Source organism: Ranitomeya imitator, chromosome 3 (assembly GCF_032444005.1).
Source record: "Ranitomeya imitator isolate aRanImi1 chromosome 3, aRanImi1.pri, whole genome shotgun sequence".
Taxonomy (NCBI): Eukaryota; Metazoa; Chordata; class Amphibia; order Anura; family Dendrobatidae; genus Ranitomeya; species Ranitomeya imitator.
In genome coordinates, this window is record NC_091284.1 from 455,142,608 (window position 1) to 456,296,040 (window position 1,153,433).

At 44.5% G+C, this 1,153,433-nt stretch overlaps 1 protein-coding gene and 1 long non-coding RNA gene across 2 annotated transcripts; one reads left to right on the forward strand and one right to left on the reverse strand.

Moving 5' to 3' along the window:
* The first annotated feature begins 65,023 nt into the window (after positions 1–65,023).
* CALN1 (calneuron 1) lies at positions 65,024–923,060 on the forward strand. The gene is made up of 6 exons (XM_069757422.1): positions 65,024–65,616; positions 318,071–318,198; positions 514,243–514,386; positions 562,238–562,350; positions 885,740–885,896; positions 919,258–923,060. Exons 2-6 carry the CDS (start codon positions 318,078–318,080, stop codon positions 919,383–919,385), a joined length of 663 nt encoding a protein of 220 aa, XP_069613523.1. The 5' UTR covers positions 65,024–65,616; positions 318,071–318,077; the 3' UTR covers positions 919,386–923,060.
* Positions 923,061–1,102,374: 179,314 nt separating this feature from the next.
* LOC138672147 (uncharacterized) lies at positions 1,102,375–1,103,374 on the reverse strand. Its single transcript, XR_011319609.1, has 5 exons — positions 1,103,249–1,103,374; positions 1,103,090–1,103,154; positions 1,102,926–1,102,993; positions 1,102,580–1,102,686; positions 1,102,375–1,102,464 (listed from the first exon to the last, which is right to left on the reverse strand). It is a non-coding gene; the product is annotated as an uncharacterized lncRNA (long non-coding RNA).
* Positions 1,103,375–1,153,433: the final 50,059 nt, after the last annotated feature.

Sequence of the window (1,153,433 nt, forward strand, 5' to 3'; positions counted from 1 at the left end):
CCCCCTACCAGGAGCCCATCCATTCTAGCCTGGGCCCCCTACCAAGAGCCCATCCATTCTAGCCTGGGCCCCCTACCAGGAGCCCATCCATTCTAGCCTGGGCCCCCTACCAGGAGCCCATCCATTCTAGCCTGGGTCCCCTACCAGGAGCCCATCAATTATAGCCTGGGTCCCCTACCAGGAGCCCATCCATTCTAGCCTGGGTCCCCTACCAGGAGCCCATCCATTCTAGCCTGGGTCCCCTACCAGGAGCCCATCCATTCTAGCCTTGGTCTCCTACCAGGAGCCCATCCATTCTAGCCTGGGTCCCCTACCAGGAGCCCATCCATTCTAGCCTGGGTCCCCTACCAGGAGCCCATTCAATCTAGCCTGGGTCCCTTACCAGAAGCCCATCCATCCTAGCCTGGGTCCCCTACCAGGAGCCCATCCATTCTAGCCTGGGTCCCCTACCAGGAGCCCATCCATTCTAGCCTGGGCCCCTTACCAGTAGCCTATCCATTCTAGCCTGGGTCCCCTACCAGAAGCCCATCCATTTTAGCCTGGGTCCCCTACCAGGAGCCCATCCATTCTAGCCTGGGCCCCCTTGCAGGAGCCCATCCATTCTAGCCTGGGCCCCCTACCAGTAGCCTATCCATTCTAGCCTGGGTCCCTACCAGGAGCCCATCCATTCTAGGCTGGGCCCCCTACCAAGAGCCCATTCAATCTAGCCTGGGCCCCCAACCAGGAGCCCATCCATTCTAGCCTGGGTCCCCTACCAGGAGCCCATTCATTCTAGCCTGGGTCCCTTACCAGAAGCCCATCCATCCTAGCCTGGGTCCCCTACCAGGAGCCCATCCATTCTAGCCTGGGTCCCCTACCAGGAGCCCATTCATTCTAGCCTGGGTCCCTTACCAGAAGCCCATCCATCCTAGCCTGGGTCCCCTACCAGGAGCCCATCCATTCTAGCCTGGTTCCCCTACCAGGAGCCCATCCATTCTAGCCTGGGCCCCCTACCAGTAGCCTATCCATTCTAGCCTGGGTCCCCTACCAGAAGCCCATCCATTTTAGCCTGGGTCCCCTACCAGGAGCCCATCCATTCTAGCCTGGGCCCCCTTGCAGGAGCCCATCCATTCTAGCCTGGGCCCCCTACCAGTAGCCTATCCATTCTAGCCTGGGTCCCTACCAGGAGCCCATCCATTCTAGGCTGGGCCCCCTACCAAGAGCCCATTCAATCTAGCCTGGGCCCCCAACCAGGAGCCCATCCATTCTAGCCTGGGCCCCCTACCAGGAGCCCATCCATTCTAGCCTATGCCCCCTACCAGGAGCCCATCCATTCTAGCCTGGGCCCCCTACCAGGAGCCCATCCATTCTAGCCTGGGCCCCCTACCAGGAGCCCATCCATTCTAGCCTTGGCCCCCTACCAGGAGCCCATCCATTCTAGCCTGGGCCCCCTACCAGGAGCCCATCCATTCTAGCCTGGGACCCCTACCAGGATCCCATCCATTCTAGCCTGGGCCCCCTACCAGGAGCCCATCCATTCTAGCCTTGGCCCCCTACCAGGAGCCCATCCATTCTAGCCTGGGCCCCCTACCAAGAGCCCATCCATTCTAGCCTGGGCCCCCTACCAGGAGCCCATCCATTCTAGCCTGGGCTCCCTACCAGGAGCCCATCCATTCTAGCCTGGGTCCCCTACCAGGAGCCCATCAATTATAGCCTGGGTCCCCTACCAGGAGCCCATCCATTCTAGCCTGGGTCCCCTACCAGGAGCCCATCCATTCTAGCCTGGGTCCCCTACCAGGAGCCCATCCATTCTAGCCTTGGTCTCCTACCAGGAGCCCATCCATTCTAGCCTGGGTCCCCTACCAGGAGCCCATCCATTCTAGCCTGGGTCCCCTACCAAGAGCCCATCCATTCTAGCCTGGGTCCCCTACCAGGAGCCCATCCATTCTAGCCTGGGCCCCCTACCAGTAGCCTATCCATTATAGCCTGGGTCCCCTACCAGAAGCCCATCCATTTTAGCCTGGGTCCCCTACCAGGAGCCCATCCATTCTAGCCTGGGCCCCCTTGCAGGAGCCCATCCATTCTAGCCTGGGCCCCCTACCAGTAGCCTATCCATTCTAGCCTGGGTCCCTACCAGGAGCCCATCCGTTCTAGGCTGGGCCCCCTACCAAGAGCCCATTCAATCTAGCCTGGGCCCCCAACCAGGAGCCCATCCATTCTAGCCTGGGCCCCCTACCAGGAGCCCATCCATTCTAGCCTAGGCCCCCTACCAGGAGCCCATCCATTCTAGCCTGGGCCCCCTACCAGGAGCCCATCCATTCTAGCCTGGGCCCCCTACCAGGAGCCCATCCATTCTAGCCTTGGCCCCCTACCAGGAGCCCATCCATTCTAGCCTGGGTCCCCTACCAGGAGCCCAACCATTCTAGCCTGGGTCCCCTACCAGGAGCCTATCCATTCTAGCCTGGGTCCCCTACCAGGAGCCCATCGATTCTAGCCTGGGTCCCCTACCAGGAGCCCATCCATTCTAGCCTTGGCCCCCTACCAGGAGCCCATCCATTCTAGCCTGGGTCCCCTACCAGGAGCCCATCCATTCTAGCCTGGGTCCCCTACAGGAGCCTATCCATTCTAGCCTGGGTCCCCTACCAGGAGCCCATCCATTCTAGCCTGGGCCCCCTACCAGGAGCCCATCCATTCTAGCCTAGGCCCCCTACCAGGAGCCCATCCATTCTAGCCTGGGCCCCCTACCAGGAGCCCATCCATTCTAGCCTGGGCCCCCTACCAGGAGCCCATCCATTCTAGCCTTGGCCCCCTACCAGGAGCCCATCCATTCTAGCCTGGGTCCCCAACCAGGAGCCCATCCATTCTAGCCTGGGTCCCCTACCAGGAGCCTATCCATTCTAGCCTGGGTCACTTACCAGGAGCCCATCCATTCTAGCCTGGGCCCCCTACCAGGAGCCCATCCATTCTAGCCTGGGTCCCTACCAGGAGCCCATCCATTCTAGGCGGGGCCCCCTACCAAGAGCCCATACAATCTAGCCTGGGCCGCCAACCAGGAGCTCATACAATCTAGCCTGGGCCCCCTACCAGGAGCACATCCATTCTAGCCTAGGCCCCCTACCAGGAGCCCATCCATTCTAGCCTGGGCCCCCTACCAGGAGCACATCCATTCTAGCATGGGCCCCTTACCAGGAGCCCATCCATTCTAGCCTTGGCCCCCTACCAGGAGCCCATCCATTCTAGCCTGGGTCCCCTACCAGTAGCCCATCCATTCTAGCCTGGGTCCCCTACCAGGAGCCCATCCATTCTAGCCTGGGTCCCCTACCAGGAGCCCATCCATTCTAGCCTGGGTCCCCTACCAGGAGCCCATCCATTCTAGCCTGGGTCCCCTACCAGGAGCCCATTCATTCTAGCCTGGGTACCCTACCAGGAGCCCATCCATTCTAGCCTGGGTCCCCTACCAGGAGCCCATCCGTTCTAGCCTGGGTCACCTACCAGGAGCCCATCCATTCTAGCCTGGGTCCCCTACCAGGAGCCCATCCATTCTAGCCTGGGTCCCCTACCAGAAGCCCATCTATTTTAGCCTGGGTCCCCTACCAGGAGCCCATCCATTCTAGCCTGTGCCCCCTTGCAGGAGCCCATCCATTCTAGCCTGGGCCCCCTACCAGTAGCCTATCCATTCTAGCCTGGGTCCCTACCAGGAGCCCATCCATTCTAGGCTGGGCCCCCTACCAAGAGCCCATTCAATCTAGCCTGGGCCCCCAACCAGGAGCCCATCCATTCTAGCCTGGGTCCCCTACCAGGAGCCCATTCATTCTAGCCTGGGTCCCTTACCAGAAGCCCATCCATCCTAGCCTGGGTCCCCTACCAGGAGCCCATCCATTCTAGCCTGGGTCCCCTACCAGGTGCCCATTCATTCTAGCCTGGGTTCCTTACCAGAAGCCCATCCATCCTAGCCTGGGTCCCCTACCAGGAGCCCATCCATTCTAGCCTGGGTCCCCTACCAGGAGCCCATCCATTCTAGCCTGGGCCCCCTATCAGTAGCCTATCCATTCTAGCCTGGGTCCCCTACCAGAAGCCCATCCATTTTAGCCTGGGTCCCCTACCAGGAGCCCATCCATTCTAGCCTGGGCCCCCTTGCAGGAGCCCATCCATTCTAGCCTGGGCCCCCTACCAGTAGCCTATCCATTCTAACCTGGGTCCCTACCAGGAGCCCATCCATTCTAGGCTGGGCCCCCTACCAAGAGCCCATTCAATCTAGCCTGGGCCCCCAACCAGGAGCCCATCCATTCTAGCCTGGGCCCCCTACCAGGAGCCCATCCATTCTAGCCTATGCCCCCTACAAGGAGCCCATCCATTCTAGCCTGGGCCCCCTACCAGGAGCCCATCCATTCTAGCCTGGGCCCCCTACCAGGAGCCCATCCATTCTAGCCTTGGCCCCCTACCAGGAGCCCATCCATTCTAGCCTGGGCCCCCTACCAGGAGCCCATCCATTCTAGCCTGGGACCCCTACCAGGATCCCATCCATTCTAGCCTGGGCCCCCTACCAGGAGCCCATCCATTCTAGCCTTGGCCCCCTACCAGGAGCCCATCCATTCTAGCCTGGGCCCCCTACCAAGAGCCCATCCATTCTAGCCTGGGCCCCCTACCAGGAGCCCATCCATTCTAGCCTGGGCTCCCTGCCAGGAGCCCATCCATTCTAGCCTGGGTCCCCTACCAGGAGCCCATCAATTATAGCCTGGGTCCCCTACCAGGAGCCCATCCATTCTAGCCTGGGTCCCCTACCAGGAGCCCATCCATTCTAGCCTGGGTCCCCTACCAGGAGCCCATCCATTCTAGCCTTGATCTCCTACCAGGAGCCCATCCATTCTAGCCTGGGTCCCCTACCAGGAGCCCATCCATTCTAGCCTGGGTCCCCTACCAAGAGCCCATCCATTCTAGCCTGGGTCCCCTACCAGGAGCCCATCCATTCTAGCCTGGGCCCCCTACCAGTAGCCTATCCATTATAGCCTGGGTCCCCTACCAGAAGCCCATCCATTTTAGCCTGGGTCCCCTACCAGGAGCCCATCCATTCTAGCCTGGGCCCCCTTGCAGGAGCCCATCCATTCTAGCCTGGGCCCCCTACCAGTAGCCTATCCATTCTAGCCTGGGTCCCTACCAGGAGCCCATCCGTTCTAGGCTGGGCCCCCTACCAAGAGCCCATTCAATCTAGCCTGGGCCCCCAACCAGGAGCCCATCCATTCTAGCCTGGGCCCCCTACCAGGAGCCCATCCATTCTAGCCTAGGCCCCCTACCAGGAGCCCATCCATTCTAGCCTGGGCCCCCTACCAGGAGCCCATCCATTCTAGCCTGGGCCCCCTACCAGGAGCCCATCCATTCTAGCCTTGGCCCCCTACCAGGAGCCCATCCATTCTAGCCTGGGTCCCCTACCAGGAGCCCAACCATTCTAGCCTGGGTCCCCTACCAGGAGCCTATCCATTCTAGCCTGGGTCCCCTACCAGGAGCCCATCGATTATAGCCTGGGTCCCCTACCAGGAGCCCATCCATTCTAGCCTTGGCCCCCTACCAGGAGCCCATCCATTCTAGCCTGGGTCCCCTACCAGGAGCCCATCCATTCTAGCCTGGGTCCCCTACAGGAGCCTATCCATTCTAGCCTGGGTCCCCTACCAGGAGCCCATCCATTCTAGCCTGGGCCCCCTACCAGGAGCCCATCCATTCTAGCCTAGGCCCCCTACCAGGAGCCCATCCATTCTAGCCTGGGCCCCCTACCAGGAGCCCATCCATTCTAGCCTGGGCCCCCTACCAGGAGCCCATCCATTCTAGCCTTGGCCCCCTACCAGGAGCCCATCCATTCTAGCCTGGGTCCCCAACCAGGAGCCCATCCATTCTAGCCTGGGTCCCCTACCAGGAGCCTATCCATTCTAGCCTGGGTCACCTACCAGGAGCCCATCCATTCTAGCCTGGGCCCCCTACCAGGAGCCCATCCATTCTAGCCTGGGTCCCTACCAGGAGCCCATCCATTCTAGGCTGGGCCCCCTACCAAGAGCCCATACAATCTAGCCTGGGCCGCCAACCAGGAGCTCATACAATCTAGCCTGGGCCCCCTACCAGGAGCACATCCATTCTAGCCTAGGCCCCCTACCAGGAGCCCATCCATTCTAGCTTGGGCCCCCTACCAGGAGCACATCCATTCTAGCATGGGCCCCTTACCAGGAGCCCATCCATTCTAGCCTTGGCCCCCTACCAGGAGCCCATCCATTCTAGCCTGGGTCCCCTACCAGTAGCCCATCCATTCTAGCCTGGGTCCCCTACCAGGAGCCCATCCATTCTAGCCTGGGTCCCCTACCAGGAGCCCATCCATTCTAGCCTGGGTCCCCTACCAGGAGCCCATCCATTCTAGCCTGGGTCCCCTACCAGGAGCTCATCCATTCTAGCCTGGGTACCCTACCAGCAGCCCATCCGTTCTAGCCTGGGTCACCTACCAGGAGCCCATCCATTCTAGCCTGGGTCCCCTACCAGGAGCCCATCCATTCTAGCCTGGGTCCCCTGCCAGAAGCCCATCTATTTTAGCCTGGGTCCCCTACCAGGAGCCCATCCATTCTAGCCTGTGCCCCCTTGCAGGAGCTCATCCATTCTAGCCTGGGACCCCTACCAGGAGCCCATCCATTCTAGCCTGGGTCCCTATGAGGAGCCCATCCATTTTAGGCTGGGCCCCCTACCAAGAGCCCATACAACCTAGCCTGGGCCCCCAACCAGGAGCCCATCCATTTTAGCCTGGGTCCCCTACCAGGAGCCCATTCATTCTAGCCTGGGCCCCCTTGCAGGAGCCCATCCATTCTAGCCTGGGCCCCCTACCAGGAGCCCATCCATTCTAGCCTGGGTCCCTATGAGGAGCCCATCCATTTTAGGCTGGGCCCCCTACCAAGAGCCCATACAATCTAGCCTGGGCCCCCAACCAGGAGCCCATCCATTCTAGCCTGGGCCCCCTACCAGGAGCCCATCCATTCTAGCCTAGGCCCCCTACCAGGAGCCCATTCATTCTATCCTGCACCCCCTACCAGGAGCCCATCCATTCTAGCCTGGGCCCCCTACCAGGAGCCCATCCATTCTAGCCTTGGCTCCCTACCAGGAGCCCATCCATTCTAGCCTGGTCCCCCTACCAGGAGCCCATCCATTCTAGCCTGGGCCCCCTACCAGGAGCCCATCCATTCTAGCCTGGGCCCCCTACCAGGAGCCCATCCATTCTAGCCTGGGTCCCCTACCAGGAGCCCGTCCATTCTAGCCTGGGTTCCCTACCAGGAGCCCATCCATTCTAGCCTGGGTCTCCTACCAGGTGCCCATCCATTCTAGCCTGGGTCACCTACCAGGAGCCCATCCATTCAAGCCTGGGTCCCCTACCAGGAGCCCATCCATTCTAGCCTGGGTCCCCTACCAGAAGCCCATCCATTTTTGCCTGGGTCCCATACCAGGAGCCCATCCATTCTAGCCTTGGTCCCCAACCAGGAGCCCATCCATTCTAACCTGTGCCCCCTACCAGGAGCCCATCCATTCTAGCCTGGGCCCCCTACCAGGAGCCCATCCATTCTAGCCTTGGTCCCCAACCAGGAGCCCATCCATTCTAGCCTGGGTCTCCTACCAGGAGCCCATCCATTCTAGCCTGGGTCCCCTACCAGGAGCCCATCCATTCTAGCCTGGGCCCCCTACCAGGAGCCTATCCATTCTAGCCTGGGTCCCCTACCAGGAGCCCATGCATTCTAGCCTGGGCCCCCTTGCAGGAGCCCATCCATTCTAGCCTAGGTCCCCCTACCAGGAGCCCATCCATTCTAGCCTGGGTCCCTACCAGGAGCCCATCCATTCTAGCCTGGGCCCCCTACCAGGATCCCATCCATTCTAGCCTGGGCCCCCTACCAGGAGCCCATCCATTCTAGCCTGGGCCCCCTACCAGGAGCCCATCCAGTCTAGCCTGGGCCCCCTACCAGGAGCCCATCCATTCTATCCTGGGCCCCCTACCAGGAGGCCATCCATTCTAGGCTTGGCCCCCTACCAGGAGGCCATCCATTCTAGGCTGGGCCCCTACCAAGAGCCCATACAATCTAGCCTGGGCCCCAACCAGGAGCCCATCCATTCTAGCCTAGGCCCCCTACCAGGAGCCCATCCATTCTAGCCTGGGCCCCCTACCAGGAGCCCATCCATTCTAGCCTGGGCCCCCTACCAGGATCCCATCCATTCTAGCCTGGGCCCCCTACCAGGAGCCCATCCATTCTAGCCTGGGCCCCCTACCAGGAGCCCATCCATTCTAGCCTGGGCCCCCTACCAGGAGCCCATCCATTCTATCCTGGGCCCCCTACCAGGAAGCCATCCATTCTAGGCTTGGCCCCCTACCAGGAGCACATCCATTCTAGCCTGGGCCCCCTACCAGGAGCCCATCCATTCTAGCCTGGGCCCCCTACCAGGAGCCCATCCATTCTAGCCTGGGCCCCCTACCAGGAGCCCAGCCATTCTAGCCTGGGTCCCCTACCAGGAGCCCATCCATTCTAGCCTGGGTCCCCTACCTGGAGCCCATCCATTCTAGCCTGGGTCCTCTACCAGGAGCCCATCCATTCTAGCCTGGGTCCCCTACCAGGAGCTCATCCATTCTAGCCTTGGTCCCCTACCAGGAGCCCATCCATTCTAGTCTGGGTCCCCTACCAGGAGCCCATCCATTCTAGCCTGGGTCCCCTACCAGGAGCCCATTCATTCTAGCCTGGGTCACCTACCAGGAGCCCATCCATTCTAGCCTGGGTCCCCTACCAGGAGCCCATCCATTCTAGCCTAGGTCCCTTACCAGAAGCCCTTCCATCCTAGCCTGGGTCCCCTACCAGGAGCCCATCCATTCTAGCCTGGGTCCCCTACCAGGAGCCCAACCATTCTAGCCTGGGTCCCCTACCAGAAGCCCATCCATTCTAGCCTGGGCCCCCTTGCAGGAGCCCATCCATTCTAGCCTGGGCCCCCTACCAGGAGCCTATCCATTCTAGCCTGGGTCCCTACCAGGAGCCCCTCCATTCTAGGCTGGGCCCCCTACCAAGAGCCCATTCAATCTAGCCTGGGCCCCCAACCAGGAGCCCATCCATTCTAGCCTGGGCCCCCTACCAGGAGCCCATCCATTCTAGCCTAAGTCTCCTACCAGGAGCCCATCCATTCTAGCCTGGGCCCCCTACCAGGAGCCCATCCATTCTAGCCTAGGCCCCCTACCAGGAGCCCATCCATTCTAGCCTGGGCCCCCTACCAGGAGCCCATCCATTCTAGCCTGGGCCCCCTTCCAGGAGCCCATCCATTCTAGCCTTGGCCCCCTACCAGGACCCCATCCATTCTAGCCTGGGTCCCCTACCAGGAGCCCATCCATTCTAGCCTGGGTTCCCTAACAGGAGCCTATCCATTCTAGCCTGGGTCACCTATCAGGAGCCCATCCATTCTAGCCTGGGCCCCCTACCAGGAGCCCATCCATTCTAGCCTGGGTCCCTACCAGGAGCCCATCCATTCTAGGCTGGGCCCCCTACCAAGAGCACATACAATCTAGCCTGGGCCGCCAACCAGGAGCTCATACAATCTAGCCTGGGCCCCCTACCAGGAGCCCATCTATTCTAGCCTAGGCCCCCTACCAGGAGCCCATTAATTCTAGCCTGGGCCCCCTACCAGGAGCACATCCATTCTAGCATGGGCCCCTTACCAGGAGCCCATCCATTCTAGCCTTGGCCCCCTACCAGGAGCCCATCCATTCTAGCCTGGGTCCCCTACCAGGAGCCCATCCATTCTAGCCTGGGTCCCCTACCAGGAGCCCATCCATTCTAGCCTGGGTCCCCTACCAGGAGCCCATCCATTCTAGCCTGGGTCCCCTACCAGGAGCCCATCCATTCTAGCCTGGGTCCCCTACCAGCAGCTCATCCATTCTAGCCTGGGTACCCTACCAGAAGCCCATCCATTCTAGCCTGGGTCCCCTACCAGGAGCCCATCCATTCTAGCCTGGGTCACCTACCAGGAGCCCATCCATTCTAGCCTGGGTCCCCTACCAGGAGCCCATCCATTCTAGCCTGGGTCCCCTACCAGAAGCCCATCCATTTTAGCCTGGGTCCCCTACCAGGAGCCCATCCATTCTAGCCTGGGCCCCCTTGCAGGAGCCCATCCATTCTAGCCTGGGCCCCGTACCAGGAGCCCATCCATTCTAGCCTGGGTCCCTATGAGGAGCCCATCCATTTTAGGCTGGGCCCCCTACCAAGAGCCCATACAATCTAGCCTGGGCCCCCAACCAGGAGCCCATCCATTCTAGCCTGGGCCCCCTACCAGGAGCCCATCCATTCTAGCCTAGGCCCCCTACCAGGAGCCCATTCATTCTATCCTGCACCCCCTACCAGGAGCCCATCCATTCTAGCCTGGGCCCCCTACCAGGAGCCCATCCATTCTAGCCTTGGCTCCCTACCAGGAGCCCATCCATTCTAGCCTGGTCCCCCTACCAGGAGCCCATCCATTCTAGCCTGGGCCCCCTACCAGGAGCCCATCCATTCTAGCCTGGGCCCCCTACCAGGAGCCCATCCATTCTAGCCTGGGTCCCCTACCAGGAGCCCGTCCATTCTAGCCTGGGTTCCCTACCAGGAGCCCATCCATTCTAGCCTGGGTCTCCTACCAGGTGCCCATCCATTCTAGCCTGGGTCACCTACCAGGAGCCCATCCATTCAAGCCTGGGTCCCCTACCAGGAGCCCATCCATTCTAGCCTGGGTCCCCTACCAGAAGCCCATCCATTTTTGCCTGGGTCCCATACCAGGAGCCCATCCATTCTAGCCTTGGTCCCCAACCAGGAGCCCATCCATTCTAACCTGTGCCCCCTACCAGGAGCCCATCCATTCTAGCCTGGGCCCCCTACCAGGAGCCCATCCATTCTAGCCTTGGTCCCCAACCAGGAGCCCATCCATTCTAGCCTGGGTCTCCTACCAGGAGCCCATCCATTCTAGCCTGGGTCCCCTACCAGGAGCCCATCCATTCTAGCCTGGGCCCCCTACCAGGAGCCTATCCATTCTAGCCTGGGTCCCCTACCAGGAGCCCATGCATTCTAGCCTGGGCCCCCTTGCAGGAGCCCATCCATTCTAGCCTAGGTCCCCCTACCAGGAGCCCATCCATTCTAGCCTGGGTCCCTACCAGGAGCCCATCCATTCTAGCCTGGGCCCCCTACCAGGATCCCATCCATTCTAGCCTGGGCCCCCTACCAGGAGCCCATCCATTCTAGCCTGGGCCCCCTACCAGGAGCCCATCCAGTCTAGCCTGGGCCCCCTACCAGGAGCCCATCCATTCTATCCTGGGCCCCCTACCAGGAGGCCATCCATTCTAGGCTTGGCCCCCTACCAGGAGGCCATCCATTCTAGGCTGGGCCCCTACCAAGAGCCCATACAATCTAGCCTGGGCCCCAACCAGGAGCCCATCCATTCTAGCCTAGGCCCCCTACCAGGAGCCCATCCATTCTAGCCTGGGCCCCCTACCAGGAGCCCATCCATTCTAGCCTGGGCCCCCTACCAGGATCCCATCCATTCTAGCCTGGGCCCCCTACCAGGAGCCCATCCATTCTAGCCTGGGCCCCCTACCAGGAGCCCATCCATTCTAGCCTGGGCCCCCTACCAGGAGCCCATCCATTCTATCCTGGGCCCCCTACCAGGAAGCCATCCATTCTAGGCTTGGCCCCCTACCAGGAGCACATCCATTCTAGCCTGGGCCCCCTACCAGGAGCCCATCCATTCTAGCCTGGGCCCCCTACCAGGAGCCCATCCATTCTAGCCTGGGCCCCCTACCAGGAGCCCAGCCATTCTAGCCTGGGTCCCCTACCAGGAGCCCATCCATTCTAGCCTGGGTCCCCTACCTGGAGCCCATCCATTCTAGCCTGGGTCCTCTACCAGGAGCCCATCCATTCTAGCCTGGGTCCCCTACCAGGAGCTCATCCATTCTAGCCTTGGTCCCCTACCAGGAGCCCATCCATTCTAGTCTGGGTCCCCTACCAGGAGCCCATCCATTCTAGCCTGGGTCCCCTACCAGGAGCCCATTCATTCTAGCCTGGGTCACCTACCAGGAGCCCATCCATTCTAGCCTGGGTCCCCTACCAGGAGCCCATCCATTCTAGCCTAGGTCCCTTACCAGAAGCCCTTCCATCCTAGCCTGGGTCCCCTACCAGGAGCCCATCCATTCTAGCCTGGGTCCCCTACCAGGAGCCCAACCATTCTAGCCTGGGTCCCCTACCAGAAGCCCATCCATTCTAGCCTGGGCCCCCTTGCAGGAGCCCATCCATTCTAGCCTGGGCCCCCTACCAGGAGCCTATCCATTCTAGCCTGGGTCCCTACCAGGAGCCCCTCCATTCTAGGCTGGGCCCCCTACCAAGAGCCCATTCAATCTAGCCTGGGCCCCCAACCAGGAGCCCATCCATTCTAGCCTGGGCCCCCTACCAGGAGCCCATCCATTCTAGCCTAAGTCTCCTACCAGGAGCCCATCCATTCTAGCCTGGGCCCCCTACCAGGAGCCCATCCATTCTAGCCTAGGCCCCCTACCAGGAGCCCATCCATTCTAGCCTGGGCCCCCTACCAGGAGCCCATCCATTCTAGCCTGGGCCCCCTTCCAGGAGCCCATCCATTCTAGCCTTGGCCCCCTACCAGGACCCCATCCATTCTAGCCTGGGTCCCCTACCAGGAGCCCATCCATTCTAGCCTGGGTTCCCTAACAGGAGCCTATCCATTCTAGCCTGGGTCACCTATCAGGAGCCCATCCATTCTAGCCTGGGCCCCCTACCAGGAGCCCATCCATTCTAGCCTGGGTCCCTACCAGGAGCCCATCCATTCTAGGCTGGGCCCCCTACCAAGAGCACATACAATCTAGCCTGGGCCGCCAACCAGGAGCTCATACAATCTAGCCTGGGCCCCCTACCAGGAGCCCATCTATTCTAGCCTAGGCCCCCTACCAGGAGCCCATTAATTCTAGCCTGGGCCCCCTACCAGGAGCACATCCATTCTAGCATGGGCCCCTTACCAGGAGCCCATCCATTCTAGCCTTGGCCCCCTACCAGGAGCCCATCCATTCTAGCCTGGGTCCCCTACCAGGAGCCCATCCATTCTAGCCTGGGTCCCCTACCAGGAGCCCATCCATTCTAGCCTGGGTCCCCTACCAGGAGCCCATCCATTCTAGCCTGGGTCCCCTACCAGGAGCCCATCCATTCTAGCCTGGGTCCCCTACCAGCAGCTCATCCATTCTAGCCTGGGTACCCTACCAGAAGCCCATCCATTCTAGCCTGGGTCCCCTACCAGGAGCCCATCCATTCTAGCCTGGGTCACCTACCAGGAGCCCATCCATTCTAGCCTGGGTCCCCTACCAGGAGCCCATCCATTCTAGCCTGGGTCCCCTACCAGAAGCCCATCCATTTTAGCCTGGGTCCCCTACCAGGAGCCCATCCATTCTAGCCTGGGCCCCCTTGCAGGAGCCCATCCATTCTAGCCTGGGCCCCGTACCAGGAGCCCATCCATTCTAGCCTGGGTCCCTATGAGGAGCCCATCCATTTTAGGCTGGGCCCCCTACCAAGAACCCATACAATCTAGCCTGGGCCCCCAACCAGGAGCCCATCCATTTTAGCCTGGGTCCCCTACCAGGAGCCCATTCATTCAAGCCTGGGCCCCCTTGCAGGAGCCCATCCATTCTAGCCTGGGCCCCCTACCAGGAGCCCATCCATTCTAGCCTGGGTCCCTATGAGAAGCCCATCCATTTCAGGCTGGGCCCCCTACCAAGAGCCCATACAATCTAGCCTGGGCCCCCAACCAGGAGCCCATCCATTCTAGCCTGGGCCCCCTACCAGGAGCCCATCCATTCTAGCCTAGGCCCCCTACCAGGAGCCCATCCATTCTAGCCTGGGCCCCCTACCAGGAGCCCATCCATTCTAGCCTGGGCCCCCTACCAGGAGCCCATCCATTCTAGCCTTGGCTCCCTACCAGGAGCCCATCCATTCTAGCCTGGGCCCCCTACCAGGAGCCCATCCATTCTAGCCTGGGCCCCCTACCAGGAGCCCATCCATTCTAGCCTGGGCCCCCTACCAGGAGCCCATCCATTCTAGCCTGGGTCCCCTACCAGGAGCCCGTCCATTCTAGCCTGGGTTCCCTACCAGGAGCCCATCCATTCTAGCCTGGGTCTCCTACCAGGTGCCCATCCATTCTAGCCTGGGTCACCTACCAGGAGCCCATCCATTCTAGCCTGGGTCCCCTACCAGGAGCCCATCCATTCTAGCCTGGGTCCCCTACCAGAAGCCCATCCATTTTTGCCTGGGTCCCATACCAGGAGCCCATCCATTCTAGCCTTGGTCCCCAACCAGGAGCCCATCCATTCTAGCCTGTGCCCCCTATCAGGAGCCCATCCATTCTAGCCTGGGCCCCCTACCAGGATCCCATCCATTCTAGCCTTGGTCCCCAACCAGGAGCCCATCCATTCTAGCCTGGGTCTCCTACCAGGAGCCCATCCATTCTAGCCTGGGTCCCCTACCAGGAGCCCATCCATTCTAGCCTGTGTCCCCTACCAGGAGCCCATCCATTCTAGCCTGGGTCCCCTACCAGGAGCCCATGCATTCTAACCCTGGCCCCTTGCAGTTGCCCATCCATTCTAGCCTAGGTCCCCCTACCAGGAGCCCATCCATTCTAGCCTGGGTCCCTACCAGGAGCCCATCCATTCTAGGCTGGGCCCCTACCAAGAGCCCATACAATCTAGCCTGGGCCCCCAACCAGGAGCCCATCCATTCTAGCCTAGGCCCCCTACCAGGAGCCCATCCATTCTAGCCTGGGCCCCCTACCAGGAGCCCATCCATTCTAGCCTGGGTCCCCTACCAGGATCCCATCCATTCTAGCCTGGGCCCCCTACCAGGAGCCCATCCATTCTAGCCTGGGCCCCCTACCAGGAGCCCATCCATTCTAGCCTGGGCCCCCTACCAGGAGCCCATCCATTCTAGCCTGGGCCCCCTACCAGGAGCCCATCCATTCTAGGCTTGGCCCCCTACCAGGAGCCCATCCAGTTTAGCCTGGGCCCCCTACCAGGAGCCCATCCATTCTAGCCTGGGCCCCCTACCAGGAGCCTATCCATTCTAGCCTGGGCCCCCTACCAGGAGCCCATCCATTCTAGCCTGGGCCCCCTACCAGGAGCCCAGCCATTCTAGCCTGGGTCCCCTACCAGGAGCCCATCCATTCTAGCCTGGGTCCCCTACCAGGAGCCCATCCATTCTAGCCTGGCTCCCCTACCAGGGGCCCATCCATTCTAGCCTGGGTCCCCTACCAGGAGCCCATCCATTCTAGCCTTGGTCACCTACCAGGAGCCCATCCATTCTAGCCTGGGTCCCCTACCAGGAGCCCATCCATTCTAGCCTGGGTCCCCTACCAGGAGCCCAGTCATTCTAGCCTGGGTCACCTACCAGGAGCCCATCCATTCTAGCCTGGGTCCCCTACCAGGAGCCCATCCATTCTAGCCTGGGTCCCTTACCAGAAGCCCTTCCATCCTAGCCTGGGTCCCCTACCAGGAGCCTATCCATTCTAGCCTGGGTCCCCTACCAGGAGCCCATCCATTCTAGCCTGGGTCCCCTACCAGAAGCCCATCCATTTTAGCCTGGGTCCCCTACCAGGAGCCCATCCATTCTAGCCTGGGCCCCCTTGCAGGAGCCCATCCATTCTAGCCTGGGCCCCCTACCAGGAGCCTATCCATTCCAGCCTGGGTCCCTACCAGGAGCCCATCCATTCTAGGCTGGGCCCCCTACCAAGAGCCCATTCAATCTAGCCTGGGCCCCCAACCAGGAGCCCATCCATTCTAGCCTGGGCCCCCTACCAGGAGCCCATCCATTCTAGCCTAAGTCTCCTACCAGGAGCCCATGCATTCTAGCCTGGGCCCCCTACCAGGAGCCCATCCATTCTAGCCTGGGCCCCCTACCAGGAGCCCATCCATTCTAGCCTTGGCCCCCTACCAGGAGCCCATCAATTCTAGCCTGGGTCCCCTACCAGGAGCCCATCCATTCTAGCCTGGGTCCCCTACCAGGAGCCTATCCATTCTAGCCTGGGTCCCCTACCAGGAGCCCATCCATTCTAGCCTGGGTCCCTACCAGGAGCCCATCCATTCTAGCCTGGGCCCCCTACCATGAGCCCATCCATTCTAGACTGAGCCACCTACCAGGAGCCCATCCATTCTAGCCTGGGTCCCTACCAGGAGCCCATCCATTCTAGGATGGGCCCCCTACCAAGAGCCCATACAATCTAGCCTGGGCCGCCAACCAGGAGCTCATACAATCTAGCCTGGGCCCCCTACCAGGAGCCCATCCATTCTAGCCTAGGCCCCCTACCAGGAGCCCATCCATTCTAGCCTGGGCCCCATACCAGGAGCCCATCCATTCTCGCATGGGCCCCTTACCAGGAGCCCATCCATTCTAGCCTTGGCCCCCTACCAGGAGCCCATCCATTCTAGCCTGGGTCCCCTACCAGGAGCCCATCCATTCTAGCCTTGGTCCCCTACCAGGAGCCCATCCATTCTAGCCTGGGCCCCATACCAGGAGCCCATCCATTCTAGCCTGGGTCCCCTACCAGAAGCCCATCCATTTTAGCCTGGGTCCCATACCAGAAGCCCATCCATTCTAGCCTGGGCCCCCTTGCAGGAGCCCATCCATTCTAGCCTGGGCCCCCTACCAGGAGCCCATCCATTCTAGCCTGGGTCCCTACCAGGAGCCCATCCATTCTAGCCTGGGTCCCTACGAGGAGCCCATCCATTCTAGGCTGGTCCCCCTACCAAGAGCCCATACAATCTAGCCTGGGCCCCCAACCAGGAGCCCATCCATTCTAGCCTGGGCCCCCTACCAGGAGCCCATCCATTCTAGCCTAGGCCCCCTACCAGGAGCCCATCAATTCTAACCTGGGCCCCCTACCAGGAGCCCATCCATTCTAGCCTGGGCCCCTACCAGGAGCCCATCCATTCTAGCCTTGGCCCCCTACCAGAAGCCCATTCATTCTAGCCTGGGTCCCCTACCAGGAGCCCATCCATTCTAGCCTGGGTCCCCTACCAGGAGCCCATCCATTCTAGCCTGGGTCCCCTACCAGGAGCCCATCCATTCTAGCCTGGGTCCCCTACCAGGAGCCCATCCATTCTCGGCTTGGTCCCCTACCAGGAGCCCATCAATTCTAGTCTGGGTCCCCTACCAGGAGCACATCCATTCTAGCCTGGGTCCCCTAATAGGAGCCCATTCATTCTAGCCTGGGTCACCTACCAGGAGCCCATCCATTCTAGCCTGGGGCCCCTACCAGGAGCCCATCCATTCTAGCCTGGGTCCCCTACCAGAAGCCCATCCATCCTAGCCTGGGTCCCCTACCAGGAGCCCATCCATTCTAGCCTGGGTCCCCTACCAGGAGCCCATCCATTCTAGCCTTGGTCACCTACCAGGAGCCCATCCATTCTAGCCTGGGTCCCCTACCAGGAGCCCATCCATTCTAGCCTGGGTCCCCTACCAGGAGCCCAGTCATTCTAGCCTGGGTCACCTACCAGGAGCCCATCCATTCTAGCCTGGGTCCCCTACCAGGAGCCCATCCATTCTAGCCTGGGTCCATTACCAGAAGCCCTTCCATCCTAGCCTGGGTCCCCTACCAGGAGCCTATCCATTCTAGCCTGGGTCCCCTACCAGGAGCCCATCCATTCTAGCCTGGGTCCCCTACCAGAAGCCCATCCATTTTAGCCTGGGTCCCCTACCAGGAGCCCATCCATTCTAGCCTGGGCCCCCTTGCAGGAGCCCATCCATTCTAGCCTGGGCCCCCTACCAGGAGCCTATCCATTCCAGCCTGGGTCCCTACCAGGAGCCCATCCATTCTAGGCTGGGCCCCCTACCAAGAGCCCATTCAATCTAGCCTGGGCCCCCAACCAGGAGCCCATCCATTCTAGCCTGGGCCCCCTACCAGGAGCCCATCCATTCTAGCCTAAGTCTCCTACCAGGAGCCCATCCATTCTAGCCTGGGTCCCCTACCAGGAGCCTATCCATTCTAGCCTGGGTCCCCTACCAGGAGCCCATCCATTCTAGCCTGGGTCCCTACCAGGAGCCCATCCATTCTAGCCTGGGCCCCCTACCATGAGGCCATCCATTCTAGACTGAGCCACCTACCAGGAGCCCATCCATTCTAGCCTAGGTCCCCTACCAGGAGCCCATCCATTCTAGCCTGGGTCACCTACCGGGAGCCCATCCATTCTAGCCTGGGCCCCCTACCAGGAGCCCATCCATTCTAGCCTGGGTCCCTACCAGGAGCCCATCCATTCTAGGATGGGCCCCCTACCAAGAGCCCATACAATCTAGCCTGGGCCGCCAACCAGGAGCTCATACAATCTAGCCTGGGCCCCCTTCCAGGAGCCCATCCATTCTAGCCTAGGCCCCCTACCAGGAGCCCATCCATTCTAGCCTGGGCCCCATACCAGGAGCCCATCCATTCTCGCATGGGCCCCTTACCAGGAGCCCATCCATTCTAGCCTTGGCCCCCTACCAGGAGCCCATCCATTCTAGCCTGGGTCCCCTACCAGGAGCCCATCCATTCTAGCCTTGGTCCCCTACCAGGAGCCCATCCATGCTAGCCTGGGCCCCATACCAGGAGCCCATCCATTCTAGCATGGGCCCCTTACCAGGAGCCCATCCATTCTAGCCTGGGCCCCCTACCAGGAGCCCATCCATTCTAGCCTGGGTCCCCTACCAGGAGCCCATCCATTCTAGCCTTGGTCCCCTACTAGGAGCCCATCCATTCTAGCCTGGGTCCCCTACCAGGAGCCCATCCATTCTAGCCTGGGTCCCCTACCAGGAGCTCATCCATTCTAGCCTGGGTACCCAACCAGGAGCCCATCCATTCTAGCCTGGGTCCCCTACCAGGAGCCCATCCATTCTAGCCTGGGTCACCTACCAGGAGCCCATCCATTCTAGCCTGGGTCCCCTACCAGGAGCCCATCCATTCTAGCCTGGGTCCCCTACCAGAAGCCCATCCATTTTAGCCTGGGTCCCCTACCAGGAGCCCATCCATTCTAGCCTGGGCCCCCTTGCAGGAGCCCATCCATTCTAGCCTGGGCCCCCTACCAGGAGCCAATCCATTCTAGCCTGGGTCCCTATGAGGAGCCCATCCATTTTAGGCTGGGCCCCCTACCAAGAGCCCTTACAATCTAGCCTGGGCCCCTAACCAGGAGCCCATCCATTTTAGCCTGGGTCCCCTACCAAGAGCCCATCCAATCTAGCCTGGGCCCCCTTGCAGGAGCCCATCCATTCTAGCCTGGGCCCCCTACCAGGAGCCCATCCATTCTAGCCTGGGTCCCTATGAGGAGCCCATCCATTTTAGGCTGGGCCCCCTACCAAGAGCCCATACAATCTAGCCTGGGCCCCCAACCAGGAGCCCATCCATTCTAGCCTGGGCCCCCTACCAGAAGCCCATCCATTCTAGCCTAGGCCCCCTACCAGGAGCCCATCCATTCTAGCCTGGGCCCCCTACCAGGAGCCCATCCATTCTAGCCTGGGGCCCCTACCAGGAGCCCATCCATTCTAGCCTTGGCTCCCTTCCAGGAGCCCATCCATTCTAGCCTGGGCCCCCTACCAGGAGCCCATCCATTCTAGCCTGGGCCCCCTACCAGTAGCCCATCCATTCTAGCCTGGGCCCCCTACCAGGAGCCCATCCATTCTAGCCTGGGTCCCCTACCAGGAGCCCATCCATTCTAGCCTGGGTCCCCTACCAGAAGCCCATCCATTTTAGCCTGGGTCCCATACCAGAAGCCCATCCATTCTAGCCTGGGCCCCCTTGCAGGAGCCCATCCATTCTAGCCTGGGCCCCCTACCAGGAGCCCATCCATTCTAGCCTGGGTCCCTACCAGGAGCCCATCCATTCTAGCCTGGGTCCCTACGAGGAGCCCATCCATTCTAGGCTGGTCCCCCTACCAAGAGCCCATACAATCTAGCCTGGGCCCCCAACCAGGAGCCCATCCATTCTAGCCTGGGCCCCCTACCAGGAGCCCATCCATTCTAGCCTAGGCCCCCTACCAGGAGCCCATCAATTCTAACCTGGGCCCCCTACCAGGAGCCCATCCATTCTAGCCTGGGCCCCTACCAGGAGCCCACCCATTCTAGCCTTGGCCCCCTACCAGAAGCCCATTCATTCTAGCCTGGGTCCACTACCAGGAGCCCATCCATTCTAGCCTGGGTCCCCTACCAGGAGCCCATCCATTCTAGCCTGGGTCCCCTACCAGGAGCCCATCCATTCTAGCCTGGGTCCCCTACCAGGAGCCCATCCATTCTAGGCTTGGTCCCCTACCAGGAGCCCATCAATTCTAGTCTGGGTCCCCTACCAGGAGCCCATCCATTCTAGCCTGGGTCCCGTAATAGGAGCCCATTCATTCTAGCCTGGGTCACCTACCAGGAGCCCATCCATTCTAGCCTGGGGCCCCTACCAGGAGCCCATCCATTCTAGCCTGGGTCCCCTACCAGAAGCCCATCCATCCTAGCCTGGGTCCCCTACCAGGAGCCCATCCATTCTAGCCTGGGTCCCCTACCAGGAGCCCATCCATTCTAGCCTTGGTCCCCTACCAGAAGCCCATCCATTTTAGCCTGGGTCCCCTACCAGGAGCCCATCCATTCTAGCCTGGGCCCCCTTGCAGGAGCCCATCCATTCTAGCCTGGGCCCCCTACCAGGAGCCCATCCATTCTAGCCTGGGTCCCTACCAGGAGCCCATCCATTCTAGGCTGGGCCCCCTACCAAGAGCCCATTCAATCTAGCATGGGCCCCCAACCAGGAGCCCATCCATTCTAGCCCGGGCCCCCTACCAGGAGCCCATCCATTCTAGCCTAGGCCCCCTACCAGGAGCCCATCCATTTTAGCCTGGGCCCCCTACCAGGAGCCCATCCATTCTAGCCTGGGCCCCCTACCAGGAACCCATCCATTCTAGCCTTGGCCCCATACCAGGAGCCCATCCATTCTAGCCTGGGTCCCCTACCAGGAGCCCATCCATTCTAGCCTGGGTCCCCTACCAGGAGCCCATCCATTCTAGCCTGGGTCCCCTACCAGGAGCCCATCCATTCTAGCCTGGGTCCCCTACCAGGAGCCCATCCATTCTAGCCTGGGTCCCCTACCAGGAGCCCATCCATTCTAGCCTGGGTCCCCTACCAGGAGCCCATCCATTCTAGCCTGGGTCCCCTACCAGGAGCCCATCCATTCTAGCCTGGGTCACCAACCAGGAGCCCATCCATTTTAGCCTGGGTCCCTAACCATGAGCCCATCCATTCTAGCCTGGGCCCCCTTGCAGGAGCCCATCCATTCTAGCCTGGGCCCCCTACCAGGAGCCCATCCATTCTAGCCTGGGTCCCTATGAGGAGCCCATCCATTTTAGGCTGGGCCCCCTACCAAGAGCCCATACAATCTAGCCTGGGCCCCCAACCAGGAGCCCATCCATTCTAGCCTGGGCCCCCTACCAGGAGCCCATCCATTCTAGCCTAGGCCCCCTACCAGGAGCCCATCCATTCTAGCCTGGGCCCCCTACCAGGAGCCCATCCATTCTAGCCTGGGCCCCCTACCAGGAGCCCATCCATTCTAGCCTTGGCTCCCTACCAGGAGCCCATCCATTCTAGCCTGGGCCCCCTACCTGGAGCCCATCCATTCTAGCCTGGGCCCCCTACCAGGAGTCCATCCATTCTAGCCTGGGCCCCCTACCAGAAGCCCATCCATTCTAGCCTGGGTCCCCTACCAGGAGCCCATCCATTCTAGCCTGGGTTCCCTACCAGGAGCCCATCCATTCTAGCCTGGGTCTCCTACCAGGTGCCCATCCATTCTAGCCTGGGTCACCTACCAGGAGCCCATCCATTCTAGCCTGGGTCCCCTACCAGGAGCCCATCCATTCTAGCCTGGGTCCCCTACCAGAAGCCCATCCATTTTAGCCTGGGTCCCATACCAGGAGCCCATCCATTCTAGCCTGGGCCCCCTTGCAGGAGCCCATCCATTCTAGCCTGGGCCCCCTACCAGGAGCCCATCCATTCTAGCCTGGGTCCCTACCAGGAGCCCATCCATTCTAGCCTGGGTCCCTACGAGGAGCCCATCCATTCTAGGCTGGTCCCCCTACCAAAGCCCATACAATCTAGCCTGGGCCCCCAACCAGGAGCCCATCCATTCTAGCCTGGGCCCCCTACCAGGAGCCCATCCATTCTAGCCTAGGCCCCCTACCAGGAGCCCATCAATTCTAACCTGGGCGCCCTACCAGGAGCCCATCCATTCTAGCCTGGGCCCCTACCAGGAGCCCATCCATTCTAGCCTTGGCCCCCTACCAGGAGCCCATTCATTCTAGCCTGGGTCCCCTACCAGGAGCCCATCCATTCTAGCCTGGGTCCCCTACCAGGAGCCCATCCATTCTAGCCTGGTCCCCTACCAGGAGCCCATCCATTCTAGCCTGGGTCCCCTACCAGGAGCCCATCCATTCTAGGCTTGGTCCCCTACCAGGAGCCCATCAATTCTAGTCTGGGTCCCCTACCAGGAGCCCATCCATTCTAGCCTGGGTCCCCTAATAGGAGCCCATTCATTCTAGCCTGGGTCACCTACCAGGAGCCCATCCATTCTAGCCTGGGTCCCCTACCAGGAGCCCATCCATTCTAGCCTGGGTCCCCTACCAGGAGCCCATCCATTCTAGCCTGGGCCCCCTACCAGGAGCCCATCCATTCTAGCCTGGGTCCCCTACCAGGAGCCCATCCATTCTAGCCTGGGTCCCCTACCAGGAGCCCATCCATTCTAGCCTGGGTCTCCTTCCAGGAGCCCATCCATTCTAGCCTGGGTCCCCTACCAGGAGCCCATCCATTCTAGCCTAAGTCTCCTACCAGGAGCCCATGCATTCTAGCCTGGGCCCCCTACCAGGAGCCCATCCATTCTAGCCTGGGCCCCCTACCAGGAGCCCATCCATTCTAGCCTTGGCCCCCTACCAGGAGCCCATCCATTCTAGCCTGGGTCCCCTACCAGGAGCCCATCCATTCTAGCCTGGGTCCCCTACCAGGAGCCTATCCATTCTAGCCTGGGTCCCCTACCAGGAGCCCATCCATTCTAGCCTGGGTCCCTACCAGGAGCACATCCATTCTAGCCTGGGCCCCCTACCATGAGCCCATCCATTCTAGACTGAGCCACCTACCAGGAGCCCATCCATTCTAGCCTAGGTCCCCTACCAGGAGCCCATCCATTCTAGCCTGGGTCACCTACCGGGAGCCCATCCATTCTAGCCTGGGCCCTCTACCAGGAGCCCATCCATTCTAGCCTGGGTCCCTACCAGGAGCCCATCCATTCTAGGATGGGCCCCCTACCAAGAGCCCATACAATCTAGCCTGGGCCGCCAACCAGGAGCTCATACAATCTAGCCTGGGCCCCCTACCAGGAGCCCATCCATTCTAGCCTAGGCCCCCTACCAGGAGCCCATCCATTCTAGCCTGGGCCCCATACCAGGAGCCCATCCAATCTCGCATGGGCCCCTTACCAGGAGCCCATCCATTCTAGCCTTGGCCCCCTACCAGGAGCCCATCCATTCTAGCCTGGGTCCCCTACCAGGAGCCCATCCATTCTAGCCTTGGTCCCCTACCAGGAGCCCATCCATTCTAGCCTGGGCCCCATACCAGGAGCCCATCCATTCTAGCATGGGCCCCTTACCAGGAGCCCATCCATTCTAGCCTTGGCCCCCTACCAGGAGCCCATCCATTCTAGCCTGGGTCCCCTACCAGGAGCCCATCCATTCTAGCCTTGGTCCCCTACTAGGAGCCCATCCATTCTAGCCTGGGTCCCCTACCAGGAGCCCATCCATTCTAGCCTGGGTCCCCTACCAGGAGCTCATCCATTCTAGCCTGGGTACCCAACCAGGAGCCCATCCATTCTAGCCTGGGTCCCCTACCAGGAGCCCATCCATTCTAGCCTGGGTCACCTACCAGGAGCCCATCCATTCTAGCCTGGGTCCCCTACCAGGAGCCCATCCATTCTAGCCTGGGTCCCCTACCAGAAGCCCATCCATTTTAGCCTGGGTCCCCTACCAGGAGCCCATCCATTCTAGCCTGGGCCCCCTTGCAGGAGCCCATCCATTCTAGCCTGGGCCCCCTACCAGGAGCCAATCCATTCTAGCCTGGGTCCCTATGAGGAGCCCATCCATTTTAGGCTGGGCCCCCTACCAAGAGCCCATACAATCTAGCCTGGGCCCCTAACCAGGAGCCCATCCATTTTAGCCTGGGTCCCCTACCAAGAGCCCATCCAATCTAGCCTGGGCCCCCTTGCAGGAGCCCATCCATTCTAGCCTGGGCCCCCTACCAGGAGCCCATCCATTCTAGCCTGGGTCCCTATGAGGAGCCCATCCATTTTAGGCTGGGCCCCCTACCAAGAGCCCATACAATCTAGCCTGGGCCCCCAACCAGGAGCCCATCCATTCTAGCCTGGGTCCCCTTCCAGGAGCCCATCCATTCTAGCCTTGGTCCCCTACTAGGAGCCCATCCATTCTAGCCTGGGTCCCCTACCAGGAGCCCATCCATTCTAGCCTTGGTCCCCTACTAGGAGCCCATCCATTCTCGCATGGGCCCCTTACCAGGAGCCCATCCATTCTAGCCTTGGCCCCCTACCAGGAGCCCATCCATTCTAGCCTGGGTCCCCTACCAGGAGCCCATCCATTCTAGCCTTGGTCCCCTACCAGGAGCCCATCCATTCTAGCCTGGGCCCCATACCAGGAGCCCATCCATTCTAGCATGGGCCCCTTACCAGGAGCCCATCCATTCTAGCCTTGGCCCCCTACCAGGAGCCCATCCATTCTAGCCTGGGTCCCCTACCAGGAGCCCATCCATTCTAGCCTTGGTCCCCTACTAGGAGCCCATCCATTCTAGCCTGGGTCCCCTACCAGGAGCCCATCCATTCTAGCCTGGGTCCCCTACCAGGAGCTCATCCATTCTAGCCTGGGTACCCAACCAGGAGCCCATCCATTCTAGCCTGGGTCACCTACTAGGAGCCCATCCATTCTAGCCTGGGTCTCCTTCCAGGAGCCCATCCATTCTAGCCTGGGTCCCCTACCAGGAGCCCATCCATTCTAGCCTAAGTCTCCTACCAGGAGCACATGCATTCTAGCCTGGGCCCCCTACCAGGAGCCCATCCATTCTAGCCTGGGCCCCCTACCAGGAGCCCATCCATTCTAGCCTTGGCCCCCTACCAGGAGCCCATCCATTCTAGCCTGGGTCCCCTACCAGGAGCCCATCCATTCTAGCCTGGGTCCCCTACCAGGAGCCTATCCATTCTAGCCTGGGTCCCCTACCAGGAGCCCATCCATTCTAGCCTGGGTCCCTACCAGGAGCCCATCCATTCTAGCCTGGGCCCCCTACCATGAGCCCATCCATTCTAGACTGAGCCACCTACCAGGAGCCCATCCATTCTAGCCTAGGTCCCCTACCAGGAGCCCATCCATTCTAGCCTGGGTCACCTACCGGGAGCCCATCCATTCTAGCCTGGGCCCCCTACCAGGAGCCCATCCATTCTAGCCTGGGTCCCTACCAGGAGCCCATCCATTCTAGGATGGGCCCCCTACCAAGAGCCCATACAATCTAGCCTGGGCCGCCAACCAGGAGCTCATACAATCTAGCCTGGGCCCCCTACCAGGAGCCCATCCATTCTAGCCTAGGCCCCCTACCAGGAGCCCATCCATTCTAGCCTGGGCCCCATACCAGGAGCCCATCCATTCTCGCATGGGCCCCTTACCAGGAGCCCATCCATTCTAGCCTTGGCCCCCTACCAGGAGCCCATCCATTCTAGCCTGGGTCCCCTACCAGGAGCCCATCCATTCTAGCCTTGGTCCCCTACCAGGAGCCCATCCATTCTAGCCTGGGCCCCATACCAGGAGCCCATCCATTCTAGCATGGGCCCCTTACCAGGAGCCCATCCATTCTAGCCTTGGCCCCCTACCAGGAGCCCATCCATTCTAGCCTGGGTCCCCTACCAGGAGCCCATCCATTCTAGCCTTGGTCCCCTACTAGGAGCCCATCCATTCTAGCCTGGGTCCCCTACCAGGAGCCCATCCATTCTAGCCTGGGTCCCCTATCAGGAGCTCATCCATTCTAGCCTGGGTACCCAACCAGGAGCCCATCCATTCTAGCCTGGGTCCCCTACCAGGAGCCCATCCATTCTAGCCTGGGTCACCTACCAGGAGCCCATCCATTCTAGCCTGGGTCCCCTACCAGGAGCCCATCCATTCTAGCCTGGGTCCCCTACCAGAAGCCCATCCATTTTAGCCTGGGTCCCCTACCAGGAGCCCATCCATTCTAGCCTGGGCCCCCTTGCAGGAGCCCATCCATTCTATCCTGGGCCCCCTACCAGGAGCCAATCCATTCTAGCCTGGGTCCCTATGAGGAGCCCATCCATTTTAGGCTGGGCCCCCTACCAAGAGCCCATACAATCTAGCCTGGGCCCCTAACCAGGAGCCCATCCATTTTAGCCTGGGTCCCCTACCAAGAGCCCATCCAATCTAGCCTGGGCCCCCTTGCAGGAGCCCATCCATTCTAGCCTGGGCCCCCTACCAGGAGCCCATCCATTCTAGCCTGGGTCCCTATGAGGAGCCCATCCATTTTAGGCTGGGCCCCCTACCAAGAGCCCATACAATCTAGCCTGGGCCCCCAACCAGGAGCCCATCCATTCTAGCCTGGGTCCCCTTCCAGAAGCCCATCCATTCTAGCCTAGGCCCCCTACCAGGAGCCCATCCATTCTAGCCTGGGCCCCCTACCAGGAGCCCATCCATTCTAGCCTGGGCCCCCTACCAGGAGCCCATCCATTCTAGCCTTGGCTCCCTTCCAGGAGCCCATCCATTCTAGCCTGGGCCCCCTACCAGGAGCCCATCCATTCTAGCCTGGGCCCCCTACCAGTAGCCCATCCATTCTAGCCTGGGCCCCCTACCAGGAGCCCATCCATTCTAGCCTGGGTCCCCTACCAGGAGCCCATCCATTCTAGCCTGGGTCCCCTACCAGAAGCCCATCCATTTTAGCCTGGGTCCCATACCAGAAGCCCATCCATTCTAGCCTGGGCCCCCTTGCAGGAGCCCATCCATTCTAGCCTGGGCCCCCTACCAGGAGCCCATCCATTCTAGCCTGGGTCCCTACCAGGAGCCCATCCATTCTAGCCTGGGTCCCTACGAGGAGCCCATCCATTCTAGGCTGGTCCCCCTACCAAGAGCCCATACAATCTAGCCTGGGCCCCCAACCAGGAGCCCATCCATTCTAGCCTGGGCCCCCTACCAGGAGCCCATCCATTCTAGCCTAGGCCCCCTACCAGGAGCCCATCAATTCTAACCTGGGCCCCCTACCAGGAGCCCATCCATTCTAGCCTGGGCCCCTACCAGGAGCCCATCCATTCTAGCCTTGGCCCCCTACCAGAAGCCCATTCATTCTAGCCTGGGTCCCCTACCAGGAGCCCATCCATTCTAGCCTGGGTCCCCTACCAGGAGCCCATCCATTCTAGCCTGGGTCCCCTACCAGGAGCCCATCCATTCTAGCCTGGGTCCCCTACCAGGAGACCATCCATTCTAGGCTTGGTCCCCTACCAGGAGCCCATCAATTCTAGTCTGGGTCCCCTACCAGGAGCCCATCCATTCTAGCCTGGGTCCCCTAATAGGAGCCCATTCATTCTAGCCTGGGTCACCTACCAGGAGCCCATCCATTCTAGCCTGGGGCCCCTACCAGGAGCCCATTCATTCTAGCCTTGGTCCCCTACCAGAAGCCCATCCATTTTAGCCTGGGTCCCCTACCAGGAGCCCATCCATTCTAGCCTGGGCCCCCTTGCAGGAGCCCATCCATTCTAGCCTGGGCCCCCTACCAGGAGCCCATCCATTCTAGCCTGGGTCCCTACCAGGAGCCCATCCATTCTAGGCTGGGCCCCCTACCAAGAGCCCATTCAATCTAGCATGGGCCCCCAACCAGGAGCCCATCCATTCTAGCCCGGGCCCCCTACCAGGAGCCCATCCATTCTAGCCTAGGCCCCCTACCAGGAGCCCATCCATTTTAGCCTGGGCCCCCTACCAGGAGCCCATCCATTCTCGCCTGTGCCCCCTACCAGGAACCCATCCATTCTAGCCTTGGCCCCATACCAGGAGCCCATCCATTCTAGCCTGGGTCCCCTACCAGGAGCCCATCCATTCTAGCCTGGGTCCCCTACCAGGAGCCCATCCATTCTAGCCTGGGTCCCCTACCAGGAGCCCATCCATTCTAGCCTGGGTCCCCTACCAGGAGCCCATCCATTCTAGCCTGGGTCCCCTACCAGGAGCCCATCCATTCTAGCCTGGGTCCCCTACCAGGAGCCCATCCATTCTAGCCTGGGTCCCCTACCAGGAGCCCATCCATTCTAGCCTGGGTCACCAACCAGGAGCCCATCCATTTTAGCCTGGGTCCCCTACCATGAGCCCATCCATTCTAGCCTGGGCCCCCTTGCAGGAGCCCATCCATTCTAGCCTGGGCCCCCTACCAGGAGCCCATCCATTCTAGCCTGGGTCCCTATGAGGAGCCCATCCATTTTAGGCTGGGCCCCCTACCAAGAGCCCATACAATCTAGCCTGGGCCCCCAACCAGGAGCCCATCCATTCTAGCCTGGGCCCCCTACCAGGAGCCCATCCATTCTAGCCTAGGCCCCCTACCAGGAGCCCATCCATTCTAGCCTGGGCCCCCTACCAGGAGCCCATCCATTCTAGCCTGGGCCCCCTACCAGGAGCCCATCCATTCTAGCCTTGGCTCCCTACCAGGAGCCCATCCATTCTAGCCTGGGCCCCCTACCAGGAGCCCATCCATTCTAGCCTGGGCCCCCTACCAGGAGCCCATCCATTCTAGCCTGGGCCCCCTACCAGAAGCCCATCCATTCTAGCCTGGGTCCCCTACCAGGAGCCCATCCATTCTAGCCTGGGTTCCCTACCAGGAGCCCATCCATTCTAGCCTGGGTCTCCTACCAGGTGCCCATCCATTCTAGCCTGGGTCACCTACCAGGAGCCCATCCATTCTAGCCTAGGCCCCCTACCAGGAGCCCATCCATTATAGCCTGGGCCCCATACCAGGAGCCCATCCAATCTCGCATGGGCCCCTTACCAGGAGCCCATCCATTCTAGCCTTGGCCCCCTACCAGGAGCCCATCCATTCTAGCCTGGGTCCCCTACCAGGAGCCCATCCATTCTAGCCTTGGTCCCCTACCAGGAGCCCATCCATTCTAGCCTGGGCCCCATACCAGGAGCCCATCCATTCTAGCATGGGCCCCTTACCAGGAGCCCATCCATTCTAGCCTTGGCCCCCTACCAGGAGCCCATCCATTCTAGCCTGGGTCCCCTACCAGGAGCCCATCCATTCTAGCCTTGGTCCCCTACTAGGAGCCCATCCATTCTAGCCTGGGTCCCCTACCAGGAGCCCATCCATTCTAGCCTGGGTCCCCTACCAGGAGCTCATCCATTCTAGCCTGGGTACCCAACCAGGAGCCCATCCATTCTAGCCTGGGTCCCCTACCAGGAGCCCATCCATTCTAGCCTGCGTCACCTACCAGGAGCCCATCCATTCTAGCCTGGGTCCCCTACCAGGAGCCCATCCATTCTAGCCTGGGTCCCCTACCAGAAGCCCATCCATTTTAGCCTGGGTCCCCTACCAGGAGCCCATCCATTCTAGCCTGGGCCCCCTTGCAGGAGCCCATCCATTCTAGCCTGGGCCCCCTACCAGGAGCCAATCCATTCTAGCCTGGGTCCCTATGAGGAGCCCATCCATTTTAGGCTGGGCCCCCTACCAAGAGCCCATACAATCTAGCCTGGGCCCCTAACCAGGAGCCCATCCATTTTAGCCTGGGTTCCCTACCAAGAGCCCATCCAATCTAGCCTGGGCCCCCTTGCAGGAGCCCATCCATTCTAGCCTGGGCCCCCTACCAGGAGCCCATCCATTCTAGCCTGGGTCCCTATGAGGAGCCCATCCATTTTAGGCTGGGCCCCCTACCAAGAGCCCATACAATCTAGCCTGGGCCCCCAACCAGGAGCCCATCCATTCTAGCCTGGGTCCCCTACCAGGAGCCCATCCATTCTAGCCTTGGTCCCCTACTAGGAGCCCATCCATTCTAGCCTGGGTCCCCTACCAGGAGCCCATCCATTCTAGCCTTGGTCCCCTACTAGGAGCCCATCCATTCTCGCATGGGCCCCTTACCAGGAGCCCATCCATTCTAGCCTTGGCCCCCTACCAGGAGCCCATCCATTCTAGCCTGGGTCCCCTACCAGGAGCCCATCCATTCTAGCCTTGGTCCCCTACCAGGAGCCCATCCATTCTAGCCTGGGCCCCATACCAGGAGCCCATCCATTCTAGCATGGGCCCCTTACCAGGAGCCCATCCATTCTAGCCTTGGCCCCCTACCAGGAGCCCATCCATTCTAGCCTGGGTCCCCTACCAGGAGCCCATCCATTCTAGCCTTGGTCCCCTACTAGGAGCCCATCCATTCTAGCCTGGGTCCCCTACCAGGAGCCCATCCATTCTAGCCTGGGTCCCCTACCAGGAGCTCATCCATTCTAGCCTGGGTACCCAACCAGGAGCCCATCCATTCTAGCCTGGGTCCCCTACCAGGAGCCCATCCATTCTAGCCTTGGTCTCCTTCAAGGAGCCCATCCATTCTAGCCTGGGTCCCCTACCAGGAGCCCATCCATTCTAGCCTAAGTCTCCTACCAGGAGCACATGCATTCTAGCCTGGGCCCCCTACCAGGAGCCCATCCATTCTAGCCTGGGCCCCCTACCAGGAGCCCATCCATTCTAGCCTTGGCCCCCTACCAGGAGCCCATCCATTCTAGCCTGGGTCCCCTACCAGGAGCCCATCCATTCTAGCCTGGGTCCCCTACCAGGAGCCTATCCATTCTAGCCTGGGTCCCCTACCAGGAGCCCATCCATTCTAGCCTGGGTCCCTACCAGGAGCCCATCCATTCTAGCCTGGGCCCCCTACCATGAGCCCATCCATTCTAGACTGAGCCACCTACCAGGAGCCCATCCATTCTAGCCTAGGTCCCCTACCAGGAGCCCATCCATTCTAGCCTGGGTCACCTACCGGGAGCCCATCCATTCTAGCCTGGGCCCCCTACCAGGAGCCCATCCATTCTAGCCTGGGTCCCTACCAGGAGCCCATCCATTCTAGGATGGGCCCCCTACCAAGAGCCCATACAATCTAGCCTGGGCCGCCAACCAGGAGCTCATACAATCTAGCCTGGGCCCCCTACCAGGAGCCCATCCATTCTAGCCTAGGCCCCCTACCAGGAGCCCATCCATTCTAGCCTGGGCCCCATACCAGGAGCCCATCCATTCTCGCATGGGCCCCTTACCAGGAGCCCATCCATTCTAGCCTTGGCCCCCTACCAGGAGCCCATCCATTCTAGCCTGGGTCCCCTACCAGGAGCCCATCCATTCTAGCCTTGGTCCCCTACCAGGAGCCCATCCATTCTAGCCTGGGCCCCATACCAGGAGCCCATCCATTCTAGCATGGGCCCCTTACCAGGAGCCCATCCATTCTAGCCTTGGTCCCCTACCAGGAGCCCATCCATTCTAGCCTGGGCCCCATACCAGGAGCCCATCCATTCTAGCATGGGCCCCTTACCAGGAGCCCATCCATTCTAGCCTTGGCCCCCTACCAGGAGCCCATCCATTCTAGCCTGGGTCCCCTACCAGGAGCCCATCCATTCTAGCCTTGGTCACCTACTAGGAGCCCATCCATTCTAGCCTGGGTCCCCTACCAGGAGCCCATCCATTCTAGCCTGGGTCCCCTACCAGGAGCTCATCCATTCTAGCCTGGGTACCCAACCAGGAGCCCATCCATTCTAGCCTGGGTCCCCTACCAGGAGCCCATCCATTCTAGCCTGCGTCACCTACCAGGAGCCCATCCATTCTAGCCTGGGTCCCCTACCAGGAGCCCATCCATTCTAGCCTGGGTCCCCTACCAGAAGCCCATCCATTTTAGCCTGGGTCCCCTACCAGGAGCCCATCCATTCTAGCCTGGGCCCCCTTGCAGGAGCCCATCCATTCTAGCCTGGGCCCCCTACCAGGAGCCAATCCATTCTAGCCTGGGTCCCTATGAGGAGCCCATCCATTTTAGGCTGGGCCCCCTACCAAGAGCCCATACAATCTAGCCTGGGCCCCTAACCAGGAGCCCATCCATTTTAGCCTGGGTCCCCTACCAAGAGCCCATCCAATCTAGCCTGGGCCCCCTTGCAGGAGCCCATCCATTCTAGCCTGGGCCCCCTACCAGGAGCCCATCCATTCTAGCCTGGGTCCCTATGAGGAGCCCATCCATTTTAGGCTGGGCCCCCTACCAAGAGCCCATACAATCTAGCCTGGGCCCCCAACCAGGAGCCCATCCATTCTAGCCTGGGTCCCCTACCAGGAGCCCATCCATTCTAGCCTTGGTCCCCTACTAGGAGCCCATCCATTCTAGCCTGGGTCCCCTACCAGGAGCCCATCCATTCTAGCCTTGGTCCCCTACTAGGAGCCCATCCATTCTCGCATGGGCCCCTTACCAGGAGCCCATCCATTCTAGCCTTGGCCCCCTACCAGGAGCCCATCCATTCTAGCCTGGGTCCCCTACCAGGAGCCCATCCATTCTAGCCTTGGTCCCCTACCAGGAGCCCATCCATTCTAGCCTGGGTCCCATACCAGGAGCCCATCCATTCTAGCATGGGCCCCTTACCAGGAGCCCATCCATTCTAGCCTTGGCCCCCTACCAGGAGCCCATCCATTCTAGCCTGGGTCCCCTACCAGGAGCCCATCCATTCTAGCCTTGGTCCCCTACTAGGAGCCCATCCATTCTAGCCTGGGTCCCCTACCAGGAGCCCATCCATTCTAGCCTGGGTCCCCTACCAGGAGCTCATCCATTCTAGCCTGGGTACCCAACCAGGAGCCCATCCATTCTAGCCTGGGTCCCCTACCAGGAGCCCATCCATTCTAGCCTTGGTCTCCTTCAAGGAGCCCATCCATTCTAGCCTGGGTCCCCTACCAGGAGCCCATCCATTCTAGCCTAAGTCTCCTACCAGGAGCACATGCATTCTAGCCTGGGCCCCCTACCAGGAGCCCATCCATTCTAGCCTGGGCCCCCTACCAGGAGCCCATCCATTCTAGCCTTGGCCCCCTACCAGGAGCCCATCCATTCTAGCCTGGGTCCCCTACCAGGAGCCCATCCATTCTAGCCTGGGTCCCCTACCAGGAGCCTATCCATTCTAGCCTGGGTCCCCTACCAGGAGCCCATCCATTCTAGCCTGGGTCCCTACCAGGAGCCCATCCATTCTAGCCTGGGCCCCCTACCATGAGCCCATCCATTCTAGACTGAGCCACCTACCAGGAGCCCATCCATTCTAGCCTAGGTCCCCTACCAGGAGCCCATCCATTCTAGCCTGGGTCACCTACCGGGAGCCCATCCATTCTAGCCTGGGCCCCCTACCAGGAGCCCATCCATTCTAGCCTGGGTCCCTACCAGGAGCCCATCCATTCTAGGATGGGCCCCCTACCAAGAGCCCATACAATCTAGCCTGGGCCGCCAACCAGGAGCTCATACAATCTAGCCTGGGCCCCCTACCAGGAGCCCATCCATTCTAGCCTAGGCCCCCTACCAGGAGCCCATCCATTCTAGCCTGGGCCCCATACCAGGAGCCCATCCATTCTCGCATGGGCCCCTTACCAGGAGCCCATCCATTCTAGCCTTGGCCCCCTACCAGGAGCCCATCCATTCTAGCCTGGGTCCCCTACCAGGAGCCCATCCATTCTAGCCTTGGTCCCCTACCAGGAGCCCATCCATTCTAGCCTGGGCCCCATACCAGGAGCCCATCCATTCTAGCATGGGCCCCTTACCAGGAGCCCATCCATTCTAGCCTTGGCCCCCTACCAGGAGCCCATCCATTCTAGCCTGGGTCCCCTACCAGGAGCCCATCCATTCTAGCCTTGGTCCCCTACTAGGAGCCCATCCATTCTAGCCTGGGTCCCCTACCAGGAGCCCATCCATTCTAGCCTGGGTCCCCTACCAGGAGCTCATCCATTCTAGCCTGGGTACCCAACCAGGAGCCCATCCATTCTAGCCTGGGTCCCCTACCAGGAGCCCATCCATTCTAGCCTGGGTCACCTACCAGGAGCCCATCCATTCTAGCCTGGGTCCCCTACCAGGAGCCCATCCATTCTAGCCTGGGTCCCCTACCAGAAGCCCATCCATTTTAGCCTGGGTCCCCTACCAGGAGCCCATCCATTCTAGCCTGGGCCCCCTTGCAGGAGCCCATCCATTCTATCCTGGGCCCCCTACCAGGAGCCAATCCATTCTAGCCTGGGTCCCTATGAGGAGCCCATCCATTTTAGGCTGGGCCCCCTACCAAGAGCCCATACAATCTAGCCTGGGCCCCTAACCAGGAGCCCATCCATTTTAGCCTGGGTCCCCTACCAAGAGCCCATCCAATCTAGCCTGGGCCCCCTTGCAGGAGCCCATCCATTCTAGCCTGGGCCCCCTACCAGGAGCCCATCCATTCTAGCCTGGGTCCCTATGAGGAGCCCATCCATTTTAGGCTGGGCCCCCTACCAAGAGCCCATACAATCTAGCCTGGGCCCCCAACCAGGAGCCCATCCATTCTAGCCTGGGCCCCCTACCAGAAGCCCATCCATTCTAGCCTAGGCCCCCTACCAGGAGCCCATCCATTCTAGCCTGGGCCCCCTACCAGGAGCCCATCCATTCTAGCCTGGGCCCCCTACCAGGAGCCCATCCATTCTAGCCTTGGCTCCCTTCCAGGAGCCCATCCATTCTAGCCTGGGCCCCCTACCAGGAGCCCATCCATTCTAGCCTGGGCCCCCTACCAGTAGCCCATCCATTCTAGCCTGGGCCCCCTACCAGGAGCCCATCCATTCTAGCCTGGGTCCCCTACCAGGAGCCCATCCATTCTAGCCTGGGTCCCCTACCAGAAGCCCATCCATTTTAGCCTGGGTCCCATACCAGAAGCCCATCCATTCTAGCCTGGGCCCCCTTGCAGGAGCCCATCCATTCTAGCCTGGGCCCCCTACCAGGAGCCCATCCATTCTAGCCTGGGTCCCTACCAGGAGCCCATCCATTCTAGCCTGGGTCCCTACGAGGAGCCCATCCATTCTAGGCTGGTCCCCCTACCAAGAGCCCATACAATCTAGCCTGGGCCCCCAACCAGGAGCCCATCCATTCTAGCCTGGGCCCCCTACCAGGAGCCCATCCATTCTAGCCTAGGCCCCCTACCAGGAGCCCATCAATTCTAACCTGGGCCCCCTACCAGGAGCCCATCCATTCTAGCCTGGGCCCCTACCAGGAGCCCATCCATTCTAGCCTTGGCCCCCTACCAGAAGCCCATTCATTCTAGCCTGGGTCCCCTACCAGGAGCCCATCCATTCTAGCCTGGGTCCCCTACCAGGAGCCCATCCATTCTAGCCTGGGTCCCCTACCAGGAGCCCATCCATTCTAGCCTGGGTCCCCTACCAGGAGACCATCCATTCTAGGCTTGGTCCCCTACCAGGAGCCCATCAATTCTAGTCTGGGTCCCCTACCAGGAGCCCATCCATTCTAGCCTGGGTCCCCTAATAGGAGCCCATTCATTCTAGCCTGGGTCACCTACCAGGAGCCCATCCATTCTAGCCTGGGGCCCCTACCAGGAGCCCATCCATTCTAGCCTTGGTCCCCTACCAGAAGCCCATCCATTTTAGCCTGGGTCCCCTACCAGGAGCCCATCCATTCTAGCCTGGGCCCCCTTGCAGGAGCCCATCCATTCTAGCCTGGGCCCCCTACCAGGAGCCCATCCATTCTAGCCTGGGTCCCTACCAGGAGCCCATCCATTCTAGGCTGGGCCCCCTACCAAGAGCCCATTCAATCTAGCATGGGCCCCCAACCAGGAGCCCATCCATTCTAGCCCGGGCCCCCTACCAGGAGCCCATCCATTCTAGCCTAGGCCCCCTACCAGGAGCCCATCCATTTTAGCCTGGGCCCCCTACCAGGAGCCCATCCATTCTAGCCTGTGCCCCCTACCAGGAACCCATCCATTCTAGCCTTGGCCCCATACCAGGAGCCCATCCATTCTAGCCTGGGTCCCCTACCAGGAGCCCATCCATTCTAGCCTGGGTCCCCTACCAGGAGCCCATCCATTCTAGCCTGGGTCCCCTACCAGGAGCCCATCCATTCTAGCCTGGGTCCCCTACCAGGAGCCCATCCATTCTAGCCTGGGTCCCCTACCAGGAGCCCATCCATTCTAGCCTGGGTCCCCTACCAGGAGCCCATCCATTCTAGCCTGGGTCCCCTACCAGGAGCCCATCCATTCTAGCCTGGGTCACCAACCAGGAGCCCATCCATTTTAGCCTGGGTCCCCTACCATGAGCCCATCCATTCTAGCCTGGGCCCCCTTGCAGGAGCCCATCCATTCTAGCCTGGGCCCCCTACCAGGAGCCCATCCATTCTAGCCTGGGTCCCTATGAGGAGCCCATCCATTTTAGGCTGGGCCCCCTACCAAGAGCCCATACAATCTAGCCTGGGCCCCCAACCAGGAGCCCATCCATTCTAGCCTGGGCCCCCTACCAGGAGCCCATCCATTCTAGCCTAGGCCCCCTACCAGGAGCCCATCCATTCTAGCCTGGGCCCCCTACCAGGAGCCCATCCATTCTAGCCTGGGCCCCCTACCAGGAGCCCATCCATTCTAGCCTTGGCTCCCTACCAGGAGCCCATCCATTCTAGCCTGGGCCCCCTACCAGGAGCCCATCCATTCTAGCCTGGGCCCCCTACCAGGAGCCCATCCATTCTAGCCTGGGCCCCCTACCAGAAGCCCATCCATTCTAGCCTGGGTCCCCTACCAGGAGCCCATCCATTCTAGCCTGGGTTCCCTACCAGGAGCCCATCCATTCTAGCCTGGGTCTCCTACCAGGTGCCCATCCATTCTAGCCTGGGTCACCTACCAGGAGCCCATCCATTCTAGCCTGGGTCCCCTACCAGGAGCCCATCCATTCTAGCCTGGGTCCCCTACCAGAAGCCCATCCATTTTAGCCTGGGTCCCCTACCAGGAGCCCATCCATTCTAGCCTGGGTCCCCTACCAGGAGACCATCCATTCTAGGCTTGGTCCCCTACCAGGAGCCCATCAATTCTAGTCTGGGTCCCCTACCAGGAGCCCATCCATTCTAGCCTGGGTCCCCTAATAGGAGCCCATTCATTCTAGCCTGGGTCACCTACCAGGAGCCCATCCATTCTAGCCTGGGGCCCCTACCAGGAGCCCATCCATTCTAGCCTTGGTCCCCTACCAGAAGCTTATCCATTTTAGCCTGGGTCCCCTACCAGGAGCCCATCCATTCTAGCCTGGGCCCCCTTGCAGGAGCCCATCCATTCTAGCCTGGGCCCCCTACCAGGAGCCCATCCATTCTAGCCTGGGTCCCTACCAGGAGCCCATCCATTCTAGGCTGGGCCCCCTACCAAGAGCCCATTCAATCTAGCATGGGCCCCCAACCAGGAGCCCATCCATTCTAGCCCGGGCCCCCTACCAGGAGCCCATCCATTCTAGCCTAGGCCCCCTACCAGGAGCCCATCCATTTTAGCCTGGGCCCCCTACCAGGAGCCCATCCATTCTAGCCTGTGCCCCCTACCAGGAGCCCATCCATTCTAGCCTTGGCCCCATACCAGGAGCCCATCCACTCTAGCCTGGGTCCCCTACCAGGAGCCCATCCATTCTAGCCTGGGTCCCCTACCAGGAGCCCATCCATTCTAGCCTGGGTCCCCTACCAGGAGCCCATCCATTCTAGCCTGGGTCCCCTACCAGGAGCCCATCCATTCTAGCCTGGGTCCCCTACCAGGAGCCCATCCATTCTAGCCTGGGTCCCCTACCAGGAGCCCATCCATTCTAGCCTGGGTCCCCTACCAGGAGCCCATCCATTCTAGCCTGGGTCACCAACCAGGAGCCCATCCATTTTAGCCTGGGTCCCCTACCATGAGCCCATCCATTCTAGCCTGGGCCCCCTTGCAGGAGCCCATCCATTCTAGCCTGGGCCCCCTACCAGGAGCCCATCCATTCTAGCCTGGGTCCCTATGAGGAGCCCATCCATTTTAGGCTGGGCCCCCTACCAAGAGCCCATACAATCTAGCCTGGGCCCCCAACCAGGAGCCCATCCATTCTAGCCTGGGCCCCCTACCAGGAGCCCATCCATTCTAGCCTAGGCCCCCTACCAGGAGCCCATCCATTCTAGCCTGGGCCCCCTACCAGGAGCCCATCCATTCTAGCCTGGGCCCCCTACCAGGAGCCCATCCATTCTAGCCTTGGCTCCCTACCAGGAGCCCATCCATTCTAGCCTGGGCCCCCTACCAGGAGCCCATCCATTCTAGCCTGGGCCCCCTACCAGGAGCCCATCCATTCTAGCCTGGGCCCCCTACCAGAAGCCCATCCATTCTAGCCTGGGTCCCCTACCAGGAGCCCATCCATTCTAGCCTGGGTTCCCTACCAGGAGCCCATCCATTCTAGCCTGGGTCTCCTACCAGGTGCCCATCCATTCTAGCCTGGGTCACCTACCAGGAGCCCATCCATTCTAGCCTGGGTCCCCTACCAGGAGCCCATCCATTCTAGCCTGGGTCCCCTACCAGAAGCCCATCCATTTTAGCCTGGGTCCCATACCAGGAGCCCATCCATTCTAGCCTGGGCCCCCTTGCAGGAGCCCATCCATTCTAGCCTGGGCCCCCTACCAGGATCCCATCCATTCTAGCCTGGGTCCCTACCAGGAGCCCATCCATTCTAGCCTGGGTCCCTACGAGGAGCCCATCCATTCTAGGCTGGTCCCCCTACCAAGAGCCCATACAATCTAGCCTGGGCCCCCAACCAGGAGCCCATCCATTCTAGCCTGGGCCCCCTACCAGGAGCCCATCCATTCTAGCCTAGGCCCCCTACCAGGAGCCCATCAATTCTAACCTGGGCGTCCTACCAGGAGCCCATCCATTCTAGCCTGGGCCCCTACCAGGAGCCCATCCATTCTAGCCTTGGCCCCCTACCAGGAGCCCATTCATTCTAGCCTGGGTCCCCTACCAGGAGCCCATCCATTCTAGCCTGGGTCCCCTACCAGGAGCCCATCCATTCTAGCCTGGTCCCCTACCAGGAGCCCATCCATTCTAGCCTGGGTCCCCTACCAGGAGCCCATCCATTCTAGGCTTGGTCCCCTACCAGGAGCCCATCAATTCTAGTCTGTGTCCCCTACCAGGAGCCCATCCATTCTAGCCTGGGCCCCCTACCAGGAGCCCATCCATTTTAGCCTGGGTCCCCTACCAGGAGCCCATCCATTCTAGCCTGGGTTCCCTACCAGGAGCCCATCCATTCTAGCCTGGGTCCCCTACCAGGAGCCCATCCATTCTAGCCTGGGTCACCTACAAGGAGCAAATCCATTCTAGCCTGGGCCCCCTACCAGGAGCCCTTCCATTGTAGCCTGGGTCGCTACCAGGAGCCCATCCATTCTAGGCTGGGCCCCCTACCAGGATACCATCCATTCTAGCCTGGGTCCCCTACCAGGAGCTCATCCATTCTAGCCTGGGTCCCCTACCAGCAGCCCATCCATTCTAGCCTGGGCCGCCTACCAGGAGCCCATCCATTCAAGCCTGAGCCCCCTACCAGGAGCCCATCCATTCTAGCCTGGGTCCCCTACCAGGAGCCCATCCATTCTAGCCTGGGCCCCCTACCAGGAGCCCATCCATTCTAGCCTGGGCCCTCTACTAGGAGCCCATCCATTCTAGCCTGGGCCTCGTACCAGGAGCCCATCCATTCTAGCCTGGGCCTCCTACCAGGAGCCCATCCATTCTAGGCTGGGACCCCTACCAGGAGCCCATCCATTCTAGCCTGGGCCCACTACCAGGAGCCCATCCATTCTAGCCTGGGTCCCCTACCAGGAGCCCATCCATTCTAGCCTGGGTCCCCTACCAGGAGCCCATCCATTCTAGCCTGGGTCCCCCACCAGGAGCCCATCCATTCTAGCTTGGGTCCCCTACCAGGATCCCATCCATTCTAGACTGAGCCCCCTACCAGGAGCCCATCCATTCTAGCCTGGGCCCCCTACCAGGCTGACCCCATAGTTTGACAATAAATGGCTTCACCGAACCACTAAACATGAGTGGAGAAAAAGTTTTGGAAATAGGTCAAAAAGCAAAAATTCTGCTGGGGTATGTCAACTTTTGAGCACAACTGTGTATATGTGTGTTTTCATTAATGTTTATTATTTTTTGTCCTTTATTTTTAATTGTTTTGGGGGTTTTGTAAGAATTTTTTAATCAAACATCTTATTTTTATTTTTTATTTTTTTTACTTAGTCCCTCTATGAGACATTATTTTTTACTATTCTGATCACTGGTCTCAATCCTTGCAATTCACCAGCACTGCAATACATGAGACCTCTGTGATTACATAGGCAGATTGCCTATTATAATAAAACAACCGAAAAAAATGGAGTATTAGTCCACAAAAAAGTCACAATTTATTAATACAAAAATACATAAGTCACAATATAATGACTAAAAAATCCAATACATAATTATAGACTAGGTGACAAAAGAGGGCATAGTAAGAACAAAAACACCAGCTAATCAATTGGGAAGGACACACTAGGAAGTATGTTCATATTATGATAAATGGGTTACCTATAATAAAGTGCAAATACATCTAGCAGTCTCAAAAATTGACGCATAATGTTATTAGGGGGTATACAGAATAATTAAATCAATATCAGTTTAGTAACCACAAGTATCCCAAAGTGTAAAGTGGATATCGCACTACCTTTATTCACATACATGTGCTGTCAAGAAGTTTAAAATTCCTAATCTAGGTTCTTACCCATATTAGTGCCAGTGAGATGAGCCGATGTAGCCCCTACTAAACTGATATTCATTTCAGTTCAGTCCCTGTATGCATGTTTCCCCTGTTCAGTCCCTGTATGCATGCCTCCGTGTTTAGTCCCTGTATGCATGCCATCCCTGTTTAGTCCCTGTATGCATGCCACCCCTGTTTAGTCCCTGTATGCATGCCACCCCTGTTTAGTCCCTGTATGCATGCCACCCCTGTTTAATCCCTGTATGCATGCCACCCCTGTTTAATCCTTGTCTGCATGCCTCCCCTGTCCCTCTATGCATGCCATCCCTGCCTGTCCTAGTATGAATGCCTCCCCCATTCGGTCCCTGTATGCATGCCTCCCAGTTCTGTCCCTGCATGCATGCCTCCCTCATTCGGTCCCTGTATGCATGCCACCCCTGTTTAGTCCCTGTATGCATGCCACCCCTGTTTAATCCCTGTATGCATGCCACCCCTGTTTAATCCTTGTCTGCATGCCTCCCCTGTCTCTGTATGCATGCCATCCCTGCCTGTCCTGGTATGAATGCCTCCCCCATTCGGTCCCTGTATGCATGCCTCCCAGTTCCGTCCCTGTATGCATGCCTCCCCCGTTCCGTCCCTGTATGCATGCCTTCTTATCCCCTATCCCTGTGTGCATGTTTCCTATTGAAAAGAGAACAAAACAAAACATCATAGGCACCTACCTGCATGCCCTGGATGCTGGCACTGGATCTTGTTCCGGCGCTTGCCTGCAGCTTTTCCTGTGCTCAGCGGTCACGTAGTGCCGCTCATTAAGGTGATTAATATGCGCTCAACACCTACGGGGGTGGAGGCGCGTCCATATTCATCACCTTATTAAGTGGTACCACGTGACCGCTGAGCACAGGAAGAGCTGCAGGCAGGCACCAGCAGCCGGAACGAGATGCAATGCCAGCACCGAGGGCGCGTAGGTAGGTGAGTATGATGTGTGCGCCGGCTCCTGGCACCCGCTGCTCTGCCGCCCCCCCTCACCTGCTGGCTTTCTGTACCATGACTCATGTATAAGCCAAGGGGGTCGTTTTCAGCACTAAAAAATGTGCTGAAAAACTTGGCTTATACACGCGTATATATGGTAAGTGTGAAAACAATTCAGTGCATTTGCTTAGGTTATGGAATTAGCTGCTTGCTTTATTTGTATGTAAACAAAATGTAGTAAAATTTCTATTGTTTACTACTTTTTGCTGTTTTCCTTTGTTTTACAGTATTGTTTTTATTGCCTGTTAGAAGAAGCATCTCTTCAATTGTTTACAGGAAGAATATAGTAGAATTATTTTATGGTTGTGCTTTCTTCTAGTTCTAAAGATGTTTTATTGAAACATCATTTAAGATTTGTTAGACAGTACAGTTTTGTATGACCTCTTTCTTTCAGACAATGATAAAATGTATGTTCTCTACATTGGTATAGGTATATGTTGTACTTAGATTTATGACTGGTCAGTAACACATACAGCCAATAACTTGAAGGTGCTTGTTTAATCTTTCATGAGTACATGACTGAATTCTGCAACTAACTGGACTGCTTTTAATCACACAGATTTTGCCCTCCAGCCAGAATAACCAGAATAATATCATTCTGCATTGAATGAAAATATTCATTATTAATACAAGGTGAGCATGAAACAAAATGGCCAGTAAACGCAAATAAAATAGCGATAGTATACTGTACTGGCACTAAAAGTATGAACTGCTGAGCATTGTTTATGTTCATCTTAGGGTACCGTCACACAGTGCAATTTTCATCGCTACAACGGTACGATCCGTGACGCTCCAGCATCGTAACAATATCGCTCCAGCGTCGTAGACTGCTGTCACACTTTGCAATCTACGACGCTGGAGCGATAATTTCATGACGTATGTGCGATGTAGAAGCCGTTGGTTACTATGCGCCCATCGTATACGATATATGTTACACCATGCGATCATGCCGCCACAGCGGGACACTAGACGACGAAAGAAAGTTTCAAACGATCTGCTACGACGTACGATTCTCAGCGGGGTCCCTGATCGCAGGAGCGTGTCAGACACTTCGATATCGTAACTATATCGCTTGAACGTCACGAATCGTGCCGTCGTAGCGATCAAAATTGCACTGTGTGACGGTACCCTTACAGGGAATTTGTCAACATAATTTTGATAACCCATCTGAGATTTGCATGATGTAGGGGCAGAGACTCTGATTGCAGTGATGTATCACTTACTAGGCAGTTTGCTGAATTCTGCTAAAGATCTGCTAACTCTCTGAATGCTGAGCTGAGTGACTTTCTGTACACTCTGCATAGGCAGAAAGACCACAATCAGCAGAAGCAGATTTATACTGAGCTAATGAATATAGAGAACTACCTGGTAGCGGGTTTACTAGTCCTCTAGTGGTAATCGCTTGCTGACAAAACAATGATTTTATAAAAACTACTGCAAGCAGACAAGTAAATGACACATCATTGGAATGATGTCTTTGTTCCTACAGTGGGTAAAAAAAAGTATTTAGTCAGTGACGAATTGTGCAAGTTCTCCCACTTAAAAAGACTAGAGAGGCCTGTAATTGACTTCATAGGTAGTCCACAACTATGAGAGTCAAAATGAGAAAACAAATCCAGAAAATTGCCTTGTCTGATTTGGCAAGATTTATTTTGCAAAATATGGTGGAAAATAAGTATTTGGTCAATAGTGTTGAGCGATACCTTCCGATATCGGAAAGTATCGGTATCGGATTGGGTCGGCCGATTTAAAAAAAATATCGGATATCGCCGATACCGATACCCGATACCAATGCAAGTCAATGGGATAAAAATATTGGAATTAAAATAAACCCTTTCTTTCCTTGTAGGTTAATTCTACATGAAGGAAAACAACTAAGAATAATGCAGGATGTATTTGGGGAGGTGGCGGAGACATTAAAGGCATAGAGGTTTAGCCCAATCAAATGGAATAGCAGGAATTAATTTTTTTTTAAGACGTTCGGGGTTACAAAGATATTGACTATGTTAAGATTTTTTATATTTTGTCAGATATTTGTTTGACTACTTCTATGCTCTTCACCTTTTTTTACTTCTCCCACACATTCTTCTTCATCATCCTCAGCAACAGCATCTTTTTCATCAACTTCTCCTTCACCTTATTCATCTTCTTCTTCACCTTCTTCCTATTATTCATCTTTTTACATTCTTCATAGCTTTATATTTAGAATGTTATCATTAAGTTCTGAGATGAATGAGTTACACTCTCCCATGGTCCCTGTCCAAATCAGAATGGCATTGTCAATAAAGCTGGGCCATGTCAATACTTTGGTGGCATACTCTTTGTGTCTGTACTCAACAATTTCCTTCCACCATCCCCCAAAAATGTGGCATATGAAGGTGCACAGTGTGCACCCATCGCGGTCCCGGTGATTTGTCTATAAAATTGTCTGTCAAAAGTAAAGTAATTTTTGTCAAGGACAAAGTGTAGAAGTTTCAAGATGAAGGAGTCATGTCTCCTGTCCCCTGTGGAGTTGGAATCAAGAAAGGAGAAAGCCTCAATGCCCAAGTCATGGTTAATACTTGTATACATGGACTCTACATCTACTGTTATTAAGATTGTATGTTTTTGGATGAAAAGTCCATCAAGATGTTGAATAAGATGCGTCCCTAATGTATGAGCATAGAGAAGATGCCAAAGGTTGAAAAAGAAGTCCAAGTAAATGCAAGGACATTCAAAGAGCCCCCCAATCCCAGACACAATGGCCCTACATGGGGGTCTTGTAGAGACTTATGGGTAGAAGCAGAAGGTACACTACAGTTCAAAAGTTTTAGGTCACCCAGACAATTTTGTGTTTTCCATGAAAACTCATACTTTTATTAATCAAATGAGTTGCCAAATGAATTTAAAATCTAGTCCAGACATTGACAAGGTTAAAAAAAAAGATTTTTATTTGAAATAATAATTTTCTCCTTCAAACTTTGCTTTCGTCAAAGATTGCTCGCTTTCCAGCAATTACAGCATTGCAGACCTTTGGCATTCTAGCAGTTAATTTGCTGAGGCAATCTGGAGAAATTTCACCCCATGCTTCCATAAAGCCCCTCCCACAAGTTGGTTTGGCTTGATGGGCACTTTTTGCATACCATACGTCAAGCTGCTCCCACAACAGCTCAATGGGGTTGAGATCTGGTGACTGCACTGGCCATTCCATTGCAGATAGAATACCAGCTGCCGGCTTCTTCCCTAAATAGTTCTTGCATAATTTGGAGGTGTGCTTTGGGTGATTGTCCTGTTGTAGGATGAAATTGGCTCCAACGAAGCACTGTCCACAGGGTATGGCATGGCGTCGTAAAATGGAGTAATAGCCTTCCTTATTGAATATCCCTTTTACCTTGTACAAGTTCCCCACATTACCTTCACCATGCGTCTCACAAATGTTCTTCTATGTGATCCAAACACCTCGAACTGGGATTCGTCTGTCAATAACACTTTTTCCAATCTTCCTCTGTCCAATGTCTGTGTTTTTTTGCCCATATTAATCTTTTCCTAGCCAGTCTCAGATATGGCTTTCTCTTTGCCGCTCTGCCTTGAAGACCTGCATCCTGCAGTCACCTCTTCACTGTAATTTCAAAGATAAAGCCGTGTGCACTACTACTAGTGGTGCCCAGGTAGGTTCCCACACCATGTGATACTAAAAGAAAGAACCTGGCACTCAACTTAATGCTCGTGAGATTTTAATCGTAGTAGCCAAAACGTTTCGGTCCTATATCTGGACCTTCATCAGTTACGTACTATGATGAAAAAAGTGAATGACTGTAGTGTCATATAAGGCACAGCATGGTCTGCGTCTGGTATTTGCGCAGATAGGTTTAGGCACACAGACTGGACTTATTCATGCTGATAGGTGCTGTGCTTGTGTCCAGACACGGAATCCCCGCTGTGTGCCTAAACCTATCTGCGCAAATACCAGACGCAGATCATGCTGTGCTTTATATGACACTACAGTCATTCACTTTTTTCATCATAGTACGTAACTGATGAAGGTCCAGATATAGGACCGAAACGTTTTGGCTACTACGATTAAAATCTCACGAGCATTAAGTTGAGTGCCAGGTTCTTTCTTTTAGTAACTCTTCACTGTAGACGTTGACACTGGTGTTTTGCGTGTACTATTTAATGAAGCTGCCAGTTGAGGACCTATGAAGCATCGATTTCTCAAACTATAGACTCTAATGTACTTGTTCTTTTGCTCAGTTGTGCAGCGGGGCCTCCCACTTCTCTTTCTACTCTGCTTAGAGCCTTTTTGTGCTCTCCTCTGAAGGGAGTAGTACACACCATTGCAGGAAATCTTCAGTTTCTTGGCAATTTCTCGCATGGAACAGCCTTCATTTCTAAGAACAAGAATAGTCTGTCGAGTTTTACATGAAAGTTCTTTTTTTTCTGGCCATTTTGAGAGTTTAATGGAACCAACAAATGTAATGCTCCAGATTCTCAACTAACTCAAAGGAAAGTCAGGTTTATAGGTTCTCTAATCAGCCAAACTGTTTTTAGCTGTGCTAACATACTTGCACAAGGGTTTTCAAGAGTTTTCTAGCCATCCATTAGCTTTCTTACACAGTTAGCAAACACAAAGTACCATAAGAACACTGGAGTGATGGTTGTTGGAAATGGGCCTCTATACACCTATGAAGATATTGCATTACAAACAAGATGTTTGCAGCTAGAATAGTCATTTACCACGTTAACAGTGTATAGAGTGTTTTTCTGAATCATTTAATGCTAACATCATTGGGAAAAACTGTGCTTTCTTTCAAAAATAAGGAAATTTCTAAGTGACCCTAAACTTTTGAACGGTAGTGTAGGTATAACCGAATGGTGAGTAGTGAGGAAATCCACCTCATGGTTGTTCAAAATGTTGTTCCGTGCAGCTTGTTGGATCAAGGTGTCCAAACGATCCTTGAAAAAAGAAGTTGAGTCACAGGGTAGGATATGATAGCAAGAAGTGGCCTGCAGCTGGCCCCTAGCTTTCCTAATATATATGGAGTTAGGCCAAAGCAAGACAACTCTTGATCTGTGTGACTGCGATCTCCATGGCATATTAATTTAAGCACTGCCTGATTGCGGTGAGCCCTGGCTGCACATTACGGAGTTGGGGAGATTCACTCTGCACTGTTGGAATGCGTGTATCATTAAGGGAGAGGTTGATGGTGCAGGTGGAGGCCCTAGAGGAGCTGGAGGAGGCAGAAATAGCGGAGGAAGCTTTAGATACAGAGGTTTGTCCCCCAAGGGGAATTCCAAGACTTGTGAAGCAGCCCCTTGCCCGCCTGCTAACACAGTCACCAGAGTCACTCTGTGCCCAGTGAGTGAGATGTAATTCCCCTGGCCATGTTTTATCATGCAGGTCAGTGGTGAAATGCACCCTGGCAGGCATTGATTTTTTTCAAGGAATGGGTGATGTTGTCTGCAAAATGCTGGTGTAGCACAAGCAGTTTTTTAGACACGTAATGGCGACTGGGCAAATGGTACTGGGATTACTGTGACAGCCATCAGCTTTTGGATGAAAAAGAAACATGGAGGGCACTACCACATGTTATAAAGCAGGGATCAGCCCAAAGCATGTAAAGTTAAGCCAGAATAAAATACAAAAAAAGACATGCTAGAATGGGAATACACTTGGGAAAGGTGTATCCTCATTTTAGCATTTCTTTTCTTTTTGTCTTTTATTCTGGCCATCAGCTTTCGGAAACCATCTGTATCCACCAGGTGAAAAGGCAACATTTCCGTGGCCAACAGATTGGAGATGTTGGAGATCAAGCTCTTAGCTTTGGCATGAGTAGGAGGAAATATTATTTTACATGACTACAACTGTGTGACCGAGGGCTGGCTGCTGCGCTGAAAGAGGGTAGAGTAGGGTGAACATCACAAACTGCTAGACTGTAAATGAGGTGCAGGAGGAAATGTTATGGTTTTAGAAAGATGTGGTGTGCTCGGTGAAACAAAAACAGCAGGCATCTCCACTTCCATAACAGCTGACGGGTTCTCAGTCACCCAACTGTAGGGGGTAAACAAGTGGAGGTTCTGCAGCCGGAGACCTGTGTGGGAGCACTTATCATGGTGATGGAGGTGGAAGAAGCAGCAGATGCTGTTGATGGGACAGCCGGTGGTTGGTGAGGCCTGCTAGTCCGCATTTTAGTGTAGTTAGATTCCCAGACTAATGTATGTTCTCGGTTCATGCATATCGTCAACTTATTGCAATTTTTGCCCCTAGTGAGTACTTTTTTGAAAAGTTGGCAACGTGAGTTGGGTCATCCTTTGCGGTCTTAGAAAGGCTCAGGTAAGGTAATCCTTGCCTCCTCTTCGATTTGCAGACCCATGACTGCTGCTGCCCACAGCCATAGTTGTGGCTGAGGATACAGTGTTTGTCGTGGTTGCATCACTCCATTTCTGTGCAGCAAGCCACAATGTAATCTCCTCATCTTCCTACTCCTCTACCTCCAATGCTGAGCTACTCAGCTGCTTTCCTCTGCGTTTACACCAAGTGGAATCTACTACCTCATCATCATCTTTGCTCTCCCACTCCTCGCCCTGAGAGTCACCCTCCTCCTGTTCCTGCCCTGACAGCACAGTAGAGTCCGCGTGCCCCTCAAGTATCTGTCTTGTCAGAATCACCTCCACCCCCCAAAGTTAAGGCCTGTTGACAATGGTTTGGGTTCTGCTTGGACCCTACTTTATCCAGCCCTGGTGGATCAAACTAAAAAAAATTTGGGCATTGGTGCAGATGATTTCCTCCTCTTGACTCTGTGAATCTTTGGAGTACACTTCCGTTAAAAATGGCATAGACTGTGTGAACAGATCTGCAGACTTAGGCATCTGTGTTTCCCTACAGTCAGTTGGGCGGATGGAGAATCGTGATGTTGAGGAGAGCCATAAGATCAAATACTTAATTAACCCCAAGACATAAGAGATTGAGAGAAGCGACCCATAACATGTATTGTTTGATCTTACATAAGTTTTTTTAGATGAAAGTAAGACACTAAAGATGGCTGCCATTTCCTGTATCAGAGAGCCATGTGGCTGCCTGGCTGGTATCCAAGATGACGCCCACCCTGGTGACCTCATGGATCCACCCACAGTGACGCCCACCTTGATGACCTCATGGACCAACCCACCCTGATGACCTCATGGATCCACCCATGGACTTGCTCATTGCCCAACCCACTAACCAATGGAATGCATCCGATCACTCCCATTTTAGAGCTAACCGAGCCCCCTTACAGGGGATATATAAATCTGTGTCTTGCCTGAATAAAGTCTCTTTTTCCCTTGCAGCTGGGCCATAGATTGATCATGGAGAGTTTACATATGACTGTGTGTTGTTATATGTTTATTTCTTTGGTGCGCACCTGATCAATATCCATTAGGCCAGGAGTAGGCAACTTAAGTGAAGTGAACATTTTATTAAATTGTTCAACCTAACAATTTGGCTGCCCAACGTGGGGCCAGCAGAGGAAGAGCCCTAAACCCTGAGGACCGGCGACTGGAACGGCAGAATGCGCTGAATACCCCGAACGTGGAGGCTGATCACCTCCTTATCAGAACACGGTAAGTCTGCTGATTTTTATAATCTGTAGTCTTTACCTGTGTCCTTCGGGGTATCCTGTGCAGATTGCCTGACCGTGTCCGGTCTTCGTGGTATCTGTAAGACGGCAGAAGGGTCTCTCCGCTGCTGGTCATTTAATTGCAAGAACCGTCACATGTTTTAGTTGCCTACTGCCTGTTATGTGTTGTGAGGAGGGGAGATGACTGGTAGTTAGAACAGGAAAAGCAAGTTTTTAGAAAAGAAAAGCAAGCAAGTGTAAGAAAAAAAAAATTATTATTTTTGTCTGTGGTACAGTACATGGTTGTCGCCTGTGATAAGATTTTCAGTTCTGTATAAGAGAGACTAGGACCTTGAGTGATTGACTCGGCCTAGGGGGGCCCGGTAAAACTTGGAGTGAGATGACTCAGTTCGGCGCCTAATAAATTGTGTAGCGGCTCATTAAAACTTGGAGTGAGATGACTCAGTTCGAGCCAAATAAATAAATTTATAGTTTTTTTGCCCCGTGGCATCGAGTGAGTTGACTCTGCACGGGGACTGGTAAGTTAGGGAGCAATTTTGACTAAGTAGGGAATAATTGGTTTGTAAAGTACGGAACACGGAAGTCAGACAGGGACCATGTGACAAGAAGGAATAGGAACGGAGTACTGCAGACTCAGTTCCCTTTAGAATCTCAGGGTTGAGTCATCTCCCCCGTCTTATTGTTTGTTTGGTGTTTGTTATCTTGATAGAGATATAGATATCTATAGAAAGATGGAGAAATTAATGCAGTTCTGCCGTATTGGCACTCAGCCAAATTCAGATGGCAAGATAGACTCGTGCACATTAGTAGCGACTCGTGAAGGGAAGAGTCATGTTAAACAATGTAAAAAGCTTATGAAGTTGTGTGGAATGCCAGAAGGGGAAGGTTACAGCCCCTGGAGTGGAAGATTGTCTTGAATGAAAGAAAGGGTATCCTAGAAGATAATGGATTTTTGTCTACTGCTAGGGCATGGGAGAGAGTCTCTGAAAGTCTGTATAGAGAAAATTGGGTAGAAGAGGAAAGGAATAAAAAGGGCAGAGTTTTGAATTATGTGTATTACAAAAATATATCCTGTGAGCGGCCACCACCTTATAATGGTGGCCCAGAGCCATGTGCTAACCCTGGCAGCGGCCATTTTGTGAATGGTAAATTTGTTAATGCTGGTAGTAGCCATTTTGTGGATGGTAAATTTGTTAATGCTGGTAGTAGCCATTTTGTGAATGGTAAATTTGTTAATGCTGGTAGTAGCCATTTTGTGAATGGTAAATTTGTTAATGCTGGTAGTAGCCATTTTGTGAATGGTAAATTTGTTAATGCTGGCAGTAGCCATTTTGTGGATGGCAAAAGTGTTAATTCTAATGGCGGCCATTTTGTGGATGGCAAAAAGTGTTAATTCTAATGGTGGCCATTTTGTGAATGGCAAATGTAATTCTGACGGCGGCCATTTTGTGGATGGCAAATGTAATTCTGATGGTGGCCATTTTGTGGATGGCAAATGTAATTCTGACGGCGGCCATTTTGTGGATGGCAAATGTAATTCTGACGGTGGCCATTTTGTGGATGGCAAAAGTGTTAATTCTAATGGTGGCCATTTTGTGGATGGCAAATGTAATTCTGACGGTTGCCATTTTGTGGATGGCAAATGTAATTCTGATGGCGGCCATTTTGTGGATGGCAAATGTAATTCTGACGGCGGCCATTTTGTGGATGGCAAAAGTGTTAATTCTAATGGTGGCCATTTTGTGGATGGCAAAAGTGTTAATTCTAATGGTGGCCATTTTGTGGATAACAAATGTAATTCTGACGGCGGCCATTTTGTGGATGGCAAATGTAATTCTGATGGTGGCCATTTTGTGGATGGCAAATGTAATTCTGAGGGCGGCCATTTTGTGGATGGCAAATGTAATTCTGAAGGCGGCCATTTTGTGGATGGCAAAAGTGTTAATTCTAATGGTGGCCATTTTGTGGATGGCAAAAGTGTTAATTCTAATGGTGGCCATTTTGTGGATAACAAATGTAATTCTGACGGTAGCCATTTTCTGGATGGCAAATGTGCTGCTCCTGGTGGTGAACATCTTAGACTAAGGCTACACACCACATCACCAAATCCTTGTTACCCAGTAATGACCACTAACGGCCAATACTATTTTCCTTTGGGAAGTGAACAAGCTTTACCCATGTATCCTGTCTCAGTGGTTTCCAATGGGGCACCGAACCTTTCCCCTATCTAGCAATCCTCCCGTCTGGATCGTCCTCGGCACCGACCCTTTCTACTGTCACTTCCACTGCCAATTTAGCCGCACACCCACACAAGATGCTCCAAGCAATGGCCTCTCCTCCCAACGCTTCCACTACAATAGCACTCTCACACAGTCTACCTAACCCTATACCCGGTACCTCACAGGCTCTCTTGCAGCCAAGTGCACACCTGTATGGGACGGTGGCAACTGTATCAAGGGGGGGCTCAATCTGGGAGGGGGATGTTAATAGCACAGGAAGCACAAAGGGGAGGGAATGTTGGCAACCTGTTTTCGAAAAAGAACTTCCTGAGGGACCCTTGTTAGTGGTGGGAAAGGGTGACATAACGACAATGGAAACAGACGCTATTGTTAAAGCTGCCAATTCTCGGTTAGAGCATAATGGAGGTGTAGCTAGAGCTATAGTGTAAGCAGGAGGGGTGACTATTCAAGCTGACAGTCAAATCATTGTTGAGTCACGTGGTCAGATAGCTGTTGGGGACATAGTGGTGACTAAAGCTGGCTGACCTATCACTTATTGTCGCCAAAGGATTCCAGATGCCTCAAAGCTGATGCAGCCATTGTACGAAGACCTCAAGACATCAGCGTTTCCACTATGTACCAAATCCGTGGAAGCTTTCTACGCTCTTAAACATGGCATACAGTCTGCACCAGCTTTTGGAATCCCAAATTCTGATATCATCTGAGGACATCCAGTTCTCTTAATGGATCCACACGACATAATTGCTATTCCTGCAACCCTAAACATCTGTTGGTGCAGCGTCATATGAGACTACAATATTCACTGTTGGTTCTGGATAATGTCACTCTTGTCCGCTGCAGCATCTTCAAACTGTCCATGCTGCTTCCTCTTTCCAGGGGGGATGTGGATGATGATGCTGATGCTCTCGGAGAAGATGCCTCTACACACTCAAAGGAGGATCATGACTGTCTTGAACAAATGCAGAAAGAAGTAGCCTCCAAGAAAAACGTGTCTGAAGACCCATTCCCACATGCTGACCTGACATTCCTCACTGATGGTTCCAAATTTGCAGATGAAACGGGAAGGTTCCATACGGGATATGCCGTGGTTACACATGACCAGGTCATCTCAGCTGGATCACTACCACCGCACATGTCTGCACAAGAAGCGGAACTTAAAGCTTTGACGTTGGCTTGTCAGGAAGCAACGGAGAAGGTGGTCAACCTCTACACGGATTTAAGATATGCTTTCGGAGTGGCTCATGACTTCGTCAGTATCTGGGCAGCCAGAGGATACCTAACGTCCAGTGGAACTCCTGTAAAACATGCTGCTACCATACAAGAACTTGTGGCCGCTCTTGATCTACGTTCGGAGGTTGCAGTGATCAAGATCAAAGCTCACGGAAGATTGGATTCTCCAGAAGCAAGGAGGAACTTCTTTGCTGACAAAACAGTAAAAACCTATGCTGCTGATCCATTTGGGAAAGAGAAAGCAGCGGTGTACGTGTCACAAAACACTGAAGAAGGGACTAAAGTCTCTCTTATGAGGATTATCCATCTACATCAAGACATCGGATGATGAAAAGAAGCCATGGCAAGAAGGAGGAGCTAAAAAAGGATGAAGATGGAGTCTGGAGGGTGAACAAAAAGTTCTGTCTACCCTGTAATCTGTATTCCTCGGAGACAGAATGGGCACACGGTATCGCCCAGAGGCAGGAATCAGATGATTGACCTGATTTGGAAGACTTACATGGCACTTGGGATCTCTACTGTCACCCCAAAAATACTGCAATTCCTGCCTTGTGTGTGCAACATGCAATCCAGCACCGCCCCAGAAAGTTACTCAGAAACATTGGCTAAACCACTCTATCCCTTTCAGAGAATTCAGATAGATCACATTCAAATGCCAAAAATGGGGAAATACAGGTATGTACTGGTAGTGACTGACATGTTCTCAGGATGGCCTGAAGCCTATCCAGTAATAAACATGACTGCCAGAGTGACTGTTAAGAGACTGATGACTGAAGTAGTATGCAGATATGGGGTCCCAGAGGTAATTGAGAGTGACCAAGGACCTGCGTTCACTGCAGCACTGACTAAGGAACTATGGACATTGGTGGGAGCTGATTTGGGTTTACATACTCCATATCACCCACAGAGCAGTGGGAAAGTAGAAACACTGAATGGCACCTTGAAAAATAAAATACTGAAAGCCAGTTAGGAGGTCAGACTTGGACAGACATTTTGCCCATTGCCTTATACTCAGTCAGAAACACTCCAAGGGGTCCCACCAAACTCACACCACACGGGATTCTTTTTGGGGGAGCCTCCAAGGTTGGATCAATATTTTCCACAACAACTAGCTTTAGGAAGTGATACTCTTGTAAATTATGTAATTGTCCTTACTAAAAGAACTGTCAGTAACACATGTACAAGTTTTATCATCCATTCCAGATCCAGATTCCAGTGAAGGTACCCATGATTTCCAACCTGGTGACTACATGCTGGTAAAGAAGTTCATCAGAAAGACATCCATGGAGTCGAGATTTGAGGGTTCCTACCAAGTGCTCCTGACTACTCCTACTTCAGTCAGGATTGCTGAGCGTCTCCTGGATCCATATTATTATTATTATTATTTATTGTTATAGCGCCATTTAATCCATCTCTCACATTATAAACTTGTTAGACAGTTAGGGACAGAGTAGGATCTGACCTGCTTGTCAAAGTCCAGCTACAAAGGGAGGTTTTCCACCAGGAAAAACTTGTCTCAAACTGGTGAAAACACCAATTCCCCCCTCCCGGGCGAGACGGTCAGATATAGGATGTGTTACATCAGGGTGAGTGACATATGTATTTTATGTAACCATGGAGATGGGAGATTGGAGAGTAATAGATCCAGCAGGTAGGAAAGTCCCGAGGACACGGGTAGCGCGCTCCGAGATACCTCCTGATATATCCATGATTGGTCACACATTCTCTGGTGTCTATAGCATCTGTATTCTCATGAAGCCTCTGATGTCATAGTGACACTTAACACTGGTGGGTTAGGGAACCACGGTGGGATCAAGATAAAAAAAGGGTTAATAAAGTATTTAGGGGGGACTGTTAAGGAGAGCCATAAGATCAAATACTTAATTAACCCCAAGACATAAGAGATTGAGAGAAGCGACCCATAACATGTATTGTTTGATCTTACATAAGTTTTTTTAGATGAAAGTAAGACACTAAATATGGCTGCCATTTCCTGTATCAGAGAGCCATGTGGCTGCCTGGCTGGTATCCAAGATGACGCCCACCCTGGTGACCTCATGGATCCACCCACAGTGACGCCCACCTTGATGACCTCATGGACCAACCCACCCTGATGACCTCATGGATCCACCCATGGACTTGCTCATTGCCCAACCCACTAACCAATGGAATGCATCCGATCACTCCCATTTTAGAGCTAACCGAGCCCCCTTACAGGGGATATATAAATCTGTGTCTTGCCTGAATAAAGTCTCTTTTTCCCTTGCAGCTGGGCCATAAATTGATCATGGAGAGTTTACATATGACTGTGTGTTGTTATATGTTTATTTCTTTGGTGCGCACCTGATCAATATCCATTAGGCCAGGAGTAGGCAACTTAAGTGAAGTGAACATTTTATTAAATTGTTCAACCTAACAGTGACGTGGGAGGAAACAAGGGTAATTAGGATGTTACCTCTACAGATTGTACTGTGATGTTAAGGTGAAGAAAGAGGAGGAAAGGCCACTTGATGCAGTGCTTGCCATTCACTGGAGCACATGCTCTCTCTGGCCCTCATCTGCAAGGTCTACTGCTGTGCGGCTGCCAAAGAAAGGGAGTGGAGTAGCCTGTCCAGCAACAGATGTTTTCATTTGTCTTTGGATAGGATGAGAAGGTGTTTGTTCAGTAGAGCTTTCAGTATCATTACCATTTAACCCATGGACACCTTGAACACAAAGCCTATTCCCCTTTCCACCACGACCTCGATTTGTCCCACTAACGTTGGATGTACCCTTCCCTTCTTTTAACCAGCTGTTTCACAGCTCTAGGCCCAGACCTATCAGTCACTTGTCACTAAATTAAAAATCAGTATTTATATGCTGAGATAGTGTGTCTGGACCACACTATTAGCAGAAAGGATTTAGATTCTGAAATGTGGCCTGGCATATGGCCCACAATATTAACAGAAAGTATTTAGATTCTGAAATGTGGACTCCTGTCTGGACTACACTATTATCACAAACAATTTAGATTCTGAAATTTGGCCTAGTGTATGGCCCACACTATTAGCAGAAAGGATTTAGATTGGGAAATGTGGGCTCCTAGCTGGACCGAACTATTAGCACAAACAAAGCAGCAGGAGCAGCCTCTCTGCGCTGACAACATCGTGCAAAAATAACATGTCCACTTTTTATATGAAGAAAGATATCTGACTTCAGCAGCCAATAACAGAAGCCCTTGTGTCATAGAGATGATTTCTGCGCCCTGATTGGCTGTTGGAATCTCCACACATTAAGATAATAAAAAAATTAAGATACAGTCTGCAGCTACTCTGACCTCTCCTCATACCCTCCCTCATCAAACATGTCCCCTAATCTCATCATACAGCACCACTATCCGAGCCAAAGTCCTAACAAAAGCATTAATGGAAACGTGATCATTTACCGAACTTTGTCCTAATTTTGCCAATTTTGAGGAAAATGCTGGAGAATCCGAACATGAATTCGAATGTGCAACGTTTTCTGAACAAGTTAGTTAATCTCCACAGGTGACCTCATTTTTTGTTCCAAAAATTAACATTTTTGTCATCCATACAGTTTAACCTGCTTTTTGTGAAATTACAGTGGCTTGAAATTTAAAAACCTTCTTGGTCTGCTACAGGTGAACTGAACACATTTTTTTGTTCCAAAAATGGACTATTGTTACCCATACAGATTATCGTGCTTTGTGTGATATTATGGTGGTTTGAAATTTTTCAAAAAAAGCTTGGCCTGCCTCAGGTGACCCTTTTTTTGTTCCAGAAATTGACTATTGTCATTCATACAGTGTAACATGCTTTGTGTGAAATTATGTTGGTTTGAAATGTTTAAAAACTGCTTGGTCTGCTATAGGTGACCAAATAATTTTGCTTCAAATATTGACTAATTTAGTCCATACAGTGTAACGTGCTTTGTGTGAAATTACGGTGGTTTGAAATTTATAAAAAAAAAAATTGGACTGCTGCAGCTGACCACATTTTTTTGTTCCAAAAATTAACTATTGTCATCCATATAGTTTAAACTGCTTTGTGTGAAATTACGGTGGTTTGAAACTTAAAAAACGCTTGACCTGCTACATGTGTCCAAACTTTTTTTATTTTAAAAAAATAGTTTCAATTAATAAAGGAAACTTGGTTTCCAGAGAACAAGCATTTAGGAAATGCATAAGGCGTGTGGTAAGGGATGGAGAAGTGAAAGTGCTGATGGCGGTGCATGCAGACGGAGAGGTTGTGGGGCCGATGTGACTGCACCTGTTGCTGTAGCACAAGCAACATGCCCATCCACAACACATTGCTTCCTGTCTCACTTTGTAGGGAGGCACAAGACACAACTTCTGAACAACACCAGTGTGAACAGGTGGTCAGTTGGATAGCACATAATGCTTCCAGCATGCTTGCCAGCACCACTCAGTCTTATGCACAGTCCAGTCTCACCAGCCAAGAGTCTGGATCACTTAATCCTCAGTCTGATCTATCTTCCTTCCACCACCCAGGAGACCAGTAGTCCCACACTAGGAAACACCAAGTAGCTATACGTAATCATTTCTTGATTGTGGCCTCTCACCCTGCATGTACCAAGAGGGACAGGAGGACTTGTTGTTTAGTGTCAGGAATCCCCTGACCGCTGCCACCAATTTATCACGATTCACACCGTGACCGTCACCCCTACGTCACGGGTCGGGGTGACTTTAGGCCAACAGACGGCTATCACATGTGCAGGGGGCTTATCTTAGTTATCCCTCCACTGCTAACAATGTGATGAAAAAACACCCACAAGGCTATTGACCTCTTAGTTTCCAGCAGGGGCTTATTTTAGGTATCCCACTGCTTTTCAATATACCACAAACTGCAGGGATTTATGTATATCCCGCTTACAGTTCCACTTAACACTTGCAGCTCTCTGGCGCCCCCCTTACTCTCAGGTCAGATTAGGTACTGCACCCTGGGTAATTGGTCGCCCGACAGGCTGCCTGCTATGTACTGGCTATTGGGCATGCTGCAGCGACGTGATAAACTACTCCCACTCAGGCAGGAACAATAATTATCAACGCCGCAGTCGCTACAACATAATCCAAAAGTCAGCACACTATCGCTGCCACCAGCTTCGACTAAACGGGTCCGAAGCTAACCCAACACAACAGTAGCATATTTCCCTTCAGAAGACTTAGGGTACAGTTTTTAGAGCATGGAGAATGAACTAACATATAATATTATATCCCATAAAAATTAGGCAGGGCTTTATCAAAAATATTTTATAAAGATGTTACAAGTGAGACAATTGCAAATATGTACAAGGGTAATTATGAAATAAACAGGGATTAAATGAGAAAAGGTAACACTCACATGTTCAAAGCATGGCAGGCAACCATACGTCCCAGCTCATTGGACGTGCACAGGGCTTTTCAGAAGAAGAAGCAAGCAAGCAAGCAGGAAGAAGAAGAAGAAGGAGCTGAGAGCCTACCACAAACTTAAGACCTGCAGCTAGTGACATCACAGAAAGGCTGGTTTATCCAGACCCTCCTCTCTCTACATTCTAATGAGATCAAATATGTCCTATCTGGGATACATATTTACAGAGAAATCCCTACTTCTTTACCAGATGGAGTTAGAAGCCCGTGGTTCGAGCGATGGGTAGGTCCACCGAGTGCGACCAAGGATATATATTTTCGTGTTCGTAACGTAAACATTGTGCATAATATCTTACAAAAACAAAACAACGAACTTTCATGAATCCTAGAAGTTTCTAGTTCACTTATAGCTGGACAAGAGCTTACACGGCAGGAAATGCCGGTCGTAAATACCTTTCAGCCATAAAACTCCCCCCAGTACATTGGCAAAGCAGCTCTTGGCTGAGTGAAAGGGAAGGGGGGCTTGTTAGCCCACAGCCTTGAGCAAGAGAGCTACTTATATGATATTTCATACCATATCGTGACATTTAGTGATGCACAAAAATTAGAGCAGAGACGATCACAAGAAGATGACTGTGGGGAACAGCAAATTTTATTTATGGAGATAGACGATGCTGAGACATTTGCCGATAAGTTAAGTTGTTAAGTCACCAACTCAGGAGGACTAGGGTGCATCAGTGGAAGACGAGGTGGTAAATGACGAAGTCACTGACCCAACCTGAGATGTTAGCTTGCAGAGTGAGGTCATCAGCACTGAGGTGGAGGTATTGGCAACACCAAAACAGGCAGGGAGAGGCAGTTGGGTGACCAGAGAGAGAAAGTGGGCAATTGTTCCGCAGAGCACTGACACTCGGGAATTTCTCTGCCAAAGAGATAGGTGTTCCCCGTTTTGTGACTTTTTTTAAAAGTTCTGAGACAAAAAAATCATCATTTGCAACCCGTGCCATGCCAAAATAAGCATAAGTCTGACCACTAAGAGCCTAACCACCACAAGCATGATCAGGCACATATTATCTAAGCACTAGTTTTGAGCATTCCGATACCGCAAGTATCGGGTATCGGCCGATACTTGCGGTATCGGAATTCCGATACCGAGTTCCGATACTTTTGTGGTATCGGGTATCGGTATCGGATCCATAGTAATGTGTAAAATAAAGAATTAAAATAAAAAATATTGATATACTTACCTCTCCGGAGGCCCCTGGACATCACCGCTGGTAACCGGCAGCCTTCTTTGTTTAAAATGAGCGCGTTTAGGGACTCCCATGACGTCACGGCTTCTGATTGGTCGCGTGCCGCTCATGTGACCGCCACGCGACTAATCAGAAGCCGCGACGTCATTCTCAGGCCCTAAACTCCTCATTCTAGGAATTTAGGACCTGACGAATGACGTCTCGGCTTCTGATTGGTCACGTGGCGGTCACATGAGCGGCACGCGACCAATCAGAAGCCGTGATGTCATTCCTCAGGTCCTAAACTCCTCATTCTAGGAATTTAGGACCTGAGGAATGACGTCTCGGCTTCTGATTGGTCACATGGCGGTCACTTGAGCGGTACGCGACCAATCAGAAGCCGCGACGTCATTCTCAGGTCCTAAACGCGCTCATTTTAAACAAAGAAGGCTGCCAGTTACCAGCGGTGATGTCCAGGGGCCTCCGGAGAGGTAATTATAACAATATTTTTTATTTTAATTCTTTATTTTACACATTAATATGGATCCCAGGGCCTGAAGGAGAGTTTCCTCTCCTTCAGACCCTGGGAACCATCAGGATACCTTCCGATACTTGGTGTCCCATTGACTTGTATTGGTATCGGGTATCGGTATCGGCAATATCCGATACTTTTCGGGTATCGGCCGATACTATCCGATACCGATACTTTCAAGTATCGGACGGTATCGCTCAACACTACTAAGCACCCAACTTGGTGGCCCAAACATCTGGGTCCACAATTGGTGCAGATATCACTGCCTTTTCCCCTGTGCTAAGTTCTTCCCAATCCCATGTTCATAACACTGGCTAAGATGTCCCCCGCCTTGCACATTCTGAGGCATCATCATCAGGCACTTCCAAATCCTTGTCCCAGCACAGTGTTCAGCTGTCCCAGCACCAGACCTTGGAGCGAAAAAGAAAGTTCCCAGCCACACAATCACAGGCACAAATGCTAAAAGGGCACATTTTTAAGCTGATTGCCATGTAAGTGTCATTTAGGATTGTAGACATGGAGAATTTACGCCAACTCATGATAGTAGTCATCCTTTATACTCTGTCCTGAGCCACCACTACTTCTCCTGGTGTGGCATCCCTGTCTTGTACCAGCATGTGTTCAGGAACATCACTCGTGCATTTATCAACACACTTACTGTGATTGGCCACTTAACGATTGACATATGGGCAATCGCTTATAGCCAGGGTTACATTTTGTTGACTGCACACTGGGTGAACATTGTAGAGGCCGGGGCCAAGTACCACCCTGACACGTTACATGTGCTTCCGATGCTGACGATTGTTGGCCCTACTTCTATTAGGGTTTCCTTCACCTCCTACACCAGTTCCTGCTGCTTCCTGCTTGTCCTCATCCTCCATGTCCAATTTATTATATCAAAGCACGTCATCCACATCAGCTGGAAGCTCTGCAGCACTGCCTTAGCAAAGCAGCAACACCAGGCAGATCTATGGCTCTAGCAGCTAAACCTATAACCAGGCATGGTCATGTGTGATAATGGCCATTACCTGGAGGTGGCTGTGAAGCACTGTGAAAGTGCTGATGGTGGTGCACGCAGATGGCGAGGTTGTGGGGCAGATGTGACTGAGCCTGTTGCTGTAGCAAAAGCAACATGTCTATCCATGACACATTTCTTTCTGTCCCACTTTGCAGGGAGGTACAGGACAAACTGACACATTACATGTGCTACCAAAGCTAATGATTGCTGGCCCTACTTCTATCAGGGTTTCCTTCACCTCCTACACCAGTTCCTGCTGCCTCCTGCTTGTCCTCATCCTCCGTCTCCAATTTGGTATCTCAGAGCGCGTCGTCCACATCAGCTGGAAGCTCTGCAGCACTGCCTTAGTGAAGCGGCAACAGGCTCTGCTGAAGCTAATTTGTCTAGGAGACAAACAGGACATGTTGGCAGAGTAATTGAAAGTAATAACAGACCAGGCAGATCTACAGCTCTCACTGCTTGACAAGTCACACGTGTACCATGCTTGGCTCAGTTGCTCAACTTGGTATTTCTGAAAACCTACCCAGATTTGCTAAAGTTTCTAGTCAAGGTGCGCTGCATCAGCTTTCATTTCAGCAAGTCAGCTACAGCTGCCGCCACTCTAGCAGGCTGCAGAAGCGCATACAAGTGCCAGCTCACCGAGTGGTGTGCAACATGACCACATGTTGAAACTCCACACTGCACATGCTGGCAAGGCTTTGTGAGCAGCTCCAATATGCCATTCGGTATTCTAGTCAGTCTCCACCCACAACAATTTAAAAGTGGTCAAGGATGTCTGATATTTGTGCGATTTGCCAAGACTTGTACGACTCCACAAAGCGGTGATGCCATAATCAGTGCAACGAACCGTGTCTGCTGAAACAGTCACTGCTCACATTTAAAAACATGAAGCTTTGCATGCTTACCAGGTTTAGATGGAGAAAGACATGAGACAGGGATATACTACCCAGTCTCATCTCATCTGTTCAGCACGCACTGGGCAACAATGAAGAGATGAAGGCTGAGGAGGAAGAGAAGAAAAAGGAGCTGGTTGCTAGTTCAACAGAGGCTTATATCTACACAAGCTTCATCCAGTCTCTCCTAGCTGAGGAGGGGAATGAGGAGGAAGAGAGGGCGGAGGATATAAAACTGTGGAGACATTGTGGAGACAGGGAAGAGCTGACTGTAGGGAGCTTGGCACATACGGCTGATCTTATGTACAGATGCCTTTCCCTTGACCCTCACGTTATATTCATTTAAAAAAAAGAGTACTGGTTGTTCACCCTGCTAGACCCTACTAAAATAGTGCTATACCAAAAGGCCATTGGGAAATAAGTTGAGAAAATTCCCAACAGGCAACATAAGCTGCAGAGGGCAAGTTTTCTTGCCCAACTAAGGAGGAGAGGTGAGAGAGACACACACAAGGTACAGCAAAGGCAGGGGTACACTGTCAAAGGCCTGGGACAATTTCATGATACCATACCAGAATCCAGACCCTGAGGACCGAGTATTTTTGCCAAGGAGAAAAAAGATTTTAAAGCTGGTCAAGCAATACCTGGCTGACTAAACCAGTGTACTCCCTAATTGCTCTGCGACCTTCAACTATTAGGTATTAAAGCTGGACACCTGGTTTGAGCTGTCTGCTTTGGAGGTGTTGTGCTGCTTCTTGTCTGTGCGGGCTTTTACTGCCTCTGGAGGGGTCATAACAGGCAGGCGCTTTCGTATGTCAGCATAAAATGCTGACAGGCTCATTCTGATAAAAATGAACAAAGCCTGGATTTTCCCCGAATATTCCACATCTCCAGAAGACAGCAGCACATAGAGTGTTTTTAAAATGTAATATTTGAAAGAAGCCACCCAGTTGTTGAATTCAAGAGTCTATGGTTGACCCTCCTTATGATTTTTTCTGGCTTTGCACTGTGTGCAGTGTATTTATGAGTTTAGAAGTACCACAACTACAATTTCCTAATATTTGAATGAGGCCCTACAGTTGTAGCATTCAAGGGTCTATTGATGACTTTCCTTTATAATTTTTTCTGACTTTACACTGTGTGCATAGCCTTTGTGAGTGTAGAAATACCACAACTACATGTTCTTAATATTTGAAAGAGGCACTACAGTGGGTGACCCTGATTGTAATTCTTGGCAGGTTTTGTACTGTGTGCAGAGCTTTTATGAGTATAGGGTACCATAACTACACTTTGTTCACACTATTTGAATGAGGTACGTCAGTTGATGCCTTGAAGGGTGTATGGATGATCCTGCTTGTAAGTTTTGCCTGGCTTTTCACTGTGTGCAGAGTCTTTATGAGTATATGTGTACCACAACTATACTTTGTCTACAATATTTGAATGAAGCACTACAGTTGGTGTCTTCAAGGGTGTATGTATGACCCTGTTGGGAATTTTTGTCAGGCCTTGCACTTATTACATAGCCTTTTTGAGTTTTGAAATACCACTATAGGACAATTTGAACAGAATTAGTGATGAGCGAGTGTGCTCGTTACTCAGGTTTTCCGAGCATGCTCGGGTGATCTCCGACTATTTTGGGTGTGCTTGTAGATTATGTTTGTGTTGACATAGCTGCATGATTTGCGGCTGCTAGACAGCCTGAATACATGTGGGGATTACCTAACAAGCAGCTGCTACGACACAAACATATGAGAACGCCCAAAATACTTGGAAATCACCCGAGCTTGCTCAGAAAACCCAGGTAACGAGTACACTCGCTCATTACTAAAGAGCACTTCTTCCATTCAGCACTTTTTCCATCCATTTCAGCATTTTCACTGTCCCTACGCCTCCTTGTAGGGTCTGCAAGCAAAATGCTTGGATTTCCCATTGACTCCCATTATACTTGTTACTCAAAATCAAGTATCCGAGCATTAGGAATTGATTGGTTCGAGTAACGAGCATCTAAGCATTTTAGTCCTCACTTATCACAAATTTTGCTCTATTGTGCACTTCTGCCCCGGCCAGACCTCAGCATTCTCATACTTTTCATTTCCCTCTGATCCATATACTATGAAGACTTTTCACATCCGCACCTCATCTGTGCAGATTTTCATATTTTTCAGTCTTCTGCAGCAAGTCCAAACATGTCCCTTAATATTTAGGATCATGGAGGTCTAAAGGATCGGATTTATATCTATTTGAACATTGGTCCCCCATCCTTGCCTGATCAACATTTAGATTCCATTGTTTCAAGATGTCTTGATCAGCAAAGAAGAACATTTTGGTCAGATTTATCAAAACAGGTTTGAGACTTTTGCATTTTCACCTTGTCTCCAGTCATCTCCACTAACATATTGATAAGTAGGCAAAGTTTACTCAGGAGACTTGGTCAATTGATCAAAGTTTATGTGAGAAAAAGGGTGTAAATTAAAACACAAATATACTCCAATTGTTGACTTGAGTACATTTGTTTCTTGCGTGGGCGCAGGACAACTGAAAGACTCTCGAAATTCATTCAGTTGCGTGCACATCTTAATGAATTTGGTACATCTTCATCCAGCATACTCTTCATCAAGACTAGGGTACTATTATGTTCACCTTTTCTGCTTACTAAATAAAGGAAAACATGAAAAATAAATCTATCAAGTCTGTCAGTGTTATGTATCTTATTAAAACTGACGCATAAGTGTGAACTTATCATTATATACATGCTCTTAATGTAGAACCTTAACGTTTTACAAAAAAAGCAAAACTGATGGTGATAAAATAAACACAGAGCTACAAAGATGTAAAAAATAAGAGCATGAATTAATTAGAAAATATGAGAAACTAGGTGAGTGTGATTGTTTGTTTTGATGTATTTAAAGATCAGATACAAAGCAGAACTGCAAAATGAATCAGACTGGTAGGTGAGGGGATGAGAGGCTCACAAGCCCATCTTTGCTCTGCACATGAGATGTCCTGGGTGCAGAATTAGGGGGCTGCAGCCAGTTGCACACATTTGCATTTTCCCTACAAATCCCTGTGAAGTTCAGCTCCTGCTCCTCCTCCAGTCCCAGCAATGAGGCAGGCACAGTGCAGGCAGCTATGTGAGACACATACGTCCATGCTGTATAGTACAGTCAGTGAGTATTGTTTCCAGTGTATTGACAGCTGTAGGATTTCCTGGGCATCACTGACTTGTGACATCCCTCATCCCTGCTGCTCCCTTTGCCAGCCTCTGATCATCACACAGCTCTTTGAATTGCCCGCTGCCAGTGTATGCCAACCAAGACAATAGCTGATCCTCCTGATTTCTTTGGGAACCGTCTCAGGATTCTTGAGGGGTATGCCATTGTGGAATGGAGTTTCTGGCAAGTTCCCCATCACAGCTCCTGGATGTATGGAGTATTGATGCTCCCTGGTACACAGCTCATGACTGATCAGGACACTTGTTTGCTAGTTTGCTACACATATTGCAAATTAAGGTAATGGGCAGGAGAGATTCCTGGGGAAGGTGCATTGCCTGAACTGAATGCACCTCCATCCTGGTCTAAGCTTCCACAAAGCCAAGGGCAAAGGACACTGACCTGGCTCACCAGTCAAAGATACAGGATCCAAAGAGAACAGCTGTGAGGATCAGTCAAGTAGCAGAACACAGACAGGTAAGGAAGGACCCCCCTCCTTCATTCCATTTGTAATGATTGTATCTGAGGTTCCAGCAAGGAAGAGGTTAACGCGCCGGTCATTGTCAAGCCATTCTATTCTGTTCTGTAGTTTGGGAAATATTCCTGAAACCTGTTGTCATAGCGCTGGGGGATCCTGCTCCACTCCTGCATTACAGCCTATGTGCAGGTCCTTGCATTTTTTTTTAATTAGGAGATGTATTTTTTGGCTTGCCCTAACTAGGTTCTTGCAAGAGTCTAGAAATTTAGGTTTGATCATTTACCTCTTCACTGGCTGCAGTGAATTGAAGCATGGAGCTGTTCATCACTCTGGTAATGGAGCAGCCTTCAGATTCTGTGGTACAAGCAGCAGCCTCTCAGCATGGACTGGACCAACTGTAAGAATTTTTACATTTACTTGCTCATGTCTGTGCCCCCCAGAAAACCCTATTTAGGCAATCTGGCATCCTTGCGGCAATTTACAGCTATTTGCCATATGATATAACAGGGAGGGTATGAGACACAGTCCATTTATGAGTCATTTGTCAGGATCCCTTTTATTGTTGCATTGCATTATAAATTGTCACATCATGAAGGCTTGCTCTCAGTGCCAAGAAGGGGGCAATAAAATGGAAGGCTGACTTAAAGGGTAGTGTGCACTGCTATGCCCTGGTGTCCCACAGCTAAACGCATATACATGAATAATACCTGCGTGTAGAAGGTGGACAGTGTTGATGACCACATACCTGGGTTATAATATGGCATTTTATAAAGTACACACCCTAAATGTAAGCCCAGTCCTCTAATCGCAGCATATGACCACAGTGACTGCTTGGATAATCATTTTTGCCTGCAACTGTGGGATAGTCAGGATTATCTGGACTGAAAGACAATCATTAGCACATAAGAACTAAGTTGTACAGCTGTACAGTAATTCAGATGAATCATGTCACGCATGACCATGGGTCGCCGGCTGCAGTGGTCTCAGGGACCACATAAATTGCAGTATGTTATGTATTATAAATTCTGGCTTGAGTGTAAAAAGCTTATTTGTGGAAGCATCAGAGGTTTTGCTTTGATTCATTGAATGCACCTGAGTGGTACGTACAATTCATATACATTAGTATTAACCCTATGACCTGCCATCGCTGTATAAAGCACAATAAATGGCACTGGAACCCCAAATGTTAGCAGAAAATATATATACTTCCTTGTGCCTGTGCTGTATTCCCATACACCAACATGTATCCAAAATGTCGTAAAAACCTTTTTTTTTTATACTATGAATTACTACGTGATTTAAGAATCTAATTCTAATTTCTATAAATTCTGCAGAATAATCATAGCATGAATAAGTTAAAACTCCTTCTCTGCTTGCGCCGTGTGGCTCTGGAAATTGCTTGGCTTTTTAGCAGACGTGTTTTGATTTTTTGAGCAAGGTGGAAGAATGAGTTGGGTTCAGACGTAGTCAATGTTCTTACAGAACAGACACTGCCCCCCCATTGTCTTCCTCAATTTTCATTGTGAGGGGTCCCTAGCAGCTTGTATCTAAGCAAAGAACTGTTCTCAGATGATAATGACTTCCAGTAGCTGCTGACCCAGGCCAAGCTCCAACTTGCTTCCTGTAGGTATAAAAACTACACATCTCAGTGCCAATCTATTGAGGCATCGGTGCCGTTACTCATGTTCTGTGTTGCTTCTGCTATGAGCCAGAGATGAGTCATAACATTTGGGCACGGTGGCATACTGATTAAGATGCAGCTTTATCATGATGAAAACTTTGATCAGCAAGCAGTAATGTATCTCTTCACGGTGATGCGTAGGTTTCTTAGGGTAGTAGACAAAAGGCTTGAAGGAAGAAACGTTCAAAATACCAAGATGCAGAATATGTGTTTCATTCTTCATTTTACTAAAATACATTGAGCTTTTTCCTGGACGCTGAGCGCCAGACATTATACCAATTTCCTTGGGTCTTTACAGTTGAAGCTCGGCTACCTATTGTCATATACACCGCCAGATCTCTTCCAGTAGGGATAGCATTGCTACAATAATGCAAAATCTTTTGCTAAGATTCATCCAAATTACAACAATTTACATTAGTGTGGGAGAATATGGAAAGGCAGTTTTTGTAAACTGTACTTAACCAGCATGGAGCCGTGACGCTGATGGAACGCTAGACCAATAAATTACACTTTATCCACAGTCGGTTCCTACATATTTGACGTGATAATGTAGGAATATTGGGAGATTAATTATTGTTTAAGAACATATAGTTACCCATAATAGGTTTACTAGAGTATAGTTATTATGTTTCAGCATATTAATAATAATCTCTGAAAAAATGTTACTTTTTACACACTAATAAGAGGAGGAATACTCAGCCATAAGAGGTTTTCAGTGAATGAACTTGAAACTACCTAAAAAAAAAAGTGCATAAAACATAAGAAATTAACCACTGTGTGTTCTTGTAATGACCATATAGGACTATACTGTGCAGGATCTCACTTCATCAATCACCCTTAGCCTAAACACACCGCCCGTTATACAATCAGTTATATCTTTTTTTAAACTAGGCGTCATGCGGTGACAATTTTTGGTGAAGTTTTTGTATGTTCACAATAAGAATACTACGAGCAGCGTAAAAAACGCCCTTCAAAGTACTTGTAGTAGAAAGTAGAGCCAATGCAGAAGTAGTCCTTGAAAATACATGTGACATAGATATGCATAAATACGAGACAATTCAAGGAATGATTTTCTATCTACACAGGAGAATAGAAATGGGGTTTTATTAGTGTATTGGATGTTTCAATTTTGATATGCTACATTGGTTTTCCTTCAGGTTTGAAGCTGTAATTCATTCTGCGAGTGACATTTTTCCTATAAATATTTATGAAAGTATTGGATGTAATTTGTACATAGGTCTATAGTGCTCCATGGGTGATAAATGATTTTACAGTATGTATATGAACGCTCGAAGTCACCTACTTTTCATTACTGTTTGAATACATTTGATTTTACATGGTAAATAAAAAACCATATAATCATAAATAATATTTAATCTACTACAGCAATCGGATTGATATTATGTTTCTTTGGGGCCTGGCATCCTCTTTGTGATGAATTGCAAAGCATTTTTTTTAGTGCTTTGCTTTCAAGTTAAGATCACTCGCCGTAGTTTGTCTTGACACCTTTTTATTTTTGTTCTTTCCAAAGGATGACATTTGAAGGTCATGAAAGTGTTTTCTGCCCAGCCAGTTTGAGCTGCTTATTGTATTTTGTCTCTTTGGTTCTTGTCTGAATTTTTATCATACAATGCGATTCTTTTATTTTTAGAGTTTAGAGCAGAGAGCCAGAGTGAGATGGACCGAAGTCGATGACATCAAATGTGTTTGAGGATTTCTTAGTTTAAGAAAAAAATAACTAAAATATCAGATAAATCTTACTTAAAATATATTTCTTTGTAACATAATAAATCAAATATGCTAAAAAATCTCAAACTATAGGATTATATATTGCATGTGTATGTTATATAGAGCAAATTTAATAGCCTTATAGTAAAAGATTCTTTTGGCTATACTGTTATAACATTGAAGTTTCAGAGATACTCAGTCTTAAGTAGGTTGTAGACAGCCATTACAGAAAGATATATGACGCTAATTCTCTCTCCTGTCTTTCCCTACCTAGAAATAAATAAAACCAGACCACATGCAATAGATCACAGTGATAGTGTCACTTGTATGTTATAGACCTTACCTTGGTTTTGCTGCAGTTTTTGCTCAAATTGAGATCTACGGGTAGACGACGGTAACATTAGATGCTATATTGGCAAAATAAGCACCAATGCCAAATTTGCTAATCTTAATGATTTTTGTGAATATTTAGGCTATTTGTGCACTAGAAAAAAAAGCAATCTAAATCAACTTTGATCCAACATAGATTTCACTTACATTTCTGGAATACATTAAATACGTCTCAGAATAGGCCACAATTCCTTTACTAGAGCCTACTCACTTTATACAAGAACATCGGGGCCAGCACAAAATGGCAAAAAGTAGAAACATTTTTTGTGTAAATGTCCTTTGTGCCACATTTGGTGATCCATGCTGGTTCCATGCTTAGGAGTCCAGTGGGTAGTCCTATCAAGCGATTGACAGCTACCTCTTTTTATATAGGCATATAAGGAATAATAAATATTAAATAAATAATAAAGCTTCTTTGAATCTTGAATCTTGAATCTTGAACATTGTCACTGAATAGGATCTCCCACTAGACCCATATTCTTAGAAAGTACAGGGATTTAAATGAATAAAGTGTCAGTTATACTAATCTTTTACCACAAAACTATACAGCAATCTGCTGGGCTCTTTCTGATCGATAACGTGAGATGGATTTCTATACAACGCGTTAACTATACCCTGATGTGGAAAAAAGCAGAAAATTATTAATGAATATTTAACAGTGCACAAGCCATTGAATATATCAAGTCAGATGTGGAGTTAAGGTTTTCTACATCAATACATTGCTGCACTGTAGTATTTCTTTATTTTACACACTTATGTAACACCATAAATTCCACATCACTTTACAGACATCATCATCACTGTTCCCTAAATTCCCTATCAGTATGTCTTTGGAGTGGGGGAGGAAACTGGAGTACCCAGAAGAAAACTTGCAAATGTAATAGTGATGGGCTGTACTGTCTCATTTCTAACCTTGAAGATACCAATTGTGCCATGTGAATGGTGTTCTGCGTCATATAAATATATTGTGTCATGTGAAATGTAAAATGTTCCAGTGTAATCTATAGTGTTGAAAAGTGTATTGAAAGTGTAATATTCATAGTGTATAGTAATGTAGGATGTGATAGAGTAAGGTATAGTATACAGTAAGTATTGTTAATGCATAGTGTGTACTGTAAGTGACTTCTGCACAGCAACAGACAATGGGGTCAGAAGTATTTAAGTGTTGGGACTAGCCCACAGAGGAAGGACTTAGTGATAGGGAAAGGACGGTATTTTCTGGTTAAAGTCAGATAGTAGTTAGAATCTGAAGAAGTAACAAGTGTGCAATGCTGCCAAGGGGTGATCCACAGCATAAAGAGACAGGGATAGTGAGATCCTGAAGAGAATTACTGGCAATAAAGAGTGGCCTTCCACCTTTAGGGGTCCTTGGATAGGATGATGTGCCATGAGAAACCCGAAAGCTGAAGGTACCAGACCTAAAGAGGACTGAGAGTAAAGGACTATTGGGGGTCCTGAGCGGTAGATCTAGGGTATACTTACAGTAGTAATAAGACATGGAACCACTGAGCGAGTAGAAAGAGATTTGTTGATCATGACTGTGGCCTAAAAGCTGGGTTATGGTGAAGTAAGAGTGAAACGGTGTGCTTCACGGGTCCTGAAGTAGACTACAGTCGAAGGAAACGATGTGTCTGAAAATGCTTTTCATTGTGAAGGAGACGTGCTTAAGACTGTGTACCTGCTATCCCTTGTACACAACCCTTACCAAATTCAGTAAAGTCACCATGTTTGAACAGAAGTCTCCTTTATTAATGTGTGGTCTTGGACAGCCAATACCATCTGCTAAAGGCGGCCTGCACGGGGGCAAGGCCCTCGCATCACCAACATCCTGCCTGGACCCGTATTTCCTGTAATGTGTGAGGGCGTTACGAAGCAGCAGCTGGGCCATGGCTACTGCCTGAGATCACTTTACACAAGCACAGAGAGAACATACAGACTCCTTACAGACGTTGTCCTTGGTGGGAACTGAACCCTGGACCTCAGCGCTGCAAAGCAACAGCGTCCACTGAGTCACCATGCTGCCTTGTAGTGTCACATCAGCAAATGCTACTGTATGTTTGTACCTGCCCATTAGATTTTATGCTAAACATAATAGGTTTCCTTTAAATTATCGTTTAAAGGGAATCTGTCAACGGGTTTTTGCTATGTAATCTCAGGATAGCAGGAGGTAGGCATTAAAACACTGAATTCAACAATGTGTCACATGTTAGGCTGTGTGCTGTTGTTGATTAACACTGAAGATTTTATCACTAGGAAATTATCATCGGCTGCACTACAGAAGCTAAAGGATGCTAGTCGAAGACCTCCCCTCCTGTGATAAGCAGCTCACTGTTTATTGACAATGTATATAGAGAGCCTAGTGTAGGCATAGTCAGCTTTCTTAGCTAGCCTGCATTGCTAAATTTAAGAAATGTGTGTCACAACTGCTGCACCCAGAAAAACTAAGTGATACATCCTTGGTTTCAGGGCCTCTTTTCCCACATTATGTTGCTCTCAGATGAGGCAACAAAAACCTGGTGACATATTCCCTTTAACCTAAGGTATTTTAGTTGCAAACACTCAGATATGCCAGGAAGTTCTAGTAATTGGAAATATGTAGGGTAACGCAGAGATCACAGGGCAAACATATTTCTGGACTTCAGGCAATTAATTCCATTGATGAAACTTGCAATCATCCTCCCATAGGCTGACATCACTTTTTACTTTCATAAGCCTGTTTAGTATTGGAATACCATAAACACATTACACATTGCTTTTCTGCATTACAATCTTTTAATGTCACTTATAGTAAATGCCCTTATCTGTGTTTCACCGTAGTAAATTTACGGTAGATCATTTATAGAAAGCTAAATTAAGCTGAATTTAAAAAATGCAGCACTCTCATGCATACAATGGTTTAATTGGATGCAAGAAATTTCCAGAAGATGTCAAATGTGAGATAAATAATACCAAAAAATTACAAAGAAAATGTTTTTTTTATCACCACGCAGAAAGAATGATTCATATGCATAATCAGCTGTGAATGTTTTATATTAACTGTTGTATATCAGCTGTGTCCATTTCATGAAGTTTTGGCTCATCTCGAGCCTTGTTCACATATAGTCACTAAAATAGAAATACATTGAAATTAATTTTAATTAAGGATTAATGTTATAAATCATCCGATCAATATACACTGCATATATTAAGTATACATTACCATAGGTAATAAGTTAAAGGGGGAATGCCCATCTCCAAGATCCTATCCCAAGATATAGCAAGTATAATAATAAAAATAATAATAATATTAGCAATTACCTCCAATTAGTAATATAGTGTAGTTTTTCTGATTCACTATGTCTCTTGCCTTATGTGCAGGACCTTAGGTATCCATGGTAACGTCCACTGATAAAGTGACAGCTAGTTGCTAATGGTTGTAACCATGGATACCTAAGGTCCTGCACATGAGGAAAGAGACAGTGAATTAGAAAAACTATACTACATTACTAATTGAAGGCATTTGCAACTATTATTATTATTACACCTACTACTATTTGGCATAGGATCTTGGAGATGGGAATACCCCTATAAGTTTAGATTTATATCAATCAGTAAAAGCAGTTAATGGGAACAGGACCCAAATAAGTATCATAAAGAAAGGCACGTATAACCTAGGACCTGGTCAAATATTGAAAAAAGTACTCACCAATAACTGGAAATGAGGGCTCTTTTCAGCACTTGTTCACTAACTATTGGCAGGTGTAAAAGGTCCTTATGCCACTGATATAAACTTATGGCGGTAAATTACAGTATCTCATCTGGGTATAAAAGGCAAACACATGTTAAAATTCAAAAGCATCCCCCATTAGGAAGAGTATATACACATTAGGTGGTCAATAGATTTAGCAAATAATAATCTTAAATGTATGGCCTGCTTAATTGTTCATATAAAAAGTTATTACATATAGATATGACCACTGTGTCCGCCTGGCTCAATATATCCTGACATGTGACTACCCAATTAAAAAAATATGATTACTTGGTCACAATCTGTACAGTGAATGCTTCTATGTTTGGCCACCTAGTGGTTGTGATGTGTATTGCAGCTTGTCTGGTTTTATGCTAATCTGTCTCAATATTGTGTTGAGATTGTTAATGAGAAATTGGAGTCTTTAAAGAGTCAATTCAGGAAATGGCAATGGTGGACACATCTTTAGCCAATTATTAAGATGCCTGCAGACTATCAGTAAATAGAAACTTTGTATTTTTCATACAGACCTGATACTTCTTAAGAATAACTACAGTGTATCGTGACTTATTTTCACTGACAGCAAGCAGATATTTTCATAATGGAATTGCTAAAGGGACTCTGTCAGCAGGTTTTTGCTATGTAATCTGAGGATAACTCGAGGTAGGGGTTAAAATACTGAATTCATTGATGTACCACATCTATCAAGCTGTGTGCTCTTGTTTACTTATACTGAAGGTTTTATCACAAGGACATTATCTTTGCTGTGACTTATTGGAGCACAGGCAATCATCTGACTCCACCCCTTCTGTAATAAGCAGCTCACTGTCAATACACAATGTACATGGGGAGACTGGTGTTGGCGGAGCTAGCTTTCAGAGATCTCTGATTGTCTCAGAACGGCTGTGCCCAGTAAACTAAGTGATACATCACTGGATTCAGTGTCTCTTTGCCTACTTCAGGTTGCTCTCAGAAGATGTAACAGAAACCTGCTGATAGATTCCTTTTAAGCTTTGACTGCATTAGGCTGGACAATGTTTTGGAATGAATCTAGAGTCTTGATGTGTTTCATATCAAAATACACTCATTTTCCAAGTACCCCAATGCTAAAAACAGCATATACAATATTTAATATATGTTTTTCACTTTATATGCTTTATTAAAAACATATATTCTTAAGATATATTTGTAAAGATGTTCATCGCGTGCACTGTTAGTACGCTGTGTTCCTTTGCATAACAAAATGTGTGTTATATTATTACAGCAGTGCCCTCTACTGGAACGAATGCAAAGCCTAAATGAAGAGTTTGCCTAGCTAGCTCTCTCTCAGGGTGCTTGTGGTCAGATACTTAGGGAGGGGGTGCTTTCCCATTGTGTGCTAAACCCAATATGCAGAGAAAGCACGAAGGAATGACGGAGTAAGGCTGAGATCACTGTGTGTCTGTGTACTCAGTCTAAAGTATACGTCAGGTAGCGATATGTATATACAAGACCCTTTTTACCAAATGGACGCCAAGAGTCAGTTATGTTGGCCTTTTCACTGTTACACATCTGCATATCATTATATGCTCTTATTCAGAAATAAGCTCCAATACAGAGTACATATACCATGCTGTATCAATTTTTTTTTACTATTGGTCTCTATGGTGTACTATTGTCAGGGCACCCATCTTTTTAGTCACTTTTTAGCCAGTGCCATCCACAATATAGCCATTGTCGGGCATATACAGTACAAACCAAAAGTTTGGACACACCTTCTCATTTAAAGATTTTTCTGTATTCTCATGACTATGAAAATTGTAAATTCACACTGAAGGCATCAAAACTATGAATTAACACATGTGGAGTTATATACTTAACAAAAAAGTGTGAAACAACTGAAAATATGTTTTATATTCTAGGTTCTTCAAAGTAGCCACCTTTTGCTTTGATGACTGCTTTGCACACTCTTGGCATTCTCTTGATGAGCTTCAAGAGGTAGTCACCGGGAATGGTCTTCCAACAATCTTGAAGGAGTTCCCAGAGATGCTTAGCACTTGTTGGCCCTTTTGCCTTCACTCTGCGGTCCAGCTCACCCCAAACCATCTCGATTGGGTTCAGGTCTGGTGACTGTGGAGGCCAGGTCATCTGGCGTAGCACCCCATCACTCTCCTTCTTGGTCAAATAGCCCTTACACAACCTAGAGGTGTGTTTGACGTCATTGTCCTGTTGAAAAATAAATGATGGTCCAACTAAATGCAAACCGGATGGAATAGCATGCCGCTGCAAGATGCTGTGGTAGCCATGCTGGTTCAGTATGCCTTCAATTTTTAATATATCCCCAGCAGTGTCACCAGCAAGCATCCCCACACCATCACACCACCTCCTCCATGCTTCACGGTAGGAGCCAGGCATGTAGAGTCCATCCATTCACCTTTTCTGCGTCACACAAAGACACAGTGGTTGGAACCAAAGATCTCAAATTTAGACTCATCAGACCAAAGTACAAATTTCCACTGGTCTAATGTCCATTGCTTGTGTTCTTTAGCCCAATCAAATCTCTTCTGCTTTTTGCCTGTCCTTAGCAGTAGTTTCCTAGCAGCTATTTTACCATGAAGGCCTGCTGCACAAAGTCTCCTCTTAACAGTTGTTGTAGAGATGTGTCTGCTGCTAGAACTCTGTGTGGCATTGATCTGGTCTCTAATCTGAGCTGCTGTTAACCTGCAATTTCTGAGGCTGGTGACTCAGATAAACTTATCCTCAGAAGCAGAGGTGACTCTTTGTCTTCCTTTCCTGGGGAAGTCCTCATGTGAGCCAGTTTCTTTGTAGCGCTTGATGGTTTTGCCACTGCACTTGGGGCCACTTTCATTTCAAAGTTTTCCCAATTTTTCAGACTGACTGATCTTCATTTCTTAAAGTAATGATGGCCACTCATTTTTCTTTACTTAGCTGCTTTTTCTTGCCATAATACAAATTCTAACAGTCTATTCAGTAGGACTATCAGCTGTGTATCCACCAGACTTCTGCACAACACAACTGATGGTCTCAACCCCATTTATAAGGCAAGAAATCCCACTGATTAAACCTGATAGGGCACACCTGTGAAGTGAAAACCATTCCCGGTGGCTACCTCTTGAAGCTCATCAAGAGAATGCCAAGAGTGTGCAAAGCAGTCATCAAAGCAAAAGTTGGCTACTTTGAAGAACCTAGAATATAAGACATAATTTCACTTGTTTCACACTTTTTTGTTAAGTATATAACTCCACATGTGTCAATTCATAGTTTTGATGCCTTCTGTGTGAATTTACAATTTTCATAGTCATGAACATAAAGAAAAAATTTTAAATGAGAAGGTGTGTCCAAACTTTTGGTCTGTACTGTACATATCTCCTGAGCGAATGCGCCCTACAGTGGCTTTGAATGTATTGTGTCCTTAGACTTATTTTTCACACATAGAAAATGTATCTAACGTGAGGAAGAGAAGGGAGGAAAAAAGCATGCCTGTGTGAATCTCTGTCCTGTGTCTGTGTGATAAAACACATCCAAATGTAACAGTTCTCAATTATTTGTCCTAAGTTACAGTAGGAAGAAGAAGTCTGGAAAATAAACTGCTGTTGTGACTAGAAAATCTTTCAGTGTATATACTTCAGTAAGATAATGCCTGCCTATGTACAAGAGATTTACCAGTTATTATTTGGATCTTCTTTTCCAAGCACCTACATCACACATCAGCACTGTCTGTAACATTATATGCCAATAGCCTCTTCAAAGAGCAAGAGGGCGGAAACTGTAGTGCCACCTAGTGGGGGATTGCTACTTCAATTAGTTGGCACTAGAGTTCCTGTTCTCTTCCTCTCTGAAGAGGCTATTTGTGCATTTAAAGAGAACCTGTCAGCAGTTTTGGCTGATATACTGTAAGTTACAGCCACCACCTTTATTATTATTATTATTTATTTATATAGCACCATTAATTCCATGGTGTTGTACATGAGAAAGGGGTTACATACAGAGTTATAGATATCGTTTACAGTAAACAAGTTTATAGTGACAGACTGGTACAGAGGGGAGAGGACCATGTCCTTGCGGACTTACATTCTATGGGCTTTCAGGGCTTATCTACAGCATTCCATAATGCTGGTCACAAACCACCAACACAACCACATATTATGGGGGATTCTAAACTTATTCTTATATAACATCAATCATAGGCCCCCATGTGGATACTTTGTCATACTGGACACATCAATTTAACAACAACCCAATTCCACTAGGGACTAAACGATGTACTAGTCCAATACAATTTTATATAATCTTTATTAGAAACAATAAAACAAAATTGACAGGTGTATATCAGATACAACTATGAAAAATACTTATACCATAAGGCATCACCCCCCCTGTGTATCCCCACCAATATCAAATTACCATACCAAAATAGTCTATTATAACAACAACAGGGTTGAGAGTCTGATGTGTTGGGGTAGAGAGTTCCAGAGTATAGGGGAAGCACAGGAGAAGTCTTGGATGCGGTTGTGGGAAGAAGAGATAAGGGGAGTAGAGAAGGAGATCTCGTGAGGATCGAAGATTGCATGTAGGTAAGCACTGGGAAACCATGTCACAGATGTATGGAGGAGACAGATTGTAGATGGCTTTGTATATCATAGTAAGGGTTTTGAACTGGAGTCTCTGGACGATAGGAAGCCAGTGAAGGGCTCGGCATAGAGGAGAAGCTGTGGAATAGCGGGGAGACAGACTAGTCGGGCAGCAGAGAATAGGATGGATTGGAGTGGTGCCAGAGTGCTACAGGGGAGGCCAGAGAGTAGGAGGTTGCAGTAGTCAAGACAGGAGATGATAAGGGTGTGCACTAGTGTTTTTGTGCTTTCATGATCAAGGAATGCGCGAATCCGGGAAATATTTTTTGCATTTGAGACTGCAGGAGGAGGCAAGGGCTTGGATACATGGCTTTATAGAATGCTGTCGATAAGCCCTGAGAGGCGGTGGCCTCTCACTTGCATTTCGCTGGTCTACGTATGGCTGCATACTTCCTCCTTTAAGCACCGACTATGCTCCGCCTACCGCATGCGGAAGTAGGCGGAGCGTAGGCAGAGCTTAAGGGAGGAACTACGCAGCCATATGCAGACCAGCCATATGCAAATGTGAAACCGGCCTAAGTCCATTATAACTCAAGGGACCACTATATTTTATGCACTAATAGATTTCTTAGAGTGTTTTTTTGGATTATTGTCTATGAGATTGTACAGAAGGGCAACAGGCATACATAGGTTGCTATCCTCATCTTTAGGCTATGTGCACACGTTCAGGAATTCATGCAGAAAATTCCTGTGGAAATCCGGACATTTCTGCCAGATTTCCGCATGAAATCCGCATGCGTTTTTTTGCGCATTTTTTGCGCGGTTTTGACGCGATTTTTGCACGTTTTTTCCCAGACATTTCCCAATGCATTAGACAGTGGGAAAACCGCGAAAAAACTGCAAAATTAATGAGCAGGTTCATTATTTTTCCGCAATGCGTTTTGCATGCGGAAAAACGCACATCATGTGCACAGAAATTGCGGATTTCATTAAAAATGATAGGATGCTTAATGTATGCAGATTATTTGCGGTTTTATAGCGCAAAAATTCTAAAAAACCGCAAATAATCTGCAACGTGTGCACATAGCCTTACATTTCCCACCAACTGTTGCAAGAAGATTTCATCTAGAAAACAACATTTGATGCTTGGACTGCTTTCCAAAACGCTGGCTTGGGAGTTTGTGGCTATGTTCTGTAGTTTCTTAATGTAAGTTCAAATTACATACAACTTGATAGATTCAGTATTTTTAATGTGGCCTAAACTTGTATTATTAGCCAACATTTCATTCATTTAATGTTTAAGCCTCCCTGGATCTGTTCCCCACACAGCCCCATCTTCCTCTGCTGACTGACAGCTCACTAGTTCTATAGTTAAGCCAGTGAGCTGTCAGTCAAATGGAGGATTTTTTTCAATACCGGAATAACAGATTGAAATATAAAGACATCCTTACTAGGGATGAGTGAGCACTAAAATGCTCTGATGCTAGTTACTCGAACTGAGCAATTTCTAATACTTGAATGATTCTTTCAAATAAGAAGTATAATGGGAGTCAATTGGAAATCCAAGCATTTTTGCAGATCCTACAAGGAGGTCAGTGACAATGTTGAGATGGACGGAAATAGTGCTGAATGAAAGGAGAACAGCATGGGGAAGACCCCTGGAAGTATCTCTGACTTCAAGATTGCTGCTGAGAACAATAATTTCACAGAAAAAAAGTTAAACATTCTTTCCCGTATAATGACTTTTTTATGAGGCAACATTTAAAAAGGATGTAAAAATGATAATAATAATTTAAGTAAACCAAAATTGTTTCTTTATTAAAAAAAAAAGGAAGTTTCAGCATAATTTATGAAGGAAGCAAGAATTGCCAAAAATGTGATGGAAGAGGGACTCACATACACCCTATATTAGACATAAAGGAGGTTATAATGCACATTATGTTCAAATTGTCATGTAGTAGTATTCATATGTTCATAAAGGATATGCACTAAATGCAATGGCTGCCAAAAATTACAAGCAGTGTCATCCATACACCATTCAAGGCACCAACTGTAGTATCTCATTCAAATATTGTGAACAAAGTGTTGTTGTGGTACTCTCACACTCATAAAAGGTATGCACTATGTTCAAAGCCTGCCAAAAATTACAAGCAGGGTCATGAATACACCCTTCAGGGCACCAACTGTAGTGCCACATTCAAATATTGTTAATAAATTGTAGTGGTGGTACTCCTACACTCATAACAGCTTTGAACACAGCACAAAGCCTGACAAAAATTACAACCAGGGTCATCCAGTCATCCATTGACCCTTTAAAGCAACAATTGGTGGGCCTCATTGAAAAATTGAAGATTAAAAAGACTTTATGTGCTGCTATCATCTGGTGGTGTGTAAAAGTCGGGGCTAATCCAGGTATTGTTAATTTTTTATCAGAGTGAGCTTGTCAGCATTTTTTGTTGATAGCCAAAAGTGCCTGTCTGTTATGACCCCTCAGGCACTAAAAACCTGCTTAGCAAGAGGCTAGAAGCAGTGCAGTACAACACCTCCAAGGCATAGAGGGACAGCAAATGCCAGTTGTCCAGCTTTGAGACCCAATAGTTGAAGTTTGCAGAGGAATTAGGGAGTTTGCTGGTTTTGCCGGCCAGGTATTGCTTGACCATCTTTAAAAACTTTTCCTTCCTTGTCAAAAATGCCTGTTCATCAGATCATGGACATTGGGATGGTGTCATGAAATTGGCTCCGGTCTTTGACAGTGTATTCCTGCCTCTGCTGTTGCTGGTGTGCGTGTCCCTTACATCTCCACCTTGGTTGGGCAATTAATCTTGCCCCTACTGCTAACGTTATCTGATGGAAATTTTTTCAACATATTTTCCACAATGACCTTCTGGTATAGCACCATTTTAGTAGACCTCTCCACCTCAGAAAGGAGAGATGAAAGGTTGTGATGTAGCATGGGTCTAGCAGGGTGAACAATCAGTACTCTTTTTTGGCCAAGATGAATGTAAAGTGAGGGTCACGGGAAAGTCATCAGTATAACAAGTCAGCCGAATGTGCCAAGCCAACAGCTCTCTGTCTGCACCATGATGACTACTCTCTTCTTCTTTATTCTCCTCTTCAGTCCATTCACATGGGAGAGACGGGATGAATCTTGTGTGGCTACTAGCCTCTGTTGCGCTAGCAAACAGCTCCTGTTCTTCCTCAGCCTCCACCTCCTCATTGTTACCCAATCTACGCTGAGCAGATAAGAGGATGTGCTGGGTAGTATCTCCCTAGCTCAAGACTTCCTCCATCTCCACCTAGTACTCATGCAAAGCTTCAGCTTTAATTGTAAGCAGTGACTGTCTAAATAGGCACAGAAGCGGGATCGTTGCGCTGATCATGGCATCATCACCGCTTAAATTCTTTGTGGAGTCCCCAAATTCTTGGATAACTGCACAACTGTCAGAGCACGTGGGCCATGCATGATATGTGTGTGAGCTTGCCAAGCTTTATAGCTGCCACCACGTTACGGCCATTATCACACATGACCATGTCTGGTTGGAGGTTCAGCAGTGAGAGACAGATCTGTCTGGTCTGTTATTTCTTTCATTAACTATGCCACGGTTTGCAGTTTGTCTCCTAGACAAATTAGCTTCAGCAGAGCCTGTTGCTGCTATGCTGTGGCAGTAATGCAGAGCTTCCAGCTTCAGACTGATGTGGATGACATGCGCTGAGATACTGAGTCAGAGATGGAAGATGAAAAGGGGCAGGAAGGGTTGCAGGATCGCCGGCGATTCACTCCACCAATAAGGAAATAGTGAATGTTTGTCATCTACATCAAGTCCATGCATTCCATGTCATGAGCCCTAGCCCTCACATGCGCACAACCTTAGTATATGAATGAAATTAGCTACAGCAAATCCAAGTGCCTTGGAATGCAAATGAAGTGAAAGAATGTGTGGGATTTGTAAATACTCAGTGACATTTTATGGTCATTGTAATCTGCTCACACAGCTGAATTTTAATATCATACCTTAGTTGCATTTTTATTGAACATCCTTTGTTCAAGACATGAGGTTTTAATCATGGTTAGCAATTATCATTATCTGAGTCCTATGTCCCTCCATCTTTTCCTCTTTTACCTTTGTTAATTTTATTTTGTTTTTGTTGTTAATAATAAAATTTTTAAAAAATGTATCTGCACTCTAATTGAATAACTCCATTCACCTTTTGTTAAACTTGCACCTAGGTTAATATAAATTGCTTCATGAATTTTCGGGAGTATTCCTATTATTATAGGAGTGTTGCACTAACAAGGACATAAAGTTTATATAATGTACCTGATGCTGCTGGTGGTTAGGATCTTAGTGGTTAGGCCCCTGCTGATTTTTTCATGGCACAGGTTGCAAATGACCATTTTTTGGTCTCAGAACTTTCGTTAAAAATTTGCAGACTGTGGAACACCTAATATTGACAGAGAAATTCAAGAGTAATCTGCAAAACCGTTGCCCGACTTCTCCCTCTGAGCACCACACTGCCCCTTCCTGCCTGTTTCGGTGCTGCAGATCTCTCCCCCTCAGCGTTGCTGGTCTTGCTCTACATACTAGCTTCCCAGGTTGGGTTGGTATCTTAGTCATCCACCACTTCATCTTCCACTACTGCACACTGGTCCTCCTGACTTGGTGACTTAACAACAACTTGACATATCGGCCAATGTGTCTCATCATCATCTACCTCATACACAAAATTTGCCTTAGTTAGTGCTCATATGACCAGGGTATTAATCTTTGCCTTGTGCTGGGATGTGAAGGTTTTGCATTTATTTTGTACACTAACAATAAAAACAGAAGCTATGTTTGAGCTGAACTTTATTGTCGGTTGCTCTTGTTGCATTGATCACGTGCTTGGTTAATCTTCCACTATATATATATAAACTGTACGTTACATTGGCACACATTTTTCTATTTAATAACCTCATAACAAGCATATGCCATGTCCTGAATTAGATTTTTTCATACAAAGGTTCTATGTTTGTCAGGAAAACGATATTACCAGTGTACGTTTTTTAGACTTATATTTGTTTAATATTTATTACAAACTATACCTTCCCAGTGCCAGTTGATCTATAATTGTCATTTTTATTAGGTCATGTGTGTGTGAGTGGAAAAATTGTCTTTCGACATGCAATAAATCCATATTACTGTATGCTACATAGGACTATTTAAGAAGCACATTGAAAAGACAATAGTTTAAAATTAGTTTTGTCTTACACACATATGGATTGCAGTAAAATTAATGAGGCGACTTCGACAGGAGTGCTGAAAAATAACAAACTTTTTTTTTACAAAGATTAAATGACTTCTGAGTAAGCTAACATATAATTTAATACCGTATTTTTCCGATTATAAGATGAACTTTTTGCCCCCAAATTTGGGAAGAAAATTGGGGTGCATCTTATAATTCGAATGTAGCTTACCGTGGGTGGGGAGGCTGCGGTAAAGCTGGATCACAGGAGGCAAGGTTGCTGCTGCAGGAGGCAGGTGGCCGCAGGAGTGGGGCGATGCTGCAGGTCCCAGGCTGTGAGGACAGAATCTCCCAGCTTCAATACTGTGGGCTCTGGGCTGTTAGAAGATTTTGTTGTTGAGGGCAATCCCTGCACTCTCCCATTGATTTCCCAATGGTGGGCTTCCGGAAACATGACCTCCAAAGGTATGTGCAGATGCCCTCTTCTCCAAGCCACGACACCCGCAACATCTCCCCACTCCTGCGGCCACCGTCGTTCTGCAGCAGCGACCCTTCCTCCTGTGACCTTGCTCCCCTGCAGCCACTCCCGCCGGTAAGCTACTGTAAAATCGAACTATAAGACACACCACCATTTTATTAAAAACTTTTTTTTATATTTTCCTCTCCAAAATTTGAGGTGTGTCTTTTGGTCCAGAACATCTTATAGTGCGCAAAATATGGTAATAGCTAACACACTGCATTGGTTCCTATCAGATATCTTGTCTGATACATTACATGGTTATTAGGAACATAAATATTCTCTGTAATGCTGGCATCCATGCATGGTTCCTCCCCCTCCTCCCTGCAGGGAAACCAGCATGCTCACCACCTCAACTGCTCAGCTATGCCCTGTACTCCAACTCACGTAACTCAGGACCTTTACAAGCCACACAGGTCTCCTGTCACCACCCTTAGGATGCGGGCATGCTCCCTGCCTCTTAAAGGGGTAGCGTGTAAACTCCTGATGTGTCCCCAACCAATAACTGGAGGCACTAAAGTATTTAAGACACTTTAGCTTATAGGGCTGTCATCTGTGATTAGTTAGTTCACAACCTGCTAAGCTGTTGTCAGGTCACTATCCCAAAATCCTGAATTTGAACCAACCTTTCGGTACCTGAACCTGAATCCTGAAACTGAACAGCTCAATCGGTATCTGAACCTGAATGCTGAACCTGAAACCACTCTGTTGGTCCCTGAACCTGAAACCGCTTTGTCGGTCCCCGAACCTGAAAACATTCTGTCGGTACCTGAACCTGTTACATGTCTGTGTCTGAACCTGTTACCTGTCTGTACTTGAACCTGTAACCGAACTTCTTTACCTGAATCTGTTACCTGTCTGTGTCTGAATCTGTAACCATTACCTGTCTGTACCTGAACCTGAATCCGTTCTATTTGTTATCGAACCTGAACTCCTAAACCCGAACCATCTAGTCTGAGCCAGCTCATACACCAGTGTTCATCCTGTTAAGTTTTCCTGGATCCCCCAGAAGCACAGTGGATCCATAATCCACCCTCGTGACAGTCTACAATACACCACAAATATATAATGGAGGTCAGCTGCGCAAGTCCCTGAAACACAGACCACACATGACTAATTAATACATAACATAAAACATATAAAAAATATATAAAGTTGTTTTTAGACTGTACAGTGGTTAGATGGATTTTTAGTGTATAATGACTAAAAATTATATTATTGTGGTTATACAACTTTCTATCATGCCTGACTAGTTTTTACAATTCCTGCCTGCTGTCAGTTAAAGAAAACTTTTTTTTACACACTGAAACTGAAAATTTATAAGACTTTGTACACATATAAAGTATTTGCTGCATTTTTATCAGTGGTTTTCAATGCCATTTTGTCACAAAAATTGAAGAATTTCCATGCTCCAGCAAAGTGAATGAGGTTCATGTTTCTTACTTTTCCCTTGTAGATTTGATTATTTCTATTATTTCTATGAGGTAAAACATGTTTAAAAACAAGTTGCAAATGCCTTACCTCACAGAAAATAGCAGTTGCAGTCCCATGTTGTCCTATATCTATAAACACTCTTTTGGTATGGGGTATGTTCAGATCATGTTCCTGCATAATCAGACAAAGCCATTATACTGTATAGCACATAGCAGGGACACAGAAGAGTGCCTTTAAAAAGAAATCCTAATGCGTAACCTTTTGCACATTTTTTCATGTTACACCCGCAAACTTAAAAGTACATTTTTGGGGAAATTTCTGTGATATAACATAACAAAGTAGCATGCATTTGTGACGTGTAAAGGAAATGATACATGCTTTTATAAGTATTTAAAAAATAGAAATCAGAAAATTGTGATGTGGCAGTGTTATATTAGCACTGCATAATAATTTAATTTGGATTTTGTATAAAGTTATAATTTAGGCAGAACTGACAGTCTTGACAGTCTGTCAGTATTATATAGGCATTGTATTATTTGTCATTTTATAGCCTTTTTAATACTATCCAGAGCCAAATTTTCTATAAAATCAGCATCTATACTAATTTAACCCAAAGTGGAAAACTTAAGAGAAAAATACATTGACATACATAAAAGCTTAAAATCAAAATTGCACATCCATACCAATAGTGAGCTGCTTATAGTTTAACATTTCCCTCAGTTATCAATACACACTTGCCAGGTTCCAATACACATCCAATGAATTCTGGATGTATGAAGTACGGTATATACCATATTAATTTAGAAGAAAGCCTCAAATTTACAGCTCCTCTCATTTTTTGTACAGTGATGTTACTTTGTTGTTAGACATAACATCAGTTCATATTACTGTGTTCACTAATCTGAAAAACTTTTTCAATTACATTTTGGACCCCTGAGGCAATTAATAACTATCCATGAGGAGGCCATCCTTGTGTCTGTACACTGCCTCTCTGACATTTCCCAGAACCTGCGCACTGCAGTACTTTGCTCTGCCCTCAACAGGGCAGACAAAGTACGCCTGCGCCAGAGCCGCAGCGTGAAGACAAGAAGAGGACGCCATCATAAGAAGATAGGAGGCCCCGGACCGGACCGTGACACACATCGTACTGGGACTGCCCCTGGGTGAGTATAATCTAACCTCTTTTTCTCATCTTTCAGGATACATCGGGGGCTTATCTACAGCATTCTAGAATGCTGTAATTAAGCCCCTGATGCTGGTGGGCTTAGCTCATGTTCGATTTTGGGGGTGACAGGTTCCCTTTAACTACTTGGTTAATTGATAAATCCTCTCATTTCCCTTCACTTACTTAACATCCACATATTTATTATTTATTATTTATTTTGTTTTTGCTTATATAGCGCCAGGGCCGGACTGGCCATCTGACAATTCTGGCAAATGCCAGAAGGGCCTGTCTGGTCGTGGGCCGCCTTGTCTACTACCTAGTTATCAGAATCTGCATCCTCAAGACACCCATACTGTTAACAGTTGTGATGGAGCACAAAGTTGCTGGCTGCATCACTTGCCCAAACAGGCCTCTGATGTCCTCTGTGGCTGCTACCTGCCACTAACAGGTGACGTTGGCAGTGTAATAATGTCACTGCATTGTGCCGCCAGCATCCACTGCGAGAATGGATAGAAGAGGAGTCAGGCGCTGTCGAGGATGAGATGTCTGAAATAGGTGATTATAGGGAATTTTTTAATCTTTGGGTGGTTGTGGGGGACCATCACACTATAAAGGGCACTGTGAGTTGGATCATCATAGCATATAAGGGGCTGTGGGGTGGACCACCATAGTAAATGGGGGACTGTGAGGAGGACCATCATATTATGTAGGGCGCTATGAGGTGAACCATCATACTACATAGGAGCTGTGAAGTGTACCATCATAATATATAAGGAGCTGTGAGTTGTACCATCATACTATATAGGAGGTGTTGCTAAGGGGACCATCATAATATATAAGGAGCTGTGGGTTGTACCATCATACTATATAGGAGGTGTTGCTAAGGGGACCATCATACTATATAGGGGGCTGTTGGAGGGACCATGATACTATATGGGGGGCTTTGAGGTGGACCAACATACTATATAGGGGGCTGTGATGTGGGCCATCATACCATATAGGAGGCTATGAGGTGAAACATAATTTAAGGGGGATTGTTGGTGGCACCATCATACTATATAGGAACTGTGAGGTGTGCCATCATAATATATAATGATCTGTGAGGTGTACCATCATACTGTATGGGGTTTTTGGGAGACCATTATACTAAATAGGTGGCTATTGGAGGGCCCACCATGCTATATGGGGACTGTGAGGTGGACCATCATACTATACAGGGTACTGTGATGGGACCATCATACTGCATAGGGGACTATGAGGGGACCGTCATATAGTATTTTGGCTATGGGGGACATAGTGTATGACAGATATACTGTGTGGGATGGCTGTGGGGAGGAACAGCTTACTGTGTAGGGGTGGTTGTGGTGGACATCATACTGTGTGGGGTGGCTCTGGTGGACATTATACCTTCTGGAGTCCTATGGGTTACATTATACTATGTTGGGGGCTGTGGTGACCTTCATACTGTATGGTATGGTTATGGGGGACATCATATTGTATACAAGCTGTGGAGTCCTCATACTGTCTGGGGGGGCTTTAGTGGACATCAGACTTTATATAGGGGCCTGTGGTGGACATCATACTGTGTGGGAGTCTGTGGTGCCTCTCATACTGTATATTGGGGCTGTGGTGGATATCATACTGTATATTGGGGGCTGTTGTGGATATCATACTGTATGGGAGCCTGTGGTGACAATCTTACTGTGTGGTGTGCTGGGGGGCATCATACTTTGTGTAAAGTTTGTGGGAAAATCACTCTGTGTGGGGTCATCACACTTTGTGGGGCATTAAAAAACTACTGGGGTCATGAATGGGGTATCATAGTGAGTGAGACCACTCAGGGGCTTCAGTAGGGGCAAAATGTCTGTGCTGCTATACACTTCCTTCAACGTTTCTTAAAGGGACACTGTCACCTGAATTTGGAGGGAACAATCTTCAGCCATGGAGGCGGGGTTTTTGGGTGTTTGATTCACCCTTTCCTTACCCGCTGGCTGCATGCTGGCTGCAATATTGGATTGAAGTTCATTCTCTGTCCTCCGTAGTACATGCCTGCACAAGGCAATCTTGCCTTGCCCAGGCGTGTACTATGGAGGAAAGAGAATGAACTTCAATCCAATATTGCAGCCAGCATGCAGCCAGCGGGTAAGGAAAGGGTGAATCAAACACCCAAAAACCCCGCCTCCATGGCTGAAGATTGTTCCCTCCAAATTCAGGTGACAGTGTCCCTTTAAAATGTTGGGAGATATGCTCTTCTTTTACTGTGATAGGACTTTTTATAAGGGTTGCCTGTTATTACAATACTGAGGCACTGAGGGTGATTATTACAAGGAGGCACAATGGGGGAATCATTATCATTACGGGGAAGCAAGGAGTCATTGTTATTAATATAAGAAAGCGCATTGGATATTTTTATTATTATAGGAAGGTACAGGGTCATTATTATAAGAGGTCAAGGGGCATTAATAAAGGAGATACAGGGGAATTGTTATAAGAGGTCAAGGGGGGCATTATTAAAGGAGGTACAGGGGAATTGTGTAAGGTATCACAGGTTATGGTTTGTGTAGAGGTGGTAGAAGATAGAGGGTCCTGGAAAATCAGTAAAGTCAAGATGTTTGTGCTTTACATTTGTAAGGACGAGTTATAGATGAAATAAGAGGACATGGTGATCTGGACCGAATGCAAAGGAAAAGGGAAAATGATTGACAACAAAGAGCGAGAACCTGCACAATATACACATATATGCTCTGCAGGGTACTGGTATAAAACGGATATTACCATTATATCGTCACTGTATGATGGTAATATCAGTCTTAGTACAGTGTTTTTGGTTAGAGTTGTTGCCCAAGCTTGAAGTTAAAGTCTGCAGTGACTCTATGTGACTGCAGACTTCTGAATCCTCACTGAACTCGCTGTGAGAATTTTCCGGTGCTAGCACTGGGAGTTGGTAATCGTGTGCAGTGTTATAACTTGAACAGCATAGGCTCCAAAGCAAAAGCTCTAATGGGGCTCCCAATTACTGCAAGCCTTTAATAGCATTGGTCTTTTTATATAGGCCAAATGGACTTTGGGGGTCCTCTAGGCTCCAGGGCTTGGGTGCAATTTCAACCCTTGCATCTACTGTAATGATGCGATTTGCATACATGTGGTCATGTGCTGACTAGATGTGCTCGGCCTCGCTCAATACAAGTGAAACACACAAAGCCAAATACAATTAGTTGGAATGTGGCCAGAGGTGTGAAAATCGCATACTTGTGGTCACATGATGGCTGCTCCCAGTGCCGCCACTGGAGAGTCTTCACAGTGTGCGCTAGGAGGATTCAGAAATCTGACGTTACATAGATTTTAACCTCAACCTACGGTGGTGTTATCAATATTGTATATGCTGGTAATATTTGGTTATGGTTTGTTGGTATTTGCCTGTAATATTGCATTATTATTATTTGATATTATAATTATTTAATCTTATATGGCAATATTATTGGTATGATTAGAAATATTAGTCTTGTAGTAAATCTTGATTTCTCCAGGCAGAGTAATATTAGTAATACTAGATGAAGGCTCGATGCTATCACATCGGGAGGGTGGTGACGTCCTGATGGGGGCAGGCTTTGCAGCACTGAGATATTGTCATCCCCAAGCCCCATATAATGCTGCATAAAGGTTTATTATGGCTGATTATGGCCCCATAAGATACTCCATAGAAAATGTGCCTCATATAATGATGCATAAAGGTTTATTATGGCCCCATAAGATGCTGGATAGAAAATGTGCGCCATATAATGCTGCATAATGGTTGATTATGGCCCCATAAGATGCTCCATAGAAACATTTGCCCCATATGCTGCTGCGATAAAAAAAAAATGACATACTCACCTCTTGTCCTGAGCAGGCCCCTGGCACTTGCGATATTCACCTGTCCCCATTCCACCCCTGGCACACTAAACATGTCATTGTGCTCTCTGACCTGAACGTCACAGCCAGAGGACACGGAAGATGGAGCGGTGCGCTGTGATGGAACAGAGACAGGTGAATATCGGAATGCTCACCCTCACCCGTTATACTTACCTGCTCCCGATGCGGTCCCTGGCAGCTTCTCACTGACAGATGGTCTCCGGGAGCCGGCAGCTTCTTCCTATTTTAAGTGGTCACATCGTACTGCTGAACACAGGAAGAAGCTGCGGGCACCGGAGAAGCAGGGACATGCAGAGACACGCCGGGAGCAGGTGAGTATGATGGACAGCTGCTGCTCCCCCTCCCCCGCCGACCCAGAAGGTCTGGCGATGACCTGCTGGTGGTATTGCGCAAGGGCCTGGTACCAACAGCGGGTGCCATATTGGAAAACCCATCACTTGGGTATTGCAATATGGCGGTCGGCGTACTTTCGGTGTGATGCAGTGGATTGTGGGATTTGAGGACGTCCAGACGGAAGTGGATGACAGACAATTTAAGGTATTATAGAAATAGATATCCCCATCTGGTGCTCAGGGATGGGAACACCATGGGCCTGTGTGATTCCAAATGCCAGGGCTGAATTTCAGCCCCAGTCTGTCCCTGCTGGCAAGTGTGGGGTTCATCACATTCACCTGTAGACCTCATGCCTCTGCTTTCTATAGGTCTCTCTCCTCAGGAGACGCCACACATAACTCAGGGAACACGCAAAGTTCATTGTAACAAGCAAACATTTATTGGCCAGTTTAAGTTCATCAGACTGTAACCTGCATTTTCTGTCATTTCTTATTCCTTGTTTCTTTAGTACAGTACGTGTCCAGCATTGCTCTCCATTCCTCCTGGACTATCCTCACCTTAACTGGTTTTCCACGGATTTCCTGTCCAGTCCCGCAGTGCAACCTTCTCTTATTGCAGTTTCACTTCCACTTCCTCTGTACACTAGAGGATAAGGCAGACTTTCTAGCATCTGTACTGAGCCCTAGGCTCCGGATGTTGCAGGAAGGTCCGCAGGAGATTCCAGTAAAGCCTCCCACTGCCTTGAACGATGGCTGCCTGCTATACTGTACTTCCCTATCTGACTATCAGGAAGTAGCTCTGTTTTACAAGGGTTTTCCCCTCCACTATGGGCCAGTCCCAAGCTTTAATTAATGTCTGTCTCTACAGTATGCCGCTGGACAGATCACTGCTACAAACACAAAGTATTACATTTACATACATTACACATATTATACTCAGGCTTTGATTGGCCCACAGGAGAACAGGAAAATCCTCTGGTGGGTCACTGCGCAAGAGTGAGCCACTACCCTCTTACATGACCAGTACTTGTCAATATACTGTATACTTAAAACACTATGTACAGATAAAGGTGGAATCTTATTCATGCAAAAATCTACCCAGTTTATTGTTATATAAATTTTTGATTAAGGATAATGTCACAATATCAGCTGAAAAGTGGGGCCCGGGGGTGGGTTACTAGTGGGCCCTGGGCACCCCAATCTTACACTACTTGTGTCTCTTGCATTCTGCAGCGCTGTGTCCTTGTCTTCAGACTTCTATCAGGTAGTTTGTTGTGTATGACATATACTACTTTAGGGCACTGTCTCCATAACACTTTTAATATTACTTGGGATAGGAGTTGACATTATGATACTACAATGGGTGGAGATATATGTGGTCTGCCTTGTGTAAATGGCGCTCCCCTAAAATCCCTGGTTTAACTTGTAGAGTATTGAGGGTAGTCATGATCACTCCCATCATTGTAACTGTGTGAAAAGAAAGGGAATACAAAAATAAACTCCCATGACACTTATTTTTTCTTTTAATTTTTTTTATTGGAATAGCAATAAGCAACACTGTAATAAAAATATTACTGGCCCTTTAAGAAATTAAACCATGATCCCAGTGACTCTCAGGTCAGGCCCTATACAGACCACAGAACTAGCTGTGGGCATTAAGGACCGGCTGAGAGCCACTGGACCGAAAGATCCAGAGGAAGGCGAAAGAACCCCCCAGAGAGTTCTGCCTCAGGGGGGGAAAAATTCCTTCCTGACCCCAGTTGTGGCGATCGGATATTTCCCTGGATCACATATGTCCTGCTGCATATTGCTGTGTATCTACATGTATTATAAACTCAGGAGAGTCAATTTGGAAAGGAAAAGATAAATACACCTTACTCCTAGGAGCTTACAAGCTAATATACAATATACGCCCTGCTCCTAGGAGCTTACAATCTAATATACAATATACACCTTGCTCCTAGGAGCTTACAATCTAATATATAATATACACCTTGCTCCTAGTAGCTTACAATCTAATATACAATATACACCTTGCTCCTAGGAGCTTACAATCTAATATACAATATACACCTTGCACATAGGAGCTTACAATCTAATATACAATATACACTCTTCTCCTAGGAGCTTATAATTTAATATACAATATACACCCTGCTCCTAGGAGCTTACAATCTAATATACAATATACACCTTGCACATAGGAGCTTACAATCTAATATATAATATACACCTTGCTCCTAGTAGCTTACAATCTAATATACAATATACACCTTGCTCCTAGGAGCTTACAATCTAATATACAATATACACCTTGCACATAGGAGCTTACAATCTAATATACAATATACACTCTTCTCCTAGGAGCTTATAATTTAATATACAATATACACCCTGCTCCTAGGAGCTTACAATCTAATATACAATATACACCTTGCTCCTAGGAGCTTACAATCTAATATATAATATACACCTTGCTCCTAGTAGCTTACAATCTAATATACAATATACACCTTGCTCCTAGGAGCTTACAATCTAATATACAATATACACCTTGCACATAGGAGCTTACAATCTAATATACAATATACACTCTTCTCCTAGGAGCTTATAATTTAATATACAATATACACCCTGCTTCTAGGAGCTTACAATCTAATACAGGGCCGTATTTGCCACTAGGCACTTGAGGACATGTGCCTAGGGCAGGAACAAGTGGGGGGCGGCACATGAGCAAGGTTTTTTTTTTACTAGTCCTGGCTTTGGCTGTGCGTAGCTTTCTGAAGACAGGGGGCGGCAGAGTGGCAGCCAGAACACGTGGTGCTGGTGCCAACTCTCCCTACTCCCCCTGCTGAGACACAGTGATGCCCCTGCTAACAGCCTCACTGGTGTCCGGCCGGAATGTGACTTTGACTGACTGCTGAGGTGGAGCGGCGGCACCCTGTGTCCTGACCCTGGGTCGTGGCCAGGAGGACTCGCAGACAGTAGAGCAGTACATACACAGTAAGTAGTGTACACTGACTCTGTCTGTAATGATCTCCCTCCTTGCTCCTGCCCGCGCGCTGCCTGCTGCACGGCTCTGTCTGTGACTCACCTCACGGTCCTCACCCCTTCCCTCACATTCCTCAGCCTCATTTCTGCTTGTAGTGCATGAGGCTGGAGGAGCCATGAAAACAGTCAGCAGCCCTTAATATTTGATGTTTGATCTTGGTTCCTGGCAGAGGGACCCAGAGAGTGAGTGGTGGGGTGGGGTATAATACACCCCCACTCACTCTATCTGGGTCCTGGGAGCAAACATTGCCGGTGTGTCTGGCTGTATCGTATGTGTGTGGCTGTATTGTATATGTGTGTGCGCAGAGCTGTATGTATATGTGTGTCAGTGCGGTGCTATGCGTGTGTGGAGCTGTATGTGTGTGGGGCTGTGTGCGTGTGTGCAGGCAGCGGAGCTGTATGTGTGTGCGTGCGTGCAGAGCTGCATGTGTGTGAGGAGCTGTATGTGTGCAGAGCTGCATGTGTGTGTGCGCAGAGCTCTGCGTGTGTGCGTGGAGTTGTATGTATGTGTGTGTAGCTGTATGTGGTGGCGCAGCCGCTGTGTGTGTGTGTGTATGTGCACAGCTGTATGTGTGTGTGCGTGGAGCTGTATGTATGTGTGTGTCTGTGAGGAGCTGTGTGTCTGGGGCTGAATGTGTGTGTGTGCGTGCACACAGAGCTGTATGTGTGTGTGTGTGCATACAGAGCTCTATGTGTGTGCGGAGCTGTGTGTGCAGAGCTGTATGTGTGTGTGTGTGCATGCAGAGCTCTATGTGTGTGCAGAGCTGTGTGTGTGCAGAGCTGTATGTGTGTGTTAGTGCGGGCAGCGGAGCTGTGTGTGTGTGTGTGGGGGGGCTGTGTGTGCAGAGCTGTGTGTGTTTGTGTGCGGAGCTGTGTGTGCGTGGAGCTGTATATATGTGTGTGTCTGTGCGGTGCTGTATGTGTGTGCGGAGCAGTGTGCGTGCGGCACTGTATGTGTGTGTATGTGCAGAGCTGTATGTGTGTGTGGAGCTGTATGTATGTGTGTCTGTGGGGTGCTGTGTGTGTGTGTGCGGAGCTGTATGTGTGTGGAGCTGTATGTGTGTGTGCAGGCATCGGAGCTGTATGTGTGTGCGTGCGCGCAGAGCTGTGTGTGTGCGGAACTGTGTGTGCAGAGCTGTGTGTGTGCGGAACTGTGTGTGCAGAGCTGTATGTGTGTGTGTGTGTGTGCGGACAGCGGAGCTGTATGTGTGTGTGGGGCTGTGTGTGTTGTGGAGCTGTGTGTGTTTGTGTGCGGAGCTGTGTGTGTGTGCGTGGAGCTGTATGTATGTGTCTGTGCAGTGCTGTATGTGTGTGTAGAGCTGTAAGTGTGCGGAGCTGTGTGTGTGCAGCACTGTATGTGTGTGTCTGTGCGCAGCTGTGTGTGTGGAGCTGTATGTATGTGTGTGTCTGTAGTGTGCTGTGTGTGTGGAGCTGTATATGTGTGGGGCTGTATGTGTATGTGTGTGTGCGGGCAGCGGAGCTGTGTGTGCATGTGCGCAGAGCTATGTGTGTGTGGGGCTGTATGTCTGTGTGTGCGGGCAGCGGAGCTGTATGTGTGGGTGCGCACAGAGCTGTATGTGTGTGAGGAGCTGTGTGTGCAGAGCTGTATGCGTGTGTGCGCGCAGAGCTGTGTGTGTGTGCATGGAGCTGTATGTATGTGTGTGGAGCTGTATGTGTCGCGGCACAGCCGCTGTATGTTTGTGTATGTGCAGAGCTGTATGTGTGTAAGCAGAGCTGTATGTGTGTATGCGTGGAGCTGTATGTATATGTGTGTCTGTGAGGAGCTGTGTGTGGAGCTGTATGTGTGTGTTTGTGCGGGCAGCGGAGCTCTATGTGTGTGCGTGCGCGCAGAGCTGTATGTGTGTGCGGAGCTGTGTGTGTGCAGAGCTGTATGTGTGTGTGTGTGCGGGCAGCGGAGCTGTGTGTGCGTGGGGCTGTGTGTATGTGCGGAGCTGTGTGTGTTTGTGTGCAGAGCTGTGTGTGTGCGGGGAGCTGTATGTATGTGTGTGTCTGTCCGGTGCTGTATGTGTTTGCAGAGCTGTGTGTGTGCGGCGCTATATGTGTGTGTATGTATGGAGCTGTATGTGTGTGTAGCTGTATGTGTGTGTGTGGGCATTGAGCTGTATGTGTGTGGGGCTGTATGTGTGTGTCTGGGCATTGAGCTGTATGTGTGTGTGTGGGGGCTGTATGTGTATGCGGAGCTGTGTGTGTGCAGAGCTGTATGTGTGTGTGGGTGCGGGCAGCGGAGCTGTATGTGTGTGTGGGGCTGTGTGTGGTGTGGAGCTGTGTGTGTTTGTGTGCGGAGCTGTGTGTGCGTGGAGCTGTATGTATGTGTGTGTCTTTGCAGTGCTGTATGTGTGTGTAGAGCTGTAAGTGTGCGGAGCTGTGTGTGGCGCTGTATGTGTGTATGTATGTGCGGAGTTGTGTGTGTGTGTGGAGCTGTATGTTTTTGTGTCTCTCTGTGGGGTGCTGTGTGTGTGTGCGGAGCTGTATGTGTGTGGGGCTGTATGTGTGTGTGTGTGCAGGCAGCAGAGCTGTATGTGTGCGTGCACGCAAAGCTGTATGTGTTGTGAATTCTGTTTTCGGGCTCCCTCCTGTGGTCATGAATGGTACTTCGGCTGGTTCTGTCCATGGACTTTCTCTCGTGCCTGTGGGTGTTTCTGAGTTTCCTTCCACAGGTGAAGAGGCTAATTCGTTAGTGGGCTGCTCTATTTAACTCCACTTGGATCTTTGCCCCATGCCAGCTGTCAATGTTGTAGCATTGGTCTAGTTCGCTCCTGGATCTTTCTGGTTACCTGTTTCCTCCAGCAGAAGCTAAGTTTCGCTTTGCTTTTTTCTTGTTTGCTATTTTTTCTGTCCAGCATGCTTATGTGAATTTTGCCTTGCTTGCTGGAAGCTCTGGGACGCAGAGGGGCGCCTCCGCTCCGTTAGTCGGTGCGGAAGGTATTTTTTCCTGCACTCTCTGTGTGGCTTTTGTAGGGTTTTGTGCTGACTGCAAAGTGACCTTTCCTATCTTCTGTCTGTTTAGTAAGTCGGGCCTCTCTTTGCTAAATCTATTTCATCTCTGTGTTTGTGATTTCATCTTACTCACAGTCAATATATGTGGGGGGCTGCCTTTTCCTTTGGGGAATTTTCTCTGAGGCAAGATAGGCTTATTTTTCCTATCTCTAGGGCTAGCTAGTTCTGAGGCTGTGACGAGGCGCCTAGGTCATGATAGGAGCGCTCCACGGCTATTTCTAGTGTGCGTGATAGGATTAGGGATTGCGGTCAGCAGAGGTTCCACTTCCTAGAGCTTGTCCTGTGTTAATGTACTATCAGGTCTTTTCTGGTGCTCTAACTACCAGGTCCACTATTTGTCCTAACCACAAGATCATAACAGTACAGCTGGTCAAAAGTATTGATGCATCTCAATAGAGGGATAAGTGAAGCTCTGAGACCATTTTTTTTTCTTTGCAGCGTGTTCTGTCTCACTTTTCCCCTTTACCTCTGGGTGGTTCAGAACACAGGTGTAGACATGGACATTCAAGGTCTGTCCTCTTGGATGGATAATCTCACTACAAGGGTACAAAACATTCAAGATTTTGTGGTTCAGAATCCGATGTCAGAGCCTAGGATTCCAATTCCTGATTTATTTTTTGGTGATAGATCTAAGTTCTTGAATTTCAAAAATAATTGTAAATTGTTTCTAGCTTTGAAACCTCGCTCCTCAGGTGATCCTGTTCAACAAGTAAGGATCATTATTTCTTTGTTACGTGGTGACCTGTCATGATCCCAATGGCAGGGGATCACAAAAGGACAAGCACAAAAGCAAAACAAGCTCTAGGGTGATGGAACCTGAGCTGACCGCGATCCTGAACCTAAACACACAACTAGCAGTAGCCGGGGAACGTGCCTACGATGATTCCTAGACGTCTCGCGCCAGCCGAAGGATTAACTTCCCCTATAAGAAGAAACACAGACCTCACTTGCCTCCAGAGAAACACCCCACAGAAATAGCAGCCCCCCACATGTAATAACGGTGAAATGAGAGGAAAGCACATACGTAGTTATGAAAATAGAATCAGCAAAAATGAGGCCCGCTAAAGCTAGATAGCAGAGGATACAAAAGTGAACTGCGCGGTCAGCGAAAAACCCTTCAAAAAACCATCCTGAAATTACTTGAACTCATGTGCCAACTCATGGAACATGAGGAGTAATTTCAGCCCACTAGAGCAACCAGCAGCAAGGAATCACATCTCTGCAAGCTGGACTAAGACAAAAATTAAGCAAAACGTGGAACAGGAAAATCAAAACTTAGCTTGTCCTGAAGATAACAGACGCAGGGAGCAGAGGTAAAAGACACGCTGATTACATTGATAGCCGGCGAGGAAATGACAAAAAAGCCAGGTTAAATAGGAAACTCCCATAACCTGATGGAACAGGTGGACACCAGAGACCGCAGAGAACACAAGTCACCCAGTACCATCAGTAACCACCAGAGGGAGCCCAAAAACAGAACTCACAACAGTGACCCTCAAGACTGGGCATTTTCCCTTGCGCCAGGAGATCAGGCATTGCGTGATGTGGATGCGTTTTTCCTGGCGCTCGGATTGCTTTATGACGAACCTAATTCAGTGGATCAGGCAGAGAAAATCTTGCTGGCTCTGTGTCAGGGTCAGGATGAAGCAGAGATATATTGTCAGAAGTTTAGAAAGTGGTCTGTGCTCACTCAGTGGAATGAATGTGCCCTGGCAGAAATCTTCAGAAAGGTTCTCTCTGAAGCCCTTAAAGATGTCATGGTGGGATTTCCCATGCCTTCTGGTCTGAATGAGTCTATGTCTTTGGCTATTCAGATCGATCGGCGCTTGCGTGAGCGTAAAACTGTGCACCATTTGGCGGTACTATCTGAGCATGGGCCTGAGCCTATGCAGTGTGATAGGACTTTGACCAGAGCTGAACGGCAGGAACACAGACGTCGGAATGGGCTGTGTTTTTACTGTGGTGATTCCACTCATGCTTTCTCCGATTGTCCTAAGCGCACTAGGCGGTTCGCTAGGTCTGCCACCATTGGTACGGTACAGTCAAAATTTCTATTGTCCGTTACTCTGATTTGTTCTTTGTCTTCCTACTCTGTTATGGCATTTGTGGATTCAGGCGCCGCCCTGAATTTGATGGACTTGGAGTATGCTAGGCGCTGTGGTTTTTTCTTGGAGCCCTTGCAGCATCCTATTCCATTGAGAGTAATTGGTGCAACGCCTTTGGCCAAGAATAAGCCTCAGTACTGGACCCAATTGACCATATGCATGGCTCCTGCACATCAGGAGGATATCCGTTTTTTGGTGTTACATAATCTGCATGATGTGGTTGTTTTAGGGTTACCATGGCTACAGGTCCATAGTCCAGTATTGGACTGGAAATCTATGTCTGTGTCCAGCTGGGGTTGCCAGGGGGTACATGGTGATGTTCCATTTTTGTCAATTTCGTCTTCTACTCCTTCTGAAGTTCCGGAGTTTTTGTTGGATTATCAGGATGTATTTGATGAGCCCAAAGCCAGTGCCCTACCTCCTCATAGGGATTGCGATTGTGCAATTAATTTGATTCCTGGTAGTAAGTTTCCTAAGGGCCGATTGTTCAATTTATCTGTGCCAGAACATGCCGCTATGCGGAGTTATATAAAGGAATCCTTGGAGAAAGGCCATATTTGCCCATCGTCATCACCGTTGGGAGCAGGGTTCTTTTTTGTGGCCAAGAAGGATGGTTCTTTGAGACCTTGTATTGATTACCGCCTTCTTAATAAAATTACTGTCAAATTTCAGTATCCTTTGCTGTTGCTGTCCGACTTGTTTGCTCGTATTAAAGGGGCTAGTTGGTTTACCAAGATAGACCTTCGAGGGGCGTATAATCTTGTGCGTATTAAACAGGGCGATGAATGGAAAACAGCATTTAATACGCCCGAGGGCCATTTTGAGTACCTGGTGATGCCATTCGGGCTTTCCAATGCTCCATCAGTATTTCAGTCCTTTATGCATGACATCTTCCGAGAGTACCTGGATAAATTCCTGATTGTGTATTTGGATGATATTTTGGTCTTTTCGGATGATTGGGAGTCTCATGTGAAGCAGGTCAGAATGGTGTTCCAGGTCCTTCGTGCTAATTCCTTGTTTGTGAAGGGGTCAAAGTGTCTCGTTGGAGTTCAGAAGGTTTCATTTTTGGGGTTCATTTTTTCCCCTTCTACTGTCGAGATGGACCCTGTTAAAGTCCAGGCCATTCATGATTGGACTCAGCCGACATCTGTGAAGAGCCTGCAAAAGTTCCTGGGCTTTGCTAATTTTTATCGTCGCTTCATCGCTAATTTTTGCTAGTGTTGCTAAACCGTTGACGGATTTGACCAAGAAGGGCGCTGATGTGGTCAATTGGTCTTCTGCGGCCGTGGATGCTTTTCAGGAATTGAAGCGTCGTTTTTCTTCTGCCCCTGTGTTGTGCCAGCCAGATGTTTCGCTCCCGTTTCAGGTTGAGGTTGATGCCTCTGAGATTGGAGCAGGGGCTGTTTTGTCGCAAAGAAGTTCTGATGGCTTGGGAATGAAGCCATGTGCTTTCTTTTCTAGAAAGTTTTCGCCTGCTGAGCGCAATTATGATGTTGGTAATCGAGAATTGTTGGCCATGAAGTGGGCATTCGAGGAGTGGCATCATTGGCTTGAAGGAGCCAAGCATCGCATGGTGGTCTTGACAGATCACAAAAATTTGACTTATCTTGAGTCTGCCAAACGGTTGAATCCGAGACAGGCTTGATGGGCGTTATTTTTCTCCCGTTTTGATTTTGTGGTTTCGTAACTTCCGGGCTCTAAGAATGTGAAGGCTGATGCCCTGTCAAGGAGTTTTGTGCCTGACTCTCCGGGTGTTTCTGAGCCGGCAGTTATCCTCAAAGAGGGGATAATTTTGTCTGCCATCTCCCCTGATTTGCGGTGGGTGCTGCAAAAATTTCAGGCTGATAGACCTGACCGTTGCCCAGCAGAGAAACTGTTTGTCCCTGATAAATGGACTAGCAGAGTTATCTCTGAGCTTCATTGTTCGGTGTTGGCTGGGCATCCTGGAATCTTTGGTACCAGAGATTTGGTGGCTAGATCCTTTTGGTGGCCTTCTTTGTCACGGGATGTGCGTTCTTTTGTGCAGTCCTGTGGGACTTGTGCTCGGGCTAAGCCCTGCTGTTCTCGTGCTATTGGGTTGCTTTTGCCCTTGCCGGTCCCGAAGAGGCCCTGGACGCATATTTCTATGGATTTTATTTCAGATCTCCCCGTCTCTCAAAAGATGTCAGTCATTTGGGTGGTTTGTGATCGCTTTTCTAAGATGGTCCATTTGGTACCCTTGTCTAAATTGCCTTCCTCCTCTGATTTGGTGCCATTGTTTTTCCAGCATGTGGTTCGTTTACATGGCATCCCGGAGAACATCGTTTCGGACAGAGGTTCTCAGTTTGTTTCGAGGTTTTGGCGATCCTTTTGTGCTAGGATGGGCATTGATTTGTCTTTTTCCTCGACTTTCCATCCTCAGACAAATGGCCAAACCGAACGTACTAATCAGACGTTGGAAACATATCTGAGATGCTTTGTTTCTGCTGATCAGGATGATTGGGTGTCCTTTTTGCCGTTGGCTGAGTTTGCCCTTAATAATCGGGCCAGCTCGGCTACTTTGGTTTCGCCGTTTTTCTGCAATTCTGGTTTCCATCCTCGTTTCTCTTCAGGGCAGGTTGAATCTTCGGACTGTCCTGGTGTAGATACTGTGGTGAATAGGTTGCAGCAGATTTGGACTCATGTGGTGGACAATTTTACATTGTCCCAGGAGAAGGCTCAACGTTTCGCTAACCGCCGGCGCTGTGTGGGTCCCCGACTTCGTGTTGGGGATTTAGTTTGGTTGTCGTCTCGTTATGTTCCTATGAAGGTTTCCTCTCCTAAGTTTAAGCCTCGTTTCATTGGTCCGTATAAAATTTCTGAGGTTATCAATCCTGTGTCATTTCGTTTGGCCCTTCCAGATTCTTTTACCATCCATAATGTGTTCCATAGGTCGTTATTGCGGAGATATGTGGCGCCTGTGGTTCCATCCGTTGACCCTCCTGCTCCGGTGTTGGTTGAGGGGGAGTTGGAGTATGTGGTGGAGAAGATTTTGGATTCTCGTATTTCGAGACGGAAACTCCAGTACTTGGTCAAGTGGAAGGGTTATGGTCAGGAGGATAATTCCTGGGTTTTTGCCTCTGATGTTCATGCGGCCGATCTGGTTCGTGCCTTTCATTTGGCTCATCCTGGTCGGCCTGGGGGCTCTGGTGAGGGTTCGGTGACCCCTCCTCAAGGGGGGGTACTGTTGTGAATTCTGTTTTTGGGCTCCCTCCTGTGGTCATGAATGGTACTTCGGCTGGTTCTGTCCATGGACTTTCTCTGGTGCCTGTGGGTGTTTCTGAGTTTCCTTCCACAGGTGACGAGGCTAATTCGTTAGTGGGCTGCTCTATTTAACTCCACTTGGATCTTTGCCCCATGCCAGCTGTCAATGTTGTAGCATTGGTCTAGTTCGCTCCTGGATCTTTCTGGTTACCTGTTTCCTCCAGCAGAAGCTAAGTTTCGCTTTGCTTTTTTCTTGTTTGCTAATTTTTCTGTCCAGCATGCTTATGTGAATTTTGCCTTGCTTGCTGGAAGCTCTGGGACGCAGAGGGGCGCCTCCGCTCCGTTAGTCGGTGCGGAAGATATTTTTCCCTGCACTCTCTGTGTGGCTTTTGTAGGGTTTTGTGCTGAATGCAAAGTGACCTTTCCTATCTTCTGTCTGTTTAGTAAGTCGGGCCTTTCTTTGCTAAATCTATTTCATCTCTGTGTTTGTGATTTCATCTTACTCACAGTCAATATATGTGGGGGGCTGCCTTTTCCTTTGGGGAATTTTCTCTGAGGCAAGATAGGCTTATTTTTCCTATCTCTAGGGCTAGCTAGCTCTGAGGCTGTGACGAGGCGCCTAGCTCATGATAGGAGCGCTCCACGGCTATTTCTAGTGTGCGTGATAGGATTAGGGATTGCGGTCAGCAGAGGTTCCACTTCCCAGAGCTTGTCCTGTGTTAATGTACTATCAGGTCTTTTCTGGTGCTCTAACTACCAGGTCCACTATTTGTCCTAACCACCAGATCATAACATGTATGTGTGTGAGGAGCTGTGTGTGTGCAGAGCTGTATGTGTGTGTGTGTGCGGGCAGCGGAGCTGTATGTGTGTGTGTGCAGAGCTGTGTGTGTGCGTGGAGCTGTATGTATGTGTGTGGAGCTGTATGTGTGGCGGCGCAGCCGCTGTATGTGTGTGTGTATGTGCAGAGCTGTATGTGTGTGAGCGGAGCTGTATATGTGTGTGCATGGAGCTTTATGTATGTGTGTGTCTGTGAGGAGCTATGTGTGTGGGGCTGTATGTGTGTGTGCGGGCAGCAGACCTGTATGTGTGTGCGGAGCTGTGTGTGTGTGTGTGCGGAGCTGTGTGTGTGTGCAGGCAGCGGAGCTGTGTGTCTGTGGGGCTGTGTGTGTGCAGAGCTGTGTGTGTTTGGGTGCGGAGCTGTGTGTGTGCGTGGAGCTGTATGTATGTGTGTGTCTGTGGGGTGCTGTGTGTTGCAGAGCTGTATGTGTGTGGGCCTGTATGTGTGTGTGCGGGCAGCGGAGCTGTATGTGTGTGCATGCACGCAGAGCTGTGTGTGTGTGGGGCTGTATGTATGTGCGGAGTTGTGTGTGTGCAGAGCTGTATGTGTGTAGTGCTGTATGTGTGTGCGGCGCTGTATGCATGTATGTGCGGAGCTTTATGTGTGTGTGTGTGTGGAGCTGTATGTAGGTGTGTGTCTGTGGGGTGCTGTGTGTTGCGGAGCTGTATGTGTGTGGGCCTGTATGTGTGTGTGCGGGCAGCGGAGCTGTATGTGCGTGCATGCACGCAGAGCTGTGTGTGTGTGGCTGTATGTATGTGCAGAGTTGTGTGTGTGCAGAGCTGTATGTGTGTGTGTGCGGGCAGTGGAGCTGTATGTGTGTGTGGAGGTATGTGTGTTGCGGAGCTGTGTGTGTGTGGAGCTGTATGTATGTGTATGTCTGTGAGGAGCTGTGTATGTGGGGCTGTATGTGTGTGTGTGTGTGCGGGCAGCGGAACTGTATGTGTGTGTGTGCGCGCAGAGGTGTATGTGTGTGAGGAGCTGTGTGTGCGGGCAGCGGAGCTGTGTGTGTGGGGCTGTGTGTGTGTAGAGCTGTGTGTGTGATGTTTAGTAAGAATGCTCATCTGTATGGCAACTGGCAGGCGAAGGGAGATAAGTGCTTTCAGCCCTTGGCTTTGGTAGAGATATATAACATATGGACTACCTGTGGCTGTATTGGGGCACTATAGTTGATTTTCCTATCATGGACATAATGGCCCCATAAGCATTCTTACTAAACATCTCTCCCTGTTATCGCCAATAATGCCAACATCTATTGCCTACTGTGTTCTTTATTCTGTTTTTATATTTGTGGGGATTTAGGGTTCCTTGAGCACAGGAGCACCTCTGTCTAGCTACAGCGGTTTCCCTAGTCTGCGGGTAGTGGGTTTCCTGGGGGATTTAGGGTACTGCAGGGCCCCCAGGGATAGCCGCCGTGGAGTGGGGGCGCCATATCGTTTCCCCTATAGGGTGCCAACCCACACAGGTAGGAAGGTGCGAGAATAGCATACATTAGGGATACCTAGTTTACCCATTTTTATTAAGTGTTTATGTGTGAGCACAGTGTATGTCTTTCGTTTATTTTGTGGTCAATTTTTGTGGTGTGAACCAATATGTGGGTTCGTAATAAAGATTTATTATTTTTTTGTTAGGGATTGTATACGATCATACTGGCTTAATAAAGAACCAAAATGTTCATATTTTCCTTGGAATCTAGTCAGTACCATTTTTTAAATCATAGAATCGTTATAACAATCACATGACACATGATACTGCTGGTTTTGCTAAGATTTTCAGGTGCAGGATGTAGTTCTGAATCCCACTACTAACCCCCCCATCTATACAATTTGTGAGTGAGGTCGTACGTGAAGAGTTCCCTACCTGGACTTGTTTCCTTCACACTGTCAGGCTCTAATGAAACAAGATGACTCAGGTGTTGCACTTTGCACATTCTATGCCAATTGTGATGTCATCTGATGTCTATGATGGTTATGTGCTTTGTGATGTCATCCAAACTGCCTGTTTAACCCCTTCCCATCCAATGACTTACTTTGATTTTGTGAACAGGTTATTTGGAAGCAACGGCGCAGACAATGAAGGGATAATTGTAATCATCCAAAACTATGTATCTTTCTTACACAGAAAGGAAATTTAACTATAGTGATTCACACACACATATATATATATATGTATATATATATATATATATATATATATAGTAGATTGTGGCCCGATTCTAACGCATCGGGTATTCTAGAATATGCATGTCCCCGTAGTATATGGACAATGATGATTCCAGAATTCGCGGGAGACTGTGCCCGTCGCTGATTGGTCGAGGCATCCTTTATGACATCATCGTTGCCATGGAAACCATTATGACATCATCGTCGCTGTGCCCGTTGCTGATTGGTCGAGGCCTGGCGGACCAACAGACAGACAGACAGACGGAAAAACCCTTAGGCAATTATATATATAGATATACAGTATATATATATATATATATATATATATATATATATATATATATATATATATATATATTGATAGAGGCAGGTAAACTATGTTAGGAGTAATAACAATAAGAGCAGTACAGTACTTTACAACACTTACTAAACTAAATGCAATATCTTATTCAACGTTCTCTTTATATACATTATCCTTATGGTTCAAAAGTCAAAGGAATATTTATGCCTTTCTGTCTTAGCTCTGTGGGCTCCGAGAAACAAGGCAGATTGCCCTCATTATTACTGCCCTGCATTCAGGGGCGTACATAGAAATCACAGGGCTCCATAGCATAAGCTCTATTTGGGCCCCCACAACTCTAAACAATATATATACTTAGATTTTTTTCACTGAGATGGATATATATATATATATATATATACATATATATATATATATATATATATATATATATATATATATAGTGTGTGTAATAAATATATATATACAGTACAGACCAAAAGTTTGGACACACCTTCCCATTTAAAGATTTTTCTGTATTTTCATAGCCATGAAAATTGTACATTCACACTGGAGGCATCAAAACTGTGAAGTAACACGTGTGGAATTATATACTTAACAAAAAAGTGTGAAACAACTGAAATTATGTCTTATATTCTAGGTTCTTCAACGTAGCCACCTTTTGCTTTGATGAGTGCTTTGTACACTCTTGGCATTCTCTTGATGAGCTTCAAGAGGTAGTCACTGGAAATGGTCTTTCAACAATTTTGAAGGAGTTCCCAGAGATGCTTAGCACTTGTTGGCCCTTTTGCCTTCACTCTGTGGTCCAGCTCACCCCAAACCATCTCGATTGGGTTCAGGTCTGGTGACTGTGGAGGCCAGGTCATCTGGCGTAGCACCCCATCACTCTCCTTCTTGGTCAAATAGCCCTTACACAGCCTGGAGGTGTGTTTGGGGTCATTGTCCTGTTGAAAAATAAATGATGGTCCAACTAAACGCAAACCGGATGGAATAGCATGCCGCTGCAAGATGCTTAGGTAGCCATGCTGGTTCAGTATGCTTTCAATTTTGAATAAATCCCCAACAGTGTCACCAGCAAAGCACCTCTACGCCATCACACCTCCTCCTCCTCCATGCTTCATGGTGGGAACCAGGCATGTAGAGTCCATCTGTTCACCTTTTCTGTGTCGCACAAAGACACGGTGGTTGGAACCAAAAATCTCAGTTTTGGACTCATCAGACCAAAGCACAGATTTCCACTGGTCTAATGTCCATTCCTTGTGTTTTTTAGCCCAAACAAGTCTCTTCTGCTTGTTGCCTGTCCTTAGCAGTGGTTTCCTTGTAGCTATTTTACCATGAAGGCCTGCTGAACAAAGTCTCCTCTTAACAGTTGTTGTAGAGATGTGTCTGCTGCTAGAACTCTGTGTGGCATTGACCTGGTCTCTAATCTGAGCTGCTGTTAATCATCAGACCAAAGCACAGATTTCCACTGGTCTAATGTCCATTCCTTGTGTTTTTTAGCCCAAACAAGTCTCTTCTGCTTGTTGCCTGTCCTTAGCAGTGGTTTCCTTATAGCTATTTTACCATGAAGGCCTGCTGCACAAAGTCTCCTCTTAACAGTAGTTGTAGAGATGTGTCTGCTGCTAGAACTCTGTGTGGCATTGACCTGGTCTCTAATCTGAGCTGCTGTTAACCTGTGATTTCTGAGGCTGGTGACTCGGATAAACCTATCCTCAGAAGCAGAGGTGACTCTTGGTCTTCCTTTCCTGGGGCGGTCCTCATGTGAGCCAGTTTCTTTGTAGCGCTTGATGGTTTTTGCAACAGCACTTGGGGACACTTACAAAGTTTGCCCAATATTTTGGACTGACTGACCTTCATTTCTTAAAGTAATGATGGCCACTCGTTTTTCTTTACTTAGCTGCTTTTTTCTTGCCATAATACAAATTCTAACAGTCTATTCAGTAGGACTGTCAGCTGTGTATCCACCAGACTTCTGCTCAACACAACTGATGGTCCCAACCCCATCTATAAGGCAAGAAATCCCACTTATTAAACCTGATAGGGCACACCTGTGAGTGAAAGCCATTCCCGGTGACTACCTCTTGAAGCTCATCAAGAGAATGCCAAGAGTGTGCAAAGCAGTCATCAAAGCAAAAGGTGGCTACTTTGAAGAACCTAGAATATAAGACATATTTTCAACTGTTTCACACTTTTTTAAGTATATAATTCCACATGTGTTAATTCATAGTTTTGATGCCTTCAGTGTGACTTTACAATTTTCATAGTCATTAGCATACAGAAAAATCTTTAAATGAGAAGGTGTGTCCAAACTTTTGGTCTGTACTGTACATATGGCAACTAGTGTTCGATGTCGGTGAATAGAACACTGCAGACGTGGCTGACTCTCTAGTTGGCACAAGACAGCAAGTGTGCCAAGCATATACTCGTGGTTATGTGATTACTGCTGGAACCGGCAGAGCCTGACCATGTATATTTTATATTACATTATACGTCTGATATGTGTGTCATCTGGTATCCACTCTATACATACACATATCGTACATACACACACATATACCGTACATACATACACCGTACATACACACAGATACACATACATATACCGTACATGCATACCCACATATACTGTGCATACATAAAGATACACATACCGTACATACATACACACATACCGTACATACACACACACACAGATACTCATACATATATCATACATACACACATATACCGTATATACATACACACATATACCATACATACATATACCATACATACCTATACCGTACATACACACATACAGTTATATACACATACCCGTACACACATAAAGTGGGGAAACAAGTATTTAGTCAGCCACCAATTGTGTAAGTTCTCCCACTTAAAAAGATGAGAGAGGCCTGTAATTTACATCATGGGTAACCCCACAACTATGACAGTCAAAATGAGAAAACAAATCCAGAAAATTACCTTGTCTGATTTGGCAAGATTTATTTTGCAAATTATGGTGGAAAATAAGTATTTGGTCATTAACAAAAGTACATCTCAATACTTTGTTATATATCCTTTGTTGGCAATGACAGAGGTTAAATGTTTTCTGTAAGTCTTCACAAGGTTGGCACACATTGGTGGTATGTTGGCCAATTCTTCCATGCAGATCTCCTCTAGAGCAGTGATGTTTTGGGCCGGTCGCTGGGCAACACGGACTTTCAAATTCCTCCAAAGGTTTTCTATGGGGTTGAGATCTGGAGACTGGCTAGGCCACTCCAGGATCTTTACGAAGCCACTCCTTCATTGCCCTGGCGGTGTGCTTGGCATTATTATCATGCTGAAAGACCCATCCATGCTTTCATGTACACGGATCAATTGTCATAGTACCTTTGCAGACAAACAATCCCAAATCATGATATAGCTACTCCCATGCTTCACATGCCCTATGCAGCTGCCAAGTCTGCCTGCCCCTAACACTGGCCCTGCCTATATCACATATTGTTCAGCATTGTACAGTGATTGTCATCACTTTGTCCCTGTCCTCCATTGGGTTCAAGATGTATTTCTCTGTCTCAGACACAAAAACTCTAAGGTCAGTTTTGTAGCAAATTAATTTTCCGAAGCATGTTTTTTGGGGCAGGGAAGAAGGAGTCAGAGTCAAAGGAAAATTACCAAAACAAGAACTCATTACTGAAAGGTAGAAATGCAAACTACCGAGTCACCCTGCTTATAAGTTATCGGTTTTGTTTTTTCCACATTTACAGCTATATGTTTAGTTTTAAAGCATAGCAGTATTATTAAAATACAGTTTATGATATGGTCATGATATATCAAAAGCTTCATGCATATTAAGAATTTCCGCAATATTAGCACACAAGTACAAAAAATAACGGAGGCACTTCTAGCAAAACAACTTGCTTATATTTCCCCAGAGCAACATTTTGTACACCTTAAGATTATATTTGCTTATTTGTTCAAACATTTTCTTCCTGTAAAATTGGCTTCCCCTCTGGATTCTATAAAAAAAAACACTTGTGGTCCTGTAGATTAATGCAGAGTCAGGGAGTTTTGAGTTATGTGGGTCAGAGCGTAGAAGTTGTAAAGAAAAGTAGTTGAGAGAAAAAATTAATTGCTTATCTAAGAGAATTGCATCTATTTGTGTGTCTATCTACATACAAGAAAATACAGCACACTGTGTGCACCAAGATATTTGCAAACAATAAATATGAGTATTGCAATGCATTTTATGCAGAAAATACTTGTGGAATTAATGTACATATCATACCAACTGGGTAATTTGTTTATACTCACCAGGATCAACAACTAATGACTTTTTCGGATGGGAACAGACTCTCAGACTCAGACTATTTCTTACCTCTTCTGAGTCATTTATCTGTTTCCAAAGAATACAGCAGTGCAATGTGTGCACAAAGATATATGCAGACATTGACATCTTACAAGTGGAGTGCACCTTGCTACAACTCTTACTCCAGTCACGGACCGGAGTAATATTTCTGGCACGAGGAATACTTCAGCTTGTCATGAATTAGATAAACTGTGATGTCATGCCCTCGCTGTGCTCCCGTTCCGCTCCAGCTTTGCCAATTTTGGTGGAACTTGAAGAACTGTCACGAAATTATCAAAAGTTGGAAAGTATCTGTGAAACTACGAGTTGCGTTAAAAATTTTGAGACTGTTCTAATCAATTTATGCCAAAACACTGTCATAAATCTAGGCCAAACATATACAATTGAGGTAGATAGTCGACAAATAAAAGATACAAATAAATCTAAAAGTATTTAGAGAGAAGAAATTTTAACCCCTTAGTGACAGAGCCAATTTTGTACTTAATGACTAAGCCAACTTTTACATTTCTGACCACTGTCAATTTCTGAGCTTATAGCTCTGGAACGCTTCAACGGATCCTGGTGATTCTGTTTTTTCATTACATATTGTACTTCATGTTAGTGGTAAAATTCCTTCGGTATGACTTGCGTTAATTTATGAAAGCATAAGGGTATGTTTCCATGGTCAGTATTGGCAGCGCTTTTGTTCATCGAACCATGCGGAATCACTGCATCCTATACATTGGACTGTGATATTTATCTTGCGGAAACTGAGCATCTCACCAAGATAAATTGACATGTTGTGGTCTAGAAAGACACTGTTTGGGTGCATGGCAGGGCTCAGAATGGAGGGAGCACCCTTTGACTTTTTGAACGCAAAATTGGCTGGTATCAATGGCGGGTGCAATGTCGCGTTTGGAGACCCCCTGATGTACTTAAACAGTGGAAACCACCCAATTCTAACTCCAACCCTAACACAGCCCTAATCCTAACCTCAACACACCCCTAACCCTAATCCCAACCCTAACCATACCCTAACCGCAACCTTAACCCCAACAACACCCTAACAACAACACCACAACCCTAACCCCAGCACAACCTTAACCCCAACCCTAGCCCAACCCTAACCCTAGCTTTAACCCTAGCCCCAAATGTAACCCTAGCCCAAACCAAACGTTAGCTCTAACCTGAACCCTAACCATTTTTCCAACCCTAACCCTTGCCTTATCCTTAGCCCGAACCCTGACCCTAGCCCCAACTTTAACTCTAGCCCCAACCCTAACCCTAGCTTTAACCCCAATCATAACCCTAACCCTAGCCCCAACCCTAATGGAAAAATGGAAAAAAAATACATTTTTAAAATTTTATTATTTTTATCTAACTAAGGGAGTGTTAAAGGGTGGTTTGTTACTTTAACTATTTTTTTTTATTTTGATAACTGTGATATGGTCTAACACAGTGATCAAAATGAAGCAATAGGAAAAATCTCCTATTGTTGGCAGGAACACTGTGCATGCACCTGCCATTTTCTTCCCAGAAGATGCCGAGGGCCAGGGAACAGAGCCGGAGGGACCGGAGGGTGCCAGAGGTACTGGATGGGCTTGGGAGTCCCAATTTCTCTCTCATCTTGTATACTAGATCATATCAGAGGAGAGCAAAATAAATGAGAAATCTGACTTTTTTGTGGTCGCCGTAATTCAGTGATTAATGGCAATCGCAACACTGGGGACGGTAAAAACCAACACAAATCATGTTTTCTGGGGTCTCAGCTACCCCTGGTAGCAGAGACCCCAGAGCTTTTCTAATGCTGGGGGGCATTATAACCTTATTTCTAAGTACCATTAAAAAGTGGTGCTGAGGAATATGTACCCTTAACTGCCACGATTAAAAGGCTTATCTGGGTTCAGATTTTACCTTCAGTTTACCTGTACAATTGGATATGAAACAAGTCATTAAAATGGAAATGTAGTGTAGGGTTTCATGGTTATCTTCAGGATTTCACAAAAATATTGCTCTGAGCTCAACATCATCAAGTCTGTCTGAGATTGCATGAAGAGACAAAAGGATTTGATCAATACTGTATCCACAGAAGATTTGTGGTCAGTTCTACAAGATGTTTGGACAGTGCTGCCACTAGGAATTTCGGGGCCCCATACTGGCAAAATTTTCAGAGCCCCCTTGAGACTCCACCCATGCTCCACCCCAGCTCTGCCACCACCCCTCAAACTGTCCACAGTCCCACCGTTCTCTTGGAAAAACTCCTCTTCTCACCAATCACACATTAACAGTTCCCATCACCAGATCACACATATAGCCAGCAGCTTTTGCTTTGGCCAAAATATTTTTTTTTAATCTGCCACCACGACAAGGTAGACTCTTTTGGCCAGGCCCTACTCTACTCTAACCTATTAAACATTTGTTAAAATATGCAATACAATATTGGTATATTTTTATTTTTCAATTTTTAAAATGACCAATAATATGACATACAAGGGACAAATACCACCGCACCATGACCAGACACCATATTACCACCACAAAGTGACCTAAAATACCACATGCAAGGAACAAATACCACCACACCATGTCCAGACCACATATTACCACCACATTGACCGAATAATATCACATACAAGGGACAAATATAAATGCACCATGTTCAGACCACATATTACCACCACATGGTGAACAATAATACCACATACAAGGAACAAATACCACCACACCATGACCACACCACATATTAACACCACATAGTGACCAAATAATAGCATATGCAAGGAACAACTACCGCCACACCATGGAAGCACAACATATTACCACCACTGTTGTGAATTCTGTTTTCGAACTCCCTCCTGTGGTCATGAATGGTACTTCGGCAAGTTCTGTCCATGGACTCCCTCTGGTGGCTGTGAGTGGAGCTGCTGCTTCTGAGGTTCCTTCCACAGGTAACGTAGTTTATTCTTTGGCTGGCTGTTCTATTTAACTCCACTCAGATCGTTACTCCATGCCAGCTGTCAATGTTCTTGTACTGGTTCAGTTCGCTCTTGGATCTTTCTGGTGACCTGTCTACTCCAGCAGAAGCTAAGTCCCTGCTAGTTATTATTTGTTCATTGTTTCCTTGTCCAGTTGGCTATCATGATTTTGTCTTGCTAGCTGGAAGCTCTGGGATGCAGAGTGGCACCTCCGCACCGTGAGTCGGTGCGGAGGTCTTTTTGCACACTATGCGTGGTCTTTTGTAGTTTTTTGTGCTGACCGCAAAGATACCTTTCCTATCTTCAGTCTGTTTAGTAAGTCGGGCCTCCCTTTGCTGAAACCTGTTTCATTTCTGTGTTTGTGACTTTCATCTTAACTCACAGTCAATATATGTGGGGGGCTGCCTTTTCCTTTGGGGAATTTCTCTGAGGCAAGGTAGGCTTTATTTCCCATCTTTAGGGCTAGTTAGCTCTTAGGCTGTGAAGAGGCGTCTAGGTCGTGTTAGGTACGTATTTCTAGTTGTGTGATAGGATTAGGGGTTGCGGTCAGCAGAGCTCCCACTTCCCAGAGCTTGTCCTGTGTGAGTTTAACCATCAGGTCGTTCCGGGTGCTCCTAACCACCAGGTCCATAACACACCACATAGTGGCTGAATGCTACAATACTGATCATTAATATAAAAAATACTAATATCACCATAAGTGTCATTATACACAGGAGATCTGTACTTAGTATGTAGTGTCTGTGAACAGGTAATACAATGATCAACAGTGACATTATACACAGGAGCTCTGTATATAGTGTCAGTATAACAGTAATAGTGATCACAGGTGACATTATACACAGAAGCTCTGTATATAGTGTCAGTGTACAGGTAATATAGTGATCACAGGTGACATTAGACACAGAAGCTCTGTATATACTGTCAGTGTACAGGTAAAACAGTGATCAGCAGTGACATTATAGACTGGAGCTTTGTATATACTGTCAGTGTACAGGTAATACAGTGATCACCAGTGACATTAAACACATTAACTCTTTTTATAGTGTCAGTGTACAGGTAATACAGGGATCACCAGTTACATTATACACAGGAACTCTGTATATAGTGTCAGTGTAAAGATAATACAATGATTACTGGTGACATTGTACACAGGACTTCTGTATATAGTATACAGTGTATAGTGTCAGTATACAGGTAACACACTGACTCACCAATGACATCTCTAGGTGAAGTCTTTCATCTTTGCTTTTCATCTTCATCTAGCACAGACTGCCATCACTTCTTGCAGCCAGGACTCGTCTCTGCAGGAAATAACACAGTTATCTGGAGCTCCACTTGCATAACACATTACTTAATTTTTTCCCAACATCTACACTACACCAGATGAAGAAAAAAAGGTGACATAGTGTCGCTCTGCACAGTAACAGGAATGCCTCCCCTTATTTAAAATAGTATCCTCAAAAAATAAAATAAATACATCACTGCAGTAATAATATCCCTTAATTAGCCCCTATGGTAATAATATCCCCGATCCTGACCCCTGTGTATCTCATTCCTGGCTCCAGCCATATGTTCTCCCATCCTGGCCCCATATGCTCTCCCATCCTGCCCTCATGAGTATCCATTCAGCCCTCATGTTATGTCCCATCCTACCCCATATGATCTCCCCATTCTGCCCTATCTGTCCCATGATCCTGCCCCATCTATCCCATGATCCTGCCCCATTTGTCTCCATCGTATCCATCCTGCCCCATGATCCTACACCCTGTGTCTCCATCCTGCAACATGATCCTGTCCCATCTGCCTCCATTCTTCCCCATGATTCTGCCCCATCCTGCCACATATTCCTGCCCCATCTGTCTCCATCCTGCCCCATGTCACCACTCTGCCCCCGTGTCTCCATTCTTCCCAATGTTTCCATCCTGTCCCATGTCTCCCATCATGCAACATGTGTTTACATCCTGCCCCACGTGTCTCCCATCCTGCCCCCGTGTCTTCAATCCTGCACCATGTGTTTACATCCTACCCCCGTGTCTCCCTTCCTTCCCCCATGTCTCCCATGCTGCCCCCATGTCTCCCATCCTGCCCCGTGTCTCCATTCTGCCCCATGTCTCCATTCTACCCCCATGTCTCCATTCTGCCCAGTGTCTCCATTCTGCCCCATATCTCCATTCTGCCCTGTGTTTCCCCAATCCTTTTCTGTGTCTCCCATCCTGCCCCCATATCTCCATTCTGCCTCATGTCTCCATTCTACCCCATGTCTCCATTCTGAATCAAGCAGGATGGAGACACATAGTCCATGTGTCTCCATCCTGCCATCGATACATATTGTGGCTTGCCGCTTTCAATAAAAATAAAAACAAAAACTTTCTCCTTAGCTGGCCACGTTCCTGTAGCGATGTTCCCTCCAGGCATTTCCAGATGGGACTCGCCGGCGAATGACAATGACATTATACGCCAGCGACGCACACGCTGATGTCAGCTGCCAGCCTCCAATTGGCTGGCAGCTGATGTCAGCGTGCAGTTGACAAGTTGCGTTTTGTGTGGACGGAGGGTGCGTAAAAAATGCACATCCGCATACATCCACATGTCCTGCGAACCCAATGTTAAAGATAGGTACGCAGGATACATGCAGAAGTATGCAGAAGTAGGCAGGACTTAAAAGAGGATGTATGCAGCCCTCCGCAAAGCCCCCGAACGCAAATGTGAAGCCAGCCTTACTCTGATGTATTTTTTCCAGACCTGCCTTAAACCTTTGTATACTACTGTATTTTTAAGCAATCATGCTCAGCAATTTTTAAATCCTCGACACAAAATGAAGAGAGCTGGTCATGAGCAGCCACCCCTATCCAGACCTCAATGCATGTTGTGGATCTTTCACGTTCGGAACTCTAGTATACGTACGCTTCTTTGGAAAAGTATTCATACCCTGTGAACTTTTTAACCCACTGAATTTCGCTGTGTTCCGGGACATAGGGCAGCGGCGCATGCGCACTAATGCTTTCAGGCTTTGCCCGCAGTTGGGCAAAGCATACTGCGCGTGCGCAAGGCAAGATTGCATTGCGCACGCATGAACTACGGAGGAAACCTACTGAGATTCAAGAAAATATTGCGGCCAGCGGGAAAGGAAGGGGTGAATGAAAGAGGAAACACCGCCCATCGGACCGGACACAGGGTATTTACATAGCCCGCCAAATTCAGGTGACAGAGTCCCTTTAAACATATGAATCTGCTTTGATTTAATCCATTCAATTGTAGCTCTGGCAGCATCATCCAGTATTGCGATGTATTTTGCTGCATCCATCTTCCCATTACCTCTTACCATATTTCCTCTCCCTCCTGAAGAAAAGCATCCCCACAGCATGATGATGCTTCAACCATGGTTGACGTAGGGCATGGTGTTTTCAGGGTGATGTGCACAATTAATTTTCCATCACACATAGTGTTTGCATTTACCTAAAAAAAATGTTTTCTTATTTGACCAGAACACATTCTTCCACCTGCTAACTTTATCCCCACATGACTTTTTTTGCATTATGTAGACTTACATACAGTACAGACCAAAAGTTTGGACACACCTCATTTAACCCCTTTCTGACCTCAGATGGGATAGTACGTTCGAGGACAGAAGCCCCGCTTTGATGCGGGCTCTGGCAGTGAGCCCACATCAAAGCCGGGACATGTCAGCTGTTTTGAACAGCTGACATGTGCCCGTAATAGGCGCGGGCAAAATCGCCATCTGCCCGCGCCTATTAAATAGTTAAATGCCGCTGTGAAACGCAGACAGCGGCATTTAACTACCGCTTCCGGCCGGGCGGCCGGAAATGATCGCATCACCGACCCCCGTCACACGATCGGAGGTCGGCGATACTTCTGAATAGTAAACATAGAGGTCCTTGAGACCTCTATGGTTACTGATCGCCGGTAGCTGTGAGCGCCACTCTGTGGTCGGCGCTCACAGCACACCTGCATTTCTGATACATAGCAGCGAACATCAAATCGCTGCTATCTAGCAGAGGCGATCACGTTGTGCCAGCTTCTAGCCTCCCATGGATGCTATTAAAGCATGGCAAAAGTTAAAAAAAAGTAAAAAAAAGTGAAAAAAATATAAAAGTTTAAATCACCCCCCTTTCGCCCCATTAAAAATAAATCAATAAAAAAAAAAATCGAACCTACACATATTTGGTATCGCCGTGTTCAGAATCACCCGATCTATCAATACAAAAAGCATTAAACTGATTGCTAAATGGCGTAGCGAGAAAAAAATTTGAAATGCCAGAATTAAGTTTTTTTGGTCGCCGCGACATTGAATTAAAATGCAATAACGGGCGATCAAAAGAACATATCTGCACCAAAATGCTATCATTAAAAACGCCAGCTCGGCACACAAAAAATAAGCCCCCACCCGACCCCAGATCACGAAAAATGGAGACGCTACGAGTATCGGAAAATGGCGCAATTTTTTTTTTAGCAAAGTTTGGATTTTTTTTTCACCACCTAGATAAAAAATAACCTAGTCATGTTAGGTGTCTATGAACTCATAATGACCTGGAGAATCATAATGGCAGGTCAGTTATAGCATTTAGTGAACCTAGCAAAAAAGCCAAGCAAAAAACAAGTGTGGGATTGCACTTTTTTGCAATTTCACCGCACTTGGAATTTTTTTCCCTTTTCTAGTACACGACATGGTAAAACCAATGACATCGTTCAAAAACACAACTCGTCCCGCAAAAAATAAGCCCTCACATGGCCAAATTGATGGAAAAATAAAAAAGTTATGGCTCTGGGAAGGAGGGGAGCAAAAAACGAACACGGAAAAACGGAAAATCCCAAGGTCATGAAGGGGTTAAAGATTTTTCTGTATTTTTATGACTATAAAAATTGTACATTCACACTGGAGGCATCAAAACTGTGAAGTAAAACGTGTGGAATTATATACTTAACAAAAAAGTGTGAAACAACTGAAATTATGTCTTATATTCTAGGTTCTTCAAAGTAGCCACCTTTTGCTTTGATGACTGCTTTGCACACTCTTGGCATTCTCTTGATGAGCTTCAAGAGGTAGTCACCGGGAATGGTCTTCCAAAAATCTTGAAGGAGTTCCCAGAGATGATTAGCACTTGTTGGCCCTTTTGCCTTTACTCTGCGGTCCTGCTCACCCCAAACCATCTCGATTGGGTTCAGGTCTGGTGACTATGGAGGCCAGGTCATCTGGTGTAGCACCCCATCACTCCCCTTCTTGGTCAAATAGCCCTTACACAGCCTGGAGGTGTGTTTGGGGTCATTGTCCTATTGCAAAATAAATGATGGTCCAACTGAATGCAAACCGGATGGAATAGCATGCCGCTGCAAGATGCTGTGGTAGACATGCTGGCTTAGTATGCCTTCAATTTTGAATAAATCCCCAACAGTATCACCAGCAAAGCACCCCACACCATCACACCTCCTCCTCCATGCTTCTCGGTGGGAACAAGGCATGTAGAGTCCATCCGTTCACTTTTTCTGCGTCGCACAAAGACACGGTGGTTGGAACCAAAAATCTCAAATTTGGACTCATCAGACCAAAGCACAGATTTCCACTGGTCTAATATCCATTCCTTTGTGTTCTTTAGCCCAAACAAGTCTCTTCTGCTTGTTGCTTGTCCTTAGCAGTGGTTTGCCAAGCAGTCATCGAAGCAAAAGGTGGCAACTTTGAAGAACCTAGAATATAAGACATAATTTCAGTTGTTTCACACTTTTTGGTTAGGTATATAATTCCACAAGTGTTAATTCATAGTTTTGATGCCTTCAGTGTGGATGTACAATTTTCACAGTCTTGAAAATACAGAAAAATCTTTAAATGAGAAGGTGTGTCCAAACTTTTGGTCTGTACTGTATGTCTGAATATTGTTACAACTCTTCCTGTCTTCAATCAAAGTATGATAAGAAAGAACAATCTTCTGCTTTATCAATTTCATTCCTGTGCATGAACATGAATAGACAAATAGACATCGTATATACTCGAGTATAAGCCAAGATTTTCAGCCCAAATTTTTGGGCTGAAAGTGCCCCTCTCGGCTTATACTCGAGTCAAGGTGGGTGGCAGTGTCGGCACCTTTCTGCTGGCTTGCAGCGCTAGTGCACAGTTCTCTGCACTGTTCACGGCTGTCTGTGAGGTCTGTGTGTGTGAGTGCAGCTCACGCTGTAGTGTGTTCTGCAGTCACCTCTGGTTGTAGTCCGCTCAGCGTGCGTCACTGCCTCATACATTGTTAGGGACTGGCGGAACGCACCATGTATAGATGGTACGAAACTAGGTGCGTTCGCAGTCCGAGGTCCACCGTGCAGGTAAAAGACCCTGCAGCTAGCAAGACGGACAATATGGCGGTACACTAAAGGATACACGCGTGGGTTAAACCTCACCCAGCGTGAAGAAAGCGATCCTGTTAATCCACAGGACCGCAGTACCGCACTAGTGCGCGAGCAAGTGGTCAGCGGACTTAACCCCAGAAGGGATTGGAGCCCGATTAGACCCTTGCTGGCGTAACACCGCAACTGGGTGTGTAGAGAACTTTAAGAAGTATAAGTGCACAAGAGTGCGAGCGATGCCGCACTAACGGACGCCACTAACCACCCAGACTCGGGTATGGAAAGCGCAAGGCAGGCGCACGGCGCCGTACTGGCAGGCACAGCTACAGGACGCTGAGATGTGTGTCTAGTGCTGTAGGCTAAGTCGGGCGCTAGGTAGCAGCCATACACCTTCCGCGAACAGACATTCAATAGGGAAGGGATTTCAAAGGACGACTTGCACTCACAACATACACACATCAACAATTGTTAGACAATACTAGCGCATGGCCGTGCGGTCATGCGCAGTTTATATAGGAGCAGCACAGGAAGTGGCCACAGCACTTTTGCCCTTCTAGGACCTGCCAAGAGGACCAATGGAATGTGCTGCAGAGCCTGAGCACATGACCCTCGATCTCCAACGGGAGACCTTACGCTGGGCATGCTCAGTACATGCAGACAAGGACTTAGTCCCAGAGAAGTCCGCTCGCTGCTGACCAGTACTGACTTTAATGGCAGAGACTGGAGAAGCAGCACTAACTCTCTGAACAGAGTGAGAATGAGCAAGACGCTGGGACCGACGTCCTTGCTGAGCAGGCTCCACTGCGGCTGGACAAGAATGGGAGACCGCAGCGGAAGTGGCTCGAGATTCCCCCAGTGCAGAAGCGGGAACTCGACCCCTAACATTACCCCCCCTCCTAGGGCCCCCCCCTCCTTGGGCCTCGCTACGTTCAAAGGCAGCAATGAGCTGCGGAGCCCGAATGTGCTCCACAGGCTCCCAGGTTCTATCCTCTGGACCATGACCCTTCCAATCCACCAAATAAAATTTTTTGCCACGTACCACCTTGCTTCCAACAATAGCATTCACCTCAAATTCATCCGTGGATGAACCCGATGTCCCAGCAGAAGACTCAGAAAACCGAGACAAGCGAACGGGCTTTAAGAGGGAAACGTGAAAGGTATCGGTGATACCAAGGCGTGGAGGAATGGCCAAACGGTAAACCACAGGGTTGACCTGTTCCAGAACTTTAAACGGGCCAATGTAGCGAGGAGCAAACTTAGTGGACTCAACTCGCAGCCTGATGTTACGGGCGGAGAGCCACACTAAGTCGCCGGGAGCAAAGACCGGAGCGGGGCGCCGGTGTGTATCAGCCGAAACCCTCATTCTCTCCTTGGAGGCCCGGATAGCATCCTGTGTGCGGTCCCAGATGTCACGTGCCTCCACCGCCCAGTCTGCCACCCTAGAATCGGTGGAGGACACGGGCATGGGCACAGGGACACGCGGATGCTGGCCGTAATTAAGGAGAAAAGGAGTTTGACCAGTGGAATCGGCTACGGCGTTGTTCAGGGCAAATTCCGCCCAAGGTAGCAAAGATGCCCAGTCATCCTGCCTAGCAGAGACGAAATGTCGCAAATATGTCACCAGAGTCTGGTTGGTTCTCTCCACCAACCCATTCGTCTCGGGATGGTAAGCAGAGGAGAGGTTTAACTCTATGCTGAGTAAACGGCAGAGCTCTCTCCAAAACCGAGATGCGAACTGGGGACCCCGATCGCTGACAATCTTATCAGGCATACCATGCAAACGGAAAACGTGTTTAACGAACAACACCGCCAAGGCCCGTGCTGAGGGTAACCGAGGAAGCGGCACCAAATGCACCATCTTAGAGAAATGGTCAGTGACAACCCAAATAATGGAGCAGCCACGCGACTTGGGTAGACCCACCACAAAGTCCATTCCGACCATCTCCCAGGGCCTGTCTGCCACCGGTAGAGGGTAAAGCAACCCAGCAGGCCGTTGCCGAGGAGACCGATTCTGGGCGCAAGAAACGCACGCCTGAATGTAGTCCCTGACATCTCGGGCCATATGCGGCCACCAGTATGTTCTCGCCAAAAGCTCTGATGTCCTCTTTGTCCCAAAATGCCCCCCCACTCTGGAGGAGTGAGCCCAAGAGAGAACCTCCGGTCGCAAGTTAGCTGGCACGAAAGTCTTGCCCGGGGGCACAGACTCTAGCGAAACCGGAGCTACAGTTCTCAGGCTCTCAGAAGGGACAATAAGCCGAGGCTCCTCCTCCTCCTCCTCAGATGACACTACGGAGCGGGAGAGAGCGTCGGCACGAACGTTCTTCTCCCCGGAGAGAAAATGGAGAGTAAAATGGAACCGGGAGAAGAACAGGGACCATCTAGCCTGGCGAGAATTCAGCCGCTGGGCCGTCTGTATATACACCAAGTTCTTGTGGTCAGTGAAGACTTGGAAGGGAAAGCGAGCTCCCTCCAAGAGGTGTCTCCACTCTGAAAAAGCCAACTTCATAGCTAGCAACTCCCTGTCCCCGATGGAATAATTCCTCTCCGCTGGTGTGAAGGTCTTGGAGAAGAAGAAGCAAGGATGCTTCCGACCTTGAGCATCCTTTTGGAAAAGGACTGCTCCAGCACCAACGGATGAGGCATCCACCTCCAAGATGAATGGTTTATCTACATCGGGGCGATGTAGGATGGGAGCGCTAGCGAAGTGTGACTTAATCGAGAGAAAGGCCTTGGAGACCTCCTCTGACCACAACTTGGGATTTGCTCCCTTCTTGGTGAGGGCGACCAAGGGAGCTACCAAAGTTGAGAAGTGTGGAATGAACTGGCGATAATAATTAATGAACCCCATAAAGCGCTGCACCGCTTTAAGAGAATGGGGTTCCTGCCAGTCCATTACAGCCTGTAGCTTGGCAGGATCCATAGCCAAACCCTGGGCAGAAATGATATATCCAAGGAAAGGCAAGGACTCCTGCTCAAACACACACTTCTCCAACTTAGCGTAGAGGGAGTTTGCCCGTAAGAGGTCGAAGACTTTGCGAACATCTCTCCGATGGGAGTCTATATCTGGAGAGTAGATGAGAATGTCATCCAGATAGACTACGACCGAGGTGGTGAGCATATCCCGAAAGATGTCGTTCACAAAGTCTTGGAAAACGGCTGGGGCATTACAGAGCCCAAAGGGCATCACTAGATATTCATAGTGCCCATCCCTGGTGTTAAAAGCCGTCTTCCATTCATCCCCCTCACGGATGCGAATCAGGTTGTAAGCACCCCGCAGATCTAACTTTGTAAATACCTTTGCTCCCCGTAGCCTATCAAAGAGCTCAGATATCAGGGGTAATGGGTACTTGTTCTTAACGGTAATTGCGTTAAGACCCCTGTAGTCTATGCATGGACGTAAGTCTCCAGTCTTCTTCTGTACGAAGAAGAACCCAGCCCCTGCCGGTGACACTGACTTCCTAATGAATCCTCTTGCCAGATTCTCCTGAATATACTGGGACATTGCCTCCGTCTCCGGGAGAGATAACGGGTAGACTCGACCCCGGGGAGGCTCAGCACCAGGCAAGAGGTCAATAGGACAGTCATAGGGGCGGTGAGGCGGAAGGGTCTCCGCAGCTCTTTTGGAGAACACGTCTGCATGGGACCAATAGTGCTTGGGGAGAGAGGAAAGATCTGCGGGTACCTGTGTAGAAGCAACCTGAACGCACTCCCTCTGACATCTACCCTCACAGGATTTACTCCATCCCAAAATTCTCCCAGAGGACCACTCAATATGAGGAGAATGGTAGCGAAGCCATGGCATCCCCAACAGGACCTCATCAATTCCCTCAGGAATGACTAATAGGGAGATTATCTCCTGATGTGATGGAGACACAGATAGGGTGAAAGGAATGGTTTGGTGAGTAATCTGTGAAGGTAGTGTTGACCCATTTACCACTCGAACGGTCACTGGCTGGGCGAGCATCACCAAGGGTATTGCGTGACGCTGGGCAAAGGCGGAGGACATAAAGTTACCCTCTGCCCCAGAGTCCAAGCATAGCTCGACCGTGAGAGTGGATGGGCCTATGGTAATTGTCCCCTTGAAGGACAACTTTGAGGCAAACGTCGCCGTGTCTAGTGTACCTCCTCCAACTGCCACTAGACGCTGACGTTTCCCCGACCGCTGAGGACTCTTGGAGGCAAGACGTCCTGACTGCTGGCGAACATGACGAACCTTATGTGCACGAGCGGACTGAGACTTGGATCCCGCTCGTGTCACCTCCAAGGTCTCATGTGACTCAGATGTCTGGACTGGAGATTTCAAAGGTTTGGCGAAGGTAGGAGCCAGCCGAAACCTCTGCCTACACTGGGCTCGTTCCAACCTCCGCTCGTTAAAACGGAGGTCTATACGAGTAGAAATAGATATTAACTCCTCCAGTGTGGCAGGAATCTCCCTAGTGGCCAGAGCGTCCTTAACATGGTCAGCCAGGCCCCTCCAGAATATGGGGATAAGGGCTTTATCCGACCACTCCAGCTCGGAAGCTAACGTACGGAATCGGACGGAAAAATGGCTGACCAAGGACTCACCCTGAGTTAATGCCAGTAGTTGGAGCGCTGTATCATGGGTGAGTTGAGGTCCTAGAAAGACCTTTTTCAGCGTGCCCAGAAACAACGGAGCACTCTGCACCACATGATCATCACGCTCCCACAGCGGCGTAGCCCACTCCAACGCCCTGTCCGACAACAGCGAGACAATAAATCCCACCTTAGCCCGCTCTGTAGGAAAACGTGCAGCCAGGAGCTCGAGGTGGATAGAGCACTGACTCACGAATCCCCTACAAGTTTTGCAATCTCCAGAAAATTTTTCTGGCAACGGGAGGCGGGATAATGTCGGAACAGGGGTGGCAGTGGACAAGGTTGCTGCCGCCACGCCAGCAGCCTTTACAGCAACTGCGGTAACATCCACAGCTGAGGTTGAGTTCTCGAGAACCTTCAACCTACCCTCCAACTGCTGGATATACCGCAAAGATTGCTGAATGTCCGCCATACTAGCCAGACCTTGGCGCTAGTATTATGTTAGGGACTGGCGGAACGCACCATGTATAGATGGTACGAAACTAGGTGCGTTCGCAGTCCGAGGTCCACCGTGCAGGTAAAAGACCCTGCAGCTAGCAAGACGGACAATATGGCGGTACACTAAAGGATACACGCGTGGGTTAAACCTCACCCAGCGTGAAGAAAGCGATCCTGTTAATCCACAGGACCGCAGTACCGCACTAGTGCGCGAGCAAGTGGTCAGCGGACTTAACCCCAGAAGGGATTGGAGCCCGATTAGACCCTTGCTGGCGTAACACCGCAACTGGGTGTGTAGAGAACTTTAAGAAGTATAAGTGCACAAGAGTGCGAGCGATGCCGCACTAACGGACGCCACTAACCACCCAGACTCGGGTATGGAAAGCGCAAGGCAGGCGCACGGCGCCGTACTGGCAGGCACAGCTACAGGACGCTGAGATGTGTGTCTAGTGCTGTAGGCTAAGTCGGGCGCTAGGTAGCAGCCATACACCTTCCGCGAACAGACATTCAATAGGGAAGGGATTTCAAAGGACGACTTGCACTCACAACATACACACATCAACAATTGTTAGACAATACTAGCGCATGGCCGTGCGGTCATGCGCAGTTTATATAGGAGCAGCACAGGAAGTGGCCACAGCACTTTTGCCCTTCTAGGACCTGCCAAGAGGACCAATGGAATGTGCTGCAGAGCCTGAGCACATGACCCTCGATCTCCAACGGGAGACCTTACGCTGGGCATGCTCAGTACATGCAGACAAGGACTTAGTCCCAGAGAAGTCCGCTCGCTGCTGACCAGTACTGACTTTAATGGCAGAGACTGGAGAAGCAGCACTAACTCTCTGAACAGAGTGAGAATGAGCAAGACGCTGGGACCGACGTCCTTGCTGAGCAGGCTCCACTGCGGCTGGACAAGAATGGAAGACCGCAGCGGAAGTGGCTCGAGATTCCCCCAGTGCAGAAGCGGGAACTCGACCCCTAACATACATTGTCCTTTTTTGCATTAGTGCTGCTCATTTTTCCTGATTTCTCATATTAGTGTGGTTCCATCTATGTCCAGCTAGATTGCTTGCAAACACTATATAGGAGTAGCTAGAGGAGCCTTTCTGCTGGCTTGTGCCCTGCAGCCCCAGCCAGATTAGTATTAGCCTATTTTTTGGAGCCTCATCTATTGCATTGTAGGTTACCTTCCTGAATTGTAATAGCTACAAAAAGTTTGTGATACTATCGGTTTTACATCTTTGGGCACATCCAGTGTCTTTTTGTGAAAAAAAAGGAAATAAAGTTCACCAAACACTCCACTTTACAGTTGTGTAGAACATTAGCTCATATTAAAGTCTAGTCCATACTTTATAAAATTAGTGTTTCTTATACCTGTTAGCAGCTGTTCAGGAATAAGCACACTAAGCCCTTAGTACTTTTCTGCCTATCTTTATCAGTCTACCAAGATGAAGAAGGCAGGGAGTAAGGCACGTTGTCGTGGGCGTGGAGTTTCTGCAGGGAGAGGATGTGGGGATTCTGTGCCTGCTGCGGGCACCAGTGACTCAGCATCCCCCAGTTTTACCAGGTAACAGTCCTTTATGCGCAGCTTTGTAGGAGCTCGCCGTAGCCCACTGCTGCGGGAGGACCAAATTGAACCCGTTGTCAGATGGATGGCAGCTAACGCATCAACTTCAATTAGTTCCAGATCCTCTCAAGTCCTGAGCACTGAAGAGCACCCATCTGTCTTTTCTCCACCTGCCAAACTGCCCAGGCAGTCAGAGAGCCCTGGACAGGAGCCATCTATTTCTGTTCTGTAAATCTCTTGGCTTGGAAAGAGGGGGCCAGCCAAGCAGCATTCCAGAATTTGAAGAAGAGGTAGTATGCAGTGATGCGCAACAGCTTTGTCTCTCTGAATCTGAAGAGGCGGGTGGGCCAGTGCCTATGGTCAGCACACCTAAGTACGCATCTGATGATGAGACTCAGGTGCCACTTTCTGGTGTGTACTGTGCTGTCAAGACTATCCAGGAGAAGCAGTTGTTTGAAGAGGGTAGTGTAGATGATGAGGTCCTTGATCCATCATGGCGTGAGGTACAGGAAGGTGGTGGGAGCAGCTCTGAGGAAAAGATTCCCCGAAAGGCCAAAAAAGGAGGGAGAGGGAGGGGGCAGACTTGATTGCCTGTAGCCTCCACTTCGGCACCCATTAGGAGCATGCATCTTCCAAAACCCAAAACGGGCACTCCCAAGAATTGCAGTGCCTGGTCCTTTTTTGACACAGTTGCAGATGACATTTGCTTTGTCAAATGCAAGCTGTGTAATCAGAAAGTGAAAAGAGGGAAAAGAGTCAGCAACCTCAATACCACTAATATGTGGAAACATGTGCGGACCAAGCATGTGGTGGAGTTACAAAGACACACTGAAAACCTAGGCCAACCTACAGCGCTACCTTCAACCTCTTCAGCTCTTGTTGTAGCCTCTTCCTCCAGCTCACACACAGCTGGTTCGGCTTCCCCACAGGATCACCATGGAAGAACCTCTAACACTGTTGTATAGACACACAGTGTCATTCCACCCACAGCATCATGTTCCCTGTCATCCTCACACTCCCAGGCCAGTCTACAGCCATCGGTAGCACAGGCATGGGAGAAAAGGCAGCCATACTTGGCAAAGCACCCCCGAGCACAGGCTCTGAATGCTGGCATTGCAAAACTACTGCCCCTTGAAATGCTATCATTCAGGCTGGTAGAGACTGACACCTTCCTTAAAGGGAACCTGTCACCCAGTTTTTTCAGTATGAGATAAAAATACTGTTAAATAGGGCCTGAGCTGTGCGTTACAATAGTGTATTTTGTGTACCCTGATTCCCCACCTATGCTGCCGAAATACCTTACCAAAGTCGCCGTTTTCGCCTGTCAATCAGGCTGGTCTGGTCAGATGGGCGTGGTGACATCGCTGTTTCTTCCCCCCAGATCTTGCATATCTTTCCGTTGGTGGCGTAGTGGTTTGCGCATGCCCAACTGCTGAATCCAATGCGCAGGTGAAGAAAAAACGCACGATCGGCGCTATTTCCCTGGTGATCGGTGGGGGCGGCCATCCTACTGAGGCCGCGCGTGCGCAGATGGAGTCCTCTGCTGCCCGGGGCTTTAGGAAAATGGCCGCGGGATGCTGCGCGTGCGCAGATGGAGATCGCGGCGGCCATTTTCCTGAAGCCGAGTGATGCAGAGCAGGCAGACATCACGCCTCAAGCAGGGGACAGCATTTCTTGGCCAGTTGGCAGTCTGCAGCACATGGTTGATTTCATGCTGCAGTGCCTGAGAAACGACCGCCGCATCGCCCACATTCTCAACACGGCTGATTATTGGGTGTCCACACTCCTAGATCCTCGCTACTGGGATGACTTACAAAGCCTAATAACACCGTTGAACAGGGAGCGTAAAATGCGGGAGTACTAAGACGCACTGGTGCATTCCATCATGTTCTCTATTCCACCCAAGAGCAGTGCTGCTAGTGCTTTACAAAGCAGCTCAGTGCGTCGAGGCAGTAGGAAGCTCTGCACAAAGAGGGAGCAGAAGCAGTGCCTCAGCACAAGGTAAGACCAGTATGGCCCAAATGTGGCAAAGTTTTGTGTCCCCACCACAAATGTCTACACCATCACACACGGCTCGAATCAGCAGGAGGCAACGTCTCCGTCAGATGGTGACAGACTACATGTCTTGCCCTCTCAGTGTACTCCCAGATGGCTTTTCAAGTGTTGGGTCTCTAAGCTGGATACATGGCCAGAGCTTAGCCAGTATGCACTGGAGGTGCTGGCTTGCCCTGCTGCTAGTGTATTATCGGAACGTGTCTTTAGTGCCCCAGGCGGTGCACTAACAGACCGTCGCATGCGACTATCCTCTGATAACGTTGACCAGCTTACTTTTTTGAAAATGAACATGGCCTGGATCTCAGAGGAATTGGCCAGTCCTTTTCCACATTAAATAATTGGTTGGCAACAGTATCCAGGTCTCCTGTTGTGTTCATGTTTCTACCACCTGAACTGTAATAGCTGGGCTCCAACACCGCCAGTTGCTGCTCAGAAGTGACGTCTGCACAGTCAACACTTTCTCCTGTGTTATTGGGGTTCAGTAACATCAGCTGATCCCCTGCTGTGTGTCCGGCAATTTCTCCTGCTCTGTCCACATTCGCACTACTACTGATTTTAAACTTGCTCCAAATAGGCCTCTGCCTCCACTCTGTTTCTAGTTTTTACCCTGGGCTCCAACACCACCAGTTGGTGCTCAGAAGTGCCATCTGCACAGTCAACACATGCTCCAGTGTTATTGGGGTTCAGTAACGTGAGCTGATCCCCTGCTGTGTGCCCGGCAATTTCTTTTGCTCTGTCCACATTCACACTATTACTGATTTTAAACCTGCTCCAATTAGGCCTCTGCCTCCACTCTGTTTCTGGTATTTACCCTGGGTTCCAGCACCACCAGCTGTTTCCCGGCAGTGTCTTTGGCACGGGTACTCCCTCCTACCCAGCCTGGTTCCAGCACGCCAGCTGTTTCCGGGTAGTGTCAACGTCACTTTGCCTCCAATACATTGCCCTGTCGTGTTGCGGTCGGGTTAGCTGACTCTATGGTGCCTGCAGTTTAGGTACTTCCTATGTGGGCTGCGGGATCTGGCAATGAAGGCTGGTTCCGTAGTGCCAATAGGACAAGCACCCCCTGTAGGACTGTGGTTTTGGGTAACTCCGGACGGCTCGCGGCCTTGCAACTTTTTTTTTCATGTGTACCTTCTGCTGCCTATCTGAGTTCCAGTACTATTAGCTGGTTCTTTGGACGTCAATCTTGAATATATCCCCCTGGGTTCCAGTAACATCAGCTGGTTCCAGGCAGTGCCTTTGGATTAGGTTCCTCCTTCTCAGTATCCAAGTTCCACCAATGTCTGCTGGAAGTTGGTAGTGCTTTCTGGCACAGGTACCTTCTGCTTAGTAACCAGGTTCCAGTACCATCAGCTGGTCCTCGGTAGTTCCATTGGCTCTTGTACCTTCTTCTACCCATCCGGGTTCCAGTACCCTCAGCTGGTTCTCGGCAGTTCCTCAGCCTTCTTGTACCTTTTGCTACATTTCCAAGTTCAAGGTTTTTGAAATGGTTTTTGGTAATCACTCTGGATCTCCCTTACGACGACCCTACAGACGACGACCCTGAAGACCACCCCAAAGAAGACGATGACCCCAAAGATGACGACCCTGAAGACGACGACCCTGAAGATTACCCCAAAGAAGACAACAACCCCGAAGACGACAACCCTGAAGACCACCCCGAAAAAGATGACGACCCTGAAGACGACGACCCTGAAGACCACCCTGAAAAAGATGACGACCCCGAAGACGACGATCCTGAAGACGATGACTCTGAAGACCACCCCAAAGAAGACCAAGAAGATGACCCTGAAGAAGATGACCAAGAGGACAAAGAACAAGAAGACAACCACCAAGATACAGAAGAACAAGAGACAGAAGACCAAGAAGCAGAAGAACAAGAAGCGGCAGAACAAAAAGCAGAAGAACATTAATCATAAGACTAAAAAACAGAGCAAAAGATATTATCTAAATTATAAGCAGAAGAAGACTAAGCAGTGTATGGGGTGAGTCCGTTCTCCTCGTGGTGCCCCTGGAAAATACCTGCTGCTGCAGGCCAAACTGAATGCGGACAAATCCTGTTGGAAATTTTTGTGACAGGCAGAACGGAAGGTCTAATCTTCCAACTTTTATAGATAACAACTATAGGAATGCCTGTCACAAATAAGAATATGATGAAGAAAAGAATATGAAGAAGATGAAGAAGTAGAATATGAAGAAGAATAATAGTTGAATAAGAAGAATATGAAGAATGTAAAAAAAAATAATAGGAAGAAGGTGAAGAAGAAGATGATGAATAAGGTGAAGAAGAAGTTGTTGAAAAAGATGCTGCTGCTGAGGATGATGAAGGAGAAAGTGTGGAAGAAGTAAAAAAGAAGGTGAAGAGCATGGAAGTAGTGAAACATAAATATCTGACAAAATACAAAAAAGCTTAACATAGTCAATATCTTTGTAACTCCGAACGTCTTAAAAAAAAATTATTCCTGATATTCCATTTGATTGGGCTAAACCTCTATCCCTTTAATGTCTCCTCCACCTCCCCCAATACATTCTACATTATTCTTAGTTGTTTTCCTTCATGTAGAATTAACCTACAAAGAAAGAAAGGGTTTATTTTCATTCCGATATTTGTGTCCCATTGACTTGCCTTGGTTTCCGGTATCGGAATCGGCAATATCCGATATTTTTTGGGTATCGGTCCGATCCAATCTGATCCGATATTTTATGATATCGGAAGGTATCGCTCAACACTAATCAATATGTGTTAGTGGGTATTGTGGGTATTATGTTGATTGTTGTTAACTTTTTTTTTATCCTAGTCTTCCTTTACTCTGTTACTATTTGTAATACACTGTTTAGAAACATAGAAATGTGCACCTACTTGGTTTTGCTATTTGCTGGAGTTAGAAGTGCTTGTGGCACCTCATCTGCACAGGTTACCAGCACTTTTTCAGACTACTGGGGTATAGCTGACCATACATATTTCTAAAAAGTCAGGTAAACCTGTTATTTCCTGCAGAATTACTGTATTTTTCTGATTATCAGATGCACTTTTTTCCCAATTTTTTTGGAGAAAATAGGGGTGCGTCTTATAATGCGGATATACCTTACCGTTCGCGGTGGAGCAGGTTCCCAGGGTGGCTGCTGGAGGAAGCAAGAGTGGAAGGTTGCTGCAGGCCGCAGGCTGGGATGAGGGGGTGTTTGGATATGAAGTGCTGAGATCTCATCTCCCGAGATCTTGGTACTGAGATCTCCATCTGCGCATGCGCTGCCCCCGGCACCCATTTTCCCGGAGTCCACCGCATAGTAAACCATGTAAGTGTGGGGGCTCTGGGCTTTCACAAAATTTCGGCCTGTAGCAACGCTCCACTCTTGCCTCCTCCAGCAGCGACCCTGGGATCCCGCTTCACCGCAGCCACCACCCCCGGTAAGCAATAAGACACATGGATTATAAAAAGCACCATTTTATTTTTAAAAAAGTTTTTTTCCTATTTTTCTCCTCAAAATTTGTGCACGTCTTATAATCCGGTGCATCTTATAATCCGCAAATACGGTAGCTGACAAGCTCATATATGCAAGTGATTAGCCAATAATGGGACAGTAGCAGTCCCATCATCCTGCTAATGTGTTGAATGTAAAAAAAAAACACATACGGTACATATATGATTCAAATTCACCATCTACACCTAATCCCCGAAGCCCTCGCTCACCTGAAATAACATTTTCTATATTAAACCAACAATATACTCCCTGTGTCCACCATAATCCAATTAATATGATTGTCCCACGACGATCTCCTGTGGAGAGCTGTAACATCAGCTGATGCGACTGCTCTACAGGGGCTCCGGGATACAATGATGGAAGGTATCGTTCCGCACCATATCCCTCTGCCGCTGTGAGTACTGTACAATATAGTTCATACTGTCACTTGCGGCACAAATTCCCATGCAGCATTGCCATAAAGCGAGACAATGAACTAAAGCAACCTCTTCAGTGATGTACTACAGGAGCCATTGTCTCCTGTCAGTGTGTCACTGAAGATCTATAGAGCTGTCACATCTCCTGATGCGACAGCTCTATAGGGTTAGATCATCGTGGGACACTCATAATTAATTGAAATGCATCGGACAGGGAGTATACGGTTCGTTTATTATTTTTAAATTTTTCAGACGATCGAGGACATCGCAGGAATTAGGCATGGTTGTAAGTATGGGGAAATTAAGAATATTAAAATACTTTTTTCTGGCTGTCTTTTTCTTTAACTTTTTCACTACTGTAGGATTACTATAGGATTGCAGCAGTCACTGGTCTCCCATGTGAGTCACCTCTAGGAGCGGAGGGCGACAGGTTCATAGCAATCTGATGTCCGTGATCAGTGGACACGGTCACAGGGATGTGCAAGGTGGGCCTGCGCACACGAGATGCTCCGTTAGCAAGACCTTCACCTCACCCTGCTGCACGCTCTGTCTTCCCGCCAGGACTCCTGTCTTTTTCCCACATGCAGCCCTTTTTATGTCTGACCCGCCCCCTGCTGACAAGGGCATAGGTCGGGCCACAAAGGTCTCCCCCGTGCAACAATGGTGACAGTCCCGACAGTTCTGGAACTGGCGCAAGAGAGGTACCCCCGGTCAGTTTCATCTTCTTACACATACAGTGGAGAGCAAGGAGTGGAGGCTAGTGGTGAGATAAGTATTAATTTTTTATGAGCAGTTAGATAGATGGGTGGGACTGACTCCTCACATATCCCCACCCTGGGGCATGGTATAGCAGAGAAAATGAAGTCCAACTGTATCATTATTGCACAGTGTGTGATGGTAAGAAGGCCTCATGTGTGATGCCTCCAGACTGAGTTTGTGTACTGGATATTATCCAGCATGCGAGTACCAAACCAACACTAAAGTGCCATTATTTGGACTGCTTACTTAATTTTTGTTTATCTTCACTAAAAGATCGTTTAATTGCTTTGTTTGAGGCGTGGTTTATAGAGTCTTAATAAGCCAGCCCAGACATTTTGCCTAAGCCGCTTTCCGCTCCTACCTCAAGCGCAACAGAGTGAGTATAAACTTTACAGTTGGTGGAGAATGCGGCCATAAATCCTGAGGTCTATGTGTGACTGCCACTGGGAAACTGCATGATTTGGGTAAAAGCGGCTGCAGTAGGAAAAGTAGAAAACATGGAGGATTTGATAAAGCAACCGGTACACTGACAGCTTGGAGCCCCTGTGCAAGAAATGTGACTGGGTACCCCTCCTTTTATGGCAGCAAAGCTATATATATATATATATAAATAATAAAAATCGGATCAGAAAAGGACACTTTATGACCCTCACGGATCTCATTCTCAGATCCATGATTTTCCAGATGTGTGAATGGACCTATAAAACGCCTCGAGTCTTTGTGCGGTCTGAGAAAACAATCTGGCAGCACATGGACATTTCACACAAATGTGAGAATGTGGCCTAAGGGATTTTACAGGAAACATTATTACTTCTGGTCCTACAGTGCAGATACAGAGTAAGGCCGGAGTCACATTACCATAGAATACGGACGAGTGCTATGCGAGAAAATATTGCATAGCACTCGAACTGATGTTGATCTATGGGGCAGCTCACATCACTGTATTTTTTTCTCAGTTGTATTCGACGTGCGTGTAAAATTGCAGCGTGCTGCGATTGTACCCATATGTCGTCTGAGACTCGCCAATGCAAGCCTATGGGTGCGAAAAAAACTCGGACACCACACAGACCATCCGTCTATTTTGAGACAAATATGCATAGATTTTACTCATTTTAGCCCATTGAGCCATCAAATTCAATGGGGAAAATCAGTGAGAAATGTAAAGCCATACGGATGCCATATGGATACATAGGTGTGAGAAAATCTCATCTTTGCATTGCAAACGCATTACACACGGATGACCATACGGAGAACACTTGTGTGACTCTAGGCAGGGAGACTCAGACCGATTTTCCATATGTTTAGTGTGACTCCGGCCTAATATTTACATCCAGGTACTTACCATTGACATTTTGTCTGATTAGAGCTGCCTTTTCCTCTTTCTGCTCCATCTGGCCAGACCTTCATGCCGACATCTCCCAGCCACGACTCGTCTTGTCATAATGATCATCGCAGCCCTGAAAATAACAAGGTTACATACATTGTATAAATACATGTGCCTCTCTCACAATGTATTTATGTCTCTCCCCCTGAATACAGTATGTACCCAACCATTAATATATTAGCCATGCACCAGTCAAAATATAAAGTGATAAGCAGCACTGTGCCCCCCATTAACTGTAATCTTTGTTACACAAAAATATAAATTATTAAGTCTCTATGACTTTCCCCAATTAACTTTAAGGGTATGTGGACATGGAAAATATGCAAGGTTTTACAGTACATGCAAAGTGAATGAGATCCCTTAAGTCTCTTGCACACATTGCTTATTTTTTCCTTGCAGATTTGCAGCAGATTAAAATCTGCAAAATGTCAATTCTTCAGCATATTTAACTCTTACTAATATGTGATGGAAATTCTGCATCAAAAGCATGTAAAAATGTGGCACAAAATGTATTTTAAGCAGCATTTGTCCTGCCAACACATTAGGATATACAGCAGAATATTCTCCTGCAAATCCTGAATGTGTGCATATAGCCTTAGTCCCTGCCTTGTGTTCCCTCATTCATTATAAGTGTTTGATAGCAGCATAGTGAATTTGGGGATGGGAAAAGACATTATCAGGTACTGAGCATCCTCCGCCTCCTCCCAATTCATTACAAGTACCTGATAGCATTTTTTCCTACCTTTCAGTTCATAATAAAGTGTCTTATGCACCTTACCCCCTCCTCTCCCCAATAAATTTTAAGTCTGTGATAGCATTATAATGAAATGTGAGATGGAGGAGGATGTTGTAAGGGACTTAGCACCCTCCTCCAAATTCATTTTAAATTCATATCTAAAGTCTTCCTCCCACTTTCCTTGTTCATAAGTCCATTCTAAGACCCACTTACTCCCCTCATTGTCCTCTCCCCTCTCATCCCTCATTGTCATCTCCCCGCATCCCATCATTGCTCTCTCCCCCACCTCCATCATTGTCCTTCCCTTACATCCATCATTGTGCTCTCCCCAAATCCATTATTGCCTTTTTCCCAACCTCCATCATTGTCCTCTCACCACCTCCATCATTGTCCTCTCCCCAACCTCCAACATTGTCTTCTCCTCCACCTCCAACATTGTCATCTTCCCCAGTCCCATCATTGTCATCTCACCCACCCCTCTCATTGTCCTCTCCCCATCCACATCATTGTCTTCTTCACCAACCCATCATTGTTCGCCCCACCACCATCATTAACTTCTCCACCTCCATAATTGTCCTCTCCCCCACCACCATCATTGTTCTCTCCCCACCTCCATCATTGTCCTCTCCCAACCTCCATCATTGCTCTCTCCCACCTCCATCATTGTCCTCTCCCCCACTGCCATCATTGTACTCTCCCCCACCTCCATCAGTCCTCTCCATCATCCCCATAATTTTTCTCCCCCAACTACATCATTGTCTTCCCCACCTCCATTATTGTCATCTCCATCATCCCCATCATTGTTTTCTATCACCTCTATAATTGTCCTCACCCCACATCCATCATGGTCCTCTCCACCACCCCATCATTATCCTCCCCCCCCGCTGTCATTGTCCTCCTCCCACATCCATCAATGTCCTCTCCCACTTACATCAACATAGTAACATAGATATTAAGGTTGAAGGAAGACTGTATGTCCATCTAGTTCAACCCAAAGCCTAACCTAACGTGCCCTAACATATTGATCCAGAGGAAGGCAGGCTCCCTGGATCAACGCCCTATCAAAGAATCTAGTATATATAACCTGTAACATTATACTTTTCAAGAAAGGTATCCCATCCCCTCTTAAATTTTAGTAATGAATCACACATTACAACATCATACGGCAGAGAGTTCCATAGTCTCACTGCTCTTACAGTAAAGAATCTGCATCTGTTATTATGCTTAAACCTTCTTTCCTCCAGACGTAAAGGATGCCCCCTTGTCCCTGTCTCAGATCTATGATTAACAAGATAATCAGAAAGGTTTTTGTACTGTCAACTCACATATTTATACATTAAAATAAGATCACCCCTTAGCCTTCGTTTTTCCAAACTAAATAGCCCAAAGTATAATAACTTGTCTTGGTATTGCAGATCCCCCAGTCCTCTAATAACCTTGGTAGCTCTTCTCTGTACCCGCTATAGTTCAGCTATGTCTTTCTTATACACCAGAGAGCAGAACTGTACACAGTATTCTAAGTGTGGTTGAACTAGTGACTTGCATAGAGGTAAAATTATGTTCTCCTGATGAGCATCTATGCCTCTTTTAATGCATCCCATTATTTTATTTGCCTTTTTAGCAGCTGCCTGACACTGGCCACTAAATGTGAGTTTGTCATCCACTCATACACCCAGGTCTTTTTCATTGACAGTTTTGCCCAGTGTTTTACAATTAAACACATAGTTATTCATCTTATTGCTTCTACCCAAGTGCATGACCTTACATTTATCCCCATTAAAGCCCATTTGCCATTTATCAGCCCAAGCTTCTAGTTTACATAAATCATCCTGTAATATAAAATTGTCCTCCACTGTATTGATTACCCTGCAGAGTTTAGTGTCATCTGCAAAAATTGAAATTCTGCTCTGTATGCCCCTTACAAGGTCATTAATAAATATGTTAAAAAGAGGGCCCAATACTGACCCCTGTGGTACCCCACTGCTAGCCCCGCGACCCAGTGCGAGCGTGCTCCATTAATAACCACCCTTTGTTTCCTATCCCTGAGCCAGGTCTTAACCCACTTTCACATATTTTCCCCTTTCCCCATTATCCTCATTTTATGTAACAACCTTTTGTGTGGCACCATATCAAAAGCTTTTGAAAAATCCATATACACTACGTCCACTGCATTCCCTTGGTCCAGTCTGGAACTTACCTCTTCATAGAAATTGATCAAATTAGTCTGACAGGAACGGTCCTTAGTAAACCCATGCTGATTTTGGGTCATGAGGTTATTCCTCTTCAGATACTCCAGCATAGCATCTCTTAGAATACCCTCCAGGATTTTACCCACAGTAGAGGTTAAGCTCACTGGCCTATAATTTCCGAGTTCAGTTTTTGTCCCCTTTTTGAATATTGGCACCACATTTGCTATACGCCAGTCCTGTGGTAAAGACCCTGTTATTATGGAGTCTTTAAAGATTAAAAATAATGGTCTATCAATGACTGTACTTAATTCCTGCAGTACTCGGGGGTGTATCCCATCTGGGCCCAGAGATTTGTCAATTTTAGTGATTTTTAGACGCCGCCATACTTCCTGCTGTTAAGCAGGTGACATTTAATGGGGAATTTTTGTTATCACTGATCATATTGTCTGCCATGGGGTTTTCTTGTGTAAATACTGATGAAAAAAAGTTATTTAGCATATTGGCTTTTTACTCATCCTCATCCACCATTTCACCCAGACTATTTTTAAGGGGGCCAACACAATCATTTTTTAGTTTCTCACTGTTTATGTGGTTATTGTTCTCCCCCTCTACCATCATTGTCCTCCACCAACATCCATCATTGTCCTCTCTCCCACCTTCATCATTGTCCTCGTCTCCACCTCCATCATTGTTCTCACCCACCACCCATCATTGTCCTGCACCTCACCCCAGTGTAATGGTAGTGAAAAACAAAACACAACACTCACCTCTCAGTCCGCAGCATCATCATGGTTGCCAACTTTTTCTCTGAGTTTTGACACAGGCGCACGCGCTGCATGCTGACACCATCAAGCCCCACATGCCTGTGTCAGACAGGAAGCAGAGGACTGATTCCTGCAGCTCCACTGACATTTTCTCCTGTAGGCAGCGGAGCTGCAGGGATCGCTCCCTGCCCACTGCACATGATGAGGGCAATCTGGCCATGGGCCCCACGGAGTCTCAGGCTCTGGGAAACAGGCCAGCTTGCCCTCATTATTAGCTGCTCTACAAGGGCCCCCTTTACCTCCAGGACACAGTGCAGGCTAATCTCCAGCAGAAACACTGGCAATAGCAGCATCAGCAAAGGCAGCAGATGGAACTCCTAACAGAGATGATCTGTGGCAGGGCAACCGCTCTATCTTCAAGTCAAGGTGATGATTCACACATGAGAAAGAGGGTAAGGAGAGCCTTGCAAAAGATGACCACGAGTGACGATGGTTGAGGCGTTCTTGACACTCTTTAAATTAGTGATGGACTAGGAGAAACTTCCTCCAGTAAGTTCTGGCCCCCATATCTAACCGGGAACCTAGATATGAGCTGGCCTTGCAGGACAAAAAAGAGTCTGCCAAGTTGAAAATGGAGATCTTGGAGCATCTAGGAGTAACTCTGACTTTAAGAGAGTGAGTGGCCGTATCACTGTGACAAACCTCTATGGTCCCAAATGCTTTACCTATCACACCTGGTTCAAAAGTGGTTGCAACCAGAGTCCTCCTTTTCGGCGCAGATAGTGGAGAGGGTCACCATAGACACAGGTCTATACACTCACTTTCGATGTTGGTTCAGTCCTGGGATGCCCATGGATATTACCGGAATGCCAATGATCTGGTGGGCCTGGTGGAAAGGTATCAGGCTGTTGAGAGTTCCTTGGGGAAGTAAGGGGTATTAACATCTCAATACTGGGATTCCCAAAGAGAGGGCTGTGGAGACACAGGAGGTCAGTGGGTGCTCTTGTCCACTGGCCCAGGACCGCATGGGCCAGGGCTCATCCCAGTCAACTCCCACTCTCCTTTTTACTATTGGCTTAATACTACTCAGTAGTGTTGAGCGATACCTTCCAATATCAAGAAGTATCGGTATCGGATTGGATCGGCCGATATCCAAAAATTATCGGATATCGCCGATACCGATACCCGATACCAATGCAACTCAATGGGACACAAATATCGGAATGTAAATAAGCCCTTTCTGTCCTTCTACATCCTGTTCCGGAGGGGGGTAGAGTGTGGGCGGTACGTGGGCGGACACTGTGCGTGTCTGTGTGCGGGCGGGGTCTGTGTGGGCCTGTCGGGGATCTGTATGGGCGTTTAGGGGGTCTGTGCGGTCTGCCAGGGGTCTGTGCATGCCTGCCGGGGCTCTGTGTGGCCTGCCGGGGCTCTGTACGGCATGCTGGGGGTCTGTGCGTGCCTGCCGGGCCTCTGTGTGGGCTTGCTGGGGCTCTATGCGGGCTACCGGGGCTCTGTATGGCTTGCCGGGGCTCTGTGCAGCTTGCCGGGGCTCTGTGCAGCTTGCTGGGGCTCTGGGCGGGCTTGCCGGGGCTCTGTGCAGCTTGCCAGGGCTCTGTGCGGCTTGCCGGGGCTCTGTGCATACATACATACTACATACATACAACATACATACTGCATACTACATACATTACATTGAATACATATATACAGACATACAGTACATTAAACATAGAGTACATACTCACCATCACTTGTCACTTTGTTTCCCGAAGCCAGTGTCATCTGTAAAAAATGTTAAAATAACAAACAACCAATATAATCCCTGTCCGCAGAAATCCATGAGTGTCCCAAGACGATCTCCCGTGGAGAACGGCAGCATCAGCTGATGCGACCGCTCTCTAGGGGCTCCAGAAACACAATGACGGGAGGAAGGTACGCACTGTATTCTTCCACCGCTGTAAAAAAAAGTCCCTAGTCTCACTTTTGGCATTGCTGTATGAGAAATTTTCCCACGCAGCAATTGCCATAAAGTGAGACTTTGTCCTCAGGTAACCTCTCAGTGATGCACTGCAGGAGCCATTGTCTCCTGTCAGTGTGTCACTGAGGGTCCTATAGAGCAGTGACATCGTCGTGGGTCACTCGTTATTAATTGGACTACGGTGGACAGGTAGTATATGGTTTATTATTTTACGTTTTTTTGCAGGTGCTGGCGTATGGTAAGTATGGTTAAATGAAGAATATTAAAATACTTTTTTCCTAATGTGTGTGTGTTTTAGTAACAATTTACTAGTATTGGATTCCATTATTAACCCGGCTTAATGTCACCTTACAATAGCAAGGTGACATTAACCCCTTATTACCCCATATCCCACCGCTACACGGGAGTGGGAAGAGAGGGGCTAAGTGCCGGAATTAGTGCATCTTTTTCTTTTTTGGCGCCATTTCTGGGGTGGCTGCGGACTGGTATTTGTAGCTGGGGGGGCAATATTCATGGCCACTCTCTAGGCTATGAATACCAGCCCGCAGCTGTCTGCGTAGCCTTTCTGGCTATAAAATATAGGGGGACCCCACGTCACTTTTTTGGGGGGTCCCCCTATTTTAATAGCCAGTAAAGGCTATTTGATGCAGTTTTTGGTGCAGTTTTTGATGCAGGTTTTTGGTGTGGTTTTTGATGCGGTTTTTGGATGGATCTGGTGGAAAAAAACGGATCTGGTGGAAAAAAAACTAATAAGGTGGAAAAAACATCCTGCGGAAAAAAGCGGATCCTGCAGAAAAAAACGGATCCTGTGGAAAAAGCGGATTCTGCTGAAAAAAATGGATCTGGTGGAAAAAAATGGATCTGGTGGAAAAAAAACGGATCCGGTGGAAAAAAAACGGATCCTGTGGAAAAAACGGATCCGGTGCAAAAAACTGATCTGGTGGAAAAAAACGGATCCTGCGGAAAAAAATGGATCCAGCGGAAAAAATGGATCCAGTGGAAAAAAACGGATCCGGTGGAAAAAACATCCTGGGGAAAAAAACAGATCTGTTTTTTTCAAAACTCACCGGATTGTGCCTGAGGACAAAAACCTGATGCGTGAAAGCAGCCAGATGTATGGATAGATACATCTATGTATCTATAGATATATCTATCTTTAAATATATCTATAGATAGATATATCCATAGATATATAATAGAAAGGCCGATGTTTCTAAGGCTACTTTCACATTGCGTTTTTAGCAATCCGTCGCAATCCGTCGTTTTGGGAAAAAAACATCCTGCAAATGTGCTCGCAGGATGCGTTTTTTACCCATAGACTTGTATTAGCGACGGATCGTGACAGATGGCCACAGGTCGCGCCCGTCGTGCAACAGATCCGTCGTGTTTTGGCGGACCATCGGTTCAAGTGAACGTTTTTTTGTCTGTCATGTCCGCCATTTTCTACCTCGCATGCACGGCCGAAACTCCGCCCCCTCCTCCCCGGAAAAACTGCATCCGCTGCCCACGTCGTGCACAAATTTCACAACGTGCGTCGGTACGTCGGCTTGACGCATAGCGACGGACCCGTACTGACCCAAGTGTGAAAGAGGCCTTAATGAGCATTGAATTAAAAAAAAAGCGGAAAAAACCGGCGTGGGCTCCTGTGCAATTTTCTGCACCAGAGGGGGAAAGCCGACGGCCCGGGGCCAATATTTGTAGCCTGCTATGAATATCAGCCCGCAGCTGTCTACGTAGCCTTTACTGGCTATTAAAATAGGGGGACCCCCCAAAAAATGACGTGGGGTCCCCCTATATTTTATAGCCAGAAAGGCTACGCAGACAGCTGCGGGCTGATATTCATAGCCTAGAGAGGGGCCATGGATATTGGTTCCCCCCTGGCTACAAATACCAGTCCGCAGCCACCCCAGAAATGGCGCATCTGTAAGATGCGCCAATTCCGCCACTTAGCCCCTCTCTTCCCACTCCCGTGTAGCAGTGAGATATGGGGTAATAAGGGGTTAATGTCACCTTGCTATTGTAATGTGACATTAAGCCGTGTTAATAACGGAGAGGCGTCAATAAGACGCCTATCCATTATTAATCCAATACTAGTAAAAAAGGGTTGATAAAACACACACATTAGGAAAAATGTATTTTAATATTCTTCATTTAAACATACTTACCATACTTCAGCGCCTGCAAAAAACGTAAAATAATAAACCGTATACTACCTGTCCGCCGTAGTCCAATTAATAACAAGTGTCCCACGACGATCTCCCCTATAGAACAGTGACATCGGGTGATGTCACTGCTCTATAGGACCCTCAGTAACACACTGACAGGAGACAATGGCTCCTGCAGTGCATCACTGAGAGGTTACCTGAGGACAAAGTCTCACTTTATGGCACTTGCTGCGTGGGAAAATTTCTCATACAGCAATGCCAAAAGTAGGACTATGGACTATTTTTTTTTACAGCGGTGGAGGAATACAGTGCGGAAGGATACCTTCCTCCTGTCATTGTGCTCCTGGAGCCCCTAGAGAGCGTTTGCATCAGCTGATGCTGCCGTTCTCCATGGAAGATCGTCGTGGGATACTCGTGGATTTCTGCAGACAGGGAGTATATTGGTTGTTTGTTATTTTAATATTTTTTCCAGGTGACACTGGCTTTGGGGATCAAAATGACAAGTAATGGTGAGTACATACTCTATGTTTAATGTACTGTATGTCTATATGTATGTATTGTATGTAATGTATGAATGTACTGTATGTAGTATGTATGTAGTACAGTTGTGGCAAAAGTATTGACACCCCTGCAATTCTGTCAGATAATACTCAGTTTCTTCCTGAAAATGATTGCAAACACAAATTCTTTGGTGTTATTATCTTCATTTAATTTGTCTTAAATGAAAAAACACAAAAGACATTGAAGCAAAAAGCAAAACATTGATCATTTCACAGAAAACTCCAAAAATGGGCCAGATAAAAGTATTGGCACCCTCAGTCTTATAATTGGTTGCACAACCTTTAGCCAAAATAACTGCGACCAACCGCTTCTGGTAACCATCAATGAGTTTCTTACAATGCTCTGCTGGAATTTTAGACCATTCTTCTTTGGCAAACTGCTCCAGGTCCCTGATATTTGAAGGTTGTCTTCTCCAAACTGCCATTTTTAGATCTCTCCACAGGTGTTCTATGGGATTCAGGTCTAGAATCATTGCTGGCCACCTTAGAAGTCTTCAGTGCTTTCTCTCAAACCATTTTCTAGTGCTTTTTGAAGTTTGTTTTGGGTCATTGTCCTGCTGGAAGACCCATGACCTCTGAGGGAGACCCAGCTTTCTCACACTGGGCCCTACATTATGCTGCAAAATTTGTTGATAGTCTTCAGACTTCATAAAGCCATGCACACGGTCAAGCAGTCCAGTGCCAGAGGCAGCAAAGCAACCCCAAAACATCAGGAAACCTCCGCCATGTTTGACTGTAGGGACCGTGTTCTTTTCTTTGAATGCCTCTTTTTTCCTCCTGTAAACTCTATGTTGATGCCTTTGCCCAAAAAGCTCTACTTTTGTCTCATCTGACCAGAGAACATTCTTCCAAAACATTTTAGGCTTTTTCAGGTAAGTTTTGGCAAACTCCAGCCTGGCTTTTCTATGTCTTGGGGTAAGAAGTGGGGTCTTCCTGAGTCTCCTACCATACAGTCCCTTTTCAATCAGACGCCGACGGATAGTACGGGTTGACACTAGGGTTGAGCGACGTTTACTTTTATAGGATCGGGTCGAGTTTCACGAAACCCGACTTTTTCAAAAGTCGGGTCGAGTGAAATCGTCCGATCTTATAAAAAAGTCGGGGTCGGCCGAAACCCGAAACCCAATGCATTGCAATGGGTTACTATGGTTCCCAGGGTCTGAAGGAGAGGAAACTCTCCTTCAGGCCCTGGGATCCATATTTAAGTGTAAAATAAAGAATTAAAATAAAAAATATTGCTATACTCACCCTCTGACGCGCCCTGGTACTAACCGGCAGCCTTCCTTCCTTAGAATCAGCGCGTGAAGGACCTTAGATGACGTCGCGGCTTGTGATTGGTCGCGTGACCGCCCATGTGACCGCTCACGCGACCAATCACAAGCCGCAACGTCTCCGAAGGTCCTTCAAGCGCTGATTCTTAGGAAGGAAGGCTGCCGGTTAGTACCAGGGCGCGTCAGAGGGTGAGTATAGCAATAATTTTTATTTTAATTCTTTATTTTACACTTAAATATGGATTCCGTTACCGATTTCCGATATTGCAAACATATCGGAACTCGGTATCGGAATTCCGATACCAGATTCAGAAGATCGCCGACCTCATGGCCGACCCCACACATGGGTCGGGTCGGGTTTCATGAAACCCGACTTTGCCAAAAGTTGGCGACTTCTGAAAAAGGCCGACCCGTTTCGCTCAACCCTAGTTGACACTGTTGTACCCTCGGACTGCAGGGCAGCTTGAAATTGTTTGGATGTTAGTCGAGGTTCTTTATCCAACATCCGCACAATCTTGCGTTGAAATCTCTTGTCAATTTTTCTTTTCTGTCCACATCTAGGGAGGTTAGCCACAGTGCCATGGGCTTTAAACCTTTAAACTTCTTGATGACACTGCGCACAGTAGACACAGGAACATTCAGGTCTTTGGAGATGGACTTGTAGCCTTGAGATTGCTCATGCTTCCTCACAATTTGGTTTCTCAAGTCCTCAGACAGTTCTTTGGTCTTCTTTCTTTTCTCCATGCTCAATGTGGTACACACAAGGACACAGGACAGAAGTTGAGTCAACTTTAATCCATGTCAACTGGCTGCAAGTGTGATTTAGTTATTGCCAACACCTGTTAGGTGCCACATGTAAGTTATAGGTGCTGTTAATTACAAAAATTAGAGAAGCATCACATGATTTTTCGAACAGTGCCAATACTTTTGTCCACCCTCTTTTTTATGTTTGGTGTGCAATTATATCCAATTTGACTTTAGGACAATTCTTTTTGTGTTTTTTTCATTTAAGACAAATTAAATGAAGATAATACTACCAAAGAATTTGTGTTTGCAATCATTTTCAGGAAGAAACTGAGTATTATCTGACAGAATTGCAGGGGTGTCAATACTTTTGGCCACAACTGTATGTGTGCAGTATGTAGTATGTATGTAGTATGTAATATGTAGTATGTATGTAGTATGTATGTATGTATGTAGTATGTATGTAGTATGTATGTAGTGTGTAGTATGTATGTAGTATTTTTTTTTCTTTACATTCAGCACGGTGGCGCAGTGGTAGCACTGCAGCCTTGCAGCGCTGGGGTCCTGGGTTCTAATCCCACCCAGGACAACATCTGCAAAGAGTTTGTATGTTCTCCCCGTGTTTGCGTGGGTTTCCTCCGGGCACTCCGGTTTCCTCCCACATTCCAAAGACATACTGATAGGGATTCTAGATTGTGAGCCCCATCGGGGACAGTGATGATAATGTGTGCAAAACTGTAAAGCGCTGCGGAATATGTTAGCGCTATATAAAGATTATTATTATTATTCAACACATTAGCCGGATGATGGGACTACTACTGTCCCATCATTGGCTAATGTATCAATCACTGTCACTGTTGCAGGCATCGTCCAAAGGGACTTTTAGTCCCATCGGACGATGCCTGCACAGAGCCCCGGCAAGCCCGCACAGAGCCCCGGCAGCCTGCACAGAGCCCCGGCAGGCATGCACAGATCCCACACACACACACGCCGTCTCCACCCACGCACCACCATTATAGTGTTTTACCTCGGCTCCTGTTCCTGGCGCTCCTCCTGCTGCCGCCGAGTCCAGGTCAGCTGATGTCCTTGCTGCATCCTCCTCACTCCGGGGCTCGGTGCTTGCATCCCGGCGCGCGTCCTCCCTGCACTCAGCTGCGTGCTCCTGTGGGTTGCGCAGGCGCAGTAGGCTCTGACCGCGCGCGCTCCTTCTGCTCTTCTATCCCTCCATGACCTGACCCGGAAGTACTTCCTGCCAATCAAAGTCTGGCCTCAGGTATTTCTGGCCCTCCTCCCTTTGTGGAGGCGCATGATTATTGTGTTTTCCTGCTTTAGTTAGGCCGCATAGTTTTCTGTGTTTTTCCAGTCCTGTGCATTCCCAGTCTTGTGCCTTTCCAGCCCTGTGTTGTTTAACCTCTTGTTCTCCTGTTTTCTCTTTCAGTTCCTGCTCCTGTGTTCCGCTGTTCCTGTGTTTTCCCTTTCCTCAGTCCGTTCCTCAGCTCCTTTACTTCTCACCCAGGTTTTCCTCCGTCACCTTCTTCCCTTTCTGTTTTTCCCCGTTTTTCTCCCTGTTTCCTTTTCCTGGAGCCGATCCCTGGTCCTGGCCTCCGTGGTAATAGTTTTCCCTGTGCTTGCCTTCTAACAGTCCCTGTATAGGGGTTGGTTCCACTCTGGAGTGCTCGCTCAGGGGAGGTTCGGTGCCACGGTCCAGTGGGTCCACTCTTTGTTCTCGTCGCCTTCGGCGTAACAGACTGCACTCGGACGACATCTGAGTGCAGCCTGATTCTAACAGTCCACTCTTTGTTCCCGTCGCCTTCGGCGTTACAGACTGCACTCAGAAGACATCTGAGTGCAGCCTGATTCTAACAGTATAATCAGGCCATGGACCCCGCTGGGGCCTCTGCCCAGAAGGAGTTGGTTTTCTTGCGTGAAAACCAGACTCGCATCATGTCTTTTATGAAGACAATGGATTCCCGCTTGTCTGCTTTACAAGCCGCGGATCCTGGGAATGCTACTCAGTTGGCCAGCCTCCAGCAAGAGCTGGTACAGCAGCGTGATACCCAGGTGCACATCCTGTCTTATATGGCGTCCGTGGATGATCGCTTACATTCCTTGCAATCGGCTTCTTCGCAAAGTTCTTCCCGACCTCCTGATACTGCCACAGCGCCTACTCCTCGTTTGGGTAAACCACCTCGCTACAGCGGCGATCCCAAACTGTGTCGGGGTTTCCTCAACCAGTGCCGTTTACACTTCGAGTTGTTGCCCCAACAGTACCCTACCGACCGGGCTAAGGTCGCCTTTATCGTGTCTCATTTGGAGGGTGAGGCCCTTTCCTGGGTGAATCCCCTCTGGAAACGAGACGACCCTATTGTGACCAGTATAGTCACCTTTTTGGACACTTTCAGAAGGGTTTTTGATGAGCCCGGAAGGCTTGCTTCCACGACTGAGGCTCTTTTTAATCTTTATCAGGGTACCCTCTCTGTGGAGCAGTATGCCATACGCTTTCGTACCCTATCTTCTGAACTAGGGTGGAACAACGAGGCGTTGGTAGGTACCTTTTGGCGTGGTTTGTCGGGAAAGATTAAAGATGAGCTCGCAGGACGGGATACTCATACTTCCTTGGAGGAGCTCATTTCACTTGCTACACGCATTGATTTGCGCTTCCAAGAGCGCTCTAGAGAGGCTGCTAGGGAGAGGAGGCCTATGCGCCCTTCCTCTTTATCTGTTCAGTGTCCTCTCACTCTTCGGCCTTCGGTTTCTTCCGGTAGTGCTGCTCCTGAACCCATGCAGGTTGATCGGGTCAAGATGGCGGACCAACGCAGAAGAGAGAGGCTGGCACAAGGTCTTTGCTTGTACTGTGGTGGAGCATCTCATTTCCTGCGTTCATGTCCTGAGAGGCCGGGAAACGCCTCCACTTAGGACAGGTAAGAGAGGCCTCCCTAAGTGTGTTTGAACCCTCTCCACCTCTTACTCTTTCTGTTCTTATAATTCAGGGTCAGAGACGTGGCTCGGAACTAGCATATTTGGATTCGGGTGCGGCAGGTAACTTTATCCGGCTTAAGGAGGTGAAGAAATACCAGATTCCGGTGGTCGCCCTGAGATGTCCACGAATGATTGCTTCCGTTGATGGCAAGCCTCTGCAGGAGACCATCTCTATGGTTACCGAGGAGGTAACTCTGCAAGTGGGAGCTCTGCACCAAGAGAAGATTGCTCTCTATGTTTTGCCCAATTTGTCTCATCCCCTTTTGCTCGGTCTTCCTTGGCTTCGGACTCACGAACCCGTCCTGGATTGGCGTTCTGGTGAGATTCTTCGGTGGGGACATCCGTGTCAAGAGAGGTGCTTGGCTTCTGTCCGAACAGTTACGGTCTCTCAATCCTCGTCTGGCCCCGTGGGCTTGCCTCCTGCCTATTGGTCCTTTTCTGACATTTTCGACAAGAAAGAAGCCGATATTGCAGCTGTCCCACCTGCCAGCTAATCTCCCCGATCACTCATTTCTTTAGTCCCTTATTGCCATTACCCATCATTGAGGTCCTGTTTTGATCACGTAGTGATGGATTTAGTGGGACCCCTGGTCGAGTCCTCCAGAGAGTATCTGTATATCCTGGTACTCCTTGACTATTCTACATGGTACCTGGATGTGGTGCCATTAAGAAACTCCTCCGCTTACTATGTAACCCTAGAGCTAGTCCATATCTTTTCTCAGACGAGACTGCTGAAAGAGGTTATAAGGGACTCCATTCATGTTGAAAGTCATGAGATAGTTGTGCAAAGCCCTGCAGATCACACAACTCAGGACATTGGTCATTGAAGAGCCTAAGAGTGGCTGGTCCAGTCCCATAGTTTTGGTGCTGAAACCAGATGGAGAATTGCGGTTATGCAATAACTACCTTAAACTAAATGAAGTCTCTAAATTTGACACATATCCAATGCCCTTTGTCGATGAGCTCATTAAAAGGCTAGGAATAGCCTGGTACATTACCACTGTGGACCTCACAAATTGTATTGGCAGATTTCCCAATCATGAATTGGCCAAAACCACTTTCAAAGAAGCAGGTCAGAGTGTTTCTAGGCATTGTGTGCTACTACTGCCAGGTCATCGCTATGATAGCATCACCTCTGATAGACCACCTTAATGGTAAAAAGTCATCAATGGTCAAGTGGTCTCCAGAAGATGAAATAGCATTCCAGGAACTGGAGCTGGCCCTGTGTAAACAGCCAGTGTTAGTGGCTCCAGACCTCTCCAAGGAATTTGTGGTCCAGACATACACATCATATGTCGGATTAGTCTCAGGAAGTGAACGGCGAAGAACACCGGATAATGGACCTATGTCGGAACCTTTCTTCCTGTGAGAAAAGCAACTTCATCATGGAGAAGGAGTGTTTTGCCATCAAGTGGACATTGGACATTTTAATATATTACCTATTAGGCAGGAAGTTCAGGTTAGTGTCAGACCAGGCCCTGTTGAGGTGGATGTGGGAGAAGAAGGGGAACAATGCCCGAGTGACTCAAAAAACTACATACTAATGCTAAGTGACGCTATGTTAAAAGTCCACTGTATGATAACGGAATGTGCCTAGCCCCCTTGGCTCTGAGCAGAGATGGGTACTGTAAGGAGCTGCATCATTATTGCACAGTGTGTGGATGTAAGAAGGTCTCCTGTGTGATGTCTCCAGACTGAATTTGCGTATTGGATGCTATCCAGCACAGGTGTACCAGACCAACACCAAAGTGCCATTATTTGGACTGTTTGTTTATCTGCACTGAAAGGCCATTTATTTCCTTTGTTTAAGGCATGGTTCATGGAGTCTTAATAAACCAGCCTGGACGTTTTACCTAAACTGTTTCCTATGCCTACCTCAAATGCAACCAAGTGAATAGAAATTTAACAATATATATATAGTGGGGGTTTCGGCTCTTTGGTAGCCATGTGGGTATGCACAGGCACAGGGTTTTTATATCAAAACAGAGAAAAGTTTTTTATCCTTCATAAACTTTACAGTTCCAAAACTGAAACAGCTTTCTTCAGCACATATGAATAAACAAAACAGTCCTTTTCTCTGGGTAAGACAAAATCAATCAAAACAGACTCACTAAATTACTAAATTGGTGTCACAGGAACCTCTCAGGCTATAACACAGAGTATTCAGCAGCTCCTTCTTTCTCTAACCACAGCACTCTAAACTTTGCTAAGCTAAGCTAACCCACTGCCTGATATTACGCCTGTATACCTTTCCCATCCAAGCTCTTTCGGTTGCTCTTAATCCTGGACATGGCATCCAGGACCCTACCCCCTGCTTTCTTACTATATATATATATATATATATATATATATATATATATATATATATATATATACACACACACAGTGGTGAGAATAAGTATTGGATACACTGCCCACCTACAAAAAATGGAGAGGTCTGTAATTTTTATCGTACAGTAGGTGCACTTCAACAGTAAGAGACAGAATCTAGAAAAAAAACAGAAAATCAAACTGTATGATTTTTAAATAATGAAATTGCATTCTATTGCATGAAATAAGTATGTGATCACCTACCAACCAGCAACAATTCTCACAAACCTGTTAGTCTTTCTTTACGAAGCCCTCCTACTCTTCACTCATTATCTTTATTATTTGCACTTGTTTAGACATGTTACCTGTATAAAAGACACCAGTCTACACAATCACACTCCAACCTCTACTCCATAGCCAAGGCCAAAGATCTGTTCAAGGACACCAGTGCCAAAATTGTAGATCTGCACAAGGCTATGATGGGCTACAGGATAATATGCAAGCAGCTTGGTGGGAAGGCAACAACTGTTGGCACAATTATTAGAAAACAGATGAAACACAAGATGACTCTCAATCTTCCCCAGTCTAGGGCTCCATGCAAGATCTCGCCAGCTCAGAACTACATGGGAGGACCTGGTCAATGAACTGAAGAAAGCTGGGAACACAGTCTCAAACATTGCAGCTAGTGACGCACTACACTTCATGAATTAAAATCCTGCAGGGCACGCAAGGTCCCCCTGCTCATGCCATCACATGTCCATGCCCATTTGAAGCTCACCAATGACCATCCACTTCATGGATTAAAATCCTGCATGGAATGCAAGGTCCCCCTACTCATGCCAGCACATGTCCATGTGTTGTGAATTCTGTGGCTGAGGTCACTCCTGTGGTCACAAGTGGTACTGCAGCTTCTGAGCTTCCTCCCTCAGGTGTTCTGGTGAGCTCGTTGGCTGCTTTGTTATTTAACTCCACCTGATTCTGTCTTCCTTGCTCCTTGTCAATGTTCCAGTGTTGGACCTGAGCTTCTGGATCTTTCCTGTGGCCTGCTGCTCTACTTAGATAAGTGTTTCTTTGCTTTTGTTGCTACTTTTTCTGTCCAGCTTGTCTTTTCGTTTTTGCTGGTAGCTCTGAGACGCAAAGGGTGCACCGCCGTGCCGTTAGTTCGGCACGGTGGGTCTTTTTGCCCCCTTTGCGTGGTTTTTTGCTTTAGGGTTTTTTGTAGACTGCAAAGTTCTCTTTGCTATCCTCGCTCTGTCTAGAATATCGGGCCTCACTTTGCTGAATCTATTTCATCCCTACGTTTGTCTTTTCATCTTGCTAACAGTCATTATATGTGGGGGGCTGCCTTTTCCTTTGGGGTATTTCTCTGAGGCAAGTCAGGCTTGTTTTTCTATCTTCAGGCTAGTCAGCTCCTCAGGCTGTGCCGAGTTGCATAGGTAGTGACAGGCGCAATCCACAGCTGCCTTTAGTTGTGTTTAGGATAGGTTCAGGTATTGCGGTCTACAGAGATTCCACGTCTCAGAGCTCGTTCTATTGTTTTTGGGTTATTATCAAATCACTGTATGTGCTCTGATTGCTGGCACACTGTGTCACTGGATTGCCTACATAACAGTACAAGGAGCCAACCTAATGATTCTCAATAGAGGGAAAAAAGAAGTTCTGACATCATTTTTTTTTCTCAGCTCTGTGTTCAGTCTTTTTTTCCCCTAGACATTTGGGTGTTTCAGGACACAGGTGTGGACATGGATATTCAGGGTCTGTGCTCTTCAATGGATAATCTCGTTACAAATGTACAAAGGATTCAAGATACTATTGATCAGAAATCTATGTTAGAACCAAGAATTCCTATTCCTGATTTGTTTTTTGGTGATAGAACTAAGTTTCTTAATTTCAAAAATAATTGTAAGCTATTTCTGGCCTTGAAACCTCATTCTTCTGGTAATCCTATTCAACAGGTTTTGATTATTATTTCTTTTTTGCGCGGCGACCCTCAGGACTGGGCATTTTCTCTTGCGCCAGGAGACCCTGCATTGAGTAATGTAAATGCGTTTTTCCTGGCGCTCGGATTGCTTTACGATGAGCCTAATTCAGTGGATCAGGCTGAGAAAAATTTGCTGGCTTTGTGCCAGGGTCAGGATGATATAGAAGTATATTGTCAGAAATTTAGGAAGTGGTCTGTACTCACTCTGTGGAATGAATCTGCGCTGGCAGCTTTGTTCAGAAAGGGTCTCTCTGAGGCTCTTAAGGATGTCATGGTGGGTTTTCCTATGCCTGCTGGTTTGAATGAGTCTATGTCTTTGGCCATTCAGATCGGTCGACGCTTGCGCGAGCGTGGATCTGTGCACCATTTGGCGGTATTGTCTAAGATTAAACCTGAGCCTATGCAGTGCGATAGGACTATGACCAGAGTTGAACGGCAAGAACACAGACGTCTGAATGGTCTGTGTTTCTACTGTGGTGATTCCACTCATGCTATTTCTGATTGTCCTAAGCGCACTAAGCGGTTCGATAGGTCTGCCGTCATTGGTACTGTACAATCCAAATTCCTTCTGTCCATTACCTTGATATGCTCTTTGTCATCGTATTCTGTCATGGCGTTTGTGGATTCAGGCGCTGCCCTGAATCTGATGGATTTGGATTATGCTAAACGTTGTGGGTTTTTCTTGGAGCCTTTGCGGTGTCCTATTCCGTTGAGAGGAATTGATGCTACACCTTTGGCCAAGAATAAACCTCAGTACTGGACCCAGCTGACCATGTGCATGGCTCCTGCACATAAGGAAGTTATTCGCTTTCTGGTGCTACATAATCTGCATGATGTGGTCGTGTTGGGGTTGCCATGGCTGCAAACCCATAATCCAGTATTGGATTGGAACTCTATGTCGGTATCCAGCTGGGGTTGTCAGGGGGTACATGGTGATGTTCCATTTTTGTCTATTTCGTCATCCACTCCTTCTGAGGTCCCAGAGTTCTTGTCTGATTATCAGGATGTATTTGAAGAGCCCAAGTCCGATGCCCTACCTCCGCATAGGGATTGTGATTGTGCTATCAATTTGATTCCTGGTAGTAAATTCCCTAAAGGTCGATTATTTAATTTATCTGTGCCTGAACACTCCGCTATGCGCAGTTATGTGAAGGAATCCCTGGAGAAGGGACATATTCGCCCATCGTCATCACCACTGGGAGCAGGGTTCTTTTTTGTAGCCAAGAAGGATGGTTCGCTGAGACCATGTATTGATTACCGCCTTCTTAATAAGATCACTGTTAAATTTCAGTATCCCTTGCCATTGTTATCTGACTTGTTTGCTCGGATTAAGGGGGCTAGTTGGTTCACTAAGATAGATCTTCGTGGTGCGTATAATCTGGTGAGAATCAGGCAAGGAGATGAATGGAAAACTGCATTTAATACGCCCGAGGGTCATTTTGAGTATCTAGTGATGCCGTTCGGACTTGCCAATGCTCCATCTGTGTTTCAGTCTTTTATGCATGACATCTTCCGTGAGTATCTGGATAAATTCCTGATTGTTTACTTGGATGACATTTTGATCTTCTCAGATGATTGGGACTCTCATGTGAAGCAGGTCAGAATGGTTTTCCAGGTCCTGCGTGCTAATTAGTGTTGAGCGATACCGTCCGATACTTGAAAGTATCGGTATCGGATAGTATCGGCCGATACCCGAAAAATATCGGATATCGCCGATACCGATATCCGATACCAATACAAGTCAATGGGACATCAAGTATCGGAAGGTATTCTCATGGTTCCCAGGGTCTGAAGGAGAGGAAACTCTCCTTCAGGCCCTGGGATCCATAGGGATGTGTAAAATAAAGAATTAAAATAAAAAATATTGATATATTTACCTCTCCGGCGGCCCCTGAACTCAGCGCGGGTAACCGGCAGGCTTCGTTGTTCAAAATCAGTGCTTTTAGGACCTGAGAATCACGTCCCGGCTTCTGATTGGTCGCGGGCCGCCCATGTGACCGCCACGCGACCAATCACAAGCCGCTACGTCTTTGAAAGCCATTAACGCGCTCATTTTTAAAAATGAGCGCGTTAATAGCTTGCGGTGACGTCGCGGCTTGTGATTGGTCGCGTGGCCGCGACCAATCACAAGCCGCTACGTCTTTGAAAGCCATTAACGCGCTCATTTTTAAAAATGAGCGCGTTAATAGCTTGCGGTGACGTCGCGGCTTGTGATTGGTCGCGTGGCCGCGACCAATCACAAGCCGCTACGTCTTTGAAAGCCATTAACGCGCTCATTTTTAAAAATGAGCGCGTTAATAGCTTGCGGTGACGTCGCGGCTTGTGATTGGTCGCGTGGCGGTCACATGGGCGGCCCGCGACCAATCAGAAGCCGGGACGTGATTCTCAGGTCCTAAAAGCGCTGATTTTGAACAACGAAGCCTGCCGGTTACCCGCGCTGAGTCCAGGGGCCGCCGGAGAGGTAAATATATCAATATTTTTTATTTTAATTCTTTATTTTACACATCTCTATGTATCCGATACCGATACCCGATACCACAAAAGTATCGGATCTCGGTATCGGAATTCCGATACCGCAAGTATCGGCCGATACCCGATACTTGCGGTATCGGAATGCTCAACACTAGTGCTAATTCTTTGTTTGTGAAGGGATCAAAGTGTCTCTTCGGTGTGCAGAAAGTTTCATTTTTGGGGTTCATCTTTTCCCCTTCTACTATCGAGATGGATCCGGTTAAGGTCCAAGCCATCCAGGATTGGACTCAGCCGACATCTCTAAAAAGTCTGCAAAAATTCCTGGGCTTTGCTAATTTTTAGCGTCGCTTCATCTGTAATTTTTCTAGCATTGCCAAACCATTGACCGATTTGACCAAGAAGGGTGCTGATTTGGTTAATTGGTCTTCTGCTGCTGTGGAAGCTTTTCAGGAGTTGAAGCATCGTTTTTGTTCTGCCCCTGTGTTGTGTCAACCAGATGTTTCTCTTCCGTTCCAGGTCGAGGTTGATGCTTCTGAGATTGGAGCAGGGGCGGTTTTGTCACAGAGAGGTTCTGGTTGCTCAGTGTTGAAACCATGTGCTTTCTTTTCCAGGAAGTTTTCGGCTGCTGAGCGTAATTATGATGTGGGCAACCGAGAGTTGCTGGCCATGAAGTGGGCATTCGAGGAATGGCGTCATTGGCTTGAAGGAGCTAAGCATCGCGTGGTGGTATTGACTGATCATAAGAACTTTACTTATCTCGAGTCTGCCAAGCGCTTGAATCCTAGACAGGCCCGTTGGTCGTTATTTTTTGCCCGCTTCGATTTTGTGATTTCGTACCTTCCGGGCTCTAAAAATGTGAAGGCGGATGCTCTGTCTAGGAGTTTTGTGCCCGACTCTCCGGGTTCATCTGAGCCGGCGAGTATCCTCAAGGAAGGAGTCATTGTGTCTGCCATCTCCCCTGATTTGCGGCGAGTGTTGCAAAAATTTCAGGCGAATAAACCTGATCGTTGTCCGGTGGAGAAACTGTTCGTCCCTGATAGGTGGACTACTAAAGTTATCTCTGAACTCCATTGTTCGGTGTTGGCTGGTCATCCTGGAATATTTGGTACCAGAGAGTTAGTGGCTAGATCCTTCTGGTGGCCATCTCTGTCACGGGATGTACGTACTTTTGTGCAGTCCTGTGGGATTTGTGCTAGGGCTAAGCCCTGCTGTTCACGTGCCAGTGGGTTGCTTTTGCCCTTGCCAGTCCCAAAGAGGCCTTGGACACATATTTCGATGGATTTCATTTCTGACCTTCCCGTTTCTCAAAAGATGTCAGTCATTTGGGTGGTCTGTGATCGCTTTTCTAAAATGGTCCATCTGGTGCTCTTGGTTAAGTTGCCTTCCTCCTCTGATTTGGTGCCTTTGTTCTTCCAGCATGTGGTTCGTTTGCATGGCATTCCTGAGAATATTGTTTCTGACAGAGGTTCCCAGTTTGTTTCGAGGTTTTGGCGAGCCTTTTGTGGCAGGATGGGCATTGACCTGTCTTTTTCCTCGGCTTTCCATCCTCAGACTAATGGCCAGACCGAACGAACCAATCAGACCTTGGAGACATATCTGAGATGTTTTGTTTCTGCAGACCAGGATGATTGGGTGTCCTTTTTGCCGTTGGCTGAGTTCGCCCTTAATAATCGGGCCAGCTCGGCTACCTTGGTCTCTCCATTTTTCTGCAATTCTGGGTTCCATCCTCGTTTCTCTTCAGGACAGGTTGAGTCTTCGGACTGTCCTGGTGTGGATTCTGTGGTGGACAGGTTGCAGCAGATCTGGACTCAGGTAGTGGACAATTTGGCCTTGTCCCAGGAGAAGGCTCAACTTTTCGCTAATCGCAGACGCCGTGTGGGTCCCCGACTTCGTGTTGGGGATCTGGTTTGGTTATCTTCTCGTCATATTCCTATGAAGGTTTCCTCTCCTAAATTTAAACCTCGTTTTATTGGTCCGTATAGGATTTCTGAGATTCTCAATCCTGTGTCTTTTCGTCTGACCCTCCCAGACTCCTTTTCCATACATAATGTATTCCATAGGTCGTTGTTGCGGAGATACGTGGCACCTATGGTTCCATCTGTTGAACCTCCTGCCCCGGTTTTGGTGGAGGGGGAATTGGAGTATATTGTGGAGAAAATTTTGGATTCTCGTGTTTCTAGACGGAAACTCCAGTATCTGGTTAAATGGAAGGGTTATGCTCAGGAAGATAATTCCTGGGTTTTTGCCTCTGATGTCCATGCTCCAGATCTTGTTCGTGCCTTTCATGTGGCTCATCCTGGTCGGCCTGGGGGCTCTGGTGAGGGTTCGGTGACCCCTCCTCAAGGGGGGGGTACTGTTGTGAATTCTGTGGCTGAGGTCACTCCTGTGGTCACAAGTGGTACTGCAGCTTCTGAGCTTCCTCCCTCAGGTGTTCTGGTGAGCTCGTTGGCTGCTTTGTTATTTAACTCCACCTGATTCTGTCTTCCTTGCTCCTTGTCAATGTTCCAGTGTTGGACCTGAGCTTCTGGATCTTTCCTGTGGCCTGCTGCTCTGCTTAGATAAGTGTTTCTTTGCTTTTGTTGCTACTTTTTCTGTCCAGCTTGTCTTTTCGTTTTTGCTGGTAGCTCTGAGACGCAAAGGGTGCACCGCCGTGCCGTTAGTTCGGCACGGTGGGTCTTTTTGCCCCCTTTGCGTGGTTTTTTTGCTTTAGGGTTTTTTGTAGACTGCAAAGTTCTCTTTGCTATCCTCGCTCTGTCTAGAATATCGGGCCTCACTTTGCTGAATCTATTTCATCCCTACGTTTGTCTTTTCATCTTGCTAACAGTTATTATATGTGGGGGGCTGCCTTTTCCTTTGGGGTATTTCTCTGAGGCAAGTCAGGCTTGTTTTTCTATCTTCAAGCTAGTCAGCTCCTCAGGCTGTGCCGAGTTGCATAGGTAGTGACAGGCGCAATCCACAGCTGCCTTTAGTTGTGTTTAGGATAGGTTCAGGTATTGCGGTCTACAGAGATTCCACGTCTCAGAGCTCGTTCTATTGTTTTTGGGTTATTATCAAATCACTGTATGTGCTCTGATTGCTGGCACACTGTGTCACTGGATTGCCTACATAACATCCATGCCCGTATGAAGCTCACCAATGACCATCTGGATGATCCAGAGGAGGTATGGGAGAAGGTCATGCAGTCAGATGAGACCAAAATAGTGCTTTTTGGTGTAAACTCCACTCGCCATATTTGGAGGAAGAAGAAGGATGAGTACAATCCCAAGAACACCGTCCTAACTGTGAAGCATGGTGCGGGAAACACCATACTTTGGGGGAGCTTTTCTGCAAAGGGAACAGGACGACTTCACTGTATTGAAGGTAGGATGGATGAGGTCATGATTCCCGAGATTTTGGCCAATAACCTCCTTCCCTCAGTAACAGCATTGAAGATGGCTGGGTCTTCCAGCATGACAATGACCCGAAAGACACAGCCAGGACAACTAAGGAGTGGCTACGTAAAAAGCATTTCAAGGTCCTGGAGTAGGCTAGTCAGTCTCCAGACCTGAACCCAATAGAAAATCTTCGGAGAGAGCTGAACCTCAATATTGCCCCATGACAGTCCCGAAACCTGAAAGATCTGAAGTAGAACTGTATGGAGGAGTGGGCCAAAATCCTTACCCCAAAGTGTGCAAAGTTGGTCAAGAAGTACAGGAAACATCTGGCTTCTGTAATTGCAAACAAAGGTTTCTGTACCAAATATTAAGTTCTCTTTTTCCATTGTGTCAAATACCTATTTCATGCAATAAAATGCTAGTTAATTATGTAAAACTCATACAATGTGATTTTCTGGATATTTTTTAAGATTCTGTCTCTCACACTCAAAAAATGTAAAGGTCGGTAATTATTTATTTTAGATACACTTTGAGGGTGGGAAAACTTGCAAAATCAGCAGGGTATCAAATTCTTATTTTCCCCACTGTACCACTGTATGTGTATTTATATACAGTACAGACCAAAAGTTTGGACACACCTTCTCATTTAAAGATTTTTCTGTATTTTCATGACTATAAAAATTGTACATTCACACTGAAGGCATCAAAACTATGAATTAACACATGTGGCATTACAGTGGGGCAAAAAAGTATTTAGTCAGTCAGCAATAGTGCAAGTTCCACCACTTTAAAAAGATGAGAGGCGTCTGTAATTTACATCATAGGTAGACCTCAACTATGGGAGACAAACTGAGAAAAAAAAATCCAGAAAATCACATTGTCTGTTTTTTTAACATTTTATTTGCACATTATGGTGGAAAATAAGTATTTGGTCAGAAACAAACAATCAAGATTTTTGGCTCTCACAGACCTGTAACTTCTTCTTTAAGAGTCTCCTCTTTCCTCCACTCATTACCTGTAGTAATGGCACCTGTTTAAACTTGTTATCAGTATAAAAAGACACCTGTGCACACCCTCAAACAGTCTGACTCCAAACTCCACTATGGTGAAGACCAAAGAGCTGTCAAAGGACACCAGAAACAAAATTGTAGCCCTGCACCAGGCTGGGAAGACTGAATCTGCAATAGCCAACCAGCTTGGAGTGAAGAAATCAACAGTGGGAGCAATAATTAGAAAATGGAAGACATACAAGACCATTGATAATCTCCCTCGATCTGGGGCTCCACGCAAAATCCCACCCCGTGGGGTCAGAATGATCACAAGAACGGTGAGCAAAAATCCCAGAACCACGCGGGGGGACCTAGTGAATGAACTGCAGAGAGCTGGGACCAATGTAACAAGGCCTACTATAAGTAACACACTACGCCACCATGGACTCAGATCCTGCAGTGCCAGACGTGTCCCACTGCTTAAGCCAGTACATGTCCGGGCCCGTCTGAAGTTTGCTAGAGAGCATTTGGATGATCCAGAGGAGTTTTGGGAGAATGTCCTATGGTCTGATGAAACCAAACTGGAACTGTTTGGTAGAAACACAACTTGTCGTGTTTGGAGGAAAAAGAATACTGAGTTGCATCCATCAAACACCATACCTACTGTAAAGCATGGTGGTGGAAACATCATGCTTTGGGGCTGTTTCTCTGCAAAGGGGCCAGGACGACTGATCCGGGTACATGAAAGAATGAATGGGGCCATGTATCGTGAGATTTTGAGTGCAAACCTCCTTCCATCAGCAAGGGCATTGAAGATGAAACGTGGCTGGGTCTTTCAACATGACAATGATCCAAAGCACACCGCCAGGGCAACGAAGGAGTGGCTTCGTAAGAAGCATTTCAAGGTCCTGGAGTGGCCTAGCCAGTCTCCAGATCTCAACCCTATAGAAAACCTTTGGTGGGAGTTGAAAGTCCGTGTTGCCAAGCGAAAAGCCAAAAACATCACTGCTCTAGAGGAGATCTGCATGGAGGAATGGGCCAACATACCAACAGTGTGTGGCAACCTTGTGAAGACTCACAGAAAACATTTGACCTCTGTCATTGCCAACAAAGGATATATTACAAAGTATTGAGATGAAATTTTGTTTCTGACCAAATACTTATTTTCCACCATAATATGCAAATAAAATGTTAAAAAAACAGACAATGTGATTTTCTGGATTTTTTTTTCTCAGTTTGTCTCCCATAGTTGAGGTCTACCTATGATGTAAATTACAGACGCCTCTCATCTTTTTAAGTGGTGGAACTTTCACTATTGCTGACTGACTAAATACTTTTTTGCCCCACTGTATATACTTGACAAAAATGTGTGGAACAACTGAAATTATGTCTTATATTCTAGGTTCTTCAGAGTAGCCACCTTTTGCTTTGATGACTGCTTTGCACACTCTTGGCATTCTCTTGATGAGCTTCAAGAGGTAGTCACCGGGAATGGTTTTCACGTCACAGCCACAGCCCTGCCAGGTTTAATAAGTGGGATTTCTTGCCTTATAAATGGGGTTGGGACCATCAGTTGTGTTGTGCAGAAGTCTGGTGGATACACAGCTGATAGTCCTACTGAATAGACTGTTATGGCAAGAAAAAAGCAGCTAAGTAAAGAAAAACGAGTGGCCATCAGTACTTTAAGGCTATGTGCACACTTTGCAGATTCCACTGCGGATTTTTCCGCAGCGGAATTGCAAAATCCGCAGTGAAAACCCATCGCGGTTTTTACTGCGGATTTATCGCGGTTTTTACTGCGTTTTCTTCTGCGGATTTTCAACTGCAGTTTTCTATTGGAGCAGCTGAAAATCCGCAGAAAAGAAGTGACATGCTGCGGAATGTAATCCGCAGCATTTCCGCGCGGATTTTTCTGCAGCATGTGCACAGCGTTTTTTGTTTCCCATAGGTTTACATTGAAATATAAACTCATGGGAAACTGCTGCGGATCCGCAGCGGTCAAATCCGCTGCGGATCCGCAGCAAAATCCGCAAAGTGTGAATATAGCCTAAGAAATGAAGGTCAGTCAGTCCAAAAAATTGGGAAAACTTTGAAAGTGTCCCCAAGTGCAGTTGCAAAAACCATTAAGCGCTACAAAGAAACTGGCTCTCATGGGGACCGCCCAGGAAGAGAAGACCAAGAGTCACCAAGGAGAAGGTGTGTCCAAACTTTTGGTCTGTACTGTACTGTATATATATAAATATATATATATATATATATATATATATATATATATATATATATATATACACACACACATACACATGTATATATACACTTTGAAAACATTATATACATGAATTTCATTATTTCTATAGTCCTTGGATGGCAGAAATTCAGTATAAGAATAACCAGTTGCATTTTCATGAGGTAAATTTGTTTTAGAAGAATCTATACATGGATAGCTGATATATTTTTCTCTTCCCATTGAAATTACCATGCAGACTTGGTGGAGTTGGAAGATAAATCCTACACTAAGTGCAATGTTCCCATTCTCCCTCATAAAAACGCACAGTAATGCTGCCTTGTTCTTGTACCTGATTTGTAATGCAAGGCATGGCATCAATCGTGGTGCTACTTGAGCTTAGTACAATTGATTAGATAATAAAATACTCTGACCAGGGATATCTCTTACGCTCTAAGTGATAATTTGCAATAATGTGTTCAAAGCAAATTTTAATTCACATCACAAATTGCTGCTTTTGATATTTTTTACATTCAGATCACATCAATGCTTTTATAAAACTGTGCATTGTTTGTAAGTGAATGTTGCAGAGTAATGGTGTTACATAAGAGAGACAGACGCTATACTTTAGAGAATCACAGGAAAAAATAAAAATCACGTACATACAGTAGAATAGTATCATTGGTATCCAGATCTTCTGGATGAAAGTCAATCTGTGTGAAAGTCACTAGGAATTAATAAAAACATTGTTTATGAAAAAAGACCAAAGCGGATTTGTACATACCGTTTTCTGAAGTGAATGTGCCTAGAAAGAATTATGTCCAGAAATGATAATCACAACAACAATCCTCCCACGTCATTTGTTTTCTGATCTACGGACATTGTGAAACGATATTCTATATTTCTGTGGAGATTGTTAGCATTATCTGAACATTATTCATATTCTGGCATTTCATCACCATCCATTTAGGTTTTACATTGTTGTTAACAAAATGATGTCTTCCAAATGATACAGGAAAGATATATATCTTGGTACCGTGTTAGCCAGTAGATAGAAAAATATTTGTCTTCCAAATGAACACTCAGGCTCTGATTCAATAAGACTGCTCTTTTGTACGCCAGTCTTAATGAATTAGGCCGGGATCACACATGCGAGAAACACGTCCGTGTCTCGCATGTGAAATCCATGCTGTGGCGCCGGCACTGTGGAGCGGAGCGTGCGGCCGCATAGCAACACATGGAGCCGCACGCTCCGCTCCGAAGTGCCACGCCACAGCTTGGATTTCACATGCGAGACACGGACGTGTTTCTCGCATGTGTGATCCCGGCCTTAGCAGCATTCTATCAGTGGCATGAGCCTTGCCAGAAATATCATTCCAGTCAGTGACAGGACTAACATTTCTGGTATAAGAAACTCCGACACTTTTAAAGGGACACTGTCACCTGAATTTGGAGGGAACAATCTTCAGCCATGGAGGCGGGGTTTTGGGGTTTTTGATTCACCCTTTCCTTACCCGCTAGCTGCATACTGGCTGCAATATTGGATTGAAGTTCATTCTCTGTCCTCCGTAGTACATGCCTGCGCAAGGTAATCTTGCCTTGCGCAGGCGTGTACTATGGAGGACAGAGAATGAACTTCAATCCAATATTGCAGCCAGCATGCAGCCAGCGGGTAAGGAAAGGGTGAATCAAAAACCCAAAAACCCCGCCTCCATGGCTGAAGATTGTTCCCTACAAATTCAGGTGACAGTGTCCCTTTAATGAATTTGTTGGGCTTGTTTGCCACACCTCAATCCGCCCCAGTCTGTGCTTAGTCTGCCCATTGTAGTGGAGCTGCCCATAACTGACAAAAGTTGCTTAATTATTGTGCAACTTTCTTGTGCAAAATAAAACATTTGAAGGTCTTTTATAATACTAAAAAAAAGAGGAGCTGAGGGCTCACTGAGTATAATCATAAAATAATATTTATTAGAATTAATTTAAAATACAGAAATAATTATAATACAGAACTGCTAAGCAATGTGCAGGAGCATTACGACTGGCAAGCTAAAGTGCATTGTGCAAAAAAAATTAAAAAAATACAAAAGTCACGATACATTCATACACAACCAGAAGGTAATGCCTGGTAATGTCTGGTGTATGTGTCCCAGTTGATAGGAGCGAAAGCATTAGCTCACCACATTAAAAAAAAAAACAAAGCGTTACACAGCTCCAATATGGAAAAAATAAAAAAAGTTATGCGTCTCAAAAAACTCAAGCCAATTTTTTCACCACTTAAATTAAAATCTTGTTGCCAGGTCATTTTTACCACACATTGAATGGCGTAAAAAACAAGACCCTAAAAACAATGGGGTAATTGCATTTTCTTTCATAATTTCACCTCAATTGGACAACAATTCGTTCTATAGAAAACATTCCCCTGTATGGTTATGTTGACTAAAAAATAAAAAAGTTATGACTTTCGGAAGAAAGGGAGGAAAAAAATTAAAGCACAAAAGCGAAAATTTTCCAAGCGAGATGGGATTAAAGAAATATTGAACTATAATAGGGTAATGATATTAATACAACATCCAGGTAATTTAAAGAAATGTCTATAATCTCAGAGGTTGCTTTGTAGTCCCAACTTGAGTCGTGCAAGTATAAGAAATATGAGGATGTTAAGATTCACAAATAAAAGAATTACTCTTCATATCATTAACCTCTTCATGACCTTGGGATTTTTCATTTTTCCGTGTTCGTTTTTCACTCCCCTCCTTCCCAGAGCCATAACTTTTTTATTTTTCCGTCAATATGGCAATGTGAGGGCTTATTTTTTGTGGGACGAGTTGTACTTTTGAACGACATCATTGGTTTTAGCATGTCGGGTACTAGAAAACAGGAAAAAAATTCCAAGTGCGGTGAAATTGCAAAAAAAGTGCAATCCCACACTTGTTTTTTGTTTGGCTTTTTTGCTAGGTTCACTAAATGCTAAAACTGACCTGCCATTATGATTCTCCAGGTCAGTACAAGTTCATAGACACCTAACATGACTAGGTTATTTTTTATCTAAGTGGTGAAAAAAATTTCCAAACTTTGCTAAAAAAAAAAAAAAAATTGCGCCATTTTCCGATACTCGTAGCGTCTCCATTTTTCGGGATCTGGGGTCGGTTGAGGGCTTATTTTTTGCGTGCCGAGATGTCGTTTTTAATTATAGCATTTTGGTGCAGATACGTTCTTTTGATCGCCCGTTATTGCATTTTAATGCAATGTCGCGGCCACCTAAAAAACATAATTCTGGCATTTCGAATTTTTTTCTCGCTACGCCGTTTAGCGATCAGGTTAATGCTTTTTTTAATTGATAGATCGGGCGATTCTGAGTGCGGCGATACCAAATATGTGTAGATTTGATTTTTTTTTTATTGATTTATTTTGATTGGGGAGAAAGGGGGGTGATTTAAACTTTTATATATTTTTTATTTTTTTCACATTTTTTTAACTTTTTTTTTTACTTTTGCCATGCTTCAATAGCCTCCATGGGAGGCTAGAAGCAGGCACAACTCAATCGCCTCTGCTACATAGCAGCGATCTGCTGATCGCTGCTATGTAGCAGAAATGGAGGTGTGCTGTGAGCGCCGACCACAGGGTGGCGCTCACAGCCACTGGTGATCAGTAACCATAGAGGTCTACCGGAAGCGGTAGTTAAATGCCGCTGTCTGCGTTTGACAGCGGCATTTAACTAGTTAATAGGTACGGGCAGATCGTGATTCTGCCCGCGCCTATTGCGGGCACATGTCAGCTGTTCAAAACAGCTGACATGTCCCGACTTTGATGCGGGCTCACCGCGGAGCCCTGCATCAAAGCAGGGGATCTGACCTCGGACGTACTATCCCGTCCGAGGTCAGAAAGGGGTTAAACAAATTATAATGTTACTTACATGGGAATTTCTGGAGGAAGTAGATTAAATTAAATCAGATCAGACTGAAGAAATTGCTTGTTTTTTCAGAATACTGTGAGTAAATAGTAAAACAAATCAGGTTATCCAAATATCCTGGCAATATGGACACTTTTGGGAATAAAATAGTATATGGAAGGAAAACAGCTAAAATGTGCCTGTTATCGTCAGAATTTGGACAGAGCAGCATAAAAATTTAGAATATATTAGCAGCCTGATTATCCTTGAATCCAAAATGTATTCCTTCCTACTGCCAAGTTTCTCACAGCATGGCGTGCATTTATCAGGTAGCATTAAAACTGAATAGCGTGGAGCATTCAGCACCGACTTGTTTATTCCTCTGTACACCTTGCTCCGTTGTAACATGCGTAAAGCAAAAAAAAGATTGGTCATAAGTAAATCGCACTTCCTATCATAATACAGACCCCCAAAAAATGGAAGTAGAGAGCGAACTAACACATATGATAAAACAACATATTATATTGAAAGAATAATTAATTATCAACAGAGTTAAAAAATGAGGAAAAGAGTTATGGAGTGTCACATAGCCAGGAATGCATAGGGTCTCCAGGCATAGCACGTATATCGCAATGTACAGGGAGGGGAGGACTGATGGCACTAAGGACAAATTGGGGGATAAAAATGTACTCAAACCATATAGAATAGTACAAAAAACAATATTGAACTAATATAAAGAAAATGACTGATGGAGAAAATGAAATGCTACACAAGGAATGCTCAATAACAAGGGAAGGAAGGCAAATTGAAGGCACTGTAGCTAAATCACCCATCAGATTTCAGTTGTGCAATACACTGTTAATAAAACCCATGGCTAAATTAAGGTAAAGTACATCAAGTGTCATACAAACAGTCCATCAGACTGCAATAGTAACGTGCACAGTTATAAGACCCATAGACATATGAAGGTAGAGTGCCTAATGCATTACCTGGAAATCAGGTGCGGCACCTCATTTTCAGAATTTATAAGGCAAAAATATCTGACTAGATGCATGTCATATGTTATACCTACTACAACACTTCATCATAGATGAACTGCAGATAAGAGAAGTATTATTGTAGAACATACTGTAGAAGGGATTAGAATTGCCCTGAAAAGATTTTTTGTTTTACGTGGCAGCAACAAACTCTAGAGGAGCGGAAGTAATACTGGCAGCTTTGATGAATTTCTGAGTACAAATCACCGTAAAGAACATTAATCGGTAAATGAGTCCATGGAAAAGAGCAGCAGCAAGTCTTAGAATTTATAAGGTAATAATCCATGACTAGATGCCTGTCATACGCTATTCCTACTGCAACAACTCACCGAAGACAAAGTGCAGATAAAAGTGGTATTATTATAACAAGATATAATCTATTTGATATAGCCCTGAATAAAGAAATTAGTTCAATGTAGCAGCATCAAGGATAGTAATTTCATCAACCCTGCTGGGGAATACAGTGTAGCATGTTGCATTTACTTAGCCGCATATGGAGGAGACCAGGGTCTTCTGAACTTACTGTACAAAATCTTCTGTTCCGGCTGTGAAATCCTGTATGCAGTATGAGAAATCCCTATGTGACGGCCACCTGACAGCCCACAACAAGGCACTGGATCATATACTAATAAAACCCACTGGCTCTTTTGGTTTCCAAAAATGTTCCCTCAACTAGAAGGTGGAGCCTCAGAAAAGCATTTTTTACATTTTTTAATGAGTGGGTCTCCTACGCTAGTAAAGTGCAAGGAATGCAGATAAATAGAAGGATACCCCTTTGAAAAGATGTAGTGGAGGGCTTCAGAAATTTTTTTCCCCATTATTAAGGAATGGGTATCCTAGACTGGTAATGCCTATGCCCTATTTGCACGAGCTGAAAAACATTTAACCATGGGGAGTATACATATATCAAAGAATGTTTGAGGTAGGCCTCCAAAAATTGTTAATGAAGGACGACACAAAAAAGATAAAATCTTGAAGTGTATACCCATGTTTGGGTGGGAAGGGGTGCATGGGAATGGATCAGAAATAAAACCAAAAAGTCATTGGATGTGAGTTTATGTTCCACTGCTGTCATCCTGTGGTGTTCAAAAGTCTGGCCCAATCCAGCCCTTGTTCATTTTGATAAGAATCAGCTTGTCAGCATTTTCAGTTGGCAGGCGGATAATACCCCCAGTGGCACCAAACACTCACTCTGACAAAACACTAACAGCAGGGTAGTCAAGAACCTCCAAGGCATAGAGGAACAGTTCATGCCACGTGCCTAGCTTGGATACCCAATAGTTGTAAGGCACAGAGGAATACTGTTAGGGTTGGCAAGGTACTCCTTCAGCATCGTCCACAACTTTTCCCTCCCTGTCAGAGAACTCCATGCATCAGGGCCTGGGAAGGTCTTAGAAAACTGTCCCAGATCTTTTAGAGTGATTCTCTGCCTCTGATGCATCTGGTGTGTGTCTCCCTTGTCTCCACTCCTTGGTTGTCAAAGGAATAAGGGCCTTCTAGTACTGAAAAATTGTATTAGACCTCTCCGCCATGGGAAAAAGAGATGTAAAGTTCTCCTTGTGGTGTGAGTCTAGAAGGGTGACCATCTAGTAATTAGTGTTGGCCAAAATGCATAAAATGCGAGGGTCATGGGAAAGGCAGCAGAACATAAACCCAGCCATGTGTGCCAGACTGCAAACATCCAAGACTTCCCCGTCCACACGAAGAGGACGACTGTCCATGTTGTCCTCCTTGTCATCTTCTTCATCTTCAGGCCTTCCACACTGAACAAATGGGATGAAGGTGGTGTGGGTACTACTGACAATATTGAAGGCAACCAGCTCCTGTTCCTCCTCTTCATTATCACCCAATCTGAAAAGATAAGATAAGGCTGGGCTGTGTAGCATCAACGAGTATAGTTTCTTGCTCCAGCTCAATTTGCTCCACCTGCAAAGCCTCCTCTTTAATTGTGATTAGTAAGCATTTCAGTAGACAGCGAAGTGGGATGGTGACACTGATTATGGCGTCATTGCCGCTCACCATTTTCATTGAGTCTTCAAAGTTTTGGAGAACCACACAGATGTCAGACATCCATGCCCTCTCATTGGCTCTTAGTGCAGAGGCTGACCGGAATACTATACCAATGGGCATGGTGTAGCTGTTATTCAACTACTGCCCTCTGCTGCTCCCAAAGACTTGCCAACATACAGTGGGGGAAATAAGTTGTTGATCCTTTGCTGATTTTGTAAGTTTGCCCACTGACAAAGGCTACTTTCACACTAGCGTTAACTGCAATCCGTCACAATGCGTCGTTTTGCAGAAAAAACGCATCCTGCAAAAGTGTTTGCAGGATGTGTTTTTTCTCCATTGACTAACATTACGCGATGCATTGCGACGGATTGCCACACGTCACAACCGTCGCGCGACGATTGCGCCGTGTTGTGGCGGACCGTCGGCCGCAAAAAATGTTCCATGTAACGTTTTTTGCAGCCGACGGACCGTCTTTTCCGACCGCGCATGCGCGGCCGTAACTCCGCCCCCACCTCCCCGCACCTCACAATGGGGCAGCGGATGCGCTGAAAAGCAGCATCCGCTGCACCCGTTGTGCGGCGGAGACAACGCTAGCGTCGGTAACCTCGGCCCGACGCACTGCGACGGGCCGAGCCCGACGCTAGTGTGAAAGAAGCCAAAGACATGAACTGTCTATAATTTAAAGGGTAGGTTAATTTTAACATTAAGAGACAGAATATCAAAAATAAAATCCAGAAAATCACATTGTATAAATTATTTAAATGTATTTGCATTTTGCAGTGAGAAATAAGTATTTGATCCCTCTGGCAAACAAAACTTAATACTTGGTGGCAAAACCCTTGTTGGCAAGTACAGCAGTCAGAAGTTTTTTGTAGTTGATGATGAGGTTTGCGCAAATGTCAATTTTTGTCCGCTTCTCATAGCAGATCATCTCTAAATCATTAAGATTTTGAGGTTGATGCTTGGCAACTCATAGCTTCAAATCTCTCCATAGGTTTTCTATGGAATTAAGGTCTGGAGACTGGTTAGGCCGCTTTCACGATGTGACACGACCCAACAGGGGGTCGGTCAGCAGATGGCGCAACACACACAATGGGTGGCTCTACTAATAGGGAAATGGGGGATGGGCACCACCTGAGCTCAAACCTGAGACTGTCCCTGCACTCCCCTAGTGCCCTAAGTGGGTCCTTCCCCCACCGCCATCAGGAACCTCATCCATCGCTGTCACCTTGCACTGTCCTGGCTAGTGCACTGGCCGGCAAGGGGCCCTAGCCTCACCACTGCAGATATTATCACACAGGGGACAGTGACTAACACAAAAGGGACAAGGAGAAAACACCACATTTAGCTTCCAGACTCCGCTGCCCAGCGCCACAACTCAGAGGACATAGAAGCCGGACTCTAAACTCCTGAAACAGCAGACACCAGCAAGCTTCCACTGCAAGGTTGGTCTCCATAGGGAAATTCTATTACCAACAGTCAGCTGATGCATCAGGTGACCCTTTAAAGGATGGTGGGAGTGGTCACCACCCAAATTAGCTGACCCAACAACTCTGCAACTGCAGTAGATTGCCAGTGAGGGAAAACCTGACATTAACCCCCTCTGGACTACCCATTTTTAATGTCCTGGCAGAGGGAAGGAGGTTGTCACTCAGGATTTTACGGTACTTGGCTCCATCAATTCTCCCATTGATGCAGTGAAGTAGTCCTGTACCCTTAGTATTGAAACACCCCCAAAACATAATGCTTCCACCTCCATGCTTGAGAGTGGGGACGGTGTTCTTTGGGTCATAGGCAGCATTTCTCTTCCTCCAAACACGGTGAGTTGAATTAATGCCAAAGAGCTCAATTTTTGTCTCATCTGACCACAGCACCTTCTCCAAAACACTCACAATTTTATCCAGTTGTTCATTGGCAAATTTCAGACAGGCCTGCACATGTGCCTTCTTGAGCAGGGGTACCTTGCGGGCACTGCAGGATTTTAAACCTTTATGGCGTAATGTGTTACCAAGGGTTTTCTTGGTGACTTTGGTCCCAACTGCATTGAGATCATTAACAAGTTCCACCCATGTAGTTTTAGGCTGATCGCTCACCTTCCTCATGATCAAGGATACACCACAATATCAGATTTTGCATGGTGCCCCAGATCAATATCGATGTCGATTGACAGTCATTTTGCATTTCTTCCATTTTCTTACTATTGCCCCAACAGTTGTCTCCTTCTCACCTAGCATCTTACTTATGGTTTTGTAGCCCATTCCAGCTTTGTGCAGGTCCACGATCTTATCCTTGACATCCTTATAAAGATCTTTAGTCGTGCTCATGTTGTAGAGGTTAAAGTCTGACTGATTAATTGAGTCTGTGGACAGGAGTCTTTTATAAAGGTGAAGAGTTGATTAGGAGCATCTAACTGGTCTGTAGGAGCCAGAACTCTTAATGGTTGGTAGGGGATCAAATTCTCATTTCTCACTGCAAAATGCAAATACATTTATATAATTTATACAATGTGATTTTCAGTTTTTTCTTTTAGATTCTATCTCTCAATGTTAAAATGAATCTACCCTTAAAATTATAGATGGTTCATGTCTTTGTCAGTGGGCAAACTTACAAAATCAGCAAGGGATCAAATACTTATTTTCCCCACTGTATGCAATATTGAGTTCCAATGCGTGGTCATACCGCACACCAGTCCGTAAGCTGGAAGTTACAAACACCGATGCAGTACTTCCAGGACGGCGGCAGCTGTAGCTGACTTGCAGAGATGGACACACAAGTAGCTCAGGCAAATCTGGGGAGGTTTTGAGAAAACGCTGAACCACTAATTTGAGAGTGTGGGCCAGGCATGGTACGTGTGGGAAGTTGCCAAGCTTCAGAGCTGATACCAGGTAACGTCCATTGTCACACATGACTATACATGGTTGTCAGGTTGTATACATGACTATACATGGGTCAGCTGCATACACTTTGTACACACAGGGCTCCATTTTGCACACACAGGGCTCCGCTCCCCTCTGCACACCTCGTACACACGCGCGGCTCCGCTCCATACACCTCGTACACACGCGCGGCTCCGCTCCATACACCTCGTACACACGCGCGGCTCCACTCCGTACACCTCCTACACATGCGCGGCACCGCTCCATACACCTTGTACACACGCGTGGCTCTGCTCCACACACCCACCTCGTTCACATGCGCGGCTCTGCTCCGCACACCTCATACACACACGGCTCCGCTCCGTACACCTCTTACATGCGGCTGCACTCCGTACACCTCGTACACGCGGCTGCGCTCCGCACACCTCATACACAAGCGGCTCAGCTCCGCACACCTCGTACACACGCGGCTCAGCTCTGTACACCTCATACACACGCGGCTCAGCTCCGTACACCTCGTACACCTCGTACACACTTGGCTCAGCTCCGTACACCTCGTACACATGTGGCTCAGTTCCGCACACCTCGTACACATGCGGCTCAGCTCCGCACACCTCGTACACACACGGCTCAGCTCCGCACACCTCGTACACACACGGCTCCACTCCACCACATCCACACTGTAAACCCCTCCTGACACCACGCATAAGCTTTCCCTCTTCCAGCACCATGACAACAAGCACAGAAGAGTCCTGAATACACTGAGGCCACTGATCATGTGACCTCTGACTCCTACCATCCGGTGACGTCGTCACAGGTCCTGTGCACACAGAACAGCCTTCTATGAGCAGCCCCAGCAGATGCAGGAAAGGAGTGACTTCAGGTTGTGGACCTGTGATGATGTCACGATCACGTGACTGGTCACATGAGCCGGGGAGGGCTGGATGAGGGGATTCGGCCATTCAGGACAGTTGGAAGCCTTGAATACAGTAATAACTGTATTCCCTGTCCTGGATTGCCTCATACCTATCCAACCGCACATTTAGCGTTTCCCACTCCCACCCTACCTCCTCATCCTGCCCTCTCTGTTGGAGTCCCTCAAGGCTCTGTCCTAGGGCCCCTATTTTTTTTCCATCTATACCCTTGGCCTAGGACAACTCATAAAGTCCCATGGCTTCCAGTACCACCTGTATACAGACGACACTCAGATCTACCTCTCTGGCCCAGCTGTCATCTCCCTGCTGTCCAGAATCCCAAAGTGTCTGTCAGCCATATCCTCCTTCTTAACCTCTCACTTCCTTAAACCTCACGTATCCCCCCTACCTGATCTATCTATTATGGTAAACGGCATCACACTCTCTCCCGCACCTGAAATCCGCTGCCTCGGGGAAACTCTCGACTCTGCCCTGTCCTTCAAACCTCATGTCCAAGCTCTTGCCACCTCCTGTCACCTCCAACTCAAAAATATTGCCAGAATCTGTTCCTTCCTCAGCCCACAATCTACCAAAACTTTTGTGCATGCTCTCATCATCTCCCACCTCGATTACTGCAACATCCTCCTCTGTGGCCTCCCAGCTAACTCTCTTGCACCACTCCAGTCTGTCCTCAACTCTGCTGCCCGGCTAATCCACCTCTCTCCTCGCTACTTCCCTGCTTATCCCCTCTGCAAATCCCTCCACTGGCTCCCAATTCCCCAACAAATCCAGTTCAAACTACTAACACTGATCTACAAAGCCATTCACAACCTGTCCCCTATCTATATCTCTGAACTAATCTCCCAATATCTTCCCTCACGTAATCTTCGATCCTCCCAAGACCTCCTACTCCCCTCCACACTTATTTGTTCCTCACACAACCGCCTCCAAGATTTCTCCCGAATATCCCCCGTCCTCTGGAATTCCATGCCTCAACACATCCGATTATCCACCACCCTCGGATCCTTCAGACGGAACCTGAAAACCCATCTCTTCAGGAAAGCCTACAGCTTACAATAACCAAGCCACCGCCTCACCACCGTCAGAGCCGCCGTCAGAGCCACCGCCGCCTGAGCCGCCGCCTCACCGCCACCAGAGCCGCCGCCTCACCGCTGCCAGAGCCGCCGCCTCACCACCGCCAGAGCCGCCACCTCACCCCTACCTTCTGTCTCTTACCCACTATCCCATAGAATGTAAGTCCGCAAGGACAGGGTCCTCTCCCCTCTGTACCAGTCTGTCACTGTAAACCTGTTTACTGTAAACGATATCTATAACCCTGTATGTAACCCCTTTCTCATGTACAGCACCATGGAATTAATGGTGCTATATAAATAAATAATAATAATAATAATAATAATAATAGTAACTGAACCTGCGTCCACGACGCAAATTCAGTTACTACAGCAGCAGAATCTGATGCCCCCTCTCTTCATTGAAGGCAGTGCCGCTGAGGCAAAAGTACTCAACTTGCCACATGGTAGCGGCGCCCCTGCTTGTTGCCGCTTGGCCAAGACAGTACTGTTATGATTCTATCTTTTGACTGATGTTGACGTTTCTGAGATGGAGGGTGAGGCAGTGCTGTAGAAGGTGGGAGCAACACTGATTCAACCAGGGCCTGCAATCCTAGGTGTCAGTAGCATGTGTTCCGTCCCAGGGTCTGACTGGGTCCCAGCTTCCACAATGTTCATTCAGTATGCTGTCAGGCAAATGTAGTGTCCCTGGCTATGAGCACTTGTCCAGGTGTCTGTGGTTAAGTGGACCTTCCCAGTAACGGCGTTGGTCAGGGCATGTTATGGGACACATGCTTGTGTAAGATGAGAATAGCGGTGGCTGGGGACCAGGTACCGAGGGACGTCTGCCACCATGAGGTCTCTCCAAGCCTAAACGACAACATTTTCAGAGCAAGCAGTCTGTAAATGTGGTTGTTTAGTATTGTGGACTGTGGGTGGCTGCATATTTATGCTTGTGCTCCAAAAACTCCAGTAGGAAAAACTGAACGCTATGCTTGGACAAGGACATGGACGTGGTTGCTGATGGTGGTTGCAAGTGTGCATCGACAGGTGCAGGGTAGGGAAGCATTTTCGCCTACATCATGGACAGGGGATTGGCACGCATAGAACAGGGGAGGAGTCAGTGCTGTCACCCACAGACAGTGTTACTGGACCCTGGTGTTTGGCCCAAGTAGTTGGGTGCTTTGCTTGCATGTGCCTGAGCATGCTGGTGGTGGTCAGGCTAATAGTTGTGCTGCCCATGCTGATGCTGACATGGCAGATGTTGAAATTGGCCTTTTTTGAGTTAACTGGTTTGTCTTTAAAAAAGCGCCACACTCGGGAACACCTAACTCTTGGTTTGGCAACTTCACCTATGTTGTTGCTCTGTGAAACAGTTGCCTGCCTTGTGTCACTGGCCATCGCACTAACACTTCCTGCCTGTTGTGGTGCTGCTGATCCCTCCCCCTGTGCGCTGCTGTCATCGCTCTGCATTGTACCTTCCCTGGTTGGGTCAGTGACTTCATCCCCTACCGACAACCTCCTCTTCCACTTCTGCACCCTGGTCCTCCTCCTGACTGATGTAACAACACCACTTGCTGACAATTGTGTTTAATCATCATCCACCTCTTGCGACAGTAATTGCATTTTCGCACCATTGACCTTTCGTGAGCGTGGCTGCTCAAATATTTGGGTATCGCTGCTTGTGATCTCCTCATGTCCTGCTTGAAATAAGCAGGGCAAGAGGCCAGAATCTGTAAATGTGAACAGCTCTTGGGAGTGTCCAAGTGTGGAATCACCTGTATCTGGACACTCAACATGGTGGGAGGACGAAAGATCAGGGTGAGGATTATGTGCTTCAGAATCATGGCTACTGAGACTGGACCATGTGGAAGATAAGGTGGTGATGGCAATGTGACTGGAAGCATTATCAGCTATCCATCCAGCAACCTTCTCACACTATTCTGGCTTCAAGACTGGTGTTCCGAGCCCCCCTACAAAGTTGGACAGGAAGCGAGATCGACATAATGTGTGTGTTTGCTGGGCTCCTGTGGAAAGCAGAGTTTCACCTTGCTCATGGCCTCAGCCTCTGCGCTCACCATCAGCATCACGTCCACTTCCCCATCCCTTACCTATTTTAAATTACGTATGATATATCCCTGTTGAGTAAATGTTTTAGTATTACAATAGCAGGAAAATTTGCCCACTTAAGATGGGCTTCTTAGACTGCAGTATCAATATAGCAAGGCTATTTCTATATAAACATTTTTTTTGTGTTTTGAGGCACAACTGAAGTGCTATAACTGCCGTATAAAATTTCACCACTGAAAAAAAATTGCAATATTGCTATTGCAGGAAAATTTGCACACCTCAGATGGCCTGGTTACACTGCAGGATCAATATAGTGATTCTATTGAGATCCAGTAGTACTATTGATTATAATAAGCCCTAAGAAGGGCTGTTGTTGTACTTGAAAGAAATGTAAATGTGGTTGAATCCTTGTGAATATTCAGCTATAATTCTATCCCATTTTCACCAGCATCTCTGCCTGCTTTGCTTATTTCCAGGGTACAGTGTGACGAGCATGGTGTCCCAGGTCTTATTTAGACTTGATGATGCTATGCGGCCAGCCAATCACAGTAATGTCACAACCAAGATGGCTATGGCATTATAGTGACTGGGAGGCAATCCCCACATGTTTATTGGCTGTCTAAAAGGCGCCAAACATTGTGGGGTGGGGACTAAAGCTTCCGCTCGAGCATTAAAAAAAACTTGCAGAATAACTAGCATCTTGAGCACATTGATGCTCGAGCGAGTAACGAGTAGTGATGAGCATGCTCGTTCATCACTAGTCGGCACATTTTTAAATATGGAAGTACTATAGTAGTATGGCTATATAGTTGATTGACTACCCCAATATAAATTGTACATTTTGTTTCAGATTGCTTTCAGCGTAGTCACGTAGCATATGGCATAGAAGCAATATGCAAATCAGGCTGGAAGTGAATGGATGGTTAGCTCAGCACAGATGCGAATAGTAGTTTTTTTCATTGAAGATTGAAAATGAACTTATTTTAGATTTAATTGTGATGTAAGCTTTGGATGGAAGCATAACATCTATAATTTGTACAATTTATGAGAGAAAGTATGTAATTTCTTGCTGGGTGAAGCGGAACAGGTGCTCTGGTGGATTATGATATCAATGGTTTGGTGCCTAAAGTTCCAGCAATGCAGCTCTAGTCCTTTACAGGGTATATTCATTTTCCTGTCTGCTGTTCACACATTAATCTTGCCATAAGCATTGTCAAGACAAACGTTACATACCTGACTTTACTGGTGGCTTACCAATTTCTTATTTCATTTCATGAAAACCTGAGAGAAAAGCAAAATCAAATTTGCAGACTGAATGCGTGCAGAAAATCAAACAATTTCATTGAAGAATTGGAATTTGACAACTGGGAGGAGCTATTTGAAATGTATTTCTTTGAAAAAAGAAATCCTTGTAAATCACAAATACAGATGACACATGTTATAATTGTGTCAGTGTTGTAGCTCTAGTGAGTACAGATGTAGCAGTAACATCACTGACCCAGGGAGCTAACAGCAGTATCTGGCAGAGTCAACTACACAATGAATGGGCCAGTGTTGTTCAACTTCTGTTAAATGTTTTCATCTATCCCCATAAGAGATAATAAGAGCTGATCGTTGGGGGTGATTGGCTTTGCACTCCAAACTGTTTTATATGTATGACCTTTCCTAAAGATAGATCATCATTGTTACAGTATATGCACAAAAGTTAAAAATTAAAAGGGTTGTCAGGCCTTAGGCTACAATTCTGTAGTCACTCTATATGACTTCAGACTTGTGAACCCTCGCATCATGCATACAGCGTGCTTTGAGGATTCTGTGGTGCCGGGAGCAATATGCAAACTCCTGGCCACATTCTGATTAAACTGTGTTTGTCCTTGCTCAATACACTTGCATTTAGCTGTAAGGTGCACAGGGAGGTAGTCATTGGCGAGGGGCTGTTGTCCTCCCATACCCTGGCACAACACAAATAAATGGTGTCCCAGTTCCTATGTGCTGTAAGTGCAGTGCCGTTCACTCACATTTAGGCCCAGGCCTCTGCTGTCTCACTTATTTCAGATCCAGGAACAACCATACATTCAATAAGAGACGCTCACTTTGATTTACCAAGTTCGTGTTTACTGAATTTTCAACTACAGCCATCTTTAACATCGGGCACAGCACCCTCCGTCACTTGCTTCCTCCACACAGAACATCTCACTCCTGTTCTCACATTCGGTATGGATTATCTCAATGCTTGATCCTCCTGTCAGCCCCAGGGTTTCCCAATCTGGCTACTCAGTATGCCCGAGATCTGTAACTTTTCCCACACACGGTCCCACGCCACTATACTGAAGGGTTGTCCAAGTTGTCCATAGCCCAGAACTTGAGTCGTAGTCTCTGAACATTGCAAGCATGTCCGTAGAGAGTTTTGTGTGACCTCATACTGCCAGAACATCTTTTGCCCATGCCTTGTTTCAGCCCACTGCACCTTAAACTAGCCCTAGTAACTGTCACCAATGAACTCTGCTCATTAATTGACTAAGCCAGGAAGTAGTTGCCTTTTACTGGACCTAACCGCTCCCACTTTGGGCTGGACAAATCAACTGTCTCCTTTCTGTCTGCCCCAGCAGTTGGTTGCTGGCACACTTCACCTTTCACCTATTTAACTTCAGTCACTACCTTCTAACCTTATGCACTTCACGTCCTATATCTAATGTTCCTCCAACTAAATCTTCCCCCTTTCTAGCCTAATCCCTAAATCCTATGAAACTCTTTGCAGATTGACATATTAATACATTCACAAAAATACTTTTAATGTTACATTTGATACCAACACTGTTTAGAGAGGGAGAGGCATGTGACAGCCCCTGTCACACAATTTCAGAACGAAGCCACGTTCATCTAGTCAGCACGTGACCACGTCTATGCAAATCACATACTGGCGGTAACGTGCCGGCTGCTCCTGGCGCTGGCACAGGAGAATCCTCACATTTACTTACTATTTGATATGTCTACATTTCATAATAAAATGCAACATCATTCCTTTGGACGATATTGAGAAGTGAATGGAAAATATCATCTTGATGAGCAGTGACTTAAAATAAGTCTGGTAACAGAAAAAGACCACCCCACCCATGTAAAGGCAGCAACATTTCTTGTTTCTAGGCATTTTTAAATGTCCATCAATACCATATATTCCTATACTAGTCCAGTATAAATAAGTCTTTCCTGGATACAAACATAATTTTATGGGTAATTGATAATATACAAATAAGTAAAAAACAGCCGCACTCGTGTTTTTGTTTTTTTCATATGCAGAGGAGTAATTTATTATGTTCACCACAGTGATATTGCGAAGCTGGGGTCACCACAATAGTATAAAGGTAATTGATAATATAGGCTCGATAACTGTCCATGTAATTTTTGATTAATGTGTACTGCATTCTACTTCATAAAATTAAAATAATAAAGAACTGTACTTTCCACAAACTGTGTATATATCAATAGTATATAACTAATGATCAGCAAATTTGCTCAGACATCGATCGTCAAACATAAATTCGGATTCGTGATAGGAAACTATTTGCATTGCCACAAAAGTATTTTCAGCACTTTTGCAACTATAATGGTGGTGTATCATGAGTGTTTGACACTTGTTTGATGAGGGGAGGGGGTTTGCAGAGCTCAGAGGTGCGGTGTTTTTGTAAACAGTATTTTTTCCTTAACTTTATGTGTGCACATCGCGGTTAGCCAATAAGGGCAAAGGAAACATCCACAATGTCCTGATACAACGGATTGTGTCATTGGCTGCTGAAATCACATGTCCCTCTCAATATAAAGAGTGGACATGTTGTTTTAGCGTCATTTTGAGACTGCATCAGCACAGAGAGGCTGCTCCTGATGCTGACACTGTTAGCAGCAAGATTTAACTAGTTAGCTAGGCAGTTGATTATCAGTCACATAGTTTAGCTAGCTACTGTCCAGTGTGGCTGTGAAATTGACCTTTCAATTGTTTTGGTTTTTTTGCTATTAAAGAGGTCCACAGACAAAGCCAGCAGTGCACATGTCATACAAGTGTGTTGAACACTGCTTCTATTGTGCTCCGTGCACGATTATACTGTTCTAAATCCTTTTTGTTCACTAGCTAAATGTGAAACAGCCTGCTGTATCCCACCTTGTCATTTAGTGCTGTGGTGGTATGAAACTGTTTGCTGACCTAACGCACATTAAGAAAAATATAATTTTTCTGTTGCAAAACGTTATACAGCCCGCCGTATCTCACTTTGTCATTTTGTTGGGTTGAAATAAATCTGCCTGCCGATCTCACACACATAACCAAAAAAATTTTTCTGTTGCTAAACGTCATACAGTATGGGACATCTCACTTTCAAATTGTTTGTAGCATCTAGTGTGCTATAGAGGCCTGATCCAGAAGCTGCCAAAAAATTCTTCTGTTACTAATGTCATAGAGTAGGGGACATCTCACTTTCAAATTGTTTGTAGCATCTAGTGTGTTATAGAGGCCTGATCCAAAGGCCACCGAAAAAAAATCTTCTGTTACTAATGTCATACAGTAGGGGACATCTCACTTTCAAATTGTTTGTCGCATATCATCTTTGTCATGCAGGCCTCATCCACACTCAAACAATTCTTGTGTGACTAACGTGATTCAGAACACCATATTTTACCTTGTAATTTACCGCCACTGAAATTCAACTATTTGCAGAACTGTAGCAAAATTAAAAACTAAATTTTTTGTTACTAATACTTTGCTCCTACCATATTATTTGAGCAACATGACTGGGAAAAAGCGAGGCCATGGTGGAAGGGGAATTAGGCTTGGTGTTCAAAGTGTATGTGGGATAGGTGGTAATGTTTGTGAAAGCACAAGTGAACCAACAATGTTCCGTCCTATGCAAAGACAACTGACAACTTCTGTTACTGAACGGGCTACTTCACTACCTTTCTCTAGCAGACGCACAACAGTATGCCTTGTTGATGAGGCCCAGAAAGAGCATGTGCTCGAGTGGATGGCAAGCCCAGCTTCAAGTGGCCTCTTCCCCTCTTCCTCCACCGCAACATCACACCCAGTACAGTCCACAGAGATGGCACTCAAATTACCCATGCTTCCCCCGTGTCCCAACTCTCCAACCGTCAAACTGACTGTACGGAACCACAGATGGGTGAGTGTGAAGAGCTGTTCACACATTCTATGCCATGGTCATCAGAAGTGTATTCAAAAGCTTTACAGAGTCAAGAGGAGGAAATCTGAACTGATGCACAATTTGGACCAGGTGGACACTATGACGTATGATACTCGGCACATATCTAGTTTGGTATATCTGACTGCAGCTCACTGACCACCCACGCTCTGGGCTACATCCTTTAGGTCATCTTTGGCTACTGTTTGTGTTGTACACACACTAGCATCTAAAAATTAACCCTAGTACACTGATGAAGGTCTATCATGACCGAAAAGTTTGTAACTAGTGGCTACTGTATGTATTCAATTTTGATTTTTGCACCAAAAGTCCCTGAGTGTGCCCGGTATTTGATACTTTACATGCTCCAGTCATGCTGACTGAGAGTCCGCCATCAGTTGTAAAGGAATCGGACATGCCTGCTGTTTTTGACTGATCTCAGAGAGCAACTTTTTCAATCCACCATAACATTTCCGCCTGCACCTCTCTCACGGTCCATCAGTTTGTCCAGTCCACCATACTCTGCCCTCTCTCAGCACTGCAGCCAGTCCACGTACCACAGTTTTAGTAATGTTAAAGATTGTTTCCTCCTACACATGATAAAGCTAAGAGGTTAAACTCCACTATGTCCAATCTGTCAGCCACGGAAATGCTGCCTTTCTGCCTGGCAGATAAAAACGGTTTCCAAAAGCTGATCGCAGTCCTCAGTATCAATTGCCTAGTCACCATTACTTTTCTAAGAAAGCTGTGCCTGCGCTACACCGGCATGTCGCAGACAGCATCACCCATTCCTTGACTATATCTATGTCTGCCAGGGTGCATTTCACCACAGACACTTGGACGCGTAAGCATGGCCAAGGGCGTTACATCTTGCTGACTGGGCACTGGGTGACTCTAGTGGCTGTGGGGGAAGGCGCTGCTCCACAAGTCTTAGAATCCCCTAAGCTTGCAGGACAAACCTCTACATTTAATACTTCCTCCACTGCTTCTGCCTCCTCCTCTATCTGCAATAGGGCCTCCACCTGTGCCCTCAACCTCTGCCTTAATGAGACATGCATTCTAACAGTGCAGATCGAATCTCCACCACCCCCGTACTGCAGAGCCATGGCTCACCGCATTTCACGTTTATGGAGTGGGCACAGATTAAGGACCTCTGCATCTTTCTGCAAAGTTTTGAAATGTTTATTAAGGTGGATACCGTTGACAATGCTGTCACCAGAATCACTAATCCAGTCATCTATGTGCTGGAGCAGACTTTGAATAGCCTGCCTGAGGGAGGTGATGGTGGTCCCAGAAGAAGAGGAAGAAGCAGAGGAGGATGCGGAAGGGATAACATTGTCCCTAAGCTCCCGACTGTCATCACACAGATGGGTGCCAAGGGAGGGTGGATTAGTGCGATTGAGGGGGGCTGGTGATAACAGACAAACTGTTAGAGAAAGTGCAAGATCCAAGAAACAAATGAGGGAGGAAGAGGTGATGGGCGAGCAACTGTCAGGAGATGAAGAGGATAAGCCTCCCCTCTCTGTTGTTTATGGTTGGCGGGAGGGGACGGAGGAAACAAGCAACAGTGTTACTCAGCCACCAACACAGCAGGAGCTTGAACCTCATGGTAGAGCCCGCCATATGAGTGCCTTCTTGCTGCACTATCTGCAACATGATCCCCGTATAGTTATGATTAGGAATAGTGCTGACTACTGGGTTGCCACTCTGCTAGATCAATGTTATAATAAAAAATTTTGCCAGATGCCTCCCACCCAGGAAAGGGACCCGCGAATGCTGGCGTATCAAAACACGCTTTTACTAAACCTTAAGAGAGCTTTTCCCCAAGACAGCAGTGAAGCACATGGAGAGGATGGTGCAGGAATATATAGAATTGAATATCAATACCATCAGAGAGCGTTTGGACCCTTTCACATTTTGGTCTTCCAGAATGAATGAGTGGCCTAAGCTCGCCTCACACAACTTAGAGGTTTTATCATGCCCGGCAGCCAGTGTTCTCTCAGAACGTGTTTTCAGCGCTGCTGGTGGTATCCTGGTGGATAAATGCAGTAGGCTGTCCCCTGAAAGTGTAGACTGCCTAACTTTCATCAAGATGAACAAGTCATGGATCTCCAAGAACTTTTGCACCCCAATCGCAGACTGTACAGACTAGGCAATATTGCATTTTTAGTATGCTGCATTAATGTTGCGTAACTGTACTCAATAACATTTTTTGTGTGACTTCTGTGCCTGCTGTTGCGGCTGCTGCTGCTGCTGCAGATGTTAACACAAATTTGTGGAAATGTGAACAGTCATGGTAGGTCTACATCTGCTGGGTTGGCTGTAATAGAAGACATGTCGGTCCCACTTATACTATTTCTGCTCTCATGAAATTTATGCCACTTCGATGGTCTCAGACCCTAAATTATTTAAAAGTGAACACTCCTGGTTCAGTGTCCATCTGCTGGATTGGGCGTAGTGGAAGACCTGTGGGTCCCTATTATACTATTTCTATTGTGGAGAAATTGATGCTACTTTGGTGGTGTCTGCCAATATTTTTTGAAAATATGTACACTCCTGGTTGGGTGCCCATCTGCTGGATTGGGCATAGTGGAAGACATGTCGATCCATATTATACTATCTATACTGTGGTGAAATTGATGCCACTTTGGTGGTGTCTGCTAATAATTTTTGGAAATGTGAACACTCCTGGTCAGGTGTCCATCTGCTGGATTGGGTGTAGTGGAAGATATGACGATCCATATTATACTATCTATACTGTGATGAAATTGATAAAACACAAAAGTTGAGCTTGGTTTGAGTTGGTACACATGCAACACATAAACCAATGTTCACATTGGCCTTAAACATACAAAACCTACAGGAAACAAAGTGAGCAAAAACCCTTAGGTAACTACATAAGTAAAAAGCAAAAGTGCACTCAAATAACACAGAGTTCTTAGTAATACTGTTTTCGTCAAAAATAGCATAAAAGCCATCCCACCATCTCTCAAATTGATGCCACTTTGGTGGTGTCTGCCAATAATTTTTGGAAATGTGAACACTCCTGGTTGAATGTCCATTAGTGATGAGCGAATTTACTCGTTACTGGAGATTTCTCGAGCATGCTCGGGAGTCCTCTTGAGTATTTTTTAGTGCTCGGAGTTAAAGTTTTTCTTGCCACAGCTGAATGATTTACATCTGATAGCCAGCATAAGTACATGTGGGGGTTCCCTGGTTGCTAGGGAATTCCCACATGTACTTATGCTGGCTATCAGATGTAAATCATTCAGTTGTGGCAAGAAAAACTAAAACTCTAAGCACTAAAAATTACTCGGAGCATGCTCGAGAAATCTCCAGTAACGAGTATATTAGCTCATCACTAGTGTTTATCTGCTGGGTTGGGTGTAGTGGAAGTTCTGTCGGTCCATATTATAGTATCTATACTGTAGTGAAATTGATGCCTCTTTGTTGATGTCCGCCACTAATTTTTGTAAATGTGTAGACTCCTGGTTGAGTCTCCTTCATGCGTGTTGCCTGTAGCATTAGGCCTCCGAGACCGTCAGGCCTCCACTTACTTGGAGTCAACTACCCATGTACAGCGATATCTGAGAAAAAAGATAACGAATTAGATGGGAGAAGACCAGGCGTTCAAGAAGAGATGAAGTGGAAATTAGAGACATGTACGTAGTTAGCAGCACAATTCTGGTTGAGGAAATGGTTTTTAAAGTAATGGCTGTATGTTGGAGTGTTTGAAGACAGAGGGAAAGATACCAGGTGGGAGAGGTTAAATATTTTTGTTAGGCGGGTAGTGACAGCCAGAGAGATGAATTTGAGGAGGTGAGAGTGAATAGGATAAGTGGTGCATGTAGTAGGGCGAGAAAATGGAAGGAGCCTAGTAGCGTCTTTTTCGGCAACTGATTCAAAAACAGAAAGTGAGCTAGGTAAAGTGTAAGAGGGAATACAGTGCATGATATTAGGGGATTGAGAGAAAATTTCCTGTCGGATATGGTCAATGTTTTCTTTGAAATAATTGGCCAGATTGTCAGTGCTAAAGTTGGTGATTGGGGATAGCACTTTTGGACTGAGGAGTAAATTAAAAGTATCAAAGGTCAGTTTGGATTATTGGGTAGTGAGGTGATGAGGGCAGGGAAGTAGGCTTGTTTGGAGGGGTGAAAGGCGGATTCTTGACAAAGAATAAAGAAGATTATGGTCAGAGAAGAGGAGAAGGGAGTTAGTAAAATCATGCCCAGAGTAGAGCCGGGAGAAGATCAGGCCCAATGTACTCCTATCTTTATGCGTAGGAGAGTTAGTAAGCTGTGAAAGGCCGAGAGATAAGGTTAAAGGTAAAAGATAAGTGACAGATGAGGAGAGCGGATTATGAATAGGGATGTTAGAGTCCCCATAGAGAGAGGGAACTTTAGAGGTAGAAAATGTGGAAGTCAGGAGGCAAAGTAATTCAGGAACTCACAGGAGGGGTCCGGAGGGCAATACACAACTGCTACTCTCAGGGAGAGGGACCAAAAAAGTCTGATAGTGTGAACATCAAAAGAATGGAAGATACATGAGGGTACAGAGGGGATAACCTAAGGAGCATATTTTGTTGAAAAAAGCAGTTCAACCTCTCCACCTAGTCTGTTCTCTGGTCTGGAGGTATGTGAAAAATGTAGGCAACGGTATGAGAGATCGGCAGCGGTGATGGTGTCCGATTGCTGGATCCATGTTTCACTAAGGCTTCTTTCACACTTCCGTTTTTACAATCTGCACAGGATCCGTCAAAATGTTGAAATGACGGATCCTGTGCAGATTGTAAAAAATGGGTGCACTGGGCCCGTTTTTCTGACGGACCCGTCGAGACTACGTGCACCTTTTGTGTATACATCTTCGAAGAGGTTTTCCGCTGCGAAAACACATACACAACACAACACAGGTTAAAAATAATTTAAAAAAAGACATCGCAATATTCTTACCTTCCGGCGTCCCGCGCAGCGTTACCGATGCTCATGATGATCCCGGCAGCTAGCGTTCCCAGTAATGCTTTGCGTGCAATGACCCCTGATGACGTCGCTGTCTCACGAGACTGCGACATCATAGGGTCATTTCGCAATGCATGGGAATGCTAACTGGTGGGATCATCGCGACCATCGGTAACGCTGCGCGGGACGCCGGACAGTCAGCTGATGCATCAGGTGACCTTTTAAAGGATGGTGGGAGTGGTCACCACCCACATCAGCTGATCTAGCAGCAATGCAATTACACCAGCAGGCCACCGGGGAAACTGCATTAACCCCTCATGACCTGAAAGGAAAAAGGTTTTAATCTGAGGAAAACCAGATCTGCCACAAATCCAAAAATAGATTGTGACAATAATTTACCAATGTAAGTTTTCATTTTTATCACTGTATAATAATATGTAAGCACTTAGTAATACATTTTCCATTTCAATAACGTGCTTTTCATGATCCCGGCTGTCAGAAAATCACAATATTGTAGTTTATTGAAAAGGCTGAAAACCTGTACAGATCTAAAACAGTTGGCTACAACTGTATACAACTCAGGCAAGTCCCTGTGAGCCAAATATTTTACAATATTTTCCTTCGCTGATATGTGGAAGACAAGACAGAAGAGAGTTTAAGGCTATGTGCACAAGCTGCGGATTTTGCTGCGGAGCCGCACCGAATTGGCAGCTGCGGATTCGCAGCAGTTTTCCATGAGTTTACAGTACCATGCAATGCTATGGAAAACAAAATCCGCAGTGCCCATGCTGTGGAAAAAAATGCGCGGAAACGCTGCATTGTTTATTCCATAGCATATCAATTCTTTGCGCGGATTCCGCAGCTGTTTACACCTGCTCCTCAATAGGAATCCACAGGTGTAAAACCGCAGGTGGAATCCGCACAAAAACCATGGAAAAACCGCTGTAAATCCGCGGTAATTCCACAGTAAATTTGCAGTGCGGTTTTCCTGCGGATTTTCCAAGATCAGGGTGTAAAAATCCACACAACATTCCGCAATGTGTGCACATAGCCTTACTGTTTTGTGCAACTCATGGAGAGTTTTGCAGTCTAGATGGAAATGTAGCAAAATACTCCATATCAGCTGTATCTGGGTTTTAGCCACAGATGGTCAAGCAAATATTATTAAATTCTGTGGATTTAAAACTAAAAGGATCCAACTCATCAGGCAGTTTTAGCCAGAATTCTGGCTTAAAACTGCTTGAAATGTCACATGATTGTGCAAAAGTTGTGCAAAAATGATTGACGGAATCGACATTGTCAAGAGCGCATAAAAAATTATTCAGAAATGATGCCACAAAAGTGGCATAAATTACAACACAAGTGTACTTCAACCAAACTTCAGCAATTGGTCCACGCATGTTAATGAATTTGGTACATCTTGCCCTTCAGTAAAACTGATATGCAAAATGCCAGTCTCAATGAATGGGGGGACAAAGTATTTTTAAATATACAGAACTTTCTTTCATACAATATTTCAAAGTAAAGGACTTTTATCTTTTTAACTACCCTGATCCCCATAGATAGACCCTTGTAAATTTGTAAATGTGTCTGAGGAATTATGCTGTGATTTTTTTAATGTACGTTACTGATTTTGCTAGGTGGAAGGCCATGATTATTAGAATTTCTGCTGTACATATATAAAATGTGTTTTTCCCCCTGAGCAACTCTAACAAGTGGTAGAGAGTGAGCGATAACACGGGCAGAAAGCCTGTTCTTAGTGTTCACTTAGAATGCTGATGCCTCATTTACAAGCATAAAAATTCAAGTATTTCTACCAGATGTTCTCTCACATGTACAGAATAGTTATTTCTGCTATCCTCCAAAATTCAATCACATACTGCCGAATTTTCAAGCCTCTTGCATGGCACTAAATATCTTTCAATTTGTTCAACTATACTATGAGAAAGATCGGCAAAATTCTGTGTGATGGAGATTAAAATAATATTTTATTGCCAGGAGTATCTCAGAAGAGCCGTGCATTCTAAGTTTTATTTTTCCACCTTCCTGCTATTCCAACATGTTATCATATTTCCCTGTTCTTTGATTTTTTCCATAGGCTAAATGCTACCTGGAACAATACCTAATGGTGGTAGCTATGCAAAGCCTTTTGGTGTGCCTTAACGGCATTGAAACTATTCTGCATACATACACCGTTAATTATGCATCTCTTCTATTATTTTTACTGCATGAATATTATATTGAAAAGTGAATTTTCCTATTGTCACTGTATTATTTTTATCTTTTGCTTCTATATTTTCTTCTGCCTCACTCTAAATATACTAGTATCACAGCTGTAAGTCTATTGTGTGTATGGATATATCTATACTGTGTTTTTCGGACCATGAGATGCACCACAAATTTTGGGGCAGAAAATAGGGGAAAAAACGATTTTTTTTTATAAAATGGGGGCCTGTCGTATAGTCCAAATTTAAGGTATCTTACCTTGGGGGGGGCGGTGGAGCAGGATCACATGAGGCATTGTGTCTTTCTCAGGAAGATGGCGGTTGCAAAATTCGGGCAATGGGGCCCTGGGTGGGAGAAGTGGGTGTCCCAGCACTGCGATGCTGTAAGCCTAAGGTCGACGGCAAGGCAAAGCAAATTGCATCGTTTTCCCAGATTGGGATTTCCGTCCAGCTGAGATCTCAATCTGTGCAAGTGCCACTTCCAGTGGAAGCTTTAGGGAAATGAGCTTCGGGGAATAGGTCACTGGAGGCAACGCTTGCACAGAATGAGATCTCAGCAAGGCCGAGATCCCAGTCTGCACATACATCGTCTCCATCGGCCCACAGCTTTAGAAAAATGTACACCAGGAAAGCAATGCACTCCTCTGTGCCTCACTGCCGTCACCGGGCCTGCAGCATTGCAGCGCTTCTGCCACCGCCGGCTTTCTGAGAAAAGGACCCTTTCTCCCGTGATTCCCCTCCACCATCGCCGCTGCAACCCCCCAGTTATCTACATTTGGACCCTCATTTTGCACAAAAAAAATTTTGGGAAAAAATGTGTCCTTTAGTCAGAAAAATATGATATATAGATCTAGAACAAATGCTGCAAAATGAGAATATTGTTAAAAAAGAAGTATTAATAATTTATTTTTATCAATTAAATTGAAAAGTGAATAAAAAAAGAGATATCTGAATTAAATCAATATTTGGTGAGATTACTCTGCCTTCCAAACAGTATCAAAACATCAATTATTTTAAGTACACTTGTGCACAGTTTTTGAAGGGACTTGGCAGGGAGCTTGTTACAAATAATTTGGAGAACTACGGTAACTCTTATTTTCTGTGGGGGTTAGGTTTGTGAAAATCCTTCTGCTTCTTTGTGTAATTCCAGACATACTAGATGGTATTGTGTGATTGATAAGTACCTGCCAGTATTTCTCAGCTTTGAGGACACCATTACTCCTCATCAAATCCCCAGCATGTTGTGCTGATTATCAGTGCTGATAACAGACGTGGCTACATTCTGACTAGCAACCTTTTTGCTTCTCTCAATAGAACATTGTCAGAAGCAAGGAAAGTATACAAGAGACATATGAGCAGTCACGTGATATCTGCTCGTGTAGGCAACAGAAGGGAATCCTGATAGTGTGCATATTTCCCACTGTTAGGATTCAGCAATCTAAAGTCACAGATAGTGACTGCAGAGATTTAAGTTTAGCAAGGAAAACTGCTTTAAACTAGCATGGCTTTGCATGAAATATATGAAATTTGAATTACCTTACTGCTCTAGAAAAATTGAGAATACTTAGCGCATACATTAGCCAATTTATGTTTACCCGATAGCCACAACAAGGCTATTCTCATTGCTGGGAACCTGCCTATTGTGAATCCTCTCTTAGGCGGAAGCCTACATTTATATAGGAAGGAGGGATCCTTAATTAAAAACACATGAGGCTGAGGAGTGGAGTGCTCAGCCAGAGCCCATGTATACAAATATCAAAAGACTGACCATTACTTCCAAACAGAAATCAGGTGTGAACAGGTGCATACTAAGAGTAGCCATCTCCATCTATAACGAACAAATAAAGTTGCACACTCTTAAAGTCAATTTTTACCTTTGAAGACATTTATATTTAAGTTAAACATTTGTCCTTATTACATTTGTATTATATATTTACATCATTTAAAGCAGTTTTTGTGATATGAATCCCCAGTCTAAGTTTACAAAGTCTAAGTATTGGACACGATTGGCACATCTGACCCTATATTTAGGTCAGCCTTTTGCTAAAAGTGTAGTTAGATTTGTAGACTTCTAATGTGGAGTCGCTGCTTTCCAAAGCTACATAGTGAGTAGGATGAGGGGGTACTTTCGACAACTGATCTAAATTGAGCCTGTGAGATGGATTCCAGGTCCTCTGAAGGAACTGCTAGGTTGAGTCAATTTGAACAGAATCTGGATAGATCTGTGACCATTACCTTCATGTGTAGAAAGGAATTGTGAACTGTTAAATATAACAAGAGAACTATGACTCCCCTGAGTTATGACTGGTAACTTGGCAACATTTAGGTGACTTTTCCTCTCATCACAGATTGGTAGATTGGTATGTCTATGGGTTCACCACATTTGTATTAATTAGGCTGTATTTATTTGTTTAAAAAAAATCTTGATTTTATTGTGGACTGTGTCATGAATGTATTCCTATGAACCTGTTTCTCCCTTCTACAAACCTAAACAGGGCCGCCATCAGGGCATTACAGCCGTGACTGGCGTATGGGGCCCGGTGAGCAGAGGGGGCCGCAGGCTGAATCGGGCCCTTAGCGGCGGCCGGCGCTACAGCTGTTTAACGCTATTGACGTGCGGGCCCGCGCCCGCACGTCAATAGTTAACAGCCGCCAGCCGCAGCGTGCAGGTCGCCGGTGTCTGACGTCATTGTCAGTCGCCGGCGAGTGCAAGCTGCAGCTGCGTGGAGAGAGCAGGAGCGCGGTAGGTAAGCAGAACTTTTTTTTTTTTTATTGAGAGCGACGATCCGGGGGGGGGGGGGGGGGGGCAGTAAAGCTGGACACGGGGGGGGGGCAGTAAAGCTGGACACGGGGGGGGGGCAGTAAAGCTGGACGTGGGGGGGGGCAGTAAAGCTGGACACGGGGGGGCAGTAAAGCTGGACGCGGGGGGGCAGTAAAGCTGGACGCAGGGGGGCAGTAAAGCTGGACGCAGGGGGGCAGTAAAGCTGGACGCAGGGGGGCAGTAAAGCTGGACACGGGGGGGCAGTAAAGCTGGACACAGAGGGGGAAGTAAAGCTGGACACGGAGGGGGCAGAGTGCTGGAGAGAGATGGGGCAGAGTGCTGGACAGAGATGGGGCAGAGTGCTGGACAGAGATGGGGCAGAGTGCTGGACAGAGATGGGGCAGAGTGCTGGACAGAGATGGGGCAGAGTGCTGGACAGAGATGGGGCAGAGTACTGGACAGAGATGGGGCAGAGTGCTGGACAGAGATGGGGCAGAGTGCTGGACAGAGATGGGGCAGAGTGCTGGACAGAGATGGGGCAGAGTGCTAGACAGAGATGGTGCAGAGTGCTGGACACTGATGGGGCAGAGTGCTGAACACAGATGGGGCAGGATTGGACACAGATGGGGCAGAGTGCTGGACACAGATGGGGCAGAGTGCTGGACACAGATGGGGCAGGATTGGACACAGATGGGGCAGGATTGGACACAGATGGGGCAGAGTGCTGGACACAGATGGGGCAGGATTGGACACAGGTGGGGCAGAGTGCTGGACACAGATGGGGCAGAGTGCTGGACAGAGATGGGGCAGAGTGCTGAACACAGATGGGGCAGAGTGCTGGACACAGATGGGGCAGAGTGCTGGACACAGATGGGGCAGAGTGCTGGACACAGATGGGGCAGGATTGGAAACAGATGGGGCAGAATGGAGACAGATGGGGCAAGATTGGAGACAGATGGGGCAGGATGGGGAGATCATATGGGGCAGAATGGATACTCATGAGGGCAGGATGGGAGAACATATGGATGGAGCCTGGAATGGGACACACGGGGGCTAGGATGGCGGATATTACCATAGGGGCTAATTAAGGGATATTATTATTGCAGTGATGTATTTATTTTATTTTTTGAGTGTACTGTTTTAAATGGGGGGGGGGCGGTCCTGTTACTGTGTAGAGTGATACTATGTTGCCTTCTTCATGTGGTGTAATGTAGAAGTTGGGAAAATTAAGTAATGTGTTCTACAAGCGGAACTCGAGATAACTGTTTTATTTCCTGCAGAGACGAGTCCTGGCTGGATGAAGTGATGGCGGTCTGTGCTGGATGAAAGATGAAGGACTTCACCTAGAGACGTCACTGGTGAGTCAGTGTTACCTATACACTGACACTATACACTGTATACTATATACAGAGGTCCTGTGTACAATGTCACCAGTGATCACTGTATTACCTATACATTATATACAGAGCTCCTGTGTGTAATGTCACCGGTGATCACTGTATTACCTGTACACAGACACTGCTTACTAATTACAGATCTCCTGTGCATAATGGCACTGATGGTGATAGTATTGTGGGTTTTTTTTTTATTACTGATCAGTATTGTAGTATTCAGTCCTTTGTGGTAATATGCGGTCTGGTCATGGTGTAGCGGTATTTGTTCCTTGTATTTTATATTATTCGATCACTGTGGTGGTAATATGTCATCTGGTCATAGTGCTGTGGTATTTGTTCCTTGTATGTAGTATTATAGGTCATTTTAAAAATTGAAAAATAAATAAAAATATACCTAAATTGTATTGCATATTTTAACAAATATTTAATAGGTTACAGTAGAGTAGGGCCCGGCCAAAAGTGTCTACCGTGTTATGGTGGTGGCTTAAAAAATCTTTTGGCCAAAACAAAAGCTGCCGGCTATATGTATGATCTGGTGATGGGAACTGTCAATGTGTGATAGGTGAGAAGTGGAGATTTTCCAAGAGAGAGCGGTGGGACTGTGGACAGTTCGTGGGGTGGAGCCTGGAGGCGGGGCTGGGGTGGAGCCTGGGTGGAGTTTCAAGGGGGCCCCGAAAATTTGGCCAGTAAGGGACCCCAAAATTTCTAGTGGCAGCCCTGAACCTAAAGTCCTAGAGTAATCCTAAAGGCCCCTTCACATTAAGCGACGCTGCAGCGATACCGACAACGATCCGGATCGCTGCAGCGTCGCTGTTTGGTCGCTGGAGAGCTGTCACACAGACAGCTCTCCAGCGACCAACGATCCCGAGATCCCCGGGTAACCAGGGTAAACATCGGGTTACTAAGCGCAGGGCCGCGCTTAGTAACCCGATGTTTACCCTGGTTACCAGCGTAAAAATAAAAAAAACAAACACTACATACTTACCTACCGCTGTCTGTCCCCGGCGCTCTGCTTCTCTGCACTCCTCCTGTACTGGCTGTGAGCACAGCGGCCGGAAAGCAGAGCGGTGACGTCACCGCTCTGCTTTCCGGCTGACCGACGCTCACAGCCAGTACAGGAGGAGTGCAGAGCACAGCGCCGAGGACAGACAGCGGTAGGTAAGTATGTAGTGTTTTTTTTTTTTTTACTTTTACGCTGGTAACCAGGGTAAACATCGGGTTACTAAGTGCGGCCCTGCGCTTAGTTACCCGATGTTTACCCTGGTTACCAGTGAAGACATCGCTGGATCGGTGTCACACACGCCGATCCAGCGATGTCCACGGGAGATCCAGCGACGAAATAAAGTTCTGGACTTTGTTCAGCGACCAACGATCTCCCAGCAGGGGCCTGATCGTTGGTCGCTGTCACACATAACGATTTCCTTAACGATATCGTTGCTAGGTCACAAAAAGCAACGATATCGACAACGATATCGTTATGTGTGAAGGTACCTTAAGAGATTTTTTGCCTTGGTTTGATTAGATTAAAATCAATTCATTTAGCCTCATTGTGTCTGCTAAAGAAGTTTCCTTTTTACTTCTACCTAATTCCTGGTAACCTTACTGTTTCCATCCTATTAATTGAATACTACTTTTTTCACACGTATCATTTTTTAATTTTATTTTCTTTCATTTAAATAGTATTGTAGTTTCCTATGGAAAAATTTTATTAAATATGACGTAACTTAGAAACGTTTAGTGCTGCCTTCAGTGGGAGTCATTTTATTAAATAGATATGTAAAATCTAAAAATAAAATGACTTAATATAAAATATGGAAAAAAATATTTTAGGAACAAAAGGTCTAGTACCAAAAAACTTCATTAGACTTATTTACATAATTTAATGTCAAGATGTATTGGTCACAGAGATTCACATTTTCCTTTAATGAGTTTGCAAGCAAGGACTACATTTCCCTTACTAATTAATTGAAAGGAAAGAAAATGAAAACTAAAATATCAAGTCATTTAAGACTTTTTGACATTACAGAAAGCAGTGGCTTAAGGTCTAATGTCCATTAGCGATCATTTGTTATTAAGTACATTATAATGTTATTTATTTTTAGAAATACGGTATTATTAGACTGGTTGGAAACTTTCACTCCTTGAAACTGATTAAGTTTGTCTTCACTTTCCTTGCTGGTTAATGAAAATAATGGAGTTGTAAATGTCATGCTGAATGTGGAACATTGTCACCTGGCAATGCCCTCTTCTCAATAAAAACATAATCCAACTGAAATGTCTGATTGCGTGTGAGTAACTTCTGCAACCTCTTGACATGATCTTTTATTGCAATTGGAAAATCTTGAGAAGAAGTTCATTGGTAGAAAATTGAGACTGTGAAGGTCATAACTTTAGGGACAGAAATGTATACTGGAAGGTTTAAGACATACTGTATATTCTAGTACCAGACTGCAACATGGTGGCCTTAATCACTTTCTAGTAAATAGCTATTAAACGATACATTGAAAATATTAAGACAAATTAGTACTTTATTTACATTTTATTCATTTTAAATCATTATATTTAGGAATCCCTTTGTCACAGATAGTATTAATTTTTAGAAAAAAAAGCAAGAAACCAAGGAACTAGCTGGTGCACAGCTGACATACAGTATATAGAGGACATACTAACTTGGAAACTAGACAATTACATGAGGAAGATATTTTGGGGGTCAGTTGAGTTTATAAGCCTTTGGTGTTCTCTTTAGCATTAAGAGATAATGAAATAAAGTGTCCTGTGATAAGAGCACTTTAGGGATTGTTCCCTTTTAGTAAAATGTCATCCCTAAGCACAGTTTGGTATAAACAAAACCACTCTGTACTCACGTTCCCTGGGTCTACAGATGAGTCTTTGCTACTGCTCCTTGCTTGCTGAGTCTTTGCTGCATCGCTCATGTCACATCCACACCAGGCAATCATCGAGCTCCGCAGCCATGCCAGTATAGACGGAATGCCTCACTCAGAGCCGCTAAGCCCACTAATTGGCTGCTGCTTTGCAGCCAATGCCAGACACCAGGAACAGCAACAGTGACTTACCGGCGACTTACCGGTGAACCCGGAGAAGAAAACAACACTTTTTTTTATACTAAACTTCCTCCAGGAACAAACAATAACTGAGAAAGGACAACGTCTTTAAGAAAGAGAGCACTACTCAGATATTTAATAGTATTGGAAGTTCCTACTTTAGAAATGGGCCTGACTTTATGGGTAGATTCACAAGATTCTATAAAAAAAATTGTGAGTTTCGTTCAGAAAAGTGGGACAATTTTTTTCTCACTTGTTATCTGTAGGAAATCTTTTTTTTTTTTACTGTAGCAGCTAATAATCATTTACAAGACCATTTACATGCCACAGAATTGCAATCTATCTGTAAAAACCAGATGCTATACTGTGTCTTTGATTTTTTGCGCACCCTTAGATTTGGTTGGGTGAATCTCATCTGATTTACAGAGGAAGCTTGTGCATGCTGCAATATTTTTCCACACACCAATTCAGCCAGTAAAAAAATAATTTATTTGCACTGCTCCATTGAGTCCCAGTGCAATACTTTTTTAATGGATAGCAGTCAGACTGAATCTCCAGTCATGTGCACTTAGTCAGAGCTTTCTTACTGGCCACCGGGCTTTCAAAAACATCTTAAAGTACCAGTACAAACAGGAAAAGCTGTCAGTTTAAAGGTTCACTCACACTTACTGGGAAGAGAATCAGATCACAGTAAAATGACACTCGGCACACAATCGCAGCAGAGTTTGAGTCGAGGGTCATTTACATATAGCATCCTCCTATTTTCTTGCATACGCGAATCATCGGATGCTACTCACCTGTATGAGCAAATCCTAACAGTGATGATGGTATAGTTGAAAAATATGCTTGAAGAGCATCTAGAATTTTTTATAAATATTTTTTCCTAGCAGTGAAAAATAAACAAAAATGTAAATGTTCTTAACCCCTTTACAACAAATGACGAATATAGCACATCATCAGCCAATGTTAGATCCCGCATCATGAGGTGTTATATCTGTCATGACTTTAAGCTGCGAGAAAAATACACAGTGACAGCACTGTGCCCACAGCTGTCACTGACAGACGTCCAGCAAGGGATTTCAAGGGGCCCCGCTCTCTGATCGCTGTAATCGATCAGGCAATCTGACTAACCAATCACAGCTTGATCTTATGGGAGGTGCTGAGATATCATCACTTCCCTGCATAGTCAGCTTGAGCTCAGCTTAGCTGGCAGACAAGATCCTGCAATATTAGCCAGGGCAAGTGCCCACACCACTCCTGGTTGATTAAGCCACAACATGCTGCAATCGATAGCGATCAAAACATTTAGAAGGTTGTCAAAAGAAAAACGGCTGCCTCTCTCACCTCATCGGCACCCCTGTGACAAAATCACGGTGAGCTGATGGTTGTCATGACACTCAGAGGTTAAACAATGACCTCTTGGTGTGCCAGGTACAGTGACTTGTTAGACTCAGCCATAGGCAGGGTCTAGCAGGCAATATGCATTTGTAATAACACAGGTCTCATGTATTGCAGTGCTGGTGCATTTGCAATCCATGAGACTAGTGATCAGAATAATAAAAGTTACTGTCACATAGAGGGACTATGTAAAAAAGTAAGAAAGAACTAAGAAGATGATTGGAAAAATATTAAAGAACAAAAAAAAACACAAAATAAAGAACAAAAAATATTACACCAATAAATACACATATTTATGTAGAAACAAAAATAGACAAAAAAGTACACATATTTGGTATCTTCTCGAACAGAATAACATAACTTATAAAACTGACACACTAGTTAACTTTTACAGTAAACACCGTAAAAATAAAAAAAAAATGTGGTTAAAGTTTTTCATCATACTGCCGGACTAAACGCAATCAAAAAGATGACTGTAAATAAAAACGAGCCACCATACAGCTCCATCATTTAAAAAAATTAAAATGTTATAGCTTTCAGAATAAAGAGTTGAAAAAACAACATTTTTTCTACATAATTGTTTATTGTGTAGAAGCGACAAATCATTTAAAAAATGATATAAATGTAGTATCGCTGTAAACATACTGACCCGAAGAATATAGGTGCCTTATCCCTTTTACCACACGGTGAATGGCATAAAAAGGCACCCCAAATAACAATCCCAGAGTTGCCGTTTTTGAGTCTACCTCCCAAAAATTTAAATAGTAAGCTATCAAAAAAATGCTATGTTATGATACCAGTAAAACGTCAACTCGACCCACAAAAGACAAGCCCTAACATGACTCTGTTGGCAGATATATGAAAAAATTACAACTCTCAACTATTACAACTCTTAAACTATGTGATGTGCTCTCTTTATTACTGCTAGCAGAGACAGCTTTGCCTTTCCAGCATCAGAAGAGCACAAGAACACTGAAGCTGACCATGCTCGGTAATCTGATGAGGTTTAAAGGGAATCTGTCAGCAGGATCAACCCTACTAAGCCATCTACATTTACTTGCAGATCATAGAAAGATTTTTAAGAAGCTTCAAAATTATTTCACCAGACAAATGTGTGTTCACCTGGTGATTGTAAAGACAGGATGATAATTGGGAAATTAAAACTACTCAGGAAATTAATGTTTCTCTGCCAGTGTAAGTAAATGTGCTCAAATTTCTACTACAGTAGTACTTGTAGATTGTGAGCCCTCGCGGGCAGGGTCCTCTCTCCTCCTGTACCAGTTGTGACTTGTATTGTTCAAGATTATTGTACTTGTTTTAATATGTATACCCCTCCTCACATGTAAAGCGCCATGGAATAAATGGCACTATAATAATAAATAATAATAATAATAATAATAATAATAATAATTTCATATTGGATTCTATGGTATATTCTAATCTATGGTCAAAAATGCCCAAGCATCTCAAACAGCCCGATTACAATCATACATTTTTCTTCTTGGCAACATGATTTTTATGAAGGTAAAAATAACATAAATATGAATATTCATCATTATAATCACAATTGGACTTTTGGTCTTTTTTTAACATATGAGATAAATCTACAAAACACTGTAATATGAGTATAAATATGCATTACTCATTTTGTGATACACTGTTACAAAAGAGGCATTTATGTAAGTGTGTTTTCCAAATAATGTAATATTTAATTGTATAATGTTTTTCAGGCTGCTCCAGGCACTATATGTGAATACAAGCTAAATTGGTACATGCCTCTCCCCAGGTGCTCTTATCATTGTCAGTTCTGTACTGAACACATTATTTTAATGAGAGACTATCACTTTATACGGATTTTTCTAAAGACGTGGAAAATGTAAAAGAAATTGTAAAGCTAATTAAATGCAATGGACTGTTATGGACTAAATGATTTCTGTGCTGTACAACGGCTGTTTGGATGGTATATGGTAGGGATGAGCAAACATGCTTGTCGATTCTCGGTCATCACACTGCTCGGATGTGCTCGTTACTTGGAGAGCAATGGGCAGTGCTCAATGTAAAACTCAAATCCCTGCCCGTATCTTTGGCACCTGTTATGCAGCTGATAAGCATGCAGGGAATGCCTGTGAATCACTGTAATGCCGTAGCCATTTTGGTTGTGGCATTACTGTGATTGTTTGGCCGCCTGATATCATCAGGAATTGTAAAAGGACAAGCGCCGCCTGGCTCGGCACACTGACACCATTACACAGCTCTGTGACACTTTGTATTGGAAGGAGAGAGTGATTGTCAAGGCCTGTGTACACAGTATAACGAATTGTTGGATGCGGCCAGGACTGTAGTCGTGGCCACGGACACTAGGATAATGGTGTCCTGGCCTTGCCCCACATAAAAGTTATGTCCATTATTTGCCATACCTGTATCTCCAGGCTCGGGTCTCTTTTGGCACTTCCCAGGCGACGGAGACTCCTCTCCAAGGTGATTCCCCTTAACAGAGACACAGTCCTTAGTAACTTGAATGGTTTCTTTACTTAAAATTTCACACAGCATTTCCACAGATGACACATCTTTGGTCACATGTCCTTCTATACAGGGTTCCTCGTCTTTCCCTACTTCACTGTTGCTTCCACCTGGCATGTACTCGGACCAGATCATGTCAGACTGCTTCCCAGCTCCCTCCTGTCTCAGCCTTTCCTCGATGACAATTCCCTCTGCCTGCTTTGCCTCAGACCAGACTCGAGATCATCAGTCACCTAGTACAGTTGACACTGGCCAAGCATCCGACAGGCATGTCGTGCTCTCTGTGAAGCTACAGCATTCTTCCCTTCCTCATATGCTGGTTCTGGATGCTCCTCAGCCTGTCTAGCTCCAGATCTGAGAGAGTCCACCCAGGCTATGAGCTGCCACATCTTTCTGTACTCTGATGTGTCCCAACACTATGTATAGCTGAGGACTATCCCTTGTGGAACATTGCGTGGTTGCCGATCCATCCTGGGCTCATTGCCCATGTGGACACTTTGGGCGCCCAGGCCCCATCTGAGCTGACTTCCTAGAAACATCTGTCTTATTCCCCGGAAGCCCCTCCTACCCTTAACCCTCTATAACCATCCTATCAGCTACACCTACAATCCCCACTAGCATGCCCCCATCTAGTGGCCCACAACAGAACTACACTTACCCTAAACTGTACATGAATACAATACTCAATATTACATAACAGGACATACAAGGAATGGTAACACATACACGAATGTGGCAGTACCGTAAATGTGAGCAGTAATACATATTACTACATATGCAGCAGTACCACCAGATATCGATAAAAGACATAATAACTAGCAACACATTTATGAACAATGGGCGAGAAGGGAGCAAGGCGGTAATTCAATCTCACCCCCTTACAGAATCACAGGCAGTGGTGCTGAAGCTAAGCCATCATACTAACAGCTCTGCCGTTTGTATCACATGCAATTTGCATTTTACCTAGGGAGAGACAGAGAGTTGCAGGATCAGGGAAAATGACATAATCCAGTCTAAAACAGGGATTAGACCTGTGCAATCCATTGGCAAATATGTAGCTGCAGCACTTTTGTGGGGGCTGAAAAAACTGAATATATTTTGATTCATCAAGTGTTATGTGCTTTGAGGTCTTTTTTTGCGTTATATAACATACCCACAAATTGTTGAATCATTTTTCCGGGCTACATTTCTCAGCTATACACTATTCTGTATTGTTGAGTATATTTATGTGATCTCTAAAATTGAGAAAAAGCTTTTAAAAAATGTTGTAAGCTTACATTTCTCAACCATACAGTGTTATATGGTCTGTGAATATTTATGTGATCTCTAAAACAGATAATAAGGTTTTAAAAATTTTGTATGCTTCCTTTTCTCAGCCCTACAGTATTATGTGATCTGTGAACATTTCTGTGATCTCTAAAACTGATAAAAAGCTTTTAAAAATTTCGTAGACCTCCATTTCTCATTCCTACAGTGTTATGTGGTCTGTGAACATTTCTGTGATCTCTACAACTGAACACACTCAGCAATAGAGTATAAGCGAAATCACTATAATAATTAAAGCAGGTCACAAATGGCCAACTTCATCACTTTTAATAAAAGTACAGCGTGTTTAGAAAGGTCACTTAACTTTATTCATTTCGAAATTTCTACAAGTCTTTTTCCAATAAGCAAACTGAAGCATAACCTTCATATGGAATATTTTGACTTCTTTGGAGTAGTCGCTGCAGATTTTTCTATTGTTCATTATGAAGATTACCCCATAGAACTGACCCAAAGCAGACTTTAGGAGAGAAAGCTGAAGTGGACTGGAAATGATCCTGAGACAACATCCCGCTTTGTTATTGATGTGTGACTTTGCACAAGTGACTTATACATTAGCCCAGCTCTAGTTAGAGATAATTTATTTCAAACAAACTATACTTCAAGTGGTTTAAAGTATCTCCAGCTATTTCTTTTAGACAACTACCATCAAGTACATGAAAACTTATTTATTGTTGAAAACCCACTTTTCGTATTTATAGCTTCTCCCAGGATAAATCAATGTATATTCATTTAACAGAAAGGAATTTACATTAATAGCTCATAATGTTCATGTGGGCTGTCGTGTGGTTGTGTCTACTTTGGTGTATTCGTATCTTTTTCCAAATAAGAACTGGGATATGACTATATTAATAACATAAACAAGACCAACAGACATTTGAGTTATGCAAAGAAAATCCCAATATTTTGAATAAAATATTGAATTTTATTAAAAATAGATTCAAATGTAACTACAATATAAAATTAGAATGACAAGCTAGCTCTAAAAATTGGACATATAGTAAGCCTCAAAAATTATAGCAGTAGTGACAATAATAAGAAATAAATACTATATTATATAATGACAAAACAACTAACAGTTAATTCCAAAGTGCAGTAGAAACGATAATGAAAGATGTGCAAAAAATAAATATCATAAAAGTAAGCAGCTAGCAGAATTGTACATTTAGTTGATGAGGAGATGAGGACACTGCATGCACAGCTACAGTACATCCTGAACGCCATAATCATCCCTTAGATAGGTATTCTATCTTGCCTCTATTGGATTTGTCTAACTATAAATAACTGTTTCTCCCCCACACACGTTCTTGAAGAAGCAGGGCGAAACCTAACTGTTGTATTGGCGTTAAATAATATAATGTAGATTTATTTATTATTACTGTGACTGCTGCTATACTTTTTCTTTTTTTGGCCTACTGTGCATCTCATTTTCTAGAGCTACCTTAACATTCTAATTTTATATTGTATTTACATTTTAATCTATTTATAAAAAAAAACCAATATTTCATACAAAATATTATTTGCATCACTCACTTAATGTGGTTTGATACTCTGGTATCTGGTATCTGATTTAACTCCTTTACGACCTATGACGTACAGGTACTTCATAGGTCACCTTCCCCTGTTTGATGCAGGCTCCTGTGATGAGCCTGCAACTTTTCTGGCACATGTCAGCTGGTTTCTTCTGCAGCCACATTTTCCTGTGTGTAGTGTAGTGGTCACATTTGTGTGTGTTTGGCCATTATCACATGTTCAGTATTTGTTCAGTATTTTACATCAGTACTTGTAAGCCAAACCAGGAGTGGGTGATAAATACAGAAGCTGTGACGTGTTTCTATTTTACTTTTCCTCTGATTGTTCCATTCCTGGTTTTGGCTTATACATACTGACGAAATACTGAAGCTGCTCATCCACAGCAATTGTGCACTGAGCACTCTAATTGGTATGTAGGAATAAACAGTGTTTTTTGCACAATGACAGATTTGCACAATAAGTCTGGAGTCACCCCAGCGTATGGCATCTAGTGTGAGAACATCAGATATGATATACTAATGACCCTCGATTCCTGCTCTGCTGCGAGCGTGATCCGAGTTTCATGCTACTGTGCTCCGATACTCTCATGTGACAGGATTGGAGCGCTGTTGCGGAGTAGACCGAGAAAGTAATCTATCCATATCCTCCGCTGCCGGTGTCTGCATATATCACACTGCACTCGGGTGATATCTAAATGCAGTGCAATGTTTCGCTTGCACCCATAGACTTGAATGAGTGTGAGTGAGACGAGTGTCGCTGCCAATCGCAGGATATGAATTGGCATGAGAAAATAATTGCAGATCTGAGCTGCTCCATAGTATAACACTGAGCTGAGTGCTATGTGATGCTTTATCGAATAGCACTCGGCCATGTTATATGGTAGTTTTACTCTCACCTAAAGGTATGATTTGTGAGGGTTATGACCCCTTATATTATTATTATTATTTATTATCATAGCACCATTTATTCCATGGTGCTTTACATGCGAGGAGGGGTATATGTAATAAAAACAAGTCCAGTAATCTTAAACGATACAAGTCACGACAAGTACAGTAGGAGAGAGAGGACCCTGCCCACGAGGGCTCACAATCTACAAGGGATGGGTGAGGATACAGTAGGTGAGGGTAGAGCTGGGCATGCAGCGGTTTGGTCGATCCGTGGTGACGGCAGGTTGTAGGCTTGTCGGAAGAGGTAGGTCTTCGGGTTCTTTTTGAAGGATTCCATGGTAGGCGAGAGTCTGATATGTTGGGGTAGAGAGTTCCAGAGTAGGGGTGATGTGCGGGAGAAATCTTGTATGCGATTGTGGGAAGAGGAGTAGAGAAGGAGATCTTGTGAGGATCTGAGGTTGCATGCAAGTAAGTACCGGGAGACAAGGTCACGGATGTATTGAGGACACAGGTTGTGGATGGCTTTGTATTATTTATATTATTATTACTGTTATTATTTATTTATATAGCACCATTGATTCCATGGTGCTGTACATGAGAAGGGGTAACATACAAATTATAGATATCACTTACAGTAAGCAAACTAACAATTACATGGTATGCATCGTATGTCATGGTTAGGGTTTTGAACTGGAGTCTTTGGGTAATGGGGAGCCAGTGCAGGGACGGACAGAGGGGAGAGGCCGGGGAATAGCGGGGGGACAGGTGGATTAGTTGGGCAGAAGAGTTTAGAATAGATTGGAGGGGTGCGAGAATGTTAGAGGGGAGACCACAGAGCAGGAGGTTACAGTACTCAAGGCAGGAGATGATGTGGGCATGGACTAGGGTTTTTGCAGATTCTTGGTTTAGGAATGTTCGGATCCGGGATATTTAAGAGTTGAAGTTGTTAGGAAGTGGAAAGGGCTTGGATATGTGGTTTGAAGGAGAGATCAGTCTCAAGGACTACCCCGAGGCAGCAAGCTTGTGGGACTGGGGAGAGTGAGTAGCCATTTACTTTAATGGATAGGTCTGTTAGGGGAGTTGAGTGAGAGGGGGAAAGTTGATGAATTCTGTTTTGTCCATGATAAGTTTTAGAAATCTAGTGGAGAAGAAGGATGAAATAGCAGACAGACATTGTGGGATTGTGGTTAGTAGGGAGGTGACATCTGGTCCAGAGATGTAGATCTGTGTCATCAGCATAAAGGTGATACTGAAAGCCATGAGATTCTATGAGCTGTCTGAGACCGAATGTGTAGATGGAAAAGAGCAGAGGTCCTAGGACTGAACCTTGCGGGACTCCGACAGATAGGGGGCGAGGTGAGGAGCTGGTGTGGAAGTGGAAGATGCTGAATGTCCGATCTGATAGGTATGACGAGATAAAAGATAGGGCCAAGTCAGTAATGCCAAGAGATGAGAGGGTCTGTAATAATATTGAATGGATCACTGTGTCAAAGGCAGAGGACAGGTCTAGTAGGAGGAGGATAGAGTAGTGTAGCTTGGCTTTAGCGGTTAATAGTTCATTGGTTACTTTAGTTAGGGCAATTTCAGTGGAGTGATGCGGCCAGAAGCCAGATTGTAAGCAGTCAAAGAGGTAGCAAGAAGACTGTGCTTAATTTAATTTTGCTTTGAGGATGACAGACTTTCTTTACTTAGTGTACAGCACCATTTTTCATCATTTTATCATTGTAATTCTTCTTATTTCGTCTGTGTAGCAGGAGGGAGCAAAAGGTTGCCCAGGGATAATAAACCTCTATTTTAGTTTTCTAGTATTTACCAAAAATAGTTTAAAAGTTAATCATTAGATGGGTTATCCAGGTATAAAAAATTAAATAAACGTTGGTCAAACTCTTTGGTCTTGTGAGCCCTGTGACCTCTTTATTGCTTACAATGGATGTTACACTGGATTATACTTACATACGCTGTACTTTTTTCAGAGGCTATGCTTGGTATTGCCAATTGGTCCAATTGAAGTGAGTAAACAACATGGTCTCTTCACACAGTTGATCAGAGTGGGTGTCTAGAGTTGGAACTCCACTAATTTAATATTATAGTTAAAGGCAGAGGCAGATCTACGTTTTCCAGCACCCCAGAAAAAAATTCAGTTTGCCACCCATTTTTTCCATACTGGGCCCACCTCTTTGCACTGTTCCCTCACACTCTGTCTGCCTATGCTGTTCAGTCTCTATACTGAAACCCTTCCTCACACTCCTCCACTCTGCATACTATTCATTTCATACTCATTCATACATGAGTTCTCACACTATCCCCTTATGCTTTCCTCACTCAATACTAACCCCCAGACTCTTCAGTCTCTATATTATGCCCCTCACAATTTTGTACCCCATACTATCCCTCTTCACATTTCTTCCATATACTGTCCCCTCATGCTCTCCATTACTGACTCCTCACACATTTCTCCCCCCTCCTCTTACCTCACACATTCCCCTCCACCCTTCTAGTACTATCTCCTCACACATTTCTCCACACCCTCCTCATATTGTCTCCACACATATCTCCCACCATTTTTCTCCTCCCTCCCCATTCTGTCTCCTCACACATTCCTGCCCACTCACCATACAGTCTCCTAACACATCCCCCTGCTCCTAATATTGTGTTCCCATACTGCCTCCTCAAAGCTCTCAACCCCAATACTGTCCCCTCTCAAGATTCTAAACCTTCTATTTCTTCAACTCCATTAGAATGCTTACCATACAGCCTTTCACTGCCTATTCTGTGTAGAAGAGTAACTGTCTATTCACACATTCACCCCCTCCTCCCATTCTATGGACTCTTCACACATTTACCTATAACCCCATACTGTTGTCTTCTTACACATTTGCACCTTCCCTACCATATTATTATCTCCCCACATATTTATCATCTCCCTTGTCGTATCCTCACACATTTACCCCCCAACATATTGTCCTCTGCTCATACATTTATCCCCCATACTGTCACCGCCTTACACATTTACCCCTCCTTTACACTGTCCCCTCCTCACACGTTTACTCACCCACCATACTGTTGGCTCCTCGCTCATTTACTCACTACCCCACATTGCTGTCTCCTAATATTTTCCCTAATAGAACTCTTGTGTCTTCAGTCTCACCAGTGTTGTATAATGAACCAGATTCAATTAAGAGCAAGATTTTAACTATAATACCCTGTCATGCCCCATGTGTTGCTCCTGCCCTGATTTTCATTTGAAATCTTGACGGGACCAGTCAGACCCACTATGGCGTAACTTGCCACTGCAAGAATCCTGTTTACCTATTTCTTTCCGTACCCCTGAAATTTACAAACCCCTGATAAATCCTCTGAATAGAGGAATAAATGCATAGGGAAGGACACTATTCATTTTGAGGTGCATGTAGACAGTACCATATTTGGGTTCTGCACTTGTCAGGGCAGGAGCAACACATGGGGCATGACAGGGTATAATAGTTAAAATCCCTGGAACGACTGGCTCTGATCACTTCTGCGCTTAATTGAATCTGGTTCATGATACAATGGTGGTGAGACCGAACCATTTTTATCTATGAGCACTGAGTACAGTAAAGCACTTACACTTTATATGTTTGTTTTTGGGTCTTTCTGTATACAATTGATTGGGATATTTTATACTTATGATTAAAAGTTAAGTTTTCTATATATGTTTCTCCCTGCTGGTTAAACTGATTATATTTGGAGCATTGGTATAGCTTTGCCCACCCTCCTAGACCCCTGCTGTACAACCACCTACTATAGACATAAGCTATATTTAGTGAAAGAATAAATAAAAAGGAGGGGCTCATATACTATACATGGTGGAGCTGACAAGGTGAGGAGTAGGGGTAATGGCCCTAATAATAGCCTAATGGTTGCCTTACCTTATCGCGGAGGTTGGCACCTTAAGTGTCGAAGTGGCGCCTTTGCTCAACAATGGCTTACCCTCACTGCCCCTAGTAAACCCTGTAAAGAAAGCAAGAAAACACTACCGTGAAACAAAAAATATATGTATAAGTGACCCAAATACACCAGAACATCAGTGACATAATAGTAGTCTAAATATAAGACCCGATCATAATCATCATTTAAAACGTCTATTCCGATATAGATGGGGAGATATAGAGGATATTGTATGTAAGAAGCAATCCAAAATTGATGACCAATATGTTCAAAAAATTTGAAAAAATAGAAAAAAAAATAAAAAATTGCAAAAAAATTAAACCCCAAGTACAGGTGCTTCTCACAAAATTAAAATATCATAGAATATCATCAAAAATTTAAACTCATATAGAGTCATTACAAACAGAGTGATGTATTTAAAGGGAACCTGTCACCCCGAAAATCGCGGGTGAGGTAAGCCCACCGGCATCAGGGGCTTATCTACAGCATTCTGTAATGCTGTAGATAAGCCCCCGATGTTACCTGAAAAAGGAGAAAAAGACGTTATATTATACTCACCCAGGGGCGGTCCCGCTGCTGGTCAGGTCGGATGGGCGTCTCTGGTCCGCTGCGGCGCCTCCCATCTTCATTACAAGACGTCCTCTTCTGATCTTCAGTCACGGCTCCGGCGCAGGCGTACTTTGCTCTGCCCTCTTGAGGGCAGAGGATAGTACTGCAGTGCGCAGGCGCTGGAAAGGTCAGAGGCCCGGCGCCTGCGCACTGCAGTACTTTGTCTGCCCTCAACAGGGCAGAGCAAAGTACGCCTGCGCCGGAGCCGTGGCTGAAGATCAGAAGAGGACGTCTTGTAATGAAGATGGGAGGCGCCGCAGCGGACTAGAGACGCCCTTCCGACCTGACCAGCAGCGGGACCGCCCCTGGGTGAATATAATATAACGTCTTTTTCTCCTTTTTCAGGTAACATCGGGGGCTTATCTACAGCATTACAGAATGCTGCAGATAAGCCCCTGATGCCGGTGGGCTCACCTCACCCGCGATTTTCAGGGTGACAGGTTCCCTTTAAAGTATTTATTTCTGTTAATGTTGATGATTATGGCTTACAGCCAATGTAAACCACAAAGTCATTATCACAGTAAATTAGAATACTTTATAACACCAGCTTGAAAAATTATTTTAATATCTGAAATGTTGGCCTACTGAAATGTACAGTATGTACCGATGTCACCCTTACCCTGAAGTGCCAATAGTCAGGGCTTAAATTGTTCTCATGTCTGACACATGTGAGAACTATTGGAAGCTGAGAGCCAGCATGTTACATTTTCTCCAAGCCGCTTGTCAGCAAAATACATCCGCCTGGGAGATACCTCAGACTGCTTTATCAGGTGGCTCAAGGGTGCCACCCTGCGAGATGAGCCATGAGTAAATCCCCACCTGCCCCCTTCTAGATATGCCCCTGGTTTGCTGCATAGAAACAGCCAAGAGGAATTGAGTAATGTTTAGTCCCGGATTTTATTGATTGGTTTATAGCTAGAGAGCTAATATAATAATTACATTATGTAATAACCTCTAGATTTTAAAAATAGTTTTACTATCATGTTCAGGATTCCAAAGGGAGTAGTATAAAAAAGAACTGTTCGCTGGTTATGACCAGTATGCCAAATGAATACCTTTATCTCATCTGACATCTCAGCTGTATATTCATGAATGGAAAGTTGGCAAGGTTATTTGGCAGACATTTTTGCTCTTTATTTCCATTTGGAAAGTAAATAAATTGTTCAGGAAACAGCAGTGATTTGAGTGTGGACATAATTAAGTGACAGCATGCAGATGGTGACAGGTCTTTATCAATTCAGGCTCATTCTTTCTATTTTTTCGACTCGTTATTTTTTATGGATATATGTAATGTCAAACAAAATAGCAAAATTATTACCATTCTGATCTGAAAGTCTCTCTCTCTCTCTATATATATATATATATATACTAGATGGTGGCCCGATTCTAACGCATCGGGTATTCTAGAATATGAATGTCCACGTAGTATATTGCCCAGCCACGTAGTATATTGCCCAGCCATGTAGTATATTGCCCAACCACATAGTATATTGCCCAGTCACGTAGTATATTGCCCAGCCACGTAGTATATTGCCCAGCCACGTAGTATATTGCCCAGTGACGTAGCATATTGCCCAGTGGCGTAGTATATTTCCCAGCCACGTAGTATATTGCCCAGCCACGTAGTATATTGCCCAGTGACGTAGTATATTGGCCACCCACGTAGTATATTGCCCAGTGGCGTATATTGCACAGCGACGTAGTATACAGCACAGAGCCACGTAGTATATTGCCCAGCCACATAGTATATTGCCCAGTGACATAGTATATTGCCCAGTCACGTAGTATATTGCCCATTACGTAGTATATTGCCCAGTCACGTAGTATATTGCCCAGCCACGTAGTATATTGCCCAGCCATGTAGTATATTGCCCAGCCACGTAGTATATTGCCCAGTGACGTAGTATATTGCCCAGCCACGTAGTATATTGCCCAGTGACGTAGTATATTGCCCAGCCACGTAGTATATTGCCCAGTGACATAGTATATTTGCCAGCCACGTAGTATATTGCCCAGTGACGTAGTATATTGCCCAGCCACGTAGTATATTGCCCAGTGGCGTAGTATATTGCCCAGCCGCATAATATATTGCCCAGCCACGTAGTATATTGCCCAGTGACATAGTATATTGCCCAGCCACATAGTATATTGCCCAGTGACATAGTATATTGCCCAGTCACGTAGTATATTGCCCAGTGACGTAGTATATTGCCCTGTCACGTAGTATATTACCCAGTGACGTAGTATATTGCCCAGTCACATAGTATATTGCCCAGCCACGTAGTATATTGCCCAGCTACTTAGTATATTGCCCAGTGACGTAGTATATTGCACAGCAACGTAGTATACAGCACAGAGCGATGTAGTATATTGCCCAGCCACATAGAATATTGCCCAGTGACGTAGTATATTGCACAGCAACGTAGTATATTGCCCAGTGACGTAGTATATTGCACAGCCACGTAGTACATTGCCCAGTGACGTAGTATATTGCCCAGTGACGTAGTATAAAGCACAGAGCCACGTAGTATATTGCCCAGCCACGTATTATATTGCCCAGTGACGTAGTATATTGCCCAGCGACGTAGTATATTGCACAGTGATGTAGTATATTGCACAGCGACGTAGTATACAGCACAGAGTGATGTAGTATATTGCCCAGCCACGTAGTATATTGCCCAGTGATGTAGTATATTGCACAGCCACGTAGTATATTGCCCAGTGACGTAGTATATTGCAGTCACGTAGTATATTGCCCAGTGACGTAGTATATTGCCCAGTGATGTAGTATACAGCACAGAGCCACATAGTATATTGCCCAGTCACGTAGTATATTGCCCAGCCACGTAGTATATTGCCCAGCCACGTAGTATATTGCCCAGTGACGTAGTATATTGCCCAGTGACGTAGTATATTGCCCAGCTACGTAGTATATTTCCCAGCCACGTATGTCACAGGTTAAAAAATAAAAAATAAACATACTCACCTTTGGATCCGATGGCCCCTTGTAGTTCTAACATACTCACCTTCAGATCCGAGGGCCCCTTGTAGCGCGCGGCTTCTGCCATCTTCCGTTCCCAGGATGCATTGCAAAATTACCCAGATGACTTAGCGGTCTCGCGAGGCCGCTAAGTTTTCTGGGTAATTTCGCAATGCATCGCCGGGAACGGAAGATGGCGGCCAGCTCTACGGACAACGGAGGGTGAGTATAGCAGGTTTTTTATTTTTTTAAATTATTTTTAACATTAGACTTTTTACTATTGATGCCGCATAGGCAGCATCAATAGTAAAAAGTTGGGGACACACAGGGTTAATAGCGGCGGTAACGGAGTGCGTTACCCGTGGCATAACGCGGTCCGTTACCGCCAGCACTAACCCTGTGTTAGCGGTGGCTGGAGGGGAGTATGCGGGCGCAGGGCAGTGACTGTAGGGAGTAAGGAGCGGCCATTTTCTTCCAGACTGTGCCCGTCGCTGATTGGTTGTGGCTGTTTTGACGCGACCAATCAGCGACTTGGATTTCCTTGACAGACAGAGACCGCGACCAATGAATATCCGTGACAGAAAGACAGAAGGACAGAAAGACGGAAGTGACCCTTAGACAATTATATAGTAGATATATATACTAGCTGAAGAGCCCAGCGTTGCCCGAGCATAGTGACTAACTGTGGTTAGTTATAACAAATTATCATGATTATATTGCACATAAAAACATTTCACATCATATAGTGTATTCAACACTACAGATTTGTAACACAAATTAATTGATTACCCAAGTATTGATAGTATTTTATTAAAGTTTTTAAACACAGTATTAACCCCTTAACGACTGGCGAATGGCGATATGACTTTTAACAGCGGCAGTTAAGGGGCCTTATTTCTCTTGCGTCTCATGCTCCTTCGTTTTAAACAGCCTTCTCCTGCACCTCATGCTCCTCCTTTCCTTTATACACAGCATTTTTCTGCAGCACAGCTTTTTTCCTTTATTGTCGCCTCCTCCTGCACCTCACACTCCTTTTCCATATACAATTGGAAACACTTGATCCTGAGAGAAATTGCACTAACTACAATAAGGCCGGCCTCACACTAGCGAGTTTTACGGACGTATGAGAGGTGCAGAAAATACAGATTGCATACGGTACAATGATTCTCTATGGCCCAGCTCCTATCTGCCGTATTTTACGCATCCGTATTATACGGTATTCTACGGCCGTAGAAAATCGCAGCATGCTGCATTTGTCAGCGTATTGCACCAAAAAAAATCGCCAATGAAAGTCTATGGGGGCGAGAAAAATACGGATTACACACGGACCAACAGTGTGACTTGCGAGAAATACGCAGCGGTGTTCTATAGAAAAGCCGGCAATTCAGTGCGGTGTACTGTCCAGTAAAATCACACTGACAGGTTAGAATAGAATAGCTAAATATATATATATATCAGTGAGACATATATATATATTAATATTCCATACAGCGCTAGATAGCTGAATAGCCGGCAATTCAATTGCCGGCTTTTCCTATCTCCTTCTCAAACCCGACATGATATGAGACATGGTTTACATACAGTAAACTATCTCATATCCCTTCTTTTATTACATATTCCTCTTTAGTAATGTAAGAAGTGTCTTGGTATACATTTTGGGGGCTGTAGCTATTAAATTAAAGGATTAAATCGCGGAAAAATTGGTGTGGGCTCCCACGCAATTTTCTCCGCCAGAGTGGGAAAGCCAGTGACTGAGGGCAGATATTAATAGCCTGGAGAGGGTCCATGGTTATTGCCCCCCCCCCCCCGGCTAAAAACATCTGCCCCCGGCCACCCCAGAAAAGGCACATGAGAGGAGCGCCTGGGAGCCATCAGGATCACTAACATGCCACGACTGGGAGCAGCAGACTAAAGAGAGGTGAGAAAACTATTTACCGTATATACTCGAGTATAAGCCGAGATTTTCAGCCCAAATTTTTGGGCTGAAAGTGCCCCTCTCGGCTTATACTCGAGTCACGGTAGCGGTGGGGTCGGCGGGTGAGGGGGTGAGGGCGCTGAGGTATACTTACCTAGTCCCAGCGATCCTCGCGCTGTCCCTGCCGTCCCACGGGCTTCTGTGCTGCAGCTTCTTCCCCTCTTCAGCGGTCACGTGGGACCGCTCATTAGAAAAATGAATAGGCGGCTCCACCTCCCATAGGGGTGGAGCCGCCTATTCATTTCTCTAATCAGCGGTGCCGGTGACCGCTGATAGAGAAAGAATCTGCGGCACCGAAGACAGCTGTGACAGGCAGAGGGAGCCGGACGTCGGGACCAGGTAAGTATGTAATATTCACCTGTCCGCGTTCCAGCCGCCAGGCGCCGCTCCATCTTCACTGCGTCGCTGCGCTCTGAATGTTCAGGTCAGAGGGCGCGATGACGCATATAGTGTGCGCGGCGCCCTCTGCCTGATCAGTCAGAGCGGGGAGACGCCGGGACCGGACGCTGGGAGCTGCAATCAGCGAGGTGAGTATGGCTTTTTTTTTATTGCAGCAGCAGCGGCCATGGCACAGATTTATGTGGAGCATCTATGGGGAATATGAACGCTTCAGAGCATCTATGGGGGCACAGCCAAGGGGGAATATGAACGCTGCAGAGCATCTATATGGGGCACAGCCAAGGGGGAATATGAACGCTGCAGAGCACTATATGGGGCACAGCCAAGGGGGAATATGAACGCTGCAGAGCATCTATATGGGGCACAGCCAAGGGGGAATATGAACGCTGCAGAGCACTATATGGGGCACAGCCAAGGGGGAATATGGACAGTGCAGAGCACTATATGGGGCACAGCCAAGGGGGAATATGAACGCTGCAGAGCACTATATGGGGCACAGCCAAGGGGGAATATGGACAGTGCAGAGCACTATATGGGGCACAGCCAAGGGGGAATATGAACGGTGCAGAGCACTGTATGGGGCACAGCCAAGGGGGAATATGGACAGTGCAGAGCACTATATGGGGCACAGCCAAGGGGGAATATGAACAGTGCAGAGCACTGTATGAGGCACAGCCAAGGGGGAATATGAACAGTGCAGAGCACTGTATGGGGCACAGCTATGGGGCAATATGAACAGTGCAGAGCACTGTATGGGGCACAGCCAAGGGGGAATATGAACGGTGCAGAGCACTGTATGGGGCACAGCCAAGGGGGAATATGAACGGTGCAGAGCACTGTATGGGGCACAGCCAAGGGGGAATATGAACGGTGCAGAGCACTGTATGGGGCACAGCTATGGGAAAATAATGATCTATTTTTGTTTTTGAAATTCACTGGTAAATGCTGCATTTCCACCCTAGGCTTATACTCGAGTCAATAGGTTTTCCTAGTTTTTTGTGGCAAAATTAGGGGGGTCGGCTTATACTCGGGTCGGCTTATACTCGAGTATATACGGTAAGTGTTACTATAGCCACTTCTTTCATAGTCAGTGGTAGTAATGGCCGCACAGGCAGGGAGACTGCTCATCAGTGGTGATAGGCTGATGTAGTTCATGACGTCTGTTACTGCTGGAGAGCAGCCCGGTGCCTGTGCAGCCATTACTAGCCTCACTAGCAGTCGGAAAAGTACAGACCTGCTGTAAGGAAGCCTTGTTTGTTTCTGTCCCCTCCTGTGTCTGGCAGCCCCTCACTACACTGCAGTGCCCTGAGGAGGAGAGCAGCTATGTTCAGACTGAGAGGGAGGGAGCCATAAATCCTTCACCCCTCTCTCAGATAAGCAGAACATGTGGCCAGGAAGCCTTGTCCAGTCGCTTCCAGAACAGCAAAATTGCCATGGATTCAATGGAAAGTTTTCTAAAGGGTGATTGTGTTCACTATCTAACTTCTATGCGAGAAATTGTATAATTTATTGGTGTTGGATAGTCAAAACTTGATTGATAACCTATTCAGGGGTCCAATTATAATAATGCGATTATTGGCGTCCAACATCCAGCCCCCACACCACTGATCTGCTGTTATTTGGGTCAGCTATAGTGATGAATGTAGCTGCAATAGTCGTCCCATTGAATGTGTAGCACACACTGCTGGGTACAGCAGACCAGCTCTTATAGCTGCAGCCATTTTGCAGTACCCGGCAGCGCCTGCTACACAGCATCTCCCGCACTTTGCAGCTCTATGGAAAGTGTTTACATATTGCCGCCAACAGTTGGTCGGCATGGGAATCTGACCACAAACATCGTAATATTGATGAATAGCTCATCACTATGTTTTGAGCAGACAGCTCTTTTAGTTGTATCGGCATCAGCTGCAGGGGGTGTAAGTGATGAACTGCAGCATCAGTGTTTAGACCTCATTCAGACATCCATGTTGCACGTACATGTTCTGTCTGTGGTTTTCTCAGATAGAACAGGTCCCTTTTTTTTAAAATCCATTATAGCCTATGGGGCTGTTCACTTGTCTCTGATTTTCACAGACCATGTGTATATGCAAAATTCAGACACATTTCTATTTTTCTTAGATGACAAGTTCCAAATTTGAGGATTGAAAAAGGCTTTGGAGGGAAGCATTATTAACAAATTGGGGAGAACCCCAAATAAACGCTCACTATCAAGCCCTGAAATTTAACTTTTATTATATTAATGTTAAAAATTGCTTTAGGGTCTAAAAATTGAGGTCCCTAATCTGCCTAAATTTGTTGTCAGTAAAGTGCTCGATGCTGGATTTCTTATACTTAATGGGTAACACTGTAGAGTGCTAACACTTATTTGGCAGAATTTGACATACAAATTTATCGCACTAGTTCCCCCAACATGTTTCATTGCATTTGCGATAACATCAGGGGACAAGCCACAGTCCCATCCCCAGCGTGGTGGCCATAATTCTGTAAGACTCCATTATATTCTATGAGGTGGGCTGTATTATATTTTATGAGGAGCCACATTATATTATATAGGGGAGGGCTGTGTTATACTACATGAGGTGAGCTGTATTATATTCTATGGGGGAGGGCTGTGTTATACTTTATGAGGGGGCTACATTATATTCTATGGGGGCTACATTATACCCTATGAGGTGGGCTGCATTATACCCTATGAGGGGGCTGCATTACACTATATGAGGGCTGCATTATATTCTATGGGGGGAATTATACTCTATGAGGGGGCTACATTATATTCTATGAGGTGGGCTGCATTATATTCTATGAGGGGGTCTACCCCCACCCTATGAGGGGGGCTACCCCAACCCCTGCTATATCATTAAAACTTGTACTACCTTATATTATACCCTGATATTAACGTGTTTTACGGCACAATCAGTGGTCTTGTATTTATTTCTATGTAGCTACATAGTGGGCCCAAAGAATGATTTTCTCTGGTGGGCCCAAGGAGCTCCAGTCCGACGCTGCACACCTGTCATTTTGACCTCACACCTGTCATTTTCCACTCACACCTCTTCATTTTCACTTCACACCTCTCATTTTCCCCTCACTCTACTATTTTCCCCTCACTCCTCTCATGTTCACCTCACTCCTCTTATAGTGTGATTTCTGGATTATAAGGCAGGATGGCAACTGGTGCTGGTACAGATAGTATGGCTTCTGGACTAAAAGACAGGATAGACAATATGGACAGGACGGGATTGGATTACTAGACAAATTCTGGTACTGACAAGCAGGGCAGGTTGCAAAAACTAAGACCTGGCAAAGGACTTAGCAGCTTGAGTACAAACTAAACTCTAAAGTTGCTCAGGCACCTCCCTACTCGTGAAGGTGCCTTTAATACTTAGCTCTTTCCAGCTATTGGCCTGGGGCACAACTGCAGTGCATGAGCTGCCCTTTTAAGAAGTGGTGAGTGAGGGTGCATGCCCTGAGCATGCTGTCAGCAGTCCTGCATAGAGTGCGCAGGTCATGGGACACAGGAGGTGCTCTGGGAACTGGATCAGCTGGGTGGCCACAGCAGGGAGTATGTCGTCGTCCCTGCCGATGGGGGGGCATGGACGCCGTCATAACAGTGTGTAACGGAATAACACAAAAACAACAGAAAAAAAGACAAGTTGAACATAATTTCACACAAAACCTCCCAAAATAGACTGGACAAAATTGTTGTCACCCTCAACTTAATATTTGGCTGCTCACCCCACAGATGAAATAAACGTGTATAAAAAAATGTGTAATTGCAATAGTTTTCTTGGAGAAATGCTTTATTTTTTTTAACAATTTCAAAGATGACAACACATTTGACAATGACTGTACCTCTGTTTGACTCATTTTTCAGGAATACTAAGTCATAATAGCCATACATTTTGGAGACAAGTATATAAAGTATTGCAAATGTCATATATTGATTGACACTTGAACTCATAATAAAAGTATCCTCCCGTTATGTTTCTGGCTTAACAGGCACCTAATAGCTAAGCATTAAGTCAGTTTATACACAGCACTTTTGACATTTTCAAAATAATATAAATCCATGCAGCAGATGCCCAGCCAGTTGGAAATTGCTGTAAATTTGCCTGTGCAAGAATCTGTGGCCAACTGCTACAGGAAGCATAATGTAATTCTAATGAACGGCACGTTTGAAATTCTACACACCAAAGTGTTTATTTTGGATGTGAATATTTAACCGACTTGACTCTTATATCAATAATAAATTACTAATTATTCCATCTATGCACCAATTGCAGTGTTTTTTGCTTTTTGTTTTTGATAGTATCACAGTTGAAAATTTGAAAAAAGAATAAAAGTGTTTATTTATAGTTACTGATAATCTCATATCTATTTATATTTACATAGGTCCGAACTGGGGATGAGCGAACCAAGAAATGAAGGTTCGGGGACTGTACCGTACACCTGTCCGTTACCGAATCCCAAACACAGACATTTTACTGAATGGTTGCCTGTTCAGGCTCACCAGTCTCATGCAGCGCAGAGCAGCAAATCAACATGCTTTTAGACTGTGGGCACTTCTGGAACCATCGCAGTCATGGGACAAGACGGTGTTTTTTCAGTTGAGCTTTCTTTCACTTTAGCACCTCACCCACATACACGTCAAACACCAAGCCTATTCCCTCTTTCACCACAACCACATTTTTTCCTGCTCATGTTGTAAGTAGCCTTCCCCTCTTGTAACTTACTGTTTCACAACCTTAGGTCCACAGCTGTCAGTCACCTGTCAATAAATAACAATCACTATTTATTTTCTTAGTGTGCCTGAACAACACTGTTATACCTAACGATTTTAAGTGGAAATCTGGTCCTCAATTTACCACTGAATCACAATTTTATCACTAACAATTTTGAGTAGCTAATTGGGCCTTGTGGCTGCACCCCAATATTAGGCCTAACGATTATTATGAAGAAATCTGGCCTTCTCATTAGCCACCGAAATACAGTTTTATCACAAACGATTTGGAGTAGCTAATTGGGCGTCGTGGTTGCACCCCAATATTAGGCCTAACAATTTTTAAGTGGAAATATGACCTTCTGATTTGCCATTTAAACACAGATTTATCACAAATGATTTGGAGGAGCAAATGTGCTGCAGCCTTTCAACAAGCATTATTAGACTGGCGAACCCAAACAGGAAACTGGACATACAGTACAATGTCTGTGACTGATACCGGACACTAGGTGTCTGGTATGAACCCTGAACTTTCTGGTTCGGATTTACTCACCCATTCTCACTATTCCTCAGCTTCTCCCCTCTACAAATCCCATTGTCTCACAAATAAACAATATATCTACTTCAAGCTACTAACAAAGACCTACAAAGCCATCTATAATCTGTCTCCCCAGTGGGGAACAAAAGTATTTAGTCAGCCATTAATTGTGCAAGTTCTCCAACTTAAAAAGGCCTGTAATTTACATCATAGGTAGACCACAACTATGAGAGTCAAAATGATAAAACAAATCCAGAAAATCACCTTGTCTGATTTGGCAAGATTTATTTTGCAAATTATGGTAGAAAACAAGTATTTGGTCATTAAAAGTTCATCTCATTATTTTGTTATATATCCTTTGTTGGCAGTGACAGAGGTCAAACATTTCTGTAAGTCTTCACAGGGTTGGCACACACTGTTGGCGGTATGTTATTATTATTATAATGTTGTCCCATTCCTCCATGCAGATCTCCTCTAGAGCAGTGATGTTTTCGGTCTGTCGCTGGGCAACACAGACTTTCAGCTCCCTTCAAAGGTTTTCTATGAGGTTGAGATCTGGAGGCTGACTAGGCAACTCCAGGACCTTCATATGCTTCTTACGAAGCCACTCATTCATTGCCCCGGTGATATGCTTGGGATCATTATCATCCTGAAAGACCCATCCACGTTTCATCTTTAATGCCCTTGCTTTTGCACTCACGATACATGGCCCCATTCATTCTTTCATGTATACAGATCAGTCGTCCTGGTCCCTTTGCAGAGAAACAGCCCCAAAGCATGATGTTGTCACCCCCATGCTTCACAGTAGGAATGGTGTTCCTTGGATGCAACTCAGCATTCTGTCTCCTGCTTCTACCAAACAGTTCTATTTTGGCTTCATCAGACCATATGACATTCTACCATTACTCTTCTGGATAATCCAAATGCTCTCTAGTAAACTTCAGACAGGCCCAGACATATACTGGCTTAATCAGGGGGACACGTCTGGCACTGCAGGATCTGAGTCCCTGCAGCATAGTGTGTTCCTGATGGTAGCCTTTGTTATGGTGGTTCCAGCTCTATGCAGGTCATTCACTAAGTCCCCCCATGTGGTTCTCAGATTTTTCTCACTGCTCTCGTGATAATTTTGACCCCACGGGGTGAGATCTTGTGTGGAGCTCCAGATCGAGGGAGATTATCAGTGGTCTTGTATGCCTTCCATTTTCTTATTATTGCTCCCACAGTTGATTTCGTCACACCAAGCTGCTTGCCTATAGCAGATTCAGTCTTCCCAGCATGGTGCAGAGCTACAAATTTTCTTTCTGGTGTCCTTCGACAGCAGTTTGGTCATCATCATAGTGGAGTTTGGAGTGTGACTGTTTGAGGTTGCGGACAGGTGTCTTTTCCACTGAAAACAAGGTCAAACAGGTGCCGCTACTACAGGTAATAAGTGGAGGACAGAGGAGTCTCTTAAAGAAGTTATAGGTCTGTGAGAGCCAGAAATCTTACATGTTTTTAGGTGACCAAATACTTATTTTCAACCATAATTTGCAAAATAAATCTTGCCAAATCAGACGAGGTGATTTTCTGGATTTGTATTCTCATTTTGACTCTCATAGTTGTCGTCTACCTATGATGTCAATTACAGGTCTCTCTCATCTTTTTAAGTGGGAGAACTTGCACAATTGGTGGCTGACTAAATATTTTTTTCCCCACCTAATGTTCCTCTTCCTCCTGTACCACCACCTGATTAATCATCGCCTGAAGTGTTTTTTCAAGGAAGCATAGAAGTGGATTAGTTAAGCTGATTATGGCGTCATCAGCCCTGGCAATGTGCAACACGGCACACACGTTCCACATAGATATGACTGATTGCACTTTATAATCTATTGTGGCCTTTTTTTTTGTTGATGTACATTATATGAAATTGTATGGTTCAAATTTATGATTTTTCTTTCAATATATAACCATTGGTAAAATCTTATTTCAAGGGTAAAACACACTATTATATACGGTGCCTTGCGAAAGTATTCAGCTCCCTGGAACTTTTCAACCTTTACCCACATATCATGCTTCAAACATAAAGATACCAAATGTAAATTTTTGGTGAAGAATCAAAAACAAGTGAAACACAATTGTGAAATTGAACAAAATTTATTGGTTATTTTAAATTTTTGTGGAAAATCAAAAACTGAAAAGTGGGGCGTCCAATAATATTTGGTCCCTTTAACTTAATACTTTGTTACGCCACCTATTGCTGCAAGTCGCTTGGGGTATGTCTCTAACAGTTTTGTACATTGAGAGACTGAAATTCTTGCCCATTCTTCCTTGGCAAACAGCTCGAGCTCAGTGAGGTTTGATGGAGATCGTTTGTGAACAGCAGTTTTCAGCTTTTTCCACAGATTCTCGATTGGATTGAGGTCTAGACTTTGACTTGGCCATTCTAACCCCTGGATACGTTTATTTGTGAACCATTCCATTGTAGATTTTGCTTTATGTTTGGGATTATTGTCTTGTTGGAAGACAAATCTCCATCCCAGTCTCAGGTCTTTTGCAGACTCCAACAGGTTTTCTTCAAGAATGGTCCTGTATTTCGCTCCATCCATCTTCCCATCAATTTTAACCATCTTCCTTGTCTCTGCTGAGAAAAAGCAGACCCACACCACAATGCTGCTACCACCATGTTTGACAGTGGGGATGGTGTGTTCATGGTTATGAGTTGTGTTGCCTTTACGTCAAACATATCTTTTAGCATTGTTGCCAAAAAGTTCGATTTTGGTTTCATCTGACCAGAGCACCTTCTTCCACATGTTTGGTGTGTCTCCCAGGTGGCTTGTTGCAAACTTTAAACAACACTTTTTATGGATATCTTTGAAAAATGGGTTTCTTCTTGCCACTCTTCCACAAAGGCCAGATTTGTGCAGTGTATGACTGATTGTTGTCCTATGGACAGACTGTCCCACCTCAGCTGTAGATCTCTGCAATTCATCCAGAGTGATCATGGGCCTCTTGGCTGCATCTCTGATTAGTCTTCTCCTTGTTTGAGATTAAAGTTTAGAGGGACGGCCGGGTCTTGGTAGATTTGCAGTGGTATGATACTCCTTCCATTTCAGTATGATCACTTGCACAGTGCTCCTTGGGATGTTTAAAGTTTTGGAAATCATTTCATATCCAAATCGGCTTTAAACTTCACCACAATTGTATCACGGACCTGCCTGATGTGTTCCTTGGTCTTCATTATGCTCTCTGTGCTTCAAACAGAACCCTGAGACTATCACAGAGCGGGTGCATTTATACTGAGACTTGATTACACACAGGTCGACTATATTTATCATCATTAGGCATTTAGGACAACATTGGATCATTCAGAGATCCACAATGAACTTCTGGAGTGAGTTTGCTGCACTAAAAGTAAAGGGGCCGAATAATATTGCACCCCCCACTTTCAGTTCTTGATTTTCCACAAAAATTTAAAATAACCAATAAATTTCGTTCAACTTCACAATTGTGTTCCACTTGTTGTTGATTCTTCTCCAAAAATTTACATTTGGTATCTTTATGTTTGAAGAATGATATGTGGGAAAAGGTTGAAAAGTTCCAGGGAGCCAAATACTTTCGCAAGGCACTGTATTATCTAAAGTGGTATTCATGGTAATTTAACTAAATACTGATAATAGATACCCACATTACCTAGCAGGCCATGTGTTAATTTTAAATGTTATTATAATTTAATATAGTCTGGGTGTTGAGCTTTTGCAATGCCTGTATTTGTGTTCTACCAAAGTGAAAAAAAATGGGATGAAATGGTAAATTCTATTTTGCGCCGCTTAACAGATAGAAAATTCAAAAATAGGTAATTCAATGAAAGAGTGGCTTTATTTAATGCATTTCGGAGCAACAAGGCTCCTTCATCAGGATTCCACATGGAATGTACATAAATACATGTTTGGCAGTTCTTGAATACATCCAAGATTCAAAAAACGGTGCCAATGTTGTCACATGATATGTCAAAGTTCATAGTAAAAAAACAGTAAAAAGACACATAATATCTTTCAAATTTCATTATTAAAACATGATTTTCTAATACACTATTGCTTTTTATTTTTTAGGAGCAAACTTTTTACTTTATTTGTGCTCTGGCATTGAATATTAAGTTATGCTTACCTCTGAATGTATTTATGTGCTCCATATGGGTTAACTTTGTGTTTAACATTTAGACCATACATGCATAATCATTGGAAGCAGTATATTCAACTAGTTGTCTGTGCATTCTAGCTTAGAGAAGTCCAGGATACCAATAGAGAGATGTTCAATGCTTATTGCAAAGAAAAAACGCACATAACATTTTGGCACACATATATTTCATACTGTGACATACATGCTGTTTGAATTGTATATACAGTTCACACATACACACAAACACATATATATTTTATGTACTAGACATCTTTTGAAATTAAAATTTTGCCTGCTTCAATTAATATATTTTTTTTTAAATTGGATTTGCAGTAAAATGATTTACCCCAATTTGAAATAAACCAAAGGCTCAAATTGCCCTGAAAAAACACAGAGGTCTCATACACTGTATTCACACTCTTTCAAGCTCTATAGTTAGGGGCCATTTGTACATTTCCTTGTTATGGTGGTGCATTGTTGTAGTTCTGATGTAAATCAGCTATAAAATGCTATAGAACATCATTTTTAGCTCAGGCCAAGAAGGGACAGGCCAATAGCCTGCCAGGGAAATCCAAACCAATTCTGCCCTGGTGCCTGCTGGGGGAATTCACATCAGTCAATACCCGTAAGATATTTTTAAAATAAAAAATGAGAATGACGAGAAAAAATATAGTAGTCACTGAAGCCAGTGATTTTTTAATTTTACGTCTATGTAGGTGCCTACCAGGTAAATTCACACCAGTCAAGGCACAAAAACTCCTAATATTCACAAAAAATGATGATAATGGTAAGGAAAATAGTAGCCATGAATGCCATAGAAGTTTTTTTTTGGGGGGGGGGGGAGAGGGAGGGGATTTTTCAATTTTTGCATTCTAAGCTGTGCAGGAATCCACCTGGGAATATAACACCAACCAATTCCCCAAGACTCCTAATATTCACTAAAATGAGGTTGATGGTAAGAAAACAATAGTCATGGAAGCTATCAAATCCACTTTTCTTAATTTCTTAAATTTGCCTTTTGTGTCCAGTGCTACACAAGGGACCAATGCTGTGTGGAGAGTTTACAGCAGACAAGGCACAAAAGACTTTACCATCATTCTCATTTTTTGTCAAAATTAAAGGCAATAGTAGCCATGGAGCTGTGGTCTTTTGTGTCCAGCAGAGCCAGAGCATTAGGATAGGTTTGGAAGTTGCTATACTTCTTTGATCTCTTATTGCATCTGTGTCAACATTTTTCCATCATAGTTAAATGGGGAATGACATTGTTGATGCTACAGTTGTCCTTACTAACAAATTTTGTAGGCTCGCTGAAGGGTGGTAATAAGGAACACGCGTTTCTCATCAACTACCAATGAGGGATCACAAGTTAACCCAAGCTCGAGTTTCTTTACTGCATGATATAGTCACTCATTTCACTGCCTTTTTGCTTATACAAATGTATCATTTTATTCAAGGAGGTAAAATGTTGCATAATCAAATTGAGGACAAGAGCTATGCAGGGAGCAACCACAATTTTTCCGGCATTATCACTTACTAAGTTGCACATTTGTAGCTTATAGGGAGTCATGCAGTGTGACATTTGATATAATAATCTGCTCCTGTGCTGTTGAGGACAAGAAGGTGTACATGGAGGAAGTGCATAAGTCCTGACTGGTGTAGATGTCAGCAGTGACTGCCTGACCTGCTTGCAATAAAGTATCTCTGTCTTTCAAAACATTAACTCAATTAGCTCAATGAGCCATCGAATGTCCCTGTCTGCAATTACTACTCTCGACGATGGAGTGCACAACGATAACTCAAGAGTATTTGCCAAAGCAGGGTTCGCAGTCTTCAAGAAATAATGGCAGCTAGTAGAGATGATCTGATATTTAAAAATTCAAATTTGCCAGCTACAACACATTTTCCCTAAAATGTTTTTCTCATCAAATTAATTCACCAAAGATCACAAAACCTCCAATTGTCTTCAAAAGATGTGGGCTACACTCAGATGTCACCTAGGACTGTTTGAATTCCTTTCAAGCTCAAACCTTTTAACACAAAGACAGCCTTAGAAATGTGATCACAATAAAACAGTCTGAAGGTAATTGGTGATAGCTAACAGCCTTTTTAATAATACACTGCATAGACAGAATTTTCATGTTTTATAACTATAAAAAAGGGCCAAAAACGTTGGTATTTTGTCATCAGGCACACTGCTATGTCACTGTCTGTAAGGCAATGAGAATGACTTCAACAATATGCATGAGGCCAATTAAGTATTCAGCTGCCTAGGCCTCTGGTTCATGCCAAGCCTGACTGACCATACATTTTGTAAAGTATGCATACAAGTCCACACTTAATGACAGTCATCCGTCCTGTTGTCTGTTTGTACTATCGACTTTATATTGATCTTCCTGTGGATAACATGGTGTCCAGACAACAGGAAGCAGAAAATCAGAGTTCTATTCTTTGAGTTATAACTCTTTCCATCCATTTGCCATAGTGTAGATAAATGACACTGCTGAATGAAGGACCTGTATTGGAAAAATGTTGTAGAATCAGCAATAGATACTCCATCACCAAAAAAATGAGATATTACTAATGCAAATTAAATTCTGTTGAGTCTGAAATCCATCAAGTTTTTTATTCCTTCTCAAGATAACTGTTTAATAATGTCATCCCTTGAGAAGTGTGTATCTGACAATATTGAACAGGATCTATCTGTCTCCTAAACTGCCTAATATTTGTTTCAGAGTGAATTAAAGGGGTATAAGTTAAGACATCAAGTAGAAGAAAAAAGTTATGGTACTTTAGTTGAAATTTCTCATTTTATTGAATTTCGCGAAAAGACAGGATAAAAACAGGGAGGACACACAGCACCAGTTTACGGGAGTTTGCATCTTAAGACACTTACTCAAGGCTTACAGCTGAGATGGGCATTATTGTATACATTTTTCCCTCTTGCATATCACTCGACTTTGATGGAAACATTATAAACTTTACAAAACATAAATAAGCAAAAAAGAGATCAAACTGAAAAAAACAAGCATCAGGAAAAAATACAGAATGCAGTAGTCCATAACAGAAAACTAAAATATCCCTGATGCAAAGAGCATGAAAAGATTAACCCACTTGTTTTGGGGCCTATTCATATGCAAAGGTGAGATGGCACTAGAAAAAAATTGTAATAATAATATAATACTAATTATACATATGTCCATAAATGTTTAATATAATATACTAATAATGCAATGGAAATAAATATAATCATAATAATACTACAACCATGAATAGAGAACGTGGGGAGGATCCTCACAATAAAGTGCCTCCATAAATCACATAAGCTAAAAGGTAATAAGCCAATATACACTGGGTACGGAAAGTATTCAGATCCCTTTCCATTTTTCACTCTTTGTTTCATTACAGTCATTTGGCAAATTAAAAAAAAGTTCATTTTTTTCTCATTACTGTACACTCTGCATCCCATCTTGACTGAAAAAAACATAAATGTAGAAATTTTTGCTAATTTATTAAAAAAAGAAAGCTGAAACATCACATAGTCATAAGTATTCAGACCCTTTGCTCAGTATTGAATAGAAGCACACTTTTGAGCTAGTACAGACATGATTTTCTTGGGAATGATGCAACAAGTTTTTCACACCTGGATTTGGGGATCCTCTGCCATTCTTCCTTGCAGATCCTCTACAGTTCCATCAGGTTGGATGATGAACCTTGGTTACAGTCTTTCCAGAGATGCTCAATTGGGTTTAGGTCAGGGCTCTGGCTGGGCCAGTCAAGAATAATCACATAGTTGTTCTAAAGCCGCTCTTTTGTTATTTTAGCTGTGTGCTTAGGGTCATTGTCTTGTTGGAAAGTGAACCTCTGGCCAAGTCTGAGGTCAAGAGCACTCTGGAAGAGGTTTTCATCCAGTATATCTCTGTACATTCATGTTTCCTTCAATGTCAACCTGTCATCCTGTCCCTGCAGCTGAAAAAAAACCCTTGCATGATGCTGCCATCACCATGTTTCACTGTTGGGATTGTATTGGGCAGGTGATGAGTAGTGCCTGGTTTTCTCCACACATACCACTTAGAATTATCACCAAAAAAGTCTATCTTCATCTCATCACCAGATCATTATTTCTCATTGTCTGGAAGTCTTTCATGTGTTTCTTTTTAGCAAACTTTATGCGGGCTTTCATATGTATTGCACTGAGGACAGGCTTCCATCGGGCCACTCTGTCATAAAGGCCCGACTGCTAGAGGGTTGCAGTGATAGTTGACTTTGTGGAACTACCTCCCATCTACCTACTGCATCTCTGGAGCTCAGCCACAGTGATCTTAGGGTTCTTCTTTACCTCTCTCACCAAGACTCTTCTCCTACGATTGTTCAGTTTGGCTGGATTGCCAGGTCTAGGAAGACTTCTGGTGGTCCCAAACTTCTTCCATTTAAGGATTATGGAGGCCACTGTGCTCTTAGGAACCTTGAGTACTGCAGAAATTATTTTGTAACCTTGGCCAGATCTGTGCCTTGCCACAATTCTGTATATGAGCTCCTTGGCTAGTTGCTTTGACCTCATGATCCTCATTTGGTCTGACATGCACTGTGAGCTGTGAGGTCCTATATAGACAGGTGTGTGCCTTTCCAAATCAAGTTCTATCAGATTAATTAAACACAGCCGGACTCCAATGAAGGAGGCCATCTCAAGGCGGATCACAAGGAAATGGACAGCATGTGACTTAAATATGTGTGTCTGAGCAAAGGGTCTAAATACTTATGACCATGTGATATTTTGTTTTTTCGTTTTTATTAAATTCGCCAAAATTTCTATATTTCTGTTTTTTTTCAGTCAAGAAGGGGTGCAGAGTGTACATTAATGAGAAAAAAATGAACTTTTTTGAATTTACCAAATGGCTCTGATATAGAAGGGTTAATTTGTTGCCTTTAATTGCCTTTTGCCATTAATTGCTAGAATTGCTAGAATTTATTCTTATGAAACTGTAGCCTGGTAGTCTCTTCTTCTTATCTTATATGTTTTCAATAGTCAGCAAACAGCATGTTCTGGGTATGTGTGAAATAAAGGTCAGCATGACCCAGGGTAATGGGGAGGGCTACATGAATTACATTGAGAGTTACAATGAAACAAAGAGTGAAAAATGTAAAGGGGTCTGAATGCTTTCCGTACCCACTGTATAATAGATAGCTTGAGACACCTCGCCAATAAAATGAAGAGAGAGGGATAAAGTGTGTAATAGCCCCTCAATTCACGATTCACCAGCACTAGGTTTCGTCAGGAATAGAGATGAGCGAACCTTTCAAGGTTTGGTTCAGTTTGGCGAATGCCACGATGTTCACTGAACAAATTGATTTTAATGGGAGACAAAGGCAGATGCATTCACAGCACCTTCAGTGGGGACAAAAAGCTGACAAAACAGCTCAAATTAGGGGCAGATACAAGAAAAAACTGTCATCATTTGACTTAGAGTACAAATAGTATAATTGTGCAGCATGGACACATGGGACAGGGCTTGAACCAGCATTTCTAGCTGAAACATTGATCAGTAGCAGGTGTATTAGTGACAGGTGTAGGCCCGATGCTTTGCGAGCCCTACCAAAATCAGGCAGCACACCTGAAGGAGACCCAACTTGGAGTCCAAACATTTCCACAAATTAGGGGCAGACACTAGGAGAAGTGGCATCAATTGACCCACAGTAGAAATTTGATAATAGCACTGCAGCAGCCATGGGCCATGCATGAGGTATCAGGATCTGGGCCATCATTTACAGCTTTGAATTTAAGTTTAAATTAACATGAGATAAGTGAGGGACTAGTGCAAGCCTGCTTTGCTGGGAGCCCTGATACCTCATGCAACAGCTCAAACTGGATTTTTGCTCAGAAACTCTCAGGTGCCCAAACATCAGTTTCATAAACTACTATTGGTAGAAAAATGTAAGGATAGTAACACAGGTAGTTGACTGAATAATTCACTCACAGTTTAAATTTGATAATAGCATAGCAGCAGTCAGCCATGGGCCATGTACGAAGTATTAGGATCTGGGCTAGCATTTAGAGCTTTTAATTTAAGTTTAAATTAAGAAGAGGTGGGTGAAAGACAGGTGTAAAACTGCTGTGCTGGGGGCCCTGATACCTTATGGAACATGCGCAACAGCTCAAACTGCTTTTCTGCTAAGCCAAACTCAGGTGGAATAAATGCCAGCTTTGTAGACTACTATTGTTATTAGCATTTGTCACACAGGTAGATGACTGAAAGGAAGTGCAGGCCTGCTGGTCTGGAAGCCCTACTGCTACAGGCAGCACACATGATGTAGACCCAACTTGATGTCTCCACATTTATAAAAAAATATTGGCACACACCAGTAAAGTGTCATCTATATCCCCAGAGTAGAAACAGTATAATGGGCCTCTGACACCCATTTCCCTACAGGCAACCCACCAGATGGAAACCCAACTTGGAGTCTCCACATTTAAAAAAAATTATTGTCACACACCATTAAAGTGGCATCAATTTTACCAGAGTAGAAATAGTATATTGGACCTCTGATACCCCTTCAACTACAGGCAACCCACCACATGGAGACCAAACGTGGAGTATCCACATTTAAAAAAAATGTTAATAACATCAGCAGCAGTAGCCACAGTAGGCATTGATGTCATGACAAATGTGTCACAGACTGCAATAATGCCAGATCAATGCAGCACACTAAAAAATACACCATCGCCTACTGTGCCCAGTCTGAGGCTGGGGTGCAAAAGTCAATGGAGATCCTTGACTTGTTCATCTTGATAAAAATTAGGTGGTCTACACTTTCAGGGGACAGCCGGATGCGCTTATCCATCAGGACACCACCCAGCAGCACTGAAAACACATTCTGAGAGAACTCTGGCTGACAGACATGAGAAAACCTCCAGGGCATGACCGGAGAGCTCAGGCCACACTTCTATTTTTGAAGACAAAACGCAAAAGGATTCAATTTCCCCTGATAGCATTGATATTGAGTGCCAGATACTCCTGCACCATCCTCTCCAGTCGTTCACAACGTGTCAGACTTGTAGTCTGTTCTGTTAGTGCACGGGATGGTCTAAAAAAGTGTGAAACGAGTCACAGAAATTTCTTCTTCAACTTACAAGTTGCCCCGGCATAGGGCCACCACCAGGTTTGCACCATTATTGCACACGACCTTCCCTGGCTCTGCGGTCAGTGGAGACAGCCATTGCTCAAACTTATCCTGGATAGCTGTCCACAACTCTTGAGCTTTGTGACTGTGATCTAAAAGGCATATTAATTTAAACACTGCCTGATTGCGGTGAGCCCTGGTTGTGCAGTGCGGAGGTGGGGGGATTCTCTCTGCACTGTTAGAACACTTATCTTATTAAGGGAGAGATTAAGGGCATAGGTGAAGGCCCTAGAGGAGGAGGTGGAGAAAGCCGAATCAGTGGAGGATGTGTTAGATACAGAGGTTTGACCCGCAAGCCTTGGGGAGTCCAAGAATTGTGGAGCAGCCCCTTGTTCGCCTGCCCCCACAGCCACCGGAATCACCCAGTGCCCAGTCAGTGAGATGTAACACCCCTGGCCATGTTTGATCGACCAGGTGTCAGTGGTGAAATGCACCCTGGCAGACATAGATTTTTTCAGGGATTAGGTGATGTTGTCTGCGACATGCTGGTGTGGCGCAGGCACAGCTTTCTTAGAAAAGTAGTGGTGACTGGGCAACTGGTACTGGGGGACTGCAACAGCCATCAGCTTCTAGAAACTGCCTGTATCCACAAGGCAGAAATGCAGCATTTCTGTGGCCAACAGATTGGAGATGGTAGAGTTGAAGCTCTTATCTTTGGCATGTGTAGGAGGAAACTGTAATGGGCTGGGTGGTGGAACCACTATGCCGGGGCCAAGGAAAGCCTGGAGGGGCGTAACTAGGAGCCTCACCTGAAATGACCTGAGATACACAGTGGCATACGATACCATGATCCAAGGAGAGACGAATAATTTGTACCAGGTGCTACACCAGGACTGACCTTGGGCAGATGATAGCTGACTCCCTAAGGCCGGGTAGCTGGGACGGCCAAAAGAAGGTCCAGTAGATGCAGGTAAGCACTGTTAGAGCTCAGGAAACACTGATGCAGACAGAACAGGCTAATGCAGGTGCGGCTGGACTGGCTGACGTAGAGATGGGCACTGGCAAGTGTGGCTTGACCATCTGACATAGAGATGTGCTCTGGCAGGTGCAGCTAGACCAGCTGATGCATAGTTGAGCACTTGTAGGTACAGGCTGGACCGGCTGATGTAGAGATGGGCAATGGCAGGTGAAGCTGGACCGGTTGAAGCGTAGAGATGAACACTGGCAGGTGCGGGTTGGAGTGGCTGACAGACTGGCGGGTACAGTTGATAGGCAGGCATGGCTGATACACTTGTAAGTGGGCATGGCTGATACACATGCATGTATACAGGAATACAAGAACTGGGACCAGAGAATTAACAATAGTGTTAAGGAACATACAACATTGCAAAGGCACCTCCATGTTGGAGGAGGTACTTTAAAGAGTAAGTATCCTCCAGAAATTGGCTGAAGACACTTTAGCAGGATGTGCTTGGCCCTTTTAAGAGAGGGGAAGTGTTTACATGCCTGAGGCACATTGCCATGGCACCTGCTCGTGGTGCGTGCACCCTGGGCAACTTCAGACCCAGATGGAGGAGACAGATTAGGACGGAAGCCACAGCCGTAAGTACGCTGGCCTCTCTGCAGGAGGAGGGGGCAGGAGGCAGAAAAACTACTGTACCACCTTTACACCTTCTCTTTTTCATGTCCGCAAGAAATCTCTCCAGGAGGAGAGGGGCATGGATGCTCTCCCTGGACCTCTCCTAAGGCCTGAACCCCTTCCAATTCACAAGAAGAAAGGTCTTGGTGGATAGAATGTTCTCTACCTCGAAAACATCTTCCGTGCTGACCAGAGCCGAAGTAGTACTAGGATCTTTGAATAAAGAACTGAGGATGACAGGTTTAAGTAGAGACACATGGAAAGATTTTGATGAGGAAATGTGAACTGCTCCTGACTGCACAATATTATCTCAAATGATTTTGATTAGGAAATGCGGCCTGGTACCTGCATAATATTAGCCCAAATGGATTTACTTAGGAATTGGGGCCTGGTATCTGAGCAACAGTATTAGCCCAAATGATTTTAAAAAGATAATGAGGCCTGTTGCCTGCACCCCAGTATTAGCCCATACAATTTTGATTTTGAAATGTGAACTCCTCCTGACTGCAACACAATATTAGCCCAAATGATTTTGATAAGTAAATGGGGCCTGGTGCCTGCACCCCCATATTAGCCCAAATGATTTGCATTAGGAAATGGGGCTTGGTGCCTGTGTAAGGGGGTGGCAGGTCCTCTCAGTTGCACCCTCCTCTCCTTCCGCATGACCCCCATGCACTTTATATACATATGTTTATTATGGTAATGTGCTTTTATGATATTATTCTCTGTACCATCATATGATACACCTGTATTGTATGATATTGTGATGTTCCCCTTTAATAACTGTACATAGTTATGGACAGAACTAGTTAACTTAAGGGGCTGGGCCAGCAGCGGAGAGAAGACAGCTGCTTCCTGGTCAGAAGCTGAGATACGTCAGCCCTGAGCAGACATACAGTAGGAGACGGTGCACTGCCAGACTCCGAGAGGGGAGAGATCTGTTGCCCCAGCATCTGTTGGTGCCAAAACTGAAGAAATTTAAGCCTTTTGTGGGTGCTAAAGAAGCATTTTGGCGCCGAAAGAAGAAGGCCGCACCATGTTGAGAGATGCCCACCCTAAATGGATGTGGGTGAAGACAGAACTCCCACCACTGCGACCAAACCTAGATAAACTGGTGGAGCCACAGGAAGTAACCCCACCCACAAATGGGTGGAACCCAAAAAAGATGGACTGTCTGTCAGTGAATGAGATACCATTATTAGCTGATATGGAGAGGTGCAGCATGTCCTACCGTGGCGACATTGGCCGTCAGGATTGAAGGCGCTCCAAGGTCCGAGCGGAGGTGGACCTAAGGTTCAAGACCTGGTGGTCAGAAGAACTATAGGAGCGACCCCCTTGTCAGTGGCCAAGTCAGCAACTGGTGAAGGACGAGTATCTGACAACATCTACTGTGGCTGGAGAGAGAACAAGGTCAACTGTGGGGAAAGCTGTGTCGGTCTCGTCCATTTATGTACAAGGGAGCGGGGGTGTTCACTGACCGTTTGCTCAGTAGACTCTTTCTATGAACTGTGCCTTTAAATAACCTCGGCCATAGCTACCCCCCAGGTTGCCCTTGTTACATCGGCACAACAATATTAGCTCAAACGATTTTGATAAAAAAAATAGGGCCTGGTCCCTGTGCAACAATATTAACCCCCATTTTTGACAACCAGTAAAGCTAAAGCTGACAACTGGGGGCTCGTATTCTCAGGCTGGTAATGGGACATGGATATTGCTTCACCAGCCTAAAAATAGCAGTCCACAGCTGCCCCAGAAAAGTCGCATCTATTAGATGCGCCAATACTGGCAGTTTGCCTTGCTCTTCCCAGTTGCCCTGTGGCAGTGGCAAGTGGGGTACATATTTGTGGGGTTGATGTCACCTTTGTATTGTCCGGTGACATCAAGCCCATGGCTTATTAATATAGAGGTGTCTATAAGACACCTATTCATTGCTAATCCTATAGTTAATTTGTACATAAACACACAGCCAGAAAAAGTCCTCTAATTTAAAGATGACAGACTCATTTAATGAATCTAAATTAAACCATACTTAAGTCATCACCCATTCCACTGAATCCTTGGTCTCCTGTAATAAAACAAAAATAAAAAACAACCATATACCTCACCTGTCCATCGTTCTGACCCGCATTGGCAGATCACTCGACTGACATCACTCTACAGCACCACATAGACACGGCTAAAGTCTTTTAGATAAGCACTCCCCTCAAACTAGAGAGACCGAAAATTTGTTATACGGAGTGGGGACAGGTTTGCGACATAGGAGAGATTGGATTGGACACTGAGGAGCTGGAGGAATTTATGTGGACACAGTATGAGGAGTGGGGAGGATTGTTGCTGCAGACACAGTGTAAGGAGAGGGGGGATTGGTGCTGTGGACACAATATGAGATATGGATGATTGGTGTGGACAAAGTATGAGGAGTGGGGGTGATTGGTGCTGTGGACACTGTATCAGGATTTGGTGAATTGGTGCTGTGGACACAGTGTGAGGAGCAGGAAAGATTGTTGCTATGGACACAGAATGAGGAATGGGGGAGACTGATGTGGACGCAAAATGAGGAGCCAGGGAGGATTGGTGTTGTGGACACAGTATGAGGAGCGGGGAGGTTAATGGTGCTGTTTACACAGTATGAGGGGAACATTGATGCAGATACAGTGTAAGGAGTGGGGGAATTAGTGCTGCAGACACAGTATTAGGAGTGGGGAAGATTGCTGCTATGGACACAGAATGAGGAGTGGGGGAGATTGATATGGACATAGTATGATGAGCGGGGAGGTTTGATGCTGTGGACACATTGTGAGGAGAGGGAGATATGTGCTGTGGAAACAGTATGTGGAACAGTGGGGGATATTGGTGCTGTGGATACAGTATGAAGAGTGAGGGAGATTGCTGTGGACACAGTATGAGGAGCAGTTAAGATTGGTGCTGCAGACATAATATGAGCAGTGGGGAGATTGGTACTGTGGACACAGTATAAGAAGCGGGGAAGATCGGTGCTGTGGACACAGTATGAAGAGTTGGAATGTTTGGTGTTGCAGACAGTGTGAGTAGCAGGAAAGATTAATACTGCAGACACAGTGAGAACAGTGAGGGATTGGTGATGCAGACACAGTATGAGTAGCAGTAAAGTTTTGTGCCACGAACACAATATAAGGAGTGGAAGTGATTGGTGCTGCAGACACAGTATGAGGAGTCAGGAAGATTGATGCTGTGGAGACGAGTTCAGCAGGGAATATTGGTACTGCAGAAACAGTATGAGGAGCAGGGGGAATTGGTGCTGCAGACACAGTATGAGAAGCGGGGATGATTGGTGTTATATACCAAGTTTCAAGAGCATAGTATGATGAGTGGCGAAATTAGTGCTGCGGACACAGTATGAGGAACGGGGAGGATAGGTACTGCGGATACAATATGAGTAGCAGTAAAGATTGGTGCTTCAGACAAAGTGTGAAGAGAGGGGGATTTGTGCTGTGGTCACAGTATGAGTAGCGGGGAAAGTATGGTGCTGTGGAGGTGATTGTGCTGTGGACACCATATGAGGAGCAAGGTAATTGGTACTGTGGACACAGTATGAGGAGCAGGGGTGATATGTTCCCCAAAGGAAAAGGCAGCCCCCCACATATATTGACTGTGAGTAAGATGAAATCACAAACACAGAGATGAAATAGATTTAGCAAAGAGAGGTCCAACTTACTAAACAGACAGAAGATAGGAAAGGTCACTTTGCAGTCAGCACAAAACCCTAAAAAAGCCACACAGAGAGTGCAGGGAAAAATACCATCCGCACCGACTAACGGAGCGGAGGCGCCCCTCTGCATCCCAGAGCTTCCAGCAAGCAAGGCGATATTCACATAAGCATGCTGGACAGGAAAAATAGCAAACAAGAAAAAAGCAAAGCGAAACTTAGCTTCTGCTGGAGAAAACAGGTAACCAGGAAGATCCAGGAGCGAACTAGACCAATGCTACAACATTGACAGCTGGCATCGGACAAGGATCCAAGTGGAGTTAAATAGAGCAGCCCACTAACGAATTAGCCTCGTCCCCTGTGGAAGGAAACTCAGAAACACCCACAGGCATCAGGGAAAGTCCATGGACAGAACCAGCCGAAGTACCATTCATGACCACAGGAGGGAGCCCGAAAACAGAGTTCACAACAGTACCCCCCCTTGAGGAGGGGTCACCGAACCCTCACGAGAGCCCCCAGGCCGACCAGGATGAGCCAAATGAAAGGCACGAACCAGATCGGCCGCATGAACATCAGAGGCAAAAACCCAGGAATTATCCTCCTGACCATAACGCTTCCACTTGACCAAGTACTTGAGTTTCCGTCTCGAAATACGAGAATCCAAAATCTTCTCCACCACATACTCCAACTCCCCCTCAACCAACACCGGAGCAGGAGAGTCAACGGATGGAACCACAGGCGCCACGTATCTCCACAACCACGACCTATGGAACACATTATGGATGGCAAAAGAATCTGGAAGGGCCAAACGAAATGACACAGGATTGATAACCTCAGAAATTTTATATGGACCAATGAAACGAGGCTTAAACTTAGGAGAGGAAACCTTCATAGGAACATAACGAGACGACAACCAAACTAAATCCCCAACACGAAGTCGGGGACCCACACAGCGCCGGCGGTTAGCGAAACGTTGAGCCTTCTCCTGGGACAATGTCAAATTGTCCACCACATGAGTCCAAATCTGCTGCAACCTATTCACCACAGTATCTACACCAGGACAGTCCGAAGACTCAACCTGCCCTGAAGAGAAACGAGGATGGAAACCAGAATTGCAGAAAAATGGCAAAACCAAAGTAGCCGAGCTGGCCCGATTATTTAGGGCAAACTCAGCCAACGGCAAAAAGGACACCCAATCATCCTGATCAGCAGAAACAAAGCATCTCAGATATGTTTCCAACGTCTGATTAGTTCGTTCGGTTTGGCCATTTGTCTGAGGATGGAAAGCTGAGGAAAAAGACAAATTAATGCCCATCCTAGCACAAAAGGATCGCCAAAACCTCGAAACAAACTGAGAACCTCTGTCCGAAACGATGTTCTCCGGAATGCCATGTAAACGAACCACATGCTGGAAAAACAATGGCACCAAATCAGAGGAGGAATGCAATTTAGACAAGGGTACCAAATGGACCATCTTAGAAAAGCGATCACAAACCACCCAAATGACCGACATCTTTTGAGAGACGGGGAGATCCGAAATAAAATCCATAGAAATATGCGTCCAGGGCCTCTTCGGTACCGTCAAGGGCAAAAGCAACCCACTTGCACGAGAACAGCAGGGCTTAGCCCAAGCACAAGTCCCACAGGACTGCACAAAAGAACGCACATCCCATGACAAAGAAAGCCACCAAAAGGATCTAGCCACCAAATCTCTGGTACCAAAGATTCCAGGATGCCCAGCCAACACCGAACAATGAAGCTCAGAGATAACTCTGCTAGTCCATTTATCAGGGACAAACAGTTTCTCTGCTGGGCAACGGTCAGGTCTATCAGCCTGAAATTTTTGCAGCACCCGCCGCAAATCAGGGGAGATGGCAGACAAAATTATCCCCTCTTTGAGAATACCTGCCGGCTCAGAAACACCCGGAATTCAGGCACAAAACTCCTTGACAGGGCATCAGCCTTCACATTCTTAGAGCCCGGAAGGTACGAAACCACAAAATCAAAACGGGAGAAAAATAACGCCCATCGAGCCTGTCTCGGTTTCACGCGATGCTTGGCTCCTTCAAGCCAATGACGCCACTCCTCGAATGCCCACTTCATGGCCAACAATTCTCGATTACCAACATCATAATAGCACATGGCTTCATTCCTGAGCCATCAGAACTTCTTTGCGACAAAACAGCCCCTGCTCCAATCTCAGAGGCATCAACCTCAACCTGAAACGGGAGCGAAACATCTGGCTGGCACAACACAGGGGCAGAAGAAAAACGACGCTTCAATTCCTGAAAAGCATCCACGGCCGCAGAAGACCAATTGACCACATCAGCACCCTTCTTGGTCAAATCAGTCAACGGTTTAGCAACACTAGAAAAATGAACGATGAAGCGACGATAAAAATTAGCAAAGCCCAGGAACTTTTGCAGGCTCTTCACAGATGTCGGCTGAGTCCAATCATGAATGGCCTGGACTTTAACAGGGTCCGTCTCGACAGTAGAAGGGGAAAAAATGAACCCCAAAAATGAAACCTTCTGAACTCCAAAGAGACACTTTGACCCCTTCACAAACAAGGAATTAGCACGAAGGACCTGGAACACCATTCTGACCTGCTTCACATGAGACTCCCAATCATCCGAAAAGACCAAAATATCATCCAAATACACAATCAAGAATTTATCCAGGTACTCTCGGAAGATGTCATGCATAAAGGACTGAAATACCGATGGAGCATTGGAAAGCCCGAATGGCATCACCAGGTACTCAAAATGGCCCTCGGGCGTATTAAATGCTGTTTTCCGTTCATCGCCCCGTTTAATACGCACAAGATTATACGCCCCTTGAAGGTCTATCTTGGTAAACCAACTAGCCCCTTTAATACGAGCAAACAAGTCGGACAGCAACGGCAAAGGATACTGAAATTTGACAGTAATTTTATTAAGAAGGCGGTAATCAATACAAGGTCTCAAAGAACCATCCTTCTTGGCCACAAAAAAAACCCCTGCTCCCAACGGTGATGACGATGGGCGAATATGGCCTTTCTCCAAGGATTCCTTTATATAACTCCGCATAGCGGCGTGTTCTGGCACAGATAAATTGAACAATCGGTCCTTAGGAAACTTACTACCAGGAATCAAATTAATTGCACAATCGCAATCCCTATGAGGAGGTAGGGCACTGGCTTTGGGCTCATCAAATACATCCTGATAATCCGACAAAAACTCCGGAACTTCAGAAGGAGTAGAAGACGAAATTGACAAAAATGGAACATCACCATGTACCCCCTGGCAACCCCAGCTGGACACAGACATAGATTTCCAGTCCAATACTGGATTATGGACCTGTAGCCATGGTAACCCTAAAACGACCACATCATGCAGATTATGTAACACCAAAAAGTGGATATCCTCCTGATGTGCAGGAGCCATGCACATGGTCAATTGGGTCCAGTACTGAGGCTTATTCTTGGCCAAAGGCGTAGCATCAATTCCTCTCAATGGAATAGGATGCTGCAAGGGCTCCAAGAAAAAACCACAGCGCCTAGCATACTCCAAGTCCATCAAATTCAGGGCAGCGCCTGAATCCACAAATGCCATAACAGAGTAGGAAGACAAGGAGCAAATCAGTGTAACGGACAATAGAAATTTTGACTGTACCGTACCAATGGTGGCAGACCTAGCGAACCGCTTAGTGCGCTTAGGACAATCGGAGATAGCATGAGTGGAATCACCACAGTAAAAACACAGCCCATTCCCACGTCTGTGTTCCTACCGTTCAGCTCTGGTCAAAGTCCTATCATACTGCATAGGCTCAGGCCCATGCTCAGATAGTACCGCCAAATGGTGCACAGCTTTACGCTCACGCAAGTGCCGATCGATCTGAATGGCCAAGGACATAGACTCATTCAGACCAGTAGGCATGGGAAATCCCACCATGACATCTTTAAGGGCTTCAGAGAGACCCTTTCTGAAGATTGCTGCCAGGGCACATTCTTTCCACTGAGTGAGCACAGACCACTTTCTAAACTTCTGACAATATATCTCTGCTTCATCCTGACCCTGACACAGAGCCAGCAAGATTTTCTCTGCCTGATCCACTGAATTAGGTTCGTCATAAAGCAATCCGAGCGCCAGGAAAAACGCATCCACATCACGCAATGCCGGATCTCCTGGCGCAAGGGAAAATGCCCAGTCTTGAGGGTCACCACGTAACAAAGAAATAATGATCCTTACTTGTTGAGCAGGATCACCTGAGGAGCGAGGTTTCAAAGCTAGAAACAATTTACAATTATTTTTGAAATTCAAGAACTTAGATCTATCACCAAAAAATAAATCAGGAATTGGAATCCTAGGCTCTGACATCGGATTCTGAACCACAAAATCTTGAATGTTTTGTACCCTTGTAGTGAGATTATCCATCCAAGAGGACAGACCTTGAATGTCCATGTCTACACCTGTGTTCTGAACCACCCAGAGGTAAAGGGGAAAAGTGAGACAGAACACACTGCAAACAAAAAAAAATGGTCTCAGAGCTTCACTTATCCCTCTATTGAGATGCATCAATACTTTTGGCCAGCTGTACTGTTATGATCTGGTGGTTAGAACAAATAGTGGACCTGGTAGTTAGAGCACCAGAAAAGACCTGATAGCACATGAATACAGGACAAGCTCTGGGAAGTGGAACCTCTGCTGACCGCAATCCCTAATCATATCACGTACGCTAGAAATAGCCGTGGAGCGCTCCTATCATGACCTAGGCGCCTCGTCACAGCCTCAGAACTAGCTAGCCCTAGAGATAGGAAAAATAAGTCTATATTGCCTCAGAGAAAATTCCCCAAAGGAAAAGGCAGCCCCCCACTAATATTGACTGTGAGTAAGATGAAATCACAAACACAGAGATGAAATAGATTTAGCAAAGAGAGGCCCGACTTACTAAACAGACAGAAGATAGGAAAGGTCACTTTTCAGTCAGCACAAAATCCTAAAAAAGCCACATAGAGAGTGCAGGGAAAAATACCATCCGCATCGACTAACGGAGCGGAGGCGCCCCTCTGCGTCCCAGAGCTTCCAGCAAGCAAGGCAATATTCACATAAGCATGCTGGACAGGAAAAATAGCAAACAAGAAAAAAGCAAAGCGAAACTTAGCTTCTGCTGGAGAAAACAGGTAACCAGGAAGATCCAGGAGCGAACTAGACCAATGCTACAACATTGACAGCTGGCATCGGACAAGGATCCAAGTGGAGTTAAATAGAGCAGCCCACTAACGAATTAGCCTCGTCACCTGTGGAAGGAAACTCAGAAACACCCACAGGCATCAGAGAAAGTCCATGGACAGAACCAGCCGAAGTACCATTCATGACCACAGGAGAGAGCCCGAAAACAGAATTCACAACACACATCCACACATATTCGCTGAAAAGGCAGCCACATAGGACCCAGGGGACTAGAGAGACATTGCCCAACAAGATACGGGGCTGCTGGCCTGGGACACTGTGTGAAGGCGCAGGGCAGGAGAATTGGGAACCAGTGTAGTGAGACTGCCAGGAAAGGAACATAAGAGATGAGTCCTGGAGAAGTGTACCCCAAGTCATCTGGGGTTGGCTGGACCACAGACCCAGAGGACAGAGCACATGGCTGGAGACTGTAATCTGCAGAACTGTGAGTAAAGCATTGAAAATTGCACCCAGCTGTGTCCACTGAATTATTCCTGGATCACTTGCCCTACACTACAACTACCTCAATCACCTTCATATCACACTACAGCTGCCCTGGGGTTTAGCTCTACCTGTGGAGAGCTGTAACAACACTGCTGCATCACATCAGCCCCAGCGGTCTCCTCAAGCAACATTGGCTAACATCTCCTATTTGCCGAATACCACAGGTGGCGTCACAAACAATGCCAAATTTCCCCATATACTTTATTCCCTTTTAAATTGACTTTTATTGGACGCCCAGGGCCATGGACCGGGTCACTGCTGCTGTGTCCACTTCCCCTTTAAGAACCGGCCTGGTACCGAGTATTCCCACGGCCCTGGCGGGCGCTCCATTTTTATGTACTGATGATGGTTCTGGTGATGTATTTCTGTATTAATGGGACTTGTGCTGTATTTCTGTACTGATCGTCGATCTGGTCATGTATTTCTGTACTGATGGTTGTTCTGGTGATGTATTTTTGTTGTGTTATTGATCCTGTGCACATGTAGCAATCCATAACTTGTAAGATTACATGATACATGGTCATTATAATAAAGTATTGTGATGTCTGAAAAGTAAAGGGTTACTACATTTTTCTTTATGTTAGAAGCATTAAAGGGGTTGTCCAAAATTGTCATGAATCTGCACTCATTCAAAGTGACTGCAGACATCTGAATTCGAACAGCGACCACACTGCATGCTGTCAGGTTCTCAGGTTCCAATGGTGAGAGCAGGAGGTCATGCAACCAGCGATTTGCATACATGCAGTCATGTGCCAACTAGGCATGCGTGGGATCACTCAATAAAAGTGAATTGAGCAAGGCTAAACACATCTAGCTAGAATGTGACTGGAAGTATGCAAATCACATTCTTGCGGTTACATAACCGTCCGTTCTTGCTGCTGGCATGGAAGAATTCTGACAGCGTGCAGTGCATGTGCTGTGAGAGTTCAGAAACATGCAGACTTTCCACACAAATCCTATATTTAACACTAAGCACTGTAGTATGCCTAGTCCTAACAGCAGTTAATACACTCATTGTCAGTATTTGTCCGGTTCCAGCGGTCATCACATGATCACTCATATGCGATATTCCCGCTTTCTGGTTCTTTCAGTGAAGCAGGTGCTATATAATTTCACTGAGCATTAACCCCTTAACGACCGCTGATATGCCTTTTAATGGCAGTCATTAAGGGTACTTAAACCACAGCGCCGTTAATTAAGGCGCTGTGGAAAAAGTGAATAGCGCCCCCCAGAGTCCGATTTTCTCTGGGGTCTCGGGTGCTGGGGGTAGCCAAGACCCCAGAGAACATGATTTGGGTCGGTTTTTACCGCCCTCTCTTTTGCGATCGCCAGTAATTACCGGCGATCGCAGAAAAAAAAAAAATCCGGTTTTGCGTTTATTTTCTCTCCCCTCTGATGTGATTGCACATTAGAGGGGAGAGAAATAGGGTCCCCCAAGCCCCCCACGGTACCCTATGTACTGAAAATGCTGTCCCCTGGTCCCCGGACCTCCTCCGTATCCTCCGGCATTAACAAAATGGCGGGCGCATGTGCAGATGCGCCCGCCAAAGTCAAGCTTCCCCCGGAATTGGCAGTTGATTGGGGTCGGTTTTTACAGACCCCCCGGGTTGTGATCGCCCCATGTAGCATATATATATATATATATAAAAAAGTTTGTTTTGCATTTTCTCTCCCCTCTGATGTGATCGCACATCAGAGGGGAGAGAAATAGGGTCCCCCCAGCCCCCCACGGTACCTATTAGTCCCCGCAGCTGATGTCACCCGGTCCCCGGCCCCCGGCCCACAGCTCCCAGCCCCCCTTTTTCTCGACTGGAAGAAAATGGCGGGCGCATGCGCAGTGCGCCCGCTAAGATCTGCCAGCGGACACCCGGCAACCAGTGAGAATTTTCTCATTGGCTGCTGGGTTTTGATTACTGTGATATGTCCTATCACAGTGATCAAAACCCCTAATATTTGATAAATATGGCAGCACTTGGGCTGTACCTCTCTCTTCTCTCCGTGTAGTTGTTCTGGGAGAGAAGAGAGAGACTACATTTCAAGTGCTGCCCTGTCAGTGATAAAAATCATAATTTCTGCATCCGCCATCATCCCATTTACCCACCCCCATTCTCCATAATCCCTGCATCATCAGCAGAGAATTATTAAAAAAAAAAATCCTAATAATTTTTTTTTTATTTTTTAGAGTTAGGGTTAGGGTTACACATATTAGGGTTAGGGTTACGCATATTAGGGTTACGCATATTAGGGTTAGGGTTACGCATATTAGGGTTAGGGTTACGCATATTAGGGTTACGCATATTAGGGATAGGGTTACGCATCTTAGGGTTACGCATATTAGGTTTAGGGTTACGCATACTAGGGTTAGAGTTACGCATATTAGGGTTACGCATATTACGGTTAGGGTTACGCATCTTAGGGTTACGCGTATTAGGGTTAGGGTTACACATATTAGGGTTAGGGTTACACATTAGGGTTAGGGTTACACATATTAGGGTTAGCAGAGGAAATAAATAAAATGTCCCGCAGAACTTTCAGCGTGGAGCAAGCTTACAGCCTGCTTTGCTCCGGCAGCTCCGGCAGTGAAACAGTATCTGCCTCTGAAGCTGAGCAGCTTTCAGACAGCGATGACAACTCTTCCTCCACGGGATCCCCCAGCCTGGTGGTAGCAGAGTCGGTCGTCACTGCTGAAGCTTCAGAGGCAGAACCAAGTACCGCAGTCCCCCCACCGCTGTGTTATAATAACACCTCATTTTCCCCTCAAATTTCCCCTTTTTCTGCAGTCCCTGGAATAAAAGTAGATGTCGCCAATTTTACCCCCATTGATTTTTTTCAAATTTTCATTAGCCCCGAAATCCTGCAATTAATCGTCCACCAAACAAACCTACATGCCCGGCAATATATTTCCCAAAAACCCACTACTTTTCATTCCCGTTCCTGGATCCCCACAAATGTCCCCAAAATAAAAAAATTCTTAGGCCTCACCCTGAATATGGGTTTAGTAAAAAAATCCACACTCTGCTCTTACTGGGCAACAAAAGCTGTCCACAGCACCCCTGTATTTGCAGCCGTCATGTCCGGAGTCCGTTACGAAGCCCTGATGAGATTCGTCCACTTCAGTGACAATTCCCAAGCCCCCCCAAGAACTGACCCCAACTACGATCGGCTAAATAAATTTCCCTAATTTCCCTCCTAAAAACTTCATTTCTAAATTCCTATACCCCAGAGCAAAATGTGGCAGTCGACGAGTCCTTGATGAGCTACAAGGGCCGTCTGTCCTTCCGCCAATTTATTCCCTCTAAGAGAGCCAAATACGGCATAAAATTATACAAAACTTGCAAGAACTCATCAGGGTACACGTCCACTTTCCTAATTTATGAAGGTAGGGACCGCCAAATAAACCCCCCAAACTGCCCCCAGACAATTGGTATACCAGGCAAAATTGTCTGGGAGCTAATGACGCCCTTTCTCCATCAAGGGTACCACGTGTATACTGACAACTACTACACGAGTATCCCCATATACAAATCCCTCCATGCTGCAAATACAGGGGCCTGTGGGACAGTCAGAAAAAACAGAGTGGGGTTTCCGTCACAGTTGGTGTCCAGACGTTTGGAGAGGGGGGCGTCATTCTCACTCGCAAGTGACCAACTTCTTGCAGTGAAGTGGAAAGACAGAAAGGACATCTACATGCTTTCCACACTGCATGCGGACACCACTGTGATGGTCAGAGAGAGGGGTGCCACCAGGGACAAGGAAAAACCAGTCTGAGTCACAGACTATATCAAATATATGGGTGGCGTAGACTTCTCAGACCAGGTTCTGCAACCATACCTGGTCAAGAGGAAGACCAGGGCCTGGTACAAAAAGGTGGCAATCTACCATATTCAAACTGCCACATATAACAGCTTTGTCCTGTATAAAAAGTCCCAAGGACCACTTACATTCCTGTACTTTCAGGAAAAAGTTGTAGAGAGCCTCATATTTGAGTCAATGGCACCGGGGGAAGCCTTCGACTCTGAGGATTCCCGGAGACTTGGAGAACGCCATTTTCCTCAACCTGTCCCTGCCACTCCCACCCAAAGGTATCCTCAAAAAAGATGCCGAGTTTGCAGAAAGCATGGCAGACGGAGTGATTCCCGATTCTATTGCCCCTCATGCCCATCCCAACCAGGCCTTTGTATCTCCCCCTGTTTTGAGACCTACCACGCCACCTACAATTATTAGTATTGTTTTTTTTCAATAATTTTTATTTTCTGCTTAGTGGCCGCAGTAGAACAATTTGGAACAATTGATGAAGAATATTTTAATTAGTAGATCCCATTTTACCCCATTTCAAAATTAATTCCAGAACTTGATCAATCCCATACCACACTACTATCCCAACAAATTCTCATCCATGAACCCACGTCTGTACGCTCTAGAGTGTGGACCCCACAAATGTTCTTGCAAAGTCAGGTCATCTGAAAATTCTAGGACTCGATTAATCCCATACCAAACTACTTTTCCAACAAATTCTCGTCCACGTACCCACGTCAATAAGCGTTAGAATGTGGACCCCAGAAATGATCTTGAAAAGTGAGATCATCTGAAAATGAATTCTAGGACTTGATTACGCACAAACATTTTTGACCATTTATCTAACTTTGACTGTTTTTACGACTGTCTTGCTACACAAAACTTTGGCTTCCATTTATATTACTTATATTTATGTTGATGATACGGGCATGATCATTTTATTGTAGGATTTCTAAAAAAATTAGGAAGTTCCGTACTTATACACTATGGGCATTACTTTATGGTTCTTGCCGAACCTCTGGTACCAGACAATACTTTCTATAGAGAACTGGTTGTTTTGTGCATATAGCGGTTCTGACCTTGGCGGGTGGGAGCTTGCTATGGTGTACCACGTCTATTGGCACATTCATCTCTCATATAGGGATTGATGGAGCTAAAAGGACGTTGTACGACCAGTCTCTGAAAGTGTCTGCCATTCTAGCCCTGATGGTGTTCTTTCATCTTTGGAACAAACTCCGCTTTGCCACATAGTTGGCTGCATTTTCCTCCACATTTTGCCCTTCATTCCAGTACAGTTTATTCTTCCTGCTATAATATACGCAAATGCGGGACAACTGTTTTATTAGCAAGACCAATTTTATAATCAGCCAATGTGTTTTAGGAGCATGCCTCCCTCTGTGAGTAATAATTCCTGGAAGGTTTTTCTTGCTTGCTCAATGTCTCTAGAAGCTTTGAATGGGTCCTGGATCTTCAATTTCACCCTAAAGACCAAATGGTGTGCCATCTATTATAGACACTGCTTTGTCACCAGTACTCACATTGGTGCCATATTGGATATATTTCTGAACACTTAAAAGCTAGTGAAATAAAATTTGAGATGTGTTCCTCAGAACTTACAAAAAAGAATCATAAAAGAGACAGTGAAAAAATGCAAATTGTAAATTTTCAAGCTTGTGTTGCATCAACTGCATAAAAAATGGTGGCATGAAACTACTCATTACCTCCCTAGATAAATAGATTAAAGGGTACAATTTATAAAAAAAAAAGACATTTATGGGGGATTTCTGTTGCTCTTGAACCATACAGGCTCTGCCAGTATAACAATCTACTTCAAATAAAGCCAAATTTGTCACATTGTGCCCCTTTCTGTCCAAGCCCTGCAATTTGTCCAAACAGAACTTTTTGACTACATATGGGATATTGCTGTGCTCATAATAAAGTGGGTAACGAATTGCGAGGTCCACTTTTTGATGTTATTTCGGAAAAAAGTGAGAAATTCAAGTCTAAAACAAGATTTTCGTGGAAAAAAAATAATTTTTTCAATATGACGACCTAATGTTATCAAACTCTGTGTCGTACATGTGGGTTCAAATTGCTCAATATACCCCTGATAAAAATCTTTAAGGGGTGCAGTTTCCAAAATGGGGTCAGTTGTGGGGGGTTTCTGCTGTTAGGCACATCTACAAAGCCAAAATGGCGTCCGCTCTCACAATTAAGAGATTAAAAAGTCAAACGGCGCTCCTTCCCTTCAGAGCTCCGCAGTGCGCCCAAACAGAGGTTTACCCCCACATACTGGGTATCGACATACTCAGGACAAATTGCACAACAACTTTTGGGGTCCAATTTCTCTTGCTACCCTTGAGAAAATAAAAAATTGGGGGTGAAAATATCATTTTTGTGAAAAAAATATGATTTTCAATTTTTTCGGCTCTACGTAATAAACTTGTGTGAAGCACTTGGGGGTTCAAAGTGTTGACCACACACCTAGATAAGTTCCTTTGGGCTCTAGTTTCCAAAAAGGGGTTACTTGTGGGGGGTTTCCACTGTTTGGGCACATCAGGGGCTCTCCAAACGCGACATGGTGTCCGATCTCAATTCCAGGGAATTCTGTGTTGAAAAAGTCAAATGGCCTTCTTCCCTTCTGAGTAGGGTTGAGCGAAATGGGTCGAACATTTTCAAAAGTCACCGACTTTTGGCGAAGTCGAGTTTCATGAAACCCGATCCGACCCCTGTGCGTGGTCGGCCATGCGGTACGCGACTTTCGCGCCAAAGTCGCGTTTCAATGACGCGAAAAGCGCCATTTCTCAGCCAATGAAGGTAAACGCAGAGTGTGGGCAGCGTGATGACATAGGTCCTGGTCCCCACCATCTTAGAGAAGGGCATTGCAGTGATTGGCTTGCTGTCTGCGGCGTCACAGGGGCTATAAAGGGGAGTTCCCGCCGACCGCCATGTTACTGCTGCTGATCTGAGCTTAGGGAGAGGTTGCTGCCGCTTCGTCAGAAGCAGGGATAGCGTTAGGCAGGGTCCATTAACCACAAAACCGCTTGTGCTGTAGCGATTTCCACTGCCCAACACCACCTTCGGTGTGCAGGGACAGTGGAAGCTCCTTTTTTTTTTTTTTTCCTCAGCGCTGTAGCTCATTGGGCTGCCCTAGAAGGCTCCCTGATAGCTGCATTGCTGTGTGTACGCCGCTGTGCAAACCAACTGCTTTTTTCAAAGCACAAATCCTCTTGTTCCTTCCTTTCTGCACAGCTATCTTGTTTGTTTGTCCACACTTTTTATTTAATTTGTGCATCAGTCCACTCCTTATTGCTGCCTGCCATACCTGGCTGAGATTACTGCAGGGAGATAGTAATTGAAGGACAGTTCCTTTTTTTTTTTTTTTTTTTTTTGTGGGAGATTAAGATTGACATTTCTGCTAGAGTGCCATCTCTGTCTGTGTCATCTCTCTCTCAGTGGGCCATAGAAAGCCTATTTATTTTTTTGCTTGATTTGGGTTCCAAAATCTACCAGAAAAAATCACAACATCAATCAGTGGGAGAAAAATATTGGCCTCAGGGCTTGTGTGCCACTCCTTACTCCTGTGTGTGCCATCTCTCACTCAGTGGGCCATAGAAAGCCTATTAATTTTTTTGCTTGATTTGGGTTCTAAATTCTACCTGAAAAAATCAATAAATCAATCAGTGGGAGATTAATATTGGCCTTTGGGCTTGTGTGCCAGTCCTAAGCGTGCCATCTCTCTCTCTCAGATAGTGGGCCATAGAAAGCCTATTTTTTTATTATTTTATTGGGTTTATAAATTTTCCCTGGAAAAAAAAAAAAGTGGGAGATTAATATTGGCCTCTGGGCTTGTGTGCCAGTCCTGAGCGTGCCATCTCTCTCACAAATAGTGGGCCATAGAAAGCCTATTTATTTTTTTGGTTGATTTGGGTTCATAATTCTACCTGAAAAAATCAATCAATCAATCAGTGGGAGATTAATATTGGCCTTTGGGCTTGTGTGCCAGTCCTAAGCGTGCCATCTCTCTCTCTCAGATAGTGGGCCATAGAAAGCCTATTTATTATTATTTTTTTTATTGGGTTTATAAATTTTCCCTGGAAAAAAAAAAAAATGGGAGATTAATATTGGCCTCTGGGCTTGTGTGCCAGTCCTGAGCGTGCCATCTCTCTCACAAATAGTGGGCCATAGAAAGCCTATTTATTTTTTTGGTTGATTTGGGTTCATAATTCTACCTGAAAAAATCAATCAATCAATCAGTGGGAGAAAAATATTGGCCTCAGGGCTTGTGTGCCACTCCTTACTCCTGTGTGTGCAATCTCTCACTCAGTGGACCATAGAAAGCCTATTAATTTTTTTGCTTGATTTGGGTTCTAAATTCTACCTGAAAAAATCATTAAATCAATCAGTGGGAGATTAATATTGGCCTTTGGGCTTGTGTGCCAGTCCTAAGCGTGCCATCTCTCTCTCTCTCAGATAGTGGGCCATAGAAAGCCTATTTTTTTATTATTTTATTGGGTTTATAAATTTTCCCTGGAAAAAAAAAAAGTGGGAGATTAATATTGGCCTCTGGGCTTGTGTGCCAGTCCTGAGCATGCCATCTCTCTCACAAATAGTGGGCCATAGAAAGCCTATTTATTTTTTTGGTTGATTTGGGTTCATAATTCTACCTGAAAAAATCAATCAATCAATCAGTGGGAGATTAATATTGGGCTTTGGGCTTGTGTGCCAGTCCTAAGCGTGCCATCTCTCTCTCTCAGATAGTGGGCCATAGAAAGCCTATTTATTATTAATTTTTTTTATTGGGTTTATAAATTTTCCCTGGAAAAAAAAAAAATGGGAGATTAATATTGGCCTCTGGGCTTGTGTGCCAGTCCTGAGCGTGCCATCTCTCTCACAAATAGTGGGCCATAGAAAGCCTATTAATTTTTTTGCTTGATTTGGGTTCCAAAATCTACCAAAAAAAATCACTAAATCAATCAGTGGGAGATTAATATTGGCCTCTGGGCTTGTGTGCCACTCCTGACTCCTGTGTGCGTCATCTGTCACTCAGTGGGCCCTAGAAAGCCTATTTTTTGTTTTATTTGTTTTCTAAATTCTCCCTGAAACAATCATTTTATTTTCTTTGGTTTCTAAATTATTCCTGAAAAAAATCATTTTTTTTGTATTTTTTTTTCTCTCAAGTCTCCCTGAAAAAAAAAAAAAAAAAAAAATCTGTGGGAGATTCATATTGCCCCTTCTGCTTGTGTGCCAGTCTTGACTCCTGGGTGTGCCATCTCTCTCTCTCTCCCCAATTGTGGGCCATAGAAAGCCTATTAATTTTTTTGCTTGATTTGGGTTCCAAAATCTACCAAAAAAAATCACTAAATCAATCAGTGGGAGATTAATATTGGCCTCTGGGCTTGTGTGCCACTCCTGACTCCTGTGTGCGTCATCTGTCACTCAGTGGGCCCTAGAAAGCCTATTTTTTGTTTTATTTGTTTTCTAAATTCTCCCTGAAACAATCATTTTATTTTCTTTGGTTTCTAAATTATTCCTGAAAAAAATCATTTTTTTTGTATTTTTTTTTCTCTCAAGTCTCCCTGAAAAAAAAAAAAAAAAAAAAAATCTGTGGGAGATTCATATTGCCCCTTCTGCTTGTGTGCCAGTCTTGACTCCTGGGTGTGCCATCTCTCTCTCCCCAATTGTGGGCCATAGAAAGCCTATTAATTTTTTTGCTTGATTTGGGTTCCAAAATCTACCAAAAAAAATCACTAAATCAATCGGTGGGAGATTAATATTGGCCTCTGGGCTTGTGTGCCACTCCTGACTCCTGTGTGCGTCCTCTCTCACTCAGTGGGCCCTACAAAGCCTTTTTTTTTTTTTTTTTTCCTAAATTCTCCCTGAAACAATCATTTCATTTTATTTGTTTTATAAATTCTTCTGTAAAAAATAATTTTTTTTTAATTTTTTTTTTTCTGAAGTCTCCCTTTTAAAAAAAACAAACACAAATCAGTGGGAGATAAATATTTACATTTGCGCTTCAGTGACAGTCCTGCGTGTGTGCCATCTCATTTGTTGCCAACAACAACAGAGTGTGTAACATTGTGGCTGATTTTCGTTGTGGTCTCACCCACCTGTAAAGGGGTAGCTAAATCATACTGAAGTTATAGCTCACCGTGTAAGTTGTGTGACAGCAACAAATACCGTTCGTTTGGTAACGTTTTTAAAACAATGAGGAAGTCTGGTGGAAGAAGTCGTGGCCGGGGGCGTTCATTGTCAGCTGGTAATGAGGGTAGTGGTAGTGGTGGAGCATCAGCTGGTCGTGGGAAAAAAAATATTGCACCTAAGTCTGGAGCTGTGGAGCCAGGTTCGTCGTCTGGCTACACAAGGCCTCGAACGCTCCCTTTTCTGGGAGTAGGAAAACCGCTTTTAAAGCCGGAGCAGCAAGAGCAAGTTTTGGCTTATCTTGCTGACTCAGCCTCTAGCTCTTTTGCCTCCTCTCGTGAAACTGGTAAATGTCAAAGCAGCGCGTCGTTAGTGGATGTTCACGGTCAGGGACAAGTCGCTTCCTTGTCCTCTTCAGCAAAAACAACAACAGAGAAGAATGCAGCAGGCGACACAACGGGTTACTCCATGGAGCTCTTTACACATACCGTCCCTGGCTTAGAAAGTGAAGCAGTTAACAGTCCATGCCCATTACAAGTTGAATCTGACATGGAGTGCACTGATGCACAGCCACAGCCAGACTACTATGCTGGTCCTTTGACTCAGACCACAACATTGCCCTCGCAGGGTGCTGATCAAGAATCAGACCCTGATGAGACTATGTTGCCCCATCACGAACGCTATACCACCGACCGACACGGTGACACAGACGAAGTTGCACACGAGCTACAAGAAGAGGTAATAGATGACCCAGTTCTTGACCCCGATTGGCAGCCATTGGGGGAACAGGGTGCAGGCGGCAGCAGTTCTGAAGCGGAGGAAGAGGGGCCGCAGCAGGCATCAACATCGCAACAGGTTCCATCTGCCGGGCCCGTATCTTGGCCAAAACGCGTGGCAAAGCTAAAACCTGTTGGAGGACAGCGTGGCCATCCGGTTAAAGCTCAGTCTGCAATGCCTGAAAAGGTATCCGATGCTAGAAAGAGTGCAGTCTGGCATTTTTTTAAACAACATCCAATTGATCAGCGCAAAGTCATCTGTCAAAAATGTTCAACTACCTTAAGCAGAGGACAGAATCTGAAAAGTCTCAATACAAGTTGCATGCATAGACATTTAACCACCATGCATTTGCAAGCCTGGACTAACTACCAAACGTCCCTTAAGGTTGTAGCACCCTCGGCCAATGAAGCTAGTCAGCAACGCAACATCCCTTCCGGCAGTGTAGGGCCACCATTTTCCGCACCACCTGCAGTATCTGTGCAGGTTTCTTTGCCAGGCCAAAGCCGTCAGGGTCAGGGAATCACCAGTTTCGTAGTAGGAAACACTGCATCTAGGGCACCGGTGGCAACAATACCATCTCCCACCGTCTCTCAGTCTGCCATGTCCACCGGCACCCCCGCTAGTTCCACGATCTCCAGCTCTCCAGTCCAGCTCACCCTACATGAGACTATGGTTAGAAAAAGGAAGTACTTAGCCTCGCATCCGCGTACACAGGGTTTGAACGCACACATAGCTAGACTAATCTCGTTAGAGATGATGCCCTACCGGTTAGTTGAAAGCGAAGCTTTCAAAGCCCTGATGGACTACGCTGTACCACGCTACGAGCTACCCAGTCCACCAGCATGTTAAAGAGCGCATCGTCCATGCACTCAGGCAATCTGTGAGCACAAAGGTGCACCTGACAACAGATGCATGGACCAGTAGGCATGGCCAGGGACGTTACGTGTCCATCACGGCACACTGGGTAAATGTGGTGGATGCAGGGTCCACAGGGGACAGCAAGTTTGGGACAGTTCTGCCTAGCCCACGGTCTAGGAAACAATTGGCTGTAGCCGTTCGCACCCCCTCCTCCTCCTCTTCGTCCTCCTGCAGAAGCGAGAGCTCGTCCACAGACCGCAGTCGCACAACCACTCCATCCGCAGCTGCCACTGTTGCACACCAGGTCTCCCATTATGGGGCAGCTACTGGCAAACGTCAGCAGGCTGTATTGGCTATGAAGTGTTTGGGCGACAACAGACACACCGCGGAAGTTCTGTCCGAGTTCTTGCAGAAAGAAACGCAGTCGTGGTTGGGCACTGTAGATCTTGAGGCAGGCAAGGTAGTGAGTGATAACGGAAGGAATTTCATGGCTGCCATCTCCCTTTCCCAACTGAAACACATTCCTTGCCTGGCTCACACCTTAAACCTGGTGGTGCAGTGCTTCCTGAAAAGTTATCCGGGGTTATCCGACCTGCTCCTCAAAGTGCGTGGACTTTGCTCACATATCCGCCGTTCGCCCGTACACTCCAGCCGTATGCAGACCTATCAGCGTTCTTTGAACCTTCCCCAGCATCGCCTAATCATAGACGTTGCAACAAGGTGGAACTCAACACTGCACATGCTTCAGAGACTGTGTGAACAGAGGCGGGCTGTTATGTTTTTGTGGGAGGATACACATACACGGGCAGGCAGTAGGATGGCAGACATGGAGTTGTCAGGTGTGCAGTGGTCGAAGATTCAAGACATGTGTCAAGTCCTTCAGTGTTTTGAGGAATGCACACGGCTGGTTAGTGCAGACAACGCCATAATAAGCATGAGCATCCCCCTAATGCGTCTGCTGATGCAAAGTTTGACGCACATAAAGGATCAGGCGTCTGCAGCTGAGGAAGAGGAAAGCCTTGATGACAGTCAGCCATTGTCTGGCCAGGGCAGTGTACAGGACGAGGTAGCGGGCGAAGAGGAGGAGGAGGACGAGGAGGATGATGGGGATGATTATATTTTTAATGAGGAAGCTTTTCCGGGGCCACTGGAAATTGGTGGCGTGGCAAGGCCGGGTTCTGGTTTTTTGAGGGACACAAGTGACGTTGATTTGCCTGAAACTGCCCCTCAACCAAGCACAACCGCAGATTTGAGAACTGGAACTTTGGCCCACATGGCGGATTATGCCTTACGTATCCTCAAAAGGGACACACGCATAACTAAAATGATGAATGATGACGATTACTGGTTGGCCTGCCTCCTTGATCCTCGCTATAAAGGCAAATTGCAAAATATAATGCCACATGAGAACTTGGAACTAATATTAGCAACCAAACAATCAACTCTTGTTGACCGTTTGCTTCTGGCATTCCCTGCACACAGCGCCCGTGATCGTTCTCACACGAGCTGCAGGGGCCAGCAGACCAGAGGAGTTAGAGGGGCAGAAATCAGAAGTGGCGTTGGCCAGAGGGGTTTTCTGACCAGGTTGTGGAGTGATTTTGCTATGACCGCAGACAGGACAGGTACTGCAGCATCAATTCAAAGTGACAGGAGACAACATTTGTCCAGTATGGTTACAAACTATTTTTCATCCCTTATCGATGTTCTCCCTCAACCGTCATTCCCATTTGATTACTGGGCATCAAAATTAGACACCTGGCCAGAATTGGCAGAATATGCATTGCAGGAGCTTGCTTGCCCGGCAGCTAGTGTCCTATCAGAAAGAGTATTCAGTGCTGCAGGTTCAATACTAACAGAAAAAAGGACTCGTCTGGCTACCCAAAATGTAGATGATCTAACCTTCATTAAAATGAACCACAACTGGATTTCGAAATCTTTTGCCCCACCTTGCCCGGCTGACACCTAGCTTTCCTATGAAAAGGTCTTGCCTGTGGACTATTCTGAATGCCTTTTCCAATCTCGTAATTTTCAGCACCTGATTGTCCAGCATACGACATGTTTACACCTCACTAAATGGCCAAACTCCCCACACGGGGCCGTGGTATCGACACTTGGCGACAGCACCCGTGAGAGTGCAGTTTGTCTGAAGAGGTGGATGAGCCCGCTTTTGGTCGACGGCACTGCCACTGGGTCCCTCCTAGTACAATAAAGTGTCTCTGGCGGTGGTGGTGCGCACCCAACGTCAGACACACCGTTGTAATATGAGGGGCCCTGGGCCTGTACCGCCGGCCACAAGACAGTTTCCCCCACCCCAGCTCAAACAGTGCTCTACCACTTGCAAAATTATCTCACAGCTCCACCAATGTTTAGTCTATGCGCTGACATCCTTCAATGCCTGCCACTGACAATACCATTGTATTGACATTTTTGTTATGTTAGGCCTTCGATGCCTGTCTGTGGTCACTCCTTCCACTAGGCCTCCACTGACCACACCACTGCTGCCCGTGTACCCCTGGAACCAATTTAAAATTGCCTACAGCCATGTGTTATTATTTTAGGCCTTCGATGCCTGTCTGTGGTCACTCCTTCCACTAGGCCTCCACTGACCACACCACTGCTGCCCGTGTACCCCTGGAACCAATTTAAAATTGCCTACAGCCAGCCCAATTTTTTTATTTTAGGCCTTCGATGCCTGTCTGCGGTCCATTCTTTCAACTACTACTACACTGACCAGGGCACTGCTGCCCGTGTACCCCTGGAACCAATTTAAAATTGCCTACAGCCATGTGTTATTATTTTAGGCCTTCGATGCCTGTCTGTGGTCACTCCTTCCACTAGGCCTCCACTGACCACACCACTGCTGCCCGTGTACCCCTGGAACCAATTTAAAATTGCCTACAGCCATGTGTTATTATTTTAGGCCTTCGATGCCTGTCTGCGGTCACTCCTTCCACTAGGCCTCCACTGACCACACCACTGCTGCCCGTGTACCCCTGGAACCAATTTAAAATTGCCTACAGCCAGCCCAATTTTTTTATTTTAGGCCTTCGATGCCTGTCTGCGGTCCATTCTTTCAACTACTACTACACTGACCAGGGCACTGCTGCCCGTGTACCCCTGGAACCAATTTAAAATTGCCTACAGCCATGTGTTATTATTTTAGGCCTTCGATGCCTGTCTGTGGTCCATTCTTTCAACTACTACTACACTGACCAGGGCACTGCTGCCCGTGTACCCCTGGAACCAATTTAAAATTGCCTACAGCCATGTGTTATTATTTTAGGCCTTCGATGCCTGTCTGTGGTCACTCCTTCCACTAGGCCTCCACTGACCACACCACTGCTGCCCGTGTACCCCTGGAACCAATTTAAAATTGCCTACAGCCATGTGTTATTATTTTAGGCCTTCGATGCCTGTCTGCGGTCACTCCTTCCACTAGGCCTCCACTGACCACACCACTGCTGCCCATGTACCCCTGGAACCAATTTAAAATTGCCTACAGCCAGCCCAATTTTTTTATTTTAGGCCTTCGATGCCTGTCTGCGGTCCATTCTTTCAACTACTACTACACTGACCAGGGCACTGCTGCCCGTGTACCCCTGGAACCAATTTAAAATTGCCTACAGCCATGTGTTATTATTTTAGGCCTTCGATGCCTGTCTGCGGTCACTCCTTCCACTAGGCCTCCACTGACCACACCACTGCTGCCCGTGTACCCTGGAACCAATTTAAAATTGCCTACAGCCATGTGTTATTATTTTAGGCCTTCAATGCCTGTCTGCGGTCACTCCTTCCACTAGGCCTCCACTGACCACACCACTGCTGCCCGTGTACCCCTGGAACCAATTTAAAATTGCCTACAGCCAGCCCAATTTTTTTATTTTAGGCCTTCGATGCCTGTCTGCGGTCCATTCTTTCAACTACTACTACACTGACCACACCACTGCTGCCCGTGTACCCCTGGAACCAATTTAAAATTGCCTACAGCCATGTGTTATTATTTTAGGCCTTCGATGCCTGTCTGTGGTCACTCCTTCCACTAGGCCTCCACTGACCACACCACTGCTGCCCGTGTACCCCTGGAACCAATTTAAAATTGCCTACAGCCAGCCCAATTTTTTTATTTTAGGCCTTCGATGCCTGTCTGCGGTCCATTCTTTCAACTACTACTACACTGACCAGGGCACTGCTGCCCGTGTACCCCTGGAACCAATTTAAAATTGCCTACAGCCATGTGTTATTATTTTAGGCCTTCGATGCCTGTCTGTGGTCACTCCTTCCACTAGGCCTCCACTGACCACACCACTGCTGCCCGTGTACCCCTGGAACCAATTTAAAATTGCCTACAGCCATGTGTTATTATTTTAGGCCTTCGATGCCTGTCTGCGGTCACTCCTTCCACTAGGCCTCCACTGACCACACCACTGCTGCCCGTGTACCCCTGGAACCAACATCAGAAAATATAAAAATAAGTATTTTGCTTATAAAAAAGAAAATACTGGAGAGATATCAAATGCAGACATTTTAACATTAAAAACAAACACACAACTAAAATCTGGTACAGTACTAAAAATGGCCACCAGCTACAATTACTTTCTCCTGCAAGTAGTTAACTGAAAGGTTTTTTAAATTGAAAACACAGATATGGCATCCACCGAGTGTTGTCCTGTCGCGTCTTCTTTATATTATTGCCGAGAAGATGCAAAACAACGAAAATAATAAAATCATTAATTACCAAAATAATAGAGAAAGTCAACACCACATTGCAAATAAACATTCATTCCAAATAAAGAAGCAGGGCGCGTCCGAGGGTGAGTATATACCTAATAAGAATATAATCACCCTCGGACGCGCAATGCTTATTTCCAACAGCCTTCCTTCCTAAGAATCAGCCCTTCCGTGGTGTAGAGAGACGTTGTGTTACACTCCAAGGTGTTCCCCAGGTTGCCTTTCCTGAGCTTCGATCTTCCGGCTCTCGTTTAGTAGTTGTTGGAAACTACGCTGCATTAGGCCTTCAAATTGGGTATGGGGTGTAGAGAGATGGTGTGTTCCACTCCAAGGTGTTCCCCAGGTTGCCTTTCCTGAGCTTCGATCTTCCGGCTCTCGTTTAGTAGTTCTTGGAAACTACACTGCATTAGGCCTTCAAATTGGGTATGGGGTGTAGAGAGAGGGTGTGTTACACTCCAAGGTGTTCCCCAGGTTGCCTTTCCTGAGCTTCGATCTTCATGCTCTCGTTTAGTAGTTGTCGGAAACTACGCTGCATTAGGCCTACAAATTGGGTATGGGGTGTAGAGAGAGGGTTTGTTACACTCCAAGGTGTTCCCCAGGTTGCCTTTCCTGAGCTTCGATCTTCCGGCTCTCGTTTAGTAGTTGTTGGAAACTACACTGCATTAGGCCTTCAAATTGGGTATGGGGTGTAGAGAGAGGGTGTGTTACACTCCAAGGTGTTCCCCAGGTTGCCTTTCCTGAGCTTCGATCTTCCGGCTCTCGTTTAGTAGTTCTTGGAAACTACACTGCATTAGGCCTTCAAATTGGGTATGGGGTGTAGAGAGAGGGTGTGTTACACTCCAAGGTGTTCCCCAGGTTGCCTTTCCTGAGCTTCGATATTCCGGCTCTCGTTTAGTAGTTGTTGGAAACTACACTGCATTAGGCCTACAAATTTGGTATGGGGGAAACATTGGCGCATCTGCGGTCCCTCCTTCCTCTAGGCCTCCACTGACCTGTCTACTGCTGCCCGTGTTCCCCTGGAACCAATTTTAAATTGCCTACAGGCAGCCCAATTTATTATGTTAGGGCTTCGAAGCCTGTCTGCGGTCCCTCCTTCCACTAGGCCTCCACTGACCTGTCTACTGCTGCCCGTGTACCCCTTGAACCAACATCATAAAATAAAAAAAAAAGTATTTTGCTTATAAAAAAGAAAATACTGGTGAGATATCAAATGCAGACATTTTAACATTAAAAACAAACACACAACTAAAATCTGGTACAGTACTAAAAATGGCCACCAGCTACAATTACTTTCTCCTGCAAGTAGTTAACTGAAAGGTTTTTTAAATTGAAAACACAGATATGGCATCCACCGAGTGTTGTCCTGTCGCGTCTTCTTTATATTATTCCCGAGAAGATGCAAAACAATGAAAATAATAAAATCATTAATTACCAAAATAATAGAGAAAGTCAACACCACATTGCAAATAAACATTCATTCCAAATAAAGAAGCAGGGCGCGTCCGAGGGTGAGTATATACCTAATAAGAATATAATCACCCTCGGACGCGCAATGCTTATTTCCAACAGCCTTCCTTCCTAAGAATCAGCCCTTCCGTGGTGTAGAGAGACGTTGTGTTACACTCCAAGGTGTTCCCCAGGTTGCCTTTCCTGAGCTTCGATCTTCCGGCTCTCGTTTAGTAGTTGTTGGAAACTACGCTGCATTAGGCCTTCAAATTGGGTATGGGGTGTAGAGAGATGGTGTGTTCCACTCCAAGGTGTTCCCCAGGTTGCCTTTCCTGAGCTTCGATCTTCCGGCTCTCGTTTAGTAGTTCTTGGAAACTACACTGCATTAGGCCTTCAAATTGGGTTTGGGGTGTAGAGAGAGGGTGTGTTACACTCCAAGGTGTTCCCCAGGTTGCCTTTCCTGAGCTTCGATCTTCATGCTCTCGTTTAGTAGTTGTCGGAAACTACGCTGCATTAGGCCTACAAATTGGGTATGGGGTGTAGAGAGAGGGTTTGTTACACTCCAAGGTGTTCCCCAGGTTGCCTTTCCTGAGCTTCGATCTTCCGGCTCTCGTTTAGTAGTTGTTGGAAACTACGCTGCATTAGGCCTTCAAATTGGGTATGGGGTGTAGAGAGAGGGTGTGTTACACTCCAAGGTGTTCCCCAGGTTGCCTTTCCTGAGCTTCGATCTTCCGGCTCTCGTTTAGTAGTTCTTGGAAACTTCACTGCATTAGGCCTTCAAATTGGGTATGGGGTGTAGAGAGAGGGTGTGTTACACTCCAAGGTGTTCCCCAGGTTGCCTTTCCTGAGCTTCGATCTTCCGGCTCTCGTTTAGTAGTTCTTGGAAACTACACTGCATTAGGCCTACAAATTGGGTATGGGGTGGAGAGAGATGGTGTGTTCCACTCCAAGGTGTTCCCCAGGTTGCCTTTCCTGAGCTTCGATCTTCCGGCTCTCGTTTAGTAGTTCTTGGAAACTACACTGCATTAGGCCTTCAAATTGGGTATGGGGTGTAGAGAGAGGGTGTGTTACACTCCAAGGTGTTCCCCAGGTTGCCTTTCCTGAGCTTCGATCTTCCGGCTCTCGTTTAGTAGTTCTTGGAAACTACACTGCATTAGGCCTACAAATTGGGTATGGGGTGGAGAGAGATGGTGTGTTACACTCCAAGGTGTTCCCCAGGTTTCCTTGCCATTGCTTCGGTCTTCCGACTCTCGTTTAGTAGTTGTAGAAAAGTACACTGCATTAGGCCTACAAAATGGGTATGGGGTGGAGAGAGATGGTGTGTTACACTCCAAGGTGTTCCCCAGGTTGCCTTTCCTGAGCTTCTATCTTCAGGCTCTCATTAAATTGTGGTTAAATGGAACAACTGCATTTGGCGTACTAGTTGGTTTGGGGCCTACTATCGGTGTCTGCCACTCCTTGCTGTTCTCCTGGTTTCCTGTCCTGAAATTCCATTTTCAGGCTCTCGTTAAGTAGTTGTTAATGTTAGACTGCATTTGGCCTACTAGTTGGGTTGGGGCCTACTATCAGTGTCTGCCACTCCTTGCTGTTCTCCTCCACTGAACAAAGCTGTGCCGCCTGTTTACTACGGTTGCCAATTTTGAACTGCATTTCGACTACTTACTGATTTGGCCCTACTCTCTGTGTCAGCCTCTCATTCCAGTTGTCCTCCACTGCAATGCCCCCTGGTTATTCCTGTGTTACCAATTTTGAACTGCATTTAGCCCACTTTATTCTTTGGGCCTATATCTGTGTTTCCACTTCATCGTGCCCATTGCCCAGCCAGTGATAGATGAGTCTGCTGGTACATTGACCCATAACGCAACATTCCCCGTGCATGCTACACAACAACATTGTGACCCTGCTGTTGCTGCCGGTGGGAGGCGCCCCCGCCGTGCAAACACACCGCTGTACTTTGAGGGGCCCTGTGCCAGTGCCAATGCCAACAAGTGGGCCCCCCCTGCTTGCTCAGGATCACAGCACTTGCAAAGTTGAAATACTTACCTCTCCCTGCTCCACTGCCGTGACGTGGTCCAGATTTCCTGGGCCCACTAATTACTTGAACCAGCCCTACCCCACACAACTTTAGCCAAATGACCCCCAATTTCAAATGCCTTCCAATTATTATAAGGTAAATTACGCTTGACAAGCTTCATTAAGAAGAATGGATGGTTTTGACATTAAAATGGGCACTCTAGGTGTTTTCCTGGCCCCCACTCACTGCCGACTATGCTGCCCCATTGACTTGCATTGGGTTTCGTGTTTCGGTCGATCCCGACTTTACGTCATAATAGGCCGATTTCACTCGACCCGACTTTTGAGATAGTTGGGTTTCGCGAAACCCGGCTCGACTCTAAAAAGGTCAAGGTCGCTCAACTCTACTTCTGAGCTCTACTATGCACCCAAACAGTGGTTCCCCCCCACATATGGGGTATCGGCATTCTCCAGACAAATTGCATAACAAATTTTGTGGTTCATTTTCTCTTTTTACTCTTGTGAAAATAAAAAAAAATTGGTTCTGAAGTTTTTTCCTTCCACATTGCTTCAGTTCCTGTGCAGCAACTGAAGGGTTAATAAGGTTCTTGAATGTGGTTTTGCACACCTTGAGGGGTGCAGTTTTTAGACTGGTGTCACTTTTGGGCATTTTCTGCCATATAGACCCTTAAAAATGACTTCAAATGTGAGGTGGTCCCTAAAAAAAATGGTTTTGAAATTTTGTTGGAAAAATAAGAAATTGCTGGTCAAATTTTAACCCTTACAACTCCCTAATAAAAAAAATTTGTTTCCAAAATTGTGCTGATGTAAAGTAGGCATATGGGAAATGTTATTTATTGACCATTTTGTGTGACATATCTCTCTGATGTAAGGGCATAAAAATTCAAAGTTTGAAAATTGCAAAATTTCCCAAATTTTCGCCATATTTCCATTTTTTTAATAAATAAAGGCAAGTAGTATCGAAGAACTGTTACCACTAACATGAAGTACAATATGTCACGAAAAAACATTCTCAGAATCAGTGGGATCCGTTGAAGCGTTCCAGAGTTATAACCTCATAAAGGGACAGTGGTCAGAATTGTAAGAATTGGCCCGATCATTAAGTACCAAATTGGCTCTGTCACTAAGGGGTTAAGAGAATCAGGAAAAGCAGCTTGTTGGCACGTGACTGTAAATAAACAAATTACATATAAGTGGTCACATGACAACTACTCAAACTGCTTGAGCAGGGGAGGGGTGAGAGGGCGCTAAATTTACTTCTTTTAACGGGTGCTGGAAAACCCAGATACACTAGACGTATGGATCATTATTGTGTATATACTTTACATTTTCAATCAGAGTAAAGCAACCATGTCCTGTTAAAAATATAATATCTATGGTGCTGTAAACTCCTACAAAGTAGTAATCAGGTGTACCAAATTATGATTCACTTTATCTATCCAACAACTCCACAGTACCTGTGCACATGCATTGGCAATGAGAGCAAAATCCACACTTTTCATTGCCCCTAACAGATCAATGTATTTTTTTTTATACAATTATTGCTATTATAACTATAACTCCCTCTCAAAAATACATCTGTTAGACAGATAGGAGGGAATTTTGCTTGGTTCGCTAAATGTTTAAATTCAATTAGGTGCCAGTATTTATGAATGGCGCTATGGATATTGTCTGTCTGGGAACTAAATTTAAATGAAAGCTGAAATCTTTGATTACCAGTTTTCTTACATTTACTGCTCAATGTTATGCTATGATTCTGATTATTGGCCTTCTAACTGCCCTAGATATAACCTTTTAATTATAGCCTCTTTCACGCATTCTATCCACCAATTCAAGTGACTGTCCTAAAAATGAATGATATGTGCTGTTAATTCTTCTTAGCCTAAAAAATTGACCATATGGGACTATTTTGTATAAGCTGGATGGCATGTGACAAAGTGCAATAGTGCATTAGTAGCTGTAGGCTTCCTCGAACCGCTGTGATTATCTTATGATCATCAATACTAATCTCTACATCGAGGAAGTCAATGCCATTTTCCCCATAATGAACCTTAAATTCCATGCTAATGTATTTAATTTTCAGATAGACTACAAACTCCTGAAACTCTTCTTCTGTCCTGGACCACACTATCAATACATCATACTTGAACTTGTCCAATATTGAATACAATTGAATTCTGAACAATAAAGATATATTTTTCTTCCCATAAAAATAAATTAGCAAAATTTTTGTAGGTACCACTGGCATGCCCGTCGCAGTGGTAGTGCTCTATGCATACCAGTAATATGAAACATGAATAACTTTAGTTGAAAAGACATATATCAGAGCTGCACAGGTATAATCAATGCATAATTCAATATTTCCTGTCCTCCCAAACAGGTTTCTAATAGTCGCAATGCCATCAATATGGCAAATTTGTGTTTAGAGTTTGACCACATGAATTACAGCCAGCCTATATATATAATGCCAGACAAAGTCAGCAAGAATTTGTAGCAGTATTTTAGTGGATGCTTTCCTGAAACGGAAAGTATTTGCAAGCAGCATAATACAAAGAATAGCAGGTTTACCCAGAATCCTTTGCAGTAGGCGGAGCTATGCAAATCATCTCTTTCCACCCCGGTCTAATCCACAGCGCTTGGAACCGCCAAGCGTGCAATGCTGCGGATTAGTTTCTAAATTTACACAGCCAACCAATTCCTACCTGTGGACACGTGTTTCGGGCTTTAGGCCCTCATCAGCACAGGGCTGGAATTGGTTGGCTGTATGGAGTGGGGCTCGGTGAGCAAGCGATACATATATGCTAGCCACCTTAGGGAGAGACCCAAGTTGGGCTAAATGTAGCGGGACGAAAGAGACCGAAAAGCCCTCTACTTAAAGGAAATACATAGTGGATGCTTTCCTGAAACGGAAAGTATTTGCAAGCAGCATAATACAAAGAATAGCAGGTTTACCCAGAATCCTTTGCAGTAGGCGGAGCTATGCAAATCATCTCTTTCCACCCCGGTCTAATCCACAGCGCTTGGAACCGCCAAGCGTGCAATGCTGCGGATTAGTTTCTAAATTTACACAGCCAACCAATTCCTACCTGTGGACACGTGTTTCGGGCTTTAGGCCCTCATCAGCACAGGGCTGGAATTGGTTGGCTGTATGGAGTGGGGCTCGGTGAGCAAGCGATACATATATGCTAGCCACCTTAGGGAGAGACCCAAGTTGGGCTAAATGTAGCGGGACGAAAGAGACCGAAAAGCCCTCTACTTAAAGGAAATACATAGTGGATGCTTTCCTGAAACGGAAAGTATTTGCAAGCAGCATAATACAAAGAATAGCAGGTTTACCCAGAATCCTTTGCAGTAGGCGGAGCTATGCAAATCATCTTTTTCCACCCCGGTCTAATCCACAGCGCTTGGAACCGCCAAGCGTGCAATGCTGCGGATTAGTTTCTAAATTTACACAGCCAACCAATTCCTACCTGTGGACACGTGTTTCGGGCTTTAGGCCCTCATCAGCACAGGGCTGGAATTGGTTGGCTGTATGGAGTGGGGCTCGGTGAGCAAGCGATACACATATGCTAGCCACCTTAGGGAGAGACCCAAGTTGGGCTAAATGTAGCGGGACGAAAGAGACCGAAAAGCCCTCTACTTAAAGGAAATACATAGTGGATGCTTTCCTGAAACGGAAAGTATTTGCAAGCAGCATAATACAAAGAATAGCAGGTTTACCCAGAATCCTTTGCAGTAGGCGGAGCTATGCAAATCATCTCTTTCCACCCCGGTCTAATCCACAGCGCTTGGAACCGCCAAGCGTGCAATGCTGCGGATTAGTTTCTAAATTTACACAGCCAACCAATTCCTACCTGTGGACACGTGTTTCGGGCTTTAGGCCCTCTTCAGCACAGGGCTGGAATTGGTTGGCTGTATGGAGTGGGGCTCGGTGAGCAAGCGATACATATATGCTAGCCACCTTAGGGAGAGACCCAAGTTGGGCTAAATGTAGCGGGACGAAAGAGAACGAAAAGCCCTCTACTTAAAGGAAATACATAGTGGATGCTTTCCTGAAACGGAAAGTATTTGCAAGCAGCATAATACAAAGAATAGCAGGTTTACCCAGAATCCTTTGTATTTCCTTTAAGTAGAGGGCTTTTCGGTCTCTTTCGTCCTGCTACATTTAGCCCAACTTGGGTCTCTCCCTAAGGTGGCTAGCATATATGTATCGCTTGCTCACCGAGCCCCACTCCATACAGCCAACCAATTCCAGCCCTGTGCTGATGAGGGCCTAAAGCCCGAAACACGTGTCCACAGGTAGGAATTGGTTGGCTGTGTAAATTTAGAAACTAATCCGCAGCATTGCACGCTTGGCGGTTCCAAGCGCTGTGGATTAGACCGGGGTGGAAAGAGATGATTTGCATAGCTCCGCCTACTGCAAAGGATTCTGGGTAAACCTGCTATTCTTTGTATTATGCTGCTTGCAAATACTTTCCGTTTCAGGAAAGCATCCACTATGTATTTCCTTTAAGTAGAGGGCTTTTCGGTCTCTTTCGTCCCGCTACATTTAGCCCAACTTGGGTCTCTCCCTAAGGTGGCTAGCATATATGTATAGCAGTATTTTAGTATCTAGCATTTGTGTGAGAGTATTTTGTTGTACTGTATCCCAAAGAAAATTTTGATTATGAAAGGAATCTACATTTTTTTTTACAAATATGTTGGGGTGTACTCATTTATGCTGAACACACTAAATTACTACACATAGTAAACCAAGGAGATCAACATCTGCAGGAATATCACCCTTCAAACTTTCATTAGGTTGTGTATTAGGTTTATGTTTAAGTTTATGTTTACACAGTGGGGGAAAAAAGTATTTAGTCAGCCACCAATTGTGCAAGTTCTCCCACTTAAAAAGATGAGAGAGGCCTGTAATTGACATCATAGGTAGACCACAACTATGAGAGTCACAATGAGAAAACAAATCTAGAAAATCACCTTGTCTGATTTGGCAAGATTTATTTTAGTCAGTTACAATTGGTGGCTGACTAAATACCTTTTTACCCACTCTACTCTTTATATAGATTTAAAATACGGTACTTAATGATTTACCCAAATCAGTCATTAAACTGGTTTCACCGAATACCTCCCACAAAACTTCCATCCCTAATACAGCATTAAAAGACAGTGAGCACTCATTCATCTCTGCCTCTGTCATGAGACTTGTTCCCTCTTTGCATGTCCCCGTATATCGAGGATTTTATTGTTTCTTTTTGTGGCACTCTCAAAGGATGCCACCTAAAGTGGCAGTGGTTACCACAAGGTTATCTCCAGAGTTCATTTGTGCAGAAGTTTCAGAATTTTCGGAAGAGCTAGAGTCCATGGTCCAATATTTGTTTGAGGTTTTGCTGGCCATTTTATATCTCCTTCCACTTGGAGTTCTATGCAATTTCTGCTTTGATTTTAGGTTCCATTAAAAGACTGCTCAACTAAAAATCCATTCTGTCCTTAAAGAACGTATTCCTTTTTGTTTCCTTTAATTCATTTTGTATTGGGATCAACTTTGTTTCCAATTTGCATTTAAAAGCCAAAAAAGTTGGTTCTGTTTAGCGTCATTGTAATTCACTGATCGCTTTATCCAAATTGCTCTTCACCTTCTTATACTTTTTCCGGGTGCATTCCAAAACAATGTGCAATAAATGTAATGAATGATCAATGTGGGCTTTCTTCCAGACAGCTGCAAATTCGACATGTTCTTGGTAATGTGAAATCTCTTTATAGACTTGTTATCCTCATGGTACTCTTACACAATCAGTATATGACTGCAGTGTATTATTAGTCCAAGAAAGCTTAATCTCTTTCTCAGACAATGCTGTGATCTTATATTCCAGTGCTCTCGTGCTTAGCACTTTAACATCTTCTCCATTGTCACATTGATCAAAAAAATTACTAATGTCATCCAACCCGCATCAGCGCTGAAATGCATTGATTAAATTATTAGTGGTAATTCCCATATTTTTATCATCCATACTGACACCTTCTCTTTTCAATAGGCATACCCTGACCAAAAACGGAAAAAAAAGCAAAATGTAGTTCAAACAAAGAAAGATATAACAGAAAAGTCAGAGTATCAGAGTATTTTATGTTCTCAGTCCTGGGCAGGGGTCCAATCCTATGCAGGGTTCTACAGGGGTACTTCACCAGATCCAAAAAGTCATTAAATATACAAAAACTGAGAATTTGATAATGGAAAATTAAATTAGTAGAATACTATGAATTTTGTTTACTAAGTACAGTTACAACGATTTCCCCTTTGTGCCCTGCTCCTCATCAAGGGCCCAACTCTGCACAAGGTGCTACTAGGCCTCTAGTTGATGCCCTAAAACCTCTGTTTTACACAAAATTGATGGGGAAGTCATCCTTGACTTGGTTGACAGTTGTTTCAGAGTGGAAATATCTTGTGCTCCTTGCCCTCCCCCCTCTTGATTACCAGCTTTAGATTTTCACTGACTCAGAGTGCCAATGCCACATTGGTGACAACAGCCAGTACCCCTACCACCAACTGATAGTGCCACTACTACCATAACCAACAACACAGCTAAGGCATTTGAGTCCTGCCCTAGAATTTCTCTGCTCCCATTTTATCCATGATCAAATGCTGATTGTTCATTAAATCTAATACATCAATTTGAAGAAGTTGTTGTTTCAGATTTGTTTGACTTCAGCAAAAGTAACAACAATCAGACATTTGTGGGAGAAACCATAGCTTTCTTGAGATATACAATAACTGTAGAAATCATCAACGGAGACGAAAAAACGAGACTTATCCTAAGATGGTTGCTATACTATTGACTGACTGTTTAAAAAAAAAAAAAAAAAACAGCATCAGCATTAGAGTTGAGCGAATTTGATGGGTCTGCTTATTTTTCAGCAAACTATATCGCTTACCGAATAAGCTACAGAGGGAACCCAGATACATGGAGCGAGCCGGCTGATCAGCTGTCCAGCGCTGCAGCTGCATGTAGAGCTCTCTGAATCCCTTCTTACAGACATAAGTTCCTTACAGAATGCAGATACGGCTGCTGCTTTACATAACATCACAACAGCTGCAGCTCTCAAATTGGTCGCCCCCTCACACATACCAAAGCTTGCACAATCAACAGGCAATCTTGGCACACCAGCCTAACTAAAGAACTGAGGTGGGTATCCAGGGTTGCTGAGCAGAGATGGAAAAAGTTTCTTTCCAAAGAGAATTTCATCTCGTTCAAACAGTCTCTCACTATTTTCAAGTCCACACTCACTGCAGCAAAAACATAATTCTCATCTCTCATATTCTCCCTCTCTAACAACCCTAAATAGCTATTCCACCCTTTCAATTCTCTCCTCAGTCTTCCCACACCCCTCCCTTTCCTCTCATCTCAGATGAAAACTTTGCCTCATTTTTCAAGCATAACATCAAAGCTTTTGCCTAAAATTCCCACAGCCCCTCCTCATAGCTAATCAACTCTGCTCCTCCAAATCCAAATTCTCCACCATTACAGAAGATCAATTTTCCTCTTTACTGTCCAAATCACATCTCACCACCTATGAACTTTACCCAAACCCATCCCACCTCATCACAGTCTTCATCCCAACCTTAATCCGTCTCTTGAACCTGTCACTAATAACTGGTATCTTCCCCTCATGCTTCAAACATGCCTCGATCACTCGATCATCCTCTAAAATCCCTCCCTTGACTCATCCTCTCTGTCCAGCTATCGCCCCATGTCACTTCTCCCATATGCCACAAAATTACTGGAACAACACGTCCATTTTGAACTGTCCTCTTACCTCTCTCCTTGTTCCCTCTTTGACAGCTAACAATCTGACTTCTGAAAGCACCATACCACTGAAACTGCCCTAAAGTCACAAATGACCTACTAGCTGCCAAATCCAAGCGACATTATTCTGCCCTCTTCTTCCTGGACCTGTCATCTGCTTTTGACACTGTGAACCATTCCCACTTACTACAGATTCTCTCATCTCTTCACATCACAGACTTCGCCCTATTTTGGATCTCTTCATATCTAACAGACCGGACATTCAGAGTCTTCCACTCACACACTACCTCCTCATCTCAATCCCTATCTATCGGTGTCCCCCAAGATTCAGTTCTAAGACCTCTGCTTTTCTTTATGTACACCTTTGGTCTAGGACAGCTCATAGAGTCCACAACTTTTAGTATCACCTCTATGCTGATGACACACAGATCTACCTCTCTAGACCCGCTATCACCTCTCTACTAACCAGAATCCCACATTGTCTACTATTTCATCTTTCTTCTCTGCAAGATTTCTAAAACTTAACATGAATAAAACAGAATTTATCATCTTTCAACCACTTCACTCAACCCCTCCAACAGATCTACCTATCAAAGTCAATGGCTGCCCACTCTCCCCAATTCCCAATCTCTCCTTCAAACCACAAATCCAAGCCCGTACCACTTCTTGCTGACTGCAACTCAAACATATCTCCTGGAGTCACACAGTCATCAAACAAGAATCTGCAAAAACACTATTTCTTGCACTCATCATCTCCTGTCTTGACTATTGCAACCTCTTGCTTTGTGGCCTACTCACTAATACTCTCGCACCCTTCCCATCTATTGTAAACTTTGCTGCCTGACTAATCCACCTGTCCTATCCCCCGCTATCCCCTGGCCTCTCCTCTCTGTCAATCCCTTCACTGGCAGCCCAATGCCCAGAGACTCCAGTTCAAAACTCTAACCTTGGCATACAAAGCCATCCACAACCTGTCCCCTTCATACATCTGTGACCTAGTCTTCCGGCACTTACTTGCACTCAACCTTGGTCTCCTTCTCGACTCCCATCTTATTTTCTCTTCCCATAATCACATACAAGACTTTTCCAGTACATCCCCCTACTCTGGAATTCTCAACCACAACATATCAGATTCTTGCCCACCGTGGAAACCTTAGAAAGGAGCCTGAAAACCTACCTCTTCCAACAAGCATACAACCTGCTTTATCCCTCGTTCCACTATACTGCTGCATGACCTTCTCTATCCTCACCTCTTGTATCCTCACCCATCCCTTGTAGATTGTGAGCACTCGCGGGCATGGTCCTCTCGCCTCCTGTTCCAGTCGGTGACTCGTTTTGTTCAAGATTATAGTACTTTTTTTGTGCATACCCTCTTTCACATGTAAAGCGCCATGGAATAAATGGAGCTATAATAATAAATACTAACAATAATAATAAAATTATAAATGAAAGACCCTACAGTACAGAAACAAGAACGTGTTTCAGATGTAAGAAACGGGCATTTAAAGAAAGACTGTACAATATGGAAAGGGGAGAATCGGAAGTTTGCTCTAAAAGGGACTGAACAAAAGTTAAAAAGCACAATTTCAGACCCATGTGCAGATCATTGTAATAATATGTGTAAAGTGACAAATAATCAAAAATTGAAGGGCTGGTGCATTGATTCAGAAGCTATTAGTGATAAAAGTTTCTTCACAGAACTTGACTTAAGCAACAAGGAAACAATTTTCCTTTAGATGTAAGAAAAATAAATGCAGAAAGAATTGGACATGAAATCCTAGTCTGTCCTGATAAAGATGAGCACAACTGAGCCATAGCAGTAAAGTATGTTTTGTATGTTCCCAGTGTAAAAGGAGGACTGCTATCCTTAGGTTAGGTTCACATTGCGTTAGTGCAATCCGTTTAGCACATATGCTAATGGAATGCGCTAACGCAATGTGCAAAAAGGGATTGCGTTTAGCGATCCCGCTAGCGCAGATGCCCAATCTGCGCTAGCGAGAAACGGACCTCGAACGCTGCAAGCAGAGTTCGAGGTCCGTCAGAAAATAACAGGACATCGCTAACGCATGCCAAAAATGGTAGACGTTAGCAATGCGTTCGATACATTGCGGTCAATGGGTGCGCTAACGGATCCGTTACATAGCGTTAATTGTGCCATGTAACGGATTCCATCAGCGGACACCCACTAACGCAATGTGAACCCAGCCTTAAACGCATAACAGCTAAAGGACTCACTGTAACATTTAAAGATGATGAATGTATTATTCTGGATAGAAGCAGGGTAATAACCAGTGCAAAAATGACTGAGCATTTGCATAATCTCAAAACAGTTAAGGAACAGATAAAGCTATGTACACATGGACATAATGACTGTATAACCATGTGCCATAGGCGTGTAGGTCATAGGTATTCAGAAAATATAACGAAACTACAACTAGTTATCTCTATGGCTAAGGTGTGAGCTATGATGTTCTCTAACTATCCAGATTCAACACAAAATGGAGGCTGCATTCCCTGCCTGTGCCTTTATAAAGGCTATGATAGTTTCTCCTGACAGACTGTGCTATTCTATGTGATGTGATAGCTACACGGAAATATGCGGAATCCCACCAAGCGGTTTTTGAGCCTTCCTTGGCTGATTCAATCTTCTGTGTAAAATGGAGATGGCCATTTTAGGAGATTTGAATGAAGTGGACCACAAATTGTTTGAATTTACTGGGCTTAGTAAATTCCTAAAAATTCTTCACGAATCCAAATCACATTGATTCAATTTGCTAATCTCAAATGCATGCTCATTCACATGCTCACATATAGTGTATGCCCCAAAGGCTTGAGACATAATTAAAATCACATCACCATTTTAATTATAATGAGTTAGATTTTACTGTTAGTACAATAATCTGAAATGTTTGATGTTTCAGCACCTGTTCGTCCCCTTGGTTGACAGAATAAAGAAATATTCTCTCCCTATGAAAATGCTCTGCTCCATTCAACCATCAAACTGCATTCAGAGGAGCTGTAATCAAAGACTCTTTCTTTATGCTAGTTTTGTTCTTCATATTTTCCCTTGGTAGAAAAATTTAGGCAGGTGTTTATTAGTGCAAATTAAGCAATCAGTTACTGTATGTTCTACCATCACGACTAACAGAAATGTATAAACCCCAAAGTCATTGCTGATTGATTATTAGACCCAATTAAACACCTGCTCAGGTCTAGTTCGGCAAATCATTAAAATAATTACATTCCAGAAAATAAATTTAAAGTCCCATATTTTGTATTTTTTTCTGATCCCTCATATCTCTGTTGACATTGGGAATTTCAATGAGAATGACGTTATTTACAAATCTACAATGTAAAAAATGCCCTTTAATGTGTAGACTTGCATTTTACTGACATATTACGGTACTTTTATTTATCCAGCTAGATTTTTCTAAGTCTAGCTATGTGTTAGCTTGAGTTCCATTTCTTCACTGTAAATGTAATAAAAAGTACAAGATAAACAAAAATAATTTATTGATATTAGATAATACAATTATTATGCTATAATCACATTGCATTTGGGCCACACATCAGTGGTTTTGTAAGGGATTCTATCTAATAAAAAGGCCAAAAAACATTATTTGGGCAGTAGCCCTGATGGGACCATTGACTTTAATGACACTCTGTGCTCTGTCTGGCCTCTGTTTTGGTAGTGTTTACTATTTGGAGCGTTACATTTTTAATAATAATAATCTTTATTTATATAGCGCCAACATATTCCGCAGCGCTTTACAGTTAAACAGTTTCAAACACAACAGTCATAAGTAACACCGTAACAGTAATATAATGATTAAAACAAAATAAAACAACCCTGCTTGTGAGAGCTTACAATGAGGTGGGGGAGATACAAAGTACAGGTGTGTATTTACAATGATGTATTTGCAATGATGGTCCAGCCATCTTCAGGGGATGGGGGATAGATGGAAGTAGTGAATGGGCTACACATGCACATTTACATATAAAATTACTTTGATTAGGGAACGTGATAGGCCGCTCTGAACAAATGTGTTTTGAGGGAGCGCCTAAAACTATGCAAATTGTGGCTGGTCCTAATTTCTTGGGGTAGAGCATTCCAGAGGATTGGCGCAGCATGAGAGAAGTCTTGGAGTCAGGAGTGGGAGGTACGGATTAGTGAAGAGGTTAGTCGAAAGTCATTTGCAGAGCGCAGCGATTGGCTAGGCCGATAGACAGAAATAAGGAAGGAGATGTAAGGGGGTGCCGCAATGTGGAGAGCTTTGTGGGTGAGAACAAGTACTTTGAATTGGATTCTATAATGAATGGGCAGCCAGTGTAATGACTGGAGAAGAGCAGACGCGTCTGAGTAACGTTTAGCCTGGAGGATGACCATGGCTGCTGCATTAAGGATGGACTGGAGTGGGGAAAGTCGAGTAAGGGGGAGGCCAATTAAAAGAGTTACAGTAGTCCAGGCAAGAGTGGACGACAGTGGTCGTTTTTGTTGTTTCCATGGTGAGAAAATGGCAGAATTTAGAGATGTTGTTTAGGTGTAAGCGGCACGAGCGGGCAAGAGATTGTATATGGGAGGGGAAGGAGAGATTGGTGTCAAACATAACACCCAGACATCGCACCTGCTGCCGGGGTGTTATTATGGAGCCACCCACTGGCAAAAAAGGGAAATGTCAGATTTGGGGAGGTTAGTAGACAGCAGGAGTAGAAGAAGTTCGGTTTTGGAAAGGTTGAGTTCCTGATAGAGAGCAGACATGATGTTGGAGACTGGGGACAGACAGTCACTGACATTCTGTAGTACAGCGGGGGTAAGGTCAGGGGATGACATATACAGTTGTGTGTCATCGGCATAAAGATGGTACTGAAAGCAAAATCTGCTGATGGTCTGTTCATTTGGGGCCATGTAGAGGGAGAAGAGAAGGGGGCCAAAGACTGAGCCCTGAGGTACCCCGACAGTGAGAGGAGGAGGGAATGAAGTGGACCCAATGAACAATACACTGAAGGAGCAGTTAGAAAGAAAGGAAGAGAACCTGGAGAGAGCAGTGTCCTTAATGCCTAGTGACTGGAGCCTAGAAAGTAGGAGAGGGTGGTCAACAGTGTCGAAAGCTACAGAAAGGTCAAGAAGAATGAGCAGAGAGTGGTGACTGTTATATTTTGCTGTCAGAAGGTTGTTGGTCACTCTGATGAGTGCAGTTTCTGACAAATGTAGGGGGCGGAAGCCGGACTGTGAAGGGTCTAGGAGGAAATGAGTGAAGAGGTAACGGGTAAGGTGGGAGTAGATCAGGTGCTCTAAGAGTTTAGAGATGAAGGCGAGATTGGAGACTGGCCTGCAGTTGTTTGTTGTTTTAATAATGGAGTAATGATAAAGTGTTTGAAGGAGGAGGGGAAAATGCCAGAGGAGAAGAAGAGATTAAAGATTGTAGTTAGGTGAGTTGTGACAACTGGAGAGAGAGACTGGAAGAGATGTGAGGGAATGGGGTCAGTGGTGCATGTAGTCAGACGAGAAGAAGAGAGGAGCTTGGAGACTTCTTCTGTGATGGGATCGAATGTGGAGAGTGAGCCAGGGGAAATGCAGGGAGGTATGGGAGGCACTTGGTGGCTAGGAGTGGATTTCCTGAGGGATATTATCTATTTTCTCTATAAAGTGGGAGGCCAGGTCATCAGCACAAATGTCTGTGATAGGGGCTTGTGCATTTGGCCTGAGGAGGGAGTAAAAGGTGTCAAAAAGTTTCTTGGGGTTGTTGGATAGTGAGGAGATCAGGATGGTGAAGTAGGTCTGTTTGGCGAGGTGAAGTGCAGAGTTATAGGTTCTTAACATAAATTTGAAGTGGATGAAGTCTTCTTTTAATACAACATATTAGCAAGGTGATTTGAAGAAGTGCCTCCAATGAGTTCAACAGTTTGATTTTTCGATCTTTGCTGTTTTTATTTTTAATGGAAACCTGTCAGCATATTTTTACATATTTATTTATTTACTTTACCTACATACAGAGGAACATCATATTCTATAGTGTCTTATAACCATTATCATGACTGTCTTCATTGCTGGCTCACAATCTAAATTCCCTATGAGTATGTCTTTGGAATATGGGAGGAAACCCAAACATGGAGAAACCATACAAACTCCTTGCAGATGTTGTGCTTGGTCAAATTTAAACCCAGGACCCCAGCGCTGAAAAGCTAACCACTGAGCCACAGTGCTGCTCACATATGGATGAAGTAGTAGTATAGCCGGGTTGGCATTTATCCCCTAACAAAAATAATACCTTTCTTTATAGAGATCCCATGTAACAGACATAAAAGCCTGGTGAAGAAACTATACAGCAACCTGTGATACAATGGGTGAACAAACGGGGTGTAAGCTCATCTTATTTTGTTGCAATTGCAGCAATGAATACGATTAAACAGCTGCTGCAGAATGTGGGTGATAGACCATGAGGATAGTAAAAGGAGATTGTCGACTTTCCTGCGCTGCTATCAATATCCCACAAAGGATAACGGAGAATCAATAAAATAAAAACAGTTGTTTATTCTGTGGTATGGATCTACCACAACCGGGGTACCCCAACCTCATCCTCAGGAAATAACCGCATGAATAAACAAATCCACACCACAGAATAAACAAATGTTTTTATTTTATTGATCCTCCAATCCTTTGAGAGATATTGACAGCTGCGCAGGAAAGCCGACTATCTTCTACTATCCTCATAGACATAAAAGCCTAGCATAAATCTGGCTGGAGGGGCACTGTGGGTGTGTCAATGCAGTTGAAATAAGCGGTCCTAGTGCAGCGACACCCCCCAATGCACGTCCAGGCTGATCTGCACAAGGCCTCTATGCTGGAATTCTCACGATTACCATAAAAAATATGTAATTTATTATAGCAGCCATACTACTACACCCATATGTAAAAATGTGCTTATAAGTGCCCTTTAAGGTCTCACACAAGCATATACATCAGATGAGTGCTATATGATGTTTAATGTTTGCGTATGGGGCAGTGCTGACCAGCGTTTTTTTTCTCAAGTTGATTTGGCATGAGAACAAAAATGCAGCATGCTGCGAATTGCTCCATAAATAGGATGACACACACTCATTCCAGTCTATGTGGTGCATATAAAACATCCGACTGCACTTGGATGTTATCCGAGTGAAGTCCAACATCTGCTGGAGAAGATGGAAAAGTTATGTTCTCCAGTTTCTCCTCACCTGAGAAAATCGGATCACACTAAGCTGACACTCTGATCAGAGTTTGATCTGAGTTTCATGAGCATAATCGAGCCGATTCTTTCGCATGCTCATGTGACCCCGGCCAAAATCTTATTTGTTATGTGAAATTTGTTATCGTTTTGTTTTAAGTTATTTCAATAATTGACAGCTGACATTCACAGTTTTGGAAACATCGACATCAGGCCAATCCATGCATTGTGTGGGCAATTTTACAGCACATACACAAAACTCAGATTTAGTATTAAATGGGATATAAAGCTGAGATGATCTGTACTGAGGAGATTTGAGTGATGTGTAGTGTATCATGACCCTATGGGTCTAGGTTTAGGAATTCCTCTGAAGTAATTTTCTGTATTACATGTGTAAATGTTACTTTCATTTAATTTCATCAGACAGGTGACTGTTAGATGCTTAGATATCAGAATAGCATCTGAACGTTCTTTTTGCTTTAATTTATGTTTTAATGATTTGTTACAGGGAAAATTCTTCAACTCTATGTAGTGTATACAGAGACATAGTTAGAGTGGGTGTATTGGTAGAGAGACATCAGCCTCCTGGCACCAGAGGGAGCCCAAAAGCTCCTCTGCCACGTAAGAATGCATTTGTATTGCTAATGGCAGTAAAGAGGCCCAGTTATACATTTTGCATTTTGGTCTAGTAGCTTCAAGTTAAGCCTTTGGATGGGTCATCATTTCAAGTATAGGAAGGTTGTTCTCTAAGGCAAGTTTACTTATGAATAGTGCTTAAAGGGGTATTCCTATCTCCATGATCCCTATCCCAAAATGTAGTAGTAATAATAATATTAGCAAATACCTCCAATTAGAAATGTAAAGCTTTTTCCGATTCACTATGTCTCTTTACTCGTGTGCAGGCCCAATAACAACTAGCTAACTAAATGTCACTATATCAGTGGTCATAACCTGAGGCGGTGTCACCATTCGGTGCATCTGGGCAATTAACGGAGCCCTGAGCAAGTAGGGGGGACACTGGCACACTATGGGACCTGTAAGTTGGTGCACGCTGGCTCCTAACCTAGCCCCGTGCTTTAAACTGTTTTTGAAATACTTATTTCTCCTTGTTCCCTGCTGGCCACAGGCTCTGCCTCTTCCATATCTTCTTACTCTGATGTCTCAGGGCAGAGGGCGCGATGACATCACTACAGCATGCCCTCAGCGCTGAGCAGTGCAGAGAGCCAGAATAGGCTGAAGACACTTGGAGCTGAATAGACCGGTGCTGCAGCCAGTGAGCAACGAGAAGATGTAAGTATTTGTTTATTATTTTTTTGCATGGGGCCCATTCTCTATGGAACATTATATGGGACTCATTATTCTATATAGAGCATTATATCGGACCCATTATTCTGTATGGAGCAATAAACGGAGTCCATTATGCTGTAAGGAGCATTATACCGGGACCATTATTCTGTATGGAGTAAAATGTGAGGACCATTATTCTTTATGGAGTATAATATGAGGCTCATTATGCTGTATGGTGCAATATACAGTATGGGATCCATTATTTTGAATGGAACAATATATTGGGTCCATTATTCTGTATGGCGCATTATGTGGTGCCCATTATTCTATATGGAGCAATATATGTGGCTCATTATGCTGTACGGAGCACTGTATGGGGCTGTTATGAACTGGTGGTTTAGGAGCAACATGGGACGAGCTCTGAAGGAGGTGGTACCTGTACTGACCGCAGTCCCTAAGCTCAACACAACACTAGAAGTAGCCGTGGGATGCTCCTGTCACTCCCTAGGCACCTCGTCACGGCCTGAGAACTAACTACCCCTAAAGATAGAAACAGGAAAACTATCTTGCCTCAGAGAAAATCCCCAAAGGATAGATAGCCCCCCATAAGTAATGACTGTGAGTGGAGAGGGAAAAGACATACGTAGAATGAAACCAGGATGTAGCACAGGAGGCCAGTCTAGCTAGATAGATAGGACAGGACGGAATACTGTGCGGTCAGTATTAAAAACTACAAAAATCCACACAGAGTTTACAAAAATCTCCACACCTGACTAAAGGTGTGGAGGGTAAATCTGCTTCCCAGAGCTTCCAGCTTAACTGAATTAATCCATACTGACAAGCTGGACAAAAAATAGAATGCACAGAATGAATAAGTCCACAACATGTGGACAGAAAAGAGCAAAGAAAGGACTTATCTTTGCTGAACTGGTCAGGATATCAGGGAAATCCAAGAGAGATGTGAATCCAACCAGGAACCATTGACAAGTGGCACTGGCTGAAGGAAAGAGCCAGGCAAAAATAGCCGAGCAGAAAGACAATCAGTGGAAGCAGCTGCAGACTGCTAAATCCAAGGAGCAGCCATTCCACTTAAAACCACCGGAGGGAGCCCAAGAGCAGAACTCACAAAAGTGCCACTTACAACCACCGGAGGGAGCCCAAGAGCGGAATTCACAACAGTACCCCCCCCTTGAGGAGGGGTCACCGAACCCTCACCAGAGCCCCCAGGCCGATCAGGACGAGCCAAGTGAAAAGCACGAACCAAATCGGCGGCATGGACATCGGAGGCAACAACCCAAGAATTATCCTCCTGGCCATCACCCTTCCACTTGACAAGATACTGAAGCCTCCGCCTCGAAAAACGAGAATCCAAAATTTTCTCAACCTCATATTCCAACTCTCCCTCAACCAACACCGGGGCAGGAGGATCAACCGAGGGAACAACGGGCACCACATATCTCCACAACAAAGATCTATGGAAAACATTATGAATGGCAAAAGAGGCTGGAAGAGCCAAACGAAAAGACACCGGATTGATAATTTCAGAAATCTTATAAGGACCAATAAACCGAGGCTTAAACTTAGGGGAAGAAACCTTCATAGGAACATGACGAGAAGACAAATCCCCCACACGAAGCCGGGGACCAACACACCGACGGCGGTTAGCAAAACGTTGAGCCTTTTCCTGAGACAACGTCAAATTGTCCACCACGTGAGTCCAAATCTGCTGCAGCCTGTCCACCACAGAATCCACACCAGGACAATCAGAAGGCTCAACCTGCCCCGAAGAAAAACAAGGATGAAAACCAAAATTACAAAAGAAAGGTGAAACCAAAGTAGCCGAACTAGCCCTATTATTAAGGGCAAACTCGGCCAACGGCAAGAAAGCCACCCAATCATCCTGATCAGCATACACAAAGCATCTCAAATAGGTTTCCAAGGTCTGATTAGTTCGCTCAGTTTGGCCATTAGTCTGAGGATGAAACGCCGAAGAAAAAGACAAATCAATGCCCATCCTAGCACAAAAGGCCCGCCAAAACCTAGAGACAAACTGAGAACCTCTGTCAGACACAATATTCTCCGGAATGCCATGCAAACGAACCACATGCTGAAAAAACAATGGAACCAAATCTGAGGAGGAAGGCAACTTAGGCAAAGGTACCAGATGGACCATTTTAGAGAACCGGTCACAAACAACCCAGATAACAGACATCTTCTGGGAAACAGGAAGATCCGAAATAAAATCCATGGAAATATGCGTCCAGGGCCTCTCAGGGACCGGCAAAGGCAAAAGCAACCCACTAGCACGGGAACAGCAAGGCTTGGCCCGGGCGCAAGTCCCACAGGACTGCACAAAAGCACGCACATCCTGCGACAAAGAAGGCCACCAAAAGGACCTAGCAACCAAATCTCGGGTATCAAAAATCCCAGGATGACCAGCCAACACCTCAGGAACAAGCAGCTTCCCCACTGGACAGCGGTCAGGCTTATCAGCCTGAAATTCCCGAAGCACCCGCCGCAAATCAGGGGAGATGGCAGAAAGAATCACCCCTTCCTTAAGAATGCCAACCGGCTCAAGGACTCCAGGAGAATCAGGCAAAAAACTCCTAGAGAGGGCATCAGCCTTAACATTCTTAGATCCCGGAAGATACGAGACCACAAAATTAAAACGGGAGAAAAACAGGGACCATCGAGCCTGTCTAGGATTCAGCCGCTTGGCCGACTCGAGGTAAATCAGATTCTTATGATCAGTCAAGACCACAACGTGGTGCTTAGCTCCCTCAAGCCAATGTCGCCACTCCTCAAATGCCCACTTCATAGCCAACAACTCCCGATTGCCGACATCATAAATGCGTTCCGCAGGCGAAAACCTTCTGGAAAAAAAAGCACACAGTTTCATCAAAGAACCATCAGAATCCCTCTGAGACAAAACGGCCCCTGCCCCAATCTCAGAAGCGTCAACCTCAACCTGAAAAGGAAGAGAAACATCCGGCTGACGCAACACAGGGGCAGAAGTAAATCGGCGTTTAAGCTCCCGAAAGGCCTCAAGAGCCGCAGAGGACCAATTCGTCACATCAGCGCCTTTCTTCGTCAAATCAGTAAGGGGCTTAACCACACTGGAAAAGTTGGCAATGAAACGGCGATAGTAATTAGCAAAGCCCAAAAATTTTTGAAGGCTCTTCACAGATGTGGGTTGAATCCAGTCATGAATAGCTTGGACCTTAACAGGATCCATTTCCATAGAGAGATCCAAGGAGCAGCCATTCCACTTAAAACCACCGGAGGGAGCCCAAGAGTAGAACTCACAAAAGTGCCACTTACAACTATCGGAGGGAGCCCAAGAGCGGAATTCACAACAGGGGCTCATTATACTGTACGGATGACTATGTTTTGTCCATAATATGGAGGAATATGTGGTGCCCATTATTCTGCATGGAGCATTATATGAGGGCCATTATTCTGTATGGAGCATCACATGAGGCCCATTATTCTGTATGGAGCAATATATGAAGTCCATTATTCTGTGTGGAGCAATATATGCGGCCCATTATTCTATATGGAACAAAATATGTGGCTCATTATGCTGTATGGAGCATTATATGAGGCTCATTATACTGTATGGAGCATAAAGTGGTGCCAGTAGTACAGTATCAATAACTATGTGGTGTCCATAATATGGAGGACTATGTGGTGCCCATTATTCTGTATGAAGCATTATATGAGAACCGTTATTCTGTATGAAGCAATATTATATTGTATGGAGGATTATCTGATGCCCATAATATTGTCTGGATGACTATGTGGTGCACATAATATGGAGGCATATGTGGTGCTCATAATACTGTATGGAGGACTATACTGTCTGGTCTAAAAAGAAAACTTTTGAATCCCCCTAGGGCAGGCACTGTGCGCTGTGAGGATTTACCAGTTTCTGAGCTACTGTAGAATTTACAATAGATATCACTCATGTAAGAAGTGAAATCTTTAGCATTGTACTTTACCTACCGTATATTTCTCTTCCGTATCTGTGCATCATGAATCATGGTATGTGAAAAAGGGGCCCACTCAGACTCTTTCACCGGGGGCCCACGAAAACCTGGAGGTTGCACTGGTCGTATCCATGGATACCTAAGGTCCTGTAATGCCTGCACGTGAGGAAAGAGACATTACAAATCAGAAAATATTATTCTACATTTCTAGTTGGAGGTATTTGCTAATATTATTATTATTATTATTATTATTATTACTACACCCACTACGTATTGGAATAGGATTTTGTAGATGTGAATACCTTTTTACATTTTTGGAAAAAAGTAAATCATCTGCATAAAATCAATTAATTATTTGAGGCTGTCCATTGTAGTTTGGGAAAAAATGATACCTTAAAGCTTAACATTAAAGGGAATCTGTCATCAAGTTTTTTGCTATGTAATCTGACAGCAGTATGAAGTTGAACCAGAGACCCTGATTCCAGCAATGTATCCCTTAGTTTACTGTGTGCAGCATTTGTGATGGAGTCATCATTTTCCCTGCTGTAGTTCTAGGTGAGCTCAGTTGTTGAGCTGAAAATAACCCTGAACACATTACAGCTTTCTGTTTACAATGTATGGTAACTGAAAGCTGCTAATCAGTATGAGTACTGGGGGTGGGGTTGGACTACGGTGCACAAGGCCAGTTGCCCTCTAGTAAATATATTCTGCTGATAAAACACTGATTGTATTGAAACAACAAAACCCAGTAAGCTACACATCACTGGAATCAGGGTCTCTGCTCCTTCTGCAAATTATGGTGCTCAAAGATTAGATAGCAAAAACCTGCTGACAGATTCCCTTTAACTACATCTTCTAGTTTCTTTGGATTGTACATAGTAATCTATATAAAGCACTATATTTGACAGTTAAGTCATAAATGCCATGTATTTTGACTTTGAGATGCGGCGTTTCAGAGAAAAATATAATTTAAAAGCTGCCGTGAGCCAAGCCACATGGGAGACTAGTCAGACATCAAGATCCCTGGTGGCTTCTTCACACCCGTTGACCTGGAGTGACAGGTCTCACCCTGTGTGCATGTGTAGGATGGAGCAGCATGTATGAGCTGTCGGCCTCCCTTCAGCTGCTACACTACATACATCAGCATTCTAATGTACTGGAGATCTTTCTGGGTTTTTTTATTCCTCAAGCTGATCTTTTGAATGAGTAACAACTAAAATCTAATTATATTTTATGTTAAATGCAATAATTGGACCTGGTTTCCTCTGATTGTGCATATGATCTGCTAATTTATTCATTCTTATCTCATTTGTTCTAATTAAATGTGAGATCTCTCTGAGTTGATTCTTACAGGTAGCATATATTTGCATAGACATATTCGTATGATTAGTTAAGAAACATGAATAAGTTATTTTTTATTTTTCCTTTTGTTATTTATATCTTAGCTGAATTCATTGATAAAGCTAAAAAGAAGCTTCGCTATGGAGTATTTTATACTTTATAAGCTACTCACTAATAAATACCTATTACACCAAGCAATCCATTTATGAGTAGGAATCATTCAGCTAATAGAGTAGACAATGTAATTTGCCTCCTATTCCCTGCAAGCGCAATAAGCAGAATACTATGAATTCAAGAGAATACTACCAGTGAATAGAGCAAGAAAAAAGAAAGTCAAAATGTGGCAGCAGGTTTTGGCAGCCTCGATGTCTAGGATATTGGTTGTAACTAGGGTTGAGCGAAACGGGTCGAACATTTTCAAAAGTCGCCGACTTTTGGCTAAGTCGGGGTTTCATGAAACCCGATCCGACCCCTGTGCGGGGTCGGCCATGCGGTACGCGACTTTCGCGCCAAAGTCGCGTTTCAATGACGCGAAAAGCGCCATTTCTCAGCCAATGAAGGTAAACGCAGAGTGTGGGCAGCGTGATGACATAGGTCCTGGTCCCCACCATCTTAGAGAAGGGCATTGCAGTGATTGGCTTGCTGTCTGCGACGTCACAGGGGCTATAAAGAGGCGTTCCCGCCGACCGCCATCTTACTGCTGCTGATCTGAGCTTAGGGAGAGGTTGCTGCCGCTTTGTCAGAAGCAGGGATAGCGTTAGGCAGGGTCCATTAACCACAAAACCGCTTGTGCTGCAGCGATTTGCACTGTCCAACACCACCCTCGGTGTGCAGGGACAGTGGAAGTTTTTTTTTTTTTTTTTCCCCCTCAGCGCTGTAGCTCATTGGGCTGCCCTAGAAGGCTCCCTGATAGCTGCATTGCTGTGTGTACGCCGCTGTGCAAACCAACTGCTTTTTTCAAAGCACAAATCCTCTTGTTCCTTCCTTTCTGCACAGCTATCTTTTTTGTTTGTCCACACTTTTTATTTGATTTGTGCATCAGTCCACTCCTTATTGCTGCCTGCCATACCTGGCTGAGATTACTGCAGGCAGGGAGATAGTAGCTGCCTGCCATACCTGGCTGAGATTACTGCAGGCAGGGAGATAGTAATTGTAGGACATTCCCTGTTTTTTTTTTTTTTTTTTTTTTGGTGGGAGATTAAGATTGGCAATTTGGCATTTCTGCTAGAGTGCCATCCCTGTGTGTGCCATCTCTCTCACATAGTGGGCCATAGAAAGCCTTTTCATTTTTCTGTATTTTTTTTTGTGGGGTGTATAAATTCTCCCTGATAAAAATACAGTGGGAGATTAATATTGGCCTTTGGGCTTGTGTGCCAGTCCTGAGTGTGCCATCTCTCTCACAAATAGTGGGCCATAGAAAGCCTATTTAATTTTTTTGGGGGTTTTATAAATTCTCCCTGAAAAAAAGGGAGATTAATATTGGCCTCTGGGCTTGTGTGCCAGTCCTGAGCGTGCCATCTGTGCCAGTCCTGAGTCTGGCATCTCTCTCACAAATAGTGGGCCATAGAAAGCCTATTTAATTTTTTTTTGGGTTTTATAAATTCTCCCTGAAAAAAAGGGAGATTAATATTGGCCTCTGGGCTTGTGTGCCAGTCCTGAGCGTGCCATCTGTGCCAGCCCTGAGTGTGCCATCTCTCTCACAAATAGTGGGCCATAGAAAGCCTATTTAATTTTTTTTTTGGTTTTATAAATTCTCCCTGAAAAAAAGGGAGATTAATATTGGCCTCTGGGCTTGTGTGCCAGTTGTGAGCGTGCCATCTGTGCCAGTCCTGAGCGTGCCATCTCTCTCACAAATAGTGGGCCATAGAAAGCCTATTTAAATATTTTTTTGGTTTTATAAATTCTCCCAGAAAAAAAGGGAGATTAATATTGGCCTCTGGGCTTCTGTGCCAGTCCTGAGCGTGCCATCTGTGCCAGTCCTGAGCGTCCCATCTCTCTCACAAATAGTGGGCCATAGAAAGCCTATTTTTTTTTTTTTTTTGGGTTTTAGAAATTCTCCCTGAAAAAAAAAGGGAGATTAATATTGCCCTTTGGGCTTGTGTGCCAGTACTAAGCGTGCCATCTCTCTCTCTCTCTCAGTCAGTGGGCCATAGAACGCCTATTTTTGGTTTTATTTGTTTTCTAAATTCTCCCTGAAAAAATCATTTTATTTTATTTGGTTTCTAAATTCTTCCTGATAAAATCATATTTTTTTTATTATTTTTTTTTTCTAAAGTCTCCCTGAAAAAAAAAAAAAAAACAACCAAAAAAAACAGTGGGAGATTAATATTGGCCTTTCTGCTTGTGTGCCAGTCTTGACTCCTGGGTGTGCCATCTCTCTCTCTCTCTCTCTCTCTCTCTCTCCAATTGTGGTCCATAGAAAGCCTATATTTTTTTTCCTTGATTTGGGTTTCAAAATCTACCAGAGAAAATAACTACATCAATCATTGGTAGAAAAATATTGGCCTCTGGGCTTGTGTGCCACTCCTGACTCCTGTGTGCGTCATCTCTCAGTCAGTGGGCCATAGAACGCCTATTTTTGTTTTTATTTGTTTTATAAATTCTCCCTGAAAAAATCATTTTATTTTATTTGGTTTCTAAATTCTTCCTGATAAAATCATATTTTTTTTATTATTTTTTTTTCTAAAGTCTCCCTGAAAAAAAAAAAAAAAAAACAACCAAAAAAAACAGTGGGAGATTAATATTGGCCTTTCTGCTTGTGTGCCAGTCTTGACTCCTGGGTGTGCCATCTCTCTCTCTCTCTCTCTCTCTCCAATTGTGGTCCATAGAAAGCCTATATTTTTTTTCCTTGATTTGGGTTCCAAAATCTACCAGAGAAAATAACTACATCAATCATTGGTAGAAAAATATTGGCCTCTGGGCTTGTGTGCCACTCCTGACTCCTCTGTGCGTCATCTCTCAGTCAGTGGGCCATAGAACGCCTATTTTTGTTTTTATTTGTTTTATAAATTCTCCCTGAAAAAATCATTTTATTTTATTTGGTTTCTAAATTCTTCCTGATAAAATCATATTTTTTTAATTATTTTTTTTTCTAAAGTCTCCCTGAAAAAAAAAAAAAATAAACAACCAAAAAAAACAGTGGGAGATTAATATTGGCCTTTCTGCTTGTGTGCCAGTCTTGACTCCTGGGTGTGCCATCTCTCTCTCTCTCTCTCTCTCTCTCCAATTGTGGTCCATAGAAAGCCTATATTTTTTTTCCTTGATTTGGGTTCCAAAATCTACCAGAGAAAATAACTACATCAATCATTGGTAGAAAAATATTGGCCTCTGGGCTTGTGTGCCACTCCTGACTCCTCTGTGCGTCATCTCTCAGTCAGTGGGCCATAGAACGCCTATTTTTGTTTTTATTTGTTTTATAAATTCTCCCTGAAAAAATCATTTTATTTTATTTGGTTTCTAAATTCTTCCTGATAAAATCATATTTTTTTTATTATTTTTTTTTCTAAAGTCTCCCTGAAAAAAAAAAAAAAAAAACAACCAAAAAAAACAGTGGGAGATTAATATTGGCCTTTCTGCTTGTGTGCCAGTCTTGAATCCTGGGTGTGCCATCTCTCTCTCTCTCTCTCTCTCTCTCCAATTGTGGTCCATAGAAAGCCTATATATTTTTTCCTTGATTTGGGTTCCAAAATCTACCAGAGAAAATAACTACATCAATCATTGGTAGAAAAATATTGGCCTCTGGGCTTGTGTGCCACTCCTGACTCCTGTGTGCGTCATCTCTCAGTCAGTGGGCCATAGAACGCCTATTTTTGTTTTTATTTGTTTTATAAATTCTCCCTGAAAAAATCATTTTATTTTATTTGGTTTCTAAATTCTTCCTGATAAAATCATATTTTTTTTATTATTTTTTTTTCTAAAGTCTCCCTGAAAAAAAAAAAAAAAAAACAAACAAAAAAAACAGTGGGAGATTAATATTGGCCTTTCTGCTTGTGTGCCAGTCTTGACTCCTGGGTGTGCCATCTCTCTCTCTCTCTCTCTCTCTCCAATTGTGGTCCATAGAAAGCCTATATTTTTTTTCCTTGATTTGGGTTCCAAAATCTACCAGAGAAAATAACTACATCAATCATTGGTAGAAAAATATTGGCCTCTGGGCTTGTGTGCCACTCCTGACTCCTCTGTGCGTCATCTCTCAGTCAGTGGGCCATAGAACGCCTATTTTTGTTTTTATTTGTTTTATAAATTCTCCCTGAAAAAATCATTTTATTTTATTTGGTTTCTAAATTCTTCCTGATAAAATCATATTTTTTTTATTATTTTTTTTTCTAAAGTCTCCCTGAAAAAAAAAAAAAAAAACAACCAAAAAAAACAGTGGGAGATTAATATTGGCCTTTCTGCTTGTGTGCCAGTCTTGACTCCTGGGTGTGCCATCTCTCTCTCTCTCTCTCTCTCTCTCCAATTGTGGTCCATAGAAAGCCTATATTTTTTTTCCTTGATTTGGGTTCCAAAATCTACCAGAGAAAATAACTACATCAATCATTGGTAGAAAAATATTGGCCTCTGGGCTTGTGTGCCACTCCTGACTCCTCTGTGCGTCATCTCTCAGTCAGTGGGCCATAGAACGCCTATTTTTGTTTTTATTTGTTTTATAAATTCTCCCTGAAAAAATCATTTTATTTTATTTGGTTTCTAAATTCTTCCTGATAAAATCATATTTTTTTAATTATTTTTTTTTCTAAAGTCTCCCTGAAAAAAAAAAAAAAAAAACAACCAAAAAAAACAGTGGGAGATTAATATTGGCCTTTCTGCTTGTGTGCCAGTCTTGAATCCTGGGTGTGCCATCTCTCTCTCTCTCTCTCTCTCTCCAATTGTGGTCCATAGAAAGCCTATATTTTTTTTCCTTGATTTGGGTTCCAAAATCTACCAGAGAAAATAACTACATCAATCATTGGTAGAAAAATATTGGCCTCTGGGCTTGTGTGCCACTCCTGACTCCTCTGTGCGTCATCTCTCAGTCAGTGGGCCATAGAACGCCTATTTTTGTTTTTATTTGTTTTATAAATTCTCCCTGAAAAAATCATTTTATTTTATTTGGTTTCTAAATTCTTCCTGATAAAATCATATTTTTTTTATTATTTTTTTTTTCTAAAGTCTCCCTGAAAAAAAAAAAAAAAAACAACCAAAAAAAACAGTGGGAGATTAATATTGGCCTTTCTGCTTGTGTGCCAGTCTTGACTCCTGGGTGTGCCATCTCTCTCTCTCTCTCTCTCTCTCTCTCTCCAATTGTGGTCCATAGAAAGCCTATATTTTTTTTCCTTGATTTGGGTTCCAAAATCTACCAGAGAAAATAACTCCATCAATCATTGGTAGAAAAATATTGGCCTCTGGGCTTGTGTGCCACTCCTGATTCCTGTGTGCGTCATCTCTCACTCAGTGGCCCATAGAAAGCATATAGTTTGTTACATTTGTTTTCTAAATTCTCCCTGCAAAAATCTATTTTTTTTTTTTTTTTTGGGGTTTCTAAAGTGTTCCTGAAAAAATTAAAAATAAAAAAAAAATAATAGTGTGACATTAATATTAACATTTGTGCTTCAGTGACAGTCCTGCGTGTGGGGCATCTCTCTAATTTGCAGCCACCAAAAACAGAGTGTGTAACATTGGGCCTGATTTTCGCTGTGGTCTCACCAACCTGTAAAGGGGTAGCTAAATCATACTGAAGTTATAGCTCACCGTGTAAGTTGTGTGACTGCAACAAATAACGTTAGTTTGGTTACGTTTTTAAAACAATGAGGAAGTCTAGTGGAAGAGGTCGTGGCCGGGGGCGTTCATTGTCAGCTGGTAATGAGGGTAGTGGTAGTGGTGGAGCATCAGGTGGTCGTGGGGAAAAAAATATTGCACCTAAGTCTGGAGCTGTGGAGCCAGGTTCGTCGTCCGGCTACACAAGGCCTCGAACGCTCCCTTTTCTGGGATTAGGAAAACCGCTTTTAAAGCCGGAGCAGCAAGAGCAAGTTTTGGCTTATCTTGCTGACTCAGCCTCTAGCTCTTTTGCCTCCTCTCGTGAAACTGGTAAATGTAAAAGCAGCGCGTCGTTAGTGGATGTTCACGGTCAGGGACAAGTCACTTCCTTGTCCTCTTCAGCAAAAACAACAACAGAGAAGAATGCAGCAGGCAACACAACGGGTTACTCCATGGAGCTCTTTACACATACCGTCCCTGGCTTAGAAAGTGAAGCAGTTAACAGTCCATGCCCATTACAAGTTGAATCTGACATGGAGTGCACTGATGCAAAGCCACAGCCAGACTACTATGCTGGTCCTTTGACTCAGACCACAACATTGCCCTCGCAGGGTGCTGATCAAGAATCAGACCCTGATGAGACTATGTTGCCCCATCACGAACGCTATACCACCAAACGACACGGTGACACAGACGAAGTTGCGCAGGAGGTACAAGAAGAGTTATTAGATGACCCAGTTCTTGACCCCGATTGGCAGCCATTGGGGGAACAGGGTGCAGGCGGCAGCAGTTCTGAAGCAGAGGAGGAGGAGGGGCCGCAGCAGGCATCAACATCGCCACAGGTTCCATCTGCCGGGCCCGTATCTTGCCCAAAACGCGTGGCAAAGCCAAATCCTGGTGGAGGACAGCGTGCCCATCCGGTTAAAGCTCAGTCTGCAATGCCTGAAAAGGTATCCGATGCTAGAAAGAGTGCAGTCTGGCATTTTTTTAAACAACATCCAATTGATCAGCGCAAAGTCATCTGTCAAAAATGTTCTACTTCCTTAAGCAGAGGTCAGAATCTGAAAAGTCTCAATACTAGTTGCATGCATAGACATTTAACCACCATGCATTTGAAAGCTTGGACTAACTACCAAACGTCCCTTAAGGTTGTTGCACCCTCGGCCAATGAAGCTAGTCATCAACGCAACATCCCTTCCGGCAGTGTAGGACCACCATTTAGCGCACCACCTGCTGTATCTGTGCAGGTATCTTTGCCAGGCCAAAGCAGTCAGGGTCAGGGAATCACCAGTTTCGTAGTAGGAAACACTGCATCTAGGGCACCGGCGGCAACAATACCATCTCCCACCGTCTCTCAGTCTGCCATGTCCACCGGCACCCCCGCTAGTTCCACGATCTCCAGCTCTCCAGTCCAGCTCACCCTACATGAGACTATGGTTAGAAAAAGGAAATACTTAGCCTCGCATCCGCGTACACAGGGTTTGAACGCCCACATAGCTAGACTAATCTCGTTAGAGATGATGCCCTACCGGTTAGTTGAAAGCGAAGCTTTCAAAGACCTGATGGACTACGCTGTACCACGCTACGAGCTACCCAGTCGACACTTTTTTTCCAGAAAAGCCATCCCAGCCCTCCACCAGCATGTTAAAGAGCGCATCGTCCATGCACTCAGGCAATCTGTGAGCACAAAGGTGCACCTGACAACCGATGCATGGACCAGTAGGCATGGCCAGGGACGTTACGTGTCCATCACGGCACACTGGGTAAATGTGGTGGATTCAGGGTCCACAGGGGACAGCAAGTTTGGGACAGTTCTGCCTAGGCCACGGTCTAGTAAACAGTTGTCTGTAGCCGTTCGCACCCCCTCCTCCTCCTCCTCCTCCTCGTCCTCCTGCAGAAGCAAGAGCTCGTCCACAGACCGCAGTCGCACAAACACTCCATCCGCACCTGCCACTGTTGCACACCAGGTCTCCCATTATGGGGCAGCTACTGGCAAACGTCAGCAGGCTGTATTGGCTATGAAGTGTTTGGGCGACAATAGACACACCGCGGAAGTTCTGTCCGAGTTCTTGCAGCAAGAAACGCAGTCGTGGCTGGGCACTGTAGATCTTGAGGCAGGCAAGGTAGTGAGTGATAACGGAAGGAATTTCATGGCTGCCATCTCCCTTTCCCAACTGAAACACATTCCTTGCCTGGCTCACACCTTAAACCTGGTGGTGCAGTGCTTCCTGAAAAGTTATCCGGGGTTATCCGACCTGCTCCTCAAAGTGCGTGGACTTTGCGCACATATCCGCCGTTCGCCTGTACACTCCAGCCGTATGCAGACCTATCAGCGTTCTTTGAACCTTCCCCAGCATCGCCTAATCATAGACGTTGCAACAAGGTGGAACTCAACACTGCACATGCTTCAGAGACTGTGCGAACAGAGGCGGGCTGTTATGTTTTTGTGGGAGGATACACATACACGGGCAGGCAGTAGGATGGCAGACATGGAGTTGTCAGGTGTGCAGTGGTCGAAGATTCAAGACATGTGTCAAGTCCTTCAGTGTTTTGAGGAATGCACACGGCTGGTTAGTGCAGACAACGCCATAATAAGCATGAGCATCCCCCTAATGCGTCTGCTGATGCAAAGTTTGACGCACATAAAGGATCAGGCGTCTGCACCAGAGGAAGAGGAAAGCCTTGATGACAGTCAGCGATTGTCTGATCAGGGCAGTGTACATGACGAGGTACCGGGCGAAGAGGAGGTGGAGGATGAGGAGGATGATGGGGATGAGTATATTTTTAATGAGGAAGCTTTCCCGGGGGCACGGGAAATTGGTGGCGTGGCAAGGCCGGGTTCTGGTTTTTTGAGGGACACAAGTGACGTAGATTTGCCTGCAACTGCCCCTCAACCAAGCACAACCGCAGATTTGACAACGGGAACTTTGGCCCACATGGCGGATTATGCCTTGCGTATCCTCAAAAGGGACACACGCATTACAAAAATGATGAACGATGACGATTACTGGTTGGCCTGCCTCCTTGATCCTCGCTATAAAGGCAAATTGCAAAATATTATGCCACATGAGAACTTGGAACTAATATTAGCAACAAAACAATCAACTCTTGTTGACCGTTTGCTTCTGGCATTCCCTGCACACAGCGCCCGTGATCATTCTCACACGAGCTCCAGGGGCCAGCAGACCAGAGGTGTTAGAGGGGCAGAAATCAGAAGTGGCGTTGGCCAGAGGGGTTTTCTGACCAGGTTGTGGAGTGATTTTTCTATGACCGCAGACAGGACAGGTACTGCAGCATCAATTCAAAGTGACAGGAGACAACATTTGTCCAGTATGGTTACAAACTATTTTTCATCCCTTATCGACGTTCTCCCTCAACCGTCATTCCCATTTGATTACTGGGCATCCAAATTAGACACCTGGCCAGAATTGGCAGAATATGCATTGCAGGAGCTTGCTTGCCCGGCAGCTAGTGTCCTATCAGAAAGAGTATTCAGTGCTGCAGGTTCAATACTAACAGAAAAAAGGACTCGTCTGGCTACCCAAAATGTAGATGATCTAACCTTCATTAAAATGAACCACAACTGGATTTCAAAATCTTTTGCCCCACCCTGCCCGGCTGACACCTAGCTTTCCTATGAAAAGGTCTTGCCTGTGGACTATTCTGAATGACTTTTCCAATCTCGTAATTTTCTTCACCTGATTGTCCAGCATACGACATGTTTCCACCTCACGAAATGGCCAAAGTCCCCACACGGGGCCGTGCTATCGCCACTTTGCGCTTGGACCCTTGAGAGTGCTGTTTGTCTGAAGAGGTGGGTGTGGCCGCTTTTGGTCGACGGCACTGCCACTGGGTCCCTCATAGTACAATAAAGTGTCTCTGGCGGTGGTGGTGCGCACCCAACGTCAGACACACCGTTGTAATATGAGGGGCCCTGTGCCTGTACCGCCGGCCACAAGACAGTTCCCCCCCCAGCTCAAACAGTGCTCTACCACTAGCAAAATTATCTCTCACAGCTTCACCAATGTGTAGTCTAGGCGCTGACATCCTTCAATGCACTGACAATACCATTGTTTTGACATTTTTGTTATGTTAGGCCTTCGAAGCCTGTCTGCGGTCCCTTCTTTCTACAACTACTACACTGACCAGGCCACTGCTGGCCGTGTTACCCTGGAACCAATTTAAAAGTGCCTACAGTCAGCCCAATTTTGTTATGTTAGGCCTTCGAAGACTGTCTGCCGTCACTCCTTCCACTAGACTTCCACTGACCATACACTGCTGCCCATGTACCCCTGGAACCAATTTAAAAGTGCCTACAGCCAGCCCAATTTTGTTATGTTAGGCCTTGGAAGCCTGTCTGCGGTCACTCCTTCCACTAGACTTCCACTGACCAGACCACTGCTGCCCGTGTACCCCTGGAACCAATTTAAAAGTGCCTACAGCCAGCCCAAGTTTGTTATGTTAGGCCTTCGAAGCCTGTCTGCGGTCACTCCTTCCACTAGACTTCCACTGACCAGACCACTGCTGCCCGTGTACCCCTGGAACCAATTTAAAAGTGCCTACAGCCAGCCCAAGTTTGTTATGTTAGGCCTTGGAAGCCTGTCTGCGGTCACTCCTTCCACTAGACTTCCATTGACCAGACCACTGCTGCCCGTGTACCCCTGGAACCAATTTAAAAGTGCCTCCAGCCAGCCCAAGTTTGTTATGTTAGGCCTTGGAAGCCTGTCTGCGGTCACTCCTTCCACTAGACTTCCACTGACCAGACCACCGCTGCCCGTGTACCCCTGGAACCAATTTAAAAGTGCCTACAGCCAGCCCAAGTTTGTTATGTTAGGCCTTCGAAGCCTGTCTGCGGTCACTCCTTCCACTAGACTTCCACTGACCAGACCACTGCTGCCCGTGTACCCCTGGAACCAATTTAAAAGTGCCTCCAGCCAGCCCAAGTTTGTTATGTTAGGCCTTCGAAGCCTGTCTGCGGTCACTCCTTCCACTAGACTTCCACAGACCAGACCATTGCTGCCCGTGTACCCCTGGAACCAATTTAAAAGTGCCTACAGCCAGCCCAAGTTTGTTATGTTAGGCCTTGGAAGCCTGTCTGCGGTCACTCCTTCCACTAGACTTCCACTGACCAGACCACTGCTGCCCGTGTACCCCTGGAACCAATTTAAAAGTGCCTCCAGCCAGCCCAAGTTTGTTATGTTAGGCCTTCGAAGCCTGTCTGCGGTCACTCCTTCCACTAGACTTCCACAGACCAGACCACTGCTGCCCGTGTACCCCTGGAACCAATTTAAAAGTGCCTACAGCCAGCCCAAGTTTGTTATGTTAGGCCTTGGAAGCCTGTCTGCGGTCACTCCTTCCACTAGACTTCCACTGACCAGACCACTGCTGCCCGTGTACCCCTGGAACCAATTTAAAAGTGCCTCCAGCCAGCCCAAGTTTGTTATGTTAGGCCTTCGAAGCCTGTCTGCGGTCACTCCTTCCACTAGACTTCCACTGACCAGACCACTGCTGCCCGTGTACCCCTGGAACCAATTTAAAAGTGCCTACAGCCAGCCCAAGTTTGTTATGTTAGGCCTTCGAAGCCTGTCTGCGGCCCGTTCTTTCAACTACAACTACACTGACCAGGCCACTGATGGCCGTGTTCCCCTGGAACCAATTTTAACTTGCCTACAGCCAGCCCTATGTTATTATGTTAGGCCTTCGAAGCCTGTCTGCGTCCCGTTCTTTCAACTACAACTACACTGACCAGGCCACTGATGGCCGTGTTCCCCTGGAACCAATTTTAACTTGCCTACAGCCAGCCCAATGTTAGGCCTTTGATGCCTGTCTGCCGTCACTCCTTCCACTAGGCCTCCACTGACCTGTCTATTGCTGCCCGTGTACCCCTTGAACCAACCTAATAAAATATTTAAAAAATTAATTTGATTATAAAAAATAAGATCGTGTTGAGATCTCAAATGCAGACATTTCAACAATCAAAACAAACACACAACAAATATCTGGAACTGTACTACAAAGGTCCAACAGCTACAATTTCTTTCTCCTGCAAGAAGTTAACTGAAAGTTTTTTGGAGTTGTTAACACAGATATGGCATCCACCGAGTGTTGTCCTGTCGCGTCTCCTTTAAATTATTTCCAATAAGATGTTAAACTATTAATTTAATAAAATCAATAATTAAAAAAATAATTGAGTAAGTCAAAAGCACATTGCAAATAAACATTAATTACAAATCAAGAAGCATGGCGCGTCCGAGGGTGAGTAGATACCGAATAAGAATATAATCACCCTCGGACGCGCAATGCTTATTTACAACAGCCTTCCTTCCTAAGAATCAGCCCTTCCGTGGTGTAGAGAGAGGTTGTGTTACACTCCAAGGTGTTCCCCGGGTTGCCTTTCCTGAGCTTCGATCTTCCGGCTCTCGTTTAGTAGCTGTTGGAAACTACGCTGCATTAGGCCTACTAATTGTGTATGGGTGAAACAGTGGCGCATCTGCGGTCCCTCCTTCCACTAGGCCTCCACTGACCTGTCTACTGCGGCCCGTGTACCCCTTGAACCAACCTAATAAAATATTTAAAAAAATTAATTTGATTATAAAAAATAAGATCGTGTTGAGATCTCAAATGCAGACATTTTAACAATCAAAACAAACACACAACAAATATCTGGAACTGTACTACAAAGGTCCAACAGCTACAATTTCTTTCTCCTGCAAGAAGTTAACTGAAAGATTTTTGGAGTTGTTAACACAGATATGGCATCCACCGAGTGTTGTCCTGTTGCGTCTCCTTTAAATTATTTCCAATAAGATGTTAAACTATTAATTTAATAAAATCAATAATTAAAAAAATAATTGAGTAAGTCAAAAGCACATTGCAAATAAACATTAATTACAAATCAAGAAGCATGGCGCGTCCGAGGGTGAGTAGATACCGAATAAGAATATAATCACCCTCGGACGCGCAATGCTTATTTACAACAGCCTTCCTTCCTAAGAATCAGCCCTTCCGTGGTGTAGAGAGAGGTTGTGTTACACTCCAAGGTGTTCCCCAGGTTGCCTTTCCTGAGCTTCGATCTTCCGGCTCTCGTTTAGTAGCTGTTGGAAACTACGCTGCATTAGGCCTACTAATTGTGTATGGGTGAAACAGTGGCGCATCTGCGGTCCCTCCTTCCACTAGGCCTCCACTGACCTGTCTACTGCGGCCCGTGTACCCCTTGAACCAACCTAATAAAATATTTAAAAAATTAATTTGATTATAAAAAATAAGATCGTGTTGAGATCTCAAATGCAGACATTTTAACAATCAAAACAAACACACAACAAATATCTGGAACTGTACTACAAAGGTCCAACAGCTACAATTTCTTTCTCCTGCAAGAAGTTAACTGAAAGATTTTTGGAGTTGTTAACACAGATATGGCATCCACCGAGTGTTGTCCTGTCGCGTCTCCTTTAAATTATTTCCAATAAGATGTTAAACTATTAATTTAATAAAATCAATAATTAAAAAAATAATTGAGTAAGTCAAAAGCACATTGCAAATAAACATTAATTACAAATCAAGAAGCATGGCGCGTCCGAGGGTGAGTAGATACCGAATAAGAATATAATCACCCTCGGACGCGCAATGCTTATTTACAACAGCCTTCCTTCCTAAGAATCAGCCCTTCCGTGGTGTAGAGAGAGGTTGTGTTACACTCCAAGGTGTTCCCCGGGTTGCCTTTCCTGAGCTTCGATCTTCCGGCTCTCGTTTAGTAGCTGTTGGAAACTACGCTGCATTAGGCCTACTAATTGTGTATGGGTGAAACAGTGGCGCATCTGCGGTCCCTCCTTCCACTAGGCCTCCACTGACCTGTCTACTGCGGCCCGTGTACCCCTTGAACCATCCTAATAAAATATTTAAAAAATTAATTTGATTATAAAAAATAAGATCGTGTTGAGATCTCAAATGCAGACATTTTAACAATCAAAACAAACACACAACAAATATCTGGAACTGTACTACAAAGGTCCAACAGCTACAATTTCTTTCTCCTGCAAGAAGTTAACTGAAAGTTTTTTGGAGTTGTTAACACAGATATGGCATCCACCGAGTGTTGTCCTGTCGCGTCTCCTTTAAATTATTTCCAATAAGATGTTAAACTATTAATTTAATAAAATCAATAATTAAAAAAATAATTGAGTAAGTCAAAAGCACATTGCAAATAAACATTAATTACAAATCAAGAAGCATGGCGCGTCCGAGGGTGAGTAGATACCGAATAAGAATATAATCACCCTCGGACGCGCAATGCTTATTTACAACAGCCTTCCTTCCTAAGAATCAGCCCTTCCGTGGTGTAGAGAGAGGTTGTGTTACACTCCAAGGTGTTCCCCGGGTTGCCTTTCATGAGCTTCGATCTTCCGGCTCTCGTTTAGTAGTTGGTGGAAACTACGCTGCATTAGGCCTACAAATTTGGTATGGGGTGTAGAGACAGGTTGTGTTACACTCCAAGGTTTTCACCAGGTTGCCTTTCCTGAGCTTCTATCTTCAGGCTCTCATTAAATTGTGGTTAAATGGAACAACTGCATTTGGCGTACTAGTTGGTTTGGGGCCTACTATCAGTGTCTGCCACTCCTTGCTGTTCTCCTGGTTTCCTGTCCTGAAATTCCATTTTCAGCCTCTCGTTAAGTAGTTGTTAATGTTAGACTGCATTTGGCCTACTAGTTGGGTTGGGGCCTACTATCGGTGTCTGCCACTCCTTGCTGTTCTCCTCCACTGAACAAAGCTGTGCCGCCTGTTTACTACGGTTGTCAATTTTGAACTGCATTTCGACTACTTACTGATTTGGCCCTACTCTCTGTGTCAGCCTCTCATTCCAGTTGTCCTCCACTGCAATGCCCCCTGGTTATTCCTGTGTTACCAATTTTGAACTGCATTTAGCCCACTTTCTTCTTTGGGCCTATATCTGTGTTTCCACTTCATCGTGCCCATTGCCCAGCCAGTGATAGATGAGTCTGCTGGTACATTGACCCATAACGCAACATTCCCCGTGCACGCTACACAACAACATTGTGACCCTGCTGAAAGTCAGGTTGCTCTTCCCGCATACCATACCACCTTACACGGGGACAAAGAGGAAGGTGCAGATGAAAGTGCAGGTTCCTTCATCAGGTGGGGGGAGGAATACTAGTTGGCGACGTCACTGGCACAGGGCCTCTCATAGTACGCAAAAGTGTTGCTGCCGGTGGGAGGCGCCCCCGCCGTGCAAACACACCGCTGTACTTTGAGGGGCCCTGTGCCAGTGCCAATGCCAACGAGTGGGCCCCCCCTGCTTGCTCAGGTTCACAGCACTTGCAAAGTTGAAATACTTACCTCTCCCTGCTCCACTGCCGTGACGTGGTCCAGATTTCCTGGGCCCACTAATTACTTGAACCAGCCCTACCCCACACAACTTTAGCCAAATGACCCCCAATTTCAAATGCCTTCCAATTATTATAAGGTAAATTACGCTTGACAAGCTTCATTAAGAAGAATGGATGGTTTTGACATTAAAATGGGCACTCTAGGTGTTTTCCTGGCCCCCACTCACTGCCGACTATGCTGCCCCATTGACTTGCATTGGGTTTCGTGTTTCGGTCGATCCCGACTTTACGTCATAATCGGCCGATTTCACTCGACCCGACTTTGGACATAGTCGGGTTTCGCAAAACCCGGCTCGACTCTAAAAAGGTCAAGGTCGCTCAACTCTAGTTGTAACATTGTAAGAGACACTTATAGACAAGGCTGAAAGTGTTGGCACCCTTGAAAGTGTTCCAGAAAATGAAGTATTTCTCCCAGAAAATTATTGCAATTACACATATCTTGTTATACACGTTTATTCCCTTTATGTGTATTGGAACAACACAAAAGAACAGAGAGAAAAGGAGAAATTGGACATAATGTCACACAAAACCCCCAAAATGGGATGGCTAAAATTGTGGTCACGCTGAACTAAATATTTGGTTGCACACTTTTTGGAATAAATAACTGCAATCAATCATTTCCTATAGCAGTCAACAAGCTTCTTAAACCACTCAGTTGGAATTCTGGACCACTCTTCTATTGCAAACTGCTCCACCAGGTCTCTCATATTAGGATGCCTTCTCCACAAGTGGATATAGATTGGAAATAGATCTGGGACTCATTGCTGGACACTTCAGGTCTCTCCCGCCCTTTGCTTCCATCCATTTCTGGGTGCTTCTTGAAGTATGTTTGGGGTTATTGTTATGCTGACTCATGACCTAGGACGCACACCCAGCTTTCTGATACTAGACAGTACATTACGACCCAATAACCTTTGATAATCTTCAGATTCCATGATACCTTGCATGGTGTCAAGGTACCTAGTGCCAGAGGCAGCAAACAACCCCAGAACATCTTTGAACCGCCACCTTGCTTGACTGTAGGTACTGTGTTCTTTTCTTTGTAGGTCTCATTCTGTCTTCAGTAACCAGTCGAATGATGTACTTTACCAAAAAGCTCTATCTTTTTCTCATCTGTCCACAATATGCTTTCTCAGAAGGATTTTTTGCTTAATCATGTACATTTGAGCCAAGTGCAGTCTAGCATTTTTACTGTATATCTCTGTGTCAGCAGTGGAGTTTCCTGGGTCTCTTGCCATAGCGTTTCATTGAAATGTTGAAATGGGTAGTATGGGTTGTAAATTTCTTGATTATATTGCACACCATGGACAAATGAACATCAAGATCTCTGGAGATGATCTGCTAATTTATTCATTCTTATCTCATTTATTCTAATTAGTGTTTATACTCGAGTATAAGCCGAGATTTTCAGCCCAAAAAAATGGGCTGAAAGTTCTCCTCTCAGCTTATACTTGAGTCATGGAAGGTGGGGGGTCGGCGGGTGAGGGGGAGTGATGACGGTCACATACTCACCTGCTCCTGGCGCTCCTGACGCGGTCCCTGCGTGTCCCATGGTCTCCGGCGCCGGCACCTTCTTCCTCTGTTCAGCCATCACACAGTACCACTCATTAAAGTAATGAATATGGACTCCACTCCCATAGGGGTGGAGCCGCATATTCATTACTGTAATGAGCGGTACCAGTGACCGCTCAATACAGGAAGAAGCTGCGGGTGCCGGAGACCATCTGTCCGGGAGAAGCTGCCAGGGACCGCGCCAGAGCAGGTGAGTATTAAATATTCACCTGTCCCTCATTCCAGCATCGGCACTGCTCCATCTTCCGCGCCCTCTGCAGTGACTGTTCAGGTCAGAGGGCGCGATGACGTATTAGTTTGCACTCCGCCCTCTGCCTGAACAGTCAATGCAGAGAGACGGGACGCTGAGGAGCTGTGGGCTGCAAGAGAGGTGATTATGTCATTGTTTTTATTGCAGCAGCATTATATGTAGCACATTGTTATATGGAACGTCTATATAGAGCATTATATGGGCCAAATTTGTATATGGAGCATCTATGGGGCCATAATGAACTGCATGGAGCATTATATGGGGCTTATTTGTATATGGAGCATCTATGGGGCCATAATAAACTGTATGGAGCATTATATGGGGCATATTTGTATATGGAGCATCTATGGGGCCATAATGAACTGTATGGAGCATTATATGGAGCATATTTGTATATGGAGCATCTTGTGGGGCCATAATGAACTGCATGGAGCATGATATGTGGCACATTTGTATATGCAGCATTATATGGGGCGTATTTTAATATGGAGCATCTTATGGGGCCATCATGAATTGTATGCAGCATTATATGGGGCTCCTGATTCAATATGGATATTCAAAAACACTGCATGGAGCATTATATGGGGCATATTTGTATATGGAGCTTCTTATGGGACCATAATGAACTGCATGGAGCATTATATGGGGCATATTTGTATATGGAGCTTCTTATGGGGCCATAATGAACTGCATGGAGCATGATATGTGGCACATTTGCATATGCAGCATTATATGGAGCGTATTTTAATATGGAGCATCTTATGGGGCCATTATTAATTATATGGAGCATTATATGGGGCTCCTGATTCAATATGGATATTCAAAAACACTTAACCTACTAATGTCTCAATTAGTTTTACTTTTATTGGTATCTATTTTTATTTTTGAAATTTACCAGTAGCTGCTGCATTTCCCACCCTAGGCTTATACTCGAGTCATTAAGTTTCCCAGTTTTTTTGTGACAAATTTAGGGGGGGCAGGCTTATATTCGAGTCAGCTTATACTCGAGTATATACGGTAAATGTGAGATCTCTCTGAGTTGATTCTTACAGGTAGCATATATTTGCATAGACATATTCATATGATTAGTTAAGAAACATGACTGAGTTATTGTTTATTTTTCCTTTGTTATTTATATCTTAGCTGAATTTATTGATAAAGCTAAAAAGAAGCTTCGCTATGGAGTATTTTATACTTTATAAGCTACTCACTAATAAATACCTATTACACCAGGCAATCCATTTATGAGCAGGAATCATTCAGCTAATAGACAATGTAATTTGCCTCCTATTCCCTGCAGGCGCAATAAGCAGAATAGTATGAATTCAAGAGAATACTACCAGTGAATAGAGCAAGAAAAAAGAAAGTCAAAATGTGGCAGCAGTGGAGTTTCCTGGGTCTCCTGCCATAGCTTTTCTTGAAATGTTGAAATGGGTGTTATGGGTTGTAAATTTCCTGATTATATTGCACACCATGAACAAAGGAACATCAAGATCTCTGGAGATGGACTTGTAACCTTGAAATTGATGATTTTTTTCAACAATTTTGGTTCTCAAGGCCTTAGGGTATGTTCACACGTTCAGGATTTCCATCCTTTTTTTTTCCTGACTGTTTTTTAAAAAACTGCAGCTCTTGGCAGAAAACGCAGGTCCTTTTTTTGGTCCTTTTTTGGTCCGTTTTTGATGCGTTTTTTGATGCGTTTTTTGATGCGTTTTTTTGATGCAGTTTTCTAGCCAGAGTCTGTGTGTTTTCTAGGAATTTTTTTAGGGTTAAAATGGCTGAAAATACCCTAACCCTACCCCTAACCCTACCCCTAACCCTACCCCTAACCCTAACCCTAACCCTAACCCTAACCCTAACCCTACCCCTAACCCTACCCCTAACCCTAACCCTACCCCTAACCCTAACCCTACCCCTAACCCTACCCCTAACCCTACCCCTACCCCTATTCTAACCTTAGTGAAAAAAAAAAAAAAAATTATTTATTTTTTTTATTGTCCCTACCTATGGGGGTGACAAAGGGGGGGGGGGGTGTCATTTACTATTTTTTTATTTTGATCACTGAGATAGGTTATATCTCAGTGATCAAAATGCACTTTGGAACGAATCTGCCGGCCGGCAGATTCGGCGGGCGCACTGCGCATGCGCCCGCCATTTTGCAAGATGGCGGCGCCCAGGGAGAAGACGGCCGGACGGACACCGGGACGCCGGGTGAGTATAAGGGGGGGAGATTAGGGCACGGGGGGGGCATCAGAGCACTGGGGGGGGGCATCGGAGCACTGGGGGGGGGCATCGGAGCACGGGGGGCGGGATCGGAACACGGGGGGGGGCAGCCACACTCCGCCCACGCACTTCCGCCCGCTCCCCGCACTTCCTGCTGCAGCGGTTCTGCACATCAAACCGCAGTAAAACCCGCAGATATATTTTTGATCTGCGGGTTTTACTGCGGTTTGGACCTCACAATGGAGGTCTATGGGTGCAGAACCGCTGCGGCTCCGGAAAAAGAATTGACATGCTCCTTCTTTTTTCCGGGAGCTATTCAGCGCGTCTTTTTTTTTACAATTTCCGGACCATGTGCACAGTGTGTCCTGTTTTCCATAGGGTACAGTGTACTGTACCCTGCATGGAAAACAGCTGCGGAACCGCAGCGGCAAAACCGCCGCGGTTCCGCGGTAAAAAACGCACTGTGTGAACATGGCCTTAAACATTTTTCCTCTTTCTGTTCTCCATTCTTAGTGTAGCACACACAGACGCACAATGCAAAGATTGAGTTAACGTCTCCCCTTTCTATTTTGTTTTAGGTGAGTTTGAACAAGCATAGCATGCTTGAAACAAAAGTTGTTTACCCACAATTTTGGGCAGGTGACAAAATTTAGTCCTGCCCTTTTTGGGCGTTTTGTGTGAAAATATGTCCAATTTGCCTTTTTTTTCTCCGTTTTTTGTGTGTGTTGTTCCAATATACACAAAGCAAATAAACGTGTATAACAAAAAGTGTAATTGCAATAATTTTCTAGGAGAAATATTTCATTTTCAAGGGCATCAACACTTTTGGCCATAACTGGCCAAAATTATAACATATAATTCCTGCCTTGAATAATGTTTACGATATGATTTAACCATGTCTTAAAGGGGTGTTCCAAAACTAATATTTATTTAATCTGAAATATCTGTCTATTTAATGTAATAATCTAATCTCTTTTCTAATATACTTTGATAAAAATTCCCTATCGTTCCTTCACTACGCTATTTAAATGCTTTATTTTTGGCTATTTAACTTATTTTTTAATCTACTTCCTATTTGATGAATCTTTTCTTGAGAACCATCAGTGAATGCTGGGATACTCAAATAAGACGTTATCTTAGGGAAGGAGTAACTGCTTCAGCTTCTGTCTCCACTCTGAAACAAGTCGTCATAAGTAATGTCCATTTTGAGGACTAGACCCCGTTCTGCTGAGCATAATTTTGCTAACAGAATCCCCAACTATCTTTTAAAAAGAGGTTTTGAGCAGAGATGGTATGTTTTAGATAGATGATTTTATCTCCTTTTATTAAAATAAATGTTAAAATTCAATACAGAGTTCAGTGGAGTGCAACCTGATGTTTTTATATTGGTGTAAAAGAGAAGATGATGGCGCAACACTCCCTCTGATGAACACTGTTGTTTTATGTTGTGTAAGTTGTAATTTATTGCATATTTTACCCTCATGAAAGCTGCAGTTCTTGGTAGTCAGGTGTGACAGGCTTGACTGTAGGGCTTGCCCATAGTTGAGGTGGAGTAATGGACACTAGTGTTTTAGCTTTTTGTTTTAGATAGGGAATTGAGGGAGAGCTGGAGAAAGAAAGGACACCCCAGAGAGTTCTGTCATCATTGAGGAGCAATGGAGCAAGTTATTCAGAAAGCAATCTAAAGTAGAGGCAGTCTTCCTTCCAGCAGGGAAGTAGGAAGATTTTAAGCAAGTCTCCATGTTATTCAGACCTTGAAGTCCGCAGTGAAGGAATACGGGATCAGCCAGGCTGGGACACGTCAATAAGGTGTTAGCTAATAAGAGCTTCCTTACACTGTTCACTAGTGATGAGCGAGTATGCTCATTGCTCGTGTTTTCCAGAGCACGCTTGGCTGATCTCCGAGTATTTGTTAGTGCTGGAAATTTAATTTTCGGCACCTCAGCTGCATGATTTATAGCTGATAGACAGCTTGAATACGTGTGGGGATTCCCTAGCAACCAGGCAACCCCCACATGTACTCAGGCTGGCTAGCAGCCGTAAATCATGCAGCTGCGTCAACAAAAACTAAATCTCTGAGCACTCACAAATACTCAGAGACCAACCCAGCAGGCTCGGGAAAACCCGAGCAGCAAGTACACTCCCTCATCACTACTGTTCACAAGAGAGCAGTTAGGGTGCAGTGGGTACAGCGTAAAACATTGACCCGTGTGTCCCTGTACCAGGTAGATGGAGACCACCATAATAACCTGTTAGGCACATACTATAACGTTCCTCACAATGTGTCGCGTCCAAAGCCTCTATGAATGTGCCACTGTACTGTGCAGAAGAGAAAGTCAAGTTCCTGCCACACATTGTATATATAAAGAACTGATACCACTGATACATATCCTAAAGTTAAACACCGGGACAAGGTCCCATATTAATGAGGACAATCTAATAGTTACCAGGACACTCCAAAATTACCAATCCTACAACAACCAAGGAGTAAAAAAGTCCCATATACAAGTATAAGACATTAAACAGTAAATTTATTAAACATATAAATCACGTACATACAAATCAGCAACACAAGGTCCAGGAATGATGCGTATACAAAAGACACTAACACTGTAATAACACCAGAGCAGAGGCGTAGCTAAGGGTTCAGGCTAGGGAGGGCGAAACACATCTGAGTGGGCCCCCTAACCTGAGTAACGTTTTTTTACAGAATTATGGTAGTTTTAAACACTGTTGTGGGCATCTCAGTGGAATACTGTGCATTCCACATGGGCCAGATAGATTATATTCTGCTACATCGCTACACATGAATAGATAATATATTATGCATAACATACATTAAATCATGGTTCTAAACCCCTAAATACAGAGCAGCCTCTTACTCTCATAGTGATTGCCTGTGAAGAAGACACTGAGCTTGAACTGCCGTGACCTCATCACTGGCATTTTCTCACGGTCGTGATGTCACAGCAGTTCAGCCCGGCTGCGAGTAAACTCAGTGACGTCACCGCTAGTCATTGAGGCTGCGAAGGCAGCATCTCAGTCGCCAGTGGTTTACAGCTGGGACAGTCGCATCTTAGTACCGTCCCGGTTGCAAACTGTATATTCCCATGATATGGATTACTGCTTAGAACACAACGATGGACAGGTATGGTACATTGTTGGTTTGTGATTTTACTTTTATTACAGGAGATCGAGGGCTTCACATGGATTAGCCGTAACAATAAAAATGGTAAACTGTGTTTTGTTTTATTTCAAATAAAAGACTTTTTTCTGACTGTCTTTATTTTACATGTAGCTATAGGATTAGTAATGGAGAGGTGTCTTATAGACACCTCTCCATTACTAAGCTGTGGGCTTGATGTCACCTAACAAGCAGAGCAGGGGAGAATGATAAGAGCCACTTTCAGCCCCTGCTGCTGGGGAACAGCGCTTACTGTAGCACTGCTTCCCCGGTGGCTGTCCGTGTGGTACTGATGCGGCACACACGGATGGCACATGGTTGTTACATGTGTGCCGCACGTATTGCACACATGGACATGGATATATCTGGTAGCGTTTTTTTTGGTATCGGAAATAAATGGACGTGTGAAAATGTTATTGAGTGAGGCTGCACAGTTAGAACATGGCCAGGAGTATGCAAATCGCATACTTGTTGATATGGGCAATGGCGAATCCTTAGTATGCGAGATGTAATGTTTCACAATTTTGCAGCCACATAGGAGTATCTGCAAACTTGCAGCATTAGATCAGACAATCCCTTTAAGTAAAGTGCAGCTAGAGCCATGGTTATTGTATGGGGGCTTGTTGTATGGGGGCTTGTTATACCAAGGCTATGTTTCCATGGTCATGAAACCTTCCGGATTTGCTTCGGATTGGACGCTGCGTATAGCCGCAGCATCCAATCTGCAGCTTCCAGATGTTACAGCACAGTGGATGGGATTTTATGAAATCCCATCTACACTATGCATACAAACACCCAGGTGGCAGACCTGTGTAACCGGACATGCGGTGCATCTTTATAGACCGCAGCATGTCTATTTATCTTCCGGAGACGCTCCGTCTCCACAAGATGAATAACCCAGTCTATGAATACGATGCGGTCATTCCGCCTCTGTTCAATGAACACAGGCGGAATCACCATGCGTACAACAGGGGGCAGCGCTTTTGGCGGAGTGGTGTATTTGCTGCATCCAAAGCGCAGGAAATCCTGAACATGGAGACATAGCCTAACAGGATGGAGCTTATTATAAGACCTAAGCTTTAAATATAATAAGCCCCCTATCTCCACCTAGACAACTATCTACTATATAATTGTCTACGGGTCACTTCCGTCTGTCTGTCCTTCTGCCATGGTTATTCATTCGCTGATTGGTCTTGCCAGCTGCCTGTCATAGCTGCCGCGACCAATCAGCGACGGGCACAGTCGGGAAGAAAATGGCCGCTCCTCACTCCCTGCAGTCAGTGTCCCCGGTGATCCGCTCCATACTCCCCGCAGTGTCCCCGGCGCTCCGCTCCATGCTTCCTGCAGTCACTGTCCCCGGCGCTCTAGTCCATACTCCCCGCAGTGTCCCCGGCGCTCCGCTCCATGCTTCCCGCAGTCACTGTCCCCGGCGCCCACTCCATACTCCCCTCCGGTCACTGCTAACACAGGGTTAATGCTGGCAGTAATGGACCGCGTTATGCCTCGGGTAACGCACTCCGTTACTGCCGCTATTAACCCTGTGTGTCCCCACCCTTTTACTATTGATGCTGCCTATGCGGCATCAATAGTAAAAAAAGTAATGTTAAAAAAAGAAAAAAGAAAAAAAAACCTGCTATACTCACCCTCCGTTGTCCGCTTGCGCCTGCCGCCATCTTCCTTTCCCAGCGATGCTTTGCGAAATTACCCAGAAGACCTAGCGGTCTCGCGAGACTGCTAAGTCATCTAGGTAATTTCGCAATGCATCCTGGGAACGGAAGAGGGCGGCAGCCGCGCGCCCATCGACACAGCGCCGATGGATCCCAGGAGGCGGAGAGACGGGACGCTGAGGAGCAGTGACCAGAATGGTATGTTAAACTACAAGGGGCCCTCGGATCGTTAGGTAAGTATATGTTTATTTTTTAACCTGTGACATACGTGGCTGGGTAATATACTACGTGGCTGGGCAATATACTACGTGACTGGGCAATATACTACGTGGCTGGGCAATATACTACGTGGCTGGGCAATATACTACGTGGCTGGGCAATATACTATGTGGCTCTGTGCTGTATACTACGTCGCTGTGCAATATACTATGTGACTGGGCAATATACTACGTGGCTCTGTGCTGTATACTACGTCACTGTGCAATATACTACGTGACTGGGGGCCCTCGTATCGTTAGGTGAGTATATGTATATTTTTTATTTTTTAACCTGTGACATACGTGGCTGGGCAATATACTATGTGGCTGGGCAATATACTACGTGGCTCGGTGCTGTATACTACGTTGCTGTGCAATATACTATGTAACTGGGCAATATATTACGTGGCTCTGTGCTGTATACTACGTCGCTGTGCAATATACTATGTGACTGGGCAATATACTACGTGGCTGGGCAATATACTACGTCACTGTGCAATATACTACGGGGCTCTGTGCTGTATACTACGTAACTGGGCAATATACTACATGGCTGTGCAATATACTACGTCACTGGGCAATATACTACATGGCTGTGCAATATACTACGTAACTGGGCAATATACTACATGGCTGTGCAATATACTACGTAACTGGGCAATATACTACATGGCTGTGCAATATACTACGTCACTGGGCAATATACTACGTGGCTCTGTGCTGTATACTATGTCGCTGTGCAATATGCTACGTGGCTGTGCAATATACTACGTGGCTGTGCAATATACTACGTGGCTGGGCACTATACTACGTGGCTGGGCACTATACTACGTGGCTGGGCACTATATTACGTGGCTGGGCACTATACTACGTGGCTGGGCACTATACTACGTGGCTGGGCAATATACTACGTGGCTGGGCACTATACTACATGGCTGGGCACTATACTACGTGGCTGGGCAATATATTACGTGGCTGGGCAATATACTACGTGGCTGGGCACTATACTACGTGGCTGGGCAATATACTACGTGGCTGGGCAATATACTACGTGACTGCGCAATATACTACGTGGCTGGGCAATATACTACGTGGCTGGGCAATATACTACGTGGCTGGGCAATATACTACGTGGCTGGGCAATATACTACGTGACTGCGCAATATACTACGTGGCTGGGCAATATACTACGTGACTGCGCAATATACTACGTGGCTGGGCAATATACTACGTGGCTGCGCAATATACTATGTGACTGCGCAATATACTACGTGGCTGGGCAATATACTACGTGGCTGGGCACTATACTACGTGGCTGGGCAATATACTACATGGCTGGGCAATATACTACGTGGCTGGGCAATATACTACGTGGCTGGGCAATATACTACGTGGCTGAGCAATATACTACGTGGCTGGGCAATATACTACGTGACTGCGCAATATACTACGTGGCTGGGCAATATACTACGTGGCTGCGCAATATACTATGTGACTGCGCAATATACTACGTGGCTGGGCAATATACTACGTGGCTGGGCACTATACTACGTGGCTGGGCAATATACTACGTGGCTGGGCAATATACTACATGGCTGGGCAATATACTACGTGGCTGGGCAATATACTACGTGGCTGGGCAATATACTACATCACTGGGCAATATACTACGTGGCTGGGCAATATACTACGTGGACATACATATTCTAGAATACGAATACCCGATGCGTTTTAGAATCGGGCCACCATCTAGTTAGATAGCAGGCCCCTACAGCGACACCCATCCCATTCCGCACCCTAACTTGGCTCCCACTCTCACCCTCATTCACCCCACTCCCACAGTAACATACTAATATCATGTGCAGGGTCTTGTGCTTTATTTAAAAGAACGAACATTCCACTTCCACAGCAGCCCTTGCATTTATGAAAATGTCCGTCCTGAGTGACTCCTGTCCGTCAGTGTGACTTTGTCCAGGGACCAGGTGGCAGGCCAGGCACTATCTTGGGCTCTGTCCTGGCACAATAAGAGATGCTGCTGCTGACTAGGACCTGAGAAGAGTGTGGACCAATAGGAGCAGACCTGGGGCGGAGCTATCTGCAGCACTGCCAGCCTGTCAAGATACTATCAGGTTAGCAGCGCTCCAGCTCCAGCCCTCACCGTGCGCTCGCAGTGAGACTCTGCTATTGGCTGCAGCCTGCTCAGCAGCGTGCAGAGTCTCCATGTGTGCGGAGACCAGGCAGCAGCGCGTCCCCATGTCTGGACTGTCAGAGAGCCGCGGCCGCTTATTGCTTAACACTGAAGCGGCCGCGGCTCTGGATGAATCATGGGTGGGTGGATGGGCCCCTCCTCCTCCTCCATCATGTGACAAGTTCAGGCCTGGGGCGACGCTGCTAGTGATGGGACTTCGGGGTTTTTTTTGGGAATCGGCTCTTTCGGCTCGGCTCAGCAAGAAGAGCCGGCTCTTTCGGCTCTTGAATCGGCTCTTCAGTAATCTCACCAAAATAATGACACAAAACCTTCTAGTTAACAGATTAACATTGTTTATATTATTTTTCATTATAAGAACATCAAACAAATGCAAAAAATGTGCAAAACAGCAGTATAACTTAACAGTGAAACATTTTTAGAAGGTCATTAGGACAAATTGGCATTAAGAAACACTAAGTGCCTCAGTTTGGACGGGCTGATCCGGTTTCTTCTCTCTGTGATTATCTGCCCTGTTTTGGAGAAAATTCTCTCTGAAGGGACTGATGTTGCTACTGAACACAGGGCAGGATGCCAATAAAGGCTTCTTTCACACTAGCGTCGGGCTCGGTCCGTCGCAGTGCGTCGGGCCGAGGTTACCGACGCTAGCGTTGTCTCCGCCGCACAACAGGTGCAGCAGATGCTGCTTTTCAGCGCATCCGCTGCCCCATTGTGAGGTGCGGGGAGGTGGGGGTGGAGTTCTGGCCGCGCATGCGCGGTCGGAAAGACGTTCCGTCGGCTGCAAAAAACGTTACATGGAACGTTTTTTGCGGCCGACGGTCCGCCACAACACGGCGCAACCGTCGCGCGACGGTTACAACGTGTGGCAATCCGTCGCGTAATGTTAGTCAATGTTGAAAAAACGCATCCGGCAAACACTTTTGCAGGATGCGTTTTTTCTGCAAAATGACGCATTGTGATGGATTGCAGTTACACTAGTGTGAAAGTAGTCAAAGATGTAAGAAGACAGTGCATGAGGACAAGTGAAACTTGAGCTGTGACTGGCTGCTCTGTGGTCACATGTTCTGCCTTCATTTACATCCTGCTTCTGTATTGGCCGGGTGAATGAGATAACACTGTGCACTGCTGCCGACTCCTCTCCTACAGGACTTTCAGCAGCAGCTTTCCTCTCTCCCCCTCCAGCACACAGTCTCTCCTGGCTCCTCTCCTCCCCCTCCACCACCAGGCTGAGGGAAGGGAGGAGAGCAGAGAGCCACTAGATAACAAGCGGCTCACTGATAGGTGCCGGCTCATATCGTTCACAGTGAAGAGCCGGCTCTTTGAGTCGGCTCGTTCATGAACGTCACATCACTAGACGCTGCAGCTTGCGCTCCTGTGTGTCTGGACTCTGGTGTCACTGTCTGAAACATCAGAGAGCCGTGGCCGGCTGCCGCTTATTGCTTACTGACTAAAGCGGCCGCGGCTCTGAGTGGGCCCCTCCATGTGACTGGGCCCGGGGCGATGGCCCCCTCTGCCCCCCCAGTAGCTATGCTACTGCACCAGAGGTATAACAGGCGGATAACCTATAACCGGGCATAGTACAACATACATCCTTAAAGTGCTTAGTGCAGAGTAAAATGCCACGATGTATGACGCTATATCCCTATTTATATAGTAGTCATAGTATGTAACCAGTCCTATATAAGGTTATAAAGTACCTTCTTTATAACCTTACTAGCTGAAGAGCCCGGCGTTGCCTGGGCTTAGTAAATATCTGTGGTTAGTTTTAGCACCTCACTTCTCTTATTTTCCCATCACGCCTCTCATTTTCCCCCAAACATCTCTCATTTTCTCCCTCACACCTCTCATTTTCTCCCTCACTCCTCTCATTCCCCCCTAACACTTGTAATTTCGACCTCACATCTGTCATTTTCCGATCACTACACTATTTTCCCTCACTCCTCTCATTTTGCACTCACACCTTTTCATTTTCACCTCACACCTCTCATTTTCACCTCAGTATATACATGATTGTCATCTCCCTTATATATAGTATATATATATGAGTAGTGTTGAGCATTCCGATACCGCAAGTATCGGGTATCGGCCGATACTTGCGGTATCGGAATTCCGATACCGAGTTCCAATATTTTTGCGATATCGGGAATCGGTATCGGATCCATATTAATGTGTAAAATAAAGAAATAAAATAAAAAATATTGATATACTCACCTCTCCGGAGGCCCCTGGACATCACCGCTGGTGACCGGCAGCCTTCTTTGTTTAAAATGAGCGTGTTTAGGGACTTCCATGACGTCACGGCTTCTGATTGGTCGCGTGCCGCTCAGAAGCCGCGACGTCATTCTCAGGCCCTAAACTCCTCATTCTAGGAATTTAGGACCTGAGAATGATGTTGCGGCTTCTGATTGGTCGCGTGGCGGTCACATGAGAGGCACGCGACCAATCAGAAGCCGCGACGTCATTCTCAGGCCCTAAACTCCTCATTCTAGGAATTTAGGACCTGAGAATGACGTCGCGGCTTCTGATTGGTCGCGTGGCGGTCACATGAGCGGCACGCGACCAATCAGAAGCCGCGACGTCATTCTCAGGTCCTAAACGCGCTCATTTTAAACAAAGAAGCCTGCCGGTTACCAGCGGTGATGTCCAGGGGCCTCCGGAGAGGTAATTATATCAATATTTTTTATTTTAATTCTTTATTTTACACATTAATATGGATCCCAGGGCCTGAAGGAGAGTTTCCTCTCCTTCAGACCCTGGGAACCATCAGGATACCTTCCGATACTTGATGTCCCATTGACTTGTATTGGTATCGGGTATCGGTATCAGCGATATCCGATACTTTTCGGGTATCGGCCGATACTATCCGATACCGATACTTTCAAGTATCGGACGGTATCGCTCAACACTATTTATGAGAAATCGCTCCTGTCAAACCAATCTAATCAGTTTTTATGAGGAGGTAAGCTATAGGCTGGACCACGGTGAGTCATTGGACGTGGTATATCTCGATTTTTCCAAAGCGTTTGATACCGTGCCACATAAGAGGTTGGTACACAAAATGAGAATGCTTGGCTGGGGGAAAATGTGTGTAAATAGGTTAGTAACTGGCTTAGTGATAGAAAGCAGAGGGTGGTTATAAATGGTATAGTCTCTAACTGGGTCGCTGTGACCAGTGGGGTACCGCAGGGGTCGGTATTGGGACCTCTTCTCTTCAACATATTCATTAATGATCTGGTAGAAGGTTTACACAGTAAAATATCGATATTTTGCAGATGATACAAAACTATGTAAAGCAGTTAATACAAGAGAAGATAGTATTCTGCTACAGATGGACCTGGATAAGTTGGAAACTTGGGCTAAAAGGTGGCAGATGAGGTTTAACAATGATAAATGTAAGGTTATACACATGGGAAGAAGGAATCAATATCACCATTATACACTGAACGGGAAACCACTGGGTAAATCTGACAGGGAGAAGGACTTGGGGATCCTAGTTAATGATAGTTAATGATAAACTTACCTGGAGCAGCCAGTGCCAGGCAGCAGCTGCCAAGGCAAACAGCATCATGGGGTGCATTAAAAGAGGTCTGGATGCACATGATGAGAGCATTATACTGCCTCTGTACAAATCCCTAGTTAGACCGCACATGGAGTACTGTGTCCAGTTTTGGGCACCGGTGCTCAGGAAGGATATAATGGAATTAGAGAGAGTACAAAGGAGGGCAACAAAATTAATAAAGGGGATGGGAGAACTACTATACCCAGATAGATTAGCGAAATTAGGATTATTTAGTCTTGAAAAAAGATGACTGAGGGGCGATCTAATAACCATGTATAAGTATATAAGGGGACAATACAAATATCTCGCTGAGGATCTGTTTATACCAAGGAAGGTGACGGGTACAAGGGGGCATTCTTTGCGTCTGATGGAGAGAAGGTTTTTCCACCAACATAGAAGAGGATTCTTTACTATTAAGGCAGTGAGAATCTGGAATTGCTTGCCTGAGGAGGTGGTGATGGCGAACTCAGTCGAGGGGTTCAAGAGAGGCCTGGATGTCTTCCTGTAGCAGAACAATATTGTATCATACAATTATTAGGTTCTGTAGAAGGACGTAGATCTGGGGATTTATTATGATGGAATATAGGCTGAACTGGATGGACAAATGTCTTTTTTCGGCCTTACTAACTATGTTACTATGTTACTATGTTACCCTCGCCTACTTTATCCTCACCCATCCCTTGTAGATTGTGAGCCTTCGCGGGCAGGGTTCTCTCTCCTCCTGTACCAGTTATGACTTGTATTGTTTAAGATTATTGTACGTGTTTTTATTATGTACAGTGGGGCAAAAAAGTATTTAGTCAGTCAGCAATAGTGCAAGTTCCACCACTTAAAAAGATGAGAGGCGTCTGTAATTTACATCATAGGTAGACCTCAACTATGGGAGACAAACTGAGAAAAAAAAATCCAGAAAATCACATTGTCTGTTTTTTTAACATTTTATTTGCATATTATGGTGGAAAATAAGTATTTGGTCAGAAACAAAATTTCATCTCAATACTTTGTAATATATCCTTTGTTGGCAATGACAGAGGTCAAACGTTTTCTGTAAGTCTTCACAAGGTTGCCACACACTGTTGTTGGTATGTTGGCCCATTCCTCCATGCAGATCTCCTCTAGAGCAGTGATGTTTTTGGCTTTTCGCTTGGCAACACGGACTTTCAACTCCCTCCAAAGGTTTTCTATAGGGTTGAGATCTGGAGACTTGCTAGGCCACTCCAGGACCTTGAAATGCTTCTTACGAAGCCACTCCTTCGTTGCCCTGGCGGTGTGCTTTGGATCATTGTCATGTTGAAAGACCCAGCCACGTTTCATCTTCAATGCCCTTGCTGATGGAAGGAGGTTTGCACTCAAAATCTCACGATACATGGCCCCATTCATTCTTTCATGTACCCGGATCAGTCGTCCTGGCCCCTTTGCAGAGAAACAGCCCCAAAGCATGATGTTTCCACCACCATGCTTTACAGTAGGTATGGTGTTTGATGGATGCAACTCAGTATTCTTTTTCCTCCAATCACGACAAGTTGTGTTTCTACCAAACAGTTCCAGTTTGGTTTCATCAGACCATAGGACATTCTCCCAAAACTCCTCTGGATCATCCAAATGCTCTCTAGCAAACTTCAGATGGGCCCGGACATGTACTGGCTTAAGCAGTGGGACACGTCTGGCACTGCAGGATCTGAGTTCATGGTGGCGTAGTGTGTTACTTATGGTAGGCCTTGTTACATTGGTCCCAGCTCTCTGCAGTTCATTCACTAGGTCCCCCCGCGTGGTTCTGGGATTTTTGCTCACCGTTCTTGTGATCATTCTGACCCCACGGGGTGGGATTTTGCGTGGAGCCCCAGATCGAGGGAGATTATCAGTGGTCTTGTATGTCTTCCATTTTCTAATTATTGCTCCCACTGTTGATTTCTTCACTCCAATCTGGTTGGCTATTGCAGATTCAGTCTTCCCAGCCTGGTGCAGGGCTACAATTTTGTTTCTGGTGTCCTTTGACAGCTCTTTGGTCTTCACCATAGTGGAGTTTGGAGTCAGACTGTTTGAGGGTGTGCACAGGTGTCTTTTTATACTGATAACAAGTTTAAACAGGTGCCATTACTACAGGTAATGAGTGGATGAAAGAGGAGACTCTTAAAGAAGAAGTTACAGGTCTGTGAGAGCCAGAAATCTTGATTGTTTGTTTCTGACCAAATACTTATTTTCCACCATAATATGCAAATAAAATGATAAAAAAACAGACAATGTGATTTTCTGGATTTTTTTTTCTCAGTTTGTCTCCCATAGTTGAGGTCTACCTATGATGTAAATTACAGACGCCTCTCATCTTTTTAAGTGGTGGAACTTGCACTATTGCTGACTGACTAAATACTTTTTTGCCCCACTGTATACCCCTCCTTACATGTAAAGCGCCATGGAATAAATGATACTATAACAATAAATAATAATAATAATAATAATAATAAAACATACATTGGCATCCAACAGAGACCATGCATCTGGGTTGACTAGTCTGATGTACAGCTCTTGCAAAAATTAAGAGACCACTGCAAAAGTTTCATTTTGTCTGATTTTTCTCTTTATAGGTACATAGGTACAGTATATTTTTGAGTAAAATGTAAATTTTTCTTTTATTCTATAAACTACTGACAACATGTCTCCAAATTTCCAAGCAATAAATTTTGTATTAATTTTCTGAAAAGGAGAAATGGTCAAAATTACAAAAAAATCAATGCTTTCAGATGTCAAATAATGCAAAGAAAACAAGTTCATAATCATTTACAAACAACAATACTAATGTTTTAACTCAGGAAAAGTTCAGAAATCAATATTTTGTGGAATAACCATAATTTTTAATCACAGCTTTCATGCGTCTTGGCATGCTTTCCACCAGTCTTTCACACTGCTCCTGCTGCAAAAATTTAAGCAGTTCTTCTTTGTTTAATGGCTTGTGACTATCCATCATCCTCTTGATTACATTCCAGAGATTTTCAATGGGGTTCAGGTCTGGAGATTGCGGTGCCCATGACAGGGTTTTGATGTGGTGGTCTCTTAACCCCTTAGTGACAGAGCCAATTTGGTACTTAATGACCGAGCCAATTTTTGCAATTCTGACCACTGTCATTTTATGAGGTTATAACTCTGGAACGCTTCAACGGATCCCGCTGATTCTGAGATTGTTTTTTCGTGACATATTGTACTTCATGTTAGTGGTAACATTTCTTCGATATTACTTGCGATTATTTATGAAAACTTTGTATTTTTATGCCCTTAAATCAGAGAGATATGTCATGAAAAATAGTTAATAAATAACATTTCCCACATGTCTACTTTACATCAGCACAATTTTGGAAACAAAATTTTTTTTGTTAGGGAGTTATAAGGGTTAAAAGTTGACCAGCTATTTCTCATTTTTACAACACCATTTTTTTTTAGGGACCACATCACATTTGAAGTCATTTTGAGGGGTCTATATGATAGAAAATAATGAAGTGTGACACCATTCTAAAAACTACACCCCTCAAGGTTCTCAAAACCACATTCAAGAAGTTTATTAACCCTTTACGTGCTTCACAGGAACTGAAACAATGTGGAAGGAAAAAATGAACATTTAACTTTTTTTTGCAAACATCTTAATTCAGAACCATTTTTTTTATTTTCACAAGTGTAAAAAGAGAAATGTAACCATAAATTTTGTTATGCAATTTCTCCTGAATACGCCAATACCCCATATGTGGGGGTAAACCACTTTTTGGGCGCACCGCAGAACTTAGAAGTGAAGGAGTGCCGTTTTACTTTTTCAATGTAGAATTGGCTGGAATTGAGATCGGACGCCATGTCGCGTTTGGAGAGCCCCTGATGTGCCTAAACAGTAGAAATCCCCCACAAGTGACCCCATTTTGGAAAATAGACCCCCCATGGAACTTATCTAGATGTGTGGTGAGAACTTTGAATGCCCAAGTGCTTCACAGAAGTTTATAATGCAGAGTCGTGAAAATAAAACATATTTTTTTTTTCCACAAAAAAGATTTTTTAGCCCCCAAGTTTTTATTTTCACAAGGGTAACAAGAGAAATTCGACCCCAAAAGTTGTTGTCCAATTTGTCCTGAGTATGCTGGTACCCCATATGTGGGGGTAAACCACTGTTTGGGCGCACGGCAGAGCTCGGAAGGAAGGAGCGCCGTTTTGAAATGCAGACTTTGATAGAATGGTCTGCGGGCATTATGTTGCGTTTGCAGAGCCCCTGATGTACCTAACCAGTACAAACCCTCCACAAGTGACCCCATGTTGGAAACTAGACCCCCCAAGGAACTTATCTAGATGTGTGGTGAGAACTTTGAATGCCCAAGTGCTTCACAGAAGTTTAGACTGCAGAGTCGTGAAAATAAAAAATATTTTTTTTTCCACAAAAAAGATATTGTAGCCCCCAAGTTTTTATTTTCACAAGGGTAACAGGAGAAATTGGACTGCAATAGTTGTTGTACAATTTATCCCGAGTATGCTGATGCGCCATATGTGGGGGTAAACCACTGTTTGGGCGCACGGCAGAGCTCGGAAGGGAAATAGCGCCTTTTTGGAATGCAGACTTTGATAGAATGGTCTGTGGGCATTATGTTGCGATTGCAGAGCCCCTGATGTACCTAAACTGTAGTAACCCCCCACAAGTGACCCCATTTTGGAAACTAGACCCCCCAAGGAACTTATCTAGATGTGTGGTGAGAACTTTGAATGCCCAAGTACTTCACAGAAGTTTAGAATGCAGAGTCGTGAAAATAAAAAATATTTTTTTTTTCACAAAAAAGATATTGTAGCCCCCAAGTTTTTATTTTCACAAGGGTAACAGGAGAAATTGGACCAACAAAGTTGTTGTCCAATTTATCCTGAGTATGCTGATGCCCCATATGTGGGGGTAAACCACTGTTTGGGCGCACCGCAGAGCTCGGAATGGAAGGAGCGCCGTTTTGGAATGCAGACTTAGATAGAATGGTCTGTGGGCGTTATGTTGCGTTTGCAGAGCCCCTGATGTACCTAAACAGTAGTAACCCCCCACAAGTGACCCCGTTTTGGAAACTAGACCCCCCAAGGAACTTATATAGATGTGTGGTGAGAACTTTGAATGCCCAAGTGCTTCACAGAAGTTTATAATGCAGAGTCATAAAAAAATATATATATATATATTTTTCCACAAAAAGGATTTTGTAGCCCCCAAGTTTTTATTTTCACAAGGGTAACAAGAGAAATTGGACCCCAGAAGTTGTCCAATTTATCCCGAGTATGCTGATGCCCCATATGTGGGGGTAACCCACTGTTTGGGCGCACGGCAGAGCTCAGAAGGGAGGGAGCACCATTTGACTTTTTGAGCGCAAAATTGGCTATCGTGTTTGGAGACCCCCTGATGTACCTAAACAGTGGAAACCCCCCAATTCTAGCTCCAACCCTAACCCCAACACATCCCTAACCCTAATCCCAACCTGATCCATAATTCTAATCACTAACCCTAACCATAATCACAACCCTTACCCCAAAACAACCCTAATGTCAACCCTAACCATAACCCTAATCAAAACCCTAAATCCAACACACCCCTAATCCTAATCTCAACCCTAACCTCAAACCTAACCCTAATCCCAATACACCCCTAATCACAACCCTAACCCTAACCCTAATCCCAAACCTAACCCTAATCCCAAGCGTAACCCTAATGCCAACCCTAACCCTAATACCAACCCTAATCCAAACCCTAACCCTAATCCCAACTCTAACCCTAACCCTAATCCCAACTCTAACCCTAACTTTAGCCCCAACCCTAGCTCTAACTTTAGCCCCAACCCTAACCCTAGCCCTAAGGCTACTTTCACACTTGCGTTGTTTGGCATCCGTCGCAATCCGTCGTTTTGGACAAGAAACGGATCCTGCAAATGTGCCCGCAGGATGCGTTTTTTGCCCATAGACTTGTATTGCCGACGGATCGTGACGGATGGCCACACGTCGCGTCCGTCGTGCACTGGATCAATGTTTTGGCAGACCGTCGGCACAAAAAAAGTTCAATGTAACGTTTTTTGTACGTCGCATCCGCCATTTCTGACCGCGCATGTGTGGCCGTAACTCCGCCCCCTCCTCCCCAGGACATAGATTGGGCAGCGGATGCGTTGAAAAACTTCATCCGCTGCCCACGTTGTGCACAATTTTCACAACGTGCATCGGTATGTCGGGCCGATGCATTGCGACGGCCCCGTACCGACATAAGTGTGAAAGAAGCCTAACCCTAAATTTAGCGCCAACCCTAACTCTAAATTTAGCCCCAACCCTAACCCTAAATTTAGCCCCAACCCTAACCCTAAATTTAGCCCTAACCCTAACCCTAATCCTAGCCCTAACCCTACCCCTAGCCCTAACCCTAGCCCTAACCCTAACCCTACCCCTAACCCTACCCCTAACCCTACCCCTAGCCCTAACCCTACCCCTAGCCCTACACCTAACCCCAACCCTACCCCTAACCCTAGCCCTAACCCTACCCCTAACCCTAGCCCTAACCCTAGCCCTAACCCTAACCCTACCCCTAACCCTACCCCTAACCCTACCCCTAACCCTAGCCCTAACCCTACCCCTAACCCTAGCCCTAACCCTAGCCCTAACCCTAACCCTACCCCTAACCCTAACCCTACCCCTAACCCTACTCCTAACCCTAGCCCTAACCCTACCCTTAACCCAGCCCTAACCCTAGCCCTAACCCTAACCCTACCCCTAACCCTACCCCTAACCCTAATTTTAGCCCCAACTGCTCTTCTCCTGCCGGCCGGCAGATGGAGACAGATGGTGGGCGCACTGCGCATGCGCCCGCCATTTTCTTTTGCCGGCGGCCAGGAGGAGCAGCAGGAGGACCCAGGGACACAGGTGAGTATGGCAGGGTCCCCAAATCCCCCTGTTTCTCTGTCCTCTGATGTGCGATCACATCAGAGGACAGAGAATTACACTTTGACTTTTTTTTTTTTTGCGGTCGCCGGTAAACAGTTAATTACCGGCGATCGCAAAACAGGGGTCGCTAAAACCGACCCCGATCATGCTCTTTGGGGTCTCGGCTACCCCCGGCAGCCGAGACCCCAAAGATTCTCGCGGGGCCGGCCGGCGGGCGCACTGCGCATGCGCCCGCCATTTTGAAGATGGCGGCGCCCACCGGGAGACACGAGGAGCATCGGGGGAGATAGGTGAGTATTGGGGGGCTACCTGAGACCCCTTTTCTCTGTCCTCCGATGTGCGATCACATCGGAGGACAGAGAAATTAAAAAGAGATTGCGTTTTTTTTTTTGCGATATCCGGTAAACGGTTAATTACCGGCGATCGCAAATGCGGGGTGGGTTAAAAACCCCCCGAATCATGTTCTCTGGGGTCCCGGCTACCCTCGGCAGCCGAGACCCCGGAGAAAATCCGACTCTGGGGGGCGCTATTCACTTTTTCCACAGCGCCGTTAATTAACGGCGCTGTGGTTTAAGTATCCTTAGCGGCCGCCGTTAAAAGGCGTATCGGCGTTCGCTAAGGGGTTAATTTTGCCAGAATTGTAGCTTCTCCCTACTCTGCTCTGCAGACTGATATACACACATAAGGCAGACATCTATCATCTTAAAAGACCACTGAGCAGGCTTAGGAAGACTTACATGCCAGGGAAATGAAATAAGTAAATAGTCTTGATTTAAAATACTCTTAGACTTTTTATTGTAATTAACAGTATTTTTGAATTTTGCCTTTTTTTTCAAATAGCTCTTCAAATGAAAATGCAAAATTGTAAAAATAGTATTTTATGTATTTGTTTATGTATGTATTTGTCTATATTTGCCCCTTATTCACATGTAAAGCGCCATGGAATAAATGGCGCTATAAAAATGTATAATAATAATAATTTTATCTTGGCACTATTATGTAACAGTGGAGTTCTGTTTAAATATTCTTTCTTTCTCTGGATGCAGGAAGAAGATGCCATTCCATCATGTGACTGCTGGCTTGTTGTACAAAGGGAATAACTACTTAAACCGATCACTTTCTACAGGAAGTGACAGTGAGCAGCTTGCTAACATCTCAGTGGAAGAACTAGACGGTAAGATGAAAATTAATTTTGGCTGAAAATATTATCTTTGTTGTGTCTACTGAGATTTAGGAGATACTATATGACAGTCATGGTGAACCATTTAGAGACCAAGTGCCCAAACTGAAATCCAAAACCCACTTATTTATCGCAAAGTGCCAACACAAAGTGCCAATTTACCCTGAATACTAAGGTTTTAGATTAGAAAAACAACTCGAACCTTAGCGCGCTTTAATGTCTATACCAAAGAGCTTGTAAGTGCTGCACTCCAAGCCTAAGATGCTAGCCACCGATTATAGTGAAGGTCTGTCCTTGAGAATGGAGAGGATTTTTAATTAAATATAAAATGGCAAAGTTGCTTGTTTTTACAACCTCTTTGTGATTGTAACTCTTACACTCACGCCCTGACTGGTTGGCGCAAGTGTGGAGGGTGTGGCCCCACTGTGACACAAACCTGACTACTCTGGAAGGAGTGTGAATACGCAATTACCTTGGTGTTCACTGGAGCCTCTGATGGTGAGGTCAAGCTTGTGTGGCAGGTACTGTAGCTGCCAGGTACCACTCCAGGGTGGTGTCTGGCTGTTGCTGCTGATCCCACTGGGAGACAGAGCACTAGGATAGGAGCAGGCAATGGGCTTGACAGGCAGATGGGCACGACTGAGACACAGGCAAGTGGGCATGATTGAGACACTGGCAGGCGGGCACGGCTGAGACACTGGCAGACGGCCACGGCTGAGATACTGGCAGGCGGCCACGGCTGAGATACTGGCAGGCAGGCATGGCTGAGACACAGGCAGGCGAGGTACTGACTTGGTAGCGACAGAAATACAGGCAGGTATATGGAAATAGGTAGGGACCTGTTCAGACTGGAGGGTTTATGGGAACAGGTAGGGACCTGACCCGCAGGTTGCAAAATAGAAGTACAGCAGGACCGCAAGGTTGCGGAGCCGAGAGCAGAGCAGAGACGCTGGTTGCAGTGCAGAGAGCTGAACCACAGGGAGCAGATGCAAGGCTGAACCGCAAGAGGCGGAGCAAAGACCAGAACTGAAGGAGGCGGAGAAAAGAGCAGAGGCAAAGGAGGCAGAGCAAAGAGCAGAGCCAAAGGAGGCAGAGCAAAGAGCAGAACCGCTGGAGGCGGAGTCAAGACCAGAGCACAGGAGGTCGAGTCAAGAGCAGAGGTGGAGTCAAAAACAGAATCATAGGAGGCGAAGCAAAGAGCAGAAGCGTAGGAGGCAGAGCTAAGAGCAGAACCACAGGAGATGGAGCAAAGAGCAGGAACGTAGGAGGTGGAGCTAAGAGCAGAGCAAGTGACCACTAAGAAACACAGCAGAATAGGAAAGGCTACAGTCAGGGATACTAATGGACACAGGTATAGGACTAGGTTCAGACAGAGTCAGGAACAGGTCAAGGCACAGAAACAAGGACTCAGACCAGGGTACGAAGCCCCACTGGGTGGAAGAAACAAGGGACACAGCTACAAGCCAGGGTACGAAGCCTATCTGGGTGGAGGGATCCTGTTTAAAGAGGGCCGCAGCGTATAGGAATGGCCTGTAGGTGAGATGAGTATATAGAGGTAAGTAGGCTGAAATGCCGGGTGGCAGGCAAAGGGTGGTAAGAGGCAAGAAGCTAGTGTACCTGTACAGTCCTGTGCCCTTGTATTGGAGTCAGCGGCGCATCCCGTGCCAAGCTGCGCTGTCCAGACCTACCTCATTGCTACATATTTACTTTTCGCTGCTCCTGACAGTGTGCCCTTCATTGCCCCTGGTTGCCTTCTATATATTGTGTTGTTAATATCGGTGTATTATTTTTCTTCTTTTTTGCTCTTATTGTTTTTTTTAATTTCTTTAATTTTTAGAATGTTGTTATATGACAAACAGCTACTTATACTGTCTATTTACTTTCCTAGTAACCCCATGAATAACGTTAGGTTTCTGTCTACAAATATCAATGTGGCAACCGTTTTTGTTTTTATGTTCTTCTGAATAAACTTGGCATATACCTTTTGCATCATACCAATTTTCTCTCTACAACATGGGCATACCAGACAGCATGTGAAAGACGAACTTCTTGTATACAATTCTCCAACTTGGAGCTGAAACTGTCCCTGAAGGACTAGACTGCTCTTAAGTAAAGCTTGGCCATCACCAGACAACGCCTTCACTGGATTCTGGAGCTGTAGGACAGAGATCACACACTGAGTCCGTATGGCTGTCAGATTAAACCCATCAAATCTCCCAGAAGGCAGAGACACAATCATCGACTTTAATGGAGAGGAGGTACTCTCACCAAGATCTGTCTCTCCTACTGGCCCAAGGTTTAAAAGTATAGGCTTCACGGGGCAGAGACCGGCAGGATGTTCCTTGCAACCGCAGCGATACTGTATTTCATTCTCATTACTAGATTCAGGATACAGGTTTGCCAGCCCACTCTTATCAGACCTCTTTGATCTTTTTCGGGTGGCTGCATTGGCAGGTTGTGGAACAGGTGAGTCTTGGACGGTCATGGACAGATGTGGCGGTTTACCTACAGGTTTCTTTCATCTGGCCCGTCTCTGTGAGCTTGGATGGAAGACTTCTCAGAAGACGCTGTACTAGGTTTATCGAAGACCTTACAGAAGGCCACCAGGAAGGCCTGCAGGTCCCTACCTGTTCCCATATACCCTCCAATCTGAACAGGTCCCTACCTGTTTCCATATACCTGCCCGTATACTTGTCCTGCCAAAGTACCAGCCACACCCAAATAGTTAGCGATGGGTCCCATAGAGTCCTACGTGGTTCCACTAAGTTTTCGACCATGTTGCATTGTCTTAGATGTGATGGAACATCTGACTCGCTATGTGAATTATAAGGGTTTTCCCACGAGGCACATTTATCCTATATTGACCATCTCTACCCTCACCTACTGTATTCTCACCCATCCCTTGTAGATTGTGAGCCCTCGCGGGCAGGGTCCTCATTCCTCCTGTACCAGTTATGACTTGTATTGTTTAAGATTATTGTACTTGTTTTCATTATGTATACCCCTCCTCACATGTAAAGCGCCATGGAATAAATGGCGCTATAACAATAAATAATAATAATAATAATAATAATATATCCACATGAGAAATGATGTTTGAATGCGGGGGGCCCCACTAATGGGACCTTCACTGATCGTTACATCATCAGATCTCTTTATTTCACAACTATAAATAGGAGGAATATGAGTGATGTGGCCATCGAGCATGTGCCTGGTATTAAAAAAGGTACCTGTTCAATTGGGATCAGCAGCCACAGCCAGACACCACCCTGGAGTGGTACCTGGCAACTACCTGCCACACAATCCTGGCCTCACCATCAGATAAATAAAACAATTAACCTTGGGAATTATAGTGTAATAATATAATATGTTATGTAACAGCAATAAAAAGCATATGGCCCAATGGCTTACTTTAAAAATGTAATAACAAAGAATAAAAAACCTTGAATAAAACAGATAATAAATTATGATGCAAACAAAAGTGCTCCCAAACACAGTATGATACCTGCACAGTTAATTCCTCCACATTCCCAGTATGATGACCCTACTGTACCCCCTCACTCAATTTTCCTGAATGGTGACCCCATCACAGTATGATTCTCCAACCGAAATCCCCACGCAACTCTGCATACAATATAATGGGCACAAAAAGACCTTTGTACAGTGCAATGGCTCCACATAGTCCTCCATACAGTATAATGGATCTATATAGTCCTCCATACAATGTAATGGGCCCCAAGTAGTGCTCCATTCATTATAATAGGCCCCACATACTGTAGTTCTGCATAAAATGTAACGAGCTCCACAAATACTGTATGGAGCACTTACAGGAGTTCGCATTGCCTTCCATCTTATTTATATAATTACCTTAAATTGTCTGTCATCCAATTCCATCTGGACGTCCTCGAATCCCACAATCCACTGTGCCGCACCGGAAGTATGCCTACAGCCATATTGGAATACCCAAGTCATGGGTATTCCAATATGGCACCCGCTGGTGGTACCAGGCCCTTGCGAGCTACCACCAGCGGGACATCGCCGGACCTGTGTGTGTCCATCCCCGGGGTGCGCTGCTGAGCTCTGAGCTGCATGATCAGTGGCAGAGGCAGCAGCTCAGTATCCGCAGCAGGAGCGCTTCATGGCTGTGCTCTGGGGCGGCACTGCGGCCAGAGGCTGCTGACAAAGGGACGGAGAACAGCGGGACCCAGGGAGGAGGTAATGAGAGAGGGGAACCGGGAGTAGGAAATGCATGACATCCGCACACACAGCCTCATCTGACTCCAATACACTGACCGTGTAAACCGTGTGAGACCGAGCCGCAGCCCGGTGTCCTCTGCCCGATGTGTGTGCATGTGCGGTCTGCTGCAGACCACGGTAATGGCAACCACAGCATTGTGTCCAGGTTGGGAAACATGAGATCCGGGACATTCACATACCCAGCGGTGCCGAGCACAGCAGCGAGTGAGGGGCGACACCATGTACAGGCAGCAGCCACCGTGTCCCGACAGCAGCCACCTTGTACAGACAGCAGCCACCGTGTACTGACAGCAGCCACCGTGTACTGAAAGGTGACTACAAGCAGGGCTAGGGATGGGAGGGGTCACCACTGGTGACGGCTGGGGTTTGAGGGGTGCTGCAGACCACGGTAATGGCAGCCACAGCATTATGTCCAGGAGTCGTAAACACGAGACCCGGGACATTCACATAGCCGGACGCCCTGCTGCTGGGACTCTCCCACCAGAAGAACACCATGCCACAAAGGACCCCTCCCCACTGCTGGGATCCAGGCCACCGCTGGGATCCTGACTGCCGCTGGTATCCAGGCCACCGCAGTGATCCCGGCCACCGCTCGGATCCAGACCACCAGGGCACCTTCCCCGCCGGGCAGCGCACATCACCACCCTCCTCCATCTAGTACAGTATAATGGCCTTAAATAGTGCTCCATACAGTATAATGGCCCCACAGTGCTCCATATTGTATAGTGGCCCCACAGAGTGCTCCATTCTGTATAATGTGCCCGCATAGTGCTCCATACAGTATAAAGGCCCCACATGATGATCCATACAGTATAATAGCCCCACATGAGGTGCCCCTGAGGAAGTGACACATTATATATACGAAACGCACGTTGGGGTCTGTGCATATCCTGGTGACACTTCTCTTATTGTCATGGGTAAGGGTGCAATACTTAAATTTACCACGTAACTATGCACAAGCACATTTTTTCCTACAATGTCTGAATTACTGTGTAGGCTCACTCTGTGTCATAGCCATTCAGACACCCTAGACCAGCATTATTAATCAGTTTATTTGCATGCTTATCATCCTTGCCTATCCAGGGTAGGTTGAATAACTATATTGCACTATTTATTTTATTGAGTATGGTAATTGTCATCATGATATTTCGTTATTATTGTCCTTGCCAGTCTTGTTCATGTCTTCACACACATGATGCTCCATACTGTACTGTATGGCTCCACATGATGCTGCATACAGTATAATGACCCCACATGATGCTCCATATTGAATAATGGCCCCACATGATGTTCCATACAGTATAGTGGCCCTGCATGATGCTCCATACAGTATAATGGCCTCACATAGTGCTCCATGTGGTATAATGGGCCCCACATGATGCTCCATATTGTGTAATGGCCTCACATTATGCTCCATATTGTATAATGCCTCAACTTAAAAAAAAACCTACTCACCTATGCCCATGCTAATGCTGATCTGATCTCTTCATATATTATAGTCCTATCTCCTCAGCACTAGCATCACTGCCACTCTCCTCAGTCTGCGCACAATCCCCCTGATCACTAGCGCCGACACCCTCACCGTCCTCAATGCGCATGCAGACTGATGGGAGGATATGTGGCCTGACGGAAGACCTCACGGCCTGATGAGATAGCGCGTGTGTGAAGAAGAGTGGCCGCGGCGCTAGTGATGATTAAGATGGCGAGTGGGCAATGAAGAGTGTTGGTGGCACTAGAGCTGAGGAGGGCTCTGCGTGCCCCCTATGGCCATAGGTTCACCACCACTTCTTTATGATATATTCTAGATGGATAGATAGATAGATAGATAGATAGATAGATAGATAGATAGATAGATAGATAGATAGATAGATAGATAGATATGAGATGCAGTAGAATACAGAAGCTATATCAAAATCTAGAACATCAAAAAATCCTAAGACATCTGGAAGTGTATTAGATAAGAAAAACAAATCACATTGCTCTGTTCAGTTTTGCATGGAGGAGACAGTAGTTAAAAGTTGTCAGCATCAGTGAACTGAACATTGTGGCACACAGATGCTCATATACAGTTAGGGCCAGAAATATTTGGACAGTGACACAAGTTTTGTTATTTTAGCTGTTTACAAAAACATGTTCAGAAATACAATTATATATATAATATGGGCTGAAAGTGCACACTCCCAGCTGCAATATGATAGTTTCCACATCCAAATCGGAGAAAGGGTTTAGGAATCATAGCTCTGTAATGCATAGCGTCCTCTTTTTCAAGGGACCAAAAGTAATTGGACAATGGACTCTAAGGGCTGCAATTAACTCTGAAGGCGTCTCCCTCGTTAACCTGTAATCAATGAAGTAGTTAAAAGGTCAGGGGTGGATTCCAGGTGTGTGGTTTTGCATTTGGAAGCTGTTGCTGTGAGCAGACAACATGCGGTCAAAGGAACTCTCAATTGAGGTGAAGCAGAACATCCTGAGGCTGAAAAAAAAGAAAAAATCCATCAGAGAGATAGCAGACATGCTTGGAGTAGCAAAATCAACAGTTGGGTACATTCTGAGAAAAAAGGAATTGACTGGTGAGCTTGGGAACTCAAAAAGGCCTGGGCGTCCACGGATGACAACAGTGGTGGATGATCGCCGCATACTTAATTTGGTGAAGAAGAACCCGTTCACAACATCAACTGAAGTCCAGAACACTCTCAGTGAAGTAGGTGTATCTGTCTCTAAGTCAACAGTAAAGAGAAGACTCCATGACAGTAAATACAAAGGGTTCACATCTAGATGCAAACCATTCATCAATACCAAAAATAGACAGGCCAGAGTTAAATTTGCAGAAAAACACCTCAAGAAGCCAGCTCAGTTCTGGAAAAGTATTCTATGGACAGATGAGACAAAGATCAACCTGTACCAGAATGATGGGAAGAAAAAAGTTTGGAGAAGAAAGGGAACGGCACATGATCCAAGGCACACCACATCCTCTCTAAAACATGGTGGAGGCAATGTGATGGCATGGGCATGCATGGCTTTCAATGGCACTGGGTCACTTGTGTTTATTGATGACATAAGAGCAGACAAGAGTAGCCGGATGAATTCTGAAGTGTACCGGGATATACTTTCAGCCCAGATTCAGCCAAATGCTGCAAAGTTGATTGGACGGCGCTTCATAGTACAGATGGACAATGACCCCAAGCATACATCCAAAGCTACCCAGGAGTTCATGAGTGCCAAAAAGTGGAACATTCTGCAATGGCCAAGTCAATCTCCAGATCTAAACCCAATTGAGCATGCATTTCACTTGCTCAAATCCAGACTTAAGACGGAAAGACCCACAAACAAGCAAGACCTGAAGGCTGCGGCTGTAAAGGCCTGGCAAAGCATTAAGAAGGAGGAAACCCAGCGTTTGGTGATGTCCATGGGTTCCAGACTTAAGGCAGTGATTGCCTCCAAAGGATTTGCAACAAAATATTGAAAATAAAAATATTTTGTTTGGGTTATGTTTATTTGTCCAATTACTTTTGACCTCCTAAAATGTGGAGTGTTTGTAAAGAAATGTGTACAATTCCTACATTTTCTATCAGATATTTTTGTTCAACCCTTCAAATTAAACGTTACAATCTGCACTTGAATTCTGTTGTAGAGGTTTCATTTCAAATCCAATGTGGTGGCATGCAGAGCCCAACTCGCGAAAATTGTGTCACTGTCCAAATATTTCTGGCCCTAACTGTATCTGATAAAGTTATGTGAGGACAAGTACAATATGTATAGCAGATAATGCAAAATATTAATTGCTAATATATAAGACTTCTTTTTGTCATTCAGTTCTTTGATTTCTTGCGGTTAAACTACATAAATTATATACAGTATATGATAAAATGAAACCTGTTGTCCGACAAATAGGTTTTCCTTGCTAACCAATCATTTCTTTTTAAAAGGAAACTAAATTTAACAGAGAATTCCCCAAATCACAATATAGTGATATAATGTACGCATAGAATTACTCATTTGTAGGGTTGAGCGAAACGGGTCGGCCACTTTCAGAAGTCGCCGACTTTTGGCAAAGTCGGGTTTCATGAAACCCGACCTGACCCCTGTGTGGGGTCGGCCATGAAGTCGGCGATCTTCTGAATGTGGTATCGGAATTCCGATCCCGATTTCCGATATGTTTGCAATATCGGAAATCGGTATCGGAATCCATATTTAAGTGTAAAATAAAGAATTAAAATAAAAAATATCGCTATACTTACCCTCTGACGCGCCCTGGTACTAACCGGGAACCTTCCTTCCTTCGTATCAGCGCTTGCAGGACCTTGCGGTGACGTCGCGGTGACGTCGCGGCTTGTGATTGGTCGCGCGGCCGCCCATGTGACCGCTCGCGCGACCAATCACAAGCCGCGACGTCACCGCGACGTCACGCAAGGTCTTGCAAGCGCTGATTCTTAGGAAGGAAGGCTGCCGGAAAGAAGCAGGGCGCGTCCGAGGGTGAGTATATACCTAATAGGAATATACTCACCCTTGGACGCGCCCTGCTTCTTTCCGGCAGCCTTCCTTCCTAAGAATCAGCGCTTGCAGGACCTTGCGTGACGTCGCGGTGACGTCGCGGCTTGTGATTGGTCGCGCGAGCGGTCACATGGGCGGCCGCGCGACCAATCACAAGCCGCGACGTCACCGCGACGTCACCGTGACGTCACCGCAAGGTCCTGGAAGCGCTGATTCGAAGGAAGGAAGGTTCCCGGTTAGTACCAGGGCGCGTCAGAGGGTAAGTATAGCGATATTTTTTATTTCAATTCTTTATTTTACACTTAAATATGGATCCCAGGGCCTGAAGGAGAGTTTCCGCTCCTTCAGACCCTGGGAACCATTGGAAACCCAATGCACTGCATTGGGTTTCGAGTTTTGGGCCGACCCCGACCCCGATTTTTTTATAGGATCGGCCGATTTCACTCGACCCGACTTTTGAAAAAGTCGGGTTTCGTGAAACCCGACCCGATCCTATAAAAGTAAAGGTCGCTCAACCCTACTCATTTGTGCAAATATAACCCATTTTTAAACCTGCATCATTTTTCAAATATCACCCACTCTCCCCATATGGATGTCCCCCAAGCTCTACCTACTGTTCAGATGGCATTGGAAACTTCTTGTAGATCTAGAAGCCCTAGTCGATTCTCCACAGTACAGTCAATGTCTCTTAGCTAGCATCCTGCCAGCATAGTAGTGCCATGTCTAGAATGGATCTGCTACTGTAAAGGATGATGCAGAGGCGTATCTAGGCTTTCTGGCACCCAGGGCAAGAATTCATTTTGGCTCCCCCCCCATCCCAGGACATATGTGATTTGCACACTTATTCATGTACCGACGAGCTCCTCTCCCTAATGCTCTCAATGTTCAGTGAAAAACTGAGAGAAGTAGAAGAGAAGCTCGATGTCACAGGACCATAAGTATGAAAGTCGCATATGAGTGAAGTGTCCAATGATGAGTACTGGAACCTGCAGAGCTGAATGCTGACATCGCAGCTTCTGAATTCTCACAACTGCACACTTTTAGGATTCTCCTTTGCCGGTGGACAGTCATGTCAGCACAAGCATCTGATTTGTTTACTTCTGACCACATTCCGAATAGACGTTCCCGGCCTCGCTCAGTTCGTTTTTATAGAGTGAGGCCACACATGTCTAGTCAGCACGTGACCACATGTATGTAAATCCTCAGCATGAGAGAATCCTGACAGCGTGCAGTGCACACTGTGAGAACTCAGAAGTCTGCAGTCACAAAGAATGACTGCAGACTCATCACAAACCTGGACATCCCCTTTAATGCTCCTGACATAAATAAAAACATGAGAGTTAGTTAGTATCACAAATAACATTTACATCCAGGTACCTTATAGATGATGTCACCTCTGGAGCCGTTCTCCTTTTCTTCATCTTGTCCAGACCCCATGATGAGGTTTCTCATCCACAGCCGTCTCTGCAGACTTCCATCTTCTCCGCTCTTTTGCAGAAAATCTCCACATCATGCCCTTAAAGATAGAAGTGTCATTATAATGCTCCTGAATGAATAATTGCCCCTCACTATATTGTCTGCACAAAATATGACCCCCACACTGTCCCTCTTATGGTACATGCTCTTCACACTGACCTCTCCTTTCAATACCGGCCCCCTCTTCACACTGTCCTCTCACGCTGTGTCCCCCCATAAGGCCCAGTATTTATACTGTACTCTCATCAGACCCCCCCTCCTTGGCATACTGTCCGCTCCTGGCTGTGCCCTTACACTGTCCCCCCATGCTACGCCCCCACTACTCAGTTTCTATTCTGTGCCCACTCACTTTTCTCCCCATACTGTCTCCTCACACTATTCCCCTTTCCTCATACTGTTTCCTCTCACATCCCTCCTGTTCACCATCCTGTCTCCTCATGTATTTACCCCCTCACTTTCTATACTGCCTGCTCACCTGACTCCCTATACTGTGTCTGCACACATCCCATCACCCTCATTCCCCGTACTCTGTCCACATACATTTTTCACATCGCTACTCATACTGTGTCCACATACATTCCCCCGTTCGCTCCTCATACTGCCTGCACCCATCCCCCATACTGTTTCCTCAGATATGCCCCCCATTCTCCTGTACTGTTTCCTCATATATGCCCATTATTTTCCTCTACCCCACCCCATCATTGCTCTCTTCACCACCTCCATCTTTGCCTTCTCCACCACCACCATCATTGCTTTCTCCCCCACCACCCCATAATTTCCCATTCCACCACCTCCATCATTTCCTCTTTTGCCTTTTCCACCATATCCATCATTTTCTCTTCCCCCACCATCCCCATCTTTGCCCTTTCCACCACCATCATCATTGTCTTTTCCACCGCCATCACCATACTTGCCCATTCCACCACCTCCATCATTTTCTCCCCCTCCAATATCATCAGTGTGCTTTCCACCACCACCACCATCCTTGTCCATTCTACCACCTCCATCATTTCTTCCCCACCTCATTATTGCCCTTTCCACCACATCCATGATTTCCTCCTCTCCACCATCACAGCATTCTACCCCCACCACCTTAATTGCCCATTCCAATTTCCACCTCCATCATTGCCCATTCCACCTCCATCATTGCCCATTCCACCACCTCCATCGTTTCCTTCCCCACCCCATCATTGCCCATTCCACCTCCATCATTGCCCATTCCACCACATCCATCATTTCCTCCTCCCCCTCTATCCCAATTATTGCCCTCTCCCCGTCAGCCCCATCATTGCCCTCGCCTCTCCTCCCTGTACACACACACAAAACCATTTACGTCTCTGCACATTCACCCGCAGCGCTACGCATGCACGCACAAACACACACACATATTGCGTACAGTATAATGGCCACACCTAGTTACTCCTACACACGCTGCTGAGCTTCATACACCTTGCACACATGGCTCCGCTCCATACATCTCGTACACACGTGGCTCCACTCCATACAGCTTGTACACACGCAACTCCACTCCGTACAGTTTGTACACACGCGGCTCGGCTCCGTACACCTCGTACACATGTGCCTCTGCTCCGTACACCTCATACACACGCGGCTCTGCTCCATACACCTCGTACACACGCAACTCTGCTTCATACACCTCATAGACACACACAACTCCGCTCCATACACCTTACACACACGACTCCACTCCTGTTGTTAATTCTGCTCTTTGGTTCCCTCCAGTGGTTGTTGGTGGGAATGCAGTTGTCTCTGACTCGCAGTCCTGGCCAGGTGTATCGGATAATTACAATTCTGACTGGGATATTTAGGTGTGCAGGATCCTTTAGCCCTTGCCAGTTGTCAATGTTTCTTGTGAAGTATTGGATCTCTTTCTGGCTTCTCCTGCTGGCTGCCAAATTCAGCAAAGATAAGTGTTTTGTTTTTGTATCTGTGGCACATCTGTGTGCTTGTTTCAGTTTATTCCTGCTCTGTTTGTAGGATTCACTGGAGTTGCAGATATACGCTCCTACATCTTTAGTTAGATGTAGGAAGTTTTTAGTATATTCTGCTGTGGATTTTTTGAAGGGTTTTTTTAATACTGACCGCACAGGACTCTGTCCTATTCTGTCCTATCTAGCTAGAGTGGCCTCCTGTGCTAAATCCTGTTTTTTCTGCCTGTGTATGTTTTTTCCTCTCCGACTCACCGCCAATATTTGTGGGGGGCTGTCTATCCTTTGGGGATTTTCTCTGAGGCAAGATAGTATTCCGATTTCCATCTTTAGGGCTATTTAGTCCTCCGGCTGTGACGAGGTGTCTAGGTGTGTTAGGTACACTCCACGGCTACTTCTAGTTGCGGTGTTAAGTTCAGGTTTGCGGTCAGTATAGTGGCCACTTTCTCCAGTGAAAGTTCTCATGCTGCTCCAAGGCCACGTAATCATAACAGTACAACTGGCCCATAATGAGTTAAATGCATCTCAGAAGAAGGGAAGAAAGGTCTTGAGACATTTTTTTTTCTTCAGTCTACTTTGTCTACTCCTCCCTCTTAATCCCTGGGTGGCTGAAGAGCCTTGTGTTAGCATGAATGTTCAGGAATTACACCTCGTACACACGGCTCCACTCCATACACCTTGCACACACCCTGTTCCACTCCATACACCTCGTACACACACGGCTCCGCTCCATACACCTTGCACACACCTAGTTCCGCTCCGTACACCTCGTTCACATACGGCTCTGCTTCATTCACCTTGCACACATCCAGTTCCGCTCTGTACACCTCGTACACACGGCCCAGATCCATACACCTTGCACACACCCAGTTCTGCTCCGTACACCTTGTACACACACACAGCTCAGCTCCATACACCTTGCACACACCCAGTTCCGCTCCGTACACCTCGTACACACATGGCTCTGCTCTGTACACCTCGTATACACACGACCCCGCTCCGTACATACCCAGCTCCGCTCCATACTTCTTGCACACACGGCTCTGCTCCATACACCTTGCACACACCCAGTTCCGCTCCGCATACCTCGTACACACACGGCTCCGCTCCATACACCTTGCACACACCCAGTTCCGCTCCGCATACCTCGTACACACACGGCTCCGCTCCATACACCTTGCACACACCTAGTTCCGCTCCGTACACCTCGTTCACATACGGCTCTGCTTCATTCACCTTGCACACATCCAGTTCCGCTCTGTACACCTCGTACACACGGCCCAGATCCATACACCTTGCACACACCCAGTTCTGCTCCGTACACCTTGTACACACACACAGCTCAGCTCCATACACCTTGCACACACCCAGTTCCGCTCCGTACACCTCGTACACACATGGCTCTGCTCTGTACACCTCGTATACACACGACCCCGCTCCGTACATACCCAGCTCCGCTCCATACTTCTTGCACACATGGCTCTGCTCCATACACCTTGCACACACCCAGTTCCGCTCCGTACACCTCGTACACAAATGGCTCCGCTCTGTACACCTCGTACACATACGGCTCCGCTCGATACACCTTGCACACACCCAGTTAGACTCCGTACACCTCGTACACACATGGCTCTGCTCCATACACCTTGCACACACCCAGTTCCGCTCAGTACACCTCGTACACACACGGCTCCGCTCCATACACCTTGCACACACCTAGTTCTGCTTCATACACCTCGTACACACACGGCTCCGCTTCATACACCTTGCACACATCCAGTTCCGCTCTGTACACCTCGTACACACATGACTCCGATCCATACACTTTGCACACACCCAGTTCCGCTCCGTACACCTTGTACACACACAGCTCCACTCCATACACCTTGCACACACCCAGTTCCGCTCCGTACACCTCGTACACACATGGCTCCGCTCTGTACACCTCATACACACATGGCTCCACTCCGTACATACCCAGCTCTGCTCCATACACCTTGCACACACGGCTCTGCTCTGTACACCTCATACACACACGGCTCCACTCCATACACCTTGCACACACCCAGTTCCGCTCCGTACACCTCGTGCACACATGGCTCCGCTCCATACACCTTGCATACACCCAGCTCCGCTCTGTACACCTTGTACACACACGGCTCCGCTCCATACACCTTGCACACACCTAGTTCCACTCCATACACCTTGTACACACACGGCTCCACTCTGTAAACCTCGTACACACGGTCATATCTATACACCTTGCACACACCCAGTTCCGCTCCGTACACCTCGTGCGCACACGGCTCCACTCCATACACCTTGCACACACCCTGTTCCACTCCATACACCTCGTACACACACGGCTCCGCTCCATACACCTTGCACACACCCAGTTCCGCTCCGTACACCTCGTTCACATACGGCTCTGCTTCATTCACCTTGCACACATCCAGTTCCGCTCTGTACACCTCGTACACACGGCCCAGATCCATACACCTTGCACACACCCAGTTCTGCTCCGTACACCTTGTACACACACACAGCTCAGCTCCATACACCTTGCACACACCCAGTTCCGCTCCGTACACCTCGTACACACATGGCTCTGCTCTGTACACCTCGTATACACACGACCCCGCTCCGTACATACCCAGCTCCGCTCCATACTTCTTGCACACATGGCTCTGCTCTGTACCCCTCATACACACACGGCTCCACTCCATACACCTTGCACACACCCAGTTCCACTCCGTACACCTCGTGCACACACGGCTCCACTCCATACACCTTGCACACACCCTGTTCCACTCCATACACCTCGTACACACACGGCTCCGCTCCATACACCTTGCACACACCTAGTTCCGCTCCGTACACCTCGTTCACATGCGGCTCTGCTTCATTCACCTTGCACACATCCAGTTCCGCTCTGTACACCTCGTACACACGGCCCAGATCCATACACCTTGCACACACCCAGTTCTGCTCCGTACACCTTGTACACACACACAGCTCAGCTCCATACACCTTGCACACACCCAGTTCCGCTCCGTACACCTCGTACACACATGGCTCTGCTCTGTACACCTCGTATACACACGACCCCGCTCCGTACATACCCAGCTCCGCTCCATACTTCTTGCACACATGGCTCCGCTCTGTACACCTCGTACACACACGGCTCTGCTCCATACACCTTGCACACACCCAGTTCCGCTCCGCATACCTCGTTCACACACGGCTCCGCTCCATACAGCTTGCACACACCCAGTTCCGCTCCGTACACCTCGTACACAAATGGCTCCGCTCTGTACACCTCGTACACATACGGCTCCGCTCGATACACCTTGCACACACCCAGTTAGACTCCGTACACCTCGTACACACATGGCTCTGCTCCATACACCTTGCAGACACCCAGTTCCGCTCAGTACACCTCGTACACACACGGCTCCGCTCCATACATCTTGCACACACCTAGTTCTGCTTCATACACCTCGTACACACACGGCTCCGCTTCATACACCTTGCACACATCCAGTTCCGCTATGTACACCTCGTACACACATGGCTCCGATCCATACACTTTGCACACACCCAGTTCCGCTCCGTACACCTTGTACACACTCAGCTCCACTCCATACACCTTGCACACACCCAGTTCCGCTCCGTACACCTCGTACACACATGGCTCCGCTCTGTACACCTCATACACACACGGCTCCACTCCGTACATACCCAGCTCTGCTCCATACACCTTGCACACACGGCTCTGCTCTGTACACCTCATACACACACGGCTCCACTCCATACACCTTGCACACACCCAGTTCCGCTCCGTACACCTCGTGCACACATGGCTCCGCTCCATACACCTTGCATACACCCAGCTCCGCTCTGTACACCTTGTACACACACGGCTCCGCTCCATACACCTTGCACACACCTAGTTCCACTCCATACACCTCGTACACACGGCTCCACTCTGTAAACCTCGTACACACGGTCATATCTATACACCTTGCACACACCCAGTTCCGCTCCGTACACCTCATACACACATGGCTCTGCATTGTAAACCTCGTACACACATGGCTCAGCTCCATACACCTTGCACACACCTAGTTCCGCTCCGTACACCTCGTACACACACGGCTCCGCTCCATACACCTTGCACACACCCAGTTCCGCTCCGTACGCCTCATACACACAAGGCTCCTCTCCATACACCTTGCACACACCCAGTTCCGCTCCGCACACCTCGTACACACATGGCTCTGCTCTGTACACCTCGTATATACACGGCTCTGCTCCATACACCTTGCACACACCCAGTTCTGCTCCGTACACCTCGTACACACACGGCTCCGCTCCATACACCTTGCACACACCCAGTTCCGCTCCGTACACCTTGTACACACACGGCTCCGCTCCATACACCTTGCACACACCCAGTTCCGCTCCGTACACCTTGTACACACACGGCTCCGCTCCATACACCTTGCACACACCCAGTTCCGCTCTGTACACCTCGTACACACGCAGCTCCGATCCATACATCTTGCACACACCCAGTTCTGCTCCATACGCCTCCTACACACACGGCTCCGCTCCGTACACCTTGCACACACCTAGTTCCGCTCCGTACACCTTGTACACACATGGCTCCGCTCTGTACATACCCAGCTCCGCTCCATACACCTTGCACACACGGCTCTGCTCTGTACACCTCGTACACAAACGGCTCCACTCCATACACCTTGCACACACCTAGTTCCACTCCGTACACCTCATACACACACGGCTCTGCTCCATACACCTTGCACACACACAGTTCCACTCCATACACCTCGTACACACACGGCTCCACTCTGTAAACCTCGTACACACATGGCTCATATCTATACACCTTGCACACACCCAGTTCCGCTCAGTACACCTCATACACACATGGCACCGCATTGTAAACCTCGTACACACATGGCTCAGCTCCATACACCTTGCACACACCTAGTTCTGCTCCATACACCTCGTACACACACGGCTCCGCTCCATACACCTTGCACACACCCAGTTCCGCTCCGTACGCCTCGTACACACAAGGCTCCTCCCCATACACCTTGCACACACCCAGTTCCGCTCCGCACACCTCATACACACATGGCTCTGCTCTGTACACCTCGTATACACACGGCTCTGCTCCATACACCTTGCACACACCCAGTTCTGCTCCGTACACCTCGTACACACGGCTCCACTCCATACACCTTGCACACACCCAGTTCCGACCTGTACACCTCGTACACACGCAGCTCCGATCCACACATCTTGCACACACCCAGTTCTGCTCCATAAACCTCCTACACACACGGCTCCGCTCCGTACACCTTGCACACACCCAGTTCCGCTCCGTACACCTCGTACACACATGGCTCCTCTCTGTACACCTCGTACACACACAGCTCCGCTCCGTACATACCCAGCTCCGCTCCATACACCTTGCACACACAGTTCCGCTCTGTACACCTCGTACACACACGGCTCTGCTACATCCACACAAACCACTCCTGACCCCACACAAAAGCTTACCCTCATCCAGAACCGGGCACCATGACAACTAGCTGAGTCCTGCAGTACACGGAGGCCCTTGATCACGTGACTCGTGACTCCTCCCCTCCTGTGAGCTCATCACAGGTCCTGTGCGGCGTGCGCACAGAGATGCGGCAGCAACAGCTGTGGTGTGCGGCTCTCTGCGGAGGAGGGGCTCTGCTGCGGGACAAGTGCAGTCCCACCCGAGCCTCCTTGGACCACCGCATCATCAGGCAGCCTGCTGACACCCCCCTGTCAGCTCTGCCCGGGGCACATGCCCCAGCTGCCCCCCCTGGATACGCCATTGGGATAATGTCACAGAAAGGGGCAGAGCCTCCTTCATTAAACTGCAGAACTAACACCATGAGGCAGCATTGTGCTTGTTTGCTGGTAACAAAGAGCCTGTCACGACAAAGCTGTCAGGTGATCCAGGACCAGGGGCTCCTCTGTCCCTAACGCTAAGGGGCACCCTAGCTTGCCTTTCTCCCCGGGATACTTCAAATGGTGAAGATGTGGGGCCTCTACCCTTTCCTTATCTCCTAAGTTAGCCCTCTGCCGGTTCTCCTCCTCTACCCAGAAAAAAGGGGGCGCTACTGTGCACCGAAGTACACCAAACCGATAACCAAGGCAATACGTGCAAGGGTTAACAGGAAAACAGAAAACTCCAGGCGTGCAAAATATTCACTCACATGTAACAGAGGAATACACCAGGGTGTGAAGGTAGGGGAATAAACCAAAACAGAGAAGGATATTAAATTATCGCGCATTCAAACCAAGCAACAGTCACTAATAACTCCTTCAACTCTCCTTCTCGTATGTACTCCTCTCACACTGATAGCTATGCAGGAAATTCCTCTCCTCATATCTTATCATAATGTACATCCAAAGAGAAAATGTTCTCCAAAGGAACATTTCAAATTTGAGATGCAACGTCTCAATTATACTTTAGCTTTCATTGAGCTATCACATTGCATATTGGATTCGAAGTATAGTGTTTGCAACGTTCAATTGGAGTGCTACTTCCATTTTTCACTTTCGTTCCATATTTGGGTGGATACACGGCACTGATACTACCAGGTACCGTGCACCCACTCATGATTTGTTATTGGGAAAATTGTTCATCTCCTTGCTATTTCTACTCATCATAATATACAATCATATTGAATATAGTGTTATTCCTTCTGATTTTATACAGTGTTGTCCCTTATCGTACAATGTCCTCTGTTATCCCTGTTATCCCTATAATGTCATCTCTTTTTAGACAAAGTGTACTATTTTATTTATACAACAAAGGATATCACTTAGTGTTAACCATATTTACTTAGGGCCTCTGATGCAGTTTTCAAATGTGCTGATTGGGGTCATATTTACTTTTTTTCATTCCGATTCCATAGGGGGAATGTCCTATGTTTATAGGAGAGATGCTAGGAAAACGTTTTGAGTAATGCACTATGCATGCGACTTTTTTGTTTTTTGAAATCACTGTCATTTGCCATCTCCACTTTTCAAGTATAGATGTGTGCCAAATCATTTAATGATACTTGCATACTAGTTTGGCATGGAAATAAAATGTTGTTTTAGCTATATAATGGTTAAATTGCATACATAGCTTTGCATATCTAACCAGTGTAATACATTACATTGCACCTATTGCTTGTCTCAAGGAGGTGTTGGGGTCAATATGTATTTCATTGTTCTATGACTGGATCATAGAGCATGTCATGGCCATAATCTGCATGCCTTTTCAACACATCTCATTCACTATGGTCACTGTGCCACATTTCCTCCTCTCAGTTCGGTTTTTGCTGCATTCTTTTGCAATGCTAATAAAGCATGGTGGTTCTATCTGGCCAGTCACTTCAGGAATTTAACCCTACTGTGTCCTGCAGAGATCTGACTCCCCGTTCTATCTCATGTGAGCAGGTTCTATATAAGGCAGCTCCTCCCACTATCCCTTGCCCGAAAGTTGGTACCTACCCCATTTGTTTGCATGATATGTTTGCATGATATCTAGCATTTTGATTCTTGTTACTGACCTGGCTAAATTTCCATCCTGTCTGATCTCTCCGTTCCTGACCCCGGCTATTCATACTGATCCTGTGCTACTTGCCACTTCCTTGGACCATTTGACCATATGTTGTCTTTGCACTCCTGTACCATGCTAATGACCCTCCGGTCAGCTGCTGCAGATAACGGGACTAGACTGGAGTGGCGCCCGGCAGCTACCTGCGGCCAAGCCAACCTCACCATCAGAGGCTCTTGTGAACACCAGGTAGTTGCTTAGTCATACCCCTCCAGGGTAAGCCCGGCCTGTGGTGCAGTGGGTCCATACCCACCAATGTTACAGAGCACTTTAACAAAAAATATGTTTTTCCTTCCAATAAGAAAGTTACGAAGGGAAAACATGATTTCTGTTTAGTTCTGTGGGTAGATTACAAAATGCAGTTTGCAGCAGCTTGTATTCTGTAAATATGATAAATGCTGATCTGCTATGACTCACAAATGCACAACCATATTTCACAATATCCGCACAGTTGGTGGCTTTATGTGCTCTCTAATGCCTGGGCTGAATTTTACTACCAGTCTGACACTGATGTCTGCCTTGGACTTTCATATAAAGTTGTCGAAATTTATTACACTACAATGGTGGCCCTGGTATAGATTTATAATTAAATAAATGACCTTAATGGTATTAAATGCATTTTTTCATTTCTGAGAGACTTAAAAAAATATCTGGGCTTGCTCTGCTATGCACAGACCATCTTCTTTTCATCTAAATAATGAAAGCAAAACCATTTGATCTTCAAGTTGATCTGATCTGGTTAAGCAAAGATATTTTTAGACCTTCTTTTCATGCACTTTGAATAAATTGCTTGCATGAATTCACATTTGGAAATAACTGAATGTTGCTAAATGTAGCTAATTGTGTCAGCTAATTTTGAGGATGCAGTGTTATATTATGTATGCAGAATAATATTATATATGTGTGTTGAATTGAGTGCCTTTTTCTGTCCATTGACCATCAGAATGAAAATAAAATATCCTTAAATAGCATATTGCTAGAGTATGTTGCCAATGTAATCAGAATTAATAATTTTAGTTTGTTAATTATTTTTCTAGGTTTGAGGAATTTTGAGGAAATTATATATGTAGGATTTGTTAAAAGTAGCTATAAATGAGAGAGGCAGGATAATGGACTTTATGTGAAATAGTAGTTACATTGTTTTTTAATGAAAGGGCTAATACCTACTGATGTAATGTACTGAACACATAAATACACTGTAAATTACAAATGTTCAGCAAGGTATTTTTATATACAGTAGTGTGAGAAAGTGTTTGTCCCTTCCTGATTTCCTATTCTTTTGCATGCTTGTCACACTTAAATGTTTCAGATGACCAATCAAATTTAATTAGACAAAGATAACACAAGTAAACAGAAAATGCAGCTTTTAAAAGATTATTACTAAAGGTAAAAGAAATCCAAACCTGCAGGGCCCTGTTTGAAAAAGTGATTGCCCCCCTTAAAAAATAAACTAACTGTTGTTTATCACATCTTTGGTAAGCTGAGTTAAAATTATAGGATACAAACAAAGATAAAGAAAAAAGCCAGCTCACCGATGAATGGAAGAGGCTCGGAACTAGGTCCTGATGAGACGTAATGGGATTTCACAAGAACAGAAAAAATAGTTCCAGCTTCTAGTAAAATCATGAAATATTAATCCAACATGTTTAAAATAGAAGTAACTCCTGGGACAACACCATAGCACTTGTGAGGTAAGCGACGCGTTTCGACCGACACAGCGGTCTTTGTCAAAGCTGATCTACTTTGTACTTCATCTGGTATAAGAAGAATCAAACACCAATGAAATGGTGAGAAATTCTGCAGAGTTCCAAAGAAATTCTTGAACAAATAAGAAGCAAAGTAATTGAGATCAGTCTGGAAAAGGTTAAAAAGCCATTTTTCAAGCTTTTGGACTCCATCAAACCACAGTGAGAGCCATTATTCACAAATGGCAAAAACATGTAACAGTGTTAACCTTCCCAGGAGTGACCAGCTGACCAAAATTACCCCAACAGAGAAGGAACGACTCATCCAAGAGGTCACAAAAGACCCCACAATAACATCCAAAGAACTGCAGGCCTCACTTGCCTCAGTTAAGGCCAGTGTTCATGACTCCACCAAAAGAAGGAGGCTGGGCAAAAATGGCCTGCATGGCAGAGCTCCAAGACACAAAATACTGCTGAGCAATAAGAACATAAAGGCTCATCTCAATTTTGTCAGAAAATATCTTGATGATCCCCAAGACTTTTTGGAGAATACTCTGTGGATTGACAAGGCAAAAGTGGAACCTTTTGAAAGCTGTACGTCCCATTACAAGTAACACAGTATTTCAAAAGGTGTATGTTCCATTATATCTGGCATAGAAGTGACACAGTAATAGAAATACCAACAGAAAAATATGATGGTGGTAGTGTGACGGTCTGGGGCTGTTTTGCTGATTCAGGACCTTGAAGACTTGCTGTGGTAAATGGAACCATGAATTCTTCTGTCTACCAAAAAATCCTGAAAGTGAATGTCTGGCCATCTTTTTGTGACTTCAAGCTGAAGCACACTTGGGTTATGCAGCAGGGCAATGATCCAAAACAAATCAGCAAGTCCACTTCTGAATGGCTTAAGAAAAACAAAATTAAGACTTTGGAGTGGCCTATTCAAAGTTCTTACTTTAATCTGATTGAGATGCTGTGGCATGACCTTAAAAAGGCGGTTCATGCTCGGAAACCTTCCAATGAAAGGGGTGTGCCTAAGCGACTACCTTCCAATTATAAGAATACTGCAAAGATGAGTGGACCAAAATTCCTTCAGAGTGTTGTAAAAGAATTATTGCCAGTTATTGTAAAAATGATTGATTGCAGTTGTTGATGCTAAGGATGGCCCAACCAGTTATTAGGTTTAGGGGGCAATTATTCTTTCGTGCAGAGCCCTGTTGTTAGGGCTAGCGGAACGCACCAAATACAAAGACAGATAGAGTATGGTGTGTTCGCAGCCCGGGGTCCACCGTGCAGAGATGGAACCTGCTGCCAAGTAATGATGGACTATATGGCGGTACTCATAAGTATACACGCGTGGGTTAAACTTCACCCAGCGTGAAGGAAGCGATCCTGTTGCGTCACAGGATCGCGGTACCGCACATAGAGCGCGAGCAAGTAGTCAGCGAACTCAACCCCAACTAGGATTGAAGTCTGATTAGACCCTTGCTGGCACAACACCGCAACTGGGTGTGTAAGGAAGCTAAGTAACAATATTAGGGCACAAGAGAACATGCGGTGCCGCACTGACGAACGCCACTAACCACCCAGGCTTGGGTAAGGAAAGCACAGAGGAAGTGCACGGCGCCGTACTGGCGGTCACAGCAACTGGACGCTGTAATGTGTGATTCGTGCTGTAGGATAAGTCGGGCGCTAGATAGCAACCATACACCTTCCGCGAACAGTCATTCAATAGGGAAGGGGTATCCAAGGATGACTTGCACTCACAACAAACACACATATGCAAATGTACACTAGCGCATGGCCGTGCGGTCATGCGCAGTTTATATAGTTGCAGCACAGGAAGTGGCCACAGAAACTTTGCCCTTCCAAGACCTGCCAAGAGGACCAATGGAATGTGCTGCAGGGCCTGAGCACATGACCCTCGATCTCCAACGGGAGATCTTGCCCTGGGCATGCTCAGTGTGTGCAGACAAGGACTTAGTCCCAGAGAAGTCCGCTCGCTGCTGACCAGCACTGGCTTTAATGGCAGAAGCTGAAGAAGCAGCAGTAACTCTCTGTACAGAGTGAGACTGAGCAAGACGCTGGGACCGACGTCCTTGCTGAGCAGACTCCACTGCGGCTGGATAAGAATGGGAGACCGCAGCGGAGATGGCTCGAGATTCCCCCTGTGCAGAAGCGGGAAATCGAGACCTAACATTACCCCCCCTCCTAGGCCCCCCCCCTCCTTGGGCCTCGCTACGCTCGAAGGCAGCAATGAGCTGTGGGACCCGAATGTTTTCAGCAGGCTCCCATGACCTGTCCTCTGGGCCATAACCCTTCCAATACACCAGATAGAACTTTTTGCCGCGTACCACCTTGCACCCCAAAATAGCGTTCACCTCGTAATCGTCTGTAGACGAACCCGATGTCCTGGCAGATGACTCGGAAAACCGGGACATGTATACGGGTTTCAAGAGGGACACATGAAAGGTGTCGGTGATACCCAAGCGTGGAGGAAGAGCCAAACGGTAGACCACAGGATTAACCTGTTCGAGAACCTTGAAGGGACCCAAGTAGCGAGGAGCGAACTTAGTGGACTCAACTCGCAGCCTGATGTTACGGGCGGAGAGCCACACCAAGTCGCCAGGAGCAAAGGTCGGAGCGGGGCGCCGATGAACATCGGCGGAGGACCTCATTCTCTCCTTGGAGGCCCGAATGGCATCCTGCGTGCGGTCCCAAATGTCCCGTGCCTCCACAGCCCAGTCTGCCACCCTGGAGTCAGCAGAAGACACAGGCATGGGCACAGGAACACGCAGATGCTGGCCATAATTTAGGAGGAATGGAGTCTGACCGGTGGAGTCGGCTACGGCATTGTTAAGTGCAAACTCTGCCCACGGTAGCAAGGATGCCCAGTCATCCTGCCTGGCAGAAACAAAATGTCGTAAATATGTGACCAAGGTCTGGTTGGCCATCTCTACCAACCCATTCGTCTCGGGATGATATGCCAAAGAGAGATTCAACTCAATACTGAGTAGACGACAAAGCTCTCTCCAGAATCGAGACGCAAACTGGGGACCCCGGTCACTAACAATCTTGTCTGGCATACCGTGTAGGCGAAAGATATGCTTGACGAACAAGACAGCCAACGCCCGTGCAGAAGGTAGCCGTGGAAGAGGCACCAAGTGCACCATTTTGGAAAAATGGTCGGTGATCACCCAGATAATGGTGCAGTTACGAGACTTGGGTAAGCCCACCACAAAGTCCATCCCGACCATCTCCCAGGGCCTGTCCGCCACCGGCAGAGGATAAAGCAAACCAGCTGGCCGTTGCCGAGGAGTCTTGTTCTTGGCGCAAGAGACACATGCCCGAACATACTCTGCAACATCACGAGCCATATGCGGCCACCAGTATGTCCTCGCCAGTAACTCAGATGTCCTTTTGGTACCAAAATGTCCACCCACCCTGGACGAGTGTGCCCAAGAGAGAACCTCCGGTCGCAAACTGGATGGTACAAAAGTCTTGCCCGGAGGCACAGACTCTAGCAAAACCGGGGCTACAATTCTCAAGCTCTCGGTGGGGACAATAAGCCGAGGCTCCTCCTCCTCCTCCGCAGATGACACAACGGAGCGAGAGAGAGCGTCGGCCCGAATGTTCCTCTCCCCAGAAAGAAAATGGAGGGTGAAATGAAACCGGGAAAAGAATAAGGACCATCTGGCCTGGCGAGAATTCAACCGCTGGGCTGTCTGCAGGTACACCAAATTTTTATGGTCTGTGAAGACTTGGAAGGGAAAACGTGCTCCCTCCAAGAGATGTCTCCACTCCGAGAAAGCCAACTTCATGGCTAGCAACTCCCTGTCCCCGATGGAATAATTCCTCTCTGCTGGTGAGAAGGTCTTGGAGAAAAAGAAGCAAGGATGCTTCCGACCTTGAGCATCCTTTTGGAAGAGGACTGCTCCAGCACCAACAGAAGAGGCATCCACCTCCATGATAAATGGCTTATCAACATCGGGGCGATGTAGGATGGGAGCGCTAGCGAAGTGTGACTTTATAGAGTTAAAGGCCTTGGAGACCTCCTCAGACCACAATTTGGGATTCGCCCCCTTCTTGGTGAGGGCAACCAAGGGAGCTACCAAAGTTGAGAAGTGCAGAATGAACTGGCGATAATAATTAATGAACCCCATAAAGCGCTGCACCACTTTAAGAGAATGGGGTTCCTGCCAGTCCATCACAGCCTGTAGTTTGGCAGGATCCATAGCCAATCCCTGGGCAGAGATGATGTAGCCTAGGAAAGGTAAGGACTCCTGCTCAAACATACACTTCTCCAACTTGGCATAGAGGGAGTTTGCCCGTAGGAGGTCGAAGACTTTGGAAACATCTCTCCGGTGGGAGTCAATATCTGGAGAGTAGATGAGAATATCATCCAGATAGACTACGACCGAGGTGGAAAGCATATCCCGGAAGATATCGTTCACAAAGTCTTGGAAAACGGCTGGGGCATTACAGAGCCCGAAGGGCATCACCAGATATTCATAGTGCCCATCCCTGGTGTTAAAAGCCGTCTTCCATTCGTCCCCCTCACGGATGTGAATCAGGTTGTAAGCACCCCGCAGATCTAGTTTAGTAAATACCCTTGCTCCCCGAAGCCTATCGAAGAGCTCAGATATCAAGGGCAAAGGATACTTATTTTTAACGGTGATGGCATTAAGACCCCTGTAGTCTATGCATGGACGCAATTCCCCATTCTCCTTCTGCACGAAGAAGAACCCTGCCCCAGCAGGTGACACTGACTTCCTAATGAATCCTCTTGCCAGATTTGGATGTACTGTGACATTGCCTCCGTCTCCGGGAGAGATAACGGATAAACTCGACCCCGGGGAGGCTCAGCACCAGGCAAGAGATCAATAGGACAGTCATAGGGGCGATGGGGCGGAAGGATCTCCGCCGCCTTTTTGGAGAACACGTCTGCATAAGACCAATACTGCTTGGGGAGAAAAGAAAGATCTGCGGGTACCTCTGTAGTAGCAACCTGAACGCACTCCCTCTGACACCTACCCCCACAAGATTCGCCCCATCCCAGGATTCTGCCAGAGGACCACTCAATATGAGGAGAGTGGTACCGTAGCCAAGGTATTCCCAACAGGACCTCATCAATTCCCTCAGGAATGACGAGCAGAGATATAATCTCCTGATGAGATGGCGACATGGACAGAGTAAAAGGGATGGTCTGGTGTGTTATCTGTGAGGGCAGTGTCGACCCATTCACCACTCGTACTGTTACTGGTTGAGCTAGCATAACCAGGGGTATTGCGTGACGTTGGGCGAAGGCAGAAGACATAAAATTGCCCTCCGCCCCAGAACCCACGCAGAGCTCTACCGAGTGGGAGAATGAGCCTATAGTAATTGTCCCCTTAAAGGACAATTTAGAGGCAAACGTCGCCGTGTCTAGTCTACCTCCACCTACTACCACTAGACGCTGACGTTTCCTCGACCGCTGAGGACATCTGGTGGCTAGATGTCCTGACTGCTGACAAACATGACAGACCTTGAGTGCACAAGCGGTCCGGGACTTAGATCCCGCTTCTGACACTTCCCTGGCCTCATGTGACTCAGGAACCAGGACCGGAGATTCCAAAGGTTTGGCGAAGGTGGGAGCCAGCCGAAACCTCTTCCTACACTGGGCTCGCTCTAACCTCCGCTCGTTAAAACGGAGATCAATACGAGTGGATAGAGTAATTAATTCCTCCAGTGTGGCGGGAATCTCCCTAGTGGCCAGGGCATCCTTAACGTGGTCAGCCAGCCCCCTCCAAAATATAGGAATAAGGGCCTTATCCGACCACTCCAGCTCAGATGCTAGCGTGCGGAAGTGGACGGCAAACTGGCTGACCAAGGACGAGCCCTGAGTCAATGCCAACAGTTGGAGCGCCGTATCATGGGTGACACGAAGTCCTAAAAAGACCTGTTTCAGAGTGCTCAGGAATAACGGAGCACTCTGCACCACATGATCGCCACGCTCCCACAGCGGCGTAGCCCACTGCAACGCCCTGTCAGACAATAAAGATACGATAAAGCCCACCTTAGCCCGCTCTGTAGGGAAACGAGAGGCCAGAAGCTCGAGATGTATTGAGCACTGACTCACGAAACCCCTACAGGACTTACTGTCACCAGAAAATTTATCTGGTAGCGGGAGGCGAGATAGCGTCGGTACAGGGGCGGCAGTGGACAAGGTAGCTGCAGCCACACTTGCAGCCTGAACAGCGACAGCAGTAACATCCACAGCTGAGGTTGAACGCTCAAGAGCCACCAACCTTCCCTCCAGCTGCTGGATGTACTGCTGTAAATGCTGATCGTCCATCATTACTAGCCAGACCTTGGCGCTAGTATTATGTTAGGACTGGCGGAATGCACCAAGTATAAGGTGTAATGGTATTAGGTGCGTTCGCCGTCCGAGGTCCACCGTGCAGGTAAAAGACCCTGCTGCTAGTAAGACGGACTATATGGCGGTACTAAGTATACACACATGGGTTAACTTCACCCTGCGTGAAGGAAGCGATCCTGTTGCGTCACAGGACCGCAGTACCGCACATAAAGCGCGAGCAAGAAGTCAGCGGACTCAACCCCTACACAGTATTGAAGTCCGATTAGACACTTGCTGGCACAACACTGCTACTGGGTGTGTCAGAGGAACATAAATAGTAATATAAAGGCACAAGAGTGCGTGCGGTGCCGCACTGACGGACGCCACTAACCACCCAGGCTTGGGTCAGGAAAGCGCAGAGCAAGCGCACGGTGCCGTACTGGCGGACACAGCAACTGGTAGCTGTAATGTGTGTTTCGTGCTGTTGGATAAGTCGGGCGCTAGATAGCAAACATACACCTTCCGCGAACAGACATTCAATAGGGAGGGTTATTTAAAGAGCGACTTTCACTCACAACACACACACATATTTACAAGACAATACTAGCGGCTTAAATAGCTGCAGCATGTTTAGGACCTTCCAAAGAAGGACCAATGGAGTGCTGCAGCACCTGAGGATGTGACCCTGGATCTCCACTGAGAGATCTTGCCCTGGGCATGCTCAGAGTGCAAAGCAGGATTTAGTCCTAGCAGCTACAAGGACCTTAGCTGCAGTATCTGATCATGTGACCCTCGATCTCCACTGAGAGATCTTACTCTGGGCATGCTCAGAATGTAAAAAGCAGGACTTAGCCCCAGAAACGTCCGCTCGCCGCTGCCCAGCACTGACTTCAATGGGAGAAGCAGGAAACGCAGCAGTAACTCTAAGCACAGAGTCAGACTGAGCGAGACGCTGGGATTGACGTCTCTGCTGAGCAAGCTCCACTGCGGCAGGAGAAGAATGGGAGACCGCAGCGGAGATGGCCCGAGATTTCCCCTGTGCAGAGGCAGTAACTCGACCCCTAACATAAACATCCCCATCACTAAACCAGCAATCCAAAAAAACACACAAACAGAAAAATTATTTTATTTCAATAAAGACTCCCCAACTGTTACAACTCTGTTATCAGGTGACCCAGGACCAGGAGCTCCTTTCCTGTCCCTAACGCTAGGGGGCCCTATCTCAGCCTGTTCCCCTGATTACTTCTGAAGGGGAAGATGCCAGGGCCTCTTACCTTACCTTATTTCCTGAATTTGCCCTCCTTCTGTACCCTTCATCCACCCAGGGAAGAGTGGAGTAACAGTGCACCATAGTACACCAACCAGATGAACAAGGTAACATGAACAGGGGAAACAGAAAATACCAGGCATACAAATATACACTCACATACAGTACAGACCAAAAGTTTGGACACACCTTCTCATTTGAAGATTTTTCTGTATTTTCATGACTATGAAAATTGTACATTCACACTGAAGGCATCAAAACTATGAAATAACACATGTGGAATTATATACTTAACAAAAAAGTGTGAAACAACTGAAATTATGTCTTATATTCTAGGTTCTTCAAAGTAGCCACCTTTTGCTTTGATGGCTGCTTTGCACACTCTTGGCATTCTCTTGATGAGCTTCAAGAGGTAGTCGCCAGGAATGGTCTTCCAACAATTTTGAAGGAGTTCCCAGAGAGGGTTAGCACTTGTTGGCCCTTTTGTCTTCACTCTGTGGTCCAGCTCACCCCAAACCATCTCGATTAGGTTCAGGTCTGGTGACTGTGGAGGCCAGGTCATCCCACTCTTGACACACTGATAGCAACACAGCAGAATAAATGCTAGTACAGGCTTCTAGTATCCATTGTTTAAGATGCTGCACATCTCGTATCTTCACAGCATGGACAATTGCCTCCAGATGATCCCAAAGAGAAAAGTCTAAGGGGGTCAGATCGGGAGAACATGGTGGCCATTCAACTGGCCCTCGACAATCAATCCACTTTCCAGGAAACTGTTCATGTAGGAATGTGGGAATGTTCGGACCTGACACCCAAGATGGTGCACCACCACATATATAAAGATTACTATTGTTATTCTTATTAAGTCAATGGGAAAGTTCAAAGACTCCCTGAAGATGATTTTGAGTGAACATATTGCCAGAAGTGTTGGTTGAAAATCTGCTAGCATTTTCTTATTTGTTAGATGGAGTTAAATGCTGGAGTTATTGAAGGTGCGTTATGCTTGAATTCAATATGTTTAACAGCCTGAATAAGGCATCATTGCTAAGTATTATTAACACAGAGAAGGTGCCTTAACCTGCCTAAGGGCTAGCGCATAAATCAGTCTCCTATAATCTGATAAAAAATCGGATAGCTCTCGGACTCATGTTATCCTTAGTAATGGAGAGGCGTCTATAAGACACCTGTACATTACTAATCCTATAGTTGTATGGTAAATAAACACACAGCCAGAGTGAAGTCTTTTATTTGAAATAAAACATAACACACTTTTACTTTTTTATGTAAAAATAACAAACAAAGTTATACTCACCAAACACTTAACTCCACTGAATACCTCGTCTCCTGTAATAAAACAAAAATAAAAAACAACAATGTTCCTCACCTATCGTTGTTCTGTCCCATGACGTAATCCATGTCTGGGGGATAAATAGTTTTCAACCTGGACAGTGTCAAGATCAGAATCAGGTGGGATGGAACGCTATTTGCTTCCTGGAGGGCTGATTTTCCTATATTAGTTTGCGGACTTCATATAGAGAGCCCCTAGGTGGCAGAAGAGCAGAATCCCCCCCTCAAATGATTCCATTTTCGAAATTATACTCCTTTGGGAATTTATCTACAGGTGTAGTGATGAATCATAGAATCATAGAATTATAGAATGGTAGAGTTGGAAGGGACCTCCTAGGTCATCTGGTCCAACCCCCTGCTCAAAGCAGGATTCACTAAATCATCCCAGACAGATGTCTGTCCAGCCTCTGTTTGAAAACTTCCATGGAAGGAGAACTCGCCACCTCTCGTGGCAGGCCTGTTCCACTCATTGATCACCCTAACTGTCAAAAAGTTTTTTCTAATACCTAATCTGTGTCTCCTCCCATTCAGTTTCATCCCATTGCTTCTAGTCTTTACTTGTGCAAATGAGAATAAATATGATCCTTCTTCAATGTGACAGCCCTTGAGATATTTGTAGACAGCTATTAAGTCTCCTCTGAGTTTTCTTTTTTGCAAGCTAAACATTCCCAAATCCTGTAACCGTTCCTCATAGGACATGGTTTGCAGACCAGTCACCATTCTGGCCACGCTTCTCTGAACTTGCTCCAGTTGGTTGATGTCTTTAAAATGTGGTGCCCAAAACTGGACACAGTATTCCAGATGAGGTCTGGCCAAAGAGGAGTAGAGGGCAATAATGACTTTGCGTGATCTGGACTGTATGCTTCTGTTAATACATCCCAGAATTGCATTTGCCTTTTTTGCTGTTGCATCACACTGTTGACTCATGTTCAGTTTATGATCTATTAGAATACCCAAGTCTTTTTCACATGCGCTGTTGCTTAGCCCTATTGCTCCCATTCTGTATATGCTTTTTTTCATTTTTATTGCCCAGATGTAGTACTTTGCATTTTTCCTTGTTAAAAACCATTCTATAAGTTGCTGCCCAATGCTCCAGTTTATTTATATCTTTTTGAATCCTCTCTTTCTCTTCTCTAGTATTAGCTATCCCTCCTAGCTTTGTGTCATCAGCAAATTTAATCAGTGTACCCTCAATTCCTTTATCTAAATCATTGATAAAGATGTGTTATGGACCTGGTGGTTAGGAGCACCCGGAACGACCTGATGGGTAAGCTAACACAGAACAAGCTCTGGGAAGTGGGAGCTCTGCTGACCGCAACCCCTAATCCTATCACACACACTAGAAATAGCCGTGGAGCGTACCTAACACTACCTAGACGCCTCTTCACAGCCTAAGAGCTAACTAGCCCTAGAGATAGAAAATAAAGCCTACCTTGCCTCAGAGAAATTCCCCAAAGGTAAAGGAAGCCCCCCACATATATTGACTGTGAGTTAAGATGAAAGTCACAAACACAGAAATGAAACAGGTTTCAGCAAAGGGAGGCCAGACTAACTAAACAGACTGAGGATAGGAAAGGTATCTTTGCGGTCAGCACAAAAAACTACAAAAAGACCACGCAGAGTGTGCAAAAAGACCTCCGCACTGACTCACGGTGCGGAGGTGCCACTCTGCATCCCAGAGCTTCCAGCTAGCAAGGCAAAATCATGATAGCAAGCTGGACAAGAAAACAATGAACAACTAATAAACTAGCAGGGACTTAGCTTCTGCTGGAGTAGACAGGTCACCAGAAAGATCCAAGACCGAACTGAACCAGTACAAGAACATTGACAGCTGGCATAGAGTAACAATCTGAGTGGAGTTAAATAGAGCAGCCAGCCAAAGAATAAACTAAATCACCTGTGGAAGGAACCTCAGAAGCAGCTCCACTCACAGCCACCAGAGGGAGTCCATGGACAGAACTCGCCGAAGTACCATTCATGACCACAGGAGGGAGTTCGATAACAGAATTCACAACAGTACCCCCCCCTTGAGGAGGGGTCACCGAACCCTCACCAGAGCCCCCAGGTCGATTAGGACGAGCCAAATGAAAGGCACAAACTAGATCGGCAGCATGAACATCAGAGGCAAAAACCCAGGAATTATCTTCCTGACCATAACCCTTCCACTTGACCAGGTACTGGAGTTTCCGTCTCGAAATAGAGAATCTAAAATCTTCTCCACCACATACTCCAACTCCCCCTTGACCAACACCGGGGCAGGAGGATCAACGGAGGGAAACATAGGCGCCACGTATCTCCGCAACAACGACCTATGGAACACATTATGGATGGCAAAAGAAGCTGGAAGGGCCATACGAAATGACACAGGATTGAGAACTTCAGAAATCTTATACGGACCAATGAAACAAGGCTTAAACTTAGGAGAGGAAACCTTCATAGGAACATAACGAGACGACAACCAAACCAAATCCCCAACACGAAGTCGGGGACCAACACAGCGCCGGCGGTTAGCAAAACTTTGAGCCTTCTCCTGGGACAATGTCAAATTGTCCACCACATGAGTCCAAATCTGCTGCAACCTGTCCACCACAGTATCCACACCAGGACAGTCCGAAGTCTCAACCTGCCCTGAAGAGAAACGAGGATGAAAACCAGAATTACAGAAAAACGGTGAAACCAAAGTAGCCGAGCTGGCCCGATTATTAAGGGCGAACTCGGCCAAAGGCAAGAAGGACACCCAATCATCCTGATTAGCAGAAACAAAGCATCTCAGATATGTTTCCAAAGTCTGATTAGTTCGTTCGGTTTGGCCATTTGTCTGAGGATGGAAAGCCGAAGAAAAAGACAAATCAATGCCCATCTTAGCACAAAAGGACCGCCAAAACCTCGAAACAAACTGGGAACCTCTGTCCGAGACGATGTTCTCCGGAATGCCATGCAAACGAACCACATGCTGGAAAAACAATGGCACCAAATCAGAGGAAGAAGGCAATTTAGACAAGGGTACCAAATGGACCATCTTAGAGAAGCGATCACAAACCACCCAAATGACCGACATCCTCTGAGAGACAGGGAGATCTGAAATAAAATCCATGGAAATATGCGTCCAGGGTCTCTTCGGGACTGGCAAGGGCAAAAGCAACCCACTGGCACGAGAACAGCAGGGCTTAGCCCGAGCACAAGTCCCACAGGACTGCACAAAAGAACGCACATCCCGTGACAAAGAAGGCCACCAAAAGGATCTAGCCACCAAATCTCTGGTACCAAAGATTCCAGGATGACCAGCCAACACCGAACAATGAACCTCAGAGATAACTCTACTAGTCCATCTATCAGGGACAAACAGTTTCTCCGCTGGACAACGGTCAGGTCTATCAGCCTGAAACTTCTGCAGCACCCGCCGCAAATCAGGGAAGATGGCAGACAAAATTACCCCCTCTTTGAGAATACCCGCCGGCTCAGGAACACCCAGAGAGTCAGGCACAAAACTCCTTGACAGGGGATCAGCCTTCACATTCTTAGAGCCCAGAAGGTACGAAACCACAAAATCAAAACGGAAGAAAAACAGCGACCATCGAGCCTGTCTAGGATTCAACCGTTTGGCAGACTCGAGATAAGTCAAATTCTTGTGATCCGTCAAAACCACCACGCGATGCTTGGCTCCTTCAAGCCAATGTCGCCACTCCTCGAATGCCCACTTCATGGCCAACAACTCTCGATTGCCAACATCATAATTGCGCTCAGCAGGCGAGAACTTTCTAGAAAAGAAGGCACATGGTTTCATCACCGAGCCATCAGAACTTCTTTGCGACAAAACAGCCCCTGCTCCAATCTCAGAAGCATCAACCTCGACCTGAAACGGGAGCGAAACATCTGGCTGGCACAACACAGGGGCAGAAGAAAAATGACGCTTCAACTCCTGAAAAGCCTCTACAGCCGCAGAGGACCAATTGACCACATCAGCACCTTTCTTGGTCAAATCAGTCAACGGTTTAGCAACACTAGAAAAATTAGCGATGAAGCAACGGTAAAAATTAGCAAAGCCCAAGAACTTCTGCAGGCTCTTCACAGATGTCGGCTGAGTCCAATCATAAATGGCCTGAACTTTAACAGGGTCCATCTCGATAGTAGAAGGGGAAAAAATGAAACCCAAAAATGAAACCTTCTGAACTCCAAAGAGACACTTTGACCCCTTCACAAACAAGGAATTCGCACGAAGGACCTGGAATACCATTCTGACCTGCTTTACATGAGACTCCCAATCATCCGAAAAGACCAAAATATCATCCAAATATACAATCATGAATCTATCCAGGTACTCTCAGAAGATGTCATGCATAAAGGACTGAAATACAGATGGAGCATTAGAAAGCCCGAATGGCATAACCAGGTACTCAAAATGGCCCTCGGGCGTATTAAATGCTGTTTTCCATTAATCGCCCTGTTTAATACGCACAAGATTATACGCCCCTCGAAGATCTATCTTGGTGAACCAACTAGCCCCCTTAATCCGAGCAAACAAATCAGACAGCAGCGGCAAAGGGTACTGAAATTTGACTGTGATTTTATTAAGAAGGCGGTAATCAATACAAGGTCTCAAAGAACCATCCTTCTTGGCCACAAAAAAGAACCCTGCTCCCAACGGTGATGACGACGGGCGAATATGACCTTTCTCCAAGGATTCCTTTATATAACTCCGCATAGCGGCGTGCTCTGGCACAGATAAATTGAACAGTCGGCCCTTAGGAAACTTACTACCAGGAATCAAATTAATAGCACAATCACAATCCCTATGGGGAGGTAGGGCACTGGATTTGGGCTCATCAAATACATCCCGGTAATCCGACAAAAATTCAGGGACTTCAGAAGGGGTGGAAGGCGAAATTGACAACAATGGAACATCACCGTGTACCCCTTGACAACCCCAGCTGGACACAGACATAGATTTCCAATCCAAAACTGGATTCTGGACCTGTAGCCATGGCAACCCCAAAACGACCACATCATGCAGATTATGCAACACCAAAAAGCGAATATCCTCCTGATGTGCAGGAGCCATGCACATGGTCATTTGAGTCCAGTACTGAGGCTTATTCTTGGCCAAAGGCGTAGCATCAATTCCTCTCAATGGAATAGGATACTGCAAGGGCTCCAAGAAAAAACCACAGCGCCTGGCAAACTCCAAGTCCATCAAATTCAGGGCAGCGCCTGAATCCACAAATGTCATAACAGAATAGGATGACAAAGAGCAAATCAGAGTAACGGACAAAAGAAATTTAGACTGTACCGTACCAATGGTGGCAGACCTAGCGAACCGCTTAGTGCGCTTAGGGCAATCGGAGATAGCATGAGTGGAATCACCACAGTAAAAACACAGCCCATTCCGACGTCTGTGTTCTTGCCGTTCAGCTCTGGTCAAAGTCCTATCACATTGCATAGGCTCAGGCCTATGCTCAGAGAATACCGCCAAATGGTGCACAGCTTTGCGCTCCCGCAAGCGCCGATCGATCTGAATGGCCAAGGACATAGACTCATTCAGACCAGCAGGCGTGGGAAATCCCACCATGACATCCTTAAGGGTTTCAGAAAGACCCTTTCTGAAAATTGCCACCAGGGCACACTCATTCCACTGAGTAAGCACAGACCACTTTCTAAACTTCTGACAATATACCTCCGCTTCATCCTGACCCTGATGCAAAGCCAGCAAGATTTTCTCTGCCTGATCCACTGAATTTGGTTCATCATAAAGCAATCCAAGCGCCAGAAAAAACGCATCTACATCACACAATGCAGGATCTCCTGGCGCAAGGGAAAATGCCCAGTCTTGAGGGTCACCACGCAAGAAAGAAATAATGATTTTTACTTGTTGAACGGGGTCACCAGAGGAGCGGGGTTTCAAAGCAAGAAACAGTTTACAATTATTTTTGAAATTCAGGAACCTAGATCTATCCCCAGAAAACAAATCAGGAATAGGAATTCTAGGCTCTAACATCGGATTCTGAACCACAAAATCTTGAATGTTTTGTACCCTTGCAGTGAGATGATCCACACAAGAGGACAGACCTTGAATGTCCATATCTACACCTGTGTCCTGAACCACCCAGAGTTTAAGGGTAAAAGAAAGACAAAACACGCTGCAGAGAAAAAAAAATGGTCTCAGAACTTCTCTTATCCCTCTATTGAGATGCATTAATACTTTGGGCCAGCTGTACTGTTATGGACCTGGTGGTTAGGAGCACCCGGAACAACCTGATCGGTAAGCTAACACAGAACAAGCTCTGGGAAGTGGGAGCTCTGCTGACCGCAACCCCTAATCCTATCACACACACTAGAAATAGCGGTGGAGCGTACCTAACACTACCTAGACGCCTCTTCACAGCCTAAGAGCTAACTAGCCCTAGAGATAGAAAATAAAGCCTACCTTGCCTCAGAGAAATTCCCCAAAGGTAAAGGAAGCCCCCCACATATATTGACTGTGAGTTAAGATGAAAGTCACAAACACAGAAATGAAACAGGTTTCAGCAAAGGGAGGCCAGACTAACTAAACAGACTGAGGATAGGAAAGGTATCTTTGCGGTCAGCACAAAAAACTACAAAAAGACCACGCAGAGTGTGCAAAAAGACCTCCGCACCGACTCACGGTGCGGAGGTGCCACTCTGCATCCCAGAGCTTCCAGCTAGCAAGGCAAAATCATGATAGCAAGCTGGACAAGAAAACAATGAACAAATAATAAACTAGCAGGGACTTAGCTTCTGCTGGAGTAGACAGGTCACCAGAAAGATCCAAGACCGAACTGAACCAGTACAAGAACATTGACAGCTGGCATAGAGCAACGATCTGAGTGGAGTTAAATAGAGCAGCCAGCCAAAGAATAAACTAAATCACCTGTGGAAGGAACCTTAGAAGCAGCAGCTCCACTCACAGCCACCAGAGGGAGTCCATGGACAGAACTCGCCGAAGTACCATTCATGACCACAGGAGGGAGTTCGATAACAGAATTCACAACAAGATGTTGAACAACACAGGGTCCAGGACAGAACCCTGTGGTACCCCACTTGAGACATTCTTCCAATTGGATGTGTAGCCATTTACGGCCACTCTTTGGATCATAAAACCAGTTATAAATCCACCTAACAGTTGCCTTGTCCATTCCATACTTAGTCATTTTTTCAATAAGGATGGTGTGAGATACTTTGTCAAATGCTTTGCTGAAGTCAAGATATACAATATCTACAGTATTTCCCTGATCCACCCAGTCAGTGATTCTGTCATAGAAGGAAATTAAGTTAGTCTGACATGACTTGTTAGTTACAAACCCATGCTGACTCTAGTTAATCACTTCATTCTTATCCAGGTACTTACATACGTGTTGTTTAATAATTTGTTCAAAGATCTTTCCTGGTATGGAAGTCAGACTCACCGGCCTATATAGTTCCCTAGCAAAAGGTGGCTACTTTGAAGAACCTAGAATATAAGACATAATTTCAGTTGTTTCACACTTTTTTGTTAAGTATATAATTCCACATGTGTTAATTCATAGTTTTGATGCCTTCAGTGTGAATGTACAATTTTCATAGTCATGAAAATACAGAAAAATCTTTAAATGAGAAGGTATGTCCAAACTTTTTGTCTGTACTGCATGTGTACTTTTTTAATGAAAATATTTCCTTATGAGTAAAATATATTTACATAAAAAAAACACAAAATAATAAAAAAATAGAACACTTTTTTTACTTCGTTCCTCTATAGGACTTTCACTTTGATAGTTCTGAGTATTGCTATGTTTTGTAATCTCTCATTGCTGCACTGACACAGAAGCTTGATGCACCATGTTCTGAGCATGGTGTAGCAAGTTTACTAGCTCTGTTGATCCCGGATGTCATCATGACGACTTCGGGTCCCCATGGCAACGATTGGCCCCTCGCAATGACGTTGCTGGGCACTGATCAGAGCACAGCGGGGGCTCCCTCCCTTTGTGTGGCTTTTAAATGCTGCGATTGATATCGATTGCAGCATTTAGCGGGTTAAACTGGTGGGAGCAGTGCGGGCACCGAGTACTGGGTGTTAGCTGTCATATCAGCTGAACACCCGACAGTCATCACTCGTGCACAGGAAGCAATTGTTTTGATGCACATACTTTATTGGTAGGGAAGTACTGTACTTCCCAACCATGACATATATACTGTATATATATACTGCAAATGTCGGGAAGGGGTTAATGCAGACTTTTCACCAATCTGAAAATACATAGCAATAGTGGCTGTAGAGCTTAATAAAACTTTTTATTTCAGCTCTCCATTATGGAGATATTAGCAATTAAAATATTTGGCACCTATAGAGTTAGCTTTTTTATGCCCAAGTGGGTATTATCTCAGTTTTCAAAGAGGGCATGTAATTCTCCTCCCCGTATGATGCTGTCCAATAGTAAGCAGGTAAGAACCTTCAAAGGAAAGACAAACAAGCCCCCACCCATAGGTTACAACAGGTTTCTCAGAATGTGGGATGTAGTGATCTGATCTTCTCTGACCTTCTGGTCTAACCTCCTGCATACGTCAATGTGGGAGAAGGGTCTGCAAGGACCATACATATGACCTTGGAGGGTTGATACTACTAACAGATTCCCTGGAGAGAGACCAAAACCAACAAACACATACTCGTAGATATTATTTAAAAAATCCACCATGTGTGCTTACATAGCTGTAGATAAGCCATTTCTAAATAAAGGAAATTAGACTTCATTATTTTCATATTAAAAATTCATGGTCCATACATAACCAGCAAAAACAGAGTAATGTGCAGGCACCTGGATAAATCACATATTGTATATTACAGTTAATATGACATTGAATGTTTGTGGCACATGAAGTTAAGTGTTGAGAAACCACTAGTACACTGTAACATTTACATTGGGATGAGCCACACTTGTAGCAACTTGGGTAGCACAAACATGTATTAGGTTGCAGTTCATTTTTTAACAAAGAGGCGGATGTGAGACTTGGAGCTTCTTTCATCACACATCTAACGCCCAAGTCCAATATTGGTGTAAAAGCCTTATATGGATATAGAACTGACAGTAGCTTTCCAATGATACTACAGATATTGTTGTATTGCTGGCTATATTGAGTGAAAAATACAGGTGAAGATTTCCTGGAGGTGCTATTTTTATTCTTCTTTTTGGAGCCACATAATATTTGTGAACATGTACAGTATGTTGTTCTTCTGTATTTTTTAGCTCTAGCTAACAAACATTGAGGATAAAGACATTCAGACAGTCTCAAACATGTAGCTGTAGCTTTTTTTTTATTTTCTCCTCCAGGACCATCCTTGATTCCATGTATAGGGTGACCAGACTTAGGATGAAAGACAGTGCTACCAGAAGTACGCATGCAAAAAAATCGCAGTCTGCACTGCTTTTGAGTAAATACTACTTTATATTTTTTATAATATCATCTGAATATCTAAAAATCACTAGAATGGCTGAATTTTAAAATAAAATTATTAGTATTGTGGTAAGTGATATTATCTGGCATGGTTGCCACTTTAGACGACCACATAATAACAATGAGTAAGTCGTCTATATAGCGACCATAACTGACAAACAACTTTATAAACAGTAAAAATAAATTTGTCCTCCCACTAAGCCATAGAAATAGCAGATGTCGTTGGGGAAAATTTGGCACCATCGAAAGTCCTGTAATTTGAAAGAAACAGTAATTTTTAAACATAAAAAGTTATCTATAAGAAGTTATTAAACTGTACCACACACGTAATTTGTAAGGTCAAAGGTGTAATCACTGACTTTCAAATCCATGTTAACACAATAATTGCTGCATAATGTGGAATTACAGCATATGAAGATACAATATCTGCTGTTATCCAAACATAATCTTCATGCCACATGATTTTATCCAAATGTTGTTGTATGTCTTTCATATCTCTGATCTATCCAGGTATTAAAGGAATCAAGGTTTGCATTAGATGGCTCACAGCACAGAAATTCACATAGAGAATGGGTTTCTATGGGTTGGTATTTAGGGTTGAGCAACCTTGACCTTTTTGGAGTCGAGCCATGTTTCGCGAAACCCGACTATCTTAGAAGTCGAGTCGAGTGGAATCGGCCGATTATCGCGAAAAGTCGGGTATCGCCCGAAGCACGAAACCCAATGCAAGTCAATGGGGGAGCTTAGTCGGCAGTGAGTGGAGGCCAGGAAAACATCTACACTGCCCATTTTAATGGCAAAAACATCCATTCTTGTTACTGAAGCTTGTCAATCGTAATTTAGCTTATAATAATTTGAAGGCATTTGAAATTGGGGGTCATTTGGCTAAAGTTGTGGGGGGTAGGGCTGGTTCAAGTAATTAGTGGGCCCAGGAAATCTGGAACACGTCACGGCAGTGGAGCAGGGAGAGGTAAGTATTTCAACTTTGCAAGTGCTGTTATCCTGAGCAAGCAGGGGGGGGCCCACTAGTTGGCATTGGCACTGGCACAGGGCCCCTCAAAGTACAGCGGTGTGTTTGCACGGCGGGGGCGCCTCCCACCGGCAGCAACAATTTTGCGTACTATGAGAGGCCCTGTGCCAGTGACGTCGCCAACTAGTATTCCTCCCCCCACCTGATGAAGGAACCTGCACTTTCATCTGCACCTTCCTCTTTGTCCCCGTGTAAGGTGGTATGGTATGCGGGAAGAGGAACCTGACTTTCAGCAGGGTCACAATCTTGCTGTGTAGCGTGCACAGGGAATTTTGCGTTATGGGTCAATGTACCAGCAGACTCATCTATCACTGGCTGGGCAATGGGCAGGATGAGGAGGAAACACAGATATAGGCCCAAAGAATAAAGTGGGCTAAATGCAGTTCAAAATTGGTAACACAGGACTAACCAGGGGGCATTGCAGTGGAGGACAACTGGAATGAGAGGCTGACACAGAGAGTAGGCCCAAATCAGTAAGTAGTCGAAATGCAGTTCAAAATTGGCAACCGTAGTAAACAGGCGGCACAGCTTTGTTCAGTGGAGGAGAACAGCAAGGAGCGGCAGACACTGTTAGTAGGCCACAAACCAACTAGTACGCCAAATGCAGTTGTTCCATTTAACCACTATTTAACAAGAGCCTGAAGATAGAAGCTCAGGAAAGGCAACCTGGAGAACTGTTATGGCTGGCAATCAGGCAACACAGTGTGCAGTAATCAGCGCACATACAGAGATCTGGCAATAACCAAAAACAATAGGACGAGCTCTGAGACGTGGAATCTCTGTAGACTGCAGTACCTGATCTATCCTCACACAACTATAAGCAGCAGTGGATTGCGCCTATCACTACCTATGCAACTCGGCACTGCCTGAGGAGCTGACTAGCCTGAAGATAGAAATACAAGCCTGACTTACCTCAGAGAAATACCCCAAAGGAATAGGCAGCCCCCCACATATAATGACTGTTAGCAAGATGAAAAGACAAACGTAGGAATGAAATAGATTCAGCAAAGTGAGGCCCGATATTCTAGACAGAGCGAGGATAGCAAAGAGAACTATGCAGTCTACAAAAAACCCTAAAACGAAAACCACGCAAAGGGGCAAAAAGACCCACCGTGCCGAACTAACAGCACGGCGGTGCACCCCTTTGCTTCTCAGAGCTTCCAGCAAAAGTTAATAGCAAGCTGGACAAAAAAAACAGAAAACAAACTAGAAGCACTTATCTAGCAGAGCAGCAGGCCCAAGGAAAGATGCAGTAGCTCAGATCCAACACTGGAACATTGACAAGGAGCAAGGAAGACAGACTCAGGTGGAGCTAAATAGCAAGGCAGCCAACGAGCTCACCAAAACACCTGAGGGAGGAAGCCCAGAGACTGCAATACCACTTGTGACCACAGAAGTGAACTCAGCCACAGAATTCACAACAGTACCCCCCCCTTGAGGAGGGGTCACCGAACCCTCACCAGAACCCCCAGGCCGACCAGGATGAGCCACATGAAAGGCACGAACAAGATCTGGGGCATGGACATCAGAGGCAAAAACCCAGGAATTATCTTCCTGAGCATAACCCTTCCATTTGACCAGATACTGGAGTTTCCGTCTAGAGACACGAGAATCCAAAATCTTCTCCACAATATACTCCAATTCCCCCTCCACCAAAACAGGGGCAGGAGGCTCCACAGATGGAACCATAGGTGCCACGTATCTCAACAACGACCTATGGAATACATTATGTATGGAAAAGGAGTCTGGGAGGATCAGACGAAAAGACACCGGATTGAGAATCTCAGAAATCCTATACGGACCAATAAAACGAGGTTTAAATTTAGGAGAGGAAACCTTCATAGGAATATGACGAGAAGATAACCAAACCAGATCCCCAACACGAAGTCGGGGTCCCACACGGCGTCTGCGATTAGCGAAAAGCTGAGCCTTCTCCTGGGACAAGGTCAAATTGTCCACTACCTGAGTCCAGATCTGCTGCAACCTGTCCACCACATAATCCACACCAGGACAGTCCGAAGACTCAACCTGTCCTGAAGAGAAACGAGGATGGAACCCAGAATTGCAGAAAAATGGAGAGACCAAGGTAGCCGAGCTGGCCCGATTATTAAGGGCGAACTCAGCCAACGGCAAAAATGACACCCAATCATCCTGGTCAGCGGAAACAAAACATCTCAGATATGTTTCCAAGGTCTGATTGGTTCGTTCGGTCTTGCCATTAGTCTGAGGATGGAAGGCCGAGGAGAAAGATAGGTCAATGCCCATCCTACCACAAAAGGCTCGCCAGAACCTCGAGACAAACTGGGAACCTCTGTCAGAAACAATATTCTCAGGAATGCCATGTAAACGAACCACATGCTGGAAGAACAAAGGCACCAAATCAGAGGAGGAAGGCAATTTAACCAAGGGCACCAGATGGACCATTTTAGAAAAGCGATCACAGACCACCCAAATGACCGACATTTTTTGAGAAACGGGAAGGTCAGAAATGAAATCCATCGAAATATGTGTCCAAGGCCTCTTCGGGACCGGCAAGGGCAAAAGCAACCCACTGGCACGTGAATAGCAGGGCTTAGCCCTAGCACAAATTCCACAGGACTGCACAAAAGCACGCACATCCCGTGACAGAGATGGCCACCAGAAGGATCTAGCAACCAACTCCCTGGTACCAAAGATTCCTGGATGACCGGCCAGCACCGAACAATGAAGTTCAGAGATAACTTTACTAGTCCACCTATCAGGGACGAACAGTTTCTCGGCCGGACAACGATCAGGTTTATTAGCCTGAAATTTCTGCAACACTCTCCGCAAATCAGGGGAGATGGCAGACACAATGACTCCTTCCTTGAGGATACTCGCCGGCTCAGATAACCCCGGAGAGTCGGGCACAAAACTCCTAGACAGAGCATCCGCCTTCACATTTTTAGAGCCCGGAAGGTATGAAATCACAAAATCAAAACGAGCAAAAAATAACGACCAACGGGCCTGTCTAGGATTCAAGCGCTTGGCAGACTCAAGATAAGTAAGGTTCTTATGATCAGTCAAAACCGCCACGCGATGCTTAGCACCCTCAAGCCAATGACGCCACTCCTCGAATGCCCACTTCATGGCCAGCAACTCTCGGTTGCCCACATCATAATTACGCTCAGCAGCAGAAAATTTCCTGGAAAAGAAAGCACATGGTTTGAACACTGAGCAACCAGAACCTCTCTGTGACAAAACCGCCCCTGCACCAATCTCAGAAGCATCAACCTCGACCTGGAACGGAAGAGAAACATCAGGTTGACACAACACAGGGGCACAGCAAAAATGACGCTTCAACTCCTGAAAAGCTTCCACGGCAGCAGAAGACCAATTAACCAAATCAGCACCCTTCTTGGTCAAATCGGTCAATGGTCTGGCAATGCTAGAAAAATTACAGATGAAGCGACGATAAAAATTAGCAAAGCCCAGGAATTTCTGCAGACTTTTTAGAGATGTCGGCTGAGTCCAATCCTGGATGGCCTGAACCTTAACCGGATCCATCTCGATAGTAGAAGGGGAAAAGATGAACCCCAAAAATGAAACTTTCTGCACACCGAAGAGACACTTTGACCCCTTCACAAACAAGGAATTCGCACGAAGGACCTGGAATACCATTCTGACCTGCTTTACATGAGACTCCCAATCATCCGAAAAGACCAAAATATCATCCAAATATACAATCATGAATCTATCCAGGTACTCTCAGAAGATGTCATGCATAAAGGACTGAAATACAGATGGAGCATTAGAAAGCCCGAATGGCATAACCAGGTACTCAAAATGGCCCTCGGGCGTATTAAATGCTGTTTTCCATTAATCGCCCTGTTTAATACGCACAAGATTATACGCCCCTCGAAGATCTATCTTGGTGAACCAACTAGCCCCCTTAATCCGAGCAAACAAATCAGACAGCAGCGGCAAAGGGTACTGAAATTTGACTGTGATTTTATTAAGAAGGCGGTAATCAATACAAGGTCTCAAAGAACCATCCTTCTTGGCCACAAAAAAGAACCCTGCTCCCAACGGTGATGACGACGGGCGAATATGACCTTTCTCCAAGGATTCCTTTATATAACTCCGCATAGCGGCGTGCTCTGGCACAGATAAATTGAACAGTCGGCCCTTAGGAAACTTACTACCAGGAATCAAATTAATAGCACAATCACAATCCCTATGGGGAGGTAGGGCACTGGATTTGGGCTCATCAAATACATCCCGGTAATCCGACAAAAATTCAGGGACTTCAGAAGGGGTGGAAGGCGAAATTGACAACAATGGAACATCACCGTGTACCCCTTGACAACCCCAGCTGGACACAGACATAGATTTCCAATCCAAAACTGGATTCTGGACCTGTAGCCATGGCAACCCCAAAACGACCACATCATGCAGATTATGCAACACCAAAAAGCGAATATCCTCCTGATGTGCAGGAGCCATGCACATGGTCATTTGAGTCCAGTACTGAGGCTTATTCTTGGCCAAAGGCGTAGCATCAATTCCTCTCAATGGAATAGGATACTGCAAGGGCTCCAAGAAAAAACCACAGCGCCTGGCAAACTCCAAGTCCATCAAATTCAGGGCAGCGCCTGAATCCACAAATGTCATAACAGAATAGGATGACAAAGAGCAAATCAGAGTAACGGACAAAAGAAATTTAGACTGTACCGTACCAATGGTGGCAGACCTAGCGAACCGCTTAGTGCGCTTAGGGCAATCGGAGATAGCATGAGTGGAATCACCACAGTAAAAACACAGCCCATTCCGACGTCTGTGTTCTTGCCGTTCAGCTCTGGTCAAAGTCCTATCACATTGCATAGGCTCAGGCCTATGCTCAGAGAATACCGCCAAATGGTGCACAGCTTTGCGCTCCCGCAAGCGCCGATCGATCTGAATGGCCAAGGACATAGACTCATTCAGACCAGCAGGCGTGGGAAATCCCACCATGACATCCTTAAGGGTTTCAGAAAGACCCTTTCTGAAAATTGCCACCAGGGCACACTCATTCCACTGAGTAAGCACAGACCACTTTCTAAACTTCTGACAATATACCTCCGCTTCATCCTGACCCTGATGCAAAGCCAGCAAGATTTTCTCTGCCTGATCCACTGAATTTGGTTCATCATAAAGCAATCCAAGCGCCAGAAAAAACGCATCTACATCACACAATGCAGGATCTCCTGGCGCAAGGGAAAATGCCCAGTCTTGAGGGTCACCACGCAAGAAAGAAATAATGATTTTTACTTGTTGAACGGGGTCACCAGAGGAGCGGGGTTTCAAAGCAAGAAACAGTTTACAATTATTTTTGAAATTCAGGAACCTAGATCTATCCCCAGAAAACAAATCAGGAATAGGAATTCTAGGCTCTAACATCGGATTCTGAACCACAAAATCTTGAATGTTTTGTACCCTTGCAGTGAGATGATCCACACAAGAGGACAGACCTTGAATGTCCATATCTACACCTGTGTCCTGAACCACCCAGAGTTTAAGGGTAAAAGAAAGACAAAACACGCTGCAGAGAAAAAAAAATGGTCTCAGAACTTCTCTTATCCCTCTATTGAGATGCATTAATACTTTGGGCCAGCTGTACTGTTATGGACCTGGTGGTTAGGAGCACCCGGAACAACCTGATCGGTAAGCTAACACAGAACAAGCTCTGGGAAGTGGGAGCTCTGCTGACCGCAACCCCTAATCCTATCACACACACTAGAAATAGCGGTGGAGCGTACCTAACACTACCTAGACGCCTCTTCACAGCCTAAGAGCTAACTAGCCCTAGAGATAGAAAATAAAGCCTACCTTGCCTCAGAGAAATTCCCCAAAGGTAAAGGAAGCCCCCCACATATATTGACTGTGAGTTAAGATGAAAGTCACAAACACAGAAATGAAACAGGTTTCAGCAAAGGGAGGCCAGACTAACTAAACAGACTGAGGATAGGAAAGGTATCTTTGCGGTCAGCACAAAAAACTACAAAAAGACCACGCAGAGTGTGCAAAAAGACCTCCGCACCGACTCACGGTGCGGAGGTGCCACTCTGCATCCCAGAGCTTCCAGCTAGCAAGGCAAAATCATGATAGCAAGCTGGACAAGAAAACAATGAACAAATAATAAACTAGCAGGGACTTAGCTTCTGCTGGAGTAGACAGGTCACCAGAAAGATCCAAGACCGAACTGAACCAGTACAAGAACATTGACAGCTGGCATAGAGCAACGATCTGAGTGGAGTTAAATAGAGCAGCCAGCCAAAGAATAAACTAAATCACCTGTGGAAGGAACCTTAGAAGCAGCAGCTCCACTCACAGCCACCAGAGGGAGTCCATGGACAGAACTCGCCGAAGTACCATTCATGACCACAGGAGGGAGTTCGATAACAGAATTCACAACAAGATGTTGAACAACACAGGGTCCAGGACAGAACCCTGTGGTACCCCACTTGAGACATTCTTCCAATTGGATGTGTAGCCATTTACGGCCACTCTTTGGATCATAAAACCAGTTATAAATCCACCTAACAGTTGCCTTGTCCATTCCATACTTAGTCATTTTTTCAATAAGGATGGTGTGAGATACTTTGTCAAATGCTTTGCTGAAGTCAAGATATACAATATCTACAGTATTTCCCTGATCCACCCAGTCAGTGATTCTGTCATAGAAGGAAATTAAGTTAGTCTGACATGACTTGTTAGTTACAAACCCATGCTGACTCTAGTTAATCACTTCATTCTTATCCAGGTACTTACATACGTGTTGTTTAATAATTTGTTCAAAGATCTTTCCTGGTATGGAAGTCAGACTCACCGGCCTATATAGTTCCCTAGCAAAAGGTGGCTACTTTGAAGAACCTAGAATATAAGACATAATTTCAGTTGTTTCACACTTTTTTGTTAAGTATATAATTCCACATGTGTTAATTCATAGTTTTGATGCCTTCAGTGTGAATGTACAATTTTCATAGTCATGAAAATACAGAAAAATCTTTAAATGAGAAGGTATGTCCAAACTTTTTGTCTGTACTGCATGTGTACTTTTTTAATGAAAATATTTCCTTATGAGTAAAATATATTTACATAAAAAAAACACAAAATAATAAAAAAATAGAACACTTTTTTTACTTCGTTCCTCTATAGGACTTTCACTTTGATAGTTCTGAGTATTGCTATGTTTTGTAATCTCTCATTGCTGCACTGACACAGAAGCTTGATGCACCATGTTCTGAGCATGGTGTAGCAAGTTTACTAGCTCTGTTGATCCCGGATGTCATCATGACGACTTCGGGTCCCCATGGCAACGATTGGCCCCTCGCAATGACGTTGCTGGGCACTGATCAGAGCACAGCGGGGGCTCCCTCCCTTTGTGTGGCTTTTAAATGCTGCGATTGATATCGATTGCAGCATTTAGCGGGTTAAACTGGTGGGAGCAGTGCGGGCACCGAGTACTGGGTGTTAGCTGTCATATCAGCTGAACACCCGACAGTCATCACTCGTGCACAGGAAGCAATTGTTTTGATGCACATACTTTATTGGTAGGGAAGTACTGTACTTCCCAACCATGACATATATACTGTATATATATACTGCAAATGTCGGGAAGGGGTTAATGCAGACTTTTCACCAATCTGAAAATACATAGCAATAGTGGCTGTAGAGCTTAATAAAACTTTTTATTTCAGCTCTCCATTATGGAGATATTAGCAATTAAAATATTTGGCACCTATAGAGTTAGCTTTTTTATGCCCAAGTGGGTATTATCTCAGTTTTCAAAGAGGGCATGTAATTCTCCTCCCCGTATGATGCTGTCCAATAGTAAGCAGGTAAGAACCTTCAAAGGAAAGACAAACAAGCCCCCACCCATAGGTTACAACAGGTTTCTCAGAATGTGGGATGTAGTGATCTGATCTTCTCTGACCTTCTGGTCTAACCTCCTGCATACGTCAATGTGGGAGAAGGGTCTGCAAGGACCATACATATGACCTTGGAGGGTTGATACTACTAACAGATTCCCTGGAGAGAGACCAAAACCAACAAACACATACTCGTAGATATTATTTAAAAAATCCACCATGTGTGCTTACATAGCTGTAGATAAGCCATTTCTAAATAAAGGAAATTAGACTTCATTATTTTCATATTAAAAATTCATGGTCCATACATAACCAGCAAAAACAGAGTAATGTGCAGGCACCTGGATAAATCACATATTGTATATTACAGTTAATATGACATTGAATGTTTGTGGCACATGAAGTTAAGTGTTGAGAAACCACTAGTACACTGTAACATTTACATTGGGATGAGCCACACTTGTAGCAACTTGGGTAGCACAAACATGTATTAGGTTGCAGTTCATTTTTTAACAAAGAGGCGGATGTGAGACTTGGAGCTTCTTTCATCACACATCTAACGCCCAAGTCCAATATTGGTGTAAAAGCCTTATATGGATATAGAACTGACAGTAGCTTTCCAATGATACTACAGATATTGTTGTATTGCTGGCTATATTGAGTGAAAAATACAGGTGAAGATTTCCTGGAGGTGCTATTTTTATTCTTCTTTTTGGAGCCACATAATATTTGTGAACATGTACAGTATGTTGTTCTTCTGTATTTTTTAGCTCTAGCTAACAAACATTGAGGATAAAGACATTCAGACAGTCTCAAACATGTAGCTGTAGCTTTTTTTTTATTTTCTCCTCCAGGACCATCCTTGATTCCATGTATAGGGTGACCAGACTTAGGATGAAAGACAGTGCTACCAGAAGTACGCATGCAAAAAAATCGCAGTCTGCACTGCTTTTGAGTAAATACTACTTTATATTTTTTATAATATCATCTGAATATCTAAAAATCACTAGAATGGCTGAATTTTAAAATAAAATTATTAGTATTGTGGTAAGTGATATTATCTGGCATGGTTGCCACTTTAGACGACCACATAATAACAATGAGTAAGTCGTCTATATAGCGACCATAACTGACAAACAACTTTATAAACAGTAAAAATAAATTTGTCCTCCCACTAAGCCATAGAAATAGCAGATGTCGTTGGGGAAAATTTGGCACCATCGAAAGTCCTGTAATTTGAAAGAAACAGTAATTTTTAAACATAAAAAGTTATCTATAAGAAGTTATTAAACTGTACCACACACGTAATTTGTAAGGTCAAAGGTGTAATCACTGACTTTCAAATCCATGTTAACACAATAATTGCTGCATAATGTGGAATTACAGCATATGAAGATACAATATCTGCTGTTATCCAAACATAATCTTCATGCCACATGATTTTATCCAAATGTTGTTGTATGTCTTTCATATCTCTGATCTATCCAGGTATTAAAGGAATCAAGGTTTGCATTAGATGGCTCACAGCACAGAAATTCACATAGAGAATGGGTTTCTATGGGTTGGTATTTAGGGTTGAGCAACCTTGACCTTTTTGGAGTCGAGCCATGTTTCGCGAAACCCGACTATCTTAGAAGTCGAGTCGAGTGGAATCGGCCGATTATCGCGAAAAGTCGGGTATCGCCCGAAGCACGAAACCCAATGCAAGTCAATGGGGGAGCTTAGTCGGCAGTGAGTGGAGGCCAGGAAAACATCTACACTGCCCATTTTAATGGCAAAAACATCCATTCTTGTTACTGAAGCTTGTCAATCGTAATTTAGCTTATAATAATTTGAAGGCATTTGAAATTGGGGGTCATTTGGCTAAAGTTGTGGGGGGTAGGGCTGGTTCAAGTAATTAGTGGGCCCAGGAAATCTGGAACACGTCACGGCAGTGGAGCAGGGAGAGGTAAGTATTTCAACTTTGCAAGTGCTGTTATCCTGAGCAAGCAGGGGGGGGCCCACTAGTTGGCATTGGCACTGGCACAGGGCCCCTCAAAGTACAGCGGTGTGTTTGCACGGCGGGGGCGCCTCCCACCGGCAGCAACAATTTTGCGTACTATGAGAGGCCCTGTGCCAGTGACGTCGCCAACTAGTATTCCTCCCCCCACCTGATGAAGGAACCTGCACTTTCATCTGCACCTTCCTCTTTGTCCCCGTGTAAGGTGGTATGGTATGCGGGAAGAGGAACCTGACTTTCAGCAGGGTCACAATCTTGCTGTGTAGCGTGCACAGGGAATTTTGCGTTATGGGTCAATGTACCAGCAGACTCATCTATCACTGGCTGGGCAATGGGCAGGATGAGGAGGAAACACAGATATAGGCCCAAAGAATAAAGTGGGCTAAATGCAGTTCAAAATTGGTAACACAGGACTAACCAGGGGGCATTGCAGTGGAGGACAACTGGAATGAGAGGCTGACACAGAGAGTAGGCCCAAATCAGTAAGTAGTCGAAATGCAGTTCAAAATTGGCAACCGTAGTAAACAGGCGGCACAGCTTTGTTCAGTGGAGGAGAACAGCAAGGAGCGGCAGACACTGTTAGTAGGCCACAAACCAACTAGTACGCCAAATGCAGTTGTTCCATTTAACCACTATTTAACAAGAGCCTGAAGATAGAAGCTCAGGAAAGGCAACCTGGAGAACTGTTATGGCTGGCAATCAGGCAACACAGTGTGCAGTAATCAGCGCACATACAGAGATCTGGCAATAACCAAAAACAATAGGACGAGCTCTGAGACGTGGAATCTCTGTAGACTGCAGTACCTGATCTATCCTCACACAACTATAAGCAGCAGTGGATTGCGCCTATCACTACCTATGCAACTCGGCACTGCCTGAGGAGCTGACTAGCCTGAAGATAGAAATACAAGCCTGACTTACCTCAGAGAAATACCCCAAAGGAATAGGCAGCCCCCCACATATAATGACTGTTAGCAAGATGAAAAGACAAACGTAGGAATGAAATAGATTCAGCAAAGTGAGGCCCGATATTCTAGACAGAGCGAGGATAGCAAAGAGAACTATGCAGTCTACAAAAAACCCTAAAACGAAAACCACGCAAAGGGGCAAAAAGACCCACCGTGCCGAACTAACAGCACGGCGGTGCACCCCTTTGCTTCTCAGAGCTTCCAGCAAAAGTTAATAGCAAGCTGGACAAAAAAAACAGAAAACAAACTAGAAGCACTTATCTAGCAGAGCAGCAGGCCCAAGGAAAGATGCAGTAGCTCAGATCCAACACTGGAACATTGACAAGGAGCAAGGAAGACAGACTCAGGTGGAGCTAAATAGCAAGGCAGCCAACGAGCTCACCAAAACACCTGAGGGAGGAAGCCCAGAGACTGCAATACCACTTGTGACCACAGAAGTGAACTCAGCCACAGAATTCACAACAGTACCCCCCCCTTGAGGAGGGGTCACCGAACCCTCACCAGAACCCCCAGGCCGACCAGGATGAGCCACATGAAAGGCACGAACAAGATCTGGGGCATGGACATCAGAGGCAAAAACCCAGGAATTATCTTCCTGAGCATAACCCTTCCATTTGACCAGATACTGGAGTTTCCGTCTAGAGACACGAGAATCCAAAATCTTCTCCACAATATACTCCAATTCCCCCTCCACCAAAACAGGGGCAGGAGGCTCCACAGATGGAACCATAGGTGCCACGTATCTCAACAACGACCTATGGAATACATTATGTATGGAAAAGGAGTCTGGGAGGATCAGACGAAAAGACACCGGATTGAGAATCTCAGAAATCCTATACGGACCAATAAAACGAGGTTTAAATTTAGGAGAGGAAACCTTCATAGGAATATGACGAGAAGATAACCAAACCAGATCCCCAACACGAAGTCGGGGTCCCACACGGCGTCTGCGATTAGCGAAAAGCTGAGCCTTCTCCTGGGACAAGGTCAAATTGTCCACTACCTGAGTCCAGATCTGCTGCAACCTGTCCACCACATAATCCACACCAGGACAGTCCGAAGACTCAACCTGTCCTGAAGAGAAACGAGGATGGAACCCAGAATTGCAGAAAAATGGAGAGACCAAGGTAGCCGAGCTGGCCCGATTATTAAGGGCGAACTCAGCCAACGGCAAAAATGACACCCAATCATCCTGGTCAGCGGAAACAAAACATCTCAGATATGTTTCCAAGGTCTGATTGGTTCGTTCGGTCTTGCCATTAGTCTGAGGATGGAAGGCCGAGGAGAAAGATAGGTCAATGCCCATCCTACCACAAAAGGCTCGCCAGAACCTCGAGACAAACTGGGAACCTCTGTCAGAAACAATATTCTCAGGAATGCCATGTAAACGAACCACATGCTGGAAGAACAAAGGCACCAAATCAGAGGAGGAAGGCAATTTAACCAAGGGCACCAGATGGACCATTTTAGAAAAGCGATCACAGACCACCCAAATGACCGACATTTTTTGAGAAACGGGAAGGTCAGAAATGAAATCCATCGAAATATGTGTCCAAGGCCTCTTCGGGACCGGCAAGGGCAAAAGCAACCCACTGGCACGTGAATAGCAGGGCTTAGCCCTAGCACAAATTCCACAGGACTGCACAAAAGCACGCACATCCCGTGACAGAGATGGCCACCAGAAGGATCTAGCAACCAACTCCCTGGTACCAAAGATTCCTGGATGACCGGCCAGCACCGAACAATGAAGTTCAGAGATAACTTTACTAGTCCACCTATCAGGGACGAACAGTTTCTCGGCCGGACAACGATCAGGTTTATTAGCCTGAAATTTCTGCAACACTCTCCGCAAATCAGGGGAGATGGCAGACACAATGACTCCTTCCTTGAGGATACTCGCCGGCTCAGATAACCCCGGAGAGTCGGGCACAAAACTCCTAGACAGAGCATCCGCCTTCACATTTTTAGAGCCCGGAAGGTATGAAATCACAAAATCAAAACGAGCAAAAAATAACGACCAACGGGCCTGTCTAGGATTCAAGCGCTTGGCAGACTCAAGATAAGTAAGGTTCTTATGATCAGTCAAAACCGCCACGCGATGCTTAGCACCCTCAAGCCAATGACGCCACTCCTCGAATGCCCACTTCATGGCCAGCAACTCTCGGTTGCCCACATCATAATTACGCTCAGCAGCAGAAAATTTCCTGGAAAAGAAAGCACATGGTTTGAACACTGAGCAACCAGAACCTCTCTGTGACAAAACCGCCCCTGCACCAATCTCAGAAGCATCAACCTCGACCTGGAACGGAAGAGAAACATCAGGTTGACACAACACAGGGGCACAGCAAAAACGACGCTTCAACTCCTGAAAAGCTTCCACGGCAGCAGAAGACCAATTAACCAAATCAGCACCCTTCTTGGTCAAATCGGTCAATGGTCTGGCAATGCTAGAAAAATTACAGATGAAGCGACGATAAAAATTAGCAAAGCCCAGGAATTTCTGCAGACTTTTTAGAGATGTCGGCTGAGTCCAATCCTGGATGGCCTGAACCTTAACCGGATCCATCTCGATAGTAGAAGGGGAAAAGATGAACCCCAAAAATGAAACTTTCTGCACACCGAAGAGACACTTTGATCCCTTCACGAACAAGGAATTAGCACGCAGTACCTGGAAAACCATTCTGACTTGCTTCACATGAGACTCCCAATCATCTGAGAAGATCAAAATGTCATCCAAGTAAACAATCAAGAATTTATCCAGATACTCACGGAAAATGTCATGCATAAAAGACTGAAAAACAGATGGAGCATTGGCAAGTCCGAACGGCATCACCAGATACTCAAAATGACCCTCGGGCGTATTAAATGCCGTTTTCCATTCATCTCCCTGCCTGATTCTCACCAGATTATACGCACCACGAAGATCAATCTTAGTAAACCAACTAGCCCCCTTAATCCGAGCAAACAAGTCAGAAATCAATGGCAAGGGATACTGAAACTTAACAGTGATCTTATTAAGAAGGCGGTAATCAATACACAGTCTTAGCGAACCATCCTTCTTGGCTACAAAAAGAACCCTGCTCCCAATGGTGACGACGATGGGCGAATATGTCCCTTCTCCAGGGACTCCTTCACATAACTGCGCATAGCGGTGTGTTCAGGTACGGACAAATTAAATAAACGACCCTTAGGGAATTTACTACCAGGAATCAAATCGATAGCACAATCACAATTCCTATGCGGAGGTAGGGCATCAGACTTGGACTCTTCAAATACATCCTGAAAGTCCGACAAGAACTCTGGGATGTCAGAAGGAATGGATGACGAAATAGACAAAAATGGAACATCACCATGTACTCCCTGACAACCCCAGCTGGTTACCGACATAGAGTTCCAATCCAATACTGGATTATGGGTTTGTAGCCATGGCAACCCCAACACGACCACATCATGCAAATTATGCAGTACCAGAAAGCGAATAACTTCCTGATGTGCAGGAGCCATGCACATGGTCAGCTGGGCCCAGTACTGAGGCTTATTCTTGGCCAAAGGTGTAGCATCAATTCCTCTCAACGGAATAGGACACCGCAAAGGCTCCAAGAAAAATCCACAACGTTTAGCATATTCCAAATCCATCAGATTCAGGGCAGCGCCTGAATCCACAAACGCCATGACAGAATACGATGACAAAGAGCACATTAAGGTAATGGACAAAAGGAATTTGGACTGTACAGTACCAATAACGGCAGAGCTATCGAACCGCCTAGTGCGTTTAGGACAATTAGAAATAGCATGAGTAGAATCACCACAATAGAAACACAGTCTGTTCAGACGTCTGTGTTCTTGCCGTCCTACTTTAGTCATAGTCCTGTCGCACTGCATAGGCTCAGGTTTACTCTCAGACAATACCGCCAGATGGTGCACAGATTTACGCTCGCGCAAGCGACGACCGATCTGAATGGCCAAGGACATAGACTCATTCAAACCAGCAGGCATAGGAAATCCCACCATTACATCCTTAAGAGCTTCAGAGAGACCCTTTCTGAACAAAGCCGCTAGTGCAGATTCATTCCACAGAGTGAGTACTGACCACTTCCTAAATTTCTGACAATATACTTCTACATCATCCTGACCCTGGCATAAAGCCAGCAGATTTTTCTCAGCCTGATCCACTGAATTAGGCTCATCGTAAAGCAATCCCAGCGCCTGGAAAAATGCATCAACATTACTCAATGCAGAATCTCCTGGTGCAAGAGAAAACGCCCAGTCCTGTGGGTCGCCGCGCAAAAAAGAAATAATAATCAAAACCTGTTGAATAGGATTACCAGAAGAATGAGGTTTCAAGGCCAAAAATAGCTTACAATTATTTCTGAAGCTCAGGAACTTAGTTCTGTCACCAAAAAACAAATCAGGAATCGGAATTCTTGGTTCTAGCATCGATTTCTGATCAATAGTATCTTGAATCTTTTGTACATTTACAACGAGATTATCCATTGAGGAGCACAGAGCCTGAATATCCATGTCCACAGCTGTGTCCTGAAGCACTCTAATGTCTAGGGGAAAAAAAAGACTGAAGACAGAGCTAAGAAAAAAAAATGATGTCAGGATTTCTTTTTTCCCTCTATTGGGAATCATTGGTGTGGCTCCTTGTACTGTTATGGCTGGCAATCAGGCAACACAGTGTGCAGTAATCAGCGCACATACAGAGATCTGGCAATAACCAAAAACAATAGGACGAGCTCTGAGACGTGGAATCTCTGTAGACTGCAGTACCTGATCTATCCTCACACAACTATAAGCAGCAGTGGATTGCGCCTATCACTACCTATGCAACTCGGCACTGCCTGAGGAGCTGACTAGCCTGAAGATAGAAATACAAGCCTGACTTACCTCAGAGAAATACCCCAAAGGAATAGGCAGCCCCCCACATATAATGACTGTTAGCAAGATGAAAAGACAAACGTAGGAATGAAATAGATTCAGCAAAGTGAGGCCCGATATTCTAGACAGAGCGAGGATAGCAAAGAGAACTATGCAGTCTACAAAAAACCCTAAAACGAAAACCACGCAAAGGGGCAAAAAGACCCACCGTGCCGAACTAACAGCACGGCGGTGCACCCCTTTGCTTCTCAGAGCTTCCAGCAAAAGTTAATAGCAAGCTGGACAAAAAAAACAGAAAACAAACTAGAAGCACTTATCTAGCAGAGCAGCAGGCCCAAGGAAAGATGCAGTAGCTCAGATCCAACACTGGAACATTGACAAGGAGCAAGGAAGACAGACTCAGGTGGAGCTAAATAGCAAGGCAGCCAACGAGCTCACCAAAACACCTGAGGGAGGAAGCCCAGAGACTGCAATACCACTTGTGACCACAGAAGTGAACTCAGCCACAGAATTCACAACAGAGAACACCTTGGAGTGTAACACACCATCTCTCTACACCCCATACCCAATTTGTAGGCCTAATGCAGTGTAGTTTCCAACAACTACTAAACGAGAGCATGAAGATCGAAGCAATGGCGAGGAAACCTGGAGAACACCTTGGAGTGGAACACACCATCTCTCTACACCCCATACCCAATTTGTAGGCCTAATGCAGTGTAGTTTCCAACAACTACTAAACGAGAGCATGAAGATCGAAGCAATGGAGAGGAAACCTGGGGAACACCTTGGAGTGGAACACACCATCTCTCTACACCCCATACCCATTTTGTAGGCCTAATGCAGTGTAGTTTCCAACAACTACTAAACGAGAGCATGAAGATCGAAGCATTGGCGAGGAAACCTGGGGAACACCTTGGAGTGGAACACACCATCTCTCTACACCCCATACCCAATTTGTAGGCCTACTGCAGTGTAGTTTCCAACAACTACTAAACGAGAGCATGAAGATCGAAGCAATGGAGAGGAAACCTGGGGAACACCTTGGAGTGGAACACACCATCTCTCTACACCCCATACCCAATTTGTAGGCCTAATGCAGTGTAGTTTTCTACAACTACTAAACGAGAGTCGGAAGACCGAAGCAATGTGGACGAAACCTGGGGCACACATTGGGGAGGCAGACACCGTTAGTAGGCCCTACCAAAGTTGTACCCCCAATGCAGTTTTAAACGATGCGCTGTTTAACATGCTGGTGCAGGGCTGGGATGGCTTTTCTGGAAAAAAAGTGTCGACTGGGTAGCTCGTAGCGTGGTTCAGCGTACTCCATCAGGGCTTTGAAAGCTTCGCTTTCAACTAACCGGTAGGGCATCATCTCTAACGAGATTAGTCTAGCTACGTGGGCGTTCAAACCCTGTGTACACGGATGCGAGGATAAGTACTTCCTTTTTCTAACCAGAGTCTCATGTAGGGTGAGCTGGACTGGAGAGCTGAAGATCGTGGAAATAGCGGGTGTGCCGATGGCCATGGCAGACTGAGAGACTGTTAGAGACGGTATTGTTTCCGCCGGTGCCCTAGATGCAGTATTTCCTCCTACAAAACTGGTGATTCCCTGACCCTGGCTGCTTTGGGCTGGCAAAGAAACCTGCACAGATACTGCCGGTGGTGCGGAAAATGGTGGCCTTACAGTGACGGAAGGGATGTTGCGTTGCTGACTAGCTTCATTGGCCGAGGGTGCTACAACCTTAAGGGATGTTTGGTAGTTAGTCCAGGCTTGCAAATGCATGGTGGTTAAATGTTTATGCTTGCAACTTGTATTGAGACTTTTCAGATTCTGACCTCTGCTTAAGCTAGTTGAACATTTTTGACAGATGACTTTGCGCTGATCAATTGGATGTTGTTTAAAAAAATGCCAGACTGCACTCTTCCTAGCATCGGATCCCTTTTCAGGAATTGCAGACTGAGCTTTAACCGGATGGACACGCTGTCCTCCAACAGTTTTTTGCTTTGCCACGCGTTTTGGGCCAGATACGGGCCCGGCAGATGGAACCTGTTGCGATGTTGATGCCTGCTGCGGCCCCTCCTCCTCCGCTTCAGAACTACTGCCGCCTGCACCCTGTTCCCCCAATGGCTGCCAATCGGGGTCAACAACAGGGTCATCTATTACCTCCTCTTCTACCTCGTGTGCAACTTCGTCTGTGTCACCGTGTCGGTCGGTGGTATAGCGTTCGTGATGGGGCAACATAGTCTCATCAGGGTCTGATTGTGGATCAGTACCCTGAGAGGGCAATGTTGTGGTCTGAGTCAAAGGACCAGCATAGTAGTCTGGCTGTGGCTGTGCATCAGTGCACTCCATGTCAGAATCTACTTGTAATGGGCATGGCCTGTTAACTGTTTCACTTTCTAAGCCAGGGACGGTATGTGTAAAGAGCTCCATGGAGTAACCCGTTGTGTCGCCTGCTGCATCCTTCTCTCTTGTTGTTTTTGCTGAAGAGGACAAGGAAGCGACTTGTCCCTGACCGTGAACATCCACAAACGACGCGCTGCTTTTACCTTTACCAGTTTCAGAAGAGGAGGCAAAAGAGCTAGAGGCTGAGTCTGCAAGGTAAGCCAAAACTTGCTGTTGCTGCTCCGGCTTTAAAAGCGGTTTTCCTACTCCCAGAAAAGAGAGTGTTCGAGGCCTTGTGTAGCCAGACGACGAACCTGGCTCCACAGCTCCAGACTTAGGTGGAATATTTTTTTTCCCACGACCACCTGATGCTCCACTACCACTACCATCATTACCAGCTGACAATGAACGCCCACGGCCACGACCTCTTGCACCAGACTTCCTCATTCTTTTATAAACTTAACCAAAGTAACTTTATTTGTTGCTGTCAAACAACTTACACGGTGAGCTATAACTTCTGTTTGATTTCAATATCCCTTTACAGGTTGGTGATACCACAAGGAAAATCAGGCACAATGTTACACACTCTGTTTTCTGTGGCACCAAATCACAGAGATGCCACACACGCAGGACTGTCACTCAAGCACAAATGTCAATATAAATCTCCCAATTTTTTTTTTTTTTTTCAGGGAGACTTTATAAACAAAATAAAATAAAATGATTTTTTCAGGAATAATTTAGAAACCAAATAAAATAAAATGATTTTTTCAATGACAATTTAGAAACCAAATAAAAAAAAAAAAAGGCTTTCTATGCCCCACTGAGTGACAGATGGCACACACAGGAGTCAGGAGTGGCCCACAAGCCCAGAGGGCAATATTTTTCTCCCACTGATTGATGTAGTGATTTTTTCAGGTAGATTTTAGAACCCAAATCAAGCAAAAAAATTAATAGGCTTTCTATGGCCCACAATTTGAGAGAGAGAGAGAGAGAGAGAGAGAGAGAGAGATGGCACACCCAGGAGTCAAGACTGGCACACAAGCAGAAAGGGCAATATTAATCTCCCACCTATTTTTTTTTTTTTCAGGGAGACTTTATAAACAAAATAAAATAAAATGATTTTTTCAGGAATAATTTAGAAACCAAATAAAATAAAATGATTTTTTCAATGACAATTTAGAAACCAAATTAAAAAAAAAAAAAGGCTTTCTATGGCCCACTGACTAAGAGATGGCACACACAGGAGTCAGGAGTGGCACACAAGCCCTGAGGCCAATATTTTTCTCCCACTGATTGATGTAGTGATTTTTTCAGGTAGATTTTAGAACCCAAATCAAGCAAAAAAATTAATAGGCTTTCTATGGCCCACAATTTGAGAGAGAGAGAGAGAGATGGCACACCCAGGAGTCAAGACTGGCACACAAGCAGAAAGGGCAATATTAATCTCCCACCTATTTTTTTTTTTTTTCAGGGAGACTTTATAAACAAAATAAAATAAAATGATTTTTTCAGGAATAATTTAGAAACCAAATAAAATAAAATGATTTTTTCAATGACAATTTAGAAACCAAATAATAAAAAAAAGGCTTTCTATGCCCCACTGAGTGACAGATGGCACACACAGGAGTCAGGAGTGGCACACAAGCCCTGAGGCCAATATTTTTCTCCCACTGATTGACGTAGTGATTTTTTCAGGTAAATTTTATAACCCAAATCAAGCAAAAAAATAAATAGGCTTTCTATGGCCCACTGACTGAGAGATGGCACACACAGGAGTCAGGAGTGGCACACAAGCCCTGAGGCCAATATTTTTCTCCCACTGATTGATGTAGTGATTTTTTAAGGTAGATTTTAGAACCCAAATCAAGCAAAAAAATTAATAGGCTTTCTATGGCCCACTGACTGAGAGATGGCACACACAGGAGTCAGGAGTGGCACACAAGCCCTGAGGCCAATATTTTTCTCCCACTGATTGATGTACTGATTTTTTCAGGTAGATTTTAGAACCCAAATCAAGCAAAAAAATAAATAGGCTTTCTATGGCCCACTGACTGAGAGATGGCACACACAGGAGTCAGGAGTGGCACACAAGCCCTGAGGCCAATATTTTTCTCCCACTGATTGATGTAGTGATTTTTTCAGGTAGATTTTAGAACCCAAATCAAGCAAAAAAATAAATAGGCTTTCTATGGCCCACTGACTGAGAGATAGCACACACAGGAGTCAAGAGTGGCACACAAGCCCTGAGGCCAATATTTTTCTCCCACTGATTGATGTAGTGATTTTTTCAGGTAGATTTTAGAACCCAAATCAAGCAAAAAAATTAATAGGCTTTCTATGGCCCACAATTTGAGAGAGAGAGAGAGAGATGGCACACCCAGGAGTCAAGACTGGCACACAAGCAGAAAGGGCAATATTAATCTCCCACCTATTTTTTTTTTTCAGGGAGACTTTATAAACAAAATAAAATAAAATGATTTTTTCAGGAATAATTTAGAAACCAAATAAAATAAAATGATTTTTTCAATGACAATTTAGAAACCAAATAAAAAAAAAAAAATGCTTTCTATGCCCCACTGAGTGACAGATGGCACACACAGAAGTCAGGAGTGACACACAAGCCCTGAGGCCAATATTTTTCTCCCACTGATTGATGTAGTGATTTTTTCAGGTAGATTTTATAACCCAAATCAAGCAAAAAAATAAATAGGCTTTCTATGGCCCACTGACTGAGAGATGGCACACACAGGAGTCAGGAGTGGCACACAAGCCCTGAGGCCAATATTTTTCTCCCACTGATTGATGTAGTGATTTTTTCAGGTAGATTTTAGAACCCAAATCAACCAAAAAAATTAATAGGCTTTCTATGGCCCACTGACTGAGAGATGGCACACACAGGAGTCAGGAGTGGCACACAAGCCCTGAGGCCAATATTTTTCTCCCACTGATTGATGTAGTGATTTTTTCAGGTAGACTTTAGAACCCAAATCAAGCAAAAAAATAAATTGGCTTTCTATGGCCCACTGACTGAGAGATGGCACACACAGGAGTCAGGAGTGGCACACAAGCCCTGAGGCCAATATTTTTCTCCCACTGATTGATGTAGTGATTTTTTCAGGTAGATTTTGGAACCCAAATCAAGCCAAAAAATTAATAGGCTTTCTATGGCCCACAATTTGAGAGAGAGAGAGAGAGAGAGAGAGATGGCACACCCAGGAGTCAAGACTGGCACACAAGCAGAAAGGGCAATATTAATCTCCCACCTATTTTTTTTTTTTTTTCAGGGAGACTTTATAAACAAAATAAAATAAAATGATTTTTTCAGGAATAATTTAGAAACCAAATAAAATAAAATGATTTTTTCAATGACAATTTAGAAAACAAATAAAAAAAAAAGGCTTTCTATGCCCCACTGAGTGACAGATGGCACACACAGGAATCAGGAGTGGCCCACAAGCCCAGAGGCCAATATTTTTCTCCCACTGATTGATGTAGTGATTTTTTCAGGTAGATTTTAGAACCCAAATCAAGCAAAAAAATAAATAGGCTTTCTATGGCCCACTGACTGAGAGATGGCACACACAGGAGTCAGGAGTGGCACACAAGCCCTGAGGCCAATATTTTTCTCCCACTGATTGATGTAGTGATTTTTTCAGGTAGATTTTATAACCCAAATCAAGCAAAAAAATAAATAGACTTTCTATGGCCCACTGACTGAGAGATGGCACACACAGGAGTCAGGAGTGGCACACAAGCCCTGAGGCCAATATTTTTCTCCCACTGATTGATGTAGTGATTTTTTCAGGTCGATTTTATAACCCAAATCAAGCAAAAAAATAAATAGGCTTTCTATGGCCCACTGACTGAGAGATGGCACACACAGGAGTCAGGAGTGGCACACAAGCCCTGAGGCCAATATTTTTCTCCCACTGATTGATGTAGTGATTTTTTCAGGTAGACTTTAGAACCCAAATCAAGCAAAAAAATAAATTGGCTTTCTATGGCCCACTGACTGAGAGATGGCACACACAGGAGTCAGGAGTGGCACACAAGCCCTGAGGCCAATATTTTTCTCCCACTGATTGATGTAGTGATTTTTTCAGGTAGACTTTAGAACCCAAATCAAGCAAAAAAATAAATTGGCTTTCTATGGCCCACTGACTGAGAGATGGCACACACAGGAGTCAGGAGTGGCACACAAGCCCTGAGGCCAATATTTTTCTCCCACTGATTGATGTAGTGATTTTTTCAGGTAGATTTTGGAACCCAAATCAAGCCAAAAAATTAATAGGCTTTCTATGGCCCACAATTTGAGAGAGAGAGAGAGAGAGAGAGATGGCACACCCAGGAGTCAAGACTGGCACACAAGCAGAAATGGCAATATTAATCTCCCACCTATTTTTTTTTTTTCAGGGAGACTTTATAAACAAAATAAAATAAAATGATTTTTTCAGGAATAATTTAGAAACCAAATAAAATAAAATGATTTTTTCAATGACAATTTAGAAAACAAATAAAAAAAAGGCTTTCTATGCCCCACTGAGTGACAGATGGCACACACAGGAATCAGGAGTGGCCCACAAGCCCAGAGGCCAATATTTTTCTCCCACTGATTGATGTAGTGATTTTTTCAGGTAGATTTTAGAACCCAAATCAAGCAAAAAAATAAATAGGCTTTCTATGGCCCACTGACTAAGAGATGGCACACACAGGAGTCAGGAGTGGCACTCAAGCCCTGAGGCCAATATTTTTCTCCCACTGATTGATGTAGTGATTTTTTCAGGTAGATTTTATAACCCAAATCAAGCAAAAAAATAAATAGGCTTTCTATGGCCCACTGACTGAGAGATGGCACACACAGGAGTCAGGAGTGGCACACAAGCCCTGAGGCCAATATTTTTCTCCCACTGATTGATGTAGTGATTTTTTCAGGTCGATTTTATAACCCAAATCAAGCAAAAAAATAAATAGGCTTTCTATGGCCCACTGACTGAGAGATGGCACACACAGGAGTCAGGAGTGGCACACAAGCCCTGAGGCCAATATTTTTCTCCCACTGATTCATGTAGTGATTTTTTCAGGTAGATTTTATAACCCAAATCAAGCAAAAAAATAAATAGGCTTTCTATGGCCAACTGACTGAGAGATGGCACACACAGGGATGGCACTCTAGCAGAAATGCCAATCTTAATCTCCCACAAAAAAAAAAACAGGGACTGTCCCACAATTACTATCTCCCTGCAGTAATCTCAGCCAGGTATGGCAGGCAGCAATAAGGAGTGGACTGATGCACAAATTAAATAAAAAGTGTGGACAAACAAACAAGATAGCTGTGCAGAAAGGAAGGAACAAGAGGATTTGTGCTTTGAAAAAAGCAGTTGGTTTGCACAGCGGCGTACACACGGCAATGCAGCTATCAGGGAGCCTTCTAGGGCAGCCCAATGAGCTACAGCGCTGAGGAAAAAAAAAAAATGTAGCTTCCACTGTCCCTGCACACCGAAGGTGGTGTTGGGCAGTGGAAATCGCTACAGCACAAGCGGTTTGGTGGTTAATGGACCCTGCCTAACGCTATCCCTGCTTCTGACGAAGCGGCAGCAACCTCTCCCTAAGCTCAGATCAGCAGCAGTAAGATGGCGGTCGGCGGGAACGCCTCTTTATAGCCCCTGTGACGCCGCAGACAGCAAGCCAATCACTGCAATGCCCTTCTCTAAGATGGTTAGGACCAGGACCTATGTCATCACGCTGCCCACACTCTGCGTTTACCTTCATTGGCTGAGAAATGGCGCTTTTCGCGTCATTGAAACGCGACTTTGGCGCGAAAGTCGCGTACCGCATGGCCGACAACGCACAGGGGTCAGATCGGGTTTCATGAAACTCAACTTCGCCAAAAGTCGGCGACTTTTGAAAATGTTCGACCCGTTTCGCTCAACCCTATTGGTATTTATTTATAGCTTTATTTGGCATTGTTTATTAGGACTTTCCTGTCAGGCAATGTACTCTCTTGTAAACCAAGGGGGACTGTGGATACCACAGAGAAAACGACAATAGGAACGAAAGTAAAGTAACAAATACATCTTTATTGATACAAAACGACATACACAATAAAAAAGTGGACCATAATGTAGGACACAGTGCCTAGACAGCACAAATCACTGAAAAGGACCCGCTGTCTGTGCAAGAAGGACATGCAGCAAAAGAACTGGCATTAAACAAGTGCTACTCAATAAGTAGTGAGGATAGGAGCAAACCAGCTAGAGAGTAAACTACTGTGTGATATCTATATAGCTGTTACACAGGGCATAACCCCCACTCCGTCGGTATAGAAAACTCAAACAGGGCCACACGGTAATTACCCAATTAAGCAAGTGCACACTGAAGGACCGGTATGTAATGCCATAACGGAGGTGGGGTAATACCCTTACATAGGCATAGAACAAAGACCCAGTGGGCAACTAACACTCTATTAACTCCCAGTAACTCTCACACCGCAACCCACAGATCACACCAATGAATCATATGTTGCAGAGCAGACCCAGCTGCTACATAGTACAATACCTATCGGTGCGGCTGCTGATGCTCTGCCAGGACCCGAAGCTGCACGTTGCTCTGCAACATATGATTCATTGGTGTGATCTGTGGGTTGCGGTGTGAGAGTTACTGGGAGTTAATAGAGTGTTAGTTACCCACTGGGTCTTTGTTCTATGCCTATGTATGGGTATTACCCCACCTCCGTTATGGCATTACATACCGGTCCTTCAGTGTGCACTTGCTTAATTGGGTAATTACCGTGTGGCCCTGTTTGAGTTTTCTATACCGACGGAGTGGGGGTTATGCCCTGTGTAACAGCGATATAGATATCACACAGTAGTTTACTCTCTAGCTGGTTTGCTCCTATCCTCACTACTTATTGAGTAGCACTTGTTTAATGCCAGTTCTTTTGCTGCATGTCCTTCTTGCACAGACAGCGGGTCCTTTTCAGTGATTTGTGCTGTCTAGGCACTGTGTCCTACATTATGGTCCACTTTTTTATTGTGTATGTCGTTTTGTATCAATAAAGATGTATTTGTTACTTTTCTTTCGTTCCTATTGTCGTTTTCTCTGTGGTATCCACAGTCCCCCTTGGTTTGCTTGTTAGTTTGACGACTAGGTTAGTATAAGTCCGTTTAGTACGCAACTGCGTGATCACGCACACGCCGCAGCTACGTGATGTGGTCATTTAATACCTTTTTCTCCATTTAATGTACTCTCTTGTGTATATACTTATTCAAGGACCACAGAAAATAGTATGGCTGTTTTATATGGTGTGACATTGTAAACTAAATACACCAGGGATGCTTGTAATTATAACGTTATATAAATGCTAGATGTTTGATTGTAAAATAGAGATCTAATAAATAAAAAAACTATCCACGGAATACAGAGTATGCATGTATATAGATAGATATAGATATACATATGCAGTGCTCAGCATACATTAGTACAGCTCCTTTGAAAAGTAAGATTTTAACCAATACGATGGCTTGTAAAAGTTTGGGCACTACTGGTCAAAGTTACTGTTATTGTGAAGAGTTAAGCAAGTTGAGGATGAAATGATCTCTAAAAGGCCTAAAATATATTGTCATTTTTAACATTTTAAAAATTCTAGAAAGAAAAATGGGCCAGTGCAAAAGTTTGGTCACTCTTTGTGTGCTCAGATAATTTTCACTGAGGTTTCAGATATGAATTAGCTTGTTAAGGTATGTACACATGTTGAGCATTTGCTTGCAGAAATTTCCTCTTGGCAGCTAGCAATATATGCAGCTGCACGCTCTGCTCCTGAGTGCCGGGTGCAGTGCCGGGTATTGTCGTGCGAGACTCATCCGAGTTTCTTGCATGAGAGTATGAGCCCTAAGATTGGGCCAAGGAATAGCTGAAGACAGATTTTCTAAAGGTTTTATGGACTGCTGAGATGATAGTAACTCTTGAAGAACCAGGTGGATGGACTCGTGTCTGGATCAATAACGGGCACAGGCCTTCATTTCTACTCAGAGGCCTCAAAGTGGAGGTGGGTTAATGCTATTGGCTAGTATTACTAAAGATGACCGAGCTGGATCTTTTCGCGTTGAAAGTGGAATCAAAATCATCTCCTAAACCTACGGCTAGTTTTTAGAGACTTTCAAGCAGTGGTATAGGAAAAGTCTGCATCTTTCAAGAAAACCATGATTTTTGTGCAGGATAATGCTCCATTGCATGCTTCGAAGTACTCTACTGCTTGTCTAGTCAGTCCAGGCCTTAATGAAGAAGTAGTATTGACATACCACCTTCCTCATCTGATCTAAAGCTATTGAGAATGTGTGGGTCTTTTTTAAATGGGAAATTTACGGTAAATAAAAACAGTATCCCTGAATAGTGTCTGGGAGGCTGTGGTTGGTTCTTCTCGAAAAGATGATAGTCAAGAGATTAAGAAAATGACAAACGCCATGGATGGAAAGTTTATGACTTATTGAAAAGCAAGGGGTTAAATTAGTCACAGGTATTTTTTAGAAATGTATTTCTGTACATTTTGAGTTGTTTGGTTATTATTTTTATTTTAACAATTGAGATGCGAATATTAACATGTTTCATTTCGTTTCCTAATTGTGCAAGCTAATTCTTGCCCAGTAATTATGCACACATAGATATTGTCCCGAGGAAGACAAAACCTCACTTTTACTCTCTTAAATATTCAGTTTTATTAACTCCTTTTCATCCAAGGGTGGTTTGCATGTTAATGACCAGGTCAATCTTTACAATTCTGACCACTGTCCCTTTATGAAGTAATAAGTCTGGAACGCTTCCCGGCGATTCTGACATTGTTTTCTCATGACATATTGTACTTCATGATAGTGGAAAAATTTCTTTGATATGACGTACATTTATTTGGGAAAAAAATGGAAATGTGTTCAAAATGTAGCAATTTTCCAAATTTGAATTTTCATGCCCTTAAATCAAAGAGATATGTCACATAAAATACTTAATAAGGAACATTTCCCACATGTTTACTTTACATCAGCACACTTTTGGGACCAACATTTTTTTGTTAGGAAGTTATAAGGGTTAAAAGTTGACCAGCGATTTTTCATTTTTACAACACCATTCTTCTTAGGGACTACATCACATTTGAAGTCACTTTGAGGGGTCCATATGATAGAAAATACCCCAAAGTGACAACATTCTAAACACTGCACCCCTGAAGGTGCTCACAATCACATTCAAGAAGTTTATTAACCCTTCAGGTGCTTCACATGAACTTTTGGAATGTTTAAAAAAAATGAACATTTAACTTTATTTCACAAAAAAATTACTTCAGATCCATTTTTTTATTTTACCAAGGGTAACATGAGAAATTGGACCCCTAAAGTTGTTGTACAATTTGGCCTGAGTGTGATAACACCCCATATATGCAGGTAAACTACTGTTTGGGCACATGGCAGAGCTCGGAAGGGAAGGTGCAAAATTGGCTAGAATTGAGATCGGATGCCTTGTTGCGTTTGGAGAGCCCCTGATGTGCCTAAACAGTGGAAACCCCCCACAGGTGACATCATTTTGGAAACTAGACCCCCTAAGGAACTTATCTAGATGTGTGGTGAGCACTTTGAACCCCTCAAGTGCTTCACAGAAGTTTATAATGTAGAGCCGTAAAAATAATAAATCATATTTTTTTCACAAAAATGATCTTTTCGTCCCCAATGTTTTTTTTTCCCAAGGGTAACAGGAAAAATTGGACCCAAAAAGTTGTTGTCCAATTTGTCCTGAGTATGCTGATACCCCATTTGTGGGGGTAAATCACTGTTTGGGTGTAGAACAGAGCTCGGAAGGGAAGGAATACCGTTTGACTTTTTCAAGGCAGAGTTGGCTGGAATTGATATCGGACGCCATGTCACATTTGGAGAGCCCCTGATGTGCCTAAACAGTGGAAACCCCCCAATTCTAACTTCCACCCTAACCCCAACTCCCTTAACCCTAATCCCAACCTTAACCATAACCCTAACCACAAACCTAACCCAAACACACCCCTAACCCTAATCCAAACCCTAACCCTAATCCCAACAGTAAACATAATCCAAACCCTAACCCCAACTCTAGCCCAACCCTAACCCTATCCCTAACTTTAGTCCCAACCCTAACCCTAACTTTAGCCCCAACCCTAACCCTAACTTTAGCTCCAACCCTAACCCTGACTTTAGCCCCAACCCTAACCCTAACTTTAGCCCCAACCCTAACCCTATCTTTAGCCCAACCCTAACCCTAACTTTAGCCCAACTCTAACCCTAATGAGAAAATGGAAATACATATTTTTTTTTTCATTTTATTATTTTCTCTAACTAAGGGGGTGATAAAGGGGGGTTTGATTTACTCCAACACCGGGGTCAGTAAAATCCATCCCAAATCATATTCTTTGTAGTCTGTAGTCCGGCCCCCGAGAACCCAGAGAAATTCTGATTCTGGGGGGGCGCTATATCCTTAAACCTCAGCTCAGTTAAAAAGTTACACTGAGGTTTAAATACCCTTAACTGCCACCATTAAGAGGTGTATTGGTGGTCATTAAAGGGTTAAATGTAACTCTCAGCATTTTCCCCGGCTCGTAACGATCGCCGGCAGAGCAGTGGAGAATGATGAGAACCGTGTTCAGCACTCGGCGCTGGGGAACAACGCTTACTGCAACGCTTCTTCCCTGGCGCCCGTCCATGTGGTACTGATGCGGCACACAGATGCAACATGTGTGCCGCAAGTATTACACACACGGACACTGACAACTCTGGTACCGGAAATATCAGGACATGTGAAAGAGGCCTAATAGCGGGTTTTTCTGTTTGGCAGCTGTCACATGCTAAAAGACGCTTTTTATTGCAAAAAATATTTTGCATCACCACATTTTGAGAGCTATAATTCTTCCATATTTTTGCCCACATACTCATGTGAGGTCCTGTTTTTTTGTGGGACGAGCTGACGTTTTTATTGGTACCATTTTTGAGCATATTGCATTTTTTGATCACTTTCTATTATGATTTTTGGGCGACAAAATGAGCAAAAACCAGCAATTCATGAATTTCTTTTGGGGGCGTTTACACCGTTACGCATGTGGTAAAATTAATAAAGCAGTTTTATTCTTCGGGTCGGTACGATTACAGCGATACCTCATTTATATCATTTTTTTATGTTTTGGCGCTTTTATATGATAATAACTATTTTATAGAAAAAATAATTCTTTTTGCATCACTTTATTCTGACAGCTATAACTTTTTTATTTTTTCGCTGATGACGCTGTATCTTGGCTCATTTTTTGCTGGACAAGATGACGTTTTCAGCGGTAGCATGTTTATTTAGTTCCATTTTTTAAAATAAATATTGATTTTTTTATTATTATTTATTTTTTATAATTTTTACAATTTTTTAAAACAATTTTTTTACTTCATTCTAACTTTTACACTTTGTCTCACTATGGGACACTCATTTTTTGCAGGCTGATCGCTTCTATAGCATGCAGATGAAGCAGCATCTGTATGCCATAGAAGTTGTCAGCGTTGCAAATAGTGCACAATGACCTGAGAGACCTCCTGACGTGCACTGCACATGACAGGAAGTTTCTCAGCTCTGGTAACCCGGATGTTATTATGACGACATCGGGTTACCATGTCAGCGATCGGGACCCCGCGTCACGCTGCGGAGTCTCTGATACAAAGGCATAGGGGCTGTCAGCGCTCTGCCTGCTCCTGGAAAGCTGCAATCGTCTTTGATCACAGTTTTCCAGGAGTTAAAGTGCCTGGAACTTAGTGCCAGGTGTCAGCTGCGAGAATCAGCTGACACCAGGCCGCGATCAGCCGTACACGACCCGTGTGCGCGGCCAATTGTTGAGTCGTACTATCCCGTCCACGGTCAAATAGGCCCAGGGCACATGGACGGGATAGTACATCTCATGTCAGAAAGGGGTTAACCTTTTGGATTGACCGAAAGCACTGCAAATGTTAAAAAATAAAATTAATCAAAACTACAGATTGCCTAATAATTGTGCACGCAGTATAATTTCAGGAAGGTCAACAGTATTTTTATCAACTTTCATAGACACCAAACATGTATAGGTTCTTTTTTATCTAACTGTTGAAAAAAATTCCAAAGTTTGTTAAAAAAAAATTTGCGCCATTTTCTGATACCCATAGCATCTCCATTTTTTGGGATCTCAGGTTGGGTGAGGGCTTATTTTTTGTGTGCTGAGCTGATGTTTTTAATGATAAAATTTTGGTGCAGATACGATCTTTTGATCACCCGCCATTATTGCATTTTAATGCTAATGTTGCGGCGACTTTTTTTCTCATTACGCCATTTAACGAGTTAATTTTTTTTATATTGATAGATTTGGTGATTCTGAATGCGGCAATACCAAAAATGTGCATGTTTGATTTTTTTATTGCTTTATTTTGAATGGGGCAAATGGGGGGTGATTTCCACTTATATTTTTTTTATTTTTCAATATTTTTAAAAACAATTTTTTTACATTTGGCATTCTTCAATAGTCTCTATGGGAGACTAGAAGCTGCCATAATTCAATTGGCTCTGCTACATACAGGCAATGATCAGATCGCCTGTTTGTACCAGAAATGCTCACTTGCTATGAGCATCGTCCATCAGGCTGCTCTCATAGCAATCTGGCCATGACAACTGTTGTGAATTCTGTTGTCGAACTCCCTCCTGTGGTCGTAAATGGTACTTCGGCGAGTTCTGTCTATGGGCTCCCTCTGGTGGCTATGAGTGAAGCTGCTGCTTCTGAGGTTCCTTACACAGGTGACGTGGTTTATCCTTTGGTTGGCTGCTCTATTTAAAGGTACCATCACACTAGACGATATCGCTAGCGATCCGTGACATTGCAGCGTCCTGGCTAGCGACATCGTCCAGTGTGAGAGGCAGCAGCGATCAGGCCCCTGCTGTGATATCGCTGGTCGGGGAAGAAAGTCCAGAACTTTGTTTCGTCGCTGGATCTCCCGCTGACATCGCTGAATCGGTGTGTGTGACGCCAATTCAGCGATGTCTTCGCTGGTAACCAGGGTAAACATCGGGTTACTAAGCGCAGGGCCGCGCTTAGTAACCCGATGTTTACCCTGGTTACCATCGTTAAAGTAAAAAAAACAACCACTACATACTTACCTACCGCTGTCTGTCCCCGGCGCTCTGCGTCTCTGCTCCCGGCGCTGTGCTTCTCTGCGCTGGCTGTGAGCACAGCGGCCGGAAAGCAGAGCGGTGACATCACCGCTCTGCTTTCCGGCTGCCCGGCGCTCACAGCCAGAGCAGAGAAGTACAGCGCCGGGAGCAGAGAAGCAGAGCGCCGGGGACAGAGACTGCTTCTCTGCTCCCGGCGCTGTGCTTCTCTGCTCTGGCTGTGAGCACAGCGGCCGGAAAGCAGAGCGGTGATGTCACCGCTCTGCTTTCCGGCTGCCCGGCGCTCACAGCCAGAGCAGAGAAGCACAGCGCCGGGGACAGACAGCGGTAGGTAAGTATGTAGTGGTTGTTTTTTTTACTTTAACGATGGTAACCAGGTTAAACATCGGGTTACTAAGCGCGGCCCTGCGCTTAGTAACCCGATGTTTACCCTGGTTACCGGCATCGTTGGTCGCTGGAGAGCTGTCTGTGTGACAGCTCAGCGACCAAACAGCGACGCTGCAGCGATCCGGATCGTTGTCGGTATCACTGCAGCGTCGCTTAGTGTGACGGTACCTTAACTCCTCTCAGATCGTTACTCCATGCCAGCTGTCAATGTTTTTGCACTGGTTCAGTTCGCTCCTGGATCTCTCTGGTGACCTGCCTTCTCCTGCAGAAGCTAAGTTCCTGATAGTCATTATTTGTTCACTGTTTTCTTGTCCAGCTGGTTATCATGATTTTGTCTTGCTAGCTGGAAGCTCTGGGATGCAGAGTGGCCCCTCCGCACCGTGAGTCGGTGCGGAGGTCCTTTTTGCACACTCTGCGTGGTCTTTTGTAGGTTTTTGTGCTGATCGCAAAGTTACCTTTCCTATCCTCTGTCTATTTAGTAAGTCTGACCTCCCTTTGCTGAAACCTGTTTCATTTCCGCGTTTGTGACTTTCATCTTTACTCACAGTCAATATATGTGGGGGGCTTCCTTTACCTTTGGGGAATTTCTCTGAGGCAAGTTAGGCTTTATTTTCTTTCTCTAGGGCTAGATAGTTCTTAGGCTGTGACGAGGCGCCTAGGTCTGGTCAGGAGCGCTCCACGGCTATTTCTAGTGTGTGTGATAGGATTAGGGCTTGCGGTCAGCAGAGCTCCCACATCCCAGAGCTCGTCCTGTATGAGGTTTAACTATCAGGTCATTCCGGGTGCTCCTAACCACCAGGTCATAACAGACAACCATAGAGGTCTGCTGGAGATCTCTGGTTGTCAAGCCAATCCACCGGTGACCCGTTATCACGTGACAGGGTCACTGATGGGTGGGATTTTCGACGAGCTTGCCAGAATCGCAAGTTAAATGCTGCTGTCAGAGACAGCAGTATTTAACTAGTAAACAGCTGCGGGTGGATCGCGATTCCACCCGCGGCTGTTAGAGGCACATGTCAGCTGTTCTAAATAGCTGACATGTGCTGGAAAAGATGTGGGCTCAGCTTCGGAGCCCACATCAAAGGAAGGGAGTCCGACATCGGCATACTATAACAGGGATCTGTGTGCATATGCAGTAGGAATCTGTGCTCCTTTGACATTCAAAATAGCTTAAACGTGTCACCTTTTAGAACAAATTTTCTAATGTATACAGTTTGCTGTAAAAAGACAAATTTTGCTTCACTTACCCTCCCACAGTTTGGACAAGGGCAGTGGCGAAGACTTTAACTGTGCTTTACTTACCTTCCTGACATCCAGTGCTATTTTCTTTTACTACAAATTGTAAATATCAGGGGCAAATTTCTCACAAAAAATGGGTATCCTGGCAAAAACACAAACAATATTACATAGTGTCATGAATTTTTACAGTTATTTTTATTGGAGTGTATAGAAACATCTGTTGAATAAACAGTGTGAGGGGATAATAGGTGTCCCACATGCCCTAAAAGTGAGGTAGACTTAAAACATGTGATATGATATACACATACTATATATACATAGAGTGGCATTTACTCCCACCCTCATTATGAATGTCCTCATAAAACAGCCCATAATATAACTTTAAATTAACCCTCATAACACGTAGTGTGCAGGAGAAAACTTCTCTGGTTTCACATCACTGGCACCACTACGTGCAATGGCACATATCTCCCCTCTATTACTTTACCAGTGAATTTGTCACTATCTATCTACTGTATATAATTGTCTAAGGGGCACTTCCGTCTGTCTGTCCCGGATATTCATTGGCTGAGGCCAGCCAGTGGGCGTAGACAAAAGGGCAGGGGAGGCCAGGAAGTATGCAGAGCGAGTCCACGCCCACTCCATACAGGCCTGGCCAGAGGCGCTGTAAAGGGGGCGGAGCCAGCCGGGACCATGGGCGCTGTTGGGCCTACCGCAGCAAAAAGCCGGGGACTAAATTAGTGGCTGCGGGTTGTGGCCAGCCAATACAGGCCCGGCCAGAAGCGCTGCAAAGGGGGCGGAGTCACCATGAGGAAGGCGGAGCCGCCCGGGACCATGGGCGCTGTTAAGCCTACCGCCGCCAAAAGCCGGGGACTAAATTTGCAGCCGTGGTCAGTTATGACGGCCGCGGTTATTCATGATGGCTGCGACTGCAGGAAACAGCGCACAATTTGGCCGGCTGCGACCAATTAGCGAAGCATGGTTCAACTCCCACTCCAATTCGTGGCCGGACCGCGCCTGTCGCTGATTGTTAGCGGCCGGTCATGTAGTATATAGCACAGCCGCGTAGTATATAACAGCCCACGTAGTAAATAGCACAGCCACATAGTATATTGCACAGCCACATAGTATATAGCAGAGCCACGTAGTATATAGCACAGCCACGTAGTATATAGCACAGCTCACAGAGTATATAGCACAGCCCACGGAGTATATAGCAGAGCCACGTAATATATAGCACAGCCATGTAGTATATAACACAGCCCACGGAGTATATAGCACAGCCACGTAGTATAGATCACAGCCCACAGAGTGTATGACAGCCCACATAGCATATAACACAGCTCACGTAGTATATAACAGCCCACACATGCAGTATATTACACAGCCCACTTAGTGCATAACACAGGCCACTTAGTGTATAACACAGGCCACGTAGAGGATAGCACAGCCCATGTAGGGTATAGCACAGCCCACATAGTATATTGCACAGCCCAAGTAGTACATTGCACAGCCCACGTAGTACATTGCACAGCCCATGCAGTATATAGCACAGCCCACGCAGTATATTGCACAGCCCATGCAGTATATTGCACAGCCCATGCAGTATATTGCAGAGCCCATGCAGTATATTGCACAGCCCACGCAGTATATTGCACAGCCCATGCAGTATGTTGCACAGCCCGCGTAGTATATTGCACAGCCCACATAGTGTATTGCACAGCCCGCATAGTGTATTGCACAGCCCGCATAGTATATTGCCCAGCGAGTAGTAAATTGGCCAGGATGCGTAGAATATTGCCCAGCCCGCGTAGTACATTGCACAGCCCACGTAATACATTGCACAGCCCACGTAGTACATTGCACAGCCCACATAGTACATTGCACAGCCAACGTAGTATATTGCCCAGCCCACGTAGTATATTGCACAGCCCACGTAGTATATTGCACAGCCCACATAGTATATAGCAATGTGGGCATCATATCACTGTTAAAAAAAAAGAATTAAAATAAAAAATTGTTATATACTCACCTTCCATTGGCCCCCGGATCCAGGAAGCGTTTACCGACGTTCCTCAGGCGCTCCGGTCTCAAGAGTGCATACGTCATCATCTCGCGAGATCGCAATGCATGAGCGGTCACCGAAGCGTCGCGAGGAGCGAGAAAGGCCTGATGTGGATCCGAGGGGCCGACGGACGGTGAGTTTATAATGATTTTTTATTTTTTTTATTATTTTTAACATTAGATCTTTTTACTATTGATGCTGCATAGGCAGCATGAATAGTAAAAAGTTGGTCACACAGGGTTAATAGCAGCGTAAACGGAGTGCGTTACACCGCGGCCCGTTAGCGCTGCCATTAACCCTGTGTGAGCGCTGACTGGAGGGGAGTATGGAGCGGGCACTGACTGCGGGGAGGAAGGAGCGGCCATATTGCCGCCGGACAGTGCCCGTCGCTGATTGGTCGTGGCAATGGTCATGGGCATTTTGTCATGACCAATCAGCGACTTGGATTTCCATGACAGAGGCCGCGACCAATGAATATCCGTGACAGACAGACAGAAAGACAGACAGTCAGACAGACGGAAGTGACCCTTAGACAGTTATATAGTAGACTAGATGGTGGCCCAATTCTAACGCATCGGGTATTCTAGAATATGCATGTCCAAGTAGCATATTGCCAAGTCGCGTAGTATATTGCCGAGCCACTTAGTATATTGCCTAGCCACGTAGTATATTGCCCAGTCACATAGTATATTGCCCAGCCACGTAGTATATTGCCCAGTCACGTAGTATATTGCCCAGCTACGCAGTATATTGCCCAGTCACGTAGTATACAGCACAGAGCCACATAGTATACAGCACAGCCCACGTAGTATATTGCCCAGCCACGTAGTATATTGCCAAGCCACGTAGTATACAGCACAGAGCCATGTAGTATACAGCACAGCCCACGTAGCATATTGCTCAGCCACGTAGTACATTGCCCAGCCATGTAGTATATTGCCCAGTCACATAGTATATTGCCCAGCCACGTAGTATATTGCCCAGTCACGTAGTATATTGCCCAGCCACGTAGTATACAGCACAGAGCCATGTAGTATACAGCACAGCCCACGTAGCATATTGCCCAGCCACGTAGTATATTGCCCAGCCATGTAGTATATTGCCCAATCACGTAGTATATTGCCCAGCCACGTAGTATATTGCCCAGTCATGTAGTATATTGCCCAGCCACGTAGTATATTGCCCAGCCACGTAGTATATTGCCCAGTCACATAGTATATTGCCCAGCCATGTAGAATACAGCACAGAGCCACGTAGTATACAGCACAGCCCACGTAGTATATTGCCCAGCCACGTAGTATACAGCACAGAGCCATGTAGTATACAGCACAGCCCACATAGCATATTGCCCAGCCACGTAGTATATTGCCCAGCCACATAGTATATTGCCCAGCCACGTAGTTTATTGCCCAGCCACGTAGTGTACAGCACAGAGCCATGTAGTATGCAGCACAGCCCACGTAGTATATTGCCCAGCCACGTAGCATATTGCCCAGCCACATAGTATATTGCCCAGCCACGTAGTATATTGCTCAGCCACATAGTATATTGCCCAGCCACGTAGTATACAGCACAGAGCCACGTGGTATACAGCACAGCCAATGTAGTATATAGCATAGCCCACATAGTATATTGCATAGCCCACGTAGTATATTGCACAGCCACGTAGTATATTGCCCAGCCACGTAGTATATTGCCCAGCCACGTAGTATACAGCACAGCCCACGTAGTATATAGCACAGACACATAGCATATTGAACAGCCAAGTAGTATATTGCACAGTGATGTAGTATATAGTACAGCCACAGAGTATATACTCACCTTCCATCCGCAGCTGTCACCGCCGCATGTGCTGCGCTGTTTCTGACCAAATACTTATTTTCCACCATAATATGCAAATAAAATTATAAAAAAACAGACAATGTGATTTTCTGGATTTTTTTTTCTCAGTTTGTCTCCCATAGTTGAGGTCTACCTATGATGTAAATTACAGACGCCTCTCATCTTTTTAAGTGGTGGAACTTGCACTATTGCTGACTGACTAAATACTTTTTTGCCCCACTGTACATACTACATACTACATACAAACTACATACATACTGCATACATACTACATACTACATACATACTACATACATACATACAACATACATACATACTACATACATACCACTTACATACTACATACATACATGCTACATACTACATACATACTACATGCATACACACTACATACATATTACATACTACATACATACTACATACATACTGCATACTACATACATACAGTTTAGGTGTACCTATGATGTAAATTACAGACGCCTCTCATCTTTTTAAGTGGTGGAACTTGCACTATTGCTGACTGACTAAATAATTTTTTGCCCCACTGTATATATATATATATATATATGTATATAAATATATATATATATATATATATATTTTTTTTTTTCCTAAAATACAAAGGATATGTGTCATCTTTAACTTTTTAGAGATCAATTCATCTTCAACTTGCTTAACTGTTCACAATAACAGTAATGTTGACCAGGGGTGCCCAAACCTTTGCATGCCACTGTAGTATAAGGTATGGTTATTCATCTTTGGATTGGAGTATATGATGTGATACAGTAGATGTATGGAGTGCAGGGACCTGATACTAAACTGATTGAAGTATTGGGATATGTGGAAAAGCAATGTTCACCAAACTGCTTTTTCTAAGTTACTAAATAGAACTAGTAAGGTAATTACAGCCTTTCCCTGGCTGCACTTGGTTTCACCAGTTATGGAGAAATCATGCAAAACTCCAAACTCATCAATCTTATTAGAAAAATATTCATTGTACAAATTTGAGGGTGAACTCTTCAGGACTGGTTCACCTGCTCTTGTACAAACCCAAGCTATTAGCTGTGACAGAGACACTTGTTTATTGTTATTGATGGGTATATTATAAGTACATCAATTCCATCTTTTATGAATATCTCTGTATAACTCAGATGCTGTACAGTATTTGGCTGCAAAGGTAAGAGGAAGTGGGAACTTAGTGTGTTAATTGTAACATACAGCAAATAAAACCTGTCCAGTCTAATCTTACAATCAAATTTTCTCCCATCTCTTCCCTGCTTCTTGCTATCCTATAAATATGTATTTGGAATAAGAGCACAAATAGAAAGGACTGTAATTGTAGGACCAGGTTAAACAGGATTTGCTTGCAGTCTGATCATGACTGCCCAGAGATCTCCATAGGTGCTGTAGACATCAAACAGTAGTAACTTTTTAATCAGGACTTGCTTAAGCCATTATTTAAATTATTACCGCATAAATCAATAGTTCACATGAAAATAAGAAACTTTGTGTTAGGTCTCGAGTTCCCGCTTCTGCACAGGGGGAATCTCGAGCCATCTCCGCTGCGGTCTCCCATTCTTATCCAGCCGCAGTGGAGTCTGCTCAGCAAGGACGTCGGTCCCAGCGTCTTGCTCAGTCTCACTCTGTACTGAGAGGTACTGCTGCTTCTTCAGCTTCTGCCATTAAAGCCAGTGCTGGTCAGCAGCGAACGGACTTCTCTGGGACTAAGTCCTTGTCTGCACACACTGAGCATGCCCAGGGCAAGATCTCCCGTTGGAGATCGAGGGTCATGTGCTCAGGCTCTGCAGCACATTCCATTGGTCCTCTTGGCAGGTCTTGGAAGGGCAAAGTTTCTGTGGCCACTTCCTGTGCTGCAACTATATAAACTGCGCATGACCGCACGGCCATGCGCTAGTGTACAATTGTTAATGTGTGTATGTTGTGAGTGCAAGTCATCCTTGGATACCCCTACCCTATTGAATGTCTGTTCGCGGAAGGTGTATGGTTGCTATCTAGCGCCCGACTTAGCCTACAGCACTAATCACACATTACAGCGTCCAGTTGCTGTGACCGCCAGTACGGCGCCGTGCACTTCCTCTCTGCTTTCCTTACCCAAGCCTGGGTGGTTAGTGGCGTTAGTCAGTGCGGCACCGCATGCACTCTTGTGCCTTAAAATTGTTATTGAGTTTCCTTACACACCCAGTTGCGGTGTTGTGCCAGCAAGGGTCTAATCGGACTTCAATCCTAGTTGGGGTTGAGTTCGCTGACTACTTGCTCGCGCTCAATGTGCGGTACCGCGGTCCTGTGACGCAACAGGATCGCTTCTTTCATGCTGGGTGAAGTTTAACCCACGTGTGTATACTTATGAGTACCGCCATATAGTCCGTCATTACTTGGCAGCAGGTTCCATCTCTGCACGGTGGACCCTGGGCTGCGAACGCACCATACTCTATCTGTCTTATTATTTGGTGCGTTCCGCTAACCCTAACACTTTGTAATTTTTTTTATCAGATAAGTCAGAGTCTTTCTCCACCAGAACTGATCATACATTCTCAAGACTCTCAATTGAAGACAGATTATTACATTGAGATAGGTGTCAACCATTGGTATTGATAGGATTCTATGTCGAGGGTAGGGGAAGAAGGAGCCTGAGGGAGAGCTCCTTCCTCCTCCCTCTTCCTCTTCTGTCTACAGTGAATCAGTCTTAAAGGGAACCTGTCACCCCCAAAATCGAAGATGAGCTAAGCCCACCAGCATCAGGGGCTTATCCAGGGGCGGATTATATGTATCCTGAAAGATGAGAAATAGAGGTTAGATTATACTCACCCAGGGGCGGTCCCACTGCAGTCCGGTCCGAAGGGTGTCGCAGTCTGGTCCGGGGCCTCCCATCTTCTTATGATGACGTCCTTTTCTTGTATTCATGGTGTGTCTCCAGCGCAGGCGTACTTTATCTGCCCTGTTGGTGGCAGAGCAAAGTACTGCAGTGCGCAGGCGTCGGGAAAGGTCAGAGAGGCCCAGCACCTGCGCACTGCAGTACTTTGCTCTGCCCTAAACAAGGCAGACAAAGTACGCCTGCGCTGCAGCCGCAGCGTGAAGACAAGAAGAGGACATCATTGTAAGAAGATTGGAGACCCCGGACCGGACCGCGACGCCCATCAGATCGGACCGCCCCCTGGGTGAGTATAATCTAACCTCTTTTTCTCATCTTTCAGGATACGTCAGGGGCTTATCTACAGCATTCCAGAATGCTGTAGATAAGCCCAGGGGTGGATTAAGGGTAGCCAGGGCCCCGGGCTGTTCAGAGATTGTGGCCCCCCCCCGGTCATGTGACGGGGGTCATGTGACAGGGGTGGGGTCATGTGATGGGGGTGGGGTCATGTGACGGGGTGGGGTCATGTGACGGGGGTGGTCATGTGACGGGGGGTGGTCATGTGACGGGGGTGGTCATGTGACGGGGGGTGGGTGGTCATCATGTTATACCTGAACCTGATTATTCAAGAAAAATAGTTGCTGTGTGAAACTATAACCTGTCAAACATCCATTGATGTAGTCAACTTACCCTTCAGTTAGGAAGAAAAACAAAACAAAAATAAAAACACTTTAAACCATAGTTTTGAACAGTCCAATTTTAATCTGTAAACAAGACTGTTGTAAATTTTCGCAAGTTTCTCATCTAAAGTGCAACGCAAAACAGTTGAAAAAACATTTAGGGTAAGTTCACACTGGGCGTTTTTTCAGCCTTTTTTATGCTAATTTTCAGCTGCTTTTTGGAATACCAGCAAAGTCTATGAGATTTCAAAAATGTCATACATACACATTGTTTTTGTGTGATCAGTAGTTTCAGCTTTGCTGCGTTTTTGGGATATAGAGCATGTTACTTCCTTCAACGTTTTTGCTGCGTTTTTTCACCCATTGACTAGAATGGGTATAGAAAAAAACTCAGCAAAAAAGCAGGTATCATTATGTGTTGCTGAAAATCCAAGGACATTAGCATGTACAAAGAAAAAGAAAACGCACCAAAAACGCAACAAATACGCAACAAAAAAACGAACCAAAAATGCACTTAAACCTGCGTTTTTGAGGCAGCTTCTTTCCTGCCTATAAGATCAGGTTTTCCTGCAGAAAAAAAAAAAGCAAAAAAGCCCTGTGTGAACTAACTTACCCTTAAGTATCACATTTTCATTACAATACAGTCAAATCAATGACAAAAGTGTGAAATGCATAACTTATATAAATATTAAATATTACTTATACATGCACATTTCAAAAGCTGCCAGAACCAGAAACTATAGATCAAAGTATCTTCTCCAAAAATGTAAACTCAACCACAGCACCAATAGTTTCAGGCATATCAGTACTAAATGCTATATGTTAATTTAACCTTCAACCAAGGGGTGTTAATAGAGACTGGTCAACATCAAACACGGGGGAAAGGCGACGCTCCAAGAGACCAATCCTAACCCAGAGACAACATGCAAGACAACTAGAAAGCACCTCCAGATTAGACAAAACTTGCCTTTTTTCTATGTAATAGAATCCACGTTGCTGCACAATGTAAAACTCATTGTTTTCTTATCTCCAGTCAAAAGAAAATTAGATGATGATGTAGGGCATTGAAGTCACAAAGGCTGACATTCTGGAATTAGCCTATAATAGTTGGACCTGCTGGATAGACTCCTATCCGGATCCTCTTCAAAACCCCTCCTTAAATGTATCACCCTGAATGAGATACAGTATATGAAATGACAAGCTGTTATTTTTTATCTGAAGCATAAGCTCTGTCTATATCAAGTTATTTGTGAGACAAGCTATAATACGGTACACAAAATATACCAACCACTAGATAGTGTTTGGTATAAGTTAAAGTAAATGACTAAGGCTATGTGCACACGTAGGTTCGGGTCCCTGCGGCTTCTCCCGCAGCGGATTTGATAAATCTGCAGGGCAAAACCGCTGCGGTTATCCCTGCAGATTTATCACATTTTGTCTTGCGGTTTCCGCTGCGGGTTTTACTCCTGCACTGGTTTTACTATTGATGCTGCTGCTGCATATGCAGCATCAATAGTAATGTTAAAAAAAAATAAAAAAAAAATGGTTATACTCACCCTCTGACGTCCCGATCTCCTCGGGGCTGTCCGGTTCCAAAGATGCTGTGCGGGAAGGACCTTTGTGACGTCACGGTCATGTCACCGCAGGTCCTGCACGCATAGCAAACCTAAGACTGGACGGCCGCGTGCAGCACTGAGAGGTGAGTATATCATTATTTTTTATTTTAATTCTTTTTTTTTACCACAAATATGGTTCCCAAGGCCTGGAGGAGAGTCCAGCCCGGGTACCACCCGCACATTATCCGCTTACTTCCCACATGGTGGGCACAGCCCCATGCGGGAAGTAAGCGAATCAATGCATTTCTATGTGTGCAGAATCGCTGCGATTCTGCACAAATAAATGCCATGCTGCGGGTTGTAAACCGCTGCGTTTCTGCACGGTTTTTCCCGCAGCATGGGCACAGCGGTTTGTGGTTTCCCATTGGTTTACATGTTTACTGTAAACGCAATGGAAACTGCTGCGGACCCGCAGCATCAAAATAGGCCGCGGTTCCGTGGTAAAAACCGCAACGTGTGAACATAGCCTAAAAGTCTGATGAAAGACAGTATTCAAATATATTATCAGGATTTTTTTGCAAAAGTAAGCATCCCTCTCCATCCTTGTTATTTCTATAATTTGGTAATTTTACGCTTTGAATTTATGTCTCATCGGAATGTAAAACCCTAAATTAGACTTTTTAAGCCAAAATTAACACATTTTTTTCCTGCAATTCTTTGCACTGTATTCATCAATTATTTGGGATACGTCAAGGGTTTTCAAAAGTTTGCATTCAATGCTTAAAAGAGAAAGGTGATTTAACCGTTCTTGGCCCATTTGGCTCCTAAGCTCATTTTTTATTCTTTTGAGTTTTGAAAGAGACCTTTCGCCAGTACAGTTTGACACCATCATAGTCAAATATATCCTGAGTATAACTTCAGTGTTAAAAAAATGTCTGAGTTAAATTATGTTCGTGTAGAAGTAGAAACAAATTCAGTTCAGACAATTGGTTTTTTCCTGTCTTCTCTCTTACAAAAGAGGTGGATAAAAATTTTGAAAACTGAACTAACTCTGTTTCAGTTACACCTGGCATTAGGTCTTCTGGATATGAATGAACAAGAATGCTTCCAGCTTCTTTAATCACTGAAGGAGAAAGTTTTGACAAATGTGACAAAAAGCCAAATTTGGAGCAAACATCTGAATATGCTCCAAGACGTTGACTCAGGCCACTCATTAGGTTGTCGATGAGACCTATAAAAACTTCAATTTTGAACTTATCCCTTGGGGTTGAGACAAATGCTTCTGAGTAGGGTTGAGCGAAACGGGTCGTTCATTTTCAAAAGTCGCCGACTTTTGGCAAAGTCGGGTTTCATGAAACCCGATCCGACCCCTGTGCGGGGTCGGCCATGCGGTACGCGACTTTCGCGCCAAAGTCGCGTTTCAATGACGCGAAAAGCGCCATTTCTCAGCCAATGAAGGTAAACGCAGAGTGTGGGCAGCGTGATGACATAGGTCCTGGTCCCCACCATCTTAGAGAAGGGCATTGCAGTGATTGGCTTGCTGTCTGCGGCGTCACAGGGGCTATAAAGGGGAGTTCCCGCCAACCGCCATGTTACTGCTGCTGATCTGAGCTTAGGGAGAGGTTGCTGCCGCTTCGTCAGAAGCAGGGATAGCGTTAGGCAGGGTCCATTAACCACCAAACCGCTTGTGCTGTAGCGATTTCCACTGCCCAACACCACCTTCGGTGTGCAGGGACAGTGGAAGCTACATTTTTTTTTTCCTCAGCGCTGTAGCTCATTGGGCTGCCCTAGAAGGCTCCCTGATAGCTGCATTGCTGTGTGTACGCCGCTGTGCAAACCAACTGCTTTTTTCAAAGCACAAATCCTCTTGTTCCTTCCTTTCTGCACAGCTATCTTTTTGGTTTGTACACACTTTTTATTTAATTTGTGCATCAGTCCACTCCTTATTGCTGCCTGCCATACCTGGCTGAGATTACTGCAGGGAGATAGTAATTGAAGGACACTCCCTGTTTTTTTTTTTTTTTTGTGGGAGATTAAGATTGACATTTCTGCTAGAGTGCCATCCCTGTCTGTGTCATCTCTCACTCAGTGGGCCATAGAAAGCCTATTTATTTTTTTGCTTGATTTGGGTTATAAAATCTACCTGAAAAAATCACTACATCAATTAGTGGGAGAAAAATATTGGCCTCAGGGCTTGTGTGCCACTCTTGACTCCTGTGTGCATCATCACTCACTCAGTGGGCCATAGAAAGCCTATTTATTTTTTTGCTTGATTTTGGTTCTAAAATCTACCTGAAAAAATCACTACATCAATCAGTGGGAGAAAAATATTGGCCTCAGGGCTTGTGTGCCACTCCTGACTCCTGTGTGCATCATCACTCACTCAGTGGGCCATAGAAAGCCCATTTGTTTTGTTTTTTTTGCTTTATTTGGGTTCTAAATTCTACCTGAAAAAATCAATAAATCAATCAGTGGGAGATTAATATTGGCCTTTGGGCTTGTGTGCCAGTCCTAAGCGTGCCATCTCTCTCTCTCAGATAGTGGGCCATAGAAAGCCTATTTATTTATTTTTTTTTTATTGGGTTTATAAATTTTCCCTGGAAAAAAAAAAAAAGTGGGAGATTAATATTGGCCTCTGGGCTTGTGTGCCAGTCCTGAGCGTGCCATCTCTCTCACAAATAGTGGGCCATAGAAAGCCTATTTATTTATTTTTTTTTGGTTTTATAAATTCTCCCTTAAAAAAAAAGGGAGATTAATATTGGCCTTTGGGCTTGTGTGCCAGTCCTAAGCGTGCCATCTCTCTCTGTCTCTCAGATAGTGGGCCATAGAAAGCCTATTTATTATTTTTTTTATTGGGTTTATAAATTTTCCCTGGAACAAAAAAAAAAAAGTGGGAGATAAATATTGGCCTCTGGGCTTGTGTGCCACTCCTGACTCCTGTGTGCATCATCTCTCACTCAGTGGGCCATAGAAAGCCTTTTTTTGTTTTATTTGTTTTCTAAATTCTCCCTGAAAAAATCATTTTATTTTCTTTGGTTTCTCAATTCTTCCTGAAAAAATAATTTATTCTATTTTTTTTTTTCCTAAAGTCTCCCTGAAAAAAAAACAAAAAAACAAATCAGTGGGAGATTAATATTGCCCTTTCTGCTTGTGTGCCAGTCTTGACTCCTGGGTGTGCCATCTCTCTCTCTCTCTCCAATTGTGGGCCATAGAAAGCCTATTATTTTTTTAGCTTGATTTGGGTTCCAAAATCTACCTGAAAAAATCACTACATCAATCAGTGGGAGATAAATATTGGCCTCTGGGCTTGTGTGCCACTCCTGACTCCTGTGTGCATCATCTCTCACTCAGTGGGCCATAGAAAGCCTTTTTTTGTTATATTTGTTTTCTAAATTCTCCCTGAAAAAATCATTTTATTTTCTTTGGTTTCTAAATTCTTCCTGAAAAAATCATTTTATTCTATTTTTTTTTTTCCTAAAGTCTCCCTGAAAAAAAAAACAAAAAAAAACAAATCATTGGGAGATTAATATTGCCCTTTCTGCTTGTGTGCCAGTCTTGACTCCTGGGTGTGCCATCTCTCTCTCTCTCTCCAATTGTGGGCCATAGAAAGCCTATTATTTTTTTAGCTTGATTTGGGTTCCAAAATCTACCTGAAAAAATCACTACATCAATCAGTGGGAGATAAATGTTGGCCTCTGGGTTTGTGTGCCACTCCTGACTCCTGTGTGCGTCATCTCTCACTCAGTGGGCCATAGAAAGCCTTTTTTTGTTTTATTTGTTTTCTAAATTCTCCCTGAAAAAATCATTTTATTTTATTTGGTTTCTAAATTCTTCCTGAAAAAATCATTTTATTCTATTTTTTTTTTTCCTAAAGTCTCCCTGAAAAAAAAACAAAAAAACAAATCAGTGGGAGATTAATATTGCCCTTTCTGCTTGTGTGCCAGTCTTGACTCTTGGGTGTGCCATCTCTCTCTCTCTCTCCAATTGTGGGCCATAGAAAGCCTATTATTTTTTTTAGCTTGATTTGGGTTCCAAAATCTACCTGAAAAAATCACTACATCAATCAGTGGGAGATAAATATTGGCCTCTGGGCTTGTGTGCCACTCCTGACTCCTGTGTGCGTCATCTCTCACTCAGTAGGCCATAGAAAGCCTTTTTTTGTTTTATTTGTTTTCTAAATTCTCCCTGAAAAAATCATTTTATTTTATTTGGTTTCTAAATTCTTCCTGAAAAAATCATTTTATTCTATTATTTTTTTTTCCTAAAGTCTCCCTTAAAAAAAAAAAAAAATCAAATCAGTGGGAGATTAATATTTACATTTGTGCTTCAGTGACAGTCCTGCGTGTGTGGCATCTCTCTCATTTGTTGCCACCAACAACAGAGTGTGTAACATTGTGCCTGATTTTCGTTGTGGTCTCACTCACCTGTAAAGGGGTAGCTAAATCATACTGAAGTTATAGCTCACCGTGTAATTTGTGTGACAGCAACAAATACCGTTAGTTTGTTTACGTTTTTAAAACAATGAGGAAGTATGGTGGAAGAGGTCGTGGCCGGGGGCGTTCATTGTCAGCTGGTCGTGGGAAAAAAAATATTGCACCTAAGTCTGGAGCTGTGGAGCCAGGTTCGTCGTCTGGCTACACAAGGCCTCGAACGCTCCCTTTTCTGGGAGTAGGAAAACCGCTTTTAAAGCCGGAGCAGCAAGAGCAAGTTTTGGCTTATCTTGCTGAGTCAGCCTCTAGCTCTTTTGCCTCCTCTCGTGAAACTGGTAAATGTCAAAGCAGCGCGTCGTTAGTGGATGTTCACGGTCAGGGACAAGTCGCTTCCTTGTCCTCTTCAGCAAAAACAACAACAGAGAAGAATGCAGCAGGCGACACCACGGGTTACTCCATGGAGCTCTTTACACATACCGTCCCTGGCTTAGAAAGTGAAGCAGTTAACAGTCCATGCCCATTACAAGTTGAATCTGACATGGAGTGCACTGATCCACAGCCACAGCCAGACTACTATGCTGGTCCTTTGACTCAGACCACAACATTGCCCTCGCAGGGTGCTGATCAAGAATCAGACCCTGATGAGACTATGTTGCCCCATCACGAACGCTATACCACCGTCCGACACGGTGACACAGACGAAGTTGCACACGAGCTACAAGAAGAGGTAATAGATGACCCAGTTCTTGACCCCGATTGGCAGCCATTGGGGGAACAGGGTGCAGGCGGCAGCAGTTCTGAAGCGGAGGAGGAGGGGCCGCAGCAGGCATCAACATCGCAACAGGTTCCATCTGCCGGGCCCGTATCTTGCCCAAAACGCGTGGCAAAGCCAAAACCTGTTGGAGGACAGCATGGCCATCCGGTTAAAGCTCAGTCTGCAATGCCTGAAAAGGTATCCGATGCTAGAAAGAGTGCAGTCTGGCATTTTTTTAAACAACATCCAATTGATCAGCGCAAAGTCATCTGTCAAAAATGTTCAACTACCTTAAGCAGAGGACAGAATCTGAAAAGTCTCAATACAAGTTGCATGCATAGACATTTAACCACCATGCATTTGCAAGCCTGGACTAACTACCAAACGTCCCTTAAGGTTGTAGCACCCTCGGCCAATGAAGCTAGTCAGCAACGCAACATCCCTTCCGGCAGTGTAGGGCCACCATTTTCCGCACCACCTGCAGTATCTGTGCAGGTTTCTTTGCCAGGCCAAAGCAGTCAGGGTCAGGGAATCACCAGTTTCGTAGTAGGAAACACTGCATCTAGGGCACCGGTGGCAACAATACCATCTCCCACCGTCTCTCAGTCTGCCATGTCCACCGGCACCCCCGCTAGTTCCACGATCTCCAGCTCTCCAGTCCAGCTCACCCTACATGAGACTATGGTTAGAAAAAGGAAGTACTTAGCCTCGCATCCGCGTACACAGGGTTTGAACGCACACATAGCTAGACTAATCTCGTTAGAGATGATGCCCTACCGGTTAGTTGAAAGCGAAGCTTTCAAAGCCCTGATGGACTACGCTGTACCACGCTACGAGCTACCCAGTCGACACTTTTTTTCCAGAAAAGCCATCCCAGCCCTCCACCAGCATGTTAAAGAGCGCATCGTCCATGCACTCAGGCAATCTGTGAGCACAAAGGTGCACCTGACAACAGATGCATGGACCAGTAGGCATGGCCAGGGACGTTACGTGTCCATCACGGCACACTGGGTAAATGTGGTGGATGCAGGGTCCACAGGGGACAGCAGGTTTGGGACAGTTCTGCCTAGCCCACGGTCTAGGAAACAATTGGCTGTAGCCGTTCGCACCCCCTCCTCCTCCTCTTCGTCCTCCTGCAGAAGCGAGAGCTCGTCCACAGACCGCAGTCGCACAACCACTCCATCCGCAGCTGCCACTGTTGCACACCAGGTCTCCCATTATGGGGCAGCTACTGGCAAACGTCAGCAGGCTGTATTGGCTATGAAGTGTTTGGGCGACAACAGACACACCGCGGAAGTTCTGTCCGAGTTCTTGCAGAAAGAAACGCAGTCGTGGCTGGGCACTGTAGATCTTGAGGCAGGCAAGGTAGTGAGTGATAACGGAAGGAATTTCATGGCTGCCATCTCCCTTTCCCAACTGAAACACATTCCTTGCCTGGCTCACACCTTAAACCTGGTGGTGCAGTGCTTCCTGAAAAGTTATCCGGGGTTATCCGACCTGCTCCTCAAAGTGCGTGGACTTTGCTCACATATCCGCCGTTCGCCCGTACACTCCAGCCGTATGCAGACCTATCAGCGTTCTTTGAACCTTCCCCAGCATCGCCTAATCATAGACGTTGCAACAAGGTGGAACTCAACACTGCACATGCTTCAGAGACTGTGTGAACAGAGGCGGGCTGTTATGTTTTTGTGGGAGGATACACATACACGGGCAGGCAGTAGGATGGCAGACATGGAGTTGTCAGGTGTGCAGTGGTCGAAGATTCAAGACATGTGTCAAGTCCTTCAGTGTTTTGAGGAATGCACACGGCTGGTTAGTGCAGACAACGCCATAATAAGCATGAGCATCCCCCTAATGCGTCTGCTGATGCAAAGTTTGACGCACATAAAGGATCAGGCGTCTGCAGCTGAGGAAGAGGAAAGCCTTGATGACAGTCAGCCATTGTCTGGCCAGGGCAGTGTACAGGACGAGGTAGCGGGCGAAGAGGAGGAGGAGGACGAGGAGGATGATGGGGATGATTATATTTTTAATGAGGAAGCTTTTCCGGGGCCACTGGAAATTGGTGGCGCGGCAAGGCCGGGTTCTGGTTTTTTGAGGGACACAAGTGACGTGGATTTGCCTGAAACTGCCCCTCAACCAAGCACAAACGCAGATTTGAGAACTGGAGCTTTGGCCCACATGGCGGATTATGCCTTACGTATCCTCAAAAGGGACACACGCATAACTAAAATGATGAATGATGACGATTACTGGTTGGCCTGCCTCCTTGATCCTCGCTATAAAGGCAAATTGCAAAATATAATGCCACATGAGAACTTGGAACTAATATTAGCAACCAAACAATCAACTCTTGTTGACCGTTTGCTTCTGGCATTCCCTGCACACAGCGCCCGTGATCGTTCTCACACAAGCTGCAGGGGCCAGCAGACCAGAGGAGTTAGAGGGGCAGAAATCAGAAGTGGCGTTGGCCAGAGGGGTTTTCTGACCAGGTTGTGGAGTGATTTTGCTATGACCGCAGACAGGACAGGTACTGCAGCATCAATTCAAAGTGACAGGAGACAACATTTGTCCAGTATGGTTACAAACTATTTTTCATCCCTTATCGATGTTCTCCCTCAACCGTCATTCCCATTTGATTACTGGGCATCAAAATTAGACACCTGGCCAGAATTGGCAGAATATGCATTGCAGGAGCTTGCTTGCCCGGCAGCTAGTGTCCTATCAGAAAGAGTATTCAGTGCTGCAGGTTCAATACTAACAGAAAAAAGGACTCGTCTGGCTACCCAAAATGTAGATGATCTAACCTTCATTAAAATGAACCACAACTGGATTTCAAAATCTTTTGCCCCACCTTGCCCGGCTGACACCTAGCTTTCCTATGAAAAGGTCTTGCCTGTGGACTATTCTGAATGCCTTTTCCAATCTCGTAATTTTCTGCACCTGATTGTCCAGCATACGACATGTTTACACCTCACTAAATGGCGAAACTCCCCACACGGGGCCGTGGTATCGACACTTGGCGACAGCACCCGTGAGAGTGCAGTTTGTCTGAAGAGGTGGGTGAGCCCGCTTTTGGTCGACGGCACTGCCACTGGGTCCCTCCTAGTACAATAAAGTGTCTCTGGCGGTGCGCACCCAATGTCAGACACACCGTTGTAATATGAGGGGCCCTGGGCCTGTACCGCCGGCCACAAGACAGTTTCCCCCCACCCCAGCTCAAACAGTGCTCTACCACTTGCAAAATTATCTCACAGCTCCACCAATGTTTAGTCTATGCGCTGACATCCTTCAATGCCTGCCACTGACAATACCATTGTATTGACATTTTTGTTATGTTAGGCCTTCGATGCCTGTCTGTGGTCACTCCTTCCACTAGGCCTCCACTGACCACACCACTGCTGCCCGTGTACCCCTGGAACCAATTTAAAATTGCCTACAGCCATGTGTTATTATTTTAGGCCTTCGATGCCTGTCTGCGGTCACTCCTTCCACTAGGCCTCCACTGACCACACCACTGCTGCCCGTGTACCCCTGGAACCAATTTAAAATTGCCTACAGCCATGTGTTATTATTTTAGGCCTTCGATGCCTGTCTGCGGTCACTCCTTCCACTAGGCCTCCACTGACCACACCACTGCTGCCCGTGTACCCCTGGAACCAATTTAAAATTGCCTACAGCCATGTGTTATTATTTTAGGCCTTCGATGCCTGTCTGCGGTCACTCCTTCCACTAGGCCTCCACTGACCACACCACTGCTGCCCGTGTACCCCTGGAACCAACATCAGAAAATATAAAAATAAGTATTTTGCTTATAAGACAGAAAATACTGGAGAGATATCAAATGCAGACATTAAAAACAAACACATACAACAAAAATCTGGTACAGTACTAAAAATGGCCACCAGCTACAATAACTTTCTCCTGCAAGTAGTTAACTGAAAGGTTTTTTCAATTTTAAACACAGATATGGCATCCACCGAGTGTTGTCCTGTCGCGTCTTCTTTATATTATTGCCAAGAAGATGCAAAACAATGAAAATAATAAAATCATTATTTACCAAAAAAATAGAGTAAGTCAAAACCACATTGCAAATAAACATTCATTACAAATAAAGAAGCAGGGCGTGTCCGAGGGTGAGTATATACCTAATAAGAATATAATCACCCTCGGACGCGCCCTGCTTCTTTCCGACAGCCTTCCTTCCTAGGAATCAGCCCTTCCGTGGTGTAGAGAGAGGGTTTGTTACACTCCAAGGTGTTCCCCAGGTTGCCTTTCCTGAGCTTCGATCTTCCGGCTCTCGTTTAGTAGTTGTTGGAAACTACGCTGCATTGGGCCTACAAATTGGGTATGGGGTGTAGAGAGATGGTGTGTTCCACTCCAAGGTGTTCCCCAGGTTGCCTTTCCTGAGCTTCGATCTTCCGGCTCTCATTTAGTAGTTGTTGGAAACTACGCTGCATTAGGCCTACAAATTGGGTATGGGGTGTAGAGAGATGGTGTGTTCCACTGTAGAGAGATGGTGTGTTCCACTCCAAGGTGTTCCCCAGGTTTCCTCGCCAATGCTTCGATCATCATGCTCTCGTTTAGTAGTTGTTGGAAACTACGCTGCATTAGGCCTACAAATTGTGTATGGGGTGTAGAGAGATGGTGTGTTCCACTCCAAGGTGTTCCCCAGGTTTCCTTTCCATTGCTTCGATCTTCATGCTCTCGTTTAGTAGTTGTTGGAAACTACGCTGCATTGGGCCTACAAATTGGGTATGGGGTGTAGAGAGATGGTGTGTTACACTCCAAGGTGTTCCCCAGGTTTCCTCTCCATTGCTTCGATCTTCCGGCTCTCGTTTAGTAGTTGTTGGAAACTACGCTGCATTAGGCCTACAAATTGGGTATGGGGTGTAGAGAGATGGTGTGTTACACTCCAAGGTGTTCCCCAGGTTTCCTCTCCATTGCTTCGATCTTCCGGCTCTCGTTTAGTAGTTGTTGGAAACTACGCTGCATTAGGCCTACAAATTGGGTATGGGGTGTAGAGAGATGGTGTGTTACACTCCAAGGTGTTCCCCAGGTTTCCTCTCCATTGCTTCGATCTTCCGGCTCTCGTTTAGTAGTTGTTGGAAACTACGCTGCATTAGGCCTACAAATTGGGTATGGGGTGTAGAGAGATGGTGTGTTACACTCCAAGGTGTTCCCCAGGTTTCCTCTCCATTGCTTCGATCTTCCGGCTCTCGTTTAGTAGTTGTTGGAAACTACGCTGCATTAGGCCTACAAATTGGGTATGGGGTGTAGAGAGATGGTGTGTTCCACTCCAAGGTGTTCCCCAGGTTGCCTTTCCTGAGCTTCGATCTTCCGGCTCTCGTTTAGTAGTTGTTGGAAACTACGCTGCATTAGGCCTACAAATTGGGTATGGGGTGAAGAGAGATGGTGTGTTCCACTGTAGAGAGATGGTGTGTTCCACTCCAAGGTGTTCCCCAGGTTTCCTCGACAATGCTTCGATCATCATGCTCTCGTTTAGTAGTTGTTGGAAACTACGCTGCATTAGGCCTACAAATTGGGTATGGGGTGTAGAGAGATGGTGTGTTCCACTCCAAGGTGTTCCCCAGGTTTCCTCTCCATTGCTTCGATCTTCATGCTCTCGTTTAGTAGTTGTTGGAAACTACGCTGCATTAGGCCTACAAATTGGGTATGGGGTGTAGAGAGATGGTGTGTTACACTCCAAGGTGTTCCCCAGGTTTCCTCTCCATTGCTTCGATCTTCCGGCTCTCGTTTAGTAGTTGTTGGAAACTACGCTGCATTAGGCCTACAAATTGGGTATGGGGTGTAGAGAGATGGTGTGTTACACTCCAAGGTGTTCCCCAGGTTTCCTCTCCATTGCTTCGATCTTACGGCTCTCGTTTAGAAGTTGTTGGAAACTACGCTGCATTAGGCCTACAAATTGGGTATGGGGTGTAGAGAGATGGTGTGTTACACTCCAAGGCGTTCCCCAGGTTTCCTCTCCATTGCTTCGATCTTCCGGCTCTCGTTTAGTAGTTGTTGGAAACTACGCTGCATTAGGCCTACAAATTGGGTATGGGGTGTAGAGAGATGGTGTGTTACACTCCAAGGTGTTCCCCAGGTTTCCTCTCCATTGCTTCGATCTTCCGGCTCTCGTTTAGTAGTTGTTGGAAACTACGCTACATTGGGCCTACAAATTGGGTATGGGGTGTAGAGAGATGGTGTGTTCCACTCCAAGGTGTTCTCCAGGTTGCCTTTCCTGAGCTTCGATCTTCCGGCTCTCGTTTAGTAGTTGTTGGAAACTACGCTGCATTAGGCCTACAAATTGGGTATGGGGTGTAGAGAGATGGTGTGTTCCACTGTAGAGAGATGGTGTGTTCCACTCCAAGGTGTTCCCCAGGTTTCCTCGCCAATGCTTCGATCATCATGCTCTCGTTTAGTAGTTGTTGGAAACTACGCTGCATTAGGCCTACAAATTGGGTATGGGGTGTAGAGAGATGGTGTGTTCCACTCCAAGGTGTTCCCCAGGTTTCCTCGCCAATGCTTCGATCATCATGCTCTCGTTTAGTAGTTGTTGGAAACTGCGCTGCATTAGACCTACAAATTGGGTATGGGGTGTAGAGAGATGGTGTGTTCCACTCCAAGGTGTTCTCCAGGTTGCCTTTCCTGAACTTCTATCTTCAGGCTCTCATTAAATTGTGGTTAAACGGAACACTGCATTTGGCGTACTAGTTGGTTTGGGGCCTACTATCGGTGTCTGCCGCTCCTTGCTGTTCTCCTGGTTTCCTGTCCTGAAATTCCGTTTTCAGGCGCTCGTTAAGTAGTTGTTAATGTTAGACTGCATTTTGTTTACTAGTTGGGTTGGGGCCTACTATCGGTGTCTGCCACTCCTTGCTGTTCTCCTCCACTGAACAAAGCTGTGCCGCCTGTTTACTACTGTTGCCAATTTTGAACTGCATTTCGACTACTTACTGATTTGGGCCTACTCTCTGTGTCAGCCTCTCATTCCAGTTGTCCTCCACTGCAATGCCCCCTGATTAGTCCTGTGTTACCAATTTTGAACTGCATTTAGCCCACTTTATTCTTTGGGCCTATATCTGTGTTTCCTCCTCATCCTGCCCATTGCCCAGCCAGTGATAGATGAGTCTGCTGGTACATTGACCCATAACGCAACATTTCCCGTGCACGCTACACTGCAAGATTGTGACCCTGCTGAAAGTCAGGTCCCCCTTCCCGCATACCATACCACCTTACACGGGGACAAACAGGAAGGTGCAGATGAAAGTGCAGGTTCCTTCATCAGGTGGGGGGAGGAATACTAGTTGGCGACATCACTGGCACAGGGCCTCTCATGGTACGCAAAAGTGTTGCTGCCGGTGGGAGGCGCCCCCGCCGTGCAAACACACCGCTGTACTTTGAGGGGCCCTGTGCCAGTGCCAATGCCAACGAGTGGGCCCCCCCTGCTTGCTCAGGTTCACAGCACTTGCAAAGTTGAAATACTTACCTCTCCCTGCTCCACTGCCGTGATGTGGTCCAGATTTCCTGGGCCCACTAATTACTTGAACCAGCCCTACCCACCACAACTTTAGCCAAATGACCCCCAATTTCAAATGCCTTCCAATTATTATAAGGTAAATTACGCTTGACAAGCTTCATTAAGAAGAATGGATGGTTTTGACATTAAAATGGGCACTCTAGGTGTTTTCCTGGCCCCCACTCACTGCCGACTATGCTGCCCCATTGACTTGCATTGGGTTTCGTGTTTCGGTCGATCCCGACTTTACGTCATAATCGGCCGATTTCACTCGACCCGACTTTTGAGATAGTCGGGTTTCGCGAAACCCGGCTCGACTCTAAAAAGGTCAAGGTCGCTCAACTCTACTTCTGAGTTACCATCATCATAGCGCCGATTTCTCTGCCGAAATCGACGTACAGAAGAATTATACATATTATGGCCACAAATCTTGACAGCCTCATTTTCATATTTCTCAAATTCTTCTCTCAGACTCAGGACAAAGTCTAACAAAGACTGAAGTAAAGCCACAACAGTATTTAAATTTAAACCTGCCTCTTGTAGGGACAAATTGGTTTTATGAAACCGATCCAAAATTTTATGCCACACCACGAGAATAAAAGTAGAATCAAGTTCACTTAACTTCTCACCCAAAGCCTCGGCCTAATTTTTACATGAACTGAAGTCTGGATCTGTAGTCATGCTGTGTAATATATCACATATTGGCTGGTAACCTTTGTACAAAGCTAAAACTGCCTCATATCTAGCTGACCACCTTGTGGTACAAAGCTGTTTCAAAACTGGTAGCCCAAGGGGTTTTAGTTTGTCTACCAGTACTCTCCATCTACCAGTAGATGCTGAAAAAAAGACATAAATTTGTTCCAAAACATTGAAAAATCTGAAAATTTCTGGAATACTTTCAGCACAATTTTTCCCTACTAGGTTAAGGGAATGGGCCGCACAGGGAATGAATGTGGCATAAGGACATACATTCCTGACATGTGTTTGGACACCATTGTATTTTCCACTCATATTGGCGGCATTATCATAAGACTGGCCACGGCAATCTTTAATCTCGATATCGTTTTTTGAGAGAATACCAACAATCAACTCAGCTATTTGTTTGCCAGTGTGACCAATAACAGGAATGAATTGTAAAAATCGTTCAACAGGTCCAGAAGGCAAAACATAACGGACTATAAATGTTAGTTGGTCACAGTTTGAAACATCTGGTGTAGAATCCACAGAGATTGAGTAAAATTTAGCTTTCTTCAATTCCTGCACAATAAGTGATAGGACATTGGTTCCTAAAATCTGTATCAGTTCCTCACAGACAGTAGAAGACAAGTAAGACGTATGCCCCCTGCCTTTATTTGCATGTAGTTTTATATGTTCATCTAGGAATTCATCCACATTCGCTCACTACTGACAGGACAGCTTGCTTGTGGTTCTCACTGCATTCATGCGTAACTAGCCTGTCCTCACCATGTTTCCAGTCATTAAAACCATATGTAAATGCACAACACTTGCTAGAAAACAGTTTACATGGAAAACAGAACAATTTGCCTTGAGATGGTGAATAGCATAGCCAATTTCGTGATGACATTTCATTAGTTTTGGGGTTGACATGTGTGAAGTATTTTTTATTACAGTACCTATGATAGTTAGCAGTGGTAAGCACAGCAGAGTTGAGGAAGTCTGCCTCAGAGTTTTGGAAAAAAGTAGCTCCTTTAGCAATACAATATTCTTGCATTTCTTTTGAAATTTTTTCACCCCACAGCCCAATATCTGATGAACACTCGGAAACAGCTTCCACCACTTCCTGAGCATGCTCCAGTTCTTCAATTACGTTTTCTGGCTTGGCATCAGGTTTTTGGGGCAATATAATTAAAGAATTTGTGTCATCAGATGAGTGACATGGGGATGTATCTTTATCACAGCTTTTGTTATTGTCATCACTTTGACTTGGCCCATCAGATTCTGCAGATTTTCTTTTAACCCCTTCCCGACCCATGACGCCACGTAGGCGTCATGAAAGTCGGTGCCAATCCGACCCATGACGCCTATGTGGCGTCATGGAAAGATCGCGTCCCTGCAGATCCGGTGAAAGGGTTAACTCCCATTTCACCCGGCCTGCAGGGACAGGGGGAGTGGTAGTTTAGCCCAGGGGGGGTGGCTTCACCCCCTCGTGGCTACGATCGCTCTGATTGGCTGTTGAAAGTGAAACTGCCAATCAGAGCGATTTGTAATATTTCACCTATTATAACGGGTGAAATATTACAATCCAGCCATGGCCGATGCTGCAATATCATCGGCCATGGCTGGAAATACTAATGTGCCCCCACCCCACCGATCGCCCCCCCAGCCCCCCGATCTGGCCGGTACACTGCTCCGGCTCCCCTCCATCCAGTGCTCCGCTCCCCCCCGTGCTCTTGTCCGCTCCCCCCATGCTCCAATCACCCCCCCGTGCTCCAATCACCCCCCCCTGCATTCCAATCACCCCCCCGTGCTCCGTTCCAGCCCCCCCGTGCTTCGTTCCACGCCTGCCGCGCTCCGATTCCCCCCCCCGTGCTCCGATCCCCCCCACGTGGTCCCCCCCCACCCCATCATACTTACCGATCCTGCCGGGGTCCCGTCCGTCTTCTCCCCGGGCGCCGCCATCTTCCAAAATGGCGGGCGCATGCGCAGTGCGCCCGCCGAATCTGCTGGCCGGCAGATTCGTTCCAAAGTACATTTTGATCACTGAGATAGATTATATCTCAGTGATCAAAATAAAAAAAATAATACATGACCCCCCCCTTTGTCACCCCCATAGGTAGGGACAATAAAAAAATAAAGAAATTTTTTTTCCCACTAATGTTAGAATAGGGTTAGGGTTAGGGGTAGGGTTAGGGTTAGGGGTAGGGTTAGGGTTAGGGGTAGGGTTAGGGGTAGGGCTAGGGTTAGGGCTAGGGTTAGGGTTAGGGTTAGGGTTAGGGGTAGGGTTAGGGTTAGGGGTAGGGTTAGGTGTAGGGTTAGGGTTAGGGGTAGGGTTAGGGTTAGGGGTAGGGTTAGGGGTAGGGCTAGGGTTAGGGCTAGGGTTAGGGGTAGGGTTAGGGGTAGGGTTAGGGTTAGGGTTTCGGTATGTGCACACGTATTCTGGTCCTCTGCGCATTTTTCCGCTGCGGATATGATAAATCCGCAGTGCTAAACCGCTGCGGATTTATGGCGGATTTACCACGTTTTTTTCTGCGCATTTCACTGCGGTTTTACAATTGCGATTTTCTATTTGAGCAGTTGTAAAACCGCTGCGGAATCCGCACAAAGAAGTGACATGCTGCGGAATGTAAACCGCTGCGTTTCCGTGCAGTTTTTCCGCAGCATGTGTACAGCGATTTTTGTTTCCCATAGGTCTACACTGAACTGTAAACTCATGGGAAACTGCTGCGGATCTGCAGCGTTTTCCGCAGTGTGCACATACCTTTAGAATTAGGCTATGTGCACACGGTGCGGATTTGGCTGCGGATTGGCTGCTGCGGATTCGCAGCAGTATTCCATCAGGTTTACAGTACCATGTAAACATATGAAAAACCAAATCCGCTGTGCCCATGGTGCAGAAAATATCGCGCGGAAACGCTGTGTTGTATTTTCCGCAGCATGTCAATTCTTTGCGCGGATTCCGCGGCGTTTTACACCTGTTCCTCAATAGGAATCCGCAGGTGAAATCCACACAAAAAATACTGGAAATCCGCGGAAAATCCGCAGGTAAAACGCAGTGCCTTTTACCCGCGGATTTTTCAAAAATGGTGCGGAAATATCTCACACGAATCCGCAACGTGGGCACATAGCCTTAGGGTTAGGGTTGGAATTAGGGTTGTGGTTAGGGTTGTGATTAGGGTTATGGCTACAGTTGGGATTAGGGTTAGGGGTGTGTTGGGGTTAGTGTTGGAGGTAGAATTGAGGGGTTACCACTGTTTAGGCACATCAGGGGTCTCCAAACGCAACATGGCGCCACCATTGATTCCAGCCAATCTCGTATTCAAAAAGTCAAATGGTGCTCCCTCACTTCCGAGCCCTGACGTGTGCCCAAACAGTGGTTTACCCCCACATATGGGGTATCAGTGTACTCAGGATAAACTGCGCAACAATTACTGGGGTCCAATTTCTCCTGTTACCCTTGTGAATCTAAAAAAATGCTTGCTAAAACATCATTTTTGAGGAAAGAAAAATGATTTTTTATTTTCACGGCTCTGCGTTGTAAACGTCTGTGAAGCACTTGGGGGTTCAAAGTGCTCACCACATATCTAGATAAGTTCCTTGGGGGGTCTAGTTTCTAAAATGTGGTCACTTGTGGGGGGTTTCTACTGTTTAGGCACACCAGGGGCTCTGCAAACGCAATGTGACGCCCGCAGACCATTCCATCAAAGTCTGCATTTCAAAAGTCACTACTTCCCTTCTGAGCCCCGACGTGTGCCCAAACAGTGGTTTACCCCCACACATGGGGTATCAGCGTACTCAGGAGAAACTGGACAACAACTATTGGGGTCCAATTTCTCCTGTTACCCTTGGGAAAATAAAAAATTCTGGGCTAAATAATTATTTTTGAGGAAAGAAAACGTATTTATTATTTTCACGGCTCTGCATTATAAACTTCTATGAAGCACTTGGGGGTTCAAATTGCTCACCACACATCTAGATAAGTTCCTTTCGGGGTCTAGTTTCCAAAATGGGGTCACTTGTGGGGGGCTTCTACTGTTAAGCCACATCAGGGGCTCTGCAAACGCAACGTGACGCCCACAGAGCATTCCATCAAAGTCTGCATTTCAAAACGTCACTACTTCACTTCCGAGCCCCGGCATGTGCCCAAACAGTGGTTTACCCCCACATATGGGGTATCAGCGTACTCAGGAGAAACTGGACAACAACTTATGGGGTCCAATTTCTCCTGTAACCCTTGGGAAAATAAAAAATTCTGGGCTAAATAATTATTTTTGAGGAAAGAAAACGTATTTATTATTTTCACGGCTCTGCATTATAAACTTCTATGAAGCACTTGGGGGTTCAAAGTGCTCACCACACATCTAGATAAGTTCCCTTGGGGGTCTAGTTTCCAAAATGGGGTCACTTGTGGGGGGTTTCTACTGTTAAGCCACATCAGGGGCTCTGCAAACGCAACGTGACGCCCACAGAGCATTCCATCAAAGTCTGCATTTCAAAACGTCACTACTTCACTTCCGAGCCCCGGCATGTGCCCAAACAGTGATTTACCCCCACATATGGGGTATCAGCGTACTCAGGAGAAACTGGACAACAACTTTTGGGGTCAAATTTCTCCTGTTACCCTTGGGAAAATAAAAAATTGCAGGCTAAAAGATCATTTTTGAGAAAATAATTTTTTTTTTTTATTTTCATGGCTCTGCGTTATAAACTTCTGTGAAGCACTTGGGGGTTCAAAGTCCTCACCACACATCTAGATTAGTTCCTTTGGGGGTCTAGTTTCCAAAATGGGGTCATTTCTGGGGGATCTCCAATGTTTAGGCACACAGGGGCTCTCCAAACGTGACATGGTGTCCGCTAATGATTGGAGCTAATTTTCCATTTAAAAAGCCAAATGGCGTGCCATCCCTTCCGAGCCCTGCCGTGCGCCCAAACAGTGGTTTACCCCCACATATGGGGTATCAGCGTACTCAGGACAAACTGGACAACAATATTTGGGGTCCAATTTCTCCTATTATCCTTGGCAAAATAGGAAATTCCAGGCTAAAAATCATTTTTGAGGAAAGAAAAATTATTTTTTATTTTCATGGCTCTGCGTTATAAACTTCTGTGAAGCACCTGGGGGTTTAAAGTGCTCAATATGCATCTAGATAAGTTCCTTGGGGGGTCTAGTTTCCAAAATGGGGTCACTTGTGGGGGAGCTCCAATGTTTAGGCACACAGGGGCTCTCCAAACGCGACATGGTGTCCGCTAACAATTGGAGCTAATTTTCCATTCAAAAAGTCAAATGGCGCGCCTTCCCTTCCGAGCCCTGCCGTGTGCCCAAACAGTGGTTTACCCCCACATATGAGGTATCGGCGTACTCAGGAGAAATTGCCCAACAAATTTTATGATCCATTTTATCCTACTGCCCATGTGAAAATGAAAAAATTGAGGCGAAGAGAATTTTTTTGTGAAAAAAAAGTACTTTTTCATTTTTACAGATCAATTTGTGAAGCACCTGAGGGTTTAAAGTGCTCACTAGGCATCTAAATAAGTTCCTTGGGGGGTCTAGTTTCCAAAATGGGGTCACTTGTGGGGGAGCGCCAATGTTTAGGCACACAGGAGCTATCCAAACGCGACATGGTGTCCGCTAACGATGGAAATAATTTTTCATTCAAAAAGTCAAATGGCGCTCCTTCCCTTCCGAGCCTTACCATGTGCCCAAACAGTGGTTTACCTCCACATGTGAGGTATCAGTGTACTCAGGAGAAATTGCCCAACACATTTTAGGATCCATTTTATCCTGTTGCCCATGTGAAAATGAAAAAATTGAGGCTAAAAAATTTTTTTGTGAAAAAAAAGTACTTTTTCATTTTTACGGATCAATTTGTGAAGCACCGGGGGGTTCAAAGTGCTCACTATGCATCTAGATAAGTTCCTTGGGGCGTCTAGTTTCCAAAATGGGGTCACTTGTGGGGGAGCTCCAATTTTTAGGCACACGGGTGCTCTCCAAACGTGACATGGTGTCCGCTAAAGAGTGGAGCCAATTTTTGATTCAAAAAGTCAAATGGCGCTCCTTCCCTTCCAAGCCCTGCCGTGCACCCAAACAGTGGTTTACCCCCACATATGAGGTATCAGCGTACTCAGGACAAATTGGACAACAACTTTTGTGGTTCAGTTTCTCCTTTTACCATTGGGAAAATAAAAAAATTGTTGCTAAAAGATAATTTTTGTGACTAAAAAGTTAAATGTTAATTTTTTCCTTCCATGTTGCTTCTGCTGCTGTGAAGCACCTGAAGGGTTAATAAACTTCTTGAATGTGGTTTTGAGTACCTTGAGGGGTGCAGTTTTTAGAATGGTGTCACTTTTGGGTATTTTCAGCCATATAGACCCCTCAAACTGACTTCAAATGTGAGGTGGTCCCTAAAAAAAATGGTTTTGTAAATTTCGTTGTAAAAATGAGAAATCGCTGGTCAAATTTTAACCCTTATAACTTCCTAACAAAAAAAAATTTTGTTTCCAAAATTGTGCTGATGTAAAGTAAACATGTGGGAAATGTTATTTATTAACTATTTTGTGTCACATATCTCTCTGGTTTAACAGAATAAAAATTCAAAATGTGAAAATTGCGAAATTTTCAAAATTTTCGCCAAATTTCCGTTTTTATCACAAATAAACGCAGAATTTATTGACCTATATTTACCACTAACATGAAGCCTAATATGTCACGAAAAAACAATCTCAGAACCGCTAGGATCCGTTGAAGCGTTCCTGAGCTATTACCTCATAAAGGGACACTGGTCAGAATTGCAAAAAACGGCAAGGTCTTTAAGGTCAAAATAGGCTGGGTCATGAAAGGGTTAAAGAAACTCTGTAACTTGGGAATTTTAGAAACCTCTTCATGTATTTGTTGAGTTCTCTGTCGCTACTCTTTTCTTTTCTGAGCACCGGATTTTTGTAAAGAATGCATCTAGGGGCATAGAATGATACGGTGTAAGACAGAGAAAAATTGAATAATTTAGTAAACTAAAAATGGTTGCTGTGTCAGCCTGTGTGTGTGTTTTGTAAAGAACTTACAGTTTGGATGGTACTTTCAAGAGGAAGCGCGCGGCACAATGGTATGTACTTGAGTTTTGAATACCTAAAAGAAAGGAAGAACTATCAGTTTCAAACAACTAATGCATTTGGTGTGTGTACCTGGGCAATTTACCCTGGACTGGCAGGGCTGCCACTAGAAATTTCAGGGCCCCATACTGGCTACATTTTTGAGGCACCCTTTAGACTGCTCCACCCCTTGAACTGTCCACAGTCCCACCGCTCTCTCTTGAAAAAATCCACTTCTCACCTATCACACATTAACAGTTCCCATCACCAGATCACACATATAACCAGCAGCTTTTGTTTTGGCCAAAAGATTTTGTAAGACTCCACCATAACACGGTAGACACTTTTGGCCGGGCCCAACTGTACTGTAACCTATTATATACTTGTTAAAATATGCAATACAATTTAGGTATATTTTGATTTATTTTTCAATTTTTTAAATGAACAATATCACATACAAGGAACAAATAGCACCGCACCATGACCAGACACCATATCACCACAGTGATCAAATTATATCACATACAAGGAACAAATGCCAGACCACATATTACCACCGGTGACCGAATAATATCACATACAAGGAACAAATACCGCTACACCATGTCAAGAGCACAAATTACCACCACTTGGTGACCAAATAGCACATACAAGGGACAAATACCGCAACACCATTTCCAGACCACATATTAAAACCACATAGTAACTGAATACTACAATACTGACAGTAATAAATAAATAAAAAACAAAATACTGTCACCATAACTGCCAGTATTCACAGGAGATCTGTAATTGGTATGCAGTGTGTGTGTAGAGGTAATACAGAGATCACTGGCGACATTATACACAGGAGCTCTGTATATGGTTTACAGCAGGGGTGTCAAACTGCATTCCTCGAGGGCCGCAAACAGGTCATGTTTTCAGGATTTCCTTGTATTGCACAGGTGATAATTTAATCACCTGCACAGAATGATTCCAGCACCTTGTGTAATGCAAAGGAAATCTTGAAAACACGCACGGTCTGAGCTGAGGCCCTCGACGAATGCAGTTTGACACCCCTGGTTTACAGTGTATAGTGTCAGTGTATAGATAACACTGACTCACCAGTGACGTCTCTAGTGGTGAAGTCCTTCATCTGTCATGAAGCACAGACCGCCATCATTTATTCCAGCCAGGGCTTGTTTGTTGTTTCTGCAGGAAATAACACAGTTATCTCGAGCTCCGCTTGCAGAACACATTACTTAATTTTTCCCAATTTCAACATTACACCACATGAAGAAAAAAAGGCGATATAGTGTCACTCTGCACAGTAACAGGACCGCCCCCCCATTTAAAACAGTATACTCAAAAAATAAAATAAATACATCACTGCAGTAATAATATCCCTTAATTAGCCCCTACGGAAATAATATTCCCCATCCTGGCCCCGTTTATCTCATTCCTGGCTCCTGCAATATGTTCGCGCATCCTGCACTCATGAGTATCCATTCTACACCATATGATTTACCCATCCTGCCCCATCTGTCTCCATCCTGTCCCATGACAGTGTGTTCAACAATCTGCCCCAGTGTGGCCAGCATATTATCCCCAGTGTGGCCAGCATATTACCCCCAGTGTGGCAGCATATTACCTCCACACAGTGTATCCAGCAATCTGCCTCAGTATGTCCAGTATTGCCCCCAGTGTGTCCTGTCCAGCAATATGCCCCAGTATGTCCAGCAATCATCTGCCCCAGCCAGACTGTGTTCTCCATGCTCCAGCATTGCCCCAGTCAGTGTCTCCAGCAATCATCTGCCCCAGACTGTGTCCTCCAGCATTGCCCCAGTGTGTCCAGCAATCATCTGCCCAGCCAGTCCCCAGACTGTCCTCCAGCATTGCCCCCCCCAGTGTTTCCTGCATTGCCCCCCCAGTGTCTCCTGCATTGCCCCCCCAGTGTCTCCTGCATTGCCCCCCCAGTGTGCCCAGCAATAGCAAATGCAATCATTTGAGGCCCCCAGTCCCGACTGTGTCCTCCTCCATCATCATTGCCCCAGTGTGTCCAGCAATCATCTGCCAAGCCAGCCAGTCCCCAGACTGTGTCCTCCAGCATTTCCCCCCGAGTGTCTCCTGCATTGCCCCCCCAGTGTGTCCAGCAATAGCAAATGCAATCATTTGAGGCCCCCAGTCCCGACTGTGTCCTCCTCCAGCATCATACTTACATACTGGGCCCTGGGCTACCGCCCAGATTGACCCTCTTATAATCCGCCCCTGGATAAGCCCCTTATGCTGGTGGGCTTAGCTCATCTTCGATTTTGGGGGTGACAGGTTCCCTTTAACTGCCTTCTCTTATCTCAGTAATATAAAACTCTGTCTTCACTAAATACTAAATTTTGAAAAAGTATATCACTTCAGGAGGAGAAAAAAATGGATTTCTCTGATAAGAAATATTGCAAAGTTTCATATTTTCATGTGAACTATTGATTTAATAAATAAAAGTTAAAATGACAGTTATCCTATAACCCCTTCAAAACATATGATGTACAGTTATGGCATATGTAATTTCCCTGACTTTGATGTGGGCTCGCACACTGAGCCCGCATCTTTCTGGCTGATGATGACTGAATTATTCAACCATCATCTGCCTCTAACAGTCGTGGGTGTAGCGGCATCTAACCTGTGCCGACAGGGGGCACATCATTCCACGCGGCAATCGGTGCACCCATGACGTGATCACGTCAACCGATGGGTTTCCATGATTGCCGGGGGTTTTGCTGAAGACCTCCGTGCTTGTCATGACAATTCTCATATGAAAGCCAGCCTGTAGTTTGCATTCATAGAAGACAGTGATAATCGCTTTACATGAGCAGTACAAGCGACTGTTTTTAAAAATATCAGAAAATGTAAAATATATAAAAGTTCAAATGACCCCCTTTCACCTTATTATTAATATAAAAATTTCTATACCTGAACCAGGGCAATTTTTTTTCAGAGAGTCAAAATTTCATGAAAAATAAAAAAATATAAAACATACGCATATTTGGTATCTCTGCATTCGTAAAAGTCAGTTCTATCAAAATATAAAATAAATTAATCCAAACAGTGAATGGCAAAAGCAAGAAAAAAAATCTACATACCTGTATTATGTTTTTTTGGTTACCGCAACACTGCAATTAAATGCAATAAGAGGTGATCAAAACATCATATCTACCCCAAAATTGTCTCAGTAAAAACATCAGCTCAGGGCACAAAAACTAAACACTCATGGAGCTCTATACCTCGAAAATGTTAAATGTGACTTGTCTCAGAAAATGCCAACACAATAAAAAAATTTTTTACACAAATTTCCATGTTTGGTGTCAGCGTAATCATATGGACCAGGAGAATCATAATGTCAGGTCAGTTTTACCATATAGTGAACATAGTAAATAAAAAAAAGAAAATAGAATTGTAGAATTGCACTTAGATTTTTTTTCCACTTTCCAGTGCATCACATAGTTACATAGGTTGAAAAAAGACCTAGGTCCATCAAGTTCAACCTTCCTCAACCAATTATACATTTTGTCACTAATTTATCTGTAACCTACAATGTTATGTGTACTAAGATAATAATCTAGTCCTTTTTAAAAAGTTGTTTTAGTATCTGCCATTACTACCTCTTGTGGTAGGGCACTTCACAGTCTGACTGCTCTAACTGTAAAAAACCTTTTAAAAATGTTGCTGTCTTTCTTCCACCCATAACCATTGCTCCCTGGTCCTCAGTATGGTCTTTGGAAGGAATAAGTCATGTGCCAGTCCTTTGTATTGACCACACATATATTCGTACATATAAATGAGATCTCCTCTGAAACGTCTTTTTTCTAAGCTAAACAGGCCCAACTTTTTCAGCCACTCATCATATGAGAGGCCCTCCAACCCTTGTAATAATCTAATTGTCCACCTTTGAACCGACCCTAATGATGAGTATCCTTTTTAATATGTGAAGTCCAAAATTCAGTACCATATTCTAGATGTGGCCTCACTAGTGATTCATAGAGGGGTAATAATATGTTGGGATAGAAGGATTTTATCTCTGTTTTTAAGAACACAAAATCTTGTTTTCTTTTGCGACTGCTGCTTGACATTGAGTACTGCTGCTCACCTTACTTGTAACCAGAATACCCAAGTTCTTCTCCTGTTCTGTAGTCCCGAGTATACTCCCATTTAATGTATATGCATGTATATATATAGGATTACTCCGTACTAGGTCCATTACTCTACATTTATCTACATTTAATCTCATTTGCAAAGTGTTTGCCCATTCAGTCATCTTATCCAGATCGTTTTGCAATATTGTAATGTCAAGGTCAGATTTTAGTATCCTACATAGTTTGGTGTCATCAGCAAAGACTGGCACTATAATCTCAATTCCATCCACTATGTCATTTATAAATAGATTAAAGCAAATTGGTCCTAGCACAAATCCCTGCAGTATTCCACTGCTGACTATATCCCTTTTAGAGAATGTACCATTTACAATTATTAGTGATGATCGAATAGTGAAATATTCGGATTCGGGAAAATTAGCACGAATAATTACTAATATCTGTGTATTCGTACCGAATAACGAATCCAATGCAAGTCAATGGAAAGCCGAATATTTTTCAGCTGGACCCAACAAACAGGTCTGGAGGCATGGGAAAAAAAAGCTGAAATTGAGGAATAAAAGCTAAAAGTAAATGGGAACAGCATGGAGAAGATGTCTGCATGCCTTTCTGGCTCACGTATGGAATCTGGGAATAATGTTGTCAGACTATTGTGCCGGTTTACGGACTTTAAAAAGACCTACCAAACCAAAACAAATGTTTTTAAAGGGAAAAATGCTAAGAAACATTATTTCCTTCATAATTACTTGCATATAATGCAAAAAAATTATACCTCTCATTAAGCCTATGTTCACATGGAGCGTTTTGGCTTTATTTCAACTTTACCATTTGTGAGGGCTCTCACTCCTACATTTTTGAGGAAAAAACAAACCAAAGAACCAATAAGACAGGATCCTAGACAAACAACAAAACCAAAACATAAGGATCCCTAAAATATAACTTTTAATAAAAAAAGTCTTAAAAAATATGTTCCAAATTGTGGACAAGATACAAAATGTAAAATAAGGGACAAAGAAGAGTTTTGTATAGAAAGGTATATATCACACAATGTACCCTAATAAACCCTGCAGGTCCACTATACTGATTCCTGCCTGTCAGTGAAGGTTGACACTCTGAGTTTCTTCAGTAAGAAAACTCAACTCTTCCTCCTCAACGGCTCACTCTTCTATCCCTAAAAGTCCCTACTATCACAAAAATGTGTACCAATACACCCCATTACCTGAATAAAAAACACAAAAAAATCACAAAAATAAAATCGAAAAAATGAAAAAACTGAAAAAATATAAATAGTAAGGGATATTGATATGTCCTTGATATTAAAGTGAACAGGCTATATCAATAGGCAATTTTAGCCACCTATAATCTGCATATACATATAAACAGTCTCATGAAAAAAATCCCTTTCAAAAACATTAGCCCAAATCGGCCAGAATATATTGATATAAATCAAAAATATATTGCGTGGGTAAACAGGATGCAATATTTGTATACTTGTCTCATTGTCCTCATAAAATAAACATCAAACAAAGGACAGAAAAACCCAATACATCCAAGCCCTAATCAGGCATTAGCACTAATGGGACTGTACATAATTGAATTTCAAATGCAAATATTCATCTTGAATAATATGATACCGTGGTCGTGTGCTCATCTGGGCTTGTGATGTATCGATTCAGATGCGGGGTTGCCCATCCATATTAAAACCCCAATCAGGCTCTATCCACAGGTAGCAACATCCTAAATCAATACCCAAAGCATTTCACCCCCATGGGAATAACGGGGGTTCATCAGGGGATAGCCACAAACAAATGAGAAAAGGGCTCAGGGTAAAACCACTCACCACCTCTCTTATATTCATCCAAATAACGTGGAAATGCATGCCGCCATGCAGCATGTCCCAGAAGTGATGCAGTATCACATGGTAACGCGTCACGAAAGTGATACAATGTCACATGGCGGCCACATTCCACTGTGTGTGCTGCAGCGCGTCCCGGAAATGATGTAATATCACATTATGGCTGCATTCCATAGTAACCCTGTGCTGGAGGTGACATACATTATGCCAAAATGAGGCTTTGAACCCAACAACATCAGTACATATAGTACCGGGAATGATGTACAGTCACATGACTATGTGTAACGCACTGCGTTCCAACTATTCACCCAAAGCCATGCCTACTCCGCATCATACAAGAATGGCAACAGTCTCTAATCACATAATTAACTTGTACTCCATTATAATATATGCTTAGAGTCTATAAGGTAAGTAGATAAGTAACCCATATTCGAGCACAAAAACTGTAATGTCAACATATCATAATGATAACCCATAATACAACAACGCTAGGACAAATCCAAAAAAGAACAGAAAATAATGGAAAAATCAGTCATCATACATTATGACCCACAATGTATAATTTAAATATACATGGCAAAAAAATGTTTCAAAATAATACACAAAATGGCTCTAAATGAAACTTGTGAAGGACAACTTCTCATTGAGGCAAAACGGACTCATTGACCTCAGTAGATACAGTATATTTATATTATACATTGTGGGTCATAATAATAATAATTTTCATTTATATAGCGCCAACATATTCCGCAGCACTTTACATTATAGAGGGGAACTTATACAGACAATAGACATTACAGCATAACAATAAATGCAGATAAAAACTGATACCAAGAGGAATGAGGGCCCTGCTCGCAAGCTTACAAACTATGAGGAAAAAGGGGAGACTCGAGAGGGGGATGTCAATAGAACATGATGTGAGGAACCTGATTATGGTTTAAATTTTTTGAATTGGCCACACAGGGGGATAGTAAGGTTAATGCGTTGAGATGGTAGGCCAGTCTGAACAAATGCATTTTTAGGGCATGTTTAAAACTGTGGGGATTGGGGATTAATCGTATTAACTTGGGTAGTGCATGTATGATGACTGATTTTACCTTTATTTTTTGTTCTTTTTTGGATTTTTCCTAGCGTTGTTGTATTATAGGTTATCGTTATGGTACGTTGACATTACATTTTTTGTGTTCAAATATGGGTTACTTATCTACTTACCTTATAGCCTACTGCAAGGCGGTCAAGTATTACCTACGTGTTAGAGGGATTCATTTTGGGCCACATAATACCTTCTTACTTGAACTTCTCAGCTTTGTCTTGCAGCGAAATTATTTTCTCTTCAGTGGGAGGTATTACCACCAGCTCAAGTGCACAGCGATGGGGAGCCCATGTGCCCCCAATTATGCTAATATGGAGCCTCAGGATTACTTTCTGGGGCTGCTATATAGACAACACTCTTGTCCTGTGGAAAGGAGATACTGAGTCATTCATTGGGTTCATACGTTACCTTAATACAAATCTTGAGGGTATGGTGTTTACTTATGAGATCGTTGTTGACAGTATCACCTTTCTAGATGTCCTAATTTCCAGACAAAATGATGGCTCACTAAATACTACAATCTATCAAAAACCTACAGCTACAAATAACCTTTTAAGATGGGAAAGCCATCATCCATTCCCGCTGAAGAGGGGTATCCCCAAGGGACAATTCCTCAGACTTTGTAGGAATTGTTCATCATTAAGCTAAATCATTGGCTCTCAAGTATAGCTTTAAAGATAGGATATACCCTGATGATGTTATCAATTCCGGTATGGTGCTGCATACAATATGAATAGAGCCTCACTTCTAGTATCCAAAATGAAAATGGAGTCTAAGTCGATTACACTTCTGATAGTTACCTTTGTTGATCAATCTAAAAAGGTGCTTAATATCCTGAAAAAGCATTAGCAGATTCTTAGATCTGATCCTGTTATTTGCGATTTCCCTATATCCATCAGTCACTTATAGGAGGGGTAAGTCAGTAAGGGACACTGTTGTCAACAGCCATTTTGATCCCCCTAAGAAACAGAGTACATGGTTGACAAATAGGCCCATTGGGACTTTTAAATGTGGACATTGTTCCTTTTGTAAACATGTACAACCTTCCAAAAGGTTTAAAAGTTCAGTGACTGACAGAAGATTCTATATGAGACACTTTGCGAACAGCAGGATGGCGGGAGTGGTGTATCTCTGCACATGTTCCTGTTCTAAGGATTACGTTGGTAAGATGAAATGTGAATTACATGTACGCGTTGGAGAACACCTTGGGGATATTAGACATGGCAGAGACACACCTCTCACACGGCATATAAACACAGTGCAAGGGGTCAATTTGGGCTCAATGTCATTTGTGGTTATAGAGGTAATTTCCTCCTCAGTGAGACAAGTGGATTGGGATAAAAAAAATTGTTCAACGGGAAACGAGGTGGATCTATCCACTGAGGTCAATGAGTCCGTTGGCCTCAATGAGCAATTGTCCTTCACAAGTTTCATTTAGAGCCTTTTTTTGCCATGTATATTTATATTATGGATTATGGGTCATATTGTACTGTGAGACTGATTTTTTCCTTTATGTTGTTTCATTTTTGGATTTGTCCTAGCATTGTTGTATTATGGGTTATCATTATGGTATGTTGACATTACAATTTTTTGTGCTCGAATATGGGTTACTTATCTACTTACCTTATAGTCTATAAGCATATATTGTGGTGGAGTACAAGAAAATTATGTGATTAGAGACTGTTGCCGTTCTTGTATGATGCCGAGTAGGCATGGCTTTTGGTGAATGGTTAGAGCGCAGTGCATTCCACATAGTCATGTGACTTTACATCATTCCCGGTACTATATGTATTGACATTGTTCGGTTCCGAGCCTCATTTTTGAATGATATATGTCACCTCCGGCACAGGGTTACTATGGAATGCAGCCACCGTGTGATATTACATAATTTCCGGGATTAGCTGTGGCGCGCACAGTGTAATGCGGCCGCCATATGAAATTGTATCGCTTCCGTGACGAGTTGCCATGTGACATGAACACACTACATGGCGGCGCACATTTCCACCTGCTTTGGATGGCTATAAGAGACGTGGGGGGGGACGCATTGGGTATTGATTTGGGATCTTGCTGCCTGCAGATAGAGCCTGATTGGGCTTTAATATGGATGGGGAACCCATCATTTGAACTGATACATCACAAGCCCAGATGAGTACACGATCACCGTATCATATTTTTCAACATGAATATTTACATTGCTCTTTGAAATTCAATTATGTACAGTCCCATTAGAGCTAATGCCTGATTAGGGCTTGAATGTATTGGGTTTTTCTGTCCTTTGTTTGATGTTGATTTTATGAGGACAAAGAGACAAGTATAAGAATATTGCATCCTGTTTACCCACACAATATATTTTTGATTTATATCAATATATTCTGGCCTATTTGGGCTAATGTTTTTGAAAGGGATTTTTTTCATGATACTGTTTATATGTATATGCAGATCATAGGTGGCTAAAAAATGCCTATTGATATAGCCTGTTCACTTTAATATCAAGGACATATCAATATCCCTTACTATTTATAATTTTTTCTTTTTTTCATTTTTTCTATTTTCTTTTTGTGATTTTTTTTGTGTGTTTTTACATGGGGGTGTATTGGTACACATTTTTGCGATTGTAGGGACTTGTAGGGATAGAAGGGTGAGCTGTCGAGGAGTAGGGGGGCCTACCGCAGAAACTTAGGGTGCCAACCTCCACTGACAGACAGTAGTCAGTATAGTGGACCTGCAGGGTTTATTAGGATACATTGTGTGATACAGTATATACATTTTGGAGGACTATACCTCATGCCAAATAGTTAGGAAGATAGTGGAATACATGTTCCCCATCCCTTTACAATGCCATTTCAAACATGCCCATTTAAATTTTGGGCTTTGCCCACCACCACCATGTCCACCACCGTGTCATTATGTGGCCCTTGCTGACAATTAGCAGAGTACTAGCAGGTACTGTGAAACCTGAGTTTGGTAAGGGCCCTTATGTGGCCCTGTATCATATATTTGGGAAAGCTCTCACTTCTATACTTGGGAGGTCCCTCCCTCATGCAAAACAGTTAGCCAGATAGTGGAATACATATTCCCATCACTTTACAATGCCAGCTAAAACATACCCATTTGAATTTTGGGCTTTGCCCACCACCACCATGTCCACCCTCACATCATTATGCGGCCCTCGTTGACAATTAGCAGAGGGCCAGAAGGTGCTGTGAAACCTGCAGTTTGTAAGCTCCACAGTTCATTTTTGCCACCGGATCCCAATAGAGCAACTGTAATAGCAGTCTCTGTGCTGAGTAAAAAGTAACTATTAAAACTTTCAAAAAGCAGCAACAGGTTGATCATCTAATCTACCCTGTCCTGATCTTATCATCTTGGGAAACAGGTGATTTTGGCAGGGATGCTGTAGCCAGCCAGGCATATTCCCTATGGTGGAATGTTGTATTACATGGCAGCCATTGACATAAAGACCATCTCTTAAAAAACAGTGACAGCCATTCTGACTCATAGTAGGATACCCGAGTGATGGACCTCCTGAATGATGCCTATATGTCTTAATAGGGCATATGTATTGAGGTTATCTTCACCCAAGATAACATATTTGTGCCATCAAATCTATTATTATGAATATATCAAACCAACCTTTGATATTCGTCTATTTTTTTTCTTTTAAACAGCATTTTTAAGTAAACAGCAGCTTACCACTGGATTACTAGGATTTTCAGGACATTCAATTGAATCGCTCCAGTTCTTATTAAAGGGAATATTGCGAGTAATAGGAACATTTTACAGAATTGTTGTATTAAGCAATTACCGGTACCTTACAAATAAGTATATGTTTCCTAAGAAAAAACTTACTATATGAATGCCAAGATTAGTATAAGAAGATAGTAATATTTTAAAGAACGCAATCATATTATTATTTTATCATTCCAGAATTTGGCATTCTGATTTTCTGTTATATATCTAATCTGACGAGAATATTTTAATGTTGATTACAATGACCTTTCTGTATTGCTCTTGCACTGTTAGTATTTTTACTGCAAAAAATATAAATATGTAATTTAAAATAGCCGGCTAGATTTTGTGGGATAAGCTGCTTTTAATCATTTCTTATGATTGCTGATAACATCTGGGAGCCTAAAAAACAGGTTTTACAGAATATTTCTGATAAAAAAACTTATTTATTATAGCAGTGCGTTATATTGTTTAGAAATGTGTCTCATTTACATTCATCATCTTGACCCTTCAGAATATTGGTGCACTAAATTTACCTACTACCACCAGTGTCAGACTGGGGTGCCAAGGGCCCACCAGTAACATTGACTTTCGGGGGCCAACTTTTCACCTGCATACAAATATTACACTACCCTTGTCACAAATTTACTTCTATCTCTAATAATACATTGGGTAGTTTGATTAATGAATGAGATGCTGCTTTTTTCTGTACAGAGTGAATCAAGTGAATTATGCCAAGTACTGCTCATACAGTGAGGTTGGGGACCCATGTCTGCACAGGGGCCCACCGGGGGATTCCTCTGTTAGCCTGTGGACCAGTCTGAGCCACAATACTGAATATAAAATATTTATCCATATTTAACCCAATAAAGCAAATGGACATATAGGGACGTCATTGCGCTGGTGACTCTATGTGGAAAAAGCTCAGGCTGAGCTGACCTCACTTCACCTGAGGTAGATGCCAACTATACTGCATAGCTGGAATCTGTGTCTGGCAGCTGTGGCCAGAGTTGAGCTCCAACTGGGCTATGAACCATTTAAAACCCAATGTACCGTAAGTGGTATTTAAATGGCATGGATGTTTGGAGGGCACCTTTGGACCTGGCATCTTGATATTTCCATGAATCTCATCCTCAGGCTGTGGTATTGCAGTACATTGTAAGCACAATCAGACTATCACAGGTTCAAGTAACTTTAGGTGACTAGGAAATACAGTAGCAGAAGAAAAAGATTTTAAAAATCTAATAAAAAATTGAATCTCCCCTATTTCCTGCCTTTAAAAATAATGAAATTAGAAACTAAAAAAACCAAAAACAGCCCAGTCTACGAAAATATAAAATTAAAGGGAACTTGTAACCTCCAAAATTGAAGATGAGCTAAGCCCTCCGGCATCAGGGGCTTATCTACAGCATTTTGGAATGCTGTAGATAAGCCCCCGATGTATCCTGAAAGATGAGAAAAAGACGTTAGATTATACTCACCTGGGGGCGGTCTGATCCGATGGGCGTCGCAGTCTGGTCCGGGGCCTCCCATCTTCTTACGATGACATCCTCTTCTTGTCTTCACGCTGCCACTCCGGAGCAGGCGTACTTTGTCCCGGCGCCGGGAAAGGTCAGAGAGGCTCGGTGCCTGCGCACTGCAGTACTTTGCTCTGCCCTCAACAGGGCAGACGAAGTACGCCTGGGCCGGAGCCGCAGCGTGAAGACCACAAGAGGACTTCATCCTATGAAGATAGGAGGCCCCGGACCGGACCGCGATGCTCATCGGACCGGACCGCAGCGGGAACACCCCTGGGTGAGTATAATCCAACCTATTTGCTCATCTTTCAGGATACATCGGGGCTTATCGACAGCATTACAGAATGCTGTAAATAAGCGCCTGATGCTGGTGGGCTTAGCTCATCTTCAATTTTGGGGGTGACAGGTTCCCTTTAATTAACCTATATGGTAAATGCCGTAAAGAGAATAAAATCCCCTTAAAAATGCAATAAAAAAATGTCCAAATTGATATCAATAAAACTGTTTGTGCAGGATGCAAAAAAAAACAAGCCACCATACAGCTATTGACAGAAAAATAAAGATTAGTTTTGGACAAAGAATACATAAACCTAATTTTTTTTTTCTACAAACTTCTAAAAAAAAATTTCATCACTGCAATTGAAAAAAGAACTCTATGCAAGTTTTGTATTACCATCATTATAATGACACATTAAATCATGTTGCCAGGTCATGATTACCACACAATAAATGCCATAAAATAATAACCCCAAAAAGCAATTGTTGAATTTAAATTATTTTACCATTTCATCCCACTTGGATTTTTTTCCCTATTTATCAGTACATTATTTGATAAAATAAATGATGTAATTCAAAACTCCAACTCGTCCCGCAACAAGCCCTCATCTTATGGCGATGGAAAAATAAAAAAGTTAATTTTTGGACAAAGGGGATGAAAAATTGGAAGCATAAAATTTAAATCTGATAAAAAAATTCATACTGCTCGAACCACAGACAGTAAGAATCAGACATTGGTTGCAGTTTTACAATCTTAAGTTATATTCTGAAACACTGTATTTCAGAGAAAACAAACTTTGAAAGGCCGGCTGAGGATTATGCATCTCAGATGACTAGTCAATGGCTTCTCCCTAGTCAGACTAACTGGTTTCACCCTATCTATGTTTATAGGGAGAGACCTATCAGTCAAGGAGAGTGGGTGAGTAGAAGGCACTGTGGACCTGCTGATGGCCTAATCATTCAATATGCATAGTTCCTGGCCGGCTTCTCAAACTATTTTATTTGAAACACCAGAGTTTTAGACTGTTTTTTCACCCCAAAAAAACAAACAAATCTTGTTCGTCTGTCATCGATATGTCCAAGGCGTAACTGCTACGGTAGCAGCAGTTGCCACTGCGACCGGGTCCGGGGGAGTCAGGGGCTTGGCAGGTCAGATGCACGCCGTCACTAGCAAAAAGTTAAAAACTGTTGCCATGCAGGTGATTCCTCCCGCACTGCAACAGACAGACCTGCCCTCCACCTGACCTGCCGGGTGCACACATCAGATCAGCAGCCGACACCTGAACTGTTAGAAAGGAAGGGCTGAAGGACCTGTGGTGACGTCATCATTATCAAAGGTCCTTCACCATTTATCAGCTCCACCTCCTGATCACATGACGATGACGTCACCACAGGTCCTTCAGCTCTCAGCAGCAGCTCTGTCCTGGTTGTGTGCAGCTCGTGTTCTCTGGTATCAGATTTCCGGTTCCTGCTGTTCCCGTGAGATGTGGAATCAGGTGGGGCAGAATGTGGATTCAGATGGGGCAGAATATGGAGTCAGATGGGGCAGAATGTGGAGTCAGATGGGGCAGAATGTGGATTCAGATGGGGCAGAATGTGGAGTCAGATGGGGCAGAATGTGGAGACAGATGGGGCAGAATGTGTAGGTAGATGGGGCAGAATGTGGAGACAGATGGGGCAGGATCATGGGCAGGATGTGGATTTGGGTGGAAAATATTTTGGCGGGGTGGGCCCATTTGAAAGTTTGCACCGGGGCCCATAACTTTGTAGTTAAGCCACTGCATATATCTTTATGTCACCTTTTTATAAATCAGTAGTTATTGAAATTTACAACACCAAATACACTTTCATGTGTTAAAGAATTGCAATATATCTTTAAAATTCACATGATATATGATTTATCCACATGGGATCCGATTTTTTTTGTGCACCTAAAATAGGTGAGTCTCATCCAGGTATGGACAGGTACTGAAATTCAGCCCTGGCATTTGAAATCACACAGGCCCATCTTATCCCTGTAAGTGATGGATTCTACGACTTTGTTAAAAATGTAGCTGATAAGATAGCCCATGACCAGAGAGGCCCTTCTGGCATTTGCCAGAATTGCCAGATGGCCCGTCTGGCCCTGGTCTCATCAAAGAGGAAGACTAGTCCATGCTGCAATTTTTTTTTCATGCAAGCATTCGGTCTATGAAAAAAATGGTCATCTGAACAGCCCTATTGAATGACAGGAGGTAAATAGCTCCAAAATGAGGATGTAGGATAGGTGAAGCACCCATGTGGATAGAAAGACCATTACACTGTGCATTCTTTCAAAACTAAATGATGACAATTAAGTCCATAGTCAGTGCGAAGCAATATGTTACTATTACCAGGACATGCCAACTCAACTGGGCTATTAGGTAAAAAGGTATATAAAATATTGCATTGTTTTGTTACTAGCAAAGTTATAGTTTTTGAGAAAGCTTTATTCTTGATTGTAACTTTTACTTAATTTTCTTCCATTCCACACAACTCGTTGGATGTTTTACAAGTTCCTGAACTTTCACGAAATGTTTGACTTTAAAACGACCCATAAAGCAGTCATAAGTTTTCATATGTGGGTGGTCCATGTGCTTGTATTCCCAATGATCAATACAATGTGCAGGGAATTCTCTCCTTTCATACTGAAAATGGGCCCACTGGAAAATGTATTAGCAAGTCTTGAGTCATGGAAGAGAAGGCTCTTCAAGTACTTTTATCTCTTCATGTCATGCTGTTGAAAAATACATGGACCTCACATCTAAAGATTATACATTGATCTAATGCTGCTAGGCAAAAATGTAAAAAACTGAGCATGAGGCTCTTAGTTTAACATTCTCATGAAAAAGTATGATCTCCATCGCCATGTCACGGTGATCCTCTCAATGGATCTATAACTTTTTATAGCCATGACCTAGGTGATTTTAATTTAGCAGGACACTTCAAAAGGGGTTCTGCCTGCTTTTTGCTCTCCGTTCACAATCTGAGAACAACTAACAACCAACGTAAAGTGACATGGGACAGAGTCTGAAAAGACAATCTCAGATTACAATCTGAGAACATGTAGAAGGTTAGGTTTTCAGATTTTCTCATTTGGTGTTGGTGTTGAGTGGTGACCATTGCAACTGTGATGGTGTGCTTGTGGGGACATGGGGCTTTGAATTGCAGCATGAGAGATGTGGTCGCCACCACTGCTTGTGTGTTGGTGCATTGGCGGTGGTTGGCACATAGGGCCACACCTTCTAAGTTAAGGACCCACTTCACCGTGACCCTTAGTGGGTTCATTTTCAGTTTTATGAATTTTTGCCTAGCGACGTTAAATTAACGTATGATTTTTATATGTGTGGTCCATGTCTTGTCTACAGTTCTGACATTTTTGGCTCTTCATTTTAGCATTGCATGGGATCCAACAGTAAAATCTTCTGACATGTATCCATAGGTATTTTGTGAAAGGGCACTTAAACTTAAATAGGATAATGCTACTTGTCATAAATCTGCTTTAATTGTGGTTTGATTACTCATATGTTGCCAAAATCAAAATTATGGCTTATCCATATTGCCTGATCATGGATCTGTGTTGTTTAGATGTGTGTTCTGCTACTTAGAGCTCATACTGTAACTCTGGGTGATTTTAATTTTATACTGAGGTCACTGCAGTTCAGTGACCAGTGGTAACCTTCATGACGTCACCGCCGCTCACTAATGCTGCGCTCGCAGCAGCTCATTCATCAGTGGGCCAAGCCTGGACAGATGCATCTTGGCACCGTCCAGGTTGAAAGCTGTTTATCCCCAGACATGGATTATGGCGTGAAAAACAACGATGGACTGGTGAGGGATATGGTTGTTTTTTATTTTTGGTTTATTACAAGAGACCATGTCTTCAACGGGTGCTGACGTGAGTATGGTTTAATTTAAAATCATTAAAGGAGTTTTTATAATTATTTAAATTAAAATACTTTATTCTTGTTGTGTGTTTATTTATAATACAACTATAGGGTTAGTAATGGAGAACAATAGCCTTGATGTCACCAGATAATACAAAGGTGACATCAACCCCACAAATATTACCCCACTTGTCACCGTCACAGGGCAAGTTTGAAGAGCCAGACTAAGCACTGCAATTGGTGCATCTAATAGGTGCGCCTTTTCTGGGCAGCTGCAGGCTGCTATTTTTAGGCTGAGGAGGGCCAATATCCATGACCCTATACCAGCTTGAAAATACCAGCCCCCAGCTGTCTTATTTAGCTTGGTTAGCTGTCAAAAATGGTGAAGAAACCATGCCATCTTTTAAAATTAATGATTTAAATAGTTAAAAAAATCAGAGTGGGGACCCCTCTATTCTTGATAATCAGCCTTGCTCAACCTAACAGCTCTGGATTGTAGCCCCCAGCTGTGAGTTTTGCCTGGCTGGTTATCAAACATATGGGGAAACCCACTGTGCTTTTTTCTAAATTATTTATTTACAGCTCGGGCGCTGGCTTATAAATACTCACATCAGCCACAATTTGCTCTCGCTGTTATTAGCAGCAGCAGGCCTTGGCTGATGGGAGCAGTAGTCCCATCAGTCGACACCAGTGACAGCAGGTAAACCTTATACCTCCTATCACAGTTGCGCACTCATAATATCTTTTGACAGCATAGAAACCTCGATTGTGTGACTGGCGGTGATGATTTCACCATTGATCAGAAGCAGTGTCATGCACATGCACAAACATCCAGTGTTCGGGGGGCCCAACCTGAACAGTAACACAGACTTACTGGTGAAGTCCGTGCCCAAACAGCATGTGTTCAGTTCGGACGCTGAGCTTTACTGTTTGGGTTCCCCCATCTCTAAAAATAAGCCCTTGCCAACATCACGAAAAATGGAGACACTATGGTTCACATAAAATGACACCATTTATTATTTTTTTTTACAAAGTTTGGATTTTTTTCCACCACTTAAATAAAAAAGAACTTATACATGTTTGCTATCTACAAACTCATAATGACCCGGGAAATGATAATGGCATGACAGTTTTAATATTTAGTGAACATGGTTAAAAAAAAAAACAAAAAAAAACAATTATTGAATTGCATTTTTTTTGCAATTTTGTTTCCTTTTTTCCAGTACACGGTAAACTCCAGCTAGGCAGCCTAACATGAATTTCATGCTGTTTACAGTACCGGTAGATTAACCTTATATGACAGAACAAATAGCTCAAGAGCTAATTTAGAAGGAACCTGTCAGCTTGAAAAATGCCATTTATTTTGCATTCATAAAACATGTAACAATGTCAAGTAGATTATGATATAGATGATGAGATTATAGAAGTATTGTGGTTTTGGCTCTTTACTTGCCATGTGCTAATTTGAGTATCCAATGCTAGTAGACAATACTGATGTATAAATCAGAGACACAATAATGTCGGCAGCTTGAGTACCCTGCACTCAGTGGATCAGCCCAAATGACACAAAACTAAAAACAATAGTTTGATATGTATTAAAAAGCATGTTAAAGGATATCTGTCAGCAGGTTTTTGTTATTAAATTTGAGCACCATGATTTAGGGGCAAAGACCCTGATTGCAGCAATATGTCACATACTGGGTGTTGTTTTGCTATTTCAATACAGTGTTTTATCAGCAGGAGATTATCCAAACCCGCCCCCAACACTGATTAGCAGCTTTCTGTCTCTAGACAGTATGCACACACAGCTGCCAATCAGTGGCAGCCTTTCTTAATAATGATAGTGAATGAGCCATAACTCTAACATGCTAATTAAGGTCTGAAGCCTTGGTCAAAGTTATCTGAGCACACAAACTTTTGCATTAGCGCATTTTCATTTTTGTAATTTTTAAAATTTAAATAATGACAATATATATATATTTATTCGAACTCCCAAGACAGCACCACGAGAGAGGGGATCCACCAATTAGTGACAGGAAACCTACAGATACAAAATGGTGGCACCTCCCCCATGTATCAGTTGGTTTCCTGTTCCTAAAGGGACTGGATCCTACAGAATATTCAAAGATCCCAGGCCGGCCAACTCAGGTAGCAGGGGGTCTCCTACCTTGGCCGATACAGAGATCCTGGTGACGTCATGGTGGACCTGGCAGGGCTGCACGGCGGTGATGTTCACAGCAGGGAGCAGTCGCCGGCGGTGTTCTGTCTCCAGGCCAGCTGAAGGTATGTATTTCCCCCTGGTTGTTACTCCTCCTGGGGTGTATGGCTGGTGCTGCGGGCTGTGTGCTGTGCGGCAGCATTGTGGTGGCACCTCCCGGTTCACCGCTGGCTAACCGGGCGTCCCACGCTGCTCTCAGTGCTGACAAAAAGAGCTGCAGGCCGGGGTGATGCCTGGGGGTGGAGCCGGTGTCTGCTTCCTGGTCTCGGGGTTCCGCGCATGCACGTGTGTCTTCAAAATGGTGACGCTCACCGGGATTTGCACGCCGCTCACTCACAGGCCCTCCAGCCAATCTTCTGCACCTGGGGGAGCAGACAGCGATTCAGGGGGAGCTTTTGGCGAGTGTGCTGACCGGAGGAGGGGTTTTTAAATGAGCTCCAGATCCGGTCCCTTGCTTCTGGCCTCAATTCTGTGAGGTATGGAGAGTGACCGTGAGCAGCAGCCTCAGCTGCTGGATGAGGTATTTCAGAAGCCCAAAGGGAATGAGCATAACAGGAGAAGTGATGAGTCTGGCCATAAAAGCTCCTCCAGACAGGGATCAGGAGCATCAGCCAGGAAGAATCCCCCTCATAATCCAGTATCTTTCTTTTTTGGGCAACCACTAGTAAGTGATCTATGAGAATGTTCACTCAGTGACGTGATTGCCCTCATATTCTTTATTTTAGGGGAAGAAATGCATCGGTAAGGCTAAACATAAAGAATGTGCCATCTGTGGAGTTCCCTTACCCGATTCATGCCCTAAAAAACTGTGTGCCCCCTGTATCCAGCAGATGGTGAGGTCTCAGGGAAAGGGAAGGAGTGAGGGCATTAGATCTTCATAGACTAGATTGCCTTACTTGCACCCTCAGGTAACGGAGGAATCATTTAGTGTGGCAGCAAGCCTGAAAGAGATGGTCAGGGCGGAAGTTAAACAGTCCATTAAGTCCCTGTCTCAAGCAGGAAGCTCTAAATACAAAGCTCCTCTGGTCTCTGATTCTTCGGTGAATGAGAATAGAGATGAAGTTTCCAGCGATTCGGCTTCATCCTCCTCCTCTTCAGATGAAGATACTGCCCTCTTTTGTCTACCCCTTGAAAGGATAGATGAATTAGTTAAGGCGGTCAGAGGGACAATGGACATAACAGAACCCAAACCTCAGCTATCCAGAGAAGAGATTATGTTTAGTGGATTGGAGCAACAGAAGTGTAGGGCTTTTCCGCTAAATGAAAAGATTCAGGAGCTTATTAATAGAGAATGGAAGAAACCTGAGAAAAAAGGTTCCTTGCTACCATCACAGAAACGGAGATATCCCCTTGATGTACTGGCAGTCAGCAGTTGGGAGAAGGCCCCTGAATTAGATGCAGCAGTAGCCAAAGTGGCAAAACGAGCTTCTCTTCCCTTTGAGTATATGGGAACCCTTAAGGACCCCCTTGACAGGAAGGCCGACACCTTTCTTAAGGGTACCTGAGAAATGGCAGCCGGTTCCTTAAGACCTGCGGTAGCATCAACTTGTACAGCCAGGTCATTGATGGTTTGGCTGGACCAATTAGAATCCCAGTTAAAGGAGGGGGCCTCTAGAGACTCTATTTTAACTGCTCTACCGGTGATTCAGGAGGCTGCTGCCTTCTTATCAGACGCTTCTATTGACTCAGTTAAGATGGCTGCTACAGCGGCAGGACTCTCTAATGCGGATAGAAGAGCCTTGTGGTTAAAATGCTGGCCGGGAGATATACAGACGAGGTCAAAACTCTGCGCCATTCCTTGCAAGAGAGAATATTTGTTTGGTCCGGCCTTGGATGAGCTCCTAGAAAAGGCCGAAGATGACAAAAAGAAGTTCCCTACTTTATCCATGTCCTACCGTCATCCCTTTGATAAGAAGAGATTTGGCCAGGGAAGGAAGCGTGCATTTTCACCCATTAGAGATCGGTCTAGATGGGGAGATAAGCGTAGAAGAGGTACAGGATTTATGTTCCATCGTTCCTCGAGGGAGAGAAAGAATGACTAGCAATTCCGGTGGGGAGAAGATTGTTACACTTCTTTTCAGCATGGTCAGAGATCACAAATAGTGTTTGGGTGCAGAACACTATATCTCAGGGACTCATACTTGAGTTTAGTCATACCCCATGGGATAATTTTAAATTGACTCCCTTATTCTCTTCTCCCCTTGAACAGTCGGCTTTAGAAGAAGAGGTGACAGCTCTTTGTTCAAAAATTGTCTTGATAGAAGTTCCAGAATCTGAAAGAGGAAGGGGATTTTACTCTCCCTGTTCCTTATTCAGAAGCTTGACAAAGCATATAGGACCATCATAAACCTTAGATACCTTAATAATTTTCTGGTCAAGCATACCTTCAAAATGGAGTCTATCAATTCAACAATAAAGATGCTGTTTACGAACTGTTTCATGGTAGTAGTGGATTTAAAAGATGCATATTATCATGTACCCATCCATGCAGATTTCCATCAATTTCTAAGGGTAGCGGTTTTAATGGGGGGGAGTAGTTCGCCATTTTCAGTATAGGGCACTTCCCTTCAGTCTATCTTCTGCCCCTACGTTATTTACAAAGATAATCGCTGAGGTTACGGCACATTTACGGGAATCCAATATTCTTATTGTCCCCTACCTAGATGATTTCCTCATAGCGGGGAATTCAATGGATCATTGCTTGTCACAATTGGAAGTAGCTAGAATTAAGTTGGAACACCTAGGTTGAATAATAAATTATGAAAAATCTTGGTTACAGCCTCTAAAAGTTCAAAAGTTTTTAGGGTTGTTGTTAGAATCAGCTACACAACAGTGCCATTTTCCTATGGAGAAGTCAGATGAAATTCAGCGACCAATATTAAAAGCAATTAATACACCCTCCATGACTCTTTGACAAGCTATGACCTTGTTAGGGTCCCTCACATCATGTATTCCAGCTGTCAAATGGGCTCAACTTCACACTAGATCCCTACAGAAAAATGTCTTGATTAATGACAAAACCTTGGGAGGGGCCTTAAGCGAAAGGATAACTTTGAGGCCATTATCCCTTAGATCCCTTACATGGTGGCTAGATAAAGATAATTTATCTGCAGGCATTCCCTGGGTAACACATATAACTCTGGTGATAACCACAGATGCTAGCCCCTCAGGGTGGGGGGTGTTATGGACCTGGTGGTTAGGAGCACCCGGCACGACCTGATAGTTAAACTCACACAGGACAAGCTCTGGGATGTGAGAGCTCTGCTGACCGCAGGCCCTAATCCTATCACAACAACTAGAAATAGCCGTGGAACGTTACTGACACTCCCTAGACGCCTCTTCACAGCCTAAGAGCTAGCTAGCCCTAGAGATAGAAAATAAAGCCTACCTTGCCTCAGAGAAATTCCCCAAAGGAAAAGGCAGCCCCCCACATATATTGACTGTGAGTAAAGATGAAAGTCACAAACGCAGAAATGAAACAGGTTTCAGCAAAGGGAGGCCAGACTTACTAAACAGACAGAGGATAGGAAAGGTATCTTTGCGGTCAGCACAAAAAACTACAAAAGACCACACAGAGTGTGCAAAAAGACCTCCGCACCGACTAACGGTGCGGAGATGCCACTCTGCATCCCAGAGCTTCCAGCTAGCAAGACAAAATCATGATAACCAGCTGGACAAGGAAACAATGAACAAATAATAACTATCAGGAACTTAGCTTCTGCTGGAGAAGACAGATCACCAGAAAGAACCAAGAGCGAACTGAACCAATGCAGGAACATTGACAGCTGGCATGGAGTAACGATCTAAGTGGAGTTAAATAGAGCAGCCAACCAAAGGATAAACCACATCACCTGTGTAAGGAACCTCAGAAGCAGCAGCTTCACTCACAGCCACCAGAGGGAGTCCATGGACAGAACTTGCCGAAGTACCATTCACGACCACAGGAGGGAGTTCGACAACAGAATTCACAACAGGGGGGCCCACATGGGTGACATTGTGGTTCCAGGACAATGGGACCCCCGCACAACATCTTCATCCACTCTGAGGGAGTTAATGGCGATTGAGTTAGCAGTTAAAAAACTCCTCATATATCTGCAGGGACACCACGTCAGGATCCTCTCAGACAACCAGGTGGTGGTGGCTTATGTAAATCATCAAGGTGGAACACGTTCCGAAGCTCTGATGCAGGTGGCAGATTGCCTGTTCCAAACAGCAGAGGCAAATTTTCAATCATTGACTGCTTTTCACATCAAAGGGAAAGAAAATGTAAAAGCAGACTTTCTCAGCCGCAGTACGCTAAAACAAGGAGAATGGTCTCTAAACGGCGACATTTTCAATCAAATTGTCCGCAGATGGGGTCAACCGGTGGTGGACCTCTTTGCCACCAGAGACAACAAAAAAATAAAAAGATTTTGCTCTCTGAATCCCAGGGAGAATCCTCTGGCTGTGGATGCATACCTGATAAGATGAGATTTTCCTTTGGCTTACGCTTTCCCACCATTGAACCTGTTACCTTTAGTGGTGAGGAAAATCAGGGAAGATCAAGCAAAAGTAATTCTAATTGCCCCACTCTGGCCCAGGAGAACCTGGTTCATGTGGCTCAGGACAATGTCGGTAGGCGATCCCTGGGTACTCCCAGGTATCCCAAACTTGCTTTTCCAGGGACCGATCTGCTATCCACAAGTGATGGGACTCCATTTAACGGCTTGGAGTTTGAGTGGTCATTGTAAAAGGACAGATGCTTCTCCCCAAATTTGGTAGATACCCTTCTAAAGAGTAGGAAACAGATAACAACAAAAATCTACTCTAGAACCTGGAGGAAGTTCCTGGCCTTTTCAGATTTCAACATCAAAGAAGGGGTGCCGATATGCCAGATCTTAGAATTTTTGCTGAAGGGGTTAGAATTAAATCTTTCCACAAGTACACTGAGAGTACAGGTCTCAGCCCTGGGTGCCCTGTTCTCTTGTAATATTGCCAATAACTCTTGGGTGTCAAGGTTCATTAAGGCAGTCGGTAGAGCTAGACCTTTCCATAAAAACAAGACTGTACCATGGGACCTAAATCTAGTCTTTTCATCTTTGACGAGAGACCCCTTTGAACCCTTACAAGAAGCCTCAATCAATATGTTGTCCCTTAAAACAGCTTTCCTGATAGCTATAACATCAGCTCGCAGGATAGGAGACATCCGGGCACTTTCCAGACTTCCCCCTTATACAGAATTCTTACAAGATAGAGTGGTCCTCAAGCTGGACCCAGCTTACTTGCCAAAAGTAGCGTTCCAATTTCACAGGTCGCAGGAGATAGTTCTGCCATCTTTTATCCCTAATCCCTCTTACCCTAGAGAAAAAGAACTCCATACATTAGATGTTAGAAGATGCCTTTTACATTGTATCTCAGTCACTGATGCTTGGAAGAAGGATAATGCGCTATTCTTATCCTTCCAAGGTCCTAGGAAAGGGTTCAGAGTTTAAAAATGCACTCTAGCCAAATGGATTAGGGAGGCTATCTCTCTGACTTATACAGCAGGTGGAGGTCCGGTTCCGCTGAATCTGAGGGTGCATTCCACCCGGGCCATGGCATCATCCTGGGCAGAAAGATCAGGAGTATCAATAGACCAGATATGTAAGGCAGCCACAGGGTCATCCCCTTCCACCTTTTTCAAACACTATCAGTTGGACTTGGGATTCTCCTCAGATCTCAATTTCAGGTTAAGGGTGCTACAGGTCATAGCCCCTCCCTAAGGTGGCTTACATCTCTGCAAATCTCTTGTGGTGCTGTCATGGGAGTCCGAATAAAGCATTAAGCTACTTACCAGTAGCGGCATTTTTCGGAGGCCCATGACAGCACCCTTAGTTCCCTCCCTATTCACGTGGGGGTTGCACTTTCTTAAAATATAAAAAAGGGTTTTTTCACGTGTGATATCTGGTTTGCAGTTTTTTTATTAAGATATTGTATACAATTGTTTATATTTGTATGCTATTAACCGCGGTAGTCCTCTCAGGCTCTGTAATACAACTGATACGTGGGAGAGGTGCCGCCCTTTTGTATCTGTAGGTTTCCTGTTCCTAATGGGCAGATCCCCTCTCTCATGGTGCTGTCATGGGCCTCCGAAAAATGCCGCTACCGGTAAGTAGCTTAATGCTTTTTGCCTAAAATAAAAGGAAATGTGTCATATTTAATTTTAGGCCTCTTAGAGATCATTTCATCTGCAACTCGCTTAATTGTTCACATTAACAGTAATTTTGACCAGGGGTGCCCAAACTTTTACATGCCACTGTAGATCAAAGGAAGCTGACACCTTGATATCTGAGATCCGATATCTTATTACAGAGAAATCCACATTTTTCTTATATGTAAATGAGTTGTTCAGGGCTATGGGCAGGGCACTGATCAGCATGAGAATTTGCCTCTCGGGATTATTTTACATGAAGTGGATGTTACCACTGTGATGTGTAATGGGCATTCTCTGCTCTCCTGATCTCACTGCAGAGCATAAATGACACACCTGCAGGTTCCTCTCAGTGCTTTAGCTTCAATCTCACAAGCAGATAGGGTTGTAATAGTGTTGTAATACAGCTGAGCTTTGAGAGCTGCTGCTGCTAACGTGTTTGCTATGAGACAAAGTTCAGCTTTACTGTTCTATGTCAGTACATGTCACACTGGCAATGCCTCATTTTATTTATTATACGCTGTGGAGGCAGATTCTCATGCATATCACTATACAGCCAATAGCCCTGAACGTATCATTTACATTTAGGCAAAACATGAATACATAGTTTTGTGTCATTAGCAAAGACTGACACTTTACTTTCAATCCCATCCACAAGGTCATTTACGCCCCTTTTACACGTCCATGTCTCTGGTACGTGTGGTGACAATTTTCACACGTACCGGAGACACGTACTCACGTAGACCCATTTAAAGAAATGGATCTATGCACAAGTCAGTTTGTTTCCACGGACCATGTGTCCGTGGGCAAAACAAGCTGACATGTCGTTTTTTTGCCATCAGCACAGACGGAAAAACTTCCCTCACATGTGCACATGGAGAACACACATTGATGACCTCTGTGTGACACGGACGGTCGCCAGGGAAGAAGCTCTACAGTAAGCGCTGGTCCCCGTGGCTGGTGCTGAAGCCGGCTGTCATCATTCTACCCTGCTCTGCAAGCGAGCAGAGGAGAAAGATGAGTGTTATTTTAAAGTACGAATTACAGTAAGTGATGGCTTTTGGGACTGTTACCCCATCATCCCACAACTGCTGTCACTAATAACAGTGACAGTAGTTGCAGAGGATGGGGGTATTCCACAGCCACCCAGAAAAGGCGCATCTATTAGATGCACCTTTTCTGGCGCTTTGCTTGGCTCTTCCCACTTGCCCTGTAGCAGTGGCAAGTATGGTAACTTTTTGTGGGGTTGATGTCACCTCTTAGGTGACATCAAACCCACGGCTTAGTAATGGAGAGGCGTCTATAAGACACGTATCCATTACTAATCCTATAGTTGTAATGGTAATCAAAGACACTGCCAGAATACAGTCTTTTATTTGAAATAATTACACAGACACCTTTATTGTTCTAAATTAAACCATACTTACTGTAACACCTAATTCATTAATGCCCTCGATCTCCTGTAATAAAAGTAAAATAATAAACCAACAATATACCATACCTGTCGGTCGTTGTGTCCCACACTGTAATCCAAGTCAGGGGCTAAATAATTTTCAACCAGGACCGTGCTAAGATGCGACTGTCCCGGCTGAAAACTACTAGTGAATGAGCTGCAGAGAGCACAGCATCATTCACCAGTGGTGACATCACCACCGTCTTTTTCCAACGGTCCAGAGCTCACCTCAGTTCAGGCCAGCCATAATTATGTCACCGCTGGTGAATGATGCTGCCCTCTCTGCAAATTGAAATTGCCAAAAAAGTGGAATCCCACACTGTTTTTTTGTTTTGCTTTTTTACTATGTTCTCTAAGTGCTAAAACTGACCTGTTACTATGATTCTCCAGGTCATTATGAGTACACCAAACATGTCTAGGTTCTTTCTTTATCTAAGTGGTGAAAACATTTTCCAAACTTTGAAGAAAAAAAAATTGCTCCATTTTCTGATACCCATAGCATCTCCATTTTTCGTGATCTCGAGTTGGGTGAGGGCTTATTTTTTGTGCACTGAGCTGAAGTTTTTAATGATACCATTTTGGTGCAGATATGGTCTTTTGATCGCCCATTATTGCATTTTAATGCAATGTTGCAGCCACCAAAAAAAGTAATTCTATTGTTTTAATTTTTTATGTTGCTGCGACGTTTATTCAATCAGGGTATTCCTTTTTTTATTGATATATCGGGCAATTCTGAATGTGTCAATACCAAATATGTGTATGTTTGATTTTATTTTTATCGTTTTATTTTGAATGATGCGAAAGGGGGATGATTTGAACTTTTATATATTTTTTTATATTTTTAAAAACATTTTTTTTTCCCTTTTGGCATGCTTTAATAGTGTCCATGGGAGACTAGAAGCTGCCATAACCCAATCGGCTCTGCTACATACAGGCAATTACCAGATCGCCTGTTTGTACCTCACTTACTATGAGTGGCAACCACCGGGCGGTGCTCACAGCAAGCTGGCAGAGACAACCATAGAGGTCTCCACCCTTCGGTGACCCACAGTCATGTGACGGGCGGATTTGCCGGAAACACTTGTTAAATGCCGCTGTCAGAATTTGACAGCGGCATTTAACAGGTTAATAGCCAAGGATGGATCACAATTCTACCCGCGGCTATTAGTGGAACATGTCAGCGGTTTAAAATAACTTACATATGCTGAGAAAGATGTGGGCTCACTGCCGGAACCCACATCAAAGGGAGGGAGTCCGACATCGGTGTAAATTTGCACATGATATCGGAAAGGGGTTAGTATTTCATCTTAAAGGATATTTTGTTAAATTAACTGATCTTGTCCTGTCTGGTTAGATTGCCAACGGTGGCTGTTGTGAATTCTGCTGTCGAACTCCCTCCTGTGGTCGTGAATGGTACTTCGGCGAGTTCTGTCCATGGACTCCCTCTGGTGGCTGTGAGTGAAGCTGCTGCTTCTGAGGTTCCTTACACAGGTGACGTGGTTTATCCTTTGGTTGGCTGCTCTATTTAACTCCACTCAGATCGTTACTCCATGCCAGCTGTCAATGTTCCTGCATTGGTTCAGTTCGCTCTTGGATCTTTCTGGTGACCTGTCTTCTCCAGCAGAAGCTAAGTTCCTGATAGTTATTATTTGTTCATTGTTTCCTTGTCCAGCTGGTTATCATGATTTTGTCTTGCTAGCTGGAAGCTCTGGGATGCAGAGAGGCATCTCCGCACCGTTAGTCGGTGCGGAGGTCTTTTTGCACACTCTGCGTGGTCTTTTGTAGTTTTTTGTGCTGACCGCAAAGATACCTTTCCCATCCTCTGTCTGTTTAGTAAGTCTGGCCTCCCTTTGCTGACACCTGTTTCATTTCTGCGTTTGTGACTTTCATCTTTACTCACAGTCAATATATGTGGGGGGCTGCCTTTTCCTTTGGGGAATTTCTCTGAGGCAAGGTAGGCTTTATTTTCTATCTCTAGGGCTAGCTAGCTCTTAGGCTGTGAAGAGGCGTCTAGGGAGAGTCAGGAACGCTCCACGGCTATTTCTAGTTGTTGTGATAGGATTAGGGGTTGCTGTCAGCAGAGCTCCCACATCCCAGAGCTTGTCCTGTTGAGTTTAACTATCAGGTCGTGCCGGGTGCTCTTAACCACCAGGTCCATAACAGTACAGCTGGCCCAAAGTATTAATGCATCTCAATAGAGGGATAAGAGAAGTTCTGAGACCATTTTTTTTTCTTTGCAATGTGTTTTGTCTTTCTTTTCCCCTAAACCTTTGGGTGGTTCAGGACACAGGTGTAGATATGGACATTCAAGGTCTGTCCTCTTGTGTGGATCATCTCACTGCAAGGGTACAAAACATTCAAGATTTTGTGGTTCAGAATCCTATGTTAGAGACTAGAATTCCTATTCCTGATTTATTTTCTGGGGATAGATCTAAGTTCTTGAATTTCAAAAATAATTGTAAACTGTTTCTAGCTTTGAAACCCCGCTCCTCTGGTGACCCCGTTCAACAAGTAAAAATCATTATTTCTTTGTTGCGTGGTGACTCTCAAGACATTTTCCCTTGCGCCAGGAGATCCTGCCTTGCGTGATGTTGATGCGTTTTTTCTGGCGCTTGGATTGCTTTATGATGAACCAAATTCAGTGGATCAGGCAGAGAAAATCTTGCTGGCTTTGTGTCAGGGTCAGGATGAAGCGAAGGTGTACTGTCAGAAGTTTAGAAAGTGGTCTGTGCTTACTCAGTGGAATGAGTGTGCCCTGGCGGCAATTTTCAGAAAGGGTCTTTCTGAAGCCCTTAAGGATGTCATGGTGGGATTTCCCACGCCTGCTGGTCTGAATGAGTCTATGTCCTTGGCCATTCAGATTGATCGGCGCTTGCGCGAGCGCAAAGCTGTGCACCATCTGGTGGTATTCTCTGAGCATAGGCCTGAGCCTATGCAGTGCGATAGGACTTTGACCAGAGCTGAACGGCAAGAACACAGACGTCAGAATGGGCTGTGTTTTTACTGTGGTGAATCCACTCATGCTATCTCCGATTGTCCTAAGCGCACTAAGCGGTTCGCTAGGTCTGCCACCATTGGTACGGTACAGTCTAAATTTCTTTTCTCCGTTACTTTGATTTGCTCTTTGTCGTCCTATTCTGTTATGGCATTTGTGGATTCAGGCACTGCCCTGAATTTGATGGACTTGGAGTTTGCCAGGCGCTGTGGTTTTTTCTTGGAGCCCTTGCAGTATCCTATTCCATTGATAGGAATTGATGCTACGCCTTTGGCCAAGAATAAGCCTCAGTACTGGATTCAATTGACCATGTGCATGGCTCCTGCACATCAGGAGGATATTCGCTTTTTGGTGTTGCATAATCTGCATGATGTGGTCGTTTTGGGGTTGCCATGGCTACAGGTCCATAATCCAGTATTGGATTGGAAATCAATGTCTGTGTCCGGCTGGGGTTGTCAGGGGGTACATGGTGATGTTCCATTGTTGTCAATTTCGCCTTCCACTCCTTCTGAAGTCCCTGAGTTTTTATCAGATTACCGGGATGTATTTGAAGAGCCCAAATCCGGTGCCCTACCTCCTCATAGGGATTGCGATTGTGCTATTAATTTGATTCCTGGTAGTAAGTTTCCTAAGGGCCGTCTGTTTAATTTATCTGTGCCAGAGCACGCCGCTATGTGGAGTTATATAAAGGAATCCTTGGAGAAGGGTCATATTCGCCCGTCGTCGTCACCATTGGGAGCAGGGTTCTTTTTTGTGGCCAAGAAGGATGGCTCTTTGAGACCTTGTATTGATTACTGCCTTCTTAATAAGATCACAGTCAAATTTCAGTATCCTTTGTGTTATGTTTGCTAATGACAGGTGTTATGAAGGCAATCCAGAAACACAGTGTGCTTAGCGATCAGAGCGCACACAGTGATCTGACAAATACCCAAAAATACAAGAACGAGCTCTGAGACGTGGAAACTCTGTAGACTGCACACCTGATCCTATCCTAAACACAACTAAAAGCAGCTGTGGATTGCGCCTAACAACTACCTAGGCAACTCGGCACAGCCTAAGAAACTAGCTAGCCTGAAGATAGAAAAATAGGCCTGACTTGCCCCAGAGAAATTCCCCAAAGGAAAAGGCAGCCCCCCACATATAATGACTGTGAGTAAGATGAAAAGACAAAACGTAGGGATGAAATAGATTCAGCAAAGTGGGGCCCGATATTCTAGGACAGAGCGAGGACAGTAAAGCGAACTTTGCAGTCTACAAAAAACCCTAAAGCAAAACCACGCAAAGGGGGCAAAAAAAAACCCACCGTGCCGAACTAACGGCACGGCGGTACACCCTTTGTGTCTCAGAGCTTCCAGCAAAACAAAAGACAAGCTGGACAGAAAAAAAGCAACAAAAAAGCAAAAAGCACTTAGCTATACAGAGCAGCAGGTCACAGGAACAATCAGGAGAAGCTCAGATCCAACACTGAAACATTGACAAGGAGCAAGGAAAGCAGCATCAGGCGGAGTTAAGTAATGAAGCAGTCAACGAGCTCACCAGAACACCTGAGGGAGGAAGCTCAGAAGCTGCAGTACCACTTGTGACCACAGGAGTGAATTCAGCCACAGAATTCACAACAGTACCCCCCCCTTGAGGAGGGGTCACCGAACCCTCACCAGAGCCCCCAGGCCGACCAGGATGAGCCGCATGAAAGGCACGAACAAGATCGGAAGCATGAACATCAGAGGCAAAAACCCAGGAATTATCTTCCTGAGCATAACCCTTCCATTTAACCAGATACTGGAGTTTCCGTCTAGAAACACGAGAATCCAAAATCTTCTCCACAATATACTCCAATTCCCCCTCCACCAAAACCGGGGCAGGAGGCTCAACAGATGGAACCATAGGTGCCACGTATCTCCGCAACAACGACCTATGGAATACATTATGTATGGAAAAGGAGTCTGGGAGGGTCAAACGAAAAGACACAGGATTGAGAACCTCAGAAATCCTATACGGACCAATAAAACGAGGTTTAAATTTAGGAGAGGAAACCTTCATAGGAATATGACGAGAAGATAACCAAACCAGATCCCCAACACGAAGTCGGGGACCCACACGGCGTCTGCGATTAGCGAAAAGTTGAGCTTTCTCCTGGGACAAGATCAAATTGTCCACTACCTGAGTCCAGATCGGCTGCAACCTATCCACCACAGAATCCACACCAGGACAGTCCGAAGACTCAACCTGTCCTGAAGAGAAACGAGGATGGAACCCAGAATTGCAAAAAAATGGAGAAACCAAGGTAGCCGAGCTGGCCCGATTATTAAGGGCGAACTCAGCCAACGGCAAAAAGGACACCCAATCATCCTGGTCTGCAGAAACAAAACATCTCAGATATGTTTCCAAGGTCTGATTGGTTCGTTCGGTCTGGCCATTAGTCTGAGGATGGAAAGCCGAGGAAAAGGATAGGTCAATGCCCATCCTACCACAAAAGGCTCGCCAAAACCTTGAAACAAACTGGGAACCTCTGTCAGAAACAATATTCTCAGGAATGCCATGCAACCGAACCACATGCTGAAAGAACAAAGGTACCAAATCAGAGGAGGAAGGCAATTTAGCCAAGGGCACCAGATGGACCATTTTAGAAAAGCGATCACAGACCACCCAAATGACTGACATCTTTTGAGAAACGGGAAGGTCAGAAATGAAATCCATCGAAATATGTGTCCAAGGCCTCTTTGGGACCGGCAAGGGCAAAAGCAACCCACTGGCACGAGAACAGCAGGGCTTAGCCCTAGCACAAATCCCACAGGACTGCACAAAAGTACGTACATCCCGTGACAGAGATGGCCACCAGAAGGATCTAGCCACTAACTCTCTGGTACCAAAGATTCCAGGATGACCAGCCAACACCGAACAATGAAGTTCAGAGATAAGTTTATTAGTCCACCTATCAGGGACGAACCGTTTCTCTGCTGGACAACGATCAGGTTTATTCGCCTGAAATTTTTGCAGCACCCGCCGCAAATCAGGGGAGATGGCAGACACAATGACTCCTTCCTTGAGGATACCCGCTGGCTCAGATAAACCCAGAGAGTCGGGCACAAAACTCCTAGACAGAGCATCCGCCTTCACATTTTTAGAGCCCGGAAGGTACGAAATCACAAAGTCGAAGCGGGCAAAAAATAACGACCAACGGGCCTGTCTAGGATTCAAGCGCTTGGCAGACTCGAGATAAGTCAAGTTCTTATGATCAGTCAATACCACCACGCGATGCTTAGCTCCTTCAAGCCAATGACGCCACTCCTCGAATGCCCACTTCATGGCCAGCAACTCTCGATTGCCCACATCATAATTACGCTCAGCGGGCGAAAACTTCCTGGAAAAGAAAGCACATGGTTTCATCACTGAGCAATCAGAACCTCTATGTGACAAAACCGCCCCTGCTCCAATCTCAGAAGCATCAACCTCGACCTGGAACGGAAGAGAAACATCTGGCTGACACAACACAGGGGCAGAACAAAAACGACGCTTCAACTCCTGAAAAGCTTCCACAGCAGCAGAAGACCAATTAACCAAATCAGCACCCTTCTTGGTCAAATCGGTCAATGGTTTGGCAATGCTAGAAAAATTACAGATGAAACGACGATAAAAATTAGCAAAACCAAGGAACTTTTGCAGATTTTTCAGAGATGTCGGCTGAATCCAATCCTGGATGGCTTGGACCTTAACTGGATCCATCTCGATAGTAGAAGGGGTAAAGATGAACCCCAAAAATGAAACTTTCTGCACACCGAAGAGACACTTTGATCCCTTCACAAACAAAGAGTTAGCACGCAGGACCTGAAAAACCATTCTGACCTGCTTCACATGAGACTCCCAATCATCTGAGAAGATCAAAATGTCATCCAAGTAAACAATCAGGAATTTATCCAGATACTCACGGAAGATGTCATGCATAAAAGACTGAAACACAGATGGAGCATTGGCAAGTCCGAACGGCATCACTAGATACTCAAAATGACCCTCGGGCGTATTGAATGCAGTTTTCCATTCATCTCCTTGCCTGATTCTCACCAGATTATACGCACCATGAAGATCTATCTTAGTGAACCAACTAGCCCCCTTAATCCGAGCAAACAAGTCAGATAACAATGGCAAGGGATACTGAAATTTAACAGTGATCTTATTAAGAAGGCGGTAATCAATACACGGTCTCAGCGAACCATCCTTCTTGGCTACAAAGAAGAACCCTGCTCCCAGTGGTGATGACGATGGGCGAATATGTCCCTTCTCCAGGGATTCCTTCACATAACTGCGCATAGCGGCGTGTTCGGGCACGGATAAATTAAATAATCGACCTTTAGGAAATTTCCTACCAGGAATCAAATTGATAGCACAATCACAATCCCTATGCGGAGGTAGAGCATCGGACTTGGGCTCTTCAAATACATCCTGATAATCAGACAAGAACTCTGGGACCTCAGAAGGGGTGGATGACGAAATAGACAAAAATGGAACATCACCATGTACCCCCTGACAACCCCAGCTGGATACCGACATGGAATTCCAATCCAATACTGGATTATGGGTTTGTAGCCATGGCAACCCCAACACGACCACATCATGCAGATTATGCAACACCAGAAAGCGAATAACTTCCTGATGTGCAGGAGCCATGCACATGGTCAGCTGGGCCCAGTATTGAAGTTTATTCTTGGCCAAAGGTGTAGCATCAATTCCTCTCAATGGAATAGGACACCGCAAAGGCTCCAAGAAAAACCCACAACGTTTAGCATAATCCAAATCCATCAGATTCAGGGCAGCGCCCGAATCCACAAACGCCATGACTGAAAACGACGACAAAGAGCATATCAAGGTAATGGACAGAAGGAATTTGGACTGTACAGTACCAATGACGGCAGACCTAGCGGACCGCCTAGTGCGCTTAGGACAATCAGAAATAGCATGAGTGGAATCACCACAGTAGAAACACAGACCATTCAGACGTCTGTATTCCTGCCGTTCAACTCTAGTCATAGTCCTATCGCACTGCATAGGCTCAGGTTTAACCTCAGGCAGTACCGCCAAATCGTGCACAGATTTACGCTCGCGCAAGCGTCGACCGATCTGAATGGCCAAAGACAAAGACTCATTCAAACCAGCAGGCATAGGAAATCCCACCATGACATCCTTAAGAGCCTCAGAGAGACCCTTTCTGAACAAAGCTGCCAGCGCAGATTCATTCCACTGAGTGAGTACTGACCATTTCCTAAATTTCTGACAATATACTTCTATATCATCCTGACCCTGGCACAAAGCCAGCAAATTTTTCTCAGCCTGATCCACTGAATTAGGCTCATCGTACAGCAATCCGAGCGCCAGGAAAAACGCATCGACACTACTCAATGCAGGGTCTCCTGGCGCAAGAGAAAATGCCCAGTCTTGAGGGTCGCCGCGCAAAAAAGAAATAATAATCAAAACCTGTTGAATAGGATTACCAGAAGAATGAGGTTTCAAGGCCAGAAATAGCTTACAATTATTTTTGAAACTTAGAAACTTAGTTCTATCTCCAAAAAACAAATCAGGAATAGGAATTCTTGGTTCTAACATAGATTTCTGATCAATAGTATCTTGAATTTTTTGTACATTTATAACGAGATTATCCATTGAAGAGCACAGACCCTGAATATCCATGTCCACACCTGTGTCCAGAATCACCCAAATGTCTAGGGGAAAAAAAAAAAAAGTGAACACAGAGCAGAAAAAAAAAAAAAAAAAAAATGATGTCAGAACTTTTTCTTTCCCTCTATTGAGAATCATTAGTTGTGTCTCCTTGTACTGTTATGTTTGCTAATGACAGGTGTTATGAAGGCAATCCAGAAACACAGTGTGCTTAGCGATCAGAGCGCACACAGTGATCTGACAAATACCCAAAAATACAAGAACGAGCTCTGAGACGTGGAAACTCTGTAGACTGCACACCTGATCCTATCCTAAACACAACTAAAAGCGGCTGTGGATTGCGCCTAACAACTACCTAGGCAACTCGGCACAGCCTAAGAAACTAGCTAGCCTGAAGATAGAAAAATAGGCCTGACTTGCCCCAGAGAAATTCCCCAAAGGAAAAGGCAGCCCCCCACATATAATGACTGTGAGTAAGATGAAAAGACAAAACGTAGGGATGAAATAGATTCAGCAAAGTGGGGCCCGATATTCTAGGACAGAGCGAGGACAGTAAAGCGAACTTTGCAGTCTACAAAAAACCCTAAAGCAAAACCACGCAAAGGGGGCAAAAAAAAACCCACCGTGCCGAACTAACGGCATGGCGGTACACCCTTTGCGTCTCAGAGCTTCCAGCAAAACAAAAGACAAGCTGGACAGAAAAAAAGCAACAAAAAAGCAAAAAGCACTTAGCTATACAGAGCAGCAGGTCACAGGAACAATCAGGAGAAGCTCAGATCCAACACTGAAACATTGACAAGGAGCAAGGATAGCAGCATCAGGCGGAGTTAAGTAATGAAGCAGTCAACGAGCTCACCAGAACACCTGAGGGAGGAAGCTCAGAAGCTGCAGTACCACTTGTGACCACAGGAGTGAATTCAGCCACAGAATTCACAACACCTTTGCCGCTGCTGTCTGATTTGTTTGCTCGGATTAAGGGGGCTAGTTGGTTCACCAAGATAGATCTTCGAGGGGCGTATAATCTTGTGCGAATTAAACAGGGCGATGAATGGAAAACAGCATTTAATACGCCCGAGGGCCATTTTGAGTACCTGGTTATGCCATTCGGGCTTTCTAATGCTCCATCTGTGTTTCAGTCCTTTATGCATGACATCTTTCGAGAGTACCTGGATAGATTCATGATTGTATATTTGGATGACATTTTGGTCTTTTCGGATGATTGGGAGTCTCATGTGAAGCAGGTCAGAATGGTGTTCCAGGTCCTTCGTGCGAATTCCTTGTTTGTGAAGGGGTCAAAGTGTCTCTTTGGAGTTCAGAAGGTTTCATTTTTGGGTTTCATTTTTCCCCCTTCTACTATCGAGATGGACCCTGTTAAAGTTCAGGCCATTTATGATTGGACTCAGCCGACATCTGTGAAGAGCCTGCAGAAGTTCCTGGGCTTTGCTAATTTTTACCGTCGCTTCATCGCTAATTTTTCTAGTATTGCTAAACCGTTGACTGATTTGACCAAGAAAGGTGCTGATGTGGTCAATTGGTCCTCTGCGGCTGTAGAGGCTTTTCAGGAGTTGAAGCGTCGTTTTTCCTCTGCCCCTGTGTTGTGCCAGCCAGATGTTTCACTCCCGTTTCAGGTCGAGGTTGATGCTTCTGAGATTGGAGCAGGGGCTGTTTTGTCACTAAGAAGTTCTGATGGCTCGGTGATGAAACCATGTGCCTTCTTTTCTAGAAAATTCTCGCCTGCTGAGCGCAATTATGATGTTGGCAATCGAGAGTTGTTGGCCATGAAGTGGGCATTCGAGGAGTGGCGACATTGGCTTGAAGGAGCTAAACATCGCGTGGTGGTCTTGACGGATCACAAGAATTTGACTTATCTCGAGTCTGCCAAATGGTTGAATCCTAGACAGGCTCGATGGTCGCTCTTTTTCTCCCGTTTTGATTTTGTGGTTTCATACCTTCCGGGATCTAAGAATGTGAAGGCTGATGCCCTGTCAAGGAGTTTTGTGCCTGACTCTCCGGGTGTTCCGGAGCCGGCGGGTATTCTTAAAGAGGGGGTAATTTTGTCTGCCATCTCCCCTGATTTGCGGCGCGTGCTGCAGAAGTTTCAGGCTGATAGACCTGACCGTTGTCCAGCGGAGAGACTGTTTGTCCCTGATAGATGGACTAGTAGAGATATCTCTGAGGTTCATTGTTCGGTGTTGGCTGGTCATCCTGGAATCTTTGGTACCAGAGATTTGGTGGCTAGATCCTTTTGGTGGCCTTCTTTGTCACGGGATGTGCGTTCTTTTGTGCAGTCCTGTGGGACTTGTGCTCGGGCTAAGCCCTGCTGTTCTCGTGCCAGTGGGTTGCTTTTGCCCTTGCCGGTCCTGAAGAGGCCCTGGACGCATATTTCCATGGATTTTATTTCTGATCTCCCTGTTTCTCAAAGTTTGTCAGTCATTTGGGTGGTTTGTGATCACTTCTCTAAGATGGTCCATTTGGTACCCTTGTCTAAATTGCCTTCCTCCTCTGATTTGGTGCCATTGTTTTTCCAGCATGTGGTTCGTTTGCATGGCATTCCAGAGAACATCGTCTCGGACAGAGGTTCCCAGTTTGTTTCGAGGTTTTGGCGGTCCTTTTGTGCTAAGATGGGCATTGATTTGTCTTTTTCTTCGGCTTTCCATCCTCAGACTAATGGCCAAACCGAACGAACTAATCAGACTTTGGAAACATATCTGAGATGCTTTGTTTCTGCTGATCAGGATGATTGGGTGTCCTTCTTGCCTTTGGCTGAGTTCGCCCTTAATAATCGGGCCAGCTCGGCTACTTTAGTTTCTCCTTTTTTCTGTAATTCTGGTTTCCATCCTCGTTTCTCTTCAGGGCAGGTTGAGCCTTCGGACTGTCCTGGTGTGGATACGGTGGTGGACAGGTTGCAGCAGATTTGGACTCATGTAGTGGACAATTTGACATTGTCCCAGGAGAAGGCTCAACGTTTCAATAACCGCCGGCGCTGTGTGTGTCCCCGACTTCGTGTTGGGGATTTGGTTTGGTTGTCATCTCGTCATGTTCCTATCAAGGTTTCCTCTCCTAAGTTTAAGCCTCGTTTCATTGGGCCATATAAGATTTCTGAAGTTCTTAATCCTGTGTCATTTCGTTTGGACCTTCCAGCTTCTTTTGCCATCCATTATGTGTTCCATAGGTCGTTGTTGCGGAGATACGTGGCGCCTATGATTCCCTCCGTTGATCCTCCTGCTCCGGTGTTGGTCGAGGGGGAGTTGGAGTATGTGGTGGAGAAGATTTTGGATTCTCGTGTTTCGAGACGGAAACTCCAGTACCTGGTCAAGTGGAAGGGTTATGGTCAGGAAGATAATTCCTGGGTTTTTGCCTCTGATGTTCATGCTGCCGATCTAGTTCGTGCCTTTCATTTGGCTCATCCTGATCGGCCTGGGGGCTCTGGTGAGGGTTCGGTGACCCCTCCTCAAGGGGGGGGTACTGTTGTGAATTCTGTTGTCGAACTCCCTCCTGTGGTTGTGAATGGTACTTCGGCGAGTTCTGTCCATGGACTCCCTCTGGTGGCTGTGAGTGAAGCTGCTGCTTCTGAGGTTCCTTACACAGGTGACGTGGTTTATCCTTTGGTTGGCTGCTCTATTTAACTCCACTCAGATCGTTACTCCATGCCAGCTGTCAATGTTCCTGCATTGGTTCAGTCCGCTCTTGGATCTTTCTGGTGACCTGTCTTCTCCAGCAGAAGCTAAGTTCCTGATAGTTATTATTTGTTCATTGTTTCCTTGTCCAGCTGGTTATCATGATTTTGTCTTGCTAGCTGGAAGCTCTGGGATGCAGAGTGGCATCTCCGCACCGTTAGTCGGTGCGAAGGTCTTTTTGCACACTCTGTGTGGTCTTTTGTAGTTTTTTGTGCTGACCGCAAAGATACCTTTCCTATCCTCTGTCTGTTTAGTAAGTCTGGCCTCCCTTTGCTGTTTCATTTCTGCGTTTGTGACTTTCATCTTTACTCACAGTCAATATATGGGGGGGGGGTGCCTTTTCCTTTGGGGAATTTCTCTGAGGCAAAGTAGGCTTTATTTTCTATCTCTAGAGCTAGCTAGCTCTTAGGCTGTGAAGAGGCGTCTAGGGAGAGTCAGGAACGCTCCACGGCTATTTCTAGTTGTGATAGGATTAGGGGTTGCGGTCAGCAGAGCTCCCACATCCCAGAGCTTGTCCTGTTGAGTTTAACTATCAGGTCGTGCCGGGTGCTCTTAACCACCAGGTCCATAACAGGTGGCGCATCCAGGTGCAGAGTGAATTGAGACTTCAATGGTAGTCACATATATTCTCTATACGTTTGTATTGGAGATTTTCAAATAGATAAGTAGCCTTTGGGACCCATCAATCAGACTTTAATGGTGGATCTTGTGGATATGCTATAAATGTCCAAGGTGTGATTATCCCTTTAATGTTTACAATCATAGTAAACAGAAGTAGCACTTTATTATTTTGCAAAAAAAATATTTATAACACTCTACTGCTGAGAATATTGCATACTGAAGAGATATAAATTATCTGCTACAGCACAACGATAAAAGATATTCTATAGCTATTCAATGGTCTAAGGCAGTTGACAGTACAAATATATTGCAACGAATAAGCGTTAAAAATTTATCTGACTTGAATATTGATGGAAAGCAAGCTTGTGCCATGAATTTAAATACAGTTCTGAGTAAAGCATGCTGCTATTCTATAGCTGCTTTCAGATAAGGAAATAAACACAACTTTTTACACGCAAAATTAAATTATAGCAAAGGATCATTCCTTATCATTATGTCCAAAATTGTGCCTTTGTAGAAAACATAACTAAAATTAGCAGCACAATTGTATGTGGACATACACTATGTGGACGAAGGTTTAGAGTCACCTACACATTACACCTACAGGAACTTTTATGATATCCTCTTCTAAGTCCATAGAATAATATACATTCTAGTAGTTCTGCATTCATTGCAGATTAAAGGGAAGCTGTCATCAGGTTTATACTGCCATATCTGAGGTACTGACTAAAGCAATTGTTACCATCCACCTCTCGTGTCTCCCCTTTTCCTCATAGTTTGTTAGCTTGCGAGCAGGGCCCTCATTCCTCTTGGTATCTATTTTGAACTGTGATTTCTGTTATGCTGTAATGTCTATTGTCTGTACAAGTCCCCTCTATAATTTGTAAAGCGCTGCGGAATATGTTGGCGCTATATAAATAAAATTATTATTATTATTACTGACATAGACCCCAATGGTGGGTCACTTAGTGGATGTCTCACTGTAGATGTCAAGAAAATCTCCTTCTCCATGATATCTGCATACTCCCTGATACCAAAGTAAAAGATTAAACAGACACCTCGAATGCTTTCGTACACTAAGCAGCATCCCATAATGTGCAGATACAATAAGGAGTGTAGATTTTTTTATAGAGCTTCTCTTTAGCATAGCTTTCACTTTTAGGGTGATTATTTATGAATTTTAATTTAATTTATTTACTTATATAGCACCAATAATTTTCACAGCATTTTACTGACATCATCATCACTGTCACCATAGGGTTTCACAATCTAGATTCCCTATCAGTATGTCTTTGAAGTATGGGAGGAAACTGGAGTACTCATAGGAAACCAACCCAAGCACGAGGGGAGAATATACAAACTCCTTGCGGATGTTGTCTTTAGTCATGTCAACGGCACCTCGAGATCATACGTCACAGGCACACCAGTGGGTGCATGGAATTACATACCTCCTGCAGTAAATGAGAGTAGAAATTTCACTGTTGCACAATGTACAAAGGTTTTCAAAAATTACCCCAAGGGGACTGTATCATCCACGATGAAATAGACCATGATGGGGACCTCACAACACATTTTTCAGTTACTACAATAGGTAGAGATGGCCTCCCCGCTAACTCTCTTGCACCACTCCAGTCTGTCCTCAACTCTGCTGCCCGGCTAATCCACCTCTCTCCTCGCTACTTCCCAGCTTCTCCCCTCTGCAAATCTCTCCACTGGTTCCCAGTTCCCCAACGAATCCAGTTCAAACTACTAACACTGATCTACAAAGCCATCCACAACCTGTCCCCTCCCTATATCTCTGAACTATCTCCCAATATCTTCCCTCACATAATCTCCGATCTTCCCAAGACCTCCTATTCTCCTCCACACTTATTCGTTCCTCACACAACCACCTCCAAGATTTCTCCCGAATATCCCCCATCCTCTGGAATTCCATGCCTCAACACTTCCGACTATCCACCACCCTCGGATCCTTCAGACGGAACCTGAAAACCCATCTCTTCAAGAAAGCCTACAGCCTGCAATAACCAGAGCCGCCAACTTGCCATCGCCAGAGCCGCTGCCTCACCATCGCCAGAGCTGCCGCCTCGCCATCGCCAGAGCCGCCGCCTCGCCATCGCCAGAGCTGTTGCCTCTCCATCGCCAGAGCTGCCCCCTCGCCAGAGCCACTGCCTCACCCCTACCTTCTGCCTCTTCCCCACTATCCCATAGAATGTAAGTCCGCAGGGACAGGGTCCTCTCCCCTCTGTACCAGCCTGTCACTGTAAACTTGTTTACTGTAAATGATATCTATAACTCTGTATGTAACCCCTTTCTCATGTTCAGCACCATGGAATTAATGGTGCTATATAAATAAATAATAATAATAATAATTATATCTCATACCTGTCTGTGCTCCTGTCCTCCCTGAATCAGTCCTTGCTCCTCCAGTCTGAACAGGTCCCAACCTGTTCCCATATATCACTCACACCTTCCCGTATTCCTGTGCCTTCCGAGTCAGTTCCTGTGCCTTCTATCTCAGCCGTGCCCACCCGCCTGCCAGTGTCTCAGCCGTACCCACCCGCCTGCCAGTGTCTCAGCCATGCCTGCCTGCCAGTGTCTCAGCTGTGCCCGCCTGCCTGCCAGTGTTTCAGCCATGCCCACCTACCTGCCAGTATTCTGTCCCCCAGTGGTATCAGCAGCAATAGCCAGACACGACCCTGGAGTGGTACCTGGTAGCTACCTGCCGCACAAGCCTGACCTCACCATCAGAGGCTCCAGAAAACACCAAGGTAGCTACTTAGTCACGCCCCTTCCAGGGTAGTTTGGTTTGTGGCCCAGTGAGGCCACACCCCCATGCTCGCGCCATCCATTCAGGGCACGAGCATAACAGAATCTAGATTGGCAAAAACCTGAGAACACTTTTGGAAATTTGCTCTGACACGGCATACCTTAGCAAGTAGGTCAGACAAGTCAGGTTACGTTTTTAAAAACCACTGTACAACCAAGTTCAGCATGTGGGCCATGCATGGAAATGTACCAGCTTGCCGAGCTTTAAAGCCACCACCAAGTTACACCTATTATCGTACACAACCAGACCTGGTTGGAGGTTCAGCAGGGAGAGACACTGATCAGTTTGTTCTTTCATCCCTTTCAACAGCTCAGCTGCATTGTGAGCTTTATCACCTAAGCATATGAGCTTCATCAGAGCGTGCTGCCTCTTTGCCGAGACAGTGCTGCAGATTTCCCAGCTGTGGCGTGATGGAAAGGCTAGCTCCATGGAGGAGGAGAGACAGGAAATGGAATATGATGAGACTAAAGTCCTGATGGAAGTTGGGATTGCTAATCTTGATGTGGATAAGATATGCGATGTCCCAGCCTCTGACTCTGTCCCAGACTCCACCAGGTTAACTCAGTTTGCCATCAGGGAAATGTACTGTCTCTGTCCATGTGTCTGTGGTTAGGTGGATCTTCCCTGTGACTGCGTTGGACAGAAAACGGCTAATATTGTGTAACACGTGCTTATGCAACACAGGTACAGCACACTGGGAAAAATAGTATCGGCTTGGTATTGAGTACTGTGGAGCTGCTAACACCAAGTGGTCACGGAAAGACACAGTTCCCACAAGTTGAAACGGCAACATTTCCAGGGCTAGCAATCTGGCAATGTGGGTGCTTAATGTTTGGGCCTGTGGATGGGTGGCTCGATATTTCTGCTCCCTAGTAAATGTCTGGGGCAGGGACAACTGAATGCTGCGCTGGGACAACAAAGCAGACAGCGTTGCTGACTGCTGTGTGTGTGCAACTGCTGATTGTGGGTAGGAGACATCAGCACTTGCATCATGATCAGCAGATTGGGAAGGCCATAACACAGGGTAAGGGGCAGTGGTATCACCCTCAGACACAGATTTGGTACCTAGGTGTTCCTCTCACCTACTGGGGTGCTTGGCTGCCATGTGCTTTTGCATACTGGTGGTCCTCAGGTTGGCAGTGTTCTTGCCTTCTCTTAGTTTTGTTTAGCGGATGCTGCAAATTAAAGTTGTTTTATCTGAAGGACTTTCAGAAAAACTGCCATTCAGGGAAACAACGCACTCTTGGCCTGTTATATAGCCAAGTGGAGGTGCTCTGTGGAACAGTTGACCGAGTTCTACCTCTGGGCACTACCTCTTCTTGATTGTTTTCTTGCTATAGATCTGGAGTGCCCCCAGACACAGGGCCACGCGTTCTCGGTACCGGGCCTCTCTGGTTCGGTTCTGAAGCTGTCATGGTGGCTAGACCCGGTCCGCGACCCTGCTAAGGGGCGTCCAATAAAGGTGGTACAGTCTGTCAGAAGTTCGTGATGCCACCTGTGGTGTTCGGTCAGGGCGACCGACGCTGCTGTGGGGTCCGCTGGGGTGATAGACTGGCAGCTGGATGGTATACCTTCCCACAGGTGAAGTATGTCCCCAGGGCTTCCCAGTAAGGTGAATGGTGATGGTGTGAGGTGCAGATAATAACGAGGACACAGGGTTGCAGTCTCTTTACCTCTTTACTGAAGACTTCAGGATCCGCAATCCAGAGCACGCCTAACAGGGCTATCTGAGACCGGCCGGTCCGATGGGCACTTCCAGAATTCCCTTTGCAGGTGGAAATCGTTGCCTACCAATAGCGCCTGTGTGTTGTAGTGCTACCCTGCCGAGCATTCGGAATAGTCCTCACAACTGCTGTTCTCTTTCGTTCGTTCTTTACAGCTCTCTCTTTCTTTAGTTCCAGATGTTTCTAGTTCAACGTCCCCCAGGTATGTTATGGCTAGGACGCACCCGTATGACGGGAAGGCCTGGAGGTCTTCCGGGACCCTAGAGTCGCCCCTCTCCCACTGTTGCCCCCTATGTCTTCGTAGGTGTTTAGGTTAGACAGCCAATCTATAATTAACTGTCCTGCGGAGTTTGAAGTAAGGCGTAGAGTCAGTTACTCCCTCGGTGTTCCGGCCACCGGCTACGCGCCTCAGTAGGATGTTGCCTCCGTCTCACGGCACGACTCCTACTGGTTCTCCTTTATGCTTGATCTCGTTTCTCACTGTCTCACAATATCCTTCGCTTCGTGTCTCTTTCTTAGGATACTGCGGCGGGGTGTGCAGGCGCGGTTCTGTAACGTTCTGTTCTGGTCGCTAGGTACCTGCCAGGTTCCCACGCCTGACAGGGACCCCCCTGTGTCTTCTCCCTGCAACACCCCCTGCCACGGGATGTTGCCTGAATCCAACCCAGTCAGCTTCTGACTAACTTTCTATCCAACCAGTGTGAGGAGGGGCCCAATAAATAAAGCCTTTTGCTCCCCCTACAGGCCGGAGTGTGAAGTGTAATGTGTGCTGGTGATACCTGGTCAGTGGAATTCCTTCAGTGCCATCAGACGTGCCATCACTCCCCTTAGTGGCAGAGTGTCATACTGTTGGCCTAATGCATATTGATCTGTATGTATTGCAACAACTATTGTTTGTTTAATATGATGTGATTTATATATCTGCATGCATATTGTTCACATGTCAACAAAGTAAAAAACAAACAAAGTGTCCTCATTTACAGACAGGATGTTCCTCCTCCCCTTCCCTGTGAGCACATTTCTTGTGTGGAGCTGAAGCAGAAGGACTCACAGCAGATCTCTCTCTCTCAGATACCAGATTGATCCTGTTCTCATGTTTAAAGCTGGATATTCTTAATTCTTAACTCAACCCATTCCCTCCCCCACCCGAAAACCCCATTCTCTGCATGCGCATAGCCGTCAAAGCATGTTATGGAATTGGTGAGTTGCCGCCTATCCGCTGTATTAAGTACCATTGTGTGTTTTCGAATTGCGCTCTCAGCTTCTCCCTAGTCTCCAAAGGAAGAGACGGGATAAGAGTAGACCATGTAGACAAAAATCTGCCTGACATTTTCTCCTTATTGGTCAAAGCATCCATCCATTCCATTTTAAATATAAATTGGATCTTTGTACGAATAAGAGAAAGCGATGGGGTTGCTGGATTTAACCATTGATGTAGTATGCTTTTCCTGGTCGCTGAGGCCCATATCATGAGTGTAGCTTTGATATATTTGGATAATTTGTGTTGTGTCTCATCAAGAATGTTAAAAATAGCCCATTGAGGGGTGAGGGCAAAACTGATTCCACATAACTTTTGCAGCTCATCATGAACACGACCCCACAACTCCTGAACTTTCAGGCAGCTCCACAGATGGTGGTATATATCCGTGTTGCGGGATTTGCATTTAGAACACAAGTAGACTGAGACAGGAGACATCCTAGACTGCAGATAGGGCGTGATGTAGGCTCTATGTAATATTAGTAGAGCCATGTCAGTGTAACTACTATATGATAGTACTTTCCTTTGCGCTAGTGTAGCGTCAAGAAGATCCTCCACCTTGAGGCCTGGGAGGTCCCTCAACCATCTAGCCACTCCCGTGGTTTTCCCTTCCCATGTCCATTTTTATCGAATAGATGTTACTTATAGACGCCGGTTGTGTTCTTGTATTTCTAATAAATCCATCTAGGTTTGTCCTCCTTTCTCCCGCCCCTCCAATAGGCTGACACTTCTGTGCTAAGCTGCGCGCCTCAAGGAAATGGAAAGGATTGTTGCTAAACAGTGGGAAACGTTGCGATGCCGCCTCAAAGGTTAATACCGAGAAATTAAGATCCAGTAGATCGATTGCTTGCCTACAGCCCTGAGAGGCCAGATGTCTATAGAAGGATGGTGCGGAGCCCCTTAAGAACCCCGGATTATCCAAGAAAGGCTGATATGGGGACAAACCTGCCCTTAGGTTACAAATCTTTCTACAGCGTCTCCAAGTCAGTATTGTTTGCCACATTGTCGGATGATCCCGTATCTCTACCGGAAGAACCTCCCCTTTTAAATGTAGCAAAGCCGACAATGAGATATGTGGGTAAAATTGTTGTTCTAGGTCAACGTTGGTGAAGTGAGAGACACTTTTTATCCAGTCAATGGCATATCTGTTGTGAATTCTGTGGCAGAGCTCCCTCCTGTGGTCACAAGTGGTACTTCGGCTGATTCTCTCTGGGAGCTTCCGTTTGTGGAGGAAACTGGTACTGCTGCTTCTGAGTTTCCTCCCTCAGGTGATCTGGTGAGGTCGTTAGGTGCTTCTCTACTTAACCCCACCTAATGCTTTGATTCATGCTTCCTGTCAATGTTCCAGTGTTGGACTTGTGTTTCTCTGGATCATTCTTGTGGCCTGCTGCTCTGCATAGCTAAGTGCTTCTTTGCTATTTGTTGCTATTTTTTCTGTCCAGCTTGTCTATTTGTTTTGCTGGAAGCTCTGGGACGCAAAGGGTGTACCTCCGTGCCGTTAGTTCGGTACGGAGGGTCTTTTTGCCCCTTTGCATGGTTTTCTTTAGGGTTTTGTGTAGACCGCAAAGTTATCTTTCCTATCCTCGTTCTGTCTAGAATATCGGGCCTCACTTTGCTGAATCTATTTCATCCCTACGTTTGTCTTTTCATCTTACTCACAGTCATTATATGTGGGGGGCTGCCTTTTCCTTTGGGATATTTCTCTGAGGCAAGGTAGGCTTATTTTTTCTATCTTCAGGCTAGTTAGTTTCTCAGGCTGTGCCGAGTTGCATAGGTAGCGTTAGGCGCAATCCACGGCTGCCTCTAGTTGTGTTTGGAGAGGATCAGGGATTGCGGTCTGCAGAGTTCCCACGTCTCAGAGCTCATTCTATTATTTTGGGTTATTGTCAGATCACTGTATGTGCTCTGACCTCCATGTCCATTATGATACTGAATTGCCTTTCATAACAGTACAGGAAGCCAAAAGTACTAATGATTCTCAATAGAGGGAAAAAAGAAGTTCTGAGACCATTTTTTTTTCTTGGCTTTGTGTTTTGTCTTTTTTTTCCCCTAGACATTTGGGTGGTTCAGTACACAGGTGTAGCGATGGACATTAGAAGTCTGTCTTCATTTGTGGATCAGCTCTCGGCAAGAGTACAAAAGATTCAAGACACTATTGATCAGAAATCTATGTTAGAACCAAGAATTCCTATTCCTAATTTGTTTTTTGGAGATAGAACTAAGTTTCTGAGTTTCAAAAATAATTGTAAGTTATTTCTGGCCTTGAAACCTCGTTCCTCTGGTGATCCAGTTCAACAGGTTTTGATTATTATTTCTTTTTTGCGCGGCGACCCTCAGGACTGGGCATTTTCTCTCGCGCCAGGGGATCCTGCATTGAGTAATATCAATGCGTTTTTCCTGGCGCTCGGATTGCTGTACGATGAGCCTAATTCAGTGGATCAGGCAGAAAAGAATTTGCTGGCTCTTTGTCAGAGTCAGGATGAGATAGAGGTATATTGCCAGAATTTTAGAAAATGGTCAGTGCTCACTCAATGGAATGAATCTGCGCTGGCAGCTATGTTCAGAAAGGGTCTCTCTGAAGCCCTTAAGGATGTCATGGTGGGATTTCCTATGCCTGCTGGTTTGAATGAGTCTATGTCTTTGGCTATTCAGATTGGTCGACGCTTGCGTGAGCGTAAATCTGTGCACCATTTGGCGGTATTACCTGAGCTTAAACCTGAGCCTATGCAGTGCGATAGGACCTTGACCAGAGTTGAACGGCAAGAACACAGACGTCTGAATGGGCTGTGTTTCTACTGTGGTGATTCCACTCATGCTATCTCTGATTGTCCTAAGCGCACTAAGCGGTTCGCTAGGTCTGCCACCATTGGTACGGTACAGTCAAAATTTCTTCTGTCCGTTACCTTGATCTGCTCTTTGTCATCACTGTTATGGCTGGCAATCAGGCAACACAGCGTGCAGTAATCAGCGCACATACAGAGATCTGGCAATAACCAAAAACAATAGGACGAGCTCTGAGACGTGGAATCTCTGTAGACTGCAGTACCTGATCTATCCTCACACAACTATAAGCAGCAGTGGATTGCGCCTATAACTACCTATGCAACTCGGCACTGCCTGAGGAGCTGACTAGCCTGAAGATAGAAATACAAGCCTGACTTACCTCAGAGAAATACCCCAAAGGAATAGGCAGCCCCCCACATATAATGACTGTTAGCAAGATGAAAAGACAAACGTAGGAATGAAATAGATTCAGCAAAGTGAGGCCCGATATTCTAGACAGAGCGAGGATAGCAAAGAGAACTATGCAGTCTACAAAAAACCCTAAAACGAAAACCACGCAAAGGGGCAAAAAGACCCACCGTGCCGAACTAACAGCACGGCGGTGCACCCCTTTGCTTCTCAGAGCTTCCAGCAAAAGTTAATAGCAAGCTGGACAGAAAAAACAGAAAACAAACTAGAAGCACTTATCTAGCAGAGCAGCAGGCCCAAGGAAAGATGCAGTAGCTCAGATCCAACACTGGAACATTGACAAGGAGCAAGGAAGACAGACTCAGGTGGAGCTAAATAGCAAGGCAGCCAACGAGCTCACCAAAACACCTGAGGGAGGAAGCCCAGAGACTGCAATACCACTTGTGACCACAGAAGTGAACTCAGCCACAGAATTCACAACAGTACCCCCCCCTTGAGGAGGGGTCACCGAACCCTCACCAGAACCCCCAGGCCGACCAGGATGAGCCACATGAAAGGCACGAACAAGATCTGGGGCATGGACATCAGAGGCAAAAACCCAGGAATTATCTTCCTGAGCATAACCCTTCCATTTGACCAGATACTGGAGTTTCCGTCTAGAGACACGAGAATCCAAAATCTTCTCCACAATATACTCCAATTCCCCCTCCACCAAAACAGGGGCAGGAGGCTCCACAGATGGAACCATAGGTGCCACGTATCTCCTCAACAACGACCTATGGAATACATTATGTATGGAAAAGGAGTCTGGGAGGGTCAGACGAAAAGACACCGGATTGAGAATCTCAGAAATCCTATACGGACCAATAAAATGAGGTTTAAATTTAGGAGAGGAAACCTTCATAGGAATATGACGAGAAGATAACCAAACCAGATCCCCAACACGAAGTCGGGGTCCCACACGGCGTCTGCGATTAGCGAAAAGCTGAGCCTTCTCCTGGGACAAGGTCAAATTGTCCACCACCTGAGTCCAGATCTGCTGCAACCTGTCCACCACAGAATCCACACCAGGACAGTCCGAAGACTCAACCTGTCCTGAAGAGAAACGAGGATGGAACCCAGAATTGCAGAAAAATGGAGAGACCAAGGTAGCCGAGCTGGCCCGATTATTAAGGGCGAACTCAGCCAACGGCAAAAATGACACCCAATCATCCTGGTCAGCGGAAACAAAACATCTCAGATATGTTTCCAAGGTCTGATTGGTTCGTTCGGTCTGGCCATTAGTCTGAGGATGGAAGGCCGAGGAGAAAGATAGGTCAATGCCCATCCTACCACAAAAGGCTCGCCAGAACCTCGAGACAAACTGGGAACCTCTGTCAGAAACAATATTCTCAGGAATGCCATGTAAACGAACCACATGCTGGAAGAACAAAGGCACCAAATCAGAGGAGGAAGGCAATTTAACCAAGGGCACCAGATGGACCATTTTAGAAAAGCGATCACAGACCACCCAAATGACCGACATTTTTTGAGAAACGGGAAGGTCAGAAATGAAATCCATCGAAATATGTGTCCAAGGCCTCTTCGGGACCGGCAAGGGCAAAAGCAACCCACTGGCACGTGAACAGCAGGGCTTAGCCCTAGCACAAATTCCACAGGACTGCACAAAAGCACGCACATCCCGTGACAGAGATGGCCACCAGAAGGATCTAGCAACCAACTCCCTGGTACCAAAGATTCCTGGATGACCGGCCAGCACCGAACAATGAAGTTCAGAGATAACTTTACTAGTCCACCTATCAGGGACGACAGTTTCTCGGCCGGACAACGATCAGGTTTATTAGCCTGAAATTTCTGCAACACTCTCCGCAAATCAGGGGAGATGGCAGACACAATGACTCCTTCCTTGAGGATACTCGCCGGCTCAGATAACCCCGGAGAGTCGGGCACAAAACTCCTAGACAGAGCATCCGCCTTCACATTTTTAGAGCCCGGAAGGTATGAAATCACAAAATCAAAACGAGCAAAAAATAACGACCAACGGGCCTGTCTAGGATTCAAGCGCTTGGCAGACTCAAGATAAGTAAGGTTCTTATGATCAGTCAAAACCACCACGCGATGCTTAGCACCCTCAAGCCAATGACGCCACTCCTCGAATGCCCACTTCATGGCCAGCAACTCTCGGTTGCCCACATCATAATTACGCTCAGCAGCAGAAAATTTCCTGGAAAAGAAAGCACATGGTTTGAACACTGAGCAACCAGAACCTCTCTGTGACAAAACCGCCCCTGCACCAATCTCAGAAGCATCAACCTCGACCTGGAACGGAAGAGAAACATCAGGTTGACACAACACAGGGGCACAGCAAAAACGACGCTTCAACTCCTGAAAAGCTTCCACGGCAGCAGAAGACCAATTAACCAAATCAGCACCCTTCTTGGTCAAATCGGTCAATGGTCTGGCAATGCTAGAAAAATTACAGATGAAGCGACGATAAAAATTAGCAAAGCCCAGGAATTTCTGCAGACTTTTTAGAGATGTCGGCTGAGTCCAATCCTGGATGGCCTGAACCTTAACCGGATCCATCTCGATAGTAGAAGGGGAAAAGATGAACCCCAAAAATGAAACTTTCTGCACACCGAAGAGACACTTTGATCCCTTCACGAACAAGGAATTAGCACGCAGTACCTGGAAAACCATTCTGACTTGCTTCACATGAGACTCCCAATCATCTGAGAAGATCAAAATGTCATCCAAGTAAACAATCAAGAATTTATCCAGATACTCACGGAAAATGTCATGCATAAAAGACTGAAAAACAGATGGAGCATTGGCAAGTCCGAACGGCATCACCAGATACTCAAAATGACCCTCGGGCGTATTAAATGCCGTTTTCCATTCATCTCCCTGCCTGATTCTCACCAGATTATACGCACCACGAAGATCTATCTTGGTGAACCAACTAGCCCCCTTAATCCGAGCAAACAAGTCAGAAATCAATGGCAAGGGATACTGAAACTTAACAGTGATCTTATTAAGAAGGCGGTAATCAATACACGGTCTTAGCGAACCATCCTTCTTGGCTACAAAAAAGAACCCTGCTCCCAATGGTGACGACGATGGGCGAATATGTCCCTTCTCCAGGGACTCCTTCACATAACTGCGCATAGCGGTGTGTTCAGGTACGGACAAATTAAATAAGCGACCCTTAGGGAATTTACTACCAGGAATCAAATCGATAGCACAATCACAATTCCTATGCGGAGGTAGGGCATCAGACTTGGACTCTTCAAATACATCCTGAAAGTCCGACAAGAACTCTGGGATGTCAGAAGGAATGGATGACGAAATAGACAAAAATGGAACATCACCATGTACTCCCTGACAACCCCAGCTGGTTACCGACATAGAGTTCCAATCCAATACTGGATTATGGGTTTGTAGCCATGGCAACCCCAACACGACCACATCATGCAAATTATGCAGTACCAGAAAGCGAATAACTTCCTGATGTGCAGGAGCCATGCACATGGTCAGCTGGGCCCAGTACTGAGGCTTATTCTTGGCCAAAGGTGTAGCATCAATTCCTCTCAACGGAATAGGACACCGCAAAGGCTCCAAGAAAAATCCACAACGTTTAGCATAATCCAAATCCATCAGATTCAGGGCAGCGCCTGAATCCACAAATGCCATGACAGAATACGATGACAAAGAGCACATTAAGGTAATGGACAAAAGGAATTTGGACTGTACAGTACCAATAACGGCAGAGCTATCGAACCGCCTAGTGCGTTTAGGACAATTAGAAATAGCATGAGTAGAATCACCACAATAGAAACACAGTCTGTTCAGACGTCTGTGTTCTTGCCGTTCTACTTTAGTCATAGTCCTGTCGCACTGCATAGGCTCAGGTTTACTCTCAGACAATACCGCCAGATGGTGCACAGATTTACGCTCGCGCAAGCGACGACCGATCTGAATGGCCAAGGACATAGACTCATTCAAACCAGCAGGCATAGGAAATCCCACCATTACATCCTTAAGAGCTTCAGAGAGACCCTTTCTGAACAAAGCCGCTAGTGCAGATTCATTCCACAGAGTGAGTACTGACCACTTTCTAAATTTCTGACAATATACTTCTACATCATCCTGACCCTGGCATAAAGCCAGCAGATTTTTCTCAGCCTGATCCACTGAATTAGGCTCATCGTAAAGCAATCCCAGCGCCTGGAAAAATGCATCAACGTTACTCAATGCAGAATCTCCTGGTGCAAGAGAAAACGCCCAGTCCTGTGGGTCGCCGCGCAAAAAAGAAATAATAATCAAAACCTGTTGAATAGGATTACCAGAAGAATGAGGTTTCAAGGCCAAAAATAGCTTACAATTATTTCTGAAGCTCAGGAACTTAGTTCTGTCACCAAAAAACAAATCAGGAATCGGAATTCTTGGTTCTAGCATCGATTTCTGATCAATAGTATCTTGAATCTTTTGTACATTTACAACGAGATTATCCATTGAGGAGCACAGAGCCTGAATATCCATGTCCACAGCTGTGTCCTGAAGCACTCTAATGTCTAGGGGAAAAAAAAGACTGAAGACAGAGCTAAGAAAAAAAAATGATGTCAGGATTTCTTTTTTCCCTCTATTGGGAATCATTGGCGGGGCTCCTTGTACTGTTATGGCTGGCAATCAGGCAACACAGCGTGCAGTAATCAGCGCACATACAGAGATCTGGCAATAACCAAAAACAATAGGACGAGCTCTGAGACGTGGAATCTCTGTAGACTGCAGTACCTGATCTATCCTCACACAACTATAAGCAGCAGTGGATTGCGCCTATAACTACCTATGCAACTCGGCACTGCCTGAGGAGCTGACTAGCCTGAAGATAGAAATACAAGCCTGACTTACCTCAGAGAAATACCCCAAAGGAATAGGCAGCCCCCCACATATAATGACTGTTAGCAAGATGAAAAGACAAACGTAGGAATGAAATAGATTCAGCAAAGTGAGGCCCGATATTCTAGACAGAGCGAGGATAGCAAAGAGAACTATGCAGTCTACAAAAAACCCTAAAACGAAAACCACGCAAAGGGGCAAAAAGACCCACCGTGCCGAACTAACAGCACGGCGGTGCACCCCTTTGCTTCTCAGAGCTTCCAGCAAAAGTTAATAGCAAGCTGGACAGAAAAAACAGAAAACAAACTAGAAGCACTTATCTAGCAGAGCAGCAGGCCCAAGGAAAGATGCAGTAGCTCAGATCCAACACTGGAACATTGACAAGGAGCAAGGAAGACAGACTCAGGTGGAGCTAAATAGCAAGGCAGCCAACGAGCTCACCAAAACACCTGAGGGAGGAAGCCCAGAGACTGCAATACCACTTGTGACCACAGAAGTGAACTCAGCCACAGAATTCACAACACATCATATTCTGTCATGGCGTTTGTGGATTCAGGCACTGCTCTGAATTTGATGGACTTGGAATATGCTAAGCGTTGTTGGTTTTTCTTGGAGCCCTTGCAGTGTCCTATTCCATTGAGAGGTATTGATGCTACGCCTTTGGCCAAGAATAAGCCTCAATACTGGACCCAGCTGACCATGCGCATGGCTCCTGCACATCAGGAGGATATTCGCTTTCTGGTGTTGCATAATCTGCATGATGTGGTCGTGTTGGGGTTGCCATGGCTACAAGCCCACAATCCAGTATTGGATTGGAAATCCATGTCGGTGTCCAGCTGGGGTTGTCAGGGGGTACATGGTGATGTTCCATTTTTGTCAATTTCGTCATCCACCCCTTCTGAGGTTCCAGAGTTCTTGTCTGATTACCGGGATGTATTTGATGAGCCCAAGTCCGATGCCCTACCTCCGCATAGGGATTGTGATTGTGCTATCAATTTGATTCCTGGTGGTAAATTCCCAAAAGGTTGACTGTTTAATTTATCCGTGCCTGAGCACACCGCTATGCGCAGTTATGTGAAGGAATCCCTGGAGAAGGGGCATATTCGCCCGTCATCGTCACCATTAGGAGCAGGGTTCTTTTTTGTAGCCAAAAAGGATGGTTCGCTGAGACCTTGTATAGATTATCGCCTTCTTAATAAGATCACTGTTAAATTTCAGTACCCCTTGCCTTTGTTATCTGATTTGTTTGCTCGGATTAAGAGGGCTAGTTGGTTCACCAAGATTGATCTTCGTGGTGCGTATAATCTGGTGCGAATCAGGCAAGGCGATGAATGGAAAACTGCATTTAATACGCCCGAAGGTCATTTTGAGTATCTAGTGATGCCATTCGGACTTGCCAATGCTCCATCAGTGTTTCAGTCCTTTATGCATGAAATCTTCCGAGAGTACCTGGATAAATTCCTGATTGTGTACTTGGATGACATTTTGATCTTCTCGGATGATTGGGAGTCTCATGTGAAACAGGTCAGAACGGTTTTTCAGGTCCTGCGTGCTAACTCTTTGTTTGTGAAGGGATCAAAGTGTCTCTTTGGGGTGCAGAAGGTTTCATTTTTGGGGTTCATCTTTTCCCCTTCTACTATCGAGATGGATCCTGTTAAGGTCCAAGCCATCCATGATTGGACTCAGCCGACATCTCTGAAAAGTCTGCAAAAGTTCCTGGGCTTTGCTAATTTTTATCGTCGCTTCATCTGCAATTTTTCTAGTATTGCCAAACCATTGACCGATTTGACCAAGAAGGGTGCTGATTTGGTCAATTGGTCTTCTGCTGCTGTGGAAGCTTTTCAAGAGTTGAAGCGTCGTTTTTCTTCTGCCCCTGTGTTGTGTCAACCTGATGTTTCTCTTCCGTTCCAGGTCGAGGTTGATGCTTCTGAGATTGGAGCAGGGGCTGTTTTGTCGCAGAGAGGTTCTGATTGTTCAGTGATGAAACCATGCGCTTTTTTTTCCAGGAAGTTTTCGCCTGCTGAGCGGAATTATGATGTGGGCAACCGAGAGTTGCTGGCCATGAAGTGGGCATTCAAGGAGTGGCGTCATTGGCTTGAAGGAGCTAAGCATCGCGTGGTTGTATTGACTGATCATAAGAACCTGACTTATCTCGAGTCTGCTAAGCGTTTGAATCCTAGACAGGCTCGTTGGTCGCTGTTTTTCGCCCATTTTGACTTTGTGATTTCGTACCTTCCGGGCTCTAAAAATGTGAAGGCGGATGCTCTGTCTAGGAGTTTTGTGCCCGACTCTCCGGGTTTATCTGAGCCGGCGGGTATCCTCAAGGAAGGAGTAATTGTGTCTGCCATCTCCCCTGATTTGCGGCGGGTGCTGCAAAAATTTCAGGCTAATAAACCTGATCGTTGTCCAGCGGAGAAACTGTTTGTCCCGGATAGGTGGACAAATAAAGTGATCTCTGAGGTTCATTGTTCGGTGTTGGCTGGTCATCCTGGAATCTTTGGTACCAGAGAGTTAGTGGCTAGATCCTTTTGGTGGCCGTCTCTGTCGCGGGATGTGCGTTCTTTTGTGCAGTCCTGTGGGATTTGTGCTCGGGCTAAGCCCTGCTGTTCTCGTGCCAGTGGGTTGCTTTTGCCCTTGCCGGTCCCGAAGAGACCTTGGACACATATCTCTATGGATTTTATTTCAGATCTTCCCGTCTCTCAAAAGATGTCAGTCATTTGGGTGGTCTGTGATCGCTTTTCTAAGATGGTCCATCTGGTACCCTTGTCCAAGTTGCCTTCCTCCTCTGATTTGGTGCCATTGTTCTTCCAGCATGTGGTTTGTTTGCATGGCATTCCAGAGAATATCGTTTCTGACAGAGGTTCCCAGTTTGTTTCGAGGTTTTGGCGAGCCTTTTGTGGTAGGATGGGCATTGACTTGTCTTTTTCCTCGGCTTTTCATCCTCAGACTAATGGCCAGACCGAACGAACCAATCAGACCTTGGAAACCTATCTGAGATGCTTTGTTTCTGCCGATCAGGATGACTGGGTGTCCTTTTTGCCTTTGGCTGAGTTCGCCCTTAATAATCGGGCCAGCTCGGCTACCTTGGTTTCGCCATTTTTCTGCAATTCTGGGTTCCATCCTCGTTTCTCTTCAGGACAGGTTGAGTCTTCGGACTGTCCTGGTGTGGATACTGTGGTGGACAGGTTGCAGCAGATTTGGACTCATGTAGTGGACAATTTGACCTTGTCCCAGGAGAAGGCTCAACGTTTCGCTAATCGCAGGCGCCGTGTGGGTCCCCGACTTCGTGTTGGGGATCTGGTTTGGTTATCTTCTCGTCATATTCCTATGATTTTTCCTCTCTGAACCCTGTTCACACAGGTAATATACAGATGACCAGGTTTTTAAATACATCAGATAGGGATTGCATACATTAGTTAGGACTGCTCTGATAAGGGTATACCGTGAAGTTTGGTAGAGCAGCTTAGTATACATTTTTTGCAAAAAACGTATCAACCAAATACCCTGTTTTTTACATTTTTTACTAGCACTTGCGGATTACTGCAACATTTTTTCAAACTGAGTGTTTTTGGTTTTACTATTCTCTTTTGTGTCTTCAGATTTGGACTCATGTAGTGGACAATTTGACCTTGTCCCAGGAGAAGGCTCAACGTTTCGCTAATCGCAGGCGCCGTGTGGGTCCCCGACTTCGTGTTGGGGATCTGGTTTGGTTATCTTCTCGTCATATTCCTATGAAGGTTTCCTCTCCGAAGTTTAAACCTCGTTTCATTGGTCCTTATAGGATTTCTGAGGTTATTAATCCTGTGTCTTTTCGTCTGACCCTCCCAGATTCTTTTTTCATACATAACGTCTTCCATAGGTCATTGTTGCGGAGATACGTGGCACCTATGGTTCCATCTGTTGACCCTCCTGCCCCGGTTTTGGTGGAGGGGGAATTGGAGTATATTGTGGAGAAGATTTTGGATTCTCGTGTTTCAAGACGGAAACTCCAGTATCTGGTTAAATGGAAGGGTTATGCTCAGGAGGATAATTCCTGGGTTTTTGCCTCTGATGTCCATGCTCCCGATCTTGTTCGTGCCTTTCATGTGGCTCATCCTGGTCGGCCTGGGGGCTCTGGTGAGGGTTCGGTGACCCCTCCTCAAGGGGGGGGTACTGTTGTGAATTCTGTGGCAGAGCTCCCTCCTGTGGTCACAAGTGGTACTTCGGCTGATTCTCTCTGGGAGCTTCCGTTTGTGGAGGAAACTGGTACTGCTGCTTCTGAGTTTCCTCCCTCAGGTGATCTGGTGAGGTCGTTAGGTGCTTCTCTACTTAACCCCACCTAATGCTTTGATTCATGCTTCCTGTCAATGTTCCAGTGTTGGACTTGTGTTTCTCTGGATCATTCCTGTGGCCTGCTGCTCTGCATAGCTAAGTGCTTCTTTGCTATTTGTTGCTATTTTTTTCTGTCCAGCTTGTCTATTTGTTTTGCTGGAAGCTCTGGGACGCAAAGGGTGTACCTCCGTGCCGTTAGTTCGGTACGGAGGGTCTTTTTGCCCCTTTGCGTGGTTTTCTTTAGGGTTTTGTGTAGACCGTAAAGTTATCTTTCCTATCCTCGTTCTGTCTAGAATATCGGGCCTCACTTTGCTGAATCTATTTCATCCCTACGTTTGTCTTTTCATCTTACTCACAGTCATTATATGTGGGGGGCTGCCTTTTCCTTTGGGGTATTTCTCTGAGGCAAGGTAGGCTTATTTTTTCTATCTTCAGGCTAGTTAGTTTCTCAGGCTGTGCCGAGTTGCATAGGTAGCGTTAGGCGCAATCCACGGCTGCCTCTAGTTGTGTTTGGAGAGGATCAGGGATTGCGGTCTGCAGAGTTCCCACGTCTCAGAGCTCGTTCTATTATTTTGGGTTATTGTCAGATCACTGTATGTGCTCTGACCTCCATGTCCATTGTGATACTGAATTGCCTTTCATAACACATATCTAAAATTAGCTGCTAAATTGTATCTACCCAGGTCAGGAAATTTTTTTCCACCCTCTGCCCTTGTCGCCTGCAATTTAACAAGACCTATATGCGTTCTGCCTCCCACCCCCCAAATAAATTTACGAAAATTTGAGTTTAGTATACCAAGGTCTGCCCTAGACATGAATAGTGGCAACATCTGAAAGGCATATAACAATTTAGGGAACACTATCATCTTAAGTAGATGACATCTACCCGAGAATGATAACGTGAAATGTTTCCACGAATGGAGGAGACTAATTATGGAGGAGATTAAAGGTTTATAATTTACTCTGTATAAAATGGAAGGGTCCGCAGGCAACCGTATCCCCAAGTATTTAATAGATTCCTGACTCCAGTGAAATGGAAACAAGGGATCGCTCAACCTCCCAGATCTGAAAACCGCCAGAGCCTCAGATTTACTGTAATTGACCTTAAAACCAGAACATTTACCAAATTTCTCCAAGACATTCATGATAGCCGGAATTGCCTGAGTTGGGTTGGCAATAAATAAAAGGATGTCGTCAGCGAAGGCCGAGATCTTTATAGATGCAGTTCCCACTCTCACCCCCTCAAATGTCGCCTTGTTCTGTAATGTCCTCAAGAATGGATCTAGTGCCAAATTAAACAAAAGGGGAGACAATGGGCAACCCTGGTGTGTCCCTCGCTGGACTTCAAAGGGCTTAGATAATGTGTTATTTACCGACATCCTAGACAACAAGTTTTTATAGATAGATTTAACTGCCTCACAGAACCATGAGCCAAACCCTCTAAATGATAACAGATCAAACAGGTAGCCCCACGCCACCCTATCGAACGCCTTATCGGCGTCCAGGCTAACCACAATAGATTTCATATGTCGTTTCACTCCACAGTTGGATATGGCTCCCAGGGCTGTTCTGATGTTGTATGTGATGGATTTCCCATGTACAAATCCGGTTTGCTGTGGCGAGATCAGATTAGGGATAATTCTTTGTAGTCTGTCAGCCAAAATTTTTGTGAATATTTTGAAGTCTGAATTAAGTAACGATATTGGTCTATATCCTTCAACCTGCCAGTGATCTTTGCCTGGCTTTGGAAGAATAATGACAACCGCCTCATTAAACCGGTCAGGAAGGTGGCCATATTTAACTATGTTATTATATAACTCACACAGGTGTGATGTCAGGCTGGTTCCCAGAATTTTATAGTGCTCGTTGCTGAACTCATTTGGGCCTGGTGCCTTAGATAATTTCAGTTTAGCTATAACTTGTAAAGTCTCCGAGGGCGTTATAGGGGAATTGATGGCCTCCCTTTCTTCTTCTGTGAGTGTCGGCGCTAGGTGATCTCTAAGAAACTCCCTACTCGCCTCTTCCCCTCCCGACTCCGAACTGTACAACTCGCTAAAAAATGCTCTAAATTCATCTACTATTTCCTCATTGTTTGCCAAGGTGTGACCATCACGTCATTGGATTTTATTTATTTTCGTCGCTTTCCTATATGGACGTGTAAGGGACGCCAACACCCTCCCCGGTTTATTGCCCCATTTAAAATATTTATGTTTTTGGTAGTCCAAGTTGAACATGGCCTTCTCACGTGCCAACGCGTCCGCCTCCTCCTTAGCCCTTAAGAATTTTTCTTTTGTCGGTGGTGTATTGTTTAGTTTAAAGTCCTTATAGGCCTGGGTTAATGATTTTTGTGTGTCCACCATTCGTTTCATCACTTCTTTTTTTTTGTGACTGACATAGGAAATAATTTGGCCCCTCAACACGGCCTTAGAGGCCATCCAAAACAAGTGAGCGTCTTCGCAATGAGCGCGGTTGTCACCCTTATAGATCTCCCATGACATCTGCAAATCTGTCCTGAAAATCCAATACTTTAAAAATGACTGGTCTTGGTCTGTCGCCGCCTCCTCCCCTCGGAGGTCCCAACCTGTGTGCTCTCTCAATGGCTATTGCACCTGACGTTGGTAAATCTCCAAGAGATTTTGGCAGCCATATTGATGTTATTTTGACCAATTCCGAGGGGGGGACAGATTCTGGAAGGCCTATGAGCCTCAAGTTATTTCGTTGGGATCTATTTTCAAGGTCATCCACCTTGTCCACCAGGTCTGAGATGTCCTTATCCCTGCTATCCAGTTTGTCCTTAAGGGCTTTAGCAGAGTCTTCTAGATCTGAAATTCTTTGTTCAGCTTCTGCTATTCGCGCTCCTTGAGAATTGACTTGTGAGACAATTGTGTCCAATGAGGTTTGAAAAGCTGCTAGTCTGTTATCAATCTCAGGCATCAACCGTTCAATAATAGCATTTGCAATGGACTGCGGGTTCTGGGCCTCAACTTCAACGTTTTGTGACGTGGGAGATGTGCCTGCCTGGTTACGTGTGGAGCTTCTGCCAGGTTTAGCGTTTTTACCCACAAATTTATCCATGGTGAAGTAGGTGCCTGAGAATTAAGGGAATGTGCCAGTGATATCGCTAGATGTGCCTATTACATTTTATGATAAATTGAAAAGTCTGATGAACTACTGCAGCCCTGCTGCCAAGCTCCTCTCTGTGTGAGCCCTTCCTCAGCGTTCCACAGTTTTTGTGCCAGGAGGAGTCACAATGTCCTCCTGTAAGTAAGCAGTAGCCTTGCTCAATATGGAACAGTGTCTGTGGGGCTTAATAATCCTCCTGGCGGAGACCAATAAAGCCCTGTGCCCTTGCCTGAGAAATGGCTCCCGTCCGTCCCCTGCTCCCGCACCTCCTTCCACAGTTACCTCCGCTGGCACAGACAACTGGGGCCAGAGACGCCGCTGTCCTTCTCCAGTGATGCTGCTCTCACTCCCTCAGCTGCAGCTGCAGGTCGGCTCGTTCTCCTGTGCTCAACCGCCGCTGTGATCTGGTGCGGCCGGCAGTGTGGTGACTGGCGCGCTTTTAGCAAGATGGCGCCTGGCGCCAAGCCACCTCCTCCCCCACGCCGTCTCCTTCTTTCTTCCCCTTCAGCACCTGCGTGTCGGGGACACCGCAAATCTTCGCCACTTCTCTCCTCTTCTTACCGCAGCCGTCCGGTGAGTTTGCTCGGCTCAGCTGCACTGTCGGATGAAGCGCTTGGCTCGCTCTCCCTCAGCAGCTTCTTCTACTGCCGCTAGACTCCAGCCACGAGGGGTGTGCTGCGCTGCTTGCGGCGCTATCTGCGCCTTGAAAATCCGGGGTAACCAGAGAGCCGGGTCCACTTCCACTGACCCTTGTCTGGTCCTTATCCTGACCTTTGGAAATTTTAAGGGGGCTATATTTAGTCCTATGTCCCCTTCAGATCAGCAGCTCATGTAAGATGCGGCCATCTTCAGGCTCCGCCTCCCAAAAGTCCTTAATTCTTAATAAATGAACATTCTCTGTTGCTTGTTGTGGACGTCACACTGATTAACCCGCTGCTAACAGGTTATGGGCCCAGGAGTCAAAGCAATCCCAAACCTCCAGAGCACAGAGATAGAAAGACAACAGCAAACTGAGAAGAAGTAAAATGGCCACCAGCAGCAACTCCACAAAGTTTACAGTGCCAAGCCTGAATAACCAGATTCAAGTTGAAGATGCTGCTGATAAGAGAAGGTACGTGGAAATACACTCAGGACCCTAAGCCTGACCCAGTACCACAGGAATGGCTAGAAATGGATCAGAAAGCACAGAGCACCATATCACTCAGTATAGAGGATGATCAGATTATGCATGTGTGTAAGTGTGAATCTGCAAAGGAAATGTGGGAGCAGTTGCAGAAAGTACATGAGAGAATAAATTTAAGTAAGAAACTCTATCTAATGAGAAAGCTGTATCAGTCTAAGCTACAATGACCAGGACATGCAGGACTACATTAGAAATACTCTGGAGACCGTAGAGCGCCTGCGGGGCATTGGGGAAGATATGAAGGACTTCAATGTAGCAGCACTATTACTTAGTGGTCTCCCAGAAAGCTATGACACTCTGGTAACTGCACTAGGTGCACGCCCAGATGATGAGCTGACATTGGAATACGTCAGAGGAAAGCTTGTAGATGAATATAAGAGAAAGACAGAAAATATGAGCAGCGAGATATGTAACAAGGAAACTGCTTTACAAACACATGATGTGCCCACCAGCAGAAACCACCCTAAAGAGACACGTGAATGTTTTGTATGCAAGAAGCCAGGCCATTTAAAAGCTGAATGCAGAGTCTGGAAAGCTAAAATGAGTCAGTTGAAAAAGCAAAACAGCCAACAGAGAGTTAAGAGTGCTGTATCTGGAAACAATGATTCGGCAAATACTGAAGCTGCATTCACATCAGTCAATGCATTTAAATCAAAGCATGCGTGGTGTATAGATTCTGGTGCAACCAGTCACATGGGCGGCATGGTGGCGCAGTGGTTAGCACAGCAGCCTTGCAGCGCTGGGGTCCTGGGTTCTAATCCCACCCAGGACAACATCTGAGTTTGTATGTTCTCTCCGTGTTTGCGTGGGTTTCCTCCGGGCACTCCGGTTTCCTCCCACATTCCAAAGACATACTGATAGCGAATCTAGATTGTGAGCCCCATCGGGGACAGTGATGATAATGTGTGCAAAACTGTAAAGTGCTGCGGAATATGTTAGCGCTATATAAAAATAAAGATTATTATTATTATTACATGACCAATGACAGAGACTTCTTTACTAAGCTTAACCAAAATAAGTCAGAGAAAGTGATAATGGCAAACGGTCAGTGCATGAACTCAGAAGGCATAGGAGACGGTTATATTGATTGTAACATCTCTGCAACACAAAGTAGAAGGATCCATGTAAAGGATGTACTATATGTGCCTAGTCTTGAAAGTAATCTATTATCTGTGAAAAAGCTCACAAAACAAGGTAATGAAGTTACATTTAAGGAAGATAGCTGCATCATCTCAAAGGAGGGTCACACATTAGCAAAAGGAAAAATCAGAGATGAACTGTATCAGTTGAAATGTAAAGAGTGTGTATGCACAGCTAAGCAAGAACTGCACAAGAACTGTATTCATGTATGGCACAGGCGGCTTGCGCATAGAGACCCAGAAGCAATAAGAAAGTTATTTCAAGAACAATTAGCTGATAATATTACAATTGATTCATGTAATCAGACAATGAGGTGTTCCAGCTGGATCAAAGGGAAAATGTCCAGAAAGGCCTTTCCTAAGAAAAGTACTACAAGAACAGAACAACCACTAGATTTAGTGCACATGGATATCTGTGGTCCAATGCGTACTCAGACCCCTGGAAAAAAGAGATATTTTCTTACATTTATTGATGACAATTCAAGATATACAGTTGTCTATTTACTTCACAGCAAAAATGAAGTTCCAGAGAAACTTGGAATATATCTAGCTGAAGTACACAACAAGTTTGGAAGAATGCCAAAAACTTTACGTGCAGATAATGGAACTGAGTATACAAGTAATGAAACACAGAGCATTTTAAAGAAAAATGGAATCATATTTCAAACTACTGTACCATACAACCCTGAACAAAATGGTGTAGCAGAAAGAAGGAACCGGGCACTCTGTAAAAGCGCAAGGAGTATGTTATTTGATGCTAATTTGCCTACAGTATATTGGGGCGAAGCCATTATGACGGCTTGTTATCTTCAGAACAGACTACCAAGTAAAGCGACAGAGAAAACTCCATTTGAGCAATGGAATGGTACAAAACCAAAACTACAACACATAAGGATTTTCGGAAGTAAAGCATTTGCACATGTTCCCAAAGAAAAACGAACTAAGTGGGAATCTCATGCCAAGGAAGGCATCCTGGTAGGCTACAGTGAAACCCAGAAAGGTTATAGAATTTTACACCCAGAGACAAACAAGGTCACAATAAGTAAAGACGTAGTGTTTGATGAAAACTTCGTGTCACCCAAGTTTTATGACATTATGCCAGTAGTCCAGTTGAAGCAACAACAACAATCTCAATCACAATTACAAGACAACGAAGAAAAGAATGTAGAAGTCTGGCTGGACTCTTCAACCACTGAAGGAACAGCAAAAGGCCTAAGTGAACCTGAAATTAGACGGTCGTCAAGATCAAACAAAGGAATACCAGCTAAACGTTTATCCTACATTGTGAAGACACTGCCTGAGTCAGAACCACAGTCATGGGATGAAATGCAGAAACTACCCGCCCATGAAAGAACAAAGTGGATCAATGCTGCGAATGAACAAATGAACTCGCTTCATCAACTTCAAACTTGGAAACTCACTGAGTTACCACAGGATAAAAAGGCAATTAAGTGTAAATGGGTATTTAAAACCAAATATGATTCTGAAGGTAAAGTCCACAGATTTAAAGCGAGGTTGGTCGCAAAAGGATATTCTCAAAAATATGGCGAAGACTATGATGCTACTTTTTCCCCGGTCGCTAAGCAGACAACATTTAGAGCATTGTTGGCGGTAGCTGCAGTACAAAGGATGTTTGTCAGACATTTGGATATCAAAACTGCATTTTTAAATGGTGACATTGAGGAGGACTTATACATGACTCAACCTGAAGGTTATGTAAAGGAAGGTGAACAGAATCTTGTTTGCAAACTACAAAAATCTCTTTATGGTCTTAAGCAATCGGCGAGAGCATGGAACACAAAAATGAACAAAGTCTTGCTAGAAGAAGGATTTAAAAGAGGTCAAGCGGATCCATGCCTGTACACGAGATATACAGATGGAAAATGAATGTATATTCTCTTATATGTGGACGATGTAATTGTAGTTCATCAAGAAGAAGCTGAAATTGGGAAAATTACTAAAATTTTGAACAAGCATTTTGAAACGAAAGACCTAGGAAATGTGACATATTATCTAGGAATCCACATCCAGAGAGAGGAATATGGAAGTTTTCTTTTAAATCAAAGTGCGAAGATTAATTCAATTTTGGATCAGTTCGGAATGACGGAAGCCAAAGGTGTATCAACGCCAATGGAATCATCCTACCTGAAACTGGAAGAAGATGACCTGTTGCCTAACAATGAGAAATATCGACAGGCAGTGTGTTGTGAGAGGCAATTCAGTATCACAATGGACATGGAGGTCAGAGCACATACAGTGATCTGACAATAACCCAAAATAATAGAACGAGCTCTGAGACGTGGGAACTCTGCAGACCGCAATCCCTGATCCTCTCCAAACACAACTAGAGGCAGCCGTGGATTGCGCCTAACGCTACCTATGCAACTCGGCACAGCCTGAGAAACTAACTAGCCTGAAGATAGAAAAAATAAGCCTACCTTGCCTCAGAGAAATACCCCAAAGGAAAAGGCAGCCCCCCACATATAATGACTGTGAGTAAGATGAAAAGACAAACGTAGGGATGAAATAGATTCAGCAAAGTGAGGCCCGATATTCTAGACAGAACGAGGATAGGAAAGATAACTTTGCGGTCTACACAAAACCCTAAAGAAAACCACGCAAAGGGGCAAAAAGACCCTCCGTACCGAACTAACGGCACGGAGGTACACCCTTTGCGTCCCAGAGCTTCCAGCAAAACAAATAGACAAGCTGGACAGAAAAAATAGCAACAAATAGCAAAGAAGCACTTAGTATGCAGAGCAGCAGGCCACAGGAATGATCCAGAGAAACACAAGTCCAACACTGGAACATTGACAGGAAGCATGAATCAAAGCATTAGGTGGGGTTAAGTAGAGAAGCACCTAACGACCTCACCAGATCACCTGAGGGAGGAAACTCAGAAGCAGCAGTACCAGTTTCCTCCACAAACGGAAGCTCCCAGAGAGAATCAGCCGAAGTACCACTTGTGACCACAGGAGGGAGCTCTGCCACAGAATTCACAACAGTACCCCCCCCTTGAGGAGGGGTCACCGAACCCTCACCAGAGCCCCCAGGCCGACCAGGATGAGCCACATGAAAGGCACGAACAAGATCGGGAGCATGGACATCAGAGGCAAAAACCCAGGAATTATCCTCCTGAGCATAACCCTTCCATTTAACCAGATACTGGAGTTTCCGTCTTGAAACACGAGAATCCAAAATCTTCTCCACAATATACTCCAATTCCCCCTCCACCAAAACCGGGGCAGGAGGGTCAACAGATGGAACCATAGGTGCCACGTATCTCCGCAACAATGACCTATGGAAGACGTTATGTATGAAAAAAGAATCTGGGAGGGTCAGACGAAAAGACACAGGATTAATAACCTCAGAAATCCTATAAGGACCAATGAAACGAGGTTTAAACTTCGGAGAGGAAACCTTCATAGGAATATGACGAGAAGATAACCAAACCAGATCCCCAACACGAAGTCGGGGACCCACACGGCGTCTGCGATTAGCGAAACGTTGAGCCTTCTCCTGGGACAAGGTCAAATTGTCCACTACATGAGTCCAAATCTGCTGCAACCTGTCCACCACAGTATCCACACCAGGACAGTCCGAAGACTCAACCTGTCCTGAAGAGAAACGAGGATGGAACCCAGAATTGCAGAAAAATGGCGAAACCAAGGTAGCCGAGCTGGCCCGATTATTAAGGGCGAACTCAGCCAAAGGCAAAAAGGACACCCAATCATCCTGATCGGCAGAAACAAAGCATCTCAGATAGGTTTCCAAGGTCTGATTGGTTCGTTCGGTCTGGCCATTAGTCTGAGGATGAAAAGCCGAGGAAAAAGACAAGTCAATGCCCATCCTACCACAAAAGGCTCGCCAAAACCTCGAAACAAACTGGGAACCTCTGTCAGAAACGATATTCTCTGGAATGCCATGCAAACGAACCACATGCTGGAAGAACAATGGCACCAAATCAGAGGAGGAAGGCAACTTGGACAAGGGTACCAGATGGACCATCTTAGAAAAGCGATCACAGACCACCCAAATGACTGACATCTTTTGAGAGACGGGAAGATCTGAAATAAAATCCATAGAGATATGTGTCCAAGGTCTCTTCGGGACCGGCAAGGGCAAAAGCAACCCACTGGCACGAGAACAGCAGGGCTTAGCCCGAGCACAAATCCCACAGGACTGCACAAAAGAACGCACATCCCGCGACAGAGACGGCCACCAAAAGGATCTAGCCACTAACTCTCTGGTACCAAAGATTCCAGGATGACCAGCCAACACCGAACAATGAACCTCAGAGATCACTTTATTTGTCCACCTATCCGGGACAAACAGTTTCTCCGCTGGACAACGATCAGGTTTATTAGCCTGAAATTTTTGCAGCACCCGCCGCAAATCAGGGGAGATGGCAGACACAATTACTCCTTCCTTGAGGATACCCGCCGGCTCAGATAAACCCGGAGAGTCGGCCACAAAACTCCTAGACAGAGCATCCGCCTTCACATTTTTAGAGCCCGGAAGGTACGAAATCACAAAGTCAAAACGGGCGAAAAACAGCGACCAACGAGCCTGTCTAGGATTCAAACGCTTAGCAGACTCGAGATAAGTCAGGTTCTTATGATCAGTCAATACCACCACACGATGCTTAGCTCCTTCAAGCCAATGACGCCACTCCTCGAATGCCCACTTCATGGCCAGCAACTCTCGGTTGCCCGCATCATAATTCCGCTCAGCAGGCGAAAACTTCCTGGAAAAAAAAGCGCATGGTTTCATCACTGAACAATCAGAACCTCTCTGCGACAAAACAGCCCCTGCTCCAATCTCAGAAGCATCAACCTCGACCTGGAACGGAAGAGAAACATCAGGTTGACACAACACAGGGGCAGAAGAAAAACGACGCTTCAACTCTTGAAAAGCTTCCACAGCAGCAGAAGACCAATTAACCAAATCAGCACCCTTCTTGGTCAAATCGGTCAATGGTCTGGTAATGCTAGAAAAATTACAGATGAAGCGACGATAAAAATTAGCAAAGCCCAGGAACTTTTGCAGACTTTTCAGAGATGTCGGCTGAGTCCAATCATGGATGGCTTGGACCTTAACAGGATCCATCTTGATAGTAGAAGGGGAAAAGATGAACCCCAAAGATGAAACCTTCTGCACACCAAAGAGACACTTTGATCCCTTCACAAAGAGTTAGCACGCAGGACCTGAAAAACCGTTCTGACCTGTTTCACATGAGACTCCCAATCATCCGAGAAGATCAAAATGTCATCCAAGTACACAATCAGGAATTTATCCAGGTACTCTCGGAAGATGTCATGCATAAAGGACTGAAACACTGATGGAGCATTGGCAAGTCCGAATGGCATCACTAGATACTCAAAATGACCTTCGGGCGTATTAAATGCAGTTTTCCATTCATCGCCTCGCCTGATTCGCACCAGATTATACGCACCACGAAGATCAATCTTGGTGAACCAACTAGCCCCCTTAATCCGAGCAAACAAATCAGATAACAAAGGCAAGGGGTACTGAAATTTAACAGTGATCTTATTAAGAAGGCGATAATCTATACAAGGTCTCAGCGAACCATCCTTTTTGGCTACAAAAAAGAATCCTGCTCCTAATGGCGACGATGACGGGCAAATATGCCCCTTCTCCAGGGATTCCTTCACATAACTGCGCATAGCGGTGTGCTCAGGCACGGATAAATTAAACAGTCGACCTTTTGGGAATTTACCACCAGGAATCAAATTGATAGCACAATCAAAATCCCTATGCGGAGGTAGGGCATCGGACTTGGGCTCATCAAATACATCCCGGTAATCAGACAAGAATTCTGGAACCTCAGAAGGGGTGGTGTTATGGCAGGCAATCAGGCAACACAGCGTGCAGTAATCAGCGCACATACAGAGATCTGGCAATAACCAAAAACAATAGGACGAGCTCTGAGACGTGGAATCTCTGTAGACTGCAGTACCTGATCTATCCTCACACAACTATAAGCAGCAGTGGATTGCGCCTATCAACTACCTATGCAACTCGGCACTGCCTGAGGAGCTGACTAGCCTGAAGATAGAAATACAAGCCTGACTTACCTCAGAGAAATACCCCAAAGGAATAGGCAGCCCCCCACATATAATGACTGTTAGCAAGATGAAAAGACAAACGTAGGAATGAAATAGATTCAGCAAAGTGAGGCCCGATATTCTAGACAGAGCGAGGATAGCAAAGAGAACTATGCAGTCTACAAAAAACCCTAAAACGAAAACCACGCAAAGGGGCAAAAAGACCCACCGTGCCGAACTAACAGCACGGCGGTGCACCCCTTTGCTTCTCAGAGCTTCCAGCAAAAGTTAATAGCAAGCTGGACAGAAAAAACAGAAAACAAACTAGAAGCACTTATCTAGCAGAGCAGCAGGCCCAAGGAAAGATGCAGTAGCTCAGATCCAACACTGGAACATTGACAAGGAGCAAGGAAGACAGACTCAGGTGGAGCTAAATAGCAAGGCAGCCAACGAGCTCACCAAAACACCTGAGGGAGGAAGCCCAGAGACTGCAATACCACTTGTGACCACAGAAGTGAACTCAGCCACAGAATTCACAACAGTACCCCCCCCTTGAGGAGGGGTCACCGAACCCTCACCAGAACCCCCAGGCCGACCAGGATGAGCCACATGAAAGGCACGAACAAGATCTGGGGCATGGACATCAGAGGCAAAAACCCAGGAATTATCTTCCTGAGCATAACCCTTCCATTTGACCAGATACTGGAGTTTCCGTCTAGAGACACGAGAATCCAAAATCTTCTCCACAATATACTCCAATTCCCCCTCCACCAAAACAGGGGCAGGAGGCTCCACAGATGGAACCATAGGTGCCACGTATCTCCTCAACAACGACCTATGGAATACATTATGTATGGAAAAGGAGTCTGGGAGGGTCAGACGAAAAGACACCGGATTGAGAATCTCAGAAATCCTATACGGACCAATAAAACGAGGTTTAAATTTAGGAGAGGAAACCTTCATAGGAATATGACGAGAAGATAACCAAACCAGATCCCCAACACGAAGTCGGGGTCCCACACGGCGTCTGCGATTAGCGAAAAGCTGAGCCTTCTCCTGGGACAAGGTCAAATTGTCCACTACCTGAGTCCAGATCTGCTGCAACCTGTCCACCACATAATCCACACCAGGACAGTCCGAAGACTCAACCTGTCCTGAAGAGAAACGAGGATGGAACCCAGAATTGCAGAAAAATGGAGAGACCAAGGTAGCCGAGCTGGCCCGATTATTAAGGGCGAACTCAGCCAACGGCAAAAATGACACCCAATCATCCTGGTCAGCGGAAACAAAACATCTCAGATATGTTTCCAAGGTCTGATTGGTTCGTTCGGTCTGGCCATTAGTCTGAGGATGGAAGGCCGAGGAAAAAGATAGGTCAATACCCATCCTACCACAAAAGGCTCGCCAGAACCTCGAGACAAACTGGGAACCTCTGTCAGAAACAATATTCTCAGGAATGCCATGTAAACGAACCACATGCTGGAAGAACAAAGGCACCAAATCAGAGGAGGAAGGCAATTTAACCAAGGGCACCAGATGGACCATTTTAGAAAAGCGATCACAGACCACCCAAATGACCGACATTTTTTGAGAAACGGGAAGGTCAGAAATGAAATCCATCGAAATATGTGTCCAAGGCCTCTTCGGGACCGGCAAGGGCAAAAGCAACCCACTGGCACGTGAACAGCAGGGCTTAGCCCTAGCACAAATTCCACAGGACTGCACAAAAGCACGCACATCCCGTGACAGAGATGGCCACCAGAAGGATCTAGCAACCAACTCCCTGGTACCAAAGATTCCTGGATGACCGGCCAGCACCGAACAATGAAGTTCAGAGATAACTTTACTAGTCCACCTATCAGGGACGAACAGTTTCTCGGCCGGACAACGATCAGGTTTATTAGCCTGAAATTTCTGCAACACTCTCCGCAAATCAGGGGAGATGGCAGACACAATGACTCCTTCCTTGAGGATACTCGCCGGCTCAGATAACCCCGGAGAGTCGGGCACAAAACTTCTAGACAGAGCATCCGCCTTCACATTTTTAGAGCCCGGAAGGTATGAAATCACAAAATCAAAACGAGCAAAAAATAACGACCAATGGGCCTGTCTAGGATTCAAGCGCTTGGCAGACTCAAGATAAGTAAGGTTCTTATGATCAGTCAAAACCACCACGCGATGCTTAGCACCCTCAAGCCAATGACGCCACTCCTCGAATGCCCACTTCATGGCCAGCAACTCTCGGTTGCCCACATCATAATTACGCTCAGCAGCAGAAAATTTCCTGGAAAAGAAAGCACATGGTTTGAACACTGAGCAACCAGAACCTCTCTGTGACAAAACCGCCCCTGCACCAATCTCAGAAGCATCAACCTCGACCTGGAACGGAAGAGAAACATCAGGTTGACACAACACAGGGGCACAGCAAAAACGACGCTTCAACTCCTGAAAAGCTTCCACGGCAGCAGAAGACCAATTAACCAAATCAGCACCCTTCTTGGTCAAATCGGTCAATGGTCTGGTAATGCTAGAAAAATTACAGATGAAGCGACGATAAAAATTAGCAAAGCCCAGGAATTTCTGCAGACTTTTTAGAGATGTCGGCTGAGTCCAATCCTGGATGGCCTGAACCTTAACCGGATCCATCTCGATAGTAGAAGGGGAAAAGATGAACCCCAAAAATGAAACTTTCTGCACACCGAAGAGACACTTTGATCCCTTCACGAACAAGGAATTAGCACGCAGTACCTGGAAAACCATTCTGACTTGCTTCACATGAGACTCCCAATCATCTGAGAAGATCAAAATGTCATCCAAGTAAACAATCAAGAATTTATCCAGATACTCACGGAAAATGTCATGCATAAAAGACTGAAAAACAGATGGAGCATTGGCAAGTCCGAACGGCATCACCAGATACTCAAAATGACCCTCGGGCGTATTAAATGCCGTTTTCCATTCATCTCCCTGCCTGATTCTCACCAGATTATACGCACCACGAAGATCAATCTTAGTAAACCAACTAGCCCCCTTAATCCGAGCAAACAAGTCAGAAATCAATGGCAAGGGATACTGAAACTTAACAGTGATCTTATTAAGAAGGCGGTAATCAATACACGGTCTTAGCGAACCATCCTTCTTGGCTACAAAAAAGAACCCTGCTCCCAATGGTGACGACGATGGGCGAATATGTCCCTTCTCCAGGGACTCCTTCACATAACTGCGCATAGCGGTGTGTTCAGGTACGGACAAATTAAATAAACGACCCTTAGGGAATTTACTACCAGGAATCAAATCGATAGCACAATCACAATTCCTATGCGGAGTTGGGCATCAGACTTGGACTCTTCAAATACATCCTGAAAGTCCGACAAGAACTCTGGGATGTCAGAAGGAATGGATGACGAAATAGACAAAAATGGAACATCACCATGTACTCCCTGACAACCCCAGCTGGTTACCGACATAGAGTTCCAATCCAATACTGGATTATGGGTTTGTAGCCATGGCAACCCCAACACGACCACATCATGCAAATTATGCAGTACCAAAAAGCGAATAACTTCCTGATGTGCAGGAGCCATGCACATGGTCAGCTGGGCCCAGTACTGAGGCTTATTCTTGGCCAAAGGTGTAGCATCAATTCCTCTCAACGGAATAGGACACCGCAAAGGCTCCAAGAAAAATCCACAACGTTTAGCATAATCCAAATCCATCAGATTCAGGGCAGCGCCTGAATCCACAAACGCCATGACAGAATATGATGACAAAGAGCACATTAAGGTAATGGACAAAAGGAATTTGGACTGTACAGTACCAATAACGGCAGAGCTATCGAACCGCCTAGTGCGTTTAGGACAATTAGAAATAGCATGAGTAGAATCACCACAATAGAAACACAGTCTGTTCAGACGTCTGTGTTCGTGCCGTTCTACTTTAGTCATAGTCCTGTCGCACTGCATAGGCTCAGGCTTACTCTCAGACAATACCGCCAGATGGTGCACAGATTTACGCTCGCGCAAGCGACGACCGATCTGAATGGCCAAGGACCAAGGACATAGACTCATTCAAACCAGCAGGCATAGGAAATCCCACCATTACATCCTTAAGAGCTTCAGAGAGACCCTTTCTGAACAAAGCCGCTAGTGCAGATTCATTCCACAGAGTGAGTACTGACCATTTCCTAAATTTCTGACAATATACTTCTACATCATCCTGACCCTGGCATAAAGCCAGCAGATTTTTCTCAGCTTGATCCACTGAATTAGGCTCATCGTAAAGCAATCCCAGCGCCTGGAAAAATGCATCAACATTACTCAATGCAGAATCTCCTGGTGCAAGAGAAAACGCCCAGTCCTGTGGGTCGCCGCGCAAAAAAGAAATAATAATCAAAACCTGTTGAATAGGATTACCAGAAGAATGAGGTTTCAAGGCCAAAAATAGCTTACAATTATTTCTGAAGCTCAGGAACTTAGTTCTGTCACCAAAAAACAAATCAGGAATCGGAATTCTTGGTTCTAGTATCGATTTCTGATCAATAGTATCTTGAATCTTTTGTACATTTACAACGAGATTATCCATTGAGGAGCACAGAGCCTGAATATCCATGTCCACAGCTGTGTCCTGAAGCACTCTAATGTCTAGGGGAAAAAAAAGACTGAAGACAGAGCTAAGAAAAAAAAATGATGTCAGGATTTCTTTTTTCCCTCTATTGGAAATCATTGGAGGGCTCCTTGTACTGTTATGGCAGGCAATCAGGCAACACAGCGTGCAGTAATCAGCGCACATACAGAGATCTGGCAATAACCAAAAACAATAGGACGAGCTCTGAGACGTGGAATCTCTGTAGACTGCAGTACCTGATCTATCCTCACACAACTATAAGCAGCAGTGGATTGCGCCTATCAACTACCTATGCAACTCGGCACTGCCTGAGGAGCTGACTAGCCTGAAGATAGAAATACAAGCCTGACTTACCTCAGAGAAATACCCCAAAGGAATAGGCAGCCCCCCACATATAATGACTGTTAGCAAGATGAAAAGACAAACGTAGGAATGAAATAGATTCAGCAAAGTGAGGCCCGATATTCTAGACAGAGCGAGGATAGCAAAGAGAACTATGCAGTCTACAAAAAACCCTAAAACGAAAACCACGCAAAGGGGCAAAAAGACCCACCGTGCCGAACTAACAGCACGGCGGTGCACCCCTTTGCTTCTCAGAGCTTCCAGCAAAAGTTAATAGCAAGCTGGACAGAAAAAACAGAAAACAAACTAGAAGCACTTATCTAGCAGAGCAGCAGGCCCAAGGAAAGATGCAGTAGCTCAGATCCAACACTGGAACATTGACAAGGAGCAAGGAAGACAGACTCAGGTGGAGCTAAATAGCAAGGCAGCCAACGAGCTCACCAAAACACCTGAGGGAGGAAGCCCAGAGACTGCAATACCACTTGTGACCACAGAAGTGAACTCAGCCACAGAATTCACAACAGGGTGGATGACGAAATTGACAAAAATGGAACATCACCATGTACCCCCTGACAACCCCAGCTAGACACCGACATGGATTTCCAATCCAATACTGGATTATGGGCTTGTAGCCATGGCAACCCCAACACAACCACATCATGCAGATTATGCAACACCAGAAAGCGAATATCCTCCTGCTGTGCAGGAGCCATGCACATGGTCAGCTGGGTCCAGTATTGAGGCTTATTCTTGGCCAAAGGCGTAGCATCAATACCTCTCAATGGAATAGGACACTGCAAGGGCTCCAAGAAAAACCCACAACGCTTAGCATATTCCAAGTCCATCAAATTCAGAGCAGCGCCTGAATCCACAAACGCCATGACAGAATATGATGACAAAGAGCAGATCAAGGTAACGGACAGAAGAAATTTTGACTGTACCGTACCAATGGTGGCAGACCTAGCGAACCGCTTAGTGCGCTTAGGACAATCAGAGATGGCATGAGTGGAATCACCACAGTAGAAACACAGCCCATTCAGACGTCTGTGTTCTTGCCGTTCAACTCTGGTCAAAGTCCTATCGCACTGCATAGGCTCAGGTTTAAGCTCAGGTAATACCGCCAAATAGTGCACAGATTTACGCTCACGCAAGCGTCGACCGATCTGAATAGCCAAAGACATAGACTCATTCAAACCAGCAGGCATAGGAAATCCCACCATGACATCCTTAAGGGCTTCAGAGAGACCCTTTCTGAACATAGCTGCCAGCGCAGATTCATTCCATTGAGTGAGCACTGACCATTTTCTAAATTTCTGGCAATATACCTCTATCTCATCCTGACCCTGACAAAGAGCCAGCAAATTCTTTTCTGCCTGATCCACTGAATTAGGCTCATCGTACAGCAATCCGAGCGCCAGGAAAAACGCATTGATATTACTCAATGCAGGATCTCCTGGCGCAAGAGAAAATGCCCAGTCCTGAGGGTCGCCGCGCAAAAAAGAAATAATAATCAAAACCTGTTGAACTGGATCACCAGAGGAACGAGGTTTCAAGGCCAGAAATAACTTACAATTATTTTTGAAACTCAGAAACTTAGTTCTATCTCCAAAAAACAAATCAGGAATAGGAATTCTTGGTTCTAACATAGATTTCTGATCAATAGGGTCTTGAATCTTTTGTACTTTTGCCGAGAGCTGATCCACAAATGAAGACAGACTTCTAATGTCCATCGCTACACCTGTGTACTGAACCACCCAAATGTCTAGGGGAAAAACAAGACAAAACACAAAGCCAAGAAAAAAAAATGGTCTCAGAACTTCTTTTTTCCCTCTATTGAGAATCATTAGTACTTTTGGCTTCCTGTACTGTTGTGAGAGGCAGTTCAGTATCACAATGGACATGGAGGTCAGAGCACATACAGTGATCTGACAATAACCCAAAATAATAGAACGAGCTCTGAGACGTGGGAACTCTGCAGACCGCAATCCCTGATCCTCTCCAAACACAACTAGAGGCAGCCGTGGATTGCGCCTAACGCTACCTATGCAACTCGGCACAGCCTGAGAAACTAACTAGCCTGAAGATAGAAAAAATAAGCCTACCTTGCCTCAGAGAAATACCCCAAAGGAAAAGGCAGCCCCCCACATATAATGACTGTGAGTAAGATGAAAAGACAAACGTAGGGATGAAATAGATTCAGCAAAGTGAGGCCCGATATTCTAGACAGAACGAGGATAGGAAAGATAACTTTGCGGTCTACACAAAACCCTAAAGAAAACCACGCAAAGGGGCAAAAAGACCCTCCGTACCGAACTAACGGCATGGAGGTACACCCTTTGCGTCCCAGAGCTTCCAGCAAAACAAATAGACAAGCTGGACAGAAAAAAAAGCAACAAATAGCAAAGAAGCACTTAGTATGCAGAGCAGCAGGCCACAGGAATGATCCAGAGAAACACAAGTCCAACACTGGAACATTGACAGGAAGCATGAATCAAAGCATTAGGTGGGGTTAAGTAGAGAAGCACCTAACGACCTCACCAGATCACCTGAGGGAGGAAACTCAGAAGCAGCAGTACCAGTTTCCTCCACAAACGGAAGCTCCCAGAGAGAATCAGCCGAAGTACCACTTGTGACCACAGGAGGGAGCTCTGCCACAGAATTCACAACAGCAGTGGGGGCACTTCTATATATATCAACTACGACTCAACCGGATATTACAACAGCAGTTGGAATATTGTGCAGATATGTGGAGAAACCGCGCCAAAAGGACTGGAATGTCGTTAAAAGAGTTCTCCAATATTTAAAAGGGACATAAGGTGTAAATTTAAAAATATCTGCAGCAGGAAATCTAAAACTCACCAGCTATGTTGACTCAGATTGGGCTGGTGATTCGCAAGATCGTAAATCCACAAGCGGATATGTATTTAAACTTGGAGAAAGTTCAATCTCCTGGTCTAGTAGAAAACAAGTGTCTGTTGCTTTGTCATCTACAGAAGCTGAGTATGTATCCGCAGCCTATGCAAGTCAGGAGATCATTTGGCTAAGACAACTGATGGACGATCTTGGTAAACCGTTAACTCAGCCAACGGTGATATCTGAGGACAACCAAGGATGCATTAAACTTGCATGCAGTGAAAAGATCAGTGCTAGAACTAAGCACATCGACGTCAGATGTCATCATCTGCGTGATTTAATAGATCGTGGCGTAATTCAGTTTGTTTATTGTGAAACTGATAAAATGTTAGCTGATATTTTGACCAAGCCATTGCCACGACCTAGGTTCCAAGAATTGAGAACCACTATGGGACTCACAGAATAAGTAGTTGTTGAGTGGGGGTGTTGGCCTAATGCATATTGATCTGTATGTATTGCAACAACTATTGTTTGTTTAATATGATGTGATTTATATATCTTATGCATATTGTTCACATGTCAACAAAGTTAAAAAAAAAAAGTGTCCTCATTTACAGACAGGATGTTCCTCCTCCCCTTCCCTGTGAGCACATTTCTTGTGTGGAGCTGAAGCAGAAGGACTCACAGCAGATCTCTCTCTCTCAGATACCAGATTGATCCTGTTCTCATGTTTTAAGCTGGATATTCTTAATTCTTAATAATAGAACATTCTCTGTTGCTCGTTGTGGACATCACGCTGATTAACCCGCTGCTAACACATACTGCAACGACCAGATCTCTGGGGCGCTGCAGATCCATCCCTCTCTGCACTGCTGTGCTCACTAGGTGTGCCACTGTGCCAGGTTGGATCAGTGGCCTCTTCATTGACCCCGTCATCTTCCAATTTCTCAATCTGATCCTTCCTCTGAGCTGTGATTTAAGGCTGACCTGAAGGCAAAACCAATGGTGTCGTTCAAAAGTAGAACTTGTCCCGCAAAAGATAAGCCCTCACATGGCCATATTGACGGAAACATTATGGCTCTGGAAAGAAGGGGAGCGATAAACGAAAAAAGCTCCATGGGTGAAGGGGTTTAGAAACATGGATATGGACATATCTATGGAAATAGATATATAGATATATCTGTATGTATCTATTTATCTAATTCTATCTGTCTGTCTGTGTCTGTCTGTCTATCTATCTATCTATCTATCTATCTATCCCACATTTATCTATCTATTATCTATCTATCGATCTATCTATCTATCTATCTATCTATCTATCTATCTATCTATCTATCTATCTATCCCATATCTATCTGTCTGTCTATCCCATATCTATCTATCTATCTATCTATCTATCTATCTATCTATCTATCTATCTATCTATCTATTCCATATCTTTCCATCTATCCCATATCTAGCCTATATCTATCTATCTATCTATCTATCTATCTATCTATCTATCTATCTATCTATCTATCTATCTATTCCATATCTTTCTATCTATCCCATATCTAGCCTATATCTATCTATCTATCTATCTATCTATCTATCTATCTATCTATCCCATATCTATTTATCTATCTATCTATCTATCTATCTATTTATCTATCTAATATCTATCTATCTATCCCATATCTATCTATCTATCTATCTATCTATCCATCTATCTATCCCATATCTATCTATCTATCTATCTATCTATCTATCTATCTATCCCATATCTATCTATCTATCTATCTATCTATCTAATATCTATCTATCTATCCCATATCTATCTATCTATCTATCTATCTATCTATCTATCTATCTATCTATCTATCTATCTATCTATTTATCTAATATCTATCTAATTATCTATCTATCTATCCCATACCTATCTATCTAATATCTATCTATCTATCTATCTATCTATCTATCTATCTATCTATCTATCTATCTCCCTATCTATCTATCTATCTGTAATGGAGTGTGGGTTGGACAAATGTAAAAGAGGAGTTGGACAGAAATGACATCACAAATCTTTTTGAAGAGAGAGGAGGGAGAGGAGGGAGGGGTTTTGGTGTGTTTTTGGAGTGGGTGTGCTAGGTTCGGGCTTAGTGGCAGTGCAAAGCATCATGGAACTTGTAGTATTAGAGCACAATAACTCAGGAGAAAGGAAGTTATCGATTAACCCCATGAGAGCTGAATCCAGCACTGAAGATGTGCTGCTACAGCATGATAACAGGTAATATTGCTAAAATAAACACAGTAGATGTTTTCAGTGGCACATAATAGCAAGATTTATGAAAAAAAACAAAAAACTTTATAGTAGTGGATAGGGTTGAGCGACTTTTAGTTTTTTAGGGTCGAGTCGGGTTCGCGAAACCCGACTATCTCAAAAGTCGAGTCGAGTGAAATCGGCCGATTATGGCGAAAAGTCGGGGATCGACCGAAACACGAAACCCAATGCAAAGTCAATGGGAAATCTTTTTTTTTCTCTCTCTCTCTCTCTCTCTCTCTCTGTCTCTCTCTCTCTCTTCCATCCCTGAACAGAAAAGCTGGTGTTACACATTGCAAATCGCTACAGCGCACAAGCGACAAGATGGCGATAGGCATCCACGCCCCTAAGACCTATGTCATCACTCTGCCCACGCTCCTTCATTGGCTGAAAAAATGGCGCCAAACGCGTCATACGAAACACGACTTTGGCGCGAAGATCGCCTACCGCATGGCCGATCCCACACTAGGATCGGGTCAGGTTTCATGAAACCCGACTTTGCCAAAAGTCGGCGACTTTTGAATTTGTACAATCCGTTTTGCTCAAGCCTAGTAGTGGACAACTTCTTTAACCCTGCTGTTCTGTTCGGGTCATAGTGACCCGAACAGACTTTTTGCGGCCGTGTAGATTTTTTTCTGTAAGTCTCTAAAACTTTAGACTCCTTGACTTTTCCTCATTTGGGGGGACCTACCTATGAGTATTTTTTTTTTTTTCGTTTACTTTTTGCTACACGCAAAAAGTTACACTTGTTGTGTTCGGGTCATAGTGACCCGACATCGTTTTTTACAGCTGTCAGGCCATATTTTCAGTGAAATAAGGGAGTTATAACCTCAGTTAGGTCTATTTATTGCATCTACTATTGTATATCAATTGATTTGTTTCCTAAATTATTTCAATGGGGTCGTAAACGCGCTCTACCGGGGGTATGCATTGAGATCTGCGCACCATAAAAATGGCTTTATATTGATTATTTTTGGTGCACAGTCTATTCTAAAATGTAGAGTGCATCCGGAGAGATCACTAGGTGTGCACTACACGTGTATATTATGCGCAGAACGGACTGCTCAGAACGTGCCGTCTAAGACTTTTTTTTTGTAAAGTTGAGCTGTAAAGTCTTGCAAATAATTTTTTTTTGCTAAGTAAGTCTGTCTTCCTGGCTTATCTGCTTGTTTTCAGAAGGGTTCTTATCTTCTCTGCTCTTATCAGTACACATATGCTAGCCCAGACATGTTACCTTTCAGTTTCTTTGGAGAGCAGCTGTGTGCTTCTACCCCCATGACCTCTTCCGGCATCAAAAGAAAAAGATGCAGCTATTGCCCTTCTACTTGTGACAACAAGACGAGTATAACATGTTCTGGCTGTAAAACATTTCTATGCAAAAATCATGTGTATTGTTTTTCATGCAAGAATCCGTAAATTTATATGATCGTGTAAATATATTCACATTGTAATGTTTATTATCTTTAATTTTTTTATCACAAAATGTTTGATTTGATTGTTTTTTTTTTTTTTTTTACAAAATATGTGTAGTTTTCTATTTTCGTTTTGCTCATTGGATGGATCTGTTTTTTCAGAATAAAAACAACAAAAAAAAGATTTCTAGTTCATTTTTCTTTTTTTTTTACTACCAAACATGTTCACAAACAGTCTAGTAAGCAAAAAGTATAAAAAAAATGGAGTTAGAGTGTCTAAAATCAAGGTTTAATAAGCCGGGTCATAGTGACCCGGAACACTACAAGTGTATAGTAAATGCGACCAAAACAGCAGGGTTAATCTAATGTGCCATTGCTAAGAATTTAAACTTTGAATCCACATACAAATTAGTTTAGAAGTATAATTGGGGCTTGATACAGACCAAGTTTTTTTCTTCACAATCTGTGCAGTCAGATCCCTTTAATTTAATAACAGAAACAACAGTAAGATGTGGTCTACAGGCATTTAAATTAAGCCAGAATGTGTTATGAAAACCAGAATGACAGTAATACAGCAAGTGACTACTGAGACCACTGAATTACTGGATAGGAGGGGGATTAGAGTATTAGAGAGGATTGAGTTTTGTAACATTTACTTTTTTTAATGGCCTAATAAATCTTTTCAGCACTGCATAATAAAAAAGGAAGAAACTTTATACTATATCTTGTTTCAGTTCACTCAAGGTTGTTAACTTATTGAATGCTTTAGGGTGTTTTCCAACATAGAGAATATGCTATTGGTTTTGCAGCATATTACAGCGTGTAGAGAAAAATGTTTGCACAGAAATTGACATGAGGTATGGATTTGAAACCCATTGTGTGTTTATTCCACTAATCTTCGTTGCAAATTTCACCGTTTGCAATTTATAGGCTATGTGCACACATTTATTATTTGCAGCAGATTTATTTTTTTTCCTTTTGGCAGGAAAATTAGTATGTAAAATATGTGCATTTTTTGCCACATTTTTACTTGTATTTTTGATGCATTTTTATGTGCCTTTTTTCCCCATTCATGTGGGTTAAAAATGCTACAGATTGGTAAGAACATGTTGCAGATTTGATAAAATGCTTTGAAGGTTCTAATTTGCTAGGAAGAAATAAGCAGAATGTGCATAAGATTTCAGAAATCTCATTCACTTTGCTGGTATTATAAAACACTGTGCTTTTTTTTCCTGTGACAAAAACGAGTGAAAAAAGCAGAAACAGACCACTATATGAACATGCCCATAGAGAGAAAAGTGTTGCCAATCTACAACAAGACCTGCAAAGTAAACATACATTTTTTTAATAGTAGATTCACCATAATGCAGAGCAAATGATGCTACATGTGTACATAACCTTAAAGGGGTACTCCCATTTTCAAGATTCTATACTAATATGTAGTAGAAGTAATAATAATAATATTAGCAAATACCTCAAATTAGAAATCTAGTATGGTTCTCCTGATTCACTATGCTTCTTGCCCTATGTAGGGTATTTCAGTAGCTTTGAGATCCCTGATTACAACCACTGATATAGTGACAGTTAGGGCTCATGCCCCCGATTAAATCGGACGAATGCAATCAGATAAAAAATCGGATTGAATTTGGACCAATGTCATTCTATGATAGTTTCTTTATCTGCCCTTTTTTTCCAGCTCGGATCGGATGACGATCGGACTGGAAAAATTGGTAGTATTCTTAGATTGTCATCAGAAATCGGATCACATGCCGCAATAGGAGTCAATGGGTGCGAGAAAAAAATCGCAAAGCACTCGCACTATACATATATATATACATACATATATACACTGCTCAAAAAAAATAAAGGGAACACTAAAATCCCGCATCCTAGAAATCACTGAATGAAATATTCCAGTTGTAAATCTTTATTCATTTCATAGTGGAATGTGTTGAGAACAATCATACCTAAAAATGACCAACGTAAATCACAACTAATATCCCAAGGAGGTCTGGAGTTGGAATGATGCTCAAATTAAAAGTGGAAAATAAAGTTACAGACTGATCCAACTTCAGTGGAATTGCCTCAAGACAAGGAAATAATGTTCAGTAGTGTGTGTGGCCTCTGCGTGCCTGTATGACCTCCATACAATGTCTGGGCATGCTGCTGATGAGGTGGCGGATGGTCTCCTGAGGGATCTCTTCCAAGATCTGGACTAAAGCATCCGCCAACTCCCGGACAGTCTGTTATGCAATGTGACGTTGGTGGATGGTGCGAGACATGATGTTTCAGATGTGTTCAATGGGATTCAGGTCTGGGGAACGGGTGGGCCAGTCCATAGCTTCAATGCCTTCATCTTGCAGGAACTGCTGAAACACTCCAGCCACATGAGGTCTGGCATTGTCCTGCATTAGGAGGAACCCAGGGCCAACCGCACCAGCATATTCTCTCACAAGGGGTCTGAGGATCTCATCTCGGTACCTAATGGCAGTCAGGCTACTTCTGGCGAGCACATGGAGGGCTGTGCGGCCCTCCAAAGAAATGCCATCTCATACCATTATTGACCCACTGCCAAATCGGTCATGCTGAAGATTGTTGCAGGCAGCAGATCGCTCTCCACGGCGTCTCCATACTCTGTTACATCTGTCACATGTGCTCATTGTGAACCTGCTTTCATCTGTGAAGAGCACAAGGCACAAGTGGCGAATATACCAATCCTGGTGCTCTGTGGTAAATGCCAAGCATCCTGCACGGTGTTGGGCTATGAGCACAACCTCCATTTGTGGACGTCAGGCACTCAGACCATCCTCATGGAGTCGGTTTCTTACTGTTTGTGCAGACACATAAATATTGTGGCCTGCTGGAGGCCATTTTGCTGGACTCTGGCAGTGCTCCTCCTGTTCCTCCTTGCACAAATGCTGATGTAGTGTGTTGTGAATTCTGTGGTCAAGCTCCCTCCTGTGGTCATGAGTGGTACTTCGGCTGGTTCTGTCTATGAGCTTCCTCTGGTGGATGTGAGTGGGGCTGCGGCTTCTGAGTTTCCTTCCTCAGGTGACGAGGTTAAGTCGTTAGGTGCTGCTCTATTTAACTCCACCTAGTTCTTTGTTCCTTGCCTCCAGTCAATGTTCCAGTATTGGTCTTGCTCTCTCCTGGATCATTCTTGTGGCCTGTCTTCACTGCATAAGCTAAGTTCTGCTGGTGTTACTTTTGTTTGCTATTTTTTCTGTCCAGCTTGCTATATTGGCTTTTCTTGCTTGCTGGAAGCTCTGGGACGCAGAGGGAGCACCTCCATACCGTTAGTCGGTGCGGAGGGTCTTTTTGCGCCCTCTGCGTGGTTGTTTGTAGGTTTTTGTGCTGACCACAAAGCTATCTTTTCTATCCTCGGTCTATTCAGTAAGTCGGGCCTCACTTTGCTAAAATCTATTTCATCTCTGTGTTTGTATTTTCATCTTTACTCACAGTCATTATATGTGGGGGGCTGTCTTTTCCTTTGGGGAATTTCTCTGAGGCAAGGTAGGCTTATTTTTCTATCTTCAGGGCTAGCTAGTTTCTCAGGCTGTGCCCGAGGCGCCTAGGTCTGGTCAGGAGCGCTCCACGGCTACCTCTAGTGTGGTGTGATAGGATTAGGGATTGCGGTCAGCAGAGTTCCCATGTCTCAGAGCTGTTATTAGTAGCTATCAGGTCACTTTGTGTGCTCTTAACCACCAGGTCCATTGTGGTTCTGAATCACCAGTTCATAACAGTAGTGGTCCTGCTGCTGGGTTGTTGCCCTCTTATGGCCCCCTCCACATCTTCTGGTGTACTGGCCTGTTTTCTGGTTTTGCCTCCAGCCTCTGGACACTACTCTGACAGACACAACAAACCTTCTTGCCACAGCTCGCATTGATGTGCCATCCTGGATGAGCTGTACTACCTGAGTCACTTGTGTGGGTTGTAGAGTCTGTCTCATGCTACCACGAGTGTGAAAGCACAACCAACATTCAAAAGTGACCAAAACATTAGCCAGAAAGCATTGGTACTGAGATGTGGTCTGTGGTCCCCACCTGCAGAACCACTTCTTTATTGAGTGTGTCTTGATAATTGGCAATAATTTCCATCTGTTGTCTATTCCATTTGCACAACAGCATGTGAAATTGATTGTCAAACAGTGTTTGAGGAGGCCACAGCATGTGGAGGCCACACACACTACTGATCATCACTTCCTTGTCTTGAGGCATTTCCACTGAAGTTGGATCAGCCTGTAACTTCATTTTCCACTTTGATTTTGAGCATCATTCCAACTCCAGACCTCCTTGGGATATTAGTTGTAATTTATGATGATAATTTTTAAGTTTTATTGTTCTCAACACATTCACCATGTAAAGAATTAAGATTTACAACTGGAACATTTCATTCAGTGATATCTAGGATGTGGGATTTTAGTGTTCCCTTTATTTTTTTGAGGAGTGTATATATACAGGGTTGGTCATTTATATGTATACACCTAAATAAAATGGCAATGGTTGAAATCAACTTCCTGTTTGTAGCACATTAGCATATAGGAGGGGTAAATCTTTTCGAGATGGGTGGTGACCATGGCGGCCATTTTGAAATCAGCCATTTTGGATCCAACTTTCAAGGGGAAGAGGGTCATGTGACACATCAAACCTATTGAGAATTTCACAAGAAAAACTGGTGTGCTTGGTTTTAACATAACTTTTTTCTTTCTTGAGTTATTTACAAGTTTATGACCACTTATAAAATGTGTTCAAAGTGCTGCCCATTGTGTTGGATTGTCAATGCTACACTCTTCTTCCACTCTTGACACAAATATAGCAACACCGCAGAAGAAATGCTAGCATAGGCTTCCAGTATCCGTTGTTTCAGACGCTGCACATCTCATATCTTTACAGCATAGACAATTGCCTTCAGATGACCCCAAAGATAAAAGTCTGAGGGGGTCAATTTAGGAGACCTTGGTGGCCATTCAACTGGCCCACAGTGACCAATCCACTTTCCAGGAAGCACAAAAATTGGAACACAAATATTGATGTGGTATATGGAGTACAAAGATCTTCATCAATGGAAACCTCAATGCCACTAGGTATCTGAATTTGCTACATGATGATGTGTTGCCCTCTTTACGCACTGAAGATGGCACGTTCCCAGAGTTTTTCCGGCAAGATGGTGCACCACCACATTATGGGTGTCAGGTCCGAGCATTCCTACATGAACAGTTTCCTGGAAAGTGGATTGGTCGTCGTGGGCCAGGTGAATGCCACCAAGGTATCCCAATTTTACCCCCTTAGACTTTTATCTTTGTTGTCATCTGAAGGCAATTGTCTATGCTGTGACGATAAATCTATCATATATGTATAAATATATAAAAATATATGTGTGTGTGTGTGTTTTGAAGAATATTTCATTTGAAAATGATGTGTAAATGACATAGAGAATTGCTGTTTGTAAAAGCTCATGTTAAAATTGCATTGCAATCAGATAGCAATTGCAGTGCATTAGGATGTAAATCAGATGCTAGGTGGGAAAAATTGGATTGTATTCGCATAAAAAACGCATTACACTCGCATGACACTTGTATTACACTCGTCCGACTCGCCTGCATCAAAATCGGACCGAGTTTAAAATCGCTAGTGTGTCTCCAGAATTAGTTAACTGTTGTGGTCGTAACCATGGATACCCAAGTTGCTGCAATGACCTACTTTGGGCAAGCGACATAGAAAATTCGAAGAACTATACTACATTTCTAATTGAATGCATTTGCTAATATTATTATATCTACTACATATTAGCATAGGATTTTGGACATGGGAATATCCCTTTAAGGTTTACGTTCTGAGCTGAAAGCCCCATGCAGTGAGTCTTTTTTGCCATGATTTTATAATAGTATTGGAAGAAGAACATGAGAATGTGTGAATACCCCTTATAGGCCAAGCTTGTCATACATCTGCCGGTAGTTATAATGAATATTCAGATGACTTAGCAATGAATGTGAAGGGATTTGCATAGTCTTCTGGGCCAGTGCTTAATAAAAATATTTCCTTTCACTGAGAACAAATGAATGTTTTCAAAAAGACTGTGTGGGGTTTGCCATGGCAGAGGAGCCAGAAGACAGCCGGATCAGAGTTCTGGTACTCCTGCACTGAATAGAAGCACTTCTCCCTCATATTAAAAAGTGCAGGTTTCTTTCAGCAGAGCAGGGGTTAAACTTTTTAGCTTGGAGCCTCTGTAGCTTCCTGCTTGGAGGATCTCAGATGTGCAGTATCAGCCACTCCATCTCCTATATATCCTTGCCTGTGGCAATCTGGATAGTCAGTGTTAAGTTTTGTACTGCCTGGTGAAGGAGTGTAGGATTCGTTGTTCGGTAGAGATGGTTTGGGGAGTGAGTTGCTCTGAGACTGTTGTTAGCTGTTTCGGCTGTGTGCAATCACCCGTTCTCTGCTATTTAGTTTCTCTAACTTTTCTACTTGGTGTTCCCCTCTGTTGTCTGTGAGTGCATTTTTGTATGATTGCTACATTCATTTATCCCTGTACGTTTTTCCTTGTTTATCTGGTTTGCATATATACATACACTATTCCTCACGACTTCCCTGGCAGTGGGAGGAGACAGCTAAGGGGTGTTTTAGGAGTACAGCAAGGTACGTGGCCCCAGTATCTTCACCATCAGGAGTAACCTGGGGAGCATGGATAGCGAGGGCATCCCTAGCATTAGGGACAGAGGAGAATATTTCATTCAATTTTTTGAACAAGTGACTGGTTTAACCCCTTCCCGACCTGTGACACAGCGTATGCGTCATGAAAGTCGGTGCCAATCCGACCTGTGACGCATATGCTGCGTCACAGAAAGATCGCATCCCTGCAGATCGGGTGAAAGGGTTAACTCCCATTTCACCCGATCTGCAGGGACAGGGGGAGTGGTAGTTTAGCCCAGGGGGGGTGGCTCCACCCCCCCGTGGCTACGATCGCTCTGATTGGCTGTTGAAAGTGAAACTGCCAATCAGAGCGATTTGTAATATTTCACCTAAAAAACTGGTGAAATATTACAATCCAGCCATGGCCGATGCTGCAATATCATCGGCCATGGCTGGAAACACTTATGTGCACCCACCCCACCCCACCGATCGCCCCCCCAGCCCTCCGATCTGCGGTCCGCTCCCCTCCGTCCTGTGCTCCGCTCCCCCGTCCTCCTGTCCGCTCCCCCGTGCTCCAATCACACCCCCCGTGCTCCAATCAAACCCCCCGTGTTCCGATCCCCCACCCCGTGCTCCAATCCACCCCCCGTGTTCCGATCCACCCCCCCATGCTCCGATCCACCCCCCATGCTCCAACGCCCCCCCGTGCCTTGATCTCCCCCCCCATACTTACCCGGCCTCCCGGGATCCGTCCGTCTTCTTTCCTGGGTGCCGCCATCTTCCAAAATGGCGGGCGCATGTGCAGTGCGCCTGCCGGCAGATTCGATCCAAAGTGAGTTTTGATCACTGAGATATAACCTATCTCAGTGATCAAAATAAAAAAAAATAGTAAATGCCCCCCCCCTTTGTCACCCCCATAGGTAGGGACAATAAAAAAAAAATAATAATTTTTTTTTCCACTAAGGTTGGGGTAAGAACTAGGGTTAGGGTTAGGGTTAGGGGTAGGGGTAGGGTTAGGGGTAGGGCTAGGGGTAGGGTTAGGGTTAGGGGTAGGGTTAGGGGTAGGGTTAGGGTTAGGGGTAGGGTTAGGGGTAGGGGTAGGGTTAGGGGTAGGGTTAGGGGTAGGGTTAGGAGTAGGGGTAGGGTTAGGGGTAGGGTTAGGGGTAGGGTTAGGGGTAGGGTTAGGGCTAGGGGTAGGGTTAGGGGTAGGGTTAGGGTTAGGGTTTCGGCATGTGCACACGTATTCTGGTCCTCTGCGGATTTTTCCGCTGCGGATTTGATAAATCCGCAGTGCTAAACCGCTGTGGATTTATCGCGGATTTACCGCGGTTTTTCTGCGCATTTCACTGCTGTTTTACAACTGCGATTTTCTATTGGAGCAGTTGTAAAACCGCTGCGGAATCCGCAGAAAGTAGTGACATGCTGCGGAATGTAAACCTCTGCGTTTCCGTGCAGTTTTTCCGCAGCATGTGTACAGCGATTTTTGTTTCCCATAGGTTTACATTGAACTGTAAACTCATGGGAAACTGCTGCGGATCCGCAGCGTTTTCCGCAGCATGTGCACATACCTTTAGAATTAGGCTATGTGCACACGGTGCGGATTTGGCTGCGGATCCGCAGCAGATTGGCCGCTGCGGATTCGCAGCAGTGTTCCATCAGGTTTACAGTTCCATGTAAACATATGGAAAACCAAATCCGCTGTGCCCATGGTGCGGAAAATACCACGCGGAAATGCTGCGTTGTATTTTCCGCAGCATGTCAATTCTTTGTGCGGATTCCGCAGCGTTTTACACCTGTTCCTCAATAGGAATCCACAGGTGAAATCCGCACAAAAAACACTGGCAATCCGCGGTAAATCCACAGGTAAAACGCAGTGCCCTTTACCCGCGGATTTTTCAAAAATGATGCTGAAACATCTCACACGAATCCGCAACGTGGGCACATAGCCTTAGGGTTAGGGTTGGAATTAGGGTTGTGGTTAGGGTTGTGATTAGGGTTATGGCTACAGTTGGGATTAGGGTTAGGGGTGTGTTGGGGTTAGTGTTGGAGTTAGAATTGAGGGGTTTCCACTGTTTAGGCACATCAGGGGTCTCCAAACGCAACATGGCGCCACCATTGATTCCAGCCAATCTTGTATTCATAAAGTCAAATGGTGCTCCCTCACTTCCGAGCCCCGACGTGTGCCCAAACAGTGGTTTACCCCCACATATGGGGTACCAGCATACTCAGGACAAACTGCGCAACAATTACTGGGGTCCAATTTCTCCTGTTACCCTTGTGAAAATAAAAAAAATGCTTGCTAAAACATCATTTTTGAGGAAAGAAAAATTATTTTTTATTTTCACGGCTCTGCGTTGTAAATGTCTGTGAAGCACTTGGGGGTTCAAAGTGCTCACCACATATCTAGATAAGTTCCTTGGGGGGTCTAGTTTCTAAAATGGGGTCACTTGTGGGGGGTTTCTACTGTTTAGGCACACCAGGGGCTCTGCAAACGCAACGTGACACCCGCAGACCATTCCATCAAAGTCTGCATTTCAAAAGTCACTACTTCCCTTCTGAGCCCCGACGTGTGCCCAAACAGTGGTTTACCCCCACACATGGGGTATCAGCTTACTCAGGAGAAACTGGACAACAACTTTTGTGGTCCAATTTCTCCTGTAATCCTTGGGAAAATAAAAAATTCTGGGCTAAATAATTATTTTTGAGAAAAGAAAACGTATTTATTATTTTCACTGCTCTGTGTTATGAACTTCTGTGAAGCACTTGGGGGTTCAAAGTGCTCACCTCACATCTAGATAATTTCCTTTCGGGGTCTAGTTTCCAAAATGGGGTCACTTGTGGGGGGTTTCTACTGTTTAGCCACATCAGGAGCTCTGCAAACGCAACGTGACGCCCGCAGAGCATTCCATCAAAGTCTGCATTTCAAAACGTCACTACTTCACTTCTGAGCCCCAGCATGTGCCTAAACAGTGGTTTACCCCCACATATAGGGTATCAGCAAACTCAGGAGAAACTGGACAACAACTTTTGGGGTCAAATTTCTCCTGTTACCCTTGGAAAAATAAAAAATTGCGGGCTAAAAAATCATTTTTGAGAAAAGAAATTTTTTTTTAAATTTTCATGGCTCTGCGTTATAAACTTCTGTGAAGCACTTGAGGGTTCAAAGTGCTCACCACACATCTAGATTAGTTCCTTTGGGGGTCTAGTTTCCAAAATGGGGTCATTTGTGGGGGATCTCCAATGTTTAGGCACACAGGGGCTCTCCAAACGCGACATGGTGTCCGCTAATGATTGGAGCTAATTTTCCATTTAAAAAGCCAAATGGCGTGCCTTCCCTTCTGAGCCCTGCCGTGCGCCCAAACAGTGGTTTTCCCCCACATATGGGGTATCTGCGTACTCAGGACAAACTGGACAACAACAATTGTGGTCCAATTTCTCCTATTACCATTGGCAAAATAGGAAATTCCAGGCTAAAAAATCATTTTTGAGAAAAGAAAAATTATTTTTTATTTTCATGGCTCTGCATTATAAACTTCTGTGAAGCACCTGGGGGTTTAAAGTGCTCAGTATGCATCTAGATAAGTTCCTTGGGGGGTCTAGTTTCCAAAATGGGGTCACCTGTGGGGGAGCTCCAATGCATAGGCACACAGGGGCTCTCCAAACGCGACATGGTGTCCGCTAACAATTGGAGCTAATTTTCCATTCAAAAAGTCAAAAGGCGCGCCTTCCCTTCCGAGCCCTGCCGTGTGCCCAAACAGTGGTTTACCCCCACATATGAGGTATCGGCGTACTCGAGAGAAATTGCTCAACAAATTTTAGGATCCATTTTATCCTATTGCCCATGTGAAAATGAAAAAATTGAGGCGAAAAGAATTTTTTTGTGAAAAAAAAGTACTTTTTCATTTTTACGGATCAATTTGTGAAGCACCTGAGGGTTTAAAGTGCTCACTAGGCATCTAGATAAGTTCCTTGGGGGGTCCAGTTTCCAAAATGGGGTCACTTGTGGGGGAGCTCCAATGTTTAGGCACACAGGGTCTCTCCAAACGCGACATGGTGTCCGCTAACGATGGAGATAATTTTTCATTCAAAAAGTCAAATGGCGCTCCTTCCCTTCCGAGCCTTACCATGTGCCCAAACAGTGGTTTACCTCCACATGTGAGGTATCAGTGTACTCAGGAGAAATTGCCCAACAAATTTTAGGATCCATTTTATCCTGTTGTCCATGTGAAAATGAAAAAATTGAGGCTAAAAGAATTTTTTTGTGAAAAAAAAGTACTTTTTCATTTTTACGGATCAATTTGTGAAGCACCTGGGGGTTCAAAGTGCTCACTATGCATCTAGATAAGTTCCTTGGGGCGTCTAGTTTCCAAAATGTGGTCACTTGTGGGGGAGCTCCAATTTTTAGGCACACGGGGGCTCTCCAAACGTGACATGGTGTCCGCTAAAGAGTGCAGCCAATTTTTCATTCAAAAAGTCAAATGGCGCTCCTTCCCTTCCAAGCCCTGCCGTGCGCCCAAACAGTGGTTTATCCCCACATATGAGTTATCAGCGTACTCAGGACAAATTGGACAACAACTTTCGTGGTTCAGTTTCTCCTTTTACCATTGGGAAAATAAAAAAATTGTTGCTGAAAAATCATTTTTGTGACAAAAAAAGTTAAATGTTCATTTTCTCCTTCCATGTTGATCCTGCTGCTGTGAAGCACCTGAAGGGTTAATAAACTTCTTGAATGTGGTTTTGTGCACCTTGAGGGGTGCAGTTTTTAGAATGGTGTCACTTTTGGGTATTTTCAGCCATATAGACCCCTCAAACTGACTTCAAATGTGAGGTGGTCCCTAAAAAAAATGGTTTTGTAAATTTCGTTGTAAAAATGAGAAATCGCTGGTCAAATTTTAACCCTTATAACTTCCTAGCAAAAAAAAATGTTGTTTCCAAAATTGTGCTGATGTAAAGTAGACGTGTGGGAAATGTTATTTATTAACTATTTTGTGTCACATAACTCTCTGGTTTAACAGAATAAAAATTCAAAATGTGAAAATTGCGAAATTTTCAAAATTTTCGCCAAATTTCCGTTTTTATCACAAATAAACATAGAATTTATTGACCTAAATTTACCACTAACATGAAGCCCAATATGTCACGAAAAAAACAATCTCAGAACCGCTAGGATCCATTGAAGCGTTCCTGAGTTATTACCTCATAAAGGGACACTGGTCAGAATTGCAAAAAACGGCAAGGTCTTTAAGGTCAAAATAGGCTGGGTCATGAAGGGGTTAAAGAGGTATTAAACGTTTTATTATTATTATTATTATTATTTTGAACTTCGCAAATTACTTTAATTAGGGGATTTTATTTCATTCCTGTAAAAGAAAAATTCTTGTAAATGGCTTCCAAACCCCTGCTTTTCCTCATTCTACTCTTTTGGGGTACTGATGCTGGCAGTGACAGGGTCCATATCATCATATCGCAGCTATTGATACGCAAAATATGAATGAATATATTTTCAACAGCTTCAATCTCTTTTACCACAGAAATCCGTGAAGCCTTTCGAATTCTGGATCGAGATGGAAATGGTTTCATTTCAAAACAAGAACTTGGTATGGCAATGCGATCGTTGGGGTACATGCCCAGTGAAGTCGAGTTGGCTATTATTATGCAACGCCTCGATATGGATGGTAAGCATCAGTATTCAATAAACATTTTAACATCCAAGCTTAAAAAATTGGTAAATTACATTGTAAAGTTGGATGCTTGAATCATATACTTTTCTTTTATTACAGCAAATAATTACTATGTCCTCAAAGCCATTTGTACCATTTCCATTTTTACATTGTTGTTTTTACTTTACAGTATGTACAGTTTCAAACTCCTGACTAGAGTTGAGCGAACCTTTTTAAGGTTCAGCTCGGTTCAACAAACATCCCAATGTTCGCCAAACGGTTCGGTGAACATTTCTAAAACCCCACTGATTTCAATGGGAAGCAAAACCAAATGTATAGAAAACATCTTCGGGGGGGGGGGGGGGGTTTAGAACTTGCCAAAACTGCTCAAACTACTGGTAAATACCAGAAAAACTGGCATCAGTTGACCCAGAATACAAATAGTATAATTGTGCAGCATGGATGCATGGACACGGCCTGGGACAAGGCTTGGACCAGCTTTTTTAGCTTAAACATTGATCAGTAACAGGTGGATGAGTGACATGTGTAGGCCTGGTGCTCTGAGAGCGCTGCTAAATTCAGGCAACTCACATGAAAGAGACACGACTTGGGGTCCAACATTTCCAAAAATTAGGAGCAGACATCAGAAAAAGTGGCATCAATTGACGCACAGTAAAAATTTGATAATGGCACAGCATCAGTCTGCCCTGGACCATTCATGAGGTATCAGGGTCTGGGCCAGCATTTACAGCTTTGAATTTAAGTTTAAATTAAGATGAGGTAGGTGAGGGACCGGTGTAAGCCTGGTTTACTGGGAGTCCTGATACCTCTTGCAACAGCTCAAATTCTTTTTCTGCTCAGCCTCACTCAAGTGGCACAAATATCAGCTTTGTAGACCAATAATGTTGGAAAAATTTAAGGATGGTAATACATACACGTAGTTGACTGAAAGTAAATGCAGGCCTACTGATCTGCTACAGGTCACACACATGAAGGAGACTTCTTCCTCTTCTTCTTCCTCTTCTTCTTTCTCTTCCTCTTTTTTCTCTTCCTCCTCTTTCTCTTTCTCTTCCTCTTCTTCCTCTTTGCCAAGTCGTCAATGCAAAGTCATTAGCAGCAGCAGTGTAAGTGGCAGAGCAATTTCTGTGAGTCATTTCACACATTTTTTAGACCAGCCCGTGCACCAGCAGAACAGAGTGCAAGTCTAATATGTAGTGAACAACTTGAGAGGATGGCGCAGGAGTATCTGAAGCTCAATATCAATGCCATCAGGGGAGGTTTGGACCATTTGGCATTTTGGTCTTCAAAAATGGAAAAGTAGCCAGAGCTCGCCTTGGAGGTTTTGTCATGCCCCGCAGCCAGCATTCTCTGTTAATGTGCTGTTGATGGTGTCCTGACAGATCAGCGCATCCGTATATCCCCTGAAAGTGTAGATTATCTAGCTTTCATTAAGATGAACATGTCATGGATCTCCAATGACTTTTGCATTCCAGTCGCAGACTGAGTAGACTAGGAGATGTTGTAGTTTTTAGTGTTTCTCATTGATCTCACGTTATTGCAATCTGTGACACATTTGTTGTGGCTTCTGTGCCTGCTGTTGCTACTGCTTCTGGTGTTACAAACAGTTTTGTTGAAATGTGGAGACTCCAGGTTGAGTCTCTATCTGGTGGGTTGACTGTAGTCAAAGGGATGTCAGAGCCCTATTTTGCTATTTCTACTCTGGGGAAATTGATGCCACTTTATTGGTGTCTGCCCCTATTTTTTTTAAATGTTTGGACTCCAAGTTGGGTCTCCTTCATGTGTGTTGCTTGTAGCAGTAGGGCTCCCAGACTGGAAGGTCTGCACTTAGTTTCAGTCAACTACGTGTGTTACTATCCTTCAATTTTTTAAACAATAGTAGTCTACGAAGCTGATATTTCTGTCACCTGAGTGTCGCTGAGCAGGAAAGCAGTTTGAGCTGCTGCATCAAGAATCAGGGCTGTTATCTTCATTTTTAACATGTATCAGGGCTCTGAGCACAGCATGCCTACACCGGTTCCTAACCCACCTCTTCAATTGAACTTAAATTCAAAGCTGAAAATGCTGAACCAGATCCTGACTCATAAATGGCCCATACCTGACTCTTGCTGTGCCATTATAACATTTCTAGTGTGGGTCAATTGATGACACTTTTCTTGCTGCCTGCCCCTTATTTTTGGAAATGTTTGGACTCCAAGGTTGGTATCCTTTATGTGGGTAGCCTGAATTTCGCAGGGCTTTCAGATCACCAGACCTACACTTGTTACCCATACACCTGTTACTTATCAATGTTTAAGCTAGATATGATGGTCCAGTGCATCCATTCTGCGCAATTATATTATTTGTACTCTGGGAAACTTGAGCAGTTGGAGACTTGTGGTGCGAGGGGAAACAAGGATAATTGGGGTGCCACCTCTGAGGACTGCACCGTATGTGATGTTAAGGAGGAGGAGAGGCCACTTGATGCAGTGCTTGCCATCCACTAGAGCACATGCTCTTTCTGGCTCTCATCTACAAGGCCAAAGAAAGGGAATCAAGTGGCCCATCCAGTAACAGAAGTTGTCAGTTGTCTTTGGGTAGGACAAGTTGGTGTTTGTTTACTAGAGCTTTTAGTAACATTACCACCTACCCCACCTTAACCTCAAACACCAAGCCTATTCCCCCTTCCATCATGACCTTGCTTTCCCGCTCATGTTGGATGTGCCCTTCCCTTCTTTTAACCAGCTATTTCACAACCCTAGGCCAACACCTGTCAGTCACAAGTCAGTAAATTAACAATCTGTATTTATTTGCTGAAATGTGGACTCCAGGATGGACAGCACAATTAGCACAAAAGATTTAGATGCTGAAATGTATACTGCTGGCTGTACCACACAATTTTCACAAAATATTTAGGTTTAAAAATGTGGACTCCTGGCTGGACCACACTATTAGCAGAAAGGATTTAGATTCTGAAATGGGGCCTTGTGTCTGGACCACAATATTAGTAGATAGAATTTAAATTCAGAAATGTGGTCTGGTGTCTGGACCATACTATTAGTAGATAAAATTTAGATTCAGAAATGTGGCCTGGTGTCTGGGCCATACTATTAGTAAAAAGCATTTAGATTCAGAAATGTGGCCTGGTGTCTGGACCATACTATTAGTAGAAAGCATTTAGATTCAGAAATGTGGCCTGGTGTCTGGGCCACACTATTAACAGAAATGAATTAGATTCAGAAATGTGGCCTGGTGTCTGGGCCACACTATTAACAGAAAGGAATTAGATTCTGAAATGTGGGCTCTGACTGCACCACACCTTGGGCTCAAGGCTCAATGCATGTGTTGTGACTGTCACACAGCCATGTCACAGGCAGCTGTGGAGCTGAAGAGCTGATTAGCCGGAGCGCTCCATGTTTCCGGGTTCCCACTGTAGCTTATTTGGTAAGCGTTATAGCTTGACGAATAAGCAGGGACCTGAACATATTCGCTCATCTCTAGTTACAATCACTCAACATAAATGCCAGGAGCATTTACTGGTATTCTAGTTAAACCTACTCACTAAAGATGTTGTAAAAAATGAAGTTTTAGCAAACTATAAAAAAGCAAAAAAGAGTAGATGTAAAGTTGTAACACATGAATCAAATGTGAAAACAATGCTAATGCGTTTTTGTATCTGTAAAACATTTTTGGATTGCTTTTATATCTTTCTATGCAATGTGATTTTTGGCTGCCATTCTAAAGACTGATGACTGTGGTCTATAATTTATCTCACAAATGCCAGAGCTTTGACAATCACTTGCAATTGAAGCCTACAACTGCATTTTAACTAGTGATCTATTACTGAAAATGCCAGTGCATAATGAATTCCCTAACCATGTTATCTCTTTGTATGCTAAATGAAGAAATGAATGACTCATAAAAAATGTTCAATGCAGAAGCAAAAAAACTCTTTGTTTGATGTTTGTACTGCATAATGCATGCTTAGCTGGCAAAAATACATAGTTATTGTATGTGAAAAAGACATGGGTCCATTAACCTAAGTTCAACCTGCTTCAAAATGAAATGTGTTGATTGAAGCAAGGGCAAGGCACATTTGGGGCTGAGCCACTGTAATATGTCACTCAAGTTGTTTTATGACTTCAGTCAGAGAGAGAACTGGATTTCTTGTACTGTCCCAGGTTGACGTATGTCTAACCGGATGCAATAGGCCATTTAAAAATGTAATTTATCATCACAAATCTTTGCAGTATTTGACACATGAAAAGCTACTTTTAAGTGGTTGTTCCAGTTTAAAGAAGAGAATAGAACAGTGCATCACCATATATGAGATAATGTGTTTAACTATAAAGGCTCTACTGTAGCGATAACTACTCCTAGGCTTGGCATTGTTTTAGGGGTAATTTTGTGTGATCGGGGCACTGGTTAGGCAAGGGAAATTCTGGTGTGATTTTATTATCACTCTGACATTAACATATTGGTCTACACTGCACAACATTGGGTGAAATGTGTAAGACCACAACATTGCATAAATATTTGGTGGCCCTATTATGTTATAAACACTATAGTTTGGGACAATTTGGAAGTGCCATTGGCATCCGTAGGTCTGGGTACTTAATTAACACAGTATGGTCTAGAAATTATAACTAGGGCAATATCTGGCAGTCATGTGCCCTAGGCACTGTAAGTGGTCACGTTCCTTGCAGATAATCAAAGGGGTTAGTCAGGACTATTTTAATTTTTTGACATGGGGTTAATAACTGACAGGCAGGTAGTTGTTCTCCAGCTCAGAATGATCACTGGCTGCTCTTGCCAGAGATACTACTGCTTTATGTCAACAGAGCAGCTTCCTCTTCTGAGCTGCTCTGTCAGCATGGTATGACTGCAGTTAGACAGCAAGAGTTGACTGTTAAGCAACATGAAATTGGCAGTCACGCTTCATCAACAGAGCAGAAAGAGAAGCAGCTGCTCTGCATATGTGACATCTGTGAAAGTCACAGAATTGCTGGCAGGAGTGGTCTATTACCAAACTGAGCCAGTAGAACAACAGGCAGGTAGTTAGCAGTTATCTGCCTTTAAGCTCTTTGGCCCATAAAAAATAGTCCCAGATAATCTCTAAAAGTGTCCATACCTCTTAGATACTTGTTAATGTCCTCATACACATTATATTAACTTTCGCTGAACACACCTAAATCGATGTGTTGGGCGAACAATCTAATGGCTATTGGATCTCCTGATAGATGATTAACAGGATATAGATCCTGCATGTCCAATTTCGAACTTCAGATCCTTTTCAGTACCATCAGCAATATACAGTATGAATAAAGTTCAAGAACCACCATGAATTCATGAATATTGCTAGCTATAAAATAATATAACAGTCTATTAAATGATTGCTAATTGGATTGATATTTCTGATCAGCAATTGTTTAAAGGCGGGGATAGGCAAATCTAAATGTGCAATTAAATACAGGTATGTTGTAGGTTAAATATTCTCTGACTTAACTGAAAAAAAATGAACTGGAATCCAAGTTGGTATGCATGCAAAATAGGAGAATGTTCACATTGACCATTAAGCAGACAAAACCCAAGGCAGAAACAAAATAAACACATACTCTGCTGTTAGTAAATAAGTAAAGGAATTGATGCATGCGAATAACATTGTGTACCTAGTAAACACCGTTTTTCATCAAACACCATTTTTCTATTCTGTTTGGAGTGTTTCTAGTCCCTTTCATCTTCATGTGATAGAATAAATATTGATTTTTTTTCTTATTATTATTATTTTTCTTTTAACATTTTTACAATTATTTAAAAACAGTTTTTTTTTAACTTTATTCTGACTTTGACACTTTGTCCCACTATGGGACAATCATTTGTTTCAGGCTGATCACTTCTATAGCATGCAGATGAAGCAGCATCTGCATGTTATAGAAGCTGTCAGCGCTGCACTCAGTGCACTGACACTGAGAGACTTCCTGATCATGCACTGCACATGACCAGGATGTTTCTTAGCTCTGATAACCCGGATGTCGTCATGACGAGATTGGGTTACCATGGCAGTGATCGAGACCCTGCGTGACACCCTGGCGTCTCCGATGCAAAGGCAGAGGGGCTGTCAGTGGCGATCGGCTTTGATCCCCCCCCTACGATCGCAGCCGATCACCGAGACGTACTATTCTGTCCATGGCCAAAATTTCCCGGGTCACATGAGCGGAATAGTACATCTGATGTCTGAGAGGGGTTAAGAGTGGCACTAATGATGTGTATATATGCTGGAACAGACAATCCAATTGTCATGATCCAGCCTGGGTTTTGAGTCTTGTTAACTTTTCTCAGCCTCAGTCTGGTCTCAGGTTTGCTATTTATCTCTCCTGCATCCTGCAGGTGGTGTTAGTTATAGCTTCTGCCTACGGCATGAGTAGCTGATTCTGGTTATATCCTGATTTGTCCTGCTGTGATTCCTGACTGTTCCCGTGTCTCTACGTCTGGAGGAAAGGATTAGGCATAACAACAGATGCAGATTATTTACTGTAAGAGCAGTGAGACTATGGAACTCTCTGCCGTATGATGTTGTAATGAGTGATTCATTACTTAAATTTAAGAGGGGACTGGATGCCTTTCTTGAAAAGCATAATTTTACAGGTTATATATATTAGATTCCTTGAGAGGGCGTTGATCCAGGGAACTAGTCTGATTGCCGTATGTGGAGTCGGGAAGGAATTTTTTTCCCCAATGTGGAGATTACTCTTTGCCACATGAAGTTTTGTTTGCCTTCCTCTGGATCAACATGTTAGGGCATGTTAGGTTAGGCTATGGGTTAAACTAGATGGACTTAAAGTCTTCCTTCTACCTTAATAACTCTGTTACTATGTTCATTCCCCTGCCCCATTCCGACTCAGTGTTTTCCCTTCGTGTTTTGAGTCCCTGGTAATTGACTTGGCTTTGACTCTGTCCTGACTTCTGTTTCCATCTGGTATTGACCCTCTGGTGCGCCTCTGACTCTGATTTGATTTTCTCCTTGGTACTATGTTACTCTCCTGGTTTTTACGCGGCTTGTTTGACTACCCTGTTGCCACCTGTTGGTGGCCTCACTGCAGCGCTGCAGGTCTGCTCTGGCAAGTGTTGCAGTCTTCCCTCCACTCTACTGCAATCTAGTGGAGCATGCATCTACCTGAATAGCTGTGGCATGACAACAATTTGGATTAATACTGAATTTAAAATCTAAGTAAAATAATGATGTGTAGGAGTAATATGGGTGGAGGAAAAGAAAATTTAAAAAATGTGTTAAATAGTCTGTAATTAAAGATGTATTTGAAATTTGAAAGGATGTGGCTAGGATGTATAAAATAAGACCTACACCATATTAATGCATTGTTTATCAACCTTTTTTACTTTTGGGGCACCACTTAAAAAAAAAAAAAATGAAAAATACACCTGCACCAAATTTAGGGATTCAAATTACTCCCCAAAAATACAGTGCTCACTTAATTTAAGGAAAAATACACTGTTCTACTGATTATATAGCCAAATATATGCATGTATAATATAGATTTTACAGACTCTAAAAAGTAAAAATTGTGTCAAGTCTTACAGAGGAATGCCGCACTCTTGAAATTGCTAAGATATTGGACCGTATTCACAGAACCATCAAATGTTTTGTTGTAAATAGTCAACAGGTCATAAAAAAAACATATTGAGAAAAATTGTTAAAAACTTCTGGCATAGGGCTAGTCAAATGATAATGAAAAGATAAATATCGTGGTCTTATCGACTTTTTATCTCAGGATAAAGTAAAAAAATAAATAACAAGATTAGAAATCTCAGTGGCAGCAAAATATATGTTGCTCAAAATTGGGCAAAAAAAGGGAATCGAGTATAGAAAAAAGTAATAGGCAAGGTGAATATCTTTTTGTTAAGGTACTAAGATTGAGGCAATAGAAAGGATCCGATATTGAGCATTGAGAGAGAACGGGATTTGGATGATGTGAAAAATAGTGGATTGGAAGTGATTAGTGCTGCACAATATGTTGACGCTATTCAAAATATCATTGTTAATAATACTAGTACGAATAATAATAAGAATTATTATTAATTTGTTATTATTTTGCTACTAGCAAAAAATATTATGAAGTGTCTTTCGATTTTACCTATCTTTCTAGCTTGATTTCATTAAGCAAATCGTCAATATCTTAGAGCGTAAAATACAAAATGTACACCAATGGATAACTGTAGCTGCTAGTAACATCTGTGTGGAAGCAACGTGTCAATGCAGAATATAACTGTCACATTTTTGATAAATGACCCCCCACCTTCAAGACCATGACTGAGCACCCTAATACATGCCCCAGAATGGAATAGTAATGGCATTCTTTGCATTAGATTTATGGTTCTGTCTTGTATGTATAGAGAGAGCAGTTATGAATAAACTATTTATCATTATAATGTTCAATTTCACTTGAAACTAATGAAATAATGAGTGTGCTCCATTTAGACACATACATTCAGGTATCTGATATACCAGTTATATTAAAAAAATAATAATAATTAAATGGTGACTTTCCTAGAACAGTCATTCAAGATAATAATACCAGTTAGCACTGGAAACCTGATTCTGTCTGCCTTTATGCATGTTAAAGAGCATTTCCCCATCAACTACAAACGTTTCTTGCAAAAAATAAGTCTGTGAGTTGTCTGTATCTTCTATTTATGTATTGGTTCAAAATTTTGTTTAGCTGTTTCTGTAAGCTGGGTAACAACTGTGGTTTCCATTATAGCTGCCAGAGACAGGGAAACAAATTGTCCTAAAAAGAGCACTAGAGAGCTGTAAACAAAACCCTTAAATATTTCTGATATATATTCTATTTCTTGTTGTTCTTGGTGTATAAGCTTTTTTTTTTTCATTAAAATCAGTATTTTAGATATTTTAGATCTCTTCGGCAGTACTCTTTACACACTAGAATTCCAAACTAGGACTTTAAAAATCATTCTCTTTTTCCTGCGAAATGCTTGCTGTGCATGCTAGTGGAATTGACTCATCACTCAATATGAGCCCCTGGAGTTAAAGATGTCCTTTCTAAACTGGTTGACATATCATTACAGAGCCTCTGTTAGCAGTCTGGGGTCAAAATACATCAATACACTTGCATGGACACAGTGTGCTGTTTTCCAAGTGGTAATGTATACATACATTAGTGTCAATGGGCAACTGTCAAAGTAATTATACATCTTGGAAATAGCTTTGGTAGCTCACTAGTAATGGGAATCAAACTTTTTTTTCTGATGAAGGAAAGGAAACATACCATATATGCAAACCACTTAATTATTATCTTTTCATGCTATCAATTTATAAATGAAATGCATATTACATAATAGTATAGAAGACAAAAAACACAAAAGCCGATAAAACTATTGAACCCCTTTTTGACATTGGACGGAATATTCCGTCCATGTGACCTGAGCCTATTTAATGCGAAGATGATCGCATTAAAATTCGGGCACCATCTTACCTCTGGGTAGATGATGTCGTCATCCTGAGGGGTGTCGCCACCCTCCCATAACCATGATCGCTGTGATTGGCTGTTCAATTCTGAACATTATAACAGTATAAGACACTGTTATAACTAAATTTTACAGTAGCCCAGAAATGGCAGAATTGTCTGTGTACTCAGATGTGATTGCTGTGACGGCCAAACTCCTGTTTAAAATAAATGCCCTGTAGGTAACTAATTGTTTGTTTGTTTTTCAGCAAACTTGTGTCAATAACTTGTATAAGACACTCCAACAAAATTTTACAGTAGCCCAGAAATGGAGCAAAAAAAGTGTGCTCTGGATTGCTTTTGAAGAAAATAATCAGGATTAAGATGCAATAGAAAGTATTCCTGGCCCCTGATACCTGGGGCTATGTATATAGGTTCAATATATGTAATAGGCAGCAACAGCAGACAGTAATGGAATGGAACCTCTTGCTTATGCAATGAAGTATGCCACATACCCTGCCTGCATGCCTAGTACTGATATCTATATACCCCGTAATTAATCCTTAGGACTGTTGGTTTAGCTGGATTTGCGTATTCAATATGGTATACCTACAATAACTTATACTTTCCCAAATCTGTCCCTCTCTCTGCAGCAGCTCTCCCTACACTGCCTAAGTCTGGAGCAGACTGTGACGAGCATGGCGGCGCCAGGTCTGATATAGACCTGATGACACTCTGCGGCCAGCCAATCGCTGTAATGCCACAACCAACATGGCTGCAGCATTACAGTGTGTGGCAGACAATCCCTGCATTGTCATTGGCGCACTAAAGAGCGCCAAACATGCAGGGCGTGAACCCGAACTCCCACTGAACAACGCCGGAAATACTCATCACTCGCCGAGCATCCCGAGCAGAGAGATGCTTGGACGAGCACCGAGCACTTCCGAGCATGCTCGCACATCACTATTGCTAACATCTCCGCAATAGAAAGGCAAATGTTTTTTACAAAAGTTGTATTCTCCTATTCAGCCACTATTACACTGTGTCCAGTATAACATGAAATATCTTTCACCACATTTTTGCCACCAAATCAGCAAAATGTAGAGACGGAGACCCTCATTCTAGCAATGTGTGACTTACTGGATTACTTCCTATAGTTTTGAAAAAAGTCACAGTTTTATCAGCAGGAGATTATCCACATAGGACTAGTAAACCAGCTGACAGGTAGTCCTCCATGTTCCTGAGCTCTGTATCACCCGCCCCAGCGACTGATTGACATATTTATGCTTATGCACAATATACACAGAATGTTTTATGGGTGAAGTTATGCAGAGCTCAGCATTCAAAGAACTGTTAAATCTGCAGCAGATAAAACATCAATTTTATCAAAATTGCAGCAAGCAGCCCAATAAGTGATATATCGCTGAAACGATGGTCTCTGCCCTTTTATCATGCTACTGTCAGATGGTATTATAAAAAAATAGCACGAATATCAATGCACAGATGGCAAATCCAACAATTCATATGAGGGAGACAAACAACATTGACCTATGCATCTGTCTGACAGTACTGTTGCCAAGAACCTATAGCGATCTCTTCTTCCGTGACAGCATGTGACTGTTACATAGTTACATAGGTTGAATTTTTTGATATATCTGTCATCCACTTTCTGCCACTCAAACTGTAGTGTAATACAGTGGGCCTGATTTTTTCCTGCTGTCTCCCACACATAAAAAAGGGAGATTTGTATTGCCACTGAGTGCATCTGCGTCAGTCCTGTTTGTGGCATATCTGTCATCCACTTTCTGCCACTCAAACTGTAGTGTAATACAGTGGGCCTGATTTTTCCCTGCTGTCTCCCACACATAAAAGGTAGATTTGTATTGCCACTGAGTGCTTCTGCGTCAGTCCTGTTGTGGCATCTGTCATCCACTTTCTGCCACTCAAACTGTAGTGTATGTAATACAGTGGGCCTGACTTTTTCCTGCTGTCTCCCACACATAAAAAAGGGAGATTTGTATTGTCACTGAGTGCATCTGCGTCAGTCCTGTTTGTGGCATCTGTCATCCACTTTCTGCCACTCAAACTGTAGTGTAATACAGTGGGCCTGATTTTTTCCTGCTGTCTCCCACACATAAAAAAGGGTGATTTGTATTGCCACTGAGTGCATCTGCGTCAGTCCTGTTTGTGGCATCTGTCATTCACTTTCTACCACTCAAACTGTAGTGTAATACAGTGGGCCTGATTTATTCCTGCTGTCTCCCACACATAAAAAAGGGAGATTTATATTGCTACTGAGTGCATCTGCGTCAGTCCTGTTGTGGCATCTGTCATCCACTTTGTGCCACTCAAACTGTAGTGTATGTAATACAGTGGGCCTGATTTTTTCCTGCTGTCTCCCACACATAAAAAAGGGAGAGTTGTATTGCCACTGAGTGCATCTGCATCAGTCCTGTTTGTGGCATCTGTCATCCACTTTCTGCCACTCAAACTGTAGTGTAATACAGTGGGCCTGATTTTTTCCTGCTGTCTCCCACACATTAAAAAGGGAGATTTATATTGCCACTGAGTGCATCTGCGTCAGTCCTGTTTGTGGCATCTGTCATCCACTTTCTGCCACTCAATCTGTAATGTAATACAATGATTTTCCCAGCAGTCTCACACACCTATAAAGGGAGATTTAAACTCACAACAAGTTTACGTACACCTTCTAACTGGTTTTACAGTACCATATAACATTTGTTAGTTTGGTTACATTTTTCCAAGAATGAGGAAGTCTGGTGGAAGAGGTCGTGGCCATGGGCGGTCATTGCCAGCTGGTAATGATGGTAGTGGTGGTGGTGCATCAGGTGGTCGTGGGAAAAGCAATATAGCACCTAAGTCTCGAGTTGTTGAGCTAGCGTCATCGTCTGGCTACACAAGACCTCAAACGCTCCCTTTTCTGGGAGTAGGAAAACCGCTTTTAAAGCCGGAGCAGCAGGAACAAGGTTTTGGCTTTCCTTGCGGACTCTGCCTCTAGCTCTTCCGCCTCCTCTTCGGAAAGTGCAAAATTTAAAAGCAGTGCGTCGTCATTGGATGCTCTCGGCCAGGAACAAGTCGCTTCCTTGTGTCCTTCACCCAGAACAACAGAGAAGGATGTGTCAGGCGACACAACAGGTTACTTCATGGAGCTCTTTACACATACCGTGCCTGGAAAGGGAAATTGTTACCAGGCCATGCCCATTACAAGATTAATTGGACATGGAGTGCACAGATGCACAGCCACAGCTAGATTATTATGCTGTTCCATTGACTCAGATCACAACATTGCCCTCGCAGTGTACTGAGCCAGAATCTGACCCTGATGAGACTATGGTGCCCCGTCCCGAATGCTATAGCACCGGCTTACACGGTGACACAGAGGAAGGTGCACAGGACATAGAAGAGGAGGTGATGGATGACCCAGTTTTTGACCCCGATTGGCAGCCATTGGGGGAACAGTAGCTCTGAAGCGGAGGAGGAGGAGCCGCAGCAGGCATCAACATCGCAACAGCTTTCATCTGGCAGGCCCGTATCTGGCCAAAAACGTGTGTCAAAACCAAAAACAGTTGTAGGACAGCGTGGCCATCTGGTTAAAGTAGCTCAGTGTGCAATGCCTGAAAAGGTATTCGATAGTAGGAAGAGTGCAGTCTGGCAATTTTTTAACCAAGATCCGAATTATCAGTGCAAAGTCATCTGTAAGAAATGCTCAACGACCTTTAGCAGAGGTCAGAATGTGAAAAATCTAAATACAACTTGCATGCGTAGACATTTAACCACCATGCACTTTCAAGCCTGTACTAACTACCAAATGTCCCGTAACATTATTGCACCCGCTCACAATGAAGCTAGTCAGCAACGCTACATTCCTTCCGTCACTGTAAGCACACCGTTTACCACACCACCTGCAGCAAATGTGGAGGTATTGTCGCAAGGCCAAAGCAGTCAGGGAATCACCAGGTTCTTGGTAGGAAACATTGTATGTAGGCCAACAGCAAGAATACCATCACCAACCCTCTCTCTGTCTGCCATGTCCACCAACACCCCCGCTAGTTCCACCATATGCAGCTCTCCAGTCCAGCTCATCCTACAAGAGACTATCGTTAGGAAAAGGAAGTACTCATCCTCTCATCCGCGTACACAGGGTTTGAATGCCCACATTGCTAGACTAATCTCGTTAGAGATGATGCCCTACCGGTTAGTTGAAAGCGAAACTTTCAAAGCCCCGATGGACTATGCAGTACCATGCTACGACATACCCAGTCGACACTTCTTTGCGAGAAAAGCCATCCCAGCCCTCCACCAGCATGTAAAAAACCGCATTGTCCATGCACTCAGGCAATCTGTCAGTAGAAAGGTGCACCTCACAACAGATGCATGGACCAGTAGGCATGGCCATGGACTTTCGGCAAAGTCGGGTTTCATGAAACCCGACCCGATCCTAGTGTGGGATCAGCCATGAGGTCGGCGATCTTCGTGCCAAAGTTGCGTTTTGTATGACGCTTTCAGCGCCATTTTTCAGCCAATGAAGGAGGACGCAGAGTGTGGGCAGCGTGATGACATAGGTCTCGGTCCCAACCATTATAGAGAAGGGCATGACAGTGATTGGCTTGCTTTCTGCGGTGTCACAGGGGCTATAAAGGGGCATGCACGCCGGCCGCCATCTTACTTTTACCGATCGTAGCATAGGGAGAGGTTGCCGCAGCTTCATCAGAAGAAGGGATAAAGTTAGGGAGGGAAGATTAAGCCCCGAAACTGCTTGTGCTGTAGCGATTTCCACTGTCCAACACCACCATTTGTTTGCATGGACAGTGGAGGCTATATTGCACAGTTACGAATCTTGTTTATTTGTCCACACTTTTGTGTGCAGCAGTCCTTTTTATTGCTGCCATACTTTTCCTGAGATCATTGTAGGGAGATTGAAATTGGACTACAGTCCTTGTATTTTTTCATATATCTTCCAGCCACTTTCTGCCACTTACCGTACATTGTGTTGCTTTATACACTGGGCCTGAGTTTTGGTTCAGTCTCCCCAAAAAAAGTGAGATTCAAATTCTCACGAAGTGGATATACTTCTGTCCTGTTAGTTTGTCGTATATCAGCTAGCCACTTTCTGCCACTTAGATTGCGTTGTTATATACACTGGGCCTAAGTTGTGGTTCAGTCTCCCAAAAAAAAGGGAGATTCAAATTGTCACAAAGTGGATATACTTCTGTCCTGTTAGTTTGTCGTATATCATCCAGCGACTTTCTGCCACTTAGATAGCATTGTTATATACACTGGGCCTAAGTTGTGGTTCAGTCTCCCAAAAAAAAAGCGGTGATTCAAATTCTCACAAAGTGGATATACTTCTGTCCTGTTAGTTTGTCGTATATCAGCCAGCCACTTTCTGATACTTAGATTGCGTTGTTATATACATTGGCCTAAGTTTTGGTTCAGTCTCCCAAAAAAAGGGGAGATTCAAATTCTCACAAAGTGGATATACTTCTGTCCTGTTAGTTTGTCGTATATCAGCCAGCCACTTTCAGCCACTTACATTGTGTTGTTTTTTTGCACAGGGCCTGATTTTTTGTTCAGTCTACCCCCAAAAAAGGGAGATTTAAAATCTCAACACGTTTATATACACCTTCTACCTTGTTTTACAGTACCATATAACGGTTGTTATTTTGGTTAGATTTTCCCAAAAATGAGGAAGTCTCGTGGAAGAGGCCGTGGGCGGTGGTTGCGAGCTGGTACTGATGGTGGTGGTGGTGGTGCATCTGGTGATAGTGGCAAAAGCACAACAGCACCTAAGGCTGGAGGTGTTGAGCCAGCGTCATCGTCTGGATACACAAGGCCTCGAAGGCTCCCTTATCTGGGAGTAGGAAAATGGCTTTTAAAGCCGGAGCAGCAGGAAAAAGTTTTGGCTTTCCTTGCTGACTCAGCCCCTAGCTCTTTCGCATCCTCTTCAGAAAGTTCCAAATATAAAAGCAGCGAGTCGTTGATGTTTCCTTGTGTCCTTCACCCAAACCGAAAGTGAAGGAATCGTCAGGCGACACTACAGGTTACTCCATGGAGCTCCTTACACATACCGTGCCTGGGTTAGAACGGGAAATTGTTCACTGCCCATTACAAGATGAATCGGACATGGAGTGCACTGATGCACAGCCACAGCTAGATTATAATGCTGTTCCATTAACTCAGATCACTACATTGCCTTCGCAGTGTACTGAGCCAGAATCTGACCCTGATGAGACTATGGTGCCCCGTCCCAAACGCTATAGCACCTTACACAGTGACACAGAGGAAGGTGCACATGACATTGAAGAGGAGGTGATAGATGACCCAGTTGTTGACCCAGATTGGCAGCCATTGGGGGAAGAGGGTGCCGCTGCCAGTAGCTCAGAAGCAGAGGTGGTTAATCGGCAGCAGCCTACTACATCGCAACAGCTCTCTTCTGGCAGGCCCGTATAAGGCCAAAAACGTTTGTCAAAAACAAAAACAGTTTTAGGACAGCGTGGCCATCTGGTGAAAGTAGCACAGCGTGTAATGCCTGAAAAGGTATTCCATAATAGGAAGAGTGCAGTGTGGGAATTTTTTAACCAAGATCCGAATGATCAGTCAAAAGTTATCTGTAAGAAATGCTCAAAGTCCTTTAGCAGAGGGAAGAATCTTCAAAATTTAAATACAACATGCATGCTTAGACATTTAACCAGCATGCACTTGCAAGCCTGGACTAAATACCAAACATCCCGTACCGTTGGTGCACCTGCTCAGAATGAAGGTAGTCAGCAACGCTACATTGCTTCCCTCACTGTAAGCCCACCAGTTAGGACACCACCAGCAGCAAACGTGGAGGTATCGTCGCAAGGCCAAAGCAGTCAGGGAATCACATGGTTATTGGTAGGAAACACTGTATGTAGGCCTACATCGAGAATACCACCACCAGCCAGTCAAAGACCGCATTGTCCATGCACTGAGGCAATCAGTCAGTAGAAAGGTGCACCTCACAACAGATGCATGGACCAGTAGGCATGGCCAGGGACGTTACGTGTCCATCACGGCACACTGGGTTAATGTGGTGGATGCAGGGTCCACAGGGGACAGCCTTAGTGGGACAGTTCTGCCTATCCCATGGTCTAGGAATCTGTGGGCTGTAGGCATTTGCCACCCCTCCTCCTCCTCCTCCAGAAGTGAAAGCTCATCCACAGAGCGCAGTCGCACGACCACTCCATCCGCAGCTGCCAGTGTTGCACACGAGGTGTCCCATTATCGAACAGCTAGTGGTAAGCGTCAGCAGGCTGTGTTAGAAATGAAGTGTTTGGGTGACAGCAGAGACACCGCGGAAGTACTGGCCGAGTACTTGCAGCAACAAACTCAGTCATGGCTGGGCAGTGTACATCTTGAGGCAGGCAAGGTAGTCAGTGATAACGGAAGGAATTTTATGGCTGCCATAGCCCTTTCAGAACTTAAACACATACCTTGCCTGGCTCACTTGTTGAACCTGGTGGTGCAGTGCTTCCTCAAAAATTATCTGGAGTTACCAGCCCTGCTCCTGAAGGTGTGCAGACTTTGCTCGCAAATCCGCCGGTCGCCCGTACACTCCAGCCGTATGCTGAACCATCAGCGATTGCTGAATCTTCCCCAGCACCGCCTAATAATCGACGTTGAAACAAGGTGGAACTCCACACAGCACATGGTTTAGAGTCTGTGCGAACAGAGACGTGCTGTAATTAATTTGTGGGAGGATACACATACACGGGCAGGCAGTTGGATGGCAGACATGGAGTTGTCTGGTGTGCAGTGGTCGAAGCTCCAAGACCTCTGTCAAGTCCTTCAGTGTTTTGAGGAATGCACATGGCTGGTAAGTGCAGACGACGCCATCATAAGCATGAGCATCCCACTAATGCGTCTGCTGATGCAAAGTTTGACGCACATTAAGGAGCTGGCGTCTGTAGCCGAGGAGGAGGGAAGCCTTGATGACAGTCAGCAATTGTCTGCTCAGGGAACTCTCGTGGACGAGGTGGCGGACGAAGAGGAGGAGGAGGAGAATGATGGGGATGAATATTTATTGGTGGAGAATGCTTCACAGGGGGCAATAGAAACTGGTGGCGTCGCAAGGTCAGGTACAGGGTTTCTTCGGGACACAAGTGATGTCAATTTGCAAGAAAGTGCTCCTCAACCCAGCACAAGCAGTGAATTGACACCTGGAACATTGGCCTACGTGGCTGAGTATGCCTTGCATATCCTAAAAAGGGACCCCCGCATTATCAAAATGATGTCCGATGACGATTACTGGTTGGCCTGCCTCCTGGATCCACGATATAAAGGAAAATAACAAAATATCATGCCAAATTAGAACCTTGAGCAAATATTGGCTACCAAACAAGCAACTCTTGTAGACCATTTGGTTCAGGCATTCCCAGCACACAGCGGCGGTGATGGTTCTCACTCGAGCCGTAGGGGGCAACATGGCAGAGGTGTTAGAGGTGCACAAATCCGAAGTGGCGTTGGACAGAGGGGTTTTCTGACCAGGTTGTGGAGTGATTTCGCAATGACTGCTGACACGACAGATAGTGCTGCATCGATTCAAAGTGACAGGAGACAGCATTTGTCCAGTATGGTTACCAACTACTTTTTCTTCCTTATCCCCTTATCGATGTTCTCCCTCACAAGTCATTCCCATTTGATTACTGGGCATCCAAAATAGACACCTGGCCTGAATTGGCAGAATATGCATTGCGGGAGCTTGCTTGCCCAGAAGCTAGTGTGCTATCAGAAAGAGTATTCAGTGCTGCTGGGTCAATACTGACCGAAAAAAGGAGTCGTCTGGCTGCCCAAAATGTTGATGATCTAACCTTCAATAAAATGAACCAATCATGGATTTCTAATTTTTTGCCCCACCTTTCCCTGCTGACGCCTAGCTTTCCTGTAAAAAGGTCTTGCTTTTGGACTGGTCTTACTGACTGCTCCAATTTCTCCATTTGCAGCTGCTGTATGTCCAGCATACGCCAATTTTACACCTCCGTAAATGGGCTGACTCCCCCCACGGGGCCGTGGTCACCACTTGGCGCAAGCACCCGTGCGTGTGCCGTTTGGCTGAAGAGGTGGGTGTGCCCACTTTTGGGCGATGGCACAGGGTCCCTCATAATACAATGAAGTGTCTATGGCGGTGGTGGTGCACACCCAACGTCAGACACACCATCGTAACATGAGGGGCCCTGGTCCAGTACCGCCGCCCACATGAGAGTGTTCCCCCCCAGCTCAAAGAGTGCTCTACCACTTGCAAAATTATCTCTCACCGCTCCACCACTGTTTATTCTGTGCGGTTAAATCCTTCAATGGCACTGCCAATACCAATTTGTTGACATGTATGATGCTAGTAAAAATATTCAGGGGCCCTGTCCTACATTTACACCAGTTAATACTTTGTGCCAAATACCACTGTCTGCAAGTCAGCAGAGGAGCCAACCCCTGTACCTAGGTATGCCACCTGTTTATTTGTGAAAAAAAAATTTTGGCCAGACATTAACCTCACTTTATTATTTTGGCATACTAACTAACTCAGACACTCCTTCCAATTGTCCTCCGCTGACCACACCAATGCTGCCTGTGTACCCCTGTAACCTATTAAAACCTGCATCGAGCCTACTTTTTTTATTTTAGGCCTACTAAGTCTGTCTGCGGTCCCTCCTTGCAATCGTCCTCCGCTGACCACACCAATGCTGCCTGTGTACCCCTGTAACCTATTTAAACCTGCATCGTGCCTACTTTTTTTATTTTAGGCCTACTAAGTCTGTCTGTGGTCACCACCTGGTGCAAGCACCCATGTGAGTGCCGTTTGCCTGAACAGGTGGGTGCGCCCACTCTTGGGCGACGGCACTGGCACAGGGTCCCTCATAGTACAATGAAGTGTCTCTGACAGTGGTGGTGCACCACCAACGTCAGACACACCATCGTAATATGAGGGGCCCTGTGCCAGTACCGCCACCCACGAGAGAGTGTTCCCCCCAGCTCGAATAGTTCTCTACCACTTGCAATTCTTACCTCTCCCTGCTCCACCACTGTGTAGTCTGTGCTGTTAAATCCTTCAATGGCACTGCCAATACAAATTTGTTGAAATGATAGATGATAGTTAAAATATACAGGGGCTCTGGCCTCCATTTAGACCAGTTAATACTTTGCCCTACTACCACTGTTTGCTACTCAGCAGAGGAGCCCACCCTAGTACCTAGCTATGCTGCCTGTTTATTCCTGTTACCAATTTTGAACTGCTTTTAGCCTACTTTTGTATTTGGGCCTACTAACCGTGTCTGCGCCACTCATTACAGTTGTCCTCCACTGAACAAAGCTAGGCCGCTTGTTTAGTCCTGTTACTAATTTTGAACTGCATTTAGCCAACATTTTATTTTGGGCCTACTAACTGTGTCTGCGCCACTCATTACAGTTGTCCTCCACTGAACAAAGCAATGCCGCCTGTTTAGTCCTGTTACCAATTTTGAACTGCATTTAGCCTACTTTTTTATTGTGGGCCAACAAACTGTATCAGCGCCACTCATTACAGTTGTCCTCCACTGAACAAAGCAATGCCGCCTGTTTAGTCCTGTTACCAATTTTGAACTGCATTTAGCCTACTTTTTTATTGTGGGCCAACAAACTGTATCAGCGCCACTCATTACAGTTGTTCTCCACTGAACAAAGCAATGCCGCCTGTTTAGTCCTGTTACCAATTTTGAACTGCATTTAGCCTACTTTTTTATTTTGGGCCTACTAACTGTGTCTGCGCCACTCATTACAGTTGTCCTCCACTGAACAAAGCTATGCCGCCTGTTTAGTCCTGTTACCAATTTTGAACTGCATTTAGCCTACTTTTTTATTGTTGCCCTACAAACTGTGTCTGCGCCACTCATTACAGTTGTCCTCCACTGAACAAAGCTATTCCGCCTGTTTAGTCCTGTTACCAATTTTGAATTGTTTTTAGCCTACTTTTTATTTGGGGCCTACTAACTTTGTCTGCGCCACTCATTACAATTGTCCTCCACTAAACAAAGCAATGCCACCTGTTTAGTCCTGTTACCAATTTTAAACATCTTTTAGCCTACTTTTTTATTTTGGGCCTACTAACTGTGTCTGCGCCACTCATTACAGTTGTCCTTCACTGAACAAAGCTAGGCCACCTGTTTAGTCGTGTTACCAATTTTGAACTGCATTTAGCCTACTTTATTATTTGGGCCTATATCTGTGTTTCCTTCTCATCCTGCCCATTGCCCAGCCTCTGCTAGATGAGTCTGCTGGTACATTGACCCAGACCACTACATTCCCTTTGCACTCTACACAGCCTGAATCTGACCCTGCTGAAAGTCAGGTTCCCCTTCCCGCAAACTATACCACCTTACACGGGGACAAAGAGGAAGGTGAAGATGAAAGTGCAGGTTCCTTCATCAGGTGGGGGGGCATACTCGTTGGCGACGTCACTGGCACAGGGCCCCTCTTAGTACGCATAAGTGTCTCTGACAGTGGGAGGCGCCACCCATCATCAAACACACCGCCATACTATGAGGGGCCCTGTGCCAGTGCCAAGGGCCAATGAGTGGGCCCCCCCTGCTTGCTCAGGATCACAGCACTTGCAAAGTTGAAATACTTACCTCTCCCAGCTCCACCGCCGTGACGTATTTCGAGTTTGCTGGGCCCACGGAAATCTTGAGCCAGCCCTACCCCCCCACAACTTTAGCCAAATGACCCCCTGTTTTCAATGCGTAGCTATTATTATAAAGTAAATTAAGATTGACAAGCTTAACCCCTTTACCCCCAATGGTGGTTTGCACGTTAATGACCGGGCCAATTTTTACAATTCTGACCACTGTCCCTTTATGAGGTTATAACTCTGGAACGCTTCAATGGATCCCAGTGAATCTGACATTGTTTTCTCGTGACATATTGTACTTCATGACAATGGTAAAAATTCTTTGATAGTACCTGCGTTTATTTGTGAAAAAAACGGAAATTTGGCGAAAATTATGAAAATTTCGCAATTTTCCAACTTTGAATTTTTATGCAATTAAATCACAGAGATATGTCACACAAAATACTTAATAAGTAACATTTCCCACATGTCTACTTTACATCAGCACAATTTTGGAACCAAAATTTTTTTTGTTAGGGAGTTATAAGGGTGAAAAGTTGACCAGCAATTTCTCATTTCTGCAACACCATTTTTTTTAGGGACCACATCTCATTTGAAGTCATTTTGAGGGGTCTATATTATAGAAAATACCCAAGCGTGACACCATTCTAAAAACTACACCCCTCAAGGTGCTCAAAACCACATTCAAGAAGTTTATTAACCCTTCTGGTGCTTCACAGGAATTTTTTGAATGTTTAAATAAAAATGAACATTTAACTTTTTTTCACAAAAAATTTAATTCAGCTCCAATTTGTTTTATTTTACCAAGGGTAACAGGAGGAAATGGACCCCAAACGTTGTTGTACAATTTGTCCTGAGTACGCCAATACCCCACATGTGGGGGTAAACCACTGTTTGGGCGCATGGCACATCTCGGAAGCGAAGGAGCGCCATTTGACTTTTCAATGCAAAATTGACTGGAATTGAGATGGGACGCCATGTTTCGTTTGGAGAGCCCCTGATGTGCCTAAACATTGAAACCCCCCACAAGTGATTCTAGATTGTGAGCCCCATCGGGGACAGTGATGATAATGTGTGCAACCTGTAAAGCGCTGCGGAATATGTTAGTGCTATATAAAAATAAAGATAATTATTTATTATTTTGGAAAGTAGACCCCCTAAGGAACTTATCTAGAGGTGTGGTGAGCACTTTGACCCACCAAGTGCTTCACAGAAGTTTATAATGTAGAACCGTAAAAATAAAAAATCATATTTTTTCACAAAAATTATCTTTTCGTCCCAATTTTTTATTTTTCCAAGGGTAAGAGAAGAAATTGGACCCCAAAAGGTGTTGTACAATTTGTCCTGAGTACTCTGATACCCCATATGTGGGAGTAAACCACTGTTTGGGCGGATGGGAGAGCTCGGAAGGGAAGGAGCGCCGTTTGACTTTTCAATGCAAAATTGACAGGAATTGAGATGGGACGCCATGTTGCGTTTGGAGAGCCACTGATGTGCCTAAATAGTAGAAACCCCTCACAAGTGACACCATTTTGGAAAGAAGACCCCCTAAGGAACTTATCTAGATGTGTGGTGAGCGCTTTGACCCACCAAGGGCTTCACAGAAGTTTATAATGGAGAGCCGTAAAAATAAAACAAAAAATTTTTCCCACAAAAATTATTTTTTAGCCCCCAGTTTTGTATTTTCCCAAGAGTAACAGGAGAAATTGGACCCAAAAATTTGTTGTCCAATTTGTCCTGAGTGCGCTGATACCCCATATGTGGGGGGAAACCACTGTTTGGGCGCATGGGAGGGCTCGGAAGGGAAGGAGTGCCATTTGGAATGCAGACTTAGATGGAATGGTCTGCAGGCGTCACATTGCGTTTGCAGAACCCCTAATGTACCTAAACAGTAGAAACCCCCCACAAGTAACCCCATATTGGAAACTAGACCCCCCAGGGAACTTATCTAGATGTGTTGTGAGAACTTTGAACCCCCAAGTGTTTCACTACAGTTTATAACGCAGAGCCGTAAAAATAAAAAACAGTTGTTGTCCTATTTGTCCTGAGTATGCTGATGCCGCATATGTTGGGGTAAACCCCTGTTTGGGCACACGGGAGAGCTCGGAAGGGAAGAAGCACTGTTTTACTTTTTCAACGCAGAATTGGCTGGAATTGAGATCGGACGCCATGTTGCTTTTGGAGAGCCCCTGATTTGCCTAAACAGTGGAAACTCCCCAATTATAACTGAAACCCTAATCCAAACACTCCCCTAACCCTAATTCCAATGGTAACCCTAACCACACCTCTAACCCTGACACACTCCTAACCCTAATCCCAACCCTATTCCCAACTGTAAATGTAATCTAAACCCTTACTGTAACTTTAGCCCCAACCCAAACTGTAGCCCTAACCCTAGCCCTAACCCTAACCATAACCCTAACCCTAGCCGTAACCCTAGCCCTAACCCTAGCCCTAGCCCTAACCCTAGCCCTAACCCTAGCCCTAACCCTAGCCCTAGCCCTAACCCTAGCCCTAACCCTAGCCCTAACCCTAGCCCTAACAACCCTAGCCCTAACCCTAGCCCTAACACTAACCCTAGCCCTAACCCTAGCCCTAACCCTAGCCCTAACCCTAACCCTAGCCCTAACCCTAACCCTAGCCCTAACCCTAGCCCTAACCCTAGCCTTAGCCCTAACCCTAGCCCTAACCCTAGCCCTAACCCTAGCCCTAGCCCTAATGGGAAAATGGAAATAAATACATTTTTTAAAATTTTCTATAACTAAGGGGGTGATGAAGAGGGGTTTGATTTAGTTTTATAGTGGGTTTTTTAGTGGATTTTTATGATTGGCAGCCGTCACACACTGAAAGACGCTTTTTATTGCAAAAAATATATTTTGCGTTACCACATTTTGAGAGCTATAATTTTTCCATATTTTGGTCCACAGAGTCATGTGAGGTCTTGTTTTTTGCGGGACGAGTTAACGTTTTTATTGGTAACATTTTCGGGCACGTGGCATTTTTTGATCGCTTTTTATTCCGATTTTTGTGAGGCAGAATGACCAAAAACCAGCTATTCATGAATTTCTTTTGGGGGAGGCGTTTATACCGTTCCGTGTTTGGTAAAATTGATAAAGCAGTTTTATTCTTCGGGACAGAACGATTACAGCGACACCTCATTTCTATCATTTTTTTATGTTTTGGCGCTTTTATACGATAAAAACTATTTTATAGAAAAAATAATTATTTTTGCATCGCTTTATTCTCAGGACTATAACTTTTTTATTTTATTGCTGATGATGCTGTATGGCGGCTCGTTTTTTGTGGGACAAGATGACGCTTTCAGCGGTACCATGGTTATTTATATCTGTCCTTTTGATCGCGTGTTATTCCACTTTTTGTTCGGCGGTATGATAATAAAGCATTGTTTTTTGCCTCATTTTTTGTTGTTGTTCTTACGGTGTTTACTGAAGGGGTTAACTAGTGGGCCAGTTTTATAGGTTGGGCCGTTACAGACGCGGCGATACTAAATATATGTACTTTTATTGTTTTTTTTATTTATTTAGATAAAGAAATGTATTTATGGGAATAATATTTTTTTTTTTTCATTATTTAGGAATATATTTTTTTATTTTTTTTACACATTTGGAAATTTTTTTTTTACTTTTTTACTTTATCCCAGGGGGGGACATCACAGATCGATGATCTGACAGTTTGCACAGCACTCTGTCAGATCACCAATCTGATAGCAGTGCAGGCTGCTTCACAGTGCCTGCTCTGAGCAGGCTCTGTGAAGCCACCTCCTTCCCTGCAGGACCCGGATCCGCGGCCATCTTGGATCCGGGTCTGGAGCAGGCAGGGAGGGGGGTAAGACCCTCGCAGAAACGCGATCACATCGCGTTGCTGCGGGGGGCTCAGGGAAGCCCGCAGGGAGCCCCCTCCCTGCGCGATGCTTCCCTGCACCGCCGGCAAATCGCGATCATCTTTGATCGCGGTGTGCCAGGGGTTAATGTGCCGGGGGCGGTCCGTGACATAGTCACATAGTGCCGGATGTCAGCTGCGATAGGCCGCACTCCCCCCGTGAGCGCCGCCGATCGCGCTAGACGTACTAGCCCGTCCGTGGTCATAGGGGCCCACCCCACCTCGACGGGATAGTACGTCCGATGTCAGAAAGGGGTCAAGAAAGAAGAATTGATGTTTTTAACATTAAAATGGGCACTGTAGGTGTTTTCCTGTCCTCCACTCACTGCCGACTTTGATTCCCCATTGACTTGCATTATGTTTTGTGTTTCAGTCGGCCCCCGACTTTTCAAAATAATCATTCGATTTCACCCGACCCGACTTTTGACAAAGTCGGGTTTCGCGAAACCCGACTCGATCCTAAAAAAGTAAAAGTCGCTCAACTCTACATGCCATATTTAACAACTGCAGGAAAACCTGCTACTAAAAACCTACTACTAGATGAACTACAGTATAGTGCTATACACATATAACAAAAACTATTGTTCAGGCTTATAATTAACCCCTTCATGACAGGGGGATTTTTCGTTTTTCCGTGTTCGTTTTTCGCTCCCCTCCTTCCCAGAGCCATAACTTTTTTATTTTTCCGTCAATTTGGCCATGTGAGGGCATATTTTTTGCGGGACGAGTTGTACTTTTGAACGACATCATTGGTTTTAGCATGTCGTGTACTAGAAAACGGGAAAAAAATTCCAAGTGCGGTGAAATTGCAAAAAAAGTGCAATCCCACATTGGTTTTTTGTTTGGCTTTTTTGCTAGGTTCACTAAATGCTAAAAATGACCTGCCATTATGATTCTCCAGGTCAGTACGAGTTCATAAAGAAAACGAATCACTGCACACGTCAGAACAAGTCAATTTGGTTGAAGTGGAAGTTTTTTATTCAAGGTGCAAAAAAAATTCGAGGACGTAACAAGGCAACAGTGTAGACTCTAACGTTTCGGCCACAACCGTGGCCTTGGTCACAGAGTGGTGCTGAAAAAACGGAAAAAAAACGTATAAACAGACAATATATACAATGATAGACAAAATATATACAAAATATATACAAAATAATGGTTGCTCAGTGTGGAATAACAAACCACATCTTGAGCCATAGGGGAACTGGAACCCATGTCAATAGAACTACTAGAATGAGCAGAAAAAGGTTGTAACCAACTTGTCATAAGTGTACGTATAAGGCCAAAAAGACAAAGCAAAGGGTCCTACAGGAGTTAGTACAGATATAAATAAAAAAAAAGAGAGATATGGATCGAGTCTAACAGCAGGAGGACAGGATGAAAACACATACCCTCGGTGGTAGTCCAAATCGTATCGTATGGTCAATACAGTATTCAAAAAAGGGGGTACGGCCCCGTGATACCCTATTGAGGCAATAAGAAAGCAAAACAAATCACATACAGGTGTATGAACTGGCTTGTAAAAATTGCAAGCTGGAATGGTATATGTGATCAGACCCTCAGGTGAAATCTACGAGGATAGATACAAAAGTAAAAGGTATTTACCCAGATGGATGTCACCGGTACTTAACGGTAAAACTATGCGCAGTAGAGGTACACTAGTCCAATGTGGGCTTCAGCTAAAACAGAGAATATGTACATGTGTCCATATACATAATGCTCAACAAACTGCAATGGGTGATATAGAGGCAGCAAAATAATGATATGTACTCTAGGGGAAAAAAACTACCAAAGGTCCTGATGTTAACAGAATTCCAATTGTTCTATACGGAAGGATAGTGGAAGACAGAAGCAAACGGCATCCATGTACCCGTATGGGAACCCGTCCAGTTCTGTGGAGAGATACACAAGATAGAGTGTATGGTGGAAACCCACATGGTGGGTTAAATAAACATCCGTGGTCTAACCGCAATAGTACTAGTGAATCTAGACACCATCGCCTACCTCAGGTCCTTTACACAGCAAGGGTTGTAAGGCAAGAACAGGAGAAGTTGTGTCCAAACATAAGCCCTAAAGTTGAATTTTAGTGTGGCGTGGGTTCACCTACATCGCATCTAGAAAAAGATGCATATTAATTAAAAACCGGTATAACCGCAAGAAGGGCACTTATCTGGGGTCCGAGTCTCACATCCATTGGTGGTGCAGGGGTCACATCGTCCGCATAAGATGTCCTGGGAGAAGCGCCGACACACCACAGTGTCCTGGCGGAGGAGGCGGATGTGACATGCAGCCGGCAGTAGCTGTTATAAAGGGATCTGGCCGGAAGTGCGGGGAGTAACCGGCGCCTGCGCAGAGCGATCAAAGTGCATGGGCGCAGTAGCAGCCAAAAGAGGCTCGCACCTGCGCAGTACCTCTAGTATGCTGATGAGCGGCTGGGAGGAACGGTGCGCGCGTCGCAGTCCTACAGAGGAGTGGGCGGGAGTGACTAGCTAGTCTGAGCTTGCGCACTAACACCAAGAGGTACTGGCGTAAGGCGCAAGTGCAGAAGGAAAACCGGAATGGATAAAAAAAAAAAAGAAAGTGTGTAATGTGATGATGTTATCAGTGGGGTAGAAATGTAAGGCTGGCATGAATAAAAGGATAAAGGGACAGCTGTAGAACCCCGGTGGTGTACTGACAAAAGTAATTAACCATATATGTGCAAGGCAACGAAAACATATATATATACATCTACATATATAAAAAGGAATACAGGCCCAGATTAATGTTTATGCACGATGTCAGTACATGTTACATCACAAAAAAATGTAAACATAGGTCGCAGATATATAGTAGGAGTCCAACAACATCCTGATTATTCCCAGGAAAAGCCTTGAGTTGAGAGGGTCAAATGAGTAAAGGTAATGGTATAAAAAAATAAGGTTTGAAAAAAAATAAAATACAAGAGATACTACCCTGGGTACCAAAAAAAATAATAGAAAATAATGAAAGGAAACTTTTTATAAAGAAAGGAAACTTTTTATAAAGAAAGGAAACTTTTCCAAACCAAACTCCTAAAGGGTATGCGCCTTACCATCCTGCTGAAGTATAGTACGAGTTCTACAGGTGCAGTGGGTTAGTTTGCCTAAGGAAAAATAGAAACCCGGTTAAGAAAGCCATTCAATTTCCCTATTTAGACCCCTAGGGTGAAGGGTGTCTAGCGTGTAGATCCAGTACGACTCCCGCTGTTTAAGCAGTTGGATGTGGTTCCCACCTCGCCTAGGGCGCGGGACTTTCTCAATAATTTGGAATCGCAGTTGGGCAACCGTGTGTTGGGCTTCTTTAAAGTGTAGCGGTAGTGGCAGCCAGGTTTTACCACATCTAATAGTGGATTTATGGCTAGAGATCCTATTCCTGATGGCTTGGGTGGTTTCACCCACATATAGTAGTCCACACGGACATTTGATGACATAGACTACAAAGTTCGAATCGCATGTGTAATAGTCCCTAATTGGGAAAGCCTTCCCAGTGTGCGGATGTAGGACTTCATTACCCTTAATGATATTCGAGCAACACATGCAGTTCAGACAGGGAAATGTGCCCGTTCTTTTCTGACCTGTCAGTGTCCTATGTGGACGTGATTTAGATGAGCCTAAGTCAGCCCGTACCACTTTGTCTTTTACATTGCTAGGACGCCTCATGCTCATTAGAGGGGGGTCTCTGAAAATTGGGATCTGTGGATAGGCTTTGTTCAATAGGGGCCAATGTCCCCGAATGATGTTGTGAATTTTGTGCATGGTCGGGTGGTGATTATGAACGAAGGGGAGTCTGGGTTTTTTTTGTGTGGTATTAACGGTATTGATGGTACTGTCAAGAGCTTTAGCAGATTCGAGTTCAAGAAGTTTTGTTGGATAGTTGCGTGCCCTAAACTTATCAGCCATTTCGTTGATTCTGGTGTTTCTCGTAGCTGGGTTAGAGACAATCCTCGCCACCCTCTTGAACTGTGATCTAGGGAGACTGTCCCGGGTAGGCCTAGGGTGACAACTATTATACAGTAGTAAACTGTTACAATCCGTTGGTTTAACATATAAGTCAGTGCTTAAAAGTCCAGTGGGATCCTTAAGAATCTTTGTGTCCAGAAACGCAATCTCCTTGTCATGTTATGCCAGTGTAAATGATAGTTCTGGTCTAGCCCCATTGATGGTGTTAAAAAATTCCTGTAGACTTGTCTGATCACCTTTCCATATACAGAAAATATCGTCTATGTATCTGTACCATGTGAGGGCATTCTGTTGGAAGATCGGGTTGGAATACACATGTGTAAGTTCAAAATGGTTCATGTATATATTGGCATATGCCGGGGCCACATTGGACCCCATGGCGGTACCGCAGGTCTGTAGAAAGAAATCATCCTCAAACATGAAGAAATTTTCCCTTAGGACCAAATTAAGCAAATCGATACATAGATACTGTAAGTTGGTATCAATATCGGCCTCACGAAGGGTTAGTGCTACAGCTTCAATACCCCTGTCATGTTTAATGGAGGTGTAAAGACTGTTTACATCCAGAGTACATAGGGTACTATCTGGTGGAACGTTTTTGAGGGTATGGATTTTATTTAGGAAATCGCTGGTGTCAAGGATATAGGACCTGGTCGAACGGGCATATGGAGTAAGAATTTTTTCGAGGAAGACGGACAATGGATTTAATATGGAATTAGTGGATGCCACTATCGGACGCCCAGGAGGATTATGGAGATATTTGTGTATTTTGGGCAAAATATAAAGTACTGGAGTCACTGGGTGGTGATTAGTAAGATATGTTCTCGTTTTAGAGTCAATAGTCTTGAGTTGAACATACTTGTCAAGTACTGTGTTAATTTTCCGACGTATGTTGTGGGTGGGGTCAGTCTGTAGTTTTTTATATGTAGTAGAATCAGAAAGTTGTCGTCTAATTTCAGTGACATATTGGCTTCTGTTCATAACAACCGTGGCTCCCCCTTTATCGGCCGGCTTTATGATGATGTTTTTGTTATCCCTCAAGGCCTCAAGGGCCTGTTTCTCCGAGGTACTGAGATTATGTTGTACGGGGAAGAGGCCTAAACGTTGGTCCCGAATAGTGTTTTTGATGTCCCTGTCGAGTAGACTAATAAATGTTTCCACTGCGTGATATGATTTAGGTGGCATGAATGTGCTCGGGTTCCTGAGACCTAAGGAATCAATGGTGATTTTAGGTGTATCCCGATCAGGTGTTACATCAAGAGTGTTACCCCTGTCAATCATGTTTGTGTCAAAATGGACCTTCAATCTGATACTCCTGTAGAAGCGTTGTAAATCATTCTCTAGTTGGAAGGCATCCCACCTTGGAGTGGGACAAAAAGATAGACCCATATTAAGTACCTTCAACTCAAGGGGAGACAAAGAATAATCAGATATGTTAATTACTGAGTTTGGACTCCTACCTGAGACCTGAGGGTCATGTGGCGATCTTGTGCTCTTCCTCCTGGACCTCCTGGTAGGCGTCCATTTGCCCCTAAAAAACGTGGGCCTGGTGATGTAGCTTCGCTGCCGGATCCCGCTGAGGAGCCTTCTGCAGGTGAGGAGCCCCCTGAACGGTAATTTCCCTTCCGTGTTCGTCGATAGTGTTGACGTTGTTGACGAGGGAATGGGTCCTCCCATCTATAAACTTTATTCGTGAGGTAATCCTCAGTGTCTCTCTGGAATTTCGTCCTCTTTCTTTCTTCCAAGTTTTTCTGATGTGTGGATAATATGGAATCCACTTTACTCTTCAGGGTAGAGAATTCAGTACTGTTTAATGTTGCAATCAATTGGGTTTCGATAGACGCAATTTTTTCCTCAGTGGTCTTGATAGCTTCCTGGAGGTACTCGATGGTTAACAAGATAATGTCAAAGGAACACTTATTCAAGATCTTCTGAAAAGTTGTGCAATATTTCTCGTTGTCGGCGAAGAGGGTAGGGCGTAGATTGCACCGTAGTCCACGGGGTATTTTCCCTTGGCGGTGGTATTCCCCCAACGTAGCACAATGTAGGTCAAATGAAACAAGTCTCTTTCTCTCCTTTTCCCAGTCCCTTGTCTTAATGTCCTTACTGGGGATGTGTAAAAAATCGGTTTTGATTCTTATCTTGGATAAGATAGTAGATCCAGTGGCGTCGTCGTACACGTAAGTCTCAGATGACATGAGTCCGGTCGGTGCTCAAAACTCCAAAAGCCAATATAGTGAAATAAACAAAGAGCTAGCACTCGACTGTAGATGGGATGTGGACGGTGCAAGTGAACGGAGTCAGCTGACCCCCAATACCCCCAGTAGGATGTTGTTGGACTCCTACTATATATCTGCGACCTATGTTTACATTTTTTTGTGATGTAACATGTACTGACATCGTGCATAAACATTAATCTGGGCCTGTATTCCTTTTTATATATGTAGATGTATATATATATGTTTTCGTTGCCTTGCACATATATGGTTAATTACTTTTGTCAGTACACCACCGGGGTTCTACAGCTGTCCCTTTATCCTTTTATTCATGCCAGCCTTACATTTCTACCCCACTGATAACATCATCACATTACACACTTTCTTTTTTTTTTTTTTTATCCATTCCGGTTTTCCTTCTGCACTTGCGCCTTACGCCAGTACCTCTTGGTGTTAGTGCGCAAGCTCAGACTAGCTAGTCACTCCCGCCCACTCCTCTGTAGGACTGCGACGCGCGCACCGTTCCTCCCAGCCGCTCATCAGCATACTAGAGGTACTGCGCAGGTGCGAGCCTCTTTTGGCTGCTCCTGCGCCCATGCACTTTGATCGCTCTGCGCAGGCGCCGGTTACTCCCCGCACTTCCGGCCAGATCCCTTTATAACAGCTACTGCCGGCTGCATGTCACATCCGCCTCCTCCGCCAGGACACTGTGGTGTGTCGGCGCTTCTCCCAGGACATCTTATGCGGACGATGTGACCCCTGCACCACCAATGGATGTGAGACTCGGACCCCAGATAAGTGCCCTTCTTGCGGTTATACCGGTTTTTAATTAATATGCATCTTTTTCTAGATGCGATGTAGGTGAACCCACGCCACACTAAAATTCAACTTTAGGGCTTATGTTTGGACACAACTTCTCCTGTTCTTGCCTTACAACCCTTGCTGTGTAAAGGACCTGAGGTAGGCGATGGTGTCTAGATTCACTAGTACTATTGCGGTTAGACCACGGATGTTTATTTAACCCACCATGTGGGTTTCCACCATACACTCTATCTTGTGTATCTCTCCACAGAACTGGACGGGTTCCCATACGGGTACATGGATGCCGTTTGCTTCTGTCTTCCACTATCCTTCCGTATAGAACAATTGGAATTCTGTTAACATCAGGACCTTTGGTAGTTTTTTTCCCCTAGAGTACATATCATTATTTTGCTGCCTCTATATCACCCATTGCAGTTTGTTGAGCATTATGTATATGGACACATGTACATATTCTCTGTTTTAGCTGAAGCCCACATTGGACTAGTGTACCTCTACTGCGCATAGTTTTACCGTTAAGTACCGGTGACATCCATCTGGGTAAATACCTTTTACTTTTGTATCTATCCTCGTAGATTTCACCTGAGGGTCTGATCACATATACCATTCCAGCTTGCAATTTTTACAAGCCAGTTCATACACCTGTATGTGATTTGTTTTGCTTTCTTATTGCCTCAATAGGGTATCACGGGGCCGTACCCCCTTTTTTGAATACTGTATTGACCATACGATACGATTTGGACTACCACCGAGGGTATGTGTTTTCATCCTGTCCTCCTGCTGTTAGACTCGATCCATATCTCTCTTTTTTTTTATTTATATCTGTACTAACTCCTGTAGGACCCTTTGCTTTGTCTTTTTGGCCTTATACGTACACTTATGACAAGTTGGTTACAACCTTTTTCTGCTCATTCTAGTAGTTCTATTGACATGGGTTCCAGTTCCCCTATGGCTCAAGATGTGGTTTGTTATTCCACACTGAGCAACCATTATTTTGTATATATTTTGTATATATTTTGTCTATCATTGTATATATTGTCTGTTTATACGTTTTTTTTCCGTTTTTTCAGCACCACTCTGTGACCAAGGCCACGGTTGTGGCCGAAACGTTAGAGTCTACACTGTTGCCTTGTTACGTCCTCGAATTTTTTTTGCACCTTGAATAAAAAACTTCCACTTCAACCAAATTGACTTGTTCTGACGTGTGCAGTGATTCGTTTTCTTCAGGTATTGGGGGTCAGCTGACTCCGTTCACTTGCACCGTCCACATCCCATCTACAGTCGAGTGCTAGCTCTTTGTTTATTTCAGTACGAGTTCATAGACACCTAACATGACTAGGTTATTTTTTATCTAAGTGGTGAAAAAAAATTCCAAACTTTGCTAAAAAAAAAAAAAAAAAAAAATTGCGCCATTTTCCGATACTCGTAGCGTCTCCATTTTTCATGATCTGGGGTCGGTTGAGGGCTTATCTTTTGCATGCCGAGATGACGTTTTTAATGATGACATTTTGGTGCAGATACGTTCTTTTCATCGCCCATTATTGCATTTTAATGCAATGTTGCGGCGACCAAAAAAACATAATTCTGGCGTTTCGAATTTTTTTCCCGCTACGCTGTTTAGCGATCAGGTTAGTACTTTTTTTTAGTTGATAGATCGGGCGATTCTGAGCGCGGCGATACCAAATATGCGTAGATTTGATATTTTTTTTATTGATTTATTTTGATTGGGGCGAAAGGGGGGTGATTTAAACTTTTATGTTTTTTTTATTTTTTTCACATTTTTTTAAACTTTTTTTCTTAACTTTTGCCATGCTTCAATAGCCTCCATGGGAGGCTAGAAGCAGGCACAGCACGATCGGCTCTGCTACATAGCAGCGATCTGCTGATCGCTGCTATGTAGCAGAAATGGAGGTGTGCTGTGAGCGCCGACCACAGGGTGGTGCTCACAGCCACCGCTCATCAGTAACCATAGAGGTCTCTGGGACCTCTATGGCTACAATATACAAGCATCGCCGACCCCCGATCATGTGACGGGGGTCGGCGATGACGTCATTTCCGGCCGCCCGGCCGGAAGCGGTAGTTAAATGCCGCTGTCTGCGTTTGACAGCGGCATTTAACTAGTTAATAGGTGCGGGCAGATCGCGATTCTGCCCGCACCTATTGCGGGCACATGTCAGCTGTTCAAAACAGCTGACATGTCCCGGCTTTGATGCGGGCTCACCGCGGAGCCCTGCATCAAAGCAGGGGAGCCGGCATCGGACGGTATAGTACGTCCGATGCCGGTAAGGGGTTAAACCTACCAAAAAAATGTACTTGGGTATGGTTTTTCCACAAAGTTTTACGCAGAATGGGTTTATTATAATTTTAAAAGTCATTTAATGATAGAGTTAAATTATTCTAATGAGATTTTGCCAAATCATATGCCATCTCATGCTAGATACTGTAGTGTTTGATGTTTTTGCCATGTGAGATCCATTATTCTTTAGTATTTATACTACTTGTCAAGCGGATTAAGTAATGCTATATTTCTGTTTTGTTTTTTTTTGCACCTATTATTATGATGCTGTAATAAACATCCTCATTAATAATTTCCATCAGACTTCTGCATTGCCTGTCCTTAATTACATTCTTGAATAATTTTCAAAAATCTTTGTCCCAATTATTTTTTTTCCTTTGCCTCCAAGAATAGTTTTGTGCAATTATTTAAAAGTTGAAAATTGCATAAGTGGTACTTTGCTAATTAAGATGTTATTAAAGGATATGTGTTTCCCTGTTCAGGGTTGTTTGAAACAGATGCCCTAATTACTTGAAGCTGAACTACTTTCCTGTTACAACTGTTGTTGGCACTTATTAAATATATTATTACTTATCACAATTTTGAAAATGTAAAATTAGACTATTAATAGACTCAGAAATCATTTTTATGTGATGCTCAGAAGCTGCTTGATATAGACACAGATGTCCAAATTATGCTTTTGTAAAGAAGCTGAGTGATACAGGTAAATGCTTCTCCTAATTTATCATTTAAATGCACAAATTGTGAAGATTCAGATGAAAGGACTTCAGAAAGCTGTAGTCAGCTAACATAACAGTATTTACAAACAGCATTCATGTGTTAGTTAAACCACTGATTTACGCTTTGTCACTTCTCATGGAAAATAACCAAAACAAAACAAAAGAACTTATATATTTTATGAATAATACCTTATTTTTTGAATGGTCATTACTGGATAACAGTAACAATCACACTTTTTTATCAGTCTATTTTCAACCCTTATGTCATGGGTGTACCGAGACCGAGAGGAGCCAGAAGACCGCAGCGTCTGATTTTTCCTACTCCTGCACTGATTAGAAGTACTTCACCTTCATATTAAAATGTCTCAATAAATAATAAAAGTGGTGCAATGTGTCACAGGGGCTAGGTCCTGCTGCGAATCCAACAATTCCCACAGAAAAAATTATCAATATCTAAAATTCAATAACATAGTGATAGAAAAAAAGTATTTGCTCAGCTGGACCCCGCTTATACAACCGGGTGAGTAGTGGCTGGCTGCTACTGGCCGGGGCAGCCACTAGTTCTGTTAAGGATTTTCTTCTAACTTTGGATTGAACTCACCGCTGCATAGAAGGGCAATGCCACCTGCACCCCAGAGAACTTTAACACGGTGGGTTAGAGAGAGCAAATACTTTTTTGTCTATCGCTATACACACATTGCTCGTTGGCTGCTCCATGCCAGTCAGCCCGGTTAATCCATTTGTGGTTGATTTGAAATATTTCTCACGGATTTCATTGTTCTTTTAAATGTGAGCCACTATTTTTTCATATTAAAATGTGTACATTTATTTTGGCAGTGCAGAGTTTAATCTGCTCAGTTAAGAGATCCTCTTCCATCTCCTATATAAACTAGGTCCTAGCTAGCACTGATTGTCAGAGTTAGCTTAAGCTGCATGGCTGGAGGTTGTTGTTGGTTATCAATGGAGAAGGTGTTTGATGGGTTTATCTGTGACTGTTGCTAGGTTTTGAATGTGTGATAATTCACTTTCTTCTCCTACTTTTGTTTAACCTTATCCTCCACTGCCTAATGCATTCCTCTGTTGTATGTGAGTATATTTGTATGTTTGGTATTTTTCATTACCCCTGTTCTTATTACCTTGTTAGTCTGGTTGGAGTATAACGGTACACTTCTACTCCCCTCTTCCCTGGGTTGGGGAAGGGTACAGACTCAGGATGGATTCAGGAGCTAAAGCAAGGTATCTTCATCATCAGAAGTAATCTGGGGAGCAGGTCGAGCTAGGGTGCTCCCTAACAGTAGGGACAGGGAAGGATCCCCTGGTTCCAGGATACCCGACAACAGAGTCATGACAATTTATGTATTAATCACTCTCAAAGTTTTCTTTTTAACCCTGCATCAGGTGCATCTCTGGCGCACCAGAGTTTGGGCGCATTGTGTCTGACAAGCACAGGTTAGAAAATCGCTAATAACATCTAGTTATCTCAATTTCAGGGGCATAAAAGTCATCAATGACTTTCATAGAGATGTATTAAAAGAGAGTATACTAAATCAGATGCAAAAAACCTCATTTAATAACCATAAAAGTAATAAAACAAAAAGTACCCACATTTTGCAACCACTGTCAAAAAGCCTTCAGTTTTCAGGAGATAACAATTATTAAACATTAAAATTATGTAAAAAAACTTAAAGGGAACCTGACACCCGCAAAATCGATGGTGAGCTAAGCCCACCAGCATCAGGGGTTTATCTACAGTATTATGTAATGCTGTAGATAAGCCCCCGATGTATCCTCAAAGATGAGAAAAAGAGGTTAGATTATACTCACCCAGGGGCAGTCCCGGTTCTGTTCTGGTCCAATGGGCTTCTCAGTGGGGTCCGGGGCCTTCCATCTTCTTACAATGGTGTCCTCTTCTTGTCTTCACACTGCGGCTCCGGCTCCGGTATACTTTGTCTGCCCTGTTGTGGGCAAAGCAAAGTACTGCAGTGCACAGGCGCCGGGCCTCTCTGACCTTTCCCAGCACCTGTGCACTGCAGTACTTTGCTCTACCCTCAACAGGGCAGACAACGTGAAAACAAGAAGAGGACGTCATCATAAGAAGATGGGAGGTCCCGGACCGAACCACGACGCACATCGGACCAAAACAGAACCGGGTCCACCCCTGGGTGAGTATAATCTAACCTCTTTTTCTCATCTTTCAGGATACTTAGGGGGCTTATCTACAGCATTACAGAATGCTTTAGATAAGCCCCTGATGCCGGTGGGCTTAGCTCACCTTCGATTTTGGGGATGACAGGTTCCCTTTAATTTTAAGGCACTTAAATAATACTGGAGTCAAGTTCACTCAGATTCAGAAGTTTAAAGCTCAGCAGAAGAAACACATTGGCAGACAGAAAAGCAAGGTTGGCAGATCATAATATCATGTATTAGAAATTATTATTATGTGTTCAGACGCAATGTGCTTGAGAGGCCATCTAAGAAAACCCTACTTTATTCTACAAAATATACACAAATTTTGCATTATTCGTTCACAAAACAAGCAAAATAAACAGATGGTACCTGGTAGATCATGAGTAAGACTTCATAGTTGAAATGCGTTGTAAAGATTTTTCTTGTTGAAGAACTATTTATCGCTTTAGTTGTCTAATAAAGTCTCACAAAGTCTGAACTGCCTCCACCTCCAGCTGGATCATTTCTCTTTTTGTCTTCAACAGACAGGTATGGTATATTGTTTTTTTTATTTTTGGCTTGTTACAGGAGATCGAGGGCTTCGGTGGAATTAGGCAAGGTCGTAAGTATGGTATAATTAAGATTATTAAAGAAGTCTGTGTTTTGCTTTCAATTAAAGGACTTTATTCTTGCTGTGTCTTTACTTACAATACAACTGTAGGATTAGTAATGGATAGGTGTCGTATAGATGCCTCTCCATCTACCTGGTAGATCATGAGTAAGACTTCATAGTTGAAATGCGTTGATCCTCCTCACTGGTGTGCCAGGTGTTTGCTATGTAAAGATTTTTCTTGTTGAAGAACTATTTATCGCTTTAGTTGTCTAATAAAGTCTCACAAAGTCTGAACTGCCTCCACCTCCAGCTGGATCATTTCTCTTTTTGTCTTCATTTGCTGTGGGCGCTCACCCCGAACCGTGCTGGGCGTTGGCAGGTCTGGGGATTTCGTCTAAGACCGGTAAGCTGACTACATTCCTTTTTCTTTAGTTATACCTGTCTGTTGTTCTGTCCCATGTTGTAATCCATGTCTGGGGGATAAACGGTTTTCAACCTGGACAGTGCCAAGATGCGACCATCAAGGTTGAGAACTACTGGGGAATGAACTGTTGCGATCGCAGCCTCAGTGGTGACATCATTGAGGTTACATCTGGTCACTGTGGCTCCGTTCTCAGCCGTGCTTAACTGCGGTGACCTCGGTGAGATCCCCACTCTCAGTGTGAGAATGACCGGACGTAATCTCAATGATGTCACCACTGGTCACAGCGGCTACACTCGCAACAGTTCATTCCCCAGTGATTCTCAGCTTTGACGGTCGCATCTTGGCACCATCCAGGTTGAAAACTGATTATCCCCAGACATGGATTACGGTGTGGGACAGAACAACAGACAGGTATGGTATATTGTTGCTTCTTTTTATTTTTGGTAATATTACAGGAGTTCAAGGGCTTTGATGGAATTAGGCGAGGTCCTAAGCATGGTTTAATTAAGATTATTAAAGAAATCTGTGTCTTTCTTTCAATTAAAGGACTTTATTCTTGCTGTGTCTTTTTTTACAATACAACTGTATCATTAGTAATGCATAGGTGTCTTATAAACGCCTCTCCATTACTAAGCCATGGGCTTGATGTCACCTGACAATACAAAGGTGACATCAACCCCACAAATATTAACCCCAGGGCAAGTGGGAAAAGCTAGGCAAAGCTCAAGAATTGGCGCATTAATAGATATGCCTTTTCTGGGCAGCTGCGTGCTGCTTTTTTTATGCTGGGGCAATATCACTGGCCCCTTACCAGCCTGAGAATACCAGCTCCCATCTGTCTTCTTTAGCAAGATTGGTTGTCAAAAATGGGGGGACACCATGCCGTTTTAAAAAATTATTTATTTAAATAATTAAAAAATACGGCGTGGGGACCCCTCTATTCTTGATAACTAGTTTTGCTGAAGCTGACAGCTGAGGGTTGCAGCCCCCAGCTGTGAGTTTTGCCTGGCTGGTTAGCAAAAATACAGGGGGACCCATGCCTGTTTTTTGTTAATTATTTATTTACCGCGAAGAAGCGGCTGATAGATACTTCCGTCCGCCGCTCCTGCTCTCGCTGTTATTAGCAGCAGCAAGTGTCAGATGATGGGAGCAGTTGTCCCATCAGCTGACATCAGTGACCGGAGGTAAATTTTATACCTCCGGTCACAGCTGAGCGCTTACTCTGTCTTTTGACAGTGTGGGAACAGCGGCTCTCTGACCAGCGGGGATGATTTCACCACCGATTAGAAGCGGTGTTTGCCACGCTGTCTTGCACATTACAGCACAGCAAACACTGGATGTTCGGGCCCCCATTCAAGTGAATGGGTTCCGGGTACTGTTCTGGCACCCCAACCCGAACATTTTGTAACTGTTTGGCTGAATCCGCTGGACTCAAACATCCAGGTGTCTGCCCATCTCTAGTTAGCAGTGAAACAGAGTGGGGGGTTTCAAACAGCACCTAAAGATAGGAAGGCACTTGGAGGGCTGGGATCCCCTGCCTCCTTGGAGAGGAAGCAGAAACAAAAACATGTGAGCTGTGTCTGTCAGGCCTATTGCACCTGACGTTGGATTAAATACAGTATATTTAAAAATCTAATATATAAAGCTGAATGTGTGTGTGTATGTGTGTGTGTGTGTATGTATGTATGTCCGGGATTGGCATCTGCACCGTCGCAGCTACAGCCACAAAATTTTGCACAGTCACACGTCTGGACCCTGAGAGCATCATAGGCTATGTTGTGAGGTGAAATTTTAACCCCGCGCTTTCCAATTCACCAAACAATTTTGCCCCTATCTACATAATGGAGAAAAAGTGAAAGGAAAAGTGTTGGAGGCGTCGCAGCTACAGCCACAAAATTTTGCACAGTCACACGTCTGGACCCCGAGAGCATCATAGGCTATGTTGTGAGGTGATATTTTAACCCCGCGCTTTCCAATTCACCAAACAATTTGGCCCCTATCTACATAATGGGGAAAAGTGAAAAGAAAAGTGTTGGAGGCAAATTGACAGCTGCCAGATGTGAACAAGGGGGACTAAAAGAATGAGAGCGATGGCGCCAAAGAGTATATACCATACAGTTGCTAAGGTGGGGCCCCGACATGGGATACTCACCACACATTGGGATATGAACACACACAAAATGCGCCACACACTACCACGTGCTTGAACACATATACCACCCTCAGCACACATTTCACCACACATACACCAACCTCGCCACATAAAAGTCGAAACACAAAAGTCGCCGCTCAAAACTCGCCACGCGCAAAACTCGCCACATGCAAAAACTAGGCTCACGCAAAACTCGCCACAAGTGCAAAACTCACCTCATGGAAAACTCGCCACACGCAAAACTTGCACACGCGGAAAAATTGCCACATGCACAAAAGTTGCAGCACATGCAAAAGTTGCCTCACACACAACTTGCACATACTCAAAAGGCACCACACATAAAACTCGCCATGCGCAAAACTCGCCATGTGCAAAACTTGCTGCACACAAATTGCTACACTAACCTGTCACATGCAACTCGACACACAAAAAGTTGCTACACGCATGTTGCCACACAAAACTCATCTCACAAAAGTCGCTACATGCATGTCGCCACACGCAACTCAACACACACAACTTGACAAACGAAACTCGCCCTAAAACACACACAAGTCTGGTATTATCCTTCAAAAATAAAAATTAGATTAATAAGCAGACAAACTACAAGAGCAACAAATGTACCATATAGGTAATACGGCAGCTGTCAGTCACATGACCTGTCTATTATGTGTATGTGTGAACTAATATATACTGCCAGGGGGAGGGCTTCCTGTTGGCTGGGGATTTATCAGGCTGCCAATTTAGCTTACAAATACTGAGGTAAAAATACTGAGCAAATAACGTGTGAACGAGGTCTAATACAGGAGGAGATGACACACAGGTATATACTATATACAGGGGAGATGACACACAGATATATACTATATACAGGAGAGATGACACACGGGTATATACTATATAGAGGAGATGACACACAGGTATATACTATATACAGGAGGAGATGACATACAGGTATATACTATATATAGAAGGAGATGACATACAGGTATATACTATATATAGGAGGAGATGACATACAGGTATATGCTATATACAGGGGAGATGACATACAGGTATATACTATATACAGGAGATGACATACAGGTGTATACTATATATAAGGGAGATGACAAACATGTACAGTTAGGTCCATATATATTTGGACAGAGACAACATTTTACTAATTTCGGTTATAGACATTACCACAATGAATTTTAAACAAAACAATTCAGGTGCAGTGGAAGTTCAGACTTTCAGCTTTCATTTGAGGGTATCCACATTAAAATTGGATGAAGGGTTTAGGAGTTTCAGCTCCTTAACATGTGCCACCCTGTTTTTAAAGGGACCAAAAGTAATTGGACAATTGACTCCAAGGCTATTTCATGGACAGGTGTGGGCAATCCCTTCGTTATGTCATTCTCAATTAAGCAGATAAAAGGCCTGGAGTTGGTTTGAGGTGTGGTGCTTGCATTTGGATGGTTTTGCTGTGAAGTAAACATGAGGTCAAAGGAGCTCTCCAAGCAGGTGAAACAAACCATCCTTAAGCTGCGAAAACAGAAAAAATCCTTCCGAGAAATTGCTACAATATTAGGACTGGCAAAATCTACAGTTTGGTACATCCTGAGAAAGAAAGAAAGCACTGGTGAACTCATCAATACAAAAAAACCTGGGCGCCGACGGAAGACAACAGTGGTGGATGATCGCAGAATAATCTCCATGGTGAAGAGAAACCCCTCCACAAAAGCCAACCAAGTGAACAACACTCTCCAGGAGGTAGGCGTATCAATATCCAAATCTACCATAAAGAGAAGACTGCATGAAAGTAAATACAGAGGGTTCACTGCACGGTGCAAGCCACTCATAAGCATCAAGAATAAAAAGGCTAGACTGGACTTTGCCAAAAAACATCTAAAAAAGCCAGCACAGTTCTGGAAGAACATTCTTTGGACAGATGAAACCAAGATCAACCTCTACCAGAATGATGGAAAGAGAAAAGTATGGCGAAGGCATGGTACAGCTCATGATCCAAAGCATACCACATCATCTGTAAAACACGGCGGAGGCAGTGTGATGGCTTGGGCATGCATGGCTGCCAGTGGCACTGGGTCACTAGTGTTTATTGATGATGTGACACAGGACAGAAACAGCCGAATGAATTCTGAGGTATTCAGAGACATACTGTGGGCTCAGATCCAGCCAAATGCACCCAAACTGATTGGTTGTCGTTTCATGCTACAGATGGACAATGACCCAAAACATAAAGCCAAAGCAACCCAGGAGTTTATTAAAGCAAAAAAGTGGAATATTCTTGAATGGCCAAGTCAGTCACCTGATCTCAACCCAATTGAGCATACATTTCACTTGTTAAACACTAAACTTCAGACATAAAGGCCCACAAACAAACAACAACTGAAAACCACCACAGTGAAGGCCTGGCAGAGCATCAAAAAGGAGGAAACACAGCATCTGGTGATGTCCATGAGTTCAATTTTTCAGGCAGTCATTGCCAACAAAGGGTTTTCAACCAAGTACTCAAAATGAACATTTTATTTCAAATTATTGAATCTGTCCAATTACTTTTGGTCCCTTTAAAAACAAGGTGGCACATGTTAAGGAGCTGAAACTCCTAAACCCTTCATCCAATTTTAATGTGGATACCCTCAAATGAAAGCTGAAAGTCTGAACTTCAACTGCATGTGAATTGTTTTGTTTAAAATTCATTGTGGTAATGTCTATAACCAAAATTAGAAAAATGTTGTCTCTGTCCAAATATATATGGACTTAACTGTATATACTGAGGTGAAAATGAAAAGGTGTGAGTGCAAAATGAGAGGAGTGAGGGAAAATAGTGGAGTGATAAGAAAATGACAGATGTGAGGTCGAAAGAGGAGTGAGGGAAAATAGTGGAGTGATCGGAAAATGACAGATGTGAGGTCGAAATGACAAGTGTTAGGGGAGAATTAGAGGAGTGAGGGAGAAAATGAGAGGTATAAGGGAGAAAATGAGAGATATGAGGGGGAAAATGAAAGATGTGATTGGGAAAAAGAGAGGCGTGATGGGAAAATAAGAGAAGTGAGCTGCTATAACTAGCCACAGATATTTACTATGCCCAGGCAACGCCGGGCTCTTCAGCTAGTATATATATTTATTTATATTAACTTCAGCACGATATAGCAGAAAAGCCGGTAATTCAATTACCAGCTTTTCATTTCTCCTGCCAAAACCCGACATGATTTGAGACATGGTTTACATACAGTAAACCATGTCATATACCCCTTTTTTTTGCATATTCCACACTACTAATGTTAGTAGTGTGTATGTGCAAAATTTCAGCGCTCTAGCTCTTAAATTTAAGGGTTAAATCGCGGAAATAATTGGCGTGGGCTCCCGCGCAATTTTCTCCGCCAGAGTAGTAAAGCCAGTGACTGAGGGCAGATATTAATAGCCTGGAGAGGGTCCACGGTTATTGGCCCCCCCTGGCTAAAAACACCTGCCCCCAGCCACCCCAGAAAAGGCACATCTATAAGATGCGCCTATTCTGGCACTTGGCCACTCTCTTCCCATTCCCGTGTAGCGGTGGGATATGGGGTAATGAAGGGTTAATGCCACCTTGCTATTGTAAGGTGACATTAAGCCAGATTAATAATGGAGAGGCGTCAATTCTGACACCTATCCATTATTAAACCATTTGCATTAAATGGTTAAAAAAAACACACACACATTATTAAAAAGTATTTTAATGAAATAAACACACCGTTTGTTGTAATATTTTATTGTACGCTCAATCCACTCGCTGAAGACCCTCACTCTGTAACAAATAAAAAATAATAAACCAACAATATCCATACCTTCTGTAGATCTGTAACGTCCCACGTTGTAAATCCATCTGAAGGGGTTAAAATATTTTACAGCCACAAGCTCTGCTAATGCAGCTGTGCTTGTGGCTGTAAACCCCAGCGAATGAAGGTAATGTAGGTCAATGACCTATAGTTACCTTCATTCGCGGTGATGCGCCCCCTGCTGGATGTCCTCATATGACCTTGAGCCTGGGAACTTTTCCCACGCTCCAGCGACATCCAACAGGGGGCGCATCACCGCGAATGAAGGTAACTACAGGTCATTGACCTACATTACCTTCATTCGCTGGGGTTTACAGTCACAAGCAGCGCTGCATTAGCAGAGCTCCTGGCTGTAAAATATTTTAACCCCTTCAGATGAATTTACAACGTGGGACGTTACAGATCTACGGAAGGTATGGATATTGTTGGTTTATTATTTTTTATTTGTTACAGAGCGAGGGTCTTCAGCGAGTGGATTGAGCGTACAATAAAATATTACAACAAACGGTGTGTTTATTTCATTAAAATACTTTTTAATATTGTGTGTGTGTTTTTTCAACTCTTTCATACAATTGGATTAATAATGGATAGGTGTCATAATTGACGCCTCTCCGTTATTAATCTGGCTTAATGTCACCTTACAATAGCAAGGTGGCATTAACCCTTCATTACCCCATATCCCACCGCTACACGGGAATGGGAAGAGAGTGGCCAAGTGCCAGAATAGGCGCATCTTACAGATGTGCCTTTTCTGGGGTGGCTGGGGGCAGATGTTTTTAGCCGGGGGGGGGGCAAAAACCGTGGATTCTCTCCAGGCTATTAATATCTGCCCTCAGTCACTGGCTTTACTACTCTGGCGGAGAAAATTGCGCAGGAGCCCACGCCAATTTTTCCGTGATTTAACCCTTAAATTTAAGAGCTACAGCGCCGAAATTTTGCATATACACACTACTAACATTAGTAGTGTGGAATATGCAAAAAAAAGGGGATATGACATGGTTTACTGTATGTAAACCATGTCTCATATCATGTCGGGTTTTGGCAGGAGAAATGAAAAGCCGGTAATTACTGGCTTTTCTGCTATATCGCCCTGAAGGAAATGTAAAAAAAAAAACAAAAAACCATAGACTTACATTGGGTTTCGAGTTTCGGCCGATCCCCGACCCCGACTTTTCAATAGGATCGGCTGATTTCACTCGACCCGACTTTTGAGAAAGTCGGGGTTCGTGAAACCCGACTCGACCCTGAAAAACTAAAAGTCGCTCAACCCTACATTGGACATAGCCCATCAATATGTTGCAGATGTCCCCCTCACTTATTTGGCCTTACAGGTCCTTCTCAAAAAATTAGCATATAGTGTTAAATTTCATTATTTACCATAATGTAATGATTACAATTAAACTTTCATATATTATAGATTCATTATCCACCAACTGAAATTTGTCAGGTCTTTTATTGTTTTAATACTGATGATTTTGGCATACAACTCCTGATAACCCAAAAAACCTGTCTCAATAAATTAGCATATTTCACCCATCCAATCAAATAAAAGTGTTTTTTAATAACAAACAAAAAAACCAACAAATAATAATGTTCAGTTATGCACTCAATACTTGGTCGGGAATCCTTTGGCAGAAATGACTGCTTCAATGCGGCGTGGCATGGAGGCAATCAGCCTGTGACACTGCTGAGATGTTATGGAGGTCCAGGATGCTTCAATAGCGGCCTTAAGCTCATCCAGAGTGTTGGGTCTTGCGTCTCTCAACTTTCTCTTCACAATATCCCACAGATTCTCTATGGGGTTCAGGTCAGGAGAGTTGGCAGGCCAATTGAGCACAGTAATACCATGGTCAGAAAACCATTTACCAGTGGTTTTGGCACTGTGAGCAGGTGCCAGGTCGTGCTGAAAAATGAAATCTTCATCTCCATAAAGCATTTCAGCCGATGGAAGCATGAAGTGCTCCAAAATCTCCTGATAGCTAGCTGCATTGACCCTGCCCTTGATGAAACACAGTGGACCAACACCAGCAGCTGACATGGCACCCCACACCATCACTGACTGTGGGTACTTGACACTGGACTTCAGGCATTTTGGCATTTCCTTCTCCCCAGTCTTCCTCCAGACTCTGGCACCTTGATTTCCGAATGACATGCAAAATTTGCTTTCATCAGAAAAAAGTACTTGGGACCACTTAGCAACAGTCCAGTGCTGCTTCTCTGTAGCCCAGGTCAGGCGCCTCTGCTGCTGTTTATGGTTCAAAAGTGGCTTTACCTGGGGAATGCGGCACCTGTAGCCCATTTCCTGCACACGCCTGTGCACGGTGGCTCTGGATGTTTCCACACCAGACTCAGTCCACTGCTTCCTCAGGTTCCCCAAGGTCTGGAATCGGTCCTTCTCCACAATCTTCCTCAGGGTCCGGTCTCCTCTTCTCGTTGTACAGCGTTTTCTGCCACATTGTTTCCTTCCAACAGACTTACCATTGAGGTGCCTTGATACAGCACTCTGGGAACAGCCTATTTGTTGAGAAATTTCTTTCTGGGTCTTACCCTCTTGCTTGAGGGTGTCAATGATGGCCTTCTTGACATCTGTCAGGTCGCTAGTCTTACCCATGATGGGGGTTTTGAGTAATGAACCAGGCAGGGAGTTTATAAAAGCCTCAGGTATCTTTTGCATGTGTTTAGAGTTAATTAGTTGATTCAGAAGATTAGGGTAATAGGTCGTTTAGAGAACGTTTTCTTGATATGCTAATTTATTGAGACAGGTTTTTTGGGTTATCAGGAGTTGTATGCCAAAATCATCAGTATTAAAACAATAAAAGACCTGACAAATTTCAGTTGGTGGATAATGAATCTATAATATCTGAAAGTTTAATTGTAATCATTACATTATGGTAAATAATGAAATTTAACACTATATGCTAATTTTTTGAGAAGGACCTGTATATACGTTTGGTGTGTTTGTTATACCTGCAGTTATGCACTTTTACTTTACCAGCTACTTTTAGATAGGAAATCTGCATTGTAAATCTTGTTTGATACCAGTGTTCCCATACTAATTGGTTTGACAGGCTAGCCCACTTTTCCATTATAAAAACTTACATTAAGATATGTATTATCGACTAGGATTTTGAAGAGCATCCCCCTCAAAATTAACATGAAAGGACTCCCCTGAAACCTCCTAGATATGAACCCCCCTAAATGTAGTATTGTTTTCATTTGTGAATCATTTTTTGCTTACTTCTAGATACATTAATATTGGATTTTTGCCTACATAATTGATTTGCATGAATTTATGAAGAGATCCCATGCACCACTAGTAAGACTTCATGTTTTCTTGGTTCAACTTTCCACGCGGCCAATTTTACATGTAGAGTCCAAGTATCAAAGGTATTGGTTGAAAAAAAAATGTTTTGGTTTCATCCGGTCTTTGTTAACCAAAACCTTTGTTGCATTGTATCCTTGGATTCTACATTGATAATTCATTTTTCATAAAAATATTTTCTCACTAGAATTACTGTGGTTTTAAGTTGAGTAATTGTATGTTAGGTGTGTAAACTGCTTGTAGAAGGTTAATATAAAATCCTGTAAGATATCACAATGCTATAAAATGAACTGCAAAAATATGTTATATGAATTTCTTTTTTTGTAGGGGATGGTCAAGTGGACTTTGACGAATTTATGACAATTCTTGGTCCTAAACTGGTGTCCACAGAGGGTCGGGATGGATTCCTGGGTAATACAATAGATAGTATATTCTGGCAGGTAAGCGCTATATCCTGATCATTTAGAATTCTCTTCTCTGTTGTTTTTCTAAAATGAGAATTTACCTATTTACTGCCTTAGATGTATGGTTACGTCTAAGGTGGCCCCCCCTGTTTGCTGCGGGCTCCGGCGATCAGCATATAACTTTTCAGGCACGTGTCAGCTGATGAAATAGGATTGCGATCCATCCGCGGCTGTAAACATGTTAAATGCCGCTGTCAATCTCTGACAGCGGCATTTAACATGATCGCGCCAGAAGCATGTCACTAATCCTGCCCATCGGTGCCCATGTCACATGACTGGTGACGCAGCAGATCCCTGTGGTTGTCATTACCAGATAGCTATAAGTAAAACCCAACTGTCGGCGCTCATAGCAAGTGAGCATTTCTGCTACACAGAGGGCTGTGTGTAGCACAAGCAATCAGATGATCGCAGCTTCTAGTCTCTCATGGAAAAGTAAAAAAAGTTTTTAAAAATATTTAAAAAATATATAAAAGTACAAATCAACCCCCATTTTCCCTATAAAAATTAAATAATGAAAATAAATTACACATATTTGGTATCGCTGCGTTCAGAATCACCTGATCTATCAATATATAAAAATAATTAATCTGATCGGTAAATGGCAAAACGAGAAAAAAAATAAAAATGCGAGAATTACTTTCAGTTGGGCACCACTGCATCGTATCTACACCACAATGGTATCTATAAAAATTTCAGCTTGGCACGCAAAAAAAAGAAACCCTCACCCAACCCGAGATCACAAAAAATGGAGACCCATAGTGTCTCGGAAATTGGCGATTTTTTTTTTTTTTTAGAAATTTAGTATTTTTTTTTCACCACTTAATTAAAAAAGAACCTATACATGTTTGGTATTTATGAACTTGTAATGACCTGGAGAATCATATTGGCAGGTCAGTTTTAGAATTTAGTGAACATGGTGAAAAAAGAAAAAAAACAATTGTAGAATTGCACTTTTTTGCAATTTCCCCGCAATTTGAGATTTTTCCCACATTTTTCAGTATACTATATGGAAATGCCAATGGTGTTGTTCAAAAGGGCAACTCGTCCTGCAAAAAACAAGCCCTCACATGACCATATTGATGGAAAAAAAAAAGTTATGGCTCTGGAAAGAAAGGGAGCAAAAAACAGATGCTCAAAAATGGAAAAACCCAAGGTGGCGAAGGGGTTAATGATAATCTGGTAAACTTAAACCTAGAAACTCAATTCTACCATCATGAATAGCCTATGGGTTAATATATTTATTTTTTCCCTTGTTCTATTGCTGACGTAGTGATACAGTTGTAAACACGTTTAATTATTACTTCACTGTTAGGCCATATAATTATGACATCTTAGAGTTGTTGTTATTATCAGTTTGACATCTAATAAATATGTGATGAACAGTACTGAGATATTTTGAGATTACCGATTACTGATACTTTGAGATTACTAAAACTTCAGCTCTTTCAGAAGTCACACGATCGGTCGATGTAATATTAAAAAAAATAACTTTGGTAATAGTAGAATACATTAGAAGCAATTTACAAATATAATACCAATAATTATAAACAGGGATGTCCCAAACACCAGGCAAGGCCGGACAAATGCTGAAACCCACAGTGCCTGAAGGACCACTCTGCTCAGGTTCTGCTCAGGTTTCAACTTATTAACAACATACGTGTCCTATCAGCGTAAGTGTAAGGCTCTTCACCAATTAAATATACATACTTCTTAAGGGTGTGGGACCCCAGCTCAAAAAACAACAAAGAGATCCTTAAAGTTAAAAAAATATCAATCTTTATTAAATATTAAAAGAGTAAAATTATATAGAACAGTACTAAAAAAAAAACAGAAAGATCTCTAAAGACACTGAGGCTGACAAGTATTGTGAATGTCACTAATATATTTACAATAGACTCTAAAACCACTAGTAATATGCCAATGGGTATAATATATTACAGAAATGTAATTGCATATTTATATAGCGGGTGAAACCATAAGAAATGTTTACCCAAAAGATTATAATGATAAAGAAATCTCACAGGGTTTTATCTTCAGATTAAATAAAACAAATAGATATAAACAGACTGTCTACTTCAATTAGAACATATTAGATGTAACAATAATCAATATAAGAATAAATAATATTATTGCACATAGCCCCCCAATTGGTAAATCCTTGTAGATTATATCAGAGTTTGTATTTTTAGATGTGCGGCAGTATGCGCCTATGCGATATGTGCATAGAAATCAAAGGGTCAATAAATTCAAAATCAGGTTAGTTGTAATTTCTAGAATTTATGACTTCATTTTCTCCAGAAGGAATTGTTTTGTATAGAAATGAAGAGGTCCATTTTTTGTTAGGATTTAATTAAAAGTGCAAAAAATGTTAAAAAGATGTCAAATAAATTTATTTTAGATACTAATATGTCTGTGAACCTTTTGATATAACATTCCAAAAGTTAAATCATACTGTGACTTTACTATTGCCCTTCACAGTTTTATCAGGTTGGAAAAAGATTCATATTTTCTGAGGCTTGGACTTGCTAGAAATTCAATTAACAGTAAAAAATGGACAGAAATGCTGTTTTTAAAGGGCACATGTAGCAGTGGCATTTTTTCTAGTAAATTTAAAGAGTATTGTAAATAATTGTGTCCAGCATAGAAAGTTATGAAACTAAGCAAATCATTTTTTTAAGGAATTGGTCTATATTTCTGTAAAAATGTATGCAAGTGGCTTCCAAGTGGTTTTTCCCAGTCTACTTTCCTGCATTTAGCTGTATTTATACAAGTATGAAATACTGATACTAGCAGTGCAAGGTTTATTATTATTATTTATTATTATAGCGCCATTTATTCCATGGCGCTTGACATGTGAGGAGGGGTAAACATAATAAAAATAAGTACAATAATCTTGAACAATACAAGTCACAACTGGTACAGGAGGAGAGAGGACCCGGCCTGCGAGGGCTCACAATATACAAGGGATGGGTGAGGATACAGTAGGTGAGGATAGAGCTGGTCGTGCAGTGGTTTGGTCGATCGGTGGTTACTGCAGGTTGTAGGCTTGTCGGAAGAGGTTGGTCTTCAGGTTCTTTTTGAAGGTTGAGAGTTTCAGAGTAGAGGTGATGCACGAGAGAAATCTTGTATGCGATTGTGGGAAGAGGAGATAAGAGGAGAGTAGAGAAGGAGATCTTGTGATGATCGGAGGTTGCGTGCAGGAAAGTACCGGGAGACGAGGTCACAGATGTATGGAGGAGACAGGTTGTTGATGGCTTTGTATGTCATGGTTAGGCTTTTGTGCTGGAGTCTCTGGGTAATGGGGAGCCAGTGATGGGATTGACAGAGGGGAATAACGGGGGAACAGGTGGATTAGTAGGGCAGCTGAGTTTAGAATAGATTGGAGGGGTGCGAGAGTGTTAGAGGGGAGACCACAGAGCAGGAGGTTACAGTAGTCGAGGCGGGAGATGATGAGGGCATGGGCTAGGGTTTTTGCAGATTCAGATTAGTACTTGTCGCCTCTGAGTGTAATGCTAATCAGAACATCATCAGTACTTCAAATGTGTACATTCTAATATCAGTGTGACTGAAGACAGGAAATATGCAAAATTTGTGCCAAATTTATGTTTGGTGATCGATTTCCGAACAAACTCGCTCATCACTAATGCTGCAGGGCAAGTGGGAAGAGCCGGGCAAAGTGCCAGATCAGGGATTATTGCCTTATAAATTGTAAGCCTTGCTGCTGTTTTTTTCTATGCATTCATTGACTGATTCACGTTTTGTATGGTGCTATGTACTTATAAATTTTTATAAGCAAGCAAAATTAAATAATCAAATGTGTCCATTCATAGTTTCTCTGTAGACTTTGCATTACTACGGCTGGATTTACCATTTCTGAACTCTCCAGTGCTTTATTTCCATCTATTTCTGAGTGGTTTTTGAAGTATGTTTGAGGTCATTGTCCTGCTGGAAGACCCATGAACTACTACAATGCAAACCCAGCTTTCTGAGTCTGGGCAATACATTGCGACCCAAAATCCTTTGGGAATCTTTACATTTCAAGGCACTCAGGGCCACAGGCAACAAACAACCCCAAAATATCTTTGAATCTCTGCAATATTTGACCGTAACTACTGTGTTTTTTTATTTGTAGTCCTCATTCCATTTACACTAAACAGTAGAATTATATGGTTTACCATACAGGAAAGATATATATCTTGGTACCGTGCTAGCCAGTAGATAGAAAAATATTTAGAATTGAGAGTCCTCCTCAGTGGTTGATACCTTTTAATGGCTAACTGAAAAGATGGTAACAAATTGCAAGCTTTCAAGACTACACAAGTCTCTTCATCTGGCATTGACTAAAAGAAATTCTGAAGAATCACATATTTCTGCTCAACATAGCACAGAAAAAAAAGGAAAAACCATGGATAAGACAGGTGACATGAAGCAGAATTACCATGAGTGATAAACAGTTATGTCCATAAATATTGGGCCAGTTCTTAGATAAGAATTGTTTTATTGTCCTCTGATTGGGGTCTGGTTCTGTTGTGATGACCCCTCATAGTCTGAGGGGCAAGTTCCTTAGTTGATGTAAAAAGAGATAAATCCGTGCGACACATTCATTCCTGCAGGGAGACTGTCAAAGGTTTTCATCAGTTTATATTCCCATACTCTTCTGTCTCTCTTAGATTTGAAGCTACCTTTTAACACAAGTAATTTCATGTCCATAATGTTATGATTTGGGAGACAAAAATGTATTGCCACAGGTAGATCCATTATTTTTTTTCTTATTATGTGGCGGTGAGAATTCATTCTTGTTCTAAGCCTTTGCCCTGTCTCCCCCACATACAGACCCCCAGTTGGACATTTAGTGTAAATAATTAGGTACACCACACAATAAGAGAAAAAAGAATGGAGCATTTAATTTAGTTTGACTCGCGTATCGAGTACCCGAGCATTTTATTGCTCACTAATCACTAGTTACTGCCTGTCAGCGAGCTGCTTTCCCAGGCTCACTTCACTGTAATAGTAATAAATCACTTGCCACTCAAATGGTTTCTTTCAGATGAAAAAGTGAACATCCCATTTATTTGTGCATCCAGTTCAAAGATTATTTAAACGTTTTCGGTCAAATCACAAGACCTTCATCAGAAATATCTTTAACAAAACTGGAAGCATAGGACAATGGGGTCCCCGGGACTACTCCACACAGCGCGACAGACCGGACGTCTATGAGCACCATATGCAGCGGCGGATACACGCCCTCCTTCTCGCTTCAGGATCTGTGAGATGTTCCAGGTGCGCTTTCCATCCCGGGTTGCCTAGGCTCATATACCCCATTGTCCTATGCTTACAGTTTTGTTAAAGATATTTCTGATGAAGGTCTTGTGATTTGACCGAAAACGTTTAAATAATCTTTGAACTGGATGCACAAATAAATGGGATGTTTACTTTTTCATCTGAAAGAAACCATTTGAGTGCCAAGTGATTTATTACTATTGAATTGACGGGCTGGAAACCTGACTTGGGCACCACACAGGATCCTTGAGTGCCGTGTGTTTTGTCTTTATCTTTCACATCACTGTAAGCCTGGATGATGAACTGCGGGGACCTCAATGAGATCACAGAGAACACTGTGAGAATTTTCTCACGGTGCTCATGGTACTCTCATTGAGGTCACTGCAGTTCATAGTCCCAGCTCACAGCGAAATGCTGGCGGTAGCCTCTATGATGTTACTGCTCATTACTGAAGCTGTGCTTGCAGCACCTCATTGTGTCCTGGTTTTCAGCCTAGATGGTCGCATCATGACACCGTTCAGGTTGTAAATCAGTAATCGCAGAGATGGATTACAGTGTAGGACAGTATTTCTAATCTTCACTTCAGACAGGTGAGGGAATAGATGTTTATTATTTTTCTTTTTGCAGGGGCATGGGCATTGGAAGAATAGGCGTAAGGTGAGAGTAATGGTTGTTACTAGTTATTTTCTGTTTTTACGGGGGACAAGAACTTCAAAGGAATAGGCGTAAGTTGAATATAAGTTTGTTTTTTATATTTAAATAACTGTAAAATTGGGTATTGATTTTTATTTCACATAAATAATTTTATTCATGCTGTGTGTTTATTTTCAAGCTTTCTATGGGTTAGTAATGGTGGGCATCTTATAGGCACCTCTCCTTTACTATCCCCTGGGCTTGATGTCACCTGACAATACAAAGATGACATCAACCCCAACCTTATTACCCCACTTGCCATTGCCACAGAGCAAGTAGGAAGAGCGAGGCTAAGCAACAGATTTCTTACAGATGTGCTATTTCTGGGGTGGCTGAGGGCCGATGTTCTTAGCCTGGGAGAAGAGCCAATTTCCCTTGCCCCTTCCCTGGCTATTAGTATCAGTTCACAGTTGTCAGTTTAGCCTTTGCTGGTTTGAAATTATGGGGAGGACCCTCGCCACATTTTTTTTGTGGTCCTGCCATATTAATAGCCTGGGAACCTTTAGGGATATTTCTCCTCCTTCCCAACCTATTTGCCTCCTGGAGTAAAGAATTTCCTAAAATAGTTTGCAGAGATCCTTAATGCTAAAAGAGCAGGTTTGGGGAGAATTTTGACTCCATGGGTGTTTTCTAGAGACAGGCAGCAGCTGATGTTGCTGAGTGAAAATTGAAAGCTGCCATTGTAGTGCCCAGTACATTGTACTCCTCAGTATATTGTCGTGCCCAGTACATTGTAATGCCCAGCTCATGCTTCTGGAGACTCACACCCTTGAATTAGGCAGGCTGTCCTCACTACAGAAGTTCCAAACATGTGGACACCAAATGCGGTTTAGGCACATTCGGGCTCAGAAAGGAGGAAGGCATTTGGATTTGTTGGATTTCTTTTGGAGGGTGAGTAGCCATTTAGCTTTTCTAGAGCCTTTTTACTGCCAGTAATGTAGAAGTTTCCTATATTTTCATTAACAGATTATGTACTTGAGTGAGGACTTTCTTTTTTTGTGAATTGATTTGAAGTTTTTGTTGGGAACATTTTACATAATTTTTTGGCATCGCAATTATCCTGTGCTCTACTCTGAGCACCTGCTTTACCTCACTATAATGCGGCAACAGAGTTACGCTTGACTCCATCTGGTCTCTGTTCAGCATTGTCCTTCTTGTCAGAAGTGCACACCTGAAAAGACAGACACCGCCGGATCATAGGACAGACTGCAGCCAAAGTGTCTCCATCTGTCTCAATTACAGCGATACAAGACTTATAGCATTTTCATGTTTGACTACCGTCACACATTAAAACACATTTTTTATTGTGCATCGCCATATTTTGAGAGCTATAATTTTTTCCATATTTCAACCAACAGAGTCAGGTGAGGGTTTGTTTTTTGCAAGATGAGTTGCCGTTGTTATTAGTACCTTTTTCTGGCACATAAAGTTTTTGAATTGCTTTCTATCTTATTTTTTTGGAAGGCAGAATGTACAAACATCAGAAATTCAGGAATTGCATTTTTGAGATTATCTGGCACACCGTCTTTCTTCCCCTACTCAGTATTGGACCTCCAGAACTGTCTTTATTCTACATCATGTGGATGGCCTGCTTTTTGTGCTGCTTTATTTGTGGCAACATATACATTACTAGATGGTTGCCGATTCTAACGCATCGGGTATTCTATAAATATGTATGTCTGTATATAGCAGCCACATAGTATATAGCACAGGTCACGTACTATATAGGAGTACTACGTGGCCTGTGGTATATACCATGTGGCTGCTATATACATACATACATATTGTAGAATACCCGATGTGTTAATATAGGCCACGCAGTAAATAACACAGCCCACGTAGTATATAACACAGCCCACACAGTATATAGCAGCCACACAGTATATAACACAGCCCACATAGTATGTAACACTGGCCACGTAATATATAACACAGCCCACACAGTATATAACACAGCCCACACAGTATATAGCAGCCACGCAGTATATAACACAGGCCACGTAGTATGTAACACTGGCGACGTAATATTTAACACAGCCCAGGCAGTATATAGCACAGCCCACATAGTATCTAACAGTGGCCACGTAGTATATAGCACGCAGTATAGAACACAGCCATGTAGTCTATAACACTGCCCACGTAGTATATAGCAGCCATGTAGAATATAACGCAGCCCACATAGTATCTAACACTGGCCAGGTAGTATATAGCAGCCACGCAGTATCTAACACAGCCCACGTAGTATTTAGCAGTGTGGGCACCATATCCCTGTTAAAAAAATAATTTCAATAAAAAATAGTTATATACTCACTTTTCGGGATCCAGCGTAGATCCAGCGGACCTCTGGCGATGCGCGCGGTTGCTGCCATCTTGCGTTCCCATGATGCATTGCAAAATTACCCAGATCACTTAGCGGTCTTGCGAGACCGCTAATTATTCTAGGTAATTTCGCAATGCATCTCTGGGACCGGGAGTGCATTGTCGGACTACGGAAGGTGAGAATAGCAGGTTTTTTGTTTTTTTTTAATTATTTTTAACATTAGATCTTTTTACTATTGATGCTGCAAAGGCATCATCAATAGTAAAAACTTGGTCACACAGGGTTAATAGCGGCGGTAATGGAGTGAGTTACCCGCGGCATAACGCGGTCCGTTACCGCTGACACTAACCCTGTGTGAGCGGTGACTGGAGGGGAGTATAGAGCGGGCGCTGACTGCTTGGAGTAAAGAGCGGGCGCCAGGCACTGACTGCGGGGAGTATGGAGCGGGCACTGACTGTGGGGAGTATGGAGCGGGCACCAGGCACTGACTGCGGGGAGTATGGAGCAGGCACTGACTCCGGGGAGTATGGAGCGGGCGCCGGGCACTGACTGCAGGGGAGTAGGGAGGGACTAATCCGACTGTGGCCGTCGCTGATTGGTCGCGGCAGCCATGACAGGCAGCTGGCGAGACCAATCAGCGACTTGGATTCCATGACAGACAGAGGCTGCGACAAATGAATATCCGTGACAGAAGGACCGACAGACAGAAAAATGGAAGTGACACGTAGACAATTATATAGTAGACTAGCTGAAGAGCCCGGCGTTGCCTTGGCATAGTAAATATCTGTGGTTAGTTATAGCACGTCACTTCTCTTATTTTCCCATCACGCCTTTCATTTTCCCAATCACATCTTTAATTTTCCCCCTCATATCTCTCATTTTCTCCCTCACATCTCTCATTTTCTCCCTCACTCCTCTCATTCCCCCCTAACACTTGTCATTTCGACCTCACATCTGTCATTTTCCGATCACTCCACTATTTTCCCTCACTCCTCTCATTTTGCACTCACACCTTTTCATTTTCACCTCACACCTCTCATTTTCACCTCAGTATATACATGTTTGTCATCTCCCTTATATATAGTATACACCTGTATGTCATCTCCTGTATATAGTATATACCTGTATGTCATCTCCCCTGTATATAGTATATACCTGCTGTGTCATCTCCCCTGTATATAGTATATACCTGTATGTCATCTCCTCCTATATATAGTATATACATGTATGTCATCTCCTCCTATATATAGTATATACCTGTATGTCATCTCCTCCTATATATAGTATATACCTGTATGTCATCTCCTTCTATATAGAGTATATACCTGTATGTCATCTCCTCCTGTATATAGTATATACCTGTGTGTCATCTCCCCTGTATATAGTATATATCTGTGTGTCATCTCCTCCCGTATATAGTATATACCTGTATGACATCTTCTATATATAGCATATACCTGTATGTCATCTCCTCCTGTATATAGTATATACCTGTAGGTAATCTGCTCCTGTATATAGTATATACCTGTGTGTCATCTCCTCCTGTATATAGTATATACCTGTATGTCATCTCCTCCTGTATATAGTATGTACCTGTTTGTCATCTCCTCCTCTATATAGTATATACCTGTGTCATCTCTCCTGTATATAGTATATATCTGTGTGTCATCTCCCCTGTATATAGTATATACCTGTGTGATCTCCTGTATTAGACCTCGTTAACACGTTATTTGCTCAGTATTTTTACCTCAGTATTTGTAAGATAAATTGGCAGCCTGATAAATCCCCAGCCAACAGGAAGCCCTCCCCCTGGCAGTATATATTAGCTCACACATACACATAATAGACAGGTCATGTGACTGACAGCTGCTGTATTTCCTATATGGTACATTTGTTGCTCTTGTAGTTTGTCTGCTTATTAATCAGATTTTTATTTTTGAAGGATAATACCAGACTTGTGTGTGTTTTAGGGCGAGTTTCGTTTGTCAAGTTGTGTGTGTTGAGTTGTGTGTGGCGACATGCATGTAGCGACTTTTGTGAGATGAGTTTTGTGTGGCAACATGCGTGTAGCAACTTTTTGTGTGTCGAGTTGCATGTGACAGGTTAGTGTAGCAAGTTGTGTGCAGCAAGTTTTGCGCATGGCGAGTATTGCGCGTGGTGAGTTTTATGTCTGGTGCCTTTTGAGTATGTGCAAGTTTTGTGTGAGGCAACTTTTGCATGTGTTGCAAATTTTGTGCATGTGGCAATTTTTCCGCGTGTGCAAGTTTTGTGTGTGGCGAGTTTTCCATGAGGTGAGTTTTGCACTTGTGGCGAGTTTTGCGTGAGCCTAGTTTTTGCATGTGGCGAGTTTTGGGCGTGGCGAGTTTTGAGTTTCGACTTCTATGTGGCGAGGTTGGTGTATGTGTGGTGAAATGTGTGCTGAGGGTGGTATATGTGTTCAAGCACGTGGTAGTGTGTGGCGCATTTTGTGTGTGTGTTCATATCCCCATGTGTGGTGAGTATCTCATGTCGGGGCCCCACCTTAGCAACTGATCGGTATATACTCTTTGGCGCCATCGCTCTCATTCTTTAAGTCCCCCTTGTTCACATCTGGCAGCTGTCAATTTGCCTCCAACACTTTTCCTTTCACTTTTCCCCATTATGTAGATAGGGGAAAAATAGTTTGTTGAATTGGAAAGCGCGGAGTTAAAATTTCACCTCACAACATAGACTATGACGCTCTCAGGGTCCAGACGTGTGACTGTGCAAAATTTTGTGGCTGTAGCCGCGACGCCTCCAACACTTTTCCTTTCACTTTTTCCCCATTATGTAGATAGGGGCAAAATTGTTTGGTGAATTGGAAAGCGCGGGGTTAAAATTTCACCTCACAACATAGCCTATGACGCTCTCAGGGTCCAGACGTGTGACTGTGCAAAATTTTGTGGCTGTAGCTGCGACGCCTCCAACATTTTTCCTTTCACTTTTCTCCCCGTTATGTAGATAGGGGCAAAATTGTTTGGTGAATTGGAACGCGTGGGGTTAAAATTTCACCTCACAACATAGCCTATGATGCTCTCAGAGTCCAGACGTGTGACTGTGCAAAATTTTGTGGCTGTAGCTGCGACGCCTCCAACACTTTTCCTTTCACTTTTTTCCCCATTATGTAGATAGGGGCAAAATTGTTTGGTGAATTGGAACGCGCGGGGTTAAAATTTCGTCTCACAATATAGCCTATGACGCTCTCGGGGTCCAGACGTGTGACTGTGCAAAATTTTGTGGCTGTAGCTGCGACGGTGCAGATGCCAATCCCGGACATACATACATACATACATACACACACACACACACATTCAGCTTTATATAGTAGATTTGCTTGTACTATTACCACCTTTTTGAGATTTATATTTATTATAATTATGATACTGTGATTACATTATCTATTGTGCTAGATTTCCATATTGATCGCTCCAATTTGTACACTTTTTTCCTTAGTTTTCTTATTTTCCTTATTTTCCTCATGTCTTTCAACTTTTTTCTTATTTTTCCTTCCTATTTTCATCATTTTTTCACACATCACATACACTTGTTAGAGGTCGTTTGTCATCCATTTAAACTGTTGCGTCTGTCCATACTTGTTCCCTCAACAAAAATGTCCACTGCTACTTGCGCATGGGCATTAATGCTCTGACCCGCCTGTGTTGCTGATGGCATCCACACTGAACACAGCGGGTCATTGACATCAATGTAAACTTTTCCTAGACCTGTGCTGTGACCAGGAGTATTGGATGTGATGCAAGCGGCGGCTGTGAGATTCACTGCGCATGCAGGGCCGGTGTTCGGCACAGGCAGACCAGGCAGACGCCTGGGGCCCCCACCTAGAAAGGGGGCCCCCTGCCTCTGCAGCTCCTTTATGAAGTGCCCAGAGGGTGTAAAACAGTGAATAATGCTGTGAATTGTTCTGTTGTTCTGGAATGTCTCTCCCAAATCCCCCTTGAGACCAATTTCAGTTTTGTGATTTACTCATGTGGTCCCGAGCTCTGTGCTGTTTGCTGTAGGATCGGGTTTCACAGTCACATACAGCAGCCATCAGCATGGGCTCTGACCACAGTCACTAAATCACTGCTTGTAATCTGACAGGGCGACCTGCTGTCACTACTGTCTGGATGACACAAGACAGGAATATTATCTGCTGAATCAGGGAATTTATTATATAGAAATAAATAAATTCCCACGTGAAACAATAAGGGTAAACTATACACATATAGTACAGGTGTGCATAGGAATCAGCGTTTTTGGTGCATTTTTTTTTTGCAGCCAAAGCCTGCTCTCTTGGCAATGAAAACACTGCTTTCAAAACACCTATTTTTTAGGGTATGTGAAGAGGATCCGGAAATGACAGCCCTTTGAATGCAGTGGACATGTGCTGCGTCCAAAGTGCTGCCATCTTTTGAACACAGGTGATTCCACATGTGTTCATTGATCTGTGCGGAATCCCTGCGTCCTATACATTGCAGGGGTGAGATTTCTCTTGTGGAGACTCGCGTCTACGCCATATAAATTGACATGCTGCAGCCTGGACAGACGCGCCCCATGTCCGTCTCTGTGGGTGAGGTGCAGGTGATAGTGCACGCATAGTAGAGATGGAATTTCTTGAAATCCCATCCACTATACTGTAACATGTGGCTGCTGCGGGTTGGATGTTGTACAAGTACACAACAGCCAGCCTGCAGCGTTTTCTGATTGTGGACACATACCCTTAGGCTATGTGCACATGTTGCGGATTTGCTGCGGATCCGCAGAAGATTTTTCCGCGCAGAAACGCTGCAGATCAGAGATCCGCACTGTGATATACAGTACAATGTTATTCAATGGGGAAAAAAAAAGCTGTGCAGATGGTGCGGAAAAATCAGTGCGGAATTGCTGTGATTTCAAAGAAGTGAATGTCACTTCTATTGTGCGGATCTGCAGTGTTTCGGCACCCCTCCATGTTAAAATTCCGCAGTGGCAAAAACTGTACAAAATCCGCATCAATTCCACATAAAAACTGCACAAAATCCGCACAAAATCCGCATCAATTCCACATAAAAACCGCACAAAATCTGCGGCAAATCCGTGGCTGCGGATTCTGCCAGGAGATGCGGATTTTGTGCAGAAAATTATGCACCTCTTTTCCTGCGTGTGCACATAGCCTAGAGCTTTTGCTGTTTGTTTTTTACAGTATACAGAACATGTTTAATAAAGTTAGTGTTATTCACAAAAAATGCAGCAAAAAACAACGCTGCAACATTTGCAGCATTTTTTAAACTTTTTCATTGCTTTCTACGGGTGAAAAAAATTGCTGTAAGAAGTGACACGCTGCAGATTTAAAAAATGTTGCAGTTGTGAAATTCAGTCAGGGAAAAATAAAAGGGTGTGCAGGAGATTTCTGAAAATCTCAGTTTTTGCTTGTGCTGTAAAATGCTGTAAACTTCTTATTTGCAGAAGAAAGAGCTGCAAAAATTCTGCATATGAAATCTCCTGCATGTGCTTGTTTCTTTTCTGACTGGATTTCAGAACTGTAGCACCATTTAAATCTGTAGCGTGTCACTTCTTTCAGTGTGTTTTCACCTGTAGAAAGCAATGAAAGAATAAAAAAGCTGCAGATATTGCAACGGCATTTTTCACTGCAATTTTTTAAGTGGTTTTGGTGAATTAAACTATTAGGTCAGTATTTGTAATGCAGAAACAGCAGTGGAACAATGAGGCTATGTGCACACGTTGCGGAATCTGCCTTGCGTTTTACCTGCAGATTTACCGCAGATGTTTCGCGGAATTACCACGATATTTGTGCGGTTTTCAACAGCGTTTTTACCCCTGTGGATTCCTATTATGGAGCAGGTGTAAAACGCTGCAAAATCCGCACAAAGAATTGACATGCTGCAGAAAATACAACGCAGCATTTCTGCGCAGTATTTTCCGCAGCATGTATACTGCGGATTTTGTTTTCCATACCTTTACATGGTACTGTACAATGCATGGAAAACTGCTGCAGAGCCACAGCAAAATCTGCAACGTGTTCACATAGCCTAAGGCCGGCCTCACACTCAGCGTATAAAAATACGGTCCGTTATTTACGGCCGTAATACGCAGAAAAGTCCCCAAAATAGTGGTCCGTATCTCCTCCGTAGGCAGGGTGTGGCAGCGTATTTTGCGCATGACATCCTCCGTATGTAATCCGTATGGCATCCGTATGGCATCCGGCTTGCAAAACCGACATATGGATATACAATGGATCCATGGGCTCAAATAATCGTAAAAACATATATACCGTCTATATATATACATATATATATATATATATATGTATATATATATATGTCAGTGAGACACACATATATATATATATATATATATATATATTAATATATCATACAGCGATAGATAGCTTAAAAACCGGTAATTCAATTGCCGGCTTTTCCTATCTCCTTCACAACCCCGACATGGTATGAGACATGGTTTACATACAGTAAATCATCTCATATCCCTTTTTATTGCATATTCCACACTACTAATGTTAGTAGAGTGTATGTGCAAAATTTGGGAGCTCTAGCTATGAAATTAAAGGGTTAAATCGTGGAAAAAATTGAGGGCAGATATTAATAGCCTGGAGATGGTCCATGGTTATTGGCCTACCCCCTGGCTAAAAACATCTGCCCCCAGCCACCCCAGAAAAGGCACATCTGGAAGATGCGCCTATTCTGGCACTTGGCCACTCTCTTCCCATTCCCGTGTAGCGGTGGGATATGGGGTAATGAAGGGTTAATGCCACCTTGCTATTGTAAGGTGACATTAAGCCAGATTAATAATGGAGAGGCATCAATTATGACACCTATCCATTATTAATCCAATAGTATGAAATGGTTAATAAAACACACACACATTATTACAAAGTATTTTAATTATATAAATACACAGGTTGTTGTAATATTTCAATATACTGGTAATCCACCTGAAGACCCTTGTCACCTAGAGCAAATGTAAAAAAAAAAATACAACAATATTCCATACCTTCCGATGATCAGTCTCATCCCACGCTGTAAATCCATCTGAAAGGGTTAACTAATTTTACAAGCAGAAGCCTGCTAATGCAGCCGCCCCTGCCTGTAATAACCCTGCAAAAGAATGGAATGGAATGGAATGAAAGGAATGTAGGTGAATGACCTGTAGTTATCTCGAGTTGCGATGATGCGCCCTCTGCTGGATGTCCTCATATGAACTCGAGCGTGGGAAACTATTCTGAAAATATTCTAAAAATGGAGATGCTATGGGTATCTGAAAATTGCGCAATTTTGTTTTTAGCAAAGTTTGGAATTTTTTTTTACCACTTAGATAAAAAAATAACCTAGATATTTTTGGTGTCTATGAACTCGTAATGACCTGGAGAATCAACCTGGCAGGTCAGTTTTAGCATTTAGAGAACCTAGCAAAAAAGTCAAACAAAAAACAAGTGTGGGATTGCACTTTTTTTGCAATTTCATCGCACTTGGAATTTTGTTTTCCCGTTTTCTAGTACACAACATGCAAAAACCAATGATGTCGTTCAAAAATACAACTTGTCCCGCAAAAAATGACCACTCATATGGCCATATTGACAGAAAAATAAAAAAGTTATGGCTCTGAGAAGGAGGGGAGCGAAAAACAAAAACGCAAAACTGAAAAAATCTGGGGTCATGAAGGGGTTATTTGTCTACTTTTCAGTATTTGACACTACTTTTATTCAATTTTTGGATGTACAATAAACTTGATATATTTTTATCTAATATTTGAACATGATTGCTACTTCTTTATAAATTATCTTTTGGGTATTTTTACTCCATTTGATGTATGATATATGTGTACATTTTTTCTTTTTTTTTTACATAAAAAAATTATGGGTACTATATATATATATATGTATATATATATATATTTTTTTTTTTTCTTTATTATTTTGTGATTTTTTTTAAAATATTTCTATTTTTTTTACTTTTTATGCTTAGTGTCTCTATGGAACTATTACTTTCAGCAGTCTGATCATTGTTAGAAACCATTGCAATGCAGGAGCATTGCAGTGGTTTACAGCTACCAGTTCTGTCAGCTCTGCACATGGTCAAATGGGAATGCCGTAGCCTGGTGACCCAGATTTGCATCTCAGCATTTAGAGGGTTAAACTGAGAGCCTGGTGTCAGCTATGATGCTAGCTGCACAGTTGGCGGTGATCGCGTGCGCACATCTCTTATGCATGCATAATTATAATATGCATAATCACCAAGATGTACTCAGTACATCCAAGATCGGGAAGTCTTTCCCAACCAAGACATACTGGGTACGTCCAAGGTCATGAAGGGGTTAAAGAGTAACCATCATTTTAATTTTTATTTCATGAATCAATAGTACACATGAAAATAATCAACTTTGTAATAATACAGTTGTGTGAAAAAATGTTTGCCCCTTTCTGATTTCCTATTCCTTTGCATGTTTATGACACTTAAATGTTTCAGATCATCAAACAAATTTAAATATTAGTTTTTAAATGAAGGTTTTTATTAAGGGATAAAGAAGCATACAGGGCCCTGTGTGAAAAAGTGATTCCCCAGCCTTAAAACATAAATTGACTGTGGTTTATCACATCTTTTGGGAAGATGAGTTCAAATTTCCTGGCTACACCTTGGCCTGATTACTGCCACACCTGTTCTCAATCAAACAATCACTTAAATAGAACCTGTCTGACAAAGTGATGTAGACCAAAATATCTTCAAAAGCTAAACATCATGCCACGATCTCAAGATCTCAAGAAATTGTGGAACAAATGAGAAACAAAGTAATTGAAATCTATCAGTCTGGAAAAGGTTATACAGTCATTTCTCAAGCTTTGGGACTCGAGCGAACCATGGTGAGAGCCATTATCTACAAATGGGGATAACATAGAACAGTGGTGAACCTTCGCAGGATTGTGCGGCTGACTAAAATTACCCCAAAAGCACAACAACGACTCATGCAAGAGGCCAAAAAATACCCCACAACAACATCAAAAGAACTGAAGTGTTCACTTGCCTCAGTTATGATGAGTGCTCATTACTCCACCATAAGAAACAGACTGGGCAAAAATGGTCTGCATGGCAGAGTTCCAAGACAAAATCCACTACTGTTAATGAGCCCCAAGATTTGTGGGAGAATACTCTGTGGACTGATGAGACAGAAGTTGAACTTTTTGCATGGTGTATGTCTCATTACATCTGGCATAAAAGTAACACAGCATTTTAGAAAAGGAACATCATATCAACAGTAAAATATGGTCTACCAAAAAATCCTGAAGGAGAATTTCTGGTCATCTGTTTGTGACCTCAAGCTGAAGCAGACTTGGGTTATGCAGGAGGATAATGATCCAAAACATACCAGCAAGTCCACCTCTGAATGGCTTAAGAAAAACAAAATTAAGACTTTGGAGTGGCCTAGTTAAAGTCCTGATCTTAATCTGATTGAAATGCTGTGGCATGACCTTAAAAAGGCAGTCCATGCTTGGAAACCCTCCAATGTGGCTGTATTATAACAATTCTGCAAAGATGAGTTTGCCAAAATTTCTCCAAAGCGTTGTAAAAGGGTCATTGTCATTTACCACAAACACTTGATTGCAGTTGTTGCAACTGCCCAACCAGTTATTAGGCTTAGGGGGCATTTCTTCATACAGGGCCCTGTAGGTTTGGATTTTTTCCCCTTAATAATAAAGACCTTCATTGAAAAACTGCATTTTGTGTTTAGTTGCGTTATCTTTGTGTAATATTTAAATTTGTTTTGTGATCTGAAACGTTTAAGTGTGACAAACATGCATAAAAATAGGAAATCAGGAAGGGGAAAAACAGTTTTTTCACCCAACTGTATCTTTTTAAAGAAATTTACTTCTTTCTCTTCCAAAATTGATCAGTCATTATCAAAATTCTCATTTCTGAGGTAAAATCTGTATTCAGTGGAGACAGACTTCGTCATTACTGACATAAAAGATGGCAGTTGTTAACAATATAATTTTATGTAGATAGCAGGAGGGAGGATCTAGAGGCAAAGCTCTGCCCTTCTCCTCTTTCTTCTATCTAGATATCCAAGACGTAAGCATGCCGAGATGAGGAGACTTAAAGCCACAATGCTCCTCTGGGAAATATGCAAATTGTCTCTTCAGATAGGAAGAGGACTAGAACTCTAATGCCACCTATTGGAAGTAGCAATCCTAAAAGTCAATGTCGACCCTTTAACCAGCCTTGTCACATGACTTAGGATAAAATAAAAGACAAACTAGAATCTCAATTTGCAGACACTGTGTTTCGGGGTACTGCCCCTTGTCAGTGCAAAGTGGAGATCTGGTTTGGCTGAGTGAGAGGCGTCTAAGAAACAATTTGCATATTTTCCAGAGGAGCATTGTGTCTTTAAGACTCCTCATCTCGACGTGCTTAGTATGTCAATCTCTACAAGGAGAAATGATACTTCTTGGATACCGGTCAGATGCCTCTCACTCAGCCAAACCAGATCTCCACTTTGCATTGACGAGGGGCAGTACCCCGAAGCACAGTGTCTGCAAATTGAGATTATGATTTGGCTTTTATCCTAAGTCATGTGACAAGGCTCGTTAAAGGGTCGACATTAACTTTTAGGACTGCTGCATGAAATAGGTGGCACTAGAGTTCTAGTCCTCTTCATCTCTGAAGCTTCTATCTAGATAAAATCTCATCAGTAGCAACTGGCATCTCTTATGTCAGTAATGGGAAAGTCTGTCTTCACTTAATACAGAATTTACTTCAGAATTGAAGCACATTTCTCTGATAAAATATATTACAAAGTAACTGTCACGTGTAATATTGACTAATAATCAAATCAACGATTACACTTTAGTCAACGAAAATGATGATGTGCCATTCCAGACTCCATACCGTGGCAGACAATCCATTGGGCTAGTGTCTAGGGCAGGGGTCCCCAACTCCAGTCCTCAAGGCCCACCAACAGGTCATGTTTTCAGGATTTCCTTTGCATTGCACAGGTGATGCAATTATTACCTGGGCAAGACTAAGGAAATCCTGAAAACATGACATGTTGGTGGGCCTTGAGGACTGGAGTTGGGGACCTCTGGTCTAGGGGAATGAAGAATAGAACATTGTTCCTTCTAGTTATGGCACAGACTACTGGAGCAGCTGTTCTGGCTACATACGGGTGCTAGAAGATGAGTATGCCCATACATTTTTGTTGAGGCCAGACAACTACTATAAATTCCTTTGTTCTTGGTAAAAAATAAAATGGTACCATATTAGGGGGGTTCAATATGTTCTTCTTCCTGAGTGGCTCCCTCTTTTCTACACCACTCTTTGGCATTGTAAATATGAAAAAAGTTACATTTGAATATAACAATAGACAGTATATAACAATATACATATATATATTTAGACTGTATATTGTGTAAAACTGGTGCCCATGATCAGAGTACTAAGCACATTCTAAATAGTTTCCATTATGAAATACTTTGACTCAGGTTAAGATTTTTTTTGCTTTGTATATGCTTTATGCAGTATGAACAAAATATATATAATTGGTAATCTTATAAATGGTCCTCTGTGTGTAGGAATCTTCTAGTTCTAAACCAGCATTGCAAACATTAGCATGGAGAGACTTAGGGTAAATAATTTCAGGAAACATTGACAAGAATAGAGACTTTTATTTTTCTTGCTGAATGGAAAATAATAAACTATTGTTTGATTTTGTGTGTTTTGCCTCCTTTTCTTATAGAAAATAGATGACTTGCTGCTTTCCTGGCTATATTTAGATTCAAATGACTATTTGAGGTTAAAGACTTTGACTACTTAGCTTGTGTTATTCCCAGTAGAGTTTTACTTGCATTAAGATATTTTATTGTTCCCAATTTATGCTCATATCGGTATGCTTTCAGCTACTGCAAGATACATACTCAGGTAAATTAAAATTTGGAAGCAGCCTGGTAGTAAACTGGATTCTCATATTTCTATTGTCTTGACATTTTATGCATTAGACCATTCACCGCATTTTATTGAAACATTCAGCCTTTTTATCAGCAAAATATACCAAATCTACAAAAAAAGTCACTTTCCCAGAAGAAGTGTATTTATAGTGTAAATTAGATAATTTTTTTAACACATTCCAGTGTTTTACGGGAAAGAGATAGTGTTAAAGTGCAAGCTCATCTAGAGTGGGTCTAGATCTCCTTGACTAATGACTATACTCAGGGCTGCCACTAGAAATTTCAGGGCCCCATACTGGCAAATTTTTTTGGGCCCAGGCTCCACTTCAGCCCGCCTCCACGCTCCACCCCTCGAACTGTCCACAGTCCCACAGCTCTCTCTTGGAAAAACTCCACTTCTCACCTATCACACATTAACAGTTCCCATCACCAGATCACACATATAGCCGGCAGCTTTTGTTTTGGCCAAAAGATTTTTTAAGCCGCCACCATAACACGGTAGACACTTTTGGCCAGGCCCTACTCTGTTGTAACCTATTAAATATCTGTTAAAATATGCAATACAATTTAGGTACATTTTAATTTATTTTTCAATTTTTAAAATGACCAATAATATCACATACAAGGAACAAATACCACAACACCATGACCAGACACCATATTACTACCACATAGTGACCAAATAGCACATACAAGGGACAAATACCACAACACCATGTCCAGACCACATATTACCACCACATAGTGACTGAATACTACAATACTGATCAGTAATAAATAAACACAATCTATCACCATAAGTGCCATTATACACAGGAGATCTGTACTTGGTATGCAGTGTTTGTTTACAGGTAATACAGTGATCACTGGTGACATTATACACAGGACCTCTGTATATAGTATACAGTGTATAGTGTTAGTGTATAGGTAACCCACTGACTCACCAGTGATGTCTCTAGGTGAAGTCCTTCATCTTTCAACTTTCATCCAGCACAGACCGCCGTCACTTCTTCCTGCCAGGACTTGTCTCTGCAGGAAATAACACAGTTATCTCGAGCTCCGCTTGCAGAACACATTACTTAATTTTTCCCAACTTCTACTTTACACCACATGAAGAAAAAAAGGGGACATAGTATCACTCTACACAGTAGCAAGACCACCCCCCATTTAAAACAGTATACTCAAAAAATAAAATAAATACTCCACTGCAGTAATCATATTCCTTAATTAGCCCCTATGGTACTAATATCCCCCTTCCTGGCCCCCGTGAGTCTCATTCCTGACTTCAGCCATATGTTCTTGCATCCTGCCCTCATGAGTATCCATTCTGCCCCATATGATCTCCCCATCCTGCCCCATCTGTCTCCATCGTATCCATCCTGCCCCATGATCCTGCACGATCTGTCTCCAATCCTGCCCCCAGTGTCTCCAATCATGCCCCAATGTCTTTCATTCTGCCCCGTGTCTCCATTCATGCCCCGTATCTCCATTCTGCCCCGTATCTCCATTCTGCCCCCTTTGTCTCCAGTCCTGCCCCCCAGTGTCTCCACCTTTCTGCCCCCAGTGTCTCCACCATTCTGCCCCCAGTGTCTCCAGCATTCTGCCCCAGTGTGTCCAGCATTCTGCCCCAGTGTGTCCAGCATTCTTCCCCCAGTGTGTCCAGCATTCTGCCCCAGAGTGTCCAGCATTTCTGCCCCCAGCGTGTCCAGCATTCTGCCCCAGCATGTCCAGCATTTCTGCCCCCAGCGTGTCCAGCATTCTGCCCCCAGCGTGTCCAGCATTTCTGCCCCCAGCATGTCCAGCATTTCTGCCCCCAGCATGTCCAGCATTCTGCCCCCAGCGTGTCCAGCATTTCTGCCCCCAGCGTGTCCAGCATTTCTGCCCCAGCGTGTCCATCATTCTGCCCCCAGCATGTCCAGCATTCTGCCCCTAGCATGTCCAGCATTTCTGCCCCCAGTGTGTCCAGCATTTCTGCCCCCAGCGTGTCCAGCATTCTGCCCCCAGCGTGTCCAGCATTTCTGCCCCCAGCGTGTCCAGCATTCTGCCCCCATCGTGTCCAGCATTCTGCCCCCAGCGTCTACAGCATTTCTGCCCCCAGCGTGTCCAGCTTTATGCCCCCAGCGTGTCCAGCATTCTGCTCCCAGCATGTCCAGCATTTCTGCCCCCAGCATGTCCAGCATTCTGCCCCCATCGTGTCCAGCATTCTGCCCCCAGCGTGTCCACCATTTCTGCCCCCAGCGTGTCCAGCATTCTGCCCCCAGCGTGTCCAGCATTTCTGCCCCCAACGTTTCCAGCATTCTGCCCCCAGCGTGTCCAGCATTCTGCCCCCAGCATGTCCAGCATTTCTGCCCCCAGCATGTCCAGCATTCTGCCCCGGGGCCCCCTGGATCGCCGCTCTCAAAAACAACAAAAAAACACCATGATGTCAGACGCCGGTGAAGTGCGTGCTGCGGCTCACGTCAGCTGCCAGCCTCCGATTGGCTGGCGGCTGTTAACTATTGACGTGCGGGCACCAGCCCACACCCGCACGTCAATAGCGTTAAACTGCTGCAGCGGTAGTAGGGTAGGGGCCCATTGAGCAGATGAGACGGGGCCCGATGCGGGCCCCCTCTGCCCACCGGGCCCCATACGCCAGTCAGGGCAGTAATGCCCTGATGGCGGCCCTGACTATACTTATGGGATCTGTGGTTAATGGCTGTTAATGTGTGGTACTCTGAAGACCAGTGGTATGATAAAATAGAGAAAGACTGCTGTAAAATGGAAAAGATGACCTTTTAAGGGCTTATAATAAACAAGTTATGAATGGGTTCCGATCTGCAAATGAAATATATTAGATATCTTATATACATTAAATTTATGAGCTGTTAATTATTGTTACATTCAAAGAGAACCTGCAAGAGATACCATCATACAAGATGCCCACATTATTATCCCTTCACCCCAAAACTGGATCCTAGGCATTGAAAATGATTTATATAGGGGAAATAAAGGGTTTGTCTGGTCCAAATTGATAAATCTGCAGTGACTCTGTGTGCCCCAGCATATACCCTGTGCGCTGCGAAGTTTCGCCAGTTTCTGACCCGGACCTGGAGGGTATGTATGAGTTATGCATAATGCCGTCCATAACCCATCAAGTAGGCTCGCTCAATACACTTGTATTGAGCAAGGCTGAACCCTGACTACTGACGTGGTGTTCAGTTGGCATGGTCGACTACAGGGTGCAACCTCGTTTTATAAAAGTGTATGGAAAAAGGCCATGCCCACTGGAAGGGCTCTGGCTGGGAGTATGTATAATGTATATACATGTCCTCAGATCCCGACTCAGAAAGTGGAGAATCCTTGCAGTGCACATTGCGTGCACCGGGTGGATTCCTAAATCTACAGTGACACATAGTGACTGCAGACTGATCTATTTGGAACAGACAATCCATTTAAAGATGGAGGCACCTACATTAGGTTTATATTTAAGCACTTTTTGCATTTTATAATAGCCTGCTAATATTAATTATATTCATTATTTATTTGATTTATGCCATGTGTCTATATATATTTCTGAACTGTTATAGATTTATTCTATGAGCGTCACTTGGAATTGTGTCCTCTGCCTTATTTGGTCATTTTTCCATCCCCACTATATTTTTATTCTTGATTAAAACAGTTGTATAATTTTATTTAAATCACTTTGGACTTCTGCTGTCGTTTTTTTCTTCTTTCTTATATTTATGTTTACCGATGAGTCTCTAATTGGTCCCTAATAGAAATGTGGTGGTAGTAGGGAATTTTCCCCTAATACTTGTGTGATTCTGCTCTATTTCTACATTTAAATTTATTTAAATTTTCTTTTTGAGTTTTTCTTTTTTTTAAAGACTGACAAATCGATTCACTGTACTCACGTCTATCAGTCGGGTCAGTAGTCTCTGAACTCTGGAAAGGAGGCTCATGAATCAGCCTCATCCACAAGGTCATTTATAAAGAGAATACAAAGAATTCGTCCTAACACAGCTCCTTGTGGTCCCCATTGCTGATTTTTCTCATTTAGAGAATGTACCATTAACAATGATTCTTTGTTTCCTGTCCCTTAACCAGTTTTTTACACATGTGCCTAAACTTTTCCCTAGTCCCTGCTGTTGAGTTTCAGTACAAGGCTGCATTGTGGGAAAGTATCAAATGCCGTTGCAAAGTCCAGATACATCAAATCTACTGCACGAGCAGCATCCAGATTTGCATTTATAACCTGATAAATACACAGCATGCTGGTTAGGCATAATTTATTTTTAATGAACCAATACTGGTTGTCAGTTATTATGCTGTTCTCTGCAATATATTTTTGCAAGGCATCCCTTATAATGCCCTCAAATATTTTGAACACTACTGATGCATGGACCCATCTTTTTACCTTTCTTAAATATAGGCACCATATCAGCCATTTTTTAATCTTGTGGCACTGACTCTTTTACAAAAGAGTCTAAAAAGATGAGCTATAGTGGTCTTTTAATTACTGAACTCAACTCCCTCTATATCTGTGGATGAATGCCATCTCGCCCTGGGGCTTTGTCAATATTTAATTTGCTCAGACACAGCTGTACTTCTCCTTGTGTTAATTTAGCTATATTGGGTGATAAACTGTGATTTCTGCTTGCTGACTGGTACCTGGCACACGCAGTTCATGGCTAAACACAGCTGAAAAGTGCATGCTTAATATCTCAGCCTTCTTTGTGCTCGCTACAATTATATTGCTATGGTATATATGGTATATCTTTTATGGGTTTTTTCTCTTTGGCATTAACATATTTATAGTATATTGGGGAGATTTATTTTAATGTCTTTTGGTGATTTCATTCGTTGTAGTTATCTTTGCTAGCATGAGCAGCTCACAGCTCTGCAGTTTCCTCTCAGTTCCTGATTGCTTGGAAGGCAGCTGCTCTTTTTTTGAGTGACAATTCTGGGGAGCAGCTTCATAGGATTGTAGAATGGTAGAGTTGGAAGAGACCTCCTGGGTCATCTAGTCCAACCCCCCTGCTCAACTCCCTAAATCAACCCAGACAGATGTCTGTCCAGCCTCTGTTTGAAGACTTCCATGGAAGGAGAACTTGTGGCAGCCTGTTCCACTCATTGATCACCCTGTCAATAAGTTTTTTCTAATATCTAATCTGTCTCCTCCCATTCAGTTTCATCCCATAACTTCTAGTCTTTCTTTGTGCAAATGAGAATAAAGATGATCCTTCTACAATGTGACAGCCCTTGAGATATTTGTGGACAGCAATTACGTCTCCTCTCAGTCTTCCTTTTTGCAAGCTAAATAATCCCAAATCCTGTAACCATTCCTCATAGAACATGGTTTGCAGACCGGTTACCATTCTTATCGCTCTTCTATGAACTTGATCCAGTTTGTTGATGTATTTTTTAAAATATGGTGCCCAAAACTGGATAAAGAGTAGTAGAGGGCAATAATGACTTGATCTAGACTGTATGCTTCTGTTAATACATCCCAGAATTGCATTTGTCTTTTTTGCTTCTGCATCACACTGTTGACTCATGTTCAGTTTATGATCTATTAGTATACCCAAGTCTTTTTCACATGTGCTGTTGCTTAGCCCTATTCCTCCCATTCCTCCTCTGATTCATTCTACTACTACACATGAAAGGTCTGTCAGTGTTTTTTCTTTTGTTGTTTATTCAGTATTAAGTCAGTTGGCTGTATACTTTTTAGCCTACCATTTTACTTATCTGTCTCATGCAATTGCTACCCCCAATGTTTGTGGTCTCACCTGTGTTTGCAGGTACTTCCTGTGTGTTGTAAGTGCCATTACTTGCCCACCTTTTATCTTTTGCCTCATTACAAATCACATTTTATATTTTCAAATTTTGTTCTATTATTTGTTATGACCTTTTTGTTTTTGTCTTTTTCCGCCTTAGTGACATAATCTGTAGCTGACATTAGAGTCTCCATTTCATCTATTTTGCTTGCAAGACATCTTGCATTTGCCAGCATACATTTATTACTATTACCACATTTATTATTCCTTCTCACCTCCCCAGTTTCCTTGCACCTTAAAAATCCTCATTGACCCCTACTGTTTCCCTCACTTTGTCTACTCTATCTTCTATCTATCTCCTTTTTTACACATCCAACCTCGTTTTTTCTAGATCAGGGTTTAAAAGCTCCTCCATCCGTCTGACTATTCTTTCCACCAGCACTCTCCCCATTGAGGTGCAGCCTGGCTGTCCCTTCTGTAGAGCCTGTAGCCAAATGAAAAGTCGTCCTAGTTCTCCTTGACCCCAAAGCCTTCATGCACAAATTTCTAATCCACTTATTTAACTCCCTAAGTTCCTGCTCTCTTTCTATTGATGCTCATGCACTTGCAGCATACATTTGTTTTATCAGTTAATATTTATTGTACAAGAACATTTAAGATACGGGAGCCATGTCGACCGATTTTAGAATCTATATATTGACTTCTACAGTTAGAAAAGACGCTTCACATACTTGACTCATGGCTTGAAATCTCCTATTATATCTCCAGAAGTGTTCTTTTGCTCCTTGTGAATAGATCAGTAGTGAGTAACTGACCTTCCTTAGCTATAGATATAGCAAAAGAAACAGTGTGATCTTCAATGTGTTTCCATGCCTGCAGATGTCCTATTCATGCAGTAGTTATATTTTAAGAAGATTTGGCGCCCATAATGAAGGCAAATGTTATTTTTTTTGTATTATTTCAGTTTTTCTATAAAAGTTTGGAAATGTAAAAACTGCATCTATTTTATTAGAAGTTTCCAAATAATTCTCAATTAATTTATGTGATCACAAAATAAGAAATTATTTTAATTGTGATTTCATATTAAAGCAGATGGTGTATTTAGTATTTTCCTTAGTATATCCTTGTGACTTTATGTACTCTCAATATATGAGGATTGTACCTTCATACAAAAAGCTTACATTGTGCCAATTTTCACTTTTTTTAAAAATTAAGCAGTTAAACTCTGTTTTCAATTTTTACCCCTGAATTCATCTCATCATAGATATTTCCCATTTTATTAGTTTTCTTGCTGCCATCCTGTTCCTTTTGCATGATCTTTAGTTTTTTTTCACTCAGTACCTATTTGCACCAAAGGGGGTTGAGTGCTTTATAGCTTGGAAAATTAGAAGAGGCACAAGCTTATAGACACCTGTATGATGTTTAGAAACACATATTTCATTTGAACTTTAGAGTATTTGGCAAGCCAACGGATAAGTGGGTTGGTCAATTTGGTTATGGAGATGGTATGCCATTTCAAATATAATGTACAATGTAGTGCTCCTTGAAGTTTGAATGGTTTCCACTTATGGATGGAAGAAAGAATGCAGGTGTACACAGGAGAAGGTTCAATTTAGATAAGGCCGGGTGTTCTGTCTTCCTCCACGTAGGATGCTGTGTGGATTCCAACATACGGCTAAACCTTCATCAACATCCCAGTAAACAGACTTTGTTGATGCTTAAGTCTTATTTATTAGGGTGATGATAACCAAAACTATAACGTTGAACAACAATGGTGTACAGTATTCATAGTAGATGATGGAATAGTGAATGATGTTGATGTACAAAGTGGATGTTCAGTGAATAATCATAGTGGATGACTGTTCATAGTGGATGACTGATCATAGTGGATGACTGGTGAAAAACTGTAAAGAATAACAGCATTTCAGTATATGCACATACAGGGTGCAATCACATAAATAACTGGGACATAACAGCAAGAATTATACAGAGTGCATTACACAGTAATTCTAACAGCACTGCCCTATTCTATACAAGAATGCATCTATCTAAATGCAGAGCACACATTAAACTAACTGCAAGCTGCAAAGCACATCTGCCTAACTATATCTGACTATAGGAGCTGCATAAGGCTTAAATACTAACACAAACATAAGATGCATTAAACCTTTATAAACTTACCGAGATCCGTTAGGACAGGGGTAAGAAAGTAAGCGAGACAGGAGCACGTGTGCCTCTCTGCAGATCTGAGGAAAAATGGCTACTGAAGCTTGTCTTCACAAGAAGAATGTGGGCGGAACTAACCCATAAGACATTGCTCTTAGGAGGGAAAGGTTGGTAAACAACATGAAAAGTAGGCAACTGATGACCTCCAGTGGCCACAACTTGAATAACATGATAATTAACTCTCTGCACATTAAGATGGGCAGAACACCGGGGTCACACTAGAGAGGAACACGGATGCATGAGAGGCGCAAAAAAAGCGCATTGCACACTGACCAATGTTTCTCTATGGGGCAGCTCCCATCTGGCTTATATTTCTCGGCCGTATTTTATGGGCTGAGAAAATCGCAGCATGCTGCGTTTGTCAGCGTATTGTGCAAAAAATCTGCCAATGAAAGTCTATGGGGGTGAGAATAATACGGATTACACAAGGACCATGCGTGTGACTTGTGAGAAATACGCAGCTGTGTTCTATATATAAGCCGGCAATTCAGTGCGGTGTACAGTAAAATCACACTGACAGGTTAGAATAGAATAGAGAAAATAAATGTCTACACATAGTGTGTGTATATATATATATATATATATATATATAATGTCATTGACACACACACATATATTTATATTTAATACAGAGCTAGATAGCATAAAAGCCGGTAATTCAATTGGCGGCGTTTGCTATCTCCTTATCAAACCCGACAGGATATGAGACATGATTTACATACAGTAAACCATTTCATATCCCTTATTTTTTTACATAATCTTCACTAATAATGTTACAAGTGTATGTGTGCAAAATTTGGGAGCTCTAGGTGTTAAAATAAAGGGTTAAATCACAGAAAAAACTGGCGTGGGCTCCCGCACAATTTTCTCCGCCAGAGTGGAAAAGCCAGTGACTGAGGGCAGATATTAATAGCCTAGAGAGGGACCATGGATATTGGCCCCCCTGGCTAAAAACATCTGCCCCCAGCCACCCCAGAAAAGGCGCATCTGTAAGATGCGCCTATTCTGGCACTTAGCCACTCTCTTCCCACTCCCGAGTAGCGGTGGGATATGGGGTAATAAAGGGTTAATGTCACCTTGCTAATGTAAGGTGACATTAAGCCAGGTTAATAATGGAGAGGTGTCAATAAGACACCTATCCATTATTAGCCCAATAGTAATAAAGGGTTAAAAAACGCACACACATTATGAAAAAAGTATTTTAATGAAATAAATACACATGGTGTTGTAATAGCTTTATTATAAACTCAATCCAAATAACGACCATAGTCTTCTGAAAAAAAGTTAAAAAAAACAAACAACAATATCCCATACCTGTCCGCTGTACAGTCATGTCCCACGATGTAAATCCATCAGAAGCACTTAAATAATTTTACAACCAGGAGGCTGCTAATGCAGCTGTCGCCCCTGGCTGTAAAAACTAGGAAATGAATGGAATGCAGGGGAACGTAGCTACCTAGACTTGCGGTGCAACGCCCCCTGCTGGCATAACTTCATATGAACTCGAGCGTGGGAAAACATTCTCAAAAATTCACATGAGAGATACAGCTCAGCAGACATTATCATATGGCAGAGGATGATATACAGCTCAGCAGACGGGATCACACAGGATAGAATTAGATACACAGCTCAGCATGCAGTATCACACAAGACAGGCTTAGATACACAGCTCAGCAGTCAGTATCACAGGAGAGGATTAGATACACAGCTCAGCAGTCAGTATCACACAGGAGAGGATTAGATACATGGCTCAGCAGTCAGTATCACACAGGTGAGGATTAGATAGACGGCTCAGCAGTCAGTATCACACAGGAGAGGATTAGATACACGGCTCAGCAGTCAGTATCACACAGATGATTACATACATGGTTCAGCAAACGGGATCACACAGGATAAGATTAGATACCGCTCAGCAAACAGCATCACACAGGAGATAATCTAATGATGCAGGGCCCAGCAGATGGGATCACACAGGATAGGATTAGATACGGCTCAGCAGATGGGATCACACAGTATAGGATTAGAACCAGCTCAGCAGATGGGATCACCGGAGAGAGTGAGACTCACCCTGCTCGCCCACCGCCTCCGCCTTCTCATTCTTCATCTGTCATCTGCCCCCACATGGCACACCGCACGTTGCTCTGCTCTGGAGTGAGGAAGTAGAGCAGCATGTGACGTCAGGACCATGATGCTCCCGGGCCGGCCGCAGCTTAAAGGTACAGTGCCAATTTCCGTTCACCGGATGCATTAACAACACTGTAGGTGTAAAACACCACAGTGTTGTTATGCATTGGGCATTCGGAAGCTTTGAACAAAATGTCCAGGGGCCTGATGAGGAGAAGCAAAGAGAGGTGGGCCTGAGTGGACTGGCTGCCAGCGTTTTCGGGCCACCCTTTTTGCTTCTAATCACCTGACCCCATACAGTAGTAAGGGCAGTAATGCCCTGATGGTGGCCCTGGCTGGCAATGTCCTCAGCAGGCCCACTTTCACTTTGGCACAGTCTCTTTGCCTCTGTAAAGCTTGTCTTTCTGTACTTTGCCTACCAACCACGGTTATCATGTCACAGTCTCTTATACACTGGCATCAGTCTACTAGGCATTTCTGGCACTACACTTCTCTTCTCACCAATGTATCAGAATATAGTCTCCTCTGGCGTGGTGACGCTGCATCCCTATGGTATTCCTAATCTCTCATATTTGTGGCAGATGCACTTCATAGCCTAAAATGTCTTTGCTGTGACAATCTTTGTCTTTGTGTGATGGTACCCTCATTTATATGAGCTGGTTTCCTTCACTGAGGACAAACGAAACCTACTGAAGCTCACACTAGCGCTTTTTACAGGCACCAAAGTGTCGCTTTAAAGCGCTGGAGTGGCAAATCTTATCATGTTCTACTCACCCTGCATGCTAGCTAACTATGGGACAGAGATCTCCTGTGTGCTGCATGTCCTCTGCCATTCTCTATCATCTGCATTTGATTGACTTATATGTTCTGGAAAGTTTTAGCTTATATACTCTCTGGATGCTGTCAGTCAGAATGGAGATGCATGCTAATGCCAGTCGTACCCTGCCTAGTGACCATATGAGTCATGTCACAGTGATCCTCAACCACCTGAATTGCCACACAACCAGCTTTACCTTCTCCTAGTGTATCCTCAGCCATCCCCTGTAGACTGTGAGCCCTTGCGGGCAGGGTCCTCCCTCCTTCTGTACCTGTTAGTGCCTTGTTTTTGCTCATGTTTATTGTATTTGTCTATATTTGCCCCCTTTTCACATGTAAAGCGTCATGGAATAAATGGCGCTATAAAAAAAAGTATAATAACAATAACTTAATTCAAACTTAAAGCACCATTCCAGGGGTTTTTTTTTTTGCTTTAGGAACCACATATGTGAGTGTACTGCATACTGCATGTATCTTTGTTCTTAGTCTCATAGACTTGTATTGAGAAAAGTCACAGATTACTGACTAACATGAAGATGGAAATACGCTGGACATGATTTTCTGCAAGCACTGCTCAGTGCATGATTTTACTAACTCCCCTCTCACGCTATCTGACCACAACTTTCTTTTATTCTCTGTTAAGAACTGTCGCCCTTCTCAGTGCACCCCCATTTACCACACTTGTAGGAATATACGAGCCATTAATACCCAGAAACCTCTGAAGAATGTGAAGACATCATTGGCCCCAATCTCCTCCCTCTCATGTCCTGACTCTGCTCTGAAACATACTGTAATAATGAAACATTGGAACGTGCCCTGGATGAAGCTGCCCCTCCTGCACTTGGAACAACTTGGAAGAGATGGCGACAATTTGGGCACACTCTGCAAACATGTTTTCTACAGCTGTGCTCCAGGTGCGCCAAACATCTGTGGAGAAAATCAAATCTGGTCAAAGATTTAATCTATTTTAAATTTATGCTTAAAACATACAAATCTGCCTTTCACCTCTCCAAACAAAACTACTTCAACGCCCTTATCCCGCGCACTATCCAATAATCCTAAATGACTCTTTGACATGTATATATTGTCTCCTGACATCACCCCTGCAATACAACGCAATACTAGTGATTTTCTTTCTGCTGTCTCTAATATTGTTTACTCCCTCTATCTAAAACTGAATCTGTCAAAAACTGAACTTCTTGTGTTTCCTCCCTCCACTAACTAACCTATGCCTGATATTGCTAGTTCCGTGTGTCGTTCTACCATTACTCCTTGACAACATGCCCGCTGTCTTGGGGTCATATTTGATTGAGGTTTTTCATTCAGACATACATGGAATCACTCCCTCTCTCATGTCACCTACACCTCAAAAATCTCTAGAATCTAATCTTTTCTTACCTTTGACTCTGCTAAAACTCTTACTGTTGTTCTCATTTATTCTCGTCTGGACTATTGCAACTTTCTACTCATCGGTCTCCCTCTTACTGAACTCTCCCATCTCCAATTATTCTTGAATGCAGCAACCAGGATCAAATTCCTTTCCAACCGCTACACTGATGCCCCTACCCTCAGACAGTTGTTGCAGTGGTTGTCCATCCACTGCAGAGTCTAATATAAACTTATCACTATCACCCATAGAGTTCTCCATGGTTCAGCACCACCCTAAATCTCCTCCCTCATCTCATTCTGCCACCCTACCTGTACCCTCCGTTCTGCTAATGAGCTAAGACTAACATCCTCAATCCGAACCTCCCAATCTTGTCTCTAAGATTTCTCACATGCTGCACCAATTCTCTGAAATGCATTATGCAGGACAATTCGATTGATTCCCAATATGCACAATTTTAATCATGGCCTAAAGATGCATTTCTTTAGACTGACCTATCGCGTCGCCTCACTTATTTAACTATTCCTGTTTTGCCCATACAAATTTTTCTTCCAAATCAGGACCTTCATCGCATCTATTCACATACTCTCCATGCATTTAATAGCCCTCTGTGTCTGTACTTGTACACATCCTGGTTCGTGACCATGCATAATGCAGGATTATGTGAATACCCTATTTATTAGACTGATGGCTGGACATTACAATACCAGCACGTTTTACCGTTTACCTTTCATGTTTCCCCTATTTCCTCACAAATTGTAAGCTTACGAGCAGGGCGCTCACTCCTTTTGGCGTCTGTTGAATTGTGTTTCTCTGTAATGTCTGTATTGTCTGCACAAGTACCCTCTAAAATGTAAAGTGCTGTGAAATATGTTGGTGCTATAGAAATAAAGTTATTATTATTAAGTGACTTATTTAACACACATTGATCTGGCAGCTACAAAAGGCGTTACATGATGTAGGAGCAACAGGAGAGGGACTAAAAATAGATGAAGATGCTGATGGGTGTGTAAGTATGTGACTACATTAAATACGCTCATATAAGTGATCCCTTAGAAAGAGATCGAAAAAAAAAGCGACTGGGGCTTTAAGGCAGTAGCGTATCCAGGAGGGGGCAGCCTGGGCATGTGCCCCGGGTGCAGCTGACAGGGGGGTGCCAGCAGACCACCTGATGCGGTGGTCCAAGGAGGAGGCTCCCCATCGGCGGAATTCTGCCGCCCTCACACTGAGATTCTTCCGTTCTCTGAGCCGGCTGTCAAATTGACAGCCGACTCAAAAAAAGTGTTGCGCGTCGGTTCCCAAGGATGTACTAGCGTCTTCAGATGCTAGTACCCTTGATCTATGCCCTGACCGCCGCCTGCACTTCCGCATCAGTGAAGCGCCAGCAGCATGATCAGGTCACATGATCACGCTGCTGACGTCACTCGCCGGCTCTTCACAGGCAGCCTTGCGGTTTGTGGTAAGTGCTCCAGCTCCAGATGGCTGGGTAATGGAGGCTGGAGCTGAAGACACCGAATTGCCAGAAGGAGAGATGTGGGCTGTGCTATGTACTACTATGTGGGCTGTGCTATATACTGCTATGTGGGCTGTGCTATATACTACTATGTGGGCAGTGCTGTATACTACTGTGTGGGCAATGCTGTATACTACTGTGTGAGCTGTGCTATATACTACTATGTGGGCTGTGCTGTATACTGCTATGTGGGCAGTGCTGTATACTACTGTGTGGGCTGTGCTATATACTACTACGTGGGCTGTACTGTATACTGCTACATGGGCTGTGCTGTATACTGCTACGTGGGCTGTGCTGTATACTGCTATGTGGGCTGTGCTGTATACTGCTATATGGGCTGTGCTGTATACTGCTACGTGGGCTTTGCTGTATACTACTATGTGGGCTGTGATGTATACTACTGTGTGGGCTGTGATGTGTACTACTGTGTGGACGGTGCTGTATACTACTGTGTGGGCGGTGATGTATACTACTATGCGAGCTGTGCTATATACTACTTAGCGGGCTGTGCTGTATACTACTATGTGGGCAGTGCTGTATACTACTGTGTTCCTCAGATTTCTCCACCACATGCAACTGCACTCAGGAAGGGAGGGGATGGGAGCAGAAATCAGAACATTATGGGGGCAGAAGAAATCTGAGCACATTATGGGGGCAGAAATCAGGACATTATGGGGGCAGAAATATGAGGACATTAAAGGGGGCATAAATCTGAGGGGGGGTGCCAAACTGATCCTTTGCCCCAGGTGCAGGAAGAGCTAGATACACCTCTGACTAGAAATAATACATTGCTGCAGATATACAGAAATCGTAGCTTAATATGGGGATTGCAAATATTAACACGGATATGGCAAACAAAATATTTGGATTATAGAGGAATATCTTAAGCAACCACGTGGTTTCTCCAGTGGAACTGATTCAGTGGTAGCCCACCGTGACCAGCAAAGTCATCCCTGAACCGCAGAACATAAAACTGTGATCATGTGCCGTCAGTCTTTAATTTTTGTAAGAATGTGGTGTAGCTGTTTTTCAACCCTCTTGCAAACGAGTATTGCTGAGAACAAGATTTTAGATTTAATAGCTATGAAACGAAGCATTAAGATCATATTAGTTGCTGCATAAATAAATGTTGGTTTTGAAAGTATAAATTCAGTAATATCCCTTTAATTTGGTCAGCACCATAACTACCTAGAATAAACTGTTCTTTCATGACTCTGCTAAAAACTAAACATCAATGCTGTTTGTATAAGTACATTGCATTTAGCAATATGGCCATAGCCATGGAAGTGATAACTTTTAGCTTGCGGAAAGTGAGGTAGCCATGACAACAGAGCATGCCGTGTTTGTAGCACAGGTGTTGTAAGGAAAAAAGTTAATTACCGTGACAGATTTCTGGTTTCACATAAAAGCTATAATGTGCCATCTGCTACAATATCATAGGGCTATGATGGTCAGTGCCTAAGTTGGAACCTGCGTTTCAATCTAAATGAAAAAATAATGTGAAAACAAAAAAAAGTATTTGCCTTTGCGTAATAGTGATGCCGACATAATGTGACTACTGGATGAAGGTGCTAAATGAAGAAAAAGGGCAAAAATACCAAAATATTATAAAAAAACTAACATATTTCTATATCAAATTCATAAAATATGCAATGTTTCTAAGGCTACTTTCACACTTCCGTCTTTTCAGATCCATTGCAATGCATCATTTTTGGAAAAAAATGGATCCTGCAAATGTGCCCGCAGGATCCGTTTTTTCCCCATAGACTTTGTATTAGCGACGGATCGCGATGGATGGCCACACGTCGCAACCGTCGTGCGACAGATCCATTGTGTTTTGGCGGACCGTTGTCTGGAAAAAACATCTGTAATATAACGCTGGGAGCGTCACTCTGTCCGAAGCCTTTATAGACTGCGCAGGCACAAGCGCCGGCGCAGTCTGGCCCCCACAGAGTGACGCTCCCAGGAGATCGCGGTATGCGTAAGCACTGAACGCATACCGCAATCTCCACCGGAGAGTCAGGGACCGTGGACGCGCCAGGAGGGAGGGTAAGTATATTCACCTGTCCTCCGTTCCAGCGCTGCGTGCGGCTCCGTCTCCTGGCTCCTCTGCTGTGACAGAGTCCAGTCACAGGCAGAGGAGCCGGAGTGTGTGTTCAAGAAAATGGCACCGGAAAGCGCAGACTGCGCAGGTGCCGATTCCTGCTGCCGGAATCGGCGCCTGCGCAGTCCGCGCTTTCCGGCGCCATTTTCTTGAAGACACACTCCGGCTCCACTGCAGTTGTGTCTTCAAGAAAATGGCGCCGGAGAGCGCGGACTGCGCAGGCGCCGATTCCTGCTGCCGGAATCTGCGCCTGCGCAGTCCGCGCTTTCCGGCGCCATTTTCTTGAAGACACACCTGCAGTGGAGCCGGACGATAGGTGAGTATGGTATTTTTTTTTTTTTTATGGCAGCAGCATACGGGGGCATACACACTGGAGCGTCTTATGGGGGGCATATAATACAATAGTGGCGCAGGATGGGAGCAGCACATGACAGAACGGGCGCAGGATGGCAGCAGCACATGACAGAACGGGCGCAGGATGGCAGCAGCACATGACAGAGCGGGCGCAGGATGGCAGCAGCGCATGACATAACGGGCGCAGGATGGCAGCAGGATGGGAGCAGCACATGACAGAACGGGCGCAGGATGGCAGCAGCGCATGACAGAACGGGCGCAGGATGGCAGCAGCACATGACAGAACGGGCGCAGGATGGCAGCAGCACATGACAGAATGGGCGCAGGATGGCAGCAGCACAAGACAGAACGGGCGCAGGATGGCAGCAGCACATGACAGAACGGGCGCAGGATGGCAGCAGCGCATGACATAACGGGCGCAGGATGGCAGCAGGATGGGAGCAGCACATGACAGAACGGGCGCAGGATGGCAGCAGCGCATGACAGAACGGGCGCAGGATGGCAGCAGGATGGGAGCAGCACATGACAGAACGGGCGCAGGATGGCAGCAGCACATGATGGAGACCATATACCAATATAAATGCTCGCCACCCGGGCGTAGAACGGGTTCAATAGCTAGTTCAATATAACGTTCTTTGTCTGCGTCAAAAAAACGTACAGCGACGGATCCTGCGGCATCCGTCGTTGGCTAGAATGGAAGCCTATGGGCGCAGGATCCATTGCTGTCCATCAAATGATGGAATCCAGCAACAGATTCTGTTTTTTTACACTGAGCATGCCTGGAAGGATTTCTATTCCTTTAATTTAACCCATTTTTCCTGCAGCTGCTGCATCTACGGATCCGTCAAAAAGCAGGATCCAGTGCATCCATTTTTTATAATCTGCACAGGATCCGTCTTTTCAACACTTTGACGGATTGTGACTGATTCTAAAAGACGGAAGTGTGAAAGTAGCCTTAGAGCTGATGTACACAACTAACGCCAATGGCAGAGATGTTGAGCATCATATTGCACCTAAACTGAGAGTGGCCTTTTATAAGGGTAGGACCTATTAAAAATGGCATAACTAAATGTATTCAGAACCACTATACCAAAATCAATCCCTAAGACCAGTTTGTTAAAACTATTTCAGACCGGACCTCTCATTTTTATTAGATCCCAGACCAGACCCCCATAAACATATTCAGAACCTGTATATTAATATCAGACACCAGACCAGAGTATATAGCATATACTTATCCCATGTAGCATGGGTGATAGCTGTGGGCAAGGTACTTGTTTCTTACTCCCCAGCACATTACATGAAAGTGGAGGTTCTGGCTGGGTGTGTTGACTTGTGCTATGGAGGCGCTATGTACTTGCAGGCCGAATGGTACTAATGACTTGGGTTGGCCAGGAGCAGATGTTTGGTGGTTCAATGAGGGAGACCACCAGTCAAAAATAAACTTTTTACTAAACCATAACTTGGTGGGGCTTATATAGAGTACATAACAGACACACAAATTGATGAACGCTTCCTTTACAATATGGAACATTTTTCCACACAGTTTCAATTTAGTTTCACATTCATTTTCAATCTTTACTCGCTTATCCTCTATTTTCATTCTTTCAACATTCATTTCTACTTCACCACAACCAAGCTGAGAAGTACAGTCCAGTTAGAAAAAATCATAGAACGATAGGATTTTAGAGTTGAAAGGGACCTCCAGAGTCATCATGTCCAACCCCCTGCCCAATGCAGGATTCATTAAACCATCTCAGACAGATGTCTGTCCAGTCTCTCTTTGAAGACTTGCAATGAAGGAGAACTTACCACCTCTCGTGACAGTCTGTTCCACTCGTTGATCAACTTCACTGTCAAAACGTTTTTTCTAATATCAAATCTGTATCTTTTCCTTTTCTGTTTCATTCCATTGCTTCTAGTGTTTCCATGTGCAAATGAAAATAAGTATAATCCCCCTACATTGTGACATTCCTTCAGATATTTGTAGACAGCTATTAAATCTCCTCTTAGCCTTCTTTTTACAAGCTAAACATTCCCAGATCCTGTAACCATTTCATGTAGGACATACTTTGCAGTCTGCTCACCATTCTGGTAGATCTTCTCTGAACTTGCTCCAGTTTTTCAATGTCTTTTTTAAAAGGTGGTGCCCAGACCTGGACACAGTATTCCAGATGAGGCCTGACCAAGGAGTAGGAGGGATAATTTCTTCGCGTTATCTAGACTCTATGCTTCTCTTAATACATCCTAGAACTGTGTTTTCCTTTTTTGCTGCTGCATCACACTGTTGAGTCAGGTGTAGTCTGTGATCTATTAGTATACCCAAGTCACACTTGCTGTTGTTAGTTCTATTCCTCCCATTCTGTAGATGTAATTTTCGTTTTTCTTTCACAGATGTAGAATCTTGCATTTCTCCGTTAAGTACCATTCTATTAGTCACTGCCAAGTGTTCAAGCTAGTCTAGATCCTTCTGAATCATTTCTCTGCCTATTCTAGTGTTAGCTATCCCTCTTAGCTTTGCATCGTCTGCAACTTTGATTCATTTTTCCTTCAGTTCTTTTGTCTAGATTTATAAAAATGTTGAATAACACTGGGGCCAGGATAGAGCCTTGTGGAACTCCACTTGAAACACTCTTACAATTGGATGTGCAACCATTTATTACCACTCTTTGACTACGATCACTGAGACAGTTATGAATCTACCTAAGCGTAGCCTTGTCAATCTCATGCTTGGTCATTCTTTCAATAAGGATGGTATGAGGTACTTTATTAAATGCTTTGCTGAAGTCGAGATATACTATATCTACTGCATTTCCCTGATACTATTCTAAAACCCATGGTTTTGTATCTTCCTTCCCCTCAAGGGAACTATGATGCAGTATGGCCAGTAGTTATTTTCTCCATCTCTGACACCATGGAACTCCTGCCTGGGGCACTCTCTTTGTCTTGTGTACTCTGTCCTGTCTAGGCCTGTTGCCTTCCAGAGTTATAAGCTCTGGGCTGTATTGCTGGGCGTCCTCTCCCAGGGCACATCTCACATCGATCACTCTGTTCTTTTAGTTGTTTCTCTCTTCCACTTTCTGATGGAATCTTGCTATCTTATGTCAGTCTCCTTTCTCATTAAGGACACCTATGTCAAGTGTCACTGCTCACATCAGACCTTAGGTCTTTTTTCCACGCACACTGAGCCTTTTCTGATATTGTGACATGAAACTTTATCTTTCCCTTTAGTGTAGCCCCTCTCACTCTGGGCTAGCTCCAAACATTAGCTTTCACTTACCCTACTGTCAACAACAACGCACATCATTAACACTATTAACTTATAGCACAATTAACATTACATATTGCAATAACACACTTGTTCTTCAAGGGGAAGCGCTGTCAATACAACCATCTCCATTCACCTACAGCATATGATTACCAAATTGTGAGATCTATGGCTTTAGAAGACAGTGGAAAGACACAGTCCAGCAGGTAAGGGGTTAAAGAGGTTGCTGAAGGTAAAGACAACTTGGAACAGGAATAAAGCATGCCTGGCTTCCTTCTAGCATTCAATGCTTTATGGCCCCATATATTTTCCATTAGGCATTTGGGATTATAGAGCCAGACAGCAGACCCTCATGCATTTCCTTCTTCTCTTTGCAGTTCCATGATGTTTAACCTCCATACTTCCAGCTCTCATTCAACTCCTGGTGTTGCCACTGGGCCCTGAATCTTCAGGTCTTAGGACAGAGTCAAAAGTACAACTACTATTTTGTTAAAGAAATTAAATAATCAAACCCTATAATCTCACTTCTTGTAAAGAGATAGTTGGGGAAGCTTTCCAGTGTTAAAAGGACCCAACAAAATGTTGATTTATTAGTTTTATTAATGACCATTAATGGCCAGCAGGGTCCTAACTTACGAGGTGTAAACAAGCTGAATTTTGCTTACCTGATGTAAGGCTGTGTTTTTTCTGCTGCCAATGTGAATCAAACACTGAACTTGGACTGAAAGCCCTCATTTGCCTCTTTACTGCATTCCTGCCATAGCCTACCAAAGCAAATCCCCAAAATTGGTGGCTGGAAGTGGGCACACACACAGTGAGGTCGATGCTAAAACCGGACATTTTTCCTTTTGGCTGGTTGCCATTGTGTGTCCTGGGTAAAGGGATTGTTGCAATCCCAGGCGGGGATTTTTGCAGAGATGGAGGCAGTGGTGAAAGCGCTCATGGAAGCCACTAGGCAGCAACAAATATTTAACCAACAACAGGTGTAGTGTGGCACTGGATGTGCGTGCGTTATTCTCTACTATTCCCCAGACAAATGGACCCTTCTATTTATCCCTATAGGACAAGCTCCTGCCTTCATATCTTGCATTTCATTGATTCAGCTATACTGTGACCTTGTGTAAAGACCCAGGACAGGTCAAAAGGTCTTCTTTATTTTCTCGCTAATCTGTTTTCAACTGGTTAATGCTTCTTTGATGTGTACCAATCAATAAAGTATCTTTAATACATTGAATTTGAGAGTGCGGTGAATATTCCTTTCTATATACCGAGACTACAACTCACTCCTCCAGCACCTCAATTTTATTTTTGAGTGCAGACCATTTATTAACTTTGACCCCTTCCCTTACAGGCAATATACTTACCGTATATCCAGGGATTTCAACTTTATACCCCATTCAGTATTTTCACATCAAGCACACTCACCACACTATCACACCCAGCTTCAAGCACCTCCTCTAATTGGCAGTATCATCCTATCACCATCTCCTTAAGCATTTGCTAGACCTGGTGCTAATGCAGAAAGCTGACAGATAGCTGCAAATCACAAATCTTGGGCTTCTGAGGCACAAGTTGGGGACCCCTGCTGTACAGCTACATCCCTGACCTAGCACAGGACTAGGTAGATAGGACACACAGATTAATTAATACATTTTTTAATCATAATTGCTAATTTAGATCAATAAATACATTGATCAGCAAGCCTGGGTTGCGAGTCTGTCAGCTATAATTCTAATAGTAGAACTGAACCATCTGCCACAAGTTGAAAAAGATTCAAAGACAAAGTACTGTTACAATGTGCAGTTCTCAGGTATAAACACATGCCTTATTGAGGCAATGAAACCCTGAATCAAGGGCATTGTGACCTGAAATGCAATTTCTGAGAATGAAAGATCTAAATCGACAGTTTTCTAGGAGATCATGGCTGTTTGCCAGTATGTGAAATACATCACAATCGTCTACATAAGTAGAAAAAACACAGTCTTGTTCAAAAAAGAAAGCTAAAGAGTAGACACAATAAAAGCCCAAAAACTAGAACAGTTCACTGACCACATTGACAATCACCTTATCCAGGTACTATTTTATTAATAAAGGAGATGGATAAAACAGTGATCACTTATATTTTGTCCTTGATTAAATTTAATTTCATGTGTAAATATAAGATATTGAACTTTATAACTGGTGCTTTGTGTTGCTGAGGTATGTTTAACAGAAGAGATTTCGTACAGATGCTGAAGAGGTAATTAAATGCTGGTGATATGATCACTGGTTACTGATTAATGTGCTACCAGACACCAAGAAATTAACACATTTAATCAAATGAGAAGAAAATTCACCATCAGGTATTGACTTTCTGGAACATCTAGCACACTAAGCAAATCTATTGCCCCAAAGAGACTGAAATCTGTGAGAAGACATGACTATTAAGTACTATTCAGTGATAACTGTGATTGTCAGTAATTCTATATCACTTTAGGCCATGAAACTTCCATTAGAAATTATTGTAGCTATTAGCGCGTGAGAGATGGGAAACACAAACAGACATTTGCACTGCTTCAGCATTATAGCAAGATAGTGAATAAGAGAAATCAAGATATTTTTCATATATATACAGTATATATTATATATATAGTATATATGTACACTACAGGCCAAAAGATTGGACACACCTCCTCATTTAAAGATTTTTCTGTATTTTCATGACTATGTACATTTACACTGAAGGCATCAAAACTATGAATTAACACATGTGGAATTATATACTTAACAAAAAAGTGTGAAACAACTGAAAATATGTCTTATATTCTAGGTTCTTCAAAGTAGCCACCTTTTGCTTTGATGACTGCTTTGCACACTCTTGGCATTCTCTTGATGAGCTTCAAGAGGTAGTCACCGGGAATGGCTTTCACTTCACAGGTGTGCCCTGTCAGGTTTAAAAAGTGGGATTTCTTGCCTTATAAATGGGGTTGAGACCATCAGTTGTGTTGAGCAGAAGTCTGGTGGATACACAGCTGATAGTCCTACTGAATAGACTGTTAGAATTTGTATTATGGCAAGAAAAAAGCAGCTAAATAAGAAAAATGAGTGGCCATCATTACTTTAAGAAATGAAGGTCAGTCAGTCCGAAAAATTGGGCAAACTTTGAAAGTGTCCCCAAGTGCAGTTGCAAAAACCATCAAGCGCTACAAGGAAACTGGCTCACATGAGGACTGCCCCAGGAAAGGAAGACCAAGAGTCACCTCTGCTTCTGAGGATAAGTTTATCCGAGTCACCAGCCTCAGAAATCGCAGGTTAACAGCAGCTCAGATTAGAGACCAGGTCAATGCCACACAGTGTTCTAGCAGCAGACACATCTCTACAACAACTGTTAAGAGGAGACTTTGTGCAGCAGGCCTTCATGGTAAAACAGCTGCTAGGAAACCACTGCTAAGGACAGGCAACGAGCAGAAGAGACTTGTTTGCGCTAAAGAACACAAGGATGAGTCCAAATTTGAGATCTTTGGTTCAAACCACCATGTCTTTGTGTGACGCAGAAAAGGTGAATGAATGGACTCTACATGCCTGGTTCCCACCGTGAAGCATGGAGGGGGAGGTGTGATGGTGTGGGGGTGCTTTGCTGGTGACACTGTTAGTGATTTATTCAAAATTGAAGGCATACTGAACCAGCATGGCTACCACAGCATCTTGCAGCAGCATGCTATTCCATCCGGTTTGCGCTTAGTTGGACCATCATTTATTTTTCAACAGGACAATGACCCCAAACACTCCTCCAGGCTGTGTAAGGGCTATTTGACCAAGAAGGAGAGTGATAGGGTACTACGCCAGATGACCTGGCCTCCACAGTCACCAGACCTGAACCCAATTCAGATGGTTTGGGGTGAGCTGGACCGCAGAGTGAAGGCAAAAGGGCCAACAAGTGCTAAGCATCTCTGGGAACTCCTTCAAGATTGTTGGAAGACCATTCCCAGTGACTACCTCTTGAAGCTCATCAAGAGAATGCCAAGAGTGTGCAAAGCAGTCATCAAAGCAAAAGGTGGCTACTTTGAAGACCCTAGAATATAAGACATAAATTCAGTTGTTTCACACTTTTTTGTTAAGTATATAATTCCACATGTGTTAATTCATAGTTTTGATGCCTTCAGTGTGAATGTACAATTTTCATAGTCATGAAAATACAGAAACCTTCTTTAAACTTTTTGTCTGTACTGTATATATATATATATATATGTATATATCATATCTGTCTATCATCTATTTATCTATATATATCATATCTATCTCTCATTCATCTATCTATCGATCTATCTATCTATCTATATACTGGATGGTAGCCCGATTCTAATGCATCAGGTATTCTAGAATATGTATGTATGTTTATTTAAGAAGATTTTAGAATAATACATTGAATGCACAGTATTTGGCCGGGCACGACCAATTAGCGAAGCGTGGTTCAACTCCCGCACCAATTCGCGGCAGGACTGCGCCTGTCGCTGATTGTTCGTGGCCGGCCACGTAGTATATAACACAGCCACCTAGTATATAACAGCCCACATAGTAAATAGCAGAGCCACGTAGTATATAGCAGAGCCACGTAGTATATAGCACAGCCCATGGAGTATATAGCACAGCCCACAGAGTATATAGCAGAGCCACGTAGTATATAGCACAGCCACGTAGTATATAACACAGGCCACGGAGTATATAGCACAGCCAGATAGTATAGAGCACAGCCCACGGAGTGTATAACAGCCAATATAGTATATAGCACAGCTCAGGTAGCATATAACAGCCCATGCACGTAGTGTATAACACAGGCCACGTAGTGTATAACACAGGCCACATAGTGTAAAACACAGGCCACGTAGTGTATAACACAGGACACGTAGTGTATAACACAGGCCACGTAGTTCATAGCACAGGCCACGTAGTGTATAGCACAGCCCACATAGTACATTGCACAGCCCACGTAGTACATTGCACAGCCCACATAGTACATTGCACAGCCCATGCAGTATATTGCACAGCCGACACAGTATATTGCATAGCCCATGCAGTATATTGCACAGCCCACGTAGTATATTGCACAGCCCGTGCAGAATATAGCACAGCCCACGCAGTATATTGCACAGCCCATGCAGTATATAGCACAGCCCACGCAGTATATTGCACAGCCCACGCAGTATATTGCACAGCCCTCGCAGTATATTGCACAGCCCGCATAGTAAATTGCACAGCCCACGTAATATATTGCACAGCCCGCGTAGTATATTGCCCAGCGCGTGTAGTATATTGCACAGCCCGCGTAGTATATTGCACAGCCCGCGTAGTATATTGCAAAGCCCGCGTAGTACATTGCACATATTTAAACCAATTTCTTCCTATCGAAGAATTCGCAATATGGGTGACATCCTTGTTTCTAATCGGCTTTTGACCCCGAATAAAAATTGGCTACAAAATTATACACCTAAAGGTAACTTTACATGTGGCAATTGCCCAAGCTGCCATCTACATTCTACAACTAATCCACTACGTATTGGTTCAACTGTGCACACTGTGACGGACTTTAGAACATGCAGAACACTATTCATTGTTTAGATTTATTTTTTGTACATGTCAATGTTTTTACATAGGAAAAACAATTAGACTGTTGAAAACAAGATTTCAGGAGTATTCTAGATCTATTTCCCCGGGAAAAGGTTCCTTGAGATTAATTAATCATATGAAAACTTTTCATAATTCAGACCAAGAGACCTTGAGTTTTGCAGGAAAAGAAATCGTTATAATACCCTATACAGGATGGAAATCATAGTAATTTATTACTAAGACAAGAAGCGAAATGGATATTAAAGATGCAAGCACAAGGTTCCATTGGTCTTTATGATAAAATCGATCTTTCTGTCTTTCTCTAATGTTGCATTTTTGTAAAGTAATGTAATTTTTGTTAGTTTGACTAAGTATATTGTGTTTGTTTCACACATGTTTTTCTGATTAAGTCACTAGCACAACCCCTTAATTAGGGAGTACTTCTAACTGATTACTCACCTACAGTAGACCCGTTGAAGCATACACACGCAAAACAGCCGTCGTCCACCTCTTTCTCTCCCCGCATACCTACGCACCTAGCTATTCATTTCTAATGTCTTGTGATTATTCAATGGACTTAAGGACTTTTTTTGTCACAAATGCTATTGGTGAGTGCCACATTCTTTCTATTATACTGTATATATACAGCTCTGGTAAAAATTAAGAGACCACTGTAAAATGTTCAGCTTGTCTACATAAATAGTAAGAAACTAAAAAATGATAGTGTTGGCCCCCTTAAAAATAGTCTGGGTGAGATGGTGGATGAGGATGAGGAAAAAGCCAATATGCTAAATGACTTTTTTTCATCAGTATTTACACAAGAAAATCCCATGGCAGACAAAATGTCTAATGATAAAAATTCCCAATTAAATGTCACCTGCTTAACCCAGCAGGAAGTGCGGCGGCGTCTAAAAATCACTAAAATTGACAAATCTCCGGGCCCGGATGGGATACACCCTCGAGTACTGCAGGAATTAAGTACAGTCATTGATAGACCATTATTTTTAATCTTTAAAGACTCCATAATAACAGGGTCTGTGCCACAGGACTGGCGTATAGCAAATGTGGTGCCAATATTCAAAAAGGGGACAAAAATTGAACTCGGAAATTATAGGCCAGTAAGCTTAACCTCTACTGTGGGTAAAATACTGGAGGGCATTCTAAGGGATGCTATACTGGAGTATCTGAAGAGGAATAACCTCATGACCCAGTATCAGCACGGGTTTACTAGGGACCGTTCATGTCAGACTAATTTGATCAGTTTCTATGAAGAGGTAAGTTCCAGATTGGACCAAGGGAACCCAGTGGATGTAGTGTATATGGACTTTTCAAAAGCTTTTGATACGGTGCCACACAAAAGGTTGATACATAAAATGAGAATAATGGGGATAGGGGAAAATATGTGCAAGTGGGTTGAGAGCTGGCTCAGGGATAGGAAACAAAGGGTGGTTATTAATGGAGCACACTCGGACTGGGTAGCGGTTAGCAGTGGGGTACCACAGGGGTCAGTATTGGGCCCTCTTCTTTTTAACATATTTATTAATGACCTTGTAGGGGGCATTCAGAGTAGAATTTCAATATTTGCAGATGACACTAAACTCTGCAGGGTAATCAATACAGAGGAGGACAATTTTATATTACAGGATGATTTATGTAAACTAGAAGCTTGGGCTGATAAATGGCAAATGAGCTTTAATGGGGATAAATGTAAGGTCATGCACTTGGGTAGAAGTAATAAGATGTATAATTATGTGCTTAATTCTAAAACTCTGGGCAAAACCGTCAATGAAAAAGACCTGGGTGTATGGGTGGATGACAAACTTAAATTCAGTGGCCAGTGTCAGGCAGCTGCTACAAAGGCAAATAAAATAATGGGATGCATTAAAAGAGGCATAGATGCTCATGAGGAGAACATAATTTTACCTCTATACAAGTCACTAGTTCGACCACACTTAGAATACTGTGCACAGTTCTGGTCTCCGGTGTTTAAGAAAGACATAGCTGAACTGGAGCGGGTGCAGAGAAGAGCGACCAAGGTTATTAGAGGACTGGGGGGTTTGCAATACCAAGATAGGTTATTACACTTGGGGCTATTTAGTTTGGAAAAACGAAGACTAAGGGGTGATCTTATTTTAATGTATAAATATATGAGGGGACAGTACAAAGACCTTTCTGATGATCTTTTTAATCATAGACCTGAAACAGGGACAAGGGGGCATCCTCTGCGGTTGGAGGAAAAAAGGTTTAAGCATAATAACAGACGCGGATTCTTTACTGTAAGAGCAGTGAGACTATGGAACTCTCTGCCGTATGATGTTGTAATGAGTGATTCATTACTTAAATTTAAGAGGAGACTGGATACCTTTCTGGAAAAGTATAATGTTACAGGGTATATACACTAGATTCCTTGATAGGGCGTTGATCCAGGGAACTAGTCTGATTGCCGTATGTGGAGTTGGGAAGGAATTTTTTTCCCCAATGTGGAGCTTACTCTTTGCACATGGGGTTTTTTTTGCCTTCCTCTGGATCAACATGTTAGGTTAGGCTATGGGTTGAACTAGATGGACATATAGTCTTCCTTCAACCTTAATAACTATGTAACTATGTAACTATGTCTGATTTTTCTCTTTATAGGTATATTTTTGAGTAAAATGTAAAGTGTTTTTTTTTTATTCTATGGTCAAATTAAAAAAACAAAAAAATAGTTCTTTCAGACCTCAAATAATGCAAAGAAAACAAGTTCTTAATCATTTAGAAACAACAACAATAATGTTTTAACTCAGGAAGAGTTCAGAAATCAATATTTTGTGGAATAACCATGATTTTTAATCACAGCTGTCGTGCGTCTTGGCATGCTTTCCACCAGGCTTTCACACTACTTCTGGCGCAAAAAATTAAGCAGTTCTTTTCTTGTTTGAAGGCTTGTGAATATCCATCATCCTCCTGAATACAATCCAGAGGTTTTCAATGGGGTTCAGATCTGGAGATTGGGCTGCCCATAGCAGAGTTTAGATGTGGTGTTCTCCTAATTTTTGCCAGAGCTGTACATAATATGTATATGTATATATCATATCATATCTATCTATCTATCTATCTATCTATCTATCTATCTATCTATCTATCTATCTATCTATCTATCTATCTATCTATCTATCATGTTCATCTATCTATCCATCATATCTTTCTCTCTCTCTCTCTCTCTCTCTCTCTCTCTCTCTATATATATAAATGGAGAAAAGCAGGGGTCCTAGAACTGAACCTTGGGGACACCAACAGATAAGGGACGAAGTGAGGAGGTGGTGTATGAGTGGGAGATGCTGAATGTACAGATGTACAGTCTGTTATGTATAACAAGATCCAAGATATAACCAAAATAGTGGCGTAAGTAAGATGGTCTTTGGAGGGATATATATATATATAATTTCCAAATTGTGGAGAACCCCAAATAAACCCTCACTAGAAGGATATAAAATTTAACTTTTAAAATAAAGTATACTTATACAAAGGATATAAAATGTTTTGTCCCTAAGCTGTCTCAGAATTCTGCAGTTATTTTATGCAGTATTCCTGCAAATTTTTATTTATAAAGTGTATAGCACCCGGTATGCTAATACATTCTGGCAGAATAGGACAACAAATTTTTGCACCAGTGTTACCCCAACATTTTTCACTGTGCTTGCAGCGTCATCAGGGAAAGGGACATAGGCTTGATTTAAGCCTATGTCCCATCCCCTGATGACACCACTAACACGATGAAACATGTTGGGGGGACGCTGGTGCTAAAATTTGTTGTTAGCATACCGGGTACTATACATTTTAAAAATATAAATCGGCAGGAATGCTGCATAAAATAACTGCTGACTTCCAAGACAGATTAGGGACAAAACATTTTATACATTTTGTATATACTTTATTTTAATTAATAGAAATAAAAGTTAAATTTTATGGTCTTCTAGTGAGGGTTTATTTGGGGTTCTCCACAATTTGGAAATTTTAATATCCAAGATAGGGCCAATTCTGTGATGCCAAGAGATGAGAGGGTGTGTAGTAATATGGAATGGTCCACTGTGTCAAAGGCATGCAACAGGTTCAGAAGGAGAAGAACAGAGTAGTATCGCTTGGCTTTGGCAGTTAGTAGATCACTGGTGACTTTAGTTAGGATAGTTTCAGTATAGTAATGCATTTGGAAGCCAGATTGTAAGCGGTTGAAGTGGGAGCAGGGGGAGAGGGGGGAGGACAGTTCAAAATAGAAGTGTTGTTCCAGTAGTTTTGAGGCATAGGGGAGAAGTACACATAGGAGCACTCAGAGTTACAAGTATAACCGCCATCCTCCAGTGATAACAAGGACTCTATATCAGCAATGGGTAAAGAGAAGGCTTTTTGAGGATGGGTGTGATTGAGGCATGTTTGAAGCATGAGAGGAAAACACCAGTTGTTAGTCATAGGTTAAAGAGATGGGTTAGGGTTGGTATGAAGACTGTGGTGAAGTTTGGGATGAAGTGGGATGGGATTGGTCAAGTGCAAAGGTAGCAAGATGTGATCTTAAGAGTAGAGCGGAAAATTGATCCTCTGTAATGGTGGAGAAGTTGGTTTTGGAGCAGGAGGGCTAAGTAGTTAGAAGATGTGGCTGTGGGGGCTGTAGGTCAAAGCTTTCTCTCCTGTTATCAATCTTCTGCTTGAAGAATGAGGTAAAGTCTTCAGCTGAGATGATTGGAGAAGGAGAAGGTGCTGGGGATGGAGGTGAGAATTGATGCTAGGGATGGAGGTGAGAATTGAAAGTTTTAAATAGCTGTTTAGGTTTGTGAGACAGGGAGGATATGAGAGATGAGAAGTAGGTATGTTTTGCTGCAGCGAGTGTGGCCTCAAAGGTAGTGAGGGACTGTTTGAATGCAATGAAGTGCTCACTGGAGTGGGATCTCTTCTATCTCCACTCAGCAACCCTGAATGAATTAAAGAATGTGCGGTCAGGTGGAGTGCTGGGCATAAAGATAAGGACAGAAGGTTATAAAATGTACAAACCTTTATTAAAATGCTGAACACAACGTGATGGAAGAACATTACAAGCAGATAGCTTATATATAACGAATGAACAGGAAGTTATCTGAAAACATTTAACCCCTCTTTAGCCTAATCATCAAAAACATGACTAAAGAGTGAAATGACAATAATCTCCTCAATAAAAGGAAAAACAAAAATGAAAATAAAAATAAAAATAGGAAGATCCACACACAAAAAAACAGAATAACGGATAAATAAAAACAATAGGAGAACGTGTATATTACATCACCTTCTCCAATAATAAATTGAGGCCCTCAGGGGACAATGTACCAAGTTTGAAGATCCAGTAATTCTCTTTATTAATGAGTCTCCTGTATCTATTTACACAGGACTCGGATACATGGTCAATAATGGTCAGTTTCTAATCCCTAGGGTTTTTTTAAATGTTCCAATAGAAAATGTTTAGAAACAATGTGAAGAAGGCTACCTGTCCTAATGTTGTGTCTATGTTCATTAAGTCTGGCCTGCATGGTTTGTATCGTTCGGCCTACATATTGCAGGCCACACGTACATTCCATCAAGTACACAACATAGGACGAATGACATGAAACATTACATTTAATTTGAAAAGTTTCTCCCATAGTGCGAGATAAAAAAGTTCTGGCCCCAATAACAATACTAGTGCAGCATAGACATTTAGGAGCATTACACCAAAAACAACCTAGCTTGCAGTCAAGATTACCCCTTTTTCCTCAGAGACTTGCAATATGCTACTAGGAGCTACTAAATTTCTAAGATTTTGGCTATGCCTATAAATAATCCTTTGGTTAGTAGGTAAGCTTTTTGACAAAACTGGGTCATTCCTCAGGATGAACCAATATTTATTCATCAACCTTTGGAGCGTCTGCCGCGACTGACTTAAAGTTATAAGACTCAATTTTTTCAAATTAGCCAAGAACTGAATAGCCTCGTCCCTCATGTCTCTTCATATAAAAAACAGATCATCGATAAAGTGGTGATAAAATGCTATGGGTTAGAGCCAGGGCAGACTGCGCAATGTGGACAGACTCGAGAAGCCCCATGAAAAGATTAACATAACTCAGGGCGAATCTCGTCATCAAGGAGGAATTTTTTCTGTGAGTCCGGCATCGAATCATTCTTCATTAAATAATGGTTAATAGCAAACAGACCTAACTCATATCTGATATTAGAGTAAAGGGATTTAATATCAAGTGTGATAAGAAGGCAGTCCGTCAATAATGGAAGAGTTTGGAGCAGACCGATCAAATGAGTGGAGTCCCTTAAGTAAGATTCCAACTTCAGGACATATTTCTGTAGAAACAAATCAATGTAGTGAGATAAATTCACTGTAATTGACTGGACACCGGAGATGATCAGTGACCAGGGGGGTTCTCAACATCCTTATGAATTTTCGACAGAAAATAAAATAAAGGAGTCTGGAAGGACGAAACATTAAAAAATGTTTTCTCTTTTTTGTTTAGAATAATAAAATTGATCAGATCTTTATGTTTTAAAAAGATGGACATTAAGGTCCCCTTTTAGATCCTCATTAAGTATTCTCTTCACTTCCTGAACATACCAATCCTTATTCATGATGACAATGCCCCCCCTTATCAGCTCCCTTGATGTTTAACCCCTTCCCGACATGTGCCATATATATACGGCACCGCGGGAGCTGCATTTCCCCAAACCACCATATACTGTATGTATGGCAATTGGGCAGGCTCATGCTAAGCACCATCACAATAGGGTGTGGGTGTGGGCTGTTTGTGAGAGCTGACACACTGCAGCAATGCCTATTATCAGTGCTAGCACTGATCATGGACGTTCATCCCCTCTGATGCTGCTACCAATATTGACAGCGACATCAAGGAGCATCACAGAGGGAGTGAGCTTCCTCTCTGCTTCCTTCGGCACAACGTGATGCGATCGCATTATGCCGATGGTCTCAATGGTGACCCTTGGCTGCAAGATGGCCGTAGGGGTCCTTCAGGGTTCTGCAGGGAAGGTGGCCTATGAGCGCCTTCTAAGCGCAGGAGCTGACAAGCCTGTTTAGGCACATCAGGGGCTCTCATGTTTTGTTATGTGACATGGCACGTGCAGACCATTCCATCAACATCATTCCTTCTTTTCTGAGCCCCGCCATGTGCACAAACAATAGTTTTTCACAACATATGAGGTATCTGTTTACTCAGAAATAGTAACAGAAGAAATTTTGGGATCCATATTCTCCTGTTACCTTGTGAAAATGAAAAATTTGGGACTTAAAGAAAATTTTTGTTAGAAAAAATTAGATTTTTTTTATTTTTATTGCTCTACATTATAAACTTCTGTGAAGCACCTGGGGTTCAAGGTGCTCACAACACATATAGATAAGTTCCCTGAGCGGTTTAGTTTCCAAAATGATGTCATGTGTTAGGTTTTTCCACTGTTTAGTCACATCAGTGGCACTCTAAGTGCGATATGGTGTCTGATAATTATACCATCAAATTATGTATTCAAAAAGTCAAATGATGCTCTGTTCCAAGCCCTGCTGTGCGCCCAAAAATAATTTTCCCCCATATATGGGGTGTAAGCATGCTGAGAAGAAATTGAAAACAAATGCTGTGGTCCATTTTTGTCCTGCTACCCTTGTGAAAATAAAAAAATGGGAGTCTAAAGTAAAATTTTTGTGAAAAAAGTAAAATGTTCATTTTTTACTTCAATATTCCAAAAATTCCTGTGAAGCACTTGAAGGGTTAATAAATTGAGCACCTTGAGTGGTGCAGTTTTAGAATGGTGTCACCTTTGGGTATTTTCTGTTAATTCAAGTGTAATGTGGTCTCTAAAAAAATTAAATTTTTGTAAATTTTGTTAAAACCTTTTAACCTCTATAACTTCCTAAAAAAATACATTAAAAAAGCGCTGATGTAAAGTAGACAATGTAGGAAATGTTATTACCGTATATACTCGAGTATAAGCCGACCCGAGTATAAGCCGAGGCACTTAATTTTGCCACGGAAAAATTAGTAAGCTTATTGACTCAAGTATAAGCCAGGTTTGTATTGTCCCCTCATCCCTATCCCGGTATGCGTGGTTCCCCCAGTCCTGTCCTGCTCTGTGTGGCTCCCCCTGTGGTATGCATGGCTCCCCCGTCCAATCCTTGTATGCATGGCTCGGCTCCCCCGGTCCAATCTTTGTATGCATAACTCGGCTCCGGCTCCCCCGGTCCCATCCTTGTATGCTTGGCTCGGCTCCCCCGGGCCCATCCTTGTATGCTCGGCTCCCTCGGTCCCATCCTTATATCCTCGGCTCCCCCGATTCCATTCTTGTATGCTCGGCTCCCCCGCTCCCATCCTTGTATGCTCGGCTCCCCCGTCCTCCCCTGTCATCCCTAATCATACTCACTCTCCTCACTCCATCTCTGAATGTCCCTGCATCTCCCTTGTCCTGGCAAGGCAGTTCTTCCTGTGCTGAGGGGTCACATGGTACCACTCATTAACGTCATGAATATGTGCTCCACGCCTATGGGAGTGGAGTCGCGTCCATATTCATGACCTTAATGAGTGGTATCACGAGATCGCTGAGAACAGGAGCAGGAAAGAGCTGTCGGCGCCGGATCAGAGGTGCAGGGATGAAGATGCAGCGACGGAGGGTGAGTATTGATGTCTTCTGGAAGCCGGCGGCTGCAGCTGTCACTGTGCTACAGCTGCCGCCTCCCCGCTCCACCTCTCCCGCCAGCTTTTTGGACCATGATGACTCGTGTTGTATAATCCGAGGGGGGCATTTTCAGCACAAACAAGTGCTGAAAATCTTGGCTTATACACAAGTATATATGGTAAATACAATCTGGATACTGTCACGCTAAATAGAGAGTGGACAGCAATGGGGAAATGACGTGCAATTATAAATATAGATATAAGAATTGCATGTATAAAGTAATGCTCAGATAATCCCTTCAGAAATCATGGTAATTCAAATTTATACACAGGTATTTATGATCAATACCTCTCTATAAATAGAAGAAGCAACAAATTGTGGTGTTTCTGCTAACACCACAAATCTACAGTTTGGGCTATAGATATTACATATACAGTGCTGGTAAAAAAAAACTTTGCAAGCTCAACAAAACCACAAAATCTTAACATTCAAGTGTTTTCTTGTGTACATTTTGTTACAATTAGTATTTTGTCATGTCGCCCTTACATTACCCTTGCTGGCAAATAAGCCAGTTTTCCTATTAGACAGTTTTTGATTATCTCCCCCATTGTGGGCACTCGTAAGAAGTTAAATCATGATGCGTTTTTATATGTAACTTTTTTGCCGCACACATGTAAAGATGTTTTTTTTTACTGGCACTGTAGAGTATAAATAATTCACTTATCTCTTTCTATTAAAAATGAGTCAGTTTATAATGCTACAAAGAGTTTCCACAGCAGACCTAGCATTTCAGCCAACAATTGTGTGTGTGAAACAAAAAGTAGACTTGCGATTTGCTTTGCTGATATAGTGTCCTTGTTATAGTTCACTGGAGGACAGGGGTTATCCATGTACTGTAAGTGGAGAAAGCTCCTGTGTGTACTGAGGTCCGCTGTAGGGATCCTGTATGCAGAAGCAATTAGAAATGGGTGTGGTGCAACAAAATGCTGTGAGCAGGGCTGGACTGGCCATCTGGCAATACTGGCAAATGCCAGAAGGGCCTGTCTGATTGTGGGCCACCTTGTCTGCTACATGAACAGAATCAGTGTTCTCAAAACACCCATACTGTTAAGTGTTGTGACGGAGGTATCATTAGAAATACTGGTAAATCTTGCTTTCCTACATGCGGGGAAATATTAGTAATATATTCTATCTGGTGCTTGGGGACAGCACAGCATGGGCCTGTGTGATTTCAAATGCCAGGGCTGAAATTCAGCCCCTGTCCGTACCTGGCTGTGAGTCAATTTGCTGATACAACGTCCTTGTTACAGTTAACCAATCTCTTTCTACTAAAAAGTGTCAGTTTGTAATGCTACAAGTACTTTCTATTGGCATGCTTAGCATGTCAATTTCCGCAAGGAGAAACGATACTTCTTGGATATTGTAGACCTAGCATTTCAGCTAACAACCATGTATGTGAAACATGAGAAGGAGTAAAAAATAAGACCTGCAGTTTGTTGATATACAACCCCTGGCAAAAATTTCTTGAAATCCCATCCACTGTGCTGTAACATCTGGGTGCTGCGGGTTGGATGCAACTTTTACTGACAATGGGAACTGTTGTGAATTCTGTGGTCAAGCTCCCTCCTGTGGTCATGAGTGGTACTTCGGCTGGTTCTGTCCATAAGCTTCCTCTGGTGGATGTGAGTGGGGCTGCGGCTTCTGAGTTTCCTTCCTCAGGTGACGAGGTTAAGTCTTTAGGTGCTGCTCTATTTAACTCCACCTAGTTCTTTGTTCCTGGCCTCCAGTCAATGTTCCAGTATTGGTCTTGCTCTCTCCTGGATCGTTTTGTGGCCTGTCTGCCCTGCATAAGCTAAGTTCTGCTTGTGTTACTTTTGTTTGCTATTTTTTGTCCAGCTTGCTATATTGGTTTGTCTTGCTTGCTGGAAGCTCTGGGACGCAGAGGGAGCACCTCCGTACCGTTAGTCGGTGCGGAGGGTCTTTTTGCGCCCTCTGCGTGGTTGTTTGTAGGTTTTTGTGCTGACCGCAAAGCTATCCTTCCTATCCTCGGTCTATTCAGTAAGTCGGGCCTCACTTTGCTAAAATCTATTTCATCTCTGTGTTTGTATTTTCATCTTTACTCACAGTCATTATATGTGGGGGGCTGCCTTTTCCTTTGGGGAATTTCTCTGAGGCAAGGTAGGCTTATTTTTCTATCTTCAGGGCTAGCTAGTTTCTCAGGCTGTGCCCGAGGCGCCTAGGTCTGGTCAGGAGCGCTCCACGGCTACCTCTAGTGTGGTGTGATAGGATTAGGGATTGCGGTCAGCAGAATTCCCACGTCTCAGAGCTCGTCCTATGTTATTAGTAGCTATCAGTTCACTTTGTGTGCTCTTAACCACAAGGTCCATTGTGGTTCTGAATCACCAGTTTATAACAGTACTGGAGGCCCAAAGTACTAATGCTTCTCAATAGAGGGAAAAGAGAAGTTCTGAAACCATTTTTTTTTCTTTGCACTGTGTTTTGTCTTTCTTTTCCCCTTTACATCTGGGTGGTTCAGAACACGGGTGTGGACATGGACATTCAAGGTCTGTCCTCTTTGATGGATAATCTCACTATAGGTGTACAGAACATTCAAGATTTAGTGGTTCAGAATCCTATGTTAGAACCTAAAATTCCTATTCCTGAGTTATTTTCTGGAGATAGAGCTAAGTTTCTGAATTTTAAAAATAATTGTAAACTATTTCTGGCTTTGAAACCCCGCTCCTCTGGTGACCCAGTTCAACAAGTTAAGATCATTATTTCTTTATTACGTGGCGAGACTGGGCATTTTCCCTTGCGCCAGGAGATCCTGCATTATGTAATATTGAGGCGTTTTTTCTGGCGCTCGGATTGCTTTATGATGAACCTAATTCAGTGGATCAGGCAGAGAAAAATTTGCTGGCTCTGTGTCAGGGTCAGGATGAGGTAGGGATATATTGTCAGAAGTTTAGGAAGTGGTCTGTGCTCACTCAATGGAATGAATGTGCGCTGGCAGCAATTTTCAGAAAGGGTCTCTCTGAAGCCCTTAAGGATGTCATGGTTGGATTTCCTATGCCTGCTGGTCTGAATGAGTCTATGGCTTTGGCCATTCAGATCGATCGACGCTTACGTGAGCGTAAAACTGTGCACCATTTGGCGGTATTATCTGAGCATAAACCTGAGCCTATGCAATGTGATAGGACTTTGACCAGAGCTGAACGGCAAGAACACAGACGTCGGAATGGGCTGTGTTTTTACTGTGGTGATTCCACTTATGCTATCTCCGATTGTCCTAAGCGCACCAGGCGTTTCGCTAGGTCTACCACCATTGGTACGGTACAGTCGAAATTTCTTTTGTCCGTTACTTTGATCTGCTCTTTGTCATCCTATTCTGTCATGGCATTTGTGGATTCAGGCGCTGCCCTGAATTTGATGGACTTGGAGTATGCTAGGCGCTCTGGGTTTTTCTTGGAGCCCTTGCAGTATCCTATTCCACTGAGAGGAATTCATGCTACGCCTTTGGCCAAGAATAAGCCTCAGTACTGGACCCAACTGACCATGTGCATGGCTCCTGCGCATCAGGAGGATATTCGCTTTTTGGTGTTGCATAATCTGCATGATGTGGTCGTGTTGGGGTTGCCATGGCTACAAGTCCATAACCCAGTATTGGATTGGAAATCTATGTCTGTGTCCAGCTGGGGTTTTCAGGGGGTACATGGTGATGTTCCATTTCTGTCTATTTCATCATCCACCCCTTCTGAGGTCCCAGAGTTCTTGTCGGATTACCGGGATGTATTTGATGAGCCCAAGTCCAGTGCCCTACCTCCGCATAGGGATTGCGATCGTGCTATCGATTTGATTCCTGGTAGTAAGTTTCCTAAAGGTCGACTGTTTAATTTGTCTGTGCCTGAGCACGCCGCCATGCAGAGTTACATAAAGGAATCCTTGGAGAAGGGTCATATTCGCCCGTCGTCGTCGCCATTGGGAGCAGGGTTCTTTTTTGGGGCCAACAAGGATGGTTCGTTGAGACCTTGTATTGATTACCGCCTTCTGAATAAAATCACAGTCAAATTTCAGTACCCCTTGCCGCTGCTGTCTGATTTGTTTGCTCGGATTAAGGGGGCTAGTTGGTTCACCAAGATAGATCTTCGTGGTGCGTATAATCTTGTGCGTATTAAACAGGGCGATGAATGGAAAACAGCATTTAATACGCCCGAGGGCCATTTTGAGTACCTGGTTATGCCATTCGGGCTTTCCAATGCTCCATCAGTATTTCAGTCCTTTATGCATGACATCTTCCGAGAGTACCTGGATAAATTCCTGATTGTATACTTGGATGATATTTTGGTCTTCTCGGATGATTGGGAGTCTCACGTGAAGCAGGTTAGAATGGTGTTCCAGGTCCTGCGTGCTAATTCTTTGTTTGTGAAGGGGTCAAAGTGTCTCTTTGGTGTTCAGAAGGTTTCATTTTTGGGTTTCGTTTTTTCCCCTTCTACTATCGAGATGGACCCTGTTAAAGTTCAGGCCATTTATGAGTGGACTCAGCCAACATCTCTGAAGAGTCTGCAAAAGTTCCTGGGCTTTGCTAATTTTTATCGTCGCTTCATCAATAATTTTTCTAGTATTGCTAAACCGTTGACTGATTTGACCAAGAAGGGTGCTGATGTGGTCAATTGGTCTTCTGCTGCTGTGGAAGCTTTTCAGGAGTTGAAGCGTCGTTTTTCTTCTGCCCCTGTGTTGTGCCAGCCAGATGTTTCGCTCCCGTTCCAGGTCGAGGTTGATGCTTCTAAGATTGGAGCAGGGGCTGTTTTGTCGCAAAGAAGTTCTGATGGCTCGGTGATGAAACCATGTGTTAGGAGTCGAGTTTCCTCTGCTGCACAGGGGGAATCTCGATCCCTGTCTGCTGCGGTCTCCCATTCTGTACCGGCCGCAGTGGGGCCTGCTCAGCAGAGGGGTCGCTCCCAGCATCTTGCTGGGACTGATTCTGTGCAAAGGGTTACTGTTGCCTTTTCTGGCTCTCCTGTTGTACCCTGCACTGATCTGCGGCGAGCGGGCTTCTCTGGGACTAAGTCCTTATTTCCACACACTGAGCATGCCCAGGGCAAGATCTCCCGTTGGAGATCAAGGGTCACATGCTCAGGTACTGCAGCACATTCCATTGGTCCTCCAGGAAGGTCCTGAAAGGGCAAAACTTCAGTAGCAGCTTCCTGTGCTGCAACTATATAAACTGCGCATGACCGCACGGCCATGCGCTAGTATTGTCTTGATAATATGTGTGTGTGTTGTGAGTGAAAGTCGCTCTTTAAAATACCCTCCCTATTGGATGACTGTTCGCGGAAGGTGTATGTTTGCTATCTAGCGCCCGACTTATCCAACAGCACGTTACACACATAACAGCGTCTAGTTGCTGTGACCGCCTGTACGGCGCCGTGCGCTTCCTCTGCGCTTTCCTTACCCAAGCCTGGGTGGTTAGTGGCGTCCGTCAGTGCGGCACTGCATGCACTCTCGTGCCTTTATATACTATTTTAATAGTTTCCTTACACACCCAGTTGCGGTGTTGTGCCAGCAAGTGGTCTAATCGGACTTCAATCCTGTGTTGGGGTTGTGTTCGCTGACTTCTTGCTCGCGCTCTATGTGCGGTACCACGGTCCTGTGACACAACAGGATCGCTTCCTTCACGCAGGGTGACGTTAACCCGTGCGTGTATACTTATAGTACCGCCAAATAGTCCGTCTTACTAGCAGCAGGGTTTTTACCTGCACGGTGGACCTCGGACTGCGAACGCACCTAGTTTCATATCATCTATACTTGGTGCGTTCCGCCAGTCCTTAACATAATACTAGCGCCAAGGTCTGGCTAGTAATGACGGACGATCAGCGTTTACAGCGGTACATCCAGCAGCTGGAGGGAAGGTTGGCGGCTCTTGAGCGTTCAACCTCAGCTGTGGATGTTACTGCTGTCGCTGTTCAGGCTGCAAGTGTGGCTGCAGCTACCTTGTCCACTGCCGCCCCTGTACCGACGCTATCTCGCCTCCCGCTACCAGAGAAATTTTCTGGTGACAGTAAGTCCTGTAGGGGTTTCGTGAGTCAGTGCTCAATACATCTCGAGCTTCTGGCCTCTCTTTTCCCTACAGAGCGGGCTAAGGTGGGCTTTATCATATCTTTATTGTCGGACAGGGCGTTGCAGTGGGCTACGCCGCTGTGGGAGCGTGGCGATCATGTGGTGCAGAGTGCTCCGTTATTCCTGAGCACTCTGAAACAGGTCTTTTTAGGACCTGGTGTCACCCATGATACGGCGCTCCAACTGTTGGCATTGACTCAGGGCTCGTCCTTGGTCAGCCATTTTGCCGTCCACTTCCGCACTCTAGCATCTGAGCTGGAGTGGTCGGATAAAGCCCTTATTACCATATTTTGGAGGGGGCTGGCTGACCACGTTAAGGACGCCCTGGCCACTAGGGAGATTCCCGCCGCACTGGAAGAATTAATAACAGTATCTACTCGTATTGACCTCCGTTTTCACGAGCGGAGGTTAGAGCGAGCCCAGTGTAGGCAGAGGTTTCGGCTGGCTCCCACCTTTGCCAAACCTTTGGAATCTCCAGCCCAGGCTCCTGAGTCTCATGAACCTAAGGTAGTGTCACGAGCGGGATCTAAGTCCCGGACCGCTCGTGCACTCCAGGTTTGCCATATTTGCCAACAGTCAGGACATCTAGCCACCAGATGTCACCAGCGGTCGAGGAAACGTCAACATCTAGTGGTAGTAGGTGGAGGTGCACTAGACACGGTGACGTTTGCCTCCAAATTGTCCTTTAAGGGGACAATAACTTTTGGCTCATCCTCCCACTCGGTGGAGCTCTGCGTGGATTCTGGAGTGGAGGGCAATTTTATGTCTTCTGCCTTCGCCCAACGTCACGCAATACCCCTGGTTATGCTATCTCAACCAGTAACGGTACGAGTGGTAAATGGGTCGACACTCCCCGCACAGATAACACATCAGACCATCCCTTTTACTCTGTCCATGTCACCATCCCATCAGGAGATTATATCTCTGCTCATCATTCCTGAGGGGATTGATGAGGTCCTGTTGGGGATACCTTGGTTACGGTACCACTCTCCTCACATCGAGTGGTCCTCAGGCAGAATTCTGGGATGGGATGAATCAAGTGGGGGTAGATGTCACCGAGAGTGCGTTCAGGTTGCTACTACAGAGGTACCCGCAGATCTTTCCTCTCTTCCCAAGCAATATTGGTCTTATGCAGACGTGTTCTCCAAAAAGGCGGCGGAGACCCTTCCGCCCCATCGCCCCTATGACTGTCCTATCGATCTCTTGCCAGGTGCGGAGCCTCCCCGGGGTCGAGTTTATCCATTATCTCTCCCGGAGACGGAGGCCATGTCTCAGTACATTTAAGAGAATCTGGCAAGAGGGTTCATCAGGAAGTCAGTGTCACCTGCTGGGGCAGGGTTCTTCTTCGTGCAGAAGAAGAATGGGGAATTACGTCCATGCATAGACTACAGGGGTCTTAACGCTATCACCGTTAAGAACAAGTATCCTTAGCCCTTGATATCCGAGCTCTTCGATAGGCTTCGGGGAGCTAGAGTGTTTACTAAATTAGATCTGCGGGGTGCTTATAACCTGATTCGCATCCGTGAGGGGGACGAATGGAAAACGGCGTTTAACACCAGAGATGGGCACTATGAGTATCTGGTGATGCCCTTCGGGCTCTGTAATGCCCCAGCTGTTTTCCAAAGACTTTGTCAAAGACATCTTCCGGGATATGCTTTCCACCTCAGTTGTAGTCTATCTGGATGATATTCTCATATTTTCTCCAGATATAGACTCCCACCGGAGAGATGTTGGCAGAGTCTTCGACCTCCTACCGGCAAACTCTCTTTATGCTAAGTTGGAGAAGTGTATGTTTGAGCAGGAGTCCTTACCTTTCCTGGGCTATATCATCTCCGCCCAGGGATTGGCTATGGATCCTGCCAAACTACAGGCTGTGATGGACTGGCAAGAGCCCCATTCTCTTAAAGCGGTGCAGCGCTTTATGGGGTTCATTAACTATTACCGCCAGTTCATTCCCCACTTCTCAACTCTGGTAGCTCCCTTGGTAGCCCTCACCAAGAAGGGAGCGAATCCCAAATTGTGGTCGGAAGAGGTCTCCAAGGCCTTCACTTCTATTAAGTCCCACTTTGCTAGCGCTCCCATCTTACATCGTCCCGATGTGGATAAGCCATTCCTAATGGAGGTGGATGCCTCATCCGTTGGTGCTGGAGCAGTCCTCTATCAAAAGGATGCTCAAGGTCGGAAGCATCCATGCTTCTTCTTCTCTAAGACCTTCACGCCAGCGGAGAGAAACTACTCCATCGGGGATAGGGAGCTGCTAGCAATGAAATTGGCCTTTTCTGAGTGGAGACATCTTCTGGAAGGTGCACGCTTTCCCTTCCAAGTTTACATGGACCACAAAAATTTGGTCTATTTGCAAACAGCCCAGCGGCTAAATTCTCGTCAGTCCAGATGGTCCTTGTTCTTTTCCCGGTTCCACTTTTCCCTTCATTTTCTCACCGGGGAGAAGAATATTCGTGCTGACGCTCTCTCTCTCGCTCCCTTATGTCAACTGAAGAGGAGGAAGAGGAGCCTCGGCTTATTGTCCCTTCCGAGAGCCTGAGAACCGTAGCGCCGGTTTCGCTGGAGTCTGTGCCTCCGGGCAAGACTTTTGTGCCCATTAATTTGCGACTGGAGGTTCTCTCTTGGGCTCATTCGTCCAGGGTGGGTGGACACTTTGGGACAAAGAGGACATCTGAGCTACTGACGAGGACGTACTGGTGGCCGCATATGGCCCGGGATGTCAGGGATTATATTCTGGCGTGTGTCTCCTGCGCCAAAAATAAATCTCCGCGTCAAAGGCCAGCTGGGTTGCTCTATCCCTTGCCGGTGGCAGATAGGCCCTGGGAGATGGTCGGGATGGACTTTGTCGTGGGTTTACCCAAATCTCGCGGCTGTACCATCATTTGGGTCATCACCGATCATTTCTCAAAAATGGTGCATTTGGTGCCGCTACCACGGTTACCTTCTGCACGGGCCTTGGCAGCGTTGTTCATTAACCCCTTCATGACCCAGCCTATTTTGACCTTAAAGACCTTGCCGTTTTTTGCAATTCTGACCAGTGTCCCTTTATGAGGTAATAACTCAGGAACGCTTCAACGGATCCTAGCGGTTCTGAGACTGATTTTTCGTGACATATTGGGCTTCATGTTAGTGGTAAATTTAGGTCAATAAATTCTGCGTTTATTTGTGATAAAAACGGAAATTTGGCGAAAATTTTGAAAATTTTGCAATTTTCACATTTTGAATTTTTATTCTGTTAAACCAGAGAGATATGTGACACAAAATAGTTAATAAATAACATTTCCCACATGTTTACTTTACATCAGCACAATTTTGGAAACAAAATTTTTTTTTGTTAGGAAGTTATAAGGGTTAAAATTTGACCAGCGATTTCTCATTTTTACAAACGAAATTTACAAAACCATTTTTTTTAGGGACCACCTCACATTTGAAGTCAGTTTGAGGGGTCTATATGGCTGAAAATACCCAAAAGTGACACCATTCTAAAAACTGCACCCCGCAAGGTACTCAAAACCACATTCAAGAAGTTTATTAACCCTTCAGGTGCTTCACAGCAGCAGAAGCAACATGGAAGGAAAAAATGAACATTTAACTTTTTAGTCACAAAAATTATCTTTTAGCAACAATTTTTTATTTTCCCAATGGTAAAAGGAGAAACTGAACCACGAAAGTTGTTGTCCAATTTGTCCTGAGTACGCTGATACCTCATATGTGGGGGTAAACCACTGTTTGGGCGCACGGCAGGGCTTGGAAGGGAAGGAGCCCCATTTGACTTTTTGAATCAACAATTGGCTCCACTCTTTAGCGGACACCATGTCACGTTTGGAGAGCCCCCGTGTGCCTAAAAATTGGAGCTCCCCCACAAGTGACCCCATTTTGGAAACTAGACGCCCCAAGGAACTTATCTAGATGCATAGTGAGCACTTTGAACCCCCAGGTGCTTCACAAATTGATCCGTAAAAATGAAAAAGTACTTTTTTTTCACAAAAAAATTCTTTTAGCCTCAATTTTTTCATTTTCACATGGGCAACAGGATAAAATGGATCCTAAAATGTGTTGGGCAATTTCTCCTGAGTACACCAATACCTCACATGTGGGGGTAAACCACTGTTTGGGCACATGGTAAGGCTCGGAAGGGAAGGAGCGCCATTTGACTTTTTGAATGAAAAATTATTTCCATCGTTAGCAGACACCATGTCGAGTTTGGATAGCTCCTGTGTGCCTAAACATTGGCGCTCCCCCACAAGTGACCCCATTTTGGAAACTAGACCCCCCAAGGAACTTATTTAGATGCCTAGTGAGCAATTTAAACCCTCAGGTGCTTCACAAATTGATCTGTAAAAATGAAAAAGTACTTTTTTTTCACAAAAAAATTCTTTTCGCCTCAATTTTTTCATTTTCACATGGGCAGTAGGATAAAATGGATCATAAAATTTGTTGGGCAATTTCTCCCGAGTACGTCGATACCTCATATGTGGGGGTAAACCACTGTTTGGGCACTCGGCAGGGCTCGGAAGGGAAGGCGCGCCATTTGACTTTTTGAATGGAAAATTAGCTCCAATTGTTAGCGGACACCATGTCGCGTTTGGAGAGCCCCTGTGTGCCTAAACATTGGAGCTCCCCCACAAGTGACCCCATTTTGGAAACTAGACCCCCCAAGGAACTTATCTAGATGCATATTGAGCACTTTAAACCCCCAGGTGCTTCACAGAAGTTTATAACGCAGAGCCATGAAAATAAAAAATAATTTTTCTTTCCTCAAAAATGATTTTTTAGCCTGGAATTTCCTATTTTGCCAAGGATAATAGGAGAAATTGGACCCCAAATATTGTTGTCCAGTTTGTCCTGAGTACGCTGATACCCCATATGTGGGGGTAAACCACTGTTTGGGTGCACGGCAGGGCTCGGAAGGGATGGCACGCCATTTGGCTTTTTAAATGGAAAATTAGCTCCAATCATTAGCGGACACCATGTCACGTTTGGAGAGCCCCTGTGTGCCTAAACATTGGAGATCCCCCAGAAATGACACCATTTTGGAAACTAGACCCCCAAAGGAACTAATCTAGATGTGTGGTGGAGACTTTGAACCCCCAAGTGCTTCACAGAAGTTTATAACGCAGAGCCATGAAAATAAAAAAAAAAAAATATTTTCTCAAAAATGATTTTTAGCCTGCAATTTTTTATTTTCCCAAGGGTAACAGGAGAAATTTGACCCCAAAAGTTGTTGTCCAGTTTCTCCTGAGTACGCTGATACCCCATATGTGGGGGTAAATCACTGTTTGGGCACATGCCGTGGCTCGGAAGTGAAGTAGTGACGTTTTGAAATGCAGACTTTGATGGAATGCTCTGTGGGCGTCACGTTGCGTTTGCAGAGCCCCTGATGTGGCTTAACAGTAGAAACCCCCCACAAGTGACCCCATTTTGGAAACTAGACCCCCAAAGGAACTTATCTAGATGTGTGGTGAGCACTTTGAACCCCCAAGTGCTTCATAGAAGTTTATAATGCAGAGCCGTGAAATTAATAAATACGTTTTCTTTCCTCAAAAATAATTATTTAGCCCAGAATTTTTTATTTTCCCAAGGGTTACAGAAGAAATTGGACCCCAAAAGTTGTTGTCCAGTTTCTCCTGAGTACGGTGATACCCCATATGTGGGGGTAAACTACTGTTTGGGCACATGCCGGGGCTTGGAATTGAAGTAGTGACGTTTTGAAATGCAGACTTTGATGGAATGCTCTGCGGGCGTCACGTTGCGTTTGCAGAGCCCCTGATGTGCCTAAACAGTAGAAACCCCCCACAAGTGACCCCATTTTGGAAACTAGACCCAGAAAGGAACTTATCTAGATGTGTGGTGAGCACTTTGAACCCCCAAGTGCTTCATAGAAGTTTATAATGCAGAGCCGTGAAAATAATAAATACGTTTTCTTTCCTCAAAAATAATTATTTAGCCCAGAATTTTTTATTTTCCCAAGGGTTACAGGAGAAATTGGACCCCAAAAGTTGTTGTCCAGTTTCTCCTGAGTACGCTGATACCCCATGAGTGGGGGTAAACCACTGTTTGGGCACATGTCGGGGCTCAGAAGGGAAGTAGTGACTTTTGAAATGCAGACTTTGATGGAATGGTCTGCGGGTGTCACGTTGCGTTTGCAGAGCCCCTGGCAGTGGCGTAACTACCGCGGTCGCAGCGGTCGCCAGTGCGACCGGGCCCGGCAGGTCAGGGGCCCGGCAGGCAGGCTCGGACTGGCAGTGCCTCCCCCCGCTCCAGGGCCTCCCCCCCCTTCCCCGCCGCCGCCGCCGCTGCCTTGAATACTCACCCTGCTCCAGCGATGGTCTCGGCGTCTGCACTGCAGTTCGTTCCTGCTTGAGCGGTCACGTGGCACCGCTCATTAAGATCATGAATATGCGCATATTCATGATCTTAATGAACGGTGTCACATGACCGCTCAAGCAGGAAGAAGGTGCTGCGCCGGCGCCGCCGTCTGGAGTCGGGACAGAGCGCGAGGGATGTCGGCACGGCCGTGCAGTGGGAAGACAGGTGAGTATGAGGGACGAGGGACGGGGGGACGGGGGGACGGGGGGGGGAGATGAAGGAGGACATAAGCCGGCGCGCCGAGCAGGAGCGGAGAGCTAAGCCTGCATACAGGGGGGAATATGAGCCATGCAGGGGGGAATATGAGCCATGCAGGGGGGGATATGAGCCATGCAGGGGGGAATATGAGCCATGCAGGGGGGAATATGAGCCATGCAGGGGGGAATATGAGCCATGCAGGGGGGAATATGAGCCATGCAGGGGGGAATATGAGCCATGCAGGGGGGAATATGAGCCATGCAGGGGGGAATATGAGCCATGCATACAGGAGGGGTAATATGAGCTATGTATATGGGATGGGAGGGAGATGAGCCATGCATACAGGAGGGGGGTCATTATAGAGTATTGAGCATCATGTGTGGCCGTTATACAGTATGCAGCATCATGTGTGGCCATTATACAGTATGGAGCATCAGGTGTGGTGGCCGTTATACAGTATTGAGCATCATGTGTGGCCATTATTCTATGGGGGTTACATTGAGTTGTATGGCAGGGCTGCAGGGGGGGGGCCCCATTTGGAAGTTCGCACCGGGGCCCCTAACTTTGTAGTTACGCCACTGGCCCCTGGTGTGCCTAAACAGTAGAAACCCCCACAAGTGACCCCATTTTAGAAACTAGACCCCCCCAAGGAACTTATCTAGATATGTGGTGAGCACTTTGAACCCCCAAGTGCTTCACAGACGTTTACAACGCAGAGCCGTGAAAATAAAAAATCATTTTTCTTTCCTCAAAAATTATGTTTTAGCAAGCATTTTTTTAGATTCACAAGGGTAACAGGAGAAATTGGACCCCAGTAATTGTTGCGCAGTTTGTCCTGAGTATGCTGGTACCCCATATGTGGGGGTAAACCACTGTTTGGGCACACGTCAGGGCTCGGAAGTGAGGGAGCACCATTTGACTTTTTGAATACGAGATTGGCTGGAATCAATGGTGGCGCCATGTTGCGTTTGGAGACCCCTGATGTGCCTAAACAGTGGTAACCCCTCAATTCTAACTTCAACACTAACCCCAACACACCCCTAACCCTAATCCCAACTGTAGCCATAACCCTAATCACAACCCTAACCACAACCCTAATTCCAACCCTAACCCTAACCCTATGTGCCCACGTTGCGGATTCGTGTGAGATTTTTCAGCACCATTTTTGAAAAATCCGCGGGTAAAAGGCACTGCGTTTTACCTGCGGATTTTCCGCGGATTTCCAGTGTTTTTTGTGCGGATTTCACCTGCGGATTCCTATTGAGGAGCAGGTGTAAAACGCTGCGGAATCCGCACAAAGAATTGACATGCTGCGGAAAATACAACGCAGCGTTTCCGCGCGGTATTTTCCGCACCATGGGCACAGCGGATTTGGTTTTTCATATGTTTACATGGTACTGTAAACCTGATGGAACACTGCTGCGAATCCGCAGCAGCCAATCCGCAGCCAAATCCGCACAGTGTGCACATAGCCTAATTCTAAAGGTATGTGCACACGCTGCGGAAAACGCTGCGGATCCGCAACAGTTTCCCATGAGTTTACAGTTCAATGTAAACCTACGGGAAACAAAAATCGCTGTACACATGCTGCGGAAAAACTACACGGAAACGCAGCGGTTTACATTCCGCAGCATGTCACTTCTTTGTGCGGATTCCGCAGCGGTTTTACAACTGCTCCAATAGAAAATCGCAGTTGTAAAACCGCAGTGAAATGCGCAGAAAAAAACGCGGTAAATCCGCCATAAATCCGCAGCGGTTTAGCACTGTGGATTTATCAAATCCGCAGTGGAAAAATCCGCAGAGGACCAGAATACGTGTGCACATACCGAAACCCTAACCCTAGCCCTAACCCTAACCCTACCCCTAACCCTAGCCCTACCCCTAACCCTACCCCTAACCCTACCCCTAACCCTAACCCTACCCCTAACCCTACCCCTAACCCTATTCTAACATTAGTGGAAAAAAAAATGTCTTTATTTTTTTATTGTCCCTATCTATGGGGGTGACAAAGGGGGGGGGGTCATTTATTATTTTTTTTATTTTGATCACTGAGATATAATCTATCTCAGTGATCAAAATGCACTTTGGAACGAATCTGCCGGCCGGCAGATTCGGCGGGCGCACTGCGCATGCGCCCGCCATTTTGGAAGATGGCGGCGCCCAGGGAGAAGACGGACGGGACCCCGGCTGGATCGGTAAGTATGATGGGGTGGGGGGGGACCACGGGGGGGGGGATCGGAGCACGGGGGGGGAATCGGAGCGCGGGAGGGGTGGAACGGAGCACGGGGGGCGTGGAACGGAGCACGGGGGGGCTGGAATGGAGCACGGGGGGTGGAATGGAGCACCGGGGGGGTGGATCGGAGTGCAGGGGGGGTGATTGGAGCACGGGGGGTGATTGGAGCACGGGGGGAGCGGACAAGAGCATGGGGGGGAGCGGAGCACTGGACGGAGGGGAGCCGGAGCAGTGTACTGGCCAGATCGGGGGGCTGGGGTGGGGGCACATTAGTATTTCCAGCCATGGCCGATGATATTTCAGCATCGGCCATGGCTGGATTGTAATATTTCACCAGTTATAATAGGTGAAATATTACAAATCGCTCTGATTGGCAGTTTCACTTTCAACAGCCAATCAGAGCGATCGTAGCCACGAGGGGGTGAAGCCACCCCCCCTGGGCTAAACTACCACTCCCCCTGTCCCTGCAGATCGGGTGAAATGGGAGTTAACCCTTTCACCCGATCTGCAGGGACGCGATCGGATTGGCACCGACTTTCATGACGCCTACGTGGCGTCATGGGTCAGGAAGGGGTTAAACACATCTTCCGCCTACATGGTATGCCTAACAAAATTGTCAGTGACCGGGGTCCCCAGTTTGCATCTCGGTTCTGGAGAGAGCTTTGTCGTCTTCTCAGTATTGAGTTGAATCTCTCTTCCGCTTATCATCCCGAGACGAATGGGTTGATAGAGAGGGCCAACCAGACCTTGGTCACATACCTGCGACATTTTGTTTCAGCCAGGCAGGATGACTGGGCATCCTTGCTATCATGGGCAGAGTTTGCGCTGAACAACGCCATAGCCGACTCGACTGGACAAACCCCATTCCTCCTCAACTATGGTCAGCATCCACGGGTACCTGTGCCTATGCCCGTGTCTTCCGCAGACTCGAGGGTGGCAGACTGGGCTATACGGGATATTTGGGACCGCACTCAGGATGCCATTCGGGCCTCTAAGGAGAGAATGAGGTCCTCCGCCGATGCTCATCGGCGCCCCGCTCCGACCTTTGCTCCTGGCGACTTGGTGTGGCTCTCCGCCCGTAACATCAGGCTGCGAGTTGAGTCCACTAAGTTTGCTCCTCGCTACTTGGATCCCTTCAAAGTGCTCGAACAGGTTAATCCTGTGGTTTATCGCTTGGCTCTTCCGCCACGCCTGGGTATCACCGACACCTTTCATGTGTCCCTCCTGAAACCCGTGTACATGTCCCGGTTTTCCGAGTCATCTGCTGGGACATCGGGTTCGTCTTCGGACGATTATGAGGTGAATGCTATTTTGGGGTGCAAGGTGGTACGTGGCAAAAATTTTTTTTGGGTGGACTGGAAGGGTTATGGTCCTGAGGACAGGTCCTGGGAGCCTGCTGAGCACATTCGGGCTCCGCAGCTCATTGCTGCCTTCGAGCGTAGCGAGGCCCAGGGAGGGGGGGGCCCCAGGAGGGGGGGTGATGTTAGGAGTCGAGTTTCCTCTGCTGCACAGGGGGAATCTCGATCCCTGTCTGCTGTGGTCTCCCATTCTGTACCGGCCGCAGTGGGGCCTGCTCAGCGGAGGCGTCGCTCCCAGCATCTTGCTGGGACTGATTCTGTGCAAAGAGTTACTGTTGCATTTTCTGGCTCTCCTGTTGTACCCTGCACTGATCTGCAGCGAGCGGGCTTCTCTGGGACTAAGTCCTTATTTGCACACACTGAGCATGCCCAGGGCAAGATCTCCCGTTGGAGATCGAGGGTCACATGCTCAGGTACTGCAGCACATTCCATTGGTCCTCCAGGAAGGTCCTGAAAGGGCAAAACTTCAGTAGCAGCTTCCTGTGCTGCAACTATATAAACTGCGCATGACCGCACGGCCATGCGCTAGTATTGTCTTGATAATATGTGTGTGTGTTGTGAGTGAAAGTCGCTCTTTAAAATACCCTCCCTATTGGATGACTGTTCGTGGAAGGTGTATGTTTGCTATCTAGCGCCCGGCTTATCCAACAGCACGTTACACACATAACAGCGTCTAGTTGCTGTGACCGCCTGTACGGCGCCGTGCGCTTCCTCTGCGCTTTCCTTACCCAAGCCTGGGTGGTTAGCGGCGTCCGTCAGTGCGGCACTGCATGCACTCTTGTGCCTTTATATACTATTTTAATAGTTTCCTTACACATCCAGTTGCAGTGTTGTGCCAGCAAGTGGTCTAATCGGACTTCAATCCTGTGTTGGGGTTGTGTTCGCTGACTTCTTGCTCGCGCTCTATGTGCGGTACCGCGGTCCTGTGACACAACAGGATCGCTTCCTTCACGCAGGGTGAAGTTAACCCGTGCGTGTATACCTATAGTACCGCCATATAGTCCGTCTTACTAGCAGCAGGGTTTTTACCTGCACGGTGGACCTCGGACTGCGAACGCACCTAGTCTCATATCATCTATACTTGGTGCGTTCCGCCAGTCCTTAACACCATGTGCCTTCTTTTCCAGGAAGTTTTCGCCTGCTGAGCGTAATTATGATGTTGGCAATCGAGAGTTGCTGGCCATGAAGTGGGCATTCGAGGAGTGGCGTCATTGGCTTGAAGGAGCTAAGCATCGCGTGGTGGTCTTGACTGATCACAAGAACTTGACTTATCTCGAGTCTGCCAAATGGTTGAATCCTAGACAGGCTCGTTGGTCGCTGTTTTTCTCCCGTTTTGACTTTGTGGTTTCGTACCTTCCGAGCTCTAAGAATGTGAAGGCGGATGCCCTTTCTAGGAGTTTTGTGCCCGACACTCCGGGTTTGCCTGAGCCGGCGGGTATTCTCAAAGAGGGGGTAATTTTGTCTGCCATCTCCCCTGATTTGCGGCGGGTGCTGCAAAAATTTCAGGCTAATAGACCTGACCGTTGCCCAGCGGAGAAACTGTTTGTCCCTGATAAATGGACGAGTAGAGTTATCTCTGAGGTTCATTGTTCGGTGTTGGATGGTCATCCTGGAATCTTTGGTACCAGAGATTTGGTGGCTAGATCCTTTTGGTGGCCGTCTCTGTCGCGGGATGTGCGTTCGTTTGTGCAGTCCTGTGGGATTTGTGCTCGGGCTAAGCCCTGCTGTTCTCGTGCCAGTGGGTTGCTTTTGCCCTTGCCGGTCCCGAAGAGGCCCTGGACACATATCTCTATGGATTTTATTTCGGATCTCCCCGTCTCTCAAAAGATGTCAGTCATTTGGGTGGTTTGTGATCGCTTCTCTAAGATGGTCCATTTGGTACCCTTGTCTAAATTGCCTTCCTCCTCTGATTTGGTGCCATTGTTTTTCCAACATGTGGTTCGTTTACATGGCATTCCGGAGAACATCGTTTCTGACAGAGGTTCCCAGTTTGTTTCGAGGTTTTGGCGAGCCTTTTGTGCTAGGATGGGCATTGATTTGTCTTTTTCCTCGGCTTTCCATCCTCAGACAAATGGCCAAAATGAACGAACCAATCAGACCTTGGAAACATATCTGAGATGTTTTGTTTCTGCTGATCAGGATGATTGGGTGTCCTTTTTGCCTTTGGCTGAGTTCGCCCTTAATAATCGGGCCAGCTCGGCTACTTTGGTTTCGCCGTTTTTCTGCAATTCTGGTTTCCATCCTCGTTTCTCTTCAGGGCAGGTTGAGTCTTCGGACTGTCCTGGTGTGGATACTGTGGTGGATAGGTTGCAGCAGATTTGGACTCATGTAGTGGACAATTTGACATTGTCCCAGGAGAAGGCTCAACGTTTCGCTAACCGCAGGCGCTGTGAGGGTCCCCGACTTCGCGTTGGGGATTTGGTTTGGTTGTCGTCTCGTTATATTCCTATGAAAGTTTCCTCTCCTAAGTTTAAGCCTCGTTTCATTAGTCCATATAGGATTTCTGAGGTTCTTAATCCTGTGTCTTTTCGTTTGACCCTTCCAGCTTCTTTTTCCATCCATAATGTATTCCATAGGTCATTGTTGCGGAGATACGTGGCACCTGTGGTTCCATCCGTTGATCCTCCTGCCCCGGTTTTGGTTGAGGGGGAGTTGGAGTATATAGTGGAGAAGATTTTGGATTCTCGTATTTCGAGACGGAAACTCCAGTACCTGGTTAAGTGGAAGGGTTATGGTCAGGAAGATAATTCCTGGGACTTTGCCTCTGATGTTCATGCTGCCGATCTGGTTCGTGCCTTTCATTTGGCTCATCCTGGTCGGCCTGGGGGCTCTGGTGAGGGTTCGGTGACCCCTCCTCAAGGGGGGGTACTGTTGTGAATTCTGTGGTCAAGCTCCCTCCTGTGGTCATGAGTGGTACTTCGTCTGGTTCTGTCCATAAGCTTCCTCTGGTGGATGTGAGTGGGGCTGCGGCTTCTGAGTTTCCTTCCTCAGGTGACGAGGTTAAGTTGTTAGGTGCTGCTCTATTTAACTCCACCTAGTTCTTTGTTCCTGGCCTCCAGTCAATGTTCCAGTATTGGTCTTGCTCTCTCCTGGATCGTCTTGTGGCCTGTCTGCCCTGCATAAGCTAAGTTCTGCTTGTGTTACTTTTGTTTGCTATTTTTTGTCCAGCTTGTTATATTGGTTTGTCTTGCCTGCTGGAAGCTCTGGGACGCAGAGGGAGCACCTCCGTACCGTTAGTCGGTGCGGAGGGTCTTTTTGCGCCCTCTGCGTGGTTGTTTGTAGGTTTTTGTGCTGACCGCAAAGCTATCCTTCCTATCCTCGGTCTATTCAGTAAGTCGGGCCTCACTTTGCTAAAATCTATTTCATCTCTGTGTTTGTATTTTCATCTTTACTCACAGTCATTATATGTGGGGGGCTGCCTTTTCCTTTGGGGAATTTCTCTGAGGCAAGGTAGGCTTATTTTTCTATCTTCAGGGCTAGCTAGTTTCTCAGGCTGTGCCCGAGGTGCCTAGGTCTGGTCAGGAGCGCTCCACGGCTACCTCTAGTGTGGTGTGATAGGATTAGGGATTGCGGTCAGCAGAGTTCCCATGTCTCAGAGCTCGTCCTATGTTATTCGTAGCTATCAGGTCACTTTGTGTGCTCTTAACCACAAGGTCCATTGTGGTTCTGAATCACCAGTTCATAACAGGGAACATACCCTGATAGTTCTTTTCTTCAGCACAAAACTCCTATCTCATCCATTAAATCATAAAGATAGTCTATGATAGGAAATTATATTTGTATCAAATGCCTAGAAGGTAAATTGTTGTGTAAGGAGGACTATAACCTGTGCTACTGTATTATTTGGCTGTGAATGAGTAATCAAAATAAATTATTCATTCCTAGACACAGTACTCACCATTTCTGTTCCCCATATCATTTATCCATAGCAGGACATAATCTCTTGAAAATGTCTTTGAATTGTGCTGACGTTCCACAACTATCTAACACTGGTTTGGCATAATAATACATAGCAAGTCTCCTTGGAGCCCATCAACATCTGCTCATGAATTTTAATGATGTTTCTAACATATCATGATTGGTTAGGGCACTTCTTTCATAGGGTGCCATAATCTCTAAGGGTGTTTGAAATCATCTGATAGTTTAGCCAAAAGCTGTTCGGTCTGTGTTGCGTACTTAGTGGAATTAGTTTCTTTCATAGTAAAATGTTTAGGTTATGATAACTAACATTGCTAATTGGCATTAAGTTAAAAAATACAGGTCTCGCTGGGTATTTCATCAATTTAAACTGGTAGTTGGCTGCAGTAAAATATATAGGCAGAGATTTGTCTTTCTAATGCACTGAATTTTAATTATGTGATGCATCATTTATTATGTTTAACTCCTCTGTGCTATATGCGAAAAGCAGAATTAAATTGCAGTCAAAAACAATTATCTCACTGAATGAAATTGAATTTATCAACCCTGCAGCTTAAAACAGTTTTCATATTAATATATGTCCTATACCAGGCTAAATTTTAGTTCCAGAAGTAACTAGATACATATTCATGTGAAAAATCTATAAATTTGCATTTATGGATATGTTTAGAACTTTGCATAACAACTATGGTAAATGATTAAACTAATATTTGCATACATATCCTACAATAACTAAGTTTTACCTAATTTGAATTTTTATGTTATCATTTAAAATGATTTTCAGTTTCTGAAAAAAGGAGAAAGCACTGTAAAAAAACTTTATTTATGGTTTCAAATCCCCTGCTTATCCAGTATAGAAGCTGCTGTGTTCCATCGTTGGAATGCTTCCTGCATTTAAATGTTAGGCATTACAGAGGTCGTCAGCTCAATAAGGCACCCTCAGCCAGACTTGGAGATAGCCAATAGCAGGTCTCAGAATTATACCAACTTGTATCCTTTAACTCCTATACAGGGACCTGGAATTATAATGAGCCACCTTAGTTGTGTCCAAAGAGTAGCTATTGACCAGAAGATGAGGCAAGATTAATTAAACCAGCCAGGTCAATGACTAGGGTGATAAAACCAGCTACATTATTATGAGACAAAATTATGGTCTGAAGAATAGCCAAGGTCAGTCAAAAAGCAAAGTCAATCTAGCCTGGTTTAAGGTCTGGATTACAGAACAGACAAGATCAAGCTGAGTCTGAATCGGGATATTGGTAGATATAGCATCAGACATATACAGTATGATGCAACCAAACCCAACTTTCACTCCAAGCTCCAAGCAATATGCTTGTAGTTTAAGTAGGGTGTGTTACTACCCCATTGGTCAAAGCAGGGATCTTATTACAACTGTTGAGCTACTGGGCAGCACACATACCCACTTTGTCTGACAGAGTGGCACCACAAGTTCCACCAACACCAATGTGTATGGATAGACAGTGACTGTGCCATCTCGTGATATTGGCCTTGACGTCACTTCACTGGATACAATCTTCAGAGCTCAGACTACCAATGATGATTTGATGAAGAATCTTCTTCCACATATGCACTTTGTCTGAAATGTTAAAAGGAAAGAACATATTTGAAAAGCTGCTATAAGTTAGTAGTTGTTGTACCATAACCACTTACAGTATATAAAAACAGTCCAAGTGTCTGGATACTAATACCATACTGTATGCTAAGAAATTAAATGGGTACTCTGATAAGATAAAAATGCATAAAAAACCTCTGCCTCTTGTTATATGTAATGTCATGTGATTTTACTATTTCTCACATCACATCACAGCATCACATCACTGCTGCTGTTCCTAAGTTCTCCCCCTTCCTTCTGGAACACTACATCGGAGATCTGGGGTGAGGTTTGCCTCTTGCTTATTGTACAAGCCAGCCCCCTGACCAAGGCTTATCACAGTCTGTGTATGGGTTTCATGTCCCCACTTTCACTGATTCTTGCTTTGCATTGTTTTCCTGCACATGTACAGCTTGTATGTGACATCATTTCCATCTCTCTGTTTCTAGTGCTCCTTGGCAGGTCATAAACAATCTGTGAAGGTGCAGGCAGCAAGTGTACAGAAGAACAAGAATAAGAGTGAGGGGGTACATCAAAAGCACAGACAGAATGTAGTATGTCTTGGTCAGGGAACTGGATTGCATAAACACTAAGGGTACCGTCTCACAGTGGCACTTTGGTCGCTACGACGGCACGATCCGTGACGTTCCAGCGATATACTTACGATCTCGCTGTGTCTGACACGCTACTGCAATCAGGGAACCCGCTGAGAATCGTACGTTGTATCAGATCGTTTGAAACTTTCTTTCGTCGTCAAGTGTCCCGCTGTGGCGGCATGATCGCATCATGTAACAAAGGTGTGCACGATATTCTCCACTTCCTCTGCTGATTCTACATCGCAAATACGTCATGAAATTATCGCTCCAGCGCCGTGCATTGCGAATTGTGACCGCAGTCTACGACGCTGGAGCGATAATGGAGCGACGCTGGAGCGTCACGGATCGTGCCGTCGTAGTGACCAAAGTGCCACTGTGAGACGGTACCTTAAGACACAAGCCACACCACATCTCAGAGGTATAGGCAGAGATGGAACATGAGGTCACAATTTGAAGTAGTAAAGTCAGATGACAATACATACTGTATAAGAACAGGCAGAGAGATACAATTCTTTATCGATGTAAATTAAATATGGATTGAAATTAATTTCTTTGTCTACAGAATGTTTCATCTTAAAATGATTAAAACTTTGAGAACCATGGTGGCTCACTGTTTAACCCTGCTGCCTTGCAGTACCGGAAGCCTGGATTTGAATCTGACCATGGAATGTGTATGCTCTCCTTGTTTGAATTAACTCCCAAACTCTAAATGACATACTGACAAAGAATTTAGATTGTGAGTCTTTATAGGGACAGAAAGTTATGACAATATTTGTAAAGTGCTCTGGAACATGTTGGAGATGAACTGGTTGACATATACTCTCGTAGAAAGAGATTCAGTATTACTTCTGGAAGTAGAAGTCCAGAAGGCTGTCATAATGTTCATACAGAGATAACTTTCCATAACTATGTAGGACTAAGAGACTGCTAAACTCAGAATCAGTAGGGTGTGACAGAGGTGAGTGTGGACCAACTGTGCTAAAGGCTGGTCTTAAGCTGGAGAGACGTGACTAAGGGATTACCTGATTTTTGCTAGAGCCTATTGCGGTGAGGATAGGCTTGGCTGCAGGTAGTTACTAGGTGTTACTCCAGGGAAGTTCCTACACCTGTAGCAGCTAAATAATGAGTCATAGCAGGTATGTGGAATACAGGAGGGTCAGACAGGAGCGTAGTCAGAAGGTCCGAAGTTGGGTCAAGCAAAATTTTTTTTCTTATAAATTTCCCACATTTTTTTCACCACTTAAATAAAAAAAACTATACATGTTAGATTTATGTGTTCTCTTACTGACCTGGAGAATTGTATTAGCAGTTCTGTTTTACCATATAGTGAACATGACAAATAAAAAACCCAAAAACAATAGTTGAATTGCCCTTTTTTTAAATTTCAACACACTTGGAATTTTTTCCCAGCTTTCAAATGCATCACATGATAAAATGCGTGATGTCAATCAAAAGTAAAAATTGTCGCGCAAATAACAAGCTGTTATACAACTATATTGACAGAAAAAATAAAAAAGTTATGACTTTTGGAAGAAGTGGAGGAAAAAACAAAAACAGAAAATCACAAGGTCATGAAGGGTTTAACCCCTTAGTGACTGAGTCAATTTTGTACTTAATTACCAAGCCATTTTTTTCTATTTTGACCACTGTCACTTAATGGGGTTATAACTCCGGAACTCTTCAACGGATTCAACTGACTCTGACAATGTTTCTTTGTGACATATTGTACGTCATGTTAGTGGTACAATTTCTTTGATATGACTTGCATTTATATATGAAAAAAAACAGAAATTTTACAAACATTTTGAAAATGTAACAATTTTCAAACTTAATTTTTGTTTTGTTAAATCAGAGAGTCATGTTGCACAAAATAGTTAATAGATAACATTTCCCACATGTCTACTTTACATCAGCACAATTTTGGAAACATAATTTTCCGTTAGGATGTTATAAGGGTTAAGAGTTGACCAGCAATTTCTCATTTTTCCAACAAAATTTGCAAAACCATTTTTTTTAGGGACCACCTCACATTTAAAGTGAGTTTGGGGGTCAAATACCCAAAATTGACACTATTCTAAGAAATACTCCCTCAAGGTGCGCAAAACCACATTCAAAAAGATTATTAACCCTTCAGGTGCTTCATGAGAACTAAAGCAATGTGGAAGGAAAATTTAAAATTTACTTTGGAACAAAACTTTTTTATTTTCACAAGGGACAAGGGTATCAGGAGAAATTACACAACAAATGTTGTGGTCCATTTTCTCCAGAGTATGCCAATACCTCGTATGTGAGGGAAAGCCACTGTTTGGGTGCATGGCAGGGCTCAGAAGGGAAGGAGCACTGTTTGACTTTTTCAATGCAAAATTGGCTGAATTCAATGGTGGCGCCATGTCGTGTTTGGAGACCCACTGATGTACCTAAACAGTGGAAAATCCCTAATTCTAACTCCAACCCTAACACAGCCCTAAATCCAACCCTAAGCCAACACACCCCTAACCCTAATCCCAACCCTAAGCATAAGCCTAAACACAACTCTAACCCCAACACAACCCTGACCCCTACACAACCCTAACCCTAACACAACCCTAACCTCAACCCTAACCTTAGCTCTAACTCTATCCCCAACCCTAACCATTGCCCAACCCTAACCCCAGATCTAACCCCAACCCTAACCCTGACCTCAACCCTAGCCCTAGCACCCACACTAACCCTAACCCAACCCTAACCCTAGCCTAACTCTAGCTCTAACCCTAACTTTAACATTAACCCTAGCCTCAACCCTTACCATAGCCCAACCCTAACCCTAGCTCTAACCCCAACCTTAACCCTAGCCTCAACACTAACCCTAGCCCCAACCCTAACCCTAGCCCAACCCTAACCCTAGCCTAACTCTAGCTCTAACACCAACCTTAACCCTAACCCTAGCCTAACTCTAGCTCTAACCCTAACCTTAACATTAACCCTAGCCTCAACCCTTACCATAGCCCAACCCTAACCCTAGCTCTAACCCCAACCTTAACCCTAGCCTCAACCCTAATCCTAGCCCCAACCTTCTCCCTAATGGAAAAATGGAATAAAATACAATTTGTTTTTCATTTTATTATTTTTACCTAACTAAGTTAGTGATAAAGGGGCATTTGGTTTACAATTTTTTTTATTTTGATCACTGCGATAGGGTCTATCACAGTGATCAAAATGAACCAAAGGGAAAAATCTCCTATTGTTGCCGGGTGCCATTCGGTACATCTCTGCGGGTGCATTGCATATGTGCCCCCCATTTTCTTCCCGGAAGAAGATGCTCAGTGCCAGGGGACTGGACCAGAGGGTGGAGGAGGTTCTGGACATACGGAGGGGGTGCTCTGGGGACCCCATTTCTCTCTCATCTAATGTGCTAGATCATATCAGAGGAGAGAGAAATAAATGAAAAATTGAACTTTTTTTGCGGCTGCCTTATTCCGTGAATAACGATGATCGCAACACTGGGGATATTGAAAACTGAGCCGAATCATGTTCTGGACATACGAGGGGGGGGGGTGCTCTGGTGACCCCATTTCTCTCTCATCTAATGTGCTAGGTCATATCAGAGGAGAGAGAAATAAATGAGAAATTGAACTTTTTTTGCGGCTGCCGTTATTCCGTGAATAACGATGATCGCAACACTGGGGATAGTGAAAGCTTAGCCGAATCATGTTCTCTGGTGTCTCAGCTACCCCTATAGCCGAGACCCTGGATAATTTCCAATGCTGGGGGGCGCTATACCCTTATTTCTCAGCGCTGCTAATTAGCAGCGCTGAGGAATAAGTACCCTTAACTGCCGCTGTTAAAAGGCTTATTGACAGTCATGAAGGTGTTATTGGTGTCCTCAATGCTGATAAACACAGGCAAATACTTATCCATCATGCAAAGATGTGACGATGTTGAGATCAGAGCTTTATGGAGGCCATATCATTCATTCTGTTTGGAATTACATGTAGAGACTGAAGGAATTGTGCAAGCCCACATCCACAAAAAATCTATAGTTAGCTTTCAAAGATGTTTGGGGATTCCTCTTTGCCGAGCTAATTTGAAAACTGTGTGCTAGTATTCCTAGAAGAATTAATGCTGTTGTGAAGTCCAAAGGTGATCAAAATAAATATGATTTTCATTTAGATTTTTCTTTGCATTTTGTTAAATGATAAAAATAAACTGTGAACACTTCAATTTTTTTAAGTGTTTTTTACTCTGCAGCATTTTATCCACACCTGCCTAAAAGGTGGGGAAGAGATAGATTCACTTCCAGGACTCCTTGTTATTCTTTCCTCTGAAGATAGCTATAACAATAGTGGCTGTATAGGATCATTGTCCTGCTGCAGAAAAAAAATGGAGCCAGTCAGATTGCGCCCTGATGGAATTGAATAATAAATGAGGGTTTTTTTCATACCAGCCTAAAACTCTTGCACAGTGCTGTACATTAGTCTGCTCTCAATATACAATGTTAAAATATTTCCTATAAATCTGCTCCTCTACTTTGATCCTTTATTGTCTCATATTACCATTTCAACTAAGAAGATAAGTCATAATCTCCCTACTCTTCCTCACCGTCATGTTTGTGGTAGTAAGGGTACCGTCACACAGTGCCATTTTGATCGCTACGACGGTATGATTCGTGACGTTCCAGCGATATCCATACGATATCGCTGTGTCTGACACGCAGCAGCGATCAGGGATCCTGCAGAGAATCGTACATCGTAGCAGATCGTTTGGAACATTCTTTCGTCACTGGATCTCCCGCTGTCATCGCTAGATCGGTGTGTGACACCGATCTAGCGATGCGTTCCCTTGTAACCAGGGTAAACATCAGGTTACTAAGCGCAGGGCCGCGCTTAGTAAACCGATGTTTACCCTGGTTACCAGCGTAAATGTAAAAAAAAACAAACAGTACATACTTACATTCCGGTGTCCGTCAGGTCCCTTGCCGTCTGCTTCCCGCACTCACTGACTGCCGGCCGTAAAGTGAAAGCACAGCACAGCGGTGACGTCACCGCTGTGCTGTGCTTTCACTTTACGGCCGGCAGTCAGTGAGTGCGGAAGCAGACGGCAAGGGACAGACACCGGAATGTAAGTATGTACTTTTTGTTTTTTTTTACGCTGGTAACCAGGGTAAACATCGGGTTACTAAGCGCGGTCCTGCGCTTAGTAACCCGATGTTTACCCTGGTTACCCGGGGACCTTGACATCGTTGGTCGCTGGAGAGCTGTCTGTGTGACAGCTCTCCAGCGACCACACTACGACTTACCAACGATCATGGCCAGGTCGTATCGCTGGTCGTGATCGTTGGTAAATCATATAGTGTGACAGTACCCTAAGACAAATGACTGCATCAGAATCCTCCCTGCTACATCCAAAAGATAGTTAATTCATCCTGTCCATTGCAAGTGGGAAGAGATTTCAGCCTGCATAGCTACCAACTAAAGATGGGACTTTGTTCTCTGCGGGATCAGACAGAAAATACTACAAACAGCCAGACAGTGAACGCAACAATTTTGCTTGGTTAATTATTCAGTGTTATATTCAGTTCTTCTTTTACACTCCTTAAAGGTGTATTTTCATGTTCTGAAATTGGTATAGATAACTATCATGAATATCAGAAAATTTCCAATTACAATTTTTTTCTACCTGCTGACATTTTCCTGCTCTGAGAGCTTTCATCTTTTTGTCTTACATAATATATAGCTTGATGCCAAGGAGCAGCTAAATTTGATGTTGATGAGTTAACTCCCGAGCCACCTCTCTCCTGGCCATAAATTTCTGTACAGAAATTAGCTGCTTACCTCCCCCTCCCTCTCAACTCTTGAAAAGGAGCTGCTGTTATCAGTTATGCAAAATCACCAGCTCTCTATCCCCCACCATTTACTGTTTCCAGAGCAGATTGTTCTTATTTAAAGGCACTATTATCTTTATTTGCAAATATTGTGATAGCAGTATTGGCATTAATTCATATATGCAAACATAGTGATCACAGTGTAGACTTCAGAAGAAGCACTGACAGAGATTTAATGTGTCACAGGAACAAGGAGAAGTTAGGCTACGTTCACATTAGCGTTCCGCTAATGTGCGTCGCTGTTGCGTCGGCGACACAGCGGCGACGCAGCGGCGACGCGCCCCTATGTTTAACATGGGGGACGCGTGCGTTTTTTTTGTTGCGTTTTCCGACACATACGTCGTTTCCGACGCTAGCGTCGGACGCAAGAAAATGCAACAAGTTGCATTTTTCGTGCGTCCGATTTTCGTCAAAAAACGACGCACGCGTCGCAAAACGCAGCGTTTTTGCGTGCGTTTGCGCGCGTTTTTTTGTGCGTTGTGCGTTGCGTCGCCGACGCAGCGGCGCGCAACGCTAATGTGAACGTAGCCTTACTAAACTAGAAGTGACACTTAAGGAAGAGTGCCTTACCCCCAGTAGCAAGAAAGTGAAAGAGATTGTGAAACTATGTAAAAGTTCATAATAACCCTTAGGCCTCTTTCACACATCCCAATACTGGTGAGAGCCGCGGTCTGTGTCCATGTGTATGTATTTGACATCAGTGTGATGTTTGTGTGCTATCCATGTGGCAGTGTGTCCATGTATTACATTCTTGTGCCCTCCGTGTATCTGAGTGACATGGACCGGCACCATGGAAAAGCAGTACAGTTCACACTGATCTCAGGCACCGGTAGGCTGCTCAGGGCAGCTCTCATCATTGTCTATAAGATGCCCCCATTGCTAACCCCATAGTAAGTTTAGAAATAAACACAAAGTACTTTATTTGAAATAAAAATCAAATTCAGTGTGTGTGACAGTATTGCCAATCATCACTTCAGACGGGTGAAGGATATGGTTATTGTTTATTTTATGTTTTTTTTTTACAGGGGACAAGGGTTTCAATAGAATGAGAGCAAAGTGAGTTTTCTTTTATTTTTAAATACATTTTTTAAACACAGTGTGGAATTTTATTTCAAATAAAGGACTTAATTTGGGGTGTTTTTTTATTTACAGTATGATTTTGGGGTTAGTAATGGGGCATCTAATAGACGCCTCTCCATTGCGAACCCCTGGGCTTGGTGTCAGCTGACAATACAAGGCTAACATATACTCCAACCCTATCACCCCACTTGCCATCACCATAGGGCAGATAGAGCAAGGCTAGGCATCAGATTTGGCGCACCTTATGAGTGCGCCATTTCTGGAGCGGCTGAGTGCTGATGTTCGCGGGGCAATATCTCTGACTCCTTCCCAGGCTAATATCAACCCAGACCGGTCTGTTTAACCTTTGGTGGTTTGAATTTTTAGCTGGATCCTACGTTATTTTTTTTCTGGTGTCCCTCATAAATTCTTGAGTAAAGGCTAAGCAAACAGCTATGAACTGTTATTAATAGCCTGGGAACCTTATGAGATATTGCCCCTTTTCCAGATTGGTAACATCAGCTTCCAGCCATGGACTTTTCCACTGCTGGTTATGAAAATTCCACTGGAGCTTACACCATTTTTTGTAAAATTATATTTTGTCTACTATGTAACATTTTACCATGGAAACACACTTCAGCAATGTTTCAATTATATTTATCATAAATGTTATAGATTGCAGATAAAAGTGCTTTGCATAACTTATAATTGGATTTCCTTCACCGCTTTAATGATCTTGAGATTTTCTGTTTTTTCTTGTTTTTGTTTTTTCCTCTTTTCTTCCAAGAGCCACAACTTTTTTTTATTTTTCTGTCAATGTAACATAACATGAAGGATTGTTATTTGCAGGACAAGTTGTACTTTTGAATGACACCATGCATTTTGTCATGTGATGTACAGGAAAGCAGGGAAAAAAATATCCTGAAATTGCAACCAAAAGTACAGTTCCCCAATTGTTTTGAGGTTTTGTATTTACCATGTTTACTAAACGGTGAAACTAACCTGACAATGAGACTCTCCTGGTCAGTACAATTATGTACAGGGTTTTTATTTTTGTTTAAGTGGTGAATCAAGTTTGGAAATTTGTAAAAAAAATTTAAAAAAATGTATAAAAAATGTTCTCTTGTTTTGCCATTTTCAGGACATTGGACTTTGTGAAGGCTTACTTTTTGTACACTGAGCAGACACTTTTGATTATATTATTTTGGGGTAGATATGATCTTTTGATCACCTCCTACTGCATTTTATTTCGATTTACCATTGGCCAAAAAAAACATAATTCTGGCATATCGTTGTTTTTCTCGTTAAACCATTTACCGAATAATTTATTTGACATTAGATCGGACTTTTACGAACACAGACATACTAAATATGTGTATTTTTATAATGTTTTATGTTTACTGGGGCAAAAGGAGAGTGATTACAACTTTGGGTTTTATTTTTTATTTTTTCATATTTTTAAAAAAATTATTTTAACTTTTTACTGTATTTAACCCCTTTCGTGACCTCGGACGGGATAGTGCGTCTGAGATCAGAACCCTCGCTTTGATGCGGGCTCCGGCGGTGAGCCTGCATCAAAGACGGGACATGTCAGCTGTTTTTAACAGCTGACATGTGCCCGCAATAGCGGCGGGTGGAATCGTGATTCACCTGCCGCTATTAACTAGTTAAATGCCACTGTCAAACGCTGACAGCAGCATTTAACTAGCGCTTCCGGCTATCGGGCCGGAAATGCGAGCATTGCTGACCCTCGTCACATGATCGTGGGTCAGCGATGCATCAGCATGACAATCAGAGGTCTCCTTGAGACCTCTATGGTTGTTGATGCCAGATTGCTATGAGCGCCACCCTGTGGTCGGCGCTCATAGCAGTGCTGCAATTCTACTACATAGGGGCAATCTGAGCTTCGCTCCTATGTAGCAGAGTCGATCAGGCTATGCCAGTTTCTAGCCCCCCATGAAGGCTATTGAAGCATGGCAAAAGTAAAAATAAAAGTTTTAAAAAATATGAGAAAAATAAAATATAAAAGTTTAAATCACCCCCCTTTTGCCCCATTCAAAATAAAACAATAAAAAAATCAAATATACACATATTTGGTATCGTCGCTTTCAGAATCGCTTGATCTATCAATAAAAAAAAGATTAACCTGATCGCTAAGCGGCGTAGCGAGAAAAAATGCAAAATGCCAGAATTACGTTTTTTTGGTCTCCATGACATTGCATTAAAATGCAATAACGGGCTATCAAAAGAACATATCTGCACCAAAATGGTATCATTAAAAATGTCAGCTCGGCACACAAAAAATAAGTCCTCACCCAACCCGAGATCACGAAAAATGGAGACGCTACGGGTATTGGAAAATTGCACAATTTTTTTGTTTAGCAAAGTTTGGACTTTTTTTTACCACTTAGATAGAAAAGAACATATACATGTTTGGTGTCTATGAACTCGTAATGACCTGGCGAATCAAAATGGCTGGACAGTTTTAGCATTTAGTGAGCCTAGCAATAAAGCCTAACAAAAAACCAGTGTGGGATTGCACTTTTTTTTGCAATTTCACCGCACTTGGAATTTTTTTCCCGTTTTCTAGAACATGACATGCTAAAACCAATGATGTCATTCAAAAGTACAACTTGTTCCACAAGAAATAAGCCCTCACATGGCCATATTGACAGAAAAATAAAAAATTATGGCTCTGGGAAGGAGTGGAGCGAAAAACGAAACCGAAAAAACGAAAAATACCCCGGGTCATGAAGGGGTTAATGAGTCCCCTTAGGGAACTTAAACATGTGATTTTCTATAGTAAAAATCACGATCTCCTATGACCGCCAGCTACAGACTGACTTGTTATGACAGGCACAGAGGCCTTTAGCTGTCATGGCAACCCATTGGGGCCCTGCAATCACATTACGGGTGCACCGATGGGCACGTGGAATGACACGGCCCTCCTCACGGGGCATGTTAAATGCCACTTCCAGAGATTGACAGTGGCACTTAACAAGGTTAACAGCTGTAGGCAGAGGTCACTGATTAAATCAGCCATCATTAACTGGGACAGATATGAAATCGGTGTGTGATCCTGCATCAAAGTCAGGGACACTACATATGATATAAATGTACGCCATATGTCATGAAGGGGTTAAACTGGTTTCCAAGGCACTGCATTGTAAAGACTATTATAAATGAAGAAACTGCATCATTTACTTCTTTTTAGAAGTCCACTGTGTTCCTAGGCTGTCATATGTGGCCATGTAATTTACTGCTTCTCACTGCCTTTTATAATTCTTCTTAAGCACAGAGCACAGAATTTTCCTGTCTGTGCTTTGAAGTCTCAGACTTCAGCTTTGCAGTGTGCTCAGAAGAATTTTCATGGGGGCATGGCCTGTGATTGTAAACAAGTTTAACTGGGTAGGAGATCATAAGATGTAGAGGCAATGTGCAGGCTCCACAGAGAGCAAATAATCTTAGCCATTAGTGATTTTGGCCAGAGGCGATGGTGCTTAGTAATACAGAGTACTAGTTACATTATACATTATTCGATTCATTGCTTCCTTGCAGTACTAAGCCTGTGTGGGGCTACTGTCATCATGGTTCACATTATTGTCTGTAATATTGACTGCAGATGAGTGTCAGGATAGCTCATACCAGGTAACGTAGATGAGAAACTGTGGGCAATGATGTATCCATCCTCTGACTGTATAGTCACAATTGGTAAGCACAGAGGGTGGGTGTGTGAGCTGTGGGATATATACAGATCTGTTTCTTGGGAAATATTGTCTAGAGGCACATTGGCATGATGTAAATAATTAAAAAAAAACTAAGATGGAGTTGAAGGGGAAATTGAAACTGAAAATAAAGATAACATTTGGATTTTGGGAATCAATACAATTATTTCTCGGTGCCTAGAAAAGTCCTTTAAATATTTGTAAAACAAACTGTAATGGCAACCTACACCAGGGTACTAAGTTTCATATGCACAATTTAAAAGAAAGTAGCTATAGAAAAATGTGCAGGACTCGAATGTCATAGACAAAAAAAATCACTTATATTAATAAATAAGTTAAAAAAAAATAATACACAATCCTAGACACAAAATATTCTGTTAATGTAACCAAAATTTACAAGGTAAGAGAAAGAGATGTCTGAACTTGTTTGGAAAACGTTCGCCAATCTCAAATTCGGTATGAACATGGCACATTCAGATTGGTGTTCGATTTCCCAAGCATTTTTCCTCAAAGTTGGCAAAATTCGGTCACAGATTGGTAAATAATCACATTTCCACTAATGCTTTTGTCTTGGCTTTGTCTAGGATAGTGGTGCTCTAAGATGAGTGGGGGGACATGTTTCATGAGGGGAGCAGGTGTGTCTAGGTCAAAGGAGCAGCGGAGAATAATTTTTTTGTTCTGAAATAATTAATATATGTACATTCTTGAAGTCAATCAGGGCGAAGAAACCATTCTCAATGCTTTGATGCAAAGTCTTCTGTGATTGGCTTTCGAATTCACAGGGTGACTCTATTGGCGATGAGTGGGAGAACAGAGATGATGACCATGAAGTTGTAGATCCCACTTCGTGTGAACCCAGAGGCATGCAGATGAGTAGCTCAGCAGAAGAGATGGAGGAGGATTAAGACGAGGAGGTTATGTTGCGATAGCCGCACAGACACGGAGTGATGCAACCATGATGAGCACTGCATTCTCAGCCACAACTGAGCTTTGACCAGCATCAGTCATGAGTCTGCAGTTCGCAGCGGCAGAAAGGGTTACCTAGCTTGGGCCTTTTTTAAGGCCACAAAGGAAGACCCAACTCACGTTATCTGCCAGATTTGCAAAAGAGGACTCAATAGATGCAAAAATGGCAATAATTTGACTACTACATAACCTCTCACTCACCCCAACTGGTACTTGCGCAATCAACATGTCTTTATATGGGAATCTCACTGCACTAAAATGCGGACTAGCATTCCTCGCCAACCACCCTCTGTTCCATCAAACACATTTGTTGTTGTTCTTCCTCTTCCATCACCATTCCAAGTGTTCTCACACAGGTCTCTGGCTTCAGAAACTGCAATTGTTTATCCCCTAGAGTTGGGGTGAGTGAGAGCTCATCAGCTATTACGGAAGCAGACATGGCTGCTGTTTTTGTTTCATCTAGCATAACCCATTTTTCTCATTCCACCATAACATCTCCACCTGCAACTCACTCACAGTCATGCAATTTGTCCTGTTCACACTTCACCCTCTCTCAGCACAGCAGCCAGCCCTCAGTCCCGCAGCTGTGGTCACATATAAGAATATTTCCTCCTACACGTGCCAAAGCTAAGAGCTTGAACTACACGATCTGCATTCTCTTGGCCACGGAAATGCTGACTTTCTACCTGGATACAGACAGTTTCTGAAAGTTAATGGACGTTGGAGTCCCCCAGTACCAGTTGCCTAGTTGCCATTTCTTCTCTGAGAAAGCTGTGCCTGCGCTACACCAGCATGTCGCAGACAAGAGCACCCATTCCTAGAAAAAATCTATGTCTGCCATGGTGTATTTCACCACTGAAACCTGGGCAAGCAAACATGGGCAGGGGCATTACATCTCACTGACTGGGCACTGGGTGATTCTGGTGGTTGTGGGGGCAGGCACTCAAGGGGCTGCACCACATGTTTTGTAATCCCCAAGGCTTGTGGGACAAACCTTTGTATCTAACAGTTCCTCCACTGCTTCTTCCTCCTCTACCTCCTCTAGAGCCTCCACGTATACCCTCACCCTCCCCTTAATGAGGCATGCGTTACAACAGTGCAGAAAGAATCCCCCCACCTCTGTACTCTGCAATCAGGGCTAAATGCAATCAGGCAGTGTTAAAGTTAACATGCCTTAGATATCACAGTCTCGCTGATGAAGAATTGTGGACAGGTATCCATACTGAGTTTAATTAATGGCTGTCTCCACTGAACCTGGAGCCAGGGAAGGTTGTGTGTGTGGTAACTTTGCAAACCTGGTGGCAGCTCTACGCCAAGTCAATCTCACACACGTGTGTTGAATGGCTCACATCCTCAACCTGGTGGTACAGCAATTTCTCTGCCATTACCCCAGCCTGGATGCCCTGCTGCAGAAAATACAATCGCTGTGTGCTCACTTCCAATGATCGTACCCTGCAGGTTATCGAATTGCATTGCTACAGACGTGTTTCCACCTAACGGTAAACGGTTTGATTTGTTCCGACATAGTGGATTTCCACTCTGCACATGTGGCAGCAGCAATGAGCCCTTGTGCTGGATGTCCTTTTTGCATACCCTGGGCCAACACAGTCTGGACATGGTATAAATCACACTTGTGGAGTGGGCACAGGTGAAGGACCTCTGCACTCTTCTGAATAGTTTTGAAATGGCTACTAAGATGGTTAGCACTGACGATGCCATCATCAGCATCACTATTCTGCTCATCTACTGTACATGTTGGAGCACACTTTGAATAGTGGGAGGAGATGGTGGTCACAGAGGAAGAGGAAGAAGTAAAGGATGTGGAAGGGATAACAATAGCTCTAAGTTCCAGAATTTCATCGCACAGGAAGATGCCATGTGAGTGTGGAAAAAATTATAGACGTGCAACAGTCAAGAGATGAAGAGGATAATATTCTCCGTTCTGTGGTCCATGGTTTGCAGGAGGGGCTGGAGGAAGCAACCTTGAGTGTTACTCTGCCACTAGCACACCACGAACTTGGACCTCATGGAAGTGTGTGACACATGAGAGCCTTCTTGCTGCACCTTCTTCATCATGATGTCGGGACTTTTAGGGTTAGAAATAGTGCTTACTACTGGGTTGCCACCCTGTTAGATTCACGGTGCAACAGTAAATTTAGCCAGATGCTTTCCCTCATTGGAAAAGGATGTGCACATGCTGGAGTATCAAAACACACTTGTAGAAAATCTTAAGAGTGATTTTCCCCTAAGACAGCAGTGAGTCACATAGTATGCATCCCAGTTCTAGATGTCCAACCCTGGGAACGTCAAGGTGTCACTGCAAAAACAGCAGCAGTGTAAGTGGCAAATTTCTACTTTGGGTCAATTGATGCCACTTTTCACGGTGTCTGTCCCTAATTTTAGCTGTTTGGGAAGCTTTATGTTACCCCTTAAAAATTGTTCATTCATTTGGTTTGGCTTCCCATTGAATTTAATTTGGTTTGGGTACGTTCGTCAAACTGTTGGGAACATTGGGATGTTCGGCAAACCAAACTGTGCCTTGGAAGGTTCGCTGATCTTTAGTAAGAGACCTCCTAGCAACACAACAAATTAGATTTTGAAACTTTGTTATAGTTATGAACAATATATCACAGGCAGTTCAATATCATACATCAGCAATGAAGTAATGTAAAAAGCAAATGTGTAGAAAATTGTTACTTGGATAGTCATGGGGCTAAAGATCAGAATAGAAATATAAGATATACAAGGTTATAACAAGTACTAGAGAGCAAAGTAGTAAATGACACATGGATATACTTAAAGGCTTGTTAAAACAAATGCACCCATTACATATTAGCATTGATAAACATATGAACAAATTTTTAACTTAAAAATAGGCCATGCTAGGATATGAATGAACATTGTGTTACTCTCTCTTGCTATATTAAAATCGTAGATCTGGGATTTGTGCAGGAAAACATTATTGCAGGAATATTTCACCGCTGATTAGTTTTCTGCATGTTTTTGGAGATTGTGCATTATTAGTTGTAGCATAATATACGGTATATGTAAATGAGCATATTTTAGCATAAAATTGACATTTCTATGTAAAAGTAGTATTTTTGTAGCTTTTTACAGGCCTAATCAGCATTTGGACCATGTGCAAATAAAGAATATGGCCATTTTGTTATGCACTAGTTGAAAGTGAAGTTGCCAATTATAGAGCTTCTTTCTAGCAAGTCCTTGAATGGTGTGCCAATTTCTTTTGAATTGTGAATTGTTATACTGAAATTGTTGACAATAGAGATGAGCGAAATTCATTCAATGGGTTTCCGAGGACACATATTTGAAAGTACTAACTGAGGACAAAACAACTAGTCTAGTCATGCTCCGCACAGTCAGATTGATGAGTTTCTTAATATACCTACATAGACAGATTTGGACTCGGGACTGCAGAGACCTTCCTCTTTGACTAATAAATTAGTTCCCTGCTCTTACTTTTAAATATATATTCTCAGAAACATCACAGTGTTTGTAGTAATTTGTAATGATGGAGGCTGTGTTTTATTCATGCTATTCATGGTTCAGGCAGCACAAAACACCTTAGAAGTTTCCTTTAAAATAATGATACGGGAAAGATATATACCTTGGTACCGTGTTAGCCAGTAGATAGAAAAATATATAGAATTGAGGGTCATAGTAACATAGTAACATAGTTAGTAAGGCCGAAAAAAGACATTTGTCCATCCAGTTCAGCCTATATTCCATCATAATAAATCCCCAGATCTACGTCCTTCTACAGAACCTAATAATTGTATGATACAATATTGTTCTGCTCCAGGAAGACATCCAGGCCTCTCTTGAACCCCTCGACTGAGTTCGCCATCACCACCTCCTCAGGCAAGCAATTCCAGATTCTCACTGCCCTAACAGTAAAGAATCCTCTTCTATGTTGGTGGAAAAACCTTCTCTCCTCCAGACGCAAAGAATGCCCCCTTGTGCCCGTCACCTTCCTTGGTATAAACAGATCCTCAGCGAGATATTTGTATTGTCCCCTTATATACTTATACATGGTTATTAGATCGCCCCTCAGTCATCTTTTTTCTAGACTAAATAATCCTAATTTCGCTAATCTATCTGGGTCCCCAGTGGCTGATACCTTTTAATGGCTAACTGAAAAGATGGTAACAAATTGCAAGCTTTCAAGAATCCTCATGTCTCTTCATCAGGCACAGACTTGACTCAACTACTCCTGTACTGAAATTAACTTTTTGGAAGCCATCATTAAGCTGCAGAACAATAAAATAGAGACATCCCTCTACTAACCTACCTTTGCCTGACATTGCCATCTCCGTGTGCGGTTCCACCATTACTCCAAAGCAACATGCCCGCTGCCTTGGGGTCATCCTTGATTCTGACCTTTCATTCACCCCCTACATCCGATCACTGGCTCGCTCTTCTTACCTGCATCTCAAAAACATTTCTAGAATTCGCCCTTTTCTTAATTTCGACTCTGCAAAAACTCTGACTGTTTCACTTATTCATTCTCGTCTGGACTATTGTAACTCTCTACTAATCGGTCTCCCTCTTGCAAAACTCTCCCCGCTCCAATCTGTCCTGAATGCTGCAGCCAGGATCATATTCCTCACCAACCGTTACACCGATGCCTCTACCCTGTGCCAGTCATTACACTGGCTACCCATCCACTCCAGAATCCAGTACAAAACTACTACCCTCATCCACAAAGCACTCCATGGCTCAGCACCACCCTACATCTCCTCCCTGGTATCAGTCTACCACCCTACCCGTGCCCTCCGCTCCGCTAATGACCTCAGGTTAGCATCCTCAATAATCAGAACCTCCCACTCCCGTCTCCAAGACTTTACACGTGCTGCGCCGATTCTTTGGAATGCACTACCTAGGTTAATACGATTAATCCCCAATCCCCACAGTTTTAAGCGTGCCCTAAAAACTCATTTGTTCAGACTGGCCTACCGCCTCAATGCATTAACCTAACGATCCCTGTGTGGCCTATTTATAATAATAATAAAAAAAAAAGGTTCCTCGCATCATGTTCTCATACACTTTATGCAGTATTAGCCCTCTGTGTCTGTACTGCTACATACTTAGGCAGGTAACTGGTTCATGCAGCTTTACATGAACACCTGAGCCTTACACTATAGCTGGTCCGAATAACTAAAGCAATTGTTACCATCCACCTCTCGTGTCTCCCCTTTTCCCCATAGTTTGTAAGCTTGCGAGCAGGGCCCTCACTCCTCCTGGTATCTGTTTTGAACTGTATTTCTGTTATGCTGTAATGTCTATTGTCTGTACAAGTCCCCTCTATAATTTGTAAAGCGCTGCGGAATATGTTGGCGCTATATAAATAAAATTATTATTATTATTATATTATTATCCCTGTATCAGAAGCCAATTGACCGCCCAACATACCTTAAATGGGACAGTTTTCATCCAAAACACATAAAAAACTCTATTGTCTACAGCCAAGCTATCAGATACAATCGTATATGGTCCAACCCAATGGATAGGAATGAATACCTTGGTCACCTCAGAAAGACCTTTTTGAATCAGGGCTACCATCCAAGAACAATTGAAAACCAGATTACAAGAATCACCTACTACATTACAAAGCTAAAGAAGAAAATAACCAGCTACCTCTAGTAGTTACCTACAATCCATATCTAGAGGTGCTAAGGGGAGCTGCACAGAAATTACAACCTTTACTACAAAAAGATGCCCGCTTACAATCCATTTTTCGAGACCCCCCACTACTGTGTTTTAGGCAGCCCCCAATTCTAAGAAGCATCATTGCCAGAAGCTCCCTGTCCTCTCCAACAGCTGCAGGATCCTTTCCTTGGAACCTGAAAAAATGTAAAACCTGTCCATTTATAATGACCACGGACAAGATAAAGATCCCAAATTCACATCAGGACTACAAGATACCAGGTACCTTCAGCTGCATCACATCTAATGTGGTGTACTTAATTATTTGTATTAAGTGTTCAACTGGGGATCTGTATGTTGGGGAGACAGGGCAAAAACTGAGAACAAGGATAAATTCTTACCGCCATACAATAAGAGAAAAAAGTATGGATCTACCTGTGGCAAAACATTTTTGTCTCCCCAATCATAACATTATAGACATGAAATTACTTGTACTGAAGGGTAACTTCAAATTTAAGAGAGACAGGAGAATTTGGGAGTATAAATGTATGGCAACCTTTGACACACTTAGTGCAGGAATGAATGTGTCACATGGATTTATGTCTTTTTACATCAATTAAGGAATTTGCACTTCAGACCATGTGGGGTCATCATAACAGAACCAGACCCCAATCAGAGGACAGCAAAACATTCACTTCTAATCTAGAAACTTTCCAATATTTATGGACACAACTGTTTATCACTTATTACTCTCCCATAATGACAGCTCTGTGTTGTGTTGTGTATAAATATGTGATTCTTCAGAATTTGCTTTAGTCTGTGCCTGATGAAGAGGCCTGAGTAGTCTAGAAAGCTTGCAATTTGTTACCATCTTTTCACTTAGCCATTAAAAGGTATCAACCACTGAGGACTCTCAATTCTAAATATTTTCCTTTAAAATAATGTAATTTAAAATTGTCACTGTTAAAAAACCTTGCCAACCTACAGTATGTCAAAATTTGAGTGAATAAAACTTTTTTTGTTTTAAAAAATATTAATACTGGGGTTTATGTTCAGTGATCCATTAACTTACGTACAATAGTCTCAGATTACAATAATATCAAGCTAGATGTCAGACATTGTTGTTTCTTTTGTGAGTGGATATTTTTTTTACTTTAGAACCCGTTAATAATTTTTTTTAGCATTATGGGCCTATTTTTTCTTGAAATAATAATGTAAAGTGACAGATCACGGTTTGTGGTTCTGATATGACATCAATGATTAGACTCCCATCAATTACCTAAAAAAGGAGCAACATTGCTTATCTAGTAGTTCCCTTCCTCTCTTTAGTGTGGCTAGTGTTGCCACATTTTGGCAATATACCCTACATACAGGAGTTTAATGATGGTTTGTGGGGAGTAAAAAAAAAAGATGCAGATGAAAGCATAAGACACATGTAAAGTGCTCAGTGGAGAATTTCTGTTTCTTTGATTTAGCAATTAGTAGGAATCTTTGTACCTGGATGTCAACTAATAACATTTCAGAAATGCATTCTATAATTATTATTCTTTTAATAATATTTAGATACGACTTATTTTTCTTGTTCTATGTTGTTAACAATTTAAATATTTTTCATTATGGTCCTTATTTTTTTTTAAGGTGAATTCTGAAATACATCAATAGCACTCTTGCATGAACTACATATATCTAGCCAAATTAAGAAGTAAAATTCCTTAGAAACTAGAAATTCATTCATGCTTTAAAGGTCAACATGATACTAGAAAATATCATTCTAAGCAAAAGACTAAAACAAATGAGCCTTGGCAAATTTCTTTCATACTGACATCCTATATATTGTGATACTGTCTTGTTTGCTACCTGTTGTACTATTATGAAGTGATTTTCACTTAACCAAACACAATTGCTTACAATGAAGGTTGGGAATGTAAATCAGGCATCCAATATAATGCAGATATGAAAGATATCATTTGAATCAATCCCAATTCTAATTAATTGAAAAGAAGGCTCCACACTTTTTTCAATTTTGCATGTGACTTTCCATACTAAAAGATATACTAAAATATTTCTGTTTTCTCACTAACCAATATAGCATATACCCTAGGTTGATAGCCCTTGTTCTTTTAAAGCACACTTGTAAGCTTTAGTTCATAAACTGAGGATGAGTCAACTGCATCATTTCAATATTATTTTTGTTTAAAGGAAATGTGTCAGTAGAAAGTGACCTATTGTTTAAATCTTTTTTTATGTTTCATGATTTTTTAAACAATTCTTGGCAATTTTTGTTTTTTTGTATCACAATCTTTAATACAAATAGGATTCTTTTATTTTCACATTGACCTGTAAAATGTTTTTAGTCTAATACTTCTTGTTATTTCAAAAAATTATCATGTACACTAGATGGTGGCCCAATTCTAACGCATCGGGTATTCTAGAATATGTATGCATGTATGTATATAGCAGCCACATAGTATATAGCACAGGCCATGTACCTAACAGTATATAACACAGCCCACACAGTATATAACATTGCCCACGCAGTATATATCATTGCCCATGTAGCATATAACACTGCCCACGTAGTATATAGCAGCCACATAGTATATAAAACTGCCCATGTTTTATATAGCAGCCACCCAGTATATAACACTGCCCACGGAGTATAAAGCACAGCCCACGCAGTACATAGCACTGCCCACACAGTATATAACACAGGTCACGCAGTGTACAACACTATATAGCACAGCCCATGTAGTATATTGCTCAACCACGTAGTATATAACACAGCCACGTAGTATGTAGCACAGCCACCTAGTATATAACACAGCCACATAGTATATTGCCCAGCTACGTAGTATATAGCACAGCCCACGTAGTATATTGGCCAGCCATGTAGTATATTGCCAAGCCATGTACTACATTTCCCAGCCACATAGTATATTGCCCAGCCACGTAGTATATTGCCCAGTCATGTAGTATATTGCCCAGCCTGTTATGAACAGGTAATTCAGAACCACAATGGACCTTGAAGTTCAGAGCACACAAAGTGACCTGACATTTACCAAAAACATAGGACGAGCTCTGAGACGTGGAACCTCTGCTGACCGCAATCCCTAATCCTATCACACCACACTAGAGGTAGCCGTGGATTGCGCCTAACGCTCCCTATGCAACTCGGCACAGCCTGAGAAACTAACTAGCCCTGAAGATAGAAAAATAAGCCTACCTTGCCTCAGAGAAATTCCCCAAAGGAAAAGGCAGCCCCCCACATATAATGACTGTGAGTAAAGATGAAATACAAACACAGAGATGAAATAGATTTAGCAAAGTGAGGCCCGACTTACTGAATAGACCGAGGATAGGAAAGATAGCTTTGCGGTCAACACAAAAACCTACAAACAACCACGCAGAGGGGCAAAAAGACCCTCCGCACCGACTAACGGTACGGAGGTGCTCCCTCTGCGTCTCAGAGCTTCCAGCAAGCAAGAAAAACCAATATAGCAAGCTGGACAGAAAAAATAGCAAACAAAAGTAACACAAGCAGAACTTAGCTTATGCAGGATAGAGGCCACAGGAACGATCCAGGAGGAAGCAAGACCAATACTAGAACATTGACTGGAGGCCAGGATCAAAGCACCAGGTGGAGTTAAATAGAGCAGCACCTAACGACTTAACCTCATCACCTGAGGAAGGAAACTCAGAAGCCGCAGTACCACTCTCATCCACCAAAGGAAGCTCATAGACAGAACCAGCCGAAGTACCACTCACGACCACAAGAGGGAGCTTGGTCACAGAATTCACAACAGTACCCCCCCCTTGAGGGGGGGTCACCGAACCCTCACCAGAGCCCCCAGGCCGACCAGGATGAGCCACATGAAAGGCATGAACCAGATCGGCAGCATGGACATCAGAGGCAAAGACCCAGGAATTATCTTCCTGACCATAACCTTTCCACTTAACCAGATACTGGAGTTTCCATCTCGAAACAATCCAAAATCTTCTCCACTATATACTCCAATTCCCCTTCAACCAAAACCGGAGCAGGAGGATCAATAGATGGAACCACAGGTGCCACGTATCTCCGCAACAATGACATATGGAACACATTGTGGATGGAAAAAGAAGCCGGAAGAGTCAAACGAAAAGACACAGGATTAAGAACCTCAGAAATCCTATATGGACCAATGAAACGAGGCTTAAATTTAGGAGAGGAAACCTTCATAGGAATATAACGAGATGACAACCAAACCAAATCCCCAACACGAAGTCGGGGACCCACACAGCGCCTGCGGTTAGCGAAACGTTGAGCCTTCTCCTGGGACAAAGTCAAATTGTCCACTACATGAGTCCAAATCTGCTGCAACCTATCCACCACAGTATCCACACCAGGACAGTCCGAAGACTCAACCTGCCCTGAAGAGAAACGAGGGTGGAACCCAGAATTGCAGAAAAACGACGAAACCAAAGTAGCCGAGCTGGCCCGATTATTAAGGGCGAACTCGGCCAAAGGCAAAAAGGACACCCAATCATCCTGATCAGCAGAAACAAAACATCTCAGATATGTTTCCAAGGTCTGATTGGTTCGTTCAGTCTGGCCATTTGTCTGAGGATGGAAAGCCGAGGAAAAAGACAAATCAATGCCCATCCTAGCACAAAAGGCTCGCCAAAACCTCGAAACAAACTGGGAACCTCTGTCCGAGACGATGTTCTCTGGAATGCCATGTAAACGAACCACATGCTGGAAAAACAATGGCACCAAATCAGAGGAGGAAGGCAATTTAGACAAGGGTACCAAATGGACCATCTTAGAGAAGCGATCACAAACCACCCAAATGACCGACATTCTTTGAGAGACGGGGAGATCCGAAATAAAATCCATAGAGATATGTGTCTAAGGCCTCTTCGGGACCGGCAAGGGCAAAAGCAACCCACTGGCACGAGAACAGCAGGGCTTAGCCCGAGCACAAATCCCACAGGACTGCACAAAAGAACGCACATCCCGCGACAGAGACAGCCACTAAAAGGATCTAGCCACCAAATCTCTGGTACCAAAGATTCCAGGATGACCAGCCAACACCGAACAATGAACCTCAGAGATAACTTTATTCGTCCACCTATCAGGGACAAACAGTTTCTCCGCTGGGCAACGGTCAGGTCTATTAGCCTGAAATTTTTGCAGCACCCGCCGCAAATCAGGGGAGATGGCAGACAAAATTACCCCCTCTTTGAGAATACCCGCCGGCTCAGGCAAACCCGGAGAATCGGGCACAAAACTCCTAGACAGGGCATCCGCCTTCACATTCTTAGAGCCCAGAAGGTACAAAACCACAAAGTCAAAACGGGAGAAAAACAGCGACCAACGAGCCTGTCTAGGTTTCAACCGTTTGGCAGACTCGAGATAAGTCAAGTTTTTGTGATCAGTCAAGAACACCACGCGATGCTTAGCTCCTTCAAGCCAATGACGCCACTCCTCGAATGCCCACTTCATGGCTAGCAACTCTCGATTGCCAACATCATAATTTCGCTCAGCAGGTGAAAATTTCCTGGAAAAGAAGGCGCATGGTTTCATCACCGAGCAATCAGAACTTCTCTGCGACAAAACAGCCCCTGCTCCAATTTCAGAAGCATCAACCTCGACCTGGAAAGGAAGCGAAACATCTGGTTGGCACAACACAGGGGCAGAAGAAAAACGACGCTTCAACTCCTGAAAAGCTTCCACAGCAGCAGAAGACCAATTGACCACATCAGCACCCTTCTTGGTTAAATCAGTCAACGGTTTAGCAATACTAGAAAAATTATTGATGAAGCGACGATAAAAATTAGCAAAGCCCAGGAACTTCTGCAGACTCTTCAGGGATGTTGGCTGAGTCCAATCATAAATGGCCTGAACTTTAACAGGGTCCATCTCGATAGTAGAAGGAGAAAAAATGAACCCCAAAAATGAAACCTTCTGAACACCAAAGAGACACTTTGACCCCTTCACAAACAAAGAATTAGCACGCAGGACCTGGAACACCATTCTGACCTGCTTCACATGAGACTCCCAATCATCCGAGAAGACCAAAATATCATCCAAATATACAATCAGGAATTTATCCAGGTACTCTCGGAAGATGTCATGCATAAAGGACTGAAACACTGATGGAGCATTAGAAAGCCCGAATGGCAAAACCAGGTACTCAAAATGGCCTTCGGGCGTATTAAATGCTGTTTTCCATTCATCGCCCCGTTTAATACGCACAAGATTATACGCACCACGAAGATCTATCTTGGTGAACCAACTAGCCCCCTTAATCCGAGCAAACAAATCAGACAGCAGCGGCAAGGGGTACTGAAATTTGACCGTAATTTTATTTAGAAGGCGGTAATCAATACAAGGTCTCAACGAACCATCCTTCTTGGCCACAAAAAAGAACCCCGCTCCCAATGGCGACGATGACGGGCGAATATGACCCTTCTCCAAAGACTCCTTCACGTAACTCCGCATAGCGGCGTGCTCAGGTACAGATAAATTAAACAGTCGACCCTTAGGAAACTTACTACCAGGAATCAAATCGATAGCACAATCACAATCCCTATGCGGAGGTAGGGCATTGGACTTGGGCTCATCGAATACATCCCGGTAATCAGACAAGAACTCTGGGACCTCAGAAGGGGTGGATGATGAGATAGACAGAAATGGAACATCACCATGTACCCCCTGACAACCCCAGCTGGACACAGACATTGATTTCAATCTAATACTGGGTTATGGACTTGTAGCCATGGCAACCCCAACACGACCACATCATGCAGATTATGCAACACCAGAAAGCGAATATCCTCCCGGTGCGCAGGAGCCATGCACATGGTCAGCTGGGTCCAATACTGAGGCTTATTCTTGGCCAAAGGCATAGCATCAATTCCTCTCAATGGAATAAGACACTGCAAGGGCTCCAAGACAAACCCACAGCGCCTAGCAAACTCCAAGTCCATCAAATTCAGGGCAGCGCCTGAATCCACAAATGCCATGACAGAATAGGAAGACAAAGAGCAGATCAAAGTAATGGACAAAAGAAATTTCGACTGTACCGTACCAATGGTGGCGGACCTAGCGAACCGCTTAGTGCGCTTAGGACAATCGGAGATAGCATGAGTGGAATCACCACAGTAGAAACACTGCCCATTCTGATGTCTGTGTTCTTGCCTTTCAGCTCTGGTCAAAGTCCTATCGCACTGCATAGGCTCAGGTTTATGCTCAGATAATACCGCCAAATGGTGCACAGATTTACGCTCACGCAAGCGTCGACCGATCTGAATGGCCAAAGACATAGACTCATTTAGACCAGCAGGCATAGGAAATCCCACCATGACATCCTTAAGGGCTTCAGAGAGACCCTTTCTGAAAATAGCTGCCAGAGCACATTCATTCCATTGAGTGAGCACGGACCACTTTCTAAACTTCTGACAATAAATCTCAATCTCATCCTGACCCTGACACAGAGCCAGCAAATTTTTCTCTGCCTGATCCACTGAATTAGGTTCGTCGTACAGCAATCCGAGTGCCAGAAAAAATGCATCAATATTACATAATGCAGGATCTCCTGTGCGCAAGGGAAAATGCCCAGTCTTGAGGGTCGCCACGTAATAAAGAAATAATGATCTTAACTTGTTGAACTGGGTCACCAGAGGAGCGGGGTTTCAAAGCCAGAAATAGTTTACAATTATTTTTAAAATTCAAAAACTTAGCTCTATCTCCAGAAAATAACTCAGGAATAGGAATTTTAGGTTCTATCATAGGATTCTGAACCACTAAATCTTGAATGTTCTGTACTCTTATAGTGAGATTATCCATCAAAGAGGACAGGCCCTGAATGTCCATGTCCACACCTGTGTTCTGAACCACCCTGATGTAAAGGGGAAAAGAAAGACAGAACACAGTGCAAAGAAAAAAAAAATGGTCTCAGAACTTCTCTTTTCCCTCTATTGAGAAGCATTAGTACTTTGGGCCTCCAGTACTGTTATGAACAGGTAATTCAGAACCACAATGGACCTTGAAGTTCAGAGCACACAAAGTGACCTGACATTTACCAAAAACATAGGACGAGCTCTGAGACGTGGAACCTCTGCTGACCGCAATCCCTAATCCTATCACACCACACTAGAGGTAGCCGTGGATTGCGCCTAACGCTCCCTATGCAACTCGGCACAGCCTGAGAAACTAACTAGCCCTTAAGATAGAAAAATAAGCCTACCTTGCCTCAGAGAAATTCCCCAAAGGAAAAGGCAGCCCCCCACATATAATGACTGTGAGTAAAGATGAAATACAAACATAGAGATGAAATAGATTTAGCAAAGTGAGGCCCGACTTACTGAATAGACCGAGGATAGGAAAGATAGCTTTGCGGTCAACACAAAACCCTACAAACAACCACGCAGAGGGTCAAAAAGACCCTCCGCACCGACTAACGGTACGGAGGTGCTCCCTCTGCGTCTCAGAGCTTCCAGCAAGCAAGAAAAACCAATATAGCAAGCTGGACAGAAAAAATAGCAAACAAAAGTAACACAAGCAGAACTTAGCTTATGCAGGATAGAGGCCACAGGAACGAACCAGGAGGAAGCAAGACCAATACTAGAACATTGACTGGAGGCCAGGATCAAAGCACCAGGTGGAGTTAAATAGAGCAGCACCTAACGACTTAACCTCATCACCTGAGGAAGGAAACTCAGAAGCCGCAGTACCACTCTCATCCACCAAAGGAAGCTCATAGACAGAACCAGCCGAAGTACCACTCACGACCACAGGAGGGAGCTTGGTCACAGAATTCACAACACCAGCCACATAGTATATTGCACAGACACATAGTATATAGCACAGACACGTAGTATATTGCCCAGCCACATAGTATATAGCACAGACACGTAGTATATAGCACAGACACATAGTATATTGCACAGCCACGTAGTATATTGCACAGACACATGGTAGATAGCACAGACATGTAGTATATAGTACAGACACGTAGTATATAGCACAGACATGTAGTATATTGCCCAGCCACGTAGTATATTGCCTAGCCACATATTATATAGCACAGGCACGTATTATATTGCCCAGCCACATACCACATTGCCCAGCCACGTGGTATATTGCCCAGCCACGTTGTATATTGCCCAGTCATGTAGTATCTTGCCCAGCCAAGTAGTATATTACACAGACATGTAGTATATAGCACAGACGCGTAGTATATTGCCCAGCCACGTAGTATATAGCACAGACACGTAGTATATTGCCCAGCCACGTAGTATATTGCACAGACACGTAGTATATACCATAGACACATAGTATATTGCCCAGCCATGTAGTATATTGCACAGCGACATAATATATTGCACAGACACATAGTATATTGCCCAGCCACATACTACATTGCCCAGCCACATAGTATATTGCCCAGCCACGTAGTTTATTGATCAGTCATGTAGTATATTGCCCAGTCATATAGTATATTGCAGACCCGTTGAAGCGCAAGGACCGCGCGAAACTGCCGTCGTCTCCCCTGCTCGCACAAGCTCCTTTTCTTCTCCCCTGGCCATGAAGTTTTAATTGTGAAGACTCAATAAAATTTGCTACTTTGAAGATTGGTGAGTGCATCCTGCTTTTTTCTTTTGCTACCTGGGACACATAGTATATTGCACAGACACGTAGTATATAGCACAGACATGTAGTATATTGCCCAGCCACATAGTATATAGCACGGACACGTAGTATATAGCACAGACATGTAGTATATTGCACAGCCACGTAGTATATTGCACAGCCACGTAGTATATAGCACAGACACATAGTAGATAGCACAGACATGTAGTATATTGCCCAGCCACGTAGTATATTGCCAAGCCACATAGTATATAGCACAGACACATAGTATATAGCACAGACACATAGTATATAGCACAGACATGTAGTATATTGCCCAGCCACGTAGTATATTGCACAGCCACATAATATATTGCACAGCCACTTAGTATATAGCACAGCCACGTAGTATATAGCACAGAGACGTTGTATATAACACTGTCCATGCAGTATATAACACAGGTCGCGTAGTATAGAGCACAGCAATGTAGTATATTGCCCAGCCATGTAATATATACCACAGCCACATAGTATATAGCACAGCCCATATAGTATATAGCACAGAAATGTAGTATATAACACAGCCCACGCAGTATCTAACACATCCCACGTAGTATATAGCAATGTGGGCACCATATCCCTGTTAAAAAAATAATTAAAATAAAAAATAGTTACATACTCACCCTCCATCGGCCCCCCAGATCCAGGCGAGGCATTTACTGATGCTCCTCGTGACACTCCAGTCCCAAGAGTGCATTGCTGCGTGACCGCTAAGTCATCATCTTGTGAGACCGCAATGCATGGACCGGTCATTGGAGCATCGCGAGGAGCGGGAAAGACCTCAGCTGCATCCGGGGGCCCATGGAAGGTGATTATATAATGATTTTTTATTTTTTTATTAGTTTTAACATTAGATCTTTTTACTATTAATGCCGCATAGGCAGCATCGATAGTAAAAAGTTGGTCACACAGGGTTAATAGCAGCATTAACGGAGTGCGTTACTCACGGCATAACATGGTCCGTTAACGCTGCCATTAACCCTGTGTGAGCGCTGACTGGGGGGGAGTATGGAGCGGGCACTGATGGCTGGGGAGTAGGGAGGGACTAATTCTCGGCCGGACTGTGCCCGTCGCTGATTGGTCGCGGCCGTCAGGGATTTCCGGGACAGACAGAAAGACAGACGGAAGTGACACTTAGACAATTATGTAGTAGATTAGGAGCAAAAGAGCGACTATGACCATTTATATTGTATTGAAGCATCCAATGCGCATGTTCAATTGTGAAGGGAGGGGCAGCAGGGGAACTGTAACAACCCCTTCTGTGAATGGTGACTCCTATATAATCATCTGCATATAGAGTTGTTACCTGTGACTGTGATCCTGCCTCTGATGATAAAGAGCCTGCTGAAAAGTCCTCTTAAATGGATTGGAAGCTAAAACAGCCCCAGTGGCCAGAGAGAAAATTGCAAGATTTGTAATTATGTTTTTAATAAAGGTTGTGATATGAAAAAAAATGCCATTTTTTAAATACATACAGTATAGACCAAAAGCTCATCAAGAGAATGCAAAGAGTGTGCAAAGCAGTCATCAAAGCAAAAGGTGGCTACTTCGAATATAAGACATATTTTCAGTTGTTTCACACTTTTTTGTTAAGTATATAATTCCACATGTGTTAATTCCTAGTTTTGATGCCTTCAGTGCGAATTTACAATTTTCATAGTCATGAAAATTCAGAAAAATCTTAAAATGAGGTGTGTCCAAACTTTTGGTCTGTACTGTATAACATTAAAACTGATATAAACAGTAGGTAATTTTCTGATGATACATTCCCTTTAAAGAAAGTTGACAGTAGAGTTGAGCGACTTTAACTTTTTTCGGATCGAGTCGGGTTTCGCGAAACCCAACTTTCTCAAAAGTCGGGTTGGGTGAAATCGGCCGATTATTGCGAAGTCGGGGACCGACTGAAACACGAAACCCAATGCAAGTCAATAAGGAATCAAAGTCGGCAGTGAGTGGAGGACAGGAAAACCCCTGTGCCCATTTTAATGCCCAAAACATCAATTCTTATTACTTAAGCTTGTCAATCTTAATTTAGTTTATAATAATAGTTAGGCATTGAAAACTGGGGGTCATTTGGCTAAAGTTGTGGGGAGGTAGGGCTGGCTCAAGATTTTCGTGGGCCCAGGAAACGCGGAATACGTCACGGTGGTGGAGCAGGGAGAGGTAATTATTTCAACTTTGTAAATGCTGTGATCCTGAGCAAGCAGGGGGGGCCCATTCTTTAGCACTGGCACAGGGCCCCTCATAGTACGGCGGTGTGTTTGACGGTGGGTGACGCCTCCCACTGGCAGAGACACTTTTGCGTACTATGAGGTGCCCTGTGTCAGTGATGTCGCCAACGAGTATGCCCCCCACCTGATGAAGGAACCTGCACTTTCATCTGCACCTTCCTCTTTGTCCCTGTGTAAGGTGGTATAGTATGCGGGAAGGGGAACCTGACTTTCAGCAGGATCAGATTCTGGCTGTTTAGAGTGCAAGGGGAATGTAGTGGTCTGCGTCAATGTACCAGCAGACTCATCTAGCAGTGGCTGGGCAATGGGCAGGATGAGGGGAAAACACAGATATAGGCCCAAATAATAAAGTAGGCTAAATGCAGTTCAAAATTGGTAACAGGACTAAACAGGAGGAAATGCTTTGTTTAATGGAGGACAACTGTAATGAGTGGCAGACACAGTTAGTAGGCCCAAATAATAAAGTAGGCTAAATGCAGTTCAAAATTGGTGACAGGACTAAACAGGCAGCATTGCTTTGTTCAGTGGAGGACAACTGTAATGAGTGGCATACACAGTTAGTAGGCCCAAATAATAAAGTAGGCTAAATGCAGTTCAAAATTGGTAACAGGACTAAACAGGCGGCATTGCTTTGTTCAGTGGACAACTGTAATGAGTGGCAGACACAGTTAGTAGGCCCAAATAATAAAGTAGGCTAAATGCAGTTCAAAATTGGTAACAGGACTAAACAGGTGGCATTGCTTTGTTCAGTGGAGGACAACTGTAATGAGTGGCAGACACAGTTAGTAGGCCCAAATAATAAAGTAGGCTAAATGCAGTTCAAAATTGGTAACAGGACTAAACAGGCGGCATTGCTTTGTTCAGTGGAGGACAACTGTAATGAGTGGCAGACACAGTTAGTAGGCCCAAATAATAAAGTAGGCTAAATGCAGTTCAAAATTGGTAACAGGACTAAACAGGCGGCATTGCTTTGTTCAGTGGAGGACAACTGTAATGAGTGGCAGACATAGTTAGTAGGCCCAAATAATAAAGTAGGCTAAATGCAGTTCAAAATTGGTAACAGGACTAAACAGGCGGCATTGCTTTGTTCAGTGAAGGACAACTATAATGATAGGCAGACACAGTTAGTAGGCCCAAATAATAAAGTAGGCTAAATGCAGTTCAAAATTGGTAACAGGACTAAACAGGCGGTATTGCTTTGTTCAGTGGAGGACAACTGTAATGAGTGGCAGACACAGTTAGTTGGCCCAAATAAGAAAGTAGGCTAAATGCAGTTCAAAATTGGTAACAGGACTAAACAGACGTCATTGCTTTGTTCAGTGGAGGACAACTGTAATGAGTGGCAGACACAGTTAGTAGGCCCAAATAATAAAGTAGGCTAAATGCAGTTCAAAATTGGTAACAGGACTAAACAGGCAGCATTGCTTTGTTCAGTGGAGGACAACTGTAATGAGTGACAGACACAGTTAGTAGGCCCAAATAATATAGTAGGCTAAATGCAGTTCAAAATTGGTAACAGGACTAAACAGGTGGCATTGCTTTGTCCAGTGGAGGACAACTGTAATGAGTGGCAGACACAGTAAGTAGGCCCAAATAATAAAGTAGGCTAAATGCAGTTCAAAATTGGTAACAGGACAAAACAGGCGGCATTGCTTTGTTCAGTGGAGGACAACTGTAATGAATGGCAGACACAGTTAGTAGGCCCAAATAATATAGTAGGCTAAATGCAGTTCAAAATTGGTAACAGGACTAAACATGCAGCATTGCTTTGTTCAGTGGAGGACAACTGTAATGAGTGGCAGACACAGTTAGTAGGCCAGGACTAAACAGGCCCCTCCCCTGCCAGCATTCTGTATCGTGACTCGTATATAAGCTGAGGGGGGCGTTTTCAGCACACAAAAAATGTGCTGAAAAATTCGGCTTGTACACAAGTATATACGGTAAATGAAATACAGAGAACCTCAATGGAGGGCTACTGTCACATGCATAGACTGCATAATCTGTCTGTAATGGTAGTTCCCTTTGCACCACTCCACAGGCTCCATGTTTTCTTGAGGATACGTCTCACCAAGTTACCAGCCAATTCACAGACATATTTTTTCATCTGCCATTTTGTTTATGTTTGATAAAGGCCGTTTGCTAGCCAAAATGTTGCTTTATGATGCATTTTGGATGAATAAAAGAAATAGAATTATCTCTCCAGTGCTTTGGAAATGTCACGCTTACGTCCTGACTGGTGGGCGTGAGCTCGGGGTTTTTGTGGCCCCACTGTGCCACAAACCAGACTACCCTGGAAGGGGCGTGACTATGACAGCTGCCTGGGTTTTCACTGGAGCCTCTGATGGTGAGGTCAGGCTTGTGCAGCAAGCAGCTGCCAGGTACTACTCCAGGGTGGTGTCTGGCTGTGGCTGCTGATCCCACTTGGGAGACAGGAACACTAGGATTGGTGTGGGCATCAGGCAGAACTAGCAGATGAGCACGGATGAGATTCAGACGAGTAGGCTGGCACGGCTGAGACACAACGCTGGCAGAGACACGGCAGAGCATACAGGGCTGGCAGGCATGCCAAAAAACACAGGGCTGGCAGGAACACGGCAGAGAACACAGGGCTGGCAGGAACACAGCAGAGAACACAGGGCTGGCAGGAACACGGCAGAGAACACAAAGCTGGCAGGAACATGGCAGAGAACACAGGGCTGGCAGGCACATGGCAGAGAACACAGGGCTACCAGGAACACGGCAGAGAATACAGGGCTGGCAGGAACGGTGTATGAAGGTGTGTATGAAGGAACAGGTTGGGACCTGTTCACACAGGAGATGCAGGTACGGAAACAAGCCAGAAGGAAAGGAGAATGAAGGAACAGGTTGGGACCTGTTCACACAGGAAGAGAACCGCAAGGCTACGGACAGGAGTGGTATAGCAGCAAGAGATAGCGCAGCAAAAAAGCTAAGCAGAGCAGAACCACAAGAAATATGGAGAGGAGCTGCACCAAGAGATTACAATACGTATAGGAAAAATGGTCAATACATCACCCAGAACGTGGCAGCAAGTGCAGGCAGGTAGGGGATCCCAGCGCCTGCCTCCTATACGTATTGTATATGCTGACTGTGTCTTTTGATGTGTCCAGGCTCTTTTCATGCAGCTGGGATGATATCCATTCGTATGTAACTCTACATGACATGTACTTAGGTGCACTGTATAGATGCTGTTATGCATTTTTCGCCCAGTAATGTATACAATTGTTACGCTGTTTATACTTTTATGGCACGTGTGGGTTCTCAGTGCCCCTGCTTTTACTATGTTTGGTGATGATCTGTTGCTGTCACCGCCTTTATGCCCTGCACAATAAAGCATTTGTATAGACCTTTGGGTTATCTTCTGGAGTTTTTCTCTCCCCCCTGGTATGTTAGTTATTCGATAACTGGTCTTATTTTCTGGAATCCATGGCAAGAATTTTTACTGGGCAATTAATTATTAACATTGGTTCTTTTACTTTTAAATATAATTGTCCTGATCATGATTTATACCTTATTGCCTCATATCACCATTCTAGTTATTTATTTAGCAAGAGATTACTGCAGCCGCAGGAGCTAAGCAGAGCAGAGCCACAAGAAATGTGGAGAGGAGCTGCAGCAAGAGATTACTGCAGCCGCAGAAGCTAAGCAGAGTAGAACCACAAGGAATGCGGAGAGGAGCTGCAGCAAGAGATTTCTGCAGAAGCTAAGCAGAGCCACAAGGAATGCGGAGAGGAGCTGCAGCAAGAGATTACTGCAGCAGCAGAGCAGAACCGCAGGAGTGCGGAGCAGAGGTAAAGCCACAAAGCTACAGAGCAGGCAGAGCCGCAAGAATGCGGAGCAAAAGCAGACTGAAAACACAAGGAAAGACACAGCAGGGAAGGAAGCCACAGACAAGGAGACCGAGATAAGACTAAGTACAGACAAGGCAATGGAACAAGACACAAGGACAAAGACACAGGGACCAGAATATTCTGCCTGGAGGGCGGACAACAAGATCAAGGCAAGGCAAGGAGAAAAGCCTCCAGAGAGGGAGTAACACAGAGCAAGGCCTGGCAAACTCAGAACCTAAACACAAACTGAGCTAACACATTGCACAGATCCAGTGCACAAGGTGGAGCTGCACTAAATACTGGAGGCCTCTTGGTAATTGGTCAGGAACAGATTAGACAGGTGCACCTGATTCCTATAAGAACCAGAGAGTTCAAGTGCCGCCCCCTATACACACAGCCAGGAAGCATGCAGAGAGCAGAGGCACAGAATATGGCACTGGCTAGAAACAGAAACCGCAACATGACCTGGAGCAGTGGGTAAGATAGTGTGAGAGATGAGAGGCCATGCCGTGATGCCAGCAGAGTTGTTACAGGAAATAATTTGTCTGTAGACTGCACAACACATTATATACCAAAATGTCAATGCCAAATGTTTAAAGCACAGTGGAAGGATAAGGCCAGACAAAGTTAAAGAAAGCTTAAATAATCTAAGTGTCATAAACCCCAATGCTGGTGCAGCTCTGGCACCCTAACTGATGCTTCACCCAGCATTTCACACTACTCCTGATGAAGCTGGGTGAAACACCAAGCCTGCATCACCACTTAAATATTAAACAAAAATAAACATATTGCTCTTCTACTACTGCTTTAATATTAATCTAAAAATTAAATACTTAAAAAATGATGTTTATCAGGAGATTATGTGTTTTTGATAGATATACTTGAATATTCAGTGAGTGCAGATGCTTAGGAGATTTGTGAATAGAAAGAGTATCTACAGACAATTTATTAACATACAGTAATTCTACCTATTTAATTTATTTAATTCTACTAGATTTGACTAGCATTGCAGGGCAAGTAAACGTGTGATATGTGGAGCAACCCATAAAAAAGTGATTTTAGGCCATAAGTAACTCCGTTGTTCTAACATGATATTGAAATAAATATAATGTCAGACCTTTAATAATCAGTAAAAGAAAAAGCTAAGATTGTGAGCCACATAAATATGTTAAAGTGGAAAACTTGCTAAGTCTCTTCCAATAAAATGCAGGTGTGTAAACAAAACTCAGCATACCTTATGTGATATTAACTTGAAATTAGTTGACGTAAAGGGCTCGTCCACTACATGGACAACGCTCTTAACTACTATAAATTTAAAATAACAGATACTTCCTGTAAAGGTGCGATTCCAGCATACCGGTGCGGGGTTTCATATCACTCATGTGATAATGTAATGCCTGTTTAGGTACATCAGGGGGTCTCCAAACGCGACATGGCGCCACCATTGATTCCAGCCAATTTTGAGTTCAAAAAGTCAAATGGCGCTCCCTCTCTTCTGAGTCCTGCCATGTACCCAAACAGTGGCTTTTTCCCACATACGGCGTACTCAGGAGAAATTGCACAACATTTTCTCCTGATACCTTTGTGAAAATAAAAAAAATTGCTTCCAAAGTAATTTTTTTATGAAAAAAGTAAAATGTTCTTTTTTTCCTTCCACATTGCTTTAGTTCTCGTGAAGCACCTGAAACGTTAAAAAAAAACTTCTTCAATGTGGTTTTGCACACATTGAGGGGTGCAGTTTTTAGAATGGTGTCACTTTTGGGTATTTTCTGTTATATTGACTCCCTAAACTCACTTCAAATGTGAGGTGGACCCTAAAAAAATGGTTTTGTAAATTTTGTTGAAAAAATGAGAAATGGCTGGGCAACTTTTAACCTTTATAACATCCTAACAAAAAAAAGTATGTTTACAAAATTGTGCTGATGCAAAGTAGACGTGTGGGAAATGTTATTTATTAACTACTTTGTGTGACATCACTCTCTGATTTAGCTGTACAAAAACAAAATTTTGAAAATTGCTAAATTTTTTACCTTTTTGCCAAATTTCCATTTTATTAATAAATAAACACAAGTTATATCGAAGAAATTTTACCACTAACATGAAGTGGAGCACCCGCTAGGACAGTGGGGTACTCGGGCTGGGTCCGGCGGTACTTAAAGGGGTGGTCACGGAAGCGGTGACCCGGTCCGTGGCCCTGGGTGTTCAACAAAAATGATGAAGGAAAGTGGAAAATAAAGTCTATGGGGGATAATTTGTGACGCCACCTGTGGTGTTCCGCCAGGATGACCGACGTTGCTTAAAGGGGCCGCTGAGGCAGATAGTAAAGCAGCGAGGATAGTTTTGCACCCCACAGGTGGAGCGGAACCCCAAAGCTTCCGGTGCAGTTGTAAGGAATGATAGATGTGGGGCGCAGGACTGATGGTGCAGGAAATAATTGGAGGACACATGAATTGCAGTTTCCTTTATCTTTTACTGGTGAATTGCAGGTGCAGTCCGGGGCACAGGTTAAAGGTGTTGATGGGGTCTGGGTAGCCTGGGAATAACTTAGAATCCACCTAGCCAGGTGGGTTTGGAGGCCTTCCTTTGCGCTGTATTCTCTGTCCCTTGCTGCCTGAAGCTTTACACAAGTTCCTCTCAGTGTCTGTTACTCCTAACCCTTATGGTTTACAGCATGAGCCTTTCATGTGCACTGCCTTCTCACTGGCAGCCCCAAGCTCCTGACCTGCTGCAGTGCCTCCAGGTGTCAGATGGGCCAGGAGACTTGCAATCTCCTGCCCTCAGGTTCTAGTTGCTGGACCTTTAGTACTCGTGCAACCATGGACTATGATGTCCGGTTTCTTTTGTGCTTAATCCTGGAAAGAGTTCAGTCACAGCTCCACTCCCAGTCTCTCTCCTCATATGCGTCCTCTCCTTCCCCCGTCTCACACTCTACTTCCTAACCTTGCCTCCAGACCAGAACTTATAGGGAAGTTCCCTTGAAACCGGATTTAGAGCTCCCCCATCTGGTCTGGAGTCAGGAAGGTATTGTATGTTTGTGTCACCTGTTAAGGGGATCCCTCCTTAGTTCCAGGCATGACATCAACCCCCATGAAAATGCCATTGTAGCAACCGGACTCCTAGGGTGCCAACAGAAGTACAATATGTCACGGAAAACCAATCTCAGAGTCTGTGAGATACATTGAAGCGTACCAGAGCTATGACTTCATAAATTGACAGTGGTCAGAATTGTAAAAATTGGTTGGTTATTAAGTACCAAATTGGTTCTGTCACTAAGGGGTTACTCTAACAATTTTATATTTTTGTTAGTTCAGCATGTTCTTTCACAAGATTCCATAAAGATATATATATATATAAACATCCATCTTAATATTAACCAATAAATACTGTTATTTAAAATCTATCTATTGTAATTTTTTCCAATACAGTATATGTTGTTGGTGATATCTTCCTCCTTGTCCAGCAACCATCAGTAGAGAAAAAGTTTTCATTGTGAATATATTATAGCATTAGAAATATTGGGCATTGTAATAAAACATATGTGCTGTACTAAGCAGTTTTTGTGCTCAAAGCCTATTAAGAAGTCAGGCTAAGGGCTCAATCAGATCACTGTATACAATTTTATCGGATAGCACTCCGACCAATGTTATTGAATGGGGCCATGCTGATTACCGATTATTTTCACTGACATAAGCTGTCTGTGAAAAAAATTGCAACATGCTGCAATTTCACTCCGAAATCACATGGCTGCGAGAAAAAAATTGGATAGTATACTGAGCCACAGTATGTAAGTCAATTTTACGGACACACTATAATAATCTTTAATAATAATCTTTATTTTTATATAGCGCTAACATATTTCGCAGCGCTTTACACACATTATTGTCGCTGTCCCTGTTGGGGCTCACAATCTAAATTCCCTATCAGTATGTCTTTGGAATGTAGGAGGAAACCGGGGTGCCCGGAGGAAACCCACGCAAACATGGAGAGAACATACAAACTCTTTGCAGATGTTGTCCTTGGCGGGATTCGAACCCAGGACTCCAGCGCTGCAAGGCTGCAGTGCTAACCACTAAGCCACCGTGCTGCCCACACTACAATTCTATAGCATAGGAAACTGGTCTTGTAAATAGTTAATTGCTGCTAAGTTAAAAAAATGGATTACATACAGACAGCACACTGATGACAAGTGTGGAAGGAAAAAATCGTACCAATTTTTATACTGTTGTGTGACTCTAGCATAAGTGCTTGCTTCCACGAGCATATAACTTGGATGAGTGCTGTCCAATGTTTTAGCAGGTAACCCTTGGACTAATGTTATATAATAGTGCAGATATAACTTTTTTTCATCAGACCAATTCTGTCTGTGCAAAACATCGCAGCATGCAATGATTTTCTCTGCAAATTGTATGACATGCAACTATTCAAGTTTATGGGTGCATGAAAAACATTAAACTATACTTGGATGCCTTCTGAATGCAGTCTGATGTCCACATACTTACACAATGAAGAAGATGGAGAAATCTTTTCCTTACCTGAGCTTCGATTCTCTCATCTGAGAGAATCAAATCACACTAAGTTGACACTTGGATCAAACTCAGATCAGAATACGATTGAAGTGTCATTAGCATTATCGACTATTTTCTTTTTATTTGAGGGATTTTTTAACAATTTTTGGGGAGGTATTAATAATCTTTTAATCTTTTATTTTTATATAGCACTAACATATTCTGCAGCGCTTTACAGTTTTGCACACATCATCATCACGTGTACCCGATGGGGCTCACAATCTAAATTCCCTATCAGTAGAATAATCAAAAGAGAAAAGCGTGCAAGAGGAAAAGGATATGGAAAGAAAAGTTAGGAAAGGTAGAAGGGAAGGGTAAGGAAAGAAAATGGCAAAGGGGAAGGTTGGATCAGATAAATATGGATAGTATGGACAGGGGAAAAGATCATCTTTATTGAAACAATATTTATAACAAAACAGTTTTTAATTTGATTAATTAAATATTTAATTGTACTTGTACTTCTTGGCATATGATAATGCTTTTTATCTGAAAGAGGGGTTCTGACTTGAGGAAAGAAAAAGGTTCCAAGATGATCATGTGGATTAGTATTTTTTAAAGAATTATTTCTTAGAGATAAGAATGTTCAAATGAATTATGAGTAGACATTCTTTTCATTATTTTTGGAGTTGAAGGAATGATAACAAAACTAGTTCAGGAGAAATTTCAATTGCAGAGTTAATATTACTCAATAAATTAGCTACTTTTTCCCCAGGTCAATTATTTTAAGGACAGGACCTGAAAATACTGTATGTACAGTGCCTTGCGAAAGTATTCGGCTCCTTGGATGTTTTCAACCTTTTCCCACATATTATGCTTCAAACACAAAGATACCAAATGTAACATTTTTGGTGAAGAATCAACAAGTGGAGCACAATTGTGAAGTTGAGTGAAATTTATTGGTTATTTTAAATTTTTGTGAAAAATCAAAAACTGAAAAGTGGGGCGTGCAATATTATTCGGCCCCTTTACTTTCAGTGCAGCAAACTCACTCCAGAAGTTCATTGTGGATCTCTGAATGATCCAATGTTGTCCTAAATGCCTAGTGATGATAAATATAATCCACCTGTGTGTAATCAAGTCTCCGTATAAATGCACCTGCTCTGTGATAGTCTCAGGGTTCTGATTGAAGCACAGAGAGCATCATGAAGACCAAGGAACAAAACAGGCAGGTCCGTGATACTGATGTGGAGAAGTTTAAAGCCAGATTTGGATACAAAATGATTTCCAAAACTTTAAACATCCCAAGGAGCACTGTGCAAGCGATCATTTTGAAATGGAAGGAGTATCATACCAGTCCTAATCGACCAAGACCCGGCCGTCCCTCTAAACTTTCATCTCAAACAAGGAGAAGGCAGATCAGAGATGCAGCCAAGAGGCCCATGATCACTCTAGATGAACTGCAGAGATCTACAGCTGAGGTGAGACAGTCTGTCCATAGGACAACAATCAGTCATACACTGCACAAATCTGGCCTTTAAGGAAGAGTGGCAAGAAGAAAGCCATTTCTCAAAGATATCCATAAAAAATGTTGTTTAAAGTTTGCAACAAGCGACCTGGCAGACACACCAAACATGTGGAAGAAGGTGCTCTGGTCAGATGAAACCAAAATCAAACTTTTTGGCAACAATGGCAAATGATATATTTGGAGTAAATGCAACACAGCTCATCACCCTGAACACACCATCTCCACTGTCAAACATGGTGGTGGCAGCATCATGGTTTGGGCCTGCTTTTCTTCAGCAGGGACAGGGAAGATGGTTAAAATTGATGGGAAGATGGATGGAGCCAAATACAGGACCATTCTTGAAGAAAACATGTTGGAGTCTGCAAAAGACCTGAGACTGGGACGGAGATTTGTCTTCCAACAAGACAATGATCTCAAACATAAAGCAAAATCTACAATGGAATGGTACACAAATAAACATATCCAGGTGTTATAATGGCCAAGTCAAAGTCCAGACCACAATCCAATCGAGAATCTGTGGAAAGAGCTGAAAACTACTGTTCACAAACGATCTCCATCAAACCTCACTGTGCTTGAGCTGTTTACCAAGGAAGAATGGGCAAGAATTTCAGTCTCTCGATGTACAAAACTGATAGAGACGTACCCCAAGAGACTTGCTTCTGTATTTGCAGCAAAAGGTAGCGCAACAAAGTATTAAGTTAAAGAGGCCAAATAATATTGCACACCCCACTTTTCAGTTTTTGAATTACCACAAAAATGTAAAATACCAATAAATTTAGTTTAACTTCACAATTGTGTTCCACTTGTTGATTCTTCACCAAAAATTTACATTTGGTGTCTTTATGTTTGAAGCATGATATGAGGGAAAAGGTTGAAAAGTTCAAGGGAGCCGAATACTTTCGCAAGGCAATGTAATATGTTACCTTTTTGAGTACAGTTCCTCCAACATCAAGTCACCAATGTCCTGATAATAAGGCTGGCACTTCCAGATACACAATACACAACAACGGTCTGAACTCAAAAGCAGCCGAAAGGAAGAGATCCAGAGTAAAGTAAATTAAAGCTTTTATTGAAAAATATATAAAAATGCATAAATGCCCAAGCACCCTAACAGAAGATGGGAGGCTGAGTAGTATACATTACTGAATAGTGTCAAATGCAGAGTAGTGACCTCATAATCCTATACTGTCTGGTGCCCTACTGGCTGCCTAAAGCAGGCCTATAGTACAGGGAATACAAATGCACATACATCCAGAACTTATATTTATATCTACCTTCCGCACAGCTTCCCACCTCAACCCAACACGCGTTTCGCAGACAGCTTCTTCCGGGGGCGTGTCTGGGGTTGGTCAGTGCGGGGTTTTTATCATAAGTGAACGCCAATCAAATACATAAATAAAAACATGTGACCGGGAGTAATGCAGAGCAGTTGCCAGACCTGTTTGGCGCATGTACCGCTCATCCCCGCTTCCTGGAGTGAACGTCACTTCCGGAACTGCGCTCATTGGAATGCATGCTGGAACGCAGGTGGTCCAAGTAAGAGCGCATCCGAAATGGAACAGGCCGGGGGAGCAGGCACATGCGCACAGCCATGGAAACCAAAGACACTGCCGAGGAGATCGTAGTGTGTTGTGAATTCTGTGGCAGAGCTCCCTCCTGTGGTCACAAGTGGTACTTCGGCTGATTCTCTCTGTGAGCTTCCGTTGGTGGAGGAAAGTGGTACTGCGGCTTCTGAGTTTCCTTCCTCAGGTGATGTGGTGAAGTCGTTAGGTGCTGCTCTATTTAACTCCACCTAGTGCTTTGATCCTGGCCTCCAGTCAATGTTCTAGTATTGGACCTGTTTCCTCCTGGATCGTTCCTGTGGCCTGCTGCTCTGCATAGCTAAGTTCCGCTTTGCTATTTTGTTTGCTGTTTTTTTCTGTCCAGCTTGTCTATTTGTTTTTTCCTGCTTGCTGGAAGCTCTGGGACGCAGAGGGTGTACCTCCGTGCCGTTAGTTCGGTACGGAGGGTCTTTTTGCCCCCTTTGCGTGGTTTTTGTAGGGTTTTGTGTTGACCGCAAAGTTACCTTTCCTATCCTCGCTCTGTTCAGAAAGTCGGGCCTCACTTTGCTAAATCTATTTCATCTCTGCGTTTGTCTTTTCATCTTAACTCACAGTCATTATATGTGGGGGCTGCCTTTTCCTTTGGGGTATTTCTCTGAGGCAAGGTAGGCTTATTTTCTATCTTCAGGCTAGCTAGTTTCTCAGGCTGTGCCGAGTTGCATAGGGAGTGTTAGGCGCAATCCACAGCTGCCTCTAGTGTGGTTGGAGAGGATTAGGGATTGCGGTCAGCAGAGTTCCCACGTCTCAGAGCTCATTCTATGTTTTTGGTTATTGTCAGGTCACTGTATGTGCTCTGACCTCTATGTCCATTGTGGTACTGAATTACCTTATCATAACAGTACTGGAGGCCAAAAGTACTAATGATTCTCAATAGAGGGAAAAAAGAAGTTCTGAGACCATTTTTTTTTCTCTGCACTGTGTTTTGCCTTTTTTTTCCCCTAGACATTTGGGTGGTTCAGGACACAGGTGTAGCGATGGACATTAAAGGTCTGTCTTCATGTGTGGATCAGCTCACGGCAAGAGTACAAAATATTCAAGACTTTGTGGTTCAGAATTCTATGTTAGAACCGAGAATTCCTATTCCTGATTTGTTTTTTGGAGATAGAACTAAATTTCTGAGTTTCAAAAATAATTGTAAACTATTTCTGGCTTTGAAACCTCGCTCCTCTGGTGACCCTGTTCAACAAGTTAGGATCATTATTTCTTTTTTACGTGGCGACCCTCAGGACTGGGCATTTTCTCTTGCGTCAGGAGATCCTGCATTAAGTAATATCGATGCGTTTTTCCTGGCACTCGGATTGCTGTACAATGAACCTAATTCAGTGGATCAGGCAGAGAAAAATTTGCTGGCTCTGTGTCAGGGTCAGGATGAGATAGAGGTATATTGTCAGAAATTTAGAAAGTGGTCCGTACTCACTCAATGGAATGAAGGTGCGCTCGCAGCTATTTTCAGAAAAGGTCTCTCTGAAGCCCTTAACACTAGAAGTCCCAGAGATGGGTCATTTGACATTTCTACCTTTGAAACCCAGAGAAGGGTCAAATGACCTAAAGGATTTTATCTATAGCTTATCCTATCTCTATTCACTGTCTTTTGTTCTGTAATTAAGGCCATTACTATTGCACCACAGGAGGTTGTTTGCTGTTTTCCATCCAGTTTACCCATGTAGTTTCAAGTTTCAAGTTAGTTCTGTTCAGTTTATTGTATTTGATAATACAAAGACTATACATATTGTATTTAGTTTAGTATTATTTGTGCAAAAAAGCGCTGAAACAATGAATCATTTTTTATATACGGTATTTTAAATAGAGAATTAGAAATTTTAGAGCAAGGTACAGCTGTGAGTAATGACCAGAAGCATTTGTGTCTAAGGCTATGTGCACACTTTGCGGATTCCACTGCGGATTTTTCCGCAGCGGAATTCCAAAATCCGCAGTGAAAACCCGTTGCGGTTTTTACTGCGGATTTATCGCGTATTTTACTGCGGTTTCTTCTGCGGATTTTCATCTGCAGTTTCCTATTGGAGCAGGTGAAAATCCGCAGAAAAGAAGTGACATGCTGCGGAATGTAATCCGCAGCATTTCCGCGCTGATTTTTCCGCAGCATGTGCACAGCGTTTTTTGTTTCCCATAAGTTTACATTGTACTGTAAACTCAGGGGAAACTGCTGCGGATCCACAGCGGTCAAAGTTACCGTTACATGTTACGATCTCGTCGACGATATAGTTAGAAATGTCACGTTATCACATTGTTCGTGCAATCAGTTTCACATCGTCCAAGAGGCGTCACATACAACTATCTTGTTAACGATGTAAATTTTGGCTCCGCGTTAACCTCATTACAAATGTTTGCAGAACGATTTTTCACAATGGCAGGAATAGGAGAATTTAGACCAAAATCGTTCATCTCAGCGTTACACTGAACGATGCTGCACATCTTCTGACACATAATTGGACGAGGATCGTCAGATTTGAGATCCTGACCTCAAATCTGCGATCAGCGATTACACGCAATGATGTGAAAACGACATTGCATGAACGACGTGATCATGTGATGTTTTCAAACGATATCGTCAACGAGATCGTAACGTGTAACTGTACCTTTAGGCCTCAATCACACTAGCGAAAAAAAATCGCAGCATGTTCATTCTTGTGCAAATTTGACGCGAAAAAAATTCGCACAAGAGGACTGAAAATTTATTGTGAAAAATATACAAAAGAACAACTGTTATTTGTTTTGATGCTTTTTATTTTTTTTTAAAAACCAATAAGATTTTTTTTCACTAAAGGGTTATTTCACACCAACATCAAACAAGTAGTCACATTTTCAAGATGAGCAGTGTATAAGCGGCATGGCCAAACAAATGTGATAAAACAGTGAACAAGAAAACAATATAATCAAATTATACAACAGGGAGGGATGTTGGTGGAGGAGTGGGAAGACGGGAGGGGGGAAAGGGTAAAGACAAATACATGGGGGTAGGGGAGTAAAGGAGCACACATCAAAGGATGCTTTTTATTTTTGTTATAAAAATGTTAAAAAAATACAAGGAATAAAACAATTCCACACATATTTTCCATAGGCTGCAGTGGGGGGCTGTGTGTGCAGTCTGTATGAACATGTCAGAACATACCTGGCACTGCCTGGGTATGTCCCTGGTACATTTGCCACATGTGTATTTGTAGCAGTCAACACATCTCTCAGTTGTACAATTGTTCGTGCATCGATGGTTGACCTGACACTTCACCCTTTTGCCAGGGCTGGGTGTGGAAGGAAGTTGCCAAAGTAGTTTCTCCTTGCGTGCCTTCTTTTCAGTCACATGACGGCCACCTAACTCTTTTGGAAGCTCAACCTGGAAGTCCACCCGTCTCTCCTGCACCCCAGTGCATGCCTGATAAAGAACATGAGCATTGAGTGCTGCCATGTCAATCATGTTGTAGAATACGGCGAATGGCCATCTCCATGTTCCTGCACACACGCTGTACTCCCGCACCATTTGGTCTATTACATCCACACCGCACTTTGTGTGGTTGTATTATGTGACCGTGTTTGTTTTCCTTTTGTTGGTATCCTCAGTCTCAACCACGCTGTGCATGCTGCTGAGAATGTAGACGGCCTTCTTTCGTTTGGGTGCATACACTGTCAGTGTGGCACCAGTGGTTGAAAACACCTGAGTGGTGAATTCAGTGCGGTCCATCTGTCTAGCGGATTGAGGAATTTCCCGGCGACTCTTGTTGACTGTGCCGAGGATAGTGGTTTCCCGGCTAAGCAGTCGTTGTGCAAGTGACAATGATGTAAAAAAATTGTCCGTGGTTACAGTTCTGCGGTTTCGGGTCATAGTGGCAATGATCCTTCGGCTTCCCAGGTTTGCTGACCAGCTGTCACGTAGTGATGGAACCTTGGTCACCCCCGCAAGATAATGACTGAAATAAATGCCATTAGTTCCGGGAGACCCATGAACCAATCCACCTACTCCGTGTGACGTGCATGTTGAGTAGTCCATTCTTCAATGCTACGAAGCATGTCAAGACTGATAAAACAGAGGAAGCTCTGAAGGCGACTCTGGACACTTCGTCTGGCCTTCGCACTTGGCTCTCCATCTGTAGGGTACGGTTCTTGTACTTCATGCCACACTGTGCCATCTTTTGCGGTCTCTGTCGGCTCACTCGCCAACCGAGCTCTCTTTTTTGGTAGAGGCGGAGTCTCCTCATCTGCAAGATAAATAATTTCAAATAAGCATTTTGTTTTGGTTCAAAATAAAAAAGATAGTCAGGAAATAAAATAGGTAACTCACACTCCCTTTTTTGGCATCCTGTTCTGTCCGTTTTTGAAACAAGCAGAACAGGATCCCTTTTGGCCCCCATGCACCGTGGGTGATGTCTGTGTGCTATCCGTGAATCCACAGATAGCGCTGTCTGCTGTCACCACATACTCACCTCCCTCCAGCGCCTCTTCTCCGCTCACTTCCGGTTCACTCTTGGGCTCAGTGAAGTGAATATTCATAGCCTAATGAGCGGCACCGGAAGTGAGAGGAACTGTCAGCGCTGGACTGAGGTGAATATGAAATTCTTTATTTTTAGGCTTTTCACTTTCCTCCGTGGTCCGTGCACACGGAAGTCACACGGATGACATCTGTGTGCATGGACGTTTTCGGCAAAAAGTGGTCCGTGCTTCCGCAAAACAACGGACATGTCTCTGTGTGGTGCAGACGGACACGCATGTGCTCCACACAGAGACACAGTTCGTGCGGAATGGGGCCATAGGGGAACATGTGTCCCGTATGTCCGTGCCTACGGCATGTGTCAGCACAGACCCCACATGTGCCGGTTGAAGGACTATGTCTTCTCCATCTGAGTCTGAAGGGTTTGTGTTGCTCAGAATCAGTTCCAATGCCTCTTCAATAGTGTGCCTTCTCTCCATTTTCTTTCCTGTGAACAAAATAGGTTTCTCCCCCACACTCAGGGAGAAACCAAAATAGGTTTTTCTTGTGAGCAGCTACCCCCACACTCAGGAATAGCTTGCATTCTTCTGATTACACACTCTTATCTTAGATAATCCCCCCCTGCAGATTCCTCAGGCAAGAGAACATTTACAAATGAAAGGATGCTAAATTAAGGTGTCAATATGGACTGAGGGTCATTTGACCCTCTCTCAGGACTTCAGGGGGGATCTTGAAATTCCCGGGACTTCTAGTGTTAAGGATGTCATGGTGGGATTTCCTATGCCTGCTGGTCTTAATGAGTCTATGTCTTTGGCCATTCAGATCGGTCGACGCTTGCGTGAGCGTAAATCTGTGCACCATTTGGCGGTATTACCTGAGCTTAAACCTGAGCCTATGCAGTGCGATAGGACTTTGACCAGAGTTGAACGGCAAGAACACAGACGTCGGAATGGGCTGTGTTTCTACTGTGGTGATTCCACTCATGCTATCTCTGATTGTCCTAAGCGCACTAAGCGGTTCGCTAGGTCTGCCACCATTGGTACAGTACAGTAAAAATTTCTTCTGTCCGTTACCCAGATCTGCTCTTTGTCATCGTATTCTGTCATGGCATTTGTGGATTCAGGTGCTGCCCTGAATTTGATGGACTTGGAGTATGCTAGGCGTTGTGGTTTTTTTTGGAGCCCTTGCAGTGTCCTATTCCATTGAGAGGAATTGATGCTACGCCTTTGGCCAAGAATAAGCCTCAGTACTGGACCCAGCTGACCATGTGCATGGCTCCTGCACATCAGGAGGTTATTCGCTTTCTGGTGTTGCATAATCTGCATGATGTGGTCGTGTTGGGGTTGCCATGGCTACAAGTCCATAATCCAGTATTAGATTGGAAATCCATGTCTGTGTCCAGCTGGGGTTGTCAGGGGGTACATGGTGATGTCCCATTTCTGACTATTTCGTCATCCACCCCTTCTGAGGTTCCAGAGTTCTTGTCTGATTACCGGGATGTATTTGATGAGCCCAAGTCCGATACCCTACCTCCGCATAGGGATTGTGATTGTGCTATCGATTTGATTCCTGGTAGTAAATTCCCAAAAGGTCGACTGTTTAATTTATCTGTGCCTGAGCACGCCGCTATGCGGAGTTATGTGAAGGTGTCCTTGGAGAAGGGGCATATTCGCCCGTCATTGTCGCCATTAGGAGCAGGGTTCTTTTTAGTGGCCAAGAAGGATGGTTCACTGAGACCTTGTATAGATTACCGCCTTCTAAATAAGATCACGGTTAAATTTCAGTACCCCTTGCCGTTGTTATCTGATTTGTTTGCTCGGATTAAGGGGGCTAGTTGGTTCACCAAGATAGATCTTCGTGGTGCGTATAATCTTGTGCGTATTAAGTGAGGCGATGAATGGAAAACTGCATTTAATAAGCCCGAGGGCCATTTTGAGTATCTAGTAATGCCATTCGGACTTGCCAATGCTCCATCAGTGTTTCAGTCCTTTATGCATGACATCTTCCGAGAGTACCTGGATAAATTCCTGATTGTGTACTTGGATGACATTTTGATCTTCTCGGATGATTGGGAGTCTCATGTGAAGCAGGTCAGAACGGTGTTTCAGGTCCTGCGTGCTAATTCTTTGTTTGTGAAGGGATCAAAGTGTCTATTTGGTGTTCAGAAGGTTTCATTTTTGGGGTTCATCTTTTCCCCTTCTACTATCGAGATGGACCCTGTTAAGGTACAAGCCATCCATGATTGGACTCAGCCAACATCTCTGAAAAGTCTGCAAAAGTTCCTGGGCTTTGCTAATTTTTATCGTCGCTTAATCTGCAATTTTTCTAGTATTGCTAAACCATTGACCGATTTGACCAAGAAGGGTGCTGATGTGGTCAATTGGTCTTCTGCTGCTGTGGAAGCTTTTCAAGAGTTGAAGCGTCGTTTTTCTTCTGCCCCTGTGTTGTCAAACAGATGTTTTGCTTCCGTTCCAGGTCGAGGTTGATGCTTCTGAGATTGGAGCAGGGGCTGTTTTGTCGCAGAGAAGTTCTGATTGCTCGGTGATGAAACCATGCGCCTTCTTTTCCAGGAAGTTTTCGCCTGCTGAGTGAAATTATGATGTGGGCAATCGAGAGTTGCTGGCCATGAAGTGGGCATTCGAGGAGTGGCGTCATTGGCTTGAAGGAGCAAAGCATCGCGTGGTGGTCTTGACTGATCATAAGAACTTGACTTATCTCGAGTCTGCCAAGCGGTTGAATCCTAGACAGGCTCGTTGGTCGCTGTTTTTTGCCCGTTTTGACTTTGTGATTTCGTACCTTCCGGGCTCTAAAAATGTGAAGGCGGATGCTCTGTCTAGGAGTTTTGTGCCCGACTCTCCGGGTTTATCTGAGCCGGCGGGTATCCTCAAAGAGGGAGTAATTGTGTCTGCCATCTCCCCTGATTTGCGGCGGGTGCTGCAAAAATTTCAGGCTAATAAACCTGATCGTTGCCCAGCGGAGAAACTGTTTGTCCCTGTTAGGTGGACGAATAAAGTTATCTCTGAGGTTCATTGTTCGGTGTTGGCTGGTCATCCTGGAATCTTTGGTACCAGAGAGTTAGTGGCTAGATCCTTTTGGTGGCCATCTCTGTCGCGGGATGTGCGTACTTTTGTGCAGTCCTGTGGGATTTGTGCTCGGGCTAAGCCCTGCTGTTCTCGTGCCAGTGGGTTGCTTTTGCCCTTGCCGGTCCCGAAGAGGCCTTGGACACATATCTCTATGGATTTTATTTCAGATCTTCCCGTCTCTCAAAAGATGTCAGTCATTTGGGTGGTCTGTGATCGCTTCTCTAAGATGGTCCATTTGGTACCCTTGTCTAAATTACCTTCCTCCTCTGATTTGGTGCCATTGTTCTTCCAGCATGTGGTTCGTTTACATGGCATTCCAGAGAATATCGTTTCTGACAGAGGTTCCCAGTTTGTTTCAAGGTTTCGGCGAGCCTTTTGTGGTAGGATGGGCATTGACTTGTCTTTTTCCTCGGCTTTCCATCCTCAGACTAATGGCCAGACCGAACGAACCAATCAGACCTTGGAAACATATCTGAGATGCTTTGTTTCTGCTGATCAGGATGATTGGGTGTCCTTTTTGCCTTTGGCTGAGTTCGCCCTTAATAATCGGGCCAGCTCGGGTACCTTGGTTTCGCCGTTTTTCTGCAACTCTGGGTTCCATCCTCGTTTCTCTTCAGGGCAGGTTGAGTCTTCGGACTGTCCTGGTGTGGATACTGTGGTGGACAGGTTGCAGCAGATTTGGACTCATGTAGTGGACAATTTGACCTTGTCCCAGGAGAAGGCTCAACGTTTCGCTAATCGCAGACGTTGTGTGGGTCCCCGACTTCGTGTTGGGGATTTGGTTTGGTTATCTTCTCGTCATATTCCTATGAAGGTTTCCTCTCCTAAGTTTAAACCTCGTTTCATTGGTCCGTATAGGATTTCTGAGGTTCTTAATCCTGTGTCTTTTCGTCTGACCCTTCCAGATTCTTTTTCCATACATAACGTATTCCATAGGTCATTGTTGCGGAGATACGTGGCACCTATGGTTCCATCTGTTGATCCTCCTGCCCCGGTTTTGGTGGAGGGGGAGTTGGAGTATATTGTGGAGAAGATTTTGGATTCTCGTGTTTCAAGACGGAAACTCCAGTATCTGGTTAAGTGGAAGGGTTATGCTCAGGAAGATAATTCCTGGGTCTTTGCCTCTGATGTCCATGCGCCCGATCTTGTTCGTGCCTTTCATATGGCTCATCCTGGTCGTCCTGGGGGCTCTGGTGAGGGTTCGGTGACCCCTCCTCAAGGGGAGGTACTGATGTGAATTCTGTGGCAGAGCTCCCTCCTGTGGTCACAAGTGGTACTTCGGCTGATTCTCTCTGTGAGCTTCCGTTGGTGGAGGAAAGTGGTACTGCGGCTTCTGAGTTTCCCTCCTCAGGTGATGTGGTGAAGTCGTTAGGTGCTGCTCTATTTAACTCCACCTAGTGCTTTGATCCTGGCCTCCAGTCAATGTTCTAGTATTGGACCTGTTTCCTCTTGGATCGTTCCTGTGGCCTGCTGCTCTGCATAGCTAAGTTCCGCTTTGCTATTTTGTTTGCTGTTTTTTTCTGTCCAGCTTGTCTATTTGTTTTTTTCTGCTTGCTGGAAGCTCTGGGACGCAGAGGGTGCACCTCCGTGCCGTTAGTTCGGTACGGAGGGTCTTTTTGCCCCCTTTGCGTGGTTTTTGTAGGGTTTTGTGTTGACCGCAAAGTTACCTTTCCTATCCTCGCTCTGTTCAGAAAGTCGGGCCTCACTTTGCTAAATCTATTTCATCTCTGCGTTTGTCTTTTCATCTTAACTCACAGTCATTATACATGGGGGCTGCCTTTTCCTTTGGGGTATTTCTCTGAGGCAAGGTAGGCTTATTTTCTATCTTCAGGCTAGCTAGTTTCTCAGGCTGTGCCGAGTTGCATAGGGAGCGTTAGGCGCAATCCACGGCTGCCTCTAGTGTGGTTGGAGAGGATTAGAGATTGCGGTCAGCAGAGTTCCCACGTCTCAGAGCTCGTTCTATGTTTTTGGTTATTGTCAGGTCACTGTATGTGCTCTGACCTCTCTGTCCATTGTGGTACTGAATTACCTTATCATAACAGTAGTGACACAGAAAAAAGATTTCCAATGGGCACAAAAGGCATACATTGAATGGGACATACCAAGTCCCCCCCAGAGAAAGTGCTAAGTGCTAACAAAGTGCAAAAAATGCTTATAACCTATTAGTGGTTTATAAATGCTTCTTTATGTGCAAGATATTAACCCCTTTACCCCCAAGGGTGGTTTGCACGTTAATGACCGGGCCAATTTTTACAATTCTGACCACTGTCCCTTTATGAGGTTATAACTCTGGAACGCTTCAATGGATCCTGGTGATTCTGACATTGTTTTCTCGTGACATATTGTACTTCATGACAATGGTAAAAATTATTTGATAGTACCTGCGTTTATTTGTGAAAAAAACGGAAATTTGGCGAAAATTATGAAAATTTCGCAATTTTCCAACTTTGAATTTTTATGCAATTAAATCACAGAGATATGTCACACAAAATACTTAATAAATAACATTTCCCACATGTCTACTTTACATCAGCACAATTTTGGAAACAAAATTTTTTTTTGTTAGGGAGTTATAAGGGTTAAAAGTTGACCAGCAATTTCTCATTTCTACAACACCATTTTATTTTAGGGACCACATCTCATTTGAAGTCATTTTGAGGGGTCTATATGATAGAAAATACCCAAGTGTGACACCATTCTAAAAACTACACCCCTCAAGGTGCTCAAAACCATATTCAAGAAGTTTATTAACCCTTCTGGTGCTTCACAGGAATTTTTTGAATGTTTAAATAAAAATGAACATTTAACTTTTTTTCACAAAAAATTTAATTCAGCTCCAATTTGTTTTATTTTACCAAGGGTAACAGGAGAAAATGGACCCCAAACATTGTTGTACAATTTGTCCTGAGTATGCCAATACCCCACATGTGGGGGTAAACCACTGTTTGGGCGCATGGCAGAGCTCGGAAGCGAAGGAGTGCCATTTGACTTTCAATGCAAAATTGACTGGAATTGAGATGGGACGCCATGTTTCGTTTGGAGAGCCCCTGATGTGGCTAAACATTGAAACCCCCCACAAGTGACACCATTTTGGAAAGTAGACCCCCTAAGGAACTTATCTAGAGGTGTGGTGAGCACTTTGACCCAACAAGTGCTTCACAGAAGTTTATAATGTAGAACCGTAAAAATAAAAAATCATATTTTTTCACAAAAATTATCTTTTCGCCCCCAATTTTTTATTTTCCCAAGGGTAAGAGAAGAAATTGGACCCCAAAAGTTGTTGTACAATTTGTCCTGAGTACGCTGATAGCCCATATGTGGGGGTAAACCACTGTTTGGGTGCATGGGAGAGCTCGGAAGGGAAGGAGCGCCGTTTGACTTTTCAATGCAAAATTGACAGGAATTGAGATGGGACCTCATGTTGCGTTTGAAGAGCCACTGATGTGCCTAAACATTGAAACCCCCCACAAGTGACACCATTTTGGAAAGTAGACCCCCTAAGGAACTTATCTAGAGGTGTGGTGAGCACTTTGACCCACCAAGTGCTTCACAGAAGTTTATAATGTAGAACCGTAAAAATAAAAAATCATATTTTTTCACAAAAATTATCTTTTTGCCCCCAATTTTTTATTTTCCCAAGGGTAAGAGAAGAAATTGGACCCCAAAAGTTGTTGTACAATTTGTCCTGAGTACGCTGATACCCCATATGTGGGGGTAAACCACTGTTTGGGTGGATGGGAGAGCTCGGAAGGGAAGGAGCGCCGTTTGACTTTTCAAAGCAAAATTGACAGGAATTGAGATGGGACGCCATGTTGCGTTTGAAGAGCCACTGATGTGCCTAAACATTGAAACCCCCCACAAATGACACCATTTTGGAAAGTAGACCCCCTAAGGAACTTATCTAGAGGTGTGGTGAGCACTTTGACCCACCAAGTGCTTCACAGAAGTTTATAATGCAGAGCCGTAAAAATAAAACAAAATTTTTTTCCCACAAAAATTATTTTTTTAGCCCCCAGTTTTGTATTTTCCTGAGGGTAACAGGAGAAATTGGACCCCAAAATTTGTTGCCCAATTTGTCCTGAGTGCGATGATACACCATATGTGGGGGGAACTACTGTTTGGGCACATGGGAGGGCTCAGAAGGGAAGGAGTGCCATTTGAATGCAGACTTAGATGGAATGGTCTGCAGGTGTCACATTGCGTTTGCAGAGCCCCTAATGTACCTAAACAGTAGAAACCCCCCACAAGTGACACCATTTTGGAAAGTAGACCCCCTTAGGAACTTATCTAGATGTGTGCTGAGCGCTTTGACCCACCAAGGGCTTCACAGAAGTTTATAATGGAGAGCCGTAAAAATAAAACAAAAATTTTTTCCCACAAAAATTATTTTTTAGCCCCCAGTTTTGTATTTTCCCGAGGGTAACAGGAGAAATTCGACCCCACAATTTGTTGTCCAATTTGTCCTGAGTGCGCTGATACCCCATATGTGGGGGGGAACCACTGTTTGGGCGCATGGGAGGGCTCAGAAGGGAAGGAGCTCCATTTGGAATGAGGACTTAGATGGAATGGTCTGCAGGTGTCACATTGCATTTGCAGAGCCCCTAATGTACCTAAACAGTAGAAACCTCCCACAAGTGACACCATTTTGGAAACTAGACCCCCTAAGGAACTCATCTAGATGTGTTGTGATAGCTTTGAACCCCCAAGTGTTTCACTACAGTTTGTAACGCAGAGCCGTGAAAATGAAAAAAAAAAATCTTTCCCCCCAAAATTATTTTTTAGCCCCCAGTTTTGTATTTTCCCGAGGGTAAGAGGAGAAATTCGACCCCAAAAGTTGTTGTCCAATTTGTCCTGAGTACGCTGATACCCCGTATGTTGGGGGAAACCACCGTTTGAGCGCATGGCAGAGCTCGGAAGGGAAGGAGCGCCATTTGGAATGCAGACTTAGATGGAATGGTCTGCAGACGTCACATTGCGTTTGCAGAACCCCTAATGTACCTAAACAGTAGAAACCCCCCACAAGTGACCCCATATTGGAAACTAGACCCCCCAGGGAACTAATCTAGATGTGTTGTGAGAACTTTGAACCCCCAAGTGTTTCACTACAGTTTATAACGCAGAGCCGTGAAAATAAAAAATCTTTTTTTTCCCACAAAAAATATGTTTTAGCCCCGAGTTTTGTATTTTCCCAAGGGTAACAGGAGAAATTGGACCCCAAAAGTTGTTTTCCTATTTGTCCTGAGTACGCTGATACCCCATATGTTGGGGTAAACCCCTGTTTGGGCACACGGGAGAGCTCGGAAGGGAAGAAGCACTGTTTTACTTTTTCAACGCAGAATTGGCTGGAATTGAGATCGGACGCCATGTCGCGTTTGGAGAGCCACTGATGTGCCTAAACAGTGGAAACCCCCCAATTATAACTGAAACCCTAATCCAAACACATCCCTAACCCTAATCCCAACAGTAACCCTAACCACACCTCTAACCCTGACACACCCCTAACCCTAATCCCAACCCTATTCCCAACCGTAAATGTAATCTAAACCCTAACTGTAACTTTAGCCCCAACCCAAACTGTAGCCCTAGCCCTAACCCTAGCCCTAACCCTAACCCTAGCCCTAACCCTAGCCCTAACCCTAACCCTAGCCCTAACCCTAACCCTAGCCCTAACCCTAGCCCTAACCCTAACCCTAGCCCTAGCCCTAGCCCTAACCCTAACCCTAGCCCTAAACCTAACCCTAACCCTAGCCCTAACCCTAGCCCTAACCCTAACCCTAGCCCTAGCCCTAGCCCTAACCCTAGCCCTAACTCTAACCCTAGCCCTAATGGGAAAATGGAAATAAATACATTTTTTTAATTTTTCCCTAACTAAGGGGGTGATGAAGGGGGGTTTGATTTACTTTTATAGCGGGTTTTTTAGCGGATTTTTATGATTGGCAGCCGTCACACACTGAAAGACGCTTTTTATTGCAAAAAATATTTTTTGCGTTACCACATTTTGAGAGCTATAATTTTTCTATATTTTGGTCCACAGAGTCATGTGAGGTCTTGTTTTTTGCGGGACGAGTTGATGTTTTTATTGGTAACATTTTCGGGCACGTGACATTTTTTGATCGCTTTTTATTCCGATTTTTGTGAGGCAGAATGACCAAAAACCAGCTATTCATGAATTTCTTTTGGGGGAGGCGTTTATACCGTTCCGCGTTTGGTAAAATTGATGAAGCAGTTTTATTCTTCGGGTCAGTACAATTACAGCGATACCTCATTTATATCATTTTTTTATGTTTTGGCGCTTTTATACGATAAAAACAATTTTATAGAAAAAATAATTATTTTTGCATCACTTTATTCTCAGGACTATAACTTTTTTATTTTTTTGCTGATGATGCTGTATGGTGGCTCGTTTTTTTGCGGGACAAGATGACGTTTTCAGCGGTACCATGGTTAGTTATATCTGTCTTTTTGATCGCGTGTTATTCCACTTTTTGTTCGGCGGTATGATAATAAAGCGTTGTTTTTTGCCTCGTTTTTTTTTTTTTTTCTTACGGTGTTTACTGAAGGGGTTAACTAGTGGGCCAGTTTTATAGGTCGGGCCGTTACGGACGCGGCGATACTAAATATGTGTACTTTTATTGTTTTTTTTTTTTTATTTAGATAAAGAAATGTATTTATGGGAATAATATATATATTTTTTTTCATTATTTTGGAATATTTTTTTTTATTTTTTTTACACATTTGAATTTTTTTTTTTTTACTTTTTTACTTTGTCCCAGGGGGGGACATCACAGATCAGTGATCTGACAGTTTGCACAGCACTCTGTCAGATCACTGATCTGACATGCAGCGCTGCAGCCTTCACAGTGCCTGCTCTGAGCAGGCTTCTGTGAAGCCACCTCCCTCCCTGCAGGACCCGGATCCGCGGCCATCTTGGATCCGGGGCTGGAGGGAGCAGGGAGGGAGGTGAGACCCTCGCAGCAACGCGATCACATCGCGTTGCCGCGGGGGGCTCAGGGAAGCCCGCAGGGAGCCCCCTCCCTGCGCGGTGCTTTCCTGTACCGCCGGCACATCGCGATCATCTTTGATCGCGGTGTGCCGGGGGTTAATGTGCCGGGGGCGGTCCGTGACCGCTCCTGGCACATAGTGCCGGATGTCAGCTGCGATAAACAGCTGACACCCGGCCGCGATCGGCGGCGCTCCCCCCGTGAGCGCTGCCGATCGCATATGACGTACTATTGCGTCCTTGGGAAGTAAAGCCCACCCCACATGGACGCAATAGTACGTCTAATGGCAGAAAGGGGTTAAAGTGATGTGGTGCATATCCTCACTAAAAACAATAAGTGTTACCTTCAAACATATGAAGATTAAGACAGTGAGATTTGTGCTAAATCTAATATTTAGTGCACCCTGTACTACATTAGTCATACAGTAACAAGTATAAAGTGATAAAGTGCCTATCTTCACTAAATGTGTATTTATTTCATACTAGCTGAAGAGCCCGGCGTTGCCTGGGCATAGTAAATATCTGTGGTTAGTTATAGCATTTTCCCAATCACATCTCTCATTTTCTCCCTCACATGTCTCATTTTCTCCCTCACTCCTCTCATTCCCCCCTAACACTTGTCATTTCAACCTCACATCTGTCATTTTCTGATCAGTCCATTATTTTTCCTCACTCCTCTCATTTTGCACTCACACCTTTTCATTTTCACCTCACACCTCTCATTTTCACCTCATCACCTCAGTATATACATGTTTGTCATCTCCCTTATATATAGTATACATCTGTATGTCATCTCCTGTATATAGTATATACCTGTATGTCATCTCCCCTGTATATATTACATACCTGCTGTGTGTCATCTCCCCTATATATAGTATATACCTGAATGTCATCTCCTTCTATATATAGTATATACCTGTATGTCATCTCCTCCTGTATATAGTATATACCTGTGTGTCATCTCCCCTGTATATAGTATATATCTGTGTGTCATCTCCTCCTGTATATAGTATATACCTGCATGTCATCTTCTATATATAGCATATACCTGTATGTCATCTCCTCCTGTATATAGTATATACCTGTAGGTCATCTGCTCCTGTATATATTATATACCTGTGTGTCATCTCCTCCTGTATATAGTATATACCTGTATGTCATCTCCTCCTGTATTAGACCTCGTTCACACGTTATTTGCTCAGTATTTTTACCTCAGTATTTGTAAGCTAAATTGGCAGCCTGATAAATCCCCAGCCAGCAGGAAGCCCTCCCCCTGGCAGTATATATTAGCTCACACATACACATAATAGACAGGTCATGTGACTGACAGCTGCCGTATTTCCTTTATGGTACATTTGTTGTAGTTTGTCTGCTTATTAATCACATTTTTATTTTTGAAGGATAAGACCAGACTTGTGTGTGTTTTAGGGCGAGTTTCGTTTGTCAAGTTGTGTGTGTTGAGTTGCGTGTGGCGACATGTATGTAGCGACTTTTGTGAGATGAGTTGTGTGTGGCAACATGCGTGTAGCAACTTTTTGTGTGTCGAGTTGCATGTGACAGGTTAGTGTAGCAACTTGTGTGCAGCAAGTTTTGCGCATGGCGAGTTTTGTGTGGTGCCTTTTGAGTATGTGCAAGCTTTGTGTGAAGAAATTTTGCATGTGTTGCAACTTTTGTGCATGTGGCAATTTTTCCGCATGTGCAAGTTTTGCGTGTGGCGAGTTTTCCATGAGGTGAGTTTTGCACTTGTGGCGAGTTTTGCAAGAGCCTAGTTTTTACATGTGGCGAGTTCTGCGCGTGGCGAGTTTTGAGCGGCGACTTTTGTGTTTCGACTTTTATGTGGCGAGGTTGGAGAATGTGTGGTGAAATGTGTGCTGAGGGTGATATGTGTTCAAGCACGTGGAAGTGTGTGGCGCATTTTGTGTGTGTGTTCATATCCCCGTGTGTGGTGAGTATCCCATGTCGGGGCCCCACCTTAGCAACTGTACGGTATATACTCTTTGGCGCCATCGCTCTCACTCTTTACGTCCCCCTTGTTCACATCTGGCAGCTGTCAATTTGCCTCCAACACTTTTCCTTTCATTTTTCCCCATTATGTAGATAGGGGCAAAATTGTTTGGTGAATTGAAACGCGCGGGGTTAAAATTTCACCTCACAATATAGCCTATGACGCTCTCGGGGTCCAGACATGTGACTGTGCAAAATTTTGTGGCTGTAGCTTCAACGCCTCCAACACTTTTCCTTTCACTTTTTTCCCCATTATGTAGATAGGGGCAAAATTGTTTGGTGAATTGGAACGCGCGGGGTTAAAATTTCACCTCACAATATAGCCTATGACGCTCTCGGGGTCCAGACGTGTGACTGTGCAAAATTTTGTGGCTGTAGCTGCGACGGTGCAGATGCCAATCCCGGACATATATACACACATACACACATACACACATACACACATTCAGCTTTATATGGTAGATATAAAAAAGTTTTAAAAAGTGAAATAAGTGCATGCCCACCTATCACGTGCTTGCTGTACTCAAATACTCGTACTGTAAGAGTGCTTACCAAAGAATGTGCCCATGCAAGTGCCATTAGTGATCATAAAGTGACAGTGCATAATAAATATTATAATTTATTAAAAAAATACATTTAAAAAAAAATCTCATAGTAAAATACCTTTCATGGGGAAACACATATTGAAGAATTAATATCCCAAATAATTACATTGCTTATGAACTATTACATATCTCTTTGCTCACCCTTATCCCTATACCCTACTAAATATTAATGCTATGACATCCATGTCTAAATGCATAACAATCTTAAATACCCAATAACAGTCTCTCTATGATAATAGAACCGGAAGGACAAAAGCCCAAAACAACTGCAATCCTTGTATTATTAATAAACAGTTGTCCGTACGATATTGATGAATGGGTAATGTCCATAACCGTAGTGTCTGTTGGTCCTGTGTCTTAGGTTAATGTTGACTTTTGAGGTCCATCTTCATTATGGTATCTAGCCAGCCATCCCAGATCTACCAGAAAAAGAGGCTCATTTCCTATACAGTTCACCACGGCAACAGGGAGGGCAATTTCTTATAAGTCACATGCTCCTGGAAACTAATAATATACAGAGTAAAATCAACAAAACAGGAAATGAAAAATGAAAAGAAAACCCCAACCCAATCCCATAAAAGAATGTCTCATAAGGGTAAAAGGGAAATAAATGCAACCAATTCTAATTTAATTAGGGTTCACAGGAATGAAGCGAATCCCAGGTTCTCATTTAGTCCTTGTGGGGTCATAGCCCCCAACCTGTAGATCCACCTACTCTCTAATTGAGCCAAGGTCCAGCCCAGATCACCCCGTGTATATCAAAGTTAATTTGGTCAATGGTTTTAATCCTCAGGCCTCCAGTCCGTCCATCATGGTATCTCTTGAAATGCTTGGGTAAGGTCTTCAATGTGGTTTCATCCTCCACCATCCTTGCTTTACTAATATCTCTGACATGCTCCCTTGTTCTAATTTTGAGCTCCCTGGTGGTTAGCCCTATGTATATCTCCCCACAGTGGCATTGTGCATGGTAGACAACTACCCGAGAATCGCAGCTAAGATACTTTCTAATCTCATATGATCTTGATCCATCAAAGTTACAGAACTCTGTGGATCTAGTATGGTTAAGGCATCCCTTGCACATGCCACATGGGAAAAACCCTTTACGATCTCCACCTACAAATTTGGAGGGTCCTGGCCTAGGGGCTACATAATGGCTTCTCACCAGAGTGTCCTTAAGATTTGGAGAATGCCTGGCCACGAAAGATGGAGCTGGGGGTAGCACACTTTTCAAAATGGGATCGACCATTAGCACTTCCCAATGTTTACGGACAATGTTGGTCAACATTTGCCACTGGCAATTATACGTTGAGATAAATCTCACCTGTTTTTCTTCTTTATCCATGATCTCATTCCTCTGTTTATATAGAAGTTCATTCCGAGTGACCCTCTTGGCCCCCATATATCCTCTTCTAATACACAGATTGCTGTACCCTCTTGCCTCAAATCTACAGGTGAGATCTTTGGCTTGGTTCTCAAATTGGATGTCCTCCGAGCATATCCTCATAAGTCGTAAGAACTATCCGATGGGGATACTTCTGATGGTTGATCTGAGGTGGGAGGAGTCTGCTTGTAACAACGCATTGGTGGCTGTGGGTTTCCTGTATACATTGGTGCTTATTTGACCATCTTGTGTCACCGTAATCTTCAGATCCAAAAAGTCTAGGTTTCTGCCAGTATGAAACGTAAGTTTAACATTGATGTTGTTATTATTCAGGGTACTCATAAATCCATTCAATCCCTCCAAAGTCCCTTCCCAAAAGAACAGTATGTCATCTATATATCTCATCCACTTGTGAACATAGTTCACATCCTGGATGAGATACCCCTGAAAAATGCTCCTTTCCCAAAAATAAATTGGCGTAAGCCAGGGCACAGGAAGCACCCATTGCCGTACCTTGTAATTGAAGAAAGATGTTATTATTAAATATGAATACATTATGGTTCAAGATGAACTCCAACAGAACCAAAATCAGGTCGGCAATGGGGGGATGGACATTGCTTGATTGCAAAAAACATCTTGTGGATCTTTATTGTTATGGTCTGGTGATTATGGAGCGACATGAGACTAGCTCTGAGCAGGTGGTATCTATACTGACCGCAGACCCTAAGCTCAACACACAACTAGAAGCAGCCGTGGATTGCTCCTAACGCTCCCTAGGCAACTCACAGCCTAAGAGCTAACTTCCCCTAAAGATAGAAGCAGGAAAACTATCTTGCCTCAGAGAAAATCCCCAAAGGAAAGACAGCCCCCCACATGTAATGACTGTGAGAGGAGAAGGAAATGACATACGTAGTATGAAACAAGATTGAGCACAGGAGGCCACTTCTAGCTAAAAAGGAAAGTACAGAAAAGAGCTCTGTGCGGTCAGTAGAAAAAACTAGAAAGAGTCCACCGCAGAGAAATGCAAAAATCTCCACACCTAACTAAAGGTGTGGAGGGCAAACTCTGCTGCCCAGAGCTTCCAGTTTAGCTAAATAGATCCATACTGATAAACTGGACAATAGAGCAAAAAACAAGACAGTACAAAACAACAAGTTCACAATAAGTGAACTGCAAAGGACATGGAAGGACTTAGCTTTGCAGAACTTGGTCAGAGTGTCAGGACAATCCAAAGAGCAATGACTCCAGGCAGAGACAATTGACAACTGGCATTGAATGAGGGCTAAGGCCAGACTAATATAGCCAAGCCCAAAAGACAATCAAAGGAAACAGCTGAGAAGCTAAATCCAAGAAGCAGTCATAACACTAAAGACCACAGGAGGAGCCCAAGAGCAGAACTCACAAAAATACTACTTACAACCAAGAACGGAATTCACAACAGTACCCCCCCATTGTGAATTCTGTTTTCGAACTCCCTCCTGAGGTCATGAATGGTACTTCGGCTAGTTCTGTCCATGGACTCCCTCTGGTGGCTGTGAGTGGAGCTGCTGCTTCTGAGGTTCCTTCCACAGGTGACGTAGTTTATTCTTTGGCTGGCTGTTCTATTTAACTGCACTCAGATCGTTACTCCATGCCAGCTGTCAATGTTCTTATGCTGGTTCAGTTCGCTCTTGGATCTTTCTGGTGACCTGTCTACTCCAGCAGAAGCTAAGTCCCTGCTAGTTAATTATTTGTTCATTGTTTCCTTGTCCAGTTGACTATCATGATTTTGTCTTGCTAGCTGGAAGCTCTGGGATGCAGAGTCTTTTTTGCACACTCTGCGTGGTTTTTTGTAGTTTTTTGTGCTGACCGCAAAGATACCTTTTCTATCCTCAGTCTGTTTAGTAAGTCTGGCCTCCCTTTGCTGAAACCTGTTTCATCTCTGTGTTTGTGACTTTCATCTTAACTCACAGTCAATATATGTGGGGGGCTGCCTTTTCCTTTGGGGAATTTCTCTGAGGCAAGGTAGGCTTTATTTTCTATCTTTAGGGCTAGTGAGCTCTTAGGCTGTGAAGAGGCGTCTAGGTCATGTTAGGTACGCTCCACGGCTATTTCTAGTTGTGTGATAGGATTAAGGGTTGCGGTCAGCAGAGTTCCCACTTCCCAGAGCTTGTCCTGTGTGAGTTTAACCATCAGGTCGTTCCGGGTGCTCTTAACCACCAGGTCCATAACAGTACAGCTGGCCAAAAGTATTAATGCATCTCAATAGAGGGATAAGAGAAGTTCTGAGACCATTTTTTTTTCTCTGCAGTGTTTTTTGTCTTTCTTTTCCCCTTAACCTCTGGGTGGTTCAGAACACAGGTGTAGATATGGACATTCAGGGTCTGTCCTCTTGTGTGGATCATCTCACGGCAAGGGTACAAAACATTCAAGATTTTGTGGTTCAGAATCCGATGTTAGAGCCTAGAATTGCAATTCCTGATTTGTTTTCTGGGGATAGATCTAAATTCCTGAATTTCAAAAATAATTGTAAACTGTTTCTAGCTTTGAAACCCCGCTCCTCTGGTGACCCCGTTCAACAAGTAAAAATCATTATTTCTTTGTTGCGTGGTGAGCCTCAAGACTGGGCATTTTCCCTTGTGCCAGGAGATCCTGCATTGCGTGATGTTAATGCGTTTTTTCTGGCGCTTGGATTGCTTTATGATGAACCAAATTCAGTGGATCAGGCAGAGAAAATCTTGCTGGCTTTGTGTCAGGGTCAGGATGAAGCGGAGGTGTACTGTGAGAAGTTTAGAAAGTGGTCTGTGCTTACTCAGTGGAATGAGTGTGCACTGGCGGCAATTTTCAGAAAGGGTCTTTCTGAAGCCCTTAAGGATGTCATGGTGGGATTTCCCACGCCTGCTGGTCTGAATGAGTCTATGTCCTTGGCCATTCAGATCGATCGGTGCTTGCGTGAGCGCAAAGCTGTGCACCATTTGGCGGTATTCTCTGAGCATAGGCCTGAGCCTATGCAATGTGATAGGACTTTGACCAGAGCGGAACGGCAAGAACACAAACGTCAGAATGGGCTGTGTTTTTACTGTGGTGATTCCACTCATGCTATCTCTGATTGTCCTAAGCGCACTAAGCGGTTCGCTAGGTCTGCCACGATTGGTACGGTACAGTCTAAATTTCTTGTGTCCGTTACTCTGATTTTCTCTTTGTCATCCTATTCTGTTATGGCATTTGTGAATTCAGGCGCTGCCCTGAATTTGATGGACTTGGAGTTTGCCAGGCGCTGTGGTTTTTTCTTGGAGCCCTTGCTGTATCCTATTCCATTGAAAGGAATTGATGCTACGCCTTTGGCCAAAAACAAGCCTCAATACTGGACTCAATTGACCATGTGCATGGCTCCTGCACATCAGGAGGATATTCGCTTTTTGGTGTTGCATAATCTGCATGATGTGGTCGTTTTGGGGTTGCCATGGCTACAGGTCCATAATCCAGTATTGGATTGGAAATCTATGTCTGTGTCCAGCTGGGGTTGTCAGGGGGTACATGGTGATGTTCCATTGCTGTCAATTTCGCCTTCCACTCCTTCTGAAGTCCCTGAGTTTTTGTCAGATTACCGGGATGTATTTGAAGAGCCCAAATCCGGTGCCTTACCTCCTCATATGGATTGCGATTGTGCTATTAATTTGATTCCTGGTAGTAAGTTTTCTAAGGGCCGACTGTTTAATTTATCTGTGCCAGAGCACGCCGCTATGCGGAGTTATATAAAGGAATCCTTGGAGAAAGGTCATATTCGCCCGTCATCATCACCGTTGGGAGCAGGGTTCTTTTTTGTGGCCAAGAAGGATGGCTCTTTGAGACCTTGTATTGATTACCGCCTTCTTAATAAGATCACAGTCAAATTTCAGTACCCTTTGCCGCTGCTGTCTGATTTGTTTGCTCGGATTAAGGGGGCTAGTTGGTTCACCAGGATAGATCTTCAAGGGGCGTATAATCTTGTGCGAATTAAACAGGGCAATGAATGGAAAACAGCATTTAATACGCCCGAGGGCCATTTTGAGTACCTGGTTATGCCATTCTGGCTTTCTAATGCTCCATCTGTGTTTCAGTCCTTTATGCATGACATCTTCCGAGAGTACCTGGATAGATTCATGATTGTATATTTGGATGATATTTTGGTCTTTTCGGATGAATGGGAGTCTCATGTGAAGCAGGTTAGAATGGTGTTCCAGGTCCTTCGTGCGAATTCCTTGTTTGTGAAGGGGTCGAAATGTCTCTTTGGGGTTCAGAAGGTTTCATTTTTGGGTTTCATTTTTTCCCCTTCTACTATTGAGATGGACCCTGTTAAAGTTCAGGCCATTTATGATTGGACTCAGCCGACATCTGTGAAGAGCCTGCAGAAGTTCCTGGGCTTTGCTAATTTTTACCGTCGCTTCATCGCTAATTTTTCTAGTGTTGTTAAACCATTGACTGATTTGACCAAGAAAGGTGCTGATGTGGTCAATTGGTCCTCGGCGGCTGTAGAGGCTTTTCAGGAGTTGAAGCGTCGTTTTTCTTCTGCCCCTGTGTTGTGCCAGCCAGATGTTTTGCTCCCGTTTCAGGTCGAGGTTGATGCTTCTGAGATTGGAGCAGGGGCTGTTTTGTCGCAAAGAAGTTCTGATGGCTCGATGATGAAACCATGTGCCTTCTTTTCTAGAAAATTCTCGCCTGCTGAGCGCAATTATGATGTTGGCAATCGAGAGTTGTTGGCCATGAAGTGGGCATTCGAGGAGTGGTGACATTGGCTTGAAGGAGCCAAGCATCGCGTGGTGGTCTTGACGAATCACAAGAATTTGACTTATCTTGAGTCTGCCAAACGGTTGAATCCTAGACAGGCTCGATGGTCGCTGTTTTTCTCCCGTTTTGATTTTGTGGTTTCGTACCTTCCGGGCTCTAAGAATGTGAAGGCTGATGCCCTGTCAAGGAGTTTTGTGCCTGACTCTCCGGGTGTTCCTGAGCCGGCGGGTATTCTCAAAGAGGGGGTCATTTTGTCTGCCATCTCCCCTGATTTGCGGCGCGTGCTGCAGAAGTTTCAGGCTGATAGACCTGACCATTGTCCAGCGGAGAAACTGTTTGTCCCTGATAGATGGACTAGTAGAGTTATCGCTGAGGTTCATTGTTCGGTGTTGGCGGGTCATCCTGGAATCTTTGGTACCAGAGATTTGGTGGCTAGATCCTTTTGGTAGCCTTCTTTGTCACGGGATGTGCGTTCTTTTGTGCAGTCCTGTGGGATTTGTGCTCGGGCTAAGCCCTGCTGTTCTCGTGCCAGTGGGTTGCTTTTGCCCTTGCCGGTTCCGAAGAGGCCCTGGACGCATATTTCCATGGATTTTATTTCAGATCTCCCTGTCTCTCAAAGGATGTCGGTCATTTGGGTGGTTTGTGATCGCTTCTCTAAGATGGTCCATTTGGTACCCTTGTCTAAATTGCCTTCCTCCTCTGATTTGGTGCCATTGTTTTTCCAGCATGTGGTTCGTTTGCATGGCATTCCGGAGAACATCGTCTCGGACAGAGGTTCTCAGTTTGTTTCGAGGTTTTGGCGGTCTTTTTGTGCTAAGATGGGCATTCATTTGTCTTTTTCTTCGGCTTTCCATCCTCAGACAAATGGCCAAACCGAACGAACTAATCAGACTTTGGAGACATATCTGAGATGCTTTGTTTCTGCTGATCAGGATGATTGGGTGTCCTTCTTGCCTTTGGCTGAGTTCGCCCTTAATAATCGGGCCAGCTCGGCTACTTTGGTTTCGCCTTTTTTCTGTAATTCTGGTTTCCATCCTCGTTTCTCTTCAGGGCAGGTTGAGCCTTCAGACTGTCCTGGTGTGGATACGGTGGTGGACAGGTTGCAGCAGATTTGGACTCATGTGGTGGACAATTTGACATTGTCCCAGGAGAAGGCTCAACGTTTCGCTAACCGCCGGCGCTGTGTTGGTCCCCGACTTCGTGTTGGGGATTTGGTTTGGTTGTCATCTCGTCATGTTCCTATGAAGGTTTCCTCTCCTAAGTTTAAGCCTCGTTTCATTGGGCCATATAAGATTTCTGAAGTTCTTAATCCTGTGTCATTTCATTTGGACCTTCCAGCTTCTTTTGCCATCCATAATGTGCTCCATAGGTCGTTATTGCGGAGATACGTGGCGCCTATGGTTTCCTCCGTTGATCCTCCTGCCCCGGTGTTGGTCGAGGGGGAGTTGGAGTATGTGGTGGAGAAGATTTTGGATTCTCGTATTTCGAGACGGAAACTCCAGTACATGGTCAAGTGGAAGGGTTATGGTCAGGAAGATAATTCCTGGGCTTTTGCCTCTGATGTTCACGCTGCCGATCTAGTTCGTGCCTTTCATTTGGCTCGTCCTGATCGGCCTGGGGGCTCTGGTGAGGGTTCGGTGACCCCTCCTCAAGGGGGGGGGGTACTGTTGTGAATTCTGTTTTCGAACTCCCTCCTGTGGTCATGAATGGTACTTCGGCGAGTTCTGTCCATGGACTCCCTCTGGTGGCTGTGAGTGGAGCTGCTGCTTCTGAGGTTCCTTCCACAGGTGACGTAGTTTATTCTTTGGCTGGCTGTTCTATTTAACTCCACTCAGATCGTTACTCCATGCCAGCTGTCAATGTTCTTGTACTGGTTCAGTTCGCTCTTGGATCTTTCTGGTGACCTGTCTACTCCAGCAGAAGCTAAGTCCCTGCTAGTTAATTATTTGTTCATTGTTTCCTTGTCCAGTTGGCTATCATGATTTTGTCTTGCTAGCTGGAAGCTCTGGGATGCAGAGTGGCACCTCCGCACCGTGAGTCGGTGCGGAGGTCTTTTTTGCACACTCTGCGTGGTTTTTTGTAGTTTTTTGTGCTGACCGCAAAGATACCTTTTCTATCCTCAGTCTGTTTAGTAAGTCTGGCCTCCCTTTGCTGAAACCTGTTTCATCTCTGTGTTTGTGACTTTCATCTTAACTCACAGTCTATATATGTGGGGGGCTGCCTTTTCCTTTGGGGAATTTCTCTGAGGCAAGGTAGGCTTTATTTTCTATCTTTAGGGCTAGTTAGCTCTTAGGCTGTGAAGAGGCGTCTAGGTCGTGTTAGGTACGCTCCACGGCTATTTCTAGTTGTGTGATAGGATTAGGGGTTGCGGTCAGCAGAGTTCCCACTTCCCAGAGCTTGTCCTGTGTGAGTTTAACCATCAGGTCGTTCCGGGTGCTCTTAACCACCAGGTCCATAACACCCCCCCTTGAGGAGGGGTCACCGAACCCTCACCAGAGCCCCCAGGCCGATCAGGACGAGCCAAATGAAAAGCACGAACAAACTCGGCGGCATGAACATCGGAGGCAACAACCCAAGAATTATCTTCCTGGCCATAACCCTTCCACTTGACAAGATACTGAAGCTTCCGCCTTGAAAAACGAGAATCCAAAATTTTCTCAACCACATATTCCAACTCCTCCCCAACCAACACCGGGGCAGGAGGATCAACAGATGGAACAACGGGCTTCACATATCTCCGCAACAAAGATCTATGGAAAACACTGTGGATGGAAAAAGAAGCTGGAAGGGCCAAACGAAAAGACACAGGATTGATAATCTCAGAGATCTTATAAGGACCAATAAACCGAGGCTTGAACTTAGGGGAAGAAACCTTCATAGGGACATGACGAGAGGATAACCAGACCAAATCCCCCACACGAAGCCGAGGACCAACACACCGACGGCGGTTAGCAAAACGCTGAGCCCTTTCCTGGGACAACGTCAAATTATCCACCACATGAGTCCAAATCTGCTGCAACCTGTCCACCACAGAATCCACACCAGGACAATCAGAAGGCTCAACCTGCCCTGAAGAAAAACGAGGATGGAAACCAAAATTACAAAAGAAAGGCAAAACCAAAGTAGCCGAACTGGCCCGATTATTAAGGGCGAACTCGCCTAACGGCAAAAAAGTTACAAAATCATCCTGATCAGAAGACACAAAGCATCTCAAATAGGTTTCCAAGGTTTGATTAGCTCACTCAGTTTGGCCATTTGTCTGAGGATGGAACGCCGAAGAAAAAGACAAATCAATACCCATCCTAGCACAAAAGGCCCGCCAAAACCTGGAAACAAACTGGGAACCTCTATCAGACACAATATTCTCCGGAATGCCATGCAAACGAACCACATGTTGAAAAAACAATGGAACCAAATCAGAGGAGGAAGGCAACTTAGGCAAAGGTACCAAATGAACCATTTTAGAGAACCTGTCACAAACCACCCAGATAACAGACATCCTCTGGGACACCGGAAGATCTGAAATAAAATCCATGGAAATATGCGTCCAAAGCCTCTCTGGAATGGGCAAAGGTGAAAGCAACCCACTAGCACGGGAACAGCAAGGCTTAACCCGGGCACAGGTCCCACAGGATTGCACAAAAGCACGCACATCCCGCGACAAGGAAGGCCACCAAAAGGACCTAGCAACCAAATCTCTGGTACCAAAAATTCCAGGATGACCGGCCAACACAGAACAATGGACCTCAGAAATTACCTTACTTGTCCATCTATCAGGAACAAACAGCTTCCCCACAGGACAGCGGTCAGGCTTATCAGCCTGAAACTCCTGAAGCGCCTGCCGTAAATCAGGGGAGATGGCAGATAAAATCACCCCTTCCCTAAGAATGCCAACCGGCTCAAGGACACCAGGGGAATCAGGCAAAAAACTCCTAGAGAGAGCATCCGCCTTAATATTCTTAGATCCAGGAAGATACGAGACCACAAAATCAAAACGGGAGAAAAACAGGGACCACCAAGCCTGTCTAGGGTTCAGCTGCTTGGCTGACTCAAGGTAAATCAGATTCTTATGATCGGTCAAGACCACAATGCGGTGCTTGGCTCCCTCAAGCCAATGACGCCACTCCTCAAATGTCCACTTCATAGCCAACAACTCCCGATTGCCGACATCATAATTGCGTTCCGCAGGCGAAAACTTCCGAGAAAAGAAGGTACATGGCTTCATCAAGGAACCATCAGAATTCCTCTGTGACAAAACGGCCCCTGCCCCAATCTCAGAAGCGTCAACCTCTACCTGAAAAGGAAGAGAAACATCCGGCTGACGCAAGACAGGGGCAGAAGTAAATCGGCGTTTAAGTTCCTGAAAAGCCTCAACAGCCTCAGAGGACCAGTTAGTCACATCAGCGCCTTTCTTAGTCAAATCGGTCAGGGGTTTAACCACACTAGAGAAGTTAGCAATGAAACGGCGATAAAAATTAGCAAAGCCCAAAAATTTTTGAAGACTCTTCACAGATGTGGGTTGAATCCAGTCATGAATGGCTTGGACCTTAACAGGATCCATTTCTATAGACGAAGGGGAAAAAATAAACCCCAAAAAAGAAACCTTCTGAACTCCAAATAGGCACTTAGACCCCTTCACAAATAGAGCATTATCACGAAGGATCTGGAACACCATCCTGACCTGCTTCACATGAGACTCCCAATCATTAGAAAAAATCAAAATATCATCCAAATACACAATCAAGAATTTGTCAAGATAATTGCGGAAAATATCATGCATAAAGGACTGAAACACAGAAGGAGCATTAGAAAGCCCGAAAGGCATCACCAGGTATTCAAAATGGCCTTCGGGCATATTGAATGCAGTTTTCCATTCGTCACCCTTTCTAATACGAACAAGATTATATGCCCCTCGAAGGTCAATCTTGGTAAACCAACTAGCCCCCTTAATCCTAGCAAATAAATCAGAGAGCAAAGGCAAAGGATATTGGAATTTGACCGTGATCTTATTAAGAAGGCGATAATCAATACAGGGTCTTAAGGAGCCATCCTTCTTGGCAACAAAAAAGAATCCCGCTCCCAATGGTGACGAAGACGGACGAATATGCCCCTTCTCTAAAGACTCCTTAACATAGCTCCGCATGGCGGCATGCTCTGGCACAGACAGATTGAAAAGTCGGCCCTTAGGGAATTTACAACCAGGAATCAAGTCAATAGCACAATCACAGTCCCTATGTGGAGGAAGGGAACTGGACTTGGGCTCATTGAATACATCCTGGAAATCCGACAAAAATTCAGGAACATCAGAAGAGGGGGAAGAGGAAATAGACATCAGAGGAACGTCACTATGTACCCCTTGACAACCCCAACTAGTCACAGACATTGATTTCCAATCCAGCACTGGATTGTGTACTTGTAACCATGGAAAACCCAGTACAACATTATCATGTAAATTATGCAACACCAGAAAACTGCAATCTTCCTGATGTGCAGGAGTCATGCACATAGTCAGCTGAGTCCAATACTGAGGTTTATTCTTAGCCAATGGTGTAGCATCAATACCCCTCAAGGGTATGGGACTCTGCAAAGGCTGCAAAGAAAAACCACAGCGCCTAGCGAATTCTAAGTCCATTAAATTCAGAGCAGCGCCTGAATCCACAAATGCCATGACAGAAAAAGATGACAATGAGCAAATCAGGGTCACAGACAGGAGAAATTTAGGGTGCACAGCACTAATGGTAACAGATCTGGCGACCCTCTTAGTACGCTTAGGGCAATCAGAAATAGCATGAGCTGAATCACCACAGTAAAAACACAACCCATTCTGACGTCTGTATCCCCTCTGTTCCGCTCTAGTCAAAATCCTATCACATTGCATGGATTCAGGACTCTGCTCAGAGGACACTGCCATATGGTGCACCACCCTGCGTTCACGCAGGCGTCGATCAATCTGAATGGCTAAAGACATAGATTCGCTCAAACCAATAGGCGTGGGAAACCCCACCATAACATCTTTAAGGGCTTCAGAAAGACCCTTCCTGAAAATGGCTGCCAGAGTGTCCTCATTCCATCCAGTGAGCACAGACCATTTTCTAAATTTCTGGCAGTATAGCTCTGCTGCTTCCTGACCCTGACACAGGGCCAACAGTGTTTTCTCAGCATGCTCTACAGAGTTAGGTTCGTCATACAATAATCTGAGCGATTGAGAAAATGCATCTACATTAAGCAATGCCGGATTCCCTGACTCAAGAGAGAATGTCCAGTCCTGAGGATCGCCACGTAGCAGAGAAATAACAATCTTTACTTGCTGAATGGGATCACCAGAGGAACGTGGTTTCAGAGTATTTTTAAAGTTCAGAAACTTAGATCTATCCCTGTAAAACAAATCTGGAGTAGGAATTCTAGGCTCTAAGGCCGGAGTCTGAACAACAAAATCTTGGATATTTTGTACTCTTGCAGCAAGCTGATCCACACGAGAAAATAACACTTGAACATCCATGCCTGCATCCAAATCCAGAATCACCCAGAAATCAAGAGGAAAAAAAAAAGACAAAACAAACCCAAGAAATAAAAATGACTCAAAACTCCTTTTCTTTTCCTTCTTTTGAGAGGCATTCAGTTCAATTTTGGCCAGTTGTAAGGTTATGGTCTGGTGATTATGGAGCGACATGAGACTAGCTCTGAGCAGGTGGTATCTATACTGACCGGAGACCCTAAGTTCAACACACAACTAGAAGCAGCCGTGGATTGCTCCTAACGCTCCCTAGGCAACTCGTCACAGCCTAAGAGCTAACTTCCCCTAAAGATAGAAGCAGGAAAACTATCTTGCCTCAGAGAAAATCCCCAAAGGAAAGACAGCCCCCCACAAATAATGACTGTGAGAGGAGAAGGAAATGACATACGTAGTATGAAACAAGATTTAGCACAGGAGGCCACTTCTAGCTAAATAGAAATAGTACAGAACAGAACGCTGTGCGGTCAGTAAAAAAAACTAGAAAGAGTCCACCGCAGAGAAATGCAAAAATCTCCACACCTAACTAAAGGTGTGGAGGGCAAACTCTGCTGCCCAGAGCTTCCAGTTTAGCTAAATAGATCCATACTGATAAACTGGACAAAAGAGCAAAAAACAAGACAGTACAAAACAACAAGTCCACAATAAGTGAACTGCAAAGGACATGGAAGGACTTAGCTTTGCAGAACTTGGTCAGAGTGTCAGGACAATCCAAAGAGCAATGACTCCAGGCAGAGACAATTGACAACTGGCATTGAATGAGGGCTCAGGCCAGACTAATAAAGCCGAGCCCAAAAGACAATCAAAGGAAACAGCTGAGAAGCTAAATCCAAGAAGCAGTCATACCACTAAAGACCACAGGAGGAGCCCAAAAGCAGAACTCACAAAAATACTACTTACAACCAAGAACGGAATTCACAACACTTTATACCGTCCGTATGGCGAATGGACATGTACAACGCCTCTACATCGGCTGTCACCATAATGACATTTTCCTCTACCTGTAATTGGTCAATACGTTGGAGGGCCGCTGTAGTGTCCTTAATGTATGAGGATAGGGTAGAGACTATTGGTTTCAGAACATAGTCTACAATATCAGACGCAATTTCACACAACCCCCCTATACCTGCGACAATTGGTCGTCCGGGTGGGTCCAAAGGATTCTTATGTAATTTGGGATTGATGTAAAATGTAGGTAGTCTTGGATGGAGGTTCTTTATAGTATCCAATAATATCCTTGTCCAGGATATTTACAAGCTTCTCCTGGAAAGAGGGTAAAGGGTTAGATGTCACTTTACGGTAGCATGTTGTATCCTCAAGTAACTTGTGTGCTTGTTTCTCGTACATCTGGCAAGGCCAGATGACAAGATTGCCCCCTTCGTCTGCTGGTTTATAAACCACATCTTTCCAGGATTTTAACTCCTCCTACGCAATGCGCTTCATCCTGTTTAGGTTTGATGGATTCTTACATTTTTTGGCCAAATGTTCTATATCCCTTGTTACAAGCTTTGTGAAAACCTCAACTGCTGGGCATAGGCTCAATGCAAGGAATTTATTAGATCTATTATAGAAGTGGCTAGGGATGTTACTTACCTCAATAGCCGCATTCTCCTCCTCCAGACAAATGAGATTCTCCAGTGCCTCAATTTCCTCAGGTGTAGTGAATGTGTCCAGTGATGCATTTTTATGGTGCACTTTTTTCAAAATAATTTTTCTAGATAGCAAATGGGTATCCTTAACAGCTATGAATGCATCTATTTGGGAGGAAGGAGAGAAATTAAGACCTCGTTCTAGTACTTCATTTTGGATAGGTGTAATCTCATGGTGTGATAAATTGACTACCTAATATTGGTCCTTAATCTTCTGCCATTTATATGTTTTATTAAACATGTCAGGAAACTGTTTCTTGTGCGCACCAGTTCTCAAATTAAAATCTCTCTGATCTTCAATATCACTGGTCGTGGTGTGGCTTTCCGTCCCAGAGGTACTCGATGCCACAGACGGTTCCCTAGATTTAATCTTATTGGGAACACCTCTTTTCCTGTTTTGCCATTTGTATAGTCAGTTACATCACGTTTAAACTTTTTGAGTTTTCCCTGACTCACTTCTTCCTCCCACTTGATTGTGTCTGTTTCTAGTTCCTTAAGCCATTTTTCCAGCGTATCCTTAGGAACCTCCTTATTCAGTGTGCTCTGTTTTTTCTCTAACTCCCCATCCATTTCTGTCAAAGAGAGAGTATTTTTCTCTATGAGAATTTGAATGAACTCACAGGAGCACGTAGTTGCTGCTGTTGTCCATCTTTTAATCAAACCTTCATCTTGTAATTCAAAGGTTAGATACAACTGGACCCTTAAACCTCTCGGTATTATCCTCTTAGATAGGTAATTCTCAAGTGTAGTCCGATTCCACCATAACTTGGTTTTACGGTACAAAACATTCCTGTAGCGATGCATTATTTCCCTATAGTCCCTCGAGACATCCTGCGAAACAGTTACGGTGCTGTGTTTAAAAATATCTGAAGCTTTAATACGCCAAGAGCTTTCTTTGGCTTTCAAGTCCATCACAATAGATAGTCTAGAAAAAGTAGCAAGATAAATCAGTTAACTGGTATATAGGTGAAAAATTTATTCTTTACCAAAGCTATATTCGTAGCATATTCCTCCTATGATATGTGGACACAAACGCTGTTCCAAAAACAGCCATAATCTAGTCACCAATATCCTGATAATAAGGCTGGCACTTCCAGATACACAATACACAACAACGGTCTGAACTCAAAGCAGCCGAAACGAAGAGATCCAGAGAAAAGTAAATTAAAGCTTTTATTGAAAAATATATAAAAATGCATAAATGCCCAAGCACCCTAACAGAAGATGGGAGGTTGAGTAGTATACATTACTGTATAGTGTCAAATGCAGAGTAGTGATCTCATAATCCTATACTGTCTAGTGCCCTACTGGCTGCCTAAAGCAGGCCTATAGTACAGGGAATACAAATGCACATACATCCAGAACTTATATTTATATCTACCTGCAGCACAGCTTCCCACCTCACCCCAATGCGCGTTTCGCAGACAACTTCTTCCGGGGGCGTGTGTGGGGTTGGTCAGTGCGGGGTTTTTATCGTAAGTGAATGCCAATCAAATACATAAATAAAAAGATGTGACCGGGAGTAATGCAGAGCAGTTGCCAGACCTGTTTGGCGCATGTACCGCTCATCCCCGCTTCCTGGAGTGAACGTCACTTCCGGAACTGCACTCATTGGAACACATGCTGGAACGCAGGCGGTCCAAGTAAGAGCGTATCTGAAATTGAAACAGGCCGGGGGAGCAGGCGCATGCGCACAGCCATGGAAACCAAAGACACTGCCGAGGAGAGCATTATGACATGGAAAAAGCTTTCCAATGGGCACAAAAGGCAGACATTGAACGGGGCATACCAAGTCCCCCCCAGAGAAAGTGCTAAGTGCTAACAAAATTCAAAAAATGCTTATAACCTATTATTGGTTTATATATGCTTCTTTATGTGCAAGATATTAAAGTGATGTGGTGCCTATCCTCACTAGAAACATCGGCCTTCCTATTATATATCTATGGAAATATCTTTCTATAGATATGTTTATAGATAGATATAGCTATAGATACATAGATGTATCTATCCATAAATCTGGCTGCTTTCACACATCAGCTTTTTGCCATCAGGCACAATCCGGCAAGTTTTGGAAAAAAAATGGATCCAGCGGAAAAAAACGGATCCGGCGGAAAAGAACGAATCTGGCGGAAAAGAACGGATCAGGCGGCAAAAAACGGATCTGGCAGGAAAGAATGGATCCGGCGGAAAGGAACGGATCCGGCGAAAAAAAAAAGGATCCGGCAGAAAAAAAGGATCTGGCAGAAAAGTACGGATCCAACGGAAAAAAACAGATGCGGCTGGAAAAAAGGATCCGGCAGAAAAGAACGGATCTGGCGGAAAAAAACAGATCTGTTTTTGTCACAACTCGACGGATTGTGTATGTAGTATGTATGTAGTATGTATGTAGTATGCAGTATGTATGTAGTATGTATGTAGTATGTAATATGTATGTAGTGTGTATGCATGTAGTATGTATGTAGTATGTAGCATGTATGTATGTAGTATGTAAGTGGTATGTATGTAGTATGTATGTATGTTGTATGTATGTATGTAGTATGTATGTAGTATGTAGTATGTATGCAGTATGTATGTAGTTTGTATGTAGTATGTAGTATGTACAGTGGGGCAAAAAAGTATTTAGTCAGTCAGCAATAGTGCAAGTTCCACCACTTAAAAAGATGAGAGGCGTCTGTAATTTACATCATAGGTAGACCTCAACTATGGGAGACAAACTGAGAAAAAAAAATCCAGAAAATCACATTGTCTGTTTTTTTAACATTTTATTTGCATATTATGGTGGAAAATAAGTATTTGGTCAGAAACAAACAATCAAGATTTCTGGCTCTCACAGACCTGTAACTTCTTCTTTAAGAGTCTCCTCTTTCCTCCACTCATTACCTGTAGTAATGGCACCTGTTTAAACTTGTTATCAGTATAAAAAGACACCTGTGCACACCCTCAAACAGTCTGACTCCAAACTCCACTATGGTGAAGACCAAAGAGCTGTCAAAGGACACCAGTAACAAAATTGTAGCCCTGCACCAGGCTGGGAAGACTGAATCTGCAATAGCCAACCAGCTTGGAGTGAAGAAATCAACAGTGGGAGCAATAATTAGAAAATGGAAGACATATCCGCTGTGTCATCCGCTTTGTCAAATAATTTTTTTTATTGTATAATTTTTATTTCTTTTATTCTTAAAGTTAGGGGTGGGGTAAGGCTGAGGGTTTAGGATTGGGCTTAGGGTTAGGATTGGTCATAGGGTTAGTTTAATAGGTCAGGGTTGGGCTTAAGCTTAGAGTTGAGGATGGGCTTAGGGTTGGCGTTGGGCTTAGAGTTTGGTTCAGTTTTGAGTTTTTCAAAAGTAAAAAAAAATAATGACATAATGAAGACTAGTGTTGAGCACAAGTTCTCGCTATTCGATTTTGCATCAGGGTGCTCTGGTATGCATTGAATATTACGGGTGCTCAAGTGAGATGCTTGAGTATTCCTTCTGCATGTTTGGCGGCTTTTAGACAGCCAAGAAACTATCTGGGGATTGCGAGCTATTCCTTCATGTTTTCTGAGGGTATCTAAGGCAGGACAGGCACTTGAGCATGTTATTCAAGCCCTCATGATACTTGAGGCATACCCGATAATCCCATATAAGCTCAGGTAGCAAGCACGTAAGACTAATGACATATTCAATATGATTACCTAATGTTATCAAATTCTATCTAGTTCCTTTGAGTTCAAAATCCTCACTATGCCCCTGGATAAAATCCCTGAGGGGTATAGTTTACAAAATGGGTCAGTTGTGGGGGATTTCTGCTGTTTGTGTGCGTTAAGGGCCCTGCAAATTTTGCATTTCACCCGCAATCTATTTCAACCAATTTGTGTTCCAAAATTCAAATATTGCTCCTTCCATTCCTAGCCCTGCTGTTTGTCCAAACAGAACTTTTTGACTACACTTGAGATATCACTGTGCTTATAAAGTGGCTAAAAAACTGTGTAGTCAACTTTTTTGGTGTTACCTCTTGAAAAAGTGATTTGGAAAAATTGGGACGAAAGCAAAATTTTTGTGAAAAAAAAATGAATTTTTCAAAATGACAACCTAATTTTATCAAATTCTGTGTTTTACCTGTTAGTTCAATATGCTAATGATACCCCTGGATAAAATCACCGAGGGGTGTAGTTTCCAAAATGGGGTCACTTGTGGGGAGTTTTTGCTGTTTAGACACGGTAAGGACCCTAAAACTGCATCGTGGTGCCCGCCATATCTTTCAGCCAAATTTGTGCTTCAAATATTGCTCCTTCTGCTCTGAGCCCTGCCGTTTTTCCAAGCAGAACTTTTTTACTACATGTGGAGTATTGCCACACTTGTAAGAAAGTGGGTAACAAACTGTGGGGTCCACTTTTTTGTGTTACTTCTTGCAAAATTGAGAAATTTGGAGATAAAATAAGATTTTAGAGGTAAAATTTATTTTTTTCATTACACATTGCATTAATTTCTGTGTAGCTACTAAAGGGTTAAAAAATGTAAAGACAACAATTTTCAAATATTTGAGAGGTGCGGTTTTTAAAATGGCATCATTTTTGAGCACCCTAAGGGCACTACAAATGCAACATGGCATCCGCTCTGGATTCCAGCTATTTGTGAGCTCAAAAAATCAAAAGGTGCACCTTCCCTTCAGATCCCTGCCGTGCAACCCAAACATTAGTTTTCTCCTTCATATCTGGTATCAGCATATTTTGGAGAAATTTCACAACAAATGTTGGTGTTCACTTTTTCCTTTACACTTGTGAAAGTAAAGAATTTGGGGATAAAGTCAAATTTTTGTGAAAAAAGTTAAATGTTCATTTTTTCCTTCTACTTCCATTAATTCTTGTGAAGCACCTGAGGGATTAATAAACTTCTTGAATGTGGTTTTGAAAACGTCCAGGGGTGCAGTTTTTAGAGTATTGTTACTTTTGAGTATTTTCTGTTATATAGGCCCCCCAAAGTCACGTCAAATGTGATGTGGTCCCTAAAAAATGGTTTTGAAAATTTTGTAGCAAAAATGAGAACTTTCTGATCAACTTTGAATCCTTCTATCTTCCTAACAATAAAAATCTTTAAAAATTGATGCAGATGTAAAGTAGACATGTGGGAAATGTTGTTTATTAACAATTGTGTGTGGTATCGGATTAAAGGGCATAAAAATGTATAGTTTGAAAATTACAATTTTCAATTTTTGCTGTCCAAGAAGTAACATTTCTCCTTGCGGAGATTGACATGCTAAGCATGCCGAGATGAGGAGACTTAAAGCTGCAATGCTTCTCTGGGAAATATGCTAATTATGCAAATTGCCTCTTCAGAGAGGAAGAGAACTAGAACTCTAGTGCCACCTATTGGAAGGTAGCAATCCTACAAGTCAATGTTGACCCTTTAACGAGACTTATTACATGACTTAGGATAATAACCAAACCACAATCTCAATTTGCTATTTTTGTTGTAACATTTTTGATATTAACAATGTAATATATCTACCAAAAGTACAATATGCCACACAAAAAAAATCTCAGAATACCTTGGATCTGTTGAAGCGTTCCTGAGTTATTACCACTTAAAGTGAGTGGTCAGATTTCAGAGAACAGAAAAGGCAGTCTCACTGGCAATTGGACCTCCCAACCCAACCGCTGTAAAGAATTCTATATGCACATACAATTAAAAAAACGTTTAAAAGTAATCTTTTTTGTATAGTTATTTAGCATTTCTTCACCAATAAAATACCCTAAGCAATATGACGGTCTGCTGCATGTTTGGTTCTACTCAGATTAGCAATCATATTTTACAAATATACAATAGAGCTATATAAACTGCAAATGGAAAATGTCTTTTCATTGGTAATTTCTTCAGAAGGAATAATAGTTAAAGATGAGATGGCGGTCAATAACACTATAGCACTTCTAGCTTAATAAATGACTTTTCCAGTAGAAGTATTTACTACTTGAATAGTCTATAACCTTATCAGCATTCACCATCATAAAAATAATGTCTTCAACTATGATTCCCGGGAAATATTTTCATTCTGAATATTTATGATAGGTAAATTAATCAGTTGAGACAGGATCTCATGGATGATGATCACAGTCTCTGATTTGCAGAGGATTTAAATAATTTAATTTATTTACTTTCTGCTTACATAATTTGCTAATACAGATTTTGTGAAAAATGTTTAAAATGCTTTCAGAAGTCTCTGTAATGCAATGGGCAATATGCTTTATTTAAACAGAACTCAATAAGTTTTCACATTGAAATCCATTATTCTGTAATGTGGTTCCATAAGATGAACAGATATGCCATGGACCATAACATACCACAAATACATTTTTGGTATTTTGCACAATATGTACAACTTTTATAATAAAATAGGAACTTTAAAAATCTGATATATGATTAACCTCTTCACATCCAAGCCTGTTTTTACCTTCATGACAACGACAAATTTTACAATTCTGGCCAGTGTCACTTTGGTAATAACTCTGGAATGCTTCAAAAGATCCCACAGTTTTATTGAGACATATTATAAAATTGGTTCGATATCACTTGCATTTATTTGTGAAAAAGTTGTAAATTTTGCAAAAATTTGGAAGATGTAGCAATTTTCATGCTACTAATTTATATGCCCTTAAATCAAAGTTCTGTCACAAAAGATAATTAATAAATAACATGTCCCACATGTCTTCTTCACACCAGCACAATTTTTGAAGCATCATTTATTTTTGTTAGGAAGTTAGAAGGGTTAAAAAAATTGACCAATGAGTTCTCATTTTTCCAACATTTACAAAACCTGTGACTTTGAGAGGCCTATGTAATAGAAAATAACCATTAAAAACTGCACCTGCCAAGGTACTCAAAACCACAAACAAGAAGTTTATTAACCCTTTAGGTGCGTCACAGGACTGAAGCAATGTGGATGGAAAAAATAAACTTTTAACTTTTTTCACAAAAATTTTACTTTAGACCCAATTTTTATTATTTTCTCAAGGGTAGCAGGAGAAAATTGACTCCAAATTTTGTTGTGCAATTTCACTAGAGCACGCCGATACTCCATATTTCGGGACTAAATATTGATTGGGTGCAAGGCAGAGCTCGGAAGGGAAGTAGCACCTATTTACTTTTTGAATGCAAAATTGTTAGGAATGGAGAGCTCATGCCACTTTGTGTTTGGAGAGCCCTTAATGTGCCTAAACAGTGGAACCTCCCTCAACTATTGACCACATTATGGAAACTGGACCCCTCAAGGAACTTATCTAGACTTGTAATGAGCAACTTGAACCCCAAGTGCTTCACAGAAATTTATAACATTAAACTGTGTAAATTAAAAAATCTATTTTTTCTACAATAATGTTCATTCAGCCAATTTTTTCATCTTCATAAGGCTAACATTAGAAAAAGAACCACAATTGTGGAATTTCTATTAAGTACGCCAAAACTCCATATGTGGGGGGAAACTACTGTTTGGCTGCATGGAATAGAGTGCCTGTTGACTTTTTGAATGTGAAATTGTCTGGAATCATTAGCTGACACCATTTGAGTAGAATCCTCTACATGTAACACCATTTTGGAAACAAGACCCCTCAGATAATGTATCTAAATGTGTGGTGAGCACTTTGAACCCCCGGGTGGTTAACAGAAGTTTATAAGGTTGCACAGTAAAAATAAAAAAACACATTTTTCACATAAAAATATTCTTTTAGCCCCAAATATTTTTTTATGAGGGTATCAGGAAAAGGAAAGAATGCACAGTAAAATGTGTTGTGCAATTTCTCCTAAGTATGCCAATACTCCATATGTGGGAGAAAACTACTGTATGTGTGCACAGCAGGGCTCGAGAGAGAAGGAGAGCCATTTGACTTTTTTAATGCAAAAGTTTCTGTAATAATTAGTGGATGCCATGTCGCATCTGGAAAGCTTTGGATGTGCCTAAGCAGTGAAAAAAAACACAAGTGAACCAATTTTTGAAATTAGACCCCTCAAGATGTAGGGTGAGAACCTTTACCCCCAGGTGGTTCACAAAAATTTATAACATTAGGCCGTGAAAATAAAAAATCACATTTTTCCACAATAATAATTTTTTAGCCCCTTTTTTAATTTCACAATGGAAGCAAGAGAAAATGGACCACAAAATTTGTAATGCAATTTCTCCTACGTGTGCCATTACCCCAAATATGGGGAATAACTACTGCTTTGGGTGCACGGCAGGGCTCAAAAGGGAAGGAGCTGTGTAAATAAAAAAAAAATTTCCACAAAAATTTTCTTTCAGACTTTTTTATTTTCATTAGGGAAACAGGAGAAAATGAACCATAAAAATTGTTGTGCAATTTTTCTTGAGTACGTTGATACCCCATATGTGTGGGAAAACAACTGTTTTGAAGCACAGCAAGGTTCAAAAGCAAAGGAACACAATTTGACTTTTGAACGCATAATTTGTTTTAATCATTAGTGGACAACATGTCACATTTGGAAATACCCTAATGTTCCTGAACAGTGATATTCCCCCACAAGTGAACCAATTTCAGAAACTAGACCACTCAAAAAATGTATCTACTGTAGAAGTGTGGTGAGAACCTACAGCCCTCAGGTGCTTCACAGAAGTTTATAACGTTCAGCTGTGAAAACAAAATTCTATTTTTTCCCACAATAATGTTCTTTTACCCTCAATTTTTTTCATAAGGCAACATAAGAATTTGTACCATACAGTACATTAGCACCCATATGTAGTTGCTTTTGAGGCAAAGTGCAGAAGGGAAGAGGCACCATATTGAAGTTCAGATTTTTCTGGAATGGTTTGAGAGTACTGTCACATTGGCATAGCCCCTAAGGTGTCAGAACAGCAGAAACCCACCTAAGTGACATCATTTTACAAACTACATCTCTCAATGAATTCATATAGGGGTCCAGTGAGCATGTTGACATTACATGTGCCTCACAGAAATTTATACCATTGGGCAGGAAGAAAAATTACATTTTCACAGCTAAAATGTTGCTTTAGCTAAATTTTTATAAGAGTTAATAGGATAGAGTGGACCTCTCAGTTTATTATGCAATTTCTCCTGAGTACTGCAATACCCTACATGTAATCAGGAACTACTTTTGAGGCACAGTGCTCCATAATTTATTGCATATTTTACTGTTATTGTTTGTGGGTGCCATGACCTACTGGGAGAGCCCGTGGGATACCACAACTGCAACCCCCCCCCCCCATAAGTGACTCCATTTTCAAAATTACATTTCTCAATGAATTCATCTAAAGGTGCAGTGATCATATTGACACCACTGGGGTGTCACAGAATTTTATATCATTTGCCAGTGATGAAAATATTATTACATTTTTACCACAAAAGTTTTACATTTTCACATGGGAAAATGGGTAAAAATGGCACCAAAATGTATCCAACATTTACTTCTCAACATGGAAATAACCCATATGTGGCTGCAAAGTTATTCTTAGCCACAAGGCAAGACTCAGGAGGGACAGAGGACTATTTGCTTCCTGGTACCCATATTTTCCTAAAATAGTTTGAAGACTCCATATACAGAGCCCCTAAGTGCTATAAAAGCAGAATACCACCTCAAGTGACCCAATTTTTGAAATTATACCCCTTTAAGAATTTACCTACAAGTGTAGTGATGATTTTGACTCCATAGGTGTTTTTCAGAAACAAGCAGCAGTTGATGTTGCTGAGTGAAGATGGCAAATCTGCTATTAAAGTGCCCGTACAATGTAGAGCCCAGTACATTATGGCCAGTTTGTGCCTCAATTTCTGTATGTTGATCTTTCATTGCCTGACCTTGGACCTCGTTCTGACCATTCATCTGTTTTACCCCTTCTCCTATGATTCGCTATTAGTGATGAGCGAATATACTCGTTACTCGAGATTTCCCGAGCATGCTCGGGTGTCCTCCGAGTAATTTTTAGTGCTCGGAGATTTAGTTTTCTTCACCGCAGCTGGATGATTTACAGCTACTAGCCTGCTTGATTACATGTGGGGATTCCCTAGCAATCAGGCGACCCCCACATGTACTTAGCCTGGCTAATAGCTGTAAATCATTCAGCTGAGGCGATGAAAACTAAATCTCAGAGCACTAAAAATTACTCAGAGGACACCCAAGCGTGCTCGGGAAATCTCGAGTAACAAGTATATTTACTCATCACTATTTGCTATCCTACTATTCTGACCTCGGAGCGTTACCTGACTTCGCTTTTTTTTGTCTCTTCCTTCTGTTTATGATGTGCCCTCCTGGCTTCTGCCCTTGGACTTCTTGACTATCCTGACTCATGGCTTGGCCATTATGTCTAGCTGATACATTTTTCTTTTTCGCCAGTATGGAGCCTGTTCATACTCTTTGTGACCAGGTGGCGATTTTCACGCAGATGACTCAGGATGTTGGTAAGGAATGTCAGAATCTAGAGTCATCGCAATTTCAGTTGCAGGATCAGATAAATAATTTGAAAACCCCCTATAGCCCTCCACTGCTAGCAGTGGCAGTAAGGTCAGTAACCTTCTGGTATTTTGATCTCAGAACATTACCTAAATAAGCTTTTGTCTCTTCCTTCAGTTTATGACATACGCTCTTGGCTTCGGACCTTATGCTTCTTGATTATCCTGACTCACGGCTTGGCCATGAACAATGACTAGCGTTACACCACCTGTATTTCGGTTAACAGATGACAGACATGCTTGGGGATTTGCTTTTTTGTGGATTGAGTTGAAGCTTTTATTGTTAACATTTTACATAAAATTTGGAATCACATTTATCCGGTGCTCTACGCTGAGCCCTTATATCGCAGTTTCCATTTAAATCTCCTTCTGATGTGATGAAGCCACCTATGGATCCATTCACTATAATGTGACAGCATTTTCTCTGGATTCAGTCTGGCCTAAATTCAGCGGTGTCCTTTGTTGCAGAGGTGAACAAAACTGTGCCTGACGCCTCTTCAATGCACTCCTAAAAAGACGGACACCGCTGGATCATAGGCTAGACGGCTTCCACAGTGCTTACATCTGCCTTACTACAGGAAATCTTCTACCTGGGGTTTCATCTGAATCACGCATTTCATAGATTTACACAGAAACCCTGGTATAAGCACTCATAATAAATGTGAGCTGAGCCATACTGCATTCTTTGGGAGTTAGAATGAAAAAATCAACAGCAGGTCAAGAATTGGTTTTATTTATTTTTTTACACTGTTCTTTGTGCCATATAAGTGCTTAGATGACTTTGGGTCGGGACATTTACAGCATTAACAGATTTTTATCTTTGTTATGTTTGGCTGCTGTCACATGCTAAAAGATGCTTTTGTTTGTAAAAACTATTTTTTGCATTGCCATATTTTGAGATTTATAATTTTTCTATATTTTTGCCAATAGTCATGTAAGGGCTTGTTTTTTGTGGGTTAAGTTGCCATTTTTATTGGTACCACTTTTGAGCACGACATTTTTTAGTCGTTTTCTATTATGATGTTTTGACGGCAGAATGAACAGAAACCAGCATTTCAGGAAATGTTTTTATTTATTTATTTTTTTATTTATTTATCCGCCTGTAGTAAAATTGATAAGGCAACTTTATTCTTCTGGTCAGTATGATTTGAGTGATACCACATTTACATTTTTTTTTATGTTATGTTGCTTTTACATAATAAAAATTATTTTATAGAAAAAAAATATTTTTTGCATTGCTTTATTCTGAGAGTTTTAACTTTTTCATTTTCCAGCAGTTTTCAGCTATACCATTTTCATTTATATTTGTCTTGTTGATTGCGTTTTATTCTACTTTTTGTTCAGCGGTATGATGGAAAAGCATTGTTATTTGCCTCTCTTTTTATTTTTTTACAGTGTTCACTGAATTGGTTAACTAGTGTGACAGTTTTATAGTTTTTTTTTACTTTTTTCTTACTGTTTTGCCAACCCTACTTTGGGACTTTCACTTTCAGCAGGCTTATCCCACTTATAAAGCATATGGAGGAGGAGATGCTGCACTGACACAAATTATCATGATCTAAGTAACTTGCTAGTCCTGGTGACCCGGATGTTGTCCTGATGACATCGGGTCACCATGGCAGTGATTGGCCCGTCGTGATGATATCGCTGGGGTGCTCCTCCCTCTGCCTGCCTTCTAAATGCTGTGATTGATATTAATCTCCGAATTTAGAGGGTTGAACTGCCCGGAGCAGTGCTGGCACTACTCCTGGCACTGAGTGCCATGTGTCAACTGCCATGTCAGCTGAACACCCGGTTATGATTACACACTCCCAGCTCCTGTGCTCGCAAAATTGCCTGGATGTATCCATACAGTCAAAATCGAGATGTACTTCCGAACCAGGACGAATAGATACATCTAAGATCATGAAAGAATTAAGATAAACTTTATAAATAAAAAATGATCAAATATAATTGGAAAAATGAAGCTGCTGCTAAAAGTCAAGTATACCAACAATAGTTATGTGAAATGTAATAATAACTGCATTGATCTATATGGGCGCTACATCATTTTTTTTTCAATGAGGTTTCTCAGTAAATGGGCTTTTATTCCCACTAGCACTTTGGTCTTTAATAGCAGCTTTAATTCTGAGGTTGGGTCATTACTTTTCTTTTAGAAAAGCTTTTGAACTACTACAGACATGCAGTGTTGTGAAACCATATTAACCTATCATTACTGTCAGTGCAATAACCACACAGGGAGCAGATGACATTTTTTTTCCTGCACAACAGAAAAATACTTTGTTTAACTGCTCGTGATCTTTAATGGATTGCTTATTGGCATCTTGAAATGTATCCAACAAGAGTGCTCTTAGGAACATGTCATGCAGCCAAATAATGCATGTTTAAGTGGCTCAATACATTTATCAGCAAATAACTAATTGCAATCATATTTTCTTTCTCAAGAGACAATTTATGGTTTTGTATTATAGAACCAATCTGTTGTTATCTGTTCTGTATTTTATCCTAGCCAATAAATAAAAAAGAAAGAGTCCAAGCTTAAAAAAAGCTAAAAAAAAAAACCCACACAAGGGATGTATGAAAAAAGCACTGGTAATACTTAAATCATGAAAAACACAACCAAACTAAAATATACAAAAAAGAGAAATCGGCAATTGAAATTGGGCTGCTTGAATGATTCAACCAAAGCCAAATACTCACCAAAATTGATTTGGACAACTGAAAGGGCAATTATATATTTAGGATACTGTGGTTGAAAAAGAATGACATCTTGTGCTCAGTAGTCCAACAATTGTTTCTGTGACACAAATTGTAATAATAAATGTAACTCTGTGACACTACATAAATCCAAAAAACAGTGGTTTTATTGGTTTAAATTTTTACCACAGAGATATATTATTGTAGATCTCCATACACGTGACATACCATTATACTTAATATAAGTGTTGGACTGGGGTGACAAGGGCCCACTAATAACATTGACTTTGGGGGGGGCACTTTTCACCTGCATGCAAATATTACACTACGCTCATTCACAAATTTACCTATATCTCTAAATAGTTTGGTTAATAAATGATGAGATGCTGCTTTTTATGTGTAGAGTGAATCAAGTGAATTATGCCATGTGCAGTAAGTGGTGATGTATATAAGTGTATCCATGTGCGGTAAGTGGTGATGTATATTAGTATATCCATGTGCAGTAAGTGGTGATGTATATTAGTATATCCATGTGCAGTAAGTGGTGATGTATATTAGTATATCCATGTGCAGTAAGTGGTGATGTATATTAGTATATCCATGTGCAGTAAGTGGTGATGTATATTAGTATATCCATGTGCAGTAAGTGGTGATGTATATTAGTATATCCATGTGCAGTAAGTGGTTATGTATATTAGTATATCCATGTGCAGTAAGTGGTGATGTATATTAGTATATCCATGTGCAGTAAGCGGTGATGTATATTAGTATATCCATGTGCAGTAAGCAGTGATGTATATTAGTGTATCCATGTGCAGTAAGTGGTGATGTATATTACTATATACATGTGCAGTAAGTGGTGATGTATATTAGTATATCCATGTGCAGTAAGTGGTTATGTATATTAGTATATCCATGTGCAGTAAGTGGTGATGTATATTAGTAAATCCATGTGCAGTAAGCGGTGATGTATATTAGTATATCAATGTGCAGTAAGCAGTGATGTATATTAGTATATCAATGTGCAGTAAGTGGTGATGTATATCAGTAAATCCATGTGCAGTAAGTGGTTATGTATATTAGTATATCCATGTGCAGTAAGTGGTGATGTATATTAGTATATCCATGTGCAGTAAGTGGTGATGTATATTAGTATATCCATGTGCAGTAAGTGGTGATGTATATTACTATATACATGTGCAGTAAGTGGTGATGTATATTAGTATATCCATGTGCAGTAAGTGGTGATGTATATTAGTATATCCATGTGCAGTAAGTGATGATGTATATTAGAATTTCCATGTGCAGTAAGTGGTGATGTATATTAGTACATCCATGTGCAGTAAGTGGTTATGTATATTAGTATATCCATGTGCAGTAAGTGGTTATGTATATTAGTATATCCATGTGCAGTAAGTGGTTATGTATATTAGTACATCATGCGCAGTAAGTGGTGATGTATATTAGTATATCCATGTGCAGTAAGTGGTGATGGATATTAGTACATCATGCGCAGTAAGTGGTGATGTATATTAGTATATCCATGTGCAGTAAGTGGTGATGTATATTAGTGTATCCATGTGCAGTAAGCGGTGATGTATATTAGTATATCCATGTGCAGTAAGTGGTGATGTATATTAGTATATTCATGTGCAGTAAGTGGTGATGTATATTAGTGTATCCATGTGCGGTAAGTGGTGATGTATATTAATATATCCATGTGCAGTAAGCGGTGATGTATATTAGTATATCCATGTGCAGTAAGTGGTGATGTATATTACTATATACATGTGCAGTAAGTGGTGATGTATATTAGTATATCCATGTGCAGTAAGTGGTGATGTATATTAGTATATCCATGTGCAGTAAGTGGTGATGTATATTAGTATATCCATGTGCAGTAAGTGGTGATGTATATTACTATATACATGTGCAGTAAGTGGTGATGTATATTAGTATATCCATGTGCAGTAAGTGGTGATGTATATTAGTATATCCATGTGCAGTAAGTGATGATGTATATTAGAATATCCATGTGCAGTAAGTGGTGATGTATATTAGTATATCCATGTGCAGTAAGTGGTTATGTATATTAGTATATCCATGTGCAGTAAGTGGTTATGTATATTAGTATATCCATGTGCAGTAAGTGGTTATGTATATTAGTACATCATGCGCAGTAAGTGGTGATGTATATTAGTATATCCATGTGCAGTAAGTGGTGATGGATATTAGTACATCATGCGCAGTAAGTGGTGATGTATATTAGTATATCCATGTGCAGTAAGTGGTGATGTATATTAGTGTATCCATGTGCAGTAAGCGGTGATGTATATTAGTATATCCATGTGCAGTAAGTGGTGATGTATATTAGTATATTCATGTGCAGTAAGTGGTGATGTATATTAGTGTATCCATGTGCGGTAAGTGGTGATGTATATTAATATATCCATGTGCAGTAAGCGGTGATGTATATTAGTATATCCATGTGCAGTAAGCGTTGATGTATATTAGTATATCCATGTGCGGTAAGTGGTGATGTGATGTGTATATTAGTATATCCATATGCAGTAAGTGATGATGTATATTAGTATATCCAAGTGCAGTAAGTGGTTATGTATATTAGTACATCCATGTGCAGTAAGTGGTTATGTTTATTAGTATATCCACGTGCAGTAAGTGGTGATGTATATTAGTAAATCCATGTGCAGTAAGTGGTGATGTATATTAGTACATCCATGTGCAGTAAGTGGTAATGTATGTATTAGTATATCCATGTGCTGTAAGTGGTGATGTATATTAGTACATTCGTGTGCAGTAAGTGGTGATGTATATTAGTATATCCATGTTCAGTATTCGGCGATGTATATTAGTATATCCATGTGCAGTAAGTGGTGATGTATATTAGTATATCCATGTGCAGTAAGTGGTGATGTATATTAGTACATCCATGTGCAGTAAGTGGTTATGTATATTAGTATATCCATGTGCAGTAAGTGGTGATGTATATTAGTACATACATTTGCAGTAAGTGGTGATGTATATTAGTATATCCATGTTCAGTAAGCGGTGATGTATATTAGCATATCCATGTGCAGTAAGTGGTGATGTGTATTAGTATATCCATGTGCAGTAAGCGGTGATGTATATTAGTATATCCATGTGCATTAAGTGGTGATGTATATTAGTACATCCATGTGCAGTAAGTGGTTATGTATATTAGTATATCCATGTTCAGTAAGTGGTGATGTATATTAGCATATCCATGTGCAGTAAGTGGTGATGTATATTAGTACATCCATGTGCAGTAAGTGGTGATGTATATTAGTATATCCATGTTCAGGAAGCGGTGATATATATTAGTATATCCATGTGCAGTAAGTGGTGATGTGTATTAGTATATCCATGTGCAGTAAGTGGTGATGTATATTAGTATATCCATGTTCAGTAAGCGGTGATGTATATTAGCATATCCATGTGCAGTAAGTGGTGATGTATATTTGTATATACATGTGCAGTAAGTGGTGATGTATATTAGTACATCCATGTGCAGTAAGTGGTGATGTATATTAGTACATCCATGTGCAGTAAGTGGTTATGTATATTAGTACATCCATGTGCAGTAAGTGGTTATGTTTATTAGTATATCCACGTGCAGTAAGTGGTGATGTATATTAGTACATCCATGTGCAGTAAGTGGTTATGTATATTAGTATATCCATGTGCAGTAAGTGGTAATGTGTGTATTAGTATATCCATGTGCCGTAAGTGGTGATGTATATTAGTAAATCCATGTGCAGTAAGTGGTGATGTATATTAGTACATCCATGTGCAGTAAGTGGTAATGTATGTATTAGTATATCCATGTGCTGTAAGTGGTGATGTATATTAGTACATTCGTGTGCAGTAAGTGGTGATGTATATTAGTATATCCATGTTCAGTATGCGGCGATGTATATTAGTATATCCATGTGCAGTAAGTGGTGATGTATATTAGTATATCCATGTGCAGTAAGTGGTGATGTATATTAGCATATCCATGTGCAGTAAGTGGTGATGTATATTAGTACATCCATGAGCAGTAAGTGGTTATGTATATTAGTATATCCATGTGCAGTAAGTGGTGATGTATATTAGTACATACATGTGCAGTAAGTGGTGATGTATATTAGTATATCCATGTTCAGTAAGCGGTGATGTATATTAGCATATCCATGTGCAGTAAGTGGTGATGTGTATTAGTATATCCATGTGCAGTAAGCGGTGATGTATATTAGTATATCCATGTGCATTAAGTGGTGATGTATATTAGTACATACATGTGCAGTAAGTGGTTATGTATATTAGTATATCCATGTTCAGTAAGTGGTGATGTATATTAGCATATCCATGTGCAGTAAGTGGTGATGTATATTAGTACATCCATGTGCAGTAAGTGGTGATGTATATTAGTATATCCATGTTCAGGAAGCGGTGATATATATTAGTATATCCATGTGCAGTAAGTGGTGATGTGTATTAGTATATCCATGTGCAGTAAGTGGTGATGTATATTAGTATATCCATGTTCAGTAAGCGGTGATGTATATTAGCATATCCATGTGCAGTAAGTGGTGATGTATATTTGTATATACATGTGCAGTAAGTGGTGATGTATATTAGTACATCCATGTGCAGTAAGTGGTGATGTATATTAGTACATCCATGTGCAGTAAGTGGTGATGTATATTAGTATATCCATGTGCAGTAAGTGGTGATGTATATTAGTACATCCATGTTCAGTAAGCGGTGATGTATATTAGTATATCCATGTGCAGTAAGTGGTGATGTATATTAGTATATCCATGTGCAGTAAGTGGTGATGTATATTAGTGTATCCATGTGCAGTAAGTGGTGATGTGATGTGTATATTAGTATATCCATGTGCAGTAAGTGGTGATGTATATTAGTACATCCATGTACAGTAAGTGGTTATGTATGTTAGTATATCCATGTGCAGTAAGCGGTGATGTATATTAGTATATCCATGTGCAGTAAGTGGTGATGTATATTAGTGTATCCATGTGCGGTAAGTGGTGATGTGATGTGTATATTAGTACATCCATGTGCATTAAGTGGTTATGTATATTAGTATATCCATCTGCAGTAAGTGGTGATGTACAGTCATGGCCAAACGTATTCACACCCCTGCAATTCTGTCAGATAATACTCATTTTCTTCCTGAAAATGATTCAAACCCAAATTCTTTGGTATTATTATCTTCATTTAATTTGTCTTAAATGAAAAAGCACAAAAGAGAATGAAGCAAAAAGCAAAACATTGATCATTTCACACAAAACTCCAAAAGTGGGCCAGACAAAAGTATTGGCACCCTCAGCCTAATACTTGGTTGCACAACCTTTAGCCAAAAAAACTGCGACCAACCGCTTCCGGAAACCATCAATGAGTTTCTTACAATGCTCTGCTGGAATTTTAGACCATTCTTCTTTGGCAAACTGCTCCAGGTCCCTGATATTTGAAGGGTGCCTTCTCCAAACTGACATTTTTAGATCTCTCCACAGGTGTTCTATGGGATTCAGGTCTGGACTCATTGCTGGCCACCTTAGAAGTCTCCAGTGCTTTCTCTCAAACCATTTTCTAGTGCTTTTTGAAGTGTGTTTTGGGTCATTGTCCTGCTGGAAGACCCATGACCTCTGAGGGAGACCCAGCTTTCTCACACTGGGCCCTACATTATGCTGCAAAATTTGTTGGTAGTCTTCAGACTTCATAATGCCATGCACACGGTCAAGCAGTCCAGTGCCAGAGGCAGCAAAGCAACCCCAAAACATCAGGGAACCTCTGCCATGTTTGACTGTAGGGACCGTGTTCTTTTCTTTGAATGCCTCTTTTTTTTCCCTGTAAACTCTATGTTGATGCCTTTGCCCAAAAAGCTCTACTTTTGTCTCATCTGACCAGACAACATTCTTCGAAAACGTTTTAGACTTTTTCAGGTAAGTTTTGGCAAACTCCAGCCTGGCTTTTTTATGTCTCGGGGTAAGAAGTGGGGTCTTCCTGGGTCTCCTACCATACAGTCCCTTTTCATTCAGATGCCGAAGGATAGTATGGGTTGACACTGTTGTACCCTCGGGCTGCAGGGCAGCTTTAACTTGTTTGGATGTTAGTCGAGGTTCTTTATCCAACATCCGCACAATCTTGCGTTGAAATCTCTTGTCAATTTTTCTTTTCCGTCCACATCTAGGGAGGTTAGCCACAGTGCCATGGGCTTTAAACTTCTTGATGACACTGCGCACGGTAGACACAGGAACATTCAGGTCTTTGGAGATGGACCTGTAGCCTTGAGGTTGCTCATGCTTCCTCACAATTTGGTTTCTCAAGTCCTCAGACAGTTCTTTGGTCTTCTTTCTTTTCTCAATGTTCAATGTGGTACACACAAGGACACAGGACGAGGTTGAGTCAACTTTAATCCATGTCAACTGGCTGCAAGTGTGATTTAGTTATTGCCAACACCTGTTAGGTGCCACAGGTAAGTTACAGGTGCTGTTAATTACACAAATTAGAGAAGCATCATATGATTTTTCAAAGGGTGCCAATACCTTTGTCCACCCCCTTGTTTATGTGTGGTGAGATATTATATTGTATAATAGTATATCCATGTGCAGTAAGTGGTGATATGTATTAGTATATCCATGTGCAGTAAGTGCTGATGTATATTAGTATATCCATGTGCACAAAGTGGTGACGTATATGAGTACATCCATGTGCAGTAATTGGTGATGTATATTAGTACATCATGTGCAGTAAGTGGTGATGTATATTAGTACATCATGTGCAGTAAGTGGTGATGTATATTAGTATATCCATGTGCAGTAAGTGGTCATGTATATTAGTATATCCATGTGCAGTAAGTGGTTATGTATATTAGTATATCCATGTGCAGTAAGTGGTGATGTATATTAGTACAGCCATGTGCAGTAAGTGGTGATGTATATTAGTATATCCATGTGCAGTAAGTGGTGATGTATATTAGTATATCCATGTGCACAAAGTGGTGATGTATATTAGTACATCCATGTGCAGTAAGTGGTGATGTATATTAGTACATCATGTGCAGTAAGTGATGATGTATATTAGTATATCCATGTGCAGTAAGTGGTGATGTATATTAGTACATCCATGTGCAGTAAGTGGTGATGTATATTAGTACATCATGTGCAGTAAGTGGTGATGTATATTAGTATATCCATGTGCAGTAAGTGGTGATGTATATTAGTGTATCCATGTGCAGTAAGTGGTGATGTATATTAGTATATCCATGTGCAGTAAGTGGTAATGTGTTTATTAGTATATCCATGTGCAGTAAGTGGTGATGTATATTAGTACATCCATGTGCAGTAAGTGGTGATGTATAGGGTTGAGCGACTTTTACTTTTTTAGGATTGAGTCAGGATTCGTGAAATCCGACTTTGTCAAAAGTCGTGTCAGGTGAAATCGGCTTATCATTGTGAAAAGTCGTGGGCTGACCGAAACACGAAACCCAATGCAAGTCAATGGGGAATCAAAGTCGGCAGTGAGTGGAGGACAGGAAAACACCTACAGTGCCCATTTTAATGCCAAAAACATCAATTCTTATTTCTTAAAGGGACACTGTCACCTGAATTTGGAGGGAACAATCTTCAGCCATGGAGGCGGGGTTTAGGGGTTTTTGATCCAGGAGCGAACTGAACCAATGCAAAAACATTGACAGCTGGCATGGAGTAACGATCTGAGAGGAGTTAAATAGAGCAGCCAACCAAAGGATAAACCACGTCACCTGTGTAAGGAACCTCAGAAGCAGCAGCTTCACTCATAGCCACCAGAGGAAGCCCATGGACAGAACTCGCCGAAGTACCATTCACGACCACAGGAGGGAGTTCGACAACAGAATTCACAACAGGGGCCCCTCATAGTACGGCGGTGTGTTTGATGGCAGGTGATGCCTCCCACTGCCAGAGACACTTTTGCGTACTATGAGGGGCCATGTGCCAGTGCCAACGAGTATGCCCACCCACCTGATGAAGGAACCTTCACTTTCATCTGCACCTTCCTCTTTGTCCCCGTGCAAGGTGGTATAGTATGCGAGAAGGGGAACCTGACTTTCAGCAGGGTCAGATTCTGGCTTTGTAGAGTGCAAGGGGAATGTAGTGGTCTGGGTCAATGTACCAGCAGACTCATCTTGCAGTGGCTGGGCAATGGGCAGGATGAGGAGGAAACAGATATAGGCCCAAAATAAAAAGTAGGCTAAAAGCAGTTCAAAATTGGTAACAGGACTAAACAGGTGGCATTGCTTTGTTCAGTGGAGGACAATTGTAACGAGTGGCGCATACACAGTTAGTAGGCCCAAAATAAAAAATTAGGCTAAATGCAGTTCAAAAATGGTAACAGGACTATAAAGGCGGCAAAGCTTTATTCAGTGGAGGACAATTGTAATGAGTGGCGCAGAGACAGGTAGTAGGCCCAAAATAAAAAAGTAGGCTAAATGCAGTTCAAAAATGGTAACAGGACTAAACAGGCGGCATAGCTAGGTACTGGGGTGGGCTCCTCTGCTGAGTAGCAGACAGTGGTAGTAGGTGCAAAGTATTAACTGGTCTAAATGGAGGCCAAGGCCCCTGTATATTTTAACTATCATCTATCATTTCAACAAATTTGTATTGGCAGTGCCATTGAAGGATTTAACAGCACAGACTATGCAGTGGTGGAGCAGGGAGAGGTAAGTATTGCAAGTGGTAGAGCACTGTTCCAGCTGGGGGGAACGCTCTCTCATGGACGGCGGGACTGGCACAGGGCCCCTCATATTACGACGGTGTGTCTGACGTTGGTTGTGCACCACCACCGTCAGAGACACTTCATTGTATTATGAGGAACCCTGTGCCAGTGCCGTCGCCCAAGAGTGGGTGCACCAACCTGTCCAGGCAAATGGCACTCACTCGGGTGCTTGCACCAGGTGGTGATCACGGCCCTGTGGGGGGAGTCAGCCCATTTAGGGAGGTATAAAAATGGCCTATGGTGGACATTCAGCAGCTGCAAATAGCAGAATTGGAGAAGTCAATAAGAGGAGGCCAAAAGCAAGACATTTTTCAGGCAAGCTACATGTCAGCAGGAGAAGGTGGGGCAAAATAATTTGAAATCCATGATTGGTTCATTTTAATGAAGGTTAGATCATCAACATTCTGGGTAGCCAGACGTGTCCTTTTTTCGGTCAGTATTGAACCAGCAGCACTGAAGACTCTTTCTGATAGCACACTAGAAGCAGGGCAAGCGTGCTCCTGTAATGCATATTCTGCCAATTCAGGCCAGTAATCAAAGAGGAATGACCTGTGAGGGAGAACATCTATAAGGGAGGAAAAGCAGTACCTGTCTGTTGTGAATTCTGCTCTTGGGCTCCCTCCGGTGGTTATGAGTGGTAGTGCTGCGGTAGTTGGATTGCAGCATTTATTAGGTGTATCTATTTTTTGCAATTTGGGCTGGGCTATATAGCCTTGCTTGATCCTTTAGTCAGTGGCAGTTGTCCATTGTTTTTGGAGGATTCACATATCTTCTGGTCTCTCCTGTTTGCTGTGCTTTTCTTCAAAGATAAGTCCTGGCTTTGTTTTTGCTGTCCACCTGCTGTGGACCTAATAGTTCTGTGCATTTTCATGTTTTTGTCTTGTCCAGCTTAGTCTGTGAAGGATTTTTTGCAGCCTAGCTATTTCTCTGGAGATGCAGATATACCCTCCATGTCTTTAGTCAGATTTTTGTTTTGTATTTTCTGTGGTGGATATTTTCTAGTGTTTTAATACTGACCACATAGTTCTCTTCTTTCTTTTTAGCTAGTATGGCCTCCTATGCTAAATCCTGATTTCATTTCTGCGTATGTTATTTCCCTCTCCTCTCACAGTCAATATTTGTGGGGGGCTGTCTTTCCTTTGGGGATTTTCTCTGAGGCAAGATAGGTTTCCTGTTTCTGTCTTTAGGGGTAGTTAGTTCATAGGCTGTGTCGAGGGGTCTAGGGAGTGTTAGGTACCCCCCACGGCTACTTCTAGTTGCGCTGTTAAGTTCAGGGTTTGCGGTCAGTACAGGTTCCACCTTCTCCAGAGTATGTCTCATGCTGCTCCAAGGCCACCAGATCCTAACACCTGTCAGCGGTCATTGCGAAATCACTCCACAACCTGGTCATAAAACCCCTCTGTCCAATGCCACTTCGGATTTGTGCACCTCTAACACCTCTGCCGTGTTGCCCCCTACGGCTCGTGTGAGAACCATCACCGCCACTGTGTGCTGGGAATGCCTGAACCAGACGGTCTACAAGAGTTGCTTGTTTGGTAGCCAATATTTGCTCAAGGTTCTCATGTGGCATGATATTTTGTAACTTTCCTTTATATCGTGGATCCAGGAGGCAGGCCAACCAGTAATCGGTTATCATTTTGATAATGCGGAGGTCCCTTTTTAGGATACACAAGGCATACTCAGCCATGTGGGCCAATGTTCCAGGTGTCAATTCACTGCTTGTGCTTGGTTGAGGAGCACTTTCTTGCAAATCAACATCACTTGTTTCCCGCAAAAACCCTGTACCTGACCTTGCAACGCCACCAGTTTCTATTGCCCCCTGAGAAGCATCCACCTCCCATAAATATAAATATTCATCCACATCATTCTCTTCCTCCTCCTCTTCGTCCACCACCTCGTCCAGGAGAGTTCCCTGAGCAGACAATGGCTCACTGTCATCAAGGCTTCTATCCTCCTCAGCTGCAGACGCCAGCTCCTTAATGTGCGTCAAACTTTGCATCAGCAGACGCATTAGTGGGATGCTCATGCTCATGATGGCGTCGTCTGCACTTACCAGCCATGTGCATTCCTCAAAACACTGAAGGACTTGACAGAGGTCTTGGAGCTTCGACCACTGCACAGCAGACAACTCCATATCTGCCATCCAACTGCCTGCCCGTGTATGTGTATCCTCCCACAAATTAATCACAGTACGCCTCTGTTCGCACAGCCTCTGAACCATGTGCAGTGTGGAGTTCCACCTTGTTGCAATGTCAATTATTAGGCGGTGCTGGGGAAGATTCAGCGATCGCTGATGATTGAGCATACGGCTGGAGTGTACGGGCGACCGGCGGATGTGCGAGCAAAGTCTTCGCACCTTCAGGAGCAGGGCTGGTAACTCCGGATATATCCATGTGCAGTAAGTGGTGATGTGTGCATTAGTACATCCATGTGCGGTAAGTGGTGATGTGTATATTAGTTTATCCATGTGCAGTAAGTGGTAATGTGTGTATTAGTATATCCATGTGCAGTAAGTGGTAATGTGTGTATTAGTACATCCATGTGCAGTAAGTGGCAATGTGTGTATTAGTACATCCAGGTGCAGTAAGTGGTAATGTGTGTATTAGTACATCCTTGTGCAGTAAGTTGTGATGTGTGTATTAGTACATCTATGTGCAGTAAGTGGCAATGTGTGTATTAGTACATCCAGGTGTAGTAAGTGGTAATGTGTGTATTAGTACATCCATGTGCAGTAAGTGGTGATGTGTGTATTAGTGCTTCTGTGTACAATATGTAGTGACGTATGTATTAGGGATTTTATTTACTGTAAATGGAGATATGTATTAGTGCTCCCATGTACAATAAATGGTGACGTGTGTATTAACACTTTCATGTAAAATATGTGGTAATGTGTGTATTAGTGATTCTATGTACAGTAAGTTGTGGTGTGTGTATTAACATATCCATATGCAAAATGTGGTGATCTGTGAGTACATCCATGTACAGTAGTGGTGATGTGTGTATGAGTGCATAAACATTTATGTGCACATTGTAGATTCACACTGATGGCAACAAAGCCACAAAGGAACACATATGGAAGCAAGAAGTGAAGAAACATGTTAGAAACAAACCAGAAATATTCTCGCGAGTGCAATCCAAGAACCTCGCGTGAGTCTCTCCCATCAATACCCGGCACTGCCGCCGGCACTCGGGAATGGAGCATTCAGCTACATAGAAATATATGCAACCGCACGCTCCCGTACCAAGTGCCGTGGCAGTGCCAGGTATTGATGTGAGAGACTCGCACGAGTTTCTCGCATTGCACTCTCAAGTGTGACCCCGGCCTAACAGTTATAAACCCCTTTCACATTATCTAAAGCAGCTTCATCAAGTTATCACTAGTCATTAATGAATAGTGAAATATTCGGATTCAGCAAAATCGGCACAAATACTTTCTAATATCCGTGAATTCGTACAGAATAATGGATCCAATGCAAGTCAATGAGAAAGCTGAATATTTTTCTGCTCAACCCAACAAACAGGTCTGGGGGCATGAGAAAACAATCTGAAATGGATTGGAAAGTGCTAAAAGTAAATGGGAACAACATGGAGAAGATTCCTGCATGCTTTTTTACTCACACCGCGCAATAGATGAAAAGCCAGCAATTCATCTGCCGTGCACAGGAGCCGACAGGATACAATAGACAGATTCCATACAGTAAATACACATAGAATAGGTACATATATAGATGTCAATGACATACACATATATATGTATATATAGTGGGTACAGAAAGTATTTATACCCCTTTAAATTTTTCACTCTTTGTTTCATTGCAGCCATTTTGTAAATTCGAAAAAGTTCATTTTTTCTCATTAATGTACACTCTGCACCCCATATTGACTGAAAAAAACAGAAATGTAGAAATTCTTGCTAATTTATTAAAAAAGATAAACTGAAATATCACATGGTCATAAGCATTCAGACCCTTTGCTCAGTATTGAGTAGAAGCATCCTTTTGAGCTAGTACAGCCATGAGTCTTCTTGGGAATGATGCAACAAGTTTTTCACACCTGGATTTGGGGATACTCTGCCATTCTTCCTTCCAGATTCTCTCCAGTTCCGTCAGGTTGGATGGTGAACGTTGGTGCTCAATTGAGTTTAGGTCAGGGCTCTGGCTGGGCCAGTCAAGAATGGTCACAGAGATGGTCTGAAGCCACTCCTTTGTTAATTTAGCTGAGTGCTTAGGGTTGCTGAAGCTGACAGCTGAGGGTTGCAGCTCCCAGCTGTGAGTTTTGAGTGGCTGATTATCAAAAAATATGGGAGAACCCATGCCATATTTTCTTTAATTATTTATTTACAGCGCAGGAGCTGCCTAATGAATCCTCTCATCAGCCGCTCCTGCTGTCACTGCAATTAGGTGGCAGCAGACGGCAGCTGATAGGAGCTGTAGTCCCATCCGCTGACACCAGTGACTGGAGATAAGCTTTATACCTCCGATCACAGCTAAGCGTTCACGCTGTCTTTTGACAGTGTGGGAACTGTGGCTCTCTGACTAGTGGGGATGATTTCACCGCCAATCAGAAGCAGAGTTTGCACCAAAGATGGTGTGATCTGGGTCATTGTCCTGTTGTAATACAAAATATACTCTCATTGCAATAGTGCAAACCAGATGTGATAGCATGACATTGCTGAATACTATGGTAGGCATGCTGAGTAAGGGTGACATGGATTTGGAATAAATTACCAACAGTGTCACCAGCACAGCACCCGCACACCATCACATCTACCCCCTCCTTTTTTCACTGTAGGCACCACACATGTACAAACTATCTACTTACTTTTTCTACATCTCACAAAGACAAGGTGATTGGTACCTAAAATCTCAAAATTTGACTAATCAGACCACAGTACAGATTTCAATTCATGTCCAGTCCTCGTGTTGCTTGGTAAAAACAAGCGTCTTCATGTTTGCATTCCTCAGTAGCGTCTTCTTTGCAGCAATTCAACTATATAAGCTTTCTTTTTGACGACTCCTCTGGAAAGTTGATTTTGAGATGTGATGTTTGCGCATAATTTATAAAGGCTCTTGTCAATTTGCAATTTCTGAGGCTGGTAACTCTAGTGAACTTATCTTCTGTAGCAGAGGTAAGTCTTGGTCTTTCAACTCTGGAGTGACCATCGAGAGAGCTAGTTTCATCGTAGTGATTAACAGTTTTAATAACTGCTCTTCAGGATATCTTCAAGGTTCTAGCAGTTTTTTATGGTATGACTGTCCTTCATGTCTTAAAATAATGATGAACTGTTGCCTTTCTTTTTTTAATTGAGTGATTCTTCCTACATTCTTGCTTAAAGAGCTATGGAATAGGGCTCAGTATAAGACGGCAAGGGTAGTAGTTATGGCAATGAGCTGGAGTGTTCCCACACCCTGGCACCACACAGATGAAATACAATGTCCATTCTGCTACATGTGCAGCATGTGCAGCAGTACACTCACATTTACTGTCAGAGTCCCTTTGGCTTCTGTTACTCTGGCTCCGCATGCCTGTGCTCCAAAAACCATTTCAGAGACAATTTCTTTTTCCAACAGTTCAACTTTACTGAGCAGTAGGGCATCCTTCACATATGCAGCACAGTGTACACAGAGTGGAATCTCTCCAGCTTTCCTTGCCTTCCCAGCAACCTCTATTCCTTCTGGCAATCCCTGCCTCACTTTTGGCAATCCCTGCCTTGCTTCTGGACAATCTCTGTCCCGTCCATGCCTTTAGGGGCCTGCCAGCTTCTTGCCATTCCCCTGGTCTGGCTTCAAGTTATAGGTTAATGGGCTCACCAACTCAGCTGCCCCCTAGTCCCTGCCATAAGCTTTGAATCCTTCCTTGGAATGGTTCTGTCTGAGCTGGTGACTGCCTGCATGACACTCAGCCTGGGGCCCCTTCCTGCCTTAGCAGCTTTATCCCCACGGCTAGCAGACTGTCTCTCTTCACTGCTGTATCCTGACTGACTCCCAACCAGGAGGTGCCTACCTATATCACACTGCAATATACTGCACTACCCTATAGCTCCTCCAAACTGGCAAACCCATAATGCTCATTGTACCTACTCTAAGACTCTGATTCCCTATCACTAATGTGCCCCACTAATCTAATCCCACTCTTATCCTATGCTAACTTCGATCCTATCCCTAAGCTTGTAAACAGTAAATATCAAATACATGCACAATATGGTAACATTACATGAATACATTAACATTAATAAACGGCAAGGTACCGCATGCGATATATGTGCACAGTGTCCAAAGAGGGGGAGGCATGTGATGGCCCTGGTCATCTCCTTATATTAGTACTGTATGGAACTATGTACCAACACTGCTTCTGCAAAACACACCTGATGGTCATAAACTCTTCCTGAAGGCTGGTGATGAATGAATACTGGGGGGGGTCATACCCATTCATTGAAAGCCATTCAAACTGACTACCTGATGAAGCTGCTTGATAAAATAGCAACGGGTATAAAGCCATCATTAGGGTTGAGCGAAACTGATCGGAAATTTTCATAAATCGCCGACTTTTGGCAAAGTCGGGTTTCGTGAAACCCGACCCGATCCCACTGCGCACGATCTGCGCGCCAAAGTCGTGTTTCGTATGACGCTTTAAGCTCCATTTCTCAGCCAATGAAGGGGCACGCAGAGTGTGGGCAGCGTGATGACATAGGCCTCGGTCCCCACCATCTTAGAGAAGGGCATGGCAGTGATTGGCTTGCTTTCTGTGGCGTCACAGGGGCTATAAAGGGGCGTGCACGCCGACCGCCATCTTACTTCTGCCAATCTGAGCATAGGGAGAGGTTGCTGCAGCTTCGTCAGAAGCAGGGATATACTTAGGCAGGGAATATTAACTCCCAAACCGCTTGTGCCGTAGCGATTTCCACTGTCCAACACCACCTTTTCTTTGCAGGGACAGTGGAGTTTTTTTTTTTTGGTGCATCAGCTCTGTAGCTTAGGCTGCCTTATAAGGCTCCCTGATAGCTGCATTGTTGTGTGTATGCCGCTGTGCAAACCAACTGCTTTTTTCAAAGCAAAAATCCTGTTGCTTCTTTCTGCACAGTTCTCTTGTTCCTTTGTCCACACTCTTTTTGTGTGCAGCAGTCCTTTTTATTGCTGCCATACTTGTCCTTTGATCATTGTAGGAAGATTGAAATTCTACTACAGCCCTTGTATTTTTTGATATATCTGGCAGCCACGTTCTGCCTTGTACATTGTGTGTTGTCATACACTGGGCCTGTTTTTTCCTGCAGTCTCCCACAAAAAAAAGTGCTTTAAATTGCCACTAAGTGGATTAACGTGAGTTCTGTTTGGCGTATATCTGCCACCCATGTTCTGCTTTGTACAGTGTGTGAAGTTTAACCCACAGGGCCTGTTGTTACCTGCAGTCTCCCACAAAAACAAAAAAAAGGCTGCTTTAAATTGCCACTAAGTGTATATCTGCCACCCACGTTCTGCTTTGTGCAGTGTGTGTAGTTTAACACAGAGGGCCTGTTGTTACCTGCAGTCTCCCACAAGAACAAAAAAAAAGGCTTCTTTAAATTGCCACTAAGTGGATTAACGTGAGTTCTGTTTGGCATATATCTGCCAGCAACGTTCTGCCTTGTCCATTGTGTGGTCTAATACACAGGGCCTGTTATTTCCTGCAGTCTCCCCCCAACAAAAAAAGGGAGCTTTAAATTGCCACTAAGTGGATCTACATGAGTTCTGTTTGGCGTATATCTGCTAGCCACGTTCTGCCTTGTACATTGTGTTGTGTAATACACAGGGCCTGTTTGTTCCTCCTGTCTTCCCGCCAACAAAAGCAATATATAAATTCTCCAATAGTTAATATACACCTTCTACCTTGTTTAACAGTAGCATATAACGGTTGTTATTTTGGTAACATTTCAGCAAAAATTAGGAAGTCTGGTGGAAGAGGCCATGGGCGGTCGTTGCCAACTGGTAATGATGGTGGGGGTGGTAGTGGAGCATTTGGTGGTACTGGAAAAAGCAAGATAGCACCAAAGGCTCGAGGTGTAGAGGCAGCGTCATCGTCTGGCTACACAAGGCCTCGAAGGCTCCCTTATCTGGGAGTAGGAAAACAGCTTTTAAAGCCGGAGCACCAGGAACAAGTTTTGGCTTTCCTTGCTGACTTAGCCTCCAGCTCTTTCACCTCCTCTTTAGAAGCTTTGAAATCTAAAACCAGCGAGTCGTCAGTGGATGCTCCATGTCCGGAAAAAGTTGCTTCCTTGTGTCCTTCACCCAAAACAAAAGTGAAGGATGCGGCAGGCAACACTACACTTTACTCCAAGGAGCTCTTTACACATACCGTGCCTGGGTTAGAGAGGGAAATAGTAAAAAGCCCATTACAGGAAAATCGGACATGGAGTGCACAGATGCACAGCCACAGCTTTATTATTATGCTGTTCCATTGACTCAGATCACAACTTTGCCCTCGCAGTGTACTGAGCCCGAATCTGACCCTGATGAGACTATGGTGCCCAGTCCAGAACGCTATAGCACCTTACACGGTGACACAGAGGACACTGCCCATGACATTGAAGAGGAGGTGATAGATGACCCAGTTGTTGACCCTGATTGGCAGCCATTGGGGGAAGAGGGTGCCGCAGCCTGTAGCTCAGAAGCGGAGGAGGATGATCTGCAGCAGCCATCTACATCGCAAAAGTTGTCATCTGGCAGGCCCGCATCAGGCCCAAAACGTGTGTCAAAAACCCCAACAGGTGTAGTACAGCATTGCAATCCTGTGGCAGTAGCACGGCGTGCAAAGCCTGAAAAGGTATTCCATAGTAGGACGAGTGCAGTGTGGCAATTTTTTAACCAAGATCCGAATGATCAGTGAACGTTATGTGTAAGAAATGCTCCAAGACCTTTAGCAGAGGGCAGAATGTTCTAAATTTAAATACAACGTGCATGCGTAGACATCTTACCAGCAGGCACTTGGAAGCATGGACTAACTACTAAACGTCCCGTACCGTTGGTGCACCTGCTCCTATTGAAGCTAGTCAGCAACGCAACATTGCTTCCCTAACTGGAAGCCCACCGGTTATGACACCACCAGTAGCAAATATGGAGGTATTGTCGCAAGGCCAAAACAGTCAGGGATGCAAGGTACTTGGTTGGAAACACTGTCGGTAGGCCCACATCAAGAATACCATCACTAAGCCTCTCTCAATCTGCCATGTCCACCACCACCCCCGCTAGTTCCACCATATGCAGCTCTCCAGTCCAGCTCAGCCTACAACAGACTCTCGATAGGAAAAGAATGTACTCTTCCTCTTATCCGCGTACACAGGGTTTGAATGGCTACATAGCTCGACTAATCTCGTTAGAGATGATGCCCTACCGTTTGGTTGAAAGCGCTATGACTTACCCAGTCGACACTTCTTTGCGAGAAAAGCCATCTGAGCATCACACCAACATGTCAAAGAACGCATTGTCCATGTACTCAGGCAATCGGTCAGTAGAAAGGCGTACCTCACAACTGATGCATGGACCAGTAGGCATGGCCAGGGACGTTATGTGTCCATTACCGTACACTGGGTTAATGTTGTGGATGCAGGGTCCACAGGGGACAACAATGCTGGCACAATTCTGCCTAGCCCACGGTCTAGGAAACAGTTGGGTGTAGGCGTTTGCTCGTCCACAGAGCACAGTCGCACGACCACTCCATCCGCAGCTGTCAGTGTTGCACCCGTGGTGTCCCATTATGGAACAGCTAGTGGGAAGCGTCAACAGGCTGTGCTGCAAATGAAGTGTTTGGGTGACAACAGACACACCTCGGAAGTACTGGCCGAGTTCTTGCAGCGAGAAACTGAGTCATGGCTGGGCAGTGTACATCTTGAGGCAGGCAAGGTAGTCAGTGATAACGGAAGGAATTTTATGGCTGCCATAGCCCTTTCAGAACTGAAACACATACCTTGCCTGGCTCACACATTGAACCTGGTGGTGCAGTGCTTCCTCAAGAATTACCCAGATTTACCAGCCCTGCTCCTGAAAGTGCGCAGACTTTGCTCCCACATCCGCCGGTCGCCCGTACACTCCAGCCGTATGCTTAACCAACAGCGATCGCTGAATCTTCCCCAGCACCGCCTAATAATCAACGTGGCAGCAAGGTGGATTTCCACACTGCACATGCTTCAGAGGCTGTGCGAACAGAGGCGTGCTGTCATGTATTTGTGGGAGGATACACATACACGGGCAGGCAGTTGGATGGCAGACATGGAGTTGTCTGGTGTGCAGTGGTCGAAGCTCCAAGACCTCTGTCAAGTCCTTCAGTGTTTTGAGGAATGCACACGGCTGGTCAGTGCGGACGATGCCATCATAAGCATGAGCATCCCACTAATGCATCTGCTGATGCAAAGTTTAACGCACATCAAGGAGCAGGCGTCTGCGGCCGAGGAGGAGGGAAGCCTTGATGACAGTCAGTCATTGTCTGCTCAGGGAACTTTCCTGGACGAGGTGGTGGACGAAGAGGAGGAGGATGCTCCCAATATTTATGGGAGGAGGATGCTTCACAGGGGGAAATAGAAACTGGTGGCATTGCAAGGTCAGGTACAGGGTTTTTGTGGGCCACAAGTGATGTAGATTTTCAAGAAAGTGCTCCTCAACCCAGCACAAGCAGTGAATTGACACCTGGAACTTTGGCCCACATGGCAGAGTATGCCTTGCGTATCCTAAAACGAAACCCCCGCATTATCAAAATGATGACCGATAACGATTACTGGTTAGCATGCCTCCTGGATCCACGATACAAAGGCAAATTACAACGTATCATGCCACATGAGAACCTTGAGCAAATATTGGCTACCAAACAAGCAACTCTTGTAGACAGTTTGGTTCTGGCATTCCCAGCATACAGCGGTGCTGATGGTTCACACACGAGCTGTAGGGGGCAACATGGCAGAGGTGTTAGAGGTGCCCAAAGCCGAAGTGGCGTTGGACAGAGGGGATTTATGACAAGGTTGTGGAGTGATTTCGCAATGACCGCAGACACGACAGGTACTGCTGCATCGATGCAAAGTGACAGGAGACAGCATTTGTCCAGTATGGTAACCAACTGTTTTTCCGCCATTATCGATGTTCTCCCTCACAGGTCATTCCCCTTTGATTACTTGGCATCTAAAGTAGACACCTGGCCCGGATTGGCAGAATATGCATTACAGGAGCTCATTTGCCCAGCTGCTAGTGTGCTCTCTGAAAGAGTCTTCAGTGCTGCTGGTTCGATACTGACCGAAAAAAAGGACACGTCTGGCTCCCCAAAATGTTGATGATCTAACCTTCATTAAAATGAATCAATCATGGATTTCGAATAATTTTGCCCCACCTTCACCTGCAGACACGTAGCTTGCATGAAAAATTGCTTGTATTTGGCCTCCTCTTACTGACTGCTCCAATTCCGCCATTTGCAGGTGCCGAATGTCCACCATAGGCCCTTTTTATACCTCCCTAAATGGGCTGACTCCCCCCACAGGTCCGTGATCACAACTTTGCGCAAGCACCCGTGCGAGTGCCGTTTGCCTGGACAGGTGTGTGTTCCCACTCTTGGGCGATGGCACTGGCACAGGGTCCCACATAGTACAATGAAGTGTCTCTGACGGTGGTGGTGCACAACCAACGTCAGACACACCGTCGTAATATGAGGGGCCCTGTGCCAGTACCGCCGCCCACGAGAGAGTGTTCCCCCACAGCTCGAACTGTGCTCTACCACTTGCAAAACTTACCTGCCCCACCACTGTGTAGTCTGTGCTGTTAAATTCTTAAATGGCACTGCCATTGCAAGTTTGTTGCAATGATAGATAATAGTTAAATTATACAGGGGCCCTGGCCTCCATTTAGACCCCTTAATGCTTTTGTGCCAACTACAACTATCTACAACTCTGCATAGGAGCCCACCCCTGTACCTCGCAATGCCACCAGTTTATTTATTATGAGAAATTCATTGGCTGACATTTAGCCAACTATAGTATTTAGGCCTACTAACTGTCAGCCACTTATAACAGTTGTCCTCCGCTGACCAAAGCTATGCCACCTGAGTAATCCTGTTACCAATTGTGAACTGCATTTTGCCACCTTTTTTTATTTTAGGCCTCTGTCTGTCTGTCTGTCTGCGCCACACATTACAACTCTCCCCCCCTGAAACAAGCTAGGCCACCGGGTTAGTCCTGGTAGCAGTTTAGAACCGCATTTTGCCACCTTTTTTAAATTTAGGCCTCTGTCTGTCTGTCTGCGCCACACATTACAACTCTACCCCCTGAAACAAGCTAGGCCGCCGGGTTAGTCCTGCTTGCAGTTTTGAACCGCATTTAGCCTACTTTTTTTATTTTAGGCCTCTGTCTGCCTGTCTGTCTGTGCCACACATTACAACTGTCCTCCGCTTTACGAAGCTATGCCGCCTGTGTACTCCACTTACCGATTTTGAACTGCATTTTGCCTACTTACTTATGAAGGCCTACTAACTGTGTCTGCCTCCCATTACTGTTGTCCTCCACTGAACAAAGCTGAGCCTCAATTTTCATCCGGTGTCAGATATTTAACTGCATTTGGCCTACTTCTTTGGTTGGGCCTACAAATAGTGTGAGCCGCAGCTTGGTGTTCTCCACAGAATAAAGGTGATCTTAAATTTACAGGCTTTCAGCCTATATCAAATATTACACTGCATTTGGCCTACTTGTTTGGTTGGGCCTACTAGCGGTGTCTGCGGCTGCTTGGTGTTCTCCTCTACTTTACAAAGCTGAGCTTCAATCTTCAGGCTTTCGGCCTACATCACATATTACACTGAATTTGGGCTACTGGTTTGGTTGGGCGTACTAATGTTGTCTGTGGCTGCTTGGTGTTCTCCTCCACTTTACAAAGCTGAGGTTCAATCTTCTGGCTTTCGGGCTATATCAGATATTACACTGCATTTGGGCTACTGGTTTGGTTGGGCATACTAACGGTGTCTGCCGCTGCTTGTTGTTCTCCTCCACTGAACAAAGCTGTGCCGCCTGTTTACTCTTGTTACCAATTGTGAACTTCATTTGGCCCACTTTATTACTTGGGCCTACTAACTGTGTCTGCCACTCATTACAGTTTTTCGCCACTGAACAAAGCTATGCCGCCTGTTTAGTCCTGTTACCAATTTTGAACTGCATTTAGCCTACTTTATTCTTTGGGACTATATCTGTGTTTCCTCTTCATCCTGCCCATTGGCCAGCCACTGCTACATGAGTCTGCTGGTACATTGACCCAGACCACTACATTCCCCTTGCACTCTACACAGCCAGAATCTGACCCTGCTGAAAGTCAGGTTCCCCTTCCCGCATACTATACCACCTTACACGGGGACAAAAAGGAAGGTGCAGATGAAAGTGCAGGTTCCTTCATCAGGTGGGGGGGCATACTCGTTGGCGACGTCACTGGCACAGGGCCCCTCATAGTACGCAAAAGTGTCTCTGCCGCTGGGAGGTGCCCCCGCCGTCAAACACACCGCCGTACTTTGAGGGGCCCTGTGCCAGTGCCAATGCAAACGAGTGGGCCCCCCCTGCTTGCTCGGGATCACAGCATTTGCAAAGTTTCAATACTTACCTCTCCCTGCTTCACCGACATGACGTAGTCCGCGTTTCCTGGGCCCACTAAAATCTTGAGCCAGCCCAACCCACCCACAACTTTAGCCAAATGACCCCCTGTTTTCAATGCCTAACTATTATTATAAAGTAAATTAAGATTGACAAGCTTAAGAAATAAGAATTGATGTTTTTGGCTGAAAAATGGGCACTGTAGGTGTTTTCCTGTCCTCCACTCACTGCCGACTTTGATTCCCCATTGACATGCATTGGGTTTTGTGTTTCGTTCGATCCACGACTTTTCGCAATAATCGTCCGATTTCACCCGACCCGACTTTTGAGAAAGTCGGGTTTCGCGAAACCCGACTCGATCCTAAAAAAAGTAAAAGTCGCTCAACCCTAGCCATCATCAGTTCTTAATCAGAAAGGGGCTTACTTTGAGGAATTTAAGGGTCAGCACATAATCTGTTTTTTTTTTCACTTTTCTTTACTCGTTGGTTTCATCTGTTCCTTTGTAATTTTGCTGCTTTTAGTCTAAATCTATAATGTGCATATTGCAGTAAAGTAAACAATTACATGAACAGATGTGTTTAAACTTTTTGACTGGTAGTAAGCATGATATGTTTTACAACTGCTCATGAAGTTTTCTTTTGCTGATGACAGCAAGAGAGCTTGCACAGTTCATCTCGAAACCCCGATATGCTTTGAAATCATTGCCCAGGAGAGTCCTTTCTGATGCAGTATAAGTACATTGTGCCTTGTTGCTGTGCAGTCTTGCCATGGTGTGACATGAAACAGTTTGCCACAACCTGACATACGGATGAGTGATTCTGCTATAAACTAAAATCTCAAATGTTTCTTTTAATTTTAAGGGTGATTTTCAATTTAAATCTCAAGTTTTTTAAAGGTACGGCTTATCAGAAAGAAGCTATCTGAAGTACATCAAATTTGCTATAATGTACCCTAGAAAGTTACGTATGTTGACTCAGAAATGTACTCCAGCTCATATTCTTTTTTTTTTTGGGTTGATACAAGTGGACATACAGGGGTGAAGTTGGAGGTGACAGGCAAGGGGTAAAAAATGGTGGTTAAAAAGTAACCGTTGTTTTAATTTTTTTATTCATAAATCAATAGTACACGTGAAAATAAGCAACTTTGTAATATATCTTACCAAAAAATGTGCTTCTTTATCTGCCAAAATGTATCAGTCATTGTCAAAATTCTCAATTCTGAAGTGAAGAATAGTTTGGTTCTGTTTGGCGAACGTCCCAATGTTCACTGAACATGTTCACTGAATGGTTCGTCGAACACACCCAATCCCCATTGAATTCAATGGGAAGCAAAACCAAATGCATAGACAACACCTTCAGGGGGGGCCAAAATGCTGTCAAAACTGTTCAAATTAGGGGTATACACCAGGAACAGTGGCATCAATTGACCCATCAATTGAACTATAAATAATGTAAAACATTTTTTGATGTGGACTCCCCAGTATTTTCGATAATCAGCCAGGCAAAACTGTTAGCTACGGGCTACAACCCTCAGCTGTCAGCATCAGCAAGCCTGGTTATTAAGAATAAAGAGGTCACCATGATTTCTTAAAATTATTTAACCCTGCTGTTCTGTTCGCATTTGCTATACACTTGTACTGTTCCCGCGTCAATATGACCCGGCCTATTAATTCTTGATTTTTAACTACTCTAAGTGTTTTTTTTAATACTTTTTTTCATTATTATACTGTACTAGCTATTGAACCCGTTCTACGCCCGGGTGGCGAGCATTTATATTGGTATACGGTCTCCATCCTGTCATGAGCTGCTCCATCCTGCGCCCCCATTCTGACATGTGCTGCTCCCATCCTGCGCCTCCATCCTGACATGTGCTGCACCCATCCTGCGCCTCCATTCTGACATGTGCTGCATCCATCCTGCACCCCCGTTCTGTCATGTGCTGCTCCCATCCTGCGCCCCCGTTCTGTCATGTGCTGCTCCCATCCTGTGCCCCCGTTCTGTAATTTGCTGCTCCCATCCTGTGCCCCCGTTCTGTAATTTGCTGCTCCCATCCATATGCCCCATACGCTGCTCCATAAAGGTTTATGGCCCCCATAAGATGCTCCATAGTATATGCCCCGTACACTGCTCCATAAAGGTTTATGGCCCCCAAAAGATGCTCCCTAGTATATGCCCCGTACACTGCTCCATAAAGGTTTATGGCCCCCATAAGATGCTCCATAGTATATGCCCCGTACACTGCTCCATAAAAGTTTATGGCCCCCATAAGATGCTCCATAGTATATGCCCCGTACACTGCTCCATAAAGGTTTATGGCCCCCATAAGATGCTCCATAGTATATGCCCCATACACTGCTCCATAAAGGTTTATGGCCCCCATAAGATGCTCCATAGTATATGCCCCGTACATTGCTCCATAAAGGTTTATGGCCCCCATAAGATGCTCCATAGTATATGCACCATACACTGCTCCATAAAGGTTTATGGCCCCCATAAGATGCTCCATAGTATATGCCCCATACATGCTCCATAAAGGTTTATGGCCCCCATAACATGCTCCATAGTATTATACGCCCCGTACACTGCTCCATAAAGGTTTATGGCCCCCATAACATGCTCCATGGTATTATATGCCCCGTACACTGCTCCATCATGGTTGATGGCCCCATAAGATGCTCCATGGTATTATATGCCCCCGTACACTGCTCCATTATGGCTGATGGCCCCATAAGATGCTCCCTGGTATTATATGCCCCCGTACACTGCTCCATTATGGTTGATGGCCCCATAAGATGCTCCATGATATTATATGCCCCCGTACACTGCTCCATTATGGTTGATGGCCCCATAAGATGCTCCATGGTATTATATGCCCCCGTACACTGCTCCATTATGGTTGATGGCCCCATAAGATGCTCCATGGTATTATATGCCCCGTACACTCCTCCATTATGGTTGATGGCCCCATAAGATGCTCCATGGTATTATATGCCCCGTACACTGCTCCATTATGGTTGATGGCCCCATAAGATGCTCCATGGTATTATATGCCCCCGTACACTGCTCCATTATGGTTGATGGCCCCATAAGATGCTCCATGGTATTATATGCCCCGTACACTGCTCCATTATGGTTGTTCTCCCCATAAGATGCTCCATGGTATTATATGCCCCCGTACACTGCTCCATTATGGTTGATGGCCCCATAAGATGCTCCATTGTATTATATGCCCCCGTACACTGCTCCATTATGGTTGAAGGCCCCCATAAGATGCTCCATGGTACTATATGCCCCCGTACACTGCTCCATTATGGTTGATGGCCCCCATAAGATGCTCCATGGTATTATATGCCCCCGTACACTGCTCCATTATGGTTGATGGCCCCATAAGATGCTCCATAGTATTATATGCCCTGTATGCTGCTGCGATATATATATAAAAAAAATACTATACTCACCTATCGTCGCTGAGCGCCGAGTGCTGGGGGCCTGAGCAGGCAGGGACACCGGCGCGCTGTGGGGGTCAGGTGCTGGAGTCGCCGCTCGCTCAGGCCCCCGACACTTGCTATATTCACCTGGCCCTGACCCAGCGCTGCGTGCCGCTCCATGTTCCGGGTCCTCTGGCTGTGGCTGTTCAGTCAGAGGGCGGCGCTCATTAAGCGCGTCATCGCGCCCTCTGAACTGTGAGCGTCACAGGCAGAGGACCCGGGAGATGGAGCCGCACGCAGTGCTGGAACGGGGACAGGTGAATATGCTTACCCTCCTGGCGCGTCCCTGCCTCTCCGGTGGAGATCGTGGTGTGCGTTCAGTGTTTACGCATACCGCGATCTCCTGGGAGTGGCTCCCAGCGTTATATTGTAGATGTGAACATGGTTGATCATAAACAAATGAAAAATTTAAATTTAAACTTAATAATTTATTTTTTTTCATAAAAAGGTTACACAGGCTTTTTACAATTATTTTTGATTGTTGGCATTCTGCACATAAATAACAAAGAAGCTTTACATTACTATTACTAAAACATGACATTTAACTTTTTGAAAACAATATTTATAAATCAACAAATGAAAAATCATAAAAACTGAACATGTTGATGCGTTTTTACACTGGACACAATAATAAGACACATGTCCTTTACACAGATATTTTGAACATCCAGCACATATCAGATTAGTCTTATTGTCACAGGAAGATGGATGGAAGCTACATCTCTTTCTTTTTTTGCTGGTAGCTGTGCTGCTGGTAGCTGTGCTGGTGGAGGCCTGGATGTGGAGTCTCTTTCTTGAGCATGCTGTACACTTTTTACAATGGCTGTTGCTCCTTCACTTCTGGGGGTCACTTTTCTGCTCTCAATATATGGCCTAACAAGGGATTTGCCCAATTCCTCAAGAAATAATCTTCTTTTATGCAGCTTATTCCGGTTCCAATTGGGGTCGATTTCTCTCCATAAGACAAATGCATTGTATGCAGAAACGTCCAGTTTCTGCAGTTTTATGTTATAAAATAAAATCATTGGCCACTGATTGGCTTTGCGTTTGCATGTATATGTTGATATTGCTTGGTCTAAAGTATCAACTGCTCCCTTTGTGGCATTATAATCCAAAATAATGTCAGGCTTTCTGTCTTCTCTATCACTTACGGCATTGTCATGGTGCATTGTGCTCATTAGAATTACCTGCTTGTTTTTTTTTTTTTGAACATAAGAAACAACAGTTGTACTTCCAGAAAAAAAAAGTAGAACTGTACACCTCTCTTGCTAAGGATACCTTGCGGTAGTTCAGGTTTGTTTTTTCTTATAGTACCCAGCATGGTAAGTTGTTTTTTCTTCAACATCTGGCCTAGTTGATGGGATGTTAAAAAGTTGTCACATGTGACATTTTGTCCTTTTAGTCCATGAGTCAAATCGAGAACAACACGCATACCCTGATTTTTTTCAGGTCTTTCACCAGGGGTTTTTCCTGTATACACTTGAACATTTAGAGCATATGAACTTTTGCTGTCGCAAAGTGTCCAGATCTTGATGCCGTATTTTGCTGGCTTACTTGGTATATATTGTCTGAATGGGCACCTACCTCGGAATGCCACCAGTCTCCTCTCTCACAAACAGCAAATGGATAATACTAGATAATTACTTGTTTATTGATAAGAACAGTGAAACCACCACCATTTTGAGATGAAGTACACATAAAAAAACATAACTTTTGCAGTTAGAAATAATCAGAGACCTGTAGAACAGTATAAAATGTTATCGGGTCATATTGACCCGAACAGTACAAGTGTAACAATCAGCGTGTAGCTAAAAGTAAACAAAAAAAAAATCAAAAACAAAAAACAATATATAGAGATCCACAAATGAGAAGAAGTCAAAATACCACTAGTTTCAAATCCTCATATAAAAAAATCTACAAGGTCTCAAAAATCATATTGGGTCATATTGACCTGAACAGTACAGCAGGGTTAAATAAACAATTTAAAAAAACCAGGGTAGGGTCTGCCCCATTTTTGGCAACCAGCCAGGCTAAAGCTGAGAGCGGGGGGGCTGGTATTCTCAGGCTGGTAAAGAGCCATGGAATTGGCCCCCCAGCCTAAAAATAGCAGCCCTCTGCCGCCCAGAATGGCGCATCTAATAGATCCGCCAATTGTGGTGCTTTGCCCGACTCTTCCCACTTGACGTGTTATGCAGTTCATATTTGTGGAGTTGATGTCACCTTTATATTGTCCAGTAACATCAAGCTCACAGCTGAGTAATGGATTGGCATCTATAAGACGGCTATTCATTACTAATCCTACAGTTATATTGTAAATAGACACACAGACAGAATAAAGTCCTTTTTTAAATAGAAACAAAACTCTCTTTGTGTTTGTCATTTTTAAATAAAAAGGTAGTTCTACTCACCTAATGCCCATTCCATTGAAGCCCTTGTCTCCTGTAATAAAACAAAAAACAAACATATCCCTCACCTGTCCGTTGTTCTGTCCAGTGCCATAATCCATGTCTGGAAATAAACAGTGCCAAGATGCAATTGTTCAGGCTAAAGAACCAATGAGCAATGAGCTGCTGTGAGCACAATGTCAGTAACAGTCACATCATCAAGATTACCGCTGGTCACTGAGGCTGTGTTCCCTGCCTGGCCCCTGAATTGCGATCACCTCAGCGCCATGAGAATACCAGCCCCCAGCTGTCTGTTTTAGCTTCACTGGCTGTTAAAAGTGGGGGGACCCTACACCATTTTTTAAAATGTATTTAAATATTTAAAAAAGATGGCATGTGGACCTCTAATCTCGACAACCAGCCTTGCTGAAGCTGACAGCTGAGGTTTGCAGCCTGCATCTTGCAGTCATATTGCACGACTCGTTAAAGAGTTGATTGTTACTTGTAGGATCGCTACTTCCAACAGGTGGCGCTATAGAGTTTAAGTCCTCTTTTTCTCAGAAGAGGCAATTTGCATAGGGAAAACCCAAGTAATTTTGGGGGGAGGTCCCCAATTTTAATAACTATTTTTATAACCAGGTAAGGCTAAAAATACAGCTGTGAGCTGATAATAAATGTCAGGGAACCTTTATGAATATTGTCTCTTCTCAGAATATTAACATCAGCCCCCAACCATCCATTTCCCCTCATCTGTTTATGAAAACTACAGTGGACCCCACTCTATTTTTTTTCCTTTATTTTTTTCATTACCAAGTACAGTAAAATACACACCCAAGGTGATCTTAGTTCACAGCCTTCAGGAGTTTCAGCAGCTGGAAGCTACAATAACCTTAAAATGGCCCTCAAAGTTTCATATGAGATTTCCAGGCCTTGCAGCTGCCAGGAGACCCATTGGCTGTGATCTTTGGTAGCAAATGTTACCTGAGTTCAATCCACGGGGGCTCACGGTAGCTACAGTGCTGGACTGTTGAATGTCAGAGTGCCGGACTCATCAGTTCGGTACTGGCACTTCCAAAGCAAGAGAAACAGCTGCTATGAACCCAGGTGACCTTACTGTTCTTGTTGATGATTAAAAAAGTAATTGAAAAAAACACATGAGGGTCCCCTTAATTTTCATAATCAGCAGAGGGAAAGCCGATGGCTGTGGGCTGATGATAATATTCTGGGAAAGAGACAATATTCATAAAGGTTCCCAGGTGTACTTAATATATCATGGTTATTAAAATGGGGGACCCCACAAAAAATTACATAGGGTCCCTCTATATTTAATAACCAGCAAAGTCTAGACAAACAGCTTCAGGATGATATTAATAGCCTGGGAAGGGGCTATGAATATTGGCCCCCTCACACACTAAAAAATTAGCTTTCAGCCCCCCAGAAATGGCGCATCCATAAGATGCACTAAATCTGTCACTTATCCTCGCTCCTCCCACTTGCTCTGGTGCAGTGGCAAGTGGGGTGATAGTTGGGTGGTTGATGTCCTCTTTGTATTGTCAGGTGACATCAAACCCAAAGGATAGTAATGAAGAAGAGTCTATAAGATACACCCATTACTAACCCTATAGTCATATTGTAGAAAAAAAACACACAACCAGAATAAAGTTCTTTAGTTAAAGGAATGACACAGACTTCTTAAATCTAATTTAAACCATAATTACATCATTGCACAGCCCACAGAAGCCAATGTCTTCTGTAACAGAATTAAAATAATAAACAACAATATTCCTCACCTGTACGCAGAGAAGATAACAAGCCATTCTTCTCCATTACGAACCCGTGGGCTTTGTGTCACCAGACAATACAAAAGTGACATCAACCCCACAAATATGAAGCCCACTTGCCACCTCCCCAGGGCAAGTGGGATTAGCAAAAGAAAGCATCAGAATTGGCGCGTCTAAAAGATGTGCCTTTTCTGGGATGGCAGAAAGCTGCTATTTTTAGGCTGTGGGGGGCAGATATCAATGGCCCCTAGTCAGCCAGAGAATGCCAGCCCTCAGCTGTCTGCTTTAGCTTTGCTGCTTGTCAAAAATGTGGAAGGGGCCCACGTCTGCGGGACATATTGCAGCTCGTCCAGCTGCCAGAAACACTGATGTCTGAAAGAGCCCTGAGATAACTCCATCATTTATTGAACTTTAGCTGACTTTCGCTGATTTTTAGGAAAAAAGCTCGGGAAACTGAACATAAATCTGAATGTGCAACGTTCATGCCGAATTTGAGATTGGCGAATGTTTTCCAGACAAGTTCGCTCATCTCTAATCAGCAGCACACCTCATCTCTTTTTCCTTTTCTCCTGCATCCCCTAAGCTTCCTGGTGGACAATCAACTTCTCCTTATCTCACACTACACAGCTCTCACTCAGGTTTGAGCAGCTCCGTCTAGTTGCTGAGCAGTTTTCTTCATCTTATAGTGTCAGCTGAACCAATGATAAGTGGTAAAAAGGGTGGAAAATTTTCAATTCTGTAAAAAATATAAATTATGCCAAGCTCTAATGGTGAATTAATCAAATTAAATGATGAATTACCCAGTCCTAACCTGACATTTGCAGCACAATTTGGCCGTTCCTCATGTGCCTAGAAATTAATGCGGTTTTGAAGACAAAGGGAGGTCACACAAAACACTGATTTGACTTAGATTTCTCTTTTGTTCATTCATTTAACATTGTTAATTGATCAAAATAAAGTATTAACATTTCTATTTTTTAAAGCATTCTGACTTTGCAGCATTTTGTCACATCAGCTTAAATCTTTTGCACATTACTGTACATATATAGACAGTTGCATGTAAAGTTTTGTTACCCCTGGTTAATATTACTGTTACTTGTTAAGCAATTTGAAGAAGAAATGGTCTACAAAGCCTTAGAATTAAGATGACACATTTCCTTTGTATTTTAGGGAAGAAAAAATTAATCTTTTACATTTAGAAAATTCCAAAAAGGAAAATGCGCCGATGCAAAACTTTGGACACGTTGCATGGGTAGTATGAGGTAGAATCCTCTTTTGAAAGTATCACAGCTTGTAAACACTTTTGTAGCCAGCCACAATCTTTCAATTCTTGCTTGAGGGATCATTATTCTTTCTTCCTTGGAACATTTTTCCAGTTCTGTGGGATTACTGGGTCATTTCGCATGTGCTGCTATTTTAAGGTCAAGCCACAGATTTTCAATGATATTCAGATCAGAAGACTGTGAGGGCCTGTGATGGTGTGACTGCACGTAAATAGGGAAAGGGGCCCTGCACTGTCCCTTGGGCTGAGTCCCTAACTAACCATGCTCCCAAAGGTACCCATGTTTGGGTCACCATCTATACTGTTCTCTTGTTATACACTAAGCTGTCCCCTCCCCCCAAAGGCCTAGGACATACATTCTAGTGTATAAACACATAATACAAACAGGGATAACAAAAAGCAGCTAACATACAAAACATACACCAAAGATAGAGAGGTATATAGGGAAGGATAGAGAGGTAGAAGCCAAATGAAAATAGGACAATGAGGAAAGCACACACCTAAAAACAGCATGCAACAATCTCCAGTGGCAATAAGGATCTCCAACTGAGCACAGCGACTCCAAGGAGCTAGGAAGTGAAACTTTCACTGACAAAGAAGAGACGGTCTGGTCAGATTTTATAGGGAGAGGAAATGACCAGGTCAGGAACAGCTGTGAAATGGAGCTGCAAGTTTCTAACCAGCATAGAAAGGGTCTTTAACCTCTACAACACCAAAGAAAATTAAATGCATTTAATATGATACAGAAACACACAAACTAAATATAAGATCTGCAATGCACAATACATAGTGATTTTCTAACCCCAGATATCCCAGAAGGACATGACTCAATCATTCCAGGGCCATTGTAAAACCTTCAGCTTGTGCCTGTTGATGTAGTCTGTTTTGGATTTTGACTTGTGTTCAGGATTGTTATCCATGTGTATAAGCTATCCACTTTTTGACAGATGTTGTTATGTTTGCATCAAGAATTTGTTGAAATTTCATTGAATCCATTCGTCCCTCTACCCAAGAAATGTTCCCTGTGCCACTGGATGCAGCACAACTCCAATGCATGATTGATCCACCCCCATGCTTAATGATTTGGAAGATGTTCTTTTCCTGTGGTTTTTTTCTGGTGACTCTCCCATGAAGGCTATATTTGTGCAGGTGTATCTGAACAGTAGAACAATGTACCACAACTCCAGAGTTTGCTAAATATATTTGAAGGTTTTTTGTAATAAAGCAATGGTTTTTATTTGGCTTTCTAGCAATCCTACGAGCAGCTGTGTCACGCTGATGCAATGCAGGTAGATGCAGGCTCCACTAGATGGCTGTAGAGTGGAAGCAGGGCTGTATCTAAACAGAGCTGGCCTGCAGTGAGGCTACCACAGATGGCAGCAGAATAGTCAAACTATCCGGGTCAAATCCTAGACTGTAGAGCAGTACCAAAGGAATAAGCAAACTCACAGTTAGAGACAAGCCATGGAGTCAGTAATGGTCAGGAGCGGATATGCCAAAAGGACAAAAGACAAAAGCAGGTCAGGATACAAGTCAAGTCAAAACCAGGGAGTCAGCACACTAATGGGAAACACAGAGTTAAGACAGGGATAGGGGAAAACAGACACGGGTTCAGACAGCTACAGCAGGACTAGGCAAAAACTATAACTGACATCGTCTGCAAGAAGCAGCGGCAATAAATAGCCAACCTGAACCCAAGCAGGGGCTGAAAAACGTTAACTCTTGACATGACCAGACCGGGAACAAGGGGAAACAGGACTCAAAACCCTGTCTGGATCATGACAATTCTCACTGAAATGCTGCTTAGAAGAACCCATGGCTGCTCTTTTTTGGCACAAGGTTAGATGAGGCTTAGTTTTTATAAAGCCACAAGCCACATATCCAAGCCCTTGCCTCCTCCTGTCGTCTCAAACTCAAAAATATTTCCCGGATCCGTGCTTTCCTTGACCGCAACACTGCAAAAACGCTAGTGCATGCCCTTATCATCTCCCGCCTCGACTACTGCAACCTCCTACTCTCTGGACTCCCCTCTAGCACTCTGGCACCACTCCAATCCATCCTACACTCTGCTGCCCGACTAATCCACCTGTCCCCCCGCTATTCCCCAGCCTCTCCCCTGTGTCAAGCCCTTCACTGGCTTCCTATCGCCCAGAGACTCCAGTTCAAAACCCTCACACTGACATACAAAGCCATCCACAACCTGTCTCCTCCATACATCTGTGACATGGTCTCCCGGTACCTACCTACACGCGACCTCCGATCCTCCCAAGACCTCCTTCTCTACTCCCCTCTCATCTCTTCTTCCCATAACCGCATCCAAGACTTCTCCCGTGCTTCCCCCATACTCTGGAACTCTCTACCCCAACACATCAGACTTGCGCCTACCATAGAAACATTCAAAAAGAACCTGAAGACTCATCTCTTCCGACAAGCCTACAGCCTGCAGTGATCCTCAACCTACTGAACAGCCGTACAGCCAGCTCTTCCCTCTCCTAGTGTATCCTCACCCACCCCCTGCAGACTGTGAGCCCTCGCGGGCAGGGTCCTCCCTCCTTATGTACTCGTGTGCCTTGTTATCTGCTCATGTTTAATGTATTTGTCTATATTTGCCCCGTATTCACATGTAAAGCGCCATGGAATAAATGGCGCTATAAAAATGTATAATAATAATAATAATAATAATAATAATAATATAAAGCTGGGAAATTTGTCAATGACTGCCTTCTGGACATCTGTCAAGCCAAAAGTCTTCCATATGATCGTGAAGCCTACTGAAACAGATTAAGGGACATTTTTATACACTTAGGATGCCTTTGTTAGTGTTTTTTGTTAATTATTCTAATTTACTGAGATAATGAATTTTAGGTTTTCATTGGCTGTAAGCCATAATCATCAACATTAGCAGAAATGAACACTTGAATTAGATCACTCTGTTTGTAATGACTTTATATTATATGAGCTTCACTTTTTGTATTGAATAGCTAAAATAAATTAACTTTTTGATGATATTCTAATTTTGTGAGAAGCACAGACTCAGGGCCACAGGTTCTCTTGGTACCGGTCCTCTCTGTCTCAGTCAAAGGATTGCCAGGGTGGCTGGACCCGGTCCGTGACTCAGCTAAAGGGCGCCCAATGAAAGGGTGATAAAAGTTGTTAGGTGTTTGTGACGCCACCTGTGGTATTCGGTCAGAGTGACCAACGCTGCTTGGGGTCCGCTGGGGGTGATGTGATAGCAGCTAGATGGTATACCTTCCCACAGGTGAAGTAGATCCCCAGGGCTTCCCAGTGGTGTAGGTGGCGATGGTGTGAGGCGCAGTTAATAACGAGGACACATGGTTGCAGTCTCTTTACCTCTTTACTGGTGACTTCAGGATCCTCAATCCGGAGCACTGTTAACAGTGCTGGCTAAGACCGGCTGGTCCGAAGGCACCTCCAGAGTTCCCTTTGCAGGTGGAAATCAGTGCCTACCAACTAGCGTCTGTGTGTTGCAGTCCTTCCCTGCTGAGCATTCGGGATAGTCCTCACAACTGTCGTTTCTATTCTGATGTTCTGCTTCGTCCCCCTGTTTGTTATGGCTAGGACACACCCGTTTGACGGGTAGGCTTGGAGCTATTCTGGGACCCTAGAGACGCCCCTCTCCACGCTTGCCCCCTATGTCTTCTTAGGTGATGGATGTTAGACAGCCAACCTGTAATCAACTGTCCTGCCTCTGTTTGAAGTAATGCTTGGAGTCAGTTACTTCCTTGGCATTCTGGCCACCGACTACGTGCCTCAGTAGGATGTTGCCGATCTCGGGGCATGACTCCTACTGGTTCTCCCTTGTGCTTTGATCTTGTTTCTCACTTCTCCACAATATACTTTGCTTCGTGTCCTTCCTTTAGATGCCGCCGCAAGGTAGTGCAGGCAAGGCTCTGTAACGATCTGTCCTTGTCGCTAAGTCACTGCCAGGTTCCCACACCTGACAGGGACCCCTCTGAATCTTCCCCGCAACACCCCCTGCCACGGGATGTTGCCTGGACAAAACCCAGCCAGCTTCTGACTAACTTCCTATCCAACCCCCAGTTTTACCAAAGTGTGAGGAGTGGCCTAATAAATAGAACCTTTTGCTCCCCCTAGTGGCTGGAGTGTGAAGTGTAGTGTGTGACTGTGATACCTGGTCAGGTGAACTCCTTTAATGCCATCAGACGTACCATTACTCCCCTTAGTGGCAGAGCGACATTACTGCAACGACCAGGTCTCTGGGGCGCTGCACATATATATATATAAATAGATAAATACTAGATCAGTGGTCCCGAACTCCAGGCCTCGAGGGCCGCCAACAGTGCAGGTTTTCAGGATTTCCTTAGTATTACACAGGGGTTGGAATCATCACCTATGCAGATGATCACATTACCACCGATGCAATACTAAAGAAATCCTGAAAACCTGCACTGTTGGCGGCCCTCGAGGCCTGGAGTTGGGGACCACTGTACTAGATGGTAGCCTGATTCTAATGCAACACAACTAAGATGGTGGTAGTTAGAATTTTGTGTGTTTTGCCACATGCAATATGGTGCTAATAGACGCTACAGCGCATGTGCCCGTTTTTGGATACCGCCTCTTGGTTTTTGATTGGCCTTTAGTCACACACGTGATTATGACGTAATGGTAAGCGCTGGGACATGCGCAGTGACTAATTTAGATAAGTAAAGGATTTGTGCTGTTCCAATTTTTGCTATTATATATATATATATACTAGATGGTGGCCCGATTCTAACGCATCGGGTATTCTAGAATATGCCTGTCCACGTAGTATATTGCACAGCCCACGTAGTATATTGCCCAGCCATGTAGTATATTGCCCAGTCACGTAGTATATTGCCCAGCCACATAGTATATTGCCCAGCCACGTAGTATATTGCCCAGCCACATAGTATATTGCACATTCACGTAGTATATTGTCCAGCCACGTAGTATATTGCCCAGCCACGTAGTATATTGCCCAGCCATGTAGTATATTGCACAGTCATGTAGTATATTGTCGAGCCACGTAGCATATTGCCCAGAATCGTAGTATATTGCCCAGTGACGTAGTATATTGCCCAGACACGTAGAATATTGTCCAGCTACGTAGCATATTGCCCAGTGACGTAGTATATTGCCCAACCACATAGTATATTGCCCAACCACACAGTATATTGCCCAACCACGTAGTATATTGCCCAACCACACAGTATATTGCCCAGTGACGTAGTATATTGACCAACCACGTTGTATATTGCCCAGTGACATAGTATATTGCGAGGTTACGTAGTATATTGCCTAGTGATGTAGTATATTGCGCAGCAGCGTAGTATATTGCCCAGTTACGTAGTATAATGCCTAGTGACGTAGTATACTGCGAAGCCTTGTAGTATATTGCCCAGTGACGTAGTATACGGCACAGAGCCACGTAGTATATTGCCCAGTTACGTAGTATATTGCCCAGTGACGTAGTATATTGCCCAGTGACGTAGTATACAGCCTAGAGCCATGTAGTATATTGCACAGCGATGTAGTATACAGCACCGAGCCACGTAGTATATTGGCCAGTCACGTAGTATATTGCCCGGGGATGTAGTATACAGCACAGAGCCACGTAGTATATTGCACAGCGAAGTAATATACAGCACAGAGCCACGTAGTATATTGGCCAGTCACGTAGTATATTTCCCAGCTACGTAGTATATTGCCCAGCCAGGTTTGTCACAGGTTAAAAAATAAAAAATAAACATATACTCTGTTGTGAATTCTGTGGCTGAGCTCCCTCCTGTGGTCACAAGTGGTACTTCGGCTGGTTCTCTCTGTGAGCTTCCATTGGTGGAGGAAAGTGGTATCTGGTTAAGTGGAAGGGTTATGCTCAGGAAGATAATTCCTGGGTCTTTGCCTCTGATGTCCATGCTCCCGATCTTGTTCGTGCCTTTCATATGGCTCATCCTGGTCGTCCTGGGAGCTCTGGTGAGGGTTCGGTGACCCCTCCTCAAGGGGGGGGTACTGTTGTGAATTCTGCGGCTGAGCTCCCTCCTGTGGTCACAAGTGGTACTTCGGCTGGTTCTCTCTGTGAGCTTCCGTTGGTGGAGGAAAGTGGTACTGCGGCTTCTGAGTTTCCTTCCTCAGGTGATGTGGTGAAGTCGTTAGGTGCTGCTCTATTTAACTCCACCTAGTGCTTTGATCCTGGCCTCCAGTCAATGTTCTAGTATTGGACCTGTTTCCTCCTGGATCGTTCCTGTGGCCTGCTGCTCTGCATAGCTAAGTTACTCTTTGCTATTTGTTTGCTGTTTTTTTTCTGTCCAGCTTGTCTATTTGTTTTTTTCTGCTTGCTGGAAGCTCTGGGACGCAGAGGGTGTACCTCCGTGCCGTTAGTTCGGTACGGAGGGTCTTTTTGCCCCCTTTGCGTGGTTTTTGTAGGGTTTTGTGTTGACCGCAAAGTTACCTTTCCTATCCTCGCTCTGTTCAGAAAGTTGGGCCTCACTTTGCTAAATCTATTTCATCTCTACGTTTGTCTTTTCATCTTAACTCACAGTCATTATGTGTGGGGGCTGCCTTTTCCTTTGGGGTATTTCTCTGAGGCAAGGTAGGCTTATTTTCTATCTTCAGGCTAGCTAGTTTCTCAGGCCGTGCCGAGTTGCATAGGGAGCGTTAGGTGCAATCCACGGCTGCCTTTAGTGTGGTTGGAGAGGATTAGGGATTGCGGTCAACAGAGTTCCCATGTCTCAGAGCTCGTTCTTGTTTTTTGGGTTATTGCCAGGTCACTGTATGTGCGCTGACCTCTATGTCCATTGTGGTACTGAATTACCTTTCATAACAGTACTGGAGGCCAAAAGTACTAATGATTCTCAATAGAGGGAAAAAAGAAGTTCTGAGACCATTTTTCTTTCTTTGCACTGTGTTTTGCCTTTTTTTTCCCCTAGACATTTGGGTGGTTCAGGACACAGGTGTAGCAATGGACATTAAAGGTCTGTCTTCATGTGTGGATCAGCTCACGGCAAGAGTACAAAGTATTCAAGACTTTGTGGTTCAGAATTCTATGTTAGAACCGAGAATTCCTATTCCTGATTTGTTTTTTGGAGATAGAACTAAATTTCTTAGTTTCAAAAATAATTGTAAACTATTTCTGGCTTTGAAACCTCGCTCCTCTGGTGACCCAGTTCAACAAGTTAGGATCGTTATTTCTTTTTTGCGTGGCGACCCTCAGGACTGGGCATTTTCTCTTGCGTCAGGAGATCCTGCATTAAGTAATATCGATGCATTTTTCCTGGTGCTCGGATTGCTGTACGATGAGCCTAATTCTGTGGATCAGGCAGAGAAGAATTTGCTGGCTCTGTGTCAGGGTCAGGATGAAATAGAGGTATATTGTCAGAAATTTAGAAAGTGGTCCGTACTCACTCAGTGGAATGAAGGTGCGCTCGCAGCTATTTTCAGAAAAGGTCTCTCTGAAGCCCTTAAGGATGTCATGGTGGGATTTCCTATGCCTGCTGGTCTGAATGAGTCTATGTCTTTGGCCATTCAGATCGGTCGACGCTTGCGCGAGCGTAAATCTGTGCACCATTTGGCGGTATTACCTGAGCTTAAACCTGAGCCTATGCAGTGCGATAGGACTTTGACCAGAGTTGAACGGCAAGAACACAGATGTCTGAATGGGCTGTGTTTCTACTGTGGTGATTCCACTCATGCTATCTCTGATTGTCCTAAGCGCACTAAGCGGTTCGCTAGGTCTGCCACCATTGGTACGGTACAGTCAAAATTTCTTCTGTCTGTTACCTTGATCTGCTCTTTGTCATCATATTCTGTCATGGCATTTGTGGACTCAGGCGCTGCTCTGAATTTGATGGACTTGGAGTATGCTAGGCGTTGTGGGTTTTTCTTGGAGCCCTTGCAGTGTCCTATTCCATTGAGAGGAATTGATGCTACGCCTTTGGCCAAGAATAAGCCTCAGTACTGGACCCAGCTGACCATGTGCATGGCTCCTGCACATCAGGAGGTTATTCCCTTTCTGGTGTTGCATAATCTGCATGATGTGGTCGTGTTGGGGTTGCCATGGCTACAAGTCCATAATCCAGTATTAGATTGGAAATCCATGTCTGTGTCCAGCTGGGGTTGCCAGGGGGTACATGGTGATGTCCCATTTCTGACTATTTCGTCATCCACCCCTTCTGAGGTTCCTTAGTTCTTGTCTGATTACCGGGATTTATTTGATGAGCCCAAGTCCGATACCCTACCTCCGCATAGGGATTGTGATTGTGCTATCGATTTGATTCCTGGTAGTAAATTCCCAAAAGGTCGACTGTTTAATTTATCTGTGCCTGAGCACGCCGCTATGCGGAGTTATGTGAAGGAGTCTTTAGAGAAGGGGCATATTCGCCCGTCATCGTCGCCATTAGGAGCAGGGTTCTTTTTTGTAGCCAAGAAGGATGGTTCACTGAAACCTTGTATAGATTACCGCCTTCTAAATAAGATCACGGTTAAATTTCAGTACCCCTTGTCATTGTTATCTGATTTGTTTGCTCGGATTAAGGGGGCTAGTTGGTTCACCAAGATAGATCTTCCTGGTGCGTATAATCTTGTGCGTATTAAGCGAGGCGATGAGTGGAAAACTGCATTTAATACGCCCGAGGGCCATTTTGAGTATCTAGTAATGCCGTTCGGACTTGCCAATGCTCCAACAGTGTTTCAGTCCTTTATGCATGACATCTTCCGAGAGTACGTGGATAAATTCCTGATTGTGTACTTAGATTACATTTTGATCTTCTCGGATGATTGGGAGTCTCACGTGAAGCAGGTCAGAACGGTGTTTCAGGTCCTGCGTGCTAATTCTTTGTTTGTGAAGGGATCAAAGTGTCTCTTTGGTGTTCAGAAGGTTTCATTTTTGGGGTTCATCTTTTCCCCTTCTACTATCGAGATAGACCCTGTTAAGGTCCAAGCCATCCATAATTGGACTCAGCCGACATCTCTGAAAAGTCTGCAAAAGTTCCTGGGCTTTGCTAATTTTTATCGTCGCTTCATCTGCACTTTTTCTAGTATTGCTAAACCATTGACCGATTTGACCAAGAAGGGTGCTGATGTGGTCAATTGGTCTTCTGCTGCGGTGGAAGCTTTTCAAGAGTTGAAGCGTCGTTTTTCTTCTGCCCCTGTGTTGTGTCAACCAGATGTTTCGCTTCCTTTCCAGGTCGAGGTTGATGCTTCTGAGATTGGAGCAGGGGCTGTTTTGTCGCAGAGAAGTTCTGATTGCTCGGTGATGAAACCATGCGCCTTCTTTTCCAGGAAGTTTTCGCCTGCTGAGCGAAATTATGATGTGGGCAATCGAGAGTTGCTGGCCGTGAAGTGGGCATTCGAGGAGTGGCGTCATTGGCTTGAAGGAGCTAAGCATCGCGTGGTGGTCTTGACTGATCATAAGAACTTGACTTATCTCGAGTCCGCCAAGCGGTTGAATCCTAGACAAGCTCGTTGGTCGCTGTTTTTTGCCCGTTTTGACTTTGTGATTTCATACCTTCCGGGCTCTAAAAATGTGAAGGCGGATGCTCTGTCTAGGAGTTTTGTGCCCGACTCTCCGGGTGTATCTGAGCCGGCGGGTATCCTCAAAGAGGGAGTAATTGTGTCTGCCATCTCCCCTGATTTGCGGCGGGTGCTGCAAAAATTTCAGCCTAATAAACCTGATCGTTGCCCAGCGGAGAAACTGTTTGTCCCTGATAGGTGGACGAATAAAGTTATCTCTGAGGTTCATTGTTCGGTGTTGGCTGGTCATCCTGGAATCTTTGGTACCAGAGAGTTAGTGGCTAGATCCTTTTGGTGGCCGTCTCTGTCGCGGGATGTGCGTACTTTTGTGCAGTCCTGTGGGATTTGTGCTCGGGCTAAGCCCTGCTGTTCTCGTGCCAGTGGGTTGCTTTTGCCCTTGCCGGTCCCGAAGAGGCCTTGGACACATATCTCTATGGATTTTATTTCAGATCTTCCCGTCTCTCAAAAGATGTCAGTCATTTGGGTGGTCTGTGATCGCTTCTCTAAGATGGTCCATTTGGTACCCTTGTCTAAATTGCCTTCCTCCTCTGATTTGGTGCCATTGTTTTTCCAGCATTTGGTTCGTTTACATGGCATTCCAGAGAATATCGTTTCTGACAGAGGTTCCCAGTTTGTTTCGAGGTTTTGGCGAGCCTTTTGTGGTAGGATGGGCATTGACTTGTCTTTTTCCTCGGCTTTCCATCCTCAGACTAATGGCCAGACCAAACGAACCAATCAGACCTTGGAAACATATCTGAGATGCTTTGTTTCTGCTGATCAGGATGACTGGGTGTCCTTTTTACCTTTGGCTGAGTTCGCCCTTAATAATCGGGCCAGCTCGGCTACCTTGGTTTCACCGTTTTTCTGCAACTCTGGGTTCCATCCTCGTTTCTCTTCAGGGCAGGTTGAGTCTTCGGACTGTCCTGGCGTGGATACTGTGGTGGACAGGTTGCAGCAGATTTGGACTCATGTAGTGGACAATTTGACTTTGTCCCAGGAGAAGGCTCAACGTTTCGCTAATCGCAGACGCTGTGTGGGTCCCCGACTTCGGGTTGGGGACTTGGTTTGGTTATCTTCTCGTCATATTCCTATGAAGGTTTCCTCTCCTAAGTTTAAACCTCGTTTTATTGGTCCGTATTGGATTTCTGAGGTTCTTAATCCTGTGTCTTTTCGTCTGACCCTTCCAGATTCTTTTTCCATACATAACGTATTCCATAGGTCATTGTTGCGGAGATACGTGGCACCTATGGTTCCATCTGTTGATCCTCCTGGCCCGATTTTGGTGAAGGGGGAGTTGGAGTATATTGTGGAGAAGATTTTGGATTCTCGTGTTTCAAGGCGGAAACTCCAGTATCTGGTTAAGTGGAAGGGTTATGCTCAGGAAGATAATTCCTGGGTCTTTGCCTCTGATGTCCATGCTCCCGATCTTGTTCGTGCCTTTCATATGGCTCATCCTGGTCGTCCTGGGAGCTCTGGTGAGGGTTCGGTGACCCCTCCTCAAGGGGGGGGTACTGTTGTGAATTCTGCGGCTGAGCTCCCTCCTGTGGTCACAAGTGGTACTTCGGCTGGTTCTCTCTGTGAGCTTCCGTTGGTGGAGGAGAGTGGTACTGCGGCTTCTGAGTTTCCTTCCTCAAGTGATGTGGTGAAGTCGTTAGGTGCTGCTCTATTTAACTCCAACTAGTGCTTTGATCCTGGCCTCCAGTCAATGTTCTAGTATTGGACCTGTTTCCTCCTGGATCGTTTCTGTGGCCTGCTGCTCTGCATAGCTAAGTTACTCTTTGCTATTTGTTTGCTGTTTTTTTTCTGTCCAGCTTGTCTATTTGTTTTTTTCTGCTTGCTGGAAGCTCTGGGACGCAGAGGGTGTACCTCCGTGCCGTTAGTTCGGTACGGAGGGTCTTTTTGCCCCCTTTGCGTGGTTTTTGTAGGGTTTTGTGTTGACCGCAAAGTTACCTGTCGTATCCTCGCTCTGTTCAGAAAGTTGGGCCTCACTTTGCTAAATCTATTTCATCTCTACGTTTGTCTTTTCATCTTAACTCACAGTCATTATGTGTGGGGGCTGCCTTTTCCTTTGGGGTATTTCTCTGAGGCAAGGTAGGCTTATTTTCTATCTTCAGGCTAGCTAGTTTCTCAGGCCGTGCCGAGTTGCATAGGGAGCGTTAGGCGCAATCCACGGCTGCCTTTAGTGTGGTTGGAGAGGATTAGGGATTGCGGTCAACAGAGTTCCCATGTCTCAGAGCTCGTTCTTGTTTTTTGGGTTATTGCCAGGTCACTGTATGTGCGCTGACCTCTATGTCCATTGTGGTACTGAATTACCTTTCATAACAATACTCACCTTTCAGAGGGCCCCTTTTAGTCCATGGCAGCTTCCGGTCCCAGCGTTGGTATGAGCGCAGGACCTGTTATGACGTCGCGGTCACATGACCGTGACGTCATGGTAGGTCTTTCTAGCGCAGGCGCGCAGGGCCTGTGATGACGTCATGGTCACATGACCGTGACGTCATGGCAGGTCCTTCTCGTGCAGGCGCGCAGGGCCTGTGATGACGTCACGGTCACATGACCGTGACGTCATGGCAGGTCCTTCTCCCATACCATCTTTGCCACCGGAACCTGCAATGGAAGATGGCAGCCGGCGTGAGCGACTACGGAGGGTGAGTATAGCAGGTTTTTTTTTTTTTTATTATATTTAACATTACATTTTTTACTATTGATGCCCCATAGGCAGCGTCAATAGTAATAAGTTGGAGACACACAGGGTTAATAGCGGCGGTAACGGAGTGCGTTACCCGCAGCATAATGCGGTCTGTTACAGCCGGCATTAACCCTGTGTTAGCGGTGACTAGAGGGGAGTATGCGAGTGACAGGCACTGACTGCGGAGAGTAAGGAGTGACCATTTTCTTCCGGACTGTGCCCGTCGCTGATTGGTTGCGGCAGCCATGACAGGCAGCTGGCGAGACCAATCAGCGAATGAATAACCGTGACAGAAGGACAGACAGAAAGACGGAAGTGACTCTTAGACAATTATATATATATATATATATATATATAGTACAAACCAAAAGTTTGGACACACCTTCTCATTTAAAGATTTTTCTGTATTTTCATGACTATGAAAATTGGAAATTCACACTGAAGGCATCAAAACTATGAAATAACACATATGAAATTATATACTTAGCAAAAAAGTGTGAAACAACTGAAAATATTTGATATATTCTTGATTCTAGCCACCTTTTGCTTTGATGACTGCTTTGCACACTCTTGGCATTCTCTTGATGAGCCTCAAGAGGTAGTCATCGGGAATGGTTTTCACTTCACAGGTGTGCCCTGTCAGGTTTAATAAGTGGGATTTCTTGCCTTATAAATGGGGTTGGGACTATCAGTTGTGTTGTGCAGAAGTCTGCTGGATACACAGCTGATAGTCCTACTGAATAGACTGTTAGAATTTGTATTATGGCAAGAAAAAAACAGCTAAGTAAAGAAAAATGAGTGGCCATTAGGGTTGAGCGACCTTTACTTTTATAGGATCGGGTCGGGTTTCACGAAACCCGACTTTTGAAAAAGTCGGGTCGAGTGAAATCAGCCGATCCTATAAAAAAGTCGGGGTCGGGGTCGGACGAAACCCGAAACCCAATGCAGTGCATTGGGTTTCCATGGTTCCCAGGGTCTGAAGGAGCGGAAACTCTCCTTCAGGCCCTGCGATCCATATTTTAGTGTAAAATAAAGAATTAAAATAAAAAATATCGCAATACTTACCCTCTGACGCGCCCTGGTACTAACCGAGAACCTTCCTTCCTTAGAATCAGCCTTCCAGGACCTTGCGGTGATGTCGCGGCTTGTGATTGGCCGATCACAAGCCAATCACAAGCCGCGACGTCACCCGCGACGTCACCGAAGGTCCTGGAATGGCTGATTGTTAGGAAGGAAGGCTGCCGGAAAGAAGCAGGGCGCGTCCGAGGGTGAGTATATACCTAATAGGAATATACTCACCCTCGGACGCGCCCTGCTTCTTTCCGGCAGCCTTCCTTCCTAAGAATCAGCCCTTCCAGGACCTTCGGTGACGTCGCGGGTGACGTCGCGGCTTGTGATTGGCCGCGCGAGCGGTCACATGGGCGGCCGCGCGACCAATCACAAGCCGCGACGTCACCGCGACGTCACCGCAGGGTCCTGGAAGGCTGATTCTAAGGAAAGAAGGTTCCCGGTTAGTACCAGGGCGCGTCAGAGGGTAAGTATTGCGATATTTTTTATTTTAATTCTTTATTTTACACTTAAATCTGAATTCCGATACCGATTCCTGATATCTTAAACATATCGGGAATCGGTATCGGAATTCCGATTCTAGATTCAAAAGATCGCCGACTTCATGGCCGACCCCACACTGGGGTCGGGTCGGGTTTCATGAAACCCGACCTTGCCAAAAGTCGGCGACTTTTGAAAAATTTCGACCCGTTTCGCTCAACCCTAGTGGCCATCATTACTTTAAGAAATGAATGTCAGTCAGTCAGTCCGAAAAATTGGGAAAACTTTGAAAGTGCCCCCAAGTGCAGTGGCAGAAACCATCAAGTGCTACAAAGAAACTGGCTCACATGTGGACCGCTCCAGGAAAGGAAGAATGGACATTAGACCAGTGGAATTCTGTGCTTTGGTCTGATGAGTCCAAATTTGAGATCTGATCTTTGGTTCCAACCATAGTGTCTTTGTGTGACGCAGAAAAGGTGAACGGATGGACTCTACATGCCTGGTTCCCACCATTAAGCATGGAGGAGGTGTGATGGGGGTGCTTTGCTGGTGACACTGTTGGGGATATATTCAAAATTGAAGGCATACGGAACCAGCATGGCTACCACAGCATCTTGCAGCGGCATGCTATTCCATCCGGTTTGTGTTTAGTTGGACCATCTTTTATTTTTCAACAGGACAAACACATCTCCAGGCTCTGTAAGGGCTATTTGACCAAGAAGGAGAGTGATGGGGTGCTACACCAGATAACCTGGCCTCCACAGTCACCAGACCTGAACCCAATCGAGATGGTTTGGGGTGAGCTGGACCGCAGAGTGAAGGCAAATGGGCCAACAAGTGATAAGTATCTCTAGGAACTCCTTCAAGATTGTTGGAAGACCATTCCCGGTGACTACCTTTTGAAGCTCATCAAGAGAATGCCAAGAGTGTGCAAAGCAGTCATCAAAGCAAAAGGTGGCTACTTTGAAGAACCTAGGATATAAGACATAATTTCAGTTGTTTCACACTTTTTGTTAAGTGTATAATTCCACATGTGTTAATTCACAGTTTTGATGCCTTCAGTTTGAATGTACAATTTTCATAGTCATGAAAATACAGAAAAATCTTTAAATGAGAAGGTGTGTCCAAACTTTTGGTCTGTACTGTAAATGCAGTGAAGATTTAATGAGGTAAAGTACATACAGTAGACGTTTCGGTCTGTTAAAACCTTCATCAATGTACCTCACTTAAATACTTATGACTGTAACGGTCATAAAGGGATAAAGATACCCCACAGAAAAGGAGGAACAGGTCTCTGGTTATGCCGGGTCTGGCACAAAGAGACAGAAGTCTGTGGGTGATGGACGCGGTATCCACCGCTAGTCCTCACACAGGACTAGCAGTGGATACAGCGTCCGTCACCCACAAACTTCTGTCTCTTTGTGCCAGACCCGGAATAACTGGAGAGCTGTTCCTCCTTTTCTGTGGGGTATCTTTATCACTATATGACCCTTAGGCTGTGTGCACATGATGCAGATTTGGTGCAGAAAAATCTGCTGCAGTTCTGCACTAAATCTGCATCTCCTGGCAGAATCTGCAGGTGCGTTTTTTGTGCGTTTTTTTGTGCGTTTTTTGTGGGTTTTATGCGTTTTTATGCTTTTTTTACAGTGCAGTTTTGGTGCAGATTTGAAGTGCGTTTTTTGTGCGTTTTTGGTGCGTTTTTTATGCGTTTTTTATGCATTTTTTCATGCAGTTTTGTAAGCGTTTTTTAAAGCTAAATTAAGCCCTAACCCTAGCTCTAACCCTAGACCTAACCCTAGACCTAACCATAGCCCTAACCCTAGCCATAACCCTAGCCATAACCCTAACCCTAGACCTAACCCTAACCCTAACCCTAGACCTAACCCTAACCCTAGCCCTAACCCTAGACTTAACCCTAACCCTAGCCTTAACCCTAACCCTAACCCTAACCCTAGCCATAACCCTAACCCTAGACCTAACCCTAACCCTAGCCCTAACCCTAACCCTAACCCTAGCCCTAGCCGTAACCCTAACCCTAACCCTAACCCTATTCTAACCTTAGTGGGAAAAAAAAAATTCTTTATTTTTTTATTGTTCCTACCTATGGGGGTGACAAAGAGGGGGGGTCATTTACTATTTTTTTTATTTTGATCACTGAGATAGGTTATATCTCAGTGATCAAAATGCACTTTGGAACGAATCTGCCAGCCGGCAGATTCGGCGGGCGCACTGCGCATGCACCCGCCATTTTGGAAGATGGCGGCGCCAAGGGAGAAGACGGACGGACCCCGGGAGGAACAGTAAGTATGATGAGGTGGGGGGGCACGGGGGTGGATCGGAGCATGGGGGGTGGATCGGAGCGCGGGGGGGTGGATCGGAGCTCGGGGGGGTGGATCGGGCACCGGGGGGGTGGATCGGAGCACGGGGGGGTGGATCAGAGCACAGGGGGGTGAATGGAGCACCGGGGTGAGCAGACAAGAGCACGGGGGAGCGGAGCACAGGAGCACTCCGCCCACATACTTCCTCCACATCACTGACGTCACTTCCATCTGCTGCGGTTTTGACACCCTAATCCGCATAAAATCTGCAGATGGTTTTTACATCTGCAGTTTTTATGCGGATTTGACCCCCAAAATGGGAGCCTATGGGTGCAGAAACGCTGCAGAACTGCACAAAAGAAGTGACATGCACTTCTTTGAAATCTGCAGCGTTTCTGCACGGATTTTTCTGCACCATGTGCACAGCTTTTTTTTTTTCTATTGATTTTCATTGAATTGTAACTCACAGTGCAGTTCTGCAGCGTTTCTGCCGCAGAAAAAAATGCTGCAGAACTGCACTAAATCTGCATCGTGTGCACATAGCCTTACACTCATAAGTATTTAAGTGAGGTACATTGATGAAGGTCTAAACAGACTGAAACGTCTACTGTATGTACTTTACCTCATTAAATCTTCACTGCATTTACGCCTGTGTGTGCCAAGCTTTTCAGAAATTTTGTATGGCTTGGGCACCTACTTGAGCATCACATATTTAGTAGTGTGTACGATATTTGATTCTAATCACAATATTCAGTGCCGTCCGGGCTGCCCTGCTGTGTCGGTGTTCACAATTTATGCAGACTGTCTTTGATTTACTCTGTGTGATGGTAGCAAAGCACACGAAAAGACACAAGCAAATGTGTGTTCTGTATAGCGATCGGCATTCAGCAGCTTTGTGAGTTGTAGATTAACCATCATTAGTTAAAATCGTACAAGATCTCTCTCCTATTATTAATTTCCAGAATGCTGGAATTGATTGCAAAAACAAGCACATTTAACATGTGGGGGGTGAGTAGAGCAAATTGAACTTCAGCTAGTAGGTTACCTGTTTTAACCCTTTTACTCCCAAGGGTGGTTTGCACGTTATGGACCCGGCCAATTTTTACAATTCTGACCACAGTCCCTTTATGAGGTTATAACTCTGGAACGCTTCAACGGATCCCGGTGATTCTGACACTTTTTTTCTCGTGACATATTGTACTTCATGTTACTTGTAACATTTCTTTGATATTAGCTGCGTTTATTTGTGAAAAAAACAGAAATTTGGCGAAAATTTTGAAAATTTTGCAATTTTCCAAATTTGAATTTTTATGCAATTAAATCACAGAGATAATTTCACACAAAATTCTTAATAAGTAACATTTCCCACATGTCTACTTTACATCAGCATAATTTTGGAACCAAAATTTTTTTTTGTTAGGGAGTCATAAGGGTTAAAAATTGACCAGCAATTTCTCATTTTTACAACACCATTTTTTTTTTAGGGACCACATCTCATTTGAATTCATTTTGAGGGGTCTATATGATAGTAAATAACCAAGTGTGACACAATTCTAAAAACTGCACCCCTCAAGGTGCTCAAAACCACATTCAAGAAGTTTATTAACCCTTCAGGTATTTCACAGGAATTTTTGGAATGTTTAAATAAAAATGAACATTCAACTTTTTTTCACAAAAAATTTACTTCAGCTCCAATTTGTTTTATTTTACCAAGAGTAACAGGAGAAAATAGACCACAAAAGTTGTTGCAAAATTTGTTCTGAGTACGCTGATACTCCATATGTGAGGGTAAACCACTGTTTGGGCACATGGGAGAGCTCGGAAGGGAATTTGAATTTTCAATGCAAAATTGACAGGAATTGAGATGGGACGCCATGTTGCGTTTGGAGAGCCACTGATGTGCCTAAACATTGAAACCCCCACAAGTGACAACATTTTGGAAAGTAGACCCCTAAGAAACTTATCTAGAGGTGTGGTGAGCACGTTGACCCACCAAGTGCTTCACAGAAGTTTATAATGCAGAGCTGTAAAAATAAAAAATCATATTTTTTCACAAAAATTATTTTTTAGCCCCCAGTTTTGTATTTTCCCAAGGGTAACAGGAGAAATTGGACCCAAAAGTTGTTGTCCAATGTGTCCTGAGTAAGCTGATACCCCTATATGTGGGGGTAAACCACTGTTTGGGTGCATGGGAGAGCTCGTAAGGGAAGGAGCGCCTTTTGACTTTTCATTGCAAAATTGACAGGAATTGAGATGGGACGCCATGTTGCGTTTGGAGAGCCACTGATGTGCCTAAACATTGAAACCCCCCACAAATGACCCCATATTGGAAACTAGACCCCCCAAGGAACTTATCTAGATGTGTTGTGAGAACTTTTAACCCCCAAGTGTTTCACTACAGTTTATAAAGCAGAGCCGTGAAAATAAAAATTTTTTTTTTTCCACAAAAATTATTTTTAGCCCCCAGTGTTGTATTTTCCCAAGGGTAACAGGAGAAATTGGACCCTAAGTTGTTGTCCAATTTGTCCTGAGTACACTGATACCCCATATGTGGGGGGAACCATCATTTGGGCGCATGCGAGAGCTCGGAAGGGAAGGAGCGTCATTTGGAATGCAGACTTAGATGGAATGGTCTGCAGGCATCACATTGCGTTTGCAGAGCCCCTAATGTACCTAAACAGTAGAAATCCCCACAAGTGACCCCATATTGGAAACTATACTGTTGTGAATTCTGTGGCTGAGTTCACTTCTGTGGTCACAAGTGGTATTGCAGTCTCTGGGCTTCCTCCCTCAGGTGTTTTGGTGAGCTCGTTGGCTGCCTTGCTATTTAGCTCCACCTGAGTCTGTCTTCCTTGCTCCTTGTCAATGTTCCAGTGTTGGATCTGAGCTACTGCATCTTTCCTTGGGCCTGCTGCTCTGCTAGATAAGTGCTTCTAGTTTGTTTTCTGTTTTTTCTGTCCAGCTTGCTATTAACTTTTGCTGGAAGCTCTGAGAAGCAAAGGGGTGCACCGCCGTGCTGTTAGTTCGGCACGGTGGGTCTTTTTGCCCCTTTGCGTGGTTTTCGTTTTAGGGTTTTTGGTAGACTGCATAGTTCTCTTTGCTATCCTCGCTCTGTCTAGAATATCGGGCCTCACTTTGCTGAATCTATTTCATTCCTACGTTTGTCTTTTCATCTTGCTAACAGTCATTATATGTGGGGGGCTGCCTATTCCTTTGGGGTATTTCTCTGAGGTAAGTCAGGCTTGTATTTCTATCTTCAGGCTAGTCAGCTCCTCAGGCAGTGTCGAGTTGCATAGGTAGTGATAGGTGCAATCCACTGCTGCTTATAGTTGTGTGAGGATAGATCAGGTACTGCAGTCTACAGAGATTCCACGTCTCAGAGCTCGTCCTATTGTTTTTGGTTATTGCCAGATCTCTGTATGTGCGCTGATTACTGCACGCTGTGTTGCCTGATTGCCAGCCATAACAGTACAAGGAGCCAAACCAATGATTCCCAATAGAGGGAAAAAAGAAATCCTGACATCATTTTTTTTTCTTAGCTCTGTCTTCAGTCTTTTTTTTCCCCTAGACATTAGAGTGCTTCAGGACACAGCTGTGGACATGGATATTCAGGCTCTGTGCTCCTCAATGGATAATCTCGTTGTAAATGTACAAAAGATTCAAGATACTATTGATCAGAAATCGATGCTAGAACCAAGAATTCCGATTCCTGATTTGTTTTTTGGTGACAGAACTAAGTTCCTGAGCTTCAGAAATAATTGTAAGCTATTTTTGGCCTTGAAACCTCATTCTTCTGGTAATCCTATTCAACAGGTTTTGATTATTATTTCTTTTTTGCGCGGCGACCCACAGGACTGGGCGTTTTCTCTTGCACCAGGAGATTCTGCATTGAGTAATGTTGATGCATTTTTCCAGGCGCTGGGATTGCTTTACGATGAGCCTAATTCAGTGGATCAGGCTGAGAAAAATCTGCTGGCTTTATGCCAGGGTCAGGATGATGTAGAAGTATATTGTCAGAAATTTAGGAAGTGGTCAGTACTCACTCTGTGGAATGAATCTGCACTAGCGGCTTTGTTCAGAAAGGGTCTCTCTGAAGCTCTTAAGGATGTAATGGTGGGATTTCCTATGCCTGCTGGTTTGAATGAGTCTATGTCCTTGGCCATTCAGATCGGTCGTCGCTTGCGCGAGCGTAAATCTGTGCACCATCTGGCGGTATTGTCTGAGAGTAAACCTGAGCCTATGCAGTGCGACAGGACTATGACTAAAGTAGAACGGCAAGAACACAGACGTCTGAACAGACTGTGTTTCTATTGTGGTGATTCTACTCATGCTATTTCTAATTGTCCTAAACGCACTAGGCGGTTCGATAGCTCTGCCGTTATTGGTACTGTACAGTCCAAATTCCTTTTGTCCATTACCTTAATGTGCTCTTTGTCATCGTATTCTGTCATGGCGTTTGTGGATTCAGGCGCTGCCCTGAATCTGATGGATTTGGATTATGCTAAACGTTGTGGATTTTTCTTGGAGCCTTTGCGGTGTCCTATTCCGTTGAGAGGAATTGATGCTACACCTTTGGCCAAGAATAAGCCTCAGTACTGGGCCCAGCTGACCATGTGCATGGCTCCTGCACATCAGGAAGTTATTCGCTTTCTGGTACTGCATAATTTGCATGATATGGTCGTGTTGGGGTTGCCATGGCTACAAACCCATAATCCAGTATTGGATTGGAACTCTATGTCGGTAACCAGCTGGGGTTGTCAGGGAGTACATGGTGATGTTCCATTTTTGTCTATTTCGTCATCTATTCCTTCTGACATCCCAGAGTTCTTGTCGGACTTTCAGGATGTATTTGAAGAGTCCAAGTCTGATGCCCTACCTCCGCATAGGAATTGTGATTGTGCTATCGATTTGATTCCTGGTAGTAAATTCCCTAAGGGTCGTTTATTTAATTTGTCCGTACCTGAACACACCGCTATGCGCAGTTATGTGAAGGAGTCCCTGGAGAAGGGACATATTCGCCCATCGTCGTCACCATTGGGAGCAGGGTTCTTTTTTGTAGCCAAGAAGGATGGTTCGCTAAGACCGTGTATTGATTACCGCCTTCTTAATAAGATCACTGTTAAGTTTCAGTATCCCTTGCCAGTGATTTCTGACTTGTTTGCTCGGATTAAGGGGGCTAGTTGGTTTACTAAGATTGATCTTCGTGGTGCGTATAATCTGGTGAGAATCAGGCAGGGAGATGAATGGAAAACGGCATTTAATACGCCCGAGGGTCATTTTGAGTATCTGGTGATGCCGTTCGGACTTGCCAATGCTCCATCTGTTTTTCAGTCTTTTATACATGACATTTTCCGTGAGTATCTGGATAAATTCTTGATTGTTTACTTGGATGACATTTTGATCTTCTCAGATGATTGGGAGTCTCATGTGAAGCAAGTCAGAATGGTTTTCCAGGTACTGCGTGCTAATTCCTTGTTCGTGAAGGGATCAAAGTGTCTCTTCGGTGTGCAGAAAGTTTCATTTTTGGGGTTCATCTTTTCCCCTTCTACTATCGAGATGGATCCGGTTAAGGTTCAGGCCATCCAGGATTGGACTCAGCCGACATCTCTAAAAAGTCTGCAGAAATTCCTGGGCTTTGCTAATTTTTATCGTCGCTTCATCTGTAATTTTTCTAGCATTGCCAGACCATTGACCGATTTGACCAAGAAGGGTGCTGATTTGGTTAATTGGTCTTCTGCTGCCGTGGAGGCTTTTCAGGAGTTGAAGCGTCGTTTTTGCTGTGCCCCTGTGTTGTGTCAACCTGATGTTTCTCTTCCGTTCCAGGTCGAGGTTGATGCTTCTGAGATTGGTGCAGGGGCGGTTTTGTCACAGAGAGGTTCTGGTTGCTCAGTGTTCAAACCATGTGCTTTCTTTTCCAGGAAATTTTCTGCTGCTGAGCGTAATTATGATGTGGGCAACCGAGAGTTGCTGGCCATGAAGTGGGCATTCGAGGAGTGGCGTCATTGGCTTGAGGGTGCTAAGCATCGCGTGGTGGTTTTGACTGATCATAAGAACCTTACTTATCTTGAGTCTGCCAAGCGCTTGAATCCTAGACAGGCCCGTTGGTCGTTATTTTTTGCTCGTTTTGATTTTGTGATTTCATACCTTCCGGGCTCTAAAAATGTGAAGGCGGATGCTCTGTCTAGGAGTTTTGTGCCCGACTCTCCGGGGTTATCTGAGCCGGCGAGTATCCTCAAGGAAGGAGTCATTGTGTCTGCCATCTCCCCTGATTTGCGGAGAGTGTTGCAGAAATTTCAGGCTAATAAACCTGATCGTTGTCCGGCCGAGAAACTGTTCGTCCCTGATAGGTGGACTAGTAAAGTTATCTCTGAACTTCATTGTTCGGTGCTGGCCGGTCATCCAGGAATCTTTGGTACCAGGGAGTTGGTTGCTAGATCCTTCTGGTGGCCATCTCTGTCACGGGATGTGCGTGCTTTTGTGCAGTCCTGTGGAATTTGTGCTAGGGCTAAGCCCTGCTGTTCACGTGCCAGTGGGTTGCTTTTGCCCTTGCCGGTCCCGAAGAGGCCTTGGACACATATTTCGATGGATTTCATTTCTGACCTTTCCGTTTCTCAAAAAATGTCGGTCATTTGGGTGGTCTGTGATCGCTTTTCTAAAATGGTCCATCTGGTGCCCTTGGTTAAATTGCCTTCCTCCTCTGATTTGGTGCCTTTGTTCTTCCAGCATGTGGTTCGTTTACATGGCATTCCTGAGAATATTGTTTCTGACAGAGGTTCCCAGTTTGTCTCGAGGTTCTGGCGAGCCTTTTGTGGTAGGATGGGCATTGACCTATCTTTCTCCTCGGCCTTCCATCCTCAGACTAATGGCCAGACCGAACGAACCAATCAGACCTTGGAAACATATCTGAGATGTTTTGTTTCCGCTGACCAGGATGATTGGGTGTCATTTTTGCCGTTGGCTGAGTTCGCCCTTAATAATCGGGCCAGCTCGGCTACCTTGGTCTCTCCATTTTTCTGCAATTCTGGGTTCCATCCTCGTTTCTCTTCAGGACAGGTTGAGTCTTCGGACTGTCCTGGTGTGGATTCTGTGGTGGACAGGTTGCAGCAGATCTGGACTCAGGTAGTGGACAATTTGACCTTGTCCCAGGAGAAGGCTCAGCTTTTTGCTAATCGCAGACGCCGTGTGGGACCCCGACTTCGTGTTGGGGATCTGGTTTGGTTATCTTCTCGTCATATTCCTATGAAGGTTTCCTCTCCTAAATTTAAACCTCGTTTTATTGGTCCGTATAGGATTTCTGAGATTCTCAATCCGGTGTCTTTTCGTTTGACCCTCCCAGACTCCTTTTCCATACATAATGTATTCCATAGGTCGTTGTTGAGGAGATACGTGGCACCTATGGTTCCATCTGTGGAGCCTCCTGCCCCTGTTTTGGTGGAGGGGGAATTGGAGTATATTGTGGAGAAGATTTTGGATTCTCGTGTCTCTAGACGGAAACTCCAGTATCTGGTCAAATGGAAGGGTTATGCTCAGGAAGATAATTCCTGGGTTTTTGCCTCTGATGTCCATGCCCCAGATCTTGTTCGTGCCTTTCATGTGGCTCATCCTGGTCGGCCTGGGGGTTCTGGTGAGGGTTCGGTGACCCCTCCTCAAGGGGGGGGTACTGTTGTGAATTCTGTGGCTGAGTTCACTTCTGTGGTCACAAGTGGTATTGCAGTCTCTGGGCTTCCTCCCTCAGGTGTTTTGGTGAGCTCGTTGGCTGCCTTGCTATTTAGCTCCACCTGAGTCTGTCTTCCTTGCTCCTTGTCAATGTTCCAGTGTTGGATCTGAGCTACTGCATCTTTCCTTGGGCCTGCTGCTCTGCTAGATAAGTGCTTCTAGTTTGTTTTCTGTTTTTTCTGTCCAGCTTGCTATTAACTTTTGCTGGAAGCTCTGAGAAGCAAAGGGGTGCACCGCCGTGCTGTTAGTTCGGCACGGTGGGTCTTTTTGCCCCTTTGCGTGGTTTTTGTTTTAGGGTTTTTTGTAGACTGCATAGTTCTCTTTGCTATCCTCGCTCTGTCTAGAATATCGGGCCTCACTTTGCTGAATCTATTTCATTCCTACGTTTGTCTTTTCATCTTGCTAACAGTCATTATATGTGGGGGGCTGCCTATTCCTTTGGGGTATTTCTCTGAGGTAAGTCAGGCTTGTATTTCTATCTTCAGGCTAGTCAGCTCCTCAGGCAGTGTCGAGTTGCATAGGTAGTGATAGGCGCAATCCACTGCTGCTTATAGTTGTGTGAGGATAGATCAGGTACTGCAGTCTACAGAGATTCCACGTCTCAGAGCTCGTCCTATTGTTTTTGGTTATTGCCAGATCTCTGTATGTGCGCTGATTACTGCACGCTGTGTTGCCTGATTGCCAGCCATAACACTATACCCCCCAAGGAACTTATATAGATGTTTTGTGACAATTTTGAACCCCCAAGTGTTTCACTACAGTTTATAACGCAGAGCCATGAAAATACAAAATCTTTTTTTTCCACAACCCTAACCCTAACTTTAGCCCCAACCCTAACCCAAACTTTAGCCCGAACCCTAACTGTAACTTTAACCCTAGCCCTAACCCTAACCCTAGCCCTAACCCCAGCCCTAACCCTAACCCTAGCCCTAACCCTAACCCCAGCCCTAACCCTAATGAGAAAATGGAAATAAATAAATTTTTTTATTTTTTCCCTAACTAAGGGGGTGATGAATGGGGGTTTGATTTACTTTTATAGTGGGTTTTTTTGCGGATTTTTATGATTTTCAGCCATCACACACTAAAAGACACTTTTTATTGCAAAAAAATATTTTTTGCGTTACCACATTTTGAGAGCTATAATGTTTCCGTATTTTAGTTCACAGAGTCATGTGAGGTCTTGTTTTTTGTGGGACGAGTTGACGGTTTTACTGGTATCATTTTCGTGCGCATGACATTTTTTGAGCGCTTTTTATTCCAATTTTTGTGAGGCAGAATGACCAAAAACCAGCCATTCATGAATTTCTTTTTTTGGGGGGGTAGGGGGGCGTTTTTACCGTTCCGTGTTTGGAAAGATGGATAAAGCAGTTTTATTCTTCGGGTCAGTATGATTAAAGCGATACCTCATATATATCATTTGTTTATGTTTTGGCGCTGTTATACGATAAAAACTATTTTATAGAAAAAATAATTATATTTGCATCGCTTTATTCTGAGGACTATAACTTTTTCATTTTTTCGCGGATGATGCTGTATGGCGGCTCGTTTTTTGCAGGACAAGATGATGTTTTCAGCGGTACCATGGTTATTTATATTTGTCTTTTTTATCGCGTGTTATTCCACTTTTTGTTTGGTGGTATGATAATAAAGCATTGTTTTTTGCCTCGTTTTTTTATGGTGTTAACTGAAGGGGTTACCTTGTGGGACAGTTTTATAGATTGGGTCGTTATGGACGCGGTGATACTAAATATGTGTACTTTTATTGTTTTTTTTTTTAATTTAGATAATGAAATGTATTTATGGGAACAATATACCGTATATACTCGAGTATAAGCCGACCCGAGTATAAGCTGACCCCCCTAATTTGGCCACAAAAAACTGGGAAAACTTATTGACTCGAGTATAAGCCTAGGGTGGAAATGCAGCAGCTACCGGTGAATTTCAAAAATAAAAATAGATACCAATAAAAGTTAAATTAATTGAGACATCAGTAGGTTAAGTGTTTTTTTGAATATTTATTTAAAAGAAAACATTAAATTAGCACTGTAAGTGGAACAAAGGGTCAAGAAAAACAATACGGTAACAACAATAACTTTAAAAGTACAAAAACCATAGAACAATCAGCAACCAAGCTAAAACACAAGTTAAAATCCTTCAAATTCACTGGATTCATCATCTGTATCTCCAAACAGAGCTTCAAATTCAGCTGGTAAGAGGTTGTCAGCATAGACGTTGTCATCATCACTGAGTTTGTCATCACCGTCACTGCTGTCATTCTCATACAAGGCATTGTCTTCACTGCCATCCATAGCGTTACTAATGCCACACTTCTTGAAGGCCCGTTGCACCATCTCCTCTGGAATCTCTTCCCATGCATCACAAACCCACTTTGCTATTAATTCTATGTCCGGGTTCATCAGATTTCCAAGTTTTGTCAGTCGGGCTTGACCAGATGACATCCATTCATGCCACATCCTTCGCACACGGTCTTTGAAAGGTTTATTTAAACACACATCTAGGGGCTGCAATACAGATGTAAGTCCACCTGGAATAACCGCCAGAGTAACTTGAGAAGACTTTGCCAGTTTTTTTATGTCATCAGATGTGTGTGCTCTGAACATATATTGTTATGGCTGGCAATCAGGCAACACAGCGTGCAGTAATCAGCGCACATACAGAGATCTGGCAATAACCAAAAACAATAGGACGAGCTCTGAGACGTGGAATCTCTGTAGACTGCAGTACCTGATCTATCCTCACACAACTATAAGCAGCAGTGGATTGCGCCTAACAACTACCTATGCAACTCGGCACTGCCTGAGGAGCTGACTAGCCTGAAGATAGAAATACAAGCCTGACTTACCTCAGAGAAATACCCCAAAGGAATAGGCAGCCCCCCACATATAATGACTGTTAGCAAGATGAAAAGACAAACGTAGGAATGAAATAGATTCAGCAAAGTGAGGCCCGATATTCTAGACAGAGCGAGGATAGCAAAGAGAACTATGCAGTCTACAAAAAACCCTAAAATGAAAACCACGCAAAGGGGCAAAAAGACCCACCGTGCCGAACTAACAGCACGGCGGTGCACCCCTCTGCTTCTCAGAGCTTCCAGCAAAAGACAATAGCAAGCTGGACAGAAAAAAACAGAAAACAAACTAGAAGCACTTATCTAGCAGAGCAGCAGGCCCAAGGAAAGATGCAGTAGCTCAGATCCAACACTGGAACATTGACAAGGAGCAAGGAAGACAGACTCAGGTGGAGCTAAATAGCAAGGCAGCCAACGAGCTCACCAAAACACCTGAGGGAGGAAGCCCAGAGACTGCAATACCACTTGTGACCACAGAAGTGAACTCAGCCACAGAATTCACAACAGTACCCCCCCCTTGAGGAGGGGTCACCGAACCCTCACCAGAACCCCCAGGCCGACCAGGATGAGCCACATGAAAGGCACGAACAAGATCTGGGGCATGGACATCAGAGGCAAAAACCCAGGAATTATCTTCCTGAGCATAACCCTTCCATTTGACCAGATACTGGAGTTTCCGTCTAGAGACACGAGAATCCAAAATCTTCTCCACAATATACTCCAATTCCCCCTCCACCAAAACAGGGGCAGGAGGCTCCACAGATGGAACCATAGGTGCCACGTATCTCCTCAACAACGACCTATGGAATACATTATGTATGGAAAAGGAGTCTGGGAGGGTCAGACGAAAAGACACCGGATTGAGAATCTCAGAAATCCTATACGGACCAATAAAACGAGGTTTAAATTTAGGAGAGGAAACCTTCATAGGAATATGACGAGAAGATAACCAAACCAAATCCCCAACACGAAGTCGGGGTCCCACACGGCGTCTGCGATTAGCGAAAAGCTGAGCCTTCTCCTGGGACAAGGTCAAATTGTCCACTACCTGAGTCCAGATCTGCTGCAACCTGTCCACCACAGAATCCACACCAGGACAGTCCGAAGACTCAACCTGTCCTGAAGAGAAACGAGGATGGAACCCAGAATTGCAGAAAAATGGAGAGACCAAGGTAGCCGAGCTGGCCCGATTATTAAGGGCGAACTCAGCCAACGGCAAAAATGACACCCAATCATCCTGGTCAGCGGAAACAAAACATCTCAGATATGTTTCCAAGGTCTGATTGGTTCGTTCGGTCTGGCCATTAGTCTGAGGATGGAAGGCCGAGGAGAAAGATAGGTCAATGCCCATCCTACCACAAAAGGCTCGCCAGAACCTCGAGACAAACTGGGAACCTCTGTCAGAAACAATATTCTCAGGAATGCCATGTAAACGAACCACATGCTGGAAGAACAAAGGCACCAAATCAGAGGAGGAAGGCAATTTAACCAAGGGCACCAGATGGACCATTTTAGAAAAGCGATCACAGACCACCCAAATGACCGACATTTTTTGAGAAACGGGAAGGTCAGAAATGAAATCCATCGAAATATGTGTCCAAGGCCTCTTCGGGACCGGCAAGGGCAAAAGCAACCCACTGGCACGTGAACAGCAGGGCTTAGCCCTAGCACAAATTCCACAGGACTGCACAAAAGCACGCACATCCCGTGACAGAGATGGCCACCAGAAGGATCTAGCAACCAACTCCCTGGTACCAAAGATTCCTGGATGACCGGCCAGCACCGAACAATGAAGTTCAGAGATAACTTTACTAGTCCACCTATCAGGGACGAACAGTTTCTCGGCCGGACAACGATCAGGTTTATTAGCCTGAAATTTCTGCAACACTCTCCGCAAATCAGGGGAGATGGCAGACACAATGACTCCTTCCTTGAGGATACTCGCCGGCTCAGATAACCCCGGAGAGTCGGGCACAAAACTCCTAGACAGAGCATCCGCCTTCACATTTTTAGAGCCCGGAAGGTATGAAATCACAAAATCAAAACGAGCAAAAAATAACGACCAACGGGCCTGTCTAGGATTCAAGCGCTTGGCAGACTCGAGATAAGTCAAGTTCTTATGATCAGTCAATACCACCACGCGATGCTTAGCACCCTCAAGCCAATGACGCCACTCCTCGAATGCCCACTTCATGGCCAGCAACTCTCGGTTGCCCACATCATAATTACGCTCAGCAGCAGAAAATTTCCTGGAAAAGAAAGCACATGGTTTGAACACTGAGCAACCAGAACCTCTCTGTGACAAAACCGCCCCTGCACCAATCTCAGAAGCATCAACCTCGACCTGGAACGGAAGAGAAACATCAGGTTGACACAACACAGGGGCACAGCAAAAACGACGCTTCAACTCCTGAAAAGCTTCCACGGCAGCAGAAGACCAATTAACCAAATCAGCACCCTTCTTGGTCAAATCGGTCAATGGTCTGGCAATGCTAGAAAAATTACAGATGAAGCGACGTTAAAAATTAGCAAAGCCCAGGAATTTCTGCAGACTTTTTAGAGATGTCGGCTGAGTCCAATCCTGGATGGCCTGAACCTTAACCGGATCCATCTCGATAGTAGAAGGGGAAAAGATGAACCCCAAAAATGAAACTTTCTGCACACCGAAGAGACACTTTGATCCCTTCACGAACAAGGAATTAGCACGCAGTACCTGGAAAACCATTCTGACTTGCTTCACATGAGACTCCCAATCATCTGAGAAGATCAAAATGTCATCCAAGTAAACAATCAAGAATTTATCCAGATACTCACGGAAAATGTCATGCATAAAAGACTGAAAAACAGATGGAGCATTGGCAAGTCCGAACGGCATCACCAGATACTCAAAATGACCCTCGGGCGTATTAAATGCCGTTTTCCATTCATCTCCCTGCCTGATTCTCACCAGATTATACGCACCACGAAGATCAATCTTAGTAAACCAACTAGCCCCCTTAATCCGAGCAAACAAGTCAGAAATCAATGGCAAGGGATACTGAAACTTAACAGTGATCTTATTAAGAAGGCGGTAATCAATACACGGTCTTAGCGAACCATCCTTCTTGGCTACAAAAAAGAACCCTGCTCCCAATGGTGACGACGATGGGCGAATATGTCCCTTCTCCAGGGACTCCTTCACATAACTGCGCATAGCGGTGTGTTCAGGTACGGACAAATTAAATAAACGACCCTTAGGGAATTTACTACCAGGAATCAAATCGATAGCACAATCACAATTCCTATGCGGAGGTAGGGCATCAGACTTGGACTCTTCAAATACATCCTGAAAGTCCGACAAGAACTCTGGGATGTCAGAAGGAATGGATGACGAAATAGACAAAAATGGAACATCACCATGTACTCCCTGACAACCCCAGCTGGTTACCGACATAGAGTTCCAATCCAATACTGGATTATGGGTTTGTAGCCATGGCAACCCCAACACGACCACATCATGCAAATTATGCAGTACCAGAAAGCGAATAACTTCCTGATGTGCAGGAGCCATGCACATGGTCAGCTGGGCCCAGTACTGAGGCTTATTCTTGGCCAAAGGTGTAGCATCAATTCCTCTCAACGGAATAGGACACCGCAAAGGCTCCAAGAAAAATCCACAACGTTTAGCATAATCCAAATCCATCAGATTCAGGGCAGCGCCTGAATCCACAAACGCCATGACAGAATACGATGACAAAGAGCACATTAAGGTAATGGACAAAAGGAATTTGGACTGTACAGTACCAATAACGGCAGAGCTATCGAACCGCCTAGTGCGTTTAGGACAATTAGAAATAGCATGAGTAGAATCACCACAATAGAAACACAGTCTGTTCAGACGTCTGTGTTCTTGCCGTTCTACTTTAGTCATAGTCCTGTCGCACTGCATAGGCTCAGGTTTACTCTCAGGCAGTACCGCCAGATGGTGCACAGATTTACGCTCGCGCAAGCGACGACCGATCTGAATGGCCAAGGACATAGACTCATTCAAACCAGCAGGCATAGGAAATCCCACCATTACATCCTTAAGAGCTTCAGAGAGACCCTTTCTGAACAAAGCCGCTAGTGCAGATTCATTCCACAGAGTGAGTACTGACCATTTCCTAAATTTCTGACAATATACTTCTACATCATCCTGACCCTGGCATAAAGCCAGCAGATTTTTCTCAGCCTGATCCACTGAATTAGGCTCATCGTAAAGCAATCCGAGCGCCAGGAAAAATGCATCAACATTACTCAATGCAGAATCTCCTGGTGCAAGAGAAAACGCCCAGTCCTGTGGGTCGCCGCGCAAAAAAGAAATAATAATCAAAACCTGTTGAATAGGATTACCAGAAGAATGAGGTTTCAAGGCCAAAAATAGCTTACAATTATTTCTGAAGCTCAGGAACTTAGTTCTGTCACCAAAAAACAAATCAGGAATCGGAATTCTTGGTTCTAGCATCGATTTCTGATCAATAGTATCTTGAATCTTTTGTACATTTACAACGAGATTATCCATTGAGGAGCACAGAGCCTGAATATCCATGTCCACAGCTGTGTCCTGAAGCACTCTAATGTCTAGGGGAAAAAAAAGACTGAAGACAGAGCTAAGAAAAAAAAATGATGTCAGGATTTCTTTTTTCCCTCTATTGGGAATCATTGGTGTGGCTCCTTGTACTGTTATGGCTGGCAATCAGGCAACACAGCGTGCAGTAATCAGCGCACATACAGAGATCTGGCAATAACCAAAAACAATAGGACGAGCTCTGAGACGTGGAATCTCTGTAGACTGCAGTACCTGATCTATCCTCACACAACTATAAGCAGCAGTGGATTGCGCCTAACAACTACCTATGCAACTCGGCACTGCCTGAGGAGCTGACTAGCCTGAAGATAGAAATACAAGCCTGACTTACCTCAGAGAAATACCCCAAAGGAATAGGCAGCCCCCCACATATAATGACTGTTAGCAAGATGAAAAGACAAACGTAGGAATGAAATAGATTCAGCAAAGTGAGGCCCGATATTCTAGACAGAGCGAGGATAGCAAAGAGAACTATGCAGTCTACAAAAAACCCTAAAACGAAAACCACGCAAAGGGGCAAAAAGACCCACCGTGCCGAACTAACAGCACGGCGGTGCACCCCTCTGCTTCTCAGAGCTTCCAGCAAAAGACAATAGCAAGCTGGACAGAAAAAAACAGAAAACAAACTAGAAGCACTTATCTAGCAGAGCAGCAGGCCCAAGGAAAGATGCAGTAGCTCAGATCCAACACTGGAACATTGACAAGGAGCAAGGAAGACAGACTCAGGTGGAGCTAAATAGCAAGGCAGCCAACGAGCTCACCAAAACACCTGAGGGAGGAAGCCCAGAGACTGCAATACCACTTGTGACCACAGAAGTGAACTCAGCCACAGAATTCACAACAATATATATCCCAGACTAGTAATGATGGTTTTTTCTTTAAGGTTGATCCTGGTCGTCCATTCCAAATTTCTTCCAGCCATTTTTTTGTTCCATCTTCATCCATCCAGCCTTTAACATGCGCGCGCACTGTAATTCGTGGTGGAAATTTGACCTTTCTAGGCAAGGTCTTTCTTTTAAAAATAATGACAGGCCGCAGCTTAGTTCCATTAGCCAAACATGAAAAAATGACTGTGAAGTAGTTTTTTTCATTTCCTGTGGTTCTGAGTAAAATAGTTTTGTCTCCCATATTTGCCACAGTTCTGTTGCTTGGAAGATCAAAAGTCATAGGTGTTTCATCCATATTTCCAATATCTCCCAGGTCATAGTTATGGATCCTTCTTTGTTTTATGATGAATGAATGGAATGACATCACTTTTTCATCAAGGTCTTTTGGCAACTTCTGTGAAATCTTTGTTCTTTGCCGCAAACATAGGTCAAATCTACTCATGAAGCGGGTACACCATCCTGCTGATGCAACAAAATTTTCAATGCCTGGCGCTTTAAATTTGTCTTCTTTAGCCATTTGAAGAGCACGTAAGCGAATTCCCATGCGTGTTACTCAGTAACCATTTTGACGACACTCCATAACCTATTTATGCAATTCAGTCTCTAGAGCCTCGTATGACATCTTCAAACCACGTCGAGCTTTTTTGGCCTTTGGAATCTTTACCAAGTCAGCTTTCATTTTCCGCCACTCTCTCACTTGTTTTTCGTTAACACAAAATTCCCTATTTATTTATTTATTTTTTATTTTGCGTTATATACATGTTATATGAAGGAAAAAATGTTTGGTTTGGTAGGTCTTCTTATAAATCTGTAAAACTGGCGCAATAGTCAGACAACATTATTCCCAGATACCATATGTGATTCAGAAAGGCATGGTGACATCTTTTCCATGCTGTTTCCATTTAGTTTTAGATCTTTCCAATCAATTTAAGCTTTTTCCCATGCCCCCAGACCTATTTGTTGAGTCCAGCAGAAAAATATTTGGCTTTTCCCTTTGACTTGCATTAGATTCGTTATTCGGTGTGAATACACGGATATTAGAAATTATTTGTGCTGATATTCCCAGATCCAAATTTTCACTATTCGCTCATCACTAGTTGTCACTTTCAGGGAACTCTATGCCGGCTCTCTGCCGCTGGTGCAGTCTCATTGTTTTGGATACAGCTATGACATTATGTAGAAAGCAATGCAGCCAATTACTGATGTTAGTGGCTTATTTTATCTACATGACATAACCAATGAACTTGGTGATTGGGAGGAGCACAACTATAAGTCCTCAGGTGGCTTCCAGGAAAAATAATAGCCTCCCCTGTTTAAGTTAAATGCAAAACACACATTTGGGTGTGTGTGGACTCTCCGTTATCTTTCTTTGACACATATACTTTGACACTTTTCTTTGACACCCTCACATACAGGTTACTTACCCTTTTTTATCATCTTTAGCTTCCCTCTTGCTGGCTTCATTTGTTTCCACATGTTTGGTACACTGCTCAGCAAAAATAAGTATACTACTTTTAAAAAAAAAGATTTTAATCAATATCTCAACTGAGCACAAGAACAATTTCCAAAATTTTGACAAGACTGAGTTTCATAGAACATCTTTTTAACCCATAACATAAAAGAAATGTTAATAATATATCTTTCATTACAAAATCTTTAGTTTTACTCAAATGAATGAGTTTATGCACAAATTAATACACCCCACATCAAAAACTAATACATTTAGTATTTTGTATGACCTCCATAATTTTTAAAGACAACACCAGTCTTTTAGGCATGGAATGAACAAGTTGGATAAAGATAGAAGTTGCAATAAGTCGCCATTCTTCAGGAATGACCTTTTAGAGCTTGGATGCTATGTGGAGATTGATGCTCAACTTGTTTCTTCAAAATTCTCAATAGGTGATCGATTGAAGTCAGATCAGGAGACAAACGTGACCACTGAATGACTTTCACCCTGTTCTTCAGAAATGCAACACGTGTGTTTTGGATTATTATTATATTGGAAAAGTACACTTCTACCAATAGCCCTGAGTAATGGTAGGATATTCTCTTTCAATATAGAGCAGTACATCTGTGAATTCATGATTCTGATAATTAAATGTAGCTCCTTGATAACAGCAGCATTCATGCAGCCCCACATAAGGATGCTGCCACCACCATGATTTACTGTTCCTATGACTAAGGGTGCTGCATGCACCTGAAACGCGTAAGGCTTTTCATGTTTTTAATATGACTTGCTATGCATGAATAAAGTTTTTTTCATTTTTTCATCAGTGGTGTGCCGCTATCCTCTCAATTTTTCCTGTTTGGCTGTGCTCACCAGCCTTGCGAGCACCCACCTGCCTTCTGATTTGGCTCTACCCATTTGGTGCTGCATTGCTGCATGTGGATCCCTTCGAAGCTCCCAGACCTCTTTCTCCTGCATGATTTACTGTATTCACAGTGCATTTAGAAAAAAATAATGTCTACCAAGGGCACAGAGTGATGGTAGCATTTACCTTTTTAATATAGAGCAGTACATTTGTGAATTCATGATTTCATCAATTAAATTTAGCTTCCCGACACCAGCAGCACTCATGCAGCCTCACACATGGACACTGCCATCACTGTCCAATCATCATTTATTTTAGGTGCCATTTTTTCCACACAAAAATTGTGAAAAAATGCTCCCTTCTTTTTCATGTGTAACAATTTTTAAATACATAGTTTTTACTTTCATCTTCCTCTAGGTTTATTTCTATATTTGCTCTTATTACAAGGATGCTGGTATCTGTTATTTTTTGGACTCATATACAGTATGGTCTAAAATACATTGTTTACAAGGAAATTATATTTTTGGAAATTGGGTATAGTGTAGCATTACTTTGTAGACCATAGCAAAAAAATATAGGAGAATAAAGATTTTTATTGCTCATTATTTGAATTGGCACGCACCCTAATGTACTTGGATGTGGTTATAGTTTGCCATATTACTCAATAGATTTTCTCTGCTTTTTCCTGAAACCTGACATAAAATGACATGACATACGGTAATTAAAAACACAATGTTGCCCAGTAGGGTTGAGCGAAACGGGTCGAACATTTTCAAAAGTCGCCGACTTTTGGCTAAGTCGGGGTTTCATGAAACCCGATCCGACCCCTGTGCGGGGTCGGCCATGCGGTACGCGACTTTCGCGCCAAAGTCGCGTTTCAATGACGCGAAAAGCGCCATTTCTCAGCCAATGAAGGTAAACGCAGAGTGTGGGCAGCGTGATGACATAGGTCCTGGTCCCCACCATCTTAGAGAAGGGCATTGCAGTGATTGGCTTGCTGTCTGCGACGTCACAGGGGCTATAAAGAGGCGTTCCCGCCGACCGCCATCTTACTGCTGCTGATCTGAGCTTAGGGAGAGGTTGCTGCCGCTTTGTCAGAAGCAGGGATAGCGTTAGGCAGGGTCCATTAACCACAAAACCGCTTGTGCTGCAGCGATTTGCACTGTCCAACACCACCCTCGGTGTGCAGGGACAGTGGAATTTTTTTTTTTTTTTTTTTTCCCCTCAGCGCTGTAGCTCATTGGGCTGCCCTAGAAGGCTCCCTGATAGCTGCATTGCTGTGTGTACGCCGCTGTGCAAACCAACTGCTTTTTTCAAAGCACAAATCCTCTTGTTCCTTCCTTTCTGCACAGCTATCTTTTTTGTTTGTCCACACTTTTTATTTCATTTGTGCATCAGTCCACTCCTTATTGCTGCCTGCCATACCTGGCTGAGATTACTGCAGGCAGGGAGATAGTAGCTGCCTGCCATACCTGGCTGAGATTACTGCAGGCAGGGAGATAGTAATTGTAGGACATTCCCTGTTTTTTTTTTTTTTTTTTTTTTGGTGGGAGATTAAGATTGGCAATTTGGCATTTCTGCTAGAGTGCCATCCCTGTGTGTGCCATCTCTCTCACATAGTGGGCCATAGAAAGCCTTTTCATTTTTCTGTATTTTTTTTTGTGGGGTGTATAAATTCTCCCTGATAAAAATACAGTGGGAGATTAATATTGGCCTTTGGGCTTGTGTGCCAGTCCTGAGTGTGCCATCTCTCTCACAAATAGTGGGCCATAGAAAGCCTATTTTATTTTTTTTTGGGTTTTATAAATTCTCCCTGAAAAAAAGGGAGATTAATATTGGCCTCTGGGCTTCTGTGCCAGTCCTGAGCGTGCCATCTGTGCCAGTCCTGAGCGTCCCATCTCTCTCACAAATAGTGGGCCATAGAAAGCCTATTTAATTTTTTTTTTGGTTTTATAAATTTTCCCTGAAAAAAGGGAGATTAATATTGGCCTCTGGGCTTGTGTGCCAGTTGTGAGCGTGCCATCTGTGCCAGTCCTGAGCGTGCCATCTCTCTCACAAATAGTGGGCCATAGAAAGCCTATTTAATTTTTTTTTTGGTTTTATAAATTTTCCCTGAAAAAAGGGAGATTAATATTGGCCTCTGGGCTTGTGTGCCAGTTGTGAGCGTGCCATCTGTGCCAGTCCTGAGCGTGCCATCTCTCTCACAAATAGTGGGCCATAGAAAGCCTATTTAAATATTTTTTTGGTTTTATAAATTCTCCCAGAAAAAAAGGGAGATTAATATTGGCCTCTGGGCTTCTGTGCCAGTTGTGAGCGTGCCATCTGTGCCAGTCCTGAGCGTGCCATCTCTCTCACAAATAGTGGGCCATAGAAAGCCTATTTAAATATTTTTTTGGTTTTATAAATTCTCCCAGAAAAAAAGGGAGATTAATATTGGCCTCTGGGCTTCTGTGCCAGTCCTGAGCGTGCCATCTGTGCCAGTCCTGAGCGTCCCATCTCTCTCACAAATAGTGGGCCATAGAAAGCCTATTTTATTTTTTTTTTGGGTTTCAGAAATTCTCCCTGGAAAAAAAAAGGGAGATTAATATTGCCCTTTGGGCTTGTGTGCCAGTACTAAGCGTTCCATCTCTCTCTCTCTCTCAGTCAGTGGGCCATAGAACGCATATTTTTGGTTTTATTTGTTTTCTAAATTCTCCCTGAAAAAATCATTTTATTTTATTTGGTTTCTAAATTCTTCCTGATAAAATCATATTTTTTTTATTATTTTTATTTCTAAAGTCTCCCTGAAAAAAAAAAAAAAAAAAAACAACCAAAAAAACAGTGGGAGATTAATATTGGCCTTTCTGCTTGTGTGCCAGTCTTGACTCCTGGGTGTGCCATCTCTCTCTCTCTCTCTCTCTCTCTCTCTCTCTCTCTCTCTCTCCAATTGTGGTCCATAGAAAGCCTATATTTTTTTTCCTTGATTTGGGTTCTAAAATCTACCAGAGAAAATAACTACATCAATCATTGGTAGAAAAATATTGGCCTCTGGGTTTGTGTGCCACTCCTGACTCCTGTGTGCGTCATCTCTCAGTCAGTGGGCCATAGAACGCCTATTTTTGGTTTTATTTGTTTTCTAAATTCTCCCTGAAAAAATTATTTTATTTTATTTGGTTTCTAAATTCTTCCTGATAAAATCATATTTTTTTTATTATTTTTTTTTCTAAAGTCTCCCTGAAAAAAAAAAAAAAAAAACAACCAAAAAAAACAGTGGGAGATTAATATTGGCCTTTCTGCTTGTGTGCCAGTCTTGACTCCTGGGTGCGTCATCTCTCAGTCAGTGGGCCATAGAACGCCTATTTTTGGTTTTATTTGTTTTCTAAATTCTCCCTGAAAAAATCATTTTATTTTATTTGGTTTCTAAATTCTTCCTGATAAAATCATATTTTTTTTATTATTTTTTTTTCTAAAGTCTCCCTGAAAAAAAAAAAAAAAAAAACAACCAAAAAAAACAGTGGGAGATTAATATTGGCCTTTCTGCTTGTGTGCCAGTCTTGACTCCTGGGTGCGTCATCTCTCAGTCAGTGGGCCATAGAACGCCTATTTTTGGTTTTATTTGTTTTCTAAATTCTCCCTGAAAAAATCATTTTATTTTATTTGGTTTCTAAATTCTTCCTGATAAAATCATATTTTTTTTATTATTTTTTTTTCTAAAGTCTCCCTGAAAAAAAAAAAAAAAAAAACAACCAAAAAAAACAGTGGGAGATTAATATTGGCCTTTCTGCTTGTGTGCCAGTCTTGACTCCTGGGTGTGCCATCTCTCTCTCTCTCTCTCTCCAATTGTGGTCCATAGAAAGCCTACATTTTTTTTCCTTGATTTGGGTTCCAAAATCTACCAGAGAAAATAACTCCATCAATCATTGGTAGAAAAATATTGGCCTCTGGGCTTGTGTGCCACTCCTGATTCCTGTGTGCGTCATCTCTCACTCAGTGGCCCATAGAAAGCATATAGTTTGTTACATTTGTTTTCTAAATTCTCCCTGCAAAAATCTATTTTTTTTTTTTTGGGGGGTTTCTAAAGTGTTCCTGAAAAAAATAAAAATAAAAAAAAAATAATAGTGTGACATTAATATTAACATTTGTGCTTCAGTGACAGTCCTGCGTGTGGGGCATCTCTCTAATTTGCAGCCACCAAAAAAAGAGTGTGTAACATTGGGCCTGATTTTCGCTGTGGTCTCACCAACCTGTAAAGGGGTAGCTAAATCATACAGAAGTTATAGCTCACCGTGTAAGTTGTGTGACTGCAACAAATAACGTTAGTTTGGTTACGTTTTTAAAACAATGAGGAAGTCTAGTGGAAGAGGTCGTGGCCGGGGGCGTTCATTGTCAGCTGGTAATGAGGGTAGTGGTAGTGGTGGAGCATCAGGTGGTCGTGGGGGAAAAAATATTGCACCTAAGTCTGGAGCTGTGGAGCCAGGTTCGTCGTCCGGCTACACAAGGCCTCGAACGCTCCCTTTTCTGGGATTAGGAAAACCGCTTTTAAAGCCGGAGCAGCAAGAGCAAGTTTTGGCTTATCTTGCTGACTCAGCCTCTAGCTCTTTTGCCTCATCTCGTGAAACTGGTAAAAGTAAAAGCAGCGCGTCGTTAGTGGATGTTCACGGTCAGGGACAAGTCACTTCCTTGTCCTCTTCAGCAAAAACAACAACAGAGAAGAATGCAGCAGGCGACACAACGGGTTACTCCATGGAGCTCTTTACACATACCGTCCCTGGCTTAGAAAGTGAAGCAGTTAACAGTCCATGCCCATTACAAATTGAATCTGACATGGAGTGCACTGACGCACAGCCACAGCCAGACTACTATGCTGGTCCTTTGACTCAGACCACAACATTGCCCTCGCAGGGTGCTGATCAAGAATCAGACCCTGATGAGACTATGTTGCCCCATCACGAACGCTATACCACCGAACGACACGGTGACACAGACGAAGTTGCGCAGGAGGTACAAGAAGAGTTATTAGATGACCCAGTTCTTGACCCCGATTGGCAGCCATTGGGGGAACAGGGTGCAGGCGGCAGCAGTTCTGAAGCAGAGGAGGAGGAGGGGCCGCAGCAGGCATCAACATCGCCACAGGTTCCATCTGCCGGGCCCGTATCTTGCCCAAAACGCGTGGCAAAGCCAAAACCTGGTGGAGGACAGCGTGGCCATCCGGTTAAAGCTCAGTCTGCAATGCCTGAAAAGGTATCCGATGCTAGAAAGAGTGCAGTCTGGCATTTTTTTAAACAACATCCAATTGATCAGCGCAAAGTCATCTGTCAAAAATGTTCTACTTCCTTAAGCAGAGGTCAGAATCTGAAAAGTCTCAATACTAGTTGCATGCATAGACATTTAACCACCATGCATTTGAAAGCTTGGACTAACTACCAAACGTCCCTTAAGGTTGTTGCACCCTCGGCCAATGAAGCTAGTCATCAACGCAACATCCCTTCCGGCAGTGTAGGACCACCATTTAGCGCACCACCTGCTGTATCTGTGCAGGTATCTTTGCCAGGCCAAAGCAGTCAGGGTCAGGGAATCACCAGTTTCGTAGTAGGAAACACTGCATCTAGGGCACCGGCGGCAACAATACCATCTCCCACCGTCTCTCAGTCTGCCATGTCCACCGGCACCCCCGCTAGTTCCACGATCTCCAGCTCTCCAGTCCAGCTCACCCTACATGAGACTATGGTTAGAAAAAGGAAATACTTAGCCTCGCATCCGCGTACACAGGGTTTGAACGCCCACATAGCTAGACTAATCTCGTTAGAGATGATGCCCTACCGGTTAGTTGAAAGCGAAGCTTTCAAAGACCTGATGGACTACGCTGTACCACGCTACGAGCTACCCAGTCGACACTTTTTTTCCAGAAAAGCCATCCCAGCCCTCCACCAGCATGTTAAAGAGCGCATCGTCCATGCACTCAGGCAATCTGTGAGCACAAAGGTGCACCTGACAACAGATGCATGGACCAGTAGGCATGGCCAGGGACGTTACGTGTCCATCACGGCACACTGGGTAAATGTGGTGGATTCAGGGTCCACAGGGGACAGCAAGTTTGGGACAGTTCTGCCTAGCCCACGGTCTAGTAAACAGTTGTCTGTAGCCGTTCGCACCCCCTCCTCCTCCTCCTCCTCGTCCTCCTGCAGAAGCAAGAGCTCGTCCACAGACCGCAGTCGCACAAACACTCCATCCGCACCTGCCACTGTTGCACACCAGGTCTCCCATTATGGGGCAGCTACTGGCATACGTCAGCAGGCTGTATTGGCTATGAAGTGTTTGGGCGACAATAGACACACCGCGGAAGTTCTGTCCGAGTTCTTGCAGCAAGAAACGCAGTCGTGGCTGGGCACTGTAGATCTTGAGGCAGGCAAGGTAGTGAGTGATAACGGAAGGAATTTCATGGCTGCCATCTCCCTTTCCCAACTGAAACACATTCCTTGCCTGGCTCACACCTTAAACCTGGTGGTGCAGTGCTTCCTGAAAAGTTATCCGGGGTTATCCGACCTGCTCCTCAAAGTGCGTGGACTTTGCGCACATATCCGCCGTTCGCCTGTACACTCCAGCCGTATGCAGACCTATCAGCGTTCTTTGAACCTTCCCCAGCATCGCCTAATCATAGACGTTGCAACAAGGTGGAACTCAACACTGCACATGCTTCAGAGACTGTGCGAACAGAGGCGGGCTGTTATGTTTTTGTGGGAGGATACACATACACGGGCAGGCAGTAGGATGGCAGACATGGAGTTGTCAGGTGTGCAGTGGTCGAAGATTCAAGACATGTGTCAAGTCCTTCAGTGTTTTGAGGAATGCACACGGCTGGTTAGTGCAGACAACGCCATAATAAGCATGAGCATCCCCCTAATGCGTCTGCTGATGCAAAGTTTGACGCACATAAAGGATCAGGCGTCTGCACCAGAGGAAGAGGAAAGCCTTGATGACAGTCAGCGATTGTCTGGTCAGGGCAGTGTACATGACGAGGTACCGGGCGAAGAGGAGGTGGAGGATGAGGAGGATGATGGGGATGAGTATATTTTTAATGAGGAAGCTTTCCCGGGGGCACGGGAAATTGGTGGCGTGGCAAGGCCGGGTTCTGGTTTTTTGAGGGACACAAGTGACGTAGATTTGCCTGCAACTGCCCCTCAACCAAGCACAACCGCAGATTTGACAACGGGAACTTTGGCCCACATGGCGGATTATGCCTTGCGTATCCTCAAAAGGGACACACGCATTACAAAAATGATGAACGATGACGATTACTGGTTGGCCTGCCTCCTTGATCCTCGCTATAAAGGCAAATTGCAAAATATTATGCCACATGAGAACTTGGAACTAATATTAGCAACAAAACAATCAACTCTTGTTGACCGTTTGCTTCTGGCATTCCCTGCACACAGCGCCCGTGATCGTTCTCACACGAGCTCCAGGGGCCAGCAGACCAGAGGTGTTAGAGGGGCAGAAATCAGAAGTGGCGTTGGACAGAGGGGTTTTCTGACCAGGTTGTGGAGTGATTTTTCTATGACCGCAGACAGGACAGGTACTGCAGCATCAATTCAAAGTGACAGGAGACAACATTTGTCCAGTATGGTTACAAACTATTTTTCATCCCTTATCGACGTTCTCCCTCAACCGTCATTCCCATTTGATTACTGGGCATCCAAATTAGACACCTGGCCAGAATTGGCAGAATATGCATTGCAGGAGCTTGCTTGCCCGGCAGCTAGTGTCCTATCAGAAAGAGTATTCAGTGCTGCAGGTTCAATACTAACAGAAAAAAGGACTCGTCTGGCTACCCAAAATGTAGATGATCTAACCTTCATTAAAATGAACCACAACTGGATTTCAAAATCTTTTGCCCCACCCTGCCCGGCTGACACCTAGCTTTCCTATGAAAAGGTCTTGCCTGTGGACTATTCTGAATGACTTTTCCAATCTCGTAATTTTCTTCACCTGATTGTCCAGCATACGACATGTTTCCACCTCACGAAATGGCCAAACTCCCCACACGGGGCCGTGCTATCGCCACTTTGCGCTTGGACCCTTGAGAGTGCTGTTTGTCTGAAGAGGTGGGTGTGGCCGCTTTTGGTCGACGGCACTGCCACTGGGTCCCTCATAGTACAATAAAGTGTCTCTGGCGGTGGTGGTGCGCACCCAACGTCAGACACACCGTTGTAATATGAGGGGCCCTGTGCCTGTACCGCCGGCCACAAGACAGTTCCCCCCCCCAGCTCAAACAGTGCTCTACCACTAGCAAAATTATCTCTCACAGCTTCACCAATGTGTAGTCTAGCCGCTGACATCCTTCAATGCCTGGCACTGACAATACCATTGTTTTGACATTTTTGTTATGTTAGGCCTTCGAAGCCTGTCTGCGGTCCCTTCTTTCTACAACTACTACACTGACCAGGCCACTGCTGGCCGTGTTACCCTGGAACCAATTTAAAAGTGCCTACAGTCAGCCCAATTTTGTTATGTTAGGCCTTCGAAGACTGTCTGCCGTCACTCCTTCCACTAGACTTCCACTGACCATACACTGCTGCCCATGTACCCCTGGAACCAATTTAAAGTGCCTACAGCCAGCCCAATTTTGTTATGTTAGGCCTTCGAAGCCTGTCTGCGGTCACTCCTTCCACTAGACTTCCACTGACCAGACCACTGCTGCCCGTGTACCCCTGGAACCAATTTAAAAGTGCCTACAGCCATGTGTTATTATTTTAGGCCTTCGATGCCTGTCTGCGGTCACTCCTTCCACTAGGCCTCCACTGACCACACCACTGCTGCCCGTGTACCCCTGGAACCAATTTAAAATTGCCTACAGCCAGCCCAATTTTTTTATTTTAGGCCTTCGATGCCTGTCTGCGGTCCATTCTTTCAACTACTACTACACTGACCAGGTCACTGCTGCCCGTGTACCCCTGGAACCAATTTAAAATTGCCTACAGCCAGCCCAATTTTTTTATTTTAGGCCTTCGATGCCTGTCTGCGGTCCATTCTTTCAACTACTACTACACTGACCAGGTCACTGCTGCCCGTGTACCCCTGGAACCAATTTAAAATTGCCTACAGCCAGCCCAATTTTTTTATTTTAGGCCTTCGATGCCTGTCTGCGGTCCATTCTTTCAACTACTACTACTACACTGACCAGGTCACTGCTGCCCGTGTACCCCTGGAACCAATTTAAAATTGCCTACAGCCAGCCCAATTTTTTTATTTTAGGCCTTCGATGCCTGTCTGCGGTCCATTCTTTCAACTACTACTACACTGACCAGGTCACTGCTGCCCGTGTACCCCTGGAACCAATTTAAAATTGCCTACAGCCATGTGTTATTATTTTAGGCCTTCGATGCCTGTCTGCGGTCACTCCTTCCACTAGGCCTCCACTGACCACACCACTGCTGCCCGTGTACCCCTGGAACCAATTTAAAATTGCCTACAGCCAGCCCAATTTTTTTATTTTAGGCCTTCGATGCCTGTCTGCGGTCCATTCTTTCAACTACTACTACACTGACCAGGTCACTGCTGCCCGTGTACCCCTGGAACCAATTTAAAATTGCCTACAGCCAGCCCAATTTTTTTATTTTAGGCCTTCGATGCCTGTCTGCGGTCCATTCTTTCAACTACTACTACACTGACCAGGTCACTGCTGCCCGTGTACCCCTGGAACCAATTTAAAATTGCCTACAGCCATGTGTTATTATTTTAGGCCTTCGATGCCTGTCTGCGGTCACTCCTTCCACTAGGCCTCCACTGACCACACCACTGCTGTCCGTGTACCCCTGGAACCAATTTAAAATTGCCTACAGCCATGTGTTATTATTTTAGGCCTTCGATGCCTGTCTGCGGTCACTCCTTCCACTAGGCCTCCACTGACCACACCACTGCTGTCCGTGTACCCCTGGAACCAATTTAAAATTGCCTACAGCCATGTGTTATTATTTTAGGCCTTCGATGCCTGTCTGCGGTCACTCCTTCCACTAGGCCTCCACTGACCACACCACTGCTGTCCGTGTACCCCTGGAACCAATTTAAAATTGCCTACAGCCATGTGTTATTATTTTAGGCCTTCGATGCCTGTCTGCGGTCCATTCTTTCAACTACTACTACACTGACCAGGGCACTGCTGGCCGTGTACCCCTGGAACCAACATCAGAAAATATAAAAATAAGTATTTTGCTTATAAAAAAGAAAATACTGGTGAGATATCAAATGCAGACATTTTAACATTAAAAACAAACACACAACTCTAATCTGGTACAGTACTAAAAATGGCCACCAGCTACAATTACTTTCTCCTGCAAGTAGTTAACTGAAAGTTTTTTTAAATTGAAAACACACATATGGCATCCACCGAGTGTTGTCCTGTCGCGTCTTCTTTATATTATTGCCGAGAAGATGCAAAATAATGAAAATAATAAAATCATTAATTACCAAAATAATAGAGAAAGTCAACACCACATTGCAAATAAACATTCATTCCAAATAAAGAAGCAGGGCGCGTCCGAGGGTGAGTATATACCTAATAAGAATATAATCACCCTCGGACGCGCAATGCTTATTTCCAACAGCCTTCCTTCCTAAGAATCAGCCCTTCCGTCGTGTAGAGAGACGTTGTGTTACACTCCAAGGTGTTCCCCAGGTTGCCTTTCCTGAGCTTCGATCTTCCGGCTCTCGTTTAGTAGTTCTTGGAAACTACTCTGCATTAGGCCTTCAAATTGGGTATGGGGTGTAGAGAGATGGTGTGTTCCACTCCAAGGTGTTCCCCAGGTTGCCTTTCCTGAGCTTCGATCTTCCGGCTCTCGTTTAGTAGTTGTTGGAAACTACGCTGCATTAGGCCTTCAAATTGGGTATGGGGTGTAGCGAGAGGGTGTGTTACACTCCAAGGTGTTCCCCAGGTTGCCTTTCCTGAGCTTCGATCTTCCGGCTCTCGTTTAGTAGTTCTTGGAAACTACACTGCATTAGGCCTTCAAATTGGGTATGGGGTGTAGAGAGAGGGTGTGTTACACTCCAAGGTGTTCCCCAGGTTGCCTTTCCTGAGCTTCGATCTTCCGGCTCTCGTTTAGTAGTTGTTGGAAACTACGCTGCATTAGGCCTTCAAATTGGGTATGGGGTGTAGCGAGAGGGTGTGTTACACTCCAAGGTGTTCCCCAGGTTGCCTTTCCTGAGCTTCGATCTTCCGGCTCTCGTTTAGTAGTTCTTGGAAACTACACTGCATTAGGCCTTCAAATTGGGTATGGGGTGTAGAGAGAGGGTGTGTTACACTCTAAGGTGTTCCCCAGGTTTCCTTGCCATTGCTTCGGTCTTCCGACTCTCGTTTAGTAGTTGTAGAAAAGTACACTGCATTAGGCCATACAAAATGGGTATGGGGTGGAGAGAGATGGTGTGTTACACTCCAAGGTGTTCCCCAGGTTGCCTTTCCTGAGCTTCTATCTTCAGGCTCTCATTAAATTGTGGTTAAATGGAACAACTGCATTTGGCGTACTAGTTGGTTTGGGGCCTACTATCGGTGTCTGCCACTCCTTGCTGTTCTCCTCCACTGAACAAAGCTGTGCCGCCTGTTTACTACGGTTGCCAATTTTGAACTGCATTTCGACTACTTACTGATTTGGCCCTACTCTCTGTGTCAGCCTCTCATTCCAGTTGTCCTCCACTGCAATGCCCCCTGGTTATTCCTGTGTTACCAATTTTGAACTGCATTTAGCCCACTTTCTTCTTTGGGCCTATATCTGTGTTTCCACTTCATCGTGCCCATTGCCCAGCCAGTGATAGATGAGTCTGCTGGTACATTGACCCATAACGCAACATTCCCCGTGCACGCTACACAACAACATTGTGACCCTGCTGAAAGTCAGGTTGCTCTTCCCGCATACCATACCACCTTACACGGGGACAAAGAGGAAGGTGCAGATGAAAGTGCAGGTTCCTTCATCAGGTGGGGGGAGGAATACTAGTTGGCGACGTCACTGGCACAGGGCCTCTCATAGTACGCAAAAGTGTTGCTGCCGGTGGGAGGCGCCCCCGCCGTGCAAACACACCGCTGTACTTTGAGGGGCCCTGTGCCAGTGCCAATGCCAACGAGTGGGCCCCCCCTGCTTGCTCAGGTTCACAGCACTTGCAAAGTTGAAATACTTACCTCTCCCTGCTCCACTGCCGTGACGTGGTCCAGATTTCCTGGGCCCACTAATTACTTGAACCAGCCCTACCCCCCACAACTTTAGCCAAATGACCCCCAATTTCAAATGCCTTCCAATTATTATAAGGTAAATTACGCTTGACAAGCTTCATTAAGAAGAATGGATGGTTTTGACATTAAAATGGCCACTCTAGGTGTTTTCCTGGCCCCCACTCACTGCCGACTATGCTGCCCCATTGACTTGCATTGGGTTTCGTGTTTCGGTCGATCCCGACTTTACGTCATAATCGGCCGATTTCACTCGACCCGACTTTGGACATAGTCGGGTTTCGCAAAACCCGGCTCGACTCTAAAAAGGTCAAGGTCGCTCAACTCTATTGCCCAGAGTCGCTGTAAATTGAGGGATCTGAGAGCAAAAAGACTTTGCTGCATTCTCAAAGTTTATTTTTCAGCACTATATGAAAGCTACTTTCTGCATTTGCACTTGAAATTTCTGCAGCTTCTTCCATAATATGAGAAGTAACAATTCTTGTGCCACTCCATAAAATTTCTCCCTGCGAAGTGATTTTCGTGTCCTTGCCTGAATTAGAGCACAAACTAGCTTATAAATTGCACATTACATCATGATAAAACATATATAAGGTAATTTCACATTATTATAATATACCTGTATATATGCTATTTAAATTTTTTTATTATTATTTTTTGTCACATTTTTTACTATTTTGTGCAACTATTACCCCTAACCCTAGATATAACTCTAACTTTGGCCTAAACCCTAGCCCTAATCCTAATTATGGTAAGAAAAAGTCAGCAAAAACTGTTTTTGTCTAGTTTGTGTGTTCATTTTATGGGGATTTTTGCTCTCCGAACAGGTGCCTGTCACTCCTCTTATAAAAAAACAGGCAGGAAGCTGCAGGCTTTCTTGTACATCACAGCTTCTTTCCATGCCCTGACTGTAAGTTAACAGCACAATGTTTTCTAAAGTGGTGAAAAGGTAGTTCTATAAAATAACACCCATTAATCGCTGCCATAAAAGGTGTGTTGGCGATAACTAAAGCGTTTGTTTTAATTTATATGCATCAATATATATCTTGCAATTTGCATTTCATCAATCATTTTTTTAGGAATTTTAAGAACGGTACTGGAAGAAAGGAAGGAATATTATATTAGAAGAGTTAAGGTACTTCATGACCAAACATTGCGTACTATCTCTATAAATTAACCGGTAATTGTTGATCATCTCAATTTATTTTTCTATTTGCTAGAAATGTGAAAATCTAGTGGCTTTCATGCAGCATTTAAAACTCTTAAGTGTATCACTTTCAAAGCCTTCTTCAATCCATTCACTTCGTTCAGGATGTGGAATTTTAAACTAGTACAGACAAGGAAGCTGATTTCTATTTTAGATATGTCTTCATGGGTCATCGTGAACTTGCTAGCTAGCTGGCCATATGAAGACCTTTTTGGAGCGCAAATGGGATTTCAGACTTTGTTTCCTATTAAAACTCCCAGGCTCATTCCTTAGAGAATATGCTGCAAGATGGAGCTTAAATTAAAGATGTAAGGATTGAGTTAGACATTAATTCATTTTCATTTGGAGCTGTTCCAGTTTTCTGTTCAGTTGGGACATATTCTGCTTGGAAAACTGTGAAATATCCCATGATTTTACTAATTTTAATCAAGCTCTACGTACAGTATCAGCCAAATTCAAACAGGTCATCACTATGAAAGTGATAAAATATGCTATACACATGGAGACTTAAAAATTGAATGGTAAGCTGTACTCTAGCATAGAATATTTAGGATATATATTTATATTTAGCAAATAACTTACAGGATCTATTAATATCATGCTGATAGTAGACACAAGTAAATGCAGATTGATAGACCCAGGTCACATCATTATCTATCTTAGATAGTATTCAGATTTTAAGTTCTTAAACGCTTTTTTAAAGGTTGCACAAAATCAAACTCTACACATAGCTACATTATAAGGGACACAATTTTTAGCCCCGAACTAGGGATGAGCGAGCACTAAAATGCTCGAATGTGCGTTACTCGAACTGAACAATTCCTAATGCTCGGATACTCGTTTCTAGCAACAAGTATAATTGGAGTCAATGTGAAATCTGAGCATTTTTCTGGCAGACTCTACAAGGAGGTCTGGGAGGCAGTGAAAATGTTAAAATGGATGGAAAAAGTGCTGAACGGAAGGAGAACAGGATGGAGAAGACTCCTGGAAGCATCTCTCACTCCCAGATCGCTGCCTAGAAAAATGATGTCACACATTTACTCCACTTAAAGGACTGACAATAAAAAATTACAAATCGTCGATAAATTGGAATTTACAGGAAAAAAAATGATTAAAATAATTCTTTCCTATATAATGACTGGAATATAAGGAAAAATTTAAAAATAATAAAATTATAGTAATAATCTTTATTTATATAGCGCCAACATATTCTGTAATGCCTTACAATTCAACCATTCACACACAGTTCATAAATAACAACATTAAAGATAATACAATAATTAAAGCAAAATAATGACGACCCTGCTAGTAAGAGTTTACAGTAAGGTGGGGGTGAAACAAAGTACAGATGCTTATTTACAATGATAATCCAGCCATCTTGAGGAAATGGTGGATAGATAAAGGCTGCATGAACTAGTCACCAGCCAATATTTGTAGTGCTTTTGGATGCGGTGGCGGTTCATAGAGAGTCTTGTTCAGAGAAATAGTGAATGGGCTATATACACTGCTCAAAAAAATAAAGGGAACACTAAAATACCACATCCTAGATATCACTGAATAAAATATTCCACTTGTAAATCTTTATTCACTACATAGTGGAAAGTGTTGAGAACAATAAAACATTAAAATTATCAATGTAAATCAAAATTAATAACTTACGGAGGCTAGGATTTGGAACGATACTTAAAATTAAAGTGGAAAATCAAATTGCAGGCTGATCCAACTTCAGTGGAAATGCCTCAAAATAAAGAAATGATGCTCAGTAGTGTGTGTGTGACCTCCATGTGCCTGTATGACCTGCCTACAATGCCTGAGCATGCTCCTGATGAGGCGGAGGATGGTCTCCTGAGGGATCTCCTCCCAGACCTGGACTAAAGCATCCGCCAACTCCTGGACAGTCTGTAGTGCAACTTGACATTGGTGGATGGTGCGAGACATTATGTCCCAGATGTGTTCAATCGGATTTAGGTCTGTGGAATGGGTGGGTCGGTCCATAGCTTCAATGCCTTCATCTCCAGGAACTGCTGACACACTCCAGCCACATGAGGTCTGGCATTGTCCTGCATTAGGAGGAACCCAGGGCCAACCGCACCAGCATATGGTCTCACAAGAGGTCTGAGGATCTCATCTCGGTACGTAATGGCAGTCAGGCTACCTCTGGCAAGCACATGGAGAGCTGTGTGGCCCTCCAAAGAAATGCCACTCCACACCATTACTGACTCACTGCCAAACCGGTCATGCTGAAGGATATTGCAGGCCGATCTCTCTCCATGGCATCTCCAGACTCTGTCATGTCTGTAACATGTGCTCAGTGTGAACCTGCTTTCATCTGTGAAGAGCACAGAGTGCCAGTGGCAAATATTCCAATCCTAGTGTTCTGTGGCAAATGCCAAGCGTCTTGCACGGTGTTGGGCTGTGATCACGACCCCCATCTGTGGACGTTGGGCACTCAGACCATCCACATGGAGTTGGTTTCTAACAGTTTGCATATGCACATTTGTGGCCTACTGGAGGTCATTTTGCAGGACTCTGGCAGTGCTCTTCCTGTTTCTCTTTGCACAAAGGCTGAGGTAGCGGTCCTTCTGCGGAGTTGTTGCCGTCCTGAAAGACACAGCAAACCTTCTTGCTACAGCTCACGAGACCGCTAAGTCTTCTGGGTAATTTCGCAAAGCATCTCTGGGAACAGAAGATGGCGGCAGTCGCGAGCGCATCATCGAACTACAGAAGGTGAGCAGAGCAGGTTTTCTGTTTTTGTATTATTTTTAACATTACATATTTTTACTATTGATGCTGCATAGGCAGCATCAATAGTAAAAAGTTGGGGACGCACAGGGTTAATAGCAGCGGTAATGGAGTGCGGTACCCGTGGCCCGTTACCACTGGCATTAACACTGTGTGAGCGGTGAGTGTAGGGGAGTATGCCGAAGCTGGGCACTGACTGCAGGGGAGAAGGGAGTGACTAATCGTTCTGTGCCCATCACTGATTGGTCGCGGCAGCCATGACAGGCAGCTGGTGAGACCAATCAGCGACGTAGGATTTCCGTTACGGAAGTTGCAGACAGAAAGACGGAGGTATCCCTTAGACAATTATATATATACTAGATGGTGGCCCGATTCTAACGCATTGGGTATTCTAGCATATGCATGTCCACTGATAAGGGCCCAACCTTCATCGATTTTGTGTGCGATGGGTTAAGGTTTATACTAACCCATAATGCTTTCACTTTTGGATGCCTGGTATGTCCATACCACTGGAACTGCCATGGGGACCCCGGCTGCTTGTACATTTGCCAATTTGTACTTGGCGGTTTTTGAGGAGACGTATGTATATTCCTCAAGTAACCCATTCCTTAAACATATCAAACTCTTTATTAGGTTTGTGGATGACATGTTCCTGGTGTGGGATGGGACGGAGGAGGTTTTCGAATCATTTGTCCATTACCTGAATACCTCTAACACCATGGGGATGTCCTTTACTTCCGTGTTCGGGGGGGATAGTCTAGAATTTCTGGATGTGGCGGTGAGGATTCAAGATGGAGAAATTTTGTACATCGGTCCACCGGAAATCCACCGCTACAAACTCGGTGTTACACTTCAGCAGTTTTCACCCGATGCACACTAGACGCTCACTCCCCTTTAGCCAACTTCTCCGTACGAGAAGGATTAATAACACACAGTTAGGGTTTGAAAAGCAGTCCAGGAAGTTATGTGGTAGACTCCGGGAGAGGGGCTACCCAAATACTGTGTTGCAAAGGGCAGTGGAGCGGGTAAACGAACATGTATGACCTAAGGTGGGTAGTGACGGAACCCTTGGGGGACAACGCTTTACCTTTTGTTTCCGTTTTGGTCCTATGGACCAGGAGATTAGGGCATCTATTAGGAGGCACTGGCATGTTTTGGCAAGGGACAGGGATCTTGCGGATAGAGTGGCGAGAGGGCCACTCATCTCTAATAGACGGAGCACGCGGATCAGAGATGTGTTGGTACGTAATCGCTTGTCCAGTTCCAGGACAACATGGTTAGAACAGTCTATTCCCAGAGGCAACTTTCGTTGCGGTCATTGTCTCTCTTGTAAGTATCATGTAATTGGGCGGTCTTTGGATATAGGGCCTATTAGACACACTGTTCAGCAGTTTATATCTTGCAAGACCGATTATGTGGTTTACGTGGTGTTCTGTCCCTGTAAGAGATTTTACATTGGGAAAGCCATACGACAGTTATGTATTCGTTTTAGAGAGCACTTCAGATCAATCCGGACAGGTGCAGGCGTGCCCAGATTAATTGAGCATGTTAGGGACACACATCGAGGGGATCCAGGGGTCCTCACGTTCGCAGGCATCGAGAGGGTGGTTGTACCGGCACAGGGGGGTGATGCACACAAACTGCTGCTAAGAAAAGAGGCCCAGTGGATTATGCGCACGCGCGCAGTGGGTCCAGCGGGCCTGAATGACAGGATAGACATGTCTGTCTTCCTGTGAAAGTTTGTAACGTCCTATACCTCTGGGCAGGGTGACATGGGTGGTGTCGTATACGGCACTGGATATGCATATGTATGCTGTTAAACTAGATATGGACCCTCCGTTACGGGACGGTTTGCGTTAAATAGATGTGTAGAACGCACATATAAGTTAATGCGTTTGACTTGCTGCGTTGAAGTGGGGGGAGGTGTTGTGAATTCTGTTGTCAAGCTCCCTCCTGTGGTCATGAATGGTACTTCGGCTGGTTCTGTCCATGGGCTTCCTCTGTTGGTGATGAGTGGGGCTGCGGCTTCTGAGTTTCCTTCCACAGGTGACGAGGTTAATTTGTTAGCTGGCTGCTCTATTTAACTCCACTTAGATCTTTGCTCCATGCCACCTGTCAATGTTCCAGTATTGGTCTAGTTCACTCCTGGATCGTTCTTGTGAGCTGTCTTCCCAGCAGAAGCTAAGTTCCTGCTTGTTTTTCTTTAATTTGCTATTTTCTGTCCAGCTTGCTATTTTGATTTTTGTCTTGCTTGCTGGAAGCTCTGGGATGCAGAGGGAGCGCCTCCGCACCGTGAGTCGGTGCAGAGGGTCTTTTGCGCCCTCTGCGTGGTCTTTTTGTAGTTTTTTGTGCTGACCGCAAAGTTACCTTTCCTATCCTCAGTCTGTTCAGTAAGTCGGGCCTCACTTTACTAAATCTATTTCATCTCTGTGTTTGTATTTTCATCTTTACTCACAGTCATTTTATGTGGGGGGCTGCCTTTTCCTTTGGGGAATTTCTCTGAGGCAAGGTAGGCTTATTTTTCTATCTTCAGGGCTAGCTAGTTCCTTAGGCTGTGTCGAGTTGCATAGGGAGCGTTAGGAGTAATCCACGGCTATTTCTAGTGTGTGTGATAGGATTAGGGATTGCAGTCAGCAGAGTTCCCACGTCTCAGAGCTCATCCTATATTATTTGTAACTATCTGGTCATTCCATGTGCTCTTAACCACCAGGTCCATTATTGTCCTTACCACCAGGTCATAACAGTACAGGTGGCCCAAAGTATTAATGCATCTCAAAAGAGGGATAAGAGAAGTTCTGAGACCATTTTTTTTCTTTGCAGTGTGTTTTGTCTCTCTTTTCCCCTTTACCTCTGGGTGGTTCAGGATACAGGTGTAGATATGGACATTCAAGGTCTGTCCTCTTGTATGAATAATCTCACTGCAAGGGTACAAAACATTCAAGATTTTGTGGTTCAGAATCCGATGTTAGAGCCTAGGATTCCAATTCCTGATTTGTTTTTTGGGGATAGATCTAAGTTTCTGAATTTCAAGAATAATTGTAAATTGTTTCTTGCTTTGAAACCTCGCTCCTCAGGTGACCCTGTTCAACAAGTGAAAATCATTATTTCTTTGTTACGTGGCGACCCTCAAGACTGGGCATTTTCCCTTGCGCCAGGAGATCCGGCATTGCGTGATGTTGATGCGTTTTATCTGGCGTTCGGATTGCTTTATGATGAACCAAATTCAGTGGATCAGGCAGAGAAAATCTTGCTGGCTCTGTGTCAGGGTCAGGATGAGGAAGAGATATATTGTCAGAAGTTTAGGAAGTGGTCTATACTCACTCAGTGGAATGAATGTGCCCTGGCAGCAATTTTCAGAAAGGGTCTCTCTGAAGTCCTTAAGGATGTCATGGTGGGATTTCCCATGCCTGCTGGTCTGAATGAGTCTATGTCTTTGGCCATTCAGATCGATCGACGCTTGCGTGAGCGTAAAGCTGTGCACCATTTGGCGGTATTATCTGAGCATAAACCTGAGCCTATGCAATGTGATAGGACTTTGACCAGAGCTGAACGGCAAGAACACAGACGTCGGAATGGGCTGTGTTTTTACTGTGGTGATTCCACTCATGCTATCTCCGATTGTCCTAAGCGCACTAAGCGTTTCGCTAGGTCTGCCACCATTGGTACGGTACAGTCAAAATTTCTTTTGTCCGTTACTCTGATTTGCTCTTTGTCGTCCTATTCTGTTATGGCATTTGTGGATTCAGGCGCTGCCCTGAATTTGATGGACTTGGAGTTTGCTAGGCGCTGTGGTTTTTTCTTGGAGCCCTTGCAGTATCCTATTCCATTGAGAGGAATTGATGCTACGCCTTTGGCCAAGAATAAGCCTCAGTACTGGACCCAATTGACCATGTGCATGGCTCCTGCACATCAGGAGGATATTCGCTTTTTGGTGTTGCATGATCTGCATGATGTGGTCGTTTTGGGGTTGCCATGGCTACAGGTCCATAATCCAGTATTGGATTGGAATTCAATGTCTGTGTCCAGCTGGGGTTGTCAAGGGGTATATGGTGATGTTCCATTTTTGTCTATTTCGTCATCCACCCCTTCTGAAGTCCCGGAGTTTTTGTCGGATTACCGGGATGTATTTGATGAGCCCAAGTCCAGTGCCCTACCTCCTCATAGGGATTGCGATTGTGCTATCAATTTGATACCTGGTAGTAAGTTTCCTAAGGGCCAACTGTTCAATTTATCTGTGCCAGAGCACACCGCTATGCGGAGTTATGTAAAGGAATCTTTGGAGAAGGGTCATATTCGCCCGTCGTCGTCACCATTGGGAGCAGGGTTCTATTTTGTGGCCAAGAAGGATGGTTCTTTGAGACCTTGTATTGATTACCGCCTTCTTAATAAGATCACGGTCAAATTTCAGTATCCTTTACCGCTGCTGTCTGATTTGTTTGCTCGGATTAAGGGGGCTTGTTGGTTCACCAAGATAGATCTTCGTGGTGAGTATAATCTTGTGCGTATTAAACAGGGCGATGAATGGAAAACAGCATTTAATACGCCCGAGGGCCATTTTGAGTACCTGGTTATGCCATTTGGGCTTTCCAATGCTCCATCAGTATTTCAGTCCTTTATGCATGACATCTTCCGAGAGTACCTGGATAAATTCCTGATTGTATATTTGGATGATATTTTGGTCTTTTCGGATGATTGGGAGTCTCACGTGAAGCAGGTCAGAATGGTGTTCCAGGTCCTTCGTGCGAATTCTTTGTTTGTGAAGGTGTCAAAGTGTCTCTTTGGAGTTCAGAAGGTTTCATTTTTGGGTTTCATTTTTTCCCCTTCTACTATCGAGATGGACCGTGTTAAAGTCCAGGCCATTTATGATTGGACTCAGCCGACATCTGTAAAGAGTCTGCAAAAGTTCCTGGGCTTTGCTAATTTTTATCATCGCTTCATCAGTAATTTTTCTAGTATTGCTAAACCGTTGACTGATTTGACCAATAAGGGTGCTGATGTGGTCAATTCGTCTTCTGCGGCTGTGGAAGCTTTTCAGGAGTTAAAGCGTCGTTTTTCTTCTGCCCCTGTGTTGTGCCAGCCAGATGTTTCGCTCCCGTTTCAGGTCGAGGTTGATGTTTCTGAGATTGGAGCAGGGGCTGTTTTGTCACAAAGAAGTTCTGATGGCTCGGTGATGAAACCATGTGCCTTCTTTTCTAGAAAGTTTTCGCCTGCTGAGCGCAATTATGATGTTGGCAATCGAGAGTTGTTGGCCATGAAGTGGGCATTCGAGGAGTGGCGTCATTGGCTTGAAGGAGCCAAGCATCGCGTGGTGGTCTTGACGGATCACAAGAATTTGACTTATCTCGAGTCTGCCAAACGGTTGAATCCTAGACAGGCTCGTTGGTCGCTATTTTTCTCCCGCTTTGATTTTGTGGTTTCGTACCTTCCAGGCTCTAAGAATGTGAAGGCTGATGCCCTGTCAAGGAGTTTTGTGCCCGACTTTCCGGGTGTTCCTGAGCCAGCGGGTATTCTCAAAGAGGGGGTAATTTTGTCTGCCATCTCCCCTGATTTGCGGTAGGTGCTGCAAAAATTTCAGGCTGATAGACCTGACCGTTGCCCAGCAGAGAAACTGTTTGTCCCTGATAAATGGACTAGTAGAGTTATCTCTGAGGTTCATTGTTCGGTGTTGGCTGGTCATCCTGGAATCTTTGGTACCAGAGATTTGGTGGCTAGATCCTTTTGGTGGCCGTCTTTGTCGCGAGATGTGTGTTCTTTTGTGCAGTCCTGTGGGACTTGTGCTCGGGCTAAGCCCTGCTGTTCTCGTGCCAGTGGGTTGCTTTTGCCCTTGCCGGTCCCGAAGAGGCCCTGGACGCATATCTCTATGGATTTTATTTCGGATCTCCCTGTCTCTCAAAAGATGTCAGTCATTTGGGTGGTTTGTGATCGCTTCTCTAAGATGGTCCATTTGGTACCCTTGTCTAAATTGCCTTCCTCCTCTGATTTGGTGCCATTGGTTTTCCAGCATGTGGTTCGTTTACATGGCATTCCGGAGAACATCGTTTTGGACAGAGGTTCCCAGTTTGTTTTGAGGTTTTGGCGAGCCTTTTGTGCTAGGATGGGCATTGATTTGTCTTTTTCCTCGGCTTTCCATCCTCAGACAAATGGCCAAACCGAACGAACTAATCAGACTTTGGAAACATATCTGAGATGCTTTGTTTCTGCTGATCAGGATGATTGGGTGTCCTTTTTGCCTTTGGCTGAGTTCGCACTTAATAATCGGGCCAGCTCGGCTACTTTGGTTTCGCCGTTTTTCTGCAATTCTGGTTTCCATCCTCGTTTCTCTTCAGGGCAGGTTGAGTCTTCGGACTGTCCTGGTGTAGATACTGTGGTGGATAGGTTGCAGCAGATTTGGACTCATGTGGTGGACAATTTAACATTGTCCCAGGAGAAGGCTCAACATTTCGCTAACCGCCGGCGCTGTGTGGGTCCCCGACTTCGTGTTGGGGATTTGGTTTGGTTGTCATCTCGTCACGTTCCTATGAAGGTTCCCTCTCCTAAGTTTAAGCCTCGTTTCATTGGTCCGTATAGGATTTCTGAGGTTCTCAATCCTGTGTCGTCTCGTTTGACCCTTCCAGCTTCTTTTGCCATTTATAATGTATTCCATCGGTCGTTGTTGCGGAGATACGTGGCGCCTGTGGTTCCATCCGTTGATCCTCCTGCCCCGGTGTTGGTTGAGGGGGAGTTGGAGTATGTGGTGGAGAAGATTTTGGATTCTCGTATATCGAGACGGAAGCTCCAGTACCTGGTCAAGTGGAAGGGTTATGGTCAGGAAGATAATTCCTGGGTCTTTGCCTCCGATGTTCATGCTGCCGATCTGGTTCGTGCCTTTCATTTGGCTCGTCCTGGTCGTCCTGGGGGCTCTGGTGAGGGTTCGGTGACCCCTCCTCAAGGGGGGGGGGTACTGTTGTGAATTCTGTTGTCAAGCTCCTTCCTGTGGTCATGAATGGTACTTCGGCTGGTTCTGTCCATGGGCTTCCTCTGTTGGTGATGAGTGGGGCTGCGGCTTCTGAGTTTCCTTCCACAGGTGACGAGGTTAATTCGTTAGCTGGCTGCTCTATTTAACTCCACTTAGATCTTTGCTCCATGCTACCTGTCAATGTTCCAGTATTGGTCTAGTTCACTCCTGGATCATTCTTGTGACCTGTCTTCCCAGCAGAAGCTAAGTTCCTGCTTGTTTTTCTTTAGTTTGCTATTTTTCTGTCCAGCTTGCTATTTTGATTTTTGTCTTGCTTGCTGGAAGCTCTGGGACGCAGAGGGAGCGCCTCCGCACCGTAAGTCGGTGCAGAGGGTCTTTTGCGCCCTCTGCGTGGTCTTTTTGTAGTTTTTTGTGCTGATCGCAAAGTTACCTTTCCTATCCTCAGTCTATTCAGTAAGTCGGGCCTCACTTTATTAAATCTATTTCATCTCTGTGTTTGTATTTTCATCTTTACTCACAGTCATTATATGTGGGGGGCTGCCTTTTCCTTTGGGGAATTTCTCTGAGGCAAGGTAGGCTTATTTTTCTATCTTCAGGGCTAGCTAGTTCCTTAGGCTGTGTTGAGTTGCATAGGGAGCGTTAGGAGCAATCCACGGCTATTTCTAGTGTGTGTGATAGGATTAGGGATTGCGGTCAGCAGAGTTCCCACGTCTCAGAGCTCGTCCTATATTATTTGTAACTATCTGGTCATTCCGTGTGCTCTTAACCACCAGGTCCATTATTGTCCTTACCACCAGGTCATAACAGGGAGGGTATCGTTGTAACTGTTCTCGTTTGTTCCTGTGCCCATATGGCCATCCTGGGTATTTTATTGTTATATGTTTTATTTAGGAACCAATCCGGATTAGCTCCCGTTTTTAATTTCACTTGTTTCACGCATGTGGTATTTCGTTTCTGGGTGCGAGAGGGTAGGGGCGGGCACTCAGAGGGAGGGAGGGAGGTGTCTTTTTCTTTCACCTGCCTTTTTAGACCCGCGTCACTCTCCTGCACCTTAGACCCATGGAAGCACTATTGTTGGCGCGAAACAGCTGTCGTCACATCCTGCTCACCTCCTTTCCTGTTTGTTGCCCCGAAGCCGTGAAGATGATGGCATCTGTGTGTACTTCTCAATAAAGGATTCAGACCACACTTGGACCGGTGAGTGTTGCCGCTTTTTTCTACATGTCGCCATTGGTATCTAACCTGCTTTCATGCGGGCACCTCTACCTGGACATCGGATTCCTGCATAATTGATTATGCTCTGAATACACCGCGATTGATCCTGGATTTCTGTACAGCTGTGCGGCGCCTTTTACTTCTAGATTGATATACATATGCATGTCCACGTAGTATATTGCACAGCCCACGTAGTATATTGCCCAACCACATAGTATATTGCCCAGCCAGGTAGTATATTGCCCAGCCACGTAGTATATTGCCCAGTCACGTGCTATATTGCCCAGCTATGTAGTATATTGCCCAGTGACGTAGTATATTGCCCAGCCACATAGTATATTGCCCAGTCACGTAGTATATTGCCCAGTTACGTAGTATATTGCCCAGTCGCGTAGTATATTGCCCAGCCACATAGTATATTGCCCAGCCACGTAGTATATTGCACAGTGACGTAGTATACAGCACAGAGCCACATAGTATATTGTCCAGCCACGTAGTATATTGCACAGTGACGTAGTATATTGGCCAGTCATGTAGTATATTGCCCAGCCACGTAGTATACAGCACAGAGCCACGCCAGTCACATAGTATATTGGCCAGTCACGTAGTATATTGCCAAGCCACGTAGTATATTGCCCAGCCACGCATGTAACAGGTGAAAAAGACTTAAAATAAAAAATAAACATATACTCATGTTCCAAGGGCCCTTTGTAGTCCTGGTGGTTGTGTGCGGTGCACGCGGCAGCTTCCGGTCCCAGGGTTGGATGAGCGCAGGACCTGTGATGACGTCGCGGTCACATGAAGGTCCTTCTCGCATTGCACCCTTGCCACCGGAACCTACCGCTTGCACTGCTGAGGAGAGGGCGCACGTCGGAGGGAGAGAATAACCTTTTTTTTAAATTATTATTATTTGTAACATTAGATATTTTTACTATTGATGCTACATGCACAGCATCAATAGTAAAACATTGGTCACACAGGGTTAATAGCTGCGTTAATGGAGTGCATTACATCGCGGCAAACGCGGTCCATTAAATCTGCCATTAACCCTGTGAGGGCTGACTGGAGGGGAGTATGGAGCGGGCATTGACTGCGGGGAGTAAGAAGCAGCCATTTTTCCTCCAGACTGTGCCGGTCGCTAATTGGTCGCGGCAAAACAGCCACGACCAATCAGCGACTTGGATTTCCATGACAGACAGAGGCCACGACCAATGAATATCTGTGACAGACAGACAGAAAGACAGAAGTGACCCTTAGACAATTATATAGTAGATACAGTGGGGCAAAAAAGTATTTAGTCAGTCAGCAATAGTGCAAGTTCCACCACTTAAAAAGATGAGAGGCGTCTGTAATTTACATCATAGGTAGACCTCAACTATGGGAGACAAACTGAGATAAAAAAAATCCAGAAAATCACATTGTCTGTTTTTTTATCATTTTTTTTGCATATTATGGTGGAAAATAAGTATTTGGTCAGAAACAAAAAATCAAGATTTCTGGCTCTCACAGACCTGTAACTTCTTCTTTAAGAGTCTACTCTTTCCTCCACTCATTACCTGTAGTAATGGCACCTGTTTAAACTTGTTATCAGTATAAAAAGACACCTGTGCACACCCTCAAACAGTCTGACTCCAAACTCCACTATGGTGAAGACCAAAGAGCTGTCAAAGGACACCAGAAACAAAATTGTAGCCCTGCACCAGGCTGGGAAGACTGAATCTGCAATAGCCAACCAGCTTGGAGTGAAGAAATCAACAGTGGGAGCAATAATTAGAAAATGGAAGACATACAAGACCACTGATAATCTCCCTCGATCTGGGGCTCCACGCAAAATCCCACCCCGTGGGGTCAGAATGATCACAAGAACGGTGAGCAAAAATCCCAGAACCACGCAGGGGGACCTAGTGAATGAACTGCAGAGAGCTGGGACCAATGTAACAAGGCCTACCATAAGTAACACACTACGCCACCATGGACTCAGATCCTGCAGTGCCAGACGTGTTCCACTGCTTAAGCCAGTACATGTCCGGGCCCGTCTGAAGTTTGCTAGAGAGCATTTGGATGATCCAGAGGAGTTTTGGGAGAATGTCCTATGGTCTGATGAAACCAAACTGGAACTGTTTGGTAGAAACACAACTTGTCGTGTTTGGAGGAAAAAGAATACTGAGTTGCATCCATCAAACACAATACCTACTGTAAAGCATGGTGGTGGAAACATCATGCTTTGGGGCTGTTTCTCTGCAAAGGGGCCAGGACGACTGATTCGGGTACATGAAAGAATGAATGGGGCCATATATCGTGAGATTTTGAGTGCAAACCTCCTTCCATCAGCAAGGGCATTGAAGATGAAACGTGGCTGGGTCTTTCAACATGACAATGATCCAAAGCACACCGCCAGGGCAACGAAGGAGTGGCTTCGTAAGAAGCATTTCAAGGTCCTGGAGTGGCCTAGCCAGTCTCCAGATCTCAACCCTATAGAAAACCTTTGGAGGGAGTTGAAAGTCCGTGTTGCCAAGCGAAAAGCCAAAAACATCACTGCTCTAGAGGAGATCTGCATGGAGGAATGGACCAACATACCAACAACAGTGTGTGGCAACCTTGTGAAGACTTACAGAAAACGTTTGACCTCTGTCATTGCCAACAAAGGATATATTACAAAGTATTGAGATGAAATTTTGTTTCTGACCAAATACTTATTTTCCACCATAATATGCAAATAAAATGTTAAAAAAATAGACAATGTGATTTTCTGGATTTTTTTTTCTCAGTTTGTCTCCCATAGTTGAGGTCTACCTATGATGTAAATTACAGACGCCTCTCATCTTTTTAAGTGGTGGAACTTGCACTATTGCTGACTGACTAAATACTTTTTTGCCCCACTGTATATGTGACCATGGCCTAATACTCATGGTAACCTGCTTATATAAATATGCAAATAAAACAGCTTCCAAGAATAGTGGACAAATTCTCTTTCACCTAGATAAGCAAGGATACAGTCGTTGATAACATTATCAGTGGCATGTAAAGGTTATTTTATTGTTATTATGAACAGTTGAGCGAGATGAAGATGAAATGATCTCTAAAAGATTGAAAGTTAAAAAGACACATTTCCTTTTCATTTTAGCTAAACAATAACGTTGTCATTTTTTTCATTTTAAAATTACAGGAAGGAAAATGGGCCAATGCAAAAATTTGGGCAGCCTTGGAGATTTATGTACTCAGATAAATTTGACAAAGTTTTCAGACTTTATTTCACCTGTTAGGGTTATGGCTATGACTGAGTGAATTTGATTGGAAAATGTTCACCACATAAATTCGGGGCGAATATGGCACATTCGGATTCGTGATTGGAAACCTGAGCAAAATTTTATAAAATCGGTAAAAAACGGTAACATTCGGTAAAAATGCTGGAAAATATTTGAGTTGCAAAAAAAATATTTTTAGCAACGATAATGGTGGTGATTTTTTTTGTGTGTTTGGCACGTGTTTGATGAGGGGAGGGTGAGGGGGAGCTCAGAGGCACATCGTTTTTGAAAGCACAGCAGTAATTTTTTTTCCTGACTTTATGTGTGCATTGTGGCTAGCCAATCAGGGCACAGGAAACACCCACAATGTCCTGACACTGCCGCTTGTGTCATTGGCTGCAGAAATCACATGTCCGTCTCCATATAAATAGCTGACATGTGGTTTTAGTGACATTTTGACACTGTAACAGCGTAGAGAGGCTGCTCTTGAGGCTGCCACTGTTACTGTTGACGACCCATGAGGAAGTGTGGACGAAACACGCGTCGGGGTGTAGGAACGAGTACACGGACATCACGCACCATGTAAGTTAGTTATTTTTTTATTTACACACTGGTGCTTTAGCTAAAAGGTGCCTTTATGCATGAAGGGCATTCATTTATAGCTTGCATATGTTTACATGGCAGTTGAGTGTTTGGTCATAACAACCCAGCACTATGGCACTTTATGTGGATTTCCTAGCAATGGATGGCTACATTGCTTTTTGCTTAAAGCACATATTTTAGTGTGTACATAGTCATTTAGGATCACTGCAGGTGTTCTTTGTTGATATACCTTGTTATTTGTGTTCCTTACATTGGAGGTAATTCTTTTTATGATAAATTGTTAGTGTATTTTATGTGATTATTTAATAAAATTAATTATGATGTAGAATAATTTTGTGCATTGTGTAATATGTCATTTTTCACTTCATATAAGTTGATAGTGGCGGATTTTTGATTATGCCACTGTTACTATCAAGATTTCAGGTATTTAGTTAGGCGGTTGTTTATCAGTGACATATTGTAGCTAGATAGTTTCCAGTGTGGCTGTAAAATTTGCCTTCTGGAATTTTTTTTGTGGCATTACTGAGGTTCTTAGACAAAGCTGGAAGGGCACATGTCCTACAAGTGTGTTGTGCCCAGCTTTTACAGTGCTGCATGCACGAGTATAGCTTTCTAAATTATATTATTTCAGTAGCTAAATGTGGAAATGTGGAAAAGCTAGTAAGCTAGTAAGATAGGTGGTTGCATATCTGTCAGATAGTGTAGCTAGATAGTATCCAGTGTGGTTGTAAAATTTACCCAGGCTCGGACTGGAGAACCGGAGGATTCTCTGGTGGGCTCAGGCACTGACACCTGCTGGCATACACTGCTCCAGGGGCCCCCACCCAGTGGCTATTGGGCCTCTGAGTCAAGGGGGCCCGCCCTGTGCCAGCATAGCAGCAGCGGGTGACAGGATCCTGTCCCCGCTTCTAAAGCAAAATGAATATTCACGCTTCCCCATGCCCCTATGGGCGTGGAGAGGCGTGAATACCATTTCTCTGTAATAGTGGGCAGCGCTAGCCGCAGGCTGCAGTTAAAACTGCCTGCATGTAAAGCCCACCACTGCACCACATACACACACAAACGCACACATACACACACATGCAGGCACACAGACTCACACAGAGCAGCTCACCTCCTGGCGTCCTGCTTCCTGTCTGAGACAGCCCAGCTGGATGATATCATCATCCAGCGTGCTGTCTCAGTCAGAAAGCTTCCAGCGAGGAAGAGGCTGCTGGGATGAGCTCCTGCTGCGGGGAGGTGAGCTGTGCTGTGTGCCTGTGTGTGTGTGTGTATGTAAGAGTGTGTCTGTGCCTGCGTGTGTGTGTGCCTGTGTGTGTGTGTGTGAGTGTGTCTGTGTGTCTGTACGTGTGTGTGCCTGCGTGTGTGTGTGCCTGCGTGTGTGTGAGAGTGTGTGTGCCTGCCTGTGTGTGTGTGATGAGCTGTGGTGAGGTGTGTGTGTGTGGTGGTGAAGGACAATGATATTGGTGGGGGAGACGATGGAGGTGATGGGCAATGATGGTGGTGGGGGGAGACAATGATGGAGGTGATGGGCAATGATGGTGGTGGGGGGAGACAATGATGAAGGTGATGGGCAATGATGGAGGTGATAGGCAATGATGGTGGGGAGGTGATGATGGAGGTGATGGGCAATGATGGTGGTGGAGGAGGCAATGATGGGGGTGATAGGCAATGATGGAGGTGATGGGCAATGATGGAGGTGATGGGCAATGGAGGTGATAGGCAATGATGGTGGGGAGGCAATGATGGTGGTGGGGGAGGCAATGATGGAGGTGATGGGCAATGATGGAGGTGATAGGCAATGATGGTGGGGAGGCGATGATGGAGGTGATGGGCAATGATGGTGGTGGGGGAGGCAATGATGGGGGTGATAGGCAATGATGGAGGTGATGGGCAATGATGGAGGTGATGGACAATGGAGGTGATAGGCAATGATGGTGGGGAGGCAATGATGGTGGTGGGGGAGGCAATGATGGAGGTGATGGGCAATGGTGGTGGGGGAGGCAATGATGGAGGTGATGGGCAATGATGGAGGTGATAGGCAATGGAGGTGATAGGTAATGATGGTGGGGAGGAAATGATGGAGGTGATGGACAATGATTGTGGTGGGGGAGGCGATGATGGAGGTGATGATGGAGGTGATGAAATGGACAATGATGGTGGGGGAGAAGGCAATGATGCAGGTGGTGGAATGGGCAGTGATGGAGGTGGTGGGGGAGAATGATAGGGGTGGAGAGGGAGAAGGCAATGATGGAGGTGGTGATGAGGACAATGATTTGGGTGGAGAGGGGCTGCATTATACTTTATGAGGGGGCTACATTTTATTCTGTGGGGGAAAGCATTATTCTCAGGGGACTACATTACATTGTATTATGGGGGCTGCATCATACTATATGAAGGGGCTACAGTATACTCTATGGGGGCTGCATTATATTCTGTGGTGGGGCTGCATTCTCTCAGGGGCTACATTATATTCTGTGGTGGGCTGCATTATACAATATGAGGGGGGCAGCATTATACCCTATGAGGGTGCTACATTATATTCTATGGTGGGGACTGCGTTATACCTGAGGGGGTTGCATTATATTTTGTGGGGTGCTGCATTATATTCTATGAGAGGGGACTGCATTATATTTTATGAGGGGGCTACATTATATTCTGTGAGGGGGCTACCCCAACCCTTGCTACATAATTACTACCTTATATTATACCCTAATATTAGCGCTTTTTACCGCACATTTGGTGGTCTTATATCTATTTCTATGTAGCTACATAGTGGGCCCCAAGAATGATTTTCTCTGGTGGGCCCAAGGTGCTCCAGTCCGACGCTGAATTTACCTTCCGTATTTTGTTTTGGGGGAGCATTTCTGATGGTTCTCAGACAAAGCTGGCAGGGCACATGTCCTACAAGTGTGTTGTGCACTGCCTCTATTGCGCACCATGCACAAGTATAGCATATTAAATAATATTTTTTCACTAGCTAACTGTGAAAAAAGCCTGCTCTATCCCACCTTGTCACTTATTGCTGTGGTTGTGGTGATATAAAACTGTCTTCAGACCTAACGCGCAATAAAAAAAATCTAATTTTTTTTCTTGCTGAATGTGATAGAGCCCGCCGTATCATACATTGTCATGTTGTGGCGGTGAAATGAACCTGTTTTCAGACCTAACGTGCATTAAAAAAAAAATCGAATTTTTTCCCTTGCTGAATGTGATACAGCCCACCGTATCACACATTGTCATGTTGTGGTGGTGATATGAACCTTTCTGTAGACCTAACGTGGATTAAAAAAAAATTGTAATTTGTTCTGTTGATAAATGTGATACAGCCTGCTATATCCAACCTTTTCATTTAGTGCCATCGAAATTCTTCTTTGTGCAGAGCTTTTTTACTACGTGATACAGCAGGCAAGATCTGAGTTTAAAATTGTTTTGAGCCTATCTTCTAGATTATGTGCTTCTTTGGCATCCAATTTCTCACGGGCATCTTTTATGCCTAGCTTGAGACACGCATCTGTTACACATATCTTCTGATGAGCATCAAATGCTCTCTGGTAATTGGTGTTGGGTAGATGAGTAGTAGTTGTAGGCTGGATCCTGGATCTTGTACTTGAGACACGCATCTGTTACTTCCCAAATCTGCCCTGTTATTGATCCTGTTGTACTTTCCCATTCCCACCCAAATAAATTCTTCTGTATCTAACGTCAAACAGTAGGGGACATGTCACTTTTAAATTGTTTGTAGCATATCTTTGTCATACAGGTCTCATCCACAATAAAAAATATACTTTTTCTGTAACTATCGCGATTCAGCACACCATATTTCACCTTATCATGTAGTGCCACTGAAATTCAGCTGTGCAGAGGTGGTAGAGAGTAAAAAATCTAATTTGTAGTTATTAATACTTTGCTCATAGCACACTATCTGAGCAACATGACTGGGATAAAGCAAGATCGTGGTGGAAGGGGGATTAGGCTCAGTGTTCGAGGTCTAAATGGGGTAGGTGGTGAAATTGATGCCACTTTATTGGCGTCTGGCACTAATTTTGAGAAATGTGTACACTCTTGGTTGGGTGTCCATTTGCTGGGTTAGCTGTAGTGGAAGATGCGTGGTCCCTATTATTCTATTTCTACTCTTTTGAAATTGATACCACTTTGTTGATGACTCCAACAAATTTCTTGAAATGTGTGCACTCGTGGTTTGTACATCTGCTGGGTTGGCTATAGATGAAGAGATGTCGCTCCCCATTATACTATTTTTACTCTTGTGAAATTGATGCCACTTTGGTAGTGGCTGCCACTAATTGTTTGAAATGTGAGCAGTCCTCAATTCGTGTCCAACTGTCCATCTGCTGAGTTTGGTGTAATGGAAGACCTGTCTGTCCCTATTATACTATTTATACTGTGGTGAAATTGATGCCACTTTTTGTTTCTGCCAATAAACTTTGGAAACATGAACATTCCTAGTTGGGTGTCCATCTGCTGGGTTGGCTGTAGTGGAAGATTTATTGTCCCTATTATACTATTTCTACTGTGATGAAAATTATGTCACTTTGTTGGTGTCTGTCAATACATTTTTGTTGCCTGTAGCAGTAGGCTATTGAGACTGGCAGTCCTTCACTTTTAATGGACTCAATTATTATTCTTACATTTTTCTGAAGATAGTAATCAACAAAACTGATATTTGTGCCACCTGAGTGTGTCTGAGCATCAATTTCAAATATTTTTTATCAATTATATAGCGGCAATAATTTAATATTTGCTTCACAAGACATTCACAGACATTACTTCAATTGTCACCTTTGGAACTCACAATCAAAATTTAATGTCTATATGTCTTTGGAGTGTGGATAAAAAAATAAGTACTGGGAGGAAACCATTGCATACATGGTTAGAACATACAAACTCTTTGCAGATGCTGTCTTTGGTGGGGTTGGAACACAGGACTCCAGTGCTGCAAGGCTGCTAATGTTTTTGTGTTGCTGATTTAATGTTTTTGTGGTTGGAAGCCTATCACTGTGATGCAAACTGTGCGCATCACTGCTGTCTTGGAGAAACCCACTGTCAAGATTGTCTTCAAACATATTTTGATACTGCAGAATGGGCACGTCCCTTTTTCAGGTGGGGAGACAACTGTCAAAATGTACTTTTCTATCATGGAAAGAACACACTGGCACCCAGAAGTTAGCGCTCTTTTAATAATAATAATAATAATAATAATAATCTTTATTTTTATATAGCGCTAAGATATTCCACAGCGCTTTACAGTTTTTGCACATATTATCATTGCACACTCTTTTGAAGCATAACTATGCGGGTAACAATCATATTGCAAATAGTGCTGCAAGAAGGCACACATGGGTCAGTTTCTTTCATGAGATCCAACTCCACAGTGCATAGGTGGCAGGATAACACTCAAGCTTTCTTTGTCCATTCCCTTGTGGCAACCATGTACAACAGAGAGGGATTCATTATCCTGTTCATCTCCTAACTGGTGCATGTCCATAACCTCTTCCTTCTAGTCCTTTTCATGGTCCTTCCCCATTTGTTCTTCCTCTATTTGTTCCTCCCACGGCAACGGCCTGTGAGACGGCAGACCGGAACTTAGAGATATTATTAACTCTAAAGGCATTCTCCTTCTCTTCCTCGTCTTCCCCCCGGGATCACCAGCACCTCCTCACCCAGACTATTTGTGTGGTGCAGCATTTAGGTGACAGCAATAGTGATGCTGAATATGGCATCATCACCACTAAACATCTCATCAGCCGTTTCCAAAACATGGAGAAGGGTGCAAATGTCCTTCATCTGTGTCCGCTATGCAAGTGTGACTTGCACCACATCCGTACTGCGATGTGCCAAACTATGCAAAATGTCATACTGCACCAGGTCTCGGTGCTACTGCCACAGTTGCTGCAACATGTGCAGAGTGGAATTCCATGGTGCTGTAACTTCGCATATCAATCGGTTAACCGACAGTCCCAAGATCTCTATGTGGCACCCCAGGAGTCTGGTTGCCACAATGGCATTGCCTCACTCACAGGGAGAAATGTCATGCCTGGAAGCAAGGAGGGGGCCCCTTACCAGGTGTCAATAGGAGAGAAGTAGAGCAGAACCTGGGGAGTGGAGATGTGATTAAACTCACCCCGGAGCTGAGCGCTAGGAACTGGATACCGGAGTCCATGGTTGCGTGGGTACTGAACTCCTGGCAGCTAAATCCGAAGGGCATGGTACTGCAGATCACCTGAGCCGATCTAATACCTGGCAGCACAGCAGCATACCAGAGCCTGGAGCCGACACAAAGGAGCTGCACCTGTATAGAAAAATAGGAGACAAAAAAGCGCAAATAGGGTCTTATCCCCAGGATTGCTTCTAATCAATTGTGAGAGAACTGCTCACCTGGTGGTACACAGTACAGGCGTGTAGTTTGTCAGCTGCTTCAGATCCACAGGTCGACGCTGCGACCTCTCAGAACCATTAAACTAGATGAAATGTGGATTAAATCCGCGCTGCTGCGACAAATAATGGATCCAGATATAATTGTAAGGTGTTTGGGTGGTTTATTCAACGCGTTTCGAAGCTCATGGCTTCTTCTTCAGGAAATTTCCACACAAAGATATATCTGGATCCATTAATTGTCGCAGCAGCGCGGATTTAATCCACATTTCATCTAGTTTAAAGGAGCTGCACCTGTGATAGGCTCGAGCTACCTGCCATGCAAACAACGGTGAGTTTTAAAAAAAAAAAGAGAGACAGCAGCAGAAGAGTGAGCTGTTAGGCAGAAAGGAAAAAGGGAGGACAGTGCAGAAGGAAAACCTCTGTACCTACCTGGCCAGGTGTATAAAAAAATTGCTTCCACGCTTCCCGGCTCTCCATTACGATATATTGCCAGTACCCCGGTCTGTACTATCAACCATCAAATAAAGGAAAAGAAAACTATAGCCCTTGTGGGATTCAGTGATCTCTTGCGCCCTGAGTCCTGCACCACAAGGTACATGGAGCCTCACATAAATAGGACTGGTAGCCCTCAGGGCTCGTTCCACGTTTGGTGAGCAGAACCATCCCAGCTATGTCACCATCAGCCCCAGCGGTCTTCTTTAGCAGCATCGGCCATCCATTGCAGAACACCACAGGTGGCATCAAGTTAAATCCCATATACATATTCCCCATTTTACTGCACAGCCAGGGCCATAGAGTCGGGTAACGGCCCCGTGACATCCCCAAAGAACTGTCGAACCTTGTTCCGAGTACCCCATGGCCCTGGTGGGCGTGTTATCTATACTCACTTAAGTGGAATGGTGAAAATGAACACACAACGACAGTGTTTTCCACAGCAGCGCATCCATGCTGGCACAGTGGTGTAGAAATTGCTGTACCATCAAATTGAGGATGCGAGCCATAAAAGGCATGTGTGTAAGGTTGGCCCTGTGTTGCGCCGCCACCAGGTTTGCACCGTTATCGCACACAACCTTCCCTGGCTACAGGTTGAATGTAGACAGCCATTGGTCATCTTCTTCATGGATAGCTGTCCATAACTATTGATCTGTAAGACTGCGATCACCAAGGCATATTAATTTAACCCCTCTCTGACCTTGGATGTACTATCCCGTCGAGGTGCCCTGGGCCTATCTGACCCTCAATGGGATAGTACGTCATAGCGATCGTCCGTGCTCACAGGGAGAGCGCGGCCGATCGCGGCTGGGTGTCAGTGTTAGCTGCCTATCACAGCTGACATCCGGCACTATGTGCCAGGAGCGGTCATGGACCGCCCCCGGCACATTAACCCCGTCACACCGCGATCAAACATGATCGCGGTGTGCCGGCAGTACAGGGAAGCATCGCGCAGGGAGGGGGCTCCCTGCGGGCTTCCCTGAGACCCCCGCAGCAACGCGATGTGATCGCGTTGCTGTGAGGGTCTCTTACCTCTCCTTCCTCGTTGCAGGCCCGGATCCAAAATGGCCACGGCATCCGGGTCCTGCAGGGAGGGAGGTGGCTTCACAGCGCCTGCTCAGAGCAGGCACTGTGAAGCCTGCAGCTGTGCATCTCAGATCGCTGATCTGACACCGTGCACAGCAAAGTGTCAGATCAGCGATCTTACACAATAACATGATGCCCCCCCTGGGGCAATGTTATAGTGTAATAAAATATATATTCCAATGTGTAAAAAATTTCTTTAAAAAATTCCAAAAAAATTCCCCCCCCAAAAATATAATGTTCATATAAATACATTTCTTTAAATAAAAAAAACAATAGAAGTACACATATTTAGTATCGCCGCGTCCGTAACGACCCCACATATAAAACAATCTCACTAGTTAACCCCTTCAGTGAACACCGTAAAAAAAAAAAAAAGAGGCAAAAAACAAAGCTTTATTCTCATCCTGCCGAACAAAAAGTGGAATAACACGCGATCAAAAGGACAGATATAAATAACCATGGTACCGCTGAAAACGTCATCTTGTCTCGCAAAAAAAGAGCTGCCATACAGCATCATCAGCGAAAAAATAAGAAAGTTATAGTCCTCAGAATAAAGCGATGCAAAAATAATAATTTTTTCTATAAAATAGTTTTTATCGTATAGAAGCGCCAAAACATAAAAAATGATATAAATGAGGTATCGCTGTAATCGTACTGACCTGAAGAATAAAACTGCTTTATCAATTTTACCAAATGCGGAACGGTATAAACGCCTTCCCCAAAAGAAGTTCATGAATAGCTGGTTTTCGGTCATTCTGCCTCACAAAAATCGGAATCAAAAGCGATCAAAAAATGTCACGTGCCCGAAAATGTTACCAATAAAAATGTTAACTCATCCCGCAAAAAACAAGACCTCACATGACTCTGTGGACTCAAATATAATTAAAAATTATAGCTCTCAAAATGTGGTAACGCAAAAAATATTTTTTGCAATAAAAAGCGTCTTTCAGTGTGTGATGGCTGCCAATCATAAAAATCTGCTAAATAACCTGCTATAAAAGTAAATCAAACCCCCCTTTATCACCCCCTTAGTTAGGGAAAAATAAAAAAATTTAAAAAATGTATTTTTTTTCATTTTCCCATTAGGGTTAGGGCTAGGGTTAGGGCTAGTGTTAGGGCTAGGGTTAGGGCTAGGGTTAGGGTTAGGGCTAGGGCTAGGGTTAGGGCTAGGGTTAGGGCTATGGTTAGGGCAAGGTTTAGGGTTAGGGCTAGGGTTAGGGCTAGGGTTAGGGCTAGGGCTAGGGTTAGGGCTAGGGTTAGGGCTAGGGCTAGGGTTAGGGTTAGAGCTAGGGTTAGGGCTAGGGTTAGGGCTACAGTTAGAGTTGGGGCTATAGTTAGGGTTAGGGTATGGGCTAAAGTTAGGGTTAGGGTTTGGATTACATTTACGGTTGGGAATAGGGTTGGGATTAGGGTTAGGGGTGTGTCTGGGTTAGAGGTGTGGTTAGGGTTACCATTGGGATTAGGGTTAGGGGTGTGTTTGCATTAGGGTTTCAGTTATAATTGGGGGGTTTCCACTGTTTAGGCACATCAGGGGCTCTCGAAACGCGACATGGCGTCCGATCTCAATTCCAGCCAATTCTGCGTTGAAAAAGTAAAACAGTGCTCCTTCCCTTCCGAGCTCTCCCGTGTGCCCAAACAGGGGTTTACCCCAACATATGGGGTATCAGCGTACTCAGGACAAATTGGACAACAACTTTTGAGGTCCAATTTCTCCTGTTACCCTTGGGAAAATACAAAACTGGGGGCTAAAAAATAATTTTTGTGGGAAAAAAAGATTTTTTTTTTACACGGCTCTGCGTTATAAACTGTAGTGAAACACTTGGGGGTTCAGAGTTCTCACAACACATCTAGATAAGTTCCTTGAGGGGTCTAGTTTCCAATATGGGGTCACTTGTGGGGGTTTCTACTGTTTAGGTACATTAGGGGCTCTGCAAACGCAATGTGATGCCTGCAGACCAATCCATCTAAGTCTGCATTCCAAATGATGCTCCTTCTCTTCCGAGCTCTGCCATGCGCTCAAACGGTGATTCCCCCCACATATCGGGTATCAGCGTACTTAAGACAAATTGGACAACAACATTTACGGTCCAATTTCTCCTGTTACCCTTGGAAAAATACAAAACTGCGGGCTAAAAAATAATTTTGGGGGGAAATTGTTTTTTTATTTTCATAGCTCTGCGTTATAAACTGTAGTGAAACACTGAGGGGGTTCACAGTTCTCGCAACACATCTAGATACGTTCCTTGGGGGTCTAGTTTCCAACATGGGGTCACTTGTGGGGGTTTCAACTGTTTAGGTACATTAGGGGCTCTGCAAACGCAATGTGACGCCTGCAGACCAATCCATCTAAGTCTGCATTCCAAATGATGTTCCTTCCCTTCCGAGCTCTGCCTTGCACTCAAACGGTGGTTCCCCCCCACATATCAGTTATCAGCGTACTCAGGACAAATTGGACAACAACATTTAGGGTCCAATTTCTCCTGTTACCCTTGAAAAAATACAAAACTGGGGGCTAAAAAATAATTTTTGTGGAAAAAAATTATTTTTTATTTGCATGGCTCTGCGTTATAAACTGTAGTGAAACACTTGGGGGTTCAAAGCTCTCACAACACATCTAGGTGAGTTCCTTAGGGGGTCTACTTTCCAAAATGGTGTCACTTGTGGGGGGTTTCTACTGTTTAGGTACATTAGGTACCCTGCAAACGCAATGTGACACCTGCAGACCATTCCATCTAAGTCTGCATTCCAAATGGCGCTCCTTCCCTTCCAAGCCCTCCCATGCACCCAAACGGTGGTTCCCCCTCATATGGGGTATCAGCGTACTCAAGACAAATTGGACAACAACTATTGGGGTCCAATTTCTCCTGTTACCCTTTGGAAAATACAAAACTGTGGGCTAAAAAATTTTGTGGGAAAAAATTGTTGTTTTCTTTTTACGGCTCTGCATTATAAACTTCTGTGAAGCCCTTGGTGGGTCAAAGTGCTCACCACACATCCAGATAAGTTCCTTAGGTGGTCTACTTTCCAAAATGGTGTCACTTGTGAGGGGTTTCAATGTTTAGGCACATCAGTGGCTCTCCAAACGCAACATGGCGTCCCATCTCAATTCCTGTCAATTTTGCATTGATAACTCAAACGGCGCTCCTTCCCTTCCGAGCTCTCCCATGCACCCAAACAGTGGTGTACCCCCACATATGTGGTATCAGCTTACTCAGGACAAATTGTACAACAACTTTTGGGGTCCAATTTCTTCTCTTACCCTTGGAAAATAAAAAATTGGGGGCAAAAAGATGATTTTTGTATAAAAATATGATTTTTTATTTTAACGGTTCTGCATTATAAACTTCTGTGACGCACTTGGTGAGTCAAAGTGCTCACCACACCTCTAGATAAGTTCCTTAGGGGGTCTACTTTCCAAAATGGTGTCACTTGTGAGGGGTTTCAATGCTTAGGCACATCAGTGGCTCTCCAAACGCAACATGGCGTCCCATCTCAATTCCTGTCAATTTTGCATTGAAAAGTCAAATGGCGCTCCTTCGCTTCTGAGCTCTGTCATGCGCCCAAACAGTGGTTTACCGCCACATATGGGGTATCGGCGTACTCAGGACAAAGTGTTCAACAACTTTTGCAGTCCATTTTCTCCTGTTACCTTTGGTAAAATAAAACAAATTGGAGCTGAAGTAATTTTTTTTGTGAAAAAAAGTTAAATGTTCATTTTTATTTAAACATTCCAAAAATTCCTGTGAAACACCTGAAGGGTTACTAAACTTCTTGAATGTGGTTTTGAGCACCTTGTGGGGTGCAGTTTTTAGAAGGTGTCAAACTTGGGTATTTTCTATCATATAGACCCCTCAAAATGACTTCAAATGAGATGTGGTCCCTAAAAAAAAAAAAAATGGTGTTGTAAAAATGAGAAATTGCTGGTCAACTTTTAACCCTTATAACTCCCTAACAAAAAAAAATTTTGGTTCCAAAATTGTGCTGATATAAAGTAAACATGTGGCAAATGTTACTTATTAAGTATTTTGTGTGACATATTACTGTGATTTAATTGCATAAAAATTCAAAGTTGAAAAATTGCAAAATTTTCAAAATTTTCGCCAAATTTCCGTTTTTTCCACAAATAAACGCAGGTAATATCAAAGAATTTTTACCACTATCATGAAGTACAATATGTCATGAGAAAACAATATCAGAATCACCCGGATCCATTGAAGCGTTCCAGAGTTATAACCTCATAAAAGGACAGTGGTCAGAATTGTAAAAATTGGTCTGGTCATTGACGTGCAAACCACCCTTATGTGTAAAGGGGTTAAAAGCTGCCTGATTTCAGTGAGCTGTGGCTGTGCAGTACGCAGCTGACGAGGAACGCAGTTCTTAAACACGCGTCCGAGTGTGCTCCGCACTTTATCGGGGACTGCCATTTTTCCTGTTACCGGCTATTTTTTTTTTTTTCCTTTCACGGCACCCCCCTCACGGCTTTGGGCTCCTTTCACTTATGAGTGGCCATTTTGCACATGATTTTTGCAGTCAGCCCTCTTCAGCCATATTTTCCTGACCGGGGGATTTATGATTGTTGGAGCGCCCCCAGACGCAGGGCTGCGGGTTACTCAGTACCGGTCCTCTGCTGGCTCAGTTCTGGGGATATCACGGTGGCTGGACCCAGTCCGTGACCTTGCTAAGGGGCGCCCAATGAAAGGTGATACGAGTCTGTCAAGGGTTTGTGATGCCACCTGTGGTGTTCGGTCAGGGTGATCGACGCTGCTTGTGGTCTACTGGGGTGATGTGATGGCAGCTAGATGGTATACCTTCCCACAGGTGAAGTATGTCCCCAGGGTTTCCCAGTAAGGTGGATGGTGATGGTGTGAGGTGCAGACAATAACGAGGACACAGGGTTGCAGTCTCTTTACCTCTTTACTAAAGACTTCAGGATCCACAATCCAGAGCACAGTTAACAGGGCTGTCTGAGGCCGGCCGGTCCGAAGGCACATCCAGAGTTCCCTTTGCAGGTGGAAATCGTTGCCTACCACTAGCGCCTGTGTGTTGCAGTGCTTCCCTGCTGAGCATTCTGGATAGTCCTCACAACTTCTATTCTCGTTTGTTCTAATTCGTTCCAGTTCTTTCTACTTCTCCGTCCCCCAGTATGTTTTGGCTAGGACGCACCTGTTTGACGGGTAGGCTCAGGGCTCTTCCGGGACCCTAGAGATGCCCCTCTCCACGCGTTGCCCCCTATGTCTGCCTAGGTGATGTAAGGTAGACAGCCAACCTCTAATTAACTGTCCTGCGGTATTTTAAGTAAGGCATAAAGTCAGTCACTTCCTCGGTGTTCCGGGCACCAGCTACACTCCTCAGTAGGATGTTGCCGTTCTCCGGGCACGACTCCTACTGGCTCTCCTTTGTGCTTGATCTCGTTTCTCACTGTCCACAATATCCTTTGCTTCGTGTCTTTTTCTTAGGATACCGCCGCGGGTAGTGCAGGCGCGGTTCCGTAATGTTCTGTTCTTGTCGCTAGGTACCTGCCAGGTTCCCACGCCTGACAGGGACAGCTTGAATCATCTCCCTGCAACACCCCCTGCCACGGGATGTTGCCTGAATCCAACCCTGTCAGCTTCTGACTAACTTCCTATCCAACCTCTAGTTTTACCAGTGTGAGGAGTGGCCTAATAAATAAAACCTTTTGCTCCCCCTAGTGGCCGGAGTGTGAAGTGTAATGTGTGCTGGTGATACCTGGTCAGAAGAACTCCTTTAGTGCCATCAGACGTACCATCACTCCCCTTAGTGGCAGAGCAACGTTACTGCAACGACCAGGTCTCTGGAGCGCTGCACTCCCCCCCGGTTAAATCCAGTACTCCTGGACTGGGAAGAAGAACAACAATACATGTCAGCAAAAGACATACAAAATTTTTGGAATGCTTGAAACAAGTAAATATAACAATGCTTCCCTTTATGGGAGGTGAAGACACTTGAACGTTACAAACAAAAACAAGGTTAAATATTTTAAATAACATTCTGACTATAAATAACTTCTGGTACCCTGCCGGGTATTCTACTAAGTGCAAATTCTGAACAATAATTTAACTTTTCCTTTAAGGGCGTATAGGCTGAACCCACTAAAGGCTTACTATAAAGTACTTTAATACAACTCAACTTTTTCTTTATTTTCTAACTTCACCAATGCAGGACCGCCTAGCTGCTTGGCTGGGCCTACTGTCATTGTTTTTCTATGAGCAACCAACCAGCTTCCTATGGTTCTCAGGAGGACTCTCTAACCCCTATGGGTTTTAGCAGCAGCAACACGAGAAACAAACAGGTAACTATGTACAAATTCAGGTCTTCGAGGTTTATTTCTGCTTTGGCTGTAGCTCTGCAGGTAGCAGTGGGTGGGGGCATCCACCCGGATACCTGCGGCCACCAGGTGTGGTCCCAGGAGCTCCTTCGCTCCAGGCAGGGGTTTGGGTGGCTACTGTTCTCGACCCCGGAACAGCCTGGGTACTAACCACTCCTGAAGCCGATCCCTCAGCTACCACTGTGGTAGTGGTATCCACGGTGCAGGTGGTGGTCTTGACGACAGTGCATGTTGGAGTAACCACCGTAGTCTTGGTGACAGTGGTTGTCCGGTCGCAAGGGGGCACCTAGGCTACGGGGATGGCTTTTCCGACACTTTAGTCGGGTATGTCACGGGGCCTCACCGCTTATGGACGTTCAGGGCGAACCACCCCCTTTCCCCAAAGTGCCGGGTGTAGGTGACCTCGTCCCCTGGGTAGAGATCCCGGTCCGGGTGTCGCTCTCTGAGATGGGACTCCACATCCCTCCGGTTCATGAAGACCTCTGCATACAGGTCCGGCTCCTTGATAAAGCCCCATCCCCCACGGAGCTTGAAGCCGACGATGGTGCCCTGCCTGCGCGGGGCCTGGTGGGTGGTACGATCTTTGCGGGCCCGGTCCTTCACCGCGAGGTCCCGCCGGTAGTCGGCCTCTCGCCCGGCCTGATACTTCCTCTCCTGCTCCTCCCTCTGTCGGTCTAGTTGGGCCTGGTATTGTTCCCAGTTGAGGGCCTCCACCATCTCCCCTTCCTGTGTCTTCACCCCGGGGAACCCCATGAAGTCAGATCCCGGGTTCACCCAGCGACACACTGTGCGCTCTGCGTAGACCTCGCCTGGCATAACGATTGGCAAGATTGGGGCCTTTAGAAAGTGCTCCATGCCTGTGGCCCGATCCCAGTGCGGGAGGCGCTGGAGCGTATGGGTCCCAGGCAGAGGGGGCGCTGCGACGAGGCCTATTAACAGGTCCTCCGCTTGCGGGATGGGGTCGGCGGACTCACCGGCCGGCACGGCTTCCTCCATCGCAGCTGGCTCCGGTGGCGGCAAAGGAACCAATGTCGGGGGTCCTCCGCCGGTGCCTCCTGGCACGAGGCCTTGGTCTCCAGCCGCATCTGGAGGAGTTGCTCCATTAAGTCCTCCATCTCACCCTGCAGGAGACCGGTCCCCGCCGTGGAGATCTGGCTGCTGTGCTCGTCCGGGTAGCTGGGGGAGCCCTCTGCTTCAACCCCGCATTCTGGGTCTGAGGGACTGGCCATGGCGTCCTCCACGTGGGTCGCTTCCGGGTCTCTTTCCCGCTCTCTCCTTTCTGGGCAATACCGTTTTCTCTATCTCTGCCCTCCATTGAGAATCAGGAGGAGGATCTCGGCCGCTGATGGACACGTCCTCAAGGTACAGAAATATTTAGACTGGGCGGTCATGGCTGTTCGCGCTTCTCAGTACTTCCACGCCCACAACTCCATGCCCTTCTTCTTCTCCTGCGCTCCTAGTGGCGCTATAATGGCGGCAGTTTTGGCGGGAATCTTGCGGCAGTTAGCAACACACAGTCTTTGTAATAAATCGCAGTTCAAGCACAATGCAATCACAGTTCCAAGGCACACATGACCTGCTTCTCAGGCTTAAGTAGATCCTGTTTGTGACGCCAAGTTGGAGCGCCCCCAGACTCAGGGCCGCGGGTTACTTGGTACCGGTCCTCTGCTGGCTCAGTTCTGGGGATGTCACGGCGGCTGGACCCGGTCCGTGACCCTGCTAAGGGGCGCCCAATGAAAGGTGATACGAGTCTGTCAAGGGTTTGTGACGCCACCTGTGGTGTTCAGTCAGGGTGACCGACACTGCTTGGGGTCCACTGGGTGATGTGATGGCAGATAGATGGTATACCTTCCCACAGGTGAAGTATGTCCCCAGGGCTTCCCAGTAAGGTGGATGGTGATGGTGTGAGGTGCAGACAATAACGAGGACACAGGGTTGCAGTCTCTTTACCTCTTTACTGAAGACTTCAGGATCCGCAATCCAGAGCACAGTTAACAGTGCTGTCTGAGGCCGGCCGGTCCGAAGGCACCTCCAGAGTTCCCTTTGCAGGTGGAAATCGTTGCCTACCACTAGCGCCTATATGTTGTATCGCTTCCCTGCTGAGTATTTGGGATATCATTCCAGTTCTTTCTAGTTCTCCGTCCCCCAGTATGTTATGGCTAGGATGCACCCATTTGACGGGTAGGCTCGGAGCTCTTCCGGGACCCTAGAGACGCCCCTCTCCATGCGTTGCCCCCAATGTGTTTAGGTGATGTATGGTAGACAGCCAACCTATAATTAACTGTCCTGCGGTATTTGAAGTAAGGCATAAAGTCAGTCACTTCCTTGGTGTTCCGGGCACCGGCTACGTGCCTCAGTAGGATGTTGCCGTTCTCTGGGCACGACTCCTTCTGGCTCTCCTTTGTGCTTGATCTTGTTTCTCACTATCCACAATATCCTTCACTTCGTGTCTCTTTCTTAGGATACCACCGCGGGTAGTGCAGGCGCGGTTCCGTAACGTTCTGTTCTTGTCGCTAGATACCTGCCAGGTTCCCATGCCTGACAGGGACCCCCTGAATCTTCTCCCTGCAACACCCCCTGCCACGGGATGTTGCCTGAATCCAACCCAGTCAGCTTCTGACTAACTTCCTATCCAACCCCTAGTTTTACCAGTGTGAGGAGTGGCCTAATAAATAAAACCTTTTGCTCCCTCTAGTGGCCGGAGTGTGAAGTGTAATGTGTGCTGGTGATACCTGGTCAGAAGAACTCCTTTAGTGCCATCAGACGTACCATCACTCCCCTTATTTCAAATTTCAGTGAGAGCTGCACGAAGAATTGCTGGAGAGGCAAATCAGAAGATGCACTTGACTGCAAAAGACCTTAAGAAAGATTTAGCAGACTCTGTGGTTGTGATACATTGTTCTACTGTTCATAGACATCTGCACAAATATGACCTTCATGGAAGAGATATAAAAAAAACTCTCCTGCTTCTTCACCATAAAATTTAGCATCAGAAGTATGCAAAAGAAGATCTAAATAAGCCATATCCACTTTGGAAAAAAACATGTGGACCGATGAGGTTAAAATAGAGCTCTTTACCACAATAATCTAAGGTATGTGTGGGAAAGAAGGGCACAGAATTTCAGGAAAACAACATCTTTCCAACTATTAATCACGGGGGTGGATCAATCATGCTTTGTGACTGTGTTTCAGCCAATGACACGGGGAATATTTCACAGTTAGAGGGAAGATTGGATTCAATGAAGCATATGAAAACATATAACAATCTGTAAAAAAGCTGAAATTGAAAAGAGGATGGCTTCTATAAATGGATAATCATCCTAAACACATGTCAAAATCATCAGACTACCTCAAAAGGTGCAAGCTGAAGGTTTTACAATGGCCCTCACAGCCCCCTGAGCTGGACATCATTGCAACTCTGTATATAGACCTCAAAATGGCAGTGCATGCAAGATGACTCAGGAATCTCACAGAACTGCAAGAATTTTCCAAGGTAGAATTAATGAAAATCCCATAAACTAGAATTGAAAAACTTTTGTCTGGCTACAAAAAGCATTTACAAGCTGTGATAGTTTAAAAAGGGGGTTCTACTAGGTATTAACTATGAAACAAATTCTATAATCATTTTAAGTGAGTATATATCAAGTCATCAAAGACCTTAAATGCATCTAACAATATTAGAAGCCACTCTTTAACCCCTTCATGACCCTGGGTATTTTCGTTTTTTCGTTTTCGTTTTTCACTCCCCTCCTTCTCAGAGCCATAACTTTTTTTTCCTTCAATATGGCCATGTGAGGGCTTGATTTTTGTGGGACAAGTTGTACTTTTGAACGACTTCATTGGTTTTACCATGTCGTGTACTAAAAATGGGAAAAAAATTCCAAGTGCGGTAAAATTGCAAAAAAGTGCAGTCCTACACTTGTTTTTTGTTTGGCTTTTTTTCACTAAATGCTAACACTGACCTGTCATTTTGATTCTCCAGGTCATTTCAAGTTCATAGACACCAAATATGTGTAGGTTATTTTTTATCTAAGTGGTGAAAAAAACGTCCAAACTTTGCTAAAAAAAAAAAAGCAGGAGCCCGCATCAAAGCAGGGGATCTGACTTCGGAGGTACTATCCCGTCTGAGGTCAGAAAGGGGTTAAAGAACCTAAATTATTGGAAGAGAAATATGGAGTGTTTTGAGGTGAAAAAAAATCTATTTTTTTAAAACTCACATAAAAATCCCCCTCAGGGATAGTTTAAAAAAACACACACTAGTGGTAGTTAACACTCAAAGGGCAACCTCTAAAGTGAGTCTGAGGGAAAGTTTAAACAACAGATTCATAATGACATTCTGACCATTAACCTCCTTCACAATAAATCCCCACCAACTTCAATAATGTCATTAGTGTGAAGAAAAATCCTGACCCATACTACCAGAGGCCATCCCCAGTGCACATGCAAGTGCATGTGAATCCCCAACATGCGTTTCATGTGTTCATACCTCACTTTCTCAAGGGTAAGTAAAAATGATGTTCATTGTAGAACCTCTTGAACATGTGACTGCATCACATGGTCATTGGTCCAATGGGATGGAACACTTGGCACATGTGAGGAGGACCGCGTGCGCACCAGGCTCACCCCCAGCGATCAAGTCAGCAACATGCACACCGGTGAGTGAAGGAAAAATTGCCGAGCCTCCTGGACATGTTCGGTGCATGGGTGGGAACAAAGAGAAAGGTGTACGCGCACATCAGTCCCAGAGGCGGATCACTCACATCAAAATGACAGGTGAAATCATGAACCACCATATTGAAAGTGTTTTAATAAAGTCACAAATAGGAAAAAAAAGGGAAAAAAGTCAGGAAAAGAGAAAAGGTAAAATTAAATAATTTAGACATATATATCATTATAGTACAATAGACAATAATTTTTCAATAGACAATATTTTTCAGGTTTCTAGAATGTCTAGATGTCATGAGAGGAGTGTCAGATAAGCAAGACAGTAATGAAGATTCTGTTTTCAGTATTGACCAGTGACTCATGTTTGTAGGTGGAAATAAATTGCACTCTCTTGTTGCATTTCTTGCATTTGGGAGGTGCACAAAGGAGCAAACTTCATGATGTATGCTTCGCTCTGTAACCTAACTTAACCCCTTCACCCCCGGAGCTTTTTTTTGTTTTGCGTTTTTGTTTTTCGCTCCCCTCCTTCCCAGAGCCATAACTTTTTATTTTTCAGTCAATATGGGCATGTGAGAGCTTGTTTTTTGAAGGACGAGTTTCACTTTTGAAAAACACCATTGGTTTTACCATGTCATGTACTAGAAAACAGTGAAAAAATTCCAAGTGCGTTGACATTGCAAAAAAAGTGCGATCCCAGACTTGTTTTTTGTTTGGATTTTTTACTAGGTTCACTAAATGCTAAAAGTAACCTGCCATTATGATTCTCCAGGTCATTAAGAGTTCATAGACACCAATAATGTGTAGGTTCTTTTTTATCTAAGTGGTCTCCGGAGTTCGTGCTCTCACTTACGGCACTACCGCTGTGTGAGAATTTTCTCATGCAGCGGTGCTGCATGTGACAGCACTATCTCCGGTGAACTCATATGGCGGCACAGTGATACACTGTGGGAGGATGCCTCCTTTCACTGTATCACCAGGAGTCAGGTAGAGCAGTCACATCTCCCGATGTGACTGTTCTACACATGAGGTCACACTCGTTATTAAATGGACTACAGAGGAAAGGTAAGTATTTGTTGGTTTATTATTTTATTTTTATTGCAGGAGATTGAGGGCGTCGGGGAATTAGGTGTTTGGTGAGTATATGAATGTATCTTTTTGTTTTAGAATTCAACACAGTCACCGGATGATGGGACTACTACTGTCCCATCAGACAATGCCTGGCTACACACACACAGACACCCGCAGACACCCACACAGACACCGGCAAACATACACACAGACACACGCAGAAAGACACGCACATATTCTCTGCTCACACACATATTCTCCACTCACACATAGTCTCCGCCCACACACATATTCTCCGCCCACACTCTTCCTCCTTCCTTTCTGCAGTGTTTTTGGCATGCAAATCCACAGCTAATCCACAGGCCTTTTTACACCTGCAGTTTAGCTGCAGATTTGACTGACTCAATGTAAATCAATGGGTGCAGAAACCCTGCAGATCCGCAGGAAGAATTGACATGCTGCAGAAAATAAAACGATGTGAATCAGTGTGGAATTTTCCGCAGCGTGTGCACACCAATTCTGAATTTCCATTGATTAAGATTGCCTGATCTATCCTTTGCAGATTTGGTGCAAATCCGCGCGGAGAAAGCGCTGTGGATCTGCAACAAAATCCGCAACGTGTGCACATAACCTTAGGCTGCTAATAATACTGCCATTTAGTGACCTAGGCTACTAGGAATGTAAACATATACATTAGAAAACTATTATACATTAATACATTATTTTTTAAAACAATGCTGTCATTCTTTAATTAGAGTTTTAGAGTTTTAACTTTACCATCTGCAAAAAGATCCTAAAACTATCATGAGTAATCTGAACGTTACGCTGCTGAGAGGAAAGAATGGCTGAGACTATTGTAATAGTTCTGTGGTGATCATGTTTGTACCCATTTTCCAGATGTCTCTTTTAATACATTTTTACTAGTTTCCAAGGAGCCACTTGGCTGTGGACAATTATTTGTACCTCTCACTCTGTTCTTATATTGCCATGAAATGATTCCATAGTCTGCTCATAAATGTTTGAAGCTCTATGACAAATGTGTGAATCATATCCATTACCTTCTATGTTCTATGCCATTTAAATATGAAAAATTGTTAATTTCTTACCCATTTTCATATTCAAACTGCTGAAACATTAGAACATTGCTGTCATTATTGTGAAAATCTTCTTGAAGGGTTTATGTTTCTTAATTAAAATGTTGAAGAACATCACAAAGCTTAGATCATTAGAATTGTGCTATGATCTTGTTTGCTGGAGAAATATCTTGATATGTTTCATTCATTAATATCTTTTCAGAGATGATCTCCGCTTTCCTGACATTGTTTAAGTGAATTTTATTTAGCTTAAATAGGTACTGTATTTTCAATAATCTTTGCATGAATTAGCAATAGAGGCAAAATTAAGAAATGTCATATTATATGCTGTATTATTGGACAGAGGGATGGCCGCCACCATGAGGTATCGGAAAGCATTAGTATCTGCAAATTTAAACGGCAACATTTTCAGAGCAAGCGGTCTACAAATATGCCCATTAGGTCTTTGGGCCTGTGGATAGGTGGCTGTGTATTTGTGTTTGCATTTCAAGGCCTGGAGTAGGGACAGCTGAATACTGTGCTGGGACAAAGAATTAGTCATGGTTGATGATGGTGCTTGTGAATGTGTAATGACAGGTGCAGGGTGGGAGGCATCTGAGCCTGAGTCCTGGACAGGGGATTGGAAAACACATAGAAAGGGGAAGAGGCAGTAGTGACACCCACAAACATCAATTGTAGACCCAGACTTTTGGCCCACTATTTTGGTACTTTTATGATATGTGCCTGAGCATGCTGGTAGTGGTCAGACTGTGTGTGGTCAGGCCCTGCTGATCTTGGTATGGCACTGGTTGCAATTGACCTTTTGTTTATCATCTGCACTTTCTTGAAAAAAGTAACAGAGGGTGGAACACCTTACATTTGGCCTAGGAACTTGCCCTGTGTGGGTGCTCTGTAGAACAATTGCCTGCCTTCTCCATTTGGTCTCTACACTGCCTCTTCCTGCCTGTTGCAATGCTGCAACATCCTTCCCCCTCTGTGGTGCTGGTGGTCTTGCTCTGCTTAGCACCCTCCCAAGTTGGGTCAGTGAGTTCATTGTCAACCACCTCATCTTGCACTTCTGCATCCTCCTCCTGTTGACTTCACAACGTCACTTTATGGCAACTGTGTCAAATATTTGGGCATCACTACACAGGATCTCCTCATGTCCATCTCAAAATGTGCAGGAAAAGAGGTCAGAATCAAAACAGCGAACCTCAAGTGCGTCAACCTCAACTGTAAAAGGCTGAGTGATGTCATACTGTATGAGATGCAAAACACTTCTTCAGGGTATCAATTGTCTCCCTAGCTTGGAAAAGTCTGACCCCTTCCTAAATATATCCGTCAGAGGTTTGGCTGCTACCAAGAAGTTCTTGATAAACTTATAGTAGTAGTTGGCGAAACCTAAAAACCTAAAATCCTTTGTAAGGACTTGAAATCCTCAGGAAAATCCCAATCCAGTACCACCCAAATTTTCACCGAACCCATGCATAAACGAGTGGACAATAACACATTTCCTAGAAAAGGGATCTCCTCAACTGAGAACATACATTTCTTCAGTATAACAAATGACTTATTATCGCTGAGTATTTGTAAGACCTTCTGACATGTACCCGATGTGAATCAAGGTCAGGTAAAAAAATTAATATGTCATCAAAATAGATTACTACAAATCTAGCTTCCAGGTGACTAGATGTCATTTACAAAGTGCTGATTATATAGGAGATAGACGTAGCTCACCGTGCTCAGCTGAGAGGACTAGCTCCCAAATCTCACAACATGGCTCACTTCTATAACACATTCTGTGAGGGAGTAGGATAATCCTCATTTTAGTATAATAGGTAGAGATATGCTGACATGCCCTTAGTAAAGCTATTTTACAATAACTTCTGACATAGGCAATGGCAGCTGCTGCAGATAAGATTCTATGTAGATAGGAGGGAGAGGAGGAGGGAGCTCTGTCTCTAGCTCCTCCCACCTCCCACCTACATAGAAGATGGCAGCTGCTACTGATGTGATTCTATCTCCATAATGGGAAAGTCTGTCTTCACTGAATGCAGATTTTACCTCAAAATTTCTTTCCTGCCCCTGGCAGCTTTCTAAAATCTATTATCCAGGTGGGATGTATACAAAGTAAATGTTCTGGGGAATTGCCTCTATTAGATATCAGTGTAGTAGGGTGCAGTTTGTAATTTGTGATGTGCTTACTCTTTTGACCTGCTGCATGGAAATATTCTCAACACTTATTTCAATTGCCCTTCTTTGAGTCCTATGTTTGTCTTCAGTTGCTATTCTCAGGTTGTCCTTGGCTCTTGGACAACTCTTCTGATTTTTTATTTTAATCCTCTGTCTGAAATTTTCTGAAGAGAATATGATCATGGCCAATTTATGGTGAAATGATGTTCTTTCCACTTCCATATAATATGGCCCCAACAGTGCTCATTGGAACTTGTGTAGTTTAGAAATTCTTTTGTAACCAATGCCATCAGTATGTTTTGAAACTTTGCAATAATAAGGTCGAGAAGGTTTTGACGGCTTACTGGTTGGTAGATGTCAAGTTCCCGCCGCTGCACAGGGGGAATCTCGAACCATCTCCACTGTGGTCTCCCATTCTCCTCCGGCCCCAGTGGAGCCTGCTCAGCACAGACGTCAGTCCCAGCATCTGGCTCAAGCTGATACTGTGCGGCTGGTTACTGCTGTCCTTCCAGGCTTAGCCATTGTAACCAGTACTGATCAGCGGCAGGCAGGCATCCCTGGGACTAAGTCCTGCTTTTCTTCTTCTGAGCATGCCCAAGGGACAACCTCTCATTGGAGGTTGGGGTCACATGCTCAGGCCCTGTAGCAGCTCCTATTGGACCACTAGGAAGGTCCTGGAGAGCTTCCGCTATAAAAGGTTTGCATGGCCGCATGTGCTAGTATAAACTTATTAACATGTGTGTGGTGGTATGCCTGTCGATGGATGAAAGCTCCAAATCATTCCCATCCCTAGTGTTGTTGACTGTTCGCAAATGGTGGAAGCTACCTAGCGCATGACAGTGCTGTTCCTCACAGCTATCACACGATACAGCGTCTGATAGCAGTGACTGCCAGTGTGGCACCGTGCGCTAATAGACCGCTTTCCTGGCCCAAGTCTGAGTAGTTTGTGACGTCTGCCAGAGCGCCACTGCACGCACTCTTGTGCATTAAATTATTATTTCTGGTTATCTCTGACACCCCAGTAGCAGTGTCGAGCACAAGAGGTCTAGAGGAACTCTTTCCCTGAGTCTTGAGACAGAGTTCTGTGATTCTTTTCTTGCGCTCTTTGTGCGGTACCGCGGCCCAATGACGCAAAAGGGTTCACTTCCTTCATACCGGGTGAAGCTAACCCGTGTGTGTATCCACATTAATCTGCATATAGTCCATCATTACTCAGCAGCAGGTTCCATCTCTGCACGGTGGACCCCGGGCTGCGAACGCACCTTATACCATCTTTCTAATTATTTGGTGCGTTCCACTAGCCCTAACACTGGTTTTATCCATCATCATGAGATGTTCCTTGTGTGGCACCTTCGTAAGGAGACACCTTTTTATATGCCATCAGTGGAACCAGCTGATATTATTTACACTAAGTGGCAGGATTGCTTTCTAAATACTGATACATTTCTTGCTGGTGTCATGATTTTCCATGGCCTTGTACATATCTTTCGTCATGTATTCGATGCTTTTCCCTTTGTCATTTCTCATTATTACACATAACTTAATTTAAGGACAGCTATGATTTGATTGTTGCCTGTGTGGATTGGATGGGTTGTTACCGACATCTGGTGAGAAACTCATACCAATAGCAACTTTAGAAATGTATTTATTTAGAAAATTGGTGATGTGTTCAATACTTATTTCACAAGCTGTATGTTTTCTGAAGAATGTAGAAAAGAGCACAGGCAGAGATAGGCAGCAAGTGACCTAAAATATGATGCCTACAGATCAGATTGCTTGTTAAAAGGTCCCTTATGAGACTCCTATGCAACAGTATAGGCTACACAGACTGTGTGGAGCGTCTATCCCTGGAATTTAATTAGAATTACTATTATATACACTACCGTTCAAGAGTTTAGAGTCACTTAGAAATTTCCTTTTTTTAAAGAAAAGAACAGTTTTTTCCAATGAGCTAACATTAAATGATTCAGAAATGCACTCTAAACATTATTAATGTGGTAAATGACTATTCTAGCTGCAAACGTCTGACTTGTAATGCAATATCTTCATAGATGTATAGAGGCCTATTTCCAGCAACCATCACTCCAGTGTTCTTATGGTACTTTGTGTTTGCTAACTGTGTAAGAAGGCTAATGGATGGTTAGATTACCCTTGAAAACCCTTGTGCAAGTATGTTATCACAGCTGAAAACAGTTTGGCTGATTAGAGAACCTATAAACCTGACTTTCCTTTGAGCTGGTTGATAATCTGGAGCATTATATTTGTTGGTTCCATTAAACTCTCAAAAAGTCAGAAAAAAGAACTTTCATGTGAAACTCCACAGTCTATTCTTGTCCTTATAAATGAAGGCTATTCCATGCGAGAAATTGCCAGGAAACTGAAGACTTCCTACAACAGTGTGTACTACTCCCTTAATAGGAGAGCACAAACAGGCTCTAATCAGAGTAGAAAGAGAAGTGGGATGCCCCGCTGCACAACTGAGCAACAAGTCAAGTACCTTAGAGTCTGTAGCTTGAGAAATCGACGCCTCACAGGTCCTCAACTGGCAGCTTCATTAAATAGTACACGCAAAACGCCAGTGTCAACGTCTACAGTGAAGAGGTGATTCTGGGATGCTGGCCTTTATGGCAGAGTGGCAAAGAAAAAGTCATATCTGAGACTGGCTAATGAAAGGAATAGATTAATATGGGCAAAAGAACACAGACATTGGACAGAAGAAGATTGGAAAAAAGTGTTACGGACAGATGAGTCCAAAGAACATTTGTGAGACGCCGAACTGAAAAGATGCTGGAAGAGGGCCTGACGCCATCTGTCAAGCATGGTGGAGGTGATGTGATAGTCTGGGGTTGCTTATGTGCTGGTAAAGTCAGAGATTTGTGCAAGGTTAAAGGGATTTTGAATAAGGAAGGCTATCACTCCATTTCGCAATGCCATGCCATACCCTGTGGACAGTGCTTGACTAGAGCAAATTTCATCCTACAACAGAACAATGACCCAAAGCACACCTCTAAATTATGCAAGAACTATTTAGGGAAGAAGCAGGCAGCTGGTATTCTATCTGTAATGGAGCGGCCAGCGCAGTCACCAGATCTCAACCACATTAGGCTGTTGTGGGAGCAGCTTGACCGTATGGTACACAGAAAGTGCCCATTAAGCCAAACTAACTTATGGGAGGGACTTCTGGAAGCATGGAGCGAAATTTCTCCAGATTACCTCAGGAAATTAACAGCTAGAATGCCAAAGGTCTGCAGTGCTGTAATTGCTGAAAAGGGAGCATTCTTTGATGAAAGCAAAGTTTGAAGGAGAAAATTATTATTTCAAATAAAAATCTTTTTTTCCAATCTTGTCAATGTCTGGACTAAATTTACAATTCATTTGTCAACTCATTTGTTTAATGAGTTTTCATGGAAAACACAAAATTGTCTGGATGACCCTAAACTTTTGAATGGTAGTGTATACTCATTTGATTAGTATTTACTTGGACTATATTTTTGTGTGTCTTTACCATGTATCTGCTGCCACCGCCATTGCTTGCAAAATCAGGCTTAGAGGGCCTGTGTTCCTGACATAGATTGGGTGTCCCACGTTATATCTTATTTATATGGCATTAGTCTTTAAAGTCAGAATCCATTGTTGATGTATTTATATTCAATGATTCCAAAGATCAGCAGCACAACCAAAATTTAAACACATTGAATAATTCTTTAGTCATAATAGTTTATTTTGCTGTCTTATGGCTGCTATGACCTTGTAAATGGATTTCCAAAGCTGTAAGTGTAAATGAGCAAAACTGAATTGAGGTGTTGAAGCAGTAAGGTACACAAACCAGACGACTGCATGTAGAACAGAAAAACTGAATATACTGAATGGTACGTGGAACATCAAGGATCAGTAGAGTTGGATATGTGAACAGCACCTCGAAGCAGCAGAGCTGTATGTATAGTCAGGCACCTTGGTACAATAAGTGCATTTTAGAAGAGCAAAATCATATTCAGACAGGGATCTCGTTGCAGCAGAGTTAAGTGTGTGGACAGTGCCTTGTGTTGAGGTAATAGGCAGACATTTTTGTATAGCAGAACCAAATGTATGGTCAGCATCTTGGAACAACAGAGCCAAGTTGTTAGGCAGGCACCAAGTGCATCTAGCAGAAAAAGTGTATTAACAGCACACTGGAACAGCAAAGCTGAATTTGACAGCCACCTTGGTATAGCAGCCACCTTGGTATAGCAGAGCCATAACTTGGAACAGCAGAGTTGAATTGGCAGACAAGCACCTTGTTATAGAAGATCCAAGCAATAGCAGAGCTGGGTTTGTTGTGTGACTAGACTAAACACAGCTACGTGGCAATAGTATTTGGGTACTACTTGATTAGTCAAATGGTGTGCAGCTGCCGTAGTCAGCCTTATAAGGCTTATGATAGTGATGTCAGAGGTGCATGGCAACCCAAAGGGCATGACAACAGTTAAATAGGGAAGCAGATGTGTGGACCAACAAAGGAGCAGGTGAGTAACTATGATTTTCACATTTATTCCATTATTGACCACCGGTCTAGCCAACTATTGCTGTACTTCTGTTTGAACGAATGGTAAATAACTCTACTATCCAATATCTTCAGCTAGTTAAAAAGATAAATACAGGTTTTCTTGTGCCACATAGGATGAGACTCTTCATATTTAATACAATTATAAAAAAACTAATACATTAACCCCTTCATGACCCAGCCTATTTTGACCTTAAAGACCTTGCCGTTTTTTGCAATTCTGACCAGTGTCCCTTTATGAGGTAATAACTCAGGAACGCTTCAACGGATCCTAGCGGTTCTGAGATTGTTTTTTCGTGACATATTGGGCTTCATATTAGTGGTAAATTTAGGTCAATAAATTCTGTGTTTATTTGTGATAAAAACGGAAATTTGGCGAAAATTTTGAAAATTTCGCAATTTTCACATTTTGAATTTTTATTCTGTTAAACTAGAGAGATATGTGACACAAAATAGTTAATAAATAACATTTCCCACATGTTTACTTTACATCAGCACAATTTTGGAAACAAAATTTTTTTTTGTTAGGAAGTTATAAGGGTTAAAATTTGACCAGCGATTTGTCATTTTTACAACGAAATTTACAAAACCATTTTTTTTAGGGACCACCTCACATTTGAAGTCAGTTTGAGGGGTCTATATGGCTGAAAATACCCAAAAGTGACACCATTCTAAAAACTGCACCCCTCAAGGTACTCAAAACCACATTCAAAAAGTTTATTAACCCTTCAGGTGCTTCACAGCAGCAGAAGCAACATGGAAGGAAAAAATGAACATTTAACTTTTTAGTCACAAAAATTATCTTTTAGCAACAATTTTTTATTTTCCCAATGATAAAAGGAGAAACTGAACCAAGAAAGTTGGTGTCCAATTTGTCCTGAGTATGCTGATACCTCATATGTGGGGGTAAACCACTGTTTGGGCGCACGGCAGGGCTTGGAAGGGAAGGAGCGCCATTTGACTTTTTGAATCAAAAATTGGCTCCACTCTTTAGCGGACACCATGTCACGTTTGGAGAGCCCCCGTGTGCCTAAAAATTGGAGCTCCCCCACAAGTGACCCCATTTTGGAAACTAGACGCCCCAAGGAACTTATCTAGATGCATAGTGAGCACTTTGAACCCCCAGGTGCTTCACAAATTGATCCGTAAAAATGAAAAAGTACTTTTTTTTCACAAAAAAATTCTTTTAGCCTCAATTTTTTCATTTTCACATGGGCAACAGGATAAAATGGATCCTAAAATGTGTTGGGCAATTTCTCCTGAGTACGCCGATACCTCATATGTGGGGGTAAACCACTGTTTGGGGACATGGTAAGGCTCGGAAGGGAAGGAGCGCCATTTGACTTTTTGAATGGAAAATTAGCTCCAATTGTTAGCGGACACCATGTCGCGTTTGGAGAGCTCCTGTGTGCCTAAACATTGGCGCTCCCCCACAAGTGACCCCATTTTGGAAACTAGACCCCCCAAGGAACTTATTTAGATGCCTAGTGAGCACTTTAAACCCTCAGGTGCTTCACAAATTGATCTGTAAAAATGAAAAAGTACTTTTTTTTCGCCTCAATTTTTTCATTTTTACATGGGCAGTAGGATAAAATGGATCATAAAATTTGTTGGGCAATTTCTCCCGAGTACGCCGATACCTCATATGTGGGGGTAAACCACTGTTTGGGCACACGGCAGGGCTCGGAAGGGAAGGCGCGCCATTTGACTTTTTGAATGGAAAATTAGCTCCAATTGTTAGCGGACACCATGTCGCGTTTGGAGAGCCCCTGTGTGCCTATGCATTGGAGCTCCCCCACAAGTGACCCCATTTTGGAAACTATACCCCCCAAGGAACTTATCTAGATGCATATTGAGCACTTTAAACCCCCAGGTGCTTCACAGAAGTTTATAACGCAGAGCCATGAAAATAAAAAATAATTTTTCTTTCCTCAAAAATGATTTTTTAGCCTGGAATTTCCTATTTTGCCAAGGATAATAGGAGAAATTGGACCCCAAATATTGTTGTCCAGTTTGTCCTGAGTACGCTGATACCCCATATGTGGGGGTAAACCACTGTTTGGGCGCACGGCAGGGCTCGGAAGGGATGGCACGCCATTTGGCTTTTTAAATGGAAAATTAGCTCCAATCATTAGCGGACACCATGTCAAGTTTGGAGAGCCCCTGTGTGCCTAAACATTGGAGATCCCCCAGAAATGACCCCATTTTGGAAACTAGACCCCCAAAGGAACTAATCTAGATGTGTGGTGAGGACTTTGAACCCCCAAGTGCTTCACATAACTTTATAACGCAGAGCCATGAAAATAAAAAAAAAAAATTATTTTCTCAAAAATGATTTTTTAGCCTGCAATTTTTTATTTTACAAAGGGTAACAGGAGAAATTTGACCCCAAAAGTTGTTGTCCAGTTTCTCCTGAGTACAGTGATACCCCATATGTGGGGGTAAACCACTGTTTGGGCACATGCCGGGGCTCGGAAGTGAAGTAGTGACATTTTGAAATGCAGACTTTGATGGAATGCTCTGTGGGCGTCACGTTGCGTTTGCAGAGCCCCTGATGTGGCTTAACAGTAGAAATCCCCCACAAGTGACCCCATTTTGGAAACTAGACCCCGAAAGGAACTTATCTAGATGTGTGGTGAGCACTTTGAACCCCCAAGTGCTTCATAGAATTTTATAATGCAGAGCCGTGAAAATAAAAAATCATTTTTCTTTCCTCAAAAATGATGTTTTAGCAAGCATTTCTTTATTTTCACAAGGGTAACAGGAGAAATTGGACCCCAGTAATTGTTGCGCAGTTTGTCCTGAGTATGATGGTACCCCATATGTGGGGGTAAACCACTGTTTGGGTGCACGTCGGGGCTCGGAATTGAGGGAGCACCATTTGACTTTTTGAATACAAGATTGGCTGGAATCAATGGTGGCGCCATGTTGCGTTTGGAGACCCCCTGATGTGCCTAAACAGTGGAAACCCCTCAATTCTAACTCCAACACACCCCTAACCCTTATCCCAACTGTAGCCGTAACCCTAATCACAACCCTAACCCCAACACACCCGTAACCCCAACACACCCCTAACCCTAACCACAACCCTAGTTCCAACCCAACCCTAGCCCTAAGGCTATGTGCCAACGTTGCGGATTCGTATGAGATTTTTCAGCACCATTTTTGAAAAATCCGCGGGTAAAAGGCACTGCGTTTTACCTGCGGATTTACCACGGATTTCCAGTGTTTTTTGTCCGGATTTCACCTGCGGATTCCTATTGAGGAACAGGTGTAAAACGCTGCGGAATCCGCACAAAGAATTGACATGCTGCGGAAAATACAACGCAGCGTTCCCGCGCGGTATTTTCCGCACCATGGGCACAGCGGATTTGGCTTTCCATATGTTTACATGGTACTGTAAACCTGATGGAACTCTGCTGCGGATCCGCAGCGGCCAATCCGCACCGTGTGCACATAGCCTAATTCTAAAGGTATGTGCACACGCTGCGGAAAACGCTGCGGATCCGCAGCAGTTTCCCATGAGTTTACAGTTCAATGCAAAAATATGGAAAACAAAAATCGCTGTACACATGCTGCAGAAAAACTGCACGGAAACGCAGCGGTTTACATTCCGCAGCATGTCACTTCTTTCTGCGGATTCCGCAGCGGTTTTACAACTGCTCAAATAGAAAATCGCTGTTGTAAAACCGCATTGAAATGCGCAGAAAAAACATGGTAAATCCGCCATAAATCCGCAGCGGTTTAGCACTGCGGATTTATCAAATCCGCAGGGGAAAAATCCGCAGAGGACCAGAATACGTGTGCACATACCGAAACCCTAACCCTAACCCTACCCCTAACCCTACCCCTAACCCTAACCCTACCCCTAACCCTACCCCTAACCCTAACCCTACCCCTAACCCTACCCCTAACCCTAACCCTACCCCTAACCCTACCCCTAACCCTACCCCTAACCCTAACCCTACCCCTAACCCTACCCCTAACCCTAACCCTAGTTCTTACCCCAACCTTAGTGGAAAAAAAAAATTATTTTTTTTATTGTCCCTACCTATGGGGGTGACAAAGGGGGGGGGGATCATTTACTTTTTTTTTATTTTGATCACTGAGAAATAACCTATCTCAGTGATCAAAATTCACTCTGGAACGAATCTGCCGGCTGGCAGATTCGGCGGGCGCACTGCACATGCGCCAGCCATTTTGGAAGATGGCGGCGCCCAGGAAAGAAGACGGACGGTCCCCGGGAGGCCAGGTAAGTATAAGGTGGGGGAGATCAGGGCACGGGGGGGCGTCGGAGCACATGGGGGTGGATCGGAACACGGGGGGGGTGGATTGGAGCACAGAGTGGGGGATCGCTGTGCGGGCGGGTGGATCGGAGCACGGGGGGGGAATCGCTGTGCGGGGGGGGATCGCTGTGCGGGGGGGGATCGGAGTGCGGGGGGGTTTGATTGGAGCACGGAGGGTGTGATTGGAGCTCGGGGGAGCGGGCAGGAGGACGGGGGAGCGGAGCACAGGACCGAGGGGAGCAGACCACAGATCGGGGGGCTGGGGGGGCGATCGGTGGAGTGGGGTGGGTGCACATTAGTGTGTCCAGCCATGGCCGATGATATTGCAGCATCGGCCATGGCTGGATTGTAATATTTCACCATTTTTTTAGGTGAAATATTACAAATCGCTCTGATTGGCAGTTTCACTTTCAACAGCCAATCAGAGCGATCGTAGCCACGAGGGGGTGAAGCCACCCCCCCGGGCTAAACTACCACTCCCCCTGTCCCTGCAGATCGGGTGAAATGGGAGTTAACCCTTTCACCCGATCTGCAGGGACGCGATCTTTCCATGACGCATATGTTGCGTCATGGGTTGGAATGGCACCGACTTTCATGACGCAGCGTATGCGTCAAAGGTCTGGAAGGGGTTAAAACCGCTGTCTACACTGCTTCTTCTGCTTGAATGAAATTTGAACGATGTAGCTAATCACTAGGCACAAATTACTGCAATCAATCAGTGCTCCTGTTGATTCCAGGATTTTGGCCTGGAAACAGCACTGGGTACAGAGGAATGATATCAGTTCTGGGTGCTGGGTACTGGGTATGGTATCAGTTCAGATGATAATCTTTTTTATCTTTCACTTCCCTGGGAAGAATATAACATATTCCCACTGTTGCAAGGGAGAATGTCAATTAACTAAAGTTGAACCAGACTATAACCTACTAAATTACATAGGAAAAAATATGATGTAGCTGTAACTATAGATCACTTTTTCTCATTGTATGAACTATATACAGTTGAAACCAGAAGTTTATATAGACAATATAAAAAAACACATATTTATGTTTTTCTCAATATCTGACATGAAATTAGAATATATCTTACCTGTTTTTGGCCAATTTGGATTACCATAATTGTTAATATTTATCAAATGCCAGACTATTCAGCGAAAGAGAATGTTTCAAGGCATTTATAATACAACTAGGTGGTGGCCCGATTCTAACGCATCAGGTATTCTAGAATATGTATCATATATCTACCCTATATCTAAAAACACTTTTATTATTAAAATCAAGGCAAACTATACCACCTATCGTGACCAACCAAAATCAACAAAAACGTGCTCAAAACTAAATACCAATGACCTGTTGGGGGATTCTAGAAATCCCTAGATGAGGCACCTAAAATTGCCCCTACCTAGCTGCGGAGGTAGACGCCCAAGGGGGGGAACGTTATGGCGCCCCCGCTCCACGATGGCTAACCCTACAGGCCCTGATGCACCCTGCAGCCGCTAGTGAGAACATCTACCCATGGACTAGAGGAACCCCTACAACTAAACATAAATGATACTGTGCTAAGGAAAAACTAGACCCCCAAAACATATAAAAACAACATATGAGCACATATGGCGATACACGGTGTTACGAATGGGTAATCACTGAGGCCTGATACTGCGATAACTTGTGTCACATTAGATATTATGTATCTAATGTGACACAAGTTATCGCGGTATCAGGCCTCCTGATGAGCCTAAGCAGGCGAAACACGTTGAGGCGCAAATATTAGATGGCGAATGGTGAACAAAAGAGGGTTGAGCAGCAGATGAGTATCGATGGTTTCCATATATAACCTTATGCTTCATGTTTAAATGTGAATTCTTATCGGGGTTATGGTCTCATTGAGGAGATACCCCTTGTTGATTTATGTGTCTGAATGAGGGAAGGGGGGGATCCCCTTGTTGGAAACAGTCAAAGACACGAGTGAATTTTTTATGGAAATCTAGGTGAACGATTTCATGCTGTACATTCAGGTGGAGGTTGGGTGTGCAATGCTAACCACATCTTCTGTATAAGTATTGTCCACCTTCAACAGTGATTACCCATTCGTAACACCGTGTATCGCCATATGTGTTCATATGTTGTTTTTATATGTTTTGGGGGTCTAGTTTTTCCTTAGCACAGTATCATTTATGTCTAGTGGTAGGGGTTCCTCTAGTCCGTGGGTAGATGTTCTCACTAGCGGCTGCAGGGTGCATCAGGGCCTATAGGGTTAGCTATCATGGAGTGGGGCGCCATAACGTTCCCCCCTAGGGCATCTACCTCCGCAGCTAGGTAGGGGCAATTTTAGGTGCCTCATCTAGGGATTTCTAGAATCCCCCAACAGGTCATTGGTATTTAGTTTTAAGCACGTTTTTGTTGATTTTGGTTGGTCACGATAGGTGCTATAGTTTGCCTTGATTTTAATAATAAAAGTGTTTTTAGATATAGGGTAGGTATATGATATTGGCTTTTGTACCCTGAGTTCATTTTTTTGAGTTTATAATTTTTTTTGAGTTAATAAGCCATGTAGTATATAGCAGCCACACAGTATATAACACAGCCATGTAGTATAGAACACAGCCCACGTAATGCATAGCGCAGGCCACGCAGTATATAAAACAGGCCATGCAGTATATAACACAGCCCACGCAGTATATAACACAGCCCACGTAGTATATAACAAAGCCCACACAGTATATAACACTGCCAAAGTAGTATATAGCAGCCACGTAATATATAGCACAGCCCACGTAATATATAGCACAGCCCACGCAGTATATAACACAGCCCATGCAGTATATAACACTGCCCATGTAGTATATAGCAGCCACGCAGTATATAACACAGCCCATGTAGTATATAGCAGTGTGGGCACAAAATCCCTGTTAAAAAGATAATTAAAATAAAAAATAGTTATATACTCACCCTCCGGTGTCCAGCAAAGCTGTCCCGATGCGCACGCTGCTGCCGCCAGCTTCTGTTCCCAGAGATGCATTGCGAAATTACCCAGATCACTTAGCGGTCTCGTGAGACTGCTAAGTCTTCAGGGTAATTTCGCAATGCATCTCTGGGAACGGAAGCTGGAGGCAGCTGCATGCGAATCGGCGGACAACGGAAGGTGAGAATAGCAGGTTTTTTGTTTTTTTTATTATTTTTAACATTAGATTTTTTTACTATTGATGCTGCATAGTCAGAATTAAGGTCTGTATTCCTGTGTGCATTTGCAAACATTAGTCTTGTTTTTAATTTTTCTTTTTGAAGCAATGTCTTCTTCCTGGCAGAATGGCCTTTCAGCACATGTTGATACAGTCCTCGTTTCACTGTGGATGTTGGCACTATCTTACCAGTTTTCACCATCACATTCACAAGGTGTTAGGGCTGGCGGAAAGCACCAAGTAAATATAGATGTTATAATTGGTGCATTCACAGCAGGAGGAGAACCTGCTGCTAGCAAATGGTACTATATGGCGGTATAAGTGACCTCTGTTACTTCACAGAGTCGCCGTGATAGAAAAGCACTGTGTCCTGTTAAGGTCACAGGAGTACACAGCTAATTGCCGAGCTGATAGCAGTCAGTGGTCATGCAGTCAGAGAAACACACAAACAATTCCTCACCGAAGGTGCCGGTATTCTAGTGGCTTATTTCAGCCGGGCCCTGAATACATGCAAACAAACTCATCACCGGAGGTGCCAGTATTCTAGTGGCTTATTTCAGCCAGGCCCTGACCACAAGCATACATGACCACACTGGCGCAAAGCTCATGACAAAGATTGATACTAGCGCATGGCTGTGCGGCCATGCGAACCTTTTATAGTTGCAGCAACTTCACGACCTTCCTAGAGGACCAATGGGAGTTGCTTCAGGACCTGAGCATGTGACCCCTGACCTCCAATGAGAGGTCTTCCTTTGGGCATGCTCAGAAGGGAGAAAACAGGACTTAGTCCCAGAAGCGAGTCCTCACTGCTGACCAGTACTAGCTATAATGGCAGAGCCTGGAAGAAGAACAGCAGCAGCGAGATGCAGAGTATCTGCCGGAGCCAGACGCTGGGACCGACGTCTCCGCTGAGCAGGCTCCACTGCAGCTGGAAAAGAATGGGAGACCGCAGCGGAGATGGCTCGAGATTCCCCCTATGCAGAGGTAATTCAACCCCTAACACAAGGTCTTTTGCTTTTGTCCTTGAGTTGATATGCATATGTCGGACCAAAGCACTTTAATCTCTGGGGCACAGATTCCGTCTCCTTCCTGAGGGGTATCATGGCTGGACATTCCCATATTGTTTGTTCTTGCATATAATTGTTTCTACAGATGAACAAGGCACCTTCAGGTATCTTGAAATTGTACCCAAGGATGAGCCAGACATGTGCAAGTCCACAATTCTCTTCCTGATATCTTGGCTGATTTCTTTAGACTTTCCCATGATGCTACATAAAGAAGGAATGTGTTTCAGGTGTGCATTAAAATAAATCCACTGATGTGTCTCTAATTAACTCAGATGTTGCCAAAAAACCTATCAGAAGCTTCCAAACACATGACATCATCATATGGGCAGTCCAGAATTGTTTAGAGGCATAATAATCTTAGTGTATGTAATCTTTTGACAATGTAGTACTTAATAAATATGTGTTAAAACACTCTCTCTCTCTCATTATTCTGGCATTTGGCAATTATTAATAATTATAGTGTTCCTAATTGGCATAAAATGGGAAAAGTTTATTCTGTTTTCATGTCAGATATTTAGAAAAACATGCATATGTGCCTTTTTATACAGTGAATGTAAACTTCTAGTTTCAACAGTATCTACTGGAAGATTAAAGCACAATTTCAGCATTTTTTTTACATTTCACTGGTGGAGTGATGTCACTAATGTAAGGTCTCTGACCTTGTCTAATATTTACCAGCTGCCATCTTCTTCTGTTATCAATACCAATCCAGTCATGTTTTGGCAGGTTCTAACCTATTGATTCACTCCAGTGTTTGCTGGAGCAACCCGGTTGCCACTTTTCAGTGTAAGTCTAAGAGCCAGGACGAGGCCCTCATAGACTTACACTGAGAAGTTTTAACTATTACCTCTCACTTCTGGTCAATCAGAAGTTGAGTTTACAAGATGGCTGAGCATCGAGAAGAGAGAAAGATGGCAGCTTTCAGCACTCTGGACAGCTCATTATTTCTTAGGAAACTACAAGTAGTGTAACTAAATGAGCTATATCGTATGACAGTTATAAAGATTCTCTATCTATCTTTCCGTGCCTTATAAGAAAAAAATATACACTGCTTAAAAAAAAAAAGGGAACACTTAAATGTCACAATTCACACCGTGACTGTCACCCCTACGTCATGGATCAGGGTGACTTTTTTTAGGCCAACAGATGGCTATCACATGTGCAGGGGGCTTATCTTAGTTATCCCTCCACTGCTACACTGTGATGAAAACACACTCAAGGCTATTGACCTCTTAGTTTACAGCAAGGGCTTATTTTAGTTATCGCACTGCTCTGAAATATACCACGAACTGCAGGGATTTATGTATGTATATCCCGCTTTACAGTTCTGCTTGAAAACTTGCAGCTCTCTGGTGCCCCCTTTACCCTCAGGTCAGATTAGGTATTGCACCTAGGGTAATTAGTCACCAGAAAGGCTGCCTGCTATGTACTGGCTGTTGGGCACGCTGCAGCGAGGTGATATAACTACTCCCACTCAGGCAGGAACAATAATTATCAACAACGCTGTCGCTACAACGACTCCCAAAGGCACAGAACAAGGTGTGCTGCAACCAGCTTCGATTAACGGGTCCGAAGCCAACCCAAAACAGTAGCGTAATTCCCTTCAGAAGACTTAGGGTACGTTTTAGAGCAGGAAGAACGAAAACTAGTAATTTAAATATTTTACTCCGAAAGATTAAGGCAGTGTTTATAAAAATTATTACAAGGATGTTACAATAAGAGACAATTGAAAATATGTACAAGGTAATTATAAAATAACTGGATTAAATGAGAAAAGGTAAAACTCACATGTTCTCAGGTCATTTCAGGCAAAAACATGCTGGTAGGCGGAACCCCAAATGTCCCAGTGCATCAGGAGGTCTAGATAGGAACAGCTCCTCAGGTAAGACTCAAGGCTGGGTTAAGTGTAGAGACTTATAAACTGCAGCCTCGTGACATCACTAAAAGGGCTGGTTTCCCGGGACCCTCCCCTCTCCTCAGACATACAGATTTCAACAGCCATTCTTATAATTGTCATATTTTCGCTGGAGAATCTGGCAGAGTTATAACACACACCTCATCCATCTTGTATTAAAATTAGCTCTCTGTTGATATTAATTTCGGGCTCGTTGGGATGCCTGGTTCCGGAGAAATCTGTACTCTGTCCCTGTTGGAATTAAAGGCTCATGCTTACAGTGGCTGACAGATCTGCCGATGGAGATTCGCAAAATGGACTTATTATTTTCATAGCCTAAATCGTTGGCCCAATATCTTATTATAATGGGACAAAGGACTTCATGTCTTGAGAGAGATATCAGACCAGTTTTAGCTGGTACAATTGTCTATTGCAACTACAGCGGTCGTATAAATTCCTTTTGTGGGAGGAAATGAGTAAGTTGCTCAGACCCTGGAATTTGCAGCTAGAAGCAATAAAATCTCTTCTACACACACATTGCGGGAAGCAGAAACACACAGAGAAGGGGGTTTTTAGCACACAGCATGGGTGCTACAGGCAAAGCTACAAAATCATATTAAATTTCATACATTATCGTGACATTAAACAACCGAATATAACTCAAAGTAAATCAAACTTCTATGAAATCAAACTGTCCATGTAGGAAGCAACACTGTTTGACAATAAATTTCACATGCTGTTGTGCAAATGGAATAGACAATAGATGAGAATTATTGGCACAATAATAATAATAAGACACACTCAATAAAGGAGTGGTTCTACAGGTGGGGACCACAGACCACATCTCAGTACCAATGCTTTCTGGCTGAGGTTTTCTTCACTTTTGAATGTTGATTGTGCTTTCACACTCATGGTAGCATGAGACGGACTCTACAACCCACACAAGTGGCTCAGGTAGTGCAGCTCATCCAGGATGGCACATCCTTGTGAGCTGTGAAAAGAATGTTTGCTGTGTCTGTCAGCGTAGTGTCCAGAAGCTGGAGAGGCTTCCAGGAGACAGGCCAATATACCAGGAGACGTGGAGTGGGCTGTAGGAGGGCAACAACCCATCAGCTGGACCGCTACCTCATCCTTTGTGCAAAGAGGAACAGGTGGAGCACTGCCCGAGCTCTGCAAAATGACCTCCAGCAGGCTACAAATGTGCATGTGTCTGCACAAACAGTTAGAAACCGACTCCATGAGGATGGTCTAAGTGCCCGATGTACTACCACAGATGAGGGTTGTGCTCACAGCCTAACAACGTGCAGGATTCTTTGCATTTGCCACAGAACACAAGGATTGGTAAATTCACAACTGGTGCCCTGTGCTCTTCACAGATGAAAGGTTCACACTGAGAACATGTGACAGACATAATAGAGTCTGGAGACACCGTGGAGAGCGATCTGCAGCCTGTAACATCCTTCAGCATGACCAGTATGGCAGTGGGTCTGTAATGGTGTGGGGTGGCATTTCTTTGGAGGGCCGCACAGCCCTCCATGTGCTCGCCAGAGGTAGCCTGACTGCCATTAGGTACCGAGATGAGATCCTCAGACCCCTAGTGAGACCATATACTGGTGCGGTTGGCCCTAGGTTCCTCCTAATGCAGGACAATGCCAAACCTCTTGTGGCTAGAGTGTGTTAGCAGTTCCTGCAAGATGAAGGCATTGAAGCTGTGGACTGGCCTGCCCATTCCCCAGGCCTGAATCCGATTGAACACGTCTGGGACATTATGTCTCGCACCATCCATCAATGTCACATTGCACCACAGACTGTCCAGGAGTTGATGGATGCTTTAGTCCAGGTCAGGGAAGAGATCCTTCAGGAGGCCATCTGCCGCCTCATCAGGAGCATGCCCAGTCATTGTAGGGAGGTCATACAGGCACGTGGAGACCACACACACTGCTGAGCATCATTTCCTTGTCTTGAGGCATTTCCACTGATGTTGGACCAGCCTTTAACTTCATTTTCCACTTTGATTTTGAGCATCCTTCCAACTCCAGACCTCTTTGGTATATTAGTTGTGATTTACGTTGATAATTTTTCAGCTTTATTGCTCTCAACACATTCCACTATGTAATGAATAAAGATTTACAACTGGAATATTTCATTCAGTGATATCTATTATGTGGTATTTTAGTTTTCCCTTTATTTTTTGGAGCTGTTTATATATGCAAATATACATGTATGTACAGTACAGACCAAAAGTTTGGACACACCTTCTCATTTAAAGATTTTTCTGTATTTTCATGACTATGAAAATTGTACTTTCTCGCTGAAGGCATCAAAACTATGAAATAACACATGTGGAATTATATACTTAACAAAAAAGTGTGAAACAACTGAAATTATGTCTTACATTCTAGGTTCTTTAAAGTAGCCACCTTTTGCTTTGATGACTACTTTGCACACTCTTGGCATTCTCTTGATAAGCTTCAAGAGGTAGTCACTGGGAATGGTCTTCCAACAATCTTGAAGGAGTTCCCAGAGATGCATAGCACTTGTTGGCCCTTTTGCCTTCACTCTGCGGTCCAACTCACTCCAAACCATCTAGATTGGGTTCAGGTCTGGTGACTTTGGAGGCCAGGTCATTTCGCGTAGCACTCCATCACTCTCCTTCTTGGTCAAATAACCCTTACACAGCCTGGAAGTTTGTTTGGGGTCATTGTCCTGTTGCAAAATAAATGATGGTCGAACTAAACGCAAACCTGATGGAATAGCATGCCGCTGCAAGATGCTGTGGTAGCCATGGTGGTTCAGTATGCCTTCAATTTTGAATAAATTCCCAACAGTGTCACCAGCAAAGCACCCCCACACCATCATATCTCCTACTCCATGCTTCAAGGTAGGTGGAACCAAAGATGACCTTTTCTGCGTCGCTCAAAGACATGGTGGTTGGAACCAAAGATCTCAAATTTGGACTCATCAGACCAAAGCACAGATTTCCACTGGTCTAATGTCCTTTCCTTGTTTTCTTTAGCCCAAACAAGTCTCTTCTGCTTGTTGCCTGTCATTAGCAGTGGTTTCCTAGCAGCTATTTTACCATGAAGGCCTGTTGCACAAAGTCTCCTCTTAACAGTTGTTGTAGAGAAGTGTCTGCTGCTAGAACTCTGTATGTCACTGACCTGGTCTCTAATCTGAGCTGCTGTTAACCTGCGATTTATGAGGCTGGTGACTCGGATAAACTAATCCTCAGAAGCAGAGGTGACTCTTGGTCTTCCTTTCCTGGGGAAGTCCTCATGTGAGCCAGTTTCTTTGTAGCGCTTGATGGTTTTTGCCACTGCACTTGGAGACACTTTCAAAGTTTTCCCAATTTTTTGGACTGACTGACCTTCATTTCTTAAAGTAATGATGGTCATTCATTTTTCTTTACTTAGCTGCTTTTTTCTTGCTATAATACAAATTTTAACAGTCTATTCAGTAGGAATATCAGCTGTATATCCACCAGACTTCTGCTCAACACAACTGATGGTCCCAACCCCATTTATAAGGCAAGAAATCCCACTTATTAAGCCTGACAGGGCACAGCTGTGAAGTGAAAACCATTCCCAGTGGCTACCACTTGAAGCTCATCAAGAGATTCCCAAGAGTGTGCAAAGCAGTTATCAAAGCAAAAGGTGGTTACTTTGAAGAACCTAGAATATAAGACATAATTTCAGTTGTTTCACACTTTTTTGTTAAGTATATAATAGGGTTGAGCGACTTTTACTTTTGTAGGATCGGGTCGGGTTTCACGAAACCCGACTTTTTCAAAAGTCGGGTCGAGTGAAATCGGCCGATCCTATAAAAAAGTCGGGGTCGGGGTCGGCCAAAACACAAAACCCAATGCAGTGCATTGGGTTTCCAATGGTTCCCAGGGTCTGAAGTAGAGGAAACTCTCCTTCAGGCCCTGGGATCCATATTTAAGTGTAAAATAAAGAATTAAAATAAAAAATATTGCTATACTCACCCTCGGACGCGCCCTGGTACTAACCGGCAGCCTTCCTTCCTTAGAATCAGCGCGTGAAGGGCCTTAGATGACGTCGCGGCTTGTGATTGGTCGCGCGACCGCCCATGTGACCACTCGCACGACCAATCACAAGCCACGACGTCACCGAAGGTCCTTCAAGCGCTGATTCTTAGGAAGGAAGGCTGCCGGAAAGAAGCAGGGCGCGTCCGAGGGTGAGTATATTCCTAGTAGGGACGTGCCAGGAGGGTGAGTATGCTATATTCTTGTCCACGTTCCACCGCTGCACGCCACCGTTTTCCTGCGTTCTCTGCCTGTGATGTTCAGGTTAGAAGGCACGATGACGCGATTAGTGCACGCCGGCCCCGCCCTCTGACTGAACAGTCACAGCCAGAGCACCGGGAAGAAAGAGCGGCATGCTGTCCACCTCTGGGGACAGGTGAATATAGCAAGTGCCGGGGGCCTGTGCCAGCGGCGACACTGGCACCTGACCCCCATAGCGCGCCGCTGTCCCCACCTGCTCAGGCCCCCGGCACTCGGCACCCAGCAAAGTTAGGTGAGTGTGTCTTTTTTTTATTTTATATCGCAGCAGCATACAGGGGACATATAATACTATGGAGCATCTTAAGGGGGCCATCAATCTTTATAGAGCAGCATACAGGGCATATACTATGGAGCATCCTATGGGGACCATCAACCTTTATGGAGCAGCATGCTGGGCATATACTATGGAGAATCTTATGAGGGCCATCAACCTTTATGGAGCAGCATACAGGGCATATGGATGGAAGCAGCACATGACAGAACGGGGGTGCAGGATGGGAGCAGCACATGACAGAATGGGGGTGCAGGATGGGAGCAGCACATGGCAGAATGGGGCGCAGGATGGGAGGAGCACATGACAGAATGGGGTCGCAGGATGGGAGGAGCACATGACAGAATGGGGTCGCAGGATAGGAGCAGCACATGGTAGAATGGGATGCAGGATGGGAGGAGCACATGATAATGGGGGCGCAGGATGGGAGCAGCACATGACAGAACGGAGGTGCAGGATGGGAGCAGCACATGACAGGATGGGGCGCAGGATGGGAGCAGCACATGACAGCATGGGGGTGCAGGATGGGAGCACCACATGACAGGATGGGGGCGCAGGATGGGAGCACTACATGACAGGATAGGGGCACAGGATGGGAGCACATGACAGGATGAGGGCTCAGGAAGAGAGTAGCACATGACATGATGGGGCACAGGATGAGAGCAGCACATGACAGAATGGGGGCGCAGGATGGGAGTACTACATGACAGGATTGGGGTGTAGGATGAAATCACATGACAGGATGAGGGCTCAGGAAGAGAGTAGCACATGACAAGATGGAGGCGCACAAAGCAAGATGGGGCTGCACATGACAGGATATGGGCGCAAGATGGTAGCAGCACATGACAAGATTAGGGTGCAGGATGGAAGCACCACATACCAGGATGGAGACGATATACCAATATCAATGCTCGCCAGTGTCGCCACCCAGGAATAGAACGGGTTCAATAGCTAGTATACATATATACAGCTCTTGTAAAAATTATGACACCACTGGAAAATGTTCAGTTTGTCTGATTTTTCTCTTTATAGGTATATCTTTGAGTAAAATGTAAATTGTTCATTTATTCTATAAACTTCTGACAACATGTCTCCGAATTTCCAAGCAATAAATTTTGTATTTTTTTTCTGAAAAGGAGAAATGGTCAAAATAAAAAAAAACAGTGCTTTCTGATCTCAAATAATGCAAAGAAAACAAGTTAATAATCATTTAGAAACATCAATACTAATGTTTTAACTCAGGAACAGTTCAGAAATCAATATTTTGTGGAACAACCATGATTTTTAATCACAGCTTTCATGTGTCTTGGCATGCTTTCCACCAGTCTTTCACACTGTTTCTGGCGCAAAAACTTAAGCAGTTCTTCTTTGTTTGATGGCTTGTGACTATCCATCATCCTCTTGATTACACTCCAGAAGTTTTCAATGCAGTTCAAGTCTAGAGATTGGGCTGCCCATGACAGGGTTTTGATGTGTGGTCCCTTAATTTTTGCCAGAGCTGTATATATAGATATATATATCTATATATATAATTGTCTAAGAGGTACTTCCGTCTTTCTGTCGGCAAATTCCGTAACAGAAATCCCACGTCACTGATTGATCTCGCCAGCTGCCTGACATGGCTGCCGCGACCAATCAGTGATGGGCACAGTCCAATTAGTCCATCCCTACTCCCCTGCAGTCAGTGCCCGGCGCCCGCATCCTCCCCTCCAGTCACCGCTCACACAGGGTTAATGCCAGCGGTAACGGACCGCGTTATGCCATGGGTAACGCACTCCGTTACCGCTGCTATTAACCCTGTATGTCCCCAACTTTTACTATTGATGCTGCCTATGCATCAAACCTGGCCAGTGTTAGATACTATGTGGGCTGTGTTATGTACTGCATGGGCTGTGTTATATATTATGTGGCCAGTGTTATATACTGTGTGGGCTGTGTTATATACCGCGTGGCTGCTATATACTACCTGGGCAGTGTTAGATACTATGTGGGCTGTGTTATGTACTGCATAGGCTGTGTTATATATTACATGGCCAGTGTTATATACTGTGTGGGCTGTGTTATATACCGCGTGGCTGCTATATACTACCTGGCCAGTGTTAGATACTATGTGGGCTGTGTTATGTACTGCACGGGCTGTGCTATATATTACATGGCCAGTGTTATATACTGCGTGGCCTGTATCATATACATCGCTTGTGTTATATACTGCGTGGCTGCTATATACTGTGTGGGCTGTGTTATATAGTACGTGGTCTGTGTTATATACTGTTTGGGCTGTGTTATATACTGCATGGCCACTGTTATATATTGCGTGGCCTGTATTAACGCATCGGGTATTCTACAGTATGTATATATGTATATAGCAGTCACATAGTATATAGCACAGGCCACGTAGTATTTGTCTGCTATATACTACATGGCTCCTATATACTATGTGGCCTGTGCTATATACTATGTGGCTGCTATATACATACATACATATTCTAGAATACCTGATACGTTAGAGTCGGGCCACCATCTACTATATACAGTGGGGCAAAAAAGTATTTAGTCAGTCAGCAATAGTGCAAGTTCCACCACTTAAAAAGATGAGAGGCGTCTGTAATTTACATCATAGGTAGACCTCAACTATGGGAGACAAACTGAGAAAAAAAAATCCAGAAAATCACATTGTCTGTTTTTTTAACATTTTATTTGCATATTATGGTGGAAAATAAGTATTTGGTCAGAAACAAAATTTCATCTCAATACTTGAGAAATATATCCTTTGTTGGCAATGACAGAGGTCAAACGTTTTCTGTAAGTCTTCACAAGGTTGCCACACACTGTTGTTGGCATGTTGGCCCATTCCTCCATGCAGATCTCCTCTGGAGCAGTGATGTTTTTGGCTTTTCGCTTGGCAACACGGACTTTCAACTCCCTCCAAAGGTTTTCTATAGGGTTGAGATCTGGAGACTGGCTAGGCCACTCCAGGACCTTGAAATGCTTCTTACGAAGCCACTCCTTCGTTGCCCTGGCGGTGTGCTTTGGATCATTGTCATGTTGAAAGACCCAGCCACGTTTCATCTTCAATGCCCTTGCTGATGGAAGGAGGTTTGCACTCAAAATCTCACGATATATGGCCCCATTCATTCTTTCATGTACCCGGATCAGTCGTCCAGGCCCCTTTGCAGAGAAACAGCCCCAAAACATGATGTTTCCACCACCATGCTTTACAGTAGGTATGGTGTTTGATGGATGCAACTCAGTATTCTTTTTCCTCCAAACATGACAAGTTGTGTTTCTACCAAACAGTTCCAGATTGGTTTCATCAGACCATAGGACATTCTCCCAAAACTCCTCTGGATCATCCAAATGCTCTCTAGCAAACTTCAGACGGGCCCGGACATGTACTGGCTTAAGCAGTGGGACACGTCTGGCACTGCAGGATCTGAGTCCATGGTGGCGTAGTGTGTTACTTATGGTAGGCCTTGTTACATTGGTCCCAGCTCTCTGCAGTTCATTCACTAGGTCCCCCCGCGTGGTTCTGGGATTTTTGCTCACCGTTCTTGTGATCATTCTGACCCCACTATCAGTGGTCTTGTATGTCTTCCATTTTCTAATTATTGCTCCCACTGTTGATTTCTTCACTCCAAGCTGGTTGGCTATTGCAGATTCAGTCTTCCCAGCCTGGTGCAGGGCTACAATTTTGTTTCTGGTGTCCTTTGACAGCTCTTTGGTCTTCACCATAGTGGATTTTGGAGTCAGACTGTTTGAGGGTGTGCACAGGTGTCTTTTTATGCTGATAACAAGTTTAAACAGGTGCCATTACTACAGGTAATGAGTGGAGGAAAGAGGAGACTCTTAAAGAAGAAGTTACAGGTCTGTGAGAGCCAGAAATCTTGATTGTTTGTTTCTGACCAAATACTTATTTTCCACCATAATATGCAAATAAAATGTTAAAAAAACAGACAATGTGATTTTCTGGATTTTTTTTTCTCAGTTTGTCTCCCATAGTTGAGGTCTACCTATGATGTAAATTACAGACGCCTCTCATCTTTTTAAGTGGTGGAACTTGCACTATTGCTGACTGACTAAATACTTTTTTGCCCCACTGTATATATATATATATATACATACATATATATATATATACATACATATATATATATATATATATATATATATATATATTCAAAAAATAAGAAGGCAGCACTCCATTTTTTCTTTATCAAGTGTGCAAGGTTTAATCAGACCCACATGTCTGTACGACGTTTCGGCTCTGAATGAGCCTTTCTCAAGCAGTGGGTACAGCATTTCAGTGCATATATATAGGTTTAAAACCATAACAATCCTTAATTATAACCACTTGTGATTGACATAGTGTATGTGTTACAATACGTTATATATCAAACCAGTCATATACATAAAGTGCCTACGTGCATAATTATGTGTATCATCCCGTATTTGTGTTTCCAAACATTAAGCCATTTATCGTATTATATTAGTTTTTTTACTTAATCTTACCACCGGAGATGTTTGCAGCTAATGGAGGACACAATCATGTAATTCGGCGTTTACAAAGATTTACTGCGCATGTCCGCAGCGTCACGTCACTGTGTTAGACTGTGGACGAATCACAGGTATCGGCGCATGCATATATATCTATAATATAACGCTGGGAGCGTCACTCTGTCCGAAGCCTTTATAGACTGTGCAGGCACAACGCTCCTAGCGTTACATTATAGAGTGTCAGAAAAAAATGGCGCCGGAAGGCGCGGACTGCCGGGAGCAGGGGGTCGGGAGCAGGGGGACACCGTGCACATATTTGCGCAGGTATGTCTTCAAGAAAATGGCGCCGGAAAGCGCGGACTGCGCAGGCGCCGATTCCGGCAGCAGGAGGACAAAGAAAATGGGCGGAAAGGAATGGCGTAAGCAACAAATTGCTGTGGCATGAAGCTGTGGCACTTCATGCCACCGCAATTTGTTACTTACGCCACCTGATTCCTTTGTCCTGCTGCCGGAATCGGCGCCTGCGCACTGCAGTGTGTCTTCAAGAAAATGGCGCCGGAAAGCGCGGACTGCGCAGGCGCCGATTCCGGCAGCAGGAGGACGAAGAAAATGGGTGGAAAGGAATGGCGTAAGTAACAAATTGCTGTGGCATGAAGCTGTGGCACTTCATGCCACATCAATTTGTTACTTACGCCACCTGATTCCTTTCCGCCGCCATTTTCTTGGTCCTGCTGCCGAAATCGGCGCCTGCGCAGTCCGCGCTTTCCGGCGCCATTTTCTTGAAGACTGCAGTGTGTCTTCAAGAAAATGGCTCCGGAAAGCGCAGACTGCGCAGGTGCCGATTCCGCCAGCAGGAGGACCAAGAAAATGGCGGCGGAAAGGAATCAGGTGGCGCATGTAACAAATTGCTGTGGCATGAGGCTGTGGCACTTCATGCCACAGCTATTTGTTACTTACGCCACCTGATACGGGGCATATACTATGGAGCATCTTATGGAGCAGCGTATGGGGCATATGGATGGGAGCAGCAAATTAAAGAACGGTGGCGCAGGATGGGAGCAGCACATGACAGAACGGGGGCGCAGGATGGGAGCAGCACATGACAGAATAGGGCAGCACATGACAGAACAGGGGTGCAGGATGGCAGCAGCACATGACAGAACGGGGGTGCAGGATGGAAGCAGCACATGACAGAACGGGGGCTCAGGATGGGAGCAGCACATGACAGAACGGGGGAGCAGGATGGGAACAGCACATGACAGAACGGGGGCGCAGGATGGGAGCAGCACATGTCAGAACGGGGGCGCAGGATGGGAACAGCACATGACAGAATGGGGGCGCAGGATGGAGCAGTACATGTCAGAATGGGGGCGCAGGATGGGTGCAGCACATGACAGGATGGGGGCGCAGGATGGAGCAGCACATACCAGGATGTAGACCATATACCAATATAAATGCTCGCCACCCGGGCGTAGAACGGGTTCAATAGCTAGTATATATATATATATATATATATATCTATAGCACTGTGCAAATTTTGTAGGTATCTATAGAAAAATTACTGCAAGAAAGAATGCCTTCAAAACTATACGTGAATTAAAATGTAAAGTGGGTGAATATAAGAGGAATCTAAGTCAAATAAATATTTAATGTTACCACCCTTTCCCTTTAAAACAGCATCAATTTTTCTAGGTACACAGTTTTGAAAGAAAACTCGGCAGGAAGGTTGTTCAAAACACCTTGGAGAATTATCTACAAATTGTCTTGGATGCAGGCATGTGCAAATCTGCCTCTTCATACAATCCCAGACAGACTCACTGATATAATTATTATATACTGTATATCTGCTATCGTATGAATAAATATGTGAAATAAAAAGTATCATGATTTGTATCTAGAGATGACATTGGTATTGACACTTCATAATCTAGCGAAATCAGTGTCTCTGTGAATCAGAATTGCATTACACAGCTGCTTATGATTCAGGTATATTATGTACTTATTTCTATGTTAAGCCTGTTAAAGTGAGAATACATTCAATTTTTTCAGTAACTCTACAAAGTGAGTCACAATGTCACTTTGACGTAAGTAGATCCTTTGTTTCATTTCCAATTCCACTTTTCTTTCTTTCAATTTGTTGGCAGTTTTCCATTTATTCAACAATTGATTCCAGGGGAGAACACAAATGACTCAGAATGTAAGAATAGCACATATCACAGAGCAACTGTCACGTTTTCTTCAACAGATTCGATAGCTATGGTTGGCAAACATGCTTATGAAATACACAGTATGCAATCATGACATAGAGGAAACATTTAAAAAGAGAATAGTGTATGCTGATCATTCATAGAGACGCAATACAGTAGTGATGCTGAGAGTGGATAAATACAATGGAGAACATTTTACTCAGGAAAACATTCATGCCTTTCTCCATATTTCTGTCGTTTTTGTATCTGCACTTTTAGCATTTTTTTGAAAGACAAAACAGGAGCTTAGCATACTCCTTGGTTACATAAATTATGATGCATTTATGAAATAATGCAACTTGTCTCTAAATGTTAGTGCATTCACATGGAAATGCATAGGACTGAGCTACGGATAAGATTGATGTTTTTATAGAAACTCACAGAGCATTTTTTCCCTAATACTGCAATCTTTTTAATATTTGCCCCTCTCCAATTTAGGCTTTGTCACCTTTTAATAGCTTTCCTTATTTCAATGCTTTGATGCTTTGAGATCCTTCCACGGCAGCGAAAGAGCTGCAATGAATGGACTGGCCACCTGTGTCCTGACACAAACTTAAGAGCCTCATATATGACTATGAAGACATCGGGTTCGGGTCACAAGACCTGTGGGCGGCCTGTGCATCACTATCTGTACTCAGACCATAAAACATGGATGTGTGAATGCAGTCTTAGTCTGACTATTTCAATCACTTGCTGATGCTTGTGTATCAACTATTGGTATTCTAATAGAAATGATTAAATCTCCCAACATTACAATTTAGCAAATTGTGTGATTTTTACAGGAAAATGTGATTCACAGTATAATTATTTGATACAATATTCCTTATTATGGTCTGAGATCTATATAGACCCTAGAGCTTAAAAGTGTAGGATGTAAAAAAGAAATTACAAGTTTATGCTCACCTACCCATAATTTGTCCACCATCCCTGCAGTCCACTGACAGTCCTCCAAGCCTCTTCTTTTCTCCTTCCTCCTGTCACTTTGGTCTCTTCTCTTCAGTCCCTTGCTTCCTGCTCGACTAGGCCTGTTACATGACTGTGCACCATGCCGTCAATCGGGTTATGTCATGGTGTTGTGATGTGATGATGTGTGACTTGATGTAACAACATGGAGTGACATCAGAGGGCTAGTCTAGCCGGAAACAGGCTGCAGGGAGAGCGGGACAGGAAGGTGGTGAGGTATTTGTTTTTACATTTTGAACCATTTGTCAGGCTGTCTATGGTTTAACAAAATTGCAGCCAAAATTGGTTACCATTTTTCATGAATTTGCACAGGGTGAATTACAAAAAATATGTATTAAATAACATATTCAATTTTCTAAAAGTCAAGTAGAAATCAATTCCCAAATATAAAAATAAAATCCACTTTGCTAAAAGGATTAGCATGACCAAACTCTTAAAACTGCTTGACAGTTAAACTGCTTGACTTACTTTAGTGGACACTACAGTAAAGTAAGTGAGCAACTAACACCTGAAAATAGATAAAGAAAAGTGAATTTGCAATAGTCAGTTGTAATCAGTATCACTCATTCAGTTTACCACACTTAGCAGCATAAACTGTCTAACATACGTCACAGCACAAACTTGAAAAAAACAATCTATACAAAGACTGCCATAAACATATAAGGATAAACCAACCAGGTTGTAAGCGGTTAAGCAAAATGAGTGGTAAGTATTGTGTTATAAAAAAGCAACCTGCTTGTTATGTATGGTGGCGTATTGAAAATATCTACTATATAATTGTCTAAGGGTCACTTCTGTCTGTCTGTCTGTCTGTCACAGATATTCATTGGTCGCGGCCTCTGTCGGTCATGGAAATCCAAGTCGCTGATTAGTTGTGGCAAAACGCCCACGACCATTGCCACGACCAATCAGCGATGGCCATAGTCTGGCAGCGAAATGGCCGCTGCTTTACTGCCCTGCAGTCAGCGCTGAGCTCTCACACAGGGTTAATGCCAGAGTTAATGGACTGCGGTGTAATGCACTCCGTTAATGCTGCTATTAACCCTGTGTGACCAACTTTTTACTGTTGATGCTGAGTATGCAGCATCAATAGTAAAATGTTCTAATGTTACAAATAATAATAATAATAAAAAAAGGTAATTCTCACTCTCCGACGTCGCCTGCTGTTCTCGGCAGTGCAAGCAGCAGGTTTCGGTGTCAAGGATGCTATGCGAGAAGGACCTGCCATGACGTCACGGTCGTGTGACTGTGACGTCATCACAGGTCCTGCGTTCATACCAACCTTGGGACCGGAAGCTGCCGCGTGCACCGCACACAGGTGCCAGGACTTCAAGGGGTCTTCAGAAGGTGAGTATGTGTTTATTTTTTATTTTAAGTCTGTTTTAACCACGCATATAGTGCCCACATTGCTATATACTATGTGGGCTGTGTTACATACTGCGTGGGCTCTGTTACATACTACATCTCTGTGCTATACACTATGTAGCTGGGCAATATACAACGTGACTGTCCAATATACTACGTGGCTGTGCAATATACTACGTGCTCTGTGCTATATACTACGTAGCTGTGCAATATACTATGTGGCTGTGTCTGTTCTGTTATATACTACGTCGACTGTGCAATATACTATGTGACTCTGTTATATACTACGTGGCAGTGCAGTATACTACGATATACGACGTGGCTATGTTATATACTACGTGGCTCTGCTAAATACTACATGGCTGACCAATATACTACATGCCTGTGTAATATACTACGTAGCTGTGCAATACACTATGTGGCTATGTTATTTACTACGTGGCTGTGTTATATACTATGTAGCTCTGCTGTATACTACGTATGCTGTGTTACATATTATATAGCTCTGTTATATACTACGTCGGTTGTGTTATATACTACGTCACTGTGCAATATAGTATGTAGCCTGTGCTATATACTGCCTACATATTCTAGAATACCCGATACGTTAGAATCGGGCCACCATCTAGTACACCAATAATATGGTCATATTACAAATACGCAGCAATAGTTAGATGGGCGTTATACCATCATGTTTTTGACAGGATTATATCACATGATAAAACACACAAGTAAATTCAATAGTCCGTGACAAGAATCACTGCTTAGATGTAAACTTCTATATAGGCAGACATGTTTGGATTTGTTCGTGCTGGAAACGTCAATTGTGGATACGCGCTGAAGTATTCTGGTAGTCCCGGCTGGTGACACACCTGAAACTTTAAAAAAACAGCGCGAGTGTAATGTCACACTGTCTTTGAGGTATGAATGCTTGGAGGTGCATCCAGTTCACTAACTGAATAAACCAAAAACAGGGGTGTGTTTTTCCACTGGCAGCTTTAAGGTTCCTCAATCCCTCAATTTTGAGGGTTAAGGTTAATTCCGGTTAATGCAGGTGCAATACCATCATGTAGAATTCGATTTCCCTCGAATAAATTCACTCATCTCTATACTCTAGCTCTTATCTTTTGTAACATTCAGACACTAAAATATAAGGCTATTGTACAGAGGTTTGTCTTCTCATTTACTATCTTTTTATTCTTAATGTCCTAATGCCATCTATTATATAAGATATATAGGTGATGAATGTTCCAACCAAAAGATCCTGAAAAGGTAGCACCAGTTTGCCCTGTCCCGCTTAGCATTTTTATACCTCTAGTTAACTCTCTACCGCTAGCCCTATATGTGATCACTTTTTAAGTGTCTTTGCCATTACCCATTACAATCGATGTTCTAATTTTCGGTAGCTTACTTTAAAAACAGCTCAGTTTATGACCTATTTTACAGGGAATAATCTCATCTTAATTATCTGACCTGTAAAAGCTTATAACGCAATAGCTAGCTGATTTATATTGGATTTTTTTTATTACTAATGTCTCCTGACATGCTGGGATTTGTAGTTTTGGAACTTAAGAAAAGTCAGTGATTGGAGTGTCCTAAACTAAAGAAATTAGCCCTTCATGGATCTTTAAACTTTGCAGCTCATTATTTATTGACATATTGAAGAGCCCAAATTTATGAATAAACAGTTGATTTTGGGGAATCTAAAGCTTTATTTGGACATAAAATAAAATAGATTTTAAAGTACAGTTAAGAAACATATAATATATTGTACTAAACATGCATGACTCTATTTAAATATTGACCTTATGTAGCTAGTGTGGCAAAATATATAGCATAAGTAAAGCTACTGCAGGTGATCAATAAAGGTGACCTATATTGTTGAAATTGATTTTGCATAAAACAAGAATGTTCTGCTCAATATTATCTCCTTTTTTCACTACACCAGTGATAAAAAGGCTGTGAAGTATTTTTTCTTGTCCACTGCAGCTTATAAAATATTAGGACTTCTTATATGCACTTTGACAATCGTTGCTTCCTCTGCCATTTTTTTCTGTATTCCTTAAAAAACTGCCTAAGCTCTTTAAAGGCCACCTGTAAGATAATTCATGTTGCCCAAACCATGGGCGGCATAAATCGCAGCCTTGCTGCACGATTGCAGATGGGTATATATTACTCTCTGAAATGCTTCGGTGTTTCAGATAGAATATGCTTTGAAGATCCGATTGGGGACCATAGCCAAAGATGAGACTCATCCTTTTCCTCTTCCAGATGGCTCTTCCCAGCATGCAGGTGATTAACAGGTCTCTCCCTCACATTCACACTGAGAAACAAATGAACCACAAAACAGCCGGAGATAGGTAGAGTCAGACTCTTCTGCTGCTCTTGCCTCAAAGTAAATTTTCTTTGAAATTCTCAATTACTGGAGAATTTTCTCAAAAATGTCCCAATAATTTGCCTAAATGCAACTGTGTAGCCAAGCTGCGATTTATGCTGTCCAGCTTCCATGGTTTGGGCAGCATATATCACCTGACAGGTTCTTGTTAACCCTGCGTCAGGCGGAATAGACCTGAGAGGCAAAACTTACACGTTTTCATTTTCCCCTCCTCTCCAAGGTAGCAGGGTATCCCGCCCTCCCAGTACTTGCCTAGTTTTGCGTACTGCTTGAAACCCCCCACTCAGTTTTACCCTCTTTCTGCTCTGATATTATGTGACATGATCTGCCAACCTTGCATTTCTCTCTGGCAATGTGTTTCTTCTGCTGAGCTTTTAACATCTGAATCTGAGTGAAAGTAACTCCAGAAACATCAAAGTTCCTTACAATTAAGTTTTTACCTAATTTTAATCTTTAGTAATAGTTATGTCCTAAAAACTGGTGGCTATTTGTCGGTGGTTGCAAAATTTGGATACTTTTTGTTTTATGACTTTTATGCTTACTGTTATGGTTATTAAATTACCGTAGTTGATTTTTTTGCCTCTGATTTTGTATACTCTCTTAATACACCACTTTTAATGTAATTGATTACTGTAATTGAGATAAATAGATATTATAGGCGATTTTCTAATCTGTACCTGTCAGGCACATAGTGAGCAAACTCTGGTTCTCAGAGATGCGCCCGATGCAGGGGTAAGGGATATATATATATTATAATTATAACTGATCTCCAAGAGTAGGCTTCCTACTATCGAAGTTTGAGTGGAGCAGTCGTCATGCATGTGTCATGTCGCTCCTTTCACAGTCTATGGGACGGACAGAGATAGTCTAATGCAGAACTTTGCTATCACTGTCAGACTTAGACAATGAATGGAGTGGTTGTGCACATTCTTGACCATTGCTCTTTCTAAATGGAACACATTTGATCTATAAGGTTAATAACATTGACTATATTTAACTATTTAACATTTTTTTATACAGATAGAAGGGAAATAATGTGTGATTATGTATGAGTTCAGGCATCAGGAGTCAGTTTGCTGTACATATTTTGGATTTTATAATAAGTGGAAATTATAGAGAGTTGGCTTTCATTTGGACCCCTCCTCTTTGATCTAGAATGGAGACCTACTTTGTATGAGATATACCTGCATTATACATTGATCACCATATCTTATTATGGCCACCACAAAATATGGATGGCCACAGCTGATTTTCCTAGGCTTGGGATCTAGAGTGATCAATAGTGTTGAGCGATACCTTCCGATATCCAATCCAAAAGTATCGGTATCGGATTGGATCGGCCGATATTCAAAAAATATTGGATATCGCCGATACTGATACCTGAAACCAATGCAAGTCAATGGGACCAAAATATCGGAATTAAAATATACCCTTTCTTTCCTTGTAGGTTAATTCTACATGAAGGAAAACAACTAAGAATAATGCAGGATGTATTGGGGGAGGGGGAGGAGACATTAAAGGCATAGAGGTTTAGCCCAATCAAATGGAATAGCAGGAATTAATTTTTTTTTAAGACGTTCGGAGTTACAAAGCTATTGACTATGTTATGATTTTTTATATTTAGTCAGATATTTATGTTTCACTACTTCCATGCTGTTGACCTTCTTTTTAACTACTCCCACACTTTCTTCTTCATCATCCTCAACAGCATCATCTTTTCCATCAAGTTCTCCTTCCCCTTATTCATCTTCTTCTTCTTCACTTTCTTCGTATTATTTTTTTTTACATTCTTCATATTCTTTTTATTCAACTATTATTCTTCTTCATAATCAACTTTTTCATCTTCTTCTTCTTCTTCATCATATTCTTATTTGTGACAGCCAGGCCTTCCTGTAGTTGTTATCTATAAAAGTTTGAAGATTACACCTTCTGTTCTGCCTGTCACAAAAGATTTACAACAGGATTTGTCCGCGTTCAGTTTGGCCTGCAGCAGCAGGTTTTTTACAGGGGCACCACGAGGAGAAACGGACTCACCCCCATACACTGCTTAGTCTACTTCTGCTTATAATTTAGATAATATCTTTTGCTCTGATTTTTAAGTCTTATGCTTAATGTTCTTCTGCTTTTTGTTCTGCAGCTTCTTGTTCTTCTGCTTCTCGGTCATCAGGGTCGTCATCTTTAGGGTCTTGAGCTTGGAAATGAAGGAGAAGGTACAAGAGCAAAAGACACTGGCGAGAAGCAGCAGATGGCAGAGGGAGATTAGTGAGAGCCTGAGGGGAAGATATGCACTGAGCATGCCCATGAATCCCAGGCCCGCAGTGTGATTAAATCAGAAGACACTGCGAGGCAGGATCTCGGGCAGCGCGGCCGCACAGGCACAGTCTGCCTGACACCAAATGATGTCAGAAGACAGGCAGCGCTAACTGAGCATGGCCAAGGTTGAACATGACAGCGCAGGCTATGGGACAGATTCAAACAACACTGAGGAGGCGGCACCTGGTGCCAAGGGGGTAGGAGTGACGGCTGCGTACCGTATCATTAGAAAGGAAAGTTCCACCTCAGGGCCGTTTTCACGGTGTGAGGGGACACATTTTATAAGTTTTAAGTTCAGCGTGAGCAAGGAGCATAACTAAAAGAGCCAGTTACTGCTGCACAAGGTGGCTCTTTCAGATACAAACGTCTGGGTGGAGGGGACAGGTTCCCTTAATTTCCGTTGTAGTGTCAGCATGGCGGTCGCAGGACACATTGCCGGCTACACAGCAGGGGAGCAGCTGGCGTTACTGAATCCCACTAACACAAGAGTGAGTGTTTTTCTCTGTGCAGGCAGCACTTTCAGGCAACAACTGGCGGTGTTGAAGCCCAGGGAAAGCAGGAGGAGCAGACTTTATTTTTTGCCGCACACACAGCAGGGGAGCAGCTGGCGTTACTGAACCCCAATAACACGGCAGCAAGTGTTGACTGTGCAGACAGCACTTCCATGCAACAACTGGCGGTGTTGAAGCCCAAGGAAAGCAGGAGGAGCAGACTTTAGTTTTTGCCGCACGCACAGCAGGGGAGCAGCTGGAGTTACTGAACCCCAATAACACGGCAGCAAGTGTTGACTGTGCATACAGCACTTCAGGGCAACAACTGGCGGTGTTGAAGGCCAGGGAAAGCAGGAGGAGCAGACTTTTTTTGCCGCACACACAGCAGGGGAGCAGCTGGTGTTACTGAACCCCAATAACATGGAAGCAAGTGTTGACTGTGCATACAGCACTTCAAGGCAACAACTGGCGGTGTTGAAGCCCAGGGAAAGCAGGAGGAGCAGACTCTAGTTTTTGCCGGACACACAGCAGGGGAGCAGCTGGCTTTACTGAACCCCAATAATATGGCAGCAAGTGTTGACTGTGCAGACAGCACTTCCGGGCCACAACTGGCGGTGATAAAGCCCAGGGAAAGCAGGAGGAGCAGACTTTAGTTTTTGCCGCACACACAGCAAGGGAACAGCTGGCGTTACTGAACCCCAATAACAGAGGAGCAACTGTTGACTGTGCAGACAGCACTTCCGGGCAACAACTGGCGGTGTTGAAGCCCAGGGAAAGCAGGAGGAGCAGACTTTTTTTGCCGCACACACAGCAGGGGAGCAGCTGGTGTTACTGAACCCCAATAACATGGCAGCAAGTGTTGACTGTGCAGACAGCACTTCAAGGCAACAACTGGCGGTGTTGAAGCCCAGGGAAAGCAGGAGGAGCAGACTCTAGTTTTTGCCGCACACACAGCAGGGGAGCAGCTGGCTTTACTGAACCCCAATAATATGGCAGCAAGTGTTGACTGTGCAGACAGCACTTCCGGGCCACAACTGGCGGTGATAAAGCCCAGGGAAAGCAGGAGGAGCAGACTTTAGTTTTTGCCGCACACACAGCAGGGGAACAGCTGGCGTTACTGAACCCCAATAACAGAGGAGCAACTGTTGACTGTGCAGACAGCACTTCCGGGCAACAACTGGTGGTGTTGAAGCCCAGGGAAAGCAGGAGGAGCAGACTTAAGTTTTTGCCGCACACACAGCAGAGGAGCAGCTGGCGTTACTGAACCCCACTAACACAGGAGCGAGTGTTTTTCTCTGTGCAGACAGCACTTTTGGGCAACAACTGGCAGTGTTGAAGCCCAGGGAAAGCAGGAGGAGCAGACTTTAGTTTTTGCTACACACACAGCAGGGGAACAGCTGGCGTTACTGAACCCCAATAAAAGAGGAGTAACTGTTGACTGTGCAGACAGCACTTCCGGGCAACAACTGGCGGTGTTGAAGCCCAGGGAAAGCAGGAGGAGCAGACTTTAGTTTTTGCCGCACACACAGCAGGGGAACACCTGGCGTTACTGAACCCCAATAACAGAGGAGCAACTTGACTGTGCAGACAGCACTTCCGGGCAACAACTGGCAGTGTTGAAGCCCAGGGAAAGCAGGAGAAGCAGAGTGTAGGCCAAGGCCTAAACGTAGCAAGTTGAAAGGGAACCTTTAACCCCCCAGGTGTTTGTAACTGAAAGCCACCTTGTGTAGCACTAATGCTGCAAAAGGAAAAGGTGGCTCTTTTAATTATGCTCCTTGCAAACGCAGAACTAAACACTTCTAAAATGTGTCCCCTGATACCGTGAAACCATCCCGGAGGTGGGACTTTCCTTCATAATGACACGCAGCACAGCTGTCATTCCTACCCCCTTGGCGCAGGGTGCCGCTTCCTAAGCGTTGTTTGACTCTGTCCCGGAGCCTGCGCTGTTACGTTAAACCTTGGCCATGCGCAGTTAGCGCTGCCCGTCTTCTGACAACATTTGGTGTTAGGTTGACTGCGCCTGTGCGGCTGTGCAGCCCGAAATCCCACCTCACAGTGTCTTCTGATTTAATCAAACTGCGGGCTTGAGATTCATGGGCATGAGCAGTGCATATCTTCGCCTCTCTCTCACCTCCTTCCGGCTTCTTCAGACAGTGCGGTGGCATGGCCGTGGCATGCTATTGGGGATCAGCTGATGGTGCACAGTCTGAAGAAGGCGGAGGGAGATGAGTGAGAGCCTGAGGTGAAGATATGCACTGAGCATGCCCATGAATCCCAGGCCCGCAGTGTGAATAAATCAGAAGACACTGCGAGGCGGGATCTCGGGCAGCGCGGCCGCACAGGCACAGTCTGCCTGACACCAAATGATGTCAGAAGACGGGCAGCGCTAACTGCTCATGGCCAAGGTTGAACATAACAGCGCAGGCTACGTGACAGATTCAAACAAAGCTGAGGAGGCGGTCCCTAGCGCCAAGGGGGTAGGAATGACAGCTGCATTGCGTCTCATTAGGAAGGAAAGTTCCACCTCCGGGCCGGTTTCACGGTGTGAGGGGACACATTTTATAAGTGTTAAGTTCAGCGTGTGCAAGGAGCATAACTAAAAGAGCCACCTTTTCCTTGTGCAGCGTTACTGCTGCACAAGGTGGCTCTTTCAGGAACAAATGCCTGGGGGGCACAGGTTGCCTTAAATTTCAGATGTAGCGTCAGCGAGGAGATAGCAGGACACATTGCCGGATACACAGCTGGGGATCAGCTGACGGTACTGGAACCCAATATCACTGGGTCATGTGATTTGACTCTGCAGACGGCACTTCTGAGCAGAAGGCGGTGTTGGAGCCCAGGGATTACATTTCAGGTGGTAGAAACATGAACGCAACAGGAGACCTGGATACTATAGCCAACCAATTTTTTAATCTGGAAGAGGAGTTGCAAATTCCTGCGAGATCCAGGCCTTGTGCATTTTCAGAAAAGTAAGGCGGTCAACATTATCGGAGGATAGTCGCATGCGACGGTCTGTAAGTACACCACCTGCGGCACTAAAGATGCGTTCCGATAATACACTAGCAGCAGGGCACGCCAGCACCTCCAATGCATACTGGCTAAGCTCTAGCCATGTATCCAGCTTAGAGACCCAAAACTTGAAGGGGGAAGAGCTGTCTGGGAGTACACTGAGAGTACAAGCCATGTAGTCTGTCACCATCTGACGGAAACGTTGCCTCCTGCTGACTGGAGCTGTCTGTGATGGTGTAGACATTTGTGGCGGGCACACAAAAGTTTGCCACAGTTGGGCCATACTGGTCTTGCCTTGTGCTGAGGCACTGCTTCTGCTCCCTGTTTGTGCTGACATTCCTCCACTGTCTCGATGCACTGAGCTGATTTGTAAAGCACTAGCAGCACTGCTCTCAGTTGGACAGGAGAAGATGATGGAATGCACCAGTGAGTCTATGTACTCCCGCATTTTACGCTCCCGGTTCAACCGTGTTATAAGGGTTTGTAAGTTGTCTCAGTAGCGCGGACCTAGGAGGGTGTACACCCAATAATCAGCCGTGTTGATAATGTGGGCGATGCGGCGGTCATTTCTCAGGCACTGCAGCATGAAATCAACCATGTGCTGCAGACTGCCAACAGGCCAAGAAACTCTGTCCCATGCTTGAGGTGTGATCTCTGCCTGCTCTGCATCACCCCACCCTCGCTCTACACACTGAGTACTTGAGAATTGTGTAAATCCCTCCTCTGGACCGATGTCTTCCTCCTCCATTGACTCCTCCTCATGCTCCTCACAAAGTGTCCCCTGCCTAGGCCTTTGTGAGGAACCACATCGCGCTGACTGTCCAGAAGCAGATGGAATTTGTAACTCCTCATCCTCCACCTCTTCCACAACATCATCCCTTAGCGCTTGCAGTGGTCTTTTAAGCAGGCAGAGAAGGAGGACAGTCATGCTGACTAGTGTATCATCTGTACTCACCATCCACATGGAATCATCGAAGGCACGCAAAACCTGTCAGGCGTCCTTCATAGTGGCCCACTCAGTGGTTGTGAAGTCTGAACGGCACGCAGTGCGACTTCTTTGCGCCTGATGCAGCTGGTACTCCATTACTGCTTGCTGCTGCTCACACAACCGCTCCAACATATGTAACGTGGAATTCCACCTGGTGGGTAGGTCACATATGATGCGATGTTCCGGAAGGTGGAATCGGAGCTGCAGAGCTGCAATGCGCGATCTTGCCATGTTGGAACGCCGCAAGTGAGCACACTCTAGGCGGACCTTGTGCAGCAGTGCATCAAGATCCGGATAGTCCCTCAAAAATCTCTGCATGATCAAGTTGAGCACATGTGCCAGACATGGGATGTGAGTGAGGTTGCCTAGGGCCAGAGCTGCCACCTGATTTCAGCCATTGTCACACACTACCATGCCTGGCTGGAGATTCGCTGGCACAAACCACACGTCGCTCTCCTGCTTAATGGCATTCCAGAGCTCCTGCGCTGTGTGGCTTCAATTCCCCAAAGAAATTAATTTCAGTACAGCCTGTTGATGTTTGGCCATGGCTGTGCACATATCGGTCATAACAGGTAAGCGTTCACGGGTCAAGGTGGAGGTAGACCGTGACGGCTCCTGCAGTGATGATTCTGAGGATCTGGAGTATGAGGAGGCAATGTGTACACTCTGGATTCCTGCAATCCTTGGAGTTGGCAGAACACGTCCTGCGCCACTCACACGATCTGTACCCGGCTCCACAACATTAACCCATTGGGCAGTTAGGGAAAGGTATCGCCCCTGTCCATGGTGACTGGTCCACGCATCGGTGGTGAGGTGGACCTTGCTACTGACGGCGTTCAGTAGCGCGTGTTTTATGTGTCCCTCCACATGCTTTTGCAGGGCAGGGACGGCTTGCCTGCTGAAATAAAAGCGGCTGGGCACATTGTATTGTGGGACTGCCAATGCCATCAAGTTACGGAAGGTGTCAGTCTCCACCAGTCTGAGTGACAGCATTTCAAGGGACAGTAGTTTTGCAATGCCAGCATTCAGAGCCTTTTGCTCGGGGGTGATTTGCCAAGAATGGCCGCCTTTTCTCCCATGCCTGTGCTACCGATGTCTGTAGACTGGGCTGGGAGTGTGAGGATGACTGGGAACGTGGTGCTGTGGGTGGAATTACACTGGGTCTCTGTACAACAGTGCCAGAGTTTCTTCCATGGCGATCCTGTGAGGAAGCTGAACCAGCTGTGTGTGAGCTGGAGGAAGAGGCAACAACACGAGCTGAAGAGGTGGTAGGTGCCGCTTTAGGTTGGCCTAGGTCTTCAGTGTGTTTTTGTAACTCCACCGCGTGCTTGGTCCGCACATGTTTCCACATATTTTTGGTATTGAGGTTGCTGCCACTTTTCCCTCTTTTGACCTTCTGATGACACACCTTGCATTTGACTAAGCAAATGTCATCTGCAACTGTGTCAAAAATGGACCAGGCACTGCAAGTCTTGGGAGTGCCCGTTTTGGCTTTTGGAAGAGCCATGCTCTGAATGGGTGCCGAAGTGGAGGCTACAGGCACCGCAGTGTTCCCCCTCCCTCTCCCTCTTTGGGCTGTTGGGGGAATCTCTTCCTCAGAGCTGCTCCCACCACCTTCCTGTACCTCACGCCACGATGGGTCAAGGACCTCATCATCTACACTACCCTCTTCCACCAACTGCTTCTTCTGGTTAGTCTCAGCAGCACAGTACGCACCAGAAAGTGGCACCTGAGTTTCATCATCAGATGCGTACTGAGGTTTGCTGACCGGAGGCACTGGCCCACCTGCCTCAGAGAGACAAAGCTCTTGGGCATCACTGCATACTGCCTCATCTTCCATTTCTCCAATGCTGCTTGGCTGGCCCCCTCTTTCCAAGCCAAGAGATTCAGAGAACAGAAGTAGAGATGGCTCCTGTCCTGGACTCTCTGACTGCCTGGACAATTTGGCAGGTGGTGAAGAGACAGATGGGTGCTCTCCAGTGCTCTGTGCCTGAGAGGATGTGGCACTAATTGAAGTTGATGCATTAGCTTCCATCCATCCGACAACGGCTTCAATTTGCTCTTCCCGCAGCAGCGGGGTACGGCGATCTCCTACAAAGCTGCGCATGAAGGACTGTTCCCTGCTGAAACTGGGTGATGATGAGTCACCAGTGCCCGCAGCATGCACAGAATCCCCATGTCCTCTCCCTGCTCCACGCCCATGCCCACATGCCTTACTCCCTGCACGCACCCTGAGCGGACTACAACCGGCTGTGGGGGTAGAACAGACTAAAGAGTGAGCTGCACTCACACACAGACTGAGCAGACAGCCATGAACAGCGCTGCAAGGCCAAAACAAGCTCCTCTATGTAATCCTATAATATATGTTTTTCCACAATCTAGCAGGATACGGATGGAAAGCCACTAATAGGATAAATTTGAAAAAATGTGCAGCAGGCTGCACTAATTGCAAAAAAGGACAATGGATTGAACAGTATGAGGCAGTGACGCACCCTGAGCTGACTACAACCTGCGGTGGCTGCGGACAGACTACAGAGTGAGCTGCACTCACACACATAGAGACCTTGCAGACAGCTGTGAACAGCGCTGCAAGGCAAAAGCAAGGTTCTCACACAGCGGTTGCTAAATTAGCCTGGGTAAAGCACAATGAAGCAAATTGCTATCTCTAAACTGGCCCTCAGTCAGAGCACAGTGTACTGTCCCTAACTGAATTCACAGCAGAGTGAGCCCAAAATGGTGGTAGCGACTTTTACAGTGCATCATGACATCATTTCATCAGCCAATCACAGCAATGCCAGTAGTTACATGCCTACCATGCAGAACAGGATGTGCCCACACTTCTAATCTTTCCTCATTGGCTGAGTTCGGGCTCTTAGAATTATGGGAACTTCTGATTCCGGTATCCGGTATACTGAAAGTATCGGAACTCGGTATCGGAATTCCAATTACGCAAATATCGGCCGATACTCAATACTTGTGGTATCGGAATGCTCAACACTTGTGATCAGTCAAAACTCCATAGGGTCACATTCTGATGGGGATTGTCTTTGATGAGAAAAACAATTTAATCATTTACATATTCCTATATTGTTGCATTGTGGTCAAGCCTAAGAAAGTCCTAATTGTCCCTTTTAATATGTCAACTACAAACCAAGGATATAGAGAGTTAGTTGCATTAAAGCAAGGTACACAAGATTTGTGTCTGTCACACCTGGGCTGTTGTAACATCTGTGACATGATAAGACATCATTTAAGGAGCTCATGGCTGATGCTAATTTTATTTGATCAGCATGAAAAGCTATTAGCCTTCGAGAAAGGAGGTCACTAAAACAGATGGATGGACTTTCAGTAATTTGATTGTAGCACAGTTGAAAGTGTATTATTTTAGACATTTACTTTTTTGTAATAGTAATTTTTTCTTGGTTAGTGTTTTTGTTGACATTAAATGGAATGGGTCAGAAGAAATGAAGTGCCCCAATTAATCATTCTAAGGATTTGACTGTGTTGGTAACATTAAATTATCCATTTAAAGCAATAAAGAGAAAACAGATTCATCTTTGGCTTCATTTACTTTCCGCAATAGAAGGATGAAATAACAGTATTTGCAAACAGCTTTTATTTTAGAAAACTGGAAGCATAAATTGGATAAGTAGTGTCTTTGACTTGATCTCTACCCATCAATAACTTTAAAACTCTAGAATTAATGTGAAAGAACATGATTACATATCATTGCGCTAAACATGAATTGCCTTATTCAAAAGAATGAAAACTCAATTTTGGCTGCTTATGATAACAAATATGAAATACTAAGCAAATACATAAAGTGATGACAGATCATGAAGGGTGACATACACAGAGACATACAGTTTTCAGATGTATTAAACTTGAATGTACTGTTTAATGTTGTCTTTAAAAGTATTATTATTGTTCACCCCTATTCACATCAAGCAGCTAATATAATCTTAGCTTTCATTTACTAACAAACCATAGGCTTTAAAAAGGTTTTTCTATGTCTATATTACCAATGGTATATTCATAGTAATGATCAAACAAATGGCTTCTGTGAGCTCCAGTACTCAGCACAATCCCTACCGTGTGTTTGGTGCAGAAATGAACACGATGCTACTGTATGACACCCATCAATATCACATTTTTGGCCTATTCTTAGGATAAGCTGTTAATATTTTAGTCAATGAAGCCCCCTTTAATAAACAATATCTGGTGACTTTTATATGTATACCAGTGGTTTAGGATGCCTAGCTGCCAGAAAGGAACAATTTGCATGCCCCAACTACTATAAAAGAAAAAATCTGTGTCACTTTGTTAGACTCTGGTGGACCTGGTGCATCCATTGCATGCAGGTGGTCATTTGTTTGATGCTAAAGTTTCCCTGCAGCAATTAAAGTAGTGGAAATATGTAGCTGGCTTTATATTGCTTTGATAATAAAGCTAATATGCCTTGGCATTATTATTGGACATTCATTGGAGATCTTGAAAAGCTTCATGCTGTCAAGATAAAAATCATAGGTACCAGAATTTTAGATATGAGAGTAAGTTTAAAATTTTAAAAAGAGAGTCTCTTTTAGGGGTTAAATATAAATTGGTTAAATGAATTAATTTAATTGAAATATTGCATATTTGTCACTTTTTAAATTCAAGAAATTGTATTTTCATTTATTAAAGGTGTTGTCCTGGCTTAACATGAAAGTCTGCAGTTACTTTTGTTACTTGTGAATTCTCACTTCGCGCACAATATGCGCTGTCAGGATTTGTTGAGTGCTGGCAGTCAGACTGTAAGTATGTGATATGCATACTCTTGGCCACATTCTGAATAGATGTGCGCAGCCTCACTCAATACAAATGAATTGAGTGAGGTCTCACAATCACAGTGAGTGACTGCAGACTTTCATGTCAAACCTGGACTTTCATGTCAAAGGGGTTGGCCACTACTTTACATGTCCCTTTCATGCAAACTAACTGCCATAGGTAAGCACTTCCTTTTCCAAATCCTTCTATTTCCTGATCTGCTGTTCTGGTCATTTGAACACTTGTTGAGAATCTCCTGCCTCCAAGATATCTCGTCAAAATCTCCCTCAGTTCTAGGCTCTGGAAAGTAATAGTAGACATGGCTTGCAATTTGGGTGGGTGTAGCTCCACTTCGCTGTTCCTGCTGTTGATGTTGTAGACACACCTCTACCTACAGACCCAGCCCCAGTTATATCTGTATGTATAAAGCAGAGTATGTATTCTATCTATATTATTTATCAATCGATAATATATCTATCAATCCATCCATCAGTCAATGAGTGTCAGTAGGTGATAATCTTTATTGGCAGGACTGGTGCCTCATGCATTACTTCTGTTTCCTCTACCAGTGTTCTATACAGAACCATGATGCTGATGCTGTGTGATGCTGGAAGAGAGGTGGGAGGTGTTTAGGTAGAATTATAGGGGGTGTGCACGCTGCTAAATTACATCTTAGGCTACTTTCACACTAGCGTTAACTGCAATCCGTCATAATGCGTCGTTTTGCAGAAAAAACGCATCCTGCAAAAGTGTTTGCAGGATGCGTTTTTTCTCCATTGACTAACATTACGCGACGCATTGCGACGGATTGCCACACGTCGCAACCGTCGCGCGACGGTTGCGCCGTGTTTCGGCCGACCGTTGGCCGCAAAAAACGTTCCATGTAACATTTTTTGCAGCCAACGGACCGTCTTTTCTGACCGCGCATGCGCGGCCGGAACTCCTCCCCCACCTCCCCGCACCTCACAATGGGGCAGCGGATGCGCTGAAAAGCAGCATCCGCTGCACCCATTGTGCGGCAGAGGCAACGCTAGCGTCAGTAACCTCGGCCCGACGCACTGCGACGGGCCGGGCCCGACGCTAGTGTGAAAGAAGCCTTAGTTCAAGGAATGATGGGAAATATAGTCAGAATGGAGTATAGTAATTTGTAGGAGTGATGGATGTTACAGCAGAGGGATAGGATAGTGGACAACCTGTTTAATTAGCAATTCAGTATTTGGTATTCACTAAAAGTTTATTTTCTTAAAATTTGAAGTTCTCTCTAAAACAATGAGATTTGAAAAATATTCAAAAAAGTAGAACTGTTTACAAAAAGGAGAGGACATATTTTTAAAAGGACATCGAACTAGTAAGCATGTTGTACTGAGATTCAGCAGGGAGGGTAAAAAACACCTCTATTCTAAATCCAGAAGAAATGCCTTTATTGTATCATAAATTTCAGCAACCTACAAGCCTTCAGGCAGAAAACCTACATGTCCAATATTCACAACCAATGGTCTGCTGGTTAAGGAGTTATGAGAATATCTATCTCTAGGTGGTAGTTGATAAATCATCTCAAACACCACAAAAAATGTACAGGTCATTATTAGGATATGTCTGCACTATAGTTGTGTCTTCTCTTCTGGCAAGATAATGCAAATTCAACTCGTTACAATGACATAATTGGGTCCTTTTGGTTGCATGCTTGCTTCTGTCATTTTGATGGAGAGTATTGAATGTTGTGATTTTTGTCTGTTAAATCTGCCTAAATTACTGACGAAAGCTCCGTGTGAACGCAGCCTAAGGACACATGTCATTTATCAACTAACATATATGCTTAACTATTTTTCTGCAGTTTGACATGCAAAGAATAACACTGGAGGAATTAAAGCACATTCTTTACCACGCATTTCGGGATCATTTAACAATGAAGGACATTGAAAACATAATAATAAATGAAGAGGAAAGTTTAAACGAAAATTCTGGGAACTGTCAAACAGAGTTTGAAGGAGGTAAGAATTGATATTTGACTAGTAAAATTGTATACAATAAAATATTCCAGCAACAGTACAAATCAGATTATAAATTCTAATTTTCATTACAAATGACAAATGTCATTGCAAATCATTCAACTATTGATTTTGTGAACTATTGATAAGACAGGGTATAAAGGATGTCTTGTGTATGGTACATATGGCTGTTTGCAGCAGACATGCTGCATTATATAAAAATAAGTGAACCCTTTATCTCTGTTGATTATCTAAATTTTGAAATGCATTACTAGGACATCTGACCTATATATGCATTTAGCTATGCACACTTTGTCGTCATCTATATGATCCATTCAATAAACCGTTATTCTTTGTGTATAACCCTGACATTAGTGAAATCAAACTACTGATTAACGCAGTGGCAAAACTAGATGCTGGAGGGGTTTCTGCCCAAGATGCTGTTAGGTGGTAGGTGCCAACAAGTCAAAACCAGAGTTTTTAAAGAGGGGAATAATTAAGTTAACTAATTCTTCATCCTTGTTAAAAAAAGGCCAAGTTGTCAGATTTTTCTGGCATTGGCTTATCTACAGTAATTTGAAAACAAAGGCTTAGATTTGTTAAAATTCAGCTTACTCGATTTTATTCCCATTAGATGGATCCTTGATCCCATTGAAATGGGCAGGTTTGACCAACCTCAGTCTAATGTGTATGACCACCTCGTATTAATTATTGGTAACTGAAGTCAAGTTCAATAGACCCAGGCATTGTGGTCAGAAAGCAGAGGCTAGAATTTAATCTAAAATCAACCAATTATTCAGCAATTTAGCCTTTTAGTAAAATAAATTAGTATAAGATGTCCTTATGGAATGAAAAATTTCCTGAATATTTTTTTTATTTCACAGCAACATCTAAAGTAAAAAAAGAAGAGTTTAACATTTTTGGAACCACTCAAGATTAATCCACAGTACCATATTTGGCCATTCCAAAAATGAATGGATTGCCTATATAATAAGTTCTCACACTTAATGGAATTAAACTGTATTTAACATTACTTTTCAGTTTTATATTATACAATATGTGATTACATCATTTTGTTGTATACAAGCAATTAGAAAAAAAGAGGTCAAACATATATCGCCATTCTATCTGAAAAAGTTATGATTAAATTCAATGTAAGAATTGGAATGATGCCAATTTTAGATCGGACCCATATGTGAAGTTGTAGACTGTATAAAAGATAAAGGATGTAGGAATTGGACATATTGAATTTTGCAACTGCTAAGCTGCTGAATACCTAAATTAAAATTTCCCGTTAGAGATAAGATGAATACATCAATATAAATGGTGTCCTTCTGGAACCCTGAATTTTATCCAGCCTCAGGAATTCATCATCTATCTGTAACTACGATATTTTTTGCTTTATAAGATGCTCCGGATTATAAGACGCACCCCAAATTTTGAGGAGAAAAATAGAATTTTTTTTTATAAAATGGTGGTGCTTCTTATAATCCATGCGTCTTATTGCTTACTGGGGGTGGTGGCTGCGGTGAAGCGGGGTTCCAGGGTCATTGCTGGAGGAGGCAAGAGTGGGATGATGCTGCAGGCCACAAGCTGGGATGAAGGGGTGTCTGGCAGTGCTGCTGGTGCCTGGTGCTGCTGCCCAGTGCTCTGCGGGTGTCTCTGGTGCCCAGAGGCGCTGCGGGGGAGTGTCCAGCCATCCAGCTGTTGGTGTCTGGTGCTGCTTCCCGGTGCTCTGCTGGTGTTTCCGATGCTGTGGGTGCTCGCCGGTGCTGCCTGTTCCTGCTGCGGCAGTCTCCGCTGCTGCTGGGGGTCTTCCAACATTTTGTGAAAGGCCAGAGCCCCAGCTGTCCCATGATTTCCTGTGTGGTGGCAAAAAATGGCCAATGGGGGAGCGGCGCATGTGCAGATGGAGATCTCGGCACAAAGATCTTGAGAGATGAGATTTCAGCACTGAAATATCATCTCTCGAGATCTCAGTGCCGAGATCTCCATTTGCTCATGTGCCACCCCACCCAGCGGCTATTTTACTGTAGTCCACCACACAGGAAACCATGGGACTGCCGGGGTGGGCCCTGGCAGCACCAGAGACTGCCGCAGCAGCATGGGGCAGCGCTGGCTGTGCACCCACAGCATCAGAGACAGCAGCGCTGGACACCCGCAGTAGCACCACTGGACTCCCCCACAGTGCCGCTGGGCACCAGAGACACCCGCAGAGCACTGGTTAGCAGTGCCGGACACCTGTAGCACTGCCGGACACCCATTTATCCCAGCCTGTGGCGTGCAGCAATGGTACCGGTAAGGTACATTCGCATTATGAGACGCACCCCCATTTTCCCCCGAAATTTGGGGAAAAAAGTGCGTCTTATAATCCGAAAAATATGGTAAGCTGACTTTGGAAGGAGATCTGATGCTCTGTTCAGTCGGACCTGCCCCAAAATATAGATTGAAGGCACATCTTTGTTCAGTGGTTTTTGTGTACATTAATCACAAATAATGTAAATTTGCACTTATATAAACTTTCTTATAAACCATAGATAGTGAATTTAACTAATAAAAAACAGGCAACTGCACAGCTGCAGTAATTTGACTACTGTATAATAAGTCATTTTATTTATATAGTGCCAATATATTCCGCAGCATTTTAAAATTAAGCGAGACATGTACAGGCAATAAAAAAATACAAGCTAACACATAGTTCAAAAGTTACAGGAGGAGTGAGGGCCCTGCTCACAATCTTGCAATCAATAAGGAAATACGGGGACACAGCAGGTAGAATATGTTTGTCATTTGCGGTACAGCCATCAATATCCTAAGTTAAGCTTTTCATATAAAGCTGCATGATCTGATCATCATCCAAAATCTGATAGGTGCAGTTAATGTGTGCTATTGGGTGTGTGGAGAATGTGAAGTCAGATGAATAGGAGGGAGGAGATTATGGCTAACATTTAGAAGGAGGGAACAAGGGAGAGTTAGGCTAGTAAGTTGAGGTGATTGGCCTGTTTAAAGAGATGTGTTTTTAAAGACACTTAAAAACATGGGGTCTAGATATTAGTCAGATTGTTTAGGGTAGTGCATTCCAGAACATTGGTGCAGCATGAAAAAAAGCCTTGGAGATGGAATTGCGAGGTTCAGATTATGGAAGATGCTAGTCTTAGATCAGTTGCAGAATGAAGAGAATCGGTAAGCTGATAGACAGAAATGAGGGATAAAATATAGGGTTGTGCAGAAATGTGGACAGCTTTGTGGGTGAGAGAGATGAGTTTGTATTGTATTGCAACAGAATGACTGTAACAATGTGGAGGCATTGGTGAAGCGACTGGATAGAAATACACCCATGGCTGCCGCAATTAAAAGGGATTGATTGGAGAAAGTTTGGTTAGAGCGAGACCAATCAGTAAAGAGTTGCAATAGTCAAAACAAAGATGAATAAGAGCGACAGTAAGTGATTTTATAGTTTCAAAGGTGAGAAAATGTCGAATTTTGGAGATGTTTTTAGGATGTATGTAAGATGAGCTAGTGAGTGATTGGATATAGGGAATAAAGGAAAGTATAAAGGAAAGTTCCGTGTCAAATATGACCCAAACACAGCCAAAGTGCCACCTGGGAATAATGGTTTAACCACACAAGGTAATTGCAAGTAGAGGGAGGAAACAGGAGAAGTTCAGTTTTGGAGAGATTCAGTTTCATATAGAAGGAGGACATGGTGTTAGAGACAGAGTACAGACAATCCCTAGTATTTTGTATTAAGGTGAGGGTGATGTCAGGAGGAGAGGTGTATAATTGGGTGTTATCAGCATAAAGATAATACTAGACACTAATTTGCCAATGGTTTGTAAAATAGCGGTTGTGTTTGGAAAGAAAAGGAGGGGGCATAAAACTGAGCTTTGATGAATCCTGATAGTAAGGTCAAAAAGACAGGAGCCAGCAAAAGATACAGTTAAGGAGTGGTCAGAAAGTTATGAGGAGATTCAGCAGAGAACAATGTCCTTGAGACTGATAGAGTGGAGAATAGTCATCCTCAGTGTCAAATGTGACAGAGAGTGCCAGGAGAAACAGCATGGAGTAGTGGGCAATGGATTTTGCTGTTATTTGGTCATTACAAACTTTAGTAAGGGCAATTTCAGTAGAGTGGAAAGAGTGGAAACCAGATTGTAAACGGTCAAGAAGAGAGTGATCTGAGGAATAGTGTATCAGAGGAGAGTGGACCAAGAGTTCCGGAGTTTAAAGAAAAATGAAGATTAGAGACAGATCTGTAGTTAGCAGCACAGTTCTATTCAAGGGATCCTTTTTTTAAGTAAAGCGCTATGATGGCATGTTTGATTTTAGAGGGAAAGATACCAGAAGAATGAGAGAGGTTAAATATTTTAGTTAGGTAGCTAGTGACAGCTGGGGAGAGAGACTGGAGGAGATGTGACTGAATAGGGTCACTGATGCAGATTGTAGGGGAGAAAAAGCAAGAAGCCTGGTCAATTCTTCAGTGACAGGCTCAAGATGTAAAGTGAGCTTGAGGTACGGGAAGGGGATCAAGGTTCTGAGGGGATTCTGCAAAAATGTCATCACAAATGCAGTTGATTTTTGTATGAAATAATTGGCTAGATTGTGAGCGCTGAGGTTGGAGACTGGAACCTGCACTTTAGGACTCAGGAGGGAGTGGAAGGTTTTGAAGAGTTGTTTTGGATTGTTGGCTAGTGATGACTTGGTTCATGTGAAATTTCGTTGGTTTGAAATAAAAAAAAAAAGTGGTCTCCTCCAGGTGTAGAAATTTGGTTGTTCAAAAATTGAGCATTGTCATATATACTGTAGAACTTGTTTTGTATAAATGTTGTCTCTTTGTAAAAGAAAAAAAAATCGTCCTTCTACCTGTGTAGAAATAGAATATTGTCATGTATACTCTAGATCTTGGTTTGTGAGAAATTTTGACTATCTGAAATAAACTTTGGTATGGCTCACCTACAGAAATTTGGTGCATCATTACTCAATCTCCAGCCTCAACTATTTCTCCAGTTGTGGTATCCCGTCTTTACCAGCATGTGTCCAGGAACATCACTCGTGCTCTTACCAAGGTGGTTCCTGAGATTGGCCACTTAACAGCTGTAGACAAGCGCTTGTGACCATGAACGATACATTTCCCTGACTGCACACTGTGTGAACATTGTGGAGGCCTGGCACGGTACATGTTCTACCGACACCAAGGATTACTTATATCAGGGTTTCCTTCACCTCCTATACCAGTTTCTGCAGCCCCTCCTGCTTCTCCTCATCCTCCATCTACAATATGGTATCTCAGAGCACGTCGTCCACATCAGCCAGAACCTGGAAGCTCTGCACCACTACCTCAACAAACCAGAAACAGGTTCTGCTGAAGCTAATTTCTCTAGAAGACAAACCACACACCACAGCAGATTACTTAAAGGAACCACAGTCCAGACAGATCTGTGTTTATTGCCACTGAACCTCCAACCAGGAGCGGTCCTGTGTGAGCGTAACCTGGTGACAGCTGAGAAGCTTGGGAAGCTCACACATGTGCCATGCTTAGTATAGAAAAATAGGAGACAAAAAAGCGCAAATAGGGTCTTATCCCCAGGATTTCTTCTAATCAATTGTGAGAGAACTGCTCACCTGGTGGTACACAGTACAGGCATGTAGTTTGTCAGCTGCTGCAGATCCACAGGTCGGCGATGCGACCTCTCAGAAGAACCGTTATAATAGATGAAATGTGGATTAAATTCGCGCTGCTGCGACAAATAATGGATCCAGATATAATTGTAAGGTGTACGGGTGGTTTATTCAACGCGTTTCGAAGATCATGGCTTCTTCTTCAGGAAGTTTCCACACAAAGATTCAAACGCGTTGAATAAACCACCCGAACACCTTACAATTATGTCTGGATCCATTATTTGTCGCAGCAGCGCGGATTTAATCCACATGTGCCATACTTGGCACATGTGCTCAACTTGGTAGTCCATTGACTCCCATTATACTCTTTATTTGAAGCGAGTATCCAAGCATTAGGAATTGCTCAGTTTGAAAAATGAGCATCCAAGCATTTTAGTGCTTTTTCATCTCTAGTCCATAACATTTTTTCATTGCTGTTTATTCATATTTTTTAGATGCAGAATGAACTAAAGTCTCATTTCAGTTATTGGTTTTAAATTTCGTACACCCTTCACTGTGCTGTAAAAATGATTAGACAGACTTATTCTGTGGGGCAGTACAATAGTAGCAGATTTATATTAATTTATTTTTCCATTGCCATATTCTGTGAGCTATAACTTTTTGACATTTTTGCCAATACAACTGTATGAGGACTTGTTTTTAAGGAAAAAAAAATATTTTTAGATTGGTTGTTTTTTACATTGTCCACTATATAACACAATGATGCCAATTATAAGAATGGGTTTTTTTTTGCAAAAAAAATGGTTATTTTATTGATGAAAAATATTTAGACTTTTTTTCATTTTTTGTGTTTTTTTTTTTACATCTTTAGAACTTTTTTTTTACTCTGTCCCTCTATGGGACATGAATACTTTTCACTTTGATCATTGTTCTCATATACAGCAGTACTCATATACTGCTGTACATTATACCAGTTTTTCACTGTCACAGCCTGTTAGACCCATAAATCTTAACTTTAGGAGTCCTGTCTACCCACATACAGAATGTTTGTATAAGTGTGCATACTGCATAACATTTATGTTATACAGCTTTCAATTACTGCGTGTATTTTGATTTATTGGAAAAATTTTAAAACTGCAAATGTTCAAGCATATTGACATAAACCAACATATAGGATAGCTCATCAATATGAGATTGGCACCAGGTACACCCATTAATCAGCTAACATCTGCTTTGGTAGCAGTCTGATGTAAACACTGTACTAAGAGTAATACATCTGTTTCATACATTATTTAGTGGCTGCTGTTGAGTTCTGCAGTTTAATTATAATTCTCTTGAATGCTCTGCCAACGAAGTACTGTTGACATATCCTATGGATATCAATATGTTAGACCTGGACAAACATTTTAATGCTTCTAATGATTCACCACTATACATTTTTATGGTTAGAGCTTATGTGACTGCACTTTAGTATGTGTATTACTGCCACACTGACTGTAGGACCTATATTTTTTAACTTATATCTATGATGTCATAAGTTTGAGTTATTAGGCCAGTGGTCAGGCCATGACTTGTGGCCATATTATACATTAGGTATGTCTGAATGAGCCCTTACGGAGTACTAAGCACAGTTCCCAAAAAACATGACATGAGTTGACTTATTAGTAAGTACATTAGAATGTATACATAACAGTAGTTACAGTTTAAGGGTAAAGTAATATATTTTATATTCAAAATATTATTTTTCTAAAACAACTTTAGTCTAAAGGTAGTAATAATCTTCATATAGAAGGCAGATATGTTGCAGCTGCTAATACTATTTCACTTTATTAATTGACAATTTTTAGGATATCGTGAATATATTTTTTTACTAAGGTAAGACCTCTAAGACCTTTAGTGTCTATAATTATAATTAAATAAAACATGAATTAAGCTTTAGAATAGTCCACTTCATCGTTTTTAACCGGCTTTTAAGATTATTTATCTTTATCTTAATCAATATACTAAGAAAAATATTTTTGCACCATTCAATTATTTAAAGATTTTACAAAAATACCATATTTTATGGTGCATAAGATGACTTTTTAACCCCTGAAAATCATCTAAAAAGTCGGGGGTCGTTTTATACGCCGGGTACGGCGTGTGCAGGGATCGGTCCTGTATGGTTCCCAGGATCTGGAGGAGAGGAGACTCTCCTTCAGGCCCTGGGATCCATATTCATGTAAAAAAAAGAATAAAAATAAAAATATGGGATATACTTACCCCCTAATGGCCCGCGGCTCTCATCGGTGCAAGCGGCGGCCTCCGTCCCTAAGGATGCATTGAGCGAGGGACCTTCGATGACGTCACAGTCACGCGACCGGTCACGCAACCGCAACGTCATCGAAGGTCCTTCGCTCAATGTATCCTTAGGAATGGAGGCTGCCGCTTGCATCGCTGAGAGCCGGGTGCTGTGGGAGAGTTAGCATATCCCATATTTTTTTTTTTATTCTTTTTTTTACATGAATATGGATCCCAGGGCCTGAAGGAGAGTCTCCTCTCCTCCAGACCCTGGGAACCATTCGCACCGCACATGCCGTATGAGATGACTGGGCGTATAAGATGACCCCGTCTTATACGTCGGGTATATCCCAAACTCCATATTTTATATGGAAAAGTTGGGGGTCGTCTTATGCACCCAGTCATCTTATACACCAGAAAATACGATAATACATTCGACTTTAGTGACAATTTCAATGATATGTGCGGCACATTAAAATACAATCAATGAAATGCATGAGTATTTTAATGTGAAGTTCATGTACTATGTAAAACGCTATCTATATTCTGTGCATGTTCATTTTTTAGCCATGTGTTTATTCTACCAAGGATTTTCCTGAGTTGATTGATTATTTCATTCTTGCAAAGGTCTGGGGTTAAAATGCTTTTAAAATTTTTTTTTAAAGATGTAATAAAGGCGTTAAATAACATGTCCGATAGTGTAGTGATGGAAGCCTCACTGTAAGTAGAGCAGTATAATTTTTATTTGGACGGATGAGACACATCCTGCAATTTCAAACTGGAAGTGATAGTAGATACAGTAGATCATGGAAAAATCAATTTATGACAGAGAGGAAATATTTTAGAAGTTCAAACTAACCTTTATACAAACTCAACAAAAATAACTAAATAGAATTGGATTTCATCCATATGTCCTTTGTAGGTTGAATTAATATATATTGTATTGTATTACAATAAATTCTGCAGTTAACGGTTTATACACAAAACAGAGACTAAGGCCTAGATTCATCAAGACCTGCCTCTTAATGCCTCTTAATCCCTTTACAAACTTGTGATTTTCCCTTTCTCACTTTCGTTTCTGGCTCAACTTCTTCCCAGCGCCATTACTTTTTTTGTCACTATGGCCATGTGAGGGCTTGATTTTTGTGGGACAAGTTGTATTTTTGAATTGGTTTTACTATTTAGTGTAATGGAAAGTAGGAAAAATTCATTTAAGTGTTGAAAACAAAATTCACAGTTCTCAGTAAGCCGTTTCCCAATCGGACTAATTTAGTTGATATTTTGATACATCTGACATTTCTGAACATAGAGATACCAAATATGTGTATTTTTTATTGTTTTATTTGGAGTGGGGCAAAAGGGGGGTGATTTTAACTTTTATATTTTCTTAATATTTTAAAAAAATGTTTTACTTACTTCAATAGTCTTCTTAGGAGATTTGAAGCTGCAATCATTCAATCGCTTGTTCGACACATAGCAGGGCTTCATCCCTGCCATATGTAGCAAAAATGATCATCTCCTATAAATGACAGTCAAGTGCCGGTGTTCATAGGAGATATGCATTGACAAGCATGGGAGTCTTCTGCAGACCCCTGTTGGTCATGCCAACCTGTTGGCGCCCCGCAATCATGTGACAAGGGCGCCAGTTTGTGACGAGCTTCTGGTAAGTGTGAGTTAAATGCTGCTGTCAGAGATTAACAACAGCATATCGTGATTCCACCCACGACTGTTAGGGGCACATGACAGCTGATCAAATCAGCAGCCATGTGCCTGAAAAGATGCGGGCTCAGCGCCGGAGCCTGCATCAAATGCCGCTACACGACCTATGATGTATCCAAAAATGTAACAACTTTTCAAAGCATTTTAATTGATTTGATGAATATAGGCCTAAGACTCTATCCTCTGTGATGCTCTTGTCTAGTCATTTGCCATTTTTTATTCTTTTGCTCATTGAAATATATTTTTTTTTCTGCCAAACTACTGGTGTATTAACAATTTTGAGCAATATTTTTGCAAGTGTAGAAAACGTCAGTAGTATATAATATAGCACTCAAATTTAAGATAACTGCCAAACCACCTGTTCTTAAACTACAGACTCCCATTTACTTTCCACAAAATTCTGGAATTTGAATCTTTTTACTCATTTTTAATCATAGTCAATTTTAGTTATTTCTATACTCTCAAAAGGAAATGTTAAGATTCTCTGCAAAGTGATACCCTCAACGCTTTTATTTAAACTTAAGTTTTATCCATGTTTAATCTTTAACTCTAATATTGAACTTTAGAAATGCCAATGCACAATATAAATTGCTCTATTGAGCATCACGCTTTTTCTGCTTTTTTAAATAACCAATTAGCATTTCAGCAAGGATGAGCTAAAAGAGCAATGAGTGTTATAAATGGGTCTTTACAATCATTGATAAATATTATATTATAAATCATAATATTCACAAGGCAATTTTTATTTGCACCAAGAAATGCATTTATATTTTAAATAGTTTAATAGTAAGTTGATTAAATATTATTAGTTCTTTACCAGATTTGAATCTACTGTTATGTCCCCCATGTCAGGTGTGGGCGCTATTGAGTGGGTTCTTGTTGCTAAAAGCTGCAAAGGGAGCTATAGCCAATTGGTGCTGTTAACCATTTAAATGTTGATGTTGTCTGTGATGACAGTATTTAAATTGATCAATTGCATGGTGCCATTGTTCCAGCATCCATGCACCCCCCATGATGCAATAATTGGACTATGGCAGCTGAGGAGCTAATAGCTGGGTTTTATAGGAAAGCAGTACATTTGCTATATGCATTATAAATTTCCTATATGCACCATATAAATATAGTACAAGTTTTCTCATGATTAAGCTCATAGCCCATAGAATGACTTAAAATCTTCCACTTTTCCCATTTCAGAAATAATGACATTTTGAAAAAAAGCAAAAAACAACAACATTGAATTACTTGCTGTACCTCCTCAACAAAATATAAAATAAAGCAACCAAAGGATTGTATGTACTCCAACATGATATATGTTAGGGCTAGCGGAACGCACCGAGTAAAATAGATGTTTATTATGAATGGTGTGTTCGTAGCCCGGGGTCCACCGTGCAGGAGGAACCTGCTGCTAGTGAATGGCGGCACTGTTTGGCGTTATAGACTAGCTCTGTTACCTCACAGAGCAACCGCGAGAGGAAAGCACTGCGCCCTGTTAGCCTCACAGGAGCACAAGCTTACTGCCGAACTGATAGCAGTCAGTGGTTATGCACACACGCAATCTCCTCACTGGAGGTGCCGGTATTCTAGGGGCTTATTTCAGCCGGGTCCCTGAATCACGTTCACACAATCTCCTCGCCGGGGGTGCCAGCATTCTAGGGGCTTATTTCAGCCGGGTCCATGAATACAAACATACATAACCATACTGGCGCAAAGCACAATAGAATTGATACTAGCGCATGGCCGTGCGGCCATGCGAGCCTTAAATAGCTGCAGCACGTTTAGGACCTTCCAAAGAAGGACCAATAGAGTTGCTGCAGTGCCTGAGCATGGGACCCCAGATCTCCACTGAGAGATCTTGCCCCGGGCATGCTCAGAGTGCAAAGCAAGATTTAGTCCTAGCACCTACAAGGACCTTAGCTGCAGTATCTGATCATGTGACCCTCAATCTCCACTGAGAGATCTTACTCTGGGCATGCTCAGAACATGAAAAGCAGGACTTAGACCCAGAAGCATCTGCTCGCCGCTGCCCAGCACTGACTTCAATGGCAGAAGCAGGAAATGCAGCAGTAACTCTCAGCACAGAGTCAGACTCAGCGAGATGCTGGGATCGACGTCTCCGCTGAGCAGGCTCCACTGCGGCAGGAGAAGAATGGGAGACCGCAGCGGAGATGGCCTGAGATTCCCCCTGTGCAGAGGCAGGAACTCAACCCCTAACAATATAATTATAAACATCACCTCGCCATGCAAAAAAACAAGTCTTTTTTTTTTTAAACCAGTAGTTTTTTATTGGAAATTTCAAAGCATAACAGAAACAAACAGTCAACAAACAATAACAAAAAAGAAGGGATCAGATTAATCATGGGTGATGGGGATGGGGAGAGAAGGGGGGGAGTATGCAGTGTTACAACTTATCCAGTGTAAGACTCAGAGTGTACAATTAGGACTCCCGGTAAGGAAGCAAGGAGTGCGAAACAGAATTCTCAGAGGGAATCAGGGAAGGACATCTACCGTGTTATAATTAGAGGAGATCCAAGGGTCCCACCAATTCAGGGTCGTAGTTCTCTGTTTCAGATCATACGCAAGTATAATCTCATATGCACAATGTAGGTTCAAACAAGATATTGTCTCAGAAAGAGTAGAGAGGGCCGGAGACCTCCAGTGTGCAGCTATTGTCTGACGCGCAGCTATGACAGTATTGGTTATGATGGGTCTCAGAGTTAGGGGGAAAGAGTCCAAGTCCAGGCCTAACAAAGCTAGAGGGGGTGCCAGATCTAGGGGCAGGCCTGTCAATCAGGACAGAAGGGATTCCACCTCAACCCAAAACCAGTTGACGCCATGGCAGGTCCACCACATATGTATCTCTGAACCTAGGTCAGAACACCCCCTCCAGCAGAGAGGGGAGGGGGAGGAACCTGGGCCTCCAAATCTAGCAATCCGTGCTGGAGTCACATACCAGTTGAACATGAGTTTTTTCGATTGCTCCAGATGGTTAATACACAGAGTAAAGTGTGCAGCATGTCCGGAGGCTGTTTACCACTGTTCTAGAGATGCAGAGAAGGCAAGTCTGGATTCCCATCTGAGCATGTATGGGAGTTTAACAGTGGATGGTAGGGCGAGAAGGGCTTTGTATATGATAGACACCCCACGACGGGTGTGACCGAATTGGTTAAAAATAGCTTGTAATGGGAGACTGATCTCTGTGAGATCGCATTCTGGGATGACCACCGTGCAGAGGAAATGTCGGAGATGAAAATAAGAAAACAAAGACGAGGGAGGGAGAGTAGTGCATATGATTATTGCCATGCATTCGATGCCGATATCACCACATAGCAAAGTGACTTCTGGTCCACGGCCATGATAGAATGCACGGATTCAGTGACACCAAAGTAGTTGGATGCCGAAAACCATTGTCACTGGTCAATGTACCAGAAGTCAGACTTGTTTAGCGTGGTTAGCACATGCGCACAATCATAGCAAAACTCACAATTTAAACTGAAAGGTCTCTTGGAACAAACTATTCTTTATTTAACATAGTAACATAGTAACATAGTTAGTAAGGCCGAAAAAAGACATTTGTCCATCCAGTTCAGCCTATATTCCATCATAATAAATCCCCAGATCTACGTCCTTCTACAGAACCTAATAATTGTATGATACAATATTGTTCTGCTCCAGGAAGACATCCAGGCCTCTCTTGAACCCCTCAACTGAGTTCGCCATCACCACCTCCTCAGGCAAGCAATTCCAGATTCTCACTGCCCTAACAGTAAAGAATCCTCTTCTATGTTGGTGGAAAAACCTTCTCTCCTCCAGACGCAAAGAATGCCCCCTTGTGCCCGTCACCTTCCTTGGTATAAACAGATCCTCAGCGAGGATAATATTGTAAACTCAGACTGGGATATTGAGCAGCATAAACAATCTAGAATAATTACTTCAAATAATTATTAAAACAAAGGAATGCTAATTTGATATGTGGTAGTTCAAACCAAATGGCAGTGTTGCCACGGTGAGAATTATGCAGAGATATAGTATTAGGGGAATATAGTGCCAATGCAGTAGTGCAAAGTGCAAGGGATTAAGATAAGAATGATATTTCATTACTTTTTATTTTACGCACTTACAGTGGGGGAAATAAGTATATGATTCCTTGCTGATTTTGTAAGTTTGCCCACTGAAAATGACATGAACAGTCTATAATTTTAAGTGTAGGTTAATTTTAACATTGAGAGATGGAATATCAAAAATAAAATCCAGAAAATCACATTGTATAAATTATATAAATTTATTTGCATTTTGCAGTGAGAAATAAGTATTTGATCCCCTACCAACCATTAAGGCTATGTTCACACTCTGCAGATTCCACTGCGGATTTTTCCGCAGCAGAATTGCAAAATCCGCAGTGAAAACCCATCGCGGTTTTTACTGCGGATTTATCGCGGTTTTTACTGCGTTTTCTTCTGCGGATTTTCATCTGCAGTTTTCTATTGGAGCAGGTGAAAATCCGCAGAAAAGAAGTGACATGCTGCGGAATGTAATCTGCAGCGTTTCCGCGCGGATTTTTCTGCAGCATGTGCACAGCGTTTTTTGTTTCCCATAGGTTTACATTGAAATGTAAACTCATGGGAAACTGCTGCGGATCTGCAGCGGTCAAATCCGCTGCGGATCCGCAGCAAAATCCGCAAAGTGTGAATATAGCCTTAGAGCTCTTGTTCCTACAGACCAGTTAGACACCCCTAATCAACTCGTTACCTGCATTAACCCCTTCATGACCTTGGGATTTTTCATTTTTCCGTGTTCGTTTTTCACTCCCCTCCTTCACAGAGCCATAACTTTTTTATTTTCCATCAATTTGGCCATGTGAGGGCTTATTTTTTGCGGGACGAGTTGTACTTTTGAACGACATCATTGGTTTTAGCATGTCGTGTACTAGAAAACGGGAAAAAAATTCCAAGTGCGGTGAAATTGCAAAAAAGTCCAATCCCACACTTGTTTTTTGTTTGGCTTTTTTGCTAGGTTCACTAAATGCTAAAACTGACCTCACATTATGATTCTCCAGGTCAGTACGAGTTCACAGACACCTAACATGACTAGGTTATTTTTTATCTAAGTGGTGAAAAAAAATTCCAAACTTTGCTAAAAAAAAAAAAAATTGCGCCATTTTCTGATACTCGTAGCGTCTCCATTTTTCGTGATCTTGGGTCGTTTGAGGGCTTATTTTTTGCGTGCCGAGCTGTCGTTTTTAATGATAGCATTTTGGTGCAGATACGTTCTTTTGATCGCCTGTTATTGCATTTTAATGCAATGTCGCGGCGACCTAAATAACGTAATTCTGGCGTTTCAAATTTTTTTCTCGCTACGCCATTTAGCGATCAGGTTAATGCTTTTTTTTAATTGATAGATCGGGCGATTCTGAGCGCGGCGATACCAAATATGTGTAGATTTGATTTTTTTTTTATTGATTTATTTTGATTGGGGCGAAAGGGGGGTGATTTAAACTTTTATATTTTTTTTACTTTTTTCACATTTTTTTTAACTTTTTTTTTTTTACTTTTGCCATGCTTCAATAGCCTCCATGGGAGGCTAGAAGCAGGCACAACGCGATCGGCTCTGCTACATAGCAGCGATCTGCTGATCGCTGCTATGTAGCAGAAATGGAGGTGTGAGCGCCGACCACAGGGTGGTGCTCACAGCCACCGGTGATCAGTAACCATGGAGGTCTCTAGGACCTCTATGGTTACCATCCTGATGCATCGCCGACCCCCAATCATGTGACGGGGGTCGGCGATTACGTCATTTCCGGCCGCCCAGCCGGAAGCGGTAGTTAAATGCCACTGTCTGCGTTTGACAGTGGCATTTAACTAGTTAATAGGCGCGGGCAGATCGCGATTCTGCCCGCGCCTATTACGGGCACATGTCAGCTGTTCAAAACAGCTGACATGTCCCGGCTTTGGTGCGGGCTCACCGCGGAGCCCTGCATCAAAGCAGGGGATCTGACCTCGGACGTACTATCCCGTCCGAGGTCAGATAGGGGTTAAAGATAGCTGTCTTACATAGTCACATTTATAAAAGACTCCTGTCCACAGACTCAATCAGTCAGACTAACCTCTACAACATGGGCAACACCAAAGAGCTTTATAAGGATGTCAGGACAAGATCTTAGACTTGCACAAAGCTGGAATGGGCTACAAAACCATAAGTAAGACATTGAGTGAGAAGGAGACAACTGGTGCAATAGTAAGAAAATGGAAGAAATACAAAATACTTTTGGTTGTTTTATGTCATCATAACTTGATAATAAACATTTTTTTCAGCTAATCAAAGTCTTTCTACTTTTTTCTAATTGTTTTTTTCTTTTTGGGTGATATACAAGCATTGTATACAATATTGTTGAGAAATGTTTGGTCTGTTTAATTTATCATACTGTGAATTACAGATACAGGAGTATTGGTTATAATGTTTTATAATATACCTCTCTCTACGATCTGCTCTGACACAGAGAAACTCAAAGCAGTTTCTAGAATTTTGGTCTGTCAGTAGATTTATTATCTGCCTGATTCCGGATTTCATTAGTTATCCATCTTGTTTTTAATTAATCTCTCTTTATCTCAGTTTTATCCTGTGGGATTAGCTTAGCTTTGCAACAGACTCAACGATCCATTGCAGGGAATGTGGTAAACCATGTAGAGACAGAAGCATCGCGATAATGTAGCCTTGTGATAAAATAGATCATTTTAAATAAATTCTAGGAATGGGAAGGTAGAGTTCAGGTCCCGATGCACATGTAGGGGTGCCCTATTATACGGGTCTGTATAAAACCTTGTAGTGCCTTATAGTTTAAAATGTATGCCACTTTGTCTGAATATTTTATTTACATAGCATGGATTTAATCATGTAATTTTATTATTATAGGACAAATATTTTAAGTGTGCATATAATAATGGTGGTTAATATATGTGATGTTACTAAAGAAAGCAAAATACTTATTCCTTACTTTGTTATATCTAATAAATTGGTATAAAGTTTGACAGCATGCAAATTGTGACAGTGTATAGTTAATAAAATGTTCAACCTATGACATCAAGGCAAGATGATTTTTTATGGATTTTGCTACACTGATTGCACACTTTTAGTCATATAAGTAGTTGTTTATACCTTTTAAAGAGAATTTGTAATCAGAATTTTGCTACCCCATTTGAGAGCTGCATAATCCAGGGCCAGAGACGCTGATTCCAGTGTAGTATCGCTTACTTAGCTGCTTGCTGTGATTTTGATAAATCACTATTTTATGCGCTGCAAAACTACCAGTTATCTAATGCCGAGCTCTATATAACCCTGCCCCCCAACACTGGCAGCTTTCTGCCCAGGTACAGTGTACACAGAGATCTGCCAATCAATGGTGGGAGTGGAATATACAGTCCCTGACTACCTTGCAGCATGGCTACTAGTCCTCTAATGATGAACTCCAGCTACTAATACAGTGATTTTATCAAAACTATACTAAGCATCCCAGTAAGTTATTCTTCACTGGAATCAGGGTCTCTGTCTCTACATTATGCTGCTCTCAGATTTACTGGCAAAAACCTGGTGACAGATTTCATTTATTTTGAAACAATTTGTTTAATGTAAGCTACTTTCACACTAGCGTTTGTGTGGAAACGTCAAAATGCGTCGTTTTGTGCAAAAAACGGATGCGTCAAAAATAGTGAAAAACGGATGCAACGCATACACTATTTCGACGGATCCGTCACGAATCCGACAAATGGTTCCGTCGAAATGCTGTATGCGTTGCATCCGTTTTACCATCCGTTGCATCCGTTTTTATGACGGATCCGTTTTTTTAAAATGGGAGTCTCCCAAATGTGATTGGCTACTGGAAAATAAGGAAAACTATATAGTGACTGTATTTACAGCCCATCTTTGAGGGTTTTAGTTTAGTGGCAAGAATGGATGGTGTACTTGGGAGGATTGCGAGTTTGGTAACTGATGTTATTTTCGAGACAAATCGCCTGGATATCATAGTGCGGAAGAAGGAGGAACAAGCGAGACAGAGGATTCTTCTTCAGCAACGCCGACGGAGAAGACTATGGATACATCTGATTAATGAACTGCGGATAACCCGGGGCGTTCAGTCAACCCTCTATCTGGAGTTGCGGCAGAACCCAGACAAATTCTACAACTACGTTCGGATGAGGAAGGATCATTTCGACTATTTGCTGGAATTACTTGGGGATGTCATCATGAAGCAGGACACAAGGATGAGGCTTGCCATCACACCGGCAGAGCGGCTCATGGTGACACTGCGGTAAGACTCTAATGTAATGTTCTTGCTCATATGTAATGTAACATGCTGCAGAAAATACTGCGCAGACACATTGCGTACCATTTTCTGCAGCATGTTTTTTTTTTTTATTGTTTCTGGCCATACAACGGTTTTCTGTTCAATGCATTTTGTATTGTGTGTCCCGGCAGAACAACACTTTCCACAGTGCCATTTATTATTGAAACTTAACCTGAAAAAATAAAAATACAGTTGGTCTGTGCAATTTAATTTTAACATGTGTTTTTTTTTTCACAGCTTCCTTGCTACGGGTGAATCCTTGACGTCACTCCACTACCAATTCCGGCTTGGGATTTCTACTATTTCCGGGATTGTCAAAGAGACCTGTCGGGCGATCTGGGACACTTTGCAGCCGGAGTATATCCCCCAACCAACACAGAACATCTGGCTGACAAGCGCAGACCTGTTCGAGAAAATTTGCCATTTCCCAAACTGTGTTGGTACGGTTGATGGGAAACATATACGGATTGAAAAACCGGCAGGATCTGGATCACAGTACTACAATTATAAGAAGTACTTTTCTATTGTCTTAATGGCTATTGCAGACGCCAACTGCAGATTCCTGGCTGTCGACATCGGAGCCTATGGCCGGTCCAACGACTCCCAAGTGTTCAAAAACTCTCCGATGGGACGTTGCTTGTATGGAGATGCATACGATTTCCCGCCAGACAGACCACTCCCAGGAACAACAGAACCACCCATGCAATACCTGTGTGTTGGTGATGAGAAAAAACAGTTTCTAGAAAGTGTGGTTTTCTTGGTAATAAAACCACTAAGTTTAAACCGTGTGGTGTTTTTTTTTTTACCTTAGCTTATCGTAGCTTTACCTAAATGAATGCACAGACACAGAGTTGAGAAATCAAAAAACTATTTATTTTTTTTTATTTTTTTTTTGCATATGTCATTAAATTCACTTTAATTTTTTTTTTTTAGAAGGACACTTTTGTAAAAAATTTAACAAAAAATTTGAGTAACCTAAAAAAAAATAATTTATAACCCACAACAAAATTATAGGTCTTGATAGTGGGGGGTGGAGATAGTAGTAGCGGAGGTAGCAGCGGGGGTGTCAGAAGTTTGGACCACGTCGATAGGTGAGGAAATCCTGCTTGTTTGGGGTGCAGTGGAAGGGGGGGGAAGTAGTAAACTGACTTGGGGATGGTGTTGTTGGTATACTGACTGGGGAATAAAAGCTGGGCAAGGAAGAAAACAGTGGGGAATGCATTTGGTTAGTGGAACGTGATTGGTATTGTGACTGGTGTGGATATTGTGACTGGGGTGGATATGGAGAATGGGGAGACTGGGGTGGATATTGCGAATGGTGTGAATATTGGGATTGTGTTTGGTAATGGGGGGACTGGGGTGGAAATCGGGCCTGTGATGGAGCGTGGTGTGGAGATGGGGTCGGAGGTGGCAATGTACTAGTGGCTGTGTGGGGAGGTGCGTGGGCAGTTTGGGGTTCATTTAGGGCCTTAAGAAGAGCATTGTGGCAGCTATTCATTACCTGCATCTGCTGATCAAAAGTTAGCTTTTCCATGCTCCTGAGCATGGATTGAAAAAATAGATTGGCTGGAGATTGACTTACATCTAAATGCAGCCTATCCAAGCGACTGCTGATTTCATGGTGGGTTTCACTGATGCGTGATTGCACCATGCTGAAACCAGCAGTCACTTGTTCTCCCAAAAGTTTAAAAGAACTTTGGAAGCCTGCATTTAGATGCAAGAACTCAGGAGCATAGCTCCTTTCCTGACCCCTCTGTCGCTGCCGCCACGAACCTAATGGTGGTCTAGAGGTGGCAGGATCAGAGGGGTGGGGTAAAGGGAACGCCAACTGTTGAGCATCAGATGCAAGTAACGAAGGCTGCAACGATGCTCCAGTGTTTGTGGTGGTGGAAGTGGATGGGGCGGTGGAAGTGGATGGGACAGAGGGGTCAGAGGTGTGGGGCCTACCGACGTGGCCCTCGGTGGCGGAGTCAGAGATCGCTCCAGAGGGTGCCGAGGTCAATGCAGGTGCCCGATGGCTGCTGAAGGTGCTGTGAAAGAAAAAACAAAAACAATTAATATATTGATAGGAAAAAGCCCTGGCTGAAACCAAACAAAGTTAGACAGTTTAACATGGTTATTTAACCCCTTCCCGACCTGTGACACAGCGTATGCGTCATGAAAGTCGGTGCCAATCCGACCTGTGACGCATATGCTGTGTCGCAGAAAGATCGCGTCCCTGCAGGCCGGGTGAAAGGGTTAACTCCAATTTCACCTGGCCTGCAGGGACAGGGGGAGTGGTAGTTTAGCCCAGGGGGGGTGGCTTCACCCCCCGTGGCTACGATCGCTCTGATTGGCTGTTGAAAGTGAAACTGCCAATCAGAGCGATTTGTAATATTTCACCTAAAAAACTGGTGAAATATTACAATCCAGTCATGGCCGATGCTGCAATATCATCGGCCATGGCTGGAAACACTGATGTGCCCCCACCCCACCCCACCGATCGCCCCCCCCCCACCCCCCGATCTGTGGTCCACTCCCCTCCGTCCTGTGCTCCGCTCCCCCGTCCTCCTGTCCGCTCCCCCCGTGCTCCAATCACACCCCCCGTGCTCCAATCAAACCTCCCGTGCTCCAATCAAATTCCCCCGCACTCCGATCACCCCCCCGCACAGCGATCCCCCCCCGCACAGCGATCCCCCCGTGCTCCGATCCACCCCCCTGCACAGCGATCCCCCACCCCGTGCTCCAATCCACCCCCACGTGTTCCGATCCACCCCCCATGCTCCGATCCACCCCCCCGTGCTCCGATGCTCCCCCCGTGCCCTGATCTCCCCCCCCCCCTTATACTTACCTCCCGGGATCCGTCCGTCTTCTTTCCTGGGCGCCGCCATCTTCCAAAATGGCGGGCGCATGTGCAGTGCGCCCGCCGAATCTGCAAGCCGGCAGATTCGTTCCAAAGTGAGTTTTGATCACTGAGATATAACCTATCTCAGTGATCAAAATAAAAAAAATAGTAAATGACCCCACCCCCACCCCCTTTGTCACCCCCATAGGTAGGGACAATAAAAAAATAAAGAATTTATTTTTTTTTTACACTAAGGTTAGAATAGGGTTAGGGTTAGGGGTAGGGTTAGGGGTAGGGTTAGGGTTAGGGTTAGGGGTAGGGGTAGGGCTAGGGTTAGGGTTAGGGGTAGGGATAGGGGTAGGGTTTCGGTATGTGCACACGTATTCTGTTCCTCTGCGGATTTTTCCGCTGCGGATTTGATAAATCTGCAGTGGTAAACCGCTGTGGATTTATCGCGGATTTACCGCGGTTTTTCTGCGTATTTCACTGCGGTTTTACAACTGCGATTTTCTATTGGAGCAGTTGTAAAACCGCTGCGGAATCCGCAGAAAGAAGTGACATGCTGTGGAATGTAAACCGCTGCGTTTCTGTGCAGTTTTTCCGCAGCATGTGCACAGCGATTTTTGTTTCCCATAGGTTTACATTGAACTGTAAACTCATGGGAAACTGCTGCGGATCTGCAGCGTTTTCCGCAGCGTGTGCACATACCTTTAGAATTAGGCTATGTGCACACGGTGCGGATTTTGCTGCGGATCTGCAGCGGATTGGCCGCTGCGGATTCGCAGCAGTGTTCCATCAGGTTTGCAGTTCCATGTAAACATATGGAAAACCAAATCCGCTGTGCCCATGGTGCGGAAAATACCACGCGGAAATGCTGCGTTGTATTTTCTGCAGCATGTCAATTCTTTGTGCGGATTCCGCAGCGTTTTACACCTGTTCCTCAATAGGAATCCACAGGTGAAATCCGCACAAAAAACACTGGAAATCCACGGTAAATCCGCAGGTAAAACGCAGTGCCTTTTACCCGCGGATTTTTCAAAAATGATGCTGAAAAATCTCACACGAATCCGCAACGTGGGCACATAGCCTTAGGGTTAGGGTTGGAATTAGGGTTGTGGTTGGGGTGTGATTAGGGTTATGGCTACAGTTGGGATTAGGGTTAGGGATGTGTTGGGGTTAGTGTTGGAGTTAGAATTGAGGGGTTTCCACTGTTTAGGCACATCAGGGGTCTCCAAACGCAACATGGCGCCACCATTGATTCCAGCCAATCTTGTATTCATAAAGTCAAATGGTGCTCCCTCAATTCCGAGCCCCGACGTGCACCCAAACAGTGGTTTACCCCCACATATGGGGTACCAGCATACTCAGGACAAACTGCGCAACAATTACTGGGGTCCAATTTCTCCTGTTACCCTTGTGAAAATAAAAAAATGCTTGCTAAAACATAATTTTTGAGGAAAGAAAAATTATTTTTTATTTTCATGGCTCTGCGTTGTAAACGTCTGTGAAACACTTGGGAGTTCAAAGTGCTCACCACATATCTAGATAAGTTCCTTGCGGGGTCTAGTTTCTAAAATGGGGTCACTTGTGGGGGGTTTTTTACTGTTTAGGCACACCAGGGGCTCTGCAAACGCAACGCGACGCCCGCAGACCATTCCATCAAAGTCTGCATTTCAAAAGTCACTACTTCCCTTCTGAGCCCCGACGTGTGCCCAAACAGTGGTTTACCCCCACACATGGGGTATCAGCATACTCAGGACAAACTGGACAACAACTTTTGTGGTCCAATTTCTCCTGTAACCCTTGGGAAAATAAAAAATTCTGGGCTAAATAATTATTTTTGAGGAAAGAAAACGTATTTATTATTTTCACTGCTCTGTGTTATGAACTTCTGTGAAGCACTTGGGGGTTCAAAGTGCTCACCTCACATCTAGATAAGTTCCTTTCAGGGTCTAGTTTCCAAAATGGGGTCACTTGTGGGGGGTTTCTACTGTTTAGCCACATCAGGGGCTCTGAAAACGCAACGTGACGCCCGCAGAGCATTCCATCAAAGTCTGCATTTCAAAACGTCACTACTTCACTTCCGAGCCCCAGCATGTGCCTAAACAGTGGTTTACCCCCACATATGGGGTATCAGCGTACTCAGGAGAAACTGGACAACAACTTTTGGGGTCAAATTTCTCCTGTTACCCTTGGGAAAATATAAAATAGCGGGCTAAAAAATCATTTTTCGAAAATAATTTTTTTTTTTAATTTTCATGGCTCTGCGTTATAAACTTCTGTGAAGCACTTGAGGGTTCAAAGTGCTCACCACACATCTAGATTAGTTCCTTTGGGGGTCTATTTTTCAAAATGGGGTCATTTGTGGGGGGATCTCCAATGTTTAGGCACACAGGGGCTCTCCAAACGCGACATGGTGTCCGCTAATGATTGGAGCTAATTTTCCATTTAAAAAGCCAAATGGCGTGCCTTCCCTTCTGAGCCCTGCCGTGCGCCCAAACAGTGGTTTACCCCCACATATGGGGTATCTGCGTACTCAGGACAAACTGGACAACAACATTTGTGGTCCAATTTCTCCTATTACCATTGGCAAAATAGGAAATTCCAGGCTAAAAAATCATTTTTGAGAAAAGAAAAATTATTTTTTATTTTCATGGCTCTGCATTATAAACTTCTGTGAAGCACCTGGGGGTTTAAAGTGCTCAGTATGCATCTAGATAAGTTCCTTGGGGGGTCTAGTTTCCAAAATGGGGTCACTTGTGGGGGAGCTCCAATGCATAGGCACACAGGGGCTCTCCAAACGCGACATGGTGTCCGCTAACAATTGGAGCTAATTTTCCATTCAAAAAGTCAAAAGGCGCGCCTTCCCTTCCGAGCCCTGCCGTGTGCCCAAACAGTGGTTTACCCCCACATATGAGGTATCGGCGTACTCGGGAGAAATTGCTCAACAAATTTTACGATCCATTTTATCCTATTGACCATGTGAAAATGAAAAAATTGAGGCGAAAATAAATTTTGTGAAAAAAAAGTACTTTTTCATTTTTACGGATCAATTTGTGAAGCACCTGAGGGTTTAAAGTGCTCACTAGGCATCTAGATAAGTTCCTTGGGGGTCCAGTTTCCAAAATGGGGTCACTTGTGGGGGAGCTCCAATGTTTAGGCACACAGGGTCTCTCCAAATGCGACATGGTGTCCGCTAACGATGGAGATAATTTTTCATTCAAAAAATCAAATGGCGCTCCTTCCCTTCCGAGCCTTACCATGTGCCCAAACAGTGGTTTACCTCCACATGTGAGGTATCAATGTACTCAGAAGAAATTGCCCAACAAATTTTAGGATCCATTTTATCCTGTTGTCCATGTGAAAATGAAAAAATTGAGGGTAAAATAATTTTTGTGTGAAAAAAAAGTACTTTTTCATTTTTACGGATCAATTTGTGAAGCACCTGGGGGTTTAAATCGCTCACTATGCATGTAGATAAGTTCCTTGGGGCGTCTAGTTTCCAAAATGGGGTCACTTGTGGGGGAGCTCCAATTTTTAGGCACACGGGGGCTCTCCAAACGTGACATGGTGTCCGCTAAAGAGTGCAGCCAATTTTTCATTCAAAAAGTCAAATGGCGCTCCTTCCCTTCCAAGCCCTGCCGTGCGCCCAAACAGTGGTTTACCCCCACATATGAGGTATCAGCGTACTCAGGACAAATTGGACAACAACTTTCGTGGTTCAGTTTCTCCTTTTACCATTGGGAAAATAAAAAAATTGTTGCTGAAAAATCATTTTTGTGACTAAAAAGTTAAATGTTCATTTTTTCCTTCCATTTTGCTTCTGCTGCTGTGAAGCACCTGAAGGGTTAATAAACTTCTTGAATGTGGTTTTGTGCACCTTGAGGGGTGCAGTTTTTAGAATGGTGTCACTTTTGGGTATTTTCAGCCATATAGACCCCTCAAACTGACTTCAAATGTGAGGTGGTCCCTAAAAAAAAATGGTTTTGTAAATTTCGTTGTAAAAATGAGAAATCGCTGGTCAAATTTTAACCCTTATAACTTCCTAGCAAAAAAAAATTTTGTTTCCAAAATTGTGCTGATGTAAAGTAGACATGTGGGAAATGTTATTTATTAACTATTTTGTGTCACATAACTCTCTGGTTTAACAGAATAAAAATTCAAAATGTGAAAATTGCGAAATTTTCAAAATTTTCGCCAAATTTCCGTTTTTATCACAAATAAACACAGAATTTATTGACCTAAATTTACCACTAACATGAAGCCCAATATGTCACGAAAAAACAATCTCAGAACCGCTAGGATCCATTGAAGCGTTCCTGAGTTATTACCTCATAAAGGGGCACTGGTCAGAATTGCAAAAAACGGCAAGGTCTTTAAGGTCAAAATAGGCTGGGTCATGAAGGGGTTAATGGGCTGTTGAATACTTACACTCGTTCCAGCATGGTATGCCTGAGGAAGAACAGGGCAGGGCCATATTTGTAACGAGACCTTTTCTTCCCTTTTGAGCCACTCGGGGCCTGCATTTCCTCATTAAACTCCCTCTTGTAGCGATCTCTGAGTGACCGCCACCGCTTCCTAACCCTTTCACCTGTGAAGACAAGAATGAATTAAAAAAAATGTGTTAATTACAATACATAACATTCAGCTCAAAACATCACTGACAAGTGAATACTTACATTCTTTGCTCTGCTGCCTTGGAGGAAGGTCCTCCCACCTTGGGAACAGGTTCTGACACACTTCTTCCCAGAGCCGACGGGTGACATGGGTATCAGCATGCCTGCGGTCAGCCATGTTCCACAGCGGCTCCCGCTCGCGGACCTCCTCAATGAGGCTGTCCACATTGATCCCCTCCTCCTCATCATCTGTTTCGGGAGCACGCCATGAAGACTGAAAATTAAACAAACAAAATTAGTAAACTGAAACAAAAAAACTTCCAATAGAAGAAAAAAAAAAAAAAAATCACCGATGGCCGACCGCGGCGGCGATTACGTCGACTCTGGGAGCGGCTGGGAGGACCTTCACGCTGTTCAGGTTCGGCAGCAGCAGCCTAAAAAAAACAAAAAAAGGAAAATAATCTTTAATGTAGGCACATGTTTATGTGTACAGTGATGTCTGAAGATCATTTTTTGTGTTGGGTGCACTGTGATGTGTGAAGCAACTTTCACGACTACTTACACTCTGCTCCTGCGCTATCTGCATCTCTCCACCCGTCTCGCCCCCTTCTGACAGCTCCTCTGCCGCTTCAGTTTCCTGTTTAAACATAATGCATGTAGTGCTGTAACAGAAATTTTAAGTGTAAAAATCCTTTTTTTTGCAATTTTGGTAACTTACAGATACATGCTGTTGCGCTGGTGGGGAGCTGTCAGTAGAGGACATTGTGGCTGTGGTCCCTGGTCCACTGGAACTCTTGGCTCTGCAAGTAAAAAGACAATTGTAATCTGCTATACACATTGATTTGGCAGATTTTTAAGGGTCTTTTTACTTACTTAATGAACAAGATGTGGGCGTGTGGGTGGTCCCTTGCAGATGGCCGAGGTGGCTGTGGTCCCTGGTCCACTGGAACTCTTGGCTCTGTAAGTAAAAAGACAATTGTAATCTGCTATACACATTGATTTGGCAGATTTTTAAGAGTCTTTTTACTTACTTAATGAACAAGATGTGGGCGTGTGGGTGGTCCCTGTAGGATGATGGTACCTGGTGGATCTGTAGGTATAATGAATTTGTAGTTAGATCCACCACACGAACTAGGTAATATGAACGATAACCACCCTGCTCAAATTTTGTGAGTTTTGTTCATACAGGCCAACACCCAAAACAAATACCACATGCACCGAAACATTAACACCCACCACTAATAAAATATAAAAATGTAATTGAAATGTCACCACACCATTTAGAAAGGTATTATCCACAGATGTGATTTTTCAGTTATACCTTTAAAAATTCCCCATAAAAGCAAAAAAAAAACCTTTTCTAAAATTTTTTTTTTTTTTTTTAAGAGCAACCAACTCTATATTGTTTGTGTGGTCATTTGTACACACACCATTTTTAAATTTACCTTTACCTGAAATGATACAGCAGACATTTTTTTAAAAACACATTTTATTAATTTTTTTTTTTTTTTTTTTTTTTAAACCACAATTAGGAGCTCAAATGCTCTTTATTTTAAATACAAGTACATCAACAGTAAATGGTTTCAACAATAAAAAAACAATTTTAAACTTAAAAAAACACGCACACACAACACACGCTCACATGCAGCATAGACCACTACTATGCAACAAAACCCAACAATTTAAAACTGAATAAAAAAATTCACACAATGAAAACACATGCTGCACAGACCACTAAAATAAGTCTGATTGACAATAAAATAACCATTTTTAACTTTAAAAAAAACCACACACAACACACGCTCACACATGGAAACCACATGCAGCAGCACAGACCACTTTTAAATGCATCAGATTTAACATTTAAAAAATCAGCAATTGTAAATTTTACAAAAAAAAAAATATATACGCTCACACAATGAAACCACATGCTGCACGGACGCATGCACAAGCATTCAAACACACGCACACACATGCATAACAGCACACAGGTTGCACATACAAAAACGCACATTCATGCAAACACACAGGCACATAGGCAGACCCAAACTGAATACACACAGAGACACGCACCCATACAAAAGGCACATCACACTGTTTGGGATGCTGGCAGGCCTACGGCTGGAGATGGATCTCTTCACTGGCAGGCCTCAGGGTGGATCTGGACGCTGGCAAGACGCTGGCTGTTGCAGGACGATGGCAGGCCTCTGGCTGTATTTTGGTTTTTAGCTCTTGCTGAAGTCAGTACATCATATGCACACGCACACATGGACATGCAGACACATTCACACAGACTCACACAAAAAGGGCAATACTCACACTGGCTCTATGGTGGCTGTAGTCTCACTGGCAGGCCGGGGTCTCGCTGTCAGGCCGGGGTCTCACTGTCAGGCCGGGGTCTCACTGTCAGGCTGGCTGGGTCTTGCAGGCAGGCTGGGTCTTGCTGGGCAGGCTGGAGTCTTCCTGGTGTCTTCTTCTCTGTAGGCTTCTTGCTGGCATATGTGGGGTTGAAGGCCCAGGCCTGGTTTATATAGATTTTGGGATGTCTGGCCAATTAGATAAAAAATCCTGGTTCTGAGCATGCTCAGTGCAAAAAAACGTATTGCAGCGCTGCATTGCGTTGTACGACGTGTCTCGACGCATCCGTCGCTCATAGGCTTCCATTGTAGCCAAAGACGCATGCCGCAGGATGCGCCGCGACACGTTTTTTATGCGGAGCCAAAAAACGTTACAATCTACGTTTTTCCAGACGACGTGTCGCCTAATTTCGACGCATCCGTCGTACGACGTATACCGACGTATGGCAATCCGTCGAAATGCGTCGCCAATACAAGTCTATGTGCAAAAAACGCATCCGTCGGGAGATTTTGCAGGATGCGTTTTTTGCACAAAACAACGGATTTCGACGTCTGGAGAAAAACGCTAGTGTGAAAGTAGCCTTAGTTGCATTTCACAGAGAAAGGCTGCATGCAAAGTTTCTCCAGCTTTGACCTAGACAAGATGCACCAAATTCATCGTAGTAGATTTTTAGAGCAGAGTTAGATTGAGCAAGATCAGAACCCAGTGCACGGACCAGCCAGTGGTTCTCTCTGTTAGGCCTAGCGGAATGCTCCAAATAATAAGATAGATAGAATAAGGTGTGTTCACAGCCCGGGGTCCACTGTGCAGAGATGGAACCTGCTGCTGAGTATTGACGGACTATATGTCAGTGCAAAATGGATTCACACATGGGTTAACTTCACCCCGTATGAAGAAAGCGAACCCTGTTGCATCACAGGGCCACGGTACCGCACACCAGAGCGCAAGCAAGGAGTCACAGAACTCAATCCCAAGACTCTGGATAAGAGTTCATCTATACCTCTTGCGCTCGACACCGCAACTGGGGTGTCAGAGTGAATGAAATAATAATAATAATTTAGATCCACGAGAATGTGTGTGGTGCCGCTCTGGTGGACGCCACTATCCACCCAGGCTTGGGTAAGGAAAGCGCTGTGAAAGCTCCCGGTGCTGCACTGGCGGTCACAGCAATTTGATGCTGTTTTGTGTGTAACGTGCTGATAGCTATGTCGGGTGCTAGATAGTAATCATCCACCTTACGCGAGCAGTCATACAATAGGGAGGGGATAATTAATGAACGATAGTGTTGAGCATTCCGATACCGCAAGTATCGGGTATCGGACGATATTTGCGGTATCGGAATTCTAATACCGAGTTCCGATATTTTTGTGATATCGGGAATCGGTATCGGGATTAAGATTCATGTGTAAAATAAAGAATAAAAATAAAAAATATTGATATACTTACCCTCGGACGCGCCCTGGTTGTCACCGCTGCAACCGCCATGCTTCCGTTCCTAAGAATGAGCGCGTTAAGGACCTTCGATGATGTCGCGGCTTGTGATTGGTCACGTGAGCGGTCACATGGGGATTTCTGCTGTTCCGGCACTTCAGGCTCTGCCAATGTGAAATGGCACGCTCAAATCATTCCAGTAAAATCTGATCTCCAATATGGCGTTTCTTCCCTTCTTAGCTTTCCAATGTGCCTCAAACATTGTTTTTGACAATTTATGGGTATTGGCACACTCAGGAAAAATAGCACAATAAAATTGTACAGTGCATTTTCTCATGTTACCCTTGCAAAAATAAAAAAATTGGGGCTAGAAGAACATTTTTGTGAGAGAAATGTGATTTGTTTGATTTTCATGGGTCTACGTTATAAACTTTTGTGAAGCACCCGTGGGTTCAATGTGCTCACCATATATCTAGATATATTCCTTGAGGGGTCTTTTTTCCACTTGCGGGGGTTTCCACTGTTTAGACACATCAGGTGCTCTCCAAATGTGACAAGGCGTTCGCTCATCGATTCCAGCGATTTTTGCGTTCAAAAAGTCAAACGGTGCTTGTTCTGGCCACACTAAATGAGCCGGGCTCATGTAGCTATACAGGCAGATAAACTGCTATACCGGGGTACAATAATGAGACTGTACATGACTTTGGCCACTAGAGGGAGCCAAAACACTACAGACCAAATAAAGATTATTAACCTTCTGAATATGCAAGTTTTCTATATTCGTACTAATGTATAACCTGAGGCATTATGCAAAACAAATAAATAGAGGTAACAAATTAGATGTTGGAGACTGAACAGTGTTCCTTCCTTTCTGAGCCCTGCCATGCTCCCAAACAGTTTTGTCCCACATATGGGGTATTGGCGTATTCAGAAGAAATTGCACAACAAATTTTGGTATCCATTTTCTATTCTTACCATTGTGAAAATTAAAACATTGGAGATAAAAAAAACACATTTTGAGGTCAAAATATGATTTGTTTTTAATTTTCATGTCTCCATGTTATGAACTTCTGTGAGGCACCTTGGGGTTCAAGGTGCTCACCACACATCTAGATACATTCCTTGAGCAGTCTAGTTTCCAAAATTTGGTCACTTGTGGGGATTTACACTGTTCATGCACATCAGGGGCTAATTTTTGCGTTCAAAAGGTGCTCCTTCCATTTCAAGCCTTGCAGTAGTTTTCCCCCATGTATGAGGTATTGGAGTACTCAGGAGAAATTGGGGCTAAAATATAATTTTGGTTTTAAAAAGTAGAATGTTCATTTTTTTCCTTCCACGTTGCATTAATTCCTGTGACGCACCTAAAGGGTTAACAAACTTCTTGAATATAGTTTTAAAGATGTTGAGGGGTGCAGTTTTTAAAATGATATCACTTTTTGGTGTTGTCTGTTATTTAGGTCCCCCAAAGTCACTTCAAATGTGATGTGGTCCCTAAAAATAATGGATTCGTAAATTTTGTCATAAAAAAGAAAAATTGCTGATCAACTTTTAACCCTTCTAATTTCCTAACAAAAAAAATATGTTTCAAAAATTGTGCTGATGTAAACTAGACATGTGGGAAATGTTATTAATTAACTGTTTTGTGTGACATAACTCTCTAGTTTAGGAGCTTAAAACTCAAGTCATATTGAACAAATTTTATGACTATCATGAAGTACAATATTTCATGAAAAAACATTCCGTGAATCACTAGAATCCGTTTAAGCATTCCAGAGTTATTACCTCATAAGTTGACACTTGTCAGATTTAAAAAAATGAGGCCCGGTTATTAACCAACAAAGTGGCTCGGTTCCTAAAGGGTTAAAAAAAAAACCTAATTTAAAATAGTTTACCTTAGAAAATATGTTTTTTAAACCTCCCATTGTAGCAACTCATAGAATAAAGATAACTTGTTTTCACAGTAGTGTAAAACAAAATCAAGAAAGACAAATTAACACACATTGCGTATTGTTAGCATTTTTTCAGCGTTTTTTTCGCCACAAAAACACATGCACAGCACAGCCCTTTGAATTCAGTGGGATTCCGCAATGTTGTGCTAATGCTGCATATTTTTCCATGGCGGAATCGCATTGTGGAAAAATACGCAGCATGCTTATTCTTTGTGAGGATTCGCGGCGATTCTGCACACATAGAAATGCATTGATCCACTTTCTGCATGGGGCTATGCCCACCATGCGTAAAGTGAGCGTTTCATGTGCGGTGGTACCCGGGTCTGGAGGAGAAGAAACTCTCCTACAGGCCCTTGGGAACCATATTTCTGTTAAAAAAAAAGAATTAAAATAAAAAATATTTATATATTTACCTTCCGATGGCCCCCGGAGTCCTCCTGCCTCTCAGCGGTGCATGCGGCCGCTTCCGTTCCCAGGGATGCATTGCGCGAAGGACCTGGGATGACATCGCGGTCACGTGACCATGACGTCACAAAGGTCCTTCGCACAATGCATCCCTGGGAATGGAAGTCGCCGAGAGCGCCGCTGAGGAGATCGGGGGCCGTTGGAAGGTGAGAATAACTATTTATTTTTTTATTATTATTTTTAACAATCTATAAGCATAAGCAGCATCAATAGTAAAAAGTTGGTCACACTTGTCAAGCACTATGCTTGACAAGTGTGACGAACCTGTCAATTAGTTTTCCAAGCAATGCTACAGATCGCTTGGAAAATGCTAGCATTCTGCAAGCTAAAAATGCTTGCAAAATGCTAGTGTTAAGCGGGAAAATGCCAATCCTGCATGCATTATACCAGTGGCAGGGAGTTGCAGAATTGCCGTGGAAACCTGGGTCACTGCAGAACCTTGAAATGCTTCCTATGGAGCCACTGCTTAGTTGCCCTGACTGTGTGTTTCTGGTCATTTTCATGCTAGAAGATCCAGCCATGACCCATCTTCAAGGCTCTTATTGAGGGAAGGAGGTTGTTGGTCAAATTTTTGTGATACATCTATCCTCCATTCAATTTGGTGCAGTCATCCTGTCCCCTTTGAAGAAAAGCACCTCCAAAGTTTGATGTTTCTCTTACCATGTGTCACAGTTTGGATGGTGTTCTTGGGGTTCTACTTATCCCTCTTCTCCCTCCGAACACGGTGAGTGGAGTTGATACCAAAAAGTTCTATGTTCGTTTCATCTTACCACATGACCTTCTCCCATGCCTCCTATGGATCATCCAGATGGTCATTGGCAAGCTTCAAATGGGCCTGGACATGTGCTGGCATCAACAGGGGGACCTAGCCTGCCCTACAGGATTTTAATCCAAGATGGCATAGTGTGTTACTAACAGTAATGTTTGAGACTGTGGTCCCAGCTCTCTTCTTGTCATTGACCAGGTCCTCATATAGTTCTGGGCTGATTCCTGACCTTTCTCAAAATTATCTTTACCCACTAGGCATGATCTTGCTTGGAGCCCCAGACCTTGTGTCTCTTCCATTTTCTAATAATTGTGCCAACAGTTGTTGCCTTCTCACCAAGCTGCTTGTCTATTGTCCTGTAGCCCATCCCAGCCTTGTGCAGGTCTACAATTTTGTCCCTGGTATCCTTAGACAGCTCTTTGATCTTGGCCATGGTGGAGAGGTTGGAGTGTGATTGATTGTGTGGACACGTGTCTTTTATACAGGCAACGGGTTCAAACAGGTGCAATTAATACAGGTAATGAGTGCACAGTAGGAGGGCTTCTTAAAGAAAAACTAACAGGTCTGTGAGAGCCAGAATTCTTGCTGGTTGGTAGGTGTTCAAATACTTATTTCATGCAATAAAATGCAATTTAATTATTTAAAAATCATACAATGTAATTTCTGTTTTTTAATTTTTAGATTCTGTCTCTCACATTTGAAGTGTGCCTACGATAAAAATTACTGACCTCTCCATTCTTTGTAGGTGGGAAAACTTGCAAAATCGGCAGTGCATCAAATACTTATTTTCCCCACTGTGTATACAGCATTCTAGAATTCTACAGTTGCTGGCCATACTCTAAATGGGGAAAACCTGGTGACAGATTCCCTTTAGTTTCAAGCTTTAGGGAACGCTGTGCCATTCTGTTATCTAGACAGTTTGTATGATGGCAATAGATTCTCAAAAATGAATGCATAGTAGTAATGTTTTTTTTAATGTTTTTTTTCTTTTGTTTCTTTCAGTACATTCCCAGAAGCAGAACAGGCAAACTTGTGTACGGAAGAGCCTTATATGTGCATTTGCCATGGCCTTTATCATAAGTGTCATGCTGATTGCAGCCAACCAGATTCTTCGGAGTGGCATGGAGTAGGCCTTTCACCATAGCACTGTGAACAAGAATAATCATGCATGCGCATGCCTAGCTGAACATTTTTCTTAATGAATATTTAATGGAAACTGCTGTGAGAAGAATCGTTCTGCAGACAATACAAGGCCAGCAGTTGTGAAGTGATGTGCAGAACAATTGAACCTTCTTGGCAGGGACGCAAAAAGGGCTGTCTTAATGCTTTAATGGTTTTGTTTCCTAATGCAATAAATCTGCAGGAGTTCTGAATTATTAATTCAAAGTTAAGTAGATTCCCTACAATGTCGAATCTGTGCATAGATGCTTATGATCATTGACAGGTGAAATATTCATGGTTATTCATCCACACCTGAAATTTTAAAAATTAATCATTTTATATTTTGCACTATGCCAATGGCAACCAAGGAAGAATCCTAAATGAATGGCTTATTATTAATTTCCCTTTTCACATGTTATCGTTAGGCAATTTATAAAACTTTATTTAATTTTCACGTCTTGGATGTAAATTTATCTGAAGTTAATTAATTGACATCTGAATGTTGAAAATGTTTGGGTTTTATGTATTTAATAGAATCTTTTTTTATGATTACTGAAGCAATATTAGCAGCAATGACACAATGGGAAAGTCAATTCACTTTCAAGATATTCTTGGGATATATGGATGACAGTACTATTCTGATGCTTTAGTTAGGGCCTCATTCAGACGTCTGTTTTTACGAGTGCTATTTGTGATTTTAATAAATAGCACTTGTACATATGATGGTCTATGCGGCCATTGATATCGGAGAGTTGTCCTATTTTGATCCGGGGGTCGGATCAATATGAGCCATGTAGGTCAAGGGGTCAGTGAAAATATCAGTCTGCACTTGGATTAGATCAGAGTGCGGAACGATTTTCACGAATAGTCAGAATGGAGAAGATGGAGAAATTGTTTTTTTATTTTATTTCTCCACATACAAGAAAATCAGCAGATACTCGTATCACACTCTGATCAGAATAATTGATCCGATTTTCTTCTACATGAAAAAATTGGACGTCTAAGTGAGGCCTAATTGACCTATTGGGATTGTTATAACTTTTAGATGTAGATATGTGCATAGTGTGACAATGTACTCGTGGGAAATGTCTATTCATTTACCACTATTAATATCATCTGAATTGCCTAAGCCACAATACTATTTCTCTGCACTTCCATACCAAAAGAACTGCTGTATTGTGCTATAAATGGCTTTTCATTTCTGACCTCTCATAGTCACACGTGGAGTCAAAACTTTGAATTCATTTTGCTATTTTCTAGCTCTCAATGCTTAATTTATCTTTTAAAAGTTCTGTTTAAATTACATTCCTTTATTTTTTCCAATTACAACTTTGGGTCCAGAAATTAATGTTGTTTAGCGTGTTCACTTTGTAAGTAACTTTAGTACACGCACACACACACACACACACACACACACACACACACACACACACACACACACACACACACACACATATATATATTTCTATGTGCGGGCAAACGATGTCTAAATAACTGGGAAAATAAGAAAATTTTCGGATTAAGTGCTATAAAGCTTGTGGCAAATACTAGCTATTCTTGATCTGCAAACACAAGAATTGTTCGTTGAATGAACAAAGCTTCAGTTTTCTTTGGAAGAACATAAAGAAAAATACTGAGTGGTTTCAACTGCGCGCAGAACAGAAATTCGATGACAGAACCTGCTGATTTCGACTCCGACATTGCATTTGGTATTCAATCTATTTTTAATTTCCCTTTCTCCTGTGTATAGTGTGAATGTAAATGTAGTCACAAGGTAATAACAGATAGATTTGCATACTTTACGTGCAGAAGAATTGTAGAACAATATAGATTTAATTATTTTTGTCTCGATAAAAGAACAATCATAACAATCAATTGTATGTGACTGAACAGCAAACAGGCGGGGTGCTAACTGCTAATGGACATTTCCACCGAAAGCAACCATGGGAGGTTAGGAATTGGCAAAGTCATATTGATTCAAGAATAAGAATATACTTTTACAACAGTTTATTTGTGATATTATATCGGTCTTTTGGGGTTTGTTGTGTATCTTTATGGCAATTAAAAAGCCAAGATGCACTATAAACTCTTATTTTTATTTATTATCCTGGTAACTTTAATGTATTGATCTATTTTGAATTGTATCTGTATTTGCCAAGTTAGGCTATGTTTACATGCAGTGTTTTTTTTTTGCTGTTTTTTTTATGCAGAGAAGAAGCTGCGTTTTACAGTACCAGTAAAAGCTATGAGATTTCATGCACACGCTTATTTTTTTTACTTGTTTAACTTTGAGTGCTGCAGCTTTTAAAATCTGCAGCATGTCAATTCTTTCAGGGTTGTTGCAGTGTTTTCCCCCATAGAACGCAGTTAAAAAGTGCAAATAAGCTTCAAAAAACGCATCAAACAGGCATTGCTGCGTTTTTGCAAAGTTTCGTTGTTGTGTTTTTAGTGAAAAAAAATTTGACTTTATTAATCATATATATACAAACCACACATGTAATCCGCACCCAAAACACAGCAGTTAGACACAGCAAAAATACACTAAAACATCTAGCACAACCTACGTTTCGAACACAGCATTTTTGCTGACTACAGAACATGTTATGAATACTGGAAAAAAACGCTGTAAAAATGTTAACTGTAAACATAGCTATGTAGTTTCCAGCAATGACTGATTGTACATGTTACAATATTGCAATATGGGGCATCTAAAATCTCTCCTGTAGATGTTAAATGAAGAGAAAAGTTTAAAACGATCAGTTATTTTTAGAGATGAGCAAATATGTTTAAATGGAATTGAATTCTATTTGAATATAACAAAAATCTGCATTCAACAAAATACGTTTAGTGGGCGTTCATAGGAGATCGGTATTTTCACTATGCACAGCAGTGCTGATGCACGGCTATATTAGCACAAGCGATCAGACGATCGCAGCTTCAAGTCCCTCAAGGGAACTATTAAATATGGCAACAAGTAAAAAAAAAAAATTAAATATGAAAAAAATAGTAGCCACAAAAGTTCAAGTCATCCCCCTTTTGCCCCATTAAAAATATAACTATTAGAAAAAATACACATATTTAATATTGCTGTGTTCGTAAAAGTCCGATCTCTCAAAATATACCATACAGGTAATTAAATTAATTAGATTGGTAAACAGCATAACGTGGAAAAAAAATCAAATTGCCAAAATTACGATTTTTGGGGCTGCTAAAACATTGCAGTAAAATGAGAGGCGATTAAAACATTGTCTCTCCCTCAAAATGGTAACAGTAAAAACATCAGCTCAGGACACAAAAAATTAGCCCTCACAGAGTCCCATATCCTGAAAAATTAAAGCTTTATAGGTCTCGTAAGATGGCAACCCATGCAAAGTTTTATTGTTTTATTTTCATTTATTTTTTTACAAGTTTCCGATTTTTTTTACCACTTAAAAAAAAAAGTTTTAATATGTTTGGTATCTGCATAATCGTGCGGAACTTGAAGAACCATATTGTTAAATCAGTTTTACCATATAGTGAACAGGTTAAATAAATAATAATTGTAATATTGCACTTTGTTTGCAATGTCAATGCACTTAGATTATTTTCCAGTGCATCACATAATAAAATGAATGATGTCATTGAAAAGTATTAACTCATCCTGCAAAAAAAACAAGCTTTCGTACGGCTATGTCGATTGAAAGATAAAAAAAAAGTTATGGCTCTTGGAAGAAGGGGAGGAAAAAACAGAATTTTCCCCATTTGTGAAGGGGTTAAAAACTACAATTGCAAAAAATAAGGAAACCTGAGAGAACATTTGGGAACTTAAATCACTGATCAGAAAATAGAAATGTGGATAATATTAAAAATAAATTCTCAGTCTTGTGTATAACAAAGTACAAAATTATGTTTTATTTATAATCACACAAAAAAGACATATTGACATAATTTTTTTCACCACCTATAACATAATGAATGTAAAAGGCAGGCCGTGATATAACCGTGAGGCAGCGAAACAGGCAAATCATTACATATGGTAGGGGACAAGCATAGTAGCCAAAATAGCAGCTATTAGCATTTTGTAGTCAGGTGATTGAGGTAATAGATAAGTGACGCATACACGCTGTGCAGATGCCCCATGCAGCGTACAGGCGTCACAAACCATGGGTAAGAGGACTTTATACATGCTTTGGCTGAGTCTTAGTTAGGGAGTTGTTTTGGCTATCATGCCCTGATGGGTGTATTGATGCAACACACAGCATTTTCGGCTGCATATTACTCTATGTGTTTTAAAAAAACTAAAATTACATGTTACTTATCTTTACATTCGTGGCTGTCAGTTGTGCTGTGCATACATCACTTGTCTGTTACCTCCCTCACCTGACTACAAAACGCTAATAGCTGCTACTGTGGCTGCTATGCTGGTCCCCTACCACATGTAATGATTTGCCTATTTCGCTGCCTCATGGTTATATCATTGTCCGCCTTTTACATTCATTGTGATATACTGTATGTGGTGAAAAAGTTTACAGTTGAGCTCAAAAGTTTACATACCCTGGCAGAATTTTTCCTTTTTGGCCTTTTTTCAGAGAATATGAATGATAACACCAAAACTTTTTTTCACTCATGGTTAGTGGTTGATTGAAGCCATTTATTGTCCAACTACTGTGTTTTCTCTTTTTAAATCATAATGACAACCCAAAACATCCAAATGACCTTTATCAAAAGTTTACGTACCCTGGTGATTTTAGCCTGATAACATGCATGGAAGTTGACACAAAAGAGTTTGAATGGCTACTAAAGGTAACATCCTCACCTGTGACCTGTTTGCTTGTATTCAGTGTGTGTGCATAAAAGCTAAGTGAGTTTCTGAGATACAGACAGACTCTTGCAGCTTTCATCCAGCCACTGACGTTTCTGGATTGTGAGTAATGGGGAAAGCAAAAGAATTGACAACGGATCTATGGGAAAAGGTAGTTGAACTGTATAAAACAGGAAAGGGATACAAAAAGATATCCAAGGAATTGATAATGCCGGTCACCAGCATTCAAACTGTGATTAACAAATGGATAATCAGGGGCTCTGTAAAAACAAAACCACGGTCGCGTAGATCAAGAAAAATGTCATCCAAAACTGCCAGGAAAATTGTTTGGGATGCAAAGAAAAAACAACAAATAACATTAGCTGAATACTGGACTCTCTGAAAACTAGCAGTGCTAGCAGTGTGGCTGTTTCAAGATGCACAATAAGGAGGTACTTGAAGAGAAACGAGCTGCATGGTTGAATCGCCAGAAGAAAGCCATTGCTGCGCTAATGCCACAAAGTATCTTGTCTACAATACACAAAACAGCACAGAGACAAGCCTAAAAAACTTCTGGAACAAGGTAATTTGGAGTGATGAGACCAAACTTGAACTTTTTGGCCACAACAATAAATGTTACATTTGGAGAGTCAAAGGAGGTCAAAAAGGCCTATGATGAAAGGAACACCATTCCTACTGTAAAGCACGGGGGTGGATCACTGATGTTTTGGGGATGTGTGAGCTACAAGGGCATTTGAAGCTTTGTCAAAGTTGAAGGAAAGATGAATGCAGCACTTTATCAGCAAATACTGGAGGAAAATTTGCACTCATCAGCCTGGAAGCTGCGCATGGGATGTACTTGGACATTCCTACTTCACAATGATCCAAAACACAAGGCCAAGTTGACATGTCATTGACTACAGCAGATCAAAGTGAAGATTCTGGAGTGGCCATCTCAGTCTCCTGACCTCAATATTATTGAGCCATTCTGGGAGATCTCAAGCATGTGGTTCATGCTAGACAGCCCAGGAATTTACAGGAACTGGAGGCTTTTTGTCAAGAAGAGTGGGCAGCTTTACCATCTGAGAAAATAAAGAACCTCATCCACAACTACTACAAAAGACTTCAAGCTCTCATTGATGTTAGAGGAGACAATACACGGTATTAAGAAATGGGGTATGTGAACTTTTGATTAGGGTCATTTGGATGATTTGGGTTGTCAAGTTATGATTTAAAAAGAGAAAACACAGTAGTTTGACAATAATTGGCTTTACCCAACCACTAACCATGAGTGGAGAAAAAGTTTTGGTGTTATCATTTATTTTCTCTGAAAAAAGACCAAGAAAGCAAAAATTCTGCTGGGGTATGTAAACTTTTGAGCACAACTGTATATCAATATGTCTTGTTTGTGTGATTATAAATAAAACATAATTTTGTACTTTGTTATAAACAAGACTTAGAATGTATTTTGAATACTAGCCACATTTCTTTTTCTAATCAGGGATTTAAGCTCCTAAATGTTTTCTATGTTGTATGGAGAGTTTCTCTTGGCAAATAATATGTTATCCCCTTTATTCCACATCTCTAACTATGTGTTTATAACAGCAATAAGTAAGCCTTTATGCATAGTTCCCATGATAAGTTTTTTGTGAGTTTTATGTACTGTGTATTTTTGAAAAAATGCCACTTACCTATTTTACTTTATGGGTTCAGAAATGGTACAGAAAATCTGCAACATCAAAAGCTCACCAAAATGCTCATCGTGGGAACGTAGCCTAATCAGGCTATGTGAATGGGAAAAACCCAGTTGGAACAATGGGAGGAAATAGATATACAAACAGTGGTACTAATGTGACACCAGTCCCTATATGCTATGATTGCTTGAATAATACTCACTACATGGGCTATGTGGGGCCTAATCTATCGTTTATCTAATCATCAAGGATTCTTCAGACTTCAATGAACTGATGTTAGTAATCATGCTTCCAACGTTCACCGCTATTTCAAAATGCTTAGAGAATATTCTTGATGTGATGTTCCGGAAGGGACATAATGTTAACTAACTGCTTTGAAATTTAAACCGAATTCTGATTTTAATAAAAGCAGGGTTAGCAGTCCTAAATGTGATGGAATGGCTTCCGATATTTGCATAATATTCTTGACAAGAAAGTCTTCAATTCCTTTTCTCCATGGCCTTAGACAGGTATTCCAAAGTTAGACATGCATGGGATTTCCATAAGATATGCCATAAGTGTGTTATAGACGTACATATTGTATATTTCTAGAAAGGGTATTGCTTTGATTGGAGAAGTGACCATGCGTTGAGTGCCTATTTTTAGAACTCCAACAGAAGTGAATGGGAAGAGTTGCAGATGTGATTAATGTCTCAGATGGGTATACCGCTTTACATGTGTAGGCTAAATAATATAAATGGCATACAGATGATTTTCCAGTGACATTCTTGTCACTTAATTGTTACCATCTCTGAAACTACTAATAATAAGATACGATTATAGAGCACTACTATGCGGATGCATTATACTTGTCATTGTAGCTACAGTTGTTGTATTATTCATCACTGCCATGTCTAGTCTACTCAGTAAGAACTGATGGAGACAGTAATGTGTTCTTGCTCATTGATTTAACCTGGGCCGTATAGATGAGCGGATCAGGAAAAATTTGAATTTGCCTGTTTGTGTGGATTTTCTCGGGAAATTTAATTTGCAGGAAAGTTATTCCTCATGAATTTAATGTCACTCATTATCCTCTAGATTCTCTCCAGACTCCAATAGTAACAAGTTTGAAAAATTTGACAGGTAAAATAATAAAGCTCAGCATAAGCTGTAGTAGGGAATATGGGTATAGTAGAAAACCTCCCCTGTATAAATTACATAAAAGCACAGCTGATAGTGATACATTTTTCTTTGGAAAATAAACCCTAAGAAATGAGCCAGAACATAGGTTTGTTTAAGTGCAACGTGTAGGTCCACGTTCACGCTGGCCACCTAACAGACAAAACTTAAGAAAAAAACAAAATGAGCAAATACCTTGCAGTAATTTAATAAATGAATAGTAATAGTAAGTATAAATATCAAAGAGGGGTTAATTGACACTGCTTTGATAAAAAAAAGCATACAAATGATCCCAACACGACAATGTTTACCCAATGGGGATGGTCCAATATTGAGTATTAAATCTCACCATTTGTTAGGAGACCTCAATGTTAATGGGGCAGAGTATTGAGACACCTGTCCATGAGAAGCTACATATAGGCAAAATGCCTAGCGCAAAATGGGAAAGCCACACCCCTTTTTATACAAATGTACAAAAAAAGAAACAAAACCAATTAAATGAGCCAGAACATAAGAGAAATTGGTAGGTACAAGTTCACATTGTGGCCACCTAATAGACAATATTTAAGATAAAAGACAACCTAAGTATGCTATGTTATTTGCAAGAACTATTAAGTTTATTTATTTACTTACTGCAGAGTATTTGTTCATTTTGTTTTTAACTTAGATTTTGTTTTTTTATATATCTCTGCGGTGACAGTCCCTTGTCTATTCAGTGTTCATTAAACTAGCTGTAAATGAAAGATAGACCTTAGACATATTATTAAATATTCATTCATTTATCTTCATGGCAAAATTGGGATTCTGCCAATATGATCTTCAGTGGTAAAGAATATAGGATAAATGTTCAGTGTGTCTTCATATTTAGATTTTAAGGAGAAAGTCATGGAAAATATTGAACTTTACCACTAATGTCCTGTAGTGGTTATCAGAACTCAATCAATGGGTTATGTAGCCCGAAGAAAACAACATAATTGTTTGGTGTGAAAAGTTTCAGGTCATGAAATGTATCCATTTTGGCTTACAAAATGATATTTTTAAACCAAGGTCGTATTTGCAGAATACAGAATTTCAAGGTAGATTTCTACAACAATAGATTAGATTGTTACCAAATAAAACCTTCAGAGATCTCAGATAATCACTCTTTTATAAAAAAAAAATATTATAACCCCCCAGTTTCTAAGTTTAAAGATATTGTCCACTATTTTAATATTGATGGTCTACCCTAGCCTAGTTAATCAATGTTTGATCGGTAAGGCTGCAACACCCAGAACCTCTGCCGATCAATTGTTCTCGGAGTTGGCTGTGGCCCGGAACTCACTAGTTATGAAGCTTCACAGCACAGCTCCATCTACTGTATAGTGGCCACTGCCAAGTATGGCACATCCTACCCCTATTCAAATCAATAGGGGCAGATATGCAGTGTCAAGTGATGGCCACCATACAGCAGACGGAGATGAGCTGTACAAATCCGTAACTGGTCAGTTTCGACCAGCGCTGACACAGAAAACAGCCTAAGAATAGGCCATCAATGTTAAAGTAGTCGACAACTTCTTTAAAGAAGTTGCCTACTGCTTGGACGACTTCTTCTCATACACCTTGCTTAACCTTAATAAAATAATAAAGCCTATAATTGCCTCCCATGCCAGCATCATTCCTGCTGTGTCAGCCCTCGCTCTGCCCTGGGCTCCCTTATGGTGTTGTGACACGTGATGCCAATGGCCAATCAGCGCAGGCATCACTAACCCCACCTTCAGTCAAATTGACCATGAAGACGAAGTGCGGGCTGTAGCTGCTGGGACAGTGATGCCAGCTCTGATTGGGCGCCGGCCTCACGTGTAACAACACGGCATGAGAGCTCCGGTGAGAACAAATGCCGACATAGCGGGAATGGCTCCAGAATGGGAGGTGAGTATAGGGTTCATTATTTTATCGAGGCCAAACATTTTGATCAAGAAGTTGTCCCAGTAGTGGACAGCCCCTTAAAGTCATTTTAGGCTTATTAATCCCAAAGCAAATTGATTTTTCAGTGGAAACACCTGCAGCATGCATGCCATGTACAAGTCATGTATCATCTAGGCAATAAACATTATATTAGTAACTTTTCTAAAACCTCTTTCCTTTTTTTTCTAATGGATAAAGTTGATATAATCATTTTAATAGAACAGTTCAATTGCATGCAAATTAATCCTTCATAAACCATTACTTCCGATTTCCATAAATGGGAAATTCTATTTCTAAATTAATTTGCAATCTATGGGGCGAAAGCTGAACTCATTATACACAAAATATATCCTGTCTATCTGAAACTTTACAATAGGGAATAGTGATGGACAGTAATGAATTACAGGATGCAACTTTTCAAATAACCATAAAAGAGATTGTTCCCTTTGACAATTAACTTTTCTTAGTGGGATAAAGTTTATACCAGAGTTTTGCAAACATGAATACAGCCTCAGCTTTTTTAAAAATAAATGATTTTCCTTTACATGATCACAAGATGTGGATACTGTAACTGTTTGTTTCGCCACCCAGTGGTTGTGATGTGAGTTGTGGCCTTTCAGTGATTTTGACACCATGTTGTATTACAATTATTTCATGAAATATTGGAATCCATAACCAAATTTGAGAAAAGATAATGTACCATCCGTGTGCTGCCCATATTTAAAATTGAAAAGTATAGGAGAAGCGTGGTGATTTCACTCTGTGACTGTCTGGTTGTGTGTATATGCAGTGGGGGGAAATTATTTAGTCAGTCCCCAATTGTGCAAGTTCTCCCACTAAATAAAAAAATTAGAGAGGTCTGTAATTGACATCATAGGTAGACCACAACTATGACAGTCAAAATGAGAAAACAAATCCAGAAAATCACCTTGTCTGATTTGGCAAGATTTATTTTGCAAATTATGGTGGAAAATAAGAATTTGGTCATTAACAAAAGTTCATCTCATTATTTTGTTATATATCCTTTGTTGGCAATGACAGAGGTCAAACGTTTTCTGTAAGTCTTCACAAGGTTGGCACACACTGTTGGTGGTATGTTGGCCCGTTCCTCCATGCAGATCTCCTCTAGGGCAGTGATGTTTTGGGCCTGTCGCTGCGCAACACGGACTTTCAACTCCCTCCAAAGGTTTTCTCTGCGGTCAAGATCTGGAGACTGGTTAAGCCACTCCAAGCCTTCATATGCTTCTTACGAAGCCACTCCTTCGTTACTCTTGTGGTGTGCTTGGGATCATTATCATGCTGAAAGACCCATCCATGTTTCATCTTCAATGCCCTTGATGATGGAAGGAGGTTTGCACTCAAAATCTCACGATACATGGCCCCATTCATTCTTTCATGTACACGGATCAGTCGTCCTGGTCCCTTTGCAGAGAAACAGCCCCAAAGCATGATATTGCTACACCCATGCTTCACAGTAGGTATGGTGTTCTTTAGATACAGTATAGCTCAGCATTCTGTCTCCTCCAAACACGACGAGTTTTGCTTCTACCAAACAGTTCTACTTTGGTTTCAACAGACCATATGACATTCTCCCAATACTCTTCTGGATAATCAAAATTCTCTCTAGCGAGCTTCAGACAGGCCTGGACATGTACTGGCTTAAGCAGGGGGACATGTCTGGCACTGCAGGATCTGAGTCCCTGGCGGCGTAGTGTGTTACAGATGGTAGCCTTTGTTACGGCGGTCCCTGCTCAATGCAGGTCATTCACTATGTTCCCCCAGTGTGGTTCTGGGATTTTTGCTCACCGTCCTTGTGATAATTTTGACCCCACGGGGTGAGATCTTGCATGGAGCCACAGATCAAGGGAGATTATGAGTGGTCTTGTATGTCTTCCATTTTCCTATTATTGCTCCCACCGTTGATTTTATCACACCAAGCTACTTGTCTATTGGAGATTCAGTCTTCCCAGCCTGGAGCAGGGCTGCAATTTTGTTTCTGGTGTCCTTCGACAGCTCTTTGGTCTTCACCATAGTGGAGTTTGGAGTGTGACTGTTTGAGTTGTGGACAGGTGTCTTTTAGTCTGATAACAAGCTCAAACAGGTGCCATTACTACACGTAGTGAGCGGAAGACAGAGGAGCCCCTTAAAGAAGAAGTTACAGGTCTGTGAGAGCCAGAAATTTTGCATGTTTTTAGGTAACCAAATATTTTTTTCCAGCATAAATCTTCCTAAATCAGACAAGGTGATTTTCTGCATTTGTTTTCTCATTTTGACTCTCATAGTTGTGATCTACTTATGATGTTAATTATAGGCCTCTCTCATCTTTTTAAGTGGGGGCACAATTGGTGGCTGGCTAAATACTATTTTTCCCCCTGTCTGTCTAAGGCTAGGTTCAGATTGCGTTAGAGCAATCCGTTTAGCGCTAAGCGCTAGCGGGTTGCGCTAACGCAATGTGATTTTCAGGGTCGCGTTTAATGTCCCCGCTCTCGCAGATCCCTGATCTGCGAGAGCGGGGAACGGACCTCGGGCGCGCCGCGGACGCTGCAAGCAGCATCCGCGGCGTGCTACAAAACACCGGCACATCGCTAGTGCGTGCCGAAAATGGCACGTGCTAGCGCTGCGCGTTCCCATTGCCTTGAATGGGCGTGCTAATGGACGCGTTGCACGGCGTTAATTTCGCCGTGCAACGCTGTCCGTTAAACGCGATCCCATAACGCAATGGGAACCCAGCCTTACTAACACTATATTTGTCAATCCTGTTGAGTGTGTTTCCTATGTGAGAGGAGAGGAAGGGAGAGTGTGGCATCTGGGGTGACATAGTTGAATATGGTTTTGTTCCACTGTGTCATATGGACCCCATATTTGTGAGCATCAATAGCTGATTAACTATTAATAAGTGTAAATTCCTTCATTGTAGATTTTGTTGTCGGAATTTCTGAGACTGAAAATTGATTCCATTGATTTGAATGTTGTTAAATGGAATTTGTCAGCAGGTTATTGCTATGTAATGTGAGGACAGCATGAGGTAGGGATTAAAACACAGAATTCAATGATTGTTCACAAGTCAGGCTGTGTGCTGTGGTTTACCTTTACCTATTACTAACCGACAGACACTTTCAAGTTTTTCCAAGTATGACTCCAACCCCTCCTGTGATAAGCACTCCAGGGTCTATAGGTATGTGCACTGTGAGCCTGGGTGGGTGGGATTAGCTTTTCAGCTGTGCTGGATTGCTAATTTGAAAATCTCTGAGTCAGAACAGCTGAACCCTGTAAACTTAGTGATACATCGTTGGATTCAGGGTCTCTTTGTCTACATCATGATATGCTCAGATTAGGTATCATAAACCTGCTGACACATGCCCTTTAATTTGTAAAACTTTCCCAACATGTGAAGGTACCCTAATAACATGTCATATTTCAGTGGAATACAGTTTAATTAAAGTCTTGATTGACAGTGACACATGATATCAGAATCATGTTCAACATTAGATAGATAGATAGATAGATAGATAGATAGATAGATAGATAGATAAATAGATATGGAATATTAGATGGATAAATAGATATGAGATAGATAGATATGAGAAAGATAGATGATAGATAGATAGATAGATAGATAGATAGATAGATATGGAATATTAGACGGATAAATAGATATGAGATAGATAGATATGAGAAAGATAGATGATAGACAGATGATAGACAGATAGATAGAAAGATAGATAGATAGACAGACAGACAGACAGATAGATAGATAGATAGATAGATAGATAGATAGATATGGGATAGATAGATAGATAGATATGGGATAGATAGATAGATAGATAGATAGATAGATAGATAGATAGATAGATAGATAGATAGATAGATAGATAGATATGGGATAGATAGATAGATAGCTATGGGATAGATAGATAGATAGATAGATAGATAGATAGATAGATAGATAGATAGATGTGTTAGCAATTCAACCAGGCTCACTGCACACAGAAGTGATAGAGGCTTTCAAGTGAGTCCACCTAGCATTTCACTTCAATCTCTACTGGGCTGTGCAGTGCAAATTAGGACAGGTTTGACTGACCTCCAGAGACAATTCACTGGCAGAACGGTTGTGCCATCTGCTGGTCATAAGTGGTATATTTAACTAAACCGGTGATCCTGTGAGAGATGCAGTTTCAGGTATTAAACATTTAGAGCTCCATAATTTTATTTGCACCTTTCTTTATAAAATGTAATTTCTGATAGCTTGTAGTTTTTACACCTGGATGGAATAAGTATATACTTGTAAAGCTGGAGATGAATACTTTGAAATCTATTAATTTTTGCCATTTTTTCAGTTATTTTCAGTTCCCATTTTAAAAATAGAAATAACATTTGGCCAAGAGCATGCCCCTTGTGGAGAAAATCTACACCACTGTTATTATGCTTTGCATCAAATGCCAAAAAAGCAATTCTCAGATCTAATAATGGCACTTTTAAGAGAGGGTAGCGACAGGAAATAATACAATGAAAGCATTAGTCCATAAAAATAAGTCAGAAAGCTCAATAGTATCAAATCTAAACTGAAGCGACACTCAGCGCTGCAGCAGCTTTTGGTTATTTACCTTTGGCATTGGATTACTATGGAAAGACACATTTGTGATACTGCAGTATAGACTTCAGAATATTAGATATTTGCCATGATGTGATGTTCCATAAATTCCTTCTTCAAATATACGATTACTGTATATAATAATAAATTATTTTAATCTGTGGACATCTAAGCTATAACTAAACATTACTTTTGTTTATAAGTGCAGTGAAAATGCAGTCTAATACTTTTATGGCACATAATAATATGTTTCTTCTAGTAAACTGACAGCACTATAAATAGGAGGTGCGGGGGTCACGGTCCCGCCTAGTACAGAGTTCATGAGGGGCAAAAAGACCTCTTGTACATACCGTAATACCATAGCTACATCTAAAAATCATGGCCTCTATACCTTGCACCTATAGTTATAGGACTTGAATAGTATTGCTGATGTTTCTTGCACAGTTAAGGTAATGATGACTAGTAAGTGGTTAAAGGGGTGTTCCGAAACACAACTTAATTTTCATTCAGAATCCCTATCTATTTAATGCATAATCTAATCTATTTTCTAATATACTTAAAAAGTATTTCCTTCCCTAACTACTACTACTACTAACTATTTAACAGTCTTTTTTTGTACTACTTCATTTTGTATGGCAGTTTGTTTGAAAATTCCAGTGCATGCTGGGATATTCAAATGAAGTGTCATCAGGGGGCAGAGACTGAGGTCACTGCTGCAGCCTCTGATAGGAATAGTCATCAGTGACCTTTTTACAGGGGCAGGGCTAGTCCCTATTCTACTGAGCATGTGTCAGTTGTCAATTCCCACATATGCTCAGTAGATTCTTGTCATGGTGCAATATGCACAATGTGTTCTCTCATCGGCTCTGATCAGAAGCAATGAGCCTATAGCACAGCACACGGTCCGTGCGCTTGGTAAGAACATTGGAAATGCAGAGAGCAGTGGCACAGGGGCAGCACTGATCTCTGCACTCCAGTTAATCCCTTTACAATGCGCACTGACAGTGTGCTCTCTTGCCGGCTCATTATTCAGAACAAAGCTGATGAGAGAGCACATTGTCTTTGTGCATATTGCACAATGACAAGAATCCAGAGGCGTATCTAGGGTTTCTGGCACCCGGGGCAAGAATTCATTTTGGCGCCCCCTCCCCTCCCCCCAGGACATATGCGTTTTGCACACTTAGTCATGTACCCACAAGCTCCTCTCCCTAATGCTCTCAATGTTCAGTGAAATACTGAGAAGCAGAAGAAAAGCTCGTTGTCACCAGACCATAAGTATGAAAGTCACATATGAGTGATGTGTCCATGTGACGACTACTGGAACCTGCTGACCTGAATCCTGACATCGCAGACTTCTGAATTCTCACAACGAATGCACTGGACACTTTTAGGATTCTCCCTTGCCGGTTGATGGTCATGTCAGTACACGCATGTGATTTGTATACTTCTGAACACATTCTGACTAGACGTGCCCGGCCTCACTCAGTTAATTTTCATTGACGGAGGCCACACATGTCTTGTCAGCACGTGACCACATGTATGTAAATTGCCAGCACGAAAGAATCCTGACAGCGTGCAATGAGCACTGTGAGAACTCAGAAGTCTGCAGTCACGAAGAATGACTGCAGACTCATTACAAACCTGGACATTCCCTTTAATGCTCCTGACATAAATAAAAACATGAGAGTTAGTCAGTATCACAAATAACATTTACATCCAGGTACCTTATAGATGATGTCGTCTCTGGAGTCGTTCTTCTTTTCTTCATCTTCACGATGCCCTTAAAGATACAAGTGTCATTATAATACTCCTGAATGAAAAATTGCCACTCACTATATTGTCTGCACAAAATATGACCCCCACACTGTCCCTCTTATGGTACATGCTCTTCACACTGACCTCTCTTTTCCATACCGGCCCCCTCTTCACACTGTCCTCTCACACTGTGTCCCCCATATAGGGCCCAGTATTTATACTGTACTCTCTCATCACACTCCCCCTCCTTGGTATACTGTCCCCTCCTGGCTGTGCCCATACACTGCCCCCATGCTACGAACCCACTACTCAGTTTCTATTCTGTGCCCCATCTCCCCCTTTGCTGTTCATTTTGTGTCCTCAAATCTCCCATCTCCACTCCAATTCAACCCCACACAATAAATCCCCCCATTACCCACACAGCCCCTCATCACCCCCATCTCCTGATCCCCCACACAGCCCCTCATCAACCCCATCTCCCCCTCATCACCCCTACACAGTCCCTCATCATCCTCCCATTCCCCACAGGCCCTCATCATTCCCCACAAAGGCCCTCATCACCCCGCTTCTCCACAGAGCCCCTCATCATCCCCCCATTCCCCACAGGCCCTCATTATCACCCACACAGCCTCTCATCCACCATTCCCCACACAGCCCCACCATTATCACCCACACAGCCTCTCATCCCCCCATTCCCCACACAGCTCATCACCCCCATACAGCCCCTCATCACCCCCCTTCTCCCCCAAAGGCCCTCATCACCCCCCTTCTCCCCCAAAGCCCTCATCACCCCCCTTCTCCCACACAGCCCCTCATCACCCCCCCTTTTCCACACTGCCCCTCATCATGCTCCATTCCCCACACAGCCCCTCATCATCCACTACACAGCCCATCATCATTCCCCACACAGCTTCTCATCATCCACTACACAGCCCCTCATCATTATCCCTCCATTCCCCACACAGCCGCTCATCATCCACTACACAGCCCCTCATCATTATCCCTCCAATCCCCACAGCGTCTCATCATCCACTACACAGCCCCACATCATTATCCCTCCATTCCCCACAGCATCTCATCATCCACTACACAGCCCCTCATCATTATCCCTCCATTCCCCACAGCCTCTCATCATCCACTACACAGCCCCTCATCATTATCCCTCCATTCCCCACAGCCTCTCATCATCCACTACACAGCCCCTCATCATTATTCCTCCATTCCCCACAGCCTCTCATCATCCACTACACAGTCCCTCATCATTATTCCTCCATTCCCCACAGCCTCTCATCATCCACTACACAGCCCCTCATCATTATCCCTCCAATCCCCACAGCATCTCATCATCCACTACACAGCCCCTCATCATTATCCCTCCATTCCCCACAGCCTCTCATCATCCACTACACAGCCCCTCATCATTATCCCTCCATTCCCCACACAGCCGCTTATCATCCACTACACAGCCCCTCATCATTATCCCTCCAATCCCCACAGCGTCTCATCATCCACTACACAGCCCCACATCATTATCCCTCCATTCCCCACAGCATCTCATCATCCACTACACAGCCCCTCATCATTATCCCTCCATTCCCCACAGCCTCTCATCATCCACTACACAGCCCCTCATCATTATCCCTCCATTCCCCACACAGCCGCTCATCATCCACTACACAGCCCCTCATCATTATCCCTCCAATCCCCACAGCGTCTCATCATCCATTACACAGCCCCACATCATTATCCCTCCATTCCCCACAGCATCTCATCATCCACTACACAGCCCCTCATCATTATCCCTCCATTCCCCACAGCATCTCATCATCCACTACACAGCCCCTCATCATTATCCCTCCATTCCCCACAGCCTCTCATCATCCACTGCACAGCCCCTCATCATTATCCCTCCATTCCCCACACAGCCGCTCATCATCCACTACACAGCCCCTCATCATTATCCCTCCAATCCCCACAGCGTCTCATCATCCACTACACAGCCCCACATCATTATCCCTCCATTCCCCACAGCATCTCATCATCCACTACACAGCCCCTCATCATTATCCCTCCATTCCCCACAGCATCTCATCATCCACTACACAGCCCCTCATCATTATCCCTCCATTACCCACAACCTCTCATCATCCACTACACAGCCCCTCATCATTATTCCTCCATTCCCCACAGCCTCTCATCATCCACTACACAGCCCCTCATCATTATCCCTCCAATCCCCACACACCTCAGTAATCTCCTCACATGGCTGCATGCTGCAGACCCTCAGTCCTCCTCACACGGCTCCAGCAGCTTCCTGGTTCCTGCTATCTGTCTTCACTGGACTGAAGGAGGCCCCGCCCCTTCCGGTGACATCATTACCTCCCAAAATCACCTCCATTCTAGACAGGCACTGCAGTCAGATGTTCAATTGTACTCATGTCCGTAAGATACGAGTACAATTGAACACTGGGAGCTGGCGTGCTGCAGCTTCTCTGTGCCGGATGTCAGCTTGACAGTCTGACACAGAGAACAGCTGACTCCCAGTGCGGGGGCGGCAGAATGCAGCTGCCAGGGGAGTCATTTGGCGGCCCAACTGCGCCCCCCTGCCAGCTGTGCCCGGGGCACATGCCCCAGCTGCCCCCCCTAGATACGCCACTGCAAGAATCTACTGAGCGTAAATGTGAATTGATAACTGACACATGCTCAGTAGAGCAGGGACTAGCCATGCCCTTGAAACATCAGTCACTGTGAAAACCTCTGCCCACTTATAACACTTTGTTTGAGTATCGCAGTATACACTGGGAATCTCATACAAAAAGTCTTCACAAAGGAAGTAATAAAAAAAAAGAAAGCAGTTAGTGTAGTTAGAGAAGGATAGTGAATTTTTTAATTAATGTGCATTAGATTCAATTTTTACATTAAATAGATAAGGATTCGGAATTAAAATGAATTTGTGTTTTGGACTACCACTTTAATTAATTTCCATAATGATGTGATAAAAAGTGTCTTTGGGTACAAAAGCAAATTTCAGAATTTCAGTACATAATATAATTAGAGATGGGCGAACCTGAACAGTAAAGTTTGTGTTCCTTACTGAACACCTACTGCTCGGGCATGGACTCCAGGCATGGACTTCATCAGGAAGTCTGTGTTACTGTTTGGGATTGGCACTTCAAACGCCAGGCGTTTCTTGTGTTGTCATGTGCAAACACTGCCTCTGATCGAGGGTAATATAATTACCGCTGGTGAGACACACGCTGTTCCCATGCTGTCAAATAACAGTGTGAGCCCGCAGCTGTGATCAGAAAAAGTTTACTGGTGTCGGCTGATGGGAATAACTACTCCCATCAGCCTATGACTGCTGCCACTAATAACACTGAACGCAGGCAGCGGCTGATGGGAATATTCATCAGAATATCGAGGAGATGTCCGATTTTGACCTGATTCTAAGACCAATCCAAGTCTTTGGGTCTTTGAAAAAATCAGAGAGCACTCAGATGCAATCCATACATTGTCCATTATTCACGGACTGATTGATAGGAGAAGCATGAGAAATCTCCATCAGATTTTTTGCATACAAGAAAAAGTGATGAATCTGTAATGGTCAAAACTGACACAATAACCAAGCTGAAATGAAAATCTGGTCGAAAAACCCTGATGAAACTCAGACCATTTTTTGTGTGTACGAGGAAAATCACTGACGTCTAAATGAGCCTTTACCTTATGATATAAATATAATTGACATAAATTGAATTCTATTTTAATTTATACTCACCAGTACTTGAGAGATGAATACAGGGGTTGAATGAAGAGTCTACGGTATATAACTGTTTTTTATTATTTATTTTATTCGTTCCAGGTAATGTCCAAAAGTTTTACGACTGATATATAACTTATGTCATTAACTTGTGTAAAACTGGATTAGCACAACGGCAATACCCACAGTAAAGAACATCTTTTTCTTAAAATGTTTACTTAAAAATCTGATTTACGCATGTGTGATTTCTGTTTTACTAAACAAGCAGAAAATTGTGTCTTCCTTGGTTGCCTGCCTATGAAATGGGATTAAATTAGTGAACTGTGATCATCCTCTCCAGTGTATTTTCCATTATGTGGGCTCATGTTAAAAACTTGTATGAAGTCCTGAACTCCTGGTTACTTGATGCCTTGAATAATGAAGGTTCCGATAAAATTTGTATATGTAAAATGACAATTATTCTATGTCTGTAATATTCTGAGGTGAAAATTTTGAGAATGTTATTGTGAATGAAGTGATCACTGTTGATTAGCAATATCTGTGCAGATACATTCTTCTACGTTGAATTACATTAAAAGATTTCATGTTATATGTAAAACCCTCAATATCTATATTGGTTTGGAGATACTTTGGATTAATGATACCTTAAGGGAGTAATCTGGTTTATAAAACCAATATTTAAATGTAATTCCTTATTTACTTTTGTAGCCTGGCAATCAGACAGGTTATGGAAGTAATAACACTGGGGCATCTGTACTCTGAAACCTTCCTGCTGTAAGAACCAGTAAGATTTAGTTACCTTTTATAGGTAAAAAGCAGGTAAAGCACAATCCTCTCTTTAGACCTGAAGTAGGGTTTAAAATGGCCCTCATTCAGCCATGTCCACATGTTCTTCCAGCTCTGCAACTAAGATCGGGGGCTAAGGGGGGCAGTGGGTTTCTGACCTCCAATTGAAAAAATTAAATAAAGATTTGTCACCGGACAACCCTTTTAATACAGGGGAGTTTCCTTTTTGGGATAGTCATCAATTAGCCTTACCAGAGAGCCACTAAACAGAGTCCCACTCTTTCTTCCTGGAAAATATGTGCATTATCCGGTCAAAAGTGGCAAATTTTTGCTTTTTTTTTTATTCCCACTGCTCCTCTAAGCATTGTACTTTTTTTTCTTTTTTAAAACCCAACATATGGTCCCAGAAATATAGGCCTTTGTAATTTAGTGCAGATCTTAATAGTCTTTATCAAGAGGGTGTGCTGGCGTGACGCTCTTGGTGCTGCATCTTCAGACAGCTCCGTATTATTATCTTGTGAGAGCCGCCCAGTTGTAAAGACCACAGAAAGTAACGCTAAATGAAAAGGCCCCTATCTCTGAAACTGTATGGCAGATTTTAAAAATGAAAAAAAGCGCAACACTTAGGGAAGCAGTGAGAATAAAATAAGTGAAAGATCTGGCTACTTTTGACTTGGTGACCTGTCATCTTTAAATTAGCACAACGTAATGCTGGTGACATTGTATAAAAATTAGTGGATTGTTTTTAGACTACAAATAATCACTAAAGGTACCAATAGTGGGACCTTTCGCAAATATCATAAAAGGTTCCTTGTAAGGCCGGGGTCACACTTGCGAGTTCAATGTGAGAAACTTGCGTGTCTCTCGCATCAATTCCCGACACTGTCGCCAGCATTCAAGACCGGAGTGTTCAGCTGTATAGAAATACATGGAGCCGCACGCTCCGGTCCCGAGTGCCGGCGGCAGTGCCCGGAATTGATGCGAGAGACTGATGTGACCCTGGCCTAACAAAAAGGGTTAGGCCACAGTAAAAAACTTGGAAAAAAGAAAGTACAATTAGCCTTAATCTGGAACAGTTCAAAGCAAGGTAGTCTGCCTGAAAATGAGTTTCCAGGCTGCCTATAAACAGTCCATCTAATCTACCCCTTAGGCAAATATAAAGGACGGCAGTGTCATTGTATGTGGGTTTTTTTTTTGTTTATTTGTTAATTTTTAAAGGGGTTTTGATCATTTCTTTGAGGATATTGAATCTCTTCTCTATGTTCAGATTACAACTGTGAGTAATGATTTGGGGAATACAGCTGCCCAATCATTAAGCCTGAGTATCTCCAAACAGGGTATTAATATTAAGTCAAATTTGAACCTTTTATTTTTAAATAAAACTACTGCAATTTTGCTTTTTTCTTCTACGTCATATACTCTACTTTGATTTGAATAATTAAGAACTCCTGTTTAACAAAAAGAAAAAAAAATGACTACAGCACATGTCATATTCAATGTACATGATGTTATTAACATTTCGTTTTTTTTTTTCATTTCCCGTGAATCATTGTTTTCCACTCATTGTTGCTGCATCCAAAATGAGGAGAATAACTATTCAATAGATTGCCAGCAACACAATTGTGTGTAACCCCTTTCTTACTGACTCCTGCAGAGCCTTATTGCCCATGTTAGCCCTTTGTGACAGTCTATGTGCTTGGAGGACAGGGATGGGAGGAATTGTTCCTCCATCTCAGTATTAGGATACCCATGATTTCAAGCTGAGCTGATGTTCATCCCTGATGCAAAGCTGTGTAGAGGTCACAAAGCGACTCCTATGGGTTAAATAACTCTTAAATCTGTAAATATCAAATAAATACTGTGTAAATATTGATGATATAATAAAATTCAGCATGCAACTTATTTAAATGAACAGAAATATACATATAATATATATAGATATATATTTAAAGTATTTCAGCATATAAAGGAAAGAAGACTGCCATATGTACTAGAAATTTACAATAACCAAACATGTAAATATAGAGTATGTAAAAATAATTTTGCCATTATTTCTGACATAGAATAAAGTTTTTCTTTCTTTTGGATATTGCATTCATTTTTACACTATGGGTGTTTTTTATATCAAAGTAACTGCTAAAAAAAACATATTGCACACAACGATTTTCTGCTTTTAAAAACAATATGACATCTACTTTTCAGAACATAGTTGTTTCAAGTACTACACGTTATACTCCTGACTCAAAATTACCCAGTGTTGGCATTAATGTACCACCTGAAATTAGCTGCATCCAGGTAAGTAAGTGGAACGCCCACTGGAAAGTTGCAGACAAATTTTGATGACGGACAAGAAAATGCATTTTTTCACATAGAAACACACACACAGGACCAGATGGCCTGGAAGGAATCTATCAGATAGCTGATGTAGGGCAGACAGACATGTTAGTTGCTTGAAACTTTTTGTGAGTGTTTCTATCTTCTACCATGAAACTAATATTGCCTGCCTGCATTATTCCTTGGGGGTCAAATCACCTATCATAGGGACTCCCAGGGTCAGCCATCATTGAGCGGGTGCAACATATCCTCTGTCAAGTAGGGTGCCAACCTCCGCTGCTAGACAGGGCTATTCAAACTGCATAGAGGGGTATTTTCATTTACACATGTGGCACCCCTAGAGGTATTTGCCACAAATATAGTTACTGACACTGAATACTAATACTAAAATAGCAAGACTGCACTACCACCTCCAGCCAGAAGGGGGAGCTCCAGAGACTCCCCTTGATCCATTCTGGTCTGAGAGAAGAACTGGCAGTTGGGCAGTTGGGCTAAGGAGCTGAAAGTGAGAGGTCATACAGCTGAATTTCTAACAGCCCTATGACGGTTTCCAGGCCCAAATCACCGGCCTGAGGAGAAGAGGGATAGAGAAAAAGGACATTGTGAGAACCGGGTAGCATTAATCACTACCCAGAACAGGCGCAAAGACGGATACCGGATCCGTGGCTGTATTCATTACATATAATACAGCAACCGGAAAAACGTGAGGTGATATCAGCTTCACTAGGGTCGGACGCAGCAACAGACACAGAGTTCAGCGGTACTCCCGGAGGGGGTAAGCCGATAAAAGGACTCGGGTTGCCCGTCGAACCAGGACCCGGAGGGGACAGATTGGGCCGGCAGCCAGTTCACATACAGCAGCAGGGCCACACAGATATTGCGTACAATAAGAGGCGAAGACCCCGGCAGGGTCAAAGTAACTCAGAGTTCCCATACAGACTCCGGTGACAGGATTGGTTGTAAATCCCTTTATGTTGAAGTAAACTGGTTAAATGTTTCAGTGCCTCAGACTTTCATTTGGACAATAGCTATCTATCCAGGATTGGGATCATCACCGCTCGGAGAACCTGCTGCTGATCAAGTAAGTGCCTGTTCCCTCACGATACCCTTTACACTGTGCATTGCCTGAGGCCACAGCACCGGGTCAAGCCACCCATGACATCCCCCTCAAGAGACAGACCCCATTGGTCCGGTGCTGGGTACCCCGGTCTCTCGGGCGTCACACACACATCACTAAATGTTGAATATTACTCATGTATCTGGTTAATATATCCAAATGATGCTTTTAGGGTTCACTCACCCATTTTTCTCTTTTTGATACCGACCTGTAAGGCAGCCAGGGTTGTAGCTGTGGCAACGAACAGTGATACCCCACACCCTGGCACCACGGAGATGAAAAACACAATCCCTTGTGTCGTGTGCATGAGGCGTGCAGCAGAATACTCACTGTAGTTACTGAGGTTCCTTCAGTCTCTGTCACTTCAGTCTCAAGCTCCCAGGTTCCATTAAACACAGCAGAGTCACAGTCCTTTACCAACAGTTCAACCTTACTCATAACTAGTGTTGAGCATTCCGATACCGCAAGTATCAGGTATCGGCCGATATTTGCGGTATCGGAATTCCGATACCGAATTCCGATACTTCCCGCGTATCGGATACCGGAATCGGAAGTTCCCAGAATTCAAACTTTACGCAGCAGCCAATGAGGAATGATTGGAAGTGTGGGCACATCCTGTTTAGCATGGTGGGCATGTAAGTACTGGCAAGGCTGTGATTGGCTGCTCAAATGATGTCACTCTGCACTATAAAAAACGCTGCCGCCATTTTGCACTCACTCTGCTGTGATTTCAGTTAGGGACAGGACGCTGTGTTCTAACTGAGGGCCAGTTGAGATAGCTAATTGCTTTATTTTCCTTTCCCAAGGCTAATTTAGCAAAACGCTGTGTGTTCTTCACTGTTCACCTTGCTCTTGCCTTGCAGCGCTGTTTTAACAGCGTTCTGCAAGGTCTCTGTGTGTGTGTGTGTGCAGCTCACTCTGTAGTCTGTGTGCAGCCATATACCCGGTTGTATTCAGCTCAGGGGGGGTTCACACTGCCTCACACAGTTGTCCTTTTTTGCTCATAGTGCAGCCTGCTGCACATTTTTTCTCAAATTTCCTATTAGTGTCTTTCCACCCGTCTCCAGCTAAATTGTGGAAAAACACTACATAGGATAACCTAGAGGGGGGTTTTTCGGCCTTGCAGCGCCGTTTACGGCTGTCTGCACGGTCTCCGTGTGAGCCCAGCTCGCCCTGTAGTCTGTGTGCAGCCATAGCCGGTTGGATTCAGCTCAGGGTTCGTTACTGCCTCATACCATGAAAAAAATTTCCTTTTTTTTCAAATAGTGCAGCCTGTTTAAAATTTTTTAAAAAAATTCCTATTAGTGTTTTTCCACCCGTCTCCAGCTAAATTGTGGAAAAGCACTACATAGGATAACTTAGAGGGGGGTTTTTGGGCCTTGCAGCGCCGTTTACTGCTGTCTGCACGGTCTCCGTGTGAGCCCAGCTCGCCCTGTAGTCTGTGTGCAGCCATAGCCGGTTGGATTCAGCTCAGGGTTCGTTACTGCCTCATACCTTGAAAAAAATTTCCCTTTTTTTCAAATAGTGCAGCCTGTTTAAAATTTAAAAAAAAAAATTCCTATTAGTGTTTTTCCACCCGTCTCCAGCTAAATTGTGGAAAAACACTACATAGGATAACCTAGAGGGTTTTTTTTGGGCCTTGCAGCGCCGTTTACGGCTGTCTGCACGGTCTCTGTGTGAGCGCAGCTCGCCCTGTAGTCTGTGTGCAGCCATAGGCGGTTGGATTCAGCTCAGGGTGAGTTACTGCCTCATACCTTGAAAAAAAATTTCCTTTTTTTCAAATAGTGCAGCCTGTTTAAAATTTTTTTTAAAAAATTCCTATTAGTGTCTTTCCACCCGTCTCCAGCTAAATAGTGGAAAAACTCTACATAGGGTAACCTAGAGGAGGGTTTTTGGGCCTTGCAGCGCCGTTTACGGCTGTCTGCACGGTCCCCGTGTGAGTTAAACTTGCTCTGTAGTCCGATCTGCAGAAAAAAAAAAAAAGGAAAGTTCACCAAACACAACTTAACACTTGTGTAGGCCACATTTGAAAAATAATAAAGTTTAGTCCACACTTTACAACATTAGTGTTTCTTACACGAGGAGCATTTCAGGAATAAGCACACTAAGGCCTTAGTACTTTTCTGCTTATCTTTATTTGTCAACCAAGATGAAGAGGGCAGGGAGTAAGGCACGTGGGCGTGGGCGCGGAGCAGGGAGAGGAGCAGGGAGAGGACGTGGTGATTCTGTGCCTGCTGCGGGCACCGGTGACTCGTCGTCACTCAGTTTCAGCAGGGAACAGTCCTTCATGCGCAGCTTTGTCGGAGAGCGCCGTGCACCGCTGCTGCGTGAAGACCAAATTGAAGCCGTTGTCGGGTGGATGGAAGCTAACGCCTCGGCATCGACTTCAGTTAGTGCCACATCCTCTCAGGCACAGAGCACTGGAGAGCAGCCATCTGTCTCTTCACCACCTGCCAAATTGGCCAGGCAGTCAGAGAGCCCAGGACAGGAGCCGTCTCTACTTCTGTTCTCTGAATCTCTTGGCTTGGAAACAGGGGGCCAGCCAAGCAGCATTGGAGAAATGGAAGAAGAGGCAGTGTGCAGTGATGCCCAACAACTTTGTCTCTCTGACTCTGAAGAGGCGGGTGGGCCAGTGCCTGCGGTGACCACAGCGCAGTACGCATCTGATGATGAAACTCAGGTGCCGCTTTCTGGTGCGTACTGTGCTGCCGAGACTACCCAGGAGGAGCAGTTGGTGGCAGAGGGTAGTGGAGATGATGAGGTCATTGACCCATCGTGGCGTGAGGAACAGGAAGGTGGTGGGAGCAGCTCTGAGGAAGAGATTCCCCTAACGGGCCAAAGAGGGAGAGGGAGGGGGAAGACTGCGGAGCCTGTAGCCTCCACTTTGGCACCCGTTAGGAGCCTGTCTCTTTCCAAAGCCAAAAAGGGTGCTCCCAAGACTTGCAGTGCCTGGTCCTTTTTTGACACAGTTACAGATGACATTTGTTTTGTTAAATGCAAGCTGTGTCATCAGAAAGTAAAAAAAGGGAAAAATGTCAGCAACCTCAATACCACAAAAATATGTGGAAACATGTGCGGACCAGGCACGCGGTTGAGTTACAGAAACACACTGAAGATGTAGGCCAACCAACAGCGGCAGCTACCACCTCTTCAGCTCGTGTTGCCTCTTCCTCCAGCTCACGCACAGCTGGTTTGGCTTCCTCCCAGGATCGCCATGGAAGAACCTCTGGCACTGTTGTCCAGAGACCTTGTGTAATTCCACCCACAGCACCACCTTCCCAGTCATCCTCACACTCCCAGTCTACTCTACAGCCATCGGTAGTACAGGCATGGGAGAAAAGGCGGGCATTCTCGGCCAACCACCCCCGAGCACAGGCTCTGAATGCAGGCATTGCCAAACTGTTGTCCCTGGAAATGCTCTCATTCAGGCTGGTGGAGACTGACAGCTTCCGTGACTTGATGGCATTGGCAGTCCCACAGTACAAGGTGCCCAGCCGCTTTTACTTCAGCAGGCAAGCTGTCCCTGCCCTGCACAGGCATGTTGAGGGAAACATAAAACATGCGCTACTGAACGCCGTCAGTAGCAAGGTCCACCTCACCACCGATGTGTGGACCAGTCAGCATGGACAGGGGCGATACGTTTCCCTCACTGCCCATTGGGTTAATGTTGTTGAGCCAGGTACAGATCGTGCGAGTGGCGCAGGACGTGTCCTGCCCACTCCAAGGATTGCAGGAATCCAGTCTGTACGCATTGACTCCTCCTCTTACACAAGTTCCTCAGAATCATCTCTGCAGGAGCCGTCACAGTCCACCTCCACATGGACCCGTGAACGTTTACCTATGACCGACATGAGCACAGCCGTGGCCAAACGTCAGCAGGCCGTCTTGAAACTAGTTTCATTGGGGAATCGAAGCCACACAGCGCAGGAGCTCTGGAATGCCATCAAGCAGGAGAGCGATGTGTGGTTACTGCCAGCGAATCTCCAGCCAGGCATGGTAGTGTGTGACAATGGCCGAAATCTGGTGGCAGCTTTGGCCCTTGGCAACCTCACTCACATCCCATGTCTGGCACATGTGCTCAATTTGGTTGTGCAGAGTTTTCTGAGGGACTATCCGGATCTTGATGCCCTGCTGCACAAGGTCCGCCTAGAGTGTGCTCACTTGCGGCGTTCCAGCTTGGCAAGATCCCGCATTGCTGCTCTGCAGCGCCGATTCCGCCTTCCGGAACACCGCATCATATGTGACCTACCTACCCGGTGGAATTCCACGTTACATATGTTGGAGCGGTTGTGTGAGCAGCAGCAAGCAGTTATGGAGTACCAGCTGCATCAGGCGCAAAGAAGTCGCAGTCAGCACCGATCAGACTTCACAACCACAGAGTGGGCCACTATGAAGGAGGTCTGCCAGGTTTTGCGTCCTTTTGATTATTCCACGCGGATGGCAAGTGCAGATGATGCACTAGTCAGCATGACTGTCCCCCTTATCTGCCTGCTTCAGCAAACTTTGCAAGGGTTAAGGGATGATGTTGTGGAAGAGGTGGAGGATGAGGAGTCACCTTTTCCATCAGCTTCTGGAGAGTCAGCGCCACGTGGTTCCTCACAAAGGGGTACGCAGGGGCCACTTTGTGAGGAGGATGAGGAGGATTCAATGGAGGAGGAAGAGCTCCGTCCAGAGGAGGGAGTGACACAATTGTCCAGTGGTCAGTGTGTACAGCGAGGGTGGGGTGATGACGAGCGGGCAGAGATCATGTCTCAAGCAGGGGACAGCGTTTCTGGGCCAGTTGGCAGTCTGCAGCACATGGTGGATTTCATGCTGCAGTGCCTGAGAAACGACCGCCGCATCGACCACATTCTCAACATGCCTGATTATTGGGTGTTCACCCTCCTCGATCCTCGCTACCGGGACAACGTCCAAAACCTCATCCTAGCGTTGACACGGGAGCGTAAATTGCGGGAGTACCACGACACACTGGTGAATTCCATCATCTTCTCCAGTCCAACTGAGAGGAGTGCTGCTAGTGCTTTACAAAGCAGCTCAGTGCGTCGAGGCAGTGGGGGAGGCTCTGCCCAAAGAGGGAGCAGAAGCAGTGCCTCTGCCCAAGGCAAGCCCAGTATGGCACAACTCTGGCACACTTTTGTGTGCCCGCCCCAAATGTCTACACCATCACCGGCGGCTCCAGTCAGCAGGAGGCAACGGTTCCGTCAGATGGTGACAGACTACATGGCTTGCCCTCTTACTGTACTCCCAGACGGCTCTTCCCCATTCAAGTTTTGGATCTCTAAGCTGGATACATGGCCAGAGCTATGCCAGTATGCATTGGAGGTGCTGGCTTGCCCTGTGGCTAGTGTCTTATCGGAACGTGTCTTTAGTGCCGCAGGTGGTGTACTAACAGACCGTCGCATGCGACTATCCTCCAATAACGTTGACCGGCTTACTTTCCTGAAAATGAACCAGGCCTGGATCTCGCAGGAATTTGCCACTCCTCTGCCTGATTAAGTAATTGGGTGTCATCCAGGTCTCCTGATGTGTTCATCTTTCTACCACCTGAACTGCTATTCCTGGGCTCCAACACCGCCAGTTGCGGCTCAGAAGTGCAGACTGCAAAGTAAAAACATACAACCCAGTGTTATTGGGTTTCAGTAACGTCTGCTGATCCCCAGCTGTGTAGCCGGCAATGTGTCCTGCGACCGCCACGCTGGCACAACAACCTAAATGTAAGGGAACCTGTCCACCCCCCGGCGTTTGTTACTGAAAGAGCCATCTTGTGCAGCAGTAATGCTGCACAAGGAAAAGGTAGCTCTTTTATTTTAGCTCCTTGCACACGCAGAACTTAACACTTATAAAATGTGTTCACTGATACCGTTATACCGTCCCGGAGCTGGGACTTTCCTTCGTAATGTGACGCAGCACAGCCGTCATTCCTACCCCCTTGGTGCCATGCGCTGCCTCCTCAACTTTGTTTTAAGCTGTCACGGAGCCTGCGCTGTTCTGTTATCCCTTGGCCATGCCCTATTTGCGCTGCCTGTCTTCTGACATAATTTGGTGTCAGGCTGGCTGCGCCTGTGCGGCCGCGCTGCCCGAGATCCCGCCTCGCAGTGTCTTCTGATTGAATCACACTGCGGGCCTTGGAACCATGGGCATGCGCAGTGCATATCTTCCCCTCGGGCTCTCGCTCATCTCCCTCCGCCTTCTTTAGACTGTGCGCCGTCAGCTGATCCTTAATAGCATGCCACGGCCGTGACACCGCACAGTCTGAAGAAGAGGGAAGGAGGGGAGTGAGAGTCGAGGATATGCACTGTGCATGCCCATGGATCCAAGGCCCGCAGTGGGATTACGTTAGACGACACTGCGAGGTGGGATCTGGAGCAGCGTGGACGCACAGGCACTGACAGCCTGACACCAAATTATGTCAGAAGACAGGCAGCGCTAATTGGGCATGGCCAAGGGATAACAGAACAGCGCAGGCTCCGTGACAGCTTAAAACAACGCTGAGGAGGCAGCGCACGGCACCAAGGGGATAGGAATGACAGCTGTGCTGTGTCCCATTACGAAGGAAATTCGCACCTCCGTGACGGTTTTACGGTATAAGGGGACACATTTTTAGTGTTTACTTCTGTGTTTGCAAGGAGCATAATTAAAAGAGCAACCTTTTCCTTTTGCATCCTTAGTGCTGCACAAGATGGCTCTTTTGCACAGTCAACAGTCGCTCCTCTGTTATTGGGGTTCAGTAACGTCAGCTGATCCCCAGCTGTGTGTGCGGCAATACCTCCAATCTGCTCCTCCTGCTGTCCCTGGGCTCTAACACCGCCAGTTGGTGCCTGGAAGTGCTGTGTGCACAGTCAACAGTCGCTCCTCTGTTATTGGGGTTCAGTAACGTCAGCTGATCCCCAGCTGTGTATCCGGCAACGTGTCATGCGACCGCCACGCTGGCACAACTAAAATGTAAGGGGACCTGTCCCCCCCCCCTAGGCGTTTGTTACTGAAAGAGCCACCTTGTGCAGCACTAATACTGCACAAGGAAAAGGTCGCTCTTGAAATTATGCTCCTTGCAAACGCTGAACTACACACTCATGTAATGTGTCCCCTCACACCGTCAAACTGTCCCTGAGGTGGGACTTTCCTTTGTAATGTGACGCAGCACAGCCGTCATTGCTACCCCCTTGGCACCGTGCGCTGCCTCCTAAGCGTTGTTTGATTCCGTCCTGGACCCTGCGCTGTTATGTTATCCCTTGGCCATGCACAGTTTGCGCTGCCCGTCCTCTGACATCATTTGTTGTCGTCCTGGCTGCGCCTGTGCGTCCACGCTGCCCGAAATCCCACCTCGCAGTGTCGTCTAATGTGATCCCACAGTGGGCCTGGTATCCATGGCCATGCGCAGTGCACATACTAGCCTCTCACTCCCCTTCTTCACGCTTCTTCAGACTAGGCGGCGTCAGCTGATCCCTAATAGCATGCCACGGCCGTGACGCCGCACAGTCTGAAGAAGCAGGAAGGAGGTGAGTGAGAGGCGATGATATGCACTGCGCATGCCCATGGATCCCTGGCCCGCAGTGGGATTACATTAGATGACACTGCGAGGTTGGATCTCGGGCAGCTTGGACGCACAGGCACTGCCAGCCTGACACCTAAATGATGTCAGAAGACGGGCACCGCTAACTGTGCATGGCCAAGGGATAACATTACAGCGTGGGCTCCGTGACAGAACCAAACAACGTTGAGGAGGTGGCGCACGGCACCAAAGGGGTTGGAATGACGGCTGTGCTGTGTCACATTACAAAGGAAAGTCCCACTTCCGGGACGGTTTGACGGTGTGAGGGGACACATTATATGAGTGTGTACTTCAGCGTTTGCAAGGAGCATAATTTTCGGAGCCACCATTTTCCATGTGCAGTATTACTGCTGTACAAGATGGCTCTTTCAGCAACAAATGCCTGGGGGGGGGGAGGGGGGTTAAAGGTTCCCTTTCAACTTGCTCCACTGCAGGCTTCGGCCTACACTCTGCTCCTCTTTGATTCCCTGGGTTTCAACACTGTCAGTTGCCACCTGGAAGTGTTGTCTACACAGAAAAAACACTAGCTGATGTGTCAGTGGGGTTCAGCACCGCCAGCTGTTCCCCTGCTGTGTAGTCGGCAACGTGTCCAGCACAAGCCACGCTGACACAACAGAACAAAAGCTGCCACCAGTGCAGGCTTCGGCCTACACTCTGCTCCTCTCCTCCTCCTGCTGCCCCTGGGCTCAAACACCGCTAGTTTTTGCCCGGAAGTGCTAGCTGCACAGAGAAAAACACCAGCCAATGTGTTAGTGGGGTTCAGCACCGCCAGCTGTTCCCCTGCTGTGTAGCCGGCAACGTGACCTGCAAACGCCACGCAGGCACATGAACTGAAATTAAAGGGACCCTGCCACCCACCCCAAGGTGTTTCTATGTATAACAGCTACCTTGTACAGCAGTAATGCTGTATTTGTACAAGGTGGCTGACTTTTTCTCATTGCCAACGTGGAACTTAACACGTACAAAATGTGTCTCATTGAGACCATTCCACTGTCCCTGAGGTGTGACTTTCCTTTCTAATGGTACGCAGCAACACCCTTGGTAGCGCTGCCCGTCTTCTGACATCATTGGTTGGCTGCCTGTGCCTGTGCGTCCGCCCTGCCCGACACAACCCCCCTCGTTGTCTCATATATTTTGGCTGCGAAGGTGTGATTGATGGGCATGTGCAGTGCATATGTTCACCTGTCTTAACTCATCTCCTTCCGCCTTCTTCAGACTGTGCGGCCTCATGGCCGCAGCATGCGATAAGGGATCAGCTGAGGCGGCCCAGTCTGAAGCAGGTGTAAGGACATGTGTGAGTGGCAAACATATTCACTGCACAAGGGCACGAATCCCAGCCACGCAGTGTGGTTTTTTGAAAACACACTGCGGGTCTGGGATTCATGGCCATTGCTAACCGCACCGGCCAACATGAAATGAGGTGAGAAGACAGGCAGCGCTCACAGCGCATGGCCAAGGGATCACAATAGCGCAGACTCCTGTACAGCAAATAACAACGCTCAGGAGGCTGCGCCCAGCACCAAGGTGTTATTTATGTGCACCTGTGCTGCGTCTCCTTAAAAAGACAAGTCACGCCTCCAATACAGTTCTACTGTTCAATGAGCTAAATTGTGTACGTCTTTCATTCTGCGTGTGCAATGAGCAAAACTTAAAGAGCAACCTTTAACTTGTGTAGTTTTACTGCTGCACAAGGTGTGGCTCTTCAACATTGTAACACCTGAGGGTGGGTTAAAGGTTACCTTTGAAATTGGTTCAATTAGGCTTCGGCCTACACTCTGCTCCTCCTGCAGATCCTGGGCTCTAACTACGCCAGTTGGGGCCCGGAAGTGCTGGCTGCACAGAGAAAAACACCCACCATTGTGTCAGTGGGGTTCAGCACCGCCAGCTGTTCCCCTGCTGTGTAGCCGGCATCGTGTCCAGCACAAGCCATGCTGGCACAACAGACCAAAAGCTGCCACCAGTGCAGGCTTCGGCCTACACTCTGCTCCTCTCCTCCTCCTGCTGACCCTGGGCTATAACTCCGCCAGTTGTAGCCTGGAAGTGCTAGCTGCACAGAGAAAAACACCCGCCAATGTGTTAGTGGGGTTCAGCAACGCCAGCTGTTCCCCTGCTGTGTAGCCGGCATCGTGTCCAGCACAAGCCACGCTGGCACAACCGACCAAAAGCTGCCACCAGTGGAGGCTTCGGCCAACACTCTACTCCTCTCCTCCTCCTGCTGACCCTGGGCTCAAACACCGCTATTTTTTGCCCGGAAGTGCTAGCTGCACAGAGAAAAACACCAGCCAATGTGTTAGTGGGGTTCAGCACCGCCAGCTGTGCCCCTGCTGTGTAGCCGGCAACGTGACCTGCAAACGCCACGCAGGCACATGAAATGAAATTAAAGGGAACCTGGCCCCACCCCCCCAGGTGTTTCTATGTATAACAGCCACCTAGTACAGCAGTACTGCTGCATTTGTACAAGGTGGCTGATTTTTTCTCCTTGCCCACGTTGAATTAAACACGTAAAATATGTGTCTCATTACAGACCATTACAATGTCCCTGAGGTGTGACTTTCCTTTTTAATGACACGCACCACACCCCTTGGTAGCGCTGCCCGTCTTCTGACATCATTGGTTGGCTGCCTGTGCCTGTGCGTCCGCCCTGCCCGACACAACCCCCCTCGTTGTCTCATATATTTTGGCTGCGAGGGTGTGATTGTTGGGCATGTGCAGTGCATATGTTCGCCTGTCTTAACTCATCTCCTTCTGCCTTCTTCAGACTGTGCGGCCTCATGGTCGTGGTAGGCGATAAGGGATCAGCTGAGGCCGCCCAGTCTGAAGCAGGTGTAAGGACATGTGTGAGCGGCAAACATATTTACTGCACAAGGCCACGAATCCCAGCCACGCAGTGTGATTTTTTGAAAACACACTGCGGGCCTGGGATTCATATCCATTGCTAACCGCACCGGCCAACATGAAATGAGGTGAGAAGACAGGCAGCGCTCACAGCGCATGGCCAAGGGATCACAATAGCGCAGACTCCTGTACAGCAAATAACAACGCTCAGGAATCTGTGCCCAGCACCTAGTTGTAAATTTTGACACCTGTGCTGCGTCTCCTTAAAAAGACAAGTCACGCCTCCACTACTGTTTGACAGTATAATGGGCTAAATAGTGTACGTGTTTTATTCAGCGTGTGCAATGAGCAAAATTAAGAGAGCAACCTTTTACTTGTGCAGCATTAATGCTGCACAAGGTGTGGCTCTTGTACCTTGCAACACCTGAGGGGGGGTTAAAGGTTACCTTTGAAATTGGTTCAGCTAGGCTTCGGCCTACACTCTGCTCCTCTTCTCCTCCTACTGCTGACCCTGGGCTCTAACACCGCTAGTTTTTGCCCGGAAATGCGAGCTGCACAGAGAAAAACACCAGCCAATGTGTTAGTGGGGTTCAGCACCGCCAGCTGTTCCCCTGCTGTGTAGCCGGCATCGTGTCCAGCACAAGCCACGCTGGCACAACCGACCAAAAGCTGCCACCAGTGCAGGCTTCGGCCTACACTCTGCTCCTCTCCTCCTTCTGCTGCCCCTGGGCTCAAACACCGCTGGTTTTTGCCCGGAAGTGCTAGCTGCACAGAGAAAAACACCAGTCAATGTGTCAGTGGGGTTCAGCACAGCCAGCTGTTCCCCTGCTGTGTAGCTGGCAACGTGTCCTGCAAACGCCATGCAGGCACCTGAACTGAAATTAAAGGGAACCAGCCCCCACCCCCCAGGTGTTTCTATGTATAACAGCCACCTTGTACAGCAGTACTGCTGCATTTGTACAAGGTGGCTGACTTTTTCTCCTTGCCCACGTTTAAATAAACACGTACTAAATGTGTCTCATTGAGCCCATTCCACTGTCCCTGAGGTGTGACTTTCCTTTGTAATGATACGCAGCACCACCCTTGGTAGCGCTGCCCGTCTTTTGACATCATTGGTTAGCTGGCAGCGCCTGTGCGTCTGCCCTGCTCGAAACAACGCCCCTCGGTGTCTTATTTTTTAGGACAGCGAGGGTGTGATTGATGGGCATGTGCAGTGCATATGTTTGCCTGTGTTCACTCATCTCCTTCCACCTTCTTCAGACTGGGTGGCCTCATGGCCGCGGCATGCGATAAGGGATCAGATGAGGCCGCCCAGTCTGAAGCAGGTGTAAGGACATGTGTGAGCGGCAAACATATTTACTGCACAAGGCCACGAATCCCAGCCACGCAGTGTGATTTTTTGAAAACACACTGTGGGTCTGGGATTCATGTCCATCGCTAACCGCAACGGCCGACATGAAGTGAGGTCAGAAGACAGGAAGCGCTCACAGCGCATGGCCAAGGGATAACAAGAGCGCAGACTCCTGTACAGCAAATAACAACGCTCAGGAAGCTGCGTCCAGCACCTAGGTGTAAATTTTGACACCTGTGCTGCGTCTCCTTAAAAAGACAAGTCACGCATCCACTACTGTTTTACAGTATAATGGGCTAAATAGTGTACGTGTTTTATTCAGCGTGTGCAAGGAGCAAAAGTAATAGAGCAACCTTTTACTTGTGCAGCATATATGCTGCACAAGGTGTGGCTCTTGTACTTTGCAACACCTGAGGGGGGGTTAAAGGTTACCTTTGAAATTGGTTCAACTAGGCTTCGGCCTACACTCTGCTCCTCTCCTCCTCCTGCTGACCCTGGGCTATAACACCGCCAGTTTTAGCCTGGAAGTGCTAGCTGCACAGAGAAAAACACCCGCCAATGTGTTAGTTGGGTTCAGCACCGCCAGCTGTTCCCCTGCTGTGTAGCCGGCATCGTGTCCAGCACAAGCCACCTCGTTGTTGCGGAGATACGTGGCACTTATGGTTCCATCTGTTGAGCCTCCTGCCCCGGTTTTGGTGGAGGGGGAATTGGAGTATATTGTGGAGAAGATTTTGGATTCTCGTGTTTCTAGACGGAAACTCCAGTATCTGGTTAAATGGAAGGGTTATGCTCAGGAAGATAATTCCTGGGTTTTTGCCTCTAATGTTCATGCTTCCGATCTTGTTCGTGCCTTTCATGCGGCTCATCCTGGTCGGCCTGGGGGCTCTGGTGAGGGTTCGGTGACCCCTCCTCAAGGGGGGGGTACTGTTGTGAATTCTGTGGCTGAATTCACTCCTGTGGTCACAAGTGGTACTGCAGCTTCTGAGCTTCCTCCCTCAGGTGTTCTGGTGAGCTCGTTAACTGCTTCATTACTTAACTCCGCCTGATGCTGCTATCCTTGCTCCTTGTCAATGTTTCAGTGTTGGATCTGAGCTTCTCCTGATTGTTCCTGTGACCTGCTGCTCTGTATAGCTAAATGCTTTTTGCTTTTTTGTTGCTTTTTTTCTGTCCAGCTTGTCTTTTGTTTTGCTGGAAGCTCTGAGACGCAAAGGGTGTACCGCCGTGCCGTTAGTTCGGCACGGTGGGTTTTTTTTTGCCCCCTTTGCGTGGTTTTGCTTTAGGGTTTTTTGTAGACTGCAAAGTTCGCTTTACTGTCCTCGCTCTGTCCTAGAATATCGGGCCCCACTTTGCTGAATCTATTTCATCCCTACGTTTTGTCTTTTCATCTTACTCACAGTCATTATATGTGGGGGGCTGCCTTTTCCTTTGGGGAATTTCTCTGGGGCAAGTCAGGCCTATTTTTCTATCTTCAGGCTAGCTAGTTTCTTAGGCTGTGCCGAGTTGCCTAGGTAGTTGTTAGGCGCAATCCACAGCCGCTTTTAGTTGTGTTTAGGATAGGATCAGGTGTGCAGTCTACAGAGTTTCCACGTCTCAGAGCTCGTTCTTGTATTTTTGGGTATTTGTCAGATCACTGTGTGCGCTCTGATCGCTAAGCACACTGTGTTTCTGGATTGCCTTCATAACACCTGTCATTAGCAAACATAACAGCGTCCGCCCTGCCTGAAACAATGCTCCTCATTGTCTTACTTATTTTGACTGCGAGGGTGTGATTGATGGGCACGAGCAGTGCATATCTTCGCCTGTCTTAACTCATCTCCTTCCGCCTTCTTCAGACTGTCCGGCCTCATGGCCGCGGCAAGCGAGAAGGGATCAGCTGAGGCCGCCCAGTCTGATGCAGGTGTAAGGACATGAGTGACAGGCGAAAAAATTTACTGCGCAAGGTCACGAATCCCAGCCCCGTAGTGTGACTTAAAGAAAAGACACTGCGGGTCTGGGTTTCATGGCCATCGCTAACCGCACCGGCCAACATGAAATGAGGTCAGAAGACAGGCAGCGCTCACAGCGCATTGCCAAGGGATAACAAGAGCGCAGACTCCTGTACAGCAAATAACAACGCTCAGGAAGCTGTGCCCATGCACCAAGGTGTTATTTTGGACACCTGTGCTGCGTCTCCTTAAAAAGACAAGTCACGCCTCCACTACTGTTTGACAGTATAATGGGCTAAATAGTGTATGTGTTTTATTCAGCGTGTGCAAGGAGCAAAATAAATAGAGCAACCTTTTACTTGTGCAGCATTAATGCTGCACAAGGTGTGGCTCTTGTACCTTGCAACACCTGAGGGGGGGTTAAAGATTACCTTTGAAATTGGTTAAACTAGGCTTCGGCCTACACTCTGCTCCTCTCCTCCTCCTGCTGACCCTGGGCTCTAACACCGCTAGTTTTTGCCCTGAAGTGCTAGCTGCACAGAGAAAAACACCAGCCAATGTGTTAGTGGGGTTCAGCACCGCCAGCTGTTCCCCTGCTGTGTAGCCGGCATCGTGTCCAGCACAAGCCACGCTGGCACAACCGACCAAAAGCTACCACCAGTGCAGGCTTCGGCCTACACTCTGCTCCTCTCCTCCTGCTGCTGCCCCTGGGCTCAAACACCGCTAGTTTTGGCCCGGAAGTGCTAGGTGCACAGAGAAAAACACCAGCCAATGCGTTAGTGGGGTTCAGCAACGCCAGCTGTTCCCCTGCTGTGTAGCCGGCAACGTGACCTGCAAACGCCACGCAGGCACATTAACTGAAATTGAAGGAAGCCTGCCCCTCACCCCCAGGTGTTTCTATGTATAACAGCCACCTTGTACAGCAGTACTGCTGCATTTGTACAAGGTGGCTGACTTTTTCTACTTGCCCACGTGGAACTCAACACGTACAAAATGTGTCTCATTAAGACCATTCCACTGTCCCTGAGGTGTGACTTTCCTTTCTAATGATACCCAGCACCACCCTTGGTAGCGCTTCCCGTCTTTTGACATCATTGGTTAGCTGGCTGCGCCTGTGAGTCCGCCCTGCTCCAAACAACGCCCCTCGGTTTCTTATTTATTTTGTCAGCGAGGGTGTGGTTTATGGGCACGAGCAGTGCATATGTTCGCCTGTCGTCACTCATCTCCTTCCGCCTTCTTCAGACTGTGCAGCCTCATGGCCGCGGCATGCGAGAAGGGATCAGCAGAGGCCGCCCAGTCTGAAGAAGGTGTAAGGACGTGTGTGAGCGGCCAAAATATTTACTGCTCAAGACCACGAATCCCAGCACCGCAGTGTGACTTTATGAAAAGGCACTGTGGGTCTGGGATTTATGGCCATCGTTAACCGCATCGGCCAACATGAAATGAGGTCATAAGACGGGCAGCTCTAACAGGGCATTGCCAAGGGATAACACAAGAGCGCAGACTCCTGTACAGCAAATACCAACGCTCAGGAAGCTGCGCCAAGCACCAAGGCGTTATTTGGGACACCTGTGCTGCGTCTCCTTAAAAAGACAAGTCATGCATCCACTACAGTTTGACTGTAGAATGGGCTAAATTGTGTACGTCTTTCATTCAGCGTGTGCAAGTAGACAAATTAATAGAGCAACCTTTCACTTGTGCAGCATTAATACTGCACAAGGTGTGTCTCTTGTACTTTGTAACACCTGAGGGGGGGTTAAAGGTTTCCTTTGAAATTGGTTCAACTAGGCTTCGGCCTACACTCTGCTCCTCTCCTCCTCCTCCTGCTTCACCACGGGCTCTAACATCGCTAGTTTTTGCCTGCAAGTGCTAGCTGCACAGAGAAAAACACCCGCCATTGTGTTAGTGGGGTTCAGCAACGCCAGCTGTTCCCCCACTGTGTAGCCGGCAAAGTGTCCTGCAAACGCAACGCAGACACAAAGCTGCCTCCAGTGCAGGCTTCGGCCTACACTCTGCTCCCCCTGCTTACCCTTTGCTCCAGCACCGCTAGTTGGGGCTCTAGGAAGACAATCTTTCATCGGCAACGCATCTGGGTTCCAGCACCGCCAGCTGGTTCTCGGCAGTGTTTTTGTCACGGGTACTCCCTCGTGCCCAGCCTGGTACCAGCACCGTCAGCTGTTTCCGGGTTGTGTCAAACTCGCTGAGACGCCTATGCTTGCCCGGTCGTGTTGCGGTCGGGTTAGCCAACTCCAGGGTGCCTCCAGTTTAGGAGCTTCCTATGTGGGCTGCATGAATTGGTAGTCAAGGCTGGTTCTGTAGTGCCAGTAGGCCCAGCTCCCCCTGTAGGACTGTTGGGGTTCGGTAACTGCGGCTGCCTCGCGGCCTAGCTGTTCTCTCCTCTCCTGTGGGCCTTCGGGTCCACCACCTGGTTCCAGCACCGTCAGCTGGTTCCGGGCCGAGCCTTTGGCTTAGGTGCCTCCTCCTGGGTTTCCGAGTTCCGCCAACGCCTGGCGGTCCTCGGTAGTGCTTTTAAGCGCGGGCACCTACAGCTTAGTAACCGGGTTCCAGCGCCGTCAGCTGGTCCTCGGTCGTGCCATTGGCTCTTGCACACTGGGGCAACGCATCCGGGTTCCAGCACCGCCAGCTGGTTCTCGGCAGTGTTTTTGTCACAGGTACTCCCTCGTGCCAAACCTGGTTTCAGCACCGTCAGCTGTTTCCGTGTTGTGTCAAACTCGCTGAGACGCCTATGCTTGCCCCGTCGTGTTGCGGTCGGGTTAGCCAACTCCAGGGTGCCTCCAGTTAAGGCGCTTCCTATGTGGGCTGCATGAATTGGTAGTCAAGGCTGGTTCTGTAGTGCCAGTAGGCCCAGCTCCCCCTGTAGGACTGTTGGGGTTCGGTAACTGCGGCTGCCTCACGGCCTAGCTGTTCTCTCCTCTCCTGTGGGCCTTCGGGTCCACCACCTGGTTCCAGCACCGTCAGCTGGTTCCGGGCCGAGCCTTTGGCTTAGGTGCCTCCTCCTGGGTATCCTTGTTCCGCCAACGCCTGGCGGTCCTCGGTAGTGCTTTTAAGCGCGGGCATCTACAGCTTAGTAACCGGGTTCCAGCACCGTCAGCTGGTCCTCGGTCGTGCCATTGGCTCTTGCACACTGGGGCAACGCATTCGGGTTCCAGCACCGCCAGCTGGTTCTCGGCTGTGTTTTTGTCACAGGTACTCCCTCGTGCCAAGCCTGGTTTCAGCACCGTCAGCTGTTTCCGTGTTGTGTCAAACTCGCTGAGACGCCTATGCTTGCCCCGTCGTGTTGCGGTCGGGTTAGCCAACTCCAGGGTGCCTCCAGTTAAGGCGCTTCCTATGTGGGCTGCATGAATTGGTAGTCAAGGCTGGTTCTGTAGTGCCAGTAGGCCCAGCTCCCCCTGTAGGACTGTTGGGGTTCGGTAACTGCGGCTGCCTCGCGGCCTAGCTGTTCTCTCCTCTCCTGTGGGCCTTCGGGTCCACCACCTGGTTCCAGCACCGTCAGCTGGTTCCGGGCCGAGCCTTTGGCTTAGTTGCCTCCTCCTGGGTATCCGAGTTCCGCCAACGCCTGGCGGTCCTCGGTAGTGCTTTTAAGCGCAGGCACCTACAGCTTAGTAACCGGTTTCCAGCACCGTCAGCTGGTCCTCGGTCGTGCCATTGGCTCTTGCACACTGGGGCAACGCATCCGGGTTCCAGCACCGCCAGCTGGTTCTCGGCAGTGTTTTTGTCACAGGTACTCCCTCGTGCCAAACCTGGTTTCAGCACCGTCAGCTGTTTCCGGGTTGTGTCAAACTCACTGAGACGCCTATGCTTGCCCCGTCGTGTTGCGGTCGGGTTAGCCAACTCCAGGGTGCCTCCAGTTTAGGAGCTTCCTATGTGGGCTGCATGAATTGGTAGTCAAGGCTGGTTCTGTAGTGCCAGTAGGCCCAGCTCCCCCTGTAGGACTGTTGGGGTTCGGTAACTGCGGCTGCCTCGCGGCCTAGCTGTTCTCTCCTCTCCTGTGGGCCTTCGGGTCCACCACCTGGTTCCAGCACCGTCAGCTGGTTCCAGGCCGAGCCTTTGGCTTAGGTGCCTCCTCCTGGGTATCCGAGTTCCGCCAACGCCTGGCGGTCCTCGGTAGTGCTTTTAAGCGCGGGCACCTACAGCTTAGTAAGCGGTTTCCAGCACCGTCAGCTGGTCCTCGGTCGTGCCATTGGCTCTTGCACACTGGGGCAACGCATCCGGGTTCCAGCACCGCCAGCTGGTTCTCGGCAGTGTTTTTGTCACAGGTACTCCCTCGTGCCAAACCTGGTTTCAGCACCGTCAGCTGTTTCCGGGTTGTGTCAAACTCGCTGAGACGCCTATGCTTGCCCCGTCGTGTTGCGGTCGGTTAGCCAACTCCAGGGTGCCTCCAGTTTAGGTGCTTCCTATTTGGGCTGCATGAATTGGTAGTCAAGGCTGGTTCTGTAGTGCCAGTAGGCCCAGCTCCCCCTGTAGGACTGTTGGGGTTCGGTAACTGCGGCTGCCTCGCGGCCTAGCTGTTCTCTCCTCTCCTGTGGGCCTTCGGGTCCACCACCTGGTTCCAGCACCGTCAGCTGGTTCCGGGCCGAGCCTTTGGCTTAGGTGCCTCCTCCTGGGTATCCGAGTTCCGCCAACGCCTGGCGGTCCTCGGTAGTGCTTTTAAGCGCGGGCACCTACAGCTTAGTAACCGGTTTCCAGCACCGTCAGCTGGTCCTCGGTCGTGCCATTGGCTCTTGCACACTGGGGCAACGCATCCGGGTTCCAGCACCGCCAGCTGGTTCTCGGCAGTGTTTTTGTCACAGGTACTCCCTCGTGCCAAACCTGGTTTCAGCACCGTCAGCTGTTTCCGGGTTGTGTCAAACTCGCTGAGACGCCTATGCTTGCCCCGTCGTGTTGCGGTCGGGTTAGCCAACTCCAGGGTGCCTCCAGTTTAGGAGCTTCCTATGTGGGCTGCATGAATTGGTAGTCAAGGCTGGTTCTGTAGTGCCAGTAGGCCCAGCTCCCCCTGTAGGACTGTTGGGGTTCGGTAACTGCGGCTGCCTCGCGGCCTAGCTGTTCTCTCCTCTCCTGTGGGCCTTCGGGTCCACCACCTGGTTCCAGCACCGTCAGCTGGTTCTCGGCAGTGTCTTTTGCTCTTGTACTTTCTGCTCCCCATCCTGGTCCCAGTACCGTCAGCTGGTTCCGGGCAGAGCCTTTGGCTTAGGTGCCTCCTTCTGGGTATCAAAGTTCCACCAACGTCAGGTGGTCCTTGGTAGTGCTTTCAGGCACGGGTACCTCCTGCTTAGTAACCGGGTTCCAGTAACGTCAGCTGGTCCTCGGTAGTTCCATTGGCTCTTGGACCTTCGGCTACCCATCCGGGTTCCAGTACCGTCAGCTGATTCTCGGCAGTGTCTTTTGCTCTTGTACCTTCTGCTCCCCATCCTGGTTCCAGTACCGTCAGCTGGTTCCGGGCAGAGCCTTTGGCTTAGGTGCCTCCTTCTGGGTATCCGAGTTCCGCCAACGTCAGGCGGTCCTTGGTAGTGCTTTTTAGCACGGGTACCTCCTGCTTAGTAACCGGGTTCCAGTAACGTCAGCTGGTCCTCGGTAGTTCCATAGGCTCTTGAACCTTCGGGTAGCCATCCGAGTTCCAGTTCCATCAGCTGGTTCTTGGCATTTTCTCAGCCTTCTTGTACCTTCTGCTACATTTCCAAGTTGAAGACCCTAACGTCGACGACCAGAAAGACCACCCCGATGACGACGACGACGACAGCGGAGATGACGACGGCGGAGACGACGACGGCGGAGACGACGACACTGGAGACGACGACCCTGGAGACGACGAGATGGAAGACCGAGAAGCAGAAGAACAAGAGGCTGCAGAACAAAGAGCAGAAGAACATTAAGCATAACACTTAATATCAGAGCAAAAGATATTATCTAAATTATATGCAGAAGAAGACTAAGCAGTGTATGGGGGTGAGTCCGTTCCTCCTCGTGGTGCCCCTGGATAAAGCCTGATGCTGCAGGCCAAACTGAACGCGGACAAATGTAACTTTTGTGACTGGCAGAACGGAAGGTGTAATCTTCCAACTTTTATAGATAACAACTACGGGAATGCCTGTCACAAATGAGAATATGATAAAGAAGTAGAATAGGAAGAATAATAACAGTTGAATAAAAAGAATATGTAGAATAGGAAGAATAATAATAGTTGAATAAAATGAATATGAAGAATGTAATAAAAAAAAAAAAGGTAAAGGATGAAGAAGAAGATGAATAAGGTGAAGAAGAAGTTGATGTCAAAGATGCTGATGATGATGAAGATGAAAGTGTGGGAAAGGTAAAAAAAAAAAGAAGGGGAAGGGCGTGGAATAGTGAAACATCAATATCTGACAAAATAAAAAAAAATTTACATAGTCAATATCTTTGTCACTCTGAACGTCTTTCAAAAAAAAAAAACATGCTATTCTATTTGATTGGGCTAAACCTCTATGACTTTAATGTCTCCGCCACCTCCCCAAATACATCCTGCATTATTCTTAGTTGTTTTCCTTCAAGTAGAATGAACCTACAAGGAAAGAAAGGGTTTATTTTAATTCCGATATTTTGGTCCCATTGACTTGCATTGGGATCGGGTATCGGTATCGGCGATATCCGATATTTTTTGAATATCGGCCGATCCTATCCGATACCGATACTTTCCGATATCGGAAGGTATCGCTCAACACTACTTATAACAATAGCACACATCACTTTGACTGCATAGTCCACATTAAAAATATTTTCCTGAACTTTCTCTGCTTCCCAGGCAGATTCCATTTTCACTATATTCTTTCCTTGTTTCCTACCAGCAGTCTCTGCCATCTCCTTAAACACGCCATGTGCCGACCATGTTTTCCTTGTACCTGCCCTCAGGGCCTTAGGGCAACTTCTCTGGAGAATCCATGTCCCATCTGCATTCTACATGTTACCAGCTCCCAGTCAGTCCCTTGTCTGTTTCCATAAGGAAGAGGTGCTGATCCTGGTACAGCATAGGTTGCAAAGGATTATTCTTTTGTCATCCACACTTTCTTTAAAAAGGCACCAGACTGGGGATGACCTAACCCTTTGCCTAGGAACTTGCAGCGTGTGGGTACTCTGGGCAATAGTTGCCTGCCTTCTCCATCTGGGCACACCACTATTGAAACGTTCAGTGCAAATGGCCATAACGTGACTTGTGATACTATCACTCAAGTATCACAGTGCCTGAATGTACTTGTTACTCAGCAAGCAATGGGCGGTGCTCTAAGTAAAACTCGAATCCCCACCCCGCATTTTTGGCCACTGTTACACAGCCAATAAGCATGCAGGGGGTGCCTGCATGTCACTGTAATGCCATAGCCATCTTGGTTGTGGCATTACTGTAATTGGCTAGCCGTGTGACATCATGAGGGGTTATAAAAGAACAGGCGTTGTCCAGCTTGGCACACTGACACCATTGCACCGCTCTGTATCACTTCCTATTGGAGGGAAAGAGTGCTTGTATAGGCCTGTGTGTGCACAGCATAATGAATCAGAGGCAGTATTGATACTGGTGCTGAAGGTGAGCCATCATTCTAACAGTTCTTCTATGTCCTAATCATTTACTGCGCTGTTTGCAGGTCTGTCTTTGCTACTAGGCACTTGAGGGCACATGCCTAGGGCGCCAGGATGAGAGGGGGGCGTTACCTGAGCAAGGTCTTTTTTTTATAAGTCCGGGGGTCGGCTCGGCCACCCACCTCAGTTTTCTAACTGCTGCGGGGGTCTCTGTGACGCAGGAGGAGGAGGAGAGCTGCAAATGACAGCGGCACTGCACACACACATCCAGCAGAGGAGAGAAAGTGAGCAGAGCAGGGGAGCAGAAGGGTGACCTGAACATGATATGATATGGTTATGTACCCTGATGCTGTAATCCGTATATCACCACACACATCTCCCATCTCTGTCTGCAGCCTCCGGACTCCTCCCACACATGTGACCGATCATGTGCTCATGACATCATCAAAGGTCCTTCAGTCCACTAGGTCCTGGCATGTACAGTGCTTCTATGTGACATCGGGCCTGCCTTGTCTGTGAATGCGGAGTCGGGAGGGTGTGAGCTCAGTGTTGGGTGCAGATGAGCCGCTCCTTGTGGGGCGGGCCGGGAGGCTGTGGTACTGTGGTCACTCTGTGTCCTGGTGCAGTCACTAAGGGAATCCTCACAGGAGATCTGAGGAGGGGGAGCCTCCATTATATGGTGTGCTGGAGGGTGCAGCCATATCTGCTGCTGAGGACCCAGGCTGTGACCCCCAGGACAAGAGCCACCACCTTGTCTGTCCAGATTAACCTTTCCAGTACCACAGGGTTTAGTCTCTATATGTTTGGGGGTCTGTAGTGCTCAGTGACATCATTCCAGGGGACATGAGGCTTTTGTAGTGGGAGGAATATGAGATGCATTACTGATGTGCGTTTTCTATTTCTACTTTTTTATTTTTTTACAATATTTCTCATTTTCTCCGTCAAAAAGTTCCGCCTTCCCCATTTCTGAGTGTCCGGGAGCCGCAGAGCCGTGTTTATGTGTTTTTGTTTTTTTCTCTTACGTTTTACTAAATCTACATTTTAAGTAACGTTATTACTGTTATAGATGAAAACCCATCGAAGACCTGAGGATACCATGGCTATGGAGTTGATAAGCCAAACCTCTGACTCCTCAATTTCCATTACTCCAACTCTGACTCCCTCATAGCTCATGTTTAAAGTTATAGCAAACCTGTAACCTGTTTTGGCCGCTATAAGATGCGGCCACTGTCTTTTAGGACTTATCTGCAGAATTCTATAATGCTGTAGATAAGTCCCCGGTCTGCCCTGCAAGATGAGAAAAAATAAGTTTTATTATACTAACCCAGGGGGCAGTCCAATGGGTGTCACAGGTCCGGGTCCGGCGCCTCCTATCTTCTTGGGAAAAGGATAGAATAGATGGTTTACATACAGTAAATACATACAGAATAGGTAGATACTGTATATAGATGTGTGGGACAAATAAAATTAGTATAGTGTGTGTGCAAATTACTGTACTTGTATTTAAATAATAAAAGATGATTTTGGTGAAAAAATTGGTGCGGGCTCCTGCTCAATTTGGCAAACCAGACAAGGAAAGCCAGCGACTGGGGGCTGATGTTTATAGCCTGTTAAGAGCTTAATACACATGGATCTTCCCAGGCTATGAATATCAACCTGCAGCTGTATATTTAGCCTTTACTGGCCATTAAAATAGAGGGGACACCTCAAAAAAATGATATGGGGTCCCCCTATAATTAATAACTAGAAAAGTCTATGCAGACAGCTGCGGGCTGATATTCATAGCCTAGGATGGGGCCATGGATATTGGCCGCCCCCTGGCTACAAACACCAGCTCACAACCATCCCAGAAAGGGTGCATCCCAAAGATGCGCCAATTCTGGCACTTAGCCTCTCTTCCCACTTGCCCTGTAGCAGTGGCAAGTGGGGTGATAGTTAGGGGGATTGATGTCATCTTTGTATTGTAATGCGATATCGAGCCCACGGCTTAGTAATGGAGAGGTGTCAATAAGACACCTATCCATTACCAACCCTATAGTTGTTATAGGTTAAATAAAGACACAGCCATAATAAAATATTTTAAAGAAATAAAACACAAAACACAGTTTCCCATCTTTATTATACAGCTAATTCATGCAACTGTGTCTTTCTTCTGTAATAAAAAGAAACAAAACAAAACAAACCAACAATATACCATACCTGTCAGTCGTTGTGTCCCACGCAGTAATCCATATCTGGGGTATATACAGTTTGCAACCAGGAAGGTGCTAAGATGCCCCGGCTGTAAACCACTAGGGAATGAATGAGATGCTGCCAGCGCAGCATCAGTGACTAGCGGTGATGTCACTGATGCTGCGCACCCTCACGGCCTGTACTGTTATGAAAGGCAATTCAGAATCATAATGGACATGGAGGTCAGAGCACATACAGTGAACTGACAATAACCCAAAATAATAGAACGAGCTCTGAGACGTGGGAACTCTGCAGACCGCAATCCCTAAGCCTATCAAACCACACTAAAGGTAGCCGTGGAGCGCTCCTGACCAGAACCTAGGCGCCTCGTCACAGCCTGAGAAACTAGCTAATCCTGAAGATAGAAAAATAAGCCTACCTTGCCTCAGAGAAATTCCCCAAAGGAAAAGGCAGCCCCCCACATATAATGACTGTGAGTAAGATGAAAACACAAACATAGAGATGAAACAGACTTAGCAAAGTGAGGCCCGACTAGCTGAACAGAACGAGGATAGGGAAGATAACTTTGCGGTCAGCACAAAAACCTATAAAAAACCACGCAGAGGGGACAAAAAGACCCTCCGCACCGACTAACGGTACGGAGGTGGTCCCTCTGCGTCTCAGAGCTTCCAGCAGGCGAGAAAAACCAATAAAGCAAGCTGGACAGAAAAATAGCAACAAAATAACATAAGCAAAACTTAGCTTTGCAGAGCAGCAGGCCACAGGAATGATCCAGGGAAAAAACAAGTCCAACACTGAAACATTGACAGGAAGCATAGATCAAAGCATCAGGTGGAGTTAAGTAGAGAAGAAGCTAACGAGCTCACCAGATCACCTGAGGGAGGAAACTCAGAAGCTGCAGTACCACTTTCCTCCACAAACGGAAGATCCCAGAGAGAATCAGCCAAAGTACCACTTGTGACCACAGGAGTGAACTCTGCCACAGAATTCACAACAGTACCCCCCCTTGAGGAGGGGTCACCGAACCCTCACCAGAGCCCCCAGGCCGACCAGGATGAGCCACATGAAAGGCACGAACAAGATCGGGAGCATGGACATCAGAGGCAAAAACCCAGGAATTATCCTCCTGAGCATAACCCTTCCATTTAACCAGATACTGGAGTTTCCGTCTTGAAACACGAGAATCCAAAATCTTCTCCACAATATACTCTAATTCCCCCTCCACCAAAACCGGGGCAGGAGGCTCAACAGATGGAACCATAGGTGCCACGTATCTCCGCAACAATGACCTATGGAATACGTTATGTATGGAAAAAGAATCTGGAAGGGTCAGACGAAAAGACACAGGATTAAGAACCTCAGAAATCCTATACGGACCAATAAAACGAGGTTTAAACTTAGGAGAGGAAACCTTCATAGGAATATGACGAGAAGATAACCAAACCAGATCCCCAACACGAAGTCGGGGACCCACACGGTGTCTGCGATTAGCGAAAAGTTGAGCCTTCTCCTGGGACAAGGTCAAATTGTCCACTACCTGAGTCCAAATCTGCTGCAACCTGTCCACCACAGTATCCACACCAGGACAGTCCGAAGACTCAACCTGTCCAGAAGAGAAACGAGGATGGAACCCAGAATTGCAGAAAAACGGTGAAACCAAGGTAGCCGAGCTGGCCCGATTATTAAGGGCGAACTCAGCCAAAGGCAAAAAGGACACCCAGTCATCCTGATCAGCAGAAACAAAGCACCTCAGATATGTTTCCAAGGTCTGATTGGTTCGCTCGGTCTGGCCATTAGTCTGAGGATGGAAAGCCGAGGAAAAAGACAAGTCAATGCCCATCCTACCACAAAAGGCTCGCCAAAACCTCGAAACAAACTGGGAACCTCTGTCAGAAACAATATTCTCTGGAATGCCATGCAAACGAACCACATGCTGGAAGAACAAAGGCACCAAATCAGAGGAGGAAGGCAATTTAGACAAGGGTACCAGATGGACCATCTTAGAAAAGCGATCACAGACCACCCAAATGACTGACATCTTTTGAGAAACGGGAAGGTCAGAAATAAAATCCATAGAGATATGTGTCCAAGGCCTCTTCGGGACCGGCAAGGGCAAAAGCAACCCACTGGCACGAGAACAGCAGGGCTTAGCCGACAGCAGGGCTTAGCCCGAGCACAAATCCCACAGGACTGCACAAAAGCACGCACATCCCGCGACAGAGAGGGCCACCAAAAGGATCTAGCCACTAACTCTCTGGTACCAAAGATTCCAGGATGACCAGCCAACACCGAACAATGAAGTTCAGAGATAACTCTATTCGTCCACCTATCAGGGACAAACAGTTTCTCCACTGGGCAACGATCAGGTTTATTAGCCTGAAATTTTTGCAGCACCCGCCGCAAATCAGGGGAGATGGCAGACACAATTACTCCTTCCTTGAGGATACCCGCCGGCTCAGATAAACCCGGAGAGTCGGGTACAAAACTCCTAGACAGAGCATCCGCCTTCACATTTTTAGAGCCCGGAAGGTACGAAATCACAAAGTCAAAACGGGCAAAAAACAACGACCAACGAGCTTGTCTAGGATTCAAGCGCTTGGCAGACTCGAGATAAGTCAAGTTCTTATGATCAGTCAATACCACCACGCGATGCTTAGCTCCTTCAAGCCAATGACGCCACTCCTCGAATGCCCACTTCATGGCCAGCAACTCTCGGTTGCCCACATCATAATTACGCTCAGCAGGCGAAAACTTCCTGGAAAAGAAAGCGCATGGTTTCATCACTGAGCAACCAGAACCTCTCTGCGACAAAACAGCCCCTGCTCCAATCTCAGAAGCATCAACCTCGACCTGGAACGGAAGAGAAACATCTGGTTGACACAACACAGGTGCAGAAGAAAAACAACGCTTCAACTCTTGAAAAGCTTCCACAGCAGCAGAAGACCAATTGACCACATCAGCACCCTTCTTGGTCAAATCGGTCAATGGTTTAGCAATACTAGAAAAATTGCCGATGAAGCGACGATAAAAATTAGCAAAGCCCAGGAACTTTTGCAGACTTTTCAGAGATGTTGGCTGAGTCCAATCATGGATGGCTTGGACCTTAACAGGATCCATCTCGATAGTAGAAGGGGAAAAGATAAACCCCAAAAATGAAACCTTCTGCACACCAAAGAGACACTTTGATCCCTTCACAAACAAAGAATTAGCACGCAGGACCTGAAAAACCGTTCTGACCTGCTTCACATGAGACTCCCAATCATCCGAGAAGATCAAAATGTCATCCAAGTACACAATCAGGAATTTATCCAGGTACTCTCGGAAGATGTCATGCATAAAGGACTGAAACACTGATGGAGCATTGGCAAGTCCGAATGGCATCACGAGATACTCAAAATGACCCTCGGGCGTATTAAATGCAGTTTTCCATTCATCACCTTGCTTAATTCGCACCAGATTATACGCATCACGAAGATCTATCTTTGTGAACCAACTAGCCCCCTTAATCCGAGCAAACAGATCAAATAACAATGGCAAGGGGTACTGAAATTTAACCGTGATCTTATTAAGAAGGCGGTAATCTATACAAGGTCTCAGCGAACCATCCTTCTTGGCTACAAAAAAGAACCCTGCTCCTAATGGCGACGATGACGGGCGAATATGCCCCTTCTCCAGGGATTCCTTCACATAACTGCGCATAGCGGTGTGCTCAGGCACGGACAAATTAAACAATCGACCTTTTGGGAATTTACTACCAGGAATCAAATTGATAGCACAATCACAATCCCTATGCGGAGGTAGGGTATTGGACTTGGGCTCATCAAATACATCCCGGTAATCAGACAAGAACTCTGGGACCTCAGAATGAGTGGATGACGAAATTGACAGAAATGGAACATCACCATGTACCCCCTGACAACCCCAGCTGGACACCGACATGGATTTCCAATCTAATACTGGATTATGGGCTTGTAGCCATGGCAACCCCAACACGACCACATCATGCAGATTATGCAACACCAGAAAGCGAATAACCTCCTGATGTGCAGGAGCCATGCACATGGTCAGCTGGGTCCAGTATTGAGGCTTATTCTTGGCCAAAGGCGTAGCATCAATTCCTCTAAATGGAATAGGACACTGCAAGGGCTCCAAGAAAAACCCACAATGCTTAGCATATTCCAAGTCCATCAAATTCAGGGCAGCGCCTGAATCCACAAATGCCATGACAGAATATGATGACAAAGAGCAGATCAAGGTAACGGACAGAAGAAATCTTGACTGTACAGTACCAATGGTGGCAGACCTAGAGAACCGCCTAGTGCGCCTAGGACAATCAGAGACAGCATGAGTGGAATCACCACAGTAGAAACACAGACCATTCAGACGTCTATGTTCTTGCCGTTCAACTCTGGTCAAGGTCCTATCACACTGCATAGGCTCAGGTTTAAGCTCAGGTAATACCGCCAAATGGTGCACAGGTTTACGCTCACGCAAGCGTCGACCGATCTGAATGGCCAAAGACATAGACTCATTCAAACCAGCAGGCATAGGAAATCCCACCATGACATCCTTAAGGGCTTCAGAGAGACCCTTTCTGAATATTGCTGCCAGCGCAGATTCATTCCATTGAGTGAGCACTGACCACTTTCTAAATTTCTGACAATATACCTCTATGTCATCCTGAGCCTGACAAAGAGCCAGCAAATTTTTTTCTGCCTGATCCACTGAATTAGGCTCATCGTACACCAACCCAAGCGCCAGGAAAAACGCATCGATATTACTCAATGCAGGATCTCCTGACGCAAGAGAAAACGCCCAGTCCTGAGGGTCGCCGCGCAAAAAAGAAATGACGATCCTAACCTGTTGAATTGGGTCACCAGAAGAGCGAGGTTTCAAAGCCAGAAATAGTTTACAATTATTTTTGAAACTCAGAAATTTAGTTCTATCTCCAAAAAACAAATCTGGAATAGGAATTCTCGGTTCAAGCAAAGAATTCTGGACCACAAAATCTTGAATATTTTGAACTCTTGCCGTGAGCTGATCCACACATGAAGACAGACCTTTAATGTCCATTGCTACACCTGTGTCCTGAACCACCCAAATGTCTAGGGGAAAAAAAAGACAAAACACAGTGCAAAGAAAAAAAAATGGTCTCAGAACTTCTTTTTTCCCTCTATTGAGAATCATTAGCACTTTTGGCTTCCTGTACTGTTATGAAAGGCAATTCAGAATCACAATGGACATGGAGGTCAGAGCACATACAGTGAACTGACAATAACCCAAAATAATAGAACGAGCTCTGAGACGTGGGAACTCTGCAGACCGCAATCCCTAAGCCTATCAAACCACACTCGGTGTCTTTAGTCATCCACGGTCTCTCTCCCACATGGGTAAGCATTTGCTACGCTCCTAACTAGCCTGTGGGCTCACATACTCTCTGTGTCTATTAGAACCAGCAGTGTGCTGGTATGGGCTCCCTAGTGCTAGATGGTATATACAATTATTGGGATGCTCTTCTATTTATTGAATTACATTTTGCTCCAGGCTTTCCTTAGCAGGGAGACATGCTGAGTGGCTGATCACACATGGTTTTTATCATGTTTCTGTCCCTTTCATTCTCGTCATGTTTCTACATTGGGCTATTAGCCATTATTATTTGTTATTGAGCTTTTTGTATTAATTAAACTTTTTTGATATGATATTACTGGTATTTGAGCTCGATTTTTTTATTGTATCCATACTATTGAGAGTATAGACTCCTATTTCTCTTGTAGGTTTATCAAACCACACTAAAGGTAGCCGTGGAGCACTCCTGACCAGAACCTAGGCGCCTCGTCACAGCCTGAGAAACTAGCTAATCCTGAAGATAGAAAAATAAGCCTACCTTGCCTCAGAGAAATTCCCCAAAGGAAAAGGCAGCCCCCCACATATAATGACTGTGAGTAAGATGAAAACACAAACATAGAGATGAAACAGATTTAGCAAAGTGAGGCCCGACTAGCTGAACACAACGAGGATAGGGAAGATAACTTTGCGGTCAGCACAAAAACCTATAAAAAACCACGCAGAGGGGACAAAAAGACCCTCCGCACCGACTAACGGTACGGAGGTGGTCCCTCTGCGTCTCAGAGCTTCCAGCAGGCGAGAAAAACCAATAAAGCAAGCTGGACAGAAAAATAGCAACAAAATAACATAAGCAAAACTTAGCTTTGCAGAGCAGCAGGCCACAGGAATGATCCAGGGAAAAAACAAGTCCCACACTGAAACATTGACAGGAAGCATAGATCAAAGCATCAGGTGGAGTTAAGTAGAGAAGAAGCTAACGAGCTCACCAGATCACCTGAGGGAGGAAACTCAGAAGCTGCAGTACCACTTTCCTCCACAAACGGAAGATCCCAGAGAGAATCAGCTAAAGTACCACTTGTGACCACAGGAGTGAACTCTGCCACAGAATTCACAACACTGTACTGCACTGAACTCTGGAGCGTGGGAAAATGCCAGTTCCTTCTCCCACGCTCCAGTAATCCGACCATTTTTTCTCACATATGGCCCATATCATAAGAATATTTAAGTTAATAAATTGTTTGCTTTATAGTGTAGTTTTAGACGGGGATGGTTAGGGATGAGCTAGCAAGATGCAGGGACAGGTAGTGATGGCTACTTGCGGACATGAGCAGTACTTGCGGTTTTGCACTTGTGGTGATACAAAAAAACACTGCTAGCAGCGTTTTTTCCATCGCTGCAAGTACCGCATTTGCCGGATCATGGCAAAACCGCAAGTGCTGCACGTCTGCAAGTCCCATATGGAAAGAATGAGGCCTAACACAGTGTTGCCATAAGTGATCCATTACGTGGCAGATGCAGAAAAACTGCTGAATCTGTTGCGAATGGCAAAAATCGCTGATGTGAATGTAGCTTAAGTCACTGCCAACATTAGTCATACTCAACAATGGGGGAGACATCACTAAACGTGCCTAGGGCAGCATAAACTCTAAATAAGGCCCTGGCTGTTTGTATCATATACAATCTGAATTTAGCCTACAGAGGGATAGAGAGTCGCAGGAGCAGGGAGATTGCCTGAATACAATCTGTAGACAGGGATTAGGGCTGTGCAGTCCATTGCCAAATATATGCCACAGGCCTGTGAGAGGCTCCTTGAAGTGGCTCAAGACAGGGCTACTACCAGGGCTCCCACATAGGAGGTGGGAAACCCCAATACTTTGCCTGGGGTTTCCCACCTCCTATGCGGGAGCAGGCAATGGTGCAAGTAACACAGGGGCTGTTGCCCATTTCTTTATGTCAGTGGCTCTGACACAGCTGAAGCGAGGTCACTTACAGCCCAGGTACCTGGGAATCAGGCTCCAGGAAGGAGGTGGAGACAGTCCCCCAGCCTTCCAAGGAAGGAAATGAAGGAACGGACACCTGAAGAGAATTACTGTCTTACCCTCCTTAGAATTTTATCCTGGCTTTCTACTTGTGCAAATTCTTTATGAGTGTAGGAGTATAGCAACTACACTTTTAAAATATTTTAATGAGGCCTGCTAGTTTTTGCCTTTCAGGGGTTTATGGATAACCATCCATATAATTTTTGCCTGGCATTGATCTTTCTGCAAAGCCTTTATGACTGAATAAGTACATCAGCTACACTTTCAAAATATTTACATTCTAAATTTTTTTATGAATTCAATGAGTCAACAATACAGTTTAACATTATTATTGCATTATGGTGGAATGTAAAACTCACAAAACGCATTGAAAAATATTTCTGGATTAGATTACTCATCCATAGAGTATTACATGCTTTCTGTCACATTTTTGTGGTATATAACAGTCAAAAAAGTAGTTAATAATGTTGCTTTCTGACCCATACACTGTTCTGTGGTCTGGGGTACATTTTGACACGGTTCCACCCCTCAGGGTGTCTGGGATGCAGTTACTGACAGCTCGGCCATCCAATCTGGTATAGGGGTGTGACCTGAAAATGGCTGACCACCAACGTTCACCATCCAACCTGACGGAACTGAAGAGGATCTGCATGGAAGAATGGCAGGGGATGCTCAAATCCAGGTGTGAAAAACTTGTTGCATCATTCCCAAGAAGACTCATGCCTGTACTAGCTCAAAAGGGTGCTTCTACTCAATACTGAGCAAAGGGTCTGAATACTTATGACCATGTGATATTTCAGTTTTTCTTTTTTAATAAATTTGAAAAAATTTCTACATTTCTGCTTTTTTTCAGTCAAGATGGGGTGCAGAGTGTTAGGGTTGGCGGAATATATTTATTAATGAGATAGGTGCGTTCGCAACCCGGGATCCACAGTGCAGGAAAGAACCTGCTACTAAGTAAGGCAGTGAAGTAAATTAGAATAAACAAACTCTGTTGCTTCACAGAGCCCGTAGTAAAGAGAATGCTGTGCCCTGTTTAGCTCACAGGGAACACAGCTACTGAGTAGAGCCGACAGTGGTCATGCAGTCCCAACCAAACCCGCTGCTCCTCTCCGGTGGAGCCGGAATTCTAATGGCTATTAGCCAGCCCTGAATTCACTCATGAGAAATTCCTCGCAGGAGGTGCCAGCATTCTAGGGGCTTATTTCAGCCGGGTCCCTGACCACACACACGACCACACTGGCGATGAGCTCGTACATATTTGATACTAGCGCATGGCCGTGTGGTCATGAGAACCTTTAATATTTGCAGCACCTACAGGACCTTCCAAGAAGGACCAATGGAAGTTGCTGCAGTACCTGAGCATGTGACCCTAGATCTCCACTGAGAAATCTTTCCCTGGGCATGCTCAGTGTGTGCAAAGCAGGACTTAGTCCCAGAAAAGCCCGCTCGCCGCAGAACAGTGCAGGGTACAATAGTAAAGCCTGGAGAGGCAGCAGTAACCCTTTGCACAGTATCAAATTCAGTGAGATGCCGGGACCGATGTCTCTGCTGAGCAGGCTCCACTGCAGCCGATGCAGAATGGGAGACCGCAGCAGACATGGTTCAAGATTCCCCCTGTGCAGTGGCGGGAACTCGACTCCTAACATTACCCCCCTCCTAGGACCCCCCTCCTTGAGCCTTGCTACACTCAAAAGCTGCAATGAGCAGCGGAGCCCGAATGTGCTCCAAAGGTTTCCAGGTTCTATCTTCTGGACCGTGACCCTTCCAGTCCACCAGATAAAATTTCTTGCCACGTACCACCTCGCACCCCATGATAGCATTCACCTCAAACTCATATGTGGATGAACCCGATGTCCCGGCAGATGACACAGAAAACCGGGACATATGAACAGGCTTTAAGAGGGAAACGTGAAAAGTGTCGGTGATACCAAGGCGTGGAGGAATAGCCAAACGGTAGACCACAGGGTTGACCTTTTCCAGAACCTTGAACGGGCCAATGTAGCGAGGAACAAACTTAGTGGACTCAACTCGCAGCCTGATGTTACGGGCAGAGAGACACACTAAGTCGCCAGGAGCAAAGGTCGGAGCGGGGCGCCAGTGTGTATCAGCAAAAACCCTCATTCTCTCCTTGGAGGCCCAGATGGAATCCTGTGTGCGGTCCCAAATGTCATGTGCCTCCACCGCCCAGTCTGCCACCCTAGAATCGGTGGGAGACACGGGCATGGGCACAGGTACACGCGGATGCTGGCCGTAATTAAGGAGAAAAGCAGAGCTCCTGCCTGTAAAATATTTTAACCCCTTCAGATGGATTTACATCGTGGGACGTTACAGATCTACGGAAGGTATGTATATTGTTGGTTTATTATTTTTAATTTGTTACAGGTCGAGGGTCTTCAGGTGGATTGAGAGTGTAATAAAATATTACAACAAACTGTGTCTTTATTTCATTAAAATACTTTGCAATATTGTGTGTGTGTTTTTTTAACCATTTCATACTATTGGATTAATAATGGATAGGTGTCATAATTGATGCCTCTCCATTATTAATCTGGCTTATTGTCACCTTACAATAGCAAGGTGACATTAACCCTTCATTACCCCATATCCCACTGCTACACGGGAGTGGGAAGAGAGTGGCCAAGTGCCAGAATAGGCACATCTTCCAGATGTGCCTTTTCTGGGGTGGCTGGGGGCAGATGTTTTTAGCCAGGGGGGCCAATAACCGTGGACCCTCTCCAGGCTATTAATATCTGCCCTCAGTCACTGGCTTTACCACTCTGGCGGAGAAAATTGCGCGGGAGCCCACACCACTTTTTTCCGCAATTTAACCCTTAAATTTAATAGCTACAGCGCCGAAATTTTGCACATACACACTACTAACATTAGTAGTGTGGAATATGCAAAAAAAGGGGGATATGACATGGTTTACTGTATGTAAACCATGTCTCATATCATGTCGGGTTCAGGCAGGAGAAATGAAAAGCCGGCAATTGAATTACCGCCTTTTCTGCTATATCGCGCTGAAGTAAATATAAATATATATATATATATATATATATATGTGTCTCAATGACATATATATATCTATATAAAAAACAAAACCCTCTTTGGAGCGAAGATCGCCGACCGCCGACCCGATCCCACAGTGAGATCGGGTCGGGTTTCACAAAACCCGACTTTGCCAAAAGTCGGCAACTTTTGAAATTGGCCAATCTGTTTCGCTCAACCCTACTGGAGACTTCTAAGGTGGCCAGCAATGAGTCCAGACCTGAATCCCATAGAACACCTGTGGAGAGATCTAAAAATGGCAGTTTGGAGAAGGCACCCTTCAAATATCAGGGACCTGGAGCAGTTTGCCAAAGAAGAATGGTCTAAAATTCCAGCAGAGCAGTGTAAGAAACTCATTGATGGTTACCGGATGTGGTTGGTCACAGTTATTTTGGCTAAAGGTTGTGCAACCAAGTATTAGGCTGAGGGTGCCAATACTTTTGTCTGGCCCATTTTTGGAGTTTTGTGTGAAATGATCAATGTTTTGCGTGAAATGATCAATGTTTTGCTTTTTGTTTCATTCTCTTTTGTGTTTTTTCATTTAAGACAAATTAAATGAAGATCATAATTCCAAATAATTTGTGTTTGCAATCATTTTCAGGAAGAAAATGAGTATTATCTGACAGAATTGCAGGGGTGTCAATACTTTGGTCATGACTGTATATTCTTATAGCTTTCTCCTTCTTTTTTGGACCTCAACCATTTTCATTTTCAGTGTACTAGGCAGCTGCTTAGAAGAAACCATGTATGCTGTTCTAACGCACAAGGTTAGAAGAAACTGTTTTTTATAAAGCTAGGAAATTTGCGTCACTTGGCCGTTCCCAACAATCATAGTGAACAAGTCATAATCCTAACAGGCTAATTAAGGTCTAAAACCTTGGTCAAATGTATCTGAGTACACAAATCTCCAGTGTTGCCCAACCTTTTGTATCAGCCCATTTTCCTTTTTGTACTTTTTGAAATGTAAAAAATGAAAATATGTATTTTATGCTTAAAATACAAAGTAAATGTGTCATCTTTAACTTTAGGCCTTTTAGAGATTATTTAGTCTTCAACTTGCTTAACTGTCCACAATAACACTAATTTTGACCTGGGGTGCCAAAACTTTTATATGCCACTGTATGTGTATCTACCTGTATGTCTGGTATGTGCCTCTATATATATTTATCTACCTGTTTATCTGGTTTTTGTGTATCTGCCATTGATATATATCCTTAGTAGGCTGGTGTCACACTCGGCGTAAGACAATACGGTCCGTATTTTACGGCCGTAATACGCCCGTAATACGCCAAAATGTCACAGAAATTTTGCTCCGTAGGTAATCCGTTGCCTAGGTGTGGTCGCGTATTTTGCGCATGTACTGTTGCGTGTGTGATCCGTATGTGCTCCGTAAGGCGTATTTTTCACGCAACTTGACAAAATGGACATTTAATGGTTTTCAGGCCTACAAATAATTCAAATCATCATCAACAACACTATTTAAGCCCTCTACAACAGGTGGCACCCTCCCATCTGCCCATTTTTTGGTTGTGCTTATTTTGGCTGTGTTGGTTGTACCTTCCAAACATGTCTGACCATGTGTCTTTAAGCACAACTCAGCGGGTGTTGTTTCACTGGCTGTTGTCGCGTCGCTTTGGCCAGCCATATCCAGATTGTGGGTGCATCCTCTATTGACACATCGCCTCAGTAAAGGACATTTTGAGAGGCTCTATACAGCTTTGAGGTCACATCCTGACAAGTTCTATCTGTACTGTCGCATGACCATCAGTACCTTTGATATCTTGTTGGAGATCTTACGTCCAGGTATCACCTATCAGGACACAAGGATGTGAAAAGCCATATCTGCTGAGGAGCGTCTTCTCCTAACATTACGGTATGTATTCAACATTCTCACATACTGTATGTTGATAATACTTTTTTTATGTGTTGTGTTGTAGCATGTTTTGGAAAGTATACAGGTCCTTCTCAAAAAATTAGCATATAGTGTTAAATTTCATTATTTACCATAATGTAATGATTACAATTAAACTTTCATATATTATAGATTTATTATCCACCAACTGAAATTTGTCAGGTCTTTTATTGTTTTAATACTGATGATTTTGGCATACAACTCCTGATAACCCAAAAAACCTGTCTCAATAAATTATCATATTTCACCCATCCAATTAAATAAAAGTGTTTTTTAATAACAAACAAAAAAACCAACAAATAATAATGTTCAGTTATGCACTCAATACTTGGTCGGGAATCCTTTGGCAGAAATGACTGCTTCAATGCGGCGTGGCATGGAGGCAATCAGCCTGTGACACTGCTGAGATGTTATGGAGGCCCAGGATGCTTCAATAGCGGCCTTAAGCTCATCCAGAGTGTTGGGTCTTGCGTCTCTCAACTTTCTCTTCACAATATCCCACAGATTCTCTATGGGGTTCAGGTCAGGAGAGTTGGCAGGCCAATTGAGCACAGTAATACCATGGTCAGTAAACCATTTACCAGTGGTTTTGGCACTGTGAGCAGGTGCCAGGTCGTGCTGAAAAATGAAATCTTCATCTCCATAAAGCATTTCAGTCGATGGAAGCATGAAGTGCTCCAAAATCTCCTGATAGCTAGCTGCATTGACCCTGCCCTTGATGAAACACAGTGGACCAACACCAGCAGCTGACATGGCACCCCACACCATCACTGACTGTGGGTACTTGACACTGGACTTCAGGCATTTTGGCATTTCCTTCTCCCCAGTCTTCCTCCAGACTCTGGCACCTTGATTTCCGAATGACATGCAAAATTTGCTTTCATCAGAAAAAAGTACTTGGGACAACTTAGCAACAGTCCAGTGCTGCTTCTCTGTAGCCCAGGTCAGGCGCCTCTGCCGCTGTTTATGGTTCAAAAGTGGCTTTACCTGGGGAATGCGGCACCTGTAGCCCATTTCCTGCACATGCCTGTGCACGGTGGCTCTGGATGTTTCCACACCAGACTCAGTCCACTGCTTCCTCAGGTTCCCCAAGGTCTGGAATCGGTCCTTCTCCACAATCTTCCTCAGGGTCCGGTCTCCTCTTCTCGTTGTACAGCGTTTTCTGCCACATTGTTTCCTTCCAACAGACTTACCATTGAGATGCCTTGATACAGCACTCTGGGAACAGCCTATTTGTTGAGAAATTTCTTTCTGGGTCTTACCCTCTTGCTAGAGGGTGTCAATGATGGCCTTCTTGACATCTGTCAGGTCGCTAGTCTTACCCATGATGGGGGTTTTGAGTAATGAACCAGGCAGGGAGTTTATAAAAGCCTCAGGTATCTTTTGCATGTGTTTAGAGTTAATTAGTTGATTCAGAAGATTAGGGTAATAGGTCGTTTAGAGAACCTTTTCTTGATATGCTAATTTATTGAGACAGGTTTTTTGGGTTATCAGGAGTTGTATGCCAAAATCATCAGTATTAAAACAATAAAAGACCTGACAAATTTCAGTTGGTGGATAATGAATCTATAATATATGAAAGTTTAATTGTAATCATTACATTATGGTAAATAATGAAATTTAACACTATATGCTAATTTTTTGAGAAGGACCTGTGTGTGAACTTTATGGCACAAGCACATCACCAAAACTGTGGTTAATGTTCTAGGAAAGTAACCAAGGGACCTTTTTTTGTTTTTCTAAAAAAAATGTCTTTGTAGATATACTATGCACTTGTGCTTCTTCATGTTTTCTTTGTACTCATGTTAAATACCTAATATAAACTTTATTTGTCTTTCAGTTTTCTGTCCACAGGTTTGTCGTATGTGGAACTACACCTGGAGTTTCTGATTGGGCGGTCGACAATTTCAGGCATTGTTCGTTCAACCTGTTTTCAAATATGGGATAAACTTCAGGAAACTGTTATGCCTGAGCCGAAACAGGAGGATTGGCTCAAAATCGACCGTGGATTCCAGAACACTTGTGACTTCCCTAACTGCATTGGAGCTGTGGATGGGAAACATATCAGGGTGCGTAAGCTGCCGAACTCTGGCTCACAATTCTACAATTATAAGCAGTTTTTCTCTGTAGTTCTGTTTAGAGTTGAGCGACCTTGACCTTTTTAGAGTCGAGCCGGGTTTCGCGAAACCCGACTATCTCAAAAGTCGGGTCGAGTGAAATCGGCCGATTATGACGTAAAGTCGGGATCGACGGAAACACGAAACCCAATGCAAGTCAATGGGGGAGCATAGTCGGCAGTGAGTGGGGGCCAGGAAAACACCTAGAGTGCCCATTTTAATGTCAAAACCATCCATTCTTCTTAATGAAGCTTGTCAAGCGTAATTTACCTTATAATAATTGGAAGGCATTTGAAATTGGGGGTCATTTGGCTAAAGTTGTGGTGGGTAGGGCTGGTTCAAGTAATTAGTGGGCCCAGGAAATCTGGACCACGTCACGGCAGTGGAGCAGGGAGAGGTAAGTATTTCAACTTTGCAAGTGCTGTGAACCTGAGCAAGCAGGGGGGGCCCACTCGTTGGCATTGGCACTGGCACAGGGCCCCTCAAAGTACAGCGGTGTGTTTGCACGGCGGGGGCGCCTCCCACCGGCAGCAACACTTTTGCGTACTATGAGAGGCCCTGTGCCAGTGACGTCGCCAACTAGTATTCCTCCCCCCACCTGATGAAGGAACCTGCACTTTCATCTGCACCTTCCTCTTTGTCCCCGTGTAAGGTGGTATGATATGCGGGAAGAGCAACCTGACTTTCAGCAGGATCACAATGTTGTTGTGTAGCGTGCACGGGGAATGTTGCGTTATGGGTCAATGTACCAGCAGACTCATCTATCACTGGCTGGGCAATGGGCAGGATGAGGAGGAAACACAGATATAGGCCCAAAGAATAAAGTTGGCTAAATGCAGTTCAAAATTGGTAACACAGGAATAACCAGGGGGCATTGCAGTGGAGGACAACTGGAATGAGAGGCTGACACAGAGAGTAGGCCCAAATCAGTAAGTAGTCGAAATGCAGTTCAAAATTGGCAACCGTAGTAAACAGGCGGCACAGCTTTGTTCAGTGGAGGAGAACAGCAAGGAGTGGCAGACACCGATAGTAGGCCCCAACCCAACTAGTAGGCCAAATGCAGTCTAACATTAACAACTACTTAACGAGCGCCTGAAAACGGAATTTCAGGACAGGAAACCAGGAGAACAGCAAGGAGTGGCAGACACCGATAGTAGGCCCCAAACCAACTAGTACGCCAAATGCAGTTGTTCCGTTTAACCACAATTTAATGAGAGCCTGAAGATAGAAGTTCAGGAAAGGCAACCTGGAGAACACCTTGGAGTGGAACACACCATCTCTCTACACCCCATACCCAATTTGTAGGCCTAATACAGTGTAGTTTCCAACAACTACTAAACGAGAGCATGAAGATCGAAGCATTGGCGAGGAAACCTGGGGAACACCTTGGAGTGGAACACACCATCTCTCTACACCCCATACCCAATTTGTAGGCCTAATGCAGTGTAGTTTCCAACAACTACAAAACGAGAGCCGGAAGATCGAAGCTCAGGAAAGGCAACCTGGGGAACACCTTGGAGTGTAACAAACCCTCTCTCTACACCACGGAAGGGCTGATTCTTAGGAAGGAAGGCTGTCGGAAAGAAGCAGGGCGCGTCCGAGGGTGATTATATTCTTATTAGGTATATACTCACCCTCGGACGCGCCCTGCTTCTTTATTTGTAATGAATGTTTATTTGCAATGTGGTTTTGACTTACTCTATTTTTTTGGTAAATAATGATTTTATTATTTTCATTGTTTTGCATCTTCTTGGCAATAATATAAAGAAGACGCGACAGGACAACACTCGGTGGATGCCATATCTGTGTTTAAAATTGAAAAAACCTTTCAGTTAACTACTTGCAGGAGAAAGTTATTGTAGCTGGTGGCCATTTTTAGTACTGTACCAGATTTTTGTTGTATGTGTTTGTTTTTAATGTTAAAATGTCTGCATTTGATATCTCTCCAGTATTTTCTTTTTTATAAGCAAAATACTTATTTTTATATTTTCTGATGTTGGTTCCAGGGGTACACGGGCAGCAGTGGTGTGGTCAGTGGAGGCCTAGTGGAAGGAGTGACCACAGACAGGCATCGAAGGCCTAAAATAATAACACATGGCTGTAGGCAATTTTAAATTGGTTCCAGGGGTACACGGGCAGCAGTGCCCTGGTCAGTGTAGTAGTAGTTGAAAGAATGGACCGCAGACAGGCATCGAAGGCCTAAAATAAAAAAATTGGGCTGGCTGTAGGCAATTTTAAATTGGTTCCAGGGGTACACGGGCAGCAGTGGTGTGGTCAGTGGAGGCCTAGTGGAAGGAGTGACCACAGACAGGCATCGAAGGCCTAAAATAATAACACATGGCTGTAGGCAATTTTAAATTGGTTCCAGGGGTACACGGGCAGCAGTGGTGTGGTCAGTGGAGGCCTAGTGGAAGGAGTGACCACAGACAGGCATCGAAGGCCTAAAATAATAACACATGGCTGTAGGCAATTTTAAATTGGTTCCAGGGGTACACGGGCAGCAGTGGTGTGGTCAGTGGAGGCCTAGTGGAAGGAGTGACCACAGACAGGCATCGAAGGCCTAAAATAATAACACATGGCTGTAGGCAATTTTAAATTGGTTCCAGGGGTACACGGGCAGCAGTGGTGTGGTCAGTGGAGGCCTAGTGGAAGGAGTGACCACAGACAGGCATCGAAGGCCTAAAATAATAACACATGGCTGTAGGCAATTTTAAATTGGTTCCAGGGGTACACGGGCAGCAGTGCCCTGGTCAGTGTAGTAGTAGTTGAAAGAATGGACCGCAGACAGGCATCGAAGGCCTAAAATAATAACACATGGCTGTAGGCAATTTTAAATTGGTTCCAGGGGTACACGGGCAGCAGTGCCCTGGTCAGTGTAGTAGTAGTTGAAAGAATGGACCGCAGACAGGCATCGAAGGCCTAAAATAAAAAAATTGGGCTGGCTGTAGGCAATTTTAAATTGGTTCCAGGGGTACACGGTTAGCAGTGGTGTGGTCAGTGGAGGCCTAGTGGAAGGAGTGACCACAGACAGGCATCGAAGGCCTAAAATAATAACACATGGCTGTAGGAAATTTTAAATTGGTTCCAGGGGTACACGGGCAGCAGTGGTGTGGTCAGTGGAGGCCTAGTGGAAGGAGTGACCACAGACAGGCATCGAAGGCCTAAAATAATAACACATGGCTGTAGGCAATTTTAAATTGGTTCCAGGGGTACACGGGCAGCAGTGGTGTGGTCAGTGGAGGCCTAGTGGAAGGAGTGACCACAGACAGGCATCGAAGGCCTAAAATAATAACACATGGCTGTAGGCAATTTTAAATTGGTTCCAGGGGTACACGGGCAGCAGTGCCCTGGTCAGTGTAGTAGTAGTTGAAAGAATGGACCGCAGACAGGCATCGAAGGCCTAAAATAATAACACATGGCTGTAGGCAATTTTAAATTGGTTCCAGGGGTACACGGGCAGCAGTGCCCTGGTCAGTGTAGTAGTAGTTGAAAGAATGGACCGCAGACAGGCATCGAAGGCCTAAAATAAAAAAATTGGGCTGGCTGTGGGCAATTTTAAATTGGTTCCAGGGGTACACGGTTAGCAGTGGTGTGGTCAGTGGAGGCCTAGTGGAAGGAGTGACCACAGACAGGCATCGAAGGCCTAAAATAATAACACATGGCTGTAGGCAATTTTAAATTGGTTCCAGGGGTACACGGGCAGCAGTGGTGTGGTCAGTGGAGGCCTAGTGGAAGGAGTGACCGCAGACAGGCATCGAAGGCCTAAAATAATAACACATGGCTGTAGGCAATTTTAAATTGGTTCCAGGGGTACACGGGCAGCAGTGGTGTGGTCAGTGGAGGCCTAGTGGAAGGAGTGACCACAGACAGGCATCGAAGGCCTAACATAACAAAAATGTCAATACAATGGTATTGTCAGTGGCAGGCATTGAAGGATGTCAGCACATAGACTAAACATTGGTGGAGCTGTGAGATAATTTTGCAAGTGGTAGAGCACTTTTTGAGGTGGGGTGGGGGGAAACTGTCTTGTGGCCGGCGGTACAGGCCCAGGGCCCCTCATATTACAACGGTGTGTCTGACGTTGGGTGCGCACCACCACCGCCAGAGACACTTTATTGTACTAGGAGGGACCCAGTGGCAGTGCCGTCGACCAAAAGCGGGCTCACCCACCTCTTCAGACAAACTGCACTCTCACGGGTGCTGTCGCCAAGTGTCGATACCACGGCCCCGTGTGGGGAGTTTGGCCATTTAGTGAGGTGTAAACATGTCGTATGCTGGACAATCAGGTGCAGAAAATTACGAGATTGGAAAAGGCATTCAGAATAGTCCACACAGGCAAGACCTTTTCATAGGAAAGCTAGGTGTCAGCCGGGCAAGGTGGGGCAAAAGATTTCGAAATCCAGTTGTGGTTCATTTTAATGAAGGTTAGATCATCTACATTTTGGGTAGCCAGACGAGTCCTTTTTTCTGTTAGTATTGAACCTGCAGCACTGAATACTCTTTCTGATAGGACACTAGCTGCCGGGCAAGCAAGCTCCTGCAATGCATATTCTGCCAATTCTGGCCAGGTGTCTAATTTTGATGCCCAGTAATCAAATGGGAATGACGGTTGAGGGAGAACATCGATAAGGGATGAAAAATAGTTTGTAACCATACTGGACAAATGTTGTCTCCTGTCACTTTGAATTGATGCTGCAGTACCTGTCCTGTCTGCGGTCATAGCAAAATCACTCCACAACCTGGTCAGAAAACCCCTCTGGCCAACGCCACTTCTGATTTCTGCCCCTCTAACTCCTCTGGTCTGCTGGCCCCTGCAGCTCGTGTGAGAACGATCACGGGCACTGTGTGCAGGGAATGCCAGAAGCAAACGGTCAACAAGAGTTGATTGTTTGGTTGCTAATATTAGTTCCAAGTTCTCATGTGGCATTATATTTTGCAATTTGCCTTTATAGCGAGGATCAAGGAGGCAGGCCAACCAGTAATCGTCATCATTCATCATTTTAGTTATGCGTGTGTCCCTTTTGAGGATACGTAAGGCATAATCCGCCATGTGGGCCAAAGTTCCAGTTCTCAAATCTGCGGTTGTGCTTGGTTGAGGGGCAGTTTCAGGCAAATCCACGTCACTTGTGTCCCTCAAAAAACCAGAACCCGGCCTTGCCGCGCCACCAATTTCCAGTGGCCCCGGAAAAGCTTCCTCATTAAAAATATAATCATCCCCATCATCCTCCTCGTCCTCCTCCTCCTCTTCGCCCGCTACCTCGTCCTGTACACTGCCCTGGCCAGACAATGGCTGACTGTCATCAAGGCTTTCCTCTTCCTCAGCTGCAGACGCCTGATCCTTTATGTGCGTCAAACTTTGCATCAGCAGATGCATTAGGGGGATGCTCATGCTTATTATGGCGTTGTCTGCACTAACCAGCCGTGTGCATTCCTCAAAACACTGAAGGACTTGACACATGTCTTGAATCTTCGACCACTGCACACCTGACAACTCCATGTCTGCCATCCTACTGCCTGCCCGTGTATGTGTATCCTCCCACAAAAACATAACAGCCCGCCTCTGTTCACACAGTCTCTGAAGCATGTGCAGTGTTGAGTTCCACCTTGTTGCAACGTCTATGATTAGGCGATGCTGGGGAAGGTTCAAAGAACGCTGATAGGTCTGCATACGGCTGGAGTGTACGGGCGAACGGCGGATATGTGAGCAAAGTCCACGCACTTTGAGGAGCAGGTCGGATAACCCCGGATAACTTTTCAGGAAGCACTGCACCACCAGGTTTAAGGTGTGAGCCAGGCAAGGAATGTGTTTCAGTTGGGAAAGGGAGATGGCAGCCATGAAATTCCTTCCGTTATCACTCACTACCTTGCCTGCCTCAAGATCTACAGTGCCCAGCCACGACTGCGTTTCTTTCTGCAAGAACTCGGACAGAACTTCCGCGGTGTGTCTGTTGTCGCCCAAACACTTCATAGCCAATACAGCCTGCTGACGTTTGCCAGTAGCTGCCCCATAATGGGAGACCTGGTGTGCAACAGTGGCAGCTGCGGATGGAGTGGTTGTGCGACTGCGGTCTGTGGACGAGCTCTCGCTTCTGCAGGAGGACGAAGAGGAGGAGGAGGGGGTGCGAACGGCTACAGCCAATTGTTTCCTAGACCGTGGGCTAGGCAGAACTGTCCCAAACTTGCTGTCCCCTGTGGACCCTGCATCCACCACATTTACCCAGTGTGCCGTGATGGACACGTAACGTCCCTGGCCATGCCTACTGGTCCATGCATCTGTTGTCAGATGCACCTTTGTGCTCACAGATTGCCTGAGTGCATGGACGATGCGCTCTTTAACATGCTGGTGGAGGGCTGGGATGGCTTTTCTGGAAAAAAAAGTGTCGACTGGGTAGCTCGTAGCGTGGTACAGCGTAGTCCATCAGGGCTTTGAAAGCTTTGCTTTCAACTAACCGGTAGGGCATCATCTCTAACGAGATTAGTTTAGCTATGTGTGCGTTCAAACCCTGTGTACGCGGATGCGAGGCTAAGTACTTCCTTTTTCTAACCATAGTCTCATGTAGGGTGAGCTGGACTGGAGAGCTGGAGATCGTGGAACTAGCGGGGGTGCCGGTGGACATGGCAGACTGAGAGACGGTGGGAGATGGTATTGTTGCCACCGGTGCCCTAGATGCAGTGTTTCCTACTACGAAACTGGTGATTCCCTGACCCTGACGGCTTTGGCCTGGCAAAGAAACCTGCACAGATACTGCAGGTGGTGCGGAAAATGGTGGCCCTACACTGCCGGAAGGGATGTTGCGTTGCTGACTAGCTTCATTGGCCGAGGGTGCTACAACCTTAAGGGACGTTTGGTAGTTAGTCCAGGCTTGCAAATGCATGGTGGTTAAATGTCTATGCATGCAACTTGTATTGAGACTTTTCAGATTCTGTCCTCTGCTTAAGGTAGTTGAACATTTTTGACAGATGACTTTGCGCTGATCAATTGGATGTTGTTTAAAAAAATGCAAGACTGCACTCTTTCTAGCATCGGATACCTTTTCAGGCATTGCAGACTGAGCTTTAACCGGATGGCCACGCTGTCCTCCAACAGGTTTTGGCTTTGCCACGCGTTTTGGGCAAGATACGGGCCCGACAGATGGAACCTGTTGCGATGTTGATGCCTGCTGCGGCCCCTCCTCCTCCGCTTCAGAACTGCTGCCGCCTGCACCCTGTTCCCCCAATGGCTGCCAATCGGGGTCAAGAACTGGGTCATCTATTACCTCTTCTTGTAGCTCGTGTGCAACTTCGTCTGTGTCACCGTGGCGGTCGGTGGTATAGCGTTCGTGATGGGGCAACATAGTCTCATCAGGGTCTGATTCTTGATCAGCACCCTGCGATGGCAATGTTGTGGTCCGAGTCAAAGGACCAGGATAGTAGTCTGGCTGTGGCTGTGCATCAGTGCACTCCATGTCAGATTCAACTTGTAATGGGCATGGACTGTTAACTGCTTCACTTTCTAAGCCAGGGACGGTATGTGTAAAGAGCTCCATGGAGTAACCCGTTGTGTCGCCTGCTGCATTCTTCTCTGTTGTTGTTTTTGCTGAAGAGGACAAGGAAGCGACTTGTCCCTGACCGTGAACATCCACTAACGACGCGCTGCTTTGACATTTACCAGTTTCACGAGAGGAGGCAAAAGAGCTAGAGGCTGAGTCAGCAAGATAAGCCAAAACTTGCTCTTGCTGCTCCGGCTTTAAAAGCGGTTTTCCTACTCCCAGAAAAGGGAGCGTTCGAGGCCTTGTGTAGCCAGACGACGAACCTGGCTCCACAGCTCCAGACTTAGGTGCAATATTTTTTTTCCCACGACCAGCTGATGCTCCACCACTACCACTACCCTCATTACCAGCTGACAATGAACGCCCCCGGCCACGACCTCTTCCACCATACTTCCTCATTGTTCTAAAAACGTAAACAAACTAACGGTATTTGTTGCTGTCACACAAATTACACGGTGAGCTATAACTTCAGTATGATTTAGCTACCCCTTTACAGGTGAGTGAGACCACAATGAAAATCAGGCACAATGTTACACACTCTGTTGTTGGTGGCAACAAATGAGAGAGATGCCACACACGCAGGACTGTCACTGAAGCACAAATGTAAATATTAATCTCCCACTGATTTGATTTTTTATTTTTTTTAGGGAGACTTTAGGAAAAAAAAAAATAGAATAAAATGATTTTTTCAGGAAGAATTTAGAAACCAAATAAAATAAAATGATTTTTTCAGGGAGAATTTAGAAAACAAATAAAACAAAAAAAAGCCTTTCTATGGCCCACTGAGTGAGAGATGACGCACACAGGAGTCAGGAGTGGCACACAAGCCCAGAGGCCAATATTTATCTCCCACTGATTGATGTAGTGATTTTTTCAGGTAGATTTTGGAACCCAAATCAAGCTAAAAAAATAATAGGCTTTCTATGGCCCACAATTGGAGAGAGAGAGAGAGATGGCACACCCAGGAGTCAAGACTGGCACACAAGCAGAAAGGGCAATATTAATCTCCCACTGATTTTTTTTTTTTTTTTTTTTTCAGGGAGACTTTAGGGAAAAAAAAATAGAATAAAATGATTTTTTCAGGAAGAATTTAGAAACCAAATAAAATAAAATGATTTTTTCAGGGAGAATTTAGAAAACAAATAAAACAAAAAAAAGCCTTTCTATGGCCCACTGAGTGAGAGATGACGCACACAGGAGTCAGGAGTGGCACACAAGCCCAGAGGCCAATATTTATCTCCCACTGATTGATGTAGTGATTTTTTCAGGTAGATTTTGGAACCCAAATCAAGCTAAAAAAATAATAGGCTTTCTATGGCCCACAATTGGAGAGAGAGAGAGAGATGGCACACCCAGGAGTCAAGACTGGCACACAAGCAGAAAGGGCAATATTAATCTCCCACTGATTTTTTTTTTTTTTTTTTTCAGGGAGACTTTAGGAAAAAAAAAATAGAATAAAATGATTTTTTCAGGAAGAATTTAGAAACCAAATAAAATAAAATGATTTTTTCAGGGAGAATCTAGAAAACAAATAAAACAAAAAAAAGCCTTTCTATGGCCCACTGAGTGAGAGATGACGCACACAGGAGTCAGGAGTGGCACACAAGCCCAGAGGCCAATATTTATCTCCCACTGATTGATGTAGTGATTTTTTCAGGTAGATTTTGGAACCCAAATCAAGCTAAAAAAATAATAGGCTTTCTATGGCCCACAATTGGAGAGAGAGAGAGAGATGGCACACCCAGGAGTCAAGACTGGCACACAAGCAGAAAGGGCAATATTAATCTCCCACTGATTTTTTTTTTTTTTTTTTTCAGGGAGACTTTAGGAAAAAAAAAATAGAATAAAATGATTTTTTCAGGAAGAATTTAGAAACCAAATAAAATAAAATGATTTTTTCAGGGAGAATTTAGAAAACAAATAAAACAAAAAAAGCCTTTCTATGGCCCACTGAGTGAGAGATGACGCATACAGGAGTCAGGAGTGGCACACAAGCCCAGAGGCCAATATTTATCTCCCACTGATTGATGTAGTGATTTTTTCAGGTAGATTTTGGAACCCAAATCAAGCTAAAAAAGTAATAGGCTTTCTATGGCCCACAATTGGAGAGAGAGAGAGAGATGGCACACCCAGGAGTCAAGACTGGCACACAAGCAGAAAGGGCATCTCCCACTGATTTGTTTTTTTTTTTTTTTTTTCAGGGAGACTTTAGGAAAAAAAAAAATGAATAAAATGATTTTTTCAGGAAGAATTTAGAAACCAAATAACATAAAATGATTTTTTCAGGGAGAATTTAGAAAACAAATAAATCAAAAAAAGGCTTTCTATGGCCCACTGAGTGAGAGATGACGCACACAGGAGTCAGGAGTGGCACACAAGCCCAGAGGCCAATATTTATCTCCCACTGATTGATGTAGTGATTTTTTCAGGTAGATTTTGGAACCCAAATCAAGCTAAAAAAATAATAGGCTTTCTATGGCCCACAATTGGAGAGAGAGAGAGAGATGGCACACCCAGGAGTCAAGACTGGCACACAAGCAGAAAGGGCAATATTAATCTCCCACTGATTTTTTTTTTTTTTTTTCAGGGAGACTTTAGGGAAAAAAAAAAATAAAATAAAATGATTTTTTCAGGAAGAATTTAGAAACCAAATAAAATAAAATGATTTTTTCAGGGAGAATTTAGAAAACAAATAAAACAAAAAAAAGCCTTTCTATGGCCCACTGAGTGAGAGATGACGCACACAGGAGTCAGGAGTGGCACACAAGCCCAGAGGCCAATATTTATCTCCCACTGATTGATGTAGTGATTTTTTCAGGTAGATTTTGGAACCCAAATCAAGCTAAAAAAAATAATAGGCTTTCTATGGCCCACAATTGGAGAGAGAGAGAGAGATGGCACACCCAGGAGTCAAGACTGGCACACAAGCAGAAAGGGCAATATTAATCTCCCACTGATTTTTTTTTTTTTTTCAGGGAGACTTTAGGAAAAAAAAAATAGAATAAAATGATTTTTTCAGGAAGAATTTAGAAACCAAATAAAATAAAATGATTTTTTCAGGGAGAATTTAGAAAACAAATAAAACAAAAAAAAGCCTTTCTATGGCCCACTGAGTGAGAGATGACGCACACAGGAGTCAGGAGTGGCACACAAGCCCAGAGGCCAATATTTATCTCCCACTGATTGATGTAGTGATTTTTTCAGGTAGATTTTGGAACCCAAATCAAGCTAAAAAAATAATAGGCTTTCTATGGCCCACAATTGGAGAGAGAGAGAGAGATGGCACACCCAGGAGTCAAGACTGGCACACAAGCAGAAAGGGCAATATTAATCTCCCACTGATTTTTTTTTTTTTTTTTTTTTCAGGGAGACTTTAGGAAAAAAAAATAGAATAAAATGATTTTTTCAGGAAGAATTTAGAAACCAAATAAAATAAAATGATTTTTTCAGGCAGAATTTAGAAAACAAATAAAACAAAAAAAAGGCTTTCTATGGCCCACTGAGTGAGAGATGACGCACACAGGAGTCAGGAGTGGCACACAAGCCCAGAGGCCAATATTTATCTCCCACTGATTGATGTAGTGATTTTTTCAGGTAGATTTTGGAACCCAAATCAAGCTAAAAAAATAATAGGTTTTCTATGGCCCACAATTGGAGAGAGAGAGAGAGATGGCACACCCAGGAGTCAAGACTGGCACACAAGCAGAAAGGGCATCTCCCACTGATTTTTTTTTTTTTTTTTTTCAGGGAGACTTTAGGAAAAAAAAAAATGAATAAAATGATTTTTTCAGGAAGAATTTAGAAACCAAATAAAATAAAATGATTTTTTCAGGGAGAATTTAGAAAACAAATAAATAAAAAAAAAGGCTTTCTATGGCCCACTGAGTGAGAGATGACGCACACAGGAGTCAGGAGTGGCACACAAGCCCAGAGGCCAATATTTATCTCCCACTGATTGATGTAGTGATTTTTTCAGGTAGATTTTGGAACCCAAATCAAGCTAAAAAAATAATAGGCTTTCTATGGCCCACAATTGGAGAGAGAGAGAGAGATGGCACACCCAGGAGTCAAGACTGGCACACAAGCAGAAAGGGCAATATTAATCTCCCACTGATTTTTTTTTTTTTTTTTCATGGAGACTTTAGGAAAAAAAAATAGAATAAAATGATTTTTTCAGGAAGAATTTAGAAACCAAATAAAATAAAATGATTTTTTCAGGGAGAATTTAGAAAACAAATAAAACAAAAAAAAGCCTTTCTATGGCCCACTGAGTGAGAGATGACGCACACAGGAGTCAGGAGTGGCACACAAGCCCAGAGGCCAATATTTATCTCCCACTGATTGATGTAGTGATTTTTTCAGGTAGATTTTGGAACCCAAATCAAGCTAAAAAAATAATAGGCTTTCTATGGCCCACAATTGGAGAGAGAGAGAGAGATGGCACACCCAGGAGTCAAGACTGGCACACAAGCAGAAAGGGCAATATTAATCTCCCACTGATTTGTTTTTGTTTTTTTGTTTTTTTCAGGGAGACTTTAAGAAAAAAAAAAAAAAGTAGAATAAAATGATTTTTTCAGGAAGAATTTAGAAACCAAAGAAAATAAAATGATTTTTTCAGGGAGAATTTAGAAAACAAATAAAACAAAAAAAGGCTTTCTATGGCCCACTGAGTGAGAGATGATGCACACAGGAGTCAGGAGTGGCACACAAGCCCAGAGGCCAATATTTATCTCCCACTTTTTTTTTTTTGTTCCAGGGAAAATTTATAAACCCAATAAAAAAAATAATAAATAGGCTTTCTATGGCCCTCTATCTGAGAGACAGAGAGAGATGGCACGCTTAGGACTGGCACACAAGCCCAAAGGCCAATATTAATCTCCCTTTTTTTTTAAGGGAGAATTTATAAAACCAAAAAAAAATAAATAAATAGGCTTTCTATGGCCAACTATTTGTGAGAGAGATGGCACGCTCAGGACTGGCACACAAGCCCAGAGGCCAATATTAATCTCCCACTTTTTTTTTTTTTTCCAGGGAAAATTTATAAACCCAGTAAAAAAATAAATAAATAGGCTTTCTATGGCCCACTATCTGAGAGAGAGAGAGATGGCACGCTTAGGACTGGCACACAAGCCCAAAGGCCAATATTAATCTCCCACTGATTGATTTATTGAATTTTCAGGTAGAATTTAGAACCGAAATAAAGCAAAAAAAAAAAAAAAATGGGCTTTCTATGGCCCACTGAGTGAGTGATGATGCACACAGGAGTCAGGAGTGGCACACAAGCCCTGAGGCCAATATTTTTCTCCCACTGATTGATGTATTGATTTTTTCAGGTAGATTTTAGAACCAAAATCAAGCAAAAAAATAAATAGGCTTTCTATGGCCCACTGAGTGAGTGATGATGCACACAGGAGTCAAGAGTGGCACACAAGCCCTGAGGCCAATATTTTTCTCCCACTGATTGATGTAGTGATTTTTTCAGGTAGATTTTATAACCCAAATCAAGCCAAAAAATAAATAGGCTTTCTATGGCCCACTGAGTGAGAGATGACACAGACAGGGATGGCACTCTAGCAGAAATGTCAATCTTAATCTCCCACAAAAAAAAAAAAAAAACAGGGAGTGTCCTTCAATTACTATCTCCCTGCAGTAATCTCAGCCAGGTATGGCAGGCAGCAATAAGGAGTGGACTGATGCACAAATTAAATAAAAAGTGTGTACAAACCAAAAAGATAGCTGTGCAGAAAGGAAGGAACAAGAGGATTTGTGCTTTGAAAAAAGCAGTTGGTTTGCACAGCGGCGTACACACAGCAATGCAGCTATCAGGGAGCCTTCTAGGGCAGCCCAATGAGCTACAGCGCTGAGGGGGAAAAAAAAAAAATGTAGCTTCCACTGTCCCTGCACACCGAAGGTGGTGTTGGGCAGTGGAAATCGCTACAGCACAAGCGGTTTGGTAGTTAATGGACCCTGCCTAACGCTATCCCTGCTTCTGACGAAGCGGCAGCAACCTCTCCCTAAGCTCAGATCAGCATCAGTAACATGGCGGTCGGCGGGAACTCCCCTTTATAGCCCCTGTGACGCCGCAGACAGCAAGCCAATCACTGCAATGCCCTTCTCTAAGATGGTGGGGACCAGGACCTATGTCATCACGCTGCCCACACTCTGCGTTTACCTTCATTGGCTGAGAAATGGCGCTTTTCGCGTCATTGAAACGCGACTTTGGCGCGAAAGTCGCTTACCGCATGGCCGACCCCGCACAGGGGTCGGATCGGGTTTCATGAAACCCGACTTTGCCAAAAGTCGGCGACTTTTGAAAATGAACGACCCGTTTCGCTCAACCCTAGTTCTGTTAGCTGTTGCTGACAGTAACTACAGGTTTATAATTGTAGACATTGGGGCCTATTGGCGAACTGGAGACTCTAGGGTCTTCAATTCGTCCACAATGGGTCGTCGGCTACGTGACAACCAGTTAGACCTCCCACCACGACAACAACTCCCAGGCTCCAATGCGGAAGCCTTATCCCCGGGGCAAACTGGACCACCGGCGGCGGGTCTTTAATATTAGGCTTTCTAGGGTGCAGAGACTGGTGGAGTGCACCTTTGGGATTCTGGCTGCAAAATGGCGTGTTCTCCAGTCTGCCATTCAACTCAGTGAGGCTACAGTCAATGAAGTAATAAAAGCCTGTGTTATTTTGCACAATTTTACCCGCATACATGATTGTTCCTCAGCTGATATTGGTGAACACCTGTTGAGCAATGTGATTAGGCCTACACCATATGGTTCTCCTCCGCGGCGTCCCCTTTCTGGCCTAAAAGTTAGGGATGTATTCACAAATTTTTTTGTTTCTCCTCAAGGGGCAACTCCCTGGCAAGAATATTAAATTTTGCATGTTTGATGTTTTTTTTGTTTAAAAACATTGTAGAAATTTCAAAACCAATTTACATTTTAAACTTAAAAAAAGTGTGTTGTATTTACTTAATTCACATATGGTTATGAGCATAGCATGTATGTGTGATGTAAGAATGATTGCACCCCAACCATAATTAGGCTTTTTAAAAGTTCAATTTTACTTCACTCAAAAGCCTTTTTGATGTTACTTTTTTTTAAAATAAACATATTTTGCTTTTTTTAGCAAAATAACTTTTTTGTAAGATATGCCAAAAACAAGAACATCTTAACAAAGTGCTATGTCAGCACAAACATAACGAACACATGGATATGTCCACAAAAAAACAAGATAACCAAACAAAATCACAGATTTTGGTACGTAGGTGGTGGAGATGGGGGTAGGTCAGGGTCCTCATCAGGTGGCCTTTGTTGGCCCAAATGTCCTTCACCCTGTGTGGATGATGTGTGGGCTGGAGGAACATTATGCCTGGACTCATGAGGGCCAGTTGGGTAATGGCCATAAGGATTTTGAGCAAACCCCTCATGTTCTTGAAAATATGACCTGGTATCATATCTGATATGAACAGGTAATTCAGAACCACAATGGACCTTGAAGTTCAGAGCACACAAAGTGACCTGACAATTACCAAAAACATAGGACGAGCTCTGAGACGTGGGAACTCTGCTGACCGCAATCCCTAATCCTATCACACCACACTAGAGGTAGCCGTGGAGCGCTCCTGACCAGTCCTATGCGCCTCGAGCACAGCCTGAGAAACTAGCTAGCCCTAAGAAAGAAAAATAAGCCTACCTTGCCTCAGAGAAATACCCCAAAGGAAAAGGCAGCCCCCCACATATAATGACTGTGAGTTGAGATGAAAATACAAACGCAGAGATGAAATAGATTTAGCAAAGTGAGGCCCAACTTAATGAACAGACCGAAGATAGGAAAGATTGCTTTGCGGTCAACACAAAACCCTACAAACAACCACGCAGAGGGGGCAAAAAGACCCTCCGCACCGACTAACGGTACGGAGGTGCTCCCTCTGCGTCCCAGAGCTTCCAGCAAGCAAGAAAAACCAATATAGCAAGCTGGACAGAAAAAAATAGCAAACAAAAATGACACAAGCAGAACTTAGCTTGTGCAGGATAGACAGGCCACAGGAACGATCCAGGAGGAAGCAAGACCAATACTAGAACATTGACTGGAGGCCAGGATCAAAGCACTAGGTGGAGTTAAATAGAGCAGCACCTAACGACTTAACCTCATCACCTGAGGAAGGAAACTCAGAAGCCGCAGTACCACTCTCATCCACCAAAGGAAGCTCATAGACAGAACCAGCCGAAGTACCACTCACGACCACAGGAGGGAGCTTGGCCACAGAATTCACAACACATATCCAAACCCAATATGGCCATGTCGTCCAAACCCAGGTTGGGACCAGCCTCCAGCACTGGGTCTGGACAAGTAGCCATATTGGGATGGTTGCTGATATCCTGCCATATGGTACTGAGGTTGCCATGGTGGGTTGGGTGTGGGTAGGGGTTGAGGTGTAGGCTCATGTGGAGGGGGTGTTTCAGATCCCTGTTGAGCATGCACCTGTTGACATCTTTGAGGCCGCAGGAGATTATGTGGTGACAGCTGCCAATTTTCAATAGTCTCCATAAGCTGGTATGGGTTATTTGGGGGGGTGCATTCATCAATAAGGATCTGAATGCACCCTCTCACACGAAGCCTCACCTCACGCTCTAGGGGCCGTAAATACCGGGCCAGGCTCCTCGTAAAGCCCTCCTCACCATCATCCTCACGAACCCTTGCCAGGTAGTTCAACACCCCAACATCAACATTTCTCCTACTTTGGAGTAGCTCTCTTCTACGGCGAGCACGCTGTGAGATCACTGCAGCCTGTGGTGAGCGCTCCAGGGCAACAGTAGGGCTGCTGCTGTTTGCAGGGTCATCCTGGCTAGCTGCTGGAGCTGGATGGGCAGATGTCGAGGATCCTGGAGGGATGGAGCCTGACGGATCAGAAGATGGGCCAGCCACCTCTTCTCCTTCCCCAACTGGGTCTATGACCACCTCAGAATCCGACCCTGTCTCCCTCTCAGTGAGGTTAGACTGTGTTCTGTAATGAAAGTTTTTTGTGTGTTTTATTTAAAAAACAAACAAAAAAAAAACATATGTTGAAAATGTGTTGTGAGGTTTGTACTTACGGTCTGAGGTCCATGCTGGGATTCAAGAAGGTCAAACGGTCAAAATATATGTATTTTTTGGGGGGGCTGTGCGCCTGCCCCACTCCTGTCACGCTGCTGCCTCTCCCTCCTATATTGATCGTGGATGCTCCGCCATCTTGTCATCACATCACCCACTGCAACAAAATAAATTAAACAAATTGATTACCCCATTATGCACAGTGGTCACACAAGGTGTAATTGACCACACAGATTTTAGTATAGCATAGGAATATGCATTTGTGGAATACATTTATTATTAATTGTGATCAAATAATACAATTTGTATGTAAGGCCACAAGGACAGAGTCCGCTACCATCTATCCCAGAATGTAATTTTGCTGGTAAACACTGTAAGGGACATCTGTAAAAACAATGTATTTAATCCGTTTATCATGTACACCAACATGTATGTAATGGTGTTCTTAAAAATTATTTGGTAACTAATTATCAATTTCATGTATAATACTTAAAAGGAGTTAGGTACTGCTGTTTAACAATAAAATTAATTCACAAACATGAATGTAATTACTTATTTGTCTTTGTGCCTCATGTGGCTGCTGCTCATAATGTGGGAATAGGGACCGACATACACTCCTCCATGCTGCCTCTTTTTGGGCCCTGTTGGCATAGTTGGGATCTCTCTGGTCCCAAATTACTGGCCTTTCTTGCACCAAAATTAGAAGCATGGTGAATCTCACTCCGTGGAGGCGTGCAGCAGACTTCCGGGTTCACTGTCTGGCTTTTTCAGCTAATTAGCATGTCTCACCTGCCTGATTGAGGCCTTTAGACATTTCCGGACAACTGCCAGAGTGTAGCGTATTTCTCGCAAGTCACACGCATGGTCCGTATGCATTCCGTATTTTGCGTCCCCCATAGACTTTCATTGGCGTATTTTTTGCGCAATACGCTGACAAACGCAGCATGCTATGATTTTGTACGGCCGTAGAAAGCCGTATAATACGGATGCGTAATATACGGCTGATGGGACCTGACCCATTGAGAATCATTGGGCCGTATGTAATGCGTATTTTATGGGTGTATTTTATGCGCTCATACGTCCGTAAAACTCACTAGTGTGACGCCGGCCGTAGTGTGATTGACTTCTTTATGATATAGTATGTGCAGTAATAATTGTGCGCATGATGTGTCTTTTTATGCTTCTCCAGTGTACAGTTGAAATGAGTTTACATACTCTATATAAAAAGACATATGCACGTTTTTCTCAATATCTGACATAAAATCAGAAATATATACACATATAGGCAAAAGAGACTTTCTCCACTATCTCTTCTGGTTTCTTATAATAATTAGAGAACAAGCAGAAAATGAAATTACATGCGATGAGGCTAATCACTGTGCATTAGTACAGGATGGCTATCAACTGATTGCAACTTGACAAGGCTTATTAAATATAATTCAGCTCATTTGCATGTGAAGAAAGATGTGAAATAAATAGAAAATACATCAATATTCAGATTTTTTTTAAATCACGCAAACTTGTGTGTTCAGCAAGACTTGTGTTTCTTTGTAATCATGTCAATGAAGTAAGTATGAAGAAAATGGTAGAGAACATTTATGATAGAAATGATGGCTGTGATTATATGGTTGCATAATTACTATGTAAGTGTAGTCTATACATATATATACTGTAGAATGCATTTATAGATGTGGAATATATTAGCCCCTCAGCCAATTGTTATTTTTTCCCTAATCTATCACATTTAAATGTTTCCAATCATTTAAACAATTTTGGTACAAGATAAAGATGACTTGAATAGCCATAAAATGGAATTCTGAAATGACCATTCCATTGATTGAAAGTAAAGATTTTTTCAAAACATATATCACCCATGTGAAAAGTAATTACGATAACTTGCGATTAGTCTCATTAAATTGCTGAAGGGAAATGTTAAAGATTACATTAGCATGATCTGCTCATTTAATGTATTGCCAAAGCATCTCAATACAATTCAAATCAGGACATTGACTCACTCAAAAACTATTTTCGTTATCCAACTCAAAATTTTTTCCAATATCTGTACATTCAAGAGTCTGCAAAATCACTAGAACATGCCCTCATCATCTCCCACATCAACTACTGCAACCTCCTGCTCTGTGGCCTCCCTTCTAAGGGTACCGTCACACAGTGGCATTTTGATCGCTACGACGGCACGATTCGTGATGTTCCAGCGATATACTTACGATCTCGCTGTGTCTGACACGCTCCTGCGATCAGGGACCCCGCTGAGAATCGTACGTCGTAGCAGATCGTTTGAAACTTTCTTTCGTCGTCTAGTGTCCCGCAGTGGCGGCATGATCGCATGGTGTAACAAAGGTGTGCACGATATTGTATACAATGTGCGCATAGTAACCAACAGCTTCTACATCGCAAATACATCGTGAAATTATCGCTCCAGCGTCGTGCATTGCGAAGTGTGACCGCAGTCTATGACGCTGGAGCGATATTGGAGCGATGCTGGAGCGTCACGGATCGTGCCGTCGTAGCGACCAAAGTGCCACTGTGAGACGGTACCTTAACACTCATGCACCACTCCAATCTATCCTAAACTCTGCTGCTCGACTAATCCACTTGTCCCCCACTATTCCCAGGCCTCTCCACTCTGTTAATCTCTTCACTGGCTCCCCATTGCCCAGAGACTCAAGTTGAAAACCCTAACCATGGCATATAAAGTCATCCACAACCTGTCTTCTCCATACATATGTGAGCTAGTCTCCTGATACTCAGCTACACGCAACTTCTACTCCCCTCTTATCTCATCTTCCCACAATCGCATACAAGATTTCTTCCGTGCATTCGCTCTACTCTGGAATTCTCTAACCAACATATCATATTCTCACCTACCATAGAGACCTTCAAAAGGAACCTGAAGAACCACCTCTTCCCACAAGCCTACAACCTGCAGTAACCATTGTTCCACCAAACTGCTGCATGACCAGCTCTACCCTCACCTATTGTATCCTCAGCCATCCCTTGTAGACTGTGAGCCCTCGTGGACAGGGTCCTCTCTTGTCCTTTAACAGTCGATGACTTGTGTTGTTTAAATTATTGCAATTGATTTTTTTTATATATACCCCTTTTTGCATGTAAAGCGCCATGCAATAAATGGAACTATAATAATAAATAATAACAATAATAATCCAAATGTGTACCTACTTCTGTGATTCAGATCATTGTTCTGCTGTATAACCCAACTGTGCTTGAGCTTGTGGCATACTGTGCAAATTGATCATAACTATGAGGAATTATGGCAATTTCTTCAGGTGTTCAGGTTGGTTCTTATCGACCTTCATAAGTCTTATATGTAGTGGTGGGTTTTTACTGAATGATCAAGTACAAAGAGCTGGCTTCCTACTGTCATTGATGGGAGCTGATATTCCAGTGAGAGCCTTTTAAAGTTTCTGAATGACTCTTATTGGGGTAAAATGATGATATTTAGCAGACGATACGCTTCCCACAATGATGAAACACTGACCAAACAGCCATTTAATTGCTTAGCTGTAGATGTAAGTGATTTTGGCGATGAGTGTGCATGGGGTCTTGATTTTATCTTAAATATATCAGCATAATTGCGTACATCCCATTTGAAAAGTAAGATTTTAATCAATATCTCACTGAACAATTTCCAAAATGTTAACAAGACGGTTACATAGAACATTTTTGAACCCATAACTTGAAAGTAAGGTTAAAAATATTTCTTTCATTATAAAATCTTCAGTTTTACTCAAATTTCTTGAGGCAAAATTAAAAACACTCCACATAAAAAACTACTACATCAAGTATTTTGTATGACTCAATTATTTTTAAGGACAGCACCAAATTCTCCAGTCAATCGCAACACCTATCTTTTTTCCATTGTTTAAAAATTACCTCTTTTAGATCCTGGATGCTGAATGGAGAAGGATGTTCAACTTGCCTCTTCAAAATTCCCCATAGGGTTCAAATCATGATTCGTGAAACATTTTTGAGGAATGAATCACTTTCACTGTTCACTTTTCTTCAAAAATGCAGCAGATCTGTGTTTTGAATCATCATCATGTTGGAAAAATGCACATCTACCAAGCACACAGAGTGATTGCAGCATCTTCTTTATCAATACAGAGCAGTACATTTGTGAATTCATAATACCATCAATACCCGATTGGGAGGGGGGTCTCAACAACCTTATCTACACCTTCCTCCCAGACAAGGTTTTAAATGTGAGCTATGCCTCATTTCCTTTAATTTCCCCATTTAGATGAAGCCTGGTTTGGCACATGGACATTAGAGATGGCGACCATCCATATTTAAGTACATCTTGACGTGGTTGGATGGCTTTTGCACTCTTTGATCAAAATACACTAAGTACCTTGCTTTTATAAGACTTACAGCAATAGTGGTGCTCAGGAATTCATTAATCACAGTGTGTTGATGCATCGTGTATATGTTTCTATATTTGCCAGGCAACGTATTTGTGCTCCTTTTCTTTGATTTAATGCTATAAATGTGCAAGCAATATGTGTTTTGTCTGCTTTTTTGTATTTTTATTTATTACTGTGAATTGTGCATCACATCTCAGGAAGGGGATATATTACTAAATGTGATGACAAAACTTGTGACTCTTTAGTAAACAAAGATTTAAACTCTTTTACAACATATTATGTTTACCATTTACTTATATCATACATATCACTTATTGCAATTGACTTTCCAGGTTTCTCTCGATACATGCATATTTGTATTTTGTCTTTTGGATCACAATCTTGCTGAATAGCCCAATTATGCTTCAGCTCACTGATAGATGACCAGACGTTCTTTTTAAGAATTTTCTAGTACATTGCAGAATTTGTGGTTCATTAAAATATAACAAGCTGTCTCAGGCCTTGGCTGAATAACTTATGGCCTTTTACCAATGCTGTATTATTGTCCTTCAAGGCTTACAAAGGCTTTTTCACCTGATTATTCTTCACTTAAAATCCTTCATAGTAAGCAAGAGCAGGGAACGAGCGTCTCTGGAGTAGATTGCATGAAATTTAGCATTCTAGAAAAACGATCAGTTCATCTCCACAGTAACTTACTACATCTACAATGCTGTTGACTTGATGAAACTGAAATGTGGCAATGAGAGGTAGTCACAGACAAGGCATTAGTCATGGTTGCTCTGGCATATTACATAAAAGTGGGGGTCATGGCTGGGTGTGTGGACTTGTGCTGTGAGGGGATTATGTCCGTGCAGGCCTTATGCAACTGATGTTACAGGTTTGCCAGGACCAGATGATTCACAGTTCAATGAGAGAGACCAACGTTCACTAATAAACTCTTTACTAACCAGAAACTTGATAAGGGATAGTGGGTACAAAGTCTTATTGACGTTTCATTTACAGTACAAAGCATTTTGTAGTATACTCCAGGGCTATTTAAGTCTGCTATTTCTCCTTACTTGACCACAACCCAGCTTTAATGGTACAGTCCTGATCAACTAGTCTTCTTCACTTGATCAGCGATTCTATATCGTATTTCTTTCACTACTGGCACCCTGGAACATATATTTACGTCAAAGGTCGACACCGAGGCCGCATCTTTCCCCACACTTGATGGCTTATTGAAGTGCCTTTAGCAACCTTAGGTGGAACGGTGTTCCACCCACATCTCTTAACATTTAAATCCAGCTGCATATGACTGATAATGGGATTAAACCCACGCCACCAGAAAGCATGTCACAAATCCCACCTGCTGGTGCCCTGTCCCATGAGTGTGGGGCGCCGACGGAATGCAACAAATATATATATATGAGACAGTAGGTGCGTTCGCAACCCGGGGTCCACTGTGCAGGAGAGAAACCTGCTGATAGTAACAGGCGGTACTATATGGTGGTATAAGTGAACTCTGTTACTTCATAGATTCACTACAAAAGAGAACGCCGTGTTCTGTTAACCTCACAGGAGATCACAGCTACCTAATAGAGCCAACAGTGGTCATGCAGTCAGAATAGTACACAAGCAACTCCTCTCCAGTGGAGCCGGAATTCTAATGGCTATACGCCAGCCCTGAATCCACATACACAAAACTCCTCACCGGAGGTGCTGGTATTCTAGGGGCTTATTTCAGCCAAACCCTGACCACATACAACCATGACCACACAGGCGCTGAGCTCATAACATAGGTTTGATACTAGCGCATGGCCGTGCAGTCATGCAAACCTTTTATAATTTAAGCACTCAAGGACCTTCCTAGTGGTCCAATAGGAACCGATTCAGGACCTGCGCATGTGATTCCCGACCTCCAATGGGAGGTCGTCCTGTGGGCATGCCCAGTATGGGAAAAGCAGGACTTAGTCCCAGAAAGAACAGTAGTAATCAGTCACCCAGTATCAGCCTGAGTCAGACGCTGGGACCGACGTCTTCGCTGAGCAGGCTCCACTGCAGGTGGAGAAGAATGGGAGACCGCAGAGGAGATGGTTCGAGATTCCCCCTGTGCAGAGGTGGGAATTCGAAACCTAGCACCCGCACCTGTCATTATGAATTTCCTGTGAACGTTGGCTCATGATTTTTGATATACATAGCATTGCTGATACACTGCTTTGTATAGCACAGGCGATTGGACAAAGCTTCAGATCTCCTATGAGGACTATTAAAGTCAGTCAAATTGTGAAAAAAGTTTTTAACAATATGAAAAAGTTAAAAAAAAACATAAAAGTCCAAATCACTCACCCTTTGCCCCATTAAAAATGAAACAATTAAAAAATAAAAATACACATATTTGGTCTTGTTGTCTTCATAACATCCTAACAATCAAAATCTAAAAACACTTAATCTGATTGGTAAAACATGTAAAGAGAAAAAAAATCAACACTCTAGAATTACGTTTTTTTTGTCCGCTGCAACAGTGCAATAAAATGCAAAATGCAATATGAAGTGATCAAAACATCATATCTATCCCAAAATGTTATCAATAAAAATGTTAGCTCTAGTGATGGGTAAGCACTAAAATGCTCAGGTGCTCGTTGCTCGTTGTCTTTGCAAATTTTGTTGTAAAAATGAGAAATTGCTGGTGAACTTTTAACCCTTAAAATTTCCTTACAAAAAAATATGTTTCAAAAATTGTTCTGATGTAAAATAGACATGTGGGAGATATTGTTTATTAACTATTTTGTGCAACATGATTCTCTGATTTAAGGGCATAAAAAATAAAAGTTTGAAAACTACAATATTTTTGCCACATTTCTGACTTTTTTTTACAAATAAACACAAGTTATATCAAATACATTTTACCACTGTCATGTAGTACAATATGTTACGAGAAAACAGTCTCAGAATCAATGGGATCCAAGCGCGCTTTAAAAACCCATCTCTTCAAACAAGCCTACCACATCAACTACTCAGTAAACTAACTTTGCACTGTTCCCTCCTTCCAAATATTATTCTGAATCTGCACCCTACTATTCATCTGTCTCCACACCCTCCATGCACATAACTGCACTTGATACTTGACTATTGCACTTAAACACACGGGCTGATGACCGATCATGCAGCTTTGTATGAAAATCCCTATTTATTATTATTGCCAGACCTGAAATAACAAGCACTTTTCACCTATTGTGTCCCCCCCATTTCCTTGTAGATTGTAAGCTTGCGAGCAGGGACCTCCCTCCTAATGTCACTGTTTAAATTGTCTTAACTTGTATTGAATTTATTGTCTGTACATGTCCCCGCTAATTGTAAAGTGTTGCGGAATATGTTGGTGCTATATAAATAAAAATTAAAATTATTATTATTAAGTGTTCCAGACTTATGACCTCATAAAGTGACAGGGGTCATAATTGTAAAAATTGGCCTGGTCAGGAAGGTGAAAACAGGCTTCGGGGGGAAGCGGTTGAAGGTAAAGTGTAGCAACAACAGAAATTGATTTGATTTAGATTTCTCTGTTGTTTACTCACTTTGCATCTTGCTATTGGATTAAAATAAACTATTAACAATTCTATTTTTGAAAGCATTATTACTAGTGTTGAGCGATACCTTCCGATATCGGAAAGTATCGGTATCGGATTGGATCGGCCGATATTCAAAAAATATCGGATATCGCCGATACCGATACCCGATCCCAATGCAAGTCAATGGGACCAAAATATCGGAATTAAAATAAACCCTTTCTTTCCTTGTAGGTTCACTCTACATGAAGGAAAACAACTAAGAATAATGCAGGATGTATTTGGGGAGGTGGCGGAGACATTAAAGGCATAGAGGTTTAGCCCAATCAAATAGAATAGCATGATTTTTTTTTTTTTAAAGATGTTCGGAGTGACAAAGATATTGACTATGTAAATTTTTTTTTATTTTGTCAGATATTGATGTTTCACTATTCCACGCCCTTCCCCTTTTTTTTTTTTTTTACTTTTCCCACACTTTCATCTTCATCATCATCAGCATCTTTGACATCAACTTCTTCTTCACCTTATTCATCTTCTTCTTCATCTTCTACCTATTTTTTTTTTGGATTACATTCTTCATATTCATTTTATTCAACTATTATTATTCTTCCTATTCTACTTCTTCATCATATTCTCATTTGTGACAGGCATTGCCGTAGTTGTTATCTATAAAAGTTTGAAGATTACACCTTCCGTTCTGCCTGTCACAAAAGTTACATTTGTCCGCGTTCAGTTTGGCCTGCAGCATCAGGCTTTATCCAGGGGCACCACGAGGAGGAACGGACTCACCCCCATACACTGCTTAGTCTTCTTCTGCATATAATTTAGATAATATCTTTTGCTCTGATATTAAGTGTTATGCTTAATGTTCTTCTGCTCTTTGTTCTGCAGCCTCTTGTTCTTCTGCTTCTCTGTCTTCCATGTCGTCGTCTCCAGGGTCGTCGTCTCCAGGGTCGTCGTCTCCAGGGTCGTCGTCTCCGCCATTCGTCGTCTCCGCCGTCGTCGTTGTCATCAGGGTGGTCTTCAGGGTCGTCATCTCCAGGGTCATCGTCATCTCAGTGGTTGTCGTCTCTGGTGTCGTCGTCATCTTAGGGGGGGTCTTCCGGGTCGTCGTCTTTAGGGTCTTGAACTTGGAAATGTAGCAGAAGGTACAAGAAGGCTGAGAAAATGCCGAGAACCAGCTGATGGAACTGGAACTCGGATGGCTACCCGAAGGTCAAAGAGCCAATGGAACTACCGAGGACCAGCTGACGTTACTGGAACCCGGTTACTAAGCAGGAGGTACCTGTGCTAAAAAGCACTGCCAAGGACCACCTGACGTTGGCAGAACTCGGATACCCAGAAGGAGACACCTAAGCCAAAGGCTCTGCCCGGGACCAGCTGACGTCACTGGAACCAGGATGGGGAGCAGAATGTACAAGAGCAAAAGACTGCCGAGAACAAGCTGACGGTACTGGAACCCGGATGGGTAGCCGAAGGTCCAAGAGCCAATGGAACTACTGAGGACCAGCTGACGTTACTGGATCCCGGTTACTAAGCAGGAGGTACCCGTGCCTGAAAGCACTACCAAGGACCACCTGACGTTGGTGGAACTTGGATACCCAGAAGGAGGCACCTAAGCCAAAGGCTCTGCCCAGAACCAGCTGATGGTACTGGAACCAGGATGGGGAGCAGAAGGTACAAGAGCAAAAGACACTGCCGAGAACCAGCTGACGGTGCTGGAACCAGGTGGTGGACCCGAAGGTCCACAGGAGAGGAGAGAACAGCTAGGCCGCGAGGCAGCCGCAGTTACCGAACCCCAACAGTCCTACAGGGGGAGCTTGGCCTACTGGCACTACAGAACCAGCCTTGACTGCCAATTCACGTAGCCCACATAGGAAGCTCCTAAACTGGAGGCACCCTGGAGTTGGCTAACCCGACCGCAACACGACGGGGCAACGCATAGGCATCTCAGTGAGCTTGACACTACCCGGAAACAGCTGACGGTGCTGGGACCAGGCTGGGCACGAGGGAGTACCCGTGACAAAAACACTGCCCGAGAACCAGCTGGCGGTGCTGGAACCCGGATGCGTTGCCCCAGTGAGCAAGAGCCAATGGCACAACCGAGGACCAGCTGACGGTGCTGGAACCCGGTTACTAAGCTGTAGGTGCCCGCGCTTAAAAGCACTACCAAGGACCGCCTGGCGTTGGCAGAACTCGGATACCCAGGAGGAGGCACCTAAGCCAAAGGCTCTGCCCGGAACCAACTGACGGTGCTGGAACCAGGTGGTGGACCAGAAGGTCCACAGGAGAGGAGAGAACATCTAGGCCGCGAGGCAGCCACAGTTACCGAACCCCAACAGTCCTACAGGGGGAGCTTGGCCTACTGGCACTACAGAACCAGCCTTGACTGCCAATTCACGTAGCCCACATAGGAAGCTCCTAAACTGGAGGCACCCTGGAGTTGGCTAACCTGACCGCAACACGACGGGGCAACGCGTAGGCGTCTCAGTGAGCTTGACACTACCCGGAAACAGCTGATGGTGCTGGGACCAGGCTGGGCACGAGGGAGTACCCGTGACAAAAACACTGCCCGAGAACCAGCTGGCGGTGCTGGAACCCGGATGCGCTGCCTATTCAAGATTGTCTTCCTAGAGCCCCAAAGAGCGGTGTTGGAGCAAAGGGTAAGCAGGGGGAGCATAGTGTAGGCCGAAGCCTGCACTGGAGGCAGCTTTGTGTCTGCGTTGTGTTTGAAGGACACGATGCCGGCTACACAGCAGGGGAAAAGCTGGCGGTGCTGAACCCCACTGACACATTGGCTGGTGTTTTTCTCTGTGCAGCTAGCACATCCGGGCCCCAACTGGCAGTGTTAGAGCCCAGGGTCAGCAGAAGGAGGAGAGGAGCAGAGTGTAGGCCGAAGCCTAATTGAACCAATTTCAAAGGTAACCTTTAACCCACCCTCAGGTGTTACAATGTAGAATATCCACACCTTGTGCAGCAGTAATGCTCCACAAGTGAAAGGTTGCTCTTTAACATAGTAACATAGTAACATAGTTAGTAAGGCCGAAAAAAGACATTTGTCCATCCAGTTCAGCCTATATTCTATCATAATAAATACCCAGATCTACGTCCTTCTACAGAACCTAATAATTGTATGATACAATATTGTTCTGCTCCAGGAAGACATCCAGGCCTCTCTTGAACCCCTCGACTGAGTTCGCCATCACCACCTCCTCAGGCAAGCAATTCCAGATTCTCACTGCCCTAACAGTAAAGAATCCTCTTCTATGTTGGTGGAAAAACCTTCTCTCCTCCAGACGCAAAGAATGCCCCCTTGTGCCCGTCACCTTCCTTGGTATAAACAGATCCTCAGCGAGATATTTGTATTGTCCCCTTATATACTTATTCATGGTTATTAGATCGCCCCTCAGTCGTCTTTTTTCTAGACTAAATAATCCTAATTTCGCTAATCTATCTGGGTATTGTAGTTCTCCCATCCCCTTTATTAATTTTGTTGCCCTCCTTTGTACTCTCTCTAGTTCCATTATATCCTTCCTGAGCACCGGTGCCCAAAACTGGACACAGTACTCCATGTGCGGTCTAACTAGGGATTTGTACAGAGGCAGTATAATGCTCTCATCATGTGTATCCAGACCTCTTTTAATGCACCCCATGATCCTGTTTGCCTTGGCAGCTGCTGCCTGGCACTGGCTGCTCCAGGTAAGTTTATCATTAACTAGGATCCCCAAGTCCTTCTCCCTGTCAGATTTACCCAGTGGTTTCCCGTTCAGTGTGTAATGGTGATATTGATTCCCTCTTCCCATGTGTATAACCTTACATTTATCATTGTTAAACCTCATCTGCCACCTTTCAGCCCAAGTTTCCAACTTATCCAGATCCATCTGTAGCAGAATACTATCTTCTCTTGTATTAACTGCTTTACATAGTTTTGTATCATCTGCAAATATCGATATTTTACTGTGTAAACCTTCTACCAGATCATTAATGAATATGTTGAAGAGAACAGGTCCCAATACTGACCCCTGCGGTACCCCACTGGTCACAGCGACCCAGTTAGAGACTATACCATTTATAACCACCCTCTGCTTTCTATCACTAAGCCAGTTACTAACCCATTTACACACATTTTCCCCCAGACCAAGCATTCTCATTTTGTGTACCAATCTCTTGTGCGGCATGGTATCAAACGCTTTGGAAAAATCGAGATATACCACGTCCAATGACTCACCGTGGTCCAGTCTATAGCTTACCTCTTCATAAAAACTGATTAGATTGGTTTGACAGGAGCGATTTCTCATAAATCCATGCTGATATGGAGTTAAACAGTTATTCTCATTGAGATAATCCAGAATAACATCCCTCAGAAACCCTTCAAATATTTTACCAACAATAGAGGTTAGACTTACTGGCCTATAATTTCCAGGTTCACTTTTAGAGCCCTTTTTGAATATTGGCACCACATTTGCTATGCGCCAGTCCTGCGGAACAGACCCTGTCGCTATAGAGTCACTAAAAATAAGAAATAATGGTTTATCTATTACATTACTTAGTTCTCTTAGTACTCGTGGGTGTATGCCATCCGGACCCGGAGATTTATCTATTTTAATCTTATTTAGCCGGTTTCGCACCTCTTCTTGGGTTAGATTGGTGACCCTTAATATAGGGTTTTCATTGTTTCTTGGGATTTCACCTAGCATTTCATTTTCCACCGTGAATACCGTGGAGAAGAAGGTGTTTAAAATGTTAGCTTTTTCCTCGTCATCTACAACCATTCTTTCCTCACTATTTTTAAAGGGGCCTACATTTTCAGTTTTTATTCTTTTACTATTGATATAGTTGAAGAACAGTTTGGGATTAGTTTTACTCTCCTTAGCAATGTGCTTCTCTGTTTCCTTTTTGGCAGCTTTAATTAGTTTTTTAGATAAAGTATTTTTCTCCCTATAGTTTTTTAGAGCTTCAATGGTGCCATCCTGCTTTAGTAGTGCAAATGCTTTCTTTTTACTGTTAATTGCCTGTCTTACTTCTTTGTTTAGCCACATTGGGTTTTTCCTATTTCTAGTCCTTTTATTCCCACAAGGTATAAACCGCTTACACTGCCTATTTAGGATGTTCTTAAACATTTCCCATTTATTATCTGTATTCTCATTTCTGAGGATATTGTCCCAGTCTACCAGATTAAGGGCATCTCTAAGCTGTTCAAACTTTGCCTTCCTAAAGTTCAATGTTTTTGTGACTCCCTGACAAGTCCCCCTAGTGAAAGACAGGTGAAACTGCACAATATTGTGGTCGCTATTTCCTAAATGCCCAACCACCTGCAGATTTGTTATTCTGTCAGGTCTATTAGATAGTATTAGGTCTAAAAGTGCTGCTCCTCTGGTTGGATTCTGCACCAATTGTGAAAGATAATTTTTCTTGGTTATTAGCAGAAACCTGTTGCCTTTATGGGTTTCACAGGTTTCTGTTTCCCAGTTAATATCCGGGTAGTTAAAGTCCCCCATAACCAGGACCTCATTATGGGTTGCAGATTCATCTATCTGCTTTAGAAGTAGACTTTCCATGCTTTCTGTTATATTTGGGGGTTTGTAACAGACCCCAATGAGAATTTTGTTACCATTTTTCCCTCCATGAATTTCAACCCATATGGACTCGACATCCTCATTCCCTTCGCTAATATCCTCCCTTAAAGTGGACTTTAGACAATACTTTACATAGAGACAAACCCCTCCTCCTCTCCGATTTTTACGATCCTTTCTAAACAGACTGTAACCCTGTAAGTTAACTGCCCAGTCATAGCTTTCATCTAACCATGTCTCGGTTATTCCCACTATGTCAAAGTTACCTGTAGATATTTCTGCTTCTAGTTCTTCCATCTTGTTTGTCAGGCTTCTGGCGTTTGCGAGCATGCAGTTTAGAGGATTTTGTTTTGTTCCAATCTCCTCACTGTGGATTGTTTTAGAAATGTTCTTACCTCCCTTCTGAGTATGTTTTCCTGGGTCGTCTTTGTTCGAGTCTAATGTTTTTCTTCCCGTCCCCTCTTCTTCTAGTTTAACGCCCTCCTGATGAGTGTAGCGAGTCTTCTGGCGAATGTGTGTTTCCCAGGTTTGTTGAGGTGTAGTCCGTCTCTGGCGAGGAGTCCATCATACCAGTAATTCACACCGTGGTCCAGGAATCCAAATCCTTGTTGTCTGCACCATCGTCTTAGCCAGTTGTTTGCATCAAGGATCCTGTTCCATCTCCTGGTGCCATGCCCGTCTACTGGAAGGATAGAAGAAAAAACTACCTGTGCATCCAGTTCCTTTACTTTCTTCCCCAACTCTTCAAAGTCCTTGCAGATTGTCGGTAGGTCCTTCCTTGCCGTGTCATTGGTGCCAACATGTATCAGAAGAAATGGGTGGACGTCCTTGGAGCTGAAGAGCTTTGGTATCCTATCGGTCACATCCTTGATCATCGCACCTGGAAGGCAGCATACTTCTCTTGCAGTTATGTCCGGTCTGCAGATGGCTGCTTCAGTGCCTCTCAGTAGTGAGTCTCCCACCACCACCACTCTTCGTTGCTTCTTGGCTGTACTTTTTGCTGTCACTTGTTGCTGTGTGCCCTTTTCTTTTTTGCTTGCTGGTATTGCTTCATTCTTAGGTGTGCCATCTTCATCCTCTACAAAGATTTGATATCGGTTCTTCAGTTGTGTGGTTGGTGATTTCTCCATGGTCTTCTTGCTTCTTTTGGTCACATGCTTCCACTCATCTGCTTTTGGAGGTTCTCTGACACGTTTTGCACCTTCTGTGACCAGTAGAGATGCTTCTGTTCTGTCTAGAAAGTCTTCATTCTCTTTGATGAGTTTCAAAGTTGCTATTCTTTCTTCCAGACCCCGCACCTTTTCTTCTAAAAGGGCCACTAGTCTACACTTCTGACAGGTGAAATTTAATTCTTCTTCTGGTCGATCTGTGAACATGTAGCACATGCTGCAGCTCACCATGTAGGTTGTCACATCTGCCATGTTGCTCCTAGATCCTGCTGACTTGCTGTGTGTTTTCCTTCTTGTGTAATCTACTCAGCCAAGCTCTCTTGCAATAATGTCCTACAGGCAAAAATTACGGCGCGCGGTTTGGTGATGCTTTCGAAGCAGCTGGTCCCGGCTGTACCCAACGATCTTCTAGCTTAGGGAGACTTCGCTTCTCCCAGAAGGCACCTGGAATATGCAAATTAGCCTCCTGAAGCTTGAATCCCTGGTTTGGTGATGCTTTCGAAGCAGCTGGTCCCGGCTGTACCCAACGATCTTCTAGCTTAGGGAGACTTCGCTTCTCCCAGAAGGCAACTGGAATATGCAAATTAGCCTCCTGAAGCTTGAATCCCTGGTTTGGTGATGCTTTCGAAGCAGCTGGTCCCGGCTGTACCCAACGATCTTCTAGCTTAGGGAGACTTCGCTTCTCCCAGAAGGCACCTGGAATATGCAAATTAGCCTCCTGAAGCTTGAATCCCTGGTTTGGTGATGCTTTCGAAGCAGCTGGTCCCGGCTGTACCCAACGATCTTCTAGCTTAGGGAGACTTCGCTTCTCCCAGAAGGCACCTGGAATATGCAAATTAGCCTCCTGAAGCTTGAATCCCTGGTTTGGTGATGCTTTCGAAGCAGCTGGTCCCGGCTGTACCCAACGATCTTCTAGCTTAGGGAGACTTCGCTTCTCCCAGAAGGCACCTGGAATATGCAAATTAGCCTCCTGAAGCTTGAATCCCTGGTTTGGTGATGCTTTCGAAGCAGCTGGTCCCGGCTGTACCCAACGATCTTCTAGCTTAGGGAGACTTCGCTTCTCCCAGAAGGCACCTGGAATATGCAAATTAGCCTCCTGAAGCTTGAATCCCTGGTTTGGTGATGCTTTCGAAGCAGCTGGTCCCGGCTGTACCCAACGATCTTCTAGCTTAGGGAGACTTCGCTTCTCCCAGAAGGCACCTGGAATATGCAAATTAGCCTCCTGAAGCTTGAATCCCTGGTTTGGTGATGCTTTCGAAGCAGCTGGTCCCGGCTGTACCCAACGATCTTCTAGCTTAGGGAGACTTCGCTTCTCCCAGAAGGCACCTGGAATATGCAAATTAGCCTCCTGAAGCTTGAATCCCTGGTTTGGTGATGCTTTCGAAGCAGCTGGTCCCGGCTGTACCCAACGATCTTCTAGCTTAGGGAGACTTCGCTTCTCCCAGAAGGCACCTGGAATATGCAAATTAGCCTCCTGAAGCTTGAATCCCTGGTTTGGTGATGCTTTCGAAGCAGCTGGTCCCGGCTGTACCCAACGATCTTCTAGCTTAGGGAGACTTCGCTTCTCCCAGAAGGCAACTGGAATATGCAAATTAGCCTCCTGAAGCTTGAATCCCTGGTTTGGTGATGCTTTCGAAGCAGCTGGTCCCGGCTGTACCCAACGATCTTCTAGCTTAGGGAGACTTCGCTTCTCCCAGAAGGCACCTGGAATATGCAAATTAGCCTCCTGAAGCTTGAATCCCTGGTTTGGTGATGCTTTCGAAGCAGCTGGTCCCGGCTGTACCCAACGATCTTCTAGCTTAGGGAGACTTCGCTTCTCCCAGAAGGCACCTGGAATATGCAAATTAGCCTCCTGAAGCTTGAATCCCTGGTTTGGTGATGCTTTCGAAGCAGCTGGTCCCGGCTGTACCCAACGATCTTCTAGCTTAGGGAGACTTCGCTTCTCCCAGAAGGCACCTGGAATATGCAAATTAGCCTCCTGAAGCTTGAATCCCTGGTTTGGTGATGCTTTCGAAGCAGCTGGTCCCGGCTGTACCCAACGATCTTCTAGCTTAGGGAGACTTCGCTTCTCCCAGAAGGCACCTGGAATATGCAAATTAGCCTCCTGAAGCTTGAATCCCTGGTTTGGTGATGCTTTCGAAGCAGCTGGTCCCGGCTGTACCCAACGATCTTCTAGCTTAGGGAGACTTCGCTTCTCCCAGAAGGCACCTGGAATATGCAAATTAGCCTCCTGAAGCTTGAATCCCTGGTTTGGTGATGCTTTCGAAGCAGCTGGTCCCGGCTGTACCCAACGATCTTCTAGCTTAGGGAGACTTCGCTTCTCCCAGAAGGCACCTGGAATATGCAAATTAGCCTCCTGAAGCTTGAATCCCTGGTTTGGTGATGCTTTCGAAGCAGCTGGTCCCGGCTGTACCCAACGATCTTCTAGCTTAGGGAGACTTCGCTTCTCCCAGAAGGCACCTGGAATATGCAAATTAGCCTCCTGAAGCTTGAATCCCTGGTTTGGTGATGCTTTCGAAGCAGCTGGTCCCGGCTGTACCCAACGATCTTCTAGCTTAGGGAGACTTCGCTTCTCCCAGAAGGCACCTGGAATATGCAAATTAGCCTCCTGAAGCTTGAATCCCTGGTTTGGTGATGCTTTCGAAGCAGCTGGTCCCGGCTGTACCCAACGATCTTCTAGCTTAGGGAGACTTCGCTTCTCCCAGAAGGCACCTGGAATATGCAAATTAGCCTCCTGAAGCTTGAATCCCTGGTTTGTCTTTAAATTTTGCTCATTGCACACGCAGAATGAAAGACGTACACAATTTTGCCCATTGTACAGTAAAACTGTATTGGAGGCGTGACTTGTCTTTTTAAGGAGACGCAGCACAGGTATCCAAAAATAATGCCTTGGTGCTGGGCGCAGCCTCCTGAGCGTTGTTATTTGCTGTACAGGAGTCTGCGCTATTTTTAGCCTTTGGCCATGGCCAGTTAGCGCTGCCTGCCTTATGACCTCATTTCATGTTGGCCGGTGCAGTTAGCGATGGCCATGAATCCCTGACCCGCAGTGTCTTTTCATAAAGTCACACTGCAGGGCTAGGATTCATGGCCTTGCGCAGTAAATATGTTCGCCGCTCACACATGTCCTTACACCTGCTTCAGACTGGGCCGCCTCAGCTGATCCCTTATCGCCTGCCACGGCCATGAGGCCGCACAGTCTGAAGAAGGCGGAAGGAGGGGAGTGAAGACAGGCGAAGATATGCACTGCTCGTGCCCATCAATCATACCCTCGCAGTCAAAATATATGGGACAACGAGGGGCGTTGTGTCGGGCAGGGCGGACGCACAGGCACAGGCAGCCAACCAATGATGTCAGAAGACCGGCAGCGCTACCAAGGGGGGTGCTGCGTGTCATTAAAAAGGAAAGTCACACCTCAGGGACACTGTAATGGTCCTCAGGGACAATGTAATGGTCTCTAATGAGACACATTTAGTAGGTGTTGAGTTCCACGTGGGCAAGGAGAAAAAGTCAGCCACCTCGTACAAATGCAGCAGTACTGCTGTACAAGGTGGCTGTTATACATATAAACACCTGGGGTGGGGGGGCAGGTTAACTTTAATTTCAGTTCAGGTGCCTGCATGGCGTTTGCAGGACACGTTGCCGGCTACACAGCAGGGGAACAGCTGGCGGTGCTGAACCCCACTAACACATTGGCTGGTGTTTTTCTCTGTGCAGCTAGCACTTCCGGGCCCCAACTGGCGATGTTAGAGCCCAGGGTCAGCAGGAGGAGGAGAGGAGCAGAGTGTAGGCCGAAGCCTGCACTGGTGGCAGCTTTTGTTCTGTTGTGCCAGCGTGGCTTGTGCTGGACACGTTGCCGACTACACAGCAGGGGAACAGCTGGCGGTGCTGAACCCCACTAACACATTGGCTGGTGCTTTTCTCTGTGCAGCTAGCACTTCCGGGCCCCAACTGGCGGTGTTAGAGCCCAGGGTCAGCAGGAGGAGGAGAGGAGCAGAGTGTAGGCCGAAGCCTGCACTGGTGGCAGCTTTTGTTCTGTTGTGCCAGCGTGGCTTGTGCTGGACACGTTGCCGACTACACAGCAGGGGAACAGCTGGCGGTGCTGAACCCCACTAACACATTGGCTGGTGCTTTTCTCTGTGCAGCTAGCACTTCCGGGCCCCAACTGGCGGTGTTAGAGCCCAGGGTCAGCAGGAGGAGGAGAGGAGCATAGTGTAGGCCGAAGCCTGCACTGGTGGCAGCTTTTGTTCTGTTGTGCCAGCGTGGCTTGTGCTGGACACGTTGCCGACTACACAGCAGGGGAACAGCTGGCGGTGCTGAACCCCACTAACACATTGGCTGGTGCTTTTCTCTGTGCAGCTAGCACTTCCGGGCCCCAACTGGCGGTGTTAGAGCCCAGGGTCAGCAGGAGGAGGAGAGGAGCAGAGTGTAGGCTGAAGCCTGCACTGGTGGCAGCTTTTGGTCTGTTGTGCCAGCAAGGCTTGTGCTGGACACGATGCCGGCTACACAGCAGGGGAACAGCTGGCGGTGCTGAACCCCACTGACACAATGGCGGGTGTTTTTCTCTGTGCAGCCAGCACTTCCGGGCAAAAACTGGCGTAGTTAGAGCCCAGAGTCTGCAGGAGGAGCAGAGTGTAGGCCGAAGCCTAATTGAACCAATTTCAAAGGTAACCTTTAACCCACCCTCAGGTGTTACAATGTTGAAGAGCCACACCTTGTGCAGCAGTAATGCTCCACAAGTGAAAGGTTGCTCTTTAAATTTTGCTCATTGCACACGCAGAATGAAAGACGTACACAATTTTGCCCATTGTACAGTAGAACTGTATTGGAGGCGTGACTTGTCTTTTTAAGGAGACGCGGCACAGGTGTCCAAAAATAACGCCTTGGTGCTGGACGCAGCCTCCTCAGCGTTGTTATTTGCTGTACAGGAGCCTGTGCTCTTGTTATCCCTTGGCCATGCGCTGTGAGCGCTGCCTGTCTTATGACCTCATTTCATGTTGGCCGGTGCAGTTATCGATGGCCATGAATCCCAGACCCCCAATGTGTTTTCAATAATTCACACTGCGGGGCTAGGATTCATGGCCTTGTGCAGTAAATATGTTCGCCGCTCATAAATGTCCTTACACCTGCTTCAGACTGGGCCGCCTCAGCTGATCCCTTATCGCATGCCGCGGCCATGAGGCCGCACAGTCTGAAGAAGGCGGAAGGAGATAAGTGAAGACAGGCGAACATATGCACTGCTCGTGCCCATCAATCACCCTCGCAGTCAAAATATATGAGACAACGAGGGGCGTTGTGTCGGGCAGGGCGGACGCACAGGCACAAGCAGCCAACCAATGATGTCAGAAGATGGGCAGCGTCACCAAGGGGGGTGCTGCGTGTCATTTAAAAAGGAGAATCACACCTCAGGGGCAGTGAAATGGTCTGTAAGAGACACATTTTGTATGTGTTAAATTCAACGTGGGCAAGGAGAAAAAGTCAGCCACCTTGTACAAATGCAGCAGTACTGCTGTAAAAGGTGGCTGTTATACATAGAAACACTTGGGGGTGGGGGTCAGGGTCCCTTTAATTTCAGTTCAGGCGCCTGCATGGCGTTTGCAGGTCACGTTGCCGACTACACAGCAGGGGAACAGCTGGCGGTGCTGAACCCCACTAACACATTGGCTGGTGTTTCTCTCTGTGCAGCTAGCACGTCCGGGCAGAAACTGGCGGTGTTAGAACCCAGGGTCAGCAGGAGGAGGAGAGGAGCAGAGTGTAGGCCGAAGCCTGCACTGGTGGCAGCTTTTGGTCGGTTGTGCCTGCGTGGCGTTTGCAGGTCACGTTGCCGGCTACACAGCAGGAGAACAGCTGGCGGTGCTGAACCCCACTGACACATTGGCTGGTGTTTTTCTCTGTGCAGCTAGCACTTCCGGGCCCCAACTGGCGGTGTTAGAGCCCAGGGTCAGCAGGAGGAGGAGAGGAGCAGAGTGTAGGCCGAAGCCTAATTGAACCAATTTCAAAGGTAACCTTTAACCCACCCTCAGGTGTTACAATGTAGAAGAGCCACACCTTGTGCAGCAGTAATGCTCCACAAGTGAAAGGTTGCTCTTTAAATTTTGCTCATTGCACACGCAGAATGAAAGACGTACACAATTTTGCCCATTGTACAGTAAAACTGTATTGGAGGCGTGACTTGTCTTTTTTAGGTGACGCAGCACAGGTGTACAAAAATAACGCCTTGGTGCTGGGCGCATCCTCCTGAGCATTGTTATTTGCTGTACAGGAGTCTGCGCTATTTTTAGCCTTTGGCCATGGCCAGTTAGCGCTGCCTGCCTTATGACCTCATTTCATGTTGGCCGGTGCGGTTAGCGATGGCCATGAATCCCTGACCCGCAGTGTCTTTTCATAAAGTCACACTGCAGGGCTAGGGTTCATGGCCTTGCGCAGTAAATATGTTCGCCGCTCACACATGTCCTTACACCTGCTTCAGACTGGTCGGCCTCAGCTGATCCCTTATCGCCTGCCACGGCCATGAGGCCGCACAGTCTGAAGAAGGCGGAAGGAGGGGAGTGAAGACAGGCGAAGATATGCACTGCTCGTGCCCATCAATCACACCCCCGCAGTCAAAATATATGGGACAACAAGGGGCGTTGTGTCGGGCAGGGCGGACGCACAGGCACAGGCAGCCAACCAATGATGTCAGAAGACCGGCAGCGCTACCAAGGGGGGTGCTGCGTGTCATTAAAAAGGAAAGTAACACCTCAGGGACACTGTAATGGTCCTCAGGGACAATGTAATGGTCTCTAATGAGACACATTTAGTAGGTGTTGAGTTCCACGTGGGCAAGGAGAAAAAGTCAGCCACCTCGTACAAATGCAGCAGTACTGCTGTACAAGGTGGCTGTTATACATATAAACACCTGGGGTGGGGGGGCAGGTTCCCTTTAATTTCAGTTCAGGTGCCTGTATGGCGTTTGCAGGACACGTTGCCGGCTACACAGCAGGGGAACAGCTGGCGGTGCTGAACCCCACTAACACATTGGCTGGTGTTTTTCTCTGTGCAGCTAGCACTTCCGGGCCCCAACTGGCGGTGTTAGAGCCCAGGGTCAGCAGGAGGAGGAGAGGAGCAGAGTGTAGGCCGAAGCCTAATTGAACCAATTTCAAAGGTAACCTTTAAACCTCCCTCAGGTGTTACAAAGTAGAAGAGCCACACCTTGTGCAGCAGTAATGCTCCACAAGTGAAAGGTTGCTCTTTGAATTTTGCTCATTGCACTCACAGAATGAAAGACGTACACAATTTCACCCATTGTACAGTAGAACTGTATTGGAGGCGTGACTTTTCTTTTTAAGGTGACGCAGCACAGGTGTACAAAAATAACGCCTTGGTGCTGGGCGCAGCCTCCTGAGCGTTGTTATTTGCTGTACAGGAGTCTGCGCTCTTTTTAGCCCTTGGCCATGGCCAGTTAGCGTTGCCCGTCTTATGACCTCATTTCATGTTGGCCGGTGCAGTTAGCGATGGCCATGAATCCCTGATCCGCAGTGTCTTTTCATAAAGTCACACTGCAGGGCTAGGATTCATGGCCTTGCGCAGTAAATATGTTCGCCGCTCACTCATGTCCTTACACCTGCTTCAGACTGGGCCGCCTCAGCTGATCCCTTATCGCATGCCGCGGCCATGAGGCCACACAGTCTGAAGAAGGTGGAAGGATGGGAGTGAAGACAGGCAAAGATATGCACTGCACATGCCCATCAATCACACCCTCGCAGCCAAAATATATGAGACAACGAGGGGGGTTGTGTCGGGCAGGGTGGACACACAGGCAGCCAACCAATGATGTCAGAAGACGGGCAGCGCTACCAAGGGGGGTGCTGCGTGTCATTAAAAAGGAAAGTCACACCTCAGGGACATTGTAATGGTCTGTAATGAGACACATTTTGTACGTGTTAAATTCAACGTGGGCAAGGAGAAAAAGTCAGCCACCTTGTACAAATGCAGCAGTACTGCTGTACAAGGTGGCTGTTATACATAGAAACACCTGGGGGTGGGGGTCAGGGTCTCTTTAATTTTAGTTCAGGTGCCTGCGTGGCGTTTGCAGGTCACGTTGCCGGCTACACAGCAGGGGAACAGCTGGCGGTGCTGAACCCCACTAACACATTGGCTGGTGTTTTTTTCTGTGCAGCTAGCACTTCCGGGCCCCAACTGGCGGTGTTAGAGCCCAGGGTCAGCAGGAGGAGGAGAGGAGCATAGTGTAGGCCGAAGCCTGCACTGGTGGCAGCTTTTGTTCTGTTGTGCCTGCGTTTCGTTTGCAGGTCACGTTGCCGGCTACACAGCAGGGGAACAGCTGGCGGTGCTGAACCCCACTAACACATTGGCTGGTGTTTCTCTCTGTGCAGCTAGCACGTCCGGGCAGAAACTGGCGGTGTTAGAGCCCAGGGTCAGCAGGAGGAGGAGAGGAGCATAGTGTAGGCCGAAGCCTGCACTGGTGGCAGCTTTTGTTCTGTTGTGCCAGCGTGGCTTGTGCTGGACACGTTGCCGACTACACAGCAGGGGAACAGCTGGTGGTGCTGAACCCCACTAACACATTGGCTGGGTTTTTCTCTGTGCAGCTAGCACTTCCGGGCCCCAACTGGCGGTGTTAGAGCCCAGGGTCAGCAGGAGGAGGAGAGGAGCAGAGTGTAGGCCGAAGCCTGCACTGGTGGCAGCTTTTGTTCTGTTGTGCCAGCGTGGCTTGTGCTGGACACGTTGCCGACTACACAGCAGGGGAACAGCTGGCGGTGCTGAACCCCACTAACACATTGGCTGGTGCTTTTCTCTGTGCAGCTAGCACTTCCGGGCCCCAACTGGCGGTGTTAGAGCCCAGGGTCAGCAGGAGGAGGAGAGGAGCAGAGTGTAGGCTGAAGCCTGCACTGGTGGCAGCTTTTGGTCTGTTGTGCCAGCAAGGCTTGTGCTGGACACGATGCCGGCTACACAGCAGGGGAACAGCTGGCGGTGCTGAACCCCACTGACACAATGGCGGGTGTTTTTCTCTGTGCAGCCAGCACTTCCGGGCAAAAACTGGCGTAGTTAGAGCCCAGGGTCTGCAGGAGGAGCAGAGTGTTGGCCGAAGCCTAATTGAACCAATTTCAAAGGTAACCTTTAACCCACCCTCAGGTGTTACAATGTTGAAGAGCCACACCTTTTGCAGCAGTAATGCTCCACAAGTGAAAGGTTGCTCTTTAAATTTTGCTCATTGCACACGCAGAATGAAAGACGTGCACAATTTTGCCCATTGTACAGTAGAACTGTATTGGAGGCGTGACTTGTCTTTTTAAGGAGACGCGGCACAGGTGTCCAAAAATAACGCCTTGGTGCTGGACGCAGCCTCCTCAGCGTTGTTATTTGCTGTACAGGAGCCTGTGCTCTTGTTATCCCTTGGCCATGCGCTGTGAGCGCTGCCTGTCTTATGACCTCATTTCATGTTGGCCGGTGCGGTTATCGATGGCCATGAATCCCAGACCCCCAGTGTGTTTTCAATAATTCACACTGCGGGGCTGGGATTCATGGCCTTGGGCAGTAAATATGTTCGCTGCTCATAAATGTCCTTACACCTGCTTCAGACTGGGCCGCCTCAGCTGATCCCTTATCGCATGCCGCGGCCATGAGGCCGCATAGTCTGAAGAAGGCGGAAGGAGATGAGTGAAGACAGGCGAACATATGCACTGCTCGCGCCCATCAATCACACCCTCGCAGTCAAAATATATGAGACAACGAGGGGCGTTGTGTCGGGCAGGGCGGACGCACAGGCACAAGCAGCCAACCAATGATGTCAGAAGATGGGCAGCGCCACCAAGGGGGGTGCTGCGTGTCATTTAAAAAGGAGAATCACACCTCAGGGGCAGTGAAATGGTCTGTAAGAGACACATTTAGTATGTGTTAAATTCAACGTGGGCAAGGAGAAAAAGTCAGCCACCTTGTACAAATGCAGCAGTACTGCTGTACAAGGTGGCTGTTATACATAGAAACACCTGGGGGTGGGGGTCAGGGTCCCTTTAATTTCAGTTCAGGCGCCTGCGTGGCGTTTGCATGTCACGTTGCCGGCTACACAGCAGGGGAACAGCTGGCGGTGCTGAACCCCACTAACACATTGGCTGGTGTTTCTCTCTGTGCAGCTAGCACGTCCGGGCAGAAACTGGCGGTGTGAGAGCCCAGGGTCAGCAGGAGGAGGAGAGGAGCATAGTGTAGGCCGAAGCCTGCACTGGTGGCAGCTTTTGTTCTGTTGTGCCTGCGTGGCGTTTGCAGGTCACGTTGCCGGCTACACAGCAGGAGAACAGCTGGCGGTGCTGAACCCCACTAACACATTGGCTGGTGTTTTTCTCTGTGCAGCTAGCACTTCCGGGCCCCAACTGGCGGTGTTAGAGCCCAGGGTCAGCAGGAGGAGGAGAGGAGCAGAGTGTAGGCCGAAGCCTAATTGAACCAATTTCAAAGGTAACCATTAAACCTCCCTCAGGTGTTACAAAGTAGAAGAGCCACACCTTGTGCAGCAGTAATGCTCCACAAGTGAAAGGTTGCTCTTTAAATTTTGCTCATTGCACTCACAGAATGAAAGACGTACACAATTTCACCCATTGTACAGTAGAACTGTATTGGAGGCGTGACTTTTCTTTTTAAGGTGACGCAGCACAGGTGTACAAAAATAACGCCTTGGTGCTGGGCGCAGCCTCCTGAGCGTTGTTATTTGCTGTACAGGAGTCTGCGCTCTTTTTAGCCCTTGGCCATGGCCAGTTAGCGTTGCCCGTCTTATGACCTCATTTCATGTTGGCCGGTGCGGTTAGCGATGGCCATGAATCCCTGACCCGCAGTGTCTTTTCATAAAGTCACACTGCAGGGCTAGGATTCATGGCCTTGCGCAGTAAATATGTTCGCCGCTCACTCATGTCCTTACACCTGCTTCAGACTGGGCCGCCTCAGCTGATCCCTTATCGCATGCCGCGGCCATGAGGCCGCACAGTCTGAAGAAGGCGGAAGGATGGGAGTGAAGACAGGCGAAGATATGCACTGCACATGCCCATCAATCACACCCTCGCAGCCAAAATATATGAGACAACGAGGGGGGTTGTGTCGGGCAGGGCGGACGCACAGGCAGCCAACGAATGATGTCAGAAGACGGGCAGCGCTACCAAGGGGGGTGCTGCGTGTCATTAAAAAGGAAAGTCACACCTCAGGGACATTGTAATGGTCTGTAATGAGACACATTTTGTACGTGTTAAATTCAACGTGGGCAAGGAGAAAAAGTCAGCCACCTTGTACAAATGCAGCAGTACTGCTGTACAAGGTGGCTGTTATACATAGAAACACCTGGGGGTGGGGGTCAGGGTCCCTTTAATTTCAGTTCAGGTGCCTGCGTGGCATTTGCAGGTCACGTTGCCGGCTACACAGCAGGGGAACAGCTGGCGGTGCTAAACCCCACTAACACATTGGCTGGTGTTTTTCTCTGTGCAGCTAGCACTTCCGGGCCCCAACTGGCGGTGTTAGAGCCCAGGGTGAGCAGGAGGAGGAGAGGAGCATAGTGTAGGCCGAAGCCTGCACTGGTGGCAGCTTTTGTTCTGTTGTGCCTGCGTTTCCTTTGCAGGTCACGTTGCCGGCTACACAGCAGGGGAACAGCTGGCGGTGCTGAACCCCACTAACACATTGGCTGGTGTTTCTCTCTGTGCAGCTAGCACGTCCGGGCAGAAACTGGCGGTGTTAGAGCCCAGGGTCAGCAGGAGAAGGAGAGGAGCATAGTGTAGGCCGAAGCCTGCACTGGTGGCAGCTTTTGTTCTATTGTGCCTGCGTGGCGTTTGCAGGTCACGTTGCCGGCTACACAGCAGGAGAACAGCTGGCGGTGCTGAACCCCACTAACACATTGGCTGGTGTTTTTCTCTGTGCAGCTAGCACGTCCGGGCAAAAACTGGCGGTGTTAGAGCCCAGGGCCAGCAGGAGGAGAGGAGCAGAGTGTAGGCCGAAGCCTGCACTGGTGGCAGCTTTTGGTCTGTTGTGCCAGCGTGGCTTGTGCTGGACACGATGCCGGCTACACAGCAGGGGAACAGCTGGCGTTGCTGAACCCCACTGATACAATGGTGGGTGTTTTTCTCTGTGCAGCCAGCACTTCCAGGCCCCAACTGGCGTTGTTAGAGCCCAGGGTCTGCAGGAGGAGCAGAGTGTGGGCCGAAGCCTAATTGAACCAATTTCAAAGGTAACCTTTAACCCACCCTCAGGTGTTACAATGTTGAAGAGCCACACCTTGTGCATCAGTAATGCTCCACAAGTGAAAGGTTGCTCTTTAAGTTTTGCTCATTGCACACGCAGAATGAAAGACGTACACAATTTTGCCCATTGTACAGTAGAACTGTATTGGAGGCGTGACTTGTCTTGTTAAGGAGACGCAGCACAGGTGCACATAAATAACGCCTTGGTGCTGGGCGCAGCCTCCTGAGCGTTGTTATTTGCTGTACAGGAGTCTGCGCTATTGTGATCCCTTGGCCATGCGCTGTGAGCGCTGCCTGCCTTCTCAACTCATTTCATGTTGGCCGGTGCGGTAAGCAATGGCCATGAATCCCAGACCCGCAGTGTCTTTTAATAAAGTCACACTGCAGAGCTGGGATTTGTGGCCTTGCGCAGTAAATATGTTCGCCGCTCACACATGTCCTTACACCTGCTTCAGACTGGGCGGCCTCAGCTGATCCCTTATCACCTACCACGGCTATGAGGCCACACAGTCTGAAGAAGGCGGAAGGAGATGAGTAAAGACAGGCAAAGATATGCACTGCACATGCCCATCAATCACACCCTCGCAGCCAAAATATATGAGACAACGAGGGGGGTTGTGTCGGGCAGGGCGGACGCACAGGCACAGGCAGCCAACCAATGATGTCAGAAGACGGGCAGCGCTACCAAGGGGGGTGCTGCGTGTCATTAAAAAGGAAAGTCACACCTCAGGGACATTGTAATGGTCTGTAATGAGACACATTTTGTACGTGTTAAATTCAACGTGGGCAAGGAGAAAAAGTCAGCCACCTTGTACAAATGCAGCAGTACTGCTGTACAAGGTGGCTGTTATACATAGAAACACCTGGGGGTGGGGGTCAGGGTCCCTTTAATTTCAGTTCAGGTGCCTGCGTGGCGTTTGCAGGTCACGTTGCCGGCTACACAGCAGGGGAACAGCTGGCGGTGCTGAACCCCACTAACTCATTGGCTGGTGTTTTTCTCTGTGCAGCTAACACTTCTGGGCCCCAACTGGCAGTGTTAGAGCCCAGGGTCAGCAGTAGGAGGAGAGGAGCATAGTGTAGGCCGAAGCCTGCACTGGTGGCAGCTTTTGTTCTGTTGTGCCAGCGTGGCTTGTGCTGGACACGTTGCCGACTACACAGCAGGGGAACAGCTGGCGGTGCTGAACCCCACTGACACATCAGCTACTGTTTTTTCTGTGTAGACAACACTTCCAGGTGGCAACTGACAGTGTTGAAACCCAGGGAATCAAAGAGGAGCAGAGTGTACGCCGAAGCCTGCAGTGGAGCAAGTTGAAAGGGAACCTTTAACTCCCCCCCAGGCATTTGTTGCTGAAAGAGCCATCTTGTACAGCAGTAATACTGCACATGGAAAATGGTGGCTCCTAAAATTATGCTCCTTGCAAACGCTGAAGTACACACTCATATAATGTGTCCCCTCACACCGTTAAACCATCCCGGAAGTGGGACTTTCCTTTGTAATGTGACACATCACAGCCGTCATTCCAACCCCCTTGGTGCCGTGCACCACCTCCTCAACGTTGTTTGGTTCTGTCACGGAGCCCGCGCTGTAATGTTATCCCTTGGCCATGCACAGTTAGCGGTGCCCGTCTTCTGACATCATTTAGGTGTCAGGCTGGCAGTGCCTGTGCGTCAAAGCTGCCCGAGATCCAACCTCGCAGTGTCATCTAATGTAATCCCACTGCGGGCCAGGGATCCATGGGCATGCGCAGTCAGTGCATATCATCGCCTCTCACTCACCTCCTTCCTGCTTCTTCAGACTGTGCGGTGTCATGGCCGTGGCATGCTATTAGGGATCAGCTGACGCCGCCTAGTCTGAAGAAGCGTGAAGAAGGGGAGTGAGAGGCTAGTATATGCACTGCGCATTGCCATGGATACCAGGCCTACTGTGGGATCACATTAGACGACACTGCGAGGTGGCATTTCGAGGTGGACGCACAGGCGCAGCCAGGACGACAACAAATGATGTCAGAGGACGGGCAGCGCAAACTGTGCATGGCCAAGGGATAACATAACAGCGCAGGGTCCATGACGGAATCAAACAACGCTAAGGAGGCAGCGCACGGTGCCAAGGGGGTAGGAATGAAGGCTGTGCTGCATCACATTACAAAGGAAAGTCCCACCTCCGGGACGGTTGGACGGTGTGAGGGGACACATTACATGAGTATGTAGTTCAGCGTTTCCAAGGAGCATAATTTCAAGAGCGACCTTTTCCTTGTGCAGTATTAGTGCTGCACAAGGTGGCTCTTTCAGTAACAAACGCCTAGGGGGGGGACAGGTTCCCTTACATTTTAGTTGTGCCAGCGTGGCGGTCGCATGACACGTTGCCGGATACACAGCTGGGGATCAGCTGACGTTACTGAACCCCAATAACAAAGGAGCGACTGTTGACTGTGCAGACAGCACTTCCAGGCACCAACTGGCGGTGTTAGAGCCCAGGGACAGCAGGAGGAGCAGATTGGAGGTATTGCCGCACACACAGCTGGGGATCAGCTGACGTTACTGAACCCCAATAACATAGGAGCGATTGTTGACTGTGCAGACAGCACTTCCAGGCACCAACTGGCGGTGTTAGAGCCCAGGGACAGCAGGAGAAGCAGATTGGAGGTATTGCTGCACACACAGCTGGGGATCAGCTGACGTTACTGAACCCCAATAACAGAGGAGCGACTGTTGACTTTGCAGACAGCACTTCCAGGCACCAACTGGTGGTGTTAGAGCCCAGGGACAGCAGGAGGAGCAGATTGGAGGTATTGCCACACACACAGCTGGGGATCAGCTGACGTTACTGAACCCCAATAACAGAGGAGCGACTGTTGACTGTGCAGACAGCACTTCCAGGCACTAACTGGTGGTGTTAGAGCCCAGGGAAAGCAGGAGGAGCAGATTGGAGGTATTGCCGCACACACAGCTGGGGATCAGCTGACGTTACTGAACCCCAATAACAGAGGAGCGACTGTTGACTGTGCAGACAGCACTTCCAGGCACCAACTGGCGATGTTAGAGCCCAGGGACAGCAGGAGGAGCAGATTGGAGGTATTGCCGCACACACAGCTGGGGATCAGCTGACGTTACTGAACCCCAATAACAGAGGAGCGACTGTTGACTGTGTAGACAGCACTTCCAGGCACCAACTGGCGGTGTTAGAGCCCAGGGACAGCAGGAGGAGCAGATTGGAGGTATTGCTGCACACACAGCTGGGGATCAGCTGACGTTACTGAACCCCAATAGCAGAGGAGCGACTGTTGACTGTGCAGACAGCACTTCCAGGCACCAACTGGCGGTGTTAGAGCCCAGGGACAGCAGGAGGAGCAGAGGAACAGAGTGTAGGCCGAAGCCTGATTGGAGCCAGTTGAAAGGGAACCTTTAACCCCCCCCCCGAAGACGTTTGTAGCTGAAAGAGCCATCTTGTGCAGCACTAAGGATGCAAAAGGAAAAGGTTGCTCTTTTAATTATGCTCCTTGCAAACACAGAAGTAAACACTAAAAATGTGTCCCCTTATACCGTAAAACCGTCCCGGAGGTGGGAATTTCCTTCGTAATGGTACGCAGCACAGCTGTCATTCCTATCCCTTTGGTGCCGTGCGCTGCCTCCTCAGCGTTGTTTTAAGCTGTCACGGAGCCTGCGCTGGTCTGTTATCCCTTGGCCATGGCAAGAACAGCGCAGGCTCCATGACAGCTTAAAACAACGCTGAGGAGGCAGCGCATGGCACCAAGGGGGTAGGAATGACGCCTGTGCTGTGTCACATTATGAAGGAAAGTCCCAGCTCCAGGACGTTATAACGGTATCAGTAAACACATTTTATAAGTGTTAAGTTCTGCGTGTGCAAGGAGCTAAAATAAAAGAGCTACCTTTTCCTTGTACAACATTACTGCTGCACAAGATGGCTCTTTCAGTAACAAACGCCGAGGGGGGGGGGCAGGTTCCCTTACATTTAGGTTGTTGTGCCAGCGTGGCGGTCGCAGGACACATTGCCGGCTACACAGCTGGGGATCAGCTGACGTTACTGAAACCCAATAACACTGGGTCGTATGTTTTGACTGTGCAGCCTGCACTTCTGAGCCGCAACTGGCGGTGTTGGAGCCCAGGAATAGCAGTTCAGGTGGTAGAAAGATGAACACATCAGGAGACCTGGATGACACCCAATTACTTAATCAGGCAGAGGAGTGGCAAATTCCTGCGAGATCCAGGCCTGGTTCATTTTCAGGAAAGAAGCCGGTCAACGTTATCAGAGGATAGTCGCATGCGACGGTCTGTTAGTACACCACCTGCGGCACTAAAGACACGTTCCGATAAGACACTAGCCGCAGGGAAAGCCAGCACCTCCAATGCATACTGGCTTAGCTCTGGCCATGTATCCAGCATAGAGACCCAAAACTTGAACGGGGAAGAGCCGTCTGGGAGTACAGTAAGAGGGCAAGCCAATTTAGTCTGTCACCATCTGCCTCCTGCTGACTGGAGCCGCCGGTGATGGTGTAGACATTTGGGGTGGGCACACAAAACTTTGCCACAGTTGTGCCATACTGGGCTTGCCTTGGGCACTGCTTCTGCTCCCTCTTTTTGCAGAGCCTTCCCCACTGCCTCGACGCACTGAGCTGCTTTGTAAAGCACTAGCAGCACTCCTCTCAGTTGGACTGGAGAAGATGATGGAATTCACCAGTGTGTCGTGGTACTCCCGCATTTTACGCTCCCGGGTCAATGCTGGGATGAGGTTTTGGACGTTGTCCCGGTAGCGAGGATCGAGGAGGGTGAACACCCAATAATCAGGCATGTTGAGAATGTGGTCGATGTGGCTGTCGTTTCTCAGGCACTGCAGCATGAAATCCACCATGTGCTGCAGACTGCCAACTGGCCCAGAAACGCTGTCCCCTGCTTGAGACATGATCTCTGCCCGCTCGTCATCACCCCACCCTCGCTGTACACACTGACCACTGGACAATTGTCTCACTCCCTCCTCTGGATGGAGGTCTTCCTCCTCCATTGACTCCTCCTCATCCTCCTCACAAAGTGGCCCCTGCGTACCCCTTTGTGAGGAACCACGTGGCGCTGACTCTCCAGAAGCTGATGGAAAAGGTGACTCCTCATCCTCCACCTCTTCCACAACATCATCCCTTAACTCTTGCAAAGTTTGTTGAAGCAGGCAGATAAGGGGGACAGTCATGCTGACTAGTGCATCATCTGCACTTGCCATCCGCGTGGAATAATCGAAAGGACGCAAAACCTGGCAGACGTCCTTCATAGTGGCCCACTCTGTGGTTGTGAAGTCTGATCGGCGCTGACTGCGACTTTTTTGCGCCTGATGCAGCTGGTACTCCATTACTGCTTGCTGCTGCTCACACAACCGCTCCAACATATGTAACGTGGAATTCCACCTGGTAGGTAGGTCACATATGATGCTCCGGTGTTCCGGAAGGCGGAATCGGCGCTGCATAGCAGCAATGCGGGATCTTGCCAAGCTGGAACGCCGCAAGTGAGCACACTCTAGGCGGACCTTGTGCAGCAGTGCATCAAGATCCGGATAGTCCCTCAGAAAACTCTGCACAACCAAATTGAGCACATGTGCCAGACATGGGATGTGAGTGAGGTTGCCAATGGCCAAAGCTGCCACCAGATTTCGGCCATTGTCACACACTACCATGCCTGGCTGGAGATTCGCTGGCACTAACCACACATCGCTCTCCTGCTTGATGGCATTCCAGAGCTCCTGCGCTGTGTGGCTTTGATTCCCCAATGAAACTAGTTTCAAGATGGCCTGTTGACGTTTGGCCACGGCTGTGCTCATGTCGGTCAGAGGTAAACGTTTACGTGTCCATGTGGAGGTGGACTGTGATGGCTCCTGCAGCGATGATTCTGAGGAACTTGTGTATGAGGAGGAGTCAATGCGTACAGACTGGATTCCTGCAATCCTTGGAGTGGGCAGGACACGTCCTGCGCCACTCGCACGATCTGTACCTGGCTCAACAACATTAACCCAATGGGCAGTGAGGGAAACGTATCGCCCCTGGCCATGTTGACTGGTCCACGCATCGGTGGTGAGGTGGACCTTGCTACTGACGGCGTTCAGTAGCGCGTGTTTTATGTGTCCCTCCACATGCTTGTGCAGGGCAGGGACAGCTTACCTGCTGAAGTAAAAGTGGCTGGGCACCTTGTACTGTGGGACTGCCAATGCCATCAAGTCACGGAAGCTGTCAGTCTCCCCCAGCCTGAATGAGGGCATTTCCAGGGACAGAAGTTTGGCAATGCCTGCATTCAGAGCCTGTGCTCGGAAGTGGTTGGCCGAGAATGCCCGCCTTTTCTCCCATGCCTGTACTACCGATGGCTGTAGAGTAGACTGGGAGTGTGAGGATGACTGGGAATGTGGTGCTGTGGGTGGAATTACACGAGGTCTCTGGACAACAGTGCCAGAGGTTCTTCCATGGCGATCCTAGGAGGAAGCAAAACCAGCTGTGCGTGAGCTGGAGGAAGAGGCAACACGAGCTGAAGAGGTGGTAGCTGCTGCTGTTGGTTGGCCTACGTCTTCAGTGTGTTTTTGTAACTCCACCGCGTGCCTGTCCCGCATATGTTTCCACATATTTGTGGTATTGAGGTTGCTGACACTTTTACCTCTTTTGACTTTCTGACGACACAGCTTGCATTTGACAAAACAAATGTCATCTGCAACTGTGTCAAAAAAGGACAAGGCACTGCAAGTCTTGGGAGCGCCCTTTTTGGCTTTTGAAAGAGACAGGCTCCTAACGGGTGCCAAAGTGGAGGCTACAGGCTCCGCAGTCTTCCCCCTCCCTCTCCCTCTTTGGCCCATAAGGGCTGCTCCCACCACCTTCCTGTTCCTCACGCCACGATGGGTCAAGGACCTCATCATCTCCACTACCCTCTGCCACCAACTGCTCCTCCTGGGTAGTCTCGGCAGCACAGTACGCACCAGAAAGCGGCACCTGAGTTTCATCATCAGATGCGTACTGCGCTGTGGTCACCGCAGGCACTGGCCCACCCGCCTCTTCAGAGTCAGAGAGACAAAGTTGTTGGGCATCACTGCACACTGCCTCTTCTTCCATTTCTCCAATGCTGCTTGGCTGGCCCCCTGTTTCCAAGCCAAGAGATTCAGAGAACAGAAGTAGAGACGGCTCCTGTCCTGGGCTCTCTGACTGCCTGGCCAATTTGGCAGGTGGTGAAGAGACAGATGGCTGCTCTCCAGTGGTCTGTGCCTGAGAGGATGTGGCACTAATTGAAGTCGATGCCGATGCGTTAGCTGCCATCCATCCGACAACGGCTTCAATTTGATCTTCACGCAGCAGCGGTGCACGGCGCTCTCCGACAAAGCTGCGCATGAAGGACTGTTCCCTGCTGAAACTGAGTGATGATGAGTCACCGGTGCCCGCAGCAGGCACAGAATCACCACTTCCTCTCCCTGCTCCTCTCCCTGCTCCGCGCCCACGCCCACGTGCCTTACTCCCTGCCCTCTTCATCTTGGTTGACAGATAAAGATAAGCAGAAAAGTACTAAGGCCTTAGTGTGCTTATTACTGAAATGCTCCTCCTAACAGGTGTAAGAAACACTAATGTTGTAAAGTGTGGACTAGACTTTATTATTGATAAAATGTGGCCTACACAAGTGTTAAGTGGTGTTTGGTGAACTTTACTTTTTTTTATGCAGATCAGGCTACAGAGCGACTTTAACACACACGGGGACCGTGCAGACAGCCGTAAACGGCGCTGCAAGGCCCAAAAACCCTCCTCTAGGTTATCCTATGTAGTGTTTTTCCACTATTTAGCTGGAGACCGGTGGAAAGACACTAATATGAAATTTTTTAAACAATTTTCAACTGGCTGCACTATTTGAAAAAAAGGAAAAGTTTTTTCACGGTATGAGGCAGTGACGCACCCTGAGCTGAATCCAACCGGTTGTGGCTGCACACAGACTACAGGGCGAGCTGCGCTCACACGGAGACCGTGCAGACAGCCGTAAACGGCGCTGCAAGGCCCAAAAACCCTCCTCTAGGTTATCCTATGTAGTGTTTTTCCACTATTTAGCTGGAGACCGGTGGAAAGACACTAATATGAAATTTTTTAAACAATTTTCAACTGGCTGCACTATTTGAAAAAAAGGAAAAGTTTTTTCACGGTATGAGGCAGTGACGCACCCTGAGCTGAATCCAACCGGTTGTGGCTGCACACAGACTACAGGGCGAGCTGCGCTCACACGGAGACCGTGCAGACAGCCGTAAACGGCGCTGCAAGGCCCAAAAACCCTCCTCTAGGTTATCCTATCTAGTGTTTTTCCACTATTTAGCTGGAGACGGGTGGAAAGACACTAATAGGAAATTTTTTAAACAATTTTCAACTGGCTGCACTATTTGAAAAAAAGGAAAAGTTTTTTCACGGTATGAGGCAGTGACGCACCCTGAGCTGAATCCAACTGGTTGTGGCTGCACACAGACTACAGGGCGAGCTGCGCTCACACGGAGACCGTGCAGACAGCCGTAAACGGCGCTGCAAGGCCCAAAAACCCTCCTCTAGGTTATCCTATGTAGTGTTTTTCCACTATTTTGCTGGAGACGGGTGGAAAGACACTAATAGGAAATTTTAGAAAAAATGTGCAGCAGGCTGCACTATGAGCAAAAAAGGACAATGGATAGCACTGTATGAGGCAGTGTGAACCCCCCCTGAGCTGAATACAACCGGGTATATGGCTGCACACAGACTACAGAGTGAGCTGCACACACACACACACAGAGACCTTGCAGAACGCTGTTAAAACAGCGCTGCAAGGCAAGAGCAAGGTGAACAGTGAACAACACACAGCGTTTTGCTAAATTAGCCTTGGGAAAGCAAAATAAAGCAATTAGCTATCTCAACTGGCCCTCAGTTAGAACACAGCGTCCTGTCCCTAACTGAAATCACAGCAGAGTGAGCGCAAAATGGCGGCAGCGTTTTTTATAGTGCAGAGTGACATCATTTTAGCAGCCAATCACAGCCTTGCCAGTACTTACATGCCCACCATGCTAAACAGGATGTGCCCACACTTCCATTCATTCCTCATTGGCTGCTGCGTGCAGTTTGAATTCTGGGAACTTCCGATTCCGGTATCCGATACGCGGGAAGTATCGGAATTCGGTATCGGAATTCCGATACCGCAAATATCGGCCGATACCCGATACTTGCGGTATCGGAATGCTCAACACTAATTATTACTTTGAAGTATTTTTGCCACATCTGCCTAAAATTTAAAATTTTACATAGTACTGTGTATTTCCATTTGGGTTGAGATTCTGTTCTTATTTAAAGCACTGAAGTCTCATCTTTTTGCAATATGGTTTAGAAACAATCCAATGGTTATGCATTTATGTTTATTGCCATATACAAGACCTTATCATGTGCTGTTATGCATAAAAGTAGAAGTAATAGAAAACAAAGGAGACAAATGATAGGAAACAGCATGGTAATTCTGTTAGAAAATTGTAATTAGATTTTGCTTCTAGATCAGCACTTTCTAAATTTATGTGAAATAGCAGTCCCCACCTATTTTTTTGCAACAGGAGCCATAATAAAGTTCCATGTCTGCTGACTATCCAAATTTACATTGATGCAAACTGTATTCTGCTATCTTCCACCTAATGGTTGGTTCACCTCTGCGCATAAAACTGGCAAGTGCAATGTGAGAAAAAATCACATTGCAGTTGCAGCAATGTTATTCAATGAGACAGTATTCAGCTGTGAGTTTTCACCTGGAGTTGGGTTGAGGAAAAAATCAAGTATGCTGCGTATGACCGCATAAAACAGCCGAGACTCACCAATGCAAGTCAATGGGGGTGAGAAAAAAATTGCACTGCACAAGGCCCATACATGCGCCGCCCAATTTTTACGCACCCATCTAATAGGAAACCTGACATTTCATCAGCCAACTAAAGTAAATTCACAGTGTGAACTGTCAGAATACATTTTATGGTGTTAAATGGGTAAAAGAGGGTAGTTGTTGGGGAGTGCTTTTTACAATTAAAGGACTTTTTCTTGTGTGTTTGTTTATTTTGAGTATAGGGGTGTCTGACAGCTGCCTCTCTATTACTAACTCCTTGGCTTGATGTCAGTGGACATTTCAAAGCTGGCATTAACCCCAAAACCATTACCCCAATTGCCAATGCACCAGGGCAATCGTGAATAGCCAAGGCTAAGTCCAAGATTTGGTGCATCTAATGAATGCGCCATTTCGAGGTGGATGAGCGCTGGTGTTATTAGTCTGATAAGGGGTCAATATCCATGGCCACCTACCAGCATATTAACTCCTTAAGCCCCGAGGGTGGTTTGCACGTTAATGACCGGGCCAATTTTTACAATTCTGACCACTGTCCCTTTAGGAGGTTATAACTCTGGAATGCTTCAACGGATCCTGGTGATTCTGACATTGTCTTCTCAAGACATATTGTACTTCATAATAGTGGTAAAATTTCTTTGATATTACCTGCATTTATTTGTGAAAAAAACTGAAATTTGTTGAAAATTTTGAAAATTTTGCAATTTTCCAAATTTGAATTTTTATGCCCTTAAATCACAGAGATATGTCACACAAAATACTTAAAAAGTAACATTTCCCACATGTCTACTTTATATCAGCACAATTTTGGAAACAAAAGGTTATAAAGCCATTTCTCAAGCCTTGGAACTCCAGCAAACTGCAGTGAGAGCCATTATCTACAAATGGTGATAACATGGAACAGTGAACCTTCAGAGAAGTGGCCGGTAGGCCAATATTACCCCGAAAGCTCAGCGATAACTCACCCAAGAGGTCACAAAAGATTCCACAACATCCAAAGAACTGGAGGCCTCACTTGCGTCAGTAAAGGTCAGTGTTCATGACTTCACCATAAGGAAAACACAAGGAAAAAATGGCCTGCATCACAGAGTTCCAAGACGACAACCACTGCTGAGCAATAACAACATAAATGCTTGTCTCGGTTTTGCCATAAAACATCTTGATGATCCCCAAACTTTTTGAGAGAATACTCTATGGACTTTCGAGACAAAAGTTTAATTTTTGGAAGGTGTATGTCCCATTACATTTGGCATAGAAGTAACACAGCATTTAAGAAAAGGAATATCATACCAACAGTAAAATATGGTGGTGGTAATATGATGATCTGGGGCTGTTTTGCTGTTTCAAGACCTGGAAGGCTTGGTTTGATAAACGGAACCATGAATTCTGCTGTCTATCAAAATTTTCTGAAGGAAAATGTCCTGCCATCTGTGTTAGGGGTCAAGTTCCCACCTCTGCACAGGGGGAATCTCGGGCCATCTCCGCTGCGGTCTCCCATTCTTCTCCTGCCGCAGTGGAGCCTGCTCAGTGGAGACGTCAGCCCCAGCGTTATGTGCTTTGCGCCAGTGTGGTCACGTAAGAGTGTGTTCAGGGACCCGGCTGAAATAAGCCCCTAGAATGCTGGCACCTCCGGCGAGGAGTTTTGGGCACACTCGTCCAGGGTGGGTGGACATTTTGGTTCCAAAAGGACATCTGAGTTACTGGCGAGGACATACTGGTGGCCACATATGGCTCGTGATGTCACAGAATATGTTCGGGCATGTGTCTCTTGCGCCAAGAACAAGTCCCTTCGGCAACGGCCAGCTGGTTTGCTTTACCCTCTGCCGGTGGCAGACAGGCCCTGGGAGATGGTCGAGATGGACTTTGGGGTGGGCTTACCCAAGTCTCGTAGCTGCACCATTATCTGGGTGATCACCGACCATTTTTCCAAAATGGTTCATTTGGTGCCTCTTCCACGGCTACCTTCTGCACGGGCTCTGCAGCCTTGTTCATTAAGCATATCTTTCACTTACACGGTATGCCAGACCGGGGTCCCCAGTTTGCGTCTCGATTCTGGAGGGAGCTTTGCCGTCTACTCAGTATTGAGTTAAATTTCTCCTCGTTTTATCATCTTGAGATGAATGGGTTGGTTGAGAGAGCCAATCAGACTCTGGTCACTTATTTGCGACATTTTGTTTCTGCCAGGCAGGATGACTGGGCATCCTTGTTGCCATGGGCAGAATTTGCCCTTAACAACACTGTAGCCGACTCCACCGGTCAGACTCCTTTCCTCCTTTATTACGGCCAGCATCCGTGGGTTCCTCTGTCTATGACCGTGTCCTCTGCTGACTCCAGGGTGGCAGACTGGGCAGTGGGTTCACGAGACATTTAGGACCGCACTCAGAATGCCATCCGGGCCTCCAAGGAGAGGATGAGGTCCTCCGCCGATGCTCATCGGCGCCTTGCCCCGACCTTTGCTCCTGGTGACTTAATATGGCTCTCCGCTCGTAACATCAGGCTGCGTGTTGAGTCCACTAAGTTTGCTCCTCACTACTTGGGACCCTTCAAAGTCCTCGAACAGGTTAATCCTGTGGTCTACCGTCTAGCCCTTCCTCCACGCCTAGGTATCACTGACACCTTTCATATGTCCCTCCTTAAGCCCGTATACATGTCCCGGTTTTCTGAGTCATCTGCCGGGACATCGGGTTCGTCTACGGATGATTACGAGGTGAACGCTATTTTGGGGTGCAAGGTGGTTCGTGGCAAAAAATTTTATTTGGTGGACTGGAAGGGTACCTGTCCTGGGAGCCTGCTGAGCACATTCAGGCTCTGCAGCTCATTGCTGCCTTCAAACATAGCGAGGCCCAAGGGGGGGGCCCTAGGAGGGGGGGTAATGTTAGGGGTTGAGTTCCCACCTCTGCACAGGGGGAATCTCGGGCCATCTCCGCTGCAGTCTCCCATTCTTCTCCTGCCGCAGTGGAGCCTGCTCAGCGGAGACATCAGTCCCAGCGTCTTGCTCAGTCCCACTCTGTACAAAGAGTTACTGCTGCTTTTCCAGCTTCTGCCATTGAAGCCAGTGCTGGGCAGCGGCGAGCAGACGCTTCTGGGACTAAGTCCTGCTTTTCTCGTTCTGAGCATGCCCAGAGTAAGATCTCTCAGTGGAGATCGAGGGTCTCATGATCAGATACTGCAGCTAAGGTCCTTGTAGCTGCTAGGACTAAATCCTGCTTTGCACTCTGAGCATGCCCAGGGCAAGATCTCTCAGTGGAGATCGAGGGTCACATGGTCAGATACCGCAGCTAAGTCTATTGGTCCTTTCAGTCAGGTCCCATAGGTACTCTGGCTTTGTGGTAGCCTCTCATTGGTCCTTCTAGGAAGGTCCTGCACGTGCTGCAACTATTTAAGACTCACATGGCCGCACGGCCATGCGCTAGTATTGTTCCATGTTATGTGCTTTGCGCCAGTGTGATCACGTAAGAGTGTGTTCAGGGACCCGGCTGAAATAAGCCCCTAGAATGCTGGCACCTCCGGCGAGGAGTTTGTGTGTGTATGTATTCAGGGACCTGGCTGAAGTAAGCCCCTAGAATGCTGGCACCTCCGGCGAGGAGTTTTGTGTGCATGCATGACCACTGACTGCTCTCTGTTTGGGCAGTTAGCCTGTGCCTCTGTGAAGTCTAACAGGGCACAGTGCTTTGTTTTCACGGCTATTCGGTGAATTAACTAAGTTAGTCTATACCGCCATGTAGTGCCGCCGTTTGCTAGCAGCAGGTTCTCCTGCACGGTGGACCCCGGGCTGCGAACGCACCAATAACAATAAAAACATCTATATTTACTTGGTGCGTTCCGCTAGCCCTAACAATCTGTATGTGACTGAAGTGCACTTGGGTTATGCAGCCGTGCAATGATTCAAAACACGCAAGTAAGTCCACCTCTGAATGGCTTAAGAAAAACAAATTTAAGACTTTTTAGTTACCTAGTCAAAGTCCTGACCTTAATCCGTGGCATGGCATTAAAAAGGCAGTTCATGATCAGTGGGTCAAAATTCCTACAGAGCGTCGTAAAAGACTCATTGCCAGTTATAGCAAATGCCTGATTGCAGTTGTTATTATTATTATTTATTATTATAGTGCCATTTATTCCATGGCACTTTACATGTGAGGAGGGGTTTACGTAATAAAAACAAGTACAATAATCTTGAACAATACAAGTCACAACTGGTACAGGAGGAGAGAGAACCCTGCCCGCAAGTGCTCACAATCTACAAGGGATGGGTCAGGATACAGTAGGTGAGGATAGAGCTGGCCATGCAGTGGTTTGGTCGATCGGTGGTTATTGCAGGTTGTAGGCTTGTCGGAAGAGGTGGGTCTTCAGGTTCTTTTTCAAGGTTTTGATGGTAGGTGAGATTCTGTTATGTTGTGGTAGAGAGTTCCAGAGTAGGGATGATGCACAAGAGAAATCTTGTATGCGATTGTGTGAAGAGGAGATAAGAGGGAAGTAGAGAAGGAGATCTTGTTAGGATCGGAGGTTGCGCGCAGGAAAGTGTCGGGAGGTGAGGTCACAGATGTATGGAGTAGACAGGTTGTGGATGGCTTTGCATGTCATGGTTAGGCTTTTGTACTGGAGTCTCTGGGTATTGGGAAGCCAGTGAAGTGATTGACAGAGGGGAGAGGCCGGGGAATAGAAGGGGAACAGAAGGATTAGTCGGGCAGCTGAGTTTAGAATATATTGGAGGGGTGCGAGAGTGAAGGCTATGGAGCAGGAAGTTACAGTAGTCGAGGCAGGAGATGATGAGGGCATGGACTACGTTTTTTGCAGATTCTTGATTTAGGAATGTACGGATCCATGAAATATTTTTGAGTTGAAGGCGGCAGGAAGTGGAAAGGGCTTGGATATGTGGTTTGAAGGAGAGATCAGTGTCAAGGATTACACCGAGACAGCGAGCTTGTGGGACTGGAGAGAGTGGGCAGCCATTTACTGTAATGGATAGGTTCGTTGGGGGGGGTCGTGTGATATGGGGAAAGACGATGAATTCTGTTTTTCCCATGTTAAGTTTTAGAAATCTAGCAGAGAAGAAGGATGAAATAGCAGATAGACATTGAAGGATTCTGGTTAGTATGGTGGTGATATCTGGTACAGAGATGTAGATCTGTGTGTCGTCAGCATAGAGATGATACTGAAAACCGTGAGATTCTATGAGCTGTCCCAGGCCAAAAGTGTAAATGGAGAAGAGAAGGGGCCCTAGAACTGAACCTTTCAGGACTCCGACAGATAGGGGGCGAGGTGAGGAGGTGGTGTGTGAGTGGGAGATGCTGAATGTCCGGTCAGTTAGATTTGACGAGATCCAGGATAGGGCCAAGTCTGTGATGCCAAGGGATGAGACGGTCCGCAGCAACAGGGAATGGTCCACTGTGTCAAAGGCAGAGGACAGGTCCAGGAGGAGGAGTATAGAGTAGTGTCGCTTGCTCTGGCAGTTAATAGGTATCACGCTACAGAGAGAGGAAACAACCCGGGAGTGGACCCTCTGGGTCACGGCCCCAGAGCCCCCAAGGGTGAGCAAACCTGGTGGATGCGCCCCCTATACAGGGAGCATTAGGAGCAGGCCCTAGGAGGATGGAACCGCAACTGCCAGAGCCAAAGGGATGACTGGGTCAACACGAGGTAGCAGGACGAAAGGTAATATGCAGGAACCAACGATAGCTGAGACGGAGAGCTGTAAAAGAAACAGTAAATGACGGTAACACTGAAGAAAACAGACACGGGGTAAGACCATAGGAAATGGACAGAACAAGATAGGGAAAGGGTAGAAATAGGGATGGCACAGGAGTGGTATCAACCTAACAAAAGGACAAGGGCACGAAGACTGATAACAGAGAGAACAGGAAGGGTCTGACGACGAAGGGACACCTAAGCAAAGAGGGTTCACAGCTGCGAAGATACACAGGCGCCTTACCTGGGTAAGCGCCGGACAGAAATACCCAGTGGGTGCCGCCATATTGGAGGCGGAGCCCCTGGGTCACGACCTCCCAGAATCTCAGGTGGCGGAAGAAGCGCTACGGCGCATGCGCGAATTGCCGAAGCACCTGGAGCCGGAGAAGCTGGGCAGAATGCGGCCTGGAGGGACGTTGGGAGTGCGCCGGCCAGACAGGTAAGTATGTGCCGTCGTGACAATAGGTCATTGGTGACCTTAGTTAGGGCAGTTTTAGTGGAGTGACCAGAAGCCTGACTGTAAGCGGTCGAAGAAAGACGTGTTGTTCTAGTAGTTTTGAGGCATAGGGGAGAAGTGATATAGGACGATAGCTAGATACAGAGGATGAGTCAAGAGAGGGCTTTTTGAGGATAGGTGTGATTGAGGCATGAGTTGTTGCTGCTAAGGTTGTCCCAACCAGCTATTAGGTTTAGGGAACAATCACTTTTTCACACAGGTCCCTGTAGGTTTGGATTTCTTTTTCTCTTAATAATAAAGACCTTCATTTAAAAACTGCATTTTGTGTTTACACGTGCTTTCTTTGTCCAATATTTAAATTTGTTTCGTGATCTGAAACCTTCAAGTGTGAAAAATATGCAAAAGAATAGAAAATCAGGAAGGGGGCAAATACTTTTGCACACAACTGTAGATGCACCGATACAATGCGGCAATCGAAGGAAACACCTCCAATCAGTCTAACATTATTCACAAATTTGATGTTCTAAGACAAGCATCAAATGGCCACAAACTTCCTTATACAACTGGACTCTAAATGTTAGTCATGCTCAATTTGTATACCCACACCAAATGAGATTATATTATTCCACCATTACTACAGCCTATATTATTAATATATATATATAATGATTTTTAAAATGCCTGTTCTTGTGTTCTTTTTTCATGTTTTCAGATTTAAGTATTAGCATTGGCATTTGATATACCTTCTCATATACAGCACATAAATGTAGTTTGATACATGCAACTCAGTTGCACATGTTTGATATGATGCACGGACTATAGGGCTTTAAACAACATGAATCTCTGAACAGGTTAAAAAAATATCTTTTCTACCACATTTTGGACCTGTTGATTTGGCTATGTCACAGTATGTACAGTATGTCATTAAGAAATCTATTTACCAGATAGGAATGGAGGGTGAAGGAAAAAAGGAGATCAAAAGGGGACAAGTTAAAACATGGATAAATCAAATACATAAAATAGCTCATATTAGTAGTATAACAATTATTAGGTCACATTAAGGGTATGTGCACACGTTGGGGATTCCATTGCGGATTTTTCAATGCAGATTATGCAGAATCCGCTGGCAAAATTACCTGCGTTTTACCTTCGGATTCCCTGTGGGTTTTCTGCAGATTTTGTGCAGATTTTTTGCAGATTACACCTGCGTTTTTACACCTGCGGATTCCTATAATGGAATAGGTGTAAAACGCTCCGGATTCCGCACAAAGAATTGACATGCTGTGAAAAAAAAAAGTTGCGTTTCTGAGTGGAATTTTCCACAGCATGTGCACTGCGGATTTGGTTTTTCATAGGTTAACATGGTACTGTGTACCGCATGGAAAACTGCTATGGATCCGCAGGGCCAAATCTGCTGTGGATCCGCAGCCAAATCCGCAACATGTACACATACCCTTAATAGAGATACGTAAGATCTGCTTTAAAGATGAGTCCTTTTGGTACAAGTAAATCTATATAAAGATCATATGAGCTTCTCACATATGAAGATTCCCTCAAAAGGAATAGTCTAGACAGTGTTAGGGAAACATGAATCATAAATGTGTTCGGAGTCTTTGGGTTTTTTCACTCTTTTCTTCTTTTAGTTAGGCTATGTCTGCCTCCATTCATTATGAGAAACTCTCTAATATTTAGCAAGGTGCTACTCTTTCCGTTTGCTTCTCATTGCTATTTGATAATAATGTATTTTTAATTAATTACTGCTTCCCCTATTTGTAAAATGATTACAAAATATTACTACTAAATAAATGCTTAAATAAAAAATGTGCAAAATAGCCAAATAAACAAACAAACATAAAAAACTTGCTGTTGATTAAGCAACTGAAATATTATTCAATTATCATTTTGAAATGCAATTTTGATCCTGACTACTTTGTGTCTCTTATTATTGGCATATCTTAAGGCAAGAAATTATACAGTATAATAACCACCACCCTCGATATAATTGTTAATCCCAGGTTAAGAAGAGCTTTAATTTCTCCATCTCCTTCATGGCCTGTCTCGGTGTATATCGCACTGCACTCTGAGATAACATCCGAGTGCAGTCCGATGTTCCACATGTTTCCATAGGCTTGTAGTATGGGCGCAAATGAGCGGAGTCTGGCTGCCAGTCGCTGCATGCTGCTATTCTCTCATGTCGAATCGGCATGAGAAAATATTCTCAGATCAGAGGTGCGCCAAAGAAAATCGCTGGGCAGAGTGCTATGAGATGTGTTATCACATAGCACTTAACCGTGTTATATGCTAGTGTGACCCCAGCCTTAGGGAGTCAGGACACATAATGAGCCCACCTTATGTATTACTTCATAGGTTTCTGCAAGCTAATTACGGTATGTGTCCCTAACATAAGATGTTCTCTGTTATTTCACAATCTTTTATGTATAATTTTTTTGAAAAAATGATATTTTTAATATTAAAAAAATTGGCATAAATCTCTTCGTAAACTGGAATTAACAATTATATCCTTGGTGGTTATTACATGTTTGGTGAAGTGTTGCTAAGGATTTTGGGACTATGATTATTAGAAAAAATAAAGGCAGGAATCATTTTATTGGCAGCTATATGTTGCATGATTCATCTGTTCCATGACCAGTGTCTGGGGGAAGCACTAAATGTACTTTACAAAAACTAGTTTGATTTTTATGTGGGCAGTGAAAAACACATGGCTTTTTAGGAAGATAACATTTATTGCAAAACAAATTCTTCTTTACAAGCAATAAAAGCAAAGGCTTACATCATGTACAAACTACGACAATTACGTATAGAACAAGTATAATTGCTGTTGGATTTACTCTTATATATTATTTATACTTTATATAAATTGCCATGAATAGTAATATTATAGAAAATTCATAATAGACAAATCATGAAACAGTTTTCAGAATACTATTACAACTAACTAGGGTTGAGCGAAACGGGTCGTTCATTTTCAAAAGTCGCCGACTTTTGGCAAAGTCGGGTTTCATGAAACCCGATCCGACCCCTGTGCGGGGTCGGCCATGCGGTACGCGACTTTCGCGCCAAAGTCGCGTTTCAATGACGCGAAAAGCGCCATTTCTCAGCCAATGAAGGTAAACGCAGAGTGTTGGCAGCGTGATGACATAGGTCCTGGTCCCCACCATCTTAGAGAAGGGCATTGCAGTGATTGGCTTGCTGTTTGCGGCGTCACAGGGGCTATAAAGGGGAGTTCCCGCCGACCGCCATGTTACTGCTGCTGATCTGAGCTTAGGGAGAGGTTGCTGCCGCTTCGTCAGAAGCAGGGATAGCGTTAGGCAGGGTCCATTAACCACCAAACCGCTTGTGCTGTAGCGATTTCCACTGCCCAACACCACCTTCGGTGTGCAGGGACAGTGGAAGCTACATTTTTTTTTTTTTCCCCCTCAGCGCTGTAGCTCATTGGGCTGTCCTAGAAGGCTCCCTGATAGCTGCATTGCTGTGTGTACGCCGCTGTGCAAACCAACTGCTTTATTCAAAGCACAAATCCTCTTGTTCCTTCCTTTCTGCACAGCTATCTTTTTGGTTTGTACACACTTTTTATTTAATTTGTGCATCAGTCCACTCCTTATTGCTGCCTGCCATACCTGGCTGAGATTACTGCAGGGAGATAGTAATTGAAGGACACTCCCTGTTTTTTTTTGTGGGAGATTAAGATTGACATTTCTGCTAGAGTGCCATCCCTGTCTGTGTCATCTCTCACTCAGTGGGCCATAGAAAGCCTATTTATTTTTTTGCTTGATTTGGGTTATAAAATCTACCTGAAAAAATCACTACATCAATCAGTGGGAGAAAAATATTGGCCTCAGGGCTTGTGTGCCACTCCTGACTCCTGTGTGCATCATCACTCACTCAGTGGGCCATAGAAAGCCTATTTATTTTTTTGCTTGATTTTGGTTCTAAAATCTACCTGAAAAAATCAATACATCAATCAGTGGGAGAAAAATATTGGCCTCAGGGCTTGTGTGCCACTCCTGACTCCTGTGTGCATCATCACTCACTCAGTGGGCCATAGAAAACCCATTTTTTTTTTTTTTTGCTTTATTTCGGTTCTAAATTCTACCTGAAAATTCAATAAATCAATCAGTGGGAGATTAATATTGGCCTTTGGGCTTGTGTGCCAGTCCTAAGCGTGCCATCTCTCTCTCTCAGATAGTGGGCCATAGAAAGCCTATTTATTTTTTTTTTATTGGGTTTATAAATTTTCCCTGGAAAAAAAAAAAAGTGGGAGATTAATATTGGCCTCTGGGCTTGTGTGCCAGTCCTGAGCGTGCCATCTCTCTCACAAATAGTGGGCCATAGAAAGCCTATTTATTTATTTGTTTTGGTTTTATAAATTCTCCCTTAAAAAAAAAAGGGAGATTAATATTGGCCTTTGGGCTTGTGTGCCAGTCCTAAGCGTGCCATCTCTCTCTGTCTCTCAGATAGTGGGCCATAGAAAGCCTATTTATTATTTTTTTTATTGGGTTTATAAATTTTCCCTGGAACAAAAAAAAAAAAGTGGGAGATAAATATTGGCCTCTGGGCTTGTGTGCCACTCCTGACTCCTGTGTGCGTCATCTCTCACTCAGTGGGCCATAGAAAGCCTTTTTTTGTTTTATTTGTTTTCTAAATTCTCCCTGAAAAAATCATTTTATTTTCTTTGGTTTCTAAATTCTTCCTGAAAAAATCATTGTATTCTATTTTTTTTTTCCTAAAGTCTCCCTGAAAAAAAAAAAAAAAAAAAACAAATCAGTGGGAGATTAATATTGCCCTTTCTGCTTGTGTGCCAGTCTTGACTCCTGGGTGTGCCATCTCTCTCTCTCTCTCCAATTGTGGGCCATAGAAAGCCTATTATTTTTTTAGCTTGATTTGGGTTCCAAAATCTACCTGAAAAAATCACTACATCAATCAGTGGGAGATAAATATTGGCCTCTGGGCTTGTGTGCCACTCCTGACTCCTGTGTGCGTCATCTCTCACTCAGTGGGCCATAGAAAGGCTTTTTTTTGTTTTATTTGTTTTCTAAATTCTCCCTGAAAAAATCATTTTATTTTATTTGGTTTCTAAATTCTTCCTGAAAAAATCATTTTATTCTATTTTTTTTTTCCTAAAGTCTCCCTGAAAAAACAAAAAAAAAAAAAAAATCAGTGGGAGATTAATATTGCCCTTTCTGCTTGTGTGCCAGTCTTGACTCCTGGGTGTGCCATCTCTCTCTCTCTCTCCAATTGTGGGCCATAGAAAGCCTATTATTTTTTTATCTTGATTTGGGTTCCAAAATCTACCTGAAAAAATCACTACATCAATCAGTGGGAGATAAATATTGGCCTCTGGGCTTGTGTGCCACTCCTGACTCCTGTGTGCGTCATCTCTCACTCAGTGGGCCATAGAAAGCCTTTTTTTGATTTATTTGTTTTCTAAATTCTCCCTGAAAAAATCATTTTATTTTCTTTGGTTTCTAAATTCTTCCTGAAAAAATCATTTTATTCATTTTTTTTTTCCTAAAGTCTCCCTGAAAAAAAAAAAAAAAAAAAAACAAATCAGTGGGAGATGCCCTTTCTGCTTGTGTGCCAGTCTTGACTCCTGGGTGTGCCATCTCTCTCTCTCTCTCCAATTGTCGGCCATAGAAAGCCTATTTTTTTTTAGCTTGATTTGGGTTCCAAAATCTACCTGAAAAAATCACTATATCAATCAGTGGGAGATAAATATTGGCCTCTGGGCTTGTGTGCCACTCCTGACTCCTGTGTGCGTCATCTCTCACTCTGTGGGCCATAGAAAGCCTTTTTTTTGTTTTATTTGTTTTCTAAATTCTCCCTGAAAAAATCATTTTATTTTATTTGGTTTCTAAATTCTTCCTGAAAAAATCATTTTATTCTATTTTTTTTTTTCCTAAAGTCTCCCTGAAAAAAAAAAAAAAAAATCAGTGGGAGATTAATATTGCCCTTTCTGCTTGTGTGCCAGTCTTGACTCCTGGGTGTGCCATCTCTCTCTCTCTCTCCAATTGTGGGCCATAGAAAGCCTATTATTTTTTTAGCTTGATTTGGGTTCCAAAATCTACCTGAAAAAATCACTACATCAATCAGTGGGAGATAAATATTGGCCTCTGGGCTTGTGTGCCACTCCTGACTCCTGTGTGCGTCATCTCTCACTCAGTGGGCCATAGAAAGGCTTTTTTTTGTTTTATTTGTTTTCTAAATTCTCCCTGAAAAAATCATTTTATTTTATTTGGTTTCTAAATTCTTCCTGAAAAAATCATTTTATTCTATTTTTTTTTTCCTAAAGTCTCCCTGAAAAAAAAAAAAAAAAAAAAAATCAGTGGGAGATTAATATTGCCCTTTCTGCTTGTGTGCCAGTCTTGACTCCTGGGTGTGCCATCTCTCTCTCTCTCTCCAATTGTGGGCCATAGAAAGCCTATTATTTTTTTAGCTTGATTTGGGTTCCAAAATCTACCTGAAAAAATCACTACATCAATCAGTGGGAGATAAATATTGGCCTCTGGGCTTGTGTGCCACTCCTGACTCCTGTGTGCGTCATCTCTCACTCAGTGGGCCATAGAAAGGCTTTTTTTGTTTTATTTGTTTTCTAAATTCTCCCTGAAAAAATCATTTTATTTTCTTTGGTTTCTAAATTCTTCCTGAAAAAATCACTTTATTCTATTTTTTTTTTCCTAAAGTCTCCCTGAAAAAAAAAAAAAAAATCAAATCAGTGGGAGATTAATATTTACATTTGTGCTTCAGTGACAGTCCTGCGTGTGTGGCATCTCTCTCATTTGTTGCCACCAACAACAGAGTGTGTAACATTGTGCCTGATTTTCGTTGTGGTCTCACTCACCTGTAAAGGGGTAGCTAAATCATACTGAAGTTATAGCTCACCGTGTAATTTGTGTGACAGCAACAAATACCGTTAGTTTGTTTACGTTTTTAAAACAATGAGGAAGTATGGTGGAAGAGGTCGTGGCCGGGGGCGTTAATTGTCACCTGGTAATGAGGGTAGTGGTAGTGGTGGAGCATCAGCTGGTCGTGGGAAAAAAATTATTGCACCTAAGTCTGGAGCTGTGGAGCCAGGTTCGTCGTCTGGCTACACAAGGCCTCGAACGCTCCCTTTTCTGGGAGTAGGAAAACCGCTTTTAAAGCCGGAGCAGCAAGAGCAAGTTTTGGCTTATCTTGCTGACTCAGCCTCTAGCTCTTTTGCCTCCTCTCGTGAAACTGGTAAATGTCAAAGCAGCGCGTCGTTAGTGGATGTTCACGGTCAGGGACAAGTCGCTTCCTTGTCCTCTTCAGCAAAAACAACAACAGAGAAGAATGCAGCAGGCGACACAACGGGTTACTCCATGGAGCTCTTTACACATACCGTCCCTGGCTTAGAAAGTGAAGCAGTTAACAGTCCATGCCCATTACAAGTTGAATCTGACATGGAGTGCACTGATGCACAGCCACAGCCAGACTACTATGCTGGTCCTTTGACTCAGACCACAACATTGCCCTCGCAGGGTGCTGATCAAGAATCAGACCCTGATGAGACTATGTTGCCCCATCACGAACGCTATACCACCGACCGACACGGTGACACAGACGAAGTTGCACACGAGCTACAAGAAGAGGTAATAGATGACCCAGTTCTTGACCCCGATTGGCAGCCATTGGGGGAACAGGGTGCAGGCGGCAGCAGTTCTGAAGCGGAGGAGGAGGGGCCGCAGCAGGCATCAACATCGCAACAGGTTCCATCTGCCGGGCCCGTATCTTGCCCAAAACGCGTGGCAAAGCCAAAACCTGTTGGAGGACAGCGTGGCCATCCGGTTAAAGCTCAGTCTGCAATGCCTGAAAAGGTATCCGATGCTAGAAAGAGTGCAGTCTGGCATTTTTTTAAACAACATCCAATTGATCAGCGCAAAGTCATCTGTCAAAAATGTTCAACTACCTTAAGCAGAGGACAGAATCTGAAAAGTCTCAATACAAGTTGCATGCATAGACATTTAACCACCATGCATTTGCAAGCCTGGACTAACTACCAAACATCCCTTAAGGTTGTAGCACCCTCGGCCAATGAAGCTAGTCAGCAACGCAACATCCCTTCCGGCAGTGTAGGGCCACCATTTTCCGCACCACCTGCAGTATCTGTGCAGGTTTCTTTGCCAGGCCAAAGCAGTCAGGGTCAGGGAATCACCAGTTTCGTAGTAGGAAACACTGCATCTAGGGCACCGGTGGCAACAATACCATCTCCCACCGTCTCTCAGTCTGCCATGTCCACCGGCACCCCCGCTAGTTCCACGATCTCCAGCTCTCCAGTCCAGCTCACCCTACATGAGACTATGGTTAGAAAAAGGAAGTACTTAGCCTCGCATCCGCGTACACAGGGTTTGAACGCACACATAGCTAAACTAATCTCGTTAGAGATGATGCCCTACCGGTTAGTTGAAAGCGAAGCTTTCAAAGCCCTGATGGACTACGCTGTACCACGCTACGAGCTACCCAGTCGACACTTTTTTTCCAGAAAAGCCATCCCAGCCCTCCACCAGCATGTTAAAGAGCGCATCGTCCATGCACTCAGGCAATCTGTGAGCACAAAGGTGCATCTGACAACAGATGCATGGACCAGTAGGCATGGCCAGGGACGTTACGTGTCCATCACGGCACACTGGGTAAATGTGGTGGATGCATGGTCCACAGGGGACAGCAAGTTTGGGACAGTTCTGCCTAGCCCACAGTCTAGGAAACAATTGGCTGTAGCCGTTCGCACCCCCTCCTCCTCCTCTTCGTCCTCCTGCAGAAGCGAGAGCTCGTCCACAGACCGCAGTCGCACAACCACTCCATCCGCAGCTGCCACTGTTGCACACCAGGTCTCCCATTATGGGGCAGCTACTGGCAAACGTCAGCAGGCTGTATTGGCTATGAAGTGTTTGGGCGACAACAGACACACCGCGGAAGTTCTGTCCGAGTTCTTGCAGAAAGAAACGCAGTCGTGGCTGGGCACTGTAGATCTTGAGGCAGGCAAGGTAGTGAGTGATAACGGAAGGAATTTCATGGCTGCCATCTCCCTTTCCCAACTGAAACACATTCCTTGCCTGGCTCACACCTTAAACCTGGTGGTGCAGTGCTTCCTGAAAAGTTATCCGGGGTTATCCGACCTGCTCCTCAAAGTGCGTGGACTTTGCTCACATATCCGCCGTTCGCCCGTACACTCCAGCCGTATGCAGACCTATCAGCGTTCTTTGAACCTTCCCCAGCATCGCCTAATCATAGACGTTGCAACAAGGTGGAACTCAACACTGCACATGCTTCAGAGACTGTGTGAACAGAGGCGGGCTGTTATGTTTTTGTGGGAGGATACACATACACGGGCAGGCAGTAGGATGGCAGACATGGAGTTGTCAGGTGTGCAGTGGTCGAAGATTCAAGACATGTGTCAAGTCCTTCAGTGTTTTGAGGAATGCACACGGCTGGTTAGTGCAGACAACGCCATAATAAGCATGAGCATCCCCCTAATGCGTCTGCTGATGCAAAGTTTGACGCACATAAAGGATCAGGCGTCTGCAGCTGAGGAAGAGGAAAGCCTTGATGACAGTCAGCCATTGTCTGGCCAGGGCAGTGTACAGGACGAGGTAGCGGGCGAAGAGGAGGAGGAGGACGAGGAGGATGATGGGGATGATTATATTTTTAATGAGGAAGCTTTTCCGGGGCCACTGGAAATTGGTGGCGCGGCAAGGCCGGGTTCTGGTTTTTTGAGGGACACAAGTGACGTGGATTTGCCTGAAACTGCCCCTCAACCAAGCACAACCGCAGATTTGAGAACTGGAACTTTGGCCCACATGGCGGATTATGCCTTACGTATCCTCAAAAGGGACACACGCATAACTAAAATGATGAATGATGACGATTACTGGTTGGCCTGCCTCCTTGATCCTCGCTATAAAGGCAAATTGCAAAATATAATGCCACATGAGAACTTGGAACTAATATTAGCAACCAAACAATCAACTCTTGTTGACCGTTTGCTTCTGGCATTCCCTGCACACAGTGCCCGTGATCATTCTCACACGAGCTGCAGGGGCCAGCAGACCAGAGGAGTTAGAGGGGCAGAAATCAGAAGTGGCGTTGGCCAGAGGGGTTTTCTGACCAGGTTGTGGAGTGATTTTGCTATGACCGCAGACAGGACAGGTACTGCAGCATCAATTCAAAGTGACAGGAGACAACATTTGTCCAGCATGGTTACAAACTATTTTTCATCCCTTATCGATGTTCTCCCTCAACCGTCATTCCCATTTGATTACTGGGCATCAAAATTAGACACCTGGCCAGAATTGGCAGAATATGCATTGCAGGAGCTTGCTTGCCCGGCAGCTAGTGTCCTATCAGAAAGAGTATTCAGTGCTGCAGGTTCAATACTAACAGAAAAAAGGACTCGTCTGGCTACCCAAAATGTAGATGATCTAACCTTCATTAAAATGAACCACAACTGGATTTCGAAATCTTTTGCCCCACCTTGCCCGGCTGACACCTAGCTTTCCTATGAAAAGGTCTTGCCTGTGTGGACTATTCTGAATGCCTTTTCCAATCTCGTAATTTTCTGCACCTGATTGTCCAGCATACGACATGTTTACACCTCACTAAATGGCCAAACTCGCCACACGGGGCCGTGGTATCGACACTTGGCGACAGCACCCGTGAGAGTGCAGTTTGTCTGAAGAGGTGGGTGAGCCCGCTTTTGGTCGACGGCACTGCCACTGGGTCCCTCCTAGTACAATAAAGTGTCTCTGGCGGTGGTGGTGCGCACCCAACGTCAGACACACCGTTGTAATATGAGGGGCCCTGGGCCTGTACCGCCGGCCACAAGACAGTTTCCCCCCACCCCACCTCAAACAGTGCTCTACCACTTGCAAAATTATCTCACAGCTCCACCAATGTTTAGTCTATGCGCTGACATCCTTCAATGCCTGCCACTGACAATACCATTGTATTGACATTTTTGTTATGTTAGGCCTTCGATGCCTGTCTGTGGTCACTCCTTCCACTAGGCCTCCACTGACCACACCACTGCTGCCCGTGTACCCCTGGAACCAATTTAAAATTGCCTACAGCCATGTGTTATTATTTTAGGCCTTCGATGCCTGTCTGCGGTCACTCCTTCCACTAAGCCTCCACTGACCACACCACTGCTGCCCGTGTACCCCTGGAACCAATTTAAAATTGCCTACAGCCATGTGTTATTATTTTAGGCCTTTGATGCCTGTCTGTGGTCACTCCTTCCACTAGGCCTCCACTGACCACGCCACTGCTAACCGTGTACCCCTGGAACCAATTTAAAATTGCCTACAGCCAGCCCAATTTTTTTATTTTAGGCCTTCGATGCCTGTCTGCGGTCCATTCTTTCAACTACTACTACACTGACCAGGGCACTGCTGCCCGTGTACCCCTGGAACCAATTTAAAATTGCCTACAGCCATGTGTTATTATTTTAGGCCTTCGATGCCTGTCTGTGGTCACTCCTTCCACTTGGCCTCCACTGACCACACCACTGCTGCCCGTGTACCCCTGGAACCAATTTAAAATTGCCTACAGCCATGTGTTATTATTTTAGGCCTTCGATGCCTGTCTGTGGTCACTCCTTCCACTAGGCCTCCACTGACCACACCACTGCTGCCCGTGTACCCCTGGAACCAATTTAAAATTGCCTACAGCCATGTGTTATTATTTTAGGCCTTCGATGCCTGTCTGTGGTCACTCCTTCCACTAGGCCTCCACTGACCACACCACTGCTGCCCGTGTACCCCTGGAACCAATTTAAAATTGCCTACAGCCATGTGTTATTATTTTAGGCCTTCGATGCCTGTCTGCGGTCACTCCTTCCACTAGGCCTCCACTGACCACACCACTGCTGCCCGTGTACCCCTGGAACCAATTTAAAATTGCCTACAGCCATGTGTTATTATTTTAGGCCTTCGATGCCTGTCTGCGGTCCATTCTTTCAACTACTACTACACTGACCAGGGCACTGCTGCCCGTGTACCCCTGGAACCAATTTAAAATTGCCTACAGCCATGTGTTATTATTTTAGGCCTTCGATGCCTGTCTGTGGTCACTCCTTCCACTAGGCCTCCACTGACCACACCACTGCTGCCCGTGTACCCCTGGAACCAATTTAAAATTGCCTACAGCCATGTGTTATTATTTTAGGCCTTCGATGCCTGTCTGCGGTCACTCCTTCCACTAGGCCTCCACTGACCACACCACTGCTGCCCGTGTACCCCTGGAACCAATTTAAAATTGCCTACAGCCATGTGTTATTATTTTAGGCCTTCGATGCCTGTCTGCGGTCCATTCTTTCAACTACTACTACACTGACCAGGGCACTGCTGCCCGTGTACCCCTGGAACCAATTTAAAATTGCCTACAGCCATGTGTTATTATTTTAGGCCTTCGATGCCTGTCTGTGGTCACTCCTTCCACTAGGCCTCCACTGACCACACCACTGCTGCCCGTGTACCCCTGGAACCAATTTAAAATTGCCTACAGCCATGTGTTATTATTTTAGGCCTTCGATGCCTGTCTGCGGTCACTCCTTCCACTAGGCCTCCACTGACCACACCACTGCTGCCCGTGTACCCCTGGAACCAATTTAAAATTGCCTACAGCCAGCCCAATTATTTTATTTTAGGCCTTCGATGCCTGTCTGCGGTCCATTCTTTCAACTACTACTACACTGACCAGGGCACTGCTGCCCGTGTACCCCTGGAACCAATTTAAAATTGCCTACAGCCAGCCCAATTTTTTTATTTTAGGCCTTCGATGCCTGTCTGCGGTCCATTCTTTCAACTACTACTATACTGACCAGGGCACTGCTGCCCGTGTACCCCTGGAACCAATTTAAAATTGCCTACAGCCATGTGTTATTATTTTAGGCCTTCGATGCCTGTCTGTTGTCACTCCTTCCACTAGGCCTCCACTGACCACACCACTGCTGCCCGTGTACCCCTGTAACCAATTTAATATTGCCTACAGCCATGTGTTATTATTTTAGGCCTTCGATGCCTGTCTGCGGTCACTCCTTCCACTAGGCCTCCACTGACCACACCACTGCTGCCTGTGTACCCCTGGAACCAATTTAAAATTGCCTACAGCCATGTGTTATTATTTTAGGCCTTCGATGCCTGTCTGCGGTCACTCCTTCCACTAGGCCTCCACTGACCACACCACTGCTGCCCGTGTACCCCTGGAACCAATTTAAAATTGCCTACAGCCAGCCCAATTTTTTTATTTTAGGCCTTCGATGCCTGTCTGCGGTCCATTCTTTCAACTACTACTACACTGACCAGGGCACTGCTGCCCGTGTACCCCTGGAACCAATTTAAAATTGCCTACAGCCAGCCCAATTTTTTTATTTTAGGCCTTCGATGCCTGTCTGCGGTCCATTCTTTCAACTACTACTACACTGACCAGGGCACTTCTGCCCGTGTACCCCTGGAACCAATTTAAAATTGCCTACAGCCATGTGTTATTATTTTAGGCCTTCGATGCCTGTCTGTGGTCACTCCTTCCACTAGGCCTCCACTGACCACACCACTGCTGCCCGTGTACCCCTGGAACCAACATCAGAAAATATAAAAATAAGTATTTTGCTTATAAAAAAGAAAATACTCGAGAGATATCAAATGCAGACATTTTAACATTAAAAACAAACACATACAACAAAAATCTGGTACAGTACTAAAAATGGCCACCAGCTACAATAACTTTCTCCTGCAAGTAGTTAACTGAAAGGTTTTTTCAATTTTAAACACAGATATGGCATCCACCGAGTGTTGTCCTGTCGCGTCTTCTTTATATTATTGCCAAGAAGATGCAAAACAATGAAAATAATAAAATCATTATTTACCAAAAAAATAGAGTAAGTCAAAACCACATTGCAAATAAACATTCATTACAAATAAAGAAGCAGGGCACGTCCGAGGGTGAGTATATACCTAATAAGAATATAATCACCCTCGGACGCGCCCTGCTTCTTTCCGACAGCCTTCCTTCCTAAGAATCAGCCCTTCCGTGGTGTAGAGAGAGGGTTTGTTACACTCCAAGGTGTTCCCCAGGTTGCCTTTCCTGAGCTTCGATCTTCCGGCTCTCGTTTCGTAGTTGTTGGAAACTACACTGCATTAGGCCTACAAATTGGGTATGGGGTGTAGAGAGATGGTGTGTTCCACTCCAAGGTGTTCCCCAGGTTTCCTCGCCAATGCTTCGATCTTCATGCTCTCGTTTAGTAGTTGTTGGAAACTACACTGCATTAGGCCTACAAATTGGGTATGGGGTGTAGAGAGATGGTGTGTTCCACTCCAAGGTGTTCTCCAGGTTGCCTTTCCTGAACTTCTATCTTCAGGCTCTCATTAAATTGTGGTTAAACGGAACAACTGCATTTGGCGTACTAGTTGGTTTGGGGCCTACTATCGGTGTCTGCCACTCCTTGCTGTTCTCCTGGTTTCCTGTCCTGAAATTCCGTTTTCAGGCGCTCGTTAAGTAGTTGTTAATGTTAGACTGCATTTGGCCTACTAGTTGGGTTGGGGCCTACTATCGGTGTCTGCCACTCCTTGCTGTTCTCCTCCACTGAACAAAGCTGTGCCGCCTGTTTACTACGGTTGCCAATTTTGAACTGCATTTCGACTACTTACTGATTTGGGCCTACTCTCTGTGTCAGCCTCTCATTCCAGTTGTCCTCCACTGCAATGCCCCCTGGTTATTCCTGTGTTACCAATTTTGAACTGCATTTAGCCAACTTTATTCTTTGGGCCTATATCTGTGTTTCCTCCTCATCCTGCCCATTGCCCAGCCAGTGATAGATGAGTCTGCTGGTACATTGACCCATAACGCAACATTCCCCGTGCACGCTACACAACAACATTGTGATCCTGCTGAAAGTCAGGTTGCTCTTCCCGCATACCATACACCTTACACGGGGACAAAGAGGAAGGTGCAGATGAAAGTGCAGGTACCTTCATCAGGTGGGGGGAGGAATACTAGTTGGCGACATCACTGGCACAGGGCCTCTCATAGTACGCAAAAGTGTTGCTGCCGGTGGGAGGCGCCCCCGCCGTGCAAACACACCGCTGTACTTTGAGGGGCCCTGTGCCAGTGCCAATGCCAACGAGTGGGCCCCCCCTGCTTGCTCAGGTTCACAGCACTTGCAAAGTTGAAATACTTACCTCTCCCTGCTCCACTGCCGTGACGTGGTCCAGATTTCCTGGGCCCACTAATTACTTGAACCAGCCCTACCCACCACAACTTTAGCCAAATGACCCCCAATTTCAAATGCCTTCCAATTATTATAAGGTAAATTACGCTTGACAAGCTTCATTAAGAAGAATGGATGGTTTTGACATTAAAATGGGCACTCTAGGTGTTTTCCTGGCCCCCACTCACTGCCGACTATGCTCCCCCATTGACTTGCATTGGGTTTCGTGTTTCGGTCGATCCCGACTTTACGTCATAATCGGCCGATTTCACTCGACCCGACTTTTGAGATAGTCGGGTTTCGCGAAACCCGGCTCGACTCTAAAAAGGTCAAGGTCGCTCAACTCTACAACTAACTATTGTGTAAATTAAGCGAAAACTACAGTGCAATATACAGGGTGGGCCATTTATATGGATACAACTAAATAAAATAGAAATGGTTGGTGATATCAACTTCCTGTTTGTGGCACATTAGTATATGGGAGGGGGAAAACTTTTCAAGATGGGTGGTGACCACGGAGGCTATTTTGAAGTCAGCCATTTTGAATCCAACTTTATTTTTTCCAATGGGAAGAGGGTCATGTGACACATAAAACTTATTGAGAATTTTCACAAGAAAAACTATAATGTGCTTGCTTTTAACATAACTTTATTCTTTCATGAGTTATTTACAAGTTTATGACCACTTATAAAATGTTTTCAAAGTGCTGCCCATTGTGTTGGATTGTCAATGCAACCCTCTTCTCCCACTCTTGACACACTGATAGCAACACCACAGAAGAAATGCTAGCACAGGCTTCCAGTATCCGTTGTTTCAGATGCTGCACATTTTGTATCTTCACAGCATAGACAATTGCCTTCAGATGACCCCAAAGATAAAAGTCTAATGGGGTCAGATCGGGAGACCTTGTGGCCATTCAACTCGCTCACAATGATCAATCCACTTTTTAGGAAACTGTTCATGTAGGAATGCTTGGACCTGACACCCATAATGTCATGGTGCACCATCTTGCCGGAAAAACTCAGGGAACATGCCAACTTCAGTGCATAAAAAGGGCAACACGTCATCAGGGCAACACTGCTCCCTGAAGAAGCGGAAGCGAAACACGTGTTGGGGTGTGTGCGGTGTTCAGTGCTGTCCTAAGGGTGAGAAATTCCTTATCCAGCATCTGCTCCTGACTTACTTTTGATCTGTATGGATAATGGGGACATAATGTGCGGTTACTATACCTATTTACTTAGATTGTCCTGAGAGCAAGCTGGTGGTTATATATTCCTCTCACTCATTTATGTACTCTTACAGTTGGGGTTACTTATATATGTATTGTTAGACACTGTTATCAGATGATGTTACGGTCAGAGTACCCCTGTACTTTGGATAGCCTGTCACTGCCTATATGCATCATTGCTTAGATTACCTGTCCAGTCATTTTGGATTTTATTGTGTGTTTCTATATTTGTGTATTATGTGGTAATAAAGTTTTGTACTTTTTTCTAAATCAGTTTATCCTTTTGATATTTGTTATCATTTATTTGATTTGCAGTTGGGAATTGTAACTCTTTTTTTCTTATGGTTACTGCATTGCTCTTTAGAGTTTTCCCCTAATATGGTCCTTACATATTATCAGTTCTGGTATATGTATACAACACATCATCATGTAGCAATTTCAGATATCCAGTGGCATTGATGTTTCCATTGATGAAGAATGGCCCCACTATCTTTGTACCCCATATAACACACCATACCATCAATTTTTGTGTTCCAGCAGACTTGGAGGGATCTATCCACTGTGGGTTAGTGTGAGACCAATAGCTGTGGTTGATTTTGTTAACTTCACCATTCACAAGAAAGTTTGCCTCATCACTGAACATAAAGTGCTGTGTAAACTGAGAGTCCTGTTCCAATTTTTGTTTTGCCCATTCTGTAATTTCAGTGTGCCGATCTGGGTCATCCTCAAGGATGCCATTTGTGAGTAGCTAATATCCGCTGAAAGGATGTTCAACTGATGCCACTCTCCAGTGACATGCGGTGAGTGCTACGCTGTGGGCTCTGGCTGGATGTTTCTTCATTAGTGACAGTTTTCTTGCGTCCACACTTTGACAAATCCAACACTGAACCTGTTTCAGAAAATCTGGCAAGCAGTTTGCTAACTGTAGCATGGGAGATGGGGGGTCTCGTAGGGTGTCTTGCATTGAAATCTGCTGCAATGACCCGGGTATTGCGTTCACCAGACATCAACACAATTTCTATCCACTTGTTAACCTCTGCGACATGTCAATGGCTGTAAACAAAGAGAAACTTGTAAATAACTCGTGAAAGAATAAAGTTACATTAAAACCAAGCACACCATTGTTTTTCTTGTGAAATTCTCAATAGGTTTGATGTGTCACATGACCCGCTTCGCCCTGAAAAAAATAAAGCTGGATCCAAAAACGACGCACTTCAAAATGGCCACCATGGTCACCACCCATCTTGAAAAGTTTCCCCCTCCCATATACTAATGTGCCACAAACAGGAAGTTGATATCACCAACCATTCCCATTTTATTAAGGTCTATCCATATAAGTGGCCCACCCTGTACATAAAATAACATTGAGAATAAACTGAATTGAAATTTTAATTGCATTTTCTTTTATATAATTGAACGCTGTAAAATTCTTTCTTAACTATACACATAATCTGCAGTAATTTTAATGAATAAATACACTGCTCAAAAACATAAGTGACCACTTGCCCATCAGAGTATATCCTTAGCATAATTAAACTTCAGAAATGTTAATGTTTCCAAAAGCAAAGCAAAATATATTGTGAACCAATTTGAAAAGCTTTGATGAAAATGAAAGTGACACTGATGAGGTGCCAGCAAGCCAACCTCTTAAAAGCAAAGTTTTTGCAAGTGGTAGTCACAAACATTCATTCCATAGAAGGTCAACAAATTAGCAGCTAGACTAGTATTAGCTCCTTCTTGCGATTATGAACAGGACAAGAACTGCCATAATCCTGCCAAATGATTTCCAGAGAACTACTGGTGTGTTTGTGACTGATCAGCCAGAATCATGAGGGGCTTACATCCTTTAGTGGGACCTGTGCTCACTGTCCAGTATTGTGCAGCTCAACTGGAATTCACCAGATAACACCACAATTAGCAGGTCCACTATTAGCACATATTAAATTTGGTTCACAGATTAAATTTGGTTCACACTGAGCACAAATAACAGATCTGAAATTGTCTTAGGGTAAGTTCAATCTGGGCGTTTTTGCTGCATTTTTTGCTGCTTTTTTTGATAATTTTCAGCTGCTTTTTACAGCACCAACAAAGCCTATGAGATTTCAGACATCTCATGCACACATATTGTTTTTTTCTGTCATCATGATTTTATGGTTCACAGCGTTTTTAGAAAAACAAATAGAGAATGTCACTTCTTTCTGCGTTTTTGCAACGTTTTTCACCCATTGACTTGAATGGAATGTGAAAAAACGCAGCAAATACACAGATGGACTTTTTTTGCAGTGCATTTGCTACAGAAAAGTCAAGGACAGCAGAATGTGACCTCACAGTCAGCTCCGCTGCATCTAGATGGCTGTAAAAAAACATTGTGAGCTCTCAGCTGTGATCGGAGATGTAAAGTTTACCTCCAGTCACTGATGGTTTGCTAAAAAAACATAGTTACCATAGTTATCTATAGTTAGATAAGACACCAGTTTGCTGAAAAAAACATTGTTATCTACAGGCCAGCTATTTTAAACAAGGGTTTGGCAGCCACACGGATCACATCTCAGTGCATTGAAAATTCTCCCATTTGTGGCCTACTGTTAAATTTTGTTGTAGTGTCTTAGATATGACACCAGTTTGCTGAAAAAAAAATAGTTACCTACAGGCCAGCTATTTTAAACTGGTGTTTGTCTGCCACATGAATTACATATCAGTGCACTCCAAATTCAGCCATTTGTAGTGAATGTGTAAAATATTGTCCTCTATTTAAAATGGGCAAGGCGCGTGGCAAGTGACGGGGAACTGGAAGTGATGGGGGCGGTGATGGTGCATGCAGAGGCCAAGGCCGTGGCCGAGGGCAAGCTGAAATTGTGCCAAAAAAACAACCACATCTTCTCGCCCGACCTTCCTGTCTAAATTACTAGGGGACCGCAACACATCACTATTAAACCCAGAGCAGTGTCAAAAGGTTGTTGGTTGGATAGCAGATAATGCTTCCAGTCACTTTGCCATCACCACCGCCCTGTCTTCCATGGTGACGGTGGGAAAGTGTCCCAAGAGGTGGACAATGATGAGAGAAAATTGCCAGAAAGTCAGGAGGAGGACCAGGGTGCGGAAGTGGAGGACGAGGTGGTGGATGATATAGTAACTGACCCAAGCTGGCAGGAGTACATGCAGAGTGAGGACAACAGCACACAGGGGGAGGGAGGTGTAGGACTCCAACAAGCAGGATGAAGCAGTATGTTGGCTGCATACAGAAGACAGGTAACTGTTTCCCATAACACTAACTTTACGGAAGTTATCAGTACAACTGTTAGGTCTTCTCAAGTCTGGTTACTTTTTAAAGACTCGATAACCCCAAAAAGGCCACTTGCATCACCTGGAAGGCCAGTATCAGCAGGGATAGCAAAAATACCAGCCTGACCACCACCAGCATGATCAGGCACATGGCAGCAAGGCACCTGACTTTGTGGGCCGAAACCCAGGGTCCAGGAACAGTGTCTGCGGGTGACACCACTGCTTCTTCCGCTGTTGTGCTTGCAAGCCAATCCCCTGTCTATGGTGCATGCGAAGATGCCTCCTGCCCTGCACCTGTTATTACACCCACTCAACTAGCACGAACAGCAAGCACGTCCACATCCTTGTCCCAGCTCAGTGTTCAGCTCTCCATACCCCTGTCCTTAGAAAGCAAGCACAAATACGCAGCCAATGCTCAACAAGCAACACTACTAAATTAACACATTTCTCGACTGCTTGTGCTCGAAATGTTGCCTTTTAGGCTCATGGAGATGGAAGCTTTCCGCAACCTGATAGCAGCGACGGTCCCTCAGTACTCAGTCCCCAGCCGCCACTATTTCTCCAGGTGTGCCATCCCCATACTAAACAAACACGTGTCTCACAACTTTAGCTGTGCCCTCAACAATTAAGTTACTGGGAATATCCACCTAACCATGAACACGTGGACAAGTGATTGTGGACAGGGATGTTACATCTCGCTGATGGCACCCTGGGTTAACATAGTGGAAGCCGGGACCCAGTCGGACCTTTGGATGGAACACATCTTCCCAATGCCGAGGATTGTGGGCCCTACGTCAATCAGGGTTGTCCTCACAGTCTACAGCTTCTGCACCACCTTCTTCTCCTCTTCACCCTCCATCTACAAAATGATCACATCAGTCACAAGCTGAAAGAACTGCAGCACTGCCTCAGCCAAGCGGCAATAAGCTGTGCTGAAGCTAATATGAGCGGCGATGACACCATAATTAGCATCACCATCCTCCTTCTGTGTGTTCTGAAACGTTCTCTGCTCACAAACGAAGAGGATGCATTACAGGCGGAGCAATAATTTTATTGAAGAGAGACATAAAAATACCTAATCCCAGTGAAACACAATAGACCTAATTGTGCACCTAACCTAACACATGACCCTACGCTTAACTGCTGTCCCTTCCTAGCAGTGGAGGTTGGCACCCTGATAGAAACGATTTTTTGGCGCCCCCACTCAGCGTCGGCTATCCCCAGCTCACCCTGTTAAATTCCTGACAAGCTATAGGTGGGAAAACAATAAGCATATAAAAGAGATGAAAGAAAAGCATAGGGTAAACAAAGAAAAAAGGCTAAAGTGCACAAACAATATAACTTCCCCCATGCGGTATCCCGCATCAAAAAATACACTGCTGCTCAGCAGTACATTTGCATATAGCTAAAAAAAGCCCATGACATACTGGCTATGATGGCCACTAGATACATAAACACAGCCAGTACTAAATAGGGTTACAAACAGATATAGATATTGGGAAAATGGTAGCGGGGGGGGGTAAAGTTACCTAACAATTAAAAACCTGGTTCAAGCAATAGTAGACTGTGCATAGCAACTAACATTGAATAGCTTTCAGCAATATGCAGTATTCATACGTATTGATGGATGATCAATAGTAACAAACAATCCATCATAACTGACATCCACAGCCCTCAGCAATATATAGTACTGTAGATACTGCTACAGGTATCAGGGCACCTGCATCTATGCACGACTGGTTCTACATCTTTGCCTCCTGAGGAACCGTAAGACGGGGAAACGCGTCGGGGCGATTGGTTGGAAGCTAAGTGGTTTTGGGCTAATACCCGAATTTGCTTTCCTTGGAATCATTTATCCGTATTTGTTAAGCGGTTATTGTCAGCTATGATCATTTAAGCAACTAGCTGGAAGCTGAGTGCCTTTGGGCTAATCCCCCTTTTTTGCTTCCTTCTTAATTATCTATCAGTATCTACAGTACTATATATTGCTGAGGGCTGTGGATGTCAGTTATGATGGGTCGAATAATAATATTGCACGCCCCACTTTTCAGTTTTTGAATTTCCACAAAAATGCAAAATACATTTCGTTCAACTTCACAATTGTTTACCACTTGTTGTTGATTCTTCACCAAAAATTTACATTTGGTATCTTTATGTTTGAAGCATGATATGTGGGAAAAGGTTGAAAAGTTCCAGGGTGTCGAATATGTTCGCAAGGCACTGTAATATATATATATATATATATATATATATACATATATATACATATATATATATATTTCATAGAGAGTTAAATAGCAGAATAGCCATTGATAATTCATTGTCGGGTTCTGTAATATCATTGCAGAACCCAACAGGATATGAGACATGGTTTACATACAGAAAACCATTGAATATCCTTTATATTTTTATATATCCCTCCCTAATAATGTTAGTAGTGTGTGTGTAAAATTTGGGAGCTGTAGGTGCTAAATTAAAGGATTAATTCACCAAAAAAACTGACGTGGGCTCCTGCGCAATTTTCTCCACCTCAGAGGGAAAGCCAGTGACTGAGGGCAGAAATTAATAGCCTAGAGAGGGACCATGGTTATTGCCCCCCTGGCTAAAAAAAATCTGCCCCCAGCTACCTCAGTAATGGCGCATCTGTAAGATGCACCTATTCCAGCACTTAGCCTCTCTCTTCCCATTGCCCTGTAGCATTGGCTTATGGGGTCATAAGGGGTTAATGTCACCTTGCTGTTGTAAGGTGATATTAAGCCTGGTTAGTAATGGATAAGTGTCAATAAGACACCTATCCATTATTAATCCAATAGTCTGAAAGGGATTAAAAATACACACACATTAAGAATAAAGTCTTTTAATGAAATAAAGAAGCACACAAGTTTTAACATTTTTATTGTATGCTCAATCTAAGTGAAGCCCTCATTCTTCTGTAAAAAAATGCAAAATAAAAAAGAAGCAATATCCCATACTTGTCCGCCGTACAGTCAAGTCCCACGCAGTAATCCATATCTAGAGGCATTTACATTTTACAACTGGGAGCACTGCTAATGCGGCCGCTCCCAGCTGTAAACGACTGGGGAATCAATGAAATGCAGGGAACGGAGCTTCGGTGACTAGTGGTGTCATCACCGAAACTGCGCCGCCTGGTGGCATGAACTCTTCAGCCTGGGAAAATGGCAGCTATGGGATATTGTTGCTTTTTTATTTTGCATTTTTTACAGAAGAATGAGGGCTTCGCTTAGATTGAGCATACAATAAAGATGATAAAACTGTGTGTTTCATTATTTCATTAAAAGACTTTATTCTTAATATGCGTGTATTTTTAACACTTTCAGACTATATTGACACCTTATTGACACCTCTCCATTATTAACCAGGCTTAATATCACCTTACAACAGTAATGTGACATTAACCCCTTATGACCCCATAATCCAATGCTACAGGCAATGGGAAGAGAGAGGCTAAGCTCTGGAATAGGTGCATCTTACAGATGCACTTTTTCTGGGGTGGCTGGGGGCAGATGCTTTTAGCTAGGGGGGGGGGGGTGTAGCAATAACCATGGTCCCTCTCTAGGCTATTAATTTCTTCCCTCAGTCTCTGGCTTTCCCTCTCTGGTGGAGAAAATTGTGTGGGAGCCCACTGCTGTTTTTTCCATGAATTAATCCTTTAATTTAACACCTACAGCTCCCAAATTGTACACACATACACTATTAACATTATTAGGGAGGGATATGTAAAATATAACGGATATGCAATGGTTTACTGTATGTAAACCATGTCTCATTTCCTGTCGGGTTCGGTAATGATTTAGCAAAAGCTGACAATATATAGACTATATATGTTTTCACAAATATTTGAGCCCATGAATCCATTATATGTCCATTTTGCAAGCCGGCAAGAAAATCTCGACATACGGATGCTTTTTGGAGAATAAAATCACATCCTCACATTGAATACGGATGACATACAGATCACTGTTCATGAACATTTCATGACATACAGATCATTGTTCATGAACATTTCTGCGTATTTCGGCCTCATAAAACGGACTGATTTTTTATACATTGTGTGTGACTCCAGCCTATCTGTGGCATCAGGATGAGTTTTCTTGTGCCTCAATTGAACACCACTGTTAAAATGTTATCAGTTGTTATTGGCTTTTTTACTAGCTTCTACTGAAAAAACGGTGAGCCAGATCTAAAAACAAAGAATGTAGCATTTTGTGAGGAGTCCACCACAACTGATGGGGTAGATAAATAGGGACAATCTTATAGAAAATTTTGGGATCACGTTTCACATCAGCTCCTCCAAAATTTTTTCAGCATGCCGGAGCAAAAAAAATGGGTAGCTGGATAAATAGCAAAGAGGCCTTTGACATATTTTTCATGTAACAGGTCCATTTTTACCTTTTAATCCTTTGAACTGCTTTCTGTACAACACAGATTTTTATTTTCAAGGCAGCTGAATTCAAATCTGAGGTTATGATGACACCAAGAGGCTTTTTAGGATTAAAACAACCGTACATAGTATACACTAGGAAACAGAATTATTTTGAGATGTTTGTGTATTTTCATTAAGGGCAGACATTTTTACAAGTTTCTCTTTATTTTTCCTAACATGCAGTATTATAATAAATTGTGTGTTCAACGAAAACAAATTGGAATTGTAACTTAGTGAAATCAAAATCAATTGAGAGCTGGACTTCAAATTGCTCTGAAAATCCAAGTAAAAGACTGAAATCCCAGGGATATCACAATTATGTGAATTTCACAAGGACAACTCATATTGTAACTCAGTAGTGCATATGGCCCCCACATGCCGGTTTGCATTCCTAGCAACATCTAAGAATGCTCCTGATAAAATGACAGATGGTGTCCTAAAAGATCTTCTCCCAGACCTGTGTAAGGGTGGTGGACAATGACTGTCTCGCTCCTATACGTGAAGACACTAATCGCATCATGTGTATTATGTAATGTTTATAGTGTTGTGCATCTGTAAATATCGTGATGTAGTGTGCCCTGTGAAATCTACTATATAAAGCTGAATGTGTGTGTGTGTGTGAGTGTGTGTGTGTGTGTGTGTGTGTGTGTATGTGTGTATGTCCGGGATTGGCATCTGCACCGTCGCAGCTACAGCCACAAAATTTTGCACAGTCACACGACTGGACCCCGAGAGCGTCATAGGCTATATTGTGAGGCGAAATTTTAACCCCGCGCGTTCCAATTCACCAAACAATTTTGCCCCTATCTACATAATGGGGAAAAAAGTGAAAGGAAAAGTGTTGGAAGCGTCGCAGCTACAGCAGCAAAATTTTGCACAGTCACACGTCTGGACCCTGAGAGCGTCATAGGCTACGTTGTGAGGTGAAATATTAACCCCGCGCTTTCCAATTCACCAAACAATTTTGCCCCTATCTACATAATGGGGAAAAAAGTGAAAGGAAAAGTGTTGGAGGCGTCGCAGTCCCGAGAGATAGCGTTTCCTCCCGCACGGCGCCGATGCCCCCTGAGGACACAGCGCTACCGCCATTGCGAGTGTCTCGCCCTTCTGCAGCGCTTTGCCTCCGGACCTACAGACTGCTCCAGGCGCTTCTCTACTGGGCTCCGTCCGATGTTGGCTCCCCTGTGGGCCCACACATATTTTTCGTGGCTTCCATTATTCCAAAACTGTTTCTGATGAAGGTCTTGTGATTAGACCGAAAACGTTTAAATTGTTGAGCTGGATGCACTGAATAAACGAATTGTTCACTTCTCACCTTGCAAAAATATCTCCTGAGTGCCAAGTAATTTATTGCTTGGACCCTGAGAGCGTCATAGGCTACGTTGTGAGGTGAAATTTTAACCCCGCGCGTTCCAATTCACCAAACAATTTTGCCCCTATCTACATAATGGGGAAAAAGTGAAAGGAAAAGTGTTGGAGGAGTCGCAGCTACAGCCACAAAATTTTGCACAGTCACACGTCTGGACCCCGAGAGCGTCATAGGCTATATTGTGAGGCGAAATTTTAACCCCGCGCGTTCCAATTCACCAAACAATTTTGCCCCTATCTGCATAATGGGGAAAAAAGTGAAAGGAAAAGTGTTGGAAGCGTCGCAGCTACAGCAACAAAATTTTGCACAGTCACACGTCTGGACCCCGAGAGCGTCATAGGCTATGTTGTGAGGCGAAATATTAACCCCGCGCATTCCAATTCACCAAACAATTTTGCCCCTATCTACATAATGGGAAAAAATGAAAGGAAAAGTGTAGGAGGCAAATTGACAGCTGCCAGATGTGAACAAGGGGGACTTAAAGAATGAGAGCGATGGCGCCAAAGAGTATATACCGTACAGTTGCTAAGGTGGGGCCTCGACATGGGATACTCACCACACACGGGGATATGAACACACACAAAATGCGCCACACACTACCACGTGCTTGAACACATATTACCCTCAGCACACATTTCACCACAAATACACCAACCTCGCCACATAAAAGTCAAAACACAAAAGTCGCCACTCAAAACTCGCCACGCGCAGAACTCGCCACATGCAAAAACTAGGCTCTTGCAAAACTCGCCACAAGTGCAAAATTCTCCTCATGAAAAACTCGCCACACGCAAAACTTGCACACGCGGAAAAATTGCCACATGCACAAAAGTTGCAACACATGCAAAAGTTGCCTCACACAAAACTTGCACATACTCAAAAGGCACCACACATAATACTCGCAACGCGCAAAACTCGCCATGGGCAAAACTTGCTGCACACAACTTGCTACACTATCCTGTCACATGTAACTCGACACACAAAAAGTTGCTACACGCATGTTGCTACACAAAACTCATCTCACAAAAGTCGCTACATGCATGTCGCCACACGCAACTCAACACACACAACTTGACAAACGAAACTCGCCCTAAAACACACACAAGTCTGGTATTATCCTTCAAAAATAAAAATCTGATTAATAAGCAGACAAACTACAACAATTGCACCATATAGGAAATACGGCAGCTGTCAGTCACATGACCTGTCTATTATGTGTATGTGTGAGCTAATATATACTGCCAGGGGGAGGGCTTCCTGTTGGCTGGGGATTTATCAGGCTGCCAATTTAGCTTACAAATACTGAGGTAAAAATACTGAGCAAATAACGTGTGAACGAGGTCTAATACAGGAGGAGATGACACACAGGTATATACTATATACAGGGGAGATGACACACAGATATATACTATATACAGGAGAGATGACACACAGGTATATACTATTTAGAGGAGGAGATGACATATAGGTACATATATATACAGGAGGAGATGACATACAGGTATATACTATATACAGGAGGAGATGACATACAGGTATATGCTATATATAGAAGATGACATGCAGGTATATACTATATGCAGGAGGAGATGACACTCAGATATATACTATATACAGGGGAGATGATACACAGGTATATACTATATACAGGAGGAGATGACATACAGGTATATACTATATATAGAAGGAGATGACATTCAGGTATATACTATATATAGGGGAGATGACACACAGCAGGTATATACTATATACAGGGGAGATGACATACAGGTATATACTATATACAGGAGATGACATACAGATGTATACTATATATAAGGGAGATGACAAACATGTATATACTGAGGTGATGAGGTGAAAATGAGAGGTGTGAGGTGAAAATGAAAAGGTGTGAGTGCAAAATGAGAGAAGTGAGGAAAAATAGTGGAGTGATCAGAAAATGACAGATGTGAGGTTGAAATGACAAGTGTTAGGGGGGAATGAGAGGAGTGAGGGAGAAAATGAGAGGTGTGAGGGAGAAAATGAGAGATGTGAGGGGGAAAATGAAAGATGTGATTGGGAAAATGAGAGGCGTGATGGGAAAATAAGAGAAGTGAGGTGCAATAACTAACCACAGATATTTACTATGCCCAGGCAACGCCGGGCTCTTCAGCTAGTGTAATATATAATTTAGGATGTGATAATATTAGTTATTATAATGTATAAGATAAGTAGTGACAGTGTAACAAGGGTGACCAGGGGAGGGTAGTCCGAGCCGGGTTCTTAAAGTCACAGTTCAGGAATAGAGTCCACTGAGCCAACTGTCAGCGATCACTCCCCTGGTCCCTTCACACAGACAGTTGGGACTGACACAATCTTCCTTATGAAGTACCTTGCTCATGCTCCAGCAGCAGCAGTCCAGTAAATAAAGGATCCAGGAAGGCAGCAGCTTTCCAATGGGGAAATATAACTTTTATTGGATGGTGGTAAATAGGAAAAAGGCACAAGTACAATACTGGTTTCCCTGCTCTCTGCTCTGTCCCTGTCACACTATCCAGCCGCAGCTGAAGCAGCCAAAGTTCAGAGGAATGCCACGCACCGGGATTAACCCTTCAGAAGCGGGAGCCCTTCGGGAGTCCTGAGGCCCGTATTGCAGTCCTTAGCTTTCCTTATTCCGTAATCCTTGGGAATCCAGGTCAACAGTTCCCTCCAGTTCTGGAGGCCTGGCCTGGCAATGCCTTGTGTCCATGTATGTCTGCCCTGTCCAACATCTCAAGCAGTTCTAGAGGGAAGCAGCAGTTGATCTTTCGGACTTTACTTATGCACTAGATTGTTCTATGACATACACCATGATATATTTTTTGCCTTTGATGTCCTTCTCTAACTACACCCATACATCTCACATCAATGAATATGGTTATATTATTTCCTCATACTTTTCTATTATACAAGGAGCAATATCTCAATTATGGTTGCTCAATGTAGGGACTCCGTTGTACACAGATTTATTTAATAAAACTTAAGATAAACTAGTGCATAGTCGACAAAGAATATTAAACATTCTCAACAAAATAAATTATTTTCTTTTACTAAATCTATCCTTGAAGAGGAACTGCATGTAAAATTACTTTCATTTTTCTCTACCAAGGTGTTTAATTGCAAGCTAATTATGATAAAGCACACTGTGACAGAATGTAGTCCTGGGACAAATATTTTACAATTATCTAGAGAAAATATCAAACGCAAAATATTGTACTTTATTAACAAAATATATTTATTTTTTTTTACAAGTATCTATGTTACTATTAGTGACCGTGAAGCAGGAACTGAAAAACGCAGATTGTGTTATGTATTAAAAAAATTAGATAACCTTCTAAGTATGTGTAATCTGAAGAAATACAACTTTAGAAAGGCAAATCAGAACCCCCTATTGAATTCAAAAGACCTAAAGATTTAGCAAACTCTGGAGTTGTGGTACATTGTTCTACTGTTCAGAGATACCTGCACAAATATGACCTTCATGGACGAGTCATCAGGAGGAAGCGTCTCCTGTGTCTTCACCATAAAATTCAGCATCAGAACTATGCAAAAGAACATCTAAACAAGCCTGATGCATTTTGAAACAAGTCCTGTGGAGCAATGAGGATAAAAAAAGAAATCTTTTGGTCACAATAATCAAAGGTATGTGTGGAGAAAAAAGGGCACAGAATTTCAGGACAAGAACGTCTCACCAACCATTAAGGATGGGAATGGATCAAACATGCTTTGGTGTTGTGCTTCAGCCAATGGCATAGGGAACATTTCTCAAGTAGAGGGAAGAATGGATTCAAAGACATTTCAACAAATTCTTGATGCAAACATAACACTATCTATAAGAAAGCTGAAGTTGAAAACAGGATTGCTTCTACAAATAGATAATTATCCTAAACATAGTCTAAAATAGACTACCTCAAAAGGCAGAAGCTGAAAGTTTTATAATGGCTCTCACAGTCCCATGATCTGAACATCATTGAAAATTTGTGGCTTGAACTCAAAATAGCAGTACATTCAAGATGACCCAGGAATCTCACAGAAGTGGACATTTTTTTTAAAGAAGAATGGATGAAAATCCCTCATACAAGAATTGAAAGACTCTTTTCAGGCTTCAAGAAGCATTTACAAGCTGTGATACTTTCAAATGGGGGTGCTACAAAATACTAACCATGCGGAATGCCCAAACTTTTGCAACAACCCATTTTCCTGTTTGTAATGTTTAAAATGTAAAAGATGAAAATATATTTTTTGCCTAAAATTCAAAGGAAATGTGTGATCTTTAACTGTAATGTTATAGAGGAAATTTGTGGATTGTATCCATGCTGCCAGACAAGTCAAATACAGACATGGTTGAAAACGTAATGGTGGTTTATTCTACACATTTCGAAGTCTACAGCATATGACTTCTTCAGGAAATACCACAAAGACATATCTTTAACTGTAGGCATTTTAGATATAATTTCATCTTCAACTTGCTTAACTGTTCACAATAACAATAAATTTGACCAGGGGTGTTGGGTGTCGGGTGTCGGGTTCCCGCCTCTGCACAGGGGGAATCTCGAACCATCTCCGCTGCGGTCTCCCATTCTTCTCCAGCCGCAGTGGATTCTGCTCAGCCGAGACGTCGGTCCCTAAGTCTTCCTCAGTTTGACTCTGTGCAAAGGGTTACTGCTGCCTTTCCAGCTTCTGCCATTGTAGCCAGTGCTGGGCAGTGGCGAGCAGACGTTTTTGGGACTAAGTCCTGCTTTTCCCCTTCTGTGCATGCCCAGGGCAAGATCTCTCGTTGAAGATCAAGGGTCACATGCTTAGATACTGCAGCAAATCCCATTGGTCCTCTAGGAAGGTCCTGACGGTGTTCAAGTTCTGTGGCAGCCTTCCATTGGTTCTTCTGGGAAGGTCCCGTACTTGCTGCAGCTATAAAAGGTTTGCATGGCTGCATGGCTAGTGTACACTTGTAAACGTGTGTGTGTGTTGATGTGTGAAAGTCGTTCATTAATTATCCCCTCCCTTGTGTATGACTGCTCACGCAAGGTGGATTATTGTTATCTAGCGCCTGACTTAGCCATCAGCACGTGACACACAATACAGCGTCAGATTGCTGTGACCGCCAGTGCGGCGCCATGCGCTTTCACAGCGCTTTCCTTACCCAAGCCTGGGTGGTTAGTGGCATCTGTCAGAGCGGCACCGCACGCACTCCCGTGCATCTAAATTATTATTTTGGTTATGCTGACTCCCCAGTTGTGGTGTCGAGTGCAAGAGGTCTAGTTGTACTCTAATCCCAAGTCTAGGGGTAGAGTTCTGTGACTCTTTGCTTGCGCTCTTTGTGCGGTACCGCGGCCCTGTGATGCAACAGGGTTCGCTTTTTTCATACTGGGTGAAGTTAACCCGTGTGTGAATCCATATTGTACCGCCATATAGTCCGTCATTACTTAGCAGCAGGTTCCATCTCTGCATGGTGGACCCCGGGCTGCGAGCGCATCTTACTCTATCTTTCTAATTATTTGTTGCGTTCCGCTAGCCCTAACAAAGGGTGCCTAAACTTTTACATGCCACTGTAGCTTTTCCACCATGTATATAAGTTGTACTTGCTGTTTTGATCTTATTAATGACTGCTGGGCTATTAATCCTGAACATTTTTTTTATAACATGCTCTTGGGTACAGGGTGAGTAAGAGTAATAAGTGGTGCCACAGTCTAGCCTAGCTGGGATGTAGGGTAAATTTTTGTCTTGAAGCTAGACTTTTTGAAGATGTGTGCATGAGAGGTAGTGCACTATAACCATGACCCGAGGTTATTTAAGATGCAATTTTACACCACTAGGGGTGCCTGGCGGAGCTTAAGGCTGTGAGCACACAATGCAGATTTTTTGCGTTTTTTTCCGCATACATTATGCATCCCATCATTTAGAATGCATTCCGCAATTTTTGTGCACATGATGCGTTTTTTTACGCGAACGCATCGCAGTAAAAAATGCAGCATGTTCATTAATTTTGCAGATTTTGTGCAGATTTCCTACTATATCATTGCACTGGGAACCTCTGGAAAAATCCGCAAAAAAAAGCACAAAAACGTGATAAAAAAGCAGTAAAAATGCGCAAAAAACACATGCGGATTTCTTGCAGAAAATGTCCTGTTTTGCCTAGGAAATTTCTGTAAGTAATCCTGAACATGTGCACATAGCCTAACACTTATCAAAAGCCAGCAAGTTGTAAGTTAGGGAGAGAACAGATCAAGCTATTTGGTATGCTACTTCCAACTACTTCATATAGGGGAAATTACATTTGCAACTTTCCTAGGCAGAGAAGTGTGTGCCATCTGTAAGTAGTGAAGTAATGTCCTAGCAAAGAGCCAATTCTGTAGTAAGATTAGAGCCGAGTAAGAGTAGAGGCTTTCCATAGTGTCTCTACGGTAGAGATGAACATAGAGAAGGGTGAGGATTGTGGTGTGTCAACAGAGTGGGCAAGAAAAAAACAATTTGAGCTGCAAAAGAACCAGGAGGGACCTTAGTGTAGGTGTAGTAGGTGCCAGTAAAGTGACTTAAATGAGCTGTATGTAGAGAAAAGGGAAAATCCATCTGGTAGGAGAATGGAAACTTAAAGCATTCCTATCAAAGTTTGAGTCCTCTTAATATATTGCAATCATCATATTATATTGCATCGTGTAGTTATCCATTGGTCTTTTTACCTTTCTACCCAGCTATTTGTTCTCTTTGCTCTGTTTAGAAACAGGAAGTCTCTTGTCCCTGCATGACTCATCCACCTCTTCAACTCCTGACCCAGCTGCTCCCTCCTCCCCTCTGCAAGAGTCTTTTGCAGTGACTCATGACTTATGCAGAGAAAATTGACCTCCTTTTCTACATAGAGCTTAGATGGATTTAGCTTATCAGTTTTTAATCACATGTTATATACGTAGTCTCACAGGGTTACCGCAACAGAGAGGAGCCAGAAGACCGCAGCATCTGATTGCTTCTACTCGTGTGCTGAAAAGAGGCATGTCTTCTATTTAAATGGTGTTTATTTATTTTGTCAGAACAGGGGTTAATCAGCCAAGTTGAAAACAGCTGAGCTCAGTTCACCACTCACATCCCCTTTATAATCTGGGTCCTGATTCAAACCCATGTCAGAGCTAGCTTTTCATACATGGCTTGGAGGAGAGGTGTTTATATGAGAAGGAGGAGTTTTGGAGGAGTTATCTGTGACTGTTGTGTGGTTTGTAAGTATGATAATTCCCTTCCCTCCTCTTACTTTAGTTTTTCCCCAATACTACACTCCTCAGTGCATTTATCTGTTATATGTGAGTGAATATTTATATGCTTGGTATTTTCAGTTTACCCTTGTGTGTGTTGCCTTGTTGGTCGGGTTGGTGTACTGCAGTGCACAGTAGTGCCCCTCTTCCCTGGGTAGGGGAAAAGAACAGATGGAGGGCTAACTCAGGAGATAAGCCAAGGGTGGTGGCCCTGGCATCTTCACCTTCAGAAGTTTCCCGGGGAATAAGGCAAGTTAGGGTGGTAGGGACAGGGAAGGAGCCCCTGGTCCCAGGTCACCTGACAGCTGAGTTGTGACACCTAGTGGAAAACAGGAGAATTATATATATCTAGGTAAAAGGGCAATTTTATATATGTAAATGAGCAATTGTAACTATGAAGTGCTATATAATATGATGATTGCAATATATTAAGAGGATACAAATTTTGATAGGAGTGCTTCTTTAACCAAGCAAATTCCCGTGTCCTGTCTGAGGCTGATGTGGCCTGCTCGCCAGACTGAAAGTGTAAATCCATTTGATTGAAATATTTAAAAATAATGCATCTTGGAAGCCTGTAGCAAGTAATTACTGTTCTCAGAGATTGTCATGTGTCTGTTCTTCTTTGCCTCCCAGAGAGGGAAATCTGGCAAGAAATCAGCTGGATAATGGTTTAAAGTCCCTATGTGTTTATTATCATATATAGCAAAATAGAGAAGTTAAAATTTAACTTTTATTGTAAACTTAAAAAAAAAGTGCAGAGTGAGTGGTAGGGTGATTAAACACCATAAGGGTAGCAGCTTACATTGTTAGGTGTAAATTTCCACGCCCAACGTGTCATACAGATCAATACCATATGTTCAGTATAATAATAGGCTTTAAAGTCTGCTAATGAATAGTTTATTATACTCAGATTACAGTACTAGGAACAACAGCCTGTAAATGTTATATAAAGAAAACAAATACCAGACATAAATTATATTCCTCCAGAGAGCATATCATCCATTTTCAGAACCAAGACATGAAAGCATTACAATAAACCTGCAGCATATAAAACGTATCTCTGATAGTAATACAAATGTCCACCCAAAGAAACAAAGAGCTACTTTATAATCAATACATAGCCTACTTCAGGGTACTGAGTATAATAACCTAGCTCATTTAATTTAAAAGAGAAAAACAGCCGCACTCAAGTCTTTGCGTTTATGTAGAAAGTTTAGTTGCTTTTATTCATGTGCACAAGCACCACCAAATAATTTTCAAAGAAAAAGGGTGATTGCAAACAACAAGGTTAACGTTTCGACCAAGCACGGTCTTTCTCAAAACCTCACTTTTGTAAAGGGAGTGAATAGGAAAAAGAGATATATAGGAGGAGAGTCCCAGAAGGCAGGTCCAGGCAGAGTTCAAGAGTAGGGTGTCCGTCTAATTTTCTTTGAAAATTATTTGGTGGTGCTTGTACACATGAATAAAAGCAACTAAACTTTCTACATAAACGCAAAGACTTGAGTACGGCTGTTTTCCTCTTTTATATTAGACTTTGGATGTCCAGCCGGCACCTACCTTTCTGAACTTTACAGTGTGCACATCATATCTCTCTCTAGCTTATTTAATTGTCATTATAAATAAGCAACAGTCAGACTAGTACCATCACCTTTGGTTCCTTAGACAACAAACTGACAGAAATTTAAGTAGGAAAACTGTCATGAAATATATAAAAAGGAACAATCTTACCCATTACATGTGGCTTATCCATGTTTCCAAACTTCAAACATGCCGAATGGGTTAACTTAAATTTCCTTGAATTCTGACTCCCGAAGTTTTTCCTCTGCAGATTTATCAGGGGAGCTGTTTAGAAGACTGTGGTGTTCTCATACCACCCTTATACATAGCTGCCGACTCTGAGCGGTACAAGACAAAACTGCTGCTACATTTTATGAGAGGTAACTCATTTTATTTTTACTGCACTATGTGTTTGTCCCACCGTGCCCATGACGTGTGATCTGTGATGTCACTTCCGGATTGGAGGCTGCATATCCCAAATTTACTCCTGGTACTGGAGTGTAAATATAGTGGCAGTGACATGCTCAAGTCACTTCCGGTAAATGAACCAGGCTCGCCCCATGTTATTAGCATATATGATATCACTATGATATCAGGGGAGGAGGAATAAATCTCCATAATAAATCCCAAACACCCAATGAGACAGGTAATCTTATCCAATAAGCATGCTTGTCGCTAGATAAGTTACATTCTCTTTCAATTTACTCATGATACAAAACGTTTATACATAAAAGAGGAGGTAAAAATAATGACTGGAATCATCTTAGAGACTGGATGGTACAGTCAGATTCTTGTGTATGTACAGGGATTTTCCTTCAAAATTATTGTTAAAAATCCAGGAACACAGAGAGATACAAGATCAAGTGCTCGGAAAGGTATAGTACACCATTAAAAAGAATATGTCAAATTCCATACTCCTCTCTTTCTACTTGTGGATTGGATTTGTGTCTATATTTAAAGAATAGATTATTTAATTCAGCCAAAGTCATTTGCTTTAAAATATTTTCCTGGAAATTATTTACCATTTACATAGCATTATTATATGGGTTTGCATATGTGACTGGCATTTTTTAATGTAGACCATTTATTTATGTTCTCAGCTGTTCTAAAATGATTTTTCAAAGACTTCTACCAGTACACCCATTAAAAAATGCTTTGCCAGCATCCATTTCCTTCTGTCGCTATTATCTCAAGATACTGCTGTGATTTCTGCAACTATCACTTATGACTCCTCAAATCCAGCAGGTTAACCCAGGGATGGACATATCATTGGTGCCACATGTTCAACCTCACAATAGTCCAAGAGGTTAAGGAGCCCACTTTCACCTTCAAATCAGCAAGCAGGTCCGGTCATAGACAAAAAAGAGGGTCGCATATGCTGTTCTTAAACATGAGCCCTCTTCCGTCTGTGTCTGCTACTGTGCTTGACATCTCAAACTAATATTTAGAGAATGTTCATACTAAGCAGCATTCATCTTTTTTGCAAACCCTAATACTTGCTGGTTAACTTATCATTTGTTGTAAGATTCTTAAACTGATATTTAGCTACTGTTCACACAACACATCATTGTTCTTTGCAAGCTCCAGAGATTTCTACAAACCTCAGACTTGCTGGCTGCCCATTGTTTGCTGTAATGTCACTGTTCTCCAAGTCCTTGTTGGTCTTTTTGCCTTTTAGCCTGCCGTGCCAACGCCCTTTGCCCGATCCCTAATGACAGTCCCTCCAAATGTACAACACTTTTATAAATGTCAGTGTCGAGTAGGGTTGAGCGAAACGGGTCGTTCATTTTCAAAAGTCGCCGACTTTTGGCAAAGTCGGGTTTCATGAAACCCGATCCGACCCCTGTGCGGGGTCGGCCATGCGGTACGTGACTTTCGCGCCAAAGTCGCGTTTCAATGACGCGAAAAGCGCCATTTCTCAGCCAATGAAGGTAAACGCAGAGTGTGGGCAGCGTGATGACATAGGTCCTGGTCCCCACCATCTTAGAGATGGGCATTGCAGTGATTGGCTTGCTGTCTGCGGCGTCACAGGGGCTATAAAGGGGCGTTCCCGCCGACCGCCATGTTACTGCTGCTGATCTGAGCTTAGGGAGAGGTTGCTGCCGCTTCGTCAGAAGCAGGGATAGCGTTAGGCAGGGTCCATTAACCACCAAACCGCTTGTGCTGTAGCGATTTCCACTGCCCAACACCACCTTCGGTGTGCAGGGACAGTGGAAGCTACATTTTTTTTTTCCCCTCAGCGCTGTAGCTCATTGGGCTGCCCTAGAAGGCTCCCTGATAGCTGCATTGCTGTGTGTACGCCGCTGTGCAAACCAACTGCATTTTTCAAAGCACAAATCCTCTTGTTCCTTCCTTTCTGCACAGCTATCTTTTTTGTTTGTCCACACTTTTTATTTAATTTGTGCATCAGTCCACTCCTTATTGCTGCCTGCCATACGTGGCTGAGATTACTGCAGGGAGATAGTAATTGTTGGACACTCCCTGTTTTTTTTTTTTTTTTGTGGGAGATTAAGATTGACATTTCTGCTAGAGTGCCATCCCTGTGTGTGCCATCTCTCACTCAGTGGGCCATAGAAAGCCTATTTATTTTTTTGCTTGATTTGGGTTGTAAAATCTACCTGAAAAAATCACTACATCAATCAGTGGGAGAAAAATATTGGCCTCAGGGCTTGTGTGCCACTCTTGACTCCTGTGTGTGCCATCTCTCAGTCAGTGGGCCATAGAAAGCCTATTTATTTTTTTGCTTGATTTGGGTTCTAAAATCTACCTGAAAAAATCACTACATCAATCAGTGGGAGAAAAATATTGGCCTCAGGGCTTGTGTGCCACTCCTGACTCCTGTGTGCATCATCACTCACTCAGTGGGCCATAGAAAGCCCATTTTTTTTTTTTGCTTTATTTGGGTTCTAAATTCAACCTGAAAAAATCAATAAATCAATCAGTGGGAGATTAATATTGGCCTTTGGGCTTGTGTGCCAGTCCTAAGCGTGCCATCTCTCTCTCTCAGATAGTGGGCCATAGAAAGCCTATTTATTATTTTTTTTATTGGGTTTATAAATTTTCCCTGGAACAAAAAAAAAATGGGAGATTAATATTGGCCTCTGGGCTTGTGTGCCAGTCCTGAGCGTGCCATCTCTCTCACAAATAGTGGGCCATAGAAAGCCTATTTATTTTTTTGCTTGATTTGGGTTCTAAATTCAACCTGAAAAAATCAATAAATCAATCAGTGGGAGATTAATATTGGCCTTTGGGCTTGTGTGCCAGTCCTAAGCGTGGCATCTCTCTCTCTCAGATAGTGGGCCATAGAAAGCCTATTTATTATTTTTTTTATTGGGTTTATAAATTTTCCCTGGAACAAAAAAAAAAAGTGGGAGATTAATATTGGCCTCTGGGCTTGTGTGCCAGTCCTGAGCGTGCCATCTCTCTCACAAATAGTGGGCCATAGAAAGCCTATTTATTTTTTTTTTTTTGGTTTTATAAATTCTCCCTGAAAAAAAAAAGGGAGATTAATATTGGCCTTTGGGCTTGTGTGCCAGTCCTAAGCGTGCCATCTCTCTCTCTCAGATAGTGGGCCATAGAAAGCCTATTTATTATTTTTTTTATTGGGTTTATAAATTTTCCCTGGAACAAAAAAAAAAAAGTGGGAGATTAATATTGGCCTCTGGGCTTGTGTGCCAGTCCTGAGCGTGCCATCTCTCTCACAAATAGTGGGCCATAGAAAGCCTATTTATTTTTTATTTTTTGGTTTTATAAATTCTCCCTGAAAAAAAAAAGGGAGATAAATATTGGCCTTTGGGCTTGTGTGCCAGTCCTAAGCGTGCCATCTCTCTCTCTCAGATAGTGGGCCATAGAAAGCATATTTATTTTTTTTTTATTGGGTTTATAAATTTTCCCTGAAAAAAAATAAAAAGTGGGAGATTAATATTGGCCTCTGGGCTTGTGTGCCAGTCCTGAGCGTGCCATCTCTCTCACAAATAGTGGGCCATAGAAAGCCTATTTATGTTTTTGGTTGATTTGGGTTCTAAATTCTACCTGAAAAAATCAATAAATCAATCAGTGGGAGATAAATATTGGCCTCTGGGCTTGTGTGCCACTCCTGACTCCTGTGTGCGTCATCTCTCACTCAGTGGGCCATAGAAAGCCTTTTTTTGTTTTATTTGTTTTCTAAATTCTCCCTGAAAAAATCATTTTATTTTATTTGGTTTCTAAATTCTTCCTGAAAAAATCTATTATTTTTTTTTCCTAAAGTCTCCCTGAAAAAAAAAAAAAAATCAAATCAGTGGGAGATTAATATTTACATGTGTGCTTCAGTGACAGTCCTAAGCGTGCCATCTCTCTCTCTCAGATAGTGGGCCATAGAAAGCCTATTTATTATTTTTTTTATTGGGTTTATAAATTTTCCCTGGAACAAAAAAAAAAATGGGAGATTAATATTGGCCTCTGGGCTTGTGTGCCAGTCCTGAGCGTGCCATCTCTCTCACAAATAGTGGGCCATAGAAAGCCTATTTATTTTTTTGCTTGATTTGGGTTCTAAATTCAACCTGAAAAAATCAATAAATCAATCAGTGGGAGATTAATATTGGCCTTTGGGCTTGTGTGCCAGTCCTAAGCGTGGCATCTCTCTCTCTCAGATAGTGGGCCATAGAAAGCCTATTTATTATTTTTTTTATTGGGTTTATAAATTTTCCCTGGAACAAAAAAAAAAAAGTGGGAGATTAATATTGGCTTCTGGGCTTGTGTGCCAGTCCTGAGCGTGCCATCTCTCTCACAAATAGTGGGCCATAGAAAGCCTATTTATTTATTTTTTTTTGGTTTTATAAATTCTCCCTGAAAAAAAAAAGGGAGATTAATATTGGCCTTTGGGCTTGTGTGCCAGTCCTAAGCGTGCCATCTCTCTCTCTCAGATAGTGGGCCATAGAAAGCCTATTTATTATTTTTTTTATTGGGTTTATAAATTTTCCCTGGAACAAAAAAAAAAAGTGGGAGATTAATATTGGCCTCTGGGCTTGTGTGCCAGTCCTGAGCGTGCCATCTCTCTCACAAATAGTGGGCCATAGAAAGCCTATTTATTCTTTATTTTTTGGTTTTATAAATTCTCCCTGAAAAAAAAAAGGGAGATTAATATTGGCCTTTGGGCTTGTGTGCCAGTCCTAAGCGTGCCATCTCTCTCTCTCAGATAGTGGGCCATAGAAAGCATATTTATTTATTTTTTATTGGGTTTATAAATTTTCCCTGAAAAAAAATAAAAAGTGGGAGATTAATATTGGCCTCTGGGCTTGTGTGCCAGTCCTGAGCGTGCCATCTCTCTCACAAATAGTGGGCCATAGAAAGCCTATTTATGTTTTTGGTTGATTTGGGTTCTAAATTCTACCTGAAAAAATCAATAAATCAATCAGTGGGAGATAAATATTGGCCTCTGGGCTTGTGTGCCACTCCTGACTCCTGTGTGCGTCATCTCTCACTCAGTGGGCCATAGAAAGCCTTTTTTTGTTTTATTTGTTTTCTAAATTCTCCCTGAAAAAATCATTTTATTTTATTTGGTTTCTAAATTCTTCCTGAAAAAATCTATTATTTTTTTTTCCTAAAGTCTCCCTGAAAAAAAAAAAAAATCAAATCAGTGGGAGATTAATATTTACATGTGTGCTTCAGTGACAGTCCTAAGCGTGCCATCTCTCTCTCTCAGATAGTGGGCCATAGAAAGCCTATTTATTATTTTTTTTATTGGGTTTATAAATTTTCCCTGGAACAAAAAAAAAAAAGTGGGAGATTAATATTGGCCTCTGGGCTTGTGTGCCAGTCCTGAGCGTGCCATCTCTCTCACAAATAGTGGGCCATAGAAAGCCTATTTATTTTTTTTTTTTTGGTTTTATAAATTCTCCCTGAAAAAAAAAAGGGAGATTAATATTGGCCTTTGGGCTTGTGTGCCAGTCCTAAGCGTGCCATCTCTCTCTCTCAGATAGTGGGCCATAGAAAGCCTATTTATTATTTTTTTTATTGGGTTTATAAATTTTCCCTGGAACAAAAAAAAAAAAGTGGGAGATTAATATTGGCCTCTGGGCTTGTGTGCCAGTCCTGAGCGTGCCATCTCTCTCACAAATAGTGGGCCATAGAAAGCCTATTTATTTTTTATTTTTTGGTTTTATAAATTCTCCCTGAAAAAAAAAGGGAGATTAATATTGGCCTTTGGGCTTGTGTGCCAGTCCTAAGCGTGCCATCTCTCTCTCTCAGATAGTGGGCCATAGAAAGCATATTTTTTTTTTTTTATTGGGTTTATAAATTTTCCCTGAAAAAAAATAAAAAGTGGGAGATTAATATTGGCCTCTGGGCTTGTGTGCCAGTCCTGAGCGTGCCATCTCTCTCACAAATAGTGGGCCATAGAAAGCCTATTTATGTTTTTGGTTGATTTGGGTTCTAAATTCTACCTGAAAAAATCAATAAATCAATCAGTGGGAGATAAATATTGGCCTCTGGGCTTGTGTGCCACTCCTGACTCCTGTGTGCGTCATCTCTCACTCAGTGGGCCATAGAAAGCCTTTTTTTGTTTTATTTGTTTTCTAAATTCTCCCTGAAAAAATCATTTTATTTTATTTGGTTTCTAAATTCTTCCTGAAAAAAATCATTTTATTCTATTATTTTTTTTTCCTAAAGTCTCCCTGAAAAAAAAAAAAAAAAAAATCAGTGGGAGATTAATATTGCCCTTTCTGCTTGTGTGCCAGTCTTGACTCCTGGGTGTGCCATCTCTCTCTCTCTCTCCAATTGTGGGCCATAGAAAGCCTATTATTTTTTTAGCTTGATTTGGGTTCCAAAATCTACCTGAAAAAATCACTACATCAATCAGTGGGAGATAAATATTGGCCTCTGGGCTTGTGTGCCACTCCTGACTCCTGTCTGCGTCATCTCTCACTCAGTGGGCCATAGAAAGCCTTTTTTTGTTTTATTTGTTTTCTAAATTCTCCCTGAAAAAATCATTTTATTTTATTTGGTTTCTAAATTCTTCCTGAAAAAATCATTTTATTTTATTATTTTTTTTTCCTAAAGTCTCCCTGAAAAAACAAAACAAAAACAAATCAGTGGGAGATTAATATTGCCCTTTCTGCTTGTGTGCCAGTCTTGACTCCTGGGTGTGCCATCTCTCTCTCTCTCTCCAATTGTGGGCCATAGAAAGCCTATTATTTTTTTAGCTTGATTTGGGTTCCAAAATCTACCTGAAAAAATCACTACATCAATCAGTGGGAGATAAATATTGGCCTCTGGGCTTGTGTGCCACTCCTGACTCCTGTGTGCGTCATCTCTCACTCAGTGGGCCATAGAAAGCCTTTTTTTGTTTTATTTGTTTTCTAAATTCTCCCTGAAAAAATCATTTTATTTTATTTGGTTTCTAAATTCTTCCTGAAAAAAATCATTTTATTCTATTATTTTTTTTTCCTAAAGTCTCCCTGAAAAAAAAACAAAAACACGAATCAGTGGGAGATTAATATTGCCCTTTCTGCTTGTGTGCCAGTCTTGACTCCTGGGTGTGCCATCTCTCTCTCTCTCTCTCCAATTGTGGGCCATAGAAAGCCTATTATTTTTTTAGCTTGATTTGGGTTCCAAAATCTACCTGAAAAAATCACTACATCAATCAGTGGGAGATAAATATTGGCCTCTGGGCTTGTGTGCCACTCCTGACTCCTGTGTGCGTCATCTCTCACTCAGTGGGCCATAGAAAGCCTTTTTTTGTTTTATTTGTTTTCTAAATTCTCCCTGAAAAAATCATTTTATTTTATTTGGTTTCTAAATTCTTCCTGAAAAAAATCATTTTATTCTATTTTTTTTTTTCCTAAAGTCTCCCTGAAAAAAAAACAAAAAAACAAATCAGTGGGAGATTAATATTGCCCTTTCTGCTTGTGTGCGAGTCTTGACTCCTGGGTGTGCCATCTCTCTCTCTCTCTCCAATTGTGGGCCATAGAAAGCCTGTTATTTTTTTTGCTTGATTTGCGTTCCAAAATCTACCTGAAAAAATCACTACATCAATCAGTGGGAGATAAATATTGGCATCTGGGCTTGTGTGCCACTCCTGACTCCTGTGTGCGTCATCTCTCACTCAGTGGGCCATAGAAAGCCTTTTTTTGTTTTATTTGTTTTCTAAATTCTCACTGAAAAAATCATTTTATTTTATTTGGTTTCTAAATTCTTCCTGAAAAAATCTATTTTTTTTTTCCTAAAGTCTCCCTGAAAAAAAAAAAAAAATCAAATCAGTGGGAGATTAATATTTACATTTGTGCTTCAGTGACAGTCCTGCGTGTGTGGCATCTCTCTCATTTGTTGCCACCAACAACAGAGTGTGTAACATTGTGCCTGATTTTCGTTGTGGTCTCACTCACCTGTAAAGGGGTAGCTAAATCATACTGAAGTTATAGCTCACCGTGTAAGTTGTGTGACAGCAACAAATACCGTTAGTTTGTTTACATTTTTAAAACAATGAGGAAGTCTGGTGGAAGAGGTCGTGGCCGGGGGCGTTCATTGTCAGCTGGTGATGAGGGTAGTGGTAGTGGTGGAGCATCAGCTGGTCGTGGGAAAAAAAATATTGCACCTAAGTCTGGAGCTGTGGAGCCAGGTTCGTCGTCTGGCTACACAAGGCCTCGAACGCTCCCTTTTCTGGGAGTAGGAAAACCGCTTTTAAAGCCGGAGCAGCAAGAGCAAGTTTTGGCTTATCTTGCTGACTCAGCCTCTAGCTCTTTTGCCTCCTCTCGTGAAACTGGTAAATGTCAAAGCAGCGCGTCGTTAGTGGATGTTCACGGTCAGGGACAAGTCGTTTCCTTGTCCTCTTCAGCAAAAACAACAACAGAGAAGAATGCAGCAGGCGACACAATGGGTTACTCCATGGAGCTCTTTACACATACCGTCCCTGGCTTAGAAAGTGAAGCAGTTAACAGTCCATGCCCATTACAAGTTGAATCTGACATGGAGTGCACTGATGCACAGCCACAGCCAGACTACTATGCTGGTCCTTTGACTCAGACCACAACATTGCCCTCGCAGGGTGCTGATCAAGAATCAGACCCTGATGAGACTATGTTGCCCCATCACGAACGCTATACCACCGACTGACACGGTGACACAGACGAAGTTGCACACGAGCTACAAGAAGAGGTAATAGATGACCCAGTTCTTGACCCCGATTGGCAGCCATTGGGGGAACAGTGTGCAGGCGGCAGCAGTTCTGAAGCGGAGGAGGAGGGGCCGCAGCAGGCATCAACATCGCAACAGGTTCCATCTGCCGGGCCCGTATCTTGCCCAAAACGCGTGGCAAAGCCAAAACCTGTTGGAGGACAGCGTGGCCATCCGGTTAAAGCTCAGTCTGCAATGCCTGAAAAGGTATCCGATGCTAGAAAGAGTGCAGTCTGGCATTTTTTTTAAACAACATCCAATTGATCAGCGCAAAGTCATCTGTCAAAAATGTTCAACTACCTTAAGCAGAGGACAGAATCTGAAAAGTCTCAATACAAGTTGCATGCATAGACATTTAACCACCATGCATTTGCAAGCCTGGACTAACTACCAAACGTCCCTTAAGGTTGTAGCACCCTCGGCCAATGAAGCTAGTCAGCAACGCAACATCCCTTCCGGCAGTGTAGGGCCACCATTTTCCGCACCAACTGCAGTATCTGTGCAGGTTTCTTTGCCAGGCCAAAGCAGTCAGGGTCAGGGAATCACCAGTTTCGTAGTAGGAAACACTGCATCTAGGGCACCGGCGGCAACAATACCATCTCCCACCGTCTCTCAGTCTGCCATGTCCACCGGCACCCCCGCTAGTTCCACGATCTCCAGCTCTCCAGTCCAGCTCACCCTACATGAGACTATGGTTAGAAAAAGGAAGTACTTAGCCTCGCATCCGCGTACACAGGGTTTGAACGCCCACATAGCTAGACTAATCTCGTCAGAGATGATGCCCTACCGGTTAGTTGAAAGCGAAGCTTTCAAAGCCCTGATGGACTACGCTGTACCACGCTACGAGCTACCCAGTCGACACTTTTTTTCCAGAAAAGCCATCCCAGCCCTCCACCAGCATGTTAAAGAGCGCATCGTCCATGCACTCAGGCAATCTGTGAGCACAAAGGTGCACCTGACAACAGATGCATGGACCAGTAGGCATGGCCAGGGACTTTACGTGTCCATCACGGCACACTGGGTGAATGTTGTGGATGCAGGGTCCACAGGGGACAGCAAGTTTGGGACAGTTCTGCCTAGCCCACGGTCTAGGAAACAGTTGGCTGTAGCCGTTCGCACCCCCTCCTCCTCCTCTTCGTCCTCCTGCAGAAGCGAGAGCTCGTCCACAGACCGCAGTCGCACAACCACTCCATCCGCAGCTGCCACTCTTGCACACCAGGTCTCCCATTATGGGGCAGCTACTGGCAAACGTCAGCAGGCTGTATTGGCTATGAAGTGTTTGGGCGACAACAGACACACCGCGGAAGTTCTGTCCGAGTTCTTGCAGAAAGAAACGCAGTCGTGGCTGGGCACTGTAGATCTTGAAGCAGGCAAGGTAGTGAGTGATAACGGAAGGAATTTCATGGCTGCCATCTCCCTTTCCCAACTGAAACACATTCCTTGCCTGGCTCACACCTTAAACCTGGTGGTGCAGTGCTTCCTGAAAAGTTATCCGGGGTTATCCGACCTGCTCCTCAAAGTGCGTGGACTTTGCTCACATATCCGCCGTTCGCCCGTACACTCCAGCCGTATGCAGACCTATCAGCGTTCTTTGAACCTTCCCCAGCATCGCCTAATCATAGACGTTGCAACAAGGTGGAACTCAACACTGCACATGCTTCAGAGACTGTGCGAACAGAGGCGGGCTGTTATGTTTTTGTGGGAGGATACACATACACGGGCAGCCAGTAGGATGGCAGACATGGAGTTGTCAGGTGTGCAGTTGTCGAAGATTCAAGACATGTGTCAAGTCCTTCAGTGTTTTGAGGAATGCACACGGCTGGTTAGTGCAGACAGCGCCATAATAAGCATGAGCATCCCCCTAATTCGTCTGCTGATGCAAAGTTTGACGCACATAAAGGATCAGGTGTCTGCAGCAGAGGAAGAGGAAAGCCTTGATGACAGTCAGCCATTGTCTGGCCAGGGCAGTGTACAGGACGAGTTAGCGGGCGAAGAGGAGGAGGAGGACGAGGAGGATGATGGGGATGATTATATTTTTAATGAGGAAGCTTTTCCGGGGCCACTGGAAATTGGTGGCGCGGCAAGGCCGGGTTCTGGTTTTTGGAGGGACACAAGTGACGTGGATTTGCCTGAAACTGCCCCTCAACCAAGCACAACCGCAGATTTGAGAACTGGAACTTTGGCCCACATGGTGGATTATGCCTTACGTATCCTCAAAAGGGACACACGCATAAATAAAATGATGAACGATGACGATTACTGGTTGGCCTGCCTCCTTGATCCTCGCTATAAAGGCAAATTGCAAAATATAATGCCACATGAGAACTTGGAACTAATATTAGCAACCAAACAATCAACTCTTGTTGACCGTTTGCTTCTGGCATTCCCTGCACACAGCGCCCGTGATCGTTCTCACACGAGCTGCAGGGGCCAGCAGACCAGAGGAGTTAGAGGGGCAGAAATCAGAAGTGGCGTTGGCCAGAGGGGTTTTCTGACCAGGTTGTGGAGTGATTTTGCTATGATCGCAGACAGGACAGGTACTGCAGCATCAATTCAAAGTGACAGGAGACAACATTTGTCCAGTATGGTTACAAACTATTTTTCATCCCTTATCGATGTTCTCCCTCAACCGTCATTCCCATTTGATTACTGGGCATCAAAATTAGACACCTGGCCAGAATTGGCAGAATATGCATTGCAGGAGCTTGCTTGCCCGGCAGCTAGTGTCCTATCAGAAAGAGTATTCAGTGCTGCAGGTTCAATACTAACAGAAAAAAGGACTCGTCTGGCTACCCAAAATGTAGATGATCTAACCTTCATTAAAATGAACCACAACTGGATTTCGAAATCTTTTGCCCCACCTTGCCCGGCTGACACCTAGCTTTCCTATGAAAAGGTCTTGCCTGTGGACTATTCTGAATGCCTTTTCCAATCTCGTAATTTTCTGCACCTGATTGTCCAGCATACGACATGTTTACACCTCACTAAATGGCCAAACTCCCCACACGGGGCCGTGGTATCGACACTTGGCGACAGCACCCGTGAGAGTGCTGTTTGTCTGAAGAGGTGGGTGTGCCCGCTTTTGGTCGACGGCACTGCCACTGGGTCCCTCCTAGTACAATAAAGTGTCTCTGGCGGTGGTGGTGCGCACCCAACATCAGACACACCGTTGTAATATGAGGGGCCCTGGGCCTGTACCGCCGGCCACAAGACAGTTTCCCCCCCCCAGCTCAAACAGTGCTCTACCACTTGCAAAATTATCTCACAGCTCCACCAATGTTTAGTCTATGTGCTGACATCCTTCAATGCCTGCCACTGACAATACCATTGTATTGACATTTTTGTTATGTTAGGCCTTCGAAGCCTGTCTGCGGTCACTCCTTCCACTATGCCTCCACTGACCACACTACTGCTGCCCGTGTACCCCTGGAACCAATTTAAAATTGCCTACAGCCAGCCCAATTTTTTTATTTTAGGCCTTCGATGCCTGTCTGCGGTCCATTCTTTCTACTACTACTACACTGACCAGGCCACTGCTGCCCGTGTACCCCTGGAACCAATTTAAAATTGCCTACAGCCATGTGTTATTATTTTAGGCCTTCGATGCCTGTCTGCGGTCACTCCTTCCACTAGGCCTCCACTGACCACACCACTGCTGCCCGTATACCCCTGGAACCAATTTAAAATTGCCTACAGCCAGCCCAATTTTTTTATTTTAGGCCTTCGATGCCTGTCTGCGGTCCGTTCTTTCAACTACTACTACACTGACCAGGCCACTGCTGCCCGTGTTCCCCTGGAACCAATTTAAAATTGCCAACAGCAATGTGTTATTATGTTAGGCCTTCGATGCCTGTTTGCGGTCACTCCTTCCAATAGTTCTCCACTGACCAGACCAATGCTGGCCGTGTACCCCTGGAACCCAGCTGAAAGTGCATGTAGCCTCCTTTTTTTCTTTGTTTTATATTTAGAAAGCCCAGATGAACTACGCTGTGCAACGGTTCAAGCTACCCAGTCGACATTTCTTTTGCGAGAAAAGCCATCCCAGCCCTCCACCGGCATGAAAAAGTCTGCATTGTCATAGCACTCAGGCAATCAAACAATAGAAAGGTGCACCTGACAAGAGACGCATGGACCAGTAGGCATGTCCACAAAAACTTACGTGTCCATTACGGTGCACTGGGTTAATGTGTTGGATGCATGGTCCACAGGGGACAGCCTACAAAGTCTGTCTGCAGTCCCTAATTCCAATTTTCCTCCGCTGACCACACCACTGCTGCCCGTGTACCCCTGGAACCAATTTTACAGTGTCTACAGCCTAATTTTGTTATGTTAGGCCTACTACGCCTGTCTGCGGTCCCTCCTTCCAATACTCGTCCACTGACCACACCACTGCTGCCCGTGGACCCCTGGAACCTATTTTTAATTGCATAGAGCATCCTTTTTTTAATAGTAGGTGTACAAAGTCTGTCTGCGGTCCACTATTGAAATTGTCCTCCACTGCCCAGAGCACTGCTGCTTGTGTACCCCTGTAACTTTTTTAAGCTGCAGTGAGCCACATTTTTGGGTTAAGTCCTACTACCTGTGTCTGTCTGCGCCACTCAATTCAGCTGTGTTCCTTTGAAAAAAGCTGAGTGTCAATAGTCTTGTTTTCAGCCTCTAGGAATTTTAAAACTGCATTGGGGGTACAACTTTGGTAGGGCCTACTAACGGTGTCTGCCTCCCCAAGGTGTGCCCCAGGTTTCCTCGCCATTGCTTCGATCTTAATGCTCTCGTTTAGTAGTTGTTGGAAACTACACTGCATTAGGCCTACAAATTGGGTATGGGGTGTAGAGAGATGGTGTGTTCCACTCCAAGGTGTTCTCCAGGTTACCTTTCCTGAGCTCCGATCTTCCGGCTCTCGTTTAGTAGTTGTTGGAAACTACACTGCATAAGGCCTACAAATTGGGTATGGGGTGTAGAGAGATGGTGTGTTCCACTCCAAGGTGTTCTCCAGGTTGCCTTTCCTGAGCTTCGATCTTCCGGCTCTCGTTTAGTAGTTCTTGGAAACTACACTGCATTAGGCCTACAAATTGGGTATGGGGTGTAGAGAGATGGTGTGTTCCACTCCAAGGTGTTCTTCAGGTTGCCTTTCCTGAGCTTCGATCTTCCGGCTCTCGTTTAGTAGTTCTTGGAAACTACACTGCATTAGGCCTACAAATTGGGTATGGGGTGTAGAGAGATGGTGTGTTCCACTCCAAGGTGTTCTCCAGGTTGCCTTTCCTGAGCTTCGATCTTCCGGCTCTCGTTTAGTAGTTGTTGGAAACTACACTGCATTAGGCCTACAAATTGGGTATGGGGTGTAGAGAGATGGTGTGTTCCACTCCAAGGTGTTCTCCAGGTTGCTTTTCCTGAGCTTCGATCTTCCGGCTCTCGTTTAGTAGTTCTTGGAAACTACACTGCATTAGGCCTATAAATTGGCTATGGGGTGTAGAGAGATGGTGTGTTTCACTCCAAGGTGTTCTCCAGGTTGCCTTTCCTGAGCTTCGATCTTCCGGCTCTCGTTTAGTAGTTGTTGGAAACTACGCTGCATTAGGCCTACAAATTGGGTATGGGGTGTAGAGAGATGGTGTGTTCCACTCCAAGGTGTTCTCCAGGTTGCCTTTCCTGAGCTCCGATCTTCCGGCTCTCGTTTAGTAGTTCTTGGAAACTACACTGCATTAGGCCTACAAATTGGGTATGGGGTGTAGAGAGATGGTGTGTTCCACTCCAAGGTGTTCTCCAGGTTGCCTTTCCTGAGCTTCGATCTTCCGGCTCTCGTTTAGTAGTTGTTGGAAACTACACTGCATTAGGCCTACAAATTGGGTATGGGGTGTAGAGAGATGGTGTGTTCCACACCAAGGTGTTCTCCAAGTTGCCTTTCCTGAGCTTCGATATTCCGGCTCTCATTTAGTAGTTGTTGGAAACTACGCTGCATTAGGCCTACAAATTGGGTATGGGGTGTAGAGAGATGGTGTGTTCCACTCCAAGGTGTTCTCCAGGTTGCCTTTCCTGAGCTTCGATCTTCCGGCTCTCGTTTAGTAGTTGTTGGAAACTACACTGCATTAGGCCTACAAATTGGGTATGGGGTGTAGAGAGATGGTGTGTTCCACTCCAAGGTGTTCTCCAGGTTGCCTTTCCTGAGCTTCGATTTTCCGGCTCTCGTTTAGTAGTTGTTGGAAACTACGCTGCATTAGGCCTACAAATTGGGTATGGGGTGTAGAGAGATGGTGTGTTCCACTCCAAGGTGTTCCCCAGGTTTCCTCGCCAATGCTTCGATCTTCATGCTCTCGTTTAGTAGTTGTTGGAAACTACACTGCATTAGGCCTACAAATTGGGTATGGGGTGTAGAGAGATGGTGTGTTCCACTCCAAGGTGTTCTCCAGGTTGCCTTTCCTGAGCTTCGATCTTCCGGCTCTCGTTTAGTAGTTCTTGGAAACTACACTGCATTAGGCCTACAAATTGGGTATGGGGTGTAGAGAGATGGTGTGTTCCACTCCAAGGTGTTCTCCAGGTTGCCTTTCCTGAGCTTCGATCTTCCGGCTCTCGTTTAGTAGTTCTTGGAAACTACACTGCATTAGGCCTACAAATTGGGTATGGGGTGTAGAGAGATGGTGTGTTCCACTCCAAGGTGTTTTCCAGGTTGCCTTTCCTGAGCTTCGATCTTCCGGCTCTCGTTTAGTAGTTGTTGGAAACTACGCTGCATTAGGCCTACAAATTGGGTATGGGGTGTAGAGAGATGGTGTGTTCCACTCCAAGGTGTTCCCCAGGTTTCCTCGCCAATGCTTCGATCTTCATGCTCTCGTTTAGTAGTTGTTGGAAACTACACTGCATTAGGCCTACAAATTGGGTATGGGGTGTAGAGAGATGGTGTGTTCCACTCCAAGGTGTTCTCCAGGTTGCCTTTCCTGAGCTTCGATCTTCCGGCTCTCGTTTAGTAGTTGTTGGAAACTACGCTGCATTAGGCCTACAAATTGGGTATGGGGTGTAGAGAGATGGTGTGTTACACTCCAAGGTGTTCTCCAAGTTGCCTTTCCTGAACTTCTATCTTTAGGCTCTCATTAAATTGTGGTTAAACGGAACAACTGCATTTGGCGTACTAGTTGGTTTGGGGCCTACTATCGGTGTCTGCCACTCCTTGCTGTTCTTCTGGTTTCCTGTCCTGAAATTCCATTTTCAGGCTCTCGTTAAGTAGTTGTTAATGTTAGACTGCATTTGGCCTACTAGTTGGGTTGGGGCCTACTATCGGTGTCTGCCACTCCTTGCTGTTCTCCTCCACTGAACAAAGCTGTGCCGCCTGTTTACTACGGTTGCCAATTTTGAACTGCATTTCGACTACTTACTGATTTGGGCCTACTCTCTGTGTCAGCCTCTCATTCCAGTTGTCCTCCACTGCAATGCCCCCTGGTTAGTCCTGTGTTACCAATTTTGAACTGCATTTAGCCAACTTTATTCTTTGGGCCTATATCTGTGTTTCATCCTCATCCTGCCCATTGCCCAGCCAGTGATAGATGAGTCTGCTGGTACATTGACCCATAACGCAAAATTCCCCGTGCACGCTACACAGCAAGATTGTGACCCTGCTGAAAGTCAGGTTCCTCCTCCCGCATACCATACCACCTTACACGGGGACAAAGAGGAAGGTGCAGATGAAAGTGCAGGTTCCTTCATCAGGTGGGGGGAGGAATACTAGTTGGCGACGTCACTGGCACAGGGCCTCTCATAGTACGCAAAAGTGTTGCTGCCGGTGGGAGGCGCCCCCGCCATGCAAACACACCGCTGTACTTTGAGGGGCCCTGTGCCAGTGCCAATGCCAACGAGTGGGCCCCCCCTGCTTGCTCAGGATCACAGCACTTGCAAAGTTGAAATACTTACCTCTCCCTGCTCCACTGCCGTGACGTGGTCCAGATTTACTGGGCCCACTAATTACTTGAACCAGCCCTACCCCCCACAACTTTAGCCAAATGACCCCCAATTTCAAATGCCTTCCAATTATTATAAGGTAAATTACGATTGACAAGCTTCTTTAACAAGAATGGATGTTTTTGCCATTAAAATGGGCAGTGTAGGTGTTTTCCTGGCCTCCACTCACTGCCGACTATGCTCCTCCATTGACTTGCATTGGGTTTCGTGTTTCGGGCGATACCCGACTTTTCGCGATAATCGGCCGATTCCACTCAACTCGACTTCTAAGATAGTCGGGTTTCGCGAAACACGGCTCGACTCTAAAAAGGTCAAGGTCGCTCAACCCTAGTGTCGAGTATTCCAATAATTTCCTTAAATAGGTTTTTTTTTATAAGGAAGCACTATTGTAAAATCAGATTATCATTGGTTCATACATCCCCCACTTGGAGGAGCTAACTACAGCGATTATTCTGTAGGTCAATAGCATTATTATACAGCCCGGCGCCGGTACACAGCCGAATGCCGCAGAGAGAAAATGAAGCGAGAATACAGAGGGGTGCGGTTACATCGGGCCCTCTGTGTACTCAGAACAGAGACTGAACCTGCGGTGCCTCCACCTCAATGACTAAAAACCAAATGCTGGCAGTGAGAATAAAGTTAATTTTCTCCCCCCTGCATTCAGCTGCGTGCAGGCGCCGGGCAGCATAATAATGATGTTAACATGCAGATCACCTGCATATCTTCAGGTCAATAGTGTTATTTCTGGTGACACGTTCCCTTTCAATAGGTAGTGTTTCTCACAGTGGAAGCTCTATAAATATTTATGCACTAACCTCCCTCTGATGCTCATGGCAAGCAGAGTAAGCAGTTCATTAGCCACATAAGCTGTTCTTTGTACCAATCATAGGCTCCGTCTCTATAATAAATACTACTAATAATTATTAGACAAATATAAAGAATAACACATGGCAAAATTATGGTTAACACTACCCAACATGTTGTCTCTAATTCAAAATTTGCCATTCCCTTATTATGAAAGGGAAGTAATACTACACCTGTACATGATTGTAAAACACAGGCAGTGGCTACTACCACTGCACCCTGTCCATAACCTACTGTATAGAGAAACCATTGCTTAGTAGATCTTACTTAAAGGGGTTGTCTGGAGTAAATTGATAAGTCTGCTGTCAGTCTGCGTGAATGCAGTCTTATGAATCCCCCCCCCCCACACACAGATTCGCAGGTTTTTGAGCTGGGAATGACAGTGATGTATGTGTTATACATACTCCTGGGCAGAGCCTGTTTAGTTGGCGTGGTCTCCCCAATACAATTACATGGAGCAATGCCACACACAGTAGATGACTTCTGCCAGGGAGTATTCATATCGCAAACATCACCGCCATTCCTGGCTCAGAAACAGGCAAATCCTTGCAGCCCTCAGTGTGTGCTGGGGCTTTTCTGCCCATCTGAATATAGGGCATTGTGTTTGGATTTATGTGCTGGTTAGTTGCGTCATAGCACCAGCTAGTGGTGGCTGAATTTATAGCCTGTGTCTTTAACAGCAGAAAGAGTGTTGCATTGGGGGATTAAAGCAAGGTATGCTGGTGTCACGATTCCCCTGACCGCTGTCACCAATGGGTCAGGATTCACACCGTGACCGTCACCCCTACGTCACGGATTGAGGTGACTTTAGGCCAACAGACGGCTATCACATGTGCAGGGGGGCTTATCTTAGTTATCCCTCCACTCCACGATGTGATGAAAAACCACACACAAGGCTATTGACCTCTTAGCTTACAGCAGGGGCTTATTCTAGGTATCCCACTGCTTTCAATATACCACAAACTGCAGGGATTTATGTATATCCCGCTTACAGTTCCACTTAACACTTGCAGCTCTCTGGCGCCCCCTTACTCTCAGGTCAGATTAGGTACTGCACCCTGGGTAATTAGTCGCCAGACAGACTGCCTGCTATGTACTGGCTATTGGGCACGCTGCAGCGACGCGATAACTACTCCCACTCAGGCAGGAACAATAATTATTAACCCCGCAGCCGCTTCAGCATCACCCAAAAGTCTGCACACTATCGGTATCACTGCCACCAGCTTCGATTAAACGGGTCCGAAGCTAACCCAACACAACAATAACAGTAGCGTATTTTCCCTTCAAGAGACTTAGGGTACGGTTTAGAACAGAAGAACGAACTAATATTAAATATTATATTCCATAAGAATTAAGCAGTGCTTTATAAAAAATAGTTTATAAAGATGTTACAAATGAGACAATTGCAAATATGTACAAGGGTAATTATAACATAAAGGGAATAAATGAGAAAAAGCAACACTTACATGTTCAAAGCATGACAGGCAACCAGGCTAGGGCAGTTTTTCCCATACGTCCCAGCTCATTTGGACGTGAGCAGGGCTCTTCCAGGACAAGACAAGAAATCAAGCAGCAAGTGCCTCCTCAGAGCCTGCCAGACACTTAAAACATTAAGGCTGTGACATCACAGAAAGGCTGGCTTATCCAGACCCTCCTCTCTCTACATTCTGCCTAAACTTTAAACTATTCTCTCTAATTTCTATAACTTCACTACAAAACGTGTCAGAGTCAGACCAAACCTATCATTCATCTCGGATTAACGTGAGCATTCTAATGAGATCAAATATGTCCTATCTGGGATACATATTTACAGAGAAAACCCTACTTCTTTACCAGACGGAGTTAGAAACCCGAGTTTCATGGGAGGTGTAGATACACCGAGTGAGACTACGAATATATATTTTCATGTTCCTAGCTTAAATCGTTTGCCTAATATCTAACAAAAACTAAACAAAGAATCTTTCCTGAATCTTGGAGCCACTTTTCCAGTTTGAACTAGAGAATGTGGGAGGGGTGAGGGACTTTCCTCTGAGCCTGGAATTTACGACCCCAGAGCAATAAAACCCCCTTCTAGCATACAGTCCGTAGCCCAGAGAGAAACAAGTAGAGTCAGCTAGTGAAGGGGGGGGTTTAGCCCACCTCATGGGCTGACGAGCAACTAAACTTATGATATTTGATACCATATTGTGACAGCTGGGTAGAAGAAACTCCATTTTTTTCTGTGTACGCCCTGGGACACACATGTTTATTTGCTCTCCTCTAACTGCTCCAACTTGAGTTTGCTATCTGGTAAAGCATATCTGGTAAGATTAGTATCTCTGTTCTTGAAATACAGTATTGTATAGAGATGTGATTAACTGTATAGCAGCTAGTACATAGGAGATGGGATTATTAGGCCGCTGTTACACTAGCGAGTTTTCCAGAAAATACGTCCAGAAAATACGCATTGCACACGGCCCAATGATTCTCTAAGGGGCAGCTCCTATCTGCCGTATATTATGCATCTGTAATATATGGTATGTTACGGGTGTAGAAAATCGCAGCATGCTGCGATTGTCAGCGTATTGCGCAAAAAATACGCCAATGAAAGTCTATGGGGGCGAGAAAATTATGGATTACACACGGACCATGTGTGTGACTTGCGAGAAATACGCAGCAGTGTTCTATAGAAAAGCCGGCAATTCAGTGCCGTGTACAGTAAAATCACACTGACAGAATAGAATAGAATAGGTAGAATAAATGTGTACACATAGAATAGGTATATATATATATATATATATATATGTATATATATATATATATATATATGTCAGTGAGACACATATATATATATATATATATATATATATATGTCAAAAGCAAAAGAAAAAAAGTGGTTAGCACTCACCAAACCCGATGCTGTAAAAAGTCTTTATTTTGACATGGACATGGACAGGGAGAACATGATGTCTGAAGGATGACAGCTGTTTCGCACTACATGCGCTTCCACAGATCCCGATCGGTAAAAATTGGTGCAGGCTTGTTGTGAATTCTGTGGCAGAGCTCCCTCCTGTGGTCACAAGTGGTACTTCGGCTGGTTCTCTCTGTGAGCTTCCGTTGGTGGAGGAAAGTGGTACTGCAGCTTCTGAGTTTCCTTCCTCAGGTGTGTGGTGAAGTCGTTAGGTGCTGCTCTATTTAACTCCACCTAGTGCTTTGATCCTGGCCTCCAGTCAATGTTCTAGTATTGGACCTGTTTCCTCCTGGATCGTTCCTTTGGCCTGCTGCTCTGCATAGCTAAGTTCCTCTTTGCTATTTGTTTGCTGTTTTTTTCTGTCCAGCTTGTCAGTTTGTTTTTTACTGCTTGCTGGAAGCTCTGGGACGCAGAGGGTGTACCTCCGTGCCGTTAGTTCGGCACGGAGGGTCTTTTTGCCCCCTTTGCGTGGTTTTTGTAGGGTTTTGTGTTGACCGCAAAGTTACCTTTCCTATCCTCGCTCTGTTCAGAAAGTTGGGCCTCACTTTGCTAAATCTATTTCATCTCTACGTTTGTCTTTTCATCTTAACTCACAGTCATTATATGTGGGGGCTGCCTTTTCCTTTGGGGTATTTCTCTGAGGCAAGGTAGGCTTATTTTCTATCTTCAGGCTAGCTAGTTTCTCAGGCCGTGCCGAGTTGCATAGGGAGCGTTAGGCGCAATCCACGGCTGCCTTTAGTGTGGTTGGAGAGGATTAGGGATTGCGGTCAACAGAGTTCCCACGTCTCAGAGCTCATTCTTGTTTTTTGGGTTATTGCCAGGTCACTGTATGTGCGCTGACCTCTATGTCCATTGTGGTACTGAATTACCTTTCATAACAGTACTGGAGGCCCAAAGTACTAATGATTCTAAATAGAGGAAAAAAAGAAGTTCTGAGACCATTTTTTTTTCTCTGCACTGTGTTTTGCCTTTTTTTTCCCCTACACATTTGGGTGGTTCATGACACAGGTGTAGCAATGGACATTAAATGTCTGTCTTCATGTGTGGATCAGCTCACGGCAAGAGTACAAAGTATTCAAGACTTTGTGGTTCAGAATTCTATGTTAGAACCGAGAATTCCTATTCCTGATTTGTTTTTTGGAGATAGAACTAAATTTCTGAGTTTCAAAAATAATTGTAAACTATTTCTGGCTTTGAAACCTCGCTCCTCTGGTGACCCAGTTCAACAAGTTAGGATCATTATTTCTTTTTTACGTGGCGACCCTCAGGACTGGGCATTTTCTCTTGCGTCAGGAGATCCTGCATTAAGTCATATTCATGCGTTTTTCCTGGCGCTCGGATTGCTGTACGATGAGCCTAATTCTGTGGATCAGGCAGAGAAGAATTTGCTGGCTCTGTGTCAGGGTCAGGATGAAATAGAGGTATATTGTCAGAAATTTAGAAAGTGGTCCGTACTCACTCAGTGGAATGAAGGTGCGCTCGCAGCTATTTTCAGAAAAGGTCTCTCTGAAGCCCTTAAGGATGTCATGGTGGGATTTCCTATGCCTGCTGGTCTGAATGAGTCTATGTCTTTGGCCATTCAGATCGGTCGACGCTTGCGCGAGCGTAAATCTGTGCACCATTTGGCGGTATTACCTGAGCTTAAACCTGAGCCTATGCAGTGCGATAGGACTTTGACCAGAGTTGAACGGCAAGAACACAGACGTCTGAATGGGCTCTGTTTCTACTGTGGTGATTCCACTCATGCTATCTCTGATTGTCCTAAGCGCACTAAGCGGTTCGCTAGGTCTGCCACCATTGGTATGGTACAGTCAAAATTTCTTCTGTCTGTTACCTTGATCTGCTCTTTGTCATCGTATTCTGTCATGGCATTTGTGGACTCAGGCGCTGCTCTGAATTTGATGGACTTGGAGTATGCTAGGCGTTGTGGGTTTTTCTTGGAGCCCTTGCAGTGTCCTATTCCATTGAGAGGAATTGATGCTACGCCTTTGGCCAAGAATAAGCCTCAGTACTGGACCCAGCTGACCATGTGCATGGCTCCTGCACATCAGGAGGTTATTCGCTTTCTGGTGTTGCATAATCTGCATGATGTGGTCGTGTTGGGGTTGCCATGGCTACAAGTCCATAATCCAGTATTAGATTGGAAGTCCATGTCTGTGTCCAGCTGGGGTTGTCAGGGGGTACATGGTGATGTCCCATTTCTGACTATTTCGTCATCCACCCCTTCTGAGGTTCCTGAGTTCCTGTCTGATTACCGGGATTTATTTGATGAGCCCAAGTCCGATACCCTACCTCCGCATAGGGATTGTGATTGTGCTATCGATTTGATTCCTGGTAGTAAATTCCCAAAAGGTCGACTGTTTAATTTATCTGTGCCTGAGTACGCCGCTATGCGGAGTTATGTGAAGGAGTCTTTGGAGAAGGGGCATATTCGCCCGTCATCGTCGCCATTAGGAGCAGGGTTCTTTTATGTAGCCAAGAAGGATGGTTCACTGAGACCTTGTATAGATTACCGCCTTCTAAATAAAATCACGGTTAAATTTCAGTACCCCTTGCCATTGTTATCTGATTTGTTTGCTCGGATTAAGGGGGCTAGTTGGTTCACCAAGATAGATCTTCGTGGTGCGTATAATCTTGTGCGTATTAAGCGTGGCGATGAGTGGAAAACTGCATTTAATACGCCTGAGGGCCATTTTGAGTATCTAGTAATGCCATTCGGACTTGCCAATGCTCCATCAGTGTTTCAGTCCTTTATGCATGATTTCTTCTGAGAGTACCTGGATAAATTCCTGATTGTGTACTTAGATGACATTTTGATCTTCTCGGATGATTGGGAGTCTCATGTGAAGCAGGTCAGAACGGTGTTTCGGGTCCTGCGTGCTAATTCTTTGTTTGTGAAGGGATCAAAGTGTCTCTTTGGTGTTCAGAAGGTTTCATTTTTGGGGTTCATCTTTTCCCCTTCTACTATCGAGATGGACCCTGTTAAGGTCCAAGCCATCCATAAATGGACTCAGCCGACATCTCTGAAAAGTCTGCAAAAGTTCCTGGGCTTTGCTAATTTTTATCGTCGCTTCATCTGCAATTTTTCTAGAATTGCTAAACCATTGACCGATTTGACCAAGAAAGGTGCTGATTTGGTCAATTGGTCTTCTGCTGCGGTGGAAGCTTTTCAAGAGTTGAAGCGTCGTTTTTCTTCTGCCCCTGTGTTGTGTCAACCAGATGTTTCGCTTCTGTTCCAGGTCGAGGTTGATGCTTCTGAGATTGAAGCAGGGGATGTTTTGTCGCAGAGAAGTTCTGATTGCTCGGTGATGAAACCATGCGCCTTCTTTTCCAGGAAGTTTTCGCCTGCTGAGTGAAATTATGATGTGGGCAATCGAGAGTTGCTGGCCATGAAGTGGGCATTCGAGGAGTGGCGTCATTGGCTTGAAGGAGCTAAGCATCGCGTGGTGGTCTTGACTGATCATAAGAACTTGACTTATCTCGAGTCCGCCAAGCGGTTGAATCCTAGACAAGCTCGTTGGTCGTTGTTTTTTGTCCGTTTTGACTTTGTGATTTCATACCTTCCGGGCTCTAAAAATGTGAAGGCGGATGCTCTGTCTAGGAGTTTTGTGCCCGACTCTCCGGGTGTATCTGAGCCGGCGGGTATCCTCAAAGAGGGAGTAATTGTGTCTGCCATCTCCCCTGATTTGCGGTGGGTGCTGCAAAAATTTCAGGCTAATAAACCTGATCGTTGCCCAGCGGAGAAGCTGTTTGTCCCTGATAGGTGGACGAATAAAATTATCTCTGAGGTTCATTGTTCGGTGTTGGCTGGTCATCCTGGAATCTTTGGTACCAGAGAGTTAGTGGCTAGATCCTTTTGGTGGCCATCTCTGTCGCGGGATGTGTGTACTTTTGTGCAGTCCTGTGGGATTTGTGCTCGGGCTAAGCCCTGCTGCTCTCGTGCCAGTGGGTTGCTTTTGCCCTTGCCGGTCCCAAAGAGGCCTTGGACACATATCTCTATGGATTTTATTTCAGATCTTCCCGTCTCTCAAAAGATGTCAGTCATTTGGGTGGTCTGTGATCGCTTCTCTAAGATGGTCCATTTGGTACCCTTGTCTAAATTGCCTTCCTCCTCTGATTTGGTGCCATTGTTTTTCCAGCATGTGGTTCGTTTACATGGCATTCCAGAGAATATCGTTTCTGACAGAGGTTCCCAGTTTGTTTCGAGGTTTTGGCGAGCCTTTTGTGGTAGGATGGGCATTGACTTGTCTTTTTCCTCGGCTTTCCATCCTCAGACTAATGGCTAGACCGAACGAACCAATCAGACCTTGGAAACATATCTGAGATGCTTTGTTTCTGCTGATCAGGATGACTGGGTGTCCTTTTTGCCTTTGGCTGAGTTCGCCCTTAATAATCGGGCCAGCTCGGCTACCTTGGTTTCACCGTTTTTCTGCAACTCTGGGTTCCATCCTAATTCCTGGGTCTTTGCCTCTGATGTCCATGCTCCCGATCTTGTTCGTGCCTTTCATATGGCTCATCCTGGTCGTCCTGGGAGCTCTGGTGAGGGTTCGGTGACCCCTCCTCAAGGGGGGGTACTGTTGTGAATTCTGTGGCAGAGCTCCCTCCTGTGGTCACAAGTGGTACTTCGGCTGGTTCTCTCTGTGAGCTTCCGTTGGTGGAGGAAAGTGGTACTGCAGCTTCTGAGTTTCCTTCCTCAGGTGTGTGGCGAAGTCGTTAGGTGCTGCTCTATTTAACTCCACCTAGTGCTTTGATCCTGGCCTCCAGTCAATGTTCTAGTATTGGACCTGTTTCCTCCTGGATCGTTCCTTTGGCCTGCTGCTCTGCATAGCTAAGTTCCTCTTTGCTATTTGTTTGCTGTTTTTTTCTGTCCAGCTTGTCAGTTTGTTTTTTACTGCTTGCTGGAAGCTCTGGGACGCAGAGGGTGTACCTCCGTGCCGTTAGTTCGGCACGGAGGGTCTTTTTGCCCCCTTTGCGTGGTTTTTGTAGGGTTTTGTGTTGACCGCAAAGTTACCTTTCCTATCCTCGCTCTGTTCAGAAAGTTGGGCCTCACTTTGCTAAATCTATTTCATCTCTACGTTTGTCTTTTCATCTTAACTCACAGTCATTATATGTGGGGGCTGCCTTTTCCTTTGGGGTATTTCTCTGAGGCAAGGTAGGCTTATTTTCTATCTTCAGGCTAGCTAGTTTCTCAGGCCGTGCCGAGTTGCATAGGGAGCGTTAGGCGCAATCCACGGCTGCCTTTAGTGTGGTTGGAGAGGATTAGGGATTGCGGTCAACAGAGTTCCCACGTCTCAGAGCTCGTTCTTGTTTTTTGGGTTATTGCCAGGTCACTGTATGTGCGCTGACCTCTATGTCCATTGTGGTACTGAATTACCTTTCATAACACAGGCTCCCGCGCAATTTTCTCTGCCAGAGTGGGAAAGCCAGTGACTGAGGGCAGATATTAATAGCCTAGAGGGGGACCATGGTTATTGGCCCCCCTGGCTAAAAACATCTGCCCCCAGCCACTCCAGAAAAGGCACATCTGGAAGATGCGCCTATTCTGGCAATTAGCCTCTCTCTTCCCACTCCTGTGTAGCGGTGGGATATGTGTTAATGAAGGGTTAATGTCACCTTGCTATTGTAAGGTGACATTAAGCCAGGTTAATAATGGAGAGGCGTCAATTATGACACCTATCCATTATTAATCCAATAGTACGAAATGGTTAATAAAACACACACACATTATTAAAAAGTATTTTAATGAAATAAAGACACATGATGTTTTAATATTTTATTATACTCTTAATCCACCTGAAGACCCTTGTCACCTGAAACAAAGTTAAAAAAACAAAACAACAATATTCCATACCTTCCGTCGTTACAGTCTTGTCCCACGCTGTAAAATCCATCTGATGGGGTTAAATCATTTTACACCCAGGAGCTCTGGTAATGCAGCTGTGCTCCTGACTGTAAAACTTGGTGAATGAATGGAATGCAGGGGAAGGTACTGTAGTTACCTTGAGTTGCGGTGCTGCGCCCTCTGCTGCATGAACTCATATGAACTCGAAAGAAAACCAAAAAAAAATGGACACAAGACCTAAAATAAACAATTTTATTGAAGAAACTTTAAAATATTACACATAAATACCACAATAAAAACCAGGATAATGAAGATACAATACAAAAAGAAGAGGCAGACCTAGTGCCACGCACGAATGCGACAATCAAATGAGGAGCAAGTCAGCAGTAATAGATATATCAAATATATCAAAAGACCATACATATAAATATATACATATAAACTTGTGAGGATGACACAGATCAATATAAATGTTGGCCCAATATTCAATCTACTCGTGGAATATAGTGATAACAATAAGTGGGCAACTACACAAGAGAGCGAGAGCTCCATCTGGTTCAGGGAGACATGTGCCAGAGAGATGAGTCTATCCAGAACAATAGGTGCTCCGTGCGAGGTGTAGATATAGTCCGTGCTGAGATGCTGGATAAGGGAAGTAACAATAGTGCTGGAGATGGAAGGACGCTGGTAATAGTGCGACCTCAGGCCGAGAGGGTCTAGCTCAGTGAGGAGAGTAAACAAAAGGATACATAGCAGAAATGCACTCTACAGATACTAGAAACGCAGACATGAGATACAGAATACGCCTCCAGTGAAGCTATATGGAATAGCATAGTGGATGGTCTAACGTGAGGACCTAGAAGAATAAGAGATACGTGAGTCTGTGCACATAACTGTAACTGGGCATCCCAGAAAACAGGGAAAAAAAAGGAAAATGAATGAGGAAGAGAGAACAAAAAACGTAGGTAACATGGGTCCTGAAAGGGAAAAGTGGAAAAGGAGAATGATGTAAATGAAGCCTAACGGAAAATGAACGTCTGGAGCTACACACAGAAGAGAGGTAGAGTAATGGAGTAAGTGGGAGCAACATACTACCTGGATGAGGAAGCCAGAAAGCCTGGATGAGCGTTAGCAAGAACAGAAAATCCAAGAGCTGCAGTATGCTGCAAAAAGCCAAAGCCGAGGGGAAAGGGTTAACAGGGACACCACACATAATGAATACTAATGAAAAGCCAGATAAGCAGCATGAGTGTATGTACCTGGAGGATCACAATGGAGAGTGCCGCGTCATGAAAAGGCACAGAGCCTGAGGGGAGTAGCGGCGCTGTGAGGAGAGAATGTGACCAGGTCAGGAAATACACAATGGGGCAGAGAACAGTAAATAGAGGAGGGGAGAGGCGCAGTAACCGCCGACATACCTGGATCCTAAGCGCTCAGTGGAGCAGGGCAGAGAGGAGCAACGCTGCAGGAGGGGCGGCACTTCCGGGTATAAGTCCTGGTGACTCATGACGTAATCATGGTCATGTGACCACCCACAGAAGGTGCATGCACAGACAGCGCTAGTGGGAAGGGGAGGGCAGAGAGAGTCCCTAAATGTACAGGACGCTGGGAGCGGTCATGTGACCGCAGGCAAAAATGCCTGACCATACAATAAGTGTGTGAATGAGGCAGTGTAAAGAAGATGACTAGGGGAGGAAGCTCATAGCTATAGCGCTATGCAAAGAAATAGAAGACAAGAAAGAGAAGAGAAGAAAAAAAGAAAGGAAACAGGACCCATAATAGAATAGGGGAAGATTGTGATGTCATACCGTGCAGGGTATAAACGGTGCCCAGTATAGTGAACGTAGTGCAATCTAGCGATTCTAGAGGAAAGAAGAAAAGAACAAATTAGTATATACATAATATACAAAATACAACAACAATGTACAATAATTTACAAAAGGGCCGATACGTCATATTCCCTATTAAGACCTTTAGGCTCTAGGGTCTGGAGGGTAAAAATCCAGAAAGCCTCTCTTTTTTTGAGGATTTTAATCCTATTAAGACCTCTCCTATTTGGTTCAATTTGTTCCAGAACCTGGAACCTAAGTTGCGCGATATTATGGTTCTTTTGATGGAAGTGATATGGAAGGGGCGGATGGTTTTTATTGCAGCGAATAGTGGATTTATGCTGTGAGACCCTGTCCCTAATGGGTTGGGTGGTTTCCCCAACATAGGCAAGCCCGCAGGGGCATTTAATAAGGTATACTACGTATGAGGAGTCGCATGTATAATAGCCACTAATCGGGATGCCCTGACCCGTGTGTGGATGGAACACTTTGGAACCTTTTTGAACGTTATTACATTGGAGGCAGCCAAGACAGGGGAATGTACCCCGCTTTTGTGTCTGTAAAAAAGTTTGTCTGGATATGGTGCTCCTGGAACCCACATCCGCCTTCACTAGTTTGTCCCGTAAGTTTTTTGCCCTGCGAAAACAGGATAAAAAGGGTAACTTAAAATCAGGGATAGTCGGATAACTTTTCTGCAATAAACCCCAATGGCGTCTAATGGTAGATTGTACTATATTGGAAAACGGATGAAAAGTGCTGACAAAGGGGATACGTTTATTATTGTCGTTAGACCTGTTGGTAACACCAGTCTGTCTAGCTAGAAGTAGTGTCTTTTGTGGATAACCACGGATAGAAAATTTTTGTTGCATCTCGTTTAGTCTAGTGTTTCTGGTGTACTATGTTATGCGGTGATGGGGAATTTTAGTATGTGTGTAATAATCATTTTAAGACACTCCCCTCCTCCCTTGGTACAGTTTTTTGCTTTGCTTGAAAAACCTATTTAAAGATAAAGAAAAGGTCATCATAATGACTCTATATAATATATGAGTTTTATTATTTGTATTGAAGAGCTGAAATAAATTAACTTTTTTTTATGATATTCTAGTTTTGTGGGAAGCACCTGTACTTTACATCTCTGATGCACCCAGTCAGTGATTCTGTCACAGAAGTTAGTCTGACCTGACTTACTAGTTATAAACCCATGCTGGCTCTGGTTAATCACTTCATTCTCATCCAGGTACTGGCATACATATTGCTTAATAATTTGTTCAAAGATATATCCTCGTGTAGAAGTAAGGCTCACCAGCCTATAGTTCCCTTCATCCACAATTTTGAAAACGTTGATTGTAAATTGGAATAACAAAGTAACATAGTAACATAGTTAGCAAGGCCTAAAAAAGACATTTGTCCATCCAGTTCAGCCTATATTTTGTCAGAATAAATCCCCAAATCTACATCCTTCTAAAGAACCTAATAACTGTAAGATACAATATTGTTATGCTCCAGGAAGACATGCAGGCCTCTCTTGAACCCCTCGATTGAGTGCACTATCACCACCTCCTCAGGCATGGAATTCCAGATTCTCTTAACTTTTGGAGGTTTTCAATATATAGGACCCAGACCTCCAAAGTCTCTTCAGAACTGAACAGGTTCCTAAAAAAATAACTTTTATAAATTTCCTTGAAAAAATGAAAAATTACTGCTCAGTTTTTAAACCTTCTAAAAAGCTAAAAAATAAAACAACATACTACAAATGGTGCTGATATAAAGCAGACATGTGGGAAATTTCATTTATTAATGTTTTTGTGTGGTATGATTATCTGGATTAAATGGATAATCATTCAAAGTTTGAAAATTGCATTTTTTTAAAAAAATGTAAAATTTGTGATATTTTTAGAAATAAACGCAAAACATAACATAAACATCATAAACATCATAAAGTATGATGGGTCATGATTAGGGTTGAGCGAAACGGGTCGAAAATATTCAAAAGTCGCCGACTTTTGGCAAGGTCGGGTTTCATGAAACCCAACCCGACCCCTGTGTGGGGTCGGCCATGAAGTCGGCGATCTTTTGAATCTAGAATCGGAATTCCGATACCGATTCCCGATATGTTTAAGATATCGGGAATTGGTATCGGAATTCAGATTTAAGTGTAAAATAAAGAATTAAAATAAAAAGTATCGCAATACTTACCCTCTGACGCGCCCTGGTACTAACCGGGAACCTTCCTTCCTTAGAATCAGCCTTCCAGGACCTTGCGATGACGTCGCGGTGACGTCGCGGCTTGTGATTGGCCGCGCGGCCGCCCATGTGACCGCTCACGCGACCAATCACAAGCCGCGACGTCACCGCGACGTCACCGAAGGTCCTGGAAGGGCTGATTCTTAGGAAGGAAGGCTGCCGGAAATATATACCTAATAGGAATATACTCACCCTCGGACGCGCCCTGCTTCTTTCCGGCAGCCTTCCTTCCTAAGAATCAGCCCTTCCAGGACCTTCGGTGACGTCGCGGTGACGTCGCGGCTTGTGATTGGTCGCGCGAGCGGTCACATGGGCGGCCGCGCGGCCAATCACAAGCCGCGACGTCACCGCGACGTCACCGCAAGGTCCTGGAAGGCTGATTCTAAGGAAGGAAGGTTCCCGGTTAGTACCAGGGCGCGTCAGAGGGTAAGTATTGCGATATTTTTTATTTTAATTCTTTATTTTACACTAAAATATGGATCGCAGGGCCTGAAGGAGAGTTTCCGCTCCTTCAGACCCTGGGAACCATGGAAACCCAATGCACTGCATTGGGTTTCAGGTTTCGGCTGACCCCGACCCCGACTTTTTTATAGGATCGGCCGATTTCACTCGACCCGACTTTTGAAAAAGTCGGGTTTCGTGAAACCCGACCCGATCCTATAAAAGTAAAGGTCGCTCAACCCTAGTCATGATAAAACAGTCTCAAATTTAATGAAGCATTCTACAGTTATTACTACATAAAGTGACACATGTCAGATTTAAAAGAAATTGGCCCTTTCACTAAGGAGTTAAGGCACCTCTACCTTCATGGAGGTACCTGTGCAACATTGTTAGTTTGTTCCCAACACACTTGCTAATTCTCTGGTCCCTGTTCTTAGTTCCGCTAGTGTCTGTCCATTCCTAACCTCCATGCCATTACCTGCCTTCTCAGTCTGTATTTCAGCCGGACCCGCCTAATCCTGCCATGCCAATCTGTATATAAGCTGGATCCAGCTATACCTGCTGCGCCAGTCTGTATATCAGTTGGACCTGCCTTCACTTGCCATGTCAGTCTGTATTTCAGGTAGACCAAACTACACCTGCTGTGACCATCTTTATTTCTGCTGGACCCGCCTGAACATGCCATGCCAGTCTGTATATTTATTTATTTATTTATTTATTTTACACATTTATATAGCGGTATTAATTCCACAGCTCTTTACAAACATTGGGGCTCACAATCTAGAATCCCTATCAGTAGGTCTTTGGAATGTGGAAGGAAACTGTAGTACACAGAGGAAACACATGCAAACAAGGGGAGAACATTCAAACTCCTTGCAGATGTTCTCCTTGGTGGGATTTGAACCCAGGACCGCAGCGCTGCAAGGCTGCAGTGCTAACCACTGAGCCACCATGCTGCCCCATCAGCCAGACACAACTGCTCATGCCTTGCCAGTCTGTACAGTAGCAGGACCTGCCTGCACCTGCTAGTGCCTACTGCTGCACTAATCATACCCATCTGTGTTCCCTTCATGCTTGCTTGTATCAGCCGTACTGTTCTACCAAACCTTTCCAGCTACTTGTCCCTTGGGGGGTCAGCTGCCATGTGTCTGTCCTGGAGTAGAACCTGGTGTCCATTCGGAGCTAAGCCTAACCCCACCATCAGGGGCTCTAGTGAAGAGTCAGGTGCTCACCTAGTCATGCCTTTCCAGGCTCTCAGACAACAGCACAGTGGTTCCATCACTCCTGTTACAGACCTTAAAATGGTTTTAATGTAAAAATTAAATAGGATTTCCCAACTTAACAAACTGGCACCTATCTACAGGATAATTGATAATTTACTAATTACTGGGAAGCCAACTGCTGGGACCTTAGCTGACCCCAAGAACATTTTTGAATGGCCTTTTCTTAACAAGCCTTTCAAGGATGTGGTTATCCCGATTGCTTGTGAACCTTTTTCTACCACACTTTTTCCATCAACTCAACTTTCCATTAATATGCTTGGATACAGCACTCTGTGAACAGCCAGCTTCTTCAGCAATAACCTTTTGTGGCTTACCCTCCTTGAGGAGTGTGTCAATGACTACCTTCTGGACATCTATCAAGTCAACAGTCTTCCCCATGATTGTGGAACCTACTGAAACAGACTAAGGGACCTTTTTAAATGCTTAGGAAGCCTTTGTGTTTTTTAATTATTCTAAATTACTGAAATAATTACTTTTGGGTTTTCATTGGCTGCAAGCCATAATCATCAACATTAACAGAAATAAACATTTGAAATAGATCACTCTGTTTGTAATGACTATATATAATATATATATAAATTAGTATCGTTAGTGGTGCTAATATACTAACTGTACACCGCAGCAAAATTAGGATCTTAACCAAACAGGCCAGTGTAATAATATGAAGTAATATAAAATTAATTTGCGCTGGTTTCAGGTCTAACACCTTCTTCTTATATTAGAATTGTGTGGTTCTTAATATGACATTATCCTATTCATTAGATAGGCAGTCTATAATGGCAAACAAAAAGCAAAATGCAGAACGGACTTTTACCTTGGATCCTGGTGAGGAAGTCCTAATGATACATGTGTGCTCACAGGACATGCAGGACCTGCCTGACGTCAGCTGTCACGTGACACAATGCGGTCATGTGGTACGTACTATTATTATTTGCAATAGACTGATAGGTCCTATTCCTACACAATTTGGAAAATAGCGTGTTCCTTCCTCAGGGATGGTCCTAGTCTTTTGCCAAGGCTTTTTATAGTAGCCCGCCATCAGTCAAATGTAAACAATTCTATTTCGCTCAGTTTTAATGTATTCAACTCAAATATCCACCTGCTTTCTGCTTTTGACCTTCTTTTAATAGAATTTCCTTTGCACTAGTGTTGCTTGATGATTTGAATACCAGTTATATCAATACCCATGATTGAGCGGCCATGTAATTTAGCAAAATGTCTTGAAAGGGGGTGATCATCATATTTTTTCTTTACATTCCATAGGTGTTCATTAACACGTACATTTATTTATTTTTGTTCTCGCCACATACAGTTTATTGCAGGGGCATTTAATGGAATATATGACCCCCTGGGATCAGCCCCCTTCTTGTAGACCAAAAGATAGATCACTCACAATATCCAGTAAAGGGGTCCTTTTTTCAACTGGGAGCAAAAGTAAGCTGAACCAGCAAGTAGAGTACAATACTTTCACCCCCACCCTTTCTCACAATAGATTTGAAATATTAGAAACAGTCATTGAATCTGACACCTACTGTACTAATGAGAGTCCAAGAGTAAAGAGGATAGCAAGGACATCATTACCCAATTCTCTTCCAAATACAAAACAAACGAAAAGAAAGCCCATCAATCATCAATGCTTCTTTTTTCAATTAGGCCCAAGAAAAAATGTCGGAGGGCTGTAGAGGGGAGAAATTCCCCAAAAATAAAAGCACACCTAAGGAAATAAATAGAGATGGACAAACTATTCTGAATCTCAGCGAACACATTTTAGAAAAGAATGAACTGATTCTATTAAATGAAGGTTTAAAATTTGCTCCTGCCACAAAATTTAATACATTTCAAGCTTTCATTGGTAACAAACAATTCATGAGAAAACTAGCAATAAAGAAATATTATATGAAGAAAAACGCTAATGAAGTTTGGCAGATACCGATGTCTGATCTTGACCAAGCAGCAGGTCATCAATTTAGTCATACCAATTTAAAGAGCAAATCCACCTTTCACCCTATGAGTGAGTATTCCGAAGCATTTGAATCTTTCCAAACAAATGTGATTGATGACATAAAGAAAGTGAGTGATAAAAAAATTAAAAATTTCAGGTATAATCTTACTAACCAAGAAAGGAAAGCTATAATACAACTGCAGGAAAATTGCAATATAGTAGTACGTCCTGCAGATAAAGGCGGTGCAATTGTGATTCTACATGAAACTGGAAGGTGACCCTACAGAGACATCTATAGATGAAATGAAGGCCCTAATCAACAAAGGCCTTCAGGAAGGCTTTTTAAACAAAAATTAATATGAATATATTAATAATGTATATCTTCATATGGCTGCCTTCTATTATTTACCAAAAATCCATAAGGATAAAACGAATTTCCCTGGTAGAACAATAATCTCAAGTATAAACTGTCTCACTACCAATTTATCTAGATATATAGATTGCTTCCTACAAGATCTAGTTCCAGACCTTCCAGCCTACCTAAAGACACTAAACATATACTTCAAAGTTTGAATGAAGTAAAATGGCAAAATCACTATCTTTTAGGTACTCTAGATATTATGTCTCTGTACACCCAAATCCAACATGATAAGGGGTGTGGAGCAGCAACACACACATTTCTTGACAAGGTCCAAGAAATTACCTATTGCTCAAGAAAATTTTATCAAAGAATGTATGATGTTCATTTTAACGCATAATTCTTTCAAATATGAGGCAAACTACTATAACCAGCAGTGGGGTACCGCCATGTGGACCAGATTCGCACCCCGCTATCCTAATTTGTATGTGGGTTACTGGGAGGACTCCTATATATACCCACAAGGCAGGCTGTATCCGGGTCGGGTCCTCTCGCGTCGTTTTATTGAGGGCATCATTTTTATTTGGTCGAACGGCCATGATTCATTGTCAGATTTTTTTAAAGTAAATTAATAAAATTTATTTTTATCTAAATTTTACCTCCATAATTAGTTCTGATACAGTGAATTTTTAGATTTAAATATAATACAGTGAATTTTTAGATTTAAATATTTATATTGAAAATAATGGAATAAAAAAATGTACATACACCAAAATTACTGATGCTAACAGTTACATTAGCATGGACAGCTGTCACCTACCAAGCTGGTTAATTATCGTACCACGTAGTCAGTTTATGAGGCTCCATAGAAATTGTTTAAATTTAAATATGTTCAAGAAAGAAGCGAAGATCCTGACCAAAAAAATTGTGGACAAGATTTCCTGAGAACAGTTAAAAATTGAGGTTAAACAAATCCCCAGACTAGAACTAATTTATGACAAAACGGAAAAAGATCCATCAATTGATTAAAATTAGATCAATGTCCCTATTATTACACAATATAATGCTAATACAAATGTATTAAAGAAAATTGTTATAAAATATTGGGACATCTTGAAGGATGACAAAATTATTGGAGATAAGATACCTAATAACGCCAGATTCATAAATAAAAAAGCTAATAACCTGGGGTACCTGGTTGCTCCATCAATAAGAGAACTTCCTGTACAAAGACAGTCTGCTCTTTTTAATAAAGATCTTAAGGGATTTTATCCATGTAAAAAATGCAAAGTGTGTAAAAATGAACGGAAATCAAGGAAGAAGATAAAACTTACCCCATAAATGATTTCATCACATGAACATCCCAGGGGGTCATATATTCCATTAAATGCCCCTGCAATAAACTGCATGTGGGGAGAACAAAAAGACATATGAATGTATGTATTATTGAACACTTAGGAACATAAAGAAAAAATATGATGATCACCCCCTTTCAAGACATTTTGCTAAATTACATGGTGGCTCAATCCCGGGTATTGATATAACTGGTATTCAAATCATCAAGCAACTCTGCCGCAAAGGAAATTTTATTAAAAGCGGAAAGCGGGTGGATTTTTGAGTTAAACACATTAAAACCAAGAGAACTCAATAATGATATTAAATTGTTTGCATTTGACTGATGGCGGGTTACAATAAAAAGCCTTGGCAAGAGACTAGGACCATCCCTGAGGAAGGAAAACGCTATTTTCTGAAACGCGTAGGAATAGGTCTTATCAGTCTATTGCAACTAATAGTACGTACCACATAACCGCACTGTGTCACGTGACTGCTGACGTCAGGCGGGTCCTGCAGGTCCTGTGAGCACACACGTTCTTCACCAGCACCGCAGGATGCCGTATCCAAGTGCGTGTCACCGGCCAGGACAGCACTTTCTAAAGTCCACATTCACAAGACATCGGAACCGGATCCATGCTATTCAAGCAACTGAGGTTTACTACAGAGACCGTTGAACGTATGCACGCCAGCACCTTGAGTATCAGGATTCCACACTTCGATTGGAAGGATATCCACTTCATGCACAGAGGCACCTTTATCATTAGGACTTTCTCACCAGCATCCAAGGTAAAAGTCCGTTCTGCTTTTTGCTTTTTGTTTGCCATTATAGACTGCCTCTTAATGAATAGGATAATGTCATATTAAGAACCACACAATACTATTATAAGGAGAAGGTGTTAGACCTGAAACCAGCGCAAACTGACGTTACATTATTTTATATAATATATGAGTTTCACTTTTTGTATTGAAGAACTGAAATAAATTAACATTTTGGTGATATTCTAATTTTTTGAGAAGCAGCTGTATACTTCATATATTAGTTTGACTAAAGTTCTGCAGTGGTACTGTCCTGTGAGTGAGTGCAAGTCTAATCTTCCCTATTTTTGTTTCTAATTACATAATTGATGTATAATTCATTGAAGTATTTATGGTTTTCACCTTGCTGCTTCTGCTATTTGTAGCAATTTTCAGTAGATTTATTTTCAATCACTGCCTAAGAGAACACAGGAATTACTGATCTATGCAAGTCTCAAGATTTTCAGTGGAACAATCTTTCATTCTGAGCAGCTTAGTGAATCTAATCATATTTCTATATGAAGCCTGGCAAAGATTAGTAATAGTGCAATGTAAACATAATGTGTCATCTATGGTCTTAAAGATGAACAGCAGTATTTAGTGGACAGGATTTCAAAAAGAAATAAATGTTTGCATCCATTTATGTGATATAAACAGTAAAAAAAAACACTTACAAACAAATAAAATTAATTGTTATTAGTGGGGTTATTCGAGACTATTTTTACTAGAGGTCTAATAATTAACAAGCAGGTAGTTGCTACCAACCTGCTTTTTGTGCCCAATGGAGGGTCGGACTGGGCCCCCGGAGAACCGGAGGATTCTCCAGTGGGTCCAGGCACTGACACCTGCTGGCAAAGAGGACTAGCACCTGCCTAGGGCTCCCACTACTCAAGGGGTCCCAAGCAAGTAGCATTTCACTAATAGCGGCACACCACGCAGCTGCCATGGAGCCCCAGGGGCCAGCAGAGAAAGAAAATCTATATTCATACTTCCCCATGCCCCCATTGGAGTGACTTAATTTCACTTTAATGGCAGGAAGTGTTTGCTACAGACTACACCTAACACTGCCTGCTGCAGGGCCCGCAGACCAGGCCCCCTGCTCCCTCAGCCCACGCGGCCGCTATGGATTCATAAGCCAGGGGGACCCAGCATCAGCACTGCCCCCCAGTGCGCACCGCATTCAAATGAAGAGAGAGCGTCAGATGATGCTCCCTCTCCCATCATTCCCCTCTGCCTCTGACACACAGTTGGTGTGTGATGGTGTCATTTGATAGCATACCTGCTGTGTGCCAGGCCGACTGCAGTGCAGCTTCCGACATCGCTGACATCAGAGCAGAGCCACCGCCAGAATCAGCATGGGAGCGAGGAGAGGTGAGTATTTTTTTTATTTATATCAGTGTGTCCTGGTTGTACGGGGGGAGCTGCATGATACGCTATGGGGGAGCTGCATGACACCCTATGGGGAGGGTGCTGCATGATACCCTGGGGGGAGGGAGCTGCATGATACCCTATGGGGAGGGAGCTGCATGATACCCTATGGGGAGGGAACTGCATGATACCCTATGGGGAGGGAGCTGAATGATACCCTATGGGGAGGAAGCTGCATGACACCTAATGGGGAGGGGGACAGCATGATACCCTGTGGAGGGGGGCAGCATGATACCCTGTGGAGGGGGGCAGCATGATACCCTCTGGAGAGTGGCAGCATGATACCCTATGGAGGGGGCAGTATGATACCCTATGGAGGAGGCAGCATGATACCCTGTGGAGGGTAGCAGCAAAATACCCTCTGTGTGGAGGGGGCAGCATGATACCCTATTGGAGGGGGGCAGCATGATATCCTATTTGAGGAGGGCAGTATGATACCCTATTGGAGGGGGGTAGCATGATACCATATTGGAGGGGGGCAGCATGATACCCCATGGAGGGTGGCAGCATGATACCCTATGTAGGGGGCAGTATGATACCCTATGAGGGGGGGCAGCATGATACCCTATGGGGGGCAGCATGATACACTATGAGGGGGGGAAGCATGATGCCCTATGAGGAGAGAGGCAGCATGATACCCTATGGGGCAGCATGATACCCTATGAGGGGGCAGCATGATACCCTATGAGGGGGCTACATTATATTCTGTGGGAGGTTGCATTATACTATATGGGGGCTGCCTTATATTCTATGGAGGGGCTGCATTATACCTTATGAGGGGGCTGCATTATACTCTGAGGGGGGCTACATTTTACTTTGTGGGGGGCTGTATTATACTATTTGAGGGGGTCTGCATTATGCCCTATGAGGGGACTATATTATATTCTATGGGGGACTGCATTATATCTTATGAGGAGGTTGCACTATACTCTAAGGGGACTACATTATACCCTATAGGGGCTGCATTATACTCTATGAGGTTGGTTGTATTATATTATATGAGGGGGCTACATTATATGCTATGAGGGGGCTACATTAGATTCTATATGAGGGCTGCATTATATTCTGTGACTGGGCTACATTATACTATATGAGGGGGCTACTTTATATACTATGAGGGGGATACATTGTACCCTATGAGGGGGCTACTTTATATTCTATGATGGAGGCTACCCTAACCCATGCTACATAATTAAGACATGTACTACATTATATTATACCTTGATAGTAACATGTTTTACCACAAAATTGGTGGTCTTGTATTTATTTTATGTAGCTACATAGTGGGCCCCAAGAATGATTTTCTCTGGTGGGCCCAAGGTGCTCCAGTTCGATGCTGGCCCAAAGCCATTCTATGCTGGCTCATAGTGGTCACTGACCGCTTCTGCCAGTGATACAGTGGCTTCTGCTATCAACCAGCCTGACATCAGCAGTCACATTCTGTTAACCCCTTAATGACCACCAATACTCCTTTTAACGATGGCAGTTAAGGGTACTTATTGCTCAGTGCAGCTTTTTAATGGCACTGAGAAATAAGGGTATAGCGCCCCCCAGCATCAGAAAATCTCTGTGGTCTCAGCTACTGTGGTCTCAGGGGACACTCATCCTCTTCACAGGAATCAGCTGGTGGGGAAATGTGGCCCTCACTAGGGTTACCAAACTCCCCGACTCCAGTAAATCAGTCATTTGCACCCCGTTTACTGTCATGGGGCATGCCTGCGGTCCCTCACCTGGTTGAGGGATAGCACTGCTTGTGGGGTATGCGAAATATGAGCAGCGCTGTCCTATGCTGCAGTCCATTGTCTCGTTTGTCATGGGGCAACTATGTGAACTGGGGTATGACACCTCCAACAAATTATACTATTGGACAGGGCCTTTGAATCAGACACCTCCTGGGCTCGTGGACATCCCACCCCTGCCCCCCTCTGGGAACCCCAGAATGGAGATACTCTGCCCCCTTGCTTCCCCAAAAACTCTCGACCACCTGGTACTTCTCCACCAGGCTCACTAGGTCATTGGCATTACGGGGATCTCCCTAGGCAACCCAGGATTGCACTAGCCTGTCCATGACAACCTTCTCCACAATCTGTGCTGGGGAGAAGAATTCAGGTTGCAACCATTTTTGGACTAGGTGTGGAAGGTCAAACATTTGGGACCGGGGAGGTTTGTCACTGTGATAAGCCCACTGGTACAAACGTTGCGCCCTGACAGTCAGAGTCACTCCTAAGCATGCCAAGATCTCAGCCTTTAACTTGGAGCATTCTTTTGCATCCTGCAATGCTAAGTAATAATACGCCTTTTGTGGTTCACCTATTAAATATTGCGCCAGTACCTCCACCCACTGCTTCGGAGGCAGTGTCATCACTTGGATTTTGGGTTGGTGCGGTTGCCCTGCCACAGATCGCCTTGGTTAGGAGTTCCATCTGCTGCTATATCTGTTGTTACTGGAGATTAGCCTGCACAAGTTGTGTTATTAATTCCTCCATCTTGTCAGATTTTGCTCCTGCAGCCTCTTTCACCCAGGAAATGCGATATCTGTGTGGCAGCCACACTGCCCTGTGGGATTCCTGCCCATGCTTCAAGCATCAATTGTAGAGGAATGTACTCACTCGGATGCGGTTTTGAGGTTGGCACAGGAAGCGGTTTCATAAGAAAATGTCCGGTCAGGTTTATTAGCTTCATAAACCTGTTTAAGCACACGCAAACAAAGATAGTCTTCTCCGGCACAAAGTGAAAACAAACTGAAAATAAATATTTCATCTAGTTCTGCTGGTACACCTACTCAGGTCAGGTCAGTGCATTTAGAAACACACGCTGGAGGTCTCCATACCTCCAGCCACAGACACTGAAAGATACACTCGGCCTCCATTTTATCCGCAAAACCATGCCCTGGGGTTAAAGCAAGCTTGTCAATAGGGTTTTGGTTAAGTAAACTACAGGTATTGTCAGGTTGGCAGTGTTATACTGATTAAAATTATACCTAGGGTGAAGGAATCTGTCTTGTGGTTCTTGTATAATCAGTGTTACAATTTTTCAGTTAATCATATGCCTGTGCTTCAGGGTGGGACTGTGTGTCTTATTATGGTTCTCTACACCAGAGAAACCACAAAGAGACCTGCCCACAGGCTGCCCTGAAGCACAGACAGTCTGTCTCTCTATAATAATAATAATATCTTTATTTATATAGCACCAAAATATTCCTCAGTGCTTTACAGTTTTTGCACACATTATCACTGTCCCCGATGGAGCTCACAATCCAAATTCCCTTTCAGTATGTCTTTAGAATGTGGGAGGAAACCAGAGTACCTGGAGGAAACTCACGCAAATACAAATTCCTTTCAGATGTTGTCCTTGGTGGGATTTGAACCCAGGACTCCAGCACCAAAAGGCAGCAATGCTAACCACTGAGCCACCGTGACCTATGATGAGAAACATGTTTGTGCTTTGGGATAGGACTGTGGGCAGGTATTTCCTAGGTTTCTCTGGCTTAAGGTACCATCACATTAAGGCCAGTCTCACACGTCCAGATAATTCCAGTTCCGGAAAAATCGGTACCGGAATTATCCGTGTCCGTGTGCCCGTGCATTTCTGTGGCACATCAGTGTGGCACACGGGCGGCACATGTGTGCCGCCCGTGTGCCCATTGGGTACCACACGCACCGTGCAGGAGACAGCGCTAAAGTTTAGCGCTGTCCCCTTCATCTGGTGCTGAAGCCGCCATTCATATCTTTCCTGCAGCAGCATTTGCTGTAGAGAAGATATGAATATTCCTTTTTTGGGGGGTTCTCGTGTTTAAAATAAAGCTCCATGTCCCCACCCCCTGTGCACCCGCCCGCTGTTCTTAAAATACTCACCCGGCTCCCTCGCTGGTGCTGCTTCCTGTCCTGGCCGCACCTTCTACTGTATGAGCGGTCACGTGGGGCAGATCATTTACAGTAATGAATATGCGGCTCCACCCCTATGGGAGATGGAGCCACATATTCATGACTATAATCGGCGGCCCCACGTGACCGCTCATACAGTAGAAGATGCGGCCAGGACAGGAACCAGCGCCAGCCAGCGAGGGAGCCGGGTGAGTATTTTAAGAACAGTGGGCGGGCGCACAGGGAGTGGGGACATGGAGCTTTATTTTAAACACGAGAAACAAAAAAAAAGGATTATTCATATCTTCTCTACAGCAAACGCTGCTCCAGGGAAGATATGAATGGGGCTTCAGCACCAGTGGGGGGGACAGCGCTTACTGTAGCGCTGTCTCCTGCACGGCACATGGACTGCACATGGACAACGTCCGTGTGCGGTACGTGTTTTACACAGACCCATTGACTTTAATGGGTCCGTGTAATCCGTGCGCTCCCACCAACAATGACATGTCTCCGTGTTTGGCACACAGAGACACGGTCCGCAAAAAATCAATGACATCTGCACAGATGCATTTATTTTAATGTGTCTATGTGTCAGTGGCTCCGATACGTGAAGAAACTGTCACCTCACGTACCGGAGCCACTGACGTGTGAAACCGGCCTAAGCGACGCTGCAGCGATATAGACAACGATGCCGATTGCTGCAGCGTCGCTGTTTAGTCGTTGTGTGGTCGCTGGAGAGCTGTGACACAGACAGCTCTCCAGTGACCAACGATGCCGAAGTCCCCGGGTAACCAGGGTAAACATCGGGTTACTAAGCGCAGGGCCACGCTTAGTAACCCAATGTTTACCCTGGTTACCATTGTAAATGTAAAAAAATAAAAACACTACATACTTACATTCCGGTGTCTGTCGCGTCCCCCGGCGTCAGCTTCCCTGCACTGTGTAAGCGTCGGCCGTAAAGCAGAGCAGTGACGTCACCGCTGTGCTCTGCTTTACGGCCGGCCGGCACTGACACAGTGCAGGGAAGCTGACGCCGGGGGACGCGACAGACACCGGAATGTAAGTATGTAGTGTTTTTTTTTTTTTACATTTACAATGGTAACCAGGGTAAATATCGGGTTACTAAGCGCGGCCCTGCGCTTAGTAACCCGATGTTTACCCTGGTTACAAGTGAACACATCGCTGGATCGGTGTCACACACACCGATTCAGCTATGTCAGCGGGTGATCCAGCGACTAAATAAATTCTGGCCTTCTAGACCAGCGATGTCACAGCAGGATCCTGATCGCTGCTGCATGTCAAACACAACGATATCGCTATCCAGGACACTGCAACGTCACGGATCGCTATCGTTATCATTCTAAAGTTGCTCAGTGTGAAAGTACCTTTAGAGTAGGAAGATAAGACTCTGCCTACACTGCAGTAAATGTTTTACTTTATTTACAAAAAGAAAAGACATCAAATCATGATACAGACACTACGACGCTATAACTGAGTCAGTTTTCTGGCATAGAGCACCTTCAAATGTAAAATGTTTGAGCAACTTAAAATTGTGCAAACATTTTGCTGCTGTTAGTGTTTGAGATGGGGTATGGCCACTATAGTGGCATGAAATTAATCAGAAACGTACTCCAATTCCAGTGGAGGCATATGTCAGTTGTAAGGTATACCTAATTCATTAAACCCTTCATGACGGAGCCCTTTTTCTTTTTTTCGCATTTTCGTTTTTCGCTCCCCTCCTAGTTCTTTGTGGGATGAGATGTACTTTTGAATGACGCCATTGATTTTACCATGTCTTGTACTAGAAAACAGGAAACAATTCCAAGTGTGGTGAAATTGCAAAAAGTGCAATCCCACACTTGTATTTTGCTTGGCTTTTTTGCTAGATGCTAAAACTAAATGCTAAAACTGACCTGCCATTGTGATTCTCCAGGTCATTACGAGTCCATAGACACCAAATATGTCGACACCAAATGTGTCTAGGTTTTTTTTATCTAAGCCGTGAAAAAAAAATTAAAACTTTGCTAAAAAAAAAAATTGTGCAATTTTCTGATACCCTTAGCGTCCCATTTTTCATGATCTCGGTTTGGGTAAGGGCTTATTTCTTGCGGGCCAACCTGATGTTTTTAATGATACCATTTTGTTGCAGATACATCTTTTTGATTGCCCGTTATTTCATTTTAATGCAATGTTGCAGTGAGCAAAAAATGTAATTCTGGGGTTTTGAATTTTTTTCTCGCTATGCTGTTTAGCGATCAGGTTAATCCTTTTTTTTATTGATAGATCGAGTAATTCTGAACACGGCGATACCAAATATGTGTATGTTTGTTTTTTTTCTTATTGTTTTATTTTGAATGGGCGAAAGGGGGTGATTCAAACTTTTATATATTTTCTTTTCATATTTTTTAAAACATTGTTTTACTTTTGCCATGCTTCAATAGCCTTCATGGGAGGCTAGAAGCTGGCATAGCCTGATCGGCTCTGCTACATAGGAGCGATGCTCAGATAAGGGTATACCGTGAAGATTGGTAGAGCAGCTTAGTATACATTTTTTGCAAAAAACGTATCAACCAAATACCCTGTTTTTTACATCTTTTACTAGCACTTGCGGATTACTGCAACATTTTTTCAAACTGAGTGTTTTTGGTTTTACTATTCTCTTTTGTGTCTTCAGGTTTCTTGGTGGTGTGTGAACATGATCATACAGACTTGTTCACTGTGCAAGTAGCCCATGTGTTCCTGTTTCCATAATTGTTCTCTTGTGTCTACAAGACTGGGGAGTTCCACCACTCCTCTTGGGCTATCTGCACAAAAGCTGTTCTACCCTGTATGCACACATGGATTTTTCCTCTCTGAACCCTGTTCACACAGGTTATATACAGATGATCAGGTTTTTAAATACATCAGATAGGGATTGCATACATTAGTTAGGACTGCTCTGATAAGGGTATACCGTGAAGATTGGTAGAGCAGCTTAGTATACATTTTTTGCAAAAAACGTATCAACCAAATACCCTGTTTTTTACATCTTTTACTAGCACTTGCGGATTACTGCAACATTTTTTCAAACTGAGTGTTTTTGGTTTTACTATTCTCTTTTGTGTCTTCAGGTTTCTTGGTGGTGTGTGAACATGATCATACAGACTTGTTCACTGTGCAAGTAGCCCATGTGTTCCTGTTTCCATAATTGTTCTCTTGTGTCTACAAGACTGGGGAGTTCCACCACTCCTCTTGGGCTATCTGCACAAAAGCTGTTCTACCCTGTATGCACACATGGATTTTTCCTCTCTGAACCCTGTTCACACAGGTTATATACAGATGATCAGGTTTTTAAATACATCAGATAGGGATTGCATACATTAGTTAGGACTGCTCTGATAAGGGTATACCGTGAAGATTGGTAGAGCAGCTTAGTATACATTTTTTGCAAAAAACGTATCAACCAAATACCCTGTTTTTTACATCTTTTACTAGCACTTGCGGATTACTGCAACATTTTTTCAAACTGAGTGTTTTTGGTTTTACTATTCTCTTTTGTGTCTTCAGGTTTCTTGGTGGTGTGTGAACATGATCATACAGACTTGTTCACTGTGCAAGTAGCCCATGTGTTCCTGTTTCCATAATTGTTCTCTTGTGTCTACAAGACTGGGGAGTTCCACCACTCCTCTTGGGCTATCTGCACAAAAGCTGTTCTACCCTGTATGCACACATGGATTTTTCCTCTCTGAACCCTGTTCACACAGGTTATATACAGATGATCAGGTTTTTAAATACATCAGATAGGGATTGCATACATTAGTTAGGACTGCTCTGATAAGGGTATACCGTGAAGATTGGTAGAGCAGCTTAGTATACATTTTTTGCAAAAAACGTATCAACCAAATACCCTGTTTTTTACATCTTTTACTAGCACTTGCGGATTACTGCAACATTTTTTCAAACTGAGTGTTTTTGGTTTTACTATTCTCTTTTGTGTCTTCAGGTTTCTTGGTGGTGTGTGAACATGATCATACAGACTTGTTCACTGTGCAAGTAGCCCATGTGTTCCTGTTTCCATAATTGTTCTCTTGTGTCTACAAGACTGGGGAGTTCCACCACTCCTCTTGGGCTATCTGCACAAAAGCTGTTCTACCCTGTATGCACACATGGATTTTTCCTCTCTGAACCCTGTTCACACAGGTTATATACAGATGATCAGGTTTTTAAATACATCAGATAGGGATTGCATACATTAGTTAGGACTGCTCTGATAAGGGTATACCGTGAAGATTGGTAGAGCAGCTTAGTATACATTTTTTGCAAAAAACGTATCAACCAAATACCCTGTTTTTTACATCTTTTACTAGCACTTGCGGATTACTGCAACATTTTTTCAAACTGAGTGTTTTTGGTTTTACTATTCTCTTTTGTGTCTTCAGGTTTCTTGGTGGTGTGTGAACATGATCATACAGACTTGTTCACTGTGCAAGTAGCCCATGTGTTCCTGTTTCCATAATTGTTCTCTTGTGTCTACAAGACTGGGGAGTTCCACCACTCCTCTTGGGCTATCTGCACAAAAGCTGTTCTACCCTGTATGCACACATGGATTTTTCCTCTCTGAACCCTGTTCACACAGGTTATATACAGATGATCAGGTTTTTAAATACATCAGATAGGGATTGCATACATTAGTTAGGACTGCTCTGATAAGGGTATACCGTGAAGATTGGTAGAGCAGCTTAGTATACATTTTTTGCAAAAAACGTATCAACCAAATACCCTGTTTTTTACATCTTTTACTAGCACTTGCGGATTACTGCAACATTTTTTCAAACTGAGTGTTTTTGGTTTTACTATTCTCTTTTGTGTCTTCAGGTTTCTTGGTGGTGTGTGAACATGATCATACAGACTTGTTCACTGTGCAAGTAGCCCATGTGTTCCTGTTTCCATAATTGTTCTCTTGTGTCTACAAGACTGGGGAGTTCCACCACTCCTCTTGGGCTATCTGCACAAAAGCTGTTCTACCCTGTATGCACACATGGATTTTTCCTCTCTGAACCCTGTTCACACAGGTTATATACAGATGATCAGGTTTTTAAATACATCAGATAGGGATTGCATACATTAGTTAGGACTGCTCTGATAAGGGTATACCGTGAAGATTGGTAGAGCAGCTTAGTATACATTTTTTGCAAAAAACGTATCAACCAAATACCCTGTTTTTTACATCTTTTACTAGCACTTGCGGATTACTGCAACATTTTTTCAAACTGAGTGTTTTTGGTTTTACTATTCTCTTTTGTGTCTTCAGGTTTCTTGGTGGTGTGTGAACATGATCATACAGACTTGTTCACTGTGCAAGTAGCCCATGTGTTCCTGTTTCCATAATTGTTCTCTTGTGTCTACAAGACTGGGGAGTTCCACCACTCCTCTTGGGCTATCTGCACAAAAGCTGTTCTACCCTGTATGCACACATGGATTTTTCCTCTCTGAACCCTGTTCACACAGGTTATATACAGATGATCAGGTTTTTAAATACATCAGATAGGGATTGCATACATTAGTTAGGACTGCTCTGATAAGGGTATACCGTGAAGATTGGTAGAGCAGCTTAGTATACATTTTTTGCAAAAAACGTATCAACCAAATACCCTGTTTTTTACATCTTTTACTAGCACTTGCGGATTACTGCAACATTTTTTCAAACTGAGTGTTTTTGGTTTTACTATTCTCTTTTGTGTCTTCAGGTTTCTTGGTGGTGTGTGAACATGATCATACAGACTTGTTCACTGTGCAAGTAGCCCATGTGTTCCTGTTTCCATAATTGTTCTCTTGTGTCTACAAGACTGGGGAGTTCCACCACTCCTCTTGGGCTATCTGCACAAAAGCTGTTCTACCCTGTATGCACACATGGATTTTTCCTCTCTGAACCCTGTTCACACAGGTTATATACAGATGATCAGGTTTTTAAATACATCAGATAGGGATTGCATACATTAGTTAGGACTGCTCTGATAAGGGTATACCGTGAAGATTGGTAGAGCAGCTTAGTATACATTTTTTGCAAAAAACGTATCAACCAAATACCCTGTTTTTTACATCTTTTACTAGCACTTGCGGATTACTGCAACATTTTTTCAAACTGAGTGTTTTTGGTTTTACTATTCTCTTTTGTGTCTTCAGGTTTCTTGGTGGTGTGTGAACATGATCATACAGACTTGTTCACTGTGCAAGTAGCCCATGTGTTCCTGTTTCCATAATTGTTCTCTTGTGTCTACAAGACTGGGGAGTTCCACCACTCCTCTTGGGCTATCTGCACAAAAGCTGTTCTACCCTGTATGCACACATGGATTTTTCCTCTCTGAACCCTGTTCACACAGGTTATATACAGATGATCAGGTTTTTAAATACATCAGATAGGGATTGCATACATTAGTTAGGACTGCTCTGATAAGGGTATACCGTGAAGATTGGTAGAGCAGCTTAGTATACATTTTTTGCAAAAAACGTATCAACCAAATACCCTGTTTTTTACATCTTTTACTAGCACTTGCGGATTACTGCAACATTTTTTCAAACTGAGTGTTTTTGGTTTTACTATTCTCTTTTGTGTCTTCAGGTTTCTTGGTGGTGTGTGAACATGATCATACAGACTTGTTCACTGTGCAAGTAGCCCATGTGTTCCTGTTTCCATAATTGTTCTCTTGTGTCTACAAGACTGGGGAGTTCCACCACTCCTCTTGGGCTATCTGCACAAAAGCTGTTCTACCCTGTATGCACACATGGATTTTTCCTCTCTGAACCCTGTTCACACAGGTTATATACAGATGATCAGGTTTTTAAATACATCAGATAGGGATTGCATACATTAGTTAGGACTGCTCTGATAAGGGTATACCGTGAAGATTGGTAGAGCAGCTTAGTATACATTTTTTGCAAAAAACGTATCAACCAAATACCCTGTTTTTTACATCTTTTACTAGCACTTGCGGATTACTGCAACATTTTTTCAAACTGAGTGTTTTTGGTTTTACTATTCTCTTTTGTGTCTTCAGGTTTCTTGGTGGTGTGTGAACATGATCATACAGACTTGTTCACTGTGCAAGTAGCCCATGTGTTCCTGTTTCCATAATTGTTCTCTTGTGTCTACAAGACTGGGGAGTTCCACCACTCCTCTTGGGCTATCTGCACAAAAGCTGTTCTACCCTGTATGCACACATGGATTTTTCCTCTCTGAACCCTGTTCACACAGGTTATATACAGATGATCAGGTTTTTAAATACATCAGATAGGGATTGCATACATTAGTTAGGACTGCTCTGATAAGGGTATACCGTGAAGATTGGTAGAGCAGCTTAGTATACATTTTTTGCAAAAAACGTATCAACCAAATACCCTGTTTTTTACATCTTTTACTAGCACTTGCGGATTACTGCAACATTTTTTCAAACTGAGTGTTTTTGGTTTTACTATTCTCTTTTGTGTCTTCAGGTTTCTTGGTGGTGTGTGAACATGATCATACAGACTTGTTCACTGTGCAAGTAGCCCATGTGTTCCTGTTTCCATAATTGTTCTCTTGTGTCTACAAGACTGGGGAGTTCCACCACTCCTCTTGGGCTATCTGCACAAAAGCTGTTCTACCCTGTATGCACACATGGATTTTTCCTCTCTGAACCCTGTTCACACAGGTTATATACAGATGATCAGGTTTTTAAATACATCAGATAGGGATTGCATACATTAGTTAGGACTGCTCTGATAAGGGTATACCGTGAAGATTGGTAGAGCAGCTTAGTATACATTTTTTGCAAAAAACGTATCAACCAAATACCCTGTTTTTTACATCTTTTACTAGCACTTGCGGATTACTGCAACATTTTTTCAAACTGAGTGTTTTTGGTTTTACTATTCTCTTTTGTGTCTTCAGGTTTCTTGGTGGTGTGTGAACATGATCATACAGACTTGTTCACTGTGCAAGTAGCCCATGTGTTCCTGTTTCCATAATTGTTCTCTTGTGTCTACAAGACTGGGGAGTTCCACCACTCCTCTTGGGTTATCTGCACAAAAGCTGTTCTACCCTGTATGCACACATGGATTTTTCCTCTCTGAACCCTGTTCACACAGGTTATATACAGATGATCAGGTTTTTAAATACATCAGATAGGGATTGCATACATTAGTTAGGACTGCTCTGATAAGGGTATACCGTGAAGATTGGTAGAGCAGCTTAGTATACATTTTTTGCAAAAAACGTATCAACCAAATACCCTGTTTTTTACATCTTTTACTAGCACTTGCGGATTACTGCAACATTTTTTCAAACTGAGTGTTTTTGGTTTTACTATTCTCTTTTGTGTCTTCAGGTTTCTTGGTGGTGTGTGAACATGATCATACAGACTTGTTCACTGTGCAAGTAGCCCATGTGTTCCTGTTTCCATAATTGTTCTCTTGTGTCTACAAGACTGGGGAGTTCCACCACTCCTCTTGGGCTATCTGCACAAAAGCTGTTCTACCCTGTATGCACACATGGATTTTTCCTCTCTGAACCCTGTTCACACAGGTTATATACAGATGATCAGGTTTTTAAATACATCAGATAGGGATTGCATACATTAGTTAGGACTGCTCTGATAAGGGTATACCGTGAAGATTGGTAGAGCAGCTTAGTATACATTTTTTGCAAAAAACGTATCAACCAAATACCCTGTTTTTTACATCTTTTACTAGCACTTGCGGATTACTGCAACATTTTTTCAAACTGAGTGTTTTTGGTTTTACTATTCTCTTTTGTGTCTTCAGGTTTCTTGGTGGTGTGTGAACATGATCATACAGACTTGTTCACTGTGCAAGTAGCCCATGTGTTCCTGTTTCCATAATTGTTCTCTTGTGTCTACAAGACTGGGGAGTTCCACCACTCCTCTTGGGCTATCTGCACAAAAGCTGTTCTACCCTGTATGCACACATGGATTTTTCCTCTCTGAACCCTGTTCACACAGGTTATATACAGATGATCAGGTTTTTAAATACATCAGATAGGGATTGCATACATTAGTTAGGACTGCTCTGATAAGGGTATACCGTGAAGATTGGTAGAGCAGCTTAGTATACATTTTTTGCAAAAAACGTATCAACCAAATACCCTGTTTTTTACATCTTTTACTAGCACTTGCGGATTACTGCAACATTTTTTCAAACTGAGTGTTTTTGGTTTTACTATTCTCTTTTGTGTCTTTATGTAGCTGAATTCCTGCATTGCTATGAGTGCTGTCCACAGGGTGGCGCTCACAGCAATCCGGCATCAACAACCATAGAGGTCTCAAGGAGACCTCTAGTTGTTATGTGGCTCCCCAGTGTCCTGGTCGTCGCAGTGATGTCATTATCCTTTCAGGGGAGAAGTGACGTCATGTCTGACGGCAATGAAAGACAAGCATATTCAGGTATTACACACATGCAACATGTTCACACTCCAGACCAGAAGGGGGAGCTCTAAGCCTGTTTAGGGTGAACTCCCCTATTTAACATCCTGATCTGGAGGGAAAGGAGTTCAGTTCCTGTCAGAAGACAGAAGGAGAGGAGCTCTGCTGGCATGATGTGCTGTAACTCCTGGGAAAAGACACTAAAAAGTGAACATACTGCAGAGAGTGTGCAGGAAAGCAGGGCACAGGAGAGAAATACCAGAAGGAGATCAGGCAGGAACAAGCAGCTCCTTTCTCAAGCGCAGGAGCCGGTAGCCAGGGACACCAAGGGAGCAACTGTCTCTAAGCCTTGCTCCAGAGACTGGCAGGGCTGTCAATTCCAAGTTGGCTGTCCAACCTAAATACCTAAGAAGACACGGTGGCAACTTGTGGGGGTCGGGGCGTCTCTAGGGTCCCTATAAACAAGCCTCAGGCCATCAGTCATACGGGTTTGTCCTATCCACACCATCTGAGGGACAGAGAGGAAGAAATAACATCCAGAACATCTACAAGAGTTGTGAGGACCTTACCGAGAAGCTCAGCAGGGAGGTATTACAACACACAGGCGCTAGAAGGAAAGCTACTGATTTCCACCTGGAAAAGGGGACTCTGGAATTGCCTTCAGACCGACCGGACTCTGCCTGCCCTGTCATCTGGTGCTCTGAGCTGAGGATACCATCTGAAGTGTTCAGTAAACAAGGTAAAGACTGCAAACCTGTCTCCTCGTTCTTTACTGCACCTCGCCCATATATAAACTCTTTTACTATACACCCCTGAGGGCTACGGACCGGGTCAGCCACCGTGACACCGTGTACAAAACAGCTGACATGTCACGGCTTTGATGTGGGCTCAGTGCCAGAGCCCACATCAAAGAGGGAGACACGATATGCGCTGTACTAGTATGGTGCATGTCGTGAAGAGGTTAAGTGGCATGCATCTTTTAATTAATTAGGTGCAACTTACTCCAGAGGTTCCTTTACTTAAGGCATCAAATGCTTTGTACTTGGCACTCCAACTCGAAGGTCTAGAGGACATTGATGGGGCTACTACCGGATAGGGATCTCCATACTTAACTAGCCCATCTTGGTTCATTGAACATTGCACATTAGAGGACATCTATCTGGAACTATTCACCAAAACAATCATTGGAAGCGATCTGACATTTATAGACCAGGACTTTTTATCAGTTTAGTTGTATTGGTATTTTGTCAACTGCGTAGTGCTATTCACTGTGGGACATTTGTTGCTGGCAATGCTAGTTCCCCTACTGTATCTAGCTGACATTTTAACTATTACTATGGTGCTGTTTTAGTTTCCGGCACAAATAAATCGTATACATATTATGTATTAACTTTTGAATACAGTGTTTTTTCAAGGCTTTACTAATTCAATGTAGCGAGTTCAATGAGTTTCAGTGAGGAAACACCACCTACAATATGATATGGTATGTTGATGTGAGTGTGTGTATATATATATATATATATATACATATATATATATATATATATATATACCAACAACCATCAATGACAAACAACCAACATTTGTCTCCTTCTCAACCAGCGTCTTACTTATGGTTTTGTAGCCCACTACAGCTTTGTGCAGGTCTATGATCTTGTCCCTAACATCCTTAGAAAGCTCTTTGGTCTTGCCCATGCTGTAGAGGTTAGAGTCTGACTGATTAATTGAGTCTGTGGACGGGAGTCTTTTATAAAGATGGCTATGTAAGACAGCCGTCTTTAATGCAGGTAATGAGTCATGGTAATAGCCAGAACTCTTAGGCTATGTGCACATGTTGCAGAATTGCTGCGGAAATTTCCACGGCAATTCTGCAACTCCCTGCCGTGGCTATAATGCATGCAGAATTGGCATGCGATTTCCCGCTAAACACTACTGTTTTGCAAGCGCAATTAGCTTTCAGAATGCTTGCATTTTCCAACGATTTGAAGCATCGCTTGGAAAAGTGATTGACAGGTTGTTCACACTTGTCAAGCATAGTGCTTGACAAGTGTGACCAACTTTTTACTATTGATGCTGCCTATGAAGCATCAATAGTAAAAGATAGAATGTTAAAAATAATAAAAATAATGAAAAAAAATTGTTATTCTCACCTTCCGACGACCCCCGATCTAATCAGCGGTGCTCCCGGCGGCTTCCGTTCCCAGGGATGCATTGCGCTAAGCACCTTTGTGACATCATGGTCACGTGACCGCAACATCATCCCCGGTCCTTTGCGCAATGCATCCCTGGGAACGGAAGCCGCCGCGTGCACCGCTGAGAGGCGGGAAGACTCCAGAGGCCCTCAGAAGGTAAGTATTTCAATATTTTTTATTTTAATTCTTTTTACAGAAATATGGTTCCCAAGGGCCTGGAGGAGAGTCTCCTCTTCTCCAGACTCAGATACCACCGCACATGATCCGCTTACTTCCCGCATGGTGGGCATAGCCCCATGTGGGAAGTAAGCGGATCAGTGCATTCCTAGGTGTGCGGAATCACCGCGATTCTGCACAAAGAATGAGCATGCTGCGAATTCAATGGGCTGTGTTGTGTATGCGTTTTCGCCGCAATGTCGAGGCTGCAAAAACACATACGGTCTGCAACATGTGCACATAGCCTTAATGATTGGTAGGGATCAAATACTTATTTCTCACTGCAAAATTCAAATACATCTATATAATTTGTACAATATGGTTCTCTAGATTTTATTTTGATATTCTATCTCTCAATATTAAAATTAACCTACCCTTAAAATTATAGACTGTTCATGTCTCTGACAGTGGGCAAACCTACAAAATCAGCAAGGGATCAAATACTTATTTCCCCCTCTGTATGTAGGCTATCCATAGTTTGATTATCATTATCTACTGTGGTGGAAGAACCTTTTTCCTGGTTTCTTTTCTCTGTTATCCATTGATGTTGGAACTCCATTGGAGGAATCATCCACGTTCCTGCAGCTTGGCTGCAGTCTGCAACACAGGCCACATATTGGATTCATTCACTCCTAGAGATGTGCCTCAGAGAGCACAACCCTGCTAGGTGAGCAAATACCTCATTTCTCACTTCATCCACTATCCCTTACAATTCTTTTAAAAAACATAGTATTCAAGTTTTTCAACCTCTGATGATTGGAGATTAGGAAACAAAGAATGTTAGACGTTCAGTATGTTTAACACATTTTTTACATTTATGCATTGACATAAAAAAAGAAACAAGCTAAGCACCTAAAAAACAGTTTTTATAGTCCAAGTGAATGAAAAAGAAATGTATCTTTATTAAATATCAAACAGATACAAAGTCATAGCAAGAGTTAATCACAAAACTAAGCAGCACATAGACAGGGGCCAGTTAACAGCGCCAGGAGTTGTTAGGTGCTGTTAGGACAACCCACCAATAGTAGCATAGGTCAAGCTGAGTCAGAACTTCCTTCCTCAGGAATCTTTCCGAAACACGCGTAGGGGTGGGCTGTGGACGGCGCGAGGCTTGGAACTTGTATCTATGGTATGTTCACCACTAGCTTCTCTCATTATTGAATATTTTGTAGTACTGAGTCAGCGCACATGTTATATATAATAGCTCTTTTGATAGTTGTGATGGGTTCTGACTCAGTTTGACCTATGCTACTATTGGTGGGGTTGTCCTAACATTCATTACAAACACCAACTCCTCGTGCTGTTAACTGGCCCCTATCTATGTGCTGCTTTGTTGTGTGATTAACTCTCGCTATGCCTTTGTATATGTTTGATATTTAGTAAAGATAAATTTCTTATTTATTTGCTTGGACTTTAAAAACTGTTTTTAGGTGCTTAGCTTGTTTCTTATTGAATTATGCAGGTAGTCCTGCATATGTCCATACATGCACTGGGGACATTATCTATTTATACAATTTGCTTGATTCTTTTGTGATTCATTATTTCCCAGTTTGCATACTATGTCCTTCCTCTATTTGGGTTATTGACATAAAAAAGTTGGCACATAAATTTTACATTTTGTATCGATGCATAAATACATAATTTATCTTAAAAATATTTCAATCTATCGAATATACTGTATGCTACAAAATAAGGTTTAGAAAAAGTATCAACGCACTAGTTTCACAAAAACTAGGTTTCATGTTTCTTAACCACATTGCTTAATATTACATATAACTTTTTAGAATCAAGTTGCAAATAACCACTAGATGGCAGCAAGAAAATGGTTGGAAAATATTTTGAAAGGAAATTAGTAAATCAGCAAATGGAAACTTTCAAGGATTATACAATAATTCTGCATAACACTGATTGCTTAGCTTAAGAAATATATAAAATAAGCATTCAAAAGCAGAACAGCAATATGATACTTGTAGGGTTTTTATCATAGTATTTTATAGACTCTTAATACTGCGATACTTCTGGACATGCTGTTTAGCAAATGACTAGAAATGAGCATGCACTAAACTGCTCAGATGCTTGTTGCTCGAACCGAGCAATTCATAATACTTGCATTCTCATTTTGAATAACGAGTATAATGGGAGTCAATGGGAAAGCCAAGCTTTTTCATGGCTCATCCTACAAAGACGTCTCGGTGGGCAGTGAAACTGTTCAATTGGATAGGAAAAGTGGTGAAAGGAAGGAGAACAGCATAGAAAGACCCCTGGAATCATCTCTGACTCCCAGATCACTGCTGAGAACAATGTCACACTTTTCTCCACTTTAAGGAGTGACAAATCATTAAAAAGCGATGAGAAACTGCAATTAACAGGAAAAAATGTTAACAAACATGTTTTCCAGTATAATGAATTGTATATAAGGAAACATTTAAAAGGATTTCATAAATATATAATTAAAGTAAACAAAAATTGATTTTTTTTTAGCTAAAAAATAGGAAATTTCAGTGTAATTTATGGAGAAAGCAAGAACTGCCAAAAATAAGACACAGCCTGTATTAGACATGAAGGAGGGCCTCATACCCATTCTGTTCAAATTCTTTTGTATAGACTCATAAAGGGTATGCACTTTTGAGTGTTATATACCAAGGAAAAGTACTTCAGACCACAAAATAGTCTATGGGTGAGCAATATAATACCAATAAGGGTATGTGCACATGTTGAGAAATTTCTGCACTATTTCTGCATCTTTTGGCAGGAAAAATACAGCTGCAAAAACAAGTGTTTTTTGGTGCGTTTTTGCTGCGATTTGGTGCTTTTTAGCTCTGCGCTTTTGATTGACTTGAGTAAAGGCAATGGTGAAAAAAGCACAGAGAACTGACATGCAATAGATTATTTCTGCACTAAATCTGTAAGCAAAAAATACATAACATGTGCATAACACTTTAGGTTTCTCATTCACTTTGCTGGCATCAGGTTTTGTAACAAATTCGTGCCAGAAAAAAATGCAACAAAACTGCACCAAATCTCGCAACGTATGCACACAGCCTAAAATTTTGAACATGTTTTTTGAGGCTTATATAGCAGCAAAATCTACCCAAAAATATATGTAAAAGTCTATGGATGAGTAATATAATGACAGTAATTTTTTCAACAAGTTTTTTGAGGCTTATATAGCAATGACAGGTACTCCTGACCATGGAAGAGTCTATGGGTGAGCAATATAATACCAATAAAATTTTGAACAAGAATTTTGAGGCTTATATAGCAACAAAGTCTACCCAAAAATATGTAAAAGTCTATGGATGAGTAATATAACACTAATACATTCTTGATAAGTTTTTTGTTTGTTATATAACAATGAAATGTTTCCCAGAAGATGGAAGAGTGTATGTGTGATAAATTTAATACAGCAAAACATTTTAACGCTTTTTTGGAGTCTTTTAAATCATAAAAATGTACCTCAGAACAAAAAATAGTGTTTTGGTGAAAAGTTTAACCAGTTAAAGGTTCAGCTGCAAAAATCACAAATCTGTTTGGTTTGTTATTCCTTTGCCATGGTGTGCATTTGGTTTCCTAGACAAATTAGGATAGTTGCAGGGCAGGAGGCATCTGCGCCAGTGTTTTGGACAGAGGATTGGGAAGCATGTAGCACAGCGGAAGAGACAGTGGTGTCACCCAATAGCACCAATCATGAATCTAGGTGTTCGGCCCACTGAGTCAGGTGCTTAGATGACATGTGCCTGATCATGCTGGTAGTGGTTAGGTTCATAGTGGTCAGGCCCCTGCTAATCTTGGCATGGCACAGGATGCAAATGTCCATTGTTTTTGTCTCTGAACTCTCATTAAAAAGGTCACTGACTGGGAACACCTAACTCTTTGACGGAGAAATTCAGGAGAGTAAGTACTCTGAGGAACAGTTGCCTGCCTTCTTACTCAGGTCACTACACAGCTTCTTCCTGTCTGTTTCAGTGCTGCTAATCTCTCCCCCACACTCTGTATGCCAGCTTACCAGGTTGGGTCAGTGACTTTGTCATCCACCACCTCATCTTCCACCACAGCACCCTTTTCTTCCTGACTTTGTGACTTAACAACAAGACTTAGCAGCAACTGTGTCTCATCATCTTTCTCCTTATCTAAAATTTGCCATTCCCCCTATCATGTTCATGTGGCCGTGGCTGCTCTACGTTTTGTGCATCACTAAACAGCATATCATCTTGTCACTCTTGGAGCATGCAGCTTAAGAGGCCACAATTAAGAAATGTTGTGGTAAAGAGCTCATCAGAGTGTCCTTTTGTGTAATCACTAGTCTCATGTGACTCAACACAGTGGGAGGAAGGAGGATCAGGGAAAGGATTAGGTGATCCAGACTTTAGGCTGGTGAGAGAGGACCATGTGGAAGACTATGTGGTGCTGCCAAGCCTGCTGGAAGCATTATCTGCAATTCAACCAAAAACCTGTTTGCACTGCTCTGGCTTCAGAAGTCGTGTACCGTGCCTCCCTTCAAAGTGGGAAAGGAACACGTGTTATGGATAGGAGTGTTTCTTGTTCTCTAGCAACAGGGGTAGTGGCACCTTCCCCACGTCCTCGGCCTCTGCCTGCACTATCATCAGTACTTCCACTTCCTTGCCCCTTAATGCACGCTTTGGGCATTTTGCACTTGCTAGGTCTCTTTAAACCCAGTTTATTTTTAATAAAAGAAAAAATTGGTCACCTGCAGCAATAAAAGCAGTTTTTGTCAGTTTACTCCACCGTAATGTAACAGAAAGAATGCAAAAATGCAAAAGTGTATGGATGACAATCAAATTCAATCCAGAAAAAAATGTTTCAATACTATTTTTCAGTTTTAGAGATCACGTAAAAGTTCAAAGACCATGTAATACTGCATAGCTGAGAAATGGAAGCCCACAAAATTTTTAATAGCTTAGGCTCACTTTTAGAGATCACAGAAATTTACTCCACACTATTGAATATTGCATGGCTGAAAAATATAGCCCAGGAAAATGTTTCGACAAGGATCTCAAAGCACATAATACTTGATAGATGAAAATATATGCAATTTTTTCAGCCCCCAAAAATAAAACTGCAACTCTATATTTCCAAATGGACTGCACAGGCCTAATCCCTGGATTCTATCACATTCCCTGCTCCTGCAACTTTTTCTCCCTCCCTAGGCTAAATACAAATTGTATGTGATACAAACAGCAAAGCAAACGATTAACCCTTACAAGGGCTGTTAGTATGGCTCAGTATCAGCACGAGTATCAACACCACAGGCCTCTGATTTGTTATACTATGCACACAGGCCTAGACAAGCTCTCTCTCCCTCCAATATGAAGTGTCACAGAGCTGTGCAATGGCGTCAGTGTGCCGAGCTGGGTGGCGCCTGTCCTTTTATAATCCCTGATTGTGTCAGACGGCCAGCCAATCACAGTAATGCCACAACCAAGATGTGGCAGTGACTCACAGGCAATTCCCACATGCTTATTGGCTGCATAAAAGGCGCCAAAGATTACATAGTGGAATGTGTTGAGAACAATAAAACCTAAAAATTATCAACGTAAATCACGTAAATCACATAAATCCCACGGAGGTCTAGAGTTGGAATTATGCTCAAAATCAAAGTGGAAAATCAAGATACAGGCTGATCCAACTTCAGTGGAAATGCCTCAAGACTAGGAAATGATGTCAGCAGTGTGTGTGTGGCCTTCACGTTCCTCTATGATCTCCCTACAATGCCTGGGCATGCTCCTGATGAGGTGGCTGATGGTCTCCTGAGGGATCTCCTCCCAGACCTGCACTAAAGCATCAGCCAACTCCTGGACAGTCTGTAGTGCAACGTGACGTTAGTGGATGATGTGAGACATGATGTCCAAGATGTGCTCAATCGGATTCAGGTCTGGGGAATGGGTGGGCCAGTCCATAGCTTCAATGCCTTCTTTTTGCAGGTTCTGCTGACACACTCCAGCCACATGAGGTCTGGCATTGTCCTACATTAGGAGGAACCCAGGGCCAAACGCACAAGTATATGGTCTCACAAGGGGTCTTAGGATTTCATCTCGGTACCTAATGGTAGTCTGGCTACCTCTGGCAAGCACATGGAGGGCTGTGCGGCCGTCCAAAGAAATGTCACCCCACCCCACACCATTACTGACCCACTGCCAAACCGGTCATGCTGAAGGATGTTGCAGGCAGCAGATCGCTCTCCACGGCGTTTTAAGACTCTGTCACATGTGCTCAGTGTGAACCTGCTTTCATCTGTGAAGAGCACAGGGTGCCACTGGCAAATTTGCCATCACTGGTGTTCTGTGTCAAATGCCAAGCGTCCTGCATGGTGTTGGGCTGTAAGCACAACCCCCATCTGTGGATGTCGGGCATTCAGACCATCCTCATGGAGTTGGTTTCTAACCGTTTATGCAGACACATGCACATTTGTGGCCTGCTGGAGGTCATTTTGCAGGGCTCTGGAAGTGCTCCTCCTGTTCTTCCTTGCATGAAGGCTGTGGTAGCGGTCCTGCTGCTGGGTTGTTGCCCTCCTATGGCCCTCTCCACTTCTCCTGGTGTACTACCCTGTCTCCTGGTAGTGCCTCCAGCCTCTGGACACTGCACTGACAGACACAGCAAACCTTCTTGCCACAGCTCACATTGATGTGCCATCCTATATGAGCTGCACTACCTGAGCCACTTGTGTGGGTTGTAGAGTCCACCTCATGCTACCACGAGTGTGAAAACACAACCAACATTCAAAAGTGACCAAAACATCAGCCAGAAAGCATTGGTACTGAGATGTGGTCTGTTGTCTATTCCATTTGCACAACAGCATGTGAAATTGATTGTCAAACAGTGTTGCTTCCTAAGTGGACAGTTTGATTTCACAGAAGTTTGATTTACTTGGAGTTATATTCTGTTTTTTAAGTGTTCCCTTTATTTTTTGAGCAGTGTATTTTAGCTATGCATGATTTCCTGCTATTCTTAATAGTATACGTGTTGTAAACTGCAGAGATAGATGGAGATAATTCTCATATGTTGGGATTCTGCAGCTGAGTGACTGAACAAAGTTAAAATCTGTTTGAGTTACATTTAAAGTGAATCGGTCACTTGATTCCAGCAATGTATCACTTATCCCTCACTGTTCAATGTGAGGAAACTTCCATTCTCTTTTTCGATAAGCTGTTAATCAAAGAGGTTTGCCAACCTGACTTTTTATTGTTTCTGGACAGGCTATCAATATATCAAAGACAGATAATATTTTTCAAAGACATATTGGAAAACCATAATAAATCAATGAGTATAAATGATTCATGTCCATAATTCTGATAAGTAGAAATCAGCGGCATTCACTGCAAACTGTAAAATGACGATTAGAGTGAAAATAACCAATTTAATTTTCTTCAGCTTCAAAAAAACACAGACACCGAAAAAGTGTGAAAAATACCCCTTTCTGGTTTAAAAAGGGCCCTGTTAGCAGGGCCTGAACTGAATCATTAAAGTGCTCAGGACTCAGATGAGGAAGGTAATAATTTGCAAGTAACCTATTCTGGTCAGTGGCAAAACAGGCACATTCCTCACCGATCCAGAAAATCATAAATAACAGCCAAAGTTAATTTGCTCATTGAACCCCTTAGGGGAAACAGTGACCAGCCTATGGATCCATTTAAGTTCCTTTTGAAGTGAACGTACTTTGTACTAACTGATTCCTTAAGGATCAACCTCTCCTATAGGTAACAGAATGTGACTTGGACAGAAATTCCCTTATATCCATATCCACCAAGAGGATATCCCAATATTTATTGACAATATCTCTCACCTCCTCGGAACAGTCATCAAAATTTCCTATCAGTCTCAGGAGGGCGTCCAGATCATCATTAATCCTAGGTTGAAGAAGGTTGGTCGTTGGTAGTGGTTCCATTTGTTTAGATGCTTCCTGGAGGATATTTTTTGGATATCCTCTCTCAAGGTTAGATTAGGTGCCTCATTATAGAAAGATGGAGCTGAGGAACAGTTCCTCTTAGCTCTTAAATACTGTCCCTTAGGGATCCCCTTTCTAAGTCTGAAGGGATGATGATTGCTCCATCTAAGTAGATTGTTTGTAGAAGTAGGTTTCCTAAACATGGTGGTACTCAGACGGCCCTCATTGTCCTTATTGATGATAATATCCAAAAAGTTAATGGAGTTAGCATCAATCTCTGATGTAAATTTAAGACCAATCTCATTCTCTTTCAGACTCTGAACAAATTTGTCAAAAGAAGGAGTGACACCTGTCCATAAAATCAAAATATCGTCAATGTAGCACCCCCAGAACAGTATCTGGGGGCACCACCAGGACAGCCTATCCTTACCAAAAAACAATGGTGTCCTCCCATCAGCCCAGGAGCAGATTAGCATAGGTGGGGGCACAGGGACTGCCCATGGCTGTGCCCTTGAGCTGGTGGTAGAACTTACCATCAAAAAGAAAATAATTGTGAGTTAGTATGAAGTGAAGAAGATGACCTATAAAGCAATTATGCCCAGCAAATTGAGAACCTCTAGATCTTAGGAAAAAATCAACAGCTTGTAAACACACATCATAATGAATGCTACTATATACTGCCTCAGCGTCAATTGACAACAAGAGAGTCTCTTTACCAACAGTGATATCCTCAATCTTTAACAATAAATCTGAGGTATCAAGTATATAGCATGGTAGGGCTGTGACAAATTGCCTCAGAACTTTATCAATATAGATGCCACAATTTTGTGTGATGGAATCATTCCACGAGACTATTGGTCCTCCCTTCAGAGGCAACAAAACTTTATGCACCTTCGGAAGTGCATAGAACACAGGTATAGTTGGTGTTTTTCGTAGCATAAAGTCTTTTTCATTCTCTGATATCAACCGAGAATTAAAAGCTTCCACGAGTCGACTGCCAAATTCAACATTAAACCTCTCTGTTGGATCACTGCATAACAACCCACATGTTGACACATCCATCAGTATCTTAAGACACATTTCTTTATAATTTTTATGATCTAAAACTACCAGATAGCCCCCTTGTCCGATGGTTTAAGGACCAGATCTTTTTTCCCCGATAGGGTATCAAGGGCCCTTCTTTCATTAAGAGACAAATTTGAAATGTTTTTTCTTTTATTAGTGCCAAGTTTCTTCAAATCAGCTGTCACTAACTGTGTAAAAATATCAATACTAGTATTCAAGGACAAAGGGGGCATCCTTGTGCTACCAGGTTTCAAGCTGGTGAAGGGACCGGTTCCAATTGGTCTAGAAGCTTCCTCCAACATAACAGTCAGGATCCTTACATCTCTTACTTCTGTCATATCAATACCCAAAGAGGCACATTCCATTTGATCATGATTCTTGAAAAACATTTTCCATTTTAATTTTCGGGCAAAGAGATTAATATCCTTGACCCCTTCAAATTCATTGAATCTACAAGTGGGGACAAAACCTAGCCCCTTATTGAGGACTGTTCTTTCAATATCAGACAAAGGATGGGATGATAGATTGATTATTCTGTTGTCATCACATTTATTACTTAACTAGCTGAAGAGCCAGGCGTTGCCTGGGCATAGTAAATATATGTGGTTAGTTATAGCACCTCACTTGTCTTATTTTCCCATCATGCCTCTCATTTTCCCAATCACATCTTTCATTTTCCCCCTCACACCTCTCATTTTCTCCCTCACTCCTCTCATTCCCCCCTAACACTTGTCATTTCAACCTCACATCTGTCATTTTCTGATCACTCCACTATTTTTCCTCACTCCTCTCATTTTGCACTGACACCTTTTCATTTTCACCTCACACCTCTCATTTTCACCTCATCACCTCAGTATATACATGTTTGTCATCTCCCTTATATATAGTATACATCTGTATGTCATCTCCTGTATATAGTATATACCTGTATGTCATCTCCCCTGTATATAGTATATACCTGCTGTGTGTCATCTCCCCTATATATAGTATATACCTGAATGTCATCTCCTTCTATATATAGTATATACCTGTATGTCATCTCCTCCTGTATATAGTATATACCTGTGTGTCATCTCCTCTGTATATAGTATATATCTGTGTGTCATCTCCTCCTCTATATAGTATATACCTGCATGTCATCTTCTATATATAGCATATACCTGTATGTCATCTCCTCCTGTATATAGTATATACCTGTAGGTCATCTGCTCCTGTATATAGTATATACCTGTGTGTCATCTCCTCCTGCATATAGTATATACCTGTATATCATCTCCTTCTGTATATGCAGTGGGGCAAAAAAGTATTTAGTCAGTCAGCAATAGTGCAAGTTCCACCACTTAAAAAGATGAGAGGCGTCTGTAATTTACATCATAGGTAGACCTCAACTATGGGAGACAAACTGAGAAAAAAAAATCCAGAAAATCACATTGTCTGTTTTTTTATCATTTCTTTGCATATTATGGTGGAAAATAAGTATTTGGTCAGAAACAAACAATCAAGATTTCTGGCTCTCACAGACCTGTAACTTCTTCTTTAAGAGTCTCCTCTTTCCTCCACTCATTACCTGTAGTAATGGCACCTGTATAAACTTGTTATCAGTATAAAAAGACACCTGTGCACACCCTCAAACAGTCTGACTCCAAACTCCACTATGGTGAAGACCAAAGAGCTGTCAAAGGACACCAGAAACAAAATTGTAGCCCTGCACCAGGCTGGGAAGACTGAATCTGCAATAGCCAACCAGCTTGGAGTGAAGAAATCAACAGTGGGAGCAATAATTAGAAAATGGAAGACATACAAGACCACTGATAATCTCCCTCGATCTGGGGCTCCACGCAAAATCGCACCCTGTGGGGTCAGAATGATCACAAGAACGGTGAGCAAAAATCCCAGAACCACGTGGGGGGACCTAATGAATGATCTGCAGAGAGCTGGGACCAATGTAACAAGGCCTACCATAAGTAACACACTACGCCACCGTGGACTCAGATCCTGCAGTGCCAGACGTGTCCCACTGCTTAAGCCAGTACATGTCCGGGCCCGTCTGAAGTTTGCTAGAGAGCATTTGGATGATCCAGAGGAGTTTTGGGAGAATGTCCTATGGTCTGATGAAACCAAACTGGAACTGTTTGGTAGAAACACAACTTGTCGTGTTTGGAGGAAAAAGAATACTGAGTTGCATCCATCAAACACCATACCTACTGTAAAGCATGGTGGTGGAAACATCATGCTTTGGGGCTGTTTCTCTGCAAAGGGGCCAGGACGACTGATCCGGGTATATGAAAGAATGAATGGGGCCATGTATCGTGAGATTTTGAGTGCAAACCTCCTTCCATCAGCAAGGGCATTGAAGATGAAACGTGGCTGGGTCTTTCAACATGACAATGATCCAAAGCACACCGCCAGGGCAACGAAGGAGTGGCTTCATAAGAAGCATTTCATGGTCCTGGAGTGGCCTAGCCAGTCTCCAGATCTCAACCCTATAGAAAACCTTTGGAGGGAGTTAAAAGTCCGTGTTGCCAAGCGAAAAGCCAAAAACATCACTGCTCTAGAGGAGATCTGCATGGAGGAATGGGCCAACATACCAACAACAGTGTGTGGCAACCTTGTGAAGACTTACAGAAAACGTTTGACCTCTGTCATTGCCAACAAAGGATATATTACAAAGTATTGAGATGAAATTTTGTTTCTGACCAAATACTTATTTTCCACCATAATATGCAAATAAAATGTTAAAAAAACAGACAATGTGATTTTCTGGATTTTTTTTCTCAGTTTGTCTCCCATAGTTGAGGTCTACCTATGATGTAAATTACAGACGCCTCTCATCTCTTTAAGTGGTGGAACTTGCACTATTGCTGACTGACTAAATACTTTTTTGCCCCACTGTATATGTACCTGTATGTCATCTCCTCCTCTATATAGTATATACCTGTGTGTCATCTCTCCTGTATATAGTATATATCTGTGTGTCATCTCCCCTGTATATAGTATATACCTGTGTGTCATCTCCTCCTGTATTATACCTCGTTCACACGTTATTTGCTCAGTATTTTTACCTCAGTATTTGTAAGCTAAATTGGCAGCCTGATAAATCCCCAGCCAACAGGAAGCCCTCCCCCTGGCAGTATATATTAGCTCACACATACACATAATAGACAGGTCATGTGACTGACAGCTGCCGTATTTCCTATATGGTACATTTGTTGTAGTTTGTCTGCTTATTAATCAGATTTTTATTTTTGAAGGATAATACCAGACTTGTGTGTGTTTTAGGGCGAGTTTCGTTTGTCAAGTTGTGTGTGTTGAGTTGCGTGTGGCAACATGCGTGTAGCAACTTTTTGTGTGTCGAGTTGCATGTGACAGGTTAGTGTAGCAAGTTGTGTGCCTCAAGTTTTGCGCATGGCGAGTTTTGCGCATGGCGAGTTTTATGTGTGGTGCTTTTTGAGTATGTGAAAGTTTTGTGTGAGCAACTTTTGCATGTGTTGCAACTTTTGTGCATGTGGCAATTTTTCCGCGTGTGCAAGTTTTGCGTGTGGCGAGTTTTCCATGTGGTGAGTTTTGCACTTGTGGCGAGTTTTGCGTGAGCCTAGTTTTTGCATGTTGCGAGTTCTGCGCGTGGCGAGTTTTGAGTGGCGACTTTTGTGTTTCGACTTTTATGTGGCGAGGTTGGTGTATTTGTGGTAAAATGTGTGCTGAGGGTAATATGTGTTCAAGCACGTGGTAGTGTGTGGCGCATTTTGTGTGTGTGTTTATATCCCCGTGTGTGGTGAGTATCCCATGTCGGGGCCCCACCTTAGCAACTGTACGGTATATACTCTTTGGCGCCATCGCTCTCATTCTTTAAGTCCCCCTTGTTCAGATCTGGCAGCTGTCAATTTGCCTCCAACACTTTTCCTTTCACTTTTTCCCCATTATGTAGACAGGGGCAAAATTGTTTGGTGAATTGGAACGCGCGGGGTTAAAATTTCGCCTCACAACATAGCCTATGACGCTCTCGTGGTCCAGACGTGTGACTGTGCAAAATTTTGTGGCTGTAGCTGCGACGGTGCAGATGTCAATCCCGGACATACACACATACACACACACACACACACACATACACACACATTCAGCTTTATATATTAGATATCGAGGAGCCCCTAACCGCTCCCTCAACTGGTAAGGAAAATTTCTCCTTTCTAAAAAAGAAGAAGCAGTGGAGGTGGAAGAGGAGGCCGAGGATGTTCCCGATGGGGGTACTTGATGACCTAATCCACCTTTCATAGGAACATACCTCCTTTTTCCTGACCTTCCCTATCTTTCTCTGCGAGGCCTAAACCCTTGACCAGCGTTGCTTCCACCAGTGTTTCTAAAGGATTATCTTCTATCACTATCAGAGGCCTCAACATCCGATGACGATACACTTTATATGTCCCCTTGGATTCTCCTCAGCCAAAAAGACAAAAACTCTGTTCTCCTTAAAGTCCTGATTATCTCTATTAAATTGCTTGTGTTTTTTATCCTTGATATCTACCTGAAATTTCTCCACATTAGTCTGTAAATTAAATTACCATCTATTAAAATCCGGATCACTTTTATGTTTAGTGATATTATCTATTAGTTCAGTAAGCCTCCTGCTGGTTCTATCAAAATTATTTTTCTCCTCTTGTAGGAGAAATGGTGGTCCCATCAGTTAGAGGTGGCGATTTGGACAGATGGATCCTGCAAAAAGAACTTAAATAGATCCATAGGCTGGACAATGTTTCCCCTAAGGGGTCAAATGAGCAAATTAACTTTGGCTGTTACTTATGATTCTCTGGATTGGTGAGGAATGTGCCTGTATTGCCACTGACTGGAATAGGTTACTTGCAAATTATTACCTTCCTCATCTGAGGATGTTTATCCTTTGATGTTTGTCAATGTATCTATTTAAAATAATATCGCTTGTATAGCCTCATATGTGATACACCTTAGTATTATTTAAGCTTAGTTTCTGTATTGATATATATTACTTTGGCTGGAAGCCATCTCAGCTGGTTATTCTAAATTAATTGTGATATATGTCCTGCATTCGTCTATGCACTTCCGCTGTTGCGCAGTTGTTGAAATACATTAATGGAACGCAGTACGCCTGCGCACATAATGCAAAACACATTACAGGTCTCCCGGAAGTGCTGGTACGTACTTCCGCTAATATGCACCGGCAGGAACGCAAGAGCAGCCGCTTATTGTATACTTCTGACGTTTTGACATGCATGCCGGATCATCAGGTGATTTGATTTGGTGGATACCACAGAGGCTATATCTTGTATCTTAACCGGGCATTCAATCTGAGGCACCATATCAAGAGGGGACCTGCCCTAGTGTGCTGAGGACTATATCGATGTGATTGTATCATCTAAGGACAAGCTAAGTAGTCCCATATGATGTATTTATTTACTCCTGATGAACCTCATGCTTAGAGGAGAAGCGGGTCGAGTTTCTGTTGTGGCATAAATATGAGTTTCTGTTGTGAACAAACTTTTGGCTGGTTTTAGCTATGGGTATAATTATTGGTTATCTGAGAAATCATATCAAATAGATCATTGATTCCGGAGATCAATCTGGGGGAACCTCTACTCTTGAGTTGTGCATGAATGGACACTTGGAAGACCCATGTAGCAAGAATTTCAAGAAAACTCCAGCAGTATTGTACTCATTTTGCATATTGAAGCACTATAGCACCTTATGTTAAAAGAGGTCTTCAAATTCATAAGATTAGGGATATATTGGGACAGCTGTCGAGGAGCGGGGGTGCCAATTACGCAAAATAATAGTGTAGCAACCTCCGCAAACAGGTAGGATCATAGCAGGGACAGCCTATTATTGGCCCTCTAGTTACAAAAGGCGAGACTCCACATACATCATTGGATACACCGTATGCATACAATTGGTTTTCCCTACCCTATCCTATAGGGTTATATAGGGGTAGGAAGGACAGACGATGATGAGCAGGGGTGCCATCTGCGCAGGTATAGGGTGCCAACCTCCGCTGGTAGGTAGGATGCATATCGTGCAGTATAGGGCCAGGCACCTCCTTGGACTTTCCTATTGAATGTACCGTATTTTCTAGCGTATAAGATGACTTTTTAACCCCTGACCGCGATGTCATCATAGGTCCTTCGCTCAATGCATCCATAGGAACGGAGGCCGCCGCTTGCACCGCTGAGAGCCGCGGGCCGTTGGAAGGTAAATATGTCCCATATTTTTTATTTTTATTCTTTTTTTTACATGAATATGGATCCCAGGGCTTGAAGGAGAGTCTCTTCTCCTCTAGATCCTGGGAACCATCCGCACCGCACAAGCCGTATAAGATTACTGGGCGTATAAGATGACCCCTGTCTTATGCGGCAAGTATATCCCAAACTCCATATTTTATATGGAAAAGTTGGGGGCCGTCGTATATGCCCAGTTGTCTTATACACCAGAAAATAAGGTATTTTAAAATGGTGATGGCTTTGGTTATTGCACTGGTTAAGATTTTTTAGAATTTATTCAATAAAAGATTTTTTTTTATATTTCATATTCACACTGGTCTTCTTTTTCTGTGAATTTTTCTTAGAGTAAATGAACACGGATAGAGATTAGAGTTTTGAAATGTGTGTTGTTGAATAAAGCGGTGGCCAGCTGCTTTTAACCCATAATAGTGTCTAGCATTTTATTGATATATGCTATGGAGTTTAAAATGGAACAAACATTTAGAGAAGGGGCTGATGCTTCTCATTTCTTGCAGTCTTTTACGGACTGTCCTGGAATTTCTGGAAAGTTGTCAACCCTGTTAACGGGTGACATATACACAGCTAATAGTTCTACTCGTTTGTATAGAAAACCTATTTTTAGTAAATCATTATTGCATGCAACCAGTTGTTTTTATAAAACACACCACAAATTACACTTATGGGATCAAATAGTTAATAATTGACATGTGCACATGTACAATGGGTGTGAAAAGTATTCATACCCCTTTAAATTTTTCACTCTTTGTTTCATTGCAGCCATTTGGTAAATTTAAAAAAGTTCATTTTTTTCTCATTAATGTACACTCTGCACCCCATCTTGACTGAAAGAAAGCCAAAATGTATTAAAAAAGAAAAACTGAAATATCACATGGTCATAAGTATTCAAACCCTTTTCTCAGTATTGAGTAGAAGCACCATTTTGGGCTAGTAGAGCCATGAGTCTTCTTGGGAATAATGCAACAACTTTTTAACACCTGGATTTGGGGATCCTCTGCCATTCTTCCTTGGAGATCCTCTCCAGATCCGTCAACTTGGATGGTGAACATTGGTGGACAGCCATTTTTACGTCTCTCCAGAGATGCTTAATTGGGTTTAGGTCAGTGCTCTGGCTGGGCCAGTCAAGAATGGTCACAGAGTTGTTCTGAAGCCACTCCTTTGCTATTTTAGCTGTCTGCTTAGGGTCATTGTCTTGTTAGAAGGTGAACCTTCAGCCAAGTCTGAGGTCCAGATCAATCTGGAAGAGGTGTTTATCCAGGATATCTCTGTACTTGACAGAATTCATGTTTCCTTCAATGACAACCAGTCGTCCTGTCCCTGCAGCTGAAAAACACCCCCAAAGCATGAAACTGCCACCACCATGTTTCACTGGTGGGGTTGCATTGGGCAGATGATGAGCAGTGTCTGGTTTCCTCCACACATAATGCTTAGAATTATCAACAAAAAGGTCTATCTTCATCTCATCAGACCAGAGAATCTTATTTCTCATAATCTGGGAGTCCTTCATGTGTTTGTTATCAAACGCTATGTGGGCTTTCATATGTCTTGCACAGGCTTCCGTCTGGCCACTTTGCCATAAATGCCCAACTGGTGGAGGGCTGCAGTGATAGTTGACTTTGTGGCACTTTCTCCCATCTTTCTACTGCATCTCTGGAGCTCAGCCACAATGATCTTGGGATTCTTCTTTACCTCTCTCACCAAGGCTCTTCTCCCAAGATTGTTCAGTTTGCCTTGATGACCAGGTCTAGGAAGACTTCTGGTGGTCCCAAACTTCTTCCATTTAAGGATTATGGAGACCACTGTGCTCTTAGGAACCTTGAGTACTGCAGAAATTCTGTTGAAATCTTGGACAGATCTGTGCCTTTCCACAATTCTGTCTCTGATCTCCTTGGCCAGTTCCTTTGACCTAAAGATTCTCATTTGGTCTGACATGTACTGTGAGCTGTGAGGTCTTACACAGACAGGTTTGTGCCTTTCCAAATCAAGTCCCATCAGTTAAATTAAACACAGCTGGACTTCAATGAAGGACCATTAGAACCATTCTCAAGGAGGATCACAAGGAAATGGACAGCATGTGACTTATGTATGAGTGTCTGAGCAAAGGGTCTGAATACTTATGACCATGTGATATTTCAATTTTTTTAAATTAAATTATCAATAATTACTACATTTACATTAATGTGAAAAAAATGAATTTACCAAATGGCTGCAATGAAACAAAGTATGAAAAATGTAAAGGGGTCTGAATACTTTCTGTACCCACTGTATTTACCCCTTTTGTTATGAAGCATGTAAAAAAAATTTGTGCAAGCAATTATTTCCATAAATCACATGCTTAGTTAAAGAAAGTCCACCTGTCCACAACCTAAGTGTCACAGAGTTTCTCAGTAGGTAACACCTCTTTTGATATGCAACAGAGGCTGCAACACCATTAAGCAAGATGCACCACTAACAAATCAACACCATGAAGACTAAGGAGATCTCCAAATTTATCAGGGACAAAGTTGTTAAGAAGTTCAAGTCATGGTTAGGTTATAAAAAAATACCAATCTCTGATGATGTCCCACAGCACCATCAAATCCTTTATTATCAAATGGAAAGAACATGGTACCACAACAAACCTGCTAAGAGAGAGATGCCCACCAAAACTCTCAGCCAGGACAAGGACGGCATTAATCAGAGAGGCAGCGCTGAAACCAAAGGTAATCCTTAAGGAGCTGCAGAGTTCCCAAGCAGAGACTGGAATATCTGTCCACACGAACACAGTAAGCCATACACTCCATAGAGGTGGTCATCTTTATGGAAGAGTTTGCAAAAAAAGATTTTACTTACATACAAAAATTGTAAGACTTGTTCTGAGTTTGCCAAAAGACATGTGAGAGATTCCTCAAATGTATGGAGGAAGATGCTGTGGCCACTTTGAAAAAAATGTAACTTTTTGGCCACAAATGTAAACAATATGTCTGGCGCCAAACCAACACAGCTTATCACCCCAAGAACACCATTCCCACAGTGAAAAATGGTGGTGGTGGCAGCATCATGTTGTGGGGATGTTTTTCAAAAGCAAGGACAGTGAAAATGTATAAATTGAGGAGAAAATTGATGGTGCTAAATACTGGGATATTCTTGAATAAACCTTATTTCAGTCTGTCAGCTATATGAGATTGGGACGGAGGTACACCTTCCAACAAGTCAATGACCCAAAGCATACTGCCAAAGCAACACTCGAGTGGTTTGAAAGGAAATGTGTAAATGTTTTGGAGTGGCCTAGTCAAAGCCCAGACCTTAATAAAATTGAGAATCTGTGGCCAGACTTGAAGATTGCTGTTCATTAGAGGAAAATATCTAACTTGAAGGAGCTGTAGCAGTTTTGCCTTGAGGAACTGGCAAAAATCCCAGTGGCAAGGTGTGAAAAGCTCATACAGACTTATTCAAAGCGACTTGTAGCTGTAATTGGAGGCACTACAAAGTACTGACTTCAGGGGATGATTAATTATGCACATTGAAGTTTTCAGTTATTTTTTCCTATTTGTTGCTTGCTTCACAATAAAAAGAAAACCAAAAGTTCATAGTTGTTGTCATATAGCCAGTGAAATTCCAGGTTGTGACGTAGCAAAACATAAAAAATGTCTAGAGGATGAATACTGTTGTAAGCCACTATAGCTCATGAGGCATATTAGATATTATGTATTGTGATTCAGCAGGTTTAAATACAGAACATATCTGTTATATTACCAGTAATTTCTCATGATTAAATTGACAAAATAAATGGAAATAAAGTTATATGAAAAAGTTTTGGCACCCCTATTAATCTTAAGCTTAATGTTTTATAAAAATTGTTTGTTTTGCAACAGCTATTTCAGTTTCATATATCTAATAACTGTTGGACACAGTAATGTTTCTGCCTTGAAATGAGGTTTATTGTACTATCAGAAAATGTTCTCGCTCAACTTTCCTGTCCCAGTTTCTAGGGGACCCAGCACAGCACAAGTGAAGCCAGAGTAGTGTGAAATAGTTGTTGGTTGGATAGCAGATAATGCTTCCAGTCACTTAGCCACCACCACCACCATGTCTTCCACATGGTCAAGTCTGAGTAGCTGTAAGTGTGGACCGGATATTCCTCACCCATCTCCCACCATGCCAAGTGCCCTGAGACAACTGATCCCACACTTGGACACTCCGAAGAGCTGTTCAATTTTCCCTTTAAAGATTCCAGACTCTTGGCTGGTCAACTTGAAGTGGGGCCAGATGAGATCGCATGTAACATAGTAACATAGTTAGTAAGGCCGAAAAAAGACATTTGTCCATCCAGTTCAGCCTATATTCCATCATAATAAATCCTCAGATCTACGTCCTTCTACAGAACCTAATAATTGTATGATACAATATTGTTCTGCTCCAGGAAGACATCCAGGCCTCTCTTGAACCCCTCGACTGAGTTCACCATCACCACCTCCTCAGGCAAGCAATTCCAGATTCTCACTGCCCTAACAGTAAAGAATCCTCTTCTATGTTGGTGGAAAAACCTTCTCTCCTCCAGACGCAAAGAATGCCCCCTTGTGCCCGTCACCTTCCTTGGTATAAACAGATCCTCAGCAAGATATTTGTATTGTCGCCTTATATACTTATACATGGTTATTAGATCGCCCCTCAGTCATCTTTTTTCTAGACTAAATAATTCTAATTTCGCTAATCTATCTGGGTATTGTAGTTCTCCCATCCCCTTCATTAATTTTGTTGCCCTCCTTTGTACTCTCTCTAATTCCATTATACCCTTCCTGAGCACCGGTGCCCAAAACTGGACACAGTACTCTATGTGCGGTCTAACTAGGGATTTGTACAGAGGCACTATAATGCTCTCATCATGTGTATCTAGACCTCTTTTAAAGCACCCCGTGATCCTGTTTGCCTTGGCAGCTGCTGCCTGGCACTTGCTGCTCCAGGTAAGTTTATCATTAACTAGGATCCCCAAGTCCTTCTCCCTGTCAGATTTACCCAGTGGTTTCCCGTTCAGTGTGTAATGGTGATATTGATTCCTTCTTTCCATGTGTATAACCTTACATTTATCATTGTTAAACCTCATCTGCCACCTTTCAGCCCAAGTTTCCAACTTATCCAAATCCATCTGTAGCAGAATACTATCTTCTCTTGTATTAACTGTTGTGAATTCTGTGCTCAAGCTCCCTCCTGTGGTCATGAGTGGTACTTCGGCTGGTTCTGTCTATGAGCTTCCTCTGGTGGATGTGAGTGGGGCTGCGGCTTCTGAGTTTCCTTCCTCAGGTGACGAGGTTAAGTCGTTAGGTGCTGCTCTATTTAACTCCACCTAGTTCTTTGTTCCTGGCCTCCAGTCAATGTTCCAGTATTGGTCTTGCTCTCTCCTGGATCGTTCTTGTGGCCTGTCTGCCCTGCATAAGCTAAGTTTTGCTGGTGTTACTTTTGTTTGCCATTTTTTCTGTCCAGCTTGCTATATTGGTTTTTCTTGCTTGCTGGAAGCTCTGAGACGCAGAGGGAGCACCTCCGTACTGTTAGTCGGTGCGGAGGGTCTTTTTGCGCCCTCTGCGTGGTTGTTTGTAGGTTTTTGTGCTGACCTCAAAGCTATCTTTCCTATCCTCAGTCTATTCAGTAAGTCGGGCCTCACTTTGCTAAAATCTATTTAATCTCTGTGCTTGTATTTTCATCTTTACTCACAGTCATTATATGTGGGGGGCTGCCTTTTCCTTTGGGGAATTTCTCTGAGGCAAGGTAGGCTTATTTTTCTATCTTCAGGGCTAGCTAGTTTCTCAGGCTGTGCCCGAGGCGCCTAGGTCTGGTCAGGAGCGCTCCATGGCTACCTCTAGTGTGGTATGATAGGATTAGGGATTGCGGTCAGCAGAGTTCCCACGTCTCAGAGCTCGTCCTATGTTATTAGTAACTATCAGGTCACTTTGTGTGCTCTTAAGCACTAGGTCCATTGTGGTTCTGAATCACCAGTTCACAACAGTACTGGAGGCCCAAAGTACTAATGCTTCTCAATAGAGGGAAAAGAGAAGTTCTGAGACCATTTTTTTTTCTCTGCACTGTGTTTTGTCTTTCTTTTCCCCTAGACATTTGGGTGGTTCAGGACACAGGTGTAGTGATGGACATTAAAGGTCTGTCTTCTTGTGTGGATCATCTCACTGCAAGAGTACAAAATATTCAAGACTTTGTGGTTCAGAATTCTATGTTAGAGCCAAGAATTCCTATTCCTGATTTGTTTTCTGGAGATAGAGCTAAGTTTCTGAGTTTTAAAAATAATTGTAAACTGTTTCTGGCTTTGAAACCCCGCTCCTCTGGTGACCCAGTTCAACAAGTTAAGATCATTATTTCTTTATTACGTGGCGACCCTCATGACTGGGCATTTTCCCTTGCGCCAGGAGATCCTGCATTATGTAATATTGATGCGTTTTTTCTGGCGCTCGGATTGCTTTATGATGAACCTAATTCAGTGGATCATGCAGAGAAAAATTTGCTGGCTCTGTGTCAGGGTCAGGATGAGGTAGGGATATATTGTCAGAAGTTTAGGAAGTGGTCTGTGCTCACTCAATGGAATGAATGTGCGCTGGCAGCAATTTTCAGAAAGGGTCTCTCTGAAGCCCTTAAGGATGTTATGGTGGGATTTCCTATGCCTGCTGGTCTGAATGAGTCTATGTCTTTGGCCATTCAGATCGATCGACGCTTGCGTGAGCGTAAAACTGTGCACCATTTGGCGGTATTATCTGAGCATAAACCTGAGCCTATGCAATGCGATAGGACTTTGACCAGAGCTGAACGGCAAGAACACAGACGTCAGAATGGGCTGTGTTTTTACTGTGGTGATTCCACTCATGCTATCTCCGATTGTCCTAAGCGCACTAAGTGGTTCGCTAGGTCTGCCACCATTGGTTCGGTACAGTCAAAATTTCTTTTGTCCGTTACTTTGATCTGCTCTTTGTCATCCTATTCTGTCATGGCATTTGTGGATTCAGGCGCTGCCCTGAATTTGATGGACTTGGAGTTTGCTAGGCGCTGTGGATTTTTCTTGGAGCCCTTGCAGTATCCTATTCCATTGAGAGGAATTGATGCTACGCCTTTGGCCAAGAATATGCCTCAGTACTGGACCCAACTGACCATGTGCATGGCTCCTGTGCATCAGGAGGATATTCGCTTTTTGGTGTTGCATAATCTGCATGATGTGGTCGTGTTGGGGTTGCCATGGCTACAAGACCATAACCCGGTATTGGATTGGAAGTCAATGTCTGTGTCCAGCTGGGGTTGTCAGGGGGTACATGGTGATGTTCCATTCCTGTCTATTTCATCATCCACCCCTTCTGAGGTCCCAGAGTTCTTGTCAGATTACCGGGATGTATTTGATGAGCCCAAATCCAGTGCCCTACCTCCGCATAGGGATTGCGATTGTGCTATCGATTTGATTCCTGGTAGTAAGTTTCCTAAAGGTCGACTGTTTAATTTGTCTGTGCCTGAGCACGCCGCTATGTGGAGTTATGTAAAGGAATCCTTGGAGAAGGGTCATATTCGCCCGTCGTCGTCGCCATTGGGAGCAGGGTTCTTTTTTGTGGCCAAGAAGGATGGTTCGCTGAGACCTTGTATTGATTACCGCCTTCTAAATAAAATCACAGTCAAATTTCAGTACCCCTTGCCGCTGCTGTCTGATTTGTTTGCTCGGATTAAGGGGGCTAGTTGGTTCACCAAGATAGATCTTCGTGGTGCGTATAATCTTGTGCGTATTAAACAGGGCGATGAATGGAAAACAGCATTTAATACGCCCGAGGGTCATTTTGAGTACCTGGTTATGCCATTCGGGCTTTCTAATGCTCCATCAGTATTTCGGTCCTTTATGCATGACATCTTCCGAGAGTACCTGGATAAATTCCTGATTGTATACTTGGATGATATTTTGGTCTTCTCGGATGATTGGGAGTCTCACGTGAAGCAGGTTAGAATGGTGTTCCAGGTCCTGCGTGCGAATTCTTTGTTTGTGAAGGGGTCAAAGTGTCTCTTTGGTGTTCAGAAGGTTTCATTTTTGGGTTTCATTTTTTCCCCTTCTAATATCGAGATGGACCCTGTTAAAGTTCAGGCCATTTATGATTGGACTCAGCCGACATCTCTGAAGAGTCTGCAAAAGTTCCTGGGCTTTGCTAATTTGTATCGTCGCTTCATCAATAATTTTTCTAGTATTGCTAAACCGTTGACTGATTTAACCAAGAAGGGTGCTGATGTGGTCAATTGGTCTTCTGCTGCTGTGGAAGCTTTTCAGGAGTTGAAGCGTCGTTTTTCTTCTGCCCCTGTGTTGTGCCAACCAGATTTTTCGCTCCCGTTTCAGGTCGAGGTTGATGCTTCTGAGATTGGAGCAGGGGCTGTTTTGTCGCAAAGAAGTTCTGATGGCTCGGTGATGAAACCATGCGCCTTCTTTTCCAGGAAGTTTTCGCCTGCTGAGCGTAATTATGATGTTGGCAATCGAGAGTTGCTGGCCATGAAGTGGGCATTCGAGGAGTGGCGTCATTGGCTTGAAGGAGCTAAGCATCGCGTGGTGGTCTTGACTGATCACAAGAACTTGACTTATCTCGAGTCTGCCAAACGGTTGAATCCTAGACAGGCTCGTTGGTCGCTGTTTTTCTCCCGTTTTGACTTTGTGGTTTCGTACCTTCCGGGCTCTAAAAATGTGAAGGCGGATGCCCTGTCTAGGAGTTTTGTGCCCGACTCTCCGGGTTTGCCTGAGCCGGCGGGTATTCTCAAAGAGGGGGTAATTTTGTCTGCCATCTCCCTTGATTTGCGGCGGGTGCTGCAAAAATTTCAGGCTAATAGACCTGACCGTTGCCCAGCGGAGAAACTGTTTGTCCCTGATAAATGGACGAGTAGAGTTATCTCTGAGGTTCATTGTTCGGTGTTGGCTGGTCATCCTGGAATCTTTGGTACCAGAGATTTGGTGGCTAGATCCTTTTGGTGGCCGTCTCTGTCGCGGGATGTGCGTTCGTTTGTGCAGTCCTGTGGGATTTGTGCTCGGGCTAAGACCTGCTGTTCTCGTGCCAGTGGGTTGCT

What these genes read in the sequence shown, in the direction of transcription:
- CALN1 (XM_069757422.1), top strand. Translation starts at nt 318,078, where the DNA reads ATGCCATTCCATCATGTGACTGCTGGCTTGTTGTACAAAGGGAATAAC. An exon ending in GCAACGCCTCGATATGGATG is followed by an intron (nt 514,387 to 562,237) that starts GTAAGCATCAGT and finishes CTTTTTTTGTAG; the next exon opens with GGGATGGTCAAGTGGACTTT. An exon ending in TCAAACAGAGTTTGAAGGAG is followed by an intron (nt 885,897 to 919,257) that starts GTAAGAATTGAT and finishes TGTTTCTTTCAG; the next exon opens with TACATTCCCAGAAGCAGAAC.